Here is a 1153433-nt window from a genome sequence, read left to right on the forward strand (position 1 = left end):
TATTTGCTTTTGTTGCAAAATGCTTAAAGCAAACCATTTATATAAAAATAACATGAATAATTGTTTGAATATGTGCATAATAACTTAGGAAGAAAAATATTTTAACATTGCTGCAATTAAAATATTCATGAATGCTTAAAATTGTCTTTAGAAGAATTGGTAAACTACTGGAGAAGAACCAAGTACAGTATTTTTTAGTCATATCTTAGTGTGATTATCCAAAGGAAAGAAAGTGAAGGTATTAGTCACTCAGTCGTGTCTGACTCTTTGCGACCCCATGGCCTGTGGCCCACCAGGCTCGTCTGCCCATGGAATTCTCCAGGCAAAAACACTGGAGTGGGTAGCCATTCCCTTCTCCAGGGAATCTTCCCAACCCAGAGATCAAACCCAGGTCACCTGCATTGCAGGCAGATTCTTTACCATCTGAGCCACCAGTGTTCTTATCCAACTCAATCTCAAATACCATCCCTTTCCCTAGATATAATTTATTCTTGCCAAAATCTAATTTTCTCCAAGGCTAAAAATTTCAGTTAACTGAGAATGCACATAGAGATGTGGCACAAGCTTATAGTAATCCCAAGTGGTGGTACAAAAATTTTGTACAATGATTTCATGGTAGAAACAGGTACATAGTCTCCTCAGATCACAGCTTTGACCAAGATGGTTTTGCAAGAAGTAAAGTACTAGGCCTTTATAAACAGTAGAAATAGAACATTTTCATTAGTGATAAAATACTTTTTAAAGAGATGTTTTAGAAAGTCCAAGTAAAAACATATAAAAGCATTTAAAAGAGTATCTGACTTACGGCAAATCCTCAGTTATTACTTGGTAAATCAATCATATATGTGGAGCACACTCTTGCTTTATATGGAGTCTCCCCTAATGATGATAGATAGATTAGATAGATAGATAGGTGATAAACTGACAATAAAGACTCATTGTATTGTATTCAGTTCTGTCGCTCAGTTTTGTCCAGCTCTGCAAGCCCAAGGACTGCAGCATAGGCCTCCCTGTCTATCACCAACTCAAGTTCATCAAGTCGGTGATGCCATCCAACCATCTCATCCTCTGTCGTTCCCTTCTCTTCCTGGCTTCAATCTTTCCCAGCATCAGGGTCTTTTCCAGTGAATCAGTTCTTCGCATCAGGCTGCCAAAATATTGGCCACCAATGAATATTCAGGACTGATTTCCTTTAAGATTGACTGGTTGGATCTTACAGTCCAAGGGACTCTCAAGAGTCTTCTCCAGCACCACAGTTCAAAAGCATCAATTCTTCGGTGCTCAGCTTTCTTATGGTCCAATTCTCACATCCATACAAAGCTACTGGAAAAACCATAGCTTTGACTAGACGGATCTTTATATAGTAATAAGGAGAAGTCATTTGGCTAGTTTATTTTTTAAAGCTTTTGAGATATTTAAGACAAGTTTTTTCATCGTGTAATTTGCCTTACCCATTTATTTAAAGACTAAAAATACATAGAACATACAGGCCACGAATCAGCAAAACAACTAGTTGGAGAAAGGGCTTGATTCATGGAAGAAAAGTACATTGTAAAGAGCAGATGTGTCATGAGTTTTAATATTTACATGAATTATTTTAAGTCTCTCAGTCTTGTCCGACTCTTTGCGATCCCATGAACTGTAGCATACCAGGCTCCTCTGTCCATGGGATTTTCCAGGCAAGGGTACTGGAGTGGGTTGCCATTTCCTCTCCAGAGGATCTTCCCAACCCAGGGATCGAACCTGGGTCTCCCACATTGCAGGCAGACGCTTTACCATCTGAGCCAGGGAAACCTGAATAATTGTGTTAGAAATTAATGCTTTATTCTTTCTTGTCTTTCTATTTAAGGCATTAAATTTTGAAGGCTTTTCTGTGTTATGTCTCTACAGTATGACCTTGTGCTACATTCCTATAGTTAAACACATTCAGGCTACTTAATTCTTTGGAATTGCTTATAAAACTTCATGAAATCAACACACCTATTGTAAAATCACTTGAAAGATTGGTTATTGTCATTTAATCTCTGATGACATTTTTTGGATAGTTGCTTACTACACAGTTCTTGCTCGTGATCTGTTTAGCCTCAGATTTATCAGCGTGCTGCACAAGACTTTAGTTTAATCTTTATGAATTTGTGGTAGATTCTTGTCTATTTCCATAGACAATTGCAGTCAATTTTTTGTAAATAGAAAGGCAGTATTAAAACAACTTTTTCATAATAAAAAATAAATTTAAGACCACATCAGACAGTGAATGTCTAAGAAAGCTAAAACTAATATAAAGTAGCTATGTAGCAATTAAACATAAAGACATCACTTCAGGAAATGGAAATTTAAATAGATGACCTAGGCTTATGATTTTCTAGCCTTAAATGATTTTCATGTCTACTGAAAAAAAAAGCATTTTGTTGCTTAAGGTTTCGTTTGATAGACCATTAGCTGCCTGGCTTCCTGTACTCTACAATGGGGCCTTGTTATAACATCCATGTGATCTGAGCCAGTGGATCACCTTATTGGTGAAACCATCTTATAAGGAAGTGCTTTCAGTAATTAAACTCCTGGACAAGATCCAAAACAACCCATCTTATACCAAATTCCATTCTGTAATAAACAAGTTTCAACATATTGCAAGGAAAAGAAAAATTATATGAAACTTGCTATTCCCATAAATTTAACCTTTGAAAATCTAACCTTTGTAAATTCTGATTAAAAGGAATATTTGTTAACAAGGCACAAAGAGGTAGATATTTAGTACACTTTAAAATAAAGCAACTTTTATGATTTTGATTCTCTTGTGCTTATCCCAAAAATGTCATCATTTTACATTAAATAATTTTATGTCAGTATTTACAAAGATAAATTTAAAATGTTTTCTTTGTCTCCTTGCTATTACAAAGCACTAATTGTACAAGTGCCATATCATTTATGTAAACTAAGTTAGATGCCATCATCTTTTATATATGATACATATATAGTTGAAAAGATTTAGAGATATATTAAATACTGATTGTTATTATTTTGGATCAAGTGTTGTCTTGGTACATTTTCCCTTTTTTTCAGACTTCTCAGACTTTCCCTTTTTTTCAGTGTTACGATATTCCTATTTAAATACTAACTATTCTTTCAAACATTGATCTCTTTTATTGTATCTGTTGTAAAAGGACCCAAGTAATCTACCTTGCCACTCAGGATTTTATTGCTTGTGAAGTTGAATTATTACCTAAAGCAGAAGGCAGTAGGAAATATAAAAAAATACTTTGTGCCATCCTTAGTATGTCCTGGGCTGTGCTCAGTCGCTCAGTCATGTCCGACTCTTTGCGACCCCATGGACTGTAGCCCACCAGGCTACTCTGTCCAGGGGGTTTCTCCAGGCAAGAATACTGGAGTGAGTTGCCATGCTGTTCTCCAGGGGATCTTCCCAACCCAGTTATCGAACCCAGGTCTCCCACATTGCAGGTGGTTTCTTTACCATCTGAGCCACCAAGGAAGCCCCATCCTTAGTATGGGCTTACCTAAATACAGTAAGGTAGAGTGATGTATTAATATTCCTCTATTTCAGTCTTTAAAGTTGATCTGCAGTATACATGGGTGTTACCATTAGACATGGAAACATATTCCAGTTTCACCTGCTGACTTACTTTGAGCAAAAGTTATTTACCTTCTCTGAACTTCTGTATTTTCACCTTTAAATGTTAATAATTTCATTAAAAATATAGATCAAGCATAAGTATCAGATACATAAAAGCTTTTTTTTTAACATCAGACAAGGAGAAAGGTAACAGAATTTGGAGTCAAAAGTATGAGTTTGAGTTTTGGCCCTATTGAGTGGCCTTGGTCATATAATTTTAACTCATAAAGCCTCAGCTTTATTTTCTGGGAGTGAAAAAAGTGAGTAATATCTACCTAAGAAAAGTATTGTGGTGATTAAATGAGATGATATGCAATATGTGAAAGTACTTTATAAATTTTGAGCCACTGTCCAAGTAGTAGTTGTTAGGAAACTTCAACAATAGTATAACTGTTACCTCAGAATCCTAAAATTGCACTTTCAAAAGGACTAGTAAACCTGTTAGAATTTGGTCCAAGTGCTGAAAGGCACAATTGAGCTTTGTTAAAGATTCTATGTGGTTATTCTTTCACTAGCAAGACTTAAGTATTGTGAAAATGTATTTTCCATTTTTTCCATTTCATTTTTATATCTTAAAATATATGCACGTTTCAGTAAAAAAAAAAAAGGTCATCAATAGAACACTGAATGTAAGTTGCACTGAGGATGTTCTGTGTAAGATCCATAGGGGGGAGTTTTGTTGGGGGCAGGAGGTGGTCTATGTTGTTTACTGCTAAACTCCCAACATTATATTTACTGACTAAATTAATTGATAGACTCTATTAAACGTGTATTTCTGTTAGGACTTTATATATGCTACTTGGCTCTCATAAATGCTCATTTCATTTGACTAATTTCTAGACTCAAGTGACCCTTCTCTTTCCAAATTTGTTATTCTCATTGCCCTAACAGCATTAAATCCCTCATACTTCTTCTAATCCTTTAGTTGTGGGCCAGAGATTGTCTTTTCTCTTTCTTTTTTTCCAAAGTGGATGGTTTTACCAATTTTAACCTACAAAGAATGTTGGATCTTTGTACATTCTGTTTGAGATGTCCGTAAACAGCACTGTCCTTCACAATTGGATTCTAAAATAGGAATTGAATTTCATGTTAACTAATTGATTAGCCAAAGTGACAGCTATCTTGTCAGCCTTTTAAGCCCATTGTCACCCTGGGACAAAGTTAGTTTTTCCTGCCTTTGTCCCAGTGTAATATTTATTATATGGTGTTGCAGTTGCTGAGAAGTCTGTCTCTCTGGCCCATTGTGACCCCTGAGGATCCAGACACTTTTCATCCTACCTGGCATTTAATCATTCATCTACTTAACTCCCCTAACACGTTTTGAGACCCTACTTTGTATTAAGAGCTATGCTAATACTCTGGGGATACCAATGTTAAGTATGATAAGGATATATCCGCTAGGGATTCACAACCTAATTCACATGTAAGTAAACACTCGTGCTACAGTGTGATAAGAGCTGTAGCATGGGCAAAGCAGTGTTTGTTGAGTATATGCATACTGTAATGCACAGTTGTGATTATAGAGGGTCTGTAAGTTAACAGCATCATCTGTTTAACACAGGAAACATCTTGACAGAGTTTTTAAAATATCTTAACGGAAAAATGCTTACAATTTTAAAATATATTCTCGAGGAATTGCAGAATATGCTTCGTTTCCTGAAGTTCCCATATTCAGATCTCTTAGCCTCCCTACTCTGGATTATGGAATGTTAACTTACCCAGAGGGAACAAAGCAAGAACATAACCAATGCGTCGCCAGTGCCTTGGAGTATAGCAGGTAGTGTAGTGTGTCAGAGAGCTTTCAGACCTGGTAGCTCATTTGGTTCTCAGAATACCCTGCCAAAGTCAGCAACACGGTGGTGTTATCCTTCTTATAAATGAGGAAAATAAAACATTGCAGTGAGACTACAATCAAGGTCATGGTGTACTTTTCCACTCTTTTTGTCGTATTTCTGTGCTTTTGTATAAATTTTAGTCCACCTTTGTTTTCCAGACCCTCTCTATGATAGTTATAGTCTTGAAATTCTGAAAGCAAGGCTCACAATTTTATTTTTTATCCAAAGGGGGTACTTTCCAGAATGTTTTTACAGCATTTTTACAATATTAAATGAAGATGCATTAACATTAAGGAGTATTAGCTTTTTGAATACAGAAACCATCCTGGAGCATAGTATACTGCTTGACACATAGTAGGTGCCTAGTAAATATCTTTTAATGAAAAGGGGGGGGGAATGAAATTTCAAAACAACTCAAAAAGCTGAGTATTACCTAAGGTAACATAGCTGACTAATGACATTGGAGTCAGAACTAGAGCCAAAGTGTCGTAACTTTCTATTCCAGTGTCCTAACACCTTTCCAGCACCTAATACCGAAACCTCAGCTTCTGACTTCCACTCCTGTGATTTCATCTCCATTTCATCTCCTCACTTCCACTGACTAAGCCCTACTCCAGTCCCCCTCCTACACCTACTTCCTCAGTCTTCTAGCTTATCAGCCTCCTTCAGTCTTTCCTTCCTTGCTTCCCAGTTTGAACTTCAGTCAGTCACTGGGACTATTCTCCCGCCAGCATCCTGAACTTCTGTCCACCTTTGTAATTCTATTCCAGTCCTGCAAAATCCTCAAACCTAGTTTAATATCAGTTTGTCTTTGCTGTTACTGCCCTGGAAAGTTGAGCACTGCTGAAATTTATGTTAGAATAGTGTGGATTGGTGCCACTACAGAGTTATGGCTTCCAGCCTTGATTAGATTCTCAGCACTGCTTTTCAGCTCATGTATTTTCCCAGGCTATTAATAGTTCCTCTCTCCCCTTATCCACCAATAACTGGACTAGACTGACACGTTGCTTCTTTTCTCAGCCAAGTGCCCTTTCCCAGTTCTGTGCTTTCTCTGGATAATCGTATTCTCTTTTGAACTATGCGCTAGATGATTCCTGACACATCATCCAGCTGACTGCTCCACATCCTGGATATCCCATAGCATCTCAGTCTTGATTTGTGTAAAACAATTCTTTTCTGAGACCTGCTCTTCCTGTTTCAAATGGCAGCACCCCGCCCCCCCCCCCCCCATCTATCTAGTTCTCCAAATATGAAACTACTACTCAAGTCATCCAAATTGTTGAGTTGAGCAAAGTTGGTCACTTTCCATCTTCATAGTGATTGCATTAATTCAGATCCTCAGTCTTTTCTAGACTAGCATTAATAGTTCTCCCACCAGTTCCACTGGTCCTTCTCCAGAAGTCCCTCCTTCTGCTTTGTTGCCATTTAGCTAGTCTAAAAAGCAAAGCATTTCACTCACCTGTTTAAAATCCTTTTATATACATGATCAGGTCAAAACTCTACATGAAGACATACCAGATTTTTTTTTTCATTCTACTGAAGTGTAGTTGATTTACAATGTCATGTTAGTTTCAGGTGTACAGCATAGTGATTCAGTCATATTTTTTTCCCTTATAGATCATTACAAAATACTGAGTACAGGTGCCTGTGCTACACAATAGGCCCTTGTTGGCTATCTGTTTTATATATAATAGTGTCATTTTATATATAATAATGTGTATGTGTTCATCCAAACCTCCTAGTTTATCTCCCCATTTTATCCCCTTTGGTAACCATAAGTTTGTTTTCCAAGACATCTCAGACTTTCTTGTGATCTGGTCTTTGCCAGCATCTCAACCTCCTCTCTTGCCACCCTGTGCTAACTTTATACTGAAGAATAGTATTTAAAAACAAACCACGCTGTTTCACATCCGCTGCCTGTGCTGGTGCTCTTCCGCCTATGTAGAGTTCCCCTCCCCTTTACGGGACAAACTCATACTCATCTTGAGAAGTTCAGCTAAGGCGTTAGTCTTCTGAAAACTTACGCTGTCCTCCCAACTGCGCTAAGTATACTTCATCTAACTTTCTTTCTGCCCTTCTTCAGTGCATAACTTCAGCATATTAATTGTATTTTCAGCATTGCTTATTTTTGCTTCTGTCTTTTGTGCCAGACTTATGTTTGTACAGATTAAGACCATGTTTGTCTTTGCACTGTTGCAGGTGGTACATGCTTTAAAATAGGAAGTTCCTGATTTATGGCACTGTTTAGTTGCATAAACTGAGCCGAACCGTGTTATCCTGAGACTGGCGACTTTAGTTAGGTATTGCTTTTATTTGTTTATTATACTTTTGCTACTGTTTTAGTATTTTAGATAGACCAGAAGTTTAGATATCATCTCCTTCCCTTGTGTTAAACAAGAGGTAACAGGCCCAGAGAGATTTAGTACCTAAACCAAGGTCACTGATAGCAACACCCCACACTGTTTTTAGTGTAGTTTAGTTCGTATTAACTTAGCCTCTTTCTCAAGACACCTATGAGAAAGGTACAATTTTAGATTACTAAAAATTTAAAAATTAAGATACTAATTATGAAGCCATTCAGTCACATTCTTTGGACTTCATCTAACTATAGAGTTTTTATGAGAAGCAGCATAGCTTGGTGACAACAGGCTTTAATGATAATATACTTGTTTTACTGTTACACTATGTGCAATAATTCTCCATTGAGTTGTCTTCTGCTTGACTAACATATGTACACAAACATACCTTAATAAATTACTGCATCCAATAGTCTGTATTTTTTGGAAACCAGCATCATTGTTAGTGTGCTATGCCTTTCCTAAATATTTTTCACCTTCTTCTTTTCTCAGGAATTTTTTTGAAATGCTTTTTCAAAGAATACTGTGCTGATAAATATCCAAATAATCTTTCTGAACGTTAACTTGTACAAAATCCTTTTGCCATTGTTTAACTGAGTTGAATACAGATGAGAAGAAAAAAAATTTATTTTATGCCACTCATGACATTGCTGCCCTTAAACATTTAAAAGCCGCTTGAATGGTTTATCAGACTTAAGTAAACAATGAAGGTAAACTGACTGCATTGCTTCCTGGTCTTTTGCTAAAGTCTTCAAGTGTAAATGAGGCGCTTTTTTTTTTTTCATTTTCATGTGACTTCTGAAACAAAAAGCAATTTCCACTGTCTCAAGAATTGCGAAGAAATAGAATCTCAAACTCTGTTCAAAACAAAAATGTATAAATAAGAAATACCACTTTGGGACAGAGGAGGCAGTGATCTATCTGTGTCTAATAATGACTCCCTCCACCCAAATATTCCCAAGGCATACAAATCCAGATCTCATGCATGCTTTGACAGGCTTGACTTGGGAAAAGGAGGGGCAATAACTCATGGAAATAACCTTCAGGATAAAAGGGACTCAGTTCCACAGCTCTTCCTAAAAACAATGGGATGAATGCTTATTATATACAAACAAATGACACATAAACCCAAGTCCCTTTTGTTTTGTATAAATAAGTCTCAGGTTGCCTACTGCCCTTTTACAATTTCCCAGCCACTTGCAAAGCTGTTCATCATATTTATTTTTTTCCTGCCTATACCTGTTTTTAATGTTAGATAGAAGGGACTAGGCCACACATTATGATTTATCCCAGGCCCTGCACTCAACCAGAAATAATCCTAAACTCCGCTCATTGCTCAAAGCAGTATGGCCAAGGAGAAACATACTAGTTTTATTCCAAAATACTGACTTAAAATAACCAAGCATCTATTATTTACCCATTTTCAACATCAGTGGATTCATCTAAACTCTCTTTTCTACCCATTTAAAAACTGAGAGTCTTAACTTCTATGATAATATCAGTTCATTCAATACTTTAGCATAAAAGACACTTAAAACTATGACTTGGGATTTTCCCTGGTGCTTCTCCCTCAGAGGTGGACCATTCATGACAAGTCTGAATGTTTACTTTGGTTACAAATGTCTGCAGAAACATATGGTCAGATCATATGGTTCTAATAATGTTCCCTTTAGTACTTTGCAGCTTTGACCAATTTCAATATTTTTTCTGGAATTGGAAATTCTTTCTTGTGGGAATGTACTCATTTATCAAAAAATGAATATGTGGTTGTTAAGAACTTTTGGGCTTAGTGCAATATGGAAGACTGTAAGAAGTTTTTTTGAGAACTACAACTCTGCACAGATTCATAGTCTTTATTATTACACAGATCCTTCCCATTTCATCTGTATACCTTTGAGCTTGAAGTGAAAGGCTATGTTGTTAGTTTTTTTTTTAACTACATCATGCAGTGTCTCCTCATTCTGAGTTTCCATTCCTGCTTTTTCAGTAACTTCCAGGCACAAATACAATTCATTCCCAAAAGAGGTTGGGAGGGTGGAGTGTGTAGTAGACGTTCTTGACCTATTATCTTCTCTCTGACGTTATTGAACACCTCTGTGGCAGAGGACCATTAATTCCTACCAAAGATAGCAAGTGCTCATTGAATCCCTAGAGCTCTCACTTTCTTCATGAAAATCTGGAGTTTTACTCACTTCATTAAAAGGCCAGTCCAACATAAAGATTGTCTTTACATATTAGAGATTTGTTTGGTGGATTATTCAATTGAACAATATGGAGAAACTTTTTGTCCCAAAAGCAGATATATAATGATGATACCTATTGTTATGAATGTGTACTGTAAAAGGAAGAATGTTGCTCCCACAGACATATTCCAGGGTAGAAGGTTGGACAGAATTACTTTAGTTTTTCTAATTGCTGAGGAACTATTTGCATTTAAAGTAGTATTCTTTTTAAATAGTCTTCTCTTAGATTATGAATCTTCACGTATTTTCTATTACAGCTTCTATTATGAGAAAGATTACATTCTCATTTTTACGTGATAATGAAATTTCTGTTTTAAAACTAACTGGTGTTAAAATTGTTAAGGGTACCATTCCACATTTAATTAATATAAGCAAGTTTTTCTTACTGTAGAATATAGAAATTTGTTCATAGTGTTCTCAATTATACATGGTTTTATTTGAAAACAAGGAATTACATTTTTCTCTCGAAAAATGGTTTTGATTCTTAGGAGGGCACTAAGGAAAATGGACTGGAGCATGAATTTTGGATTTGGACATTTTAAATCCCAGCCTACTGTTTTTAAATTCTAATTTGTGCTCCCTGAAACCCAGTTTCCTTATCCGGAAAATGAGGACAATAATACATACTTCAGTGTTGCTGTGAGAGTAAACTTATTTGAATTTACACAATAGACATTAGCAAATGTCAGCTATGGCTTTTTTAAAGCTTCTTTTCTATACTTGTCTATGTTAGACTAAAGATTATTGTTAAAATTTTCCCTTTTTAAAATAAATATGTTAGGCTAATGGTTTTCAAAAACATTATCCAGTTTTAATGTACAGTTCACTTTCTATTAGACCTTTATAAGTGAAATTGAGATGTTGAATCTGGTAGTTCAGAGTTTATGAAAGGCCTTTTAAAATTTTTTGTATGCATGGAGAAAGGTTTATCTTTAAATGCCATCTGGAATATGAAAGAATGTTCTTTAACCAGCTACTTACAGTGTAGAAATTGTATCAACCAGTCTCTATTCCCATGTCCTTTAATTGGTGCTGAAATAAGTGACCCTAGAAACCTTGCAGAATCAAGGGTAAGTTTACATTTGTTCTTGAAATTTAATATGGAGCTACTTATACATAACTCTACTATGTGCTGAGGATGACTATAATTAATAATGCTCATTCTCTCTTTTAATTAAAAAATGCAAAGTATGATATGGTATTAAAGATGAACTATTCCTAGCATAACTTAGCATTTGGCATTAAACCATAAGTATTAAAGCTAAAACTAAAAACTCTTTTAGTATAGCAGCATAGAAAAACGAGACACATTGTGCTTTCACATCGCAGTGAAATTCCACTTTAAAAGTTTGCATTGTTAAAGTAATTCTCTCTTATCTCTGTTTTTTAATCTATTCATTTACACTTAATCAAACAATGCAAAGATTAGCCTTGTAAAATAGGGATTGGATTTCCAACTCAAGGTGCACTACCAGTGCACATCCTAAACCAAGCAGATTCAAAATTATAATAGTAATGTAAACAATTTGGTTAGAGACTTTACAGTTCCATCAGAGGATGGAAGTACTTTCACCAAATATACTTTGAATAAGACTATGTTCTTAAAGAACTACGAATAACATCACTTAAATAAAATGAAATCCCACGTAACCAGGTGTAGTATGATTTTTAAAGATATTTTCTTAGTGTAATATAGTAGGGCAGGTTAAAATGTGAACTCTGCAATGAGACTGGTTGGATATCAAATTCTACTTCTGCCTCTTTATTGGCTCTATAACCTAGAGCAAGTTGCTTATCTTATCTGTGCTTTATTTTTGTGCAAAACTGGGGAAATAATAATACCTAACTAATATGGTTGTTTTAAGGATTAAATGAGTTAATTCCTATAAACCACTTACAATGTTGTCTGGAATGATGATACAAGAGCTCATGCAACAATAATCATAATGATAATAATGCTATATTATTAATAATATTAATATTGCTTTAGAAGTTTAGTTATTAAAAAGAACAGGATCATTCATTATCCTAGCATTAACAAAATTAGAGACTGGAACATTTACCATTTTAGTTTTTAAATTATCTGATGATAGCTAGGTATATTAACAATTTAAACTATCATATTTCTGTTTTTGCATCATGAAATGGTAACCTAGTCCCTTAGCAACAAGAAATGCTCCACTGCTGTGGATTTTATAAGGTGAGTTTCAATACACATTCAGAGGAAATACCATTTATAAGCATAGAGTTAATTGAATGCTCACAGGAAGAGCATAGTTAAGTACTATTCCTTGGTGGGCTGGTGAATTATGCCTTACAATTACTACTTCGCTGTGGGAAAAAAAACAGCTTGTCTTTCTTCCAAGGAAGGTAAAATTGGCAGTATGGGAACATTGAAAAGTTCTGGCAGGTTTATATATTTTATTTTTTTTTAATTCACTCTTCCCAATTGGAAATATAATAAAGATTTTTCTAACAAGGTTTTGTTCCATTGTCTTGTCTGATAAGTTTAGACAGGAGGGTAAACATGACCTTATTTTAGTTGGGACCACTGGGGATTATCTTTCAAATATGACTTTTTCTTGTATAGTTATGCCTCTATATCATATCTATCCATATTACACAGTTTATTAGTGAGTTAGGAAATTGTATCATTTATCATGTGTTAACCAAACATTCCCATCACCTGTGTTCAGTTCAGTTCATTTGCTCAGTCGTGTCTGACTCTTTGCGACCCCATGAATTGCAGCACACCAGGCCTACCTGTCCATCACCAACTCCCAGAGTTTACCCAAACTATGTCCATCGAGTCGGTGATGCCATCCAACCATCTCATCCTCTGTCATCCCCTTCTCCTGCCTCCAATCCCTCCCAGCATCAGGGTCTTTTCCAATGAGTCAACACTTTGCATCAGGTGGACAAAGTATTGGAGTTTCAGCTTCAGCATCAGTCCTTCCAATGAACACCCAGGGCTGATCTCCTTCAGAATGGACTGGTTGGATCTCCTTGCAGTCCAAGGAACTCTCAAAAGTCTTCTCCAACACCACAGTTCAAAAGCATCAATTCTTCAGTGCTCAGCTTTCTTCACAGTCTAACTCACATCCATACATGACCACTGGAAAAACCATAGCCTTGATCAGATGGACGTTTGTTGGCAAAGGTCTCTGCTTTTTAATATGCTATCTAGGTTGGTCATAACTCACCTGTGTTACTGAGATATAACTTTTTATTCTCTTGTTTAATCTTACCTAATAGTAACATGGTAAATGAATTGATGCTTTTGAACTGTGGTGTTGGAGAAGACTCTTGAGAGTCCCTTGGACTGCAAGGAAATCCAATCAGTCCATTCTAAAGGAGATCAGTCCTGGGTGTTCATCGGAAGGACGGATGCTGAAGCTGAAACTCCAAAACTTTGTCCACCTGATCCGAAGAGTTGACTCATTGGAAAAGACCCTGATGCTGGGAGGGATTGCAGGCAGGAGAAGGGGACGACAGAGGATGAGATGGTTGGATGGCATCACCGACTCAATGGACATAGTTTGGGTAAACTCCGGGAGTTGGTGATGGGTAGGGAGGCCTGGTGTGCTGCAATTCATGGGGTCACAAAGAGTCGGACACGACAGCGACTGAACTGAACTGAACACAGTAAAATTCAGATTATTTTTTTGCTTGTTTTAATATATTATTCTTTTTAAGTATTGAAGATATTTGGAGATCTAAAATCTGAAATGACTACATGCAAATGAAAGATTAGTTCTGCTGTTTCTGGTTTTACTGAAGGTGGGTTTTATAGCTGTAGTTGGCATCTCACTGATGAAAATAAAACGTGCTCTAGAGATGCTAATATTTTTAACCCAGATATATCATATGTAACTTAATAGCTTATGGAAGATATATTTTAATTATCATGAAAGGTAACAAACTATATTTTCTCTGATTTATGATTTTTAACATCTCCCTTTTTCCTTTTATCTTTAAAACACCCACTGAGTATTAGTTTTGTAGAAAGTTCTGTAAATCTGTTTTTTCTTATTGACTTATTTTCTCTCAATTATTCCTGTTTATAACCCTTCTCTCTTTTTTGGCTTCTATTTATACTAAATTAGGACTTGCATACTAGTACTCCTTAAATAGGACTTCCCAGGTGATTCAGAACGTAGAGAATCTGCCTGCAATGCAAGAGACGTGAGTTCAATCCGTGGGTTGGGGAGATCCCCTGGAGAAGGGAATGGCAACCCACTCCACTCCAATATTCTTTCCTGGGAAATCCCATGGACAGAGGAGCCTGGCTGGCTACAGCCCATGTGATTGCAAAGAGTCAAATGTGACTGAGCAACTAACTTGCACTTTCACTTAAAATAAATGTATATAACATGTCAATTGATTAGAAAATGTAAAATGTTAATTATTCCCAAATTGATAGACAGGTTTAATGAAATTCCTGTAAGAATCCCAGAAAGAGTTTTGAAGATATAGACAAAGATTTAAAAATGTGTATGAAAAGGAAAAGGCACTGGAATAGCTAAAACAATTTTGAAAAAGAATAAAGAAGAAGTCTACTTGATTTCAAGACTTGGTATATACCCACAGTAATCAAGACTGTGTGAAAGCCTTGACATATATACACTCAGTTCAGTTCAGTCGCTCAGTCGTGTCCGACTCTTTGCGACCCCATGAATCACAGCACGCCAGGCCTCCCTGTCCATCACCAACTCCCAGAGTTCACTCAGACTCACGTCCATCGAGTCAGTGATGCCATCCAGCCATCACATCCTCTGTCGTCCCCTTCTCCTCCTGCCCCTAATCCCTCCCAGCATCAGAGTCTTTTCCAATGAGTCAACTCTTGTGAGGTGGCCAAAGTACTGGAGTTTTAGCTTTAGCATGATTCCTTCCAAAGAAATCCCAGGGCTGATCTCCTTCAGAATGGACTGGTTGGCTCTCCTTGCAGTCCAAGGGACTCTCAAGAGTCTTCTCCAACACGCAGTTCAAAAGCATCAATTCTTCGGTGCTCAGCCTTCTTCACAGTCCAACTCTCACATCCATACATGACCACAGGAAAAACCATAGCCTTGACTAGACGGACCTTAGTCGGCAAAGTAATGTCTCTGTTTTTGAATATGCTATCTAGGTTGGTCGTACCTTTCCTTCCAAGGAGTAAGCGTCTTTTAATTTCATGGCTGCAGTCACCATCTGCAGTGATTTTGGAGCCCCCAAAAATAAAGTCTGACACTGTTTCCACTGTTTCCCCATCTATTTCCCATGAAGTGATGGGATCAGATGCCATGATCGTTTTCTGAATGTCAAGCTTTAAGCCAACTTTTTCACTCTCCTCTTTCACTTTCATCAAGAGACTTTTGAGTTCCTCTTCACTTTCTGCCATAAAGGTGGTGTCATCTGCATATCTGAGGTTATTGATATTTCTCCTGGCAATCTTGATTTCAGCTTGTGTTTCTTCCAGTCCAGCGTTTTTCATGATGTACTCTGCATAGAAGTTAAATAAGCAGAGTGACAATATACAGCCTTGATGTACTCCTTTTCCTATTTGAAACCAGTCTGTTGTTCCATGTCCAGTTCCAACTGTTGCTTCCTGACCTGCATACAGATTTCTCAAGAGGCAGGTCAGGTGGTCTGGTATTCCCATCTCTTCCAGAATTTTCCACAGTTTATTGTGAGCCACACAGTCAAAGGCTTTGGCATAGTCAAAGCAGAAATAGATGTTTTTCTGGAACTCTCTTGCTTTTTCCATGATCCAGCAGATGTTGGCAATTTGATCTCTGGTTCCTCTGCCTTTTCTAAAACCAGCTTGAACATCAGGGAGTTCATGGTTCACATATTGCTGAAGCCTGGCTTGGAGAATTTTGAGCATTACTTTACTAGCATGTGAGATGAGTGCAATTGTGTGGTAGTTTGAGCATTCTTTGGCATTGCCTTTCTTTGGGATTGGAATGAAAACTGACCTTTTCCAGTCCTGTGGCCACTGCTGAGTTTTCCAAATTTGCTGGCATATTGAGTGCAGCACTTTCACAGCATCATCTTTTAGGATTTGAAATAGCTCCACTGGAATTCCATCACCTCCACTAGCTTTGTTCATAGTGATGCTTTCTAAAGCCCACTTGACTTCACATTCCAGGATGTCTGGCTGTAGGTGAGTGATCACATCATCATGATTATCTGGGTCATGAAGATCTTTTTTGTACAGTTCTTCTGTGTATTCTTGCCACCTCTTCTTAATATCGTCTGCTTCTGTTAGGTCCATACCATTTCTGTCCTTTACTGAGCCCATCTTTGCATGAAATGTTCCCTTGGTATCTCTAATTATCTTGAAGAGATCTCTAGTCTTTCCCATTCTTTTCCTCTATTTCTTTGCATTGATCACTGAAGAAGGCTTTCTTATCTCTTCTTGCTATTCTTTGGAACTCTGCATTCAGATGCGTATACCTTTCCTTTTCTCCTTTGCTTTTCGCCTCTCTTCTTTTCACAGCTATCTGTAAGGCCTCTTCAGACAGCCATTTTGCTTTTTTGCATTTCTTTTCCATGGGGAAAAGATCCCGGTCTGATCCCTGTCTCCTGTACAATGTCACGAACCTCATTCCATAGTTCATCAGGCACTCTATCTATTAGATCTAGTCCCTTAAATCTATTTCTCACTTCCACTGTATAATCATAAGGGATTTGATTTAGGTCATACCTGAATGGTCTAGTGGTTTTCCCTACTCTCTTCAATTTAAGTCTGAATTTGGTAATAAGGAGTTCATATTCTGAGCCACAGTCAGCTCCTGGTCTTGTTTTTGTTGACTGTATAGAGCTTCTCCTTCTTTGGCTGCAAAGAAGATAATCAATCTGATTTCGGTATTGACCATCTGGTGATGTCCACATGTAGAGTCTTCTCTTGTGTTGTTGGAAGAGGGTGTTTGCTATGACCAGTGCATTTTCTTGGCAAAACTCTATTAGTCTTTGCCCTGCTCCATTCCATATTCCAAGGCCAAATTTGCCTGTTACTTCAGGTGTTTCTTGACTTCCTATTTTTGCATTCCAGTCCCCTATAATGGAAAGGACATCTTTTTTGGGTGTTAGTTCTAAAAGGTCTTATAAGTCTTCATAGAACCGTTCAACTTCAGCTTCAGCGTTACTGGTTGGGGCATAGACTTGGATTACTGTGATATTGAATGGTTTGCCTTGGAGATGAACAGAGATCATTCTGTCGTTTTTGAGATTGCATCCAAGTACTGCATTTCGGACTCTTCTGTTGACCATGAAGGCTACTCCATTTCTTCTGAGGGATTCCTGCCCGCAGCAGTAGATATAATGGTCATCTGAGTTAAATTCACCCGTTCCAGTCCATTTTAGTTTGCTGATTCCTAGAATGTCGACGTTCACTCTTGCCATCTCTTATTTGACCACTTCCAATTTGCATTGATTCATGGACCTGACATTCCAGGTTCCTATGCAATATTGCTCTTTACAGCATCAGACCTTGCTTCTATCACCAGTCACATCCACAGCTGGGTATCTTTTTTGCTTTGGCTCCATCCCTTCATTCTTTCTGGAGTTATTTCTCCAGTAGTGTGTTGGGCACCTACTGACCTGAGGAGTTCCTCTTTCAGTATCCTATCATTTCGCCTTTTCATACTGTTCATGGGGTTCTCAAGGCAAGAATACTGAAGTGGTTGCCATTCCCTTCTCCAGTGGACCACATTCTGTCAGACCTCTCCACCATGACCCGCCCGTCTTCGGTTGCCCCACGGGCATGGCTTGGTTTCATTGAGTTAGACAAGGCTGTGGTCCTAGTGTGATTAGATTGACTAGTTTTCTGTGAGTATGGTTTCAGTGTGTCTGCCCTCTGATGCCCTCTTGCAACACCTACCATCTTACTTGGGCGTGGGGTATCTCTTATCTTGGGCGTGGGGTATCTCTTCACGGCTGCTCCAGCAAAGCGCAGCCGCCGCTCCTTACCTTGGAAGAAGGATATCTCCTTACTGCCGCCCTTCCTGACCTTCAACGTGGGATAGCTCCTCTAGGTCCTCCTGCGCCCGCACAGCCACTGCTCCTTGGATGCGGGGTGGCTCCTCCCAGCTACCCCTGACCTCAGACGCGGGGTAGCTCCTCTCGGCCGTTCCTGCGTGGTCGCAGCCTGGCACTCTCGGCCGCTGCCCCTGACCTTGGACATGGGGTAACTCCTCTTGGCGGCTGCCCTTTGGGCATGGGGTCCCCCCGACTTCTGCCCCTGACCTTGGATGTGGGGTAGCTCCTCTCGGCTGCTCTTAGTGCACCTGTCGCAGCTGCCCGTGCTTAGTATATGTACACTACCATGTCTAAAATAGTTAGCTAGTGGGAAGCTGCTATATAAACTAGGGAGCCCATTTTGGTGTGCTGTGATGATCTAGAGGGGTAGGATATGGGGAGTGGGGGAGTAGGAGGAGGCTTAAGAGAGACGGATATATATATATACACACAAGACCACCTTACCTGCCTTCTGAGAAATCTGTATGCAGGTCAAGAAGCGATAATTAGAACTGGACATGGAACGACAAACTGGTTCAAATCTGGGAAAGGAGTATGTCAAGGCTATATATTGTCACCCAGCTTATTTAACTTATATACAGAGTACATCATGTGAGATGCTGGGCTGGATGAAACTCAAGCTGGAATCAAGAATGCCAGGAGAAATATCAGTAACCTAAGATGCAGATGACACCACCCTAATGGCAGAAAGTGAAGAGGAACTATAGAGTCTCTTGACGAAGGTGAAAGAAGAGAGTGAAAAACCTGGCTTGAAATTCAATATTCAAAAAACTATGATCATGGCATCTAGTCCCCTCATGTCATGACAAATAGAAGAGGAAAAAGGGGAAACTGACAGATTTTTGTTTTCTTGGGCTTGAATATCACTGCAGATGATGACTGCAGCCATGAAATTAAAAGACGCTTGCTCTTTGGAAGGAAAGCTCTTACAAACTGAGACAGTATATTAAAAAAACAGAGACATCACTTTGCTGACAAAGGTCTGTATAGTCAAAGCTATGGTTTTTCCAATAGTTATGTATGGATGTGAGAGTTGGACTGTAAAGAAGGCTGAGTGCCGAAGACTTGATGCTTTTGAAATATGATGCTAGAGAGTCTCTTTGACAACAAGGAGAACATACCAGTCAATCCTACAGGAAATTAACCCTGAATATTCATTGGAAGGACTGATACAGAAGCTGAAGCTCCAATACTTTGGCCACCTGATGCGAAGAGCTGACTCATTGGAAAAGACCCTGATGCCGGGAAAGATTGCAGGCAGGAGGAGAAGCGGGAGACAGAGGATGAGATGGTTGGATGGCATCACCAACTCAATGGACATGAGTTTGAGCAAACTCTGGAGATAGTGAAGGACAGGGAAGCCTGGTATGCTGCAGTCCACAGTGTTGCAAAGACTCAGACCTGACTGAGCAACTGAACAACAACAGGAACAACAACATAGTTATGACTGACTCGCATTGTTGTGTGGCAGAAACCAAAACAATATTGTAAAGCAATTATCTGCCAATCAAAAATAAATTAATTTTTTTAATGACTGTGATATTTGTGGAGGAGTAGACATGTACATCAATGGAATGCCATAGAAAATCCACAAGTTTATCCATGCAAATATGCCCAGTTAAGTTTTGACAAAGATGCAAAAAAAATTCAATGAAAGAAAGATTACCTTTTCAACAGATGGGGCCACAGCAGTTGCACATCCAAACGCAAAATAATGAATGGATGGCATCACTGGCTCAGTGGACATGAATTTGAGGAAACTCAGGGAGATAGTGATAAACAGAGAAGCCTGGTGTACTGCAGTTCATGGGGTCTCAAAGGGTCGGACACGACTTAGCAACTGAACAGTAACAACAACAAGGCAAAATAAAACAAACTTTGACAGAAACCTCACACCTTACACAACATGTAGCTCAAAACTGATCAAGGATTTAAATGTAAAGTTACTAAACTTATGTATTTTTAAAATTAATTATTTATTCATATTTGGCTGTAACAGGTCTTCATTGCTGCATGCAGGCTTTCTCTAGTGGCGGTGCATGGGCTTCTCACAGCAGTGACTTCTCTTGTTGCACCGCACATGCTCTGGGGCTCACAGGCTTCAGTACACACAAGCTTATAGTAGCAGTGCCCAGGCTCTAGAGCAAGGAATTCAGTGTTCAGTAGCACTGAATGGGTGGGCTCAATAGTTGTGGCCCATGGGCTTAATTGGCCTGTGGCACGTGGAACCTCAGTTCTTGGACCAAGCAGCAAACTTATGTCCCCTGCATTAGCAGGCAGATTCTTAACCACTGGACCACCAGGGCAGTCCCTATTAAACTTTTAGAAAACAGTCGTAGGACAAAAATCTTTGAGATTCAAAGCCAGGAAAAGAGTTTTTTAGACTTTACCCCAAAAGCATGATTCATAAAAGGAAAGAATAATCAAGTGGACTTAATTAAAAACTTTTGGTCTGCAAAACACACTAGAATGAAAATTCAAGCTACAGAGTGGGAGAAAATATCTGAAACCACATTTCTGACCAAGGACTGTCAAATAGGTGAACCCTCAACACTAATCAGTAAAAAGAAACAATCCAATTAGAAAATGAGCAAAAGACATGAGACGTTTCACCAAGGAAGATAGAAAAATGACAAAGAAGCACATGGAAAGACAGCTGACAGCATTAGCCATTAGAGAGAGGCAGATGAAACCAAAATCTGATATCACTACACACCTAACAGAATGACGAAAATTTTTAAGTTGTGACAATACCAAATGATGAGAATACAAAGAAACCACATCATTTAAGCATTACTATGGTAGTATACGGAGAAGGTGCTGGCACCCCACTCCAGTACTCTTGCCTGGAAAATCCCATGGACAGAGGAGCCTGGTAGGCTGCAGTCCATGGGGTCGTGAAGAGTCAGACATGACTGAGCAACTTCACTTTCCCTTTTCAGTTTCATGCATTGGAGAAGGAAATGGCAACCCACTCCAGTGTTCTTGCCTGGAGAATCCCAGGGACAGGGGAGCCTGGTGGGCTGCCGTCTATGGGGTCACACAGGGTCGGACACGACTGAAGCAACTTAGCAGCAGCAGCAGCAGCAGCATGGTAGTATGAAATAGTACAATCATTCTCAAAAACAATTTGGAATTTTCTTTAAAAACCAAGAATGACAGCTTCCCTGGTGACTCAGTGGTAAATAATCTACCTGCCAATGCAGGAGACACAGGTTTGCTCCCTGATTCAGGAGGATCCCACATGCTGTGGAGCAGCTAAGCTTCACTGAGAAGCCTGTGCACTGCAGTCACAACTAAAGCAAAACCCAGGCAGCAACAAAGACCCAGCACAGCCAAAAAATAAATAAAATTATATAAGAAAACAACAAACCAAGAATGAACATTCACCAAAATAGAATACATTTATTAATGAAAGAGTAGAAATCATACAATATCTGCTCTCAGACCACAATAGAATTAAAATAGAAGTAATAGTGCTTAGTCTCGTCCAGCTCTTTCTGGCACCGTGAACTGTAGCCCACCAGGCTCCTCTGTGGAATTTCCCAGGCAAGCATACCAGAGCGGGTTGCTTTCTTACTCTGGGGATCTTCCCGAGCAGGGATTGAACCCGGGTCTCTTACATCTCCTGCATTGGCAGATGGGTTCTTTACTACATGCATCACCTGGGAGGCCCAGATATAACACAAAGATAACTGTAACATCCTCAGGAACATGGAGATTAAGCAACATGCATCTAAATAACACATGAGTCAAAGAAGAAATCTCAAGAGAAATTTTAAAATATTTTCAACTAAACGAAAAAACATCAAACTTTGTGTGATACATTGAAATCAGTGCTTAGAAAAAATGTACCATTGAATGTATTTAACAAAATCTAAAATTTTAAATCTAAGTTTTGATCTCAGGAAAGTAGAGAAAAGGGCAGAAGAAGAATAATAATATAGCAGAAATCAGTGAACTTAAAAATAGAAAATAAGTAGAAAAAGTCAATGAAACCGAAAGCTGCTTCTGTGAAAATAAAAATTACTAAGTCTCTAGCCAGACTAACTAAGAAAAAAGAGGACAAAAATTACTAGTATTCAAATGAAAGAGGGGACATCAGTATAGAACCTAAAACTTTAAAGAATAATAAAGAAATACTACAAATAATCTCTGTCCACAAATTTGACAGCCTAGATGAAATAGATCCCATTCCTCGAAAGACATAATCTGCCAGACTCACACAAGGAAATAAGCAATCTTAACAGGCCTTTATCTATTAAAGAAATTGAATCAATAAATAATAACCTTCCAAAACAGAATGTACCCAGCCCAAATGGGTTCACTGGTGAATTATACCACACATTTAAGAAAGGCATTATACTAACCCTTCACAGTCTCTTTCAGAGGTAAAAGGCAGAAGGAATGCTCATGAGGCCAGAATTACCTTAACATGAAAATCAGACACCAACACTCCTTTTCAACATTGTACTGTAAGTCCTTACTAAGGCAATAGACAATAAGCTATAAAAGATACATGGATTGGAAAGGGAGACACAAAACTGTCTCTGTAGATCACATGGTAGTCTATGAAAAAATCTGAAAGAATCAACAAAAAGTCCTCCAGGAACTAATAAGCCATTCATAGCACAGAGTCGGACACGACTGAAGCGACTTAGCAGCAGCAGCAGCAGCAAGATGGTGGGATACAAAGTTCATCTAGAAAAGTCAAATGCCTTCCCTGTTACAAGCAATGAACAAGTAGAGTTTGAAGTTAAAAGCACAATACCACTTACATTAACACCCCTCAAAGTGAAGTCCTAAGGTAGAAACCTAAATATGTGTAGGTCTATATGAGGAAAACTATAAAGCTAATGCAGGAAATCAGAGAAGAAACAGATATTCCATGATTGCAGTTAAGAAGGCTTAACACAAGGTCATTTTTTTTCTCGAATTGATATATAGATTCAGTGCAGTCCCAATCAAAATCCAAACCAAATATTTTCTGGATAGTGCCAACCTGATGCTAAAGTTTGTGGGAAGAGCTTCCTCTGAGGCAGCCATTGAAGAGCAGCAGCCGTGGCTCTGCTGTGGGCCTCATCAGGGGTCCCAAGGGGACCATGAAGAAGCAAGCTGAGGCACCGCTGCTGCGGGGGCATGTCCTGAAGCACTGCAGTTTCATGGAAAACATGATTCAAGAGGCGTGCAGCTTTGCTTCTTATAAGCAGCAGGCCACGGACTGCTCAAGGCCTCCAAGGGCGAGCAGGCCCTCAAGTCCATCAGAAAAAGGCTGGGGATACACATCCATGCCAAGGGGGAAGGGAGGTGGGCTGAGCAATGTCCTGGGAGTTATGAGGAAAGCAGCAGCCAGGAGCACTGAGCCTGAATGCCTCTGTACATAATGAAACCTTTACTATATATATACAGTTTATTAGAAGAGTCCAAGGACCTGGAAAACCAACACAACATTGAAGAACAATATTATAGGACTGAGACTACCCAACTTTAAGACTTAACTGTAAAGTTATGGTAATCAGGACAGTGTGTTATTGATGAAATGACAGACAAATAGATCAATGTCACAGAATAAGAGCCTGGAAGTAGACCCCCATAAATATAGTCAACTGATGTTGGATAAGGGAGCAAAGTCAGTACAATGGAGAAACAGTAGTCTATTCAAGAAATGGCTCTGGAGCAACTGGACAACCACATGTAAAAAATTTTTTCACAAAAATTAACTCAAAATCAATCACAGACTTAAAACACAAAGATATAAAACTTCTAGGAGATAGCACAGGAGAAAACCTAGATGACCTCAGGCATGACAATGACTTTTTAGATACAATACCAACGGCACAATTCATGAAAGAAATAATTGATATTCTAGACTTAACTAAAATGAAAATTTTCTGCTGTGTGAAAGACAATGTCAAAGAGAATGGGAAGAAAAGCCACAGCCTGGGAGAAAATACTGGCAAAAGACACATCTGATAAAGAGCCATTATTCAAAACATATGAAGCCCTCTTAAAACTCAAGAAGAAAACAAACAACCCAGTGTAAAAGTGGGACAAAGACCTTAACAGATCCATCATCAAAGATGATATACAGGCAGCAAATAAGCACATGAAAAGACGTTCAACATCCTATATCATCAGGAAAATGCATATTTAAACAGCACTGAGATAACCACCTACCTATTAAAATGGCCAAAATCAGGAATACTTACAACCCCAAGTGCTGATGAAGAGCAAGGAATTCATTCATTGCTGGTGGAATGTAAAACTGTACAGCCACTTTGGAAGACAGTTTGACAGTCTGTTACAAAAGTAAACATATTTTTACTGTACAATCCAGTGATTGCACTGCTTGGTATTTACTCAAAGAAGCTGAAAACTCACGCATGAATGTTTATAGCAGCTTTATTCGTAATTACCAAAACTTAGGAACCACAAAGATGTCCTTCAATAGGTGAAGGTACAAATAAATTGTGTTTTATCTGGTCAATGGAATATTATTCAGCACTAAAAGGAAATTAACTATTAAGCCATTAAAAGACACTGAGGAACTTTAGGTACATGTTACTAAGTGAAAGAAGTCAATCTGAAAAGGTTACTTACTGTGTGATTCCAACCATATGACGTTTTGGAAAAGGCAAAACTATGGAGACAATAAAAAGATCAGTAGTTGCCAGGGTTTGGGGATGGTTGGAAAGGATGAATAGGAAGACCACAGAGAAATTTTATGACAATGACAGTATAGCATAATTGTTGTTCTTGTTTAGTCTCTACATTGTGTCTGAATTTTGTGACCCCATCAACTATAGCCCACCAGGGTCCTCTGTCCATGAGATTTCCTAGGCAAGATTACTGGAGTGGATTGCCATTTCCTTCTCCAGGGGATCTTCCTGACCCAGGGATCAAACTCAGGTCTTCTTGCACTGGCAGGTGGATTCTTTACTACTGAGCCACCAGGGAAACCTGTAGTATAAAAGGTACTATAAGAAGGAATGTGAAAAAAGGGAAAGTGTTGCTCGGTCGTGTCTGACTCTTTGCGACCCTGTGGGATGTAGCCCACCAGACTCCTCTGTTCGTGGAATTCTCCAGGCAAGAATACTGGAGTGGGTAGCCTTTCCCTTTTCCAAGGGATCTTTCTGACCCAGGTATCAAACCTGGGTCTCCTGCACTGCAGGCAGATTCTTTACCATCTGAACATCAGATGGTAAAGAGTAATGGTAAACTATAATCATAAACTATATAGATGGATGCTGTGCTAAGTCTCTTCAACTGTGTTTGCAGCCCTATGGGCCACAGCTCGCCAGGCTCCTCTGTCCATGGGATTCTCCAGGCAGCAATACTGGAGTGGGTTGCCATGCCCTCCTCCAGCGGATCTTCCCAAACCAGGGATTGAACCCACATCTCTTATGTCTCCTTCACTGGGAGGTGGTTTCTTAACCACTAGCGCCACTCTGGAAGCCCCAGGGATGGATACATGTAATTAATACAGCGAAAAGTGAAAGTGAAAGATGGTCAGTTGTGTCTGACTCTTTGTGACCCCATGGACTAGACAGTCCATGGAATTATCCAGGCCAGAATACTGGAGTGGGTAGCCATTCCCTTCTCCAGGGGATCTTCCCAACCCAGGGATCGAACCTAGGTCTTCCACAATGCAGGTGGATTCTTTACCAGCTGAGCCACCAGGGAAGCCCAATTATTACAGTATCATTATCCATTTGTCCATAAATACAACACCAAGAGTAAACCATAATGTAAACTGTGGACTTTGTGTCATTATGATGTGTCAATGTAAGCTCATCACTTACAACAAATGTATCACTCTGGTGGGGAATGTTAACACTGAAGGAGGCTATGCATGCCTGGGGTCAAGTGATCTATGTAAATTTCTGCACCTTCCTCTCAATTTTTCTGTGACCATAAAATTGTTCTGTCTTAATTATTAGATGAAATCCCTTATGGTTATACAGTGGAAGTGAGAAAAATTCAAGGGATTAGATCTGATAGAGTGCCTGAAGGACTATGGACGGAGGTTAATGACATTGTACAGGAGGCAGAGATCAAGACCATCCCCAAGAAAAAGAAATACAAAAAGGCAAAATGGTTGTCTGAGGAGACCTTACAAATAGCTGTGAATAGAAGAGAAGCAAAAGGCAAAGGAGAAAAGGAAAGATATACCCATTTGAATGCAGAGTTCCAAAGAATAGCAAGAAGAGATAAGAAAGCCTTCCTCAGTGATCAGTGCAAAGAAATAGAGGAAGACAATAGAATGGGGAAAACTAGAGATCTGTTCGAGAAAATTAGAGATACCAAGGGAATGTTTCATACAAAGATGGGCTCATAAAGGACAGAAATGGTATGGACCTAACAGAAGCAGACGATATTAAGAAGAGGTGGCAAGAATACACAGAAGAACTATACAAAAAAGATCATGACCCAGATAATCACAATGGTGTGATCACTTACCTAGAACCAGACATCCAGGAGGGTGAAGTCAAGTGGGCCTTAGGAAGCAAAACTAACAAAGCAAGAGGAGGTGATGGAATTGCAGTTGACCTATTTCAAATCCTAAAAGATGATGCTGTGAAAGTGCTGCACTTAATATGTCAGCAAATTTAGAAAACTCAGCAGTGGCCACAGGACTGGAAAAGGTCCGTTTTCATTCCAATCCCAAAAAAAGGCAATGCCAAAGAATGCTCAAACTACCACACAATTGCACTCATCTCACACACTAGTAAAGTAATGCTCAAAATTCTCCAAGCCAGGCTTCAACAGTACGTGAACCATGAACTTCCAGATGTTCAAGCTGGTTTTAGAAAAAGCAGAGGAACCATAGATCAAATTGCCAACATCTATTGGATATCAAAAAAGCAAGAAAGTTCCAGAAAAACATCTACTTCTGCTTTGACTATATCAAAGCCTTTGACTGTGTGGACCACAACAAAGTGTGGAAAATTCTGAAAGTGATGGGAGTACCAGACCACCTGACCTGCCTCTTTAGAAACCTGCATGCAGGTCAGGAAGCAACAGTTAGAATTGGACATGGAACAACGGACTGGTTCCAAATAGGAAAAGGAGTACATCAAGGCTGTATCGGAGAAGGCAATGGCACCCCACTCCAGTACTCTTGCCTGGAAAATCCCATGGACGGAGGAGCCTGGTAGGCTGCAGTCCACGGGGTCGCTGGGAGTCGGACATGACTGAGCGACTTCACTTTCACTTTCCACTTTCATGCATTGGAGAAGGAAATGACAACCCACTCCATTGTTCTTGCCTGGAGAATCCCAGGGATGGGGGAGCCCGGTGGGCTGCTGTCTACGGGGTAGCACAGAGTCGGATACGACTGAAGCGACTTAGCAGCAGCAGCAGCAGCAAGGCTGTATATTGTCACCCTGCTTATTTAACTTATATGCAGAGTACATCATGAGAAATGCTGAGATGGATGAATTACAAGCTGGAATAAAGATTGCTAGGAGAAATATCAATAAGCTCAGATATGCAGATGACACCACCCTTATGGCAGAAAGTGAAGAAAAACTAAAGAACCCCTTGATGAAAGTGAAAGATGAGAGTGAAAAAGTTGGCTTAAAACTCAGCATTCAGAAAACTAAGATCGTGGAATCTGGTCCCATCACTTCATGGCAAATAGATGGGGAAAGAGTGGAAACAGTGACTGACTTTAATTTTGGGGCTCCAAAATCACTGCAGATGGTGACTGTAGCCATAAAACTAAAAGACGCTTGCTCCTTGGAAGAAAAGCTATGACCAACCTCAACAGCATATTAAAAAGCAGAGAGATTACTTTGCCAACAAAGGTCCATCTAGTCAAGGCTATGGTTTTTCCCGTGGTCATGTATGGATGTGAGAGTTGGACTATAAAGAAAGCTTAGCACCAAAGAATTGATACTTTTGAACTGTGGTGTTGGAGAAAACTCTTGAGAAAGTCCCTTGGACAGCAAGGAGATCCAGCCAGTCCATCCTAAAGGAAATCAGTCCTGAATATTCATCGGAAGGACTGATGCTGAAGCTGAAACTCCAATACTTTGGCCACCTGATGCAAAGAAATGACTCATTGGAAAAGACCCTGATGCTGGGAAAGATTGAGGGTGGGAGGAGAAGGGGACAACAGAGGATGAGATCATTGGATGGCATCTCGACTCAAAGGACATGAGTTTGAGTAAACTCCAGGATTTAGTGTTAGACTGGGAGGGCTGGCGTGCTGCAGTCCATGGGGTTGCAAAGAGTCAGATGCTCCTGAGTGACTGAACTGACTGAATTATTTTTTTAAAAAAAATCTAATAGTGCAAACCCCATATAACAGCAGTTGTTCTCTAGGTATGTATCCCAGAGAAATGCAGACTGTGTTTATCCAGAAATCTATATACATATGTTTATAGGAGCTTTATTTATATTAGCCAAAAGATGAAAACTATGCAAAAGTTCTTCAATAGGTGAGTAAACAAACAGTATATACATACTATGAAATACTACCCAGCAACAAAATGAATGAATTATTAGTACACAAAACAACCTGGACAAATCTCTAGAAAATTAAGTAAAGTAAAATGTCAGTCTCAAAAGATTGCATACTGTTTGATTCCATTTATAAAAAATTCTTGAAATGAGTAAATTTTTCAAATGATGAATGGACTACTGGAGAATTAAAGAGGGATTAAGGAAGAAATACAGATGGGAGCCCATGGGTGTGGCTGTAACAGGCCAACACAAAAGATCCTTGTCACATTGAAAATATTGCATGTTGACTCAATGTCAATATCTTGGTTGTGATATCATGTTCAGGTTCTGCAAGATATTACACTTGATGAAATTGAGTAAAAATTCATAGGATCTTACTACTATATCTTACATATCAGTCTCTATCTCAAAATAAAAGGTTTAATTCTCTAAATGAAGGAGAAATTGTGACCGTCTCAAGTGAACAAAAGCAGAGAATTCATCACTAGCAAACTTTCCCAGCAAGGAATGCTAACCAGAGTCCTTCAGGCTAAGTGAAAACACACTGAATGGTAACTCAGATCATCGTGAAGAGTGAACAGCCCTGGTAAAAGTAACTACAGAAATAAATGTTCATGACTGTAAATTTATGTTTTTTTAGTAGCCCTTTTTATCTAACCTCTTTTCAATAACAACAACATAATGTAACAATTATAAAACTATCAATGAGGTTATAGTAAAGATGTAAATTGAGTGGAAATACTAGTACAAAGGAGGGGAGAATGGAAATATCAGAGAAAAGATGGCGTACACCCTTAAAATTAAGATACTGTTAATCTGATATAGATTGTTTTAAGTTAGGATGGTGATTGTAATCTCCAGAACAGCCACTAAGCAAATAACTCAAAAAATATGGGAAAATATGAATTTTGAGAATACAATTTAACTGATAACATTGAGCAAAATTTTCTCCTTTTATTTCTGAAGAATTTCTTCTAATATTTCTTGCAAAGCATGAAAGTTGTCTACTGGCAACAAATTTCTCTCCATTAAAAAAATTTTTTTCGACACATACACACCACTATATTTATTTATTTATGGCTGCTCTGGGTCTTTGTAGCTGAATGCAGGCTTTCTCTAGCTGTGGTGCTGAGGCTTCTCCTTGTGGTGGTTTCTCTTGCGGAACACAGGCTCTAGATATGGGCTTCAGTAATTGCAACACAGGGCTCATTAGTGGTAACTTGAGGAGGCTAGAGCATGCAGGCTTCAGTAGGTGTGGTCTCAGTAGCTGTGGCTTGGGAGCACAGACAGTAATTGTGGCAGACGGGATCTGTTGCTCCATGGCACGTGGAATCTTCCTGGATCAGGGATCAAACCCATGTCCCCCTGCACTGGCAGGTGAATTCTTACCACTGGGCCACAAGGGAAGTCCAGATTCCCTCAATTTTTGTTTGTGTGGAAGGATATTTATTTTTCCTTCACTTTTGAAGAATTCTAGGTTGGTAACCTGTTTCTTTTAATACTAAATATTTCACTCCTCTCTCTTCTTGCTTGGATATTTCTTGAAGAGAAGCCCAATGTATTTATTCTCTTTGCTTCTCTATCGGTAATGTGTTTTCATTCTCCAGCCTCTTTAAAGATTTTTCACTTGTCTCTGATTTTCTGAAATTTGAATATGATATGATTTGGTGCAGGTTTTCTGGAGATTTCCTCTTTAGTAGTGGATGAGCTTCCTGGATCTGTGAAAGTGAAATCGTTCAGTCGTGTCCGACTTTTTGCGACCTCATGGACTGTAGCCCACCAGGCTTCTCTGTCCATGGGACTTTCCAGGCAAGAATACTGGAGTGGGTTGCCATTTACTTCTCCAGGAGATCTTCCCTACCCAGGGATTGAACCCGGGTCTCCCACATTGTAGGCAGACGCTTTACCATCTGGTTTGATGTTTATCATTGATTTCGGGAAATTGTCAGTCATTATTGTTTCACGTATTTCTTCTGTTCCTTTTTCTCTTTTTCTCCTCCTTGTGCTGTTCTCATTACTCATGTTACACCCTTTGTAGTTGTTAACTGAATATTTCTTAAATATTCTGTTCTCTTTCATTCTTTTTTTCTCTTTGCATTTTACTTTTGGAAGTTTCTATTGACATTTCTTTGAGCTCAATGATTCTTTCCTGACCTGTGTCTCCAATCTATTGATGATTCCATGAAGGCATTCTTTATTTTTATTATTGTGTTCTTAATTTCCAGCATTTCCTTTAGATTATATTTAGAATTTCCATTTTTCATATTATCCATCCATTAAATGCTGTCCACTCTTTTCTTTTTAATTTTTATTTTTACTTTATTTTACTTTATTGGTTTTGCCATACATTGACATGAATCCGCCACGGGTGTACATGAGTTCCCAATCCTGAACCCCCCCCCACCTCCCACCCCATATCATCTCTCTGGATCATCCCCATGCACCAGCCCCAAGCATCCTGTATCCTGTATTGAACATAGACTGGCGATTCGTTTCTTACATGATAGTATACATGTTTCAGAGCCATTCTCCCAAATCATCCCACCCTCTCCCTCTCCCTCTGAGTCCAAAAGTCCATTCTATACATCTGTGTCTCTTTTGCTGTCTCGAATACAGGGTTATCATTATCGTCTTTCTAAATTCTATATATATGTGTTAATATACTGTATTGGTGTTTTTCTTTCTGGCTTACTTCACTCTGTATAATCGGCTCCAGTTTCATCCATCTCATTAGAGCTGATTCACATGTATTCTTTTTAATGGCTGAGTAATACTCCATTGTGTATATGTACCACAGCTTTCTTATCCATTCATCTGCTGATGGACATCTAGGTTGTTTCCATGTCCTGGCTATTATAAACAGTGCTGCAATGAACATTGGGATACACGTGTCTCTTTCAATTCTGGTTTCCTCGGTGTGTATGCCCAGCAGTGGGATTGCTGGGTCATATGGCAGGTCTATTTGCAATTTTTTAAGGAATCTCCACACTGTTCTCCATAGTGGCTGTACTAGTTTGCATTCCCACCAACAGTGTAAGAGGGTTCCCTTTTCTCCACACCCTCTCCAGCATTTATTGCTTGCAGACTTTTGGATCTCTGCCAATCTGACTGGTGTGAAATGGTACCTCATTGTGGTCTTGATTTGCATTTCTCTGATAATGAGTGATGTTGAGCATCTTTTCATGTGTTTGTTAGCCATCCATATGTCTTCTTTGGAGAAATGTCTATTTAGTTCTTGGGCCCATTTTTTGATTGGGTCGTTTATTTTTCTGGAATTGAGCTGCATGAGTTGCTTGTATATTTTTGAGATTACTTGTTTGTCAGTTGTCTACTCTTTCAGTTAGAAACTTTAGCATATTTATCATATATGTTTTGAGTTACAAGTATGATAATTTCAACATCTCTACCATATCTGAGTCTGCTTTTGATGCTCTGTCTCTTCAAAAAAAACATTCTTCTCTTGTAGTATACCTCTGTTGCTGTTTTTCAGTTGCTCAGTTGTGTCCGACTCTGTGCGACCCCATGGACTGCAGTGCACCAGGCTTCCCTGTCCATCACCAACTCCCGGAGCTTGCTCAAACTCATGTCCATTGAGTCGTGGATGCCATCCAACCATCTTGTCTTCTGTCGTCCCCTTCTCCACTTGCCTTCAATCTTTCCCAGCATCAGGATCTTTTCTAACAAGTCAGCTCTTCTCATCAGGTGGCCAAAGTATTGGAGTTTCAGCTTCAGCATCAGCCCTTCCAATGAATATTCAAGATTTATTTCCTTTAGGATTGACTGGTTTGATCTCCTTACAGTCCAAGGGACTCTCTAGAGTCTTCTCCAACACCACACTTCAAAAGCATCAATTCTTCAGCACTCAGCCTTTTTTATGGTCCAACTCTCACATCCATACATGACCTCTGGAAAAACTATAGCTTTGACTATACAGACCTTTGTCAGCAAAGTGATGTCTCTGCTTTTTAATATGCTGCCTACGTTTGTCATAGCTTTTCTTCCAAGGAGCAAATATCTTTTAATTTCATGGCTGAAGTCATCATCTGTACTGATTCTGGAGCCCAAGAAAATAAAGTCTGTCACTGTTTCCATTGTTTCCCCATCTATTTGCCATGATGTGATTGGACTGGATGCCATGATCATAGGTTTTTGAATGTTGAGTTTTAAGCCAGCTTTTTCACTCTCCTTTTTCACTTTCTTCAAGAGGCTGTTTAGTTCCTCTTCACTTTCTGCCATTAGAGTGATATCACCTGCATATCTGAAGTTGGTGATATTTCTCCCAGCAATCTTGAGTCAGCTTGTGCTTAATCCAGCCTAGCATTTCACATGATGCACTCTGTATATAAGTTAAATCAGCAGAGTGACAATGTATAGCCTTGACGTACTCCTTTCCCAGTTTTGAACCAGTTCTTTGTTTCATGTCCGGTTCTAAGTATTGCTTCTTGACCTGCATACCAGTTTCTCAGGAGACAGATCAGGTAGTCTGGTATTCCCATCTCTTTAAGAATTTTCCATAGGTTGTTAATTAGTGTTTATTTAGATAAGAAACAATTATCAAACTCCACTGGATCCAAGGTATTTTAGAATTATAAATCTGAGTGAAACAATCCCTTCAAGTTTTTCGGAAAAGATCATTAGTAGAAAAAATTAATCAATGAGACTCCTAAATCTCCGATGACATGATTTTTCTGTTTTCAGTGTTTGGAGATCAAACCAAATTGATTTTAAATGTCTCTAAAAAATATGATACATACAACTTATAAAGAAGTTTGGTCTATTATTTTCCTAGCTGATCAGATAAGTGAGCAGTTAAAAAGGTGCCCTTTGTCTAGTAGGGATTTTGTGTTTTTCCTTTTTAGGGGAATCCATGTTAACACATTTGATAAACTTTTATCTTAATGCGCCTTTCTGGAATCAGTCTGACCTCAATCTGAACAAAGCCTTAGTTGATGTTTACAGGTGGTAGCTTGGTGATTTTCTCAGCCTGTACATTTATTATTGACTGTTAATCAGATTCATCATTAAAGGTTTCATCTGCCACACAAATGCATAATTGACTATGTCTGAGTGGCCACCTTTTGTCTTGAGCAGATTGTTAAAACTGCATTAAGCATCATTAGTCCAAAACAATGACCTTCTTAATTTGTCCTTTCTTGTTTTCTAACAGATTGGGTCTTACTATTATTGCAAACACACTATAAATAACAGTCTTAGGGAAAACTCATATGAATTCTTCTTAGTTTGTAACAGGCATTTTTATTGAAGGATATATGAAATAATTGCTAATTATGTTTATTAAACTGTTTCCTTTTGTGAGTATTATACTGCACCATTCAGAATCCTTGGGTTAAAAGTTGTATGAAAGTGAGAAATTTGTAAGCATTGCTCTTCTACTCTTGTATCTTATTATCCAACTTATTAATGAAATAATATAGAAGTTAAAAGGATTAAGTATATTATTTAAACTTACAGGTTTTCTCTTAAAAATCAATCAATAAGATAGAAGTAAGCAAAAAATAATCATGAAAGTATAATTTTAAATACTATGTGTATATATCTACATTTTCCTACAACATATTTTTCTTAAACTCTTATTTGCTGATCCACAGAATTTTATTTGGAAAAATATCTATCTGATTTCCAAATTAATTATATGTAGTGACATCTTTCTTGTTTAATTTCTATTACTGTGGCTATCAAATGCATGAAATTGGCTGTCATCTGTGTTCTGACAATTTCTTCATAATTGGTTTATGCAGAATGTGCTTCATACTGATCTCAGAAAATCTTTGGTAATCCGTCTGCTTCTGGAGCTGAGACTTGGCCACAAATGAAATTATTGCAGCCTTAGAAATGAAATCCTCACTGGTGAAGGGTTCAGGTGGACTTAGCTTTATAATCTGGTTTAAAAGTTTTGAGTAGATGGAACTAGATGATTGTATTTTGTATTTTCTATCAGTGAGTTTTTAGGGAAGAATATTTATTATTTTATATTTTATCAAAGAAACTGAATTCTCTCAAATGCATAAATTCCAAATCATACTGAGTTATTGTCAAGCATAAGTAAAGCAATTATTATAGGCTATAAAATTTATTTCTGTAGTATCTATTTGAGTGAAAATATTCACTTTAAAAATTGTCTAGTACCTTTGCTTTTTTACTATTCTCATTTAGATTTATCATACATCTAAGTTTTTTCCAGCTTCAATAAAATATAATCAACAAATATATAAAACTGTGTATATTTGAAATGTACCATGTGATGTTTTGATATTGTGAACTAATTACTGCCATCAACCTAATTAATATACCTATCACTTCTCATTGTTACCTTTGTGTGTGTGTGTGGTGAGACAATTAATACCTACTCTGTTCGAACATTTTGAGTATACAATACATGGCATCTGGTCCTATCACTTCCTGGTAAATAGATGGGGAAACAGTAGAAACAGTGACAGACTTTATTTTTCGGGGCTCCAAAATCACTGCAGATGGTGACTGCAGCCATGAGATAAAAAGACACTTGCTCCTTGGAAGAAAAGCTATGACCAACCTAGACAGCACATTAAAAAGCAGAGACATTACTTTGCCAACAAAGGTCCATCTAATCAAGGCTATGGTTTTTCCAGTGGTCATGTATGGATGTGAGAATTGGACTACAGAGAAAGCTAAGCACTGAAGAATTGATGCTTTTGAACTGTGGTGTTGGAGAAGACTCTTGAGAGTCCCTTGGACTGCAGGGAGATCGAACCAGTCCATCCTAAAGGAAATCAGTCCTGAGTATTCATTGGAAGGACTGATGCTGAAGCTGAAACTCCAATCCTTTGGCAACCTGATTTGAAGAACTGACTCATTTGAAAAGACCCAGATGCTGGGAAAGATTGAAGGTGAGAGGAGAAGGGGACGACAGAGGGCGAGATGATTGGATGGCATCACCAACTCGCTGGACATGAGTTTGAGTGAACTCCGGGAGTTGGTGATGGACAGGGAGGCCTGGCATGCTGCGGTTCATGGGGTTGCAAAGAGTTGGACATGACTGAGAGACTGAACTGAACTGAACTGATAACAATACATTATTATTTATCATAGTTACTATGTTGTACATTGGGTCTCTAGAATTTTTAACTGAAAGTATGTACCCTTTAGCCAATGTCTCTCCATTTTCTCACTTCCCCCTGCCCTACCTCTGATAACCAATTTTTTACTCTCTTACTCAAGGAATTAGGCTTTTTTAGATTCCACATATAAGTGAGATCATGCAATATTTGTATTTTGTGTCTGGCTTATTTCACTCGGTCTCTTGATGCCCTCCAGTTTCATCTGTGACATGCAAATGGCAGGATTTCTTTCTCTTTTTTTTTAGGCTAAGTAATACTTTATATTACATTTGAATGTGTATGCATATAACATATATGCATAAACACATGTACATACATACCACATTCATTTTCTTTATCCATTCATTCATTGACAGTACTTAGGTTGTTTTCATGTCTCAGCTAATGTGAATAAAGCTGCAGTAAAATTGATGGCAGCCCACTCCAGTACTCTTGCCTGGAAAATCCAACGGACGAAGGAGCGTGGTAGGCTGCAGTCCATGGAGTCGCTAAGATTCAGACACGACTGAGCAACTTCACTTTGACTTTTCACTTTCATGCATTGGAGAGGAAATGGCAACCCACTCCAGTGTTCTTGCCTGGAGAATCCTAGGGACGGGGGAGCCTGGTGGGCTGCCGTCTATAGGGTCACACCAAGTCGGACACAACTGAAATGACTTAGCAGCAGCAGCAGCAGCGAACTTGGGAGTACTCACATCTCTTCAAGGTAGTGATTTCATTTCCTCTAGATCTATACCCAGAAATGGGATTGCTGGATCACGTGGTAGTTCTATTTTTAACTTTTAAGGGAACTTCCTTACTGTTTTCCAAATTAGCTATTCCAGTTTACATTTTCGCTATAGTGTACAAGGGTTTCCTTCTCTCCACACCCTCTCCAACACTTATCTCTCGTTTTCTAAATAATAACTGCCCTAACAGATGTGAAGTGATATCTCATTGTTGTTTTGCATTTACCTAATGGCACCCCACTCCAGTACTCCTGCCTGGAAAATCCCACGGATGGAGGAGCCTGGTGGGCTGCAGTCCATGGGGTCGCTAAGAGTCAGACTCGACTGAGCGACTTCACTTTCACTTTTCACTTTCATGCATTGAAGAAGGAAATGGCAACCCCTCCAGTGTTCTTGCCTGGAGAATCCCAGGGACAGGGGAGCCTGGTGGGCTGCTGTCTATAGGATTGCACAGAGTCGGACACAACTGGAGCGACTTAGCAGCAATGGTAAATGATGTTTGCTGCTGCTGCAGCCTACCAGGCTCCTCCGTCTGTGGGATTTTCCAGGCAGGAGTACTAGAGTGGGGTGCCATTGCCTTCTCCAAAATGATGTTTAGTACCTTGTAATTTACCCACTGTCTGTTCATATATCTTTTTTGGAAAAATGTCTACTCAGTTCCTCTGATCATTTTAAAATTGGATTTTTTTTTTTTTTTTTGCTGTTAGTAGTATGAGTTCCTTATACACACAACACACACACACACACACACACACACACACACACACACGTATATACCTGGATATTTATTTTCCAAATATTTTCTTCCATTCCATTGGTTGTCACTTCACTCTGATGATTGTTTCTTTTGCTATGTAGAAGCTCTTTAGTTTGATGCATACCCACTTATTTATTTTTGATTTTTGGTTTGATGCAGTCCCATTTATTTATTTTACTTTTGCTATGCATTTGCTGTCATATCCAGAAAACTATTGCCAAGACTAGTGTCAAGGGTCATGAAGATCTTTTTTGTGTAGTTCTTCTGTGTATTCTTACCCTCTTCTTAATATCTTCTGCTTCTGTTAGGTCCATACCATTTCTGTCCTTTATTGAGCCCATGTTTGCATGAAATGTTCCCTTGGTATCTCTAATTTTCTTGAAGAGATCTCTAATCTTTCCCATTCTATAATTTTCCTCTATTTCTTTGCACTGATTACTGAAGAAGGCTTTCTATTTCAAATCCTAAAAGGTAATGCTATGAAAGTGCTGCGCTCAATATGCCAGCAAATTTGGAAAACTCAGCAGTGGCCACAGGACTGGAAAAAGTCACTTTTCATTCCAATCCCTAAGAAAGGCAATGCCAAATAATGCTCAAACTACCACACTATTGCACTCATCTCACATGCTAGCAAAGTAATGCTAGCTCAAAATTCTCCAACCAAAGCTTCAACAATACGTGAACCGTGAACTTCCAGATGTTCAAGCTGGATTCAGAAAAGGCAGAGGAACCAGAGATCAAATTGCCAACATCCACTGGGTCATTGAAAAAGCAAGAAAGTTCCAGAAGAACACCTATTTCTGCTTTATTGACTATGTCAAAGCCTTTGACTGTGTGGATCACAATAAACTGTGGAAAATTCTAAAAGTGATGGGAATACCAGACCACCTGACCTGCCTCTTGAGAAATCTGTTTGCAGGTCATGAAGCAACAGTTAGAACTGGACATGGAACAACAGACTGGTTCCAAATAAGGAAAGGAGTATGTCAAGGCTGTATATTGTCACCCTGCTTATTTAACTTCTATGCAGAGTACATCATGAGAAATGTTGGGCTGGATGAATCACAAGCTGGAATCAAGATTGCCAGGAGAAATGTCAATAACCTCAGATATGCAGATGACACCACCATTATGGCAGAAAGTGAAGAAGAACTAAAGAGCCTCTTGATGAAAGTGAAAGAGGAGAGTGAAAAAGCCTTAAACTTCAGCATTCAGGAAACTAAGATCATGGCCTCTGGTCCCATCACTTCATGGCAAATAGATGGAGAAACAATGGAAACAGTGTCAGACTTTATTTTTGGGGGCTCCAAAATCACTGTAGATGGTGACTGCAGCCATGAAATAAAAAGACACTTGCTCCTTGAAAGAAAAGCTATGACCAACCTAGGCAGCATATTAAAAAGCAGAGACATTACTTTGCCAACAAAGGTCCATCTAGTCAAGGCTATGGTTTTTCCAGTAGTCATGTATGGATGTGAGAGTTGGACTATAAAGAAAGCTGAGTGCTGAATAATTGATGCTTTTGAACTGTGGTGTTGGAGAGACTCTTGAGAGTCCCTTGGACCTCAAGGAGATCCAGCCAGTCCATCCTAAAGGAGATCAGTCCTGAATATTCATTGGAAGGACTGATGCTGAAGCTGAAACTCCAATCCTTTGGCCACCTGATGTGAAGAGCTGACTCATTTGAAAAAACCCTGATGCTGGGAAAGATTGAAGGCAGGAGGAGGAGGGGACGACAGAAGATGATATGGTTGGATGGCATCACCGACTCAATGGGCATGAGTTAGAGTAAACTCCAACAGTTGGTGATGGACAGGGAGACCTGGCACGCTGAAGTCCATGGGGTGGCAAAGAGACGGACATGATTGAGTAACTGAACTGAACTGAATGTCAAGGGGATTTCCCTTTATGTTTTCTTCTAGGAGTTTTATAGTTTCAGATCATATTTTTGAGTCTGTTTTCCATTTTGAGTTGATTTTCATGTAGGGATGAAAAATAAGGATGCAGTTTTATTCTTTTGCATGTGGATGTCCAGTTTTCTCACCATCATTTCCTAAAGAGGCTACCCTTTTTTCATTGTGCATCCTTGGATCCTTTGTCAAAGAATTACTAGACTGTACATGCTTGGGTTTATTTGGGGGATCTTTATTCTGTTCCATTTGCCTGTGTGTTTTTGTTTACGCCAGTACTATACTGTTTTGATTACTATAGATTTATAATGTAGTTTAAAATCAGGAAGTGTAATGCCCTTACATTTGTTCTTTCTCAATATTTCTTTAGCTATTTGAAGTCTTTTGTAGTTTTATATGAACTTTAGGATTTTTGAAATATTTCTGTTAAAAATGCTCTAAAGTTTTTATGGGGATAGCATGATTTTATGGATCACTTTGTATAGTATCTAATTTTAACAATAATAATTCTCCCAATCCAGTACAGATATCTTTCCATTAGTTTGTGTCTTCTTCAATTTCACTCATTAATGTTTCGTAACTTTCAGTTTAAAGATTTTTTGTGTCCTTAGTTAAATTTGTTCTTAAGTATTTTACCTTTTTGATGCTGTTATAAATGGGATTGGTTTCTTTTTTGGATAGCTTGTTGTTAATGTATAGAAATACAGCTGATTTTTGTATGTCGATTTTCTGCCTTTTAACTTTATTTATTAGTTCTAAAAGTTTTTTTGAAGGAAAAAAAAAGGTTTTTAGATGGTGTCTTTAAGGATTTTATAAAGATCATGTCATCTGCAAACAGAATAATTTAACTTATTCACTTCCAATTTGAATGCCTTTTATTTCTTTTTCCTGCCAGATTGTTTGGGCTAGGACTTCCAGTACTGTGTTGAATAGTAGAGGTGAAAGTAGCTATCTCTGTCTTTCTACTGACCTTAGAAAAATTTTTTTTCAGATTTTCACCATTGGGTATGATATTAGCTATATACTTATCATAGATGGCCATCATTATGTTGAGGTACAGTTCTTCTACACCGAATTTGTTGAGTTTATATCATAAAGAATGTTGAATTTTGTCAAATGTTTTTTTCTGCTTCTATCAAGATGATCATATGATTTTTATCCTTTTGTCTATTTATGTTGTATATCACATTTACTAATTTTCATATGTTGAATCATTCTTGCATTCCAGAGATAAATGCCACTTGATCATGGTATGTGATCCCTTTAATGTGCTGTTGAATTCAGCTTGCTGATATTTTTTGTGGCTTTTTCCATCTATGTTCATCAGGGATTTAGCCTGTAATTCTTTTCCTTGAAGTATCGTTGTCTGGCTTTTTTAGTAGGGTAATTCTGGCCCCATAAAATGAGTTTGGACATGTTCACTCCACTTCAATTTTTATGAGTTTGAGAAGAATCAATATTAATTCTTCTTTAAATATCTTGTGTATTTCACTCATGAAGCATCTGGTCCTAAAATTTTGTTGCGGGTGTGTTGGGCATTTTTAAAATTATTGCTTCAATCTCTAGGCTTTTGTGGTGGCTCAGATGGTCAAGAAACTACCTGCAATGCGAGAGACCCAGGTTTAATTCCTGGGTCGGGAAAATCCCCTGGAAAATGAAATGGTAACCCACTCCAGTATTCTTGCCTGGAGAACTCCATGGACAGGGGAGCTTGGTGGACTACAGTCCATGGGGTCCGTAGAGTTGGACACGACTGAGCAACTAACACACTTTCAATCTCCTTAATAGTAATTCATCTGTTTGGGTTTTTTATTTCTTCATGATTTAGTACTGGTAGATTGCATGTTTCTAGAGATTTATCCATTTCTTCTAGGTTACCCAATTTGTTCATAGTAATCTTTTATGAGGGCTTCCCTGATAGCTCAGTTGGTAAAGAAACCACCTGCAATGCAGGAGACCCTGGTTCGATTCCTGAGTTGGGAAGATCCGCTGGAGAAGGAATAGGCTACCCTCTCAAGTATTCTGGCCTGGAGAATTCCATGGACTGTGTAGTCCATGGGGTCACAAAGAGCAGGACATGACTGAGCAACCTTCACTTTCACTTTCAATCTTTTATGATCCTCTCTGCTTCTGTGGTATCAGTAGTAATGTTCCCACTTTCATTTCTGATTTTATTTTCCTTTCTCTTTTTTTCCCCTTAGTCCAGCTAAAGACTTGTCAATATAATTTACTTAAAAAAAAAAAACCAACTCTGTCTTTGATCTTTTCTGTTCTTTTTCTAATCTCAATTTCATTTGTTTTTGCTCTGATCTTTGTTATTTCCTTCCTTTTGCTAACTTTAAGTTTAGTTTGCTTCCCCCGCCCTACCCTAGTTCTGTGAGGTGTGAAATTAGATTGTCTAGTCAAAGTCATTTACTTTTTTTGGCCACACCACCTGGCATGTGGAATTTTAGTTCCACAAAGAGAGATGGAATCCATGACCCCTGTAGTGGAAGCTAAGAGTCTTAACCACTGAACCACCAGGAAAATCCCTCATTTTATTTTTTTACTGTAGATGTTTATTGCTTTCATTTCCCTCTTAGAACTGCCTTTGCTTTGTCTCTCAAGATTAACATTATGCTTCCATTTTTGCTTGTCTCAAGATAGTTTATTTCTCTTTTGATTTCATTTTTAACCCACTGGTTATTTAGGAATATGTGGTTTAATTTTCACATATTTTGGATTTTCCAGTTTTTCTCCTGTTACTGATTTCTGATTTCATATCATTTGGGTCAGAAAAGATATTTGATAAGATTTCAGGATTCTTAAATTTCTTAATTCTTGTTTTGTGGCCTTACAATTTACCCCAGGAAAATTCTGTGGGCCCTTGCACGTGAAAAGAATGTACACTCTACTGTTATTGGATGGATTGTTTTGTTAGGTCTATTTGGCCTGAGGTGTAGTTCAAGTTCAACATTTCCTTATTCATTTTCTGTCTGGATGATGTATAGCTGTTGAAAGTGAATAATGAAATCTCCTACTATTATTGTATTGTAATCTACTCTTCCCAGACAGTGTGTTAACATTTGATTTATGTACTTAAGTATAGTAATGTTGGGTACATATATATTTACAATTGCTATATCCTCTTGATGAATTTACTGCTTTATCATCATGCGGTGATCTTCATTGTCTCTTGTGACTTTTTTTGACTTAAAGATCATTCAGTCTGACTTAAAAATAGCTGACACCTGGTTTCTTTTTGTTCCCAATTACATGAAATATCTCTTTCCATTTCTTTCCTTTCAGTCAGTGTGTGTCTTTAAAGCTGAAATGAATTTGCTGTAGACAGTATATAATTGGATCTTGTGTTAAAAAAAAATCCATTCAGTCATTCTATGTCTTTTCTGGAAAATTTAACCCATTTACACTTATGTTTTATCTGTTTCTATCTTATTGTTTTCTGGATGTTTCTTCTTTCTTCCCTCCTCTATTGCTACTGTCCTTTGTAAATTATTGATTATTCCTTAGTGGTATGCTTTTATTCCTTTTTCTATATCCTTGTGTATTTACAACAGGTTTTTGGTTTTTGGTTACCATGAGGCTTACCTAAAATATCTTATAGTTATAACAGTCTATTTTAAGGTGATGACTTCAATTGCAAAGAAAAACCCTACACTTTCCCTGCCCCCCAATATTTTACTCTTTTAATGTTACAATTTATATCTCTTAAAATTGTGTATTAATTAATAACTTTAGCTATAGTTATTTTTAGTATTTTTGTCTTTCATCTTTCATACTGGAGTTAAAAGTGATGAATACACTACCATTGCAGTATTAGAGTATTCTGAAACCAGTGAGTTTTATTGTTGGTTGGTTGGTTGGTTTTGATTGTGTTGCATGAATTGTGGTATTTTAGTTCCCCAACCAGGGACTGAACCTGGACAGTGAGAGCAGAGTCTTAATCACTGGATCTCCAGGGAATTACCCCTCCATATGTTTTTTTTTATATTGCTAATTATCATCCTTTTGTTTCAACCTTGAGAACTCCCTCTAGCATTTCTTGTGAGGCAAATTTAATGATGATAAACTTATCAGTTTTTGTTTGTCTGTAAGAGACTTTATCTCTCCTTATTTCTGAATGACAGCATTGATGGGCAAATTTTTTGGTCGGTAGGGTGTCTTTTTGTTTCAGCACTTTGAATATACACATGCATGCCTGCTCAGTCACTTTAGTTGCGACCCTATGGACTGTAGCCTGCCTGTGTCCTCCAAACAAGAATACTAGAGTGGGTTGCCATGCCCTCCTCCAGGGGTTTTTCTCAACCCAGGAGTCAAACCCATGTCTCCTGTGATTCTAGCATTGCAGGTGGATTATTTGCCACTGAGCCTGAATATACACATAAACACATCAATATTGTCTCCTGACCTACAAGGTTTCTATTGAAAAACCTCATAGTCTTGTGGAGATTCCCTTATATGTGATGAGTCTCTTCTTTTACCACTTTAATAATTCTCTCTTTTTGATTTTTGACAGTTTGACTATAATGTGATCTCATGAAGCCCTCTTGGGTTAAACTTGTTTGGGGATCTTTGAGTCTCATGTACCTGGGTGTTCATCTACCTTCCAAGATTTGGGAAGTTTCCAGCCATTATTTTTAAACTTTTATGAAAAAATATTCAATTTAACTAGTCAGTGTGTACTTCTTATAATAGATAACTTGATGTTATATTAGATTTCCAAATCCTTTGGAGAGCAGTTAATAAGTGATCTCACAGTTCATCATCAGTGAGTGAAAAGGAATTCCATTCATTATTATTTCAATATAAGTATACTTTTTGAAAAAGAAGTCACTTACCATTTCTTATTGTTCTATCTTTCCCATTTCTATGCTTCTCTCATATGTATTTGTTTTACTTTTACTCCTTCTGATATGTCTTCAGTATCCTGAGATATTTAGTTTATCATCCCAGTAAAGTATTTAGCCATTATTTCTTTAAATAAGCTTCCTGCCCCCTTTCTCCCTCTCTTCTGAGATTCTCATAATGCATGTATGAGTATTTTATGGTTTCCCATATATCCCATAGTTTTTCTTCATTCTTTTTTATTCTTTTCTCCCCAACCCCTCTGATTTTATCATTTCAATGACTTATTTTGAGTTTATAGATTATTTTTTCTGTCTTATCAACTATGCTATTAATGCTCTCGGTTGCATTTTTCACTTTATTTATTGTGTTCTTTAACTCCAGAATTTCTGTCTGGTTGTTTTTTATGATTTGTGTCTTTTTGTTGAACTTATAATTTTGTTCATGTATGTTTTCCCTGGTTTTGTTGAGTGGTCTGTGTTTGCTTATTGCTTGTTGATCTTCCTTAAACAAATTCTTTTGAATTCTTTTCTCCATATTCTCATCAATACTTGCTATTTTTTGTCTTTTTGATAGTAGCCATTCTGACAGCTGTCAGGGGATATCTCATTATGGTTTTGGTTCTCATTTCTCTGATAATTAGTGATGCTAAGTATCTTTTCAAGTGTCTGTTGGCTATCTGTATGTATCCTTTGGAAAAATGTCTATTCAGATTTTCTGCCCATTGTTTAATCAGGTTGTTTGGGGTTTTTTTAAATGTTGAATTGTATATATAATTTGTGTATTTTGGATGTTAACTTCTCTCTCTCTTTCTCAGTCTTTCTCTCTCTCTCTCTCTATATATATATATAATTTGCAAATATTTTCTCTTAAAAATATGTATAATTTAAAAATATCTTCTCTTAATCTGTAGGTTGCCTTTTCATTTTTTTGATAGTTTTCTTCACTGTGCAAAAGCTTTATAGTTCTATTTGTTTATTTTTGCTTTTGTTTCCCTTGCCTAAGGAGACAAATCCCCCCTCCCCAAATATTACTAAAACCTATATTGCCTATGTCTTTTTTAGGATTTGTATGGCTTCAGGTCTTACATTAAAGTCTCTAAACAAGTCTGAGTTTATTTTTGTATATGGTGTGACTAATTAGTCCAATTTTATTCTTTTGCATGTACCTGTCCAATTTTCCCAATACCATTTATTGAAGATAGTGTCTATTCCCCATTGTATATTCTTGCCTCCTGTTTTGTAGACTAATTGAACATAGATGTATGGGTTTCCTTCTGGGTTTTCTATTCTCTTCCATTGATCTATGTGCTTATTTTGGAGCCAGTACCATACTGTTTTTGATTACTGTAGATATGTAGTATAGTTTGAAATCAGAGCATGATACCTCCAACTTTGTTCTTCTTTCTCAAGACTGATATGGCTGCTCAATGTTTTTTGTATTTCCATACAGATTTTAGAGTTATTTGTTCTAGTTCTGTGAAAAATGCCATTGGTATTTTGATAAGAACTGCATTGAATCTGTAGATTGCCTCAGGGAGTATGGTCATTTTAATAATATTGATTCTTTTAATTTATGAGTATGGTATATTTTTCCATTTGTTTGTTTCATCTTCAATTTCTTTCATCCATATATTAGCAGTTTCTGAGTTGTTGTTTAGTTGCTAAGTCATGTCCACTCTTTTGCGATCCTATGGACTGTAGCCGCCAGGCTCCTCTGTCCACAGGATTCTCCAGGCAAGAATACTGGAGTGGGTTGCCATTTCATTCTCCAAGGAATCTTCCCAACCCATAGATCAAACCCATGTCTCCAGCATTGCAGGCAGATTCTTTACCACTGAGCCACCTGGAAAGCCCAATAAAAACAAATTTTATTCTTTTTGACGTAACTGTAAATGAAATTGTTTTCCTAATTTATCTTTTTGATAGTTTGTTATTAGTGTGTAGATATGTAAGATTTTTGTATATTTTGCATTCTGAATTCATTTTGTATTACTGAATTCATCTATTAGTTCTAGTAGTTTTTAAGCTTTTCTGTATGTCTTAAAGATCACACACACACACACACACACACACACACACATATACATAATCATGCCATCTGCAAACAGTGAGTTTTACTTCTTCATTTTCAATCTTGATTCCATTTGTTTTTTTTTCCCTTGTCAAATTGCTGTGGCTAGGGCTTCTGATACCATATTGAAGAAAGGTGGTGAGAGTGGGCATCCTTGTTCTATCCATGATCTTACAGAAGATGCTTCCAGCTTTTCACCATTGAGTATGATCTTAGCCGCTTGCTTGTCATATATGGCCTTTTTAAATTTGAGGTGTATTCCCTCTCTACCCACATTATTGAGAGATATTACCATAAATGAATGTTGAATTTTGCCAAAACATTTTTCTGCATTTATTAAGATGATCATATGAGTTTTTATTCTTCCTTGTTAATGTTGTGTATCACATTGATTGGTTTTTGAATATTGAACCATCCTTGCATCCTTGGGCTAAATCCCACTTGATCTTGGTGTATGATCCCTTTAATGGGTTGTTGAGTTCAGTTTGCTGACATTTTGTTGAGGATTTTTGAGCCTGTGTTTATCAGTGATATTGGCCTTTCTGTGTGTGTGTGTGGTTTCTTTGTCTGGTTTTAGCATCATGACTTTTGCCTTGTAGAATGAGTTTGAAAGTGTTCCTTCCTTTTTTTGGAATAGATTGATAACAATAGGTGTTGACTCTTTTTTAAATATTTGGCAGAATTTACCTGTGAAGCCATCTGGTTCTAGACTTTTATTGTTTAGAGTTGCTTTTTGTTAGTTTGTTTATTACTGATTCCATTTCATTATTGTTAATTGGTCTGCTTATACTTTCCATTTCTTTCTGATTTAGTCTTGGGAGTTTGCAGATTTCTAGGAATTTATCCATTTCTTCTAGGTTGCCCCTTTTATTGGTGTATAATTGTTTGTACTAATCTCTTACGATACTTTGTATTTCTGTGGTGTCAGTTGTAGCTTCTTTTTCATTTCTGATTTTATTTATTTGGGCTCTTTCTCTTTTTTACCTGATGAGTCTGACTAAAGGTTTATCAGTTTTGTTTATCTTTTCAAAGAAGTAGCTCTTAGTTTCACTGATCTTTTTTTTTTCAGTTTCTATTTTACCGATTTCTGCTATGATCTTTATTATTTCTTTCTTTGTATTAATGTTGAGCTTTGTTTGTACTTCTTTTTCTAGTTTATTTAAACATAAAGTCAGGTTGCAATTTTCTTGTTTCCTGTATTAAGCTTGGGTCACTCCAAACTCTCTTAGAACTGCTTTTGCTGTGTTTCATAGATTTTTCTATCATGCCATTTTCATTTTCATTTGTCTCCAGAGTATTTTTTTTTATTTCTTCTTTGATTTCTTCAGTGACCTATCTGAAGTTTAGTAGCATAACTGTTTAGCCTCCACATGTGTGTTTCTTGCAGGATATTTTTGTTGTTGTTGTTTTTCCTTTCATAATTTTCATATTTCTAGTCTTTTTCTTTTTTTTCTTCTTCTTTTTTTCCATTTAGAGAAGTCTGTTTAACATTTTTTGTAAAGCCAGTTTGGTGGTGCTGAACTCTCATAACTTTTGCTTGTCTGTAAAACTGCCTCTCCTCCAAAACTGCCTCTCAATGATAGCTTTGCTGTGTTGAATTATCTTGGTTGTAGATTTTCTCCTTTCATCGTTTTACATATATTGTGTCACTCCCTCTGTCCTGCAAAATTTCTCAAGAAAAGTCATATGGGTGTTCCCCATATGATATATCCCATACAATATGTAACTAGTTGAATTTTCTTTCTGTTTTTAAGACTCTCTCTTATCTTTAATTTTTGTCATTTTAATCACAGTATGTCTTGATGTGGATCCATTTGAGTTTATCTTGTTTGGGACTGTCTGCTTCCCTCAAATGAGTGTCAACTTTTTACCCCAAGTTAGGGAAATTTTCAATTATTATCTCTTCAAATTAGATCTCTGCCTTTCTCTCTCTCTTTCTTCATTCTGGGGCCCCTATAAAGCGAATGTTAGTATGCTGAATGTTGTAGAACTCTCATAAACTGGCCTCATTTTCTACAATTCTTATTTTTTTCTGTTCACCTTGGGAGATTTCCACTAGTCTGTCTTCCAGATTGCTGATGCATTCTTCTATATCTTTAAATCTACTGTTAATTACTTCTTGTGCATTTTTGAAAATTTCAGTTTCTGTGTTTTTCAGCTCTGTTTCATTCTTCTGTATATTTTCTAACTCATTGTTAAACTTCTTGCTATGTTCTTTCATTATTCTCCCAAGTTTGATGAGCATCTTTATGATCATTACCATGAACTCTGTTGAGTAGATTGCTTATTGCTACTTTACTTAATTCTTGTTCTGAAGTTTTATCTTATTCCTTCATTTGCAATATATTTTTCTGTCTCCTCATTTTGCTTAATTCTCTGTTTATTTCTATGTATTTAGTTGGTTGGCTACATTTCCCAGTGTTGAAGAAGTATCCTTATGTAGGAGACATCGTATGGAGCCCTTTCCTTCTGGTTATCAGAACTATGTGCCCTGGAAGCATCCTCTATGTGGGCTACATGTGCCCCTCTATTGTGGTGGGGCCAACTATTGTTGGCATGCTAATAGCCAGGGCTGGCCCTTGGCCCAGGTTGCTGTTAGTTCCTACCTCATGCAGGGGATGCTAGCTCACTGGTGCATGTGGCTGGTTTTGCTGGCTGCTTGACCTTGGGGGCATCCCAGGACTTGTATCAACCACCTGGTAGGTGGTAAAGCCCTGGAACTCATAGCCTAGAGGGAGGAGTCCAAAATGGTGTTGCCAACACTAGTGTCCTCTTTGTAGAACAAGCTCCCCCAGATGGCTGCTTCTACCATCTATTTCACCAGAGACAGACCCAGATGTCTTTTGTCTCTCTGGGAGTCTCTTCCAGATCAGCAAGTGGGTCTAACCCAGGCTTCTTTCAAATTACTGCCTCTACACTGGGCATATGAAACCTGTGTGAGCCTTTATGAGTGGATTCTCTTTTTCCTGAAGCCCTCTGTCTCTCTCATATCCAAGCCCTGCTGGCCTTCAAGAGCAGCTGTACTTGGCTTTTTTCTACCTAGTTCAGGACCCCTGGATGAGGGAGTCAAATCAGACCCCTTGCTCCTTGGGGAGAAACTTTTCGATTGTGATTGTTTTCCCATTTGCGAGTTGCCTACCCAGGGATGTGGGTCTTGAATGTACCCTGTTTCCTTTCCTCCTACGCATCTTGTTGTGGCTCCTTCTTTATTTCTTTATTTGTTGAAAATTGTTTCTACTAGTCCTTAATTGTTGCTCTGTAAATAGCGGTAATTTTGGTGGGAAGTGAGCTTAAGGTCTTTCTATTCTTGCATCTTGGCCACATGCTATCCCTCCCACCCCCAATGGGGAATATTTTTTAAAACTTTCAGCTATCTTCATACTTAATGAGAAACTTCAAACTTTCCCGCTAAGATCAGTACGAAGCAAGGATGTCCTCTTTCGTCACTCCTTTCCAAAACTGTTCATTGAGATACTTCTGTATAGATCTAACAAAATATGTACAAGATTTATACAAGGAAAACTATAGAACTCTGATGAATGAAATCAGAGAACAATGAAGTAACTAGAGAGATATTCCATGTTTATGGTTAGGAAGACTCCATATTGTCAAGATGTAAGTTCTTCCCAACTTGATCTCTATAGATCAAGTGGAGTCTTAATCAAATCCCAGCAAGCTATTTTGTAGGTATCAATAAACTGATTCTTAAGTTTATGTGAAGAGGTCAGAGATCCAGAATAGCTAACACAACACTGCCTGCATACATGCACGGGTGCTCAATCACTTCAGCTGTGTCTAACTCTTTGCTACCCTATGAACTGTAGCCTGCCAGGCTCCTCTGTCCATGGGATTCTCCAGGCAAGAATACTGAAATAGGTTGCCATACTCTCCTCCAGGGGATCTTCTAGAACCAGAGATGGAATCTGTGTCTCTTGAAGAACAATATGGTAGACTCAGACTACCCAAGTTCAAGACTAACATAGTAATCAAGACAGTGTGGTATTTGCAAATAATAGACAGATAGATCAACAGAACAGAAAGAAGAGCCCAGAAATAGACCTCTGTAAATATACTCAGCTGATATTTGACAAAGGAGGAAAAGCAGTATAATGGAGCAAAGATAATTTCTTCAACAAATGGTGCTGGAACAACTGGTCATTCACATGCAAAATCATCATTATACAAAAATTGACTCAAAATGGATTACAGATCTAAATGTAAAAGGAGCATAAAATTTATAGATGGTAACATAAAAGAAAACTTAGATTACCTTGGGAGTATTTATGATGTTTTGGATAAGGACCATAAACGAAATAATTGAGAAGGTGAGCTTTATTAAAATAAAAACTTATATTCTATGAAAGATAATATCAAGAGAATAAGATAGTTAATAGCTTCAGAGAAAATAGTCACAAAAGATTCATATGATCAGTTCGGTTCAGTCGCTCAGTCGTGTCCGACTCTTTGTGACCCCATGAATCGCAGCACGCCAGGCCTCAAGGACCATTATTCAAAATACACAAGGAACTTTTAAAACTCAAGGAAAAAACAACTCAATTGTGAAATGGGCCAAAGTCCTTAGCAGACACCTCATCATGGAAGATATACAGATGGCAAATAAGCATATGAAAAGATACCCAATATCCTATGCCATCAGAGAAATGCATGTTAAAATGATGGAATACCACACACATCTATAAAGTGGAACACTGACAACACCAAATGCTGACGAGGATGTGGAGTAACAGGAACTTTTTCATTGCTGGTGGAATGCAAAATTTTAAAGTCACTTTAAAATATAGTTTGACAGTGTTTAGGAGATAATGAAGGACAGGGAGGCCTGGCATGCTGCAGTCCATGGTGTTGCAAAGAGTCAGACATGACTTGGTGACTGAATAACAATAATATTAGTAATAATTTCAGCAAGGAATAAACTTAATTATGGTAAAAGATTGAGTACTTTTCTCTAAGAGCAGGAACAAAAAAGGATATCTGCTTTTACCACTTCTGTTCAACATTGTACTGGAGGCCCAAGCCAGTGCAAGGAGGCGGGTAATAAAAGTAAAGCATACAGATTTTAAAGGAATGCGTAAAACTGTTTTTATCCACAGACATCATGATCACCTGTGTATAAAATCATAAAGAATATATCATTAAAAGTTACTGAAATGAATCAGTGTGCTTAATGAGGTCTTACAATACAAAATCATTACAAAAATAAATTATATTTTTATATGCTGCTGCTGCTGCTAAGTCACTTCAGTCGTGTCCGACTCTGTGCGACCCCATAGACGGCAGCCCACCAGGCTCCCCTGTCCCTGGGATTCTCCAGGCAAGAACGCTGGAGTGGGTTGCCATTTCCTTCTCCAATGCATTAAAGTGAAAAGTGAAAGTGAAGTCACTCAGTCGTGTCCAACTCTTTGCGATCCCATGGACTGCAGCCCACCAGGCTCCACCATCCATGGGCTTTTCCAGGCAAGAGTTCGGGAGTGGGGTGCCATTGCCTTCCAGTTGTCTGAAAATTCACTTCTTTCATATTTATTTTTGAAGGGTATTTTTGCTGGATGTAGAATTCTAGCTTATAATTATTTTCTACAACCATTTTGAAAATAGCAATCTATTGTCTTCTGACTTTCATTGTTTTCATTGGAATGTCATATGTCCTTTCTTTCCCCTGGCTACTTCAAAGATTTTTTATTTATCATTGGTGTTCAACACTTTGACTATGATATTCCCCGTCCACTTTTTCTTTATGTTAATTTTCCCTGGGGTATTAGCACTTCTTGAATGTGTGGCTTGACATCTTTTGTCAGTTTTGGAAAATTCCCAGGAATTTTCAAATCTCTTCAATATTTCAATATTCAGTATTTCACATCTCTTCAAATACTTCTCTTTCCCATTCTTCCTCTCTGCTCCTTCAAAAAAGTCTCGGAATTTTTGTACCCAACTTATTCCATGTTTACCGGAAGAAATACCCTCATCTCTCTGTGTTCATGTTTTTAGACAATCATACTATAATTTTGTTGCATGGTATAACAGAAGTAATTCATTACTTAAGATGAGTACCAAAGCTCTTGAATAGCTTTCCAAAGGGCAAGTGTAATCTTTCTTTATTTGATTTATACCTTCCTGTGAATTAAATGGATGTTTCGGCTTTAACAAAAGAAGCATCAATCTCAAATACTGTTTTGGTACTTTGTATTTTATAAGCATTAACTTCTATTCACCCAAACTTATGGAAAAAGTCTGTATCCTTCATTTATTGCTACCAGCCAGGGATATATGATTGTGGATGCATATTTCTGTTTCAAGTTTTGTTTGAGCAGCTTCCAAAACATCATCCTATAGGTTTTTAGAATCTGTGCCAAGTTCTGCTCAGATTAAGTTTCTTTGTTAGAATTGCTTTTTAAAGCATCTGGATCAGAAATCATATACCTCTGCTGCATAGCAAAGAAACATTTGGAAATCATCATAGACATCACAATAGAGGATAATAGTATTGTATGTTTTTTCTCAGTATAGGTAAAGGCTACAACAACAAAAAATTATTAAGAATTTTTAAAATGTTGGGTTGATATTGTTAAAACATGTTAAGCAGCCAATAGCTTGCTTTGAAAATAATAATATTGTTCCTAAAGCTATCATGGAAGATTTCTGAGTAAAAGTAGAGATTTCTGCTTTTGCCTATTATTAGTGCTACATATACATACGGGCATGTTAAGAAGGCATGAAAAATTAAAATTGTTAGTTTAATCCTAATTTTATTTTTGTTTCTTGCTCAAAAGACCTAAATTATTCTCATATCATTTCAACAAATAGCATCCACTTCTTTGGGGTGATTTAGATTTCATTAGATGACAATAATCCATATGCTCTCCTAAAAAGAAAGACCTTCCTTTATTTAAAAAAAACAAAAGCAAACTAATAAACAAAAATCTCCAAGGGAAGCCTTCCATTTCTATCAATAATATAATATATTGTGTCATTTTCATAAATAGGCTAGAATTTAAGAAATGGTCTCAGAACTTTTGTGCCTATGAAACAAATCTATTGGTTTTAGACTCTCCAATAGTTTCCAAAATGATTAATGAGTTTAAGGGAGGTCATTTAATTATCCCATATATAGCCATAAGAAGGTACATTTAGGTTGCGGTCTGGAAATCCAAATGATTTAGTGGATAAGCTCCTGACTGGAGAACCAGAAGAAAAAGAATTCCTTTTCTGGCTGGAGTGTGACCTTTTTCATGCTTCCTTCTGTGCTTTGCTTAAATTTAGAAATAACTTCCTCCTCAAGTTATCTAGGTACATCACAACCTAAATGTACTGTCCCATGATTACATGTGGTATAATCAAATGTCTCCAAATCTTACCAATCATGAAACCATACTAATTATGATTAGTATAACCATTTTGGTGCCTAATAAACATCAGTGGTTCTAATGTTTGTGAGTCAGATCCTTCATATTGGTAGAGGTATTTTTCCAAAATCCCTGATACATATTTCTTTTTCTTCATCTTATTAGCTAAGGAAGATATCAGAGGAAAGAAGGACAGATTCTTCAGGGAGTAAAGAAATATACTTTTGCTTCTTTATAGCCTACCTTATCTCCACCTAAAAGACAGCTAGAATGTGATGTCTGAAATATGTGTAGCAATGAAGTTTTTATTGATTGATATAAATATGGATAGCTTTGTTCAGTTGAATACTGCTGGTAGGAGTTAGTGGCGTATGTAATACATTATCTTATTACACTCATTTTATGGAAGCTGGTCCTGTTGGGACAGTGGAAAGAGAGCTTACTCTGGCTTTCTGGAAAAGCAATTAATCCTACTGCTTATGTAGCAACCATGTCTTGGATCACATTGGTGTGCTGGCACTCTTTCTCCTTTTATTAAAACAAAAATGCAGCTGCTGACCAGAAGTACAGCTCTACAAGTGGGGCTTTCATCGTTTTGGTAAGAGATTCATATCCAGGGTTGACATCATTTCAGTTATGGCATTTTCATTATTAAAGCTTGGAATTTCAAGTTTGTTTATTAAAGATTTAAAGCTATAGGTTAAATCACCAAATTGAAATCCACTTATTTTCCCATACTATGATAAGTGGATAGGTGTGCTGGAAAATATATTTTTCAGATTTTCCCACCAAATGAATTATTTTAATTGTGAAATGCATTGTATCATGCAGAAATTGACACTGTCCCCCTGAATCTTAGCATTCTACTTTATAAAAGTAACTCTACATCCTTTAGTTTCTAGTAAATTTAGCAAATAAATTTAGCTCTAAGAAGAGCTATTGACTATTAAGCATTGACAAAAATAGTGGCAAGGATTTTTACTTAGCCCTTGTGGCAGCTTTGCTGTGTACATCATCTGTTTCTCATCAGTCTCTAAAATTGATAATTCTTTAAAACATGTGGCATTCACCAATGTTTACAAAGGTTTTAAACTCAGTATAGTCTCGTATATAGGGTTCTCTTAATTTGTAATCCTATCTTTTTCACAGCAGTGCATCTTTCATTGCAAAGCAAAAATTAGCAGAATGCTTGTAATCTAAGGTTTAGTGTAAATTCTATTTTAAATAGAAGAATTAACATTGTATAGTTAACAAAGACACTTTCACAAAAATATCAATGAAACAAAGTTCCAGATACATTAAGAAAAGTCTGGAAGTGCCTGTAGTTCAGGGCTATTGTCCCTGTGGAGTCAGAGTGTGCCACCAGTAAATCTGTATGTTCACCAACCAGGAAGCCCCCAGGCCAGGAGGTCCAGATAGTTTCATTACACTGGCAAGACTGATCAAATCGTAGAATATTGATTGAATGTTCGAGCCTGTCTCCTTTCCCTAAAGATTGGGCTGGCCCCAAATCTCAACCCTCAAATCATGCGGTTGGTCTTCCTGATGACTAGCCTTATCCTGATGCTTTTATGGGCCCCATCTTGAGTAACCTCCTTAGTATAACAAAGACATTTCTATCACTCAAGAAATTTCCAGAGTTTTTGAAGCTCTGTGCCAAAAACTAGGGACAAAGGTCAGATATGGGTTTTAATTACATCATAGTTCCATATTATAATGACTGTTAAATATAAATAGTTATTGCAATAAAACCCAAAAAGATATTTAAAAAGATAGTTCTGATGAAATTTCACTTGCAGAGATAATCAGTAAATAGATCAGCCCTGGGGTTTCTTTGGAAGGAATGATGCTAAAGCTGAAACTCCAGTACTTTGGCCACCTCATGAGAAGAGTTGACTCATTGGAAAAGACTTTGATGCTGGGAGGGATTGGGGGCAGGAGACGGGGACGACCTGCTAAGTTGCTTCAGTTGCATCTGACTCTTTGAGACACTATGGACTATAGCCTGCCAGGCTCCTCTGTCCATGGGATTCTTCTGGCAAGAATAGTGGAGTTGCCAGTATTCTTGAGTTGCCATGCCCTCCTCCCAGGGATCTTCCTTAGGAACTTCCTCTCCTATGTCTCCTGCCCTGGCAGGTGGGTTCTTTACCACTGGCGCCATCTTGTGGGAGTTGCAAATTTTAAATTTCTATATCTACATTTGAAATAGATTTAAAGATCCATTATAACTGGTAACTTATTTGATGCAGAATTGTGAAAATAATATTCTGATTACAATTTTAATATCTAATAAATGCATTTAGTTTTTTAAAACAGATAAACATTGCTAGAATTTCACAATCAAGTGTTTGCCGAGTATATTTCTTACATACTCAACACTATGCTAATAGAGGGAATGAAGGGGAAGTTTAAGACATGGTCTCTGCTTTTAAAGAATGTAAAATCCAATGGGAGTTGGATTGAATTAGCATACATAGCACAACTAGAGGAGTTATATGGTAGTGGTGTGGAATAAGTTAGCTTCACCAAGGAGGTAGAATTTGCAAGTTTTAAACAAAAAGCATGTAAATTCCTTCCTGAAGTTTTATACAAACATTCCTGAAATCAGGTCTTCTTTGTGTTCACTAGGAGATTATAACGTCTTTCCTAAAAAGTATGGTTACCACAGTTCCTTTTACAGAGAAGCAGATCTATTTTAATGCTAAAACATCACTATTTTATGTTTTTCTAAAACATAGCTGCTAATGATTTAAAGCCACATTTTTGCAACCTTTCCTGTTCCTACTTCAAGAACCAGATAGAGTTAAGTTGATGCTTTTATTCAATCCTGATATTAGGCTGCAAGTTCTACTTTCTTTTTTGTCCCTCCCCTTTGTAGAATAGATCAAGAAAAAAATATTAACAGGAAGTGTCCACAAAAACACTTAAATTATCAATGGGGATACATTTGCAGGAAATAATTCATCATCTTATTCCAATTCTATTAAAATTATTTCAGAAAACATAAATTTTTAATATGAAAACTTTAAACTAAAATTAACATCCATTTGGTGAATGTTGTTGTTAACTAGAATTGTACAGATCAAGACTGTTTTACAATAGAGGAGTCATTTGTGGTCAGTGGGGCATAAAATGTGGTTTTAGATGCCAAAGTGTAATGAAATTAAATTTATGTCACTCTTTTTGCTTTCTTTTCTGTGGACTAATCATGAATCTACTATGTCACTCAAGTTTGTTTAACAGCTGGTGTTGATGAAAAGACACTGGTCTTAAAATATAGTAAGGGTGGTTATAATAAACCTAGTACAATATGCTGAAAATTTTTATGAGTCAATTCATAAAGTACATGTGAACTTGTAAAAAGAAAATCAATGCCTTAGTGAAGGGATAAATTTGGGAGGGATGGATAATATCAGAGCTTTTCAATTATTCTATCATTTGTTTTTAAATTTTTTGAAAGCTATTTTAAAATTATATGTGGATTACATTTGCATATTTTAGCTGGCTATTTTGTCTTATTAGATTAGTAAACAAATCAAAGATACCTTACTAAAGAACTTTTCCCAATCTGATAGCTTCTAGATGTTGAGAAAAATTGGGTATGATGATATTAATTTGCTGTTAACTAATGTCGTACAACATTGCTAAATGACAGTCCATCTGTCAAATTAACGTCATGACATCCTACTTGTTATTTTAATATGTTATGAGGATGAAATGTGTTTTTTAGATATGTTTTACATTTGCACTAAGTAATGGAAAGTACAATATATTATGTGCCTGTGCCCTGAGGAGACTTTTTAACAAAAATAATTGAAGGTAATAAATCTTACTCCGTTTCCCTCTCTGTTGCCCCTGCGGCAGCATACATACCTTCTGTATTATTCTATCTTCTATGCATAGGAATCTTGCTAGATAGTAACAAAGGCTGAACACGATTGTGTGTGCTATAGAATAAACTCCATAATACTTGCGAAAATTTTGCTTTGCCCTAAAATGTCACTTTAATAAACCTCTCTATGATCACTTTTATAATGTTTTGATCCCCTCTACTAAGACTGAAATGTGCTCTTGAATGATGTTGCTATTGAACATAAGACAAGTTTTTCAAATAATTAGGAATATATATAAGCTAATAAATCTCTCCAATGTTTAATTTGTATACCTGGTAGGTGTTTTTGCTTAAAAGAGTGTGTATAAGGGTGATTGATTTATAATGTGTTTAAATTTTTTGTTTGTTTGTTTTGTTTAAATTGTCATAGGTAACAGTGATAAAATTTGCTGCAAAGAAGTAATGCAATTCATATCTGATATATAACTTAACATTGTCTTTAATCATGCCTTTATCTTGCCAACATTTCTTAATGTGAATTTTTAAAATGTGAAGATAGTTCATTTTAAGCACATTATTCTAACAGCTGGTATTCCTCATAATGTTTAATTTTCATGTGTAAATATATAGCACACATGATTATTTTTAACAGTGATTAGAGAGTTTCATAGCTTTTGTGTAACAATACCCAGAGCAGTTTCAGTGTATATTTAAATGTGACAATGTATTGCGAAAAGTGAATTTTTAAACTATTTAAATGGGATACTTTTCAACAAGAAATAATGATGTGAATGAAAACTAATCCAATATATATGAATGTAGCCCAGGCTTGCAATATTGGTTTATCCATTAATTTTCTTACCCCAGGTGTTTGTTTAGTGGGAAGTCATCTCACAAAGTGATGATAGATGTATTTTACTCAGAACTGGTTATACAAGTCCAACATCTTGTACTTTTCATGCTCAAAACTGTTTGCTTAGAAACAATTGCCTATAAATGTTTTAAAGTCACAATTCAAAAAAATTGTTCATGATTTTTTGATAGAAGGAACACTTTCTAAAAGCTTTCAGTGAACAAATTAGAACATATAAAAACCTAGGTAGAAGTGAATTTTATTCATAATTTTATTATAAAATTCTTATTGAATAACATTAGAACAGAAATTTTTCTAAAATGGAAACACTTTACTGATTTTTCACACTCTTAAGTAATACATTATCATTTTTAAATAGCAGATTTTTGTTGTAAAAATCAAGCAATAAGAAAATATCAAGATTGTAAATTTTACCTATAATCTCACCTTTCAGAGAAAACTATTGTTAACACTCTGTTGTATATCCTTCCAGGATATTTTTGAACAAAATACTTTAAAAATATACTTATGCATAGTACTTTGCAAGCTGATGTTTTCACTTCATATATCATGGGTATCTTTCCATGTCAATGAAGGTAGTGATGATAATTTTTAATGATGACATAGTATTCTGGTCATAGTTAACTCCCTATAGGTAAACCACAATTCATTTGTTGTTATTTTATTTCATTTGGAAGATAATTGCTTTACAATGTTGTGTTGGTTTCTGCCATACAACAACATAAGTCAGCCATTAGTGTATATATGTCCCCCTACATTGAACCTCCCTCCCACCCCCACCACATCCAATCTTTCTAGGTTGTCACAGAGCACTGGGTTGAGCTCCCTGTGTTTTACAGCAACTTCCTACTAGCTATTTTACACGTGATAATATACGTATTTCGATGCTGTTCTCTCAATTCATCCCACCCTCTCCTGCCCGCGCTGTCTGTTCTCTGTGTCTGCGTCTCTATTACCGCCCCGCAAATAGGTTCATCCTTGGGATTTTTCTAGATCCCATATATACGTGTTAGTATGTGACATTTGTTTTTCTCTTTCTGACTTACTTCACTCTGTATAACACACTCTAGATTAATCCAGCTCACTAGAATGGACTCAAATTCACTCCTTTTTATGGCTAAGTACTATTCCATTGCATATATGTACCACAACTTCTTTATTCATTCATCTCTTGATGGTCATCTAGGTTGCTTCCACATCTTAGCTATTGTAAGTAGTGCTACAATGAAAAAGGGGGCATATATATGTTTTTTTTGAATTATGGTTTTTTCACATCAGAATTTATTTAATGAATCTATTGACAGACATTTAGGTTGTGTCCAATTTGAGGCTATTATAAACAATGTTGTATTGTTTAATGATTTTCTTGGAAGAAAAATTTATAAAAATTGAAATTACTGGGTTAAGTGTTTAGAGGCTTCAAAGTTTTACACAGCTCATCAAATTGCTCTCTCAGAGTTATGCTGATCAATATATAAATTTACAGTGTTGCCAACGGTTGTATGGTGCTCTCCACCCTCCGCCACCCTGTGTACAGTCCATGTTCCTAATATTTGCTAATTAGATGCGATGGAGTAGCACATCTTACACATTTATTGATGATTTTAGATTTCTTCATTTGTGGAGTACCAGGAAGTGCATGCTTTTCCCCTAGTCTTCTAAGTATTTGTCTTTTTCTTATTGCTTAGTAACAGGTTTGTAGTGATGATATTAACCCTCTGTGTATCATGTATTGAAGTTTATCCTTTAACGTGATTGATGTTATATGTCAGCTTGTGGTCAATTATATTTCGTTAAATATTTTTACTGATAGTTTCTAGCTTTAGTGCATGCTAAGAAAGTTCTTTCTCACCCAGGTTATGAAAGATATTTTATTTTATTCTAGTGCTTCTACAGTTTATTCCATTTATTTCCTTTCTAGTCATTTAAAACTGGTATAATTAACATACGATAAGTTGCACATATTTAAGGTATACAATTTGACAAGTTTTTATATACTTGTGACCCATGAAACCATCAGCATGATCAAAATAATGAATATATCTGTCACCCCCAAAAGTTGTTCCATGTCTGTTGTAGTCCTTTCCCCCCACCTCTTGCTTCCTCACCTCTCACCCCCATCCCCAAACAGTTACTGATCAACTTTCTGTCCTGTAGGTTAGTTTTAATTTTCTAGACTTTCATATGAATGGAATCGTGGAGTAGGTATCCTTTTATGTTTGGCTTCTTTAACTTAGCATAGTTATTTTGAGATTCATCTATGTTGTTGCATATAACAGCAGTTCACCCTCTTTTATTGCTGAGTGGTACTCTTTATATGAATATAATAAAATTTGTTTATTTAGTTCCATGGCAATAGACTTTGGGTTATTTCCAGTTTCTGGCTATTACCAATGAAGTTACTGTGACCACTCATGTACAAGTTTTTGCATAGACATATGCATTCATTTCTCTGAGCAAGCAACTAAGTGAATGTTATGGTAGGTGCATATTTCACTTTTTGAGAAACTGCTAAATGTTCCTAAAGTCATTATACCATTTTACATTTCTTCCAACAAGGCCTAAAAGTTTCAGTTTTTCCATATTTTTACCAATATTTGGTAGGATCAGTTTTTAAAATTTTAGCCATTTCCGTGTGTGTGTGGTTGTATTTTATTGCAGTTTTCATTTGCATTTCTCTAATGACTGATGATGGTGAGCATCTTTTCATATGTTTTCAGATATCTATATATTTTACTTGATGAAACGTCTGGTCAAATCTTATGTCCATTTAAAATAATTGGGTTGTTTCTTAGCAAACTTGAGAAAGAAAATGGAGCAGGAGGAGTTGGGCTCCCTGACTTCAGATTATACTACAAAGCAACAGTCATCACAAAGTATGGCACTGGCTCAAAAATAGAAATATAGATCAACGGAACAGGATAGAAAACCCAGAAATAAACATATGCATTTATGGTCAATTAATCTATGACAAAGGAGGCAATAATACACAATGCTGGAAAGACAGTCTCATCAACAAATGGTGTTGGGGAACTGGAGAGCTACATGTAAACAAAAATGAAATTAGATCATTCTTTAACACCATACACAAAAATAAGCTCAAAATGGATTAAAGACCTAAATGTGAAATTAGACACTATAAAACTTCTAAAGGAAATCGTAGGCAGAACACCCTGATATAAATCGTAGCAATATCTTTTCTGATCCATCTCCCAGAATAATGGAAATAAAAGCAAATATAAACAAATGGGACCTACATAAACTCAAAAGCTTTTGCACAGTGAAGGAAACAATAAACAAAATGAAATGACAACACACAGATTAGGAGAAAATATTTGCAAATGATGTAACCAGCAAGGGATTAGTCTCCAAAATCTACAAACAACCTGCGATGCTTAACAGCATCAAAAGAAACACCCCAATAAACAAATGGGCAGAAGACTGAAATAGACATCTCTCTGAAGAAGACATATAGATGTCCAAAAGGCACATAAAAAGATGTTCAACATCACTAATCATTAGAGAAATGCACATCAAAACTATCATGAGACATCATGTCACACAGGCAGAATGGCTATCACCAAAAAACCCACAAATGATAAATGCTGGAGATGATGTGGAGAGAAAGGAACCCTCCTTCACTGTTGATGGGAATGTAAATTGGTAGCTGCTATGGAAAACAGGACATATCTGAGCATATATCTGGAGGAAAACATGATCTGAAAGGATACATACAACCCAGTCTTTATTCATTTTTTCATGACTATGGGAAAAACCATAGCTTTGATTATATGGACTTTTGTTGGCAAAATAATGTCTGCTTTTTAATATGATATCCAAGTTTGTCAAAGCTTTTCTTCCAAGGATCAAGCTTCTTTTAATTTCATGGCTGCAATCACCATCTGCAGTGATTTTGGAGCCCCCAAAATAAAGTCAGTCACTGTTTCCACTGTTTCCCCATCTATTTCCCATGAAGTGATGGGACTGGAGGCCATGATCTAAGTTTTCTGAATGTTGAGCTTTAAGCCAGCTTTTCACTCTCTTCTTTCACCTTGATCAAGAGGGTCTTTAATTCATCTTCGCTTCCTGTCAATAGGGTGGTGTGCACAGAGTCGGACACAACTGAAGTGACTTAGCAGCAGCAGCATTGCATTGCATATCTGAGGTTGTTTATATTTCTCCTGGCAATCTTTTTTTTTTAATCTTTTAATAAATTTTATTTTTACTTTAATTTACTTTACAATAATGTATTGGTTTTGCCATACATTGACATGAATCTGCCATGGGTGTATACGAGTTCCCAATCCTGAACCCCCCTCCCACCTCCCACCCCATATCATCTCTCTGAATCATCCCCATGCACCAGCCCCAAGCATCCTGTATCCTGTATTGAACATTGACTGGTGCTTCGTTTCTTACATGATAGTATACATGTTTCAATGCCATTCTCCCAAATCATCCTGCCCTCTCCTTCTCCCTCAGAGTCCAAAAGTCTGTTCTATACATCTGTGTCTCTTTTGCTGTCTCAAATACAGGGTTATCATTACTATCTTTCTAAATTCCATATATATGTGTCAGTATACTGTATTGGTGTTTTTCTTTCTGGCTTACTTCACTCTGTATAATTGGCTCCAGTTTCATCCATCTCATTAGAACTGATTCACATGTATTCTTTTTAATGGCTGAGTAATACTCCATTGTGTATATGTACCACAGCTTTCTTATCCATTCATTTGCTGATGGACATCTAGGTTGCTTCCATGCCCTGGCTATTATAAACAGTGCTGCAATGAACATTGGGGTACATGTGTCTCTTTCAATTCTGGTTTTCTCGGTGTGCATGCCCAGCAGTGGGATTGCTGGGTCATAAGGCAATAGTGGTTCTCCATAGTGGCTGTACTAGTTTGCATTCCTACCAACAGTGTAAGAGGGTTCCCTTTTCTCCACACCCTTTCCAGCATTTATTGCTTGTAGACTTTTGGATCGCAGCCATTCTGACTGGTGTGCAATGGTACCTCATTGTGGTCTTGATTTGCATTTCTCTAACAATGAGTGATGTTGAGCATCTTTTCATGTGTTTATTAGCCATCCATATGTCTTCTTTGGAGAAATGTCTGTTTAGTTCTTTGGCCCATTTTTTGATTGGGTCATTTATTTTTCTGGAGTTGAGCTGCATAAGTTGCTTGTATATTTTTGAGATTAGTTGTTTGTCAGTTGCTTCATTTGCTATTGTTTTCTCCCATTCAGAAGGCTGTCTTTTCACCTTGCTTATAGTTTCCTTTGTTGTGCAGAAGCTTTTATTTTAATTAGATCCCATTTGTTTATTTTTGCTTTTATTTCCAGTATTCTGGGAGGTGGATCATAGAGGATCCTGCTGTGATGTATATCGGAGAGTGTTTTGCCTATGTTCTCCTCTAGGAATTTTATAGTTTCTGGTCTTACGTTTAGATCTTTAATCCATTTTGAGTTTATTTTTGTGTGGGGTGTTAGAAAGTGATCTAGTTTCATTCTTTTTCAAGTGGTTGACCAGTTAAAGAGATTGTCTTTACTCCATTGTATATTCTTGCCTCCTTTGTTGAAGATAAGGTGTCCATGGGTGTCTGGATTTATCTCTGGGCTTTCTATTTTGTTCCATTGATCTATAGTTCTGTCTTTGTGCCAGTACCATACTGTCTTGATGACTGTGGCTTTGTCAGAGCCTGAATTAAAAAAAAAAATTTAATCTCCTGGCAATCTTGATTCCAGCTTGTGCTTCATCCAGCCTGGCATTTCTCATGATGTACTCTGCATAGAAGTTAAATAAACAAGGTGACAATATACGGCCTTGACGTACTCCTTTCCCAATTTCGAACCAGTCTGTTGTTCCATGTCTGGTTCTAACTGTTGCTTCTTGACTTGCATACAGATTTCTTAGGAGGCAGGTAAGGTGGTCTGGTATTTCCATCTTTTGAAGAATTTTCCACAATTTGTTGTGATCCACACAAAGGCTTTTGCACAATGAAGCAGAAGTAGATGTTTCTCTGGAATTCTCTTGGTTTTTCTATGATCCAGTGGATGTTGGCAATTTAATCTCTGGTTCCTCTGCCTTTCCTAAATCCGGCTTGAACATCTGGAAGTTTTTGGTTCACATACTGTTGAAGACTAGCTTGGAGAATTTTGAGCATGACTTTGCTGGCATGTGAAATGAGTGCAATTATACAGTAGTTTGTACATTCTTTGGCATTGCCCTTGTTTGGGATTGGAATGAAAACTGAGCTTTTCCAGTCCTGTGGCCACTGTTGACAGTTTTCCAAATTTGCTGATATATTGAGGGCAGCACTTTCACAGCATCATCTTTTAGGATTTGAAATAGCTACCTGGAATTCCATCACACCACCAGCTTTGTTCATGGTGATCCTTCCTAAGGTCCACTTGACTTTGCAGTCCAAGATATCTGGCTCTAGGTGAGTGATCACACCATTGTGGTTATCTGGGTCATGAAGATCTTTTTTGTATAGTTCTTCTGTGTATTCTTGCCACATCTTCTTAATATCTTCTGCTTCTGTTAGGTCCACAGTGTTTCTGTCCTTTATTGAGCCCGTCTTTGCATGGAATGTTCCCTTGGGATCTCCAATTTTCTTGAAGAGAGCTCTAGTCTTTCCTAGTCTATTGTTTTCCTCCATTTCTTTGCATTGTTCATTTTGGAAGGTTTTCTTATCTCTCCTTGCTATTCTTTGGAACTCTGCCTTCAGATGGCTATATCTTTCCTCTTGTCTCTTCTGTTCTGTTCTCTTCTTTTCTCAGCTATTTGTAAGGCCTCGTCAGACAACCATTTTGCCTTTTTGCATTTCTTTTTTTTCTTGGGGGTGGTTTTGATCACTGCCTCCTGTATAATGTTATGAAGCTCTGTCCATAGTTCTTCAAGTACTCTATCTTATCAGATCTAATCTCCTGAGTCTATTTGTCACATCCACTGTATAATCATAGTGATTTGATTGAGGTTATACTTGTATGGTCTAGTAGTCTTCCCTACTTTCTTCAATTTAAGTCTGAATTTTGCAATAAGGAGTTCATGGTCTGTGCCACAGTCAGCTCCTGGTCTTGTTTTTGTTGACTGTATAGAGCTTCTCCATTTTCAGCTGGAAAGAATATAATCACTCTGTTTTCAGTATTGACCATCTGGTGATGTCACTCTATTTTCAGTATTGACCATCTGGTGATGTCCATGTGTAGAGTTATCTCTTGTGTTGTTGGAAGAGGGTGTTTGCTATGATCAGTGCGTTCTCTTGGCAAAACTCTGTTAACCTTTGCCCTGCTTCGTTTGATGTTAGACATAGATTGTTTTGGTAAATACCTTTTATTTATTTATTTATTTATTTTTTTGGTAAATACCTTTTAATAACTTGAAAAAAGTTTTATTTCCATTTGCTGAGCATATTTATCAGGAATAATTGTTGGATTTTGTGAAATGCTTTTTCTGTGTCTATGAGATGATAAAATAGTTCTTTTTTCAAGTGTTAATAAAATGATTCATATTGATTTATTTTTGAATGTTAAACCTACCTTTCACTCCTGGAAGAAATCCAACTTTACTATTTTATATATTGATTATATTTGCTAAAATTTTACATATAATTTTTATGTCTATGTTTGTTAGTAGTATTGGTTTACTTTTCTAGTTTGGTCTAGTTTTCTTTTCTTCTGATATTTTTGATGTCTTTGATATTAAAGTGATGAACTCATAGAATGAGTTGAGAAATTTTACCTACTATTCACTCTTTGGAAGTTTGTGTAGAATTGATATTATTTCTTCCTTAAATGTTAGGTAGGAATCAAAGTAGTTTTCTCTGTGGGACTGCTTTTTTAAAAAACTTTTAATTTTATATTGCAGTATAGCTGATTGACAATGTTGTGATCATTTCAGATGGACAGCAAAACGTGGGATTGTGTTTTCTTTTTGTTGTTGTTCAGTCACTAAGTTGTGTCTGACTCTTTGTTACCTCAGGACAATAGCACACCAGGCTCTTTTGTCCCACACTATCTCCCAGAGTTTGCTAAGATTGATGTCCATTGAGTTGCTGAAGCTATCTAACCATCTCATTCTCTGCCTCTCCTTTCTCCTTTTGTCTTCAATCTTTCCTAGCATCAGGGTTTTTTCCAATGAGTCGGCTCTTTGCATCAGATGGCCAAAGTATTGGAGCTTCACCTTCAGCAACAGACCTTCCAATGAATATTTGGGATTGATTTCCTTTAGGATTGACCAGTTTGATCTCTTTGCAGTCCAAGGGACTCTCAAGAGTCTTCTCCAGCACCACAGTTTGAAAGCATTAATTCTTCAGTGCTCAGCCTTCTTTATGATCCAACTCTCACATCTATACATGACTCCTGGGAAAACCACATAGTTTTGTTTTACAGACCTTTGTTGGAGAAGTGATGTCTCTGCTTTTTAATATGCTGCCTAGATTTGTAATAGCTTTTCTTTCAAGGAGCAAACATCTTTTAATCCCATGACTCCAGTCACTGTCCACAGTGATTTTGGAGCACAAGAAAATAAGAATCTGTCACTGCTTCTACTTTTTCCCTTTCTATTTGCCATGAAGTGATAGAACCAAATGCCATGATCTTAGTTTTTTGAATAGTGAGTTCCAAGGCAACTTTTTCATTCTCTTTCGCCTTCATCAAGAGGCTCTTTAGTACCTCCTCACTTTCTGCGATTAGAGTGGTATCATCTGCATGTCTGACACGGCTGATATTTCTCCTGACGATCTTGATTCCAGCTTGTGATTCATTCAGCCTAGCATTTTGCTTGATGTACTCTGCATAGATAACTTCATTTGGGAAATAAAGCTAGAGACAGATGGGGCTTTGTAGGGGAAATTTAGTCTTTATCCTGCAGGTTATGGGAAGCTACCAAAGGATGGTAAGTAGAGTTAATGTGATAAGTTGGTATTTTGGGAAGATCACTCTGGCTGCAGTATAGAAAATAGTTTAGGGAGGGACAAGACTAGAGGCAAGAAGACTAGTTAGAAAGTTATTGCAAAGGCTCAGGTAAGTAATGATGATGGTCTGAACTAAACCAGTAAAAGTGATAAAGGAGGCATATTTTATTTTATTTTAAATGTTTGTTTGTTTATTTATTTGGCTGCCTCTAGTCTTAGTTATGGCATGTGGGCTCTGGAGCTTGATGGCTCAGTAGATGCCATGTGCAGGCTTAGTTGCTCTGTGGCATGTGGGATCTTAGTTCCCTGACCAAGGATCGAACCTGTGCCCCTTGCATTGCAAGGCAGATTTTTAACCACTGGACCAACAGAGAAGTCCTCAGAGGCATATTTTAGAGATTAATTAAAAGGAATTTATGATTTAGCTATTGATTTAGGTTGGAAATAATGGTGAAGCTAAGAGAAGAGAATGTGGTGTGATGTTTCTCATCCATTCATTTAACCATTGGATCTGAGAGAATTCTTAAATATTTTCTCCAGGTCAGGTACCCCACTGGGTGCTGGTGATCCATTGGTGAGAAAAATAGATATGCCTCCTACCCTCGTGAAACTTACAGGCACTGGGGAGAGCAGACATTAGGCAAATAATTGCATAAATAAGGACATAAAAATTGTGGTAACAACTATGAAAGAAAGGTAACAACTATGAAACAAAATACCTTGAAAGAGGAGAGCAAAAACTAGTTTAGAGTAGGAGATAAAGAAAGGCCAGCCAGGCACATAATTGAAAGGGAAAAGTAGCCTAGGTGGAGGGAGCCCCAAGTTTGAAGTTCTTGAGATAATAAAGAGCTTAGTGTATTTGAGAAACCAAAGGAAGCCAGAGTTGCTGGAGCTCCATGAACAATTCTATAAAACAAGATTGGTGAAGTCATCAGGGTCCAGATTATAAAAGGTCATGTGAGCTCTCTTAAGGATTATTAATTTTATCCTATGGAAAAGGGGAAACAACTGAAAAGTTATACTGAGGACCAACATGATCAGATTGGAGTTTTAAAAGATCACTGTGGGGGAATTCCCTTGTGGTCCAGTGTCTAGGACTCCAGCACTTTCACTGCCAAGGGCACAGGTTCAATCCATGGTCAGGGAACTAAGGTCCTGCAAGTCACTGGCATGGCCAAAAAAAAAAATCACTGTTGTCACAGTATGAAGAATAGATTAGATTTGAGAATGACCATAGTGGAGGCATGAAAGCTCTTGCAGTGAACTGGGTAAGGAAAAAAGAGGTTGTGGTTGGATTAGGGGTGATGTCAGAATAGCTGTATAGACATGCATGTAGAACCATCTTCAAAGCAGAATTAACAGGACCAAGTGATGAATAAAGCAGTGGAGAAAGGGATATTGAATTAGAGTCTTTTTTAAGGTGACCCTTTTTCCTTAATTTCATTTTCAACACAATTTTAGCTCAGACAGCAATTCAGAGAGAGAGTTTCCCAGTAAATGATCTAAGTGGTTTTTTTTATATTGGAGTATAGTTGATTTTCAATGTTGTGTTAGTTTCTACTGTACAGCAAAGTGATACAGCAAAAGTGTACAGCAAAAATATCAGTTTTATATTCTTTTCCATTATGGCTTATCACAGGATTTTGCATATAGCTCCATGTATAGTAGGACCTTGTTTTTTATCCATTCTATGTATAATAGTTTGTATCTGCTAATCTCAAACTCCCAATACATCCTTTCCCTACTCCCCCTCAAGAGAGGCAACCACAAATCTGTTCTCTGTCTGTGAGTCTGTTTTTGTTTTGTAGATAAGTTCATTTGTGTCATATTTTAGATTCTACATATAAATGATATCATATGGTTTTTGTCTTTCTCTGATTTACTTCACCTAGCATGATAATCTTTACGTCCATCCATGTTGTTTCAAAGGGCATGACTCTTCTTTATGTCTGAGTAGTATTTCATTGTATATATGCACCACATCTTCTTTACCTATTTACCTGAGTAGACATTTATGTTGTTTCCATGTCTTGGCTATTGTCAATATTGCTGCTATGAACAATGGGGTTCATGTATCTTTTCAATTAGAGTTTTCTCCAGACATATGCCCGGAGTGGGATGGTAGGATCACATGGCTAGTTATAGTTCTTGGTTGCAAGATGTAAAAACCAACTCTGGCTGACTTAAACAAAAAGGGAAGTTTAAAAATAGGGATTATGAACAACTCATGAAATTGATTGAAAGGTTAGAGAAGTAGGATTAGGAATGATGGAGTAGAGTCAGGAGGAACTAATTGACAGCCTTATCAGGATACCAGCCCCAGAATGAAAGAAGTCTAACTGACTTTTCTATCTTTGTATCAATCCACCTGTGACTCAGAGTCCCAGAAAAGGCACTCTGAGCAGCTGAGCATTAGCTATATGCCTGGCTTTTGATATAAGACAATAAGAGAGGAAGAAAGCATTAATTGCATCTGGGAACTTCTTCAGCTTTCATACAGGGCAGGCACATTATCTTGATTTACAGTCCTCAAAACTGCACAAAATTTAGTGAAGGATATACCTCCTCCCCACCCACAAAATTAAGGTGTGGTTAGAAGGGGAAATTGAATTTGGGTTAGCCAAAGAAAAATCAAATATCCACCTCAGAGAGGGAGATATCAGGGATGACTCCTTTTCTCAGACTTAAAAAACACAAATGTCTGATTAATCCAGTTAAAGAGAAAGACCATGGGCACAAAATGATGTTACTTGTGCTAAAACTCACGATATCAAACCTAGATTTAAGACCTAACCTAATTGCAGTTTTGACCTTCCCCAGAAATGTAATCTTAATCAGTTTGAAATTTTCTGGTCAGCATCAATCAGGTTAATCTGTCATGTGGACCCTCTCCATCACCCCCTCAGGAGGAAGAAGAGGCAGTCTGCATGATAAAAACTCTTGCCAGTTCTCCCACAAAGAAGACCTCTGGCCCCAAATAATCTTTTACTTTCTTTCCTAATTACTTCCTTGCTCCACCCTCCTTTCTACAAAAGCTTTCCATTTTGTACCATTTCTCTGAGTCCCTTCTAGTCGCTTGATGGGATGATGCTTGACTCCTGAATTAATTGTTGAATAAAGCCAATTAGATCTTTAGATTTACTCAGCTGAATTTTGTTTTTTGACAATCTTCTTTGAAGTATTAAGAGGGTCTAAATGAAAGAAACATAGAAGACCTCTTCACCCAAGGACATGACCTCTTTGCAGACTCTCTACCCTTAAAAAAAAGAAATGGTGAGAAGCACCCTACTACAAATGGAAAAATGAGCGAATTTGGGAATAAACCTGCAGTCCCCAGGGGATATTAATGATTGATTGGAGGCCTTATAGTCCTCTTTAATCAGAGAAGGCAATGGCACCCCACTCCGGTATTCTTGCCTGGAAAATCCCATGGATGGAGGAGCCTGGTAGGCTGCCGTCCCATGAGGTCAAGAAGAGTCGGACACGACTGAGCGACTTCACTTTCACTTTCATGCATTGGAGAAGGAAATGGCAACCCACTCCAGTGCTCGTGCTTGGAGAGTCCCAGGAACCGGGGAGCCTGGTGGGCTGCCCTCTATGGGGTCGCACAGAGTCGGACACGACTGAAGCAACTTAGCAGCAGCAGCAGCAGTCCTCTTTAATAGGCTTCCCAGGGGGCAGTCCTAAGATGGTGGAGGAATAGGATGGGGAGACCACTTTCTCCCCCAAAATTCATCAAAAGAACATTTAAACACTGAGTAAATTCCACAAAACAACTTCTGAATGCCGGCAGAGGACATCAGGCATCCAGAAAAGCAGCCCGTTGTCTTCAAAAAGAGGTAGGAATAAAAATAAAAGACAAAAAAAGAGACAAAAGAGGTAGGGACGGAGCTCTGTCCCGGGAAGGGAGTCTTAAAAAGAGAGAAGTTTCCAAACACCAGGAAACACTCTCACTGCCGAGTCTGTGGCGAGCCTTGGAAGCACAGAGGGCAACATAAAAGGGAGGAAAAATAAATAAATAATTAAAACCCACAGATTACGAGCCCAACGGTAACTCCCCCAGCAGAGAAGCAGCGCAGACGCCTGCACCCGCCACTAGCAAGAGGGGGCTGGGCAGGGAGGCGCGGGCTGCATTGCTTAGAGTAAGGATCAGGCTCGAATGCCCCCAGGGTAATCAGAGTGAACTAACTTGGGCTAGCAAACCAGGCTGGGGGATAGCTACCACGCAAAAAGCTCTAATATAAGACACTGCCAAGACCGCACACAGAACAAAGGACGGAACAGAATTAGCCGGCTGCAGACCATCCCCCTCTGGTGACAGGCAGCCAGAGCCAGAAGGGCTGGAAGGGGGCAATCACAGCCCCAGAGAGACATTATCTACCAGACTTCAAGCAGGCTTCTTTGCTCGCTAAGACTTCTTGGGGTTTGGACAGTCATCATCCGCCTGAGAAGGTGCGCCAGTTGTACACCCAGAGAACCGAGCAGCAGGGATGGGAGAGGCGATAAGTTGCAGCGACCACACTCGCCAAACACCTCATCACCTGAGCTGCTTGGACCTGAGAAGGGCACAAAACGCAGACCCAACCAAATCTGCACCTCTGAGGACTACCCGAGTGTCTGAACCTGAGCGGCTTAGACCTGGGAGGTACATGCAGCCCAGGGCTGGCCTCAGACGGTTCCCAGCGGAGCAACCTAGAGCCTGAGCAGTGTGGGCAGGGAGGGCACATGCGCCATGAGCAGGGGCAGGCCCAGTGTGGCTGAGACACTGCGAGCACACGCCAGTGTTATTTGTTTGCAGTGTCCCTCCCTCCCCACAGTGTGACTGAAAAAGTGAGCCTAAAAAAGTGTCCACCACCACCACCTTGTGTCAGGGCAGAAATCAGACACTGAAGAGACCAGCAAACAAAAGAAGCTAAAGCAGAGGGAACCGCCTTGGAAGTAACAGGTGCAACAGTTTAAAACCCTGTGGTTAGTACCGACTACATAGGAAGGGGCCTATAGATCTTGAGAAATATAAGCCAAACCAAGGAACTATCTGAAAATGAACTGACCCCACACTGCCCACAACAATACCAGAGAAAGTCCTAGATATATCTTTACTATTTTTACGATCATTTTTTAAAACTTTTTTTTAATTTTTAAGTCCTTTATTACTCCTTTAATTTTCATTTTTATAACCTACTATAACTTTTCAAAAAAACCCCATTTTTAAAGCAAACTTCATATATATATATATTTTAAATAATTTTTGTGACTTTTTTTCTTTTTCTTCTTCTTTTCTTTAATATTGTATTTTTGAAAATCCAACCTCTACTCTAGATTTTTAATCTTTGCTTTTTGGTATTTGTTATCAATTTTGTACCTTTAAAAACCCAATCTTCAGTACCCATTTTTACTTGGGAGTGAGATTACTGGCTTGACTGCTCTCTCCTCCTTTGGACTTTCCTTTTTCTCCACCAGGTTGCCTCTGTCTCCTTCCTCTCCCTTTTCTTCTCTACCCAACTCTGTGAATCTCCGTGTGTTCCAGACGGTGGAGAACCCTTAGGGAACTGATTACTGGCTGGATCTGTCTTGCTCCTTTTCATCCCCCCCTCCCCTTTTATCCTCCTGGCCACCTCTGTCTCCTTCCTCCCTCTTCTTTTCTCTGTATAACTCCGTGAACATCTCTGAGCAGTCAGACTGTGGAGTGCACATAAGGAAGTGATTACTGGCTAGCTTGCTCTCTCCTCTTTTGATTTCACCTCATCTCATTTGGGTCACCTCTAACTCCCTCCTCCCTCTTCTCTTCTCCATGTAACTCTGTGAACCTCTCTGGGTGTCCCTCAATGTGGAGAAACTTTTCATCTTTAACCTAGATGTTTTCTCAATGGTGCTGTATAGAAGGAGAAGTCTTGAAACTATTGTAAAAATAAGACTGAAAACCAGAAGCAGGAGGCTTAAGTCCAAATCCTGAGAACATCAGAGAACTCCTGACTCCAGGGAACATTAATTGATAGGAGCTCATCAAACGCCTCCAGCCCTACACTGAAACCAAGCACCACCCAAGGGCCAACAAGTTCCAGAGCAAGACATACCACACAAATTCTCCAGCAACACAGGAATATAGCCCTGAGCTTCAATATACAGGCTGCCCAAAGTTACTCCAAAAACATTGACATCTCATAACTCATTACTGGACACTTCATTGCATTCCAGAGAGAAGAAATCCAGCTCCACCCACCAGAACACCAACACAAGCTTCCCTAACCAAGACACCTTGACAAGCCACCAATACAACCCCACCCACAGTGAGGAAACTCCACAAGAAAGAGAATTCCACAAACTTCCAGAATACAGAAAGGCCACCCCAAACACAGCAATATAAACAAGATGAAGAGACAGAGGAATACCCAGCAGGTAAAGGAACAGGATAAATGCCCACCAAACCAAACAAAAGAGGAAGAGATAGGGAATCTACCTGATAAAGAATTCTGAATAATGATAGTAAAAATGATCCAAAATCTTGAAATAAAAATGGAATCACAGATAAAGAGCCTGGAGACAAGGACTGAGAAGATGCAAGAAAGGTTTAAGAAGGACCTAGAAGAAATAAAAAAGAGTCAATATATAATGAATAACACAATAAATTGAGATCAAAAATACTCTGGAGGCAACAAATAGTAGAATAACGGAGGCAGAAGATAGGATTAGTGAAGTAGAAGATAGAATGGTAGAAATAAATGAATCAGAGAGGAAAAAAGAAAAACAAATTAAAAGAAATGAGGACAATCTCAGAGACCTCCAGGACAATATTAAACGCTCCACCATTCAAATCATAGGAGTCCCAGAAGAAGAAGACAAAAAGAAAGGTCATGAGAAAATACTTGAGGAGATAATAGTTGAAAACTTCCCTAAAATGGGGAAGGAAATAATCACCCCAGTCCAAGAAACCCAGAGAGTCCCAAACAGGATAAACCCAAGGCAAAACACCCCAAGACATATATTAATCAAATTAACAAAGCTCAAACACAAAGAACAAATATTAAAAGCAGCAAGGGAAAAACAACAAATAACACACAAGGGAATTCCCAAAAGGATAACAGCTGATCTTTCAATAGAAACTCTTCATGCCAGGAGGAACTGGCAAGACATGAAAGAAAATAACCTACAGCCCAGATTATTGTACCCAGCAAGGATCAAATTCAAATATGAAGGAGAAATCAAAATCTTTACAGACAAGCAAAAGCTGAGAGAATTCAGCACCCAAACCAGCTCTCCAACAAATGCTAAAGGATATACTCTAGACAGGAAACACAAAAAGGGTGTATAAACTTGAACACAAAACATTAAGTAAATGGCAATGGGATCATACTTATCAATAATTACCCTAAATGTAAATGGGTTGAAAGCCCCAACCAAAAGACAAAGACTGGCTGAATGGATACAAAAACAAGACCCCTATATATGTTGTCTACAAGAGACCCACCTCAAAACAGGGGACACATACATTCTGAAAGTAAAGGGCTGGAAAAAGATTTTCCATGCAAATAGAGACCAAAAGAAAGCAGGAGTAGCAATACTCATATCAGATAAAATAGACTTTAAAACAAAGGCTGTGAAAAGAGGCAAAGAAGGACATTACATAATGATCAAAGGATCAATCCAAGAAGAAGATATAACAATTATAAATATATATGCACCCAACATAGCAGCACCACAATATGTAAGACAAATGCTAACAAGTATGAGAGGGGAAATGAACAATAAGACAATAATAGTGGGAGACTTTAATACCCCACTCGCACCTATGGATAGATCAACTAAACAGAAAATTAACAAGGAAACACAAACTTTAAACGATACAATAGACCAGTTAGACCTAATTGATATCTATAGGACATTTCACCCCAAAACAATGAATTTCACCTTTTTCTCAAGCGCACATGGAACCTTCTCCAGGATAGATCACATCCTGGGCCATAAATCTAGCCTTGGTAAATTCAAAAAAATTGAAATCATTCCAAGCATCTTTTCTGACCACAATGCAGTAAGATTAGATCTCAATTGCAGGAGAAAAACTATTAAAAATTCCAACATATGGAGGCTGAACAACACGCTGCTGAATAACCAAAAAATCACAGAAGAAATCAAAAAAGAAACCAAAATATGCATAGAAATGAATGAAAATGAAAACACAACAACCCAAAACATGTGGGACACTGTAAAAGCAGTGCTAAAGGGAAAGTTCATAGCAATACAGGCATACCTCAAGAAACAAGAAAAAAGTCAAATAAATAACCTAACTCTACACCTAAAGCAACTAGAAAAGGAAGAAATGAAGAACCTCAGGGTTAGTAAAGGAAAGAAATCTTAAAAATTAGGGCAGAAATAAATGCAAAAGAAACAAAAGAGACGACAGCAAAAACCAACAAAGCCAAAAGCTGGTTCTTTGAAAGAATAAATAAAATTGACAAACCATTAGCCAGACTCATCAAGAAACAAAGGGAGAAAAATCAAATCAATAAAATTAGAAATGAAAATGGAGAGATCACAACAGACAACACAGAGATACAAAGGAACATAAGAGACTACTATCAGCAATTACATGCCAATAAAATGGACAACGTGGAAGAAATGGACAAATTCTTAGAAAAGTACAACCTTCCAAAATTGAACCAGGAAGAAATAGAAAATCTTAACAGACCCATCACAAGTAGGGAAATTGAAACTGTAATCAGAAAGCTTCCAGCAAACAAAAGCCCAGGTCCAGACGGCTTCACAGCTGAATTCTACCAAAAATTTCGAGAAGAGCTAACACCTATCCTACTCAAACTCTTCCAGAAAATTGCAGAGGAAGGTAAACTTCCAAACTCATTCTATGAGGCCACCATCACCCTAATACCAAAACCTGACAAAGATGCCACACAAAAAAAGAAAAAAGAAAAAGAAAACTACAGGCCAATATCACCGATGAATGTAGATGCAAAATTCTAGCAATCAGGATCCAACAACACGTTAAAAAGATCATACACCATGACCAAGTGGGCTTTACCCCAGGGATGCATGGATTCTTCAATATCCGCAAATCAATCAATGTAATTCACCACATTAACAAACTGAAAAATAAAAGCCATATGATTATCTCAATAGATGCAGAGAAAGCCTTTGACAAAATTCAACATCCATTTATGATTAAAAACTCTCCAGAAAGCAGGAATAGAAGGAACATACCTCAACATAATAAAAGTTATATATGACAAACCCACAGCAAACATTATCCTCAATGGTGAAAAATTGAAAGCATTTCCCCTAAAGTCAGGAACAAGACAAGGGTGCCCACTTTCACCACTACAATTCAACATAGTTCTGGAAGTTTTGGCCACAGCAATCAGAGCAGAAAAAGAAATAAAAGGAATCCAAATTGGAAAAGAAGAAGTTAAATTCTCACTGTTTGCAGATGACATGATCCTCTACATAGAAAATCCTAAAGACTCCACCAGAAAATTACTAGAGCTAATCAACGAATCTAGTAAAGTTGCAGGATATAAAATCAACACACAGAAATTCCTTGCATTCCTATACACTAATAATGAGAAAATATAAAAAGAAATTAAGGAAACAATTCCATTCACCATTGCAACAAAAAGAATAAAATTCTTAGGAATATATCTACCTAGAGAAACTAAAGACCTATATATAGAAAACTATAAAACACTGGCGGAGAAGGCAATGGCACCCACTCCAATACTCTTGCCTGGAAAATCCCATGGATGGAGGAGCCTGGTGGGCTTCAGTCCATGGGGTCGCTAAGAGTCAGACACGACTGAGCGACTTCACTTTCCCTTTTCACTTTCATGCATTGGAGAAGGAAATGGCAAACCACTCCAGTATTCTTGCCTGGAGAATCCCAGGGACAGGGGAGCCTGGCGGGCTGCCATCTATGGGGTCGCACAGAGTTGGACACAACTGAAGTGACTTAGCAGCAGCAGCAGCAGCAGCAGCATAAAACACTGGTGAAAGAAATCAAAGAAGACACTAATAGATGGAGAAATATACCATGTTCATGGATCGGAAGAATCAATATAGTTAAAATGAGTATACTACCCAAAGCAATCTATAGATTCAATGCAATCCCTATCACACTACCAGTGATATTTTTCAGAACTAGAACAAATAATTTCACAATTTGTATGGAAATACAAAAAACCTCGAATAGCCAATGCAATCTTGAGAAAGAAAAATGGAACTGGAGGAATCAAACTGCCTGACTTCAGGCTCTACTACAAAGCCACAGTCATCAAGACAGTATGGTACTGGCACAAAGACAGTATGGTACTGGCACAATGAAACTAAATAGAAAGCCCAGAGATAAATCCACACACCTATGGACACCTTATCTTCGACAAACGAGGCAAGAATATACAATGGAGTAAAGACAATCTCTTTAACAAGTGGTGCTAGGAAAACTGGTCAACCACTTGTAAAAGAATGAAACTAGAACACTTTCTAACACCATACACATAAATAAACTCAAAATGGATTAAAGATCTAAATGTAAGGCCAGAAACTATAAAACTCTTAGAGGAGAACATAGGCAAAACACTCTCCGACATACATCACAGCAGGATCCTCTATGACCCACCTCCCAGAATACTGGAAATAAAAGCAAAAATAAACAAATGGGACCTAATTAAAATTAAAAGCTTCTGCACAAAAAAGGGAACTATAAGCAAGGTGAAAAGACAGCCTTTGGAATGGGAGAAAATAAGCAACTGACAAACAACTAATCTCAAAAATATACAAGCAACACCTGAAGCTCAATTCCAGAAAAATAAACGACCCAATCAAAAAATGGGCCAAAGAACTAAATAGACATTTCTTCAAAGAAGACATACAGATGGCTAAAAAAACACATGAAAAGATGCTCAACATCACTAATTATCAGAGAAATGCAAATCAAAACCACAATGAAGTACCATTTCACGCCAGTCAGAATGGCTGCAATCCAAAAGTCTACAAGCAATAAATGCTGGAGAGGGTGTGGGGAAAAGGGAACCCTCTTACACTGTTGGTGGGAATGCAAACTAGTACAGCCACTATAGAGAACAGTGTGGAGATTCCTTAAAAAGCTGGAAATAGAACTGCCTTATGACCCAGCAAGCCCACTCCTGGGCATATACACTGAGGAAACCAGAATTGAAAGAGACACGTGTACCCCAATGTTCATCGCAGCACTGTTTATAATAGCCAGGACATGGAAACAACCTAGATGTCCATCAGCAGATGAATGGATAAGAAAGCTGTGGTACATATACACAGTGGAGTATGGAGTATTACTCAGCCATTAAAAAGAATATATTTGGATCAGTTCTAATGAGGTGGATGAAACTGGAACCGATTATATAGAGTGAAGTAAGCCAGAAAGAAAAACAACAATACAGTATACTAAAGCATATATATGGAATTTAGAAAGATGGTAACAATAATCCTGTATGTGAGACAGCAAAAGAGACACAGATGTATAGAACAGTCTTTTGGACTCTGTGGGAAAGAGGGAGGGCAGGATGATTTGGGAGAATGGCATTGAAACATGTATAATATCATATAAGAAATGAACCACCAGTCTAGGTTCGATGCAGGATACAGGATGCTTGGGGCTGGTGCACTGGAATGATCCAGAGGGATGGTATGGGGAGGGAGGAAGGAGGGGGGTTCAGGATTGGGAGCGCGTGTATGCCTGTGTCGGATTCATGTTGATGTATGGCAAAACCAATACAATATTGTAAAGTAATTAGCCTCCAATTAAAATAAATAAATTTAAATTAAAAAAATAATAATAGGCTTCCCAGGTGGCTCAGTGGTAAAGAATCTGCCTGCCAATCAAGAGACACAGAAGACACCTGGATTGGGAAGATCTCCTGGGGAAGGAAATGGCAACCCACTCCAGCATTCTTGCCTAGGAAATCCCATGTACAGAGGAGCCTGGTGGGTTACAGTCCATGGGGTGGCAAACAGCTAGACACAACTCAGCAACTAAACCACCACCACCCATCCTCTTTAACACTCTTAAGGACTGGAAAACATTTTCTTTAGTTCTCCTATTTTCAAAACAATTAACTTCAGCTTCCTAGTGACCCTTATACCTACACAGTTTTCCTATTTTCTCTGCCACACCAAACTAAATGTTAAATTTCTTTCCTTCCTATACAATGTCTTCCCTCTCTCGTTTTCTTCCTTCACTGATTGAAATAAGCAGTGCTGTGGAATTTGAGGTTTGCACAATTCAGTATTTCTTAGGAGTACTTTTTTGAGTGGGGTAATTTTAGATTTGGGGACCTTCTACTTGCAACCAAACAGCATCCAGAAATGTATGCATCTGATATTTCACTTGGTGAGCATGATGGGGGAACAGTATTAGTACTTTGGTCAAAAGCCCAGGCTTTAGGAGTTCTAGAGAACAAATTCCATATGGAAATTCCTGGAGTCGTTAGAAAATTAGTGCGAGTGCATGCATGCTCAGTCGTGTCTGACTCTGCAACACCATGGACTATAGCCCTCCAGGCTACTCTGTCCATGGGATTTCCCAGGCAAGAATACTGGAGTGGGTTGCTCTTTTCTCATCCAGGGGATCTTCCCGACCTAGGGATCAAACTCACATCTCTTGGATCTCCTGCATTGGCAGGCAGATCCTTTACCACTACACCACCTGGGAAGCCTTAGGAAATTAAAATTGTTCTCTAAGTCATGATTGTATCTTTGGTCCTATTTGAAGAATTGACACTACTATCTGGACATGACTATGAAGGTACTGTCATGAAGATGGACCTGAGTAAATGGGAACCACTCTAATAAACTGAGATCCTCTAACAAACATCATTTTGGTCAGAACTAGTGATGAAAGACTTATCGTTTGTAGTTATGAGACTATAGTATTTTTATCTCTCATCCCATAGTCACCTATTGATGCAACACTTGGAAGCCATTTTGGATGCTTTCTTAAGATTGATTTTCTTTCCTACCTGTAAATGGGGTCTGAACCATGCTTCAGCTTGCCCTATTCACTTCCATAAATCTATCCTTGTCCCTAATCTTGTCTCAATCTGTCTGTTGCTTTAATGAGTTCCAGTCTAAATTAATCCCATTGTTAATCCTGTTGTTTGTGCATTTTGCTATTGTTTTGCAATCACTTTTTCCTGGTTCCTGCCATTTGACCATGCACTCACTTAATATTATTGCAACTCCAACTTGTCTGCATAAAGAAACTAATGTGGTATATATTGGTATTTGTTGGCAGATCTATGGGTCAGATGCCTGCAATGCGGGAGACTCAGGTTCGATCCCTGAGTAAAGAAGATCCCCTGGAAAAGGGAATGGTTACCCACTCCAGTATTCTTGTCTGGAGAATTCCACAAACAGAGGAGCCTGGCAGGCTACAGTCCATGGTGTCACAAAGAGTCAGATACAACTGAGCAACTAACACTTTCACATTTCTCACTTTCATCATTATAGTATCCTGGTAGCTCAGTGGTTAAGAATCCACCTGCCAGTGCAGGAGATGTGGGTTCTATCCCTGGGTCGGGAAGATCCCCTGGAGAAGGAAACGGCAACCCACTCCAGTATTCTTGCCTGAGAAATCCCATGGACAGAGGACCCTGATGGGCTACAGTTCATGGGGTTGCAAAGAGTCAGACATGACTGAGAGACTAACACTTTCAATAAGCCCACAGTGGTTGAAAACTTCCCACTGGTTTTGAAGGTCATCATTGCAATTAAATCAGTGAGCACTTCTTTAAAGATGTAATGCCTGAATATGCTAGTGTAAAACTTAATAAACAGAAATTTCAATTAAAATAGAATCAGGTATTAAGTCAACTATACTTTATATATATGTATAAGTTTATATATATATTTAAAATTATATATATATATAATTGTATATATATATATAATTACTTGCACACACACACAAAAGAGTAGGGAGGCCACAGGGGGAGCTCTCATGCCCTACAACAATAGCAGAGCCCAGGAGGAGAAAGAAAGACCTACTCTTCTTGCCTGGAAAGAGCATAGGGAATGAGAGACTGTCACAACTCAGCCAATGAAAAGCCGCTACAAACTCTCAAACACCAGTAGACTCTGTTTGCTAGAGACTGCCCAACTTCCCTTTCCCCTCTTTAAAAGAATTCTTCTCTCCTTGTTGTGTGGAGACTTGCAGGTGGCTTACCACAGCTGCAGACCCTGAATTTAATTCTTTGTTGATCCTAAGTGAATCTATGTTTTTCTGGAGAAATAACAGTGTATTTGTTTTATGTCAGGGCTAAGGACTGGGGAGGAGGATGATTCAAAGAGAATTCATAGTTCTTGCCTCAAATAGCTTACTGTCTCATGAGGGAGAGGGAAAAATAAACAATTAAGTTCAATATAAGTATAAATAGGAAAACAAGCTCAGGGTCTTACAGAGATGAGGATAGGGAAGATTTCACAAAGAAGTTAGAATAAAACTATGTTAAAAGTTTCTACAGTACCTTGTATGTTCTAAGTGCTTTACATATATTTTCATTCATGTAAAGTATCATTTTTAAAGATATAGGTAGGATTTTAATATATAACTACAGAGGGATGAGCATAAGTCAAAGCCCAAAGGCCTGACTCCCAAGTTCTTTCTTATCTGTAAAAAATAAAGGTTGGACTAATATTATCTCTTTCTCAAGACCAGTAAAAGATCTGATTAGACTGCTTGGAGAAGTGGACTGCATGGCTGGCGAAAAGTCCCCAGAAGTAAGATCTTTTACTAGGGTTAGTCACTGTGCTATGGAAAGCTAGATTATGGAGCTGCTTTACCTACTATAATGTCAGCCTATAGTTATTTTTCTTTTTATAAATCTCACCTAAGTAGTGAATAATTTTTCCCACTCAGAGAAGATAAGCATTTTGAGAGTGTGTTGCTATAGACAATTTGAAACAAGATGTACAAGAGAAAACAGGGCTACCTCCCCAAGCTGTGAACACAGGGAGAAGCCTTAAGCCCTTGGGTGGTGGCAACAAAAGCCGGAATTTAGCATTTCATCACAGGATGTGAGAGAGTAATCTCCATTTGTATGTGTAGAGAAGACAAGTCATTTAAACAATTTATCTATTGCTACATAAGGAATTGGTATTGGACAAGGAATTAAATCTAATTCAGCTAGAATATATGCTCAGCTGCAGTTTAAATTACCTTTCAGGTAGCTGAATAAGCAGGAGGTAGCATATACAGCTCTGTTAATTTTGGCTGTCAAACTATAGTCCGCCTGTAACCAAGCAGGCTGTCATTTTAAGACCAGGGCCAGCCCCTCTATTTATAGTGCTATAAATCCCAAAGGTCTATAAGTTAAAGCTGGCCACTTACAGAGATCTCTTTGAGACTATGTATATGAAATGAATAATGGGATTAAAATTTAAAAAATTAAATCCAGAGAGGTTTCCCAGCAGTTATGTATAAACCTTCACTAGGTACATTTTCCATTTTGAATTCTGATGGATGGGAGCCAATAGTTGGTGAAGCCAGCATCACATACTTCAATATACTTGATACTTAAATGCTTAGTATTTTTGGCTGAGTATAAACCAACATTTTCAAATCAAGTGAGCATGATGAAAATTTTCATAGGTTAAAAAAATATCCACCAATTCTAATAAGACACTAGAATCCCATGATGCTTTGACACCTAACCTCAATATTTTTAAAAATATTTTTATTCATACATATTTCAATTTTATGTATTTATTTATTTTTGGCTGTGTTGGGTTTTGTTGCAGATAGTGGGGGCTATTCTTTGCTGTAGTGCATGGACTTCTCATTGCAATGTCTCCTCTAGTTGTGGAGCCCAGGCTCTAGGCTTGTGAGGTTCAGCAGTTGCAGCACATGGGCTCAGTAGTTGTGGCTCATGAGCTTAGTTGCTCTGAGGCATGTGGCATCTTCCCAGACCAGGAATCAAACCCATGTCCCCTACACTGGCAGGCAGATTCCTATCCACTGTACCAACAGGGGAATCCCCTAGCCCCCATTTTTAAGTGCATAGGGGAAAAAAAAAGTATTTATCTTTGATGGCTTTGGAGAAGAATCCTTTGAGAATCCAAATAAAATAAATATACATATATTAATTTTTGTTTTTATTTTTAAATCTTCAGACTTAAGCAATGTATATATATATTTATAAAAATACATATAAAACAAATAAAATTATCTTCTTATTTTTAAATTGTCAGACTTAAGCAGGAGAAATTATATTAATGCAAACTTACACTCACTAAAAAACCAATATACAAATTGGAAGGGACAGAAGCTGTATGTGGCATCTTTCCATATTGCTTTGCTCTGGCTCCCTCTGGGAAAGTGAGGCATTCATAATGTCCTTGGAAGGGTGATGAATTGAGAAACATTGTCTTCTGGTGAGACTCTGAACTTCAGTGTAATCCTTCTTAGGAAGCTTCACATCAGTAGTTCCTTTACAGACCCAACAAGTTACCAGACAGAAACTGTGACATTTTCTCAGACAGAGATCCAGACGGCAACAAGCAAGAGATAAGAGTAAAGGTGTAATTTCTTTGAATGTGATGAGAAACACAGCTGTAGTTATATATTAGAATCCTACCTATATCTTTAAAAATGATACTTTACATCAATGAAAATATATGTAAAGCACTTAGAACATACAAGGTACCCAGCTGGGGATGTGACTGGTGATAGAAGCAAGGTCCAATGCTGTAAAGAGCAATATTGCATAGGAACCTGGAATGTCAGATCCATGAATCAAGGCAAATTGGAAGTGGTCAAACAAGAGACGGCAAGAGTGAACGTTGACATTCAAGGAATCAGCGAACTAAAGTGGACTGGAATGGGTGAATTTAACTCAGATGACCATTATATCTACTACTGTGGGCAGGAATCCTTCAGAAGAAATGGAGTAGCCATCATGGTCAACAAAAGAGTCCAAAATGCAGTACTTGGATGCAATCTCAAAAACGACAGAATGATCTCTGTTCATCTCCAAGGCAAACCATTCAATGTCACAGTTATCCAAGTCTATGCCCCAACCAGTAACGCTGAAGAAGCTGAAGTTGAACGGTTTTATGAAGACCTACAAGACCTTTTAGAACTAACACCCAAAAAAGATGTCCTTTTCATTATAGGGGACTGGAATGCAAAAGTAGGAAGTCAAGAAACACCTGGAGTAACAGGCAAATTTGGCCTTGGAATGTGGAATGAAGCAGGGCAAAGACTAATAGAGTTTTGCCAAGAAAATGCACTGGTCATAGCAAACACCCTCTTCCAACAACACAAGAGAAGACTCTACACCTGGACATCACCAGATGGTCAACACCAAAATCAGATTGATTATCTTCTTTGCAGCCAAAGATGGAGAAGCTCTATACAGTCAACAAAAACAAGACCAGGAGCTGACTGTGACTCGATCATGAACTCCTTATTACCAAATTCAGATTCAAATTGAAGAAAGTAGGGAAAACTGCTAGACCATTCAGGCATGACCTAAATCAAATCCCTTATGATTATAGAGTGGAAGTGAGAAATAGATTTAAGGGCCTAGATCTGATAGAGTGCCTGATGAACTATGGAATGAGGTTCGTGACATTGCACAGAAGACAGGGATCAAGACCATCCCCATGGAAAAGAAATGCAAAAAAGCAAAATGGCTGTCTGAGGAGGCCTTACAGATAGCTGTGAAAAGAAGAGAGGTGAAAACCAAAGGAGAAAAGGAAAGATATAAGCATCTGAATGCAGAGTTCCAAAGAATAGGAAGAAGAGATAAGAAAGCCTTCTTCAGTGATCAATGCAAAGAAATAGAGGAAAAGAACAGAATGGGAAAGACTAGAGATCTCTTCAAGAAAATTAGAGATACCAAGGGAACATTTCATGGAAAGATGGGCTCGATAAAGGACAGAAATGGTATGGACCTAACAGAAGCAGAAGATATTAAGAAGAGGTGGCAAGAATACAAGGAAGAACTGTACAAAAAAGATCTTCACGACCCAGATAATCATGATGATGTGATCACTAATCTAGAGCCAGACATCTTGGAATGTGAAGTCAAGTGGGCCTTAGAAAGCATCACTACAAACAAAGCTAGTGGAGGTGATGGAATTCCAGTTGAGCTGTTTCAAATCCTGAAAGATGATGCTGTGAAAGTGCTGCACTCAATATGCCAGCAAATTTGGAAAACTCAGCAGTGGCCACAGGACTGGAAAAGGTCAGTTTTCATTCCAATTTCAAAGAAAGACAATGCCAAAGAATGCTCAAACTACCACACAATTGCACTCATCTCACATGCCAGTAAAGTAATGCTCAAAATTCTCCAAGCCAGGCTTCAGCAATACATGAACCATGAACTCCCTGATGTTCAGTCTGGTTTTAGAAAAGGCAGAGGAACCAGAGATCAAACTGCCAACATTTGCTGGATCATGGAAAAAGCAAGAGAGTTCCAGAAAATCATCTATTTCTGCTTTATTGACTATGCCAAAGCCTTTGACTGTGTGGCTCACAAGAAACTGTGGAAAATTCTGAAAGAGATGGGAATACCAGAGCACCTGACCTGCCTTTTGAGAAACCTATATGCAGGTCAGGAAGCAACTGCACATGGAACAACAGACTGGTTCCAAATAGGAAAAGGAGTACGTCAAGGCTGTATATTGTCTCCCTGCTTATTTAACTTCTATGCAGAGTACATCATGAGAAACAGTGGGCTGGAAGAAGCACAAGCTGGAATCAAGATTGCTGGGAGAAATATCAATAACCTCAGATATGCAGATGACACCACCCTTATGGCAGAAAGTAAAGAGGAGCCAAAAAGCCTCTTGATGAAAGTGAAAGAGGAGAGTGAAAAAGTTGGCTTAAAGCTCAACATTCAGAAAACAAAGATCATGGCATCCGGTCCCATCACTTCATGGGAAATAGACGGGGAAACAGTGGAAACAGTGTCAGACTTTATTTTGGGGGGCTCCAAAATCACTGCAGATGGTGACTGCAGCCATGAAATTAAAAGACGCTTACTCCTTGGAAGAAAAGTTATGACCAACCTAGATAGTATATTCAAAAGCAGAGACATTACTTTGCCGACTAAGGTCCGTCTAGTTAAGGCTATGGTTTTTCCTGTGGTCATGTAAGTATGTGAGAGTTGGACTGTGAAGAAGGCTGAGCACCGAAGAATTGATGCTTTTGAACTGTGGTGTTGGAGAAGACTCTTGAGAGTCCCTTGGACTGCAAGGAGATCCAACCAGTCCATTCTGAAGGAGATCAACCCTGGGATTTCTTTGGAGAGAATGATGCTAAAGCTGAAGCTCCAGTAGTTTGCCACCTCATGTGAAGAGTTGACTCATTGGCAAAGACTCTGATGCTGGGAGGGATTGAGGGCAGGAGGAGAAGGGGACGACTGAGGATGAGATGGCTGGATGGCATCACGGACTCAATGGATGTGAGTCCGAGTGAACTCCGGGAGTTGGTGATGGACAGGGAGGCCTGGTGTGCTGCGATCATGGGGTTGCAAAGAGTCGGACACGACTGAGCGACTGAACTGAACTGAACTTCTTTGGATGTTGGTGACCTCTGTTCAGCCCTTGTTAATATTCTTCCTCATTGGTAACATTAAAGGGAAAAACTTGATAGTATCAGGGCAACAGAGTATGAGATGGTTGGATGGCATCACTGACTCAGTGGATATGAGTTTGAGCAAACTCCGGGAGATAGTGAAGGGCAGGGAAGCCTGGCGTGATGCAGCTCATGAGGTCGCAAAGGGTTGGACATGACTTAGTGATTGAACAACAACAACAAACATTGGAAAGCAAAATCTTCGGGACCTTCATAAATTCAGACTTTATAAACTAAGGAGGAGATTTCAGAGCAATGACTGACAAGAGTTTCAATAAAGGAAAAAAGAATTCCAAACCAGGAATTTGAAAATTGAGGAAATTCTCAGTGTTGATGAAAGATATGGATATGGAGATTTAAGGAAAAGGAATTGGTTTCCCTTGGAAAGTCTGAGAACTCCCTGGAAGCGTTTTTTCCCTGGCATCCAGGTTGAATACAATTTCATTTTTTTTCCTGTTCTTGAAATTCCTGGCACAGTGTCCATTTGGCACTTGAGACTAATTTACATTCTCTTGTTTGCTGAAATTAGAAAATTTTGTTTGATTTTGAGGCACAGAAGTTATGTTTGTCCAGAATTACTATATTCCCACTATGAACCATTTTGCTGCCATTATATTTAAATCAAAATATATCTATGAGTCATGTAATTTTAAATCAAATAGAAATTCCATGACTAAAATTTAATTTCTCAGAAGATGATGATGCCAGTCAGCTCTGAGCTCTTCAGTTTAGTTCAATGCTCAGTCGTGTCCAACTCTGCGACCCCATGGAATGCATCATGCCAGAGTTCCCTGTCCTTCACCAACTCTAGGAGCCTGCTCAAACTCATGTCCATCCAGTCGGTGATGCCATCCAATCATCTCATCCTCTGTCATCCAGTTCTCCTCCTGCCTTCAATCTTTCCCAGCATCAGGGTCATTTCCAGGGAGTCACTTCTTCTCATCAGGTGGCCAAAGTGTTGGAATTTCTAGCTTCAGCATCAGTCCTTCCAATGAATATTCAGGACTGATTTCCTTTAGGATGGATTGGTTGGATCTCCTTGCAGTACAGGGACGCTCAAGAGTTTTCTCCAACACCACAGGTCAAAACATCAATTCTTCAGTGCTCAGCTTTCTTTATGATCCAACTCTCACATCCATACATGACTACTGGAAAAACCATAGCTTTGACTAGATGGACATTTGTTGGCAAAGCAATGTCTCTACTTTTTAATATGCTGTCTAGTTTAGTCATAGCTTTTCTGCCAATGAGCAAGCGTCTTTTAATTCCATGGTTGCAGTCACCATTTGCAGTGATTTTGGAGCCCAGGAAAATAAAGTCTCTCACTGTTTCCATTGTTTTCCCATCTATTTGCCATGAAGTGGGACCGGAAGCCGTGATCTTAATTTTCTGAATGTTGAGCTTTAAGCCAGCTTTTTCGCTCTCCTCTTTCACTTTCATCAAGAGGCTCTTTAGTTCTTCAGTTTCTGCCATAAGGGTGGTGTCATCTGCATATCTGAGCTTATTGATATTTCTCTCGGTGTTCTTGATTCAGCTCTTAGAATACAGGAAATAGAAAATTCACTAGTTTTGGCTACAGCTCACTGGAAAATGCCTGGGGATTGAGATTCATTTTGTTGACCTAATTTGCCTGGGTCAATTTAGGTAATACAATGGAGGAAGAAGAGAAAACAAGGAGTCAAAGAAACCTGGCTTCTCATCCAGAGTGTCACTTATTAGCTAAGTGACATTGGACAAGTTATTTAACCTTACGGAGACTCAACTTTAAAATCTGTGTAATGGGGATAATAACACCTATTCTGCATTCCTCATAGGCTGGTCAGTTATGAGAATCAAAAGAAATAATATGACTAACAGTTCTGTATAGGACTTCCCTGGTGGTCTAGTGTTTAAGAATTTGCCTGCCAATGCGGGGAACATAGGTTCAATCCCTGGTCCAGGGATATCCCACATGCCACAGGGCAACTAAGCCCACAAGCCACAACTACTGAAGACCGTGCGCTTAGAGCCCATCCTCAGCAACAAAAGAAGCTACTGCGAGAAGCCTGTGCACCACAGCTAGAGTAGCCCCAGTGCACAGCAACAAAGATCCAGTGCAGCCATTAAAAAAAAAAATTCTGTGTAAAGAGTTGAGAAGTGTCTAAATATACTATGCATTCACATATACAAAGGGATATATAACTATTAAGTGATTACTGCCGGAATTATAAAACATAGATCTGATTGTGCTATTTTCCCACTAATTAAATGCCAGTGGTTCCCTGTTGACTGAAGATAAGTTCAGAATACTTTCTCATAGCATGAATAAACCTTTAGCAGATTTTACAGCTTTACCTTTCCCCTCTCACCATTCCCCACATCGACATTCATCAGCCGCACCAGCCTTCTCAGTGTTCTGCAAGCAAAGACACCCTTTCACCTCGCCACTTCTTTGCTCATGCCATTCCCTCTGCTTGCCATGTTCTGTTTACTTGTCAGGACTCAGATGGAAGATTACAGAGTACAGTGGTTAAGAGTGGTTGAACTGAACCAGATGTGAGTTCAAACTACTGCTCTGTATCTGGTTAGCTCATGTGGCATTGGCCAAGTTAATTTACTTCTCTTTATTTCAGCTTCTTGATCTGCAAAATGGGAAATATAATGCCTCCCTCATAGGATTGTTGTGAAAATTATACAAAATGATATAAGAGCACATTGTGAATGGCCAATGAATGGTAGCTAATTCTTTTTATTACTATTTTAAAATATTTTCTTTTCTGCGAAACCATTCCTGACACTGTCAGACAGGGTTGTCCCTTTACCTTCATGGCACTTTTATACATACTGTGATAGCACTATGGAACACAGAATATGTAACATTTGAAATGATACTCTTTTAAAAAATAGTTTATGTATTATTTATTTGGCTGTGCTGAGTCTTAGTTGTGGCCTATGGGATCTTTTTAGTTGTGGCATATGAACTCTTAGTTGCGACTTGTGGAAGCTAGTTCCCTGACCCCGGACCCTGCATTGCCTGGAATCTTAGCTGCTGGACCACCAGGGAGGTCCCTGAAATGACACTCTTGTTCCTTTATTTGCTTGATTGACTACTTGATGGTCTTTCCATTGTGAACTATAATACCTTCCAAAAGATGTTTAACCATAAATGTATTAATACATTATAACAGATCATTGTTCCTGGAAAGAAAAGCTATGAACAACCTAGACAGCATATTAAAAAGTAGAGACATTGCTTTGCTGGCAAAGGTCTGTCTAACCAAAGCTATGGTTTTTCCAGTGGTCATGTATGGATGTGAGAGTTGGACCATAAAGAAACCTGAGCACTGAAGAATTGATGTTTTGAACTGTGGTGTTGGAGAAGACTCTTGAGAGTCCCTTGGACTGCAAGGAGATCAAACCAGCAATCCTCAAGGAAATAAGTCCTGAATATTCATTGGAAGGACTGATACTGAAGCTGAAACTCCAATACTTTGGCCACCTGATGCAAAGAACTGAATCATTTAAAAAGACCCTGATGCTGGGAAAGATTGAAGGTAGGAGGAGAACTGGATGGCAGAGGATGAGATGTTTGGATGGCATCACTGACTCGATGGACATGAGTTTGAGTAAGTTCTGGGAGTTGGTGAGGGACACGGAGGCCTGATGTCCTGCAGTCCATGGGGTCTCAAAGAGTTGGAGTGACTGAACTGAACTAAACTGAACAGCTAATTATAAAGTGAAACTCATGTAGCCACCTGAGCTGGACCATTTTATTTTCAAATTGATAACCTGGGAACTGTATTTCCCAGAATCCCCTTCCCTGAATGGCTCTGGTTTAGGGTTGGGTGAAAACATATTGTGTGAGATTTGGGAGATGGAGGTGAAGCAGCATCGATTCCTCTCTGGAGACCTTTGGTTCTAACTTGTCCTCAATCTCCTCTGCTTCTCATGGAGCTCTTCTTCCCAACAGCAGTCCCAGGTTGATTGCCAAATGTTTGGCTGCAGACTCACAGAGGCAGTAGCTTCTCATAGACTTCTCCACTGGTTATTCCTTTGCTGTCACAGTTGAACAGATGGGCAAGCTGGGCTTCAAACTCTTCCATCCTCCAGCTCCCTCATGAAGAACGTCACTTCTCCAGCTTCTCCTACAATTACTTATGGTCTAATTTCTGTAATAAATTCCTCTCTCTAACCCAAAGTGGATTTGCTTTCTTGATTAAACTATAACTAAACATACCATTATTCAAGTCAAGAAACAGAATATAACAAGCACCCAGGAATTCCCCTATATGGTTCCATCCTGATCACACTTGTTTCCTTTCTCCCAGAAGTAACCATGACCAGACTTACAGTAATCATTCTTTTGCTTTTCTCATATTTTATTACATCTATGTGTATGCACTCTTAAAATATATAGTTTAATCTGTTTTTGAACTTTATGGAAATGGAATTTTACTATATGTATTTTTTGTGCCACGCTTTTTGCACTCAACATGAAGTTTTTAAGATCTGTTCCCATTACTATGTGAATCATATGCCAATTTGTTTCATAATACACCAAAATTTATACATCCTTTTCTTTTAAAGCTGTTTGTTTATATGTCCCTCTTCCCCATTTGGTTAACAGGAATGATGTTTTATCCATTTTTGCATCCTCCTTCCATTCCAACTCTATTTAACCCAACATATAACATAGTGTTTACCTGTCGCGACTAGGACCTCAACACTGAGCACAATCCTCTGTATTTCTTTAGTCATCATTTTGCCCCCTTCTACACAACTTTATTTTAAATATTTTACATTGTCCGTAAACCTTTAACTGTCTTGCATTCCCCTCATTTTCAGCAGATGATTCCTCTAAGTTCTCAGAAAAAAAAATAGATGTTATCAGATATGAGCTCCTTTAGGTTTGTGCCTTCAAACCTGAAACCTACCTGCACCTATATCCATCTTTCCCCCCTCCTCTCTTATTACAGCAAAAAAGATGCCTTTCCTATTATTTAAGACTAATTATTCTATGTGTTCAGTGGATTTTCATTCCTGCCTTTGCTGATCATCTTCTCTCTTTTCTTTATACTTAGCTACTCTTTCTAGTATTTAAACTTGCTGAAGTCTCTTCTATCTTAAGAATAATACATATTTATCTATCCACCAACTGTAATTATGTCTTCAGTTACTACACTCTTCTCCCTCAAGGTCAAACTTCTTGAAAGAGCAGTCTAAATCAATTTTCACATTCCTTCAATTCCTATTTCCTTTTTAGCTCATTGCAATATAACTTCCACCTGATCATCTCTGGGCTCTACATTAGAAACTCTCATAACTAACTTCCATTTAACCAACATAATACAAATTAATTGGTACTCTCCATTACCTTTATAAAGCATACCAACTGATGCCTACAGCACACTGAACACATATGAGTAATACATTGCTGCTTAGTTTATTTATGGATTTTTGTTCTCACTAGATTGTAGTAGGCTTACCAAGAATCAGTTACGTTGAGATATCTCTGGCGGTCTAGTGCTTCCAATGCATGGATGCAATTTTAATCCTTAGCCCTGGAACTAAGACTCCACATGCTGTGCAGGCAAAAAAAAAAAAAAAAAAAAAAAGTTGTGTCTATTCAATTTGTTTATATGAGGTATAATTTTTACTCTAATTATAGAAGTTGGTAATTATGTAAACCATCATTTATTATTATATGAAATATTAATAGGAAAAATAAGATACTCATTTCTATGAAAATTGAATCAAATATTTTTGAAAAATCATAAAAGGAAAATGGCATTAAATGTTTTCATTGGATTGAGGTGAACGAAAATAGATTGGGGAAAATCATATTTAGGGTTCTGAACTCAGATTGTGAACAAGCACTTTTTTCCCAATTTTTTTTTTTAATTATAGTGAACAACACACAGCATGAAATCTTAACCATTTTTAAGTGTAGAGGTCAATGGTACTAAATGTATTCATAATGTTGTGCTATCATCACTACCACCCATCTTCAGAACTCTTTTCATCTTGTAAGACTGAAACTCTATACCCATTAAATTCTAACTCCCCAATCCCTCCTCTCCTCCTGTCGCTGATAACTATGAATTTGACTACTTACTATCTCATGTAAGTAGAATCATACAGCATTTTTCACTTTGTGATTGACTTATTTCAGTTGACATGATGTCCTCAAGGCTCATCTATGTTGTAGCATGTCAGAACTGCATTCCTTTTTAAGTCCATATAATATTCCATTGTGTGCATATAACACATTTACTTATCCATTCATCTGTCAATAGACATTTGGGTTGTTTCTATGTTTTAGCTAGTGTGAATAATCTGCTATGAACACAAGTGTACAAAATTTCTTTGAGATACTACTTTTAGTTCTTTGAGGTATACCCAGAAGTGTAACTGCTGCATCACATGGTTATCCTATTTATAATTTTTTGAAGAATCATCAAATTGTCTTACACAGTGATTATACCATTTTACATTCCCACCAACAGTGCACAAAAGTTCCAATTTCTCTACATCCTTATCAAAAGAATTATCATAATGGATACAAGGTGGTATCTCATGGTAGTTTTGATTTTCATTTCCCTAATAATTAATGGATTTAGAAAAAGCAGAGGAACTAGAGATCAAATTGCCATCATCTGTTGGATTATAGAAAAAGCAAGAGAGTTCCAGAAAAACATCTACTTCCTCTTCATTGACTACTCTAAAGCCTTTGACTATGTGGATCACAACAAACAGAGGAAAATTCTGGAAGAGATTAGAATACAAGACCACCTTATCTGCCTCGTGAGAAATCTGTATGCAGGTCAAGAGGTAACAGTTAGAACTGGACATGGAACAACAGACTGGTTCCAAATTGGGAAAGGAGTACGTCAAGGCTGTATATTGTCACCTTACTTATTTAATTTATATGCAGAGTACATCATGAGAAACGCTGGGCTGGATGAAGCACAAGCTGGAATCAAGATTGCTGGGAGAAATATCAGTAACCTCAGATATGCAGATGGCACCACCCTTATGACAGAAACAGAAGAGGAACTGAAGATAGCCTCTTGATGAAAGTGAAAGAGGAGAGTGAAAAAGTTGGCTTAAAACTCAACATTCAGAAAATGAAGATTATGGCATCTGGTCCCATCACTTCATGGCAGATAGATGGGGAAACAATGGAAACAGTGAGAGACTTTATTTTCTTGGGCTCCAAAAATCACTGCAGATGGTGACTACAGCCATGAAATTAAAAGACGCTTGCTTCTTGGAAGAAAAGCTATAACCAACCTAGACAGCATATTAAAAAGCAGAGACATTACTTTGCCAACAAAGGTCCACCTAGCCAAAGCTATGGTTTTACCAGTAGTCATGTATGGACATGAGAGTTGGACCATAAAGAAAGCTGAGCACTGAAGAATTGATGTTTTGAACTGTGGTGTTGGAGAAAACTCTTGAGAGTCCCTTGGACTGCAAGAAGATCCAACCAGTCCATCCTAGGGGAGATCAGTCCTGGGTATTCATTGGAAAGACTGATGTTGAAGCTGAAATTCCAATACTTTGGCCACCTGATGTGAAGAGCTGACTCATTGGAAAAGACCCTGATGCTTGGAAATATTGAAGTAGGAGGAGAAGGGGATGACAGAGGATGAGATGGTTGGATGGCATCACTAACTCGATGGACGTGAGTTTGCTCAAGCTCCAGGAGTTGGTGATGGACAGGGGAGCCTGGTGTGCTGCAGCCCATGGGGTCACAAAGAGTTGGACATGACTGAACAACTGAGCTGAACTGAATAATTAATGATGTTGAGCCTCTTTTCATGTGGTTAATAGTAATTCTTTGAAGAAATGGCTGTTCATGTTCTTTGCCAATTTTTGAATGGAATTGTTGGGGTTTTTTGTTGTTTACTTTTATTTATTAAGTTTTTTCTTTCAGCACTTTAAATATATATCTAGCCAACTACCTTCCAGCTTGCAAAATATTTAATAAGAAATCTGTTGATAATCCCATTGAAAAGCTCTTGTATGTGACAAGTCACTTCCCTCTTTTGCTTTCAAGATTCTTTCTCAGTATTTGTCTATCAAAAGTGTAATTATTATGTATCTTGTTGTGATTCTTTTTGAATTCATCTCTTTGGAGTTTCTTGAACTTCTTGGATGCTTATTTTTAGTTATTTATTTTTATCAAATTGGGAAAATCTTCAGCCATCATTTTCAAATATTCTCTCTACACCTTTCTTTCTCTTCTCTTACAGGGATCCTCACAATGTGTGTATTGGTCCATTTGATTGTGTCCCACAGGTCCTTTAGACTCTCTTCACTTTTCTTCAATCTTTTTTCTTTCTATTCCTCAAATTCAATCATTTACGTTGTCCAATCTTCAAGTTTCAAATCCTGAAAGATGATGCTGTGAAAGTGCTGCACTCAATATGCCAGCAAATTTGGAAAACTCAGCAGTGGCCACAGGACTGGAAAAGGTCAGTTTTCATTCCAATCCCAAAGAAAGGCAATGCCAAAGAATGCTCAAACTACTGTGCAATTGCACTCATCTCACATGCCAGTAAAGTAATGCTCAAAATTCTCCAAGCCAGGTTCAACAGTATGTGAACCATGAACTTCCAGATGTTCAAGCTGGTTTTAGAAAAGGCAGAGGAACCAGAGGTCAAATTGCCAACATCTGCTGGATCATGGAAAAAGCAAGAGAGTTCCAGAAAAACATCTATTTCTGCTTTATTGACTATGCCAAAGCCTTTGACTGTGTGGATCACAGTAGACTGTGGAAAATTCTGAAAGAGATGGGCATACCAGACCACCTGACCTGCCTCTTGAGAAACCTGTATGCAGGTCAGGAAGCAAAAGTTAAAACTGGACATGGAACAACAGACTGGTTCCAAATAGGAAAAGGAGGACGTCAAGGCTGTATATTGTCACCCTGCTTATTTAACTGATATGCAGAGTACATCATGAGAAATGCTGGACTGGAAGAAGCACAAGCTGGAATCCAAATTGCCGGGAGAAATATCAATAACCTCAGATAGGCAGATGACACCACCCTTATGGCAGAAAGTGAAGAGGAGCTAAAAAGCCTCTTGATGAAAGTGAAAGAGGAGAGTGGAAAAGTTGGCCTAAAGCTCAACATTCAGAAAACTAAGATCATGGCATTTGGTCCCATCACTTCCTGGGAAATAGATGGGGAAACAGTGGAAAGTGTCAGACTTTATTTTGGGGGGTTCCAAAATCACTGCAGATGGTGATTGCAGCCATGAAATTAAAAGACGCTTACTCCTTGGAAGGAAAGTTATGACCAGCCTAGATAGCATATTCAAAAGCAGAGACATTACTTTGCCAACAAAGGTCTGTCTAGTCAAGGCTATGGTTTTTCCAGTGGTCATGTATGGATGTGAGAGTTGGACTGTGAAGAAAACTGAGAGCTGAAGAATTGATGCTTTTGAACTGTGGTGTTGGAGAAGACTCTTGAGAGTCCCTTGGACTGCAAGGAGATCCAACCAGTCCATTCTGAAGGAGATCAGTCCTGGGTGTTCACTGGAAGGACTGATGCTGAAGCTGAAACTCCAATACTTTACCCACCTCATATGAAGAGTTGACTCACTGGAAAAGACCCTGATGCTGGGAGGGATTGGAGGCAGGAGGAGAAGGGGACAACAGAGGATGAGATTGGTGGATGGCATCACTGACTCGATGGATGTGAGTGTGGGTGAACTCTGGGAGTTGGTGATGGACAGGGAGGCCTGGAGTGCTGCAATTCATGGGGTCACAAAGAGTCGGACACGACTGAGTGACTGAACTGAACTGACCTTCAAGTTTATTGATTTTTTCTTTTGCTGGCTCAAATCTGCCTTTGAATCCCTCTAATGAATTCTTAATTTCATTCATTGTTCTTTTCAATTCCAGAATTTCTTTTTGGTTTCTTTCTAGATTTTCCTACTTCTTAATTGATAGTCCCATTTTATTGATACATTGTTTTCTTGACTTTCTCCACATCTTCCTTCAGTCCTTTGAGCATCTTTACAGGAGATTTTTTTTGTTTAATTTTTTTGACAACTCTGCATGGCTTGTGAGATCTTAGTTGCCCAAGCAGGGACTGAAGCTGAGCCCCCTGCAGTGGAAGTATGGAGTCCTAACCACTGGACCTCCAGGAAAGTCCCTTAAAGTCTTTATCTAGTACATCCACTATCATGTCTTTTTCAGGGGCAGTTTCTATTGATTTATTTTTTTAATTGAATGGATCCTACTTTCATGTTTCTTTGTATCTTGAAGATTTTTGTTCAGTACTGGGCATTTGACTTGAATAATGTGGTAGCTCTGGAAATCAGGTTCTCCTATTTCCCAAGAATTTGAAGAGTTTTGTTTTTGTTTATTATTATTATCATTAGTAGTAGTAGTATCTTGTGCCAAGGATTAACCTGAGGTGTAAACTTTGAGTTCTTTTCAGGTCTTTTCTGAGCCTGTACTTTTCCCTGGCCAGGCACGATGACTTTCTGATTTTCTTCACTCACCAAAAGGGAAAGGAAAAATGAAGGGAATATAAAAATGTACCAACCTTTTAAATTCCCTCAGGTCACTTCAGATAAGGGGATGGAGGCTGCAACAGTTGGGGGAGGCACAACAGTGGGCACCCATCTCTTGGTCTGCACCTCCGAGTTTAGAACCAGTAATCAACAATCAGAGCACAGATCCCTGATATTTTATGGACAGAGATCTCTCTGCTACCTTGGCTCCTGTGAGCTACATTGCAGGCTGTTCCTGGAATCTGCTCACAGCTATCTGCCTCTGAACTGAGAGGTGGGGAGATGGATAAAAACTACTGTGCTAAGAGCTGAAATTGATCAAGATTAACCACAATTTACCATCTAAACCTTCCATTGGGATTGCAAGACTTCAGGAGAGTCTAGAGTTCCAAAATAGTTACATCAAACAGATTCCATCAGTACAATTGGTTTAAAAGGGAGAAAGAACCCTTGTGCTTCTTCACCATCTTCTCAGAATCCTCTCCATGAGTGTCTTTATATTCTTGATTTACTTTAAATAATTCCCCCAAACAGGGAAATACATTTATGACAAGGCATTTATGTATATTAGTTATGCAAGAAACCTGAGGCTGATTTCAATACACAGATTCAAATAACAAATCATAAAGCAATGTTTAAGCCCTATATCAAAAACTGGCAAATAAATGTACAGTTGTATGTTTTAGATTAAAATAATATGTGAAAGAGTGTAATTTTGTTTGTGATTACCCAATTTAATCACTTTTCAGTTAACTACTAACCGATTGGAGACCCAAGTTTGATTCCTGGATCAGGAAGTTCCCCTGGAGAGGGAAATGACAACCCACTCCAGTATTCTTGCCTGGAGAATCCCATGGACAGAGGAGCCTTGCAGGCCACAGTCCACGGGGTTGCAAGAGTCAGACACAACTTAGCAACTAAACCACCACCAACTCCCAGATCCCACTTGCAAGACATTAATTAAAAGAGTTTCTACTGATTCTGGATAATCTGTAACTTATATCCTCTAAGCCCCATAGATGCATTTCATGCCAACCTTACTTGACCTCTTGGCAATATCTGGCACTATTGACATATGTTATTATTTTTTTTAACGCTGTCTTTCTTTGGTCTCCATGCTACCACATTCTCCTGGTCTTCTTTCTCTCTTTCTTACTCCTCAGTTTTAGCAGGCATCTCCTCCTCTGCCCAGCTCTTAAACAGTATCGCAGGGGTTTTTCCAAGCTTTGTATTCTTTTCACTGTATACTTACCTTAAATGATCTGATTCATTCCTGTTGCTGATGCCTCACAAAGCTATAATTCCAAGTTCAGTCTCCATCTTGAGGGACACACTTATATATCCAACTGTCTTCTTAATATCTTTACTTGGATACCCCTCTGGTACCTCAAGGATAGTATATTTAAAATGGACTAATCACTTCCCCCCCCAATGAATGATTAGAGCTGATTCTTCAGTATCCCCAACTCAGTGAGTGGCACCATCACACCCTTATTTTCAAACTAACAACCTAATAATTGTTCTTAACTCTTCCTGTCCTTATCTGTGATAGCCAATGAATCTGTTCCTTTTACCTTCTGAGTATTTCTCAAATCTATGTACCTCTCTTCATCTTTACTGCCATCATTCTCTCCTAATTTTTATAATAACCTACTAAATGTTCTTCCTACCTCTAGTCTCTCTTCCTACCATTTCACTCTGCAACTAAAGTTGCATTCTCATGCTTCAGTGTGGGTACAACTGAATTAGTAAGATGGCTTGTTAGGCTCTGTATGGTCCAGCCTCTACCAGTAGTCATGCTATCCCCCAAACAGTCTAGCCATGCTGACTTTTTTTTCAGTTCCTACAACATCATGCTTCCTTGCCCTCAAGATTTTACATGCTATTTCCCCTACCTGGAACACTCCTACTCGTTTTTCAAATCTCAATTTTAAAGTCATTTCCTCAGGAGAGTTAACCTTATCCCTAGACTAGCTTAGATCTTCCTGAAACATGTTCCCATTACTGTAATTACTTACTGTAATTGCTTATTAAATATTTGTGTCCCTACTAAATGAAGTTTTCTATAAGAGTAGTGGCCTTATTTATCCTACTCACTGCTGGATCCATAATCCAGTGCCTAGTGATACTCAATAAATACTTGTTGAGTGAGTGAATGAGTAAACAAATTGGCAATAGTTAGCACTTGATAAACGTTCGTTGAATGAAACAGTCAAAAAATATACTACAACTTTATATTCAGAGCAGAATTGTCCTCAGTGAGCCCAGTGACATGGAAGATGTTATTCAAGTATCTGGAATTCTGGAGTTCTTTTTGGAATTGCCTTCAGAAATGTGATATATTCTCCGAAATACCCTAGATAGTGGCAAATATTCAATGTTTACCCTTTGAGGATGGATTTTATTTTGGAATTAGAAAAATCACTCAGAGCCAAGATGGGTAATCATGCTGGGTAACACTATCAGAGGTGAAAAATTATGTGTGACTATAAATTAATGAGTCTGACTTTTTTGTACGGCTCATAAACTGGGTCTTAAGGCAGTTTCAGAAGAGAAGTTCCAAAAATGTTTTGAGCAATGGCAAGATTGTTAGAATGTTTGTATAACTTCCCAAGGGAACTACTTTGCAGGGGGCACTGCTCATTCAGATGTATACAGTCAGGGATGTTTTGTTTCATTAAATAATTCTTGTTTCCTTTAGACACAATTTCTACCTATGTATAAGTTTTACTCAGAGCTTCAGGGAGAGCATGATATAGTAGATAGAGCCCAGAAATGTGAAGTCAATGTTACTTATCATCACCGTTATTGTGAACATTTAATAATGAGCAAAGCAATTACAAATTAATCATCACTATAATTTGGCCACATAGCACTGCAAAGTAAAGCTGCTTTAGCCCACCTACTTTAACTACCTCTCCCAGCTTAAAAAAAAAGTTATGAAATATAGGGTAATCCTTTGCCAAATAAGATAGCTCTCAAGGGTACCAACCACTGTGAGATTTGGTTGGCTCAGTTTATTGAAGCTAATGAGTGAGACCAACTGCCACAGATGGTGCCTTCAGACTCTGGTCAGACATCTCAAAAATATGTATTATTGGTCACAAGGGAAATTATAGGCAAGAACAGAACTACAGAAATAAATCTATCTTCCCTATTAAAAGCAAAAATAATAGAACTCTCTAAGATCTCCCACTACATACCAGAAACTATGCTAAATTAGGCCCTTAATATACAAGTATTTTTTTTTCATTTCAGAAATCAAAGCTAAGAGAAGTTAATTAATTTGTCCATTATCATACATCTAGCAAGTAGAAGAGTTAGACTGAGAACCTGTGATCTGTATAATTCCAAAGACCCAGTTCTTTCCACTTTACTCATCATATGAAAAGTTGGTACATTTTAAATCCCACCTCTATCACTCTAATTCTTTTTGTGGCCCATCTTCTCACCAGTGACTTAGTTTTCTGGTGACTCTCGTTTCTTCAAAATGAGTATTAAAATGTTTCTATTGAGTATATTTTTCTCAACTTCTTACTATAAAGTTGAGTGTTTTCTGATTGTGGTCTCAGGAACTGTCTTTGAAGAGTTATGCCTAACTTCTAACTTCATTGCTCCAAAAGTTGTTACTAAGGCTCAGATCCTGCCTATATGACCTGCCCTAAATAAACTAACTTTCCATGGTCTTTGCTTCTTATGGAATGCTAATGCACCAATCTTTCTTTGTGGGGAATTTTTCTTGCCATCTGATATTGAGTCTTCAATGGGAAATGGGAATGGTGGTTGATGGGACATTTCCAGTTACTAAATCTGATGTCTACACCTTGTCCAAGCATAGACTCCAACTTGTTTGTTCACCTTGCTACTGTCAGTCTCCCACAGAATACGTTGACTGTCATAAAGTTTGTGTCATATTTCCATCTTGATCATGCCATTATGTAGATGGAACCAAATTTATTTACCACTTTTAACTTGACTCCCTTAAAGAAAAGCATTTGTCTTGGGTAGATAGTATGGCACATTATCTCTGTCTTCTAACTTAAAATTAGCAAAGCAAACTATGTTGCAAGAAGCTTTAGTCCCCAATGACAAGGAAACACGCACCTAAAGGAAATTAGAAAAGGATAGTAAAACTTTATGTCAAAAATTTAGCAATACATTCAAATATATACTAAACTATAAATAATTTTTTTTACCTATTAACAAGCTAGTACACTTTAACTCCACGGTTTTGTGATTTTCCTTTTGTCTCTATCCCTGACTGATTTCATGGCATTTATTTTAAGAGTCTGTTTCTAGCTCCTGATAAATTTTAACTCTTCACCTGTCCTTCATCGTGATTTAATTATTATAAGCATCTCTTAAGTCACATCCATTCATAGAGTTCTTTTCTGGGTCTTAAAATAATGTTGAACCTTCTAAATCATGTTCTGTATTCTCAAAAGTCTTCTTGGATTGTAATGGGAAGATTACAGATGTGAAAAATAATCTTACCTAAGAAATATATTTTGGTGAAGTGAAAGTAACTCAGCCTTGTCTGACTCTTTGGGACCCATGGACTGTACAGTTCATGGAATTCTCCAGGCCAGAATACTGAAGTGGGTTCTCTTCTCCAGGGGATCTTCCCAACCCAGGTCTCCCTCATAGCTGGTGGATTCTTTACTAGCTTTACTACCAGGGAATCCCTAAATATTTTTTAAGGAACAATCAAAAAGAATATGCAATGAAGCCAATTAATAGGGGTCTTGAAATTGCTGGTTTAGCAGGTCTCTCCATCCATATATTTATCCTACTCTTGCTCAGAACAACCTATAGTAGTATTAGTCTGCTAATATTAATTTTCCAAGAGTTAGCATCAGGAGTTATTCTTACCAAATAGACTAGGGAACTAAGTCACAGCAGACTTTTACAAGGTCTTGTGACAATCACAGAAATAATATTTAGATGACCTGACTTCTCCTTAGTTATTTACTAAAAATAAGTTGATTTCTAAGGAGGTCTAATGACATGTTCCTTTGTTATCTGTTAGCATACAGTATTATTACATGTTAGAATACTAATATATATGTTAGCATAGTTATGTGTTAGTATACGTATTTTTCCTCCTGCAAAGCTTTAAGTGTGAAAAATAAATTCCAGGGTGTGATAATAAGTGCTAAGAGAGTCAAGGGTTACTAAGAAGAAAACCAAAGAAGAGAAACATGCACACGGCGTTGAAGCAAACTAGCAATGATTTTCATAATTCTCTTACTCTGACTCAGGGCCTTTCAGACTTTTAAAGCCACGATTCACATTAATAAATACATTTTATTTTAAGACTCAGAGTAGTTGCCCTTGCTATGTGTAGTACACCTTTGATACTATTTCTGTTTCATTTTTAAAAATTCTGATCAGAATCCAATAAATGGGCCAAAATTCATAGTTTGAAAAATTCATAGTTTGAAAATCACTGTTCTGGGCAACCAAGGAGTGTCAGGTAATGGTCATCAGCACAGGGGTCATTTTGTAGCTGGGAAGCTCTCACCCTTGGAGATGGTGGTTAGCAAGATGCACAAAGATGTACAGATGAGAGCAGCGATTAACCAAAAGTTGATGGAGACTGGAAAAAGAGAGGGCTTCCCTGCTGGCTCTGCTGGTAAAAACAACCCACCTGCAATGCGGGAGACCTGGGTTCGATCCCTGGGTTGAGAAGATACCCTAGAGAAGGGAACAGAATACCTCAAAGAGTTGCTAAAAGCCAAGTTAATTGAATGTGGCTGAAAGGACACAGTTGAAGTCACACCATTAAGAGGTAACTTGAGGAAAAGGACTACAACATGTTACTGTTGATGACTGGGTGGCTCAAATCACACCCAAAGGCAGAACCCAGGTACCTGACAGTGTAAAGGAGGAGCTCCTAGGAGAATAAGAACATTCCTTGCTTAGCAAGCCAGCCTTTAAGACTGAATTAGATTGTGTTGTTTTATGGTTTTATTTCTGAAAGTAAAACTTGCCATAAATTAGGAATCAATTTCCCAAAGTAAAATCCTTGTTTTTGGTATGATGGTATACAGTTTTTGGCTTCCCTGGTGGCTCGGTGGCAAAGAATCTGCCTGCCAAGGAAGGAGACGCAAGAGACGCAGGAGGATCCCTTGGAGGAGGAAATGGCAACCTGCTGCAATATTCTTGTCTGAGAAACCCCATGGAGAGAGGAGCCTGGCAGGCTACAGTTTATGGGGTCACAAAAAAGTCAGACACCACTTACTGGCTAAACAACAACAAATATGTTTTCAGTAACGATGCGTACGTTGTATTGATTTTTTTCTGCTCAATGTGTTGTTTTAATAAATATCTCATGAATGAAGAAAAAAAAATCACTGCTTTAAGTTGTCCATATCTACCAAGGGGGAGAAGAAGAAGAGGAGGAGGAAGAGGAATTAGTTAATGATGACATAGGCTAATCGAAGTCAAATTTTGTAAGCGATATTTAATATGATCCTTTTTTCCCCTCACTAACAAATATGTACCTTTTCTTCCAAAGAAACTTGTGTGTGAAGTCGCTCAGTCATGTCCGACTCTTTGCGACCCCATGGACTGTAGCCTACCAGGCTCCCCTGCCCATGGGATTTTCCAAGCAATAGTACTGGAGTGGATTGCCATTTCCTTCTCCAGGGTATCTTCCCGACCCAGGAATCAAACCCAGGTCTCCCGCATTGTAGACAGACGCTTTACCGTCTAAGCCACCAGGGAAGTCCGAAGAAACTTGGTATACTTGAACTCACCTGGGAACGTAAAACATTGTGTTTACTAGTTATGGATCATACAAGAAACATTTTTTTCTGAATTTTATACCCAATTTTGAAAACAAAAGATATGACACAAATGGTATTCTAATTCCATCTTTAAAAATTTCCAAGGGAAGTTATGTTTCATATTTTAAGAGTCCTGAGGTTTCTTGTTCTTATTTCAAGTGATTGTCCAAAAGCAAAGATGTATTTGCTTTTTTAAAAGATCAGCTAGTGTGAATTTTGAATATCAGGTTTCTGCTTTCACAGATAAATCATTTGTATCAAATTCATCTGTTTCTTCTTCCATCACAAGTGGATTGCAGCTGGCTGCTTTAAAAACCAGAATTTGGATTCTATTAACAGCTCTGGTGTAAGTTGCCTCTCTGGTGTCTGGGCTTCTTCAGTGCTGCACACACTGAACATGGCTTTAGCACAATTACTTAAAGCTCCTTCAATTAGAAATTGCAAGACAGTTGTCATCAAATTTATGTAACATGGATCAGTCAAGCATCTGGAAGAATTTGTATGTGCAACAGATTAAAAACCTACAATGCTTTCTCATCTTGAAATATATTATTGATTTTATAGCTAATGGAAAAATCAGCAGTGTTTCCCTTTTTCTGGTTTTAAAAATACATATACATCAAACCCAATCTCAAAGTATATGTTTTTTTTTTTTAATTGCAGTTAGGAAGTACATAATCTAGCTTTTGTTTTATCAGAGTGAAATGTTAGCATTACTTTTAAGACATGAAATAGAAAAATCACAAGAAATTGATCATTTTTGTATAAAGTAGCCTAGTTGCTAAGCATAATGAATTTTTCCATCTGGAGAGCCCATTTAAAACTTCACTCTACTTCTAAGCAATATTGTGTCATATAGTAGGGTAGACGGTATATAAGGCCAGGGATTTGGACTTAGCATATCCATTAATTGATAATGTAGATATGCTTATCCTTTCTAGCCCTTGGTTTCCTAATTTTTAATTTACTTTTAAGATTTTTAAAAATGTGGACCATTTTTAAAGTCTTTATTGAATTAATTACAATATAGTTTCTGCTTTATGCTTTGATTTTTTGGCCATGAGGCATGTGAGATCTTAGCTCCCTGACCAGGGATAAAACCCGCACCCCCTGCATTGGAAGGTGCATTCTTTTTGTTTTACTTATTTATTTTTATTTTTGGCTGCACTGGGCCTTTGTTGCTGCATGCAGGCTTTCTCTAGTTGCGGTACATGGGCTTCTCACTGAAGTGGCTTCTCTCGTGGAGCATGGGCTCTAGGAGCGTGGGCTACTAGGCTTCAGTAGCTGTGGTTCTCGGGCTTAGTTGCCTAGCAATATGAGGAACCTTCCCGGAGTAGGAATTGAACCCATGTCCCCACATTGCAAGGCAGATTCTTAACCACTGGACCTCCAGGGAAGTCACCTAATTTTAAAAAATGAAGATATTAGCCGCATGGTTTCTAACTTCCATGGGAATAGTGAGGGTTGAGATAACTGAGTCTACAAATATTAACAAATTATCCACTTTTTTCTTTCTGCATTAATTAATGGGTACACCTCATAATCTAGATAGGAAATAAAGCAGTATTTTTTGCTTGAATGTTTGAGACTTTAATAATCCTTAAAAAAAAAATCTCTGACCCCACTTAGGAACAACAACAACAAAAAGAGGTTTCTGAAAGTCTGTCCTGGTTATCTAGGCAAAGCTTGTGATGACTAGAGTAAAAGAATAAATCCTATAGGAAAACACATTAGCAAAGACTGAAGTGAATAATAAGATGAAACAGTGTGCTCATCCACCCATGTCAGTGAGAAAAGGCAATGTGTTTTTGTACAATTGAATTGAACAAAAATTACACTAACATATGAATCCTAGGGCTACCCGAGAGAGAATGGTGACCATCTGGGGTGAAGAAGTTTCTTCTTCATGTAATCACAGTGATGACATCATCCACAAACGGCAGAACACAGTGAAGTCTTTATCTTTCATTCCACAAGGTGGTGTGTTTTATGTATAAACTATTCGGGTCGTGTTTTTGTTCTGAATCTAATGATGTGCTTTTTAAATGGTTTTCTTATTTTTGCCTTGTTAGTACATCACTTAGTATCTTGCCTCTGGGTCTAACAAATTGCCTGATGCTGATCTAGGTGCACGTACTAGTTCCCAAATTGATAACACATGCCAAGATTTTCTGTATTGCCCTCAATAAACACACTCCTGGGGGTGTTCTTGACCCTGATCTCAATGAAAACTCCAACAGTGTTCCCACTCTGCAAGAAGATAAGTTTCCATGTGCTTTCCCCTCTGTGGATATGGCTTTAAAAATCAAATATACTTTCGGGAAATAATATGACTCTTTTCTTAGAAATATTATTTGCATATAGTATAGGACTGAATGAGGTTTGTGAAATAATAGTAGAAGTTATTTAAAACAAAAGCTGAAGAATTGTTGGCAATAAACCTCACCAACTTTAACCTAAAAATCTACCTTGTTGTTGTTGTTTAGTTGGTAAGTCATAGCTGACTCTTGCAACTCATGGACTGTAGCCCACCAGGCTCCTCTGTCCATGGGATTTCCCAGGCAAGAGTACTGGAATGGGTTGCCATTTTCTTCTCCAGAAGATCTTCCCGACCCAGTGATTGAACCCAGGTGTCTTGCATTGACAGGCGGATTCTTTACCACTGAGCCACCAGGGAAGCCCAAGAATCTACTCAGAACCTGCCAAACACCTAGGATTCTGCTTTTCTTCTTTTCCATAATGACTTCTTCAACCAAACTCCCTCTGAAAAACTGACTCTCAAAAGAGTCTAAGATTAGTTTCAAGGAGTCTAGGTTAACAGTGTTTTCCGATTCTTTGTGTTCGTCTCCTAGATCTTTGTTTCAGATACATCTGTAAACTGAATGTCAGTGGGTAAGGTAAGATACAAACTTATTCATACACTGCAGTGTATATTTAGAGTGCATTCGCCATTAATTAACTCATTCATTCATTCTCTCACTCATTTGCCAAATATTTATTAAATGCCTTCATCGTTCCAAGAATTATGCATTAAAACTAAGGGTACAAAACATAACGAACTCTAAGAATAATATTATAGTAATGATAGCATTAAACCTAGTAATATTCAGTAAGTTGAATGAAACAATAACTTTATTTTAATATCAAAGGTTTTCCCTCCATTTTTCATTATTGATTTGAAATCATTGTTTCAATTATTTTCTGGTTTCCTGTCTTCAGCATAGTTTAAGCTAAGAATTATTTATGGTTTAAACACCACAACTTGCCAAAAAAAAAAAAAGATCAGAAAATGCATTTAAACTTTTTATGAGTTTTAACTGACTCCTAATTGTTATTCCACTTTAATGTTTGCTTTAAAATAATTTTATAATCCTATCTTTGGGTCCTAGAATACTAGAAAAATGGAAGGAAATGTTCTCTGACAGCAGATCTATGGGGATTGAATCTTAGATGTTATTTATTTAGAGAAGATTATAATAGTAATGAGCTCAGAGATCAGGAGACAGTGTACACTACAAAAGCAAATATACTTATTAATAGGATACATAATAGAAGGTTTAACTGTGTATACAACAGAAATGAATAGTCACTTTCCACCCTGGGAGCGGCTGGTTGTCTTCTTAAAGAGTGTCCTTGTTCAAAAGTAAAGCAAAACTAGTGATCAAATGCTTTCCTTACTAGAGATTAGCTCAAGTGTTTACCTTTGTCAGTCTTTCTACTCGGGGCATAAAAAATGGCGTGTTAAAATGAAAAAACATTCTGTATACTGAGAGAAAACGATGCTATTTAATGGCAAGATAATTCTTATTCAAACCAAAAATGTCTTTTTTTCTTTCACTCAAATTGAGTCATCAGAATGTTCAGTATTAAGCTTAAGCCGATAAAAGGAAGAAAGAATAAAATATTCAGAAGTTCAACATGTCCATACTTACACAGTTTCAAGCTAGAAAGGGTTGGTTAATTACCCTCTGCAATATTTAGTGCTGTCTATTTCTGAAGTGCTGCGCAAAGACCAACAAATTGGTTCTAAAAATTCTATAAAGTTTGTTAGGGTTGTCCTTGAGATTTCTAAAGCAAAGAGAAAAGAGATTATTTTAGTGGGTGTACTCTGGGTTGAGGGGACTAGGGCATGTTTAAGACACCCTTAAAATTAACTCTGTTTTGAAAGTAAGGTATGCCCTTCTGCAACATTTAACGAGTCTTCAAGATTGTAAATGATGATTACCAAAATAGACAATAAATGCTAGGAATCAGTGTAGAGGAAACCAGATCTATAGCTGATCTTAGAGCAAAGAGTTATGCTACTCTTTAGGAACAGGAGGAATTAATATACCACAATTTTGTCTTATGCCCTAACTACTTCAGTAGTTAGATTGAAAGCAAGGAAGGTAGTTGTGCTTCCTCAGTTAACTCTGCACACATATGGAACATACTACCCTTGCACTCAAAGGCAGTTACTTTAGCATCTAATAAGGGTGCAGCCATGCCTGTCAGATTTTTCCAAAACAAGGCTCAGTAAAAGCTAGCCCTTCCCCAGGAGCAGATCTTCAAAATTAGAAAAGTGATCAGAAATTTGGAGGAAAAAAAAAAGTTGGGGCAACACTGTGTCAGTTTCTATATGAACCCCCTCCACCCACTGCCTTTTTAAAAAATAAATTAACTCATCATGAGATTTTCAAATGCATTCTTTTAACATATGGTAAGAGTGTAAACATACTGGATTTATTTCAGGGGGAAAGTAACCTGATCGATTCAAACAGTACCTCGGAATTTATTCAGTCATGTCAAAAGTCACAACTTCTTTTTATCACTTTGGATTCACAAAATTGCATCAGGGGAAGATATATGCTTGAGTGTGATTGCTCCCAGACATGCATTTTTCCCTCCATCAGGGATCTGAAATAATACTAAAAAAGCCAACTTGTATTGGTGTGGGTTTTAGTGGCATCCATCCAGAATGATTTCCTACTGAATACTATGCCAACCTGTGAAATAATAAGGATATATCATGACACCAGTAATTTTCTCTCCGGCATCTAAAACTCAGATCCTTCTGTTGATAGAACTGTTTTCCCTTGAGTTGCTTCTGCTAGGTAAGGGGAGAAGTACTGAGCAGGCAAGTATGGGAGTGAACCTGGGAAAAATCAAAAGAATGTGAGAAATTGCTTAATAATAGAAGGGTTCTAATAACAGAGATAATGGTATTCTTACCCTTTGAAATGAGCAATGTGAAATTCAAAACACAGTTTAATTGAATGTAGAAAAAGTGTGCTGCGTGCTCAGTCGTGTCCAGCTCTCTGCGACCCCACGGACACAGCCCGCCAGGCTCATCTGTCCATGGGATTTCCCAGGCAAAAATACTGGAGTGGGTTGCCATTTCCTCCTCCGGGGGGGCGGGGGGGATCTTCCCGGTCAGGGATCGAACCAGTGTCCCCTGCATTGGCAAGGCGGATTCTTTACCACTGAGCCACCTAAACTAAGGTGAAAATATCTCCTGGAATAAAGTCAAGTACTGCCAAGAATTGAGTCTTCATTCCTTCTCACTTGGCCGAGTTCCTCCTCTTGCACGTGTGTCTTCACGCTAATAGGCAGCAGGAGACACAGTTGCTCTGTTTTCTTCCCAACCTGAGAGGCCTGAGGATGAAGTCAGAGATCATCTGCTTGTGAATATGGGGAAAAGAATCCATTTTTACTGCAAGGATTTAATGTGACATTGATGGTAAGTGACATGATCACTGAAAACACATGCCATCTGGAGTCTTGCTGATTGATGTGCAAACCTCTGACAGCAGAAACCCACGTTGTCAGTTTGCTTTCCTGGTTGTCTTCCTGAGGTCTAGTCAGGAAAGGATCCTCTTCATTTCAAATGTTGGGGCATGAATCACGCTGACAAGAGAAATAAAAGGGTCTTCTAACTGGCCTTATTAATCCAAAGTGTAAGCAACAGGGGGAATTTTTCTAAAGGTGAGACTCAGGACTTTTGAAATCCCCTTTAACCAATTCTCTTAGAATGAATAACATCACTAGAACCTGTTTTCTTGTTTAAAACAATGTTTGATTGTCCTTTTCGACGTGTAGCTATTACCTTGAAAGTGTTTGCTGTTCTTCCGGTTCTCTATGTGACAACTTTGATTAACTCGTGCGTTTTTGTGAAATGAAGAATTATGGCCCCTCATGCCTTTGTGTGAGTGCAGATACTGCAAAGAGAAAACAGGACTTTACCATGTGCAGCAAGAGAGGGACTGACTTCAATTAGGAAACCTCTCAGGAAGCAGCCAGGAGCCTCTCCACCTGAACTAAGTTTGGGAGACAAGTGAGGTTTGGTTTTAATTGGTGCAGTCTGACCAAGCAAATCAAAAGAATGATGTATTTATAAGCTCTGGAGTGAATGGTATTCTTTAGAATCTCAAAAAACTATTTATTATGATAGATACTAATCGTACGTGATTCTGTAAAGAAAAGCACTTGGCAACAACATGCGAAATGATGGTATTGGATAATGCGATGTAGTGGAAAGTCATCTGAACCCAAAGCCTATAAATACTTCATTCCAAAGGCAGATTAGAATTTTATTTTTTGAATTGGTTTTTCATTGGTTGGCTCATTTTATGTTTATTTTAATAACAGCACCTATTAAAGGTTTTCTACTATAAAAACCATACATATTTTTCATTTAAAAATTGGATAATATAAGCAAAACCACCCATAGTTTTACTACTGAAAGGCAATCAATGTATGTTTCTATCCACAAGTTTTTATATTTTTAAATATATACCACATATAAAATTTTGTGTTCTGCTTTTAAAACTTACTATATCACATATTTTGCATTAAATTCCAAATTTTCTTTTATTAGCTACGATGACAATTGTCAATTGAAAATACTATCATGTTTGCCGTTTCTTCTCATGATAAATAAGGCTGCAACGAACCTTTCTCTGCAAAGCTGTGTTTCTGGATCATGGTTTATATTTATATAATTGGTTTCCAGATATAGATTTATTAGTTTAAACTATAAAAAATTTCAAAGGCCTTTGATAGAAACTGTGAAACTGTTTTCCAGAATGACTGTTTCCCTTCACTCTCTCTAGCAGAGTGTGATATTATTCATCTTCATGGTTCATTCAAATGACTAATTTTTTTTTTTAACCCTCTTGGGATTTTTGTGAGGCACAGTGGAATTTGGAAAGAGATGTGATTGTTTCCTGGCTCCTTCCTTAACCCTTCTAATCTCTCCTTGTGCAATTTTCTTTAGCATGAGATGAATTACAAAATATCTCACAAAACTGTTTGTGTATATTTTACACAAAAAATAAAAATAAACGGAAAATAACTCATAATTTAAAAATATTCCTTAAATGCCTACTATACAAGAGATTATTTTACATACAAGTATTTTTTTTTAAACTGGGAACACCTAACAAATTTTAATTTTCCCTAGAGGATAGTAGTTTAGGGAATGAGAGGATGAAAGTTTGGGGTTAGAGAATCAAGAGAATCACTTTCTGTTCTACTCTTTCACTAACTTGCTACATGGCCTTGCACAAATTACTTAACCTCTTTGGGTCTTTGTTTCTTCATCTAGGAAGGCAGTGGATTTAACCAGATTATCTCTAAAGTGCTTTCTGACTCTTAAGATTCTTTGATGCTATCAAAACCATTTTTCCAGAAAATAATGACCCTCCTGACTATTCCTCCTTCCAAAATCCAAGTGGAGAACGTCTGAAATATTATTTCCAAAAACTTTTAGTGAGTTCAAAACTAGATGTTTGTACTGGGGTAACTTTCATGTTTCTATCCAAATTTATTTTAAAGAAATATCATAATGAGATATCATCATAACCTTTGCTTGATCCTTTTGTCAGTTAAACAAAAACAGATGAAAGTGACAACAAAGAATCCTTTAAAAATATAAGTATACTGCACAATGTGCCAAATGATGCCCTACGTTTTATCGTGTAATGGTGGGTTTCAGTGGAATTTCACACAGGTCTCTCAGATTATAATTTGGGAATCAAGACTGTAGCACAGTAAATATTCTGTCTCATAGACAGCAACATCTTATCTGGGCTGCAGTGAACATTTAGTTTGTTTATTTCACTTTTGTATACACTCTTAAATATGATGCTAACAAGGAAAAAATCATTTATTTCCTAGCAGGATTTTCTTACAGAACACTTAGTTAGATTTTTAAAAAATAACAGCTTTATTGAGATATAATTTACATATCATAAAATTCACCCTTGAAAGTGTATAATTCAGTGGTTTTTAGTATATTTACAGAGTTGTAAAACCATCACCATAAATGTGTTTTTAAAACAAAATGAAAGTGTGTGGACAGTACACCAATTGCTTCCTTCTGTTTATTGGATTTGGTATTATGTGTAGTTTTTTTTTTTTTTCACTCAAGACATGGTTCAATTGCAAGAATTTAAACTATTCAGAGTTAATGAAATAATTGCTGTGTTATGGGCACTTTTTTTATTTAATTTGAAATCCACCATCTACCAAATCCTACTTGGAAATCTTTTGTTTACATAATATAGAAAAATTGACAGGGCATGTGTTTGATGGTTTTGCAATATGATGAAAGGTGAATAAGAGGCTGAGGAGAATTCATGTTTCTCAATGTATTTGAAATATTTAGAGTCATTCAAAACTTTTTGCTCCCTCTGTTGACTTAGAATTCTAATGGATGATTAAACATGTAGCCCAGAGGGTGGTTGGGGGGACTTCTGAAGGTGAGAGAGGGACAATCTGGTCTTTTCAAGCCATGAAAAATAAAACCAAAATCCTGCTTATGTTTTGAGAAAGCATTGGTATGGTTCAAAGTGCTAAATAATAACTGAGACATTTATATTTTTATCCTAAACGTTTCATAAAATCAATTATGAAAGAGTTAACTAGATTTTTGTCACTTAAGCCTTTGCAGTAAACTTACTGTAATCTTTTCTTAACTATTGTATAAACAAACTGAATAACTTGCTACTGCATCAAATGACTTTTTTTAACTTGTACCGTTAATACTGAGGCTGTAAAAAATGCAACACTACTTTTGTAATTGTAGATAAAACCTTTTCTCTTTAATACTCCAATATAAACTTTCAAATGTAACATCTCGTTTTTCTTCCCCAGTCCATCTCTTAGGAATTGAGTGGGTTGTCATAAATTATCCTCTCATTGTTAACTTTGAGAAATTGACACCTGTGGAAAATTTGAAGTAAACCTCTCACTAGAGAGAGGTGAAAAAGAGGAGGCCTAACATTCTTGCTAGGACCTCAGGGCAGTTGTAATGATAGTTTCTTCTTTAGGTGTAATTTGTACAAATTACTTGCAATGACCTTGAGTAAGTCATTTAACCCTCACATGCCTTATTTTTATCATCCACCAAATGAGAGTAAAGAGTGATCTGAAAAATGGTGGCGATGACCTTACTTGCAAAGCAGAAGTAGAGACATAGGCTAGAGAACAAACATACAGATATCAAGGCGGCAAAGGCGTGAATCGGGAGACTGGAACTGACTATCAGTATACACTGCTGATAAAATAGATAGCTAATGCAAGTCCACTGCATAGCACAGGGAACTCTCCTCCGTGTTCTGTAGTGACGTAAATGAGAGGGAAATCCAAAAAGAGAGGGGATATATGTAAGCAACAAGCTGACTCACTTTGCTGCAGGACAGAAAGTAACATAGCATTGTAAAGCAGCTATATTCCAATACAAATTAATTTTTAAAAATGAATGGTCTAGTTAAGTGATTGCTTATGATGATCAAAAGTATAGCGTCAAATGTATATATTTTGTCCCTCAGAAAGACATTAAAAACTAATATTTTTAATGACTATCAATTTCCTGATACTTTTATCATATTCGAGGAACTAGTTGAACTCTTTAACCTGAAGTACACGGAAACATTGTAAAAGAACAAATGAGCTAACTCTTTTCATGGTATTTCAGAGACATTGTGAAGGTTGATTTTTGTTCTTTTGTATTTCGGTGAGTATTGAGATCTATAAGAAGCAAAGTTAGCTCAAGGAAAATAGCTGACTCATAATGAGATATAAGAAATATTCAGAAAAAAATGTAAGACAGCAGAGGCTGAATTTAGCTGAGAAAAAACAAACTTGGAAACAATAGAGACTGGAAATAGTGGGCATGATTTTAATTTTTGTAATATTGGTTGGTTATTTCTGGGAAGAGTCTGAATTGTATAAATATGATTTATATCTGAGTTGGATGCTACTTACTGAGGCAGCATTGTTCTCTAGAGAAAAGACAGCTCTCTGCTGTCATCTTATTTCCTCTGCTTGTTGTCAAAACAAAGAGGGAAAGAGCAGAACCCAAGTAGAGGGGTCCAGGTGCAGTGCTGGAAAATTCTGGTATCAGCACCCCCTGAGCTGAGTCGTCTGCCTATGTCTGACTGGTTTATAACTTCACTCAGAAGTGAGTTCATCTCTTCATAAGAATAATGAACATAATTCTTTTTAAAAGAATTTTTTCCTAGTAATTCCATCTGATAGACATGTATGCTGTGGGAATTCAGGAAAATTCGTATGAGGCAGACGTATCTTTTGTATGAAATTTGAAGTAAAGCTAAAATAGATTGCTTTGGTAATCAGAAGAAACCTCAGCTAAAAATTTTTTTGGAACCAATGAACTTATTTCATGAAGCGACCAAAAATGTAATTTGAAGTGTATGAACAGTGTATGAATTTGACTGAACAGGCCTGGTGTTGTTCTTTTTCATTATTTTATCAAAGCACATGGAAAATTCTGGCTGTAGATGGCAGCATTGCACTAACACATCCTTTCTAAAGCCTTCCAGGGTGAATTTGGGAAAAAGATGCTAAGAGCTCTGGTGCCTGGAGGACTGCAGTTCATTCACTAAAACCAGCTGCAATTTTTCTTTGTCGAAGGTGAAAACTTCCCTTGATTCTACAAGCATCCACCTCTGAATTCACTACATTCAGATTCATCCTCAAAGCTTCAAGAGTGTTCCTTTAGTTGTGGGGTTTGGCAGACACAATGAATATGTATTTTATTAGGGCTTCTGAAAATACCAGTTGAAGGGCCTTTGAAAACCCAGATTTGTCAGCCTTTTGCATTAATGGGTCTTTGAGTTGTTTGTTTTTCTTCCTGATTTATAGATAGCACCCCATTATAGAGGCAATATATCTTCATTTAAATAACTTTCAAGTTATTTATGACGGGCAATGACTTTGAGGCCGAGGTGTTTAACTTTGTTTTATTTTTGTTAACAGGTTCATTCTGGTGCTAGTGGTAACAGTAGAACCTAAAACAAAGGCCGTTTTACAGAGTTCTCTGGATGATTAGAATAATCTAGCTAATTGCATGAAAGAACCATGTTTTTCACCAGAAGTCCTTTTTCACTTTCAACTATATTCTAACTTTAAAAACTTTTTAGTTTATTTATTTATGTTGGCCGTGCTGGGTCTGCGTTATGATGTACAGGCTTCTCTTGTTGCAGAACTCAGGCTCAGTAATGGCGGTGTCCAGGCCCAGTTGCCCTGAGGCATGTGGAATCTTAGTTCCCCAACCAGGGATCAAACCCACATCCCCTGCATTGGAAGGCAGATTCTCAATCACTGAACCACAAGGGAATTCCCTAACTTAAATTTTTAACAACAGCAAATAATAAGTTGCCAGTAAATGATAAAAACTCACTATGTGACAGATATTATGCATGGCTCTTTTGTGTCGTATTTCATTTAACCCTTTTACAAGCCTGTTCAGTTCAGTTCAGTCACTCAGTTGTGTCTGACTCTTTGTGACCCCCTGGACTGGCACGCCAGGCTTCCCTGTTCATCAGCAATTTCCCGAGCTTGCTCAAACTCATGTCCATAGAGTCGTTGATGTCGTCCCCTTCTCCTCCTGCCTTCAATCTTTTCCAGCATCAGGGTCTTTTCCAATGAGTCAGTTCTTTGCATTAGGTGGTCAAAGTATTGCAGTTTCAGCTTCAGTATCAGTCCTTCCAAGTTATTCTTATTTTGCTCATAAGGAAGCAAGGGCAAAGAGATTCAGTGACTTGCCCATATTTCATGACTAATTGTGGAGGAGCCAAGCTGCAATACAGGTTTTTTTTTTTCATAACAGTTTCTTCTCTTTTTTTTTTTAATATTTATTTATTTGGCTGCACCAGGTCATAGTTGTGGCACATGGGATCTTGGATATCAGTCGCAGCATACAAGCTCTTTAGTTGTAGCTTGTGGGATCTAGTGCCCTGACCGAGGATTGGACCCAGGACTCCTGCATTGAGAGCATGCAGTCTTACCCACTGGACCACCAGGGAGGTCCCTCAGATCAGTTTCCTCAGAACCATCCCAGCTGCTTCTCTGAGGAGAAGGATGGACTGATAAGTAAGACATGAGAGATTTAAAACAGAAAAATGGACACCATTTGTAAGCAAGTGCTTGGGATGGGTAGATGGGTGATTTTAAAAATTGGTTTCTTTGTTCAATAAATACTTATTAAATGTCTGGTATGTTCCAGGTCCAGGATAAGAACTTCAGAAACATTGATATAGTCTACTATGCACAGTTCTTGCCCTTTCATAGACCGTAGGGAGAGACCAACACCCAAGTATATTATAACACCATGTACTCTATCATTATCTGCCTTATGTGGTAATATAGGAGCAAAGAGAAGGCAAATCTCACCTGGGGTAAGGAGAAGAGAGCCTTCTTGAAGGAAACGATATTTCAGTTGCATTTTATAGGCTGGACTAGTCAATTTTAAGGGATGGAGAAAGGGCATTCCACACTGAGGGGTAGCATATATCAAAGAGAGCATGATAAGCACATTAAATAACATAATCTCTCCAGTGTTCTTGCCTGGAGAATCCCAGGGACGGGGGAGCCTGGTGGGCTGCTGTCTATGGGGTCGCACAGAGTCGGACACGACTGAAGCGACTTAGTGGCAGTAGCAGCAGCTCTAATACTAAAGTGCAGAATTTAGAAATAATATTATTGAGTTCAGAGGGCTAGGGTCACTATTTTTTCATCAATCCTTACTATAACCTAAAAACTATTTTAATAATGCTAAATCTCAAGGACACTTACATGACAACCTTATCCATAAAAAATATAGTTAAGTACCTGGGAGGGGAAAGAAAATAAGAAGACTGACATTTATTGAATAGCATTCATGCTGTCTCAACACTTCAATTAACTCTGTAATTACTAATATTAATTGTACCTATTTTATGTTACTTGGAGGAGGGCAAGGCAACCCACTCTAGCATTCTTGATTGGAGAGTCCCCATGGACAGAGGAGCCTGATGGGCTGCAGTCCATGGGGTCACAAAGAATCGGACACAACTGAGCGACTAAACACAGCATATTTTATGTTAAGACTTAAAAACATTTAGGAACTTGCCCACACCAAGCTAGGAAATGGTAAAACCAGAGTTGGTGGTTTGGTGACTCTAAAGTCCGAGTTCTTTTTATGCTTTTGTAGGAAAGGAAAAATATCTTTTCCCCTACTGTCCTTCCAAGATTTTGACTGGGGTCCCTGTAACAAAAGACAGATTAACAAGAGTAAAACAGACAAATTTATTTATGATTTGATGTAATATGGGAGCTTTTGTAAGGAAACGATGACCCTAAGAATGATTTTATGCAAGTGTGATGAAGAGTAGAAAGTCATGGGAAAGCATGACAGGACAGAAAGAGTATAAGCCGAGTGTAGTAGACTGAGGGACACTCAGTAGGGCCTCTTTGGTGAGAGTCCTTTTGGTGTCCCTCTGTCTTCAGACATAAGGATGCTCCTCTCCTCCAGGTCTGGGTGGTGGCGCGGTGGGGGAGGGTGGGTAGGGCTCTCACGTGAGAGTCTTATGATCTGTTTCGGGGAGGCATCAGAAAGTTCCACCTGGAATTGCTGCATCTCAAATTCCCTTAACGTAAAATATTTAATGGGCTTCCCTGAGGCACTAGCAGTAAAAAAACTCGCCTGCCAATGCAGGAGACATAAGAGACATGGGCTCAGTCCCTGGGTCAGGAAGATCCCATGAAGGTGGCTGTCCTGGAGAATCCCCATGGACAGAGAAGTCTGGCAGGCTACAGCCCGTAGGACCACAAAGAGTCAGACACGACTAAAGCGACTTGGCACACACGCACACACACACAAGATATTCAGTGTCAAGGGGCAGCATATCCTGAACCCCGTCACTTTATTTCCTTGTAAGAGCCCACAGTTAAGGATCACGAAGTCTATACACTATAACTTCCTTATGTACTTTACCCATAAGAAAGTTCCCTGAACTCTGACTCAGGTGGTTTACTTTCATAAATCACAAATCTATTTCGGTTACCCACTGCTCATCATCACAGACAGAGATTAAAAATTAACTTCCTCTCTCTGCCTCAGTTTTACCACTAGTACCACACTGCATACCACTTAAGCCATTTTCCTAAAACAGAGCTAGTCACATCACTTATCCAAACAAAAACCTTTACTGCCTTCCAGTTGCCTTCATCATAAAGTTCAAGCTCTGCACAGTATTCAAGGTTTTCCACTTAGCCCTGGGCTTGTCCAGCTGTGTGTTTCTCTCCTTCCCACTCTCTCCCCACCCTACCTTTCCCTCTCTTTCTCCCTCTCCCTCTGTCTCTTGCTTCCTCTGTCTTCCCCTCTCCACCTGTCTCCTCCTCTTCCTCTGCCTCTCTCGGTCTCATCCCCTTTCCTTTTACCGTGACCCTAGTCACACTGGAGTTTTTTATTGTTCCCTGAACATAGTATATTCTTTTCCCCTAAAATGTTCTTTCTATCATTCTCTATCTGATATGATCTGCCAAAATCTGATTCATCCTTCAAAGCACATTTAAATGTTACCAACCCTGTGAAATCATCTCCCATCCCCCCTGGGTTAAATTTGCACTCACAATACCATTGTCACCTGGATTAGTGTTCTTAGCATTTTATTTGATGATTCGCTGTGTATCTGTACACCAGTTAAATGGTGAGTGTGTTCATGCTCACCGTAGAGTATGAAAGTCATTAGCCGAACCTCAAAAACTGAAATACTGGACACTCAGAATGTTTATCGAATAAATAAAGCTTAGTTATCCAAATTCACAGAGGCATTAAAAACAGTGAATTAGGAAGGGAAAAAGGAGATTAGAAGTTATGATAGGCATCGTGATTGTAGCAAAAATGGCAGCTGTCACCAAGGGAAGGTAGAAACCACATCTTCTTTATTGGCAGGCGGGTTCTTACCACTAGCACCACCTGGGAAGCCCCCACATAAAACATAAATGACTGAAAAATACCAGTCTGGGACACTTTGTTGTGGAGCCAAACATCCAATTTATTTTGGTGAACCTTGAAGTGGCGCTATTATTATATTATAGAATATAATTGATACTAAGTAATGATCTCATATCATTACAAAAGTATTTACAATTTGTTCTGTATAGCGTGTTTAAGAAAGCATGGTAGCATAAACACAGTCATGTAGATGAGTGGAATAGAACTGAGATTCCAGAGATAAACCCATGTGTCCACAGTTAACTCATTTTTGACAAAAGTGCCAAGACTATTCAATGAGGAAAGCACAATCTCTTCAACAAATGGTGCTGGGACAACCGGAAAAGAATAAAGCTGGGCTACTACCTTACAGCATATATAGAAATTAGTTCATAATGGATCCTAAATGTTGTAAGCACTAAAACAGTATAACTTTAGGGGAAAATTTTGATGTCATTCCTTATGACGTTGGATTTGGGAATGGATTCTTAAGTATGGCACCAAAAGTGCAGGCAACAAAAGAAAGAATAGATAAATTGGGCTTCATCAAAATTTAAAACTTTTTAGATCAAACGACACTAGAACATGAAAAGACCACCAAAGCACAGGAAGCATTATCTGAAACTCATATATCTGATAAGCATCTATTATCTAGAATATATATAAAACTCTCACAACTCAACAGAAGATACACAGTTCAATTTAAAAATGGGCAAAGGACTTGAAAAGGCAATGGTCAATTAGTGCGTGAAAATATACTCAATATCATTTGTCATTCAGTTCAGTTCAGTCTCTCAGTCGTGCCCGACTCTTTGCGACCCCTTGAACAGCAGCACACCAGGCCTCCCTGTCAATCACCAACTCCTGGAGTTTACCCAAAGTCATGTCCATTGAGTCAGTGATGCCATCCAGCCATCTCATCCTCTGTTGTCCCCTTCTCCTCCTGCCTTCAATCTTTCCCAGCATTGGGGTCTTTTCCAATGAGTCAGTTCTTTGCATTAGGTGGCCAAAGTATTGGAGTTTCAGCTTCAGCATCAGTCCTTCCAAAGAATACTCAGGACTGATTTCCTTGAGGATTGACTGGTTGGATCTCCTTGCAGACCAAGGGACTCTCAAGAGTCTTCTTCAACACCACAGTTCCAAAGCATTAGTTCTTTGGTGCTCAGCTTTCTTTACAGTCCAACTCTCACATCCATACGTGACTACTGGTAAAACCATAGCCTTGACTAGATGGACCTTTGTTGGCAAAGTAATGTCTCTGCTTTTTAATATGCTGTCAAAGTTGGTCATAGCTTTTCTTCCAAGAAGCAAGTGTCTTTTAGTTTCATGGCTGCAGTCACCATCTGCAGTGATTTTGGAGCTGAAAAAAATAAAGTCTCTCACTGTTTCCATTGTTTCCCCAACTATTTGTCATGAAGTGATGGGACCAGATGCTATGATCTTCATTTTCTGAATGTTAAGTTTTAAGCCAGCTTTTTCACTGTCCTCTTTCACTTTCATCAAGAGGCTCTTTAGTTCTTTGCTTTCTGCCATGAGGGTGGTGTCATCTGCATATCTGAGGTAATTGATATTTCTCCCAGCATCTTGATTCCAGCTTGTGCTTCATCCAGCCCGACACTTCTCATGATGTACTCTGCATATAAGTTAAATAAGCAGACTGACAATATACAGGCTTGATGTACTCCTTTCCCGATTTGGAACCAGCCTGGTGTTCAATGTCCAGTTCTAACTGTTGCTTCTTGATCTGCATACAGCTTACTCAGGAGGCAGGTCTGGTAATCTCATCTCTAAGATTCTTCCACAGTTTTTTTGTGATCCACACGGTCAAAGGCTTTGGCATAGTTAGTAAAGCAGAAGTAGATGTTTTCCTGGAACTCTCTTGCTTTTTTGATGATCCTGCCCTTTTCTAAATCCAGCTTGAACATCTGGAAGTTCATGGTTCACATACTATTGAAGCCTGGTTTGGAGAATTTTAAGCATTACTTTACTAGCATGTGAGATGAGTGAATTGTGCAGTAGTCTGAACATTCTTTGGCATTGCCTTTCTCTGGTATTGGAATGAAAACTGCTCTTTTTCAGTCCTGTGGCCATTGCTGAGTTTTCCAAATTTGCTGGCATATCAAGTGCCGCACTTTAAGAGCATCATCTTTTAGGATTTGAAATAACTCAACTGGAATTTCATCACCTCCACTAGCTTTGTGTGTAGTGATGCTTTATAAGGCACTCTTGACTTTGCACTCCAGGATGTCTGGCTCATGGTTATCTGGGTCATTAAGATCTTTTTTTGCCACATCTTCTTAATATCTTCTGCTTCTATTAGGTCCATACCATTTCTGTCCTTTATTGTGCCCATATTTGCATGAAATGTTCCCTTGGTATCTCTGATTTTCTTGAAGAGATTTCTAGTCTTTCCCATTCTATTGTTTTCCTCTATTTCTTTGCATTGATTGCTGAGGAAGGCTTTCTTATCTCTCCTTACTATTCTTTGGAACTCTGCGTTCAAATAGGTATATCCTTCCTTTTCTCTTTTGCCTTTCATTTCTCTTCTTTTCTCAGCTATTTGTAAGGCCTCCTCAGGCAACCATTTTGCCTTTTTGCACTTTTTTTCTTGGGGATGGTCTTGATCACTGCCTCCTGTACAATGTCACCAACCTCTGTCTATGGTTGTTCAGGCACTCTGTCTATCAGATCTAATCCCTTGAATCTATTTTTCACATCCACTGTATAATCATAAGGGATTTGATTAAGGTCAAACCTGAATGGTCGAGTGGTTTTCCCTACTTTCTTCAATTTAAGTCTGAATTTTACAATAAGGAGTTCAGATCTGAGACACAGTCAGCTCCCGGTCTTGTTTTTGCTGACTGTATAGAGCCTCTCCATCACTGGCTGCAAAGAATATAATCAATCTGATTTCAGAATTGACCATCTGGTGATGTCCATGTGTAGAGTCTTCTCTTGTGTTGTTGGAAGAGGGTGTTTGCTATGACCAGTGCGTTCTCTTGGCAAAACTCTGTTAGCCTTTGCCCTGCTTCATTCCGTATTCCAAGGCCAAATTTGCCTGTTACTCCGGGTATCTGTTGACGTCCTACTTTTGCATTCCAGTCACCTATAATGAAAAGGACATCATTTGGGGTGTTAGTTCTAGGAGGTCTTGTAGTTTTTCATTGAACCATTCAACTTCAGCTTCTTTAGCATTACTGGTTGGGGCATAGACTTGGATTACTGTGATACTGAATGGTTTGCCTTGAAAATGAATAGAGATCACTCTGTCATTTTTGAGATTGCATCTAAGTATTACATTTTGGACTCCTTTATTGACTATGAAGGTTATTCCACTTCTTCTAAGGGATTCTTTCCCACAGTAGTAGATACGGTCATCTGAATGGAATTCACCCATTCCAGTCCATTTTAGTTCACTGATTCCTAAAATGTCAATGTTCACTCTTGCCATCTCCTGTTTGACCATTTCCAACTTACCTTGATTCATGGACATAACATTCCAGGTTCCTATGCAGTATTGCTCTTGACAGCATCGGACTTTACTTCCATCACTAGTCAGATCCACAACTAGGTGTTGTTGCCTTGGCTCCGTCTCTTCATTCTTTCTGGAGTTATTTCTCCACTGTTCTCCAGTAGCACATTGGGCACCTACCGACCTGGGGAGTTCATCTTTCAGTGTCCTATCTTTTTGCCTTTCCACACTGTTCATGGGTTTCTCAAGGCAAGAATACTGAAGTGGTTTGCCATTCCCTTCTCCAGTGGACCACGTGCTGGCAAGGATGTGCAGAAATTGGAAATCTTGTGCTTTGCTCATGTGAATATAAAAAGTGAAGCTGCAGTGGAAAGAAGTTCGGTGTTTCCTCAGAAAGGCATAGCATTACCATATTATCCAGCAGTTTACTCCTAGGTATATACCCAAGCATTGAAAAAAATGTGTTCATACAAAACTTTGTAAACAAATCTTCAAAACATCACTATTCATGATAGCTAAAATGTGAAAACAACCCAAATATCCATCAACTAGTGAGTGGATTCTATAAATGTTAACATTTTGCTGGATTGGCTTTATTTTTGCTTCTCAAGAAATAAAATATTACAGGTAAAGTCCCTTTTGTATCCCTCCTGATTCCATTTCCCTTCCTCCTGCTTCCAGAGAAAACTACTGTCCTGAACCTGATGTGAAGTGACTCTGTCCCACTTATTTTTTACACGTTGAATCCGTAAGCATTCCATAGTGTTGTTTGATGTGATTTTTAAACTTTATACGAGAAGTATCATACCTATCCAGCTGCATTTTGCTTTTATCACTCAACATTTTATTTTATTTTAGGCTAAATCACGTGGCCTGTGGGATCTTAGTTCCCTGACTAGAGATTGAACCTTGGCCCTTGTCAGTGAGAGCACAGGATTCTAACCACTGGACTGTTGGGGAATTCCCTCAACATTTTAAATATATTACAAAACTTAGGTAACTTTGAGACATTAAAAGATTGTCACAAATGTCACCTAATTTGGTGTCCCTCCATTGGGTGTTCCACTATCTCCATGCAACCCTGTTTAACTATTTCATTAGCTGAAAATTCTAATGAATCAAGGTAATATATGAATACAAGACAATTCTGTGGTCCAAAAATATAGTTTTACTATGGTATACATACTTTTCTGTTAAAACTAAAATTAAAAAGTATTTAAGCATACTTAAAAGGAACAGCAAGTACCCAAGAATTTTGTTTAATAATCAGTTTCTGGAGGACATTGGCCATATATATAATTCAAATTTTTATAAAGATTAACATTACTGAGAAATGTAAGCACATTCCAAATAGTCAGATAACTTGGCAATAAAACTATGCAGATAGTCATATAAAGTCAAAAGTATGGGCTAGATCATAACAATATTTAATATCAAACACACGTGGCTCTGCATGTTTGTATCTTTAGATCAGAACCTACAATAGTGTATACTCAGACCAATACTTAGGCTTCAACCATATTTGCTTTGAGAAACTAACTTTATCAATGGGTCAACTTTGGTGTTTGATGGTTTTATACATCCTTCAGGTACTCCTACACCTCACTTGAGTCTGGCTGTTTTTCATAACTGTATATGAGACAAAGGCAATCATTCTTTTGACTCAGGAAAGATATTTATTCTGACATGAAGGGTTGTATAAGTCTCTGAGCTTCTCCTTCCTCTCCCATTCTGCCGTTTTTTTGTACTCATGCTGTGAGCTACAAGAACTCAAAGATGGACCAGAGGTTTACCTCCAGTTATTATCCTCCAGCACCTGAGCAATTAGGTTGGCAATTCATTTATGTATCTTTCTGGATGGATTGTGGCTAACTCATGATCCCCCTCAATGACAGCATTTTCCTGGGTGGTATTTTTTGTTGTTGATCATTATGCTTAAATATGAGTTATTTTTCTCTGTGAATCATTGTATCAACATAGGTGTGGTTGGTTAAGTAAACACAAAAGAGATAAATGAGCTAAATCTGAACCTGTAGAAACACTCAATTTTCAGTGCTTATAGTAATGACTTGCACATTTGTAATATTTATATCTGGGGGGTAGTGAGTGTGCAGCAGAAAAGAAGAAGATAGGTAGAGGTAGGTAGGGAACGTTTCCCACCATGAGCTCAAGACAGGGAAAGAAAAAACTGGCTTTTGAGTAACAAATATGCACATTAAACACTTAAAAGGAAATAAAGATACTTAATAGTTCTCAGGTAGAATTAGTCACCATAACATTGCAATACCTTCCAAAGTGTGCTTCTTCTTTGAACTTCCAGTTGAAATGAAACTCATGTTAACTAGCATGCAGCTTCTTGTCTTAAATATCAACACATTTCAAAACCAGGTTGAGAAGTCAATTTCAGTGTTAATCTAGGAACAGCCTAGAATAACCTAGAAACTTCCTTTAACTTTAAAACAGACAGCCTTCCAACTCTATTTTTTTAAAAAAGTTCATTGAGGAACTTTTCAGCTTGTTTTTGCTTCATTTTCATTGTTGGTTTTCATAGGGATAATAGTTCTTAATAATAATTGTTTCCAGTGAAAAGAAGTTCAAGGCAAGTTGAAAATACTTTTGAATGAGCTCAAACAACTTACAATTTATATAGAATGCAGCACTCTCTTACTCATAGGCAATATTGTTTGGTCATTGTTAGCATGTTAGGTACAAGATCAATGATTTCTGCCTAATAATACCTTGCACTTTAAAGTGTGTTTAGTGTTTACTTATCATCTGGTTTTAATGTGGTGGAGTCATAATACATAAAAGAGGATATTCACTAGAGACATCTTTTGGGTTACACCCATTAACACAAAAGTTGTAATGTTTTCCAAAATGCCTTCATTTAATTACCAGTTATGCCAAACTTTTCACAAGTTGCATCAATGGTGAGTCACTTATACTAAAATCCACCAGTGTGTACAATAGAACAAAAGAAAGGCGCAAAAGAAGTTTCAGTCTCTAGACAAAAGTAGAATTTTCAAAAGGTACAAAGAAATAACCTTTTGTCAACTTTCCATCCTATAGAGGAGCTGTAAGAAAAAGACTAAATAGTCTAGTACCATGTAAACATTTAATAGAAAACTAATATTTCAGCAGGTGTGCATGTTGCTTTTAAATAGAATACAGTAATCCTTTGATCATGTTTCTGAAAAGGTTTTCTTTCCCAGATATGTTGCAGCAACTTTTCTTAAAGGTATAGCTTTCCTTTCTGGAAATCTTTTGATATAATTATTAGTTTTTGTTTAAAAAAATAATAAAATAATAAAAATAAAAACCTCCACAAAAGTAATTTGGAAAGTAAGTATTGGCCATTCTACTTTTAGAATAGAGTAGGAAATAGCAACCCATTCCAGTATTCTTGCTTGGAAAATTTGGAAAATTCCATGAACAGAAGGGCCTGGCAGGAACCACGAGGTTCCAAACCATGTGGTTCCAAAGAGTTGGACACAACTGGGCACACATGTGCTGCTTTAAAATCTCTCCTATTTTGATAAATTTACTAACTTCTATTATTAGTCTTGTTATTAACTGATTTTAAGCTTTAATGTAGTTAGAATTATGCTTTTCTTCATAAGACCACACTATATTAACATAATTAATTTCACTAATAATTATAATGATAAAATAATAATTAGATGATCGAGTTCACTAATCGAATATTTATAGTATTCCTAGTACATATTTAGAACTAAACTATATACTGTGTTAGATAAATTTAAGAAGCAGTTACTGTCTTCAAGAGGTTTATAGTCTGAGGGAATGACATTAACATACATTAACATAGTATGTTCAGGATTAAAACTATACATGACACCAAAATAATAGCCAGCCAAACTGTCAGCAATTAGAAAAGTTGTTGTTGTTGTTGTTTTAAAAAAAACTATACAATTTTTAAAACTATGAAACATATTAAGGTGATAACCTCAAAACACTGCAAAATGTTTCCATCAAGTTTTGTCAAAGTCCTATTGACATAGGCTGAGGACAAATGTCTCCATCACTGCCTCACATTCTTTAATTCAAACCTGCATCCTATCTTGCCTCCAAGATAGATTTCCTGCCTCTCTCTAATCTTACCCTCTCCTAAATCTGTCATCCATATTGCACCCGGAACAATCTGCCTACAACCGCTTGCTTAAAACTCCAATAGTTCCTCACTGCCAACAGAATAAAACACAAGTTCTTTAATGTGCATGTAAGGCTTCTGGCTCCTCATTGCTCCATCCTATCTTCTGCAGTTCTCCATCTAGACTTTTATGTTCTAGTAATACTGGATTTTCTTTCTTTTTTTTTTGGTCCCATATACACACGTACTATTTCAGACCTTTGATGCCTTTTTTCTTATTTTATTCTCTTTACCTGGATTGCTCTTTCTGTGAGTCGTTGCTTGTCTAATTTCTTATTCATCTTTTAAGACTGCAATTCAGGCATCATTTTCTCCTGAGGTCTTAGGCTGAACTTAAAAATCCCTTTCTCAATTATCCCATAACAACCTCTGGAAATCTCTATTCAGGGTCTAATGTGTGGTGAAAGCATTTATACACATATGGAGAGAAGATATGTCTTCCTTTTTATGTCAGCAGTGCCTAATACCAAACTTAATGCATACATTTGTATGTTTTCTGGTGTAACCATCTAACTGTATAATAGTTTAGTAGGCATTTTCTTTCTTGTATATTGCTTTACTATTTTTTAGCTAATTTGCTTGGGCCAATTATTTGCCTCTTTGTAACAGTTTGTTCATCTTTAAAGTGAGGATAATAATTGCTAACATTTATTAAGCACCTGGTATGTTACAGGTATTCTTCTAAGTACTTTGCGTGTGTGTGCAAAGTGGGGTAGATGCTATTATCATCCCTATTTGACGCATAAGAGAACTGAAGCATAAGAAAAGAAACTTTGGGGCTTCCCTGGTGGTCCAGTGGTTAAGAACCCACCTTTCAATGCAGGGGATGCTGGTTTGATCCCTGGTCTGGAAACTAAGATCCCACATATGGGGCAACTAAGCACGTGCACTGCAACTGCTGAGCTCACCCGCTCTGGAGCCCAGGGAGCCACAGCTAGAGAGAAGCTCACACAAGATCCTCCTGACACAGCCAAAAATAAATAAGTATTAGAAAAAGAAAAGAAAGGTAACCATTTTGCATAGTTAGTAAGTGGAATAGCTGAACTTCTAGCCTTAAGCTGGCAGATTCCAGAATTCAGACTTTTAACAGCTTCACAATGCTACATCACATGAGCAAGGTTAATCAGGGGACTAAGTGAGATGCCTGTGACTACATTTTGTAAAAAGCATATGTTGTCTTTAGGGTTTTCTATGTAGAGGATCATGTCATCTGAAAACAGTGAGAGTTTTACTTCTTTTCCAATCTGGATTCCTTTTATTTCTTTTTCTTCTTTGATTGTTGTGGCTAAAACTTCCAGAACTATGTTGAATAGTCGTGGTGAGAGTGGGCACCCTTGTCTTGTTCCTGACTTTAGGGGAAATGCTTTCAATTTTTCACCATTGAGGATAATGTTTGCTGTGCGTTTATCATATATGGCTTTTATTATGTTGAGGTGTGTTCCTTCTATGCCTGCTTTCTGGAGAGTTTTTATCATAAATGGGTGTTGAAATTTGTCAAAGGCTTTCTCTGCATCTATTGAGATAATCATATGGCTTTTATCTTTCAGTTTGTTAATGTGGGTATCACATTGATTGATTTGCAAATATTGAAGAATCCTTGCATCCCTGGGATAAAGCCCACTTGGTCATGATGTATGATCTTTTTAATATGTTGTTGGATTCTGTTTCCTAGAATTTTGTTGAGGGTTTTTGCATCTATGTTCATCAGTGATATTGGCCTGTAGTTTTCTTTTTTTGTAGAATCTTTGTCTGGTTTTGGTATTAGGGTGATGGTGGCCTCATAGAATGAGTTTGGGAGTTAACCTTCTGCAATTTTCTGGAAGAGTTTGAGTAGGATAGGTGTTAGCTCTTCTCTAAATTTTTGGTAGAATTCAGCTGTGAAGCCATCTGGTCCTGGGCTTTTGTTTGTTGGAAGATTTTTATTACAGTTTTGATTTCTGCACATATGATGAGTATGTTCAGATTTTCTATTTCTTCCTGGTTCAATTTTGGAAGGTTATACTTTTCTAAGAATTTGCCCATTTCTTCCATGTTGTCCATTTTATTGGCATATAGTTGCTGATAATAGTCTCTTATGATCCTTTGTATTTCTCTGTTGTCTGTTGTGATTTCTCCATTTTCATGAATTTTGTTGATTTGATTTTTCTCCCTTTTTTTCTTGATGAGTCTGGCTAATGGTTTGTTTATTTCATTTATCTTCTCAAAGAACCAGGTTTTAGTTTTGTTGATTTTTGCTATAGCCCTTTGTTTCTTTTTCATTTATTTCTGCTCTGATTTTTATGATTTATTTCCTTCTACTAACTTTGAGATTCTTCATTTCTTCTTTTTCTAGTTGCTTTAGGTGTAAAGTTAGGTTATTTATTTGAATTTTATCTTGTTTCTTGAGGTAAGCTTGTATTGCTATGAACCTTCCCCTTAGCACTGCTTTTGTTGAATCCCATAGGTTTAGGTTGTCATGTTTTCATTTCCATTCATTTCTGTGCATGTTTTTATTTCCTTTTTGATTTCTTCTGTGATTTGTTGGGTTATTCAGAGGCATGTTTAGCCTCCATATGTTTGTGTTTTTAATAGTTCTTTTTTTCCTGTAATTGACATCTAATCTTACTGTATTGTGATCAGAAAATATGCTTGAAATGATTTCAAGTCTTTTGAATTTACCAAGGCTAGATTTATGGTCCAGAATGTGATCTATCCTGGAGAATGTCCTGTGTGCACTTGAGAAGAAGGTGAAATTCATTGTTTTGGGGTGAAATGTCCTATAGATATCAGTTAGGTGTAATGGGTCCATTGTATCATTTGAAGTTTGTGTTTCCTTGCTAATATTCTGTTTGGCTGATCTATCCATAAGTGTGAGTAGGGTATTAAAATCTCCTACTATTATTGTGTTACTGTTAATTTCCTCTTTCATACTTGTTATCATTTGCCTTATGTATTCCTATGTCAGGTGCATATATATTTATAATTGTTATATCTTCTTCTTGGATTGATCCTTTGATCATTATGTAGTGACCTTCTTTGTCTCTTTTCACAGTCTTTATTTCAAAGTCTATTTTATCTGATATGAGTATTGCTACTCCTGCTTTATTTTGGTCTCCATTTGCATGAAATGTCTTTTTTCTAGCCCTTCACTTTCAATCTGTATGTGTCCATTGGTCTGAGGTGGGTCTCTTGTAGACAGCATATATAGGAGTCTTGTTTTTGTATCCATTCAGCCAGTTTTTGTCTTTTGGTTGGGGCATTCAACCCATTTACATTTGCAGATGACATGATCCTCTACATAGAAAACCCTAAAAACATCACCAGAAAATTACTAGAGCTAACCAATGAGTACAGTAAAGTTGTAGGATATAAAAATATACAGAAATCCCTTGCATTCCTATACACTAACAATGAGACAACAGAAAGAGAAATTAAGGAAACAATCCCATTCACCATTACAATGAAAAGAATAAAATACTTAGGAATAAATTTGCCTAAAGAAACAAAAGACCTATATGTAGAAAACTATAAAACACTGATGGAAGAAATCAAAGATGACACAAATAAATGGAGAAACATACCATGTTCATGGATCAGTTCAGTTCAGTTCACTCGCTCAGTCGTGTCCAACTCTTTGTGACCCCATGAACTGCAGCACGCCAGGCCTCCCTGTTCATCAACAACTCCCAGAGTCCACCCAAACCCATGTCCATTGAGTCAGTGATGCCATCCAACCATCTCATCCTCTGTCGTCCACTTCTCCTCCTGCCCTCAATCTTTCCCAGCTTCAGGATCTTTTCAAATGAGTCAGCTCTTCGCATTAGGTGGCCAAAGTATTGGAGTTTCAGCTTCAACATCAGTCCTTCCAATGAACATCCAGGACTGATCTCCTTTAGGATGGACTGGTTAGATCTCCTTGCAGTCCAAAGAACTCTCAAGAGTCTTCTCCAATACCACAGTTCAAAAGCATCAATTCTTCAGCACTCCACTTTCTTTACAGTCCAACTCTCACATCCATACATGACTACTAGAAAAACCACAGCCTTGACTAGATGGGTCTTTGTTGATGGATCAGAAGAATCAATGTAGTGAAAATGAGTATACTACCCAAAGCAATCCCTATCAAGCTACCAATAGTATTTTTCACAGAACTAGAACAAATAATTTCACAATTTGTATGGAAACACAAAAACCCTCAAATAGCCAAAGCAATCTTGAGAAAGAAGAATGGAACTAGAGGAATCAACCTGCCTGACTTCAGACTATACTACAAAGCTACAGTCATCAAGGCAGTATGGTACTGGCACAAAGACAGAAATACAGATCAATGACACAAAATAAAAAGCCCAGAGATAAATCCACATGCCTATGGACACCTTATCTTCGACAAAGGAGGCAAAAATATACAATGGAGAAAAGACAATCTCTTTAACAATTGGTGGTGGGAAAACTGGTAAACCAGTGTAAAAGAATGAAACTATAACACTTTCTAATACCATACACAAAAATAAACTCAAAATGGTTTAAAGATCTAAACGTAAGACCAGAAACTATAAAACTCCTAGAGAAAAACATAGGCAGAAACCTCTCTGACATAAATCACAGCCAGATCCTCTATGACCCACCTCCCAGAGTAATGGAAATAAAAGCAAAAATAAACACATGGGAACAAATTAAACTTAAAATCTTTTGCACAATGAAGGAAACTATAACAAAGGTGAAAAGACAGCCTTCAGAATGGGATAAAATAATAGCAAATGAAGCAACTGGCAAAGAATCTCAAAAATATACAAGCAGTTCATGCAGCTCAGTACCAGTAAAATGAACAACCCAGTCCAAAATATGGGCCAAAGAACTAAACAGACATTGCCCCAAAGAAGACATACAGATGGCTTAAAAACACCTAAAAAGATGCTCAATATCACTCATTATCAGAGAAATGCAAATCAAAACCACACTGTGCTGCCTCTCAAATGTTAGTTATTATAAATACAGTCACTGTGTGCTCCCTACAGGTGAATTTTGTCACATAAATCTTCCCATTTACCTTGTATGTATCTGAAATTAATTGCACTTTAATCAAACCGGGTTTATTCCATTTGGAACCAAAAGGAAGTGTTCCTAAGTGAAATATATCTATCATTGCAAATGAGGACTTTCAGGGTTGGCACCTTTAAATAACTTGCTTACCTTCTTAAAAGGCATGTGTTTAAATTTAGAATCACATATATACTAAATTACTTACACATATATTGTAACTAGTGGAGGAAATCAATAAAAAATTCTATTATGATTTAGAAATCTAAGTAGTTCATTATTATCTAATTAGTTACTTCTTAAATAAGAAATATCAGCATTATATCCTCTTCTAAAGAATTATAGCAGATAAAATAGCCACAGACACATTAAAAAAAAAAATCCTAAATTGGGATCCACTGCTTAGCGGAAATAGAGGATATTAGTTCCAAACACCCTTACTTTAGTGGAGCTAGGTGACAAAATAGAGTGATTTCATGTTAGCACTGGTTTTTAACATTTAATTTCCTTTTACTAAAGTAGTTTGACCTTTGTGGAACATGGGAAATGTAAAAGGACTGAAAGAAAACCCCAGGGTTCTCTCCAGAACCATCTTCTCCAAAGGATCTCACAAGCAAACCATCTGCTCTAGTATTACTCAGATGGGTAGGCTTATATCTTCTAACAGCAGAAATGCTAACTGAATCTCCTACACAAGAGACCCACAGGTTAATGTTGTCCTTAGAAGTTATATACTTGATATAATATGGCATGTTTACCTAGCGGCTTGCTACATGCCTAACATGTGAAGCTCCTTCTCATGTCTGTTTGTTTCTGTTGGACTCTACGTGTTAAAAATAATATAAGGTCAAATTCCATAGGAAAGCATGGTTCTGATTGAATTTCCAGTTCCAAACTCTGGACCTAAGCCAGTAGGATCTGGGAATGCGGCAGGGAGAGTATGCCTTACATGGCAGCACTCAAAAGTGACTACTTAGGTTGATTAACTAGTGGTGAAGATAGGTTTGGAAAGAGATTTCAACCAGGCTAATTAGCAAGCAGTCAGATGTGACAGAACAGTGAGTAAAATATATGCCACCTCTCTGGAAGGGAGCTAAAAAATGCACTGGGAAAAGATGGAAATAAGTCAGATATGTGCTGGGGCCAGGGTGAGAAAGTTAGCTCCATTGCTTGCTTCATGCTGTTTAAAAATAGAAGCGAGAGCTCTTAAACGTGATTTGACTTAAGACTCAGAGTCCAAGCCTTAAGTCTGTGTCTTTAACTATATAATTTTTGGTGCAATTTATTATAGGCAATGTTGCCTTTAAGCCTATTTTAGAGTTTGAATTAAGACATAAAATCTTAAAAAAAAAAAAAGCCCTTATGCATAGGTCTCCTGTTTTGATTATTAAAATTTAATCACTTTTCACACACACACACACACACACACACACACACACACACACACACACACAAAACCCTTATGATGTCCCTCCAAACTGCTTTAGTCTAAATTTAAACTCTGAAAGGATCAGTTTCTTATCTTTATAATTTCCTTTGTAAAACAGCCAGTAAAACACATGTATTTATGCTGACACTTTTTGGAGCTAATGATACTATTATATGAAAAAATCTCCTCAAGAAAAGTACCCTTTTAAAATGGATTGTGATTGTGAAGATGATGACTTCTCTTACGTGACTCACACAATTAAAACTTTAACCATTGTTTGGTCACTCACACACACTCAATTTTTGTCTCTTGGATTTTGGTTCTCACTTATATTTCCGCTCTGGGACACTTTCAGTCATCTGCCTAGAATGCCTTTCTCACCTTTTTAGCTAAATAAAATCCTGTTCATCTTTCAAGGAATAATCACATTTTAAAATCTGGCTACACCACCTGTTAGTTCTGGCACTTGGGACTTTCAATCTTCATTATGACATGCAAGATCTTCAGTTGCAGCATGCAGGATCTAGTTCCCTGACCAGGGATCAAACCCCAGACTCCCTGAATTGGGAATGCAGAGTCTTAGCCACTGGACTATCAGGGAACTCTCTAAGGAATATTAAATATTATCTCTTATAGACTCTTCTCTGCTTCCCACCCTCCATTCCTCCCCACAGAATGATTCCTTCCCCCTCTCATGGTTCTGTAGAATCTAGTACTGCTTCTATCACAGCACTTATCAGGTTATATTACAGGTAGTCTGTGTTTGTCATTCTCCTAAATGAATTGTAAGCTGCTTGAAGGCAGGAATTGCCTTCTTTATCCTGGAACACCTATTATCCATGTTCAAGAAATTAACACAAAGACTTGCACATGGTTGACAATATGTTTTGAAGCCAAAGAATCTTCAAAGTAGAAATTCTGGTGAGCAGGGAGCATCCTTCCAAACATTGTCCTGCTTTGCTATTGAACTAGGCTTCCTATTTGTCCACATTCTCCATGATATAGAGCTGGGCTTTCCTTCTTATACTGGCAAATTTGTTTACCAGTTGTTCTCACTATGAGACTGGACATGTTACTTTGAATCCATTTATTTATTCAGAAAGTGTGTGTTCACTATCTACTCTGGCATTGCTGAAATTTTCAGCAATGTGAACTCATCATTTTTCTAAAATACTGATAATCGTATCTACTACCACGATTGTTTATACAGCATTTTGCAGCTTCCAAAACTCTCTCATTTCATTAAAATTTCCAAAATGGATGGAGTGGATATTATTATTGTCTCTACTTTTGAGGCATTTCTTAGTTTCCTAGCTAATTCACTGAAGAATGTTTTTGTTGTTTTTCAGTCACTCAGTCGTGTCCTACTCTTTGTGACCCCGTGGAGTGGAGCATGCCAGGCTTCCCTGTCCTTCACTATCTCCTGGAGCATGCTTAAATTCATGTCCATTGAGTCACTGATGCCATCCAACCATCTCATCCTCTGTCAACCCCTTCTCCTCCTGCCCTCAATCTTTCCCAGCGTCAAGGTCCTTTCCAATGAGTCAACTGTTTGCATGAGGTAAACAAAGTACTGGAGCTTCAGCTTCAGCATCAGTCCTTCCAATGAATATTCAGAGTTTGTTTTCCTTTAGGATCGACTGGTTTGACCTCCTTGTTTTTGTTTAACCATGTGTAATTATAAAATTTAAGATCTCTAAGGGACCTTAAAGGGCTTCCCCAGTAGCTCAGCTGCTAAAGAATCCACCTGCAATGCAGGAGACCCAGTTCGATTCCTGGGTTGGGAAGATTCCCTGGAGAAGGGATAGGCTACCCACTCCAATATTCTTGGGCTTCCCTGGTGGCTCAGATGGTAAAGAATCCACCTACAATGCGGGTGATCTGGCTTCAGTCCCTGGGTTGGGAAGACTCCCTGGAGAAAGGAGCAGCTACCCTCTGCAACATTCTGGTCTGGAGAATCCCCACAGACAGTAGAGCCTAGCGGGCTACAATCCACAGGGTCACAAAGTATCAGACAGGACTGAGTGACTAAGCACACAGCATGGGACCTTAAAAGGTCCTTCCCTTCCTCTTACAGATGAGTAAAATATCTGGAAAGACATAGTGGCTTCTCTGTCACATATTCTTTTCTTTAAAAATTGGAGTATAACTGCTTTAAATGTGCCAGCTTCTGCTGTACAACAACACGCATCAGCCATATATATACATATATCCTCTTTAGCCTACTTTCAGAGTCTCCCTTTGGGTTCCCTGCATCATACATCAAACTCCCACTGGCTATCTATTTTACATATGGTAACGTATATTTTTCAACGCTATTCTCTCTGATTATCCCACCCTCTCCCTCCCCCACTGTGTTCAAAAGTCTGTTCTTTATGTCTGTGTCTCCCTTGCTGCCCTGCATGTAGGATCATCAGTACTATCTTTCTAGATTCCATTTATATGCATTAATAAACAGTATTTGTCTTTCTCTTTCTGACTTGCTTCACTCTGTGTAATAGGCTGTAGGTTGATCCACCTCGTTAGAACTGACTCAAATGCGTTCCTTTTTGTAGCCGAGTGATAGTCCGTTGTGTATATGTGCTACAATTTTCTTATCCATTCATCTGCCAATGGTATGTCACATATTCTTAATAAATGGCAGAGTCTAACCTGCAGTAGAGTCTGTCTTCTGAGTCCTAGTTCTAGCCACTACCCCTATTGCCTCTAGGACAAAAACAGTTTTGAGGGCGTCACCCTCATTTTTGAGATATTCCATTCACTCATTTTGGGGAACTGTCATTTTGGACACAGTTTTGTACATCTTGGTGTTCGTATCAGTCTTCTTCCTGGGTTTATGTTCTCTTTTTCTTTATCTGCTTTCACTACCTGAAATGTAAATTTTACTAGCTACAATAACTTTTCTATGCAATTTTCTCTCTCAAGTGGCTTTTATCTAACCCTCATGTTTTTCAAAACTCCTAGTTTCTAGGCCTTTAGTTCCTAGTTTCTAGGCCTTTAGTTCCTACTTCAATATTCATATAGGTAATTGGGTAGTTTTATAACATTTACCCAAAGGTCTACAGACATACCTGGGTGATGTGATATGTGGGCAACATTGCCTGGTCCTCCTCCGTAGCTGAGAATTCAAGAGTTTTAAACTGGAATGAATTATTAGAGATACTTGGTCTAGTTCTCTTGTTTTCCAGATAAGAAGAATGAAAAATTTAAAACTTGCCTAAATTTATATAGCCTAGATCCAAATCCAGGATTCTAATGATGATCCTTCTACAACTTACACGGCTTGTTGAATGGAAATAAGATCTCTGAACAAGGACAAGGGCAATAATTGAATAGAAGCGGGGAGGTGGGGCGGGGAGAAGGGAAAGCAAGAGTTTCTGCTAATGAGGCTCCCAAACTCAAGAATCCAAAACCGTTAAAAATTTTTAAAAATTGACCTACTTTGCAACCTGACAAGTCTTCTGCAGAGCCTGACAAATCTTATCTTCCTATTTTGATTAATCAAATTATTAGAAATGTGCTGTGTAGCACAGGGAACTCTACTCAGTGCTCTGTGGTGACCTAAATGGTAAGAAAATCCAAAAAGGAGGGGATATATGTTTCTATATGGAACTTCCCTGGTGGCTCAGTAGTAGAGAATCCTCCTGCAAAGCCGGAGACCTGGGTTCTATCCTGCATTGGAAAGATCCTCTGGAGAAGGAAATGGCAACCCACTCTAGTATTCTTCCCTGTGAAATCCCAGGGAAAAGGAACCTGGCAGGCTACAGTCCATGGAGGTGCAAAAGATTCGGACATGACTTAGCGGCTAAACAAATATATGTATACATATAGCTGATTCACTTTGCTGTACAGCGGAAACCAACACAACATTGTAAAGCAACTATACACCAATAAAGAAAAAGACATGAAATCATTTTTTCCTAAGGAAAATGATCTTCGTGTGACAATTTTCTAGCACTGTATGTCATTTTACCTCTAGATGCAAGTCCTTTTATTCTTTTCAGGACACATTATAGAGAAACACTGATTGTGTCTCAGCTGAGACTAGTTGAACTTAAACATGGTATGTGAACCCTTTATAATTTATTAACAAGATTTGAGCACAGAGGCCGATTTTTGTAAAGTTTGGTTCTGTGAGACAGAGTCTTTTGCATTGATTTAGGATACCTACATTCAGACTGAAACTTTCCAGACTTGAGAGTGTTCACATGTTCGTAGCTTAATTGTAAATCATCTTTCATTTAGAAGATTTAAAGACAGGCTCAAGACCTAAATCTTTTCAGTCACCTTCCTAACTGGGAAAAGCCTCTAGATGAGCCTTATTATGGTTTTTTTGAATGGATTAGAACAAACAGTTTGATAACAGTTCAAATAGAACAAATACCATCAGAAGAAAAACAACTCTTGCCTCCAAGAGTTAAATGTAAAATTAGGTGTCATTATAAGGCATTTGGAAGACGTTTGAAAGCCGTCTAGCCCAAGCAGGCCAAACCGCTTGACTGTAATGGGCAGCAAATCAAAACCAGAGTGGGAAGCTTGTTTTCTCCTATTTGTTTTGCTTCATTCTCTTTGATTATTTTGGCAAAGTTAAGCTGAAACGGCAGTGCTCTGAAGTTCTGTAAATGTAAGCTTTTAATTAGGTTAAAGACTCCTTTGCAGCTCTTGTCGAGTGCTCATTTTGTGCTTGGAATGCTTTCTTCCATACTTTGGTATGTTTTGAAAGGCGCTGTGGTCCTCTTTGTCAGTTCCCTCCAGTAGCCATGGAAACCCTCTGTGGCTCTTTTCCTGAGTTTTATCTTTTCTTGGAAGTTGCTCTGTAGGTGCTTCGTGCATTTGAACATCTCGGATTGTCTGCTCATTTGCACCATTAAAAAAAATAAAATAAACTGATTTCTGCTTCAAGTTGACTCTGTTTAAAGATCTTCTATTTTAAATCATTTTTAAGTGTTCAAAAACTTTTCATTAACCCCACTTGTAGATGGTAGATTTTTCTCACAAGAGAGTATTTTCTGCTTCACTTTTTTTGCTATGATTCTCTTAAAGATTTAGCTGCTTTGCACATGTTTTTATACCTGTGGTTTTAACTAATAAATGGAACATAGGAGAGAAATGGTTATCAAATGATGGTATAAGACTGTAGCTGTATGTGTTAAGAAAAAAAAAAGTATGGTTTTTACATTGATATTTCTCATTTGGACAAAAACCTATAAATAATACTCTCATGTACTAGGATTTTAAGAAGTTCAAGTCTCCCCTTTGAAGAATTCTTTTGAACATTGTAAGGATCATGAGGAAAATCTGGATCAAAATCAAACAGGTTAAATGTTTGTGTGTAGAAACATAAGTCACTTTTAGGGTGTTTTGGTGCAGTTAGAGGAAATCTCGAAATGGGTTTCTTTCTGAAATAGGAAATACATTGCTTATAAATTAGTAACCACAATTAGAGGATACTCTATTTTCAATTAGAATCTGGTCTGCTTTTTTCCTGGAATTTAACACTTATCTGTATTAAAGATTGGGCTTCCCAGGTGGTGCTCATGGTAAAGAATCCGCCTGCAATGCAGGAGACTGGGATTTGATCCCTGGGTTGGGAAGATCCCCTGGAGGAGGGTATGGCTGCCCACTCCAGTATTCTTGCCTGGAGAATCCTACAGACAGAGGAGCCTGGCCGGCTACAGTCAGTAGGGTTGCAAAGAGTCAGACACAACTGAAGCGACTTAACACGCACGCGCCGCTTGCACTACCTTCTAGATAAAGCAGCCACGCTTATGAAAATAGATCCTCAGGTATGTGTGCCAATATTCAGATGTTAAGACTGTCTACAGACAATCTTATCACACTTACTTTGTGAAACAGGTGACTGAACTGATCTGGGAGCTTTGGTTTTATTTTTGTCAGTGTTTAATTTCCTGCCACGCAGATGCACTTCGTGTTAAGGGATTTATGTGATTAAGTGGCAAAATGACAAACAAGGTTGTCTGGCGCTCATCTTCTCTCTTTAGTCGACTAATCACCTTTGGGATTCTGGGCTCGTTCAGTGAGTGAGTCCCTTACGCAAATAAGCCACGCTTCTCAATCTAGACATTTGATCTGTAGACGACCATATTGTCAGAGGGGGAGTCAAAGACAAAAGTTACCATTTGGATTTAGGAAGAAATTTTATAATCCTTGATTGGAAATGGTTTCCTTGGTTAGTGTAAGCATCTTTTCTCCTGGTAAAGTTGACAGCCCTGTCCTGCACATGTATTTACTTCAGCTTAACTGGGACTCACAACACCGTTGCCAAGATCTAAAGCCTCAGGAGAGTTTAACTAGTCAAGGCCGTATCTTACAGCGATTCAGCATCATTTTCTTAGAAGCCTACTGTTCACAGTGAAGCCCTGAGGCCTATACAAAATCATTCTGACACCAACACTATATTACAGTCTGCATATATCTCTCAGTTGCCCTTGACTTGACACACAGCTTGAGGGATTTAAGGTGATTAATAGTTCTCCCTCTCTGCTCTCCAAGGTGATGATTACCTCCCTGCAGGTACTATCATCCTAGCCTATTAGTGGTAGTAATGACTGGGATTTATGTAACACTGTCTTAAGGAAGATTACAAAGTATTTTATGCTTATTATATCCTCCCTTTGAGGTATAAGCCAGAATTGTTATTTAGAGCATTCTGGCGGGGAAACTGAAGCACTGTATTTAGAGGACTTATCTTCAGGCCCACAGATAGACAGTGGCATAAGCAAGGTTTATTGTTGATCTCCTGATTGCCAAACCACTATTCCTTCAGTCAGATTGCTGCTCCCTCTTCATTTCTCAAAGAAGCCATTGACTTTTATATTTCACCTGAGCCACTGAAAACAACAAAAATATATCTACGCACTACCTTGAGTTTACATTGTAGCACACAATTCTCTGCATGTGGTTTGGCATCAGTTCAGTTCAGTTCATTTGCTCAGTCATGTCCGACTCTTTGTGACCCCATGATCGCAGCACACCAGGCCTCCCTGTCCATCACCAACTCCCGGAGTTCACTCAGACTCACGTCCATCAAGTCCATGATGCCATCCAGCCATCTCATCCTCTGTCAGACCCTTCTCCTCCTGCCCACAATCCCTCCCAGCATCAGAGTCTTTTCCAATGAGTCAACTCTTCGCATGAGGTGGCCAAAGTACTGGAGTTTCAGCTTTTGCATCATTCCTTCCAAAGAAATCCCAGGGCTGATCTCCTTCAGAATGGACTGGGTGGATCTCCTTGCAGTCCAAGGGACCCTCAAGAGTCTTCTCCAACACCACAGTTCAAAAGCATCAATTCTTCGGCGCTCAACCTTCTTCACAGTCCAACTCTCACATCCGTACATGACCGCAGGAAAAACCATAGCCTTGACTAGACAGACCTTAGTCGGCAAAGTAATGTCTCTGCTTTTGAATATGCTATCTAGGTCGGTCATAACTTTCCTTCCAAGGAGTAAGCGTCTTTTAATTTCATGGCCATCTGCAGTGATTTTGGAGCCCAAAAAATTAAAGTTTGACACTGTTTCCCCATCTATTTCCCATGAAGTGATGGGACCAGATGCCATGATCTTTGTTTTCTGAATGTTGAGCTTTAAGCCAACTTTTTCACTCTCCTCTTTCACTTTCATCAAGAGGCTTTTTAGTTCCTCTTCACTTTCTGCCATAAGGGTGGTGTCATCTGCTTATCTGAGGTTATTGATATTTCTCCTGGCAATCTTGATTCCAGCTTGTGTTTCTCCCAGTCCAGCGTTTCTCATGATGTACTCTGCATATCAGTTAAATAAGCAGGGTGACAATATACAGCCTTGACATCCTCCTTTTCCTATTTGGAACCAGTCTGTTGTTCCATGTCCAGTTCTAACTGTTGCTTCCAGACCTGCATCCAGATTTCTCAAGAGACAGGTCAGGTGGTCTGGTATGCCCATCTCTCTCAGAATTTTCCACAGTTTATTGTGATCCACACAGTCAAAGGCTTTGGCATAGTCAATAAAGCAGAAATAAATGTTTTTCTGGAACTTTCTTGCTTTTTTCCATGATCCAGCGGATGTTGGCAATTTGACCTCTGGTTCCTCTGCCTTTTCTAAAACCAGCTTAGCTTTGACTAGATGGACCTTTGTTGGCAAACTAATGCCTCTGCTTTTTAATATGCTGTCTAGCTTGAACATGGTTTTTCTTCCAAGGAGCAAGAATACCTTGTAACAAAAACCTCTGTGACAGAGTGACCTAACTCTGACTCTTCAAGGGTGAGGCATGGAGCTGTTGAGCTTTCTTTGTGTAAGCTGTTCAGCTACACAGGTTGCATGTTGTGAATGTGACTGGATGATATTAGAGGGGGTGTCAGCCCCCTTTATGTTTGGAGCTTCAGTTTCTCTTGTTTTTAACTTTCATTAGAGTCTTTCTCTCATCAGCCGCTGTACCAAACCTCACATTCACATGTGACTATAGGAGTTGACTGAACTATTTTGTAATTCTATCAAATTCATTATACAAAATTTGGATTATGCCTTTGGTACTTATATATACAACCAAACCCTCTAAAACTTAGTTCCTTTGGTCAGGATCAATATCTGTCTTATAGTCTTTCTAGCTATAAAAATCCACTCTGATGAAAAGAATTTGGTTTCACTCACATTTCACTTTTAAAATGTTGTTGATAAAGGACCCCCCCTAAGCATATTTTTTTCAGGTGAAATTGACTACTTCCTGAAATATAGACATATTTTAAAACACAATTCTTTGTTGTTGTTGTTGTTTAGTTGCTAAGTTGTGTCTGACTCTTTTTTGACCCCGTGGACTATAGCTTGCCAGGCTCCTATCGTCCATGGAATTTTCTAGGCAAGAATGCTGGAGTGGATTGCCATTTCCTTCTCCAGAGCACCTTCCCGATCCAGGGATCAAATTCATATCTCCCGCATTACAGGCAGATTCTTTACTGCTAAGGCACTGGGGAAGCCCAGATAACTCTAACTTTAAAATTTTTTAAATTTTATATTGGAGTATCATTGATTAACAATGTTGTATTAGTTTCAGGTGTACAGCAAAATGATTCAGTTACGCATACACATGTATCTACTCATTTTCAAATTCTTTTTCCACATAGATTATTACAGAATATTAAGCAGAGTTCACTGTGCTATACAGTAGGTCCTTGTTGGTTATCAAATATAACAGAGTGTATATATATTAATCCCAAGCTCCCAATCTATCTCTCTTCCATCCTTCCCCCTAGGAACCATAAGTTTGTTCTCTAATTCTGAGTCTATTTCTGTTTTGTAAATAAGTTCATTTGTATCATTTTTTTAAGATTCCACATATGACTGATTTATTTGTCTTTGTCTGATTTACTTCACTTAGTATGAAAATCTCCAGGTCCATCCACATTGCCACAAATGGCATTATTCCATTCTTTTTAATGGAATAATATATTACAGATAATTCTTACTTTGAAGTAATTATTTAATGTGCTGTTTATAAAGGGAAGGGAAAGGAAAAGAAGGGATACTTAGCATATTGAGCACTGATTTTGTACCAGTCTTGGTGAGACATGTTTTCATAAATGCTATTTTATTCAAACCTCATAAAACCTGCAAGATAAATATTATCTTCTCCCATTTTAATAGAGGAGAAAATTTAGAATCAGAGAGGTTAACTTGAACCAGTTATGTAGTAACGAACTAATAAACAGCAGAACCCGGATTCAAGCCCTAGTGTGTCTGGTAGTTATTAGTCAAACTACAACTGGAGACATAACAGATGGCATGGACCTAACAGAAGCAGAAGATATTAAGAAGAGGTGGCAAGAATACACAGAAGAACTATACAAAAAAGATCTTCATGACCCAGATAATCACAATGGTGTGATCACTCACCTAGAGCCAGACATCCTGGAGTGCGAAGTCAGGTGGGCCTTGGGACGCGTCACTGTGCACAAAGCTAATGGAGGTGATGGAATTCCAGCTGAGCTATTTCGAATCCTAAAAGATGATGCTGTAAAACTGCTGCACTCAATTTGCCAGAAAATTTGGAAAACTCAGCAGTGGCCACAGGACTGGAAATGGTCAGTTTTCATTCCAATCCCAAAGAAGGGCAATGCCAAAGAATGCTCAAACTACCGCACAATTGCACTCATCTTACATGCTAGCAAAGTAATGCCCAAAATTCTCCAAGCTAGGCTTCAACAGTACATGAACTGAGAACTGAGAACTTCCAGATGTTCAAGCTGGATTTAGAAAAGGCAGAGGAACCAGAGATCAAATTGCCAACATCTGCTGGATCATAGAAAAAGCAAGAGAATTCCAGAAAAACATCTACTTCTGTTTCACTGACTATGCTAGAGCCTTTGACTGTATGGATCACAACAAACTGTGAAAAATTCTTTAAGAGCTGGGAATACCAGCCCACCTTATCTGCCACCTGAGAAATCTGTATGCCGGTCAAGAAGCAAAAGTTAGAACCAGACATGGAATACCAACTGGTTCCAAATTGGAAAAGGAATACGTCAAAGCTGTATATTGTCTCCTTAGTTATTTAACTTATATCATGTGAAATCCTGGGCTGGATGAAGCACAAGCTGGAATCAAGATTGCAGGGAGAAACATCAATAACCTCAGGTATGCAGATGACACCACCCTTTGGCAGAAAGTGAAGAGGAGCTAAAAAGCCTCTTGATGAAGGTGAAAGAGGAGACTGAAAAAGCTGGCTTAAAACTCAACATTTGAAAAACAAAGATCATGGCATCCGGTCCCATCTCTTAAAGGTAAATAGATGGGGAACAATGGAAACAGTGACAGACTTTATTTTGGGAGGCTCCAAAATCACTGCAGATGGTGACTGCAACCATGAAAATAAAAGAAGCTCACTCCTTGGGAGAAAAGCTATGACAAACCTAAACAGTGTATTAAAAAGCAGAGACATTACTTTACCAACAGAGGTCTGTCTAGTCAAAGCTATGGTTTTTCCAGTAGTCACGTATGGATATGAGAGTTGGACCATAAAGAAGACCGAGTGCCAAAGAATTGATGCTTTCAAACTGTGATGTTGGAAAAGACTCTTGAGAGTCCCTAGGACAGCAAGGAGATCCAACCAGGCAATCCTCAAGGAAAACAGTCCTGAATATTCATTGGAAGAACGGATGCTGAAGCTCCAATACTTTGGCCACCTGATGCAAAGAACTGACTCACTGGAAAAGACCTTGATACTGGGGGAGGCAGGAGGAGAAGGCAACAACAGAGGATAAGATGGTTGGATGGCATCGCTGCCTTTATGGATGTGAGTTTGAGTGAACTCTGGGAGTTGGTGATGGACAGGGAAGCCTGGTGTGCTGCAGTCCATGGGGTCACAAAGAGTCAAACATGACTGAGCAACTGAACTGAACTGAACTGATACCTGGAGAGGCCCCTGTGTTAGTTTAAACAAGTATCATGGAAATAGTGGAACTAAGGCTTTCCTAAAAGGAAAGCTGTACACATGCAGATATTAAACAAAAGAAATCTCTCCCAGTCCTATAGGTTGTGGCATTTGAGAAAATCTTCTCACAAAACACCACTTTAAAAACTGTCTGTAATGTTTAAAAATCTTCTGAGATAACTATGAGAAAACCTGAGGGAAAATGAATGCCAGAGGCTCAATGGCTTGGCAGAATCAAACATCTTTTGGTTTCAGACTTTGTGGGGGAGTAAATTTTAGGAGAATTTGATGCTTCCAGTCAATGTTTCAGCATCTGAGTAGAGTAAAGGAAAAATTATCTGAAAAGGAGACTATTTCTATTGACCATTTCACGTTTCTAAGCACTTACCATTTTAGATGGAGAGTTTTTCTTGAGAGGCAGAAATGGACATAAGAAAAACACCCTCTCCCCTTTCTAAAAGGGGACATTAGATAACATTTTACTTCCAACTCTTTGATTCAATGGATTTAAGTAGTATAAATATTAAATTTGCTTGTAATTGTGACTTGACAAAGCGTCAGGAAAATGTAAGCCTCAAAAACAAAAAAAGAAAAGAAAACAATAGCAACAGCAACATGGTAGTAATCAGACCCAGCACACACTTACAAACCAGAAGAGAGCGATAGGACAGGCTCAGCGAAGGTCAAGGTGAAGAAGTAGTTCCAGGAGGTAAGATGGAACCTAGATTCTGCGTTATAAGCATGTCTGCATAGAGTCCAGTGACACAGATACCCATGTCCCTCTGCAAACCATTTCCAAACGTTAGCAGGCTGTAGATTGCATGTGCTTGGTTGATGTTTTTCCGAATGTCTGATCCTAGCTTTGAAGTCATTTCATATTCTCAACACTAGAGGTCCTCAGTGCCACTTCAACTAAGTGCCACTGCAACTATCTCTTCAACGGAAACACTGAAAAATTCTCCCATCCTTGAATTACTTGGCATTTATTGTTGCTTGTGGAATTTAAGTCATTTTGTGGATACTAGTGTCTATTTTTATGTCACTAATAAATGAAAAAAATTGAGTCCTCATCGCCTGATCTTGGCTTAAATTTTCAGTCTTTTGTGACAGCTGAAATGATGTGTCAAAATGAGTTGATTCCATAGTGGGATATTTGAAAAGTATTAAATCATTTTCTTGAAATTTTGAAATAAAAAGACCATGAGAAACTATTTAGAGAAAACTTTATTTAAAGTTTCTTGAGATGAAGGACAACAGTGATTCAGTGGGAGAGGTTTTAGGGGTTACCAGTTCTGGAAATAGATGGGGAAACAGTGGAAACAGTGTCAGACTTTATTTTTGGGGGCTCCAAAATCACTGCAGATGGTGACTGCAGCCATGAAATTAAAAGACGCTTACTCCTTGGAAGAAAAGTTATGACCAACCTAGATAGCATATTCAAAAGCAGAGACGTTATATTGCCAACTAAGGTCCGTCTAGTCAAGGCTATGGTTTTTCCAGTGGTCATGTATGGATGTGAGAGTTGGACTGTGAAGAAGGCTGAGCGCCGAAGAATTGATGCTTTTGAACTGTGGTGTTGGAGAAGACTCTTGAGAGTCCCTTGGACTGCAAGGAGATCCAACCAGTCCATTCTGAAGGAGATCAGCCCTGGGATTTCTTTGGAAGGAATGATGCTAAAGCTGAAACTCCAGTACTTTGGCCACCTCATGCGAAGAGTTGACTCATTGGAAAAGACTCTGATGCTGGGAGGGATTGGGGGCAGGAGGAGAAGGGTCCGACAGAGGATGAGATGGCTGGATGGCATCACTGACTTGATGGACGTGAGTCTGAGTGAACTCTGGGAGTTGGTGATGGACAGGGAGGCCTGGCGTGCTGCAATTCATGGGGTCACAAAGAGTCAGACACGACTGAGCGACTGAACTGAACTGAACTGAGTTCTGGTTTTCTTAAAACTTCCAATTCACTTATGGTCTATTATGTTTAGAACTATGGATCTACAAGATACTTGAGGAAGGAGAGGGTAGGTTTTGGGGGTTTTTGTTTTTGTCCCAGGGTTTTTTTTTTTTACTTGAATTTTCTGCCCATAGATACCATTCACTAAGAATGTCCCCAATTACACTTTCTTTTCACCCAAACCCTGCATTGTCCTTGTTTGAATGTGTGCTAAGTTCCTTCAGTCATGTCCTACTCTTTGAGACCCCATGGACTGTAACTCGCCAGGCTCCTCTGCCCATGGGATTCTCCAGGCAAAAATACTGGAGTAGGTTGCCATGCCCTCCTCCAGGGGATCTTCCCAACCCAGGGATCAAACCCACATCTCCTGTGGTTCCTGCATTGCAGGGAATTCTTTACTGCTGAGCCACCCAGGGGAAGCCCGGCAATGTCCTTAATTCCTCCCAGTTGCTTACATTCCATAGCAAAGCAATCACTATATCTTTCAGTTCTATCTCCTGTGTATTGCTTGCACCGTTTCCCATCACGGCTCTAGTTTAGGCCTTTAACTTAGCTGTTGGAACTGTCTTCATGCTAATCTCCCTATTTCCAGTCTCACCTCCTTCTAAACCATTCCCTGCATATTTACAAAACCACCTTCCTAAAATGCCGTATTCTCGCTTAATACTTTCAGTGGTTTTCCATCACTACTCAATAAAGCCAAATTTCCTTAACATAGCCTAAGAGTTCTTTTATAACCTTGTCCCTAACTATATTACCAGCTTTACTGCTTCCTTCTCCCTTCACCACAGCCCTCAAACCTACGTTCTAACCGTATACTCAGCTACTTAGAGTTCTTCAAATGCATCTAATTATTTCAACCGTTCTGTCTTTATGTGCTGTTGTTCTAATACTGCTTTCTTCTCTACCTCCTTGTTTGCCTGACAAACACCTAGCTTTTTCCTTAAGACTCTGGCCAAATATCTACTGCTTTGAACGTTTTGTGAACCCCAGGCACAGTTAGACTCCTGCCCTTTGTGCAGATACTCCACTGTACATATGCTTCCTCTAACATACTCCCCATATTATATTAGCTACTTTTCCTGCAGACCAATGGTTCTGAGGGGAAGAGGGAGCGTTGGCAATGTGTGGAGACATTTTTACTGTCACACAGGGCAGAGGCAGTGCAACTGGCACCTAGTTGGTTAGGAGACAGGGACTCGGCTTAACAACCTATAATGCCCAAGACAACCTCTCACAACAAAGAATTATTCAATCAAAAATGCCAGCACTGCCAAGGTGGACAAACTCTGCCAGACTGTAAATGGGTGTCTTTTTTCAACTTTGGATTCTCAGGATGTAGAACGATATTAACCAAAATTACATAATAAATAAATAGGATTCAATGAGTAAAACATTTCATAGGATTCTCTGAAGGCATTCATCCAAAGGTAGAAAAAATTCTTTGAGAAAATAGCCGGAGCCCAAATTCAATCACATGCAAAGGTATAATTTTGAAATTCATTTAAAAGTTCTCTTCATAAGCATGAAATTGAAAGTGTTAGTTGCTCAGTCACATCCAGCTCTTTGGGACCCCATGAACTGCTGGCTCAGATGGTGAAGAATCTGCCTGCAATGCAAGAGACCTGGGTTTGATTCCTGGGTCGGGAAGATATCCTGGAGAAGGGAATGGAAACCCAGTCCAGTATTCTTGCCTAGAGAATCCCATGGACAGAGGAACCTGGTGGGCTACAGTCCATGGAGTCACAGAGTTGGACATGACCGAGCAACTAACACTTTTACCTTATAAGCATAGAGAGACTAGATTAAAATTATGATCTGATTATGTGCCTACTTCTTCTCTTAAAAAGTCATGTAAAATGTAAGGGAATATGTTAAATGAAGAAAAATTTCATCAGATAGATATTTTGAAGACTCTCTAAAAGAGATTACAGAGGATAAAAGGAAGAAAATAATTAAAGAAATAATAGAAGAAAGTTCCCAAGATCTAAAGGGAAATAGAAGCCTTCAGATAGAAAAAGCCTACATCAGAATACCAAGGATAAGGAGAGGAAAAACAAATAATCTACAAAGGAATAGATGTCAGTTTCAGTAGTAAGCCTGAATGCCAAAATATAATAAAACAATACCTCAAGTTAAAGGTAGAAAATTATTTTAAAGCTAAAATCTTATTCCTAGCCAAGGTATCATTTAGGTAGGGTGGAGAGATGCAAAATTAAGACATTTTCAGACACATTAAGACTTGTAAGTTAATCACTCACAAACTTCCTCTTTAGAGAATTACTAAACAATATAACTCAACCAGTTTTCCCCCAAAAGGATTTATAGGATTAAAAAATATATAAGAAACAAATGCTCAGCAAAGAAACAAAACCTAAGTAAGTCTAATGATGTTCATGAACAATAAGAAATAATTAACAACAACCTGGAACTAAAATGCAGATAATTTCAGCATGGGCAGTAGGAGGGGAAAGATGAGAGTACAGAGAAATGAATGAATGCTTGCTAAGACAGTGCGGTCTTAAATCACTGCAGATGGTGATTGCAGCCATGAAATTAAAAGACACTTACTCCTTGGAATGAAAGTTATGACCAACCTAGACAGCATATTAAAGAGCAGAGACATTATTTTGTCAACAAAGGTCCATCTAGTCAAGGCTATGGTTTTTCCAGTGGTCATGTATGGATGTGAGAGTTGGACTATAAAGAAAGCTGAGCGCTGAAGAATTGATGCTTTTGAACTGTGGTGTTGGAGAAGACTCTTGAGAGTCCCTTGGACTGCAAGGAGATCCAACCAGTCCATTCTAAAGGAGATCAGTCCTGGGTGTGCATTGGAAGGACTGATGTTGAAGCTGAAACTCCAATACTTTGGCCACTTGATGCGAAGACCTGACTCATTTGAAAAGACCCTGATGCTGGGAAAGATTGAGGGCAGGAGAAGAAGGGGATGACAGAGGATGAGATGGTTGGATGGCATCACCAACTCAATGGACATGGGTTTGGGTGGACTCTGGGAGTTGGTGATGGACAGGGAGGCCTGGCATGCTGCGGTTCATTCATGGAGTTGCAAAGAGTTGGACACGACAGAGTGACTGAACTGAACTGAAGACAGTGTGGTAGGGGAAAAAAAGTGTATTGATATATAAACTAACCAATAGGAAAAATGATAAAAATATTTTAAAATTTAAATTAATATTTAAAATGTAAAAATAACCATTAGAAAAGTAGAATAATATCTTTCAAAACAGTAAAAGGAAAATAGAGAACTAAATCATCCAACAAAATGCAATAAATAAGAAAAAAGAAGAAATCACAGTAAGTAAAAAACATAAAATAAGGTAGCAGGACTGAGTCCAGTTATACCAGTAATCACAACTAATGTGAATCAGGTTAAATTCTCCAACCAAAGGATAAAAACCCAATTGGGCTTTCAAATCTTCCTATATGCTGTTTAAATGTGTGTGTGTGTGTGTGTGTGTGTGTGTGTTTTACAAAATGATAAAGAAAAGTTTAAAAGAAAGAAATGGAAAAATGTATCTCATGTAAATGCTAACAGAAATAAAGCAGATATAGGAATATTAATTTCAGACAAAATATTAGTTTCAATCTAAAAAGCGAAAACAATCCACCAAGGAGAAATAAGACTTTTGACCTTTTATCAACTAAGAACATAACTTTGAAATATACAATATTAAGCAAAATCTGATAGAAGTACAAGGAGAAATTGACAAATCCACAATTAGAGTGGGAGTTTCTAGCAACCTTTTCTCAGAAATCAAATGATCAAGTGCACACACAAGAAGTATAGATAGAGAGGATCTAAAATACACACCAAAAAGCTCTTTTTGTTGTTGTTGTTATTTGCACTCTGGCAAATGGCAAAACTCTCAGAAAATGAGCCATCAGAGAAATGAGAAGTGAACCAACTGGAAGAAACAGCGAAAGAAAGGATTAAAGGAGATATTGTAACCATAAAATGAGGAAAGTAAGAAAGATCTTCTCATGGCTTTCCCTCACTCATTCTGTTCCTGCTCTTTGGTTGAAGCATCTCTGTTTTAATGATACATGTAGAATATTATACCCAACAAAGAAGAATACACCTATTTTTTTAAACATCCATGAAAGATTCTTAGAATTTAGCCATGAATTAAATTACAAAGAAAATTTTAATGGGTACCAGAATGGAATGATCTCTCTATGTTCTGCAAATCTCTGACCATAATGCAGAAAATGATGATTAGGAAGTAATAATTAAAGATATGTCCCCAAACCTCTCTGTACAGAAAAAAAAAATTCGATGTCCTAAATGCTGTTGTATCAAATCACAAACTATTTAGAAATGCAAACCAATAAAAGCACAACATATCAAAATCTGGTGGAATCAGACAAAGTGTTATTTAGAGGAAATTTTCAAGCATTACCTGAATTTATTATAAAATAATAAAGATTAAAAATGAATTAAGTAAGCATTCTACTCAGAGAACTGGGGAGGGGGGACATAAAATAAACCCTAAAAGGAAGAAATAACTAGTCAAGATGGCAGCAGAAATTAATAGGAAGATCAAACTAGAAACCAATAAAACTAAAGATTGGAGTTTGTTTTTGAAGACCAGTAAGAAGTAATTTGCTTAGGCAAATCTGACCCAGAAAAAAAGAAAGCACAAATAAACTCATTGGAAAATATATAAAGTTGTATTTATATACCCCAAATTTGAGAATCTAAATGAAATGAGGGACTTTTCTGGGGGTCCAGTGGTTAAGACTTTGTCAGGTTTCATCCCAGGGTGGGGAGATAATATCCCACATGCCTCTCAGCCAAAAGAACATAAACAACAGAAGCCATATCATAATAAATTCAATAAGGACTCCACAGAGAGGCCACATTAAAAAAAAAAACTTAAATGTTTAAAGAAAATAAATGAAAGACTTTCTAGAAAAGTATAACTTAGCAAAATCTACTTCACAAAATAAACAATTTTAAATATCAAAAGTAAAAGCAACTTTAAAAGTGTGAAAAAGCCTTCCTCTAAGAAGGCATCAAGCCCAGTTTTTTACAGATGATTTCTACAAAGCCTTAATGAAAACTGTTTCTTGATGGATAAAATGCTCTAGAATGTAGAGAATGAGCTCAAGCTTTCTAACTCAGCTCCTAGGCTGAACCCAAATCTAGCTGAGGTCAGTATGTACTCCTATATACACTACTGTCATTTATAAAAGATTCAAAACTTTAAATGACATATTCAAAAATCAAACCCAGTGATGTATTAAAAAATGAATGCATTATGTCCAATTAATGTTTATCTCAGAAATTCAAAAATTATTTAATATTGTGTAAATTATCAGATTAATAGAGGGGAAAAAAAGGTAGTCTCCAAAGTCCCCACCTCAAAAAAAGAAACATTTAATATAATTCAGCACCATTCCTCCTTAAACAAACAAAAAACAATATAAAATTTAGTACATTAGGAATAGAAAGAGACTTCCTTACCCTGACGTTTATCAGAAATATACAGGAAATATATTAGCAGTCCCTTCAAAATCTAAACAAGATGGGATGCCCACTACAACTACTGTTTAATGTTATCACTGAAAGCCAATGCAATATGAAAAGGAAAAGAAATGAGAAAAATATTGGAAACAGAAACAAAAGTGTCATTGTTTGCAGACCACATGAAAGTCTGGTTAGAAAAATCAACAGCTCTAAAAACTAAGAGAATTTAGCAAAGAAGCTAACTAAAGATCAACATAGAAAAATCAATAGATTTCTCATATCCCAGAAATTACATGTAATAGATAAACTGGGAATAAACCTAACAAGAAATCCAAATGACCTGTATAGAGTAAAATACAGAAGGTCAATGAAAGTCATAAAAGAATCAATGGAGACAAACACCACGCTCTTGCATTGGCAGACCCAGCATTGTAAAGACGTCAGTTCTCCTCAAATTGCCTGTGAGTTTAATGCAATCCCAATCAAAATCCCAATAAGTATTTTTCATGGAACTTGACAAGCTGATTCTCATTTACTGAAGGCAAACTGAAGGAGACCATGAGAGAACTGTTAGACACAGAGCAATGAGGGGAGAATTGCCTTACGAGATATGAAAATATACTGTAAACCTATGATAATTAAAACATTCTGACACTCATGCAAGAATAAGCAATTCAGTTAATAGAACAAATGCAGAGCTCAAAAACACACGGTTGTGTACAGGAACTCAGTTTATGATAAAAACAGGTGTTTCAGGGTATCATTTACCAGTGAGGTAATGAACAGTCAACATAGACAAGTAAATATCACAATCTCACGCCAAATACAAAACTAAATAACTTAATTAGAAAGCTAAAATAAAAATAGCAGGAAAAATAGAAATGAATATTCTAAATCTGGTCTGTGAAAGTCCTTCCTAAGCATAATGAAAAATCTAGAAACCACAAAATAGACTAAGAGTAAATGAAAACTACTGAAGCTGAAAACACAGGAAGTGTTAAAAAAATGGCACAACCGTAAGCATTTACAAACACTTCTGAACTCTACACTTACCATATATAAATTATACCTCAATTTTTGTTAAAAAATAAGAAAAACTGTAGGGAGAAAATAATTGCAACCTGCATGCAAAATGTATGTATATGAATAAACTAAGTTGGCAGGCTAGACATCAAAATATTAGTAGTGGATATTTCTGGATTACAGGCTAAATTTTATTTTCCTGTTTTCCTCCTTTGCAACCTACAATTATTTTCGTAGGTTTACAGCATATGTTATAAATTCATTTAATGTAAGAGATACAGAGTACTATAAAGCAATTAGAGAAATTAGAAACCAAGAGTAAATATGACAATAGACAGAAGAAATAAAAATGACCAGTTATCATCTGAAAAGATATTCAAATACACCAGTAATCAGGAAAAGGCCAATGTAAGCAACAAATACCACTTCTTTGCCCATTTGACTGGCCAAAACTTTTAAAAAGATAAGTAATAGCTACTGTTGATGAGTGTAAACAGTAGATACTCGTATGAATCACTGAGAACTAATGGAGTTTGAAAGGTGATTTTAAGTTCTCATCAGCCATTCTCATCTCTGAAGTTTCTTGGTTTTTATCCTAGATAACTCCTTACACCTATAAATGTTGAAATGTATATGAGGATGTTTATCAAAACATTGTTTATAACAGCCAAAAATAAAAGAGAAATAACATAAACAGTCCCGGAGCTAAGTAGACTAGGAGTCTATGGACTCATGAAATATGCTCTCATTTATAAACAAGACAAAAAATGAAAATATATAAACAAGCATAGATAAGATGCAAATGTATAGAAAAATAATCAAGGAGGATACACCAAACTATTGAGTAATTACAACTTAGGGAGGAAGTAGAATTGGAAACAGAGATGAAAAGAAAGAACTTTTTGATAAAATGCTATCTACTTGCATATTTTTAAAAATTTAATGAGACTATTTCTTATATAAAAATTTTAAATTTACATAAATGTTTGAAATGATACCATTATTATAAAAGCAATGCATGTTTATTATAGAGAAGTTAGAGGAGGAAAACAGGAAAATAAAATTTAGCCTGTAATCCAGAAATATCCACTATTAATATTTTGATGTCTAGCCTGCCAAGTTAGTTTATTCATATACATGTATTTTAAAATAGAAATGGCATTGTATCTTGTGACCATCTTCGCTAACATAAAACTGTGTGCAACATCCTTTTTAAAAGGATATATTCTCCTCCATTTGTTCAGTAAGTACTAGGAATACAACATTGGGTTCAAGTATAATGTATTTAATTAATCTTCTGTTGTACTTTTAGATTTCTCCCAATTTTTCTCAGTGTTGAAATACCTCTATGACAATTTTGTCACTGTGATTTTATTTGTGATTTTATTTCCTCAGACTAGATTCCTAAATTGCTGGAAGTGTTGTTGCTGGATCAGATATCATGTGCATTTCCTAGACCTTTGACATGTATTTCCACAAGCCTTTTGGTAAACTACTATTTAATACCCACCAGCAGTGCCTGAGAGCAGTTTCCCAATGCCCTGACCAACACTGGGATATTGTAATTTTTAAAAACATGAATTTAATAAATAAAGTCTAGCATTTGTTTTTATTTGTGTTAATCAATTCTTTGATTATGAATAAAGTTTAATATTAAGGATATTAACCCTTTGACAGTGTGTTGCAAAAACACATAAACTTTTTAGCCCCCAAGCCATAAACTAAGATTACATTTGATTGCCTTTAGAAGTCTCAGTAATATTAGTTGCTTAAACATGCTCTTAAGCAAGTATTATGTGTTTGTGTGTGTGTGTGTATGAAATACATCACTCTACATACGAAAAAATAACATTACCATCTTGGCTTGTGCTTGACTCTCATATTCCCTTCTAGAAAAATTAATTTACTTTCAATCAATTAACAATGTTTTAAAAAAAATTAAAATGTTTTCTGGAAAACTACATTCTTTGGGAAAGCCTTTCTTCATGAGAGATTAAAATCTGCCTTGGACTTTTACATGGATTAAGTTTTAAATTAGTATAGAAGAATAACAATATGAATCAATTTGATCAAAGAAAAAGTGTCACTAATTATTTAAACAAGACACTTACAACAGGGATTTAAAGGCAAAGCAGCGGATTTCCCTTGCATGTGGATCAAATCAGAAGTATCCCATAATTGACTCTTTACAAGACCCTGCTTCAGTATAATGGACTAGATATTAAAGCTCTAAGTATTTAAAGCTAGTTTCCGTCTTTCTCTAAATGGAGGCCCGCCACTAAGAGCTATTTTACAAGTCTGACACATTAGCTACATCGCAGGGAAATACACTGGCTCTGCTTCTAGGGTCCGGAATTTCAAGTGCTTTCAATAGTTAAATGGTGTGAAATGGGTAACATTGAAACTGTGAGAAGCAATGAGCGCCTAAAAAATAAATTCCAGATGGGAAGGCTGATGGAAAGGGATATAGATACTGTAACGGTTCTTTCAATGAATTAATTCCAAAAAGGGCTCATACTTTTTTTTTTTCCTGTATTTTTAGCCAACTTATCTGTGCATGACTTTGGGAAAGAAAAATATATTATGATTTTCCCATTCTATTATTTAACTTTGTTTGGAAACAAAGCAGGTTTTGTAAACTATTACTGTCAGATCAAACACAGGAGTAGCATAGGAGGAGTCATATAAGGAGTATTTTATAACTTTCTTAAAGCAGTAAAGTCAAAAGGGTCAAGTCAAGACCACAGCTCTTCCTTACAGTGTAATGTTAGACTAAATAACTAACCGCGTCATATGTTAGGATTCCCACTACAGAATAGACATTTTGGTACTTACCCCTGCAGTACATTTTTTAGCGTAATGAGGTGTGTTTTCATGTACCCTAGCATTTTGATCTCATAGCATCTTTAGCAGGTCACATACAAAACACCTTTGAAGAAGAATTATAGTGTAGTGAGAAGAGTTTTAATGTTTGACTAGAATTGGGTTCAAATCACAAATTTGCCACTTAGTCATTAATCTGGATCATTTTACTTAATCTCTCAGGGTCTCAGCTTCCTCCTTTATAAAACAGAGATCATAGTCATATCGCCAGGAATGCTGAGAGGATTATACAAGATGATGTCTGAAAAGTGCTAAACAGAGCGACTAACTTGTAAGTCCTCAAAAATCATAGCTCTTATTATATTCACTGTGAGTGCTTGTTGAATTTATTTTTGTGTAATGTTTCTACCCCATAATCAAAATAACTACTAATTGGTATCCGAAAGAGATGTCTATTTTGACACACAAATATTAGTCATTCTTTCTCCTGCACAGAATATAGAATGTTGGGAAATGCATTTGTGCTTCTACCACTCAATATAATGAATAGAATAGAGCCAATGCAACACCCTCAGAGTGGGTTTTTGAAGATCTAGCTTCATAACATATCAAGGCAACTGCAAAAACCAAGAGCTCCAAGCCACTGCCGTATTCCGTGAGTCTGAAAGTCACATCCGCCAGTGAAAGGGGACTCAACGGGCAATCCCCCGCCCTCCATTTGGCAGTAACTACTTGTCACTGAAAGGTGCTGGAGGAGTCGAGATCGGGGTCTGGCTCTGACTCTAGTTAAAGTCCTCCATGTTTTCATTACCAACTCCATTTTTATGGCTTAGATCTTGGCTATAGTAAACTCCAGATTGAATAGACGCCTCAAATATACATCTGAGACCAGCATTCAGTCTTAAATAGCAGCCAAGTTGCCTGCAGATGCATTTTTTTTTTTTGAAATGGGCCATAGAAAAGGTTTTTTTGTGTTTTTTTTTTTTAAAGTCAGGCTTCAAGCAGCCTCACAAATCATTTTTACGTGACTTCCTGGACCTTTGTTTTTAGCAAATCCTTTAACGGGGGATAGACTCATTTGTGTATTTCTTCAAAGGAAGGATTTTGCAGGTAGCTCTTCATGAGGTCTGTCACCGTCTAGATTTGGGAGAAGGAGAGTTTTAAAAGAGTAGAGATGTTTACTTTGGGGAAGTCATTGTTTGGTACCTGTAGCCATTAGCACAGGGGCTAAACCACTGGCAATGTGGAGTAAAAGCCAGTGTCTATACTGCAGGTCTGAGGTCCCAGGACTGAGCTGAAGACGAAGCAGTGATGTTTTAGAATCTCGTTAACATCTTTCTATCTTACAATTTCTTTTTTCTCCAGCTTTATTGAAATCCTATTAGCATTACTAATAAATGGACCTGGTTCCCCATTAACCTAAGAGCAGATTGTGGCCTATTCATTTTATAAGCGTGAATTCTGTTGCACGATGCCCGTTCTGAAAGCAAAGTCATTTAACATTATGAAGTTATTTTTCGTCCCTTCATTCTGGGTTTTTGAAATTAAAATATATATGTAATTTAGGTGGCGTGTGCCTCTAACTAAGTTAAAACATAAGCAAATCTACTTAGCCAAAGAGCCAAATTTATTCTCATTTTATTAGGCAGGTGGTGTACATATTAGATGATTTCCCTCTCGGGTTTTACATTTATTTCATGTGTTTTCCTCCAAAGAACAGGAGTTATTCTGTCAAAAGTGGGGAGGTGAAACCTCGGTTAAGGGGATACTGCAAATTCTACCCTTTCAGCAGAAGTAATTTATAGTTTCATAATATTCCAGAGTTTCTCTTTGTCTTTTGCATGACAATTTATGACCAGGGTATTTTCATGTTTCCCTTACTCCTTGGTACAAGCCTGAACAAATAAACTGTGTGCATTTAAGGTCTGTTTCCCGGTGCTATTTTCCAGGTAACGTTATTTTTTCTTCCCCCGACCTCAGATGACATAAGCTGAATTCTGCATTGCAGTATTTTAATCCAGAAGGCACATAATGTGAAACTAAACTAATGAGAATGAGGTTTCTGTGTTATTTTGTCTAAAAATATTCTTTAAATAATCTATTTGTTAAAAACCTATATCCTGAATAATTTTTAAAAGTTCTTGGCTTCATAAATATAAATGTATATATATACATACATACATATATACATACATACATACATATATATGTATTTTGGTTTTTTGTTTGTTTTGTGTTTGGTTGTGCTGAGTCTTCGTTGCTGTGTGGGGGCTTTCTCTGGTTGCAGCGAGCAGGGGCTACTCTCTAGTTGGGGTGCATGGGCTTCTCACGGAGGTGGCTTCTATTGTTGTGGAGCACAGACTCGAGGCATGCAGGCTCAGCAGTTGTGGTGAGTGGCTTAGTTGCTCCTTGGCACGTGGGATCTTCCGGGACCAGAGATCGAACTCATGTCCCTTGCATTGGCAGGCGGAATTGGATTCTTAACCACTGGACCATCAGATAAGTCCCTTTATTTGGTATACCTAAAGAAGGACTTTTTCAGGCATCTGCTTTAGGGTTTTTACAAAAATTATTGTTACAGGTATAAAATTGAGGGAAAAATAATACAACAAACCCCTTTCTGCTCTAACTTAAGAAATGAAACATTAGCCATACATTTGAGGTTCTCTGTGTGCCCATCTCCTTAGTTGCATCCTCTTTTGAGTCCCCTAGATGAGGGAATCTGGAATTTGTCATTTCTAGGCATTTCTGTATATTTTTTATTGCATATGTATGTATCCCTAACTGATATTTAGTATTAATATCCATTTTTAACATATTCTATGCATGTTGTCCTACTTGGTTATGAAACTTGCTCTTTTCTCTCAACATTTTGTGTCTCAGATTTGTCCACACTGATACATGTGGCTCTGACTCATGAATTTCCATGGCTGTAAGGTATTATATTGATGGTTAAACCACAATCTATGTAGACATTTCCTGTCAATGGACATTCAGTCTATTATTGCTTGCTAGTATTAACATGGCTGCTGTGAATATTCTTGTCCATATATTTTGTGCATACATATGAGGATTTTTCTAGGACACAGCCCCAAAGTAAATGCATATTCACTCTTTTCTACTTATTGCCGATTTTTTTTGCCAAAGTGGTTGAACCCCTTAAACTCCCACCAACAGGTTCTACTTCACTGTCTCACCAACACTTAACACTATAAGGCTTGGAAATTTTGTTAATCTGATAAGTATGAAACTCATTTCCCTGATCACAGTGAGATTTACTATCTATTTCTTTGTTAGCCACCCATGTTTTATCTTCTGTGGAATGTAAGCTCATGCCTTTTGTCTTTTTTTGGGGGGTGGGGAGGGGATTATTGGTCTTTTTTATACAGATTTGTAATATATCCTGAGCACTTAACCTTTGTTTGTTCTGTGTATTACAAGGCTCTTTTTTAGCCCTGTGCCTTCTCTTTTCATCTTCTCTGTAGTGTGTCATTTGATAAACTAAAGTTTCAGTATCTAAAACAGTCAAATATGTCTATCTTTTCTTTCTAGCTTTTGCTTTTTATGCCTTGATTACAATAGTTTCATAATAAATCTCAATTTGGGATGAGAAGATTTTCTCCATCTTGTTTTTATTCAAAAGTATGTCTTTGGATTTTTAAAGTGTGATTATTACTGCTTTTCTAATAGTAGGACTTTACTTTGAATACCCTTTTCTAGACTTCTGATCATTGCCATACATGCACTGATTATATCTTTTCCTTCCTCTGCTCCTTCTCTACTTCATTTCCATCCGAGTCTTCTGCCTGTTTGGATTTCCAGAAAAATGTAAAAAAAAAAAAAAATATGGTTATCCCTATGCAGATTGTCAAATGAATGATTGCTCACTCCATAAGGATATAAGATTCATACACTTTTAATGCTATTTAAAATTTTTAATGCTAAAAAGAATCCTAGATGATTGATTTAAACCCCTTTGTAAATAATACAAAGATGAGAAAATCTTTAGCTAAATCAAATTTCTCTAGGTGGTACGAAATCTAACTAATGATTAAGTACAAAGAGCATTTGCTTTGGATTCAGCAGTTCCTCTTACCAGCTACATTATTCAGCCTCTCTAAACTTTGTTTCCTCATCTGTAGAATTATCCCACAGTGTTTTTTTTAAACTTTTAGAAAGATTACTTATTTACTTAATATTTTTTGGTCTTCGTTGCTGCTCATGGGCTTTCTCTCATTGGGATGAGCCTGGAGTCGGGAGTTGTGGTGCATGAACTTAGCTGATCCAAAGCATGTGGGATCTTCACAGAGTAGGGATCGAACCCGTGTCCCCTGCGTTGGCAGGAGGGTTCTTAAGCACTGTTTCACTAGTGAAGTCCCCTATCACAAGTATTTGTAAGGATTAAATGTTAAATATCCTGCACGATGCCTGAAATAAGGTCCGGAATAATGTTATTCTTTTGCTGACCCCATGATAACCCTTTTTCTTGGTGGTGAGCACAGTGCTTTGGGAATACGGTCTTAGGGGACTCAGTAAAGCTTCCCTAAAGAGGTAATGCTCAGCTGAAACTTGAAGAATATGTAACGGTTAGGGTTAGGCAGGGCCAAGGACACTCCAGGACCACAGAGCAACATGTGTTTGGGAAGAGATCACAGTCTGTTTCTTTAGACCACAGCTATCTTTTGATAATTAATAAAGAAAAGGACTTCCAGAGTCTTCCCTGCAGGTTATGTACTGTGGTGATGTTTTGGCATGAAGGGGTTGACTTTCTTAATGAGTTTTGGATTTCCATTCCTTGCTAAGCATTTCTATCAGTTGTGATTGTTGTCAGCATAAAGGCAGTATAGAGCAGTGTATTTCAATTTGGATGCAGCTCTGAGAGTTCCCAAGATCCTTTCAGGGGGCCCACAAGGGCAAAACTATATTCTTAACAATACTAAACATCATTTGCCTTTTCCACCATGTAAATATTTGCAGATGGCTCAAAATGATGGTAGATAAAACTGCTATTAATAACATGTAGTAATCAATGCATTCTTCACCACTGCACACAAAAACAAAGCAACAAATAAAAGCAGCCAGTTTCATTTGAGAAATTCTTGATGAAGCGAGAAACATTATTAATTTTTATTAAATCTCAACCCTTAAGTACTGGGCTTTTTGAATAGTCCATGTAACAACAACAACAAAAAGCGTAGAGCACTTCTGACTACTAAGGTATGATGGCTGTCTCTAGGAAAAGTGCTGTGCAGCTGTTTGAGTTGAAAGTTGAGCCAGCTGCTTTTTGCACAGAATCTTGTTTTTACTTGAAAAAATTACCAACAGACAAGTTGTGATTACTGAGGTTTGGCAGATAGATGTTTCAGTTCAGTTCAGTTCAGTCACTCAGTCGTGTCTGACTTTTTGCGACCCCATGAATCGCAGCACGCCAGGCCTCCCTGTCCATCACCAACTCCCAGAGTTCACTCAGACTCACGTCCATCGAGTCCGTGATGCCATCCAGCCATCTCATCCTCTGTCGGACCCTTCTCCTCCTGCCCGCAATCCCTCCCAGCATCAGAGTCTTTGCCAATGAGTCAACTCTTCGCATGAGGTGGCCAAAGTACTGGAGTTTCAGCTTTAGCATCATTCCTTCCAAAGAAATCCCAGGGCTGATCTCCCTCAGAATGGACTGGTTGGATCTCCTTGCAGTTCAAGAGACTCTCAAGAGTCTTCTCCAACACCACAGTTCAAAAGCATCAATTCTTCGGCGCTCAGCCTTCTTCACAGTCCAACTCTCACATCCATACATGACCACTGGAAAAACCATAGCCTTGACTAGACAGACCTTAGTCGGCAAAGTAATGTCTCTGCTTTTGAATATACTATCTATGTTGGTCATAACTTTTCTTCCAAGGAGTAAGCGTCTTTTAATTTCATGGCTGCAGTCACCATCTGCAGTGATTTTGGAGCCCCCAAAAATAAAGTCTGACAATGTTTCCACTGTTTCCCCATCTATTTCCCATGAAGTGATGGGACCGGATGTCATGATCTTCGTTTTCTGAATGTCAAGCTTTAAGCCAACTTTTTCACTCTCCACTTTCACTTTCATCAAGAGGCTTTTTAGTTCCTCTTCACTTTCTGCCATAAGGGTGGTATCATCTGCATATCTGAGGTTATTGATATTTCTCCCTGTAATCTTGATTCCAGCTTGTGTTTCTTTCAGCCCAGCATTTCCCATGATGTACTCTGCATATAAGTTAAATAAGCAGGGTGGCAATATACAGCCTTGACATACTCCTTTTCCTATTTGGAACCCATCTGTTGATATATTTTTAATGACGAATAAAAGGAACTAGTTATTTCAACAATTAATATAGTATTTGTCAACCATGATAAAAGTCTAGCTTCCAAGAAAGATTCAAATTTTGGAAAACTTCAGATATTTTAAATTACATCAATAGTGATATTAAGAAGGTTGATTTTTTCGTATTGTATAATGAAAAGTGTCAACATTTGGAAGATCTACCTAACCCAGTGAACAAATATTTTCCAAATTACTAATGACTGATATTAAAAAATGGGTACATGATCCATTCTAAGTGCATGAGAGACTAATAATTTTAGTGTAACAGAGTATAAAAACTTCATTGATAAGGTTTCAGATCCTACCTGGCAACTAACCTCTAAGAAACTACTACTTGTCAATTTTGGGGGTAGCATCAAAGAAACAGCCACAGCTATCTCCAAATCCTACGTAAGACACTTTTTCAACTATGGGTCTGTACGGCTGCTTCTCTTCATGTACTTCTGCCAAAACATTTCACAGCAGATCAAATGCAGAAGGAGGTATCAGGATCTCTCTGTCTTCTATTAAATCCAACATTAAAGAGATTCGCAAAAAATATAAAACATTACAACTCTTCCTGCTGTTTCTTGTTTGTTTGTTTTGGAAAATATAGTTTTAAAAAATTACTTCTATTAACATACATTATCAAATAATGACATTATCTTTAAATCAGTTAATAAGTACATACATATTATTTTCTCAATTTTAGTTTCTAGTTCTGTAAATACTGATAGATATAACTTACATACATAAGAAGTCTTTGGGGTTCTCGATAACTTTTACGAGTAAAGGGTCCTGAAACCAAAAACTATAGACAGAGAAGAAACTGAGATTTAAAGAAAACAGTAACCAGTATGTTAGTAATTAGTACGGTTGATGGATTGTGTTGGGTTAGGGCAAAACTGTGATATATTATAAGATAGCAGAGTGAATTAAAAAATGTATCACTGGAGTCAGAACTGATTTCTTCTAATTCTACCATTAAGCAACAGTTACTTCAAGTCAAGTCACTAGAAGTCATTTCCTCTTAGGGCTGCTAGATTTAGCAAATAAAAATATAGGATACTCTGTTACATTTGAATTTCAGATAGGCAATGAATAATTAGTATGAGTACGTCCCAGATATTGAGTGGGATTCACCTTAACCAAGTGTCCTGAATTTTATCTGGCAGGCGTGCTTCATTCCTGAAGGAGGGCATGGCAACTCGCTCCAGTATTCTTGCCTGGAGAATCCCATGGATGGAGGGTCCTGGTGGGCTACAGTCCATGGGTGGCAAAGAGCTGGACACGACTGAGCAACTATCACTGTTTTTTTTTTTTTTTTTAATAATTGATCCTTAAAAGTGCTTTTGAAATTTGGTTGTGTAAAATGCGAAAGATTGGAAACCACTGCAGCAGACAGGATCTAAATTTTCTCCTGGCTCTTACATCTTATGGACTTTGCCTTTGGGAGTCAGGGGACATGAGAACTACGCAGACTTTTTCTCCTATATGCCTATGCGACTCTAGTACAATTTCTTTTCTAAGTCGTATTTCCTCACTATGTAACATACAGAGGACGGCTCTCACTCCCCTCTCCTGCACCGTTACTTACTGGGAGTGAATGAAGTCATGTCTGGAAAGTGCTCTGAGCTCTTCAAAGAAGTACCTAGAGAGGGAGGGAGGCACCCATACTCCGCACTGGGAGAAAGAGTGGAGTTTTTCAGGATAAACTGAAAAGCTGAGAGTATGTTTAAAGTATTGTTTTTGATTTGCACATCTTCAGTTTGATCCTTAACAACATGTTTGCTCTGATTCCAGGAATTTTGTGATCTTAGTTCAGTGTTGACATTTTACATCCTCCCCAGGACTCTAAGTACTCTTTAAGGAATGCGTGGTTAATGTAGTAGAGAGAAAAATCCAAAATCACACTGTATCTGGGAGCCAAAAAGTCCAGCCTTTTTATTGGCTTCCAAAACTGGCCTTAAACAAACATAACTCGCTTTTCTGGAAACACCTGTCAACTTAAAACAAGCAAAAAAGGACAAAAGGAAAACCCTCAAGATTCACTGAAGAGCTCAGTCAGACATCATTTCTAATCTTCCAAAAGTTGTGATTGTTTGTTTATTTTTCCATATAATTTCTTAGACTAGCCTTTCACAAGAAATAAAGGCTACATAGGAAGTATCACAGGGAAGAGGATCCTTGATCCAAAGCTCCAGGGGTTACCTGACTTGATTATTCCACATGCTTGGTATTCTCTACCAAAATAGACTTCTTTTTAAAGAGAATCCAATTTCCAATGGGTTTAACCTAGAAAAACAGAAAAAAGCTAATAAAAGCTTGGAGGCTGGTCCAAGGAAAGCATTGTGGCTGCTACACGTTTGGAGGCCTGGTCCAGTGGAGAGGTTTGCAGTCGCTGCCAGTTTCTGCAGTGAATTTGCTGCTCTCTGGGATGTGGGATGGGGTACCTGGTAGCCTCCTGGTAAGTTCTCAGGAATCAATTATGCTTGACTGCTTTCCTGTATTGCCAAAACCTGTAATAGTTGTGATACTGGAGTTGTTAACAAAAAAATATATTTTAAACACCTGGAATAATGCCTACCACTCTCCTATTCATTCTCTACCCTGAGGCAGTAAGTCCTCTGCATGCAAAACCTTTAAGTTGTGAACTTTCAAAGATTCAGACATGCGTTCACATCCAATCACGTAGGTTAGTTCACGTGTCTGGTGTACACTGTCATGTGTGTGCAGCCTCTGGTTGTGCTTTTGTGTACTTCGTACAGTACTGTATAGAATACAGAAATAGCGTATCTTTGTTTCAATCCCAGGATGTCCAGAGCAAGTGTAAAAGCAGTGAAGTAGCTGGTACTACTGTACTTTTCAAGGTACTGTACTATAAGATTAAATTTTTTTTTAATTTTTATGTTTGCTTTTTTAATGTATTATTATGTGAAAAGTATTATAAGCCTGTTATAATACAGTACCATATACAGCCAATTGTGTTAGTTGGGTACCTAGGCTAACTTTGTTGGACTTAGAAACAAGTGGGACTTAGAACACACTCTAGGAATGGAACTCGTTGGTATACAGGGGACTTATTGTATCTCACACCAGGAGTTTCTACCCCACATCAGGAATTCTAACCAAGCACTATTCAAACTTGATTTTTCTGTTATTAGTCGCTTGGTGATCTTAAGCACCAGATGGACAATGACCGTCCCCCACCATTCCCCCACATAAGATCTGTGAATCTGGTGCTCTAAGTCCTGCTGTCAGATTTAAGTCTTTGTATGATGGCTTTGTACAGATGGAGAAACAGTGGAGACAGTGGCAGACTTTATTTTTTGGGGGCTCCAAAATCACTGCAGATGGTGACTACAGCCATGAAATAAAAAGACGCTTACTCCTTGGAAGAAAAGTTGTGACCAACCTAGACAGCATATTAAAAAGCAGAGACATTACTTTGCCAACAAAGGTCTGTCTAGTCAAGGCTATGGTTTTTCCAGTAGTCCATGTATGGATGTGAGAATTGGACTATAAAGAAAGCTGAGCGCTGAAGAATTTATGCTTTTGAACTGTGGTGTTAGAGAAGACTCTTAAGAGTCCCTTGGTCTGCAAGGAGATCCAACCGGCAATCCTAAAGGAAATCAGTCCTGAATATTCATTGGAAGGACTGATGTTGAAGCTGAAACTCCAATACTTTGGCCACCTGATGCGAAGAGCTGACTCATTTGAAAAGACCCTGATGCTGGAAAAGATTGAAGGCAGGAGGAGAAGGGGACGACAGAGGATGAGATGGTTGGATGGCATCACCGACTCAATGGACATGAGTTTGAGTAAACTCTGGAAGTTGGTGATGGACAGGGAGGCCTGGCATGCTGCAGTCCATGGGATCACAAAGGGTCAGATAAAACTGAGCCACTGAACTGAACTGAACTGATGATGGCTCAGACAGTAAAGAATCCACCTGCAATGCAGGAGACCTGGGTTTGATCCCTGGATCAGGAAGATCCCCTGGAGAAGGGAATGGCTACCCACTCCAGTATTCTTGCCTAGAGAATTTCTTGGACAGAGGTGCCTGGTGGGCTACAGTCCATGGGGTCACAAAGAACTGGGCATGACTGAGCAACTTTCACTTCCACTTTTTTGCTTTTTTGTTTGCATATATTGTATAGTACTGTATGGCAGATTTCACATCTGCATATTGTGTAGGATCTGATCAGGAATTTCTATTTTACTTCCTGCTGAGTTTCAAAATCTACTTGTTTTCCTCATTTTCAGCAGGATTGACTAAAGACAAGAAGTTCATAAAAATTTAGCTGTCAAAGCTGTTAAATTGAGAGGATTTTTTTTGGGGGGGCTAGTTTTAAGGACCTAGTATGTCTCAATATTTCTCTGAATTCCAGGTTTCTTTGGCTGCTTCTTTTCCATATCTTAGAAAAACTGACTAACACCCTCTAGATAAGAAAAGTTCTACCTAGAAAGTGCAAAGCAAACAATTAGGAAACATCATGATGGCCAAGGAGGAAAGTAGACATCAAATACAAAATAGTAAATGTCATTATATAAAAATTCTCACTGAGGCTCAGATTGATGCTACCTCGAAAGAACTCATTTCCAGTATATTATACATGTGGGGAGAAGGAAATAGTAACCCACACCAGTATTCTTGCCTGGGAAATCCCATGGACAGAGGACACTAAGCACACAAACATGTGGGATCCTAACATCAGTTTGGAGAAGGCAATAGCACCCCACTCCAGTACTCTTGCCTGGAAAATCCCATGGATGGAGGAGCCTGGTGGGCTGTACAGTCCATGGGGTCGCTAAGAGTCGGACACGACTGAGCAACTTTACTTTCACTTTTCACTTTCATGCATTGGAGAAGGAATAGGCAACCCACTCCAGTGTTCTTGCCTGGAGAATCCCAGGGATGGAGGAGCCTGGCGGGCTGCCGTCTATGGGGTCGCACAGAGTTGGACACGACTAAAGCGACTTAGCAGCAGCAGCAGCAACATCAGTTTAGTAGTTTGGGAGGATAACGGACAAACAGAGGTTTTTGTGTGAGATGAACTCAGCCTGTTGGGTTTTGATGGGCCTGAACCACTGAGAAAGTCAATTGATTCCAAACTAACTCCTAGAACAGCTTCAGGGAATTTGCTTCAGAGTGAATTTACTGAATCTCTCTGATGGGCCACAGAAAAGGAAATCGATAACTCATTAGAAAACAAAACTAATTTTTTCAGAGCTTATCGTGTGCCAGTAATTATGCACATGCTATTCTATTCTTAAGACAACTCTGCAAATCAAGATGTTATTGTCCCCATTTTAGAAATAAGAAAATGCTTCGGAGAAATTAAAGGATTTAGTCAAGTTAATGAGACAACTGGAATTTAAAATCAATCCGGTGGCTCACAGGTTAAAGCGTCTGCCTCCAATGCGGGAGACCTGGGTTCGATCCCTGGGTCGGGAAGATCCCCTGGAGAAGGAAATGGCAACCCACTCCAGTATTCTTGCCTGGAGAATCCCATGGACGGAGGAGCCTGGTAGGCTACAGTCCACAGGGTCGCAAAGAGTCGGACACGACTGAGCGACTTCACCTTCACCTTCACCTATAGTCTTAGAAGTCCTTTGGTCTAAATTGGTCCTCTTTATACAAATAGGGAAGCTGAATCCCAGAAAAAGAAAATGGACTTTCAAAGTCAATGCTGTTGGTAAGTAGGAAAGCTGTAGTTAGAACCTGTTTGGACTGTCTGATTGCATTTATATGAAGCAAATCTATAGACAGGAAGTGATTAGTGGTTGCCTAAGGGTAAGGTCTGGAGAAGACTCTTGAGAGTCCCTTGGACTGCAAGGAGATCCAACCAGTCCATCCTAAAGGAGATCAGTCCTGGGTATTCATTGGAAGGACTGATGCTGAAGCTGAAGCTCCAATACTTTGACCACCTCATGCAAAGAGCCTGCTTATTGGAAAAGACCCTGATGCTGGAAAAGAATGAAGGTGGGAAAAGAAGGGGAATGACAGAGGATAAGACGGTTAGATGGCATCACCAACTTGACAGACAGGAGTTTGAGCAAACTCCAGGAGACAGTGAAGGATGGGGAAGCCTGGTGAGCTGCAGTTCACGGAGCCACAAAGAATTGGACACAATATAGAGACAGAACAAGCATAGGGTCTGTGAGGTATAAGGGGGTGATCACTAGATGACACAGAGCCTTTTTTTGAGGTGTTGAAAATGTCCTAAGTTTGATTATGGTAATAGTCAACAACTCTGTGAACATACTAAAAATCATTGAGTTGCACACTTTAAATAGATGAATTACATGGTGCGTGAATTATATCTCAAAAAAGCTTTTAAAAAATGCATCAGTGAAAGAGAGTATTATAATTAGAGCACTTCTGTTAGTACAAGGCCAAACAAAGAGGCAGCAAAATAAAACTTTTCCAAATGTTTTAAAAAATGACCCTTAAAACTCAAAAGAAAAGAAAAGTGAGGTGAGGTATGAATTTGAAAAATCGCAAGATCAAGGCTGACTAAAATCAATTCACCTAACATAGGTTCTCACTCAGCGTGTTGAGATCTTTCAAGAAATCACAAGGGCTCCCATTGTCAGTTTCAGGTCCTGTGTTTCTTCACATTCAAAATATTTCTGAACAAGAAGGAAAGGGTTTAGTTGTGATAACAATGAGAAAAGAGGAGAATGCTTTCTGGGGGGCGTGGAGACAGTAGTTGAATTCCACAGAGGTATATTAAAAGCCTATTGTATGTTTTGTACTAGGCCTTGTAGGAAACACAAAGATGAATAAAAATACTATGTCCTTGCCCATCAGGAGCTTGCAAACTCTAGAAGAGAAGATAGAGAAAATGATCAAGCTGCCTGAGATGGAGAGATGGAGGGAGGAGGGACTATCGGTCCTGAAGTTTCCTGTCACGTTTCATGCGTCACAAGGTTAAAAAACTGGAAAAGCACTAACCGGACTGGTCACAGTCATGACACGGTGTGATGGATGTTTCTTTCTCACGTGTCTGGTCAGGTCATTCTAAACTTTTCCAGTGTAGATCCTTCAGCAAATGCAACAGTCCCTCTCGGTGACGTGGTTTCTCGTTTCCTCCCCGTTTCCTTCACCGTCTCCTGTTGATCTCCCCACATCTAAATGGAGAGCAGAGCGCAGTCCTTCCTGACCTTAAAGATAGCCATCTCTGTCTCCTGTGGCAATCAGAGTTTACCTGTCGGAGCCCCAAATTGGCCACTTGTTGCACGCAAGGCTTCTGTTGCCTTTTTTTTTTTTTTTAATAGAGCCAGTAATGTTCTGGGTGACTCTGCGGTTAACTGTGGTCTGACCCTGCACCTCAGTGGTTTTATTAGCTGTGTGTTTGGCTCTGGGATCCTCTCTCCAGCTATTGTCATTATTGAGACTATTTGTGTCTCCAGCGAATCTCCCCTAAATCCCTGGCTGTTATCTGGCCTGGGTATGTGTGTCTAAGAAGTGAGTGCATTCCTGTCTGAAGTATGTCCTGACTGTCTCTGATAGCAGCCATTTCTGACCTAACTTTACTGGTACTCAGATTGATATGATTAAGATTAATGAGGCTCCCTCTCAGTCATGAACCTATTCAAGGATAAACTTGTAAATCCAATGAGTTCTGAAGATGACTAGTTACTACTTACCTTTCAACCTTTAGGGATTTGAAGGATGATTTACAACTGCAGTCTTTTTCCCTCCAACAATCTCATTAGAAAGACATCGAGAAAGATACTGCTTCTGCAGCCCCCAGCTTATTTTTCATGGAAAAATAGCTTTTATTAATAACAATCCATAAATTAGATTTATCTGTTTGTAACAAACAGTGGTTCAATAAAGTCATGGCCCCAAAGGCAGGATAAACCACACACCAACTGAAAAATGTACCGTTCTCATGTTTTCTGTGATAAAATCCTTCCTGGAACGGATGCTTTCAAAATGACCATTTAGAGAACGGTATAAGATCTAGAAAGACAGACAAGAAAATTACAAAATTGCACTAATGTAAAGATAAAGTTATGAAAAGTATAAGGAGTCTGATTGTATGGTTGTTGTTAGTGTTTAGTTGCTAGTTCATGTCCAGCTCTTTTGTGACCCCATGGATTGTAGCCAGATGGGTTCCTCTGTCCATGGGATTTCCCAGGCAAGAATACTGGATGAGGTTGCCATTTCCTTCTCCAGGGGATCTTCCTGACTCAGGGATCGAACCCACATCTCCTGCATTGGCCCTTGGATTTCCTTACCGCTGAGCCACCAGGGAAGCCCGATTGTATGGTAGAGCCTGTTTCAGAGAGTTAAGTTTTCTGGGTAGCTGGGTGCTTGCCCTTTAAGTACACTTTTCCATGAGTTTAACCAATGCCATTTCCCTGGCTTTTTAAACAGTTATAAGTTAATCTTTTTGTGACTCGGAGCCAACCCTATGAACGCGGAGGCTGCATTAACAGTGGAAAAAGCACTGGCTCTAAAGTCTGCAAACCTGCGTTTAAATACTGGCTCCTGCTCTTCAGAGCTATGTGACCTTGGGCACATTTCTTGATGTTTTTGAGCTCTACTTTCGCACTTATAAAATGAGAGTGGTGGAATGAAACTTAACAGTGGCTGATTTGAGGATTAAGTAATATAATGCAGTGGTTTTAAGTATTTCTCACCCCACAGTTCTTTTTGCAAATGATATCTTATGCAGAGTCCCATTGTGAACAAATAAAAGTGGAAATGCTTTGAGTTTTAAAAGTCACTGTATCTAGTACAGAGCCTGGCACATAGTAGATTTTGTTTAAACAACAGCAGTTTAGTATTGTTATCATTTCATGGGAAGCTTTTATTCATATTAATGCTTCTATTCTTGTATCTACTTTTTTAAAAAAATTGAAGTATCGTTGATTTATAGTATTGTGTTAGTTTCAATTGTATAGCAAAGCGAGTCAGTTACACATACATACATATGTATGTATATATATATTTTTTCAGATTCTTTTCCACTATACGTTAAAATATTAAATATAGATCCTTGTGCTATACAGTAGGTTCTTATTTATCTGTCTTATGTGTAGTAATGTGTATCTATTAACCCCAAACTCCTAATTTATCTCTCCCCTCCTCTTCCTATAATCATAAGCTTATTTCCTATGTCTGTGAGTCTATTTCTGCTTTGTAAATAAGTTCCTTTGTATCATTTTTTAAAGATTCTATATATAAGTGATATCATGTGATATTTGTTTTTCTGTCTGACTTAGCCTGATAATCTCTAGGTCATTCCATGTTGCTTTTTAAAATTCTTTCTCATGGTTAAGTAATATTCCATTATATATAATTCATACACACACACACACACACACACACACACATATATACACACATATATAGCATATCTTCTTTATCCATTTATCTGTCAGTGGACATATAGGTTATTTCTATGTCTTGACTATTGTCAATAGTGCGGCTATGAACATGGGGCACACGCATCTTTTCAAATTAGAGATTTTGTCTTTTCTGGATATATGCCCAGGAATGGGATTGCTAGATCATATGGTAGCTCTACTTTTAGTTTCTTAAGGAACCTCCATACCATTCTCCATGATGGCTGCACCAATCTTATATCTGCTTTTTTAATGTGGTCTTGCCATCAAGATGTCTTTTATCTCTTCTCCTTGTAATCATTGCTCCTGCTTACAGAAACCTTTCTTCCTCTTTTCACCCATCACTTCTCTCTGATCAGCTCTGGACTTGGAAATCAGGCAACCACGACTTAGAATTATGTGTAAAACAAGAGCAACCAAGTTCTGCAAGAGGGTTTTGTACCCCTTATGTGAGTAAAATACACAATCACCTACTTTGGACTTATACTTTGTAACCCAAATCATGGTTATCCAGAAACGTTTTCAGAAAATACCTATATGGGGGAAAGAATCTGAGTTTGGGAAAGCCAAATCTGAATGTTTGACTTCCATACTTGTTAGTTATATGACCTTGGGCAAGTTACTTGATTTCGCTGAACCTCAGATTTATCAACTTTAGAGAAAATGAAATCTGTATGGTAGAATTACAATGATTGAAAGAAGATATATATATAGATATTGATATGTCTATAAATATATATAGTAGATAATGGAGTCCTAGACACATAGTACATGTGTGTGTGTGCGCGCGTGCTCAGTCGCTCCGTCATGTCCAACTCTTTGCGACTATATGGACTGTAGCCCACCAGGCTCCTCTGGGATTCTCCAGGTAAGAATACCGGATTGGGTCACCATGCCCTATTTCAGGGGATCTTCCCCACTCAGGGGTCGAACCTGCATCTCCTGCATTTCGTGCACTGCAGAGGGATTCTTTACTGCTGAGCCACCAGGGAAGCCTGCTGCATTCTTGATCATGCACTGTGCTGAGCTATCCTCTCTGTTAATTTTCCACATAAAATCTTGACGGTCATGTGAACTGGAATTTGATTGGTTTGAGTAGCATCAATAGCTAAAAGGTTTGGGGACTTCTCTGGCGGTCCAGTGATTAAGACTCCACTTTCCCAATGCAGGGGCATGGATTCAGTCCCTGGTGGGGGCACTAAGATCCCACATGCCGTGGCCAAAAAAAAAATAGTTAAAGGGTTTTGTCTGCTTCAACTCAGGTCTTCATAAAGACTTTTAAAAGGATCTTTGGAGAATAACTATATATTACAGAATAAACTATATTTTATCAAATAGTTAATTTAAACCTAAGTATAAATACAACTATAGTAACAAATGATACATTTCCAACGTTAAGTACTGGAAGAATGGCTTTCTGTAGGTCCAGTTCAGACCCTCATCTTCCCTTGTACGCCGCCTGCCTGTCTTCATGCTGTCTGTAGTCCTCACTTTTCGACCCTGTCCAAATGTTTTTAACTAATCGTAGAAAATTTTCAGCTTCTCTGTCTGCAGTGGCTCAAAGTTTAGTCTTTAATGACAGTCCTTTTGAACTGTACTTCCATAGCACTAGCAAAAGCTCTTCCGCGTCTGCTCCCGAGCAGAACCACTGAAAGCTCTCACGTGGGAAGACTGATTCTCTGTGGCTGTGCTCCCTGCAGAAGGATGACCGTGCTCACTGCAGAAGGCATGCCACCGCCGTCCACTCCTTATCTCACGCAGCTTGCATATCTCTTGCTCTCGCTCACTTGTTTGCATTGTCGCTCTCTGTCTCTCTCTGTTTCTTCTTTTAAGAATGAGACTAGTTTCCAGGTTGAAACAACTTGAGAAGTCTTCTCCTCTGTGCAGAAGAAATGATATTCTGTGTCATACCACACTTTCCTTTCTGGCTGTGGCAAACCAGAGTTCTGTCTAAATATTTCAGGCCCATGGGTATGGGAACATCAACTATCTAAGGATATCTTACTGAGTTATGCAAAATTTCCTTCTTGTTTCCTTTGTTTTGTGTTGTTTTACTGTATTATTCGGAGAAGGCACTGGTGACCCACTGCCGTACTCTTGCCTGGAAAATCCCATCGGCAGAGGAGCCTGGTAGGCTGCGGTCCATGGGGTCGCAAAGAGTCGGACACGACTGAGTGACTTCACTTCACTTTTCACTTTCATGCATTGGAGAAGGACATGGCAACCCACTCCAATGTTGTTGCCTGGAGAATCCCAGGGACGGGGGAGCCTGGTGGGCTGCCGTCTGTGGGGTTGCACAGAGTCGGACACGACTGACATGACTTAGTAGCAGCAGCAACTGTATTGTTCTCTCATTTAATTCTGATCATGAAACGTAAGGTTTTATAAAACAGTCTCTGAGAATAAGAAAATCACTAAAACTAAAATTGGAGAAAGTATAAAAGAAAAAGGAATCAAGTTAGACAACAGATTTAATTCCTTTTAAAAATTTTATACCCTCATTTAAGCCTTGATTGCACCTATCCAAGGTAGTTTCTGAGGTCCTTGGTGATAAAGAGATGCTATATGCTTTCTTTAAATGAGAAGTCCCAAGTGAAAGTGTTAGTCCCTCAGTTATGTCTGAGTTTTTTGTAACCCATGGGCTATAGCCCACCAGGCTCCTCTGTCCATGGGATTTCCCAGGCAAGAATACTGGAGTGGGTAGCCATTCCCTTCTCCAGGGACTCTTCCCAACCCAGGGATTGAACTCGCACTGCAGGCGGATTCTTTACCATCTGAACCACCAGGGAAGCCCTAGTGAGACTTTTAAGAAGTAGAAGATCAGTCTTTTAAGCAGTGAACCCATAAGGTGAGGAGGATTCACTCTTGCTGCCATGAAGCAAAAAGATTCTGATAGAGGTTTTCTTTCGGGAGGATGTAAACTCAGCACCAGCCAAAAGCCATTGGTAGATCAGAGGGAGCCCTGGAAGCTTCAGGAATGGTACCTTTCTGCTTCAAAAGAAGGATTCACAGGAAGGCAGTGGCTGGCCCCAGGACAACAGCTTGCTGAACTCAGGGCCACTTGGGAGATCTGAGGCTTGGAGAGCCTGGAAGACAGCAGTCTACGGCAGCACCAGAGAGCTTTGAAGCCAGTGAGGCTTCCACAGGCTGGGCTCTACAGCCGGTCCAGGCCCCACGCTGAACATCTCCAGATGGGCCTGCATCTCAGCTGCCTTTCAGAGCTGGGCCGGGGGGAGGTTTGAGAGATCTGAGAGAAAAACAAGAGGCCCAAAGTAAAGAAAGCTGGACAGGAAGTTTCCTAGCACCGCAGAGGCCAGCAGTGGCAAGAGAATAGCGCATCCCCCCACCAGCACTCAACGTTTTACGAAATGCAAAGATTGTGTCAGCGTTTCCATTTTAAACCCCTAATTTCATAGGCTTACAGCTCAAGTCATAAAAATTCACTCTGGGCTGGAGTTTGGCAACCCGTCTCTTAGCTGTTCTTGTGTGCACAAAAGTAAAGACGTTTCTAGTTTCAGACCTTTGGGGGACTTCTAGAAATACCCCCAAAACTTCATCTGGGAAAAAGGAGTTTCTAAGCTGTTGTCTTCTATACAGCAAAAGCCTGCTTCTATAAATACATGAGAAATCTGTTTTGAGAAGATAACATTGTCCCACCAGAAATATGGATTCTCCACACACTGCCCGAGGACAGTGGAAATGAGTGGAATCTAAGGTTATTGCATATTTCGAGTAAAATGTCATGTGACCTTCACTGCCTCTCACCACCGGGGGCTGGAGCTGTTCTTGTCCTAAAAGACATTTGAATTTCCAACTGAGCAGCTTTGTAGGCGGTTGGAGTCAGCGGTTGATTCCAATTTTTACAGGTTATTGGATCTTGACTGTTTACACCTCAATTTAGACTTCCCTTGAAGGTTTGGTACAATCAGAAAAGATAATATATGTCAACACAGTCTGACATATTTTCTGTTCAGTCGCTCAGTCGTGTCCGACTCTTTGCGACCTCACTCTGCAGCACACCAGGCTTCCCTGTCCTTCACCATCTCTCAGAGTTTTCTCAAACTCAGGTCCATTGGGTCAGTGATGCTATCCAACCATTTCATCCTCTGATGCCCTCTTCTCCTCCTGCCCTCAATCTTCCCCAGCATCAGGGTATGACATATAACAGACTGACTTTCATCAGGAGAAACTTAATGGTAACTCAGGAAAGTATATGGGTAGTCATTACTGAAAAGTCCTCTAACCTCTTCATTTTAAGATTTCCAGGGACTTCCCTGATGGTCCAGTGGCTGAGCCTCCACAGTCCCAATGCAGAGGGCCTGGGTTCAATCCCTAGCTGGGGAACTAGATCCCATATGCCGCAACTAAGTTTGAAGGCTGCAACTGAAAAAAGAAAAGATATCGAATGCCACAATGAAGATCCCACATGCTGTATCTAAGATGTTGCACAGTCAAAGAAAAATAAGTCAATATGTTCACCCATTCTGCTCTTCCCTAATACCTCTCACTGGCCCCTAAAGCTACGAAGACATTAAAAATATTAGGTAAATTGAAAAATAAATTCCCAAGAGAAAGCTCCTAACAGTGACGTTATAAACTCCCATGTTTGATTAATCAGACAGGTGACTAGGAGTTAATAATTCTATGGGTATGATGGGGTCTCTGAGACCTGTGAGAGCTTGAATCAGATGACTCAGCTCTGTAAGAGATGCTTAGGCAGCCCAGCTCCTTGTCACAGTCAGCTTGATCTGAAAAGAAGTTAGGAGAGGCTGGTCTTGGGATGTCCCTGGTGATCCAGTGGCTAGGACTCCCCCACTCCCAATGCAGAGGTCCTGGGTTCGATCCCTGATTCATAAACTAGATCCCAGTTCTGCAACCAAAGATCCTCCATGCCACGATGAAGACTCAGTGCAGCCAAATAAATAAAACTAAATAAATATAAATATTAGGGACTTCCCTGGTGGCCCAGCAGTCGGGAGACTGCCTTGAAAGGCAGGGGATGTGGGTTCGATCCCTCGACAGGGAACTAGGGTCCCGCGTGCCATGGAGCAACTAGGCCCATGTGCCACAACTACTGAGCTCATGCACCACAACTTGAGCGTCTATGCTCCGCAACAAAAGATCTCCCGTGACGCAATGAGGATCCTGCATGCCACAGCTAAGACCCGACACAGCCACATAAATGAGTATTTTAAAAATACTAAAGAAGAAGATGAGGCTGGTCTTCTCGAGAGATTTTTGGCAGCTAAGGAAGAGGAAGAATGACAGTAACTGAGGCATATGTCACAGCTGGAGGAAGGGCAGGGTGGGAGCAGGGCAGCTACCATATGGGACCACCCATCCCTGGGCAGGAGGTTGCCCTGCTCCCCAAACACTCCGAGAGACTGGGGGAATCAAGGCTTATCTCAGGAGAGAGAGAGGGAAGGTCTGGCTCTGAGGCCTGGTTTGGAAACCAAGGGAGGAATTCATGACTCTGAACCCCAGTCCCAAGCTGCCAACATGAATTCTCTCTCTGGAAACAGGTTTTTCTATCAACAAAGGGATTTTTTAGAAACATCTTCTTCATTAATGGAGGCATCACTGAGATGTCTGGGGACCGTTTAGGGGTCAGGGAAACCTGAAGTTTAACTTTTACTTTTGAGATGTCAAAAGCAAACTTCAGATCGACCAACAGTTAACAATTTTACCTACTGCTGTCTAATCCTTTTATCCACTGCAAATTCCATTCCGAAGGGAGTCATTAAAGCAAAGCAAAAGTGTTTGGTGAATACTAACTGATGAAGGAAGGGAAGTTAGTGAGATTCCTATTAAAATCAATGTGTTTCTAAGCCCTTAATACTTTCTTTATATTTTTAAATTATGCATTCAACAGAACGCATATAAAGTATGTATTAGGCAGAAGAAGAATGAGATAAATGCTGATGTACCCAAAACACTCCAGAATTCTTGCCTGGAGAATCCCATGGACAGAGGAGCCTCGTGGGCTACAGTCCATAGATTTGCAAAGAATCAGACACGACTGAAAGGACTTAGCATGCATTCACGTGCTCAAAACAAGGCTATGAAAAGAACACCCATACGCCCAATGACTCCTGTATGCTCCTCCCCCATTTCAGATTCTTTTCCCTCTTCCCTGGAGATTACCATATCCTAGTTGTCATATTTATTACTCCTCAACTTTTCTCTAGCATGTGGCTCAGCTATTTGAGTACATATCTTTAAAGTATACTCTCAATTTTTTCTCTTGAGCTTCATAAAAATGGTGTCATATCATATCTTTCTTCCACAATTTATTCATTCAACATGCTTGCAATATTCACCCAGGTTGATATATATGGTTTAATTAATTTTCAGTGCTGTAGAATATTCCATGGTTTGACCGTACTAAAATATATCTAACCATTGTCCTTTTAGATGTTTTGGTTGATTCCAACGGTTGGCTCTTGCAAACAATTTTGCTTTGAACCTTATTATACCTGCAGCTTAGGGAACATGATGAGAATTTCTCTAGAAATTTATTCCTGGCAGCTCATAAAGTTTTCACATCTTCAACATCCCCTAAAAATGTCAAATTATCTTCCAAATGTTTATATACGACATCTAGCAATGTGTATTTGTTTCACTCATTCCATATCCCTTTAAATTCTTGGGTTTTTTTTTTTTTGACATTTCTAAGTTTTGAATGTGAAATGTTATCCCTTTTGATTTTAATTTGCATTTCCCTGATTTTCAATGAGGTGAAGCATCTTTTGAGCTTCATAAAATGGTGTCATATTGTCTCTTTCTTCCACAATTTACTTTATTCATTCAACATGATGGATATATTTACCCGTCAATTATGTTTATTCTTCTGTGAACTGGTTTTTCTATGCAGTTGTTTACCTTTTTCTTATTAATTGGGAGAAATTCCTTCTATGTCACTTGATGTGCTGCAAATATGTTACTGACTTGTCTTTTCACTTATTTATGCTGACTTTTGATAAGCGGAAGTTTTCATACAGTTTGTTATTACTATCTTTGTTTTTTCTTACATGATTGCTTCTCACAGGAGGGAAAATAAGCTGGAATTCAGTTCACCTTTTGTAAATGGCTCTGCTGGTCCCTCTTGGGTAGTATTGGTTGCGATGGATCTGGAGTTGATTCGGTTTATTTTACACTTTTTTTTTTTTCCCCAAAGCAGGAGCCTGTCTCTAGAGGGTCTCAAAAACGTACTGGCTTTTGTTGATAACTTTCACCTGTTTGGGAGGAATTCTGCTTAGTGTCAAACAACCATCCAAGTCTCAGAAAGATTTTTCTGTTTTAAGTCAGTGAGAAATTATAAAAAGGAATCCTTACCCTTACTTAGGGTTGGTGGTGATGTGGCCACATGGAGCTAACAAACCTGGCATCCAAGTTCCAACCCTTATCTATGTGTAAGCTCTCAAACCCTCAGGCTTCTTGTCTATTTCATGAAGACAACTGCACTTGCCTCGCTCCCTTGTGAGACCCAGTGAGCTGAATCAGGTCAAGTGCCTCCATGACACACAGCTCTCAAAAATATGTGTTCCCTTCACATTAGGAAGGCTAGTCTTTTGACAGCAGACAGCCTGTTCAGCTCATCTTTGATCTTGGACCAAAACCCTTTCCTCCACAAATCTCCCCAAACTTGCACCTGTACATTTGGCCTATGTTAAAACTAGAGTAGACAAATAATTATTGGCTGGGACTTCTGATATCTTTCTCTTATTTTTTAAATGCTCGGGAATATTAGCACCATGTGCTTAACCATTCCAACTCAACACACTCGCCATGTTTCATATATTTGTCAAATGAAAAGCTGGTTTTATATTTATAAGCAGAGAATCTTAGGGAAGATCACTCACAACAAAGTACAATTGGACATTTTATTAGTCTCAAAGCTCACTCACAAATGCCACATAGACTTTCCTTCATATTTGGTCTGTCTTCTCTCTCTCTCTCCAGTTATGATCAGAATGACTCAGAAGCAGTTGCATTAGTGTTCCAGTGAAAACCTTCCACTTCCATCTTTACTACTTTTTATCATAAAATTTAGGAAGCTTTCTAAGACCTTTCTCCTTGGTCAACCTTTTCATTAATTGACCCTGCTCTAGCTGGCACCAGCATTTGTGATCATGGTAATGTGTTGACCTAGCATATATGCTGCTCATTTTTTCTTTAGTCAACTTTACTTTTTAGTAAGTGTACCAGCCCAGAATCTCAGATACTTTTCGTAAGCCATTCATTCCTTTATTTTGCGATCTTTCCTGCTTGATCATTTGCACTGGTTCACTCATCACTTTCCCATTCTGAATTACTTTAACAAATTCTTCATTCATTCATTCATTTAATCAACATATGTTGAGTGTTATATTTTACTTTTAAAAATGTGCTCTTGGACATCCCTGGAGGCCCAGTAGAAGAAAGTTCACCTCCACCAATGTAGGGGACATGGGTTCAACCCCTTATCCAGGAAGATTCCATGTGCCATGGGCAACAAAGCTCATGCGACACAACTGCTGAGCCTCTGCTCTAGAGCCGGTGCTCCAAAACAAGAGAAACCGCTGCAATGAGAAGCCCGTGCACTGCCGTGAAGTGTAGCCCCGGCTTGCCGCAACTAGGGAAAGCCCACACGCAGAAACCAAGACCCAGTGCAGCTACAAATAAATACATAATTAAATTTTTTTCATGTGCTCTTAAATTTACTATTGCAGAAATCATTGCTACAGCTTCAAGTAATGCGGAGCATATTTAATCTGTGTATCGTTGGTACGTACGGTGCTTTTATTCTGTATATATTCAGATGGGTCTATCTCATTCTACTTTCATTAATATCAAAGCTCTCCTTTGAAATGATGATCTCCAACGTTTCTGTTTTCCAATTCTGTTCTTTGTACACACCACTCTGATGGCATGAATTTTACACTGCTTTCTATCATAGTTATGATTTTACTTGTGTTATCTTCCCTTCTAGATTGTAAGTGCAGCCTAAGTGTCTGCCTGCCTTGTTTCAAAGATCGCTTTCTTCTGAGATCCTGAAGAAAGAGGGGGGTGGTGTTCATTTCAAGGGTAAATCTTGAATTGTCTTCCACTTATTGCATCTACCAGCCACTCTGCCTCAAGCGGAGGGATGTGGAGAAGGCTTCACTTCTTTTTACTGCCCTCACCCTTGACTTCCTGCAGACCACTTATGCCAAGCTGTTATGGATAGCATATTTTCACTGGGGACATAGACAGGCTACCAACACAGCACAGCACACAACTCAGAAGTGAACATCCCTGTCCCAAAGTCCCCAGGCCATCCCCATTACAGAGAATTTTCCCAGAGAGAAAGGAACTTGCTCTTCTTTGGTTCCCGCTTCTTGCCGTCGTCTTAGGCTCTCTTTTCCCTCTTCATATCTCCAGACCTCTCTCTCTTGTGGTCCCACACCGTCTCTTTCACTCTGATGTTCTATAGAAATTCAAGTCTTCTCTCTTTCTTTCACAGAGAAATTCAGCTCTCTCTGTGTTGAGCATATCTAGGCTAATCCTTTCTCAGCCAAAAAGTTCCGTCAAAGTGTTCTAAACAATGGACAGGGAGGCCTGGCGTGCTGCGATTCATGGGGTCGCAAAGAGTCGGACACGACTGAGCGACTGAACTGAACTGAACTGAACGTTATGTACCCTGAAAATCAGTTTGGCAACTTCCCTATAGTAGAAGTGGCTGCAATCAGGTGTTTTTTAAATAGCATCATTTCACATCACTACAAATGTGAGGACCGTATCTTTCACACATCATAGCATCTTGCATATGAGGAGCTCTGATTTTGCTATTTCACTCTTTTGGCCTTATTTAACAGAACCATCTGCATTTCCATTGTATGTGAAAAGGAAAGGGGAGGAAAATGAAGGAGATGACTTTACTCCAAGTTTTCCAGCTTAGGTGAGTCGTCAGCCTCTGCATAGGGCAACAGGAGGAGGAACTTTTTGTGTGGGGAAAAGAGTTCAATTTTGAGCAGGTCAAACTTCAGGTATCCATGTGTGTGTTAGTCACTCAGTCGTGTCCAACTCTCTGCAATCCCATGGACTGTAGCCTGCCAGGCTCCTCTGTCCATGGAATTCTCCAGGCAAGAATACTGGAGTGGGTTGCCATTCCCTGCTCCAGGGGATCTTCCCAACCCAAGGATTGAACCCATCTCTTCCCCATTGCAGACTCTTTACCACTAGATATCCATAACAATCATATCAGATAACAATTCAGATAAATATTTTGGTCTCAGATAACAACACCCAAATGGCAATACCTATGCAGATGTTCTACTGGAATTCTATCACCTTCACTAGCTTTGTTCGTAGTGACGCTTTCTAAGGCCCACTTGATGTCACATTCCAGGATGTCTGGCTCTAGGTGAGTGATCACACCATCGTGATTATCCGGGTCGTGAAGATCTTTTTTGTACAGTTCTTCCTTGTATTCTTGCCACCTCTTCTTAATATCTTCTGCTTCTGTTAGGTCCATACCATTTCTGTCCTTTATCGAGCCCATCTTTGCATGAAATGTTCCCTTGGTATCTCTAATTTTCTTGAAGAGATCTCTAGTCTTTCCCATTCTGTTGTTTTCCTCTATTTCTTTGCATTGATCGCTGAGGAAGGCTTTCTTATCTCTCCTTGTTATTCTCTGGAACTCTGCATTCAGATGCTTATATCTTTCCTTTTCTCCTTTGCTTTTTGCTTCTCTTCTTTTCACAGCTATTTGTAAGTCCTCCTCAGACAGCCATTTTGCTTTTTTGCATTTCTTTTCCATGGGGATGGTCTTGATCCCTGTCTCCTGTACAATGTCACAAACCTCAGTCCATAGTTCATCAGGCACTCTGTCTATCAGATCTAGTCCCATAATCTATTTCTCACTTCTGCTGTATAATCATAAGGGACTTGATTTAGGTCATACCTGAATGGTCTAGTGGTTTTCCCTACTTTCTTCAATTTAAGTCTGAATTTGGCATAAGGATTTCATGATCTGAGCCACAGTCAGCTCCTGGTCTTATTTCAAATTCTGGAAGATGATGCTGTGAAAGTGCTGCACTCAACACACCAGCAAATTTGGAAAACTCAGCAGTGGCTGCAGGACTGGAAATGGTCAGTTTTCATTCCAATCCCAAAGAAAGGCAATGCCAAAGAATGCTCAAACTACCACACAATTGCACTCATCTCACAAGCTAGTAAAGTAATGCTCAAAATTCTCCAAGCCAGGTTTCAGCAGTACATGAACCATGAACTTGCAGATGTTCAAGCTGATTTTAGAAAAGGCAGAGGAACCAGAGATCAAATTTCCTACATCTGATGGATCATGGAAAAAGCAAAAGAGTTCCAGAAAAACATCTATTTCTGCTTTATTGACTATGCCAAAGCTTTTAACTGTGTGGATCACAAGAAACTGTGGAAAATTCTGAGAGAGATGGGCATACCAGACCACCTGACCTGCCTCTTGAGAAACCTACATGCAGGTCAGGAAGCAACAGTTAGAACTGGACATGGAACAACAGACTGGTTCAACATAGGAAAAGAAGTATGTCAAGGCTGTATATTGTCACCCTGCTTATTTAACTTATATGCAGAGTACATCATGAGAAATGCTGGACTGGAAGAAACACAAGCTGGAATCAAGATTGCCGGGAGAAATATCAATAACCTCAGATATGCAGATGACACCACCCTTATGGCAGAAAGTGAAGAGGAATTAAAGAGCCTCTTGATGAAAGTGAAAGAGGAGAGTGAAAAAGTTGGCTTAAAGCTCGACATTCAGAAAACGAAGATCATGGCATCCGGTCCCATCACTTCATGGGAAATAGATGGGGAAACAGTGGAAAAAGTGTCAGACTTTATTTTGGGGGGCTCCAAAATCACTGCAGATAGTGACTGCAGCCATGAAATTAAAAGACACTTACTCCTTGGAAGAAAAGTTATGACCAACCTAGATAGCATATTAAAAAGCAGAGACATTACTTTGCCAACAATTGTCTGTCTAGTCAAGGCTATGGTTTTTCCAGTGGTCATGTATGGATGTGAGAGTTGGACTGTGAAGAAGGCTGAGCACCAAAGAATTGATGCTTTTGAACTGTGGTGTTGGAGAAGACTGTTGAGAGTCCCTTGGACTGCAAGGAGATCCAACCAGTTCATCCTAAAGGAGATCAGTCCTGGGTGTTCATTGGAAGGACTGATGCTGAAGCTGAAACTCCAATACTTTGGCCACCTCATATGAAGAGTTGACTCACTGGAAAAGACCCTGATGCTGGGAGGGATTGGGGGCAGGAGGAGAAGAGGACGACAGAGGATGAGATGGCTGGATGGCATCACCAACTCGATGGACATGAGTTCGGGTAAACTCCAGGAGTTGATGATGAACAGTGAGGCCTGGCATGGTGTGATTCATGGGGTCGCAAAGAGTCGGACATGACTGAGCGACTCATCTGAACTGAAGTGATGCAGATGTTGGTCCTCAAAAGAGGAGTAATTTATCTCTTGACTTGGGGATCACTGGGATACAGGGCACTGGTTGAGCCAAAAGAGAAGTCAAACAGTATTCTAGGAAAAGAGAAAACACAACGAGAGAGGACATGACAGAGATCGAACTCAGTAGATACATGATGCCCCTGAAAAGACTTGAACAAGTGGGATCAGATGCAATAATCAAATATGTAATGAAAGAAAACATAAGGAAAAAAGAAAGAAAAGGAAACATAAGGATAAAACATTAGGAGGACTTCAATAGATGTCAGGGTCAAGACAAGAAGGTTTACTATCTCTCCACTTATCATGGTTGTCAAATTCTATCCAATGACAAGATATTAATAAAGAGGAAGGGAGGGGAGAGGTCACAGAATGATCAATGTTTGCAAATGATAAGACTGTGTAATTAGAAAAACCAAGAGAAGCAAGTACAAACTACTAAAACCAAGAGAGTAAACGTACTTATTTACAAAGTAAAAACTGTTTTCCTCCTATTCCTCAGATACAACCACTTAGAAAATATAATGGAAAAGTGTTAAAGTAAATATGCTTGTGCTAAGTCGCTTCAGTCATGTCCACCTCTGTGCCACCCTATGGACTCTAGCCTGCCAGGCTCTTCTTTCCATGGGGTTCTCTAGGCAAGAATACTGGAGTGGGTTGCCTTGTCCTCCTCTAGGGGATCTTCTCCACCCAGGGACTGAACCCAGGTCTCTACTGGCTCCTGAATTGGCAGGCGTATTCTTTACCACTGGTGCCAAGCATAATAAAAAAAAAATAAGGAAAGAGCAGAAGAAGGAAGTTCAAGGGACTCCTTTCTTATGGTTCATGTTACGAGAGGTAACTATACCCCACACTTTTGCTGTTGCTGCATACGTGCTAGTTCTGAGCCCCCAGTTAAATTGTACACTCCTGGACCATAGGACCTGTCCCTCTTCTGCTTCTCATCTGAAATCCACAAAGTTAAGCACGATATGGGATCTTGGTTCCCTGACGTTGGATCGGGCCCCCACACCCTGCAGTGAAAGTGCAGAGTTTTGACCACTGGAGGACCAGGGAAGTCCATGCCACTCATGCTTTATAAGACAGCATTCCGTGCACATCACTGAAGGTTGGGTAGTTTTGGTGGCCACTTGAAACTTAAGTGCATACATTGTTCCTCTTATGCCAAATTGATTACCTTTACCCACCATGTGCTGCACTGAAGTCTTATTTTAAAATAATTTTAAAAATATTCATTTATTTATATATAGCTTGTCCTTCACGCATGCAGCTGAGCCCAAAGGACACCATTCACTTTCAGGGCCTTACCACCGAATCTCTGGCTCGGACTTGTCTTCCAGCTCAGAATCTGCATGCTGGACTGCCATTCCACCTCTTGACCTGGGTGTTTTCTAACATCTCAAACCTTCAGTAGAACTCTTGGTCTCCCACCTGGAAGTCCACCCTGCCTGCTTTTCCCCATCATCCAAGCAACACCCTCACCACCCACTGGCTCTAGCCAGTTGCCCCAGATCAGGTTGGGGAGGGGACAAACTCATAGAAAAAGAGACCAGACTGACTTGTGGTTATCAGAGGTAGAGGTCAGGGGAGGCAGAATTTGGATAAAGGTGGCTCAAAGTTACAAATTTCCTGTTACAAGTACTAACAATGTAATGTATAACATGATGACTAGAGTGAACACTGCTGGAAATTTGCTGAAAGCAAACCCTAAGAGCTCATCACATGGAGAAATTTTTTCCTTTCTTCTTTTTTCTTTCTTGTCATTTTAATTGCAACTGTATGAGATGAATGTTAGCTGAACCTATTGTGGAAATTATTTCACAATGTATGTAAATTGAACCGTCATGCTGTGTGCCTTCAACTTACATAGTGGTGTACTGTATGCCAATCATTTCTCAATAAAACTGGAGGTGGGGGATCCACATGAATCCAGGGTGATATATGAAGAATCATTTAACTTAACCTAAAGATTGTCATTCTCAGTGACGTAAGTCAGACGGAGAAAGACAAATATCATATGATAGTGCTTCTATGTGGAGTTCTAAAATGACACAAGTGAATTTATCTACAAAACAGAAATAGAGTTACAGATGTAGAAAACAAACTTATGGTTACCAGGGGATGATGGGGGAGAGATAAACTGGAAGATTAGGATTGACATATGCATCAGTTCAGTTCAGTCGCTTAGTCAGGACCAACTCTTTGCAACCCCATGGACTGCAGCGCACCAGGCCTCCCTGTCCATCAACAACTCCCGGAGCTCACTCAAACTCATGTCCATCGAGTTAGTGATGCCATCCAACCATCTCATCCTCTGTCGTCCCCTTCTCCTGCCTTCAATCTTTCCCAGCATCAGGGTCTTTTCCAGTGAGCGAGCTCTTTGCACCAGGTGGCCAAAGTATTAGAGTTTCAGCTTCAGCATCAGTCCTTCCAATGAATATTCAGGACTGATTTCCTTGAGAATTGACTGGTTGTATCTCCTCGCGGTCCAAAGGACTCTCAGAGTCTTCTCCAACATTACAATTCAAAAGCATCAATTCTTCGGCGCTCAGCTTTCTTTATAGTCTAACTTTCACACCCATACATGACTACTGGAAAAACCATGCTGCTGCCGCTGCTAAGTCACTTCAGTCGTGTCCGACTCTGTGCGACCCCATAGACGGCAGCCCACCAGGCTCCCCTGTCCCTGGGATTCTCCAGGCAAGAACACTGGAGTGGGTTGCCATTTCCTTCTCCAATGCATGAAACTGAAAAGTGCAAGTGAAGTCGCTCAGTCATGTCCGACCCTCAGCGACCCCATGGACTGCAGCCTGCCAGGCTTCTCCATCCATGGGATTTTCCAGGCAAGAGTACTGGAGTGGGGTGCCATTGCCTTCTCCAGGAAAGACCATAGCTTTGACTATATATGAGCATACATATGCGTATATATTTATGCATACTACTATATATAACATGGGGTTTCCCAGGTGGTGCAGTGGTAAAGAATCCACCTGCCCGTGCAGGGGACGCAAGAGATGCAGTTTCAATCCCAGGGTCAGGAAGAGCCCCTGGAGTAGGAAATGGCAACCCACTCCAGAATTCTTGCCTAGGAAACCCCATGGACAGAGGAGCCTGGCAGGCTACCATCCATGGGGTTGCAAAGAGTCAGGTACTACTGAGGGTCTGAGCACACACATATATAAAATAGATAAATAATAAAAGCCTACTGTATAGCACAGGGAACTCTATACAGTACTCTGCAATGGCCTATATGGGAAAATACTCTAAAAAAGAGTAGATATATGTATATGTATATGTATAGCTGATCTACTTTGCTGTACACTGGAAACTAAAACTATGTTGTAAATCAACTATACTCCAATAAAATTTTTTTTAAAAACTATGAAAAAAGTCTCTTCTAAATCACTAGTCTTTTATCTCAGTTGACTGAGCCTAGATTCCCTGCTTCAGTTAGAACAGAGTCACTTGAGGAGTAAAAATGCTTATGGAAATTCAAATAAACAGGGGTATAATAATATTGTATTGTGGCTATCATTTGCATTTCCCTGATGACTACTGAAATGGATCATATTTTCATAGAAGACTTTCAATTTTGACAATGTCATGACATAGATAACCTGAAAATGCTTCTGTTCAAAAACCTTTTGCAAAATGGATAAAATGTAGCAACTTTCTGCTAAGATAGTAGATCTTAAAAGTTCTCATCAAAAAAGTGTATAACTAAAAAAAAAAAAAAGTGTATAACTACATGTGGTGATGGATAGTAACTAAACTTTATTGTGGTGACCATTTTGCAGTGTATACATACATCAAATCATTAACTAGTACACCTGAAACCAACACAGTGTTACTCATCAACTACACCTCAATAGAAATATATAGCAGTTTTCACTTAAGTGTACAGCTGACCCACTCCAGTGTTCTTGCCTTGAGAATCCCAGGGACAGGGGAGCCTGGCGGGCTGCCGTCTATGGGGTCACACAGAGTCGGACACGACTGAAGTGACTTAGCAGCAGTAGCAGCAGCATACAGCTGAGCTTTCAAGAAAGTAAGAAAATCCTCAAAAAGGAAAAATGTAAGAGGAACGAAGATAGTCAGTTGTAAATTTAAGTTGATGCTTGAACTACCTGGGGGTAAGGAACCTATCTTACTCACCCAGGGGCTGAAATTTTTTTCTCTTTTTAATTGATTAAGGATTGTATTTTTTCTTTTTTTTAGTAAACTTTTTTGAAGTGTAACCTGCATAGCAGAAATTTGCACAATCATAATTGTACAGTTTGATCTATTTTAACAAGTGAACACCCCCATGTAAACTAGTACGCACACCAAGAAACACCTTTTTTTTACTGGCACTCCAGAAATCTCCCTTGTATCCCATCCAATCACTGTCCACCTCTTCAAGGGAAGCCTCTATCCTAACCTCCTACAGCATCAAATTAGTTGTGACTGTTTGGACTTTGTATAATGAAAATGCGTTATCTGTGTACTAATGTGTATGACTGAAAAAAGAAAATGTTCGTCTCTCAATTGTGTCCGACTCTTTGGACCCCATGGACTGTAGCCTGCTAGGCTCCTCTGTCCATGGATTTCTCCAGGCAAGAATACTGGAGTGGGTTGCTGTTTCCTTCTCCAGGGGATCTTCTCGCCTCAGGAATTGAACACAGGTCTCGCGCATTGCAGTGAGATTCTTTACCATCTGAGCCACCAGTGAAGCCCCTGCGTACACATATACTTAATACAGACTTAAATACATACTCATCTAAGTCTTTTTGTTTAACATCTTATCTTTGTAAGACATATCTACAATCTTGCAGTAAGTTGTAATTCATCCATACCCGTCGCTGTGTAGTAGTCCAGTGTATGAATACATGACCGTTTGTTTATTTTGCCTACTTCAGATGCCACTGGGTTGCTTTCACTTTTGAGATAAAATGAATAGTGCTACTGTTAACATTCTGTACAGACCTTCTTATCAGCATGTGCACACATTTCTTTTCTGTATATACCTAAGAGGGGAACTGCTTGGTCATCAGGTATGTTCCCATGTTCCTACTAAACATCATTATAGGATACTGACAAACAGTTTAGTAGACACTGTCAAATACTTTTCCAAAGCAGTTATGCCAGTTTATATTCTCACCAGCTGTCTATGAAAACTCTACCAATGCTGTGTTGTTGATATTTTTGCTTTTTTTTGCCCATACTGCATGGCTTGTGGGATCTTAGTTCCCTGACCAGGGAGTGAACCTGAGCCACAGCAGTGAACATGTCCAGTCCTAACCACTGGACTACCAGGGAATTTCCTTGTCTTTTTCATTTTAGCCATTCTGATGGGAGTACAGTAGTATTGCATTCTGGTCATAATTTGCATTTTCCTGATCACTACTGAAGTTTAGCATTTTTTCATATATTTCCTGGAAATCTGGATATCCTTTTTTTGCAAAGACCCTGTACAAGTATGTTGCCCATTTATCTACTGGGATGTCTGCTTTTTAATTTCCATTTTACTATTTCATATTTTGATCACAATCCATCTGGAATTTACTTTTCTGTATGGTGTGAGTCAAGGGTCAAGCATCACTTTGTTCTACAAGGATATCCGATCGACAGAGCACCATTTTATTTTCCACTGCAATGCCATGTTTTTCATCATTCGGGTAGTATATGTACGTAGGTCTGTTTCTGGACTCTGTTCTGTTGGTCTATGAAACCTATCTTTGTACCAGTATCATACTGCTTTAAATGTTCTAGTTTTACGACAGTTCTTCTTACCTTATAGTATAAGTCCTCCAGTTTTGTTCTGCTCCAGTGTAAGGGACTTGAGCTTTTAACTGACATATAAGGACAACTGACATATAAGGACAGGAAAGTAGAGAAGTAGATACTGAGACTTAGGAATAGATAAAACCCTAAAAACTTTCATCCAGAACAAGACAAATTTTTCCCTTCTTTCAATTTCCTGGTCTGAATTTATTCTTCCTGCATAGTTTAAGAACCCAGGCTGAAAAATCAACATAAAGGTAATCTTTCAAAGCAAAACCCAAAACGTTCTGAAGGGATCTGACAGGAGATAAAGACTGGCGTAGGATGAGTTCTTAAAAAATTGTAAAACAACAGAAGAAAAAAAAAAAAAAACTCATGAAACATCAGTAGATCCAATAAATAGCAGAATTAGCTCTTGCTCCCCAAGAACCTCAGATAACAAAATTGTCATCTAGAGATTATTTTAAAGCATGTTTAAGATAATTAAATACATAGAAAGAGGAGAACAGAAAACAGAAAAAGCAATATTTTTTCAAGACTAAACTGACTTGAAAAAGAATCACATAGAATTTCAAAGAATGAAATATATACTCCTTAAAACTGACCGTATTCACTGATTCCATGAAGGTGGAAACTCTTAGTTAAATAAATGATGGGTTTTAATCATAGAAGCATAAACATGACCCCGATTATTGTCCTTTCCAACTGCAGGCATCAAGCAACCTTTCATCTTTGGTTGTGACATGATTAATGCCAGAAGACACGGAATAAGCAGGAAATGATCAGAATGGACTGGGCATCCCTACCAATTCATCTTCATGGTATTTGTCTTAAACGTCAAAAGTGGCATTTGTAGTGAGACACCACCAAGAGGATAATGCTCAGAAATGACCGAGCAAAATAGAAATTCAGAGGAAGCTTTCCTGGTGACTAAGTAGTTAGTGTTGGAAGAGGGGTTTTAACGTCACATAAGCAAAATAAGTGCCATCTGGCTGATTCAGGCTTGGGTTGTGTTGCAGGCAGCTGGCATAATTCTCCATATTTAACTTCCCCAAGCTGGATAGTAGAACCAGACTTTGGAGTCAAATCTGGATTTAAACTGTGCGTTTTTGTCACAGAATTGGGTGTCTAATCCCTATATTTGGCCCAGAATTGGGCATCCAATCCCTGAGGTCTCTCTTCCCCTCCCACTTTGAGGACCTTTAACAAAGCCTGAGTACTGTGGACATAATGATAGTGCTCTGCCTACCTGAGTCCTAAGGCCCCTCACAAGAGAGCCATGATGGCTGTATACAAACACTCGAGTCAGCCACGACACCCAACGTTTTATATATTGGATTGGCCAGAACGTTCGTTAGGGTACGAACTTTTTGGCCAACCCACTACATCCCTTTTGGGTTACCTGATAGCTCAGCAGTGAAGAATTCCCCTGCCAATAAAAATATAGGCTCGATCCCTGGGTCTGGAAGACCCCCTGGAGGAGAAAATGGCAACCCACTCCAGTATTCTTGCCTGGGAAACCCCATGGACAGAGGAACCTGGTGGGGTACAGTCCATGGGGTCGCAAAGAGTTGGACACAACCGAGCATGCACGCATACATACATCCCTTCATTTCAGTCCTCACAATAACCCTGGAATAGAAATAGAGAGACAAATAGAGATATAGCTAATTTCCACCATTTTGTTTGCCCAAGATCATGTGCTAAATTGTGCCTGAAAGGAGATTTGAACCCATGTCTATTCTAGATTCTTTGCATAATACTCAGTTGCCAGACTCATGGCTCATTTCAATACTCGCTACATCCAACTTCCTTCTGAACAACAACAACAACAGCAAGCCCTGGCAAAGAAACAAAAAGCTGGGTTGATTCACTCCTAGGCAGCTCTGTGGTCTTCCCGGCAGCCATGTTTCTGTTGCACGGCTGGCCGTTCCCCCTGAGCTGTGCGTAAACCCCCTCTTATGTAAACCCGTCGTCCAGGGCAGGCTTTATTGAGGTCGCCTTCAAAGCCAAGGCGGCCATCTGAGAGGATGGAAGAAACCAGTAAAAGATGGGCTTCTGGGGCGCCATCCCAGGTAGAGTTGTGTTTTCATGCACCAGCACATTTGTGGAGCAAATTTGGTGCACTCATAACGGCAGTTAATGAGCACAAGTGAAGTTCAGTTCTTTGTGTAAACAAGGGAGAGAGCATGTGTCTGAATGTAATTCTGACTGCATCAAGGTCATTTTAGAGCTGGTAGAGCTCTATTTGTCTTAGGAAATCTCGAAAACTTTTATAGGGAATTCGGAAAATATTTTCTGCCAGCAGGAAAGATAAAATCCATGCACACAAAGTACAGGCATGGGCCCAGAGACTGAACAGACAGACTGCTGTAAAACCCCCGTTTAATAAGGCATTAAAATGCCATCGACCTGGACACATTTAAAAAAAGAGAGAGAGAGAGCTATGAAAACAAATACCATTCAAATAATTAGGATCTTATGCCTGAGGCCAGCCTTGATGCCAAGCAGGGACTTCCCTGCAGGAATCGGAGCTGAGCCTGACCCCCGAAAGGAGGAATTGGCGAAGACAAAGGCCAGTTCTGCGCCGGGGTGTCTTTCCCAGTCCCGCTGCCACCGCCTGGCCCTCGATGCTGAAGGCAGAGCATTTCAAACATTTTCCCTCGTCGACATCTTGGGGGACTTTGCAGTCCAGTAACTCAGTGGGGACTCTGGGCCCCGGAGGACTGCTGACGAGTCTTCTGGAAGGGTGCGCTCCCTAAGGTGGCCACGAAGCTGTCTCCAGCTCCATAGAGGACAAGGAGGCATTTGAAGGCCCACTCTATTGGGTAAATATGCTCCCCTCGGGGTGGGGGTTGGCGAGAGCACATTTGTTTGTGAATGTAGCTGTAAGGGGAAAAAAGATGTCTTTTCAGCAGCTCCTGCAAATACGGAAGCCGCTGCAGAGCTATTTCCTGCTGCCCAAGCTTCTGAATAGTTGAAGGCCAGGTGCACAGCCGCGCGCTTCATTACCCGCGTCCCCCAAGGTAGTTCCCAAGGGCTCAGCCTCAGAAAATTTGAAAAATAAAGGACTTGTCTTCTTATTTCTGGAGTGATTGTTTGTTGGGAGGGTGAGGGGGCAGGGCACCAGTATTGTGTGCAGAACGGCCTGTTATGAAATGATGCTTAGCAGGTCTGATGGAAGGAGCTTTCCTAAAATGGAATTTTAAATCAGATATGTCTCTGATACAGTCGAGAGGACCTTGTATTTTTCCTTTTCATTCTTTTTTAAAAGCTTCTCATATGAGTTTGTGTCACTCATCAAGAACTTTCTTTAAAGAAGCCTGTATAGAAATTTGTGACTTATCCGCATGTTTCGCATATGTTATTTCTTATTCCTCTTGTACATTCCGTTTCTTCCAGTAGATTGTAATCACCAGCAACATTTGAAAATGAGAGAGTGACGAAAGGGAGAGAAAAAGAAAAGAAAAAGAATGAAAGAAACCTAATTAAAGTCTATGCATTTGCTGGGGTTCATTTGAATGGACCAGTTGGTTTCATTTTGCAATACAAAAGAAAAATTCAGGCCTAAGGGCCTAAGACTTTCATTAAATTCAGCTTTGGTGAGTTCTAATAATACAGCGGTTTATTAAAAGTGTGAAAAATGTCATTGCAGAGGCCTTCCCTGAGCTGCAGCCTCACCTCCCGGGTATGAGTCATGCTTCCTCCATGGCCGCCTAAGCTGTAAAGTTGTGGGCAGGATATTTAAGGTCCAGGGAACAGGCTTCTTGAATCTCTCTTGCCATTTGGCTGGGATCACACCCCAATTAGCAATCTTGCCATCCAGAGCAGTAGCTGGACAGCAAAAGTGAAAGAGGGGCAGGGTGCTTGAGGCTGTTGTAAACGATTAGTCTAAAAAGAGTAATGTAAAGCTTAGAACTCAGTCCCCGGCAGGAGTCGGCTGGAGGAAATGAAAGGATCAACAAGGAGAGAGGAGCACCGTGGCTGATTGTTCCTGACCACAGCCGCGGGCTTTTCTGCCTGTGCCGGAAATTGATCTCGTCAAAAGCTGAGGATGCAGGCAAAGGATAACGATAAGGCAGGTGATGATGCTAAATCATCCACCCCACAGAGCTGATGAGATTGCTCAATGCTTCGCCAGCCATTCCCCTTCCTTAACCTATATATTAAAAAAAAAGCAGTGGTGGATTTTTTTTTCATATGAAAATGCAAAAACGAGCATGGATTGGTACACACTGGACCAACAGGAAGCTTCATAATTGCAATCCCTTTCATTTCTTATGAAGTATTTGTACGCAGAACATCTCATTTGGCCCATGAACTGAACCTAGGAGGTTGGCAGCCCAGATATGACCCATCTCTCTTCGTAAATGAGGACCTTGAAGCCAAGAGAGGCTGAGGGATTTTTCCAAGGCCTCCAACAAAATAGTGGCAGAACTGGGCCTTTCTTTCAAGAATAGGTTAATTCCTAGTGTCCCTGAATTTGGTGATGGGTTCTGAAGGAAGAACCCAGCAGAAAACCCAGCCCATCCCTTCCTGGAAGCACTGGTAAAGATAGCTGGCTTTTCCTTTGCAGGGCCACCTCTTCCTAACTGTCCTGGAGTGTTGTTCTGAATCCTGGATGAGCCCCAAACCCCTGAGAGTGTGAGGTGCTCCGAGGGCTGGGGAGACAGCAGGATTCTTCCCAGCATCACTTTCCCACTCCCCTGGCACTGTGTACCTAACTGCGCCTAGATCTCGGCTTTGGCATCTGTTAAAGGAGGCTTAACTGTGAGACAGGAGGAGCAATAAAGTCCTGAAAGGCAATAAAAGGAATTTCCTAGGGGAAAAAAAAAAAAAAAAACCCTCACATCTTTTAAGCATCAAAAATGAAATCTGTGTAGACTGGCATTCCATGTCAGGGAAGGGGAGCACACTTTTCTAAAAACATTTAATTGGAGTATAGCTGTGTTGTGCTAGTCTCTACCATACAACAAAATGAATCTGCTGTACGTATACATATGTCCCCTCTTTTTTGGATTTCCATCCCACTTAGGTCACCCAGAGCACTGAGCAGTGTTCCCGGTGCTATACAGTAGGTTCTCATTCGTTATCTATTTTATACATAGTATCGACAGTATATAATATGATATTGGAATACATGCTTAAATAAATATGGTTATGTTATTTAAAAAAAAAAATGTGTATATATCTCAGTCCCAATCTCCCAATTCATCCCACTCTCCCTTTCCCCCTTGGTTTGTTCTTTAAGTCTGTCTCTCTATTTTTGCTTTGTAAATAAGATCTTCTAAACCAGTTTTTTTCAGATGCCACATGTATGTGCTGATATGCACACTTTTATCATTATTATCTTATTTAATCTTTTCTATAACCTTGGAAGTTAGGTAGTACTTCATTGGTCCTAATCAACAGGTGGGGAGATGAGGCAAACATCTAATAAGTGGTGGTTATCCAGGCTCCTTCTCTCCACTACCTCCCTGTACCTCTCATTCCAAAACTCTGATAAACCATTCCTGGAAGATCACGCAAATCAGAGCTTCATGGCGACTCCTCTATCACCCTACAGTCACCATAATTTTTAATCTTACCTTAAGGCAAAAAGCCTTAAAGTACATGCTCCCAATATATTCTTTATTATTTAAAAGCACTGGAGAAGACTCTTGAGAGTCCCTTGGACTGCAAGGAGATCCAACCAGTCCATTCTAAAGGAGATCAGTCCTGGGTGTTCTTTGGAAGGAATGATGCTAAAGCTGAAACTCCAGTCCTTTGGCCACCTCATGCGAAGAGTTGACTCATTGGCAAAGACTCTGATGCTGGGAGGGATTGGGGGCAGGAGGAGAAGGGGACGACAGAGGATGAGATGGCTGGATGGCATCACCGGCTCGACGGATGTGAGTTTGAGTGAACTCCGGGAATTGGTGATGGACTGGGAGGCTTGGAGTGCTGCAATTCATGGGGTCACAAAGAGTTGGACACCACTGAGCGACTGAACTGAACTGATTGTGTATGTGTGTGTGTGTATGACTTAACAATGTAGACATTAGATATTTGAAAAAGAATGAGATTAAAATAAATAGAAAAGGAAGTTTAGCTGATTCACAGTGCTGTACAGTAGAAATCAATACAACATTGCAAAGTAATTATACTCCAATTAAAAATAAATTTAGGGACCTCCGTAGTGGTCCAGTGTTTAAGCCTTCACCTTCCAATGCAGAGGGTGCAGGTTCAGCCCCTAGTTGCGGAACTAAGATCCCACATGACTCATGGCCAAAAAATCCAAACAGACAACAGAAGCAATATCATAATAAATTCAATAGAGACTTTAAAAAATGACCCTAATCAAAAAAAAATCTTAAAAATATATTTTAAGAAGACTTTAAACAGAAGCACTTATTTTTAAAAAATACAACAGTTGCATGATTGTTTTAAAATATTTAAGCCTACCCTAAAATAAACCCTGCCCTCCATAAAAAAGAAAAGAAAAAAGTTGTAGTATTTCCTTCTGTTACCCTACTTTGGAGAGTCCTACTACAGATTCAGACAGAGTGCTAAGTATAACTAGGAAATTCATGACTGTAGACATTATTGATGGAATCACAGACTCCCAGTGCTGCAAAGGATATGAGGAGCAGTGTGGAAAAAGGAAAAGGAGGCTCAGAAAGAGAGCAAGTCACACAGCCAGCATGTGGCTAAACTGGCACCAGGACCAACATCTCCTCACGCTAGGTCCCTAGCCCTTTCCACAGATCTACACTGATGTAGTAAGAAGCCCAAAGCTCCTTTTCTTGGGCTAGAAAATTACATTAGGGTCTTCGGTGTGACAGTCTGGAGCTTAATGCCTGAACCTTCAGTGCTGTGTTTGGAGTAAATCCGGTCCTTCAGCTGCCCAGAAAAGGCAGCCCCTGACTTTTCAGTTGGGCTACAGAGCACGTGCACCAGGCCTCCAGCACATGGGGTCCACAGAGAAGGAAGACTGCTGTGCCATGTTTGATGCTATTAAAAGCAGCTCACATAGTTTCCATCATTCTTAATGGAGCCACGTCATTTGACACCCAGCCCTCGCTTCAGGCATCCTAACAAGGAATTCTTGGTGTAAAGGAAAAGCCACTCCAAAATAAAAAGTAACGCTCTTCTAGGTCATCCCAAGACAGCGTGTTGTGACCAGGAGTTGGAAAGCAAGGAAATCACCCTGACTTTGCCATCCATACTGTGTGGGGCTTGGGGCCATCGCCCAAAACACTTTAAACAGTTGTTTTAAAGGTATCTGGATTATTTACTGACTGTTGGTTTGGACCAAGCAGACCCAGCCTCATGGAGAAGATGAAGCCTAATGCAATGACAGCCCCTTCCTTTATCAGCTGGGAGGCAACAGATAACCCAAGTTCATGGCCCAGAGTGGGTGGGTGGTTGTGGTTGGTGGAAACAATTGTAAATTTCAGTGCCACAAATTATTCAGTAAATCATATTTAGAAAAGTCTCCCAATTCCTTAGACCCAAGCCTGAAGAAGTTTCAGATTAGACAGGAATAGAAACACAGACATAGAGAATAAATATATTGATACCACGGGGACAGTGGAGGGGGGTGGGAAGAATTAAGAGATTGGGATTGATATGTATACACTATTGATATTGTGTATAAAATAGATAAGGGCTTCCCAGGTAGCTCAGTGGAATTTGCCTGCCAGTGCAGGTGATGCGGGTTTGATTCCTGGGTCGGGGAGATCCCCTGGAGAAGGAAATGACACCCCACTCCAGTATTCCTGCCTGGGAAATCCCATGGACAGAGGAGCCTGGTAGGCTGTAGTCCATGGGGTTGCACAGAGTTGGACATGACTAAACAACAACAGAAACAACAAATGAAAATAGATAACAAGTGAGAACATATTGTATAGCACAGGGAACTCGACTTAATGTACTATGGTAGGTGCCCTGAATGGAAGGAAGTATATGGACATATGCTGATTAGAAACTAGCACAACATTGTAAAGCAACTATAAAAAAAGAGAAGTTTCCGATCAGAAGACAGTGAGGAGCCAAGGTTGCTCCATAGTTGATTGTGCAGGCAGGATGGTGAGTACCACTCCCCAGCTCACGCCAGCACCTGCGTGGGACAGAGGTCGAGGTGTGAGGGCACAGGGGAGTAAGGAACACCATCGCTGCCCAGGCACACGCCTTCTCCCAGAGGCTTGTGTAGGAGGCCATGTCTGTTCGCCTTGGTTTGGTTTTTCTCTTCTTTAGCAAGAAACAAGGCCAGTCCCTTCTTGGCAGAGGCAGAGTGGTCTCACAGAAGAGTTTGGGGGAGAGGATAGTTTGGAATTCCCCAAAGGAGAAAGAGATGTGAAGACAACCGAGAGTGGAGGCTGGGATCTAGTACTACAGGCGCTTATTTACCCTGAGGAAGTAACTGGATAAGAGGACAGAGAGCTATCAGCCAGAGCATCGCTGTGGGTGTCAGCCTGTCAAGGCAGGAGGTTCTCAGATAGCTTGTGACCCTGGGGGCCAGGCTGTGACCCTGAACCTGAGCTGCAGGAGTGCCCCGCTTTCTCATTTCACCCATGACAGTGGCCAGGAGCAGAGGACTCAAGCCACTCCAAGCTGCAAGCAGAGTCCCCAGTGAAGGCAACATTGCTATCCTTGAGCGGCCTCCTGTCTCCTGCTTGGGCAGTTCCCTGACTCTACGTGTCTGAATAGCCTTTACCCCGAGATGGATACTTTACAACAGCCCGAAGCTCTGCAGCCTCCCACAGCTGGCAGCCCAGACCTAAGGCTTTGCCGCTGGGCAGACAAGCCAGGCCTAATGGAAGAGAGGAAAATTGCACTGATGTAGGCACTCTTTACAAAGTAGAATCTACATAATTCCACAAGTGTTTGGGGTGGGCAGGTGGTTAAGTCAGCTGAGGGGGTGCCATTTACCCAAAAGTAGAAAGGGAGGGGAGGCCTGGAGGGTGGGAATGGGTTCAAGAGTGAACTGGCGGAGTCGGAGGTCCTGACATTTCTCAAGTAGAACCATCCAGGAGACAGACTCAAGAGAGGGGAGTGAGGTTAGACTTGAGATGCAACGGTGTTTGTCAATGAAGGACGCCTGTGGAAACAGCATCATTGAGGGAGAGCAGTTAGTGAGAAGAGTGGAAAGTGAGAGAAAGCTGCACAGTCGTGTATGGCTCTTTGCGGCCTCATGGACTACAGCCCGCCAGGCTCCTCTGTCCTTGGAACTCTCCAGGCCAGAACACTGGAGTGGGTAGCCATTCCCTTTTCCAGGGGATCTTCCCAACCCAGAGGTTGAACCCAGGTCTCCCGCATGGCAGACACATTCTTTACCATCTGAGCCACAAGGAAAGCCCAAGAATACTGGAATGGGTAGCCTATCCCTTCTCCAGCAGATCTTCCTGACCCAGGAATCAAACCGGGGTCTCCTGCATTGCAGGCAGATTCTTTACCACCTACCAGCTGGTATATAAAACCGATAAACAATAAGGACCTACTGTGTAGCACAGGTTACTATATTCGATATCTTATAATAATCTATAATGGGAAAGAATCTGAAAATTATATACATACATGAAAGTGAAAGTCACTCAGTCGTGTCCAACTCTTTGTGACTCCATGAACTATACAGTCCATGGAATTCTCCAGGCCAGAATACTGGAGTGGGTAGCCATTCGCTTCTCCAGGGGATCTTCCCAACCCCAGGAACGAACCCAGGTCTCCTGCATTGCAGGCAGATTCTTTATCAGCTGAGACATGACTGAAGCGCCTGAGCGTGCGTGCACACACACACACACACACACACACACACATATATATACATATGGGGTTCCCTGGTGGCTCAGTGGTAACGAACCTACCTACCAATGCAGGAGAGCCGAGTTTGATTCCTGTGTTGGAATATCCCCTGGAGAAAGGAATGGCAACCTACTCTAGTACTCTTGCCTGGGAAATCCCATGGACAGAGGAGCCTGGCGGGCTACAGTCCATGGGGTCACAAAAGAGTCAGACAAGACTTAGCGACTGAGTACCTGAGTGTATCTATGTGTGTGTGTACATGTGTGTGTTCACACACATAGATACAACTGAATCACTTTGCTGTATACCTGAAGTTGACAGGTTGTAAATTAACTGTACTTCAATAAAAAAGTGAATGTGTGAATGAATAAATGAGAAGGCTAATGCTCCAGCCCTTGCACAAGAGCAGCGTCAAAGGCCTAGACAGAGGAAGGGCTGTCTAGGAGGGAGGTCCCAGGGTCAGGAGGAAAGCAAGGGACAGGAGGGCCTGGAAGTCAGTCTCAGGCCTCTTGACTTCCGTCCATAGCGTTTGGGCACAGTTTCTTTCACTCTTCCCTATTCTATTTCAGGCACTTCGATAACCCTAACATTTTTCTTTTTTCTCTAAGTCTTTTCATTTTGAAAGTAGTACATGTTCATTGTAACAAGTCAAACAAAAGAGAGATGTATGAAGAAACTATCAGAAAACAATCCTTCCTAAATTGTTCCTGTGCTCCATCAAACACACACACATATACACACAAGTACATATCACAGGCTCACACATCACTCACAAGCATATAGACTCACATACCACACACATAAGTTGCACACACATGTGTGCACACATACACAGAGGTTTTGTTTTATATTTCACACAAATGGGAAGCCATACATATTACTCAGAAATTTTTTCACATAATATATCATGGAAAAGTGAAAGTGAAGTTGCTCAATCGTGTCCGACTCTTTGCAACCACATGGCCTGTAAGCCTACCAGGCTTCTCAGTCCATGGGATTTTCCCAGCAAGAATCCTGAAGTGGGCTGCCATTTCCTCCTCCAGGGAATCTTCTCAACCCAGGGATCGACCTGGCATCTCTGTGTCTCCTGCATTGGCAGGCAGATTCTTTACCACTGCACCACCTGGGAAGCCCATATACTATATTACAATCCTCTTTTTTCACTTAGTTTTTAAATCATTTCCCCATGTCATTAAACACACTTTGTAAACACAGGGTCAATGACTACATCATATTCCAGAATCTGAGTATATCATAATTTACTTAACCATAATTTACTCTCTGCCGATTCGAAGCTATTAAAAATAATAACCACAATGAACATTATAGAACATTAAGCTATGTCCACATTTCTGGTTATTTTCTTTAGGATATGAACACTTTTAGAGTCTTTGTGTGCACTACCAAATTGCTTTTTCCAGAAAGACTATAGCAATCTGTTCTCCTGCCAGCAAGGGCTAAAAGAGGCTACCCACATCTTTTCTTAAATGTTGATTTACCTGTTAGAAAAAAGCAGTATATTATCGCTTTAAATCGCATTTTCAATTATTAGGGAGGTTCTTCTTGTTCAAGTTCATTAATCATTTGTCCTTCTTCACTTAAGAGCGATCTGATGGGTGGAGATGGAAGGAGGGAGATTTAAGAGAGAGTGGATATATATGCGTATGTGGCTGATTCACTTTGTTGTACAGCAGAAACGAACACAACTAACATTATAAGGCAATTATACACCAATAAGATTATTTTTCAATTTTAAAAATTAAAAAAAAAAAGAATGATCTGATCATGGGCACCCACAGCTCTCATCTTCCAAGCCAGCCCTTTCTCCCTCCTCTCCAGCCCTGCCCCAGCCCTGAGCTCTCCTGGCCTGCCTGTTCACTCCTCTCCGTGGGCTCTGAGATCAACCTCCCCATCCAGCTTCTGCATCCCATCTGCCTCTCCTGTCCCCTCCACAGTCCTAAGGCCAGTCTCTCTCACAGCCTCTGTGCCCAAGGGTGCCCCCTTGTTCTGAGTCCCCTAAACCCCTTGCACCAGAGAACCAAGCACAAGCCTAGAATTCTCCAGCAGGCTGCCAGGGTTCGCCATCAGCCTGGGGTCAGTGGTGACGGCGGGCAAACCCAGCAGGGCCCTTCTTGCCCCGCACTGGACCCGGGTACCTGGGGAAGGGCACCCAGCAGGGGCCTAACCTGCCGGCACTTTGCACAACCTCATCTCATCTTTCCCAATTTCCTGCCCTCTGCATGATTCCAACTCGGGCTTTAATTTTCTCAAATGATACAATTTGGTGGCTTGGGGTTTCTGCAGGAGAATTTCTGTGATCCTCAGAGTACTGGGGCCTGTTTGCTCTTGTTAGAGAAGAGGGACTGTGGATGCTCTGCAGACCCCGTCAGGCTGTGGTAATAACCAGGGGCTGCTAGCGCGGCAAGGCATAAACCTGGTCCTTCTTAGTGAGACTTCGCAGAAATCCCACTGGAGATTTTTCGGCCCCTGCCCTGTCTACTTTCCTTCATCATGATAAATGACTGAAAAGAAAACTATCTAATCTCCAAACTGCTCGCTCTTTTTTCCTTCCCCCAACTCTTTCTTCAAGGAGAGATGGAAGCACACGGTCACATAAAACAGAGTCCTTCATCGCCTGCTTCTCAGGAGACGGTTCTTTCCCTTTTCATCCGGGCCTGTTTCTGATCTCTGATGGGCTCGCCCTGAAAGCTCCAGCGGGGCCCTCTCTAATCAGCTGCGACAGACGCGGCTGTGGCTCCGGTTGCCCATCGAAATTGAATTGATTACCTGGCCCCTTTGCCATTTTGTTCTGCACACAATTGCTTAATAGCTGTCACCTTGGCTTTCAGTCGCAGCCGGCTTTGGGGCTGACTGGTTCCCATTACTCAGGATGGCCAGTGCAAGTTCATCACCTTTACAGGATGTCCGTGATTGATTCCGTATGCCTTGGAGACCAGTAATGTATTTGCATAGCAGGGCGGTGGGCGGACCCAATAGAGATCTCTAGGCATCGGGAACTGCCAGGTTTTGCTGGCGGCCATATTTGAATCATTACCAGGGCTCCTTGTCAGGAGTCTGGCCTCTGCTGACATCGCTGCTAATGAATTTGTAAATTAAAAAAAAAAAAAGAAACAGCCTCTTCTAACCTGTGCTGTTGCCACCTGCTGCCTGTAAAGCGGGGCGGGGTGCGGGGAGTGGGGGAGTTCGGCCCGTGGGACCCCAGATTTTCCCGCCTAAGCTCCTGCCAGACTTTGAAATGAAGCTCTCTCCTTCCTCATTCCCTCCCCCTGGTCACCAAGCAGGAGAAACCTGGCTTGGAGGCAGACATCTTTCAAGTGAAATCCTTTGCGCTGGGAACTACTTCAATTAGACAGCAGGGGGAATGTTAACATGCCCTCCGGCCTTTTAAGTGGGTTTTAATTTTATGTTGTAAGATAAGACACTGCATGGCTGGGACTGCTACTCCTTCAGGAGGCTCCATTAGTGGGAAGAGGCGAGGCCTCTTGACCCCCTGAGGCCCAGCGGAGGCTGCAAGTTGGTTTGGTTTTTTAACAATTTGTCAGCCTGACCCAGCTTCATCTTTGCGTTCTCCCTTCAGTGATCCCGGGCTCTTCTGCTGTTGGCGTGGAGCTGGGTGGCTGAGTTGAGGCTGGGAGTCTGGTCCAGTTCCTCCCGGGGCCTGGCCCTGGACTGAGAGCAGGGCCCTGTTGGGGGTGTGGGGGAGTTTGACGGGGGGGTGGGGGGGGGCCGGGTGTTGAGGGGGCAGCCTGCCTGCCTATGGCTCACAGTTGAACGTTCATCGTTTCTTTTTTTTATTTCCCTTCCCAGGCAGGGCACCGCCACAGCAGCCACTTTTCATGTGGCAGGTTTCTGGCCTGATGATGTATGACCTGTTGGCGCTACTGAATGGTGCCCTTTGTTCCAGGGGATCCCATGTGCCCCCTTTTTATTGACTTGTTGATTCAAAGGGGCAGGAAAGTTCCACAAATCCCACAGCAGGCCCTGTTCTAGCCCTGCCCAGGTGGGGAAGTCCACGGACCTCATGCTTCCCAGAAAAGCTGGTAGGAAGCTGCGGGCTGCCTGAAGACAAAATCTCTCTTAAGAAGCAGCTTTCTTTACCTTGAACTCAGGCAACTGTGTGTCTGGAGAGAGCCTAGGAACATACATCAAGCTCCCAGCCCTCTACTTGTGGAGTATTCCAGAATGCCATCTGCACCCAGAAAGAAAAGAGCAGAGCAGGTGTGTGTTAGGAAGAGCCCCCACTTCCCTGTCCCCTGGGCCAAGTTCAGTGAAGTTTTTCTCTGTGACTGACAAGGTGGGTATGTATGTATGCATTCAGTCGTGTCCAACACTTTGTGACCCTATGGACTATAGCCCACCAGGCTCCTCTGCCCATGGGATTCTTTAGGCAAGAATACTGGAGTGGGCTGCCATTTCCTCCTCCAGGGAACTTTCCCAGTCCAGAGAATGAACCTGTATCTCCTGCATTAACCAGTGGACCCTTCACCACTGAGGCACCTGGGAAGACAGCAGCAAAATGGAGAAGGCGCCTGGCTTCCTTCTGCAGAAGTCCTGCCAGAGAGCAATCCCAGGGCCACAGGGGAGGACTCTGGGGAAATAGGAGACAAGATTGATGTCTACCCAGGAGGAAATTTCATCTTAATCCTGCTGAGGACAAGGATTTACAGGGTCCCCCTTACCCTTGTCTTCTCTTCCCTGGCTCCCTCCTGGAGATGGTGGGTGACAGTGAGCAGTTTTGGAAAAGGAGCCAGGAAGGGTAGGGAGCCAAAGAGGTGAGGAGTTGCTAGGAGGGAGACCCAATACACCTTTGGACATCAGTTTCTCTTCTCATTTAGGACTGTGAACCTGGACTGGATTTTTTCTCCTTTTTTTTACCCCATCTTAAGACCAAACTTCAAGCATTTGGCAGAGGACTGGAGAAACAGCGGTCTCTGCCAAGCCTCAGTTTCCCTTCTAGGGGGTGAGGTGCAGGGGGTTGATGGGCGCACACATCTGATTGTTGTTCCAGGAAGCCGCAGGCTCTGACTCCAACCAGCTCTTCAGTTCCTTGTCTGAAGCAGCCACACAGATCCCACCAAGAACTCCCTACCTGTGAGCGTACTTCCCCCACATTTCAAGGCTGTGTATCCACTACTCAAAGGTGACAGATTCTTGTATACTGTCTCCCTGCCCTTCTGGGGTTTTCATGGGTCCTGGAATCCAGACCCACCATCTGGGGAGTAGCGTGAGATCAAAGGCACGATTGCTGCCTTGGTCCTAAATTACTTCCCTCTAAGCTCAGAGGCTCCAGGGTACGAATGCACAGAGGCACTAAGGGCTCCCCCTGGCCCTTGAGAAACTCAGTAAGGAAGAGGGAAAGCAGAGACTGTGGCGGAGCCAAGAAATGACAAGTCAGGAGTAAAGAGCATCCACACACTTCACAGTTGTAAAATGGCTTTATGTTCCAATATGTAAAATAAAATGTCCATGCTATATAACAAAACACTTGACGTTTCATATCCCGTTTGCTAATGTGTCTTCTAAAAAAGTGGAATCTGTACTGTGTGTGTTTATATATATTTATTTATTTATACATTTTATCTAAGCCATTCTTTGTTTTTAACATCAAATGTGTAATAAAAATTTAAATAGATGTCTTTCCAAATACCCTCTCCAACGTTCATTTTATTAAGTTTGTTCGTTTAAAAAAAAAAAAGCAAAGCTGAATTTGACATGTGGCCTGCATTTGTGAGATATATATATTTATATATTTTATTTATTTATTTTATTTATATAATATATAAATAGCTATTTGGCATGCAAAGAGTTTAGTGATTTCCCAAATTTTGATTAGAGAGTTCCCACCAGCCCCACGGATGGGCTGGTGACATTCAATGCTGAAGAGCTGGGCTCGGGACCATGGGATCCACCTTCCTGGAAAAGCGTTATCCTTGCTCTGAGCTCACTGGCTGAATTTACTGGAAGAAAGGAACGCTTTCTCAACTCTCATTTTATTTCTGTTGGGCTCCAGGCGCCAGAGGCAAGGGTTTTCTGGGAGCAGAACAGGCTCTGGAGGTGCTGAGCAGCGCGGTCTCTTGGGGACACCGCCAGGTCAAGAGCGCTTCCTAACGGCCAATTGTAGGCTGCAGACGGCGCCTGAGAAGAGAGTCTGGCTCATCAGAGTGAGGGTTGTATGCTGGGGACCAAGGTGGAAGGGCTCTGTCCTTTCTAAGAAAACCTGAATGATGCCAGAGATGTTATTGGTTGCGTTTTCACACTTCTTGGAAAAAAAAACAGGGTTTTAATACCTGTCAACTGGTGCTTAGCCCATGATTCTCTCTCTAAACATGGTCCCTCAGACCTCAGAGCTCCAGGGATCAATTTCAGGGCCACTAACCGAGCAGTCAGCCCTCCTCTCCGAGCGGGCTTGGAGGCTTAGCTGAGCCCACCTCTCAGGTAGTCTCGCAGACTCTCCGGAAGCTGAAGGAGTGGGCCTCCTCCTCCCTGAACAAGATGCTCAGCGCCTTTCGCAAGAGCCAGGACTCTGCAAGATGGGCAGACAGCCCCACCTCCCCAGCCAGCAGAATCCTCCTCCCCCAACCCCCTACTCTCGACTTGCCCTGCCAGAGAGACTTCACCACCTGGCCCCTGAGTTAATCGAAAATTATAAAAACCTCTAAGTGACTCACATAAACACTCCACTCCCTTCCCACCCAAGGGCATGTCAAGAGATGTCAGAAAAGACTGGATCCAAATCCTGCAGCCAAAAATCTCTTCTTCGTTAAGTGTGTATTTTTTCTTTTTTTTTTTCTTTTTGCTTTGTCGGGGCCTCAGTTGTATGTCAGAAGACAGGTGCTCTCCAAATACAGGCTGGTGCGCCGGTCGCGCACTGCACCCCACCCTTCGAAATACCTTGCTGGGTTTCTTGGTGAGGGGGCAGGCCAACCCTCAGAGGTTAAGACTGGGTTAACACGGTCCAGGGGCTGCGGAGGGGACCTGGGAGTCATCCGTCAGTCCAGTTCTCCACGGTCCCCATGCCTGAATGGTACTGTAAGGAAGCTTCCCGGGACAAGGAGAAGCTCTGCGAGTAGAGGAACTCGTTGGCCGCGTTCAGGTGTGGCGAGGGCGGCTTCCGCTCGCACACGGCGCCCGGGAGGCCGCGATCTCTGGGGAAGGAGGCGCTGGGGCCCCGCTCTCGGACCTGAGACTGGGAGAGTTGATTGTAGACGCCGAAGTGGGCGTTGCCCGGCGGCTGGGAGCCCTGGGCAGAGATGGTGGGCAGCCGGGGCATCATCGTGGTGGCGGTGAAGTGCGTGGGGAAGGACTGGTAAGGCACAGTCTCCATGGTCTGAACGCTGTAGCTCGTGTAGGGGGACACGGACGTCCACATGTTACAGCTTAGAGGGGGCGGGGGCAAGTCGTCCACCCCGGACACCCCCGCGATCTCGGGCCCCGACCCTGAGTACATGCAGGCCTCTCGTGGGGTCACCTCGCTGCAGTAGGAGGGGCTCAGCATCTGCTGGTCGTAGGGCGGGGGAGAACGGAAATAATGGTCCTCCCCCACGGCAGAGGGTGCTTCCAGATAAGACCGCTTACAAGGTAAGTCCAGGTGGCGGGCACTGTCTGCTGGAAGACAAAGAAACCTCAGGAAGAGCCAGGTCTGCCAGCCCAGGGCCCAGAACACCACTGCCCCACCACCACCACCCCGCCCCCGCTGGGTGCCAGGACAGCCTATCCTTGTCATTCGTGGGAGGGGGGGCTGCCCCACACTGCGACGGCACTCCCAGACCATTTTAATCAGCGACAGCTTTTATAAGGTGGCAGTAGCCCAGAAGTGGTCAGATCATGGACTGCACTCAAAGGCCACTGGGGGACACCGCATCACTGGACACTGAGTGATGTGTTTAGCCAGGCGGCGTATGCCTTTGATCCCTTGCCGCCCTGACTCTTGGGGACGGTAAGAGGCTTTAATGTGCACTGGCATTCTTAGGCCAGGCCCACCCTGGCCAAGGAGAGTGGAAGCGACTGCCAGGCCACACCAGGCCCAGAGGCTACAATCTGTCTGAATTAGCCAGAAAATTAAAGCCACAGTGCTTCTGCCTCCATCCTCTGCTCCCAGGAAGGCCTCAGCAAGCCAAAGCTACTCACAGGCACGTTCCTGTTGCTTTCATAAGAGGAAGTAAGCCTTATGTATGTTCAAAGAAGTCCCATCAGATTGTCATTACGCAGATTCCAACATAGCAGGGTTTACACAATTAAGAAATGGAGCTGTTAATAAGTAAAAGGTGACTTGCACTTCTAAGGCGAAGCTAATATACTCTGTTAGGGGGAAAGATGACATTAAGTGCCCCAGACCATGGATGTGTATCTTTCAACGTCCTCAAGCACGAAGGCTTGATTCTGGACGAGCTCATCCACCCCTGGGACCCAAGGATAACCCAGGCCTGAGCACTTGGGCAGCAGCCCACTCTACAAATTTAAGAACACTTGTCCAGTTACTTGTCTTGGCCTCCATCCTTCTATCTTCCCTAGGGATTCTCAACAGGAAATTGGCCATAGACAATAGGTAAATAAATGTGTATGGCTGTGTTCCAACAAGATTTTATTTATAGATACCAAAATTTGAATTTCATAGAATGTTCATATATCACGAAAGAGTCTTCTTTTGATTTTTTTTTCAACTATTTAGAAATGTAAAAACCATTTCGTATGACTCACAGATTGAACAAAAATGGACTGCAGGCCAGATTTGGTCCAAAGGCCACAGTTTGCCAGCCCTTGTTTTAGGTCACTAGTTCTAATAGGACTGGTGCAGTGGCTACTCAGGGGTCTTCCAGGGTGGTCCCCAGGAGCTGGGCTGAGAGAACATTCTGTGTGGCAAGCAAAGTCCCCAAACCTATTCCCAGGAGAATTTCAGTGGCCCTGTGAGGACTTCTGACATGGTAATACTAATCATTTGCATTTTAGAGAAGACAAACTTGAATCCTCGTACCAGGGCACAGACTCTTCCTCACAAAGAAGCCAGCACGGACAGGTCCGTGGCCTGTCTTCCTGGCCCCCAGTCTACATCCCCCAACAGCCCCCATCCACTCTCAAGAAGCCTCTGGAGATCTGACGGGATAGGGTGGGGAATCCGTGCTCGGCCAGGACTCCCAGGGTCAGGGTGGAGGTCGCTTCTACAAATGACAAACTCCGGACTGGGACGCTTCCGCCTCCCCCATGCCCAGAGGCAGCGCCTGGCTCACTCTGTGCCCTCTGCACACCCCGAGGAGGTGCTCAAAGCAGCGGCTGCCAAGGGACACCTGGAACTGGGGGCTGCTTGCGGCAGACCCTCTGATCCTGTCTTCTGCTCCCCCGCCGTGCGCTCACTTCTGCCCTCATCACTCTCTCCCCGATGCCTGTAGCAGCCTCTGTCCACGTCACCCCCTCCTCGTCACCCCGTCCCACACAACTGTTGCGGCAGGCTCCACATGCCTGTCCTCGATGCCAGTCTGACTCTGTCCCTCTTCTGCCTAAAATCCTTGTCTAGGGGACACCCCGGCCACAAGCTGTCTGCGTGCAAAGCAAGAAGCACTGAGCCTGACCATGGTCCCCAATGCTGTAGGCTCGCTCTCCCAGGCCACAACAACCTCTGTGTGTGTGTGTGTGTGTGTGTGACAGAGAGTGTGTATGCGCACACACACCCATGCACGGCCGCATGCTCATGTGTGCAGTGGGGAGTGTTTGTGGGGAGGGCATCATCCACATCCCGACCCTCCAGGGCATCCAGACCAGGAGTGAGCTACCTCGTCTTTTCAGGCAGTGGTAGAAGAGGCTGGAGTCCCTCTGGGCTGGGAAGGTGTTGAGGGGAAGGTCCTGGGGCTCGGCCGCGGCAAACTGCATGTGAGCCCCGTTCTCGTATTGGTAGTGCTGGAGCGCCTGGTGAGCCCCGTGCAGGGGGCTGACGTCAGGCTTGGACGACAGCTGGGTGGAGACGAGCCTCTGCCTCACGATGCTTTTGGAGATCACGGGGTATTCTTTGCTGGAGGCGAGGGAAAGACAGTCAGCCGGAGACAGGAAGGGAGGGGAGATACTCTGAGGGTTCTCGCATTCATGTGCTTGAACCCCGTCCACCGGCCCCAGGCCCCCTGGCCAGGGCGGCCCCCACCTCTGCAGCCGGGCCACACGCAGGTCACTGTCGTCACTGCCCCGAAATCCCTTGGCGAAAGGGTTGTTCTCAATTTTCAGCTGTGTGATCTGTCAGGAGAGGAGACACAGAGGAGTCATGGGGGGAGAGGCCTGGACCGGCCCTGCCCACCCCCAACCACAGGCACATTCAGAACCCCAGGCAGCATCTGGGGAAGTGGCATCTTGCAGGAGCCTCCCCGGCCTTGAAGTGCTCGCTGCAGCCCTTACCCGTTCTCCTAGCGGCAGACCCCCATTCTATGTCCTGCGCTCCTGAATTCAGCCCCTCGCCACTCTCTCCTGGGGCCTGTAACCGCTTCCCACCCACATCACCCCATCCCGCACAACTGCCACGTCAGGTTCTGCCTGCCTGTCCTAAATGCCAGTCTGACACAATCTGACACGAGAGGGACAGTCTTGTCCCTCTTCTGCCTAAAATCTTTCCCCCACATCCGACCAGTCCCAACACAGGTCTAGAAGCCTTCAGGGAAGGGCAGCTTGGGCACAGGCAGGGAGGAAATAGGCTAGCCCGTTAGGGGATTAGAAGACAGTCTGGGGTAGTCGGGCCAGGGCGGGAGGTGGGCCAGGATATGCCAGGCGCATGCTGGGGAAGGGCTTCCGAATGGCTCAGTCACCTGCTCCCCCACCACTGGCAGTGCCCAAGGGCTCCCCTCCCACCCTCTTCCCCTACTCTCTGCAAGCCCGGAATCCCACCAGGGAGAACGAAAGGGCCCCACAGTGAAGCCACAAGGCAAGCTCCACGCTCCCGGTGTTCCTAGTTGCCACCTCTGTCCGTCCCGGGCATGGACCACAGACAGCTACCCTGTGCTGGGGATCAGGAGCCTCGTCTCCTTCCCCTGCACGTCTTCCATTCTCACGGCTCTGTAGGACTGAATGGGTTCCTGAAGCGACTGCCCTGCCCGTCTTGCACCGGGGCTTCACTGCCTGCCTCCCTGGTGGCCCAGAAATGCGTCCGCGCTGGGGGCGGTGGGGGGCTGTACCTTGTGATTCTGGTAGGAGGTCACAGAAATGAAGGAAGTCTCTGGGAACACGTGGGTGCAGAAGGCCGTGTTTTTGGAGCCAAAAGCATTGTTCTCGTCGGCCTTCACGATGTGCAGCCGTGGCTGGTACTTGTGCATGGAGTTGAGGATGATCTGGAAGAGAAGGGTATTGAGTCAGTGCCAGGGCCCCCAGCCTTGTCCAGCCGGCCCGGGGCTGGATTTCCTTCTCCTGAACACCCAAGTCTCCAGGGTTTGACCACAGGGGGCTGAGCCCAGAAGGGTCCATAAACCTCCCTTGCAGGGTGAAGAACCAGGCCCCTGGGCCCCAAACTCAACCTCAGGGGCACCCGTTGGCCTGTCTGCTTCAGCACCAATGCCTGGTCCCAGGGCCTCCCAGATGACAGCCCCTTCGCTGTAGTAATGGGGGACGGAACCGTTTAAAGGCCCCCAATGACTCGACACAGTGTTAGGCGGAACTGAGTTGCAGGCAGAAGTCCAGGTGCCACTGACTGATGTGTGATCTCAGCCAAGGCCCTGGGTTTCTCTGAGCCCTGGCCTTCAGCCCTGTGGGCTGCCTCTTCCCTGGCTCATCCCTCCCCCACATATGTGGGACCTGCCCTATGGTGGGTGCTCGGGCCCTCCTCTCACTACTGTCAGCAGCGAAAGCCCACGGTCTGCAGGACAGGGGAGGGGGAGGCCGAGGAAGATGAACTCTGATCCGTCTGGTCTGGGCAGGCGCCCATCCCTTCATCCACAGAGGGCTTGCAGAGCCGAGGCTGGGAACACCCTGATGCACCCAGCCTTCAGACCCGCCCCAGACAGCCCACAGCCTGGGCCGGTGGGGGGGAGGGGGAGCGCCATCGTGGGCTGAAGTTCACAGTATCAAGGCCGGAAGAAGACCGGAGGCCCCAGGCACCCCCCAGCCCTTGCGGGTGCCTGGGGAGAAAGGCCGAGTGCCCAGGACACTCAGCCCGGAGCCCTGGGACCAGCACACGGTAGTTGCAGCCCCAAAGCCTCTTCCTTTGGCCATGCCCCACGGTAGCGGCAGCATCATATGCCATTAAAATGTATTTTTTATCGTTGACATTTGCCAGACACCCTCCCCACTGGAGGTAGGACAGGCATTTGGGGCATTTTATCAGCATCGCGCTGGTTTTTGTTAACCCTTCAGCTCCCTTCCTGGCTGGACGAGGCTGGTCCCTGGCGGAGCTCCTTTCTCTCCACCAGGAAGTGCCCCCCTCTTGGGCTGGCTCCCCCACTCCCCACCACCCGCCAGGTTCCCAGGGACCTGGCCTGGGCTGAAGCTTAGTGGGAGATTTAACCCCTGGGTGACAGAGTGCCGAGCAAGGGTTCAGAGCCAGGTTTCCTCTGGCGGGGCTCGGCCTCCTCACCCCCTGGGAAGGAAGGCGGCTCAAGGAGAAGCTCAGCTGAAGGACTGGGTGGTCTGGCACCCAGGCTGTGGGCTCTGCCCTGCCCTGGCCTCCAGGTCTCGCTGGGCAGCTCCAGCAGGAATTCTTCCACCTTCTGCACTGGCCCCTCCCCTGCTCTACTCTCAGTGGAGAGTGACAAACCTCCAGAGCCTCCTGGGACAAATACAGAGCCCCCCGAGCCCCAGATCCCATCTGCAGCTGGGGAACCCACTGCCCAACGTGGGGCCTGCCAGGTGAAACACTCAGAATGAGGCTGAAGCCAGGGAGGCCTCCTTGGACTGTCCATTCCAGGAGCCCAGGGAGGGGCACTGGGGAGAGCGGCTAGGGACACACTGCCCAGTCCCCAGAGGTTCCTCTGTCACCCTGCGTGGTGCCAAGGTCTCAGAAGACCCAGCAGCTGAGTGCCTGGGAGGTGACCTAGGGGCCGGATTCCTGCCTCTGCACCTCCGCACCTGTAGTTCTCTCTGCTGTCTTGATCTTTTTGCCCCCATTCTCCCTCATCTTCTAGGCCCAACTCTTCCAGGAAATTGTCCCAGATTACCTGAGGCCTGCTCTAAACTCCCAATTCTGAAGCTTCCTTTCCCCAGTACGGTCTACTGAGCTATGGTGCTGCTTCCAGGGGCTTCCCGTTCCTTCTCGTCCCTCCAGTTAAATTATAACTCCTCAAGAGAAAGGGCTGTATCTTCTACTCCTTTTGCACCTCCAGGCTCCTCCTTTACTCCAAAGCAGGAACAAGTGAGTGCAAGACCAGGTGACGGGAAGAGGAAATCCAGGGCCATAACCACAAACTCTCTGTCCCCTCCTCCCTCATCTTTCTTTGCGCACAGGATAAACTCTAAGGCATGTTTCAGGCAGAAGTAGTGAATGAACATGTGCACAGACAGCCCTTCTGTGATCACTTACATGCTCCAGCCCCCCTGGGTGTGGGGTGGGGGTGAGGGGGGCCCAAGGGGAGAACACGGACAGGAGGCAGACAGAACCCAGAGCAGGCACTGTAGTCCCAAGCAGTGAGGCTGTGCCATCCCTAAGGACCGCTTGGGACAGACCACAGCCACCCTGTGCCTCTGCCACCTAAGCAGTCAGAGCCCTGGGCATCGTCAGGCCCCCTGGCCCCTCACTGTCCCCCACCTCTGAGTCTGGTCAGTGACCAAGCCCTGTGACTCCACCTGTAAAACAAAGATCAGGTCACTCCCTTGCTTAGAACCTTCTGGGTCATCCAGGAAGACTGCACCTTGCTTGAAGGCAAGGCCTTTTGTATTTCTCCCTCTTCCTCCCATTTTCCCACCACCACCACCAACCACCATTCCTGCCATATTTAAGGCTCAATACTTGGCTTCTGGGCTTCCCTGATGGTTCAGACAGTAAAGAACCTGCCGGCAATGCAGGAGACCTGGGTTCGATCCCTGGGTTGGGAAGATCCCTTGGAGAAGGGAATGGCCACCCACTCCAGTATTCTTGCCTGGAGAATCCCATGACAGAGGAGCCTGGGGTTGCAAAGAGCTGGACACGACTGACAGACGAACACTTTACTTCACCTCACATGCCGCTTCACTTCTATTCCTAATGCCACCTTTGATGGTCCCCTCTTGCCCTTGGGATAAAGGTCAAACTCCTTAGCCCATGCATCAGACACGGTCCTTAATGACAAGGGTGGAGAGACTGCCAAACACACCTTCTAGGAGAGTGAACCAGACAGGCAGGCAGAGAAATCTGGGGGAGAGAGCCACTGCCAGACTCGCAAAGGAAGGTGGGGGCCCCTAGGGGAGCTTAACTCCAGCCACAGGGAAGTCAAGGGGGGGGCCCAGAAGTGTCTGCAGATCTCTGCCCATGAGCTGCCAGTCCTGGGCAAGTGCTCGGCCTCCAGTCATCGCGGTCCCCATCTGTACAGTGAGGCTTTCGACTACCTGGTCCCAAACACCCCTCCTGACTCTGCCAATCTGGAACCTGGGCAGGTGTGTGGAAGAAAGTTCCAGCCACTGAACTAATGCAGACTCAAGCTGGAGCATCGGCCCTGACCGCCTGGGAGAACGGGAAACCAGCTCGGTGACTCACACCTGGCTTTCCTCGGAAGTTCCTCGGGCGCCACACTAAACTATTTTGCCAGAGCCTCACATTTATATTTCTTGCAGAGGACATGGGGCCAAATGGGCCAGCCACGTCAACAAACCCCACTACACGGCTGGTCCCGTCATCATCGCTGTTCTACAGAAATGGGATTCATTATGTTCTGGCTACAATTCAGAAGCCTGTTCTATTTTAACAATTGTGATAGTGCCAAACAGCCATCTCCTCGAGAGATCACCATGGCGTGCTTGGCTTAACGAGGCCCAGATTCATCTGCGCTGGAATCACAGAACATTAGGGCATGGAAGGGGCAGGACATAGCGACCACTCTAGTGCCACCTCCTCATCGTACAGATGAGGAACAGGAGGTGAGTAGTGGGAACAAGACGTGCCCAAGGACACACAGCTGGTGGGAGACAGGATCCGGAGAAGACTCCAGATGGCCCTGGAGAGAGCATGAACTGCTCTCAACCACAGGCTCGGTCATTAATGATAAAGTTTCAACTAAACATGGCGGGAGACGAGGATCCACCAGGCCCCGTCGCCCCTCGCACGCGCAAGGTTATCTGGATGCTAGGCACACAACAAGTGGGGCTAATGTCTGCCTGTCAAATATTAAAACCAGATTGTTTCCTGCCTCACATTTGTACTTTCTGAGATGACCTTCTCCATCATCCTTCTCACCCTCTCCCACCCCACAAAGAGGTTTGGGACAGAGACAGGATCTGCAGCTCAGAAAAGTTTGAAAAAGAAGAAGAAAACACTGAGACCACAAAGGCCCAAAGATTGGCTCAGAGAAGACCCAAACCAGGACTGAGGTGGACGGCCCATCAGCCGACTCAAGAGGCCTGGGCCGGGCAGGCCTGAGTCCTCACGCCCAGGGGAGCGGGCGTGGTGCCTCCTCTGCCAGCCAGTGTGGACAGAGCACAGCCTCTGTGCCGGGACCTGTGCTGAACACTGTCTACACAGCACACAGTCAAGCTTTACAACATCCCTGTGAAGTATTAATTGTTGTTGTTGTTGTTCATTTGTTAAGTTATGTCCCATGGACTGTGGCCCACCAACTGGAGTGGGCTGCCATTTCCTTCTCCAGGGGATCTTCCCGACACAGGGATCGAACTTGCACCTCCCAAATTAACAGGCAGATTCTTTGCCACTGAGCCACCAGGGAAGCCCCAAAGTATTAACAGGTGTTAGTATTCGCCCCACTGTAACAGACAAGGAGCTGAGGCTCAAGAGGGTGCAGGTGTCTGCCCAGCCTCAGACAGTGATGGGGGCAGAGCCAGCATCAGCACTGATCTCTGAGCCTCAGCTCATACCTGCACCTGTACCTGGCTGGGGAGGGCGGGCCGGTCTAAAGCTGGGTGGGGAGTCTGTGTCCCAAAGCACCCAGCAAAGCTTGGCACATCGTCAGGGCTCAGCAAATGTGGGAGGAAAATAAAGAGATCGGTAGTTCTGGGTGCCCCCGGCATACGCTTTGCGGGGACATCAGCTCCCAGCAGAGGAAGTGCCTTCGCTAAGTAAACCCCGCTTCGGCAGGTTACTGAGAGAAGTAACAGTCACTCCTGCTCACTGCCACTCACACTGTCCGGCAGCAGGACACGATGGTGGTAAAAAAACAACAACAACAACAAACTCCTGGTTTACCGCCTAGTGGGAAACCCACACGGTAATCCAAAATCAAGCAAAGATCAGCGGTGAGAAAGTGGCAGCCGAGAGACTGCACTGATGCTAGCAACAAACGCGATGACACGAAATGTGAAGGGCCTTGCGAAGAAAACACTTGAGTACACTTTTGAAAGACAAAAGGCAGACTCCAGTGAAGAGAAAGGCATCATGATCAATGTCCCCCCGGGAAATTTATGACTTAAAGTGATTCTAACAAAAATACAAGTAAGTTTTTTTCTCAACACTACAAGCTTATTCTAAAGCTCATAAAAAAAAAAAAAAAGACAAGACCAGCCAAGAAAACTGAAAAAAGAAGAGCAACAGGGGAGGACGGAGTCTGCCAGACACTAAAACCTATTCTGATGTCTTAACGGTTAAAGCACTGGCGTAGGAACAGACACAGAATCAGGCGGGGATTTACTGTACAGAACCAGAGAGTGTCCTAAACCAGAGAGCGGAGAGGGCTAGTCAGTTATTGGTGTTGGGACCACTGGATAGCTCTCTAGAAAAAAAAAAAAATGTTGGATTCACACTTGGTATCTAATGCCAGAATAAATTGAAAAAGGGCCAGTGGTTTAAATGTAATAATAAATCCATAAAATACTATGAGAAAACACAAGAAAAATCCCTTATAAGTAAGGAATGGATAGGGGCTTTTCAATGACTCAAAATCCAGAACCCATAGAGAAAAGACTGACACAGTCAATCAAAAACGTCTGTGTAGGATTACCACTCTAGGCAAGACCAATAAGACAAGTGACAAACTGGGAAAACATATAGCAACTCAATTTCACAGATGGGAGCTAAATCTTTCTCGCTTATAAAAGCTTCTAGAAGGGATAGGTGACTTTTTAAAAAGTAATCTAAGAATGAGAAAAGGATAAGGGCAGGAGTTCACAAAAGAGGAGATCTCACAAAAGTAAGATGCTTATGTTTACTCATAATAAAGGAAATAGAAACTGAAGCTAAAACTGATATCTGTATTTCAGCCACGAGACTGGAAAAGATGCAAAAATTTCTCTCCCACCATGTTCGTGAGGCCACAGCGATGGTGGGAAGACACGTCACTGTGACACCAATGCAGGACAGGGTGACAAATTGCAAATCCATATATCCCTCAAACAGGCACTTTATCACAAAGAATACTTGGCAGAGGTATAAAGCGACATATGTACAAGCTTAAGTGAAAGAGCAAAGATAGGGAAACCTCTAATTCCTTCCATAAGGACTGGCTACACGATTAACGGAACAATCATTGGATGAAACTCTACGCAGCTGTGTAAAAGGAAAGACGCAGCTCTACGTGAATGAAATGATCTCTGAGACACTGAGTTTACAAAGCAAGGTGCAAAGTGTTTAAAACATGGTACCTTCTGTGTCAAAAAGAAGGGATCCAAGACAGTATTCTGCCTGCATATGCAAAAAGAAACACAGAAAAGAAATTAGTAACACTGGTTCCTTGTGGCCACAGCTGGAAGAAACTAGGTGGATGGGAAACCAGCGGAGGGAGATGTCTCACTGCAGACCTTTTTCATTTGTTCACTGATTCATTTTTCAATCATATGAATGTATTTCCTATTTAAAAACAAATTTGACAAACAAGTATAAAATTATAACTGTGGCAAGTACTCAAATTGAAAAGTGTGTGGTGCACTGAGAGCATATAATGGGGACCCCGAACTGTCTCCCTGAAGCCGTGGCATTTGAGCTTGGATCCCAAGGCTCAGGAGTAACTGACTAGGCTAAGAGGCCCATGGCTGGTGGAGGAAGCACACTGAGGGGACGGTGCCTGTGCCATTCTGTGGCCCGGGGAGCCCACATCCGCGGTCTGGGGCTAACTCAGCCTCTGCAAGGCTCAGACTGACTATGTGAGCAATCATAAGCTAACCTTTCTCCTCAGCAACATGGGAGTCCAGAGACACAGGAGGTGGTGAAGATGGCCATCTCCCTGCACACACACACACACACACACACACACACACACACACACACACACACACACACACACACACCACGCAGCCATCCCCTCCCTGCCTCCAGATGAGGAGAAAAGCAAGACACAGGAGGTGGTAAAGATGGCCATCTCCCTACACACACACACCCACCACGCAGCCATCCCCTCCCTGCCTCCAGATGAGGAGAAAAGCAAGACACAGGAGGTGGTAAAGATGGCCATCTCCCTACACACACACACACACACACCACACAGCCATCCCCTCCCTGCCACATACATACACACACACACACATACCCACCACGCATCCATCCCTCTCTGCCTCCAGATTAGGAGAAAAGCAAGACCCAGGTGCCAGCCATCTCCATGTCCAACTGCAGGACGCAGGCCCCAGACTAGCAAGGCTCTCCTCAACTGCCCGGAGCAGCTTCTCTTCCCATCCCGTGGTCACCTGGCACAGGACCCTGCTGGGGACAGGGGGCAGTGAGCAGGAGGGGAGGTTGGCAGGTGTCCTCTTAGCCAGCAGAGCCACAGCTGTGAAGCTGACTTGGAGCAGCCTGGTCCCAGGCTCCCGACCGTTTCTGCCCCTGTTGTCTGCTTATGCCCAGAACCTAAAGGTCACACCCTGACTCTACCCCTCAAGAACAGAGGGCTTTCCTGGACTCACAGCAAAAACCCACAGGAGTTTTCTAATCAGAAGCCAATTCTATCTTTTCTGAACATGTGGCCTGAGGGGCTCCTGGAACCTGGACCCTTCTCCTGGGTGGCTGGGTGGCATGTGGGAGACAGCTGCTGATGTCTCTGAAATCCTGAGTGGGGAGTCCACTGTCCACCTGGCTGGAGAAAGTTCCCTGAGATGTGGAAGCTTTTAAGAAAAATGGCAAAGTGTGGAGGTGAGCTGTGTGGGAGGACTTGTCAGGGGCAGGTTCACAGTACAAATGGGTTTTTCCCAGGTTTCTGCACCGAGAAGCCAGGAAGGGCGACTTGGAGAGCTCACTGCTCCAGTTGGCACAGACCAATGGGCAGAAAGCCAAGGCTCAAATGGGCCACTTTGCCTTGATATGTCTAGGAAGTTAGCTCATCCTCCACAGCCCTTCCCTGCAGGGTCAGAGGCTGCGTGCTCTCCAGTGATGCTCTAGATTGCTGAAGATCTGACAGCTGGAGCCCTGGGTACCGAAAGATGGGGGGAGAAGCCAAAGGAGCACAGGCCTCAGCCTCAGAAGGCAGGGGTCCATCTGTGCTCTGTTACTCCCGGCTCCTGAGACAAGCACTTTGTCTCCCTGAGCCCCGCCACCCCCACAGAAGGTGCAGTAACCAACAGACTACACTTGTTGGGAAAACGGGATGGGGAGAAGGAAGATACTCTACACCCCAACCCTCCGGGGAGGAAGCTGAGTTAATAGCCCCCCAGCCGAGGAGAGGAGGGCCCCAGGCTGGTGTGGCGAGTGTAGCCAGGGGCACGCCCAACATCACAAGCCATCGACAAGCCAGCCCTGCTGGCTGCTCAAGACCACTGCAAACCCTTTCGGGACCCCAGAGGAGCCACCAAAGCAGCAAGCCAGGGTGAGGAACCTACTGCTGGGCAACGAAAGTTGGGTCACACCCTCCTGCTTCCGAAACAGCCCCACTTTTCAACCACCTGACTCCCTCCCCTGGCCCTCTCTGCAGGGGTCCAGGGAGGTGGAAGGGTCCTCAGAGACATTCCTGCAGCTGGGAATCATGAGAGCAACCTGTGTGTCTAAAATTCTCACCAGAGCTTTGATCCCTGGGTATTTCTGGTCACTCACCCAAGGATCCAGCTCCCACCCAGCTCTGTCCACCCCAATGGTCGGTCCCTGGGGTGTGTGTGTGTGTGTGTGTGTGTGTGCAGTTGTGGGCAGAGATGTGGCTCCCACCATGGAGGCCCTCACTAATCTTTCGAGGTGGATCCCAAAGCTTGGCCAAGCAGAGGAGGCCAGAGAGGAGCTGACCACGAGCAGTCTTGGCCAGAATGGCAGTCTCTCTGGCCCTCGGTCATGAAAGACCCCGTGATCTGAGAGGTGGGGGCTTGGCTGACCCTTCCCCTTGGAGGGCGGCCTGTTGTCGCCCCTGTGGAAGGCTGCAGGGGCACGTGTCCTGGGGCCCACCGGGGTGTCTCTGTCACACACCCAACAGCATCTCCCTGTGTGCGAAAACCCCATGCTGCTTGCCAAACAGACAAGTCAGGAATTGATCATATTAACTAAGCATTCTCCTAATTGTTGGTTTATCGATCACCAATGACTTGGAAGAGAACTGAACAGACTCTGAGAAAATTAGAACCAAGAGCTGCTTGCCAATTACACACCCATCAACCAGAAAGGATGCATCACTGGCATTCTCCATAAGGAGCTATGATTCACAGAGTGCTGATTTGCACACAGCTCCCCAGAAACAGAACTGAGGTGTAAAAGAGGCACGTGCCTGCACGCCCCCCACCCTTGCTTTCCCCCTCCACCCCTCCACACAGATGTTATGAGCGTGCAGCCGGGGCAACCACATCCAGGAGCCAACGGCACCCACTCCATCAACACCCCACCCTGTGTCTCCAGGGTAACCAAGCGTAACCTAGAGGGGCGAGGCCTGCTCCCTGGCAGATAATACTGGGTCCCCAGGCTTCTGTTTGCCACGCGTATGAGCTAAAAATTTCCACATAAAGAGCTTTTTGTGGGCCTGCCAGGGCCAGACTGGGGAAAGAATGAGCTTCAGCAGCCTGGACGGGGAGTCAGCAGCAGCATCCCTAGGGTTTCAGAGTTGCTCTTGTGAGAGCCAGGCCCTAGGCAAGGCCAGGAAGGGGCTGACACAGGAGCCAGTGCAAGGCCTGCCTTTCCAGGGCGGGCGGCTGCGGGGCCAGGCGGACGCCAGGGATGAGGCTTCTGAGCTCATGGGTGACTCTTTCTCAAGACAGTCTCCTGGTCTTAGGCCCCAGCAAGGCCAGATCTGGGGAAACTGAAGCTGAGATTTGTGAGATGTGGGTCCATCCATGTCGTCGTCGTCATCAAGTGTTACTTGCTCAGTCGTGTGTCCGACTCTTTGCAACCCCATGGGCTGTAGCCCACCAGGCTCCTCTGTCTGTGGGATTCTCCAGGCAAGAATCCTGGACTGGGTGGCTATCCCCTTCTCCAGATCTTCCTGACCCAGGGATTGAACCCACGTCTCCCACATTGCAGGCAGATTTGTTACGGTAAAGGGAAACCATCATAGTCGACATTCATTCAGAGCCTCTTGGGCGCCACATGCCTTCTGCATAATCTCATTTAATTTTCACCTGGGCATCCCCATGTTCTGATGAGGAAACTAAGGTGCAAAAAATGCTAAGAAACTTGCCCTAAGTGACCCAGCCAGTAAGTGCCAAGGGAAGGATGCTTACTGTGGAACTCAGACCCTGTGCTCTGGCCCATAAACCCGCCTGGGACTGGGTCCCGAGAATGGATTCTCCAGATGAGCACCTCTGAGCGCCCCACCTCCCTGCCCCAGCACCCACACTCGAAGCCAGACAGCCCCCTGCTTACATGCCCGAAGGGGTCCAAGTGGTTGTTTGTCAGCTTCAGCTTCTGGAAGGAGACCAGCTGCCGCATCCAGTGGGCCCCCGTGGCAGGAGAATCTGGGTGCACGTATAGCCGTCCAGGCATGGCGGGCTCAGCCTTCCCTGCCACCATCCTGCCAACAGAGTGTGGAGAAGCCGTGGTCGGTGATTGCCCTGAGGTCTTGGGGAGCCCAGATTTCCTGTCTCCCATCCCACAAGAGCAAATCTCCAGAGGCCTGAGAACCACATCACTGCTGGTGCTTACTGCACCGTCCATTTAGGGCTTTGGGGGTAAAAGGGCAGGGGGGGTGGCGCAGAGGAGAGGGTGCTGGGAGGGATAGCTGTCCTGAACCTCCCGTATCTCACTGCAGTAGAGAAAGAGGGAAACTGTAGAGAAATGGGATGGTTTATTTGAAGGAGTGGGGCTAATTACAAGTGTGTCATGGGGAGATTTAGGCACTTCCATGTCTGGGTTGTATTTACACTTTTTACATGTTAGAAATAACATTATTTGGAGGTAGCTTCTCAGACGACAGAAACGATTTTCAGACTGCTTGCCCCCAAAACAATGGTGAGAAGTGAACTGGTAGCTGTCCACTCAGGGAGAATCTGCCTTGAGTGCTAAACCAGCCCAGAGAGAAAACAGAACCGAGCTCCTGGCAGGACCCGGCCACCGAACCTGGCCTCCTGGGCTCAGGTTCTGCGACCTTACTACCCCACACAGCCACGCTCACGTGCTGGGCTGTGGAGTCATTCATCCCTCCCACTCTCTCCTCAGGAGCTGTCCTAGGCTCTGGGGGGCAGACGGGGAACATGAACGGGATGGCCGAGGAAAAACTGCCTTCATTTACTGGGTCCCAGTTTGGGTTCGGCCTTTAACCTGCCTGCTCTCCCTGGATGGTGGACATGCAGCTTAAGAGGGAGGGTCCTGGGGTGGGTGGGGGTGGGAGGAACTGGGAGATTGGGGGTGACACCTATACCCTACTGATGCTATACGTAACACTGATAATGAATGAGAACATACTGTGTGGCACAGGGAACTCTACTGTGCTCTGGAGACCTGAATGGGAAGGAAGTCCAAAGGGAGGGGATGGATGTGTATGTCTGGCTGGCTCAGTTTGCTCCACAGTGGAAACTAACACAACATTGTAAAGCAGCTGCACTCCAATAAAAATTACTTAAAAAAAACAACAACACAAGAATAAAAAAAAGCTGGAGCAAGGGGGTGGAGAGACAGGAGAGAGAGTCACAGCCCAGGATCTAAGCATGGACTGTCAAGGCCCCCAAGGAAAGTGGCTCCTACCTTCCGCTGTACCCCCACCTCCAGCGCAGCCCTGTCAGAGCCTAGACCCACCCAGCGCTGGGGCTCACGCGTCACCCCACAGCCCAGTCACCCACCCTTGGGTGTCCACAGCCATGGGGAGAGCGCAGACCCTTGAGATCCATCAGACACCCAAACACTGTGGCTCGTTTTCACTCCAGCCCCCACCCCATCTGCAGCAGGTGTGCAGACGACCCTGTGGCTTCGGCAAGCCCGGTGCCTGAGCTGCGGATCTGGCCAGTCACTGGGACTAACTGGTAAGTCCCCAGACCACACGGCAGGCAGGGGACAGGTGTGCATGAGTGGGAAGGCGGGTGACGTGAGGGTCCCGAGTTCTTACCATTTGTTGTCACAGAACTTGTAGCGGTGGTCATCCGCCGGGACGATGTCGATCAGCAGGATGTACTTGGTCTTGGGGTTCATGCCCGTGACCTTTACCTTGTAGCTGGGGAACATCCTCCTAGGGGAAGCCGAGGGGTGAGGCAGGGGCGGGGACAGAGCACCAGAGGGATGGCACAGCGCAGGCGAGATCTCGGCACCAGTCGGAGCTTCCTGACCTCGTATAAATCACTTCCCTCTCTGGCCAGCCCCTCCCACCTCCCCTACAAGGAAAGGGCTGCACAAGCCGCTCCTCTGAGCCCCTGCAGTTGTCAGCCTGTGGCTGTGAGCAGCTGAAGCACAGAGGCCCTGCTCAGGACTTTAGCACCAGCCAGGCTGCCTTTATCTCCCTCCTGTCTGTCATCCATACACAACAGAAGTTCCAGAGGGTCATTCCAGGGGACCAGAGCAGAAGACCTGGGAATCCCTGGCAGCTTCCTCTATGGTCCATGAGATGCCACCTCTGGGTCATGTCTCTATGGAAACAAACCCCCAGCCTCAAACCAACTTGCAGGAGAGTGCTGCAGGGTCTCTGGATGCCTGCTGTGTGTGGAGAAGAGGTGTTTATCCCTGTGAATGCCTTGTCTGGGCCTGTGCACGCTAACTGGTTCTCAGGGAAGGTCAGTCCAGGAACCTTGAGGAGAAGAGCATGGATTTCTAGAACCACCCTGCCGTGGTCCACAGCCTGGCCCCACCACTGACAAACCACGAGGTCTTAGGCAACTGGCTTGGATGTTTTTACACCTTGGTTTCCCTATCTCTGGTGAAAGAAAGTGAAAGTGTTCATCGCTCAGTCGTGTCTGACTCTTTGTGACCCTATGGCTTATAGCCCACCAGGCTCCTTCATCCATGGAGTTCTCCAGGCAAGAATACTGGAGTGGGTTGCCATTTCCTTCTCCACTCCAAAGGGGGGACGTTATCAATACACCCATCTCACAGGTTGCTGGGTGGATTGAATGAATCCACTTTTGGCTCTTACCACTGACCCCGACCACTCTCCTTCCTCTGCAGGAGGTATGACCGACCTCCGTGAGAAAAGACTCATCAAAAAGAAAGTCTTCCAGTTCCTGCAGCCCATGCTGAAACTGCCCAGGACCCCGAGGCTCAGGGGACATTTTGGAGAGGGACACTACCTGGGACCACTCAGCGCACCCACACCTACAACAACATGTACACATACCTGTGGGCTATCCCCCCGGTCACCAGGTCCCTGACCCTGGACTTCCCCAGAGGGGAACTTCCTCACGGTCCTCATCAGACCCTCGCACTGCTTCCTAGCTGACCTTTGACAAAGATGCCTCCGAGAGAGGCAGGATCAAATCCAGAAGGACAAACCAAGACAACTGGGACCCAGATCCCCAGAGCCGATAGACTGCCCACGCAGTCCACTCTGGGAAAGCCAACAGGGGACCTCTGGCTCTCACGAAGCCAAGAGACAGCACAGGGACCCTCGAGAGTAGCTGTCCTAAGCGCCTCACAAACAGATGACCTGAGTCTCCCATTGCGTCAACATGGAACCAGCTTACCTCGACAGGGCAGGGCTTCCAGAAGGGATCAAGGCCTGCCCCCAACCCCACAGACCCTACAGCAAGCCCAGGACCCTGAGGCGGAGCGTGCCCTGGCCTCTGCACCCTCCCTGGTTGAAGGACAGGCCCTTGAGAGCCTTGCCAGGGGCCAGGGGTGCAGGAGCCGCATGACCCTGTGTGTGCCTGAGCACATGAGTTTGCAGACCCAGAGGAGTGCACATGAGTGCATGTGTGCGTGCCTGGAGGGAGGAGGGAAGTTCTCGCTGCAAGTCTAGGGACTTATAAACTGTGTGGAAGAATTTGTCTCAGATGTCAACTGAAAGCATTTTCGAATGTCCACCCAACCCCCTCTCCAGGAATGGGCGGAGCGAGAGGACCCAACCCTGCCTCCTGCTTACCAGCCCCTTGCCCAACCCTGGGGGCGCAGCTGGAGCCGGCACCGCCTCGTTCCTGGCCCGGCCTCGGCCTCGCCTTGTGACCCTGAGACTGGAGGAGGCAGCACTTGCCTCAGCTCCCCCCATCCCTAGGGGAAGGCCAAGAATCCCGTCCCCTGCAGGCTACCATTTTGCAACAGCTACAGAAACAGCCACAGAATGACTTGGGGCTCTCCCGGAATCAGGACCATGTACTTGGCCTGTTTCTCCTGCAATCACTCCAGGTGGCAACAGCAGAGGACAGACCCGGCTTCCCTCCACACCCCCACCCCCCGGGCCGGTGACCACAAAGGGGGCAGATAAGACGGCTGGCTGCCACTGCCACAGTCTTTATAATCTAGGTTGGTGGTGGGGGGCAGCAGGGTACTAGATCCTATTTCCCCTTCTACTCCCTACCACATTTTAAAAAAGATTTTCTTGATGTCTTTATTGAATTTGTTACAATATTGTTTCTGTTTTATGTTGTGATTTTTTGGCCCCAAGGCATGTGGGATCCCAGCTCCTCAACTAGGGATCAAACCCATACCCTCCTCATCGGAAGGTGAAGTCTCCACCGCTGGACCGCCAGGGAAGTCCCTCCCTACTGCAGTTCATCTCAGCAGCTCAGGAGGCCAGGCTGACATGACTGGTACTCTTCAGGAGGCAGGCAAGGAGCTTGTGCTCAGCCGCTCAAGGCCTGGGGCCGCTGTCCTGTGATTTGGCCTCTCTTGGAAGCTGGGTGTGGACCAGGTTCCCAGCTGATAACAGCCTTCAGGAGGTTCTGAGGGAGTTGGGGCAGGGCAGGAAGGTGTCTCCTAGCCTCTGCCTCCCTTTCCCCTCTTCTGAGGGCAGGAGCCCTCAGAAGTCAGAAAGGAGGATGAGGTAGGTGGTCTCAGGGTGGATCCAAAGGTCCTTTGCTCCAGGATGAGCAGGCCCAGGCTCAGTGAGCACCCCTGACTTCGTGGAAACAGGTATCTTCATCTCTCTGAGGATCCGGTGTGGTGGCTGTTTCTGGACCATGGAGGACGCAGGCGCTGGGGACCCTGGGCCCCCTCATCTCCCCACCTAAGGGGCTCCAGAAGGATAAAGGCCCTCTGTGCGCGAAAGGCGAAGGAAGAAGGTGAGGCACACCAGCCCGCCAGCCTCCTGCCCCAGCTGACGGCATCTGCCCTTCGGTTCCAGAGGGGCTGAGCTTGGAGCCCAGAGGCCTGGCGTTGGAGTGTGCCCCAGGAGGGCAGGACGCAGGCCACAGGGGCCAGGAAGGCCTGGGAGCCACGACTTGCCCTGGGCTTGCCCTGCACTCTACAGGTCCTCTCTGTTGCAACAGATGAAACCACAGATGAAACCGCCTGAACTGCTTCTGTGATTTAGGATAGAAAAAAGATACCCGAAAACCAACCCCTTTGGGGGGAAGTGAACCCCTCAGAGGGACAGGGAGGGGAGACGTGACTCTGCGCAGCCCGTGTGGCGCTCAGCCCTGGCACCCGGCTGGCAGGGAAGCCCTGTCTTACTTGTGCCCAGCACCCGTAGCCACCCAGAGGCAGGCTCTGCGAGCCTTCTGTCCTGCCTGCTCCCTGCGCCCCTCCGCACCCCTTGCACGTGCACCAGGGGCCTCCTCTCTGAGGCCGGGGCCCCCTCTCCCGGCTCTGGGTCCCCGCCCCCTCGGGGCACTCTGGGGGACCTTGCGGAAACCGCTCCGCCAGGGGATAAACAAGTCGCCTGTCCTGCCAGGCCGGGAGGAGATGAAAGCCTGGGGGTTTCTCCTCTGATCATGAAACAGGCTCTGGAAGGGTGCGGGCCTGAAGCCTTATCTACCATACTAGGAAATGGTTTTAGAATGAACTGCTAAAACAAGCTTCCTTGGACGTTTCTTGGTGTTGGAGGCTTTCAGGGCGCGGGGCAAGGGTCTGGGGCATTTGGATTTTGGCGACAAACCAGTAAATACGAAGGATGCTGAGAGAGGGGCCAACAAGCTTCATCTGGGCTCAGAGAGCTGTGGGGTGCCAGGGCCTGGGCCCAAGGAGGGGGCAAAATTCAAGGTGCTGACCTGTTCCCTCTCCACCAATCCTGCAAGGAGCTGGGGTAGCAGGGAAGAGAGAACCTGGGGGATTGGACAGATTCTCTCCAATCAGCGGGGACCCCAAACTCCAAGTCCACTGCAGTCCCAGCTGCTCAGGAATCCCAGGAGCAGCTATGTGCGCTTCCCTGAAAATAGAGTTGCAAAATCAAATCCAAGGGGTGAGAAGCCTGGAGAAGGCTTTTGAGGTGGGGAGAAGTGGTGACTGGGAGGGGAGAAAAGGGGTGCTGGGGGTCAGTAATGTTCTGCTTCTTTATCCCGGTGGTGGTAACACTGGTGTGTTCAGTTTGTAGAAGTCCATAGGGCTGTACAATTAAGACTTGTTCACTTTTCTGCAGGAATGTTCCACTTCAATAAAATTGACATTAAAAATTATATATGTGTGTATATATCATAAAGATGTGTACACACACACACACAGAGGCCAGAGTTTGAAAGGAAAGTGCTTTAGGAAAAGGGTAGGGGGTCCACAGAAAACCCCATCTATTTTCTATTCCTAGTGTCTGAGGGTCTTAAAGAAGAATTCTGGGTGTTTTGGGAACAGGTTGGGGCCCAGCAACTAAGGCTGAGTTTGGGGGTGGGAGGTAGGGGGTGCCATTTAATACTGAGACCAAAGCTTTTGTAGCCAAATGATTTCTGAGAGCAATGGACAGAGCAATGTAATTTATTTCCACTTAACACACACACACACATTTACATACTCACACACACATGCACAGAGTTTTCTACTTCTCTCAAAGCATTTTTCAGAAATATTTTCCCTAAGATGGGGGCAGGAAAGAGGGTGTGTGGAATAGATGCTGTTTTGGAAGACCAGTTGGTTCTCTGAGATTTTTTTTTTGAAGACACTTCCTTCTGATAGACTTTTGCTTTCAGAAAATACTTTAGAAAGAGATCAAAGCACTCTCTCCCCAGCCCACTTTCCCAGTGTCTTCAACCCTTACTTCTCTTATCACCCACGCCACTGGGCTCTGACGCTCTGTATACAGAGTGAGGGCAATTGGCTTTGAAGCCCCGGATTAAGCCGGGCCAAATCCTTGCCTCAGAATAACAAACAATACAGGTTCAACAGGAGTTCTCATCAGTAGTTCATTTTTCAAACACAAATTCACTGTCACTAACACAAGCAACATTGAACTCAACAGGCTATGAAGGCTGATAGTGGAGATTTATCTGGTGGCAAAACCATGACCTAGGAGCGGAGCAGTCAGACAGTTAGGAAATTTTCATATTGGGGAGGTTTTTATTTAAATTTTGTGGAGCTCACTTTTATCCGTGTTTGGGAGAAAAGGCAGTTTCTCACATGGATCAAGCTTGGCAGAGATGTGAGGTGGCAGAGAGGGCCCTGCTCTCTGCAGTTAAGGGCATAAACTCTCTGGGTGCAGCCTTCTGAGAGGCTTAGAGAACACTCTGGCCCCATTTGACACTCGACTTCAGGGCTTCCTGAGCATTCAGAAATCGGCTGTCTTGAACTGTGGTTGGCATGTTATTCACCCTCTCGCGTTGTCAGAGAACTTAAAGTCACTGTCCGATGAAGGAGACCCTGTTTCCCTTTGGCTGTCAGCTCTTCACGGGCTTAAGGCATAACTAAGGACTCACACTGGGTTGAGAACATTCGGGCTCCTTTTCTCCAGCCCCGCTCCTTCAGCCAGAGAGCAGTCGTGCCCCTAACCAGCCAGGGTCTCTACAGCAGCACAAGAACTCCACCTTGAGCAGGCCCCCATAAACAAGCAATCAAGGGGATTTCTCAAAGTTGGGGTTTCGTTCGGGGGGTGGGGCATCACTTCTTGGCTTGTGTAGAACCTGGTAACTGCCTAACCCTGCTGCTATGGGCAAGCGCCAAATGCCTCCCCTTCTCGGGGGTCGGGTTTATGTTCTCTTGGTTCTCCAGCTCAGGCAGTCTAGGACTCTATGACACAAGGTTCAGGAGAAACATCGAGAAACAGAAGTGTCCCAGGAAGGCCGATGGTACAGAGCACAAAGAAGAAAAGAGGGAGAGGCACCAGACAGGACACGGAGGAGCCAGGAGCCTGAGCAAAGCAAGCTGCCTTTCAAGGCTGCCGTGGGCTGGAGGCGGGGGTGAGGAGGCAGACACAGGGGTCGGAGCGGTGAAAGTGGTCTCTCAAGTCAGTGGGCAGCTAGGAAGGGGGTTCTGTGAGAACCGTGCGGGCAGGGGATGAGGCTAGTGACTTTCCTAAGCACTAGGCTGGTGCAAGGAAAACTTTCTGCCAGAGAAATGAAAGACTGAGATGGATCCTTAATTGGCCAACATCATCACGGCCATTTAAAAATTATTATCATCATTCCCTGAGGTCCATCTCTAAGCCTCCATTAGGATCAGGCACAAATATCTGCCTGAAGCCAGTCACCTCTGGAAATGTGGGATGTGTGTGTGTGTGTGTGTGTGTGTGTGTGTGTGTGTGTTTGTTGGGAGAGGGAGGGAGGAGGCCTCATGCAGGTGCAGAAAACCCCACTGAGGAGAATCACAAATGCCTTTTGTTTAAAAAGGCAGGGGCCAGGCATGCCCAAAGGCATGCCGGCCATTCATTTTCAAGAGACAAGGTTATTTCTGCAGCCTAAAAATGGAAGTTCTGGATCTTTCTCTTCTTTCCTTCCCTATATCCCAGCAGTAACAAGAAATAACCACCTCTTCCATTCACACCTATAATCCACTTAGCAATTTACCAAGCACTGCTCACAATATCCCTGGTTTGAATCTCAGAGTAACTGAAAAAGAAAGAACGGCAGGTAGGTCTACAGTCGCCATCCTGTTTGAACAAATACCTCTGAGCCACAGGAAATTTGGGGACTACCCCAAGTGCACACAGCTAGGATAAGGCAGGGCTCACGACACCTGGCCCCCACTGTCCTCAGTGAGTGCTCCATGAGGCACTCCCCTCACCACATCCCCCAATATATCTTCCCTCCCATTCCCAAGTGCAGCAAACTCAAGCCCTGACATCTTGTTCCTTCCCTGATAGAAGCCCTGGATGGCCATAGCACCTCCCTGACTTAGGCAAGAGGGCAGAGAAGTGCCCAGACCCCCATCCCCAGCAAAACAAAAGAAAATTTGCAAGGCTTGTCAGTGGGCAGACTGGAAGGACCCAGCACCCCTACTCTGTGTACAGCAAACCACCAGCTTTTTATGTCCTTTGACGCATCATTCCCTAAGCAGCTCCGAGGAAGTTCTCTAAAAAGGAGGAGAAAAGCGCTGAGTGAATGCCGGACATTTCTCTAATTGTGATGAACGGAATTCGCTAGCATTCACCGTGTGCTCACATGTGCCAGGAGCTGTGCTAGGGCTTTACAGGCAACTGTACAGAGACCTCTTGTTTTACAGATGGAGATGAGGAGAGAGCAGAGACGCTAAAATACCTGGCCGGAGGGGTGCACAGATGGAAGGAGGTGAGCGGAACCGGAAGCCCCAAGTCGGACTCCCGATTCCTGGCGCCTGATGCCTCACCGTCTTATTCCTCAGAAAACTCAGCTAGGGGCCCACGGCCAGACAGAGGGACATTTTCACACCTAAACTGTACCCCGGAGACCAAAATCGAGCGTGAGTTGGTGGAGGAGGCAGAGTAGAGGGAAGGGACTCCGGAACTGAACTTTCTCCAGGTTCGGTCTGCAGCAAGCCCCCTTCACCTGATAACCGCCCCCCTCGCGGTTCCAGCCCCACCCGGGCCGCGCCACCCCAGCGAATGTCTCCATCCTGCCCGGGTCCGCGGCTTCCTCCTCTCTGCCTCTCCTCCCGGGTCTCTCCCACAGACACCAGCGCATTTTAAAGATGTTTCCACTTTATAAATCATTCCTCTCTGGCAGCCACCCGAGGACTGCTCCCCGAACAACACACACACACATACACACACAGCCGAAGGGTGCCTTCTCCTTGGCTGAAGGGGACCGGCAACGGCCGAGCGGCACCCGTGAGATGAGAGCCTTGGGGTTCACGCTCCCCACCACCCCACCCCACAAAATTTAGGGAAATAGGAAAACATGGTCCAGTCCCCTTCTTCCGTCTGTGGAGGGGCATCTCCGAGTCCCCAGTCAATGCAACCCTGAGCAGGTCCCCAAAAGGAGGCGGACAAAGCTGCACCCCCACCCCCACGCCCTCAGGGCCCAAAAGTTCTGGAGCCGGGACCTCCGGCGGCGCGACCCGAATTTGCATTTCATTTGCATAACACTGCCCCGCCCCTGCCTCCGGTCCCGCCGGTCCCGCCGCTGCCTGGGCCGTGCAGCTCCCTACCCGCTGCCCGCGGCCAGTTCAGAAGCTCCGGCAGACAAGGAGCTAAGGCCTGAATGGCGGAGTAGGCTGAGTCGTTGTCCTCTGGGCTGAAGATCTAGGGGGCTGCTAAGAGAGCCCCTGGGGATCCCCACTGCCCCCGTCTGTCACCCACCCCGAAGGAAAACCAGCGCTGACCTGCCGGCCTTGGTGATGATCATCTCGGTGCCCGCCTCGTGGAACTTCTTCCAGAGCTCCTTCTCGTGCAGGCCCACCTTGATGTTCTCGATGGTCTAGGGAGGGCAGGGAGGGACTCGTGTCGGCCTGGCCCAGGGCTCAGAAAGGAGGACACAGGCCCAAGGGGCCAAGCAGGACACTGCCAGCCCCGCTAGGAGCCCAGGCTCCCGGAGTCCTGGCAGATTTCGTTTCACAAAATGGTTCTGTACCATTGGTGAGTTTTTACAAATGTGAATGTAATCAGTGAGTCTCCCTTCTTCGGAGCTGCACCTACAGACGGGCCCACAGAGGACACACACACCGACCTTGCCTGGGTCAACGACACACTCCTACACAAACATAAACACTCTACCCAACACGGCCACAGACTTGCGGGCAGACACACCGACCTGGGAGGGGCACCTCTGCCCCGACCGACAGCGCCGCACTCGCAGGCGCGGCCTGCAGACCCGCACGGGCAGAGGGCGTGCACAGGGTCACGGTGACGTCCGTCCCCTCGGCCCCCGGAGCTGGACGGATTCCCGCAGCCACCGGACCAGGGGCCACTCTCCCCGCCTGGTCCCAAGGCTTTCGCCTCTCGTCCTCTCCAGGTCGAGGCGCCGGACCCTTTTCCCAGGCTCGCTGCACTGCGGGGTACCCCCTGTCGCCTGTCCCAGAGCAGCCTCGAGAGCGCAAAGTGGAGGAAGGACGAAAGGCAGAGAAGGCGCCCTGCCCGGGGGAGCGCGGCAGTCCTGCCCGCACTGAGGCGGGTTGGACAGACGCTGGTGGCCCTGCAGACAGATCGACGCCCGACCTTCACGAGACCGCCGGCCGGGCCCTTACCTGCTCGGCGGCGGCGGCGGTGGCGACGGCGACGTCGGCGCCGGGGCCCGGGGGGCTGGCGAGCGCGGCTCCGCTGAGGCCTGGCGCAGCCAGCGCCGGCTCCGGGGCGTTGGCAGCGTTGGCGGCGCTGGCGGCGCTGGCCTCGCCGAGCGCAGCTCCCGGGGCCCGGAAGGCCTCCTCGCTCTCCGACAGGCCCTTATCCTGCAGCATCTCCTGTGGGCACAGCACACACGAGTCACATGCCCCGGTCCACACTTGCCTGGGACCCCGCAGCCCTCTGGAGCCTGGCCTTGAGGGGGCTTCGGCCCTGGCGCACGTGGACCCCGCCCCCTCCTGAGCTGGAGGAGGGAGAATACGCGGGGGCCAGGACCTTTTCCTCCTCCCTCCAGGTCTGGACCTGTGAGGGTTTGTGCGCGGTTCAAGGTCCTGCCTGCCCCTGGGTGTGGGGCTGTGCGAGGAGTAGGTCTGGGGGAAGGACCGCCCTCTCGGCATGGCCCCAGCTGCACCCCGAGTCCCTCCTCCTGCTGGGCTCCAGTGGAGCCTGAAGCCTGGTTCTTTTTCGGCTGATCCTCCATCACTGGGGTCCAGGCTCCCTCCTGGCCCAGGGCAGCTAGGACCCTTTCTGAGCCGGAGGAGAGGAGAGTCAGGCCAGGAGGGGAGGGCCGAGGTTCCTGGGGCTCCACACCAGCAGAGAGGGCCTCTCTGTTGAGTGGCCTCTCAGGCCCTGGCTCACTCCCCTTCCCTAACCCACTCCCTCAGACAGCAACCAGGTAGATGATTCCTGAGCCAAAGGGTTTCCCTCCTTCACAGTCCCACTCCCTCGCCACCTGTGTGGCACCCACGCGCGCACACACATATTCACACCCAGACGCAGCTGGCAAGTCACCCAAGGAGCCACATTTCCCTAGGGTCGCTCTGACTCAGGCCCTGAACTCAGCCAGGGGCACTCCAGCCGTGCCCTCACATGCACACTGGCTGGCTCGGTCACTCACATTTTTAGTTACAGAGGGCTCTGCTTTGCAAAAGGGACCCAGACCCCTCCCAGCTAAGGACCAGGCCAGCTGGGTGGGCACAGCACAGCCTAGTCCTGCCCCTTCCCCAAGCGACTAGGACTATTCACCCTCTTGCTCATGTGCCTGCTCCCTTCTGGAAGCTGGTCCTGGGATGTCAGGATGAGAGCCCAGCCTGCAAGGACCTACCTGTCCTGCCTCCATCGTGGATGCAACCCTGCATTATCTCTGCTTCTCCTTTCCACCTCCTAGCTCTTCTCCCTTCATCTGGATCTGGGCAAGCTCTAGGGAGGCTTTCTAAATGTCCAGCTGCCTCTTTTGTGACCGAATGTTCCCCCTTTCTCCTCCTACCTTCTTTCTGTCCTCCCCAGGATCTCTCTGGGCATTCCACGGCCCAGGCCTCTCATCCACTGGCCTCCTCATCCCAGGCCTAGACATCGGCTCCCAGGGCCTCACAAAGTAAACAAGCCAAGTGCAACCGAGGAGATAAAAAGGGGCCGGGGCCAGTTGGGGCTGGGAAAAGCCCATAAAGATAAGGCCGACAGCCCTGCCAGTCCTTGAGCCACAGGCACGGAGGAGGCAGGCCCGCGGGCCATAGCCAATGCCAGCACGGTCCCTGGGCCACAGGCGGGTTGCGGGACTGAGCCTAGAAACCCAGGAGACCCCACGCAAGGGGACACCGCAGCACCACCACGAGGGTGGTTATGCACTCTGGCCCAGGCGTTGGTTCCGATTGTATCTGAGGTCAGCCTGGATGGGCCCCCGGGGTCGGCTGGTCCAGGTGTGGCGGCCCCCGGGCCGGGAGGGGCCGCCTGGTGAGATGCTCTCCTGGCCGCTAGGTCCCCTGCGGGGCACTTGTCAGCGACGCCCGGCGACTTGCGCCGCGCTCTCGGTCCTGCCCCGTGCGGAGCACATCCGCGGCCCGCGGCCACTGAGCGCCAGTCCCGAAGAGGGACGAGTGCTGTGCGGGGCTCTCCTTCCCCAACTCGAGGTTCGCCTCTTCCTTGTCTCTCAGCCACGCAGCCACATCCCGACATCCCGACGATTCTCCTTCCCTGGAGCTCTCCGCTCGTTTCTTTGTCTTCCCGCCCGGCACGAGCAGACCCGAGGTCCGGTCCGCTTGGACCCCTAGCCCCGGCGCGCTGGGAGGCCGGTACCAGCAGGTCCGGCACCAGCCAAGGGCCGCGGCCGGCGCTCGCCCTGCTCCTAGAGCCCTCAGCGGGCGCGGCCGGTCGGCTCCGCGCCCTGTGCGCTCGGGTCCGTCACTTTCAGCTGTCTCGTTTTTTAAGGATAGCATTTTTCTTTCCGTTTCTAGATTACTGGTGATACTTTTCTTGTGCCGGGGGAATTGTTAATAGTTTATACTATTTTAAGCCTTTTAATTATCTTTATTATCAGAGTAGTATTCTGGCCAGTTCAGTAACATTAAAACTATCCTATCACACATTAGTTATTAGTGCTTTTATTTTTAATACTGTGTGGTTCAAGTACTGGTTTGATTTGTTAATTCGTCATTATCAAATATGTTGTTATGGCTTTCCTGTCACATCATTCTAGGGCCTCCTGGCATGTTAGTAATTCTATTAGTATTCTACTAATACTTAGGCAATCATTAAATACAGTCTTCCAATAGATCATGTTAATCTATCATTATTTTTACTCTGTATCCCTAAAATATAGGGATAAAATAAAATCCGTGGCTGGTTCCGCAGTCTCCATTCTTGGTCACAGTTTCGATAATTTATTTACCATAATATTATTGTTCTCAATATTCACATTAATTTTTTTCACATCCGTATAACACTCTTTGTTATTTTACCGTTACTTGTTTTCTTAAGATTGTTCATAATACTCCAGGTATTCTTCATCACATTGTTACAATATCTCGTTGCTTCGTCATTATTTGTAATGTGAATCTTAATTCGCTAGTTATTTTTCATCACATCATTACTTCTCGTTACTTTGTCATAATTTGTCATATTGTAGCTCTTAATAGTCTGATTATTTTTCATCACATTGGTACACTACTTCTTATTACTCTATCATTATTTATACTGTTGTTGGGACCATTAAAACCTTGGTCATAAATTGTCATATTACTCCAGTAATTCTTGTTGCTCTCTTTATTTATAGTACTATTGCTCTTAAGATTTTGGTCAACATTTATTATAATAATTCACTACAGCATCAATAATAAATTATATTGTAGTATTCTGTCAATACTAAAATTAGTATTTCCCTTATTAGTATTTTCATTGTTCACCTTTTTCCTGTGGTTTTATCATTTTGACATTATTGCTCTTTCTTATTCTATTGCTATTGATTTTAATACTACTGATTTTAACATTCTTCTCACATTGTTCCATCACTTTGTCTATGATTCTTTCAAATTTGAGGTTACAGTTTTCATTTCGTTTTAAGAATGACTATTATTTTATTCTTTTAAAGTCCCGAGTACTCTGTTAGTTATGCCGTTTAGCCCTGCTTTTTGGGTAATGGCTTATATTTTGGTAATTCTTGACCGTGGATCATTATTTATATATATTTATATATCCTTGCTTTAATTTTGACGACCCTGTTGCATCAAAGGCTCTAAAGTCCAATGTTCTCATCACACACAGTTCCACATCGATATTCGCCAAGTACCGGGCCCTCAACCTTGGCCTTTCTTCTTCTGCAAACACCAATTTCAAGACCACCGCTCTGCGTGTCTCATCCTAACCTTGTTCCTTTGGCGCTGGCGCTGTCCTCCCTATGCTCTTGGGTCCTCAGACCCAATTCGCCCGGCTGCTCGGAGGAGAGGTCTTGAGCCACGACCGCTGGGAGTCGGGCCGAGGCGGCAGCCGGATCGGAAAACACTTCGCGCCGCCCTCTTGCCGCCTTGACCGCCCCCGAGGTTCTTACCCCGGTCCCGTTACTCGCCCCCTTTCCAGCTCATCCTCTTCCACCTTGCAACCTCACCCTGGTTTCGGGGTGGCCCCTGTCCCGCACACCCTGCTCACCCCCACCCACGCCGGGACCCTCACTCACCCTAACTGCTCTGCCGCAAGCGCTGGTGCTCGCGGCCCGAGGTCCACTGCAAGCCCGGGTCCGAGGAGCCCGGGTCAGCCGGGACTCCGACTCGGGGCCGCTGGGTCAGGGTCCCACTGCCCGCCGCGCCCTCGGGGCCGGACGCATCCCGGTTCTGGAGCGGGCCCTTGATCTCCGAGGCTGCACTTCGGGGCCTCAGCTCCCTCCCCTCCTCCCTCCCTCCGGGGCCGCCCCCCTCCCCGCGCTGACGTCGCCGCTGTCAATCAGTCCGCGCCCGCCGCCCCCCGGGGAGGGGGCTCAGGGTCCCCGGGCTCCGCTGCCGCGGGACCCCGAGCTCCGAGCGGGCTGCCGGCTCCCCCAGCGCGTGGCCCGCTGCTCTCTCCGCGGCCCTCGGGCCCCGCCGGCCGGCCCGGGCTGGGTTGGGAGCCCCGCATGGTTTAGATTAGAGGGGGCAGGAAGAGAGGGCGAGCGGCCCGGCCGCGCCGCGCGGCTCCCACCCGAGGCTCGACAACCCGGACGGCCCGCCGGCCGGCCCGGAGCGGCGGCGCTGCCCGCATCCCGGGACGCCGCACCCCGGGGTCAGCGGGGCCGGGTCCCGCTTCCAGACGGCCGCCCCGCGCGGAGCCGCGGGCCGCCGGGTCCCCCGCCCGCACGCGCCCCGGTCCGAGCCCACTCGTGGGGCCGTGCCCGCCGCGCACCCGCGCCCCGCCGGCCCGCACGGCCGCTCCCGACCATGCCAGCCACACATTCTCACACCTCCGCGCGCCGGCCCGCGCTTGCGCCTGCGGCCGGGCCCTGGGCCTTGTCGCGACGGCCGGGCCCGGGCCTCGTCTGGGACCGACCCCGCTGCTCACCGGCCCGCGCTCTTCCGGGCCCACCGGGCAGCGAGCGCTGCAGTTGGGCGCGGGGGTCACGGGTGAGGGCAGGCCCTGCGCCCAGGCGGGGAGGAGGCCCCGTGGCCCGGGCCTGCAGCGGCGGCGGCGGCGGCGAGGAGGTGCGGCGCCGGCCTGAATCGGAGCCCAGGCCCAGGCTCCGAGGTGCCAGCGCTTGGCAGAGCCTCTTGGGGAAACTGCGGCCGAGGGCCAGGACTCTGCCAGCAGCTCCCCGAGATCCCGGAGGGCTGAAGAGGAAGCCCAGTGCCTGCTCCAGTCTGAGAAGCCCAGACGGCTTCGCACCGAGCCAGCCGGCCTCTGGGTCTCGAAAGTGAGTGCCCCTCAGCGGTCTAGACCTCCCTGCCCAGCCTCTGTCTCACTTATCTCCATGTCTCCGTGTCTGTCTGTACCTCCCCGCAGGCCCCTGCAGCTGCACAGGCAGGAAGTCCCATGTGGACCACAGCCCATGCCCAGCCTGCCCATTCCTGTGCAAAGGCCCTGGAGTCCTTGGTCAACAGAATTCCTAGATAAGCTCCTCAGTTCTCAGCATGGGCTGCATCCTCAGTGGTGTTCCAACCTCTCCAATCAGCCTCTGTTCCTTTCCAGATTCTGACCTCAAAAGCAGATTCATGGGAACAGGACAGGGAAAATCCTTTGCTGGATGTCTCCATCCCTTTATAATGCTAGGAGATGGAGAGCGGGGCATCAAGGCTTTCCCCACCCCCTGCACACAAAGTGGGAAGGAGAACACCAACTCAAGAAAAGCCAGCTGCCCTTCTCAGGAGCCTGTGATGCTGGTCCATCGTGGGCCCACTGCCCAAGAATCCCTGTCTCCCCCCATCAGTACCAGAGCCTGCGGCCCCATCTTCCCTTCATGACTTCTCTCATGGAGCAGGCCCTGGTCATGGAGTCCCAAACCAGGAAGGGAAAGTAAGGTCTGAGAGAGGTGGAGAAGCTTAATCCTCCTCTAATTGTGCCTCCTCCTGGAGTAGAGCCAGGGAAGGCCCTGGTGTTTCAGGAGATGCCTGGGGAGTCATGTTTCCTGTGTTAGGGAGAACTAGATGACATTCCTCAGGGTCTGGCCCAAGCCCCCTCCCATGTCTTCTCCAATAGTCTGGAGGGAAATCCCTGGCAGGTAAATAGCATTTGGACTAACCAAGCAACTACTGTGTGGCATGGTGAACAGGGAGGGCAGTCAATCACCAGTACCATGGGAAGACCAGAGTTAGGCCAGACCCTGGAAAGAGTTTCCTGACAGTCACGGAGGAAGTTCATAATGAGACCATCTAATGTAGCTCTTTAGAGAAGCTATAGAGTGGAAACTTCCTAGCAGTTCAAGGCTTTCTGGAGACTCATGAGAGATAACCTAAATCAAAATTGACCAGTTCATGATGACATGGAGAAATGTGATATGGAAGAGACAGGCTAGGTTTTGGTGACTAAAAGGAAGGGGCAAACCAGCCAGCAACTGAGGAAGAAAAGGGGAGAGGTTATATGTACAAATCCTCCATTACTAGAATGGAACACATTATTTTGTTGATTCTAAGAAACACATTTTTTCCACATTTCGACATCTCTTAAATTAGGGTGCATCTTAACATCAATGGTGTGTCATAGTTTAAGTAGCCGTTTTATTTTTCTTAGTGGTACATAGTGGATGGGGAAAGCCTTGATGCCCCGCTCTCCATCTCCTAGCATTATAAAGGGATGGAGACATCCAGCAAAGGATTTTCCCTGTCCTGTTCCCATGAATCTGCTTTTGAGGTCAGAATCTGGAAAGGAACAGAGGCTGACTGGAGAGGTTGGAACACCACTGTCTTCCCTGGTGGCTCAGATGGTAAAGCATCTGCCTGCAATGCGGGAGACCCGGGTTTCATCCCTGGGCTGGGAAGATCTCCTGGAGAAGGAAACAGCAACCCACTCCAGTACTCTTGCCTGGAGAATCCCACGGGTGGAGGAGCCTGGTAGGCTACAGTCCATGGGGCTGCAAAGAGTCAGACATAGCTGAGTGACTGAGCATGCACGTGCATAGCAACATACTAGCAAATTGTGAGATTTGGGTAAGTCAGTACATATAAATGCCTGGCATGTAGTAAGTAGATAATAAAGGTTAGTTCCCAAGTATTTATAAAATGTATTTTACCCCACCTCTTTCTCAAAAAGGCTTGAGGTGATTTGTAACCAAAATAAGAAAATAATAATACAAATAGAAAGGCAAAGTAGGGTCGAGGAAAAAGGAGAAAGAATATATGCCATCACTAAGTGTTGAAGAAGTTGCTATAATTGAGAGAAAATTCTGGCTTACTACCAACAGGGCAAAATGGTAGTTCTCCATTTCAGAAATGTGGAAACACTATTTCCTTGGTGAAGAATGGGGGAAAACTTTACCTTGGCCCTAAACATTAAAGTATTAATAGCTTCTCATATAAATGTTTATTCTTATTCTGTACATTGTCTTATCATTTACAAAATGGTTCCACAGCTACTTTCTCATTTGATGCTGTATTAACTCTATTTTAAATCTCCATTTTATGGATTCATCCACCCAAAGAAATATTTATTGAGTACCTACTATGTGCCAGACACATAAACAAGAGGAAAGGCCAACTAAGCATTCTATTAGTTAGCCAGCTGCTTAGCTAACCACTTACTAACTGCAAATTCACAAACAACCTAAAAATGTACTAATTCATCACCTATACAATCAGTCCCAAAGGGAGCAGGGGCTACAGGATAATCTGGAGAATCCTAGTCAATACGATAAGGTGGGTTGTTCAGAGCCTAGGGTGGGCTTGGTTGAAGATGATTACTTGAGATGCCACCATATGGTAGTGAAAAACAATTACAATTTTTTAGAAAACCCCAGGTTTTGGAGCATTTAATAAATACCAACATCAAGCCCCACCCCAGACCAACTGAGTCAGAATCTGTGAGAATAGAGTCAAGGTTGTGCCAATCATGGAAATCCTATTTCCGGCTCTCCTAGTCTCTTTCATAGCTGGGAGTGGTCATGTGACCCAATGTTGGCCAATGAGGCCCAAGGGAAAGACTGGAGGGGAGATAGGGTGTGGGGAATTTTTTGCTTTGTTGATTAAAAAAAAGGAAGACAGTCTTCTTTTCGCCTGTGGATGAGATCCTTGGAGTCCTCATGCTCTAGAGACCTTGAGGCAAAAAGGATGAAGATCAATGTGCTAAGGATATCAGAGCAAAAGATAGAGCCTGGGTTCCTGATGCCATCACTGAGCAGGTAAACCTGCTGTTGCAATGTGAGAAAAATAAACCCTATTTCTTTACATCATTGTTAGTTTGACTCTATTGCTTACAGTCTTACTCCTGAGATATATGTGAAGGTCCCAGCTCAGTGCCGGGTGAGTCCTTGGTGTTCCATAATGAAAAATACACATTTTAGTGTCTTTATGTGTTCTCGTGTATGTGCACATACCTTCTCATTCCAATCCAGGAAACAAAATCCCTCCACACTTCCTCCCAGCCACATATTCTGTGTGTGCTATGATCTAAGGCCTGGGATCCTTAGCAAGAGAAAAAAGAATGGGTGAGGCAGCAGGGAATTTACCTGTCCCCTGTGTCTTTCTTGTTACCCAGTAGCCCTAATTCTTGGTTCCAGATTCCTCAGCCAACATCCCACTGGGATTATCAAACTCAGGACAACTGGTGGGTGCAGGAGCTTGAGCTCATTCTGGAAATTGGAGGATGGAACAAGGAGAATGGGTAGTGGGTGGCAGCTGCTGCTGCAGGTGCTTCCCCTCTTACCACAGGCATAGGTCTGCACACCTGACCTCTCACCCTGGCCTCCCAGGCCTTCTCCCACAAAGAGAATTAGGAAACTTCCAGTTAGAAGGAACTGGGGACTGGACTGGCCGGATCCTGGACCTGGGTGAGATAGGCTGCTCTGAGCTGCCTCAGGACTGAGGACAGAGGCAGTGGTTCACCAATAACACAGGTAGATCCCTCCTAAAATTCTCAACTGGAGGAACTACAGAGATAAAGAATGAATCATCAGATCTGGGTTTTGCAACCTAGATCTCCTGTTTCCGAGTCCTTAACAGTAGGTGGATTCACTGCAGAAAATCAGCTAATTTCTTCCCCCTTACACTACATGCTCCTGAACTGCCACTTCTTTCCATTTCCCCCGATAAGACTTCCCTGAAACACACATTTATTTTACAATCTGTCTGAGGAAGGTATATCTGCACTATCGTTGTGGTCAGAAATTATTTAATTTTTCCACCCCCCTGCCCCTTCTTTCCTTCTCTTTCTCCCTTCCATCCTTCCTAAGCATAGATTATCGACAACCAGCTTTTAATTTGGGTTCTCAAGGGTTTTTCTGAATAAGGGGCTGAAACAATCAGAATTCAAGAATAAGAGAGTATTCAGGCTATCAGACAGCCCTTGAAATTTGAGGTTTAAGAAAACCTGAATTCATGTCCTCAACAGGCTGTTGACAGAGGGACCTAGAGCGTGATCTCCTTTAAGCCTCTGTTTCCTTATCTGTAAAATGAATTGAATAATAACTGCCACCTCATGGGGTAGTAGAAAGCACGAAGTGATGTCACATAGATAAAAGTGCTCGCGAGCTTTCACCCCTCTCGCTGCACTTGGTCAATTCTCTTGCTTGTAAGCAGTCAGAGGCACGCTGGGGCTGTTAACTGGTCAGACCTCCATAGTAAGAGTTTCCATTCCCTCAGCCAAAGCTGGGTGGATAGAGCTGTCCAAGGAGCCCTGTGCTCAGGGACCATGCCAACACTGGCGCTGAACAGGGCACAGACCCTGGCCTGTGCGTTCTTGGGAGGTAGCACCCCAGACCGTGGCTCCTCTAGAATTCAACAAACCCTCGAAGGGGAGGGCAGGAAGGCGTCCAGAGGCCCGACCCCCACGTCTCTGCATTTTCTGAAGTTTCCCCTTTGAACACGTTCCTTTATTTATTGGGCCTCATTTAACCTCAGCCATGTCCTCCTGGGATCATTTATTTGGTAACTGTCACTCAGCCTGCTCTGGTATTAACCTCATAATCCTATTGATTTCCTCCAAGCTAGCTGGGGGCTTTCTCGACTTCTTCCCGGGGCCGGTAGGGGCTGATTCCCAGTTCTGGTCATTACCGAGGAAGAGGTCCCAGACGGGAAAGGGCCTGCCTGGAGGACCATCTAGGGCTTCCTAGTTCCCACCTTGGCTCCTTCCAGGCTCCGAGAGGCAGATTGGTGAGGCCTTGGATGCTTAAGTGTGAGGTAAAAGCGGCTGAGCACCCACCAACCCCGCCAGGAGTTCTCTGACTGGCTATCGAGGCCGTCTTTCAGCTCCAAAGGCCTGCTCTTCACCAATCGCAGCTTTGCTTGGCCAGGAGCCCCGCCCCTTCCGCCATCTTGGACTCCGGAGGGGTAACGGGTCCAATCACTGCGGTGAAAGGGGGGAGGTGGGGCCGAGTCTGCAGCTCGTGCCCACGTGGCCGTGGGCCTGCGCCTTCCCGCCACCTGCGGCTGGAGCCTGGCCCCTGTCGAGCTGCAGCTGCAGCTCCCAGACACCACTCCTGCCCGTCGCCAGGGGATTAGTGTCCGTCTGTCGTTTGGGATCGCCTCGGTGGGGGTTGTCCCAGCCCAGACCAGGGCCTCCCTTTTACCCTTCCCACAACCACTCTCTCAAGGGCCCAACCTGGGCGGAAGGGATTGTGTTGGGGATCCAACAGCCTGGGGTGCTGATCTCTCCCAGAGCGGAGGTGTGGGGTGACGGGAGTCCCCCCTCCCCACCAAGCCTGAGCCACATGTGCTGGGAAGTTCATTTCCCCTTGTTTTGCAGAACGGGCTCAGGGATTGACCCCAGGAGTGACCCCAGTGTCAGGAGGCATTAATGATCTCCATACGGGCAATAAACAGGCAGACTGGCTGGTTTGGTGTGGAGGTGCCCTGGAATGGGGCAGCCTTATTAGCCTCACATTCGCTCAAGGGTAGAGGCTTAATTAGCAAGGGCTCCCTCCCCCAAACATCCTTGAGCTCCTTGGGTACATGGTTGGAGACACTGGAGCCCTCTGGCTGGTTCCTCTGCCTTGTAGGCCTCCTCAGGAGGCAACTTCTTGAGGGCTCTGCTTAGCTATTTGGCCACTTCCAACAGGAATTCTTGCTTGCTCCTGATGAAGTCTCTCTTCTTTTAAAAAGCCTCCAAAGACCAAATTCACACGTTCTGAGTCACCTCTCTTTTTTGTCTATAAGAACCCAGGAACAAGAAGACCTTCCTCTTCTTTAACTTAACTCTCCCTAAGCCCTATTTTCCCAAAGAGCAAGGGGACTAAGTAGGTGGTTGCCAGCCTTTTGGGGGGGGGAGGTGGTAACTGCCTAAACATGAAAAACACAATCTGATTTGTCATATTTCCCTCCAAATGTATTTCCATCAGGTTGGTTACTTGTTCTAGATACTTGTTGGTTACTTATTCCCACCCAGTCTAGTGGGAGAGATAGACTTGTAAACAAAAGCCCAGTAATAAAAGGGGCTCAGGGCTATGATCTATTTCCATGTTAAATGTGAAGAGACTACAAAAGAGGGGATAACTAACTCATCCTTCCTTGTTCCATGAGGTTCCACGAAGGGATAACATCTGAGTGCATTTTTGAAAGATGAATATGTGTAGGATCCTGAGAGGTAGAGGATGTGAAAAAGAAGTCCCAGGAAAGCAGAAGGGCAAGTATTGGGTTGGCCAAAAAGTTTGTTTGTGTTTTTCCTACCCGTCTTCTGAAAACAAAACATTCTAAAGGAGATCAGTCCTGGGTGTTCTTTGGAAGGACTGATGCTATAGCTGAAACTCCAATACTCTGGCCACCTCATGCGAAGAGTTGACTCATTGGCAAAGACTCTGATGCTGGGAGGGATTGGGGGCAGGAGGAGAAGGGGATGACAGAGAATGAGATGGCTGGATGGCATCACCGACTTGATGGACATGAGTTTGAGTAAACTCCGGGAGTTGGTGATGGACAGGGAGGCCTGGCATGCTGCAATTAATGGAGTCACAAAGAGTCAGACACAACTGAGTGACTAAACTGAACTGAATAAACTTTTTCGCCAAAGCAATATAAAGGTTCAGGGGCTTTCCTGGTGGCTCAGTCGGTAAAGAATCCACCTGCGGTGCAGGAGACATAGGAGATGCTGCTTCAATCCCAGGATTGGGAAGATCCACTGGTGAAGGAAATGGCAGCCCACTCCAGTCTTCTTGCCTGGGAAATCCCTGGGCTACAGTCCATGGGGTCTCAAAGAGTCGGACGCAACTGAGTGACTAAGCACGCACGATACAGAGGCACAAAGGGCATGTCTGAGGAGCAGCATCACTGCAGTGGTAGAAAACGAAGCTTTGTAGAAAGGCACTGTTTGGGAACGGCCTTGTAAACCCTGTTAATTATCTAGATAGTGATTGCAGGACATTGAGCTCCTCAGAGACAGCGCAAATGAGAGCTCAACAGGGACTGAGTGACTCAGCTTCACTGAGGAAAAAAAATTAAACATGAGCAAGGAGAGCCTAAGAAACTGAGAGGCAAATTGTCATCATATGCATTCTTTGTGCAGACTTACCAATTTGCACAAGAAGGGAAGTCCCTGGCAGTCCAGTGGTTAAGGACCATTTGCCTTCCGATGCAAGGGGTGTAGGTTTGATCCCTAGTTGGGGAGCTATGATCCCACACGACTCATGGCCAAAATAAAAAAAAAGATAAAACAGATCTAATGTTGTAACAGATTCAATAAAGACGTTAAAAATGGTTCACAGAAAAAAAAAAAAAAAGAAAGAAAAGCACAAGAAGAAACACCCAGATGCTTTAGTCAGTTTCTTGGAGTTTTCAATAGACCATGTCTATAAGGAGAAAGAAAAATTTGAAAAAGAAAGAAAAATGGTCGGACAAGGCCCATTGTGAAAGAGACATGAAAACCTGTATCTGTCTTAAAGGGGAAACAAACAGAAAAAAAATGTTCAAGGGTACTCAAGAGGCTTCCTTCAGCCTTTTTCTTATTTTATTCTGAGTTTGACCCCAAATTCAAAGGAAAGCATCTGGGCCTGTCCATTGGTGATGTTGCAGAGAAACTGGGAGAGATGAGGAATAACACTGCAGCAGATGACAGCCAGCAGCCTTATAAAAAGAATATTGAAGGGAAAATATGGACAGGATATTAGTGTCTACTGAGCCAAAGGAAGCTGATGTAGCAAAAAAGAGAGTCACCAAGGCTGAAAAAAAGCAAGAAAAAGAAAGAAGATTAAAAGGGGGAGGAAGAGAAAGGAAGAAGATGATGATGAATAAGTTGGTTCTATTGAAGTTTTTTTTTTCTTCTTGCCTTTAAAACATTTATGGAGAAGGAAATGACAATCCACTCCAGTGTTCTTGCTTGGAGAATCCCATGGACGGAGGAGCCTGACAGGCTACAGTCCATGGGGTCGCAAAGAGTCGGACACAGCTGAGTGACAAAACAGTGTAAAACATTTAGCTCCCTCATACGCAACTCCTTTTTAAGAAACAACTGGAATGTAAGGCTGGATAAGATTTGTTTTTACACTGTACAGTGTCTTTTTTTCCCCCCTGTAGTTGCACTGCCAAATGTGTCTTTAGCTAGCTCTGTCTTGGTGGTATTTTCAATGGCTGCTAACCTGATATAGTGTGAAGGTTATAAACTGGTATGGAAATTTAAAGTAGGTTCTTGTTGGGCTTCCCTGGTGGTCCAGTGGCTAAGACTGCACTTCCCACTGCAGGGGGAACAGTTTCAACCCCTGGTCAAGGAACTAAGATTCCACATGTCTTGTGGCTAATAATAAATAAGTGAAAAATAAAAAGTACTTAAAAATAAAATAGACTTTTGTTGGTGCACCACACAAATTAATTATATATGAGGATGGTAGTCTTCTCATCGTCAGTTGTCTTTGATGTGGTTTATATTAATACAAAATAGTTGTTGTTCTGTTACTGAATACCACTCTGTAACTGCATTTTTTTGGGCTCCAGAATCACTGCACAGATGGTGCACCAGAGTCACCACAGATGGTGACTGCAGCCTTGAAATTAAAAGACGCTTACTCCTTGGAAGGAAAGTTATGACCAACCTAGATAGCATATTCAAAAGCAGAGACATTACTTTGCCGACTAAGGTCCATCTAGTCAAGGCTATGGTTTTTCCTGTGGTCATGTATGGATGTGAGAGTTGGACTGTGAAGAAGGCTGAGCGCCGTGCTTTTGAACTGTGGTGTTGGAGAAGACTCTTGAGAGTCCCTTGGACTGCAAGGAGATCCAACCAGTCCATTCTGAAGGAGATCAGCCCTGGGATTTCTTTGGAAGGAATAATACTAAAGCTGAAACTCCAGTACTTTGGCCACCTCATGCGAAGAGTTGACTCATTGGCAAAGACTCTGATGCTGGGAGGGATTGTGGGCAGGAGGAGAAGGGGACGACCGAGGATGAGATGGCTGGATGGCATCACGGACTCAATGGACGTGAGTCTGAGTGAACACCGGGAGATGGTGATGAACAGGGAGGCCTGGCGTGCTGCGATTCATGGGGTCGCAAAGAGTCGGACACGACTGAGCGACTGAACTGAACTGAACTGCAAAAACAAAATGTTGCAGCAATTTTGTTGACCATCTGAATTCCTCTAAGTAAATACAATTTAAAAAATCATTATTGTTGTCCTTTTCCTAGGTCTGAAGCTTTTCTTATTGAGGGGAAGCTTGTCTTTTGCCTTCGCCCATTTTGGATCACATAAATCATTAGCGTGTTTATCTTTTCAATACAGTTAGTTGATAAAAAGCTATTGTCTACACACCTTGTATATGATGAAGGTAATAAAAGTTGAATTGAGACCAAAAAACCCCCACAACTCCCTCCCCCAAACCCAAACCAAAACCCAAGCAAAAACAACAGCAAAAAAAACTTTATTGAAGGGCAATGGGTAAACATGAAGGGTTTTTAGCAGGAAACAGAACTGGACTGATCAGATTTGTGTTTTAGAAGGTGACTGCTGGTAGGGTGGGTAGATTTAGGGGTGAAGAATGGTAACAGGGATACCAGTTATGAAGGCAGGGAAATTATTCAAAAGATGTTTAGAAGACGTGGAGCAGGAAAGAGGCTGGAGTTTAGGATGTCTCTGGGTAGGAATATGATAGACATTTGTGATTTTGTATCCAAAGAGTTGACTCTCCTTTTTCAGAGTCAGAATCCCAGTTTCATTGTAGAGGAAAGAGTCATTGTCATTGGGTAGAGTTGGATGAGAAGAGTTTCAGTGAAGGAGCTCTGCCCAGCCCCAGCCAAGACATTAGATGCTCTCTTCCTAGAATTCTAATCTTGATCATCAACGCAGAAAGAACAGAGGCAAAGGAATTGACTCATCCTCTTTGGGCCTCAGCTTCCTTACCATACAGTTCATTTAAGATTCAACAAACGGACTTCCCTGGTAGTCCAGTAGTTAACGCTCTGCATTTCCACTGCAAGGAGTGCGAGTTTGATCCCTGGTCTAGGAACTAAGATCCCATACGCTGTGTGGCACGGCCAAATATAATAATAATAAAATTCAACAAATACTACATAGTGAGTAACATTCTTCTTCTTTTATTTCATTGAAGTACAGTTGTCTTACAATGTTGTGTTTATTTCTACTGTATAGCAAAATGATTCAGTTATATGGTGTGTATGTATGCTCGTGTGCTTGATTGCTCCATCGTGTCTGACTCTTTATGACCCTATGAACTGTATGTAGCCTGCCAGGTTTCTCTGTTCAGGGCATTTTCCAGGCAAGAATACTGGAGTGGATTGCCATTTCCTTCTCCAGGGGATCGTCCCAGACCAGGGATCAAACTCACGTCTCCTGTGAATTCTTAACCGCTGAGCCACAGGGCAGTTTTTAATCCTTCCTGACCCAGAGATCAAACTCGTGTCTCCTGCATCTCCTGCACTGCAGGTAGGTTCTTTACCACTGAGGCATTGGGGAAGCCCGTGTGTGTGCGTGTGTTATTTTTCATAGTCTTTTCCATTGTGGTTTCTCACAGGATATTGAATATAGTCCCTTGTGATATACAGTAGGACCTTGTTTTTATCCATTCTATATGAAATATTAATAGCATGTATCTGCTCATCTCAAACTCCCAATCCATCCCTCCCCACCCCGCTTTGCCCTTGGCAGCATGGTAGGTAACATCCCTATTCTACATTCTCCAGTCTTTGTGCCCTGAAGGAGCCATTCACCTGTACCCACTGTTCAGCTCCGCATAGCTGCTCCTACCTCAGTCACTTCCTAGCCTGGATTTTGAGCCTTCCCTTCGAGCCAATGAGTTGCTTCATCCTTCCAATAAATCCCCTCCCTCTGCGTTCATTTCAACAATTCCGAAAACAGAACCCTATCTGGTTGTGATGACACTGAGAGAAGAGGCAGCGGGCAGAGATGAGTTTCGTTTTAGCTGTGCCAGGACTGTAGTTGGAAGGATGGGGGGCTGAAGATTCAGAACGCATCAGTGCATGGTGGGGATTCACATTGTAGCTGAGAAAACCAGTACGGGAGAATTCTCTAAAAGAAAAAAGAAAGAAAAGAAAAGAAGGAGACCAAGAAGAGAATCTGGAGGGTGTGGAAAAGAAGATAGGAAACAAGTCCCAAATGGTGCTGGGGACTTGAACCCCTGTGGCTGGGACTCAAACTCAGCCAAAACCCACAGTGCCTACTTTCAGGACCTAATGAAGCTTGGGTCCTTGATGTCTCATTGCAGAAAGAATTCAGCGAGCGACAAAGTGATAGGTTAAGAAGTGGATTTATTCAGATACAGCGAGAAGCACACTCCACAGACAGAGTGTGGACCATTGCAGACGGCGAGTGCAGCCCTGAAATTTGGTGTGGTTACTTTTCATAGGCTGGATAATTTCATACGCTAATGAGTGGGAGGATTCAGTTCAGTTCAGTTCAGTCACTCAGTTGTGTCCAACTCTTTGAAACCCCATGAATCACAGCACGCCAGGCCTCCCTATCCATCACCAACTCCTGGAGTTCACTCAGACTCATGTCCATCAAGTCCGTGATGCCATCCAACCATCTCATCCTCTGTCATCCCCTTCTCCTCCTGCCCCCAATCCCTCCCAGTATCAGGGTCTTTTCCAATGAGTCAACTCTTCGCATGAGGTGGCCAAAGTATTGGAGTTTCAGCTTCAACATCAGTCCCTCCAATGAACACCCAGGACTGATCTCCTTTAGGATGGACTTGTTGGATCTCCTTGAGGTCCAAGGGACTCTCAAGAGTCTTCTCCAACACCACAGTTCAAAAGCATCAATTCTTCAGCACTCAGCTTTCTTCACAGGCCAACTCTCACATCCATACATGACCACTGGAAAAACCATAGCCTTGACTAGACAGACCTTTGTTGGCAAAGTAATAGCTCTGCTTTTCAATATGTTATCTAGGTTGGTCATAACTTTCCTTCCAAGGAGTAAGCGTCCTTTAATTTCAAGGCTGCAGTCACCAACTGCAGTGATTTTGGAGCCCCCCCAAAATAAAGTCTGACAATGTTTCCACTGTTTCCCCTTCCATTTCCCATGAAGTGATGGGACCAGATGCCATGATCTTCGTTTTCTGAATGTTGAGCTTTAAGCCAACTTTTTCACTCTCCTCTTTCACTTTCATCAAGAGGCTTTTGAGTTCCTCTTCACTTTCTGCCATAAGGGTGGTGTCATCTGCATATCTGAGGTTATTGATATTTCTCTCGGCAATCTTGATTCCAGCTTGTGCTTCTTCCAGCCCAGCATTTCTCATGATGTACTCTGCATATAAGTTAAATAAGCAGGGTGACAATATACAGCCTTGATGCACTCCTTTTCCTATTTGGAACCAGTCTGTTGTTCCATGTCCAGTTCTAACTGTTGCTTCCTGACCTGCATATAGGTTTCTCAAGAGGCAGGTCAGGTGGTCTGGTATTCCCATCTCTTTCAGAATTTTCCACAGTCTACTGTGATCCACAGAGTCAAAGGCTTTGGCATAGTCAATAAAGCAGAAATAGATGTTTTTCTGAAACTCTCTTGCTTTTTCGATGATCCAGCGGATGTTGGCAATTTGATCTCTGGTTCCTCTGCCTTTTCTAAAACCAGCTTGAACATCTGGAAGTTCACGGTTCACGTATTGCTGAAGCCTGGCTTGGAGAATTTTGAGCATTACTTTACTAGCTTTACTAGCTTGTGAGATGAGTGCAATTGTGCAGTAGTTTGAGCATTCTTTGGCATTGCCTTTCTTTGGGATTGGAATGAAAACTGATCTTTTCCAGTCCTGTGGCCACTGCTGAGTTTTCCAAATTTGCTGGCACATTGAGTGCAACACTTTCACACCATCATCTTCCAGGATTTGAAATAGCTCAACTGGAATTCCATCAGCTCCACTAGCTTTGTTTGTAGTGATGCTTTCCAAGGCCCACTTGACTTCACATTTCAGGATGTCTGGCTCTAGGTGAGTGATCACACCATTGTGATTATCTGGGTCGTGAAGCTCTTTTTTGTACAGTTCTTCTATGTATTCTTGCCACCTCTTCTTAATATCTTCTGCTTCTGTTAGGTCCATACCATTTCTGTCCTTTATCGAGCCCATCTTTGCATGAACATTCCAACTATTTTTGGGAAGGGGTGGAGATTTCCAGGATTTGGGCCACCACCCACTCCTTGGTCTCTTAACAGTGGCTTGCAACTGTCATGGCACTTCTGGGTATGTCATTTCACTTGCTGATTGAAGATCAAGGCCTGGCCTTGTCTGCCAACTTGGTCCCATTTGATTCTAATGTGTTTAAGTTGTGTCCTTGGGCTATGGCAGTCTTTCAAAAGTTGTGCCCTGCCCCCTTCCCTCCTGTTACAGAATCAGTTAAAGGGCTGGCCAAGAAAGGGTGTGGTCCTGGCAGAAAAAGAACTTTTTTGGAGCAAGGAAGAGGTCAGTATAGTGTAAGATACTAGCCAGAGTGTCACGGAGGAAAATAAATGCCTGGGGATGTTAGAAAGAGCAGATGGAGGGGAGGGAAGAGAAGAGTCGACCTCCCTCCAGACTGTTGGAGGCTCAGATGAGCTGGCTGCAGTGAATTGTGGTGGGGTGGGGGTGCACCAAATGAGAAGCTGGTTCTCTGATTTCCCAGGGGCTTCTGGAAAGAGCAATTTAGTGCATGCCTCCTGTATCATCCTTCTCTCTTGTGGACATTGACAAAAATTTGCCAGTAAGTCCCCACACCCCACTGGACCCCTCACCTACCCAGAGGGCCTGTCCTAGGGAGCTCTGTCTCAGACTCAGCGAGGAGCCTAGGGCCCAGCTGAGAAGCTGAAGACAACCTGCCAACGTCCTGGATCCCTGCAGCAGATTCTCCTTCACAGCCCACCCTTCCACCTCATGGCGGCTGGCTGCCATCCAGACTCAACCAGCTGTCAGTAAAGCCTCCACCACTAACTCCAAATCCTCACCCCACCCTGCTTCTCAGACCCCAAAGTCCCCTGAACACAGCTCTCTCACAGTGCCTGCCTGCCTCTTGTTCACTCTCCACCCCTTCTCTCCTCTGACTTCCTGCCTATGCGCACACTTGACAGTTTCCATACCTGAGCTGGCAATAGCCCTGAGGAACAGAAAGAGAGGAAGTGGGATCATCCCGCCCTTTTTATAAATAAGGAAACTGAGGCTCAGGGAAGTAAAGAGATCTTCCCGAGTCACACAAATAGAGAGTGGCCTGTGCAGACTTCTGGAGTCCGATGGCTTCTAGAAGCCAGGCCCTGGAATCTAGAAGCCAAATGCAAAGAAATAGAGGAAAACAACAGAATGGGAAAGACCAGAGATCTCTTCAAGAAAATTAGACATACCAAGGGAACATTTCATGCAAAGATGGGCTCGATAAGGGACAGAAATGGTATGGACCTAACAGAAGCAGAAGATATTAAGAAAAGGTGGTAAGAATACACAGAAGAACTGTACAAAAAAGAGCTTCACGACCCAGATAATCACAATGGTGTGATCACTCACCTAGAGCCAGACATCCTGAAATGTGAAGTCAAGTGGGCCTTGGAAAGCATCACTACAAACAAAGCTAGTGGAGCTGATGGAATTCCAGTTGAGCTATTTCAAATCCTGGAAGATGATGGTGTGAAAGTGTTGCACTCAATGTGCCAGCAAATTTGGAAAACTCAGCAGTGGCCACAGGACTGGAAAAGATCAGTTTTCATTCCAATCCCAAAGAAAGGCAATGCCAAAGAATGCTCAAACTACTGCACAATTGCACTCATCTCACAAGCTAGTAAAGCTAGTAAAGTAATGCTCAAAATTCTCCAAGCCAGGCTTCAGCAATACGTGAACCGTGAACTTCCAGATGTTCAAGCTGGTTTTAGAAAAGGCAGAGGAATCAGAGAACAACATCCGCTGGATCATCGAAAAAGCAAGAGAGTTTCAGAAAAACATCTATTTCTGCTTTATTGACTATGCCAAAGCCTTTGACTGTGTGGATCACAGTAGACTGTGGAAAATTCTGAAAGAGATGGGAATACCAGACCATCTGACCTGCCTCTTGAGAAACCTATATGCAGGTCAGGAAGCAACAGTTAGAACTGGACATGGAACAACAGACTGGTTCCAAATAGGAAAAGGAGTACATCAAGGCTGTATATTGTCACCCTGCTTATTTAACTTATATGCAGAGTACATCATGAGAAATGCTGGGCTGGAAGAAGCACAAGCTGGAATCAAGATTGCCAGGAGAAATATCAATAACCTCAGATATGCAGATGACACCACCCTTATGGCAGAAAGTGAAGAGGAACTCAAAAGCCTCTTGATGAAAGTGAAAGAGGAGAGTGAAAAAGTTGGCTTAAAGCTCAACATTCAGAAAACGAAGATCATGGCATCTGGTCCCATCACTTCATGGGAAATGGAAGGGGAAACAGTGGAAACATTGTCAGACTTTATTTTGGGGGGGCTCCAAAATCACTGCAGTTGGTGACTGCAGCCTTGAAATTAAAGGACGCTTACTCCTTGGAAGGAAAGTTATGACCAACCTAGATAACATATTGAAAAGCAGAGCTATTACTTTGCCAACAAAGGTCCGTCTAGTCAAGGCTATGGTTTTTCCAGTGGTCATGTATGGATGTGAGAGTTGGCCTGTGAAGAAAGCTGAGTGCTGAAGAATTGATGCTTTTGAACTGTGGTGTTGGAGAAGACTCTTGAGAGTCCCTTGGACCTCAAGGAGATCCAACAAGTCCATCCTAAAGGAGATCAGTCCTGGGTGTTCATTGGAGGGACTGATGTTGAAGCTGAAACTCCAATACTTTGGCCACCTCATGTGAAGAGTTGACTCATTGGAAAAGACCCTGATACTGGGAGGGATTGGGGGCAGGAGGAGAAGGGGATGACAGAGGATGAGATGGTTGGATGGCATCACGGACTTGATGGACATGAGTCTGAGTGAACTCCAGGAGTTGGTGATGGACAGGGAGGCCTGCTGCAATTCATGGGGTCGCAAGGAGTCGGACACAACTGAGCGACTGATCTCAACTGAACTGAACTGAGTGCCATTGTCGCCTCTCTGCCAGCACAGGACAAGCTGTTGGCTTCTGCAGTTTGGCCAGAGGTGCTCTGGGGGCGTCCTGGGTGCAGCTGTCAAGAGTTTGGCCTCTGGACTCATGTTCCTTCGGTATTACCTTGGGTAGTTTAGCCTCTGTTTTCTCATCTGTAAAATAAGCAAATAAAAAAGAAAGTAAAAGTTTTAGTCTCTAACTTGTGTTTCTTTGCAACCCCAGGGACTGTAGCCCACCAAGCTCCTCTATCCCTGGAATTCTCCAGGCAAGAATACTGGAGTGAGTTGCCATTCCCTTCTCCAGGGGATCTTCTCGACCCAGAGATCAAACCTCAGTCTCCTGCATTACAGGTGGATTCTTTACTGTCTGAACCACCAGGGAAGCCATAAAATGAGCAAAATAATGCCCATTTATGTAATCAGATCATTAAATATTTGGAAAGCATTTAGAACACTACATAGTAAATAGATTTACTTGAAAGAAAATCAGTGAACCCAGGGATTTAGGCAGGATAGCACTTGGTTGAAAAAGACGAGATCCAGTCACTCATGGTGCTGCTGCTTCAGAGTCAAATATCCACCATACAGGAAACCTGCCCATCACAGCAGGCTGCAGAGGAAACGGAAGAGCCAACCACTGCCAACATTGTACCATATTCCCTTCACTTCTTTCTTTCTTAAAAAAAATCTTTTTAATGTATTAAATTTTAATGAAATAGATCTATAAAAGTCAGTCATCAGCTTTTCAGATGAGGGTCATTTTGATGAACCATTGAGTGCCTTTTGTGCCTATATAAGAATTGGTGTCTGGTTTTGTTTTTTTTTTTTTTAATGTTTTTAGGGTTTTATCCCCTTTCCAATTAATATTTAGTTCATTACTTGTGCTCTTGGCTACTTGTAACAGCGAAGAGTGGGAACAGAAATGTTACTTAATCATGACCACTTACCAAATTGTATGAGTGGTGTGATTCAAGTTTTATAAAAAATTAGTTACATCTCAGCAGGAGTACATGGGAAGGTGTGACCAGTAGTTGCCACAGGGAAGATAGGGTTGTGGGTGTTCTACTTTGTTCTTTTGTGGGTTATGTTCTCCTTTGGCTCACCTGTAAATTTTTCTATAATGCGTATGTATTGCTATTTTTATTACAAAAATAGAAATAAGAACAATAATGATAAACAGTAGCTAGCTTTAGACACTTACCGTATGCCCGTGTAATTAAATCCTTGATACTGGTTTCCCAGGTGGCGCTAGTGGTAAAGAATCTGGCTGCCAATACAGGAAACGCAAGAGACGAGGAGCATTCGATCCTTGGGTTGGAAAGATTCCCTGGAGGAGGAAATGGCTACCTGCTCCAATATTCTTGCCTGAAAAATTCCATGGATAGAGGAGCCTGGCAGGCTACAGTCCATGGGGTCGCAAAGAGTCAGACATGGCTGAGCAACCGAGCATGCACGCACACATCTCCATTAGCTCATTACATTAAGTAAACGTAAACTATGAATTCCCTAAGTGGGTGCATCAGCATAATGTAGGCGCTGTTATCCACTTTAAAAAAAAAACTTCTATTTCAGAATAGACTTATAGAAAAGTTGCAGTTGGAGTTCCCCAGTGGCCTAATGGCTAGGATACCAGGCTTTCACTGCTGTGACCCGGCTTCAATCCCTGGTCAGGAAACAGATCCTGCAAGTCACCCAGCGAGGTCAGAAAAACAAAGGTGCAAAGATGGACATCCCAGATAGCTCACCTCCAGTCTCCCCTACTGTTAGCATCTCTTACACCACACGAATAGGGTATATTCGTCCCAACTAGTGAGTGAATATTATACATTGTTAACCAAATAGAGGCTACCCTTACTTGATTCAGATTTCCTTAGTTTCTGCTTCCTGTCCTTTTTCTGCTCTGGGATCCCATCTAGCATACCACATCACAGTCAGTTATCGTCTCTCCTGAGGCTCCTCTTGGCTGAGACAGTCAGCTTTCCTTGTGCTCAACAACCTCACAGCTTTAAAGACTGTGTGTCAGTCGCTCGGTCACTCAGTCAATCTCTTTGTGACCCCATGGACTGTGGCCCTCCAGGCTCCTCTGTCTGTGGGATTCTCCAGGCAACTGAAGTGTGTTGCGATGCCTTCCTCCAGGAGATCGTCCCAATCCAGGGATCAAACCCGTATCTCTTAACGTCTACTGCTTTGGCAGGCGGGGCTCTTTAAAACTACGCCACCGCTGGTCAGGTATGTGGATTCTGCCCCTTGATTGGGGTTTGCCTCATGTGCTTCTCCTGATTAGACTAGGGTCGTGGGTTTGAGAGAGGAAACCCTCAGGGGTTTCAGAAGCGCCCTTCTCATCGCACCCTATCAGAGGGATGTGTTACCCAGATGACATATCACTGATGATACTGACCTTGATCACTCGGGTGAGGTAGTGTTTGCCAGGTTTCAACTGGGATGTTCTCTGCTTTTTCGGGAGCAAGGGAGGCATGAGGCACAACCCACGTTTTAGGAGTGGGGCATTCTGCTCCCCTCCTGGAGGGAGGGGCATTTACATCCATTATTTGAAATTCTTCACAGTAGATTTCTCTGTTCTCCTCAATTTATTCATTTATTCAATCACTTAGTTATATCAGTATAACCTCTCAGACATTCATGTCGTACTTTGGGCTATGATCCAATGCTATGTTATTTATTTTTCACTCACCTTGCTGCATTTTGGCCATTGGGGGCTCTTTCAGCTGGCTCCTGGGTCCCTTTGACATCCCACCATTATCATCCACCTTCCACGGATGAAAAAAATAAAATTGAGAGAAGGTGACTCACAGCAGAAGTGTCACACTGCGGGTGAATAGAGGTCTCTTTCTAACTTCTGGGCAGCCAATATGATCATTAGACACCACTGTCTCCTCTAAACTCACACACACACGTTTTAAGAAATTTTGGAGTTTGTAAATCACAGCAGGATCCTCTATGATCCACCTCCCAGAATTCTGGAAATAAAAGCAAAAATAAACAAATGGGATCTAATTAAAATTAAAAGCTTCTGCACAACAAAGGAAAATATACGCAAGGTGAAAAGACAGCCTTCTGAATGGGAGAAAATAATAGCAAATGAAGCAACTGACAAACAACCAATCTCAAAAATATACAAGCAACTTATGCAGCTCAATTCCAGAAAAATAAACGACCCAATCAAAAAATGGGCCAAAGAACTAAATAGACATTTCTCCAAAGAAGACATACGGATGGCTAACAAACACATGAAAAGATGCTCAACATCACTCATTATCAGAGAAATGCAAATCAAAACCACAATGAGGTACCACTTCACACCAGTCACAATGGCTGCGATCCAAAAATCTGCAAGCAATAAATGCTGGAGAGGGTGTGGAGAAAAGGGAACCCTCCTACACTGTTGGTGGGAATGCAAACTAGTACAGCCACTATGGAGAACAGTGTGGAGATTCCTTAAAAAATTGCAAATAGAACTACCTTATGACCCAGCAATCCCACTGCTGGGCATACACACCGAGGAAACCAGAATTGAAAGAGACACATGTACTCCAATGTTCATCGCAGCACTGTTTATAATAGCCAGGACATGGAAACAACCTAGATGTCCATCAGCAGATGAATGGATAAGAAAGCATTGGTACATGTACACAATGGAGTATTACTCAGCCGTTAAAAAGAATTCATTTGAATCAGTTCTGATGAGATGGATGAAACTGGAGCCAATTATACAGAGTGAAGTAAGCCAGAAAGAAAAACACCAATACAGTATACTAACACATATATATGGAATTTAGAAAGATGGCAATGACGACCCTGTATGCAAGACAGGAAAAAAGACACATATGTGTATAACGGACTTTTGGACTCAGAGAGAGAGGGAGAGGGTGGGATGATTTGGGAGAATGGCATTCTATCATGTATACTATCATGTAAGAATTGAATCGCCAGTCTATGTCTGACGCAGGATACAGCATGCTTGGGGCTGGTGCATGGGGATGACCCACAGAGATGTTATGGGGAGGGAGGTGGGAGGGGGTTTCATGTTTGGGAACACATGTAAGAATTAAAGATTTTAAAATTAAATTTAAAAAAATTAATTAAAAAAAAATTAAAAAAAAAAATTTTGGAGTTTGGATAAACTTTGCCCCGCTTACAAAACTTTTCTAATTTTTCTTAATCAGTAATCTTGGCTATGGTATATTTTCATGCCTTTGTGTGTGTGACCATCTAGTTTTTCCCACAAATCCTTGTAGTTATATATTAATTTTGTTTCGATAAATACTTTATTGTTGGACATGGCAGTTATTTCAAATGTTTGCTAATATATACAACATAGAGAAGAAATAATTAGCTATAAAAATTAGAAATAATAAGTAGATTTAATGCTCCTTGAAAAGATGGACAGAAATGCTTAAAGGCATCCAAAGGTTGCAATACCACTTCACAGGCAACTAAAAATTCAAGGACTTTCAAAGCAGCAGCTGTGGATATATGTTCATCATTTCTAAGCCCATGCGGTTGATGGGTCTGCTTTGGGCCAGCTACCTGGAGCCTGTCTGCCGGCTCCTCTCTGCCAGATAACTTCCTTCAGCACAAATGGCTTGGGCACACTTCCGGTTTCCCGTAGGGCTCCTGCAATGCCCACACCCCCTGCCCCCGTCGCTACCCCTGACCTGAAAGCTGCAAGACAGCAGAGTCCACGGAGGAAAGACTGCCAGCTGCCCGCACCATGATGCCGGGCACTCCCCATCCTCCCCGGTGCTGTCCCAGCACAGCCCAGCAAGTGGCTTGCACGCTCACAGCTTACACGCTCCATCCTCTGCCCAGAGTTACCCTCCTCCCACCTGCCACCACCTCGGTCACCCCTACCTCTGCACATACCTCCCACAACAAAACCCTGTGAGGGGGGCAAGGGCAGGAACTGATGCCCAGAGGAGGGACTGAGGAAACCGAGGCACAGAGGTTAAGGGAGCCAGCCAGAGGCAGAGTCAGGCAGAGCTAGAAGCCAAGCACCTCCCTCAGAGTCCAGGGCCCCTTCCTGCTCCCTGGCTGGGGGGCCTCTGCCCTGGACCCTCTTCTGTGGTGGGAGATGCTGACTCAAGACCTCCCCGTCTCTTGCTGTGCTCGGCCTGGTGTCTGTGCGCCTCCTCAGAGCCGGTGGTCTTGCTTCTGCCAACACAAGAGGAAGCAGTGGAGCGCTGGGGGGCCCCCAGCCTCTCCCCTCGGACCCCACCAGTCAAAGACAGGACCAAAGTCAGGAGGAAACACCCATGCAAGACGGACACCCTGGGGTGCACACATGCAGCCCCAGGGGGCCTAGACCAAGGTTTCTCAACCTCCCACTGTTGACGTTTGGGGCCAAATAATGCCTTGTAGTGGGGCTGCCCTGTGGTTGCAGGACACTCAGCAGTGTCCTGTCCCTCTCCAGGGGCCTTGAGCATCCCTACTCCAGGTTATGGAAACCCCAAATAACTCCAAGCACTGCCACTGTCCTTTGGGAGGGAGGTCAAAAATCACCCTTATGTAGAAACACTTGCCTAAACAGACAACTGCTGGGTTCTGAGGATAGTGTCTGCCTTGATTACATTCTTTTCCAGAAATATATTCCTATTTATTCAATATGTAACCAACTGTGACTTGATTTGTATACTTTTAAGATTGAAAGCAAAAGGAGAGGGCGGCAGAGGATGAGACTCAGTGGGCGTGAATTTGAGCAAACTCCAGGAGACGGGGGAGGAGAGGGAGGCCTGGTGTGCTGCAGTCCATGGGGTCACAAGGAGTCAAACATGACTTGGCCACTGAACAACAACGACAACAAAGCAACTTTTCACATCAGCGATTTACAAACTTTTTATCAGAGCATGATGTCCTAATTTGGGGGTTTTAAACTATGGTCTCCGTGACCTGTTTTCAAAGAAAGGATAGCAATCATCTTACAGCTAAGACTTGAACTCCTATCCTTGACCCAAAGTTCCAGTGTCCTGGGGAAGAATCTGCTTGGCTTTAGGAAAGGGTGTAGCTGCTGACCCGAGGCGTTGGGGCATCTCTGGCAGTGACACAGACCCTTCCTGAATGTTGTCTCTGCACCACACAGCCTCCTGGTGAGCAGGGGCTTTGCCCATGAAAGCAGGATGGCAGCTTGCTGAGCAGGGGGTGCTCACAGCCCTGGTGAGTCTCCTGTGGCCTAAGTGAGCACAGGATGGAACATCCCCCCAACACATCCATCCAGACAGGGTGGGCAGTGTGTTTCCTAGGTTAGCACTGAGTTCTCAGGCCAGAGGAGCAGACACAGTCTCATCAAAAGATACATATATTTGGTCCATATGGCGGTCTCAGAAAAACATTCGCCCTTCTGAAAGATGGTGGAATTGAAGTAGAAAGCCCTGTTTTTTGCTTTTCCCAGGATGGACCAATAAGGCGAGAGTCAACCAGACAGGGGTACTTCTTGCAGACAGGCGAGGTCTGGGGATGGAGGGAGAGAAGATGTTGGTAAACTTTGACTCTCACTGACCAGAGGCAGAGTGGGTAATTCAGTTCGGTTCAGTTCAGCCGCTCAGTTGTGTCCAACTCGTTGTGACCCCATGGACTGCAGCACACCAGGCTCCCCTGTCCCTCACCAACTCCTGGAGCTTGCTCAAACTCATGTCTACCAAGTTGGTGATGCCATTCAACCATCTCATCCATCCTCTGTCATCCCCTTCTCCTCCTATCTTTAATATTTCCCAGCATCAGGGTCTCTTCCAATGAGTCAGTTCTTCGCATGAGGTGGCCAAAGGATTGGAGTTTCCGCTTCAGCACCAGTCTTTCCAATGAATATTCAAGACTGATTTCCTTTAGGATGGACTGGCTTGATCTCCTTGCAGCCCAAGGGACTCTCTCAAGAGTCTTCTCCAACACCACAGTTCAAAAGCATCAGTTCTTTGGCACTCAGCTTTCTTTATGGTCCAACTCTCACATCCATACATGCCTACCGGAAAAACCATAGCTTTGACTAGATGGATCATCATTGGCAAAGTAATGTCTCTGCTTTTTAATATGATGTCTAGGTTCATCATACCTTTTCTTCCAAGGAACAAGCATCTTTTAATTTCAGGGCTGCAATCACCATCTGCAGTGATTTTGGAGCCTGAAAAAATAAAGTCTGTCACTGTTTCCACTGTTTCCCCATCTATTTCCCATGAAGCAGTGGGACCAGAAGCCATGAACTTTGTTTTTTGAATGTTGAGCTTTAAGCCAACTTTTCACTCTCCTCTTTCACTTTCATCAGGAGGTTCTTTAGTTCCTCTTCACTTTCTGCCATAAGGGTCGTGTCATCTGCATATCTGACATTATTGATATTTCTCCCAGCAGTCTTGATTCCAGCTTGTGACTCATCCAGCCTGGTGATTCACATGATGTACTCTGCATATAAGTTAAATAAGCAGGGTGACAATATACAGCCTCGATGTACTCCTTTCCTGATTTGGAACCAGTCCATTGTCCCATGTCTGGTTCTAACTGTTGCTTCTTGATGTGCATAAAGATTTCTCAGGAGGCAGGTCAGGTGGTCTGGTAGTCCCATCTCTTTCAGAATTTTCCACAGTTTGTTGTGATCCACACAGTCAAAGGCTTTGGCATAGTCAATAAAGCAGAAATAGATGTTTTTCTGGACCTCTCTTGCGTTTTCGATGATCCAACGGATGTTGGCAATTTGATCTCTGGTTCCTCTGCCTTTTCTAAATCCAATGTGAACATCTGGAAGTTCACGGTTCATGTATTGCTGAAGCCTGGCTTGGAGAATTTTGAGCATTACTTTATTAGCGTGTGAGATGAGTGCAATTGTGCAATAGTTTGAGCATTCTTTGGCATTGCCTTTCTTTGGGATTGGAAAGAAAACTGACCTTTTCCAGTCCTGGTACTCCCTTCCAGTTCAAAGTTCTTTTCTTTGGCCATGTACAGCATTCCCACCCATGCCTGAAATGAAGATCAAGTCAAACCTTTCTCTAAACTTACCTGATCTGAAGATTTACCTGGGCACTTGTTGAAAATAAAGATTCCCAGACCCTTTCAGCAATTCTGACTCAGTAGGTCAGGGACTGAGCCCAGATGTTTCTAGTATCTGTAACAAGCACCTCATGGGCTTCCCTGGTGACCCAGTGGTAAAGAATCTGCCTGCTAAGCAGGACATTCATGTTTGATCCCTGTGTGGGGAAGATCCTGTAGAGGAGGAAATGGCAACCCACTCTAGTATTCTTGCCTGAGAAATCCCATGAACAGAAGAGCCTGCTGGGCTGAGGTCCATGGGGTCGCAAAGAATGGGACATGACATAGCATCTGAACAACAACAATAAGCACAAGGCAAGCTGGGAAACACCGAGGAGGCAAATTTGTATTCTTTGCCCCTGGCATGTTCTTTTCATCTAGCTCTTCTCTCTCTTTGAGAATTTGGCAAGTCCTGGTACTACCTGGGGCTCCTGAGGATGGGACTTATCCATCTCTAGGGTCGACCAGACGCCTACACTGAGGGAAGTTCAATACATTTTTGTGGACTAAGTAACTTCTCAAATAGACCTTCTCCCAGGCAAGTCCCATATCCTATTTTTATTGGAGTAGAAGATAAAGTATTCAAGACACAAACTTCATAGAATTTTCTTTTTAATCAACTTCATTGAGATACAGTTTTACATATAATAGATGGCACCCATTTAAAGTATCTATTGGATGAGTTCTGACAAGTGACAAGTTCTGACAAGTTCAGCATTGATATAACCACAAAAACAAGATAAAGACTATTCCATCTTACCCAAGAGTACTGTCTTGTCCCTTTGCAGATAGTCCCCCTTTTGTGTCAGCTCCAGGAAACTTTTCCCTGGCAACTCCCTATCACTATAGATTAGTTTGCATTCTCTATCAGTTCAGTTCAGTCGGTCAGTTGTGTCTGATTCCTTGGAACCCCATGGACTGCAGCACACCAGGCCTCCCTGTCCATCACCAACTCCTGGAGCTTGCTCAAACTCATGTCCATAGAGTTGGTGATGCCATCCAACCATCTCATCCTCTGTCATCCCCTTCTCCTCCTACCTTCAATCTTTCACAGCATCAGGATCTTTTCCAATGAGTCAGTTCTTCGCATGAGGTGGCCAATGGATTGGTGTTTCCAATTCAGCATCAGTCCTTCCAATGAGTATTCAGGACTGATTTCCTCCAGGATGGACTGGCTGGATCCCCTTTCTGTCCAAGGGACTCTCAAGAGTCTTCTCCAATACCACCGCTCAAAAGCATCCATTCTTCGGTGCTCCACTTTCTTTATGGTCCAACTCTCACATTCGTACATGACCACTGGAAAAACCATAGCGCTGACTAGATGGACTTTTGTCAGCATTCTCTGTAATTACATGTAAACAGAATCACACAGTGTGTAGTCTTTTGTGTCTGGCTTCTCTCTAAAATCTAATGCTTTTAGAGTCATCCATACTGGTGGGTAAATGTATCACATTTATTGGTGAGTAGTGTTCCATTGTATGGGTATTACCACAATTTGTTTATTCAGTCACCTGGTGATGGGCATTTAGATTGCTTCCAGATTTGGCTGTTGTAAATAAAACGTCCATAAACGTTCATGTACAAGTCTTTGTGTGGAAATACGTTTTCATTTCTCATGGAATTTTCTAGGACTGGGGTAGAGGTAGCCAGGAGTAGGGAGACAAGAAAAAGCCTTCCCTCATCTGTTAAGTCAATAAACATTTATGAGGATGGTGATGTGCCAAGCCTGGACTACAGGCTAAGACAGCCAGGACAAAGAGGGCTCTTATGACCTTTCAGTGTGGTCAGCACCGTGGCAGAAGTGCCCTCTGTGGAAGGGGGCCAGCCCAGCAAAGGAGGCCAAGAGGGCCTCAAAGGTCTTCAGACCACAGTCCACCAAGAAGGCTTCATTTGGAATGCAGGTGTGCGAGGGAACATTTTTTAATGGCTCTGAGGGAAAGACTTTTAAATTAAATTATCATATTTTTTCCCACTTAACACCAAGGTAAATTTCCCTAAGAGATGGGAGTTTCCACTGGGAGGAGAGAGAACTGGGGACAGACCCCTCTGGGGACAGTGAGTCTGCGTAAGGTTTCTGGACAATCAGAAAGAAAAGTATATTCGTGTAGCACAAACTTGGTGGCTCAAACAAAAGACATGGATTCTCTCATGGTTCTACAGACCAGAGTTTGGAATCACGGTTGTGTGGGGCCACACTCCCTCTGGAGCTTCTAAAGGAGATCCTTCCGATTTCCTCCCTCCCTTTCCCTCCCACCCTTCTTTCCTTTAAGACCTAAATCCAGGATGATGTCACTTGAAATCCTGAATTGATTGCATCTGCAGAGACCCTATCCAAGTAAGATCACCTTCACAGGTACTGGGGGATAAGATTTGGTCATCTCTTTCTCAGGGCACAGTTTAACCCACTGCAAATGGTGAACTACCAGGAGTTTAAAAAACTCTGGCCCAGAAGCTAAATAAAATAATAGTAATAAAATGAAAGTGAAAGTCACTCAGTGGTGTCTGACCTTTTGTGACCCCATGGACTACATGTCCATGGAATTCTCCAGGCCAGGATACTGGATTGGGTAGCCTTTCCCTCCTCCAGGGGATCTTCCCAACCCTGGGATTGAACCCAGGCCTCCCGCATTGCAGGTGGGTTCTTTACCATCTGAGCCACAAGGGAAGCCCATTAAAGTCAATATTATTAAGAGTTTCCTACATGCTAAGATCTGTCCTGGACACTAGACACAAATTCTCACATCTAATGCCCCTGGCTGTTCTGAGGCACGTGAGGTCACTGGCTGCAGCCCAATGAAGGAGGAAACCACGGGTGGTACCAGGCCCTTGATTAGCATGCTCACAGCTGCACTGCAGACAGATGTCTGTCCAGCTCCAGAGCCACTGCAGCACTTTACAGGTGATGCAGCGGGTGTCCCCCTACAGTTCTTGGAGGTCTTGGACATCTTTCTCCTTTCAGGGCTTGGGGGAGTTGAGGTGGGGGAGATCCTTCCCCTTGGGAAGGGGACAGAGGTGATGAGTGAATCTCCTGCCAGCTGGCTTTGCCCACGAGTGCTTTTAACCCTTGAGCCTGGGAGCCACCACTGAGTCAGAAGGGCCAGGCAGAGACCCACACCCAATCTGGGAAGAGAAGCTAAGGCAACATGATGGTTTTGAAACATGCAACTCAAGAGTGGGACAGGAGACCCAGAGAGGTTAAGAATGAGGGTGCTCAGGGTGAGGCTAGTCAGCAGCTGAGCACTGCCTCAGGCATCTCTTCCAACTGGGGAAGAGGTTTGCCCTGCCTGGGAGTCTGGGTAAGCCAGGCAGCCACTTTCTTGGCCTGGCATTTAGGAACAGGCTATGGAAAGCAAAATCCTGACAGTACCACCAATGACAAGTAAGAGGCAAAGGGGGCAGAGGGGCCCTCTCCTAGTTTAACCAGTCCTCCTTTCTCTATTCTCTTCTCCCCGTTCTTCCTTAGATAATCAATCTACTTTCTTCAGGTCATCAATTTTGAAACCTACCCATTGCCCAAACCAACCCACAAAAAGCTGAGGCCAGTAACTGACAATCTCCAGCTTCAGTGTGGGGTTGAGCAGTTTAGAAAAGCACTCAGCACAGATTCATTACCAGGCATGTTAAAATAAATGTCACTATCACTTAGGTGCTAGGCAGCTAGGCATTATTTATTTATATGACTGTGTCAGGTCTGAGTTGCCACAGGTAGGGTCTTTGTTGCATCATGCAGGATCTTTCCTTGTGGCGCACCGGCTCTCCAGTGGTGGTACATGGGCTCAGTGACTGCAGAGCACAGGCTTAGTTGCTCCACAGCATGTGGGATCTTAGTGCCCCGACCAGGGATCGAACCCGCATCCCCTGCATTGCAAGGCAGATTCTTAACCACTGGACCACCAGGGACATTCCAGCAAGGTGTTCTTCTTATACATTACCTTTTTAACCCACAGTTACCCTGTTAGGTAGGATTATTATCTCTATTTCAAAGAAATTGAGGTTCAAACAGGTTAAGGTCTACCTGACTCTAGAACATTTGCCCTTATCCCCCCATACATCAGTGGTTCTCAAAATGTGGTCCCTGGACCAGTGGCCTTGGTATCACCTGGAAATTTGCCAGACATGAGAATGCTGGGGCTCTATCCAGAATCTGATATTCTTTGGGAAGAGCCCAGCCGTCACCCTCTAGGTGATTCTGATGCAAGTTTGGAAACAACGCCCTGCAGTATCCTACCCCCTTCAAAGATTCGGGCAAGCCGAAGTTCTTTTGTAATAGGACGTCCAGACTGACAGATGAATGAAATAGCCTCTCTCCAGAGTTTAGTAAAGACTTTCATCTAGTTCTCATGAAATCTTTGAGGACAAATGAAAAGACCAGTGAGAAAGGAGGCTGGTAAAACGTGACAGTGTGTCTTCAATCCAGAGGCACAAGTAAGACCAACAGCAGTTGGACAGTCAAAGAGTGCTGATTAACAGGTCAGTACAAATCTGGCAGGAAGTCTCCACCAAGGAGCCACAGGAGTCCACCCAGTTTGACTTTTTACTCAATGATATGGAAAATGACATGGCATCAGCTTGGTAGGTGTCACAAACTGGAGGAGATGGTAAATACATCAGATAACAGAATGAGGACCAAACATGATTTTGACCAATCAGAAGGAGACATAGATATGAAATCCAGCACACGATTGCCATGTATGGCTGTGTAGGCTGTTGACTACCCAAGTGAATTCTTTGAGTTGAGAAACTAAATGGGGGCTGAAATTCAGGCAGCGCTTCACTTAATTCCACTCAAAAGGGGAGGAACCTTTAAAAGATTCAAATCAAAGGTATTTTATGAATTTGCAACATGCTGGCTCACCTTTTTCTACTGGAGTAAAAAAATATACATAACATAAATTTGTCATTTTTAAAAAATTACAACAGCTGGAAGTGTCTATTAAACTCTTTTTAATGTAGCACCATTCACAGTGGGGCAAGATTCTTGATTTCAGGCAGGGCAGAGTTTTGCGTGTGGGTTTCATGGAATATGTAGAAATTACCTGGATAAGCAGTGGCTGCTGAGTCAAGGATCAGAAAACTAGGGGCACGTGAGATCTTGTTCTTGCATCAGCTCCCTCCCAGGGCACCAGCCATCACTTGAAGCAGGCATCCTTGGGAGAGGTGGCTATGAGTTGGCAAACATCCGACATCTCATCCACATACAACTGGCAGATGAAGAGCTAGCTGGTCCTTCTCCTTCGTGGATTTCCCCTTGTCAGAAACCTAGGGCACATATTCGTGGGGAGGCTGCAGAGCGTCTGTGAGCTGGGCTTCGGTGTATAATAGCTGCCTGCCACCATCCCCCATCGCACACTCCATCATGGAGTCCAGGGACACCTTGGGAGCTTAGATCTGCAGGCAGCACAGCTTCAGATTTTTCTCCACGTCATCCATTTCCTCCATGCAGACAATGATCAGGAAGACTGAGTTCTCCAGCTGGTCTAACCAGCAGGCCTCCACCTTGCTAAGCCGCACTCCTGCTCACCATGGTGACACGTGAACTCCCGCACGCTGCTGACGTTTCGTTCCTGGACGTTTCGTTCCTGAACGTTTCTGTAGGGCACCAAAAGAACACTGAGGATTTTCTGGACCATCAGTTGCTATGGGAGGAACTCTCGGTTGCTATGGGAAGAGCTCTCGGTTGCCATGGGAGGAGCTCTCGGTTGCTATGGGAAGGTACCAGCAGCCAGAGCGCAGCTCACACCGTAGAGCTCACACTGATGCGCAGGGCAGCAGGGGGTCAGACTCTGGAGGCGCCTGCAGCCACAGCTCACTGGCCTTGCAGAGGGCTGCCCCCTCAGGGAGTTTTCCCAGTGGGAAAATATTTTTTCCACTCTGTTTACTGTTCTTTCACACTCTTGATAATGTTTTTTGAGGTACAGAGATACTTAATTTTGTGAAGCTTATCTATTTTTTTTTTCCTGTCACTTGTGCTTTTGGTATCACATTTAAGAAACCATTGCTAAGCCTAGAGTCATGAATATTTTCCTGTATAATTTCTTCTAGGATATAGTTTTAGCTTTTAAGCTTAGGTCTTTCATCCGTTTTTGAGTTTGTATATAATATAAAGTAAGAGTCTAAGTCCATCCTTTGCATGTGAATATCCACTTTTCCTAGCACCATTTTTTGAAAAAACTGTCTTTTCCCCATTGAATGACTTTAGCTCCTTCATGGAAAATCAATTGACCATAAATTTGAGGGTCTGTTTCTTGGCTCTCAATCTATTTCTTTAGTCTATATGTCTATATGTCAATACCACACTGTTTTGATTACTGTAGGTTTGTATTATAATTTGAAATTGAGAAACCTGAAACTTTGCTCTTCTTTAAAAAAATTTTTTCGGGGAGGGGACTATTTAGGGTTGCTTGACATTCTACATGAATTTTAGGATGGATTTCTCCATTTCTGAAAAAACTACTGTTGACCCATCACTTTTGATATTTTAAAAAAAATCAGTGTCACCTGTCCATAGTGGAGAGTGGAGAAGGGATCTGGCATAGAAGCAGCTTGAGCCAATATTGCTCCGTGGCAGCCAAAGAATGAGTGTCATTTTTGTTGTTGTTTAGTCACTCAGTTGTGTCTGACTCTTTGTGATCCCATGGACTCTAGCCCACGAGGTTCCTCTGCCCATGGGATTTTCCAGGCAAGGATACTGGAGTGAGTTGCCATTTCCTTCTCCAGGGGATCTATCCTACTCAGGGATCGAAACTGTGTCTCCTCCATTGCAGGCAGATTCTTTACCACTGAGTCAGCAGGGAAGCCCCAAGTAACTCTGGACTCTGTTTAAACCAGTACAAGAGGAGAGAGGGCCCTGAGGCCTGTGCTCCACCCACTCAGGCCCACATTTTTCTAGAGGACTCTTGAGACCACAGATACTGTCTCTAGGGACAGGATAATATATACTGTGAACAGTTCTCAGTTGAGGAAACTTGGGAGATGACCAGGTAGAGTTAGAGGAAGGGTTTGTGTGTGTGTGTGTGTGTGTGTGTTCAGTCACTCAGTCATGTGCGACTCTTTGTGACTGTATGGACTGTAGCCCACCAGGCTCCTCTGACCCTGGGATTTCCTAGGCAAGAATACTGGAGTGGGTTGCCATTTCCTACTCCAGGGGATCTTCCTGACCCAGGGATCAAACCTGCGTCTCTTACATCTATCTCCTGCATAGACAGACAGATTCTTCATCACTAGCGCCACCTGGGAAGGGGTTGTATGGTAACTTTCAAATATTTGGATGGCCCACCCTATCCAAACTTTCTCTCTCTTCTTCTACCTATAAAACAAAAGCTTCCCCTACAGATGAATGAAGACAAACAAATGATCTGGAGCTAGTCAAGGCTATCCTGTTTCTAACCATTGGTGAAGTTTTTAACTGTTAGATCAGTTCAAATCTGTAACAAGCTGCTACCTTGGGAGGTGGTGAGCTCTGCATCATGGACAGTGTCCAAACAGAGCCCAGGTGGTGGATGATTGATTCAGTATGGCAACAGGAGTCAACGACCCCAGAGACCGTTTCAGTCATGGAGCAGGGTTTATAAAAGATCCTGTCTGAGAGTGTGGCCCCCTTCTCCTCCCAGAGCCTCTTCTCTGTGACAGGTGTTGCAAGAAATGCTGGGAATGACATGGCTGCCAAGAGGAATCTACTTCAAGTGATGTTTCAATGTCCCTCGAGAAGGAGGCAGAGTAACAAACAAAAAGAAAAAAGAAGAAAAATAAATAAATGAAGGAGGCACAGTGAAGAATGTCCCTGGTGGTCCCGTGGCTAAGACTCTGCACTCCCACTGCTGGGGCCTGTGTTCCAGCCCTGGTCAGGAAACAACTAAATCCCACATGTGGTGCCACTAAAGATCCCACACGCTGCAACTAAGATCCTGTGTGCTGTACCTAAGACTTGATGCAGCTAAATAAATAAACAAATATTTTTTAAAAGGGAAGGCAAAGTGACGTTCTGGGAAGGGCAGACAGACATAGGTCCCAGCTGGGGCTCTAGTTATACGGTGCTGGCAAGTTACTTTATCTCTCCAAGACCCAGTTTCCTAATCTGTACAACGGGAGAATTAATACTGACCATAACTGACAGTACGCATACTGTCTGCCCCCAGACAGTTCTGGGGCACCAACTCCCACAGCCTCATCCTCTTGCTTGCAGATCTGGCCAATTATGGTTGCCTTCCCCTTGCCCACTAAGTAGATATGGAACCCTCAAAGGAACCGGTCAGAGTCTCCACAAGTGATCTGCTCGACACACAGAGAGCCAGGCCTCTCTTTTCCCCTGGGATGGAGTGATGTAAAAGCCACCTGAGCCTCAAGTGCTTTGGGCGTCTCTCCTATTTTGTGGGGAGAATGTGCCTGAGAGTGGAGCCAGTACAGAAGAGAGTCAGCTTAAGACCCGGAGCTAATGAGAGACGCCCTGGACTACTCTGACTCCCTGGACCCAGCTATGCCTGAAGTCCATGCCTGCTTTTACCAATTATGTAAGTAATAAATTCCAGGTTTGGCTTGAGCTAATTTGAGTTGGGCTTCTGTCAGCAGGAATCCAAAGAACTTTCTGCAGAGCAGTTGTGTGGATTCGGAGAAATATTGTCAAGTACCTGGCACTTAGGCAGGCATTTTGGGAGAGCCCAGCAAGCTGTAACCATAATGGATAACAGTGGCGGATGGGAATGGTGTGTTTGAGACAAGTGAGTATGTGATTCCCACGGTGCCAATCAGCATTTCCTTGGCTTGTTCTGAGGGGCACAAGGGGCAATTTCCTCTCCTCTTGGGCCACAAAACTGGATTTCTATAACCACAGTCGCCCGCAGCCAAGCTCCCTGTCCCACAAAGAGGCCCATCTGCGGTGGGAGAAAATGACACCAACCCAACCCAAAGAGAAGAAATGACAGCGTGAGAGCCGGGGACGGCCATGCGCCCGGCCACCCGTGTTCTGAAAGTGGGCTGCCCCCTCGCCTGTTCTCCAGGTACCACATGAGCCAACAAACTGCTCTTTTTCTTCAGCTTCAGCTGGATTTCCGTCCCTTGCCAGCAAAGGATTCCTGACTGACACGCCCAGAGGCCGCCTGAGGTGAGGCCGTAAAAGAACCAGTGGGTTGGCTCTGCGGCTGGGACCGTCCATGCCTGGCTCCCGCGTGGGAAAGGCTGGCTTCCTTGCCTGTCAAGCAGCTCTCACATCTGGTGTCTCCCCGGAGGGGGACAGATAAGGCCGATGGAGGGTACTGATGTCATGGTCAAATGCCCTCTCCAACCGCCACCTCTCAAATCCTCTGAGTAAACTGTGCCCATAAGCCATGTGCTATCCGGTAGGTGGGCCAGTCTCAATGACTGCATGGCCTCCTGCCGGTTTGGAGGGTGGGCTGGGTTCCCCTGCGCCACTGGAGGGTGAGGGTGAGAGCTTGAGTACTCTGGGCTGAGCCCCCACGGCAGGTTTGACAGGTGGAGAAGTGCGCGGGGCCTTGGTAATACTCGGAGTGCTCCCACCCCCCAGCCCCCACCACATTCTGCCCTGGGGGCCCAGCACAGCACCCTCCATCTCTTTATCTGGGTGTCACTCGACAAACACTGAGCAGATGCTGCGTGCCCGGCGTTGTGCTAGGAACATCGCGACAACCATGAGCAAAGTGAAGTTTACGTTCTAGTGAGGGGAGACAGTCAATAACACAAGTTTAAAAATTCATAGCATGTATGATGTTAAAAATGACAATAAACAGAGGAAGAGAGAGAGAGAGTGGGGAGGATGAAGGCGGGTGACTATTTTTATGAAGGTCAACCAAGGACAGTCTCAAGAGAGACATTGGGAAGAGAAGAGAAATGTGCCTGGCATGTTCAAGAAATGGCAAAGAATTGCTGATGGGAATGGAAAATGGTGCAGCCATGTTGGAAAACATTTTAGCAGTTCCTCCAAAAGTTAAAGTTATCCATTGAACCAGTCAAGTCCACTCCTCGCCATAGACCCAAGAGAAATGAGAACATGTGTCTACCCAAAGACGTGTACATGATGTCCACAGCAGTATTATTCATAATAGCCAACAAGTGGAAGCAACCCGAATGTCTATCAATGGACGAACGGATAAAGAAAATGTGGTATATCCATGCAATGGAATATTATTCAGACTTAAAAAGGAATAAAAGTGCTGATCCCTGCAAAGGACAACATGGATAAGCCTTGAAAATATTATAAGTAAAAGAAACTAAGTCACTGAAAAACAAATGTTGCATGATTACGTTTATATAAAATGTCCAGACTAAGCAAATCCATAGGGACACAAAGGAGCTCAGTGGGTGCCAAGGGCTGGGGTCGGGGTAATGACGGCTAATGGGTCAGGATTTCTTCTGGGGTTGAAGAAAATGTTCTGGATTTGGATAGTGGTGATGATGGCACAACCTTGTGAATGTACTAAAACCACTGAATCATATACTTTAAAAGGATAAATTTTATGGCATGCACATTTTAATCTCAAATTTTTTAAAAGACATTAAGAAATAAGGAGACCAGTGCCCCTGAGAGAGGGAGAATGACGTCTGGAACATAGCAGTGTAGAAGTTGCTCAGGGGCTCAGGGGGCTGGCTCAGTGGTAAAGAACCCGCCTGCCAATGCAGGAGACGCAGGTTCGTTCCAGGGTCCAGGAAGATCCCACATTCCAAGGAGCAGCTGAGCCTTTGGGCCGCAACTACTGAGCCTGTGCTCTAGAGCCCACGACTGAGCCCACGCACCCTAGAACCCACGCTCCGCAACCAGAGAAGCCGCTGCAGTGAGAAGCCCGCACCCCGCAACCAGAGAGTAGCTCCTACTCAGTGCAGCCAGAGAAGAGCCCCCGCAGCAAGGGCGATCCAGCACGGTCAAAAATAAATAAATAAAATTATTTTTAAAAAGCACTCAGTGTGTACTTGAAGTGACATAAAAGCGAGACTAATTAACCCCGTTGTGGCCCCCCGTCTTTTCCCTGTGGGGAAGAGACCTCTGGATCCTCAAATGGTGAGAACCAGCGACCACAGCTCTCTGTGGGCCTGGTTCAGATTTCTCCACAGCTGAGGATTCTTACTCAGTCCCTCCCACTCCAGGGGACAAACGGAGGAGCTCTGGGGAAGAAGGGCCACCTGATTCCAGGAAAAGACCCCTGATGTGAAAGGAACCCTCCCAAGCCCCACGATCTGCTTCACTGGCTAGTCCTTCACTTCTTCCCCCTTGTGGAACCTGCGCTGGGCCCTCTGAACCGCAGTTTTCCTGCCCATCATTGGGGGGAAAAGGGAAATGAGCCCTTGGCCCTGGCCCGGGGCTTGATGGAGGGAGAGGAGACCATGCCTTTGTGTGAGGGGCCCAGGAAATTCTGAACATCTGAACCAACGCCCTGGGGCCCAGGTCAGGGTCTGCTCCCCGGCTGCTGATGGGAGCTGCCAGCAGGGGAGCCCTGGGAAAAATAAGTTTCCACCAGTGATCTGGAAAAGCGGGAAGGGCTTGGAAAACAAGGCACTGTCCAGAAAGATGGGGAGGGGGTGCAGGCTGGACAACCCTGGGTGTTTGGAGGTTGAAGTGCAAGGACACGAGGCCGCAGAGACTCAGACACAACTGAAGCAACTTAGCAAGCCCCGAGGTCACCGTGCACGCCGTCAGGGTGGCCCCGTTTCCTCCCGTCCTTTGCAGGATCCGCAGACGAGTCTATGTCAGAGACCCCGACACTTGAGGCTCGAAGGGTTAAAGCCACAGAGCTAGAGGTGCGGCTGGGAATTCAGCTCAGGTCTCTGTGGCTGCACAAGGTCCTTGCTCGTATTCACGTCCCTCAGTGCCATCGTCTGGCCGCAGGACTAGCCAGAAATCAGGACGGCGGCACAGAGGGCAGGCCCGGACTCCCCACCCTAGAGGTCGGCTGGAAACCCCTGTCCTGAAATCGGCCTGGAGCTGAAGGGACGAGGTTCCAGGTCCGACTCCAAGCCGGGATGACTCTAGACCTCCACCTAGTGGTGAGAGGAGGGTACTGCCGCACCGACCACGCAGCTCAGTGAGACAGGTACAGGCAGGTCAGCAGCGACCCACTCTCTAGCAACAAACACCACCTGTCTGGGCCTGGGGTGAGGGAGGCCCAGAAGAAAGGGCCTCTTAGGAGGCAGAGGAGGCCCCACCAGCTGGCACCAGTGGGCTTCACTGCCCTCCGGATTTCTCTGTAGCAGCCTGGTCAAATGTCGGGGCTCTGTGCTCAGCCACAGACCCTCCAACACCCAGCCCCCTACCCCCACCCCCTAGCCTGACATCCAAGTCTAGGACAGGTGCCCCTGGCTCAGGGACTTGGTGGTCTGTCACCCCAGACGGTAGGGTCTCAGTGGCCCGAGGTGGTCTCCAGGGTAGGAGGGGTCACCCAGCTCTGGTGGGCTCAGCCCTGGCTGCTGCCCAGGCCGGGGGAGAATTTGCCCTGCCCCCAGATGGCCCCCAGGTCCCATCCTTAAGCTCCTCCAAAGGGCCAAGTCCTCCCCAGGAGGGGCGGGAATCAGCGTTCACTGCATCAGGTGCTGCTCTAAACAGCCCCTCATTTCAGCCTCAAACAACCCTGAGAGCTAAATACTATAATCTCCAGTTTGAAGAATCGATGGGGAGGAGTACACTCATTTGCCCACATCACAGGTTCATTGAATCAGTTCAGTTCAGCCACTCAGTCGTGTCCGACTCTCTGCGACCCCGTGGACCGCAGCATGCCAGGCCTCCCTGTCCACATTGACTCGTGGAGCTTGCTCAAACTCACGTCCAACTATAAAATGATGTGAGCGACACCCACTCAGAAGGGAGAAGGCCAAAGGGAAGGTTCTTGGAGAAGAAAGTGATTCCAGGCAGAGGGCAAGGGCATGAGTGTGAGAAGTCTCTGAGGCAAGGCCAGAAGGGTTACTCCAGACCTGGGTAGGTGGACAGTGGGGTGGAGGTGTGCGGGGTGGGGCTGGGGAGAGGTGGACTGGGGTGGGGGGGGTTGTAGGCAGGACTCATATAAGCCCCTCTCCCAGGCTTGACCCCAAGAGCGCAGGAAGACTTTGGAGGGCGTCAAGTGACCTTATCTGGTCTGTATTTCAAGAAGGTCCTGCAGGCAGGAAAGATCAGTGGGCAGACATGCTGGGAGAGTCCCACTGGTCCTGGGCAGAGGGCATTGCCCTGGAGTCGGGGGATGGGGGACGTTTTTGGCTCAAGGCAGGGGTTCAGAGGCAGCAAAGACCCAGAGGCCAGAGAGCCCCAGAGCCCTTGGGGAAGAGAGTCACCCAGGGTGGCTGGAGAGCAGGGTGCAAGGGCTGGGACGGCCGAACGCAGTCCATTCAGGCTACTGTAACAAAATTCCAGGCTGGCTTCCTTGTAAACAACAGACATTTCTTTCTCCCAGTCCTGGAGCCTGGAAGTCTGAAATCCAGGTGCCAGCATGCTCCGATGAGGACCTTCTTCCGGGTCGCAGATGTGGAGGAGAGAGTCTCTTTCTTTTCTTTTTTTTTTTTAATTTTATTGAGATATAATTTATGGGGTATCTTTTATGACAGCACCGATCCCATTCAAGAGAACCCGATCCTTACAACCTAAGCAGCTCCCAGAGTTTCCACCTCCTAATACCATCACTTTGGGAGTTAAGTTTCAACATGGATTTTAAGAGGACACAAACGTTCAGACCTTCTGGAGGCTTCTCCTGAAGAGACAAGTCCTCAGGCAAGATACCTGCCCTCCCCCAGTCCTCAGTTCCTCAGAAGAGAGAGGAGGAACTGTCTTTAGTCGACTCCAAGTGAACTGCAGCTACTGGTCCAGGGCCGGGCACACACAGCCTGAAAGGATCAGGTAAGGGCTTCTGGAGGGGACATGTCATTCATTCACTTATTTGGTCACTCATTCAGCAAATGTTTCCTGCACCGCTTCCACATGTTAAGCAGTTTTAGGTCTGGAGACCCAGAAATAAGCAAAAGCAAACACCAGCACTGCCTTGCAGGAGCCAATGACCTCATAGGAAGTGTGTTAGCCACTCAGTCATGTCCGACTCTTTGCGGCCCCACCGACCACAGTTCACCAGGCTCCTCTGTTCATGAAAATTCTCCAGGCAAGAATACTAGAGTAGGTTGCCATTTCCTTCTCCAGGGGATCTTCCAGACCCAGGGATGGAACCTGGGTCTCCTGCATTCTTTACCATCTGAGCCACAAGAGAAGCTCCTAGGAAACAGAGACCCTAAACAAATGTGTCCCTTCCCAGAGGAAATGTGGCAAGGCCAAAAGGTAGTGTGGGAAAGGGCTTGGACCTAGCAAAGTGGGGCAGGGGGAGAACCTCAGAACTTCAGAGAGGCTGGAGCTGCCTTCTCCATGGAAAATCACCCCCACCAAGAGGGTGTAGGATTGTCTCTATGTGTTTGCATGCACAAATGTCTGTATGGTAGGTACAGGTATATGTCTGTAAGTGTGTCTGTGTGTGTCTGTGGGCATTTGTGTGTCTAAGTGTGTTTCTCTGTATGTCTCTGTGCATCTCTCTGTGCAGGTCTATATGGGTTTGTATGTGGTTGTTAAATGCATGCCTGTGTATGTAGGACTGTCCATATATGTACACATTTGTGTGTCCGTGGGGGGGTTAGCATGTTACATCTGGGTCTCCAGGTATGTGCATGCATGTGTGTGTTGGTGTGTGAGTGGCAGGGTGACCAACTGGGTGACTTGCTACAATTTAAAGAGTTTCTTAGAAGTTGACCTATCAGTACGAAAGTCAGAACTGTAGGAGACACAATCATGTCAGAGTTGTGGGAAGCCAAAGCTGGGAGGGTGGACAGCCCCTCCAAGGAGGAAATAAGACCCAAAGTGAGTATCACAGAGTGTGCATGCTCAGTTGTGTCCGACTACATGTGGCCCCATGGACTGCAGCCTATCCGTTTCCTCTGTCCACGGAAATTCTCCAGGCAAGAATACTGGAGTGGGTTGCCATTTCATTCTCCAGGGGATCTTCCCGACCCAGGGATCGAACCCATGTCTCCTGCATCTCCTGCAGTGGCTGGAGGATGCTTTATCACTGTGCCAAAGTGGGACAAGGCTAAATTAGAAGGGGGTTGGCCTGGACTGAGTACCCAGTGGGATGGGCAGCAACTCTCAGGGCTCCAGGAAGGAGCCCAGGCTTGGGGTTGGCCAGACCAAGCCATGACCCAAGACTTGCTTCTTAGCAGCTCTGTAACCTTGGGCAGGTCTAAGCCTTGGTTTTCTCCTCTGTAAAATGCGATGAGCATATCCACCGCCCAGCTGAGAATGAAGTAAGAAAAGGCATGCCCAGCATGGGCACACAGTGGGTTTTCCACAGCTCCTCCCCTCGGGCTGAGGAGAAGGTGTGGAGGGGCCAGAGGATACCTTGTTCTCTAGGGGATGGAAATGAAGAGAGCAAATGTGCCTGAGCTTAGCACTTGCTGGGTGACGTCACCTCTGCTACGGTTTTACCCAGAGGAAGTCACTGCCCCTTGGGTTGGGGCGGGGGGGGCCTTTGCTGGGCTGACATGAAGCAGGGTGGCCACACTTCCCCTGATGTCCTGGTCTTGGGCTCCGAGCCAGGCTGCTTCTCCCATGGACACGTGGCCTGGTGGGCCAAAGAGGGCACCCGGCCCCTTTGCCCTTTCCCAGCCGCAAGGCTGACTCTCACCCATCATCACTTCATCAGCTAACATTTCCAAGGAGCAGGCCCGTGGGATTGTGAAAGAACTCTTCCTTTATTTACTGGATGGCTTGGGGGCACGTCACTTCACCTCCCTGAACCTCACTGTCATCGGCTGTGAAATGGGGATTCATCATGAACACCCTGCCAATGAAAAAAAAATAGTAAAAAGAAAAGGGGGCTTCCCTGGTGCCTCAGATGGCAAAGAATCCATTTGCAGTGCAGGAGACCTGGGTTTGATTCCTGGATTGGGAAGATCCCCTGGAGAAAGGAATGGCAGCCCACTCCAATATTCTTGCCTGGAGAATTCCATGGACAGAGGAATTCTGTCCTAGTGGGCTACAGTCCATGGGGTTGCAAAGAGTCAGACAGGACTGAGTGACTAACACTTGACTTTCAGTGAAAGCCCATAAACAAAGGTGCTTTGACTGCTCCCCACCCCCCACCCCCGACCCCAAGCCTTACTCCAGCTAAGGAATTAGCCCGTTGGGTATCCCAGGTCTGGGAGGCACCCTTAAACAAGAGTACCTGAATGTCCTCATGAGTATGTACCTGAATGAGTATCCCCTTGTCTCTTTTGAAGAAGTCACAGTCAGCGAATAAACTGCCATGCTGGGTGCCCAAACCACCCTCCATCAAGGTACGCCTCTGCTGCAGCGTGTACCAAGGTGCAATCTGGCTTGGATGGGGGAGGAACCACATCCCACAAGGATGCTGGAGGCAGCTGGAGCCAGCCGGTTCCGGAAGTGTTCAGGACCTGGAATGTGATTTCCTAATTGTGAATTCATTCTGGCCACCAGCCCTGCCCCCACCCCCAGGAATCTCATCAACAGCCTGTGTGGATGACCCGGCCCATGTTCCAGGCTTAGGTTCCTCAAACTTAAATGGAAGTGGAGTCCCAGCCTTTTATCTATAGACCAAGACTGGGGTTTGGAGTCTTGGCAATGGCAGATCAAGATCACCTGGTCGCTCACAGACCAATTTGATTTTACTCCAAACCACTTATTTTCGGGAGGAGGATTTGGGGCCCAGAGGAGGAAGTCACGTTGTCTAAGGTCATTAGACATTGGAGGACATTCAGCGAGTCAGAGCTTGACCTTATACCTATCCTCCCAGCTTCAGCGGTAGATGGACATGGAGAGAACTACTAAACTTCCAGGGTTTGATCCTCTCCTGGGTTACGCTGTGTTGAAGGGGAAAGAGCTGGAGGCCGAGCACAGGAAAGACACCGGCTGGGGTCACACAACAAGCTGGTGAAGTGTGTCCTGGCTTTCTAGCTGTGGACCCTTAGTTAATAAGAAGGGAGGTCATCTCTGGGAGTGAGATGACCAGAGCTCCTCCGGGGACCTTAAGCATCAGCTGGAAGCAACCTTTCAACCCCGCCACCGAAATCAACTTGGACCTCACCCTCCCTCCTCCCTATTCAAACCTGACCCAGAACCTCGGTGGCTTGTAAACCCAACCCTGTCGGGCTGACTCCTGGGGCCTCCTCAGTCCCCACCACTGAAACAAAGCAGACCTGAAGCCTCCCCAGGCGTCTGGCACCCGGGCCTACGCGGGCAGGACCCTGGGGGTGAAGCTTTGCAAAGTTCTCCCGGGCGGGGGGTGGTGGTGGCGGTGGGTGCATCCTGCCCGCCGCCGCCCTCGATCTGGGAGACGGAGTGGGGGAGGTGAGCTGGGGGAAAGCGCCTCGGGGGACCTCCGGGCAGGAGGCACCCTGGGTACGGCCCGTCCCTTCACGCCACACCTTCGAGGGCCCCCACCCGGCAAAGCAGTTCGTCCAGCTCGCGACGAGACCAAGCCCATAGCTCCGCTTTTGAGACGCCCGGAAGGCGGTCGTCCGGCAGCCTCCGGCTCCGGCGGGGAACGCGAAGGCTCCAGCCCGCGGCGCACGCAGAGGGCGGCCGGGCCGGGCCGGGCCGGGCCGGGCGGGCTCGGGTGGTGTTTGCAGGTGGGGCTTCGCAGGCCAGGAAACTGGCCCGGCAGGGCGGTCCCAGGAAAAGGGAAAAACCCCCCACCCCATCCCGAGCCTCGGGCAATCCCATCCTTGTGTCTGCATCCTCTGTCTGGAGTTTCCTTCCGGTGCGCGGAGCGCCTCGATCTCTCAGCGGCCTGCGTCCACCCTCTGGCCCTGTGGCCCAGTCTCGGAGAGGATCCTGCTCTGGGTCCGGGGGTGGGCTGTCCGGCTGCCGCTCGGCCCCTGGCCTGGAGCGCCATCTGGTGGACATGTAGGGGGTTGCCACGGCCTGCGGACAGGGCCCGCTCCCAGTCGGTTCTCCGCCCGGTGCTGCGGGAGAGGGGCGCTGGGCAGAGGGGCTGCCGTCGGCTCCGGGAACCAGATGCTTCAAGGAAGAAGTGAGCGGTAGGGGGAGAGGGTCCGCGCCTCCAGAGAACACAGAAGGAGCTCTAGGTGCAAACCAAAGTCCCCGGCGCGTTCTGGACTGAGACTGGGATGTATTCAGCGAGCGTGAACAGGTTGCACTGCCAAGGGCGCGCGCAAGGCAGTGCCTAGATAGGATCCGGAGCTCAGGCTCCGTCCCCTTGGCCCCTGACCCCCGGGAGCGCACAGGTCTCCCCTCTGCTGCCCAGGCCCTCGGCCCCTCGCCGGACCGTGTAAATGCCCGGCTGGTGCTACGGACTTTGGCGTCCAGGGAAAGGAGAGGACAGAGTGGGATTGGATTGGGGGTGCTTCCGAAAGCCGGGAAGAAAGGCAGGCTCAGAGTTTAAACCTCGGTTTCACCGAGACTGTCCCCTGAACCGTCCCTTTTACTGGGACTTGGGGAGGAGGGCGGGTAGGGGCCTCGAGCTGGGGCTTTCACCTGTGGGGTGTCCTGGGGGCGCGTCAAACTGAACGCACCCCTCTGGCTCAAGGGGTTGCCCTGCATGGGGTACCCTGGGGAGGCCGGTCCCAGTTCTGCGTCCTTGGGGTGGGATTGGGGGAGGGCCGGGCCACTGGTGCTCAAGATTTCCTCTGAAGATAGGAGAATGACTTGAGGGCTGGGGAGACTTTGATTGACAGAAGAGAAAGCGAAGTCCCTTTGGCTTCCCAGGGTGGCTCAGACGGCAAAAAAAATCCGCCAGCGATGTGGGAGACCCTGGGTTCGATCCCTGGGTGGGGAAGATCCCCTGGAGGAGGGCATGGCAACCCACTCCAGTATTCTTGCCCTATGGACAGCGGAGCCTGGCGAGCTACAGTTCACGGGGTTCACGAAGAGTCGGACACGACTGAGCAACTAAGCACAGCACAGGTCACGCAATCATTGCTGCCTAGCCGCTAGGGGTCTCATGGCGAGCCCCCTCCTCCCCCAGCCTCCAAGCTCCCCTGTGAATCACACTCCTAACCCCAACACCGACACGCACAACTCCCTCCCACACCCCCTCGGTGCCAGCGCTCAGCGCCCCGCGGCGACGCATCAGGTCAGCAGCGCCCATCACGCCCAGATTCGCTGGTCCGCTGGGGATCCTGCCGTCTAGGGCACCCCCCGCCCCGGTGCCAGGCCCTGAAGGGTTAAAGAGGCCTTGGGGGCACCGGAGCGGCGGGACGCGAGGCGCCTGGGCTAATTGGCGACCCGGGAACAATGAAGGCGGGGAGGCGGGTGGCTTAATTGGGATAGAGAGCGCCCTGGCCTTTGTCTGAGGCCCGACCGCGCGGATTCCCGCAGCAGAACGCAGGAGGCTCGCAGCTGGGACCCAGCGCAGGGCGGCGAGGGCGACCCTGGGAGGGGGGACAGTGAGGTGGGGGGCGGCGGTGACGGGGGAACGGCTCCCCAGGCTGCGCTCGGGGCCCCGGGGCGTCTCGGGGCCCTGGAGGATCACTCCACCCCACCGGGGCGCTGCAGCCGCCCTGCGGCGAGAAGGCGGCCGCCACCAAGCCGCTCTGCGCGGCCGTGACCGCGACCCTCCTCGGGAACCGGGTCTTCCCGCTGGCGCGGCCGCGGCGCCAGCTCGGTGCTGCCCCCTGGCGCCAGCAGCCCGCTCCGCAGCTTCTTCACCACTCCCTGCTGCTGCTGCTGCTGCTGCTGCTGCTGCTGCTGCTGCTGAGTCGCTTCAGTCGTGTCGGACTCTGTGCGACCTCATAGACGGCAGACCACCAGGCTCCTCTGTCCCTGGGATTCCCCAGGCAAGAATACTGGAGCGGGTTGCCATTTCCTTCTCCAGTGTATGCCTGCATGCTAAGTCGCTTCAGCCGTGTCCGACTCTGTGCGACCCCATAGACAGCAGCCCACCAGCCCGTGGAAGTGTCCATGGGATTCTCTAGGCAAGAATACCAGAGTGGGTTGCCATTACCTTCTCCCCATTCTCCCTAGACAGTGAGAAATCAGAAGAAACCCACGCGCCCCTCTGCAAATGTTAGAGACCTCCAATAAACACACTGTCCACGCAGGGTTTTATTTGAGCCGAGAAAGGGGCCTTTCTGCCCTGCCCTGGTCCTGAATTGCCCTTCTGCACACCCGAAGGTCAGAGGCAGGGAAACCCCAGCCCACCCTCCCCGGAGCCGGAACAGTCTTCTTCGCCCTCGCACTGGTTCGCGGGCCGACACCCTCCCCCGAATTCAGCGTGGCGTGGGGGCCGGCTCCCTCCCTGGAAGAGGAGGACACGATTCTCTTCTTTGCAAATGGATGAGCCCACGAAGGTGTCCAGGGAGCCTGGAGGCCAGTTCTCCTTCACCCTTCCTCCATCTTACCGTCCCTGATGTCCCTGGTGAACTGGAAGCCAGCGCTTCTCGGCCTCGGAAGTGCCCAGGTTGAGCTGCCTGCTAAGCCAGGGCATCACGGACACTCACACGCTTCAAAAAGAGGAAGCAGCTGGGAAGGGGCGATGCTGAGGAATGGGCAGACCCCGTGGTGGTCTGAGGGAATGACTTGCCGCTCTCCCACCCCTTCCACTGCTAGGATTTGGGGCTGCAGACGCCTGTCGGCTGGGTGAGGAGGGGTGGAGAGGCCGTCCTCCTGGGGCAGCAGCTGTCCTGGCAGACTCGGGCCACTGGGAGCGAGGCCTAACGGCGACTGACACAGTGCGACTCCCTGCGCGATCTCCAGCTGAACCCACTATTGTACAGGGGGAAAGTGGGAGAGGAAAAAAGAGCCTCATGAGCCCCAGTCTTCATACACTGCCCCCCACCCCCGAGAGAGATATAGATGATTTCCACAGGAGGACCTTCAGTCTAGACTCTGCCACTCTGGTCAACAATCCTGATAGGAGAGAACGTGTCCTTTTGAGGTTCAGGAGACGGAGGGATAGAAAAGGATTCTAGGTTCTCGGTATTTGGGTGACCATGGCCAAACCCCTCCTCCGGAGGGAGAGAGAGAGCACCCGTCTTATCAGCCCCCCTCCCAAGCCAGAAGCTCCGAAGGGAGATGCAATTCCACGGTGGCGCGCGCCCCAGGCCGGGAGCCGGGAGGCCAGGCGCGGAGTGGCGGACGGCGGAGAGCGGCCAGCAGAGGGAGCCTGGCCCCCGGCCCGGCGGCGGCGGCGGCGCTGGACGCGCGCGGGGGGCTCACGGCGGCGCGGCGCCTCCCCGCCCGCCCGCAGCCCGCGCCGGCGCCGCCCGGCCTCGAGGCTCCGCTCGCGGCCCCGCTGTCCCCGGGGGAGCCGCCGCCGCGAGCCCCGGGCGCCCGCCCCGCCCTCCCGGCCTCCGGTCCCGCCTGACGCGCTCGCGGCGCCCCCTTGCCCCGCGCGGCCCACAGAGCGCACTGCGCCGTTCACTTCGCATTGCAGCGTTTTATTGTTTTCTCGAGTTTTTGTCGTTTTCGTCTCGCTCCGGAGCGAAAAGTGAAAACCTGAGGTGGAGCCCGCGGGCCGGGCGAGCAAAAAACGCCCGGGCGCAGGGGCCGAGGGGCTGGCGGTGTGGAGGCTTCTCCGGGGGCCGGGGGCCCTCTCCCGCAGCCAAGGACCTCCTCCCCACCCAGCCCTGTACAATATAGATGCTCATGTAAAAGGAAAAAAAAATTATAGGCTATGAGTTAATCTCTAAATATTCTGTACACAGCAATGTACACCTTTGAATAAATTAATACCAATTTGCATATTCTGGGAACCTTAAAGCTTATTTACACAAATTACCATTTATTTCATAAATATCTCTTTTTTCCCGCCCCCTGGGGACTCAAGGCAGAAATGCCACTCCCTCCGCTGACCCAGGGGTGGGAGGGGCGCCTGTCCGGGAGAAGAAATGGAAGGACTAAAGGAACAGGCCCCTCTCAGCTCAAGTCTACACTGACTTCGTCTTCACTGACCTCAGCTCCCCTCACCCCAGATTCTCCAGCGGTCCGGGGCTCCAGGATAGGGGCCTTTGGAGCTTCCTCCCCTGACCCCTGCACCTTCTGGCTCCCCAGCCAGCCAGCCCCTGGCTGATCCGGGGACGAGGCCTCCCCCATAGCGCTGGAGGAACCCGGAGAGGCCCCGCCGATGACACCTTGACACCAGAGCAGACCTGGACCAAATCCAGTGGCCCCAAAGCGACTGTGTTCCGGATTCCTTGTGAGGCCCAGGGAAGTGTCCCAGGCCCCGGCTGGCCGATCAGGGTTTCATTCCGGCTGCAGCCCGCTTTCTCTCCTTTATTTAAATAAATACCCATTCTGTGCTGTACACGTCCCAAGCAGCAGGGAAGGCAACCCAGGAGGCCTGCGCGGTGGCGGTGGCGGCGGCGGCGGCGGCGGCGGCGGCAGCGGAGCAGCAGGGCGGGCCCCCTCACTTGGGCGACTCCCTGCCAGGGGAGAGGGCTCGCTGGCTCTCCAGCCCACTCACCAGTCTCTGAATGCTCTGCAGTTCACTGGCCGCCTCTTTGGCCGCACCGCCGGGCGACAGGGCCACGCGGGCCGAGGCCCCCACTTTGCGGAGGGCCAGCTCCGGCAATGGGCTGGGCTCCCGGCTATTGCCGCCGCCTGCAGCCTTGGAGCCCTCCGCCGCCAGCCCGGTGGTGAGGAGACTAGTGCTCGGTGGGATGGAGACCGGGATCTGGTAGGGGCTGAAGCGCAGGCGGGGCCGGGCACTGCCCAGAAAGGGGCTCCGGGACAGGGAACCGGCGGCAGCCGCGGCCGCGGCCGCAGCGCTGGTGGCTGGCAGAGCCGAGGCCGCGGCCGCAGCGGCCGCCATGTAGGTGTAGGGATAGGGGAAGAGGCCTCCGAAAGTGGGCATGGGGATTCCCTGCAAGAAACAAAACAAGACAAGGGTTAGGCATCCCGCCTGGGGTGTTCCTGGGGGTGATCTGGGTGCTGGTGGCCGGGCGACAACTGGGAATCCTTCCCTACTCTGTTCAGGAAGACCGGTGCTCACATAACCTTACTCCCCAAAGAACGCAGGTAGTAATGGGCCACTATGCCTATGTCCAAACCCACTTAGAGGGGAGCCCACTTAAGGTTATGATTGGGAGCGGGTCCTACCAAGCTCTGTGCCAGGTATTACTCTAGGAGTAAGGCAAGGCCATTACAGGCGGCTGAACTAGCAAAGGGCCTTGGGGGAAGAAACAAGGCCAGCTGAGGGCCAGGTGGCTGGCAGGTAACTTTGGCTGTGTTGGCAGGGAGGTGCCGCTCGCTTCCAACAGTCCCCTGCCCTGCCTTTCTATCCACAGGTGCCCTGAAGGGCTGGGGCCACGTAGGACTGGAGGAGCTTTGTACACTCTCCCTTCCTCTGCCCACCTGCTCAGGGGTCTCCTGCCCCGGCCAGGAGAAGGCTCCAGATGCCAGTCTGTTCATAAACTGGCCTGAATGCAAAGAACTCCCAGCGGCTCCCTAGTGGCGGCTGAAGAAAGAATGCAGAGTCTTTGCCTGTGGAAAGCCCAGTAGCTGGGAAACCCTGCACAAAACACCGCCTGCGGCCCAACTTTTGGATTATCTGACCTTTGGGATCATGGTTCCCTCCACGGAGTACGTGGGTATATGGGGAGGAGGGCAGGAGCTGACTGAGCTGGGCTTCCAGGAGCCTCAGGCCTGACTCAGGCAGGGAGAAGGAAGGGAAGTAGCTTAGTCAGGGATGACAAAATACCCTTCCTGAGAAGGTCAAGCCCTACTGAGCACTCAGACCTGGCATCTCAGAGGAAGGAGGGGGCTTCAGATCTCCAAGGTTATGTCTCTTTCTGATGGCCATAGGAAGATCCCCTGGAGGAGGGCATGGCAACCCACTCCAGTATTCTCGCCTAGAGAATCCCCATGAACAGAGGAGCCTGACTGGCTACAGTTCATAGTCGCGTAGAGACTGAAGTGATTTAGCACACACAGTACAATGGCCATAGGTGAGCGGTTAACCACTAGCAGTATACCTAGTGATGCCTCCTGAGTGCTGAGTGCCTGTTCCCTGGCCTTGCACCTGTTAACCAGGCTGCCTCTAGAGGCCCTGACTTCCCTGTGACCTCTGCGATGCCCATGCTCAACACCAGAATTTGTCTGGGGAGGAGGTATTCACATACCTCCAGGCAAATTAAACCTCCAGGCTCTGAACTCCACTTTCTGGAGGCTTCCTTACCAGCTCAGAGCCCGAGATATGTGATGCCAGTGCCTCCAACGTTCACTCCACACACCCCTGATGCTGAGCTCTATTTAAAACTCATTTCAGAATCCCTTCCCCCACTTTAAAAATATTTGCTTCTGAACCGAAGGAGCCTTCTCAGACCTAAACTCCTATTTTCCTTCCCTTAAGATAAGATCTTAAGGGTTCAACTTGCCAGAAACCTCAGAGGGAAGAAAATGAATGTAGAGATTCCAAATCTTTCTACAGGGAATATTCCGCCCAAGCAACCAAAGAGGCCACTCTCCCCTTCGGATCTTCTAATTTTGCTGCTGCCCACAGTTTCATAAGCTCTCCCCTGGGAGCTCAGAATTTTGACCTGGGCCTGGAGGACTGAGATGTGTGGCTGGGGGAGTTGGGAGACTCACTGTGGGGGAAGGAAAAGCCCTGTCCTTTGCCAGGTCGCTTCCTGAGGGTCTGAAAGGAGCCCAAGACATCTGGGAGGTGGGTCAATTTGGTGGTCAGTTATCCAGAACGCACTGCAAATTCTCCTACTTTTTTTGTCCAGCCACTTTAGCCTTTCCGGGACTAACTGTGGTTCCCAAGAAAAATGTCTTGAGGCAGGCCAGGCAAGTGGACTTAAAAAAGCTGGAGGCAGCCCCAGTCGGACAGGGCAGAAAGAGTCTAATGGGTCCCAGTCTATTCTGGGGTTAGAGGGAAGAAAATAGGTCCAGAGAGGGTCAGGGACTTGCCCAAGGTCACACAGGAGTCAGAAGCAATCTCCTGGCCAAATCCTGGACCTGGTCCTGGTCTCCCAGAAGCCAGGCAGGTGTGGTTCAGAGGGTCCACCGGGTCTCCCCAGGAGGGAGTCCTTGCCGGCTGGAAGCCTGGAGCGCCTTCAGGCCCTATGCCTTCCTCCTCTGCCCGCCTCGGATTCCCCTTCCTTTCTCATGCTGCTGCCAGCTCACAGGCCTTACCTGAGATGCCAGCATGTGCTGGGAGAGGTGGAATGGGAAGGGCCCGGCGGTGCTGGCCGCACTCCCCGCGGGACCCAGCCCGCCCGCGTCCAGCCCGGTGGCGGTCCCTGGCCCGCCGCCTCCGCCACCGCCGCCGCCGCCGGCCACCGAGGCTAGTAGGTGGCCCATGCCCATGGCAGAGAAGGCTCCGGGCCCCATGGCGAACTGTCCCGGGTGCAAGAAGAGCGGCTGGCCGGCCCCCAGCGGCCCGAAGAACTGCTGCCCGTGCAGGTGGCCGGAGAAGGCCAGGCCGGGCAGGTGTCCGGCGCCCAGCGGGGACGCGCTGTCCGTCTGCACCACCAGCGGCGCCAGGCCGGGCTCCTTGCCCTCGCCCGCCTCCTTGCGCCCCTCGTCCTTCCGCCTGGCTTCGGCGCGCTCCTTCTCTAGGCTCCTCAGGCCGAACGGGCCGTCCCCGCCGCTCTCGGACGGCTCCTTGCCCCTCTCGGGGCTGCGCCGCTCCCTGGCGCGATCGGATTCGGTCAAGCGAGGGGGGCTGCTGCTGTCCAGGGCGGGGCTGCGGCCAAGCGCCGGCCCCGCGCGCTCCTCGCCCAGCCGCTCGGGCTCCGGGTCACTGTCCGCGGCGCACGACTTCTCCTCGGCTGGGGGGAGAGAGGATGCGCGGCGTTACCGGCCCGGGGACAGACAGGCGCGAAGTCCGAGCCGGAGAGACGTGCACAAGCCTGCTACGAGGCCACGTCGGAGGAACTCCTGGAATCTCGGGGTAGTAGGGGTCACCCCATCCAAGATCCCTTATTTACAGTGGGGAGGAAAGTGAACCCGGCAGAGGAGGCCTTGCTGCAGCAGTCACACAGCGCCAGGGCCCTAGCTCAGAGCCCAGAAGGATCTGCGGGCCACCAGGGACCGCACTCAGGGGAGGCCTGGGGTAGAGGCCCGACCGAGACTCGCCGCTGACGCTCCCCCCAGGCCTTTAGTTAGCCAGATGCTGAGCGCCAAGCCAACCCGGCGCCCGGGGGACACCCTGCCCTTCTCCTCCCGGCCCCACCCGCACCTCTGGTCCGGTGCAGGCGCAGGGGACTGGGCGCCGTCCCCGGAGAGGGTGGCGGTTCCCGCGCAGGGGGAGGGTCGCAGGACGAGGCGTCCGACTCCGCGCCGTCGCGCTCCGGCTTGCAGTGCTCCTCGTACAGGCGCAACGACGGCAGCGTCAGCTGCTTCCTGCGGATGAGCCGAGGGAGCGGGTCTGAGCGCAGCCCACCCTCTGGGCCCCTCCACGTCCTGTTCCCCCAGGCACCCGCCTGCCGGCAGCCCCGCGCACCCTCACCTTTTCTCCCGCCGGCCGTTCCCGGTGTCCCGGAAGCCCTTGGCAAACGGGTTGTTGTCGATCTTAAGCTGCGTGATCTGTGGGGACCAAGGGGGCGGCGCCAGGTCAGGCTGCGGGCTCTTTTAGTCTGGCCCGGGGCACCTGGAGGTCAGAGGCTGCTCGCCCCAGAGGATAGCCCCCGGGGAGGGTACCCTGGGTACCTGTCCACCTGGGCTGGGCCGCCCCAAGCCACAAAGCAAGGTGAGGTCGGCGGGCGGACTTCGAAGAAAGCGACCTCCAAAAACTATTTTCGAGATATAATCCCTCGACTTGCACACACAAGCCCAAAGCTGTGCACCCCGAGTGGAAATCTGTCCAAGCGAGCATGCAGGCCCACCCGGCCATTCGAGCTAAGGGAACCCTGCACCTGAGCAGGAGCACACGGACAGCAGAGCACACCCAGGTCAGCAGACACACATGTAGACAGCCACACGCACAGGTCCGCGCACATGCAAGTACACACATGTAAAACAAGTGCCCAGGGAGTCAAACGAATTCACACGCCTCCACACGGATTCAAGGCCCTCCAAATGGTGCACGCATATACCGGCCCAGGACAGATCGGTTCACAATGACAGAAAAAAAGAAAAAGAAAAAAAGATACGGCCGGCAGGACACTCAGACACTGTTCTTCAACCCAGAGGGGTGCACACAGAGATGGTGTAGAAAGAGAGCAGCCATGAAAAGCCCTTCCCCTTGAAGGAAAAATCTCCAAGCACATCCCAAGGGGTCCCAGGCCTGAACTGACCCAGAGAAGGATGGGGGGCGGGACGGGTGGTGGCTGTCACCTGTCCCCCCCACCCCCACCTCTGGCTCGCCCAGGAGAGGGAAAACTAGGCCCCAGGTTCCCAGCAGCCGGAAAGCCTGGGCAGATTGCCTCGGGCGCCCTCTTTTCATTTAAATTCCCATCCCTGAGCCAAGAAATAAACGAATAAAATGTAAAAATGTCAGCGCGGGCCCGGAGTCTCTGCTAATTGCTAAGTAAACATCCCCACCCCAAGGAGCGCCCAGCTGTTCGCGCGCCCCGGGGAGCGTGTGCGTACGTGTCGCGGGCTTGCGAGAGAGAGTCCGGGGGGTTTCGCTGGGTCCTGCGCTTACAGAGACTGGGGGCCCGGGAGCCGATCGTGAGGGTGCGGGGGGCGGGCGTGCAGGGGGCCGCGGGCGGGTGTGAGTGGAGGGTCGGAGGCCGCCCGGCCCGCGCACCTTGTCGTTCTGGTAGGCGGTGACAGCGATGAAGTCGGTCTCGGGGAACACGTAGGTGCGGAACGTGCTGTAGGGCAGCTTCAGGATGTCGTTGGCTCGCACGATGTGGAAGCGCGGTTGGTACTTGTGCATGGAGTTCAGGATGGTCTGCAGGGAGGGCGAGGGTCAGCCGACAGCCCCCAGCCTGTCTCCCGAGCCTTTCTATTCTCTGGGGGCCGGACCTCCTGCCATTTTTCTCAGTCTCTCTCACGTTCTGCCTTTCCCACTTCACCCCCAAACCTTCCCCCCTTTTCTCCTGTCTTCTCTGCTCCTTACCTCCCCATATTAATTTTTATTTCCCTCCCCCTCGATTTTATCACAGTTTCTCTTTCCATTAAAACAAAAATTACCCCAGCTGGAAACCGAAATAAAACAAAACCCACTATCATTCCACTCTTAACTTCTCTCCCTCTTCATGTCTAAGCCCCTAGTAAACCCAGGGAGAGAAGACTGGAACCTTTGCGGCCTCACCGACCTGCCCTACCTCTGGATGGGGTAGTCCCTTTAGCCCCATGAACTGCCCCTTCCCATTCACTGGGGCCCTGGCTCAGGCAGAAACGGTGAGAACCCCAAATTCCCTTATCCCAGGTCAGACATCTGCCTGAGGGAGGAGGAAAAGGTATGGAGGGGAGTTGTTTGAACTTTTAAATCTCCTCCTTTGGGGATGGGGCTGGTCTTGGGGAAGGGTGAGAACCAACTGAGGTCCTGGGCCAGTCTTCCAAGCTCAGACCCCAAAGACCAGCGGCTCCACAACCCGTCCCAGCTGCACCTGCCTCCTGCTGGACTCCAGAAGGGAGTTTGGAAGGCCTGAGATTTTGAGAGTTTGGAAAGTGAGATTGTGGGCAGCCTGGAGCTTAGTGGCCACGAACCCCAACATTCCCCAGGCTTGCAGAGCAGAGCCTCTGCGTCCAGGCAGCAAAGGCCACAGGGCAGTGATCTGGGCAAGGGCACTCTGGGGGTTCTGCGAGCACTCCCCTCTGGGGAACTGGGGTCTCCTCTCCTCCCCACCACCCCCTGCAGTGCTAGGTCCTCGACCCCCAGGGCACTTGGCCTGCACTCACGAAGCCGTGCTTGTCCGAGATGTTGTTGGTCAGCTTCAGCTTGTGGAAGGCCACCGGCTTGGCCATCCACTGCTCCCCCGTGGCCGGGCTGTCCGGGTGGATGTACATCCGCTTGGGCATCTCGGGGTCGGCCTTGCCTGCCACCATCCAGCGTGAGTTATGGAATTTATACCGGCAGTCATCAGCGGCCACAATGTCCATCAGCAGGATGTATTTGGCCTTCTTGTCCAGGCCGCTGACTCGCACCTTGAAGGGAGGAAACATCCTCCTGCGAGAAAGTGAAAGAGGGAGAGGTCAGGGAACCCACTGGATCACGAAGACCCCTCTCCCCCGACGCCTGGAGCTTCGGCACCCGTGTTCCTCTGTTACCCTTGCTCTGCCCTCTTAGGAAGGTCTGGGAGATTCCACCTGTGGTGGTTATTCCTAGGAGATCTTATTTCTGCCTGTCAAGACCCTCTCCTGTTATAAGGCTTGCTCTCAGCCCTGTGCTCAGGTCTAGTGACCCCTTTTTTCTCCCTCATCTGAGATGAAAGCCGAGCTCCAAGAAAGAAATCCAGGGCCTTTACAAATATACCCGCTTCTCATGAACCTCCCTGAAATTCGTTCGTGGGAATATGTCCACTTAGGGCCGAAGCTCTCAGAAGTGCAGTAGGGTGTTTGTTCGGGGGAAGGAACTGGGTTACAGCAGCAGAACAAGGACCCTGACCCTGAAGTTCGGGCGAAGAGGGTGAGTGAGCCGAGGCCTGGATTCTCTGCTTCCGAGCCAGAGGCTTGAGCGGTTGGCGATTGTAGTTTTTCTTCCGGCTTCAGGGCCTAGGGAGCCGTGTGCCTCCGGAGCTCCTGGCTCCTCGGCCGGGACAAGGCTCACAGGCCGTGTCAGGCTGCGGCTGGGTCAGCTCGCGGCTCGCGGCGAAGGGCCGCGACCGGCGGCAACTGGAGGGCCGGGCTGGGCCTAGCAGGGGTGAGAGTCTCATTCCGAGCTCCGGGGTCGGAGGAGAGCTTGGGATACGCCGCATCTTCGCGGAGCACCGAGCCAGATTCGCCTCCGAAGCAGGAAAGAGGGGTCTCGGGGCTGAGGAGTTGCGGCCGAGACCGCTGAGACCCTCCAGGGCCGAGCCGCGGGGCCTCCTCGGCTTTGGGACTCTGAGCGCTGGGGGACTATTCTGCAGGGGCACGTTTTCGTTTTCATTTGGGAGACTTCGATGCTTCGTTTAAAAAAAAAAAAAATTCGTTCGGTGCCAAATGAGAAAAGTCGACTCGATCGTCTGTGCGTGGCTCGGGGGCCGGAGCCGAGAGCCGGGAGTCGCGGGCGGCGGGCTCGGCGCTGGCCAGTGCTGTCGGGCTCCCCTCCCGCCCACCCGCGCGCCCTCCGGCCAGCCGGCCGCCCTACCTCCCGGACTTGGTGATGACCATCTCGGTGCCCAGCTTGTGGAACTGGTCCCACAGCTCCTTGGCCTCCAGCGTCACCTTGGGGTCGTCCTCCACCTCGTCCTCGGGCTCCAGGCTCTTAAGCGAGCGCAGATGAGCGGCGGGCGGATGCGGGCCGAGTGCCGAGACGTGCAGCCCCGCCTCGGCCGCCGCCGCCGCCGCAGCCGCCGCCGCCGCCGCCCCCGCCAAGCCCGGGTCGGGCAGCGGCTTGGCCAGCGCGCCGGGCGGCAGCGCGAGAGCCGGGAAGAAAGAGGGCTGCGCCGCCGCCAGGAAGGCGGACATGGGGAAGTCGGCCGGCCGTGGCGCGTGGAACGGGTGGTAAGCCATGGCGCTGGCCGCCAGCGCCGGCTCTCTCATCGGGACATCCGGCCCAGGCGCCCGGGGGCCGGGGCCGGGGGCGCGCGGCTCGGACCCCCGGCCCGGGCGGCGGCGCGCACGGAGGAAGGGCGACCCGGGTGGCAAGCGAGGTGGCGGCTCCTCCCGGTTCCCCGTCCAGCGCACGGCGAGGGACGCGGGGCGCTGGGCGCGGGGGCGGCGGGGGCTCTGCGCGGGGCTGGGCTGGGCTGGGCCGCTCCGGCGCCGGGGACCACGCGCGACTGGTTAGATCTTGTCGTGATCTCTGGAAAACTGTGACTATCTCACATGTCCTGCCCTGCTCGGATCCCCTGCGCTAACGAGCCAGGCCCCCCTTGATTGCTGATTTTACGCTTTTTGGACCAATTGTGGGTCTCCGGGGGCGGGGTTTTGACAGCTCAGGCCAAGCTCGGAGCGGGAGGGGGGGCCCGGGGAGAAGGTGTCGGAAGCCTCAGCAGTAAGAAAACATGTCAACAGAATAAAATATTAACCAATGACGGGCCAGCGGGCCCCGAGACCCCTCCCACTGCCCTGGCCCCCACCCCACCGCCCGCGCCCACGGCTGCCTGCGCCCGGACGGGAAAGCGCGGCGGGCCGAACCGACCCGCCGAAAGGGCCTGAGGCGGGGGGCGCCCGGGCGCCAGGGCCCGCGAGGAAGGACCCCCAGCCGCAAGCCGCCCCAAGTGCAAAGCATTGACATGGCCCCTCGAGGAGAGGGGGCGCCCTCCTTCTCCCACGCCCGGCGACCCCGCAGCCCTGGCCCGCGCCCCGGCTTGGCCTCCGACCCCGCTCCCGGCCGCGGCGCCGCCCGGGCCCCTCCACTCCGAAGGGAGTCAGCGGATGCTGGAAGGAGAGGCCGGTGGGCGGGCGAGGCGGGAGGCGCCGGCTGCCGAGGTCCCGGAGCGGAACCCAGGTGGCGGGAGCCGGTGAGTGCGGCGGTGGCAGAGCCCTGGTGGGGCCGGCGGGGGCGGGAGGCGGACGCGGCTTTTCCTCGGGGAACGCGGGGACCCCCCTAGCCCGCGCCGACCCCCTCACAGGAAGCCCCTGGAAGAACCGAGAGTTCCGGGAAAGCCCTGGACTCAGCCCAGTATCCTTTTGCGTCCCCGAGCTAATCGGAGCTCTCCTAGGAGAGCGGGTCCTCCGGACCGGGAAGGTGTAAGCGCACCTTCCGCCGGGCACCAGGCTGCAAGACGCGGGCGGATCCCGCCCCCAGGTTCTTGACCCAACGAATTTTCGTCGCATCCGGTATTAGAGACACAAGCATGCCTCATCCTCAACACTGACATCTTCTCTACGCCACTTTTCTGGAATTGGTTCCCAGCTCTCGAAAGCTCACGTCTCCCGGGTTCCGTGGTGCCGACTAGCGAGTGTGGGGGTCTGAGTGTCTGTGCGCACCTGCGGTTGAACCTCCCTCCCCCCGCCCCGCAGCCAGACTTCGTTCTCCCGCAGGACCAGGGTTTTCTCCCGCCCTCGGTGTGCGTGTGTGTGTGTGTGTGTGCGTGTGTGTGTCTCGTGCCCACGGTGGTAGTTCCCTCTGTGCTCAGCGGGAGTGTCGAACTTAAGGGGGGCGGCCACACACCTGCCTCGGATCAGTCTCGAGCCCTGACACTGCCTGATTCCTGGCGGTCGGAGGGCAAGACGGACCACGCAGTGGACACGGGTGACACGCCTGCCCGCACCCCTGATTCAAATGCGAGTTAGTTCGGCCGGCACGGGCTCTGCCCTGGCGTGGTGGGCGCGTACAGCCCACACCCACAGTGTCCATGCGTTGCGCACACCAGTCGCAGGGACTCTTTATGCTGCACATGCAGACCTGGCGTGTAAAGTCTGATCACCCCAGGCAGCGCAGTTTGGGGACCGGCCGGAGTGGTTTGGCCTCCTCGACCTTTTTTCTACTTTCCTGAGCCGACCCCAGAGATCTCGCTACATCCCTGTACAGCGCGCCACAGGGCGCCGCCCCCAGACGGTTTTCCTTCCCGACCTCACTCTCCACTGGGTCGCTCCACTTAGTGCCTCCTCTCTGTCCAGAGCGAATCTTTGACTCCGCGCCGCGCAGTCTATGCAGCCAGGGCCAGATTCATGGCCGCTTTGCCCCGGCAAAGTCCTGCCGGCTCCATCTTAGGCGAGATGTTGCCCCTGGGGAGGGATTTGTGTGGACAGGATTGCGCAGCTGGTGGGGTGACCAGATAAGAGCCAGCGTTCCGTACCCAGGAATTCGGGCACTGGCCTGGGAATCCGCCCAAAGTCGTGTGTGTACGCGTACTTTCAAACTTAAGAATGGCGTGGAGAACACCTAAGTGTGTGCAATTTGCATATTTCCCTGGGGAAGGTCTGTACCTGGTAAAGGGGTCCAAGACCCAGAGAATTTGAAACACGCTGGCCCAGGTTGTTTGCCCAAGAAACCGCGTGGCGACGGTGCAGCGGCTGTCTTTGGGGGACCACGATCCCACCTGGCCAGCCACTGGGCCACGGACTTGCCCTCTGGCGGCCGCGGGCTCTTTCTCGGCCCGGACCGCATCAGCTGCCCTGCCCTGCCATCCCGCAACCAACCCGAGGTCCCGCTACAGCCACTCTTAATAGTCTGAATTAACGTCCCCATTCCCCCCACCGCGCCCGACACCTCCCGCCAAACTCTCCAGCGAGGAATATCCTTGGCTCAACGAAAACCTGCGAAGGGGAGGCCCAGGCAGCCCCGGAGCTGCGCCGTGCGGCGCTCAGCTCCCGCTCGGCCCCTCCCCCGCTGGGTCTCCCCTCCCCTTCCCCTTCTCGGGAACAGGCGCCTCCGGGGGGTCCCCAGGGCTGAGAGTGCGTGTCTCTTTAAGAGGCCCCGGGGGGCGCCTCGCGAGCCGCCCGGGGCTGAAGGGGGAGGGAGCGGGCGGGAGCGGCTGGCGCCAGGCGGCCGAGGCTCCACAACAAAGCTCCGGCCCCTGTCACTTCGCATCGGCCGAGCCCCGCAGACGGGCGGGGGACGCGCGCTCAGCCGCGCCCGCCCCCTCCCCGCCCGTCCAGGGCCCGGGCGTCGGGCGGGCGCGGGCCTCCGGCCTCCGGCGTGTTGCACGCGCTCCGGACCCTCTGCGCCTCCCGCAACCCGGAAACCGGGCGGGGACGGCCCGGGCCGGGTGTGGCCGAGGCCCTGAGCCTGGGCGGGCTGCCGTCGGGCCCGGGCCCCTAACCTTCCGCGCGGTCAGAGGCCGCGGCGGGGGTCTTCCCGGGTGTCTCGGGCTGTGTCCCTGGGCGGGGATCCGCCTGGAGTGATGGCCTGGGGGGCACGGGCCTGTGGCAGAGGGGGCACGCGTCCCCGCGGGTAGCGGGGCGCTGGCCTGAGCGGGCACCAAGTGCGCGGCGGTTTAGGAGTGTGCCCGGGCTGAGCGCGGGTGACGCGCGGGGCCCTGCGCCCGTGACCAGCAGTGCAGGCACCGCGGGGCGCGTGCATCTTCGCCTTGGCTTGTTGTGTGCGCAGGAAGGAGGGAAGAGGAGGACAGCGTTGCCTCCCATCCCCGTCTCCCCGACCGGACTCGCGCCTTCCGGAGCCTTGGCGCCAGCCTGCCCCGTTCAGTGGCCGGGCCTGGCTCCCCCGCAGTCCCGGGTCTGCCCGGGGTGGGGGCCGCGGCCTCGATGACCCCGGCCCGCAGCGGCCCGGCCTGTCCCGTCCACTTAGACAAATTGCGGCTGACAGGCGCGCAGTCTCTCTGGAGTCGCCGCCCGCCCGTCGCCTCCCTCCCGACCCAATTACCCCGCGCAGGGTCGGGCCAAGTGGCTGGGACCGGGCGGAGGGCGCGGGAGGCGCGACCTCTTCTCCGCCGGTCTCGCGCGAGGCCTGGCGGCGGGGCCCCTTCTTCCGGTCAGGTTCTGGGGATGCCCGGTAGCAGCACGGCCCCTGGGGTCCTGTCCCCAGGCTTCCAGGCTGGCGGGAGGCCCGGGCTGGCAGCTCTGGCGTGGGACAGCCCCGGCCCTCGAGGGTGGTCGCTCCGCACTTTCGAGGGCAAGCAAGGTCGCAGGGCCCCAACACCCAGGACGCGTCCCTGCCGGACTTTGGGCAACTTCCACAGAATGTGGGGGACTCCCATCATCCCGGGAGCTCCTGGGACTACTCTGTACTCTGGGGTCGAGGTCCCGGCGTCGCAGCGGTCCGCTTGGGACGCAGGGGTTGGTAAAAGTGAGGTGGACCTGCACAGGTGTGAGTTCTCAGGTGTAGGTGTCCAGGATCGTGGCAGAGTGAACAGGCCACGATGCTCCGTGGCTTGAGTGAGGGGGCAAAGCACAGGAAGGACCCCCGCCCCCCCAGGACCAGCCCACCTGCGAGAGAGGGGCGGGGCTGGCCTGAGCGCTCTCAGCAGGTTTTTCATTCGCTTTCTGCAGAGACGCTTTGCCAGATTCCCTAGAGCGGCTTCAAGGCAGTTCGTGACAATCGGGTTCCAGCGTCGCCTCACCCGCCCTTCCCTCCCCTTCCAAAGAGCTACCTGGCCTGTCCCATTAGCCTCTAGGCCTCCAACCAACCTTTTGCTTTTTTGACCTGCAGCTTCCTCTTGGATCTTGGACCTTGTTGCTTGTCTCTGCTGGGTATATTCCTGTCCCCCCATTTTCCAGATGAGCTCAGAGGGGCAGTCATTTACCGGGAGCCACACAGCTACCGGTGGCAGAGCTGAGATGGAACCCATGGACCTTAAAAGAGAGCAAGGCCGCTCCTTAGCAAGTTAGTGATGTCGTTGCTGGCCCACTACCTACACCTGCACAGGCAAACAGGCCATACTGAGACTCCTGGGCCCCAACCCTCAAGCGGGGCTCTGGGTTCTTCGAATCCAAGATAGTCCAAGATGCTCTTCCCTTTTGCCCCTAGTTTCCAGCTCTAGGTCTGCAGAAGGGGGCTGCTTTCTCAGTGACACAGGGACATAGCAGCAGCTTCAAAGCCAGCCAGGGGCCAGGCCTGGATGCTCTTAGGGGTAGGGAATGGGGGAGACGGGGCCAGAGTCTTAGACTGTGTGGGGGCCCAGGACAGGGAGGTCGATGCAGAACAGAGCCCCCTAAGGGAACTGGCCAGGGCACGTGAGGCAGCAGGGAGCAGACAGGGGTCCGCAGATTAGCTGTGTGACTTCTTAACCTGGGACAAGGGCTCAGGCTTCTCATCTGCCAAAATGAGGACCAAACAGTGCTCTCTGGGGTGCCTTCCAGTTTAGGGATTCTCTGATCTGTGAAAATCAGGAAAATCAGCAGCAAGCAACCATTTCCAGTCTTGGACTGGCAGCTGCTTGCTCTGGCCTCAGCTTACTTGCAGAGTTGACACTAGTGTTGGACACAGGTCAGTGGCCCTGAATTTACCGTGGGGCCACTGGGCCATGGCCCTAGTCAATCCCAGACAGTGCCCTGCCTCCTTGAGCTGCCACCCCAGTTCCCATCAGCCTCTGTGCAAACCATGAAGGTATTTTTTGCCCCTCCATCAAATTGGGAGAAAGTCCATAGTAATTTGCCTGTTGAGCGGGTAGCATTGTAAGAACCAGGGAGGTCACATGGCTTCCTCAAGGTCACCTGGTCAGGCCATAATTAGATGCATGTCCTCCTAGGTGATGCCATCCTGCGGGGGGGCGTCGGGGGGAGCTGCTGGAGGTGAGGCAGAGATTGCCCTGGGAGTTATCTCTAGAGGACAGGAGGCTGGCTGCTCCAGGGCCAGTGGGCAGTAAAGCCCCCCACCCTGGGGCCCAGTCTCACTTCCAGCTGATTACAGGCTGTGGCAGGGTCTATAACCTCTCCAATTAGCCGGAGGCCAGACCCAAGGCCTCTCTGATAACCCCAGCTCCAGTGGCAGCCGCCATGGGGCCAGCTTATCTGGCCTCTCTTATCCTCCCCCTTCCCCCACATACTCCAAGAGTTGCCCTGGCTGCGAGCAGATGAATAACCAGATTGTCCTGCAAGCTCAGCCGGCAAGTCCAGCCCTACACCCACCACTTTCCCTGACCGAGGGAGGCCACAGCTGTTTTTTGCACCCCCTGGAGAGAATGGGCTGAGCCAGGGAGGACTCCTGACTCTAGGCTGCCAGTCAGTCCCGAGTGGTTGGGGAGCACTCCTGGCTCTCCATCTTTGCTCTGGCGTCTGTGTGCTGGAGGGTGGGTGAGAGAGCTGGACCCTGCCTGGAGCTCTGGATGTGGCCCCAAGGAGCCAGCCAGTAGGCACAGGCAGACTGGGGGCACCCCTCTCTCTCCTGGCCCCCTTTTGACTGAAACACGGCTCTGGAGGGGTGGGGCTGTGCCTGGCATTATCAGTGTGTCCAACTGAGCCAGAAAGGCGAAAGCTGCTGGTTGCTGTCAGCCCCCGCTGGCTGGGCCTCCTTCCTTCTGGGCATGTGATCCTCTGCCCGTGGGTCCCCGGGCAGGAGGGACTGGCTTCGGCCACCCTCTGCAGGGCCGGCCACTCAGCCTTTGGAGTGGAACGTGGTTTGGGTCCTGTCTTCCCCCACCACGGCCAGCTGGCTCTCCACTGAAGATTAAATCTGTCCTCGGGTGCCAGGGCTGGATGGGGTGCATGTGAGCAGGGCCGGGGCCCCAGGGCTGCCCTGCTCTGGGTGGACGGCTGGAAGGCAAGGCCTGCCTGTTTGTGAACTCACCTCTTCTGTGGGTGTTGCATTAAACTTCACCCCAAAGCACGCCTGGCTCAGTGGTTTCCTTCAGTACCCCCAGGCCTCTCCAGGGTCTCCGGGGAGGCAGGATGGGGACTCGCACCCATCTCCTTCCCACTCAGCACCCCCTCTTCGCTACCCCCCTTCTCTTGTCTCCTTCCTGCCCGTCACCTTAGGTCCAGAACTGGGAGTGGCGAGGGGACCGCATCCAGAACCTGTTATCCAAGGTTCTGCCCATTCTTCACCTTCTGAGTTTGCAGAGAGAGGTATGGGACTTCCCTGATGGTCCGGAAGCCTCCCAGCTTCCAATGCCAGGGGTGTGGGTTTGATCCCTGGTTGGGGAACTCAATCTCACAAGCCTCGGGGGTGCAGCCAAAGAAAAATTTAAAAATTAAGAAAAAGATATATGCTTTAAAAGAGGTAATGACAGGGAGCCTGTCCCAAAGAGAAGGCCAGAGTCTTCATCAGGCTCTCCTTCCCACGGCAACCCAGCAGCACCTTGCAAGGACCTGACTGCCACAGCCAGGGAGGCCTGGGGTGCCCTCCAAAACCCAATGGCTCCAGTGACAGGCAAGAAGGTCAGAGGATGGGTTTGTCAGACGCCACCCAAGTTCTGGAGTAAACATCCTCCTCCACCTTCCTCCCTGCTCCCTGACTCCCCACCTCCCGCACTCGTCCAGGTGGGGGCGTTGGGCGCAGGGCCATGCGGTCAGGCTCCCAGGACCCTGCTCGGTCCTTGGAGAGGACCCTGACCCCAGCCACTCAGGGATGGACACCAATTGCAGCGTGATTTATTGAACAAGACGTGCACTTTTGGACAGGGCCTCAGAAACCACGGTTTCCTTCACCGAACAGTACAGGATCAGGGTACAAGGGCTTACAGACAAGAAAGACAAATCCTTTCTATGAGCCAAAGAGGGGAGAAAAGAGGAAGGGGAGCTTCTCTTTCCCTCCTCCTCCCCTAATACTCCGAGCCTCAGTTCAGCGCCAGCGGGACGCTGGGCAGTGTGTGCTGAAGCCAGGCCTGGGTCGGGGCTGGCCGCTTGGGGGCCAAGATGCCCGCCGAGCCATCCCCGCTCCCCACCCTAGCCACCCCCCCACCCCACCCCACCCCCCGCAGGAGCTGAGTTAGAAAATACAAAAGCGGTCCGACGCGGGACGTCACGTGCAAATGGAGGCGGGGACGGAGCTTCTGCAGAGTCTCGGCCGCGGCCTGCCCCACGACGGGGGCAGAGGTCAGCGCCGGCAGAGGTGCTTTGGAGAAGGGTCTCTTCTCGATCCAGGAGGCTGGGCGGCTGTCATCACGAAGCTTGGGAAAGGTGGTGGGTTCAAAGAGGAGCGGAGTCTGAAGGGTAGGAGCAGACGGGGGTGGGGGCGGGGGGGGGGCGCGTCTCCCTCTCCCTCCGGCAGGAGAGTGGGCCGGCCAGCCTGAAGCAGGCTGCTGGGACCTACGGGAAGCTGGTAGGGAAGAGGCTGAGGGGCTGACTCTCGTTGGTGGGCAGTGGAGATCGGTAGCCGTCGAAGTTCCTCGGGATGCTGCCGCTGGTGGAGCCCGAGCTGTTACTCAGAGTCTCGATGCTTCCCTCTCGCTGGAGTTCTGTAAGACAGGAGAGAGGGCCAGGCCGGGTCAGGGGGCGTTCTCAGGGGGTAGGCGGGTGGGTGTGCACTCTGGGCCGGCTGCCTGCCCCGAGGCCAATCTGGGCCCACTGACATCCTTCTACGGTGGGCAGGGTGGAGGGGGGGGGGGTTGCCCAGGGAGAAGCCCGCTTGGCTGGCAGGCTCCCGTCGCTTCCTCAGCGTGTGAACCCCGCTAGCCAGGAGCATGGCTGCCCTGATGATACATCTGGACCACACTGCCACTCGTAGGGCAGGTGCCCAGGCCTGGCGCAGACTCGTGCTCAGCCAGCTTGCTTCCCAACTCCACGAGAGGCTCCTGTTCTGGAGCTCCTGGTCTGGCAGGAGGCAAGAAGTCGGGAGGCAGGAAGGACCGAGGCGTCCCCGTCTGGTCTGTCTGCCCCTCGCCTCTCCTACCAGACACCCAGGCTCAGCCACTCACTTGCTCACGCATCCTCACCCACACCATCTGCCTGCCTGCCGGGCCCCTCCTGTGCCCTCCCCCTTCAAGGGGGAGTGCCTGCTTTGAGAGGGGCCTACTTGCCTGGAGTGCCTCCCTTCCCCTTCCTCTGGGCTCCCACCTGTCCTGGAGACCCCTCTGGAAGGGACGTACTCAGGGTCCACCCGGGAGTCAGGTCAGGAGGCTCCCAGGCCCTCCCCTGGCGTCTGTAAGCCAGGCTACCATCTTGGAGATGGCACCTGGCTCCATCTCCTTCCACTATGGGCACCTTCCTCAACTGCCCTGCCATCTCTTGACCCAAGACAGGTACTGGGGTGGGTGGGCTGGGAACAGACTTCCCGGCATGCTGAGTGCAAGGCAGAAAGAATTACTTCTTGGCTTTCTGAGAGTGGTCAGTTCCTATCCCCTCTCCCTCACAGTGAGATGTGGGCATACATATCCCTTGGCAAACTCTGGGCCTCAAGCCAAGATGAGGCACCTGCGGTTTCTCCTTCCCCAAGGTACACCTGCCTGGGACAGAGTGGGAGGGAGTCTTGCCTGTCCACTCTGGACACCCAGGCTCTCAAACTGGTCATTTGAGATAGCAAACGAGTGCGCTCAAACATGACATGTGTCTGGTCTCTTGTGCCTGCAGTCCGTGCCCAGGCCCCCTGCCACCCTCCACGCGCAGCACAGCTGGCTTTGGTTAGGGGATGGGTCACGGCCTTCACTCCTGGGCTAGCCACCACCAGCCAGCCAGGAAGTGACCACTGACCCCCACTCCCCGTGGGTGAACCCTGAAGCATGCTGGTGGCCCAGCAGCAGCAGCAGCAGCAGCCACAGAGTGGGTTGGGGGCATCTGTGCTGGCCTCCTTCAGATGCCTCCCGGTTCCAGTGTGAGGGGTGAGGCACCAGCCGTGTGAGGCCCCGGCTGGAAAGGTGTGACTGCAAACCAGAGCCTCTCAGCAGATGAGGGCCATGGACACGGGCTGCAGGCCTGGCGACGGGCCCTGACTGCCAGGAGGCACCGGCTGCCCTGTTGGGCCTGACCCTGAGAGTAAGTCAAGTCATCCAGATACCGCTGGAAAACCCAGACCCCCGCATGGGCTCTCTCCTTCTCCACTCAGCCTCTAGCCTCCCCCTCATTTGGGGCCCGTTGTGCCAAGAGGACGGGACAGGAAAGCAGGGAGCAGACCCCCAGTTTTCTACACGGAAGCTTAGCACTCCAGGAAAGCTCTCCCCATCCCCTTGGTTTCCCGAGCGCAGCCAGGAGGCCCTGACCCGGGTGCCGGCCGTCCCGGCGCTAGGGGGCGACGACAGCAGGCCGGGAGGGAGAGAGGAGGCGAGGCCCCAGCAGGGTAGTAGGGGATGCCGGGCCTCAGGACTCCAGGCCTTGAAGAGAGCCCGGCATGAAGGGGCGAAGGGGCGAAGGGGCGGAAGAGGCAGCCTCCCGGGGCAGGCCCAGCGTTCCTGATGCAAAGTGCAGGCGCGTCCATACCGCCCCGGAAGCCGAGACGCAGGGAGCCTGGGACCAAGCAGGGGACCCCCACTGCCCCGACACAGGCCTGCAGCCACCTCCCAGCAGCGCAGGGACCCCGGCCCGCGAGTCCGCACGGCCGCCTCGTACCCCATCCTGTGAGAGTGCGGGGACAGGTGCCACAGGGATTTCAAGATGACTCTGGGGCTCCTGGGGCCAGGGAGAGCCTGCGCTGTCTTGCTCGTGTTTTCTTTTCACCAGCGAAGTCTTGGGTGAGACGGAGGTGGCCCCCGCCTCCCAGGTGACCAGGCTCCGCTGGACTCATGTCCCAGGCGTCTCCCCTGGCCTCGTCCCTCCTCTCCTTGCCTGTGGCTGCTGCCCACCAGATAACCCAAAGCTCCCTACTGGTCTCCGGACCCCCAGAGCCCCCTTCTCCAAGCCACCACATCCCAAAGCCAGAGCGTTCTGCCTGCAGCATGAACCTCAGCTTGCCTTTCCTCTGCTTAAAACCTTCACCGTCTACTAAGGGTCCTGAGGATGAGGTCTCTCAACGCCTCACCTCTATCAAACTGCCTTCCAGGACCTGCTCCTCTCCAAGACCTCAACCTCACTAAAGTGGATTTGAGGAATTCAGATAATGAGCTTGGGCAGTCTGGGGGCCTCGCGAGGCTGCTGGGTGTGTGCTCATCCGGGGAAAAGCCCTTCCCAGGCTCCTGTGGCCCCCAGGACACCTACTTATCTTTGAAGCTTGGCACACCTGCGAGCCTGTGCTGTCTCCCTGGTAGCATGGCCAGGCCCCACCGCACTCTGTACTGACTCCTGCCTGGGGCCCCCTAGCACGGTGGGCATCGTCTGCTCACGTGTGTCACCGTCCATGTTGGGGGAGTCCCTTGGAGGCCGGCTCTGTGTTTGATTCCCTAGTGCCAACCACAGGGCCTACAAAATAGTTGGTGTTCAAAAAGCAGTTCTTGAATGAATGAGTGGATGAATGAGAGTGAGTGTGGAGGGAAAGGGATGGGTCACTGCTTCTGCAGCTCGGCTGCCAGTGTAAGAACCCGGGGCCCAGGTGCTCCTGCGCCGTTGCCTACATGCCCCGGTCAAACCCCTTGCTCTCTGCTCCCTGAGATAGGACTGTGTGAGTGTGCGAAGCAGACATGGATGTGGAGGAGGGGTGCACACGCGGCCCCCCGCAGGCCACCCAGCCGCCCAGCCCTTTGGAGCAAGCGGCGAACGGAAGTGTGCGGCCTTACCTTCCTCCATCCCGAACACATGCTTTGTTACTGTTGGGTTGTTCGCGGGCGCTGGGCGGTTGGCATTGTTTTTTTTTTCCTTTTTTTTTCCCTTTTGAAAAGAAAAGCATTGAGGAACCTTTTGGGAAAAGATCCGGACAATGATGGAGTACACTGATGTCGGCAAGCAGGAGGCGAGGGCACCAGGAGGTGTGGGGAGCTCACGCCAGGAGAAGGGTAAGCTGGCAGCAGAGTTCTGCGGTGACATGCACGTGTGGGGGGCTGGGGACCAGTCTTGGGGGCCCTGGAGATGGAACTGTTGTGGCAGAGCCGAGACCTCCTTTGTCAAGGGGGCGATGTGGGGGGAGAGGGTCCGTCCCCCGAGCAGGAGGAGCAGCTGTGGGGAGAGGAAAGGCGGGCCTGCCGGCCCATGCAGTGCCCGTGCAGGTGGGACGCAGGAGAGGACAGGAGGCAAAGCCTGCGGTTTCCAGGGATGCCTCCATGTGATCTGACTCAGTGGTCCAGCTCGGGCCACCACCCTCCTCCCCCCAATTCCAAGACCCCCGGGTCTGAACGGCAGTCGTGCAGCTGCACTGGATTTGCGAGGAAAGCCCACCAGAAACCTGCCAGGGCTGCAAGGGAGAGCGAGCTGGGGGCTCGTTATGTGGGGGCCTGGTGGCCTCCCCACTCAACACAAGTATGTGGATTCTGGGTGGTGGGAAAGAGCCCGCTCTTATGGAGGCTGCTCTCCAGGCCCCTAAGATAACGGACTGCACTCGGACGGAAAATCTTACTGTGACCTCATGTTCCCCAGCGCCTCTGTGCACCTGGGGGGTGGGTGCTGGTCTCCCCATTTTGCAGGCAGCTAAACCAAAGAGCAGGAAGCCGCTGGCTCTGGGTACACAACCCCTCGAGAAAGAACTGGACTGGTGGAGACGTGACAACTCCAGGCATCACTCTGACTAGTCCCAATACCCTCCACTGGCTGCGTCCACCCGCTCGCTGCTGGCTCTTTTTGGAAAATGGGGCCTGCCACCCAAGCTGCCCTTCAAGGTCATGGGCGGGACGAGGTAAGCCACAGGGGGTAAGGGGTGATGGAATGAGCAGCAGCTCCAAAGAAGAAGCCTCAGCTCTCATGAAATAAGCAAAGGACCGAGAAAGCCACCCTCACTCTATATGGAGCCTGGCAAATTTCAAAGGTCTTGGGGGGCGGGGCGCAAACAGGTGGCTGGCCTTGTCAGGGAGAAGCGACCCTGGTTCCCTGGGTGTGTATGCCAAGGGAGACCCAGGGGGAATGGAAGGAGGCAGGAGCCTGGCTGCCCACAAACGCTGCCCCCCTCTTGGGGTGGGCCTTGCAGATGAGGGACATGAGGGAGATGGTCTGTCCTGGCCCCTCGACTCTCAGTGGGAGACTGCGGCCCCTCGGCCAAGGCAGGGGCAGTGGAGACCGGCTCCTGGGAGATCTGGGTGGGTGCTGATGGCCAGGGCTGGCTCCACCTGGGGAGAGGCAGAGGATGAGCCAGGAAGGGGACACACAGCCCCGAGACGGCACGGGGGGTGGGGCATGAGGAAGCCCCTCCCTCTGGAGTGCTGGTCCCCGAAGAAGCTGCTTCACCCTGGAGGGCCTTCTTCCCTGGGCCTATCCTCTCCCCAGTGTATAGACCCTTCACTCCCTCGAGGCCACTCTACGCCTGGCAAGGCAGGGACTTTTGGGGACACCCTGGATGCAGGTCTCTCTAAAGCAACAGTCACTTTCCTAAGCATGTGGTCTTGGTTCCCCCAACCCCGGGGAGGCATGAAACCCTGAGGACACAGGGTCTCTGTGAGTTTCAGGGAGAGCTGCGGTGCCCAGGAAGGCAGGGGACCCGGGGGGGGTGGTGTCAGGTGTGACGCACTACCCTGGGCTTGGCCTTCGGGCCTCTTCCAGGCCAGATAGCAGTGGGGGTGGCTGGAAAATCAGAGCCCCCAGGGAAGCCCCGGTCTCTGGACTGAGAGGGAGGCCTGTTTCGGGGACCAGTGAGGGCAGTGCTGTGCTTTGGGGAGGAGGGTCCCTGGGCCCCCTGGTTCAGCCCCCAGGGCCCCCTGGCACTTCTCTTACCACAAAAGGAGCAGCGTTTGCTGCGGGGCCCCTCTGGTGTGCTCAGAGGCTCCAGCCAGCCCAGCTCTGCATGCTCTCGGCCTCTCGATGCTGCTCATTAAAGGGATTAGCAGAGCACTTTTATTGGGCCCGGCTGCAGCCACACACCCCATTCCCAAGCTAACCTCCTGGGCAGCCTGCGGGGAGCAGGATGAGGCCTCAGGGCGGAGTCTCAGGCAGCACTGGCCACAGGCTTCCAGCAGAGAGAAGGGAGGGGTCCCCCACCCCGCCCCTCGGCCTCAAGGCGCAGGTTGGGGAGGCAGATGAGGTGAGTGGTTCAGAGAGCCAGCTCTGGGCCCTGCGACCTGGGAGACTTTAGGCAAGGTCCTCAACCCCTGTGCCTCAGTTTCCCGCACAGGAGGCTAGCAAGGTCTGTTTCATGGTGTGCTTGTAGAATTAAATAATGCATGCAGAGTGCATCACAAAGTGCTTAAAGCTTCCAGTCAGCAAATGTGAGTTTCTCCCATTGCTGCAATCGTATTAGTGATTGTGATTACCCGCAAGACCTTGCTGGGGGTGCCCTCCGGCTTCCCTCCCCCGGCAGGTGTCCCTGCCATCCAGACCCTCACCCCCACCCCTTCCCCACTGGAACCCTAGGAGAGTCTTTCTTTTTAATCAAGAAATGGCCTGAAGAGGAAGATGGCAGATATGTGTTTACAGCTTTTCATTTCCCTCCTTGCCTCTTTGGAAGTACCCTCTTCCAAGCTGGAAAATAAATTTCCAACCCTGTTGACGTGCATTGATTTTTCCCTCCTGCGTGCACCTCCCAGTTCTCCCCTGTCAGCAGGACCTGTGGTTAAGCCCCCTGCCTGGGTTGGGCTCAGTGGTACCTCTGAGGAGCGATGGGGGGTGGTGCAGGCAGAGCACAGAGCAGCCAGCCAAACTGCCCCATCCTGCCCAGTGCCTAGCTCAGAGGAGGTCTGCAAACAGAAATAATCTGGGTTCCTTTCCATGGTGAGGGGTCTTGGCTGGGGGCAGGGGGAGGGATCCTCTGACCCAGATCTTCAGCATCTTTCCTGCAGCCCCCTGGGATATACAGTGAGAAGACCAGGGGACCACAGGATGGCTTCGAGCTCAGCAAATGGTTCTAAATGGGCTCTGCCCCAAGCAATGGACATTATCCACAGGGGGCCTTCCAATGAGGGCCTGGGACCAGCTGTGCAGACTCAGAGACAGAGGTGCAGAGGACGGGGGGCGGTGGCTGGCCGCCTCTGGCAGGGCTCAGCTTCCCGTGCAGGAAGAACCCAGAGATGGTCTGGATGCCAACGAGGGGGCGGTCCTGGCGGATGTGGCTCTGGGCTGCTTGTCTCACACCAGCCCTGGGCCTGGAAACTACTGTCCTCTCTTCCAGAGTGTCACTCGGGGAGGTGAGGGGGTCTCTTCAAGGAGAAAGAGGGGGGAGTCAGCTGAGATCACTTCCTGAAACTCGGACAGCTCTGTCCACACTGTGGGCGAAGCCAGCCTCAGCCCCAGGGCATTTTTCAGGTGGTTAAAAGGGCAGCAGTTAAAGAGGAGGCGACCTGCAGGGGGGCCCTGATTTTCTTCCCACTGGACACACCCACCGTGGCTCCTCCTGCCCCCTCGGCCCTTCAGGGTCGCACCCTCAGGCACCCCTACCAGGCTGCAGAGGTGCCAGCTGACCAGGGACCCGCTTCTGTACCCACGCCAGGTCTTGGGGGCTGGGTGGGGCTAAGAAGGTGTCCTCTTTCTCCTCCAGCAAGGAGTTTCTGCTCCCCTCCCAGGCTTGCTTGTGAAAGGAAGGAGGGCAGTTTCCCACAGTTGAGGGGCTGAGGATGAAAAGGCCCTTCCACGTTCAGATAAGGGGAACCCTGATCTGGTCGATGGAATAAAGGAGTGGATAAAAAGATGGCTAACAATGGCCTGGGACTCTCCCGGGCTCCACACCTGTGTCTGAGCTCTGAGGCCGCCTACTTCCGGGCCTCTCACCGCACACTCAGCCTGGGGTCCCTGAGAGCTTGTGCCCCCGGCCCCTGAGTCCTGTAGCCAGTGAGCAGGCACACGCCTTCCTTCCCGGCAGGAGTCTCTTCCAACCCAAGTGCTCCTGCAAACCTGCTTTCTTATCTCCCTGCCCAGCTCTTCTTCCTGGCTGTCCCGCAGGTACTGAGACCCTGAACATCGCAGGATGAGGCCAAGGTCACATGGCCTGCCTTGCCCCTTCCCTCTCCCCTTCCCCAGCTCCAGACGTTCAGGGCAAATACTTGCTGCTCTTGCCTTGGGTCCCTTGAATTGTTTCCCTCGGCCACTGGGGCCACGCATGGGTGCCTAATAACCTCAGGGTTTGGGGGAGACTTGGGGCCTAAGGGAGACCCCAGTCCTTCTGGGCATCCACTGCACCACCCCCCGGAAGATGAAAATCATGATCAATACCTGGAAAGGATGGCTAAGGAGACCATCAGGTGGAGAGCCCTCTCTGTGTCTGGAGGAAAAGACACAGCCCCTTCCTTCCCTCCAGGAGGATAGGTCCTCAGGGCTCTGGAAAAATCCTACTCAGAGCAGGCCAGTCTGGCATTAATACGCGAGGCAGGGACAGAGAGGCAGGCTAGATCCTGGAGCTCCTGGTGGGCCCAGTGGGGATGACACAAGAGGCGCATGCCGGAATGCCAGGGAAGAAATAATCAAAGAGGGAAAAAGAAGGGGGGAGGGAGGTGTGAAGAATGAGGAAGGGTCAGTGTTCAAAAGGTGTCCTCCACCTGCAGCTGGGTGTGTATGTGTGCATGTGTATGCATGTGTGTGTACATGCGTCCACGTGTGTGCGCGTGTGTACGTGCATGCGGGCATGCGTGTGTGCTGGGGTGGGGCAGGGAGCAGAGCATCTGAGTTCCAGGCAGAGCAGCTCCCTGCCCAGCCTTAGACAGGGGGTTACCCAGGGGTCTGGGGGCTGCAGCCTTTCCCTGAGGCCCCTCCCACCACAGCCATGACGTAGCACCAACTCCAGGCAGGGAGAGACCCACTCCCAGGAGCCCCACGTGACCCAGGCCCTCTCCAGGCTTAAGGGCAGGAGGGCAGGAGCCCCCATCCCGGCCGCCCAACAGCACCCCATGCGCAGGGACCCTCTCAGGCCCATTACATCAGTCTAACTGTAAATCCAGACCCAGGCAGAGTGAGTCCTGTCATGGAGTATTACACATGGGGCCAGCACGGGCGGAGCCGATCTGGCTCATGATCCCGGTTTTGAGTGATGTGATAACTCTGGCTGGAACGTGCTTGAGATCAGCCTGATGGAGGAGCGGCCTGGAGCCGACCCTCCCAGTGGCCACGAGGAAGAGGCAGCCGAGAACTAGCCCTAAACCCCGCTCTGCCGCAGACGTGCTCAACGACCTGGGCAAGTCCCCGCACCCCTTCTCCGCTTTACCACGTGTCAGGCAGGAGGGCAGCGGCTGCCCTGGTGACCTCACAGGCCGTGTGAGGCTCTGAAGAGAGGAGGATGTGAAGGTGCTTCGAGAAGCAGGATAAGCCCTGAGGGCATGGCAGAGACTCTCACTGCAGTGGGCTCCTGGCTAGAGAGCTGGGGGTGCCGTCTCTGAGGCCCCTGGAGAAGCGGTCCTCACCCAGGATGGTCCGAACCGCCCCCTCTAGCCCCAGGCCAGCAGCACGGCCCGGAGGCAGAGCCTCGGCAGATGGCACCTGAGACAGACGTGGCGGGGTGGAGCGGGGCATAGAGCTAAGGGATGCCTGGCCAGGCTCTGGGAACAACCTCCTCTGCGCATGCCTGCACGTGGTGCCCCGCGAACAGGCTGCTCAGCACGTCTCCGGGGAGGACACGGGCTCCCAGCGAGGAAACTGTCCCAGCGAACCAGGTGTCCAGCAGCCAGCCTCAACCTGCCCTGCCTCCTCAAGTGGGGTCTTCTCAAGACCCTCTCTGGGGCTGTGAGATGGCGCAGTGTGGGTTGCAGATGGCAGGGGAGACGCTGCTCCCCAAACGTGGCTGGCCTGATGGGCTCGAGCCACATCTGGTTCCCATTCAAACGTCCAAACGTAATTAAATTCTCTCCGACGCAGCGGAAGAGTTTGGTAAGATGTGGCTTTCCCCCTGCCACTGGGGTTAAGAAATCACTGCCTCACACTCCGGTGGCTGACCGGCACTCCTCTCGGCCACTGATCCCTCCTGCTGCACCAAGGAAGGGCCTGTGCTCGGCTCTGTTTTCTTGGGCTGAAGGGGCCGGGGCCCTCCCAGCAAGGAGGAACAGCCGAAGCCAGAGGTCCTGGGGGCTTCGTCGGGGCGGGGAGGCGAGCCACCCTGGGCAGACAGCTGTGGGACCCAGGCTCACCCTGGGGACACACCAGTGTCTGGATGTGCGGGGTCTTGTGACACCCTGCAGAGGGATTCCCCTCTCTGTAGCTCCTCACAGCAGGATGTGCGTGCATCTCTAGCCTGCCTCTGTGGGCAATGCAGCCTCCCCCAGTCAAGCCCAGGGTTGAGGGGCGGCTGCCCACCTCCCATGCACGGAGGAGGGTTGCAGACAGCCAGGGGCAGCCCGGGAGCCTGCCTGAGGGACCCCCAGGGCCGCCACGTCACAGGGGCTTGCTGGTTGCCTCTGGCCTGTCAGAGCCCCAAACGGGTTAAGGGGCAGCTGGGTCCAAATGCCGGGCCTTGGTGGGATGGAGGGCGGTCCCTTCCACAACGAGGAGGTCCACTCACCCGAGGCATTGGTGCCTCTCCTGGCCTCCTATTCAGCCCCTGCCTGAATTCAAGCACAGTTCCCTGGGCGGGTTTGCCTTTTCCAGCTTCCTTCCCAACTGAGCACCTTCAGTATACGGCTTCTTTTTACTTAGGGATTTATGGCTGTCACGGTAATGGGTTCCATTCTACTTCTCTATGGCTATTTTCCTAATCATTGTGGTATAGGCTTTATGAGACTTTTTTTTTAATATAAAATAAGTCGGGGTATTATTCTTTTTGAAACGATCTGTCCTGCGAGTTAATCACTTCAAGAGGGTGTGGATGCTCCCCAGAGACAAACGGGGGCTGGGAAGGGGATAATTCTGGTGGGGGTAAGCGAGAATCTTCCAGATTCAAGAGAGGTCCCTTGATGACTCTAGGCCAGGTTGCTCACTGACACCCCTGTCTGAGCTCTAAGACCACTTTTAGGCTCACAAGGCATTTCCACACCAAAGAACACTCACCCTGGGCCCAGCACACACAGCAATCCCAGTATTGCTGACCTGGCTCTAAATAGGAAGAATTTTGTATATCTGGTTCCAAATGGTTAACGGTTAGTAATGGATTTAATTTAATTTCTGGGTGGCATGACCGCCAAGGCCATGTGTCTGGTGCCTTCATATCAGTGAAGGTTTTAAGGAAATAAACCCAGTTCATGGATCAGTCATCCTAGGCCAAGCCTAGCCAAGACACTGGCGCTGGGGTCAAGGTCTCTGTGGCCCCCGTTAGGGTCCTGGCCTAGGATCCTGAACCCATAGTCACGAGTCTCAATTAATCGCCGTGGCGCCGCCCGCTGCAGAGGAGAAGGTGGGCAGACGCTGCGTTAGCCTTTGTGCTCTGCGCACAGACTGCCTGCTGGTGCCGGGGCTCTATTCATTATTCAATTCAGCTCGCTCAGACGAGCTTTTCCATTTGCTCCTCCAGGAGGAATAACAAATCTAGAAACGCAGTTCCACTTTGCTGTATTAAGATATTGATTTGCCTGCCGAGTGGAAGTGCATTTGTTCCGTCACCCCCCTCCTGTGGGCAGGAAGGGGTTAACCAAATGTTTATCACAAGGCTGGCTTCAGAGTTGAAAGTAATGTGATCAGTAATGAATTTTGTGTTACATTAGGTTGTATAAATGGACAGACAAGCGCAGACAACAAGTGGCCAGGAGTCGGGGCTAATCTAATGATGTAAAAATAGAGACAGCACCAATTATACTAGGGGCCAGCTCCAGGCTCCTGCAGGGACTACAAATGAATAGGTACAAATCAAATTACTCACTAATAGACGCACTACAAGAGGGGCAGTCAATGGTAAATGCATTAGAGCCTAGTGACCTCTCTGCTCTGCACTGCAGAATCCGAAAATTTGACTTCCATCTTAAAAGTGGGGGGCGGGGAATGAGCTTCTCAAAGAAACTCTTGTTGGGGGAACAACAGCGACTACTCCCCACCCCAAACCAGGCCACGGTCAGAAGGTACCCCCCGTCTGAGTCGACCTCCTTCTCTCGCTCCGATGCCTCCCAAAGCCTGAGCACCAGGGGGTGGGGGAGACGGTGGTGACCTCTGGGGGGGACAAAAAAGGACCAGGGGATGAAGCCCTGCACGTAGGCAAAGACAGGAAGTTACATACCAACACACTTCACAGCCACGTGTCTCTCAGGGGTGGTGGTTTTTACTGCTACGTCAAGGGCTGTGTCTGTATCGAAAATAAAATATTTCTTTAAAGAGGATTGCAACACGGACCCTGCAGGGAGCAGCCGGTGCTGAGATCAGGGGAGGAGAGATCAGAATCTGGTCTGGCCACTGGGAGCTGTGTGGGATGCTTGCGGTCTGTTCTGAGGTGCGGCGCATGCAGAGCTTCATCTATCTCCCCCAAACTGGTCTGTCCTCGCCCCTCTGCTCTTCCTCCCAGTCCCGCCGACTTTCCTGCCTGGGGATGGAAGCAGGGAAGGCTGTAGAGGTCCCGCCAGCACGTGGGCAGCCCCTCAGGTTTTCTTCCTTCTGTCAGGCTCTAAGAATGGAGAGACCAGGCCTGAAGTTCCAACCTGCTGGGCAGGGCGAGGGGGCTGCTCAGAGAAGCCTTCTGACGTGCCCCAACGCATGAACCATATGCTTACGTCGCACGAACCATATGCTTATGTTCAGCTCCCGGTGGCTTGGAGAGGCATCAAGTATGAAACCAAAGACCCTCCAAGCGGTCGTCCAAGGACCCGGCCCACGCCCGAATGGAGGCGGGAGCCCTGGTAGGCCTGGCCCCACCTGCTCCCCCGTCTAACCGAGCCCTAAGGCCAGCCCCAGTCACACACATCGAAGTGGAGAGTGCACACTGGTCCTGGCCAACTGGAGATGAAGGGAACAGGCCAGGAAGATGAGGCCCGGCCCCCAGCCGGGGCAGGGACAGGCACCCAATGGGAAAAAAGCATCCTGAACAAATGAAGCAACAGGATGTCAATTCTCCACAAACTCAATTAAGCACGTGGAGGGGTGGGATTGCAAGCTATCGGGCTTCAATAAACAAAACACATGTGAGGGGGTTGGGGGGAGTCTGGGAAGCCTGGGGCTGGGAGATTCTGCCAACATATCTTAGAATGCCTTCTGGAGTGGGCCTGAAGGTGTCTGGCTGCGGGGTGGCGGGGTGCAGGGGTGGGGTTCAGAGAAAAGTGAGCAGGAAAACAATCACCCAGTGTCAGAGGGTAGACAGCTGACTCTGGTGTGGGTGCTCGGAAACGCCTCCTTCTGTTAAACCCAATCTGATGGGCATGGCTTGGCCTTCTCAGTACAGGCCTCTCTTCTGCTTTAAGAGCTCAGGCTCTGGCTTCCTAAGGGGTCAGAGGGCCATTTCCAACGTTTATTGTCTGTGTGTCTGTCTTTCTTCTGTCACCAGCCATCCCACCTTGGGGGTGGTCCAAACACCTCAGACCATCTTCTGAGGCAGAAGGGCAGAGGCAGGGGCCGAAGGGAAAGATGGGTATTTAACCATCCATGACTGTATTCAACTTTGTTCAGATCTTACACCTTGCAGAAAGGTCAATGGTTAAAGATGAATTCTCTGGCAGAAGAGGAGGAACAGAGAGAAAGCCTCCCTTTTGTTAACCATTTACCCGTGTTCATGTCTTCAGAGAAGGGCCCTTATCTGGGGGGTCCAGTGGCTCTTCTCCACCCTTTGTCCAAGCCTGTCCATTTCCCACAGGAATCCCTGCTTCCCTGTTGAGGCAACGCCTGGAAAGGGGACTCTGAAGATTCACCTGTGAGGTCACGGGGGCACTTCCTCCTTATAGATAGGAATCAGTGTGCTCTGGTTAAAGAATTCAGAGTCAACTTTGGGCAACTGAGAAATGAGCAGAGATGCTTCTCAGCCCAAAACTTCTGCATTATAGCTCTGCCTTTGCCTGGGGCTTTCAACAGCCTTAGGGGAGAAGAAGAGAGGGGTGTGGGGGTGGCGGGGGGCAGAGGGAGAGGAGGCGGGGCAGGAGAAGCTGCCTACCTAGAATGGGCCGGGAACCAACAAGTGTGTATTTTAAACACAATCCCTTTTCCCATTGCTCTGACTGGCTTTCATTGACCTCTCAGGAGCCACAAAAGCCCATCCAGTCATTCAGCAAACATTAACTGGAGTTCAGCTTGGCTCTGCTCCCAGAGCTGGATGCTGGGCAGGGAAAAGGTTGCTGGTTAGAGGTAACAAAGATGAACTGGATTCAGTCCAAGGACCCGGAATTGGGCTAAGACACACCGGACGGGCAGTCTGGCTGAGGTAGGGGCTGGAAGGACCACCGGAGCTGAGCCTTACCCCAGTGGGTTGGAGAAGGGAATACGCCGCTGCTCACTAATGTTAAAGGCAGCATGTGTGGCCTGTCCTGGACCAAGCATCCTGTGCACAGGCAATGCAGAAGTTCAGAGAGAGGGGAGATTAGAGCCTGGTCTAAAAAGGGGACTGGGTAGGGGGCGAGGGCAGCAGGCCCCTGAACAGAGAGAGGTCAGCAGGGCTCGTGCTGGGGATGACGGCCGAGGGTGTCGGCATGAACTATGAATGGGGGGTGACTGTGGAGGGGGTGGAGGGGAGAGGCCGGAAAGGTGCGGGAGCCGGAAAGAGACTCTGAAATGTGACGGCAGGAGCCCGGGCGGTCAGCTGTGGGCCCAGGAGGGCGGACAGGGAGAGTGGGCCCTAACATGAGGGCGGCTTCCTTCTCTGGGGCTCCCGTCTCGAGGGTAATGGGCGGAAATGACTCAGGTGACTGGATATTAAGAACCGGAAGTTCTTCCTGGGCATCTCCTTTTAATCCCACAGCTCTGAGTTATGATTTCACATCAAAGCTTTCATTTTCTCCTCCTTTGTCCATCGTAATAAGGGACATCTACTGAGTGGTGGTGTGACAGGGCGTTTGCACGGGTGGCATGGAGTCTGAGGCGTCAAAGCCGTGTGGGAGGTGGTGCCTTGAGGACAAGACAGGAGGAGACGAGGCGACCGAAGCGCTCAGCATGGGGAATGGCGGCGGCCAGGATGTGAAGGAACAGGAGGCCAATGTTTACTACACGTTGTGGCCTCCCTCTCCCAGGCCTTAGAGAGGAAGAAAGGAGAGAGGGGAAGCTTTCTCTTTCCCCGAGGGCAGGAACTGTGCCCAAGGGCACCCTCAGAGAGCCCGCCTACAAGGGGAGCCCCAGAGAGACAGCACAGGTCTCCAGAAGAGGCAGTGGAGAGGAGGCCCTGAAAGCATTTTGTAAAGACACCGAAGAAGGAGGGGAAAATCTAGGGCCCAACTAGGTAAAGCAGAGAAGGACCTACGGGACTGGCCAAGTTGCTTGGACGATGGCGCTTGCCGGAGAGTAGGGATGTTTAACAGCTAAGAGAGGGCTCTGCGGTGGCTCCCCGGTGATAGAGCCCGCCTCCCAGTGCAGAAGACACGGGTTTGATCCCTGATCCAGGAAGATCCCACGTGCCGTGGAGCAACTAAGCCCCTGAGCCACGACTGAGCCCATGCACCCTAGAGCGCGCACTCCGCAACCAGAGAGTAGCCACTGCTCTCCCCAACTTTTTAGAGAAAAGCCTGCCTGGCAACCAAGACCCAGCACAGCCAAAAACACAAATACACAAAAAATTTAAAAGCTAAGAGAATTAATTCAGCCCCCATGCCTGCAATTATGGTCACGTGATCACATGGCACCTGCGATGGGAGGGGATATTACGGCTCCTGCCGCCTTAGCAGGAAGAGGTCCCCAAGCCTCAGCAGCGAGGCAGGCTGGAGTTCCAGGCCCGTTGGAAGAGCTAATCCTAGACGAAGGATGCAGGGGCCAGCATGCAGGGTTATGTGTTTCGGGGTGCCTAGCTGGTCAACTCCATTACCAATAACTAACACTGGTTGAGAGCGGAATTCCTATAGTCCTGAAATGAAAGCTATTAGCGCGTGTGCACATGCGCGCGCGCGCGCGCGCGCGCGCGCACACACACACACACACACACACACACACACACACACAGTGCTTGGAGTTATCTTTTGCAAAACATAGGTTGTCAGTGGATATTTATTAATTCACTTATTGAACCCTTCCTGAGATCATTTAAAAACTTCACACTGTTCAAAATGTTCTTTCCACGTTAGGAAGGAAAAAAGGTACTTTTCAAAGTACCTTTACACCTTTTCAAAGAGTAAAGGTAAAGATTTCTGACAGAAATCTTTGGAAGACCTTTAGTTGAAAATAAACTCATAGCCTTTTCAGTTGAGTAATTAATATACATTCAGGAAAACTCAGAGGATTTAGCAGAATAAACTAGACCATTGGTTTCCAAACTAGATTACAATTCATCAATGTGTTGCAAAATCAATTTAGTGGGTCCAGACTGCATTAAAAAAATGAAATAAAATAATCCTAGAGTGCTTTGCCTATACTATTGTTTTCTGAAAGTTCTGACTAAGAAATATTTGAGAGAAAGTATACTTGAGCAAGGAAGTAAGTGTATGGAAGGTAAGAGGTAAAGACTGAGCCCCCGCGGGGTTGTAATCCCCAAGAGTAACTGCTTCTGGACTAGAAGAGTCAGTTAAAAAGATGCTGGACACAGTTCCATGTGCTATTCAGTAGCTCCTTGCCTGTCATTTTATATATAGTAGTATGTATATGTTAATCCCAAACTATGCTCAGTAATCCCAAACCTACAGGGGAAAAGAATCTGAAAAAAAAAAATATGTATGTATAACTGAATCACTTTGCTGTAACCGGAAACTACATTGTAATCAATTATATTTCGATTAAAAAAATACTTTAAAGAAAGAGATGCTAGACAGAAAAAGTTGCAGCCTCTTTCCTACCCCGAGAGCTGTGATCAAACAGGAGAATGAAACAGAGTTCCCAGGACTGTGGGAAGCCAGCTCTTGACCATGACTGCTGACTTAGTGAGCTCCTGAGAGTCACCAGCAGCCAGGGGAGGCAGCCTGCAACAGATGCGTGTCAGGAATACTTCAAGCAGCTGATCAGGACCTGTGAATTAGGCCTAAGGGCTTTTGCTATTGGATGTGGGAGAAAACCAAAAAAAAAAAAAAAAAAAAAAAGACAAGTTTTAGCTAAATAGTGATTGAAAGAGTTAAGGTCTAAAGTGACAATGAAATTAATATGTATCTAGGTGTTTATGAAAATTTTTTGTGTTATATTTTTGCCATTTTTGTTTAGTTGCTAAGTTGTGTTTGACTCTTTGCAACCCCATGGACTAGACAGCCCGCCAGGCTCCTCTCCATAGGATTTCCCAGGCGAGGATACTGGAGTGGGTTGCCATACCCTCCCCTCCAGGGGGAATCTTCCCGACCCAGAGATCGAACTTGCGTCTCTTAGGTCTCCTGCATTGGCAGGAGGATTCTTTACGGTTGAGCCACCAGGGAAGCCCAGGTTGTATCTTCCCTCAGACACAAAATGACTGGAATAAGTAAATGTTTTGCCTATGGAAAAAAAAAATCCTATTTTTCTAGAAAAGGCAATATTGAAAGGAATGTCTGCTAAGCGGGAATTAGTCAAGTTATTTTGAGGGGGAGTGATGGAGAGAGGAGGGGGCCGCGGGAGACGGGATTCCAGGCCGAAGGAGAAGTATGTTCAGAGCCCCCGCAGGCAGAGAGAGCACGTGTGCTCAGGGACCCTCCGGGGAGTTGAGTGGGGATGGGGCTCGCCCAGAGCAGGGACAGGAGCCTGGAGAGAGGGCAGTGGCTGGTCACGAAGGACTTGGCGCACGACAAGCCGTGAATCCAGGAGAAGGACAAAGCTGAGGGCAGAGCAGCCCAGTGTATGGATACATGGAAACATGGGCAGGGGACTGGATGATGGGCTTGGAGATCAGGAGAGAAAGCCAGCCTGGAGGCACTTGGGAAATCATCGGTTTATGGATAGTAACCGAGGCCACGGAAGCGGAGGAGATGGCCCTGGATGGATGGAGGGAGGGGAGGAAGGATTGAGATAGGGCCTTGAGACATGGATTTAAGGCTGACAGAGGAAGAAAACTCAGGGAAAGGATGGAGAAGTAGCTGGAGACAGAAGAAAACCAGGGGCGTGCGGTGAGGCAGGAACCACAGCGATATCACTCCAACATCACCGGCCCTGGCTCACCAGGCCAACACTGGGGCAACATGGACACTCGGGGGGACTCTGGGGAGGATGGGCACTGTGGTTGCGCAGGCTGCGGGCAGGGACTGCTCTTCCTCTGGACAGGAGGAAAGAGGGTTTTCAGGGTCTGGGTGCAGGAGGCCAAGGGATTTCGCAAATGCTGACCACTCTCTTCTGAGTGGGAGAGACAAGCTGGTGGGAGTAAGAGATTTGAGGGGAACAGGAAATCTGAAATAGTATCCATCAAGAAGGAAAGAGACCGATTTTAAGCTGGTGGATGGATGGAGCCCAGGTACCATACTGAACAAAGAGCAGACTAATTCATACTCAATAAACAGCAGTAACATGGGAAAGATAATAAAATACAGACTCTCAGAGGACCAGAGACACAAGAGACTCTCTAAGGGAATGAAAACAGGCTGGAAGCCACGGCAGTGAAGCAGGGGCTACAGCGAAACTGCTAACATGGAGGTTAAGTGCAGGATCCCAGACACCCGGCAGTTCCTGCACATCTGCCACGTGCCAGACACTGTTCTAGGCACTGGTGTCTCCTGTGAGAGATGAGTGCAAACTGAGAATCGGGAAAAGGCGCAGAAAGACTGCCTGGGCTCACTGGGGAGTAGAGACTGCACGTTGGCAGAGGGGCACCGACCCATCTGAACAATTCACGACTTTTCTTCAGCCACCTAAGTGTACAAGCAGGGTTGGCTTGACCTAAATTTTGCTTTGCTGAATGGGGAGATGTGATGATGTTAGAGAGAAAGCAATTTAGTCAGTTATTTTCAAGCTGGACTTGCAAATCCCACATGTGATCTAATTATTCATAGACTACTTGGTCAGCAGCCAACCTGGAGGACCGAGCCAACACCTGCCTCCTAGTTAACCATGTTTTAAAATGGATCTTCTCTGACTTTATACGCATGGTGAAAGTGAAAGTGTTAGTCGCTCAGTCGTGTCTGGCTCTTTGTGACTTCACTGTAGCCTGCCAGGGTCCTCTGTCCATGGGATTCTCCAAGCAAGAATACCGGAGTGGGTTGCCATTTCCTTCACCAGGGGATCTCTCCCTACCAGGGAACAAACCCGGGTCTCCCGCATTCCAGGCGGACTTTGCCGTCTGAGCCACCAGGGAAGCCCCATGCACAGAGATCTTGTCCAGCTGCAGGTGCTGAGTCAGCAGGGTTCGGTGGGGCCTGAGATTCTGCATTTCTAATCAGCTTCTGGATAGAGATGTTGCTGCTGGTTCACATACCACTCTTGGAAGAGTAAGGTTTTGAAAGGCTTTGCTTTACTTTGGGGGAGAGCTGGTGTGCACTATGGTGCAGCTTACCAGTGGAATGCTGGGGCTGGCTGGCTGTTACACTTTCAGGAATTCTGCTAGATGACTGAGATCGTGTTGACAGCCTGAAACTGGCTGTAATGGGAGCTTCTATGCTATGGAAATGCCCAAATGCTATAAATCAGGACTTTCCTGCTTCCCTTTGTAGAGCTGGCTGTTAAACCCTCACCAGCACATCACTGGCTAAATCTGTACAACAGTGAAACATGGGTACAGTGGGCTTTGGCATCAGGGGTCATGAAAGCATGTGCCATTCACAGCTTGATAAAGAGGCCACCTGTCCCGGATGTACACTAAACCAAGAACCTGCTGGAGGCATTACAGGGACTGATCGTCTCTGCCGCCTCAGAGAGACCAACAGAGGCAGACGCCTGGGTCACCCTATCTTCCACCCAGAGAAGCAGGTTGTGGAAAGAGACAGGGACCAGGAGGCTCCCTTGAGCAACGGGTGACGTGCAGGAAATTCTCAACCACGTCACACTGTACTTCCCTGGCTATCCCCGGGCAGCAGGCGGACCCTGCTAGGGGTGGGTCAGCCTGCCCTCGCTAGGACCCATGGCTGCACTGCTAGGCTGATACTTTATCTGGAGTTGCGAAATGTGAAGACTCAATCTCAACAAAGGCAGAGGGGAACAGGTTAACTTCCACGATATCTGCTTTACTTAGTGACCTTTAAAATCACGGCAGAGATGGGACTTCCCCAGCGGTCCAGTGATTAAGACTTTGCATTCTAATGCAGGGGGTGAGGGGTTCAATCCCTGGTCAGGGGGCTGGGATCCCACATATCTCAAGGCCAAACACCAAAACACAGAAGAGAAGCCATGTTATAACAAATTCAATAAGGACTTAAAAAATTGCCCATGTCAAAAATAAAAAATCTTAAAAAATAAAAAACCAAGGCAGAGTTTTATATATATATATATAAAACACACACACACACTCACACACATGTCAAAGTAAACCAAATGAATCCCATTTGGTGACAGTTTGGGGAGGAAAATGAAATCCCTCAGCTCTCAAAGGGCGTCTCCTATTTTCTGACCTGTGGGTCAGGCAGTTTTAATTTCCTCTCTCCCTCTCTCTCTTTTTTTAATTTCATGAACCCGCTTAAGGCCACAAAGACTCCTGAATCCCTCAGCTGTCCGGCAGATGAACCACTGCCAGCTTCTCTCAGGTTACTAATGGTCCGTGCCAGGCTGAAGTTCCCCAGCCCGGCCTGAGCGCGCCTTCCCGTCTGACTGCTGGATAATGCAGCCAGGCTCTCCGTGGCTTCCGAAGAAGGCGGCCGGGAGGAGGGCCGACCCTGAGCCGCTCTGGCCCTGGAAGAGTGGTTCCTGGGCATGTGTCCGGTGCCACTGGCCCTGCTGGTGTGAGCGGGGCTGGGCGGGGGCCCAGGGTACAGGGGAAAGCTGGGCTGCAAGTGAGGCTCATGAAGGGAAAAGCTTTTCTTCCAGCTTCTGAGCAAAATGGGGTTAGTAAGTGTTAGTCCCTCAGTCGTGTCTGACTCCGCGATTCCATGGACTGTAGCCCTCCAGACTCCTCTGCCCACGGGATTCTCCGGGCAAGAATACTGGAGTGAGTAGCGATTTCCTCCTCCAGGGGACCTTCCCAACCCAGGGATCAAGCCTGGGTCTCTTGCGCTGCAGGCGTATTCTTTACCATCTGAGCCTCCAGGGCAGCCACATGGGGTTCAAGTCCCGATAATGGCCCTGCTCCTCATCTCTGGGTCCAGGTGGGAGAACAATGGTGTGATGAGCTGCCGTTCACAAGGCAGAGGACTTTACAAGGAGGGCTGAGAGGTGGTGTGCCTGTGTGTGTGGGAGTCAAGGGTAGAACATGGTTGGTCGCAGCTTCCAAGGCCTGCATCTTCCTTTCCAGGGAAGAAGGAGGCATGGAGTGGGGGTTGAGGGGTTGGTCCTCAGAGACGGCGGTCTCCCGTGGCTGGATAAGGCACCTCTCCATCTCTAGCCAACTCTTTCTCTTGCATCTATTCTGTTCGTTTGCCAATTATCACACGAGTGCTATGGGCAGGCATGAAGCTGATGCTGTGGAGATAGAGTTGAGGACAATATGTCTCTATCCTCTCAGGACAGAAACAGAGGAACTGAATGGAATGGGAAAGAAGAGAGGAAAAACTTAACCACTACACCCAAAGATCTGAAAGACCGAGAGGTTCCACAGGGAATCGGGATTGCGTGATAATGTCAGGCATTCTGAGTTCTGCCAAAAATGCTTTGACTCTCAGTCTTGCTGGTCTGACTTCCTGCCCCAGGTGTGTCCGTTTCTCCTCCCTGGGATCCTCTCTCCAAGGAGGCGCATGGAGCAGGGATGAGCAGTTCACGGTAAAGGACAACAGGCTTGAGAGGACAGGGGCAGGCAAGAGCAGGAAGACCTGCAGCCAGGATCTGAGGATCTGTGCTCCATCCCCTGGTGACCTCAGAACACTAAGAAGATGCCTGTCGGGTGGTCCTCCTCGGACATAAACGCTGAGCTAGAGCCCTCACTAACAGCACAGATGTCTAGGAGGAGCTTTAGGAAAAAGGAGAGGCAGGCTGTACTGTAATTCTGTAGAGATGGAGGGGGTTATGGCCTTTCCTAAGTGCGTGTGTGTATGTGTGTGTGTGTGTGCGTGTGTGTGTGCTTATAGCTGCGTGCCTGGGGCAGGGCGCACCCAATCATCCAAGGATGCAAGAAACTGCCCTAGCCCCCAACTGCTGGACTCACTGGCAGACAACAGTACCAAGGCCAAAGGCAGCATAAGAAAAAGCTGTCTGGTGGGGGTGGGGGCGGTGGTCACACCAACCCTGCCTGCTTCATCCTTGCCCCTCGGGCTTGCAGGACCCACTGACACTCGCCAATCTGTAAAGCCTGCAGCAGGACAGAGGAAGGTGTGCTGCCTCAGTGTTCGTCGCCCAAGGGCTGCTGAAACCTTAGTGGGCAAGGCGGTCCCTTTCCCTGGAGAAGGCTGTCCTTCAGGCACCACCTGTACAACACAGTGGTGGAACCACAGCAAGTCTGTAGGCAGCAGTCCATGGAGCAGGGGTCGGTTCCATGGGAACTCCCCTCTGCACTGGGTTTCTCAATACCAGAAGCTTCCAGAATGGATGGCAACCAGAATGTTAACTAGAGAAACACAGAGGGTTAAGACAAACACACGCACCCTCTCCCAGCAGAGAAGCTCCACACCCACAGGCGCTGCTCACGACCAAGTCAGGCTAGGAGTGCGAGGCCACCTTTACCTGTTCCGGGTCCCACTACATCCCGGCTCGGGGACTCAGCCATGGCGTCAGCCAGCCGCTCCCGCAGGCCCTCCTCGGTGTGCTCCATGGAGGCCATGTGCCGCAGCCCAAAGCCCTCTGGCCAGCTCCCGCACACCTCCAGCAGGGTCACGCTCCGGTCGAAGGTACCTGCAGCACACACGGGGACATCCGACCTGAGTCACCTTGCAGAGGACAGGCTGTTCTCGGCGCTGGCCCACCGCCACCTCCCCACCCCCGCCCAGGGCCTGTTTCAGCCCTTCCTGAGGCTGGAGGAAGGAACACAATGAAACACGGATGTGCGGGGCAGGACGAGACAGCTCATGCTACCAGCTCAGGGCGTGGAGACCGCCACGGTATGGGGCTAGTAGTTTTTGAACTGTTTTTTCTTTTTTTTTTTTTCCTATTGAGTGGCTTGTAAGATCTTTATTTCCTGACCAGGGATTGAACCTGGGCCCTCAGCAGTGAAAACATGAAAAAGAGTCCTAATCACTGAACTGCCAGAGAATTCCCTGAACTGTTTTCGGAGGACCTACAGGGTTTCCCTGAAGTCTTCAGGGACCACTTCAGGCTGGAGGTCAAGGGCAACGGAATCCTTGCCCAGGTTCAAGCAAAACTCCCCTACTTGACTCTGTTAACACAACAGGACTTCCCCTAAAGCTTCATTTTTAAAAGGGCTTACTGAGTTCACATTAAAAAAAAAAATGCTTTCAAAGCCACTATAGCCTCTAACCTATACCAAATGTCCTCGTTTTACATCTGAAGCTCAGAAAAGTTACGTCCCAAGATCCAACAGCAGGTCTGTGGGCCGGTTTGGTTCAAGGACTTGGATGTCCTGACAGTTCGGTCTACACCTCATCCTCCTCCACTGCACAGAGTTCCCCAGGACATGCTCATCACTGGGGCACCATCTGGGGGGACGGCAGCAGGAAGGCTGGGTGACAGCATCTTCCCCAAAGATCTTTCCTCCATCAGGAGCTGCAGCCCAGTTCCAAAGAGTACACAGCACTCTGCTGAATGACAAGCTTAGACTTTACATGCAAGATCACTTCAAAGGCTACCTTTAAATGATTCGACTTTATTATACAGCAAGTCTTCTGTGAAAGCTTATTTCAGCCGCTCTCTCTTGGAAGGAGATTATAGTCATGCTCTGTTACTTTAAGCACATACCCTTTCCCCAGTGATTAGGTAACTGAATCCACCACATTTATTGGGCTTGGTTCCTGCCAGCACCAGGAAGATGGGGAAAAAATGCAAATGCCAATGTTTCCCAAAGTTAAAAGTACACCAACACACACTCTTTTTATCGGGCCTTGCTTCTCCTCTTTGATCAGCCGTCAGAAACTATCTTCCCTCGGCAGTCTGGACTGGGCAGCGTCAGCGCACACTCCCTGCCAATGACAGGTGGTAATAGAGAGGGTGCGAGCCCCAGCCCCGGCAGGCGGTCCTGCCTCTGATAACGGCCCAAGCATCAAGGTGATAACCATTCGTAAACACTCCGACAGCCGGTGACTCCATACATCAGCAAAGAGGGCCAGATAATCCTGGGCTCTCCTGACCAGACAAAGGCCCTTGGCCAGTCCGCTGGGATTTCTATGTGTGGCTGGGGTCACTCCTGGCTCCTGAATGTCATCAGCCAAGTTTGGCTTTGATTTATCTCTTGCCTAGTTGAAGGGTGGATTCCTGGTGCCGGAGGAATGGGCAGCGTCTATAAATGCATCTCCCCAGGAAGAGGCCCACCTGGGGCGTGGGTTGCTGGGGATCAGCTTGCTGGGTGGCACCCGGGAACGGGGACCTGCCCCGTACCACATCCTCTCTCCATTGGGCAGGGTCAGGTGATGGGCCTGGGGAGCCAGGTGCTAGGCAGTGGGGCTGGAGTGCTCAGTGTCAGCCCCTCAGAGGCCTGGGCTGTGCTTATCTTGCCCTGGAGCCCACATTCAGTATCAGCATTAACCACGACTCAAAGGTGCCCAGTCCCCAAGGACACGCGAGGACTGATGACACCCAGCGGACTGGCGAGCCCACTGTCCACTCACTAAGTGGGAAGAGGCAGGGCCCCGCATGTCCCTTTTCCATTTCTGAAGTGGAGCTAATAACACTCTGCCCTGTGTCAAAGGAGGGGAGAGATCAAGTGAGGTTCCTGCCAGCTCTCCTCCAGCACCGCCCCACTCTTAGTTGACAAGATCAAGAGCTACAGCACCAGTGTTTCTCTGAAGGGTCTGCCTGGGACGTCTATGCCTAGTAATTTACAGAAGAGGAGATTAACAATAATACACGGGCACACTCCTCTGCCCTGTGCACTCAGGGCTGAGGCAGCAGCTTCTTCTTCTTCTTTTTTTTAATGGACAGAGATGTCCCAGAGCCAGGGAAAGGAAAGAGAATCATTGCTCCTTTTCTCACTTCTCATGAGCACAGTGCCTGCCTTGAGAAAGGTGCTCAGTTAAGGTTTGTAGGGACTGTGCTCGGCAGTCAGGGCAGGTAAGCTGAGAGCAGGACCGGGAGAAATATCAGAAGCCAAATCAAGAAGACAACAAAACAACGCAGCAAGATGTTATAGCAAAAGCTGTGTAGGACAGAGGCCGTGACAGAGGGTAAAGGCCGGAGGAGTCTGTAATATTTTAAGGGACAAAGTGACAGGACACAGGAGAAAAAGATCAGGAGTTAGTGTTAGAGTGGAGAATGGAAGCAGAAATATAGGTTCCAACACAGAGGAGTTGTGTGTGTCCTGGCTCTGGGCAAGCCGGTTATCTTTCTGGGCCTCTGACTCCTCATCCATAAAAGTGGAAAACCAATACAGTCTCACAGGGGTGTTGCAGGGTATGTGTTAGATAAACGGCGTACGGTGAGTTCTCTGCACATAAGGGGTATGCTTGTGTATATGATAATAATAACAAGTTTACACCATGTGAAGCATCATCATAGATGGTGACTACCATGACGATCCTGACAGGCAGGGACGGGTACCACTCCAGCATATGGGAGAGGAGCTGAAAGCGCAGAGAGATTCAGGGAGGCTCAGGGTCTCCGAGTGACAGATCTGGAACACAGGCTGCTAGTCCTTAGCTAGGAGCTCATTCTATCAGCTGCATCTGCCCTGGAGAACTGTTCTAGGGAGAAATCACCCCTGTCTTTCTTAACTTGTTCTGGGAAAAACTCCTGTCACCTTCAACCATGGTCTTTTAAACATGCTTTCCATTCCCAACCTGCCCAAGTTTCCTGGAGTATCATGATTAAAGCTATAACAGACCTAGACAGTGTATTAAAAAGCAGAGACATCACTTTGCTGACAAAGGTCCGTCTAGTCAAGGCTATGGTTTCCCCAGTAGTCATGTACAGATGTGAGGGATGGACCATAAAGAAGGCTGAGTGCCAAAGAATTGACTCCTTCAAACTGTGGTGCTAGAGAAGATTCTTGAGAGTCCCTTGGACAGCAAGGAGATCAAACCAGTCAACCCTAAAGGAAATGGACCCTGAATATTCATTGGAAGGACTGATGCTGAAGCTGAAGCTCCAATACTTTGGCCACTTGATGGGAAGAGCCGACTCACTGGAAAAGAGCCTGATGCTGGGAAAGATTGAGGGCAGGAGGAGAAGGGGATGAAAAAGGATGAGATGGTTGGATGGTATCATTGACACAATGGACATGAGTTTGAGCAAACATCAGGAGATGGTGAAGGCCAGGGAGGCCTGATATGCTGTAGTCCATGGGGTGGGTCACAAAGAATCAGACACGACCTAGCGACTGAACAACGAACAAATCATGATTATGTCGAGGAGCCATTCTGTCTGTTGGATGGCACACAGGAGAAAAGAAACATTGATAGGAGATCCAATCTGCTCTCTCTCAGCAGGGGCACTGTGAGGAAGCAGGGGGTAGGAGACTAGGGGTACAAAAGGGAAGTGAAGTATTAGTCACTCAGCCGTGTCTGACTCTTTGCGACCCCATGGACTGTAGCCCTCCAGGCTCCTCTGTCCATGGAATTTTTCAGGCAAGAATACTGGAGTGGGTAGCCATTTCCTTCTCCAGAGGATCTTCCCAACCCAGGTCTCCCACATTGCAGGCAGATTCTTTACCAGCTGAGCCACCAGGGATCCCTTCCCAAGCAAGTGTTCAGTAAAGGAGCACCCAATCATTTCTACTGTCCCGAGAGGCCACGGAGAGGAGGTACTTAGAGGGCGAGGAGGAGTCCCAGCAGAGGCTCAGCAACGCCCCTTCCTGCCCATCCTTCCACCCCTCCAGTGCAGATGAGGGCAGCAAAGGAGCTCACGAGGTCTCCTCGTCCTGGAGCGAGAGAAGGGCTGCAGGTGTGTGTGTGCGTCAGCAGGCGCTGGGGTGAGAGGCCAAGCCCTGGGGAGAGTGAGGTCACCTCTGGGCTCTTAGGCAACTGCATATCTTGTCAGCATGGTCGACGCTGCCATCATTCATCTGGCCAGCCCACAGACACTCCATCAGATGGGCTGGCCCTTCGAGCCCCATTACGGGGGGGAAGGGTCAGTTTCAAGGGGAAGAAGACACTTAGTGCAGGCTGCTTGCAAAGCACAAAATACATGTACTTAGCAACTCAGATCTTTAGCTGAAGCAACCCTCTGCTGTTTACCAAGCCTTCTCACGTTGATTATTTTGGTGAACTCACACATTCATTAAATATGGATTAGTGTCCACTGTGATATGAGTCAAGCACTGTGCTGAGGGGTGGGGAAAGAAAGTGAGCCAAAAAAAAAAAAAGGCCCACAAAGCTAGGGGAAGCAGCTGTGATCACCGTTTCACAGACCTGCGTTTTACTGAGACTGAGACAACTGAAGGTCACCGGTCCTGGGAGTGACAGTCTTCCCTGATACTTCCTGGGAGCCCCTCCATCAGGCCCACCTCCCACCCTACTCTTCCTGGAATATTTCTAAGATTCAGTTTAAGTCCCAATGGCGCAACGAAATCTTGCTATAATGATAATCAAAATTATCAGGAGCGCTCTTCCACGAAGTTTGATTGTCTACAAAGTTCTTTACCTGTCGGGGGGGAGGCTGGTGAAAGCAATAAACTCACCACCCCCGAAATGCGTGTGCTGGCAAACATGAAATGATACAGGCCATTCTGGGGTGCTGATGGATGCCTCTGAAGCCCGTCCTCAGATTCCCAGGTTAATGAGATCGGTTTCATGGCGTCTTTCCCACGCTGCCTGACACGATTCACACGATCTGCTCTTCAACCTAGTTTAGAAGCCGCCTGAGGGCATGGATTCCTCCAGAAGCCACAAGTCTGTAATAAACACTGGGCTTTGTGTATTGCGCTTGCTCAGAACATGTTTATTGACTGATTACAACCATCTGAGAAATTTGACAGTCGCTCTGGAGTCAATATACCCTTTGGGCGTATTGTCCCAGAGATTATAACCTCTAGGGCCAGCATGGTGAGGGGAGAGATGGAGGTGGGCAGAAAAAGCAGCTAAGATTAGAGGAAGGAAAAAGCTAAGTGAGTGAGCAGAAAATGCTGCAATATCAATTCCTACTGTCTTCTGTGCACTTATTTTAGAGCCAAGGTTCTGGGAACTGGAAGAACCAAAACAATCTGCCTTGGATGATAACAGAGAGTCAGGCTCGTACAGGTGAGCTTCCTGAATCCTTCATCCCAACTGGGCATCCTGTATTATACTGTCTCCCCAGAGGAGAAACAGGTCAGGTTCTTGGGTTTCACACGCCCATTAAAGGCCTGCCAGTGACAGCTGGTGAGCCAGCAAGGTCCTGGGGAGGCTGGGGGCACACGTGCTCTTTTGTGCCCCACTGTCGAGGGGCAGGGAAGACCAGTGGGTGAGGCAGCATGGGGGAGCTGGGATGTCCTCGGAGCTGATGGTGTCTAATCACACCCTCGCTATTCAGGAGACTGTGGCTCAGCCTCCGCTTTGGACTTTCATGAGAGCCTGCTGATCTGATTTCCAGCCACCGGGGAGGCCTGGTACCAAGAGTAAAACTTGTCATTAAACAATGCTCTTCAAGGCACAAGCCCTCAGGATGAGAGCGCGTGATGATCATGATATCCATGATAACTCAGAGATGATCCCAGGCATGATGAGACCAGCCATTGGAGAGTCTCCCCACCTGCTCTCCAAACTAGCTCACCAAACTGAGCTCCAGACTGGTGCTTTCACATAAGCATGGGGTGTGGATATTAGCTTCCTGGTTATTAGGTGTGGCCGTGGGCATGTTTCTTTGTGTCAGCATGCGCTATGCCATGGCTAACAGACATAAGGAAGGGAGGCTGAGGGCAGAGGAGGACCCCACCTGTCCCTCTCAATCCTTCAGGTCACTTCCCAAGCTAGCTGTAACCCACATCCACCGACAGAGTACAGAGCAATCTTGTGGACTCAGGTTATCGAATGTTCACCAAACTTGTGGCCGGGCACTACCTTTGTTCCGTAGTCATCCATTTGGTTGTGAGGTTCAGATTTGGGAGTTAAGTCATTCCTAAAGGCTCTGCTTCTCCAGTTCAGAAGTGAACTTAGGAAGAGAAGGGAAAGGTACCAACAAAGCACAGAAACGCCTAGGCTGATGCTGGAAGCCAGGGGGTGTGTCCAGACGTGCTGACGGCACGCCTGTCCTCACGGGCCCTCGGGGCCACAAGCAGGAAGGGACTATTCACTGCTCATCAGAGGTCCGTGAACAGACAGCTGTGAGGGCCCAACATGTCAAAGGCACCTGAGCCAGGGAAGAGGAGTTCAACAGCAACCGAGACACCAAGAATTTCTTTGTAACGTAAAACAGAGGAGTTAAAAGCAACAATACAAATGAGCTTATTTACAGAACAGAAACAGACACACAGACTTAGGGAAGGAACTTGCGGTTGCCAGGGGGTAAGGATGGTGGGAAGGGATAATTAGGAAGCTTGGGATGGACAGGTACACAACGCTATATTTGAAATGGACAGCCAACGAGGTCCTACTATATAGCACAGGGAACTCTGTTCAATGCTATGTGGGGGTCTGGATGGGAGGGGAGTTTGGGGGAGAATGGACACATGTGTATGTACGGCTGAGTCCCTTTGGTGTCCGTCTGCAACTATCACAACATTGTTAATCTGCTATACTCCAACATAAAATAAAAAGTTTTAAAATAGATAGTGAATAGGAAAAAAAATAGTCATTTTGACAACTACTTGCCCAACTGCAATGTCTGTTCACAACTCATACTTTAAAAAGCTTATAATATAGATGACAAATCCAGACATCCAGGCTGTAACTGGAATTCTCCCATTAGCTTCTCTGCTTACTCTAGGCCTTAGTTTCCCCACTTACCACATGGAGAATAAACGAGTGACTCTCATTTAAGGGCTCTGCTAGTATCTTCAATGTAATTCATAGTAACGCACTAACAAAGTAATGGTGAAATGATGTTTGAGGTGCCTAGGGTTTCCAAGGACCTCCCTGGTGGCTCAGACGGTAAAGCGTCTGTCTACAATGTGAGAGACCTGGGTTCGATCCCTGGGTTGGGAAGATTCCTTGGAGAAGGAAATGGCAACCCACTCCAGTACTCTTGCTTTGAAAATCCCATGGACGGAGGAGCTTGGTGCAGGCTACTATCCATGGGGTGGCAAAGATATCCAAGGGCACCAAATTTCATTTTTTGTGAAAAAGTGAAAGTCGCTCAGTCGTGTCCAACTCTGCAACCCCACGGACTATACAGTCCATGGAATTCTCCAGGCCGGAATACTGGAGTGGGTAGCCTATCCCTTCTCCAGCAGATCTTCCCGACCCAGGAATTGAACTGGGATCTCCTGCACTGCGGGTGGATTCTTTACCAGCTCAGCTACCAGGGAAGCCCTCATTTTCTGTGAATCAGTTCCATTAATCAAACAACCACCCCTGTAAAGCAGTCTTGCATGGAAGAAGCAAGGAAGGATTCTCCCACAGAAACTTTGGTGGGAGTGCAATGCTGCAAACACCTTGATTTTGAACTTCTGGCCCCAGAAATATGAAAGAATAAATTTCTGTTGTTTTAGCTCACCAAATTTATAGTAATTTGTTATGGCAGACTTAGGATAATAATACACCTATAAAACAGGGAAATGAATGTTTGCCTTCCAGGGCTGTCACGAGCATCTGACCAGGTAGTACACTAAAGGCCTTCCCTGGCGGTCCAGAGGTTAGAATCCGCCTGCCAACGCAGGGGACACGGGTTCGATCCTTGGTCCTGGTTGATCCCACGTGCCAAGAAGCAACATCACTACTGAGCCTGTGCTCTAGAGCCTGAAAGCTGCAACAGGAGAAGCCACTGTGATGAGAAATCTGTACACCGCCAGGAGAGAAAGCCTGAGCAACGAAGACCCAGTGTGGCCAGAAATAAATGTGGACAGTACATGAAAGCATGCTTTGTGTAACTGCACAGGGCCACTGGGCCACTCCAACATAGCAGACGACCCGGGGGCTGTGTGAGCAGCTCTTCTTAAGGACAGTGGGATCTGTGAGAGGCTTAGAAAGTGAGTGGGGGCCCTTACAGGCCAGAAGACAAGCAGCTTGAGGGAGATACTGGGCAGGGAGGGGAAAACAGTCATATCAGCTCCTAGTCTGGTCAACTCCATCGTGAAACCTAAGGGCATCTGTGTTATTATGTAGCCAGAGCCTTTGATGGGGAGTCATAGATGGCATCAGCACAGGTGTGTGTCCCCACTTCTCTGAGGATGCCTGCAGGGGGCACAGGAGGGCAGGACAGGTGGCCTCTTAGCTTCGAGGTCAGGCCCTTCACATCCTCTGATCTCCCCATCTGCGGGTGGGGAGAGGATGCTTCGTCATCCTAAATTCTTTAATGGATAAACAGGATTGTAGTCAACGTGGATAAGGATGAAATGAGACGACTGTTGCTAGTAGGAATACTGGGCTTCCCTGGTGGCTCAGTGGTAAAGAAGCTGCCTGCCAATGCAGGAGACATGGTTCGATCCCTGGGTCAGGACGATCACGTGGAAGAGGAAATGGCAGCCCGCTCCAGTATTCTTGCCTGGGAAAGCCCACGAGCAGAGGAGCCTGGAGGGCTACAGCCCATAGGGTCGCAAAGGATCAGATATAACTTACTGACTAAACAACAACAAAATGGGAATATTATAGATAGAAACCATCTCAAGGGCAATGTGGCAATAAGTATAAAGAGCCTTTTAAAAACATGCTGAACTACTGACCTGGGGATGCTACTGCCAGAAACCTAACCCAAGTAAGTTAGATGCCAACAACCTTCATGCATACAGATGCTCACTGCCACTTTAAAAATAGGGTATTTGTTAGTAAACTATGTTTCACTGCGGCCGAAGAATACTAGGTAGTCTTGAAAAACGACGTTTATAATAGTAGAAATTCTATAAGAGATGATGCTAAATGATTTGAGATCAACAGATACACACTACTAGAAACAAGACAGATAAACGAGAAGACCTACTGTACAGCACAGGGAACTCTATTCAATATCTTATAAAAACCTACAGTGGAAAAGAATCTGAAAAAGAGTCTATAACACACATATCTGAATCACCTTGCTGTAGACCTGAAACACTGTGAACAGACTTTAATTCATTGTTCTTACAAAAGTAACACAGGGACTTCTCTGGCAGTCCAGTGGTTAAGAATCCATCTAGCAGTGCAGGCGACATGTGTTCGATCCCTGGTCAGGAAGCTAAGACCTCACATCCCTCGAGGCAGCTAAGCCTGGTGCCACATCTACTGAAGCCTGTGTGCTCTAGAGTCTGAGCTCCACAAGAGGAGAAGCCCCGGAGCTGCGACGAGAGAGAGCCCACGCGCAACAGACACCCAGCGCAGCCTAAAAACAAATAATATATTTGAAAAAGTAAAACAAAACCATATAGTAAAAATACTATAGTATATTAGTGTTTCGTATAGTAAACTGAACAATGTAAAGAAACCATAAAAAAACCCCACTTTACATGACTCATGTAAAGCGCTATTAACTGTGGTTGCCTCTGGGCAGTTGGGTTATACGGGACTCATCTGTTACTTTAAGCCTTCTCTATGTGCTTCTTATAACTTCCATAAGCAGCGTGAAACAAGCCCACAAATACTAGGAAAAAACTGAGAAACTGGCAGGAGCACTCATGCTGGGACCTGGATGCGGAGCCTGTGACACGCACGGGACGGGAAGCCCGCTGGGCTGGCTCCCGAGCCCTGTGCTTGACTCCGCAGGGGCACCTGAGCCTGCGGCCCCGCCGCCCACATGCGGCTTCTCTCCCAGCAGCCTGGCTGGCTGCACGCGGTGTTGACCCATCCTTGTGTACCTCCGGCATGTTTCTTATTAACTCGTATCAGGAATGTGCACCAACCGGCATGCGGCAGATGACAAACAACTCCACCTCTGTACAAACTTCATACATCAGATCAGAGAGGGCCAGTGGCGCACCCTGGAAGGAGTCGGTTTTTACAGCAAGTTCCTTCACCTGTCACTTTCGTTCCCACCCTGCCCTGCCCCCCCAAACTCCCACTATCCTTTGGATGAAGAGGATGCAGCTTCCTAGGAGACACCCTTTCGTGTCTGCCAAAGAAGGTTCGAGCCCCTCACACATCATCAAGAGGTCACCAAGCAGGGCCCTGCCTTTTGTCTGGGAGAAGGGTTCAGTCATGTCAGGAAGGAGAATTTCCACTGGCTTCACACTCGGACCAGACCTGGGGGTGCCTCCAACAGCAGAGCTTTCCGAGTCAGGCTGACACTGGCATTTCCCAGACAGGATCTCAGAGACCCTCTCCTCCTCTGCTTTAAATGAGGCACAGTCAAGATTCGTTCCCTTCCAGGTGGGAAGAGAAGAATCATTTTGCAGCTCGACAGCAATGAAAATATTCTCTCGGGATGCTTGGGTGGCTTCTGAGGGTGGAGAGAAAGCTCACACACAGCCTAGTGTCATGGGACTCTTACGGCAAGGCTCAGAATACACTGCAGGACCAACAGTATCCCGGGAAACCTAACAGCTCTTTGAACGGAAAGACTTTACGCCACTGTATCACTCAAGACAAGGAAGCACACAAACTAGGTTTTCTAGGACAGTCCCGACTCCATCTAACTAGTTCGGTGACCAGATATCAGGAAAGGGAAGACAATAAATATTTGTTGAGTGTCTCTTTTGTCTGGGATCAGCCACTTCACGTGGATGAGACATCGCTCCAACAAGTCTAAGAAGTTGGTGCTAATATTCCCATTTTAAAGATCAAGAAACTGAGGCAGAGGGAAGTAACTTTTTGCCCAAGGTGACAATATCAAAGGTACAGTTAGGATTCTGATTCTTCCTCCAACATCTGAACTTTCCTCATGAAAATCCAGGCTGAATTTTGATTTTAAAAACATGGCTGCAGGAACAAGAAGGGTATTTTCAGTGGAGCCTGTCTTCCTATTCCAGAATTTTAAAGTGGTTCTTGAAATTGAGCTGTAGTCGGGGTGGGGGCAACAACCCCACTAAAATCCTGCGTTTGTCTTAAAAGAGATTACAGTGCTCCACAAAGAAGCCGAATTTGAGGCTCTCAACTGAGAAGAACTTTGAAGTCGGAACCTGGGGCTAAGACATCCTCTATTTTTATTAATTAAGGGTGATGTTTCAAAACCATCAGATTTATCACAACTGGATTTCAGATAAATGCACAGGCAAGCTTGGCTTGTCCTTTGGGTTATTTTTGCTCCTCCCTGAGGATCTGTATTTCCTTACATGAGACTTCTCTGCGTCCTGGGCTGGCTTGAGGTGGATGGAGGCCCAGCTTTGCAGGCTTGGGTCCTGCTAACCTCAGGGCTTTTCAAAGGCCGGAGAGGGATGGGTGTATACAGTGGGTGCTACTGCCATCTGCTCCTGGAAGCAGGGGTAAGAACTCACCTGCCAATGCAGGAGGCATAAGAGACATGGGTTCGATCCCTGGGTCGGGAAGATCCCCTGGGGGAGGGCATGGCAACCACTCCAGTATTCTTGCCTGGAGAATTCCATGGACAGGAGTTTGGCGGGCTACAGTGTGTGGGGCTGCAATGAGTGGGACATAACTGAAGCACATCCACACACCCCGGGGGCAGAGGCTGAGGGGAGAGGATGGGAGCTGCCCACCCCCACCCTGTGCTGCAGGAGGCTCCTGAATGCGCCTGTGGGTCCTGGAGCTGACTGGTTCAACATCCTGGCCATTTTTTGCTTTGTTGTTCTGGTAGTCACCGAACTCTGTAGCCTTGAAAATGGTACCTTCAGCTCGGGCAACGGGCATTTTCATCAGGAATATGTGGTCAGCTTTTACCAATCTCCGCCACCAAGATCCACCAGCCCTCACTCCATGGGGTAAACGTGCATCAGATTTGCTGCCACAGGCACCTTGGTATGAAGCTCTGGGCCTGGCCTGCCATTCTGATGTGGGCTCAGTTATATTACATGTCAGGATCTCTACTTGCCAGGCCCTTGCAACAAAGCTGTTCAGCAAAGACTCAGCCTCGGCCTTAGGGGAGCCAGATGAGAAAAGCAGTGTTGGACAACACGGGACACCGACGGAGCTGGGGTGGCTGGGGACGCCGTCCATCCGAGGTGGAGACAGGTGGTGGACAACCCACAGTGGGGGAGGAGGGGTGTCTGAGCACAGAAACAAAAGCAGGGCTGTTTCTCAACTGGGGGCCATGAGTCAACTTCACAGGAGCAGGAAGTCTCCCACGAAGAATGAAATCTCATGTAATTTCACAGAATCATTGCCTATTTTCACACAATCATTTCACTTTGATTCTGTAGTGTGTACCGTAGACAGGACAGACAGTGGTGATCCCATTTTACGGAGGAGGAAACTGTGGGTCAGGTGGCTCGAGGACTTGCCTCAGTCACCGTGGTCTCTTGCTCACGGGGTGGCTATGAAGCCACCCGTTCAGGTTGTCCGTGAACAGACCCGGACACGTGAAGTATCATTGGGGCTGCCTGTGGCGGGCACAAAAGTAGGATCGAAGTGGGGACCGGTGAGCCACTCTGCCGGAAGCTTGGCTCGGGCTTTGCTGGGGTCCCCTGTCCTTGACTTCTGGCCTCATTTCCTGGCCTAGCAGCCCATGGGGGAGGAGGTGTAACTCCGCCTGGTATCGCTTGAATTTATCACAGAAGGGTGTGTTCGGAGCTTGTTCTGCATCTGAATCAGTGGGGTGCCCAGCAACTGTCATTTCCTGTCTTGACATGTCCAAGGATTTGCTCAGCCCTGGGTGGTGACCACGACTAGCAGCCCAGGCCTGGAGACCAAGGAGGATGGAAGGAGAAGTCGAGCGGCTGCAGGAACACACAGCGGGGAGCAATGAGGCAGAGAAATCTGCACGATGACGATAATCGCTTACATTCACACTGCCTTGCCCTCTACAAGGTGCTTTCACAGGCCTTTCCCCACCCTGATCACACAACACCCCCAGGCACGAAGGCAAGGCTACTGTTACTAGTCCCCATTTCACAGCTGAGGCAAAGTGCAGGGAGCTGAGCGGGTGGTAGAGAGGAGACTGGGGAACCACTGGCCTCCACACCTTCCATACTCAGAGGGTGGGGCCCCAACCAGGGGCAGCGGGAGGCCCGTCAGAAATGTAGGCTCTCAGGCCCCACCTGAGAGAGGACTTAACCAGCATCGGGGTTTAAGTCAGGCCCCCAGGGGATGCACAAACCGTGAGGCAGGAGGCTGACAGCGCTCCCCAACCCGCCCCGGCCCTGTCTCCCCACCATTCCTAGAGCCTGTTTGGGTCTAGACAAAGACCTTGAGGCCCAGGGAGGAGACGGGTTCCTGGCCCTGAGAAGAGCAGGAGCAGACAGAGCCTTGGTCGTGCAGGTCCTTTCCAGGCCCCTTGCATCCAGCGGATGCCCGAGGGCCATCTCCCTTGCCTCCTCTGCCCTCCGCCCCGCCCTACGCATCTACCCCCAGACCACCCTCAGCGGCCGGCCCCTTGGCCTCTCCCCTTGGTTCCACTCTTGTGTTAAGTGTTGACGCAAATTCTAAGGCCCAGGGTTAACCCTCTATTAAAGCAAACAGAGAGGGTAGTAGCTTGTGCTAAGTCTAGGAGCCAAGTGGCAATGTGTGCATGTACACGTGTGTGTGTTGGCAGGTAGGATCGATGCTTGGATTGTCCCTGTCCATCCCCCTTGGGCCTTCCTGCCTCTAGGAGAAGGCTGGGGAACTCTTGTTTGCCTGGGAATGAGGCTCTGCTCACGCTCTGCAAAATACCTACTTCATTACTAAGTGTGAAAATGACCCCCGAAGTGTGTTAATCTGGTTATGATTTCCCCTCTGCTCATTGGTCGCACTGTGTGCCAAGTTTGGCGCCTGTGGGTAAAGCGATTCGTACGCTGTGGCTGGAGACTGGGGCCAGGATTCCCCCTCCTTTTCCTCCACTTCTGCTCCACTGGGGCCAATCAGGATGTTATTCATTTCCCCAGTTGAGAAGCGAGTTCAAAAAGGCCAGCAGAGCCTCCTCTGCCCCTTCCCTGTGTAAGCAACGCCAACTCCTCCCATGAGGAGGAAGCGACATATTTTGTTTCTGCTTCACTCACGCAAGGAGCAGGTTTACAGAGTCGGCCCAGAAGGAGTGTGTTTGTTGAAACCTATCTTTTCATCTCTGGACCGAGGGTACACAGTGAATTAGAGGAACAGCAGAGCCATCATAAGGAGAGGGTGGGTGGAGGGAAGTCAAGGCACCCAGAAACCCTTAGGAGGAGGCTGGAGACCTCATGTCACCACATCCGCAGACACGGCCTTGTCATCTCCCCTTGAGTCAGAGCTAACAGCTGAACGAGAGAAATAATTTCTCACTGTGCTTCATCTGAGTTTTAGAAGTGCCTTTAGGGTAGAAAAGTTACCAGAATAGCTTTCTCATATGTCTTAGACTGTTACGAAAAACGTAAACAAATAAAAACCAAGCCATTTTCTTACAGAAATACCTACCACGCTGCTCAATGAACATGCAAACTCACCGACATCCTCTTGGGCAAGTCATTAACGAAGCGGTCTGGATATGAGCTCGATAATCTCTTAATCGGGGGGGTGACTCTCTAGTTCTCAAGAGCCAAGATGGTGGGGTACCCCATGGACTGGTGAACCAGCCCTCCTCCTCTTCCCCCTGCCTGCGGTGTCTATCTTCAAGGCCCAGTAGTAACCTGCACCCTCTGAATCTAGCTGCAGTCTCTTCTCTTCATGGAGCACTATGTATCTTATTTTTAAAACCATGGGGAGGGGCTTCCCTGGTGGTCCAGTAGTCAAGTCCACCCTGCGATGCAGGGGATGCTGGTTCGATCCCTGGTCGGGGAAGATCCCACATGCTGGGGAGCAACTAGGCCCCATGCGCCACAACTACTGAGCCCACGTGCTGTGACCACTGAAGCTTATGTGCCCTGGAGCCCGTGGTTCTCAATAAAGAAGCCCCCAAAGTGAGATACTTGTGCACCCCAACTAGAAAGTAGCCCTACTCAACTAGAGAAAGCCTACTTGCTGCCATGAGACCAGGCACAGCCAAAAAATTGCTAATTAAATAAATAAAAACCTAAAAGAAAAAAACATGGTGAGATGAGAGCAGGGGGCCAGATCCTTTGGACCTATGAGGCACTGAACTCTGCTGGCAGAAAGAGCATGTGGTTAAGTGTGGGACACGAGCGCAGGCTTTGGTTCTGGTCTGCTCTATGTGACTCTGCGGGCCTCCCTGGTGGCTCAGTGGTAAAGAAGCTTCCTGCGATGCAGGAAACATAGGTTCAGTCCCTGGGTCGGGAAGATCTCCTGGAGGAGGGCACAGCAACCTGCTTCAGTATTCTTGCCTGGAGAATCCCATGGACAGAGGCACCGACAGCCCACAGGGTCACACAGAGTCAGACCCGACTGAAGCGCCTTAGCACGCACATCCGCATGTGACTTTGTGCAGGTCCCTCAACCTCCAGGCACCTGAGTTTTCTCTGCTGGGAAAGAGGAATAACAATGCTAGTTATTATGGCTAGTTATTCATAATTTTCAAAATCATGTGAAGATTCAAATGACAAGGTATGAGACAGAACCTTCCAGACGATAATGTGTAATCGGCTTGCAAAGTACTGATTCTGCTTTCAGAAGTCAGATGGATGGCCTTAGGCTGGTGCTTTCGCCACTTCCCTCCAGCTCCTCTGAGACATCAGGAGGGTGTCTGAGCTGTGTGGCTTCCTGTGGTGTGGGAACATTCGCGTAGTTTAGCCGGGTTGCTCATTTCTAAACCAGGAATGTGAAAGTCACCCGTAACGTCTTTATTACAGCTTTCATGTTGCACAAGATCCCCCGCTGCTGCCCTCCAGGATCAAACGGGCTCACCCTGCAGTTGTCCTGATGTCCCAGAGATACCTGAGAGCCAGGAGCCTGCAGCACAGATCTTGCCACATAAGAGGTGCCCAGGAAAATGCTTATTAAATGAATGGATGGAATGACAAGGCTTAGTTATCTTTCCATCTGAAGTATGCGTGTATCATGGGTCTGAAAGGGAGCTCCTAAAGGCATTTCTCAGCCACCCTCCTACCTCCAGGCAGCATCACTCTTCAATCTCTCTTTTTAAAATAACTCCAAAAAGGAGAGGTCGCTATGCTCCTTAGAGGGACACTCCTGAACCCTCGACTCAGTAGCCACCTTCTGCCTACAATATTAATCTAAGTATAATCAGTATCTCTATTTATGCTGGAAAGCTCATATCCCAAGGCCAATCATTTAGGAAAGATTATTTATCTTGGTCGCTTATTAAAGGTGATGTTTGAATTTTATAGATTCACAACTTTATACTCAGGGCATAGGCCCTCTGAACAGCTTCTATGCTTAATAAGAAATACCTATGGTAGGGACAGGGCTTCCCCGGTGCAGGAGATGTGGGTTTGATCCCTGAGTTGGGAAGATCCCCTGGAGAAGGAAATGGCAACCCATTCCAGTATTCTTGCCTGGGAAATCCCATGAACAGAAGAGCCTGGCAGGATGGAGTCACAAAGACTCAGACATGACTTAGTGACTCAACAACAACAATGGTAGAATCGTCTATACATCCGACAATCTATACATTGTTGAGAATAGCTGTCTTGAGCATACTTCATGGATCTCACTGCTGAATCAGTGAGTAGATTTAGTCCCTAAGCCTGTAAGTGAATAGAGTCGGCTCCGGAAATGGTGGTAACTTCAAAACGTCTTGTCTACACGCGCTGTTTCTTTCAAACTTCTTTACTGGTCAGCTTTTTAACATACGGTGCTTTTTTTTTTTTCTTTTTCAAATACTGGATTACATTCAGATCCATTATTGCACAAAGTGGAACCGGCAATCAGACTGTCTACACAAGAGGGCAGTGAGGGTGAATGCTTTCAGAGAAGTAGTGCGGATCAATTATCTATCTTAAATGCAGGATTTCCACTGGATTCCTGAATCCTCAGACAGTTGTTCAGAAATGCTCCTTCAGATCAGTGGGTTAGCACTTCCATTGCCACACATCTGAGGAGTCCCACCAGTCACAGCAGCTCCTGACTACAGGGATTCTTCAGAGCTTTAGGTCAGAGTCTGTGTGTAGGGTGGGGGCATGGTTGATAAACGGCAGGAAGAGTGCCCATGTTATATGATGGAAGAAGCTCTGATCTGGAACATCATTCTCAGACTTTCCTAATAAGAAGAATCCCCAGGGTGCTTATTGTAAAAAAAAACCTATTCTTAGGTCTGTCTCTAAGATGTTCTAATGCAGTAGAAAACAGATTAGCAGATCCTGGAAGAGGATCTGATTCTTACCTGGGAAGCTTGCGAACCAATGCTCTACAGAAGCCAGGGCTCAAATCTAGCCTTAAGAATCTCTCAAGATTGAAAAAGCAGGTGACTGTCCCCCGCATCACGACCGTGGTAGCTCACTCACAACCACGTGGCAGCTCAGATGCTGTAAAGGAAAGCTGACTGCGCGAAAGGGGCCTTGCAGGCTGCTCGTGTCTCTGTTTCCTCTGATTTTCCTTCTTCCTCTCCAACCACCCCTCAAGCCTCTCCAAGGCCTTGCTCAGCTCCTTCCGCTCTTCAAATGTTGGTGCTTTTTCAGGGTTTCATTGTTAAGCCTCTTCTCTTCCTTTTCTGTGCACCATGCCTGGGCGAGCTTATCAGCTCTCAGTCACAACTACCACGGACACATGACCAACTTCCAAACCATGCTTCTAACTCAGTTCTCTCCTGGCCTCCCAAGCCACTTGTGTCAGACCGAACACATTCCCTGGGCACCTCCAAGTCCTGTCCAAAACAAATCCATCACCTTACTGCTCTGGAACGTGGCCTTCCTTCTCTAGTCCCCAGACCAATGGCCACACGATCTTCTTGGTGGCCCCAGGAAAACCCCTCCTCATCCCATCCCCACAGTCAGCTGACCAGGACGTTCTCTGGGTTTTACTTCTTAAACCTCTTTTATAAAATTAGTTAGTTAATTCATTTTTTTGGCCACACTGTGTGGCTTGTGGGATCTTAGTTCCCTGACCGGGGATTGAACCCGGGTCCCAGCAATGAAAGCGCCAAGTCCTAACCACTGGACCACCAAGAGATTCCTTTCTTAAACCCTCCTGAATCCGCCCCCTGCTCCACAGCTACTGAGCTCAGGCCCTCATCAGGTCTCAGGGGGAAACGTCGACGACTTAACACTGGTCTTCCTGCCTCTGTGTGGTTTCCCTTCTTTTCATTTTCCTTAGTGCCGCTTTGTCTACAACACAAATCTCAACATCTGCCTCACCAAGGCTCGGGATAAAGCACCACTGGCCCCGGTCGCTCTTCACACTCTGCACACCACGCCCCCCGCCCCCTCCAGGCACGCCGCCCCCTGTACCTTGGAAGTTGCTGCTCCTGCTGCCTGGACTGTTCTTCCCTAGTGCTAGTGTTAAGTCGCTTCAGTCATGTCTGACTCTTTGTCACCCATGGACTGGAGCCCTCCAGGCTCCTCTGTCCATGGGATTTTCCAGGCAAGAATACTGGAGTAGGTTGTCATACGCTCTTCCAGGGAAACTTCCTGACCCAGGGATCAAACCCCTGTCTCATGTCTCCTGCGTAGGTGAGTTCTTTACCACTAGCGCCACCTGGGAAGCCAAGTCCTGTTTACCCCTGAAGACTCAGATCAGCTGAGGAGTGGCCTAGCACTCTTCTTCCAGGGTGGACTTAGGTCTTCCAACAGGGCCCCCAGCACCCTGGGCTTCCCTTCCTCAGAGCCCCACATGCAGTCATTTACACAGCAGACCCTTTTGGGGGTCTATTGGGGCTTCCCTGGTGGCTAAAGAGCCTCTTGATGAAAGTGAAAGAGAAGAGTGAAAAGTTGGCTTAAAACTCAACATTCAGAAAACTAAGATCATGGCATCCGGTCCCATCACTTCATGGCAAATAGATGGGGAAACAATGGAAACAGTGACAGACTTTATTTTTTTGGCTCCAAAATCACTGCAGATGGTGACCGCAGCCATGAAATTAAAAGACGCTTGTTCCTTGGAAGAAAAGCTATGACCAACCTACCCAGCATATTAAAAAGCAGAGATGTTACTTTGCCAACAAAGGTCCCTGTAGTCAAAGCTATGGTTTTTCCAATAGTCATGTATGGATGTTAGAGTTGGACTATAAAGAAAGCTGAGCTGAAGAACTGATGCTTTTGAACTGTGGTGTTGGAGAAGACTCTTGAGAGTCCCTTGGACTGCAAGGAGATCCAACCAGTCCATCCTAAAGGAAATCAGTCCTAAATATTCACTGGAAGGACTGATGCTGAAGCTGAAATTTCAATCCTTTGACCACCTGATGGGAAGAAGTGACTCATTGGAAAAGACCCTGTTGCTGGGAGAGACTGAAGGCAGGAGAAGGGGGTGACTGATGATGGGATGGTTGGATGGCATCACTGACTCTATGGACATGAGTTTGAGTAAACTCCAGGAGACAGACAGTAAAGAATCTGCCTGCAATGCAGGAGACCTAGGTTCGATCCCTGAGTCAGGAAGATCCTGTAGAGAAGGGAATGGCTTCCCACTCCAGTATTCTTACCTGGAGAATTCCATGGGCAGAGAAGCCTGGCAGGCTAGAATCCATGGAGTTGCAAACAGTTGGACACTAACACGTGTATTATTGAGCAACTAACACTTTCAACTTATGGTCCAGCCACCGTGCTGAGTGCTGGGAATTTGGTAAAGGTGACAGACTACAAAAAGAACAATATTTTTTGGTCTATTTTCTCATTAGGGTATAAGTTTCTGGAGGGCAGCATCTGCTTCTTCATTTTTTAAAAACCTCTGTATCCTAAATGCAGGCAGGAGGAGAAGGGGATGACAGGGGATGAGATGGTTGGATGGCATCACCGACTCGATGGACATGAGTTTGAGTGAACTCCGGGAGCTGGTGATGGACAGAGAAGCCTGGTGTGATGAGTCCATGGGGTTGCAAAGAAGCAGACACAACTGAGCAACTAAACAACAACAACAATCCTAAATGCACAGCACGGGGCCACAGTAGGAAGGAAAAGGGGAGAGAAGCAACTGAGGTTGCTTAACCTGGAGAAGAGATTCAGACAGTTGAGATTCTAGTACTCAAACATTTGAAGAGCAGTTTTACAGAAAGGGGAATAGATGTGTGTGTGTGGCGGGTGGGCGGTGGGGTTGGGGGGGGAGCAGGGGCCAAAACAGGACCCAGGGGAGAAAACAGCACATTGGCATGTCTCAGAACAACACGAGGGGAGGGGCCACCTGACGCAACAAGCTGCCCCTGCGGCAGACAAAAGGCTCGACCTGAGCCCAAGCGCCTCCTGAAGCCTGTCTGGAATCACGTGGCGAGTCACGTGGTTGGGCACTGGTCCCTCGGCTGAGTCTCCACAGCACACACACACCTTCAGTGATGGGACTGTGGTCGAGTAAGCTCTTTCCATGTCTTTCCTTCAACTTTGCACTGTGTTTCATTTTATTTTTGTATTCAGAGGCTAACAAAGGCAGGATAGGAAGTGGTGAAAGGCTCAGGCATGTACTAGTAGTATAATATTGGGCAAATCAGTTAATGCTCCTGGTTCAATGTATACATCTGTAAAACAGGAGTAAATAAAAATAGTACCTGATGCAAAGAGCTGACTCACTGGAAAAGACCCTGAGGCTGGGAAGGAGGAGAAGAGGGTGACGGAGGATGAGATGGCTGGACGGCATCATCGACTCAATGGACATGAGTCTGAGCAAAGTGCGGGAGACAGTGAAGGATAGGGAAGCCTGGCGTGCTGCAGTCCATGGGGCCACATAGAGTAGGACACGACGGAGCGACTGAACAACAAAGGCTTAAGCGAATGTGACTGATGCAATTAATGCTTAAAGGGACAGCAATCCCACTGATCATCAAAATGACCCTGCCAAGTTCTTCTGTTTCAGAAAGAAGCTGTGGTATAAAGACACTCTGTATTAGGCCAAGGAGCTGACCTCAGGGCCAGGATTTGAGACATCTCATATAGTATTCCTTTCGGGCATTAAAAAGAAAGTTTTCTCTCTGATTTTTCAATCATACTAAAATGATCTGACAATAAAAGGAAGTACTGTCTTCACCAAGAGAATACAAATGCTCTTTGTGAATGACATCACCTCTCCCAAAGGAATTATCTGACCAACCAGAGGAGAAGCTCAGAGCTCATCACACAGTCTCTAGAATAGCGCACTGCATCCTTGCCACGGGGCTCACCAGACCTAAGTACCAGTCCCGAGACCAGGGAGGACTATGGCGCTACACCCCTGTCACCGCCTCAACAAGCACTGCCAGATGCTGAGAACGCGGGGTGCTCAGATGCCTGACCAAACCAACCCCCTTGGCCTCACAATTCTCTGACCTCTGCACACCAATGACCTTCACCTTCTTTCTAGCCATTCTTTCACCTGGATCCTTGCAATTGGCACTTTCAGTGTTTGAAGCAAGAGACCCCGCAATTTTGATCATGAAACTTTCTGTCAATTTCATTCACTTCCTTATTTATACTGGGTTGGCCAAAAAGTTCATTTGGATTTTTCCATAACATCTTACAGAAAAATCTGAATTATCTTTTTGGCCAACCCTATCACTTCATGGCAAACAGATGGGGAAAGAATGGAAACAGTGACACAGTTTATTTTCCCAAGCTCCAAAATTACTGCAGACAGTGACTGCAGCCATGAAATTAAGATATCTGCTCCTTGGAATAAAAGCTATGATAAACCTAGACAGTGTATTAAAAAGCAAAGACATAACTTAGCCCACAAGGGTCCGTATAGTCAAAGTTATGGCTTTTCCACTAGTCATGGACAGGTATGAGAGTTGGACCATAAAGAAGGCTGAGTGCCTAAGAATTCATGCTTTAGAATTGTGGTGTTGGAGAAGACTCTTGAGAGTCCCCTGGACAGCAAGGAGATCCAACCAGTCCATCCTAAAGGAAATCAACCCTGAATATTCATTGGAAGGACTGATGCTAAAGCTGAAGCTCCAATACTTTGGTTACCTGATGGAAGAGCTGACTCACTGGAAAAGTCCCTGATGGTGGGAAAGATTGAGGGCAGGAGGAGAAGGGGGTGACAGAGGATGAGATGGTGGGGTGGCATCATCGACTCAATGGACATGAGTCTGAGCAAATTCTGAGAGATGGTGAAAGACAGGGAAGCATGGTGTGCTGCAGTCCACGTGGTCGCAAAGAGTTGGACACAACTGAGTGACTGAACAACAAAATACTAATGATGCTTTTCAACCTCGCGGAGTCTGATAGTCTCTGAAGCCCTCCTTAATATCTCAAGCCACTAGCTCCCTCCTGGTGATACTTCACCATTGCCGACCCCCTGCCACCTCTCCCCCTGGTTTATCTGCCCCTCCTGCTTTGCTAGAGGCAACCGGAATGATCCATCCAATCATCAAATTTCTCTGTTCCTGGGTTGCTGAGCTGTGCTGCAGAAAGTTGACTTGTGTCAACTGGCACCATGACAAATTTATCAGGCAGGCTCTCCCTGCTCCTCAACCTTAAAAAAATTTTTTTTTATTTCCCATTTGTTCCTGGTTGGCTCCCTCCTGGATTTCCCCATCTCCTCAAGCTCCTCCATCCTGTCACAGCTCGCTCCCTCACTCTCAGCAGATGACCTGCCAACTCACTGCCTTTGGGATTTTCTTTTGAGTTCTTTCTTTTAAAGATTCAGAAGTCCTTGCCTCTTAAAAGCGACCCAGGGCAGGAGTGACAAGCAGAAAACACGGCCCCTGAAGAATCGTCGAGCCAGCCAGTCAGGCAGAGTGGAAGCAGAGCCTCCTCTAGACAGACAAAGTGGGCGTGGGGGTGTCGGCTGGGAACACGCCCGCAGCTCTCCCTGACTCTCCTCTCCCACTGAATGTGTTCTGCGGAGTTTTTGATTTTGCCCTTGTCACTTCCATTCTCCGTCAGCTCGCTGGTGCTGTGTGAGGCTGAGTGCCATCCTAAGGTGGAAGGAAAGCTGATGACAGCCGGCGGTGAGCCCCTGCCCCGGGGCGGGTGGTTTATAATCCAGATTACCCGGGGCTGCCTCCAAACGAGGAGAGACAGAACAGTAATCATTCCGGGGAGATTTGCGTGTGAGTGTGTGTATTCACTGCAGAGTCATCCCCGGATTTGGAAAATACTTGTCCAAGGTAGCAAACAAGAGGCTATCGTGTTACCACAACTCCTGGCCATGGTGGCCAAGCTCCTTGGTGACCCAGCCCGGCTCGCTGCCCCCAGGCTTGTCTCCCTGACTCTCCCTTGCCTCTTGTGTTACACGTGATGTACCGCTTTTACTTCCTCGGGAGGACTCCTCCCTCTCACCTCTGGGCCCTCACAATCTCCGCTCGACGACAGCTTGAACAGAACTGGGCAGGTCCGGTGCCCCTCCTATGCGCTCCCATAGCAGAGCCCCCTGAACCCACCTGATCACATTCTCTCCACGGACGCTGCTGGTTTGTCTGTTTCTCTTTCTACAATGTAAGCCCACGACAGTGTAGAGATCATGTTTTGCTCTTTACCATATTCTCAAAACCTAGGATCCACCTATGCCAACGTCTCGAGACTAATCCCTGAGAATCAAGGGTTTTGGAGGCTAACGGAAGACTAACATCAGTGCATAGAAGGGGAAAGAAAGTCCCAGAGAAAATAACGCTGCAAGAGGGAACCGGTCTTGACCAGAAGACCCAGAGTTGACTGCTGCCTGGTTTCTCAGTGCAACGGCTCCAACTTTCAGCCCAGGGTCTTGGATAAAGAGGCCCATGTCTCTGATGAAGCAGAAGAAACAGGTAGGAGGTTGGCCCTTTAAGACCCAGAGGGTCTGCTGGCCAAGGCCGATGAGAGAACGCAGGTCCCTCCGTGCAGAGGGTTCCCGTAGTCCAGCTCCTTGCCGGTGTCAGTGAGCCGCTCTCCTAGGCTCTTTGGGATGGGAGTTGGGTGCTGGTCTGATCTGCACCCTCAGCCTGCCCTCTAGGCTCTTGGCCCCATCTCCTGGCCTTTGATCTTATGACTGACCCTTGCCTGTCTTAGCCCACCCGGGCCCTTCCTGCCAACCACATTTCACCAGGCCAACTCCATCCAAGTGTGCATCCAACCAGGCACTCAAACCAGCTGGAACAACCTGACTTCACCAACTGGGCACCAAACAGAGCGCTGGACTCTGTGGCAGGAAGAGAAAGTGGGGGAGTGATGCAGAAAGGGTGCCCCATGGAGGCTGAAGAGCTGATCGAGCGAAGCACGCTGCCACAGATTTGCTTGTCTCATTCCAGGCAAAATGCCCAACTGGCACTGTTTTCAGAGGAATTAAGCTGCTTTTGACTTAGACTGAGGATAATCACAAGTTCCTGGAGGATAACGCTGAGAAAGGAACTGTCAGAAAAGACATTTGATCACACTTAGACCTGGTGGAGGAACGGCCGTGGGCTGCTGTTATCTTGCCATCCAGCTGTTTGGCACAAACCCCTGCATACACTCCTCTAATAGTACTTCTCATCAGGGTCTATACATCAGAATCCACAGGGGAGCTTTTCAAATATACGGAGGTGCAAGTCCCGTCCCAGATCATAACCCGAATTTCTGGGGCCTGGATTAGGGAGCCTGGGCATCTTTATCTTTGAAAAGCTCCCCTAACCCTATACTCTAATCTGAGCCCTAACCCAGGTGACTCTGAGGCAGTCCCTGTTGCCATAAACCATAGCCAGGCCTCTCCTCCTGTCTAAGTTAGTGTGTCTGCCTGAGACCATTACTATGCAGAGAGCAGGGCACACACATCTATAACTCTCTCTTCTCAGAAGCGACCCTAGTGCCGTTTTCAACAGAATGCCCACGGAAAAGCTTGTGCTGCAGCTGGTATGTTTAGAAACACTACCAGCCCCACCCTGTGGGGCAACAGCCTTGGCCAATGTGCTCATGATGGCAGAGGGAACTGATGGAGGCATTTGGTGCCCACCCTCCATGAAATCACCCCTCCTCAGTGGCCCCGCAAGCTGGGGAACTAGGGTGAGGTGGCTCAGAACTGATTACTGACTGGAGTACGCAGGAACATTTTCATTCTCCTTTAGAAGAAAAAGCCCTTCACACGCTGCATGGATAAGAACCTCTAGCCCTCCACTGCATTTATTTCTGGAGTGCAGTGTTCACTGTATGCTCAAAACTGAAATGAAGGTGACCAACACAGGCTTGCTAAGTGGATAACAATGGAGACTGTCTTCCCTCTGGGTTCTCTGCCTATGTGGATTGCTGGCCTGCTGAGGGAGGAGGGGGTGGGATAACTTGGCGTTTGGAAGATTCCTCAGTGGCCATACGGCTCCACTCACTGAGAACTGAGAAGGAAACATTTTCCTTTTCTTTTTTTTTTATTGCACGATATTTGCCTTACAATATTGTGCTGGTTTTGGCCATACACCACCATGAGTTGGTCACGGGTATACCTATGTCCCCTCCCTCTTGAACCTCCCTGGCACCTCCCAACCCGTCCCACCGCTCCCAGCACAGGCGTGAGCTCCCTGCGTCACACAGCAGCCCCACTGGCTGGCTGCTTTACGTATGGTAATGCACATGTCTCCACGTTACTCCACCAATGCGGCCCACTCTCTCGCTCCACACCGTGTCCATAAATCTGTTCTCTATGTTTGCATCTCCATTGCTGCCAGAAGGAAACATTTTTAAGAACCAAGCTCTGAACCACCACCCTAAGTTCATGACTTCCATCATGGCCAATTGCCTGCCTTTATCTCACAATAACATTTTTTATTCATTGTTGCTAGAAAGGCGTGTTTTAGGACACCTAAATTCCTTAAAACTAAAATATTGTGTTATTTCTAAATAGGACATTGTCTTCCAAATCATTCCTGGAAGGGGCCTGTCAACTTGTGTCCCATTGCTGGCAGCTAAGTTTAAGGTAGTTTGGGTATGGAGAATGGTCCTTAATATTCAGGTGGACCCAAGGGGGCAGGGTATAGGTCAAATGATCACCACTTCCCCTAGCCTCTTTCTGGGTGCCAAATCTCAGGCTTTAGAGACAGCATGGGAAGAACAGTCAAGACTCTGGATCAAGTGGGTTTGATGGGTTCTGTGGAAGGACTGCTGGCCTTCTGAAGGAAGGGAGAACCATGCGGTGAAAAGAACACTGGACTTGGAGTCAGAAAGCCTGGACCCATCACTGGCTGGCGGAGTGTCACTACACAAACACTTCGTGCGAAGGACACTTCACTTCAAGTGTCCTCAAGTGCAAAATATCTGCCCTCCCTGTGTGAAGCTTTGTTGGAACAATCAAATAAAATTGGAAGTGTATATATGCTCTCTATAAATTCTAAGAGAAAGTGTTTGTTAGTCGCTCAGTATGGACTATAACCCTCCAGACTCCTCTGTCCATGGAATGCTCCAGGCAAGAATACAGGAGCGGGTTGCCATGCCCTTCTCCAGGGGATCTTCCAGACCCAGGGATCAAACCCAGGTCTCCTGCATTGCAGGCAGATTCTTTAACAACTGAGCCAGCAGGGAAGCCCCTAAAGTGATGATATAGTTTGAGAAATGCCAGGTTTTCCTCTGAGGACCTGGCCCATCCAGCAGTCCGCTCCTGATTCTCTCCCACATCCCTCAGCCCCTGGGATGGAGCCAGCATCATCTGGCTCCTCCCAGAGGCAGACATCTCTTCTCTGTTTCACAGCAGCTCCGCTTTGGCTCCGGGGCTATTAGACTAAACAGCCCCGCCCCCTCCTCCAAGTCCCGCCCCTCCCCTGACACCCCTCATCCTTCAAAGATTTCCTGGGTTCACCATCATGCTCTCCATCACAAACCCCATCAAAAGTCACCCAGATGGCCCTTCCAACAACTTGGCCTCTCAGCTTCTGAGCCACCTCACTGCTAGTTTACTTCTACCACCTGGTAAAGAATCTGTGTGCAATGCAGGAGGCCTGGGTTCGATTCCTGGGCTGGGAAGAGCCCCTAGAGAAGGGAATAGCTCCTCTAGCCTCAAACCTCTGATACCTTCTCCAACTTTTTCACCTTCAGCTGAAGCCTTATGACTTTGCTAAGAAAACGGATGCAATGAGAAGGGAACTGAATCCACCCACCCCTCTGCATCTGAGCCAAGACCAATCCCTCCATGTGTGAGCTGGACCCCAGATCCTCCTGCCATCATGCTGCTAATTTTTCTTCCATTCAAAGAAAGGCAGACTCTTGGGACCCTCCCCCTCCTCTAGCTGCCCCCTCATTTCTCACCTTCCCTTAAAACTCCTGGAAAGACAGGTCTGGACTTGCTGTCTGCAATATCCTTCCTTCCCATTCTCTCTTGGAACCCACTCCAATCAAGGGGTTGCCCCCACCTCTCCACGGAAATGTTTCCTCCAAGGGTGGTGAGCTTCCCGTTACTAAACCCCACGGCCGCTTCTCAGCAGGCCAGGTGTGCATTTGCCGTGACTGATCCCGCTCTTCCTTTGGCTGCGATATGCTGCTCACCTGGTTTCCCTCCCATTTTCCAGCAGTTACTTGTCAGTCTCTTTATTCTCCCCTCCAGCCTCTAAATGTTAAGATGCTCAAGTTCACATGCAAAGCCACAGTCTGCTCAGAGAAGGATTAGAGGGCCCGGGAAGCCCTCATCACAGCTCCTCCCTTGTCTTCCCACTGTGTACTCATCACCTAGGTTTTGCTCTCGCTGCAGCAAAACCTTTTCTCCGGTAGCTCTGCTGGTGTGACCTGGGGATGAAGGAGAGTGAACCCTGGCGGGACAGATGGTAAAACAGACCGAGGGCAAGGGTGGTGGCCACTGTTAGACTTGGTGTTCAGGCTGAGAGCTTCAGAACGTGGTTGCCAGCCATCAGCTTTGCAACCTCCACCGAACCTTCCCCGGAGGTCACGTGTTGCTTCTTGAACAGGCTGACTAACAAAGTCCAAAAGAACATGAGAGAATGGGAGAATCAGATGGGTTTTTGCAAGCTTTCTTTTTTGAACGAAGATGTTAAACTGCCTCGTTAAGAAACTGAAGACAAAGATGGATGTGACGACCATGAAGCGGAGAATCCAGGGTTCATTTTATTTGTTATTTTGTGTGTGTGTGTGTGTGTGTGTGTGTCTGTGTGTGTGTGTGTGTCTGTGTGTGTGTGTAAGGGTACCAGACAGGCTTCCCATTTGAGGACTGAAAAGGATTTGCATTAGGACACTGAAAAAACACACACACACACACACAACAAACTTTTCTTAGCGTCACAGGGGAAAAAGCCTTCTTCCTGGGAAATGGGAAAGGCACTAGTTCGAGTGAGGGCAGGAGGGCCTACTCCCCCATGGGCCTGAGTTTCCAGATCTAGTGGTGTCGGGCTGCCTCCTATCCCGGGGAGGGGCCTTCTCCTTTCAAGGCTGGGCTTCGCCTGACTCACAGTTCCAAAAGCCCCTACCTCCACTCAGCCAGCAATGCCAGAAAAACATCTGCTACCCCTAACCCTCCACTTCCCCAAAGAAATGATTAAAAAGTTAAAGAAACACTTCCATATGGAAAAATCCACTCCCAACAGGTCACCACAGAGATACTTCAAACACAATAAAACAGGAAGGACTGAAAAAAAAAAAGGCAGAGAAGTTCATAGAACCCACACAATCTTTTATATATGGGGCGGGGGAAGCCACCCTGTAACTTTACACAGTTCAGAACACCATTTGGCAGTTAAGTATGTCCTTAATCTGCTCGATTTGCTCATTACAGTAAAAGGTTAGAAGAATCTGAGAGTGGTGGCCAAAAATACTGCCATAATCTCTATTCCTAAAGTAAACTCACAAAGTGAATTAACTTCTTCAACTGAAATATTTCAAAGTTGAAAGTCCCACCTCCCCCTACCTAAAGACTGGCCACAGGGAAGACACGGTCACTTAAAATCAGAAGCACTTGAGTGGATGTACAGTTATCCATCCAACGAACATTTATTGGACATCTAAATACAAAAAGGTCCGCGACCAGTCACTGGGACACAAAATGAGGCATGACATTCAACCTACCTTTGAGGGGATTATACCACAGAAGGGACGCTGTGGTTTTCAAGCCAGAACTCAGACCTTCCACAGGAGAAGGGACTGAATGGAAGCAGCGGGGAGAGATACACAGCCCTGGCTTGAAGTCACACAGATCCAGGATCTAGCTGTTCATAAACCTTGGCCCTGCCATGGCTGTGTGTCATCAGACGAGGCCCCCACTGAGCCCCGGCCTCCTCAATGATAAAATGAGGTGAGAACCAGCTTCCTTGCAGGGATAATATAATGCTTAACAGAAATATACATAGGCATGCCACTAATGGTTGAAACCAGAGAGACTTTTTCCATCTCGAACGCCCTGTGACATGCTGAAAGGCTTCGACTAAGAGCCTTGGGTTTCTTTAAGGCCAGAGGAGAAGGAGCAGACAGAAAATCATCTCCAAGGAGTGAAAGAAAAAGAGAAAAAGGAAAAAAAAGTAACACTACCAAAAGGAAAAAAAGAAAAATCCCACCGATACTTAGCTTAGGTGGACGTTCTTTGGAGAGGGAAAAAAAAAAAAAAAACAGAGGCAGTTCACACAGAGCTTGGCAAACCCAAGGGCGAGGGAAGCCCATCGGGAGCTTGGCAGAATGGTGACCGGGCACTTTGCTGCTCGAGGGGCAGACTGGGCCTCCCTTCCAGGAGGCTGAAGGCTGACTTCTTTGGCTACCTCCCCTGGGCCTTAAATTGCTTCCTGAGGCAAGGACCCAGCTAATGGTTTATTTACAACAGGAAGAAGCAATTACCTTGGAGAACACGGAGCCATCTACCCCACCATTAGCCAGGAATACGGGCACTCTCCACCAATAACCCCGAAGATATACGGAGCAGCGACTGCCCCATTTAAAGACACAGCCCCGGCTCTCCTCCCCACACTGCCCTGGGAGGTGATCGCGAACCAGGCAGGAGAAAGGGAGCCCGGCCAGCCACACCAGGCCTTGAGTTGGGAAGGTATAAAGTCATTTTTGGTTCTGCTAACGCCTTACTGTGTGATGCTGGGCCTTTTTGGTGAGACTCCATCGTGTCTGGGCAAAAGCCACAACACATTCATGTGCCAAATCTAGCTCTCCCCAAAGAATGCCATCAGTCATGCTAAAACAGGGCTTCCCTGGGGGCTCAGCGGTAAAGGAGCTGCTCACAATGCAGGAGATGCGGGTTTGATTCCTGGGTTGGGAAGATCCCCTGGAGGAGGGCATGGCAACCTACTCTAATAATCTTGTCTGGAAACTTCTATGGACAGAGGAGCCTGGAGGGCCATAGTCCATGGAGGTCACAAAAAGTCGGACATGACTGAGCACACACACACACAACAGACACAGACACACACACAGACACACAATGTTAAAACAAACAGAAGATCCTTGTGGATGAGTGGAACCGAGCATTAGGACAAATTCCTCAGGACTGAGAGTGTGGGGAAGCCAGGCTTGGAATGAGCACATTGCACCTTGAAACTAGAAAGTCAGATGACCCAATAGGGAAAAATCGACAGGAGTGCCACCAGGGGAGCTGGGCTGGGGGTGAGAACAGGTAGGCAAGGTTTCTAGAAAACCCCAGAGAGAGAACAGGAGGAAAGCTGGGAGCTCTCTATGGGAGGAGGCTGACAAAGACAAAGGGAAAGAAGCCTAAGGGAATGCAGGCTGTCTGTTCTGATATTTAATATCCGAGAACGAAAGGCAGGAGAGGTGCAAAAAGCTTAATAGTATTTGTAGTTCAAATTAAAGTGTTCAAAGCCCCGTTATAGAGCAGGGTAATGTATGCAATGACATCTGGGACTGTAATCAGCAAAGCGCTTTCAAGAGCTGCCAAAGCAAACAGCCAAATAACAAATCCACTTTACAGATCATCAATCTGGTCCCGGACTTGCCAAGGTAAATAGTACAAGGCTGAAGTTTGCTTTGCAAACCAGGGAGCTGAGAGTTTAGCGAGGCCTCGATCCAGAGCAGCACCGTTGGGGCAGGGCCTCTGGAGCTTTGCTCGCGTCAGGGAAGTCCGATGAGGCCAGCATCTGAGGAGAAGGCAGGCGGGGGGGGGGGGGGGGGCAGCCAGAGCCCCGCTCAGTCTGCAGGCCGCCAGAGCCCCCCTCAGTCTGCAGGCCGCCGGAGCCCCCCTCAGTCTGCAGGCCACGAGGACTGCCAGGCCAGGCTGTGCCTGCTTAGGTGCCCACTCTGCAGCCCAGACTCGGGCCAGGCTGAAGTCTGTAGACTTTTAAGAAGAAAATCCAGCCTAGAGTTGGGTTTTTTCCTCCTTTTTCCTAGTCACTGTGAAGGGCTATGAATTCCCAACACGGGAAAGGTGTCTCTCAGAAGCCAGGCAGTCTTTGCAGGAGGCACAGCCCTCGGCAGGGGACAGGGGGCACGTGTTCCAGCTCACAGGCACCCTGACTCCTTGCTGCTTCTGAGTCTGCAGCGGCCCTGAAGGATGGCAGAGGTTATGACCTGTGGGCACTGCTCAGTCTTAGAGAATAGGGGAAAGGGGGCTGGCCTCGTCTTCATTTCCATACCCAGCTGGCCTCAGCAGCCTAGAAACACAGCCATTGTGCTCCTTTCTCTTCCACCCAAAACTGTCTTGATGCAATCTGCCTTAGTCCCTGAAGGGCAAGAGAAGGGACATTTGTAATTCCATATTTATTTATGTGATTCTTTGTTTAATGTCTTTCCCCTCCTAGAGTGGGCTAATGACTTCCTAATTGCTTAGGTCTCTGCATGACAGTATCCCCAGGGCTCCCTGCAGAGTCTAGTCCATGCGTGTGCTCAGTCAGACCCTGCAATCCCATGGGCTGTAGCTCTCAATAAATATTTGGTAGCACTAAAGGCAGATGACCAACAACTACCAAGTACTGAGCACCTCGTCTGGGCAACTCATCTAAAGACAGTTTAACCCTTAACGAGAACTATATGAGGTATTATTACTATACCCACTTTCCAGATGAGAAAACTGAGGTCTATTAAGCAAAACAACCATTTAAATAAATTTCCCTCAATGTGTAACATGATTACTTGGCAATAGGAGCTCTGCTGGTAGGGATACAGCTGCTTAGATGGTCCCTATGCCTTCTGTCTTTGCATTTCTCCTAGTGCGGGGTTCAGAGAAGCAGTGAAGAAAGTTATCTGTTGAATGACTAGCAAAGAAGAGTTGAGTCCACTCTGCTTACATCTTGTTCGGTTGGCTGAGAAGTTTGTTCTGGTTTTTTTGCAAGATCACATGAAAAAACTTGAACAAACTTTTTCTGGGCTACTCAATACCACTCTAAGTTGTTGTTTAGTCACTAAGTCATGTCTGACTCTTCAGGGACCCCGTGGACTGTAGCCTGCCAGGCTCCTCTGTCCATGGGATTTCCCAGGCAAGAATACTGGAGTGGGTTTCCATTTCCTTCTCCAGGGGATCTTCCTGATCCAAGGATCAAACCTGCATCTCCTGCATTGGCAAGCAAGATTCTTTACTGCTGAGCCACCAGGGAAGCCCCACTATGCTAAGGGCATGGGGCAAAAACAGCTGATTTGGGTGACAGGGGATGAAGGAGAGACAGTTCTGAAAAACCAAGTGCCTTGACTGCGGACACATGGTAAGTCAGCCCTGGAAAGCAGGACTCAGTGGCGAGGTCGGAGGGAATATCCCCGCCCCACCTGGGAGGAATCTGCTGCCCTGAACTTACAGGGTTTTCATGGAAACAGACTTGACTGAAGGAAGGTTTGCCTAGGTTGACTTGCTGAGAAGCAGAAATGGGCTGAAAACGATACAAGGCTACGAGAGGCGGGCAGTGATGAGTCTGAGAGAGAACGCCTCGGCCTTCTAGGACCTTCCGTGGTAACAAGAGTGCCGGCACCATCAGAGCTTCATTCTTGAGGCCGAGTTCCAGAATCGGGTCAGGCATTTACTGGGCACTAGTGAATACTACTTGCTGCTACAATAAGTCATCCCTGTGACACTCATGCTTTCCAGAAAGGACAATTCAATAATCTCTCTGGCCCTTCTGCTATGATTTATCACGTGCAAGGCACTGGCTTGATGCTTGAATACACTCTGTATTATCCTTACGCTAAAACTCTGTAACATGGGCTTTATCATTCTGCTTTACAGACAAGGAAACTGAGGCTCAGAGAAGCTACAGAACATGCCCAAGGTCATCCAGCTCACCCGTCTCCCACATGCCTTTCCCTGACTTCCAAGGAAGGATGCCCGTGTTCGCCTTCCCTCAACAGCTCTCAGTGGACACAGCTTTGACAGGAGCTGGGAAATCCTTTGTCCATGTTCCCACTGCGTCATGATCATCTGTTTACACATCTGTCTGCCTTGCTAGACTATGAGCATCTGAAGGGTGGTGAGACTGTGTCCGATTACATTTCAGAATCTCTAGGGCTTCGGGGCCCTAGAATCTGAATCTTGAGGACTCATCAACTTACATGTTGAGTTTTTATAGGGGAACAAATTGGTAAGTGTGAGCATGCGTGCTGACCTCATATCTCAATCAGGGAAACCAAGGACCAGAAAGGTTCAGGAACTCGATAAAGCTGTATAGCTATTCTAGTGGGCATAAAAGGGGCTCTTGGGCTTAGGAAGGAAGTAAGAGCTGGCACGACGGTGTGGTATGCACGGGACTGGTGAGGTTGGGGGCAGCAGGGTGTGGGCTGAGAGGCCCACCTGGCTCACAAAATACCTCCATTTTGACCAGGGTCTGGCTTGAGGTCACAGACAACTACTATCACCTGATGAGAATGGGTACCCTTTGAAGACTACAGGTCATGTACAAACCCCTCTGAAGATAGAGCTCTTTCTGTCTTCGGAGCAGCAGTGGTGGACAGAATCTTTGAGGGTCCCTGGGCAGTGACTGTGCTTGTTCTTCTCACAAGGATTTCATCTTTCTGCTTAAACAGGCTTCTCTCCTGACCCAGATGCCAATCAAGGTACAGAGATCGGCCTGAGGCGTCACAAGGATGACAGGAAGAGCCTTGTAAAAGCACCGTGATGAGGCTAACACAGAGGGGCTTGAGGAAACCCTAGACAGCAGCCTGCAGTTTGGGGGAGGACAGAACTCTAGAAAAGAGCTCTGAATCTGGAGTTAAGGGCCAGGATTTGGTCCTGGCCCTGCCTCTTACCAAGCAACAAGATTTCTCTGTAGTTTGAGGAGACAATTCCTACTTCAGAGGGTGGCTGTAGGGATTAATAAAGGTATTGACTCTGAAAGAACTTTGTAAAACCATAACATGCCTTTCACATGAAGTTTCTTCTTCTACTGTCAAATGGTTCCCCTTTCTTCAACCGGCAACCATGAACTCTACCCAACACGAACATAAACCCCGCCCCATCACAAACATAATGGGCAAGGTTCCATCCTGCTGGGGAAGGAAGCGGATTTCTAGGGCGGTGAAGGGAGCTGAGAAGAGAAGGCTGGTAGTCAGAGCCTCAGGAGTTCGAGGCCTAGAGGGCTCCTGATGTGAGCGCCACACGGAGCGGCTAGCAGCCGGGTATACTGCAGGCCCACTGTCCTGGTGAGTCTCAGCTCCGGGGGGGGTCACCAGTCAGTATCTGTTCAAAGAAACGCTTCTTCTCATACCCCACTCAACTCAGAAGAGAAGCCATCTAGGTTCCTCTTCACAGAGCCTTTCCAGAGAGAGGAGGCCTAACAGGGGCTGGCCCCTTCAGAGAGCCGGCCAGTGGCCCAGCTCCAGGGCCTGGCGGGCTGGGCAGCAACTCACTGCGTTTGTCTGAGGCAGCCTCACCCTCTCATGGGAGGTCGAGACGCACATGCCAAACCAGACACACATATGGAGAAGATTAGCCCGACGTGCAAACGAGACAGACCGGCACAGGAGGGTCCGTGGAAAAAGACTGGCTTGGTACAAACCAAAAAAAAAGAAAAGTACACCACCCAAGCCCATGGTGGGCTAAGTTATGGGCAGATAAAGCTCTTGTCAGCCCTGGTGATGGGTTGAGGGTTCAGAAGGGTAGTCGCTTCAGGTCAATAAACACAGGCTGTACACCTGCTCTGTGCTGAGCACACACTGACAAACCCACATGGGACAGAAATGACAGACGTGGCGCTGAAATGTGCTCCTTGTTCATGGGTTTCTTGACAGGAATCCCCTTTCATTTTCCCTGAGGAGTGGGATGTAAGAAGGGTTGTATTATTCGGACCTTTCCTTTTTGCCAAGGTGGGCAGTCAGGGCATTCTAGAACAGAAGGGGAGGGGCTGCTCAGCGCTTTCCAACCAGGCCACAGCCCCAGGAAATTCCAGAAGCTCCAGCATGTGCTCTGTCAGAAAGTGACCCAGAGAACAGGACACTCGGGTATCAAACAAGCCAGTGGGATCATCAAACACCTTTAGAAAGAGGCAATTTCTCTGGGTATCAGCAGGAACCTTTGAACACTGCCTAAGGAGCCCACCTCTCACGTCCAGCCTTCACTATCTCCACCCCTTTGTCCTGATAGTTCTAGGGGCTGCTGCTGCTCCACGGATATTTCTCTTGCGTTTCAGAAAGTCTGGAAGCTCCTAGAAGGCAGGATAAAGTCTTACAGGCTTCTCTCACCTCTACCACACCCAGCACTTGTAGTAGGCTGTCAACGACGAACACACGTGGAAAACCTACTCTGTGCCTGGCACTGTGGCTTCAGGGACCATCAGGGAGATGGCAGAATTGTTTCAGCCGTGATTGTAGCAGGTCAAAGCTATTGGGGACCACTCAGCACCAGCTGCTGATCTTGCAAATGAGGAAACTAAAGTCCAGAAAGGGGATATTAGGTGTCCTCTGGGTACTCATCAGCTTGTGTTACTGATGACTGAACAGGCAGGTTGGGGGACTTTCTTTGGGGCTGACTTTTGAGAAGCTGTAGGGTCATCGGTTCAGCCAGCTGGCCACAGACTCATGCATCTGCCTCCCCCATAAGACCTTCTGCTGAGGGGAACAGCTTGCTGCCCAGTCGATTAAGGTGTGCCTTTGGGAGCCGAGGACAATTCAGGAATGAATACTGCTCACAGGACATTGCCCCCAACTTGTGAAAAGAAGCTGGAAATTTCAGCAACTGAAGCCTTTTTAACTGGGAAGAGACCTCAGGGCATCCAGACCTAATTCTGTACTGCACTCATTTGCTTCCCTGGCAATTTCTGCCCCTCAACAGTAAGTGGCTTCAGGGCAGAGACTGTATCTTATTCACTCTTTCCACTAGGCATCTCCAGAGCCCAATGATGGTTGATTACAGGAGATTGTCAAGAAATGCTCATCAAACCAACATCCTGAACTTGATAACAGGGAGCAGCCTCCTAGAAGAGTTGGCACTTGAGCACGGTCTTGTAGGACCCTGGCGGCTCAGTGGCCAAGAACTTGCCTGCCGATGCAGGAGATGCGGGTTTGATCCCTGGGTTGGGAAGATCCCCTGGAGAAAGGCATGACAACCCACTCCAGTACTTCTTGCTTGGGAAAGCCCATGGACAGAGGAGCCTGGCGGGCTACGGTTCATGGGGTCGCACAAGAGTGGGATCTGACTAAACAATAACACCTTGCAGGGTCCATAAGCAAGTGTGGCTGAGTCACATAGGTGAGCCTCGAGGAAGAGCAAGTAGAAGCAAAGAGATCTTCCTGATCACCACCCAGCAGGCACTCCTGGTCCCTATATAAAATCTTCACTCTCATTTCCAATTAGAAAAGTCATACATGTTTTTACTGCAAAATATATATACATAAAACCTCATAAAAATGAAAATTCTTTTTTTAACTTCCCCAGATAACTACTATTAACATAGGTTTGGTTTCTTTGCTAGCAATAAAATGATATTATACACACCGCTTTTCAACTCCTTTTTGTAAAGTCTAACAGTGTTCCTCATACCTACCTGCTATTGCTATGATATGTACACACTCAAATTTACTGTTACCCACGCCTGTATGGATCGACAGCTGTGTTACTTATTAATAGCTTTTCTTTGCTATTACAACAGCACTTTTTCCTGTACCTTAGTAATTTGACTGATATTTTTATAGGGTAAATTCCTAGAAGACAAACGGCTAGGTCAAAACGATTGAACTGTTAATATGCATATGGTTATCACCAAACTGCCCTCCAGAAAGGGTGACCCAGTTATACATGCCACTGCCAGGGCCTGAACAAGCACCAAGCACGAAGGAGAGCCAGTGCCTCCTGCTGAACTGTTGTGAATGGATCTGTGGCCCTCACGTCCACCTGAGTTCCTGCGTCAGTTCCCTCATTCTCTATGGGCTCCGTTGCCTCATCGCTACACCCTGCACACTTGGCTGTCATCTAACTCTTAACACAGTGTCATCACACTTCTACAAAATCATGAATATTTACATTTATTATATTAATTTGTAAATGTCTCCCAGCCTCTCCAAATTGATCTGGGGCTGCCTCAAGGGAGAGAAGACCTCTATTTCCACCCTTTATCATCTCCCAACCTCTCTCCCCATCCTTCTCCAAAGTAACACCAAGCCCAAACATCTCTTCTGTGCTGAAGACCCATAGACTCCACTCCCCAGAATTGGAGTCCACATCTTGACATCTCCATAAAAGCTCAAGTCGGAGCTGACTTCTCCACGTGACTGGCGACTTTCAGTGAATGAAGTGAAAAGAGTAAAATAAGTCAGCAAACTGGAGAGCATCCGTAACATCTTTTCTTCCCTCACTCATACTGATTTGATCACAAAGGCCTCTGACTGTATGTCCTAAATATAACTGCTGTCTGCCTGCTTCATTTTGTTACTGAGACCAGCCTAATCCATCCCATCACCTCCTACTGGACTTCTGTAGAAGTTGGTTTTCCAGAGTGATCTTTTCAAAACTCATACATGATCCTATCACTTTCTGATGAAAATATATTTCCTGTTGCCATGGGGTCGCAAAGAGTCAGACACGACTGACCGACTTCCACTTTCACTTTAGGATGAGACTCATATCCTTCCCGTGAGCAGCTAGACCCCACAGCCTTACCCATGCTATTTTCTGCCCTTTCCTCCCTTAAACACTGAGCTATAGCCACACAGGACCTCTTTCTTTGTTTTTCAGGTTAATTTGTATTTGAGTGGAGTTTATTTATACTGTTGTGTTAGTTTCTGCTGTACAGCAAAGTGATTCAGTTATACATAGGCACTTTTTTTAGATTCTTTTCCCACATAAGTCACTACAGAGTGCTGAGTAGAATTCTCTGTCCTATACAGGAAGTCCTCATTAGTAATCTATTTAATATAAAATAGCGTGAATACGCCAATTTCAGTCTCCCAACTTATCCCTGCCCACCCCCTCTTCTCCCTTGGAAACTGTCAATTTGTTTTCTATATCCACACAGGCCCTCTTTCACCTTGACCACTCCCCTCACCTCTTATACCCCTGCCCTCTTGGCTGACTTAACTCACCCCCCTAGTGCTTAGCCTCAATGTGACTTCTCAGGAAAAACTCTCCCCAAATAGCTCTTTCAGATGCTCTCATACCACGTGGAATGCCGCCTCCGTAAGACTTCACACAATTTGTAATCATGTTTATTTGGGAGTCTATTTGATTAATGTGTTTTTCCCTCCCTAGACCATAGGCTTCACAAGCCCCATTGTGTCCAAGCACAGTGCATTTGACAGTACACACAGCGGCATTGAATAGCTATTTGATGGATGATGAACTAATGAATGGCGGGTGCTCAGGCACATATGACAACACGATTTCTCAATTCTTTCCTGTCAAGGTCTCCTCACTGGCTATTTTAGCCAGATTTAATCAGATACTGTGAGTCTTTTCGTGGGAGAAGCACTCAGGCTGACTGTTCCCAGCTGACAGTCCCTAGGGACCACCCTACACTGTTTATCCTACTACAGAGACCAGCAGAGATGGAGTCGCTCTTTTCAAAAACACCTCCTTGAAAGAGCCCCTGCTTTGCGGAGCTGGCCCATCTCTCTCTCGCCAGTCAGGCCTGTTACTCCTGGAATCCAGCCAGACACTTTTTGAAAAAGAACCCCTGTCACTTTAAGATTTTAGTCCCTTGCTTGGGCCATATATCAATGTTCTTTGCGGCAGTGGCTATGCTGCCTGCTGTTCAAATTTGTCCAATTAGACACAGCCCCATGGGGTGGAATTCAGTGTGAAATCTGCCTGCCACTGACCAAGAATGAATTGGTGTCAAAGCTCCTCCTCTGCTGGGCAAAGCCCACAGGGAGCCCAACACAGGTCTTCCCCAGAGATGGCTCACCACCCTCGGGCAGTGCCCAGTGCCCTGAGGCTGAGGGTCACCCTTCCCACCCCAGTGACACCTGAGGACTGAACAGGGCAGGGTGGGGAGGGGCAAAGCTGCTGGGACAGGTGTGGGATGGGGTGGAGGCTGAGAGGAAGCACCAATAGACACAAAAAGGTACGGCTCAGAGTTCCTTGTCATCTCTATTCAAACAGCACAGAAACCAGGATTCTCTCCCTCCCTGAACACAACTAAGCTACAGCCTACGTCCTGAGCTGTGGTCCGTGGAGACACAAACACTCAAAGTCTCTAAACAGTGACACAGTTGGTGGTGGGAAGAGGCATGAGATGCTTCCAAAGCACAGGCAAGGGATTTCCCTGGTGGTCCAGTGGTTAAGAATTCACCTTGTAATGCAGGGGACGTGGGTTTGATCCCTGGTCTGGGAAAATCCCACATGCTGCAGATCAACAAAACCCACAAGCTGCCAACTACTGAGCCTGAGCACCACAACGAGAGTTCTGTGTGCTGCAACGAAATCCACGTGCTGAAGCCAAGACCTGGCACAGCCAAACAAACACTGCAAAATAGATAAGCAATGGAAATTTGCTGTGTGACTCAGGGAACTCAAACTGGGGCTCTGTAACAACCTAGAGGGGAGGGAAAGAGTGGGAGGTGGGAAGAGATTCAAGAGGGAGGGACATATGTGTACCTATGGCTAACTGAGGTATGGCAGAAACCAAGCCAATATTGTGAAGCAATCATCCTTCAATTAAAAATAATTAAAAAACAAAAAACAAATTAAAAAAAATAAAGCACAAGCAAAGTGCTCATGAAACCATGGAAATGAGTTTCCAGGTAACAACTGTGAACAAAAACCCTCCTTTGCAGTCAGTCTCTAATTTATTTTTTAAATGTTTTCAAATTTCTTCTCGAGAAGCTCAAACTTAAACTTAAGAAATTCTTAGGATATTAGAAGTTTGAACATGGAGAGACCTCAGAGGTCATCTAATCTACATCCTTATTTTCTACACGAGGTGCCTGAGATGAGGGAGAGGAAATGACAGCCAGGATCATACAGTCAGTCACTAGCCGGGGGGAAGCCAGGCAGCTGACTCTGAGCTGGGTTCCTGGGTTCCTGCCTTCCTGTTCGGCATTGCCTTCTTTTCTGGGCTATTCCAGTTTGCTTTTTAACACATGAGCAATGCTGAGTCAGGACATACTATGCTCATGAACCCGTGGTATATGGAGTTGGGATATATTAGAACTGAGATTATTTACATATATCATAAATATATAAATACATGTATTTGTCATACATACATATGTAATCCCAGTTCTAGTTTCCTCTACATGATCAATTCACACAGGATCTGTGCTGTGGGCTTCAGTTTCATCAATGTGTATAGTAAAGGAAGTTGGGGGCTATAAGTATTCCAAGGCTCCCTTCATCTCTCATTCATTGATTCACTCATTGAAACATTTTCTGAGTGCTTAGCATGAGTCAGCCACTGGGGACACAGAGATAAAGAAGGGGTCTTCAGACTTCCCTGGTGGCTCAGATGGTAAAGAATCTGCCTGCAAAGCAGGAGACCTGGGTTCAATCCCTGGATTGGGAAGATTCCCTAGAGAAGAGAATGGCTACCCACTTCTGTATTCTTGCCTGGAGAATTCCACGGACAGAGAAGCCTGGGGGACTACAGTCCATGGGATCACAAAGAGTTGGACACAACTAAGCAACTAATACTCGGGACTTCCCTGGTGGTACAGGGGTTAAGAAGCTGCCTTCTAATGCAGGGGACACGGGTTCGATCCCTGGTTGGGAAACTAAGATGCCACATGCCCCAGGGCAACTAAGACCACATGCTGCAACTAGGGGGAAGTCCATGCACAACAAAGATTCCCACGTGAGCCGCAACTCAGATCTGATGCAGCCAGACAAACAGATATTTAAATTTAAGAAAAAGAGAGAGGAGGAGTCCTGACAGGAAGAGAGGGCCACAGAAGGCCCCGCGTGCTAAGTGCTCTAGCAGATGCCCGTGCCCTGGGAACACAGAGGAAGGAGGCTCGAGCTGAAGCAGTGTCAGAGTTCCTGCTGGAAGCTGGGGTGAGCATGGTGAAAGCACCCCCAAACTCTTCGCAGACCCTAGCAGCTCGAATCCTGTCTCCCACCCAAGCCTTGACAGTGCCTGATCATCTCCAGGAAGAACGCACCAATGAGAAGGAACAGGAAGTCTGGGAAAGAGAGGAACAGACAGCCCACTAACCCACACAGGGGACCGGGGGGCCCGAGGAAAAGCAGAGCTGCTGGATAGCTTACGAGCAGCGGAGCACAGCAGCTGGGCCCCGCCTGCTTCCTGGGGATTCTGCACCGTGGTGATGAATGGTCTCTGCGTCCTCACAGGGAAGAGGGGCTACTCAGGAAACTGAGACCCACCTTTTGACTGAGAAGCCATATGGAGGAAGGGAGTGCAGAGTGCGTTCACCAGTCCCTGCCCAAACTCACCCCTTCCACGACCCTCAAGCGAATAATTTTAAGAACATCTAAGATCTTCTTTTGTTTTTTTGGTGGGGAGGGGGGCATACCGTGCAGCTTACGTGATCTTAGTTCCCCCATCAGGGATCGAACCTGGGTCCACGCAGCATGGTGTCTTAACCAATGGACCACCAGGGAATCACCTAAGATACTGCTGAAAGCACTGGACATTATCAACTGACTTTCTCCTCCACACCAGTCTTCCAAGGTAGGAAGACTTGTTTCATTGCCTCATTTTACAGGAACGGAAAACGCAAGGCAGTTCAGGGCCAGTGTCTCCACGGCTTTCTAGGGAGAGTCAGAGCTGAGACTGGGACCCAGGGCTAGGACTCCCTGATGCCAAATTCTCACTGCATGACTTATTTTCATGTTGTAGTGGAGGGTTCCACATATATTCATATTTAACCAGTGAGATTTCAGAGGGAAAATTAATCAGAATGGGTTATAAATGAGTCCTTCCCCCTGGGGAAGTTTGGGCTCTAGACAAAAGTCTTCTCATCTTTAAAAGACTCCCTTTTGTGAAATGAACAATCTGGCTCGTGGTCATCAGCTGTCTAAAAGACTGCTGGGTTACAGCGAATTTCCCCATGTGATGTTAAATCCATGTGACCATTATCCTTTTTCTTTCTTTAAAAAAAAAAAACCAACGGCTAAGCAGCTCAATCAAATTAATTGTGGTGCTTTCAAAAGGCATCAAAATAGCCACGACTCTCCCCCGCCAAAAAAGGAAGGCGCCTTGTTTTCAGGGAAAGATGTAAAGTCCTCACTCGAGAGTACTCAAACAGATATTCATTCCATGACAAATCCTCCTTTTCTCTCAGAGCATTTTTTTTTTTAAAGAGAGACTTAAAAATATCAACACCAATAATGAGACTATATTCTCAGCTTACTTCTGGCCAAATTTTATTTTCAGCTTTGAGTAACTGGGAGTTCTTTATGGCCAAGGACAAAGAAACAGGAGGCTGGAAAAACCTCATTAAAGAGCTAGCAACACAACTCACTTGTTTGAAATGAAGTGGAGGCCAGAGAGAGGGAGGAGAAAGGGAAGCAGGGAGGGAGGCATGGCAAGGCCATGCACTTGGCCAAGCCTTGGGCCTGCAGAAATGTCCCGGCCAAATCGTGGCTGAGTTACAACTTCCCTCCTAAGAGGATGGCCGAAGGCTTAGAGGGGTGGGTGTAACCCCAGGAGGCAGTCCTGGTCCTCAGCAAGAGTGAGGAGAGGAAAGAATCCTTTCTGCCCCTATAAACTGCTCGGTTTGGCAGCTCTCCTAAAACAGAACCTTCCAGAGACTAGCACTTTCCCTCAGAGTGAGTCCCTTGCAATTGCCTGGGTTTTACAATGAGCAAAGCGCCTTCACACGTGAGCTCACTTAAAAAAAAAAAGTTTATTTTATATGGGGTTGCAAAGAGTTGGACACAATTTAGTGACTCAACAACAGCAACAATGAATGAGCTTGTGGTTACCAGGGGAGAAGGGAGGTGGTGGACAGGTTGGGGTCTGTGATCAGCACGTACACACGCTATGTTTCAAACAGGGAGAGGAGGTGGGCGAGGAGACGTGTAAGTTCATCTCTCAGTGATAACTAGCATCTTTCTTCTTCTGCTACTGCTTGGTCCTGCCTTGGATTAGTAAAGTGCAGCCATTTAATTTCACGCCACATATATCCAGAAAACTGGACGCTAGGAGGAAGCTGAGAGTCTACTTTAAACAAATAAGCAGAAAAGGGAAAATGGAAATACCACATGTTTAGTTGTATCTTTAAAGCTCATAAGAAAAAAGGCTAGATGTAAGGATTCAAAAGACTTAAATTCTAGTCTATAACTTACCCATCATATGATGTGGGAAAATCTTAAATTCTCTAGGCCTTTTTAAAAAAAAAATCTTTAAAATGAACTAATAATAATAATCCCTGCCTATATCACCACATGCTTTAAGGTTCATCTGAGATAACATCTTTGACAGCTTTCTATAAATGTTAGAGCATTATACACCTATGATACATTATTATTATTATGACTGAAGAGCTTATTACACACGTCTCAAGCAGACTGAAGAAATCCTCTTTGCCTATTAAGAAAACATGTGAAACATCCAAAGCAAATATTAGAAAACGTCTAATTATATCCTCTGGGTCCTGTCACTACGGCAGGTGAATTCTTATGACTTAAGAAAAGTAAAAGAACTGGGCTGAAAAAAGAACCCATAGTCACATACTTTCTTTCTTCAGTGTGCCCTGGAGGAGAGTCAGGGACAAGTGAGGAACCCAAATCTTTTCAGTCTGAAGTGTAGCTGTTTAAGACGGATACAGAAATAAAAACTGGGTTTTAGAGTCAAAGTGACCCGAGAGGATGAGATGGTCAATAGCATCACTGACTCAATGGACATGAATCTGAGCAAACTCTGGGAGACAGTGGAGGACTGAAGAACCTGGTGGGCAACCGTCCACAGGGTTGCAAGGAGTCGAACATGACTTAGTGCCTGAACAAATAACAATGACAATCCGAGTTCAGGTTCGAGCTCTGCCAAAGTCTATCCGTGACCCTGGAGCAATTTACTTAACCTCTTCAGGCTTTGGATACTAACCTGAAAAATGAAGAGGAGAATATTTATTTGTGCAGAGTTGCCATAAGAATTCGGAACTTGGTATGCAATTTCTGTATGGCCGGTAGCAGATGTTCATTGTATACGTCATCGTGCATTTTACATAGTTCCTGAAAGGTCATAAAATTCTACTGGCTTGCTGAAGGAGGTCGCTATGAGAGAAAGAATATAAAGACACTAGTATGGGAGCGTGGAAAACCCAGGCTTTGAAGGTTTGAGACTAGCTGTGAGAGCATGCGCCAGGAACAGCCCAACGCCCTCATCTGTAACACAGGGAAAGTGCTATATTGTCCATATAAAGACTACAAAACCCAAACTAGGAACAACTCTACAATGTCAAGCATATAAAAAGGGATCCATAAACATCAGTCACGGGGCACAAGTCATTTTCTCAATTTATCCCTGTTTAGTTCACTACGTCTGAAATTTCCCTCTGTAGGTACCATAAACATGTTATACAGACTTTTCTATTTCTTTTGCTCTTTCTTTTGGCCCATGTGGAAAGGTATATATGCACAAAAGTGGCCAATTATTTTTTCCTGGCCCATCACGTAGAAAATGTCTTCGTTTTTTCTTCTTTGGGCAAACATTTGGAATCTCGGATATAGAATAATAGACAGCTTTGGTATAACAAGAGTGTAACATTTAACTGAAGGTAACAAGCGTATTTAGATAGTAAACATCAGAGATATAGGTGTGTCTTGTAGGCCTCAGATGTTATCCCATCTGCTCTCATTTCCTATCCCTCCTGCCTCCATCCTTGGCCTCTTGTGCTCTAGGACAGCTCTGAACACACCTTTGCTGCCATATCTGTTCTCACAATCTCATCCAAAAATGCCTCTTCTCTCTCAATTCCCAGCTTACCTACTTTTCATCTTATAAATGATCTTAAGTCCATCATCTTAGCTGAACTAGCTCTCATTTCTAATATTCTTAGAGTAGTTGATGAATAAACATATGTTTACTTGCTATTTCTATACTGGAAGAATAAAGCTGAAGGCTAGAAAACCAGCAGAAATATACTTTTTCCTATGGAAAATTTCTCATAATAAACGCATAGGGAAAAAAATGTTTTCTGAAAATTATGAGTTCAGTCTGAAAAAGACATTTGAAATCCACCTTCAAAGATACACACTACTTTTTATTTTAATGGAATTATAGCTATTTATAGTCTGACTAATGACTAAACAGAGATACAGTACAGCACAAGAGAGGAAAAAGAAATGACTTCAATGTCAGAATGACAAGCCATCAAAAATCTGTGGTTTATTAAGAAAAGGGAAAAAAAAAAAAAGGAGATCTCCTAAACAGATCTAGATGGCCCAGCAAACTTTTGAATTTAATCTTGTGATACACTGTAATGACAAAAGGCCTCTACGGCATAGCAGGCAAATTTATAAGAATATGATCAATACATTTGACATATTATTTAATTATAAACTCTAGTGACAGAGACAATATGAAAACCTAGCGTCAACATTCTGACAGCAGAATAAATAAATAGATATAATTATTCCTCATACTAATCCCAGAAGAATTGTAAATTATCAGGCCAGACTGGAGATCTGACTTCTAAGGTTTCCTTAATGTGATACAGTTTGATGTAGGGGGTGTCATATCACCAATATCATGCCTTTTTATTAGAATGAAAAGGCCTCTGAGGCTTTCAGGTTCAAATGGTCAGAACAAAGCCAGGTTCTCTGCATATTATTAGTATTCCCCAATCATGGCTTCCCACTGGGATACACACATGGAGAACTGTGGGGAGGGAAGAAGGCTAGCGGTGGAGGCAGAGGCAGGAGCCGAGAATCACTACTGTCGCTGTTGTTCAGTCGCCCAGTCGTGTCTGACTCTTTGCAACCCCATGAACTGCACCACACCAGGCTTCCCCGTCCTTCACCATCGCCCACAGTCTGCTCACATTCATGTCCACTGAGATGGTGATGCCATCTATCCATCCCATCCTCTGTCGCCCCCTTCTCCTCCTGCCCTCATCTTTCCCCAAATCTGGGTCTTTTCCAATGAGTCGGTTCTTTGCATCAGGTGGCCAAAACACTGGACAATCAACTGTGCATGCTCTGGATCCTGGAATCTCGACTAGGAGGCGGAAGCCCTTACCCATCATTTCACAGAGCAGGACAATGAAAACCAGAGAAAAGGATGGATGTGCTCAAGGTCACAGGGCTTCCTGGCAGAATCAAGTCCAAGCCCAGGGCTCACGATGTACAGTACAAAGCTCTTTCTCTATCCCGGGTGAGAAAGCAATTGCCGAGGTGGTCAGCTAGAACATGGCCAATATAGCCATGGCTAGCTATTATCGTACCAACAGAATGAACGCACTTTCCAGCGAGGGCCAAGAGAAATGACAGTTAACATTTAACATTATGGGACCACTTCAAAGGCACTCCAGCTGGACTCTAATGATGGGAGATGAAACTGCCAACATTAGCAGAAAGTTGCAGGTGGACAGCTTGGACTGGAAATAGCACACACGTCCTCGGGGCAGGAGTGCTCTGCAGAAACCCCACACAAGGCCGCCGCCTCACTGCAGGGTGGGGAAATATGGGAAATAACCTTCTGTCTGTCCATGGTTCAATATGTTATTAAACTGTTCATTTCTCGTTAACGCTAGAAACAGTCACATTTGCCATTTAGTGGAGGATGTGGCTGCTGATGACAATATGAAAGGGAGATGGTGCTGCTGGGAGGGTGTCAAGAACGACTATTATTTTTGTTACAAGGAGAGCAGACAGCTGCTGCTTGGGTGCCACCAATGAATAGAGATTGGACTGCAGATCCTGGAGCCTTAGGAGGGAAGTTCCAATGTAGAAAGCTCAGTTCATTCTGGAATCTCTATTCTTGCCTCAGAAAAGAGCAGAATTCACCTGCAGAACTCTGGCTAACTTTTGGCCACAGAGAGTCTCTTGAATGAAGGGTTGGTTCCACCTACCAGGGAAACAGTCCATTCTTTTTCCAGCAGATTCTAGTCTCTTCTAGTAGATTCTAGTCCCTTCTAGCCAGTGTTCTGGTCCCCAGTATGATGATGGATGAAGAGGAGGAGAGGAGCAGGACAAAGCTCTGGCAGCAGGGTGGGGGTGTCTCTGCCCTGGTGTCCCGTACATCCCGAGATGTCCCAAACATGAACACTGCCCAGGCTGTCCCTCCACCACTTGGTTTGACTTGTCAGGCCTGCAGAGCCACCCTGGTCAGGGCAATCTGGCATGTTCCACCTGGTTCCTCTCACCTTCAGACTTCATGCAGGGTCTTGGCCCGAGTCTGCCCACAGATAGGTGGATGGGAGGAGCCAGCCTCAGGCCCCGCTGGAAGGCTGTGCCTGCTCCAGGCTTCTGTCCCCTCCCCAAGGAAAGAGTCCCCGGGATATCTGTGCACTGGATCCCTGCCTTGAGCAGGCTCGGCTTCCAGGAACAAGACTGGGTCTCACCCTGCCACCCACTGTTTTCCCACCCAACTCAGGAGAGTCTTGCTAGATTCTCAACGTGCTACTGAGGGCTCCACTGCCAGCTGCCCCTGCTGCTGCTGCCATCCCACCAGCCCAGACGTCTACATGGGGCTGTTTCCTAGAATCTCCATCACTCCATGATGCCAGTACCTCCCTGCTCCACGGCCCAAACACCAGAACCGTCCAGTTGATCAGGCCTAATTCTCAGCACAGGCCCATGAATGAGCAGGTGTTTGAGAAAGGCCATTTGCTGATAAGGAAAATAACACCATCCACAGATGAATGAATGAAAGCACTGGACCTGTTATCCAGGCAGTGTTGCCTTTATGTCGTTTTATTACATCCTATTATATACGGCATCTGGGGGTGGGTTCTGGAGAAGAGTTCTCTCTCTCTCACTGGTCCATCAGCTTTGCCCTGATTTAGTGAGGGTGGCAGGGAAACGTGGAGCAGAGGCTTTAAAAGCCGAGCAATGAGATGCACAAACTGATCAAACACCTGGTGGGGGGGAACATAATACAATGGGTATAATATATACATGTGCATATATTAAATTCAGAGAGAAGACATAACTCTTTAGAAACCTGAAATTTTGAGGAATAGAAAGCAGTGAAAGATGAGCACATACTATAGTCATCTCGGACTTGTGTCACCAGTCTCCAGAGTCTGATGGCATCATCAGTGTCTGTTGTGAGAAAGGACCCTTGGTTCCTGCTGTAGCACTTCCAGAAAAGGACTAGCTATGGCCAGAGTGCACTTCTTACACCAATCGATCGCATACATGAAGAATTCCTTAGGGGAAGAGAGCTAAACATAATTTAAGTTGAAACTGTTAATTTAATAAACCTAAATGGCAGGAATTGTTGGCTATTACCCTGAGGAATTGAGCACAGCACATGCAGGGTTGCGTGTGAGCCTGAGTAGGTGTTTGAGAAGAGGGCCATGCCGTTCGCAGTGCCTGGACTTCTTTTCTGAAGAATTCTCCTTTTCTCTCTGTTTATTTCCTCCTTCTCCTTCCCTCCCTCTCTCCCTATTTCTTGGATCAAACAGTAGGTATGTACAGCTCTGGGACCCTATCATTGCTGCTCTGAGAATGACATCCTAGGCTCCTCTCCCAAATGGCTCCCATTCAGCACATATTTACAGAGCGCCTGCTATAGATCAGATAGGACTCAAAGCACCAGAGCATCCCCGATGGAAAGATAAAGTCCCACCCACGAAGAGGTGACAGAGGAACCCAACGGGAGACGAGGGAGGGGAAGTTAGGATACTGGACACGGGAGGGATTTCCTTGGTAGTCCAGTGCTTAAGACTCTGCCCTTCCACTGTAGGAGTTTCATCCCTGGTTGGGGAACTACGATCCAGCAAGCTGCACAGTTTGGCCAAAAGAAAAAGATACTGGCCATGGGAACCACTGAGCTTACTGAGGGGGTGAGGGACAAAGTTGTACAAAAAGTCCTGCCATGTGAGGTGGTTCTTTTCTCTTTTTAAAAAAATTTTATTATCTTTTTTAAATTGAAGGATAATTACTCGACCATATTGTGTGGGTTTCTGCCAAACATCAACGTGAATCAGTCACAGGTCTACCGATGTCCCCTCCGTCCTGAATGCCCCCCTCCCACCTCCTTGAAGCAGCTCTTGGAGGAGGAGCAGGTAACATCTGGATAACAGCAAGGAAGAGGAGGCAAGGCGAGGGGCCGAGGAAGGGGACATCCTGGCGGGAGCAACGGCGAAGGGTGGAAGACTGGGGTCAGGGAACGACTAGCCTGTTCCGAACCCAGGCCCCACGTCGGGGGAGCAGGGGTTGTGGCTGTAAAGTGGGGCTTTGGGAGGCTTGTTGGAGCACTGGGCCCGTCATCCTGGCGCTGTCGTTGACTGGCAACGTGGTGCTGCCCGTCTGCAGACTTCTCTGCTCTGAGGTGAGAGCACAGACCCCCAGGCTGAGGGTCCGGTCTGAGGCAGTTCTGGAGCCTCTCCTGGGCCTCGGAACAGGGAGTGCAGGCTGACACGGGTGGAGGTGCAGAAGGGCGCGCCACTGGAATGTTTGGGAGAGGATTAAAGGCATTTTCTAAGCCAACGGTTCCACGGATGGGTGAAGGGGAGTTCCAACACCAGATGCACGCAGGGATGGCTGAGAGTGTTTGGGTCCGGAATTCCCGTTGGTGGCTGGAATCAACCGCTCTGACAAAGGCCACCTGGACAAGCCCCGAGCTGGAAGGAGCCCGACGCACTCCATGGGTACGACTGATTGGCCCAGAATATCAGGTTAGTGAGCTGAAATAATTAAACATCAGGCCAGCTGTTTTCGGCCATTAGGTAACATTTTTCATTTTGGAGACCACACAACGGAGAGGGGGAGAACCGAGAGATAAGACCTGTGTTTTGATTTACTGAGTCTCTGCGGCAGATAAAGTCCAGCTTCTTGGAATCCTTCAGGCAATTACTATTTCAGGCTTGGCAAGGACTGGAGTCTGGAAACTAACTATTGGGCTTGTCTTGGCAAGACCTGAAGTCACTGTTAAGTTGTACGGCTGTCCCGGGCGGCGGTGGCGGAGGGCAAAGTCAGTGGCCAGAGGGAGCCAGGGACGGTAGAGCTCAGAGGAGCCCAAGGCTGGCCCTCCCCCAGCACGCTCTTAGAGAGAGAGTGTGGTCAGGTGGAGAAGGCCCGGGCCTGCTGGTTGCGATCCTGTGGTTCCCCTTCTGGCATCTGCTCTTGTCGGTCCTATGGGCACTGCTCACACTCCCCACCTTAGTATCCTCTGCTATAAAAACGGAGAGAGAGCACGCTTATGTTTGTGGGGGTCGGGGGAGGAATGCAGGGGACTGGCAGGTTGCCCACTGCGCTGGCTTGGGACACTCGGGAGTGGGGGGGCCAGGGTGGACAAGGGGACAGCAGAAGACCTCGACTTGAACCTCCTCCTCGCCCCTCACCTCGTAGACAAAGACACTATGCTCAAGTCACTTCCCCGGTCTGGGGCCTCAGTTTCCACCTGGCATTAAAATGCCAGGGAGCTGGATCAGACTGGCTGGAACCCAAGGACCCTCCTCGTTCTGACCACCTGCCCTCCCCCAGACGCCGAAGAAGATACACGGCGGGGCTGAAGGCATGCAGAGATTTTTATTTCGAATGGAAACGAGAAAAGGCCCGTGCGCTCCAGCTGACGTCCCCCACAAACTCCTGGAGCCGACACTAAGTATGGGGCGGGGAGCGCGGGGCCGCCTGAGGAGACAGCAAGCCCGCGTGTGGTCACTGGCGACTCTGGACTGAAACATCTCTTGCGCGAGCTCTTCCACTTAATTGGGAGCTTGCCTTCCCAGTTGTGTATTTTTATCCTGCACCCTGGAACCCAAACCGTGAGGCCTGTAGCCAAAAGCTGCTTCTTGTTTCGTCGTTAACTGCCTCGGCCCTGCCGGGGTCTACCCAGGCCGGAAAGGCCTCCTCGGGGGCCGCGCCTCCTCGGGCAAGCAGCGCTCAGGGGAGGCTGCGGGGCTGGACCAGAATCCCAGCCCCGTCCTCCAGCTCTGGAAATAAATCCCCTCCACTGTCTGGCCCACACAAATCCCAGTTCAGCCAGGCCTCTCCTGTGGGGTTATTCTGGTAACAAAACGCCTGAGCTCAGCAATTCTTCTCTACTCTTACCCATTCTCAGTGAGAAGCCAACTGGGCTATTCCTTAGACTCTGCTTTCCGTGTCTGAAATGTGGTTGAAAACTAATATCCCAGATGTTTCCTCATATTTTAAGTGGAACCACAGATTAAGCTTCCTGCAGGAAGGCAGTGTGGCACTGCGGAAGGAGGACGGTCTTGGGGAGTCAGACTGGCGTCTGAATCGGGGCTCCAGCCTTTGCAGCTGCATGGCCCTGAGAAACCCACCATTTCTTTGAAGCTTGTTTTCCTCCTCTTTGGGAAAAACAGGATTCCGTTCTCCTCAGCAGCAACCTCCATGCGCACAAAGGCTGTCTGATTTGTTCATCATGACATAGTCTACACCTCACAGAGAGTACGTTTGTGAATCAGTACACGTCGAGTCTGTGATTAAAAACCTCACAGGATTTAGAGGAGCCCAACGGCTTTCCTGGTGGCTCAGATGGTAAAGAATCTGCCTGTGACACAGAAGACCCAGGTTCAATCCCTGGGTCAGGAACATCCTCTGGAGAAGGGAATGGCAACCCAATGCAGTATTCTTGCTTGGAGAATCCCATAGACAGAGAAGCCTGTGGGCTACAGCCCATGGGGTCACAAAGAGTCAGACACGACTGAAAAGCTAACAACGGGATTAAGGATGTGAAGTGTCTAACCTTGTACCTGGCCTTAAAAAGTGCTTATTCAGATACCCGGGTCTCTGCAGTACCTGGAGACATAACCCTTCTACTGAGTGGAGTGGGTGCTCAGAGAAGAAGACAGCCCTTGGTCATGCTCATCGAAGTAAGGAAGAGGCCACCTTGTGGGAGAAAAGACAGGCACTTAGAAAGCCCTTCGATTTGGGAATCTTTTCCTAAAGCTCACTCCCTGGCCGTGGAAAAAGGAGCCAATCAGATGCAAAGCCACTGATGTCACAGATGGATGGGAGTCGTAGGAGGCCTTTGGTAATACCAATGGCTTTCCTGGCCTTGGGGTCTTCCAAGGAGATTCACAAAACTAGATCCGGGCATGGAAACCAGATTTTCAAGGGCCCTGGGTACACTGGACTATTGTTCCAGGACAGAAACAACTCAGAACAAAGTGATGAGTGGGATTTTCCTTGCATTGGCCACAATACATATGTTTGTTCAAGAAAAAAAAGTTGGAGCGAGAAGACATGAACGTCTGCTGCTAAAGAAAAGCCTGTTTGTGCCAGCCACAGTGGTGGGATTGTTCAGGGAGTTCATCTTGAAAGTCCAATTACCCCAAGAGCATGGCCAAGGTCAGTGTCATTTTGGGGTGTGGCAACACTCCAGCCTCTTCAGTACCAGATGTGAATTACCCAGGGTATCTGCCTTGTGGGAGAACTGGCATCTGCTAGACGGGCCAGCCCATCTCCTGGCTGATACCACTGGTCTCCTTGCTCCCTTCCATTCCCTTGGACAGGCTTGTCTAATGGATACACCACGGGTTTTATAAAAAGTAGGATCCTTGACTGAGATTTGGATCCATCATTCCTACGGCGTAAATCAGGAGGAACACTTGCAATGGCTGGCACGTCTTAATGATGATCCAGGACCCATATCTGAGCAGCAAGAGATGAAAAGATCCCCCTGCTTCATTTCTAACTCCCAGAAACCACAAGGACTTGGAGCAGTACAAGTCTTAGGAGGCTGAGATGTGAAGTGACCTATTCACCCTAACCCTTAACTTCAAAATGTATCTTTTAAACACAGGATGCCACGTTCCTTTCTGCCCTCAATTTCAGGGGGATTTAAGAGCAACAATCTACCTACAAATTCTTCAAGCAGCCCAGGATTTATTTAGTACATACTGACTCCTTCAAATAGTGGATAATATGTCTGCATGTAGATTTAAAAAACAAATATCTAAACTTTTCACAAGTCAGTTTGAATAGACCTTACAAATTTGAACACTGAAGGATGTAATTCCATCAAGCAAAGGAGGACCCAACCTAAGAGAGGTGCCACCACTTACAATCTCCAATCTCTGGGGTTAGTTGTAAACTTTCTCAAAAGGAAAGCTGATTTTAAATCAATGTCATACGATAAATAGATACTGATAGGGAAAGCAAGTTAGGCTCTCTGTATAACAGGAGCTTAAATAAGAAAGGATAGGTACACATATATTACATTTAGATACATTCCCATAAAATATGTGACCATAAATAATAATAGCTAATTATTATATACAGCATTTACTGTCAGGCATTATTCTCTGTGTGGTGGGCAGGCAGGCAGTATTTTAAGTGTTCTACACATATTAACTCATTGAAGCTGCACAACAACCCTCAGGTGTGGGTATACTATTTTACGGATGAAGAAATGAGACACAGAGAGGTTAAGTAACTTGCCCAAGGTGGCACAGCTAGTCAGAGGCAGAGCTGGGAACTGAAGTCAGTGAACACACTGCTCCAGAGCCCGGGCTCTAACCCACCAAGCTGCCACTACTGTCCTGGGAGGTCCTCTGAAGCCATGTGGAACACAGCCTTCCCTCTTCTGCATTCCACCTTCCAGCTGCCTCCCTCAGACACACACACAGGCCAACGGAACTGGGAGTCCTCTTCCTTTCACAGCATTTGCCACCAGAATGATCTTGTTATATAGAGCAAGACTGGAAGCTCTAGGAGGGCAGCGTGTGGAGCTCAGATCCTTGATATGTCCCTCCTACCTCTAATTTTTGGTTCACAGCTTGGCTCGTCAACTGGGCACTGGGGGCAGTACTGGTTTCCAAGAGACGGTTCACATGCAGGCTGGAGAGAGACTTGGGAGTTCCTTCGATTGTCTCATTTCTGATTATTCAGAACACCCATCAAAATATGACGGGATGAGTGGCTCAAATAGATGGGGGGCCCTAGGCGTGTATGCATAACAGGGAGGAAGGGCTGGAAACCTGGAAGCTGGGAGAAGGAAGAAACGTGATCTCTTCTGATCCATTCACCTGGCAAACCCATGGCAATTTGCACTGATAACTGAGAGCCAGGATCATGTTCATTAACCCCTGAATTCTCATTTTTACTATTAATAACCATATGGACGGCAAGGACTAATTCCCACCATATGGCTGGGACACGGCCTCCTTATTAACGAAACACAAGGTGGTAGCCTAAATGCTGTAGTTTTTATAAGGAAAGCTGCTTTAAGCCTAAGCTTTTCTGTTAATTTTATACCTTCATCTTTAACCAAGATGCTCTCATTTGCCAGTGTTCATGGCTTCCTTTTACAAACTGCCATTTGACTTTAGGAGCTGCTCCTTACGAGGGTGTATAGACCCATGGGAACCTCCTGGTCTCCCCCTTGTCATCCTGTCCTTCCTCCTCAACCCAGAAACTGGCCATCGCTTTCCCCAGCAGCTGCTTCACAATCCAAAAGGCACCTGGGTCACCTCTCCAGCTCCAGATTTTGTTCAATGTGCTTCACATATGGGTTTCCTTGGGAAGAAGGATGTCACTCAGGGAAAGGAGGTGACGCCTATCTGAGATGGGAGTTGTCCTTTCACAGGGAAAACAACCCTATCAGAATGCTCTTTTGTGCCATGATGAAGCTGAGACGCAGAGGGTCAAGTGAGGAAGTCAGGCTGGCTGTGCCCCAGCCCATCTGATACCCACTTCGGGTAAACTGATGCCCCTGTAAGTGGTTCCCTGCTACATCACCTATAAAAGGGGAACGTGGGGAGTGATGCTCGAGTTTAGTACCCCCAGGGTTCTCCCCACACCAGTTCCCTCAAAAGATTTCTATCTCTACCTAATCCCTCATTATCTGAGAATGAATGGGGAGGAAAAAGGAGGCTCTGGATATCTTCTTGAAAAATTTGAGAGATGTTTGCACATCAGTGGAGAGCTATCTAATTCCCCTATAAACATTCACACACGGGCCAAGGTTCTCTTTTTCCCCCTCTTATTAGACCCAGCACTGAAAGGAATATTACTCCTTTTAGGGGTAAAAAATTAACCCTTGTTTGGGTCAAGCATCATGAAATCCAAAGGGAAACATGATTTCACGCTAAAAACACTCAGCGGATGCGACAGAGGGGTTCTTGGTATCTCTGCTGGAAGAGTCTACAAGACCGGATGGAGGGGGCACATATAATACTCCCCCAACTGACTCAGACTTTGGTACATAAACTTTACAAGTACAATGTTGCCAGATTCCGGTGCATAAAAAAGTAGCTGAAAAAAAACTCAAACCATAAATAATGCCAAGTAATAAAGGAGGTGAATGTTTCTGTTATTAGATTCTTTCATTGTATAAATCTGTTTAATAAGCTGGCTAGGAATCACTGATAGAAAACAGACTTAGTATGGTGTTACAGACCAACCCGCGCTAAGAGGCCAGCATGGGAACTCCTGCCAAGTTATATTTTTCTGTTCTTAACCAATGCAACTTAGAATGTAATTGTTGTTTCCTTGTTCAAAAATGGAAAATGTCTTATGAGGCTGTGTTCAGAGGGAGTAGACGGCATGCGTGGTGTCTCACGGTGCTCCTTGTCTCTCTCCTCCCCTCCTCCCACCTCAAACCTCAGCATTTGAAGGCACTTTACCATATTTATAGATCACGCTGCCTTTTGTCTTACTCACTGAGAGGGACTGGGGTCTGTGTATAACTCCTACTTTTTTGAGTCCTATTTCTCAACATTTATATGTGTGTGTTTAGAAAAATCCCTCCAAATATCCTCCTATGACCCAAGAACCATGGCAACCACTTTGGCTCAAGAAAGTCACTGGATGCTAAAGGGGGTGGGATGGGATGGGGTGGTATGTGGAACGGAGGTCTCTGAGGCCACATGCATCTTCCAACATGATGGTTTCTAATGGCTTGTTGATGTTTTTCTGGGGTTGGTTACTATCATCGTGATGTGCTGTAAAATGAAATGCTATAAACTAGCTGATGGCTTAAGGAGAAATATTTGCCAAATGGCATAAACAACAACACCAGGAGTCCCCACACACTTGGCCACACTCACAGGGCTTGCACACTTGTACCTGTCCCACTGCTGGCTGGTCTCCTTTCTGACCCTCATTCCCAGGTCCTCCTTGTCAGGAGGCCCACACACAGCTCACTAGATACAACAGAAGGCGGTGGGGTGAACTAGGTATTTATCTGCCCCACTTAAGTGGTGCTTGGAAAATGCAAGTCTCAGTGGTATAAAGGTACCTCATTTGGAGATGTGCATAAAACTGTAGTGTTACGTTTTTAAGTCTGTGTCAGATGCTTTGCTGTGCATTTTACACAGGTCATACAGAAGTGCCTAAAAGGTGCTCCCCACAAATGAGTTAAAAGTTAGCATTAAATACTTTTAATTTGATTGTTTCCCAATGAGTTGGCCATTATGTTCTTAGGCACGTAACCCCTTCTAGAGAGCACTGTTTATGTGGGAAACAGTAATTCAACGTGGAGCACGCGGATATGAAGTTAGTTAGCGCCCTCTCTACAGTTTCTGGGATTTACAGAATTCCTTTTGTCTCTGAATGTTCTTTTTTCAGTGCACTGAGGGGAAAAAAATCCCACTGAGAAAGACTGGGATTATTTTTTATATATCTTCATTTTCAATTAAATTTATTTTGAACCAACCATAGGTACACATATGTCCCCACCCTCCTGAAACTCCCTCACACCTCCCACCCCTCTACGCTGTCACAGAACCCTGGATTTGAGCTCCCGGCATCATACAGCAAATTCCCACTGGCTATCTATTTTACACACGGTAATGTTTATGTTTCAGTGCTAAGATTGGGATTATGGATATTTCGCACAGGTAGATGCCGAACACAGAAAAGAGTTTAAAGGGGCCACTGAGGAATGTACAATATAACAACTCTAGCTAACAATACTGTATTGTATATTTGAAAGCTGCTAAGAGGGGTAGACCTTAAAGGCTCTCACACAAGAAAAAAAATATAACTATGTGAGATGATGGATGTTAATCTTATCATGATAATCATTTTGCAGTGTGTATGTGTATCAAACCTTTATGCTGTACAACTTAAATTTATACATGCTGGTGTCAATTCTATCGCCATGAAACTGGGAAAACATAAAAAGGACCACTTGCATGTTGACTACAGAGGCTAAAGAAAGAGGCTTCCACATTTCTTATGCTTACAGCCGCAGGACATGCAAGGCAGAGAAAGAAAGGATGAGTTAGATTCTTTTCTGAGATTACTCTCCAAGAACGCGAGTCAAAATCTAGTAAATGCTAGTAACAGTAAGGGGGTAATGGGAAGAATTACAGGTAGTATTTATTGTTCTCCAAAAAGCACCCTAAAAGCGGACAGAAAAATCTCCTTCTGGGAACAGTCCCAGAGGAATGACATGGCTGAGGTAGACAGCAGTGTACTTTCAAATGAGATGAGAAGCAACATTCAGCAAGTGCCAACCCACGCCCGACAGGAGGCGGGGTCCTTCATCCCTCCTTTTCTAAATTCTGTGGCTTATGGGGAAGGAAAACCACAAAGACTCAGCAGAAACGGCTCTCTGATGGACACTGTCAGACCTTTGAGAAAATCACAGAAGCGGAGGAAACTGGCCCAGAAACTCTTATGCCAGATTGGCCAAGAGACTCAGAGCTGTTCCTAGAAAGATCTGATGCCAGGAAATAGCAGACTTAGAAATAACCACTCTACCAAAGCCTGGGGAAAATCTCCAAAGTTCCATTAAGGAATGAATAAGAAAGGTGAAGATTCTACGGGCTTATATTCCAAGAACTATTTTAAAGAAAAAAGCTTTTTGAATTACCTCTGAAAATAAATAATTGGTAATACTGACTATGTTCTGGCTCTCAAGGTGAATTTTGTTTTCATCTGAAGACAAAGCAAAGCCTATTGTTGTTTAGTTGCTAAATTGTGTCCAATTCTTTGTAACCTGTAGCCCTCCAGGCTCCTCTGTCCATAGCACTTCTCAGGCAAGAATACTGGAGTGGGTTCATTTCCTTCTCCAGGGGATCTTCCCAACTGAAGGATCAAGCCCAGGTCTCCTGCATTGGCAGGTGGATTTTTTTTTTTTTTTTTTTTTACCACTGAGCCACCAGGCAAGCCCAAAGCAAAGCCTGCTCATCTCTAATAACTATATATAAGCCTGAAGTCTGGCTCCTATATAGTTATAATCAAACCTCTATCATGGTGCCAAAGTACTTTAGCTGTAAAGCCAAGTGTCCATTGGGTTCATTGTGCTCAGCTGTGTCTGACTCTTTGCTACTTCATGGACTGTAGCCCACGAGGCTCCTCTGTTCACGGACTTTTCCAGGCAAGAATACTGGAGCAGGTTGCCATTTCCTCCTCCAGGAGATCTTTTCGACCCAGGAATCGAACCCACATCTCCGGTATTGGCAGGTGGATTCTCTACCAATGCACCACCTGGGAAGCCTGTAAGTGTCCAGAAGGACATTAAAAAAGCACACACAACAGAAAGTTCCATATATATGTCAGCCTCATGGGTTTTACAGCTTAGATGCAGAGACTCTAAGAGTTCTGCCCAAGATCACACAGCTGCCAAGAAAAGAAACCAGGACCAGAACTCAACTGCACCCTCTTTTTTAAAAAAAAAGCACACTGCTTTCCCACATACAGGATTTGGGGCTTTATAATGTTCTTACCAACTGTTTGAAAACTGGAAGCCCATATGAGAGGGCGTCTGAACCAGAAACCACCCACTGAGGTGGATTTGAAGGCTAAGCCTCAGGGCCAAGGTCCGTGAAATAAGAAGAACACATATAGACCTCAGGGACTGGGTTATTCTCATTGCACGGTGACCTCTTCCTGGCAGAAGCGAGACAGGGAAAATGGCAACAAAGGCAGTCCTCACTTTTGATCACCTCCTAAGTGCTGGTGACTCTTCTAAGCATGCAACTCCTTGAATCCTGACCACAATTCAGTGTGTATGCACGTTTAACAGACGAGGAAGGGGTTTAAAGAAAGTATTTCAGTTTTATACTGCAAAGTGGTGAATGATGGACTTCAGCCCAGGCTTGTCAATTTTTCAGAGACCACACTTTTTCTAGAATGCCAGGCTTTTTTACTGGTTGGGCTTAGCATCGCTTTTGGCTCGTGGCCCCCTTCATGGTGAGTGACCGGCACACAGCTGCATTCTCCCTTCTTCACCCTATACTGAGTGGCAAGGGAAGTGTTACTAACCCAACTGAGCAGCGGGGCCAGAGTTCAGTGGGTTTGTCATTTTCCTGGGGTCATCTGGCAAACCTAAGAGATGCCTCCTCATTCATTGAAAGGCCTGGATCCCATCTGGAGAGGAGCAGGGCCCTATAAAAGTGGCAATCCAGGGCTTCCCTCATGGCCCAGCGCTAAGACGCCATGCTCCCAAAGCAGGGGGCCAGGTTCAGTCCCTGGCTGGGGAACTAGATACTGCATGCCGCAACAAAGATCAAAGATCCCACGTGTGGCAGCTAACACCTGGAGTGGCCAAAACAAATAAATAAAAATAAATTTTAAAAAAAGAGGCAATTCTCCTAAGAAAGGTCACACATACCTGTCACTTTGATCCTAACAGGAATAAAACCTTTAGAAAAGGACTGGGAAGGAAATGGTGAGATCTGAGGGTATTAAGCAACTAGAAGAGGCATACTGGAAGTTCCAGATGCCATGGAAGCATCTTCCTCTACCTGAGACACTGAGGCACGTACAGAGTTCTGTGAAAGCCCAGCGGACATGGTACTTATCCACTCTCCCCATTTCCCCCCCTCTCCTCCTTCCATGGGGAGACAGGATCAGATGTGGAAGTCACATATGCCCTGAGTTTCACAGCAGGACTGAGAATGGTAAAGCCAAAGTTTCCTAGGCAGCAAACAGTGTGACTCACATGGAGAACCATAAAAATTTGGGTGATGCTGAAACATGAAATTCAAGGCAGGAAGTGGTCAGAGCTGTGGATGTGCAGACAGGCAGAAGCCAGAGCAAGGGGAGGCTTTCTTCAGACCGTGATAAGATCTGCCGAGGGCAAACAGGAAGCCTCAGACAGACCTCCGAATTCCCAGGTGACACAATGGTAAAGAACCTGCCTGCCAATGCAGGAGACAAGAGTCGCTGGTTCAATCCCTGGGTCAGGAAGATCCCCTGAATGAGGAAGTGGCAACCCACTCCAGTGGGTTTCTCTTGCCTGGGAAATCTCATGGATAGAGGAGCCTGGTGGGCTGCAGTCCAAGGGGTCGCAAAAAGTCAGACACGGCTAAGCACACAAGCAGCAGAAAGAACTCCAGGCAGGACAGTGACAAGGCCAGATGGGTGGTGTCACAGGACAGAAAAATGGAAGCCGATGTGAAGAGTGGAAGAGCAGACAATGGCAATAAAGAGGCCATGACCCAGGTGGTAGTAACAGGAATAAAAAGAAGAAAGGCCAAATCAGAGAACTTTTGGAGGAAAACATCAGCAGGAAGGTGGCTGATCTGTGTGGAGGAGGAGGCTGTGGTGAGGATGACCCCCTATTTCCAGATCTGTTGACATGAAGGATGGTGGTGCCATTGCCTGGGAAATAGTGGCAGTGGTACTGGTTAAGAGTGGAGCATGGACAGGATGGGTTAGGCTAGAAAAATGATGGCCACCCTTCAGCCAGCCAGCCAACAAGTATTATGGAACATCTATCAAGTGCCAGGCACGGAATTCCATGCTAGGATCTCAGAGGTGACTTCAACCTTCGCTCTTCAGGAGCTTCCAGTCCAGAAGGGGGTCAGAATCGATAGTGGAAGACTACAGCATGTTGGGATATGTGCTGGATACAGATGGGACAGAAGATGGGGACACATGGATTCTGTCTCAATCCACGTGGAGCCAGAGACAGGCGGTGGATGGCGGGGAGCACTGTCCCATACCTGGGCCCGCTTCCTGTGGGCTGGTCACTCCTCACTGCCCCCACACCTCTAAAAAGAAGTCAAGGACAGAAATGAGAAATGACAGCAGGAGGAGAAAGCACCAAAGTCCAATTAACAACAGGTGGTAAGGCTGTCAGTTCAAATCATTGTCCTGGAAGCCGAGCAGAGTCGGGGTTCAATCAGAGCGGGGCCACATCAGAACTCCAACTCCAGCCAGCCTACGGCGCTAATTGCTCAGCGGAGCCCATGTGCTCCTCCGCACCCACTGCATGTTTCTCTGGCAGTTCAGAAGTTCCAGGCTCCCGCTGCGTCCCCGCACACGGGCATGTGTTTCTGGGTCCCCATATATCCTTTTCATTTTGTCCCAATGAGATGACATTTCGATATTATTTGAAAAATCAATAATAGCCCTGCTTTGCTGGATCAGCACACAGGATGGTGGCCGCAGTGCTTATGAAACCACCTCCAAGGTTTCATTACCGGACCCATCTTTGCCTTCAACGGGCCACTTGAAAGGCAGGCTGGGGGGCTCATCACGAGCTCCGCTTCCTCAACATCCTTTGCACTGAATGTTCTAGAACACAGACGGTTAGAGGACACTGGAAGGGGCCTGAAAAATGGGCTCCTCTCTTGAAGTCCTGATGGTACAGATGAGAAAGCTGGGAAATGATCTGCAGCCTAGATCCCCTGAGTCTACAGTCAGAACTATCCCACTTCACTGTCCTTCAGTGTCTGAACTACTACAGAATTCTCTTAGATAAAAACACACCCAGGGCCACAGCTGATCCTGAAAAGGAACAGTCACATAAAGTGACGTTGTTTTTTCTCTCAAAGTTGGGGAGGGGGGTTAATACATGAATTTAGGAATCCTGTCACTCATCAATGCAACCTAAACTCTCTATATCTTAGTTGTCTTCCCAGTAAAATGGGAGTGACAAAGACCCGGACTTTCTGGGTCTGTTGTGAGGATTAAATATGAGAGCTTATGACTAGGTGAATAAATCATTTAAAATAAGTGTAAAACTTCTAAGGTGAGTCTAAAATACGGCACAAATGAACCGATCCACAGAACAGACACAGACTCACAGACATAGAACAGACTCGTGGTTGCCAAGCGGAGGCCGAGGGATGGACTGGATGTTTGGGGTTAGTAGATAAAAACTACTACAATTAGAATGAGTAAACAAGGCTCTACTGCAGAACACAGGGAATTATGTCCAATCTCCCGCGATAAACCATAATGGAAGGGAATATAAAAAAAAGAGGGTATGTATGTGTCGCTCTGCTGTAGAGCAGAAATTAGCACAACACTGTAAATCAATTGTACTTCCATTTAAAAAATTAAAATAACTGTAGAAAACTCTGCATCTTTACTTCCATTTCTCAATTCATAATAAAGAGGATATTCCATTCCTCAAGAGTCTAAAAATGACCATACTGGAAAAAAAAAGAAAAGAAGAAGAATTTGCATTTCATTATTGGAATGGTGTGGTTAGCATGTTGAAGATTCTATTAGATGGTACCAATTTTCACATTAAGTGGACATGAGTTATTGCTGAATACTTGAAGCTGTCTCCGGAGCATAAGACATCACAGCCGTGACACTGAAAGACAGGATGAGGAAAGTCCACGCATGCACCAGGGAGGACAGGAGGACCGTGGAGTGGGGGAGGGGAAGACGCTGGGCTCCCCTCCTGGCAGGGCGCGAGTGGGATGGGCAGGGGCTATGAGCTCATTGTGCAGAGATCGCAAGTGTTTCTCAGCAGGAGCTGATGGAAATAACCTTTCCTCAGCAAGACACTGGGTCTTTGCAGAATGGTACTAAGAGGCCTAGGTGGCTCTGAGTCACCTAATTCTAGGGATGGCCTGGCTTCTTTTTCATTTACCCCTTAAAACTCCTTACATGAAAATATGAAATTACAACACACAAATCTGCGGGAAGGGTAGAAAGGGAGCAGATTTTTCTTTTCCTTTTGGCTGCTCTGTGTGGCATGTGGGATCTTAGTTCCCCAACCAAAGATGGAACCCTCGCCCCCTGCAATGGAAGGGAGGGGTCTTAACCACTGGACCCCCAGGGAGGTCCAGAGGCAGATTTTTCACACTGCAAAAGAATTATTTCTTTCTGATGAAAGGTCTTTTAAATTGTAATCCCATTCAGAGGTTACTAACCTGGGGTCCACAGGTCCCCAAGCAATCCACGGGTAACATTCAGGTGATCTGTGGAGTTGGATGGAAAAAAAATTCCAGCCATATTTTTACTAACCTGTAACTGAAATTTGGCACTTAAAACAATTATGAATGTAGGCAGTATACAGTAGCTAGCAGTGCCTATGACTGTCATCCACAGAAATCACATTTTTATTGCATGTTACTATTATTGAAATTTACATAGGGTTTGGAAAACTTTTTCTGTAAAGGACCAGAGGGCCAATATTTTAGACTTTGGGGGCAATATGATCTCTCTCCAACTGTTCAACTCGGCCACTGCAGCATAAAAGAAGGCAGAGATGACATGTAAACAAATGAGCATGGCTGTGTTGCAATAAAACTTTATTTACCAAACAGTCTGTGGGCTGTGGTTTGCTAATCCCTGATGTACACACACTATGACTTTATAGTAGCAATTAGTTTTGGTTATTTAATATGCTAAAATGTATGTATCACTATATTATAAATATGAGAAGAAAGTGAAAGTGAAGTCACTCAGTCGACTCCGACTCTTTGTGACGCTGTGGACTGTGGCCTGCCATGCTCCTCTGTCCATGGGATTTTCCAGGCAAGAATACTGGAATGGGCTGGCATTTCCTTCTCCAGGGGATCTTCCCGACCCAGGGACTGAACTTGGGTCTCCTGCTCTGCAGGCAGACTCTTTACTGTCTGAGCCACCACGGAATCCCTATTATAAATGTGTAGGCATATAAAATATTTTAATAATTATGTTCTTATACCTTTTATGCACTGAAAAATATTCTGAGAAGGGGTCTGTAGGCTTTACCAGGTTACCAACAGTCCATGGCAGAAAGATTTAGATGCCTTGTCATAGGTAAATGTGCTTGTTTACAAATGACTTCTGGGCAAAGACTAGAAGGACTGGGGAAGAGGAAGGATGGAGAAACAAAGTCAGCATGTGGCAGACATTGTCAATTGAAGCTCATCAGATATGAGATAAGAACCTTCCTGGGACTTTGCTGGCGGTGCAGTGGATGAGAATCCGCCTGCAGTGCAGGGGACAGACGTCCCGTCCCGGGTTCAGAAAGATACCGCGTGCTGCAGAGCAGTGAGGTCTGTGCGCCACGACTGCTGAGTCCACTCGCTGCAGCCACAGAAGCCCACTCTCCTAGCACCTGAGCTGTGTCACGAGCGGAGCCGATACAATGAGAAGCCTGCTCACGGTGACAAAGAGGAGCCCTTGCTTGCCACAACTAGAGAAAGTCAGCACGCAGCAACAAAGACCCTGCACAACCCCAAACCTCCTTGCACTTTCCGTGGCAGGTGATAGGAAAAAAGAAAAAAAGACATAAAATCTTTTCTCCATTTTCAGTGACTGCATTAAGAGAGTTCCACTTTTTGTACATTTCTTCTCTCTTTGTTTAAGAGGCACTCACTCTCCCCATCTTGCCTCCCCATGCAATTACTTCTTGCTGTCGTGTATTTTTCTGAAGTGTTTATAGTGAAAATACGTTCCTTAAGCACGATGAGCTTACACATCTCAAAGTGAAACTTGCTTTCTGATGATTTCTTTCCCCAAATATCACTTGAACAAAATCTGACATATTAGAGAGCAAGTGCTTTCTTAGGAGTTTTTTTTTGGGGGGTGGGGCCATGCTGCTCTGCATACAGGATCTTAGTTCCCCCAAGAGGGATCGAATCCAGGCCCCTGGCAAGGTGTGTGCTGAGTCCGAACCACTGGACTGCAAAGGAATTCCCTAGAATTTTCCATTTAGAAACCTGAGATTGAAGGGATGGGAAAGCTGAAGGGGGGGAGGGGACACAGGGACCAGGCCTCTCTGTGCCTGATCAAAGTCAAAACTCTAGAAAAATACCCTTAGGGTTTCAGAACTATGAAACCAACTGGAAATGCACATGGCAAGTCACATCCTTCTCACAGAAGACAGGCTATTTCGTCCTTCAAGTATAAGTCGTATTTACATCTAATAAAGCAATAGCAAAATATAATGTGAGGAGAAAGCACCTTCTGCTTAGTACTGTACTAAACAGCTCTGGATTACATTTACAATTTTAATAAACTGATTTGTCAAAACTGTCAGAATCAAGGGAGATCATCTGGATACCAGATGAACAAAAATATCTGCAATTATAAGCTGTCCATTTTTCTCTTTCATCTTCTATATACGTATCTGTGAGCAGCTACATATTTCCATGCACATACATACACATAAATTTTAAATCATTTTAAAAAACCTGTCATAATAGAATTCAGGAGAGTAGAAAATACAGTTCTCCTGGGAGAGCAATGGGACTTGAAGGCTGAGCTACATTCCCCATCTTAGGACGATCATCCTTTTGCTGAACTGTTGTGTCAGAGCCCAAACATTTCAGTTTCGTTACCACCTGAGTTGTTCCTCATTCTCCCTGATCACTTACTTATTGTGTGACCACAGGCACGTAACTAAACCTCTCTGATGTCTGAATGTGAAATAAACATTTCGAGAGATGCTAACTGCCCTACAAAAGTGGCACACGTATTAATGAGATTCCTTTGGGAAAGTAACCCAAACCCTCTGAAGAACGCTACAGGACTGCCATGAAATAATCCATATGAATACCTATCCCAGGTTTGATCAGAATCTCATCTTTGGCAGTGTAAGTGTCAAATTACATGTGACAACTCTCACCTGGAAGGTAGCCTGTACTTGAGGGCATTGAAATCTCTGTTCTGATAGGGGCGTAAGAGTGAAAGTGAAAGTCACCCAGTCTTGTCTGACTCTTTGTGAACCCGTGGACTTAAAGCTCAGCCTTCAAGTCCCATTGCGCTCCCAGTCCACGGAATTCTCCAGGCCAGAATACTGGAGTAGCTAGCTATTTCCTTTCCAGCGGATCTTCCCAACCCAGGGATCAATCCCAGGCCTCCCACATTGCAGGCAGATTCTTTACCAGCTGAGCCACCAGGGAAAGGTGGGAGGATGCAGCTCAAGACACAGGCACCAAAGCAGCCTGAGTGCCATCCCCTTTGGGGGCCGGGATCGGACTCCCTCTTGCAAGTAGTTCAGAAAGACAGCGGGACTAATCATCAATGATCTTTTTCATCATCATTCTCACGGTAGAACATTTGAACTGGAGAATCAACTCAGAGAATAAAGATGCGGAGAAGAGCCGATGTTAGCGGGGACAGATAGATCAGGACATTTGGGAGAGCTCAACGTCCTTTTCATTTCATTTTGCTCTTAACTTGAAGATCGATAAGAGATGAAGACTCTCAATAAGGCTAGCTAGAAAGCTGACGTTGTTTAGGGAGAGGGAGGCAGGGAAAATGGTTTTTAAAACCTGACATTCTAAATGACCCCTGCTGTGTTTTAAGAACAATGGTGAATGTCTCTGTGGCAATTTTCCAGCCCGGCTACACACCAGGCACAGAGTGTGCTGTAAAGTACCATTGACTAAAGTATTTTGCTGATGTCCAAATCTGTGTCTTTGGTGAGTGAGGAGAATCTGCCATTCTAAGCAACACGTGTGGCCTTTTCAAATCAGAAATGGATGCAAATACAGGCTGCTAGTGCTAGAAGGGACCCTAGAAACCAGCTGGGATGTGTTACTTGAATTTCCGGAGGCAAAAGCTGAGGTCTAGATTGGGTGAGTGATGGACTTGATGTTCATAGTGAGCTGCTGACGAAGCTGGACCCCAGTGAGTCTCCAGATGCTCGTCCAACACGCCAACCAATCCACCTCTGAAATTATTCTCTCTGGACTATTCAGAAACAGTCATTTTGAGGGGTGAGAAAAGTGGAATATATTACTAACAAGGGGTAGAATAAAACATTTTTGAAAGCCTAGCCATTTGCCTACGTCACCCTCTCCATCAGACTCAGCTGGCCTTGTCTGCTCTGTCCACCCATTCCTGGGACCCACATCTCACCGACCTTTCTAGCAAGAACACCTGGGCTTGGCTTTCTCTGTGGCCCTGCTCCCCTGCCTGTCCCCACAGGGGTCTAGGTCTCTGCCGACTGCCGCTTTAATCATTTGTTAATTTGCTTAAACATCTGGTCAAATTTTGGACATAATCTCAACAGGAGGGTTTATGCTAACTTCTCTTGGAAGTTGAGAGTTTCCACATGCCCGCTGCTCCACTCCCCCACACTCACAAACACACAAGCCAATCGTCAAGGGCAGTGAGGCAGTCTGAGCCAAGAAAGAGAAAGGCAAGGAGTGTGGCCTGTCCCTGTTTCTCTTGGCTGTTTCTTGAGCTCCTTAAATGCCAAGTAGATGCCTTTTCTCTCCTCTCCCCCACCCTCCATCTGTATGAATCGTACTGCTTTCTGCTCAGTTGCCCAATCAGACCTAGAGCATCACTGTGGACTCTTCCCTCTTAATTACATTCTGGGCGCGATATGCCATGAACCCTCATAAGTCCTCGAACTCTCTCTGTTTTGTACCTCCTCTCTATTCCCACCTTACTTCAAGCATTCCTCACTTATCATTTGGATTAATCCAGTTATACCTGAAGGTTTTCCTGGATCTAGCCTCACCCCACTCGAATCCATTTTCCACACTGTAGTCAAAGTGGTCTTTCTGAGATACGTATCTGATCATGTTGACTTGCTTAAAATTCCACAGAAGCTCCCCAAAGCCTTCAGTCTCTACCATGACACCCAAACTCCTCATGATCAGCTCTCCATTTCTCTCAGCTCGTCTCTCATTTACGCCCAATAGCCTGGCCTTAATGAACTACGTGGAGCTTGTGCCCTGGACGCTCTAGTCGATGCACCTTGTCCAAGACTCTGTCCCTCTGCACTGCTGCCTGGCTAGTTCCAACTTGTTCTTCAAGACTTGGTTCAAGCAGTCATTCCTCCAGGAAGTTTCCCCTGGCACCCAGTTGGTGCTTAATAAATTTACTGAGCAAATGAATAAACCAGACAAAATGGTAGGAAGATGCTCTAGCAAACACATCTCTCTCCTACAGAAGCACAGTAGTAACTACCGAGGGAAAGAAGGAGTGGAGGCTGGAGAATGAGAACTGTGGCCAAATGTAACATCATCACGGCAGGGGAAGAGGCATCCTGCTTCAGGTACCTTTGTCAGAATCACCTTTTCAAAAGTGAGATGGAATCAGGCTTCAGAAGACCTGAAGCCTGGAACAGCAACACTCCCTGCCTTGGAGTCATCGGGAATCAGCAAATCATAGTGAGTGATTTCACTGATATTGGCAACAACTGCCCTATCAAACTGCCATTAAGTCTAACTCAAGGTAACCACGGAGAACTTGGAATATCCAAATGACCTCTGGGTTGTGGCTGCCTAACCTGACTGGGGGAATGAAGCGGTGGTGTAGGCAGATACAGGGATGATAGCACATCTAGATTCTGGGTCCCTAGGAAATACTTTGGGAAATATTTTACTGAGTATCGTCAGGAAAACAAAGCTCATGTTCAGAGAAGAAAGGGAAACTTTTCCTGATCCCCTGGGGCCAGTGCAGGAGCTATCTAAGTAACTGTTATGGTTAGAATTGTCACAAGTTTCAGAAATTTCAAATGAACCACAGACATCTCAACTCACTCCTCTTGACCTGAGTGGTAGCAGAAATAGGCTTTACCATAAATAAGCATGGAGAGGCTTCCCTGGTGGCTCAGTGGAAAAGAATTCACCTGTCAATGCAGGAGATGCAGGTTTGATCCCTGGGTCAGGAAGATCCCCTGGAGGAGGAAACGGCAACCCACTCTAGATTCTTCCCATGGACAGAGGAGCCTGGCGGGCTACAGTCCATAGGGTCACAAAAGAATCGCGCACGGCTTAGTAACTCAACAACAACAATGTAATGAAAGAAAGAACTAGAAAAAGGGATCTTCACCTGGAAGCCACTGCCTTGGCTCGCGGGGGCAGCAAACTCACAGGAAAGCAGCACCTCCATGATCCTGGAGACAGAGGCGGCTCCTCTTCTAAAAGACTCTCCCTGCCTGCCCTGTGCCTTGGGGACAGTGCTGGGTGCTGTGAGTCTCAGAGACAGAGGTTCTTGAGTCCGTCCACCCCCTGGGAGCCAGACTGCTCTCTGGCCAAAGTCTCCATCAGCAACACCTCCCTGTCGCCATCACCTGCTCCTTATAAACCACTTGACTTGAGAATTCAGTCTGAGGGAAGGAGGAAGGGGTGGCGGGCTAGGCTGCCCAGTAACCCAGCACGATCGTTCCAGATGTTGTGACTCACTTAAAGGGAGTTCCTTGTCCACATTGTTCATCTCAGGCAGCTTATTAGGGAGCGTGCCCTCCAAAGGTTTAAGATAAGTCTCTGGTCGAGAGTACATTCCCCGATCAAGACTTCATCACCCAGCAGGGGCTATTTAGAAGCTGGGTTTCTCAGCTTGTCTCCTCCGTAAAGTGACACCAAGATCTTCCTGTCAGCCGCAGTCTTGAGTAGCGATGTCATTAAAGGGTTTGGTCTTTAAAGAGCGGAGGCGGTCTTGGTTTTCTAAATTAGTGAGAGGGTTTAAATGCTGAACTGCCCTGCCCTACTTCTAGCACGGTACGAGGAGAGAGAATTGTCTTAGGGGGCAAAGAACCTCAAGGGTAAGAAATGAACCAGAAGTCTCAAGAGAAACTCCGTTGCAAAAGATTGATCTTATCCCCAAGACCAGTTGTTATCAAATGTAGGCTAGATTTCAGTGAATGGGACTGGATTAGAGGCTGGCAGTAAGGAATGGAGCTGTCCAATTGTGTTTAAGAGACAACACTGTCTAGAGAAATCTGACAAATAGAGGGACAGGGGAGATGGAGCAGAAGAGTTAACCAATGGGACCAGACAATTCTGCCACCCAGCCGAGGCCTGAAAGTCAACTCAAGGTCTTTCAAATTCAAAATCTACCCACTAGAGCCTGAAGTGAAAGTAAAAGTGTCAGTCGTTTAGTCATGTCTGACTCTTTGCAACCCCATGGACTGTAGCCCACCAGACTTCGCTGTCCATGGAATTCTCTAAGCAAGAATACTGGAGAGGGTAGCCATTCCCTTCTCCAGGGGATCGAACCCAGGTCTCCTGCATCGCACGCAGATTCTCTACTGTCTGAGCCACTAGGGAAGCCCACTAGTAAGTACCTGAAGGAGTATGTTCAAACAGCACTAGACAAAAGCTCTCTATTTCTTATCCCTCCTCAGGATTCCTGAACTCATACTATCAGTGTGGAATTTTTTAATAACAAAAGGAATTCTAAATACCATGCTGTGGGTAGCATAACTCTGCCTGCTCCTTGTATGGCTTAATCAAACATTTAAAGATTCTCAGGATGGGTGATTCTTCCTGGGCTGGTGGGAAGTTCCATGTCTCTCAAACACAGAAGCAAAGGACTGGTGAGCATTGGGACACGACAGGGCTACTACCTACATGCGGGCCCAGAATATAAACACAGGTTATTCCACTCCAGCCTCCTTTCAAACACAGTGAGTAAACTCCATTATGAGTTTAACTACAGTCGTTGGGCATCCCTCCTACACATTTCCTTTTTAAATAACCACTTATTTTGGAGGCTGGAAGATACAAGGATGAAATGCTGTCATCTATTACTCAGCTTCTTGGACGGCAGACACAACAAGGTGCTTTCCAGCAAGATCAGTTGGCCGCTTTCAGCAGCCCTCTCAAAGCCTGCTGCACATTATGGAGCTCAAGTGTATGCCGCTCCTCACAGCATCTCACCAGCACATGGCCTTTCTTTTCTGCTGGACCATTGCTGATCCCCGGTCACCTGGCAACTACATGATGGTTGTGATGATGTCTTAGAAACGGCTGGTTTGCATTATGATGGAATAAGAAGACCTTATTCTGTTTTTTTCTATAGACGTTCTCTGAGTCCTAGTTTTCTCAATTCAAAAATGAGTCAGTATAGACACAGAACTCACAGTTCCCAAAGGGGAAAGGGGCCGGGAGAGGAGGATAAATTAGGAGCTTGGGATTAACAGATATATACTACTTTATATAAAATAGACAAGCAACAGAGTCCTACTATATAGCACAGGGAACATATTTGGTATCTTACAATAATCTATAATGGAAAAAATTCTGAAAAAGAATATGTATATATGCACATAACTGAATCACTTTGCTGTACATGAGAAACTAACACAACATTGTAAGTCAACTACACTTGAAAAAAAAATGCCGGGAAGCTTAAATTAGTGGTTCTTAATTTGTTTTCCTCCATCTCAACACATATGGGCTTCCCTGGTAGCTCAGATGGTAAAGAATTTGCCTGCAATGCAGGAGACCTGAGTTCAATCCCTAGGTTGAGAAGATGCCCTGGAGGAGGAAATGGCAACCCACTCCAGTATTCTTACCTGGAGAATCGTATGGACAGAGGAACCTGATGGGCTACAGTCCATGGGGCTGCAAAAAGTCGAACACAGTTGAGTGACTAACACTTTCCATTTTCACATATCTGAGAGACATGCATATCTCAGAGTAAGAGTGGGAATGATTTTTAAATTGGGGTAGGGAAGATAAGAAATAAAAAAAGTTATCAGATTGGAAGGGCAGGGGAATTTTCTCAAACTGTGAGATTTCCAGCTTAAAGGGTTTCTAATATCCTTTCTAAATAGAAAACTTTACCCACCTCCACATCCCCTAATTTTTTCTCCACTGGTTCCCCAGTGAGGTATGGATCATATCTCCTTCAAGATTGCATCAGTAATATTTTTTTGCTAACATGCTGGTGGTCCCTGAGCTTGCTCACAGAACACGAGTTCCCAGAAACTCTTCTGGTTGCCAAAATTTAGCAGTAATTGGCGTTTATACTTGGGGAAATCTTTATCAAAAATCTCATACATATATCAAATAATGCATTTGTCAAAAATAACTCCCCATAAATGATTTTTTTTCCTGGCACATATGATTACAGGTTATTGCTGAAATTTCTATGATTTAATTGGAGAATTTTAATCACCAAGGGTTCAACACTGCAAATATTCTGTGTGCCCTGATGAAAAACAGACATCCCAAGGCCAATTTTTAGAAACGAAATCCACATCCTTCGTTACTTGCATGACATCATGTAGGGGATAGTTTGCAAGGCTACGGCAACTCATTCATCAAGGACAAACACTGGGCGCATGATTAAGAGACCCTCTGTCTTCTCCAACCCTGGCTTCACCTACCCAATTCCCAAGCATGCAGGACCCCCCTCACCTCCCGCCCATCTCTTCTGAAACAAAGGAACTGTCCTTTCAATTCCCTGCAGACCCACCTGGGGATAAAAAAAAAGAGAGAGAGAGAGAAATCTAAGAACTGCTCTGAGAAGGTTCAGAGGCAAAGAAGGAAGGTGGGGGTGGGTGGGATTGGAACTCATCTAAAGAAAGCATGGGGGTGATTCTAGAATCCTATCTCCTGGAGGGGTGAGTGGGTGCCAAGTTCTGCATTTCTCCTAAATGATCCCAGCAGCTGCAGCACGTTATATGTGGCGACTCTTGTAGGATCTGAAAGGGTTTTCAAAGTCACGCTGGCAGCTGCCTGCTGTCGCCCCAGTCTGTAATGATTGAACCTCTTGTTCCTTTTATAGAGTTGTTCTCTCCTAATAAAACACTAAAGGCTGGTCCGAGCAACTGTTCCAGGATCACTAGATGCACTGCTCCCTCCCTCTTCCTCCTCGCCCTTCGTGCCTTTGCTTTTCTGGTCACAGTGGAGCTCTGTGTAAATTGCTCCAGCACTGACCTGCAGCGGCACACCAGTGCACGCACGGGTTCACACGAGCACCACCGACCCCAATGCAACTGAGCCTGAACTCGCGTCCACTTCCAGCTATTTCCCGAGTTGCTTCTTTCAAACTGGGCGACCCTCCTAAGTACATGAAAGCACGCACAAAGCACACTCTGCCGTAAGCGAGGAACCACAGTTCATCGTGGCGGGAGCCTGGAGAGGTGACACCCGCAAGCTGTTTTTCAGGATGCAAAGCTGCGACTAGTCAGCTTTTGGAAGAGAAGCACCAATAAGCTGGGCCTTTTGTTGGCTGGTTGGTTGGTCAATATGAACCGTATTTGAAACGTGTGAACTCCCTGCAGACTTCAAAATGCAGATGGAAACACCACCATCCCAACTTAGGAATCAGCTCAACGAGGGTTCCCTGCTCATTTCAAACCCCACCGTCCTCCCAGCTGTGACCTGGGAATTTCGGAAAGAAAGTACAGCTCCCTTTCCCACGTCAAGGTCAGCAACATTTAAAAGTGGCCTTGGTTTTCAAGGTTTCACACCTACTTTACACTGGATCTGAATTTTTATATTCCCATTTAAGACTGTAAGCGCCTCATGAGTGGGAGCCTGGGTTAGTCAGTTTTTTAATCACAGCCTGGGATGTAGCAATCATTCAGAAAATGCTTGCTGAATAAACATGGAAGCCCGGAAAACAAAAATGGACTTGGCTTGTGGGTGCTAGGCAAACCCCAAAAGCCCCTTGATCACATTTGTTCCCAAGATTCGGAAGACTTTCGGTTGGGCTTTTAGTGAGGAAATCCTACCTATGCAAAATAATTCTATTTAAGTAATGGCCATTTGACTAGAGATGAAAATAACAGAAAGACGCTTCAAGCCCTAATGGGTAGTAAACAAATTAGAGGCGCCTAAATTCTCTGTGCAGCTTCTCTTTATCTTAAGATCTCTCTGAAAGTATACATAAAAATGTCGAAGTTGGTGACTTAACCTTTTAGCTCACTCTGGTTAGCATTCTTTTGTCTTTACACCGAGTGCTGAGTATTTTATTTAAACTGATTTTTTGTTACTATAAAATTTTTAAAAATATGTAAGCAGAGAAATTGGTATAATGAACCCTGAATATTCATCACCAATTTTAATGACTGCCAACTCACAGCCTCTTATTTCACATATATAAATTAGTTTTTAAGATAAGTTTTGTGACAATCAGACTTTTGCCTAGAGCTCCCCCAATTAGTTTATAATTACTACCAACTCTTTAGTTTTGAGAAAAACCTCCCACTCAGAAGGTGGAAGTTTTGAGCCAAAATATGACATTTGACTTGGGTGCAGCTGCTTAAAATATGTCTTCATTAAAGTCAGATGAAGGAGATAAGCTTAGTCTCAGCCTTCAATGGAACGCAGTCAACGTTTGCATTTTTTCTTTTAAGTATAAAAGTAGAACTGTTTTCCACCACTCCCTCCCATGCTCCCTTCACACACACACACACACACACACACACACACACACACACACACACACACACCCTGCAATACCCTCTTTTCTGAACAATTCCGTCAAGAGTGCATTCCCAGACCTTTGGGTTGTGAGCACACATGCCTCTGATTCCCAGGTTCTACACTCGCAACTTAGAAGGAACCCAAAGGCAAGGACACGGGGCAAAATGAATGCTCAAACAAATTGATTTTTAAGGAACAGACCTTTATACATCTTTTTATTTTTATGGCTTAAGATGGTGCAAAAATGTTACTTACTCCCTAAACAGTTATTAGTCTCTGTAATGTAACATAGCAGATACTTTCTAAATCCTTTTAGCCTTCTCCCCCTTACTGGAAAGATCATCATTTTTTTTTTTTATTTCAAAGTGGATTTAATAAAGAAAAGGAGTGCTGTTAAAGAAATACGTGAGGCTTTGACATTAAGCAGTGCAACCCCGGAGAGTCGGCAAGAACAGGGTCTCTAATCTCCAGTGATTTATAGAGGCTCTTCCTTCATCTCTGTGCTTGGGGAGGGCCAAAAAGTTTAGAGACAGCCTGGCGTCCCTCTTACTCCACACCACTAACTCCTGCTGGCCAGGCTGCCTGCTAAAACTTTTAACCCTTTAGCTGCCAGCTGCCAGCACATGCATTAAAGCCATTTTTTTTTCTTTTGCTTTCAGAGGATGGAGTGATATCATATCGCAGTAATGCCCGTGGAGATAAACACTGATGTCTGATACTAAGACAGTATAAGCCAAGGCAAGAAAAGAGGCTTAAAAACCAAACTGGGTTCCCCTGAAGATGTTTGGAAAAGGTTAGAAGAGGAGTTCCTTTTCAAGAGTGAATGAGAATTCGGGGGGTCATGTCCACACTTCAATCCCAGCATTCTTTGTGAGCCGGCTGTCATGGAGGCGTCCTCTCCTGTGTGACACTTAGTACTTGGAAACAGAACTCAAGGTCAAAGTTCCAGAGTATGATTAGAAGGAGGGAGACAACGTGAAGAATCTGAAATGAGTTGTTCCAACAAGTGAACGAAGGGGTACGAAGGAAGGGAGATTAGCTTCCTGACTAGGGATCGAACCCATGGCCCCTACATTGGGAGCGCAGGGTCTTAGCCACTGGACCAACCAAGCAGTCCCTCAAGCAGCTTCCTGAATCACAGAAAACACACAGGGTCTATGGCTAGAGAACAAGGAAGGTCTCTCGCAGCTTGCTCCTCCTCTGGGAGGCAGCTTGCTCCTCCTCTGGGAGGCCATAATCTGTGGTTGCCTCAGGCTTGGTTACCTGTCTCTGTCACTCAGAGAACTTCAGCTGTATAGAACTTACCCAAGTCAAGGTCTTGGGCTGAACCACACCTTTTCTCTTTAAACTTCTTATTTTGTATAAGATACAGCCGATTGACAATGTTGTGATACTTCCAGGTGCATAGCAAAGGGACTCAGCCATACATATGCATGTATCCATTCTCCCCCCATCTCCCCTCCCCCTCCTTGTATTTGTCAACAAGGCCTGACAGGAGATCTGAAGCAGAAAGCCCACGCTGATCTCAAGCCACGAGCGTCTGCAAGTGGAGACGGCCCTGGGAAAAAGCTCTTACACTACGTAATCTTGGGCCCCTGCCGCCTGGGCCACTCCTGACAAAGAAAGAGACAGAGCTCTACTTTAAGAGGCTTTCTAGAATTAAGTACCCAGGTCAAGACAACTGACAAAGATCAATATCCCTTACTTGAGGGTTGGCAGATGGCAAGGCGAGGACACAATATTCACCACTGACAGGAGCGACGGCAAGCTGCAAAAGACCTTCCTCATTCGCTAGCCATAGACAATGTAAATTTTCTGTGATTCAAGCGGCTGCTTGGGGGACTTCCTGGTGGTCCGGTGGCTAAGACTCCGAACTCCCAATGCAGGGTTCGATCCCTAGTCAGGGAATCAAACTGACTAGGAATCCCTTAGTCAGACAGATCTCACATGCTGTAACTAAGACCCGGCACAGCCAAACAAATGAGTTAATTAAAAAAAGAAAAAGCAGCAGCAGCAGCTAGTTGAGCATCTCCCTTGATGGTGAGGCTGGAGAGGGAACTGAGGCAGAAACTGGAAGCAACTTGATCAAGAGCTTGAAGCCAGTGGGGGAAAATCAGAACTGGAGGCCAAAGCTCCAGACTCACAGTCCACGACACCTTGATGAAGAGGGGTCAAGGGCTGTAGATCTTAGACCCAAGTTCAAGTCCTAGCTTCTGTCTTTGGCAAGTGATTTCATCTTAAGCTTCAGTTTATGCCTCTTGAAATGGGAATAATAAATTACCTATTGCTGTGAAGATTCAACAGAGAGAATCAAATACTGAATAAAAGCCTTTAGAATGCTACCTAGCATATGGCACATACTGGAAAAAAATGTTCTGAATTATTGTAGTTGTTCTTCAGTTCAGTCGCTCAGTTGTGTCCAACTCTTTGCGACCCCATGAATTGTAGCACACCAGACTTTCCTGTCCATCACCAACTCCTGAAGCCTGCTCAAACTCATGTCCATCGAGTTGGTGATGCCATCCAACTATGTGATCCTCTGTTGTCCCCTTCTCCTTCTACCTTCAATCTTTCCCAGCATCAGGCTCTTTTCCAATGAGTCAGTTTGCATCAGGTGGCCAAAGTATTGGTGTCTCAGCTTCAGCATCAGTGGTTCCAATGAATATTCAGGACTGATTTCTTTTAGGATGGACTGGTTGGATCTCCTTGAAGGCCAAGGGACTCTCAAGAGTCTTCTCCAACACCACAGTTCAAAAGCATCAGCTTTCTTTATAGTAGTTGTTTTTATTACTGGTTTTCTTTTTTCCCCCTTTGGAAATTCATGTGCTGGTCCCAGCCAAGTGAAAAGAATAAGAAGTGTACTTTCTTGGAATAAGACACGGCCCAAAGCTGCTCTGAACCAAGGCAGTATGGCCGACAATTTCCCCCACGACAGCCGCCACCATATGCTTCCTTATTTCTGCCACGGGACATACCACATTTGGTTGTAATTTAGTTCGGTACAGATCTGCTCCCCAACTAGCTAGAGCTCTTGTGGGGTAGAGTCCATAGCTTATTCCTAGTCACATCTCCAGCGTCTGGCTCAGTAGGTGGCCCACAAATGTTTACTGGATGAATAAATGAATGAATGTAGTTTAAAGGGCCCAGAAAGCCTTCTCTGCTTTTCTTTGTTTGGGCCAGAGTATAGCTTGTCTACATAGCCTGCATTCTCACTCATGAGAGCCCAGGGCAGAATTTAGATGTCAATCATCTTTGCAGTCCAACCTTCTCTGAAGGTGACATGCTCAAGCAGTCGCTCTGTGACTCTTTCACCACGCTGGCAAGTGAGCATTTAACACATCACGCCTCTTAGCAGCACACTCCAGATCCTGGCCCACTGTTAGCACTTAGTGTGAAAGTCCCTATTTTGCTGCGTTATTTTTTGGTCCTGCACCAAGTAGCAGCATGCTAACGTGAGAAACCTCTTCTAGGCCCAACTGTCATTGGTCTACAGGGTCAAAAACATCTGGCACAGTTATCAGGTGGCCAATTTGCCAGGCTGGCTCTAACCAGAGACCTTTTCCTGTACCTGCTAGACTTCACCCACCCTGTAGGTAGGAGCAACATCAAGCCAAACCCCAGAGACCATCTCTCCATCTCCTGTGATGACTTTCAAAGGTAGATTCGGAGGATCTATGAGCAAGAAGGAATGTGTCACCCGCCCCATCCAGGCTCACCAAGGAAAAATGGCAAAGACCTTCCCTTTGACTATGGCAAACGGATCCAGGAGAAGGTGTTATCATACTTTCATAATTAAAAAAAAAAAAAAAAAGGGCGATCCAAGAGGAAGATGTGTGCAGGGTTAAGCTGCTTTGTAAGCCATCTGTTGACTCACATCCACACACTGGGAACTCTTTGGAGACAATTCCCACCAGGTGTTCTCTTTTATGAAACATTCCTGGTCAACAAGTAACCAAGGTGTCACAATACTCTGACAGCTACAGCCAGGCGCTGATTTTAGGTATGAGATTCCATAAGGCAATCTCCAATGGTCATTTGACTTTTTCTTAAGACAAGCTCCCCAGGTCTTGAAAATGAAAAATGAAGTGGTGGAGCTTTAGAGTTCAGAGAATTAAGCCAGTTCGCCCAAAGCTGGGACCGGAAATGGGGAGGAAAAATGGAAGAACTGGGCGGGGCAGGCGCTGCAGGCTCTTTACCTTGGAAATTGCAGATCCCCAGCTCCAGCGTTCTGGGCACCCTGGATAAACAGCCTTATCGGCCACCCACACTACTTCAGTGAGTAAAAGGGCTTAAGAATGTAAATCACAGTGGAGTGAAGTGTGATCCTAATTTGCACTTAATCAAAGCCAATTAGAGAGACATTATTTACACAAAGCCCATGCATCTCAATTATGCAGAGCACAGCCCACCACAGTTTTGAGTCCAGACCTTAATTCTGCTTAATTAGAGAAGTAAACATTTTCACTGAGTCAATCCCCCAGTCTAGTCTAGAGCCTATGGGAAAACTGAACCAAACACACAGAGTTCCACACTTTAGGGCCAAGAAAGTGTAACTGACACCTGTTGGAAATCAGCAGAAAACAAAGACAAGTATTCAGACCTGGGGGCTCCTCTGGGCCTGACTAAGTAACTGGGTCCTCTCTTTTAACACACATGTGTTAGCACCTACCTTGCCAGGCACCAAAGAGCGTAATAGTGTCTCTTCTGTTTCTGCACTTTAGCAAGATAAACCGCGACCCAGGAGGATGGGAAAGCAAAGGACCCCAGTTCAACGCTTTTTTTCATTTCTCTGGTTCATGTGGTCCCTGGTCTACTGGTGGAGGCAGATTCAGGGTAGCTGGCTGAGTCACCAGGGGGCAGAAAAGGCTCCGAGGTCATGACAGAGCAGCTTTGTCTGAGTAGAGACTGAGGACAAGAATTTATGGCAACAAGGCTTCAGAAGCCCAGAGATGAGATGACCTGGAGAGGGCCCTGGTGAGAACTGCTTGGGAACATCGCCCACCCATCCATTCTACAGTGCTGGGGGGACATCTGCTGCCCTTTCTGAGCTCACTGAGCTGTGCCCTGTCCTGCCTAGGCAAATCCACGCACTTTATGGTGAGCAGGGGTAAGGGGGCGCTCCCAGCAGATGCCCTGACAGCTCACCTAAGGGTTCCTCCTCTCCGTGTTTACAGCCGTCTACCTGGCCTTACGGGAACCAATCAACACCCAGGCAGGTTGAAAAGGGTGCTCAGGGCTGGTGCACTGGGATGACCCTGAAGGATGGGATGGGAAGGGAGTTGGGAGGGGGGTTCAGGATGGGGAACACATGTACACCCAAGGCTGATTCATGTCAATGTATGGCAAAAACCACTACAATACTGTAATTAGCCTCCAATTAAAATAAATTAATTTTTTAAAAAGTCAGTAGAGTTGAAGCCTAAACAGCATCCTCCAAAGCTCAGCTGGAGAAAGCAAAAAAGAAATGCAGTGAGAAAAGAAATGCGGCTGTGGCTTCATCGCTGATTCCAAGGAGCCCCGAGGCAGCAAGGTCAACTCATAACACCAAATACGATGAAAGCTGCCCAAGTGAGGGAGTTCAAATTCTAACCTGAACTGTAGTTCTCAAGTTCTCACCAGAAAATCAACTTATTTTTTTAAATCTCATTTTGGTACACATCCCCCTCTAAATTCACTTGGCCATTCCTTTGTCAGCTCTGCCTCCTGCCAAATACGGACAGACAAGGAGAGTGAAATAAATAGAAAGTACCTGGCATGAAGTGGGTGCTTAAGGAGAACCTGGTGGATCAACTGTAGGAGCCAATTAGATTCATGGGTACTTTTCCAACACAGATGGTCCCCTTAGTCTTAAAAAATGAGAAAATCTCTGAAGGGACTGGGCAGCGTCACTGAGCATCCCAGTGGCCCAGCTGCTCTCACCACATAAAGGAGCAAAGCAAAGTGGAATGAGCGTCACAACTTCTAGTGTTAAAACATCACAACATCATAGTATTATGCAGATATAAGAAGTCATGAGTGGCTTTAAAGAGGGAAAAATAACAGTCAAATATACGTATATAAAACTTACTTCAATAAAAATGTTTTAAAAGTTCACATTTTAGGTAGATAAAGGGATAACACAATTTGTCCGATTCATTAAACCAGGAAAAGAACCCAAAATAATAGTGTTAAATTCTTCTCAAACTGAAGTATAGCAACTTTGGGAAGGGTTTAGCCAAGAGCACCCTGTGTTCACAGGCTTCCTTCTTTTTCATTCGATCCAGCTCTTCTATTTTATTAGCAGGGACCAATCCAAACACAATTTTCTGTAACTTAAGCATTTAATATGTCTTTGGAGCCTTCATAGGTCAAACAAGGGAATTTTCCCTTGCTGACATAGGAAGTCACATTTAAGAGTAAACCAACTCTAGTTCCCCAAAGACTTTTGCCTTTGAATTCATTTGGCACAACCTCAATGAACTGAGTTCTCTGTTTATGCATATTAACCAAATGCCCTGTCCACTTTCCCCAACCATCCAACGCTCAGAAGTCACCAGTCTGGCCATTTGGGGAGAACCTCTCACTAAAGACAAAATCTGACCTTCCTTTGTCAGCTTCCAACTAGGAAGCTTAGTAAAGACTTCACAATGATAAGATATTCCCAAAGAAGCAATAAAAGAAATTTCAGATTTATGAGGTTTGCTTTTTCCTAGAGACACATTTTATTTTAAACCTGAGACCCATTAAGGAGAAAAATAACAAAAGCATGTATGAATGTGTTCACTAAGAAACCAACCCAAATGATTCCTTTACAGCTTAAAAAGTACTTGCTCATATATTACCTCATTTTGATAGTATTAGATATTTACACAAATCTGAGAGACAGGTACACAGTAGATAACTGGTATCTATATGTTACAGTGAGTCAATGAGGTATTCTGAATCCAAATTCAGTGTTTCTTCCACTATACACAACAGCCTAAATGGAAATAGTTGTTTAGGAAAATTTTATTGAGCATCTGTTAAGTGTGCAACCTTCTTGCAAAAAGGGAGTAACAGAAGAATGTGAAGATTTATCATGAAAAAATAGAATTTTCTAATTAATAGAGAAGTGGAGAAAGTTATTCTAAGTGTGATGCAAACTCCCAAAACTGTGAAAAATTACTGATAAATTTAAATACATAAAAGCTTAAAATATGGCAAAAGTGTCACAAATATATTAAAAGATACTGACAAAATGGGAAAATATTTATAATACATACACAAAATGCTAATTTGCTTAGTATGAAGAAAGTTTCTCCAAATCAATGCAAATAAGACCAAACCCCAAAACCACAGAATAGTGAGCAAAGAAGATGTACAGAGAATAATATATATATAGAATGCAAATATGTGAAAAGATGCTCAATGGCTATCTAAGAGAAGTAGAAGTACAAATTAAAATTACAGTGAAGTATTACATTGAATCTGTCTGATTAGCAAAACTCAAAAAAACTGATCAAATGCTGTTTTGAAAAGCTATAGAAAAGCAAGCACTCTCACACTGTTAGTGGGAATGTAAGATAGTTTACAACTGTGATGGAAAATGTGGCATTTAGAAAATAAAATTACAAATGCACCCACCTGAAAGTAATACAACACTGTATACCCATTATATTTTATTTTTTTAAAAAATAAAGAACAAACAAACAACCCCCCACCAAAAAACCCCAAATGCACATGCCCTATGACTTGGGAATTTTACTTCTAGGAACTAATTGTATAACTACACTAATTGTGTATCTACACAAATGCTCAAAAATATAAAAGGATATTTACTTTAGCCTTGTTTATAATGAAAAAAGGTTGAAAACGATTTATACATCCAACAATAGGGGTCCTAAGTAAATGATGGTAAATTATTGCAATGGAAAATTATGCTGTCTCTAAAAAGAATAAAGAAATTCAATAAATACTGAAAAAAAGAAAAAGTATCTGAGATACACTGACATATGATAAAACCAAAGGACAAAAGAGTGTGCCTTGTAGGGTGTCCCTTTGATATAAAGAAAAAAGGATGTTTGTATGTGCACAGAAGATCCCTGGGTTGACACACCAGAAACTCATTAACAGTGATTACCTCTGGGAGACACTGGAAGACAGCGGAGGGAGACTGCTCACTACATACTATTTGGACTTAATTGTCTTTTGTAATCGCATGGTATATAGTATCTATTCAAAAAGTTGAGATACCACGTGAATAAAGTAGGCCAATGAATTGAGACTTGCTGGAAAAAGCCTTTGACCTGTTAAAAGTCCAGAGATACCCACATGGCTCCATCTTTGCTGCCCAAATGAGCAGGCATGTGTGAGAAGAACTGGCAGAGCCCTCGGCACTGGTACTGCTTGTGTAAACACTAAGCCATCATAAGAATGCACTTGAAGGGGCCACATCTTGCTGGGCACAGATACACACATACACACATACAGGCTGGGCACAGACACACACACACAAACAGTACCCATCTTTTCATCTGAATAGGGCTCCCTGGTAGCTCAGTTGGTAAAGAATCTGCCTGCAATGTAGCAGACCCTGGTTTGATTTCTGGGTCTGGAAGATTCCCTGGAGAAGGGAAAGGCTACCCACTCCAGTATTCTGGCCTGAAGAATTGCATGGACTCTATAGTCCATGGGCTTGCAGAGTAGGACACAGCTGAGTGACTTCCTGGAAATCACTTTTTTCATCTGAATATACTCTTTCTTTCAAGTTATAAGAAGCTTTCATATCCATCATTTCACTAATCTTTACAACCACATTCCAGGGAAGGTACTTTGTTATATGGGTCTGTACACTGAAGTTCAGATGCAAAATCTAAGTGGCAGATCTGTGACTCCAGCCTGTTCTTTCTACCAGGTCAACTACCTCACACTCTCTTCCAAGGAGAAATCAGTGACTCCTCTTCTATGCCCAAGCTGTGCCAATTAAAAGCTACAAAGTAATTATTCTGCTTACACAACTCCCTGGATCCCGTGATATTCATCGGTCTCCTTGGACTTTTACAGACTGTAACTTGCCTTTCTCGGGGCATCTATGGTGTTCAAGGGTGGAGTAAGGAATTTGGACTCCCAAGGACTCTGAGATGCCTTACAAGTCTACTCTTCAATGAAATAGAGGATTTCTTGAGTTCTGCTGACAGTGGGGAGAGAATTATTCTAGGGATGAGCATTTAACTAAAAAAAGTACTCAGAGTTCTGCAGTTAAGCTAAACAAAGAATTAACACAGAGACTGGGAGAGGGAGAAAGAGCTGAGTTCAGAGGAGGTTTAACAAAACTCACACCACCTCAGACATCCAGCTGGTCTGAGTCAGCCAAGCCCAACATGGCTTGTGGTTACCTGGAGGGCTGTTTTTTTAAAAACTCAAGTAGAGGGATCAGAGACACCTCATCAAGGAGTCTCAATGGCTTGGCCCACTATTTTAAACATGGTTTGTGGTCTATACCAGGATGGACTGAGTACCTCAGTATCTTCCAAGGGATTAAGATCGACTGTAACATATCCCAGTGGCAGTGATGGGGACAAGTGAACAGACATTGGGCTCACATCAACATTAGAGACACATTTTTGCTAAACATATCCTCTGCAAGGCTGCAGGGAAAATCTGCAAAATACAAACAATGCCTAGCGAATCCTTTAGCTCCAACAGGCTAGGCAAAAGCTGTCATTCAAAAAGAATCCAAACAATAAGGAATGGAATGGAACTTCCCATCTGCTCACAAACCTGCCCACAAAGGGAATCACTGATGGAGGAAAAAAGAAGAAATAAGCAAGAGCTGCTACTCTGTGAAGAGTGGCCAGTTCTAGGGTTGCATCTTTTTAAAAAACAACAGCTTTATTGAGATATAATATACCTATCATACATTTCACTCTTTTAAAGGGTACAATTCAACAGCTCTTAGTATAGTCACAGAATGGGTAACCATTTATTTTACAAGTTTAATTATTTCCAAAAGAAATCCTGTACCTCTTCACCAGCACCTTCTAAACTTCGCAACTCCCAGTTCCGGGGAACCACCAATCTACTTTCTGTCTCTCTAGATTGGCCTATTTTGGACATTTCATATAAATGGAATGAAACAACCTGTGGCCCTTTGTGACTGGCTTCTTTCAGTCACAAATATTTCCAGGGTTCATCCGTGTTACAGCAAGGGATAAGAACTTCATTCCTTTTTATGGTTGAATAATATCCCATTGCATGGACATCCTACATTATGTTTATCCATTGATCTGTTCAGGGTTGGGTTGTTACATCTTTCAGCTACTGTGAATAATGCATACAAGCATCTGTTTGAATCCCTGCTTTCAAGTCCTTTGGGTATATTCATTAATCAGTTGATAGCTGTTTCAGTTTCTTGGCTATTAATGATTATTAATTATTACTTGAAATGAATGTTACCACGAACATTTGTGGAGACGTTTTCATTTCACTTCATTATCTTTCATTTCATTCTCTTTTACTTAGGTGTGCAATTGCTAGATCATATGGGAACTCTATGTTTAAAAATTTGAGGACCTGCCAGAGAGTCTGCTAAAGCAGCAGTACCATTTTATATTCCCAAAGGCAGTTCCAATTTCTCTACATCCTCACCAACATCTTTGAGGTTACAGCCCTGCTGGTGCATGCAGAGTGGTATCTCACTGGGGCTTTGAGTGGTGTTTCCCTGATGGTTAATGAAGTTGAGCATCTTTCCACATGATTATCAGCCATTAGTATATCTTCTTTGGAGACATGTCTATTCAGATCCTTGCCCACTGTTTAAGTTCATTGTTGAGTTGTAATACTTATTTATATAGTATAGATAAAAGTTCCTTTTCAGATCTATGATTTGCAAATTTTTTTTTCTTATTCTATGGGTTGTCTTTTCACTTTGTGATACTGTCCTTTGAAGCATAAAAGTTTTTAATTTTGATGATGTCCAGCTTATCTACTTTGTGTTTCTGCTTTTGGTGCCTTAGCTAACAAACCATTGCCTAATCTAAGCTCACAAAGATTTACAGCAATGTCATCTTCTCAGAGTTTTATAGCTTAGCTCTTATATTCAAATCTTTGATCCATTTAGAGTTAAGTTTTGTATATAATATAAGGTAGGGGTACAATTTTCATTCTTTTGCATGTGGGCTTTTAACTGTTTCATCATCATTTGTTGAAAAGACTATTCTTTCCCCAGTTGTCTTTGCACCCTTATTGAGAATAAACTGACCATAAATAAGGGTCTATTGCTAGACTCTCAATTCTATTCCACTGATCTACATGTCTATCTTTATGCCAGTACTAGACTGTCTTGATTACTGTAACATAGTAGTAAATTCTGAAATTGGGTGGTTGATGCCTATAACTTATGTTCTTTTTTTTCCCAAAACTGTTTTGACTATTCTGCATTCCTCAAATTTATACATGAATTTCAGGACCAGCCTGTTGACTTCTGCAAAATCAGTTGGGATTTTTATAGAGACTTAGTTGAATACACATATCAATTTGGGGAGTACTGTCATCTTAATGATATTGTCTTCCAATCAATAACATAACATGTCTTTCCATTTATTTAGGTCTTCTGTAATTTCTTTTAATACTCTGTATTTTTCAGAGTATAAAGCTTATACTTCTTTTGTTATATTTATTCCTAAATATTTTAATCTTTTGTTGCTATTATAAATGGAATTGCTTCTTAGTTTCATTTTCGATTTGCTCGCTACCCTTGTGTAGAAAGCCCTTCATGGATCACAGCCTTGTCATGGTGCAGGGGCTTGTGTAACTCAATGAAGTGTGAGCCATGCTGTGCAGGGCCACCCAAGACAGACAGGCCATAGTGAAGAGTTCTGACAAAACCTGGTCCATTGGAGAAGGAAATGGCAACCCATTTTAATTCAGATGACCATTATATCTAGTACTGTAGGCAAGAATCCCTTAGAAGAAATAAAGTAGTGCTTATAGTCAACAAAAGTGTTTGAAATGCAGTACAATTTTTGAGATTGGGTGCAATCTCAAAAACAACAGAATGATCTCAGTTCATTTCCAAGGCAAACCATTCAACATCAAAGCAATCCAAATCTATGCCCCAGCCGCTGATGCTGAAGAAGCTCAAGATGACCGGATCTATGAAGACCTACAATATCTTCTAGAACTAACACCAAAAAAGGATGTCCTTTTCATCATAGGTGACTGGAATGCAAAAGTAAGAAGTCAGGAAATACTTGGAGTAACAGGCAAGTTTGGCTTTGGAGTATAAGATGAAGGGCAAAAGCTAACTGACTAACAGAGTTTTGTGAAGAGAACACCCTGGTCATAGCAAACACCCTTTTCCAACAACCCAAGAGATGACTCTACACGTGGACATCACCAGATGGTCAATACTGAAATCAGACTGATCATGTTCTTTGCAGCTAGATGGAGAAGCTTTCTATACAGTCAGCAAAAACAAGACCTGGAGCTGACTGTGACTGAGATCAAGAAAGGGAAAACCACTAGGCTATTAGGTATGATCTAAATCAAATCCCTTATGATTATACAGTGGAAGTGATGAGTAGATTTAAGGGACTAGACCCTGTAGACAGAGTGTCTGAAGAACTATGGATACAGGTTCACAACATTGTACAAGGGGCAGTGACCAAAACCATTCCCCCAAAAAATAAATGCAAGAGGCAAAGTGGTTGTGGAGGCTTTACAAACAGCTGAGGAAAGAAGAGAAGCAAAAGGCAAGGGAGAAAGGGAAAGATATACCCAACTGAATACAGAGCTCCAGGGGATAGCAATGAGAGATAAGGCCTTCTTAAATGAACAAAGCAAGAAAAGAGGAAAACAACAGAATGGGAAAGATGAGAGATCTTTCAAGAACTGGAGATATCAAGGGAACATTTCATGCAAGGATGGGCATGATAAAGGAGAGAAACAGTAAGGACCTAACAGAAGCAGAAGAGATTAAGAAGAGGTGACAAGAATGCAGAGAACTATACAAGAAAGGTCTTAATGACCCAGATAACCATGATGGTGTGGTCACTCACCTAGAACCGGACATCCTGGAGTGTCAAGTCAAGTGGGCCTGAGGAAGCATGATGATGAACAAAGCTAGTGGAGGTGATGGAATTCTAGTTGAGCTCTTTAAAATCCTAAAAGATGCTGCTGCTAAAGTGCTGCACTCAATATGTCAACAAATCTGGAAAACTCAGCAGTGGCCACAGCACTGAAAAGGACAGTTTGCATTCCAAGCCTAAAGAAGGGCAATGCCAAAGAATGCTCAAACTACTGCACAATTTGTGCTCATTTCACATGCTAGCAAGGTTATGCTCAAAAGTCTTTCAAGCCAGGCTTCAACAATACATGAACCAAGAACTTCCAGATGTACAACCTGGGTTTCAAAGAGGCAGAGGAACCAGAGATCAAATTGCCAACAACCACTGGATCACAGAAAAAGCAAGAGAATTACATCTACTTCTGCTTCACTGACTACACTAAAGCCTTTGTGTGGATACAACAAACTGTGGAAAACTCTTAAAGAGATGGAAGTACTAGACCATCTTATCTGTCTCCTGAGAAACCTGTATGAGGATCAAGAGGCAACGGTTAGAACCAGACATGGAACAACAAACTGGTTCAAAATTGGGAAAGGAGTACGTCAAGGCTGTATATTGTCACCCTGCTTATTTAACTTACATGTAGAGTACATCATGAGAAATGCCGGGCTGGATGAATCACAAGCTGAAATCAAGACTGCCGGGAAAAATATCAACAACTTCAGATATACAGATGATACCATTCTGATGGCAGGAAATGAAGAGCAACTAAAGAGCCTCTTGATGAAAGTGAAAGAGGAGAGTGAAAAAGCTGGCTTGAAACTCAACATTCAAAAAACTAAGGTCATGGTGTCTGGTCCCATCACTTCATGGCAAACAGAAGAGGACAAGTGGAAAATGGTGACAAATTTTATTTTCTTGGGCTCCAAAACCACTGTGGATGGTGACTGTAGCCATGAACTTAAAAGACTCTTGCTTCATGGAAGTAAAACTATGACAAACTTAGATACAGTATTAAAAACCAGAGACTTCACTTGGCCAATAAAGGTCCGTATAGTCAAAGCTGTGGGTTTTCCAGTAGTCATATACAGACGTGAGAGTTGGATCATAAAGAAGGCTGAGCACCAAAGAATTGATGCTTTTGAACTGTGGTGTTGGAGAAGACTCTTGAGAGTCCTTTGGTCTGCAAGGAGATCAAATCAGTCCATCCTAAAGGAAATCAACCCTGAATATTCAGTGGAAGTACTGATGCTGAAGCTGAAACTCCAATACTTTGGCCAACTTAGATGAGAAGAGTTGACGCATTGGAAGAGACCCTGAGGCTGGGAAAGGCTGAGGGCAAAAAAAGAAGGGGGCAGCAGAGAATGAGATGGTTAGATAGCAACACTGACTCAACGGACATGTATTGGAGCAAACTCCGGGAGACAGTGGAGGACAGAGGAGCCTGGGGTGCTACAGGCCATGGGATCACAAAGAGTTGGACTTAAGAGACTGAACAACAAAACTGCTCTAAAAAGTATGTTTAAAAAATTTTTTTAAAATTTAAAGGATAAATACTGCATGATTTCACTTACACGAGATGTGTAAAATAGTCAAACTGAGAAACAGCAGAATGTGATTACCAGGGGCTGGGAGTAAGGGGGAAATGGGGTGCTGCTGTTCAACGGGTAAACAGTTATAGTTTTGCAAGATGAAAAATTTCTAGAACTGTCATACAACAATATGCATAAAGTCAACACTATTGTACTATACACTTAAAAATAGCTGAATTGGAGGGGGCGGAAACTGGATGAAGGTGGTCAAAAGGTGTGAACTTCCAGTTATAAGATAAATACTAGGGATATAACGTACCCTATGATAAACATAATTAACACCACTGTATGCTGAATATGAAAGTTGTTAAGAGGGTAAATCCTAAGAGTTCTCATCACAAGGAAAGAAGAAATTTTCTTTTTCTTTTGTGTCAGTGTGAGATGATATATTTACTAAACTTATTGTGGGAATCATTTCATGATGTGTATAAGTCAAATAATCAGGCTGTACATCTTAAACTTATACAGTGCCGTATGTTAATTATATCTCAACAAAACTGGGAGAAAACAGGGTAAAATGTTTTTTTAATGGTTAAAATGGAAAATTGTATGTTACATATTTTTTAAACCACACACACACACAAAGCATCTAAATCAGGTAAAGGGGAAGCAAAAGAAAACTTTAAAATGTGGTGGTGACAGAAAAGGAGAGGGACAGACAGACGCTACTGTAAAATTCTGCACTCTCGTGTGGAATGAGGATACACCTTTAGGACAGAGTTCATGGCTCATTCACTTTTGTGTCTGAGTGGTCAAGAGAACCTTTAGTTAATAAAAGTATTGAATGAGTGAATGCAGAAGAGGCAGGGATGGAAAAAAAATCAAGGTGTACAAGGTCATAGATGGCTGGAGATAGTGACTCTTTGGTGAGTGACATCTACCCGTGAGTCACAGCAGTTACTCTCCAGGCACAAAATGTAGGACATGATATTAAATATTCAAGAGAGACGTGACCTGGTTTTTGGGGGGGCTGGGGGTGCCGCATTTTCGGTGAGCTGTGAGCACACACAGAACTGTATTGGACAAGTCTGTGGACACAGGAGACCAAAGCAAAAGAGAGCAGTCTGTAACCTCCGCGGTCATGTTTCAGGTCAAGCAGTCCTCCCTTCCTGGCTCTGCTCTGGAAAATTCCGTGTTTCACCTGCCTGCCTCCTTCCTCTTTGAATTCAGAATCAGACTGTAAGCCTGTGGGCAACCCAGGCTACCTGCCAAGGATAATATGTTTTGGCAACATGGCATTCATTCATTTATTTGCTCACTCGCTCAGTCACCCACCAGCGGCTAAGGTAATTTCTAGTATGGTAGCTGTCAGTTAGGGCCCTTAATGTTTTTCAGGGACTGGTCAATCTCTCATTTAAGCTTCCAAAGAAATAAAAGGCTTGGCATCACTACTTATTCTCTTTGAAGTTACCAACCACAAAGGAAATTTAAAAACTAACTTTCCTATCCTAGTAGACAGGAGACAAGGAGAAAAGAACCTTATTTTTTGAATTCTGGCTTTATGAAGAAAATAGGGAATGTCCCCATTTGAATGCATCTCTGGCCGGAGATAGTTAATCTCTGGCGATGGATGATGTGCGTGTGCGAGGACGCTGTTTATTCTAGACTTTCTGCAATTTACAAATTGAAACAAATAATGGTGGAGACATTTGCAACTATGGAAAAAAGGGTGTTTACAAAGTGGGAGAAAATAGACTAAATAGGCTTAGATGACAGAAAATTTCTAACACGGCATGGGATGGACTCCATAACAACAGAAGGTGCAAAGGATTATGAGTCATACTTGTTGTAGCAATTAGATCTTTTAGAAGATTTTCTAAGTATGTCAGTTTCAGAAAACTGCATCTACATGCAAGGTCACGTTAGTAAACCCTGGGGACACTGGACAGGGAAATTTTCCTAGGCCTCTTGTTTCATCTCTCCAGCCTTAGATAGAGCTTCTCAGATACAGGTCTTAGTTTAGTTGTTAAATCATTCAAGCTCAAGGTGCTTCTCACACTTTCCTTTGGAAACTAATTCTCCTTTCCTAAATCGTTCCTTAAATGGCCTTGCTCACAGCAAGTTTTCCTGTGAGAAGCCTGCGAGAAAGATCACCTTTAAAAATTCACACACCAGTCATTTTCTTTGTCCACCCAATGGGCTAAGGTCTGTCTCTTTCTGTCTCTCTCTCTTTTTAAAGCCATCTGTCTCCTCTGCCTATTGTACTGTTTCTATTTTTAGCACTTAATTTCATATTAAACTCCTCAAATGCTAGAGTAAAAATGAGGTTTAACGCCAAACCATAATCCCTAATTTGCTATCTTGGTTGTTACAGAAGTGTTCATATGAAAAACATCAAATTGCTTATTAATGGTCAAAAAGGGTCTGCCTAACCAGAGACATCTTAATGACAGTAAGGACAAATTTCCCCCATGTAGAAGCTGACCCTGACTACATGGACTTTCATACAAATTTCATATCTTTATAAAACAATAATCAAACAGCAATTCATTAGCGATGAGGAAGGGAAACAGTTTAGTATCCATACTGGTTTGCACAAGAAAAAGACACTTATCTTTTATGGGGTGGGAGGGAATAACTATTCTCCAGTTCAGTTAGCAAGAGAAGGTATAAGTTCACAACTGCTTATTGCAAAAATATAGTTAAATGTTTTTTAGGATAAAGGGAAGGAACATAGTCATTTGCTCTTTTTTTACACAAAGCCCAAGACAGCAGTGCATACCCAAACACTGGGAAATAGAACACATGATGGAAAACAAAACAAAAAAAAAGAATGATGATTTTATGCAATGAGATCCTGAAGTTCATTTCTTTATCAAATGAGCTTGTTTCGCTAAGTTTGGGTATGTCTTGGCAATCCTCACTTAAAGTCAACATGAACTGAAGCCAAGAAAAGATTATAGAAGCCAGGCCCACGGAAGCAGAAATTTGGTCTAGAATATTTTCCAAGGAAAATCTTGATTGGACATTTTTCTTCCTGTACAAGAGGGAAAAGAATAGATTACTGAATATTATGTATCAGGTCCTATGCTATGTTATATGCAGTATCTCATTTAGTCCTCAAAATAGCCTGGTGAGATAACTAGTGTTAAGTAGCTCTATGAGGTTATACAGCTAATGAAAAAAAAAAAAAAGTGGAATGGAACCCTGGGCTATCTGCCTCTAAAGACTAGATCCTTCTACAGGGCAATGTCTTTCTACCATATTCTACTGTGCTCTCTCTGTGCTAAGTTGCTTCAGTCATGTCCGACTCTTTGCGACCTATGGACTGTAGCCTTTCTGGGTCCTCTGTCCATGGGATTCTGCACTAGCCCTTTTGTATTTTTAAAACCTGACAATAACTTACCATATAGCCTTCTCTTCCTTCTTGATTCAGAGTTTTAAAAATGTTTTTAAAGATATAAAATATTATGGAAACAGATGAAGTCTCTGTGTACCTTATCCCAATCCCACGCCTCCTTCTAGCCCAGCGTCACACTGCTCTTACTCCTCTGCAATCTGTTTTTTTCCTCAACATGTTTTGCGGTTTTGGTCGAACCGTGTGGCATGCGCATGCGGGATATTATTTCCCCAACAGGGATCACACCCATGCCCCCTGCCTTGGAAGCACAGAGTTTTAACCACTGGACCACCAGGGAAGTCCCTCCTCAACATGCTTTTTAAGACTTATCTGTGCTGCTCCAGTTCATTCATTTTTACTCTGTATAATGAACATACCATGATTTCTTAAAAAATCCCTTCTTTTGCTCATCTGCAATGAACATTATTATGCGAGTCTTCTTTTACATAAGTCAGAACTTCCCCTGGTTACATACCTAGGAATGGAACAGCAGGATCTTAGAAATGATAATGATAATAACTGATAACTTAAACAGTGCTTATTTTGTGCCAAACATTATTCTGAGTGGTTTATATATATTAAGTCATTTAATTTTCATGATAACCTTATAAGGATTCTGTTATTATCTCTATTTACAGTGATAGGGAAGTAGTCTGGAAGTAGTCTGATTCTAGAATCTATGCAACTTTACTATATATCATGTAGTCTAATTATCACCTTCTAAAATGATATCAATTCATACTTCCAGCATCAGTTTATGAGTTTCAACATCCTTGCCAACACTTGTGATCAGAGTTTTTAACTTGTGCTATCCAAACATGACGTACTAAATTTTTCCTATACTGTTTTTCCTGGCATAATTTATTGACCAATAAATAGTCCATCTTACAGCACTGATTTGTATGGTATCTCTATCATATTTCAAGTTGCTACACACATGTGGATTCCATTCTACTATTTGCCTCTTTAATGATACCATTCTGCCTTAATTGTTACAGTTTATAAATATATTTTAATATCTGGTAGGACAGAAATTGAGAATCTAAGGAAAATCATAATAGATCTGTTGGTCTCCAAAACTGTTCTTTCAGAATTTCAACCCTTTGGTTTTCCACGTGAAGTTCAAGATCACCTTGAAAATTTTTATGGAAAGAAATCTGTGCTGGATATTCTGATTGTTTCTTCAGATTCCCTTCCTACTTTTCACCTTGCTCCATCTCCATGAGGCTGTCCTCCAGAAAAACAGCATCAATGGGGTCCCTTCGTCCTGGACTCAGCCCCTGAAAGTCAATGACAGGAGAAGGAAGGGCAAGAGGGAAAACAGGTCAGGGTATCTTCCCTCATTGGTTTTGTTGCCAGGGGCCACAATTACCACTGGCTGTTCCTATACCTTTGTCTGGACTTTTGTAAATAAGCCCATTATTGCCTCTCTTCAGCAAACCCTTTGGTGTGTGTCATTGGTTTCTTGATCACTTACTGACTTCAGTTCAGTTCAGTTCAGTCTCTCAGTCGTGTCCGACTCTTTGTGACCCCATGAATCGCAGCACGCCAGGCCTCCCTGTCCATCACCAACTCCCGGAGTTCACCCAGACTTGCGTCCATCGAGTCAGTGATGCCATCCAGCCATCTCATCCTCCGTTGTCCCCTTCTCCTCCTGCCCCCAGTCCCTCCCAGCATCAAAGTCTTTTCCAATGAGTCAACTCTTCGCATGAGGTGACCAAAGTACTGGAGTTTCAGCTTTAGCATCATTCCTTCCAAAGAAATCCCAGGGCTGATCTCCTTCAGAATGGACTGGTTGGATCTCCTGGCAGTCCAAGGGACTCTCAAGAGTCTTCTCCAACACCACATCAAAAGCATCAATTCTTCAGCGCTCAGCCTTCTTCACAGTCCAGCTCTCACATCCATACATGACTACTGGAAAAACCATAGCCTTGACTAGACGGACGTTAGTTGGCAAAGTAATGTCTCTGCTTTTTAATATGCTATCTAGGCTGCTCATAACTTTTCTTCCAAGGAGTAAGCGTCTTTTAATTTCATGGCTGCAATCACCATCTTAGAATCTATTATAATTTTGGTTAAAATTTCATTTCTCAATTAATTTGAGGATAATGAACACCTTTAATATTCTGAGTCTTCTTATCCATGAACATGTAACCATTTATCTAGGTCTTCTTTCATCTCTTAAGGTTTTTTTTTTAGATTTTTTTGATGTGGACCATTTTTAAAGTCTTTACGGAATTTCTTACAATGGTGCTTCTGTTTTATGTTTTGGTTTTTATGACCTTGAGGCATGTGGGATCTTGGCTCTCTGACCAGGGATCAAACCCACCCCCCCCTTGCATTGAAAGGTGAAGTTTTAACCACTGGGTCACCAGGGACGTTCTTCACCCCTTCAATTTACTTTTACAGATTTTCTGTAAACATTCTACATATCTTTTCTAAGAATTATTCCTAGCTTCTTTGCGCTTCTTTGCATTTGTAAAAAGGGCCATTGCTTTAATTGGTTATTGTTGGCCTGTAGCAACACCATCAATTTCTGTATCCAGCATCCTTGCTGAACTCTTTTATTAGTTCTAATAGTTTGTTGATTCTCCTGGATTGTCTATGTAGCAAATCATATCATCTGCAAATAAGGTCAGTTATCTCTCTTTCCTTCCAAATCTTACATTTCTTAATGCTTGTGCTTACTTTATTGCATTGGCTAGTACTTCCAAATAATGCTGAATAGAAACAGTATTAATGGGCATCCTTGTCTCATTTCTCTTTGCTCTCTCTTCACTGAGTAAAACCACCATAAATTCTAAAGCTATGCCTCTCAGCTTCCATCTGTATAAGTAACTGTATACAAATTAAAGGAGGCACATTAGCCAAAAGAGTCATGTGACTACCATGTGCCTCAGAGCATATGATGTAACATTCTAATAAAGACACGACACGCCTCGACAACCGCAGTCTACAGTGAAATAGCCTTACATGAATTGTGAGCCTTGGCTTGGGTATAGCTTATTTACAAAATAAGGTTCAACCAATTCCTGCATAAGCCACCATCAGTTCATATTCCAGAAACTGTGGAGATGATCACATCAAACATTGCATGATTTTTACCATGTTAGCTTTTGAAACTGGGGGGAAAAACAGGCAGAAAAGAAATAAACAGAAATAAACAGCGTGCTCTCTCTCTTTTAATGAATGTAATAACAGAAGAGTAATGAGGTTGGAAAACAGATGTGGACAAAGGAAAACGCATGCTACAGTGTGGCCCACACAATCTGGAAGGGAATGATAAAAAAAAAAAAAAAACTTTACAAGCTGTTCTGAGTCTTGAATTAAAAGGAGTAATCAAGCAAGGCTGACTTATAAAGGGTCAGGGGGTAGCATCCTGCAGCAGAGAATAAGCAGGACTCCTTCTCCTTCACTGTCTCCTGCCCAGCTAAGTCCAGGAAGGAGGATTTTTTCCCCATGCAGCAGCCTCTCTGAACATATTTTTGATTCTGGGTTTAATAACTGCCATCTAACCTCCTTCCCCTATCCACCCGCTCCCTAGGGAGGTACTTCCCTAATGGGTTGGCCCTTTTCAGTCTGGTTTTAGCCTCTGGCTCTTTATATTCTGAACAGGGGCACCTCAGTCTCCTTATATTACTTCCAGGCAAAAAAATGTGTCCAATTAGATAAATGTATGTGATGCTGGTTTGGGGATGCCCTCATTCTCTGATTTCTTCCCACACCCTGTTCACCATGTTCGTCTCCTAGAGTCAATTAGAATGTGTATACTCAAAGAATTCCAACTTGAGAGTATCTAAATCCTCAAGTAGAGGGCTTTGTTGTTGTTGTTGTTGTTTTTAAACTTTAACAGTATACATATAGTAAAGCAAAGAGGCGAATGCAGCATATTGATAAAAGAAAGATAAAGCCTTATCCTGTTTCTAAGGAGATTAACCACACAAAGATAATTTTTTTCCCTCTGCTCCTGTGGGCATTGTTATTAATGGCGTCTTATGGCAGAACTGTCAGACGCTCATCAGTTTACCAAACTATGTTAGTCTGTACAAAGCATCTCTCAGAATGGTCCTGTGAGAAAGAAATCTGCTGAAGTTGTCTGACTGGGGCCTCTGAAAGCTTTCAAATTCAGCTACTGAAGTCCAGCCAGCATCTAATTTTACCCGTGAGTTCCAGGAGAGAGGAAAGCTGGTGGGAAGATTACAGAGTTCCTTGAAGCTCTGACCTACAACAGGAAGAGAGTTGTCAGCCTTCATGTCTCTCACTCTAAATCCCAAGGCAAACAACAGTGGCAGGGAGTTTTATAACACGTTCCCATTGTAAAATTGCATATTTCAGAAACGTGATGTTGGCTCCCTCATTTTCCACAGACCTCGTGTCAGTATAAACGGATGACCTTAAAATGAATTTTTCACTTAAGCTTTTCAATTCGAATGTTTTTAATGTACTTGGGCTTCTCTGGATTTTCTTAGAAAATGGTGGGCATCTACTCTTGTCAGTTGGCCAGTGCCTCTACACATTCAAGTCTGATCACTGCCTTAAGGTCTGGGAACTACTGGTAATGTTAGCGTGAAACACTACAGTGATTTCAGAGTTTCAGGGGCCTTTTATTTTGAGCTTTTTGTAAACAGAGTAGAAAAACAGGGCTTTGAAGTTACATTTTGGCTTCAGCACTTAGTAACTTGGCTGAGTTACTTAACGTCTTCAATACCTATCTGTAAAATGGGTGTAATAATACCTTTCTTAAAGGCTGGGAGGACTCATGACATTCAAGGTTAAGTCATGTAGTTCAATAAATGTTACCTATTGCCAATCCGAAGTGACAGACGGCAAATTCGCAGTTATCTACAGTAAAGATGTCACTGAGTGACACCTCCTAAGGAAAAAGATGACCTCAGGTGCCCCTAAGAGCATGTGGAGGATTCGCCAATGCGAGAGCAGAAGTGATAGCAAGTATCTGGTGTCAGGGAGATCTCCAAAATGATTGTCCCAGGCCAGTAATGGACAGCTGCCCACCCCAGGGCTGGTGCCCTGGGAAAGAACATGAGCTTCTTCTTGCTGGTAGGCTGATGAAAGGGAAATAAACAAGAGAACCAGCTCCCATGGGGAGAAACGTAAATGACTTCATTAAAATTCTTACGCTGACCAACTTGCCTTCTGGAGCAGCAGTTCACACAGTAGCCTAAGAAAGGACCACAAGTTAGGCCACCCTCGGCTTCTCCAGAGTTGAACAGATGAACTGATGTCCCCAGTCCCCACGGACAGGAACTGACAATTGCTGTGCTTAAAGTCAGCTGGACTCCCATCGGAACAAAGCACAAAGCAAACTGGAATATCAACCATAACTCTGGGTTGTTATCTGGCTGAATTTTAGTGTTCTCAAATTCTACGTGCCCTCAAGAAGAAGAGAGATCAACACAGATAAGTCCTTAAGTTCTGCTTACTGCCCTCAGCCTCTTCCAAAGTAAATAAAAAGTGAAGTCGCTTCAGTCAGGTCTGATTCTGTGCGGCTCCAAGAACCTTAGCCTGCCAGGCTCCTCTGTCCATGGGATTCTCTAGGCAAGAATACTGGAGTGGGTAGACATTCCCTTCTCTGGGGGATCTTCCTGACCCAGGGATCAAACCTGTGTCCCTTATGTCTCCTGCACTGGCAGACAGGTTCTTTACCGTTAGTGTTAAAGAACTATTAACTAAGCAACTACCAAGTACCAGGTACTACTGCTAATCCATACCATTCATCTGCCTGCTTTTAGAAAGAAACATTTTAGAACCGGCTCAGCTACTAGAAAGCTTCTTCAGTATCTGACAGAGAATAACAAGGTTACTTCTGACATTCAAATAAGCTGTTTAGGAGAGAAGGGCACTGTATACTTAGACCCTTGGGTTTAAGAAGGAAACTCATCTTTTAATCAGAAATGAAATAAGAATCCCCAAGAGCTCAAGGCTCACTGCAACATCTGTCAGTTTAGAATGGATTAATAAAATTAGGAGGGATGGCAAAATCTTATCAAGAGGGAATTACAAATCCAAATCCATATGCTGGAAGGGGATGGGATAGTCAGTTGTCAATATTTAGCTAGTGTCCTGTGATTCTTTCACAGAGTAACACGTGGCTTCCCAAACAAACTACAGAGTATGTTTACCAGTCCTTGTTATATTAGATGAATATACTAAAATTATTAGTAGTAAATCTCCTGGTTGGAAAATCATGGCAGAATGGGTGAGCATCCAAAAAGGCTACAAAGAGGAGTGATATTTGATCTAAACCTGGAAAGATGAATAGAACTTCTCTGAGAGTATGTATAAAGGGACACTGATGACAAGAGGGCTTTTCAGAGAAACAGGACAGTGTGCACAAATATATGACGGTGGAGAGACTTCCCTAGTAGTCCAGTGGCTAAGACTTCACCTTCTAATGCAGGGGAAGTGGGTTTGATCCCTGGGGAGGGAAGACTCCACGTGCTGTGTGGCGAGACCAAAAGATTTTTAAACAGTGAAGGTGGCAAGATAAAAGGTGTGTTTAAGAGAGATAAGTAAGTAAATTCAGCACAAACAGTCCATCTAAGGAAGGAGTGGGCGGTCAGATAGAAGAGCTCAGTTTGAACCAAAGGGAGCTCAGTTTGAAAATGGGAAGGGAGGCTTTGTGATGACTGTGAGGCAAGGTGCTGGCGTTTCATTCAGATTCACAGGCTCTCCTTTGAGGTGGTTTGCTAGTCACATGTGTACAGAAGAAACAGGCTAAGTGAAGGTCCCACATTTATGGCAGAACAGTCACATTTTTTAATTACTTGATTGCTCCTCGATTTCATGTTCCCCACCACCACCACCACCACTGTGTTACCTTACACAGGAAATTAATGAACTTGAATTTCTATTATCTGAAGGTGGCAACACAACATTCAAGCTTCCGAGGGGAAAAATATTTCGACATGATCAAACTATTTGCTATTTGGGGAAACAAAAAGACTCTCCTGGACCACTAAAGTCTCCCATTTGAAGGAAGGTAACCTGGAAAAAAGTTTTCTTGAAGGAATGACTTGAGGACATGGATCGAAGACCAAGGTTCTGGCCTTTATTAGCAATGTGACTGATTTCTTTTTAAATCTTTATTTATTTATTTTTAACTTTTATTTTATATTGACATATAGCCAATTAACAATGATGTGATAGTTTCAGGTGGACAGCAAAGGGGCTCAGCCATACATGTACGTCTATCCATTCTCATCCTAGCTCCCTTCCCCATCCAGGCTGCCCCATAATATAGCAATGTGACTTCAGATGAGTTTCTTTCTCTAAGTCCTATTGGCAAAATGGGGATGACAACATCTGTCTCACAGGTTTATATTTAGAACACACACAAAGTGGGTAGAAATGCTCTATAACTACACGGCATAAAGAAAAAAATTTTTTAAAAATCCAACATTCTTGATTTGGTAGAGAAAATACCTACAAATAATTTGAGTTCACCCCCAGAAACTGCTCAGAGACATACATACACGTGGTAAGAAGGCCCACCCCTTACTTGTAGGCTGCTCAAACACTATCTGCAGGGGCTGGGGTTAAGGCTGAGAAATTTGAGTTCCTGTGTGATGGGATACAAACAGCACTAAAGCACTTAGGTCCCTTCTGTAACAGTTATTTTTGTGTGGCTCTGTCTCTTGTTCACCTTTGTCTCCCTCTGGGCCCTTCATCTCTCTCTGGGCCCCTGACTCAATGGTTTTAAAGGTATTACATGAACAACAATCTTAAATGCACAGCATTCCACGGACAAAGACATTCCATTTAAAGAAATCTTCAAAACAAGAAACTACCTCGTGGCTTGAAAAAGGAAGGCTTAATGACCCATGTTGTCTGATCCAGCTCAGGGTCACTTTGAAGGCACTTGGAAACACAGCACTCTCATGTTAAAAAAGAAGCCTCAATTATATAATGAGTCATCAGCCCGTTTAGCCTATGACTACCAGCAGAGGTTGACAAAGGGTGGGAAACATTTCATTAACTGTAAAAAATGAAGATCAAAGTCAGAAAATAAATATGATATACTTGTGACTTGGGAGCTTCAGAAAATAATCTCTCGTTTTGAGCAGACTCAATTTTCAGGGGAAAATGGATTAGGTGGCATCTCCCATCCCTAAAGTCTAGGAACAAAGTTGCAGAGTAGCCTGGCAAGAAAACTAGCAAGGGACCAAAATTCCTGAAAGCCAAACACCATCCACTTATTATTTTATTAGGTGTTATTCACTGAACACATAAACAAATTGCTAGGACTTTACTACGAATAGCTCAGGGAAAAGAAAGCTGTGGTAAAGTTCTTGATGTGAGCAGCTCAATCAGGAAACCTTTAGTCCCAGAACGCTACACACAATGTGGTCAGGCGAGAAAACATCTTCCCCAAATGAGCATTCGATGGAAAAACTCCACTCAATACCCACAGCTGGCACTTAAGTCAGTCAACTAGCAAGAAGCACACAAGTCAAATCAGAGTCTGATTCCAGGGCCCCTGCTAACATCACTGGGTGCAAAGATGTGGCCTCTGGGGTTTCAGAGAAGGATGGGAAGACTTCTGAGTGCTGATGGTATTCAAAAGTCTCTGACCACTGGAAGTCATCACCAGTTTCCCATGATGTTTTCCAGACATCATGGGATGTGGAAACTGAAGAGAGGGAGTCATGGAGGTCTCTGTGGGCTCGAAGGGGAAGGAACTTGGGTGCACCCATCCAGGCTCTCTTCCTACCTTGTCAGGTGACCTTGAGATGAACAGTTACCTCTTGAGATTCAGTTTTGCTCTTTGCAAAACAAGGAATGTGATGGAAGGGTATGTTTGACAACCATCAGAGAAGGGAAAGCTCTGATATTTTCATCCAAATCTGGGGCAGAGAAGAGGATGAGGAACTGGTTCCAGTCTCCAGTAGCTCCAAGCAGACCAAAATCTGAAACTTCAATAAGTCATTGTGCTCCTTCTGTGACGATGACAGCTCTCAGAAAAGCTGCTTCAGTGCCTTTAGAGTGAATTGAGATTAATGAAACTAAAAAAGAGTTCCAGATAGGAAGGTACCAGGAAAAGTGGGATGTCATGACAGGGGTGTTTCAACACAGCCAAGGCAATCCCAGAGCCTAATTAACATTTTAAAAGGGAAAAGCTAAAATATTCTTATTGAAAGTTGGAATGAATTTATGGTTGATGTTTCAAGATAAATGATGATCAGTGTTGTTGTGGTATTGCTGTTGGTAAGGATGCAAGAACTTTCCAGCAATCAAACACTCTGCTTATCTGCTATTTAAAGCAGTGTAGTTAAATTTTTTAATCTTACCAAGTACTTGGTCAAACATTTTAGAAAAACAGGAAAACTGATCTGACACTAGGGCAAAGGAGAGATAAAAGCACAATGAAAATACAACTGACGCATAAACTAAGAAACCAATTTTACTTTTTAAATCAGTGAGTGAGCCTTAAGTTAAGGAAAGGGGCTTCCCAGATGGTGTTAATGGTAAAGAATCTGCCTGCCAATGCAGGAGACGTTAAGAGATGCAGGTTTGATTCCTGGGTTGGGAAGATGCCCTGGAGGAGGGCATGGCAACCCACGCCAGTATTCTTGCCTGGAGAATCCCATGGACAGAGGAGCCTGGCGGGCTACAGTCCATGGGGTCACAGAGTCAGACATGACTGAAGCGACTTAGCACGCATGCGTGCAATACCTAAGGAAGCGGTCAGCTCTCTTGAATTTTTCTTGTAGGGTTGTTTCTATGCTGAGGAATATGGTCATGACTAGGGTTTGAATAGGGTCCCAGTGGGCCTGATGTAGTAGAAAAGCTGAGGGATTGAAGTCTTATGGGTATTAGCCTAAGGCTCTTTCTCCTATTTCCCTTTTATATATAAATAAGACAAGGGCTCCAGGCAACTATGAAGTTAGAATAGCAAAACGTAAGGCAAATCACTCGGTCTCTGGGAGCCTTGGTTTTTCCACAGGTAAACTGAGGAGACTGAACCATGATATATAGTCACTCAGTCATTCCCAGAGTCCTTTGCAACTAAAATCACATAATGAAGCTAGAAATGTACCATCAACACCCCCCAAACACACACACTTCTACACCTCTGCTCCTCAGCTGAAATCTGACGGCAGAACTTCATGGAGCACTAGACCAGAGGTATTCACAACCCATCAGTCCTGGGTATGACAGTTTCCTGGTGGTAGAGCTAAGACTGTGAGTGCTATTATGAATGATAATAATAGCTAACATCACTGAGCTCTTATTAAGGGCCAGGCACCAAAAATGTCACAACAATTTATTCAGTCGATCCTGAAACAACTGTGAGGAATTAACCCTGATATGTATCCATTTTGCAGATGAAGAAACTGAGGCTGAGGCACAGCACGGTTAGGCAAGTAGCAGAGAGCAAATGATACAGCAACAAATCATTGGATCCCCAAGATCCAAGGAGAAGGGACCACAGGGCTCCTGAAAACACTGCAGGATGCTAAGGACAGGACAGGGCTCCCAAGACGGAAGATTCAGCCCACTGAGGCAACGCTAGTGGGTTTAGCTGACTGCGAAGTGGGACACGTGGGTGCCGTGTTGGTTCTACCACTGCAGTTAAGCCAAGTCCATTTCCTTGTCTATAAGACAAGGGCAGAGCAAGAGATAACCTTCAAGGCCCTTTTCAGCTCTGACATTCTCCATGAGGGACCATGTCCCATAGGGACTCAGCAACTGTTTGATTCCCAGGCTCTTTTTTTCCCCAAAGTTCTTCATTTCTATTTTAAAAAATTGCACGTTCCCGTGGCCCTGGAATGCCTGCCTCCGGCCCCTCTGGAGCCCTGGGTTATGTGAAAGCGGCCGTGCCAAGCTGGCCCATGGGCGGGGCCGAGGCTTCCTGGCTGGCCTGTGACATGTTCCTGACGTACTGTGTGGTCAAGGAGCTGGAACTGGGGGGGCTGAACAAGGGCCAAGCCTTGCACTTCAGCTTCCTGACCTGGCAGCCATTCAGAGAGACCCTGCTAAGTGCTATTTCCTAAATACACTCTCTTTTCATAACAATCTTACCACATTGCTTTCCTTTACAAGCGCTCTTAAAAAAAGGGAACTGGACTCCTTCTGGTTAATCTACACAGACTACATTTGGAAACCATCAGAAACTGAACTCTAAACAAAACGTTATTAATGTGTTGTAATCTGCCCTCTATGTTGCAGATGAAAAGAAAATGTTTTATAGTTTCAGAGCATACGTTTTAATTGCCTTTTAAGAGTGCATATACTTTTAGTACTTAGTGTTATAAAACTGTAGTATCTGTTTCTTGATAACTGTTGAGTGATCTCAGCTATTTTTATTAGTTTTTTTCCCCCCTTATCCTTTTCTCCCTTTTTCTCCTGAACTGCCACCATGCAAAGTTCCCTTAGATCAAGCTTGATAGGGGGCTCACATATTTGAGATCTTCCATTATAAATAGCTTCTTAACAACCTCCACCTCACTATAAAACACTTGTTCCTGAAAATGAGTTCTATAAACAAAGATGGAGTGGATGGCTTTGTCTAATAATCCAGTAGGGCTGGGAACCGAGCAGTCTCGCCTTTTCCCAGTTGCTCTTGCTTTTTATGGGGGCCAGATGACCCACAGAGATCTGATGCCCTTGCTACTTTCTCAACTGTACAGCCTTGTCCCAGGAGACTAACATATCCGTCAGCGGCCCAGAGGTTTCAAGGGCAGAGTCATGGCCATACCAAGATCCAGCCTGTTTTTCAGCAAAGAATCCCGAATTCATTAGAATTAGGCCTGAAATTAACAGAGGGGTTGGCCTCTCCACCAGCTGACAAACCCCAGGAAGACCAGGTCACTTGACAAGAGTCTAAGGGGCTGAGGTGTCCACTGTCCCACCCTCCAGCTGGATGAACAGTGCCCAGCTCATGGACCAATGATATAAACCTGAATCACAGGCTCACAGGAAATGAAGTGACCTTTCTCAGCTCAGGGCTTCCTGGAGCAGGGCTGGGGGATGGGGACATTTGGCTATCCGGATGACTGGTCAGCAGGAAACTGCAGAATTTGCCAGGGGTCTTCCGAGTGGTCCAAGTATTAAGTGTTTTCAGTGATGGACCACAACGGCAGCCACAGTTGATAAAACCTCCCAGGATCACCCAACGTAAGGTAACGTTCCCAGAAATCAGATTCAAAGAGACTCCTTGGAGCAGACAGTTCATAGAGACGATGTGGTCCATCACTCATTTTCAGGTGGGGAATTGAAGCCGAGATGGGCTAGTTATTTACCCGAGGTTTCGCGGCCTATGTGAGCTCAGAAACCTGGCTTCTAGTTCTTTGCCTGGCTCTTCGCCACAGGACAACCACTGCTGAGTAAAGGAAGCATCATTAGGAGGAATTCCCTTTAGTTATCTGAAAATGGAAGCCTGTGCCCTTTAATTTCAGTTTCTTTCCAGAGATAGTCATCTTTCTTATCTCAAACATTAACTCCAATGTTTCTTAGTCTGTCTCCAGTGTTTCCCTAATGTCTTCATGACTCACTGGATATTATGGCTTGATACAGTACAGAGTGGTGCTCAGTTACAACCTTAGCTTCTAAAGCAATTTTTCTTTTAATGAAAAACAAGCCTTTCTCTCAGTCCCCTTGCCATCAAAACTTGCACAACACATTGAGAATTCTTGCAATGGCTTAGCAGGCTCTGTTTTCATAATATGTCAGTCAGAATCCACAATGTGAAGCCGCAGTTGTTTATAAATCTATCACAACTGAAATTTTAAATTGGAGTTTTCTTTCCTACCCTCGCTTCAATAGTCTTTTACTTCGTGTATGGGATAAGAGGGAAAAAACCACTAGGCCTACTCAGATCTCGCTGCGCTGGGTCCAGGGCATGAATGTCTTAAAATGCCCACCAAGCAAACCCGACCTTCCTTATGGGAAAGCCAGGCCATTCCACAGCTCCCTTTAGTTCTACAATGGATGCTGTTATTCAGGACCTTATTTTTTGATCCTCTTCAAGCCTGCCTCATTCAATTTCTGGATTCTTAATCCTTGGGGCAGGTGACATTTTAATACTCTAAGAAATCAGCTCAAAAGAAAGCTTTGAAAAACTGGGTCATCACATTTTAGTATTCCAGGGGTCTATCAGCTAGATACGGCAGGCCTTTCTCTCTTCAGACAGATCACAGATTAAAGGGTAATAATTATAAAAAGACAGGACAGAGAACAGCTACTTAAAAACATCCTTGGAAATAACTTCTTCTACCACCATTTTACAACTGCTTCCAAAGAGTTCTCTTCTGAGATGAACAATGTGAAACCAAGAGTTCTCCTTGAGACAGGTTGAAAGTCCTTCCATTCAGTTGTTTTTGTATTAATCGGTGCTCCTAAAACAAACTGTTTCTTCAGCCAGGAACATAATTCTATGTTGGGATACTGGAGTCTGTCTCTCTCCTTAAGATTTCAGCAATATAGTTTTTGGGTGTGTTTCATGACCTTTTGTGCTAGCAAATAAGCCTTTGGAGGATTAAAATTAACTTTTCTCATCCTAGTTTAAAGAGTACTCTGCTCTGGGAACATCAAAAAAAAAAAAAAAAAAGCCTGAGTCTTGTGCCAAATACCAGTCTAGCAATGCTGATATTGCTTTCAAGGTTCTTATTTTAAAAAGAAATTTTTACAGGAGTAGCAGAGAAAGTAGCAAAAAGAATCTACAAAAGCTCTTCTTTTTAAGATCAAGGAAGAATCAAGTTTTGTTACCAGTTTTTGAGAGTATACGACTACTTTAAACTACTCCAAGTGGTGTAAAGCATTAAATGTGCTTCAAACTTCTTGACAGAGAGATCTAAGAGTAGTCACTCAACTTGACCTAGGTATCCTAATAAGGACCACATAGAATATTCAATGAAGACTCGCTATCATATGTGTTAGGAGCTTTGAAGTCAGGCTATCAGATTGGTCATTTGCCACAGAGCAGGCTAGATAAATTCCCACAATGACACACTCCTGGAATGAACACTAAGGGATTCAGGTCAGTGCTCCTTCCTGCTAAGAAAGCACAGGGCAGGCAAATTCTCACCATACAGCCTTTGCCTCTGATCTTATATCTCACCTGTCCTCCCCAGACCCAGGACTCTGTGGGAATTCATGACAATCTGACACTTGGATCCTCAATTGCCATAATCTTTATGAGTTGATTTCTTTGAAAGTTCATGGGAAATAGGCTGGAATCATTACAGGGAAGGTACTTTAGATTTTCTTAAAAAAAAAAAAAAAAGTGTCAGCTTCAACTCCAAAATCTATTCCTTTACAAGGAGCACAGATAAAAATTGTATTAAATCATCCAGAGGAAAATACAGGACTTTAAAATATTTTAAAGGACTTTAAAGGACTTCAGACTCAAATAGGGTGTCATCCATGACAGGTACAAAGAAGAAGGATCAGAAGAAGTTCCCTTGGCTGCCTTCACGGGGCAAGGATTCAAGAAGTGCTCAGGAAGGCAGAAAGCTTTCCAAAAGAAGCTAATTCGAAAGACATTTCCAAGTCAACATCCAAACCAAAGAGATGTGGAAAAATTCACAAAAGCATCCTAACAAAACATCCCGACAAAGTACCCTAACTCCTTTTTGCAAACCCACAACGGGTAGGAGCAAAGTTCTAATGTGACAGCCTTTTAAAGCAGCAAGATGCAACCACAAATGTGGTTGCTCTTCCAACATTATTTCCTTTGGGAAAATTACATGGCTGGGAGGGAAGCAAACTCAAGAGGACTGCAGTTTACGAGGCCTGAGAGGTAGGCTGCACAGAACCTAGGAGTGGGGGCCTCCTGGTCCAGAGGAGAAATCTCACCTTATTGTACAAGGTGGCGAAGATCTCTGGCTGCTCTTCAGGCAGAGTATGCTGCTCTCCATTTGCAAAACTGCTCAATAAAATTTTACTGGCAAGGCAAAAGGAGAAACATCTGCTATACTCAAGAGCAGCTGTGGTCAGCAATAAGGCAGCTGGCACAGGGTCAGCGCTGTTCTTGCTGGTAGGTGGTATTGTGGTCACCAGTAATTACTTTGGAGAATTTCATGGAGTCAAGGATAACTAAATGGACAAAGAACATTTTATTTTACTTTCTATCTTTAGCCCAGGAGCAAAAATCGTGACATGCTGTACAGAATTCAGAAGCCCAAAGTAGTCCCTGTTTTTCATGGAAGGACTTCTGTTACCTCAAAGACTGGAAACCCTTAAACATAAGTATTTCAAACAATATGCTCTTGACAAGTGACCTCTCCACTCATTATTTCTGATTGAACAGTTCCTGTAGATTGCATTAGTCTTTAAGTGTTTCCTTTTGCAGATATATTACAGAATACTTTATAAAGAAAAATGTGAAAATTATATTGAGCAAATCAATAAACAGTACACGTTTTTAAAAACCTCATCTTTATCAAATTTACATGATACCTTCAAAGTTAAATAAACCCTGCACAGAGTGGGATTTTGGAGTGTAAATAAAAATCTGTTCAAGGCATGCAGTTGATAATTTTTCTACAGAATGATGTCAGAAAGTAGCAGCTAAATTAATATACACTGTACTTAAAAAAATTAAACACTTGGGAAATAACCTCTCAAGCCACTGGAAAATGACAATGTCTAAGATATTTCAATCAAGTTAATTTCAGTACCAGAGCAATGCATTTTTCCCACCAGAAACTATATGAAAAAAACAAATTAACCAAAATGGGCCTCCGAATGATGGGATAACATCAACCTCAAAGAGAATGTCATGATTGCTTGTCAATTAAGTTATTCTACACACACATACTCAAAGGCGAAACTAGCCACATTCATTTTTAAATCATGTCAAGGCCGAATGGTTGATATTATATTAAAATGAAAGCATGACTTGCATTTTAAAAAAGAAAAGGAAATGCTCTTGCCAACCAAGAGAGCTAACCTGCCTGCAACGGCTGGTGTAGTTCAGGTATGCAAGCTCCAGTGAGGCCATACAAGGTGAACCATGTCCAAAATGTTATTGGATACACAACCCCAGGGCTTCCCCTGGGGTGGCGCAGATGGTTAAAAAAAAAACAAAAAAAAATCCGCCTGCAATGCACCTGGGTTTGATCCTGGGATTGGGAAGATTCCCCTGGAGAAGGGAATGGCTATCCACTCCAGTATTCTTATCTGGAGAATTCCATGGACAGAGGAGTCTGGTGGGCTATAATTCATGGGGTCGCAAAGAGTTGGACATGATTGAGCTACTTAACACACAAGCCCTAAGTGTACCCCTTACTGCCGGTGCTCCTAGAACATCCTTAGATGTTTTGGGAGTGGAGAGAGAGACTCAGGGACCAATTTCAACCAATTTTAGACCTATTTCTGACTCGACCATCTCTACAACACCACTTCTGATCAGGTTAGGGTCATGGTAGGTCCAGGGTTCTCCTAGGATGGAAAAGAACCCCTGGCTTGCATTCAAGGCACATCAAAGCTGGGTGTTAGAAGGCTGGGATTCCAAATGTCAGCTTTGTTAGTCATTGTGTGTAGATCACTTGAACCCTCAGAGCTTTAGACAAGTCAGAGGAGGAGGGCTTCTAGTTTTGATGTTACTTTGAGTCCACGAAGATCCTAGATCCTCTAGACTCTAAACAGGGGCCCCATGACTTTCATAGCCTTCACAACTAGGCGATAAGAGGTACCTAAAAACTCCTGCTGATTTTTTTTTCTTTCAACGAGACTTTCCCTATCATTTTAAAAAAAGTACTCAATTTAGGTGCTCCCTAAGGAACGGCTTTTATGGTAGCCCAATATCTCATAGTTCTAACATTAGTCTACGGTCTTAACAACTGAATAGTAGTCAGAGGACTTCTCTAACTTTGATTTGGACATATAACATTTTGATCAGAAAATCAGAGAAAAACTGATTGATATCCAATAGTATCATTTTTTAAAATGAGTGATTTTACTGATTTATCAATAATATTTGCTTAAATATTGTCTAAAATTACAGTCCAATATACTGCATTTAGGAAGACAAGTAGTGAAACCACAAACACAATGGAGTTTCAGTTAAGTCTTAAAAAACACCATGGTGTCCCTGTATGTCCTGTTTTGCAAAATGTAGTCAAAGAAGTCTGTGAGCATCAGGCAATTTTAATACTAAATGAAAAAAATCATCTGAATTTTACCTATTTATTCTTTTATGACACATATTTTGCTAACTTCTAGTCACCCTGTTTTTAAACTGATGCTCTTGCTGATGTTACTTCTATAAACTGAATGGACTTTCCTTAGGTTTTTTTTTTTAACCTGCTGAAAACTGATTTGTCTTCTAAAGACACTACCTTCTAAAGAATCGGCAAAAATAAATCCTGATACATCCAATGATGAGATAGTATGCACCCCATTATATGAGATTATAAATAAAGTTTTCAAACTGTCTGGAAGAAACTGGGATTAGGGATTAGTTTGTAAAGACAGAGAGAGATGCAATAATCTTTGGAGAACTGTGATCAAAACTATTCCTTCTCGTCAACATTAGCTCAGAAAAAGTGGGATAAACCTCTAAAAGAGCAGGCTGACTGGCAGAAGCAAAGTTCTGAAGGTAAATTTTTCCTTTAGTTTTCTGAATTCCAGGCTCTTTTCATCTCATGAGACTTTAAGTACAGGTTCTGCCATTGCTCTTTGCTTTCAGTGATGTCTTTCTCTTTCTTAACATGCATATGAGCCAACTTTTTGTTTGTTTGTTTTACTTTTTGGCCACACAATGAGGCAGGTGAGATCTTAGTTCCCCGACCAGGGATAGAACCCACACCCCCTGCAGTGGAAGCTTGAAGTTTAACCACTGGATTGCCAGGCAAGTTCCCAGGTATGTCTTTCTAATAGGAGGAAGGGTCTAAGCATGATGGGCAAGTCAGTGAGAAAATTCTTATCATGGCTAAAGCATAAAAAATACAAAGGGAGGAGGGCTTGGGTCTGGATACATTAACCAAATATGGACTGATTCCAAAAAGACATGAAAGTTTAAATACCACTTTAAATGTCTTTATGTGTTAACAGGTACAGCAACTCAGGGCTATTCAGGACATATCTAAGAGTCTCTTAGGTCAAATTTTGATATTTATACTGTCTTCTTCATGTTCTTGGCTTCTTAATCTTGAGTAAGGAGAACCATTCTGGTTCTAGATTTACTTGTCACTGGGAAAGCGTTCTCCTTTAATTAAAACACACACATACACTGAATCTCACTGCATTATCATGAAGGCTCTTAGATTTCTTACCAAATTAAGCATTTATTCAAAAAAGCTTTTTTAAACCCTTTATGTTTACTATTAGTAGAAGGAAAAGTATAATGCTTAAGCTGTTTTTACCTTAAAACTATTGTTTTATTAGGCTTATTTACTTTCTCTTCTGTTATTAGCTTAAAGAGATGGCTAAGTTGTTGCTGGTGTGTGTGTGTAGTAAATCTTGATACAAGACAAGCAGAGAACAGCAGAGCAAAGGGCAGTGTAGGCACAGAGTGGTCAAACAGGCTGCTTCTGCCACTCGCTTCTACACATAACCTGTAAATCAGTAGCAACAGCAAATTCCTCATTGACTTCGGGAATCATTTCCAAATAGTCAAACCTCCAAGGTCAAATCCACCAATCCAGGGTGTCTGTTGTACTGAGAGGCCCCCAAAGAAAGGACTGCAATTTCGTGCTGACTTCTTCAGAGGGCGAGAGACAGCGAGTGGGAGTTGAGGGGGAGGGAGCTGATGGATTCTCATGGCAAGAAGCCTCTCCTGCCCAAATACAGGAAAATTCCCAAGTAAGAGTGGCATATTGAAATCTAATCAAATGGCTAGCCTATTTTTGCCCTTGGATTCGTCAAAACCGTCTTAAGAACAACAACCCTTGGTACCTTTCAAGAATGCTTCTTTCAGAGGAAGGTTTTAGTTAAGATGCTCTTCAGTTTGAGTTTAATTTAAAATTTAGTCCCAGGGCTCCTGACACAGGTAAATGAATGTGGTCGACTGAATGAGATAAGATCGGGCTTGAACTTCTTAGGGGATGTGTGCTAAAACAAGTAAGTTTTAAATGAGCATCAGCTGCAATTCGGTCCTTTTTTAACATCATGATGTAGCGGAAAGAATATGGACTTTGGGGGTCAGAGAAACCTGGGTTCAAGGCCTGTCTCAATCACTTATCTTTTCTTAGACACGGTTCTCTTAAAAATACTATTCTACCTGGCAGGACAGTTGTGAGGGTAAGAAAATATATATACACAGTGTCTATCACAGAGTAGGCATTCAATAAATGATTCTTTTTGCTATTAATACTACTACTCCTACTATTATTATTAGTTGAGGTAATACGGTTACTTACAGTTTCCAAACATCCAAACAGCCACATCAAAATGTAGGTCACAAGGAGAATGTAACTGTCCTAATGGAAAATCCCATAATCCCAAAATATTTTTATCATATACACGTTTAAAACTTAAGTATAAGACTTTTAGGCCTGTGAACTTTCAACACAATAGCTATGCCTTCACATACCTGAGTGTTCTTAAAAGAAAAATATTCACATTGAAAAGGTCAAGTTGTAAGGCCATTTGATTAAAATAGTAATAAAAGAGTAAACATTAACTCACAATTTCTCCTCTGGTCTTTACTATTCCAAGTAGTATCACCTCCCAAATAAGTTGCACCTTAAGACATTTTAAGATTATCTTGATTAAAATCTTTAAGTTCTTAATTTTAAGTAGGGAAAACCTAATCTCTGAAAGCCAAGTTTAATACTTTTACCACGATCTAGATCTTAACTGCAGCATGCTATCCTCTGCTACTCCTGAAACATGACTGCCCAAAGTAAACGAAGTTCTCTTTTTATATTAATTTTAGAGCCACTGATAAAAATGCAAATGATTAACATTAGAAAGGAAGAATTGTTCATCACTAGGCCACCCAAATTTCCAGAAGCATCATAAGTTATAGAAAGCTTATCTCTGGAATTTCAATAGTTTCCTCACAGGTTTCAGAGCTGTCTACTAGAGGCTTTGCAAACTGAATTAAATAACAAAAATAAAGCAAATGAATAACCACCCTCCAAATCTGTCAGTATTTCAAATCTAGGCTTTCCTCCTGGGTATATAACTATCCTCGAGGATAATTCTGTTCAAGCTAGTATCTCCTCTCCAAATTCACTTTTAACCCATGCTAAATAAGGATGTTGGTACCAATCAACTCCCATTATCTAAAAGAGGGTAACCCATTTAATTCACTTTTGCTTTTGTGTCTCAAAAATAAACTCACTAAATCAGCACCTGATCTTTTCCTAAGAAGAGTAAGCCTATTCTGTATGTAGAAAAAAACTGACTCAAAAATAGGTTATATTGCTTCCACTGTTAAAAACATCTACAAGTAAATTTAAAAATCTGAAATATCCAAGCATTTGGATTTCTTATTTGCCCGTCTGGACTATCTGCAATATCCATTTCGATTTTTGCTATTTCTAACTGCGAAGCCATCACAGGAGTGGGCCTCAGGGCGGGGAGAGGAAATCTGGCTTCCACCTCTGGGACACACGTTTCAGCGCTTATGTCTGACTGACCCTGCCAATCACCTCTCCCAGAAGCCACAAGCCTGGCTTACAATAACAGAGTATATCAAAGAGGACAGGAAAGACAACAAGATAGTGGCAGGGTCAGCAGAGGATAAGAACACGGTGAAGATGCCCTGTGGAGGCAGGGAAGAGGGAGCCATATATTCAGGGTATTAAAATATGTTTCTTAGAAAAGGTAACATCATAAATGCACAGGACCTTGACTGCCAAAGTCAGCCCAGTATGACTATAAAATCACTGTTAGACACAACTAGGAGAGCAGACTGTCTCGTTATGATGGGACTGGTCAAGGAAAAACACTCCAGTTCACATGAACTTGGAATTACAACCCATACGCTTAAACCAGCTTAGAGTGATGATTATGGTAACTGTATATTGACTTCTGATATAAAGATCATCCAAATAAAGCAACTCTTTTCACTAGAACCATCTAACTCCAGAACTGTGATAATCTATTCTTGCCTCCATATAAATACACACCTGATCCATTCTGCACTGTGATCATCAACTCAGCAGACTTAAAAGGCATAGAGAGTGGGATAGAAAAGAAGTTAAGAGGTAGCGCATTTGACCTTGACTCTGCTACTTATGGGCTGTGTGATCTTGGGAAAGTTACTAGTTTCTCTGAATTGCAGTTTCCTCAGAAAATTATTATGAGCACTCAACATCGAAAAAAAGGTAAACTTTCAATATACATTAACTCAGGGAAGCCTGATATGCTACAGTCCACAGGGTTGCAAAGAGCAGGACCTGACTTAGCAATTGAACAGCAAATTATTAAAGACAGGTAAAAACAAAAGATAACTTTTAAAGGCCACACTCATGGGCCTGACATTCCCAACTACTTTTAGCCTCAATCAACTTTTTCAGCCTTTGCTTCTGCTACTTCCCTTCACAGCCAATATCCAACTTTCCGGTATCTACTCCTTTATCTGTGTGGTTCCTTCCACATAAAATCACCATTAGAGTCACTTTCAAAGTTTCAAGCCTACCACTCTAATAATGCCTTCTTCAAACAGCCTTTTTTATTTTCCCCATTCCTCTTCACTAAATTACTCATAATATATTGCTACCTTCTGACAACTGAGTATTTTATGCCATCTGTTATAGCCGGTTGTATATAAACAGAGCAGCTAACACAAGGCTTAGATACTTACATACAGTAGCACTTAATGAATGTTGATTAGAGGAATAAAGGAGTAACATCGATTCTCTCTCTGCTAGATCTAAGGAAAGGAGCAGCTTGCCTTCACCCTCCCGCTTTCCTCCAGAACCCCACGAAAATGCCGCTGCCTCCTTAACTCTGGCAGGATGGGAGATGCATCATGCCGGGAGCCTAAGCTGTGAACGCTGGCACTTTGCTCTTTGCCTTCAAGGAGTTAAACTGAGTCCCGGGGAGATAAAAATCTCTGGTTTTTATTGTTTAGTGAGAATGCCTGACAAAGGAAGATCCAGCTGCAACTGTAACATTCCAGGCTCATAAGGCGCCAAGTTTTACTAACTATAATTTAACTGGTCCGACTGCTGCAGTCCAAATTCTTGTTTGGATAATCAGTCTTTGTTTGAATATGTTCAAAAACAGCCCAGGCTAGCATTAGCCTCTGGGTATGTCATGTGAGCTGATTACCCTGTGGCTCCCAGTAGCAGAAACTCATACACAAGAGGAGGATTATTTTCCTAGTATTACTGTTACGCTAACATATAATCAGCCCTTTTCTCCCAGTCTCCACATCTCTTTCACGGCCTCCCCCAACCTTCCTCCTCCAACCTTCCCCACCCCCCCACTCCTGCTTTTCTTTTTTCTTCTTTCTTTTCTCTCTCTCTCTTTTTTTTTTAATAATTCAAAAGTCTTCTTTTCAAGTTCAACCAAAGTTGAAAGGTGAAAAGGTCAAGAAAGTTTCATGGCTGTGGCTGTTTAGAAAAGGGTAGGACTAACTGGGGTCTCTCTTGCTCAGCCTCTACTCAAGGCTCAGGAAGCTCATATTTCACTGTACTTCTGCAGCGCCCAGTCGCCTTGACACAATCTGTTTGGAATGAAATTAAGCCCTTGTTAATCATTTTTAACATAATATATTAATAATAATTTCACCTGCCAAACAATCATTTCATACTTAAGTAACTCAAGTGGCTCATTTGTTTGTTAAAAAAAAAAAAATCCAAATTCTCCAAGTTGCACATTTTAATCGAAGGACACTTACTTGGGACCTGCCCACCCTGCCTGTCTGCAAGTCATTTGGCTCTAACAAGCCAAGAAGGATTCTGGAAACTCTGTGCCTATCCTGTCACTTGGGCCTTGGTCTGGCCATTCTTAAAGAGCCCAAATGCGCTGATGCATTTACAGTGCTTAGGACAGAGGCTGGCTGATAGAAAATGCCAGATGGTATTTGCTATGAGAATTTTGGGGAAGAAATCCTGACTCGAGGGTATAGTTCTAGCAATCAGTGGGAAAACTGCTGGCAGGGAAAGACCATGGCTCAGAAAAGGCTGGAATGATTGGTACATGGGTGGGTGAAATGCTGTAAACTGGGAAACTGATGTTGGAGCTCTCAGCTGGTCTGGAATTGTAGGTGTAAATCTGGTCCTTGCAGCTCCTACATTGCTAGAGGGAAGGCCACCAAAGGAGAAGGAAACTCCGATCCCTGGGAGGGAGATCTGTTTATTTTACAATTAACAACAGCAAAGGACCACTTTCTGAAATCTTCCCTGGAAGGCTCAGAATTTAATCCTATACAACAGTTGGGTATTGAATCTTCAAGGCCTTAGTTGAGAGGACAGGCAGAAATCAGAGTACTTCAGATCTGCTCCAGAGAGAGAGACACACACACAAGGAAACAAGAAAAGCTCCTTCTGGGACCAAAATTCTAAACTATGCAGTGATCTAGCATTCGAGAGAGAAGAGGAAACAGAGGAGGCTGCACACTAGAATGCAGCAGAAAATGACAGGAAGTGGCGTCTAATGCTTGAAGGGTTATCACAAATCTGTTGTTGTTGTTGAGTCACTAAGTCATATTCAATTTTTTTGTGACCCCCTCATGGACTGTAGCCTGCCAAGCTCCTCTGTCCACGGGATTCTCCAGACAAGAACACTGGAGTGCGTTGCTATTTCCTTCTCCAGGGGATCTTCCTGACCCAGGGATCAAACCCGTGTCTCCCGCGTTGGCAGGTGGACTCTTTTACCCCTGAGTCATCTGGGAAGCCTGTCATGTATCTACTACTCTGTATTCTTGCTCCAAGCATTCCAGGGCAAAGAAGAGCAAGTCTATTGTGAATTCCCACAACTTCTAACAGTTGCATGGTAGACTGTACTCGTCTTTAACATCCATGAATTACATCTTTTACTAACTTAAATCATGCTGAAATTTAAGACCATGTTTTTCTTCCCTGCTGTGGGTATTGTGTGAAAAAAAACACACACCCCACTGTTATTAATAATGCTCAGTTCACATTAATTAGAATTTTAGAATGTCATAGGCCAAAGAGCGCTTAAAGAAAAATTGAAGTAGAAGTGTCTCGGGGCCAGAAGTGAGGCCAGAGAAGGACTTTCCATGTATACTCCATGAACAAAATATCTCCACTTGGATCTGTTTTCTGTATAGGGGTCCTGAAAAGATTTCACTTGAAAATAAAAGGTTCTGCTGTTAAAAAATTTCATTAGAAAAAAAAAGGCTCTGCTGTTGAGGAGGAGGGTATAAGAGGAAGGTTTGAAAACCAAAGAGCCGGTCCAATCTTTCATTTTAAAGTTAAAGAAACAGGGGACAGTAAAGTTGTGTCCAAGGTGCCCAGTGCGTGGAGAACCGGGTTAAGACAAGAAACCCTCTGCAGCCCCCAGGTCAATATATATACTCCATCTCCAATATACCTTTTAAGGAAGCCCTCCCTCCATTCACTATGTTTGGATCACAAGACTGCAACCTCAAAAGAAATACTTTTTAGCAATATTTAACTGGCACTGTAAGTTGAATCAACAAATAATTTTTAGATCTGGACAATGAAGTAAGACAAATCTAGGGGATGGCCATCTTTAGTTGCAAAATCACTTCTGCTAAAGCCATTAGCTACACAGTGTTCTCGGCAGCTCGGGTTTTACAACAAAACCCGTAAAAGCTGGGGGTCAAAGCTTCTCCCTTAGGGTTTAAAGGTGTGAAGCTTCCAAAATGCTTCTTGGGCTTTCAGAACCTTCCCAATCAGCTCTAATCTTCATCACCTCCTTCTGATTATCCCTGTTTTGCTAGACAATATGGAGGCAAAAAAAAAAAAAAAAACAATAAAAAGGAAGTATTTTTAGCCTCTTTTTAAGTGGTGACTAAGTTTATCACACTCCTACTCAAATTAGTCATACAGGTTAGTCCCAAGGGAGAGCAGTCTGGCTACAGATCATTGCAAAGGAATGACTTCTTGGAGGCCTAAAACAAACACTTAGCAAGGCTCATGGTTCTATCTGGAAATATAGTCAAATAGAAGCAAATTCCATGAAATTCCCAACTGATGCAAGCAACATTATTTTATATCTTACAATACTAGCTTGGGTTAGCGGCTGTGGTCTGCTAAAGAGATAGATGACTCTAAATGATGATAAAGGAAATGGTTATTTTAATAATGATAATGATAATTTTTTTCCAACATGCTTATTCACAGGGGCTGAAGATGCCAACACAGCAGCACTGGAGAAGAGAGACAACAACTGAGAATAAAACAGGACTTACAAAGGATTTCCCACCATTTTGGTTCTTTTTTTCCTTTTAAGAAAGAGAAAACTGGGTCTTGAATCCTCATGATGAAACTCAGGGACTTCAGGTTTTTAAAGTTTTTCACCACAAACAAGAAGATTTTCAGGGCAGAACTAGCACATGGGCCATGAAACTGGTTATCTTCAAGGGTCTGTCCAAGTGCCATAAACGCAACAAAGATTGCCACAAGAGTCTTTGTTTCTCTGTTTGAATCTGAAAACAACCCCTCCTTACCATGCCAGATAGTGTTTTTGAAGGGAATTAGCCCCCTACTCTTTTTTTTTTTTTGCCAAAATGCATTAGTCATGAAACATTACCACCAGTAGCTCCAGTTACATAAAACCTACATGCTTATCCAAAATTAATTGTTTCCAAGCTATCTGGGAAACTAAGCATGCTGTGCATGAATAACTCATAGTCACTAACTTTCCGGAATATTTTAAAACCCTAACCTCCTTACTTCTTTTGAAAATAAGATGTCTTAACACTCAGCATGGTTGTGTATTATAGATTCGGAACTCAAAAAGTTTCTAACATGGGTTAAGAATGGCTTTGCCACTTAATGACCTTGGTGTGAGTGCCTAAACTTTATAAAACCTGTTTTATTATCTGTAAAATGGGAAGAAAAGCAATTTTTAAAAAACTCTCTGCCAATGTTTGTGTTATTGCAGAAATGCTAGAGTTATCCAGTGGTGGGCAAGGGAGAGCTGCATTGCTTGAAACTTTTAGGGGTAAAAGTGAAGGAATTTAACTGACAAATAATTCACATGTTAAGACAAACATACATATTGTGGATGAGAATATAATATCAACACTAATTTTGGGATAAAGCCATAGCTTCAAGAAAAATTTTAACACAGTAACAGTCAAGGTTGTGGCTCTAGAACCAAGGACTGAACAAGGGGGGCACATAAGCACCTCTCTCCTGCTCTCCAAGGTACTTTAATGGAAAAGTCTTAAAAGCACAAGAAGGGGGTTCACTAACTGAGACTGGGGCTGTCGAGGAAAAACACTGTTGAATTTAGACACAGAAGACTGACCTATGATTTAAAAGATGACAACTTTCATTCCTTATGATAACATCCAATGATTTTGGAAAATACCGTAATTACTGGACCTGTTACTTTAGCGTGTTGAAATCCTTTCAGTTCAGTTCAGTTGCTCAGTCGTGTCCGACTCTTTGCAATCCCATGAATTGCAGCACGCCAGGCCTCCCTGTCTATCACCAACTCCCAGAGTGCACTTAAACTCACGTCCATCAAGTCAGTGATGCCATCCAGCCATCTCATCCTCTGTCGTCCCCCTCTCCTCCTGCCCCCAATCCCTCCCAGCATCAGAGTCTTTTCCAATGAGTCAACTCTTTGCATGAGGTGGCCAAAGTATTGGAGTTTCAGCTTTAGCATCAGTCCTTCCAGTGAACACCCAGGACTGATCTCCTTTAGAATGGACTGGTTGGATCTCCTTGCAGTCCAAGGGACTCTCAAGAGTCTTCTCCAACACCACAGTTCAAAACCATCAATTCTTTGGCACTCAGCCTTCTTCACAGTCCAACTCTCACATCCATACATGACCACGGGAAAAACCATAGCCTTGACTAGACAGACCTTTGTTGGCAAAGTAATGTCTCTGCTTTTGAATATGCTATCTAGGTTGGTCATAACTTTTCTTCCAAGGAGTGTCTTTTAATTTCATGGCTGCAATCACCATCTGCACTGATTTTGGAGCCCCCCAAAATAAAGTCTGACACTGTTTCCACTGTTTCCCCGTCTATTTCCCACAAAGTGACGGGACCAGATGCCATGATCTTAGTTTTCTGAATGTTGAGCTTTAAGCCAACTTTTTCACTCTCCTCTTTCACTTTCATCAAGAGGCTTTTTAGCTCCTCTTCACTTTCTGCCATAAGGGTGGTATCATCTGCATATCTGAGGTTATTGATATTTCTCCCGGCAATCTTGATTCCAGCTTGTGCTTCTTCCAGCCCAGCGTTTCTCATGATGGACTCTGCATAGAAGTTAAATAAGCAGGGTGACAATATACAGCCTTGACGTACTCCTTTTCCTATTTGGATCCAGTCTGTTGTTCCATGTCCAGTTCTAACTGTTGCTTCCTGACCTGCATATAGGTTTCTCAAGAGGCAGGTCAAGTGGTCTGGTATTCCCATCTCTTTCAGAATTTTCCACACTTTATTGTGATCCATGCAGTCAAAGGCTTTGGCATAGTCAATAAAGCAGAAATAGATGTTTTCATGGAACTCTTGCTTTTTCGATGATCCAGCGGATGTTGGCAATTTGATCTCTGGTTCCTCTGCCTTTTCTAAAACCAGCTTGAACATCTGGAAGTTCACGGTTCACGTACTGGTGAAGCCTGGCTTAAAGAATTTTGAGCATTACTTTACTAGCGTGTGAGAAGAGTGCAATTGTGTGACCGTTTGAGAATTCTTTGGCATTGCCTTTCTTTGGGATTGGAATGAAAACGGACCTTTTCCAGTCCTGTGGCCACTGCTGAGTTTTCCAAATTTGCTGGCATACTGAATGCAGCACTTCCACAGCATCCTCTTTCAGCATTTGAAATAGCTCAACTGGAGTTTCATCACCTCCACTAGCTTTGTTCGTAGTGATGCTTTCTAAGGCTCACTTGACTTCACGTTCCAGGATGTCTGGCTCTAGGTGAGTGATGAAATCCTTTAAAAATACACTATTAATTATCATTTCTTATCAAAGGCAGCTTCTTTGGTTAAAGGGTTCAACTTGTTTACAGTCTCCTTCATAATTTCTAACACTACTAGGGCTTAAGAGCATCTCAAAGAAAAATAATAAAGAGCTCCTGAAACGATTCAAGGCTTCACTGAAGAGCGAGGTGACTGGTCCCACAATCGGGAGTGGTGCTTGGCAAAATGAGGAAGTTCCTGCTGCTGCACTCTGCTGGCCTAGGGGATGATGCAAGAATTTGCAAAAATGAGTGTAAAAAAAAGGCATTCTTAGTAGAACAAGACGTGAAAACCTTTAGGACTGAAAACCTGAAGGGAGAGCCTCCAGGTGGGAAAGGAGTCTGTGTCTACACCTGTGGCTGAGCCCTTGCTCTCTACTCCCTGGGGTTCACTCTCAAGAAAGAGGAAAAGTAATGCTAACACCACTGCACGAGCTGTTCTCTTTATAAAGGCTCAAGGATTTATCTGCAAATCTCTCTTTCCATGCTGACCTCAGTGCAAATTTTACATAAAGTTAAGAGAGAAAAAAAATCATTATAGAAAAAATAAACATGGTGTTCTGTGATGACCCAGATAGGCAGGATGTGGGGGTGGGGTGGGAGGAGGTCCAAAAGGGAGGCGATGGGCTTCCCAGGTGGCTCAGGGGGAAAGATTCCTTGTGCCAGTGCAGGAGACACAGGAGACCTCGGTTCGATGCCTGGGTCAGAAAGATCCCCTGAAGAAGGAAATGGCAACCTGGTCCAGTATTCTTGCCTGGGAAATCCCATGGACAGAGGAGCCTGGTGGGCTACAGTCCATGAGTCACAAAGAATCGGACATGACTGAGCATGCAAGAGCCTGCATATGCACACACAGATTCACTGATTCACTTCACTGTACAACAGAACTTAATACCACACTGTGATGCAATTACACCCCTGCCCCCAAGAGAAACAGCATCAAAAGCTATGTTTCCCAAGGTTTCGGGTTCTGAAAATCTCTCCTAGAGCCGCAGAAGCCTTCCTGACACAGCACAGGTGCTCTGCTGGACCATCATCCACGGGACCTTTGCCTGCTTTCTTCTCTCTCGGCCTCCGGTCCTTCTCTCAGTCAAGCAACCAGCACACAAGGGCTCCCCCCACACTCAGGACTGGCGCTACTGTCCACCTGCTCATCTCACCTCGAACCCTCAAGGGCAAACATGAATGCTCCCCTTTTCTGTTTCAAATCTCCCCGTCCCAAGGGTGCCTCTGCCATCATGATCGTCTCTGGCCTGCAGGGCATGTTTAGCTTTCCACAGCGGCAGGGACTACCACCCACCCGCAGAGGCCAAGTCAGTTATCTTCATTTGGGGTCCAGGAATGAACCTCTGGGCGTCCTGAAGTCCCTGAAAACATATACAACATTGTGTGTCTGAGAGTATCCACCCCCTTCTGGAGTGGACTCACAAATTTCATTAGCTTCTCTGCTCTGTCTATGACCCCAAAATATTAGGAGCCACTGACTTAGATTTTCCAGATTTAGGTGGTGGAACCTGCACCCCTCTGGAACAGTCTGTGAGAAGCCATTGAGGTCATTCCACTACATTCTCAGACATGCAGATAACACCACCCTAATGACAGAAAGTGAAGAGAACTAAAGAGCCTCTTAATGAAGGTGAAAGAGGAGAGTGAAAAAGCTGGCTTAAAATTCAACATTCAAAAAATGAAGATCATGACATCTGATCTCTCCATGACAAATATATGGGGAAAAAAAAGGAAATAGTGACACACTTTATTTTCTTGGGCTCCGAAATCGCTGTGGTTGGTAACTATAGCCATGAAATTAAAAGATGCTTGCTCCTTGGAAGAGAAGCCATGACAAACCTAGACAGCATATTAAAAAGCAGAGGTATCATTTTGCTGACAAAGGTCCATAGAGCCAAAGCTACGGTTTTTCCAGTAGTCATGTATGGATGTGAAAGCTGGACCAAAGAGAAGGCTGAGAGCCAAAGAATTTATGCTTTCAAACTGAGACACTGGAGAAGACCCTTGAAAAATCCTTTGGACTGTAAGGAGATCAAACCAGTCAATCCTAAAGGAAATCAACACTGAATATTCATTGGAAGAACTAATGCTGAAGCTTAAGCTCAAATACTTTGGCAACCTGATGCAAAGGGTCGACTCATTAGAAAAGACTCTGATTCTGGGAAAGACTGAGGGCAGTAGAAGGGAACGATAGAAGATGAGATGGTTGAACGGCATCATTGACTCAATGGCCATGAGCTTCAGCAAACTCTGGGAGATGGTGAAGGATAGGGAAGCCTGGTGTGCTGCAGTCCATGGGGTCCCAATGAGTCTAACATGACTTATCAACTGAACAACAACAATCACACTCCGAAACAAAGATAGTCTGTATCCATCCTGGCTAACAGTGTAACATTAGCTTCACACAGAGTAACTCTAACCTGTATGAAAGGGGCACTAGCACCCACATACAACATCTCATAAATGCCCAGCCTGGAGCCCCTCTCCCAGTCTTCATCATTCCTTCCCCAGAGGAAAGCATATTCTATTTCATGCATAATCTAGTTACCTGAATTTCTGGTCCTCAGAATTAGAAGCAATGTATTTAAAAGGAGGCTTCCCTGGTGGCTCAGAGAGTAAAGCGTCTGCCTGCAATGCAGGAGACCTGGTTTCGATCCCTGGATCAGGAAGATCCCCTGGAGAAGGAAATGGCAACCCACTCCAGTACTCTTGCCTGGAAAATCCCATGGATTGAGAAGCCTGGTAGACTACAGTCCATGGGATCGCAAAGAGTCAGACACGACTGAGCAACTTCACTTTCTTATTTAAAAGGAAAGAGATGGTATAAGTAGATGCACTGATAACAATAAAAAAAAACTTGGTCTCTCTGAGCCTCAGTTCCCTCATCTGTAAAATGGACACAGTGAGAGCTTGCTCAGAGGGTCACTGTGAAGATTAAATGAAGTTTCCCATGTGATGTCATGTGCACCTAGCATATATTACATAGTAAGAGGTTTCTTACTGACTGGTTGTCAGTCTTGATGGCAGAAAAATAAATACAGTCACAGTTAATACACATGAGTACTGGAGCTATTTTGCATCTGAGCAAAGAATATGACACTTAAAAATAACCTCAACCTTTAAGATGTACGACCTAGTACAACATTATATGCTTATAACAATGAGTCATTCAACAACTCTAAACACAGTATTTCTAAATTGTATATACATATATGCAAATGTAGAAAAAGTATAAAATCATGCATAGATAGGATGATATATACCAAACTGAGGCCAGTGATTACCTCTGGTAGCAGTAATTAGTTAGGAGGCTCTAGTTTCTTTCATGAAAAAGGTGAGAACAAATACTACATGTTGTTTTTAAGTTTTAAAATTTGCACAATGGGTCCAGGTGGATACTATTATGTTCTGTAGTTTTCTATATGTTTGGAATATTTCATAATTAAAAATTAAAAATAGATAAAAAGAAAAAAAGTTATTCAATAATTAAGAACTACATGCCTAAGTTGTATAATAGCTCAAAGGGCCCTCAAGAAGCAAACAAGCATGAATCCACTTGAGAAAATCTCCATGCAAAGGGTTAAAACATTTAAAATAATTACCTGCACACTTTCTTCTCCAAATATGCACAAAAAGACAAAGTGTCAACTTAACTTAATTGCTTCAAATATGGTCCCCCCTTTTTTTTCTGACATGCTGGAGTTACCCAAAAAGTAGGTTATCGTAGGACAAATTTTTTTCAAATTCAATAGAAAGGATCATGGACCGAACAGCGAGAAAATTAAAATGCATATGAATGACACTACTGTGGTCAGCAGGTGTTTTAGAAATCACACTGTACTTCTGAATGTACAACAAGAATTAAATCAGAATCAGGGGCTCCCCTGGTGGTTCAGTGGAAAAGAATCCGATTGCCAGTGCAGGAGACACAGGTTCGATCCCTGGTCTGGGGAGATCCGACATGCTGTGGAGCAACTAAGCCTGTGCACCACAGCTAGTGAGCCTGTGCTCCACGAGAGGAGCCACCACAACGAGAAGCCAGCAAGGCAACCGGAGAGCAGCCCCTGCTCTCTGCAGCCAGAGAGAAGTCCACAGCAATGAAGACCCAGCACAGCCAAAAATAAATAAATAAAATTATTTTAAGAAGACTCCATTATGAAAAAAGAATTAAATCAGAATCAACATGTGATAGAGAAAAAAGTGAGCCTTAATTTGCAAAAGGACAAACATATATTCTGTAGCTGAAAATATATGGGTAGTGTCCATAATACCATATGTAAAGAAAATAGATCCATTGAAGAATCACTAATACCTAAGCTTTCACCCTCCCTTCCTTGGTTGTACCCACTGGAAATAGGAATAAATATCCCCTTCACCACCATACTAGATCCCGCTAAAGTCTGAGGTGGAAAATGAGGCTGGGAGAATAACCTGATTACATATGCATCAAGCGCAAGCACAAATAAATGCTTCTGGATTGTCGGGATAAGATGCTCAGGGCTTATTAGGGCTCCTTGATCCAGAGAGATTTAAGGATCTGGTTTCAATTAGATGCTTTAAGCTAGTAAAACTACGTTCATAAATACACACTTATAGAAGAACTTAAAACTAAGATAATTAAGATGCTGAGGAAAGGAATTCCTTTCCTTCCCCTCCTTTATTTGCAATCCAGTTGAAAGAAGAAAGAAAGAGCTGAATGATTTCATGAATTAAACAACGGTGGCAAAATTAAATAAACGAATCCAGAAGGATCTTCACAAACCGAACACTGATACAGTGAATCTTTGGGGAGGAAGGGTACAAGTTCATGACCTTTGACACAGTGGCCACTGGCTAAAACCAACACAAGTGTAAAAAGGTAAACTTCAGAAGCAAGTGGAAGTAGATCAGTGCAGGGAATTCAGATGGTTGCTTATTAAGCGAAAAAGGGTAACTATTATATTTAGCACATAATCTGTGTTCTTCCAAGACTGTTAGGCCTTAAAACAAAGGCAGGCTGGGTCAAGAAAGAAGAAAAGGAGAGATGAGTCTTATTTCTCTAAACAAATGCCTGAGCAAAACTCACATGTCCACCAGAACAGACTTGCTACCAGTGACTGCTTCCATTCTAGACCACCGTTGACAAATTTCTTATGGTCAGATTAACTTCTGACATGTCAAAAACATCTGTAGGTGGTAGCTATGGCTATCAGCATGGCATGGCTTTGGAGTTCAAATCAAACGTCTCGCTCTTTGTATTCATAAAACCAAAGGCAGAAAAGCAGAAGAAAGGGTTCTACCTGTCATCAGTCTGTGCCGCCAAGGTGTGAAAGATGGTTAGTCTGAATGGGGATATGCCTTAAGTACAAAATGCATAGCAGATTCCCAAGACTTGGCAGGGAAAAAGCCCGTCAAATATTCTATTAATCATCTGTTTATTGATTAAGCCTTGAAATGGTATTTTAGATATACTAGGCACACCAGGAAACTGAAGGACAGAGAGTTAAAGGAATTTCAGGTCACAGAGGTAAGCAGCTGAGGAAACAAGATTCAAGGACAACTGACCAACTAACATTCAAGACCCCATACTCTCTAGTCTAACTTTTCAGATGGTCTCTCCTTTCCCCTTTCTTTGTCACACCCTGTCCCCTGCAGGCAAACCAGAACACCTACTTTCCCTGTCTGCACATCATGTCTTCAGGGTACCATTCTCCCCGCCAGGAATGACTTCCCTTTCCCTATTTCCATATATAACAAAACTCAGCTCACATGACACTTCTTCCATGAAGCCTTTCCTGAACTTCAAGTGGAAACTAATTCCTTTTTCTTGTATTACTTTTTAGTCATAGACATATTTAGTCTATCTTCTTGATAAGAAGAACTTGGCTTTGTGCATATTTAGATCACCTATGGTTCCTAGCCCAGAGATCACATAACAGGTGCTCCAAAGTTCCTTTAATAAATGAATGAGTATTTGAAGTATTTAAAGATACAGGATAGGAACTAAAACTGCTTTCTATCCTCAAAAAGGTGTACAGTCAAGTACAGGAGAAAAGATGGACTAACCAACTGATATAAAGCAAACGCTTTTCTGTCCCCAATTAGAGCAGGCCAAAGGGAATTGAAGAATGGCAACTTCACTCTCACTCACCTCCTTCTATTCAAATCCTAGCACATGGCAATGCTTGGCAGACATCCTTCAGACACGATCAGGCTATGACTGAGTTCTAGCCATACTGCCTGGCTGACATCTGTAGCAACAACTTTACACACCACAAAGAACCCAGACTTAGGAAAGCAGCTGTTCTGAAAACACCTGTGCTCTTTCATCATCACATGGCCACCTTGCCAGTGGCTCTCAGAGATGCCAATATAAATTACTCCATACTGTGTTCTAAGAAATCAAGATATTCCTCCTGGCAAGTGTATCCTAATTGCTGGTTTTAAATTTTTTAAAACTTGACATCCGGAAAAGACACTGTGTAGCCCTTTATAATGACTCATGGTTAAAGATATCTTTTAGCGAGATGTTGGCAGGTGGTATATAAAATAAGGAAATGCATGAACATGAAGAGAGACAGTAACCAAGATGACCGGATGAGGCTGCTTGCCAGCCAGCCAGGACCTGATTAAAGGTGTCTCTACTAAGTAACATTTTGAAATATTTGTTAAAAAAAAAAACACAGCTCTGAATCCTGTCATGCGTGGAAAGCAAAAATAAACATTTGTAAGAAATGTATTCCACAATTACCATCCCCAGTTATGACTAAGGGTAGGGAGATACTGCATTGGCGTTCCTCCAGTGTGGAGGGTTAAACTACTGAATTTGGGACCAGCAAACCAGGAAATGAGAAAAGTCCAAGGTGGAGTAATATCATCACTGAGGGAAACCTGAAGGGCTAGCTTTGGGTTACGCGGGCGACAAGTTTCAGTCCCCACTTTTCAGGGAGGGTACAAGGATGAAAGCAGGGGAGGCATGTGAGCAGGGGGCAGCAAATGGCTTTACTCAAGGCCACTGAGTGAAGCAGAAGGGAACCTCAAAGCAAACCCCAAAGCCAGCGGGGCAGAGGAATCAGCCCGACCTGTGGACCAGCCAATCCCCACCTTGACCGAGACCACTGATCACATGATGTAACTTACAAAATCAGCCATAACACAGAAAGAATTAACTGCACTGCCTCACTGGTAAGCTATACACGTAAGGCAAGAGTGCAGAATTTCACAGAAAGATCTATCAGGTAAACACATCTTTACCTTGGAGAAAATACGTTGAGCAACTTTGAAAATAGGAATGCCACAACTCTCTTCTTTTTCAGTAAACCTCCAAAATTTGAGGCCAGGAGCCATTTCCTTCTCCAGGGGATCTTCCTGACCCAGGGATCGAACCTGGGTCTCCTGCATTGGCAAGTGAGTTCCTTACCACTGAGCCATCATCACGAAAACAGAAGATTCTCTCCCACTTTAGAGAAAAATGAGGCCTTAAAGAAAGGAAAAACCATCCCAAGACCACAGTAGGCAGTCAGGCCTAATCTTGATTTTATTATTCTTTTTTAAATGTTCTTTTATTTGGCTGTGATGTGTCTTAGCTGTGGCATGTGGGATCTTTTACTTGTAGGGCAGTTGGGGCATGTGGGATCTGGTTCCCTGACTTGGGATCACACCTGGACCCCTTGCATTGAGAGAGCAGAGTCTCAGCCACTGAACCACCAGAGAAGTCCCCCAACCTTGATTTAAGACTGTAAAAGAGAATATAGATTCTCAAAACTGAAATCTGGAGCTTGACAAGTTTAGGGGTGCGCTTTCTCTCAAAGGTTTATACTGAATATTTTTATCATTTATTTACAGTTCCTCACCATTCTTTCATATCTTGGCTAACTGAATCCTTCTGCCATTCTAAATCCCCTACACTTGTATCTTTATCTGCTTGTACTATATTATGACTGCTAATAAATTCCCTAAACTAGGCACTTTAAATGGATGCAGGGATTATATATACATTTATTGAGTACTGGGCATGTGTATTCTTAACAGAAATAGTAATATCAATCCCTGTTAACCAAACACTTGCAACTGTGTGCCAGGCACTGTGCTATAATTGTACATTTTCTTCTTTAATCCCCAACAATATGAGTAGGTTACAATTCTCATTATAATTTTTATTTTACAAACGAGGAAGCAGAGGCAGAGGGAGGTAGACCCACTGTTGGTTAGTGATGTGATTAGCTTTTTCCTGACTCTAGAATTTATACTCTTCACCATTACATTCTCCCATAGGCCATATTCTTGCGGTTTTCCCTTTATATTATGTAGCCTCCTGCAGTTTTCTTTATTCAGTGCCTTGCTGAAGACCCCAAACACAGGCACATGTAATAAAGCCATTTTTATGATCTTAGTTGGAGTAACAGTCCCAATAGGAGCATAGCTAGCAGCAGCTTCAGGAAAGGTAGCTAGCTGTAAGAAAGCAAAAAAAAAGGCTTGGGCCTTCCCAAGAATCCATTTCTGAATGTGTCCCAGAGGTACACTTTTTTTTTCCCCTTCCAACCTTGATAATCAAATTTATCCCTTAATAGCTAAAGTCATGCCTCTGCTGGTGACAAGAAGTTAAGAATCTTAAATCTCTGAGGGACAGATGACAGCCTAATACTATCAATCTGGTTTGGGAAGAGAAGGCTGTGAAATGGCCTTAAGTGTCTGATAGGAGATTCTTCGCAGGCAGCCTGAAAAATCCGTGGAGGGTGATAATGATAAAAACCAATTCTCAGCAGGTAGAGCTTGAAGTAAAAGCAGTTTCTCTCTGACATCAGAAGGAAGTATTCTTAGACCTTCTTTAAAAAGAGCCAGGCAAGCTATTGTTTCTACTCCCTCAGAAGGGAAATTGATGGAGAGAGACAATCAAAGCTGTTGATGTCTGCACTGACACTTCCAAACACTGGGATTCTACTATGAACCACACTTTTTAAATGAAACACAGACATTTTCTTCACGGGTGGGAGGTGGGGTAGGGGTAGGATGTGTGCCTTCCTGAGAAGACTGGGTTCTTGCGTTTTAGTAAAAAGTTTATTATTCCAGCCATCATATTTTTCTTCCATTTTTATCACCAGTTCCCTGTCAGGTACCCTGTTGACCTTGGGCACAGATAATCAAGGACCATCTTTGGTGCCATAGCTAGGTCAAAGTCATATCATTTTTCACATCATTGTCTTACTTAAAAGAATTCTAGGAGAGGTGGATTTCCATCTCCTTTCATCCTACGATTTGCGGTTTTAAGCCACTAGTTGGGAATTCAGTCACTTTGTTGCAGCTAAAGATCAAGTAATGGAACTTTCACTTTTTTTAATTTCAAAGATCAAGTAATGGAATCCAAGTTGAAACTGTATTAATTCACTCTGCTTTAACCCTGGAGACGTATTTCATAAAAATCCAAGTATTATGAAGTAGTCAAAATTGTCTTCATGTGTGGAAAGGTGTTTTCTTCTTTGGTGTGCCTGTCAGCCGTGAAATAAAACTCTAAAATGTGGGAAAGCTAGAAAACAGGAGCTCTGGGCATGGCATTCTCCAAAGAGATCCTTATGACTCCACCAAATGAGAACACTTTAGTTTTAATGACACACCAGGACTTTTCTCTGAAAGGTTCTGGGAATGGCAGACTTATTCCTGGTTAGACCCTCTCTCTCGCCTTAACCCCCATAACCCGTCTTGTTTTCCCTGCCCCCAACAGGATGGGAAGAAAACGTCCTTAGGAGACCTTTCCTTTTTTATATTACACAATCTCATCTCTGGAATTCAAGTCCTCTTACGGCTCAGCCCAAATAAGAAGTGCTTGTCACCAGGAAGGCGGCCATCTGAACATGCAGCAGCTGGATGAGAAAAGAGGGCATGTCAGCCCAGAGCAGCAGAGAGGGTTTCTCACGGCAGCTATTTGCAACCCTCCAAGGAGCTTCAGAGGCTGCCCATTAAAACCCTGTTAAAACACTTCTGATGTTGTCAGCAGCAGAGAGCTGAAATAGCACAGCGATCGCTGAGATGCTATCTGCCTCGAGCAATTCAATGGTACTGTCAATACTATGAGCAAGAAGGTACAAGATAAGCAACAACCTAATTTCTACATCAAAATTGCATAAACTCCCTCAGCGGGCAGCACTCCATGTGGGCACATAGAGACCAAGCTAGTGGACCACCCTGGGGAGAAAAAAAAAAAAGACCTTTGTGTTCAGATCTGGCCCCAAAGTCCTGAACCTACACACACCTACTGAACTTACAACACTCCCTAGGAAATTTGCCCAGAAAGGAATTGCTGGAATGAATGGTCCTTTCCTGGGCACCCCTGAGCACCAGTCAAGACATGGGATTTCTGGATGAGGTTCCTTTCTCAGAGGTCTTAGTATGTTCAAAAGACAACTTGCTGTATCAACATCCATCCACGTTTGTTCCTCATGAGAAGAGTCCAGTTGTATCAAAAAGGCTACAGAATCTGCTGGATTTCATACTTCACTGTCCTGCTTCTGATTTCCTACAACAGTATTAGTCACAGAGACCAGAATCCTAATTCCAGAGCACCTTTCCTTGTCAGCAATATCAAGAAGCAGCTATCTGTTTTGGATCTGAGTTGATAACAGCAGGTTACAGAGGTGAATCCGTCTGTTTTAGAAGCACACAATCTGGTATCATTCCATTTGGTGGCTCTTTCTTTTGGCCAACACAGGGTGATAAGTAGAGTGGCTGTCATCCATATTGGTGGACTTTTAAGGGTGAAACGGTGAGCACCGCTGATAAATAAACCGACACGTGCAAGCAGGATCTGGGGAGACTGGGACCTATGGTTAGCCAGGTTGAGTCCTCGCAGTAAATCGAGGCTTGAAAAGTTGTGTGATAGGATAGGAAGTGAATAAGTGGTTTTTTCCTCACAGAATGAACAGCAGTCTGGAATGAGGATGCTCAGCCCACCAGCTGGATGTCTTTCTTGCCTAATAACAAACATCAGGCTGTTTGATCCACAGTCGTTCACGTAGACAACCGTGCCAACTCAGCCCTGACTTCTCGGTGAGAAGGCGGGGGTGTCACCACGTGATTACAATGCATTCACATTTACCCGCTGCAGTTTCACATGCAGGGTCCTGGCACAGCCAGCAACATGTTTCCAGGAAATCTACCTGAAGCCAAGAGCATGCTGGTCTTAGGGTCCTCTTCTCTAGCCCCAAAGGACAGACCCTAGTGGACAGAAGGTAGGAAGGGGACTCCAGACTGAGAAAGCCAGTGCAGCCAGCTCCAAGAGGAACAAGAGATAAGCACTCAATTCAACTTCTCATGACCCAACATTTAGCATTTCTTCTTTTAACCTTCTTAGTTCTCCTTATTCAGGTTGGCTAGAGACCATGAAAGCCCAACCAGGCTGCAGGCAAAGCAATATTAAGTGAAGACCTACTTGGAAAAGGTCTGCTAATCTCAAGATTTCTGGCAGTCACTAGTCTACCTAAATCATCAGTGGCCAATTATAACTGCTCACTCAAAACACAAAGGTATCTCAGAGCCATAAATTCAGTAACCAGACTACTCTGAGGAAGTCTGACACTTTACTTGCCTAGTTTATTTTGTGCCTGGCATTAGACAGTATTTAAAAACCATTTTGAGGAAGGGAGAAAATAAGGCTTCAAGGAATTTCAGCAGAGCAAGTATGAGTCACTACATGATCAAGAAAAAGATTTCTCAAGCATATCAATGAGTGAGAGGAATCTGCCTGATGATACCAGATCTGTAAAACCTAACATGAGATAAAAGGCAGAGGGATTCTGAAAGGTGTCTAGGTCCTGGGAATATGCCCTTCATTTATTTGTCCATTCCTTCAATCGCTCCAAATAACCATGACGGGGAAAAAAAAAAGTGTTTCTGCTCTCAGTTCCTGTTTATCTTTTTCATAAAAGATTTCCTATAATTTACATTTCTAAGGCAAGCCAAACTAAGCCACAGTGATTCCCGGGTCACAATATCCTCACCAAATACTTCCAAACCATTGTAAGGACGGGAGATCATCCAGGTGGGAAAAGAATCTATTCTTTTCAAGAATCCAGATTTTTCACCATCACAAAAGGCAGTGTGCGTGCGTGCATATGAAGTCGCTTCGGTGGTGTCCGACTCTTTGCAACCCACTGGACTGCAGCCCACCCGGCTCCTCTGTCCATGAGATTCTCCAGGCAAGAATATTGGAGTGGGTTCACAAAAGGCAGAGGACACTTTAAAACCAACACTAACTTTAAACTCTTCGTGGCAAACAACTATGCAGATTAAGGACTTGATATTTAGATAAAGGAAAACCTGCACAAGTATGTCCAAACTCACTGTTAACAAACGCACATTCAATTCTGCTATCTTAGAAGAATGGGTTTGAAAATTATCTTTAAAAACATTTTTTACTGAAGTATAGTAGATTTACAATATTGTGTTAATTTCTGCTATACAGCAAGTGACTCAGTTATACATATGTATAATCTTTTAATATTCTTCCCTATTATGTGAGAATTATCTTACTTCATATCAAATCAACAAGTATTTATTGAATTGCCTAGTTCATAGATATTGTATAAAATAGAAAGAAAGTATTAGCTGCTCAGTGGTGTCCGACTCTTTGCGAGTCCATGGACGGTAGCCCGCTAGGCTCTTCTGTCCGTGGAATTGTCCAGGCAAGAATACTGGACTGGGTTGCCATTCCTTTCTCCAAGGGAATCTTCCCAACCCAGGGCACTGCAGGCAGATTCTTTACTGACATTATGACATAGGCTAAATCCTACCTGTGTTTTAATTTGGTTTCTTCATTCTGAACAGTTAGGTTTTTGTTTGTTTTTACTTTAAACTTCTACTGAGGGTTAGGATGAATTCTAGAGAAAAATAGCTTCTCCCTCAATACTCTGTAAACCTGAGTTAAGGCAAATCAGACAAAAGAGTGACAGAAATCCCAATAGGAGTATCTTCTGTTGTAATTAAATACATATTGACATCACTCTAAATCCACTATGCTCAATTTCTGGACATCCCACGATACACTAGGAATTTCTCTCCTCACTTACTTTATTTATAGGAAATGGGAAGAGACAACTCACATCAGCTGCCTAATCTGAAATGATGCTATACCTCCACAGGGAGGGAAATGGCTGAAAGATTATGGAATAAAATATACAATCAGCAAGATACTCAGCAAAATGTTCTGAAATATAAGAAATCTATTGCTAGGAGAACCAACATAAATATATATTTTCATAATTTAGAAAAATGGACTTATATATTACACTCGTAAAAGCAAAAGAGATTCAACTAAGACAGAGGTTTTCCTGGACTTCTCTAGTGGTCCAGGGGTTAAGAATCCACCTGTAATGCAGGGTACAAGGGTTTGATCCCTGGTCTGGGAACTAAGAACCACAAGCCATGGAGCAACCAAGCCTGTGTGCTGCAACTACTGAGTTTGCACACTCTAGAGCCCGTGTGCCACAACTACCGAAGCTCAAGTGTTCTGCAGCCTGCAACAATTGAGTCTACACGCCACAACTAGAGAGTCCCGTGCACCACAACAAAAGATCCCACATGATGCAATGAAGATCCTGCACGTCCCAACTAAGACCCAAAGTAGCCAGATAAGTAAATAATGTTTAAAAAAAAAAACAGGTTCTCAAATTTGGCTCTACACTGGAATCATCTAGCGAATTTTTTTTTAATTTTTATTTTTACTTTATTTTACTTTACAATACTGTATTGGTTTTGCCATACATTGACATGAATCCACCACGGGTGTACATGAGTTCCCAAACATAAATCCCCCTCCCACCTCCCACTCCATATCATCTCTCTGGATCATCCCCGTGCACCAGCCCCAAGCATCCTGTATCCTGCATCAAACATAGACTGGCGATTCGTTTCTTACATGACAGTATACATGTTTCAATGCCATTCTCCCAAATCATCCCACCCTCTCCCTCTCCCTCAGAGCCCAAAAGTCCACTCTACACATCTGTGTCTCTTTTGCTGTCTCGCATTAGGGAGTTTAAAAAAATACTAATGTCTGTGCTTCACCCTCAACTGCTCTGAGTGCAGTCTGGAGAGAGGGAATTTTTGAAAGGTTCCCAAAGAATTCTAATGTGCAGCCAAGGTTGAGAATCACTTCATAAGCGTTGCTGGTGTCCATATCTAATGAAGCCTGGATATCTTGAACTGGGGGCAGTTAGCAAATGGAGGAGGTGAATATGAAAGAAAGAGAAATTGGGAGAGACTAAGAGTCGGACATGACTGAGCGAGTGAACTGAACTGAACTGAATGTTAATCTTTCACACTTCTTGTAAATAATCACAATTTACTTTGAGATTAAGGAGCTTTAAAAATATGTCAAATATACTCGTCTGTATTCTAGAGTCTGCAGCACAATGCACACTCGTTTCCACTCTATGCAAGGGAGCAATGCATACTAGTTAGGAGACATATTCAAGTGTTTGCATGTCTCTAGTTTAGGTCTTTCACAAAATACTAAACTGAAGTAGAGAACGGTAAAGTGTTAGGAGAAAAGAGACCTAGGTAGTAATAGAGACAAATAAAAACCAAGACCAAGACTAGCTAAGCTAGTTCTTTTCTCTGGTACTTTGATGCCTGAAATATTTTCTCTAACTCATGGGTTTCAAGAGACATCTGTTTCTCTCTCAAAAGAGTTAAAAGAATTAGACATCAGTGAAATATATCCTGGTCTTTAATTCTCAAGCAGCTAGCTCCCTGAACTGAAAAATATTAGACCAAGCCAAGAAATAGATTAAGAAAAATCGTAATAATAGACAATATATGAAATTAATCCTGGTTAGTTACATTTCCTGCTTATCTGCTCCTGCTCTCAAAAGAGAGATCCTGGTTAGTTCCCTATATTCTATCTAATGGATGTAAGAGAAATGTAGGTTGCATTTACAGGCTAAGTCTGCACATTAACTACACAAGTGGCAACTTTTGTGAGATGAAACCAATAACAGACTGGTGGTACTTTCATTGATAGCCAGAGACTACCCTTTTGAATAGTTATCTTTCAGTAGTTTCCAGGAAAGTCACTGTTAATCCCAAGTAGTTCCAACAAAATATGCCTTTAGTTGGAATGTGATTCTTTGAAACCAGCCCTACAGAGTCCTCCCGTGAGGTTAGTTAGCATCTGCGGCCCCACTTTAACTCAAGCAATCGGGCCTCCCCGGTGGCTCAGTAGTGAAGAAGCTGCCTGCCAAGGCAGGAGACACAAGTTCGATCCCTGATCTGAGATCTCACATGCTGTGGAGCGACTAGGCTTGCGTGCCACAACTATTAAGCTTGTGCTCTAGAGCCCAGGAGCCACACTTACTGAAGCCTGTGCGTCCTAGAGCCCACGCTCCACAGCAGGAGAAGGCACTGCAATGAGAAGCCTGCACACCGAAGCTAGAGAGGGGCCCCAGCCCGCCACAACTAGACAAAAGCCACTGCAGCACGGCCAAAAATAAAATAAATAAAATGTTCAAGAAATAGAGAGCTGCATTCAAAAAAGAAATCAAACCACCACTCTGGACAATCATTCTGCCTTTCACTTAAGGAGGCATTTGGCTGGCAGAAGGCCTCACTCAATCCTTTCCACTTATTGTATGATTTTGCTTTAAATTCCCATGATGCCTAACTTTTATCCTGTGAAAAATTTATGCATAAGAATTAAACAAAGGAAGGAAACTAACACTTTCTAAGGCACTGAACAGTTGGCTAAACTCTGAGGAACACAGAAAAAGTGTGACACAGATCCTGCCTCAAAGAAGTTAACTATCTGATGCGGATTCAATTCTAAAACATAAAAGCAACTGCACACAGAAAAATCAAAGAGGTATTAACTAAATATGGGAATAACTCTCAGGAAAGGCTTTTGGAGGAAAGGACCAGAAGAACATACGGATACAGGCAAATTTGCAAAGGAAGTTCATAGAAACATTGCTAACCAAGGTCACTGCTCCAAAATGGGACCTCCACGAAAGCCATTTCATTTTCTAGTGTGATTTCTAAGATAGATTGAAAAATGGAAATTGGAAACTAGTATTAGTGAGCGTAATAATTGCCTTGGTTACAATTAAGGTGGGGGTAGTATCTGCCTAAAGCAAGGCAAATATAAAGCTATCTTGGCTAAATCCATTGACTTGCATAGGCTTCCCAGGTAGCTCAGATGGTAAAGAATCTGCCTGTACTGCAGGAGACCTGGGTTGGGAAGATCCCCCAGAGAAGGGAATGGCAACTGACTCCAGTATTCTTGCCTGGAGAATTCCATGGGCAGAGGGGCCTGGCAGGTACAGTCCATAGGGTTGCAAAGAGTCGGACACAACGGAGCAAACACTTTCACTTTCCCTGACTTGCATATACATACATTGTGCATGCGTGCTTCCTTAGTCACGCAGTCATGCCTGACTCTTTGCGACCCTGTAGATTTGGCCCACCAGTCTCCTCTGTCTAGGGATTCTCCAGGGAAGAATACTGGAGTGGGTAACCATTTCCTTCTCTAGGGGATCCTATACTGCAGGTGGATTTTTTACCATCTGAGCTACCTGTGAAGCCCATACATGCATACTTACATTTTATACACTCATGTCTATTATATTTATTTTAAATATATTATTATATATAATTTTATATATCCAGGTGTACATATGAAAATAAAGTATGTGTATATGTGTATAAAACTTTATCCCATGCCTTGTCTTTTGCAGACTTCAGATAGCTCTTTGAAGGTGTAGACAAATTATTTGCTATAAGCAAGTAATTTAGGGGGTTAGTACATATATTGGGCTTCCCTGGTAGCTCACCTGGTTAAGAACCCACATGCAATGCAGGAGACCCTGGTTCGATTCCTGGGTGGGGAATACCCCCTGGAGAAGGGATAGGCTACCCACTCCAGAATTCTTGGGCTTCCCTGATGGCTCAGACAGTAAAGAATCTGCCTGTAATTCGCAAGACCTGGGTTCGATCCCTGGGTTGGAAAGATCCCCTGGAGGAGGATGGCAACCCCCTCCAGTATTCTTGCCTGTAATATCCCCATGGACAGAGGAGCCTGGCAGGTTACAGTCCATGGGGTTGCAAAGAGTTGGACACAACTGAGTGACTAAGCACAGCACAGTACATATATCATCTTATCTTTAGACAAACTGAGCTCCAAAAGAGGATATCCTTCCAATGGAACAGATCTCTTTCACAGGTAGGCTTTTTGTAAACAGGATATGTATACTCTTTAAGAAGCAGCAAGTTGAGGATATAAATCTGTCAAGTCTAGAATATTCCTATTGAGTTTTACAAATGGCAGAAAACAATAGGGTACCAGTTCTTTCTAACATTAGCCGCTTTGTTCCTCTCACGGCCTTACAGAAAAGATTGTTTGCAAGTCTTCACATCCTTACAAAATATTCAGATTCTTCAATGAAATGAGGTTCCCACATGGTGGATACACCCACACAAACTGCTACAGTGAATGAAGAGGATTATAGTCAGATCTTTGATGATCCTAACTTTATGCGAAGGCCCTGCTCTGGTGGGCAGCTTTCCCTCCAAATCTATGCCTGAAAAATTTTACCCAAGAAACAGACCCTAGGCCTTCAGAAGAGCTGTTTGAGTGGTTGAGTCGAAACATTTCCTGTGTAGGAACATTTCCTGGTGTAAGTACAGTGATGGCTCCCTGGCTGAAATGTCAGAGGCTTTGTGCTGTTGTCTTTGGAGAAATGACCTGGATGCAAGGAAAAGATCCTGAGTCTAATGATGCATAATTCCTCCTCGATCAATGCACATCTGGAATACCAACCTCAGGAGAGCCTGCCTGCCTTATGCAGACACCTCTGCTGCTTCGAGATAGCGCTCTTTTCAGCCAAAAGCTCTTACACGGAGCAACACTCACTTTAAATCACCTTTCAAACAGCTACTCATCCAAGGGAAGACAATTCAAAAGGGATCAAACTGGGCAGCTAAGAAGTCTGAGTCTAGAGACATGACAAAAGAGGTCAGAAGGGACCCAGGGAGAGGATGGCTCTCAAAGGGACGGGAGAATCGCTGGATGTTTACCTTCTTGTTTGAAAAGTCTTTCGGGGCACAAGTCTCGTCAATACAGAAGCACAGTCACTTGGTGGCCAACTGAGCTATCGTATGAACTAACCAGGCAATGATTACAGATGATAGAGGGGAAAAGGGAAGAGGGGCTGGTTCTAGCAATTGTGAAGGGGGAAGGTGGAGAATGTTAACATCGTTCCATTTCTTCTGAAGAAGACAGACTACTCTCCACTCTCACCCCAGGTTTTTTTCTCCTTTCTTCTACCCAGGGCCAAGACCCTGGCTCTGAGAAGGCTGTGGGCAGCTAGGACTCTGGTTCACTTCCACCATCTCTAAGGGTGTGGGTCCAGCTTGGCCGGGGACAAACTGGAGAGAGGATGCTTTCAGTTGTTGAAGGAGGCTTACACATGCCTTTATTTCCCCACGATAACCTATCCCTACCTGCAAAGAAGCAAAATGCCCATGGAGAGTATATTTCCTGTTTCTTTTGCAGGATTCCTAACTCCCTGAGATGGGAGAGCATATTAGTAGCTGAAAAAGTCCCTTCCTTTCACTCTCCATTCGTGTCTGTTTTAATTCTGAGTTAGGGAACCACTTTGTGATCCTATTTAATAGGTGCCCCTGAAATTGTCTCTGCTGAGCAGTTTACTAGTACTCTTACCACAGCATGAGGATTTGATGCTTAGCACTTGGTCACAGGGCAATTTCAGCAATAGATCCCAGATGAGAACTTAGTGAATATGAGCCTTTCCCCGATATTCTTCCTGGCCACCAGGTATGAATCAGGTAAGAAATTCAGAACGCTTGCTTTTCAAAAAAATTTTTTTGATGTGGATCATTTTTAAAGTCTTTTTGAAATCTGTTACAATATTGTTCTGTTTTCTGTTTTGTTCTTTTGGCCACGAGGCATCTGGGGATCTTGGCTCCCTGACCAGGGATTGAACCCACACCCCCTGCATTTAAAGGCAAAGTCTTAACTGCTGGGCCATCAGGGAAATCCCAGAACACTTGTTTCTTAACGCTGGCCCCATCTTTCAGGACTTAACTCCAATATTCACTCCTTTAGGAGTTCTGGATAGCATCTCATAGACTATAAAGGTAAATCTCTAAATGGCTCTAAAGAGAGCTTTCAGGACTTAAAAAGCCACTCCTTCACAAAAGCTACAAACTTCCTTATTACACAACAGGAGCAAATCCGCTGGGTTACTTCACCTTCTAAGGGATGAGTGACTCCTCCACCTGATGGGATGACATTAACTTCCATGGATGTGATATGGCAGTCACATACCAAATCAGCAGGTGCCAATATTCTTGATGAGATCTGGCTCGATTTTAAACTTCTTCATATTCTATCCTTTCGGGAACCCTGACACCTTCTCTCTGCAACTGATGGAATCGGCTCCCAGACCTGATGGATTCTGTGTCTAATTAGAGCACGGCTCAGACCTTTCCTGTAGAGGGTGAAGACTGGACCACGTTCAACTGGCTTTCTGTTCAGCCTCTTTAAAAAGCAATGGCAGCAGCTCTCCTACAAAATGGTCCAGGGCGGCCACCTAAAAGGGTGGGTGATCTTCATAAATGGACAGGAAACAGCAAAGACGAGTATTTGGGCGGGTGACAGATCCCTTAACTGGCCCTTCAAGATACGAGCTGTTCTGTTAAACATAGGGCCATTATGCTGGCCGGCCATCCACTTTAAACCCCAGAGTGATTAAAATGCTGGCAGGAAATGAAAGCTCTCTATTGAAGGTCCTTCCCTGAGGTCCTAATTTCAAACCAAATTTTACAGCACCGCACAGGAACAAAGGAAGCCCAGTCTTCCAAGTCTTCTTTTTGTCACTTTGGACAAAGACACCCCCTCATACTCTTCAAAGAACAATGGCCTCTGTAGAGCCACAGCCATGCCAAGAATGGGCACAAACCATACAGAAACACATTTTAAAAATACATTTTACACTGCCCTTGACATTTCGGATAAATAGAAACCACGGCGCTGAAATTCCAAATATTTCATCCTCTCCCTCCTCCCTTCGCCTCTATAATGAGAATTTTCCTATTCTCCCAATCTACTTGATCTTTGACATTTTGGCCTCTGTGAATGGAGGATACAGTGGAGTAGCCAAATAAATTAATTATTCAGATAACTGCATGTTATTAAAATAATCACTGGCATTGAGACACAGTCGCACAATTTTCCACCATCAGGAGACAAGGATGGCTATGAACCTTTCTTTCATTGAAACGTCGCCAGAGTCTTCCCTGTCCCTTAGTCCACTGTGACCAAGCCAGGCAAAACATGTTATCAGGACAGGATTTCTTTTCTTTTTTCTTTTAATAGCTGTTGTTTCGGGGTGGCCCTTCCCCCCCCCCACCCCCCCGCCCCGTCTTCTTCTGCAGCAAAAACAGCTTTCATGTTTTTACTGAACCACTTCATATTCACTCTTCCACACAGTGGATGTTTACTTGGATTTCGCAGGCTGAGAACAGCTGGTTGTTTCCTAACAAATGGAACACGAGACCATATGTTTCAACATTTAAGCAATTTTGAACCAGAGGTATAATTCTGACTGTCCTTTGTGGAAACTGTATGTTAAATACCCAAAGGATCCGCGCCATACAAGAGATACGGTACCCCCTCCCCTCCCGTTTTTAGCGCATTTCCCTTAGCAACAAAACCACTCCACACCACGTACATCACACACTCACACCACAAGTTTGCAGAGAGTACTGGTGAGCTGAGTGCAGCCCTGCTTCAGGGGCAGCTGTAATTAAACAGGAAAAGACAGCTAAGCAGACTTTTTCCTTCTAATTCTGTTTGGGAACAAAATGTGTCTGAGGCCCTCTGAGGGCACATCAACAATATGGATACCTATTTTCTTCCCAGAAGCCCGGACCTAACAGATGTATAAAAGAGGAGGCTCTGATAGTCATAGTCAGGATGACCAGATGCTGTGTTTCTCCCCCCTTTGCTTTTCAGAACTTTCTCATGTGAAGCTGGGCTAGTGAGGTTCAACTTAAATTCATGCCGAGGATGAGATATGTCCTAAACCGAGGAACTTTTCACAAAACTTACTATCTCAGCTCTCCCATGAAACTTTTTATCACATTTCTTTTAAATTCAAGACTTCAATATTAATCATTAATAACATTGTGGCTAGTGGTAAAGAACCTGCCTGCCAGTGCAGGAGATGTAAGAGACCTGTGTTTGATCCCTGGGTTGGGAAGATCCCCCAGAGGAGGGCATAGCAACCTGCTCCAGTATTCTTGCCTGGAGAATCCCATGGACAGAGGAGCCTGGTGGGCTTCAGTCCATGCAGTCACAAAGAGTCGGACATGACTGAAGGGACTAAGGATGCATACATGCATTGTCACAAAACAAAACTATGGATTTCAAGTCAGGCTGAGTCAGAGCATTAGCAAGACGTTAGCACTGCATCAGGAGGAAGAGTCTCTTGTTCCTGGAAGATGAGAGCTCAACTTTAGAAGAAACTAAATGTAGTGAAAACTCAAATGTATGCAAATAGGCAATACAGTAAGTCAAAGACCAAGTGCAGGAGAGTTGAACAGGAAGCTACCAGCCTCTGGAAGGCCTGAGAGCTCATGAAACCTCCCCATTTTGAATTTAGATTTTGAAATAATAAGTTGAAGTCAATACATTTGTATAGGTCATTTTCTAAAATATTAAATAAGAATTACTTATTAAGATAAACTAGGTAAGAGGTAAAAACTGTAGGTAACAGGCTGTTTTTACCCTAGACTCAGAAAGGCATTTCTTTGGACTCGATCCTAAATGCCCCAGTCTCTGTAAGTTCCTGTATATGTCATTAGATATAGTTTTTGAAGAAGATTTTTAAAACAGCCCTCCTTATTATCATTACTATACACTTCAAGGATAATTTAAAGAGGTGATCAATATTAATTCCCAAGATTTTTTTCTCCATCCACGTTCTTATATAAAAGGGAAATTAATAATACCACCAATATTTTTCTTTCTCTGATTTCACTTAAGTGCAAGAATCCTACAGAGAACTTTACAAAGCCAATGTGTTCAGCCATGTTACTAATAAAATTTCAGCAAAACCAAAACCATTATTCCTCCCCACCACTTTCACCAAACAAGACACAAACATGTCCTTAGATTCTCAGTCATGTCCGACTCTTTGCGACCCTACAGGCTGGAGACCATCAGGCTCTCCTGTCCATGGGGATTCTCTAGGCAAGAATACTGGAGGGGGCTGCCATGCAGGGGATCTTCCTAATCCAGGGATCAAACCCAGGTCTTCTCATATTGCAAGTGGATTCTTTACCATCTGAGCCACCAGGGAGGCCAAGACACAAATACATATATGCATTATTTCTGTCTCAGCTTAATTCTCACAGCTCCAGGAAAATTCGGAAAATGGACCTTTTGCCAGCTGACTTTCTTTGAGCTCTGGGACAGGGCAGAGCTCCTCTCCTGGGTTTTGGAGCAACACAGGGATTGCGTGGGGTAGGAGTGGTTGGAGAGGGCAGTTACATCCGTGCTTTTAAGATGTTACTCAGTACACAAGAAAATGTGTACCAAAGCGTTCAGTGTAGTTTTGCTTACAGAAGCAAGCATTTTTAACCAACTGCTACAGGGAGGCAGTTAAATAGATTATAACATCTCCATACAGCAGAATGCTACTGGAAAGAGCTCAAGGAACTGGAGCAGAGGCCAGGGAGTCAGAATACCTTCGTTTGAATCTAGTCTTATTTTAAAAAAAACTTATTTATTTATTTGGCTGTGCTGGGTCTTGGTTGTGGCATGTGGGATCTTCTTCAATCTGGGTTGTGGCATGCAAGATCTTCAGGTGCGGCATGCAAACTCCTCCAGTTCCTGAACAGGGACTGAACCTGGGCTTCTGGCACTGACAATGCAGAATCTTAGCCACTGGACCACCAGGGAAGTCCCTAGCTTTGGCTTTTACTATCTTTGTTACCTTGGGCGCAACTTTAATGTTTCTTTAAATCAGTTTCTTCATCTATTCATACTTATATCCTAAAGTTATGGTGAGGATTAAGTGAATTAACACACATCTGCCTTGAGAAACAGTTTCCATCCTTATTAATATACAGACAATGAAAGAATAAGGCAAATCTACAAGTGCAATATATACTGACAAGAAGACAGTATCTGTTAGAAATTGGTGAGAGTAAAATACCAGTTGGAGAGCAGTACATAGAGTAGTATGAGAACAGGGAAGAAAATCTGAATTTCTGTGCTTTCATGCATATAGCAGATAAAAGTTTAAGAAATATCCCTGCTCCACTGACAGATGAGTGGATACAAAAGATGTAATGTATACACACAATGCAATACTACTCAGCCATAAAGAAGAATGAAATAATGCCATCTGCAGCAACAGGGATGGACCTAGAGTTATACTAGGTGAAGTAAGTCAGACAAAGACAAATATCACACAGTATCACTTATATGTGGAATAAAAAAAAATGATACAAATGAATTTATTTCCAGAACAGACAGACTCACAGACATATAAAACAAAGAGGAGGGTGGGTGGGGAGGAACAAATTGGGAGTTTGGGATTAACAGAAAGATACATACTACTATGTATAATATTAACAACAAGGACCTACTGTATAATACAGGGGACTATATTCAATATCTTATAATAACCTATAATGGAAGAGGATCTGAAAAAGAATACACACACACATATTACTGAATCACTCTGCTGTACACCTGAAACAAATGCAACATTGTAAATCAACTACATTTCAATTAAAAAAACATTTTAATAAAATAATTAAAAAATAAAAAGAGATATCTCTGCTATCTTTGGCATTATATCAGAGTTTATGTTTGGAGAAGAAAATGAGAACCCACTCCAGTACTCTTGCCTGGAAAACCCCATGGGCAGAGGAGCCTGGTAGGCTGCAGTCCATGGGGTTGCTACGAGTTGGACACGACTGAGCAACTTCACTTTCACTTTTCACTTTCCTGCACTGGAGTAGGAAATGGCAACCCACTCCAGTGTTCTTGCCTGGAGAATCCCAGGGACGGAGGAGCCTGGTGGGCTGCCGTCTATGGGGTCGCACAGAGTCGGACACGACTGAAGCGACTTAGCAGCAGCAGCAGAGTTTATGTGCATGAAACCTACATAAGGTCTAAGAACAAATATTAATCCTATGTCTTCAAATAAAAAGAGACTTGAAAAACACACTCCTCTGTAGCTTACATATCAGTTGTTCCCCTAATACCTCTGTTGCTTCAAAACAAAATTAGTTTGGATCTATACTGAATTCGTTAAACTAAAAAAAAAAAAAAAAAAAAAAGTCCTAGATAGATTCAATGCAAAAATTGTTATATTCATAGGGGAAAACCACCTCATAATTTTCTAACATAAAAAAGTAGTTTTAGTTAATATGATAGTTACAGTGTCACAAAAAAACTAGCATAAATTATAGATTATATATATATACCTATACATACAAAGCAAGATAAAATATGCCTTACTTATTGTAAAAAAAAAAAAAGTTATTCCCAGAACTCAAGAATCATCTAGACAGCTCTGACTCAGAATATAGGGAAGGGCTGTGTATACGATGCCCCAAGAAGGCCTGAGGAGGCCCCCAGCCCCCGGCTGTTCCAACGTGCATTCCCCCCCAGTGTATGTGTCAAGCTGACAGCATTACAAAAGCTAGTGGATCAGTCTGAAGCTAAAACTCAAAGGCACGGTTTAAGTTCCTTTTTCAAAGGTGATGATTGCACTAGGTAAGGCTTTTTCCAAGATTATGACTTATCCCACACATTCTAAATCATGCAAGAGTCACTCATTCACGCAACATTTATTAAGTGTCTATAACTAGAGTGCCAGAAACAGTCCTCTAAAACTTAGGCTGAAATCTATGTTCCTCAGATACATGAAAAACTTATAGAAGTAAAGGAGAAGTATAATGCAGGAATAAGCTAGTCTCAGTTGGCTCATTAGGTGGGAAAAGAGACACATGTAATTGCTTTTCCTTTAAAAGCTCAGACTCTACTGATCAGATGGGTACAGATAGCATAAAGGGCTTTGAGGCAAAAATTATCTTGGTAACTGATCACAAAGGCTGTTTTTCCGATTACATTTGCCTTAAACGCTGCTCCTGACATAGTTCACACCCTAAGAATACCAAGACTATTCATTTATTAAGAACTTGCGTAAAACTAGGTCCATTCCACAGGCCCTGCAAAGCTTTGTTGTTTAGTTGCTAAGCTGCCTCTGATTCTTTGCAACTACATTGACTGTAACCCGCCAGGCTCCTCTGTCCTCGGGACTTTTCAGGCAAGAATACTAGAGTGGGTTGCCATTTCCTTCTCCAGGGGATCTTACTGACCCAAGGATCAAACCTCGGTCTTCTGCATTGCAGGCGGATTCTCTACCGCTGAGCCACCACTTAGGCCTCTTTAAATTAGCCATTTTCAGACTAAGCAGAGTGGGAAAAGCCTGCCAAACAAGGGTCTAGAGAGTATAAAAGCAGCACATTCTCTGATGAGCAGTCCTTTCTCCTGCCCTCTTCCCTCTAGACCAGTGGTGGGGTTAGCAAGCTGGACAGCATGTGGTAGCAATCACAAAGACCAATTTGTTCTGAGCATGTCAAGGTCAATGACATTATGGCTGAGGAGACTGTCTTGAGCACTGGACGTCTGCAACAGTTCCTGAATGTCACACAGGATCACCTATGGTGTTTGTTTGTCATTTCCTCCACACTAGCTCTCAACAGCTATCTTTCCTATAGACTTAGACATATGCAGAATTGGCAATACCTCATTCTGGTGGTCTTCTGTTGGTCAACAGATACGTGCTATTATTGATGTTGACAAGGTGGGAGGCCCACCAGGAAGTCCAGCTGGATTTGTTGAAATAAAACAATTTTTCCTTCCTGAAACACATTTTATCAGGAAACTGGTCTCTCTAACTGTATCCCACTCAGGATATATTGCCTGCTCTACCTCTAGAAGACAGAAAAGGAGGAAAGAAATGTCTCCCCCCACCCCACACTCCCACTCCCTTTTACTTTCAACATTTTTGGACAGGTAGAAAGGAGAAAAATCACACTTCTTGTATTTCCCAGGCAGGAAAGTTCCAAAGAAAGTCACTGTTGTTGTTGCTTTTTAATAATAAGAGTCTTAAAACGCTCTTCATTTTAACAGTGGACTGGAAAAGTGAACAGAGTGGGAGAAATCCACTGCATATTTGTCAGAAATTGCTATTTAACTTCTTCTTCCTGTGAATCACAAGTTAGCCTTTGATTTCAGATAGAACTGGACTTGTTAATTTTTTATCCTATTACTCTTTCTCTTCCAATTATTCCTGATATTTAATAAGTTCCAAGGCATTTGTTTCATTCTCAGCCAATGTCAAGACTGAATAATACAAGCGGAATCAGTGTTTTCAAAGGTAATTATATTCCAGAAACACTTAATGTAAGGGCTATAAACTGTTTTAAAGAAAGTTACAGTGACGAAGCAACAACAATTTTTGTTATTTTTAACATGGGTATTTTCGTTTTAAAAAGATTCCACTCAGTGTTTCCCAAATTCAGTGTTTCACATAATGGTCCGTCTAATATGAATGTGGGAAAAAAAGACAAATCCAAACATGGAATACTCTTTTAAAAAAATAGTGAACTAAATGTAAAGGTCCAGTAAAATGTGATATTTAGATTTTTCTGAACTCGTTCACATGACCTTCCTTCTATTTATAGAAGTGCAGCAATTCCCATTTGAATATAGAGCAATACCTTGTAGGAGAACTTGATTTAGCACAAATAAACTTGGGGAAAGTGTTGACTTAAAAATAAAACACTGGAAGAGGAGGGAGGGGTTTTTCTTTCCCCCCTCTGTGAAAATTTCCGGAAAAGCTGTAAACAAAGGCAGGTTTGGCTCAGACACTGAGTGACTCTGGTGAGCTGAGGAGGATGAAGAGTGTATCAAACCTCCCAGAGTGAGGAAATGTTTGTAAAACAGTTAGTAAATCACAAGGAGCCAGGGTCACCATGCTGAATAAGCCGAGGGACTCGAAGCCAAAACCCCAGCTGTGAAAGAAGGGGCCCGGCGTGGCTTCACAGCTTGAACCCCATTTTGCATGATCTCTCCAGTTCCATCCTCTGCCCTTTCCCCTCCTGTCGCTTCAGAGCTTGGAGGGCTCCGCGATTAATTAGCTTGGGGCCAAGGGTACTGCTGACCATCCCCTACTGAGTGCCAAGGTGAGGATCCCTGGTACAATGAAAATAGAGTGATACTGATGGAATCTTTGGTCCTAGGGACAAAGCTGAAAGTTCCAGCTGGGAAAAAAGAATCACACTCAACCTGGGAAAAAAAAAAGTTTACAAAGATGAACAGGAGGCAAAATATGTAGCTGGAAGTTTCTATGGATTTTGAAATCTCTTTTCAAGCCCCTTTTTGATCACTAGTCTCCCTAACTCCTCTGTGATACATCTGTTAATTATTCTTTCCTTGATTTTACACAGATGAAAATGTGGAAACTGTTAAGTCCTTCATAAACTGTCTCTTTTGTGCCCCGCTGTCCCCCAGAAGTCAGGAAGACAAAAATAAAATAAGAATAGTAATAAAGGGAGAAAGAGAAGGGAACATACAGTCTGGAGGACTCTTCTCAACTACTCTGGGCAGAAAGTTCTTTTTGGCTCGATTGACATTTAGTTCTCTTCATTCATCTTTAGTCTCCAAAAATGACTTTTTGAAGACTGCCGATTCTTTCTCCACACCTAACTCTATCTGCCCACACAGAGACTAATACTATGCACTTAAACTATGAAATAAAGGAAGAATAATTATTAATGGTTTTTAAAAATTCTTAAAGTGAAAAGTATGATGATAGATGAAAATGTTTATTTTTCAAACACTGAATGAAAGGAAGGTGAAAGTGAAAGTCGCTCAGTTGTGCCCAACTCTTTGTGACCCCATGGACTATACAGTCCATGGAATTCTCCAGGCTAAAATACTGGAGTGGGCAGCCTACTCCAGTAGGCTTGGATCCCTTCTCCAAGGGATCTTCCCAACCCAGGGGTTGAACCCAGGTCTCCCACACTGCAGTGTGGATTTTTCACCTGAGCCACCAGGGAAGCCCAAGAACACAGGAGCGGGTAGCCTATTCCTTCTCCAGCCGATCTTCCTGAGCCAGGAATAGAACCGGGGTCTCCTGCATTGCAGGTGGATTCTTTACCAACTGAGCTACGAAAAGAAGGTGGGATAGACAAAAAAGCAGGCACCCCGATCACCACCAACAGGGACCAAAGACGGACAAAGTAAGGTGCAGTGCTTCCATTAAAAAATAATTTGGAAAAAAAAAAAAAGAAGTCTTGAAATTGTAAACAAAAACCTCTTTTGGAGGCACCAAAATATTTCCTTTTGAAAAAAAGAGGTAAAAAGCACAGGCATTAGCAAACTTCTCCAGCAATTACACATAATTTAATATGAACCCTGATTCACAACAGAAGATGAAAAAAATCCTCATCGCGATGCTGATGCTATAAATATAAACTGCTTAGAGAAAATTGGGTACCTTGATTATCTAAATTGAAATAAGACAGATACATTACAGTCAGCTTTACTGTTGAAAAGCTACTGACTTGGTGTAAGTTATCCGGGCTGTTTATTGCTACTATTGGCGCATTACCTTCACTCCTTTTAAATAGACCCTGTGAGAGCAACAGGACATGCGCTTTTGAGTTGTTTTTCTGGGTTGGCACTGAGTCAGGCACACTCTCAGCTCATCTCTCACACTTTTGTCCCAATGGCAGGCCAATGGTGATGCTATATAATCCTCAGCTTTGCTTTGTAAAAAATTCATTTGGTCCATCCAGAGATCAAACAAGATTTTCGGCCCAATGTATTCTTATTCTAACTAATGGAGTGATTAGCCCAGATAGCCTAGGGCAGAAAAACAAGGAGTACAAGAAGGAGAGGAAACTCTTGCTTGAGAGGGCTAGTGAACGCTTTGAGTAATGTTTCCAGGCAACTGGGAGAAGTATAGGCTTTGGAGCCAGCTCTGGGATCAAATCCTGCCCTCAACCTTGACAGCTCTGTTGGGCTGGGCCAGTCATTTCATCCTCTCTGCAAAATGGCGGTAAAAATTACTACGTACCAAAAGTGTTGATAAGACCTAAATGTGATACTTTTGAACATACTTGGAATGGCATCCAACACATAAAAATACTGAAAATGTTAGCTTCCTTCCCCCTTCCTCTCCCCTCATTTCACTGGAGTATATACAAAAGCCTTTAAAAGTTCCTGGGTTTTTTGGATTGCACATGGACTCTAAGTCACATACATGAAGCCGCACCACTCTCTCATCATCAACTGGAGCTTGTGCAAACGCCATAGGCCTCCCGGCTCCCACCTCCTCCTGCACCACATTTGTTACACTCTGAGTCAAAAGGACTCCTTTAAGCCTCAAAAAAGAGAGTGTCCCCCCCAAAATAAATGGCCTTGACTCAAACTTTGGATATGTAGCTATTTAAACATGTTGTTCGCAGCTCATGTTCTCAGCTTGCGGAATTCCTCTTGGCTCCTGTCTCCAGTGGCAATGGATGGTTTCCACATTACATTCTTTGCCCCCTTATTCAGCTGGCAAGCCAGATAAAATAAAAATAAATTCAGAACACACACACACACACACACACACACACTTCAGTGCTATTGTGAGATAGACAAGTAGGTGATTAATACGGGCTGGAGATATGCTTATCATTAACAGGCCTCCTGGTTCTGATTTTGCTACTAGTACGTGCTTGCCCATGTCAGGTAGTCTGCCTTCGAGAAGAAATATTGCTGTCACTGTTTGATTTTAGGTTTAAGTTACAATATAGCTTACTGATTTTTAAAAGCAAGATATCATCATTTTAATGGGACTGAAAGACAACTGAATATTGACCTATACTTTTTTTTTAACCATTTTTTACCTCTTTTGCACTGTCTGGTAGGTGGGTGAAGGATACTCTCTAAGGATCAAAGACAAACATTTGCCCCGTTAAAAATGACTCAGAGCTTCTAACTTGGCTTCAGAATCCTACGTGAGGGTTTCTTCCTTCCTCCCTCCTTCTGTCCTTCCTTCCTTCCTTCTCCCGTCCGCTCTTCCCTTCCCCTCCCCTCCCGTCCTCGCCTTTCTTACTCATGGAGATATTACTGGGCTCAGGCCATGGTACGGAGACATATCCCCTCAAAAAACTGCATTTTCCAATTCTATTTGGAGTTTCAGCACTCGATTATAAGGCTCAGAGAAGTTTCTTCATTTGGAGAAATAAAAATTTGGCCTCATCGTACCTGGCAGTTGTGGGTATGGCAAAGAAATAAAACTCAAATGCAGGCTGAAACAAAAGCAATATCATAATAAAAACATATTAACAAAATGAGAGAGCCAGCTGGGCGGCCAAACAACTGGAGATATCTTACCACCACCCTAGTTGAGAAGCAACAGAAATTTGCTCCATTTCTAAAGCCTCTCCAACAGGGATGGGGGGTTGGTCACAAAGAATGGTGATCCAGGAGGTTCACACGGCATGCCAGCTCTGCCACGTATTTTCTCCCTGGCCTTGGGCAAGTCAAGGACCTTTTCTGAAGCTCAAGTTCCTTTACTGTGCGCTGAAGACAATCTCTCTCTCCCTAAATCAATATGGCTATAAAATGATAAATGCAACAATGCTTTGTCAACAGTAAGTGCCATGCTGATGTTGGTTATTACTATTATCAAACAGCATACTGACAAGCCACTTGTCACTCGTGCTCACGCTCAGTCCTGTCTGACTCTCTGCGACCCCATGGACTGCAGCCCACCTCTGTCCAAGGGATTCTCCAGGCAAGAGTACTGGAGTGGGTTGCCATGTCCTCCTCCAGAGCATCTTACCCACCCAGGAATCGAATCTGCCATCTCCTGCATTAGTAAGCGGATTCTTTACCACTGAGCCACTCGTGAAGCAAGAATAATAAGTTAATCAGCTGCTTTTATTAATCTACTTTTTAGTCACTCAAACCTCTTTGAATCCCTCTGATGTCTCCTGAAAGCTGTGTTGTGACCTAAATGAAAATTTTATCTATTAAGTCAACAGTCAATTCTAAGTTGTTGTTTTTTTGTTTTTCTGGACAACAAGAAATGAAGGGGCTCGAGTTCAAACTGGCTTAGACAGGATGCTGTAGTTAGTTTTGTTAAGTTTTTTTGCCCAAGTATGTTTCTACTTAAAATCATCCTTTTGCATTATTCTGCAAGAAAGGGCAACTCTTATCTCATCCAAAATTGGTGTTTCCAATTTCCTTATATAACAAGGCTTGAATGTTGTGGAGGAAGTAGCCAAAAAGCAAGGAACCAAGAAAGATCAAAAAGCAAGAGACCTATAACCTGTAAGGTTAAGAGGTTATGACCCGAGGGCCCTGAAGTAAGGTGGGAAGTCTAGAAAGATGTTTTCAGGTATGTTTAGGGAACTAACTTTACAGGGCTTTTTGAAAAGCCACAGAGATAGAATCTAATGCTTAGGACTAGATTACTGGCATGAATATCCTTTACAAAGATCATAGGGATCCATTCAAAATCAACCTGCCTCTGTTGAAGAAAGGAACAGTATTCACTGTTTATAGTGAGCATTTGTCTACTCTGAAAGTACTTCTTTTAACTTGTTCATCACTGTCCTAAACCTTTGATACGGCACAGTCAGACTACAAATTAGAAGGAAAAATACATGTGATTAGATAACCACACTGAATCACACAGACATCTAAACAATGGTGCTAACTGCAATCTAAATTTGGTTGTGATAGCTAGTATTCACCTTGAAACTAAGAGAGGAAAAATGCAGTCAATATACTATCATTAACGTAACACCACACACTGGCTTCCTTTCTGTTTCCTTTAATATTTGATAGGAAGTGGTTGTAGCTGCGGCAGCGTGGATAGAGTAAGACTGGCTGGTTGCACATGTATTATACAAAAGAAAACCAATACACATATATATTATGTGCCTATGGGCTTCCCTGGCGGCTCAGTGGTAAGGAATCTGCCTGCAGATGAAGGAGAGGTGAGTTCAATCCCTGGGTCGGAAAGATCCCCGAGAGAGGGAAAATGGCAACCCACTCCAGTATTCATGCCTGGGAAATTCCACTGACAGAGGAGCCTGGCGGGCTGTACTCTAGCAAGACCATAATGTATTATGGATAGGAAAAGTTTTAAGAAACATAAAAATAAGATGCAGAACTGCATTAACTAAATTCAGGAAGGACAGCCTCTACCGGACACTTTTTTTAACTAAGAATTAAAAGATAGAGAAAATGTTTGTTTCAATTATATATTATTAGTCATCAGAGTATGGTAAAATACATTAAAAGTCTTTGGACCTTGTAAACATATATTAAAGACATTACTCATCAGGGAAGAATCAGTGATTTCAAAGTATCATTATCTTAAAAGCTTTAGAAACATGCACCTTTCAAACTTCCAATTAAGTTAAACTAATCTGCATCAATCTAAGGAAACATTTAGACTCTCAGAGTCAGGAAATTAAGCCACCAGTTCTTAAATTCAGAGCATACCTCTAAGTCTGTCTTGCTTTTGTACTTAATGTTTGTAGATAAATGCTAAGAAAATGCTCGAGACAAACAGTGTTTTCAAATCAAAAGTGCACAGAAACAAAAAAAAGTGGCCAGGTTAATGGAACCAAAGGTACAGGAATAGAATGATAATTTGTCAAAAACACTTTTTCCATACTCGCTATCCTGCAAAACATGACTGATCTACTATAGAAACTAAGGTAATAAATAGTGCCTCCCTCCCAAAACACTTTTAGCATAAAATGGCTACAGATATTTTAGAAGAAAACATTTAAATGACTGAATGATTTGTACATCAGTATTTCCTACACTTTATTTATGTTCATATCAGCAAACACCTACGGGTACTTTCATATGTCTAAGACCATGGAGAAAACCCAGTTTTATTCTTTTATTTCTGTCTTGCCCTCAAAAATCTTTAAAATCTAGAATGACAAAGACAGAGAAGACAGACTCCTAACATACTCCTAACACATCCAACACACACATTTATTACTTCTCCATGGAAATACTTGAGTAAAACAATCTAGAAACTGTCAAAATATCTAATAAAATATTGATGCTTGAGTGACACTTGCTTTGATACTGCAGAGCCAGAGTAAAGTGGGAAGTAAGTACAATTACACAGCAGATCTGGGTAAATCTGGGATCAACAGAGCTGATAATTCAAGTCTTCTGCAGGTCTTTATCCAGCTTGGCTTAGCACTATTCTTCTCAGGATAGGGTCTTCTGTATAAGGCAGCTGGGAATGCGTACCTGCGGAGGGGTCCCCGCCATCCTCCAGCTGTGATCATCTCTACTACACAGGCAGTAAGATGAGAAGAGGTATCTGAGAGGCTCACTGAAGTTCCTTCCAGATGTGACATTCTGTGAGCAAAGCTAAAATGTTTCTTTCAGTTTGACCATTCCAAGAAAGAAAACACGTTATTTAACTTCTGTCTCAGACCAGCACATTCTCTAAGATAATGTCTCAATTTTGGCAAAAGACCCTAATTTATGTCTCTTTATGGATTCCAATATCATGAGCTCACCCTACACCTAAAAAAAATGCATTCATTATGTGAGCTTTCTCTTAAGCAAATAGAAGGCTGGAGAGTAGGAAAACACTGCCATTCAATCTGGCGTCAGCAGAACTTTCCATTATTAAGGAGGAGGCTGCCCATTTCTAGATAATGAGGACAAATTTTTCATCATCATCGTGGTGCCTTTCATTTCACTATGTCACTCTGGAAGGGTCTGAATGTCCTATACTCTCCACCTTTGCCTCTTGTAGCATCAACAGGTTATAAAAATAATACTTTGTCTCATGGTATGCAACCTTAAGATGAACTCGGGGAAAATGGTATTCGTTATTCTGTTGGATATATTAGATGTGCAATAACGATGTATTATAAAGTAAATCAAATTACAAAAACGAACCCTATCCCTTGGATAAAGTTCTGGGAGTGGGCCAACACCACAATTATTATCTTCCCTAGCATTGAATGTTCTACATAAGTGTTTGGAAGATGTAAACAGGACATAAATCTGAGATCGGTTCTTCAATCTGTCTACAAATAACCATGACATTATATATAAACTATACTTTAGAGCATATATGCTTTCTGTTTAAGCAGTTAAGAAGTGTATTAGACACTATGATAAACAGAAAAAACAGAGCGTGAATACCGATAAATGCAAGCCTTCCGTCTCGGAAAGTCTTCACTTATTTGATTAAGTTAGGTGAAAAACAGAGCAGTCATGCTTGTAGCCTTTCTTCCTTTCCCCTTTCCTCTCCTCTTTTTATTTCTAATGCGAATCGGAAGTCTATGTGGAGCAGTCTGGCTAGCCCCAGTCTAACCTCCCCATCTGGAAGGGGACTAACCAGCCTTGGGGCTACTTCCAACCCTTCCCAGCTGTTGGGTTGGGGTTTTTTGTTTTTGTGGGCTTGAGAAAGCATATTTATATAAATGATTGCCATATCCTTTGCCAGCTGTTGACCCTGCTCTTGTCCCGGCTGGGGCATGGTTTTCATTTTTAGCGGCCACAGACTGGAACTGACCCTGATAGAGTTAGCACGCTATGCAAACAGCTTTACGCGCTATTGCTGTGACAGTTCAGACAATGGATGCACAGTGTAATCCAAGGGACCGGTGTTTCCCTTTGGGCAAATGTCACAGAATCCAGAGCTGGAAGTATCAGTTGAAAAAATAAATTCTGAGATGCACTGTGTTATAGAACAACTTCTCTTCAGTTATTCAGACTGCAAAGACTTCGGCTAGCGTCACAGCAGGGATGTATCAGCAGCAACAAATGAGTATTCTCTTATCCACGTATGAATCTGAGAAGTACCCTATATAGATCTGCAGAGGCAGGGGTCTCTACAGTTATATGAGAGGTTAAAAAAGAAAAGCTATATTTTCAGTTTTAAACCTATGTATAAATGCTTCTGATGCTAACGTCCATAAATTTAAAACAACAAAAAAAGGTCCTTGTACCTTAATAGGACAAGAAGATGAAAATCAGTTTGGGCTTTTGGTAATTATTATGACCTACATATACAATCATTCCTAAAGATCGAACTTGATTATTTCTTAGGCACATTACTAACCAGAAAAAAAAAATCTACGTTTAATCTGTGGATAACCGTAGTCACAGAAAACTAGAAAGTTTAGAAATATTATTAGGGAGAGTACAGCTGGGGGAGGGGCCCCACAGGGACAGGATGGGTGAATATTCCATTAAGGATAATGCATCCTGAACAACCAGTTTTCATCTGCAGTTTTCATCTTTTAGGGAACAAGAGAATAAACAGCAAATTTTTACAACTTTCATAAATTTTCTTAAGTCCTTCTGTTCACAAGCACAAATGTATATGTGAAGAATAAGGAAGTTTAATTAAAAAGAAACATACTGTTAATGCTTAAAGTGATACACTTCAAAAACTGAAGACTTCTAATATTTGATAATTTACAGGTCATTCAGTCATTGCAACAGATTATTATTTTGAGAGTCTAATTGTAAAGAGAGAACAGCAAGACAGCTAGCTTGTCAGAAAGAAGTCCTGTATAATGTTCCCTCTCCCTGCAAGCCTGTAGGCTGGCTGGCTATGGCAGATGGAGTCTGCCATACATAACTGTAATTAAAATGTGAACCCCATCTTAGAGGTCAGAATAGACTAGTTGACAAACAGAGAAGCCGGGAGATGGAAAGAAAAAATATTTCCTGACATAAGCATTTTCAGTCTTTGAAAAACAATCCAAAAGGAAATATAGCCTATGAATTTAAGCGTCACATACTTAGTATATCTTTAAAAAAATATCCTCAGAAGCTGGAGGTCTGGAATTGCTTTAAAGGCAGCTCAGAATTTCAATCAGCTTTAGCACAATGAAAATTTCAAGTGCTGGGGGAATTAACTGATGGGATATTTGAAGCTTCTATGAACTCTGATTAACTAATGACAAAATCTGTGAAATCATAAGGCGATATTTTTTCCTCTCATGCAAATATATTTGTAATAACAGGGAAAAGAAAATAAAACCATATATTGCTAACAGTAGATTCTGACTGAAAATTTTCACCATTGGTACAAGCTAACAGCACAATCTCCATATTATTTTGTAAATAGAGTATGACTAGATTTTTAAGTTTAATATTATATCCCTGTGTTTTACATTTATTTTGATCACTGATGTATTGGGGCTTATTCTACCATCTTATTTTGTAAGATCTGTTCTCCCTTGCTTATTATGACACTGATAGTTTTTTATAATCATTTTTTCTCTATACGTTTGTATGCTATAGATTATATTTCTGTTAATGGTTTACCCTTAATTTTTATCATACTATATACAAATATAAAAATCCCTAAGTTACTCAATATCACAATATTTGTCCTAAGTATGCTTTAATTGCCACTGAACATGCTCACAGTTTCTTTGTCATTACTGTCTGGCATTTAAGTTCCATGAAAGGTATTGTTATTACAACATTCACAGTTAACGGCACATCACTCTGCACTCACATTTTCATGATGAAGTACATCTTTAAAGGATATTTTTTTCCAGCAAGAACAAGTCAAGTCAGTAGTAAACCCTTACTACCCTGTGAAAACACTAAATGAAAATTTTAGCTGGGTATAGAATTGTTACTTCAAGAGTTATTTTTGCTTAGCACTTCTGGTTTATTGCTCCATTGTCTTCTAGCATCTAATGTGCTCAAATAGAAGTCTATCGTCTATCTAATTTTCATACCTATTTGGGTAACGTATCTTTTCTCTCTGATAACTTTTAAAAATCAGTGGTCTTCAATTTTACTATAAAGTATGTAGATACGAATTTGTTTGTATACTCTGCTCAATACTCAGCTATACTTTCAATCTGATGACTAAATCTCATCTATTCTACAAATTCTAGATGTGAACATCACTTCTTGGTCATTTTCTCTAATTTATTTTGGAACTCTTACCAGTTATATACCAGAGTTTCTAAACTCCTTATTTTTTTAGCTATTATTTATTAACTATTATTTCACTTTTTTAAATATCTCTGTGCTGTTTTCTAAGAACTGCTATCCAAAAATAGTCTAAAACCGTTATTGAGTTTTAAGTTTTCAATATCTTTATTATTTTATTGTTACTATATTTAGCTTTGCCGTGTCTTCTAAATTTTCGTTTCTATTTTTTGTTTTATTTTTACAATAGTTTGTGATCAAAGTACAGATGTGTAACATCATCTTTATTCAAAGAGTTTCCACAACCAACTTGTTAGTAGTCTCTAAATCATCCACCTTTTGATTTTCCCTTAAGCCAAACCAGCCTTATATACTGAAGCCAGGCTGTAAATTTCTTATATTCAAATGATTTCTTATAGTTTTTTATTATAATTACTTTCTTATACTTAATTACTAAATTAATGAGGGAAACTATTTAAAAACATTCTCTTAAATATCAAAAGAAATGAGAAACATCAAAGAAATGCAAACCTAAAGCAAAAGACACCACTTGTGAATACTGTGATGTCAAACTACCAGAGTTAAGAAAGAGTTAAGAGAGTGTTAAGAAAGTAAAAAGAAATCATTTTTTACACGGCAGTGCAAACCTGACAAGCCATCTGAAAAGTGATTTGACCAATATATATTAAAAAAAACCAAAGAGAATGTATACTCAATAGACAGCATTTTTACTTCTAGAATTTGATTGTGAAGAAACAATAAAAGATATATCGTAAAATGTATAAGGAATTCTTTGTTTATAAAAGTAAAAAACCAAACCAACAATAGCACAACAAAGAAAAGCAAAGAGAGAAACTATTCATTAACATGAGACTGGTTAAATAAGTTATGGAATACTACACAGTCACTTTAAAAATGCATCCATATACACAAAAGAGAGGCAAAAAGTTATAACAAAATGTTACCTCTGGAAATATGTTAATGGGTAACCTATATTTTCTTTTTTTTGTACTTAGGGTATTATTGATATAGGACTATGTACGTATATCTCTGTAAAAATTAAGTAGAGATGGGGGTATAATTACTCCTAAATGTACAGAAGGCAAGAGTGAACTTGAGGCCAAGGAACTAAATCCCTCAGCTGACTGTCTATAAATGCAAATATATCCCCACTTGCCCAGGGTTATTTCTTCTTATTACACAAATCTGAGCTCTCCTTCCTTCTTTTCAACACCTCCGATCCAATCTTCCCCTTGATCTGTTTCTCAGCCTTTTGGCTAAGATCAAGTGCAATCTCCTCCTTGTTTGGGATCTTGCTCTGTCAGGCATCCAATCTCTCTTCCATTTCTGATTCACTCCTCACTTCTGCCTTCTTCCCTTCAGACCATAAATATACTTAAGGTTTTTAAAGGAAAAAACAAATGTTCCCTTGAAAATGACATTAAAAAAGAGACATCCCATGTCCTGTTTTCTCACTTCCTGTTAATTCTTATTCACTCCATAGTTTGTGGCTCTCATGCTTACTGCTACATTCAAATTGCCCTTGCTAACACCTCTCATGATTTGCCAGTTGCTAAATTCAATATATATTTCTATCCTTGTCATCCAGGACCACTGCACAATCCTATATTTAATGACATTGCTGATTGAAAACCCCACACCCACTCCATGACTTTTGGTGGCATTGCACTTTGGGAGTTTTAGTCTTGATTCTTTCTCAGCCCTTTCTGAACAAATCATCCTTTGCAGGCCTATTATATTTTGCTGATTTTCAGGTTCTTGACCTCCCCATCTTTCTTACTGCCTACACTTTCTCTTTCATCTACACTGATAACTTCCAAATTTTTACTTAGGACCAGGTGGGCTGCCTTGGCTGTCTCAAAAGTACATCAATTTCAACCTTCCTAAAATTAAAAGTATTAAGTTCCCCATTAAACTGCTCTCCCCTTATAGCCTCTCTTCCATTCAATCAACACAGACAGAAACCTGGGATTCATATTAAACTCCTCCCTCTTCCTCATGCCTCATATCCAATCATCGTGCCTGACAGTTTTTACTCTTCAACACTTCTCCACTTGTTTTCCTACTGCTCTTCACTCTTCTCCTTTCATTCCCACTTACCACTGCCCTAGTTCAGGTCAACACTCTAAGTGCTCTCCCTGATCCCAGTCTTAATCTTTTTTCCAAATCTGCCTTCTCTGCAGCTACCAAATCGTATTTGAAATGCTAGCCTAACTACATCACTCATCTTCTGCTTAAAATCCTTGTCCATTCCTTACAAAATGAAGTCCAAACTCCTTAACTAACACACACACTGTTCAGGATTCATCTCTCACAACTCCTGCCTAGGAATTTATATGATGGCAACCTCTGTATGAGCCCTTGAAAGACACCATGGATTTTCTTGCCTCTATACCTTCACTTACACTATATTCTCCACCTGGATTGCTACCTCCTCATCCGGGGTGTCATATCTCTAAAAAGCTTTCCTTAAATATTCTCTCCCTCAACTAACTCCAAGCGTGGAACGGAATTCAGCAACAAAGATGATAGTCCAGAGGGGTCGTAAAGAGTCAGACATGACTGAGGCAACTTAGCACAGCATGCACAGTATAATATGATTAAAAATCCAGTTGGTTTTCATCTCTTCCTTATCATAGGTTTTATATACTTGAAATTTTCTATGTATGTACATTACTTTCCTCTCCTTCTTTTACCCACTGAAGCTTGGTACTGCTTTAAGGACTCTGAGAGGTCTGCATTAAGGACTGTTCTCTGCTTGCTTCACCTTGTACTTATAGGGTATTCACTATATACTTATTCAGAGGCTGAGGTTGACTCCTAAGGTTAGAGAGAAAAAGAAAGCGAATTACCTATAGCAATAGGCTTTTAAAAGTAAGTAAATTTTCCTACTAGTAATTGAATCAGCAATGTCATAAGAGAAACAACTTTGTTACAGAAGACCTAACATCAACTTAGCTTCCAGAGCAGTCTTGTGGTTCATATCAGAATGTAAACTAGGAATTATGCGGAAATTCTCATGGGGAAATTCCACAGAGAACACTTGTTACACAATGACTAATAAAACTACATTATAAGAGGTGATCTTTTTGCTGAAGAGTAGAGAGAAAAAGAATGTTTCAAATATATGGCACCAAGTAAATAGGTCCCTAAAGTTAAGCAACAATAACAAAACTTGCTAGTTTAAGAGTTGGATATTGTTTATTAGCAAGAATAGCAAAAAGAAAAAAAGCCGAAATAGTTTAGGGAAGAATCCATCCCTGAAATACTAAAATTCTGCATGTATTGATTCATATGTTTTGGATTTTTTGGTATGCATATATGTGGGGGTGGTGGTGGTGCAGGAAACAGACCTTAAGACATCAAAAATATTTTTTTTAAAAATAGCTGTATTTGCACATGAGGAAATGAATGTTAAATGTATAAGATTTTTTAAATCTTAGAAAAAGTTCACATTGCTTCATGCACCAGGAAAAGGGGCCACAAAGAGATCTGGATAGAGAATTTCTTTTTAATTTTATAAAATTAAAAAAAAATTCAAATGAGAAAGGAGAAAGTCTTCTAAAGAGGGCAAGATTAATTTGGCATGTTATACAAATAGGAGGAAATCTGCTAAAATGAAAAAAAGAGGGGAAAACGTAGCTGCTAATCTTAGGTTAATAGTAAATGACCCCATCCACTGTTAACCTCAAAGACTGACCTCTTGACCCACAGCCAGTGGCCCTGTTCAGAAACATGTTGCCACCAGAGTAAATAAAAAGAGAACATAACGTGCTGAAATTGTTACTGCTAATGACAAGTGACACACACTTTATACTGCCAATGAGCAAGCCATCAATAAATAACTCTAAATGTTTGCCAATATTCTGCTAGATTGCAGTTTCCTGTGTTTTTACATTTTTAGTTATTTATTTATTATAGAAGAGAGAGGGTAAAATTATTATTCTGATCTCTAAAGATTTTAAAAGGAAAATTTTTAAAGTACTGATTATAACAGTAAGGGGAAAACCACATGGGTAGATGGGCTGATCACCAGCACTACTCAATAATTCATATCCACACTCTTTAACTAGCATGGTCCATGCTAAAAGACAAATGGTAAAAGGGGCATTTCACGGACATTCCAGAATTCTGGCCTAGAACACAGGTCACAGACATAAAGTCCAGATATAGGAAACTCTAAAAGCCTGGTATTCAGAGCATTTTAAGTTCTTAGAGTCTCCTAGTGAAGGACCGATCTGTTCTGATAACACTTAACATCTGAGGTTTGATTGATGTTGGCAAGTTGATTCTATATAAACCAACATGTGGAAAGTGATAACACTTTGATAGTTCTGAAATTTTGAACCCAATTTATAATTAAGTTTTATTTCCCTTTTTTTCCCCTCCACCCAAATAGATAATGTATAAAACACTTCTAGAAGGATAAAGAAATTAATAATATTGTTGGCCTCCAAAGACAGGAATTAGGTGATTGGCGGACTATGGGAGAGAAAGATTTTCCACTCTTGTACCCTTTCGTATGTTTTGAATTTTGAACCTATTAAAATTTTTGAAATATTAAAAGTAACACAAAAATTCAAATGAACAAATAATGCAGATTATGAGCATATCTATGAACAAATTCAGAAAGCAGGAAAAAACATACAAGAATGAAAAGATATGAATTACAAATGGGAAGCCAGCTCTGAGTTAGCAGTATAAATTTGCATGTGTATAAACAGTGAAAATAGAGGCAGATGTAGGGACACATAACTAATTTTAATAAAATAAGCCTTAATACACAGGTTTAAAATGATTGTATAGAATGTGTATGAATTCACACATAATATATAGTACAGTTAAATAATAATTTAAGCAAGTAGAAAGAACTGGAAAACTATATTTTTCAGAGTAATTGGAAAATACAAATTATACTTCATCCTCCACCCCATCCCCACACCTCTCCCTAAGAAATACTATTTAGTTAAGTATACAGATGAAACTAAATTGTATACACACAGTTTTGTATTGTATATTTTCTTATATTTTGTACTTTCTTATTACTAGGAATTTTCAACTTGAAGATGAAATGAAAAAGGCTTTTTTAGCACAGTTATAATTTGTAACCAAACAAGAGCATACAAAATAATATAATGCATAATTCTCATAATTCTCATAATTAAATTATATTTAATTATGGAGAAAGTAACCAGTTTCTCTCAATTTCTCACTCAAGTTTTTTATTTTTATAAAATGTTTCCTGCTTTAAAGTTGTTCAATAGTGAGAGATGCTCTGACATGCTTTTAATTGATTCGTTTTACACTCAGAAGGAGGATAACAGTGATTTGTGGAAAGGATTTTTTTCTGTCTTGCACACATCTCTCATTTGTCCATCTTAATTCAATTAAAGGAAATAAGGACAGTTTGACCGATGAATGAACCATATTTTAACCGAGGACACTTCTATTTAAACTGGAGTGTATCAACCACTGTAATTGTCAGTTAGTTACTTCCGATTTCTAACTTTTGTTTTGAGAGGTCACAGCATGGTCATGAATGAGAAGAACATATTAGAATATGGATAAGTATTTAAACCATTAGTCCATTAGCCATTTTAAGAAAGCATTTTTTAAATTATTACTGGCTTGTACAGTGATAATTCAACTCCACAAGTAGCTTTTGTCATGCTGAAGGCATAGGAATACAAATACGATAAAACTTTTGTTTCTGTAAGTTGAAACAGTAGGCAGAAGTTTTATTATGCTATGCTGGGCCTTACAGGTTTTGGTAAGATGTTTTGTTGTTTTAATTAGCTGTACAGGGGTATTAATTTACCTTCAAGTAAGCATGCCCATTTTAAGTGTTGCCTTTCAGGAGATTACGGTTTTTAAAAAGCATATAGTATGTGATCATCCCCACAATCAAGATATACAACATTTCTATCACTTGAAAAAGTCCATTCACACCCCTTGGAAGTCAGTCTCTTTCCTTCAACTCCTGGTCCTCAGCAATCACTGATCTGCACTCTGGCACTAGTTTTGCCATTTCTAGAATTTTATATAAATAGAACCATGCAGTAATAGTATTTAATGTGCCTTTTCACTTAGCACAATGCTTTCGTGATTCATCCATGTTGCTATGTGTATCAGTCAGTAGCCCCTTTCCTTTTATTGCTACGTAGGGATATAATACAAATTTTTTTCTCATCATAAACAGATGAACATTTGGTTTGTTTAAAGATTTTGTTTCTTATGAATATAGCTGCAATAAACAACATTTGAGTACAAGTCTTTGTATAAACATATGTTTTCAATTCTCTTGGGTAAATATATGTGAATGGCATGATGGAATCATAAGGTAGGTATATGTTTAACTTTATAAGAAACTACCAAACTATATTACAAAGTGGTTATACCAATTTGCATTTCCAACAACAGTGTTTAAGGGTTCCACAGTTTTTCCACATCCTCATCAACTGTGAGTATTAACATTAATACTCAGTATAATACTCAGCCATACTTACAGTTACAGTATCATTTCCCTAATGACAAATGTCAGAACATCTTTTCACACACTTGTCACTTTTTTATCTTCTTTGGTGAAGTCTCTGGTCAAAGACCTATAGTTTGAGTTATTTTTCTCATTATTGGGTTATAAGAGTGCTTCACATATTTTACACATGATTTCTTCATTCTGTGCATGCAAGCTAAATCACTTCAGTCACGTCTTTACGCTTTGTGACCTTATAGACTATAGCTTGCCAGGCTCCTCTGTCCATAGTATTCTCCAGGCAAGAGTACTGGAGTGGGTTGCTATGCCCTTCTCCTGGGGATCTCCCCCACCCAGGGATCAAACCCACATCTCTTATGTTTCCTGCATTGGCAGGTGGGTTCTTTACCACTAATGCCACCTGGGAAGTCCCAATTTCTTTATTAAATAGAGTCAGTTCTTGCTATCTGTGGTATTTATTTTCTATAAAGACATCATGAACAATGAATTAATGAAATCAATGAAATTTTCTGGGGAAAAACAGAGTGAGCCTCTGGTTATATTTCCATCAAATAGATTAGGAGAGGCCTGTGGAACCTGATACCACCCTTATGGCAGAAAGCAAAGAAGAACTAAAGAGCCTTTTGATGAAAGTAGAAGAGGAGAGTGAAAAAGTTGACTTAAAACTCAACATTCAGAAAACTAAGATCATGGCATCTGGTCCCATCACTTTATGGCAAATAGACGGGGAAACAATGGAAACAGTGAGAAACTTTATTTTCTTGGGCTCCAAAGTTACTGCAGATGGTGAGTGCAGCCATGGAATTAAAAGATGCTTCCTCCTTGGAAGAAAAGCTATGACCAACCTAGACAGCATACTAAAAAGCAGAGACAATATTTTGCCAACAAAGGTCCATATAGTCAAAGCTACATTTTTTTATAGTAGTCATGTATGGATGTGAGAGTTGGACTATAAAGAAAGCTGAGTTCCAAAGAATTGATGCTTTTGAACTGTGGTGTTGGAGAAGACTCTTGAGAGTCCCTTGGACTGCAAGGAGATCCAACCAGTCAATCCAAAAGGATTGTGGGTTCTTTACCACTTGATTCTTTACTTGAAAAGGAATATTCACTGGAAGGACTGATGCTGAATCTGAAACTCCAATACTCTGGCCACCTGATGCAAAGTACTGACTCATTGGAAAAGACCTTGATGCTGGGAAAGATTGAAGGTGGGAAGAGAAGAGGACAACAGAGGATGAGATGGTTGGATGGCATCACCGATTCAATGGATTTGAGTAAGCTCCGGGAGTTGGTGATGGACAGGGAGGCCTGGCATGCTGCACTCCATGGGGTCGCAAAGAGTTGGACACAACTGAGCGACTGAACTGAAATGTGGGGGGCTCCTCCCCATCTTGCACAAGCAAGGGAACTGGGACATATAGTCCCCTTTAGAAACTATGCCTCTGTGGAGTGTCGCCCAGTCTGTGTGATCAGAAAGGATAGGAGAAACCTAGAAGTTGCATAAGCCCAGCAACACCCACTGAGAAATGGTGGGTAGAACTGATAGTCTGCAGAGCTAAGCCAGTGGCTCTGTTCAGCCAGGGAACCTCGGGTGCAGGTCTGTCTGAGTTAGGACAACAAATGCAGAGATCTACCAGCTTTAGAACTGTTTCTCTCACTAGTCCCGAGGGGAGCAGTGGTAAAGAACCTGCCTGCCAATGCAGGAGATGCAAGAGATGTGGGTTAGATCGCTGGGTCAGGAAGATCCCCTGGAGGAGTGCATGGCAACCTGCTCCAGTATTCTTGCCTGGACAATCCCAGGGACAGAGGAGCCTAACAGGCTACAGTCTTTGGGGCTGCAAAGAGTGGGACACAACTGAGCATGCATGCTTCTGGGCTCCCACCACACCTGGGCAGAGAAACGAATTCACAGCCCTGCCCGTTGCTAAATATAGCCTTCAACCTGACCAACCAAAGAACCTAACCAGAGCACACAGGAAGCTGTGGAGCCCACCCAAACGCCTGCTTAGAGTGGCACTTGAGAAGGAAGCACAGTCCATGGCTTTCCCCATCTGCAGGGCAAAACTGATGGCCTCACTTGATCAGGGAATTCAGTGCACACTCTTGCCTGATTCCAGGCCCCCATAAATGAGCCTGGGTCCCATCTTGTTGCCCTGCCAGAGCAGGGAAGCTCAATCATAGCCCTGTCAACGACTGAATATAGTATTCAATTCCAACCATGTAGCCTGACTGGAGAATACAGGCAACGAGGGAACCTCCTACAGCCTCACTTGGGTAGGAAACCAAGCCAGCAGTCCTAGTCAATAGTAGTCAGACAGTGGGAGGATTTTTTGCAGAAACTAGTGACTGTGGTGATACTATGTCTCTGGTTGACAATGTGTTAAGGAAGTTCAGTGAGCTTCAAGAATATACAGACAACTGAATGAAATTAGGAAAACAAGAGATAACAAAACGAAAAGTTTAACAAAGAAACAGAAACCACCAAAACCAACGAACAGAAATCAGAAATCCTAGAGATGAGAAAAATACAGTAATTAAAATGACGAATTCAATGCAGACTCAACCACAGAAAAGACAGAATCAGTAACCTGGAGGATAAGACACTGGAAATGATCCAGTCAAAGGATCACAAAGAAAAAAGAATGAAAAAGAGTAAAGGAAGTCTATGGGACTTATGGGGGCTTCCCAGGCGGCACTAGTGGAAAAGAACCACCTACCAACGCAGGAGACATAAGAGATGTGGATTTGATCCCTGGGTTGGAAAGATCCCACAGAGGAGGCCATGGCAACCCACTCCAGTACTCTTGCTTGGAGAATCCCATGGACAGAGAAACCTGGCAGGCTACAGTCCATGTGGTTGCAAAGAGTAGGACACGACTAAAGCAACTCAGCACACACGTGGGACTTATGGGACACATGGGAAAAAAACGAAACAAAACCGTATTTCTTTTCCAGAAGAAGAGAAAGAGAAAGGGACAGAAAGTACCCATTTACAGCAATAATGGCTGAAGACTTTCCAAACATGGAAAGAGAAATAAACATCCAGATCCATAAGGCCCAAAAGACCCAAAATAGGTTGAACCCAAATAAGGCTATACTGAGACATGTGATAATTAAATTGTTAGAGTCAAAGACAAAGAAAGAATTTTAAAAGCAGCAAGAGAAATCAGAGAAGTTATATACAAGAGAGTCCCACAAGACCATCCATAGATTTCTCAGCACAAACTTTTCAAGCCAGAAGAGAATGAGGATAAACATCTTCAAAATATTAGGGGTCGGCGGGGGGTTGGGGTAGGGGGGAACTGCCAACCAAGAATTCTATACCCGGAGAAGCTGTCTTTCAGCAATGAAGGAGGAATAAAGACTTCTCAAACAAACATAGCAACTCCATACTCTGCTCTGATCTGCTTCATTTGAGCATAACCAGTGGGCCTGAAAAGTTTCAGGCCTTACCACAGAAGCATGGGCTCAGGCCAGGATCTAATCATCTCTTGTCCCTTATGAGTCATATCAACTAATTAAATAAAGTTTTATATCAAATTGCCAATTTTCTGCCAACTTCTAGAAATTCAATGACAGAAGAGAAAGTCTGGCCTCATGGAGCTTATATTCCATCCCTGGGCTCTACATGGCTGTGTTATTTTCTCCTTTCAAGCTCAGCATGGCTGCTGCTGCTGCTAAGTCGCTTCAGTCGTGTCCGACTCTGTGCGACCCCACAGACGGCAGCCCACCAGGCTCCCTCGTCCCTGGGATTCTCCAGGCAAGAACACTGGAGTGGGTTGCCATTTCCTTCTCCAGCAGCAAGGTTAGGACAATTTTATTTATGTGCCTGAATAACAAAGCCTCCTGCAGTTAATGCCATCTGTGAGGGTAAACTGCTGCTTTCTGTTCCACTGCAGAGACACACAGAATGGGGCTAATGTTCTCTGATAAAGGCAGCAAGTATCAGCCCCCATGTGTATCAAGGTCTATCACTTGCTATAACAGTCCCTCTGAGCTGTTTCCTCATACTTGTAAGGCACACCTGTTACCCAAGTACCTGACAATCAACTCTTGGATACCTTGGAGGCAACTGACAACATTCAGTAATTATCTCACATCCTCTGACAACACAGGGTCAACATTTAAGCCAAATTATTTCTACCCAGTGGTTGCCAGTTTAACAGAATATGGGCTCAGTATTTATTTATCACAGCTTGTGGCCTGTATAGTTTAATTGCTTATCTATGGCCATAATCATTTTCTGTCTTGGTTTATCTGCCAAGATATTTTAATGAAATGATGTATCATCTTCTCAAACCACTCATTATACAGAGAAAAGAGAATATTGTAAAGCTCTTGGGATTAATATAAAAATGTACAAGGGCTTCTCTGAGCTTTTAATCAGTCCTTCACAACAAGTCCCCTACACTAATGACTTAATGATGTTTGGCAAAACAGAGCACTGAATCTGGTCTCAGACACTAGAATATCTTTAATACTCAGAATTAATCACATAGCAACTCTATGCTAATATATATCTCTAAAAAAAAAAATCTCAGTGAGCAAGAGCTTACAAACATGTTTTTATGAAATATCACAGCAAACACAAAGGCCTCTCCATGATATACAACTGAATATCCTGCTGAAAGTATCTAAAGGGAGTTTTTGTGGAAAAGGGGTCCCCAACCTCCAGGATCTAATGCCTGATGATCTGAGTAGAGCTGATGTAATAATAATAATATAGTGCACAATAAAGGTAATGTGCTTGAATCATCCCCAAACCATCCCTCTCAACCCCAGTCTGTGGAAAAACTGTCTTCCACGAAACCACTCCCTGGTGCCAAAAAGGTTGGGGACCACTTTTCTGGAAGATGGATGCCCCTAGGCCTAGAAGAAATTGGACTACAAGAAAAGGACTATATCATTCCACCTGCAAATTTCTAGTAAGTACAGACATTCCCCCCTGCCCTCTGGAGACCATCAGGTTGTTCTTGTGTTAATGACCTCACACAGCAGACAGAGCCAGTCTTTCTGATTCTCTTTCTTGTAGAGTGATTTCCCTAAAGCCAGTGTTGGGCAAAATGCCACTAATACCACCATAAAGCCCCTACAGTGCTTGAAGGGGGAGGCAAGAGATAGAGGGGTTAGGAGGTAATCAAGCTTACAGATTAAAGCTTACTAAAGCTACAAGATGAGCACAGCTCTTGGTGTTTATTAACTCTTGTAGTACTGAGCGCTCCTCCCCCACCCTCATGGCACAAATCACAAAGGTCTTTTCATCAATGGACCTCAAAGGCAGGCCTGCTTTAAGCTTCCAAGTACAGCATCTCTACTGGAGTGTTCTTTGGTATCTGTTAGCCAGGCAACAGTCCCTGCTTTTCCATGTAACATTAGAGTTATTCACGCCTGCAGACGATGAGATCTTTCCATACATGCACTGACATCTGTGCGGGCTGAGTATTGTAAGCACTATGTTCTAGACTTTGTTTCCCCCAAAGGCCTTTTTCTAACACACGCAGACACACAAAAGGCCTTTTTCTGTGAGGACAGGAGATTATAATAGGAAAAAGTTAAAATAAGAAAAAACAAGACAAAAAAACTTCAGAGCCAAAAAAAAAGACAAACCAATTTTGATTACAATTCAATGGTTTATATCTGCTCCACTAATCTACTCAGGTGGAGGTGTCCTAAGGATTAACTTTTTTCTTTCTTTTTTTTTCATAAAACAGGCTGATGTGAGGTATTCACCAGGAATGCCTATCGCAGCCTGGGGATCTAATTCAGTCCTGCCTTACAAGCACACATGGGGCACCAGCTCTGTGCCACAGTGCAGCCACAGTGCTGTGGCACTGGGATGCACAGGGCATCCTGGCCGCTTTGCTTGGAGCCCAACTTCTTCTAGGCCTAGGGGCATCCATCTTCTAGAACAGCAGTCCCCAACCTTTTTGGCAGGATGCCCTGCGCATCCACTTTACCAGTACTGCACCTCAGTTTTTGAGTACATTAAAACAAAACCCAACAACTCCTTTGCCCGCCCCCCACCCCCCAATTCCACAACCTAAGCCTAGAAAAACCCTGGGAGTTGGTGATGAACAGGGTAGCCTGGCATGCTGCAGTCCATGGGGTCATCGTAAAGAGTTGGAAATGACTGAGTGACTGAACTGAACTGAAGCCTAGGAAAAACAGTCACATCATTTCTAGAATTTAACAACTATAGGACTTCTGTGGATAAGCTAATGCTTATTATTTTGCAGACCTCCAGCATCTTCATTTATTATTTTTACTTTTGACATCTGGAAGGGCTATACATACCAGGTTGTTCAATTTAGGGGTACTAATTCCTCAGGGAGATTTTTTTGATTTGAAGTCATAAAAAATTTCCCACCTCGATTTGATAAATTATATCCCTTCATCCTTACCACTAACTTAAAAGTTATGTAAATTATCCAGATGAACAAAAACAATTTACGATTATAATGTTGTTAAATGAATTAGATAACAATGACTACAGCTTCCCAATTATAGTTTGAGACAGATAAATTTATACTTTATTGATAGCAGGAGCAGAAAGCCTAATCACTAAACGCCAGCACAGTCTGGTTTCTGTAGGGTAATGACCCATCTCTATATTCATAACAACAATCTCATTCATCATAATTCACATTTTAAAAAAAAGAAAAAGAACTCTAGTCAAGCTAATGGAGGAAACGTGTGAAAAGTGATTGGCTGGGTGAAACTCTGTATGCAGCTGGAGGGTCCTAATTGATTATATTGTGCTGCAACTAAGCCTTCTGCTAGCACAACAGATCTTTATCTAACCACATTTCAATTGATTTTCACTGAGTCTTCTTTCTTATGTCTAAGGCTTAAAGTACTAAACTAATAAAAGGATAAAAGACTTTGTAATACAGATTTCAAAATATAATGTCCAAGCAGGACTTCCATGGAATAAGATGGCAGGCTGGGTGTGTATAGCCCACCACATATATAAGAGCCAGAACCTGTGAATTTGGGAGGTAATTAAAAAAAAAAAATGTTTAGGATTTTAGTTTGTATTTCAGAGCCCAAGGCAAAACACTAACCAAAACATTCAAAGATACAAATGTCTAATATTTACTCTATTTTAGGATGCAGAAGTATAAGACAAAAGCTTATCCATTTAGTTGCTCTTATACAGGTTTTCATGTAATATAAAAATTTGTTTTATTGGTTTAGTACAGTATCAAGAGTTGTCTCCTCATTAAATACTCATTAGTTTAAAAATAAGTAACAATGGCTAGACATTGTTCATCTTTCAGATGAAAGACCTACTGGATTAACTGAACACAAAACCAAAAATCTCAAAATAGAATTAATGTATGGAACTTAGAATGAAAGTATAAACTGTCATTTAGAAGTTAAACAGTTTAATTAACATACAATACACTGTGTAGATTAAAGAGTACAATTTGATGTCATAACATATGTACATACCTATGAAACCATCACCACAAACGAGATAATGACTGTGTCCATCCCTGCAAAAGGCTTTCTCAGATGACAATCTACTTCTCACTTCATCTGACCTCTATATTGGAAACTGTTCACTGGCCTTCTATTACCATGGATTTGTTAGCATTTCCTACAATTTTATATAAATGAAACCAAATAATATGTATTTTTTTGGTCAGATTCCATTGACATTTTGAGATCTATCCATGTTATTGCAAATTCATTTTTATTGCTGAGTAGTATCCAGTTTCATGGATAAATACCGATTTATTTATAGATTTGTAGATGAACATTTCAGTTGTTTTCAATTCTTAGCTACTACAAATATGGCTGTTATTGAATTCTGATATATGATAAAATTAAGAAACTGCTGAACTGCTTTCCAAAGTGTTTGTAAAATTCTGTATGTTCAGCAATGGTATATGAGGGCTTCAATTGCTCTATGTCCTTGCCAAGATAAGGACAATATTTTGGTCAATATTAGACAATCTGATAAGTATGTAGTAGTGTCTCAAATATAGTTAAGAGTTTTTATATATTCACATAATCTGGACATAAGCCTTTTATCAGTTGTGTAAATTGAAAATATTTTCCCCCAATGTGTGGCATCCCATTAACAGTATCAGTAGAAAAACAGATGTTCTAGACTTTGATGAAGTCTGCTTTGTCAATTTTTCTTTTATGTGATCATACTTTTGTTATGAAAACTAAGAAACTATAGTTTTTCTTTAATAGACTATACTTTTGTTATCAAAGCAAAGAATCTATAGCTTTTTTTTAATGGACCATACTTTTGCTATCAAAACTAAGAAAAAATTGATTTCTCTATTTTTTGTTATTGTTGTTTTTATTATTTCCACTTTGATCCTTATCCTAGTGGAAGGTAAGAGCTGAAGTCGCTGATCTGAAGCCTTTCCTCACCAGGTATTTAGTAATAAATAGGTATTTTCCTCTAAGCACTCTGTTAAAGCATTCATCCCACAAACTTTGATATGTTGTGTGTTAATTTTTACTCCATTCAAAATAACTTTTAAACATTTCTTCTTAAAACTATGACTTATTTAGAAGTGTTCATTTTCAAATATTTGGGGATTGTTTTCAAATATCTCATGGTATTGATTTCTAATGTAATTGCACTGTGGTCAGAGAACAAACTGTATGATTCGAATCTTTTAACTTTATTGAGGCTTCTTTTATGGCCCAGAATATGAATCATCATAGTAAATATTTTATGTACATTTTTTACAAAGGTGGTTCTGCTGTTGGTGGTGGTTTTTTTTTTAATAAATGTCTATAAGATTAAGTTGTTATTAGTGTTATTCAAGTCTTCTATATCCTTGCCAATTCCTTGTCTTTTATTATTGAGAGAGGGATTAGGAAATCTTCAACTATAATTGTATGTTTGCCTAATTCTGCTTGTAGTCAGCTTTATTTCATATGGTTTGAAACTATAATCAGACACATCAGTTCAGTTCAGTTCAGTTCAGTTGCTCAGATATGTCTGACTCTTTGCGACCCCATGAATCGCAGCACGCCAGGCCTCCCTGTCCATCACCATCTCCTGGAGTTCACTCAGACTCACGTCCATCGAGTCAGTGATGCCATCCAGCCATCTCATCCTTGGTCGTCCCCTTCTCCTCCTGCCCCCAATCCCTCCCAGCATCAGAGTCTTTTCCAATGAGTCAACTCTTTGCATGAGGTGGCCAAAGTACTGGAGTTTCAGCTTTAGCATCATTCCTTCCAAAGAAATCCCAGGGCTGATCTCCTTCAGAATGGACTGGTTGGATCTCCTGGCAGTCCAAGGGACTCTCAAGAGTCTTCTCCAACACCACAGTTCAAAAGCATCAATTCTTTGGCACTCAGCCTTCTTCATAGTCCAACTCTCACATCCATACATGACCACTGGAAAAACCATAGCCTTGACTAGACGGACCTTAGTCAGCAAAGTAATGTCTCTGCTTTTGAATATGCTATCTAGGTTGGTCATAACTTTTCTTCCAAGGAGTAAGCGTCTTTTAATTTCATGGCTGCAGTCACCATCTGCAGTGATTTTGGAGCCCAAAAAATAAAGTCTGACACTGTTTCCACTGTTTCTCCATCTATTTCCCATGGAGTGATGAGACCAGATGCCATGATCTTCGTTTTCTGAATGTTGAGCTTTAAGCCAACTTTTCACTCTCCTCTTTTACTTTCATTAAGAGGCTTTTTAGTTCCTCTTCACTTTCTGCCATAAGCGTGGTGTAGACCTTTAGAATGTATATGTCCTCTTTAGGAATTAATACCCTTAATGCTATGAATGTCCCCTTATTTTACATTAATATTTTTCTGAGGTCTGTTTTGTCTATTAATATAACAGTTCCTGCTTTCTTCAGTTTTCACTGGTATATTATTTTCATCCTTTACTTTTATCCTATTGTATCTTTAATTGGGTTTCTTGTAGACAAACTATGGTTGAATCTTCCCCTTTGATCCAATCTGACAATTTCTGTCTAATTTTAATTGGGTCTTTTGGCCATTTATATTTAATATGACTTTCGGCATGTTGGATTTAAATCCACCATGATGTTGTATATTTACTATTTGTCTATATGTTTTTTTTCAGGGGTGGTTCCTTATTCTCCCCTTGACTTCTTTCAAAGTAACTGAGTATTTTTAGGGTTCCATTCTATCTAATTTGTTATTAGCTATATAAGTTGTAATTTTAGTGGTGGATTTAGCGTATGTTTTTAACTCATCCTTAAAGATTACCTTGAAGGAATATCATACCACTTCACGTACAGTATAAAAACCTTATAACTTTTTAACACTGCCTTAAAGTAATTTAATTATGATGTGCCTCATGTCATGCTTTTAAGTTCTGTTAGGCAAAACTGCAATAGTTCAGGAGAAATTTTGCCTCACTGCAGAGGAAAAAACTTTCTGTGTATTATCCCCATTTGCCTATAGATTATGAGATTTTCCACTCTTACTGCTGGAAACAGAGGACTCCCAGTCCTCTGAGAGCACTGGCGAATGCTCACTCTAACCCTTATAAGGGGTTCCTTCCTGGGCCTCGGGTACTTTCTCGTGTGCTGGTCAGCACTCAGCTGAAGGCTTACAGGATGTCCTCTGCAGATCTTTAGAGCCAGATATCTGTACAGCTCTCTGTTCTCTAGTACTGGGCTCCTGTGAATACAAGTTTCTTGGCCTCTCCCAAACTCCCAGCTTCATCTTTTCCACTGAGAAAGACTGCTGTGCTCCATGCGGATTCCCCCTCCCTTGTTACAATGTGTCCTGGTCATGAGCCAGCACAACCGTAGGACTCACTTCATTCGTTCGGCATCTCTCAGGGTAACTGCCTGATACCCAAAACCTCGAAAACCACTGTATTATACAACTGTCTACCTTATTTTTTTTCAGGTGGAAGGATATGTTTGATACATGCATTTACTGCAAGCCTTGTAAAATTCCATGTACAGTGTATCCAACTAATGTTTAGAAAACGAATGCCAATTATTTCACATTTATGAAAATCAACTGAGAGAAATTGAACAAAATCTACTTTAAATTAAATTAGTAAAAAATGATCCATGTCCACAAATATCCTTAGCTTAAACTCCAATTCATGATCTTATCACCAACATCAATTTCTGCCTCTCAGATGGTCTTTAACATCTACATAACAAATGAAAAAATATACTGATTTTTCTGATTTTGTGTTTATTTATGAAGATTGGTGTTAAGATTTTCTAAAGTATACTGAGGAATCCTTAACTAAAAGAATCCTCTCACAGCAGCTGCAAAACCCCAAACTAAGTCATTACACTTCTGTGTAAAGGACTGGACACATGTCATCTTCATTCTAGATTTCATACACCCACACAAATCTGTTAAGTTTAAAATGATTTACTATTTTGCTTCAAGTAAAACACTTTAAAAGTCATTTAAAAACAGGCTTATTAGCAATATAAGGCACTGTATAAACACAGGAATGAAACCGGGTGTTTGAATTGTTGAACAGACACATTTCTTGTTTATGAGATCTTAAAATTACCATGAAAAATATTCCGATTTTAAATAATGTGTTAGATCAAAGCACAATAAGAATCCCTTATATTGCTCCTTAAAATAGATCATGGTTTCAGATGCTTAAGAAAAGAACAGGCTCCTGCCTAATGTGCCCATGGATGGGAGCATATTTATCCACACTAGTATCTTGAGAGGTGAGATTTTTCTGTTTGAGGGCACTAAGAAACTAGGCAAAATGACCAGAAATCAGCTTTCACTACTCTGGATCTTTCAACATCCTAGGACGTTACTGATGCGAACCTAAGTCTTTGCAAAACCATACTATATTGTAACTAGAATATAAGGTATGAGCAGTAGTATTTACAGTGACTATAAGCCCTCAAAAGAAGTTAATGAACTGAGGCTGACCTTGATCACTGACTCAGATCCTGTAGCACAGGGCAGTACCTGCTCCCTCTCCCACATTGGCCAACCTCTGCTGCAACAGTAATCAATTTGCCGTCTTGATCTCTCAAGCATATCATACATTTTTTGATCCATCATTAAGCCTCAAACTTGTGGCCTAATTAAATTACTGAGGAAAGACACTTTGGAATTCTAGACTTTGGCAGGAGAAAAAGCAGAGATAAATATTTGAGTAAGGTGAGAAAATTATTACCTAATCTCCATGGGGTTATTTATATTCAAAGTCGCTGTTCAAAATAAAATTTTATTTGACTGCATTTTTTAAACATAAAACTATGTCCAACCATTTGCAGCATGGTAATTAAAATGCCAAACATAAAATAAAGGAGAAGGAAGAAAGAGAAAAAGCTCAAGGGACAAGACAGCTCCACATGACAGGTGTAAACAGATATGGAGGTGGTGTCTAAGGGTCATCAAGGTGATCTTCCAGAGTGTAGAAGTTACATGGGAGAAACTGCGGAAGGACAGAAAAAAGCTTAGAGTTAGAGAAATGAAAGGAAGGCACAGAGAGATAGATCAGAAAAAAGAAAAGTCAAGCTTGGTCTTCCAAATAAAATAACCTAACAATGAATTTTGTCAATAGGCATATAAATTTCAGTTGTTTCCAATGAATGATAAAAACCAACGGGGAAATCAAATTACTTCTAGAATTAAGAGACAGGCAGTGTCATGTTATAACAGAGAGGAGAGAAAACAAACCTATAGTTGGTGCAAAGATCACAAAGTACGTTTTAGCAGCAAGGTAAAACCCCAAGCAGAAGTGGCCACAATGGTGAAAAACAGATATGGGAAACAGAGATGAGATAAAGGAACAGAGAAGAGTAAAGGAAAATAGCAACTAATTGTAAAAACACTAAAAAACAGAAAACAAACCATAGCCACTTCCCTTTACATGGAATGCCCGTCCAAATACTGCTATTATGTTCAAACACACCCCCTACAAGAAAGCCTATGAGGATGATGTTAGTCACTCAGTGATGTCCAACTCTTTGTGACCCCATGGACTGTAGCCTGCCAGGCTCACCTGTCCATGAATTTCTCCAGGCAAGAATACTGGGCTGTTCCCTTCTCCAGGGAATCTTCCACACCCAGGGATCGAAACTGGGTCACTTCAGGCAGATTCTTTACCATCTGAGCCACCAGGGAAAGACTAGTTCTCATAAACCCAATTTCTCCCTCCACCACTGGGCACCCACAGCATTATATTCATCAAAGGCTCTTCTGTAGCACTTACTTAAGTTTAGCTCATAGTCCAGTTAACAATACATATTTCTATCCCAGTAGACTGTAAAGTTAAGGATCATTTTTCATAGTATCTAGTGCCTCATGTCCAGGACACAGAAGACTGCTGGATTTGCTGTGGGTTTAGTTGCTACGTTGTCTGACTCTTTTGTGACTCCATGGACTGTAGCCTGCCAGGCTCCTCTGTCCATGGGAATTTCCCAGGCAACAATACTGGAGTAGGCTGCCATTTCCTCCTCCAGGGGATCTTCCTGACCCAGGGACTGAACCTGCGTCTTCTGCATTAGCAAGCGAGTCCTTTACCACTGAGCCAACCGGGAAGCCCAGAGTGCTGGGCAGATACCCACTGAATCATGTCAGAAACTTAAAAATACTGATGATGAGGTCTCATTTCTCTCTCAAAAATCCAACTGATTACAAGTCTGGGAGAGAGGGTAGTTTTGGCAAGAGACTGGCCATAAAAAGATCTGAATTTGAAGTCCAGATATGACAATATTGTGCTGTATAAATTTATGCCTGTATATTAATCTTGCTGAGTTCTAGCTTCTCTTAAGGGGGCAGGATTACACATTCTAAGATTATGATTCTCTCTTCCCTGAACTCAAAGCATTTACTATCTGTACATTAATTTTGCAATTGATCATAAAATGCCTTGTGGTATTTTGTCATCTTTTAAGTAATTCAAATGCATTTATGTCTCATCTTTCCCAACCATAGCTCCTTGAATTGAGAAAGGCACACAGTTTTCTCGTCTCTCACATTTCTAAGAACAGAAAGACACAGAGAACATTCGATAAATACCAGCCTATTTCATACAATGAATTTCTATTTCATAGAATGAATCGATTCTTTAAGAAAATGCTCAGAGGGCTGTCACCTAGTGTTTGGAGGCTCTGTAGCAAGTTGCCTTTTAACTAACTGGAAGGAATTAGGAAGAAAGACTGACGAACCCATCAGTTACAGGAGCTTCTTTATAGGACAAAAATATGCCAGGAAGCAATTCAAGGCTTTTTGCTTGTTGTTGTTGTTCAGTCGCACAGTCGTGCCCGACTCTTTGCGACGCCACGGACTGCAGCACGCCAGGCCTTCTTGTCCCTCACCATCTCCCAAAGTTTGCCCAAGTTCATGTCCACCGCATTGGTGATGCCATCTAGCCATAACCCGCCAAAAGAAGCTACTGCTGCTGCTGCTAAGTCACTTCAGTCGTGTCCAACTCTGTGTGACCCCGTAGACGGCAGCCCACCAGGCTCCCCTATCCCTGGGATTCTCCAGGCAAGAACACTGGAGTGGGTTGCCATTTCCTTCTCCAATGCATGAAAGTGAAAAGTGAAAGTGAAGTCGCTTAGTCGTGTCCGGCTCTTCGCGACCCCATGGACTGCAGCCTACCAGGCTCCTCCGTCCATGGGATTTTCCAGGCAGGAGTACTGGAGTGGGGTGCCATTGCCTTCTCCCAAAAGAAGCTACTAGCAAAGGTGTTTTGTTTTGCAAGGATGAAAAGGAACTGGGCAAGGGGCATCTCCCTAACTAGCAGACACCAGGGAAAGACTTACCAAGAAACCTGGTTTCCTTTGTTCATTGATAAGTCCAAGCAGCAATTATCTACTTTAGCAATGATCACTACCATCACAAAGAATTAGGCTGTGTGCCATGGTGGCAGTGTCTGGATTTACAGGACCTTACTGTGACTCCAGCTCTAGTACTTGGTAACTGTGCTGATATTAATTAACATCTCTAAGTCTCATTTTGCTCATCTATAAAATATAAAATAACAACTCCTTCCTGAGTCCATTCAAGAATCGAGCAGCAACATGGATGGAACTAGGAATGACCACACTAAGTGAAGCAAGTCAGAAAGATAAAGACAAATACCTTATGATATCACTTATATGCGGTATCTTAAAAAATGATACAAATGAACTTATTCACAAAACAGAAACAGGCTCACAGACACAGAAAACAAACTTATGGTTACCAAAGGGGAAAGAGGGGAAGGGATCAATTAGGAATTGGGGATTAACAGACACACTACTATATATAAAACAGATAAACAAGCACCTATATGACAGCACAGGGAAGTATTATAATAACCTATAACAGAAAAGAATCTGAAAAAAATTAGATATATATGTATATGAATAACTGAATCACCTTGCTATACATCACTGTACGTCAACTACAATTTTAAAAAAAAGAATAAAAGAAAGAATCAAGAAAATCTAAGTATATGTGTGTGTGTTTAGTCGTTTGCTGCTGCTAAGCTGCTGCTAAGTCGCTTCAGTCGTGTCCGACTGTGTGTGACCCCATAGACGGCAGCCCACCAGGCTCCCCCATCCCTGGGATCCTCTAGGCAAGAACACTGGAGTGGGTTGCCATTTCCTTCTCCAATGCCTGAAAGTGAAAAGTGAAAGGGAAGTCGCTCAGTCGCGTCCGACTCTTCGCAATCCCATGGACTGCAGCCCACTAGGCTCCTCCATCCATGGGATTTTCCAGGCAAGAGTACTGGAGTGGGGTGCCATCGCCTTCTCTGGCTTAGTTGCTTAGTCATGTCCAATTCTTTCTGACCCCGTGGACATTAGCTCACCAGGCTCTTCTGTCTGTGGAATTTTCTAGGCAAGAATACTGGAGTGGGTAGCCATTTCCTACTCCAGGGGATCTTCCTGACCCAGGGATTAAACCCATGTTTCCTGCATCTATCTACAGGTAGATTCTCTGCCACTGTGCCACCTGGGAAGCCCATATATATATAACAGATAACTAATAATAACCTACTGTGTAGCACAGGGAACTCTACTCAATAGTCTGTAATGACCTATATGGGGTAAGATGCTTAAAAAGAGTGGATATATGTATAACTAATTCACTTTGCTATACATCTGAAACTAACACAATTCTGTAAATACACTATATCCCAATAAAAATTATTTTTAAAAAGGAAATGTAAACTATGTAAGTGAAGAGTCCTCTAGAACTTAGAATGGTTTTTATAAAAGCATGCAACGAATGCCCTCTGAGTGCTTGACACTCTTAAAGTAGGTGTGGTCAAGCTAAACCATGGTGGGCAGCAAGGTTCCTATATTCTAGACAGCATCTGGGTGCAAACGTGGGTTTACCATAATTCCTTTGGATCCTGGGACTCCCTGTGAGAGAAAAGTCTTAGCACTCTGGGCCCTAACAAGGCTTCCTTTGGAACGTACCGGATAATTGAAGAAACTAAGAGATAAGGGTACTGAAATGAGTTAGACTCGAACAGGTAGAAACTGTCACTGCGTGTGCTGTCCCAGGAGGCCCCTCGGCACTCTGCTTCCTGGACGACACCTAGATGGAGAACCACCTAGGGTTCAGTATCCTTCAGTCTGAATGTCCCTGTGGGGTCTGTCTGGTTCAGCCTTCTCACAACAGACCAGCAGAGTGGTCTAACCAGGACATTCCATGCTGGGGTTAAGAGAACATTCTTACCCATGAAGAGGTATCATAGCTATCATATACTATCAGTAAGATACTAGCTTATAAGGACCTAGAAAATTATGAGCCAAGTTTAATATAAAAACTACTTCAGACATAATTAAATATTTCTTTGCTGATTAAGAAGACAGTTCAATATCTTGCCACTGTTGCATACTCTATACACGATTCCATGGTACTGTGAGTGCTTGCTTTCTCTCACGGGTTTTATAAGTTTTCCAATATCAACGTTTCCATCACCCCCGCCACCCCACAAACTTATCATTGATTTCAGTGACTAACTGAAATAGGATTGCTTCGATTAAGTCTTTGGTTTACTTGAGTTTTATTTCTCTGACTCCTGGATAAATGGAATATGACCACTCCTTAAGCTATATTCCAGAAAGACTCTGGGACAAAAACTTTAAATCACGAAAGAGGATTTCCCTGGTGGTCCAGTGTTTAAGAATCTGCTTGCCAATGAAAGCAGGGGACACAGGTTCAATCCCTGGTATGGGAAGGCTCCACATGCTGCAGAACAGCAAAGCCTCTGCGCCACAACTACTAAAGCCTGTGCATTCCAGAGCCTGTGCTCTGCAACGACGAGAAGCCCACCACTGTGCCTAGAGTGCAGCCCCTGCAGCAAAAAGACCCAGTGCAGCAAGAAATAATAATAGATTTTAATCAAGTTTCTAAATTAAAATAATGAACTACTAAAGAATTTGAGTGACTCTGCATTGGAACAATGTACTGTCGTTATTCCTTCAAACATAAAATATCTTAGGGTCAAGTGTTAAAAGAAACTATCCCGATTCTTGACAGTTGAGAAACGCTGACCCTCTACATTTTAGCGTAGAAAAAATGTCCTGTTCATTAATATTTATCATCTGTATTGCACTGTTTCACTCTTAATAGATACACCATCATCTACTCTGGTGGCAAACACATTCTAAGTATTCACTACTGGACCACACAAAAGGTGTTCAACCAAAATCTGTTCAATGTGAATAAAACGTTGCCCTGACCTTTCACAAAGTAAGACCAAACTTACGGACCTATTTTACAACCTGAACAATATATATATGTATATAATTTTTTTAAGGAAAAAATCAGAATATCATGTTGATCCTCTTGAATGTCTCAAATAATAAGACCTTAAGCACGTAACTAATTCCCTCTTCTCTCTCACATTCCATCAGGGGTGGCTCCTCTGCCTTGGCTAGAGAGTCAGTTCCTCCCCCAAGGAGGGCACTAAGGGAATCAGTTTCAGAGAAAGAAGTGTAGCCCTAAACTGGTTTACTTATTATTTTTGTTTTCAACAACAAAAAGCTGAAAACTGCAAAATGCTATCAGAGAAGTCTGCTGAAATAAATGCAGAGTCCAAAAAAATCAGTGAACCATACCAATAAGGTTTATTACTGGGATCATCTTGGTCTTGCTGCTGTATAACAGACTGTAGCATGTAGCATGGAAAAAGGCAGTGAGGGATTCTCTCAGGACATCTCCAAATAAAATATGCTGTGTATATCTGTCCTGTCCTTGGACCCATGTAACAGGAGAAAATTTTCTTTCTGTGGAGGCAAATACATTTGAAACATCTCTCTGTTGGGAATTAAAAAAAAAAACACCCAGGTGTTAGGAACACTTCCACAATTCTATCGCAAGCCCTCCCTCCAGAATGATTCTCACTTACTCCCATCCCATAGAGAATCAAAATCTTCCTGAACCATACATATTCCTGTAAGAGCGGCAGCTCTATACACATAGCAGTCACTGTCAAGTTTATTTACCCAAGATATTTTCCAAAGAGAGGTCTTCCATTTTTACTTAAGAAAAAAACACTGCAGGACCAGATACATACATATCATTTGGGGGAGTAAAACCATCTACATACTGACCAAATTTTATATTCAATGAACCAAATCAACAATCAGCCTGTAAATGTAAATCAGCTCTACATTTATCTGGCTATTAAGCACAAATTTAGGATTTCTTAGTAGAAGGAATCCAATTTAGCTATGGCATTAAATGTGTGCTTTTTTTCCTTTCTGAGAGGGAGTAATATAATTGAATTCTGTCCATCATAGCAGATCAGGGCTGCTCATCTTTGTCCAGCCATCGTGTCTGTGAAGGCCAGAGAAAGCAGTAGTGATACTCTTCCAGTACAAACTACTAGTTAAATATCAGCTGAGGAGAATGAGTTCAACCAACCAAACAGCAACTCAGGCACCATGAAACTGGATTTGCGGAGGCTGGTGTGTGTGTGTTTTGCGGGGGAAGGGACAGATGACTACCCTCAACCAGCAACCACCCTTGCCCTTGGCTGACATCACCTTTCCAGATGGCTAGCTCAACCACTGCCAGATTGTTTAAAATAAATACATTGTCTGTATTTCCACTCTAAAATGTGTACGCTGAGGTGCAGAAGGCAAGAAAAGAAAAAGTCACTGATAAAATCACGTGATTGATCAAATATCGCTTAAACCCGCAGGCACGTTTGGTGGCACTGTCTCTGTCTTGTAAAGTATTGAAAAGCCCTGGGCTCTGGGATAATGATAAAAGAACAACTGCTTTAAATTAAATGCAACAAGCAGGCCTTGTAACAGGACCAAAATCCATCCCAGGTTTTTCCTAAATTCCAAAGGCACCAAACTCTTTACCAGTATTTGATAAGAAATGCTTAACACTTTTCTTTTCATATATTTCCTGTAATTACACATTTGTAACAAAATGTGGATTTACTTGGCAGCCAAACCAAAGTGTTTCATATTGCTTTTCGATTGCAACCCTTGCTGCTGAAATACAGTATACTAAAAATGAAATAACTTTTCTATTTTAATGTGGTTATAAGCTTCCTGCTAGGCAGCAACCTAATTGAGACTTTTGATGTTCGTTTTTTTTTTTTTAAAGACATGCTATCCTTCATCATCTACAGAGTGTTTTAACTACAGATCTCTTGCAGTCTTCCCAAAGTTGACACAGGGGAGGGGGAGGGTGTGGGAGGAGGAAGGCCACTTTATCAAAGTCATTGGAAATACAAGGTATTAATTATGTTAAATGAAGAAATATGGGCATTTGGTTACTTTTGTGGGTCAGAAATATTTTAATCTGACGCTGCCAGCCAGCTGCCTTTCCCTGAACACCCCTCTACATTTCTACCAGTTGCAGATACATCAAAGCTCCAAAAAGTGAGGAAAGCAGCCACCAGTAGGGCCTTTCCCCATCCCCCAACCAAGGTCACAGTTTTAGCTGGAGAGACAGCAGCACTATCCGCTACAATCAGTAACAAGGCCATGATCTTTTTTACATTTTGGAAGTATGTATAGATGTTAGAAAAATTGGTACACCCTTAGCCGAAAGCAGGAAAAAATAAAAAAGCCTCGGTGAATGGAAAATAAAACTTCTGTGATATTTAGAAAAGAAAACAAATGGTGTTCTCGATTGCTCCCAGTCAAAGCAGAACTGGCTCACACAGATGCAGCTGACTTCTAAGCTTTGCTAAGTCGGCCAAGCACACGGTCCAGAAGCAGAGTTATAGGGAGGGGAAACAGAGCTGTCGGCCCCCGATGCCTGAACGCACTTTATTAAAGCGACGCATGGAAACTTTGGATAGGAACAATCAAGGAAACGAACAGCAATTACGTAAATGCCACATATTTCCTGTATGACCAGAGCAGGGACTTCTACAAGGTCACCTAGTAACATCTGAAAAAAATCCACTCTGCGTACTTTATAAAGGTTTTCTGATCAAGAAATCAAATCATATGTTAAGAAGTCAGATCACTATAATGCGCAATAATTGTGCAAGACAAAACAAACCCAAACAACAACTCCACTTTAGACCATAAAAAACAAACTTTCAGTGATCTGTACTTTCCTGCACTTCATTTCTGATTCTAGTAGCATATAAGCATTTTGGGCAAAGGTATTTATAGATGATCCACTGTCAATAAATATTTTATTTGAATCATAACTACCGCATTTGTTCTTCTTTGACTTCAACTGCAGAAAATTCTCAAAGGAATCAATTTGATTGTGGGCACTAATTTACACAAACAAATCCTTTGCATGTAATATACAGGTACACAGAACTTTTCTGTCCTAGGATTGGGTTTTGAGAGCCCGTATGATAGAATTTTTTAAAGATAAGAATTAATCAAAATAAAACACGACTATACCATGTTTGTCTTGAACCTTACACTACATTACAGGTAGAGAGCGGGGGCGTCTTTTCGGTAAAAATAAGACAAACAAAACAGATAACTACATCCATGAGACTCAAGTGAAAAGACAAAGACCCTCCCTTTCCCTGACTCTGAAAAGAAACGGAAGAAGCCAAGGGCCTTTTCACTATTGTTGACTCATTACAACCTTATCCAAATGTTTGTGCTTCACTGTAGCCCTCCCACCTCCTTGAAGATGTTAAAAAATGCACAAGATCTCTGTATAAAGATATTCATTATGGAGCTGCCTGGACTTTTGCTAATCTTAATGCAATAAAAATCCACATATCATGACTCAGGTTTACCAACTGATTTTAAGTCAGGAATAAAGGGAGTTAGAAATACATTCACCAACAATCCAGTTTTCTTCCTCATTTCACATACTACTTCTCGGAATAAAAATGGAGTGATGAGAAATCTCACTTTTCTTGATAGTTCATTGTTGTTGGAGGGGACAACTATCACCACAAGGAATCTAAAACTAAACCAAACGGCACCTCTCTCAGCTGACGCTGGGTATACCTTCTCTGAAATTAATACAGAGCAGTGTTCAATTTGGAGAATAAGCAGAAGTAGACATATTGATTTTCTGTTTCTATGTGTAATTCTTATTGAGTAATCAAAGGCAAAAAAAAAAAAACATCCTAGCCGAGACAGTGAGGACTATAACTCTCTTCTCAGGCTTTAAAGGATAAATTTTACAAATACACGTGGATTCATAAGTTTGTCCTTTAAATGAGAAAAATTATGTACATATATTTGATTTGTTGATGTTATATTGAGTCAAGAAAATATGCAAGCTGGTATATAACTAATTTCTCTCCTTTATACCTGTAAGAAAATAAACACATTTCTGACAGTAGAACATGTGAACTTCGTATCAATTTTCTGAGCTTTTAGCATTTTCATCACTTGGCAACTTGTGCACTTGTTAGCATTTTCTAAACACATAAGACCTTTATTTTACACAAATGTAGTCGGACTAGTCTGGTTTTCCCATTGATGTCTAAATAAAATTCCTTTACAGCAGCCTCCTTACTGACTCATGTACTGTTCCTCTCTCTCTTTAAAGCAAATACCAGAATCATGCTGTTAGTGCAACTTGAATTTCAGTGTTAAGACATGAATGTTGAAATTATTCTAAAGCCTGGATGAAGACAGCCTGATATTTGATGCAATATGAATACAATTTGCTTCATCTCAACTAAAGATTCAGTACCAAAATTACCAACAATTACAATACATGAATTCAGTAAAATACTTTTGAAAAAGGTACCAGCCTTGTAGGTCTAACTTGATTTTTCAAAATGACTCAGAGATTTAGCCTAATTACATGAAAGCAGCCGATGTTGGATTAAAACAAATACCAACCACAAAAAGTCATGCACATATTCTAGCACTCTGAAAAATGACCGAAACACTTAAAAAAAACTTGGCATAAAGGTGCGGGTACTAACATTACAAGAGCTTTGATGGGTCATATAAAGATAAGAAATCACCTCCCTGATGTTTGAAGGACAAGAAAAGAAATCTTTCCATGTAGGAAAAAATATCTAAGTATAAGCAAAATATCCATGATTAAATAAAATTTTAGGTGAATGAAACTGACTAGCATTTTACAATATTAATGCTAATGGTTCATCACAGTCTTGTTTGCACATTTAACAGCTCCCATTAAAACAAACAGAAAAAAGACGTGTATGCAGGAAGGAGACGGGAAGGGAAAACTAAAGCCATACATGGTAAGGATGGAGATAGAAGAAATATCAAATCAGCCAGAAATATACAATAGCAGTTTCCAATGTTGGGCCAGGAAATAAGGTAGAGAAAAGTTGCAATCTAAAGAGAAAACACTTTTAGGAAATGGCAAAATTAAAACAGAAGTAGATATGTAAAATAGATGAATGAAGACAAGGTCTTCCTGCACCAAGGGAGCTGTTTAGGAGAAACAGTGTCCGTTTGTGGCCAGCGATAATACTTTCCATTCAATAGAGTTTGCAGCTTGCTGATTCATATGATTGCAGGCTGGCGCCCTGCTGGCGAGCCTCTCCACTGAAATTAAATCCACTCTCTTCAGTTATAAATTATAATGCTCTATAAACAACACTCCCATTGGGAATGGGGAGAGAGAGAAAGGGAGGAAGAGAAGGAGAGGGAACAGTGGAAAAAAAAGAGGAAGGGAGGGAGGCAGAGGGAGAAAAAAAAGATCGGAGAGGGAGAGGTTTCTGCATAGTCCACTCACTGTTTAATGTTCTGCTCTTCTGCAACAAACAAGGGGAGTAACTCTTCCCTAGATAGCACTCCTGCTGTAATTCCTCCACTATTTGATGTAGAGCCCAGAGAGGAACGTGGGACAGTAATGTGAGTCTATGAGGAAAAGCACTTAGGAATCAATGAGTATGCAAGAAGAAAACATAAAATAGATTTTATACATGGATTTTTCAAATCCATTATTGAATAGATCTTTGGAGTCCCAGGGGACCACCAAAATAAAATAAAATTTCTGATTCTATTTATATAAATTAGGTCTACATATGGCACATCTTTCAATATCCAAATCAATCAGAGATATTCCCTCAAAATGCCCAGGCAAGTAAGGAAACTTAGGAAAGCAAAGATAAAAAGAATGATGCCCAAAAGCCACACACAAGGAGTCCAGGACGAAAAGAAAGTTCAATGATCTGATTACCCACAGCACCCAGAGATGAAACACATTTTTAATGAATATCCATCTCAGAATTCAATGTCAAAGTTACAGGAAAGTTGTAATTCAATTGTTTAATGTTGAAGAGTCTGTTGGTCATTTTTTTTTTTTAAGGTGTCTTTGAAAGGAAAAAAAAACAGAAAACATTCAGTTTTGTCAATTAGCTAAATAACTCTTGAAAAGAGTCCATCACAGAGTTGGTTTGAACACATCAGTTTCAGGGCATTAAATTATATCTATATTCTGTTTTTCTTTTGTGCATCAGTCTTGCTTAGCAGTGATTTATGCCCCGAAGTGGGACAGAAACAACTATTGTCATACGCCAATTAGTATTCCAAAGGATCACGTCCACAGGTTACTCATCAACCACAAAAGAACACGGTTCCATATGAGAAAACACCTTTGAAATTTCTTACTAAATGATGAACCTGCACATAAAAATGTCAGGGGAGGTCAGGGCTGGAGGGAATGAGAGAGCGAGGGAGGGAAGAGGTGGGGAGAGAAGCCAGGCTGGTCAAACCTAGGTTTGAATGTGATTTAGGAAAACAGCAAAGCCTGCAAAACCAAGAAGTGTCTTCAGTGAGGAAACTCAAGGCAAACAATCCTCCACAAACCCCAGACGTGCATTTCCGTCTCTCATTTACACAGATCCAATATTACTCCCATTTTTCCTCCCAAAGTAACAAGATGAATGACAACTCCAGCTTCCTACTTTAGTCACAGGGTAGAGAAGGAAAGGAAAGAAGACTGAGATTTCAGTTTTAGGCTTGAAGTAATTATACCAAGCTAAATTCCAAACTCTGGGGAAAAAATAAAACAAAAAACAAAAACTTTAAAATTGGAACATTGACTCAAATCTTAACCAGAGAATCAGGCTCAGGAACAACTCAGATTTTGCGCACTCTCTCTCTCTTTTTTTTTAAAATGTGTCTAGCTGACTGTCTCTCTCTCTGTCTCTGCTTTTGGTTGTGGTGCATACCAAGTAAATTATTTGCTGATAGGTGAATCTCAGCAAAGGCTTTTTCTTCCTTTGAATGCCTGGTGAGCTTGTTGGGAAAAGTCATTTAAGTCACTTAAAACAATCCCATGAAAAGTAAAACTCAATTCTGAAATAAGAGTATAACTTAGAGCTTAAAAATAAATTAAATAAAGGAAACATTAAAAGATAAATGGAGCAGGATGCTCTGTGGCTGAGGTAATCTGAGTGGAAAGGGAAGAAGGAGGGTTACGTTAATAAATGATTAAAAGGCCTTAACAAGAGCCTATCAGGTTGACCAGGAAAGCATTCTTCGCCTCAGCTCCTCCTCGAGACCACCTTTTTTACATTTGTTCTCAGTGCTGATCAATATGGTTTTCATTTGCTGATTTCCATAATGCCACATGTGATCTGCCAGCCTGACATAATGAAGCTGGAAAGAGCTGAAGTCATTTGAGCATTCTCGCTAGCATGACTGTCGCCAGTTCACCAAATGCCTATTATCTGAAAGCCAGTGTTTTTCTTTTGCTTATTGACAAATACCAGCAGCGTGTGCCCCTAGACAGATGTAAAACCTCAGCACTGGGTGACAAATTTAAATTAAAATTCAAGTTAAATAATAAACTTTTTCCTGGAGCTTTTTTTTTTTTTTTGCCACCACTCAAACTGAAATTTAAGTTTGATTAAATAGAGAAAAACAAGATGTGTGAATAATCCATTTCTGAACACAAATGCTCATTTCTCTTGATAAAAACAAGGTATCACAAAGAATAAAGCACACATCCTTGATGATGCCACCAAAGCCTCAGGAGATATTTAAATTCAAGTTCTCCTATAAAGATACCAGTTTAGTTGACCTACTACTACTTGCCTCTGATAACATTCACAGAAATTCATATCAGATTACGCTTATCAATTTTTTTACTCCCTATTAAAACTTCTTTAATCTATGCTCTAAGATGGAGAGAGATTTTTATGATATGTAAGTATCTAATGCTTTTTTCTTTTCCATTGTATAGCAAAACTGAGTTTGTTAAGGTCATCTCACATGAGAGAACCATGCAGAGACCTTCCACGATGCCTGAAAGGTCTCATTACAAATTCTGTGTATTGTGCACTGGTCACTTTTCTATATTCAAAAGACAATTTCAAGGAAAACTGCAGACAGGAACACATTTCTGAAATGATTTCTTTTGCCTTTGCAAGCCAGGGGAAAAAAAAAAAAAAAGCCAAAGAAACAGTTGCATTCAATCAGAACACTTTAAGTTTACATTTTAAAAATAAAACTATATTGTGAGCCAGTAACTTCATTCACAATAGATTTTATTCCTTTTTATGTTAAACTCATTAAATAATGAATATTCTGGTGATTAACCAATAGTCATGTTTTTGTTCTCAAGAATGTAAAAAACCTGTGGTGGCAGTTTTACACCGAAACTATGAAAACAAAATGATAGAGTTTTGCCAAAAAATCTCCCTGAGTTTTCCCAAAAAGGTGAATGTGTCATGGCTGAGTCAGTGCCCAAAGTTTTATAAATAGTTCTATCTCCAAATATTGCATTTGCTCCCAAGACTCAGCTCAAAAATCTCTGCTTCACTACATGGGTTTTCTTCCTCCCCTTCCTTTCTCCTTCCTCCCTCCCTTTTTCCCTACATTCTTTCCTTCCTTCCCACCCTCCCTTCCCTTTTTATACATGCTTATCCAGCAAAAGAGATGGCTGGCTCAAAAGAAAACAAAACAGAAGGCAGGCAGTGTGACAGACATCTTCAGACAAAGGTCCTTCGAGAGAACCACGTGGTCCCAGGGAACCAACACCAAGCTCACTTACTCAGCCCTTGCTTCCATTCTTTAAAAGAATGGATCTGTTTATTCTCCTTTCTCATGATTCCTTTATCACCAGCAAAGGGATACTTAAATGATGAGAGCTTTAAACTGGTGAGTGCCAGATCATGGACTGTTCTGAAATGTTTGCTGTTGGTGGTGGTGTGTTAATTCCTTTGGAACAAACAGTAGCAGATTCTACCCACAAATGGAAAGATAAGAGCTGAGGCATCACCATGTTACTAAAGAATCTTATAAATGCTACTGAGTTCTGGTATTAAAGTTGATAATGAAGTTAAATAGCGAAGTTTAGCAAAAAAAAAAAAAAGAAAAGCCAGTACAAGGATTCTAAAGGTGCAGAGAATGCATTTCAGGGACCTTTCAGTGGGACTCTGAGATTTCGGGATTATGGTAAAAGCAAAGGATAAAGAGCACGTGGTCTGTCTAAAAGTACCAAGCTACTTTCTCTTATGAACTCCAAATTTAAGAAAATAAGAGCTGTCACATTACAACGGTGGTGGGGCGTGGGGGTGGCGGGCTGGTGAGGTCAGATCTTTTAAGCACATTAAGTCATCTCTTTCCCTATGAGAGTCATAGTAAAAAGTGTAACATAGCAAGAAAACGGAGAGAAAATGTAATTTTGCCTAGACATGAAGCAGGGGGAGGGGTAGGAGTAATATTCTTAAACTCTAGTGGGACTGGCCGCATACTGCCCTATGGGATATGTAACACTAACATTTTGCTTCCCTTGAACATGGACTCAGTTGCCTTAACTCTAAAATATCAGCCACCAAATCCAATTATGAGAAGTTACACAAGTTACTGTCACATTGAGAGCACTGTGTGAACACTCCCTCAGATGAACCCTCTCCTACGTCATAACATTATGGTAACAACATAGAATAGTTGGAAAAAACTCACAAAAGATGAAATCCTATCAGAACAGACTTCTAAAGTGAGGTAATGAGGTAGAGGAGGGGGCATGACAGGGAAGGGTCACTCTTATTTGCAGTAGGAACAGGAAGACAGACAGAGCTCTACAGACAATTGACACGCAGGGGAGAAAACTATCAAGGCTCTTTTGAGCTCCAGCGAACTCAGGAGGGTTAGAATAACTCTGAGAGCAAGATGACAGAAGAAGAAATTTTTTAAAGGACAAAGGAAAGGCACTATCTCCTGCAATGTCAAGATATCATAAGTAAGAAAATTTAGTAACAGGTGGTTCAGTGATAGAGAAAGCATCTCTGGGAGGCTGTGGATAGCTCCTCTGCTAAAGGTGGGGCAATCCTGTCCTTCACCACCTGGTAGAGGGAGGTGTCCCCACCAAGCTGGAGGGCACCTCTTACCCTCCAAAAGAAAAATGACCAGGAATCTGCAGCCTTAGGATGGATGTTGTTCTTTAGTCGCTAAGTCGTGTCCAACTCTTTCGCAACCCCATGGGCTGTAGCCCACCAGGCTCCTCTGTCCATGGGATTTCCCAGGCAAGAATACTGGAGTGGGTTGCCATTTCCTCCTCCAGGGAATCATCTCAACCCAGGAATCGAACACGTGTCTCCTGCATAGGCAGGCAGATTCTTACCACTAAGCCACCAGGAAAGCCCCATAGTATTGGGATACTAGTGGTCTTTAAAAAAAAAAAAAACATAATCTCAAGATCTTGCACTCTTAATAAAATGAAACATGAAATTCTGAACTGGATCCCTTGATCCTCTCTTGTGTCTCCTCCCAGTTCAAGGAGGGGATAACCTAGTCCGCCCACCTTAGCCTCTCGTTGTTGTTTAGTCGCTGTCGTGTCTGATTCTCTGCCACAGCCTCTGCTTCCTGTCATAATGCTGCTCTCCACTGGCAGACAGAGGACCCTTGCTCCTCTTGCACTGGGTCACTTTGTGGGGTTGCTGCTTGTCACATGTCTTATAGAAAGTTTGCTGGGTGTTGTCAGCAACGTTTGCCATGTTTGGGGGAGCGAGATCAGGACAGAAAGCTGTGGTCTACAGTACTGCACCTGCAGTACTTGCAAGAGTGCCTAGAATGGGGCGGTCATTCAAACATGGATGCTAAATGATGGAGAGCTTTGGGAGCAAAGCGAGGATCTGCAGGAGTCCTTAATAAGTTTTCTTGTTTGTTTTGTTTTAATAGCAGCGGTAAAATTAAAGAAGTAGGAGAAGCAGGAGGGAGCAGGAGCAGCGGCAGGAGCCAGGGTCATCGCAGCCTGCGGGACCAGCTGGCGGCACAGGTGAGACGCGGCTCTCCAGAAACCTGTGGCTCAGGGCCTTATCAACAGTACAGATTTACTTCCCTTAGATGGGTTCCCAGGGAATGCTGAACTACAAAAGAAGGTTTGAGTGAGGGTGGAAAAACCAAGATCTTGAGTAACGGAAGGATTTATAGTCACATTTAGCACATGAGAAATGAAACGATGAGGTAAGTACCTTATTAGTAACGCTCGGGTCAGGACCAGGTCAGGATGGGTTAAGACGGAAGGGCCCTGTCAGGAGCCCTGGAAACAGACTGGATGGTGCAAGGCATTTTGGACGTGGCCTCAGTTTCCTGAGCTCTAAAACAGCAGCCACCAAATCCAATATTAGAAGTTCTACAAAAGCAAATCCAAGTGTAATCAAGAAAGGCCAAGGAACAGGGAGAGCTGAGGAACCTGTCGGTGGAAGGCAGATAAAGAGAGGACCGCAGCATTTTATCTCGTGATCTTCAGCGAACTCTCTGCTGGGGGCAGAATTTTCGCTTTCTATAGCAGGTCGGGCTCTATTGCACAGCTTGTCCCATGGTTCCCACTTTTCAGTCCACGTGGGTGGTAGTGATTATTTTTAATGTATTCCTCCTTCAATAAGTCATAAAGAAGCTTACCTATTCAAATGACCACAGTAAATGATGAGAAATAGTGCACTGACCCCTAAGCAGCAAAGACCCAGAAGGCAACACTTAAAACACAAACTGCCAAGAGCGACCTGATCGGGTTTCATAAATCAGGCCCTAAAAAGTGGGAATGAGAGCTTCAGTAATTGCAGCCTTCTGTCTGGGAGCATACAGTAAAAATAGCCACAGTAAGCACTCCTCCCAGCCAATCAATAGAGTCCTATTAACCTCCCGGCCAATTACAGGATGATTGGCTAAGCAAACAAAGAATTATTGGCTGTTTAGCTGGGACTTCATTCAGGCCTCTCTCTTCCCCTGTTTCTCATTCTGTTCCTCTCCTCCCCACCCCCTTTCCTGTGAGGAAAAAAACCATCTGCAAACACCTGATATTCATCTAAGTCTCTGCAGTTGTACAGTCTTGTTAAATTGTTACCACCTTTTCCACAAGCAGTTTTGGCAATTAACCTCATGGCCAGGGACTTCAAAGAAAACAACTGTTGAGTTTAACCTCTCTGAGGTACCATAGATTCTTTTATGATTTTTCCTGAAACACTTTCATCCAGAGAGGAAAATATGCAGACTGATAAAAACGAATGTTTATTTTAATATTTGGTTAATTTATTAAAGAGACGAACGTGCCTCAGACATTTCGCCATAACGTGGTGTGTTCGCTTCTCCCAAGTCTCCACAAAGTGAGGTTTTATTTTAATTTACATTCCCAACACATGTGTGCTTCTCTGCTCGTCCACAAATCCTACATTTGCTGGAATCCAAGGATTTGATACATTTGACCCTCTCTTGCCCCTGTTCACAAATCTCTCATATGTTTCTCCAAACTGTTTAAAAGTTCAGAATGAAAACGGCATGTAAAATTAATGCTAAGAACCAAAGTTGCCATTAAAAATCTATTTTCATTTTATATTTTTACCCTCATAGATACACTTTTTACATTAAAAGCAAGGCTAATCCCCAACTCTCAGGAGAATAAACTACCAGCAATAAAGATCAAAATATACGACTGAACAAGCAATACAATTCTTCTTGAGTAATCTTGTGGCCTAAGTGTTTCAATGCAATTTATGCTATGTAACCAGCTTTTTACAGCTGTATATAATAATAATCATGGGCCTGATCTTACCAGCTGAAGGCAAGTTTGTGGAGGTGTGTTAACTCCTTCAGGCCACAAAGTTCATGTCAGAAGTTTAACAAAAGTGCTTGAATATTGCGGAGATCCTGAGAGCGACAGATTCCTCCTCTGTCTCCCGCAAGGTCAGGCCTTGTAAAACTGCCGCTAATACTTCTGCCCCTCTGTGAAGCAGGGAACTCTGCAGACGGTTTAGAGTATTCGTGCAGCTTTTCTAGAAGTAGAATGAGGTTGAAATAATAAATCTGCAGGAAGGGTAACCGAGTTTTTGTTTGGAATTTAGTCACCCAATATCTTCATGTTATAATTAACTCCCCCCAAAGCCATACGTCACTGTTCTCTGGAAAATGACGTTCTGCAGTATAAGGCTATAGGATGTGATGGTTTTGTGAAGGGTTTGGCTTTAACCAAACAGTGCTTTTCTGCCAAAACTATCCCCAGCACCATTCTCAAGAATCTAGGGGAGAAAAGAGAGGGCAGAGTAACGCTGTAGTTTTTGGAATCAGACAGACCCGGGGTAAAACTCTACTTTTGCTACTTATCGGCTGTGTTGAAAGTAGGCAAATACAACCGATGTCTTGCAGGGATGCTGTGAGGAAACAGTGGAGTTGAGTCTATAATGCACAAGTCACAAACTTTTATTTGGCCCATACTGTTTTAAAAATCAGGAAATATCCATAAAAATGTGAATTTCCTGTCTCTCTTGACTAAATGGAAGGTCTGGCAACTCCAAGCCCACATTTCTGGAACAGTAACATGGAGCAGAGTAGCGACAGAACCTTAAATGCAGGTGATTTGCTATAGATAGACCCTGCGGATTAAACCTGGTGGTTGAAGCATCTGAGTTTTTGAACCCTCCATGAATAGCTTAAAACAGAATTTGGAACTGTGTCTGGGACACAATATTTGGTACACAGTAAGTACTCAATAAAAGAACTACTATACCAAATAAAATCCGTTGACTCCAAAATTGTGAGAGGTTTCATAAATTTCAGCTGAACATTTTATGGGGTAGAGAAAATATCAAGTCCTAGAAATAATTTTTGAAAACGTTTGTGTTTATTTTTATATATATTTGAAGGTCTTTTTGAAAATGGCATATATATGTACATGTGCTATCTTCAGAACTTTCTAAATATCTCTGCTGACTAAAGCTCCTATAGCATGTATTTTCTCATCATGCTTCTTCTGGAGTTTAGCACTATATGACCCTAGTATTGGTATCTGCATCCCCAACCAACTTGTAAGCTCCTCAAGTATGTATTTCCAAAGCATGTTGAGACTATCAAAATACCTCTAATTCAAGCAATGGCTAGTCTCAAGGAAACAGGTGAGTGCTACTTAAGAAGAATACTTGCTAAGAGGTAGAAGTCTGTTGGGGCTTCCCAGGTGGCTCAGTGGTAAAAGAAGCCACTGGTAGTTTCTGCCAACATAGAAACTACAGGACGCGCAGGTTTGATCCCTGGGTAGTGAAGATCCCCTGGAGGAGGAAACAGCTACCCACTCCAGTGTTCTTGCCTGGAGAATCCCATGGACAGAGGAGCCTGGTGTGGAACACAACCATCGGGTTACAAAGAGTCAGACACAACTGAGCATGCACGCACATGCAGAAGCCTACTCGACCTTCTTTGATAAAACAAACATCTATAATTAGTGCTGCTGCTAAGTCGCTTCAGTCGTGTCTGACTCTGTGAGACCCCATAGACGGCAGCCCACCAGGCTCCCCCGTCCCTGGGATTCTCCAGGCAAGAACACTGGAGTGGGATGCCATTTCCTTCTCCAATGCGTGAAAGTGTAAAGTGAAAATGAAGTCGCTCAGTCGTGTCCGACTCTTAGCGACCCCATGGACTGCAGCCTACCAGGCTCCTCCGCCCATGGGATTTCCCAGGCAACCACTAACTGTATGAGGACAAGTGTTTGACATGTTTTTGTTTCTTCAGTACGAGAATGTTCTCTGAAATACTATTTAAGATACCAGTTTGCATAATGAACTTTACTTCTAGACAGTTCACAGGTCAATTTCAATTCCACATCATCACACATTCCGCATCAGTGGGATCTGAATCAGGAACTTGACAGTGTTAACACTCTTTCACTGGGTGTAACCATAAGAGGGTGGGTTACAAGGAAAGAAACTGAAGAACATAGAAGAACAAAGCTTAGGATTCAAAGCTGCCTCTCTAGTGCAGGATTCTCTCCTTTTTACTTTAATTATAGTCCCATACTCAAAGCCAGGAAAACAACCCACCATCTTGATTAGGTTGTCTCAGACAGCCGGGGAGGGAGTGGGTTGGAAAAGGCCGATGAGGTCAGTCATTATAAACAATCTGCATTCACAAGCAATTTTCAGACAGACCCAAACTGGTTCACAGGACATAAGTGATCCTGTGCTACGAACAGTAACGCAGCAGCTGTCTGTCTGGGGTACTCTGTGCAGGGAGGAGTGAGTCCTCTGTAGAGGAGTCGAGGGGTTGCAGAGCAAAGGACAAAAATATGTCTCTACCGGGGAGAAGATAAAAGGCAATCTCAAATTCCAGGAGTGTCTTAGCAGCAGCCAGGGAAGATTTGGCAGTTTTTGCAAACAAGTGGCCCGGGTTGAAGTTTGTGAGGGAAGGAAAACAAAAAAATGAAATCTGTCATGTACATGAAGTTCAGCTCAAACCTAAAACTTCCCCTGTCCACTCTCGTTAAGAGGACTTTACTATTCGGCAGAACTCTTGGGAGCGAGCAAAGGGATGTCTGGTCATTCTCATGGCAATATTTTTGCTTTTTCCTTCCTTTTTAATTTTGCTATTCTTTGTCAACTTCAGTCAAAGGGGGAGAGCTATTTGTGCTGAACATTTAAGCACGATTTTCAGAAGGAACGTGAAATGACTCGAGGTTCTGGTGCTCTGCTGTACAGTTCAGTGAACTCCCCCCCGCCCCCCCCACAGATCAGCAAGATGGTTGGAAATGCCTCTCTCCGTCTGTTTTTCATCTCCAAAGTCTGTGTACTCAGTAGAGTGTGAAGAGAGCCTCTCTTTTCTTCAGCACATTCTCCCAGTGGTCCTGCTCCCCACCCCCACTCCCTCTCCGTAGCCCCTGCAGCAGAGAACAGGAACTAGAGCAAATGCTTTTGTGAATTAAGAGATCTTGTGAGCGTAAATTCGGCCAGGCTGCTCCTTTCTGCAGGCCAGACCCCACTGCTGCCCCAGGATGTGAACTGTCAGTTTGCATAGCTGGTGATGAGTTGCAGAACCATCAGCAAAGGTGAAGACGGCAGGAACAAGAAAGATTCAAGACTGGTGGAAATCATTTCACAAGGAAAATTTCAGCCATCAGTGGGAGGAAGCTTTGAAAAATGCTGCCATTTCCGAGTCAGAATGAAGGAAAAATTAAATTACTGCCGGTGAGGCGAGCCAAAGTTGCATCTCCCTCCAGGGAGAGTTTTGATAATGGTAAACATTTGACAGCTGGCCTGGAGTTGTTATCTTGTTCTAACAGTTGTTATGGTCTAAATGAATATTTCTGATAAGGAAGGAGAAAGAAAAATTTAAACACTTTTATGGTTTTTTTTTTCTTCTGTTTTTAAACCTGAGGGGGGCTAAGCCAAACAAGTTTAGAGCCACTGAGAAAGTACTCCGCTGGCCTGATTCTGGTCTGGAAATCTCACCAGCATCATCATTTCCGTGAATCTAGATGAAATAATTCTTTGATGTAAATCAACTTACTATCATATTATCTTTAACCTTTAGCTTTCTCAGTCACTCAAAAACAATTCCAATCATTGACTTGGAGTACTCACGGAAATAAAGGGTTAATAAGAACAAATGTACCAGTCCAAGAACTTAAGCTCCAGAACCTGCAGAGAAACGCTGCATTGTTACGGAATCTGTTTTTCAGCTACTGAGGATCAACCATCAGAAAATCTTAATCTTGCACAGATTTTATTATTTTATGAAAAATATAGGGCCAAATATTTCAGAAAGGTAACAGAGAAAAAAACCGGCCGAAAGAATTTTAAACTTGAAAAGGACTGTTTACTGGGTGTCTGAGGGTTCTGCATCACACCACCAGGAGATGTGGAGTGCCTGCAGGGAGATTTCATTATAAAACACTTGCTCAATTCCTATATATAGCATAAGAAAACAAGTCTGAGTTATTGTCTGAAACGTTCCAGGTCTTCACAGGCACTGGATCTATCACGGTATCTAGACATACGCGCAGGAGGCTCAGAGGACAGGGGAGGCAGTCCAGCTGCCTTATATGGGTCTGCTGATAGTTGCGGCCTCAGAGAGAGCACTGAAGTCCTGAGAATTCTATAACCCTAGGCGCGCATGTTAAAACAGAATATCTGCACTCCCAAATTTACTCTGCCTCTGACATTCTCCTAGGTGGGAGTTAACCAGAGGCGAAGAAAGGAGGGACAATGGCAAAGAGAAAGAAGGAGTCAGAACACCGTCCTCCTCTGGAATGAACAAAAACGTGGAGGGTATTTTCAGCAAATTTTATAAACTTTGCACTTTCCTTGCTTAAAGTATAACTGCCTTAAAAGCTGGGGAAATTAGTATTTAGCACTCAGAAACAAATTCACAGAGCATTTGCTTGGGGGTATAAACTGAGGATTCAGTCTTCATTCTCACAGTTGTAAGGCACATAGGCCAAGGGAATCCGAGCTGTGTAATAGGTGTCCAAGCTTTCTGTCACTTGTATGCTTAGAATGCATTTGCAAACATTATGCCCTACCCAAAGGAAAACTTTACCCAAAGTCTTCCCCATTTTTCTTTCAAAAACAAAATCGGAAAATCTACCTTTATTCTTGTATTTGTGGGAAGTCAGAGTTTCATTATTTTTTTTTCCCCAGGGACCCTGCCCTGCCTTAGTATGAAAGTATATAAATCGATATTAAAGTATGGTATTTTGAGAATGTTTCAAAGTAAGGTCAAACTGGTGTTAAAAACCCTACTAGTGAAGGCTAAAATAACAGTCTGGCTGAACAGTCTTAAGTGCAGCTGACTCCAATTACTAAGTACATCCTAGCGATTTTTTTTTTTTTTTTTACTAACAAGAACAATGCAAGCAAGTCTTTGAGTTCAAAAATAATGTCAAAGAGAAGTTACTCATAAGAGAAATTAGATAAATTATCCCAATGCTGCAGCCATATAGGCAGCTGACTGTTAATTTCACCTTCAGCACTGACAAAGTTGAGTTCTTTTTTTTCAAACAAATATTCGGAAAAAGAGACGAAGGAGATTCTAAGAGGGAATCTGAATACTAGGGAAAAAAATGCTGTTTTTGACTAAAACATATGAGACACTTTTTGGATAAGAAAACATATACATAATCTAACCACTACAAAATCATGAAAACAGGGCTTTCAAGTAAAATTTTTAAAACATTTTATTATGGAGGATTTTGAACATATACCAAAATAGACAGAAAAATATAATAAAACCCAACCATCCTTCACACAACCCAACAACCATCAAAACCACGGCCAATCCAGCCCCATCCACTTCTCTCCTCCTGTATTATTTTGAGGCAAATTCCAGATGTCATCAAATCAGACACTACACATGAAAAAGCAGAGGTCCTTCAAGTACTTTATTCCACACTGAATGCCTCTTTCTGCCTTCACCTCCACCACAAAATCTTTTTTTTTTTTTTTTATGATAAACCTTTCCCTTTTCCCATAGGACACTGTAACTAGTACACTAACTACCCAGGGCACTACATGAATCAAGCTGAATAGATAGCACATCTCAAGATATATACACAAGACTTTTGTTTTAAGTGTAGGCTCATGACCTTCACCTACACTCCCATTCTTAAAAGTCTATGGCTCCTTTATGCAAATAGCCACTCTGGACCAGTGTTCTTCCATTACCAAAACTAGGACCCCATCGTCTTCTGGCACCAAGGGAGACAGTGGTCAAGGAAGTATAGTGGTTAAGGCATCAGCTTCAATTGAACAGATCTGATTTTGTTTTAATATTTATTTATTTGGCTGCACTGCATCTTAGTTGCAGCACTCGAGATCTTTGTTGCATCATGCAGGGTCTTCTCTCGAGGTGCACAGGCTCTAGAGTATGCTGGCTCAGTAGTTGCTGTGCACAGGCTTAGTTGCCCTGTGGCGTGTGGGATTTTCATTTCATAGTCAAGGATCTAACTTGTGTCCTCTGCATTGCAAGGCAGATTCTTAAGCATAGGACCACCAGGAAAGTCCCAGATCTGGTTTTAAGTTTGGCTCGGCCAATTACTAGCTTTGTATCTTTGGGCAAGTTTCATAACCTCTCTGAGTCCCTATCCTCCTCATCTCAAAAACAGGGATAATAATAACTCCCTCAAAGAACTGTTGAGAAGATTAAATGAAATAATATGTGTAGAGTGCTTAGCCAAGAATAGCTAATAAATGGTAGCTCATTTTAAAGAATTAAGCAAGAAAATCTTACATGTGATAAATATCAATAATGACAGGAGGTTACGTATAAAGTAGAAGGGAGGAAGTGAAGGAAGAAATGGAGTAAAAATACTCCATTTTTATAGATCATAACCCTCAACAAACTTCTTTTAAGAACTTGAGTATATCAGTGTAATTGTTTAATGGGAACTTGCAATCAGCTCATAATCTAAAATAAAGGTTCAATCTATTTATAACTCTTGATCCTTTAAAAATCAAATGTCTCATACACAAATGTAAACAGCCTTGGTTGAAGAGTGTAATATTTATACACCAGGGTGAGGACTCGGGATAGAGGGGGGTGAATGCTTGCTGCCTTGTCTAATGAACCAGCCCAGCACCTTTGCTCAGGTGAGCCACAGCAAAGCCAAGAAGTGACAGTACCCACAGCGGAAGGTAGCAGTGGCGGCAGTGGTCTCTCACTTGGCTTTGTGCCTGAACCATTTCAGAAGCACACTTTTGAAAAAAATCACTCAGATGAACAAAGGGCATTGGGAGGCATGCTTTTTTGCTTAACATGTGTCAGGACACTTGCAAATAGGGACCAAAATGTATCTTAAATCATCCACTATCAAATCACTACATTATGATCGGTAATGTGCCCAATGTCATACAGTCATTTAATAAGGAAAAGAATGGACATAAACGTCTTATGTAAAAACTCTCTACCTATTAATCAAAAAGCACAAACTAGAAGTTTTCTGCTGACTTTTTAAGTGACTGTATGCTTTTCTGTCTGTGTTTTTGCATTCCAAAGTTATACAAAGGTTACGCTAAAATGGCCAAATGCCAGAGCGCAATTTTTTCAGGGGGAAAAAAAGAGGGGGAAGATTAGCGACTTTTATGTGGTTTAACAAATCAAGCCTCTGTTGGTATGATTACCAGGTAAATGGCTGACTGTGATAACCACTTAACAGAGTTACTTCTCTTTAGTCTTTACCACATCTATTTAATCCTGCTGCTAGAATAATCTTCCTAAATGTATCACTCACCACCTCAAAAACTTTTCGTTCCTTGCTCTCTGTTCCAACTCTTTCACCAGCATTTTCCTTTCACAGTCTGGTTCTGACCTCCCTAGACAGTTGAAGCTTCCAAACTTCCCTTCATATGTCCCTTCCTATATATTCAAAGCAGATTTCAATCTGTCCTCAAACTACTCAGTATGTGTCTGCCTTGGTACCTTTGTTTCTAGTTAATAGGAGTCCCTTTCCTGAATCTTCATCCATCAGAATGCTACCTATGCCTCAAATTTTAGCTCAAGTGGTCATTTTTTTCCCTCCATACAACTGTCTCTGTTCAACCCAGTTAGAGCTCGTCTTTCCCTTCTTTGTACTTTAAGAGGACTTGAGCTGTCTTGAACTATGGTCACTAGAGTTCGACTTTATCCCCTGAATTCCAAGTTTCTAAAGATCATCCCCTTTTCACTTTTTTTTTGTACCCCTCAGAGCATGGAGCATGGTGACTTTTAATCACACTGAACTGTATTGCATATTTGATATCTAGAAAATTATCAGTAAGAGCATTTACATCTTTTCTGATAAGCAGTCCACACAAGGAATTCTTCAAGGGGAATTTCTTAATTGGCTCACCAACTTGGGGTTTCTGCTAGAGACGAAGCCCCCACAGAGCCCATCTGATATATGCACATTACCCAAAAAGAGCAGCCAATTCTCTCCTGACCCAGTAAGAAACAGAAGAAGGAAGACATGTGCAGGAGGAAACACCAAAACCACAAATATGGAAACAGTGTTTGTGAGCCTCTTTAGGCCAGATCACAGACATCCTTAATTTCATCACATTCCTTAAAAGGAGCAAGTTGGGAAATAGGGAAGAGGAAAAAAAATATCTTTAAGCTTTTTTTTTTAAGTCTTCCAAATTTGTAGATTAGGTCATCTGTAACTCTAAGGAGAATAATGTACAATATCTGAGAATATATCTAACGTTTCTTGCCCTTTTGGCTAGTATCAAGTGAAGAATGCATCTGGATTTCAAAACTTCAACCACCAGCAATTAACACAAGGTAAGTGCTACGGCAAAATGCATGCGTGGGCGCATGCTCAGTCGCTTAGCTGTGTCCAACTCTTTTGTGACTCCATGGACTGTAGCCCAGTTAGGTTAATCTGTCCATAAAGTTTCCCAGGCAAGAATACTGGAAGTGGGTTGCCATTTCCTACTCCAGCGGTAGGGCAAAATAGATGTAAATAAAAGCTAACCATAACTCTTGTTGGTTATCCATTTTAAATACAGCAGAAATGCATATTCTATGTACTTTCAAAATATAACCAACCTCGGGGGAAATCTAAGCATTAGTACTATAAACACACATGTGCCAAAGCACATGTGCAGGCTCAGTCCTTCCTACATCATGAACCACTTTCTGTCACCACCTCCCAGTTATAGTTCTAAAGTGGCACTTGAGATTGGCATACACACTACTATATTTAAAACAGATAACCAACAGTACCTACTGAATAGCACAGGGAACTTTGCTCAATATTATGTAACAACCAAATGTGAAAAGAATTTGAAAAAGGATGCATACATGTGTATGTATAACTGAATCACTTTTCTGTGCGCCTGAAACACTGTACCACTGTTAATCAACTATACTCCAATATAAAATAAAAAGTTAAAAAAAGAAAATAATAACTCTTGCAAGTCCAAAAATCAAACTCATCTCTGTCTCCATTATAACTGAGTTGCTTTTTTCCTAGATTTTTTTTTTTTATATGGAACGCTTCACGAATTTGCGTGTCATCCTTGCGCAGGGCCCATGCTAATCTTCTCTGTATCGTTCCAATTTTAGTATATGTGCTGCCGAAGCGAGCATTTTTTCCTAGATGTAATAGATGCAATGAACACACATAAGCAAAAGATGAGTCTAAATATAACTTGTCAAAAATTACAGCTAATTTAGGGTGGTGTTTGAAATAAAGTGTTCCTCTAGGTTTTATGAATTTATTGCTGATGAAAATATTACAACTTAATATTTTTATACTCAACATCATAATTAGGGCTTTCCTGGTGGCACAGTAAGTGAAGAGTTTGCCTGCAATGCAGGAGACCGCCTGCAATGCAGGAGACCTGGGTTCAGTCCCTGGGTTAGGAAGATCCCCTGGGGAAGGAAATGGAAACCCATTCTAGTATTCTTGTCTGGGAAATCCCATGGACAGAGGAGCCTTGAGGGCTACAGTCCACGGGGTCACAAACAGTCAGACACATCCAAGCGACTAAACCACCACTACCACATCATGATGAAAATAATATGAGTATGAAAAGTATTCCAAAACAATGCATCTTCTGCAAGCAATATACCCAAAGAAGAAAAATTTTTATTAGTTTCCTGCTGTTTTCCTAAATATAACTGTCATTTGGACCAAGAGCCAAAAAAACAAAGCTATGGCAAAAATTCTAGAATTTCAACAAAGCAAGTCTCTCACTCCAACAATAATTCTTAAACACCTAAAGCAATCAAATACACCAGATGACCCATTTTATTTCTTAATGGGTCAACATTGGGTTTCTTAATGGGTCAAAGCAATGTCTCAACATTGCTAGACGGATAATTTATTAACAATAAAGTCAAATAAAACCTGAAAATTACTTCCTAGAAAATGTTATAAATGTTGAAGTAATACTCTAAGTATATCCCCTACACAGTAATTTTGTCCTCTGCAAGTCACAGAGCTGTAGTATAACAATAGCCTTTCCAACTGTACCATGAAAGGAGATATTCCTATACTCTCCATATTATTCAACACTGGTAAATTATTCAATCTAAAAGTGGACTCTCTTTATTCAATCTGAAACTGGGGTCCCTGACCCCTAAGATATTTTCTGGGGTTAAGCTTAGGTTTGTGGTTTTATCAAAGCAAAGACTTCTAAAGCTGGGCCGTCCAATCTGATAGCCACTAGACACAAATGGCTATTTAAATTTCAATTAATCATAATTAAATCTGAAATTCAGTTCCTCAGTTACATTTATCACTTCTCCAGTGCTCAAAGGCTACACGTGGCCCTCACATTGGTCAGCACAGAATCTAGTGCTCTTCCATCACCACAGAAAGTTCTACTGTACAGTTTCAGTCTAAGGATGACCAGTCTTACAGGTCATATTTGCTTTAGTTCCATTGTTTTAAGGCAAAGTGAAAAAACTGATACTGCCACCTATCAATTTTCTTTTTTTATTTCTAGGCTGAAAATCAAAGCTGTATGATGCTTCGGGATAGATTTCCCACTGCCTCTGGATCCAAAGATAAGAAAGAAAAAAAAACTGGTCCCCTGGCAGAATCAACGGAAACAAAACTACAACAGCTACAACAAAACCAAAACTGCACCACGGTCCATAAAGCACGCAGGACGGTCTACCTACAGAAACACAGTGATTGGCATGTTGAAGAGAAATTATCCTCCCATTATTTAGAAACTGCTCCATCTATACAAACATACTGTCTTGAGTGGATACATGTATTGCCACCTAACCAAGAAGATATACCTCCTGTGGCTAAAAACTGGCTAGTGTACGCAACATGGTCAAGTGATACAAACATGGGTTTTGAAACCAGACAAGAGCTGAGTCCTGTAGTCCTTCATACATGTTCACTAGTTTCATGACTTTTGAGCAAGTTACTGAGTCATTTTGCATCTGAATGTTCCAAAAGAAGAAAGAAGCAAAACTCAGGTCAACTTCCCAAGGGATCATGATCAGTATCAAAGAAGATAAGGTGGGACTTCCCCGGCAGTCCAGCAGTTAAGACTTCACCTTCCAATGCAGAGGGTGTGGATTGATCCCTGGTCGGGAAGCTAAAACCCCGCACGCCTCGGTAGCCAAAAAACCCAAAACAAGCAGAAGCAATACTGTAACAAATTATCAATAAAGACTTTAAAAATGGTCCAGATCAAAAAAAAAATTTTTTTTAACAAGAAGATAACGTATACTTGGCATTAACTAGCACAGTATGTGACACAGTCAGTTGCACTGGTAACTATTCTGTCTTCTATAGAAGACAAAAAAAAAAGACAACCCTCACAATAATAATGCCACTAACAATAGCTATTAGGAAACTGGAACTCTTTCTTAAAAAAACAGCTTTATTGAGCTTTACCTGACACATTATACAAATCATCCTTTTGAAGTGTATAAATCAATGTGCATCAAGTCTTCTAATGCATAATTTAACATTATCTAGCACCCATTAAGGGCTATGACGACGTAAGGTTCTAGGGTAGTGGTTCTCAAACAGGGACGAGTTTGCCCACCAGGGCACACTGGGCAATGTTTGGAGACATTTTTGATTATCATGATAGGTGCAAGCTATCTAATGGATAGAAGCTGGGGATGTTGCTAAACATCCTACAGTGCATAGGACAGCCCCACAAAAAAGAATTATCCAGTCTAAAATGCCAATAGCATTTATGTTAAGAAACCTGTTGTTGGGATACAAAGATGAACAACAGACAGTATCTATTTGAAGCTTACTGTCTGGTGAAAGACTGCAAGGTGGAAACTGAGCAGAGGATGCTAGGGTTGCAGAGAGAAAAGGATGCTTAAGTCAAAACATACTGGAAGACAAACAGAAATTTGCCAGGAGGACTAAAGATGGAAAGGAGTGATTTCATGCAGAGGGAACAGGATGGAAACAGTGCTGATACACAGGAAGCTTGTTGGAATCTAAGAAGATCCCAGGAGTTGAGAATGGTGAGAGCTCAGGAGAGAATGAGAGAATAGAAGATTACACAGGAGCCGGATCATTGTGATTTTGTATGCCATGCTAGGAAAGAATTTGGAGTTGATCTTTTAATCAGTGGTCAATGCACACTTTCTGTAGTGAGCCAGACAGGAATATCTTTAGGCCATATGGTCCCTGTTACAACTACTCAGCTCTGTAATCACAACGAGGAGAAAGCAGCCATTGATGATGCGTAAACGAATGAAGGTGGCTAACAAATGAAGGTGGCTTCCTTTAGAACTTTATTTATGGGCACTTAAATTTGAATGTCATAATATTTTCTGGGTTAATAAAATATTCTTCTCCTTTTAACTTTTTCCTACTAATAAAACTCTGAAAACCATGTTTTACCTGTGGGCTGTATATAAGCAGGTGGTGACAGTGTTTTGCCAAGTCCTGCTAGACTGAATACACAGGACTTCAAGGTGACAAGTCAGCTTATAGGATAAAAAATGAAACAGAACATTTCTTTTGAGATCTCTGGAAGGACTGATCATCTTTTAGCCATTCCTGCTAAAGAACAAATGGATGTGGGCCTAAGTTTTGTCCACAGCTTGTTTGCAATACTTACAATGGGGTGGTTTGCTAACTAAAGGAATGAAAAGCTCATTTCAGGCTACTGTGGTGAAATGACATTTACCTAATGCAGATATAAATTTCTTCTTAATTAGTGGGCACTTGACACTAATGTAATCTGATTACTGCAGCAAAGTCATCCTTAAACTAACTCCCCAGTACTGACAGAGTATGTCCTTGAAATAAGCGAATTAGGGCTAAGTGACAAAAATGTACCAGCTATTAAGAAACAACCCCATATTTATAACCATCTGTTATACTGAAGGAAAAAACCCAACCACTTCATAGTGTCAATATGAGAGGTATGACACAGGGCTTGAAACACAAGTTAGGAGTTCTCACTATCTTAGTCCTGATATTATTCCAAGGCAAATTCTAGAAACGTTAAATGACTGGAAACCACTTACCTTTAATTTTCGAGAGAGAGGTCTGATAACATAGATTTGATTGTGAAGAAAATACGTCACTTTTACTCAATCTAAAAATGTTTTATTAAAAAAAAAACTGTAAGAGAAATATACAACATACTAACCTGGAGAAATATTTCTTTAAAAAACTTATTTCTTCCTGATTCCAATTTCTTATGATTTTTAATAGCCACAATGGTGTACTATTCTAACTAAAGTCATTTCAAATCTAAACAACTGTCATTTACATCTTTGATACAGTTGACTCATGGATAATTATGATCTTTCTTAGGGACAATAATCATATGTCAAAAGGACTGTTTTGAGGATTAATTGATTTGTTTGTAATTTAATTATATAGTGCCTGGTATATAATATACGCTTCACTGAGGTTGAAAGTGAAAGTCGCTCAGTCGTGTCCAACTCTTTGCAACCCTATGGACTATATACAGCCCATGGAATTCTCCAGGCCAGAATACTGGAGTGGATAGCCTTTCCCTTCTCCAGGGGATCTTCCCAACCAAGGGATCGAACCCAGGTCTCCCACATTGCAGGCAGATTCTTTACCAGCTGAGCCACCAGAGAAGCCCTAACTGAGGGGAGGTGTCATTAACACGAAATATTTTACAGTTACTACTTCAGCTTCTCTCTAAATGCTTCACCACAACAGAATTCTCCCCACTTTAAAATACTTTGCAAATATTCAAGAACCAAAAGAATCTAGAAATTGCATGATCAAGCTCTATACCATACAAGTGGATAGACTGACTGAAGTTGAACATGCCTGGTTTTAAGTCCTGGTGACACCAGCCCATTAGCTCAGTTAATTCTGCCAAAACCTTGATTTCCTAATTTATAAAATGGAGATTAAATAAGATAATGCTGTAAGGTACTAAGTTCAGTGACCAGCACATACTTTTAAAATCAATAAATGTTCACTATTATTATTGATTTTAATCTTCCTACCATGAAATTTTATTTCTTCTTTCCATCTTTTGAAGAAATGTGTGTAAGCTGCCCCATATTTGTTTTGAATGTGACTCCTATCTAACCATACTGACAGGCCATACCGGACTGAGGCAGACCATTTAAATTATTTATTTTCCAAATCAGGCAAACTACCTCTTTCTTTCTTTGTGTGATTCCTTCGTTAGTATATACCGCAACTTCAAAATATTTTAGTAAGTCTTCAAAAGCTTCAATTTTTCCAAATCTACTCCATGGATCTTGGGAATATGTACGTGAAAACCTGCTAAATATGTCTGTGAAATGCTTTGTTAAAGATTACACAATCACGAACAAAAGATGGCGCTTTTGGAGATTCCAAGCAGTTGCAGGCCAGTGAATGTAACAGAAAGCACCCTTCCGATTCATTTGCTTCAAAGGGCTAAGGAAATAACCTATTTCCTTTTCCCTCTTTTCTATCTGGTTTCTCTGATGTGTTCCCAGATACTCAAAGAAAGATTCAGATATCCATGAAATCTTAATATGCCTGTTTGAAGCCAGAAAAAATAAAGAACAGTACGCCCATATTTAAGACCAGGAAGAGTCCATCAGTACTTGAGGGGGAATTTGGTTCAGTCTTGGAAATTACTGAAAGAGTCTTTCTTCTGCGGTTAACATGGAAGTCATGTCAGATGGCTTAAATCTGTATGGAATTCCACAGCCCTGAAGCATGCTCCTGAAGCCATCCTACGAACTTGGCAATTACTCCAACAGCCTAAATCTTCATCTGTTGCCAGATAAGCTGCAACAGTTTTTGGCCTTGCCTTACAGCCCTTGCACTTGACATCATTTAGCCTAGATCAGCCCTTGACCTTGCCTTGATAGCTGGGGAAGAGTTCAGAGGGACCAAACCTCAACAGAAACAATTTTAAGTGTGAACCGTTCTACCCAAGGCTTCTGTCAATGAGTGCTCTTTAACACTGATCTTTAATCTCCTAAATTCAAGAGAATGCGATAACTGCAAATTCACCCTTGTATCTGAGAAACATGAAGCTCGTAATTTGTTGTTCTTGTTTCTTTGTTTTCATTTTTGCCTTAAGGCAAAAGTACAAAGGCCATAAGGGTAACCTGAAAAGCTCCTCTCACTCTTAAGGATTCTTTTTTATCAGCTTTGTTCATCTGATTGAATGCTACTTAACTTTTCCTTTAATGTTGGATATTTGATGGGTTCCTAAACACACTGAGACTTTTTCTACAAAAAGAAATCCACTTGACTGGATTGGAAACCAGTACCTACTTCTGGAAACAGAAACTAGTTAAAGACAGATAAATCAGGGTGGTGGCATTTTTTGAACTTTGCTTGAATTGATATTTTCTTGTTAACCTATGTAGATCTGCTCTGGAGCTTCTTATTGACAGGGAGAGGGCTCTGGCTGTATCTCCTACTTTTTGTCTTTCCTTCCCTCCACCTTGCCTCCTCAGCACTGAACAGAGTACTCAGCACACTAACCAGCTACATGTGTACTGATCTGCTCTTACCACCATACTCCATGGCATCCAGGGTACTTTGTCTCTCTCCCTCCCTAAATTTAGTTCTGGATATGGTATTTTGACCAGTCGATGGAGTGCAGAAACTCACTGTGTAAGCCTGTCACAAACAATCTATATCCTTAACATGAATCCCAACATTATAGGACCTTCTGAAAAGACAGAATTTTGGCTGGGTTTGACCAGGGCAGGGGATTACAGCTCACGTGGCCACAGAGAGTAACATTACTGACTTGGTAGATGACCAGAGGCCCAGATCAAGCAACGGCACTTACTTGCAATAACTCCACCTAGCCTCAAGGCATTTTGGAACAGTGTCTTGAGTTATGGACAAAACCCTAGATTTGGGACTTTTGACCTAGTTGTAATCAAAATTAGCAAGTGAGTAGGACTTTGTGCTAACTGGCATTCTATCTTGTAAAAAGAAGAAGTGGAGGTGATTATAGGTACCTAACATCAAATTTAGTAAAAAGCACTGGATAAAAACACCTGAAGTGTGATTTAATGATCTAAGAAATTAGGCATAAGCGTCAAATCTGAAGAATTTTTAAATGGCTATAGGTCAAAGCATTAAAACTACTTTGGGAATGGAGTGGCTATAAGGGGAACCCAGTGCAGAATCTGCCAGGGGTTAATTGCAACCCTGCATGAAAAGCAGTTAACAAGTGAGAATTAGAACACCCAGGAGGAAAAGAAAAATGTTTCCAGTGCCATAAGAAATAAACAACAAAGGAGGAATATTTCCTTTGGCTACCACTATGTCCTTTTCAAAAGCTCAGAGGAGCTAAGGGGAATGCCAAGGACTGGTTTTCTCTCAACTCCCTCTGAAACATTTGTCTTCATTACCACTCTTTTTAATCAGGGCTCCTTCATGAGTGTTTCTGCTCAGCCCCTAAGGGGCAGCTCTGGTCTGCGATAAATCAGAGTCCACACCGCAAGTCACTAATCAGCACTCCCAGGGAAAGAAAAACAGAGAAGTGCAGACCACGATGCTGAAAAGGCCTGGGGGCTCACAGGCCTCAAGGAAGAGAGGCCTTAATGTGGAAATAATAAATGGGTGGAGGTGGACGAGGACTCCAGTGCCTAGGACTTATTTCAAAATCTCAAACACAAATTGTTCACACTTAGTTGTAAAAGTTTAGAAGATAATTTCGTTTCAGCAATGTAAGGGATATTATGTATGGGTTTGCTTATTAACAAGTCGAATCTGTACCCCTGGCTCAATGATTTCCATACCTAATTCACAGATGTCATTAGGAAATAAAAAAATTCCTGGTGAGAACTCTAATATCTATGACTTTACTTTGCTTAAATGGGAGTACATAAATTATGAACATATTACATTTTTTCCTCTGGAAAGGATCTTAGAAATAATCTTAAAAAAGATTAAATGCAGTTGCTGAAAGTCACCAGAGCTGGTGAGCAGCAGAGCTTCCTCTAGAAACCAGGATTCCAAACACCTTTTACAACCACAGATCTCATGCATGACTCAAATACTGAAAAAAAAAAAATACCAGTTAACAGAGACACAAAAGTGAAAAGTAGACTATGACTTAGGAAATGCGGACTACAGCCCTATGTCCACCACCGAATCACTTTCCTTGGTTAAATCACCGAACACTGCGAGTCTCAATTTCTTTGTCTGTGAAATGGGGTTTACAAATTTCCTGAATATACTATAGGGCTGCTGCAACATATACACTGGATTGGTCAAAATTTTCATTTGGGTTTTTCCATAAGATATTACAGAAAAAGAACTTTCTGGCTAACTCAATACAAGGTATTATTTAATTACTAGAAGCAACTTTTCTGAGAGCTTAAACGGACTTAAGAGCTAACAAGATGTAAAACTGAGAAAATTCACTTTTCAGAGGAAGACAGATCCAGATTTGGTAAATAATTCCAGGACCCTAGGATACAAGCTTAGATATGAAATCACTCCCAAGATATAAAATCAGATGACAGTGTGGCATGCAAATTCGCAAGTCAAGAGCTGAGCCCACGGCTTCCAAAATAAATGCTAACTTTTCTAATGGCAAACCTAAGACCTACTTTATATCCACCCGCCTGTGACAAACTGAGGATGGCAGGGACTCCAGAAAGACATCATAGGTGACAGCCAAATGCATGACGCTGTGCACCAATAAAGGCAAACACCTGCCGAGGAGCCAAGATCTGGTGCCATTCCAACTTTGCTGGCATTTTATTGCTTGTTGCATGTGAAAGCTAAGGCATGATAATGTCATCTCAGCATGGCCTGATAATATATGGATACTGTCCTTACACAGAGCACAGAGGAGCCCCAGTGACTCTATCAGGCAGAGTCATAACAATCCGAAAGTCCTAGTTCTCCTCCACTCAAATGTCATTAAAACATAACTAACGAATGAGCATCCCTCAAAGTGATAAACGCTTCCCGCATCTAACTGCATAAAACAGCCTCCTGCTTTTCCTTTTGAAACCAGAAACTTTGTTTGTCACTGACTTTATGAAGACAAGCTCTCACAAGACTTCAGGAGAAACAGTTGGATACTGCTCCTAGGAGGATTGAAACTGCTTGGAGCCCAACCAAACTAAAAAGAACAGTTTGACTAGACTGCAGGTGCTTGTAGAAGGGATATACAAGAAGCATGGCTAAAATTGTGAATTTTCATTTAAAAAACTAGCTTTCATATTGTAAAATGGGAATAATGACATGATAAGACCAGTATTTGTGGAATAAGTGTCTATCAGCATTATGTAGGGCTTCCCTGGAGGCTCAGACAATAAAGAATCTACCTGCAATACAGGAGACCCAGGTTGGATCCCTGAGTTAGGAAAATCCCCTGGAGGAGGGAGTGGCAACCCACTCCAGTATTCTTGCCTGAAGAATCTTATGGACAGAGGAGCCGCAGGCTACATACAGTCCATGGGGTTGCAAAGAGTCAGACAGGACTGAGTATACACTCAAACACACAGGGTAAACTGGGAGAAGTGGCATGGCCAGACAGACTAACATTTAGGGGGCCAATCTGGACGCTGCCGCAGTGCTCCAGGCAAGAGGTAATTAAGAATCAGTTTGTGGTTATTCTGATGGATGGGGACAAGGCTTGTACTGACTATTCTCTTGGACAGAGAGAATTAATGATATTGTAACAGCAAAGAAAAACTCTCTCTCCATATTAGATCTGTTTCTTTTATTTTAACCTTTATAATCTATTGCTTTTGCTTGAAGTGAAGAATGTCGCCTATAGTCTGAAATATTAATATATAAGACTGCCCATTCTCAAAGCTCTGATCTTTAAGGGTGTAACATTTTTTCACTCACATAGACTTTAAAAGATAAAGAACAGAGAATAACATTTGTCTTATTGGAGTTTTACAGGAACATTGTGACCTGACCTATGAAGACAGCTGCAAGAACAAAGGATTCCAACACCAAGAAGTGTGCGGCAACCAACCAGACCCCTCCCTCACCTTGCCTTTAATTTAACAATAGTTCCTTGAAACCTCTTTGGGGACTGCAGGGTTCTTTGGGGCATTAGCCACCCATGTTCCTCGCATGGCCCTGCGGTAAACCTTCCTCTGCTCCAAACTCAGATGTTGTTTTGGTATCTTTTGGCCTCACTGTGCGTTAGGCACAAAAACTGGCATTTGGTATTAATGCTAAGGAAATCATACAGATTAGTTTCTCATAGTTAACTGGGAAGATATTCTATTTGTTGGTTTTTAAGGAGCTGTGAAAGTTAGAATAAAGAGGAATACTGATGCAACTGTTATTAAGTACTGTTAAGAATCTGAAAGAGCTTTAGATAAAACAGTATTGACTAAATTTTGAGTTAGTCATTATGAACTTAGTCAAGTTGAATGTGGGTCTTTCAGCTGTCAACCAAATATGTGATCAGAACTGGGCAGATGCTATTAGGGAATCATCCACATGCTCTGGGGGACGTGCCAGCTATCTAAGCCACAGAAGCAGAGTATGGGTGATAACGCCATGGAATCCAACACGGCCTTTGTGAACACAACAGACCAAGAATCACTCGTGGTCTAAAGAAGAGCATCAACAGATCTGTTAAGTACAGATATGGACTGTATTTTTCTTTCAAATGGTGCAATTAAGCCAGATATCATTTAATGCTGCGCTGTAAGAAATGAATCAGTCTGCCTTTACACACAAAAATGAGCTTCACTGGGGGCTCAGTGGTAAAGATTCTGCCTGCCAGTGCAGGAGACACGGGTTGGGAAGATCTTCCCACGGGTTGGGAAGATTCCCTGGAGGAGGACATGGCAACCCACTCCAGTATTCTTGCCTGAGAAATCCCATGGACAGAGGAGCTTGGTGGGCGACAGTCCATGGATCACAAAAGAGTTGGATACGACTTAGCGACAGAACACCACCACCACACAAAAATGGCTTCTATAGACCGTGAAGAGTAGCTTGGCAGAAGAAATCAATCAAGGCGTGTTTCCTAAATATGGGCAGAACACACATACAGAAGTTCATAGGAGAATGAAAGGTGTCTGAGAGAGGTTCAAAACTGAGGATCAGCACCTTCTACTGTACAAGACCTCCCCCGAGAGAGCAAAGCTCCTCCTCTGTAAGGAAATAAGGTGCTGTAAGGAACGCCTTGAAGTCCAAAATCAAGTCTGGCTGCTAAAAAGCAGCCCCTCTCAGATATATTGTCTTTCCTGACAAATACCCACCCACCAGCAGGCCTGGGAGACACATGGCGAGCAGAGCAAGTTGTCAAAACTTATCATTATAAAACGTCCATCTTCTAAAAGCACAACCTCTGCTCAACACAGTGTTTCCCTTGGAAGACGGCTCTTCTGAGAGCTATAAAAAGGTAGTTAGAATTGATGAGGTAAGCTCCTGTAGTCGAACTAACAATCACGTCAAAAATGTAAAGGTAAGTAGATCGTGGAATGCTTAACCAAAACCCCTAAACAATAAGGACAACAAAATTCATTAATTATGTCCTTCTACTTCAAAGACTTTCATAATTCTTAGCATTCCTCTCTGGAGAAAAGAAAGCTGCGTACGAGTTCCATGGCCCTCCTCCTTTAATTTCCTTTCTCATTCCATACCCTCAGGTGGCTAGCCTGGTGCTACATGGCCTAGGCTACATGGAAGTTCACAGCTCTTTGCCTGATCTCCTGATCCTCTATCAAAACAGCACTTTCAGGAGTGTTTCCTGTCTAGTTCTGCCATTGCGTGAGTGTTTCCTTGGCTGGATCAGCTGCCAAATTAAGTCCCTTTGGTTTAAAAAAAAAAAAAAATTGCAGGGAACTCAATATAGCCCTGCCCCCCCTCCACCTTAGGTCTGACATCCGGAAGTGACTTAGGAAGTACTCTAATGGTTACCAAATTTTTGGAAACTGATTTAACTTTCCTGAGCTAAACATGTGTTTAGGAGAGACGGCATCACTAATCATCACTTGACCTTGTGACAGACCAAAAGTTGCTGATTTTTTTCCTTAAAAAAAAAGAAAAAAACAACTTCTATCAGCTAGCACAATGATGTAAATGCAAAATCATGCTGTGAGACAACTGCAAACATGCTGATTTCCAGATGTTTGACAAGATAATGCAGAAACACCAAAGAGGAAGGTGAAAAGTTTCCGTCACAAACTCTGCTTGGTTATTTGCTTTCTGGGGACTAGACACAGCTGTCAAACCGTTTAGGATAAAGAAGAACTAAAGGCTTTTTGTTACTTGTCAAATTCTAATCCATTGACTCTGGGTAAAAAGAACTTTGTCTCTGAACAAAGATTTTTCTCTGTACAAAAATTTTTTCCAAATTTGTTGTTACTACTGTGATCAAAAATAACTGCAGTGTTATTTACTCAAATATATATTTATTGTTGGGCTTCCCAGGTGGTGCTAGTGGTAAAGAATTCGCCTGCCAATGCAGGAGTTGGAGGAGTCGTAGATTCAATCCCGTGGAGGAGGGCATGGCAACCCCCTCCAGTATTCTTGCTTGAAGAATCCCATGGACAGAGGAGCCTGGCAGGCTACAGTCTATGGGGCTGCAAAGAGTCAGACATGACTGAAGCGACTTAGCACGCACACACATATTTATTGTTGCCATACCTTTTATTTAAATAAGCTTGTACACCAATCACAGAAGGTACAACTCTGGAGCAAAGCTCTGTACATTCCGCCAAATATCCCCTTTGAACATCAGCCACAGATAAAATCATGTCAAAACAGAATCTTACTTGGCCTGTCCCTGCTGGATCTGCTGCTTTTTATAGACTTATCCTTGACTCACACTATTCCTGGTGGAAGCCTTCCCCTCAAAATCCAGATTTAGTTGTCAGATTTGCAGTATCCAAAAAAAAAAAAAAGTGTCTCAAATGAATGAGTTCCTTAAAAGAAAAGCCAAACTTTGGGTAATTACATTCAAATTCCTTAATCACATTAACTGAGCTCACTGGGAACTGTGGTGTTTCTTTCCTATATATCTTCTCCAGAGCCACATAAATGTAATACAGATTCTTTGTCCAAGGGGAAATCCAACATAAAGACTCCCCCTTGGCAAAAGATAGTTTCAAGTGTATGCTTCTTGTCTGTTTCATGCAGCTGCTGCTGCTAAGTTGCTTCAGTCATGTCTGACTCTGTGCGACCCCGTAGATGGCAGCCCACCAGGCTCCACCGTATCTGGGATTCTCCAGGCAAGAACACTGGAGGGGGCTGCCATTTCCTTCTCCAATGTAGTTTCATGCAGCTAGAAGCAGTATATGTGTGTGGATATATATGCAGGTTGTATTCAGTCACTCAGTTGTGCCAACTCTTTGCTACCCCATGGACTGCAGCACACCAGACTTCCCTGCCCTTCACTATCTCCCAGAGTTTGCTAAAAACTCATGTGTATTGAGTCGATGATGCCATATTTATATCACCCTCCTCACACCTTATCCAACCCTCAAAAAAAAACAAGGGGGGAAAATGGATTCAGAGACTATCAGGAATATTTGCAAGTACATCGTTTACCAACAGTGTTAGACGTTACCACAATTTAGTACTACTTGCTTCTTTCCCACCTCTGGGCTAAGAAGAGGATTTTACTTCCCCATCCCCTTAAAACTCTAATCCACCAGTCTCGGAACTTTTTGTGATAATGGAAATGCGGCTAGTGCCACTGAGGAACTTAATAGCAAATTTTATTTAATTTTCATTAACTCGGTGGCTCAGCTGGTAAAGAATCCGCCTGCCAATGTAGGAGACAAAAGAGATGTAGGTTTGATCCCTGGGTTGGGAAGATCCCCTGGAGGACAACATGGCAACCCGCTCCAGTATTCTTGTCTGGAATATTTCATGGACAGGGAGGCCTGGCAGGCTACTGTCTAGGGGACTGCAAAGAGTCGGACATGACGGAGCACACAATTTGACTTTAGATAACCAAATGCACCAGTGGCTATTGCACTGGACAGCACAGCTCTAACCCACGAGCTGTGAGCAGAAGTGACCAGTGTGACGCCTCCAGTGTCCTCTCTCCCTTGCCATGGTCACCTGCAATAACTTGATGATGAAGCTTCAGTTAATCAAGGTCCAAGAGTAGAGACAGCATGAAGCAGAGACTTCTGCAACCTCTGATGGACAATAATGTAGCCAGAAAAGTCACAAAATGTACAAGAAAAAAAGGAGAGCAAGAACTGATCTTTGTGAAGACCGTATGGGTCAAACATTATCCACAAAAAGCCAAGGAGCTCCTGCTTCTCATGTACAGGTGGTGGTGGAATGAGAAGGGGAAAGGCAGCTGCTCTATCAGCCTAAAACTACTCCTAAAGGTGGAACATAATATAAAATTTAAGAGCCTGTGATAGAGGGTGTATGACTTAAGACATTGTACTAACGGCTCAGAAAAATAACCCAAGTGAAACTTTTAACACATTTTATGTTGCTGTTGCCATGGAAGAGATTTTTGTATTCAAAGCAGCACAAATATATTTCTGAGTAACAAAATTTCCCACAAAAAGAAAAATCCCCTAGTCATGAAAGAGTTAAAAGCGACCAAAATTAGACACAGTTCATGTTAAAGGTTAGAAGAATAATCAGTCATTTGAAAAACACTACATAAACATTTTTCCGGATGCAATTTTCAGTCCAAGGATACATTTCCCAGTAGAAATCAGCAGCTAAAAAGGAAATCATTTCGTCTCCATAAGTGCCAAATTGTATCCTGATTTTTCCTGGTCTGGCTCAACTTTCAAAACTAGTGGTTCAACTTCTGCAATCTTTCACCCAGTGACTATGTAAACACATCTTTATAAGACAGACATAATCCTTGGGTGGGCCAATTTATGTTGGATTATGAAAATACTTAAAATACAAAATCATATAATGACTGTTGTCCTTTGGTTTTTTCAGTAAAAGGAAAGGAAAATCCAGTTAACATAGGCAGTAGTTCCTATGAAGATAATATGACACACATACATTGCTTTCTCTTTTTTCCAATGTTTTTGAAAATAAATATTACAGACAAATCAGTAAAGCACTGCATCATATTTTGGCAAAGTGGTATGTAAATTAAGATTTGCAAATATACCTCCGACGTGCTCCATCACATGCCACACAATTGGAATGAATTAAACTACTCGCACGAGGCCAGGAAAAATTCTCACCCTTGGAAATACTTTGGATCCTCAGTATTCGGTCAGAGGTTATAGAAACATTAGTTTTAAGGATAAAGTAATCTTAAGTAAAAACCAAAGATTCATTCAGAATTTATTACTGCCTCTGATTCATATGTATCTCAGATTATTCAGAATGCTTCCTAACACAATTCGAGCAGACTATCGAGCCTATCGCTAGAAAAAACCATAAACTGTAAATCTTCATAGAAAGATAAACTCTGCTTTTTCACTTCTCCCTTGAAATTCTAGAGCTTTTATGGTCAGCTACAAAATGCATCATGAAAAGCTTATCTTGAACATTCAGTGTGCGGAGGGGAAGAATTTTAACTTTTCCTCCAATGAATAAAGTTATGTAAAAGAAGACATTTGAGGAGTCTTTGGAGAGTGCAGAATAAATTACTGCTGCAGATCTGGAAAAGTTCGGTAGAACGTTAAGAGAGTTTCACATCTGTGTCTATACATTCATATCTTGGGAATAATGTATCTTCAAAACCATTCACAGAAAAATGTTGTCAAGTACTCCTGCCTTCAGTAAGCAAAGCTTAAGAGTTTCAATGACAAACATTTCATTGTACCATATGTTACTGAGAATTACACCAAATATCCATGATTGTATAATCACAAAAATGATTCCTGCCAACACTATTAAAATTATAACAAAGCAAAGAATTTTAAGTAGATTAATTCAACAAATGTTTTACAAATTATAGTATAACTGTATGAATAATCTTCTAATGGCTATATCAGTCCTTCACGTTTGCTCCTGAGAAAACAACAAGTGTGTCACTGAAGCAGCATGAACAGACTAGAGCAATGAACACAACACAGTGCACATTTTCACCCCTATGTTAGGAGAGGCCAATGAATGACATGATTTTTTAATTCACAAAATTTTAACTGAACATAAGACTATACTAGAGTTGCATTTTTCTGTTCAGGCGACTTGTTCTGCCCAAACCATCATGAAGTGTTTCATTGAGTGTTTTCATTTAACTATAACTTGAAAGACACAAAAATTTTAACTTGTTGCCACAATTAGAAAATCTTTGTTTCTTCTGAAAAGAATAAACATATACAGATGTTCAAAACTAAAAATTAAAGGCTGATTATTTTAATTTTGCTTTTAAATTATTTTGCATTCCTTGCCCATTTAAAAAACACTCTCCAATGAAAGCCACCATTATTTATAAGTGAAGAAAGAAAAGGGAATTTGTCTTACTTCCCCCGACTCCTCACTTCGCCATTGTCACCTGTATCTATTTCCAGGAAGCTAAGATTCATTAGGGTTAATCTGCCTACTAAATGAATAAACAAAGGATTTCTCTGTCACTAGAGGCCAGGTGAACTGATAGCATCTTTTGACACAGAAAATCATCTGTACCATACAGCTCAGGAAATTACCTACTGCAATCCCACACCTGGGATCATTTGGCAGGTAGATCTTTAATGCTGAGTAATATATGGAAAATTGACTATAATCATTTTTTCAAAGGACTGAAAATCTTCCATATTTTAGAAGAACATTTTTTATGAAATTAACTTTATAAGTTACCAAGGAAAACTAGTGAAAAACAGAGCAAGTTTTCCATGACTTCTCCCTAAAAACCAACAATGGATGCAAGAACCAGTGTCAAAATGCCAACATGCAATGAAATAAGAACTGATACAACACCAACATTTTTATGAATCACAAAATCTTAAAACATACATAAATATATATGCAATTCTAGGATAGAATATGATCAATAAACTAAATTTAAAAATACATTATCATTGACATGAATCCACCACGGGTGTATATGCGATCCAGTGTATGGCAAAACCAATACAGTATTGTAAAGCAAAATAAAGTAAAAATACAAATAAAAATAAAAATACATTATCATAATCCCTACCTGAACAGACTAATTCAGGCCAAATAAGGCTACATGACCTCAGTAGTTCTTCAAGATGCCAGGAAAATTATTTGTTAATACATTAAATTGAAAACACTGCTTCTACATGTTTCCCTTTGTGGAAAGGGATCCCAGTACATAAAAAGAATTTACTTCCATATAGAAATCATTTTCCAGTTAAATACTCCAATAGGAAAACAACTGGTAGTAAATAAACATAAAAGTAAAAAAAATGAGGTCAAAGATAGGTGACCTCTCTTCAAATTTTGGGGGAAGGGGAAGAAATATACCCTAGCTATTACTTTTTAAGATTTTTTTTTTTTAATGTGAGCCATTTTTAAAAGCCTTTACTGAATTTGCTACAATAGTGCTTCCGTTTTATGTTCTGGTTCTTTGGCTGTGAGGCATTTGGGATCTTAACTCCCTGACCAAGGACTGAACCTGCACTCTCCCTACACTGGAAGGCTAAGTCTTAACCACTGGACCACCAGGGAAGTCCCAAGATACTACTTTCAAATAAAAGCTGATAGCTTAAAAATCATGTGGGATAAGCAGGTAGGATGGAGAACCAGAGGACTGATTTGATTTGGTACAAGACACTGCAGCAACCAAATACTTAGACAAAACACGAAAACAAACAGTGGTTAGGGATTATTACCTTCTCACATAGGTTCAAGCCTATAAGAGGGTCTAGTTGTGACACAGAATGAAACAAGACTAAATCTATCAGCCAAACTACTGGGCAGATTATATGTCATTCTCTAGAGGGAGTAGAGACCGAAGAATGCAAAGACTTAGGAAAAGGGTTAGTCAACATTTAATGCATGCTTACCGTGTGTCAAATCCCATGGGAAACAGGACTGCGTTTGCTCAAGGGTGATAAAAAGCAGATACGATCTTTGTACATTGGATGTGTTACCAATATTACTACATTGGAATTCCTTCACAAGGGTGCCTTGGTTGTTTTTCATGCTGTATATGTATATATGGGGGAGGTGTGCATACAGGACAACAGAGCTATCAGTGGGAAAACCCTCACAATGGGGACTCGAGCCTTCTGTTCAACACGCTGCACCTAAGGAAGAGCAGAGCAGAAAAAACTGCAGAAGACTTACTCAAAATACGGGATCTTTCATCGTCTTTTTTTTAATCTGTTGGGCCGAGTCTTCTGAAATCAGCCATTCAAACATAAATCAACGTAAATGCAAACTGTCTGTGACTCCCAATAGCCATCAGCTTATATTGTTGTATTGACAGCAGATGCTAAATAGATGAATGTCATATATACATATTCCTGAATTTATTTTTGCTGAGAGGGTCCTTTGGTGTATGTGGGAAAATTCAGCATGTCAGTTTAAGGAAATGTATATGATTTCCCTTTCAAGACCCTACAAAAACATATGGGAGCAAGATAATGTTTGTCCTGACCTGCCAAAATCCTGAGGCGATCACCTTAAATCCGTGCTGCATTCCTGAGTACTAATGCTCACACTGGGGCTCTTGCATCAGCAGATGTGTGAAAACGCATGTACTCTGAGAACTCCCTCACGGCTCCACATCTGAAGAAGCGCCTCTGCAACAGCTATTCCAGCCAAAAGCTGAAATGATATTTCCAAGTTAAGTATACCTTCATTGAGGCCAGTGTCTGGACAGAAAAATTCAACCAAAGAGTTTGTTATCTGGCTCACAACCAAGAGAAGCCCGAGCGAATGTGACACAGATTTTCAGAAGGCCTCCCCTGCTCCACGCCCCGTCCTCCCATTCTAGCAGAAATGCTGGGAAATTTTCCTTGCTCATGTAACAATTTCCCACTTCAAACTCATCACTGGAAGAGGCATGCACTCGACTTTCGGCTGTGATTAAAACAGGGGGCATGCTGAATACTGCCAGTAATTCATTATTTCTGCGGTGGCCAAAAAACGGGCTGAGAACATTAACTAAACCAAACTACCTTTGCATACTTTCCTTAAAATTTTTTATTATAAAAAAAATAATAGATTTTTAAGCCTTATAACAGTAACACAAACTCCCTGTAGAAAACTTTGGAAACACTTTAAAGAAGAAAGTTAAAAATGCCCCACATCCCAGCACTAAGAGGTTAAATACTCTTTATATTCTGGTCTTTCGCCTTCTAGTTTCTCTAAAGTATAAAATGCAGTTCTGCCTCCTTTTACATTTATAACAGCAAAATGAAAAGCAGTAGTCACGATCTGAGTTAGACAAAAAGCATTAAACAACAACCAAAAAAGCATAAAATCTAGAAATGTTCAGGACACCTAGTATGCTCCGTTCTGTGGTGAAGCCCTAACAGTTATGGATATCTATATGTCATGTAACATGGACATTATATAGCAAAGCTACACAAATATAAGGAGAAGTATTAGTAGCCTGAGGTTTGAATTCACCATTCTCAGTCTAGGAAGACACAAAAACATAATGAGGTAAATTTGATGTAAATGCAACTTTATCTTGAAATGGAGATTATATTCCTTTTCAAGTGCCCATAGCAAAGTAAACTCATTAAAAAATAAGTATTTTTGCCAAAAAATAAAATCCCATCTAAGCAATCTTCTAGATCTAATGAACAATTCACAGGAAATTTCAGGGACAAAAGAACACTACAGGGATACAATCAGCAAAATCCTATTTGTGGCAAGAGAAATACTACAGGATAAATGTTTTTTAAAAAACTGTAAGGAAGTGACAAACGGAGATGGAAGAGAACTTTATATTTTAAGAGAATCTTATGAGACAGCAAGCAATTGCAATGTATGGGTCTTATGGAGCAGGATTTTTAAAAACAAGATAATCAGAGAATTTAATATGAATTAGAAATTTGATAATAAAGAATTATTGACAATTTATTTCAGGAGTGATAATACTTTGCTTTAAAAAAGTATATTTTTTGGTGATATGTGCAGATGTAGTTACAGATGAAATAATATAATGTGTGAAATTTGCTTTAATATAATTTGGTGGGGTAGTGGGGTAAGATATGAAACTAGTTTGGTCATGAGCTCTTACTTGCTGAAGTTATTTGATTGGTAGGGGGATTGTAATGCTATTCCTTCTGTGTTTGCATAAATGTGAAATTTTGTATAATAATGCATTAAAGGAAGAGAGAGCATTTGTGTGTTTGTGAACTGACACAGGTGTGCACATACAGAAATTGATGATAGCAAAGATAGATAATTCTTCTGAGAAGTTATAATTTAAAGGAAAGAAATGGGTCTATACCTGATATTGCTTTTATTTGTTTTATTTAAAAAATTGTTTTGGCTGTGCCACATGGCATGGGAGATCTTAGGTCCCTGAAGAGGGCCCAAACCCTCACCCCCTGCAGTGGAAGCCTGAAGTCTTAACCGCAGGACTCCAAGAAGTCCCTGATATTGCTTTTAAAATGCACCTCATGGTTGATAATTTCTAATTAAAGTTCAATTTTGTGTGGCAAGAGATCACAGTATTAGTAACTGCTGAATCGAGTGGCAGTACATACATATTTGCTACATTATATATTTATTTAAACTTTTTCTACAAATTAGAAAGTTTTCACACACAAAAAAACTGTGAAGTAAATTTCCTATTCATTACCAAGACAAAAAAATTATCTTAGCAATTCCTGCCTGTTTATATTTTCAAATATAATGTTAAGACTCAAATAACAACTACTGGTATTTTGACTGGAATTGTAAGAAAGTTCTGAACTAATTTTGGAATAACTGCATTTTCTACAATACTCAATTTCCTTCTTCAGAAACATCATGTACTGGTAATTAGTGTAAATTATATTGCACTGAAGAGTCTCACTTTTTCTCCTCTTTTTGTACATTTTCTGTATTTCTTCTAGGGTTATTCCTAAGTATTTTACGCTTTTTGGTATTATGATGAGTAAATTTTTTAAAGAACTAGATCATCTAATTGTTTTTTTTTTACTGTTTTACAGAAAGAGTAAGAGTTGGGCTTCCCTTGTGGCTCAGCTGGTAAAGAATCCACCTGCAATGTGGGAGACCTGGGTTTGATCCCTGGGTTGGGAAGATCCCCTGGTGAAAGGAACAGCTACCCTCTCCAGTATTCTGGCCTGGAGAATTCCATGGATTGCACAGTCCATGGGGATGCAAAGGGTCGGATGTGACTGAGCAACTTTCACTTTCACAGAAAGAGTATGGATGTTTTATGCACTAATTAAGTCTCTGGTCAGTAAATTCATTAAAACTTGATGTTCTTGAATTCTCTCTCTAAAAAAAATTATATTGTATAAAAAATTATATTATCTGTAAATGCTGATTTTATAAATATATGTCTTCACAATGCTTTATATATTACTGCATTGTCTGAAATTTTTAGAGTAATTAAATAATAATGGTCACAGCATGATTACCTTCTTCATGATTTTAGAAGGAATGCCAACAGTATTCTGCATTGAATAGGATGCTGGTGCTTGGTTTAAGTTAGCTATTTCTTAGTATTTAAAGAATTTACCCTTCTATTCCTAGATATCTCAGAATAAATCTCATAAATAAATGCTGAGTTTTATCAAATACTCTTTTAGCAACCATTGAGATGATCATATTCTCTTACTGGACCAATTATATTATATATTACAACAACAGATCTTCTAATTTGACAATAATTCATACTGGATCACAGTTGATGAGTCTTTTACTGTAATGTTCAATTTTGTTGGTTGGTATTCTACTTGATATTTATAAACCTAAATTCAATGTAAGAATGATACATAGTTCTCTTTCTTTTTTAATACTATGTTTGTTAGATTCTAGTCATTCATTTTTAAAATTCTCTCTTTTACAGAATTATAAAAACCCTGTCCTCAATAGGTGTTAAAAAGTTCCTGAATGCTAATGCTATTTATTATGAAATAGGAAAAGGCAAGAGGCCACAGCCTGCAAGCACAAAGGTGAGATAATGGCTTCCACATCACTTAACTGTCAGCCTTCCTTAGTGTGAAGTGTTGTGTCTAGAGACTCCCAACCAAGCAACCATTTAAAAATATATAGAGGATTAAAGCAATTGACAAACACAAGAACTGTCAACTTTTTGGAAGGTAGTTTGAAAATGGTCTTTTTTTTTTTTGCAATGTCACGATGGAGTAAGAAACAAGAAAGCCAGGTTAGAAACAAACAATATTCATTTCTAAATCGTAGCACCAGAATCTTGAGAAGCGAGTGCTGAATTGGTAAATATTACTGAACATTTCTATAACTCTCTGGGGTCCTTAGTACTAGTTTGCAACAGTTTATGACAGAATTTACATAGTGACCTAGAGAAAGCATAGGTTCTTTATTTTGTAAGAACTCTTCACTCTTTATTCCTGAGTGATGACATTTCAAATGCAAGAGATTCAGAACACAAAGGAACTAAATGAAGGGAGTAACTCATCACCTACCGTACGAGACTCATAGCAGATTATTGAGCTCCATGCTCATCTTTACCTCTTTCTGTAGAGACCGGCTCCAGAGAAGCCCAAGTTTGAGGTCCCTACAGATTTACTAGTAAGGTCTTCAGCAGAGAAGAGATTGGTCTACAAATTCTATTTGTAAAAGAATGGAGCCAGATAAGAGAGATGGAGGGGAAGCAAAGCTATGCTCAGACTTAGCAAGACTCAAGGTTCCTCACAAAAGGCCCACCTCATACTCAGTCAAGGCACATTCTGTGGCAGTCCATATTTCAACGTTTTTCCCTCCCAGTTTTTTTGCAACATGTTTCAAAACGAGAAACTACATTGGCAAAATTTTAGCTTACTTGAATGTACACAAAATGCCTAGCCTGGCTTTAAACTTGTGTAATACTGAACATGATACTCTAAGAATACTGGTAAAGTAAAAGGAAGCAAGGAAGAAATGAAAGTTTCAAATGCACCTAACATTATATTATGGACTTCAAAGTCTAAAATACTTACTGTTTGGCTCTTTAGAGAAAAAGCTTGTTGATTCCTGATACCAGATCAGGAATGTACAATGTATCTTCACTTACAGACAGAAATATGCATATATATATATATATATTTTTTTTTTTTTTCCTGAGAGATTTGTGTAAACCGCACAAACTAATGGAAAATAGAGTAGATGTCTATTTCTCTACCTAAGCACAACCAAGTGAAAGTGAAAGTTGCTCAGCTGTGTCCAGCTCTTTACGACCCCATGGACTATACAGTCATGGAATTCTCCAGGCCAGAATACTGGTGTGGGTAGCTGGTCCCTTCTCCAGGGGATCTTCTCAACCCAGGGGTCGAACCCAGGTTTCCCACATTGCAGGTGGATTCTTGACTAGCTGAGCCACCAGGGAAGCCAAAACCCTTGTATATTAATTACAACCAACCCTTGAATAACAGGAGTGTGAATGGAGTGGATCAGGGATTAGAACAGGGATTTTTCCCCCACAACAGTAAATACTACAATACTGTACAATCTGCTACACAAAACCCTGGGCATGAACTATAGCTGAGTCTAGAAAAACACATGTTTCTACTAGGCAGGTCCACTTCCACCAGGATTTTTTTAATTTCCAACAGTAAATACTATAATACTATGCAATCCACGTTAGTTGAATCTGTGGATGCAGAATGGGAACTGTGGACAGGGATTTTCAACTCTGCGGAGGGTAAGTACCCCTGACACCCACGTTGTTCAAGGGTCAAATGTATATACAAAATAAACATAAGACTTTGAAGGGTTGAAGAAAGGCAGCAGAACGGCTAGGACCTTCACGACACAAAGAATAACACAAAAAGAAATCCTTGGGGTTTCTTTATGCCTCAAATATCTCAGACTTGGAGCTGAAGAAGCCGGCAACCTGAAAACTCCAATGGAAATGTTAAAAAAAAATAAAAGAAGTCTGAACAAAAGCCTGATCTCTAGCCAAGGGAATAGGAAAGGCTGAAGGCAGAGACTTTTAGAAAAATAACTGCTTTATTCTAGACAAGCACCAAAGGAAAAAACTGTGGTTCTACCACCACCCAAGCCAGCAAAGGCCAACTTCCCTGCCACAGTGGTGTCAAGAAAGCCAGTTAAAACAACAGGTTTGAGGACTCCTCTGGAGGTCCAGTGGTTAAGACTTTGCCTTCCAATGTAGGGGGTGCAAGTTTGACTGCTAGTTGGGAACAAAGATCCCACATGCCTTGCGGCCAAAAAACCAAAACATAAAACAGAAGCAATATTGTGACAAATTCAACAAAGAGTTTTAAAATAGCCCACATCAAAAGAAATCTTTAAAAACAGAACAAGAACAGGTTTAAGATCTAAATCTCGGGAAAATACCCAGGTTCAAATTGAAAATCACTGGACATACCAAGAATCTGGAAGACATCAAACTGAACGAAGAAAAGACAGTCGATGGACACGAACACCAAGGTGACAAAGATGTTTAAGCGATTCGAGAAAGATTTTTTTAAATGCCATGACAAAAATGTCTCAAAGAGCACTTAAGTCCATCCAAGAAACAAAAGAAACAGACAGAAAGCTTCAGCAATGAAACAGAAACTCTCAGCAAAGAAGATGTAAAGAAGAATCAAGAGGAAATTCTGTACCTCCAACATCTAATACAATAAAATCAAAAGTTCAGTGTGTGGATTCAATAGCAGAAGGGAGGGACAGTAAAAATAAATCAGCAAACTGTAAAAGAACAACAGAAATTGCCTAGTCTGACCAACACAGAGAAAACAGACTGAAAAATTAACAGAATTTCAGGGATCTGTAGAATTATTTTAAACAACCTAACATGTGGGTAATAATGCGCCGAAAAGTGAGGGGAAAGAAGATGGGGGTGAAAAAGTATTTGAAAGAACAGTGATTGAAAACTAACCAAATTTTGCAAGAGACATAAATCTACACATTAAAGAAGCTGTGTGTGTTAGTCGCTCATTCATGTCCGACTCTTTGCGACCTCACAGACTACAGCTCACCAGGCTCCTCTACCCATGATTTGAATTCTTCAGGCAAGAATACTGGAGTGGGTACAGTCTTTCCTTTCAGGGGATCTTCCCAACCCAGGGATCGAACCCGGGTCTCGTGCATTGCAGGAGGATTCTTTAACATCTGAACCACCAAAGAAGCTGAATGAACCCCTAATAGGACACTCTCAAAGACACCCATGAAAAGGCTCATCATAGTTAACTTCTGAAAACTAACGACAAAAACACTTAAAGGCAGCCAGAAAAAAAACAACAGTTTAACTAAAAACACCTCAAATGAGAGCAGATTTCTCATCAAAAATGCACGGAGGATAAAAGAAATTGACTTTTTTTTTTTTGAATAGATAAGAACTGTCAACCCTGAATCTTGTACCCAGAGAAAATATATTTCTCTAGACTTTCTCAGATGAACAACAACAAGGAGAGCTTGTTGCCAGCAGACTTACTTTAAAAGGACAGCTAAAGGAAGTTCTCCTAAGACAAAGAAAACAATAAAAGAAGGAACTCTGGAATACTGAAGGAAGAAGAAATACAGTGAACAAAAATGTGAGTAAATATAATAGGCTGTCCTTTTCCTCTTGAATTTTCTAAACTATGTTTAAGAGTTGAGGTAGGACTTCCTTTGTGGTCCAATGGTTAAGAATCTGCCTGTCAAAACAGGGGACAAGAGTTCGATCCCTGTTCCGGGAAGATTCCACATGCCACGGGGCAACTAAGCCCATGCGCCACAATTACTGAACCCACACTCTAGGGTCCACAAGCTGCAACTGCTGAGCTCATGGACCCTAGAGCCCATGCTCTACAACAAGAGAAGCCACTGCAATGAGAAGCCCACACACTTCAGCTAGAGACTTAGCCTCTACTCGCTATAACTAGAGAAAGCATGTGTGCAGCAACGAAGACCCAACCCAGCCATAAACAAATAAATAAATTTTATTTTTAAGAGTTAAGCTAAAAGTAACAACCACACATGTGGTTCTAAATGTATATAGAAGCAAGATTTAAGATAATTATATTTTAAATAGGGAGTTTCCCAGGTGGTGCTAGTGGTAAAGAATCTGCCTGCCAATGCAGGAGACACAGGAGACCCAGGTTCGATGCTTCCTGGGTCAGGAAGATCCCCTGGAGTAGGAAATGGCAACCCACTCCAGTATCCATACTTAGAAACTTCAATGGGCAGAGGAGCTTGACGGGCTACAGTCCATGGGGCTGCAGAGAGTCGGACATGACTGAGGGACTAAGCAGCAGCAGCATTTTAAATATGAAGAGTGAAGGGACATAGAGGGAGGAGACTTCACTCAAACTGGTAGAATGATACCAGTAAACTGTGATAAATTATACATAGTTAATGTAACAGCAACCACTAATAAAGCTATATAAAGTGGCATAATAAAAACATTATAGATAAAACGGAATTTTATCAAATGGTCAGGCAACCTACAGGAAGTCAAGGGAAAGGAAACAATCAGCTAAAACAGAACAAATAGAGAATAAAAAATTAGAGAAAAGACTTACGCTCTAATATATAAATCATTACATTCAATGTAAATGGTCTAGAAAAATGAAGTAAAACACAGGTTGGCAAAGAGAATCAGAAACATAGACTATATGCTGTCTGTGCGAAATTCATTGTAAGACATAAAGATATACACAGATGAAAAGTAAAATTTGGAAAAACAGTACATGATCTTAAAATCATCAAGAATAACTCCACTAAGCAACTAAACAACTAGAAGAAAAAACTTTCAACTTAACTATAATTGACATATATTAGTTTCAGATGTACAACATAATGTTTGATATACATATATACTGGGAAATATCACCACAACAGTCTAGTTAACATCCATCATCACAAATAGTTACAATTTTTTTCCTACAATGAGAACTTATAAGATCTACTCTCTCAGCAGCTTTCAAATACAACACAGTATTATTAACTATAGTCACCATGCTTTACATTCCCAGGACTGACTGACTTTTAAATGAGAATTTTGTACCTTTTAACCACCTTCTCCCATTTCACCCATATCCCTCCACCTACATCACCCCCCACCAGCAACCACCGCCTGTTATCTGCATGTATGAGTTTCTGTTTTTATTTAGATTCCTCTTACAAAGTATGATCATACGGCATTTCTCTTTATCTGACTGGCATAATGCCTTCAAGGTCTGTCGATGTTGTCATCAGTAGCAGAATTTTCCTCTCGTGTCTGAATATTACGTTGTGGTGTGTGTGACATTTCCTTCATCCATTTATCCATCAATGGACCCTTAGATTGTTTCCATGTCTTGGCTATTGTAAATAATTCTACTGTGAACGTGGAGACACAGATATCTTTGTCACTTAATGTGTTTCTATAAGTATATGTTATGTTTATATATATAGAACAATCATATGATTGTTCTATTTTTAATTTTTTGAGGAACCGCCATACTGCTTTCCATGGTAGCCACAGCAGTTTACGTTCTGGTGTTCAAGTTTACAGTACACAAGGGTTCCCTTTTCTCCACACTCTTGCCAACACTTGTTATCTCTTGTCTTTTTCACGATAGCCATTCTAACAGGCATGAGATGGTGTATCATTGTGCTTTTAATTTGTATCTCCCTGATAATTAGTGTGTGGAGCACATTTTCATGTACCTATTAGCCAACTGTATGTATTCTATGTGATGTCTCTTCAGATCCTCTGCCCATTTCTTTAATGACGTTTTTTCCTCTATTGAGTTGTATGAGTTCTTCATATATTTTGGATATTACCCCTTATTAGATACATGATTTGCAAATATTTTCTCTCATTCTGTAGGATACCTGCTACTTTTTTATTTTTCTTTTGTTTCTTTCGACATACAGAAGTTTTTTAGTTTGATGCAGTTTTGCCTAATTGCTCTGGCTAGGACTTCCAATACTATGCTGAATAAAAATGGCAAGAGTGGGCAACTTTGTCTTATTCCTGATCTTGGAGGAAATTTTTTCAGCTTTCCACAACTAAGTATGATGTTAGCTGTGGACTTGTCATACATGGACAAGCTGAGTTGTCATACATAGAGTTATCATACACAGACAAGTTATTATGTTGAGGTTATGTTTCCTGTATACATCTTTTAATAAGAATTATAAATGAATGTTGAATTGTCAAATGCTTTTTATACATCTATTGAGATGATCCTATGATTTTTATCCTTAATGTTGTTAATGTGGTATAGCATATTGATTGATCTGTAGATGCTTACTCATCCTAGCATCCCTGGAATAAATTCCAGTTAATTGTGGTGGGGGCTCCTTTTAATGTATTATTGAATTTGGTTTGTTAAATTCTGTTAAGGATCTTTACCTCTTGTTCATTAGGGATACTGGCCTGATTTACTTTTCCTGTTGTGTCCTTGACTGGTTTTGGTATCAGGATAATACTGACATCATGAAATGAGTTTAGAGGTGTTTCCTCCTCCTCTGTTTTTTGGAATAGTTGAGAAGTATTGATATTATTTCGTCTTTAAATGTTTAAAAACATATAAACCAAAGATCTATATATGCGAATTTTATTTCTTCTTAATTACTATGGTAGAAAAAATCAGAAACTGAAACCTTTAAGGATAAAAGACTAGACAAATGATTCAGAGACTATAACCATTAAAATATCTATATTTTGGAAAATACTGAACAACTTGAAGGAAATCTGATGATGATGTAAGCTACAAAATATTATTTAATATTAAGTCAATATTAAAATATAAATTTTAAAAGGTCAAGCACTAAGAAGTTATATGCCAAAATGTTAAGAATAATTATATCTGTGGAATGAAATTAGTTTTTAAATTTTATTTTTCATACTCTTCTGAATTTTCAAAAATTTCTGGAAATAGGACAAACTAAATAAAATACCAGATAAGTAACAGATGAACTCAACCAAACTTCTCTCATTCTTCTTTTTCCCCAAAGTGGACCAGTACTAAAGCTCTTCCATCTTTCTTGGTTTTTTTCTTCTCCCCAACACTGAAAGCAGGAAGTATAAGAATTCTGTAGGTTTTTCCTCTAGTGTCAGCAGAGTCATGGCTTTTCAGGGTCTGGTTTTCTAGCCACACTCCACTTAACTTTTATTGAAAACCTCACAAATGAAACTAGGCTCCTCCTAAGTTTTTGTGTGATCATTTGGTTTAAAGAAATTAAAGGTCTGAGGAAAGCAAAGTCCAGGTTTTTGGGTAAACCATGTGGGTTTGGAAAACTGGGCTGGTGCGAGGCATTTTTTTCAAAGTGCTATGCCCTGCGGCAGAGTAGTTTTCAATAAACATAAGTAGGAAATATTTAAATAGCACCCAATTTACTTTTTAGTCTCATAAAAAGAGAGGGTTGAAAGAGTGGAGGTGCAGATCTGGCTCCAATATAAACCAGAGCTGAGCCAAAAGCATGGAGGAAACCCAAGGAGGTTACCTGAAGTTTGTGTTACTTAACCTGTGATGATAAAAGATTCACAACTTTTCCTCTTCTTACTTATGACTACATTTACATATAAATTTATGTACAAGATAACCTACTCAAGGATACTGCTTGCTTTGGACAGGAAATCCTTAGGTTTCTTCAGTGGTTTCTTGTATTATTTTTATGAAGAGGGCAAGCATTTTTCACTACATTGAAGCCCTCAGATACCCTGGAGAAAAATGAAGATGCTTAAATAAAGTCCTGTAATGAAGCAGGACTACAGATGGACAGTGCACAGACTCCCTCACAAGGTGACAAGTAATATACGATTTGGAGTTCAAGGTGCTGACATGGATCCTAAGTAAATGAGACTTGTTATTTGATCCAATAAATGATGAAATATGAGATTAAAATAATAGCAGGAAAGTGTGTCTTGCTTAGTCCCTGGTAAATGATTTACCTCCTAGAAGCCTGGAATCATGCTTCAAGCCCTCAGCATCTTGGCCAACATGAATGTGTGGGTGGGGAGGTGGAGTGGGACAGAGGACAGCAAGCCCACCCAACTCCTGGAAATTTTAAAGAAAAGGCAAAACTTTCCAAGAGTAATAGTCATTTTGGTAAATGAAACCATTTGTAACTTTAGAGGGTTTTTTCTTTTCCTCCAACATATCATAAAAAAATCCACACTGTGCTCTAATAGGCTATAAAGCTTTGGTTAAAAGAAGGGTCAACAAGAGCTAAAACCACTAATGTCATACTTGAAGAAGGAAGAGTGGAAGGCAGTGACGCCCCAACACTTTCATGATCCCAATGAAAAGTCTCACCCAGGCTAAAAACTATCTGCCAAATTTATGCCAAGAACAAGTTTTACAGCCAAGCTAAATTCTTCTGTGCACATAAGGAGTGTTATAAAAAGAATGACCTATTCAGCATCCCTGGGAGAGATTTTCATTTACAGGAAAAAAAAAAAAAAAGAATTATCAAAACAAGAAGATAAACTGAAACAGAGACAGAAGGGGAAAAAAGAGGGAAAGGGAGACAATGACATATCAAGACAGAGTCCAGAACAAATGTAAACAGCCAGTCTAACCCAATTAGGAGAACGACTGCTCCTCAGGCAAACAAAATGGCTCTATTTCTTCATCTTTTGTAGACTGAGCAAAATGCATGTACACACAAAAACAAACAAGACTCAAGTCAAATCCAACTGGGCAGAACTATTTTGCGGTTCTTCTTTGTTAAGGAGATGAAGAGGCTTGAGCAGTTAATTTGTGTTCTGTCATTTCTAACAAAACCCCCATGAAATGGTTAATTTCACTTCAGTACTTGAGTCACCATCTTCCCTATTAGGCCACAGTGATGAGTACCTTTCCCTTAAAGGACTGTCAGAGCTGCCTCAGCATAAGGCACGTGTAGCCATATAGTACAGGACAGATTTTAGAATCAGAAGAATCTTTGAACATCTAATTGAACAAACTTACTGTAGGAATCAACTGAAGATCAGGAAATGAACTGTCATACTGTCACAATCTAAACACAGGAGAACTGGATATGGGAGAAGGAGGGACTGGGCGAAAATTTCTATGGTTAAGACCTGAGATACCAGAATCTAATCTAATACATTGTTATAGATATCCTTCGAGAAAATTATATCTTAGCTAAGAATACAAGCTCCCTTGTAAATCAACTATACTTCAATTAAAAAAAAAAAAAACAAGCTCTGTAATTAGACTACCTGGCCTCCAAGCTGGGATCTACCACTTCTCTCCTTCCTTGGGTATAAAATAAGGACAACAGCATAATCATTCTCCATGGGAAGCATGACTAATAGACATAAATATATTTCTGAAAAACCCAAGTGAACATTTTTGGCCAATCCAATACTAAAGAGCAAAATAAAATCACTGGGATATAGTAAAAATCTCTCTTCCTCCTCCTATTATTGAAATAAAGAAACAAGGGGAGAACCAGGGGTTTCCAAGGTGGCACTAGTGGTAAAGAACCCACCTGCCAATACAGGAGACATAAGAGATTCAGGTTCAATTGCTGGGTTGTGACGATCCCCTGGAGGAGGGCACAGCAACCCACTCTGGTATTCTTGCCTGGAGAATCCCACAAACAGAGGAGCCTGGTGGGCTCCAGTCCCTGGGGTCACAAAGAGTCAGACACAACTGAGTGACTAAGCATGCAACAAGGAGAGAACTAATATTTAATGAATCCTTGTTATGTATTCAAACCATGGTCAGAAGACATCCAGATGTTACAGCTTCTGACTCTCATGCCATAGGAGATAGGTATTTTCATACAATTCTGAAGGACAAAGGGCCTGAAGGTAATACACCTGGCTGGCTACAGAGATGACACCAAACTCACATTTGATCACTAAGTTCAGGCACTTTTGCTACACAACTGTCTATCCCCAAAATGCATTTATCAAAAACATATTTTAATAAAGATCTATGCAAAATGTGTTCACAATAAAGAAATTCAGATGGCACTGTCAGAATGGGAAGTAGTAGAGTACCCATAATTTCTCTGGGCTATACCCCTTTATTCTAAAAAAGGGAAATTATAACAATACATGTACCTCAACCGATCTCTATGAAGAATAAAGAAGGTAATGCATGTGAAATGCTTAGCACAGTATGTTAAGCAATCAAATGTTACCAAAACCCACTATTATTCATTATGCATGGAATTTAATAGGCAGCACAGAAACTAAATGGACTACATATAGCTCAATATTTAAGTAGAGATGCTAAATATCCTATTTCCCTTTACTGTGATAACTTTCCTCATATAGAGTAGTTAGGTTTCCTTCATAAGTAAGGACACATAATTCAAAATCATATTAATTTACATTAATTTTGATGATCACAACCTCAAAATAATTTTGTCTCAGCTAAGTACATCTTTTAATTTGCATATTACTATTTTTGTGAATGTAAATATTACTACAGAGTTTCCCTTAGTAATTTTTAAATTTTTAAAACCCTATGACTGGGACTTCCCTAGTACTCCAGGGGCTAAGACTCCATGCTCCTAGTGCAGAGGGCCCGGGTTTGATCCCTGGTTCAGGAAGATACCACATTGCATGTGGCATGGCCTCCCTGCAGCCCACACAAAAAAGTATTACTAAAATTAAACTATAATAAACCACTGTTGATTCCTGACACCATAGTTTTAAAGCACACTGCAATGAAAATTTCACTATCAACAGCAGAACTGATAGAAGTATCATTTCAGTACCTTTCCATTTATCAGTATTCTGATCCTATCAATGCAACAGGCAAACTTTAGTACCTTTTTGCACATAAAAATACAAAGGCATAAAATGGGTCAGCTGAAGACTCTGTAGTCCCTAAATACTAATGGATAAGCAAAGCAAAGCAAAAACATTTTTCTCCCAGATATACTTTCATATCTGAGCACTACTTTTTTAGTTTATTGAAAAGCCTAATTTTATTATTCAGAACTGGGTGGAGGAGGTACTTCTGAGCACACTACACCAAACAAATCAGAAAAACTTTATCATGTGAAACACAAGTCCAGTGTATGGGATTTGAACAGCTCTTACAAGTTTCAAAGTGACTAAGAACTCTTAGAGCTTTATAGTAATAAATATTGTAGTGTATCAAGGTCCATTGGGAATCTCCACTCACGTTATACCATGATAGAAGATCAAGGTGTCAGGTCCATTTAGAATCAGAGCTTTGGCAGCTTCCTTTATGCTTTAATCTATATTGTGAAAAAGCAATTAACAATATTTCCAGGAGAAATACAGTCCCTTTGCCTCTCTCTCTCTCACTCACAAATGTAGACTAGACTGGGAGTCACAAACACCAGTATTCCTTTAGATGGCATTTTCCCACAATTAGATGGGTAAAGAAATGTGACGGTGCGCAATCACCATGCCTTAGTGAAAGCCTTTTTCAGCTTGAGAAAACATTACCTGATTGATAGTGGCTTTCCTAGCTGAAAATAAATGGTTACTGCTTAAAGGGTAAGAGTCTCTCTGTGAGCTACAGGGCTACCTAGGTGAAGCATGAGCACAATTGTTTTCAACCAACAAAACCTTATCAAAGAGGCTGTACCGATGGCATCTTAAAATAGATGAGCCACTCAAAGTGTCTGGAGGTGCTGTATTCTGTGACTTCTGAGATATACACAGTATAAGAATAAGGAAAGATGGTTCCTAGGTCAGATATATACCTTTTGCTGATTGTATGAACAAAATCAAGGTAGGCTACTGTGCTGGGGCTCCCTTCATGATCCAATGGCGAAGAAACCACCTTGTAATGCCGGGGACTGGGTTCTATCCCTGGTCAGGGAACCAAGATCCCACATGCTGTGGGGCAACTAAGCCCGGGTGCCACAGCTACTGAGCCTGTGCCCTAGAGCCCACCAGCCTTAATGAATGAGCCCACGCACCACAACTACCGAAGCCCGGTGCCCCAGAGCTGCTCCTAACAAGGGAAGCCAGCGCAAGGGGAACCCTGTGCACCAGAACGGAAGAGTAGACCCGCTCACTACAACTAGAGAAAGCCTGTGAGGGGCAGTGAAGACCCAGCACAGTCAAACATTACACAAATAAGTAGAGTAAAAAAAATTTTTTTTAAATCAACTATACTTCAAAAAAGGGGTAGGCTACTGTGGTCAGGATGGTGTTCAATATCCTGGAGAAACTGAAGGTTTCACAGAGTCGTATCTTTGTTCTATCACTAACAAGGTAACAAAATACAAGTTATTAACCATCATTTAACCTCAGTTTATTTGTAGAAATAAATGAACAATAATATCTTGTGATGGTAACCTGTCAAATTCTGAAAAATATGATAGCTGGTAAGAGCTTCATTTATGTTTTGCAAGGATAACGCAAGAGTGTAGTCTAAAAGACTAAAATGGAAAGAAAGTCATCTTTTCACTTCTGTTCCCCAGACACTTAGCTCCCCTCCTAGGAGGCAACTACTATGTCGACTCAACTTCAAAAATTTGGTTTCAATATTCCATGCTGAAATGTTGAATTCATTAACCTTTATTGAGTGCCTATTATGTGTCAGAACCATTCAGGGTGCTGTGGGAAGTTCAAAGATGAGCTCACAGTTTTGAAAGGGAAATGGTTCCCAACTAACTTTAATACGAGGTGATAAACACAACAGTAAAAGTTTAAGAACAGAGGAGAAAGTAATTAATTTAATCAGTGAGGTGGACTGGAATAAAAAGTATAATTAAGAACATGTTTCAAGGCAAATGAAAAGTTTCAGGCACCATACTAACATTTTTCCAAGGTCTCTCTGGCATAGGCCCTCTGATTCAGGAGTTAGGACCCTACCATAGTGATTAAAAACTTTTAAAAATCTCTGACATAAGTCAGCCTGATAGGAGGAATGTCAAAGGGGTTATCACGGACGCACTACATGTCCTCTTTAGGTAGTAAGAAGCTTAAGGGTGAAGGAGTCTTTTCCCAATCATACATTCTTTATTTGAAAACTATATGGTGGTGTTGTTGTTCAGTTGCTCAGTGATGTCTGACTCTTTGCAACCCCATGGACTACAGCAGAACAGGCCTCACCGTCCCTCACCATCTCCTGGAGTTTACCCAAATTCACGTTCACTGCATCGGTGATGCCGTTCAGCCATCTCATCCTCCTTCACCTTCTTCTCCTTCTGCCTTCAATCTTTCCTAGCATCAGGGACTTTTCCAATGAGTCGTCTGTTTGCATCAGATGACCAAAATACTGGAGGTTCAGTTTCAGCATGAGTCCTTCCAGTGAATATTCAGGGTTAATCTCCATTAAGATTGACTTGATTGGTTTGATCTCCTTGCTTTCCAGGGGACTCTCAGGTGTCTTCTCCAGCACCACAGTTCGAAGGTATCAATTCTTTGGCGTGCTGCCTTCTTTGTGGTCCAGCTCTCACAACCAGACATAACCATTGGGAAGACCATAGCTTTGACTATACAGACCTTTGTCGGCAGAGTAATGTCCTGCTTTTCAACACACTGTGTAGGCTTGTCATCGATTTCCTGCCAAGAAGCGATCGTCTTCTGATTTCATGGCTGCAGTCACTGTCCACAGTGATTTTGGAGCCCAAGAAGAGGGTAATGAATGACTAACTGGAGAGTTCAAGTTTCAAGTGCAACTTTCGGTATCTGCACAATTGCAACAACGAGCATTTGCAGAATAACTAGGGTCTCTTCAATATTCTTAGAAACCACACTGAAATAGGTTGAAGACTCAAGATGGTATGTCTGATAGGACTGCCGAGAGCTCAAGTACAACTCACAGGTCTGCAATGGCATTACCAAAATGGTAGCAACTCAAAACAAACCTTTTCAGTTTAATGGAATTTAGGTCAGATCCCTATATGTGAATATCCTGGGCCCATGTACAAGAGAAGCTAGCTAAAAAGACAGTCCCAAATACCCCCACAGCAACATATGTGGGAGTTAGCCTAGTATGACCAGAAGACAAAAGTCGAGTCATTACTTTCACTAGACGTTTTACACACTTGACAACAGATCTAAGGATGCAGGGATTGGCCAGCTAATGTTTTACAAAGATAACCTTCAAACACAAATTTCCATGCCAGGCTAACAAAACTAAAGCAAATCTGACTCAAAGGTCATAATTCCCTTATATTTTATTATTTGGTTATGTAAAAGCTATCAAAGAGGGGAAACGTACTACACAAACATAATTTTTTTTTTAAGAAAAAAATGACATAAAAGATCATTTGAAACACTCCACAAAATATGCCAACTGATCACACAGTTTACCCAGGGCTCAAACAAAGGAATAGTGATTATAAATATAATAGCAACTGAAACAAAGAATACTAGGTCAAGATTCTCTTTTCTGGGTTTAAAGAGGTAATATATACACAAAGATGCAACATTCAGTTCAGTTCAGTTGCTCAGTCGTGTCTGACTCTTTGCGACCCCATGAATTGCAGCACACCAGGCTTCCCTGTCCATTACCAACTCCCAGAGTTTACTCAAACTTATGTCCATCGAGTCGGTGATGCCATCCAGCCACCTAATCCTCTGTCATCCCCTTCTCCTCCTGTCCCCAATCCCTCCCAGCATCAAGGTCGTTTCCAATGAGTCAACTCTTCACATGCCGTGGCCAAAGTACTGGAGTTTCAGCTTTAGCATCATTCCTTCCAGAGAATACCCAGGACCGATCTCCTTTAGAACGGACTGGTTGGATCTCCTTGCAGTCCAAGGGACTCTCAAGAGTCTTCTCAAACACCACAGCTCAAAAGCATCAATTCTTTGGAGCTCAGCTTTCTTCACAGTCCAAGTCTCACATCCATACATGACCACTGGAAAAACCATAGCCTTGACTAGACGGACCTTTGTTGGCAAAGTAATGTCTCTGCTTTTATTTTTTTTAACATAAATTCATTTATTTTAATTGGAAGTTACTTTACAATATTGTATTGGTTTTGCCATACATCAACGTGAGTCCACCACAGGTATGCACGTGTTCCCCATCCTGAACCCCGCTCCCTCCTCCATCTCCGTACCATCCCTCTGGGTCGTCTCAGTGCACCAGCCCCAAGCATCCAGTATCATGCATCAAACCTGGACTGGCGATTCGTTTCATATATGATTTTATACATGTTTCAATGCCATTCTCCCAAATCATCCCACCCTCGCCCTCTCCCTCTCCCAGAGTCCAAGAGACTGTTCAATACATCTGTGTCTCTTTTGCTGTCTCGCATACAGGGTTGTCGTTACCATCTATCTGAATTCCATATATATGTGTTAGTATTCTGTATTGGTGTTTTTCTTTCTGGCTTACTTCACTCTGTATACTCGGCTCCAGTTTCATCCACCTCATTAGAACTGTTTCAAATGTATTCTTTTTAATGGCTGAGTAATACTCCATTGTGTATATATATCACAGCTTTCTTATCCATTCATCTGCTGATGGACATCTAGGTTGCTTCCATGTCCTGGCTTTTATAAACAGGGTACATGTGTCTCTTTCAATTCTGGCTTCCTTGGTGTGCATGCCCAGCAGAGTCTAGGTTGGTCATAACTTTCCTTCCAAGCAGTAAGCGTCTTTTAATTTCATGGCTGCAATCACCATCTGCACTGATTTTGGAGCCCAAAAAAATAAAGTCTGACACTGTTTCCACTGTTTCCCCTTCTATTTCCCATGAAGTGATGGGACCAGATGCCATGATCTTCGTTTTCTGAATGTTGAGCTTTAAGCCAACTTTTTCACTCTCCTCTTTCACTTTCATCAAGAGGTTTTTTAGTTCCTCTTCACTTTCTGCCATAAGGGTGGTGTCATATGCATATCTGAGGTTACTGATATTTTTCCTGGCAACCTTGATTCCAGCTTGTGCTTCATCCAGCCCAGCATTTCTCATGATGTACTCTGCATAGAAGTTAAATAGCAGGGTGACAATACACAGCCTTGACGTACTTCTTTTCCTATTTGGAACCAGTCTGTTGTTCCATGTCCAGTTCTAACTGTTGCTTCCTGACCTGCCTTCAGATTTCTCAAGAGGCAGGTCAGGTGGTCTGGTATTCCCATCTCTTTCAGAATTTTCCACAGTTTATTGTGATCCACATAGTCAAAGGCTCTGGCATAGTCAATAAAGCAGAAATAGATGTTTTCCCGGAACTCTCTTGCTTTTTCCATGATCCAGCGGATGTTGGCAATTTGATCTCTGGTTCCTCTATCTTTTCTAAATCCAGCCTGAGTATCTGGAAGTTCACGGTTCACATATTGGTGAAGCCTGGCTTGGAGAATTTTGAGCATTACTTTACTAGCACGTGAGATGAGTGCAATTGTGTGGTAGTTTGAGCATTCTTTGGCATTGTCTTTCTTTGGGATTGGAATGAAAACGGACCTTTTCCAGTCCTGTGGCCACTGCTGAGTTTTCCAAATTTGCTGGCATATTGAGTGCAGCACTTTCACAGCATCATCTTTCAGGATTTGAAATAGCTCAGCTGAAATTCCATCACCTCCACTAGCTTTATTCGTAGTGATGCTTTCTAAGGCCCACTTGACTTCACATTCTAGGATGTCTGGCTCTAGATGAGTGATCACACCATTGTGATTATCTGGGTCATGCAGATCCTTTTCATACAGTTCTTCTGTGTATTATTGTCACCTGTTCTTAGTATCTTCTGCTTCTGTTAGGTCCATACCATTTCTGTCCTTTATCGAGCCCATCTTTGCATAAAATATTCCCTTGGTATCTCTAATTTTCTTGAAGAGATCTCTATTCTTTCCCACTCTGTTGTTTTCCTCTATTTCTTTGCATTGATTGCTGAGGAAGGCTTTCTTACCTTTCCTTGCTATTCTTTGGAACTCTGCATCCAGATGCTTATATCTTTCCTTTTCTCCTTTGCTATTCACTTCTCTTCTTTTCACAGCTATTTGTAAGGCCTCCCCAGACAGCCATTTTGCTTTTTTGCATTTCTTTTCCATGGGGATGGTCTTGATCCCTGTCTCCTGTACAATGTCATGAACCTCATTCCATAGTTCATTAGGCACTCTATCTATCAGATCTAGGCCCTTAAATCTGTTCCTCACTTCCACTGTATAATCATAAGGGATTTGATTTAGGTCATACCTGAATGGTCTAGTGGTTTTCCCTACTTTCTTCAATTTAAGTCTGAATTTGGCAATAAGGAGTTCATGATCTGAGCCACAGTCAGCTCCCGGTCTTGTTTTTGCTGACTGGATAGAGCTTCTCCATCTTTGACTGCAAAGAATATAATCAATCTGATTTTGGTGTTGACCATCTGGTGATGTCCATGTGTAGAGTCTTCTCTTGTGTTGTTGGAAGAGGGTGTTTGCTATGACCAGTGCATTCTCTTGGCAAAACTCTATTAGCCTTTGCCCTGCTTCATTCTGTACTCAAAGGCCAAATTTGCCTGTTACTCCAGGTGTTTCTTGACTTCCTACTTTTGCATTCCAGTCTCCTATAATGAAAAGGACATCTTTTTGGGGTGTTAGTTCTAAAAGGTCTTATAGGTCTTCATAGAACCATTCAATTTTAGCTTCTTCAGTGTTACTGGTTGGGGCATTGGCTTGGATTACCGTGATATTGAATGGTTTGCCTTGGAAACGAACAGAGATCACTGTCATTTGAGAGTGCATCCAAGTACTGCATTTCGGACTCTTTTGTTGACCACAATGGCTACTCCATTTCTTGTAAGGGATTCCTGCCCACAGTAGTAGATATAATGGTCATCTGAGTTAAATTCACCCATTCCAGTCCATTTTAGTTCGCTGATTCCCAGAATGTCAACGTTCACTCTTGCCATTTCCTGTTTGACCACTTCCGATTTGCCTTGATTCATGGACCTGACATTCCAGGTTCCTATGCAGTATTGCTCTTTACAGCATCGGACATTGCTTCTATCACCAGTCACATCCACAGCTGGGTATTGTTTTTACTTTGGCTCCGTCCCTTCATTCTTTCTGGAGTTATTTCTCCACTGATCTCCAGTAGCATATTGGGCACCTACCGACCTGGGGAGTTCCTCTTTCAGTATCCTATCATTTTGCCTTTTCATACTGTTCATGGGGTTCTCAAGGCAAGAATACTGAAGTGGTTTGCCATTCCCTTCTCCAGTGGACCACATTCTGTCAGACTTCTCCACCATGACCCATCCGTCTTGGGTGGTGCCACACGGCATGGCTAAGTTTCACTGAGTTATACAAGGTTGTGGTCTGTGTGATCAGATTGGCCAGTTTTCTGTGATTATGATTTCAGTGTGTCTGCCCGCTGATGCCCTCTCACAACACTAGCATCTTACTTGGGTTTCTCTTCATGGCTGCTCCAGCAAAGCGCAGCCACTGCTCCTTACCTTGGACGAGGGTATCTCCTCATAGCTGCCCCTCCTGACCTTGAACACAGACATCAGAAGTGGGTAGAAAGAGTACCCGCTTGCTAGTGTTAGCAATGGAGTTATATACTCTCCAATGAATCCAACGAATCCAAAGATGCAACATTATTAAGTTTTAAATACTTTGTGATATATTTAAAGGCTTATGTTTTATCAGAAATCAATAATGCAACACATATTGATTGTCTGCTCTGTGGCAGGTACCAATACCCCGCATGTGGAAATACAAAGACGACCCTTGTTTTCAAATAGCCCTCTATTATATGGCATTACTTTTCCCCTCTTTTTGAAGGCATCCTACCCAGACTCTGCAACTTCATGCACTGTAGCCCTTCAGGCTCCTCTAGTCCATGGAATTCTCCAGGCAAGGATACTGGAATGGGTAAGCCATTCCCTTCCTCATGCGATCTTCCTGACCCAGAGATTGAACCTGGGTCTCCAGCATTGCAGGCAGATTCTTTACTACTTGAGCCACCAAGGAAGCCCCCAGTAATGCCCATCAGAGGTATCTTAAGCCAAGTGGTGACAGCAATCAGGATCCACATTGTCCGTGAAGTCCTTTTATAACTGCACTACTACTATTTTCACATGGCAAGTTGATCTTGATCACAATAGACTTACATACACTGGTACAAACAGTAACTTAAGAATTACTATCAGTGTCATCACCTTCGACTCGCATCCATAGATCATGGATGCTGTAACATCCGCTTACCCAGTTTCTTTTTTTCAGCATATGCTTAGCTGCAGGAAAAGATCAAGTTCAAATGTGTTATGATTTAAGCTGCACTTTTAATCCAAGTATTTGAATCAGTGAGAAGAAATTCTATTTTGGTATTTGAAAAATCACAAGCTGCAAACACTGAAGTCATGACTTTCGCATCAGAGGTAAAATTCAAACTTACGCAGCCCAAAATGCAAGAGATACAATGTTCTAATCCTTTAAGAATGCCCTGATCTGCGGTTATTATGATAGCCTCTTAAATACGAGGAAGCAGAAAAAGAGGGACAAAGCCTCTATTTTCCTTCGCTCCATTCACAACTTAGCCCCAAAGTTCTGAATATAAGCATTTTCTGTAACAATAAGCCACCTTTACAACAACCAGATAATTATAGGTTCAGGTCAAGAACTCTAGACCATATTGGTTACAGCTCTATGCAAGAAGGACCCTCCAGCACTGTTTGTATCCACTCTAACAGGGACAGCTTTTAAGTATCTGTGACACTAAGTATTTTCAGTCCTATCAATGCCAGAAATGGAAAGCCAATGACCAGTCAGGCCTGTCAGTCGTTGCCTGAAGCAATAAGGACAAGCTGGGAATTCATCACACTAGAACTTCATCTGCCAGCTGCATTCACACATTTTCACCACCTGAATAGTTGATTCTCTTCAACTCCCACGTGGCTCATTTCAGCATACAGTGTTTTGAAATGAATATTTGATCAGGCAGGGTAAAAAGAGGTTTGGACTTCTCTGAGGTGTCACCATAATGCACTCTAAGTACTTCTAAGTATCAGGAACTAGGTGTCTTAAATCCCACTCTTTGCATATTTCTGAAGTGGATCTGTGATCCTAATGAAATATGATTAAATGAGATAAACCATGTGAAAACACCTAACACGTGGTTGGGCACATAGCTGTTTATAAATAAATACTAGTTCCCCATTTTCTTACTTCCATCTAATGGTAAACATCCTGACGATTCCTCATAGAGCACTGGGAAACAGGTATCTCATACTGTCAAAGAAACTTAAAAATAATTCTAACTTTGTCAAAATGCTAAACCCTCACCCAAATATGAACCTAAGAAATAAAGAAACATGGTAGGCTGAAAATTAAAATTGCTTTGTGATTTGTGGACTTCAGGATTAGGGTGCTGATATGACAGATATTGTTTTCTTTGTATTTATCCTACTTGGGGCAAGCTAACCTACTTGAAATTGGAGTTGATGTCTTTAATTAATTTTACAAAATATTCAGCCCTTTATTTATTTATTTTGCCCTGTCCTCGCTTTTTTTTAATCCATCCATTCAATGTACTAGATATCTAAGCAAATACAATAAGGGGGAAAAGAAATGAGGTGTAAAGATGGGAAAAAATGTAACCATCTTTATTTGTAGATGACATGACTGCTGAGCAAAAAATCCAAACAGATCTACTAAAATTAATACATGAATTTATAAAGGATTCTGGAGACTAGTTCAATATACCACCCCCCCCCCCCCCCCCCGCCGCCAAATTGTCTTCTATATACTATGGAAAAATCCTGAAAAACAAAACCTGCTATTCATTATAGCATTAAAGCATCAAATGACTGAAATAAATGTTACAAAATATGTGTAAGACTTCTACATTAAAAGTTAACAAACATCAGGAGAAATTAAAGAAGACCACTGGGCTTCCCTGGTGGCTCAGTGGTAAAGAATCTGCCTGCCAATGCAGGAGACACGAGTTTGATCCCTGGGTCGGAAAGATCCCCTGGAGAAGAAAATGGCAAGCCATTCCAGCATTCTTGCCTGCGGAAAGCCTGGTAGGCTATAGTCTATGATGATGCAAAAGAGTTGGACATGACTTGGCGACTAAACAACAAAATAAATGGATAGCTATAAAAGATTCATGTATTGAAAGAATCCATATTGTTAGGATGTCAAATCTCCGAAATTTGACCCACAGATTCAATGAAAAATGACTCAAATCTCATCTAAATTTTTGTAGAGATGAATATACATTTAATCTGTAATATGTGTGTATATCAGTTCAGTTTAGTCGCTCAGTCATGTCCGACTCTTTGCGACCCCATGAATCACAGCACACTAGGCCTCCCTGTCCATCACCAACTCCCGGAGTTTGCTCAGACTCACGTCCATCGAGTCAGTCATGCCATCCAGCCATCTCATCCTCTATCGTCCCCTTCTACTCCTGCCCCCAATTCCTCCCAGCATCAGAGTCTTTTCCAATGAGTCAACTCTTCACATGCGGTGGCCAAAGTACTGAAGCTTCAGCTTTAGCATCATTCCTTCCAAAGAAATCCTAGGGCTGATCTCCTTCAGAATGGACTGGTTGGATCTCCTTGCAGTCCAAGGGACTCTCAAGAGTCTTCTCCAACACCACAGTTCAAAACCATCAATTCTCCGGCGCTCAGCTTTCTTCAGTCCAACTCTCACATCCATACATGACCACTGGAAAAACCATAGCCTTGACTAGATAGACCTTTGTTGGCAAAGTAATGTCTCTGCTTTTGAATATGCTATCTAGGTTGGGCCTAACTTCTCTTCCAAGGAGTAAGCATCTTTTAATTTCATGGCTGCAGTCACCAAATGCAGTGATTTTGGATACACATATAATACATATATACATGTACATATATTATATAAATATGATGGTTGTTTTGGGGGAATTAAGACCGTTTTGTGTGCTTAAAGATAGGTATCCAAAGAGCTTTTGTATGTGATTATGTCTATCAATATTGAAAACATTTATGTGTTAATCCATTAAAATTTAAATTTTGAAACATTACAAATAATGATAGTCATCCTTTCTGTTTTTGAGGTATAATACATAAATTTTTATTTTTATTGATGATGTATGATACTATATTAGTTTCAGGTATACAACATGGTGAGTCAATATTTTATACTCTATTTAAATTTATTAAAAAATAATGGCTATATACTTGCTGTTTATTTCATCCATAGTAATTTGTGCCTCTTAATCTACCCACCTACCTCTTGAGAAATCTGTACGCAGGTCAGGAAGCAACAGTTAGAACTGGACATGGAACAACAGACTGGTTCCAAATAGGAAAAGGAGTATGTCAAGGCTGTATATTGTCACCCTGCTTATTTAACTTATATGCAGTGTACATCATGAGAAACGCTGGACTGGAAGAAACACAAGCTGGAATCAAGATTGCCGGGAGAAATATCAATAACCTCAGATATGCAGATGACACCACCCTTATGGCAGAAAGTGAAGAGGAACTAAAAAGCCTCTTGATGAAAGTGAAAGAGGAGAGCGAAAAAGTTGGCTTACAGCTCAACATTCAGAAAACGAAGATCATGGCATCTGGTCTCATCACTTCATGGGAAATAGATGGGGAAACAGTGGAAACAGTGTCAGACTTTATTTTTTTGGGTTCCAAAATCAGTGCAGATGGTGATTGCAGCCATGAAATTAAAAGACGCTTACTCCTTGGAAGAAAAGTTATGACCAACCTAGATAGCATATTCAAAAGCAGAGACATTACTTTGCTGACTAAGGTCTGTCTAGTCAAGGCTATAGTTTTTCCAGTGGTCATGTATGGATGTGATAGTTGGACTGTGAAGAAGGCAGAGCGCCGAAGAATTGATGGTTTTGAACCGTGGTGTTGGAGAAGACTCTTGAGAGTCCCTTGGACTGCAAGAAGATCCAACCAGTCCATTCTGAAGGAGATCAGCCCTGGGATTTCTTTGGAAGGAATGATGCTAAAGCTGAAGCTTCAGTACTTTGGCCACGGCATGTGAAGAGTTGACTCATTGGAAAAGACTCTGATGCTGGGAGGGATTGGGGGCAGGAGGAGGAGATGACAAAGGATGAGATGGCTGGATGGCATCACTGACTCGATGGACGTGAGTCTGAATGAACTCTGGGAGTTGGTGATGGACAGGGAGGCCTAGTGTGCTGTGATTCATGGGGTCGCAAAGAGTCGGACATGACTGAGCGACTGAACTGAACTGAACTGCCCTCTATCTTGCCCATTTCCCTTTCCCTCTCTTTACTGGTAACCACTATTTTAATCTCTGTGAGTCTAATTTTGTTTTGTTATATACATTCATTTGTCTTGTTTTTTGATTCCACATATAAGTGATAATATACACGTTTGTCTTTTTCTGTCTTATTTCACTAAGCATAATACTCTCCAGATTCATCTACATTTCTGCAAATGGCAGAATTTCATTCTTTATTATGGTTGAGTCACATTCCGTTGTACATACATACTATATCTTCGTTATCCATTCATCTGTTGATGGGCAATTAGGCTGCTTCTCTCCCTTGATTACTGTGAATAATGCTACTATGAACATTGAGGTTCATGTATCTTTTTGAATTAGTATTTTCATTTCTTCAGATATATACTCAGGAGTAGAACCTCTGGATCAGTTCTATTCTTAGTTTTCTCTGGAATATATACCATTTTTGTAGTGGCTGCACCAAACCACAATGCCACCAGCAGTCCACTTGGGTGCCCTTTTCTCTATATTATCACCAACATTTGTTACTGGTTGACTAGATTTTTCACTGATAGCCTTTCTGAAAGCTGTGAGATGATATCGCACTGTGGTTTTGATTTGAACGTCTCCTTTGATCTCTGGTGGCTCAGACAGTAAAGAATCTGCCTGCAATGCAGGAGACCTGGATTCGATCTCTGGGTCTGGAATCCAGGGAGAAGGGCACGGCAACCTACTCCAGTATTCTTGCGTGGTGAATCCCACGGACTGAGAAGGCTGGCGGGCTACAGTCCATGGGATGGCACAGAGTTGGACACAACTGAGCGACTCACATTTTGATAGCAATGCTGAGCTTCTTTTCATGTGGTTGTTGACTATCTGTATGTCTTCTTTGGGAAAATGCCTATTCAGGTCTTCTGCACATTTTTTTTCTTTTTTAAAAAAATTAATTTATTTATTTTTATTGGAGGCTAATTATTGCCATTTTTAAATTGGGTTTTTATATTAAGTTGTAAGTGCTATGTGTATGTTTTGGATATTAACCACTATAGTCATATCATTGGTTAAATTTATTTCTAGGCATTTAATTACTTTTAATCCAATTCTAAATTGTTTCATTAATTTCTCTATAGTTCATTATTATATAGAATAAGCAACATATTTCTGTATATTAATCTTGTATCCTATAACTTCACTGAATTCATTTATTAGTTATAGTTTTTTGATGGAGACTTTAAGTTTTTTCATATATAGTATCATGTAATCTGCAAACAGTGACAGTTTTATTTCTTCCCTTCCAACTTGGATGCTTTTAAATTCTTTTTCTTGTCTGATGTCTGTGGCTGGGACTTCCAATACTATGTTGAATAGAAGTGGTAAGAGCGAGTGGGGATCCTTGTCTTGTTCCTGATTTTAAAGGAAAGACTTTCAGCTTTTTACCACTGAATATGTAACTGGAGGGTTTCTCAAAACTGGCCTTTATTATGCTTCTCTTACACCCACTTTGATGTGAGTCCATCATGAATGAATATTGGATTTTGTCAAATGCTTTTTCTCCATCTATTGATGTAGGAATTGGAAAAGGATTGCACGTATTCATATTCTGAGTCTTTTCAGATTCTGGGGATATTCTTCCCTGATAGAACACTTAATGTGTTAGTTACAATAATATCAGAAACCATAATATATTATTATTATATTATTAATTAACTTCTGCAGTCTGTCATATTAAAATCCTTTGTTCTATCTTGCACTTGAAATGAGTCCATTACCATACGTAATTTTATAAGACCAGTCATCTGGAAAATACTGCATATCTTCCAAACGTTGACTTATTTTATGACATAAAATACCATACTAGGTAGTATCACCACCTATCTCATCAGAAATGTGTTTAAGTATGGGACCTGTTATGCAGACTGGTGGATACATGGTTTCCAAATTTCTAATTTTCAACTGAAGACTAGAATTTTATCATTGCTAGTAAATATTTGTCAGATTGTTTTTTTTTTAATGACAGGCTTACTTTGTTCATTTTTGAGAAAATTTCTACCAAATACCAATGTCTGAATGAACGAAGTTTCAGTTTTTCTTTTAAGTAAAATGGCATTCCATGAAAACAGTTGCTAGTTCAGTGCAAAACAAACACACAAGCGCAATTCCCTCAAGACAACTGCTGCTAAGTCGCTTCAGTTGTGTCTGACTCTGTGCGACCCCACAGATGGCAGCCCACTAGGCTCCTCTGTCCCTGGGATTCTCCAGGCAAGAACACTGGAGTGGGTTGCCATTTCCTTCTCCAATGCATGAAAGTGAAACGCGAAAGTGAAGTCACTCAGTCATGCCCGACTCTTAGCAACCCCATGGACTGCAGCCCACCAGGCTCCTCCATCCATGGGATTTTCCAGGCAAGAGTACTGGAGTGGGGCGCCATTGGACAACTAGTGTACATTAATTCAATTATGATATATAGAACATAAAAAGTATACAAACATGAAAATTTAATAAAATTTATTAGCTTCTAAAGTTTAGTAAAATTAATAATGTTTACTGTATCAAAGCAAGCCTTAAGTAACTATATCTTTTTTTTTTTAAACTATGAGTGAGTTGCATCTGCTATGGGCATAGTTTGGTGCCACTGCTTTTTACCATGCTAAGATGTCATCAGGTTTATATACTAGTGCTTCAGCACCATCTATACTAAATGTCAAGATGGCAAAAAAAGACAAAAAATGAATTCATATTTATAAAAATAGTTTTAACTCACTGACCCCTTGGAAGTGTATTGGACACTTTCAGAGAGGTCCATGGACCACACCATCTGCTGGTATGTGTGTGCATATGTACGTGCATGGAAATGTAAAGATATACATTAATCTATATTTTATATTCTAGAATAGCCAAGAAACGACTAAAGGAAAAAGTAGAGACATTAATTTGTTATATTTCAAAACTTACTAAAAGGCTAGTTATTAAGATAGTATGATAGTGGTATAAAAGACAGGGGTGTGTGTGTGTGTGTGTGTGTGTGTGTGTGTGTGTGTGTGTATGGAAGAAAATAGATAATCCAAGAAAAATATGATTTTTTAAAAAAGCATTGTCAAAATTCACTGGGGGAAAGATCTTTTTGATGAACAGTGCTGGAACGCACTTATCTGGAAGAAACTGAACCTTGATCCTTGCCTCATCTCATAATAAAAAATAATTTGAAAAGATTCATAGACTAAATGCAAAAGCCGAAACCATATAGTTACTAAGGAAAAGCACTGAAACACATAAAAGGAAAGACAATGGAAAAAATGTATTTCTGCCTGTCAAAAAACACCAATAAGAAAGTGAAAGGGCAATGAATTGAAAGGACATACTGGCAAAATATCCAACAAAAAGCCTTAACCAGAGTAAAGAAACCCTGAAACTCAACAGACAACAGACCCCATAAAAACTGGTGAAAGACTTCACAAATACATTGCAAAAGATATCCAAATCTCTAGTAAGTATATGCAAGGTGCACAGTATCAGTATTCATCAGAGAAAAGCAAATTAAGACCACAGTTTACGGTCACTAGAATGGCTCACACATTGCTGTTAAGAATGAAAAAAATGGTATAGTCATTTTGGAATACTTCCTTGGCAGTTGCTAATAAAGCTAAACACATGCCTACCTTCTGAGCCAGCACTTCCAATCCTATGTACATTCCCTGAAGATATGAATGATTATGTCAAAAAAAGACTTATACAGCAAACTTTATAGCAGCTTTATTAATAATATGCCAAAAGCTAAAAACAACAGAGTAATGGATACATAAACTGTGTTATATTCAAACTATGCTGCAATGTAAAAAAATGACCTAGTGACACATGTAATACTTGAATGAGTCTCAAAAACATTAACTTAAGTAAAAGAAGCCAGATGCAAGAGAATGTACAGAATGATTCTATTTACTTGAGATTCAATATAAACAAAGCTGATTTACGATGATAAAAGTCATAGTCTGGGTCAAAGGTAGTCTTGACTGGAGGAGGAATAAAGGAACTTTCTGAAATGATGAAAATATTCTAACTTTGATCTGAGTGGTGATTGTCTGGGTATAAAAACTGATCAAGCTGTATGATTAAGATATGTGCATTTTTGCTATATGTAAACTGTACCTTAATTTAAAAAAATCCTTCAAAGATGATCTAAAGTATAGACGTATCAATTTTTCAAGCTAGAAGGAACTTTGCAAATAACCTACTTCAATTCTTTTCTTCATTTTATAGAAGCAAGCCTTGGGTTTTGAAGCCATTTCTTAAAGAGCTAGTTCCAGGCAGAGCAGAGACTAGAACCAAAGATCTGTAAGTGACTAGTCACTATTCCTTCCACTGCCTCAAGCTTCAAAAACAAAACTGTTCCCAGGAACAATTATTTCCACTTTGATTATTTGCTTTAGTTTTTCTCTGACAGTTTTCTACAATATCCAGGGGAATACCACGAGCTCTGGTTCCGACTAGTTGCCTGGGTGAGGTCCCAGGCTGCTTTTTAATTGCTCACTGGGCTTACACAGTCAATGGAGAGAGGCTCCTTTGTTTGTTTCTAAGTTTATAGATGGCACCTATAAGCATAAGCCTCTCAGGCTCTTGGACACAATTTAAAATAGTGTGGCACTAACAGTTTGACACTAATGTCACTAAGACAAATGGAATCCCCGGTTCAGACTTAAACAAATTCTAATACTGCCCCCAATATTGTCCCTCTGCCACCACAGTCTCAGGCAACAGACTACATAAACAGTCCAGCCTTGTATTAAAGATGTAGCAATAACGGTACAAAAAAGAAAAGTTGGGTCTTTTGGCCCAAAAGTCTCATGTAAATATGTGGTACCCTGGTATATCAACATTAGGGAGGATTCCATCAATTCCTTCTCCAAACGCTTAGGAAAGTCATGTCATAGATTTGGTGCTCGCAACAGAGAAAGCCAAGGCGAGGTTTCAGCTGACACAAAGATTTATTCAAAGAAGCAATGTGTCATCAGAAAAAAACTTTCCCAACAGCTTCTTCTACTTCTGTTTACAGTTTCTTCATCTTCAAGTGGGGCAATCATTTTTTCCTTAATTGTGCTGAGCTAAAATTTTCCACACTGTTAACTTGAATTTCATCTTCTAACATCCTATAAATATTAGAAAGAAGAATGAGAGGAGTATTTAAATCAGGAGGAGAGATATGTGACTGAGCACTTTTGTGATGGGAAATCAACTCTTTTCCCTATGTTCTTAATCTCTATAATTTACTTTTGATTCTATAGAGGCAGTAGGTGTTCACTAGATGAGAGCTGAAATAAGGCACAGACTTCCTCTTTTCTAATGAAAAAGCCAATCTTAATTATCTTAGTTTGAATATTTACTGTTCAAAGTATAAATAGTGTCACAGTAAAATTACTGACCTCCTTTTTCCCCCTCTAAGGGACTCTGTTCACAGGTCAGGACTAAGCCTTCTTTTAATTTCACCCTCATCCCTAATCCTCTTATTGATTCCACAAAGGCTTTGAATACCCAAGGTACAAGTATGCCTGGAGTTTTCGTCACCTTATAATCACAAAGACTATCTGGAACTCTATTAAATGAAAACCATATCATCTATTCGAAGAAATAGCTCAACATTTCAAAAGAACTTTATAGCCTTCATATTTGGGAATTATTTTAGGAAATAATTTGACCATATTGCTGCCCAAAAATGTACAGCAAATTTTTATAAAAGGAAACAAATTCTTTTTTGTATTTTTTCTCAGTCTTTTGGCCATCCTGCATGGCATGTGGGGTCTTATTCCCTGATCTGGGATTGAACCTGTGGCCACTGCAGTGGAAAATGGGAATCTTAACCACTGGACCATGAGGGAAGTCCCTTAAATTCTTTTCACAGAGGCAGAGAAGAATGGCTAGGTAGGAAACATGACTTGTTGAAGGTTTCAGCAAGAGTTCAAGACCATGACTATAACACCATGGTGTCTATCACCTGTTCTAGTTATGAAATCATGGAGCTAAGTGACCTCACCACGGTAGACTGAATGGTGTTTCTTATAAATCCCTTTGCTCTTACCACCAGCATCTCTTATGCCCCTGATGGCTTTAAGATACAATAACAAAGTTTGTATGCCTCAGACTGGAATGGCAACTATAGATTCATGAAATATAGCCCTGAAGAATATAGTTCCCCGAGTGCATCAGAGAAATCTCTGTAAGATAAAAGCATGCCTCCATAAGAATATCTCTCCAGCAGAGATTAGACTGCTAGAATAATACCCTTGTTGTCTACTCAACCATATTTTTCTAATAGGTATAATCTTTTTAAGGTCTGATGTACAAATGCCAAATACACAAAGTAGGCACAGTTGATCATTCAAAAATCAATAAAATCAAACCAGTTTGGATTTTCTTCAAGCAAACAAATTATTTAGATATCTGCAAGAACTGGGTGCTGAAAGCCTGAGTTAATTAAGTCCTTAGAAATCATTTAGATGACTCCAGTTGTACAGAAAAAAAGAACAGCAACAAATACCAGATCTGCAACTTTGTCCCTATTTAGTGGAGTGTGATGTTGCACCAATATCTTATGTATCAAAGCCTGCTAGAAAAAATAAGAACTTGTTTTACTGCTCTGTCACAGCTTCCCTTCCCCTTCTGTCATCTGCTCAGGAATGTACACCCAAGCTGCTCTCACCACTTCTAATAACATTTTCTCTATAAAATGTTTACTTTAGTAGAGTCTGACAAAGATGTCTGCTCTTCATACAAGTGGGGCATAAGTTTGTCTTTAAATCTCAGTTGCTTTGAGTTCTTTCTTGGTAAACACCAATTTCCATAGTAAAACTACAAACGAGGACAAACAAACTTAGGATGAACCAGATCTTTCTAGGCTCTTTGTGTGGATGACTCACAAGCAATTAGAGTGGTTATTAAGTTATCCAACAAGTTATACAGCCTGCACATCTTGGAACAAGAACTTCAGCCACCAATGTGGGAAACAAAGTTTGAGCAGGATGCTGACACTGTTTCTACCTTTTCTCCCCCTCTTTCAGCCCTACACCTTTAACAAAAGAAGGACACATGTTATAAAGGACAAACCAAGGAAGAAATTCTTAGATACTTAACCAAAAGAAAAGTACAAAGGGGAAAAAAGGAAGTAATCCATGACACGTGTTGTCTAGAAATACTGTCTGATTCAGACACTGATGGTAATCAGCTGGATAGGAAAAATGGAGCAGTTCCTTCAGATCTCATTTTTCTGGGTAGCCTGTGTGTATAGGTAAATCTATGAAGTCCACTTCCAGAATGGCATTCTCCTTAGACAAGAAGGGAACCTCTGACAATTAACTTCGAAATCTGAGGCATGGTAGTATTTTTTTTCAGTCTCCAAAGATCAGAGGAAACATGTCATGGGAAGTAACATCTACATATAAAACAATTATAGATCTGTTGAGTCTAAAATATACATATATACAGAGACAGCAAGAAACTGGTTCACAGGTACCTAAAGGTATAGAATTTACACTATGCCTAAATCATCAAAGTTAATAAGTGAAAAACTTGTAGTCTAGGTTAATACATGTCTATGTGAAGGAGTAAAGCAAAACATACTACCTAATCAAGTCTTTTTAAGAATTTGCTAGCAAGAGTGGCACAATGTCTTGTTGATTTTCGTTTCAGCAGAGTAACACTACGGGACACACAGATACTGAAAGCAGAACATACAGATCCAAGGTGTAAATAATATTTTCACTTTGAAAATGGTCACAGCCATCAGAAGATCTGATCATATCAAGTTATATTTTTAAATTCTACTCCTTTGAAAATTAATTTGATGAAAAATAATTACACCACCACTAGTTTAGACAGAGCAAGAGCTGTCACTAAAATAAAGGGATAACTACAAAGTCTGCCACAGAAACAATTAAAAAGACAATATGTTCAGTTGTATAAATTGTTTAAAGGTAAGACACAAAGCAATGAACTCTGATAAGAGGAGGCGCCACACTGGTCATACCTCTCTAAGCAAAGGCAACCAAAACTCCAGATTAGCATCTTCATAACAAGCAGCTGACTCCAAGGCATGGGTCATAATCAGAGACGTATTTCCTGGTTCAGGAGCAACTAGACTCTTTTTAATAGAGGAATCTAAAACAGAATTTCCCTATAAACCTCTCTTCATAAAGAACCCAAATCAGAGTTTGAGATTAGCAGATGCAAACTATTATATATAGAATGGATAAACAACAAAGTCCTCCTGCACAGCACAGGGAACTGTAGTCAATATCCTGCGATAAACCACAGTGGGAAAGAATATGAAAAAGAAAATAAATGTACAACTGAATCACTTGGCTGTACAGCAGAAATTAACCCTACATGGTAAATCAACTGCACGTCAATAAAATAAAGTTTTAAAAAAGAACGCAAATCATTTATAGTTTATCTTGTTAAATCAATAGAAAAGTAACACTGTTACAATAGTGGCCCCACTAGACAAAATAGATGAAGTTTTGCCAACAAAATATTATCCACCCACTTAAAACATGTGATCAATGAAAGAGATCCAGACCATTGGAGAGGTGGAGAATAACTCACAGAAGTCTAATTCCTCATCTACGGTGCTTCTTTAGCTCAGCTAGAGAAAGCACACACAGTTCATTGCTCTGGCTGTCATTCTGAAAGGGGCTAATGATTTTCTGCATGAAAACAGGCTGAGAAAAATAATGGAACTTAGTCGCCAAGAAGTAAAGACAAGTCAAGCAGAGGCTCAGAGTTGGGAGAACAATATCCGAGAAACTGCTATGTGTTTCACTGATAGAAATCTAAGTGTTGATAAATCAAAGACGTAAGATCTATTCCTTACGCAAACATCAACAGGAAACTCTTCTTGCAGCAGAGTTAAACAAAATTATGGAATCATTAGTTCACTGAAGTTCCTCTCCGTGGCATGAGAGAATTTTATAAAGAGCTAAAGTTGAGATAGTGCTATATGATATATACAGTCTTTCCCCAGACTATAGCATTGAATATGGCACATTTAATAATACACATGGTAACTGCTTTAGTGACATGCATTTCATCTGACCAATGGCCAGTTACTTGACTCTAAGACATTAATAATATGGCAGTTGAATAATATAAAAAAAACAAAACCCCCAATCAACAAAGCCTGCTACTGTAATCTTGAATAAAACACTTCAGGTTAAAATATATCATTTCCAGGATTCACAGTTGTAAATGATAATTCCATATGAACAGGATCTGTTAAGCATTCTCAGACCGAAACTATCAAAAAGATTTATTAAGTCACCTATCTCAATATCTCTTGCAGTGCAAGTCTAGGGACCTTAGATATTACTGTGCTTGTTTCCAGGGGACAACCCTGGTTGCCAAGGTAAAGCTGAGGAACAAGTACGAGCCCTCTAAAATACAAGTTTACACTAAGAATGAAAGCACAGCCCTCAACGTGGACCATGCGATCAGACACAAAGTGCAATCCACTGACAAACAGATCAGGAAGCTAAGAAAAAGTACAAAACCCATCAGCTTTCAAACTTCGAAAAATCCAGAGACAGAATCAGAAACAGAAGCTTTGGTCTTTTTAAAGTGGCCTTCACAAATCAGTTTTGTGTTTGTTTCCATTTTCTTTCACAGTTTAAGCCTCAATCAGATCAGCTGTCTCCAGGGATTTTGAAATTGCTATAGATTAAAATCCTCTCTGACTCAACTGTTTGACTAATGCCGGGTGTTTAATAATTCTACTTGTAAGAGACTTTTTTTGATGAAACCCTGCTGTATGCTAGTTTCAGATGTGCCACAGCTGCGCCATACAGAAAGCATCACTGTCCTTAGTTTTGTTATCACTGCATTTAGAGATGAGAAAATGTATCATGGAAAACAGTTCTGTTATTTGGCAGATGGGGCCGAAAACAATTTTACAATATTAATTTAGCAACCATCACCTATAGAGGCAAAGACCTATTTCCAGGTACCAATGATACATATTTGTGGCTTGGTTCCAGGGATAGGCAGTTAATAACTGTGATAGACGGACTTAAGTTAATGAATTTCTAAACTTCATGCTTTCAATAATAAAGCCATTTAAGCTATAGCAGTTGGACTCTCCGCTTCCACAGATCAGGCACTCTGATACTCAACAGGTTGAGTAAATTGAATCCATATATTGTATTTACGTTCTCTGTCAAGGTTGCTTCTCCACATTTGAGAGATCAAAGGCAAAAACAGTCATCAACCCTGTAGCCTTCAATACTGTGTTCATTACAGTTAATCAAGTGCCAACTCCATGGTATCATTCACCAACCTTAACAATATTTAAACGCATGGTGTTTAGCAACAAATGTAGGCACAGTATTGTTTTAATACACAGACACACACGCAACTTGCCACACTCATGTGCACACACACTTGCTCGCTCACATGCAGCCATCCCTCCTCACCCTCCTTCCCCAAAAGAAGAGAAAGATGGCAAGAAATATACAGTATCTACATTTGCAAGAAAAGAAGTTTAAAACGCATGGGAAAAAAAGCCATTAAACATTTTGTATGTGGTCTTCTACCTGAGGCAGCATCAATCACGGTGGAAATTCCCCTTCGATCAGACACTGGACGGGATGACCCTGGCATGCTGACTGGGTCAGAGCGGACTGGCTGGATCCTGCAATGCAATTGAGTTTAATTCACATGTTACCAGCATCAAAACTGTCCCATGCTACAACAGACCTTAAATCAGCAATGCTGGAATAGTGCAGTCCATTAAAGAACCATTCACTCTAAAACAAGGCAAATGGGTAAAATGTAGTCCTTAAGGTTCTTTCAAAAGACTTAAAGCACAGTATTCTCTACACTCTGGACCCCTTCTTCTCTTTGTGTGGTTTTCAACAGCTTTTAAACAAGGGATTAAAAAACGGATATTCATTTACAAAGGGACAAATGAAATGGAACGAGAGAAGACCCAAAACAAATTATGCCGAACCCTTTGGCATTTGAAAAGTATATGTGGAATCTAGAAAAATGGTACGTAGGAAGTTATTTGCAAAGCAGAAGTAGAGACACAGACGAAGAGAACAAGTATATAGACACCAACGTGGGAAAGGAGAAGTGGGATGAGTTGAGAGAGACTGACATACATACAATGTATAAACCAGATAACTAATGACAGCCTACTGTATAGCATGGGAAACTGCGCTCAGAGTTGATGGAAGTGGAGTTTGGCAGAGAATGGATACATGTGTATGTATGACTGAGTTGCTTTGCTGTGCACCTGAAACTATCACAACTATATTTTAGTTACACTCAAATACAAAATAAAAGGTTAAAAAAAAGGGAGATGAAGAGTTTTTAAGAATCTTCAAATTCATGAATAGAATCGTTGCCTTCCTTAAATGACATCAATTGATGCAAAAATTTGAGCCACTCCCTTAAAATCTTTAAAGAAAAATATTTTACATATGGCCACAAGCATAGGATAACAAACCTAGACAGCATATTAAAAAGCAGAGACATCACTTTGCCGACAAAGGACCATAAAGTCAAAGCTATGGTTTTCCCAGTAGTCATGTACCGATGTGAGAGGTGGACCATAAAAAAGGCTGAGTGCCAAAGAATTGATGCTTATGAATTGTGGTTCTGGAGAAGACTCTAAAGAGTCCCTTGGACTGAAAGGAGAGCAAACCAGTCCATCCTAAAGGAAATCAGTCCTGAATATTCATTGGAAGGACTGATGTTGAAGCTGAAACTCCAATACTTTGACCACATGATGTGAAGAACTGACTCATTTGAAAAGACCCTGATTCTGGGAAAGATTGAGGGCAGGAGGAGAAGGGGGTGACAGAGGATGAGATGGTTGGATGGTATCATCAACTCAATGGACATGAGTTTGAGCAAAGTTCAGGAGATAGTGAAGGACGGGGAGCCTGGCGTGCTGCAGTCCATGGGGTCGCAAGAGTCGGATATGACTTAGCGACTGAACAACAACATAGGGTAACCCAGCTGTGTTGGGATGTGGCTGCCAGGGGGTTAGCTAAAATCTCTACACTCTAACTGAGTTATCTCCACAATATCACTAATTAGCATGTAAGATATCAATTAGAATGTCAGCAAAATTGCAATTTACTACATATGAGTTTAAGTTGCTTGGGAATGGTAAATCTATTAAAGCTAAGAGTCTAGTTCCAGCTGTATTTCTGTACTATTCACTGAAGGATTTCTGTATGGCTAAAAGAGCTGAGAGGCCCAGGCAACTTAAAGGAATAAAGACTTACTATAATAGTCTAAGTGTGTATTTTTTGGCAATGCATTCATTCAATAGGTATTTGTTGAGTATTAGTTATGTGTCAGTAGGATTTTAGGAACAAGCAAAAACAAAACACAAAATGCAAAGTCTGTGTGCAGATATATGGTATAGCACATGAGCATTCAAAACTGATGCCAAGGAAAACTAGTGTGAAAATGAATGAAACAGCGAATAAAAGCTCGAAAAGAGGAAATGAGGGAATGAATGCATGGTACACAGCAGAGTGAGGGGATCTTGTGGAGCTGGAACAGAAGTTGGACCTCTATACAGTGTTAGAATGATGTATTTATATGCAAAGGAGCAAGAAGATCCCTTTAAACACAGAAGCAGAAAAAGCAAACCCTTGGATTTGTAGCCAAGCATGATAAATGCAGGTCATCTTGACGAGCATGATTTGGCTTATGCATAGAGTTTACAGAGGATACTGATGAAGATAAGAAGTTGATAAGCACGATAAGACATTACAGAAGCCTGACATTTCAATTATGGACTGTAGAAAAAGGATCCTCACTGAAAGCACAGGAGGAATGTATACGTGTTTGTTGTACGGAAGGAAGAAATAGGAGGGGGGCGAACCATGCACTTGGCCTAGCAGTGGAAGTTGGAAATGCTGGTCACTGATCACTGCTCTAGTGGCGTACTACCCAGCAGCCCTTCTGTATCAGCTTATTCTCCCAAGCCAGTCATGGTGATCCCATCATCTCATGGTGAGATTAATTAGGTCTGCAATGAGTGGGTCTAAGCAAATGTGGGCCAGTAAGAAAAGAGGAATTTACTTGAAGTTTCTAGGAGAGCTGTTTTCTAGGTCTTAATGAAAAACAAGCAGCTAGCCTGTTAGATATGCTCAGTGCATGCAAATTAAAGCTACCTCCCAGTCTAAATAACTTCTGTGGGCTAATAAATTTCCTATTATTAACTCAATTTATAGCACTGGAGTTTCTGAATTAACCAGGGTCGTGGGTGGAGTGTGGTTTGGGATAGCTGAAAGAAGGTTGGCCAAGAACTGATGTACTGAAACCAGGCAACAGATACACAGGGGTTTAGTCTATCCTTCTTAATTTTACAAATTTTATATATGCTTTAATGTTTCCATTAAAAAAAAAATACAAAAATAAAAACAAACTGGTAGGGGTGATGAAAATGTCCCAGAATTAGGAGGATGCAGCAAAACATAGTGACTATACTAAAACCACTGAACTGTACACTGTGTTTTATATTATATTAATTACATATCATTTAAAATAACATGATTAAAGTGTGAGAATCTAACGTATCACACAGTAACTATGGTTTTGATAATATTGAAGTTTGCTAAAAGAGTAGAAGTTAAATGTTCTCACACAGAAAGATCACAACATACATATATAAAATGTATCAAACAATGGATGTATTAATTAACTAGATGAAAAAATGAAATGAAGTTGATTTCCCAGGAGCTAACCTCGAATGGAAAACTAGGTTTTATATCTCAGTTTCTTTTACATTATCTATTTCTCAGGTCTATTCATAAATATTTCATTGACCTTTTTCTTCATGTTATATCCCTATTCCAAATAAGGAGCTGCTATGAGATTAGCCAGGCTTCCCTGGTGCCTCAGTGGTAAAGAATTCACCTGCCAATGCACGAGACATGGATTCGATCCCTGGGTCGGGAAGATCCCCTGGAGAAGGAAATGGCAACCCACTGCAGCATACTGGCCTGGCAAATCCCACGGACAGACGATCTTGGTGGGCTATTGACCATGGGATCATAAAGGAGTCAGACACAACTGAGTGATGAAACAACATCGAGGTTAGCCATGCCTGATTCCCTTATGGATATGACAGCCAACAACACACCTGACAGTTGCCATTTTGGTTAGGATACAGGGAGGCAGACTATCCCAGCATCATATTGATTCTCAGTGATCTGGGGTAAAGAAGGCACTGAATGTGAAGGGCCAGTTGCACCGAAAAATCTAAACAAGACTTCACAATTTAAAGGAGAAAGTAAGATCAGCAGCCATAATGCCATTGTACATAAGCCGAAAGAATGGTAGAACCAGACGTAAGGAGCCAGGATAAAGTGATAGTGCACAGAGATGAGGAGACTATCAGGAGTGGGATTTCTAATTGGATGCTGGGCAGGAAATGGTACTAAACAGGACATGTAATTGAAATAATGTGACATAAATCTGAATTTTTCACCAAAATTGTGTTCTAATGGGGTTAAGATCTTAACCAAGGGCCTATATGCTCAAAATTTTAAATATAAACTGCAAGCAAAATACAACAAAATTATAAACCTAGGACTAATATAAAGGTTTCTAATATTTACATATGCCCAGCAAATAGGATATAAACAATTTAAAGATAAATACCAGGAGCTTTGTAGTATAAGAAAAAGGAAAAGTCCCTGAGGAAAATTCTAGAAGGATTTCAGGAATAAAGCTCTGTCTGAAGCAGCAAGATAGAGAGCTCCTAGACAAAGACCTGCATCTGAAGTAATGGGTAACAAAGAAAGCCAGAGGAGGTCCAAAACAAAGGAACAGGCCCATCCTTGGTGGTTCAGCAGCTGGGACTCTGCGCTCCCAATGCAGGGGGCCTGGGTTCAATCCCTATTCAGGGAACTAATTCCCACATGCCACAGCTAAGAGTTTGTATGCTACAAATAAAGATCCTGCATGCAGCAACTAAAACTCAGCACAGCCAAATAAATAAAAATTTTAAAAACTCAAAGGAACAGAGCTGGGTGTACAGAGCTGGAGATGTTCTCCAAAGAAAAAGGACAGACTCTTATCAGAACAGCAGGTGACAGTCATCAGGAAAAAAAAAAGGGGGGGGGGGGTGGTCGCTGAGAATCTTGTAAATAGTAAAGAGAATAAACATAGTTTTATAGGTCCATTTTATTACTATTTAAATAACAGAATAACCTACAAAAACAGATGAATATGCACTGAATCACTAAGCTGAGAACTGACTCTGCTTGACTTCCTGAAAATGGATCATACTTTATAACTGATATCTGTGAAAAATGGTGCAGCATCCACTGAGTTGCCTCATAACTTAATAAAGTTCTATTTCTAGAAAGCTGAAGAAAATATAATAGACCCAAAAGAGAGGGGGAAAAAAAGTGAAGAAATAAACAAGGAAAGCAAATTAAAATAAAAAACTAAAATACTTGAAAAAGTATTACAGGAGGCATGTTTCATTACCTGTGCATGTGTGCTAAGTCACTTCAGTCGTGTCTGACTCTCTGCAGCCCTACAAACTGCAGCCCACCAGGCTCCACTGTCCAGGGGATTCTCCAGGCAAGAATACAGGAGGAAGTTGCCATTTCCCCCTCCAGGGAACATTTCCAGGGATCGAACCTGGGTCTCTTATGTCTCCTGCATTGGCAGATGGGTTCTTCACCACTAGTGCCACCCAGGAAGCATTACATGAGTTGTTCTTAAAGAGGATGAGATGGTTGGATGGCATCACCAACTCAATGGATGTGAATTTGAGCAAACTCCAGGAGATAGTGAATGACAGAGAAGTCTGGTGTGCTGCAGTCCATGGGGTCGCAAAGATTTGGACACGACTTAGCGACTGAACAGAAAGAAGAAACTAGTCCTAATTCACCTCTACAACAGCTTTCCCTTAACAAAGAATAAAAATCTGTTATATATTTGTATACTTACAGTATAAAAATTTATTACTAATGTTGACAAAGAAGTAGAATAAAAACATATTCCCAACATATGATTGGAACACATTTTTCAAACAATTTTTTTAAAAAGAGATGCAAGAAAAAAGTGAGAGGGTTATTTTAGATTCAGATAAACATATAATGTAGAAATTTTTCTGAAAAGAACACAAAGAAAGGAAATCATATTGCATTAGACTGGGCCATTCATCAGTACCTTGATATGTCAAGTCTTGGTATAACAAATTAAATTGCTAAGCAAACTTAAGTTGCAGAAGTCAAAAAGTTCTCAATTATGTTTAAAACAAACCCCTAAAAATAAAAAGCATACTTTGTAAACTTTGTATACTGATTCTCACAAGTGAGGATCAAAGAATATATATGATGAAAACACAGAGATAGAGGATAATCAGAAATATGAGAAAGGCAACATAAAATAGAATGGCTTTTAAAAGTGCACTGAATATTCGATCCAGAAAAGTACAATCTGGAACACAAATATTTATTGAAGGTGATGAGATCTCACATAAGACCCCCAGTGATTAATAATGAATCGCAAGCTACAGTGCATGTGTTCTGCAACATGATACAGTGCAAAAGAGGGAAATGTAAAGATTATGCAAGATGTTCACTACAAATGAACTTATTAATCTGGTCAAATCACGCTCTAGCTCTTATTTCTTACCTGAGACTGTTGAGGTCAAGATCATCTGTATCAAAATCCGAAAGGGGCTGTGGAGTATCACTTGGACCATGAGACTGCAACACAGATGAACTGGATGATATGACTGTGGTTTGGCCTGAGGGATGGATGGTTTTGAACTGGAACTGTGGACCCATCCACAGACGTCTGTGGGGTCCAGTATGCGTTACAATTTCTACCTGGAACAGATCAGGAATCATGATTGAGATGTATCATGACCTCCCTCTGAGAGCCTTTCATGATCCCCCCATCTCATCTCTGAACACTCACATTCTCCAAGAAGCCCATCTTAACCTAGTGGGAGAAGAAGAGGGTATCATCCACAATCAGAAAGCTGTGACCACGGCAGCCTGTATAGACATCCACTACATCCATCTACTGGTTTGTCATAATATAATAAAAATTCATTTAGTGTTTGTATGCGTATAAACAAACACACACACCCCATACACAATACAAAAATCATACGGATATAAAAGGACCAGTTGCCTGCCTCATACACCTAGTGTCGGCTGCCTAAGGACTACCTATTTCACAAATATTAGACAGTCCTTATCACTCTGTGGGCATGCAATGAACACTACACTTGACAATCCACATATTAAAAGTAATTCCTTCACTGAGGATTAAGCTCATACCAAATGTGAAGTTGTTCTTGAAGTATCCAAGGAAAAGAAAAGGTCTGAAATAATTTAACACTCACAGCCAGTTTCTTTCCACAATTAAATATTATAGTATTTCGTATACTTCCCCCCAAATTCCCCCAAATTCACTTTTAAAAGAAGACAGGATTACAAATTTTCTCTCAAACTAGATTTGTCTTCAGAAATACCATTTCTTAACTACAGTGTTTCCTCAGCTCCCATGAATGTTGACATAGGTATTTTAAATGCTGCGGAACAGTAATACCAAAATGCTTTATGAATTTCATGCTCTATGGAAGAGGCAGGGAATGTTGCCAATATTAGACAAAGCAGAGAGGAGGACATGCGGTAAAAGCTAAAAATAAGCATGTGATTTTATAAACTAGTGACTTGAATAAGAGACTAAATATGCAAACCTTTGGTGAGACGGTATTTCTCAATGTCTTATAATTGCTACATCCACGTCTATATACACAGTTCATAGAACTGACTTCCCATGGGCCTTAGTGTTGCCCTGAGTTCTTTTATATTTAATCACATTTCTCTGATTGTGGTGATTAATTCTTAACAAAACACAACTGAAAAGGTTCACGGAGTGCAGCTCTGTGTTTGTAAAGTCCTAAAGGGCAAAAGCATCATAGTCTTGGAACAATATCCACATTCCCGCTAATCATGGGGAGAAAACGACTCAGATTTAGGACAGTGATTTCTCATTCAAGGAGTTGTACTCAGCAACATAAATGAGGCCACAGATAAAGCATGCTGTGTATTTTAAGCTCAAAACCATCAGTGTCACAGAGCCGAGAGGTAAACAGATGCCTGTGCAATTTCACTGAGGCGATGGCCAGATGTTCCAGCTCATCCGCCTGTTGTGTGCGGTACAAACATATTGTGTATACTTTCACACTGACAGCACACATTACCCCTTTTTCTAATTGAAAAGTTGAAGCGAAGGACAGTGGTTTCTCTGCCAGCATCCTTTTTTTAAAAACTGCATTGTGGTATCCTCAAGAAAGGACGCATCTCCACGTGCAACCTAAAGGAGCTTTTCCTGTGAGTATTTTCAGTGTGATGAAATGTATGTCACCTAGAAACAATTTCATTCTCTGGTTTCCAGATTCCCTTTAGTAGTGTGGGCTCTCCTCCTTGAGAAAGCAGTGAAACTGCACCCGGGCTCCTAGGAGGCACCTGTCTGCTGAAAAGCCGCGGGATTTGGTAATCCGAGACCCGGTCATTAACTTCACCCAGTGATGTCAGACTTGAAACAGACATAACAGCATCTGTAATGAAGTCACTTGTAATCTCATCATTTTGAAATCTGCCCGAGTATCTTTTATTTCAAAGCCCTTGAGATGAAGACAGCTTCACCTGGCAGGGGGAGGAAGGGTCCATGGAAGCTGTTACAGGACTGATTTGGAGACCCTTGGAAGCCACATGACAGGAGCTTAGGCAAGGAAGGCCAGGCCAGCACTTGTGCAAATTAGGAGGCAGAACTTCCCTAATCAAAGTCTGGGCCCAGTCTTCACAAAATGTTGCCTCCACAAAAGAATGCCCGAAGATTGTTGAATGGCTTCACCATTTTAACCAGGCCAGTTCTTATCTTAATCCAAACAGTCCATCTGAAATCCAGGGTTCTGGGGGATATAAATGGCTTGTTTGAAAGATATGCGTACTTTATGTTCTCTGCATGAAAGCTAATGTACACACACATATATGTATATGTGTGTATAAAATATATGTATATGTAGCCCTGCAGCAGTATTTCTGAGAAATTCTTAATATGGAAAAATGATTAATTCTTGATGATCATAAAAATAATCCGAATTCTGCCCGTTTTCCTCTAAGGAAAAAATTTTTTTTTAATTTTGAGAATAATAAGAGCTAAATGGATCTCTGTTTTCCGTCACCTTAATAGACTCAACGTTTCAGAGTCTCACCTGAGACAGCCACTCTTCATCCTCCTGTCCACTATGGTCAGACGCTAAACTGTCATAGGACCCGTGCCGAGTAATGGGCCCAGGACTTCCAGGGGGAACCACTGAAAGAGAAAGAAAACATATTTAAACAACTTTAATCCATGCCGTGAAAAAAAAAAAAATGAATATGGGCATAACCATCCTGGATACTGTGGTGATTTATAAGCTAAACTAAGACATTTAACACACAATTCAAATAACTAATGAAGAAGAAAGATTAAATTTCTTAGAAGCAAGAGAAATCTCCAACTAGGAGCACACCTTAAAAAATATCTGTGGGAATCTAATCATTACATGTATCACCGTTGAAGAAATAAACAACTAACTGAATCTTAACAGCACAAGTACATAAGAAGCAGTAACAATTCCATTGCCTGTGCACCAATATAATTCCTATACCTCAGGACGCTTCAATGCCTTCCACCTGACAAAGAAATTAAGTTGATGCAGTTCTTATAATTTGGGAAGGGGTTTTAAAAACAAGTATCACCTAGATGTCCCAGCCTCCAGAACTGCAAGCAATAAATTTTTGTTGTTTACAAGCAAAAAAATAAAATAAAAAAAAATAAAAACAAGTATCATATAAGATTCTTTAAGAGTCTACTTAATATTTTCATATAAATGGAAGGCATTAAAACATTCTAAATTTTAAAACACTTTTAGTTCCTAAAACAATGATTTATCAAAAGAAATGTTTCTCTCTTTTTTTTTAATGCTTCTATAGTTTCCCTGATTTTTAGGTCATAGGATATAGGCTTAAAACAGAAACAGCCTGTTTATCATACACAGAACCTCTGCTTAGTGTCAGTCACTCAGCTGTGTCCAAGTCTTTGTGACCCCAAGGACTGTGGCCCACCAGGCTCCTCTGTCCATGGAATTCTCCAGCCAAGAATACTGGAGTGGGTAGCCATTCTCTTCTCCAAGAGATCTTCCTGACCCAGGGATTGAACTTGGGTCTCCTTCATTGCAGGAAGATTCTTTACTAATAGTAAACATGCCTAGGTTAGGATAAGATTTGCAATGGTTAAAACTATTAGCTGTTAGTTCTTCAAAATCCTAGTTCTGCAGCTGAGAGGCAGGCTGGCAACTGGCACAAAATACAAGAGATCACCAAAGCAAAACAATTCCCTAGAATTCTGAACATCATGAAGAAAAGAATATCATAATAGTCAATTAATGTTGAAGCATCCTTTTAAATAAAAACTGATAAGTAATTATGTTTGCAAAAGGTTAGGTGTTTCCCAACCACTTGTAATCTTTTAATAAATAAAGTTGAAATTCTTAATACAGAACAGAGCAAGAGTATGCCTCAAAGCTGCCCTCTCCTTAAAGACTAATCAAGAAGGCAACTAAGAACAAATAGTTAGAGGTCAGCACTCTTTGGAATGCAGCTGAGGTCAGAGAAAATTTTAAAGACGTGAATGAATAGGCCATGCATACATCTGAGAAGAAAGTGTTACAGAAAATATCAATTACAAAGATTTTGAAGTGGGACCATGAAATGTTTTGGTCATGTCAGGAAGCCAGTATGGTAGGTACGGTGAGGGAAGCTGAGAGTGGAAGATGAATCAGGAAGGCAAAGAGGCCAGGGAGGGAGGGTCAGCAGATGGGTTTAGGACTTCTTTTTTTTTTTTTTAATAAAGCTAGGGTAGACAGATAACTGGAAAAATTGGAAGAGAAGTAAGAAATTATACCCTTGTGTTACTAACTAGTACCTAATGTGATTTTTTCCCCAAGAGTTTGCAATATACTCAACATGTGCTGAGCCCAGCCTACTACCTGCTGCAGAATAAACACTTTATAAATAAATGAATGAATGGAGCTTTTGATTCTGGAATAAATAATGAAGGATACCAGGATGGTAGGATACCTTATTCACCCATCATCAAAATGGGGATGAACTTGGGACTTCCCTAGTGGTCCAGTGGTTAGGATTCTGTGATTTTACTACTGAGGGCCTAGGTTCACTAAGATCCTGCAAGCTGCAAGCCATAGCCAAACAACAACAACAAAAAAAAGATGTGTGTGGAAGGGTAAATTTAAAAATAATCCAAAGACAGAGAACGGTGAGGAAGAGGATTATAGCTGAAAAAAAAACATTAGTCGTGAGTTGATGACTTTTGAGAATTACAGGTACATGGAGAGTCATTATACTGACACAGTTTTTTTCTAATTTTGTGTATGTTTGAGATTTACCACAGTGAAAAGTTTCTCAAGGAGGAAAAAAAAAATCTCTTTCTCCTCCTCCTCTTCCCACCCATCCTGTTTCCCAAAGGAACTGGTAAAAATACCAATCATATATCTATGAAACATTAAATCTGAACCCTAAATTTCTAAATAGAGATTGTGAGAAGAGTTACCATACTTTATGTTCACTAAAAAACAGTATTCCAATTAAGAATGCTTCGAAGCATTCAGAAGATTCACAATATAAAAATATGTGTGGTGGAAAAATATTTTTCAACATAAGGTAAATATCTTTCCCTCTCCCTCACATTTCTTTACATTTAAAACTTTCTCCAATCCAGGTAGGAAGAACACTCCATGATTACTAGCTGGTACTAGCTGGTGGAAACAATGACATACCCAGTCACAAACAAGAGAGGAATTCAAAACCCTGACCCTGGGATAAGAAAGAGAGATTTTAAGTATGAGTGTTAGGAGCAAAGCTCCCATGGTTTCCAAGCAGCTATTAGGAAAGACATGCAGAAACTGGAACAAGAGCCCCACAAACAGAAAGGGGAAAAAAGAGGGTTCCCAAGGAAGGGTACTAAATGTCAGAAAGAGTTTTAGGGATGAACAACTGTGAAGAATCCTAATTTCATTCTTGGGTAGTTTCAGGAAGTAGCAGGAGATTCCACTTGGGAAGTAGCACGGAGATTTTACTCTTCTACAGTAGAAGGTGTGCACACAGTGTGTTTCCACAGCTGAGCCTGTGACAACCTCTCCAAGTCCCCTGTGAATGTGATGATCAATATTTACTATACATTCAAGAGTAATATGGACAAGGTCCAGGCAATTGTCAGGCTTTGAAAAGGCTTTGAAACAAGGACGGATGCTACAAAGACCTATATGAACCAATGTGCTAACTAGTTGCTCAGGCGTGTCCGACTCTTTGCAACTCCATGGACTGCAGGCAGCCAGGCTCCTCTGTCCACGGAATTCTCCAGGCAAGAATCCTGGAGTGGATAGCCATTTCATTCTCCAGGGGATGTTCCTGACCCAGGGACTGAACCCAAGTCTCCTGCATTGCAGGCAAATTCTTTACCGTCAGAGCCATCAGGAAAGCCCATGAACCAATACAATAGCCAACAATTAAATCTGGTAAGGAATTGGGACATCTCAGTGGTTAAAAAATAGAGGTAAAATATCTTTAGCAATCCCATCTCATATCTTTGCACTATGTAAGCCCTATAGAATTTAGATGCAACTATGTAGGAGGTTATAATTGATTGAGATTAATTTGTCCCTATTTGTTAGGATAGAGGTACAAAAGAGGACTAAAGAGAATTTATAGGAAAATAGTTACATATATTGCAAGCATGAGTTAATGGACCAACATAAGCACGTTCTAGCTAAAGAAAAATAGTATCTTTTACATTTACCAACTATTCTTAGGGGTTTCCCTGGTGGTTCAGTGGTAACGAATCTGCCTGCCAATGCAGGAGACGCCAGTTCAATCCCTGGGTTGGGAAGATCTCCTGGAGGAGGAAATGGCAACTGACTCCAGTATTCTTGCCTGAAGAATCTCATGGCAGAGAAGCCTGGCGAGGTGCGGTCCATGGGGTCACAGAGAGTCGGACATGACTGAGCATGCAGCACTGTTCTTAGTTAATGATCCTGGGTTAGGAAAAGGGATATGGAATTTTGAAATAAAAATCTCTGCTATGCTCTATCCCTACTTTTAATACAGTCATTTAAAATAAGCCTATCCATCTAACTATAAAGGGTACACTGTCAATTTTTTTTTATAGAATACAACTCCAAAAGTACTGCCTGTACACACAGGCATTTGATAAATATAGATCAACAACCCAGGGCAGGCTGAGCAGATTATTATGAGGTGACTGTGAGCTAGACTTTGTTTATATTGTGTTTTCAGGAAAGCAGATCATGCTTCTAGTGAGTAAATAAAAGTTAAAAAAAAACCACGAAGTGTATTTTAATGTCTACAGTGATATATGAGTATGTGTACATATGTGTGTATTCCTATGAATATATTTATACTTACACGTGTTTACGTGCAAAGCAAACAAACAAAAAAAACTTCAATGTTGACCTTTGCCAAGTTAGCCTCGTTAATCAAACCTCCCCAAAATTTCCAAGTCAGTAGAACAACTGAAGTAAAATTATGAACAGAAACACTGAATGGTCCTCTTGAAAATACCCCTACAGCTGAATGCCACATAACAAAATTCTCAGTCTGAAAACAGAAAATGTCAATTCATAATATAGCTTCTCAAATCCGTACGTAGTTAGGAAGGGGATCAATGAACATAGAAGTTTTACAAATTACCCACATAAAATATAGTAAAGAGTTATAAATATTGTATTAACAGATATCTAAAATGGTACTCTGAAATCTCATTTTTAACACTAGTTAATGGACTACTTAAAGGTTAGGATACATAGGTTTGAGTCAAGCTTCCAAGAATGAGTTATTACCAGTCCTGAAGAAAGGTAGGACTCTCTCTGACATTTCAGGCTGTTTTATCCAAAGTAATAACTGTATATCCTCAATTCCAAGAAATCAAATTCTTTTTAGAATACCCAGAAACTAACAGCTAGATCTCAATAACCTAAGTTCATCTGCAACAAATCTAGTCTTCCAGTTGAAAGAGAGAAAGTACATTTTTATAATTAATATTAATACTTTATATTAGAACAGGTAATTACTTTTCTTAAGTGTATTGGCCACGGTTTGGATACTCAGGAAAAAATCAGAGCTCCTAACTACCAAGTTTACAACAGGGGGCAGAGGATCTAGATACTCTATTAAAGAAAGAATAACTATAAATATGAAAGGAATAACTATTTGATCTCAGCACCATTCATCCTTAAAAGCAATGAAAGGAAAAACAGTTGACAATACATTTGAAAGTTAAAAGAGACTAACCACATACAGGTTATAGCATCGTTTTTCTAAAAACTAACACAAAGCATACTGCTGCACAATGAGCCGCGCTTATTTATAAACTCATTGAAGGGACAATCTATCTGATTCTGTTATGTTCTTGTTCTAGTCGTTCCTGCATCTCTTGAACTCCCAGTAATAAATTCTCGTAGCTTCAGAGGACACAGCTGCTAATCAAGCACAGGCTCCACTGCTAGCGAACTCCAAGCTCCCAACTTTAGGAGATGCTAAAAATAAAACTGCTATACTTCCTGAAACGAATCTCAGTGCCACTGGAATCAGGGAGATCTACTTCCCAAGTAAGGGGGTGTGGAGTGGGGCTGACCCAAATGGTATCTACTTTTTTATCTGAGATGCAACTTTCGGCTTTAACTGCTGTTACAAAGCCTAAAATATGTTCATATGTTGAACAAACAGCACTAGAAAGAAACTTAGAGAGTCTTTCAATATGAAGAAACAAAAATGAATCCCAAGGTTTTTATTTGGAAAAGTGTGTGAGCTGGGTCATACTGGCAGCTAAGTGGGCTGCAGCATAAAGTATTCTCCAGATTCAGGACCAGACTCAGTTTTTGCTTGCCCCTACTCCTTAACATATCCCCACAAATCCTCTGTGAATAATAAAACCCTTACCATGCTGAAGTCTTTAGTGGAGACCTGAGAGGTGAATAATGTTGTGCCAGCATTATTCAGTCCTTCAGGTTATTTAGGGGAACAACATTCCTTTTTCTAGCAACAGAGAAATTTGTGAGTTAAATGACATCATGCTGCCTTGAATGAAACAGCTCAGGCTCAAAGTTCACCCAAAGGCCAACAGTGATAAACCCTCATCCAAGGACAAACTTCAATATATTTTTGGTACTTATTAAAAACAGCATTTATAGAGCAGCCATACAATAAGAGAAGGCTCTTTACCAAACTCTGTTTCTGATCAGAAAGCACTCAGGATCTGAGGAAGAAATTCTGCTTGGAAAGGTAGTTTCTTAGTTCAGAAAATAATATTTGCCTTTTAAGAAGAAAGGCTCAAAGACAAGTAATCCAAAAGCAAAATGGACTAAGGCATTTCCTAAGGAACAAGCAATTCACAGAAGAGGAAATACAATAGCCAACAAACACATATAAATAGTAGTAATCAGAGATTTGCAAAATTTTACAGTTTATGCTTTCATACTATCAAACTGGTAAAAATTAAACTCTGGACTTTTTAAAAATAATTTTTTTGAAAGGAGAAGGCTTTCAGGTCAAAAATAACACACCTAACTACTCTATCTCTATGAAAGTCTAGAAGTTTTCTAACTTATAAATGTTTCCATTTAAATGTAAAGGAATTTGCTGAGTTTCACACACAGAATAATCCAGCAATAGCACCATATATTACTGGTTATTCTGTTTATTAGGAGCCATCTCTTGTCCAGCGCAACAACAGCTGAAGCACTACAACACATATAAAAGGGAACAGGCTCTACCTACGCTATATATTAAACGGATCAATGATCTTCCTTGCACCCTGACCCTGCGGTACCATAGATGTTCCCTAATTAATTATTAAAGTTTTCTAACAGTCAGTCATTGTACATCTCTGGTTTCACTTTCCTTTTATTCCACATTCCCAGAAGAACAGTCACAGGCAATATATAATTAGAAAAATGACGTATCCTCATTGCCTGCGAGATAACAGATTTCATTGGGTAACTGACAACACAGGGTGCATCTCTGCCCCACCCTGCTCTTCTCCCTTGCCCTACCCCCAAAGCATCATTTCATATTCCCACAGAAAACATAAACTAAGGAGCTTTCATTTGGTTCTTCCTGCTACCATAATGGTTCACTGCCATTTTGCATCTGGACAAGCTATACCTGGGGGTAGTCTGGAATGGTTCACAGTTTAGTTTTGCTTGTCCATGTAACTCTAAATGTCATAAAAATGGACACATAGAATAAAACATAATGGCTTTATGCTATCAGCAAGATCAGCTACTCTACTGAAAAGTTTAAACTGTCCCAGCACACTTCTGAGAACTTAATAGGCTGCAACAGTCCCTTCAAAACATTTGCAATAAAGGTCACCTGGAAAGATACACACAATTTAATGTGTATTATGGCAACTCAATTCACAGTACAACCACATTATATATACATTAAACCAGCAGCAGGATAACTAGAAAAGTCCACCCTGGCTATTTGAAAGGAACATAGCATGTCTGTATAATACCTTGCTTGCTGCTTACAGATAAGTTTGTCTTGCCAAGGGTTAGATAATCTACTCAGAAAAATAAGTCTAAAAACAACAAAACCATTCTTATCAAAGCTCACCTTTACATAACAGTTGCCTCAGGGAAGAAAGGGATGAAGCGATGACTCATTTTCCACTAAATATTCCTTGGCACCATTTAAATTATGTATACTACATACCAACTTAAAATTTGATAATTATAAAAGTTGAGGAATAACCACAATACAAGTAATATGGTTAGTGAAATCAACCTAACAAGTCAAGAAAAGAAAACAGAGAAATCACAAGCACTTCAATGAATGATGGAAACCCAATGCATGAAACGAAAAGTTGAGTTTATAGCATTTTCCCTCATATTTCCTTAGGTTTTGTGACATTTTCCTTAAAAGGGGAAATGAAAGTGGTTTTACACACTCTTTCTCTCAAACTCACTGCACACATCTTTGTTTATCAGCTTTTATCATCTACTCAAGTACACATGGGCTTCCCTGGTGGCTCAGTGGTAAATAAAGAATCTGCCCCCCAATGCAGGAGATGTGGGTTCGATCCCTGGGTCAGGAAGATCCCCTGGAGAAGAAAATGGTATCCCATCCCAGCATTCTTGCCTGGGAAATCCCATGGACAGAAGAGGCTGGGGGACTACCGTCCCTGGGATTGCAATCAGGTATGACTTAGCAACTAAGCAATCCAATCAAGTACACATGGTGGTGTTCGTTTTTATTGAGAGAAATGACTGTTTGCTGGTGCTAATTCTGGGCAGAATCATGAGCTGTAATCTCTTGATAATGGCAACTGTATTCTCACAGCTACCTCTCATTAGATGCATTTCTTTCAGGAATAATCAGTTCTCAATTCAAACACTAAAATACAATATCCTCTATAAAAGACTAAGATGGGAGAGCTTATAAAGAAAGTATTGTGAATTGATGTCTTGGAAAATTTAAAAAAAAAATCACTATTTTGGATTATTAAACTGCATTCAATAACCAATGTAGACAAGTAGGCAACAGGCCAGGTATTGGAAATGCATTGTTCTGCATCTCACCTACAACGGCACAATTGAAGAGCAAAGAGTTTAATTACTCAGTCTAGCCTCCACAACAAAGTCTGACAAAAATAAAGAAGAGGTAGTTGTGGGACTTCCCTGGTGGTCTGGTAGCTAAGATTCCATGTTCCCAATGCAGGGGACCTGGGTTCAATCTCTGGTCAGGGAACTAGATCCTACATGCCACAAGTAAGAGTTTGCATGCTGCCACTAAGACCCAGCACAGCCAAACAAATAAAATGTTTAAAGTATTTTAAAGGGGGGGAGGGGGGGTTGTTTGGAAATGGAAAAACAGCAAAAATCTTTTTTTCTTTTTTGCAAAGAGTTAATGCAGCTTCTTCCATGCTTCCCTTATTTATTATCTAGTCACATTCCTGATAAGACCAAATCATTATACAGCAGGAAGAATGAAGTGCCGATTTTCCCATGCCTAAGCAGAAGAGCAAAGTTCTCTTGGCATGCAGAGTTAAAAGCTTTTAGTTGTGGAAGACATCAACATTTTCAACCTATACTTTAGAATATAATTTAAAATCTTTTCAAACAATCATTAAGGACCCTTGATGTATTCCATAAAATAGAGAAATTAAATGATTAAGATTTTTACCTCTAAATAAATCAGAAAATCCATAGAAACAAGAGGACTGGGGAAAGAATGAAACAGAAAATACTACAAGCACCATAGGGTTCTCTCTCTTTCCAAACACAAGAGAACACTTTTGAAGGCTTGTTCTTTCCTAGACTGCACATCGTACAACTACTAGAAAGAGCTATCCCCGTATCAGTAAGTCTTTGTCATTAGATACATGCAAGTGTTGCTGTTGTTCAGTAGCTAAGTCATGTCATCTCTTTGTGACCCCATGAACTGCAGCAGGCCAGGCTCCTCTGCCCTTCACTATCTCCTGGAGTTTGCTCAAATTCATGTCCATGGAGTCAGTCCATCTCGTCCTCCACCACCCTCTTCTGCTTTTCCCATCAGTTTTTAAAAGCATCAGGGTCTTTTCCAATGAGTCAGCTCTTTGCATCAAGTAGCTAAAGTACTGGAGCTTCATACATATATACAGATAAATGCAAGTATTAAATAGGTAAAAAGATACAATAGTGGTGGCTTTCTCATAATACTTTATCCACCATACATTAAAAAATAACAACAGCTAAAAAGATTTCTGTATTTCCTTTGTGGTACAGTGATTAAGAATCCACCTGCCAATGTAGGGGACATGGGTTCAATCCCTGGTCAGGGAACTAGATTCCACATGCTGCAGGACAACTAAACCCATGCACCACAACTACAGAGCCTGGGCTCTAGAGTCCACAAGCTGCAACTATTGAGCCCACATGCACAATTACTGAAGCCCTCACACTTTAGAACCCATGCTCTGCAACAAGAGAAGCCACCACAATAAGAAGCCCGTGTACCGCAACTAGAGTAGCTCCCGCTCGCCACAACTAGAGAGTCCACAGCAGCAATGAAACCCAGTGTAGCCATAAATAAATAAAATTTTACGATAACATCAGAAACAAGAGTGGCAGAACGTTGTTAATTCTTCAAGCTGGGTAATATGTAGATTCATTATACTAGTCACTGTACTTCTGTGTATGTTTGAATATCTCCATAATAACAAACTTTTAAGACTACTTCATGAATGGAAAAAACAGCAAATATTTTTTGACCTGTAGATGGACAAAGAGTCAGAGTCACCTTGATTCTTTCGTGGCAAGATTAGGAATTCTGTGAAGGATTCAGGACTACGTCGTTTTCTCACAGCATCATATATGTGAGAATCACCCATGCTGACTTTAGTTTACCGTGTAGAACATTTAATTTCTGTGCCGTGTAACAAACTGTATAGTTCATCCTTCCATTTTCCCTTCTTTCATCCTTTTCCTTCCTTCCTTTATTCCCTCCCTCCTCTTTCTTCCTCTCTCTCTCATTCCTTTTCTAAGAAATTCACCTGCCATAGGAAGACAGGTTCATTATAAACTTCAAAAAAATACGGAGTAAAAAACAAAAGGCTCACCAGAATAGTGAACAATGATTTCAATGATAATCTCAGGAAATCAAATGTCCTTCTGGCATGTCAGAAGTTGGGTTTCAGAGTCTTAAGGCAACTAACTATCAGAAAGAACTTCCAGAGGAAAGCCTTTCAGAATGCAGTGGACACCAAGAAATATCCCAATTCCCATAATTTACTAAGGGATTGGAGATGCTCAAAACAAACAGGTCTAAGACAAATTTTCAATTTGCTTCAACAAATTAGAGTTACTAAGTAAAACTGCTTTTTATAGCCTTGAAAATGCTCACATTAAAACCTTACTTGTCCAGATGACCACTTAACAGAAGAGAAAGGATTTACCACAAATGTTTGCTCTTCACTGTCATTTTCAAAAATTGCTTTATGTATTTTCACTTTTGGCTGCACTGGATCTTCATTGCTGCACATGGACTTCTCACTGCAGTGGCTTCTCTTGTGCACAGCACAGACGCTGGGGTGCACAGGCTCAGTAGTCGTGGCTCGTGGACTTAGTCGCCCCATAGTACGTGGGATCTTTCAGCTCCAGGAATCGAACCTGTGTCCCCTTCAAGGCAGGTGGATTCTTAACCACTGGACCACCAGAAAAGTTCCTGTTGTTTGTTAACAATAAAGCTAGGCCACCCGGCAGTATCTCAGTCATAAAAGCCCTTGGAACACAGAGAGATAACGAAGACCTCAAAGGAGAACAAGAATACTATTTCTGTAAATGTCACCCACAAAGCTAATCTATAGTTATTTTTTTATTCTATCTAAGGTAATGTGTGAAGCTTTTTGGATGAATTCCCTCATTTAATCTAAAAACAATTTTATAAGGTAGGTATTACTAATTCCCATGTTAATGGTAGGTAAACTAAAGCCCAGAGTGGCTATTTGCCCAACGTCACCCAGCTAGCAAACAGCAGGAATGGAATTTAGAACTGCAAACTCCAAAGACCATGTTCTTAACCTGAAGTATGAACTGCTTAAATTCATGATGTCTTTATTATTATTACTATTTATTTATTTGGCTACATTGGGTCTTAGTTACAGCACATAGGATCTTCACTATAGCATACCAATTCTGTCACTGCAGCGCATGAACTCTAATTGCAGCATGTGAGCTGAGCTGCTGTGGGATCTTAGCTCCCAACCAGGGATTGAACCTGTGTCCCTGGCATCACAGGACTGATTCTTAACCACTGGACCACAAGGGAAGTCTCCAATTAATGAGGTCTTTATCTGTAAGTATTTTAAACTACAATTTTCATGTAAAACATCTTGAGAGTTGTTTATCCCCAAATATAAACTATATCACTGATTTAGTCTCCATGATTTCTTTATTCCATATCTTAATATAATAATTTTCTCATCTTAATAAATATCTTAATAAATATCTATGCATCTTGATCAGAAGTACCATACAAAGCTATCAAACAATGGGGAAAAAATGACTTTGACCAGAAGTCTCAACATATGCAAGTTACAGACATTCAAAGAAGCCTTCCATGCAGTAAGAGAAAAGAAAGTACTTCGGGCCACATTTTACATTCTCTATAATACCCCTGAGGAATAAGAAGATTTTATTTTAGAAAATATTGGTTTGGTTTCATACTTAAAGGTATAAATGGCATAACCATAGAAGGACCACTGGCACCTAGAAAACAGCCTTGGAAGGCAACAGAATGCCTAACCCCCAAATATTCCTTATAATCTCAGCTCTGACCCAAACTTGACATCACATAAGGGAAGTTCTGAGGCTCTTCATGTGGTTATAAAATACAAAGAAAGCATAGTAGAAAAGGCAAGAAACTAATGGCATAAAGGCAATAAAGGCAGTTCAGTGTTTCTCGTCTCTCTACCAACTTCCACAGAATCACATGGCAGAAAGCTTCCTGTCATATGACAACAATAAGGAGAACAGATTCAAACTGGAGAGGGACAATCAAGGGCATTCACCCACCACCCTGTGCCTTGGTCACTCAGTTGGTTACCTTCAGTAAGAAAGATCGTGAGAAAAAAATTTGTTTCCAAAAAGAAGTTGAGTGATGATCACGGTTTTTACATCATCAAAGCAAAAGTAAAGGTTTTGACTTAAATAATAGGAGAATGCAAAGGGCATAGACAAACAGAGGTACAGCTGAGAACTGAGCAGAAAGTATTAGTTTCTCTTGTATTTTCTATTCTTCTGGACTAAGAACTAAAAGTTACCATGCAGTCATAAAAGCCTGGCACATAGAGCACAGCAGAAATTATTATTTTTTATTACTTAAAGGGCAGTGGCCAAGAGCAGCCCTTCTGTTAACAGCAAAGAGGTGCAGATAAACACATAAGCAATGCTACCATGAAGTAGAGATTTTTGTTTTAACAAAATCTATATTTATATGATTATATTTCCGATGGTTGAGAGCAGCTATAATTAATGGATTTCTCTCCTTCTCCTAATGCAGCCATTTGTCAATTCAAATACAGAATGTCCAATCAATTTTGATGTATTTAGTAAGCAATTTGTCAAATGGTGCTATAATCCAGTTAATATATTAATTCTTGGCATGGAGAGAGCTCTGCCATCTACATGGTTTTCCATAGCTGGTGTGGAGTGAAAAATCTGTGCTGGAACTCAACGGTCACTCTCTAGAGGTGACACCTCTGTGTCCGGGCATCAGGAAGCACGGCACAATTCATCACTTAATAGGGAAACTGCTTTGCCGAACTAGACACCTGGGGTCGACTGGACAGTGTAGCTGCCAGTTCACTGTGCTAAACTGGGTTTCTTTGAGTGCCTGTGTGTCTCATATATTTTAAAAAATTGATCAAGCCAACATACGTGACACTAAATGCAAAGTAAGCTTCTGAGAGAGGAACAAGGCTTTATTAATGAAATGTATGCATCTTAAACTTAAAAAATACTTTTATAATGTTTCTTCATATGAACTGGTAAAGAAGTGGCTCTCAATCTTTTATTTTTCCTATCCCAACATCCTTCAGGTAAACGACTGATTCCTATTAGTATTTAACAAGACACTGTACTAAGGCCACAAAGGAACCAGTGGTCAAGATTCTTAGAAGGCCCTCTTCAGTATACACCGTGTGATGCTCTGAACATGACAGTTTTCTTACTTCATTATTGGATAAGATATAAATATATATTTCATCCAATAGTCACTATGTTATCTCCATCTTTTTCCTACATCTGTCTATGTACTGGGGCCTGGAGAAAGAGTAGCAGAGATTTCAAGTAGGTGGCCCAAATTTATACGATAGTATGAATCTGGGTTAGAGAGACAGGAAGGATCAAATTCTTTCTCCAGCTTTTTAGCGGGATATTCAATCCCTACCAGTTTGGGCAGAGCAGGGAATAAGAGAGAGATTTTCAATGTATCACAGATAACTTCCATGGGCATGTTTGGCAAATACTTTCCAAAAATGATGAATCTATCCATTCACTGTATCCAAATCTTCCCACATTTCTCTATCAGGAAATGCACTAGCAGAGATGAAGGCAAATCCTTTCTAGAACACAACACTGAAAACAAGGCAAAAAAATTTCATGTTGTTGTATGACAGAAACCACCACAACATGTAAAGCAATTATCACCCAATTAAAACTAAACTTTTTAAAAAACAGAAGGAAAGAAAAGAGGAAAGGATATTGCAGTCATAGTCCAGACATTAAGCTCCCCTTAGCCCATTTATGAACCATGAGCGAGCAAACTGCCAGAGCGGTTTGGCACAAGGCTGTGTATTTAAACCCTGCCATGTACACTAGTCCTCCAGACTACCAGACGTCCCATTGTTCGATGTGTCTGCTGAGAAAGGTGCCCTGTGTGTCAGAAAAGCACACTGAATCTTTTTCAATGACCCAGGGGGCAGAGGTCGCGTATTATAAATGGATAATGAGACCTAATGCAGTGCTGCGAGTATGGACAATGAAAGGGTCTATCCATAGCCCCTGGTGGATTGGTCATTCAGGCTTTTATTTCCTCTGCACACTTAATGGAGTCAAACAATTGACAGAAATTCTATAGAGAAGGCTGGAACTGGGAAAAACAACTGTATCCTAACTCTGATAGACAGATACAAAGAGTGACCCTGAAATGGCGCCAGAACTCCCATCACCACTGACAGAGCAGACTGCTGTAGCATTCCCCCTAAATTCTCATTCAGCCATTTGTTAGCAATTAACCTTCCTGATGGAAGTGACGGTGCATCAAACTACAAGCTCCCACCAACAACAACCCATTACATTACTGCAGGTGAGCAGATACAGACCATTCTCTTTTGGCCCCTTATTTTTGGAGAAAAGGGCAAACAGATCCCCCCACACCCTCCATCTTGTATCCCCACTACCCAATTAACAAAAAGCAGATTCAGAGGTATCAGTATCTGAACAGAAGAACTTTAAACTCTGGTAAAGTGAAAGTGTTAGTCGCTCAGTCACGTCCAACTCTTGGCAACTGCATGGACTGTAGCCTGCCAGGTTCCTCTGTCCATGGAATGCTCCAGGCAAGAATACTTCAGTGGGTAGCCATTCCCTTCTCCAGGAGATCTTCCCACCAGGGATTGAACCTGGGTCTCCTGCATTGCAGGCAGATTCTTTACCATCTGAGCAACTAAACTCTGGTGGGACAGAGTAAATGACATCAGAAGCAGTGGTACTCATGGACTAGAGGCTTTATGACCAATAGATCACTTTTCTTTAATCTATCAGAAACAATGATCTACCCCAGCCAAATCTGCCAATTCAATGGCAGTGAATATTAACAGCATAAATAGAAATGAACATACTCAATTGTACCTGGGAAAAAAAAGCATGTCATAAAACAAAGGAACAGTAAGTTGTAATAACACTCATAATTTTGTAAAATTAAAAAAGACATCTAAAAGAACAAAACAATCCTCTATAATAACTTTTCTTTTGTTTCATTTCAATTTTAAAAAACAATTACAACAGGATGGTGCTGTGACATAAGAACTTTTTTCCTCCCATATGATGAACACTAAAGCATATGACAGAAATAATAAGATTTAATTAACAATGAAGTCTAGGTCATTATGTTGTAATAGAAAGGACTTTTGACGCTGAAACTTCTCAACAATAAATAAACAATGACAGAGAAACCCAACCAACTATTCCACAGGTATGAAGATCTAGGTTAAGATATAGGTATCAATAAAAAGCATGTATCCCATGAACACAAAGGGAAAGAAAGTACACTGAACTTTTTGATAAACTATATATTTTCATTGAGGAAGAAAATGTATTGAATTTCATAATGTTCCTCAAGTTATACAGCATATATATGGCTAAATTCAGGGTCAATATTTCTCAAACAGATAATACGTCTCTTGGAGAAAAACACCCTTTCACTAAAATCATTTCTCTAAGGAAGGACATATGTCAGTTGATAAAATTAAGTATAAATGAGAGAATCCACCAAATATAATTCAATATGAAGTGGTGTTTTAAGTACTGCAAATATTCAGACCTAGATAGAGCAGTATGACACACCCAATGACCCAACAATGGACTATAAATACTCTATAAATAAGTCCTACATTACAAGTTTCCTCTACAGGAGAAAAACATTTCTTTCTTTCCCCTTCCACCCTACCAACTCTTGGGCAAATATTTATTATGGACAATGCAAGGAAATATTGTTGAGTACCTCTACCATACTTGGTACATACCACAACAGCGATGCAATCCAGGATGTTAGGTTAAATCTAACGTGACACTCTAAAGAGAGCGGTCAGAAAATTACTGCATGTTTAATTGCTTTTCCAGGGCACTGATGATGACCACGGTAGAGGAGACCAGTACTTTTTTCATCCTTTTTGTACCAGTATCTTCAAAATAGATCACCATTGTATTGTAAAACCAATAAAACAAGATAGTAAAATACTCTAAAAATGTCTTCACTCTAAACCTAAAAGTGTGATTTTATTACAAGGAAAAGCATTTCCTATTTTTACTCTCACAGTTGTACCTGGTAGGCCAGCAGCACAAATTTAGGTCAGAATCAAGATCTCTAGAATCTAACCTTAAATATGCTGCCTACTTGTGTTTTTCATAGTTTTAAAGTATTAGTTGCTCAGTCGTGTCCAACTCTTTACAAACCCATGGGACTGTAGCCCACCAGGCTCCTCTCTCTATGGCATTCTCCAGGCAATAATATTGAAGTGGGTTGTCATTCCCTTCTTCAGGGGATGTTTCCAACCCAGGGATCAAACCTGGCACTCCTGCACTGTAGGCAGATTCTTCATCTGAGCCACCAGGAAAGTCCTTCAAGCCCCTCACAGTTCTAGGTAAAAGACAAATGTCAATACTAGCTTTAGGTATTATCTACTTCATTATACATAAAGACTTAAACAAAAGTGCTAGTGAAGTCCAAGTGATCAGTAAAACAACATTTTAAAAAAGTCAATATATCAACAGACAGTCTAGCTATTCAAAAGTAACATTTCAGGTGGATTTTTTGAGTGATTTACATTGAGTTTTTAAATGTCATGCTGTCTAAATCATAATGAAACCTCATCTCTTCCCTCTAAATTCTCTCTGGGACAAAATTATTTCAGAGAAAGTTTACATCAGTTACTGATTATAATCCGAAAAATCTCAGAAAGGAGCTCAAATCTATAAATACACATATGGAGTATATATAGATGGAGTTTCTGAGTTATCTCCAAGAACCTACTGAATATTATCACCACACTTTATTACTTTGCCAACAAAGGTCCTTACAGTCAAAGCTATGGTTTTTCCAGTAGTTATGTATGGATGTGAGAGTTGGACCATAAAGAAGTCTGAGTGCCAAAGAATTGATGCTTTTAAACTGTGGTGTTGGAGAAGACTTTTGAGAGTCCCTTGGACTGCAAGGAGATCAAACCAGTCAATCCTAAAGGAAATCAGTCCTGAATATTCACTGGAAGGACTGATGCTAAGGCTGAAGCTCCAATACTTTGGCCAGCTGATACAAAGAGCCAACTTACTGGAAAAGACTTCGATGCTGGGAAAGACTGAAGGCAGGAGAAGAGGAAGAGATAGTTTGATGTCATCACTAACTCAATGGACAAGAGTTTGAGCAAGCTCTCAGAGATAGAAGGACAGGGAAGCCTGGCATGCTGCAGTCCATGATGTCTCAAAGAGTCGGAGGTGACTGTGTGACTGAACAAGAAATATACTACATGCACCAAAACAGAGGCAACACTGTAATCAGCAATTCTTTCTCCTGCTCAGGGCAATATATTTCTCTTATTGTTTCAGTGAATGATATAACCTTTTGTTTAAGCCAGTCATCTATTTCTCTTTACTTTTCTTCAGTAACCTCATATAGACCCAAATCCTACAGATGCAACTTGTTCAATTTCTCCAAAATTCAGCCACTTCTCTCCATCCCCACTAAGAATTAACTTCTTCCTTAATTAGCCCTAAGCAAAAGGCTATTTTTTGAACCATCCATAACAAAGCTTAAAAATAAACAAAGAAATAACAAAATTTATTCCAAGTAACTTGAGAACGCCAAAGGAGAAGAGGGTGGCTGAGGATGAGATGGTTGGATGGCATCACCAATTCAATGGACACGAACTTGGGCAAACTCCAGGAGATGGTGAGGGACAGAGAGGCCTGGTGTGCTGCAGTCCGTGCGGTCGCTGAGTCAGACACAACTTTGTGACTAAACACCAACAACAGCTTGAGTACCTCTTAGGAATAGAGAATAATCCACTAGTCAGTAATGTGAAACTAAAACTGCCCAGCATCCTATCAAAAATCATTAGGTACACAAAAATGCAGGAAGGCACACCAAGAAAAAAAAAATCAGTCAATAGGAAAACTCCCCAACAATACCAGGGTGAAAAGAGTTAGCACACAAGGATTCTAAAGCAACTATTACAAAATAAATGCTCTATATGTTCAAACATGTACATGATAAAGAAAGAAATGAAAGATATGAAAGAACATCCAGATGGCACTGGATGAAAAATATAGTATCTGAAATGACAAATGTGTTGAATAAACTAGCACACTAGACAGAGCAGAAGAGATGATAATATATATATAAATACATAGAAATACAAACTATACAAAATCAAACAGAGTGAGGGAAAGAGAATTTTTTAACTGAGCAAAGAATCAGTGAGTTGGGAAAATATCAAGTGATGAACATACATATAACTGCAGTCAGAAAAGGAGCAAAGAGGAATGATAGAAAAAAAATTGAAGATATAACTGCACTAAAATTTTCAAATCTGATGAAAACTAAAATCCCACAAATCAAATAATCTCCAAGGAGAAGAACACCATACCACAATTTTATAATTTAATTACTTTTCCCATCTGATCTTTCCCATTTCCTTTCTTGTGCTATAATTCACTCTACTTTTGCTAGTTTCCTAATATGAAAGCAGACACCACTGATTTCATTTTATAACATGGGCATTTAGTCCTATGAATTTCACCCTGAGTACCATTTTAGTGCCATCCCACAAATTTTTCATTTTTTCTCCAAAGTTTTAATTTTTAAATAAATAACTATAGATTCCTATCAAGTTGCTAAAATAGTACAACAAAGGTCTGCACAGCCTTCACCTAGTTTCAAAACCAGGAAAGTATCATTGATACAATCCAGCGGACTTATTCAGATTTCACTAGTTTTACACATACAATTTTACATATACTCATTTTGTGGTGAGAGTGTGAGGGGGTGTTTATATGTAATTCTATTCCATTTTATCACACATTTATCTGTATAACCTCTGCTTCAATCAAGATACAGAACTGTTCCATCAAAGATCTACTGAATTCTTTATGGTCATATTCAACCCTCCCTCTTTGTCTCTCTACAGGATGCCCTTGAGAATCATCCAACTTGTGGCATGTATTTATACTTCAACCTACTATTCTTTTCTCCCTGAATAGTAGTCTAAGATAGGGATGTGTTCTGTTTTTATTTTCATTCAGCTAAAAATATCCTAATTTCCCCTTTGATTTCTCCTATGAACCATGTATCATGTAGAAGTGCATTGTTTACTTTCCATATATTTGTAGATTTTCCAGAGATCTGTTAATCATTTCTAATTTAATTCCATTGTGGTCCCAGAATATACATACTTTGTATAACTTGAAAGCTTTTAAATTTACTGGGACTTGTTTTATGGCCCGGAAGAAGGTCTGTGCACTTGAAAAGAATGCACACGCTACTGTTGTTGGGTGGAGTGCTCTACTTCGTCTAATAGTAATGTAGCAAGTGAGAGTTTAAAGTGGGTTTTCCCAGACTAGTGGTTGCCAAGGGGATGGGGATTGAGGCAGGAATGGAGTTAGTGGATATAAGCTTTCCCCCCCTACCCCAGATATAAGCTTTTATATATAAATGGGTAAACACCAAGGTCTTACTGGAGAGCACAGAGAACTATAATGAGTAACCGATGATAAATCATAATGAAAAAGAATATTTTAAAAAGGAATGTATATATATATGTATCAATATAACCAAATCCCTTTGCTGTAAAGCAGAAATTAACACAACATTATAAACCAACAGCTGTTGCAGTTCTTCAGTTGCTAAGTCATATCTGACTCTGCAACCCCATGAACTGCAGCAAATACATGTCAATAAAAATCAACTATATATCAATAAAAAATATATCGATTTTAAAAAGTGAGTTTCTCCTAAGCAGCATATAACTGGGTTTTATTTTTTGACCCAACTTGACAATCTCTGACTTGTCCAGTATTTAGGCCATTTATAACTAACATGAGTACTGATGATGCTTAGGGTTACATCAACTTGCTTATTCTTAACATTTTACTTCCTTTTTCAGCACTTAGCTTTGCTTTTTATTTCATCATATATCTTTAACAACACAGTTTGCCTCCAAATGATGTTAGAGTCAGACATACAATAAAAACCTTACAATAGTATAGTTCCATTTCCCACTCTCCTGGCTTTTATACTACTCTTGTCACACACACATATGTGTTTTAAAGACCACAGTGCATTCACACTATTTTTGTGTTAACAGTCAATTATATTTGAAAGATAGTTAAATAATTAACAAAAACCCCATATATAGGTCTTAACCATTTTCACTGTGTATCAAAGCTATACTTCTCTTGCATGATCCTTTGTTACCATTTAACAAAGAAAACTCAGTAAACTTAGGGAGGAACTTCTCACATACCCATGGATTATCTTAGAAGTTCAAAGCCTGACCTATCCCCAACAAAGCTAGTTAATGTCAGCAATTTAAAAATACTGCTGCTGCCAAATCACCTGAAAGAAAAGGAGGAAACATTATTTTTTGCCCAAATAAAACTTCCCCAGTTTAACTCGTAAGCCCTGGTTTAATTTACAATTTGGGAAGCTCGGAAACAGACTAAAGAAAAAGTATTATCTACTTTGGGATCACATTCAAAGCTGGTTGATATCTGTTAGTCTCGTCTTTGTTTTTGGCAAAGGAATACACTGAAATAAAATGCCTATTTTAGAAAAGGTTAATTATAGTTATGTATTTTTTCTGAAGGAAAAAAAAAATCCTGTTACCACAAAACAACTAATCATCACTATTGTAATCTTTTTATAAATGATTCCCAAGATTTCTTATGACCCAGGCAAAACTTTTTTAATATTAGATTCTTAACTCTTACCCTCACTGAGCTAGATAGCAAGATTAGACTACCATCTGCATATCTTCTTTACACATCAACTAATCAGTCTACTCAAACCATATGACTTTTTTGGCTTATTCTAAACAGCAATTTCTTATGGCTCACCCTAATAACAAAGAAGCAAATTCCACCTCCAAAGTGACCTTCTAAGGGGCAGGTTCATATGAGTCAATTTATACACCAAAATTGTTCAATTTTGAATCATTCCATTCAATTAGTATGGGTAGTAAACGTGACTAGAGTTAAGAATACAAAATTTGGAGTTTTCACTTACTTCACTATATTTAGGTAAGAAGTCTTTAATGTTCAGGCACGTTTCCCTTTCCCTGCCCATCAGTGACCCTTAGGCCACATATGCAGAACTTTTGTTTATCAACTAGTGGTGTACTTGTTATGATTACAGGGCTGGAAGGGGAGGTGGGGATTCCTTGCTAAACATCCTGCTCTCCTAGTCTCTTCTCCCTGCGACAAAGTGTCTTTCGCATTTCCATTTACATCATTCTTTGTCCAGTATTATTACAACTTCCGGAGTCTGTACAAGTCTACTTCACTTGATCTACAGATACAGACACAACCAAAGAAAATGCTGGTGAAGCTAGCAAAGTTTGCATTCGTTTTACTCCAAATGATTATATTTGGAGATACTTTCAGTACTCTATTATCAATAGTCTGCAGATTTTCAACATGGTCAAGTAAAACAAAAACTTCCTGCCTCCAGGTACAACATTATCTTTTCAAATGGTTTCAGTAAGGGAAATGGAGAGAAGGCAAGAAGGTAGTAACAAAGTCTTCTTCAGGAGGTTCTAACCTGCATAAAGATGGGCTCAACAGATGGGCAGGTAAAGGTACTCTCTCTAAACCGGCTCCAGCATTGCTTTAACCAGTTATATTTCAGCTTTTACTCCTCTGATGCAGATGTCCATGTTTTGAATGTTTAATTTCTTCAAAAGTGAAATATACTAGTTTGTCCAGGACTCTAAATCAAATAGCCTTTTTCTTTAAAAAAAAAAAAATTATTTGGCTGCACTGTGGCAGGTGGGACCTTCACTGTGTCACTCTAGATCTTTCACTGTGGCACACAGATAATGGTTGTGAAGTGCAGGCTCAGTAGTTGTGGTACTGTGAGCTTAGCTGCTCCATGGCATGTGGGATCTTACTTCCCCAGCCAGGGATCAAACCTATGTTCCCTGAATTGCAAGGCAGATTCTTAACCCTGGACCACCAGGGATGTCCCTCAACAGCCTTTCTTTATGTAAGAAAATGTGACTTCAAAATTCAGGCTAAATCTGTGTCTCTGCTGTCAATGTAAAGAAGTGATATAATACTTATTACAGAATCACCTATCTCTGCAATTCATAGGGTCACAAAGAGTCGGACACGACTGAGTGACTGAACTGAACTGAGGAGTTTTTTAAATTAAGTTATATCTATAGTAACATTTCACTAGATAAGAGGAAACATAACAATTATGTAACCTAGATACAGGACACACATATTAAGTCTGTCACTTAGACAACAGATCTGGCAACAAGGTCAAGATCACAGATTCAGAATAGGTATTCCATTATTAAATCCTTGAAGTCTATTAATTGAAAATATTTCTTATTTATTTCTGAAATAAGAAAGAAAGCTTCAGAATGATGCTTAGCATCACTGCATTGACCACAGTAACATGTTTATAAGAGCAAGTATTATTATTGATACTTTATACTTATCAAGTTAATGAGAGGTGGTCTGGAACTAGAAACTTGGCCTTTTCATCCTTATTCCTATGCTAGTCCATCTGGAATTCAAAACATCTACCATGACATGCATTATATTACGTATTTTATTTAGAAATCAAACAATCATCAGTGACCAGTTCAAATTGCCTAATTTTGTTCTAGTCCAACTGTGCAACATCTCACAGGTTTATTCTGTCTTCTCTGTAAAAGCCTTAATAAACACCCTCCCATCTTGTTCCAGTATCATGTAGCCACTACACCTCTTCCCTACTACTGAACCTCTTCTTACAATACTGCCAGTGTGTTCTTTCTAAGGTGAAATTCTGATGGTGCTGTTACAATGTTTGGAAACGACTGACAGCTTGGGCTACAGTGGCGTTTCTTCAGTCATGCACCTGGGGGCTTTTGTAGTTCTAAGAATTGGACAAAGGTGTTTAGAGCTGTTAAAGTTAGCTTAACTCACTGGAACAAATAAGTCAAGGAATAGAGATAGCTGCTTTTTTTTTTTTTTTTTTGAAATTTTGCCTGTATCTTTTTCTACATGTTTGGAACTCGCTACTGTTTGTCTACTGTAACAGACTTGTCAACATAACTAAAGAGGACTTTCCTGGTGGTCCAATGGTAAATCAAGCGAACATGAGTTCAATCCCTGGTCTGGGAAGAGCCCTTATGCCACAGAGCAACTAAGCCCATGTGAAACAACTGCTAGGGCACTAGTGTGCCTGAGAGCCCATTCTCTGCAACAAGAGAAGCCAGTGCAATGAGAAACCTGCATACGGCTATGAGAGGGTAGCCCCTGCTCAGCTCAGCTAGGGAAAGCCCACCTGCAGCAATGCAGACCCAGTGCAGCCAAAAATAAATAAAAAGTATATTCAAAAATAACTAAACAAAGAAAACCGGTATTAATGCCAAAATAGTCAGCTATACTTAATTCAACAATTAACTATTTTTACCTCTGTAGAGAGGTATGGGAAAATGTTCCTATAAACATTGACATGATATATCAATATATGTTTTTTCCAAGTCATATGATAGAGTTAAATATATGCTGAGATAACCTAGAACCTAAGAACTTTTATACACTCTGCTTCTTAAACCAGAAAACCACTTACTATCCCTCTGTAAACAATTTAGCAACTTAAGCCATTGCCTTCACAATTCCATGTATAACCCTTCACTGATGACCTGTCTCACTTTCTTCTATGTTTTGATAAAACATCTGTCTCCTGAATTAGATACTGAATTCACTGAGGACAGAAGCAACATACTACTCTCATTTAAACCACGAGTTCCTGACACAGAGACGTCATTCAATAAATACATGCTAGAAGAATCAGTGAATTCAATCATATAAGAGAAATGAAACCACCAATTATTCGTTACAATTACGGAGCTTCATAACTTTACTGCAAAGTCAGTACACTTCCTCTGTTTCCAGTATAACATATGACACATTATAAACATAAAATTGTTTTACAAATTTTTTACTTCATACTGTATAATGCAACCAGGCAAGAAAATAAGTCTGATAGAATAAAACTCCATTAAAAACATGTCAGTGTTGATTTACAGAAAATTTCCTAAAAGCATACAGTACTCAGAGCCATCTATTTAAATTAAGGATTCAGTGAATTCTACAGAATTGCATTATAATTGTAAAGAATTTTTAATTCAATGACCGTAAGCTGGATAATAAATATTAAATTATCTTTTCCGGTCTCACCTACAAAGAAGGCTGTTTCTAGTTCAACGTATACTTTTTTCTCCTTAAGTAAAGAAAGAACCCAGATCAAAAGTAAACAAAATCCTTATGGAGCTGCAATCACTACTTCAATGTTGCAAAACAATCCTACATAGCAAAAAGCCTGCTAGTAACAATTTCCACAGCAAAAAGTGTGTGACTTCTTTTTATGTCAGAAACAGATTCCAATTTTTATTATATCCTAGAATCTTTATTTTTTTAAAAAAATTTGGGGAATACCCACCAGATATTCTCTATCAATTTATATGTAAAAGTAAGGGTATATGTCATGACCAGGGAACATGAACATCCAGAGCCACAATTAATGTGTGCTAAAGCTTATGATGTATCGTATTAAAATATCTTCCTTGCCTCCATCAGATTGTTTATGGCCCCTGGCCTATGTACCACTGGTAATATGCATGGTTACATTAAAAGTCAGCATTTTAAGATGAAAGCTCAATATAGTGTCTGGAAGGAAAAAATCAAGAGCTACTCACAGCCAGCAAGCAGGAACTGATAATACTGTACTGCGTCTGCAGCGAGGAGCAGAGGGTGGTTTGCATTAAATGGTGGCTGCAATTCATTCCATTGAGGAGTTCTAAGGAAATAACAGAAGACTATTAATATTCAGGCTTAATAGATGGAATATAAATCATTATCACTGTCACCACTTATAGACACTGATATAAACTCACACTATCATTTTAATCATTAAAATGAACTTGTTGGAGTGCTGAAACCTGAAACACAAAGCCATCTGTTTAGGAAGAATAAAAAGGTGGCAGTGAGTCATACAAATTACATAGAGTCAATATTAGTTTAATAGCAGACGACCCTCCAACATAATAGACAAGACATTTAAAACACTGAATAGAGAGGAAGTGTGAAACTCAAATGTCACAACTAATTTTTACCTAATTTCTGACAATTGTCAGTGTTTCTGACAATTGTTAGTGCCCTCTATTCTTAGAATATATTTACATTTTAAAATAAAATGAAGCAGAAAATAATGGTTAAAAAAACACAGTTAATGGTTGACTTATTGAAGACCTGATTATCTTGAGTTCCAAAATAAGCCACTTATTTAAATGATGGTGCACTAATTTTAATTAGATCTGCCCACTCCTAAATAGCTTGACACATAAGATATTGATCAGATCAATCCAGTGCAGCCAAGTAGTAGGAAAGAGTGCTGGAGCTGCCAAAAATCAATACAAGAATATTTTTAAATGTCAAAGAGAGAGAGATCATTTTCATATCCTTTTTTGTCTGTTTCCTTCCATACATAGCTTCCCTGATGGCTCAGACAGTAAAGAATCTGCCTATATCACAGGAAACACAGGTTCGATCCCTGGGTCGGGAAGATCCCCTGGAGCAGGCAATGGCAACCCACCCTAGTATTCTTGCTGGGAAATCCCATAGACAGAGAGGCTACAGTTCATGGGGTCTCTGAGCCGGACACAACTGAGCAACTAATACTTCCACACACATCAGGACCAATTTTCTCTGTCTCTCCTATACCAGTATACATTATATTGAATGGGTTTTGTCCTAGATCTTATTTCTCCCTCTTTACACTAGATTATAAAAGTTCTAATGACTATGTACTTTCAAGGAGGACTCTGATTTTAATAAGCATTTTTACAGTGATGAGCCATTTTATCTTGGGAAATCACTTTATTTATTATTATTATTTTAATATTTATTTACTTGGCTAATATTCTTTGGAGCATAATTCTTGACAGCTAAACAGTGACAATGTCCATCAACTGATGAATGGATAAACAAAATGTGGTACATCCATATAAGTCACTTGGCCATAAAAAAGGAATGAAGTTCTGCTACATTCTTAACATTGCTGGGCGTGAAAAACACTGCACTAAGCGAAGGAAGTCAGACGCAATAGGTCACATTTTGTATGATTCCATTTACATAAATGTCCAGAGTAGGCAAATCCAAAGACACAAGGTAAAGTGGTATTGCATAGGGCTGAAGGGTTGAAGGAGAATGGTTGGAGAGGATTGACTGCTAACAGATACGGGGTTTCTTTGGAGGGTGATGAAAACTGATTGTGGTGGTCCAGCGGTTAAGAATCCATCTTCCAATGCAGGGGATGTGGGTTCGATCCCTGGTTCAGGAACTAAACTCTAACATGCTGCAGGGCCACCAAGCCCACGCACCACAACAAGAGAAGCCCTCATGCTGCAACGAAGACCCCACCACCCTCAAAAAACTGACTGTGGTGATGGGTGCACAACCTAGTGAAAATTCATGTTAAGTGACTGATTATATTATATGCATTAAATATAAATTATATCACAATTAAAAAAGGGATGAATTATCAAAAACTGCAACAAGAGGCATTTGTTGTTCAGTCACTCAGTTGCATCCAACTCTTTGCAATCCCACGGACTGCAGCATGCCAGGCTATCCTGTCCTTCACTATCTCCCGGAGTTTGCTCAAACTCATGTCCATTGAGTCCATGATGCCATCCAACCATCTCATCCTCAACCACTCCCTTCTTCTCTTGCCGCCCATCTTTCCCACCAATCAGGGTCTTTTCCAATGAGTCAATTCTTCGCATCAGACAGCCAAAGTAATGAAGCTTCAGCTTCAGCATTAGTCTTCCCAGTGAATATTCAGGGTTGATTTTCTTTATGATTGACTAGTTTGATCTCCTTGCAATCCAAGGGACTCTCAAGAGTCTTCTCCAACACCACAGTTCAAAAGCATCAATTCTTTGGTGCTCAGCCTTCCTTATGATCCAACTCTCACATCCATACATGACTACTAGAAAAATCATAGCTTTGACTAGACAGTAAGAGGGATAAATCAAAATAATTTTGCTGGGAGAAAGAAGACAAAAAGAGTATCCACTCTGATTCTATTTATATAAAATTCTAGAAATTAATAAACTGACCTACAATGACAGAGAGCAGACCAGTGGTTGCCTAGGGCTCAGTGGGTGAAATAGGAATGAAGAGGGGCAAGAGGAAAGATTACAAAGAGGCATAAGAAAATATCTGAGGTGAGAATATATTCATAATGTGGGGCTTCACAGATGGCATAGGGGTAAAAGAATCCGCTTGCAATGCAGAAGATATAGGAGTCACAGGTTTGATCCCTGAGTTGGGAAGATGCCCTAGAGAAGGAAATGGCAACCCACTCCAGTATTCTTGCCTGGGAAATCCCATGGACAGAGAAGCCTGGAGGGGCTACCATCCATGGGATCGGAAAGAGTCGGACACGACTTAGCAACTAAACAACAATGTATTTATAATGTTAATCATGGTGATGTTTCACAGCTGTATACATATATCAAACCTTATCAAACTGTACACTTTTAATATTTTATACCTCAACAAAGTTGAGTTTTTTAAATAAAAAACAAAAAGAGATACTACCTAACCAGAGTCCAGCTGGCTCGAGGAGATGTCATCATTTCCAGTGGGGTGTCATCACTGATCTTGGGGGCGGTGCTTAGTGGTCGTGGCTCCATCACGTGCTCCACTAAGGTCCCATAGCAGCTAATAATATAGAGGGATTCAACTACAACTTGTTTGGACTGATCTACAAACAGAAAAACAGATGCTGGATATGTGAGAATGGCACAAAAGGAGAAGAGCTTCACTTTTACAAGTTACTGACCCTTCAATCTGTTCCTGAGGCTGGCTGCGAAAATAAGAAGGCAGAAGCTTTTTCACACAGTGCCCGCTCCTTGTCTAAAGGTTATTCTTATAAGTAGATGCTAATAAATATGAAGGGCTTCTTCAATGACTCAGTAGGTAAAGAATATGTCTGCAATGCAAGAGACGCAGGAGATACAGGTTCGATACCTGGGTCGGGAAGATCCCCTGAAGGTGGAAATGGCAACCCACTCCAGTATTCTTGCCTGGCAAATCCCATGGACAGAGAAGCCTGGTGGGCTACAGTCCATGGAGTCTCAAAGAGTCGGATATGACTTAATGACTGAGCACAACAATAGTGAACATGAAAAGGTCTTTGCTATCAAAATATTTTTAAATCTTTAAGCAATTTATTTCAAGAATGACACAAATATATTCAAAATTCTAGTATGCTGAAACAATATTATACAATCTTTTGCATTTGCCTACAGTGTAGTAATTTGTCCCACAACACGCAAAATGAATACCAGGTGAGAGAGGGAAGGATGGACAGAAAAGGAACCCCGTAAGGACTAAGATTTAGTTATATCAGAGGTACCAACTCAACTGCATGAGAGACTGTGTCTGCCTAAATCAGCCTAACTTCTCACACACTCCCTCTCAGAAAAGTTTCTCCTTTAAATTTCTGGATTAAAACAAACAAACAAATGAAAAACAGGAGCAAATCCTCCTCCCCCAAAGCTTCTTCCTTCATTCCTTTCAATGGGCTCACTGGCCCCCACAGTAGGTGAAGAGCAGTCATGCTTTGAGGTCAGGTGCTGAATATGGATCTAATCAAATGACTTTATAACAAGTACACACGTCCTCATTACCAAGACAGGTTTAGTCCTCTATCTTGGGTTTTACAGTAAACCTAGGAGCACATAAAATCCCTCATGAGTCCTGGGCGGGTCACCTTATCTCTTTGCCAAAGGACTCAATTACAGCTGATTGGAGAACATGGCTAATGACCAGTCAGTGGGACACAAAGAGCAGCAAGTTAAAAGGGTAATTAGAACAGAAGGGAGAAGCATTTGAAACGGAGCTTCACAGAGGGTTTTAACTAGTAACAAAAAGTCATTTCGATAGCATCATTAAAGCAAAGGAGGTAACAAAAAAAATAAAGATGGGATAAGAAAATGGAAGGCTTGCCTACTCCACAGTATCCTCTCCCACTTAGGTAAAGAGCCTGCTGTGCCTGGGATCCTATTTCCAAGGAAAGGGCCACTGAAAGGCGATAACGAGGGAAAGAGCTGATGTCTGACTGCCAGTATTAAGCGTCAAGGAGAGCCGTTTTGCCAAGAACAATACAGCCTGTGGAATTCATCAGAAGAGGGCTTCGCTAACAGTTCAGTTTCTGACCTACTTCAATAGGATCACAATAATAAGAGGAAATTTTTAACATTCAAAATAAAACACTTGGTCCAGGAAAGTAGGCACTCTTTTCTACGTAAGAACAATAAGGGATCATATACAGTATTTCTGTAAGCTGATTCTGGTGGTCAAAGATGGATTTAAATAAACAATACTATATAAGTTCAAAGGGACACTAGTTACCATGAAAGATTCTTATTTCTGCGTGGGAGCCTGTATATCTTAATTTATAACATGGCAGAGCTGTTGTTGATTATTCTTAGAGATGTATCAGAAAACCTGGATTCAAACTGATACCACTGCCAACTAACTAGCATTTTCAGCTAAACTACTTAAACTCACTAAACTCAAATTCTTCATCTCTAAAATAGGGATAACAGCATTTTTCCTCTCCACAGTTCATAGACAATGGCATGAAAATATCATTTGAGAAGAATGTAAAAGATACATATAATGATATGGGACTGACAACTTTGACAGCACCTGTATATTGTCACCAGCAAAACAAAAACATTCAGTGGGCAATTTATTTCACATTTATAGTGACAGGACAGCCTTTTCTGTTGATGAGACTTGAGCAGTTGAGGAAAGACAATGCTAACTGAGTGGGGGGAAAATTCTGTTATTGGGCTGAAGCTTATTCAAAGAGAACTGCTATGAGTTTTCTTCAATAAACACAAATTACATATGGTAAGTTTAACTTCAGTAAAAACACATACCTTTTTCTCTTTTCAGACCTGCATTATTTGCAAACCACGATCGGGATGTCCCAAACGTTGCTGCCACACAAAATTCTCCGCCCACTGATTTGCTTGGTGAAATTTGTGGAGGTGGTTTAACTTTGCTTAAAAGATAAAATGATAGAAAAAAAATTACCAAGATGAAATCACAGTCCTCAAGATAATGACATATTTCCCTTAAAATTCTGCCACATGTAGACATGTGTTTTGCCTTAAGTAGAACTGTGATCGGCAGCAAAACTAGTTCAAAGTTTCAAGGTATTATCAGAATAGCAGCTTCTAAGACCAAGAAGAATTGACTTCTTTCTGAAGAATATGCTGCCAAAATCCAAGTCAACTTATTTGAAGTGGATAATATTTCCCTGGATATTTCAAAGTGGAACAATAAAACCAGCATAAACCTCTCATAACAATAGGACAGCTTATTATTTCATATTAAATATAAAACGTGAGACTGACAATGCAGTTGAATGGAGATAGCATGTATGAAAACACAGATGATACAGAATGGAACCCTGACAATGCTCACAGCCACATGCAATGTATGGTTAGACAATGTCTGGAGAGGAAATCTAACGATCTAATGCAATTATAATCACTGATCTTCCTATTTCTTACGTTTTCTTTGTGGATTTGTGAAAATGACAGGTCCATTTTTGTTCTGTTTCTTCTAATGTTTAAGAATACAATAAGTAACTTCTGCTACTTCACGTAACTACCATAAAAAAGCACAAGCTTTCCTCTTTGCTTTCCCCAAATCAGCTTCCAGCTTCTAGTACAATCAACTTCTGATAACAACCTATTGTCTTCTTTCAATCCTGTATCTCTTCTCTATGTCAAAGTCTGCCCCCAAAGTTCCTTAGCAATTTCACCAGGGACCTTATAAACTCTGCTAGACAGTCTCCAATGTCAAATGACATTATTTCTACTTTCCTTTGCTCATTATCCTTTATCTCTTTGTCTTTTAATGAAGTAAGGTTAGCTGGAGAAAGACTGGGTTTTGGGGGTCAGGTAAAAACATGAATCTGAATCCTAGGTGCAAAAGCACCTGTGTGAATTTCGCTTGTTAACCTCTCAGAGCTCACACAACTAATATATAAAACAGAAAGATCATAATGCCTACCTCGTAGTGTTATTTTAAGGATTACCATATTACATGTGTTCTCAAAGTGTGGACCCTGGCACTGAGAAGTTCTTAGACATGCAAATAATCTTCAAGCCATGCCCCACCCTGACAATCTGTTTTAACAAATCTTCCAGGAGATTCTGGCAACCACTCAGGTTTAAGAACCATTGATTTTGTAACGTGCAGAAAGCACTCAGGGCAGTGCCTTCCCATACCTCAGTTCTTAATGCTAACTATCTCCTACTTAGCACACAGTCTTAAGTTTTTAAAAGATCAGACTTCAGTTCGGTAATCTCAGTTTCCAGGTGTTATGACACCTGAAATAGTCTCACGTATCTGATTTCCTGAGCCCTCTGTTTTGATGTCTTCCTGGTAGGGAAAGCAAAATGTCTGGATCAGAAGCCACTCTGCTTGGTCCTTTTGGTGTCTGCCTTTGACAAAATCCATACGATGCACCTTGTCACATACGACAAGGCCTCTTCTTTCCAACATTAACATTTTCTAAACACTCCAAGTTATTGCCCATAAAAGTCACATCCATGCCTCAAACACTGAAGACTTCCACTGACAGGGCACAGAATAATAGCGTCGTGTGTGTGTCAAGAGTCTGTGATAAAACGAATGTTTCTACCAACAATTTCATATCTCTGCTGCATTTGCCACAGCTGCAATGTTGCTGTTGTTGTTCAGTCACTCAGTCATGTCCAACTCCGCAATCCCATGGACTGCAGCACACCAGGCTTCTCTGTCCTTCACTGTCTCCTGGAGTTTGCTCAAATTCATGTCCACTGAGTTGGTGATACTATATAACCACCTCATGGTCTGCCACCCTCTTCTCCTTTAGCCTTCAATCTTTCCCAGCATAGGATCTTTTCCAATGAGTTGGCTCTTCACATCAGGTAGCCAAAATACTGGAGCTTCAGCATCAGTCCTTCCAATGAGTACTCAGGGTTGATTTCCTTTAAGACTGACTGGTCTGATCTCCCTGCAATCCAAGGGACAATCAAGAGTCTCCTCCAGCACCACAATTTGAAAGCATCAATTCTTCGGTGCCCAGCCTTCTTTATGGTCTAACTCTCATATCCGTACATGATTACTGGAAAAACCATAACTTTAACTACATGGAAAAGTGATGCCTCTGCTTTTTCATACGCTGCCTAGGTGTGTCATAGCTTTTCCTCCAAGGAGCAAGTATCTTTTAATTTCATGGCTGCAGTCACCACCTGCATTGATTTTGGAGCCCCCAAAAATAAAATCTGTCACTGCTTCCACTTTTTCCCATCTATTTGCCATGAATTGACAGGACTGAATGCTCTTAGTTTTTTGGAAGCTGAGTTTTAAGCCAAATTTTTCACTCTCCTCTTTCACCCTCATCAAGAAGCACTTGAGCTCCTCAGTGCTTTAGTTCCTCTTCACTTTCTGCCATCAGGTAGTATCATCTGCATATCAAAGGTTGTTGATATTTCTCCCGGCAATCTTGATTCCAGTTTGTGATTTACCCAGCCTGGCATTTTGCATGATGTACTTAATGTGCATATAAGTTAAATAAGCAAGGTGACAGTATACAGCCTGGATGTACTTTTCCAATTTTGAACCAGCCCGTTGTTCCATGTCCAGTTCTAACTGTTGCTTCTTGACCTGCATACAGGCCTTTCAGGAGGCAGGTAAGGTGGTTTGGTATTCCCAACTCTTTAAGAATTTTCCACAGTTTGTTGTGATCCACACATTCAAAGGCTTTCATGCAGTCAATGAAGAAGTAGATGTTTCTCTGGAACTCTCTTGCTTTTTCTATAATCCAATGGATGTTCGCAATTTGATCTCTGGTTCCTCTGCTTTTCCTAAATCCAGTTTACACATCTGGAAGTTCTTGGCTCACATACTATAGAAGCCTGGCTTGAAAGATTCTGAGCATTACCTTGCTAGCATGTGAAATGAGCGCAATTGTATGGTAGTTTGAACATTCTTTGGCATTGGCCTTCTTTGGGACTGGAATGAAAACTGACCTTCTTCCAGACCTGTGACCATTGCTGAGTTTTCAAAATTTGCTGGTTATGCTGATTGTAGCACTTTAAAAGCAACATCTTTTAGGATTTTAAATAGCTCAGCGGGAATTCCATCATCTCCACCAGCTTTGTTCATAGTAATGCTTCTTAAGGCCCACTTGACATTACACTCCAGAATGTGAGTGACCATACCATCATGGTTATCCAGGTGGTTAAGATCTTTTTTGTACAGTTCTTCTGTGTATCCCTCCCTGCCATCTCTTCTGCTTCTGTTAGGTCTTACTGTTTCTGTTTTTTATTGTGCTCATCTTTGCCTGAAATGTTCCTTTGGTATCTTCAATTTTCTTGAAGCAATCTCTAGTCTTTCCCATTCTATTATTTTCCTCTATTTCTTTACATTGTTCACTTAAGAAGGCTTTCTTGTCTCTCCTTGCTATTCTCTGGAATTCTACATTCGTTCGGTATTTATTTCCCTTTCACCTCTGCCTTTCGCTTCTCTTCTTTTCTCAGCTATTTGTAAGGTTCCTTCGTAGTCTTTATTTCCATTGTGTGTGTGCTCAGTCACGTCCGATTCTTTGCAACCCCATGGACTTGGATTTTCCCAGCAAGAATACTGGGGTGGGTTGTCCTTTCCTCCTCCAGGGGATCTTCCTGACCCAGGGATCAAACCCACGTCTCCTCTGTCTCCTGCACTGGCAGGTGGATTCTTTAACACTGAGCCCTTGTTTCTGTTACTGAACTGCTATCAGGGAGCTGTAAGTTCCTGTAACTATTAATAGCATCTTTTAACTTCCATTGGTTAGTTTCTGGAGGCTGGAAGACTGAGGAGAGAGGCGGAAAAAAAAATTCCAGAATTTTTTTGAAAGGTGCTTCATCTGTATGACTTATTTTTTACTAGAATCACCATCAAGCAGCAGTGACAGTACAAAATATACAAATTCAAAGTTCTTTGCAAATTCCTGAGTTATTTTTGTTTTTCTTGTTTAAATCATGTGGTAAGCAACAAGACTGAAGCTGACACTACTATACTTTGGCCACCTGATATGAAGAACTGACTCATTTGAAAAGACCCTGATGCTGGGAAAGATTGAAGGCAGGAGTAGAAGGGGATGACAGAGGATGAGATGGTTGGATGGCATCACCGACTCAATGGACACCTGAGTTTGAGTAAACTCCGGGAGCTGGTGATGGACAAGGAGGCCTGGCGTGCTGCAGTCCATGGGGTCACAAAGAATTGGACACGACTGAGCAACTGAACTGAACTGAACTGAGGCAACAAGACAGAAAACAAGTAGCATGCCACTTCTTAAGAGAGTCTACGGTGCATCTAAGCTATGTATCCTAAATAGATTTTTAAAGTTGCTACTGGGCCAGTTGGCTACCTTTGTAATATAATAATAAATTTAGTCTTTAGTCAAGCAAATATATATTTTGTATGTTTACTGGCTTACAGTCTAATTATTCAATGTCAAAAGCTGAAGTCTCAGACTTCTTTAATGTTATACATAACTCAATTTCTGAACACATGACTAAAATGCATCAATAGTATCATTTTACATAAACTCATTATTTCCTGCAGAGAATAAGTACCTTATCTTAAAAATATTCTTAAAATTATGAAAAAATTATCATTTTTATTCTTATATTTCATCATTTCTTCTTATTCTTCTGATAGGGCCTTCATAAATCACATTAGTAAAAGTTTGTGTTTCATATTAAAAGTTTTTATCCCTGAAAATAACCTGCCACCTCCTGCATGACACAAGGCAATGTATTGGGTACTTAGCATATTTGGTGAACATAGTCATAACAAGTTAGTTCTATCATCAGTCTACCTTTGGAATGATTATGGTATTTAAGCAAAATAGAAATTTTAAATATGTGCAGTATATGTGTACAAGATTTTCTGAAAAATAGAAAAGACACATAATCTAAAGAAAATATTATTATTAATAAAGTATTTTCTATATGAAATATCCAAAGGAAGAAAATTTAATATTGATTCAATTTCCCATTTATCCTGAAATTTTAAAAGACCAAGACCAGGTGGAATATTGGGTGGAAGCAGAATTGAACTTTTCCCAATGACCCAGAATATTTCTACTGCAAAATCACCTTTTGTTGGCAGAAAGATAAAATATTGAAAAATGATATATATGTGAAAAGAATAAAAGAGAAAAGTGCTAGCCTTGTAACTCATGCTTATTTATAGATTGGTGTTCCAACCATTTTAGAAAAGCACTCCAATATTAGCCTTCTTTTCTTTCTTCTCAATATCTATCTCCCTTTATCTTCTGAAAGAGACTTAAAAAAATTCTATTATAAGACATTTGCAAGTTTAAAACAAATGCCTCTCACTGTTTAACTAATTTACTCAATTAGTAGTTGATAGAAAAAAAAATATGTGTATACAGGGGTCCAAAAATTCAATTGTGTTATTGTTACAAATGAATACAAAACATCCTGATAGAGCTGGTGGACTCCTATCCATTAATGACTCCTGCACTATATTCTCCTGTGCCATAAATAATTCCAAGGTCAAAAACTAAAGAAAAACTTGCCTTCACTTGTGAGCAAAACATAACGGACTACAGAATGAATTCAACCTTCGCCATATCAGAAAACATCACATTTACAAAACTTAATACAAGAGACAACATAATCAAAACTAATATAAACATATGATAAAAAAAACAACAACAAATAAGGTGCTAAATTGAAACTCAGGATTTTAATATTTCATCATTTCTTCTGGGAGACCTAACCATCTAACCATAGGATGAGAATCATTTTTAATGCCATCAGATGTTCTAGGGACATTAACATCTTTAAAAATATTTACAAAGACTATGGAAGTTACCCATTGGCTCCTTCTGCATTATGTAATTCAGTCAGATAAACATATTAAATTTCTCTGCTTGTTTTTTTCTCCACACTCTAACCACAGACAGACCAAAAAAAAAAAAAAAAAAAGCAAGACTCTAATGATACAGGCTTTAAAATTATAGCAAAATTATGTGCATCTGGATAATTTCTATGTTCTATAAAATAGGGTATAAGTGGTGAATCTGTGGATGGCATGAAAAGCGACTATGAGGTCTGGGGCCTTGTTTAGGACACAAGCATGGAAAAGGGATAAGCTGAGATAGAAGCACCGTTTCTTTCATTCCCTGAATCACAAGGGTACAGTCAATACTTCAGTTCAAATCTTAGGCAATATTTATATAAGAATTACAAGTGGTATTATACCTTGTGTTAAAGAGAAAAGGCTTTTCTTTATATTCCTCACTGTGATTAGGCATTCAAAAGGAGTTTAGAAGTTTCCCTCATTCTCAGCTTTATGTTCGAAAATAAAAACTAAGAAGGAAAATGAAAGTACTGCATTTTTTAAAAAGATACTAACCAGGTATCTAAAAGTATTCTATCACAAATTCTTTTTAAAGATCTAAGAGATTTTCTTTGAACTCGGCATATAAGATTCTCCTCTCCATATAAATCTTTTCTTCTGAAAATGAATTTATATTTTTTCAATACTGTCAGAATAACTAGATTAGTTGAAATTAACTATTTATAAACAGATTGAAATTTTGGCACTAATTAAAACTTTAAATATAATTTGATACGTAAGTTTTAACTCCTCTTTAAAATTAACCTTATATACTATAAAGATATATTCAAATGAACTACCTTTTGTCTACACTGTTGTGCATATATTTTTTCTTTCACTAAGAAATTAAAAAAACTAGGAAAGTTTAGTAGATGCAGATTAGGAACTCCATAACAACTTGTTACTTATTTGTAATATTGAAAGCAACATTCATTTTTAAAATTTCACTGTATTCTCTTAAATTTTCTGCATTTAAAAAGTGTATCATGTGTGTGATTCTTTTACATCATTTATACCACCATTTAAATTCCAAAGTCCTAGAAAATACATAATCTTCAGAATGTATAAAATGGCGAAAGTGTTGAAGTTGGTCTTCATAGTTAACTTTCCAACAAGTTTATTTGGTTGTCAAAGGAAAAGAAATTATTATAAACTGACTCATCTGAAGCCGCATGCATTTAAACAATTAAAGCAGTTTATCAAAGAATGGAGAAATTAGCAGAAATTGTGATCAATCAAAAGCAAAATCTCAGCTAAATATAAATGTTTCAACTGAAAAATAATAAAAAATTTGTAAGAAATTTATATAACATTTTAAGAGGAACTATCAAAGTTTCATATTCTTCCAAAATACAAATCCTACCCTATACTGAAAGTCCTAAAAACTTGATGAAATAAAGAAATAATTTTATTTAACATAATATTCATTCCAAAACAGTAAATAAAAACATTCTCAGGTTGAATGCTAAACATGGAAAAATAATAAAAACTCTTAAAACAAAGAAGCTTTTTATAAACAACATGGAAGAAGTTGTCAAATTTATATTCATTTTGCTGCCTTAATTTGAGGTTTCATTAAGATCTTAATGGGAAAAACATGCACCACCAGTAAAGAGACGTATTTTAAAGGAGGATCTTTTAGGCTAGTACAAGTGACTAAAAACGAGTTTCTTGCTAGCTAACGATGGCATCAAACAAACCACAAAGCAGTCTTCTAAAAGACAGGCAATGATTTAAAAGTCTACTATATTTCATATATCCCTTTCTTTAATCTGGCTCTTTTAATCTTGTTTCAACCTCAAATCATTTCTGGTTGACAAGTGCTTTTGCTTAAATTTGAGGAGCACATAAGCTGTTGAAGGCATGGGCTTTTCTTATTTCACATACGACATTTGTCATTCCATCTTTATGTCTATGCTAAAACTTCAAACTTTATTAACATACTAAAACTCTTTTCTTTGTACTTAAAATGAGAAATTTATCCTGAGATGGAATTTAATTCTAAATTCAGTCTACAAAGAAATCTTGTCATATGTTGAATCTAGCATTTAAAATTCCACTGTTTGCTACAAGCTCCTCAGTAAGATCCATGTATCTTATTTGTTTTTGGAAGAAAATCTAGTTAACACAAAGAATGAAGATTGACTTTCAGGGAGTTTTTACTCATGTATACCCTGAATTTGCTTACCACCGTTTCACAATCTGTGTACTAATTTTGATACTGCATTTTAAGGAGGAAATCTTTACGATGATTTATCACCCTACTCTAATGCAATAATGAAATTTTCAGATGTTCCTATTAGCGTATGAACACTGAAATTAGTTTGTGTCAAATTATTTCTTTTTGTCCCAGAGGAAAAAAGACTGTAAGACTCTTCCCTAGGACCGTAAGACAGCATAAACAAGTCTCAGAAGCAGTTATGAGAATTTCACATACATGTATTTTGACTAAATTTATAAAACTGATATAAATTAACCAAAATGTCTCGTCAGCTCACTCACTCCTAGAACCAAAACAAAACAACAAAAACATGATCTAATTTAAAGAAGCTTCTTCTCAAAAATGGAATTTCCCCCTTAAACCAGAAAAGAAACCATAGCATGGCAGGTAACATTTACTGAGCTCTTATTATGTGCCAGGCACTGTTCTAAGTAATTTATACGTTGGTTCATTTAATCCTCATAATGAACCTATAAGGTAGGTACTACTGGTAACTCTAATAGAGATAAGAAAACCAAGATAGATACAGGCTTTAGAAAACTGCCCAAGATCATATAGGTAGTAAGTGTGTGACCTGGAATTTAAGACCTAGACAGTCTGATTCTGGAGCTCTGACTCTTAACTATTTTGTTAAACATATTACACCAAGCTCTAAATACATTCTACTGCACATCTTTACATAAAAGTATGAAATATACCGTTTCTTTTCTATGATCATCATGCTAAGACTGACAAAGTTATACTTTATGCACTCTTATAATAATGTAAACAAGTTATAGTGGGTTGGTGCTAATAAGTCAAAATAATAAGTTATTTAGGAATTTAGGAGTTTGTACATAAAACCCAAGTTTCCCCATGTAGCTCCTTAACTACCTAGACTATTCAAAACAGAACTGACTCTTTTTCCTTTGGTACCAAATAAAATGCAGTAAAAATTTATAGGGTATTTTTAGTATAACTTAAATATATTTATATTTCAAAATAAATCATGTCTTCAGAAGTTCAGCATGTCAATGTAGGGAGTTTCTATCTTCTATCACTATAATACTAAAAGCTTTAAATGTGGGTGTTGGCCATTTTTATATACCAGCATTATTATGAGAGAATTCTTCTCCTTTCCTTTTTTTTTTAAATATTACTCTATGATTTTTTAATGTGAATTTTCAAAAAATGAAATGAAACCAAGAAAACTGATCTTTTCAAGCTTAAATACCAACATCTACCAATGACTCAGTAATTCGGTGCATCTATCTGTGATCAGGCCATGCAACTGAAAACAAAGTACAAAACAGAGTTACTTTCGGAGAGAACAGCAAAGGAATTAGGCATGCGGGACTGAACTGAGACTCACCATGGAGCTTTTATGGAAAAACACCCCGCTCCAAACAGATAAGGCCTTCATGGAAAAGGGGGGAAAAGGCACAAAAATATTAGAGGAAAATTCATTTAATATTAACAAATACATGTTGATCATACTGTTAAAGAGTATGGATAAAATAGCTAAAAAAATTAGTAATCGTTTGCAATTCTGCTGTCAATACTAACAAGTCTGATATAACCACTGAACAGAAGGATGTGTGGTAACAAGTCCCTTCATTTTCATAAGGTTACAGATTTCAAAATGCTCTGTTTCTCCCCCTTTTCTGGAGCACCCCTGTAGGGTTCCTAAGGTAAAATAAAATTTACTTCAGAGGCCCTTTAAAACAAAGTACAAGTTAAATGGAATAATTGGATGGAGAAAAGAGTGGAACCAGTAGCAACACGTGTGGTTGTGCGACACGAAATGTTTAACACCAGTGAAAGAGGACTCAATAAAAATTTGATAAGCATTGTTGCTGTTCACCAGTTGTCTCAGAGCCACAGAAAGTACGTATTTTCTAAGCTGCTTCATTACAGTAAGCTGTACTGCATACTGCTGGTCAAAGGAACTAACACTAAATACAAGTCTGTGGTATGATTTACTTCCATTTTAGGGTCACATTCCAGGAAATCAGCATTTCTCTTAATAATGACAGAAGAGGTTAGCTTCCTCTATCTGGCCTATACCGGGCTAGGTTGGAATACAGGAAACTAAAGCCACAATTGCTTGTTTTAAATATAGCTGGGGATACAAAGGCAGACTTCCATGTTACACATATTTCTTCTTAATATTCTGTTCATAGCATTTAAGACATGCTATGCATACTTGCACAGAGAGAAGACTGATTTAATTATATCCAGAACAGAATACTGTTGTTGCATCTAACATTTGGAAGGAAGACATAACAAACTGAGAAAGAAAGAGCACTGCATAACTTGGTAATTCTCTTCTTCAACTTTGGTGCCAAGAACATTAAAAAAGAAAACTCATGCTAATTAGCATCAATCTCCCAGTGAAGTGGACGCACAACACCAAGTACAGTTCTGAGGACTGAAGTACAGAAGATATGAAGAAGAGAACAAAAAAGCAAGAGACTATTAATATTAGAAGAAACTGTGAGTGGGGAAGACAGAGATAAGAGAAAACTTTAGAGATGATTCAAATGCAAAGCAAGGAAATCTCTTGATATAAGAGAAGACCACAACCAGAGATATGATTTCATCACTCACATCTAAAACAATGCATTCCAAAATTGTTTTGACTGTGACCCATGGAAGTACCCAGTTGGCCCTCCATATCCAGAGGGCCCATACCCACAACCAACCATAGATCAAAAATATTCAGAAAAAAAAATTCCAGTAAGTTCCAAAAGGTAAAACTTGCTATGCACCAGCAACTATTTACAATTTAGAAAAGACTTAAAGTATATGCATAGATGTGCGTAGGTTATGCAAATACTAGGCCGTTTCATATAAGGAATGTGACCATCCGCAGATTTCAGTACGGGGTGGGAACTGATCCCCCTCAGATACTGAGGAATAAACGTACTAAAGTATAAGCTCATGTGTACTTGAACAAAACAAACTGAAATAATTTAATGAATGTGAGGGGTTTTGTTTGTAATCAATTTTACTATTTCCATTTCAATGTTTTGTAGACCTAGATAATATGACTGTTAAGTTTGAAGAACAAGGAGCAAGATTACATTTTATTATATTCTATTTCATTAGTGAAAAAAAAAGTTAGCCATGATTCCCCTGTCCCTTGATATCATGATTCACTGATTACATCAGAAACAAAATGTTACTGGAACTCATCCTGCACTTTGACCAACACCAATTTAAATAACTGTGACCATGTGAAGACACCAATCTTTCAATGGCACTGTGATACCATGAAATAATGATCAGAAAACGAAAGGTTCAAAACATTTCCACATGCCCACAAGTGAAAGTGAAAGTTGCTCAGTCGTCCCTCGGACTTGGTCCATGGAACTCTCCAGGCCAGAATACTGGAGTGGGTAGCCTTTCCCTTCTCCAGGGGATCTTCCCAACTCAGAGATCGAACCCAGGTCTCCCACATTGCAGGCAGATTCTTTACCAGCTGAGCCACAAGGGAGGCCCAAGAATATTGGAGTGGGTAGCCTATCGCTTTTCCAGTGAACTTCCCGATCCAGGAATCGAACCGGGGTCTCCTGCATTGCAGGTGGATTCTTTACCAACTGAGCTATGAGGGAAGCCCCTAAGATACTGCCTAAATGAAGAAGTTATTGTTGACACATACTACCCAACTTCTTTACATTTTCTTCCTTAGGCAGACACCTGAACTAATCAAACAGTCCAAACTATTCTGACAGAAGCTTTTGTGATCTGGAATGTCTGGGCATGAGTTGCTCTTTCCCATAGATTGTACAGAAGCTGGATAAGTCTCCCACCTCATTCCAAATATCAGAATACAGGGTTCCCATTGGAACCGGATTATCCATTTTAAATGTAACAGTGTATACATGTCCATCCCAAACTCCCTAACTATGCCTGCTCAATGTTAAGAGGCAGCCTGGACAGGAGGGGAGTTTGGGGAAAAACAGATACAAGTATATGTATGGCTAAGTACTTTTGCTGTCCACCTGAAACTATCACAACATTGTTAATCAGCTATACGCCAATATAAAATAAAAAGTATTAAAAAAAATCAGAATAAAGCTGATTCGTCGCAAATAATCTGCAAGTTTTATCTTAGTCCTTTATGCCTTAAATGGCTTCTGAGTGACCCCCAAAACCAAACAAACAAAAACGAAACAAAACTTTAACTTTCTACAGTTCAAAAGACCAGCTGATTGTCCCACCTACAGAACCAGTAAATACCTTTTTCCAAGTTTAAATTTCCTTATGTATAAAAAGTAACATATTAGCTGAACAAATTAAACACTTTTGTTTTAATCTGCTAGATTCTCCTTCCCAGGCAATAGCAGCATGTTACCAACAAGAAGATTTCCACAACTTCACAATCCCCAAATGCACTGTTAACTCTCACTCTCTAGACACTGCAGTGAACAGGCATGCACTGACCAGCAGCATGGTCAAGCCTGAAGACAACATGGCTCTCACTGTTCACAGTCTAATTCAGTTGTATGCATTAAAACTCATCCGTCTTTGGCCAAAGAAGAACCTAGAGACTGGCCCAGCTCAAGGAGAAGACAGGGGATGGGGAAACAGGTGAGGACTCCTTCCTGGCATGGTCCCAGTCCATACTCACCCACTTCTTAGCCGCTCCGACAAACTGGATCTCCGCCACATACATGGAAAAGAAGACCCATAAACACCAAAGAATTAGAGTGGCTGATGTAGTCACTGATTTGGTATGGGGAGTGTCAGCTGTTCTTTTGAAATGTGCCCGCCTCATCTTTTCTCAGTAGTGAAAGAATGAAAATAAAAAGTCACAAAGGCCAAGTCCATGATCCAGCTGTCTTCACCTATGGCTTTCCACTCCAAAATCCTGCAGCTGTACTTTTACAAGGGGTGGTTTAAAGGAGGAAAACAGCACGTGAGTCAGAGTGTATGCTGAATTAAAATGGTCCGTATTAATAAATGCAACTCCAATTATCATATTCAGGTGTTAAGAATGTGTATATTTCCAAACACTATTAAGTTTCAGCAGGTTGAGCAATCCTGCCATATAAAACTATCCACTTAGTCATGATTATGTCCTTCTGAAGCTGAATTCTGATTGGAAAACATCAGGGTTAGCCAAGAGACTAAAAATCAGAAATATTAGTCCTGCATTAAGTGACATTGCCACTGGTTCTCAAAGTGTTTCTTCTGGAGATTCTCAGAAGACAAGAAATAATTGTGCTACATATCAAATCACTGTGGGCCCGCATGCTAAGTCGCCTCAATTGTGTCCAACTGTTTTCGACCCTATGGACTGTAGCCCGCCAGGCTCCTGTGTCCATGGGAGTCTCCAGGCAAGAATACTGGAGTGGGTTGCTGTGCCCTCCTTCAAGGGATCTTCCCAATCCAGGGATCGAACCCATGTCTTTTATGTCTCCGGAATTGGCAGGTGGATTTCTTTATCACTAGTGCTACCTGGGAGGTCCCATATCAAATCATTAATACTATGCAACTCTTTAAACTCTGATTCATTTTTTTAAAGGCCACACAGTACCACATAAGCTTTGGTCTTCCTAGCTAAAAATAAGACTAATAAAAAGACTGTTCAAATGTTAAGAGGAAAATAAAATCAGATTTTATTTGAACATGGTAAAACCCTTTATAACCTGACTCTGCTGCTAAAAGGCAGTAATAATAATTAGATTTCACCGTCTTCAGAGTTAAATATAGTTGGCACCTAGAAAACAGCAAAGAAAGGAGAGGGTGGGATGAACTGAGAGAGAAGCAGTGACATATACATTACCATGTGTAAAAGAGACAGCTAGTGGGGATTTGCTATACAAGACAGGGAGCTCAGGTTGGTGCTCTGTGATGACCTAGACGGGTGGGATGTGGGGAGTGGAAGGGAGACTCGAGAGAGAGGGGAGACAGACAGATAGATATATCCCCATATAAATGTATACTTATACTTGATTGACACTGTTGTACAACAGAAACACAACACTGTAAAGCAATTATTCTCCAATTAAAAACAAACAAAAAATTCTGAAAGTTCCACTTTCCAACTAATCATGTCCTATGAGAATGCAAGCACTGTCACTTAACAGACATAAGAATGAGCCCATATAAATATTAAACATACTGAACAGAGAAAGGGCTATACAACATTATCTGTAAAATAGTAAAGAAAAGCCATATAGTCTAACACCACATTCCAGGAACCCCAATGACTGTGCTACACTCTACACCCCCTCGTGTTAAACAGTAACTTTGATGGACTCACATTCCCCATGTGCATACAAACAAGTTAGTCCTCATATCATTTTCAAGTATTACTCTAAATTTTTCATTAATTTAACTACTAAAGAGACCTATGGCAGTACTGGCTCTCAAATTATTGTTCTGAAGGCAAATTCAAGCTGAAATATCCAGGTGAATTTTCTAATCTGAGATATATTCAACATGCAAATTTAAATTACAAGCTCAAGATTTTCATCAGAAAAAACTCTCTTGTTCAATTTCTGCCAGATGTGGCAGAAGAGGGACTAGAATAGCACACACAGATTTCCAAATTTCCATAGAAAATAATGCTTGCTGACTTGTAATACATTATACAGGAGACTTAATCTCCTCCCCACTCCCACTCCCCAAAATTCACAGATTTATGGGAAAAGGGAACAAAGTATGGAAAGACTTAAGTACTCTACTGACTTAGTACAAAAACTAGAAACTCAAACTGCTCATGTATATTGCACATGTAAACATATCCATCCTAATGAAAATACACATTGCTAGTTATTTTATATCTGGAATGAAACATTTATAGCTTAGTTATCAAGAAATAATACATAGATAAGACAGGACTAGGAAGTGGAGGATTACCATTTGGACTACACGGAGATCAAACCAGTCAATCCTAAAGGAAATCAACCCTGAATGTTCACTGCAAGGACTGATACTGATGCTGAAGTTCCATTACTTTGGCCACCTGATGCAAAGAGCCAGACCCTAATGCTGGGAGAAACTGAATGCAACAGGAGAAGAGGGCGGCAGAGAATCAGATGGTTAGATAGCATCACCAACTCAAAGGATACAAGTTTGAGCAAACTCTGGGAGATAGTGAAGGACAGGGGAGCCTGGGGTGTTGCAGTCCATTAGGTTACAGAGTTGACCATCATTCTTTTTGTGTGGGACACAACTTAGTGACTGAAAAACAACAACCACTGTAACTGGGTGGGAGGTAGAGGGGTGTCTTTTCCCAAATCTTTCCCATTTAATTCTTCAAACTTCACCTATAAGATTTAAGGCTTAGGTCAAGGTGTCTAAATAAGCCAAGGCAGACCAAAGTGAATTAGAAAGAGGAACAAACCTTCCTCAAGGACTATATGCCAATGTCAGTTATTCACTTAGCAAACTCTGATGGCAGATTTGGTCTACAAATTTCAACTCGAGATAATCAAATAAATGCTATTAAATGCTTCCATTTCTAAAGAAGAACAATCATCTATGTTTCCTAAATGGAGCTCCTGTGAAGCACTGGCCTAGGGAACAGCAATGAATGAGGCTTAGAAAGCACATGATAGAACACCTGTTGGAAACTCATACACTGTAAGGCTGACAGGTTATAATCCATACATACAAATATACCTCGGATGGCGAAATTCATGTAGGCACACTGGAAATGGCAGAACCAAGATAAGAAGATGGAGCTTCAGACTCCTAAGATGATATTCCTTCACTATATTCCCTAGCCTACTTCTCCAGAGTCAAGCCTAAGGTTCCTAATACCTAGCTCAAACTGTTCACAAAAAAATGAATACATACAAACATGGTGGAGAGCGAAAGTAACAGGAAGCTGCTCAATTTAAGAAAACCAGTGAAACATAACAAATAGTATCAGGTTACTTCACTAAACATGTCAGCTAGTGAAGGGCAAGGAAGTAACTTCATTCCCAATTTCTATATTTTTTATTCCCATGAAATTACTAAGACCACTTTTTAAAAAGTTTTATTTGTTTATTTATTTGGCTGTGCCGGGTCTTAGTTGAGGCATCTGAGATCTTCAATCTCAGCTACAGAACGCAGGATGTTCAGTTGTGGCTTGTGAACTCTTGGTTGCAGCATGTGGGATCTAGTTCCCTGACCAGGGATTCAACCTGGGCCCCTGACTGGGAATGTGGAGTCTTAGCCACTGGACTACCAGGGAAATCTCTGACCACTTTTTGAAATATCCTGTTCCCTGCTTGTGCCCACAAAATGATGTATGTGTCAATAATTTTAGATTTAATGTATGTAAAATTACGCATATTGATGAAAAATTGTCTACTTAGTAAATTTTTACATAGGAAGCCTTTAAAAAAACCCTTCATCACTTATTTGATCCATTAATTCAGTCAAACATCTATGAGCTATTGCTTCGAAAGTCCCTACTACAAAAAATTCACACTTGAAAACAAGGAGCAATCCCTTGGCACCCAGTTTCACTTTTAATAGATGAGAACTATGCTGATTTACACATGACAAAAACAATATGGAGGCCTTTCCAATCCTCTCGTCTTAGACTGGAAGAAATGGGTTTTGTTTGAATGAGCAGCTATTAAACTAAATGATTCCTAGCACATCTTTCACCTTCATCAGTGTATACCACAGTTGGGCTGAGCAACAGCTGTTGCCAAAATAGGCCTTATTTCCTCCCAGTGCTGCTTCAAGGTATAGAACACGAAGGTGTAAATACATCTGTCTTCTGCCATTTGCAGTTCTACTGGCCTTGCGAATGTCTGTGAGTAAGACAGATGGTCCCTGACACTGCACAGGCTTTCAGGGATGTATCTTTCCATAAATAAGGGGGCAGATGTGAAGCGTGGTAAGCACACGTCTATCCCCTGAAGGTTTGGGTTGAGGTTTCCATCTAAATTTGGTTATTTAAATATAGGATCCTAAGCAATCCTTGGAAATCTCTATGCTAGAATGCATTTTTTAATGTTCATCTTATGCCATTATGGCAAATATCTAGGACATGGAACATATATTTGTAACTAGATATAATATCAGGTGTATTGGAACTTAATGCCTATAAATGAGTCAGCTCTGTGTTCTCTTTCTACATAATTAATGTCAAATACATCTGTAAGTTTTATTTTTTAAATGCTAGAAAACACATTTCACTGAAGCAAAGTTAGAGTAAATTAGGATTTCCACAATGACCTGGAAAATTAAAAGACTGTTTGCTCATCACTCCGGTGACCTTAATGTGCTAATCAAAATCCTCAGGACACAATAAAACTTGATGGAAATAATGCAAGTGAGCTAACTGCAGCTTAAGAACTGCTGTTGCTGCTGCTGCTGCTGCTGCTAAGTCACTTCAGCTGTGTCTGACTCTGTGCGACCCCATAGAGAGCAGCCCACCAGGCTCCCCCAACCCTGGGATTCTCCAGGCAAGAGTACTGGAGTGGGGTGTCATTGCCTTCTCCAGTTTAAGAACTAGTCACAGTAAAAAAAAAATTTTTAATAAAAATGAAATTAATGTAAATCTTAAAATCTAATGGGAGAAATCTAATGATTCAAACCATTAGATGTGCTTTGGGATATACTTCAAATCTCAGCATATGTCAAAAATGGAAATTCAAGGAATACCTTACTCTCCCAAAACAAGTACTACTTTTGGTTAGTCAAAATACATGTATGTCAATGAAACTGCTAAGTATTGAGATAGTAAAACCACAAACTACACTCTGATAATTCTATGACCAAACAGTACTATAAGAATTATACAGACAAGCACAGGGAAGCCTGGCACGCTGCAGTCCATTGTGTCGCAAAGAGTCATACGCGACTTAAAGACTGAACAACAACAAAGGATTATAAGTAATGTCACAATAGCAATTTCTGAATACAGTCAACAAACTCTTCAGAAAATGGTTTAAGAGTATTAGGTCTTATAATCTAGCAGTAACCTGCATAAATTATGAATACTATCATCAAAGTGTTTTTTGTCACTGTAACCTGTGTTAATAGGAAGAGAAAAAAGAATAGTAGGAGGGGAGGGGGAAAAAAAGAGTGGATGGGGTAATTTCCAGAGCACCAAAGCTCTGCCACAAGTAAAAGAATTCATTACAGGCAACAGACATGTGGAAGAAAAAAACTAATAAAATGAGTTTTTGGTGGATGTGTATGTATGTAAGTGCGTGTATATGGAGTGAGAAAAGATAAATCAGGCAAATTCATTAAACTGTTAACATTTGGAAAATCTGGGCATGCAGCAATTCCCTTTTTTATTAAAATATTTAATTTATTTTAATTGGAGGATAATTTCTTTACAATATTGTGGTGGTTTTTGCCATACATCAACATGAATCACCCTCGGGTGCATATGTGTTCCTCCAACCTGAATCCCTCTCCCACATCCCTCCCCAGGAATTCCTTTTACTGGTCTAATAATATTTTTTTCCCCAGTAAGTCTAAATCAATCTCTATCAAAATTATGGAAATTAAAAGCCAAGTACTCATTATGGGACAAATATTAATTTTTCTCTCTAAACACTTTAAGAAAGGACATGCTAAAAAGTTTTAAAATTTGGCAAAAATAAAAGGGTTTAAGAACTGAGATAAAAGCCCAGCAAAAAATATGATACATGGATCTTAAACTAACATTAATTTCAAAGCACACAATTAAAATTCCTATCACTTAATTCATTCATAAATAATTATTAAATTACCTAGGATACAAGAAACATAATACACATGCTCTAAAAAAATCTAGGAACTGTAATCAAGTTTTTAAAAAGAAAAGGAAACATAAAAGTTATGTAAGTTCATACAGTATGGTAGCTTAGGAAGAGACTAGATGATAAATAGTTCCCACCCATCTAAGGACAGACAGAAAGAATAGCAAGAGGGAGAGTAAAAGAGGTGTGATGGAGTTTATCTTTTTATCATGGGAAGTTTCAAATACATGCAAAAGTAAGCTCACTTTCTAAGTGTGTATTAGTCACTCAGTCATAACCAACTCTATGAGACACAACAGACTATAGCCCACCAGGCTTCTCTGTCCATGGAGTTCTCCAGGCAAGAAGACTGGAGTGGATAGCCACTCCCTTCTCCAGGGGATCTTCCTGACCCAGGGATCAAACTTGGGTCTCCTGTACTGCAGGTGGATTCTTTACCATCTGAGCCACCAGGGAAGCCCCCAGAAAACTCACTTTCTAATCCTCTCCACAAATAATTTGAATTAAATTCTAACATCACACAATTTCAGGCATAGAACTTCAGTCACTATCTTAGAAATAAAATTAAAATCACGAGGAACAATTTTGAGTGTTCTTTCACTTATATTCAGGAAAGATAGACCAAAAAAGGTAGAATTATGTACTGACATCTGTGAATGAAAAAATACTAAGATTATGATTCAAGATTTAGTCTCATTTTTATTTGATTCTATATCCCAGAAATATATCATTATCCAAAGAAAAAAGCCAGCTACCTGTAAATTTAAGTTTGTAACCCCTTTACTATTCATAGTGACTCTTATTTATTTTAAAATAAAGAAACTAGAAGAGGAAAGGGAAGTAAAAATTCTACTTAAGCTACTACTGAAGGGTTAAAAAGCTGAAACCAATTTTTAAAAATATAGCCAAATGATTTGTATCACAAGATGTCAGATTTTGGAGCTAGGTTTGCTGTTTCCCAGCTTCTTTTTCCCCCCCCCCTTAATACACCACAAACTCAATTTCTACATTCAAAATAGGATCACTTTATAGGAAACACCACTCCACTAGACAAAGGGTTAATTTCGGTGTCACAGTGAAATCTAGAGCTCAAAGGCCTGGTCCCTGAGAATGAGTAGTTCTTCTTACAAAAGTATCTCACATCAGCACTTTACCACCTAGCACAACAATAATGACAGATTATTATATGTAAATGGTACCTCAATATAGATGTTTTTTCAAAGTATCAGAAGCATGGTTGTCATATTAAGTTCTCTCTCCTTAGTCAAAATTTGGGGGCCATTATAAATCCAAATCATGTCCACAAAATCAAGAAAATGAAACTTTGCTACTTTTAGACAAAGCCACAAGGCAGGAACTACAAGACTGAGTAGATGGATCTGGTTTTCATTAGCCAATACTAGTTCTCACAACTTGTCACTGCTTGGTTTTTTCCTATGAATGTGTGTGTACATGCCTGTGCATGAATGTGTTTGCGCATGTTCTATACTTTGTACTTAATCAGCTGACATTAAGTCTCATGTGGGCTGGGAATGAAGAAAATAATCAAAACCACCCAAAGAAAAAGTATGCTTTATTTTTATGTATTTAATCCTCTAAAATAGCTATTTAAAAAGTATCAAGCCTGAGGCCTTACCCTGTTCGTTTGGTGATGGTACCAAGCGTCATTGGCTGCTTGATTTGGGCGAGAGGCATCAACACCATCAGGCTGGGGAGAGGAGAGAGTCGAGGGTTGCCAGGGTTGTTGTTGGCAAAATTATTGTAGGAGTCTTGGCTGTTGAGCTTCCCTATGAAGAGAAAAAAGAAAAGAAAAGCATCACCAAGAGAAGTTTCCTTCTCTGACAGGATTTGCACTGGCTCCACTAATCTTTTAAGAAAATTATCAAAGGCAGACATGATTCTAAAAGAATCATGACTATATGGAAGGGGAGAAAAAAAACAAAGGACTCTGGTAATACCAAACATGACTTGACTATGAACAGAGACTGTAGTCTTTGAGGATGGAGGCTTGGAGGATACAGAATTGGGTAGATGTTAAATGGTTATACAAATAATTGGCATAAAACTGAATTTTATGGTGTTACAAAGAAATATAGGATAGTAAGAGAGAGAGAAAAAAAAAAGAAAAGGTTTAAATTAGTCTAAAGTAAGCAGGGAACATTTCCTTAAACAAGCTTGGGAGTCGGAGGGGAAGAATATTCCAGCCATGGCAACCTATAAAGCCTCCAGAGGGCAGAAGAAACATGAGGCATAAGGATGTATATCCACAGAGAATAGCATGAGAGGCACAGGATGAAACTGACCAAAATCAACAGGCAAAAACACTGTCTTCCTCCCAAAATGTACCACTACCTACCATAAAATTAAAAATCATGAATCAATCTTTTATTTTATGACCACATTAATATAAAAAATAAAAAGAATAAGAATTATGGCTCACTAACAACCAGGAAAAACAAACTGAAATAAAATCTGATCTGCATAGAGAGAAATTACTCCCATCTCACCAATAAGCAAAATTCTTCTTAGGTACTTATCTTTTCTCCCATTCCATGGCTCTGCATTTTCCAGAATGTTCTATAAATGAAGTATGTACTGTACTGAGTCTTACCTCTTTCACGTGCTAGTAAGCATCTGAGATTCAACCACTCTACATTTTCCTACAGGTATCAATTCCTTCCTTTTTATTACCAAATATAATCTCATTGTATGGAAGTACTACAGTTTGTTGATCCAGTCATTGGCAAAAAGACATTTGTTTCCAGCTTTGGTTATTACAAATAAAGCTGCCATAAACATTCCTGCACAAGCTTTTGTATGAATGTAAGTTTCTTTACATTCAAAGGAGAAAAGGAAAGATATACCCATTTGAATGCAGAGTTTCAAAGAATAGCAAGGAGAGATAAGAAAGCCTTCCTCAGCGATCAATGCAAAGAAATAGAGGAAAACAATAGAATCGGTAAGACTAGAGATCTCTTCAAGAAAATTAGAGATACCAAGAAAACATTTCATGCAAAGATGGGCACAGTAAAGGACAGAAATGGTATGGCCCTAACAGAAGAAGAACATATTAAGAAGAGGTGGCAAGAAAACACAAAAGAACTGTACAAAGAAGATCTTCAAGACCCAAATAATCACCTAGAGCCAGACATCCTGGAATGTGAAGTCAAGTGGGCCTTAGGAGGCAGCACTAAGAACAAAGCTAGTGGAAGTGATGGAATTCCAGTGGAGCTATTTCAAATCCTGAAAGATGATGCTGTGAAAGTGCTGCACTCAATACGCCAGCCAATTTGGAACTCAGCAGTGGCCACGGGACTAGAAAAGGTCAGTTTTCATTCCAATCCCAAAGAAAGGCAATGCCAAAGAATGCTCAAACTACCGCACAATTGCACTCATCTCACACGCTAGTAAAGTAATGCTCAAAATTCTCCAAGCCAGGCTTCAACAATACGAGAACTGTGAACTTCCAGGCATTCAAGCTGGATTTAGATAAGGCAGAAGAACCCGAGATCAAATTGCCAACATCTGCTAGATCATTGAAGAAGCAAAAGAGTTCCAGAAAAATACCTATTTCTGCTTTATTTCTGCCAAAGCCTTTGACTGTATGGATCACAATAAACTGTGGAAAATTCTGAAAGAGACAGGAATACCAGACCACTTGACCTGCCTCTTGAGAAATCTGTATGCAGATCAGGAAGCAACAGTTAGACCTGGACATGGAACAACAGACTGGTTCCCAATAGGAAAAGGAGTACGTAAAGGCTGTTTATTGCCACCCTGCTTTTTTAACTTACATGTAGAGCATATCATGAGAAACACTGGGCTGGATGAAGCACAAGCTGGAATCAAGATTGCTGGGAGAAATATCAATAACCTCAGATATGCGGATGACACCACCCTTATGGCAGAAAGGGAAGAAGAACTAAAGAGCCTCTTGATGAAAGTGAAAGAGGGGAATGAAAAAGTTGACTTAAAGCTTAACATTTAGAAAACAAAGATCATGGCATCCGGTCTCATCACTTCATGGAAAATAGATGGGGAAACAGTGTGGAAACAGTGTGAGACTTTATTTTGGGGGGCTCCAAAATCACTGCAGATGGTGACTGCAGCCATGAAATAAAAAGACGTTTGGTCCTCGGAAGAAAAGTTATGTCCAACCTAGACAGCATATTCAAAAGCAGAGACATTACTTTACCAACAAGGGTCCGTCTAATCAAGGCTATGGTTTTTCCAGTAGTCATGGATGGATGTGAGAGCTGGACTATAAAGGAAGCTGAGCACTGAAGAATTGATGCTTTTGAACTGTGATGTTGGAGAAGGCTCTTGAGAGTCCCTTGGACTGCAAGATCAAACCAATCAATACTAAAGGAAATCAGTCCTGAACGTTCATTGGAAGGACTGATGTTGTAGCTGAAACTCCAATCCTTTGGCCACCTGATGCAAAGAGCAGTTTCGTTTGAAAAGACCCTGATGCTGGGAAAGACTGAAGGTGAGAGGAGAAGGGGATGACAGAGGATGAGATGATTGGATGGCACCCCCAACTCAGTGGACATGAGTTTGAGTAAACTCCGGGAGTTGGTGATGGACAGGGAGGCCTGGCGTGCTGCAGTCCATGGCATTGCGAAGAGTCGGACACGACTGAGTGACTGAACTGAAGTTTTTTAAAATATATATCTAGGAATGCAGTTGCTGATCATAGTATATGAATGTTTGCATGGAGATAATAATTCTATGTTTAAGGTTATGAGAAAATGCAAAACACTTTGACAAAGGAAATGATCCATTCACATTCCCACCAGCAAAATATGACACTTCAAGTTCTTCTGTATCCACAATAGAATTTGGTGGTGTCACTCATTTTGATTTCAGCCATTCTGGGCAAAAACGTGGCTGCTGCTGCTAAGTTGTTTCAGTCAGGTTCGACTCTGTGCAACCCCATAGACGGCAGCCCACCAGGCTCCTCTGTCCCTGGGACTCTCCAGGCAAGAATACTGGAGTGGGTTGCCATTTCCTTCTCCAATGCATGAAAGTGAAAAGTGAAAGTGAAGGCACTCAGTTGTGTCTGACTCTTCGAGACCCTATGGACTGCAGCCCATCAGGCTCCTCCGTCCATGGGATTTTCCAGGCAAGAGTACTGGAGTGGGTTGCCATTGCCTTCTCCAGGCCAAATGTGGGACAAACAGGTAGCTGTTGTTGTGGTTCATGAATTTATCTGTCATCCATTTATTTTCTTTGTTAAAATACCTATGTAAAGCTTTTGCCAATTTTAAAAACTGGGTTAGTACTTTTGCTGAAATGTAATTCACACACCATAAGATTGATCCTTTTGAAGTATACAGTTCTGTGGTGTTTGGTATATTCTACAGAATGATACTAGGATCGCTATTTAATTTCAGAACATTTTCATCACCCAAAAAGAAAGTCCATACCCTTAGCAGTCACTCTTCTTTTCCCTACCCATCAGCTTTTGATACAGGAATCTGTCCAGTTTCTATAGATTTGTCTATTCTGGATAATTCATATAAATGGAACCATACAAGGTGGCCTTTTGTGAGTGCTTTTTTCAATTATGTTTTCAATGTTTATCCATGTTGTACCATGTGTCAACAGTTCATTCCTTTTAATGGCTGAATAATATTGTACTGTATGGATATACCACGTTTATACCAGCTGATGAATATTTGGGTTGTTTTAACAGGCTACTATGAATAACGCTTCTATGAACATTAGTACATAGGTATTTTTGTGGACTTGGGCTTTCAATTTTCTAGGGTACATATGACTAGGAGTGGAACAGTTAGGTCTATATTTAATCTTTTGAGGAACTGATAAACTATGGCTACACCAGTGTACGAGGGCCCCAAATTTTCCACATCCTCAACACCTCTTGTTGTGGTCTATCATTTTTATTTTATCCATGCTAGTGGGTGTGAAGAGGTATCTCATTGTAGTTTTGATCTGCGTTTTTTAAATATCTTTTTCATGTGCATTTTAGTTAATTTATATAGCTTCTTGGAGAAATGTCTACTCAAAACATTTGCCCAAAATTGAGTCGTCTTTTTATTGTTCAGTCATAAATTCAGTCATAAATAAGAGTTAAGCTCAGAAGGTAAATCCCTTAGCAAAAACATGGTGTATAAATATTTTCTCCCCTTCCTATGTCATCTTTTCACTTTCTTCATGGTATGCTTTGAAACATACAAGTTTTTAACTTTGATGAAGTCTAATTTATCTATATTTTCTTTAGTTGCTTATGCTTTTGTTGTCATACCAAAAAAAAACACTGCCCAGGCCAAATATACAAAGATTTATAGCTATGTTTTCTGCAAAGAGTTTTATATTTTTAGTTCTAACATTTAGGTCCCTAATTTTGAATTAATTTTTATAAATCATGTGAGGAAGGGGTTCAACTTCAGTTCTTTCAAATGCTGAATATCCACTTGTTCCAGCATCACTTACTGAAAAGATATTCTCTCCTAACCCAGAGGATTATCCTGGCACCCCTGCTGAAAATCAAATGACTGGAAAAATGTAAGAAATTATTTATGGATCTTATTCTCAAATTTTAAAAGTTCTTTATATATTCTGGATATAAACCTTTTATTAGATATGATTTTCAAATATTTTCTTACCTTGTTTTGACTTGTCTTTTTGTTCTCTTACAGATCTTTTAACAAGCGGAATTTTTTTTTTAAATAAATTCCACTTCATAAATTTGTTTTGTACATTCTTATTATAAAAATTCAATCTAAAAATATTTTAATTTTTATATTTTACTCTTACAAAAATATAATGAGACTTCCCTGGAGGCTCAGTGGAAAGAATCTGCCTGCCAATGCAGGACACACAGGTTCGATCCCTGATCCGAGAAGATCACACACACCACAGAGCAATTAAGCCCCACGTGTCACAACTATGGACCGTGCGCTCTGAAGCCCATGGCGCAGCTACTGATGCCTGCGTGCGCTAGAGAGCCTGCGCTGCTCAGGAAGAGGAGCCACCGCAGTGAGAAGCCCACGCGCTGCAGCTAGAGCAGCCCCCACTCGCCACAGCCAGAGAAAAGCCCGTGCAGCAGCAAAGACCACCACAGCCAAAAGCTAGCGACTTACAGAAATAACATATGTCTTCATGGTTCACAGTATTTATATGATATAGCTAACTTTATTGTAAGGTAGAAAATATGATTTTTTAAAACAGAATAATGAAATGAAACAAATGAAAGGAAATAAAAACAAAATCTCTGAAGTTTAACTGACATTTACTACAACCTTACAAATATGCATTTCGATTTTGTTTGTTTGTTTCTTTAACCAGCGTCCTCAAAATAGTACCAGCAATGTCTATTACTTATATACTGAGATACTTTAAGTCTGAGGCAAAGCGGGATCCATGATCTCTCATTTTTCCATTCAACTGATATCCTGGCCTAAAGACAAACTGAGCTAAATTTTGTTGAGCTGATATGTTACACCAATTTGTTCTGCTATCTGAAAATAAAAATAAAATATACATAGTCACCGATAAGAATGAGACGAGAATATCAGAAGGGAACATTCTACACTGCAGAGCAGAAGCACCCTTTGGGCATTTATTACTTCTATATTACTTGGTGTCACCACCTTGTAAGCCTACTGCTACAAAATCCAAATAAGCTACAAATCTCCCAGAGAGAAGAGTATGAAACGTAAAGGCAGACGTTAGGGTAACATTAGCAACGTCCTCTTCAGATACAAGCCACATGGAATTAGAAAATTTAGATCAGTGTGTTTGTTTTTCTGATTTCTGTAATGCTTTGAAATTCTGCCATATCGGAATGGTTTCTAAAATAGCCATTACATAAATCCTTGCCTAAATACAGACACACAGAACTCCTTGAAGATAATACTTTAACTTTCAAAACTCCAAAAACCCTTGTTCCAAGAAAACTTTTCCCAAGAAAGAATAAGGATTGTGAAGTATCTCTGTCACAGCAATAACTGTTTTTCACAGGGACTCAAGATAGGAAAAAGCAGTAAAATCAGGTTGAGTTGTTTTTGTTTCCAAGACAGTCAGTAGTCTGTTACAAATCTTTGATGGATCATCATATCCAATAAAACTTCTACCTATATTTTGTCATTATCTGCAAAAATGCCAGTTCACATTTTGATAGAGATTGCACTGACTCTGTTGATCAGTATAGGAAGTATTGCTATCTTAAGCATATTAAGTCTTTCAAGCCAAGAACATGGGATATCTTCTCACTTATGTAAGTATCCTTTAATTTCTCTGAATACTGTTTGGAGCTGAAATCAGGCCACAACATGAAATATGTCACAAGCTAATGAAATTCAAGGCCTATGTTTAACACACACATATCACAACAATAGTCAAATATTTGTTGACTGCCTCAGCTGAAGATCATACTCTGTGAGGACTGCATGCTGCTGCAAAGCTTACAGTCTAATATGCATGAAACAGGAATAATTAAGTGCTAATTGCCTGGTACTAAAGATAAGAACACATGGGATCAATTATTTGGAGAAGATATCAGGGAGCAGATGGGACATGACTTAGGCTTTAAACGATGGATAAAATATGGGTAAGAGCAGGAGAGAAGAAATATTCTGAGGATGAAGGATAACATGAAGAGCAGAGACTGTAAAGTGATGCCACAGATGTGAGCAAGAGTACGAAATCTCTTAGAGAGAGAATTATAATGGAAAGCAATGGGAAGAAAATATATTTCAGTTTTAGAAGAAATATTTCAATTGAAGTGGAAGTACCTAAATTTAGGTACCTAAATTCTGCAGCAAGGCAACAGCACAGATTTTGAGAACACTGAACTTAAGAGATACAATGAGAGGTCTAGAAAGTGAAGCTTTTCACTGAGAAGCTGCAAATCTTGTGGTTTAGTTAGGTTAGGTTGACTTAAAATCCTTCACTGCCCCACGAGCATAAAAACAACCTCAAGGTACATCACACCTATCCTTCTCAGTCTTCTGGGACACCCAAGTATTTATGAGCTTTTATTCTTGGTGTCTGTATTCATGATGGAACCTCTGAAACCCAGTGCACCTGAAACAGTAAAGTAAGCTGGGTAGATTTTATGTTCATAAGAATAGGGGTAGTGTCTGACTTATGTTTTATTACGTGGCAAGTAATTTATTTAAAATGGCTTTAATGAAAAAAAAAAAAATGTGTTCAACAACACCAAGGTTCAGAAAGGCAATCTCAGAGAGAAAGCTGATAACTCTGGTAATCTTCTACTGAAGATTACCTTTTCAAAGAGCTTCCTTGTGGCTCAGTTGGTAAACAATCCGCCTGCAATACAGGAGACCTGGGTTTGATTCCTGGGTTGGGAAGATCCCCTGGAGGAGGGCATGGCGACCCACTCTGCTATTTTTGCCCGGAGAATCCCCACAGACAGAGAAGCCTGGCAGGCCACAGTTCATGAGGCCGCAAAGTTGGACATGACTGAGTGACTAAGCACAGCATCGCAATCTTCAATAGGGCAGCTTCACTAAAGAGGCAAAAAATCAGATTTGTTGTTGTTGTTAGAAAGGGATAAACAATGGGTACAGTAACAGGAAATGATCATGGTAATGGATACAGAACACAGACTTAAGGACTCTGAGGCTAAAAAGACATTAACAAGATGAGATAATGTACCAGGCAAAGGACTAATTCAACATTCATTCTTTCAGTTCACACTTTTGGAGCCTTATTGGTATGAGGCCCTGTTCTATGCCAGGCTGAACAAATCCCAGGACTCCTAAAATTCATAACATAATAAGATAGAAAGACTTTAAAGAATTTAAAGGGAGCAAGCATGCTATGAGAGACATCCTCAAAATGTCTCAGGAAAAAAAGGAAGGACATATTTTTACTATTGTTGTTTCAAATTTTAAGTACAGAGGCAGGAACTTCTATCTTCCCATCTTTAATTTCCAACTAGAAAATAATGGATGAGAGATGTGTGAATAATTAATTCGGGAATTAGTAAAATGAGGGAACTCACATAGACAAGAAATCTCATCATCTCACATATAATGATTTATACATAAAAATACACCAAATTTTAAAATGAAAGTTCATATTGAATCTAATACCCAAAAATAGTATAATGATCCTTTCTTCCCCTTTCAATTGCTCAAAGTCTTTATTTAAAGATGATTCTATCACCTCCTTGTGTCATGGGTCTTCTTGGAAAATGCAGCTAGAATTTAACAAACCTCCAGATTTATCCTCCGCAAAAACTAGACTCCTCCAGAATAGTATCAGCATCTTACTAATTGTTGACATCTCAACAGATGTTTGTTGAATGAATGAAGGAAATACATTTTTTCTCATATCCAGGAAGTACAGGAAAATACAACCCTATGATCTATAGAAAAAAAAATTAATTTTGAAGGGAACCCAAAGTACTTCAGAAGATAGCAAGGTGCTAGAATCTATCGCTTTCACTACTCGCTTTAGTCTCAGGTTGACCAGGAGCACAGGTTTGGTAATTTTAAGAACAGATCTTCAGCCACTCCCTTATGGTTACATCAAGCCTAAATTTCCGAGCCAGGATTTTTCATTAAGCCTGAGGCTTCTTACTATAATGAGATTTAGCAGAAGAAACTCATAGTATCCTAAACCTTGGACTTGGCTTAAGTATGTCCCTTCAGCTTATGCTTCAGCTTTCCTTTGGACGGAGAGGGAGAACAGTGTCCCTCTTTATTTCATCTTCTAAGCACACATATGATAGTGACCTTAAAATTCAAAATGTCTGAGATCAGTGAAGAAGAGTCACTATGTCAATTCTAAATGTCACCTTCACCAACCATTCTTTACTATACTTTACTATGTAAGTATAATGAAAATAGTGGAGGTTGTTTAACTGCAGCTTTAGTAGTGGGCTTCATAAAACTTTGAAATACATACAATATCTCACACACCATTCTACTTACAAACCCCAGCTGGGATAAGACCTGTAAGTGGCAAATGCCATGAGAATGGATATTCTCACAGTATTTCTGGCACATCCAAACAGAGGAAGTCCCAAAACTCTCATGAGAAAATAAGCTCTTCTAAAACTCTCATCCCAGTTCTTTGGGCTTACTCTATATAGATAAACTTCCATAAGCCTTCAGGCTTTCGGGTCTTTAACAAAATCCACCAGAGCTTTGATCCTTTAGAGGTTTACCAGTCCCCAAGATAGACGGCGTTCTCTTGGGGGGAAAAAAAAAACTCCCAAGTTCCAATAAAATGGTTTTCTCAAAGCAGGAATTCTACTTGCGAACAGAAAATCATTTAAAAATCAGAGTGTTCAAAACATCCTTTGATGTTTAAAGCAATGATATTCTGTTTTCAGTTGTTTATTTGTTAATGGTTATTATTGTTTTTAACATTACAAAGTCCTAAGCCAGAACAGTTCACATTGGGGTTTAACTACTGACTTTCTGTATTTCCTTGTACAAGTTGGCATTTTTGAAAAAGGAATTATGAAAACAACCTTGCGGAGTCTTTTCTTCCCCCCGTTCTGCTTTCTGGATGAAGAGTACCTGCAAGTACTTTGGGAAAGGACTCTCAGGCTCCTCATGAGTACACAGCACTGTCCGTGTGTGAGGTGGACAGGGTGTGATCTCTGTTTACTAAAAAATGCTGCTAACTTCAAAATGCCACCTTATCATGTGTGCATGGTCCCAAAATATGTTTTCACACACTCTACCCTATAAAATCACAGGGGGAAAATGGATGAAGTTGAGGATAAAAGTAAAGACAGAAAATAACAATGGTCTTTGTCGCTGCGCTGGAGCGGCAGCCTGTCAGGTCAGCCTTGCAGAGGTATATTCCCAAACCAGTCATTATTAATGGACTCACTTCCACAGGAAAAAAAAAAAAAAAGACAGAGTCTGAAAACTCCGGACAAAAGAAATCCCTGCAGACAAAGTAAAAACAAATTAAAAGACCCATTATAAAACACAGATGCTACAAGGAAAATAAACTTTCCAAGATTTACTGGGCTTTGACAAACTTGAACATTTGTGGAAAAGACATCAGCAACAACTCCCAGGTATGTGGCTGCGAAGCTCGACTCCTTTCTGTTTTATCTTTACCCTCCCTACACAAGCTGCCAGGTTGGTATTCTTAGCTTCTGAACGCAGTGATGTGAGAACATGTGAATGTGGCAAACTGCCAGCCACGAGAAATCTCTAAAGCCGGCAAGAGCTGAAATTATTGACCACCTCAGATTATGTTAAATATTAAAGTTAATACCAGTGTATCTGTGTGTACACATGTATTTCTTCTTAAATGCAAACCAGAAGAGGAAAAATAAGACATAGATGCAATTACAGGCTTCCTTCCCATCCTTTAAAAAAATTTCCCTACCCAACCATGCTGTGAACAAAGGCAAATAAGAGCAGTTAAAATAACATTATGCAATCAGAGGATCAGAGCTGTAGATGAGAAAGTACCTTAAAACAGTATCACATCAGTGAGAAAGAGAAAACTTTTTGTTTCAGGTTTCTAGAGGCACAAGCTACAGATTATTGCTAATGAGGGTCTAAGGAAGATTCTAGGAACAGAAGCTATAAGAAACTAAGAACTACAATGGAAACAAGTGGACCAAATGGAGAGGGGGGAGGATAAAGAAGCATTGTCTTTTGTTGTCATTAGGGATGCAGGGATAAATACAAAAATGGCAGAGATTTATGTGGAAAAAAGCAAAAGGACACTAGGCCAAGTTGATGATTGGACACACTCTTATCTCCTTTAGGCACTCCATTTTTCAGAAGCTTTACAACAGAAACATATACAAAATGAGACTCCAACAAGAGTTTCAAATTCTCTTCTCATCTCCCATTCATAGGACCCACTCTTGTTCTGGGATATAAGCCCCCCAATCAGCGTCCTTGGTCCCCTAATATTTTAAACCCTCATGCTGTGCACCTGGAGCAATGAGGAATACTGAGAACCAGAGAGTGTGTGACAGGCTGCCAATCCTGGAAGACAATTCTACAGCAAGAACTCTATTACCGAACATCCCATGACTGTCCTCCTTCCAGCAATGTCCTTGCTCTAAGACCTCATGGAGATAGATGGTTCACACTCAACATCACGTCTTTCCAAAATAAAAACTGACAGTAAGTTCATACGGGGCTTATTTTTTGGTGCCTTGGTTTTCCACAGAAGACCAAAACGTCCAGTCTGCTTTTAATATCCCGCTGTGGAATCGACATGGATAAAAATCCAAAATATACCAATGAGTTTAACCAAGTTAACTCTGTAGTTGAAAAGCTCCTAACTTCTAGACTCTGTCAAAGGGAGTACAATGGTAGCTTGTTTTGAAACAATCACTAAAATCTAGGCTTTCAAAAGTTAAAAACGTACTGAGCTCTGGCTTGCCATCTAATTTAACATTAAAGCTTTCTCAGCTAAACACTCGATAATTATTTAATCAAAACCAAATAAAGTCCTTTCCGAATATATAAAAAGTATCCTGTGCAAATGGGAATTTCCTGACTGTGGGCTGCTTGGAGTTGACATGAGAGTGTCTATTTCTCTTTTTCTTTCTCTTTTTTTCCCCTTTCCTAGATGAGAATGACAAGCTTCCCAGCTGCAGTTCCAGGATTTTCACCTCCTTTTTGACCTTTTCTCAGGCGTATTCCAGTATAATCTGTAATCTACTCAAGTAGGAAGAGGAAACAGCAGCGCCCTGGTGAGAAACAGCGCCTTCTGACCCACATACCAAACTGGGCGGAAGCAATGCTTGTTCACAGGAGCCAAGGCGAGCAGAACACACACAATTAGGAGAAAATGAATAATGCATCCATATTTTTTTAAAAGACTGTTAACAGAACAAGCAAACAGCTTTGGTGACAAAGTGCAAGATAGGAAGTGTTCAAGGCCAATTCTGATTCGGTACTGACTTGCTCTCCCTGTAACTTTTTTGGAGAGTAATAGGTGGGGAAGCAAAGATACTGTAAAAACGTTTATGCATTTCAAGCAAAAACACTTGTTGCTTTTTCAAGTAGACAGTTCACAGCACAAGAGACATAACTATAGGTACTTTGGGGAGGGATAGGAGGGTAGAAAAATAGGAGAATACCCACAAAATTGACTTGAAAACAAGAATCCAATTTTTTTTTTTTTTTGCAAGATGGAGATTGAGGCTTTTAATGATACTGTCATCACTCTTCCCATCACATACAAAGGAGCTGCATGGAACTTCACACTAGTGCTTATTAAATGTCAGGAGAATTAAAACTTCACATCCTGGAGAATTAAAACTGCACTAATTATTAAAGTTATCAAGGTATAAATTTACAAATAATCAAATATACAATTTGCTAGGTGTTTTCTTTTTCCATCTGAATACTTTTTCATCAGTTAGTTATTACCTTAATGTGTTCACCACTGTTACATGTAAATGTGTTTTTCTTTCCTTAAATCTAAAACTCAATAAATATAGAAAATGTATATGTAAAAACTAAAAGTCAAAAGGAGCTGCTGCTAATACTATATGTAGAACAAGATCAGTCCACACTACTCTTAAAAGATTCTAAAGCTGTCTGAGAACAAGGAGCCTTGGAATGCAAAAATAAGCCTAGAAAGGGAGATGAGATCAAGAGTTAGAAACAACATTCATAAAAATACAAATGTGGGGAAACAGAAATATTTCCAGAAATTTTCAGAGATAAAATGTGTATGGGGACAGGCAATTAAATATATTGTGTGAACATGTTTTGTCTACATTTCCTTTCCACTCTATTTCTGGCACAATCTGTTCACAGGGCCAACCCAAATTTACAAAATGAATTTTTAAAATCTTTCCCCATAATTGGGAAGTTCATTACCTTAGTTTATTATTCTTACAGCATTCTAAGATTTGAGATGAAGAACATTTGTAAGAGCTGGTTCTCTTAATATTTTAGAAGTTTCAGCAATTATTAATTCATTTTAAACATTAGGGTTGTAGTTTACCACTCTTTCAACAATGAAAAATCAAAACAGTAAATGGACTATACTTAACGCTAAAAGGACTATACTTAACACTAGAGGGACCAAAGCAAACTCTTTGTATAAATAAGAAGAATAAAGGAAAAAGACCTTGAGACTTTTGCTTTCAGATTCACATTATTCCTGAATCTAACAAATTTAAGCAACCTCAAAATTTCCCAGTCTTCTGAACTGAGCTTAAGCAGAGTTTTGGGAGTAAGTGCTTAGAAGTGAAAACTTTTAATAAACTTAGTGAAAAAAATCCCCAGAACTAAAAACCCCATAACCTGACATCACTTAAACCAAATTTGGGATTAAATGAGTTCTCCAAAGTATAAATAAATCCTCATTGAAATGCTTTTTAAAAATATACTACACCCATATCTCTCATACTTAAATATCTTTCAATGATATCATGTCAACAGAGCAAACAGAAGTACTTAACTGACAAAGGAAAAAGCTTATAGAAACTTATCGGCATCATTCAGTAAATATAATACTATTATTTAAACTGAACATATAAGATGTCCAAGAATGGGAACTGGCACTGAAATAAAAACAAACACTGTAACAAGATAAAATACTGAATAAATTGCCAGATTTAAGGTGTAATGTTCTTAGACTCGGAGGACTCGAAATAATTAAAACATTTGCAGAACTGGTCTTTTTCCAGTACATTAAACACCGTATACTGAAAGAAGAACTAAATATTAAAATCCAAGTATTTTCTGCTGAATAACAACTATCACAGTACACTGGAAGCAACTTTCCTAATAATAAAAAAGACATAATTCAAAATAGCAATAGCAAAGATGTTCCCCACAACCTCCTTCTCACTCCCTTACCCCCACTCCATAGAAGCCTTCCTTCTTTTAACTCATGACCATTAAGGATATTTTCTGGCTCTACTTCAGCATCATGACTCAGGTCATGAGAAGTGTCAAAGATGCACTTCCTTCAGATGGGAAAGAGCAACAGATTTTAACAACCATACAAAGATGGGAGTACTGTGCAAAAGAGCCAAATCAGCATTTTTGACAGAAGGGAAGATAAAACCTTTTATACTTACATATATTTTATTTCTAGCTTAAAAACACTTAAATAGCATTCTATCTAAAATATGCTTACATGTTCTGCTCAAGAAGAAAACAGGAAACCCATACACAATTTAGCTGCCTAAATTATCAACAATGTATGAGAGAGAACTGTTCACCAATCAAAAAAGAAAAAGAAAGAAGTCAAAGTATACCCTACGAACATTAATAAATAGTTCAAGTCTTTGTCTTCTAAATGTATTTCTCCAAAAGCAAAAACCATGAATTTACCTGTTTACATTAAAAACTACTTTTGATAGAAAAACTCCTTGAGTGAGAGAATCACAAAGAAGAGTGATACCTGACCCTACCTGGGCACCTGAGCATGAAGACTCTACCACCTTCCTTGCGACTCTGCTGCCTTAGCAGAAACACTTTTTCTTAATCAGCGGGATTACTGCCAGGAAATCATATTCAATTAACAGTACTGTCGCTTTATATTTTCTTTCATCCATGATTTTATCAAAGTGTACATGTTTTAATCCACTCCAAATTGGACAGGAGTGAAATATTATTGAACATTTGTTAATTTCTGACCAGGAAAGATTCTCAGCACTGAAAAGGGAATGGCCTGTCTCGTCTGAAGCTGCCAACAACGGCAATGCCCACACTAACTCTACTCTATCCATTTTGAAACAGCTTCACTCCTGTGCTTCATTCTAGCTTCAGTATTCTCACCTGCAAAAACACATCATCCAATGTTAATAACTCTTTCAATGAACCTTAAATCCCCTTCCTTTTCTCATCCTTCTCCAAATTCTAAATGTCATTTTATGCTAAGATCCATTATAGTTTCTATTTCTCAACAGAAACCATTATGGTCTCTATTTCTGTGTAACAGCACAGACCCCACTCGCCGTACCCTTCTACAGTTTGCAAACTTCAAGCCAGCAGTCAGGTTTTTACTTCCTGCTCAGATTCTTAAGTTCAAGACTGCTCATGGCTGCTACTCCCAAGTCTCATAATTTCTAAATCCGTTTACTTGGGTCACTCCTGCTGACACTGGTCATTGGGTATCAGAATTTTCCTACTTAATTATCTTCCTCATTGGAAAACTAAGGCTAAGCTTACCTGCAAATTGATAAGCCAAATCCTCTTATAAGGAGGCAAAGAAATGGATCAAAAATTATAACTACCTTTTAAAGAGATAAACAATTTTACATCTATAGAATTAGAAAAGGGTGAGATAATAAAGAAACATTCACAGAAAAGGATATTAAAAGCATATTGCATAAATTTAAAAACCTGTAGAAATAAAAAAATACTGTAGAAATTAAAATGCAATAAGCAGGTGAGGAGATAAAGTTGGGGATATTCTTTTAAAGTAAAACAAAAAGACAAAGAGATAGAAAATGGAAAAGGAAGTTAGGGGTTCAGTGTAGGAGATCCATTATCCAACTGACATGATTTTGAGAAAGGGACAAAAAAAACAAAAGAGCAAGAAATAAATTATCAAGAATTGAAGCCTCCGAGTGGGAGCAGTGGGTGCAGGAGAGTGCAATTTTTCATTATAAAATTGTGATATCATTTTACTTTTCAATAAATGTATGTACTGCTTTGGTACAAAAATTTTATTGAATAGGTAAACAAAAATAAAACTCGAAATGTCAGCAGAAAGGCATCAGGCCTAATGATGCCTCAGTAGTGGAGTGTAATCACTGCTCCCATAAAGTACAGAGACAGATCCTTGAGTAGCAATATACAGAGAAACAAAGAAAGGAAATGTTAGAACACACAGAAACCATTCCCTCCAATGATTAACTAAAACATTTGCCGTCATTCAACTCCCTAAATTCATTCATAGGAGCTAGGTACCTGGATGAGATACTAAAACTAGATAATAAATGACAGCAGTTTATTTCAAAAATTCAATTCTGTAATAAGACTTTGAGGAATAAATCATAGAAAACATAATAAAAAGGAAGCTAAGGTATTACAAAATCTTATACGGCTTCAATATCCATAGAACACCACGTTCATGCCAGGGCGGCCATGATTACAATCATGGGAAAGTTTAGAAAAGATCGCCCTCTAGAGGAATGTCTCATTAACCATTTTAAAACAAAACGAAACCTGCAGTCTATGACCTGCCAAAGTTAAAATACAGAGAAAACACAAAATATTTCATAAAGAGTAAAAAGCAAAATAAAAAGTACCAATTTAGCTTCAACTGATAACTACTTTAGCCAGAATTTATTTCAAGGAATAAAATAAAAAAGAGAGAAAAATATGCCATATTACAAATGATATAGACAAAAGATAAAATAGTCAAATAGACTTGTTTTTATTGCATTAAATTTAATATAAAATAAAATTTAGAGATAATATAAGAGTTTTTAAAATATATTCCATAGGTGATTTTATTTTCCTCAAAACTATCTTATCTTAAACTTTCTCTCAATTTTGCTATGAACCTGTAACTGCTCTATAAGATAATCTATTAAAAAATCATGCTATCTTTATTTAGTAGATGGTTTCTTCAATTAGGGCCTGTGAAATAGAAGCACTTTGTCTTCAGGACAGTATTTATTATAAGGCCTCTCTTTTCAATCTACTTTCCCTAAAGAACTCATCTGCCCTCTCTGAGAAATAAGAGGGAGTGACATAAAAATAATTTAAGTATGCATAGTTTTTGTGCATAGAAATGTAAAGACAAAGATGATCAACTAATTTATAAGAAAAAAAACTCACTAGGAAAACTAATAGACTTAAAACAAGAAATTAGAAACTTCACCAGAACTACAAGAAAGTACATGCAACCAGTTAAAAAAAAAAAAAGGTACTAAACTATGATAGCCTAAAAGAAGATTTTTATCCATTTAACATGTATACACTATATATATACTCTGTGTCATATGAGGCATAAAATTTAAAGCAGAGCTACAGTGCACATGATTGATTTTTCTTGGCAAAAATTAAAACATACAAATGGAAACTTCAATCCAGAAGTAAACAGTGATGTGGAAAGAGAAGTCAAGAAACATCACATTATTATTGATTGTCTTAAGGACGTGAAACTATATAAGGTTGAAACGTGTGGTTGCTTTGTATTTACAACTGTGATGTGGTCTGTATCAAAAAAACTACCGATCAACAAAAGTAAGTAATTACAATAAACCATCAAATGAAGGCTATAAACAGAGTTTCTAACAAAAACAAAGAATGCCTCATATAGATGCCAAGAAGAAAAGTGATGCTACCAGTTACTTAGAAGCACTTTATTAAAATAGAGAGACTTCAAGTCCAAGAAATTGGAGGCCCCATCTACAGGACTCAACTACTTCCATTTGAAAGAAGCAGAATCTGGAATTCAGATGCCTGAAGCTATGATTCCCTTGAGGACTTATAACTTAATGGAAAGGAGACACCTCTGAGAACCACAGAAGTGAATCCAAACTCTCTATTGATGCAACAGAAAAAAAAAAAAGGAAAAAAACAAATTCTTTGAAAGACCTATCACATAGTAACTACCATATTCTTTAATCTAAACTGGAAAACTAATTTGCAAAATAAAGAAATGCAAAGGACAGAGAATGGATGGATTAATTTATTCAACAATATTTCCTAATGTATGGTATCACATACATAAAGAAAGCTGAGCACCAAAGAATTGATGCTTTCAAACTGTGGTGCTACAGAAGACTCCTGAGAGTCCTTTGGACAGCAAGAAGATCAAACCAGTCAATGCTAAAGGAAATCAACCCTGAATATTCATTGGAAGGACTGATGCTGAAGTTGAAGCTCCAATACTTTGGCCACCTGATGTGTAGAACACTGGAAAAGATCCTGATGCTGGGAAAGACTAAGGGCAGGAGGAGAAGGGGGCGACAGAGGACAAGATGGTTGGATGGCATCACCGACTCAATGGACACGAGTTTAAGCAAACTCCAGGAGATAGTGAAGGACAGGGAAGCCTGGCATGCTGCAGTCCATGGGGTCAAAAAGACTCAGACACATTAAGAAACAATGTCAGAAATCAACTTACTAATTTTGAGCTTAATAATGCTACAAGATCCTATACATAATAGGGTCACAATTATATTTCAGTCACTTATCATTGGATGAGTTCTTCATTTACTCTCTTTTCTGTATATAAGGTACTATACAAAAATATGAATAGTGAATAGGTCCTATATACCTCATCAATAATAAACAAAATCAATAATGAAACTAATCACAGCAGGTAATCTCCTAAGTTATTTCATATGTGCCAGACACCATTCAAAGTGCTTTGATCCTCACAGTAACTCTCTAAGGGAGGTACTTTTATTATCCCCATTTTACTGATAGAGAATTAAGGCACAGGCAGAGCAAGTACTGTGTTTGAATTAAAGGAGTCAGCTTCCACCACAGGAAGTCTGACTGACTCTAGAGGAAAGTCACAGTTAATAACGGAGATCATCAAAAATAATAGGTAGAAAGCAGTAAGCAATAAATCCAGATAAAGAACTTACAGAAGAAACAAATACTGGAGTTAGGCACTTTATGTTAAGAGGGAGAAAGCACACTGCGAGCTGAGCTGAGCTGCCAAGATGCATTCAACATTTACCTGAAGAAATAAGCAGAAAGCAACTCAGGTGCAGAAACAAGGTGTCGACTGAAGCTGAAAAGCAAAAGCAAGTAATTAAATTTGCTTGAAGCGTAAATAATAGTGCCAGAAAGGGTTTCTTCATTCAGCAAAAACTTCCTAACTGGTACAGGTAATGCCTCATCTCCCAGAGGACTACTTGCCTGTCTCCTTGAAGCTCCCAATACCCGCAACCACACTCACTTCCTATTTCTATGAGAGAACACAAGCAGTCGTCTCTTTGCCCTCTAGTGTGAGTGCACGCATGCTCAGTCAGGTCCGACTCTCTGTAGATCCCATGGACTGCAGCGCACCAGATTCCCCCATCCACGGAATTTTCCAGGCAAGAATACTGCAGTGGGTTGCCATTTCCTAGTCCAGCTTTGCCCTCTAACTTTTCCTCATTTTCCATCAATGCTCATTGAAAGGCCTGTCAATATGGCCTCCAATCTCTCTCTTCCCATCCTTAATAAAATCCACCCCTATCAGGCCCCCAGGGCTCCACCAAAATTGCCCTTATCAAAGCCACATGTCCTCTCTTGACTAAATGCAATGGTATTCTATCTTTTTCTCAGTCCTTATCTTAATTGTCCTATTAGCAGAATTTAACACATTAATCACTCCCTTTCTTTTCTCAGAAAAAAAAAAAAAAATGTCTTCCTTTGGCCTCTAGGATTTCTCATGTGTGGCTTTCTTTCTATGCCACTTACTACTTAAAGTTGGAGGGCCCTAGGGCTCAGACCTGGGACATCTCCATCTTTTCATACTCATTCATTTACTAGGTGATCTCCTCCTACTTTGGCTTGCTTTATCTATGCCTTGTCAACATTTATTCTCAGCTTGTTCCTTCCCACTGAACTCCAGATTCATAAAACCAACCACCTGCCTAGCATCACTAGGTCAAGATCCCTCTTAAACTAAACATATCCAAAACATGTCCGTGTCCTAGTTTCTAATCCTGTCTCTATTCTCAGACCTGCTTTACCCCCGTGATCCTCATTTCCTGTGATAGCAGTCCCACCCTTCCAGGTGCTCAGGCGAAAAGCCTTACTGGTCACCCTGACTTTTCTCTTTCCTCACCTGGATTTCTGCGATATCCTCTTCACTGGTCTCAAAAGGGTTCTAATCTTACCAGACGGCAGACGGTGCATTTTCAATACACATCTCCATTCTGCAGTCTTGCCATGTCACTCAAAACCCTCCACAACTTCCCCATTTCACTCTGAGTAAAATTCAAAGCCTGACATGACCTGGCTGCACTTCCTCTCTGACCACATCTTCTACTCTGCAGCTTGCATGATGTTTCTCAGCCACATGGGTCTCCTTGCCACTCCAGGGACACTCCAGACACATTCCCAGCTCACGGGTTTTCCACTGGCTGTTTCTTCTGCCTGGAACACGTTCTGCAGGTATCTGCATGACTTCCTTCCACAGTTCCATCAGAACTCCTTTCAAATGTCATCTTCTCAGTAAGGCCTGCTGGAAGCATCCTAATTTCAAACTGCAGTCCTCTCCGGTACACCCTATTTCCCTTCCTTTACTTTGCTCCATAGCACAGAAAACTATCTGTTTATCCATCCATCCACCTACCATCTATCCTATGTATCATACATACCACTCCACTAGAAAGTCAGTTCCATGGAAACAGAGATGGTTTCCTCTTTTAGTCACTGCTGTATCCTTAGAGCTCAGGAACGTAGGAACATTAATGAAAAGTTCTTGAATAAAATGAAAGAATCTTACAGATGTTAAAATGAAAAGCAACATTACCATGAATGAAAAGTTCTTCATTCTGACAAGTAATGAATTGTTTTTATTAGAAAAGCTTGGTAGATGTTTTAAAACTTTCATTTGAAGACTTAGAATCTACATTTTACCAAATACTACGTGAGGTACCAAGGTACAAATATGAATAAGAAAAAGATCCTCTCTTCATAGAGGTCAATCCACTGGGAGACACAGGCATGCAATGAACAAATAACATATTAAAATATAATAAAATTATGTTCACAGTACCAATACCAAGCCTGATAAAGAAGAAACAACATCAAGAGATGTTTAAAAGAGGTTTAAGAGATGAAGTAACAGTGTTAGCTAGATCAGAATGAAGTAGGGTTTTAGTAAACATTCAGGGGATAAAAATTATTTCCAGAAGAGTATGTCAAGAAATGAATATATGTGGCCTTTTCAGGGAAGGGTATGGAAATGTAGGTGTGGTGGGACAAGAAGCTGGGAAGAAGATAAAACCTTCCATAACATCCCCAAAGCATGGTGAAACACTGAAAAACTGAAAGTAGGAAAGTGGAAGAGTGTATTTACGGTTAACAAAGAAAATGCTTCCAACAGAAAAAAAAAGGGCTAGAGGCTACTGAAACAGATGAGGTAAGAAATGATGGTAAGAGGTTCTTCATCATTTCTGTCGTGGACTACTTCAACAGTCCAGAAAAGTCTGTGGATTCTTTCTCAGAATAATACTTACAAATGCGTGGGATATAATACACAGAATTACAAAAGAAAACTGTATTATTATATTGAAGTAAAGCTAGCAATTTATTTTAAAAATTAAGTTCTGCTATAGTAATACATGTAAATAAATATTAAAAGCAGTAATATTACATAATTATATTAAAAATTATATAATATAAATAATATATAAAAATATATAAAATATATATAAATAATATATAATAATAATATATAAAATGATGAGCATAAACCATATTTCAAAATATATCAACAATTCAAAACACTTCAAAATATATTTTTTGTATATGATACAAAAGCATCTGTGTTTTTACTGGTGACAGTGTTACAAGAACTGCTATTACTGGCATGTGTTGTCTATATTCATAGTAAAAGAAAACATTTAACTTTGGGTAGGGGATCATAAACCTAAAGTTGAGATATTTTCCTATCCACGTTCATGGATCTTAAGAATGCCCTACAAAGACTAAGATCCAGGCAACAAGATTAGAAATGAAAGAGATATTCAGAGAGAGTTATGTTTCAAATAAATAAACATCCTCTGTTCAGTAAAAAATGGCAAATAGATAAAATAATCCTAACAAACTGGATTGCCTCCAGAAAGTAAAAAGGAAATATCCCTATATCAACTGTTATTTAACAGTTTCCTTTACTTTGCTAAAAAGAGCACAGACAAACAACAGTAATACCGCCAAAGCATGATTCATTTTCAAGATGAATCCCTCCCCGTTCAAAAGTTTACATTGTTTTTGACTAGCATCAGATTGTTTATCCACACAAACTGTAACTACATCATTTTTAGAACTAACCAACAACAATGCCCATTTTGTTTTGACATGTACCGTACAAAAAGAACATAAAGAAAAATGACCAGCACTCGAATGTCTGCACTTGAAAAATGAGAAAAAATGGTGGAGTAAGCAGGTAAAATTCCAACTTAATAAAACTTCAGCACACATTATGAGAAGGAAAATGTCCCCTAAAATTCTTTGCTTTCAAAGGGGAATTTAAGAACAGCTGTGTTGCCCAACAACCCATAATCTTCTGAGATGTCTTCTCTTAACTTTATGCAAAAATATTAAGAAAGTTGTGAAAGCAATAATGCTGAGACAAAATAATATATTTTGACAGAGAATTGAAGTATTACTCTTCAAAGGTTCGATCTTTTACAAATGACAAATCCTTAATTGGCTGGCACTTCGCAGTCTTCAGCAAAAATACATGGAAAGATATTTGTTCAGCACTCAGTATGTGCTTTTTCCCCTTAGACAAGAGCAGAGATGACCTCAATTTTCTGTGCATCTTATGCCCAAAGTCTAACACAGAACCCGGTATATGGTATCTTATTAGAGAAGGAAGAATGGGAAGAAAAGAGGAGCTCAGAAGAACACTCTCTGAAAAGGCACACATGCAAGACTATACATTCTCCCTATTTTTCTACTAATACATCTGGTTCTCTGGTCAACCTAGCCACCCAGTGTGCACACTGAATCTCTCTCCATGAAGTTTATGGTGAAACTGAAGTTAAGAAAAATATGCAACACAAAAAGCAAAGCCCTTGAAGAACCTATATTGTTCAATGTTCAGTCACTAAGTTGTGTCTGACTCTGTGACTCCATGGACTGTAGCATACCTGGCTTCCTTGTCCTTCACTATCTCCTGGAGTTTGCTGAAACTCATGTCCATTGAGTCAAAAATGCCATCCAACCATTTCATCCTCTGTTGCCCTCTTCTCCTGCCCTCCATCTGTGCCAGCAATTAGGGTCTTTTCCAATGAGTCGGCTCTTCACATCAGGTGGCCAAAGTATTGGAGCTTCAGCTTCACCATCAGTCCTTCCAATGAATATTCAGGGTTGATTTCCTTTAGGATTGACTGGTTTGATTTCCTTGCTGTCCAATGGACTCTCAACACCACAATTTGAAAGCATTAGTTTTTTGGCACTCAGTCTAGACCACCACCTAATTATAGAACAAAGTTGTATTGTTGTTGTTTAGTAGCTAAAGTTATGTCCAGCTCTTTTGTGACTCCATGGACTGTAGCCCACCAAACTCCTCTATCCATGGGACTTCCCAGGCAAGAACACTGGAGTGGGTTGCTATTTCCTTCTCCAAGGGATCTTCCTGACTCAGGGATCAAACCCACATCTCCTGCATTGGCAGACTTAACTACTGAGCCAACAGAGAACCCAATGTGACAAAAGTTACACCAAAAACTGTAAGGAATCATTTCTGAAGTAAAATGTCCTGCAAATAGCTGAAAATATGAATAAATATCTCAAAGCTTTCTAAACCTTTTAAACATGCTAAATACTTTTTTTAATGACTGTTTTCACCCAAGACTTATTGTAAAAGATTTTCATGGACCACTAGTTAAATATAAATGAATCACAACTGTTCTTATAAAAAATAATAGAACCAAAGCACAAAACATCATCTAGGGAGAAAACAAAGATCTCAAACTTGGGACTTCCCTGGTGGTCCGCCAGATAGGACTTCACTTCCTAATGCAGGGGTTGTGGGTTCCATCCTTGGTCAGGGAGAGAAGATCTCCACATGCCTGCCTTGTGGCCATAAAACCAAAGCAACATAAAACAGAAGCAATGTTGCACCAAATTCAATAAAGACTTTAAAAATGGTCCACATCAAAAAAATCTCAAAACAAAAACAACAAAGGGCCCAAACTTTTCTGAGTTGCAGAATTTCTCCCCAGGATTCTAGTTACAAATATATTTTTTCAGTCTATCTTAAAATTTCCTCCAAAGAAAAAATATATCTAAATTTATCTATTACATGTCTCTTTAATTGACTAGGTATTACAAAAGCCCATGTGTTCAAGCAGGAGCTAAAACAAATAAGGATAAGGATACATCCAGAACCACAAAGATATACTCAAACAAGTACTTGTACACACATGTTCATAGTACCACTATCCACAAAAGCTAGAAGGTGGAAACAACCCAAATATCCATCAATGGATGAATGGATAAAATACTGTGGGACATACACATAACAGAATACAATTCAACCATAAAAAGGAATGAAGTGCTGATACATACTACAAAGTGGCTGTACCTCAAAGAAGCCAGAGAAAACGTGACATATTTTATGACTACAGTTATATGAAATATCCATATCAGGTACATCTGTAGAAATGGAAGCAGATTGGTGGTTGCTAGGGACTTGGGCACAGAAGAGTGGGGAAGAATTTCTTAAAGAATATGCAGTTTTTGTTTGGAGTGAAGAAAATACATTTGGAACTAGATAGAAGTTGTTGTTGTAAAATTGCTAAATCACGTCCAACTCATTGGAACCCTATGGACTACAACACACCAGGCTGCCCTGTCCTTCACTATCTCCCAGAGTTTCCTCAAACTCATGTCCATTGAGTCAGTGATGCCATCCAACCATTTCATCCTCTGTCACTCCCTTCTCCTCCTGTCCTCAATCTTTCCCAACATCAGGGTCTTTTCCAATGAGTTGGCTTCTTCCCATCAGGTGGCCAAAGTATCGGAGCTTCAGCCTCAGCATCAGTACTTCCAATGAATATTCAGGGTTGATTTCTTCTAGGATTGACTGGTTTGATCTCCTTGCAGTCCAAGGGACTCTCAAAAGTCTTCTCCAGCACCACAATTCGAAAGCATCAATTCTTCAGCACTCAGTCTTCTTCATGGTCCAACTCTCACATCTGTACATGTACATGACTACTGGAAAAACCATAGCTTTGACTATAAAGACCTTTGTCAGCAAAGTGATGTCTCTGCTAGATTTCCAAGGAGCAAGCATCTTTTAATTTCTTGGCTGTAGTCACCATCCACAGTGATTTTGGAGTTCAAGAAAATAACTACAACCACTCTGGTAGTATCTACCAAAGTCAAGATTTGCATACGTTGTAACCTAGTATTTCCACTCAAAAATGAGCACACATTTGTGCTATGAAACAAGTACCAACATTTTCATATCTTCATTATATATAAGAACTCCACAAGAAACCACCAAAATATAAATCAACAGTTGGATAAAGAATAAATAAGTAGAAATATATTTATACAAATGGAATATGTAAGAGAAATGGAAATAAATGAATTAAACCTACATAGAAATATATGAATTAATCTCATAAACAATAGTGAGCAATAGTTCACTTTTTTAAAAGTAAGGAAGTGATTACCCTAAAGTCAGAATCATGGTTTGCTTTTATGGAAAGGGGGCACAAAAATGGAGTTCTGACGTTTTATTTATTGGTTAGGATGATGGTTATACAAGTATTTTCTCTAAAATAAAGTAACGACTTATATGTGTCTTTGGGATTTGGGGGGCTTTTTGTGCAACACATTAATAGAAATCCCACAGAGGTGTATTTTAAGATAAAATGCAAATGCTGCTCTAAAATATGTATGACTCAAGACTATCCCTCTCCCACAATAGATATTTCTTAATGAACTATAGTACTGACTCTGGTTAAAGCCAGAGTTTTCTGGAAAAGATCTACAGATAAAAAATTCAATCTCTAAATTTATGAAAACGGTCTTGAACACCATATTCCATATACATGGCATCAAGTAATCCTTATACAGTTAAAAAGTTAGGGAGTTAAAACAGTATGGTAATGATCATCATCACCATTATTTAAATTTATTAAATGATTTAATATATTAAGAATGTCCTCAAATGAACCCAAGATCTTCTTTGTATGAACAGAGTAGAAAAACGGGTTTACTTTATTCCAGATCTCAAAAATTAAAGGTAAAAGGGAGAAGGACTGTAGGGAACAGTGAAGAGAGAGAAAACTGAGTTTACCATGCAGAGGGGATCCAGAGGGGCTGCTGGATAGACCTGGAACAGGGCTACAGCGACCTCCTTGCTTAGACGTCAGTTCCTGTTCAATCTCTTCCAGCCCAGCGCTCTTCTGGAAACGGCTCATACGATTCACGACTCGTGGTGACATATGTGTTCGAACACAAGGCTGGCCACCATAAGGGTTGATTGGGAAAACATGGGAAGTGCCCCGGAGTGTACTGACCACAACCCAGCGACAGTCATGGCTGAAGCATATGTCTTGCACCTAGAAATGAAACATGGAAAAACACAGAAATGACTGAAACTATTCAGATTTAATGAAGAACATCACACACATATTTCCAAATATAAACAGAAATGTTTGCCTGGTTACCAAATTTATCTCAGATCAGGTTATCCTTTCAAAATGCTTATTTTAAAGATTAGACTCATTCTGAATAGTGATCAAAACTTCACATCAGGGATTTGATAAGATTTAGATATTCTAAAGGGAATTCTGTCCTTTGCTGTATAGAGTGCCAAATCAGAAAACAAGACCCAGGCGGTTTCATCTATAAACCTATATCTAAAAAAAAAAAAAAAATATATATATATATATATATATATATATACACATACATGGATAATATTCATTTCTTTAAAGGCATCTGCCTTCCAAAAAGTATAGAAGACAAAAATTAAAACATACATTATACAATGTATACAAGGTGAAGTTATTCATCTAATCATTTGTTCAACAAATACCTGCTAGGTAACATGCTAATAAACACTAAGAACAAGAGGCAGATAAAATCATCCTTGATCTCACAGTCTACAAGGAAGGAAAGACATAAGAAATTAACAAAAATATAACATATAAAAGTGAAATAACTATTACATATGAGGCACAGTGGTAACAAAAGAGAAGGAATATACAAAATCTGCTTGTGACAGGCAAAAAGGAGATGTTCGAGAGGGTAGATACAGGATCAGGAGTGGCATCAAAAAACATGACCTGAATAGTTCTGGGTTCTGGAAATGAGTTTTGAAGTAGGATATATTTATAAAGAAAAGAGAGAAGAGCATTCTAATTCAGACATATTAAGATATTCTACTTTGGATATAAATGCATAGACATAAGATGGAAGGGGCTTTCCACGTGGCTCAGATGGTAAACCTAAGTTCAATCCCTTGTTCAGGAAGATCCCCTGGAGAAGGGACTGGCAATCCACTCCAGTATTCTTGTCTGGAGAATTCCATGGACAGAGGAGTCTGACAGTTTACAGTTCATGGGGTCACAAAGAGTCAGATACACCTGAGAGACTGACACTTTCACTTTCAAGATGGAAATGAGTGGCAAGTAATTCTCTATGCCGGAAACAACATGAAAGTCAGATCAAGTGGTATCTGGATTTTACTTAGAAAAGAGTGCAGTACAGATTTCAATTCCGAGCAACTCCCTAGCAGTCCAGTGGTTAAGACTCAGCACTTTCACTGCCCTGGGTCCGAGTTCCATCCCTGGCAGAGAACTAAGATCCCGCAAGCAGCACGGCACAGCCAAAGAAAAACAGAGCATTCAGTTCTTGAAGGATGACTGTGGGAGTGAAATGCAGGCGAGTGGATTTCTAGTAGAGATACGGATAGCTGAAGGAAAGTTAGGTAGGAGTTCCTTCAAAAAACACAGCAGCTAAAGGACTCTGAAGAGAAGGAAGAGAAAATGTCTCAAAACACTCTACTGCTGCTGCTACTGCTAAGTCACTTCAGTCGTGTCCAACTCTGGGCGACCCCATAGACAGCAGCCCACCTATGACGACCCAAGTGCCCATCAACAGATGACTGGAGAAAAAAGATGTGATACATACATACACACAATGGAATATTTCGGCCATGACAACAATTTAAAAATATAAAAACTTATGTATTGCAGTGGTTGGCAAACACTGCAGGCCATATGCTCTCTCTCAGCTATTTCAACTACTCAACTCTGCCCTTCCAGTGTCAGAGTTACCATAGAAATATACATAGATCAATGCATGCAGTTATGTTCATTAAAAAAAAGAACTTTTTTTACAGAAACAACTGGCTGGCCACAGACCTGATCCAGGTAAAGTTAGTCACTAAATTGTATGACAGTTATCAGACACTAATATGGAATTTCCAGTATTTTCATATTAACAAACTGAATTTATTCCTTTTATCTTGAAACCAGTCTAATGGTGACAATTTAAACAAAAATCTCTATTTATTTTTATACTTTAAAAAGATAGCCAAGTAAAATTCAATACTGCTTTAACCACATTCTCTTGAAAAACAGGCAAGTCACAGGTACATAAGAAAGATTTCTACACTGGCTAAATGATAAACTAATTTTCCAGAACATAAAGCAATTATCAAACAGTATTTTAAAAAATAAACCAGACAACGAAAGTATGGTAATTTAAAGATGCTGATGAGTAGGATTTAACATGAAAAATGCACGTGTGTCTCTATATATATGAATACGAAAAATAGTAGCTAACATTATAACAACATGAACTAAGTAAAACTCTTCAAGCAATCCAAGAAGCTAATTTTCAATATATTAAATCTTTGATAAGCCTAAATTCAGCTCAAAATCTTGACTAACATTCCAGAAATATCCTACAAATAAAAGCTATAAGTATTCATCAAAGTACAAGAATCTAGAACCTTTGAAATAAAAAGAAATTTTAGTTTTATACATCAAACCACTATTTCATTGCAAGACGACTGATAGAAAAAATGATCAATACACAGATAAAGCCTAAACTGAACCACATGCCCACCCATTTCAATTATTGTGACACATCCCAAATGCCACGTTAATGTTATAATTAAAGAAGCTCCTGATTCTTTATGTGAGAAATTTAACTCCCAGCGAGTCTAGAATTACAAATAGAAAGTCGTTCCTCAAGTGTCTCATCTGCCTTCTTCGCCTACAGTAACTTTCAGCTAAACAAATTACAGAAAAGCAAAAGAAAAGGAAGCAGCAGGCCAAAGAAAAGGGTAAATGGCAGAAGCAAGAGAGAAGAAACACAGCACCAGACGAATTTAATATTGTTCTATCATATGCATTAACACAAGCCAGAATCAAATAAATTAAAAAATCTTTAGGCTTATTGAGTAACTTACGTTCCATCATCAGTGGAACTAAACCATGTTATCTAAAACCTTTTTCCAAAACACTTATAATCAAGACAACTTCTTGGTCTTGTCAAGGAAAAGAAGTTTCCTTCTTTTAAGAATACTTCTGAAATGAGGTGGTGGTAACAAACAGTATCAAGGCAAGAAGACAGAATCCCACTAAAAGCTTACTTAGAAAACTGCTGTTAGAGAAGTGATTCTGCTCTATGACCTTAAAGACACATCAGGATACATAAATGAGCAGAGACGAGTTGCTGAAGACATCAGCAGTCAAGAAACTAGGGAAAGTTTAATCCTTTAAATAACGTTACAGAGGATAACAAGTCACCTATCCACAAAATGCAAAATGATGTAACTCTCCATGTTATCAAACAAGTTGGGTGGTTTTTCACATTTGTTAAAAATAAGAAAGACGGGGAACCTTCATTAGGACACTCATTATTATCAGTTTTGAGCTTTTAAATAAGCAAATGTCAACATGCTTAACAAGATATAAATGAGAAATACACAGTGCTTAATTGTTTTGCAAATTTCTATTGGGTTACATAATTTATTGCTCTTTAAATGCATTATTTGGCATATTTATAACATCTCACAGTTGCTTCTTATTGTAATGATGCAAAATTTGGCTATGAGAAACCAATTAGGCCTGTAGAAAACGAAATTTTTCTTAAAACTTAGTACAGCTATATTTCAGTAATTCTAATTTATACAAACATTTTTTCAGCAATCTAAATCAATTTCATTGATTTATTCACCCAAACAATATTTGGGGCAACAAAAATCTAATATAGCAGACATATATGGAATAATTATGTCCAACATTTTATTAAAACAAAACCCCAAGAATATATTCATTGACAGAACAGGCTGAATTCAAATTACATAAAAAACAACAGTATTTGAGCACTAGAATTAAGTGTTATTACATTTAAGAATCTAAGATACAGCAATCAGCATCACACAAGGCTCTAAATTTATGCCACCAATCTACTCCATGGTTTCAATTAACCAGTAACAGCAGTTTAAAATTTTAGGGTTATTTTAACATCCTAAAATCTAAAGTAGATATTCCCTAACTTTAGTGTGCTAAGAAGAACCTAGATTATCTAGAAGAAATACAGATCTTTGATGCCACGTTCAGAATTACAATTCAGGAGGTGTTGGGAGGTCTTGGGGGAGAAACGATCAAGAAATCTGCAGTTTTTGAACACTCAGATAAGGACTCTGCAACTGACCTTAAGTCTCTAATATAGAGCTAGAAAAATTAATAAACTGACCAGAAATAGCAGCCCTGTAGCCCCATACCAAACCTTAGAAATTATGTAAAAGATACTTTTAAAAAAAATTAAGTAAAAGCAATGATTTCGTAGGGTGTGAGTGGGGCAATAGATTGACTGAAAAGGGCCAGAGGAAACTTTCTGAGACGATGAAAATGCACGATACTTTGATTTATGGTTATACAGATGTAACTAGTGGATGGCACATGGAACACCGAACCTCCTGCCTTCACAACCTCATCTGCCACCACTACAGACGCCTCCTATGCACTGCCCACAGTCTCTCTTACAGCAGGCGCTGACACAGTTATGATCAGCCAGACAAAAGCAGGATGCTGCTGCAGTATTCTGGGAAAGTATCCACTTTCCTCATAAAAGGAATGAACATCACTGAAGCTGTCCTTACTGTGTGAATTCATCTTACTGCTTTGAATTCAGAAATGATGCCCAGTGGAGTGGCAATTACAAAGTGATCACAAGAAAAAGAAAGTCACTGAGACATTGTACTAAAACCAGCAGCAGCCTTCTTGTAAGGTGAGAAATAAACCCTGTGTTTTTATTTCTGTAGCCAAATATATGCCTAAGGATTCAATTACCAATTCCCTTTCCAACTCCCTCTTAAAAAGAAAGAAAACCTGAAAGCAGAGAGTACTCAGATAAAATATCTCAAATCCCAGGGTACTTACTATCCTTCAGAAGCCTGTTAAGAATGGCAATCAAACCATAAAGACAAGTCCCATACCACAAACGCTAACTGGTCAAGGTCCAAGCCATCAGATGAGGTTTTGTTTAATGAAAACAAAGGAAAATATTTAAAATAAGCTATGTGCCCAAGAATGAATATATAACATTAATTAATTAATATACAATATATTAATATGGGCTTCCCTGGTGGCTCAGTGAAAAAGAATCTCCCTGCCAATGCAGGAGATGCAGGTTCAATCCCTGAACTGGGAAGATCCCCTGGAGAAGGAAATGGCAGCCCACTCCAGTATTCTTGCCTGGAGAATCCCATGGACAGAGGAGCTTGGTGAGCTACAGTCCATGCGGGTCCCAAAAAAGTTGGACACAACTTAGCTACTAAAAACAACATAGATATTCCCAACCCAACAGTTCAATGATTTCTCTTTCAAAACTGATAAATACACTTTCATTTAAAATAGTCTAACTGACAAAGCAACAAGGTTAAAAGCAATAAGCTGGTGTGAGAATAAGTTGCTTAATTGGAGATGTGGTAAAGACAGAAAATCCATACATAGCGTCTAACTCATCTGCCTACTCCCTCCCCATATCGATTCTTCAGATTCATTTATGTAGTCAATAACATATTCAGGGGAAGCCTTTTAAAGCCTGCACTCTGCTAGGTGCTAAAAATTTGAAAATGAGCTAAAATAAGTAGCACACTGAACTCTTGGGCATCTATGTCAGAGAAATGAAAACTATGTTCACATAACATATTCATAATAATGAAAACTGTAAATAGTTCAGGTGAATGTTTAAACAAACTGTGAAAGTTAGGTTACTTACAAAAGGGTAACATGAGGAGACTGTTCAGTTTCTTGACAGCAGTGGAGGACACACAAACCAACACATGTGATTAAAATATATATATTTACATACACATATACACACACATGAACACAAGTAAATCAGGCGAAACCTGAAAAAGATCAATATATTGTGCCAACGTCAGTATACTGGTGGTCACATACTCTAGTTTTGCAAAATGGCAGCACTGGCATTAATTGGGTAAAACGTACATGGGATCTCTTAGTACAATTTCTTGTAAGTGCACATGAATCTATGATTATTTCAATAAAAATAGAAACAAACAAAACGCGGATGTGACACCTTGGGAACACCACGGTGCCAGCAGTGCCACTGGAGCTGACTCCTGCTGAAGCCTGAACGTGAGTGGAGACGAGGATGAGGGGTGGCCCCAACATGCCAAGGACTACAGTGTGAACTGTGGCAGTGCCAGGAGTGGGGACAGAAAGGAAGGGGCTGCTGTGCCCGAATCCTCCCTGGACGCTGGTGAGCAGCACCGCTGCTCATCCAGAAATAACTGGCATGAACGCTTTTGGCCAAATGAGGAAAAAAGGCTAACACTCCTGGCTGCTCCCATCGTTATCTGCAGGCTGGCCTCCCCCGCCACCAAGACAGGGGATAATGAGATCACCTGGTAGCTATCACTGGAAAAACTGGCATGAGCACCTTAAACACGTTAGTCCATGTCCTCGTGTAAGGGGAGACAGCCCATACCCTCGTAGAAGCAGAAAACACCCCAGAACAAAGCGTAAGCACAGTTCAGAGAACTAACGTGATCTTGCGCATGCGTGTGTGCGTGCTCAGTCGTGTCCAACTCTGTGCGACCCCATGGACTGCAGCCTGCCAGACTCCGCTGTCCATGGGACTCTCCAGGCAAGAACACTGGAGTGGGTCACCATTTCCTTCTTGCGAAGATCTTCTAAAAGTAGAGGCTGAACCCACGTCTCCTGCACTGGCAGGCAGATTCTTCACCACTGAGCCACAGGGGGGGTGTACTATTGTAGTTTATGTTCATGAAGACAACTAGTGGCAGTTTCTGCCTGTGGCAGAAAGCGAAGAAGAACTAAAGATGAAAGTGAAAGACGAGAGTGAAAAAGTTGGCTTAAAACTCAACATTCAGAAAACTAAGATCATAGCATCTGCTCTCATCACTTTGAGGCAAATAGATGAGAAAACAGTGACAGACTTTATTTTTCAGGGGCTCAAAAATCACTGTAGATGGTGACTGCAGTCATGAAATTAAAACATGCTTGCTTCTTGGAAGAAAAGTTACAACCAACCTAGACAGCATATTAAAAAGCAGAGACATTACTTTGCCAACAAAGGTATATCTAGTCAAAGCTATGGTTTTTCCAGTAGCCATGGATGGATGTGAGAGTTGGACTATAAAGAAAGCTGAGCACCGAAAAATTGATGCTGGTCTTGAGAGTCCCTTGGACTGCAAGGAGATCCAACCTGTCCACCCTAAAGAAGATCAGTCCTGAGTGTTCATTGGAAGGACTGATGCTGAAGCTGAAACTCCAATCCTTTGGCCACCTGATACAAAGAACTGACTCATTTGAAAAGACCCTGATGCTGGGAAAGATTGAAGGAGGGAGAAGGGGACAACAGAGGATGAGATGGTTGGATGGCATCACCGACTCAATGGACATGAATCTGAGTGAACTCCGGGAGTTGGTGATGAACAGGGAGGCCATGGGGTGCTGCAGTCCACAGGGTCGCAAAGAGTCAGACATGACTGAGCGACTGAACTGAACAACTAGTATTAATGGCTTAATTAATTGTACTTACATGCTTCTATGTGTCGGGGGGGTATCCTCTGCCATCAAGACCAAAGCCCATAGCAGCTCACCTAATAGACTTTCCGTTTCTTCCCATGTTACGTAACAGACACATCAGAATCCAAGGAAAAAGTGAAGGTGGAGACTTAATGGCTGCTAAAGCATGCAGAGGTGTTATCCCAGTACAACATCGCCACCTGCCTGAGCCAGCATCCAAGTACACTCCCTCTTTTAGATGGCAGCTACTAACCTGCTTCTGGGTTCTTGTCACTGAACAACTGACTCATGGAGCCTTTGTGATTTTTTCCAGACCCATACTGGGACAAGTCAATTCCAATCCAATGATGAGCATGGTGGAAGGTTCCAAGAGGGATTGCTAGTCAAGTGGGAAGGGTATACTCCAGAATGTGTTCCAGAACACCCCCAGGAGCACCTTGTTTTTACAACTACTTTATCACCTACTCTACTGCCTGAAGCAATGCCAGTGGTTCAATAAGCTCTTGAATCACAGAGTTTCCTTTGAATGCCTGACTCACTGATGTTTGGCTAAGATGAATAGTGATGGTATCCACAGGCCCAGAGCAGCTGCACAGCACCAACAAAAACTTGGGATAGACAAACGTAAGGATCAATGAGCACAGCAGAATAATGGAAGGCTGTCGCCTCTGCTTTAATTGAGGAGTCACTATAACTGTGGGCCAGTGATGCCCATTCATTTTTGTATGGACGTTTATGTGCTACAATGACAGGTACTACAAAGAACATATAGAATGCACAGCTCTTTTACTTTCTGGCTTTTTAAAGAAATTTGTGGATCCCTGCTTTAGATAATCCCCCTAAGAACTGTTAATAGAAATGTTATATTTATACTGAAACTTGGGCATCTGTCAATGGCCTTGCCAATAGTCTGGTGTGCCATGAAGGAGATTATATACTGGCAGATTGCAGATGTCCCTCTTTTAGGGCCAGGAGCTGTACAAACACATCATGGCTGGTAACGGAAGAATCTGGGTCACTAAGGCCCAAGGTGCGAGTCCAGCCACTGGTGAATAAGGCTAGAGTCAAGCCGCTCATCATAGCCGCTTTGCCCTGCCCTGCATAGTGATTTCCATCCAAATTCATCAGTTATGCACCTTTGCCCATCTACTGTCCACTGCTTCCTATCGTACAAAGTATACAAGATGTCACAATTTAAAAGCATAAATATACTACAGGTGTTGGGGGTTAGCTGTTCAGGACAATATAGTTAACAGGACTGCTCAGAGATTTGCCCTTTTTTCCTTATGTATTTAGTTGTTCAGTCGTGTATGACTCTTTGCGACCCCATGGACTGTAGCCCACCGGGCTCCTCTGTCCATGGGGCTTCTCCAGGCAAGAATACTGGAGTGGGTTGCCATGACCTCCTCCAGGTGATATTCCCAATTCAGGGAGCGAACCCAGGTCTGCTGCATTGCAGGCGGATTCTTTACCGTCTGAGCCACATCAAATGTTTAGAAAGTGTTATTAAACTTAGTTTTAGGTGCACAGACATTTAAATCTCCCTGATAATTTGACTCTTGAACATTGTGAAATATCTCTGGTAATAGTCTTTTGTCTTAACCTCTTTCTTAGTTGATATTAATATAGTCGAATTTTTAATATTCATATGTTTATTATTTGCATGACATACCTTTTAACATGTTTTAACTATGATTATATTAAAGACTCAAAGACAATCTTTAGTAGGTAATTTGTCCCTTTAGTTTAGAGTTCTTTGGGCTGAAATATGTCAATATTTAGTATATGATTTACATGGTTGAATTTTGATGTATTATTTAATTTTGTTTTCTGTTTATCCTCTCTGTCCTGTGTCTCTGTTCTTCCCTTTCGGCTAAATTACTTTTGAATTAATTCAACATTTTAAATGAAGTTTTGTATTTTTAAGTACAGTATAAATGAACCTTGGAACAGTATAATTCCATATACCCATTCCCACCCAACCACCAATGGTATTATGCTATAGCTATCATATGTATTACATATATACAATATAAGCCCCAGAAAATGTATAAATTTCTTACATATAAGAAGTATCTTAACATTAAATTTAAAATGTTAACATTTATATTTTAAATGAATTAAGAAAGGGGGGAATCCTCTTTAATGTGAAGTTGATCATTTCTCAGGTATTTCATCACTTCCAAAATATCCAAGTTTGCTCTGGTTATCCTTTCTCCCTGCACAACAGTGTGGATTTGCAAAGTTTACTGTTCACTTCCATCATTCTTGGACTTCCTTGGTGGCTCAGACGGTAAAGCCTCTGTCTACAATGCAGGAGACCCGGGTTCGAGCCCTGGGTTGGGAAGATCCCCTGGAGAAGAAAATGGCAATCCACTCCAGTACTATTGCCTACAAAATCTCATGGACAGAGGAGCCTGGCAGGCTGCAGTCTATGGGGTCGCAAAGAGTCGGACACGACTGAGCGACTTCGCTTCACTTCACTTCATCATTTTTAAATGATACTCTTGCTAGATGGAGAATTTTTTATTACCAGTACTTTTTTCTTTCAGTCCTTTAAACAAGATATTCCACTGCCTTCTGACTTCCATGGTTTCTGATAAGAAGTCAACAGTTTGAAAATGTTTTGTCTCTGTATGTACTATTTTCCTCTGGCTACTTTCAAGATTTGTTTTGGTTTTCAGAAAGTTTACTATGTCATTTTTAAACTTCAGCTTTGTCATTTTCAAAATGTGTCTTTCAATAAATCTGGAACGTTTCCCATCTTTATTTCTCCATGTATTTTTTTCTGCCTCATTCTCTCTATACCTTCTCCTACACAGATCAAAAGGAATTTTGCTCCAGGATGGATCATACATAGAGTGACAACTATACCTAATTTGGATAATTTTGATGAGGAGATGTGAACTTTGAGTCTGATGACAGAGATTTTACTGTTAAGAACTGATGTTGTAACATGCTGAGATTTCCAGGGATGTTTGTATGGGGTAAACGTATTTTACACATGAAATTATTCTGAATTGGAGGATTCAGAGAGGGTGGACTGTAATGAAGTAAACAGTGTCTCAAAACAAGACATATCCAGATCCTAATCTGTGGAACCTACATACACTGCATTATAGTACAAAGAGTGACTATTACCTTATATGACAAAATATGTGATTAATATCTAGATCAGAAGTTATCCTGGATTATCAGTGCCAATATTAAATGGAATCATTTAATTATATTAAATACTTATTTAATATACCCTTAAAAGATACAAAGACGAGGAGAAGACACAGAGAAGAGGAGGAAGAAATGAGACCACAGAGGTAAATACTGGAGTGGTATCTAGCCATAAGGAAAGAAATGCTGACTCACCAGAAGTTGGCAAAGGCAAAGAACAGATTCTCTGTTAGAACTCTAGAGGGAGTGCAGCCTCGCCAACACCTTGATTTTGGACTTTGGGCTTCCAGAAATGAGAGAAAATAGATTTCTGTTATTTTAAGGCCATTTGGTTTTGTTCTGTTATTTTAAGGTAATTTGCTATGACAACCACAGGAAAGAAATGTGCAGTAAATTTGTATACAATGTGAATTTTATGTTATGGACTCCCCATAACTGAAGTTGCTGGGTGGTATGGCAACCTTATGTGAAGATTTTCAGAAACTGCCAAACTATCTTCCAGAGTAGCTGTACCACTGTACATTCCCAAAAGAACTGTGTGCAAGAGCCAGTTCCTCCACTCATTCACTTTTGAGAGTTCCCTTAAAATGTGGTGTAGATACCAGACAACTTGAGTCTAACTCAAAGGGTTTCTCCTGTGTTTTCTTCTAAAAGCTTTACAATCATAGATTTTATATATTTAAATCTATGGTCTAGTATGAGTTCACTTTTGTATATGGAATGAGACATGGGCTAACACTCATTTTTCACACATAAATACCCAGTCAGTCCATTACCACTGTTGAAAAGACTAACCTGTCTTCATTTTGCACCTTTGTCAAAAATCAATTGTACACATGTATGGAAATGTGCCTGTTACTATACCTTTAATAAGTCTAATTACTAGGTAATGCTCCAACTTTTTCTTTTTCAATATTATTTTGCCCAGTATAAGTACTATGCAGAGAAATAGCTTATTAATTTTTATCAAAAATCTTTAATACTGCTGGGATTTTAATGGAGATGGCATTGAATATACAATTCAGTTTGGAGAGAAATTATATTCTAATAATATTATGTACTGTAGCCCAAGAATATGGTTTAACTCTTTATTTAATCAGATCTTTACTCTCAGTGATGTTTTACAGTTTTAGAATACAGTCCTACATGTGATATGCTTAACAATTTTTAAATTGACAATTGTTTGTTTCTAGTATATGGTATGCAGAAGTCTTGTTAAAATCACCCATTAGTTCTAACTTTTTTTGTGGTATTCATTAGATTTTCTGTATGTCATCTTTAATGTAATTTTACTTCTTCCAACTGGTATGATGGTGGTTCTTCCCGTGGTTGCAGATTTCTCAGCAGATCTCAAGGGTTTTTTCTTTGTAGCTTTCATCTCTCTGATACTCAGTCCTGAGAACTCCATGATCTTGGTCTTCCTAGACTCACCAATATCTCATCACCAAAGGGAGTCTAGACTCCATTTGGGTTCCCCTTTCCTATACCATAGGCTTTTTCCTGAACTGACCATCGCAAAGAATCCACCTGCCACACAAGAGATGTGGGTTCAGTTCCTGGGTAGGGAAGATCCCCTGGAGAAGAAAATAGCAACCCACTCCAGTACTCTTGCCTGGGAAATCCCATGGACAGGAGCTTGGCAGGCTACATGCAATCCATGGCATTGCAAAGAGTTGGACACGACTGAGCACGCACACGCAGGTACCTTCCTCCTTGAGAATTAAACACATTCATCATACCGTTTTGCAGAATTGCTCTGATAAAGTAGAAGTAACATGTTTCTAATATGCAGAGGTTTCCAAAGCAAGTGTACCATTGATCAAAATTAGCATGTTAAATACAAAAACTACTAGTGTCAGCTTCGGTAAGACTTTACAGAAGTATATTTTTAAATACTGTAACGTTTTACTACATATGACTTTACTGATGAAAACTAAGAATATTTTGCTAACTACACATGTACTTTATGAGGAAAATTACTGTCAGATGCAGAGGATAGCCCAAGTCATAGATCATAAAACAACTTAATTCAACATAATTAGATCCACATATTTGATCCTTTTTTCCTTGCATGATTAAAGTATCCTCAGAGTTCTTGGAAGATTCCAGAATGACATGATTTTAAAATACTCAAAGACAGGAAGATTACTTGCCATACAGATTTCATCATCAGTGTTAAATTTTATATATCATGTCAAAATCATTTCAGTATACATTTATAAAAATTAATTTTATGGTTATCAATTGTGTTTCCTTAGATCTTGATGTTTAAGGTTTAAAAATTTCCAATCTCCTAAATTATATGGTTTTCCTACCTGTTAAATAGGATTGGCATTAGCAAATATTACACCTACAAACATTTGTCCATGTGCAGCACACTGTTTTATGGATGAGAGACCCCAAGAAGCTTAAGCAAGATCTCTGTTCTCATGCTAGAAATTGAATGACAAATAATGTTAATGCTAAAGAGGTATCAAAAATGGATGTAAATTTTTTACAAGGTGTCGGTGCTTAAAATGTTCAAATTACTTGAGATTATAGTTGAGGTGGAGCATATCAGTAAGTAGGGAGGGCAGGACAGAAATAAAATGTAGGGCTTTCCTGGTGGCTCAGTGGTAAAGAATCAGCCGTCTAATGCAGGAGACACAGCTTGGATCTCTGATTTGGCAAATCTCACAAGCCATGGAACAACTAAGCCCATGCACCACAACTATTGAGCCTGGGAGCTGCAATTACTGAGCCACGTGCTGCAACTACTGAAGCCTGTGTGCCATGGAGCCCGTGCTCCACAACAAGAGGAGCCTCTGCAATGAGAAGCCCACACTCTGCAACTAGAGCAGCCCCCGCTTGCCACAACTAGAGAGAAGCCCACGCAGCAGTGAAGACCCCGCCAAAGACAAACAAATAAAATTACTTGTTAAAAAATTAAAAGAAATAAAATGTGCCCTGTATTGTACAACACAGGGAGTATAGCCAGTATTGTTTGGTAACTATAAATGGAATATAACCTTCAAAAACTGTGCATCACTATGCTGTACACCTGCAACTTACATTGTACATCAACTATACATCAATGAAAAAAATCTTTTCAAAGAAGTAACATGTGCCCAGCAGCACATTTTATAGTGAAATAGTAAATCTTGACTAAAATGCTCATCTAATTGAAAACTTCCATACGAAAGCAGTAACAGCAAATGGTTATTAAACAGGAGAAAGCAACTTCATTGTGCCAGAAAGTAAGGACACTGTCAAAGAATACTGTACATATTATAAGCTAATAGATGTCAAAGATGTCAAGCTAATAGATGTCAAACTAACAGGCTCCAACTGGCTAAATCCAGACTGTTCTGAGTACTAAAATAATTTTTGAATGAATATAACTCATTTAACAAAGAATCTATTCAACCAAATGATATATGTAAATAAAAGAAGTAATAAAAAGTTTGATGAGGAATGGGATATTTATATAGTTTTAATTGACTTCTCCTAGCCCACTATCCACTCAGGCCACAGCACAAAGACAGCAGACTAAAAATGTCCTTCTCCGAGTCTTCCCCTGAAAGCAGTATATTTGCATACGTTAAAAGCTGCTGTCTGAGGGCTCAGCTCCCAATCAGTCTGCATCTAGGTGCTGAGATCCACACCACATCAACAAAATGAAAAATAAAAATCATACGACCATCCCAATAGATGCAGAAAAAGCATTTGACAAAATTCAACAACTATTTATGATAAAAACTCATTGAAGTGGGTACAGGGGGAATATATTTCAACATATATTTCAACATAATAAAGGTCATATATGACAAGCCCAGACCTAACATTATACTCAGTGGTGAGGAGCTGAAAGCACTTTCATAAAAGCCGAAAGCATTTACAATTGCATCAAAAAGAATAAAATACACAGGAAAATTTAACCAAGGAAGTGAAAGACCTGTGCACTCAAAACCATAAGATATTGATGAAAGAAACTGAAGAAGACACAAATAAATGAAAAAACATTCCATACTCATGAATTAAAAGAACCAATATTGTTAAAATGTCCACACTACTGAAAGCAATCTACAGATTCAATGCAATCTCTATCAAAATTCAAATGGCATTTTCACAGAACTAGAAAACAATCCTAAAATTTGTAGGAACCACAAAATACCCCAATAACAAAAGCAATCATAACCAAGAAGTACAAAGTTGGAAGCATCATGCTTCCCGATGTCAAACTGTATTACAAACGTAAAGTAAATCAAAACGGCATGGTAGAAAGTTTAAAAATAGGAGGTAACTATTAACAAAGAAAACACCACAATTATTACTTTTAATTACACATTGTTTTCGAGTTCCAAACTAACGCAATAACAAAAATAAAACTGAAAACAGTCAAAAATTAGCATAATACTTGTCAGAAAGTATGTTCTATATAAGGGCTTCCCTGATAGCTCAGTTGGTAAAGAATCCACCTGCAATGCAGGAGACCCCAGTTTTATTCCCTGGATCAGGAAGATTTCCTGGAGAAGGGATAGGCTACCCACTCCAGAGTCCTTGGGCTTCCCTTGTGGCTCAGCTGGTAAAGAATCTGCCCACAATGCAGTTGAGAAGATCCCCTGGAGAAGGGAAAGGCTACCCACTCCAGTATTCTGGCCTGGAGAATTCCATGGACAGTCCATGGAGTCGTAAAGAGTCAGACACAACTGAGCGACTTTCACTTTCACATTCTACATATAAAATACAAGAAAAATTCTTCTGAAAAAGTATTGGATCTCAAAATAGAGTGCAGCAAAGCAGGAAAACACAAATCTAATACAAAACAATATATAACCTATTATACCTCAGCAATAATAATTTTAAAATGTAATAATTCCTAGATGTAAAAATTCTATAATTAATGATGCAAATTCTAACTGCATTAAAATGTAATTTCAATGTAATTCAAATTAAAAACTTCAAAATATTCTTTATATAACTTCAAAATAGTTTTATATAACTCAATATTCATTATATTACCCCATAACTAAAATGCATTTCAATGAGAAAATGCTCAATAGCTGAAAATGTTTTCAAAAATGAACAATAAGTCTGCTATAAAACAGTAAAAGTGAGTAACACAGCATAATGCTGGTGAAAGGTACTGCTTTATTTTTACTTTCTATTAGAGGAATTTCTTAATACACACTAAGTCTAAAGACTGTTATAATGAACCACCAACATCAACATCACCTAGCTTTGATGATCATTAACACTTTGCATATTGTTTTCAACTTATGTCTTAGTTTATTTTGTTCTGCCAGAACATTCAAAAGCAAACCAGACATATCATATCATTTCACCAATAACTACTTCAGCATGATTGCAGAATATATGCCTAATAGACTGGACTTGAAGAAAACAAACAAAAGAACGGTTTGGGGACAGGAAGAGAAGAATAAATAGAACTTCTGTTTTATCAACGTTCATGGTTCACCTACTGCTTATATTATTAACTGGGTCAAAATAGGATAAAGTTCTTAATTATCTGACCCAGTCTAAAAAACAGTATTAACTCACCAACATTAACGTTAAGCTCCAGTATGATATAAATAACTTCTGGATTAGATGTCATATTACACAAAGAAAACACCTTGTGAAAAAATATAACTTACTTTGGCTTCAGTTTCTCCCCTGTGAAGAGTATATAAATGATGGACAGCACTTTGTGATGAGGACCAAGGATGAGTCAAAATTTGGAAGACGTGGAAGTCATGGCCAAGGGTATCTGTTGTGACTAGAAGCATTCCTGAAGGACACATCAAAAAAGGGTAAAAGTAAACACCATTATGTATGTGGATAAAATATTTTCACAAGGCATTCATCATACTTTAAAATATTATTGAAGGGGAAAAGTGACCAAATATATAAGAACTTCCTACAATTAAAAAAAAATTAAAACACAGGAATTTTTTTCCCATGGGAATACAAAACCTTAAGGTCACATCAGTATTCAAGTATAGTGACATACTTACATGTGAAGGTTTTATGATGTTCTCATACAACTAGTAGAGAAAAGTTTACAATGCTGGAATCACAGAGTTCACAAGCATTTTAAAATAGCAAATCTGATAACAAAGAATGTGAAAGACTTTCCTCCATGGAATTAAAACCCACTTTCACTTTTTCCGTTTCTCAAAACCTGAATTCTAAGTTCCAATTTAAGTACTATTACAACTAATTGTATCCTACTCAATTCATCAGTTTAAAACTTTTCTCCACTTTGCCTATTTATTTAAATTCCCTACTGTCTTTCACAAAGCAAATTTTGATGAGATGTCATAGCTAAGAATTATGCACCTAATACAAGGTCACAAAAATTTTGGTTTCCTGTTCAATTTCACAGTTTTATATTTTACATTTAGGTCTTTCATCAATTTTGTGTTAATTTCTGTACAAAGTGTGAGGTATTTTTTGAAAATGATGTTCAATTGTCTCAGCAGGATTTCTTGAAGAGGCTAATCTTCATTCATTAAATTGTTTATCTTTTATTCTACATTCAATGTCAACATGCCAAAGATCGACTGGCCATATTAGGGTGGGTGTTTTTCTGGAAGTCCTATTCTGTTCCATTGATATATCTGTGTCTATCATTCACTAATATCACACTTTCTTAACACTATAACTTGGAAATCACATACAGCAAGTCTTTGTTTTCTGACCTTTTCCAAGATTGGTTTAGCTATTCCAAATCCTTTGCCTTTCCAAACACAGATTCAGGTTTTCGATATCTATATAATGGGGATAACGAACATCTTAACAATAATGAGTCATCTGATCTATGAACATCGCATATTTCTTGATATGTCTTGCTTTTTCTCTTTTAGCATATCGATTATATTTCCTTAGTGCTACTATCAATGGTACTCTATTTCAATTACCAAATTTTCCTTGGCAGTATATAGAGATGTAACTGATATTTATATAAATATTTGTATGCAAGGAGATCCAACCAGTCTATTCTAAAGGAAATCAGTCCTAAATATTCATCGGAAGGACAGATGCTGAAGCTGAAACTCCAATACTTTGGCCACCTGATGCAAAGAACTCACTCACTAGAAAAGACCCTGATGCTGGGAAAGATTGAAGGCAGGACGAGAAGGGGATGACAGAGGATGAAATGGTTAGATGGCATCACTGACTCGATGGACATGAGTATGAGTAAGCTCTGTGAGTTGGTGATGGACAGGGAGGCCTGGCGTGCTGCAGTCCATGGGGTCGCAAAAAGTCAGACACAACTGAGCGACTAAACTGAACTGTATGCATACCTACATATTCTACAAATTCTATGAGCTTTTATGAAGATTACATGGAATTTTCTTTCTGAACATATAGTATGTGAATAGACATAGTTTGATTTTTCTCCTTTCCACACTACAAGAACTACATGCCTTTTTATTCTCTTGACCTGCTATTTTTGCTGAGGTAAACAAAAATGACGAGAGGCAATATTCATGCCTTGTTCCATGTTTCAGAAAAAAAATATTCAATCTTTACGCATGATGCTAGTTGCAGATTTTCTGTAAATGCTATGTATCAACTTAAGGACATTATTTTCTCCTTCTAATTTGTTGAGAGTTTTAATAATAAACAGATGTCAAATTTTGTCTAATGCTTTTCTGCACCTATGAGACGATTATGTGGTTTTTCTTCTTTGGTCAATTAGTATGGTGCATTTTAATAATGAAAGGTTATCAAATGTGGAACAATCTTGCATTTCTGGAATAAACTCCACTTTGTCAAAATCCTTTCTTACATGCTGCTGCACCGAATTAGCTACTATTTTGTTGTTGTGAATGTGTTACTGGGGGATACTGGTTTGTAATTTCCTTTTCTAATACTGTGTTTGTCTGGTTCTGGTACTAGGGTAAAGCGGGTTTGGTTGCATAATGTTCCTTTTATCTTATTTCTAGAGGAAATACTTTAATAAATGTCCAGTAGAATTTTCCAGTGAAACTACGTGGGCCTTTTCTGTGTTTGTGTGAAGACTTTCAGATATAGTAATTTAACTTCTCTTTAAATTTTGTTTATATAAAATGTAACATAATTTTTATAATGTAAAATATATTGTAATGTTTTTTCTTGGAAGAATTACTCTCTGTAACTCAAGGAAATAGTCTGTAGGGTCTTTAGTAATGTCCAATTTTTCATTCAGGATATTGAAATTTTGTATCCTTTCTCTTTTTTTCTTGGTCAGTCTAGCTAGAACTTCTCAAAGAAACCATTATGGTGTCACTGGTTTTCTCTTTTCCATTTCACTGATTTATCTTCCTTCTTTTGCTATCATGACCATCTGTTACTATTTCCTTCATTGCCCTTGCTTTAGTTTTATTTTCCATTTCTTCAAGTTTCTTAAAAGCTGAAGCTTAGGTTACTGTGTCAGGAAGATATGTTGTTTAGTTTCCAAATGTTTGGGTATATTCCAGTTATCATTCATATACTAATTTCAAGTTTAATTCCATTATGATAAGAAATTAAAGTTTGTTTTATATCTCAGAACAACATATCTTGCTAAGGGTTCCATGTACACCTGAACACTTGGTGTATTCTATCAGTGTCAATTAAGTTAACTGATACTGTTATTGGATCTTTAACATCCTTACTTGTTTGCCTACTTTTGTGTTCTATTATTGAGTAGAAGTTAACATCTCCAACCATAATTATGGATATTTTTTTCAGTTATATAAGCTCCCTAAATTTGAGCCCTATTTTTTTAGGTTCCTACACATTTAGGATTGTTACAACTTCTTGGTGAATCACCTCTTTTATCATAATGTCCCCTTTTGACCTTAGTATTTCCCTTATTCTGAAGCCAACTTTCTTTGGTATTAATATCACTACTTTTTCATTTTACTTTCACAGTCAATATAATTATAAAATGACTCTGTTTTGGATAATAACTGGGGTTCAGTTTGGGGTTTTTTTATTCCTATCTCAAACTTTTAATTAGTGTTTATAGATCAGTCACATTTAGTGTAACTCGTGGGTAAGGCTGGATTTACATCTACCATTTTGTTACCTTTTATTATTTTTCTGATTGTACCCTTGTGGGTTTTTTCCCCTTGATTTTTTAAAAAATTTTACTTGCTACTGGAGTACAGTTGATTAACAATGCTATGTTAGTTTCAAGTGTACAGCACAGTGGATCAGTTATACATGAATCTATTTTTTTCAAGTCCTTTTCCCATTTAGGATTTTACAGAATATTGAGTAGAGTTCTCTGTGTAATACAGTAGGTCTTTGTTGGTTAGCTCTTAAATTTCACACTTGTTTTTACTTTTACTTATTTATCTGTTCTTACTTCCTTTTTTAGATAATTTCACTATTTTTAATATAAAATTTTAACTTATCTATTGGTTTTACTGTTTTTTCCAGAAATTAAAATGTACATATTAGAATGTTTGTGTTTGTTAATATTTTGTCCAGAATATATTTGCTTTCTGTGAGAAACAGAAGCAAAATCATATTTTGTAATTCTTAAAACTTCTTTGTTGAAAGAATATCAAGCATCTATGGAAAGATAAAGTGGGCATTTATATGGGAAGGTGAAGTATATACGAGTTTTCTATTTATTGGCTAACATATGGTACAGCTCCAGTCATTATATTTGATTAAAAATAGCATTTTAGATGCCAGTATCTTGGCTATTTCCAAGAGAATACATTTTAGATGATGAACCATGTCATTTATTGAGATCTATAACAATTTATTTAACATTGCCAACCATTCTGTGCACAGCTATCAGCATGAGGTCAATAAATACTGTTGTTATTCATACAATAAATTTCAAAGATTGGAAATGTTCTTTTTGTGGACAGTATTTCTTGACTCCTATTTTTCACTTAGTTATAGTAAGTCTGAATTATCACAATTCTACTACTATGTTTTGATTCCACATTCCCACAGCAAAATTATTTCTGCACATGAAAAACAATTCAGTGGAAACATCATTATGACAGGAAATGTGATGCACTTGTATTTATAGCACAAATATATTACTCATTCCCAAACATAAACTTCACTTTCTTTTATTAGCGTATCAATGATTTACTCATAATTAGCATTCACACAGTAGTCCCTATTAGCCAAATCAAGACTCTTATTGTTTTGCATATAAAAGATAATCACAAATAAAAACTTTTCAACATGCTCCTAGTTTTTCAAACTGGTATGCAAAACAACTTCAAATTTTAAGAGAATTAGCCATTGAAAATCTATCCTGGTTATCTTCTTGTATCCTGTCTCAAAACGTTTTCTTCCACTTATTCATGCAAATACAGCTTATATAACTCAGAAATAAGTCCAACTTTTTGGCAAAACTTTAAAATAATTTTTAAAAAAAATTTATCGAGAGGAAAGGAGGAAATAGCTAGTGTAGTACTATACCAATAATATGCTTCCTTTGAATTTATAATTTCCTCTTTTGCACACATTCTGCAGGAAGAAATGACAGGCTTTTTTTTTTTTTTTTTCTAGAAAACAAGTTAAAAAGCAGATATACATAAAAGGAAAAACTTGTACAGAGTAGACTGTGGCTTGAGAACTATTTATGCAGCATCAGAAGACTAAACCAGACTCCAGCCTGGCCATAAACTAAACCCACGCCCCAAATGAGGTGCCAAGCCACAAAAAGCATTTGCGTCATCTGGGAATACAAGGAAAAGAAGGACTTCTAATTATAGGGCCTGGAAGCGGAAGCCTAGAGTGATTAGCTGTTTAGGCGCTGCTGTATGTTTATCTGGAAGCTTCCTTTCCTTCACTCTCAGCCTTAAGTTTGATAGATGAGCGCTAGCATTAGAGGGTAGGGACTAAAGCTGCTGATGGTACATGGCGTTCCCCAAAATCTGAGGTAGCTGAAGACTGAACATTAAGGCTTTTGTGGCCTCATAAGAACATAAGTCTTTTCAACTGGGCGTCAGCTGGTTAGCCCAAAAGGCAAAATTAAAGAGTAGCAAACCTCGACTGGGCATATGCTATAAAATCTTGGAAACTTGAGTAGGGATGTCTTTTCTGCCATATCCTATTTATAACACCTACCTAATTGTATGGTTCTTTATCACATGCACACATATGAACTGGAAGACAAATTACCAGCTTATTCACACTCTCCTCCAAAAACAGACATAACCACTGATATGTCGGGTCAAATGGAAATCTTTACAGGGAATTCAGATTATCATCACTCATAAATAACTGTACATTTTAGTATTAATTATTGCAAATTTAATACTTTCTCATCAACACCTGTAGAGATGAAAACCTAAAAATTATTAAAGTCTGTAATTTGCAAACATCCTAACATCTTTATTTAAATAATTACTTTCTTCCTTTCACTTTACATAACATGAAATTGTTACCGTTCTGAAGATATCTTTGGCCATATCCAATGGCCACATCCAAAGGCCATAATCAAGACAGAGGACACGTGAAAAAGTTCTCTTCTATTTGCAGTCCATCCCCTCCCCATCACCTGGCCCCGGCAACCACTGACTGACTTTCTGTCATTACAAATTAACGGTGGCATTAATGGTAGAGAATCTACCTGCCAACACAGGAGATGCAGGTTTGATTCCTGGGTCAGGAAGATCCCCTGGAGGAGGGACTGTGGTGTTGGAGAAGACTCTTCAGAGTCCCTTGGACTGCAAGGAGATCAAACCAGTCCATTCTAAAGAAAATCAACCCTGAATATTCACTGGAAGGACTGACGCTGAAGCTCCAATACTTTGACCACCTGATGCGAAGAACTGACTCACTATAAAAGACCCTGATGCTGGGAAAGACTGAAGGCAGCAGGAGAAGGGGACGACAGAGGATGAGATGGTGGATGACATCACCAACTCAATGGACATGAGTTTGAGCAAGCTCTGGGAGATAGTAAAGGACAGGGAAAGAGTCAGACACGACTGAGCGACTGAACTGAGCTGAGGCACAATTTGATAAGAAACTGAGAAAATGTTTTTTCAAGGCAGTGGTATCATTTTACTTTCTTTCCCATGAACTCCATAATTTTGCAACATTTGGTGTTGCTGATATTCTTAAATTTAATCACCTCAGTGAGTATTTGGTGGGTTTCTTATGGTTTAAAAATGCTATGCTCCTTGGCGATCAGTGACGCTGGGTGCTAAATAGTTACTTGCATATTTCCTTGACTTTACTGTTCAAATCCTTTTCTTATTTTAAACTGTTTTGTCTTCATTTTATATACATTAAAATTATATTTTATCACATTATAAAAATATTAAAATATGTATATGTGTGTGTGTGTATATATATCTCAGATATATACTTATAGCTTATATATACCAGTTCATTTGCTTCACTATAAGTTTCCCAAATAATGAAGACCAATCTGATGGTTTGTTTCTTTGGTGTCCTATCTAAGAAATCGTCCTCTATGCCTCCTGGGTTACAATGATACAATCTTTACATTTTCTTTTTGAAGATTTATAGTATTAGGTTTTAAATTAAGCGTATGAGTGATTTTGAGTTAAATTTTTGTGTATGGTGTTAAGGAAAAGTTTTACTGTTGTTCAGTAGCTAAGTTGTATCCAACTCTTCGTGACCCCATGGAGCATACCAGGCTCCTGGGTCCTTCAACATCTCCCAGAGTTTGCTCAAATTCATGTCCATTGAGTCAGTGATGCTATCCAACCATCTCATCCTCTGCCACCCTCTTCTCCACCTGCCCTCAATCATTCCCAGTATTAAGCTCATTTCCAATGAGTCAGCTCTTCATATCAGGTGGCCAAAGTACTGGAGTTTCAGCTTCAGCATAAATTCTTCCAATGATATTCAGAGTTGATTTCTTTTAGAGTTGACTCATTTGATCTCCTTTTGTCCAAGGGTCTTCTCCAGCACCACAATTAAAAACCATCAATTCTTCAGCACTCAACCTTCTTCATGGGCCAGTTCTCACATCCATACATGATTACTGGAGAAACCAGCTTACTTTTCACCAAATGGATATACCAGTTGTTCTAGGACCATCTCTTCAGAAAATCATGCTATCCCTATAGTGAATTACTTAACACTTTGGTCAAAAATCAAATCATCATAAGAGTTTGATCAATTCCTGGATTTTATTCCATCCATCTACGACTATACTTACCCAAAACCATCCTTTCTACATTACTAAATACTTATTTTAAAAAGTATATATTTAAGTAAGTCAGAAATTTAGGTAGTGTCAGTATTTTTAATTTATTCATCTTTTTCAAGATTGATTTGACTATTTTAGATCCTTTGAATCTCCATATCATTTTAGAATAAGCTTCTGTTGGTTACTTATGGTTTAAACATTCACTTAATAAAGTTAACTGATACTGAACAATATTAACACAAAATACTAATAGGATGTCAAAGCACAAAAGTGATGAAATATCTTTATGAAAATGTGGTTTTCTCTCGTAACTAAATATATGGTTTTTCTTATCATATAATATTATAATCATCACAACATAGAGGTCACTAGGATGGCAAAAATGTACAATTTTTAGATGAAGTAGTTATCTTGGGGACATTATTATGTACCAGCACACTGCTATTGCCCTATACAGATACAAATACACAAACACAAAAGCAGTACTAACTTAATGTCACAGAGAAACCAGCCACAAGAAATCACTGCCACAAGTTCATAATAAAATACAAAATGAATGAAGGTTAACAGGAATTTGGTAGACAGATCAGTCTGCTTAGAAGACATATTTTATATATTAAGATTTTAAGATTTAATTTGAAAGGTAAATTTGGAAATTTAGGAATTTCCAAAGGAATGCCATTTGATGTACTTCAGAGATGCATGAAAACAGAAACTTAAAATTTTCTGGATGGAACGTATACAGAGGTGGATATGTGTGTATGTATGTGCGTGTAGAAATTCACCAAGCTAAACACACATTTGTACACACAATCTGTATCATGTAATTACAGCTCAAGAAAAATGAAGACGAACCAAAACAATAACAAGGATGAGGGAACAAGATAATTTTTATGGCTTTAGCTAGAGTGAAAGGAGAGAGAGATGATAAGATGGTAAACAGAGCAGTTAGAAAGTTAAAACTCTACCCCTACAAGCGGAAAAAAAAGACACATCAAAAAACATAGCAGTCACAGAGGGATGTATATGAAATGACAATACATAGAAAGGAGTCAAGAAAGAGGGCTACAAGCCTCAGATGTGCAAATTGGCCAAATGATGGTCAGAGGAGCATTATTCATGAATTCCACTTTGTATACACAAAAATACAACAGATTTAGTTCAGAGTTCTGACAGGGGAGATCAGAAACTGTGTAACACATAACAATTAGATGGAAGATAAAACTGGGTCATCTCACTTAGCACTTTCACTTTAGGAATATTTGCAAATGTAGCAAATATTTTTCTTAGCCCATCAAAAAGATATGATTTGAAAAGAAAGACTAACAACAATAACAAGAATAATCAAAATCTTCCCATGAAATAATCAAAGGGATGACATGGGAGTGGGGGGAACCTAGTTTATTTTTTATTAAATAATAATATTATTTCTTCTATGCTGTTGGTAAGACTTTGTTTAGATTATATATATTAAGTTTGAGTAGACTGCTCTTTTTATGTTTTATTTTTCATCTTCCATTCCTAAATCCATTCCCCATTGCCATCCTTTCCCCACCATAAGTACGCATCATATTGAATTTAATATATGTTCTTTGAAATACATATATCCTTGAAAATTTTTCAGAGTACTGGTCAAACTATTTAAAAATATATATATATTTATATATATGTGTGTGTGTGTGTATATATATATATATATATATATATATATATATATATATATAAATAATATGTACAGACAGAGTGTTAGTCACTCAGTCATGTCCAACTGTGTGTGACTCCATGGACTGCAGCCCGCCAAGCTCGTCTGTCTATGGGATTCTCCAGGCAAGAATACTGGAGTAGGTTGCCATTCCCTTCTCCAGAGGATTTTCCCAACCCAGGAATCAAACCCCAGTATCCTGAATTGCAGGCAGATTCTTTACTGTCTGAGCCACCAGGGAAACCTCCAACATGTATATACATATATTTAATATATGGCAAGAATATAGACCAATCTGAACGAGGAAACTGAAAGAAGCCTGAAGCTGGAGAAGGGCCAGAGTATACAAGAAGAGTGGAAAAAAGAAGGGACAATGATAGTCAAGGCTTAACCATTTTAAAGTTGTCCTGATAAGCAAAAGTACAGTTCAACCTTGGCTACTTCGCCTGTATCTACTTGGTTATAGACATCCTTTTTTACCTTTTTCAGAATGTAATACTGGATCGAATAGATACTTGCAGCTGCAGTGTTATGGGCATTTATATTTGCCTCACATTTTTACATGGTAGGTATGCCACTGTATGTATTCTCATCTTTCATTAATCCATTCAGTATTAACTGAGTACCTTTGCTGTGGCCACTGTATGTATTCACATCTTTCATTAGTTCATTCAGGATTAACTGAGCCACTGTATATATTCACATCTTTCATCAGTATGAAAGATGCCACTGTATGTGTTCAGTGTCTTCATCTTTCACGAGTTCATTCAGTATTACCTGAGCACCTTTGCTGGAGCAGTGGTGATAGTGAAGCAGCAGGGTTCCTTCTTATTGATGGACATTTAGAATCCAGGGCTGCATTAGGACTTTCATATACCCTGGACATTTTTGCCTTCATTGGCCCCCTCTTCCATGAAAAAACTATTTTATGACTACAGTTCCTGGTTTAAATGTATATTATGGATATTAAGGCATTCCATTAAAACTTTATATATTTTTTTGCATTTTAAAGGAATTAAACATTTTGATGGGACCCTAAAATGACTGTGGGCATGCTGCCTACTGTACTTTATGGCCAATCACACCTGAAAAATTCCCTCTGACTCTCATATAAGCCCAGTGCCACAATGAATGTAGAGCGAACACAACAAATTCTTCAAGGAGTATCTCATTACGTGAGTAAAAGATATCACTTTACAAGATGAAAAAACAGGAGAGTAACTACAAACTTCTAATGGAAACATCCCCACGAAAGGGTCGGGGAGGAGGCAATAAATTCTTCAAGCTGCTTTTGCACTGCTAGTGACACAGCATACGTGACTAACACTAAGACACCTGAAACTGTCAGGTGAGAGGAAAAACCTAAAGCCACCTAATTCTATAAATTGAGCAGACACTGTAAATGTTAACAAAAATCAAGACATGGTATTTTACTGACCATTTGCTATGATCAATGGGGAAAACTACAAAAAACAAACAAACAAAAAATCCGACTGTTTAAATGATTAACCCAAGACCACCAGCACCTTTCAATATATAGCATTTAAATAACCAGAAAAATGCCAAGTCTGTTAAAGATGCAGCCAAGCATTCAGAGGGGTTCATGTTTAATCTACTTTACTAGAGACCCAACATTCATTTTCCTCTTATTAATGGACGGAAAAGCAATTTCCCTGCCAAGGAAGGGTAATTATTTAAGACGTGGATGTGTTGCCCTTCACAGCTCTAGGCTACTCAGCTGGCAGAAGTAACGCCTCTGGAAAGCAGAACAATTATTTACTGAATTAAAGACAACAGGTCTATGAGAAACATCAGGCCACACTGAGAGAGCTGAGGGCTGAGAATTTCTTCCTTATGTTTCTAATTTCTAAACTAATTAATTAAAAATACATATCTTCTTTGATGTCAAATGTCATGAAACTAATAATATTCCCATCTAGTGTACCAAGTCACAAAAATGTAATGTAGTTTCCACAAGATACTTTTAATTTCAATATTTAATTACGTGTGATATGCACCTGCATTTAATATAATTTGCATCATGGAACAATCCCACAATTGAGGGAGGGAGACAATTTTTGTTCAAATCAGAAATTGGAAATAAGTTGGTTTTATTCACGAACGACTAAGTACATTAAATTAATCCCTTATCATGGCCCGATTATGTTGCTGTTCAGTTGCTCAGTCATGTCCAGCTCTTTGCGACCCACAGATTGCAGCATGTCAGACTTCCCTGTCCTTTACTATCTCACTCAGTTTATTCAAATGCAAACCACTGAGTCTGTGATGCCATCCAGCCATCTCATCCTCTATTGCCCCCTTCTCCTCCTGCCCTCAATCTTTCCCAGCATCAAGGTCTTTTCTAATGAGTCAGCTCTTCACATCAGGTGACCAAAGTGTTGGAGCTTCAACAAAAGTCCTTATAATGAATATTTAGGACTGATTTCCTTTACGATTGACTGGCTTGATCTCCTTGTCATCCAAGGGACTCTCAAGAGTCTTCTCCAACACCACACTTCAAAAGCATCAATTTTTTGATGCTCAGCTTTCCTTATGGTTCAACTCTCACATCCATCCATGACTACAGGAAAAACCATAGCTTTGACTAGATGGACCTTTGTTGGCAAAGTAATGTCTCTTTTTAATACACTGTCTAGATTTGCCATAGCTTTTCATCCAAGGAGTAAGCATCTTTTAATTTCATGGCTGCAGTCACCATCTGCAGTGACTTTGGAACCCTAGAAAATAAAGTCTGCTACTGTTTCCACTTTTTCCCCATCTATTTGCCATGACATGAGGGGACCAGATGCCATGATCTTAGTTTTCTGAAAGTTGAGTTTTAAGCCAGCCTTATCACTTTCCTTTTTCACCTCATCAGGAGGTTCTTTAGTTCCTCTTCAGTTTCTGCCACTAGAGTGGTATAATCTGCTTATCTGAGGTTGCTGATATTTCTCCCAGCAATCTTGATTCCAGTGTGTGCTTCATCCAGCCCAGCTTTTCCCATGATGTACTCTGCATAGATGTTAAATAAGCAGGGTGACAATATACAGCCTTGGTGAACTCCTTTCTCAATTTTTAACTAATCGGCTGTTTCACATCCGGTTCTGACTGTTACTTCTTGACCTGCACACAGGTTTCTCAGCAGGCAGGTAATTGGTCTGGTATTCCCATCTCTTTCAGTTCACACACTGCTGAAGCCTAGCCTGAAGGAGTTTGAGCACTATCTTGTCAGCATGTGAAATGAGTGCTATTATACAGCAGTTTTGACCATTCTTCAGCATCACCCTTCTTTGAGATTGCAATAAAAACTGACCTTTTCCAGTCCTGTAGCCACTGTTGAGTTTTCCAAATTTGCTGGCGTATTGAGTGGAGCACTTTAATAGCCTCATTTTTTAGGATTTTAAATAGCTCAGCTGGAATTCCATCACCCCCATTAGCCTTGTTCATAGTAATGCTTCCTAATGCCCAAATGACTTCACACTCCAGGATGTCTGGTTCTAGTTGAGTGACCACACCATTGTGGTTATCCAGGTAAGATCCTTGTTGTACAGTTTTTCTCTGTCTTCTTGCCACCTCTTCTTAATCTCTTTAGCTTCTGTTAGGTCCTTGCCATTTCTGTCCTTTATTGTGCCCATTTTTGCATGAAATGCTCCCCTGGTATCTCCAATTTTCTTGGGGAGATCTCTAGTCTTTCCCATTCTATTGTCTTCCTCTATTTCTTTGCACTATTCACGTAAGAAGGCTTTCTCATCTCTCCTTGCTATTCTCTAGAACTTTACATTCAGTTAGTTGGGTATATTTTTCCTTTTCCCTTCAATTCTCTTCTTTTCTCAGCCATCTGTAAGGCCTCCTCAGACAATCACTTTGCCTTCTTTCATTTCTTTTCCTTTGAGATAATTTTGGTCACCGCCTCCTATACCTGGTGGCTCAAACTATGATAAGAATCTGCCTGTAAGAGGGGACGCAGGTTTGATCCCTGGGTCGGGAAAAGCCCCTGGAGAAGGAAATGGTTACCTACTCATTTATCCTTGCCTAGAGAATTCCATGAACAGTGAAGCTAGTGGGCTACAATCCATGGGGTCCCAAGGAGTCAAATACCACTGAGCAACTAACACTTCCAAGATTATAAAGACAGATAAGATAATTAATTAATGTAACTACTCAATGTACACTTACTACCAACTATGTGAAAATTACCAGGTTAATAATATCGGGGAACAAAATAAAAGCATAATAGCAAGGAGAGATAAGAAAGCGTTCCTCAGTGATCAATGCAAAGAAACAGAGGAAAACAATAGTATGGGAAAGACTAGAGATCTCTTCAGGAGAATTAGAGATACCAAGGGAAAATGCCAAGCAAAGATGGGCTCAATAAAGGACAGAAATGGTAAGGACCTAACAGAAACAGAAGATATAAAGAAGAGGTGGCAAGAATATACAGAAGAACTGTACAAAAAAGAGCTTCAAGACCCAGATAATCACAATGGTGTGATCACTCACCTAGAGCCAGACATCCTGGAATGTGAAGTCAAGAGGGCCTTAGGAAGCATCACTACGAACAAAGCTAGTGGAGGTGATAGACTTCCAGTTGAGCTATTTCAAATCCTGAAAGATGATGCTGTGAAAGTGCTGCACTCAATATGCCAGCAAATCTGGAAAACTCAACAGTGGCCACAGGACTGGAAAAGGTCAGTTTTCATTCCAATCCTAAAGAAAGGCAATGCCAAAGAATGCTCAAGCTACTGCACAAATGCACTCATCTCACACGCTAGTAAAGTAATGCTCAAAATTCTCCAAGCCAGGATTCAGCAATACATGAATCATGAATTTCCAGATCTTCAAGCTGGTTTTAGAAAAGGCAGAGGAACCAGAGATCAAATTGCCAACATCTGCTGGATCATGGAAAAAGCAAGAGAGCTCCAGAAAAACATCTATTTCTGCTTTGTTGACTATGCCAAACCCTTTGACTGTGTGGATCACAAGAAACTGGAAAATTCTGAAAGAGACAGGAATACCAGACCACCTGACCTGCCTCTTGAGAAACCTGCATGCAGGTCAGGAAGCAACAGTTAGAACTGGACATGGAACAACAGACTGGTTCCAAATAGGAAAAGGAGTACGCCAAGGTTGTATATTGTCACCCTGCTTATTTAACTTATATGCAGAGGACATCATGAGAAATGCTGGGCTGGAGGAAGCACAAGCTGGAATCAAGATTGCTGGGAGAAATATCAATAACCTCAGATATGCAGATGACACCACCCTTATGGCAGAAAGTGAAGAACTAAAGAGCCTCTTTAAGAAAGTGAAAGAGGAGAGTGAAAAAGTTGGCTTAAAGCTCAACATTCAGAAAACGAAGATCATGGCATCTGGTCCCATCACTTCATGGGAAATAGATGGGGAAACAGTGGAAACAGTGGCTGACTTTATTTTTCTGGGCTCCAAAATCACTGCAGATGGTGACTGCAGCCATGAAATTAAAAGACACTTACTCCTTGAAAGGAAAATTATGACTAACTTAGACAGCATATTAAAAAGCAGAGACATCACTTTGCCAACAAAGGTCCATCTAGACAAAGCTATGGTTTTTCCAGTGGTCATGTATGGATGTTAGAGTTGGACTATTAAGTAAGCTGAGCAGCGAAGAATTGATGCTTTTGAACTGTGGTGTTGGAGAATACAGTTGGACTGCGAGAAGATCCAACCAGTCCATCCCAAAGGAGATCAGTCCTGGGTGTTCATTGATTTTGAAGCTGAAACTCCAATCCTTTGGCCACCTGATGTGAAGAGCTGACTCAGTGGAAAAGACCCTGATGCTGGGAAAGACTGAGGGCAGGAGGAAAAGGGGACGACAGAGGATGAGATGGTTGGATGGCATCGCCGACTCAATGGACATGAGTTTGCATGCACTCCGGGAGTTGGTGATGGACAGGGAGGCCTGGTGTGCTGCGGTTCATGGGGTCACAAAGAGTCAGACACGACTGAACTGAACAGAAAACATGTTGAAAGGATACTCTAGATGAATGTAAATAAACTGAAAACTAGGATGAGGGAGTTAGCAAACAACAACAGTTAATATTTATTAAGGTCTCACTATATTTTAGGTATTGTTTTAGATGACAGTACAGCCCTCATTTTATTGATGAAGAAACAAAAGCACTGGGAATGATCCAAGCAGATTAAGTTACTTGCCTTATTAAGTAGCCAGGTTAAGGGGGGACATGATATCTTACATAGGGTCAGGTAAGTTTTCCCAAAATGATACTTAAGATGGGACTCAAGAGACACTAGGGCTTCCTTGGTGGCTCAGATGGTAAAGAAACTACCTGTTGTGTGGGGGAACCTGGATAGGATCTCTGGTTGGGATGATGCCCTGGAGAAGGGAATGGCTACCCACTCCAGTGTTCTTGCCTGGGAAATCCCATGGACAGAGGAGCCTAGCGGCTCTTTTGCAACCCCAAAGTGTCAGACATGACCGAGCAACTAACACTTTCAAGAGATAAATAAGAGGCAGGAAAATGAGCATTCCAGGCAGAGGTAAAATGATGGAACATGTTTAAGGAGCTGAAAAATAACTAGAATCGCCAAAAATAACTAGAATCACCAAATGCGGGAGGAAACATGTCAATAAGGTTGAGGTGGTAAACTTGTGCCATGCTGTAATACTTTTAGACAATACACTCAATAATAATAAAGTTGTTGAAAGATGTTTGTATCATTAACATTTCTTACAAAACATGTGAATATCTTAAAATGGAAGTAAACATGGAACATGATACAACAATCATAGCTGAATAGAATAACCTAGAATTGGGCTATGATAAAATAAGACTGAATGATTTTCATACATATGGTTATAGAATAAATGTCTGTAGAGCCCCTGAATTCCTAAAATGAAATGCCAGAAACCTAGTGTGGCTATATGTGGAGTTAGGCATGGGAGCTATATGTGGAGCTGGGGGTGGTGTATCCATGGAAGTAATCAAGCTTACATGAGGTCATATGGGTGAGGCCCTGATGTGAGAGTATTAGTGTCCTCGTAAGAAGAGTCCCCACAGAGATAGCTTGCTTTCTCTCTCTCCTTGCTCCCTTGCATCCAGGAAAGGCCATGCGAGGACATGTTAAGAACGTGGCCATTTGTTAGTGATGAAAAAACACCTCAGGATAAACCATCAGCCAAACCATGATTCTGGACTTCCAGCTTCAAACACTGTGAGGAAAGAGATTTCTGTTATTTAAGCAACCAAGTCTATGGTGTTGCCTTCTGGCAACCTGAGCTAATGTATGTTCACAGGTTACTGTCTAAACCACGTATTATAGACAGCATTTTACATGCTCAAATGACCAGTAAATAGGCTTTGGGGCTGGATTTATAAGATCAAAAGAGGCTGTTGTTCTTGCTCTATGAGAAACTGGTGAAAAAACAAATCAAAGTTATAAAAAAATACTATTGAAAACTAAGCTCAATACAAAGCAATTAAAAGTAGCTGCTCTCACATTGAGCAGAACAGAAGAAGGAAGAAGAGTTCAAACAGGTAAGGGTAAGGAGAACTCAGTAACATTTTAAATAATTTTCAGTTGCTCCATTTGAGCTGATGTGATAGATCAGAAAACTGCTCCCACAAAAATACAACTCTGCACCCAATTAATCAAGAGGGATAAGATTAATAATGCCAAAAGCTATGAACAAAGAGAGCTGACAATTGCTGAAAGAAGAAATAACCATCAACCTAAACTATCAAATCTAGTTGAAACAGTCCTCAAAATTATGGACAAAACACAGATGTTGACAGTCAGAAAATGCTAAAAGAAGTCATCTTCATCACAGAAACCGGAAACAGTCAACGGAAGTGTGCTACTTAGGAAAGTACAAAAGTACTTCAAAGCAGGGACCAACCATGACCTAAACCTGTTACCTTATACACAAAAATAACAAAAACATTTAAATTATAAATTTAAATATAAATGTGAAACTAACATCCTGTTAGAAAATTACATAGGAGAAAATCCTAGTGCCCCACCCAGAGTGGTGACCATTTCTTAGACGTGAACACAAAAATACAACTATCAAAATTTTAAAAATGCATTTGACAAAAAGGAAAGAATTTTGCTCTGCAAAAGACCCTATTAAAAAGATAAAAGGAAAAACTCACTGGGAAAAGAGATTTCCACATCACATATCTTACAGAGGATCCATAAAAGAAAATGATGAGACAACCAAATGTTGGCCAAGGACGCAAAGAAACCATGTCTAGAGGATTAAAGGGAAGTTTGAGAAAAATGTCTCACCAAGTAGGAGACATCAATAAAGAGATAGCGTTATAAAAATAAACACACACAAATCTGGAGTTGAAAAGTACAGTAACTGAAATGAAAAAGTCAATAAAGGGGCCCAAATAGAAATTTAAATGGCAGGAAAAAATCAACTAAAATTATCCAGAATGAGAGGGAAAAAAAAAAAAAATGAAGAAAAATGAACAGAGTCTGAGATCTGTGGGAGGTAAATCTGCAGGAGTCCCAGAAGGAAAGAAGAGGGGGAAAGAGACAAAGAAACAATGACTGAGAAGTCCCAAATTTCATGAGAAACATTTAGGACAGTGAAACTATTTGGTATGATACTGTAATGGTAGGTACATGTCAATATTAATTTCTCAAAACCCGTAGAAAATACAACACCAAGAGTGAACCCTAATGTAAACTATGGCCTTTGGTTGATAATAGCGTGTACAATAGTGTGTTGATAATAGTATGGGTTCATCACTTGTAAGAATACGATCACTGTCAGGTGGAAGGCGGATAGTGTGGGAGATTGCATGTGTGTGGGTGTGGCATGTGGGCAGAGAGAGGGGGAAAGCAGAAATAGGAGCGCTCTCTGTACTTTCCATTCAATTTTGCTGTGGACCTAAAAGCACTCTAAAAAATAAAGCTTATTAATTAAGAAAATAAGTTCCCTAGAAAATGTTAGTCACTGTGTATCTAAATAATTGAAAGCAACAAACTTACACCACCCATACTGAAGCTGCCCTGATCTAAGCACAAGGTCTCTCTGGCACTTCTAAACAAATCATAAATGTTGCCATTAAAATATTTGTTTTAATTCAGGACTCGGAGTCACAGCTAATAAACAAGAACGGGAAGGAGAAATTGAAAAACAAACTGAATACAGCTGCTGAACTAAAAGTTTCACAACTCTATTTAATGGTATCCCCTAATTTCTTTTCGGAATAGGTTCCACACAAGGCCAAACTGCACGCCACCCAGTCAAGCAATCTACATTTTCTCCTTAATTCCCTTAGCAGGGTTTTTCCATCATGTAAATTGTTTCTAAAATTTCTCAGGAGTTGGACAATATTCCTGGTTTGATCCTGGATTTTGATATCCAGGACATTTTAATAACTGTTATCTAAAGATAGCCTCTCTAAATAAAAATGTTTAACAGTGAGATATACACAGGTAAACTAGTTAGAGAAAATCAGGTTTACAAACAAAAGACAAGCAATCAACTTTTCTTATGTTTTGTTTCACTTAGTTTTCTAAGTGAACTTCCCTATACTTTTCTAAGTAGTACCAACAAGTACTACTCTTATTATTGGCCACATTGCAGACCCAATGAGAAAATCTTTAACCAAACAGAGAATTCTTGGAGTGTCAGTTAAAACTTGCTGAATATGGATAGGGAGGCCTGGCGTGCTTGAACTGAACTGAATATAAATAAATTTTGAAATATATATTGGATCCATGTAAGGAAAAACTGGGGTATTACTGGAGGATCTACAAGTTATATTTTGAAAGGGCCAATTTATTTTTTTAAAAAATGTGTGTACAGCATGGTAAGATGGTAAGATTCAGTTAGATGCCATTGTGTGTCCATGGTGAGTGTACTAAGTCACTTCAGTCATTCCAACTCTTTATAGAGACCTTAAATCTTGATAGAAAATACATTTGATCTCCCCCAAATATTTTTTAAGTGTTACAAAAATAATTACAGGGAAGAACAATAACTACTAAGGTATTTACAAATAGCAAAGAAGCCTCTTGACTCAAATATTTTGTACATATGAATGTCTCAGTCCAAGAGTGTTAGAATAAACCAAGAAATATGATACAGAAATTAAACAAGCAAAATAAAATGTCACCTAGTGCTAGGAGCTGGATAATAGGTAGTCACAGCTGAGCCCAATGCCTTTCTCTGAGAAGCTGTTCAGTTACTGAATAGCTAAAACAAAATCAAGACCTTCAAATCATTGAGAACTGAATATTTTATACATATACTTGTTTATATTCAACCAATAAAATTCATATTCTGAACAGCAAAAATACTCAGAAATAAACAATAAATAATTAAGATGAACTGTATGCAATGGCATGAAATCTGTGCCTATCAGCTTCTATACAAGATCCTGCAAACCAATTTTCTGAGCGCTTGCTGAATTATGAACCCTTCATTTCAAACTTTTAAACAGATACAAAGCAGAAATGATGACACACTGAAAAATTAATCTGCTCATAATAAACTGATGAGTCCACTGTACACAGCCTTTACTTCAAAATCTATGTCAGCCATGCCATATTTTCCTTGCTTCATTCACTCAACTAATATTTATTTATTTACTAGGGACCGAATCATTATTTCCTAATGAATCATCTTTTGGTTCCTGTTTAGAACTGGCTTTCTTTTGGAGAACTTTCCCCAAAAGCAAAATACCAAGTTAATATTCCTCTCCTAGCATTCTGTCCTTGCTCCACAAAGGACTTGTCTTCCTTTTTTCTTTTTTCTTTTGGAAGTCCCTATTCCACCAGCAGACTCTATGCGTGGGACTAAACCAGGCACTGAGAATGAAGTCTAGCTTCCAATGTGTTTAGCTGAAACAAGTGAAAGCATAAATGGGCTCATAAACATTTTAGTGCCATGAAAATTTTCAGCAATATGATGAAGCCTAAGAACCTCTTTCTCAGAATAATATTTTTTAAAGACAAGGTAAAATACTTAGGGTTATTAAAACTGACATGCAGTAGAATATGTGCGTTTTTATTAATAGTAATACATTATAATACAGGCTCTACCACGATTTTGAACCATAACATTAATTAGATAATTATACAAATAACATAAAAAAGATATGAAAATATCCATTATTTATATTACCAATTCACAAAAAAGCTAGTAGTTCAGTAGTTTATTGTACATATTGATAAGCGAAAGAATTTTCATTAAAGGTTAAAGAAAACAGGGTTTCCCTAGCAGCTTAGACAGTAAAGATTTCGCCTGCAGTGCAGCAGACCTGGGTTGGATCCCTGGGTTGGGAAGATCCCCTGGAGAAGGGAATGGCCACCCACTCCAGTATCCTTGCCTGGAGAATCCCATGGACAGAGAAGCCTGGTGGGCTACAGTCCATGGGGTCACAAAAAGTCAGACATGACTGAGGGACTAACACTTTCACTTTTCACTTTCACTAAAGAAAATAAAGATGCGATTTTTTTTCCCTAAGTTCACATACTCTCTAAATATTTTCCATGGACCTCTCAGACCCAGGTTAAGAAGCTGTATTTTAGATTCAAGAAGAAATGTAAGAGATCCTAAAACTCATAAAATATCAAGGCTTCCCTGGTGGTCCAGTGGTTAAGAACTCACCTGCTAACGTAGGGATCATGGGTTCAATTCCTGGTCTAGGAAGCCTCCACATGCCAAGGGGCAACCATGCCCGTGTGCCACAATCACCGAGTCTTAACCTAGAGCCCGTGAGCCACAACTACTGAAGCCCACACGCCCCAGAGCCCGTCCTCCTCAACCAGAGAAGCCACCACAATGAGAAGCCACAACCACAACCAGAAGGGAGCCCTCACTCTCTGCAACTCAAGAAAGCATACACGCAGCAACAAACACCCAGAGCAGCAAAATAAATAAATTTTTAAAAAATATTGACAATTCTCATAAAAATCTCTTTCTTCCAAGAATTATAAGATTCAGTGTGAGACTGAATAAAGATAAAACAGTATAAAAATGTCGATTTACATGTATTGAAGCATTACATACAAAAGGAAAGATCAGTCAAAGAAATAATTGATATTGGACTTCATTAAAGTTAAATACTTTGATCTTCGAAAACCACTTCAAGATAATGAGAAGACAAACCACAGATTTGGAGAAAATATTTACAAAACACATCTGATACAGGACTCTCATCTAAAACATACAAAGAACACTTAAAACTCATCAATCAAAAAACCAACAAATGAATTTAAAAATGGACAAAAGATACAGACAGCTCAGTAAATAATATATACAGATGACAAACAAAGTATGATACAGTAGAACATTATTCAATGCTAAAAAGAAGTGAGCAATGTAGGCATGAAGAGGTATAGGAGAGTTGAACACATTAGTAAGTGAAAGAAGCCAATGTGAAATGGCTAACTATGTAACATTCCAAGTATATGACATTCTGAAACTATGGAAAGAGAAGAAAGATCAGTGGTTTCAGGAATTGAGAGAATGAGGAACAAACAGGCAGAGCAACAGGGATTTTGTTCAACTGTTCAAACTCTTCTGTGTAGTACTATTATGATGGATTGTTGCTGCTGTCATTGTTTAGTCACTAAGTCGTGTCCAACTCTTCGAGACCCCATGGACTCCTGCCCACCAGGCTCCTCTGTCCATACACTTCCCAGGTAAGAACCAGTACTGGGGTGGGTTGCAATTTCCTTCTCCAGGCGATCTTCCCAACCCAGGGATCAAACCCATGTCTCCTACACTGGTAGGTGGCTTCTTTACCATGGAGCCACCAGGGAAACCCTTATAATGGTGGATATATCCAATTATCTATTTGTCAAAACCTTGAATGTATAACACCAAGAGTGAATTCTAATGTAAACTGGAACATACAGGCTGGCAAAAAAATATTTAAAGCAATTATTACTCCAAGATAAATTATACAGTTATACAATTAACATGCTGGGAACACAGCAAAGTACAGGACCTACTACACAGCACAGGGAATTATATTCAATATCTTGTAATGACCTACACTAGAATCTGAAAGAGAATATATATATATATATATATATATATATATATATAATACAACTGAATCATTTTTCTGTGTACCTGACACACTGTAAATCAACTATACCTCAATTTAAAAAATTAATAAAATTTTAAATATAAACATAAACAATTTTAATCTTTCCATTAAAACATAAATTTGGGAGTTAAAACATAAATCAAGTGGCAAATGTAGAACAAAACAATGAAATCACAGGAATTTATGGTCTTCTAGAACTAACTGCTACACGACGACAGAGGTAACTACAATATCCTTTAAGTTATGTAAGTTGTTTTTATAACAATGGAGATTCACAGACAGGGAAAAATACAGCTACAAATGTCTGAAGATCCCAACTCTGGCCATATGAAACATATTAACACAAAGGAGATCTGACATAACAGATGGACTATCAAAAGTGAGTCATACTGGTTACTCTAAGAAGAGTACTATAAGTGACATAACTTCCAGACTGTTTCTTCAAATTCAACTTAAATCCCACAACATTCAGAGCATTTCAGTAAATCTGTCTTCATTAATTAAATCTATCCAGTGATCAACAATTACTACAAAATCTTCCTCTCTATTGAAAATGGCTAATTAAGAGGAGGAAGATGACTCAAATACTTTATATTATCCTCCTATGATCATTCTTGATCTGAAAAGATGAAAAGAAGGAGGAAAAAGATGGGTCTTTCCATTAGTTTTAACTAATATTCTGAAGAATAAGAAATGGCAGTCTCCTCAGACCCACCACGCAAGGAAAAGTCCATAAACTAATGAAGACTATTTCAGCTCTGAAAGCATCATCATCAAAGTATTTTTAAAATAAGTCCACAGGAGTGAAATTTTACCACTGGAAGTATTAAACCAATTCCTACCTATGAAAATTGGTAATTAAAGAGGAAGTATTACATATTTACCCTGCCTTTTACATCCAGGAAAACTGTGGCTCATTTCTGGTTAATGAGAGAAAACTCTTTCTTTAAACAGAGTTAACAGAAGTTAATCAATGCTGAAAATATGATAGAAAAACTACCATTCTATAGCCTTCAATGTATAATAACAAAGCTATTTAGTAAAAAGTTGTTTCAGAAATGAGACCAAGGGCTTCCCTGCTGGTTCCATGGTAAAGAATCCACCTGATGATACAGGAGACATAGGTTCGATACCTGGGTTTGGGAAGATCCCACGTGCCCCAGAGCAGCTAAGCCAGTGCACCACAACTATTGAGCCTGGGAGCCTCAACTACTGAAGTCCAAGTGCCCTAGAGCCCTCACTCTGCAACAAGAGAAGCCACTGCAATGAGAAACCCGTGCACCACACCTAGAGAGTAGCCCCTACCCATTGCAACTAGAAAAAACCCTGTGCAGCAACAAAGGCTCAGCACAGACAAAAATTAAATAAATTATTTTTTTTAAGTAAGAAGTGAGGCCAAAGTAACACTCTGCACTTGCAAATCTCCACAAGAGAATCTATTTTCAAAATAATAGACATTGATGGTCACTAACTTATTCATGTGATCAAATGTACAAGACAGCCTGATATAATGTATCCCCTGCTAGGATGAAATGATGTAGACAGCAATATGTAGGAAGTTTGAAAAAAATAATCTTCAGGCCTGAATGTATTTAAAAGCATTTAAGGAAAAAAAGAAAAACATTATTAAAAAGAAAATATATGTGACAAACACAGAATTTGGACAAGATAACTAGTCTGGACATTGCAACTTAGGGGGGAAAAGGTGAAAGCTATAAACTGGAAAAGAGCTAAAGAGATATAAAGTGGAGAAGGAAATGGCAACCCACTCCAGTATTCTTGCCTGGAAAATTCCACGGATGGAGGAGCCTGGTAGGCTCCCGTCCATGGGGTCACAAAGAGTCGGACACGACTGAGCGACTTCACTCACTCACTCACAAAGAGACATAAAACTTAAGGAGTGGACTTTAATTAGATCTTGATTTGAATCAGTTAGAAAACTCATTTTTGAGACAGTTGGGAAATTTTAAATTATGACTTGGATTTTAGATAATATAATGTGTTACTTTTCTGAATATAATATACTATTTGGTTACAAAGTACAAGAAGGGCCTTACTCTTAGAAAATGTATGCTTAATTTGTAGTTGGTAAAATGTCATCATATATGTAACTTACATTCAAACAGTTTAGCAAAATACATACACACACATTATATAAAATGGGAAGACTTGTTTCATCAACATGACATCTGTCACTGTACTGTTTAAAAGGAACGTGCAGTTACAGAGAAAATGCCATTTACATACCTAAGTAGTTTTGAATATTAAAGTCCTTGCCTTATAACACAGAAATAAATGTAACTCAACAGCACTGTTTATGTACTATTCTATATCTACTATTTATCTTTACTACTCAATCACAACTTTACTCAGTAAAATTAATCTTTATAGGGTTTCTAAATTTTTATTATAAATTCATTCATTCAATAATCACTGAAAACTACTTACTTAGGTCATATAACCTAACACATATATTTCATATTTTCCATTTCCAAAAAATTAGGTAGAAAACTCATAATATAAATAGGGGCAAGGGGAAGGACATACCACTTGTATTAAAAGCCATACAGCACACTGGTTTTTCATGAGCAGGGAAATGGGCCACGATGCCATCACTGTCAGAATCCTCGCTCACAAGCACCTTTACAGAAAGGAAGAAGGCAAATGGAAGTTAACCAATTACTGACCTTGAAGATACACACCACCACTACATCCCTGACCAAGTAACAGGCTTCTGCTACATTTGAAGATTATTCTTCATAATACAAAGTGAGAATGCCACTTCAGAAACAGAGAAAAGATGTAAATTGCCCCCAGTGAATTAATCACATAACCTCTAAAACAACTGGTTGACCTGACTGCAGATGACAAGGATTTCTTGAAGCTTCAGTTCAGAAAAAATGAAAAGCCTAAAATCAGCTCTACACAGCTTTATCTAAAAATAGGAATAGGAGTTCTTATTGTGTTATGGCCTGCTGAAAAACTCTTGCCCATGACTGGAACAGAACAGCAAAAAAAAAAAAAAAAAAATCATAAGTTAAATACAAACAAACAGGCATATATATATATATATTTAGGGGAATTACCAAATAATTTTTACTTAAAGTACAAACACTGTGGCCTTTAACCTCTAGTTTTTAGATGGACACAACACTTCTTTGAAAATACTACCAGTAGAACAGGCAGTTTGGTATGTCAGATTCATTCCCCTTCATTTTCTTATAAGCATACTGAAATACAATTTACATTCCATACATCTGCCTATTGAGAGTGTACTATTCAATGAGCCCTAGGGGAAAAAGTTTTAAAACAGCATGTATTCATTTCACAAAGCAAGCAATTAGCTCAAGAAATTAAAACTTTTACATATCTAATGTTACAAAGGGAACACCTACTATACCAATATTGGATCATGATATTCAGACAAAGAATTTATCTGAAGCAATCCAGGAAGTAGTCCTACACTGGCAAGGTTAATTTTTCTTTTAGACTTAGAAAGCTTTACAGAGGTATAATTTACATAAAATTTATTTATGTTTACAATTCAATATTTTTATATAGCACTATAACTGTTGGAAATTCCTTATTTATACTATATATTAACTCCTTATCAGATATATGATTTACAATGATTTTCTTCTACCCATAGGTTGCCCTTTCACATGGCTGGTTATTTCCTTTTAGGCATAGAACAAATGTCTGATTTGTCATCCTTTTCCTATCTTAATGCTTTGATTTTCTTGCCTTATTGTTCTGGCTAGAACCTGCAATTCAGTCAAGCTGCAGATTGTCAAATTTTTTGTCTACAGGTCTTTTTTTATTACCACTATAACCATTTTTAAGTATTCGGTTCAGTACCGTTAAATATATTCACATTGTTAACAGAGTTCTAGAACTTTTTCACCTTGCAAAACTTAAATTCTATACCCACTAAACACTAAGTCTTCTTTTTCCCTCCTCCCACCCTTAGTGACCACCTTTCAACTTTGTTTCTATGCTTTGACTTTTTTAGAAATTCAAATTAAAAGGAAGAATTTAGTGTTTGTACTTTTGTGACTGGCTTATTTCCCTTAGCACAATGGCCTCAAAGTTTATCAACACTGTAACATGTGAAAAGATTTCCTTCTTTTTAAAGGTTGTGTAATGTTATTACACTGTGTGTGTGTTTGTGTGTGTGTGTGTGTGTGTGTATACATTTCTCTTTATCCATTTACCTAGTGGTGGACATCTGGATAGCTTCTACCTCCTGGGTACTGTGAATAATGCTACAATGAACATGGGTGCATAAATACCACTTCAAGATCCTGCTTTGAATTATTTTGCATATAAAGGCGGAAGTAGCATGACTGGATCACATAGTAACTCTATTTTCAATTTTTTTTAGAAACGTTCATGCTGATTTCCATAATGGCTATATCACTGTATATTCCCACCAAACGTTCCCAAGGGTGCCAACTTTTCCCCATGCTTGACAACAGTTATTTTCTGTTCTGTTGATAGTGGTCATCACCTAATAGGTGGGAGGTGATACTTCACTGTAGTTTTGGTTCACTAATGATTAGTGATTCTGAGCATTTCTTCACATGTTTATTGGACATGCCTACATCTTCTTTGGAGAAGTGTCTTGATTAGAGTCCTAGGCTCATTTGTTAATTTTTTTAAATTGTTGAGTTGTAGAAATTCCTTATTTATACTATATATTAACTCCTTATCAGATATATGATTTACAATGATTTTCTTCTACCCATAGGTTGCCCTTTCACATGGCTGGTTCTTTCCTTTTAGGCATAGAACTTTTAAAGTTTGATGTAGTTCCATTTGTCTATTTTTTACTTTGTTACCTGTGCTTTTGGTATTATATGCAAGAAATCATTGCTCGATCCAATGTACTAAAGATTTTCTCCTATGTCTTATTGCAGGAGTTTAATAGTTTCCAGTCTCATGGTTGAATCTAAAATCATTTTTGTATATGCTATAAGGTAAGGGCCCAGCTTCATTCTTTTGCATTAGCTATCCAGTTTTCCCAACCTCATTTGTTGACAGCGTTTCCCTACTGTGTAGTTTTTCACCCTTGTCAAAAATATTTTCAATGTATATGCATGGGTTCATTTTCACATTTTCTACTCTTTTCCACTGGTCTACATATCTATCTTTATGCCAGTATCACATCATCTTAATTACTACTGCTTTGTAATATGATTTGAAGTGAGGCAGTGTTTTTTTTACCCCAAAATTGTTTCAGCTTTTCAGGGTCCCTTCAGATTCCATAAGTATGGTTTTCTCTATTACTACCACAAAATGTCATAGAGCCTTTGATAGGTGCTGCATTTAATATCACATTGGGTACTATGGATATTTTAAGAATATTAAGTCTTAAAATCCACAAGCATGAGATATCTTTCCACTTTTCTATATCTGAAAGATGCCTTTCACATCTTTTAACAACATATTATAGTTGTTAGTGTGTAAGTCTCTCATCTCCTTGGTTAAGTTTGTGCCTAAGAGTTTGCTTTCTTAAAAAAAAAAAAAAAAGACAGAATTGACAAACCCTTAACTAGACTAACAAAAACAAGAGAGAAAATTCAAATAGCTAAAATTGGCAATGAAAGAGAAGCCATTAAAACTGATGTCACAGACATAAAATGGATTATAAGATATTTCCATGAGGCCCTCATTGCCCTGATACCAAAGACAAAAAGAAAACTACAAATCAATATCCCTGAAGAATAATGATGCAATCGTCGAAAAGAAAATGGGATCAAACCAAATTCAACATATGAAAAGGATTATACACCAAGAAAAGTGAGGTTTATACTTGGAATGTAAGGATGGTTCAACATACAAAAATCAATCAATGTAATACATATCACATTAACAAACTGAAAAACAAAAACCACATGATGGTCTCAATCAGTGCAGAAAAAGCATCTGACAAAATTCAACCACTTTCATGACAAATCACTCAACAAACTAGGAATACTGGGAAATTACCATGTTTAGTAATATAATAAGTCACATACACAGAGTCCAAAGTTAACATCACACAAAATGGGGCAAGACTGGAAGCTTTTCCTCTAAGATTACTAAAAAGGCAAGGACGCTCTCTCTCAGCACTACTGTTTAACACAGTACTGTGAGGTCTAGTCATAGCAACCAACTCAAAAGAGGGGGGAAAAAAGGGAAAGAAATACAAGGCATAAAAATGGTTAAAGAAACTTCCCTCTCTAGATTACACACACACACACACACACACACACACACACACACACACAAAATTCAACAAAGGTGCAGGATACAAAATTAACACTCTTAATTGTATGGCAAAACCAATACAATATTGTAAATTAATTAGCCTCCAATTAAAATAAATAAATTTATATTAAAAAAATAAATAAAATCTGAAAAAAAATTAAGAATTTTTAAAAATCAGGTTTTTTCTATATATTAACAAACATTAATTTAAAAAAAGAAACTAAGAAAACAATCTCATTTGCTATACCACCAGATTTATCAAATTTGTTAATATTTTCAAAAAACCAGTATTGATTTTCCCCATCGTTTCACTGCTATTTTGTTGACTGCTGGTCATATTTCTATTATTTACTTCATTTGTCTTGCTTTCATTATAATTTGCTGTTTTTAAACTCTCTTGATGGAGAGCTAAGGTTATTAATTTAGGACTATTTTTCTTTTCTACTATAAGAATTTAAAGCTATAATTTTCCCATTAAGGAATACTATAGCTACAATTATAACTTCTGATATGTTCTATTTCCATGCTCATTGCATGCAAAATATTTTCTAATATTCTTGAGATTTTTTTAATATCACAATTTCATTCTATTATTGATTTCCATGCTTTAAATTTGCTTTATGGCCAATCACATGGTCTATCTTGGAGAACATTCCAGATATTCTTGAAAAGAATGTGAAGTCTGTAGGTTGGGGGATGGGGAGTTTCAGATCATATTGGTTGATAGTGCTAATCAAGTCGTTAAATCTATCAATCTCTTAAAATTTTTGTATAGTTCTTCCATCAGTTCTTGAAAGCACAGTATTTAGACCTCAAACTCTGTTAGCTAGAAGTTCTTCTTTCAGTCTGTCAGATTTCGCTTAATGTTTGCTGCCCTATGTTGTCGTCTGTCTATCATTTCATCTACCTACAACACTGACTCTCTCATCATTATAAAATGTCCTTTTTCTCTGGCAATATTTCTTGACTTAAAATCTTTTATCAGATATTAATATAACCACTCCAATTCTATTACCATTACTGTTTGCATGGTACATTTCTTACAACCTTTTACTTCAGCCAATTATGTCTCTGAATCTAAAGTGATTCTGGTCTGACGATCACTCTCTTTTAACTGGAGTCCATTTATAGTTAATACAATTACACATAAAATTGGATTTAGGTCTGCCATTTTCCATTTACTTTTATGTCTCAGGTGTTTGTTGCTCTGATCCTCTTCCTTTGTATTGAACAATTATTCTAATGTTTACTATTTTTATCTTCTGTTGATTTTGGGGGAGCAATTTCTTAGTGATTTGCTCTATAGGTTGTAAGATGCTTTATAGAAAACAGGATTACAGGTTGATTTCAGACTTAATTGTGGTAAATTACAGCTCCTTGCGCCAACATAGCTCCATTTCTTTTCCCACTCCTTTGAGATACTACTGTCTTGTAAATTATCAACTAAGAAACATCATATTCCCTGAAACAATCTTCCAATTATATATATATATGCTGGTATGTTTGCTGCTGTCCAAAGGTCTCTCAGACTCTCTACATGTCATCAATTCTTCCTCTCTATTCTTTTTGAATCGGCCCCAAACTGAGATTGCACGCTTGGGCTACGAGAGCACACATTATCCTATTCATCACCTACCAAGTCTAATGAAAACACTGTTGGACTTAGGTTTTAACCTTCTATTCCAAATCAAGTAAATCCATCCTCTAAAAGGGAACTGCTTGTTTATATGGCTTACTCTGCTCTGGTTAAACTACCACACTCACGAAGCCCCTGGCAGATGTAGATAAAAGAAATATGAATTTACGTTTATCACTTCTTTCTTACCTTTCTGATCAATTTCTAGAGCCCTCCCCCCAAAAATAGTTACTTGTGAAACTTCTGTCCATAATGTACTTATTATCTGGGAAAAGGGGACTATGAGAACAGAGGAATGGGGAGATATTATTTAATGGGTACAGATAATGAAAAATTCTGGACATGGATGATAAACAATGGTTATTCAACACTGTGAATGTACTTCAGTTCAGTTCAGTTCAGTCGCTCAGTTGTGTCCGACTCTTTGCGACCCCATGAATCGCAGCACGCCAGGCCTCCTTGTCCATCTCCAACTCCCAGAGTTCACTCAGACTCATGTCCATTGAGTCAGTGATGCCATCCAGCCATCTCATCCTCTGTCTTCCCCTTCTCCTCCTGCCCCCAATCCCTCCCAGCATCAGATACCACTGAACTGTAAACTTAAAAAAAGGCTAAATGGCAAATTTTACATTATATATATTTTACCACAAGTGGGGGGGAACATGCATTACAAATTATTTCTCTCATCTCTCTTTTCCATTCTTCCATTCAATTTTCAAAAATGTTAGGGAGGAACACAAGAAAAAGAAGTCTTACAGGAGCAGTCTCCAGAAAAGTCTGCTAAATATACTAAGGATTTGCTTTAGGATACACAGCATATTCATAGAGTTGTGCAACCATTATGACAACCAAATTAGAACATTTTTATCACCTAAAAGAAACTTCATACCATTAACAGTCACTCTGCAACCCCCTGTTTTCTTCAAACTCCCAGCCCTAGGCAATCTACTTTCTCTTTCTATAGATTTGCCTGTTCTGGACATTTCATATAAATAGATTCATACAATATGTATTCTTTTGAGACTGGCTTCTGTCACTAAGCACAGTATTTTCAAGGTTCATTCATTTTGTAGCATTAATACTTCTTTTTACTGCTAAATAATATTACACTGTATGTCTATGTCACATTCTATTTACCCATCCACTGATCAGTCAAAGTACATTTATTTGGGTTGCTCCTATTTTCTAGCTATATGAATAATACCGCTATAAACATTCATGTACAAATTTTTACACAAACATATATTTTCATTTTTTCTTGGTTATATACCTCCTAAGAGCAGTTCTCTTAGGAGACAATTGCCCAATCAAATGGTAACTCTTCTCCAAAGCAGCTGCACTGTTTTACATCCCCACCAGCAGTGTGCGAGGGCTCTCATTTCTGCTCACTGGCCATTGGTATATTATTTCCAGAAAGATGTCTATTCAAATCCTTTGCTCATTTTAGCAAAGGAGCTCATAATAAAGCTATTTATTTTTTTATTATCTAGCTATAGGAGTTCTTTCAATATTCTGAAAACACACACAAACGAATGCAGGTAAAAACAAATGGTGAGAGCTAAATATGGTCAGAAGCCTAGTTAACAGTAAGGTGTCATTGTCGATACCCGGGTTCTGACATTTTATGCCCACTATGTACGATGGCACAGTTTGGGGGAACCTGGAGGGAACTGGGTGAAGGGCACATGGATGTGTCTGCAACTTACTGTGAGTCTACAATTATTTCAAAATTAAAAGTTAAAAATGTAGAGTATGCCATAAGCTTTTTAATTTCTCTCGTACTGATAGGTGACAAGTGGTATCTTGGCACAGTTTTGTCTTTCTCTGATAACAAGTTAAATCTATAGATTTTATACCAGTTGTATATACTTTTTTCTGTGAAATATTTTATCCTTGCCCATTTTTCTATATCAAACCAATCTCTTATAAGAGCCTCTTATCTTTCATGTATTATAACTCTGTACCTCTCTTTGCAATACAATTAGTATTGGGTACTCTAGTTGATGGTGCTAATACAGAAGCCATCGAGCAAAAGGGCTCATTAATCTTGGTGAGTACCAAAACCTCTTAAAAACATATAGGCTTCTTTGAATCTTCTCTGTATGAGCTTCACAAATATAACAACAACGAGACACTTTTGAAAAGACTGTCTCCACTGCATCATCACCTTGCCTAAAATATCAAATCAATACCAAAGATATCCCAAATCAGTTGTTCTAAGACTTTATTTTCACTATCTAAACAGGCTAAAATCCTGTAACAATTTAATATTATTAAACCAAAGCACTTTAATTGATACAAGGTGGATAAGACTTTACCATATGAACAAAAAGACAGACAAACACCACAGGAACCACTGAATTTTTATGAATTACACTTGTATTTACACTCAGGGCAAGAAGCTCTAGTTTATGTCATCATTCTGCAGTATTTTTCTTTGATTAGAGAATTTGCCACCTGCTAACTTAAATTATGTTACTTTTAAAAAGCAAATTATACTGCTTATGCTTTTAAATAAAACATGGAAGTAACATAGGCAAAATGCACAGTCAACCAAATATATTCCTCTTTAATGCAGTTACCATACAGTGATCCTGCCACCATCAAATAATACTAATCAATTCAGCATCAGAAAGATGGTGAATCAAATTTTATATACTACCCCTGTAAACATGAAAATATCTCTAGTGAAGTCTCAATGGACTTAAATAGCAAAAGTGAACTTAATGTCAGCTTTAGCTCCTAAGATGGAGATGGACAAGAAAAAACCACTACAGTTAAGGTCAAACATCAGTGGGAAAGGGCTTAAAGTGATAAATCCATGACATTAACCACTGCAGTCTTTTTAATACAATCCAGCATAACTTAAAAACAGCTCTGTACTCCAACTGAACTATTTATCAGAGACAAAAATGTCTTCTTGACAAAAAACAGATTCATGTTAATAAAAGAAGGCAGTATTATACTCAAGAAATCTTACTGCTTAAAAAAAATACTTATGATTCCTTAAAAATGTACATAGCAACTTCTCATTTATTTCCTGTCTTTTAACAGAATTTTAAAATCAATCAAAATTTCAGAATATAAGTAGGAATGGAAAGAGATTATGCTCTCAACAAATGACAGAAAAGATAAAATTTCTCAGGTTGAGCAACACTTTCAATTTTTTAACTTTTAAAAGCTAACATTTTATTATTCTTATTTCCTAATGAACTACTTCAGTTGTTTCCAACGTTAACAATGCACTTCTCACAGAAAAAATAAACTTTCATATAATCTATAATCCATTTCCATATTCCAAATGTGAGAATTCCAATTTAAAGTTAAAAAGAGTTAACAAAGAACTAGGGGGTAAAAAAACAAACCACATTTGAAAACACAAGACCTAAGGCTATCCTTTTTGTATAAATTATTTTTACTCATTATATAAATTAACAAGTTATAGCTCTATTTCATCAAAAATAATAGGAGATAACAGTTTCAACTTTTAAATCACCACACATCAGTCTGTCAACAAATGCTAGATGTTTCACAGACTTAGGTATACCTGTCAAACTAGACAATATTGAGAAGGGTTGTTACTACTTAGTAAATGTGGGTGGCCTTGGAGGTGAATTAATTAAGAATCAAAGGACAAAAGAAAATATTTGTTAACACTCATAAAACACTAAGTGTTTAAATATTTAATTCCAATTTAAAAAGAGAACATCTGTATGTGTCTGTCAACTCGAGCTAATTAACACAACTTTAAAGAAAAAGTCATTACAGTCAACTGAAAAGTTTGCTAGCACTTCATTAAAAAGAGTTTTATAGGAATACAAGCCTGTAACATATCTGGTTAACCACAAAGTTAAGATGGGAAAGGCAGAGAATTATATTATTCATATTTTAAATAAAATATAATAGCCAGAATTTCAAAGATTTTTTCTTTTCACTGCAGCACAGTCTGTTTTTTTGAAAAGCCACTGGATCTTACTATAGGAATTAGTATATGAGTACAGGCCAATGTAAACTCTCATTAAGAAACAGAACCATATATACTGGAAGCAGATTTCTAAAAAAATGCAATATTTAGGATTAATATTCTAATGGCTCACATAACTATGTTCTGAAAACAGAATTAAATATAAGTTCTATGTTTATATTTAATATTTAAATAAACATATTGAATATAAATTGAAATAATTTGTATTTCCAAATCTTGCTCTACTCCTATCTCATTCTAGTAATCAATTTTAGATTGTGTATTTACAGCAAAGATCACAAGCCATTAAAATTACCTTCCTTTAAGAAATGCATTTTAAAATCCATAACTATGATTCAAAAGAAAGTACCGTTTATGAGTGCATGGGGGAGAAAAACAAAACCAAACTGGTTTATTTCTAGCAAGACTTACATAAGCATAGCATATTTTTCCATGTTTATAATCACTCTTGAATGTTTCTAAACCTAGACTGTAAAAATCTATTTTACATGAACATATAAGATCTATTTTTAATCTGAACATATTCTATTTTTTATCTGAACATATAATAAGTTATTACCATTTACATATTCTAATATACTCTTTGAGATTTTGTATATTTTTTTCATATTTCTCAGGAAGTATAGGTAATAAAATTTGTAATAAAATTCATTAACATTATTGTCATTTATAACCACCACGTGCGTGCATGCTAAGTCACTTCAGTTGTGTCTGACTTTTTGCCACACTGTGGACTGTAGCCCGCCAGGCTTCGCTGTCCATGGAATTCTCCAGGCAAGAATAATGTGGGTTCCATGCCCTCCTCCAAGAGAACTTCCCAACTCAGGGATGGAACCCACATCTCTTTCGTCTCCTGCATTGGCAGGTGGGTTCTTTACTACTAGCACCACCTGGGATGCGTAATTAGTTATAATTAGACTGATTCAGCTTATACAAAGTGTCATTTTAAAAAAAAGAAACAGTATTAAACAGTATAAAAGATACATAATTATTTATTTACAGAACAAATGTCCTGATGAAGAGGTAACAAGAGAATTCTAAAGAACCTCAATTTTAACTTCAAGTTTAATGTTTGAAATAACAGGTTTTAACATGTTACTTCCCAGAGGGCTCAGTGATAAAGAATCTGTCTGTCAAGAAGGAGACTCAAGTTTGATCCCTAGGTCAGGAAGATCCCCAAGATAAAGAAATGGCAACCCTCTCCAGTATTCTTGCCTGGGAAATTCCACAGACAGAGGAGCTAGGCAGGCTACAGTCCATGGGGTCACAAAAGAGTCAGACACAACTTAGCAACTAACAGCAACATCATTTTTTAAAAGTTTCTATGCCAATTATAGTGGGCTTCCCAAGTGGCTCACCGGTAAGGAATCTGCCTGCTAATGCAGGAGACACGGGTTCAATTCCTAGGTCCAGAATATCCCCTAGAGGAGGAAATGGCAACCCACTCTAGTATTCTTGCCTGGAGAAAACCCATGGACAGAGGAACCTGGTGAGCTACAGTCCACAGGGTTGCAAAGAGTAGGACATAACTTAGTGACGGAACAATAACAATAATGCCACTCTCGGGGCTTCCTCGATGGTGCTAGTGGTAAAAAATCTGCCTGCCAATGCAGGAGACATAAGAGATGCGGGTTAGAGTCCTGTGCTGGCAAGATTCCCTGGAGAAGAAAATAGCAACCCACTCTAGTATTCCTGCCTGGAGAATCCCACAGACAAAGGAACCTGGAGGGCTACATAGGGTCGCAAAAGAGAGACATGACTGAACGACTTAGCACACACGCATGCCATTTATAATTATTACAAAATATTGGTTATATTCCCTGTGTTGTACAATAGTTACTCATCATTTTTTGAAAAAAACAAACAAAATTCTAACCTGAAATAACCTTAACTTTCTACAATTCCAAATTAACACATCTCCAAGGCCAAACACATTTTGTATGCTTGATCCCAAATGATACTCTTAATTGCTCCATCCTCTGCACAGAATGAACATTACAGGCATCACAAACTCTTACCTGGCCCTCTCCAACTGTTTCAGTGTCGATCACTGTGATGATTCCTGGGACCAGAGGACTCCGCCTTGAATTACTATGGATGGCAACATCATCTTCTGTCACACCTGAAGGGAGCGTGCCCGTCAGCTGGGTCACCACTTTCCCAACCATTGTCAAGCCAGTTTTCAGTGTCTAAACAATGAAAGGTAAATGTATCATTCTGCATCAGTACTTGGATTCTAAATAGAAATATGTGTTTTGATAATTCAGATTAAATTCTTTATTTTCTAATAAGCTCATATGTAGCAGTGCTTTGTCACAGAAATTCAGTCTGACTTTTTATACAATCTAAAATTTTAGTTAGAAAATAGGCATTAGTTTGAGTAAATGGTATCAGTAGGTACCCTCAAGTCAGCATGGTGAGAATTAGGCCACAGGTAAATAATTACAGAGTTTGTTTCACATGAGAATACAATTATATTTTTATTAAAAATATTAATTTTCTCCCTCTCCTCAATGCATGTAACTTAAAATATGTGAAATATTAAGAAATAGGAACTATGTGATATTCTATTTTTTAAAAACTGTATACACCTAATTTTCAGTCTACTTTTTAGCATAAAAAAGACTAAGCTACAGATAGAATCCATACGTGAAAACGACTTTCTCATTTAAATCTATAACATGATGCTATATAATACTGTACATCAATATTTGGAATGTAGGTAATGCAGACTCCATCTAAGATATTTCAATTACTACCTGAATGAAACATCATAAAATTAGTTAAAAGGGTTCTTTTCTCTCCAGAAACAGAAAACAATTTAATGCAATATTTCTAATATATTATTTCAATTAAAGATGTTTCATAATTAATTTTAGTTCCATTTCATTCAAAACGAATAATTAAAAAACTAACTCATCTGTATGTTTTCTTTTATGTGAATTTCATCTGATTATTCTCATAACCATTAACAAACAATCATGTTAAGTAACGGGGGTTTTTCTTTTTCTCTGAAAGGGAAGAAAGCAAAAACAAAGAGAAAGCTATGTGATTCATACACATTAACTCTAACCATTAGAGCCAAAATAAACTGTCCAGTCTACATGGGATATATCAAAAATTATGTACAATATAACAGACACATCCTCATTATTGTGAGGAAAAGTTTTTATTAAGATACTTTAATCTTCAACAATGTGACTTGCTCTTTTAAAATAATTATGCATCTATATTCTGACATAGGCTACATCTAAATTTTAAAAAGTATATTGCTTCCACAGCATATCAAATATTAATTTACAAATGATAGGCAAAGAAGGTTGTTTATAAAGGCCTAAATATAATTTAAGCAACAATAAGATGGACCTTAAAAAAAGGAAATGCACATAATATATGTATTATTTTACTGTAGCTATTAATATATTCCATGGAACCTTTATTATGAACTCAGAATTGGTCAAGGCTCTTTAACAAACAAAGATGTGGATAGATGTCCTCACACACCTCGGGTTTATAGAAGAGAAAACTGAGGCTACAAAAGGTAAGGAAAATGGCAGTTCAAACAGCCAGTCAATAACAAAACCAGAACTCAAAACCAGGACTTGCTCCAAACCACTATCCAATATTGCCCTGTAATCTATTCCTGATACTGCTTGTGATCTCACACTTCAATGAATTCAGAACACATATATATACTGGGAAGGAAAAAAGGAAAAATAAAGTCTATCATAGTGTTTCCTAATAAATACTTAAATAAAATGACCAGCAAAGCCATTTGCAGAATTCAAGCAAAATGATATAACTTACAGCTGACTGAAACCAAGAAAAAGCCACAAATCAATTGTAACAGTTTTGTTTAGTGCTAAAAACTCAAACTGCAGTGATTAGAAAACACATTAGTGTTCTTCAATTAGCAGCCAAACATTTGTTTCAATAATTCACAAGAAATGACTTACACAAAGTCTTTTAGAGTGTTGTCAAGAAAGCCTCCAAAGGACCAACAAAACCAGGCGCCACAGTGTATTGATGTCAAAAGCTGGCCAGGAAGCCTGATTAACCTCTGAGATGCCTCAGCTATGTCCTCACTCCATTAATGCTAATGGAGATGCTCCCACTTCAACGGAGCTATCCCCTTTATCAAAGGAATGCCTTTCAGGTTTAAAGTCTTTGATTGTATATACTCCCCATTTGCCCTTGAGCTTATTATTTCATGCTCTTATACCAATGAAAAGGAATAAAACTAAAATAACTGGAGCACACAGAAAGTGGGAAGTAATGTACCCAAAGCAAACCACGAGATAAAGGGAACAGTTAATACAAGAGAACTGGGAAAGAACTCCAGAAAGAGGGGAGAAACAAAGTAGTACGTTTCACAGTCAAAGGTGAATAAAGTATTACAGGAGGAGTTAATGATGTTTCTCACCCGCCCCCAAACACCCAGGGCTCCTGGTGGCACCTTCTTATTAGTGGACCAAAACCTAAAGCCCAAATTTAACAGCCTCAAATCTGTAATTTGTATAGTAAGTGACAGGACAGTACTCCCATAGCTCATTAACTTTCAAAGTAAGGTCTCAGGATGTAAAAGAGGGGTACCGAAAGCTTTCTACATTAGTAAGGACCTTTACCTTGGGGAGAAGTTTGTTTCCATGTTAGAATCACACATACCAATGAGCACTGCTATCCTCACAATCTGAAGAATATTACAAGAATATTCACAGAACTATCTGGACTGTAAAGTGCTGAACCTAAGACTATAATGTATGTGTCAGACAATCTACTGTGACCAAAACTTCAAATGAACATGGTACTTATTCTGTTCTATTGCACAGAGATTTGCCAAAGGTCACTAGTCATCTTTAACCTTTCTCAGGCCATATCAGTTGTCCTCCCTATCCATTAGGACTAATGGTGCTGCTCTCACAAAAGCTGTTAGTTGTCCTAAGAAGTTATCAGATAACAGAGAAAGCAGAGGCATTTTTATTAAATCAATTCACCATGCTGGGTTTAAAACACATTAAAAGGAAAACTCAAATAGGACAGTTACAGGGTAACTAGAATATATGGACCAAGATTTAATAAATGTTTCAAAATAATCCAATTTGAACAATTTCAATATTAAAAATTTTCTTTCAACATGACCTCAGAGAATTTATTATTATTATATTCTTTATAAGGAAAAGTCAAGTAAATTATTTAGAAAGATGAATTTTAAGTGCTATTTGAAAATCCAGGGGGGAAAAAAAGATTATTTCCTTGAAAACAATCTAAGCACATATACAATTTATACAATTTATATTTACATTTATAATGTGAGACATCAAAAAGAATTAAAAGTTTAATAATTAATCCTTCTATGTAACAAAGAGGTAACCTCTATGAAGCCACATTAAGAAGCTGTCAACGGAGAGAAAAATATCAATGATTACTTTTGTCAGATAAAGTGACTTAGTATTTTCTTAAGGAGCACATACTCCATGGCTTTTAAATATTTTTTCATGTTACAGCTCAACAAATATCATATTACCTAGAATTATTCAAATGCTAAGAATAATATAATAAATTTTATTTTCTATTTTCAATATGATAGGCTAGGTAAATCAGATCAATCCTACCAATGAAAACAAGTAGGAAAACTAGAGTCTTTCTTTTTTTTAACTCTGCTTGAAGGTACTGAATATTTAACAAAATAGAGATGAGTTATCAGGTCCAAATCCAAGAGAACAGGGAAATTCAGCTATGGGAGGTGGTATTTAGGCCTAAATGCACTGGATACTGGGCTTCACCAGTGGCTCAGCAGCAGAGAATCCACCTGCACCACAGGAGACCCAAGAGACACAAGTTCGAGCCTTGAGTAGGGAAGACCCCTGGGAGGAGGGCATGACAACCCTCCAGTATTCTTGCTGGAAGAATTCCACGGACAGAGGAGCCTGGCAAGCTACAGTCCATGGACTCTCAAGAGTCGGACATGACAGAGTGACTCAACAACGACAACTAAGAGGCTGAGGAGTACTTTTGATAGACTTGTGGTGGGAACTAGGTTGCCATGTCCTACTTTCCCTGCATGCCTCATGGTGAAATATAAAGGGACATACAACAGAAATAAGAGTGGACTTGTACTAATCAGGCTCTCACAGCTATTTCAGGTGACCTTTATTTAAATAATTTAAGTACTTTCAATCCATGAAATTGGATAAAGATGATCCAAGCCTGAGAGCGTCACAGAACTCTGGTATCTCAAACTAAAACCTTTTTCTAAAGATCTTTTAAATCAATTTTAGCAAACAAAGAGTCAAGACATCATAAATGAGAACGAAGAGAAATAGTAAACAACAAAAACAACAAAAATGGAGCCAGATAATGGAATGATCAGAAACAGAGCATGTTTACTGTGTTTAAACAGTTTGGCAATTTGACAAAAATTGAATTCATGAGAACCAAAGACTATCACTATTTACTAAAATGTTTTATCAATACACACATGTTCGATTTCATCAACCTCTTTTGGTACAAAGATTGAGATCATTTTTATCATTTTCTCCTTTATTATGTTAATGTGGCCATGAGACTCACTGATTCCGAGTAATAAACCAGTCTTATATTGTGGAATTATCCCAAATGAATTGTGACACATTACCCCTCTGTGTAATTTTTTTCTGCTAATATTTTATTTAGGATTTTTCATAACTATGTTAATGATTTAATGAGTAAGACAGGACTGTAGCTTTCCTTTTTCGTAACACTCTTGTTAAATTTCAACATCAAGGTGATCCTGCATTATGAAACAAGATTAGGCATAATCTGACCTTTTTATTCTATATGAGTCTTTGCAATATTGCCATTGTTTACTCTTTTTCTAACTGAAGTATAGTTGATTTACAATATTGTGTTAGTTTCAGGTGTATGGCAAAGTGATTTAGTTATACATATACACATTTTTCAGGTTATTTTCCATGATAGGTTATTACAAGATATTCAATATAGTTCCCTGTGCTAAACAGTAAATCTTTGTTATTTATCTATGCCATTGTTCATCTGTAAACATTAGATAGGATTCTCTGGTAAAAGTTTCTGGTTTGAAGATATCTTTTTGTGAGGTTTTACTTTTCTTAGTAAAGTTTCTATACCCACTTAAACAACAAAGTACAGGAACTGTCATGTAAAAAATGTAAAATAATAAATTTCAAATTATACTACTTAATTACTGAAGTAATGTTTATGTTCTTACCTTGGAAAACTGGAACTGCTTATATCTCAGAAGGTTAATTTACCCACAGTTTCTAATATTGAGTAACTTATTAGAAGAAATTACATTTGGGGAAAAAAAATCACCCCAACTTTCTAGCCTTTCCCATATAAAATATCCACACTTTGAATGTGAAACGAAGAATTACTCCAGATCTGATAATTTTAGGAAAACAATTCGACAGTATTTTCAAAGAAATCTCAAAATATTCATGTCATCTAATTCAGGAATCCATAAGTGCACAGAAAAAGATTATATAACTATAAGAAAAATGTTTTTAAAATATTTCATGACATTTAAGCTAAATATGAGTTAAAAGAGCAGGGTACAATATATGACAGGACATGTTAAGACTAGCAAGAAACAAGTGACTTTCGCATTCATGGCTATATTTTTTCCCTTAATTTTACAAATGTATAAGCAAGAACATGAATAAGCACTAAAATCAGGGTAAAGTAGTTAAAACAAAAATTAAACATTAATCACTTTATTTAGGAGTTAATGGCAGAAACTTCTCTTTCATCAGAGGTAACAGTGAATTGCAATCAACACCAATTTCACTGGTGACTAACGGCCCATTAAGGTGCTGTCATCAACACGGTTTCATAGAGTTTCAGTGAGGAAGACATGAGTGTGTTCCTCACAGTTCACAATATTGCGGTTTAGAAAATTAAGGAGTTTGGATTTGTTTTTTTCAAAGCGCATCAAGTCTAGCCTCATTCCAGTAAGTCTATTTTCAGCTAACAGTTAAACAGCTAAACAGTTACTGAATGAAGCAGGTCACTTTCCCTTTAAGTAGGCACACAAACACACAATTATACCAAAGAAGAGCTGGAAAATTATCCCCGGTCACACAACTAAAAATTATTCAGAATAACAATACAGTAAGCTATCCTGACCAAAGTATGTGACACAGATAAGTCAGAAAGAAATTCAATACTTGAGAACTAGATCTCATTGGTATATTGTAAATTAACTAAATAACGCCGACGCTGCCTTTACTCTGTTCAGATTTCTCTTCACTGAGCTAACCATCATAACTTTTTCATACACAATACAGAAAAGTAAGCCATTCTTACAAAGATTCTGAAATCTAATATACACTGCTATAAGCAAAAAGCCATTCAGTATTTTCCTTTGACTGAAAAATATGTAATGCTTCTCTCATCAAACCCCATCATGGAAGCATTTGTGATCAGTCTTGAAGTATTTCTGTATTTGTTTTACATAAAACAGTGTGACCTTTGATTCCCTCCCTGTGGTTTGTTTTAAACTGTTGTTCTTTTCTGAATAGTTGTGCTTTCTATTACATGCTGTCATTCAGATTCACTATGTCATCCCTATTATTAGAACTGTTTTGTTGTATACTTCACAATTCAAAAGAACAGTGATTATAAGGATACCTTATAATCAGCATAAAGTTTACGAGCCATCATCAAAATGAACCCTCACGCAAACACAAAAAGAACTCACTTGACAAACAGGCAGGGGGGCAGTTCTGTGACATGAAAGGGTCTTTGAATGCACCAGGGCCTTCACTCAAGTTTTCTTAATGAATAATATTCTTTTTGTATCAAGAAGATTCATAAATGTTCAAAAATGCAAAGGGATGTCAGTATGGGTAGAATGATGCAAATCACACACAGACACAAAAATAGAATCCAGAAGTCACTACTTAAAATATGCAAAGCTTCTTTCCAAAGTAATTATAGACTTTGACCTAGCAAACAGACGTAAATATTTTAAACTAGATAAACGCAAACCTTAAAATCATTACAAGAGAAAATAAAGTGTGATTTAGGAACCTTAAGAGATTAAATACCTAATCATTTAGGCACCAATTCTCAGGTGACAAAATTATTCTGACTTATTTCCTAAATTTGTTCGACACTTGTGAGTGAAAAGGGAAGGGACAATCTCAGTACAATTCAGGAGAGAAACGTGATAATTACTCCACGTAAGCAAACCTCCCAGAGACTCCAGGCTACTCACTTTAGCAGCACTAATGACTGTGGCAGTGTAAGACTGAATGTTGTCTCCACAGGCTCCACCACGGGACTGATGACATCGAATCAACTGCAAAGACAGAGAGAGTGACCATTCTGTTCAACTGTTTACCTCTACAGGCTCTTAGCATAGAGCTTATTTACCGCACAGAATGATGGTGATGGGTGGGAATGTTTGCATGAGCCCTTTTCTGACAAACAGCTAAAAGCCCTGCTGAGACACTTTTACCCCTTTTTATAATCTATCGGTGCCACTCAGGCAGTTTCATGCTCAAATACGATTTTTAATTACAAGATGAATAGTCTTTAAGAATTCATAAACTGAAATGGTAGGATTTGAGATCTGGCAGACTTTCCACAAATAAATTTTAGAAACATAATCAAAGGACTTAGCCACGACTTCCTAACATTAAATATTTAACATGCTAGCAAATTGGAGGTTTTGTCCTTTTAATTCCTACATAAAGACAGCAAAAGAAAACTTTAAAAAACAGACAAAAGAGTGTGCCATATTTCCATTTTCGATTGTGTTTGTGGGAAAGTGGCACAAATTATGCATAAATCAACTATGACACATATAGTAGCTGTCCACTTCAGAGGGCTCACTAGTTTTAACATCAGAATGAAAGAGACATATCCTTATTCATGTCCAATGTAAATAAGTAACTTGCCAATTTTCAAAATGAATCACTAGTTTCACATGCATGATTCTCTCATGTGTTGAGCAATAAACCAGGACCGAAGCCTCTACTGCCCCTACACTTTCTAAATTTAGGTTTTAAAAAAAAGAAAGTGAAATATAAAAATTATTAGCCATATTTTTATACCTAAAAGTTTTTAATAAAATGGCAATAGACTATTAGAATAACTCCACACTGTGATATGAATTATTAAAAGCCTATAGAAATCAAAGTCTTCCTCTCCCAAAATATATTTTTTAAATGCCTTAATTTAAAACCACCCACCCAATAAAAACTAATGTGTGAACTTTTTATTCTTATCAAAATTTTCTTCATCTCTGACATTAAAAAGAAACAATCCCTTAAGACAAGAGTGGTGAGGTATTTCCCAAATCACAGGTAATTGGTAAATATAGTCCAACACATGGGAAAAGAGAGAGTCTGGAGGGTGCTCATTTTAGCTAATGAAAAGAATCTCCCTCATTCACCCATTCACTCATTCATTCATTCACAAATACACATTCGAAGAATTATGAAAATTATCCCTCTGCTGCCTCCTGCAGGACATGCAAGGAAAGACATTATCTTAGAAACACTACCATCTTTTCTCACTCTCAGCTAATTAAATAATCAAGGAAAACAAGCCATACTATTACCTCTTCAATTCAACTAAATCTGAGTCAGCATTTCTACATAAACATAACTAAGCCAGAACTCCGTTTAAAACTTAGACCCATTGCAAAAATTATATTTGCATCTGAGGTGCATCAAAATGAAAGATAACTCAGAAATTTCTGTAGTGCAAAACTCTTATCACAACTAAATTCTAGGAAATACTGGTAAGTGAAAAAAGCAGTGTACAAAAGAACATATATATCTATATACACACACACATACATAAAACGTTATCTTTTAGGAAAGAAAGGGAAATATATATATATCAAACACATGATACAATATATAAACATATAAATAAAATATAAACAAAAATACACAATTACCTACCAAACAATACATCATTTATACATTATGTACTATTTGATACACAATACATAATTGAATAATACAATGTAACAACAATGCAGGAAGAAAAAAAAAGGGACAAAGAACAAACTAACTCAAACAACCTATGAACACAGTATTTGATCTCATATCTTCAGTCTTAGGAAGTAATAGAGAGAACTGCAAAAAAAAATCCTGAACTCTTTTTAGTTGGTTTGATTTTTGTAGCAGTGTGAGCAAGCAATTCTGCAATTCCTTTTTGTATTACAGAATTGAAGAGATGAAGAAAACGTGCTGATGTCATGGTCTCCTATCTGAAACAAAGGAAATGGGGGACAAACAGAGAGAATCCTGTGGAAATGCCAATGTAAACTCTTCATTTCCAACATGTATTATGTATATATGGAAATACATGGGTGCACAAATATGCATCTATGTATATTTGCCTATTTGTGTGTATATATAGAAGTATGTTTGGGTATATAACATGCATGTTTGTGAACTCTGTCCACTGAAAGAGTCTAAAAGCAAAAAGACCCCAGGAACAGTAAACACGTCTACTGGACAAAGTTTAGGTATCTAATATCACTGTCAATTTAAAAGAACCAGTAAAATCAGACAATTTCAGGCCTGAGACAGGGCAAGTACAAGATGCATCTGGACACAGACTTATGATAGGGAGCAAGGAAAGAGTATTTCTTTTTTAATTTTGATGAAGCCACAACACAATGTCCCAAGAAGCAGACTAAAGGGGCTCTTGTTGATTGACTCTGGGACAATCTGAAAACCAAAATAATTAGACAGAAAAATATTAAAAAACCACTGGAAAAAAAAAAGGAATCCATGAGCCCATATCAAAAATACAGATACAGTAAGATTTTTAAAAGATGGGGAAGTTCTTGATTATAATAGAGAGCCAAATACCTACTGGTGGAGAGTGGAACTGGAAAATCATTGACTTGGAATATTCGTAGGAAAGACTGATTCAGGCAAGAATCATCGATGGGTGCTAAGCTTAGGTAAGGCTAAGATTTTGATGAAAAGTAGGATGTAAGCCTGCTCTTTCCAAATTATCTATTGGTTAACAAGAGCAAAAAAAACAGTCAGTATTCAGTACGGAAATTGGACAAGACCCTGACAAAATTAGCATCACCAACAAGGAACAGATGTGTATCGTGTACCTCCAGATGTGATGCTGTGGGAATTATGGAACAACCCCCATGCACTGTTCCAGCCAGAAATACAGAACCCGGTTACAATCAAGAGAAAACATCAAAAAGCTCAAAAGAAAAATCATTCTGTTAAAAAGAGTAAGGGGCAGAGGAAGAGGGTTGTTACCAATCTTGCAAAAGACAAAGAAAGAAAGAGACACTCCTACAAAATATAATACCTGATCCTAGATTGGATGCTGCACCACAGGAAAGAAGCTTTTTACAAATGACAAGATAGGGTTGATTGACAAAATTGGAACAGGGACAGTATAACAGATAAAAGTAATTTATCAACATTAAATTGGCTGATAACAAGTATTTTGGAGGCCCTGAGATATATGCAACTTACTCTGAAATGGTTCAGAGGTTAAGCTGAGTCGAGAGTACATGGGTACAGCTTGTTGGACAATTTTGTGGTGCCCAATTAAAACAAACCAAACTAGTAAGGTACATATTCATTACTAGTTGTGAATTACCTTTGGAAAACTCAACACTTGCTCCATTAACAACATTCCAACATGGGCTCTGCTTACCTTGTTTTCTGCATAGGCAAGCCAGCGACTCCCAAGAGCAATAGGATTCATGTTGGGTCCGGGACAAGGGTAGCAGCCTGAAATATATCAAAGGCCAATATTAAGAAATTTCTTAATAAACTTTCTGTTGATACATCATATTTTGATGCCATAAAAACAGAAAAATCATGTGCTTTTTTTTCCCCAAATCTCACTTAAAATTCTCATAACCTAGCTATTATTTTAATAGCTCAAAGAGGTTCCTTTTTTTTCCTCCATGATAGTTTCCTTTGGATTTTGACTCTGTTCCAATAAGAAACAAATCTGGGAAGAATTGGTATTCGCTTTTTGCAAAAATTGGGCATTTTTAGTTATTCCTAGAATAAGAGAGAGATGCCAAGAAGAACCATATAAAGTTCATAACCCTACAGTTTCAAAAGTCTAGCAAAATCATTTGAAGAAGAAAGAGAAAGCATACAATTGACTCTGGAATTCAAGGGCAAAGAAAAGGAAGATGTACGCCTAAAATGAAATGACGTCAGCATGGAAGGAAGGAGGTAGCAGAAGTAACTTAGGTATGGGGCCAAGGGGGGAAGAAACCCACACAGGGTGCATGAGCAGATGCTGGGGACTAATTCACACAATCCTGAGCATTTCCTTTAAGCATCCAACTTCACTCTTCTTGCTTTCAGCCAAGCCAATAACAAACTGGTAGAAAGGATTATTTTGCAGTTCTCTTCCTAAAAAAATTAATCCCATATTCCTGACAGTGGACACCCATACCATAGAAACACCAATGCCATCTTCCTGAACTCCACTGAACAAGACATGACGCAATTCAGTCAAGTAAGTGGTACCTGTCATCCTTGAGGCTCTCATCTCCCCTCCTGACTACGCCAGTAAGGTCTCTGGGCAGAAAGTCCTCATCCATCAACTACACAGAACAATATTTCAGTGGCTCACAGAACTGCTTTTAAAGGACTACTCAAAGGAGATTGGAGAATCAAAGGACACAAAAAGCCTACCCTAAAGAATTTTAGGTCTATCATTCCACAAGTATCTCATTAATATTTCACAAACACTTTTCTCTAAAATGTACACTAGAGCAAGGGCCCCCAACCTCCGGGATTCTAATGCCTGATGATCTGAGGTAGAGCTGATGTAATAATAACAGAAATAAAGTGCACAATAAATGTAATGTGCTTAGATCATCCTAAAACCATCCTCTCTCCCCAGCTCGTGGAAAAATCGTCTTCCATGAAACCAGTCCCTGGTGCCAAAAATGGTGGGCCCTAGAAGATCAAACTGAGGTTATCTGTTTCATAGTTTGGGGCTCTATTTGGAATCTAAATTAATATAATGAGACAGATAGGTTTTTATAAAAAAATAACTTTTCTTACCATGGCAAAAAAAAAAAAAAAAAACAGCCAAACTACACGAAACACATGAGCATAATTAGAAAAAACAGCATAACTGGGAATAGCTTGAACAGCACACCTGAAAATATCTAACCCAGCAGAAAGTCTCAGTCTAGTACTGATCCTGAGATGGAGAGAGCTATCAAGGCTTGAACAATAATTAACTACTTTGACTTGTACTGTCAAAAATAAAAATAATTTATATGTTCAGTAATATGCTATCTTTTTGCTTTATTTTCTATCTTCCTCCCACTTGATAAAGCATTTGTGTCTTCTGTTCACAGCTAAATCTCTACTGCCTAAAATAATACCTGATAAATAGCTTCATAAAAATGCTGAATAAGTTAAACAATGTAACTAAATATTAACCCACCTTAATATTTATAAGGCATATAGGCAAAAAAGAAAAAAAGTCATCTACTGAAGAAAATTTTTCAAATAGTGTGCTTGCTTACTCTTTAGGCTAGGCTTTCTCTGTTCATTTTAAAGCCGTTTTTTGAATAGAAATCTTCCTTAATTGTACATTTGTGCTTCCCTGAATCCAGGAAGGCTTTTGAGTAGCAGTTTCTGAACTGATACTGCTGTTGTTTTCACAACCACTGGAGAAGCACAAGTCACCGTTGTTTCTGGTACCCTTTAGTTTTCATTTCAGCTCCTTCAACTCCATCAATTTTGAGTTTTCTTTTCTTTTTTTCTTTTGGCTACACTGAGCGGCTTGTGGGATCTCGATTCCCTGATGAGGGATTGAATCTGGGCCCTTAGCAGTGAAGGGCCTAACCACTGGATTGCGCAGGAATTCCCTGAGTTTTCATTTTTAAAGAAGATGTGGAACTTATAAAGAAGATATGATCCTGAAAGAAAGTCCATATGTCATACAAAAATACAAGGTACCAGCTTTCTAATCTGCTGCTCACTGTTAAAAGAGATTTTTTCAGTGTATTTCAGAGTTTAAAGGATGGTGTATGGAAAACTTTGGATTTCCGAAAAATCAGCTCCTGGGTAACTGTGCTGTTACTATAATCACTGAATGCATATTATGGACATATACATAGAAGAAAGGACTTCCCTGTTGGCTCAGCGGGTAAACAACCCACCTGCAATGCAGGAGACACAGGAGATGGTTCAATCCCTGGGTCAAGAAAATCCCCTGGAAGAGGAAAATGGTAACCCACTCCAGTATTCTTGTCTGAAAAATCCCATGGACAAGGCAGCCTGGTGGGCTACAATCCAAAGGGCTACAAAGACTCAGACATGGCTGAGTGACTTAGTATACAATATAAGCAAAGACAACATACTTTAACATATATATCGCACAGTATTTACATAGCAATTCCATGATTACACTCCCATCTAATTCACACCAAAATGTACTTTATCTGCCTGCCAATACAGGATACATGGGCTTGATCCCTGGGTTGGGAAGGTCCACTGGAGGAGGAAAATGGCAACCCACTCCAATATTCTTGCCGGAAAAGTCCCATGGACAGAGGAGCCTAGCAGGCTACAGTCCCTGGGGCTGCCAAAGAGTTGGACACAACTTAGTGAATAAACAACAAATATACATATTTCACATACACTTTCAGAACTGGAGAAAAGAGCATAAACATGGTCTCTAAGAAAACTTCCCCTTTTAAAATATAATGTAAAAAAAGAACCAAATGAAAACCAGAAATAAACACCTGTGAATTGTGGCATATTAGAGGTGACTAATCTCTTGAATTTTAAAGTAAACATGTGCTTAGCTGCTCAGTCAAGTCAGATTCTTTGCAAACCCACAGACTGTAGCCTCCCAGGCTCCTTGGTCCATGGGGATTCTCCAGGCAAGAATACTGGAGTGCGTTTCCATGCTCTCCTCCAGAGGATCTTCCCAACCCAGGGACTAAACCCAGGTCTCCTGCATTGCAGGCAGATTCTTTACCATCTGAGCCACCATTTAACTCAATTCTGATAACAGTTTGCCTCAACAGATCCAAATAAATATATCTGCTTTCCAAATACTAAAGAATATTAAGGAAAATGTAGTTTACAATTCTTCATTTCACTTTTTGAGTCAATGTTTTTAGAAAGCCAGTGGACCTCAAGAATTAGCGTGTACTAGAATGAAAGCAAATTGTTTTTCTGCTCTCCAAAACACGTTTTACAGCTAGAATCGGCAGACCATCAGCCTCTCAGCACTATCTCAACTTTAGAAGCATGACTCCTATAAACATTAACCACTGCCTCCAGCTAAACTCTGAAAACAAGTGAAGGAAAACAACAACAACAACCACCACCTAAACCTCTACGATACTAGGACTAATTCTAACAAGTTTATAACATTTGTGAACAAAGTAAAAGAGAACTGGATATTAAAAAACCTCAAGTTTACAAATTTAAATAAAGGTAAGATCCACGAAAAGCCCCGCTACATGAAGATGATTCCATAACTAAAAGACTGATGCAATTTCACATGGTGTTCTTACAGAATAGGGGCCCTAGCGGAGAGAAGGCCTGAACTCATTTTGAAATACAAAGGATTTAACTACTCTCTGTAATACCCTGATTTATTTTCCTTGAAAGGAACAACTCAAAAGATTTCACACCTTTTTGGAAAAAGCAGATGTCTGCACTTATGATCAACTGACTTTCAACAAGGCTACCAAGACAAGTCAATGGGGAAAGAATAGTCCTTTCAACAAATGACGATGGGCCAACTGGATATCCACGTGCAAACAAATGAAACTGAACCCAGACATCGCACTGCATACAGACTGGAAATGAATCAAAGACTAAAGCTTGGAACAAAACCGTGGTAAATCTTCATAACCACAGGCGATCCTTTCTTAGTGCAAGCCTGCTCAGTCATGTCCGACTCACTGCAACACTATGGACTGCAGCCGGCCAGGCTCCTCTGTCCATGGGATTCTCAGGCAAGAATACTGGAATGGGTTGCCACTCCCTTCTCCAGGGGATCTTCCCGACCCAAGGACGAACCTGGGTCTCCTGTATTTCAGATAGATTCTTGACCATCTGAGCCTATTACATTTAGGTCTGTGACTCTTTTTGAGTTAATTATTGTGAAGGATGAATAGTCTGAGTCTAGATTCAGTTTCATGCCTATGAATGTCCAGGTGCTCAGCACCATCTGCTGAAGAGACTATCTTTGCTCTATTATGCTATCTTTGCTCCTTCATCAAATACTTATTTCTGGGCTTTCTATTCTGTTCTGTTGATCTATTTATCTGTCCTTTTGCCAATACCACACTGTCTTGATTACTGTGGTTTTATAGTAAATCCTAAAGTTAGGTAGCAACATGGAGGAAATTTTATACTATTAAATAAAATAAGCCACTCTGAGAAGGCTATATACTATGATTCCATCTATATGACATTCCAGGAAATCCAATGGTTGCTGGGGGCGGGGGTGGGGGGTGGGTTGGAGAGGGCAGAGATGAACAGGCAGAGCACAAAAGATTTTTAAGACAGTGAAAATATCCTGCATGATATTACAATGATGGATATACAGCAATACGCATGCACACGTGTGTGTTCAGTCATGTCTGACTCTGCAACTCCATGGACTACAGTCCCCCGTGGAATCTTCCAGGCAAGAGTACTGGAGTGGGTTGCCACTTTCCTCCTCCAAGGGATGTTCCTGGCCCAGAGACTGAACCTACATCTCGTGTCTCTCCTGCACTGGCAGGCAGATTCCATACCACTGGGGAACCATATATGTCATTATACATGTATCGAAGCCCAGTGATGTACAACACCAAGAGTGTGTCCTAAGATAAACAATGGACGTGAGTGATAATTTTGTGTCAGTGTAGGTTCCTCAGGTGCAACAAATGCACTACTCTGGTGAGGGACGCTGACAATGGGGGAGACTATGCCCGCGTGGAGCTGGGGGCATATGGGGAATGTCTGTGCCATCTGCCCAATTTGCTGCGAATGTAAAACCACTCTAAAAATGTAATAGTCTACTATGTTCAGCGAAGGACACAAAGTCACAAAAGACCATACACTGAATGAAGTTCAGAAAGGACTATAAAAACCCCTCCAGAAAGACATGAGGACATAAAATATTAAATACCACTTCACAGGTTTGACAATCTTACTGCTGATTAATGACCCTCTTAAGATTCCATGAGCTTTGAATTTAAAACTTGATTTCATTTTTGCTTTATTTTTTATGTATACAAAACAGTAATTCCATTCAATTGCTCAATGGATGAGAATTATTAATATGTGCAGAGAATAGGGAAGCCATGCTATTTCATGGCACACATGTTTAGAATCCACTTCATACTACACACCTGCCCGGGCTACAAAACATCATGGTAGCCTAGTCTTTCGTATATTTATGGGAACCCAAAAGAATAGCATTTTAACTTGAACTGGTCTTAGATGCCACATTAACCTGCCAATCTCTCCTTACGGAAGTTACAAGCTTCCTTAGAAGCATAAAAAGAAAGGCTCCTCTTCTCAAAGTTAAAAATAATTTTGCATTTTAAAGATCCTTTAAATACATTCCTTATTCACCACTAACATAAATGAAGAATATACACTGTAACACTAAGAAATAACGATAGGATTGTAAGGATAAATTTTCCTCCTCAAAGCAAAAACAGAAGCCAATGGAAAGAGTTACTTACTACACAATACTTTGGTCTCTCTGGAGACTTTGTATCTGAGTTTAAATTTAAGCACACTGGAAATGACTGCTAATGACATCTATCAGTCTTTGTCCTTTGTTTTCTTAATCATACGTGGGTTTTGGATTTCCACATCAGACAGCTGCTCAAGGCCACCTTTTCTGTTGAGCCAAATACAAAGGCGTCTCCTTTCTCATCACATTGGCTGCATTCCCTTTCCAGCTCTTTATCGGCTCTCTTTAGCTGACCCTTCCACCCTTTGGCACAAATCCCCATGATGCTTTCTCTGATGAACACAGTTGTGTCTACTTACTTTACAGACTCATCATTGTACTCATACCCAACTCAGGCAATCACGATTGTATTACACAAGAGCTTTGCAAACTTTTCGAGAAATGAAATGCTTGCATGAACAAAACAATATCCTCATTAAGAATTTGTCACTCTACATGGGCTTTGGTACTAGTTCTTTAAGAACTAGAAACCATTCAATGGGGGTGGGGGGAGAGGACTACACGGCACAGGAGAATGGACTACCACATATGCTATTCTCAGTGTGCCCATCAGCTCGCCTGTTCCCCAGGCGCGATATCCTGGCTTACAAGCATGAACAACCCAAATTTGGAGAAATACGTATAACCTATACCATGCTTCTTTCGACCTCCCAAAAGATTTAGTCTGCTTAAAGGAATGGGGGAGAGGGGAAACTGCAAAAACTGGGGGAAAATAAACTTCTTTAAAGTCAGAAAATGGCTCCATTTGTTCCTTGTTTTTAAACATTAAGTCTTGCTCAATTCTGCTCAAAACACTAATAAAAATTTCTTAAGGTACAGTTGCATTTCAAAGAAAAGAAGCTAAATTTCTTCAGAAAAATGTGTCAAATATCATCAATCTTACAAATCTAACATTACTCAAATAAATCTAGTCTACAGGGCTTTCAAGTAAAATAAAATAACATGTAACCAAGAGTGCAACACTTCTTAGTGGAAGTATGAAATGAGGTATATAGCTACTAATGGCCACAGTATTCGAGATGCAAGGTTTGGGGGGATCTGTTATGAAATGCTACAATAAATAGCAGTCGGAGTGTGAGGAAAGAAATCACAAACTTTTGTCGTTTTTGATGCTTTCTGAAGTCCTTTTTTTAATATAAACTACAATACATATTTAAATACGATATAAAGAAGTAGCCAAGTCAACCAAGTAAACATATGCATACACATAAGCAGTACTCAAAACAAAAGAGAAAGGATATTATAGAATCCCGAAAGCCCCTTCTCGCACCCCCTTTTTCCAGGTTATGCAGCATTCTGCATTCTGACAACTAGTTGGAGCTGATGGGCATACTGGGAATAGCATATGCAGTAGTCCATTTTCCTGTGCCGAGTAGCCACTTAAAAAGCATCTGACTGCAACACTAAAAAAATCTGGTAATCCTTCCATATCTCTTCTTCCCATCATGAACAATTCATGGAATACAAGAGAGACTAATAGTTTAATAACACTTGTTCAACTAATACTTTCATAATACTTGTTCAGTGGTTCAGCAATACAGAGGGAAGCATTTAGGACTATATAACAAAGATTCTAAAAAAACATTAACTAAATAAAAAGAATAAAAGCATTAAGAAAGTAATAACATCTCAGTCTCCCATTCATTTTTATCAAAATCAACTGATATTTTGTGTTTCCTAAAGGCTTATAAGGGCTTCTCAGGTGGCTCAGTGGTAAAGAATCTGCCTGCTAATGCAGGAGACATGGGTTCAATCCCTGGGTCAGAAAGATCCCCTGGAGAAGGAAACGGCAATCTACTCTGGCATTCTTGCCTGGGAAATCCCATAGACTGAGGAGCCTGTCGGTCCAAGAGGTGGCAAAAGAGTCAGACGCAACTTAGAGACTAAAAAAACAACAAAGGCTTATAAAACAGAAGCTCCTATTCCTGAAAGGGGAAGCAATACTCCAGATACGGGAGAGAGACTCAACAGCTGATCATTCAGTTCAGTCGCTCAGTCGTGTCCGACTCTTTCTGACCCCATGAATCGCAGCACACCAGGCCTCCTTGTCCATCACCAACTCTTGGAGTTAACCCAAACTCATGTGCATAGAGTCAGTGACGACATCCAGCCATCTCATCCTCTGTCGTCCCCTTTTCCTCCTGCCCTCAATCTTTCCCAGCTTCAGGGACTTTTCCAATGAGTCAGTTCTTCACATCAGGTAGCCAAAGTACTGGAGTTTCAGCTTCAGCATCAGTCCTTCCAGTGAACACCCAGGGCTGATCTCTTTTAGGATGGACTGGCTAGATCTCCTTGCAGTCCAAGGGACTCTCAAGAGTCTTCTCCAACACCACAGTTCAAAAGCATCAATTCTTCGGTACTCAGCTTCCTTCACAGTCCAACTCTCACATCCATACATGACCACTGGAAAAACCATAGCCTTGACTAGACGGACCTTTGTTGGCAAAGTAATGTCTCTGCTTTTTAATATGCTATCTAGCTTGGTCATAACTTCCCTTCCAAGGAGTAAGCACCTTCTAATTTCATGGCTGCAATCACCATCTGCAGTGATTTTGGAGCCCCCCAAAATAAAGTCAGCCACTGTTTCCACTGTTTCCCCATCTATTTCCCATGAAGTGATGGGACCAGATTCCATGATCTTCATTTTCTGAATGTTGAGCTTTAAGCCAACTTATTCACTCTCTTTCACTTTCATCAAGAGGCTCTTTAGTTCTTCTTCCCTTTCTGCCATAAGGGTGGTGTCATCTGCATATCTGAGGTTAGAGACTCAAGAGCTGATCATTACAAAGATATAAATTTTCAAACAAACTCATACTTTAAAAAAGTTTTGTCCTTATTCCAACCAGAGGGAGAAACTTCATTCATATATGCATTCATATATTCATTCCTTTAAATACTCGCCAAATTTATAATTCCCAGATCAAACCTCTATCACTTTCTCTAGAGATGAATACTGATCTTCTATAAATAATTTTCCTTCTTATCTGATTATTTTTGACAGAGTTGTACTACATTCTCAACCATTTTGGCAAACTAAAAATCCTGGAAAAGAACCACTGATGCTTCAAAACTTGAAATAGTTGTGATAAATGTTTTCATATTATAAGGAGCAAAAATAAGCATCGGAAATATTTTTAAGTTAGCTAGAACATAATGGATATATTTTACCTTGCATGATGGACCTTATTTTCTTAAACCAAATCAAGATGCACAACTTTGTTCTCAAGAAGATTACTATAGGGTATCAAAGAAAGAAGGAGTAGACAGAAAACACATACAATAAGACAGAAGGTAAGTGTCTTAACAGAGGGAGAGATAATACTATAAGAGCATTCCCAAAGGGTACTGGGTAACAAAAGAGATCTCTAATCAGATAAATCTGGGAAATACTGAAATGTAGTAAATAAATTTAAACAGATTAAAATGTTAATCACCACTGGCATCCTCCAACAGAAGGCAGCATTTCCTCAGTCTGTTTTACCAGGGCATCCCGATTCACACAGCATGTAGAAGGTCTACTGTTCTGCAGACAGATTTGGGAATTGCTATCTTGGGACTGATATTTGTGAGTGACTCAAAGTAAAGGTAGCATAAGCGGCATGAAAATGGATTGTAGAAACAAAAGATGTAGCAAGGACACTGGATTTTGGTAAAGAAAGTTTATCTAAGTCAAAAACCTTGGGAGTTCAGTTGGAAAGGATGCACAAGTTTATACTTGTTGACCAAAGTTAAATCAAGTATGGCCTTTGTTCAAATCAAAAGACCTCAGTTTAGACGACAAGTTACTTGATCATTTGGCAATACAGAAATAATGATTCTGCAAATTCTTGTCATTTAAACATAGATGATAGATTAAACTGTATCTCACGGATATGCTTCAAAATAATTTGGGAAGGGTATAAATGAAAAAGATTGTCTACAAGTTAGTACTTATTGAAACCACATCATAAGTACATGGTGGTTCATTACACTACTGTCTTTAAACAATTGTATATATTTCCTGAAATAAAACTTTGGAAAAACAAAAAAACACTCTAAGAAAATGAATGGTAAATCTATGACTTCAGTAATCTAATAAAATACAATATTTTGCCATATCACTAAATGACTACATTTATCAAATATGCAAACTTTTCGAAAATCAATAATGACTAAAAATTCACCTTTCTATAAGAACTGCATAACTTCAAGTAAGAAAAAGAAGACATATTATACTCTATCTTTTTCTACTTAAAGGTATTTTTGCTCTTATTTCTACTATAAATGGTTTCATTGAGAAAGTACAGTCAAACGCCATGTAAATATGGAATATCTTTAATGTGCCAGTTTCTATATTGATCCTGCCAACTGATTCAAGAGCTTTGCGTATTTGCTGTAAGATGACCCAAGTAAGGATATTCGAAAAATAAACTCTCCTACTGTAAAATCTCAGACTGCAAAACACTCCCCCAGTAAAGCTGCAAATATCATTAATGTGCAAAAAAAAATTTTTTTTTTAATTGTAACTACAGCCTACAGTGAGGTAGGATTTTGTTTAAATCTTATTTATAGATCCTTATACATTTCCATCACTCATTAGTAAAAAACAGATACATGTCAGTTGAAATAAATTTCACTCATATTTAGATATATACAATTAAATGCAAAAGCAATTAGACCATCTAAGCTCCAGCTGACCTGCCTCTTGAGAAACCTGTATGCAGGTCAGGAAGCAACAGTTAGAACTGGACATGGAACAACAGACTGGTTCCAAATAGGAAAAGGAGTACATCAAGGCTGTATATTGTCACCCTGCTTATTTAACTACTATGCAGAGTACATCATGAGAAATGTTAGGCTGGAAGAGGCATAAGCTGGAATCAAGATTGCTGGGAGAAATATCAATAACCTCAGATATGCAGATGACACCACCCTTATGGCAGAAAGTGAAGAACTAAAGAGCCTCTTTAAGAAAGTGAAAGAGGAGAGTGAAAAAGTTGTCTTAAAGTTCAACATTCAGAAAACGAAGATCATGGCATCTGGTTCCATCACATCATGGGAAATAGATGGGGAAACAGTGGAAACAGTGGCTGATTTTATCCTTTTGGACTCCAAAATCACTGCAGATGGTGACTGCAGCCATGAAATTAAGAGACACTTACTCCTTGGAAGAAAAGTTATGACCAAGCTAGATATTCAAAAGCAGAGACATTACTTTGCCAACAAAGGTCCGTCTAGTCAAGGCTATGGTTTTTCCAGTGGTCATGTATGGATGTGAGATTTGGACGGTGAAGAAAGCTGAGTGCCAAAGAATTGATGCTTTTGAACTGTGGTGTTGGAGAAGACTCTTGAGAGTCCCTTGGACTGCAAGGAGATCCAGCCAGTCCATTCTAAAGATCAGCCCTAGGTGTTCTTTGGAAGATATGATGCTAAAGCTGAAACTCCAGTACTTTGGCCACCTCAAGCGAAGAGCTGACTCATTGGAAAAGACTCTGATGCTGGGAGGGATCGGGGGCAGGAGGAAAAGGGGATGACCGAGGATGAGATGGCTGGATGGCATCACCGACTCGATGGACATGAGTTTGAGTGAACTCCAGGAGATGGTGATGGACAGGGAGGCCTGGCGTGCTGCAATTCATGGGGTCACAAAGAGTCGGACACGACTGAGCGACTGAACTGAACTGAACTGAAGCTTATAAATTACTATGGTAAATTTTGCATATTTTCTCCAATTAAACAGAGTACTATGAAAAGCCTACTGATTCTAATGTATCAAAATTATTACAAAGCCTATCCTTTGAATCTAACTATGAAACACACAAATCTAATTATTTTAACTACCTCTTGATTATAAAGTTTAATTTTTTCTTTTAAAATTCTATAGTGGGTATTAAACTAATCAATGAAAAATCTCTATAGTTTACTTATACACTGAAAAAAACCAGCATAAATATGGAATCCTGTTGAACTGTGGTGTTGGAAAAGACTCTGGAGAGTCCCTTGGACTGTAAGGAGATCCAACCAGTCTATTCTAAAGGAAACCAGTATATTCATCAGAAGGACTGATGCTGAAGCTGAAACTCCAATACTTTGGTCACCTGATGCAAAGAACTGACTCATTTGAAAATACCCTGATGCTGGGAAAGATTAAAGGCAGGAGGAGAAGGGGACAAGAGAGGATGAGATGGTTGGATCGCATCACCAACTTGATGGACATGAGTTTGAGCAAGCTCTGGGAGTTGGTGATGGACAGGGAAGCCTGGCATGCTGCAGTCCATGGGATCACAAAGAGTTGGACACAACTAAGTGACTGACCTGAACTGACTGAACTCTCCATTATTAACTTATTTACATATATTAATTTCTCTCTAGTCACTGTGACAACTGACTTCGTAGCCTAGCATTTATTACAAAGAAGGAAACTGACATCTATTGGCAAGTGTAATATTACTTTCAACATACAAAACACAGTAGGCACAGTGTTTAAATAAGGCTTAAATTTCAACACATACATTGTCATTTAAACAAACTATCTTAACAAATAATTACTGAAGAGTTCTCCCCAATTTGATACTCAGCTGAGGTAGCAAAAGCTATCCATAAGTATAAAATTAAAATGGGCTCACAATAGAGATATCTAACTTTTCAGAAGCCAAAGCACATGATATCATTTAATCAATGATAAACAACAGAAAAATATTGATAAGATGTAAAGACAAATGCTCAGGAAAAACTGGCATCTTAATCTGGCTGTAATATTCATATTCTGTTCTAAATTATTCCTCTGTAGCCTACAAACTTGGAAGAAATGGAAAGATTTATACATGATTCCTCTATTTCTCTACTTGTTTTAATTCTAACAATGAGTGACATAATTATAAAGTAATATATTAATGCATAAGGTTTGTATAGGAACAAAGAATTAATATGCCCAAACAGACCACGTAATATCCAAAGCTTACTATATTATGTGTATGCAGCATTTGTGAATGAAGATGTTAGTAACAAATCTATGCTCCCCCAAAACTTTTAATTTATAGATGAAACAATAAAAGATCCTTTCTAGGAATCTATATTTAATAATTATTAAGACATCAGTAAATTTCTGATCAGCACAATATTACTGACTGATAAGTAGGTCAATGTATTCATCATTCAAGAAATATTTAATGAGAGCCTACACTGTGCCAGCTAATGGCCTAGGTGCTGGAAACACTAATGTAAATGGTAAATGGTGTACATTGCACCTTGTCATAAAACAAAAAATATCTCAATGAACATGATCTCTAGTATTATCTCTGTAGATCTCTGAAAGAAATGACTACAAGATCAAGGAGATGAGTTGTATACCGTATGCTTCTTCGTAGGATACAAAATGATAAACTATACATTACAATGAATTATTATGTAATGTTATGTATAGTACATATTACGTAACCCATGCAATTACATATAGACTACAAGGTATTATCAAGAACATGAGCTCTTATCAGAAAGGAATAATGTCTACTACCAGGGCTTAATATACGGAAAAACATCTGATAAGTAAGTGTGTAAATAGTTTTGGTATTTCAGGAGATACAGTAATATGACTGGGATTCCCTATACATAACAAAATTGATCTCTGTTCCAAAAGAACTATTGCTGCAGCATACACATAACAGAGTCTCTGAAAAAATAGCTATAGCTTTGATGGTGAGTGTTAGACGTTAAAATGTAAACGAGGGAAAACTATTGCTTCACTAGACTGTATTTTTTTTTTTTAATCTAACTCCAGACTTCCTACAGACTCAGCCCTTGGAATTTCCAGCCTGCTGGACTGTCCTACATGTGAGTGTGTGTCTCTGTGTGTCTATGTGTATTTGGATCCAGAATCTGGGCTTATTTCTGCAAATCCAGGCAGAGTTGTGAGAGGTAGGGGAAAGAAAGAGTGAAAGACTGACACAGTTCCCTCATGAATGATAATACAGTTACATCCACAAGAATGTTATGTTAATTAAATAATTTAACAACATAGTTACACAGATCTAATTTAGTCACAACTACTCAAGGAGAATATACAAGAAAAAACTGAGTATACGACAAAGCACCTACAATAACATGAAGAAAACATGCTGTGGGCTGAACACATGTGCCATAAAATTATATTACTAAATAAGGCATGCACAGAAGCAGAAATACAGTACCTGAAGAAGCAGGAAATACTGATGCCATGATTCCAATTAGCCTGCTGATTCTATCAAGTAAATAATATAAACTCAAAGGCATATAATAGAAAATAAATCAAGTTGATACATACTTGTGACAAAAAATTTTTTCGTGAAAGTACAGCTATCAAAGGCAGCAATTTTCTCCTGCAATACTACAACAAGGATCCTAAAATTAGAGGGAAACAAAATAATAAAAGAAAACGTTAATGTGAAGTTCTATAAACTAAATCATAAATAAGTTAACTGAGCATCTACCACAGCAATTTTTAAAAATAAAACACATAACATATAAGCTAGAAACATCTGCTTCTTAGATATGAAAATATAATCATAAAATCCTTAATATGATCAAGACAGACAAGATTAGAGGAAGAAAAGTGATGGGAGATCTACACTTCAAAATAAAATTTTATTTTTTTATAATATTTTAATTCATTATAAATCAAATGAACCTATCTTCATTAAGAATGTATGAAATCAAAAAAATGCTGGCTATTTACTAAAAGTGTTTTTCCATTGCTGGCTCAAAGTCATGGAATTAAACATAAAATGGATTTATACAACCTGTCACTTAAAATGACTATGGGGAAAAAAAAATTACTATGGAATTTCCCAACACAAGAGCCAAAGGAGAGAGGGAGGGAAGGAAAACAGGAGGAAAGAGGAAAGAAGGAAGGAAAGGATTGAGGGAGGAAGAAAACTCAGACAACTGTTATTCAGTGTAAATGAGATATTTCTGCTTAAGGATATATTAAAATTAATCAGAATTTGTATTTTTCCCAAAGTCCAAGATTTAGAAATAATTAGGAGAAAGTTACAAGTTTTCAAAACTAAAATGCATCAAAAATGAAGCCACTTTAGAGTATTGCTACATGCTCTCTTGTACAAGAAACACACGAAATACTGCTTTACCTTTTGTTGCAATGGAGATCATAGATGGGCGTTTTAAACTGAATGGACTTGACCATCTCCCCAGTACGAAGTGAATATAAATCCACACAACAGTAAGGTGGACTTGTGCTACAAAAACAAACAAAGAGTCATTATGCTTTAAAAGGTGGGAAGGCCAGTAACTTTTCTTGTTAACAATACACTCAAACCGATTATATACATATATATTCCAATCAATTTATCTCAGGAATGCCAAATGAAAACAAATAATGAAACATCACTCAATACTGTAGAACAGAAAAATTATAAGATGATATCAATAAATAAAGTAAAGCATTTGAGAGAATTAAAACCAGTTCATAAGAAATATTTCATTAATCTGATAAAGGATACCAACCTTAAAACTAGTCAACAAAATTAGCAATCACAAAATCGTGAAATACTGAAATGTTTCACCCCAAAATAAGGAATTAGAAAAGAACATTTGAAGACTATGGCACTGTACACCATATAGTATGGAAGGTCTATGCATAAGAAATTACTACAAGAAAGAAATAAAGCTACCATTATTTGCTGAGAACTTGATTGTATAAAACCCAGTAACACAAAGTTGCAATATATATACACAGACAAACCTGATAATAATATAAGACTAACCATTAACGTATGCATTAATATGTAAACTGATTATTACTATGGATTATCAATTAATATATGGATTTACCAAGGTCACTAGATAAAACATTACCTCTTCTATTATAAACTAAGGATAAACAATTATGAATGAGATCAAAGATACAAGTACTTGAATACCTCAAATAATTCAATTTCTAAAGGAAAGATTTCAATGCATTTACAGAAAAAGGAACAAAGCAAACAAAACAAAAAGGCCAAAATGAATGGATGTATACACCATAGGCTGACCGTTTCTAAACAGATACATTTCAAGCCTAATCAAGAATCTACCAGAAATGAGATCTCATCCATAAATAAACATTCAAAATAAGATTTAAACTATAAACACATTGTGCTCCAGACACTAAAACAGATGATGAGATCAATGTTTCCACCTTAACAAAGTAGGAAAAGAGCCAGTAAAATCAAATCAAAGTGAAATGGAGGAATTAATACAAATCAATGAAATAAAACTCGGGAAAGCAAAAGAAGAAAATGAATGAAACTAAACCTAATTCCTTGAAACAGCTAATTTGAATATTCCAGTATCTACAAAGGAATTGAACTCATAACTTAAAATTTCTTACAAAAAATTTCTTTAAAATGGCTTCATTTGAAAATTTTACCAATCCTTGAAACAAGTTTAGATATCCTATACAAATTCTTTTAAAGGTAGAAGAGAAGTCACCAACTTACTTTATGAGGCTGTAACACACCTGATTCCCAAAATAAACAAATACTTCACAAGAAACTATATATACATTCACAATGTCTCATGAATATACATCAAGAATTCTCAACAAAATATTAATGTCAAATCCAGCAATACAAAACTAGATGAGATTCTTCCTAAAATAAAAGACTGTTGAATAGAAGAGAACTTCTTCAACCTGATGAGGGTCATCTACAAAAAACCCACAGATAGGAGATCAACACTTTCCTGAAAGATGAGGAACAAGGCAAAATCAGCTACTCTTAACTTCAATAACCTCAGATACGCAGATGACACTACCCTTATGGCAGAAAGCGAAGAGGAACTAAAAGCCTCTTGATGAAAGTGAAAGAGGAGAATGAAAAAGTTGGCTTAACACTCAACATTTAGAAAACTAAGATCACGGCATCCAGTCTCATCACTTCATGGCAAACAGATGGGGAAACAATGGAAACAGTGACAGACTTTTATTTTAGGGGGCTCCAAAATCACTGCAGATGGTGACTATAGCCATGAAATTAAAAGACGCTTGCTCCTTGGAAGAAAAGCTATGACCAACCTAGACAATATATTAAAAACCAGAGACATTACTTTGCCAATAAAGGTCCATCTAGTCGAAGCTATGGTTTTTCCAGTAGTCATGTATGGATATGAGAGTTGGACTATAAAGAAAGCTGAGCACCGAAGAACTGGTGCTTTTGAACTGTGATGCTGGAGAAGACTCTTGAGAGTCCCTCGGACTGCAAGGAGATCCAACCAGTCCATCGTAAAGGAAATCAGTCCTGAATATTCACTGGAAGGACTGATGCTGAAGTTGAACTCCAATACTTTGGCCACCTGATGCGAAGAACTGACTCATGTGAAAACACCTTGATGCTGAGAAAGATTGAAGGCAGGAGAAGGGGACGAGAGAGGATGAAATGGTTGGATAGCATCACTGACTTGACAGACATGAGTTGCAGTAAGCTCCAGGAGTTGGGGATAGACAGGGAGGCCTGGCGTGCTGCAATTCATGGGGTCACAAAGAGTCGGACACAACTGAGTGACTGAACTGAACTGACCTACTCTTACCACTCCTGTTCAACAATAACAACAAGATTTAATTTTTAAATCTTTATGAAAATTCATAAAACATAGTTTGGGGTACTTTAAATGTATTAAGAAAAGAGGAAATCCTGCCACTTGACAACAACATAGGTTGAGGGCATTATGCTATGTTAAACACAAGAAAAATACTGTATGATATAATTTATATGGTGAATTTAAATAAAAACTCAACTCATAGAAAAAAGAACAGGGGCTTCCCTGGAGGTCCCATGGTTAAGGCTCTGATCTTCAAATGCAGGGGGTATGGGTTTGATACCTACATCCCACATGCCACAAAATATGACCAAAGAAAACAAATGAAGTTTTTTCTTAATCCAATTTAAAAAAATTTAATAAAAAAGAACAGATTAGTAGATGCCAGACCCCAGGTCAGGTGGGGAGGTATGAAACAGGTGAAGAGAGTAGAAAGGTACAAACATCCAGTTATAAGATCAGTAAGTCCTGAGAATGTCATGTAAATCACGGTGACTACAGATAACAATGTGTGTAGGTGCTCAGTCGTGTGCACCAACTGTTTGCAACCCCATGGACTATAGTTTGCCAGGCTCCCCTTGTCCATGGAATTTTTTAGGCAAGAATACTGGAGTGAGTTGCCATTTTCCCCCTCAGGGGCTCTTCCCCACCCAGGGATCGAACCAGCTTCTGGTTTTTATGCCCTGGTCTTGTGGCTGTAGGGCATGTGGAATCCCTGCTCCCAGACCAGAGACTGAACCCACACCCCTGCACAGAACGGTGAAGTCTCAACCATTTGATTGCCAAGGAAGTCCCTGGCCATAATGTTTTAAAAGATACTTTACTATGGAAGATACATATATAGTAACTAAGGGCTTGAAAAAATGTTAAATATCACTAATTATCAGGAAAATACAAATTAAAACCACTAAGGGATATCACTACTAGAACGACTAAGATTTTACAAGACAGCTAATTTAAGATTGCAAGACTTTCATACATTGTTACTGGGAATGCAAAAAGGTAGTCACTTTGAAAGGTAGTTTAGCAGCTTCACATAAACATATCTAAGTCATGCTGTGGTACTTTGTTATTCATTATTATTTTTTTTTATGCACAGTTAAATGTTGATCAACAGGTGAATGGCTAAATGTATTGTGATATATTCAACCAACAGAATATTAATAACAGGGCAAACTATCCACCTAACAGCACAATGAGTTTCAAAACCGTCATGAAGTTCTTGGGGGAAAAAAGGTCAAACATAAAAGTCTACATACTCTACGGGTCCCTTTCAATGAAAAGCTAGAAAGGTAAAACTGTAATAACAGGAAGCCGATCAGTGGTTGCCAGCAGCCAAAGAAGGAAGGGAGCTACAGAACACAAAGCGGCATGATGGGTGCCCACTTACAGGATGACAGAAATGGTGCTGGGTCTCGATTGTGCTAGAGATGTACACAACTGCACACAATTGGCAAAACTGAAGATGGGGGAGCATCTTGTAAAACCTAAATTCCAAACTCCAAAACGGACACAAGGCAAAAATTCTTTTCTTAATGTTCCCAACTAATTAATCCAGTCCTCTGCTGAGAAGCAATGAGTTAATAATGAATGAAATCTAACATTTTGCCAGACCAACTGGGAAGGAAAAAACAGCTTGTCACCTTCAATTAGCAGCTCATTAGAGCCATGGTACACTAGAAACTTGAATTCTGATCATTTTGCTGGCATCCATACAATGTCACAACTGAGAGTCTTCCTGCAGAAAGCCTTCAATAGTAGACAAAACAAATGCTATGAAGGTTCAGTTTAGAGTTGAGTGAACAAGACGTGGTAGAGCTAAAAAATTCTATTTATATATGGAAAAAACCTCTTCTTCAAAGCCTAACAGAAAAAGATAATTCATTTAAAATCAGTTTTCAGAAAGTCACACATTCATAAAGGAGTCACGCTATCTGCCAATAAGACAGTTGCGTACACGCCTGACATATCCTTTTGTTCTCTATTTTCTCTCTTTTTAAAAGCCTTGACTATTTCCCTGGGACACAGCAAGACAATCTTAATTTTCCTCATGGGTAGGCTGATGAGAAAGCTTTCCATAACATCAGCAGTATGCAAGCCCCATAACAGAAAGGACATGTGTTGTGCTAAAATATACCAGTAAGAAAATAAGCTTTCACTTTATTACTAACGTACACCAAGCAGTGTCAAAAGCTGTATACAGAAGTCTTCATTAGATTTCTGGAGCTCAAATGGGTTAACATTTTTATTGGTTTGCATCTGACATTTAAACCTAAAGTTGTGACTTCACTTTAAGATAAACTTAATTAATACCTTAAGGAGAAAAAGTTCACACGGAAGTGTAGAGAATCTAATTTAGAACATGACTGAATCTATTGCAAGCAAAACCAGAGTGGGAAAGAAAAGCAGAAATGATGTAATTTGCCTTATTAAATGATTGGTTAAAGAACTCTAAACTGTGCCCAGGCACCACTGCCTTTCCAACACATAAATAATCAACAGGGTAACATAAAGTTATTTAGTACTTTTAATGAAATATAAAATAGAAATGAATGCAAATTCTGCTTAAATGACCTTTCCTTTACCTAAGTTACTTGTTTTACAGTGAGTAACCAGGACATACATTAAAATTTTTTGCACTGGAGCAATCTTTTACCTGCTATACACATGACCTATACACAAAAAGGAAGTTATAAAGCTTTTATTAGCAAAGGCCTAGTCCTCCCAGAGCCAAAGGTATGGAATTTACACATTTAATTCATTTCAGTGAAGAGAATTTCCTTCAATTATTGAAAGAATAAATTTTTAAAGCTTCCATGACTGAAAATGAAAGGGATAAATTAAGCAATTATATAATATAAAATAGCTAAACTGGATTTCTTAAAAGCAAATCCTGAAAATATACAGAAGATAAACACCAAGAGGAAAAGACTAAGGATTTTCATTTAAATACATGGCTTTATTATTTCTTAATTTCTATGTAATCTTTCTCATCAGATTTAAAATTTTTTTAAACATGCCTGATGTTTTAGAGCAGTTTTGGGGTCACAACAAAACTGAACAGAAAGCATAGATTTTCCCATGTAGTCTCTGCTCCCATTCATGCCGTCTACTCTATTACCAATTTCCCCTACCAGAGTGGGATATTTGCTTCAACCTATAATGACACATCATAGTCACCCAATCTCTACAGTTTACAGGATGGTTCACTCTTGGGGTTGTACATTGTATGGGTTTGGGACAAATTTACAATGACATATATCCAACAGTATAGCGGCATACCTCACAGTCTTACTGCCCTAAAAATCGTTTTTTGTCTTCCTATGCATCTTGTGTCCGACTCTTAGAGACCCCATGGACTGCAGCCTACCAGGCTCCTCCGTCCATAGTCGGACACAACTGAGAGACTTCACTTTCAATTTTCACTTTAATGCATTGGAGAAGGAAATAGCAACCCGCTCCAGTGTTCTTGCCTGGAGAATTCCAGGGACGGGGGAGCCTGGTGGGCTGCCGTCTATGGGGTCGCACAGAGTCGGACACAACTGAAGTGACTTAGCAGCAGCAGCATCTCTCCTAACACTCACCTTCTTACTGTCTTACTGTTTCTGTCTTTTCCAGAATGTTGTTTACCTGGAACCATACAGTATGTAACCTTTTAAAACTGGCTTCTTTCACTTACTAATATGCTTTTAAAGTACCCCCGCCCCGTTCTTTTCATGGCTTAACATCTTTTGTGTTGTTGTTTCTCAATCACCATGTCAGGTCTGACTCTTTGGGACCTCATGGACTGCAGCACACCAAGCTCCTTTCTTCTCCAGTATTTTCTGGAGTTTGCTCAAACTCATGCCCATTCAGTCCCTGATGCCATCCAACCATCTCATCCTCTGTCACCCCCATCTCCTCCGGCCCTCAATCTTTCCCAGCATTAGGGTCATTTCCAGTCAGTCATTTCTTTGCATCAGGTGGCCAAAGTATTGGAGTTTCAGCTTCAGCATCAGTTCTTCCAATGAATATTCAGGACTGATTTCCTTTAGGATGGACTGGTTTTAGGACTGAATAATATTCCATGATCTGGACGTACCACATTTTATTCATCCTTTGACCCACAGAAGGACATCTTCAGTTCAGTTCAGTCACTCAGTCATGTCTGACTCTTTGCAACCCCATGGACTGCAGCACACCAGGCTTCCCTGTTCATCACCAATTCCGGGAGCTTACTCAAACTCATGTCCATTAAGTCAGTGATGCCATCCAACCATCTCATCCTCTGTCATCCCCTTTTCATCCGCCTTCAATCTTTCCCAGCATCAGGGTATTTTCAAATGAGTCAGTTCTTCGCATCAGGTGACCAAAGTCTCTGGAGTTTCAGCTTCAGCATCAGTCCTTCTAATGAATATTCAGGACTGATTTCCTTTAGGATGGACTGGTTGGATCTTCTTGCAGTCCAAGGGACTCTCAACAGTATTCTCCAACAACACAGTTCAAATGCATCAATTCTTCGGCGCTTAGCTTTCCTTATAGTCCAAATCTTACATCCATACATGACTACTGGAAAAATCATAGCCTTGACTAGACAGACTTTTGTTGGTGAAGTAATGTCTCTGTTTTGTAATATGCTGTCTAGGTTGGTCATAACTTTTCTTCCAAGGAGTAAGTGTCTTTTAATTTCACGGCTATAGTCACCATCTGCAGTGATTTTGGAGCCCAAAAAGACAAAGCCTGTCACTGTTCCCATTGTTTCCCCATCTGTTTGCCATAAAGTGATGGGACCAGATGCCATGATCTTAGTTTTCTGACTGTTGAGTTTTAAGCCAACTTTTTCACTCTCCTCTTTCACTTTCATCAAGAGGCTTTCTGCCATAAGGGTGGTATCAGCTGCGTATCTGAGGTTACTGATATTTCTCCTGGCAATCTTAATTACAGTTTGTGCTTCATCCAGCCTGGCATTTCTCATGATGTGTTCTGCATATAAGTTGAATAAGCAGGGTGACAATATACAGCCTTCATGTACTCCTTTCTGTACACAGAACCAGTCTGTTGCTCCATGTCCAGTTTTAACTATTGCTTCCTGACCTGCATAAAGATTTCTAAGGAGGCAGGTCAGGTGGTCTGGTGTTCCCATCTTTTGAAGAATTTTCCACAGTTTGTTGTGATCCACACAGTCAAAAGCTTTGGCATAGTCAATAAAGCAGAAGTAGATGTTTTTCTAGAATTCTCTTGCTTTTTTGATGAGCCAACAGACGTTGGCAATTTGATCTCTGGTTCTTCTGCCTTTTCTAAAACCAGCTTGAACATCTGGAAGTTAATGGTTTATGTACTACTGAAGCCTCACTTGGGGAATTTTGAGCATTACTTTGCTAGCGAATGAGATGAGTGCAATTGTGCAATAGTTTGAACATTCTTTGTTATTCCCTTTCTTGGGGACTGGAATGAAAACTGACCTTTTCTAGTTTTCCAAATTTGCTGGCATATTGAGTGTAGCACTTTCATGGCATCATTTTTTAGGATTTGAAATAGCTCAACTGAAATTCCATCACCTTCACTAGCTTTGTTCGTAGTGATACTTCCTAAGGCCCACTTGACTTCACATTCCAGAATGTCTGGCTCTAGGTGAGTAATCATACCATAGTGGTTATCTGGGTCATGAAGATCTCTTTTGTATAGTTCTTCTGAGTATTCTTGCCACCTCTTCTTAATGTCTTCTGCTTCTGTTGCTAAGTTGCTTCAGTCATGTCCGACTCTGTGCGACCTCACAGATGGCAGCCCACCAGGCTCATCCATCTCTGGGATTCTCCAGGCAAGAACACTGGAGTGGGTTGCCATTTCTGCTTCTGTTAGGTCCATACAATTTCTGTCCTTTACTGTGCCCATCTTTGCATGAAATGATCCCTTGATATATCTAATTTTCTTGAAGAGATCTCTAGTCTTTCCCACTCTATTGTTTTCCTCTATTTCTTTGCAATGATCATTGAGAAAGGCTTTCTTATCTCTCCTTGCTATTCTTTGGAACTCTGCATTCAAATGGGTATATCTTTCCTTTTCTCCTTTGCCTTTCACGTCCTTTCTCTTCTCAGCTATTTGTAAGGCCTCCTCAGAAAACCATTTTGCCTTTTTGCATTTCTTTTTCTTGGGGATGGTCTTGATCACTGCCTCCTGTACAATGTCACCTCTGTCCATAGTTATTTAGGTACTCTGTCTATCAGATCTAATCCCTTGAACCTATTTCTCACTTCCACTGTATAATCATAAGGGATTTGATTTTGGTCATACCTGAATGGTCTAGTGGTTTTCCCTACTTTCTTCAATTTAAGTCTGAATTTGGCAATAAGGAGCTCATGATCTGAGCCACAGTCAGCTCCCGGTCTTGTTTTTGCTGACTGTATAGAGCTTCTCCATCTTTGGCTGCAAAGAATATAATCAATCTGATTTCAGTTTTGACCATCTGGTGATGTCCATGTGCAGCATCTTCTCTTGTGTTGCTGGAAAAGGGTATTTGCTATGACCAGTGCATTCTCTTGGCAAAACTCTTATTAGCCTTTGACCTACTTCATTTTGTACTCCAAACAAATCTGCCTATTACTCCAGGTATCTCTTGACTTCCTACTCCCCTACATTGAAAAGGACATGTTTTGGGGTGGTAGTTCTAGAAGGTCTTGTAGGTCTTCATAGAACCATTCAACTTCAGCTTCTTCAGCATTATTAGTTGGGGCATTGACTTGGATTACTGTGATACTGAATGGTTTGCCTTGGAAACAAACAGAGATCATTCTGTCATTTTTGAGATTGCACCCAAGTACTGCATTTCAGACTCTTCTGTTGACTATGATGGCTACTCCATTTCTTCTAAGGGACTCTTGCCCACAATAGTAGATATAATGGTCATCAGAGTTAAATTCACCCATTCCAGTCCATTTCAGTTCACTGATTCCTAACATGTCAATGCTCACTCTTATCATCTCCTGTTTGACCACAGTGGAAACAGTGACAGAATTTATTTTAGGGGGCTCCAAAATCACTGCAGATGGTGACTATAGCCATGAAATTAAAAGACGCTTACTCTTTGGAAGAAAAGCTATGACCAACCTAGACAGCATATTAAAAAACAGAGACATTACCAACAAAGGTCTGTCTAGTCAAGGCTATGGTTTTTCCAGTAGTGATGTATGGATGTGAGAGTTGGACTATAAAGAAAGCTCAGCACTGAAGAATTGATGCTTCTGAACTGTTATGTTGGAGAAGACTCTTTAGAGTCCCTTGGACTGCAAGGAGATCCAACCAGTCCATCCTAAAGGAAATCAGTCCTGAATATTCATTGGAGGACTGATGCTGAAGCTGAAATTCCAATACTTTGGCTACCTGCAAAGAACTGACTCATCTGAAAAGACCCTGATGCTGAGAAAGACCGAAGGTGGGAGGAGAAGGGGACGACAGAGGATGAGATGGTTGGATGGCATCACCGACTCAATGGACATGAGTTTGAGTAAGTTCTTGGAGTTGGTGATAGACAGGGAGGCCTGGCGTGCTGCAGTCCATGGGGTCGCAAAGAGTCAGACATCACTGAGCAACTGAACTGAACTGAACTGAATTTGCCTTGATTTATGGACCTAACATTCCAGGTTCCTATGCAATACTGCTCTTTACAGCATCAGACTTTACTTCCATCACCAGTCACATCCACAACTCTGTGTTGCTTTTGCTTTGGCTCTGTCTCTTCATTCTTTCTGAGTTATTTCTCCACTCTCTCTAGTAGCATATTGGGCACCTATCTACCGGGGGAGTTCATCTTTCAGTGTCCTATTTTTTTGCCTTTTCATGCTGTTCATGGGATTCTCAAGGCAAGAATACTGAAGTGGTTTGCCATTCCCTTCCCCGATGGACCACGTTTTGACAGAACTCTCTACCATGACCTATCCGTCTTGGGTGGCTCGACATGGCATGGCTCATAGTTTCACTGAGTTAGACAAGGCTGTGGTCCATGTGGTCAGATTGGTTAGTTTTCTAACCAATGACTGTGGTTTTCATTCTGTCTGCCCTCTGATGGAGAAACATAAGAGGCTTATGGAAGCTTCCTGATGGGAAGGTCATCTTGGTTGCTTCCAAATTCCAGCAATTATCAGGAAAGCATAGAGAAACACCTATGTGTAGTCTTTTGTACCGATGTAACTCCTTTGGGTAAATACCATGTAAGACAATTGTTGGATTGAACAGTAAAAGTATGCTTGGTTATACAAAACTGCCAAACTGTCTTCCAAAGTGGTTTTTCCCTACCAGAAATTAAGGACTATTCCTATTGTTCCCCTTTATTAGCATTTGATATTGTCAGTTTACTGAATTTTGGCCAGGTGTGTAGTAGTATATCCTTGTTGTTTTCCTGATGACAGATATGGAGCACCTTTTCATATCTTTATTTGACATTTGTATATTGTCCTTCAGATGAGGTCTTTTGCCCAATTTTTAATCAGGCTGTATTTTTGAGTTTTAAGAGCTTTGTGTATTTTGGATTACAGTCCTTTATCAGATATGTGTTTTTCAAGTGCTTTCTCCCAGTCTGTGTTTTAGAAGAATAGGAGTATGTAATTTTAATTAGGTCCAAATTTTATTCAGAAAATTGAATCTGTATAGGAAAAACCTCAGAAAATTTTCCAGAATGAAGAAACAAATAAAAGATGAAATGAAAGACAGCAGATTAAAAGAACTGAACAGAGATTCGACCTATAAAAATTCACAATCCTCAAGACTGCAATGTCAATCTCTACCTGATAGTTTTCAGCACGCTAGCCTTCTTTGGTTCTTCTACAAGCCCAATCACATAAGCCAATTCCTTGAAATGAAAACCATGTGTGTGTGTGTGTCTGTGTGTGTGTCTGTGTGTGTGTGTCTGTGTGTGTGTCTGTGTGTGTGTGTCTGTGTGTGTCTGTGTGTCTGTGTCTGTGTGTGTGTCTGTGTGTGTGTCTGTGTGCGTGTGTCTGTATCTGTGTGTGTCTGTGTGTGTATCTGTGTGTGTCTGTGTGTCTATGTCTGTGTGTGTGTGTGTCTGTGTATACTGAATGATATGCTGGGGAATCTAGAATATAGCACATATGACCAGAGTCAATGCTTGCTCAACAAAGAACTGTGAAGATATTACTCTTGCATCCCTGGCCAAACTTTTGACTTCACAAGCCAGAGGTAAAGGCTAAGGCACAGCGGTAGGTGGTATCATGACACATTCAAAGGGCTGTCACAAATAAAGTCTTTACAAAAGGTGCTTGAAAAAGTCAATAAATGATGCGTGGCTATAGACCTCAAGAAGCAAAAGAGCAAACCCTGGGAAAGGGACAACATGATGTTCAAAGTTGCCACATTACGATATGCAAAATGTCCACTGTTCCATAAAAAAACTGCAGTGCACACAAAGAAACAGGAAGATATAGCCCATCCAAAGAACAAAAACAAACTGTGAGAAACCAACACTGAGGAACCTACACAAAGAACTGAAATCAATTGTCATAAATAAGCTCAAAGAGCTGAAAGAAATCACAGACCAAGAATAAAGGAGAAAGGTGAATTCACAAATTAAGAATATCAATAAGATATTGGTACATTAGGACAAAGGAACCACAAAGAAATAATGGAACAGAACGCTCTATTGTTGTTTAGTCGCTAAGTTGCATCTGACTCTTTTGCAACTATAGACCGCCAAGGTCCTGTGTCCATGGGATTTTCCAGGTAAGAATACTGGAGTGGGTTGCCATTTCCTTCTCCAAAGGATCTTCCCAACCCAGGGATCAAGCCTGCATCTCCTGCATTGGCAGGTGAACTAAGCCACCAGGGAAGCCCAAAAACTAAAATGAAAAAGGCACCAAAGGTTTCAAAGTATACCTGAGCAACAGAATAGGCAAAAGAATCCTGGTCCACTACTGGTGAAAATAAAAAATGGTACAGTTGCTGTCAAACACAGTTTGGTGGTTCCTCAAAAAGCTGAAGATAGAATTACCATATGACCCAACAATTCCACTCCTAGGTATATAATCGAGAAATGAAAGCATGTGTCGACACAAAAACATGTATATGAACATTCATATCAGCACTGTTCATAATAACCACAAAGTGGAAAAAACCCATATGTCATTTTAAACGATGAGTGCATTAACAAACTGTAGTATCCACATACAATGTAAAATTATGGTGCCCTAACAAGAGTGAAATTCCAACCATATGATGCTCTAGAAAAGGCAAATCTGTGGCAACAGTAAAAAGATGTACCACTACTTCGAAGTAACATTCAGTTGCCTTTTCACTTACTTATTTGAATATTAAATTTCAGCAATTGAGTTATGATTTACTGTTTAAGCTTTCAATCTAATTTCTTTCCTTAAGTCATATGTGGACAATTATGTTAAATTAACACACATACAAATAAATTTTTACTATTATAAACTATACTGAAACAAATCTGAGTGGGCTTCCATTTCTCATGTTCTTCTGTAACACACTACAATTGTTGGTATCCTTTTCAGTTCATTTTATATACAGATAATGCTATACATGTTGTAAACATGGTGAAATATTCTGACAGTCTGTTTCAAATCCAACAATTGCTATTTAAAGCAAAGTCAGCAATACAGTGAGGCCTACTTAAATGAACCATTAAACGGAGCAAGTAGCATGTATCGGTCAAACAACAGGAATTAAGTAAGAGTTTTAGGTATGTGTAGTTAAGTATTCCTATCAAAGTACATCTTTTCATAGAAGAATCAATAATCCCTTTTCTAATGTCAAATACTCAGTCAATAGCATCTAGAAAATAAGGAATAACCTAGGTATCTTGGGCTTTCTGTGAAGACTTAGAACAATGTTGAGTAATTGAGCTCCTTTCTACTTAAATAATTAGTAAGTATACAATAAACATATATAAACTTTATATATATTTAATGCACAGAAGAATGATGATGGTGATCTAACATTTATATCATTGAAATTTAAAATGAATGAAAACAATATATTACCTAGGTGCAAACTATTTTTTATGCCTGACAGAAATAAGAATCACAAATAATATATATTAAGCCTCTAAACTTCTAATTTTCTATCAAAAATAGTTAAATTTTGAGTCTTGGAGTCTACTTTAAAGTTTCTTAACAATATTTTTTCTTAATATTCATATATATTATTAGAATCATAGCCATCTCTTACTCTGGACAATGTTTTAAAAAGAGTTTTTTTATAATGCGATACAATGAGCACCACATTAAAGCAATGTGAGATATGGCTTTTATGATTTGAAAATTCTAAATATTAATACCATTTTCCTTTATAAAAACTTATTATTTTTATTCATTATATTTAACAGATTGAACCAAAATTAGGAAAAGTGGAACAAAGTATTTGAAAAAGTGACATTTTCCAAGAATGTGCATGTATAAGTGAAACACAAAATAGCAAAGACATTTTAAATCTACCACAAATTGCAAGAAGCATGGAAACACTTATTTTTAAATGGGAAAAAGCTGCACAACCTTCAACATGTGTTACTGAATCTAATCCTTTAAATATAAGAGGAAAAATTTTGATAGTATTACATTATTTGTATTCTTATTCTGCTCCTAAAGAACAAAAGCCAGTTGGTGGCATTTATTTATTAAGTAATTAAAAAGAAAAAGCCAAGTAAATGGAAACTTAACCATATTAAAGGCTAAATTTTTGATTAGCCTAGTTAATAACAACATTTATTCTTCTGCCAAGTTCAGAATAAACACTAGATAATTAAACCTTCCGACACTGCTACAAGTTGAGAGAGTGGTATTAATGATGCTTTTACATGGAGTGGTACCCAAGCAAGAAGGAGTAAGCCTCCACACAAAAACAGGAGGCAATGTAAAATTTGGCTTGGAATCAGATGCTCTTCAATAGGGTCACACACTAAATAAGAAGCAAAGACATAACACACTATATATATTTTTAAAGTAAGTTTCTATTGTTTGCAATTAAGTACAAAGATCAGTTAGAAATATTCTACCTTCAGGGAGATTTCAAAAACAATTAACTGGTTTGTTTTTAAGGACAGAAAATAAAGTTTTAACACAAGGAAATATGTTTAATATACCACCATGGAAAAAAGTGCAGTGAAAATTCAAACTATAGAAGAGATGTTACAGGGAACAAAAAAGTCTGCAGATTAGATCATATATCCATATACAAACAATGTAAACACTATATATTTTACACATTTATGATACTGTTTTTCATTTATGCCTAAACAATTTTTGTCCACTAAACACTATTCCTAAATACAATACTTAAAATTTTGTTCAGGAAAAATTTTCAAAAACTTTATATAGTGTGGTAGAGATCAGCAAATTTATATCCCAAATCCAACCCTTACTGCCAGTTCCACCAGAATACAGCCACATCCATTTATTTATTTGCTATGGCTAAGTTGAGTAGTTGCCACAGAAATTATATAGTTCTCTGAGTGCTTCCTATACAGAAGAAAAAAAAAAAATATCTTTACTGACCCCTGTAACATAGTTCTCCAGTTCTAGTGTGACTGAGCTGTTTTACACTCTCTTTCTCAGGGTCTTTTAAGTACACACCTCAGTTGAGAACAAATATAAGGTGAGCCTGAGTTCCTGAAATATAGAACTCTACAATGATATATTTTGGGATTAACCATTTTGATGCCTGACATTTCCTCCACTGCATTACTTCACTTTTCTTTATTTGGGAACTATACAAATATTCTAACTTTATTCCCATTTTGTCCAAGCTCTCATTTTATTCAGCTTTCTATCTAGTCTTCCTTCTCTACTTTCTAATTCCTTTTGTCAGTTCTGTGATGAATTTGTGAGGCTTCTTCCTTCTGTTTCTTCCTGTAGGTCATGTCTCTCATATTATCTCACCTTGTTTTCCCTAAGTTCTTATATTTCTGCTTTGTGCTCGCTCTTTATAGAAATGATTGTGAAATATCTGTTTGCAATTATGAACTGCTCCACGGCAACATTATTCTATTGATTGGTCTTCACTTGCCAATAACTCTTCTCTAAGGGACTTTCCATTTGTACATTTCATGTTAAGTTTTCCAAGATCACTAGTGTTCGACTCTTTGCAACCCCATGGACTCTAGCCTGCCAGGCTCTTCTGTCCATGGGATTCTCCAGGCAAGAATACTGGAATGGGTAGCTATTCCCTTCTCCTGGGGAATGTTCCCAACCCAGGAATTGAACCCAGGTCTCCTGCACTGCTGGCAGATTCTTTATTATCTGAGCCACCAGGGAAGCCCAAAGTTGTTTCTAACACTGCTTATTATCTTTATCATACCATAAGATCTGTAGTAATGCCCTTTCATTCACTCTTGATATTTATAATTTGTATGTTCTATTTTTCTTGATTGTCATGCTAAAAGGTTATCAATTATATTGATATTTTCAAAAAACTAGTTTTTGACTTAACTGATTTCCTGTTGTTTGTCCATTTCTTTTCATTAATTTCCATTTATCATTTCCTTCCTTTTACTTATTTTAGGTAAACTTGCTCCTCTTTTTTAGATGCTTAAGGTGAAAGGTTTAAATGTTTCTTCATTCCAAACATGAGCATTTAGTGCTATAAATATCCTCATCCCTTCTTTAGTTACATCCCATATGCTGTGTTTTTTCATTCCTTCAGATCAAAATCTGCTCTATTTTCTCCTGATCTCTGTTTGACCGTTTTTAAATTTCTAAACATTGTAAAGATTTTAGAGACACATGTTTATTACTGAAGTCTAACTTAATTGCACTATGGTTATAAAAAATACTTTGAGACTTGCTGTAACACCCAGCATATGATCAGTCTTGGTCAATGTTGTATGTACAGTATGTGGATACAGTATTCTACACATATCAGGTGAGTCAAACTGATGTTGTACTAAAAGTTGATGTCTTCTATATTCTGACTGATTTCCTATCTCCTAGTTCCACTATTTACTAAAAGAGGATTGCTCATCTCTAACTTTAATTGTTTCTCTATTTTTCTTTCAGCTGTAATATTGCTTCATGTACTTTAACACATAATTGAAAAGTCATTTTTGTAAAAGACTGAACATATTCAAGGAAGAACAAATAAATATATGTCAGTCATTGCCACTAAAGAAATAAATAGTAAATAATAAAATACTCATTACACATGAGTAGGTATTTTTATAGTATATAGTGTGTTAGTCATTCAGTAGTATCTGACTCTTTGTGACACTATGGACTATAGCCGGCCAGGCTCCTCTGTCCATGGAATTCTGCAGACAAGAATACTGGAGTGGGTTTACATTCTCTTCTCCAGGGGATCTTCCTGACCAGGGATCGAACCAGGGTCTCCCACACTGCAGGCAGATTCTTTACCATCTGAGCCACCAAGGAGGCCCATTTTATAGTATTTAAGTATGGGTACGTTTAGAGACCAGAGAAGGCAATGGCAACCCACTCCAGTACTCTTGCCTGGAAAACCCCATGGGCAGAGGAGCCTGGTAGGCTACAGTCCGTGGGGTCGCGAAGAGTCGGACACGACTGAGCGACTTCACTTTCACTTTTCACTTTCATGCACTGGAGAAGGAACTGGCAACCCACTCCAGTGTTCTTGCCTGGAGAATCCCAGGGACGGGGGAGCCTGGTGGCCTGCCGCCTATGGGGTCCCACAGAGTCAGACACGACTGAAACGACTTAGCAGCAGCAGCAGGAGCGGCAAATTTAGAGACAGAGGGGTAAAAATCTAAGGCAACTACAAATAAACTGGATTAAAGTTCTAGTCACATAGGAGGTATGGTACTCTGCTGGAAATAAAAGAGCATTAAACAAAGTTATGAATATTTGGAACAGCTAATTTGTCAATTTCTATTACATCTATTTATTTAATATACCATCCAAATCTAAATAGTTCAACTATTCTGACATCTGTTAAGAAAAGAAAATTTTTCAGTAGGTAGAAAGCTAAAGTGCAATCATTCAAGAATAGAGCAAAATCTTCCAAGTCTCCAAGACATCATCAGATCTCTTTTCCCAATAACACAAGGGACAAGTTTGTCAACCTGGTAAACATCTCTTCAAAACTCAAAATCTGAGGATATACCACCCCGCCCCCCAAAAAAATCAATACAAATTAGAACATTTTAAAGCCTCTCAACTGGTGTTCATTGGAAGGACTGATGTTGAAGCTGAAACTCCAATACTTTGGCCACCTGATGAGAAGAGCTGACTCATTGGAAAAGACCTTGATGCTGCAAAAGATTGAGGGCAGGAGGAGAAGGGGACGACAGAGGATGAGATGGTTGGATGGCATCACCGACTCAATGCACATGGGTTTGCGTGCACTCCAGGAGTTGGTGATGGACAGGGAGGCCTGGCAGGCTGCGGTTCATGGGGTCGCAAAGAATCGGACACGACTGAGCGACTGAACTAAACTGATAACATGATCTAACACGAAGTAGTACATAACTATGCTAAGGTTCCAAAAACTAAAACCTTAACACATAGAAAACACTGCATTTCAAACTCCAAAAATAATATATGACAGTTCATAATAATACACATGTGAGATATTTATAAATAACAATGAACCATATTAATAAATTCCAACTAGTCCAAGGACAATGACAATAACATTTAAAACATATAATGAATTTCTCTAACAAATAAGGAAAAGAACTGTCCATTAATTCTGCCAAAATATTTTCCATGATTTTTTAAAATCATTTGGAGATACTAAAACATTCTTAATGAAGGAATACAAACAAAGGTACTAAACAAATCTAGTAAATGTCATCTATACATTTCATGAACTTACATGCCCTTTCACTCAAAAGAACTAGAAAACTTCTAAAAGACAGAAAATACACTTTATCAGTGCACACTGAACATAACACTACTTGTTAAAAGAATCTATTAAGAATTAAGAAAAGAATATTAACTACTTGCTATCAATTAACAATGCTCTATGATTCTAGGATACTATACTAGTATATACATGTTTACCCAAAACCACAGAACATAGGTTTGTCCAAATATATTATAAATATATTTATATAAATATATATATATATATAGTACAATGCATTACTGAACAAACTCAAGAGAGATACTTGGTAAAATTCCATTTATGAAGATATGAAAATGTTTGACACTCTACCTTTTGACTCTCACTTTTCTAAAAGAAAGTGCCATGCTGTGGCTGCTCTGTGATTTTTATTATTGTGCATTTGATAAGTACCAGCCATTGTTATAAAGATAATGTAATATATTATTTCCTTTAACCCTTATGTGATCTATTTATAGAGGAAGGTTTTTCATTAAGCCTTTTCAACAATGAATGATCACAGGAAAACATTTCTATCAACAGCAAAGACTGCAAATGTTGAAGAGTTAATGTTTTAAATTTATGATATTAATTTACTAATTGATTAGGAAAATGATTTACAGAAACAGGATACAAAGAAAACAAAGACTGAAACCTGTAAACATGGCTCACCAGCATCAAGTTTCCAAAAAATCAAACAGAAAACAAATATATCTGCCTCTGGTATCCACATAGTAAATATTATAATTAGTCATAATTACAGTATAAGTGGAGCTTCCCTGGTAGGTCAGACAGTAAAGCGTCTGCCTACAATGCGGGAAACCCGGGTTCAATCCCTGGGTCGGGAAGATCCCCTGGAGAATGAAATGGCAACCCACTCCAGTATTCTTGCCTGGAAAATTCCATGGACTGAGGATCCTGGTAGGCTACAGTCCATGGGGTCTCTAAGAGTCGGACACGACTGAGAAACTTCACAGTGTAAGTGTTATGCTGTATTCTTTTAATCATTCAGGATACTAAAATCTTACTTTGGGTATGGAACAGGGAAGGACTGGGAGTTTGAGATTAGCAGATGCAAGCTATTATACACAGGATGAAGAAAGAAGGTCCTATAGAGCACAGGGAACTATATTCAACATTCTGTGATAAATCATGATGAAAAAGAAATATTCATGTGAATAAACTTGTAGCACAGCAGAAATTAACACAACATTGTAAACCTGCTACATGTCAATAAAATTTTTAAAAAATAAAATCTTACTTTGTAAATCCCAATGTAGAAGAAAATCAGTTTTTCTTGATAACAGCAGAAATGTTAAAAAAATTACTTACTATTTTACAAATTTTGAAGATATATGAACTTGGGGAGTCTAAATTCTACTATGATCTTTTTTTTTTTTCCTTTTCATGGACAACATAAGGTAAACCACTGGCAGAGGGATACCAAAAAACAGGAAAAAGGGTAATTTAAAAATTAAAATTTTACTTAATGATTAAGAAATGGATTCTAAGACAGTTCCCTAAAGAAAGAAGTTAATTTTGAGTCATGATATTATAAAGATACTTTGAATACTACAAAAATACACTTGGAAAAATCTGTGTGTTCTTTAAAGTACAAGCAGTAACACTCCAACAAAACAAAGCAAACTCTTGCTTGAATTTATTTCTCAGAAAGCAAGCTAATTTGTTAAATGCTTATCTGTCATGATAAAGTGTATACAAAATCATTTTGCATATCAACAGATAAATATAACTATAGTTTAACTGAGAAACTTAAGATACTTGTAATGAGAACATATAGTGTTCTCATTACAAGTATCTTAATATATATACACACACACACACATACACTTTCAGAGCACAACTATACAGTTCAATTCTTCTAATTTGACTTACTAAAAACACAAGAAAGTCATTATTTGTACACTATAGAGTATGTTTGTTTGAAACCTATGAAGAATAGTCACAATCTGTAATACCTGATAAAGCCACAAGATTGTCCTTTCTGTTCCTATGGTATCAGGTTTAGAAAATAAGCAGATGACGCTTTACATACTTATAATAACATGCAAAGTTATTTTATAGTGAAAGTGAAAGTGAAGTCGCTCAGTCGTATCCGACTCTTTGCAACCCCATGGACTGTAGCCTACCAGGCTCCTCTGTCCATGGGATTTTCCAGGCAATAGTACTGGAGTGGGTTGCCGTTTCCTTCTCCAGGGGATCTTCCCGACCCACAGATTGAACCCAGGTCTCCCCCATTGTAGACATTGTGGCTTTACCATCTGAGCCACCAGGAAGTCCATATAAACTAAATTGCAACACCACCAAATGCCTAAGATATAGATATGGTTAAAAATTAAGAGTCATTTTCCATTATTTCTTAAGAAACATTGGGTTTTTTTTAGTAGTCTAATGTGCCTGCTCTTATCAAGGTAGGTGGAAGCAGGAGTGGTCGAGAGGGATTGCGAAACAAACCAAAGCTGTGACATACACAGATTACACCCAAAGGGGCTAATCATAAATTTCAAACAATATCTTAGAAGTGAAATGTATAACTGCCTTCCACTAATTAAAAATTTTTTATAAACATCTATAGGGAAGAAAGTGAAAATAAATTATTTGTAATATAATTGTGAAACTCTGGTAATTCAGAGGAACAATTCTTAGTCACAGTTCACAAAGAAAACTACTATGTGAATGGCCACAGATGCACTTATACAAAATACAAAATACTAAGGCTATATTGGAGCAATTTGTAACCACAGCTTAACCACAGCAAGATGTAAATTTTTGATCCAACCTTGTAAGAAATCTTAGATTTAGATTTCATTATGAGGAATAAAAATGTCCTTACTGCCCAGGATCAAGAAAACTAATAATATACTACCTTCACAAATTAACGCTATCTACACAATACCTAAATAAAAGACTGCCAAGATAAATTTCTTCCCAAGTGAAACCATGAATGTATTTGCATTACAAAACAACAGTGCAATTAGATTTTTCAAAAATTATATAAAAGATATTTAAGAAGACTAGGAGACAAAAGTTAGCACAGACATTCATATGACACAAAAACAGACTAATTGAAATTTAGATTCTTTCAGAATACATAAAATACAGGGTCAAAGTATTTATCCTATATATAGTACAGCAACACAGATTTTAAAAGAAGAGGATGAAAAGCAGGTGGTGACAGATGAATGGAACCAAGTAAAGCTTCAGAGAAATTAAAGGGAAGTATCTCTAAGGTTCTGGTCCGAGCTAAAAATGGAAACTGGAAATTCCCATTTCAGCTTCCAGGATTAAGCAGTTTAATAGCCATCAGTCTGATGCTCCAAAAGTTTATAAGCCTCCAAAAGGCTTTATTTTGAAAAGCATACTTTAAGATCTAACTTCTCCTAAAAAATGGGCAGAATGTTTCTTCTCACTTATCAAAAATAACTTATTTACATATTGAACCTAGATTTTTAAATAAAGGAGAGACTTAAAAAAAAAAAAAGACCATACCTCAGGCAAGCCTCAGTTCACTGGATCTATGTCACATTGATTTATAACAGTTATTTCTTAGGGGAAAAAAAGCACACACAGATGCAAACAATTACTCTATTTTTGTAGGCAACAAGTGAGGTGGGTGGTAACTGAGAAATTTTTTTAAAATCCTGTCACAATATTCTGCTTTTTCTTAAGAAACCCTCCTCACACAACAAACGTTTGCCACATCAGAGAATTTCCAGGGCCCGAAGCACCACTTTGATTCCAGACCGCTGCAGGCATTAGCAGGAGGTAATTAGGGTAAAAAGTTCAGCCACAGTTCCATGTCTAGAGTCCTGCCAGAAATAAATTTCCTCTCTATTCACTGGTTTCTACTGTACCCTCCCTAAGAATCATATTGAAAACACATTTATCTTTGCGGAGTTTGTTCCTCTTCTAATTAACGTTATGGCGTTTACAGTGTTTAATAATTTAAAACGTCCCCCCATCGCGGCAGTTTTCAACAGTGGAAGGGTCCATTATCATTTTTCCTATACTGCGGCTTCACTGGACAGTGACTCACAGAAGTATGCAGTGCAGCTGTTTTCATCAAGCTCTCTGGCCATCATAAACTTTACTTTTATTTCCTTGTTTGAAAAGGTGCATGGACGAAACTGACAACAGATGCGTTCAGTATGTTCGTTGAAATTTTTCAGGGAAATGAAGACTAGTAAGTGAATATATGTTACTTTAACACATATTTATTATATTTCATTATTTCCACAGAGATAAATAAAAACTGTTACACTTAAATAAGTGATAAAACCTAAATATACCACACATTTAAACACTTAAAACTTTAAGGAGGGAGGTTCAAAAGGGAGGGGATGTATGTATATCTATGGCTCATTCATGTTGTGGTTTGACAGAAATATCCTTCAATTAAAAAATAAATTTTAAAATATATTTTTAAAAAATTTTAAAGAGGACACTCCAGAAGGGACACTCAAAATTCGGTCTCTTGTTCATTCCTATCCATCCGCAAGCATGCTGATTCACCCCCACACCAGGAGGCTCTAAGTAACATGCCAGTTATTGTATAATAATAACTGTTTTAACCTTTGGATACTGTGTTTGAAAAATAAGATGTTAGTAAAATCACTTGAATGCCGAGAAAAAAGACTTGTTATACTAAAAGTTACTAACAAAGACAAAATCACTTAACATTAAGATATAACACATTCAAAATACTTTTTTAAAAAAATCTTGCTTCTAGGATAATATATTGTTTGTGACAACTACCTGTAGGCCAGATTTATTTTTTAAATAACAGTAATCTGCTTCTAAACATAAAATACTACTTCAAGTCATCTGTAATTTTAAGTTTCTCGGCAGAGAAGTCCAAAGGAGTTTTTGTATATCGCTCCTCCATATCCACAGGTATATTCAGCTTTACAAACTGAAATAAAGAAAAAAATTGTGGCCCTCTGTAATATCTCACACAGAATATAAATCCAGGATTTTATCACATTAAAAAAAAAAATTTAACCAATCTGCTCTACCAATCTTACTTTCCCACGCTATTCGGGACTTCCTATTTGTCCATCCTTCCCTGCCCCTCATCGTGATATGGATGGCTTCAAGAATTTCTGCCATCTTTAAGGGAAGTTTTCCAACTAGACTTATAGAACATATCATGCTTTGTACCATTATAGTTGGATTTACATTTCTCGAACATTAAAGATCTATTTAAATATATTCTATAATTGGAATTAAACTAGGAAAATAAATTAAGAAACAGAATTTTTAAACAAATACCAAAGGAGAAAAAGCAAACCTTTGGATTTAAATCCTAATTTTTTCTTTTTAAAATTTATATTTTAATTGGAGGGAAATTGCTTTACAATGTTGTGTTGGTTTCCATCATTAAACAAGCCAAATCAGCCATAATTATACATATATCCCATCTCCATATACTGACATTAAGTAAAGGTTCATAAAATAATAAAATCCTGGCTTTTCATTGTATTTACATAACAGGATATCATATATAAGTCACATACCAATAATGAAGCAATTTTCTATATAATATTGAAACCAAAAGAATATAAATGCTTTCCTTTATGGTGAGTGAAAGTGAAAGTGAAGTTGCTCAGTCGTGTCCGACTCTTTGCGACCCCATGGACTGTAGCCCACCAGGCTCCTCAGTCCATGGAATTTTCCGGGCAAGATTACTGGAGTGGGTTGCCATTTCCTTCTCCAGCAGATCTTCCCAACCCAGGGATAGAACCCGGGTCTCCCACACGGCAGGCAGACGCTTTACCGATTATATTCTAATTAGAGAATATCTGCCCACCTTAAAATCATGAGGATATTTTCTTCATCTTCAAAATATTCTGTTCCTTTTTTCTCTGACCTTTAAGCCTACAATACATCTTAGGTTGATTTTTGCATATGTGATAGGAAACAAGTTTCTTCATTTTCCATATGAATACCCAAATGACCCAAAACCATACACAAATCACCTCTGTACTACAGAGCCATTTTTTATTATAAAAATATGTGAATCTGTTTCTGGACTCCCTAGACAGTCCACTAATCTAATGGTCTCCCCTTATGTCAATGCACCTTGCTTCATAAATATCAAGTAGTATAACCCTATCAACATTGTTCTTTAAAACTATCTGGGCTATTCCTGGGCCTCTGTATCAAAAACCATGTGCATTCTGGAGTCAGATTCATGACCTTGAGGTAAACAGAATATACAATGTACTAATGCTAAACACATGGACAGGGCATGTATTAAATCTACTCCAACAAATGAGTAAGAAAAGGTCATTTAACACAAAAGACAAATAGGCTTAAAAGTTGGTCTTGCACTTCAGAGGATGCTGAAATAGATTTAAATATATATAAAAGTATTCAAATTCCATAGCTGTCAGTAAAATTAAAACAAAAACCACCTGAAATGCCAACGCATATTCACCAAGATGGCTAAAATGAAGACTATCAATGCCAAGCTCTCACACAAAGTACTGCAATTGGAAGGCTTATGAAGGTAACTGGTATAACCACTTTAGAAACCTGCTTGGTAATATCAAGCAAAGCATAACTTATGACCATGCAACTCCACTACTAGGTACATATACCAAAGAGAAATAGACACCAAAAATTGTACACACATATATACAAATGCTCATATCAGCAGTGTTCACTACAGCCCAAAACTGGAAATTATCCAAACGTCCATCAACACAGAACACTGCCACCATAATATATATTTTATTTATTTGTTTCTCTCTCCCTGCTAGAAAGTCAGCTCAGTCAGTACATAGATCTTTTGTCTCCTTAGATCCAAGTGGCTCAACGTTAGCCCTATCGACATTACAGGCTGGAAATTCTTCGTCATCAGGAGTTGATCTGTACTTTATAGGATGTTTAGCAGCAACCTTGACTCTACCATAACACTAGCACATCCCAGTCCCTAGATATGACATCCAAAAGTGCCCCAGGCATTGGCAAGTGTCTCCTGGGGGTCAAAACCACCCCTCTCAACTCCTCACCTCAAAGCCACTGCCCTGGAGTACTAATAAACTAGAAAAGCACCTGAAATATAGTAGGGACCCACAGTGTAAGTACCCATAAACATTTCTTGAAAGAATAATAAAATTCCTTCTTAGAACAAAAGGGGGAAAAACATTAAAGCACTTTTTGAGATAGCAGCATAGGTAATCTAATAGCAAATATTTTAAAATCATACACACAGGTATGATTTATGCAGTAGCCAACAAGGATTCCTTACACCTTACAGAGGCATGCAGTAATGAATTCATAATCAATTAATTAGCTTACTCTTTGACAATAACATATTTAAGTTTTAGTTAAAGCAAATTACCTTTCTCAATTCCCAGTACTTTGATTCAAGTAATAGAACTATGAGATTTAGCAAGATTTTTATTCTGCTAAATAACATACAGCTACATTACCAAACTATTTCCACCAGAATTGTGAAATAATAGTTGATTTGAAAACGAACATGGTTCTTCATAACGAATTACCTAGTTTTCGGCAACAATTCTGTCTCTGGGATAAACACAACAGTGATCTCTTTTCAAGGCTTGTTCACTGTGCACATGCCCGTTCCACTAGGAGCAAGCATGCCTGGACGGAATTCCACAAAGTCAGAATCGAGGCAGATGTTCTTTTCCTTTTGGTTTTCCTTTAATTTACAAATCTTGTAATCTAAGCCTGAAGTTGACTGAACCAACATTTAAACCAATACAGCAATAGCAGCCAAAAAACTCAATCTGTTTTCTATTTATATGTCAAGACTGCATCCTTTTGGTGGCTGAAAAAACTGTTGTTTTGAAATGATTACACAGAAAACTGCAACCCCTTTAGTTGCTTTGTGAATCCGTTCTAGAGTGAAAATGTTTCTTTTAAAGGGCCTTTAGTTTAAGATACAGAGCGGAAGAAAAAACAACTTTGCATTCAAGGTTCCCATCTTTTGTTTTGAACTATGTAATAAACAGTCACATTAAATAACATGACAGCAAAGTTATCTCCCCTCAAAAAAGATCTCAAGGATACTCAAAGAGACTTAGTATGTAGAAATGTGCTTCTGCTACTGAGCGCTGGAAGGAGCAGCAGGGTGCACTATAAAAAGGCATGAGAAAACTACTGTGGGTGGTGGGCATGTTCATTACCTCCACCAGAACGATGGTTTCATGGGTGTGCACATATGTCAAAATTTATCATAACATACACTTTAAATATGTGCCATTTGTGATGTTTCAATTATACCTCAATAAAGATATAAATAACATGGGTTTTCTTGGGAAATATAAACAAATTACCATTTTCCAATGAACATAAAGGGCTCCAGTTCATCAGAGATACTAAGAGACACAGTACTGGGTCAGGACATGAAGCCTACAAACCTGTAGCACAAATTCTGGACAAACTGGGCACAGCCACGTGCTTCCAACAGTCATACAGACAACACTTTCAATTTATGTATAAATATATATATTATGTATATATTTCTTTATATATATATGAAAAGAAATTCCTAGTAAAGAGTTTTCCTTGGGTACCCTTACTATCTTTCTAACCAAATAATATGAGGTGCATCTAATAAGGGCCTGACATTGTGCTAAACACCTGAAAATACTGCCTTATGTAATCCTCACAAAGACATAGCATAGGAGTTGTAAATGAACATGGTCTTACACTTATGGAAACTGAGACTGAGAACTATTGAATAATTTCAGTCTAATAATTCATATCTAGGTCTGTGTGACCCCAATTCTCTGTTCTTTCCATTATTCTATACTTATCCATGGATTCAGGGGTATCAGTGAATATTACAGGGTACCAATCTTAGGCTAAATGCATATGCAAAGAACATTAGAGATCCCAAAACGAAAATCAGATCCATTAAACATAAATATCACTATAGGTAGAGTTCCTATTAGATTAGGACTACAGAAGCTGCCACTGAAGGCCCACTGTAATCCAGGATATCATAATGTCAAAATCTGTCACTTGTCAAAACTAAAATTTCCTGGCTAACAGCTCTGGATTGATACATCTATAGATCTGTACAAGTAATAGGAAACCATGATGGTTTTCCACTCAGAGGTAGTCAGAAATATACACCTTTAAGCCCAAAGCAAGGTAAGAACAACTTTGCTATTGCTGTTAAGTTTCTAAGTTGTCTCCAATTCTTTTGCAACACCACAGACTATAGCCCACTAGGCTCCTGAGTCCACGGGATTTCCCAGGCAAGAGTACTGGAGTGGATTGCCATTTCCTTCTCTAAGGGATCTTCCTGACCCAGGGATCAAATCTGCATCTCGTGCATTGGGGGTGGATTCTTAACCACTGAGCCATCTAGGGAGCCGAGAACAGAGTCCAATAGAAAGACAAATTGAGCTATGTAATTTTAAATTTTCTAGTAGCCACATTAAAAATAAGAAATAAGTGAAATCAATTTTAATACATTTAACGTAATATATCCACAATATCAGCACTTTCATTGGCACCAACCATGTTTCAGTTGCTCAATAGCCAAATCTGTCTGAAGAGTACATGAAGAGACTACCTACCCAGCTAATAATTTAGGTGCGTAAATCCTAAAGAGAAGTGGTAACACAAAAAACACATCCCAAAGAAAGAGTTATCACCATGTTCCCAACTCACTGTAATGACAGCATTTCAATACTTACTTTCTGAATAAAGGTTCAACAATTGATGTGGATGCATTCCCCAAGAACTGCTATTAAAATCAGGTAGAACCACAGAACAAGAAGTAGATGTAGCTCTTTGCAACATGGCCACAGGAAATGCAAGCAGTAGTTAAATGAAGGGAGAGATGGTCCCATTTTAAATAAAATCTGTGGCTAATTACTGTTCTCAACAAATTTCAAATCAGACAGTATAGGAAACAAACCTTTCACAAGTGATTTCTTCTTTGTGACATGATTCTCTGACACAAAATCTTAAAAAGCCAAAGAAGAAGTTTTAGACCTGGTGGCAGCATACGATGGCCTATTTAAAGCTTCAAGCTCTTTCCATTTGTGACTAATATTTTAAACAGTGTATATTAAATATGTATATTAATATTCCATATTAAGGAATATGCATTAAGTAGGATAATATATATAATAAGGTAGCACCAATATTCATCATTAAATAAAATATGCCATAATATATTAATAAGAGGCAAGAAAAAGCAAGGTGCAGATGAGAACAATACAACCCAAATATTTTCACAAACGCATTTATGCAAGTATATAACACCATGTGGGCTTCTCTGGTGGCTCAGATGGTAAAGAATCTGCCTGCAATGCAGAAGACCTAGGTTCAATCCCTCAGTCAGGAAGATCTCTAGGAGAAGGGAATGGCAACCCACTCCAGTATTCTTGCCTGGAAAATTCCATGGACAGAGGAGCCTGGCGGGCTACAGTCCATGGGGTCACAAAGGGTCAGACACAACTGAGCAACATTTGACTTGACATGATAATACCACCTAACTCTGAATCTCCAAAGGTCTTTGAAAAACACCACCTATCAACAAATAAGGCAAATGAATCACCCTGAAATCACACTACAGCGTAAGTATGAAAGGGAAGAGAAAGAAAAGCTAGGAACTTTAAATAATATTTACCTTATGGTAGAAGGTGAAGAGGAACTAAAAAGCCTCTTGATGAAAGTGAAAGAGGAGAGTGAAAAAGCTGGTTTAAAGCTCAATATTCAGAAAACAAAGATCATGGCATCTTGTCCCATCACTTGATGGAAAATAGATGCGGAAACAGTAGAAACAGTGTCAGACTTTATTTTTGGGGGCTCCAAAATCACTGAAGATGGTGACTGCAGCCATGAAATTAAAAGACGCTTACTCTTTGGAAGGAAAGTTATGACCAACCTAGATAGCATATTAAAAAGCAGAGACATTACTTTCCCAACAAAGGTCCATCTAGTCAAGGCTATGATTTTTCCAGTGGTCATGTATGGATGTGAGAGTTGAACTGTGAAGAAAGCTGAGTGCTGAAGAATTGAGGCTTTTGAACTGTGGTGATGGAGAAGACTCTTGGGAGTCCCTTGGACTGCAAGGAGATCCAACCAGTCCATCCTAAAGGAGATCAGTCCTGGGTGTTCATTGGAAGGAATGAGGCTAAAGCTGAAACTCCAGTACTTTGGCCACCTTATGCGAAGAGTTGACTCATTGGAAAAGACCCTGATGCTGGGAGGGGTTGGGGGCAGGAGGAGAAGGGGACGACAGAGGATGAGATGGCTGGATGGCAGCACCAACTGGATGGACATGAGTTTGGGTAAACTCCGGGAGTTGGTGATGGACAGGGAGGCCTGGCGTGCTGCGATTCATGGAGTCGCAAAGAGTCATATGCGACTGAGCGACTGAACTGAACTGAACTGAACTGACTGAGGCAGAGGAGGAGGGGGCAAAAGGAGATCCTGATTCAATACCGACAGAGCCGGAAATTTCCTGATGGTCCAATTGGATAGGACTCCACGCTTCCACCGCACGAGGCATGGGTTCAACCAAAGAAGGTGCCTTCTCGGCTGACGGAGAGCAGAGGGGGATTCCTTGCAAAACAAGGAGAGAATGCAATAGTCCTATCATGGTGGAGCATAGTTAAACCACCCAGGATTTGCTCTCAGAAGCAAAGGGGTCTCATCCTGAGTAGGGAAATGCCACAAACAGGTCTGAGATCAGTTGGCTCACACCCTTGATTACTAATGAGTCAAAGAGGGCGATGAGGGGCTTCCCAGGTGGCGCGAGTGGTAAAGAATCTGTCTGCCAATGTAGGAGACACAGGTTTGATCCCTGGGTAGGGAAGATCCCCTGGAGGAGGAAATGGCAACCCACTCCAGTATTTTTGCCTGGAAAACTCCATGGATAGAGGAGCCTGGTGGGCTACCACCACAGGTTTGCAAAGAGTTGGATATGACTGAGCAGGCACACACACACATGGGGATGAGGGTGTGTGCAGGACCAGAGATGCTTGCATGTTTTTTCTTAAGCTCTATACTAATGATGATATAACAACCTGTATCTTGCTCGAGGACATATTTCTCCTTCTTAACAAGAACCTTCTGACTAACCCTGTTATCTTAAGATGTATGTTGTGGGAGTGGGTCTGGTAAGATCTTTCTATTGTTAGCTCAGTTCACTTCAGTGGCTCAGTTGTGTCCAACTCTTTGTGACCCCATGAACAGCAGCATGCCAGGCCTTCCTATCTGTCACCATCTCCTGGAGTTCACTCACACTCATGTTCATCATGTCTGTGATGCCATCCAGCCATCTCATCCTCTGTCGTTCCCTTCTCCTCCTGCCCCCAATCCCTCCCAGCATCAAAGTCTTTTCCAATGAGTCAACTCTTCGCATGAGGTGGCCAAAGTACTGGAGCTTCAGCTTCAGCATCACTCCTTCCAAAGAAATCCCACGGTTGATCTTCAGAATGGACTGGTTGGATCTCCTTGCAGTCCAAGGGACTCTCAAGAGTCTTCTCCAACACCACAGTTCAAAAGCATCAATTCTTCCGTGCTCAGCCTTCTTTACAGTCCAACTCTCACATCCATACATGACTACTGGAAAAACCACAGTCTTGAGCAGACGGACCTCAGTCGGCAAAGTAATGTCTCTGCTTTTGAATATACTATCTAGGTTGGTCATAACTTTTCTTGCAAGGAGTAAGCGTCTCTTAATTTCATGGCTGCAGTCACCATCTGCAGTGATTTTGGAGCCCCTAAAAATAAAGTCTGACACTGTTTCTACTGTTTTCCCATCTATTTCCCATGAAGTGATGGGACCAGATGCCATGATCTTCATTTTCTGAATGTTGAGCTTTAAGCCAACTTTTTCGCTCTCCTCTTACACTTTCATCAAGAGGCTTTTTAGCTCCTCTTCACTTTCTGCCATAAGGGTGGTGTCATCTGCATATCTGAACTTATTGCTATTTCTCCCAGCAATCTTAATTCCAGCTTGTGCTTCTTCCAGTCCAGCGTTTCTCATGATGTACTCTGCATATAAGTTAAATAAGCAGGGTGACAATATACAGCCTTGACGAACTCCTTTTCCTATTTGGAACCAGTCTGTTGTTCCATGTCCAGTTCTAACTGTTGCTTCCTGACCTGCATACAGATTTCTCAAGAGGCAGGTTAGGTGGTCTGGTATTCCCATCTCTTTCAGAATTTTCCAGTTTCTTGTGATCCACACAGTCAAAGGCTTTGGCATAGTCAATAAAGCAGAAATAGATGTTTTTCTAGAGCTCTCTTGCTTTTTCCATGATCCAGCAGATGTTGGCAATTTGATCTCTGGTTCCTCTGCCTTTTCTAAAACCAGCTTGAACATCAGGAAGTTCATGGTTCACATATTGCTGAAGTCTGGCTTGGAGAATTTTGAGTATTACTTTACTAGCACGTGAGATGAGTGCAATTGTACGGTAGTTTGAGCATCCTTTGGCATTGCCTTTCTTTGGGATTGGAATGAAAACTGACCTTTTCCAGTCCTGTGGCCACTGCTGAGTTTTCCAAAGTTGCTGGCATATTGAGTGAAGCACTTTCACAGCATCATCTTTCAGGATTTGAAAGAGCTCAACTGGAATTCCATCACCTCCACTAGCTTTATTTGTAATGATGCTTTCTAAGGCCCACTTGACTTCACATTCCAGGATGTCTGGTCATAGGTGAGTGATCACACCATCGTGGTTATCTGGGTTGTGATGATCTTTTCTGTACAGTTCTTCTGTGTATTCTTGCCACCTCTTCTTAATATCTTCTGCTTCTGTTAGGTCCATACCATTTCTGTCCTTTATCGAGCCCATCTTTGCATGAAATGTTCCCTTGGTATCTCTAATTTTCTTGAAGAGATCTCTATTCTTTCCCATTCTGTTCTTTTCCTCTATTTCTTTGCATTGATCGCTGAAGAAGGCTTTCTCATCTCTTCTTGCTATTCTTTGGAACTCTGCATTCAGATGCTTATATCTTTCCTTTTCTCCTTTGTTTTTTGCCTCTCTTCTTTTCACAGCTATTTGTAAGGCCTCCCCAAACAGCCATTTTGCTTTTTGTCTTTCTTTTCCATAGGGATGGTCTTGATCCCTGTCTCCTGTACAATGTCACAAACCTCATTCCATAGTTCATCAGGCACTCTATCATATCTAGGCCCTTAAATCTATTTCTCACTTCCACTGTATAATCACTAAGCGCACGCGGCTAAGCACAGCCGAGAGGAGCTACCCCACGTCCAAGGTCAGGGGCAGCGGCCTAGAATGCCAGGCTGTGACGGTGCAGGAACGACCAAGAGGAGCTACCCTGCGTCCGAGGTCATGGGCGGTGGCCGAGATGAGCTACCCTGCGTCCAAGGTCAGGGGCGGCCGGGAGGAGCTACCCCGTGTCTGAGGCCAGTGGCGGCCGGGGAGAAACACCCCGCGTCCAAGGTCAGGGGCAGCTGGGAGAAGCCACCTAGCGCCCGAGGCCAGGGGCGGTGACACTGAGGAGCCACCCTGAGCCCAAGGCCAGTGCCGGCAGCCAGGAGGAGCAACCCGATCGGTGGCTGTGCAGGGGACCTAGAGGAGCTATCCCACGTTGAAGGTCAGAAACGACGGCAGTAAGGAGATACCCCTCATCCAAGGTAAGGAGCAGCAGCTATGCTTTGCTGGAGCAGCCGTGAAAAGATACCCCACACCCAAGGTAAGAGAAACCCAAGTAAGATGGTAGGTGTTGCAAGAGGGCATCAGAGGGCAGACACACTGAAACCATACTCACACAAAACTAGTCAATCTAATCACACTAGGACCACAGCCTTGTCTAACTCAATGAAACTAAGCCATGCCTGCAGGGCAACCCAAGACGGGTGGGTCATGGTGGAGAGGTCTAACAGAATGTGGTCCACTGAAGAAGGGAATGGCAAACCACTTCAGTATTCTTGCCTTGAGAACCCCATGAACAGTATGAAAAGGCAAAATAATCAGATACCAAAAGAGGAACTTCCCAGGTCATTAGGTGCCTAATATGCTACTGGAGATCAGTGGAGAAATAACTTCAGAAAGAATGAAGGGATGGAGCCAAAGCAAAAACAATACCCACTTGTGGATGTGACTGGTGATAGAAGCAAGGTCTGATGCTGTAAAGAGCAATACTGCATAGGAACCTGGAATGTCAGGTCCATGAATCAAGGCACATCGGAAGTGGTCAAACAAGAGATGCCAAGAGTGAACATCGACATTCTAGGAATCAGTGAACTAAAATGGACTGGAATGGGTGAATTTAACTCAGATGACCATTATATCTACTACTGCAGGTAGAAATCCCTCAGAAGAAATGGAGTAGCCATCATGGTCAACAAAAGAGTCTGAAATGCAGTACTTGGATACAATCTCAAAAACGACAGAATGATCTCTGTTCGTCTCCAAGGCAAACCATTCAATATCACAGTAATCCAAGTCTATGCTCCAACCAGTAACACTGAAGAAGCTGAAGTTGAACGGTTCTATGAAATCCTACAAGACCTTTTAGAACTAACACCCAAAAAAGATGTCCTTTTCATTATAGGGGACAGGAATCCAAAAGTAGGAAGTCAAGAAACACCTGGAGTAACAGGCAAATTTGGCCTTGGAATGCGGAATGAAGCAGGGCAAAGACTAGTAGAGCTTTGCCAAGAGAATGCACTGGTCATAGCAAATACCCTCTTCCAACAACACAAGAGAAGACTCTACACATGGACATCACCAGATGGTCAACACCGAAATCAGACTGATTATATTCTTTGCAGCCAAAGATGGAGAAGCTCTATACAGTCAGCAAAAACAAGACCGGGAGCTGACTGTGGCTCAGATCATGAACTCCTTATTGCCAAATTCAGACTCAAATTGAAGAAAGTAGGGAAAAACACTAGACCATTCAGGTATGACCTCAATCAAATCCCTTATGATTATACAGTGGAAGTGAGAAATAGATTTAAGGGCCTATTGTTAGTAACCAACTGAAAAAGTATGTAAGTTGATAAGATTAGTGGGACAATCTTTGCCCTCTTCTGATATCTATGTCAGAAGTTTTCTCTATTCCTTTTCACTTTAATAAAAACTTTTGCTACAAGAAATTCTGAGTGACTGAAGCCACATCTTTGGTCCCAAAGTGAAATTATCTCCTCCGGAGATCACAAATCTGACACCATTCACCATAAGCTATCACAGGAAAAACTGGTTGAGACACAATAAAAACTAAAACGAAGAATACTACAAAACACACACACGTAGTGACTGTAAACAAGAAACTACTACTTTAAAATACTACATTAATGTAAAGTAGTACATTAAAAGTACTACTACATCATCCTTTGTTTGCACTAGGTATACAAAGGAACAGATAATATGGCTCATGCATCTACTGCTGTATGCCAAACCACTAGAAATCATACTGGCTTAGGACAATAAAAAAGGTACTGCTTGCTCAGTCATGTCCAATTCTTTGCAACCCTTTGGACTGTAGCCTGCCAGGCTCCTTCCATGGGATTTTTCAGGCAAGAATACTGGAGTGAATTGCCATTTCTTCCTCCAGGGGATCTTCTGACCCAGGGACTGAACCTGTGTCTCCTGCATTGCAGGAGGATTCTTCACCTGCTGAGCCATCAGGGAAGACCCACTTTATTTCTCATGAAAGAAGAGTGAATTCAATTGACGGTTGAGAGAATAGAAAAATGGGACATGTGCAAATTAGAACTACAATGAGAAAGCATTTGTATTTATATTAGAGTGGCTAAAATTTAAAAGTTTGATAAAGTCAAGTAAGAAAGTAACAGAATTTAGAAACCTCATATACTGATGGTAGGAGCATAAAATAAGACAGTCATTTTGAAAAACAGATATCTAACATATGATTCAGTCATTCTACTTGCAGATTTTTGACTAAGAAAAAAGAAAGCACATGTGTATATGAAGACTTGAACATTAGGTTCAAAGCAGCATCATCTGCAAATCCACAGTCTAGAAACAACCAAAATATCCCTCAACAACTCAACAACCAAACTGTGGTACACTCATACAGTATGAAACTAGTCAACAATAAAGACAAAAAAGCAAATGATAAATGCAACAACCTGAATGGATCTCAAAATAAATATACTTTGTAACAGATACAATTACAAATATACTTTGTAAATATAACAAATATATTTTGCATATTTTATGATTCCACTTACATAAAACTCTAGAATATGCAAATTAATATCCAGTGACAGAAATAAGCTCAGTTTTTCATGCTACAACACAGCATACAAAGTGCATTTTGTTTTTTGTTTGTTTTCCGGGTATGATTTTTTTAGTTTGGTCACGCTGGACCTTCAGTGTGGCATGCAGGCTTATCTTGCTCTGGAGCACAGGCTTAGTTGCCCTGCAGCATGTAGGATCTTAGTTCCCTGACCAGGGACTGAACCTGTGTCCCTTGCATTGAAAGGTGGATACTTAACCACTGGACCACCAGGGAAGCCCCACAAAGTATATTTTGAACACAGAGTTCATTAGCTCAGTTGAATACAGAAGGAACCAGGCTCATCGTGGCTCAGTCTGACCATGTGCATAGGCAACAATAAATGTTATAGCTTATTCCTACCTGGTCTTTGTTTATCTTGTTCCTTCCTCTCTAACTTAACAGTCTCAACTCTTCCTTATACCCCTATTCCACCAAGGCTCCTTCACCTTCTTTTTAAGGTGAAATCCCATGTTTACTAGTAAACTTTTTATCAGTATTAACATTTTTTAACATTTTAATCAGGATTATTGTTCTGATTACTTTGCATATTATTTCCTCCATATCTGTTTTCCCCATAACCTCAGTTTTAGTGTGAAATTTTGCAGCATATAAGCATGCTGTCCCCTCTAAATACACTCTGCCTCCACTGTACCCGGCTCCTTGCCGTTGGGAGACTGGCTGGCCTGTATCAGATTGCAGCAGTGGAGTCCCTAACCCTTCAGAAGTCAGCCTCCAGCTTCTGGCTGGGTTCAGCCTGAGGGGCCATCGGGCGGCCGCTCACTCTGCTGTCAGGTTAGAGCAGACAGACCGAATGCCTCCACCAGCGGCTTCCACCAGGTAACCTCTTGATGTGGCTCTCACTGCAGGTTCTGCTAATGGCTCTCACTCCTTGCCGAGAAATGATGGTAAAGGGTCTCAGGTCCTCTCCACTTTACTTAAACTCTCCTCAAATTACCCAGTTGGAATATGTCTTCTATTTCTACCAGGACCCTAACAGCACAGGTTTTCAGGAATACATATATCATGTAATAGCAACAAAGGCAGTTCTTTGAAAATTTAAACCAGGATTCCTTTGGTTTGGTCACCTACATATAAACATTTTGGTGGGCTATTTGAGATTTGTACCAATTTCAAGGCTTGCAAGGAAATATACAATGTCTATAAAGATGATCTTACAACAAACTACCCAAGGGCATCCATAGTTCAGGTATTACATTTTGAAATAAATACATTAAAAAACTTTCCCCTGTTATAGTAATGTCAGCTTATTTCCTTATGGTTTTGTTTCACCCATAATCAGATAAACAGGACAAGCTCTGAGGGCTCTGATGGTCCAAAGATAATACTAGAAGTCAAGAGGTCCATGAACAATCCATGATATCGGACAACCCAGTACCCTGACCCACCCATCTCATGAAAACCCTATGTGCCAGAGAGTCAGGTCTCACATAAATGGTATATCAAAGATGGAAAAGCCCAGTCTTTGAATGCAGTAAAGAGAGTCAGAAGGCCAGGCAGAAAGCTAGAAGAAAATGCAGAACACCCACAGAAATGTAAAAGACCGGAGAGATGCGCAAGTGAAAAGACTGGGTGCTTGAAGGAAGGCCACGGAATAGCTCAAAAAGCCCAGGTGATAGAGCATCGAACACTGGAAGAATGGCCTAAATCTCTTTTCGGATCTGCACAAGTAACGCCAGCTCAAACTGTGATTCCATCAGATCCCACAACACAGCAGGAAGAAAATACATTAAAACAAAATATTTAGGGACTTCCCTGGTGGTCCAGCAGTTAAGGATCTGCCTGCCAATACAGATGACACAGATTCCATCCCTGCTCTGGGAACTAAGATTATACACGTCGTGGGGCTATACTTAATCCATGTGCAGCAACTACTGAGTCTGTGCATCCTAGAAACCATGCTCCGCAACAAGAGACGCACCGCAGGGACAAACCCAAGCACCGCAATGAAGAGTATCCCCCGCTCACTGCCACCAGAGAAAGCCTGCATATGGCGACAACAGCCCATGCCCCACACCAGGAACCAGCACAGCCAGTAAGAAAACAAACAAATGAATAAATAAAATAGTTAGCATCACATGTAAGGGTTCTGTGACATCTCATGACGAAAAGAACTGTTGGATACCCAGTATCCCGAGCAGCCTCCCTTTTGGTTCTGTTTAACATAACCATTATTTTAGACACAAGTTGAAATAAATCCTCTTCAGTAACACTTCAGGGTGGTGAAACTGTGCTTAACCTCCACCTAAATAACTGCTGCTTTAGCTCAGTGGCTACCAAACACCGGTCTCACAGAATTCTGTCAGTCCAATGTGACCTTTGTTAGCAATCTGTAACAAAAATGCAAAACTATTAATGCTGTGAATTAAGTGTATTTTATATGATAAACAACCCTTAATTTTGAAATCAAGTCTTTATTCCTGTTCAACTATTAAAATTATTTTGCTTTTTTCAAGGTAAATTTAAGATGTCTGTGGTTTGCCAAATTTTTCATCTTTCTAATTATTAAAATTCAATCTTGCAAATATGGCCATCGAGTGCATATTTAACAAGAGATAAGAGATTCCTAACTAACTGAAATAAAGACATTTTCTCACTCTTTTAATTGAAGTATAGCTGGCTTATAAGGTTAGTTTCAGGAGTACAACATAGAGATTTGGTACTTCTATAGATTATATACCATACAAAGTTATTATTATCAAATATGGACTATATACTCTGTGTTGTCTATTACAGCCCTGTATATTATTTATTTTATTTGCAGCGTCTGTACCTCTCAATCCTCTTCATCTATTTCAACCCCTCCTTCCATCCTGCTCCCCTCTGGTATTCACTAACTTGTTCTCTGTACACGTGAGTCTGTTTCTAGGGAAAATTCTCTCACTCTTACAAGAATTTCCCACCACCAAACAGATGCATGATATGAGTCTCCAGATAAGATTTTCTTTATCTTATATGATCTTCAAGTTTCTTTCTATTCTAACATTCTGTGATTCTATGTAAAGATCACATATCCACTCCAATAATGTGTATAATGTGATGATGATATATTGGATTAAACATTCTTCAAGGTCTGCAGTCAGCTGCTGAATAATCATACTCTTTTGCAGCTATTCATAATACCCAACAAAATCCTAACCATGAACAACTTTATTACTGAAGCAGGTTAGCATGTAATATACAACACGTTTTCATTTCCTAAGAAAGTGTACATTCCTTAGTATATTGTCCATACTTCCCCTCCCTCCCTCAAATTATTACACAAGACACTGACTTAATTCCTGGATCAGTAATGCAACAAACATTATGTCCCACCTAGACCTTAAATGGCTTATCTGAAACAATGATGGAACAGTGTGTGTGTTTCTCTCTCCTCCCTCTCTCTTCTTCTCCCTCTATATAGACATATAAACATGAAGAAAGAAAACATCACCATAATACAATATAAAAATAAATGGCATTTAAAGACTGTCATGAATGTAGTAAGACTGTATCAAAAATTGTGGGCTCAGTACAATGTGTAAATATCTAAAGGATAAAATATGAGGAAGGACCAGGATTATTTCCATAGCAAATTCCCCCCTTTCTTTGAAAAGGGATTGTTGTTCAGTCACTAAGTCACATCCTACTCTGTGACCCCGTGGACTACAGCATGCCAGGCTCTTCCGTCCTCCTCTATCTCTTGGTGTTTACTCATTCATGTCCATTGAGTCAGTGATGCTATATACATTTATAAATAAGAAAATTTATACATCAAAAGGAAATTTTACTGAACTTCCCTAAGATAAACTTACTAAGTGATATTAATTTTGAATATAAGCAACTGACAAGTATCCAAAGCACCTTGTGCTCAATAAAGCATTTGTCATGGAAATGAATGGCAACAAACATGTCTTGTGCGTCCCAAACGGCCAAGAGGAGTCCTAAGATTTTGTGCACCACTGGCCTTTGAAGAAGACATCAACACCCAGGTTCAGGACATGCGGTTCCTCAGATTAAGACATTTTCTCAACCATAAAAAAAAGAAAGTGTTACTAATATTCAAATAAAGGATGAGTATGACTGTACAGAAAACTTATTAAAATTCATTTAGCAAAAAACAAATAGTTTTGGGCCCTGCTAGTTAGAAGGTGCTGTGCTTAAAACCAAGAAAGAAATATCTTCGCATTCATTTATCAGTAACAATTCTTAAAACAACCCAGCAAAAGATACAGACATAGAGCCATCTCTTTGCAGAATGAAATAAATTTAAGGAGCAGACATGGGAGAGGGGAAATGAGTGTCTACAATAGATTTTTTCCAGTATGCAAATACTATTTTAATCAGAACTATATTATATAATCGCCCCTGTGGTGATTAATGTATCAACTTGGCTATGCCACAATAATCAGATTTGGTCAAATATTATTCTAGATATTTCTGTGAGTGTATTTTTTTTACATAAGAATAACATTTAAATTAACAGAATTTGAGTAAAGCAGGTGATGCTTCATAACTTGAATGGGACTCATCCAATCAGCTGAAAGTCTTAATAAAATCTTCAAAAAATTGACTTCCTTGGAGGAAGAGGGTCAGAGATTGCAACTCTTTCCTCAGTCTGCAGATTTTGGATGTTCAAGCTTCACAATCATGAGTCAATTTCTCAAAATCAACACCCCCATTCCCTTCTTCCCTCTCTCCTCATATATATAATCCCACTCCACACTGGTTCTAATTCTCTGGATTAGACTAATATAACCCACAAACCATCAGAGTCATCTCTCAATAAATAATCTCATCACCTACTATATATATTCAAGTGACACCTCAATAAATGAATCCTGTAAAAATAAAAATAATCTCCTTGGGACTTCCAGGTTGTCTGGTGGTTAAGACTTTACGTCCCCACTGCAGGGAGTATACGTTCAATTCCTAGTCAAGGACGTAAGATCACACATACCACACAGGGAGGCAAAAAAAAAAAAAAAATCTTAATCATACAGTTAAGCAGGGTTGCTAAGGAATGAGAAATCTTTCAACACTTGCAAACCAAACTCAGCAAATAGTTGATTATCTTCCACAAACATCTTTTTGTGGGGCTTCAACAGGACTGGGTGTACCTGAATCGTAGAGGTTATAATAAACATCAGGAAAAGTGAAGTCAAGGAAGGTTTCCTTCACCACAGATACTTCTTCAACTCTTCTCTGTGGTTTCCATTCCCTTTTTCCTTTAAAGATCTATTTATTTATTTTATTTTTGGCTGTTTTGGGTCTTTGTTGCTGCATGGGCTTTCTCCAGGTGCTGAGAGCAGGGCCTACTCTCTAGCAAATCACATTGCACACGGTAGCTTCTCATTGCGGTGACTTTTCTTGTTGTGGAGTACAAGTTTCAGTAGTTGCAGCACGTAGGTTGAGTAGCTGTAACACGTAGGTTCAGCAGTTGCAGTGTGTAGGCTCAGCAGCTGTGGCACACAGGCTTAGCTGCTCTGTGGCATGTGGGATTCTCCTGGACCAGGGACTGAACCCCTGTCCCCTGCATTGGCAGTTGGGTTCTTAACCCCTGTACCACCAAGGAAGCTCTCCCCATTCCCTTTCACCTGTCTTGTTAACATAACAGTTCTCTGCTCCATGCGCTGACCTGAATATAGTGTTGTGTTCTTCTAGCAAGCTTATTGTTTCACCTTTTTTTATCTCTTCAACTCTAGAATTTCCATTTGGTTTTTCTATAATTTCTTATGTCTAACTGAGATTCTCTATATGTTCAGTCATTGTTACCAAGCTTTCCTGTCATTCCATAAAAACGGTTCATTTAGTTTTTAGAAGATATGTATAACAGCTGCTTTAAAAGCCTTGTCTCTAAAATTTAACACTGGAAGCAATCAGCAGCAGTTTCTATCACCTACCTCCTTTTCTCAATATTTCATACTCTGCTATTTCTTGGCATGTGTCATAATTTTACATTGGAAATTAGACATGTTTTATAATATGGTATAAGAATTCTGGAAAGCTACTTTGCTCCACAATATATAGTTACCAGTGATTCTGCTAGATTTTATTTTTAATTCTTGCTTTCATTTTAAAGCCTGCTTTCCCTGGGGCTGCCCCCGTGTCTGAAATAGGGAACTGAAAGTGGAACTCCCCAAGACAGTAGGTGCCCAACATGCGACTGGAGATCAGTGGAGAAATAACTTCAGAAAGAATGAAGGGATGGAGCCAAAGCAAAAACAATACCCAGCTGTGGATGTGACTGGTGATAGAAGCAAGGTCTGATGCTGTAAAGAGCAATACTCCATAGGAACCTGGAATGTCAGGTCCATGAATCAAGGCAAATGGGAAGTGGTCAAACAAGAGATGGCAAGAGTGAATATCGACATTCTAGGAATCAGCGAACTAAAATGGGCTGAATTTAACTCAGATGACCATTATATCTACTACTGCAGGTAGAAATCCCTCAGAAGAAATGGAATAGCCATCATGGTCAACAAAAGAGTCCGAAATGCAGTACTTGGAAGCAATCTCAAAAACGACAGAATGACCTCTCTTCATTTCCAAGGCAAACCACTCAATATCACAGAAATCCAAGTCTATGCTCCAACCAGTAACACTGAAGAAGCTGAACGGTTCTATGAAGACCTACAAGACTTTTTAGAACTAACACCCAAAAAGATGTTCTTTTCATTATAGGGGACTGGAATGCAAAAGTAGGAAGTCAAGAAACACCTGGAGTAACAGGCAAATTTGGCCTTAGAATGCAGAATGAAGCAGGGCAAAGACTAATAGAGTTTTGCCAAGAGAATGCACTGGTCATAGCAAACACCCTCTTCCAACAATGCAAGAGAAGGCTCTATACATGGACATCACCAGATGGTCAACACCGAAATCAGACTGATTATATTCTTTGCAGCCAAAGATGGAGAAGCTCTATACAGTCAACAAAAACAAGACCAGAAGCTGACTGTGGCTCAGATCATGAGCTCCTTATTACCAAATTCAGACTCAAATTGAAGAAAGTAGGTAAAACCGCTAGACCATTCGGGTATGACCTAAATCAAATCCCTTATGATTATACAGTGGAAGTGAGGAACAGATTTAAGGGCCTAGATTTGATAGATAGAGTGCCTGATGAACTATGGAATGAGGTTCGTGACACTGTACAGGAGACAGGGATCAAGACCATCCCTATGGAAAAGAAATGCAAAAAAGCAAAATGGCTGTCTGGGGAGGCCTTACAAATAGCTGTGAAAAGAAGAGAGGCAAAAAACAAAGGAGAAAAGGAAAGATATAAGCATCTGAATGCAGAGTTCCAAAGAATAGCAAGAAGAGATAAGAAAGCCTTCTTCAGCGATCAATGCAAAGAAATAGAGGAAAAGAACAGAATGGGAAAGAATAGAGATCTCTTCAAGAAAATTAGAGATACCAAGGGAACATTTCATGCAAAGATGGGCTCGATAAAGGACAGAAATGGTATGGACCTAACAGAAGCAGAAGATATTAAGAAGAGGTGGCAAGAATACACAGAAGAACTGTACAGAAAAGATCATCACAACCCAGATAACCACGATGGTGTGATCACTCACCTAGAGCCAGACATCCTGGAATGTGAAGTCAAGTGGGCCTTAGAAAGCATTACTATGAACAAAGCTAGTGGAGGTGATGGAATTCCAGTTGAGCTATTTCAAATCTTGAAAGATGATGGTGTGAAAGTGTTGCACTCAATATACCAGCAAATTTGGAACTCAGCAGTGGCCACAGGACTGGAAAAGGTCAGTTTTCATTCCAATCCCAAAGAAAGGCAATGCCAAAGAATGCTCAAACTACCACACAATTGCACTCATCTCACATGCTAGTAAAGTAATGCTCAAAATTCTCCAAGCCAGGCTTTAGCAATACATGAACCATGAACTTCCTGATGTTCAAGCTGGTTTTAGAAAAGGCAGAGGGACCAGAGATCAAATTGCCAATATCCGCTAGATCATGGAAAAAGCAAGTGAGTTCCAGAAAAACACCTATTTCTGCTTTACTGACTATGCCAAAGCCTTTGACTGTGTGGATCACAAGAAACTATGGAAAATTCTGAAAGAGATGGGAATACCAGACCACCTGACCTGCCTCTTGAGAAATCTGTATGCAGGTCAGGAAGCAACAGTTAGAACTGGACATGGAACAACAGACTGGTTCCAAATAGGAAAAGGAGTACGTCAAGGCTGGGTATTGTCACCCTGCTATTTAACTTCTATGCAGAGTACATCATGAGAAACACTGGACTGGAAGAAACACAAGCTGGAATCAAGATTGCTGGGAGAAATATCAATAACCTCAGATATGCAGATGACACCACCCTTATGGCAGAAAGTGAAGAGGAGCTAAAAAACCTCTTGATGAAAGTGAAAGTGGAGAGTGAAAAAGTTGTCTTAAAGCTCAATATTCAGAAAACGAAGATCATGGCATACGGTCGCAGCACTCCATGGGAAATAGATGGGGAAACAGTGGAAACAGTGTCAGACTTTATTTTTTTGGGCTCCAAAATCACTGCAGATGGTGATTGCAGCCATGAAATTATAAGACACTTACTCCTTGGAAGAAAAGTTATGACCAACCTAGACAGCATATTCAAAAGCAGAGACATTACTTTGCAGACTAAGGTCCGTTTAGTCAAGGTTACGGTTTTCCACTGCTCATGTATGGATGTGAGAGTTGGACTATGAAGAAGGCTGAATGCCGAAGAATTGAGGCTTTTGAACTGTGGTGTTGGAGAAGACTCTTGAGAGTCCCTTGGACTGCAAGGAGATCCAACCAGTCCATTCTGAAGGAGATCAGCCCTGGGATTTCTTTGGAAGGAATGATGCTAAAGCTGAAACTCCAGTACTTTGGCCACCTCACGCGAAGAGTTGACTCATTGGAAAAGACCCTGATGCTGGGAGGGATTGGGGGCAGGAGGAGAAGGGGATAACAGAGGATGAGATGGCTGGATGGCATCACTGACTCGATGGACATGAGTCTGAGTGAACTCCAGGAGTTGGTGATGGACAGGGAGGCCTGGCGTGCTGCGATTCATGGGGTTGCAAAGAGTCGGACACGACTAAGCAACTGAACTGAACTGCCCCTGTGTCTATGCAGCTTAGTGATTAGCCAAAGGTTCAACAGAGAATTTATTCAACCACCCTGAGTCAATAAAGGTTGTCATTCTATCCAAAAGGATCTTTGTGTGTGCAGAGGAACACATTCAACAGTCAGACATTTTCAAGTCTCCCAGGTTTTAGTTTCCCTTAGATGCTTTCATGGCTCCTTTGCACATACACGAAGCTTTAGCTGATTATAATTTTAGGCTAAAAGAGCCATGGGCCCACAAACCCCGTGACCATCGTTCCATGGACAATGCTGCGGAGCACGGCCATGACATTCCTCACCGTGGAACAATCAACCAAGTTGGAATCAGAAAGGGTGGAGTGTGACTCAAGCAGCTCCAGGCATGAATGCCACAGATTCCCACAGCTATGACTTAATATTTACCAGTCTCTCAAACATAAACACTTTGCACATTGTTGGAAGCCTTTGGTTGAGTTCTAGAGAAATGAAATGGTTGTTATTATCTATCTTGCAGATGAATTTCACTGTAAGTCACAAACTTCCATCTTTCCTAAGAATATTTATACCAGTTTCTGTTCCCCAGCTATAGCTTTATAACCTATTCTGGAAGTTCTTAGTCTTCTATAACACTACCAAACTTTCTTATTCCTTTAGGCCCAGCACATGCTGTGCCTTCTTCATGAGGCTTTCTCCTATCAATCCAGGTACATTGACCTCTACCTTCTTTGAATTCCGATTAGACATCACTGGGCTTTGCAGATGGGGCAGTGGTAAAGAATCTGCCTGCCAGTGCAGGAGATGAAGGCTCAATTTCTGAGCAGGAAGATTCCCTGGAGTAGGAAATGGCAACCCACTTCAGTATTCTTGCCTGGAAAATTCCAGGGACAGAGGAGCCTGGCAGGTCACAGTCCATGTGGTCACACAGAGTCAAACATGATGGAACACACAAACACACACACACACACACACACACACACACACACAGATGTCATTATCCCATAATCATTTTCTATGTGCCATGTTTTTGCTTTCAACAACATTCTTAAATCTTTGGGACACAGAATTAGGTTTTCAGGTTTTGTATCCTTATCCCATACCTAGCAAAGTGATGGGTACACAGTAAATTTTTGCTCACTTCAACCCAAAATTTTACACTGGAAGAAAATTGCCTTGTAACACATGGAGTCAAACCATTTCCCCAGAAAGCAACAATTAAGACTCCAAGATCAGTCATGTTACACCGTTAGCACATTCTTTCCTTGTGCACTGCATCCATGACCCAGACACTATCAGCTGAAAGCACATGACAAGGACTACTGGTTGCCAAGCCTAATATTCATTTTGATCCTCTACCTTAGTAACAAAACCACAGTAATATCCCTGATTTCCTTGTAGCTAGGAGTTCAAGATGAGATACTAACTGATAAGACAGTAGCCTTCTTGAGATCAAAAGGGGAAGGGGTTGTACTCTAAAAGATGTCAAAGCTAGAAATGGAAGAATCTAGATCATTAATGACACCTGGCAGAAACATTTCACTGGCCATGGACTGCCTACCCAGTCATTCAATTCCAAGGTTTGTACAGGCCATTGGAACTTTTACCAGCAGTTGAAAACAATTCCTAACTGGAATTATATAGTGATAACTAAATCACTATAAGCCATTATGAAGAATATTGTTCTCATTTAATATATAGAGAAAGTCAGGAAAACTTGACTTCATGAGCAATAACAATTAATCATCTTAGTCAGTAAGCCTCTCACCGTCACAAATGCAATGAGCATGGAACTAAGAGTATGCCTGCTTGAAGAATTTAGAAAAAGAGTGGATATATGTAGATGCATAATTGATTCACTTTGCTGTACATCTGAAACTAAACACTAAAAATCAACTATATTCAATAAAAAAATTTTTTTTAAAGTATGCTTGCTTGCGTTTGAATCCACAGTTTCACTGTGAGAATTCAGTGCCTGAGTTTCTCTAAACTACAAAATAGGAATAAGAACAGTATCTATTTCAAAGTATTGCTAACAGAAATAAAAGAAAATTCATGTAATGCCTTTAGAACAGTGTTAGGCACATGCTACAACAACAAACTGTAGGCCAACATACAATATACACTATGCTATATTATTACCATTAAGATATATTAAATTATCTTCTATTAACATCTTACCTAAGGATCATAATATATATTCTAATATAAAAGCACGATGGAATATATACTACTATATAGAAAATAGATAATCAACAAGGACCTACTGTATAGCAAAGGAGGAACTCTACTCAATACTCTGTAATAACCTATATGGGAAAAGAATCTGAAAAAGAAAAGATATACGTATATGTATAACTGAATCACTTTGCTCTACACTTGAAACTAACACAACATTGTTAATCAACTATACTCCAATATAAAATAAAAATTTTTTTAAATCTTCAAAATAATGTAAAAAAAATGTTAATAACAGTTGATGATGATGATGTAATACTAACTTCTAATCCACTGTATAAGGCCATTATAAATACTAAAAAAATAAACAAAATGAAACATATTTTTCTTAACGATGCTACTCTTTCATGACTAAATTCTGATATACTGCTGGCTTTCTTTCATGTCCTGCTATCATCCTACATTTGAGAGAAAACGGTTGAGCAGAAAAATAAAGTGGCCTATGTGGCAAAAACCCTAAATATGTTATTAAGTCCTGTCCCATCCCTTTCGTAAAAGCATAGTCTTACGGTAAACAAAGACTTGAAAACATTAAAGTTCCCTCTCTGAAATAACACAAAATTTTAATAGTGGTTCAAAAAACTTTTTTTTAATTCCTTACCCAGAAGATCCAGTGCTCTTACAAACACCAAGGAGGGGCCTTTTTTCAGCAAAGTTGTCACACTTTTGAGCACCTGATAAGGAACATGAAGTAAAATGTAAAACAAAACTTCAAAAAGTATTCTTGTATATTTCCATTATTTTCATCCTCTCAAAATATTTATGGCTAAAGAGATAGCAAAACATTAATTTAATTCGATATATTTATATAATTGAAAAAAAAAAACAGAAAAACTATAAATAAACCTATAACTACTTTTTAAATGAACCAACATTTAAAATCTTTTTTATAATTGGCAACAACCTCAATTTTACACGTGTTCTCCATGCAATCAGAAAGCTACCCCCAATTCCACCAACTAATTACCTAAGAGTTGTATAATTTTGATGTCAAAATTAAAGGTCACAACAGAAACTTTAAAAACCTCAAAATTTCAGGCCATTCTCAATGTACGACAGTGTAAAATCCTGAAAAAAGACTAGTAAACTGAGTAGCAATGTATTAGAAAATAAAAATCAGTCAGACCATGAAGAATGAATGAAAGACACTGTCAAGTAAAGAGCTCCAAGAAACAGCACAAGCAAAGCACCCTGAATGAAGTCAGAGGATGCAAACATACATCACTTGCAATCAACTTTTTAGTTTGCTGCTTACAAATAGGTAAAATCACCTGGAAATGTGGCTTAAAAAAACAAAAAATTTGAAACTATCATTAATAATTTTTTTTAATATAAGAAGATATTTTAAGCATGAAACAAAATAACAATGCAAAGAAAAACTGATGCTTAGAAATAAAAGAGAGATCTGGGAAATTAGAAAGATGGTAGATATTATTTGAAAACTCAACACAAGAATATGAGAAAATTTCCTAGAGAACAGAGTCAAGAAAAAAAGAAAAAACCCACCCGCAAAAAAAAAAAAAGAGAAAAACGGCATTAATTTATATACACAGCATTAATTTATAAACAGGCTTCCCAGGTGGCTCAATGGTAAAGAATCCACCTGCTGATGCAGGAAAGGTAGGTTCGATCCCTGGGGTCAGGAAGATCCCCAAGAGAAGGAAATAGCAACCCACTCTAGTGTTCTTACCCAGAGAGGAGCCTGACAGGCTACAGTCCATGGGGTTGCAAAGAGTGAGACACCACTGAGTGACTGAACACAAACACACACGAGAGAACTGTTAAAGGACCGTCTCAAAGTTCCAACATACAGATAGGAATTCCAAAAAGAAAGAACTGAGAAAAAATAGAAGAAAGAATCCATGAATTGTTTCAAAATTTTTCACAGAACAAACAAATGAGTCTATAAGCCCCCTGCAGGTCTAATACAATGAATTCAATAGCTGAACCACATGTCCATCATTTCAGGATACTGAGTCCTAAAAAGAATTTTCTATAGAAGCTCCAGGGAAAATAAAAAGGTTGTTTACAGGATCAGGAATTTAAATGACTGCTCTAGATACTACACTACTTATCCAAAAACCTACAGCTAACATCATGAATCCATTCCCCCTAAAGTCAAGAATAAGGCAGTCTCCACTCTCACCACTGCTATTAAACATGGTACTGGAAGTTCTAGACAAGACAGAAAAGAAAGGGGGGGACTTCCCTGGTGGTACACTGGAATCCACCTGCCAATGCAGGGGACACAGTTTCGATCCCTGGTCCAGGAAGATTCCACAGGCCACAAAGTAACTAAGCCCAAGGGTCACAACTACCGAACCCAGACTCAGGACTCAGAGGCGCAACAACTAGGCCCATGCTGCAACTACAGAAGACTGCGCACCTGGCGCCTGTGCTCCACAGCAAGAGAAACCACCACAATGAGACACCCGCGCACCGCAACGAGAGGGCAGCCCCTGCTCACGGCAGCCAGAGAAAGCCCCCGTGCACAGCAAAGGCCAGGCACGACCAAAAACAAGTGTAAAAATAATAAGAACTGTATAAAAAAAAAAAAAGAAGTAGAATGAAAGAACAAGGATAAAAAGAAAAGAGTGGGGAGGAAAATCATATGGATAAGAAAGGAATAAATAAAACTCCCAATTTGCAGGGCTTCCCTGGTTGCTCAGGCGGTAAAGAAGATGCCTGCAATGCAGGAGGCCTGGGTTCGATCCCTGGATCTTCCCTCCAGGAAGATCCCCTGGAGGAGGAAATGGCAACCCACTCCAGAATTGGTAAATCCCATGGACAGAGGAACCTGTAGAGCTACAGTTCATGGGGTCAAAAAGAGTCAGACTCAACTGAGTGATTTTTTACAGATACACACACACATACACACACACACACACATATTTGCAGACAACACAACTGATACATCTAAAATCCCAAGGAATCAACAACAACAAAGACTCCTAGAGCTAGTGAGTTAGCTCAACAAGGTTACCAGAGTCAAGATCAACATACAAAAGTCAACTGTATTTCTAGGGACTTCCCTGGCAGTCCAATGGTTAAGAATCCACCTTGCAAAGCAGGGGACACATGCCTGGTCAGGGAACTAAGGCGCCGCCACAAATGATGCCGCATGATGCAGTGAAGATCCAGCGTGACACAACTAAACTCCAGTGCAACCAAATAAACGAGTAAATATATCTTTAAAATTTTTAATATAAAAATGAGGAAAAGATCCGAACCAACACTTAAAGTAAATATAGAAATGGGCAATAAGCAGATGAAAAAATGCTCCACATCACAGGTCATCAGGGATTCAAAACAAAACAATAAGACACCATTCCACAAGCATCACACTGCCCAAAATGTAAAACAACAATATCAGATGCTGACAGGATGAGAAACAACAAGAACTCTCCACCACCGCCAGAGGGAACGCAAAATGGTAGGGTCACACTGGAGAACAGTGGACAGTTTCTTACAGAACTAAACGTACTCTTACTACAAGATCCAGCGATCATGCTTCTTGGTATTTACCCAAAGGAGCTGAGAACCTCACTCACACAGAAACTTGCACATGGATATGGACATCAGCTTTGTTCACAGCTGCCGAAAGTTGGAAGCAATCAAGATGCCCTTCAGTAAATAGATGGATAAATAAATGACAGTACCTCTAGAATTTGCTCTATGACACAGCGAGCTCAAATCTTGTGCTCTGTGACAACTGAGAGGGGTGGGAGGGAGATTCCAGAGGGAGGGGACATACGTGTATCTATGGCTGATTCATGTGATATATGGCAGAAACCAATAAAATATTGTAAAATCCCCATTTAAAATAAATTAAAAATAAATAAATATAGTGCCTCCGGACAATGGAATATGACTCAGGATTAAAACAAAATTAGCTAGCAAGCCATGAAAAAACACAGGGGAGGCTTAAATATATATTGCATTGCCCTGGAAAAGGCAAAAGTCAGTTTTTAATATTGAGACAGTAAAAATATCAGTGGTGTTCAGGAGTTTAAAAGGAGGAAGGCATGAATAGGCAGAGCACAGAGGATGTTTAAGGCAGAGAAACTACTCTATAGGGGCACAACGGTGTTGGAAAAGGTCAGTTTTCATTTCAATCCCAAAAAAGGGTAATGCCAAACAATGTTCAAACTATAGCACAATTGCAACTCATTTCACATGCTAGCAGAGTCATGCTCAAAATCGTTCAAGCTAGATTTCAACAGTACATAAACCAAGAAATTCTAGATATACAAGCTGGATTTAGAAAAGGCAGAGGAATCAGAGATCAAATTGCCAACATCTGATGGATCATACTGCTCATACGGTTCTCAAGGCAAGAATACTGAAGTGGTTTGCCATTCCCTTCTCCAGTGGACCACATTTTGTCAGAACTCTCCACCATGAGCTGTTCATCTTGGGTGGCCCTAAAGGGCATGGCTTAGTTTCACTGAGTTAGACAAGCCTGTGGTCCATGTGATCAAATTGGCTAGTTTTCTGTAATTGTGGTTCCAGTCTGTCTGCCCTCTGGGGAAACAGTGGAAACAATGGCTGACTTTATTTTGGGGGGCTCCAAAGTCACTGCAGATGGTGATTGCAGCCATGAAATTAAAAGACATTTGCTCCTTGGAAGGAAAGTTATGACCAACCTAGACAACATATTAAAAAGCAGAGACACTACTTTGCTAACAAAGATCCGCCTAGTCAAGGCTATGGTTTTTCCAGCAGTCACAAATGGATGTGAGAGTTGGACTGTGAAGAAAACTGAGCGCCAAAAAATTGAAGCTTTTGAGCTGCGGTCCTGGAGAAGACTCTTTAAGAGTCCCTTTTACTGCAAGGAGATCCAACCAGTCCATTCTAAAGGGAAAAAGTCCTGAATATTCATTGGAAGGACTGCTGAAACTGAAACTCCAATACTTTGGCCACCTGATGCGAAGAACTGACTCATTTGAAAAGACCTTGATGCTGGGAAAGATTGAGGGCAGGAGGAGAAGAGGACAACAGAGAATGAGATGGTTGGATGGTATCACCGACTTGATCCACATGAGTTTGGGTAAATTCTGGGAGTTGGTGATGGACAGGGAAGCCTGACGTGCTGCGGTTCATGGGGTCACAAAGAGTCAGACACAACTGAGCGACTAAACTGATCTGATGGATCATAGTAAAAGCAAGAGAATTCCAGAAAAACGTTTACTTCTGCTTCACTGACTATGCTAAAGCCTTTGACTATGTGGATCACAACAAACTGTAGAAAATTCTTAAAGAGATGGGAATACCAGACCACCTGACCTGCCTCCTGAGAAACCTGTATGCAGACAAGAAGCAACAGTTAGAACCAGACATGGAACAATGAACTGGTTCCAAACTGGGAAAGGAGTATGTCAAGGCTGTATATTGTCACCCTGCTTGCTTAACTTCTATGCAGAGTACATTATGCAAAATGCCAGGCAGGATGAAGAATAAGCTGGAATCAAAATTGCCAGAAGTGTCAATAACCTCAGATACACAGATGATACTACCATAATGGCAGAAAGTGAAGAGGTGCAAAAGAGCCTCCTGATGAAGGTGAAAGAGGAGAGTGAAAAAGCTGGCTTAAAACTCTACATTCAAAAAACTGAGATCATGGTACCTGATCCATAAATTTAAGGCAAACAGATGGGGGGAAAAAACCGCAAACAGTGACAGACTTTATTTTCTTGGACTCCAAAATCACTGCAGATGGTGACTGCAGCCATGAAACTAAAAGATATTTGCTCCTTGGAAGAAAAGTTGTGACAAACATAGAGTATTAAAAATCAGATACAACACTTTGCCAATAAAAGGAGTATAGTTAAAGCTATGGTTTTTCCAGTCATCATGTACGGATGTGAGAGTTGAATCATAAACAAGGCTGAGTGCCTAAGAATTGATGCTTTTGTACTGTGGTGCTGGAGAAGACTCTGGAGAGTCCCTTGGATAGCAAGGAGATCAAACAAGTCAATCCCAAAGGAAATCAACCCTGAATATGTACTGGAAGGACTGATGCTGAAGCTCCAATATTCTGGCCACCTAATGCAAAGAGCTGAGTCACTGGAAAAGGCCCTGATACTAGGAAAGATTGCAGGTGGGAGAAGGGGATGACAGAGGATGAGATGGTTGGATGGCATCACTGACTCAATGGACATGAGTCTGAGCAAACTCTGGGAGTTGGTGATGGACAGGGAATCCTGGCCTGCTGCAGTCCATGGGGTCACAAAGAGTCAGACAGGACTGAGCGACTGAACTGAACTAAAAGTAGTCAAATCCTAGAAACAGAAAGAAAAATGTGATTACCAGGGCCTGGGATAGAGGGAGAAATGGAGAGCTGCTGTTCAGAGGATATGGAGTTCTTTGAATGTACTTAACACTGCCAAGCTTTACAATTAAGTTTACCAGGAATTCCCTGGTAGTCCAGTAGTTAGGGCTCTGCACTGCCACTTCAGGGGATATGGGTTCAATTCCTGATCAGGGAACTAAGATTCAGCATGTCACACTGCATTCCTCCCACCAAAAAGAAGTTTGTAAAGATTTAAAGACAGTAAATCTGTTGTGATTTTTACCACAATTTTGAAAAAGGTACAAAGAAATTGTGTGGTTGCACAAGTGTGTGCCTATTGGCTGTGTATCATTAGGCAGATATATAGACAGATATTTAGTAACCTTAAGTGCTAAAAACAAACACATAAACATCAATTTCAGGATAGGGTAGTCTTCTTTGGGGTTTACGACGGAGAGAATTTCGGGGAGGCGTAGACAGGGGGCTTAAGCACTCTTAACAGTGTTCCATTTCTTTGCTAGATGGTATACACCAAGTGTGGGGCTTCCCAGGCGGCGCTAGCAGTAAAGAACACCTCTGCCAATGCAAGAGACACAAGAGACGCAGGTTCAATCCCTGGGTCGGAAAGATCCCCTGGAGAAGGACATGGCAACCCACTCCAGTATTCTTGCCTGAAGAACCCCATGGAAAGAGGAGACAGGCAGGCTATATAGTCCATAGCATCACAAAGAGTTGGACACAACTGAAGTGACTTAGCATGCATGCATACACCAAGTGTAATGTAAATGTTAATATTCCACATTAACGGATCCCTCCAAAAATAATGAGGTTTAAATGTGGCTACACATTTATATTGTGCTCTGACATAATATACTTTTAAATTGTAATAATAGTTATACAAAATAGGTTAAGACAAGTTATATGATCCATTCACAGACTGTATTATCATACCTTAAAAAGATGAAAACTATAAACACAGTGTTGATGAATAAAGTTCCCCATAAGCAACTTAAATTATGAGAAGCTTAGAACAATTAGTGTCTACATTTTCACTAAATATTAATTTACTATGGATTGTGTGCTTTTCCCCCTGCTAAACAAATAAATCAGATTTCACAATTAACAATATGACTTTCAAATGAAGCACAAGTTAAAAATTAACTAGTCCAAAGCCCATGATATTTATGCTTCAAATTAATTATAACTGAGTTTCAGCTACACAAGGCCAATTCTTCACTCCTACATTTTTCACCTTCACCTTTAACAATACCTATTCTGCCTCTGCCTCCTGGTGTTTTGACAAGGTCTTCATGGTTTGTACCTGGTATTATACACACCAATTTGCTATTTTGATGAGTGGCACATCATGTCTTTAAAGTGCAAATAATACTGGCAAGAAAGGTTTGACTGTCTTTGTGTTTTTCAAACCTGAATTGAAGAACCTCATTGGTTTCCAGTGAACTACTGGGTTACAAATGGAGAAGGGAATGGCCACCCACTCCAGTGTTCTTGCCTGGAGAATTCCATGGACAGAGAAGCCTGGCAGCTACAGTCCATGGGGTCGCAAAAAGTCGGACACGACTGAGCGACTAAAATACACTGGATTACAACAGTCCTACCGAATTTCCTCTCCAGGTCAGTCACCTGACACTAAAGATTTATACTCTTCATGGATATTTAGAAAATGTAACCAAGCAAAAAATTTACACTACAAAATAAGGCCCTCACTAAAGAACAACATAAAGCCAAAAGCACCCTCTGTACCAGCAAAACTGTCCAGAAATAGGAAAGACTAGTCTACAAAAAGCACAAAAATCATAACAAATCCTTCAAATTTCTTTGAGGCACACTGTCCACTGAATTTTTTTCAAAGTTGGAAAACTATATAACTTTAACTCTGCCTTAAATAATGTTGTTATGGACAGTCTGAATAAACACAATTTTTAAGTGTTGGTATAAAAATTCTACAATCTCATGACCACTGTAGCTATTAACCTGATTTTTCTTGCAATATAAATAGCATGTACTCTCCATGATGCCTAATGGAGTCATCACCCTCCCATAATGTAATCCTCCAAATTGTAGAGGATTAACTTTTTATATATAAAATTGTGTTTATTTGCATGTACAATAGAAAGAATGACGTTACACACACCTGTTCTACAGCATTTAACAGAATGTAGCACGATGATTGAAATGAAAAGCGGTTAGCTAAATCCATCAAATATAAAAACTATTGCAATCCTGTTGCAAAGTCCTTTTGTTAAACTCCTTTTATTCTAAATCCTTTTAATTCTGTCCTATAACACTAAAACATTTATAAAAAAGCTTAAAATCCTAATAAATCGCACAATTAAAGTAATGAAAATGGGCCTGCCCACCAAGTCACCAAACTCCTTCCCCCTCAACAAAATTCAACAGTTTCCATGTCAGAAAATGTTAAATGATACCCTCTACCACACACACCATTGTGAACTCACTTAAACTGAAGCGTGTAGGTTCATTAATCAGTCTTAAGAATTTCAAGATACCAAATAGAAACCAGTTCTGCATGGATCCAAAAGCATATTCAGAGGCAAATAAACATCCAAATGATATTAAGATTCTAACTCTACTCTGTGATGTTGAGGATGATATCTGGAAAAGAGAGATTTTTACATAAAAGTATGTTAAATAGGCACTAAGGAATTTTAACTGAGTCTGCCTGCTGCAGAAAGATTCCACTGAACAATTTAATTCACTTTATCAGTTAAACTGTTTCCAAGTCTTCCATTCCATTTGTTATTTTATTGAAATAATTCTTTCAGAAAATATTTAAGTCAATGGGGTTGTCCAAACCCATTTTCCTTATAGATTCTCTCAATGTAAGCTTCAACCTGTAGTCATATTTTGCAGATATAAATTGGAGGTAGAAAGTATGATCCTATGCCGTTTGCAGTCAGTATATCTTATTGTATGTTAATTTCAGATTCTGGGGAGGTATTTTCCCACTAAAAAGTTCTATTTTATTAGGCAATGTCCTATTTTGTGCTATAAAACAATCTCCATTATGAACTAGATTACTCCTCATGTTTACTTCTCACCTAAAAGAGAAAACTATTAGGAATATTTTAGTACAAAGAAGACAAAGCTAAAATGGAAGATGCAATGAAGAGGGAGAAATGGGGAAACAGATACACAGGTTGCAGGTAGCGTCAACCAACCACAAGAAAAACAGGACAGAAATCTTACTGCCTTAAATATGTTTTATCAAAACATGATCACCAAGTACATCTCTGCATTTGCCTCAAATATCCAAAACATGCATATATATTTTAGACTCCACGGTGACACAAAAACATTAAAATGTTAAAGGCAACATTTTCTAGTTATTCCTGGCTTTATTATCTTCCTCTGTAAGTTAAACGCTTTAGTATATGAAGTATCCCTTAATATACAATAGCGTCATATTATTTCTCTTCAAGGATTGATCAGGCCCTTTATGTTCTTTCACAGATTTGACTTGCCAGACCTTTTAATAAACACCAAACACAAATCATACATGTGATAAAGGAGTAAAATGAGACTTTGAGAGGCTAAATCATTTTCTTAAGTTGCTGTGGTACTAAACTACATGTGAATCAGAAAGAGAGTCCAGAATTTGTTCCTCTGTTTATCTGGCTCGCTGAAAAAATCACTGTCAGAAAGTTATGGTTGAGAAGAACTCCACTGGAAAATAAATAAAATTACTGATAAAAGCTAATGTATCTAATCGTTCAGTGCTTTAATTCTCTCATCTGCAAAGTGGAGATAAGTACCCGTACCTCACATAGGATTGTTGTGAGGATTTAAAAAGATAATAAATGGAATGGCCTAAACAAGGTGCTGTGACAAGAAAGAACTCAATAAACTTTATGCAGTTATTATTGTTGCTGGAAAATGTCATATTGTGAATCTATTCATCTACTTTCCTGGTAAGAAAAAAATACTGTTCACAACCTTAACTCCTTCCGTGCTCCTTTACCAGGGTGTCAGTATCTCTCTGACCTAACTCTCTGAGCTGCTAACCCACACTGGAATGTGCCGAGGACACTTCTGCCTCAGGAACCATTTTCAGCTATCTCCTTAGAACTGTCAAGTTATACTCTAGTCACCTCCATAGTTGTCTTACACACTGTTTTTAGGTCATTGCTGAAATACTTTCCAACCAAAAAGATCATCCTCTATCATGCCTCCACTCCTTATTTTGACTTGTTTTTCTTTAAAGCACTGAACAGAGCCTCGTATTATACACATTTAATTGATTTACCTATTTCAACACACTCAAATGGTGCCTCAAACTCCATGACACAAGAACACATCTATGAAAGTTCACAACAGCTTTACTCATAATAGCTCAAAATATATGAATTCAACTCAATAGAAAATGAATAATACAATCATAAAATGGAATATGATTAAGTAATAAAAAGAAAAGATGTACCAATACATGCAACATTGTCAAGAATAGGAAAACGACTCCTCTAAAGTGAAAGCGGGACAAGAGAGGCTTCTGAGGGGGCGAGGTTGACTGGGAAAGGGCATGTAAGGACCTTCTGGGGTAACAGAAATATCTTTATAGAAGTATGAGTTACATAAGTGCATGCATTTGTCAAAACTCAAGCTGTAACAGGTAAATCTCTGCACTTCTCTACTGTAAATTACACCTCCATTAAGAAATTGAAGCAAATAAGCAAGTTGTTTAGCAGCAAAGAAAATAAACTGTGTGCAAGACATGAATAATGGTTGATTCTCTTGCCTGGAAAATCCCATGGACAGAGGAGCCTGGTAGGCTGCAGTCCATGGAGTCGCAAAGAGTTGGACATGACTGAGCGACTTCACTTTCACTGTTCACTTTCATGCACTGGAGAAGGAAATGGCAACCCACTCCAGTGTTCTTGCCTGGAGAATCCCAGGGACAGCAGAGCCTGATGGGCTGCCGTCTGTGGGGTCGCACAGTCGGACACGACTGAAATGACTTAGCAGCAGCAGAGTGGTAAGAACAGAGGTGGGCTTTTCCCTCTTTTTCATCTAAAATGTGACCAAAATATCAGTAGTCAGTCTAGGAGAAGGGTATACATGAGTTTACTATCATATTCATTTCACCATTCTGCAAGTTTTATGTTTTTTGCAGAAACAAGTTGGAATATGCATTCTAATAAGTATTAGCCTGGCATGCTACGTCCATGGGGTCACTGAGTCAGACACAACTTGGCAACTGAACAACAGCAACAGTGCATTAGAATAAAAGGATTAACATGAAGATGTAAAATATGGTATCAAAAACACAAAACGTGAGGGAGGGGAGTTAAAATGTACACCTTCTAGGTGTTAGAACTTAAATCATTACCAATTTAAAGCAAGGAGATAGAGTTAAAGATCAAAATTTATGAACCCAACAGCAGTAACAAATCAAAAGCCTAAAATAAATACACAAAAACTAGAGAAAGTAACACAAGCATACCACTAAAAAAAAATCAAATCACAATGGAAGAAGCTAAAAGAAGTACAGAGAAGAACTATAAAAATAACCAGAATAAAAGGAACAAAACGATAATAAGCACAAACACTTTTAAATGTCAGTGGAATAAATGCTTCAATCAAAAGACACAACTGCAGGGGGGTGGGGGTGGACTGGATTAAAAAATAAGACTCATCTATATTCTGCTTAAAAGAACTAAAGACACGCACAAATTGAAAGTGAGAAGAAGTAAAAAGAAATTTCATGCAAATGGAAACAACAAGGGCGGTGGCAGCAATATTCATATCAGACAAAATAGTCTTTAAAACAAAGTCTATAAAAAATAACAAAGAGCATTACTTACTGATAAAAGGATAAGGATATAAATATAACACTTTAAACTATATGCACTTGACACATGAGCATCTAAATATTCAAAGCAAATATAAACATGGACACAAAAGGAGAGCTTGACAATAATACATTAATAGTAGGGGACTTTAACACCTCACTTACATCAATGGACACATCATCCAAACAGAAAATCAAGAAGGAAACAGAGATCTTAAATGACACATTAGACCAATTAATCTTAATAGATATCTATAGGACATTCCATCCGAAAAGATCAGAATACACATTCTTATCAAGTACACATGGAATGTTCTCCAGGATAGATCATATGTTAAGCCAAAAATAACTCTCAACAAATTTAAAAGAATAGGAATTGTATCAAGCAGTTTCTCCAACCACGATAGTATAAAACTAGAAAGCAATTATAGGAAGAAAAATGGGGAAAATGAAAACAATGTGCTACTAAAAAACCAAAATGGATCAATGAACAAATCGAGGAGGAAATCAGAAAACAGCTCAAGACAAATGAAAATGGAAACACAGCTTTCTAATATCTGTGGGATGCAGCATTTGACAAAATTCAACATTCATTCAAGATAAAAACTCTCATCAAACTGGTTACAGAGGCAACGTATCTGAACATAATAAAGGCCACTTACAACAAACCCACAACTAACATCATGCTCAACAGTGAAAAGCTGAAAGCTTTCCCTCTAACATCAGGAACAAGGCAAGGGTGTCCACTCTTGCCACTTCTATTTATAGCATTGGAAGTCCCAGCCACAGCAGTCAGACAAAGAAAAGATATAAGAGGGATCCAAATTGGAAGCGAAGGAGTAAAACTGTCACTATCTGAAATGGCATGGTATTACATGCAGAAAATCCTAAAGATGCCACCAAAAAAAAAAAAAAAATACTATTAGAACTAAAAAATGACTTCAGTAAAGTTGCAGGATACAAGATTAATACATTTTAAAAGTTATTACTTTTCCATACACTAATATTAAGCTATCAGAAATAGAAAGCAAAAAAAAAAAAAATCCCATTTAAAATCACATCAAAAAGAATAAAATACCTAGGAATAAGCTTAACCAAAAAAAGTGAAAAGACTTATACTCTATAAACTATAAAACACTGATCAAAGAAACTGAAAATGACATATAGCCATGGAAAGATGATATCCTATGTTCATGGACTGGAAGAATTAACATTGTTAAAATGTCCATACTTCCCAGCACAATCTACAGATTTAATGTAATCCATATCAAAATACCCATGACATCCTTCACAGGACTGGAACAAATAATCCTAAAGTTTATATTTGACCATGAAAGATCTTGAATTGACAAAACAATCGAGAAAAAAGAACCAAGTGGGAGATATCACTCCCTGACTTCAGATTATATTACAAAGCTACAGTAATCAAAACAGCATGGCACTGGCACAAAAAAGAGACACATAGATCAAAGAAAGAACAGAGAGCCCAGAAATAAACCCACACATTCATGGTTAATTAATCTACAACAAAGAAAGCAAGAATATACAATGGAAAAAAGACAATCTCTTCAATAAGTGGTGCTGGAAAACTGGGCAAATACATGTAAAACAATGCAACCTGAACATTTCCTCATACTATATACAAAAATAACGTCAAATGGATTAAAGATCTTAAGTCGGGAAACCAAACATAAGCCAAACACCCTTTGAATTTTGGCAGAATTCTGACCACATTTGAGAAGTTGACATACTTTCCTGACACCAGTTCTATGAAGTACATGTTTTATATTATACTCAATTTCTATGTCCACATAGCCACATGTCATTCAACCTCCCCAAGTTTGAGCACACTTTACACGGCACAGTTTTTATCATATGATAAAGAAATCTAGGGATGTCAAACATAAAATGAGAAAAAATAAAGTCAGAAATAAGTTTCAAGCCATAGATATGGCATTATCTCATAGTTTATAAACATGGAAACTCTATATACCAGGAAAGAATACATTTCATTTTGAAGAAATATGCTCAGGTAATTGAAAATTAATTCTGGCAATTATTGAAAATAGAAGAAGAAAACTATAATACCAAAATCTTAAATTGCTTAGAAATCATCTATATGTACATACACAAATATGTAACAATAAACATATAATCACTTAAGGAATTTAACTACCATAATATGTTAAGCTTTAATTTCAAATGTCCAAAGGCCAAACAACCTATTTTACAGTCACAAACACTGATCTGAACATGAGCAGTTTGAAGTCAGACACAAATGGACTTGAGGTTTATGATCTTAATTCTGAACTTTGGTCCCACATTTGTAAACTGGAGATTCTACCTTACTTGAACATAGCAAGTGATCAAAAATAATAGCTATTTTAATAAAGTAAGACTAAAATGAAAGAATTCTGTGGGACCTAATGTTAAAAAGCTGGTAAAATAAACTTTTAACCATAAACTAAACATAGCAGACAATTATTAAGTAGTAATTATGAGCCTCACAGGGCCACATCAGAAAGGATGAAACAGATAAACAAAGTCATCTCTCCTGAGTAGGAAGTTCTAGACTACTCAGGAAACTAGTAAGAAATTATAAAAAGCAAAGTAAATAACAGGCATTAAGCTCTCTTTTAAAGCACCCAAAAAGCTCAGATATATAATCTTTCCTTGGTTGATCAGAAAGGTTTAATGGAGGTGCTTCCCTGGTTTAGAATCCATCCGCCAATGCAAAGGACATAGGTTCAATCCCTGGTCTAGGAATATCCCCCATGCTATGGAGCAACTAAGCCCAGGCACCACAACTACAGAGCCCACGTGTCACAACTACTGAAGCCCATGTGTGCAGAACCCGTGCTCAGTAACAAGAGAAGCCACCACAATGAGAAGTTTGAAATCTGAGATGCCCCTATTCACTGCAACGAAGACACAGAGCAGCCAAAAATAAAGTAATATTTTTTTAAAAGAAGAAGAAAAGAACGGTTCAGTGGAGAATGCCCAATTGAATTAGGGTTCCTTGGAGAAGAGGGATAAGGGAATTAAGGAAAAAAATCAAACATGGAGACAAGAAAATACAAATGAACGAAGACTAAAGTCTAAAATATGTATAATCTGCTGGAGAAAGGCTTTTCCAACTGACCAGCAGAAAATAGAGTCCAAGAAGATCATGTGCAAAGATCCTGAATTCACCTCCTCTCATGGACATACCAAATCTACAGCTACACAAAGATCATTTCCACCAGGAAATGATCTAAAAACTAGATGAACTACTTCCCCACAACAAAAGACCACAACCAGACAAGTGAAGAGACAGACAGAGGACTTCTGTGGCGGTCCACTGGTTAAGATTCCACACTTCCAATGCAGGGGCCAAGGGTTCGATCCCTGATGGGGAAACTAAGATACCACATGCTGCACAGTGTCACCAATTTTTTTTTTTTTTAATAAAAAAAAGGGGGGTAGAGACAAGGTCTCAGCAAAAACCCCACCCCTGGCTCCACAACACCAATAGGGAAGACTCACCAATCTAGAATTCCCCTCCTGGAGGAGTAGAGTTGATGCCTCACATCGGGCACCCCACCCCTCCGGATCTGCACTAGAAAGACAAGCCCCCCAAATGTCTTCCTTAGAAAACCAACGGGGCTGACATCCAAGGGACCCAAAGCACTATATGAAAACTAGAATTCCCCTTTCAATGGGTCTACATGCAGTCTCACTCAAACTAAGATCAAGCAAGAAAAGAAAAAAAAGAAAAACAGCAATTTAGAAAGTGCCTAGACTATATGCGAAGGAAACTCATTTGCTCATCTAAGAGCAACTGCTGGAGGGACAGGGAACAGCAGAATCTCGCCTTGGAGAGCGCTGGTGGACACCGTTACTGCACTCTCCTGCTAGCCTGCCAGCAGAGCTGGGCTGAACCAGAGGCAGCAGCCTCCCTCCAGCCTTGCTAAGTCAGGCAGGGGAAGGTGGTGGCAACCACTGCCTTGCTGAGGCCGGAAAGCTCAGGGGGCTGCAGCACTCCCTCTTTACTGGTTGGAGTGGATGAGCAGAACAGACAAACATTCTACTGCTCCCTAGCTAAATTCCGGCACTACACTTAGCCACTCCGTGGCGGAGGCTGACAAGCATGAGCCGGGCAGCATTCTCCCACCCCCAGACCAAAGCTGGCAGGGGTACACAGGAAAGGCACTCCCCTGCTGCACGGCTGAAACCATGGGCATGTGGACTCGAGACCTTTTCCCACTGTCTCTGGAAAGCCAGAGAGTCAGCCTGCCACTGACACTCTCCAGCTGACTTGCTAAAGCCAGCAGGCATGTGCAATCCACACAAGGGCCGCCCCTCGATTGCCTAGCCCTGTTGGACAAGGAGGCCGACATTATTAAGCTCTAGGGGACTATAACAATTGAAAAGACAGTTCTTGGCAGGCCACCACCCCCACGGCACTGCATAGAAAGTCAAATGAAATTCAACCCTAGTCTGCTTGTGAAAAGGCCCCATTTACTTAGCCTGGAGCTTCGGCCTGAGGGACAGGTTTCAGGTTTCCCACACACCCAGAGCTAAGGAGGTGCTCCCAAGGAGATGCCAGCCCTACCTTCTCCTCTGACCTTACTACAGCTCTAAAAGACCTTCCAGAAAGGAGCTGCACAACTGTCTAGAGCCTCAATTTTTCTGTCACCCAGAGTACTACAGCTCTCCTGGACTGGAGGCCAGCAGGAATTACAAATGTGATGCACAGGACTGTATATATTTCTATACTTTAAAAGATCCTGCCTGGGGGTCTGGCTTCCAACCAGCCTGAAACTAGGTGCTAAATGAGATTTCTCCTATTAAAACACTGATAGGTCTTAGCACTCCCTCAAAAAGCCTACAAGGGGAAGGGAATCCATAGAGAGATTCCAAAAAAGTTTGGCAACTGAATATATGGAGGAGGCTATAAGGAAGAGAGAGAATCTTTAGGCTTCTTATGATGACTAAAGTCAACAAGCATAAAAGATATAAGGAAGTTCTCATAGCAACACTCTGAATGTAGCATGAGAGGGAGAGAAAGGGAGATGGGAGAAGACACCAGAATTCTAGAGCCACTTTTTCCATCCTGCCAGTGGTGGAATGGAGGTCATGGGGCACCCTCTTCACAACTGGTCATTTTAGGCACTTTTTCAGTGAAATTAAAAAATAAAAAAATTATATCTTACTTCATTTGTCATGGTAGATAGGATAAAGAAAAACAGTGTTGATGCCTACAGTCAATTAATCTTTGACAAAAGAGATAAGAGTATACAATAGAAAAAAGACAAATCTCTTCAGCAAGGGTACTGGGAAAGCTGGACACCCACTTGTGAATCAATGACGTTAGAATACTCCCTCACGTCATACACAAGATTTACCAAGTACACTATGGAAAACAGTATGGAGGTTCCTCAAAAAACTAAAAATAGAGTTGCCATTATGATTCCACAATCCTACTCCTGAGCATATATTCAGAGAAAACTATAATTCAAAAGATACAAACACTCCCATGTTCATAGCAGCAGTATTTTACAATAGCCAAGACACGGAACCAACCTACATGTGCATCAACAGATGAATGGAAAAAGAAGATGTGATACACACACACACACCAGAATAGTATTCATCCATAAAAAAATGAAATAATGCCATTTGCAGCAACATGGATCTAGAGATTATCTTATTAATCAAAGTCAGACAGAGAAAGACAAATACTGTATGATATCACTTATATGTAGAATCACAAAAAATGATACAAACGAACTTACGTAAAAGATAAAACAGACTCACAGACACGGAAAACAAACTTACAACTACCAAAGAGGAAAGAGAAATGGGGAATAAATTAGGAATTTGGGATTAGCAGATACAAACTGCTATATGTAAAACAGGTAAATAATAAGGTGCTACTGCACAACACTGAGAAATATATTCAATATTGTGCAATAAACTATAATGAAAAATAATCTGACAAAAAGAACATGTATATATATATATGTATAATTGAATCACTTTGCTGTATACCAGAAGCTAACACAATATTGTAAATCAATTATGCTTCAATTTTAAAAAGATTTTTAAAGGAGAATATCATTTACACTTGAAAGACTGTAAAACTATGGTATAAAAATATAATAGACAATGAACTTGAAATCATACTACAGTGGCCTGTTCAAAATATGAATAAAAATACCAAGAACAGATGTTAGCCACAGTCATATTCTGGTTAGAGAAAACATATATAAATACACTACTTTAAAAATGCAGAAGTGACAATACTGTTAAATTTAAAACATTAGCACCTTTAAAGAATACGTTTTTATATAAGAAAATCTCTCAAGACAAAATATATACAAAGAGAAACATCCCTCCTTATTTCTTCACTCCAAACTTTCAGTTCTCATTTCTGATTTCCACTTCTGACCAAATATGGTTTCTCTTGCTTGCGCCTTTCTCCTCTCCACTTACAGCCCCAAACACAAAGAATTAAGACCATTCATAATCCTTGGTAGGGGGCTTCTCTGCTGGCTCAGACAGTAAAGAATCTGCCTGCAATGCAGGAGACCCAGGTTCGATCCCTGGATAGGAAAGATCGCCTGGAGAAGGGAATGGCAACCTACTCCAGTATTCCTGCCTAGAGAATTCCATGGACAGCAGAGCCTGGTGGGCTACAGTCCACAGAGTCACAAAGAGTTGGACACAACTGAGCAACTAACACTTTCACTTTTTCAACCCTTGGTTCACTTTAACATTAAATGCTTGAACTTCGTTTTTACATTTTAATAATATAATAAATACCTATTAACCCATCACCCAAGATAAGAAGTAAAACATTACCAATAGTTTCCATTTACTAACACAGATTCATACATCCTAAACCCTGTCACTCACCCACTACTAGGTAGCCCCTCTTCTAAATTTTGTGCTTTTCACTCCTTTGCACACACACACAGAGACACACACACACAGACACACACACAGAGTTGTATTTTCCATTTTTGTATTATAAAATTTGAGAGATTTGATTAGTCTGTGTGTCTGGTTGTTGCTGTTAACTGTGAAGCTATATAAATTCACCTGGCCTCAAATTAGATTCTTTCCATGTTCCACAAGTGAAATAATGGAAATTCCAAAATATTCCCAGAGGGAACACACATACACATAAAAACTGACAGACAGACTAAAAATGACAAGAGGGAAAATCTCAGTGAAAACTAGGTTAAACAGGAGGTGCCAAGAAGATATTCAAATGATAACAACTGAGGCCCAGTCCTCTTGTTTTTCAAGATTAAAAGCATCACAGTCAGAGGGGAAAAAATGCCATTCTCTAAAAGGTAAGAGTCATCATAATCCCTTGACAATAGTAAGGCGAGAGAGAAAGTTCAAGCCTCCTTTACCTATTCATGAAATCAAAAGGAAAAAAGAATCCCTTGATGTTTTTATCATTTTCTTTTTCTACTACATCTAGTACCAGAGAGAAGAAAGCACAATTAAAACTACAATAACTAAAAATGCTTGCACCTTTTAAATGATCCGATACTCAACTTCCCCAAAGACACATTAATATTTAACCTATTCTACAAATAAAATCCAATCCCATTTTATTTTTCTTTATTTACAAATAAAAACCCCACAAGCCTAAAATATTTTCTTGCTGACCCTTTAGGAAAATGTTAGCACACTACTGCCTTAGACTGAAGGCTGTTCGGACATATCAAACAAAAACTGAGTAATTTGACTATATTCCAGATTCAAGCCCAGAAATATTTAAAGGAATACAAAATATCAGCCCTGAACAACATAAAATTCACAAAGTGTGGCATCCAATGGAATGTTTCAAAGCAAGGAAACCTGATTCATAATTAGAAAAGCAATCAATTGACAGAACAGATTGACATTTCTTTAATGATGTATAGCTGACTTACAATATTACATATGTTTCAGGGATATAACATAGTGAGTTACAATACAGTAATTCACGACTTTTAGAAACTATACTTCATTTATACTTATTATAAAATATTGGCTATATTGCCCATGCTGTACCATATATCCTTGTAGCTTATTTTTAATTGAAATATTAGTTTCTGGTGTACAGCAAAGTGATTCAATTATACATGCATATATATATACACACACACACACACACACACACTGTTGTTGTTCAGTTGCTCAGTTATGTCCAACATTTTGTGATCCCATTTACAAATACTCTTTTACAAGATACTGAATATAGTTCCCTGTGCAATTCAGTAAGACCCTGTTATCTAATTTTTATACAGTGGTTTGTATCTCCTTGTAGCTTATTTTATACCTAATAGTTTATAACTCTTAGTTCCCTGACCCTAATTGCCCCTCTCCCCTTCCTTCTCTCCACTGGTAACCACTAGTTTGTTCTCTGAAAGTCCACTTCTTTTCTGTTACATTTACTAACGTACTGCATTTTTTAGATTCCACATATAGGTGATATCATACAATATTTCTGTATGACTTATTTTTCTGACTTAAATCACTAAGCATAAAACCCTCCAAATCCAACCAGGCAAATGGCAAAATTTCATTGTGTATGTATATGTGTATATACATCTTCCTTATCCATTCATCTATTGATGGACACTTAGATTGCTTCTGTATCTTGGCTACTATAAACAGACTTTATTTTCCAGTTCTCCAAAATCACTGCAGACAGTGACTGCAGCCATGAAAGTAAAACTCACTTGCTCCTTGGAAGAAAAACTATGACAAACCTAGACAGTGTATTAAAAAGCAGAGACATCAATTTGCCAGCAAAAGTCCATCTAGTCAAATCTATGGTTTTTCCAATAGTCATGTATGGATGTGAGAGTAGGGCCATAAAGGCTAAGCACCAAAGAATTGATGCTTTCGAACTATGGTGTTGGAGAAGACTCTTGAGAGTCCCTTGGACTGCAAGATCAAACCAGTCCATCCTAAAGGAAATCAGTCCTGAATATTCATTGGAAGGATTGAAGCTATAACTGAAGCTCCAAAACTTCGGCCACCTGATGCAAAGAGCCAACTCACTGGAAAAGACCCTGATGCTGGGAATGACTGAGGGCAGGAGGAGAAGGGGATGACAGAGGATGAGATGGTTGGATGGCAACACCAACTCAATGGACATGAGTTTGAGCAAACTCTGGGAGATAGTAAAGGACAGGGAAGCCTGGTATGTTGCAGTCCATGGAGTCGCAAAGAATCAGACGCAACTGAACAACTGAACAACAATACTGTGAACAATAGGGTACATGTATCTTTCTGAATTAATGCTTCAGCTTTTTTTCTTTCTCGATATATACACAGGAGTGGAATTGTTGGATCATACAGTAGTTCTACTGTTAGTTTTCTGAAGGACCTCCGTACTATTTTCCATGTGGCCACAACAATGTACATTCCCACCATCAGGGTATAAGAGTTCCCCTTTGTCCACATTCTCACCAACATTTGTTATATGTGGCCTTTTGGTGACAGTCATTCTGAGAGGCATGAAGCTTTGATCTGCATTTCTGATGATTAATAATGCTGAGTACCTTTTCATGCGTTTGCTGGCCATCTGTACAGCTTCTCTGGGAAACTGTCTATTTAGATCTTCTGCCCATTTTGTTAAATGAGTTGTTTTATTTGATGTTGAGTTGTAAGAGCTGTTTCCATAGTTTGGATATCAATCAGTCATATCACTGCATCTTCTCCCCTTCAGTAGATTGTCTTTCATTGCGTCAGTTGTTTCCTTTGCTGTGCAAAACACTTTAAGTTTAATTAGGTCCCATTTGTTTATTTCTGCTTTAATTTCTGTTACCTGAGAAGACAGATTTTTTAAAAATTTCTACAATTTATGGTTTCTGGTCATCTATTTAGCTCTTTGATCCATTTTGACCTTATTTTTGTATATGGTACATGAAAATGTTATAATTTCACTCTGAACATGTAGCTGTCCAGTTTTCCCAGAGCCACTTATTGAAGAGATTGTCTCTACTTCATTGTATATACTTGCCTCCTACATCATATATTAATTGACTAAAACTACATGGGTTTATTTCTGGGCTCCTTATTCTGTTCCCTTGATTCATGTCTGTTTTTCTGCCAGTACCACATTGTTTAGATTACTGAAGCTTTGCAGTATAGTCTGAAGTCTGCAAATGTGATACCTCCAGCTCCATTCTTTCTCAAGATTCTTTTGGTTATTCGAGGTCTTTTGTGTTTCCATATAAATTTTAAAATTATATGTCCTAGTTCTGACATTTTCACAAGGAGGGCACTGAATCTATAGATTGGTCTGAGGAGCACGGTCATTTAACAATTTTAATTTTTCCAATCTACAAACACAGTATAGCTTTCCACAGGACAGACTGACATCTAAATGCTATGATAAACATACTCCGTTTACACAAGAAGGTAAAAGAGAATGTGAACATGTTAAAAAAAAGACATGGGAGAGCTCTCCATAAACAAGCATACAAACACACATACAACTCCTAAAAATGAAAAATGCAGTGTCTGAGATGAAAAATATACTAGGATATATTAACAATATATTAGATACTGCAAAAAAAAAAAAAATATTAGTAAACATGAAGAGGCAGCAATAGGAAGTAACGAAAACACAAAAGGGGAAAAAAGACTGAAGAAATATACATACACACAGTTATAAGCAAGTAACTCTTAAAACTCAACAAGAAAATAAACAATCTGGGCTAAAGACCTGACAGATACCTCACCAAAGAGGACATATAGATGGCAAACAAGCATATGAAAAGAAGTGTCCCATCACGTTATTAGGGGAAAAAAATTCAACAAAGAAATACCGTAACACAGGTAGCAAAACACTGACATCAATGCTCATGAGGATGTGGAGCAACAGAAACTCTAATTTCACAGAATATATGGGTATTTTCTACATTTTCTGTTCAGTGTTTCTGTAAGCCTGAAATTGCTCTTAATAAAATGTATGACCAGAAACTGTAAAACTCCTAGAGGAAAACATAGGCAAAACACTCTCTGACATAAATCACAGCAAGATCCTCTATGACCCACCTCCTAGAGTAATGGAAATAAAAGCAAAAATAAACAAATGGGACCTAATTAAACTTAAAAGCTCTTGCACAATGAAGGAAACTATAAGCAAGGTGAAAAGACAGCCTTCAGAGTGGGAGAAAATAATAGCAAATGAAGCAACTGACAAAGAATTAGTCTCAAAAATATACAAACAGCTCATGCATCTCAATACTAGAAAAATAAATGACCCAATAAAAATATAGCCCTTTCTGCCATAAGGGTGGGGTCATCTGCATATCTGAGGTTATTGATATTTCTCCCGGCAATCTTGATTCCAGCTTGTGTTTCTTCCAGTCCAGCATTTTTCATGATGTACTCTGCATAGAAGTTAAATAGGCAAGGTGACAATATACAGCCTTGACGTACTCCTTTTCCTATTTGGAACCAGTCTGTTGTTCCATGTCCAGTTCTAACTGTTGCTTCCTGACCTGCATACAGATTTCTCAAGAGGCAGGTTAGGTGGTCTGGTATTCCCATCTCTTTCAGAATTTTCCACAGTTTCTTGTGATTCACACAGTCAAAGGCTTTGGCATAGTCAATAAAGCAGAAATAGATGTTTTCCTGGAACTCTCTTGCTTTTTCCATGATCCAGCAGATGTTGGCAATTTGATCTCTGGTTCCTCTGCCTTTTCTAAAACCAGCTTGAACATCAGGAAGTTCACGGTTCACATATTGTTGAAGCCTGGCTTGGAGAATTTTGAGCATTACTTTACTAGCACATGAGATGAGCGCAATTGTGCAGTAGTTTGAGCATTCTTTGGCATTGCCTTTCTTTGGGATTGGAATGAAAACTGACCTTTTCCAGTTCTGTGGCCACTGCTGAGTTTTCCAAACATGTCTATACATAAAGAAGACTTTACTATCCTAAATGTTTTGTTCTCAATAACAGAATGGCAAAACACATAAAGCAAAAACTCATAAAATTACGAGAATTCATTAACAGTGGAAGATTTCAACAACTAACTCCTATAACTGACAGAATAAGCAGAAAGACAATATGTAAGGATACAGAAGAAAGGAACAAGACAGAAAATATTCTGGGACATAAAACGTTATCTCAGAACACTTAAAAGGACTAGAATCACATAAACTATGCCTTCTAATAACAATGGGATTGAATTAGAAATTAATAATACAAAGGTTCCAGGAAAATCTCTCAAAATTTAAAAAGAAAACAATATCCTTCTAGATAATTCATGGTTCAAGGATAAAAATAACAAGGAAACCTAGGAAAAAAAACTGAATGAAAAGAGAAACACCAAAATCACAACCTGTAAAACACACACACACACACACACACACACAATTCAGCAAAAGGTAAACAAAAATGAATTAAAATTGAAAGGTAAATACTTCTGAAAAACCTGTATTCTGAGAGAATGTTGATAATGGGGGAGAACAAGTATGTACAGTCAGGAGGGTATAAGAGAAATAGATGTACCTTCTGCTCAATTTTGTTATGAACCTAAAGCTGCTCTAGAATGTAAAGTCTTTCTTTTTCAAAGCCCATTAGGGTAAGTCACATGAAGGAACACATCTTTGTACACATTTTATATACATATACACACACATATCTAAAGGAGGGATTCAATCTAGAATATATATGTAGGACTCTTACACCTCAATAATAAGAACACCATTAAAAATGGGTAAAAGATTTGGAGAAACAATTTTATAAAAACAATAAAAAGGCAAATAATCACAAGAAAAGATGATCAATATTATTAGTCATTACGAAAACTGGAACATTGCTAGTGGGAATGAAAATCAAAATAGCCACTTTGGAATTCCAATTTAGCACTTTCTTACAAAGTTAAATTGACACTTACTATGTATGTGCTAAGTCACTAAGCACACACAGCCTTTTATAGCTGTGCTTTTTTAATTAGCATAACGTTTTCAAGGTTCATCAGGTTATAGTAGTTATCAGAACTTCAATTATTTATGACCAAATAATATTTCATTATAATCACATTCTATTTATAAACTGACAGACACCTGGATTGTTTCTACTTTTGGGCTAATGTGAATAATGCTGCTATAAATACTCACATACAAGCTTTTGTATAGATATATGTTTTCATTTTTATTGGCTATACACCTAGGTGTGGAATTGCTGGGTCATATGACAACTCTGTATTTAACTTTTTAATAACTGTCAAGCTATTTTCCAGTGGCTATACTATCTTACATTCTCAGAAGCCATGTATGAGAGTTTCAAATAGCCCACATCCCACCAACATCAATTATTATCTCTCTTTTGGATATAGCCATTTTAGTGGGTGTGACGTGGAAAGGGACTTCTTACAGTGATAAAAGGCTTTGTGTTTTGATAGTTACAGAACAATATCCATCTGGCAAAACTCATCAAATTTTCTACTTAAAATTGATGAGTTTCATGGCATGAAAATTATTTCTCAATAAAGATAAATCCTTTAAAAGACTTACTTTAAAATATCTATTATTTATAAAATTATGAGTTTTCGTTTTCACACCTAGGAATGTATAGGGATAAATAAACAATTTCCAAGACCATAATTTGTCCAATTCACTAAGACACCTACAATCTTCTTTATAGTTCTACAGTTTAAAGAAAAAAAAAAGGCATTTAAACTGTACTGATAAGGATCAGCATCTCCATTACAAGTCTGTTTATTTGGGTCAGAATCATTAAGCTCACATGTAATTTAGTTGCTTCATGTTACACCTTTGTTTTTATCTGATTTGAGATATCCGTCACTAACCCTTCTGATGTACTTTTAATAGTTTATACCAAGTCCTATAAAGGGAACCAACATTTCTTTTAAAGGGCTGATTTAGAGTGACCGTATCTTCAATAGATTACAGCTGTCTTTGTGATATACTTCATCCCAACAGCTTAAAATTTTCAATGTACTTAATGTAGGAAAATAGATTACCTATATATGGGTCCCAATATTGACTATCTTCATTGCTCTTTACTTTTAGACTAAAAACCAAGGACTTCAAATATAATGAAGACACAATTGAAGATACCTTAGAGCTTCAAGTGTGAATGAAAATACAGAAAAACAGAGCTACTTTTACAAATTTAATGAATACAAAATTGTTTGATCTCTGCCGTCAGAGTCATAGCCTAGAAACACCTGGACTTGTTAAAATTATTTTCCTGTAATAAAGGAAAAATCATATAATGGAAGACAATGAGGCCTAAATGGTTAAGGGTGAGCTTGAAACTTCAAATTCCAACTGGATCACTTAACAGCTATGTATCTTGATGCTAGTCACCTACCTCTTTGAGCTTAGTTTCCTCACCTATAAAAGAGGGTAATGGTATTCACCTTGCAAAATAGTGGTAAGGTGGTGATAATGTTTATAATCAACCTAGAATTTTATCTGAAGAGTATCAAAGCAATATTATACATTTGATTTGTCCATTTACTTCCTCTCTTTTCTCTTTAGTATACTTCCTACTCACTATAGCCCTCATAGGAAAAGTCCCAAACTATACGGATCAAATATTTAGGTATGAACTGAGAATAAATACTCTTAGATCAGTTTATCTAACTCAATACCGCAGCATCACCAAAATCTAAAAGGATTTTTAAACTAAAAAGGCAGTATTTCTAAAACAAACATTCTCCTTTAAAAACACTGTTTCTCTGGCCAAAAACATTTAAAAAAATTTAAAGTGAACAGAACACATGTTCCCAAGTTAGAATTCACCTAAATCACAGGGTTCACAAAATTTTGTAAAAATTTAAATGATCCCAAGTGACAAAGGCCCCAGTGATAAGGACTAGGTGTTATGAAAAAAAAAAAAAAATACACAAAGCAAACTGAGAAGTAATTAGAGCAGAAAACATTAGGGAAGCCCTAAATCTCATAGTTTGGCCATTTAAAATGTCGATAAGCCTGTTTCCTCTTTGTAAAATACTGGTGATGACTGTAAGCAAATGTCAGTTGGCCTACTTTCGGAAAGGCGCTAGTGTTTTGGATGAACAGACTGTGAGTGTGTGTGTGTTTACAGGGTTTACTTGTTGAACCATAGTTATTAGAGTTTTACAGAAAAAAAAAATTATGACAAACCCTTCTGGAAAAGTTAATCAGAATTTCTGAATTCATATGACTAAACAAATCAAACAGCTCTTCCTTGATTGTGACAAAACTTGTTTGAAAACGATGAAACACATAGCCAGCACTTTGAGAAAATAATGAAATTCAACACATACAAAGTGCAACCTATTCAAAAATTTGCAAAGAAAAAAGGAAATAAGAAAAAGTTTAACAATTCTAAAGGTGTTCTGCTCGTATCTGTTTCTAGAAAATAACTTCAGCCATTCATATCATGAAACAGCAGCAACAATTAGTGTTTTTGACTGCATGAGTGGGCTGTTTACAATATTATAAGCTTCAAAAAAATACTAGGCATTTACACTCCAGTAGGGAAAAATAGGTTGGACCTTGCGGTTTTTTTAAAAACCTTTTAATATTTTAGGATGTGAACTGTGAATTCCAGGCATAGCAGAACAAGAAATAATAGTAACTTTCCAGCAGTAAGTAATAATAAAATAACCTAAAAGGAATAAGCCAAGTTGTCTACCCAGTGTTTTAGATGAGAAACAGGATTTTGGCTCATAGACACTTGAGGAAACTGTATCTCCACAGTTCGTCTGCTCTCAGAGTAAAAGCCCTAGTTTATAAGAATTTGCGCTAAAACAAGAAAATTCAGACACCCAGTATATTAGACTCCTAAGGATAATAAATAAGGTTCAATCTGGATTTCTAAAAAAATCTGGTTCAGGTGAGAAGCCAAAATGGTCATCCACTCCATAAGCAATAAGCAAACGGCATAAGCACCTGGCTAATATAATTCCTGACAGAATTACAAGCTCTGTTAGAGTCAAAAATGGCGCTATCCCTTTGGTCAGTGATAAATGATTTTAAAAAATGCATTATACCAAAGTAGAGTTTTAGTTTTTCTTTGGCAAAATACTGCATAAATCCATTTGGTGGGTACCACCTGTATATATTCCACATATTACACAAGGCACTGCAGAGAATGCAATGATTAAAAACAACTATACCTGTGGTTCCAAAGGAAGATATAACAAAGGAGAAATTTCCCCAAAAAAGCTATGAAAATCAGAGGTTGGCAAAAAAACATTCAAGAAGATATAACAGAAAAACTTCAACTTTCAAAGAGAGTCATGATTTAAAATTAGATATGGTAAAGATATGCAAAGATTTTCTTTGTATGAAAATAAAGACACATAAAAAACTGATAAACATCACAAGTAACAGGATAACTTGCAAACTATATAGGATGTCCTATATAGTCCTTGAAATTCTTCAAGCTAGGCGTCAACAGTACATGAACCAAGAACTTCCAGGTGTACAAGCTGGATTTAGAAAAGGGAGAGGGCCCAGAAATCAAATTGCCAACATCCACTGCATCACAGAAAAAGCACGAGAATGCCCAAAAAAAAACATCTACTTTTGCTTCACTGACTATGCTAAAGCCTTTGACTGTGTGGATCACAACAAACTGTGGAAAATTCTTACAGACCAACTTACCTGTCTCCTGAGAAACCTGTATGCAGGTCAAGAAGCAACAGTTAGAAATGGACATGGAACAACAGGTTCAAAATTGGGAAAGAAGGAAATCAAGGCTGTATACTATCACCCTGCTTATTTAACTTATGTGCAGAGTACGTCATAAGAAATGGCAGGCTGGATGAAGCACAAGGTGGAATCAAGACTGCCAGGAAAAATATCAACAATCATAGATATGCAGACGATACCACTCTTAACAGCAGAAAGTGAAGAGGAACTAAAGAGCTTCTTGATGAGGTGAAAGAGGAGAGTGAAAAAGCTGGCTTAAAACTCAACATTCAAAAACAAAGATCACAGCATCTGCTCCCATTACTTCATGGCAAATAGATGGGGAAACAATGGAAACCGTGAGAGATTTTATTTTCTTGGGCTCCAATACCATTGTGGACAGTGACTGCAGCCATGAAATTAAAAGATGCTTGCACCTTGGAAGAAAAGTTATGACAAAACTAGACACCGTATTAAAAAGCAGAGACATCACTTTGCCGACAAAGGTCTGCATACTCGAATCATGTACAGATGTGAGAGCTGGACCATAAAGAAGGCTCGGCAGCAAAGAATTAATGCTTTTGAACTGTGGTGTTGGAGAAGACTCTTGAGAGTCCCTTGGACTTCAAGGAGATCAAACCAGTCCATCCTAAAGGAAATCAGTCCTCAATATTCATTGGAAGGACTGATGCTGAAGCTGAAGCTCCAATACTTTGGCCACCTGATGCAAAGAACGGACTCACTGGGAAAGACTGAAGGCAAGAGGAGAAGGGGATGACAGAGGATGAGATGGCTGGATGGCATCACCGACTCGATGGACATGAGTTTGAGCAAGTTCCGGGAGTTGGTGATGAACAAGGAAGCCTGGCATGCTACAGTCCCTGGGGTTGCAAAGAGCTGGACATGACTGAGTGACAGAAGTGACTGATAATGAAGCTGAAGCTCCAATATTTTGACCGTGTGATGCAAAGAGCCGACTCACTGGAAAGACCCTGATGCTGGGAAAGACTGAGGACAAGAAAAGAAGAGGGTGACAGAGGGTGAGATGGCTGGATGGCATCATCAACTCAGTGGACATGAGTTTGAGCAAACTCTTGGAGATAGTGAAAGTCAGGGAAGTCTGGTGTGCTGCAATTCATGGGGTGGCAAAGAGTCAGACACAACTTAGTGACTGAACAACAATACAGGATATCTACAGACGCATATACATAATAATATATCACTAATAATCTAGTAAAGAGTTGAAATCAGTAGTACAAACAAGCATGGTATTATTAGAATAAACAGCAAAAATATGATGACTATCCACCCTCCCTAGCATTCAAAAGAAAAATTTGCTAAAAATAGGATTTTCCCCCACCACATAGGCATAAGAACCAATAAAGCACAGAACTGGGAAAAGGGAATTCACACATATAAATGAAAGCATACTTTCTTTGAGAAGCAATTTTATAGTATCTGTCAAATTTTTACATGAATACATTCTTTTACCTAGTAATTATCCTTCTAGGAGTTATCCTAAAAATAATTACTTGTATACTTTCAAACTTTATATACTTATATATAAACTTGTATACTTTTAAAACTTTCAAAAGATATATATACACACACACACACACACACACACACACACACACACACACATATATACACACACAAGTATATAACAATGTAACACATTACGGGGCAAAGGTTTAAAATTAATATAAATGTTCATACAATGAAATAACATAATTTTTGGCAATGCTGAAAGAACTTTTGAAATGGAAAGATGTTCATAATATAAACTGTTCTACATACACAAACATCCAAAAGCAAATACATATAGTACATGTAAAGAACTTGAATCAAGTACTGTATATAATACAAGTTAATTTCAAGAATGTATGAATAGCTCAAGGGTGAAAAAAAAAACAGGAAATGCACACTGTAAGCTGTCAATACACACTCAGTATCTGAGTGAGGAAATTAAAGAAGTAAAGAGGCAACTAGGTTTATCACTAATAACATAGAATCACATGAATTTTCACTTTCTACATTTCAGCATTCCTTGATTCTTACAATGAATATTTTAAGTGGTTAGAATTAATTGTATGGTCTTTAAATTAAGAAATTTAAAACATTTAAGACAAATGTGGCCTCTGATACCACTCCTTGGAAATAATCATTATTAGCACAATATCCATAGCTATCTAAAATTTTTAACTTACACATTAAATTACATATATTGCTATACTTTATTTCACAAGTCAGGTACTGATTTACTTAAAACCACTGGAGTCATTGACAGTAATAAGAACTGACTCGGTATTAATTTGTAAAAAGGACGGATTTGAAAGATAATAAATAACAGCTTTTATTTGACATGAAAATACCAATTGATTGGTCAGAGCTTCCTGGAAGAGTGCACTGATAAAAATTCTAAAGCAGGTGTAGGTTCATTAAGAAAGTAATCAATTATTATTAGTGACCATGAAAAAATAGGGAAGCACAAACTGTGCTGATATGAGTAAATGCCAATTAAATATAATAATGACCTTTGTGGGGTAAAAGTACATCCAAATGTTTAAGTTTTCCACTTTTGTTAGGAAACAGACCTTGTACAGAAACACCTACAGAAAGGGCACTTGCTTTTCTTCTAGATAATAACTTTCAAAAGATTATATCATGTAGGAACATTCAAATATATATTAACACCTTGTATCAAGTACTCTGTTAGGTACTAAAGATTTGAAAACAGCCTACAAACCTACAAGTAAGAGGCAATGAGCAAATAAAATAAACAAAACAGTAAATCCTATGGGAAAACATACTACTGACGCTGAATAACGTCCTAACTCAAAAGAAGCTGAATAACGTCCTAACTCAAGAGGAGTTAGGACATGCGTGTTCTAGAAGAGGAAGTAGAAAATGAGAGACCTGACAGAAAGAAGAGGGATCATCCTAAGAAATGGAAGCTGAATAAAACTATCACAAAGGAGTGTTGCTGCGGAGAGGAAGGTGGAGACAGGGAACACTGGTGATGGCCAAAGATAATGCTGGAAAAACACACTGTAAGGGAATCAGTTCACCAAAGACCTAATGATTCTGCTGTGCAACAGTTCTTATTGATTTCTTAATTCTAACCATTTGGAGATTTCTTTGTATTTTCTACATACACATTCAAATTATCTATGAAGAAAGATGATTTTATAACTTTCATTCTAATATTTACATCTTTTCTTTTTATTATCTTATTGTAATGGCAAGGACTTGAGTTCAATAGTAAAGAGAAGTTCAATGGTAAATCCATCCCAAATTCAAAAGGAAATATTTAATATATCATTATTGATTATAATATTAACAGTAGATTTTTTATAGACTTTCTTTAGCATACTGATGTTTCTTTCTATTCCTAATTTGCTAAAAGTTTTTAAAATCATAAATAGGTATTAAATTTTGCTAAGGGTTTTTTCCATTTCTATTGAAATGATTATTTGTGTTTCTTCTTCTTTCTACTAATATGGCAAATTACACTGATTGATTCTCAAATGTTAACCAACCTTGTATACCTGGAATATCTTTTACTTGGTCCTGACATATAATTCTTCCTATGTATCACTGGATTCTGTTTGATAATACTTACATGCAAATTACATCAAGAAAGAGAAAGGGAAAGAGGGAGAAAGGAGAGAGGGAGAAAAAAGAAAAGAAAGAAAAAGGAAGGGAGAGAGAGAGGTAGAAGCAAGGGGAGGGAAAGAAGGAGAGGGGAAAAAAGAGGAAGGGGAGGGAGGGATGTGTTGGGTATGAGAAGGTAAAGTTAAGAAAAAAAGGTAACAGCAAAGAATTACTCAAGAAGAGTTAACAAACCACATTCAGACACTATCCCAAAGAGAACAGGAATGAAATTATTGTTTAATTGATCATCCTGGGGGTGTAACAGTCAAATACAAGTCCAGAGAGAACACGGAAAATTTAGGAAAGGAAATCATCAAAAAAGTAGTTTAAGGAACTTTCTCAAAACTATACTACTTGCATTTCTACACTGAAGAGGTCCAGAATAATATATGAACCAACAAAAAACATTGCAAAATTCCAGAACACTGAGAATAAAGCCAACATTCTACTAGATCCCAGAGGAATAAACAAGCCATTTACAAAGAAAAAGGTATCAAAATGACTTAAGATTCTTCAACCATAACACTATATTAATACCTTCAAATTTCTGAAGTAACATTACTTACAAGTATTTCTTATCCAGCCAAATTAACAATGATGAATTAATTAAGAAAGAATAAAGACATCTTCAGACAAACAAGATTCACCACACATCCTTCTTCCAGAAACTAGTAAAGACTTATTCCACCAAAATGCGTGCAGAAGCAAAATGGGCAAAAGAGAGGAATTAGGTAGTCTATTTTCCATTACAAAATTTATCTGATCAGTTGCATGTATAGCTTTAATGAAAACAAATCTAAAAATTTAAATAATAAAATCAACACATGCATTTTGTGTAAGTCAGACATTTAGCTTTGTGAAATTACATCTTAAATATTAAAATTAAAATATTAAAAAGGTATATTATAGTGGATGGAGAAATTTTCTTTTAATTAGACAAAGTAAATTAAACAAACTCAAATCCTAATAGCAATATTAACTTCTAAAGTTTTATGCTCTCCCATGAAGTATTTCTGCCCAAAGTAAAAAATTTGAGAAAAGTTGAACATTAATAATTAGCATAAATAGGGGAATTCCCTGGTGGCCAAGTGGTTAGGACTCCATGCTTCCACTGAAGGAGGCCTGGATACTATCCCTGATCATGGAACTAGATCCCACAAGCCACACCGTGCAACCAAAAAAATTTTTTAATAAATAGTAAATGGTTGATATAAAGAGAAGAACTTCATAAATGAAATGAAAGGAGAAAAATCTGCCCCTGTGAATTACATACAAAAGAAATGAAGACACAGCAGACAAGCAGACTCCTTTAGTAATAAGGTTCTTAATTCCAATCATCCAAAGAGAAAGCTGGCTATTCCAAAAACAATCTTCTTTGTCAAAACTTTCACCAAAACACAAATGCAACAGAAAACAGTGTGTGTGTGAAGCAGAGACAGAGCTGATAACTGTACAATGCCACATTCTTCAGTAACAAGGGAAAACCTCCACATGACTGCAGGATATTGTTGACTTATTACTTCTGCCTTTACCATTTCAATTAAGCAGATTTAATAATTAAATTAATCTCTAATAATACTTAGGCACACAATAGTAAGTTTAAATTAACATCATTCTCACTAATTTAGAGAAGTAATTGTAAAAAGTGTGAGGAAGATTTCCAACTTCTGTACAAACTTTAAAAATATAGAATTTAAATATTTTAATATTTCCTTTTATAAGTATGCAAATGGTATTAAAATGATTGTTTTAATGCACATGCAAAAACATTACTGAGTGAACACTAGCAAGTTAAAGAGAAAATACAGTCTGTAGAAAGCTTAGATCATTAGAGTTGGGAGTTATTTAGGCTTCTGAACAACTGATATAATTTAACCATATATCTGATTTTTTTAAATAAAAAATGCCTAATATTTACATACAACATTAAGAAGTTTTCATTATTAAAGCAGAGATTCAAGGCCAAAAGTCCAAAGTTGTACCTCTGCCATCGCAATAAATACAGACAAGAGACTCGTCTACAATCCAGATAATGGTGAAAACCAAGCTCTCCAAGGCAGTAAGTAAAACTAAGAGCAAAGACACTGAGAACATCAGAGACTTGGGGAATACCCACAGCAGAAAGCTAAAGGAGCAACGTAACAAAAGCAGCACAGTCAGCGAGGGAGGGACCTGGGATGAGTGCGGCCACGAAAACCAAGAGAAGAGGCCTTCAAGGAAGAGCCAGCAGTCAGAGACTAAATGGAGATCAAAGAGGAGGAAGATAAATCAAAACCACAGCAGAAAGTGAATGGCCATATTGAATTGGTTAAGATTACCTATTTCCATCTCAACTGACAGAACTTAAGACTTTATCTTAGAGGGAGGAGGGGAAGGGGTATAGAAACTTGGAGGAAAACAGGCTTTAGTTATCATTCTTGCTGTCTGTTGTCCAAGACCAATAAAAGAGAAACCTCTTTCTGAATGATTTGTTTCTTCTTAAGGGCTACACTCACCAAACTGTGGAGCAGGCAAGATTCTAGCCGCTCGAATTGGGCCATGTCGAACAGAAAAAAGCTCCTGTGCTTCCCCACTGATCTGCAGGAGGAGACAGAAAAAATACAGGAAATGAAAACACAGGTCAGAACATTATTATACAAAAACATGATCTCCTAAATTTTTACCATGATTTTTGGTCTCAAATGTAATATACACACATACACAGATACTAACAGTGACCATACACATTAGGCATATTGATATGTTAAAGTATCATAAATATTTTTAGAAAATGTTAAGAGCATGCATTTCATATGAATAGGAAAATAAAAGGTCTGTTTTGGAAGCCTATAATTTTTATCTTTAATAAACTACAAGCTTGTTAAAGTTTGTTCAGTTCCTACATGACTGCCTTCCATTTTAGAACAAAGCAGCTAGGATTTTTATTAGTATCCAGCTTTCTATGTATGAAAATAAATATTCTTAACATTCTGAAAAGCAGAACTTAAATGCTATAGTAACTTTCACAGATGTGCTATATATGAGAAAAAGCAAAACATGTTGCAAAGAACACTGAGGTGGAGGGTGAATGACCTGGGTGCCAGTTACAGTTCTGCAACCCTAGCTGTTAACCTCCTTGAGTAAATCATTTAACCTGTATAAACCTTTATTACTTATTTTCTTCTCTAAATACATTTTAGTAAATATTGTATACATTTAGGTGTACAACACGAAGATATGACATACATATATTTGTATATATATATATTTCACCTTCTCAGAGTAACCTTCTGTATGTGATAAAAGCACCTGAAATCTAGTTATCTAGTTTTCTTTTCTTTCTTTTATGGCCATGTCGCATGACATGCAGGATCTCAGTTCCCTGACCAGGGATCGAACTCACATCCCCCTGCAGTGGAAGCACAGAGTCTTAACCACTGGATCACCAAAGAAGGCCAAGAAATCTATTTTTTCAGTATTCAATACAATATAACTATTTACCGAGACCATGCCTAAACATTAGGTCTCCTGACTTACTCAACTTATAAAACTGAACCTTTAGACTTTTTGACCATCATTTCCTCTACCTCCTCTAAGCCTATATTCTTTGCATTCATAAGCTGAGACAATAAAGATGCTAAACAAACTCAAAATGCTTTTAGTTTCAATATTCTATTCATTAAAAATGTATGCATCTTTAAATTTCATTTTTATTATACACTAAGATCAAACACTATATGAATCTCTGTTCATTTTGAGTCATTATCAAATTTGTTCCTCAAATATAAAGGGTATAGTAGTCAATTAATCCAAAAGTAAAAGAGGTAGACTAATATATGTGTCAAGTGTGAAAACAATTGCTTTTCAAAATTACTAGTTCAAAAGGACAATCTGCTGCTAACTGAAATATTGCACAGATTAAATCATAATTAGTTAAGAAAGTCTTTGCAGAGTACTGTAAGTGGTTTTCTTAATTGTCAAGTGTTTGATGGAATACATTATATCAGATCAAGAAAATGGCAAATACTGTAAAACTCATTCTATAAACCCAAAAACTTACAACAGATGTAAAAATGGTAAACATTCCATAAAGTAAACACGCCGACGGTTATTTCTTTAAAAACAGGCCTGCCAAACAAGGAATTTAAAATATCAACACTTTATATATTACAAAAGGTCTATCAGTCTTCCAATATTAAACAATAAATCTGCAGTGCTGCCTTTTAGATCAACACGTTTTTTAGATCTTCAGCTTCTCTTCTACCTGAATTGAAGTGCTGCAAATTGTAAATAATTTTGTCTCTTATAAAAGTTAAATTATGCTAATGCCCAAAGAGCCATCATATTCATTTATAATACACAAATAATTAAAATGTATTCATTGCCCACAGTGGCAAATCCCTCTATAGCACTTGGGAAGCAGAAGCTATGAGGAATGCTAGGCTTTTCCCACTAACTATGCAACAACAGCACCACCTACCACCAATTAAACACACAAAAGCTACAAACTCAGGATAGCAAACTAAGAGTTTCAGTTCAGTTCAGTTCAGTCGCTCAGTTGTGTCCAACTCTTTGCGACCCCATGAATCGCAGCACGCCAGGCCTCCCTGTCCATCACCAACTCCCAGAGTTTACCTCTCTACAAATTCCTCTGTAAACATTAAATTTCTAAATGAACTACGAAGGCCATTAGATAACTACAGCTTTTAAATCTAAATTTTATTCTTCTAGAACAGAATTTTAAATTTAGAAAAATCCTTAAAAGGTCATTTTGTCCAATCTCCCACCCCATCAAATAATCACACATTCTCTGAAATCTAAAAATTACCATCACCTCTTCGATTTTAAGAACACTTTAACAGAAAGGTATATCACTAATACAGTCCAATTACATTGTAGGTACATTACTGGCTATCTCCAAAGCTGCCAAGCCATTTACTTTTCGAAAATAAATTGCCGTTTGACAATGGATAAATAATATTCTTCAATATACATACTATTTCTACCAAGAATGAAATGAAAAATAAACTGTAAAACAATACTGTAAATATTGCACTGAAGTTATAATTCAGAGTAATGAAAACCACTTCTCACAAATAAGGTTTATTATACCTATAACAAATCACAGTATTCTTAACACAAAATCCACTGCTCTGAAATATTATTTCCATATGCCACAAGTCTAGCATTTAGTTTTTGGTTCTATCAAATAAAGCTTAAAAAAAAAGTTTAAAAAAAAGTCTAAACATATTTACCTGAGCTGCTATACTAAATTATAATAAAGAATAAAGAATATAACAAACCTGTCTTGCCACATTCACAATATGATAAACGTTTGTTATCACTGGATTTAATACCCAAGAGCTTACTTTGATAAACAAAAACATTTTGAAATCTGAACATACCATGCTTTTCAACATAACAGCTTTTAAAACAAACCAAAATGCCTTATTCTATTCTAAGCTTTTACTCTAAATCCCTCTTTAAATGTACACCAACAGGTTAAGGAAAAACATTAGGATTGATTACAAAAATACATCCCCATATTCATTACCCCATCCTTCTTACCCCTAAGTTAAGGTCCTAGAATCTTTCACTAAAACATCAGAGAAGGAAGTGGGGAAAGCACTATCACTATTCACAAAACAGTGATAGAAATTTATGAACATGTTAAAATCAAAATTGTTAGAAGCAGAATTCTAAAGTTTCCTGAGTCACGAATGTCAAGCATGACACTTGGAGGAGAGAACTATTCAAATAATATACGCAAATTCTACACTGGAATATAATTTCAGAATAGAAAAAGTGCTAATAACGTGGATACAGATAAGATGTGCACATTTTAGGGAGGACACAGAGAAAATGGATATGGTCTTACAGGCTCCACTTTGGCTGCCGTTTTCAATTACCTCTAATCACTTTATACAACATGTTATACTCATGCTATCAAATGAGTGTCAAATTGATTTTTTTAAGCCTTTCAAAGTGATTTTTAGGTTTCTTTAAAAAAAAAAAAAAAAAACCTCATTGAAAATAGCAAAGAATAAAATCCTCAGAGATGAGGATTTTAACTGATCCTGGGAAGAATCAGCAGGGGCTCTAAGTTCACTTCTAAACCAACACTAATAATAAATAGAAGGGTAGAACTACCAGCAAGGCATGTACCAAGCAAAGTTCCAACTTGCTGGCAACTGCAGTAACTTGGGGAGAGGAGCAAATAGGAAGGAAACCTCCCCAATAGCTCCTCATGGTCTCTGCCTTTGTTCTTACTGGCATTTTAATTTCTGATGACAGACTTTTGTTGTTTGGAGCATAAACCGGACGTACCAGTTTGGAGGCACAATAAGGAGAACAAAGAATGATTTGTTCACACTGTTGGAAAAAAATCTTTTCCAACCATAGAAAATAGCTTTCGCATGGTGAAAATATGCAAATTACATACCAAACCAAAAAGCGGTGGAGGGGAGGACAAGTTTAGAATCTCACAACTCAGTCGAAGGCAAGAGCAAATTATAACAGCCGAAGACAATCACACACACACAGAAAAGGCTGTAAAAGTAGCGGGAGAGCTTTGTAAGTGCTTTCAGAGAATCCTAAAAGCACATGAAGGTCATCTAACCCTCAGAACCAAACCTGCCTCTGAAATCCTGATGACTTTTCAAAGACATCTGACTACAAAATAGAAAAGTCAATCAAACACAAAGGACAATAATAATAATAACACTCTACAGTGACACAGAATCAGGACAGAACATATTTACACCCCCAACTTCCCTTTGAGACACTGCAAGTGGAGAACTTTGGTCTGCCATTGATTCTTCTTAGCAAACTTTATTGAAAGATAACAGACACAGAAGTAATACAGAAATCTTAGGTGTATGTACAGCTTAATGAATTTGCAATGTTAATACATATCTGTTACCAGCACAGACATTAAGAAACAGAACATTACGGACATTCAGAAGGTCCCTCCACACCCATTCCCAGTCACGAACCCAAGGCAACAACAACCGTAACTCTCGTGGTCTGGGTGCAGGTTGGAAAAGAATTTCCAGACATGAGACAGAATGAGAAGGAAATGAAGTTTATCAGAGTAGGAGACGCTGTTAGAACAGCAGGCCAGCTCAGGGGAGAACCAACCCTGGACAGGGGTCCGTAGTCCACTTCTATACCCAAGGAACAAGGAGTGGGACAGGGGTCTAACGGGGCATTTGCTGATGGGATGAAGCACATATACTGGGTGGGGGAAGAGTAAGGCAAATACCTTCTCCCTACCCATTATGGCAGAACGCGAAGAAGAACAGCCTCTTGATGAAAATAAGAGGAGAGTGAAAAAGTTGGCTTAAAACTCAGGATTCAGAAGACTAAGATCATGGCATCCGGTCCCCATCACTTCATGGAAATAGATGGGGAAACAGTAGAAACAGTGTCAGACTTTATTTGTTGGGCTCCAAAATCACTGCAGATGGTGACTGCAGCCATGAAATTAACAGACGCTTGCTCCTGGGAAGAAAAATTATGACGAACCTAGAGAACATATTAAAAAGCAGAGACATTACTTTGCCAACAAAGGTCCGTCTAGTCAAGGCTATGGGTTCTCTAGTAGTCATGTATGGGTGTGAAAGTTGGACCATAAAGAAATCTGAGCGCCAAAGAATTGATGCTTTTGAACTGTGGTGCTGGAGAAGACTCTTGAGAGTCCCTTGGACAGCAAGATCAAACCAGCCCATCCTAAAGGAAATCAGTCCTGAATATCACTGGAAGGACGGATGCTGAAGCTGAAACTCCAATACTCTGGCCACCTGATGCAAAGAACTGACTCATCTGAAAAAAGACTCTGATGCTGGAAAAGACTGAAGGCAGGAGGAGAAGGGGAAACAGAGGATGAGATGGCTGGATGTCATAACCAACTCCATGGACATGGGTTTGAGTAAACTCCGGGAGTTGGCAATGGAAGGGACGCCTGGCATGCTGTAGTCCACAGGGTTGCAAAGAGTCAGACACAACTGAGCAACTGAACTGAACTGATGGGATAGGAGGGGAGACAGGTTATACTGCTCAGGAAGACCTGAAATCTGTTAGTAGTTACAACATGGGGGAGGGAAAGACAATAAGGGTCTGGTTCTTCCATTCCTGCATTCTAAGACCCTCCCTGGTTTTATCTGCTCTTTTCATCCTTGGGTTACTACAATAACCACTATCTTGATTTTTCTGACATGTAAGTTTTACTTGTTCAAGTTTATAATGAAAACACACAGTATGTACTCTTTCGTGAATGGCTTTTACAACATCACATGCCTGTGAAATTCATTTGTATTGTTGCATATGATTATTTCTGTTGCTACACAGATTTCCATTGCATAAAAATACTACAGTTTATCCATTCTACCACTGGCTGATGGAAGTCTGTTGTTTCTAGTTGGGGCTCATAAAATATCAGGAAAAACTGCACAAACTTTCAAAGGAGAAAAAGGTTACTGTGTGTTCTTTCAGTGGATTATCAAGAATTGTACAGTAGATCCTTTGGGGCTATTTGATTCTGTAAGAACCTGCACCTTTGTTCTTGACCGAGCTATCTTACAATACTTTCAGTTGTAGAAAACTGATAGTAAGGCAATTGACGTTTGCCCACAGAAATGCAAATCAACTTTGTCTAGCAGAGATGCAATTGAATTCCACTGGTAAAAAAGATCCCACTCCCCCCCCAAAAAAAGATCCCAAGCAGTAGTTTTGTCCCAACAGGATATGAGCTGGGTTCACATTTCTTAACAGGTTCATTTCAGCATTCTTAACTGCTTATACCGTTCTTCAGATTCTCCTTTGAACCAGCGATAACTTGCCTAACACCTCATTAACAAGTTACATAAAATCTGTGACACATGTCCATTTTACAGTTGTATAAGTGTCATGATTTTACCATTTTTAAAATGGTAACATCATAAGGAATACTGCTATGAATATTCTTACACATGGCATTCAGGGGACATGTTTATTTGAGTACATACTACTGAAACTGCTTTTGTACTAGGAATATGGGCACATTTTTGGAGATTTTTAATGAAACAGTAACTGAACAACTTACCAGTGTAAGAGAGTTCTCTACCTGTTCCACATCCAACACTTGGTATCACTCTGGTGGATGTTCAGTGGGATTTTAATTTGCATTTTCTTCAAAGAAGGTGCTTGAACACCTTTTCATGTGCTTATCGGAATTCAGTTATACTATTTCATGAATGGCCTGATAAAGTCTCTGGCCCAATACAGCTGCTTGATTCTAAAAACTATGGATTTAGCCCTGTTTAGCAGCAGTGAGTGAAAGGCATAAATCAGTCTTCTCTGGCAAAGCAATGCTGCCTCAACCTAAATAAATAAACAACCTTTAGTATAGTTGTCCTCTACCATGGTGCATGACGTAAGAGTTCTGTCCTGAAGGACCCTTCATTCCCAGTGTTCTGTATGGTAATCAGCACAAAATATGAATGAGATTCTTTTTAGCAGCTCTGGAAAAACTAGAGCTTTTGGTCCATGATTGAATTCATATCTTAATTCTAAATCCAGTAATAAGCAGCTCTCCTCCCCATATAAGGTAAAATGACTGGGTTATAACAAAGTGATAGTCCGTGAAATGGAAAAATGTTGATTTATAAAAATTCACACAAACACTCAAAGCAAATACTGCTGCTGCTACTGCTAAGTCGCTTCAGTCGTGTCCGACTCTGTGCGACTCCGTAGATGGCAGCCCACCAGGCTCCCCCATCCTGGGATTCTCCAGGCAAGAACACTGGAGTGGGTTGCCATTTCCTTCTCTAGTAAAGCAAATACAGTACCTATTAAAGATAGAAAACATAAAAAATTACTGTATCTTCCCCCTATAACTCAGGCAGTTCAAACACAAAAGATAATGTTTGTAGTCTTTTTCTTTGATAAACACTTTAGCAAGTTTCAATCTCTAAAAAACTTAAATAGAGGCATTAATTTACCTATTTTTCAAAATGGCTATAACATATATAGTAGGGCAATTTTAGACTGGAAATATAAAAGACCAAGGCATCAGACATAAAAGACATCAGAAATAGAATTCCTCATGTTTATCTCAAGCACATCCTGACTTCCAGTCAAAAATATCTTTCACACCTGAATTCTCCAAACACTGCCTCTGGTTCCAGCTAGAAAATCTAAAAGAGTTAAAAGCACCTTGGAGAAGGAAATGGGAACCCACTCCAGTATTCTTGCCTGGAGAATTCCATGGACAGAGGAGCCTGGTGGGCTACAGTCCACGGGGTCACAAAGAGTCAGACACAACTGAGCAACTAATACTTGCACTTTCAAAAGCCCCCAATAGGTACGACCCCAGAAGTTTTATTCTTATTCTGAAATCATGGCCTATGGTAACAATGCCAAGTGAGTACAGTAAAAGAGACCATCAATTACAAATATCACATCAACAACATCAAGGATTCCAACAGTTAATTACAGTAGAAAATAAACTGGATTTGTGTTTATAAACTATTTAAGTGGGCTAAATCTGAGTTTGGCTTTAAAATAAGGGTAATAACATATCTATGTAACAAAGTAATGGTACTAAATTTCATAGTTATTAATAAGATGTTTTATTTATCAATAAAATATTGAAGCTGAGACTCCAATACTTTGGCCACTTGATGGATGCAAAGAACTGACTCATTTGAAAAGACCCTGATGCTGGGAAAGATTAAAGGTGGGAAGAGAAGGGGACAACAGAGGATGAGATGGTTGGATGCCATCACCAACTCAATGGACATGAGTTTGAGTAAACTCTGGGAATTGGTAATGGACAGGGAGGCCTGGCGTGCTGCAGTCCATGAAGCACTCCAGGTTGCAAAGAGTTGGACACTACTGAGCAACTGAACTAAGTGAACTAACAAATTATGTAAAGTACATAGTTGGCACACAGAGAGAGTTAAATCAAGAAGATGCCTTTCAGAACTTCCCTGGTGGTCCAGTGGTTAAAAATCTACCTTCCAATGGAGGGGAGGCAGGAGTTTGATCCCTGGTCGAGGAACTAAGACTCCACATGCCAAGGGGCAACTGAACCCTCATGTGACAACTAGACAGCCCACGAGCCACAACTATAGAGCCCACACACTTACCTGCACACCACAACTAAGACCCTGCTGCTGCTGCTGCTGCTGCTGCTGCTGCTAAGTCACTTCAGTCATGTCCAACTCTGTGCGACCCCATAGACGGCAGCCCACCAGGCTCCCCTGTCCCTGGAATTCTCCAGGCAAGAGTACTGGAGTGGGTTGCCATTTCCTTCTCCAATGCATGGAAGTGAAAAGTGAAAGTGAAGTCGTTCAGTCGTGTCTGACTCTGTGCGACCCCATGGACCGCAGCCCACCAGGCTCCTCCGTCCAGGGGATTTTCCAGGCAAGAGTACTGGAGTAGGGTGCCATCGTCTTCTCCGCAACTAAGACCCTACACACCCATAAATAAATATTTTTTAAAAAAAGAAAGATACTGGTTGGATGACTGAACCTATAAATAACTGACTAGGTCTATACTGGCCTCATCATTCAATCTCAGCAGTACTTGGCATAATTTGCCTTTGCCCCCTGGTTTTCAAAACATGTTGTTAATATTTAATATCTGGAAATGTGTTATAATACCATATCATGAAACACATTTGGGTACAACTCATTCTTGAACCCACTGGTGTAACACTTCCTAAGCTTTCCAGCTCTCAAGAGAAGGACCAATGCCTAAGAGACAAGCAGCACCTCCTCTGGGCAGCACGTTTCATCACACTGGTCTTCACACTCCTGGCCCCAGATCAAGGGCCACTCCACCTGGCAAACATCCCACATTCATTCCAACCTTTCTGTGTTTATGTAAAGTTTTTACCTGCAACAGGTTTTCCTACCAAGAATGATGTAAAAACAGCCCACTTAAATAAACAAATGGAGACATCAATCTTTTCTAACTGTCTCACAGGCAGCAGTCATATAGACACAACTGAAATGAAGTTCTTAATAAGTAAACATTGCTTCATCAGTCTTACAGTTAAAAGTAATACCAAACAGAATTTTTTCACTAAGGAGAAAAACGTAAACTATGGACTTAAGTTAATAAAGTGTCAATATTGGCTCACTAATTAAAAAAAAGTACCTCGGGAATTCCCTGGTGGTCAGTGATTAGGACTTCACACTTTCACTGCTGTGGGTCCAGGATCAATCCCTGGTCGGGGAACTAAGATCTTGTAAGCCAGGCACTGCCATCATTAATAGGAGATGTTAACAGGGGAAACCAGGGCAGGGAGGTGATTATGTTTGAGGGATACAGGGGAATTCTCTGTATTTTCTCCTCAACTTTTATGTAAACCTAAAACTGCTTTGAAAATTGTCTATTAATGTGTATTTAAATATATATGGAAAATGTGGAGATCCCACAAATAAATTTTAAACTTCTCTGATACCCTCCCAGCCCCTCACCCAAAAAAAAAAAAAAAAAAGAGAGAGATAAAAGGTAAAAAAGTAAAAATATACAGAAAGGTCTTCAGCATGGCCCTTAGCCAGCTGATGGGAACTAGGTCTCCAGTTGCCATTAACAATCCTCTGGGTCTTGCAAAGGTGAAAGGTAAAAATATAGAGAGAAAGGAGGAATGAAGAGGTGTTAAGGTCTTACACTAAAGAATTCAGTTCCTCAGGCAACAAAAGGCCCCTACTTGGTCTACTTAAATAAACAAGCATGTAAGTTACCACTTTGCTAGTTCTCTCACATACATACAGCACAACTGAACTTGCGAAGTTCTTGAAAATGAAGATTGGTTCATGGCAGTTTTTGCGTTGTTGTTGTGTGTTTTCTTTTTTTCGGTCAAGCCATGGCCCTTGAGGGATCAGGAATCAAACTCATGCCCCCTGCAATAGATGCACACAGTCCTACCCACTGGACAGCCAGGGAATTCCCAATAGCCTTTTTAACTTACAGAGTAACAACAATAATTTTTTTTTATCAAGGAGGAAAGGTAAATACATACACACACAAAATTTATTTAGTTAAAGAAAAAGGGTAAAAATGAAAACATAAAACAAGAGAGACAAGGGTAGGAGATGGAAGAGTCACCTTACACTAACATATTCGGTTCCTAAGCAACAGGAGGCTAGCACCCAGCTACATGAGTGCCAATCACAACTACAAAGCAAGCTCTCTCCAATCTGATGATATGCTTTCATTTTAGACATAAGGAAACAAAAGAAAACACGTCCAGATCAAAGAGGCATCAGAATCTCCTGTTAACACTGTATTCAAAAACAGTTTTTAAACTCGAGTTGTTTTTTTTTCTTCCCTCGAACAAGACACTGCCAGGCAGTCATTTTATGCGCTACAACTCTTCTCCAACAATTTCAAAAACTTAAGATAGCACACTTTGAGCAAAGTATTCCTAATGGTAAAAAAAAAAAAAAGGAGTTCTTTTGAAAGCTCCTAAAAGTAGGAGGAAATAGGGGACAAGTTTTTTGTTTTACTTTTTGCCTAGCTAACCACAAATGATTCAGTTAATGTCAGTGTCAGTATCTTTGTAACCTACTCTGCATGCCATCAAGAAAAAAATGCAAACCACAAAAACCACCTAAAATGCATATTTGTGAGGACTAACAACTTATAGAACAGATATTCACTAACCACATGAAGCAGACAGCAACCAAGTCTGTATTTTGGTCTTAACACTAAATTCAAAATACAAAACTTGAGGCAAGAAGGAAGTGAGTTTCAAGAACAATATGAAAACCGCAGAACATAAATAATGAACAGAACTTGTAATCATATTTTCATACTTCCAAATTTTTTTTTACACACAGAGAGAGGAGTATCTTAAGGAAACTTTAACCTTTCCCCTTTATCCTGATTTTTGAAAGGAAGATCAAAGAAAAGCAGTTTAAACTCACACGTTCCTCCGGTTATGCAACGCAGATTTAGACATTACACTTCAAAACCCCAGCCATTACTTCAGCACCACCAGTCCAAATATCATCACGGAGCTTTGAAGCGGCCCTAATGGTATCTTCCATTTGCAAGTAACACTTCTGTAGTCAAAAGATCTTACCCCGGGTAGATGTTAATGTAAAACCACTCAGACTACACAGACACACACGCCTGGAGGCAGACTAGAAGGTGTTCAGAAGTCAATGTAACACCATTACAGAGCGTGTCAGCCTAGGAGCTGTCATAAACACTTCATAATCACTCAGACACACAAACTGGATTCCCCTTAACTCGTTATTTTATTTCACGCTGAGTACATGTCCAATTGAAAAGGAACAAGAGAAAACGATGCTACAGATAAGCCAATTTTGGCTTATAGCCTTTTTCCACTTTTAAAAGACTGAGCTTGTCATATTTTATTGGCATTGTAAACCTACACTGATATAATCTGTGGATTGAAGATAGTTTTGCAGTAGATATCTAACCAAAGAGAAACTGATTATATCAAAGAGAAGGAAGGCTAAGGTTTTTCTTCTGTAAAATAGGTATCATACAAACTTGTAAGATTGACCAGATGATAAAAAATGACTTACAGTGCCAAAAGGTGCAGGAAATGGAGCTACTAGAATTCTTAGATATTGCAGATGTTAAGTGTATAACGGTACAGGCTCTTTGGAAAACTCCAGGAAATTTCTAATAAAGTTAAATACATGCCTAACCTATGACCCAGCAATTCTACTCCTAGATAGATACTCAAAAACAGAGTATTATTCACAGATCTACAATGATGTTCATAGGAGCTTTATTCACTATAGCCAAAAGCCAGAAACACAAATGCCCATCAAAAGAACAGCTAAACAAACTGCAGCATATTCAATCCACAGAATGAAACACAGTCATGAAAAAAATAAAAAATACAAACTACTACAAAATGTAACAACACGGATGAATTTTTAAAAAGACACAGCACAAAAGATAGACACAAAGTATAATAGCACATGCTGTGTGCCTCTACTTATACAAAGTTCAATGAGACAAAGCTAATCTACAGTTAGAATAGTGATTACCTTGGGGTTAATACTGTCTGGGGAACTTTCTGAGTAAGAAAAATGTTCTACATTTTGTTCTCAATGGTAGTTCCATTTATTTGCATGTGTATACACATATATACACACTTACATGAACATACATAAAACACACAGTCATCAAACTATAGACTTGACATCTGTACATTTTGTGGTAATCTTTACAGGTATATGTCTTAATTTTTAAAGGTATATGTCATAGAGACACTGTGGTGCCTCCAGACAAAAGGGTATCACCCAGCACTAGAAATAAATGTGCCATCAGCCATGGCAAGATGTGAGGCAGACGCAAATGCATGTCACTAAGTGAAGGAAGCTGACCTGAAATGGCTGCATACTGCATGATTTCAAGTACAGGACATTCTGGAAAAGGCAAAACTACATGGACAGTAAAAAGACCAGTGGTTGCCAGAGGAGGGAGCACACAAGATTTTTCGATCAGGGCCCAGGCAGAGCACACTTAGGGCAGTGAGACTCTCTGTCTGATTCTGTAATGGTGGGGACGTGTCATTACACATCTGTCAAAACCCGCAGCATGTGCAACACTGAAAGCAAATCTAACGTAAACCATGGACTCTGAATGATAATGTGGGGTCGGCACAGGTTCATCAGTTCAAACATGGCACCACTCTGATGTGCAATGCTGATTAATGGGGAGGCTATGTGTTTGTGGGGGCAAGAGGATGTGGTGGGAACTCTGTACGTTCAGCTCAATTTTGCTGTGAACCTAAAACTGCTCTGAAAAATGCTTTTTTTTTTCCTTAAGTTATCTATCAAAGAAGCTGAGCTGGTTAAATACGAACTTCAATTTTTTCCTCTGTAAACTGGGAATAATAGTAACTAGTCAAATTGATAAGATAATAAGACAATAAAGGGTAATGTGCCTAAAATAATGTGTGTAGTACATTCTGATTTTTAATAGTTGTTACTATTTGTATTATGAAATTTCACTGTGCAGCACAAGCGTCAAAATTCCCCAAAGCACCCCAACACCGCTCAGGGTTCTACTGCACTCTGCTCAAACCCCCATCGTGACATGAATCTCATAGACTCAGTACTGCCAACATTTTGGACGCAACAATTTTTGTTATAGGAGGTTGTCTAGTACACGGTACGATGTACAGCATTTCTGGCTTTTACTCACTAGATGCCAGTAGCAACTCCTAATGATGACAATAAAAAATGTCTGCAAACATAGACAAATGTTTCCTTGGGGGCAAAATCACTCCCATTTGGGAAGCTCCGACACAGACTGCAATTATGTAGTGACACAGCGCACAAGTAAAATGCAATCTCCTCGAGGCAGGGCTCAGCCCTTAGCTACATTATACATCCTAATATGTGGCATAGACCTAAAGTTCCAGTGTGGCTGAAGGGAAAAACAAGGGTTCTGCTAATTAATTTTTTAAAGAGATTTTAGGAAAAGGGGATAGACTGGGAATGGAAATAGAATGAAAGCAAACAGCCAAAGATTATAAAATTGACTTTGAATCTTTCTGATACTGACTCCCTAGAATAGGGAGCAAAAGGCTGAAATCTTGAAACATATTTATTAACATATATACTCATATATACATGTGCATATATATGTGTGTGTGCACATACATATGTAAATATATATGTAAATACACACACACGTATCCTACCAGACAATGTACCTGGCACCAGAGATATAGACCATGAAAACCTAATCATAGTTCTAGAGACACTTACAAAGAATTCTCCCAACTGCTAATGTAAAGTGAAGATTTCCAGAAAATACTGAAACACACAGGAAAACTGAATCAAAAATTATGAAATCAGAAACTCTTAACTTCATTCCTTCGGGCCTATGTTCAAAATTCAAACATTAAATAGATTATGAACAAAATTTAGAAGATAGAAATACTACTTCAGTTCCCTTTTAAAGCCCCCAGGGGGGAATTCTCTGGTGGTCTGGTTGTTGAGACACCACGCTTCTACTGTGTGGGGCACAGGTTTGGTCCCTGTCAGGGAACCAGATCCCACATGCCACCTGGTACAGCCAATAAGAAAGTCCCCAGAAACCTATTATTTTCTATTATCTCACCCTTCTCATCTGAAAAAAAAAATGAGAACACAGTTGATTACTACCGATCAACCAGAATGAATATTAAGGGAAAGGCTTATAATGGATAGCACTTAATTTTAATATGTAAAAATACAGACATTTCAATTCCATTATTCTCACTATAGTGTGTCTGTATGTGTGTGTGTATACGTATACATGTACAATAAATCTTCGGTATGCTTAACTACACTCAACAACTTTTCCCATCAAATTATATGTATCTAAGCCAGTAGTTTCAACCAAAATTTTCTCTGGAGTTGTGGTTCTCAACCAGAGGATATTTGGCAATGACTGGAGACATTTTTAATTGTCATAATTAAGGGAGTTGGTTTGGGCATTTAGTAGACAGAAGCCACAGATGTGACTATGTATGCTACAATGTACAGAACAGCCCCCCATAATAAAGAGTTACCTGGTCCAAAATGCCAATAAAGGCAAGAATGAGTCACAAATATATATAACTTGTATTTGCATACTTTGATGTGTTATGTATTAAAATTCATTTAAATTAATTTCTTATTTTAAAAAGTATCAGCCTTTTAAAACAATCATTTGTTAATTCTGTTATCACTTCTGACAGTTCACATCAAGATGACCAGTACTTTTTAAACCAGAAACATATACATAAAGAAAGAAGACAGGGCTTCCCTGGTGGCTCAGTGGTAAAGAATCCATCTGTCAATGCAGGAGACACAGGTTCAATCCCTGATCCTGAGCCTGCTCTCTAGAGCCCCAGGGCTGCAACTTCTGAGCCCATGCACTGCAGCTAGAGTAACCCCGCCTGACGCAACTAGAAAAAAGTCCGCATAGCAACAAAGATCACGTCTTTGTTGGTCATAAATAAATAAATACAATAATAAATCTACTTAAATGAATTTTTAAAAAGGAAAGAAAGTAGATTAAAAGCAAAGGCATAAGAGAAAATCTTGTGATCAATGTACTCTGTCTAGCTGCAAATAATCCCCCAGGCCAAGGTGAAGAATATTCAAATATGGCAAACTGAAAAAAAAAAAATGGACTTAGTCTCAAGATTAATCATTACATCTGTAGAGGAAAATCTGATTGAGTTCATATACTATGAATCCATCAACATAAAGTTCAAAATAGGTAAAATGACCATAATTCATGGTGTTAAAGATCAATGTATTAGGTCAACTAAATCTAAATAAAACTGGAAAAGACAAACTATAAAAAAAATTTTTTTAATCATTGTAAATATCTATTTCCTGGTTTTGATATGGTACTATAATTTATATGTCACCTCTGGGATAAATTGAGGGAAATGCACCCAGGACTCTAATAGTCTACAATTTCCCATGAGTCTATAATTTTTTCAAAATTCAGAGGTTTTAAAAATCAATTTGAAAATAGACTAAAAATAAAAGCAAAAACATAGAAATGGTCAAAATTACGTACTCATATTTGGTGGGCAAAGAATGGTCCTTTCAGGAGTGCTGAGTTCATGCGTGCTCAGTCATGTCCAACTCTGTGACCTCACTGACTGTAGCCCACCAGGCTCCTCTGTCCATGGGATTCTCCAAGCAAGAATACTTCAGTGGGTTGCCCTTTCCTCCTCCAGGGGACCTTCCTGACCCAGGAACTGAATCCACATCTCCTGAGTCTCCTGCATTGGCAGGTGAATTCTTTACCACTGAGCTACCTGGGAAGTCAGTCCGTTCAGGAAATGGTGCTAAATCAATTACATTTTTAAATTTTTTCAATTCAGAAAAGTCTTGACCCCTGCGTCAAACCATATACCAAAAATTTCAAAAAGATTATAAATCTAAAGATAATGGCAATCTTCTAGCAGAAAACATAACAGAATATTTTCATGGCCTTAGAATAAACAAGGATACAAAAAGCATTAAGAATAGAGTAAACCACTTAAAATTTGATTTGGATTTCCTTCATCAAAAGACAACATTAAAAAAGGAAAAATTTAAAGAAACCTATAAGGAAGACTAACAGATAAATGATGAAATCAGAAAATGGACTGGATTATTATTTGTATCAAATTTAAAGGTGCTGGTTTTGATTACAGTGCTATGGTTTTAAAAGATAATGTGCTTGTTCCCAGGAAATATGTACAGAATTTTTTATGGAAGGAGGGCATAAATTCTCCTACTGATAAATGGTTCAGAAAAAAACCACACAGAAAAAATTGAGAGAATGATAAAGAAAAAGTAAAATCTCCTTCACTGGTAAATCTGAGTAATGAGTAACAGGAGTTCCTTCTATTAGTACAAAATTTTCTGAAAGTTAAAATTATTGCAAAACAAAAGCATCTTTAAAGCCACAATAAGATACCAACCCAAATACACAGGAATGGTTAAAATTAGAAAGACTGACAATACCAAGAGCTAGTGAGAACGTGCAGCATGTAAAACTTTCATAAATTGCTGGTGGGAGTACATACTGGTAAAACCACTTCGGAAAACTGATTGGCAATATCTACTGAAGTTTTAAACGTACACGTTCACTTCGACACAGCAAATCCACTTCTAGGTCTACATCCCAGAGAAACGGGTGCAGCATATATCCACCAAGGAACACATACAAGAGCACCAGAGCAGCTTTATCCATAACATTCAAAAAGCGGAATCAACAAAAATGTTAATCAGTTGTATAATGGAAAGGCCTCCCCAGTGGCTCAGATGGTAAAGAATCTGCCTGCAATGCAGGAGATTCAGGTTCGATCTTTGGGTCAGGAAGATCCCCTGGAGAAGGGAATAGCAACCCACTCCAGTATTCTTGTCTGGACAGAGATACCTTTCCATGGGGTTGCAAAGAGTAGGACACTAAAAATAGTATACAGCAAAATTAAGAACAAATCACTCACTGCTACATACAATAACATGAAAGAATCTCATAGTCACACTGTTGAGAGAAAGAAGCCAGACACAAAAGAATAGACTGGATTATCTCTGACCACCCCGCAACACACACCCTGTTTTTTTTAAGTTCAAGAATAGAAAACACTAATCTCTGGTGATAGAAGTCAGAATAGTGGTTACTTAGAGGTACAAGGAGGGCAGTAGTGACAGGCAGGTGGCATGAGCGACTCCTGAGTCGCTGGAAAGGGTCTGTGTCTTAATCTGAGTTGTGCCCAGAAAGTTATATACACACATTAAAAACTCAGTCTGCTCACTGATGATCTCTGCACTTGATGGTATTTAACATATTCAGTGAAATTCGTAAGAAAAACAGCTGCCTTCCGCACACTCACTGGTCAGCTTGTGTCCAAAGAAGATCTTCCATTTTAGAGTGGAAAAATATCAAAAATATTTCAAACGAGAGATTCCGATTTACAATAATAAATTTCAAACTCATTTTTCAAATCAACAAAAGTCACAGAAAGCCACTATTTAAACACTGGAAAGACTAAACTTTAGATATAGACTTGTTTAAAGTAATACCTAAGGAAACATATTCCACAGAAAATATTTTCCTCTACTGATCTAAGTGAATTCCACAAGCTACTTAAACATTATTCTTCACTTCTGCTTTTATTAGGGCTTCCCTGCTGGCTCAGATGGTAAAGAATCTGCCTGCAATGCAGGAGACCTGGGTTCGATGCCTGGGTCGGGAAGATCCCCTGGAGAAGGAAGAGCAACCCATTCCAGTATTCTTGCCTGGGAAATCCTGTGGAGAGAGGAGCCTGGCAGAATTCCACAAGTTATTTCAATATTATTCTTCTTTTCTGCTTTTATTCACTCTGTGACACCCGAAGATCGTCCATTGCCAAGTGACTAAAGAGCCATCCATTACTTCTCTTTCCAGTAATAAGAGACTGAACCAATCAAAATAAAGCTCTACTCTCAACAAAGGCAATTTTTTTGATTTGGGTCCATATTCAAACTTTCTCTGCTTGCCAGTTACCCAAATCACTGACTTTAGTTTGTTCCCAAATGAAACCCATAAAAATTGTTTCCTAGCTAGCAATCTCAACATGGCAAAGTTGGCACCCATCTTCTAACAAATAATAAGCTAATTGGTATTCACCTCAAATATGTCCTTGCAGGTTTTCTCTGACGTTTTCAATGTAAAGGCAAGACAAAAAGTGTAAAAGCCACACTAAAAGCTTTAGGGAAAATATCTTCTTTTAAGGGAACAGCTGGACTTTTCTTAGCTCAATGTGTTAGCGACACCTAGTGTTGCTTCTTTGCAGCACATCCAAGAAAACACTCCGAATCTTAACTTCAGTCGTTCAGTCATGTCTGACTCTTTGCAACCCTGTGGACTGCAGCACAGCAGGCTTCCCTGTCCATCACCAACTCCCAGACCTTGCTCAAACTCATGTCCATCGAGTGAGTGATGCCATCCAACCGTCTCATCCTCTGTTGTCCCCTTCTCCTGCTGCCTTCAGTCTTTCCCAGGATCAGGGTTTTTTCCAATGTGTCAGCTCTTCCCATCAGGTGGCCGAAGTATTGGAGTTTCAGCATCAGCATCAGTCCTTCCAATGAATATTCAGGACTGATTTCCTTTAGGATGGACTGGTTGGATCTCCTTGCTGTCCAAGGGACTCAAAAGACTTCTCTAACACCACAGGTCAAAAGCATAAGTTCTGCAGCACTCAGCTTTCTTTATGGTCCAACTCTCACATCCATACATAACTACTGGAAAAACCATAGCTTTCACTAGACAGCCTTTTGTTGGTAAAGTAATGCCTCTGCTTTTTAATATGCTGTCCAGGTTGGTCATAGCTTTTCTTCCAAGGAGCAAATGTCTTTTAATTTCATGGCTGCAGTCACCATCTGCAGTGATTTTGGAGCCCAAGAAAATAAAGTCTGTCACTGTTCCCCATCTATTTGCCATGAAGTGTTAGGACAAGGTGCCATGATCTTAGTTTTCTGAATGCTGAGTTTTAACCCATCTTTTTCACTCTCCTCTTTCACTTTCATCAAAAGGCACGTTAGTTCCTCTTCACTTTCGGCCATAAGGATGGTGTCACCTGCATATCTGAAGTTATTGATATTCCTCCCCACAATCTTGATTCCAGCTTGTGCTTCATTCAGTCCAGCATTTCCCATGATATACTCTGCACATGAGTTAAATAAGCAGGAGGACAATATATAGCCTTGATGTACTCCTTTCCCAATTTTGAACCAGTCCATTGTTCCATGTCCAGTCCTAACTGTTGCTTCTTGACTTGCATACAGATTTCTCAGGAGGCAGGTCAGGTGGTCTGGTGTTCCCATCTCTTTCAGAATTTTCCACAGTTTCTTGTGATCCACACAGTCAAAGGCTTTGGCATAGTCAATAAAGCAGAAATAGATGTTTTGCTGGAATTCTCTTGCTTTAAGATGATCCAGCAGATGCTGGCATTTTGATCTCTGGTTCTTCTGCTTTTTCTAAATCCAGCTTGCATATCTGGAAATTCTCGGTTCACACACTGTTGAAACCTGGCTTGGAGAATTTTGAGCATTACTTTAGTAGCATGTGAGACAAGTACAACTGTGTAGTAGTTTGAGCATTCTTTGGCATTGCCTTTCTTTAGGATTGGAATGAAAACTGACCTTTGCCAGTCCTGTGGCCACTGTTGAGTTTTCCAAATTTGCTGGCATACTGAGTGTAGCACTTTCACAGCATCATCTTTTAGGATATGAAATAGCTCAGTTGGAATTCCATCACCTCCACTAGCTTTGTTCATAGTGATCCTTCCTAAGGCCCACTTGACTTCGCATTCCAGGATGGCTGGTTCTAGGTGAGTGATCACACCACTGTGGTTATCTGGGATATGAAGATCTTTTTTGTACAGTTCTGTGTATTCTTGCCACCTTTTCTTATTATCTTCTGCTTCTGTTAGGTTCATACTGTTTCTGTCCTTTACTGTGCCCATCTTTGCATGAAATGATCCCTTGGTATCTAATTTTCCTGAAGAGATCTCTAGTCTTTCCCATTCTATTGTTTTCCTCTATTTGTTTGTACTGATCACTTAAGAATGTTTTCTTATCTCTCCTTGCTATTCTTTGGAATTCAGACAGAAATATCTTTCTTTTTCTCCTTTGCCTTTCGCTTCTCTTCTTTTCTCAGCTGCTTTTAAGGACTCCTCAGACAACCATTTGCCTTTCTGCATTTCTTCTTCTTGGGGATGGTTTTGATCACTGCCTTCTACAATGTTACAAACCTTCGTGCATAGTTCTTTAGGCACTCTATCAGATCTAATCCCCTGAATCTATTTGTCACTTCCATTGTATAATCGTAAGGGGTCATACCTGAATGGTCCAGTGGTTTTCCCTAATAAATCTTAACTTACTGAACCTCAAATACACTGTTTCATACAACTCTCATCTTTTAGATCTGTTTAAGATATTAAGCACTTCAAAAGAGGATGAGAGGACTTCCATGGTGGTGCAGTGGATAGGAATCCATCTGCGAATACAAGGGACATGGGTTTAATTCCTGGTCTGGGAACATTCCACATGCTGCAGAGCAACTAAGCCTGAGTGCCATAACTAAAACAGGCAAAACTAATCTACAGGCAAACTCATCTACAGTGGAAAATAAGATAACAATAGTGGCTGTTTCACAGATGGGATGGAGGAAAAATTGAGAACAGCCATGAGGGAAATTTCTTGAATGATAATCATGGTCTATATCTTGACAGACATTTGGGCTGCCATGTACTTATCAAAGCTCAGGAAAGTTTACATATTAAGATCTGTGTATTAAACTGTGGGTAAACTTTACATTAAAAACTAATCAAATATTCAACTTTAATGATAAGCCATGCAAAAGTAGTTAGGGGAAACCATGCTGATTTTGCAATTTACTTTGAAATGCACCCAATAAGATCTATAGGTATAAAGAAAATTAAGCAAATACAGTAAACATTTTCATGGTATAATCGAGGTGGTAAGTATATATATTTTCCGTAAAACTGGTTCAACTTTGCTCTATATTCAGACTTTTTGAAGTTCTTACAACGGTACAAAGCTCATTGTAAGTTTTATCTTGCAAAACTGTAGCCCAGCACCACCTCTGAGATACCCAGCATTTTTTACCTGCTCACCAAGCTCCATCAAAGTGACTCCCTGCTATTTTTAAATATAGGAAACAGAATCCTATATGAGAGAGTACTGCCTTTAAATGCCCCTTCCTCAAATGCCCACAAGACTTAATCCTCCGCACTTCTGCTCTGCAAATCACTGAGAGAGGCTTTCCAAGACTACCTTACATAATATAGCAACCCACAACATCAACCACCCCACTATAACACCTGGTATGTGTTTACCTATATCAAAGCATGGTACATGTTTTAATATCATCTTCCCCACTCTTCAATCCACCTACCTAGAATAGATATTCCATAAGAATAATGGTTTTGTTTAGCTCAATGTTGTTTTCCCAGCACCTTGAACAAGGTCTGGCATACAAAAGACAATCAATAAATCTTTGCTGAGTGAATGAATTAATGAATGAACGAGGCAAGTATAAATGGCATGACTATATAAGAATGCAATTTGGCAAATCTACCAAAAGCCTTAGTATACCTTTTATTGATCTCTCTAAATTACATAATCATAAAGATATTTTTCTCAATATTCTTAAGAAGAAAAAAACTTAAGAAATCTCAGTGTCCAACTATAAAGAACATTTCCACCTCAGAACCTCTGACTTTACTATTTGCTGTTCCAATCATACTGTGGCTAAATTTAATTACTTTCATGCCACTTCCTTATTATAATCTCTTTTTTCTTCATTTACAATTTATCTTTATTTTTATTTAAATCCAGTTCTTCTACTAGCTCCATTAGAGAAAAGACCCTATTTTGCTCAAAATACATACTTTATTACAGACTTGTGTTGAATAAATGAACACTTTTTAAGTTCTCATATCTCAGTGTACCCAGTCAATCTATGTGTAAGACTGGCTGAAAATATATATATATATATATATATATATATAGAATACAAGCAAGATATTTTAAAATAACTGAAATAAATAAAATAAATAACTAAGATAACAAGAGCTAAAAGAATTACGGGAGTTCAAGGAAAAGTACAGAACTACTGGGTTTTTTGCTTTTTGGTTTTTTTTCATATAAATCCCATAAATCTGTTTGGTCTTTAGTCCATGTACTGCTGATTTTTTTAATTAACTTACATTACCATATGTAAAATAGACAGAATTTGCTGTATGACTCAGGGAACTCAAACAGGTGCTCTGTAACAACCTAGAGGGGTAAGATGGGAGGGAGGGAACATATGTATACCTATGACTGATTCATGTTAATGTTTGACAGAAAATAACAATTCTGTAAAACAGTTATCCTTCAAATAAAAAATATTTTTTTTTTAATTTTTTAAAGAATTTTAAAGGAATTCCCTGGCAGCCCAGTGGTTAGAACTCTGTGCTCTCACTGCCATAGGCCACATTCAAACCTTGACTGGGGAACTAAGATCCCACAAGCCACGCACCATGGCCAAAAGAAAATAAAATAAATTTTTTAAAAAAGAATTTTAAGCAAGAGCACCGATATTTACATAACCAAAAAGAGGTAATGACATTGCTGGGCATGAGTAGGAAAGGGACCTATTTATCCAGACCAACAACATAAATAATCATTCTTTCTCATGTTACATCAGATGTGTTGACAGAAGGCGCCGGACAGCTTGGGAAAGCTATGAATACTGGTGTTTTCCTGCAGGCATCTCATACACAAAGTCGCAGGGACTGGGCAGGAGAGATACTACTTCTGCACAGTTTTGAGCTAACTCTACTTAGCTAGATTCTGAGATATCATCTAAGCCTCAACTGCATTTGTGCATTTCATAAAAAAAAAACAGTCAATTCTAAAGGAAATCAACCCTGAATATTCATTGGTAGGACTGTTGCTGAAGATGAAGCTCCAATACTTTGGCCACCTGATGCAAAGACCCAATTCACTGGAAAAGATCTGACTCACTGGAAAAGATCCTAATGCTGGGAAAGATTGAATGCAAAAGGAGAAGAGAGTGTCAGAGGAAGAGAAGGTTAGAAAGTATCACTAACTCAATGGACATGAATTTGAGCAAACTCTGGGAGACAGCATTGGACAGAGGAGCCTGGCTTGCTACAGCCCATGTGATCACAAAGAGTCACACATGACTTAGTGAATGAACAACAACAACGAACTTCATAAAGAATTTTTTTTTTAATGTTTAGCCAGGATGTTTATTTTCTTAATCTGAGACTCAGAGGTGGGACAATTATATAAAATCAACCTTGGGCACAAACTTGAAGCAAAAACTGAGCTGAAATTCAGACAAGGATTGACTTTTTGCCCACCCTCACTTAACTCAAAAGCAAATACGCTTTGTGGTCTCAAAGGTCCCTTAGAACCAGGTTTATTTCTAGACTGACCAACATAAGCTCCTGATCTATACATGGTAACACTTAAATGATAACTGAATGGCTAACTAATGATAAGTTTCAGAAGGGTTTAGTTAGAGTAATGGGTAACTCACACTCGTCTATAAAGGATGAACATATGAAGGTACATCATAACCGTTTACACTGAAAACTAACACTAAGCTGCCCTACCACTTGCACGGCACATCTTCTGCTACCGCAGAGAGGAAACAGAGCCCTTAGAATATGAAGTCAGACAGAACTGGGTTTGCATTCCAATTCCTCCTCTTTTAAGTAGTGTGACCTTACCACCTATAAAATAGGATAACTTCTCCCTCACAGTATACAACACATGAGACAATGTGTATATAAAGCTCTCTGAACACAGTAAGAGCTCCATCAGTGCAACAGAAGGAGCTTATTTTTTCCAAACTGCCTCCTAATTCTTGAACCAGTCCTCATGGGGGCTATACTACTACAAGAGTAACAACTGACAGTCAATGAAAACTCCACAAAGAAAAGATTATTTAATTCTCTCAAAATACAATCTGGGCATAAGAATTACTTTAAAGAAGTAATTAAAATTACTCAGAAGACCTTTAAGTTATTCAGAGCTAGACATAAGTCAACTATTAAAAGCGATGCCTCTAATTATAACCAAACCAAGTGGGCAGCCTGAGTACCACCAAAGGAATGTGCTCAATCTGGTCAACACCCCTAATCCCACAAGGCCCAACCCTGTTAAAACTCGAGCTTCCTCTTTGCCTTCAACTCTGTCAACAAACAGTAAAGAATCAAAATGGTGGTGACCGAAATGGGAAGGGAATCCAAGAAAGAAGATATATATACATTTATACACATATAGCTGATTCATTCTGCTGTGCAGTAGAGACTAACACAGCATTATACAGCAATTAACTCCAATCACTCAATCACTAAAAACTAAAATTTAGTCTCCATTAGTCAAAATTAGTCTCCATTAATAAGAAAAGGTTACATTTACAAAATCCTCTCCTCTGAACACAATCTAGAATTATTTCCCTTGTTAGGAAAAAGCAAACAAACAAAACACCGTTTCATTTTAGGTCCTGTGTCTATGCCTTTGGCATGATACTTCAATTACAAACAATATTGCAAAGTCTTGAAAAAATGTCAACCTCACATCCCCAAAGGCAAAAAAACAAATTCACTCAATCCATGACATACAAACAGGATTCTTCTATCTCTGCAAAATAAAACCAATCTTTAAGAAATATAAAGCCTCAAACCCTAAACATTTAATAATATGATATGTAATTATTATAAGATTAGTACCTGTATGTGTGTGTGTGTGTGTGTTAGTAGCTCAGTCGTACCCGACTCTTTGCAACCCCATGGACTAAACAGCCTGCCAGGCTCCTCCATCCATGGATTTCTCCAAGCAAGCATACAGGAGTGGGTTGCCATTCCCTTCTCCAAGGGATCTTCCCAACCCAGGGATCAAACCTGGGTCTCCTGCATTACAGGCAGATTCTTTACCAACTGAGTCACTAGGGAAGCCCCCTATTAAGATTAGAGGGAACTATAACATGATTTACAGAATATAAGAATAAATAATATTTTTACTTAAAATGTTTAAGAATTGTGAAGATCAATATATTCATTATTCAATAATCCTTAAGCCAAATTCTGTAGAACATCTAGCATTTCATTAAATTTGAGGGAATGTATATTTGCTTATAAATCTTCTAGGAAGTAACCATAAGAACTCAAAAGAACTGAAAAGGGAAGAAAAAAAATTCTAGTTGAACCACCCATGCAAAATAGGCTTCAAACAATGTAGTCAATGCGTTTATTAAAGGCACAAATATTGGCCCCACGTCTCTAACTGCAAAAAAAAAAAAAAAAGAAACCTACACAACAGATGTCCCACCTGCCAACTAGGCCTTCCACCCCAATCTACAGGAGAGACATGATACCTAGGCCATGCCAAACACCAGAATACAACTAAGTATAAGCCAAAGTATGTAGTCCCAACTACACTTCACTGAGCTGTGATCCCACCAAGCCTCTTCCTCTTCTAGTACATTTACTTCTGGTCATTCCAGAGAAGCACATGTAGGACTGAAGATGGAAACTGGGACCACTGCTAGGCAATTTAAAACATTTATCGAAACTGTGATTTATCCTAAACTGATACACAGACACAAAATGACCTTAGTTCAAGCTCATGTATACATCATTTCTAATATCAGAAAAGGCGAGGGGAGGGTGCACTCAAGTGTTTCCAATAATTGGAAACAAGTTACGGAAATTAAGGAAAGTCCAAATAAGAGCATTATATGTGGCTATATATCTCATAGAGAAACTCTTGGAATACTAATTCATAAGTAAAAAATAGCAAAGTACAGACAGTTGTATAGTATGTTCCCTTCTGTTAAGGAAGGGCAGGGTGGGAGAAATATATATGTTCTTATTTGCCAAAAAAATCAGGATACATAAGAAACTAGAAATCCTAGGGAACTAGAAACTACTCAAGATAAAGGAAACTGAGGAAAACAGTGGTAGGGAGTTTTGTTACCCACTTACACCTCTTGAATTTTGTACCATGTGGATGTTTTAACTGACTCAAAACATTTTTTTTAATAATCGCTAATTTTTTAAGCCTTCTATAAGCTTCTTTGTTGTTGTTTAATCACTAAGTCATGTCTAACTCTGCAACTCCACAGACTGTAGCGTGCCACGCTCCTCTGTCCAAGGGATTTTCCAGGCAAGATCCCCCGGAGGAGGTTGCCATTTCCTTTTCCAGGGCTTAGCCTCTTTACTCTTTTGTAAAAATTTCAGGAAAACAGAACAATAATACCTACTTCGTAGGGTTACCATGATGAGACGTGAGATCTTCCGTGTAAAGTGATCCCCACAATCGCTGGCCTACTTTACAAACCATTTACCGCATGGTTCAGTTCCCACTTGCCCTTTACTCCTTGGGCCTCCTATGGGGTTCAACACAAAGCAGTCTCTGAGCAACTGCTTGCAAAATAAATGGAGGAGTCCTTAGAGAAAATATGGTCACCAGCTAGCATGCTGCAAAGTTTTCTGTTTCACGGAGTCAGCATCTTCATACTTACAGGGATGCTCCAGACCTGCATTCCATCACTGTAGCCAATCATAATCAGCAAAGGCGGCTCATTCCCCGTGCTATGAATTTCATGAAATTCCAGATTTCTTGATGTATCTGCATTAGAATTAAATAACAGAAGAGGAAATTTAAGACACAATCAATCAACAAAAAAGACACTCCTTTAATGCATAACGACTGCTTCAATTATTTTGCAATAAAAAGTTCAGAAGTTTCGGGACTTCCCTGGTGGTCCAGTGGTTAACAATCTGCCCTGCAATGCAGGAGACATGGGTTCAATCCCTGGTCAGGGACCTAAGATTCCACATGCTACGGGGGCAACCAAGCCTGAGCACCACAACTACTGAGGCCAAGCACCACAAGTAGAGAGTCCAACGCAATGAAAGGCCCCACAGGACACAGTGAAGATCCCGGGTGCCACAACTAAGATATGATCCAACCAAATAGTTTCTTTAAAAATTCAGAAGTTTTGGAAAACATTTAAAGGAAAGTGAAAAGAAAGCTGAAATCACAAAACTAGTAGTTTTTCTTTGTTTGTCGTCGTTTCGTTGCTACGTCTTTTCTGACTCTTTGTGACCCCTCATGACATTATGCAGGAGACAGGGATCAAGACCATCCCCATGGAAAAGAAATGCAAAAAAGAAAAATGGCTGTCTGAGGAGACCTTACAAATAGCTGTGAAAAGAAGAGAAGCGAAAAGCAAGGGAGAAAAGGAAAGATATAAGCATCTAAATGTAGAGTCCCAAAGAATAGCAAGAAGAGATATGAAAGGATTTCTCAGCAATCAGTGCAAAGAAATAGAGGAAAAGAACAGAATGGGAAAGACTAGAGATCTCTTCAAGAAAATTAGAGATACCAAGGGAACATTTCATGCAAAGATGGGCTCGATAAAGGACAGAAATGGTATGGACCTAACAGAAGCAGAAGATATTAAGAAGAGGTGACAAGAATACACAGAAGAACTGTACAAAAAAGAGCTTCACTACCAAGATAATCACGATGGTGTGATCACTCACCTATGACCAGACACTCCGGAATGTGAAGTCAAGTGGGCCTTAGAAAGCATCACTGCGAACAAAGCTAGTGGAGGTGATAGAATACCAGTCGAGCTATTTCAAATCCTGAAAGATGATGCTGTGAAAGTGCTGCACTCAATATGCCGGCAAATTTGGAAAACTCAGCAGTGGCCACAGGACTGGAAAAGGTCAGTTTTCATTCCAATTCCTAAGAAAGGCAAAGAATGCTGAAACTACCACACAATTGCACTCATCTCCCACGCTAGTAAAGTTAATGTGCAAAATTCTCCAAGCCAGGCTTCAGCAATACATGAACCATGAACTTCCAGATATTCAAGCTGGTTTTAGAAAAGGCAGAGGAACCAGAGATCAAATTGCCAACATCTGCTGGATCATGGAAAAAGCACGAGAGTTCCAGGAAAACATCTATTTCTGCTTTATTGACTATGCCAAACCCTTTGACTGTGTGGATCACAAAAAACTGTGGAAAATTCTGAAAGAGATGGGAATATCAGACCACCTGACCTGCCTCTTGAGAAACCTATACTCAGGTCAAGAAGCAACAGTTAGAACTGGACATGGAACAACAGACTGGTTCCAAATAGGAAAAGGAGTATGTCAAGGCTGTATATTGTCACCCTGCTTATTTAACTTCTGTGCAGAGTCCATCATGAGAAACGCTGGGCTGGAAGAAACACAAGCTGGAATCAAGATTGCTGGGAGAGATATCAATAATTTCAGATATGCTGATGACACCACCCTTATGGCAGGATGTGAAGAACTAAAGAGGCTCTTGATGAAAGTGAAAGAGGAGAGAGAAAAAGTTGGCTTAAAGCTCAACATTCAGAAAACGAAGATCATGGCATCTGGTTCCATCACTTCATGGGAAATAGATGGGGCAACAGTGGAAACACTGTCAGACTTATTTGGGGGGGCTCCAAAATCACTGCAGATGGTGACTGCAGCAATGAGATTAAAACATGCTTACTCCTTGGAAGGAAAGTTATGACCAACCTAGATAGCATATTTAAAGGCAGACACATTACTTTGCCAACAAAGGTCCATCTAGTCAAGGCTATGGTTTTTCCAGGGGTCATGTATGGATGTGAGACTTGGAGTGTGAAGAAAGATGAGCACCGAAGAATTGATGCTTTTGAACTGTGGCGTTGCAGAAGACTCTTGAGAGTCCCTTGGACTGCAAGGAGATCCAACCTGTCCATTCCGAAGGAGATCGGTCCTGGGTGTTCTCTGGAAGGAATGATGCTAAAGCTGAAACTCCAGTACTTTGGCCACCTCATGTGAAGAGTTGACTCATTGGAAAAGACTCTGATGCTGGGAGGGATTGGGGGCAAGAGGAGAAGGGGACGACGGAGGATGAGATGGTTGGATGGCATCACTGACTCGGTGGACGTGAGTTTGAGTGAACTCTGGGATTTGGTGATGGACAGGCAGGCCTGGCGTGCTGCAATTCACGGGGTCGCAAAGAGTCGGACACGACTGAGTGACTGAACTGAACTGAACTGGGCTATTGTGTAGCCAGCCAGGATCTTCTGTCTACAGGATTTTCCAGGCAGGAATACTGGAGTGGGCTGCCATTTCCTTCTCCAGGGGATCTTCCTGGATCAGAGACAGAACCAGCATCTCCAGTACCAGCAGGCAGATTCTTTACCACTGAGCCACCAGGGAACAGTATAATTAGCACAGTTCAGTTCAGTTCAGTTCAGTCACTCAGTCGTGTCCGACTCTTTGCGACCCCATGAATCGCAGCATGCCAGGCCTCCCTGTCCATCACCAACTCCTGGAGTTCACTCAGACTCGTGTTCATCGAGTCAGTGATGTCATCCAGCCATCCCACCCTCGGTCGTCCCCTTCTTCTCCTGCCCCCAATCCCTCCCAGCATCAGAGTTTTTTCCAATGAGTCAACTCTTCGCATGAGGTGGCCAAGTACTGGAGTTTCAGCTTTAGCATCATTCCTTCCAAAGAAATCCCAGGGCTGATTTCCTTCAGAATGGACTGGTTGGATCTCCTTGCAGTCCAAGGGACTCTCAAGAGTCTTCTCCAACACCACAGTTCAAAAGCATCAATTCTTCGGTGCTCAGCTTTCTTCACAGTCCAGCTCTCACATCCATACATGACTACTGGAAAAACCATAGCCTTGACTAGATGGACCTTAGTCCGCAAAGTAATGTCTCTGCTTTTTAATATGCTATCTAGCTTGGTCATAACTTTTCTTCCAAGGAGAAAGCGTCTTCTAATCTCATGGATGCAGTCACCATCTGCAGTGATTTTGGAGCCCAAAAATAACAAGTCTGACACTTTTTCCACTGTTTCCCCATCTATTTCCCATGAAGTGATGGGACCAGATGCCATGATCTTCATTTTCTGAATGTTGAGCTTTAAGCCAACTTTTCGCTCTCCTCTTTCACTTTCATCAAGAGCCTCTTTAGTTCTTCTTCACATTCTGCCATAAGGGTGGTGTCATCAGCATATCTGAAGTTATTGATATCTCTCCCAGCAATCTTGATTCCAGCTTGTGTTTCTTCCAGTCCAGCGTTTCTCATGATGGACTCTGCACAGAAGTTAAATAAGCAGGGTGACAATATACAGCCTTGACATACTCCTTTTCCTATTTGGAACCAGTCTGTTGTTCCATGTCCAGTTCTAACTGTTGCTTCCTGGCCTGCATACAGATTTCTCAAGAGGCAGGTCAGGTGGTCTGGTATTCCCATCTCTTTCAGAATTTTCCACAGTTTCTCATGATCCACAGAGTCAAAGGGTTGGCATAGTCAATAAAGCAGAAATAGATGTTTTCCTGGAACTCTCGTGCTTTTTCCACGATCCAGCGGATATTGGCAATTTGATCTCTGGTTCCTCTGCCTTTTCTAAAACCAGCTTGAACATCTGGGAGTTCACGGTTCACATATTGTTGAAGCCTGGCTTGGAGAATTTTGAGCATTACTTTACTAGCGCGTGAGATGAGTGCAATTGTGCAGTAGTTTGAGCATTCTTTGGCACTGCCTTTCTTTAGGATTGGAATGAAAACTGACCTTTTCCAGTCCTGTGGCCACTGTTGAGTTTTCCAAATTTGCTGCCATATTGAGTGCAGTACTTTCACACCATCATCTTTCAGGATTTGAAAGAGCTCTACTGCAATTCCATCACCTCCACTGGCTTTATTCGTAGTGATGCTTTCTAAGGCCCACTTGACTTCACATTCCAAGATGTCTGGCTCTAGATGAGTGAAAACACCATCGTGATTATCTGGGTCATGAAGATCTTTTTTGTACAGTTCTTCTGTGTATTCTTGCCATCTCTTCTTAATATCTTCTGCTCCTGTTAGGTCCATACCATTTCTGTCCTTTATCGAGCCCATCTTTGCATGAAATGTTCCCTTGGTATCTCTAATTTTCTTGAAGAGATCTCTAGTCTTTCCCATTCTGTTCTTTTCCTCTATTTCTTTGCACTGATTGCTGAAGAAGACTTTCTTATCTCTTCTTGCTATTCTTTGGGACTCTGCATTCAGATGCTTATATCTTTCCTTTTCTCCCTTGCTCTTCGCTTCTCTTCTTTTCACAGCTATTTGTAAGGCTTCCCCAGACAGCCATTTTGCTTTTTTGCATTTCTTTCCCATGGGGATGGTCTTGATCCCTGTCTCCTGTACAATTTCACAAACCTCATTCCATAGTTCATCAGGCACTCCATCTATCAGATTTAGGCCCTTAAATCTATTTCTCACTTCCACTGTATAATCATAAGGGATTTGATTTAAGTCATAGCAGTTTTCCCTGCTTTCTTCAATTTAAGTCTGAATTTGGTAATAAGGAGTTCATGATCTGAGTCACAGTCAGCTCCTGTCTTGTTTTTGTTGACTCTATAGAGCTTCTGCATCTTTGGCTGCAGAGAATATAATCAGTCTGATTTCGGTGTTGACCATCTGGTGATGTCCATGTGTAGAGTCTTCTCTTGTGTTGTTGGAAGAGGGTGTTTGCTATGACCAGTGCATTCTCTTGGCAAAAGTCTATTAGTCTTTGCCCTGCTTCATTCTGCATTCCAAGGCCAAATTTGCCTGTTACTCCAGGTGTTTCTTGACTTCCTACTTTTGCATTCCTGTCCCCTATAATGAAAAGGACATCTTTTTTAGGTGTTAGTTCTAAAAGGTCTTGTAGGTCTTCATAGAACCATTCAACTTCAGCTTCTTCAGCATTACTGGTTGGGGCATAGGCTTGGATTACTGTGATATTGAATGGTTTGCCTTGGAAACAAACAGAGATCATTCTGTCGTTTTTGAGATTGCATCCAAGTACTGCATTTCGGACTCTTTTGTTGACCATGATGGCTACTCCATTTCTTCTGAGGGATTCCCGCCCGCAGTAGTAGATATAATGGTCATCTGAGTTAAATTCACCCATTCCAGTCCATTTTAGTTCGCTAATTCCTAGAATGTCAACGTTCACTCTTGCCATCTCCTGTTTGACCACTTCCAATTTGCCTTGACTCATGGACCTGACTTTCCAGGTTCCTATGCAATATTGCTCTTTGCAGCATCAGACCTTGCTTCTATCACCAGTCACATCCACAGCTGGGTATTGTTTTTGCTTTGGCTCCATCCCTTCATTCTTTCTGGAGTTATTTCTCCACTGACCTCCAGTAGCATATTGGGCACCTACTGACCTGGGGAGTACCTCTTTCAGTATCCTATCATTTTGCCTTTTCATACTGTTCATGGGGTTCTCAAGGCAAGAATACTGAAGTGGTTTGCCATTCCCTTCTCCAGTGGACCACATTCTGTCAGACCTCTCCACCATGACCCGCCCGTCTTGGGTTGCCCTGGGGCAGCGACCGAGAGGAGCAACCTTACACCCAAGGAGTGGTGGCTGCTGGGGCGCAGGAGGGCCTAGAGGAGCCATCCCACGTTGAAGGTCAGGAACGGAGGCGGGAGGAGATACCCCCTCACCCAAGGTAAGGAGCAGCGGCTGTGCTTTGCTGGAGCAGCCGTGAAGAGATACACCATGCTCAAGGTAAGAGAAACCCAAGTAAGATGGTAGGTGTTGCAAGGGGGCATCAGAGGTCAGACGCACTGAAACCATACTCACGGAAATCTAGTCAATCTAATCACACTAGGACCAGAGCCTTGTCTAATTAGCATAAGTAGGTTTTAAAAATCAAACTCTGTCAGGAGGGTACCAGTAGCAAGTATCACTCCATCTCACATGAAGAGGAGACTACAGAGCCTGGCAGAGTGACAGCAGTGCCCAGGGGAAACACTAGCACAGGGTGAAGGACAGCGGAGCAGCGCCCGCAGAGGCAGACAGCATGAGTTGTGTGGGTTCACAAGTTGTATCTGGACACTCTGAGGAACAACAGGCAGAGGATAAGGAAAAGTAAGACGCAAGATGGGGAGCAGTGGGGGAACTTCCCCGGAGGTCCAGTGGTGAAGATTCTGTGCTCCCAATGCAAGGGGCAAGCGCTGGATGCCCAGTCAGGGAACTAAGATCCCACGTGCCACATGGTAGGGCCAAAAAAAGATGGAGTAAAGGTGTCTGCAAAGAGCTAGCGGGCTTGTGTAAGTTGGCACAAGAAGCACTGTGCCAGTATGATTACTCTTGTCATAAAATCATGCTACATTAAAACAATTTTTTTCTAATTAAGAAATTTTTTAAAATAAAAATCAAACTCTCACTAGATACCCATGAAATACTAATATCAAGAACACAACCACCTATAAAGGCAAATCAAGGTAAAATATTTAGCAAAATTAACTAAATACAAATATGATGTGTAACCATCTAGAATTCTAATATGTATAAATTTAGCAATGGAAGAAAAATTATGTTCCTTTACTTACAGGGGATAGTAAATCCTGACACATCTGAACGCACTGGACATACAGTTCACAATAAAAGAATTATGTGTACTTTTCTAATCAACTTTTCCAGTTCACATCAGTGAATATTAAGCATTTATCATCAGTACTATACACTATATCCTTACTGAACAGAACTATTACTCCTCAAAAATCACTCATCAAGCCTTTTCTTCTCAGATCACAACCTTATCTTCCAGTAAGTTTGCTCAACTATTTGCTTTGTGATTTGCTCTCTGACTTCATTAAGACCTCCAATCCACTGAAACCCTGCCTTCTCCCTACTCTTCAGGCCTCTCTTATATATTTACTCTCCTCCTGCCTTAACAGTCTTTGATCAGGCATTTCAGTAACTTCTGCCAGTCATCTACATTCTCTTATCCCTTTGTGTGGGATTTCTGCATGGCACCCAACCAGCAAAACCTCAATGCTAGATGAGTCCAACCAGTCCACTACTCCAGTATATTCCATGGCAACCAAGTACCAGGAGAGAAAATCACACGAGACATAATTGTAACCACTATAAATTATCTCCACAAACCTCAACAGAGCCTTCAAAACTGCACAACAAATGTACTCAATTTTCTGAAACTTCTTCTACAATTTCAATGACTTTCTTAAACTGTTCTTCAAGCCCTGACTCCACCCAATCTCTCCTTACTCAGCAGATAATGTGTCTCATATACCACACAAGGAATCTAGAAACTTTCTGTTGCCAAAGACCTACATGCATCTGTACCACTCACTCTCTTCTCACTCCACTCTACGACACACAATTCTCTTTCCTTTTGTCTAAAGTAAATCACTCTGCAAGGGGGAAGGGGAGGGTGGGATGAATTAGATTAGGACTCTTTGCGACCCCACAGACTATACACATACAGTCCATGGAATTCTCCAGGCTAGAATCCTGGAGTGGGTAGCCTTGCCCTTCTCCAAGGGATCTTCCCAAGCCCGGGATGGAACCCAGGTCCCCTGCACTGCAAGCGGATCCTTTACCAGCTGAGCCACAAGTGAAGCCCATAAGTACATCACCATGAGTAAAACAGCTAGTGCAGTATACCACAGGGAGCTCAGCTGGGTTTTGCCCTGGATGGGTGGGTTGGTGGAGAGAGCGGAGGTGTGGGCGGGAGGTCCAAGAGGGAGGGGACACATGTAGACATATAGCTAATTCACTGTGTTATACAGCGGAAACTAATGCAACACTGCAAAGCAGTTATACTCCAGTAATTTTTAAAGTGAGAAACCTCCAGTCTGACAAGGGAGACAGATGTATAAGCTGATGATTCTAAAACAGCATGAAAAAGGCAACAATAAATGTAGGTGCTAGGGCAGAGATGACTAACATCATGGAGAAATGATAAAGCCGGAGTACCAAGAGAGACTCCATAGAGCCTCAATCACCTACAGTTTTGAAGGATGAATAGAACTTCTCTAAACAAACAAAAATAAAGTAAATTACTCTGCTTTGGATCCTATTCTCTCTCACCTTCTCAGGGCTCTTTTTCTAACCCTTCCTTTCCTGTATCTCCCATGCCTTCCATGTCCTGTATACTCCCAATGAGTATTTAAACATGCTAAAGTGTCTATCTTTTAAAATGTTTCAAATAAATCAATACCAGTTAATTTTAGATATAAATGACAAAGCTAAAATTAACAAAACACTAGAGGAACACTGTAGAAATGTATTTTCATGATTATGGTACAGGGAAAATACTTCACAACAGGACACAAAAAACTCCTAGTGTAAAAAACCAGCAAATTCTACTACATTAAATTTATTACATTAAAATGGAGAATTTCTGTTTCTCATGAGCCACCCTGACCAGGAGAGTGAAAAGCCAAGCCAGAGCCTGGGAGAAGAGACAATTATAACCCCACAAGGATTTGTCTAATTCACATACATACATACATATAGTTGCTAAGTCATGTACAAATTAAAAATCAATATGAAAAAGGTAGGTCATTAGAAAAATAGGCAGGAGACATGAAAAACACTTCAAAAATAGGATATTCAAATCAATCATCAGTGAACATGAGAAGTGGCTCAACCTCATTTGTAATCAAGGAAGTGTTAATTAAAATCACAATGACAAAACCAAGAGTTGGCAGGATATGGAGTGAAGAGGCTGCTTATTTAGTGCTAGTAAATGTAAATCAGTAAGACCACTTGGGAAACAGACTATACACACTCAGGTTGACGATCCCATGCCCTTTGACCAAGTAGTTCCACTCTAGGCATAAACTCATTAGAAGCCTCAGCACAGATACACCAAGAGACAAGAATGCTTACCACAATATTACTGCAATCAAGAAATTACAGCTGGAATCAACCCCAAGTCCATGAAGAGGAGAAAGGACAAGCACAGTGGTACACGGATACAATGTACAATACAACACTACTCAGCACAGGAAAAAAACGACCTACTATCATATACCATAATATGGATGAACCTCACAGACATAATAAGCAAAAGAAGCCAGACACAAAAGCCTATATACGGAACGATTCTCTATATGAAATTCAGAATCACTAGGCAATTAGGTACCAACATTCTACTTTCTACCTTAGTTATGGCTCCACAGATTTACGATGTGTAAAAATTCAGTGATCCATACTTTTGTGCTATTTATCATGATATATTTGCACAATAAATAAGGTGGGTTTGTTTTTATATTTTTGGCTGCTCCAGGCAGCATGTGCAAATCTTAGTTCCCTGAATAGGGATCAAACTTACAACCCCTGCAAAGGAACCCTGGAATCTTAACCCACCAGGGACCACCAGGCAAGTCCCTATATAAGGGTTTTTTTAAATCATAAACCAGGAATATCCCTGTCCCTTTATTTGACTTCACTATTTCCCCTTTCTAGGAGCTGAACTCTTTGTTTATAACTGCCATCTGTTTCTCATCTCTCATTCACCCCAACCTATTCCAGAATGTGTTTCTGCCCCAACACTCCTCCCAGGTGACTTTTACTATGGTCATCCGTAACCTCCAAGTTGTTGAATCCAATATATGTTCTTTAAGAACATCTTGTTAAGATTATTCAGCAGCTATAACCAATGCTAACCATATTCTCCACTGGCTCATCCTTTTCTAACTTCTCTTGAAATATCAGAGTTACTCTAAGCAAATTCCTAAACTCACTTTTCTTCTTACGCTAACCCTCCCTAAGTGACCGCATTCCAACCATTGCTTCAGTTACTCTCTGCTAGTGACTTCCTCCGTATGGGTTTTGGATGTCTCAACAGAAGATCAAATTCCACTTAAAGATCAGGATTTCCTCCCCAAACATGATGTTCCAGGGTTTCCTATTTTGGGGAACAGCATGATTATCTATCCAGATAGCAAAATCAGGAACCGCCTTCTTCCTTCCCTCCAGCAATAAATCTATGAGCAAGCTTCCTAAATAGCTCTCCGCTTACACCACCACCACCTCTGTCTACAACATCTATTGCAAAAGCCTGAGTGACTTTCTGCCTCCACCACTGTCCACCAAACTCTGTGTTAGAGTCAGAGTGATCTTTTCAAAATACACATATTGGGAATTCCCTGGCAGTCCAGTAATTAGGATTCTGTACTCACTGCCATCGGCCCACAGTTCCATCCCTGACTGGGGAACTAAAATCCCATAAGCTAAGAGGCACAGTTGAAAACAAAAACAACAAAAAATGGCATACCTACTCACTTCTATCCTCTACACTAGTGACTTCCCATCACTCAAATATAAAGATCAAAATCTTGAACACCGCTCATAACCAGTAATTTTTTCTTCCTGTTTTGTGGCTACAAGGCTTAGCATGGGGGATCTTAGTTCTTCAACCAGATATCCAATCCATGCCCCCTGCAGTGGAAGCACAATGTCTTAAACTCTGGACCATCAGGGAAGTCCCAGTTATTTTTTATGCTGATTTTCCTTTGATGGGAATTCACTAGCATAAAATTAATAGCACATGATTTGATATCCAGCAAAATTCAGAATCATAAGCTTATTTAACCTAAGGGCATAATTAATTCTCTTTCATTATCGTTTAGTCACTCAGTTTTAAGCAAGCAATGCAAAGAAATAAAGGAAAAACAACACAATGGGAAAGACTAGAGATCTCAAGAAAATTAGAGATACCAAGGGAACATTTCTTGCAAAGATGGGCAAAGTAAAGGACAGAAACAGTATGGACCTAACAGAAGCAGAAGAGATTAAGAAGTGGCAAGCATACACAGAAGAACTTTAAAAAAAAGTCTTAATGATCGGGATAACCACGATGGTTTGGTCACTCACCTAGAGCCAGACGTCCTGGAACATGAAATCATTGGGTTTAGGAAGCATTACTACAAACAAAGCTAGTGGAGGTGATGGAATTCCAGCTAAGTTATTTCAAATCCTAAAAGATGATGCTCTGAAAGTGTTGCACTCAATATGGCAGCAAATTTGGAAAACTCAGTAGGGGCCACAGGACTGGAAAAGGTCCGTTTTCTTTCCAGTCCCAAAGAAGGGCAATACCAAAGAATGTTCAAGCTACCCTACAATTTTACTCATTTCACATGCTAGCAAGGTAATGCTGAAAATCCTTCAAACTAGGCTTCAACACTACATGAATCGAGAACTTCCAGACGTACAAGCTGGATTTAGAATAGGCAGAGGAACCAGAGATCAAATTGTCAACATCCACAGGACCATAGATAAAGAAATGGAATTCCAGGAAAAACATCTACTTCTCCTTCACTGACTACACTAAAGCCTTTTATTGTGTAGGTCACAACAAACTGAGAGATGGGATACCAGACCACCTGACCTGCCTCCTGAAAAGCCTGTATGCAGGTAAAGAAGCAACAGTTAGAACTGGACATGGAACAATGGACTGGTTCAACCTTGGAAAAGGAGTACAACAAGGCTGTATATTGTCACCCTGCTTATTTAATTTATACGCAGAGTACATTATGGGAAATGCAGAGCTGGATGAAACTCAAGCTGAAACCAAGATAGCCGGGAGAAATATCAGTAACCTCAGATATGCAGATGATACTACCCTAATGGCAGAAAGCAAAGAGGAACTAACGAGCCTCTTGAAGAACGTGAAAGAGTAGAGAGAAAATGCGGGCTTAAAATTCAACATTCAAAAGACGATCATAGCATTCGGTTCCATCACTTCATAGCAAACAGATGGGGAAACAATGGAAACAGTGACAGACAATTTTCTTGGGCTTCAAAATCGCTGTGAACAGTGGCTCCAGACATGAAATTAAAAGACGCTTGCTCCTTGGAAGGAAAGCTATGACAAACTTAGTGTATTATAAAGCAGAGAAATTACTTTGCCAACAAAGGTCCACTAGTCAAAGCTATGGTTTTTTCAGTAGTCACGAAGAGATCTGAGAGTTGGACCATAAAAAAGGCTGAGCACCAAAGAACCGTGGTGTTGGAGAAGACTTCTGAGAGTCTCCTGGACAGTTAGGAGATCAAACTAGTCAATCCTAAAGGAAATCAACCCTGAATATCCATCAGAAGGACTGATGTTGAAGCTGAAGCTCCAATACTCTGGCCATCTGATGCAAAGAGCCAACTCACTGGAAAAGACCCTGATGCTGGGAAAGACTGAGGACAAGAGGAGAAGAGGGTGACAGAGGATGAAATGGTTGGATGGTATCACTGACTCAATGGACATGAGTTTGAGCAAACTCCCGGAGATAGTGAAGGACAGGGAACCCTGGCATGCTGCAGTCCATGGGATCACAAAGAGTCAGACACGACTGAGTGACTGAACAACAACAAAGTCACTCAGTCGTGTCCGACTCTCTGTGACCCCACGGCCTGTAGCCTGCCAGCCTCCTCTGTCCAAGGGATTTCCTAGGCAAGAATACTATAGTGGGCTACCAGTTCCTTCTCCAGGAGGTCTTCCCAACTCAGGGGCTGTACCTGCGTCTCCTACACTACATGCAGACCCTTTACCACTGAGCCACCAGGGAAGCCCAATTCTCTTTACATCTAACATTTAAATGTTCTTTTATAATATTCCATTGCTTTGTATATACATTATCTAATCTGATGCAAAAAAATCCTGTTTTATATGTAGAGCAGGAGCTGATTTCATTTTATCACTGACAAGAACAAGTTCAGGGAATCCCCTGGTTGTACAGCGGTTAGGACTCTGTGCTCTCACTGCTGGGGGCCCAGGTTCATTGCCTAGTCAGGGAACTAATATCCCACAAGCCATGTGGTGTGGCCTAAAAGAAAAAAACTTAAAAAGAACAGGGGAGTTTCCCAACGCAGGGATCAAACCCAGGTCTCCCACATTGTGGGCGGATTCTTTACCAGCTGAGCGTGGATCTCGAACCAGGGCCTCCTGCGTTGCAGGCAGATTCTTTACCAACTGAGCTATCAGGGAAGCCCTGCCACCCAGAAACAAAGAACAAGGTGGGTACAATTCACTCAAAGCTGAAGAGCAATCTCAGGATTCTCGATCTCAGTCATCTTTGTACCACAGCTACCACCTTGATCACAGGTTGTCACTTTTAGAAGGGCTCAAATGCCACATATAAAACCCTGACGTCATTATACAAAAATTTCCTTTATCTTACTTTAGGTTCTGCTTAGTCACTTATACTATTTTTCTTTGGATGGTGGGAGAGCAGACTTCATTACTTTTAAGTGAAGCTCTTAATTTTGTAAAAATTTTAGGTTATTCTTCAGAACTATTACAGCTTTAAGTAATCCTTATTCTTTGACTTTATATCTTTTATCATACCATCACTGGTTATTCTATAACTGCTCTTTAACTTTTTTACTGGTTTCTTTTTTCTCCCCTAAATATGGACTTTACAGTTTTTCCTATAGAGATCTGTAGCATTTCCTCTGCGGTTTTAGATAACTACAACATTTTCCTTTGATTCACTCATCCTTCAACACGTCTATCTTCACTGAGAACACAGTTGTGGCTGCCAAGGAGGAGGGAGGTAGAGGAGAGAAGGATTGGGAGTTTGGCATTAGCAGATGAAAATTATTATATATAGGATGGATAAACAACAAGATCCTGCTGTATAGCACAGGGAACTATATTCGTTATCCTGTGATAAACCATCATGGAAAAGAAGATGAAAAAGAATGTATAGTTATGTATAACAATCACTTAGCTATACAGAAGAAATTAACACAACACTGTAAATCAACTATATTTCAATAAATTTTTTTTACAGTCTATCTTATTTGTTAACCTCACCTATTAGCACACTCAGTATACTCTCTCTCCTTGGAAAAATGTTTGCACTTGGGAGGAGGAGAGGGGGATCCTGGATTTTCTGCTCACCTCAAAAATCAAGGTGTAAGTGAAATTAAATCTTTCCTTCCAAACCAGCTTCTTCTGTATTTCACATGTATGTTGATAGAAGCAATATTCTACCAACACCCAGGCTAAAAACTGGAAATTCACTTTTAGTAAATGCTGACAGGTGAATGAGGGGCTTCCCAGGTGGCACAACGATGAAGATTCTGCCTGCCAATGCAGGAGGTGCAGGTGGTGTGCATTCGATCACTGGGTAGGGAAGATCCCCTGGAGGAGGGACTGGCACCCCGCTCCAGAATTCTTGCCTGGAGAATCCCAAGGACAAAAAAGCCTGGCGGGCTACAGTCCATGGGGTCGCAAAGAGTTGGACACGACTGAGTGACTGAGGGCACACACGTGCACACAACAGCTGAATGAGGATTAAGGCTGAAATGCTCATTTCAGCCAGAAGATCCCCTGTGCAAAGATTTTGTATAAAGTTCTCTACTTTTAGTGACTTTTGAAAGGGAAGTGAGGTTAAAGTATAGATACTGAAGCGTTGTAGTTGGATGGGAAACGATTAAGAGTTTGAGGCATTCGGGGATATCTAAGTGAAGATGTCTAGGAGGCAGCTGAAACGGGGACCCAGGCACACTAGAGCAACAGAGGCTTACAGCCCCTACTCTCTTTGCATGCCTCACACGCTTCCTACTCTATACCTCCCCTTTTCTGATAGCTGATCTTACCCTCCCCCCGCATCAAGCACAGGGACAGGCACACAACCAGCTGAGCCAGTTCTAACGCCATATCCTTGGCCACTGCAACTACTCCAGTAACTGGAAGGTAGTCCAGACTGAGCATGCTGGATTGCCCAACGGACTCTTTTTTCCTCTTTGATCATAAAGTTATGAACAGAGAGCTTTGAGCAATCACTGCTCTAACCTCGTTAGACAAGTCAGAAAAGATAAGCATCAGAGAGGAACAGTGAGAAGTGAAAGACTCAAGGGATTAAGCCACTATGCTTCCCAGCCATGGGAGTAGGTTTAAAAAGAATTCTCTATGGAAAACAGAATGGTGGTTTCTCAAAAAATTATAAAGAACTTATGAGCCAACAATTCCACTTATGGGTATTACTCAAAAAGTACTGAAAGCAGGGACTCAAAAGAGTTATTTGCAAAAATAACTGCTAAAAGCAGCATTCTTTGTAAAGCCAAAAGAAAAGATAAAATGATTTTTAAAAAAAAAAAAACAGTATCACACAGACTTAGAAAGGAAATTTAGACACATGTATGATATCACATGAGAAACGCTGGGCTGGAAGAAGCACAAGCTGGAATCAAGATTGCCGGGAGAAATATCAATAACCTCAGATGTGTAGATGACACCACCCTTATGGCAGAATGTGAAGAAGAACTAAAAAGCCTCTTGATGAAAGTAAAAGAGGAGAGCGAATAAGTTGGCTTAAAGCTCAACATTCAGAAAATGAAGATCATGGCATCTGGTCCCATCACTTCATGGCAAATAGATGGGGAAACAGTGGAAACAGTGTCAGACTTTATTTTTGGGGGCTCCAAAATCACTGCAGATGGTGATTGCAGCCATGAAATTAAAAGACACTTACTCCTTGGAAGGAAAGTTATGACCAACCTAGATAGCATATTCAAAAGCAGAGACATTACTTTGCCAACAAAGGTCCGTCTAGTCAAGGCTACAGTTTTTCCAGTGGTCATGTATGGATGTGAGAGTTGGACTGTGAAGAAAGCTAAGTGCCAAAGAACTGATGCTTTTGAACTGTGGTGTTGCAGAAGACTCTTGAGAGTCCCTTGGACTGCAAGGAGATCCAACCAGTCCATTTTAAAGGAGATCAGTCCTGGGTATTCATTGGAAGGACTGATGCTAAAGCTGAAACTCCAATACTTTGGCCACCTCATGTGAAGAACTGACTCATTGGAAAAGACCCTGATGCTGGGAGGAATTGGGGTCAGGAGGAGAAGGGGACAACAGAGGATGAGATGGCTGGATGGCCACCGACTCGATGCACATGAGTTTGGGTAAACTCTGGGAGTTGGTGATGGACAGGGAGGCCTACGATTCATGGGGTCGCAAAGAGTCGGACACGACTAAGCAACTGAATTGAACTGAACTGATGATATCACTCAATGATGCTGCTTATGAGGTGGCTTAAGTACCTCCAATTCAGAGACAAAGTAGGATGGTGGTTGCCTGGAGTTAGTGAGAAGGAGAGAATGTAGAGTTGTTGTTTAATGGGTATAGTTTCAGTTTTACAAGGTAAAAACTGCTCTGGAGATTGGCTGTGTAACAATGTGAATGTATTTACAACTACAGTACACTCAAAAATGGCTAAGAAAGTAAATTTTATGTTAAGCACATTTTACCACAATTAAAACCTTTTTTCCCTTAAACTGATCACATGCAACTAAAAAAAAAAACCCTATTGAATAGAAAAATTGATATCTAAGTATATTCTTAAACCTTGATATTAGAACTGACCAACTCAGGATAAGAATTACCCCGCAAAGGCTAGAAAGTTGGCAGTTCTTATACTGGAGCAAACCAGCTGATTAAACCTGATGTGTTCTGGGACTCACACTACATGCTCACCTTTAGAGAATGTGACAGAAAATGTCAGGATATTAACCTGCTTTGGCTACTTCTTATATCTTTTTCAGTACAGTGAGTGCCTCAAGAAAAACAATCGAGTATAAACGAAACTGCCTGAAAGCAGAAACGAAACTATAACCATGACACAAAGGGCCTTAATCCTCCTTTCTATTAAACTCCAACAGTCACAGTCTCTACCAGACACCAAACCAGATTAGGAACGGAGATACCCAAAAGGATTCGGGAAAGGAGGATCCCAGTAACCCAGATTCCTCAGAAGTATCTCTCCTATAAGCTGTTACCTACTCCACCCCCAACTCTGATAAGCCCATAATCAAACGGGCTGCAATCCTGTGGTAAGGGGCCAAGTGGCACCATTTAATAATTCCATGATGAAAAGCAGAGTTCTCAGGCCTGTTAGAATAAACAGAAAGAAATCACCAGAGCATAGTTCAATTCAAAGACTGCAAGTTTTAAATTAACAGCTAATAAGAGTTTCATTAATATTATAAAATAACTTAAATCTATGGACAGGTAAAAGACTTCTAAATTGTTTGCCAGAAAAAACTCCAAGTGTAGCAAAGAGAAGCCTAAGTACCTAATACAATCTCTGGGTACCCAACTGCTCGACAAAGAAACAGGCTGCTGAGCTACTATGGCTGCGGCCAGAAGCAGCCTCTCCACTGTCTCCCTTACGATGTCATGACAGACAAAAGGCAATGATCAAGGAATCACATCCCAGCTGTGGAAGACAAAACCAGGGAAGGGCAGGTTGGCTGATCAAGAATCTCTAATGCAATGGCAAAGTGCCAGAGCTAGCGGTAAAGAACCAGCCTGCCTAACGCCAGAGATGCAAGAAATGCAGGCTCCAACTGTGGGTTGGGAAGATCCCCTGGAGGAGGGCACGGCAACCCACTCCAGGATTCTTGCCTGGAGAATTCCATGGACAGAGGAGCCTGGAGGGCTACAGTACAAATAGTCTGAAAGAGTCGGATATAACTGAAGCAACTTAGCATGCACACACACGGCCTTCTTCAGAGAGATGCTGGACTTGCAGCCAGTGAACCCTACTTTTTCTTTCCCATGCCAGATTTTCTTTCAATTATAAATATCTCAGAAGGTCTGCCACACAAACACCTAAATAAAACATTCCTAAAGAAAGAACACAAATAAGAGACAAATCCAAGAAATGCTGTAAGAGACTAGAGAAGTTAAGGAGGATCAAATATCTTCGTAGTATTTACTATGGCTTTAAATCACACGAATACATGTGTGCACATGCACACACACCCCTAGGGCCAGAGATGATAGAAAGAATATCCATTAGAGTCCAGGACAAAATTTCATACACTATCAATATGATATAGAAAGGAGAGACCAAAGGATATGGGAGTGTGCTACAGTATTTAACAGGAAGATGTATAAATTTAAAAGTTTAATAAGTCAACTAAGATACAGGATACTCTTAAGGACAACCATTGTAAGTTCAACCGAACACAAAGTCCCAAATAAGTGGTACCCATCTACATTTCCAGATGCAAATGCACTGCACTTCAATAATGCAAAGGCTTTATAAAGCATTATTACCCCAGCAATTCTTATTTGCAGTTAAAGAAAAACTTTCCTAAAGATTATTTTGATGACATTTTTAAAGTTCATTTTGTGAATTTTTTTTTTGACCATGCCATGAGACTTGTAAGATTTTACTTCCCTGACCCAGGATTGAATCTGGGCTCTAGGCAGTGAGAGTGCAGAGTCCTAACCTCTAGACTGCCAGGAGTGGCCCAATTATGTGATTTTTTTAAAGTCATTTTACTGCTGACATAAACCTTTTAAAAATCAATTACTTTTAACATTCTGCATATGCTTTATAATTTTTTGCTATTGTCTAATATTTTCAAGACCATGACCACATTTCCTTTCTTATTAAATCAAGAAAATCCTCTAATACATTGACATCCACAAAGCAAATACACTTGCAGAAGAGAAAAGAGTCTGAATTCATGAGGAAATGGTGACAGGAACCAAAAGATGACAAACAAGTAAGCAGTTCTTAATAAAGAATGGAAAAGAAGAAAAGGAAGAAGAATATACTAGTGACAAGGAAATTTTAAATATAAAAAGCTTTCAGAGAGAAATACTGTAGGAAAAGGTTCTGTATCATAAATAAAAGGTTATGTATCATACATAAAGGTTATGTATCATATATAAAGGTTATATATCATAAATATACAAACGTGTTATTCTGCTCAGTACGGCGTAACAAGTTGCCATTGCGGAAGTGACAGCCTCCCGCGTTCTGGACAGTAGTTTTTAAAGGAAAATGCAGAATCTTAAACGTCCCAGAGGAGACAAAGACTCAAGGGTAAGATACCCATCAATGTCCAACTAGGAAATGAAAACAACTCAGTGTATTCGTAATTGGGAACTTAATACAGACAACTGGTCCCACAGATGGTGGCCTACTGAATCAGCAACAGCAGGAAGCCAATACCACCCCTAAGCTAGGAAGACAGGGAGGAAAGCAGGGTCCTGGGGTAGCCCTGCAGAAAGGCGAGCAGAGCTGCCCAGGGGAAGAGAGAAGCACAGAGGAAATGCAGCTGCCAAAAGAGAGGGAGAGGGAATAATACTCTCCCTTGCTCCCATCCTCCCTTCAGATCTCCTACCAGTGCCTCCCAAACTCAGCCAGAAGACAACAGACAAGGAGCAGCCCTTTGCAGGAAGAGCAATGACATGGAAGGAAGATGTCTGAGAACAAACAGGCCTTGGACTGGCATAAATTCTGCTCAGGAATATAATGTTTTTTAAAACTAATTTCCCTTTTATTTACTTATTTGGCTACACCAAGCCTGGGCTTCCCTCATAGCTCAGTCGGTAAAAAATCTGCCTGCAACGCAGGAGGCCCGGGTTCAATTCCTGGGTCAGGAAGATCCCCTGGAGAAGGAAATGGTAACCCACTCTGGTATTCTTGCCTGGAGAATTCCATGGACAGAAGAGCCTGGTGAACTACAGTCCATGGGGTCGCAAGAGTCGGATACGACTTAGCATCTAAACCAAACTACCACCACCACCAAGCCTTGCTTGCAGCATGCAGGATCTTCCACTGTGACATTCGAACTCTGAGCTGCACCGTGTGGTATCTAGCTCACCAACCAGGGATTGAATTCGAGCCCCCTGTACTGGGAGCACAGAGTCTTAGCCACTGGACCACCAGGGAAGTCCAGAAAAATATTTGAAAGTCTAAGAAGGTCAACATTAATTTTTACTGTGCTGTTATAAATCCCATACAACTGACCAAACTTGAATTAGAAAAACTTTTTTTCTAAGAAATTGTTATCTTACTTGGACTTAAAGTTTAAGGCTAGGCACTACATGTACAGTGACTCTAAGACTTGTACAATATTAATTCTAATCAAGTTTCTATAGTTGAAAATAAATGTTTTTTGAAAACTTAGTCATTTTAAGAGAAAGTAACCTGACAAAAGGTAAGGGTTCTCTTTTTGGAATCAGGTCAACCTCAAACATTTAATTCACATCCCCCGCCCAACCCACCAAAAGTTAAAAGCATACCATTTAAATCTGCATTTTCAAATCTGACCCAGACTATTTTCTCCTTTTCTTCTGTTAGAGGTGTTCCACTGTAAGCCTGTATAGTAAACAGAAATATTTGAATGAAAATGTTTTATAGCATGAATACTACTGATGTTCAAAACAAAGAGTAACTGAACCCCTCCAACCTCACCAATGCTACATCTTGAGAAATGGCACATTTTGTAATATTTTTATTTTCAAAGAAAGCTATCCAGGAGTCTGATAATCTTGGTCAGAAAAGGGTTTTTAGCCTACGAACTGCAGAAACCTAAAATACAATGATGAGAGTCTATTGCAGTGTCACTATAATTCAAAGACATTCAAAAAACTAATCTCCTTTACTGGTCAACAAATAAAGCTGAAGAAATAAACCAAACCACCACACACATTGATTTAGTTTCCAAGTGTTTAGCATCAAGCAATTATACTCTACCTAAAACTGTCAAGATAATTACTTTACGCTAACCACCAGTTCCAGGTGGGGGGTGCTGGCCAGAGTTGGGGATGGAAAAACCATTACTTTTTCAGTCTCTTATCTGGCCTCTAGACCCAACCTATAAGCTTTCTTTCAGGCCCACAAGGGTCACAAAGATAAGCATAAACTGCTGTGAAGTCACTGGGAGAGTATCAATAGTATCCACCAGCATTCTTTTTACAGTGAACCACTTTTAAAGTTTTTATTGAATTTGTTACAATATTGTTTCTGTTTTATCTTTTGGTTTTTTGGTTGTGAGGTATGTGCAATCTTAGCTCCCTGACCAGGGATTGAACCTGCGCTGCCTGTGCTAGAAGGTGAAGTCCTAACCACTGGAGTGCCAGGGAAGTCTGTCAGTATTCAAAGGGAGTCATCTCTCCACAAAGCAAATGCTTTTATTTAAAAGTATCTAGATTTTCTAGGTTGTATATACTTGCAAGCACTGAGGATGTCTACAGAAAGCTGCAACATTTTCAGTTATAAAGTGATACTCAGTTCACAGAAGTTATTTAATATAAACTGTATCAAAAGCTTACAAAAACTACCATCCAATATATAAAGTGTTATACATGACTTGCTTTCAATTTCCATGTCACTTTATAGCCTTTTTCTGTACTATACAGTGTTAATGGCCACTAAAGATATTACTAAAAGACAGGATCATTTTAATAGTAGGTTTATTAAACAAAAAGAAAATGTTATCTTACACATTCATGTGATTTCAATTGTCTTTGTTTAAAAAAAAAAACAACCTGAGATATAGTACAACTAATTCCTTTGGAGAAAAGGAAAATCTATACTGGAACTAACTAATTCATCTACTTTATCTTCAACCATCTCATCCTCATCTTCTTTCTCTTCTTCCTCTGTCTTGCTCTCTTATCCTTAAAAACTCTTGAAAATTCCCTGGGTATCCAGTGGTTGAGAAACCATCTTCCAATGCAGGAGAGGCAGGTTCAATCCCTGGTTGGGAAACTAAGATCTCACATGCTGCAGGAGCAACTAAGCCTCAGTGCAGCCAAAAATAAAAAATCTTTAGAAAAAACAGAACAAAACTTTCCCTATTAAAAATAAAGTTCTCACCTGGGAATAATTTTAGATTATTAAACATAGCACCGAGTTCTCATATACCAGTCAACCAATTTCACCTACTATTAACTATCTAATCTAACCAAATCTTACCTTACCATGGTACCTCTGTGAAAACCAGTGACTAACACGGGTGCTTTACTACTAATTAAGCCCCAGTCGTTACTGGGATCTCAGCAGTTTTTCCACTAATGTCCTTTCTCTGCTCGAGGATTCAACCTAGGGTACCGCACTGCATTTAGGATGACCCCTTTTCCCCTATGTCAGGCTCTCCATTAACCTGGTAAAGCAATAATACATTTCTAAATCTTCTTCCATTTAGCATAAGGCTGCTTGTGTGTGTGTGTGTGCACTAAGTCACTTCAGTTTCATTGCAACCCTATGAACTGTAGCCCACCAGGCTCCTCTGTCCATGGGATTCTCCAGGCAAGAATACTGGAGTGGGTTGCCATTTCCTCCTCCAGGGAATCTTCCCGAACTAGGGATTGAACCCAGCTCTCCTGCACTGCAGGCAAATTCGTTACTGCTGCGCCATCAGGGAACCCTTAAGGCAGCTTATCACCTCCTTAATCAACATTCTCCCAATTCCTCTGCAACATTTACACAATGCTCTCCTTTGACTTCTGGCCAACATGCAGCATGAAACAAGGTTAAAAGAGGCTTTTCAGTGGATTGGGATTCTTAAGACTCCTTCTCTCTCCCCTTCGGGGAGAAACAAGACTTTCACAAGGCTTGCAATACTTTTGCTACGTCTTCAGGTTTTCATCTTTCCTCAGTAGACATACTGCTCTCTACTAAGCATTTTTGAGAAAATTCTATGAAGTTGACCGAAGCATACTGTGTGCCTTCCTGCAGGTTGGCATCTAGAAGGCACGTGACATCATGTCATTTTGCCTCCCAGCTTTCGATATCCTTTATTCATGTTTGCGTCGTTTATTGTCAGTGAAGCACAGACTCACCAGGTACCGATTCAGATTTTTTTTTATTATGTACACACTGCTCTATCTATTTGGCTGCACTGGGTCTTCGCTGCTGCACGCAGGCTTTCTCTAGTTGTGGACGGTGGAGCTACACTCCAGTTGCAGTAGGCAGGCTTCTCGCGGTGGTGGCTTCTCTTGCTGCGGAGCACAGGCTCTAGGCACCCGGGCTTCAATAGTTGCGGCCCAGGACTCATTAGTTGTGGCTGGAGGCCCCTAGAGAGTGCAAGCTTCAGCAGCTATGAACAGGTTCAGTTGCTCCACTGCATGTGGGATCTTCCCAGACCAGGGATCAAACTAGTGTCCCCTGAATTGGTAGGCAGTTCCTACCCACTATGCCACCAGGGAAGGCCCCCATTCAGGTTTATCTGCTATCTTACTGGAGGTCAGTGTACTGGCACATAATTTCTCCCCCAGCACTGATTTTTAGCCCTCCTTCAATCAAGATCCAACAGCACTGCTCTCTTATTTAGACTTGATAGTTTTATCCCATTACTGATACAGGACTTGTTATTTCTCCTTTTATTCCTTATCTGGTTTCTGAAACATATACACATTAAGAAGCACAGAGTTATTACTGAATTTAAAAAAACACAGCAACAGTCACTGTAGGTATGTTTTTTCTTCACTGGAGAGAAAATAACTTCCATTGCATGCTCTTTGTCAAAAGTATTACTTTTAATTATAGCAAATTATTCTACAGAGACCACATATAATTTGCTTGACTATTACTGACATTTGGGCAGGCTATAATTTTATTTAGATTGATTTGGCTGCCCTGGGTCTTCGCTGCAGCATGTGGGATCTGGTCCCCTGACCAGGGATCTAACCCTGGCCCCCTACATTGGGAGCACGGAGTCTTAGCCACTGGACCACCGGGGAAGTCCTGTGGCTACAATTTTTCACACTGAAAAATGTCAAAATTTCTCACTGAAAAGTTCTCGGCTGTAACTTTTTTTTTTTCTGAGAATTTTTTAGTTAAGTTTTCCTAAGTACAATTATTAACTCAAAGGGCACAGCTTAGAGCTTCTAACAGCCATCAATGACATCTGTTAAACACAGCAGGAATTCACACTATTTGTGACAGCTGAAGAAGCTGATATAAGTCTGACAACATATTTTCTCCCTCTTAGGGATATTTGGAAACCCAGAGAATAATTTTTAGGTTCCATGAATTCAGTGATTCCCAGGATAAAGCAGGAGTTGGAACATAACCTCAACAAAGATGTATCATTTTCCACGTGGCTGAATGCAAAATGGCAGATTCTGGATTTATTGTTGTTCAGTCGCTAAGTTGTGTCTGACTCTGCGACTCCATGAACTGCAGCAAGGCAGGATTCTCTGTCCATCACTATCTCCCGGAGTTTCCTCAAACTCATATCCACTGAGTCAGTGATGCTATTCAACCATCTCATCCCCTGTTGTCCCATTCTCCTCTTGCCCTCAATTTTTCCGAGCATCAGGGTCTTTTCCAATGAGTCACCTCTTTGCATTAGATGGCCAAAGTATTGGAACTTCAGCATCAGTCCTTCCAATGAATATTTAGGACTGATTTCCTTTAAATTAACTGGTTTGATCTCCTTGCAATCCAAGGGACTCTGAAGAGTCTTCTCCAGCACCATAGTTCAAATACATCAATTCTTCGGCACTCAGTCTTCTTTATGGTCCAACTCTCACATCCATACATGACTACTAGAAAAACCATAGCTTTGACTAGACAGACCTTGGTCCACAAAATGATGTCTCCAGCTGTATAGGTTTGACATAGCTATTCTTCCACAGAGTAAGCATCGTTTAATTTTGTGGCTGCAGTCACTGTCTGTAGTGATTTTGGAGCCCAAGAAAATGAAATCTGACACTTTTTCCACATATCCCCCACTTATTTGCCATGAAGTGATGGAACTGGATGCCATGATCTTCGTTTTTGGAATGTTGAGTTTTAAGCCAGCTTTTTCACTCTCCTTTTTCACCTTCATCAAGAGGCTCCTTAGTTCCGCTTCATTTTCTGCCATTAAAGTGGTATCATCTGCATATCTGAGGTTGTTGATATTTCTCCCGGCAATCTTGATTCACCTTGTGATTCATCCAGTCCAGCATTTCACATGATGTACTCTGAATATAAGTTAAATAAGCAGGGTGACAATATACAGCCTTGACGTACTCCTTTCCCAATCTGGAACCAGTCTGTTGTTCCATGTCTACTTCTAACTGTTGCTTCTTGTCCTTGCATGCAGGTTTCTCAGGAGACAGGTAAGGTAGTCTAACATTTCCATCTCTTTAAGAATATTACACAACTTGTTGTGATCCACACAGTCAAAGCTTTAAAATAGTTAATGATGCAGATTTTTTTTTTTGGAATTCCATTTCTTTTTCTATAATCCTGTAGATGTTGGCAATTTGATCTCTTGTTCCTCTGCCTTTTCTAAATCCAGCTTGTATATCTGGAAGTTCTTAGCTCACGTACTGCTGAAGCCTAACTTGGAGCATTTTCAGCATTTCCTTGCTAGCCTGTAAAATGAGTGCAGTTGTGGGTAACTTGAACATTATTTGGCATTGCTTTTCTTTGGGACTGGAATGAAAACTATGGCCACTGCTGAGTTTTCCAAATTTGCTGGCATAATGAATGCATCACTTTGAAAGCACCATCTTTTAAGATCTAAAATAGCTCAGCTAGAATTCCATCACCTCCACTAGCTTTGTTTGTAATAAGACTTTCTAAGGCTCACTTGATTTCACACTCCAGGATGTCTGGCTCTAGGTGAGTGACCACATCATCATGGTTAACTCAGTCCTTAAGAGCTCTTTGGTACAGTTTTTCTGTGTATTTTTGCCACCTTTGCTTAACATCTTCTGCTTCTGTTAGGTCCTTGACATTTTCGTCCCTTATTGGGCCTATCTTTGTATGAAATTTTACCTTAGTAACTCCAATTTTCTTAAAGAGATCTCTAGTCTTTCCCATTCTATTCTGGATTAAATGTGGAAAAAAGGGACCATGGGTCATCAAATCTGGTCTACCACCTGTGTTCACTGGAGAAGGAAATCTCACCCCACTCCAGTATTCTTGCCTGGAAAATCCCAAGCCTGGTAGGCTACAGTCCATGAGGTGTCAAAAAGTAGGACACGACTTGTGACTGAACAACCTGTGTTCATAAATCAAGCTCTATTTTAATACAGCCATACCTTTTCTTTTATGTAAAATGCAGTGCTGAGCAGTTGTAGCAAAGACTATATGAGCTGCAAAACTTCTCTGGCCCTTTAAAGAAAAGGTCTGCCTGACTACTGCACAAGACCAAGAAGCTTTTTTTAATTTGGCTGCTCCAGGTCTTAGTTGTGGCACATGGGATCTTTAGGTGAAGAATATAAACTCAGTTGCAGCATGTGGGATCTAGTTCCCTGACCAGGCATAGAACCCAGGCCCCCTGCATGGGAACCATGGAGTCTTAGCCACTGGACCACCAGGGAAGTCTCTAGACTATGAAGCCTTTAGGACAGGCACTGAGCATCCCTTAACACAGCACCCGACCAGTGGCACCTGGTTGAGTAAAATCTGCTGCCTGAATTTTTGCTTTCTTTCCACAGTCACTAGAATAATGACTTACACAATGCAAACTTATTAAATGACTATTCTATTTCTTAGATCCATAACTACATCTTTACTTCCACAGGTACCTAACTCTGATCCCAATCTTCACAGTCAATTGCATAGCTTATCCCCTTCCTGATGTATAATCCTCATAAAAACTAAGTTAATCTTCCACCTTGCACCATCATAACATTCTTGGCTAAAACCCAATCAGTTTTAGCAGCCCCCTATTTTCAATCTACTGCTCAATCCAGTATTCTTGTTTCTCTAGAAAACTCTCCAACTAGTCCCTCAAAGCCTCTGATCGCAGTCTCTCTCTTCCAGCTGACAAAAAACTGCTTGCTATGCAGGGTATCCATGAACACAAAAGGTGCCTTTGAAAAACTTTATAAAGGGGCACTCTAACGGGAAGGTAGATTATCAAGATGTTCAAATGCTCCTCCCTTAGAACTAGCCTCATATCAAGACTCAGGGGGTAAGAGAAAGGTACAGTTTGTAGAAGACTAAGGTGGATTTTGGCCCTGATTGCGCTCTAAGCCTGGGCTATACAAGAGTCTCTACAGCCACAGCAACTCTGCTGCCTACCATACCCAGCTGGGCAGTTTCCTTCACTATCACATTTGCATTCATTTCAACTGACCCCACTTCCAATGTCCTTTGGAACTTGACTCTTTCACTCTTCCTTTGCTCTGCATTCCCTGAGCAATTAAACATTCAGCCTGTTACTACCAGGTGCAGCACTTACTGATATGTTACTACTACCTCTGACTGTTTCAAGCCATTGACTTCCCTACTTACCCAAGTTTCTCAAGAAAAGAAAGCATTTATGTTGCCTTACAGGCCCCAGAGATCTTGCCATCATGACCTATTTTCATCAAAGTTGACTGAATATAATAAAGGAAGACCAAATATGCCTTAATATTTTCCCTTATTTGAAGAACACAATTGATGTAATACAATTGAAATCTGGATTTTAGACTTTTCCAGGACCTTCTCCTAAAGCTGGGACACTGGATTTATGAATGCCCTTTTTCATCACTGCAATTACAGATATCATGGCAGTCGGAACACTGACGGCACCAGAGAAAACCAGAACTCTTCCCCTTTAGGAACTCCACTAACCAGCAACTTCTCAAAGATACTGTTTCCAAGAATCACCTGAGATTCTTCCTAGAGACACAAGTTACTGGAGGCCGCCTCAATTCCCTTAAGACAAACTCTCCAGGAGATGGGCCTGGAAATTATTATTTTTAACAAGTGCACCAAGTGTTATCTACGTTAACTGAAGTCTGGGTGATGGTGCAGTAGAGATGATCCCAGGAGAGCTGCTCTCATTCTTTATTCTCACAGTTACAGAGTGAGCAGTAAAGGGCTTACTCTCTTAGAGTAACAAACCATTGGTCACTCAATTGTGTCCGACTCTGCAACCCCATGGACTGTAGCCCTCCAGCCTCCTCTGTGCACAGAATTCTCCGGACAAGAATACTGAAACAGGTAGCCATTCCCTTCTCTAGGGGATCCTGACCCAGGATCAAACCCAGGTCTCCTGCACTGCAGGCAGGTTCTTTACCGTCTGAGCCACCAGGGAAGCCCTAGAGTAACAAGACAAGCTCTAACTGGCATAAAACTACTGTTCAATATGAAAGTGATACAGATCTGCACTCAGTATTTGGTTAATATAATATCTCATTAACCAAATGCAAAGCACATATTGCTTATTTCACTTTCAACAGGCAACATTTAAGACAAGAGAAAGATTTTGGAAACAGAACCCAAATAGGCAGTCCCAAGCCCCATCTCTCAACTAGTACCTCACCTTGATTCCTCTTAGGAACTCAAGCCATAAAGAAACATAATTATGACAACATCAGCACAAAACTAAGGCACATCTAATAGTAACAGCAGGAACAGTTCCACACTACCAATGCTCGCAATGCTAAAACATCAAAAGTCTTTCTTCAGTTGATAATACTGATATCAAACTCAGGGAACAGAATATTTCAGAACTTCCCTGGCCAAGAGTAAGACATGGTATTTCCGAAACCAGAGAGGTACTTACCTGAGGCACAACATCTTGCAGAAAAGTCACGACACTTTCCATGTAGGACTGCTCCCTGAAAAGGGGGTGAGATGGACAAAATTTAACATGACAGCTAAACATAAAACAAGGAAAAGCTCTTTCTACATGCTCTAAGAAAGTTATTCATAATACTTAAAAAAGAAAAAAACAACTTTCATCACCGGGTAATTCTGCCAACTTGCTTTCTTAATTTCTCTGAATATGTTTTTAAATGCAAAAGAACTTTAAATTTCTTTCAAACATTAACTCTGTTTAAAAGTCATGTGTTTTGGGGTTTTTTTTTTTTTTTTGGCTGTGCAACATGGCATGCAGGATTTCAGTTTCCTGACCAGAGATCAAACCTGTGCCCCCTGCAATGGAAGCAAGGATTCTTAACCACTGACTGGATCATGCAAGTGGTTAAGAATGAAAATGGAAGTCCCTCCATTTTTTTAAATTGAAATAGACCCCAGTTCCATTCCTGGGTTGGGAAGATACCCTGGAGAAGGGAAAGACTACCCATTCCAGTATTCTGGCCTGGAGAATTCCAGAACACTGGGTCACAGAGAGTAGCTTCTCTGGTGGCTCACCTGGTGAAGAATCTGCCTACAATGTGGCAGACCCGGGTTTGATCCCTCGGTTGGGAAGATCGCCTGGAGAAGGAGGGAAAGGCTACCACTCTAGTATTCTGGCCTGGAGAATTCTATGGACTGTATAGTCCATGGGATTACAAAGAGTCGGACACAACTGAGTGACTTTCACTTCACTTCACTTCATAGTTGAATCACAATATTGTGTAAGTTTCAGGTGTACAGAGCAAAGTGATTCAGTTTTCCATTTTTTCCTAATTCTTTTCCATTATAGGTTATTATAAGGTATTGTACATAGTTCCCTGGGCTATACAGTAAATCCTTATTGTTTACTTTGTGTCTACTAGTGTGTATCTGTTAATCCCATACTCTTAGCTTATCCCTCCCCTTCTCTTTCCACTTTGGTAACCATAAGTTTGCTTTCTTTATCTTTGAGTCTGTTCATCTGTATTTGTTTTTAGATTCCACATATAAGTGCTATCATAGATTTGTCTTTCTTTGCCTGGCTTACTTCACTCAGTATGATAATCTTTAGGTCCATCAATATTGCTGCAAATGGCAATATCTCATTCTTTTTTATGGCCACACAGTCTCTTATTTTGATATACTGGGTTGGCCAAAAAGTTCATTTGTATCTATTGTACTCAATAGATACAACTTTTAACTTGTACAGAAGGAGTGATGAGAGAAGACTTGACTAAAGCAGGATCTTCCTAAGTCAGAGCAGAAGAAAGCCCTAGTTAGAACAAGAAAAACTACTGCTGACAACTCAGTATTCAGTGACCTTCTCTTTAAATTGGTTATGAACCTAATCCTAATCCCTTACCTGTGTACAGCAAAATCAATCTGTTTTGATGCAGGTGCAGGCATTAGGCAGAGAAGGCAATGGCACCCCACTCCATTACTCTTGCCTGGAAAATCCCATGGACGGAGGAGCCTGGAAGGCTGCAGTCCACGGGGGTCGCTGAGGGTCGGCCACGACTGAGCGACTTCACTTTCACTTTTCACTTTCATGCATTGGAGAAGGAAAGGGCAACCCACTCCAGTGTTCTTGCCTGGAGAATCCCAGGGACGGGGGAGCCTGGTGGGCTGCCGTCTATGGGGTCGCACAGAGTCAGACATGACTGAAGCGACTTAGCAGCAGTAGCAGCAGCAGCAGGCATTAGGAGTTATTAAGAAATCCTCACAGAACTCTTGACATAGGTAAGGCATGAGAAAATATCAAAATGCATAAAAGTGAAGAACTATTAAGGACACTGCCTGTGTGTGTGCGTGCACTGTCATGTCCAACTCTTTGCAACCCCCATGGACTGTAGCCACCAGGCTCCTCTGTTCATAGGATTTCTGCAGGCAAGAATACTTTAGTGGGTTGCCATTCCCTCCCCTAGGGGATCTTCCCAATCCAGGGATTGAACCCACGTCTCCTGTGTCTCCTGTATTGGCAGGCAGATTCTTCACCACTAAGCCACCTAGAAGCCCATATTAAAGATCCTGAAGATATTTCAAATGTGAAATATATGGGTATCAGCAAATGGAGAAAAAAAGATTATTCAAAACACCAAATCAACTTCATTTTAGAGAAATGTGAAAAATTACATTTAGAGGAAACAATGTGAGTTATTCTAAACCCTATTTTTTTTAACGGCAATATGCCTTAGATACCTATAAAAACTGATTAGGCCTTCCTCTCCAACCTCATTTTTCTCCCCTTCTCCTTACTTAGCCTGCTTCAGTCACATGCAACTTCAATTTCTAGACCACACCAAGCTCTTCTCTGAATCAAGACCTTTACATCAGCTTTTGTTCTCCATGGATTCCTTCTCAAACTCTTCCCTGTCTTTCAGATCTCCAGCCTTAGTGTTACTTCCTCAGAGAGGCCCTCCCTGACAGCCTTAAATCACACTCTCCGATGTCACTCTCCATCAGAGCACACTGGGCACTGATCACAGCCTGTAATTACTTTATGGACTGTGTCCCCCACTGGAATGTAAACTCTATTACAGAAAGGAATCCCTCTCTCATATTTACCTTTTATCTCCAGAATCCCTAAGTCAATATTTAGGCACAGAGTAGATGCTCAAGCATTATTTGTTAAGAGAACACTGAATAAATTAAAGAACTTCAAAAAAACACTAAAATTACATGTTGCATAACGAAAGCAATATATGTGGAATACCATATGGTGAGGCAGCATAGAACAGTGCATAAAGCGCACAGACTCTGGACACAAACTGCCTGGGTTTGATCCAGGTTTCCTTTCTTGGCTGTTATCAAGGAAAATTGGTATCTCTCTGCTTTGGTTTCCTCACCTGTAAAATGAACACTGAAATAGTGCCTAACTCATAGCTAATAATATGCTTAACCTATTGCCATGGTCCTTAGCTAGTGAAGGAATATACAGCCCTGGGAAACACAAGAGGAAAAGGAAGGAAGTTTAACGGTAAATTATCATAGTATGTATATATTTCTGTTAATCTACAAAGGGAATCTTTATGTAACATGCTAAACTGTCCAAGGGAAATAATCCAAAATGCCACAATTCCCTTATGAACATTTTTTAAAGACAGAAAACAAACTTCATCTCCTTAGCCAGGTATCGAAGGGTCTTGATTGTCCACCCCAACCTCCTTTAACTAGGTCAACTTCCCTAAGATTTCATTTATGAAAACAGCTTTGCCTTTGCCACATCTGCTTATTCCATCCCCTTTGCTGAAAATGTGCCCTTGATTCTAACTGCCCAAATTATATTCTACTTTTAAAGTATGCTATAAATGTTATCCTCTTCCTAACAAAACCTTTTCAGATCTAACGTACTCCAACTAAATACTTTCCCTAAAATATTCCCTCCAAATTCTCATGCTATTTTGCTGGCATCTTTTTTATTCATTATAGTGCTTACAAGTATACACATCTTAAACTACATTAGATTACAAGCTCCTAGAAAGTACAGATATGCTTTGTCAAAAAAAATGCTTAAGATATAGAAATGTACTCTCTATGACATTGACTTTGAAACTTTCTGACTGACACCTAGAGTGATATATTTTACATCACAATATAGTATTCTTGTCAGGAAAATCCCATGGACAGAGGAGCCAGGTGGGCTACAGTCCACAGGGTCACAAAGAGTTGGACACAACTGAGCACATCCACACACACATAGTAAACACACACATACATGTGAATGAATATATCTATGTGCTTGTCAGAACACGATGCTAACCTCCAATTATATTTTCTATTATATTCTATTTTTTAAACGGTCCTGATCAACTAAACTGATTTAATGACCCACTAATCGTTAAAACTGAGGTCTGAAAAAACAGTACTCATGTGTTTTTCATGTAGTCTATAAATGTGCTAAACACATCAACTTGACCCTCCAATTATTGCTTTTATTTGGCTTTGGCAATCAATGATATCTGTCATCCTGTAAAGCCAAGTTAAGCAGATTTTCAAAAGTAAGCACTGCTCAGGAAAGAAACCTGATTTGTTAGTTACTATTCTGAGTAATCTTTCTTTCACCTATCAGGTTCATCTGAAATTCGCTTACGTGACAGCCTGAGGGCGAACCACAACTCCACCAGTACAACGACTGGGTCTTCTGGGGGAATCTGTAGCCATTGCTTCATTCATAAAACCTGTTTCCAGAATGAACAGACAGACACACACAAAAAAAGGATCATTACTGTTCAGGATAAGAAGAAAGATATATGATTGCTCGCTAGAGATCCATTGTCAAAAATACATAAAATATAGGAAAATTCCCCAGCAATTCCTCTTATACCCGAAAGGGCAGAGGGCAGAATAGGAAGAAGTAGACAAAAGTACTTTTCAAACTACTGTGAGGTCTTATTTGGACCAAGCCTCAGAACCACAAAACTAGTTATGACTCTTGTAGGACCCGCTGAGCTCCTGTTAACAGAAACTAGGAAGGGATGGAAAGTCTAGCAGAGGATCACTTTATAAAAACAAATGTGCTACCTTTGTGAGCCAAAATTAGAGAATTAACTGAACTCTAATGTTGAGATAATAAAAAGTATACGAGGTACAGTTTTTTTAAGACCAAATGGAGCAGTGAGGTAACACCTTCCAACTAAGATCTTTTGTAATCTATGAGTAAGACGACATATGTATCCTAATGGGTGTTTTCTAGTCTTATTGTGGTGATCACTTCACAATATATACAAATATCAATCATTATGGGTCCATCTGAAACTACCCTAATACTTCATGTCAATTATGTATTTTAAAAGAGACTGCATGGTCACAATTTAACAAGATTTTCAAAATCATATCTGTTAACCCCTCTGCTATTGTAACCTAATCACCAGAGTCTAAGTAAGTAATAAAAACCTATATGACATTAGAAGCCCTTTATCCTTTCCAGTCCCATCACTGCATCCTGATTCTTGAATGTCTAACAAGCATCTGAACCACTTGGGAGGTTTTAAAAGCATGGAACACACTTGGTTAAGGTTAAAAGAGACAGCAATGTGAAAGATCTTAGGAGACAGCACATAGCCTGGAGCTAATCTTGAAAGCACCTAAAGTCACCTCTTTTAAAGCAAGGGGCATTCTATCACCTTAATGGAAATCTCGCCCACAGACGATTCCCATCTGCTACAAGCGAAAGACCCTCTGCCCAGCTAGCCCAGGGACCCCTTCCTCAGAAGGGACCTTCACCTCCAGCCTCTCAGCCCTCTCATTTCCATTCCACCCTTTATTTCTCGAAACACAGCCTCCCAAGAAACTGTCTTTAAGGACCCCGTCTCCCGAGAACGACCCTCGCCAGCCCCTCAGGCCCCACTCTCTTGAAAGACATCAGCACGGCGCTACCCACTTAACCTCCAACACCGAGCTGCCGCTGCCCCCGGCCGCCCTCTGGCCCCTGGCCCTGCCTCCCCTCCCCCTCCGACCTCCAGAGCCCCTCCTCGCTGAATCTCCTCCAGCCAAACCGCCTGCCCTCACGCTGCCCGGCCCTGGTCCTCGCCCAGCCTCCCCCGAGCCACACCGCACCGCCAGCCCTCTCACCGGCCGCCCCGCCGGTAAACGCTGCGCTCCAGCTCAAGGCTCAGTGTTTGGAGTCTCCCCCTCGTGATTGACGGTTACCACTTCCTACCACGCCTCAGCGGAACTACCTCTCCAGCCAATCCCAGGAGCACACCGGCCGCGGCCGAGCACCGCCCTCAGGGGTCAGCTTCGCCAACCAGCAAGTAGGAAAGAGGCGGGCCCGCCTCCTGAATTGACCCAATCCGCTGGGGCTCGAGGGAAAACAAAACAGTATGCCGAGTTCGAGTGAAGCTGAGGTGTCAGGTTCGGTTGCGAACGCAGGCAGGTGGCTGGGAGTTACAAGCACGTCTGTTTTCCTCTGTGCCCAGCGCCTTCGTGGCCCAGTCACAAAGCGTCATGCCGCAGAAGCCCGTGCCCCTCACTCGGGCATCGCAGCCTAGCAGTCATACTCGACACCGGGACGGCTGTGTTTACATCGAATTCTCGCGACACCTGGTTCGAAGCTCAAAGCACGTGGACATGGCAGCTGCCAATCACTTTTCGCTGGCCACTCAGCCATTCCGAACCCGCCTTCTGCCCCTCCTTTTTCGATGTGTTTACCTTCCGGGAGCTGAGGCTGGTTTGCCCCCTGTGGGCTCCCGGGAGCCGGGGTGGTGATCTGAATAAGGGTACGGCTGTCTTGTTGTCTGTTTAACCTAGGTGGTGGACCACGCCTGACTCCTTCCTCACTTGTTTACATTTCCCGTAAGGAACAGATGGAGATCTCCCTGGGGTCATTCCGTCAGTGACATCTTTTTTTTATAATAATAATAACATTTATTGTTAGGTTGACCTAAGCACTTCATAAGTACTATCAAATTTAATACCTCTGACAGTCCCCTGAGACTGTGGGTCATTAATAGCCATGGAGTTTGTAACAGAGATGTTGATACCTCAGTAAAAATTTTAAAAAGGTTTTAGCACCGTGAGAAGGGAAAAGTTTAGTCGAGAAACTGTCTCACCGGAAATATGCAGTTAATCAGGTGCTGGAAAGATAAATATAGATATAGGCAAGAAGCCACTCATTTGATTATGACGCTCAATTAGTGCCAGTAAAAAAGGACACCCAAACTGATATTTATCAGCCCAATGTTTGAACATTAGGCTAATGAAAGATTTTGAGAAAAATTATCTTCTTCCACTACACAAATGCCCAGCACCATCAGTCTTTTATGATTTGCTTCCTACATGAAACCCTATAAGGAAGGAATCTTTCCCAATATTTTGAATTCTTTTTGATCTTTTACTATCCCTGGCTAGCTTGTTATCTCTGAAAATGTCTTTTTGATATGTCTTATTTTCTCCCACGGAAAGTTAAACTCCGCCGAGGCATGAGTTCAGTTCCGTTCAGCCGCTCAGTCGTGTCCGACTCTTTGCAACCCCATGAATCGCAGCACGCCAGGCCTCACTGTCCATCACCAACTCCCGGAGTTCACTCAGATTCACGTCCATCGAGTCAGTGATGCCATCCAACCATCTCATCCTCTGTCGTCCCCTTCTCCTCCTGCCCCCAATCCCTCCCAGCATCAGGGTCTTTTCCAATGAGTCAACTCTTCGCGTGAGGTGGCCAAAGTACTGGAGTTTCAGCTTTAGCATCATTCCTTCCAAAGAAATCCCAGGGCTGATCTCCTTCAGAATGGACTGGTTGGATCTCCTTGCAGTCCAAGAGACTCTCAAGAGTCTTCTCCAACACCACAATTCAAAAGCATCAATTCTTTCGTGCTCAGCTTTCTACACAGTCCAACTCTCACATCCATACATGACCACTGGAAAAACCATAGCCTTGACTAGACGGACCTTAGTCGGCAAAGTAATGTCTCTGCTTTTGAATAGGCTATCTAGGTTGATCATAACTTTTCTTCCAAGGAGTAAGTGTCTTTTAATTTCATGGCTGCAGTCACCATCTGCAGTGATTTTGGAGCCCAAAGAAATAAAGTCAGCCATGTTTCTACTGTTTCCCCATCATTTTCCCATGAAGTGATGGGACCGGATGCCATGATCTTTGTTTTCTGAATGTTGAGCTTTAAGCCAACTTTTTCGCTCTCCAATTAAACTTTCATCAAGAGGCTTTTTAGTTCCTCTTCACTTTCTGCCATAAGGGTGGTGTCATCTGCATATCTGAAGTTATTGATATTTCTCCCAGCAATCTTGATTCCAGCTTGTGTTTCTTCCAGTCCAGCATTTCTCATGATGTACTCTGCATATAAGTTAAATAAGCAGGGTGACAATATACAGCCTTGACGTACTCCTTTTCCTATTTGGAACCAGTCTGTTGTTCCATGTCCAGTTCTAACGGTAGCTTCCTAACTTGCATACAGATTTCTCAAGAGGCAGGTCAGGTGGTCTGTTATTCCCATCTCTCTCAGAATTTTCCACAGTTTCTTGTGATCCACACAGTCAAAGGCTTTGGCATAGTCAATAAAGCAGAAATAGATGTTTTTCTGGAGCTCTCTTGCATTTTCCATGATCCAGCGGATGTTGGCAATTTGATCTCTGGTTCCTCTGCCTTTTCTAAAACCAGCTTGAACATCAGGAAGTTCACGGTTCACGTATTGCTGAAGCCTGGCTTGGAGAATTTTGAGCATTACTTTACTAGCATGTGAGATGAGTGCAATTGTGCGGTAGTTTGAGCATTCTTTGGCATTGCCTTTCTTTGGGATTGGAACGAAAACTGACCTTTTCCGGTCCTGTGGCCACTGCTGAATTTTCCAAATTTGCTGGCATATTAAGCGCAGCACTTTCACAGCATCATCTTTCAGGATTTGAAATAGCTCAACTGGAATTCCATCACTTCCACTAGCTTTGTTCGCAGTGATGCTTTCTAAGGCCCACTTGACTTCACATTCCAGGATGTCTGGCTCTAGATGAGTTTATATTGTTGAATTTCCCTTAACACCTAACAGGCCTGAATACAACAGATGGTTCAAAATTCAGAGTTAGTTAATTAAATCATTATTCTCATGTTGTCTCTGACCCACAAAAAGAATAAAGACGAAATCCAGAGGAGACCAATAGGTAACAGTAACAAGTAGAATAACTAGTATTTGTACAAAGTGTTTCAGTCTAAATAACTGTTGTATATGCATTTTTAAACTCCATAACTTTCACTATTCCCCGTCACTTATGGAAGAAACAAGGAGACAAATATGATAAACACAAACTCATTCAATCAATAAATATCTGAACACCTACTAAGTGTCAGTCATGTTCTAGACTCTGGAGATACAGCAATAAACAAATCAACCAATGTGTCTTTCTTCAACCAAAGAATTTGTACTCTGATAAGACAGAAATAAACAGACAAAGTGAAGTGAAGTCACTCAGTCGTGTCCGACTCTTTGCGACCCCATGGACTGTAATCTACCAGGCTCTGCCCTCAAAGAGGGAACTTCAAATAGTATAAAATGCTATGGGGGAAAAAATAAGCCAGATAAATAGAGATAAGAGAGCTTATTTTAGGTAATGTGGTAAAGGAAGGCCTCTAAGGAGATGGCATTTGAACCAAGATTTCAGTGAAGCAGGTTTTAAGCAGCTCTGAGTGAAAAGCAGTTTAGACAAAACAAACAACAGGTACAAAGGCCTTAAGAAAGGAATGAATGTTGAAGAAGAATGGGAAAAATAGTGTGGCTAAACAAAGTGGATTGGGACTTCTCTGGTGGTCCAATGGCTAAGACTGTGCTCACAATGCAGGGGCCCCCGGCTCAACCCCTGTTCAGAGAGCTGGATCTCACACACCACAACAAAGAGTTCACATGGCTGCAACTAAAAGTTCGCGTGCTGCAATTAAGATCTAGCAAAAATAAATGTGTTCCAAAAACCCCAGAGTAGATTAAGTAGAAAATGATAGCAAACTAGTTAGGAAAGGTGAGCAGTGGCCAAATGGAGTATAGTGTACAGAATTATAAGGAGTTTTAGTTTTATCCTAGGGTGGGAATCTATTGGAAGACTTCCAGTTAGGAAGTGTTGTGATCACACTTACATGTCTAAAAGACCATTATACCTACTAAACAGACATTAAACTGTCTTTAGGGAGGGGCCAAGAGTGGATACAATGGGTCAAGTAAGGAGGCTATTTCAAGAGCCCAGATGGGAGAGCTATCTAGAACTGGGGCTAGAAGTGAAGCAGTAGAGGTGAAAAGTAATCAATTTCAGAATATTTTGGAAGACAGAATTGAAAGAACTTGATAATAGGTTGGATGTATAAGAGAAGGGAAAGAGAGAATCAAAGATGGTGCCTGTGTTTTGGGCTTGAGCAACTGAGGAATGACATATTATGGATCTGATGAACCCTCTTGAAGTCATACATTTTTTAGTGGAGAATTTCTGTGATTTGGTTTCATCCTTTGTAAACTGTAAGAAGAATATTATGCTCCTCCGAAGATTTTTCTAGTAATGTGATGGTTTGGTAGGAGGTGTGTTTTATTTTATGTTCTTTACTTTATTGGGGTTTTTTTTTTTTTTTGGCATGTGAGATCTTGGTTCCTAGACCGGGGATTGAATCTCTGCTCCCTGCAGTGGAAGCAAGGAATCCAAACCACTGGATTGCCAGGGAATTCCCAGTATATTTTTCTAAGTTTTAAAACTTTGAAGAGTTTAATGCTGGTACTGTTTATCTCCGTATCAATTGGTACAATTTGCATCATGTTTTATACTATTTCATCTTTGCAAAGACATTGCATACACAAAAACACACATTCAACAACTGAAAAAATATGGAATGCTTCATTAATTTGCATGTCATCCTTGTGCAGGGGCTATGCTAAACTTAATACATATGTATCATTCCACTTGGAGGGTATGTGTTGCCTAAGCAAGCATCAGCCTCGTGGGATTTTTATGAGATGTAAATAAATTTAAAATTCTTGGGACTTTCTTGGTGGTGTAGTGGTTAAGAATCCTCCTTGCAATGCAGGGGACGCGGGTTAGATCCCTGTTTGGGGAACTAAGACCCCCACATGCTGTAGGGCAACTAAGTCTGCAAACCACACTGGAGACCCTGTGCACTGCATGATGGAATGACGATCCTGTACGCTGCAACTGAGACCCAACACAGCCGAATAAACAAATTTATTTTTAATAAAATTCTCAGAACCAGTTAGAAATGTGTACAAATTAACTAGTTCTTGTCAGTCTTACAGGATTAGAAAGTTCCAAGCCTTAGGACCTACTTTCCTTTCTTATTGAAGCTTTCCTGCCAGAACACAGTGCCGTGTTATCTGCCTTGAACTGGAAAACAGTTTGCATTCACACCTGTATATTTATTCATCCTTTTATGTAAGGCTTTGGTGTGCAATTCTCAATTCTTTAAGAGACAACAACAGACTCGGTTTTCCACTGTCATGTGAGAACATTAGGCCCCAGCAATGCATCACTGCCAGATAAAAGTGCTACAGTAAACTGAGAAAACAACAACAAAATCAGCTATTTCTAATTACGCCATTTTTTTTCTTCACAGAGATGGTGTTCGATTCACTCATGAGCCTCAAATAGAAAACAGAATTTGTGGTGATCATGGTTTAACTTTTTGGCCGTGCTGGGTCTTCACCGCAGTGCTTGGACCTTCTCTGGCTGCAGCAAATGGGGGCTACTCCCTAGCTGCAGCACGCAGGCTTCTCTTGTTATGGAGCACAGCCTCGAAAGCACTCGGGCTTCAGTAGTTGCAGCTCTGGTGCTCTAGAACACAGGCTCAGTAGTTGTGGTGCATGGACTTTGTTGCCCCACAACATGCGGAAGCTTTCCAAACCAGGGATTGCGCCCTGTCCCCTGCATTAACAAGCGGACTCACAACCAACCCACCCATCACGTAAGTCCTGTGGTAACCACGTTTTGAATGAACATGACTTATGGGGGGCTTAGTACATATTGTTAGTTCATGAGTCATTTCGGATTACTGGGTCATGGAGAAACTTTTCAATAATCTCTTCTTTGGATTGAGCAATCCCAGCTGGGAAATTCATTTTCAGTGTAAAAGTAACTTCAAGCTAGAGTCCTGTTTTCTTCCAGTTGCTAAAATGACCCATTGTAATAAATCACTGATTACTAAAATCCCGTGGCCCTGCAGTCCAGAATCAAAAGTTTGAGATTTGTCAAGGAACTATCCATAAGCAAACCAAACATCAAGATCAGTTAATATTTTCTCCTCTATTTTTGTTTGATAGGATTAGAATTCTTTTTTTAGCCTCAAACGAGCCATTGCCACTTGTTTTGGCCACAGAAACACTTGGACAATATTATTTGATTTAAGCAGTGGTGAAATAATCTGATTTCACATAGAACTATTCACATAGACCTATTAATGTTCACTGGTGAACATTAATAGGAACATTAATATTTAACTGTCAGTCAAGTATAAGGAAAAACAAAGAAGGAATTCCCTGGCAGTCCAGTGGTTAGGACTCCATGATTTCACTGCCAAGAGCTCAGGTTCAGTCCCTGGCAAGGGAGCTAGGATCCTGTAAGCCTGGAGCAGGGGCCAAAAAAAAAAAGGAAAAACACAGAGGTAAAGAAAAAATCATGATCATCCGTTTTCTCTCTCTGGTTGGGCATTTTGATAGCAAGGGTGATTGTACATGTGTTAAGGCAGGACATACACTGTAAACCACCTACATACAAACCTGCAAGTTGTGAACTTTCAAAGGTGCAAACGTGCATTTGTGTCTAATAAGGCAGTTTAGTTCACGCATCAGGTGTGCATTGTCATGTGCGTGTATCCTCTACAAGTGGTTGAGCTTTTGTGCACTTTACTGCACAGTATTGTATAGAATACAGTAACACAGTGTCTTTATTTCACACCCAGCAAGTCTGGAAACAAGTGTGAAAGCAGCGCAGATATAGCTGGTACTACTGTACTTTTCAAGGTACTGTACTGTAACTTTAAAAATGTTGTCTTTATTATAAACATACTACAGTACAGTACTGTATAGCCAGCTGTGTTAATCGAGTTCTTAAGAACAAACTGGACCTACAAACACGTCCTGAGAACAGAATTTGTGTGTGGAGGACTTTTTAAAAAGCAGAGACATTACTTTGCCAACAAAGTTCGTATAGTGGAAGCTATGGTTTTTCCAGTAGTCATGTATGGATGTGAGAGTTGGTCCTAAAGAAAGCTGAGCATCAAAGAATTGATGCTTTTGAACTGTGGTGTTGGAGAAGACTCTTGAGAGTATCTTCGACAGCAAGGAGATCCAACCAGTCCATCCTAAAGGAAATCAGTCCTGAATATTCATTGGAAGGACTGATGCTGAAGCTGAAACTCCAATACTTTGGCCACCTGATGTGAAGAGCTGACTCATTGGAAAAGACCCTGATGCTGGAAAAGATTGAAGGCAGGAGGAGAAGGGGACGACAGAGGATGAGATGGCTGGATGGCATCAACGACTCAGTGGACATGAGTTTGAGCAAGCTCCAGATGAAGGTCAAGAAAGCCTGGCGTGCAGCAGTCCATGTGGTCACAAAGAGTCAGACATGACTGAGCGACTGAACAACAACAGGGGACTTATGTGGGAAATCTGTACCTTCCCGCTCTAATTTTGCTGCGAAACTGAAACTGCTCTTAAGAAAATGCCTATTAAAAAGTTACATTTTGGACTTCCCTGGTTAAGTTACATTCTGGACTTCTTCCAGTGGTTAAGAATCTGCCTGCCAATGAAGAGGACATGGGTTCGATCCCTGGTCTGGGAAAATTCCACAATTAAGTCGTGTCCCGCAACTACTGAAGCCCCACACCCAGAGCCTGGGCTCTGCAACAAGAGAAGCCACCGCAATGAGCAGCCAAAGCACCCTGAAGAGGAGGAGCCCCTGCTCGCCACAACTGGAGAAAACCTGTGCACAGCAACCAAGCCCCAGTGCAGCCCAAAATAATAAGTAAATAATCGAATTAATGAATGTTTAAAAGAATTACATTTCTCTGGGGAGGGTAAGAGGGAGGCTTAAGACAGAGAGGATACATGTATACTTATAGCTGATTCCTATTGTTCTGCAGCAGAAACTAATACAACATTGTAAAGCAATTACATGCCCATTAAAATCAATTTAAAAATTAAATGAAATTAAAATAAGAAATTATATTTCTCTAAAATCCTCCAATTGTGAGTACATTACTTATTCACTCCATGGGTATTCTCTGACGCGTTCATTAGGCTGAAACCTTTGCACACTATCGTTTGTGGTAATCTCTAAAAATTAGAATTCGAAACTTTAGAACTGCTAAACCAACATAATCCAGTTATATCCCTCATATCTATTTAATTACAACAGTGCCTGCCATTTTTCTGCCCTGGATATTACTAGGTAACTGTGGTTTCTAAAACACCATTTCCCACATTGCTATTCAGAATTCTAAGTATTTATTATCTTGGTCCCTTCAACCTAACCCACAGATCTCTTTAGCCCACTCTCCTCATTCTCAGTCCCAGCCAACTTTCTGAAAATACAGTGATAATTTTCTTTTGCTTTGTCATTCTCTTAAAACTATTATCTATAAAGTGGTCATGTAATTTGTCATCCCAGCTAGGAAAGCTTCATGAAGTGAGGCTCTGTTAATAATTAAGACAGAGACTTCTCTGGCGGTCCAGTGGTTGAGACTCAGTGCTTCCAATGCAGGGGTATGGATTCGATCCCTGGCCAGAGAACTAAGGTCCCGTATGCCACATGGTGTGGCTGAAAAAATAAATAAGCCAAAGAAAAATAAGGTAAACCATGAAGTATGGTTGGTTGCCCTTTATCTTTGACACATTAGTACTACTCTGTAACTATTTTCTACAGGATTAATGTATAATTGCATTGTCTATTTAGCTAAAATGTAAACTCTTTAACAGAAGGGATTGTTTGTGTTTCATTTCTATTTCCCTTAAGACTCTATTCACTAACAGGAAAAATTAGGTGTCAGAACCCCAGCAATTTATCTTACAATTTGGAGCTGGCGTTTATACTTAAGGACTTCCCAGGTAGCTCAGTGGTAAAGAATTTGCCTGCCAGTGCAGGAGAGACAGGTTTGCTCCCTGGGGTGGGATGATCCCCTGGAGAAGGAAATGGCAACCCACTCCAGTATTCATGCCTGGGAAATTCCATGGACAAAAGAGCACGCAGTAGTCCATAGGGTCACAAAAGAGTCAGACATGACTTACCAACACACACGTATACACACATTTATACCTAAAGACACTAGAAATTAAAACTATTAATTGAAGACCAAAAATTAGTTTCATCAACTCTTTTTTGATGCCCATGGCATAATTTATTTCCCCTTCACATACATAAACTTGGATAAAGATTGTTTAAATCAACGAAAACTGAATCTGTAGGAACAGTTTTGAGAAGCTAAAAATTTAATATTAGGAAACATTTATTTAGCTCTATATACCAGTCGTTGTAGTATATTTATCTGCATTTTACATGTGAGGACCAAGACTCAAAGATGTTAGTCCATTTACACACCAAATGCAGGCACAGCGACAGAAGTGCGTGGTCCCTGAACCTCAGCTTTCTGCCTGAAAAAGAGGAACCTCCAAAGAAAGGGAAAGCTCATGGAGACTCTGGAGAGGGGGCAGCTCTGGAAAGTGATTCCACTGAATACCTTAGGCATGAATCTTATCCTAATCAGCATATCAAAGACTCTGAGAACTAAACTGGCGGACAGATCACTGCCCAGGTCCCCAGCTAGCCCCTGGGTAAGACACACAAGGGACAGATAAAATTACACAATGGCAAAGGATTTGGAAAATGAATCGACTGAAACCACAACCCACGGAAGGTATGCAGACAGGAATGGGGAGGGAACAACCTTTAAAAGAATGATCGCCATTGAAGACCCAATATAAACTAGTTAGAGCCAAGGTGGGGCCAAGATGGCGGATGACTGACCTCCACTAGACCGTGAGCCTCAGTATGTGCTCATTGTAATACATCAGTGGGTCTTCCCAGGTGGTGCTAATGGTGAAGAGCCTGCCTGCCGATGCAGGACACAAGAGATGCTGGTTTGATCCCTGGGTCAGGAAGATCTCTTGGAGAAGGAAATGGCAAGGCACTCCAGTATTCTTGCCTGGAAAATACCATGGACAGAGGAACCTGGTGGGCTACAGTCCACAGGGTCCCAAAGAGTCGGACACGACTGAGTGGCTGAGCACACACACGCACAGTACATCAGTGAGCTAAATGACTTGCTCAAAGACACCATGACAGTTCTGAGGCTGGCCATAAAAGGCCAAAAAGTGGGCAGTGGCCCAATTCCTGGAAATCCCTGCCCCTTCCCCAAAACAGTTGGAATAATCCTATCACTCATTATCCTATGAAATTACCCACCCTAATAAAAACTGACAACCCCCCACCTTCTGAGATGGCCCATTTTCTGTCTATGGAGTAAACCCCTGAATAAACCTTTCATTCTCCTATGACTGGCTCTTGAGTTCTTTCCCTCATGAAGCCAAGAACCCACGTTTAGCAGCCATCCCCGGGACTTGCCTGAGACGTGGCAAGTGACCATTCTCTCGTGCCCCACTTTCTTTCCTGTAACAGCACAAATTAACCGGATTGACTGCCTACTAAAACAAAAATATCAATGATCTCCATAAGAGCTAAATAAAGTGTCATAATAGTCAAGTATCTGGGATATAATCCAAAATTACATGGTAGGGGTTTCCGTGGCCCCGGGGTTGGGAGTCCACCTTGCAATGCAGGAGACACCAGTTCAAGCCCTGGTCCGGGGTCCAGTGTGCCACAGCTACTGAGCCTGCGCTCTGTAGCCTTCGAGCCACAACTACTGAGCCCATATGCAGCAACTGCTGAGCCCCACGCACTCTAGCGCTCACGCTCTGCACCAAGAGAAGCCGCCGCAGTGAGAGGTCTGCACACCACAAGGGCAGACCCCATTTGCTGCAACTAGAGAAAGCCCGTGCATAGCAATGAAGACCCAGCACAGCCAAAAACATTTTCTAAAAATTACATGGTATACAAAGAACCAGGAAAAATCTCAATTCACATGCAAAAATTAACAGATGCCAATACTTAAATGACAAAGAATCATATCTGACACTTTAAAGCAAAATTACACAAATGCTCTTGCAAGCAATTATGAACACACTTGACATGAATGGAAAAAAAAAGAAAATCTCAAAAAAGAGAGGATACAAAGAACAGAAAGGGTAGGGAGTCCCTGGAGAAAGAGAACCAGGCCTGGTTTTCTCGACAGAAGAGAAGCACTTTGGGCCAAGCCATTTTGTAATCTAAGCCTGGCTGCAATGCGTGCCCTTGAACAGGTGTCAGTAACTAATGACATATAAGGAAGTAAGGGACTACAGGAACAATGGGAAAGCAGTCAATAGTTCAGTGATGAAAGAGTCCTAGTTCCTCCCCAAGGGGCGTATATAACTACCTGATACATACCCTCTGATACACTCTTTTCCGTGTCCCCCATTTCTTGTTTGTAGGAAACAGGGTTCATTCAGCCTTCTGACCTTCCCTGAGTTCCACAGATTTAAACAGGTGGCTATTATCAGCGAAGGGAGGGGAAGCAGAAACAAAGGAGGAGCAGTAGCAGTCAAGAAATAACAGTGCAGCTTCGGGGCAGGGTCGTGGTTCCTCCTCAAGGCATAAACATTATTCTTTGAGTGCTTCAGTAGGAATGAGGCCCCACCCGGGTGGAGAATGGTATCTTAAGGGTGAGCACAAGATTCCTGGAGCCTTCTGCCTCACCACTGACCAATCAGAAGAAAGTCTGCACAGGGGAAGATAAGGAAGACACTTATCCCTCCTCCTCAAATGATTCTCCCTTTAAAAACTTTCATGGTCAAGCAGAATCTTCAGAGTTGGCTTTCGACACTAGACACTAGTTAGCCTTCTCCCAGGTTGCCGACGTCCTGAATAAATCAACTTTTCCTTTCCAACGAACACTCATCTCTTGAGTATGTTTTCAAGCAGCAAGCAGCAGAACCTAAGTTCAGTAACAGCAATAGCATCCTCCTGGGAGAAGAGTCTGGAGATTGAGGTAATAATTGATCATGTCTATATAATGAAGCCTCCCTGAAAATCCCTGGACTGTGGGCTTTGGAGTGCTTCCAGGTTGATTCACATACTCATGCACTAGGAGGATTCAGTTCAGTCGCTCAGTAGTGTCTGACTCTTTGCGACCCCACGGACTGCAGCACACCAGGCTTCCCTGTCCATCCCCAGCTCCCAGAGTTTACTCAAACTCATGTCCATTGAGTCAGTGATGCTATCCAACCATCTCATCCTCTGTCATCCCCTTCTCCTCCTGCCTTCAATCTTTCCCAGCATCAGGGTGCTTTCAAATGAGTCAGTTCTTCGCATCAGGTGGCCAAAGTATTAGTTTCAGTTTCAGCATCAGTCCTTCCAATGAATGTTCAGGACTGATTCCCTTTAGGATGGACTGGTTGGATCTCCTTGCAGTCCAAGGAACTCTCAAGAGTCGTCTCCAACACCACAGTTCAAAAGCATCAATTCTTCAGCATTCAGCTTTCTTTATAGTCCAACTCTCACATCCATACATGACCACTGGAAAAACCATAGCCTTGACTAGACACACCTTTGTTGGCAAAGTAATGCCTCTGCTTTTTAATATGCTGTCTAGGTTGGTCATAACTTTCTAGGAGGGTAGTGCAACCTAAATCCTTGGGACAGAACCTCCTACACTGTTTCTTCATCTGTTCATCTATAGCCTTTATTATATGATAAACCAGTGAACACAGTTCCCTTTGCTGTTCTAGCAAAGCTTCAAACCTGAGATGGTGATTGTAGGAACACTGATTTATACCAGTAAAAATGTTGTATCTTTTTGCCTTTTCATACTGTTCATGTGGTTCTCCAGGCAAGCACGCTGGCATGCTTTGCCATTGCCTTCTCCAATGGACCACGTTTTACTTAGACTGGAGGCTCCGTTGTTCTTGATAAACCATAACTTTCCCCAATTTAGCACCAAGACACTTGGCTATCCCAGTTCTGGCGGCCATGGAGCTGACAGAGACTCGGTAGCCAGTGCGGCCGGGCGTTCATGGCCTGGCAGGCGGCAGGGCAGGCATGGGGGGCTTGGAAAGCAGAGGACACGGAGAGCAGGGGCCCTCAGCAGCAGCTTCTTGGCCATCATCTGGCCCAGCGGCACAGTACAGCTGGCCACGTGGGGCGGCACCCGGGAGTGGTTTTCATGGAGGCGGCCACGAGACCTGGCTAGCAAAGGCTTCAAGAAGACCGGCACTGAGGGAGAAGGCGCCAGGACCCTCACCCTCCTTGTTCCAAAGGTCACTAAGGATCTGGCGCAGGAACCTGTGCCGCAACCATCTCAAAGGTCCCTACAGTCAAAGCTATGGTTTTTCCAGTAGCTATTATGGATGTGAGTCAGACCATAACAAAGGCTAACACTGAAGAAATGATGCTTTTGAATGCGGTGCTTGAGAAGGCTCTTAAGAGTCCCTTGGACAGCCAGGAGCTCAAACTAGTCAATCCTAAAGTAAATCAGTCCTGAATATTCATAGGAAGGACATGCTGAAGCTTCAATACTTTGGCCTGATGAGAAGAACTGACTCATTGGAAAAGACCCTGATGATGGGGAAGATGAAGGGCAGGAGGAGAAAGGGACAAGAGGATAAGATGGTTGGATGGCATCCCCGACTGAATGGATATGAGTTTGAGCAAAGTCCAGGAGATATTGAAGGACAGGGAAGCCTGGCATGCTGCAGTCCATGGGGTCACAAAGAACTGGACGCAACTTAGTGACTGAACAAAGGAGAAAAGTAGGTGACAATCTGGGGCTTGTAATTGGTATCTTAAGTGTAGGCAGCACTAGGAGACAGCCCTTGTGGGATCAGATGGACAGTGTCACAATAAATTGGAGGACACTCAGTTGGTATCTGCAGAATATTGGAGCATTTCTTGGTACAGGAAAACCCACACATCTGGCACCTTCAGTAAAGGAAGAAATTGTTTGTTCCTTTCAGTGGACATGGTTAAGTAGCTGTTGTTCAGTCACTATGTCATGTCCGACTCTTGTGAAGTCATGGACTGCAGCCTGCTGGCTCCTCTGTCCACGTATTTCTGAGACAAGAATATTGGAGTGGGTTGTCATTTCCTTCTCCACTGGATCTTCCCAACCCAGGAGTCAGACTCTCGCCTCCTGCATTACAAGAACCACCTGGGAAGACCCAGTTAAGTAGTAGCATAGTTAAATAACATAGCCAGGGGAGAATACTAAAGAATGAGGAGGCTCTGTGATGTTCTGATATGGAAAAATCTTCAAGATATAATATTAAGAGATAAATACATATATAGCTGTAGGTCTTTGTGTAGACTTGTTGGCTACCCTGAGGAATAAAGTGAGGGTATATTCATTATGTACCCATTTTATACATTATGAAGTTTCCATCATGCATTACACTTCTGATCTATATGTGATAAGCAAATAAAATTTAATAAATAGAGACATTGAAACATTTGTGATTCCATGACATCTTTACCTCCTTAAAGAACAGGCCTAAAAACAGCCCTAGGAACCCATACCAAAAAAAAAAGTTAATTTTACCTTTCAGTTATGTATGTCAAACCTAAAATGTTTACAGTATTAGATAGCTACTAGTATGGTATGAAACTGGACTATTATACTAAAAATAAAATCTAGGAAAAATGCCAACATTTTTACATGAAAAAGTTGATCTGAAAAATAAAGATGAAAAAAATCTTTCACAAAAAAGTGAGTCCAAAAGTGTTTGCTACTTGCTGTCATTATCTTGGAAAGATCTGAAAAACAAAATCTAGTCTTGAAAAAAGAAATTGAAAGTGTTAGTCCACCTCTTTGCAACCCCATCAACTGTAGCTTGTCAGGCTCCTCTGTCCATGGGATTCTCCAGGCAAGAATACTGGAGTGGGTTGCCATTTCCTTCTCCAGGGGATCTTCCCGACTCAGGGATTGAACCTGGGTCCCCTGCGTTTCAGGCAGACTCTTTACTGTCTGAGCCACCAGGATCTATCTCTAGTCTTGAAAAACTAGCCAAAATTAAAACAAACAAACAAACAAAAAACCTAGCCAAAATTAATGTTTCACCTGCAGCACTTGTTCTCAGTTAATCCTCTTACAGACAGCTAGCATGCTTCCAAGTGCACAGCTCCTAGCATACTGTTGGTGCATGGTCAATGCTGAATGCATGAATTAACTCTTCAATGTCTCATTTAGAGTCCTATTCTAAAGTCATACATTTTAAAAAGTTCTGTTTGTAAAGCAACTCATCACACCAAAACAACATACTCTTCGTATTTCAGTATTAGTTCCTTTTAGTTTTTTCAAATAATAGTTTTATTCACTTTCAATTGCTACATATTTCATCAAATTCTTACAAACCATAACTTATAAACCATAACTGACCTAATCATATTCTTATTGTTGTATATTTAGCCTGAGTTGATGTACTCTCCATTAAAATTAGAGTGCAAAAATGAACATTACATACATTTTAAGTTGTTACTCTAAAGCTTGATCATGGCATAACACAAAGTTAATATATATCATTAAAACAAACCAGTAACAATAATTCAGCAACATCAGTAACAGTTCACTGATTTATTAGATGAACAAACATATCCATATAATCAATGAAAACTGTACGATATATAAAATAATTTAAGAAATGTTGGGAATTAGCAGCACCATCCATTATTGAAATAGCAAGAAAAACTTCACATATTTTATGCAAACACAAGAAGAGGATATAACTACTTTAAGACTTATTAATGCCACTGAATGTCTGGGATGATTGAAAAGGGCATCTCTTTAGGCAAACATACCTCCTTCTACTTCAAAGATCTGGTGAGCAAATCTGATAGTTAATGTTTTAGAAAAAATGCTACTGAATGAAATAAGAGATACTGCATAGTATTTTAATTAGGACAAGGAGACTAACACCCAGCTACTTTTGCATGGCTCAACACTTCGGCTTCTATGAAAAATTTAGTTCTGGATTATGAAATTAAAAATAAAAAATAATTTAAAAAAGACACTAGCTGTCTCTAAGAAACATTAAGTGAGACACAGGTCACTATGAAAATACATCACTTTTCCAGTTTGCTTAATAATTTACTTTAAAAAGTTGTGTAGTTTTCATCACAAGTGACATACAAATTTTTTAATAAGCATTTTTAAAAGTTTTAATGTATTTCTAAAATCTAATAATTTATTTTTTAAACCTTTAGCCCTGTTGTTACATTTACTGTGTATCAGAGTAAGAGACTGAGTTTGTGTGAAGGATACAAATTTACACACATTTTACAGCAACTTACACCCTAACATCTACAAAATTCACATTTATAATACAAGCAAGTACAAGGCCAGGCTAAAATTGTTGAATTCCAAAAAGTCAAACTCATACTATTTTTATTTTGTCCCCTTAAAAAAAGTTCAACTTCGGCACCAAATTCAAAAAAGCCCTCTTAAGAAGTTTGGAAAAAATTTCCAGACATATTTCAGCAAACACAAACAGTTTTTCTGTGCTGGTGAAGTAAAGGATTCCCAATTTTCTTCTGGCCCCTGAGTCTGCGTCGCATGGTAAGTTTAACAGAGTTCTTGCGCTGGGAGGTTGTGGGGAGGCTTGCAGGCTGAGCACCACTGCTACGACTTAAACCATTCCGTCTGTGCTTCTTCATAAGAGGGCCAGAGTTGGATTCTTCTAATGTCCTTTTGAAGTTTGCCGGAGGGGTTCTTTCAACTTCTTGGGCTTTCATTTGACCTGGGCTCGATATCTTCACATTTTTTTGGTCCATGATGGTGTTTGTTGAATTGGTAGGCACCAGGCCAACAGACAGGCTATTATTCAAAGAATCGTGTATCCTTAAAGTTAGGGCTTTAGTGCAATTTTCTTCTAGTGGCTCTGGATCTTTTGAGGATATGACTGCAGCCTGGACATTCCCTCGAGCTATCTCAGGTGGGACTTCTAAATAATTCTCTGAGAAGGCATTACTACGAATAAGGGCAGGTATATGGTCCTTGGAGTTCAGCCTTGGCCATGGGTCCTCCTCCAGGGGCTGAAAAACAAGAAGGTAAGACCAAGTGAGAAATAATTTATCCTAGAATTCAGCTTAACCATTGGGGAAATGAAAGCGTTTCATTAGAATAAATGACAAAATTGTTTACTTGGGGGGTTTATTTCCTACTTTCTATATTTAATTTCTGAATATTTAGTAGTGTGGAAAATGTAAAGTGCGACATTAAAGCAATTCTGTCACAATGGAAATTCAGACTGTTGCTTTGCACCCATCTCCTGAACACTAGATGCTGTTCTGGGATTTGAGAAAATAGGATATATGAGAATGTGCTAAGTATGGCTAGGGCAACTTGCAAAGATACAAACGAAAATCATATGCAATTTTCAGGTGTTGTTTCTTAAAAGCTTCACAAGGAGGCACAGCTGTGCACTACGTTAGGTGCAGTGCACCAAAGCTAAATGTCGGAATATCCTCCCATATCCAGACAAGAACATTCTTCCTATCAAATAAAAATCTTCCACTATTTTAACATTTTATAAAATCACTATTTCAATAACTTTCTCAAGGACAAATTTTAAGCATAAATATTTCCTCTTCCCCAAATGTGTGTATCATTTTCCTCAATCTTTCCTCTTTCAATCAAATCAAATTTATTAAAATATTTTCCGAAAATAAGTAAATCCTTTTGTATTGAGAATGGTAAATAAAGATATATTACTAGTCACCTTCTGATATAAAGTTCCCTAGGAATAAACACCTTTTGAAAAAGTACTTTATAAAAAAGCATATTTATAAAAGTAATGTTTCCTTTAATGTTTCTAGAATTAAGAAGAAAAAGGGAAACTGCAGGAATCTAAAAGCATTTCAATTTAACCATAAGCATGAACATGCTTTACTAAGAAAAATAAACCGACTTTAGGTCCACTGGAGGCTAGAGATGAGAAACTCTGAAGTTCCTAACGTAGTACTGCCCCAAAGACAATACTGCTATGCTCTTTAAAATGCTTTTATTTATTTATTTGGCTGTGCTATGTCTTAGTTGCAGCATGCAGAATGGTTGCAACATGCAAACTCTTAGCTGCAGCATGTGGGATTTAGTTTCCTGACCAGGGATTGAACCCAGGTTTCCTGCATTGGGAACCTGAAGTCCTAGCCACTGGACCATCAGGAAAGACCCTTGAGAAAAAAAAAAACCTAAGTATATTTCTTTCTTTCTGGGGTCACTGGTTCATTTATTTATTTTACATTGCATGGTTTATGGAAAGCCCAATTCTTATCTGTTTTAACAATGACTAGATGTTGGGCAGCAATCTTATTTTGAAGTACCGATGTTGAGAATGGATAACAGAACAGTCTCTATTCTCGAACATTCACATGTGGCTTTCAGCAATATCAACGACAACCTGTCTGTAAATTTATCCCCTCTGCATTAGGTTGATTCCAGTGCCTACCCTGATCACAAGCACATACTGACTGATCACAGAAAACTATACCTCACCATACGTAACTGTTGACTAAAGGTTCATCTTGCTTTAATATAAAAAAGGATTTGCAACAAGACCAGGCAGCAGATAAATTCTGTAGACAGAAGATTTCCTACTACCAAACAAGCACATTACTAATTTAGGGACAAGAAAAAAAGATACTAATCAGGCCACTTATAGGAATAGAACATAACTGCTTTAGCTTGTACAACGAGGTTTAGACATTAGATGGAATTTCTTTACAAAACAAAAACAATGGGATGATTTTAGAGTTAGCACAGTTTATTGTAACTTCTGTTGTGCTGTGTTCTTTTAAACTCACAAACTATTATTCTGATACCACAGGTGCACTGACTTTTCTTCCCCTACTTATTCTTTAACTTTTCCATTTCCTTCTCTTCTTATTGGCATTCTATGGGAATATACTGCATCTGTTTGCGCAGCCAACTGCTTAGACTTCTGAGACTCATTTCAGATTAATTACCACCTGTATGCTAAGCCTTCTTACATGTTCATAAAACACATGATATTGAGAGCTTACATCCTAAAAATTCACACTTGCAAAGTTTCACTTCAGAGATCCACTTTGAGAGCTCCATATATTTACAATCCAACAGTAAACAGCTAATTACAAATTGTGCCTAGAATGCAACTGAAACTAAGTGCTAATCCTCTGAAAGAACTCTCTTCCTTATTCCTCCTTCCTAGAGCTCTTGGCTTACTTAAAAAACAGCTAAAATTAGTTTTGCCCTAAAGAAAGATGGAGAAAGAAAGGTGTGCCATAGTAATATATCACTTAAACAGAAGTATTTCTACTATTTTTGTCCCAAAACAAAGATTTGAGTACTGATTTAGCTTACAATTCAAACAGAAGTTGACATGTCTGTAGATACATAACCTAGTCTCAAGGGCCTAATCTAAATATGGGTAAGTCTTAAAAACCATTCAAAATCAACCAAAATGTCATTATATTTATCTAGATGCTACTAAACACAGGATTATTATTATAACAATAAAATAAATCAGAGATATTCATGAGTAGCCATGGTTAACTAAGATAAAAGAAACAAAACAAAACACAATCTCTTGAGCAGAAATCTGTCTTTATTTACTTGTTAGGCCAGAGCCTACAACAGCGATTATTCTGAATGGCTCTAAATATTTTTTCATATTTAGGTGTGGCTAAATGGTTAACAAATAACCATGCCTACACAGAAGTTAGTCCATACATAAATCTCCTAATCTTTACTTTAGTATAATTATTAGATCATCATTTTTCAGAATTTTAAAATATATTTTGAAGGGCTTCCCTGGTGGTCTAGTGGTTAAGAATCTGCCTGCCAATGCAGGGGACAGGGTTCCATCCCAGGTCTGGTAAGATCCCACACGCTACAAGGCAACCAAGTCCATGAGCCAAAACTACTGACGCCCATGTCCCTAGAGCCCGCGCTCTGCAACAACAGAAGCCACCACGGTGCGCAGCCCGCACGCCACCACGGTGCGCACTGCAACGAAGAGCAGCAGCAGCTCCTGCTTGCTGCAACTAGAGACAGCCTGCACAGCAGCAAAGACCCAGGACGGCCAAGAGCAAGTCCTTACACAGTGCTTCAAAACTGATTCCTGGGTGTAGTTTCTGTGCAATTTTACTAACGCCAATCCACAGATTAACATTAAGAATGTCCTATTACAGTATCTTCTCTCCCCTCATTCTTACCTCCATCCTGTGGCACCTCTATACTACCTACAATTCAGTTACAAATACAAACAGTTTGGGGAACACAAAAGTAATGAATACTTTCAAATACAGAAACTGGTGAATTCTGAAATGAACATAAGCTCCTTCACAACACTCAAAAGAGAATGAAGAGACTTTAAAAGTCCTTGACTTTTTAAAAGTCTCACCCTGCATTATTATTCAAGAGTTTTCAAAGAAAGTTTCCACAAGAAATTCTTTTAGGAAAATAAGCATAAAATATTAATTTGTCAATTTCTAAATGAAGAGTCCATGTAAGGAAAATTAAGTTGCCATATATATGTGAAGTAAAAGATAGGAAAGCAATAATGGAAAACTTCCAAGTACTCTACACAGGATCATAATACCCAAAATTAAATAAATTCTTTGTACTGTGCAGCTTTGATCATCTTTAAAAACTGTCTCAATACATGACATAAAATTCCACTGTGTTTCCCATTTTAACGGTCATTCTTCTGAAAGCACATTCTCAGAAGGCCAGGTGTATCACAGCAGTTATCAATATTACTAATTATTAGCAGAAGATTGGAAAAAAGTAGGAAAAAATTGGGATGAAATCAGAAAAAAGGGGAAATACTATAGCATGTAAACTTATTTCTGAGCACATCTTAAATTCATTCAATATTAATATGGGTAAGAAACAGGAATGATGTTTCTAATTCATGTTAATAGGCTGATATCCTAAGGTCCAGTTCAGCCTTGATTCTGTATCTTATTCAAACTGCGTAATATCTCGGTCTTATTATCTATAAAATGGAATTAATTATCTGCACTATTTAGCTTCCAGGGTTATGAGGTTCAAATGAAATACTACATATGAAAGTCCATCACAAGCTTTTAATTTAAATCTTACAAACATGCATAATATTAGAAGGGAATCAGTATGTTCCAAATATTAATATTGTTAACAGTCGTCAGGGGCCTCATCTAGCCACTGTCTATCAGGTGCTCTACGGAGATCCAGCATGCACTTTAGTACCTCTGGGTGCTAAATAAGGAGCACTAAATAAGAAGTACTGATAACAAGTTATATAACAAAATCCAAAATCCTGTTTTATAAAGAATCTGAAAACTGTTCTCAGGTAATACTAATCAGAGAAATTCCATCTATTACAACTTAAATACTAGAGAACCGTATACCTTGACTGGTGGTGTGGAACACGGAGAAGGAGTCATCACACAGGTTTCTTGACTGTTATAGGAAGGGCTATCAGTCAGGTTCAGATAGAGCTCATCTTCATTGGTGAAATTTCCCTGACTGTCCACTCCCGGAGAGATGCAGATTACTATGGCACTAGTATTATCTGCTCGAAGCATTCGCTGCCTCCAGCGGCCTAGTGCTCGATTCACAAGCATTTTGGCACAAGATTGTCCATGCTCACCCTGTATTTAAAACAACAAAAAAGAAGATAACTCAGACTCCGTTACCACTATGGTTGTATCAAATTAATACAGATTAATAATGTTCAACAAGGCCTACATAAATAATTAAAATTTCAAACCTTATCCACAATCCCTATAACTATGTTAAGACAGCATTGCTCTAAATTAAAAAACAAATCAATAAAACAAAGCCTTATCCCGTGGTTAAATTTCATCTGTATTTTTATCTTTTGGGGAGCAAGAGACTTGGTCTTCATTGTAACCTTACTTAAAAAAAGTTATACAGAAATTATCTAAAAGGGGGAAGTAAACATCAAGATATTACAGATAAACAACTATAGTCCAATAAAAATTAATTTTAAGAAGTATTACAATAAATAATTCACAAATGAAATAATCATACATGAAAAAAAAAAAAACCACACACACTGCAAAGGACCAATTTCCTCCTAAAATAAGGGATTCTGCAAATCAAAGACAACCCCAACATAAAAAAAGTGAAAGGACATGAACAAACTTCAGAGACAAACACAAATGGTTCTTAGCTATATATATATATATATATATAGTTGCTGTTCAGTTGCTCAGACATGTCCAACCCTTTGCGACCCCATGGACTGCAGCACACCAAGCTTTCATGTCCTTCACTATCTCCTGGAGTTTGTTCAAACTCACATCCATTGAGTTGACGATGCCATCTAACTACCTGATCTTCTGTCAGTCCCTTCTCTTCTTGCCCTCAATCTTTCGCAGCATCAGGGTCTTTTCCAATGAGTCGGCTCTTTGCATCAGGTAGCCAAGAACTTCAGCTTCAGCATCAAAGTCCTTCCAGTGAATACTGAGCATTGATTTCTTTAGGATGGACTGGTTTGATCTCCTTGCTGTCCAAGGGACTCTCCAGTCTTCTCCAGCACCACAGTTGGAAAACATTTATTCTTTGGCGCTCAGTCTTCTTTATGGTCCAACACTCACATCCATACGTGACTACTGGAAAACCCATAGCTTTGATTATATGAACCTTTCTTGTCAAAGTGATGTCTCTGCTTTTTAATACACTGTCTAGGTTTGTCTTAACTTTTCTTCCAAGGAGCAAGTATCTTAATTTCATGGCTGCAGTCACAGTCTGCAGTGATTTTGGAGCCCAAGAAAATAAAATCTGTCACTGTTTCCAGTTTTTCCCCATTTATCTGTCAGAAGGCGGTACAACCAGATGCCACGATCTTAGTTTCTTGAATGTTGAGTTTTAAGCCACCTTTTCCCTCTCCTCTTTTCACCTTCACCAAGAAGTTCTTTAGTTCCTCTTCACTTTCTGCCATTAGGGTGAAAGCATATCTGAGGTTATTTGGTATTTCTCCTGGCAATCTTAATTCCAGCTTGTGATTCATCCAGTCCAGCATTTCACATGATGTACTCTGCATATAAGTTAAATAAGCAGGGTGACAATATACAGCCTTGACGTACTTCATTTCCCAATTTTGAACCAGTCTGTTGTTCCATGTCCATTTCTAACTACTGCTTCTTGACCTGCATATAGGTTTCTCAGGAGGTAGGTGAAGTTGTCTGGGGTTCCCATCTCTCTAAGAATTTTCCACAGTTTGTTGTGATCCACCCAGTCAAAGGCTTATACATACATACATACATAAATGGTTAATGTCACTTATATGAAGAAAAAAGCAATACGAGTCATTATAGTATAGAGATCAAATATATACCAACAGTATGCCATCAAATTTGGAAAACTCAGCAGTGGACACAGGACTGGAAAAGGTCAGTTTTCATTCCAATCCCTAAGAAAGGCAATGCCAAACACTGCTCAAACTACCACACAATTGCCCTCATCTCATACGCTAGTAAAGTAATGCTCAAAATTCTCCAAGCCAGACTTCAGCAATACGTGAACCGTGAACTTCCTGATGTTCAAGCTGGTTTTAGAAAAGGCAGAGGAACCAGAGATCAAATTGCCAACATCTGCTGGATCATCGAAAAAGTAAGAGAGTTCCAGACTATGCCAAAGCCTTTGACTGTGTGGATCACAATAAACTGGAAAATTCTGAGAGATGGGCATACCAGACCACCTGACCTGCCTCTTGAGAAACCTATTTGCAGGTCAGGAAGCAACAGTTAGAACTGGACATGGAACAACAGACTGGTTCCAAATAGGAAAAAGAGTACATCAAGGCTGTATATTGTCACCCTGCTTATTTAACTTACATGCAGAGTACATCATGAGAAACGCTGGGCTGGAGGAAGCACAAGCTGGAATCAAGATTGCCGGGAGAAATATCAATAACCTCAGATATGCAGATGACACCACCCTTATGGCAGAAAGTGAAGAAGAACTAAAGAGCCTCTTGATGAAAGTTTAATTGGAGAGTGAAAAAGTTGGCTTAAAGCTCAACATTCAGAAAACGAAGATCATGGCATCCGGTCCCATCACTTCATGGCAGATAGATGGGGAAACAGTGGAAACAGTGGCTGACTTTATTTTTCTGGGCTTCAAAATCACTGCAGATGGTGACTGCAGCCATGAAATCAAAAGACGCTTACTCCTTGGAAGGAAAGTTATGACCAACCGAGACAGCATATTAAAAAGCAGAGACATTACTTTGCCAACAAAGGTCCGTCTAGTCAAGGCTATGGTTTATTCCAGTGGTCATGTATGGATGTGAGAGTTGGGACTATAAAGAAAGCTGAATGCTGAAGAATTGATGCTTTTGAACTGTGATGCTGGACAAGACTCTTGAGAGTCCTTTGGACTGCAAGGAGATCCAACCAGTCCATTCTGAAGGAGATCAGTCCTGGGTGTTCATTGGAAGGACTGATGCTGAAGATGAAACTCCAATACTTTGGCCACCTGATGCGAAGAGCTGACTCATTTGAAAAGACCCTGATGCTGGCAAAGATTTAGAGTAGAAGAAGAGGACGACAGAGGATGAGATGGTTGGATGGCATCACTGACTCGATGGACATGGGTTTGGGTGGACTCTGGAAATTGGTGATGGACAGGGAGGCCTGGCGTGCTGCGTTTCACAGGGTCGCAAAGAGTCAGACACGACTGAGCAACTGAACCGAACTGACTGAACTGATATACCAACAGAAACAGTAAAAAAGGAAAAAAACAAATTAAACAATCTCGTTATACAAATAAATGTGGCTTAGAATAGAACTAATAGCATTATGTTGTTGTTTAGTTGCTAAATTGTGTCCAACTCTTTGCAACCGCATGGACTGTAGCCCGCCAGGCTCCTCTGCCCCATGGGATTTCCCAGGCAAGAATACTGCAGTGGATTGCTATTTCTTCTCCAGGGGATCTTCCTGACCCAGTGATCAACCCCGCATCTCCTGCACTGGCAGGTGCATTCTCTACCACTGAGCCACCAGGGAAGCCCCCAAAGCATCATACAATGGATTTATAACTGTTAAGTTTCAAAGAACAGAAAAGAAAAATGATGTGCTCCAGAAAAAGAGTTTCATGTTTTAAAAGTACCTCTAGAAACAGCTGAATAATGAAAATGAGTAGAAATGTTTGAAAAAGAAATGTGCCATGAACTATAAGCTGAAAATAATTTTTACTTAATGTGATAAATAGATTAATGTGTTGCAAGATTAAATATTAACATGCTGTAATGTATACTATATAATAATATATAATGTACTACAGTACTATACATACTTTATTAAAATATATATAATACATATGTCATTTAACTGTCAGCTCTACCCCTAAAGTTTATATAGTCAAACTGAATAAAGAACTGTTTTTTTTTTTTTTCATTCTCTTCTTGGGAAACAGGTAATCACTTTTATTTGGGGTTGTCTGATCTTGGTCATATTACAGTATTCAATACATTAATGATGGCAAACTGCAAAAACTCATCTCAGCTGCTTTAGTATTAAGCCATCCTTGCATCCCTATGAAAAGCATCACGTGTAATGATGTTTTAAAACATTGCTTGCCCCCCTTCTAATATGAAAAATACGTACGTCAATTGATGAAAGGCAGCATTAGTCTGTAACTCATCGATCTATCACATCCCCAGCGTGCGTGCATGTTGCACCACTCGTCAAACACCAGTGCCCTGAGAACTCGCTGAAGGGCTCTCCCTCTCACCTCTGTGTGCCTGTTTCACTCCCAGCAACGCTCCACAAAAAGGAAATCTGTATCAGCCATTTCTACTAACTTACTTGCATTCTCCCTCAGCTCACTGATTCTGCTGACTTCAAAGTCGCTCAGTCATATCTGACTCTTTGCAACCTCAAGGACTATACAGTCCATGGAATTCTCTAGGTTAGAATACTGGAGTGGGTAGCCTTTCCGTTCTCCAGGAGATCTTCCCAACCCAGGGATCAAACCCAGGTCTCCCGCATTGCAGGCGGATTCTTTACCAGCTGAGCCACCAGGGAAGCCCCTGTCGACTTGGGCCACTCCGTAATACCGTATCCTTTTCTTCCACCACACTGTCTCACTAGGTGAGGTCACAAATTGCTGTGGCTTTACTTTACTCCTGTTAACACTGAAATTAGCATTTCCAGGCATTGCCTTTCAGTAACTGCCTACTGAAAATATCTATCTAGATGAACCAAAGGCACCTCCTATTCGACATGCCTACATATGAACTAATCATCCCTCCTCACAAAATGGTGTGTTTCTTCTTCATAACAGCTTCCAGCCATCACTAAGAAATTTGCACGTCATACTCTGCCTTCTTAAAACCCAAGTTCTGTCAGTCCTATCACTTAATGCATTTCTTTTTTGCTTATGTGTGTGTAGCAGATATAGTCTTTTTGTTTTTCCATTGCTGCCTTAGATCAAGCTTGCAAAAATTTTCATTTGGAACGTAACAGCAGCCTCCATAGAAGAAGCCTAATAAACTCATTAAGAAAAATCAAATCAAAGACACTGGCAATAAAAATCAACATGTAAAGAGAAATGAAGACAGATCTTATAAATATGACTCTATTCATCGAAATTCACCTCTCGCGGGGATTCTTCACTAATCATTGCTGACACTCATTCTCTTTCATTGCCAACTTTGCTGGTTTAATTTTATTAAGGTGTCAGATGGTTTTCCTGCACATCCTAATAAATACAATCTTCACATCCATTCTCATCTACCCTCTATTTTATATTCCACTCTGTAATGAGGACGCTTTCTAAAATGCTTTTCAATGCTCTCCACTACCTGGTTACAAAGACCTAACTTCATAACAGACCACTCAAAACCTTTTTGCCTCTTGTTTTCCAACCACATCAAGTTACTTGTGAAACTTGAATGTACTGTAGTCTTGTCTCTTCGACTTTACACATTCTACTCCTTTGTCTGGAAAACTTCACTCTCCTCCCTTGATTTCTTAACCTGGTAAATTCAACTCCACCTTTAAGACTTGCTCAAATACGAGTCTCACCCATGAAACTTCCTTATGCAATCTTCAAGTTTCCTATCCTCTCTCTCTCAGTCCTCAACACCTGTTCTAAATATTGTTCTATAGATGCTCTTTCAATACTCATTTAGGTGTTTATGAATAGGTTCTTCCAGTCCAATAAAACTGGCTTATGGCCTTATTATGCCACTGAAATGTTTCTTTTTCTCTCATCATTAAAGAATTATAAATCCAGAGACTTCCCTGGTAGTTCCAGTGGTTAAGAATCTGCCCTCCAATGCAAGGAACGTGGGTTCAATCCCTGGTCAGGGAAGTAAGATCCCACAAGACACGGGACAGCTTAGCCCATGCATCATCACTACTGAGCCTGCATGGCACAACTAGAGAGCTGGCATGCTGCAACTAAAATGTGACACAGCCAGAAAAAAAAAAGAATTATAAATCCAACAGACATGGGAATTCTCTGGTAGTTCAGCGGCTAGGACTGCATGCTTTCACTATCAAGGGTCCAGGTTCCCTGGCCAGGGAACTAAGATCCTGCAAGCGAGCACAGCCAAACAGAACAGTATTTATTTTATTTAATCTTTCTTTTACATCTAACATCACTGACCAAATGCATCATGCTAGACCCGAGTTTGTAGAACTGAATTAGTCGTGAAGAATCTGCCTGCCAATGCAGGAGATGCCAGAGATGCAGCTTCAATCCCTGGGGCAGGAAGATCCCCTGGAGTAGGAAACGGCAACCCACTCCAGGATACTTGCCTGGGAAATTCCACAAGAGGATCCTGGCAGGTTACAGTCCATGGGGTCGCAAAGAGTTGGACATGACTGAGCATGCACGCATGCACCTGCCATTAAAACAACTCCCAGTCAAATGGTACTGATAGCTATCTACACATCCTAGTTGCAATGATATGGCAAACGCTGAGCAAGGGCCATAGTCTATTCACCTTTGCATCCTGCGTGCCTAGTGCCTAACACGGCAGCTGAGGGAATAAATGCAGGCAATTTAACACAAGTTCTTTTATGCTGTCTCCTTATCTAGCTTCACTGACCCTCTCATCTTAGGAAAAGACCATCTTTTCCAAGGAGCCACTGACTCCAGTTACTTCCATGTGCTTTGGACCTTCATCTCTTATTTCTCTTATTCTGTCAACCTTTCTTGGAAAGACTATAAAACTGTTTTCAAGATCCTGTCTTTTCAAGGTAACAATGGCAATTCCCTTGTCTTGCTGAACACTCACTACATCTATTTCCTAGGCTCACAAAGTATTCTTTCGTCGTCACTCCAACCTGCCAGCTAATGTTCCCATCACTTCAACTGAAACTCTGCATCCTTGAAGATCACTAATACTAGAAGATCCTAACTGTAAAGCCCAATACCCTGTTTTCATCCATCTGCCTCTACTTCTTTGTAGAATTTGACATTGCTGGCTACTGCTCCAAAAACATTCTCTTTCCTTGCTTTCAATAACATCACACTTTCCCAAATCTTCCTTTGTCGTTGCTCAGAATGAAGAGATCAATTTTCAAGCAAGCCATGAAGGAAAGAAAAGAATTTTCTCATTGATGGTTGTTTCAAGGTTTATAGGTATATAAAGTATAGGTATTGGTAACAGAGTTACCACATGACCCAGCAATTCCATTCCCAGGTCGATATGAGAGAACCGAGAACATGTCCACACAGAAACTTGTCCACAAATGTTAATAGCAGCGGCATTCAAAATAGCCAAAAAGTGGAAACAGTTCAAGGATCCATTATTCCCCTAATGAGCTGCAGAAATCTATACTTCACTTTCTTCTCCAGCCAGGGCACATGCAAAGACTTACTCCACAGGTACACGCTTAGTTCACATTCAAGACTCCTGACGAAAGCACCAGAACAATGCGTAGGTGATCATATTGAATTGAGTTACTTCTCACCGTCAGGTATTTTTTCTCCTCTTGGTCCTGGCACATTGAGATGGCGTCTTGAGGTGGGATCATATTCCAAAGTCCATCACTTCCCAAGATAATATACTTGTGCTTCTGGGGGTCAAGAGTGTGGACGCTTGTGTCTGGTTCAGGTGACACCACAAACTCGCCACTGAAGAAATCATAGCTCCACAAATCACCTGGAGGCAGAAAAAGCCAGAAGGATTATTTCCAAGAGAGTAGTATCCTATCAACAGATTAAAGAAGAAAATCTACATGTTCATCTCAAAAGATGCAGAATAGCATTTGATAACATTTGAAATCCATTCATGATCTTAGAAAAGAAAAATCCTTAGCAAACTAGAAACTTTTAAAGTTAATTCTCTTATTAACCTGATAAAACCATGTCTTCTATCACCACTTTTCTTCCAGTTCTATATGAAGGACCCTTCTCAACACAGTAAGAAAATAAAAATATATCATTTATGTGTGTTAGAAAGGAGAAAATAAAACTATCATTACTTGCAGATAATTTTATTTCTACATAGGAAATCAAAAAGAAATTAGATAAATTATCAGAACAGGAACACTTAGCAAGGTTGCTAAATACTCAATAAATAAAAGTCAGCAGTATCTCTATATAACAGCAAGAAACAGAAAATATACACAGAGAAATAAATTCTAATCAAAGATAGGAAGATCATGAAGATGTTAAGTCTTCCAAAAATAACCTATAACGTCAGTGTAATTCCGACTAAAATCCCAAAAGGATTCTTGTAGAATCTGACGAACTGATTCAAAAATGTATAGGGAGGAACTACTGTGTAGCACAGGGAACTCTACTCACTATTCTGTGATGATCTATACGAGAAAAGAATCTAAAAAAGAGTGGATGTAGGTGCTAATATATGTATAACTGATTCATTTTGCTGTATAGCAGACACTAACATGACATTGCAAATCAACCATATTTCAATTAAAAAATTGTTAAAAACATTGAAAAGTAGGAAAAAAAATAAAATGTATAGGGAAGAGCAAATGGCCAAGATTAACTAAGATATCTGTGAAGAAAAGATAAAATGGGGGAACTTGCTCTGTAAGTAGGAGTTCTAGTGGCTAACTGAAAGCCTGTTAATCCCTTAGGTCAACAAAATTTGATGTAACCCCCTACATCAAATCGGTAAGGATGAGTGCCAGTCACTTGGAAGAAAACTGCAGAGATAAAAATGAGCATTTTTATGCTTTTAACCTATCTTTGGACGCTAAAAAGTTTTAACCAGTCTTTGGAGATCAATAGTTCACCCTTTCAGTGAACCAGTAAAAGAAGATTCTTACATAGTTATCCTCTCCTTGATTAGCTCCACATAAAACAACGCCTAAAACTTCTGCCTTTCAGAGCGACTGGATGAACACCTCAGAATGTTCAACATAAAAAAACTTTTAGTTGACTCAGCTCATCAACCAGATCAATAAAACAGAAATAGAAAGAAAATTTATAGAAACCATCCATCCTTTTGTGATACACAAGATAACTAAGTAGGACAATATAAACTCTTTGCTCCTTGAAACAGGAAGGAAGGGACAAAGAGAGGAAAACAAATTTCTGCCTCTTTTGTTTGGTGTGATAGTCTTTGGGGAAAGACCTTAAATTAAGAGCAAAAAGTTTTCAGACAAGAGGATAAGTTGTGTTTGCCGCTGCTAAGCAGGTCTGACATGCTAAATAAGACGAAGTTCTCTGTCCTCTCATTATTCAAACTTCACCATACTTTCCCATCAGAAATACTGGCCATTTCAACTATGCTCAGAGCAGAAGGAAAGAATAGCTCGAAGCAATTACTCTAATATAAAATAGCAACTCACTGCTAAACCAGCCTCTTGAAAGGGGCAATTCATTCTTCAGAGTAACAAAAGAGAACACATATGACCACTAAAAGCTAGTTATAATCCAGGCCAGCTCACAAAGAAACATTCATCTCTTTATACCAGTAAAAGAAAAATCCCTCGCTGAAACTATAAAAATGAACATGAATGGAAAAACAGTTAAGATAAATATTAAAGTAGCAATTACAGGGTTCAATAAGTGATGTTAAAAGCCTTCAAAAGTAGTTTTCCCCCAATATTTGGAATTAATATTGCCATTCCAAGCAAGAACTTAGATTTACATACAGCTGAATCCCTAATATGGCTAAAATTAAAATCTACGTTAAAAAAAAAGAAATTCCAACTTTCAATCTAATGCAAACTATATGACGTTGAAGAAGGGTCACAATTTCTCATATGTAAACTAACAATAATATCTTTATAAATTGGAAAATATTTTTAAATAAGTTATTTCACATAGCACAAAACCCAAAAGATACAAAAATCTCTGTTCTGACTCATGTGCTTTCTGGTTCTCCACTGAGGGAGTAACTGTTGTCCTCATGTATTCTTCTAGAGATGTCTATAGATACATATACAAGTATATATGTATACTCCTTCTACAAAATCATTCTCTCAAGCTTGCAACTCCCAAATCACTAGTCCCCAATATGCTGTTCATCTCTTTTCTTTCCCACTAAACCTCAATACATTTCCAGAAGAAACATACATTTCTTTTAACTTAAATTTCTGAAACTGTTTCTTAATTTTTTTGTTTTTGGCCATACCATGCAGCATGAGAAAAGGGCTTCCCTGGTGGCTCAGCTGGTAAAGAATCTGCCTGCCAAAGCAAGAGACATGGGTTTGATCCCTGGGTCAAGAAGATCCCCTGGAGAAGGAAATGGCAATCCACTCCAGCATTCTTGCCTGCGAAATCCCAGGCACAGAGGAGCCTGGCATCACCAAAGAGCGACTAGACAACAACTTGGCATGTAGGATCTCAGTTTCCTCACCAGGGATCAAACCTGTGGCCCCTACAATGGAACCAAGAAGTCCTAACCACTGGGTCACCAGGGAAGTCCCAAACTCTGGGTTTTGAATAGGACTACATATCAATAACTTCAGACACGCAGATAATACCACCCTTATGGCAGAAAGTGAAGAAGAACTAAAGAGCCTCTTGATGAAAGTGAAAGACAGTGAAAAGTGAAAGTGAAGTCGCTCAGTCGTGTCTGACTCTTTGCGACCCATGGACTGTAGCCCACCAAGCTCCTCCGTCCATGGGATTCTCCAGGCAAGAATACTGGAGTGGGTTACTTGGCCTAAAGCTCAACGTTCAGAAAACTAAGATCATGGCATCTGGTCCCATCATTTCATGGCAAATAGATGGGGAAACAGTGGAAACAGTGGCTGACTTTATTTTTCTGGGCTCCCAAATCACTGCAGATGATGACTGCAGCCATGAAATCAAAAGACGCTTACTCCTTGGAAGGAAAGTTATGACCAACCTAGACACCATATTAAAAAGCAGAGACATCACTTTGCTAACAAAGGTCCATCTAGTCAAGGCTATGGTTTTTCCAGTGGTCATGTATGGATGCAAGAGTTGGACTATAAAGAAAGCTGAGCGCTGAAGAAATGAACTCTTTTGAACTGTGGTATTAGGAGAAGACTCTTGAGAATCCTTTGGACTGCAAGGAGATCCAACCAGTCCATCCTAAAAGAGATCAGTCCTGGGTGTTCATTGGAAGGACTGATGTTGAAGCTGAAACTCCAATACTTTGGCCATCTAATGCACAGAGCTGACTCATCTGAAAAGACCCTGGTGCTGGGAAAGACTGAGGGCAGGAGGAGAAGAGGGCGACAGAGGATGAGATGGTTGGATGGCATGACCGACTCAATGGACATGAGTCTGGGTGGACTCCGGGAGTTGGTGATGGACAGGGAGGCCTGGTGTGCTGCGGTTCATGGGGTCCCAAAGACTCGGACACGACTGAGCAACTGAACTGAACAACGAACCTATAGATCAATTCGGATAGAAGTGTCATCTTAACAATATTGTATTTCTCAACCTGACAATATGGTGTATTTCTTCTTTAATCTGAGCATAAGGATATTTCTTCTATAGAACCACAGTCAGAAAATGTCATGCTGATCCAGAATTGTGTAATCTTCAATTTAAAAATCTTCAAATTTTTCCAATCATCTCAATAATGTCTCTCTTTTTTGGCCACACTGCGTGTCCTGCCTGACCAAGGATCAACCCCGGGCCCCCTCAGTAAAAGTGCTGAGTCCTAACCACTGGATCACCAGGGAATTTTGCAATAATTCTTTTTTTTTTTTTAAGAAACATTTATGGCTGCGTTGGGTCTTTGTCGCTGCTTTCTCTAGTTGCAGCAAGCAGGGCCTTCTCACTGCAGTGGCTTCTCGTGTTGCAGAGCATGGGCTCCAGGGCTCTCGGGCCTCAGTGGCTGCAGCACGTGACCTCAGCAGTTGTGGTACATAGGCTTAGTCGCTCCCCGGCATGTGGGATCTTCCCAGACCGGGGATTGAGCCTGGGTCCCATGCATTGGCAGGCAGATTCTGAACCACGGGACCACCAGGAAAGTCCAACAACCCTTTTTTTAATGTCCAGGATCCACTCAAGAATCATTCATTGCATTTAGTTGGCATATTTTTAGTTGTTTTTAACCCAGAACAACTCTCTAGGTTTCGTGATTTTTGTCATTCATGACACTGATAGACAACTGTCAAGTCTCCAGGCCAGCTGTTCTGCAGAATGATCCTTGATTTAGGGTTTTGCTTTCTGTTTGCTTCTTTGTGTTCTGCAAGATATAAAGGCTTGTGTTCAGGTTAAATCTGGTTTTGGCCGGAATACTACATCTTTCTCAGCTAGGAGGTACACTGTCAGTCTGCGCCATTGGCAATGCCGAGTTTGATCATTCAGTTAAACTGCTGTCCACCAGCACTGTAAAGGTATCCCCAAGTAATCTGAAGGGTGATGGTTTGAGACTGTGTGAAATATCCTGTGCCTTACCAAAAAATGGCAGGTTTTAGCATCCATTAATGATTCTTGCACAAATCACATGTTATTGTAATGGTTGTAAACTAAAGACAGAACACTAACCTTTATTAGTTGTCTTTCCCCATCTATGTATTTTTGGCTGCACTGGGTCGTTGCTGCACTCAAGCTTTCTCTAGCTGTGGCCTCTAGTTGCAGTGCCCGGGCTTCTCATTGTGGTGGCTTCTCTTGTTGCGGAGCAGAGCCTCTAGAGCCTGGGCTCAGGAGTCATGGCACACAGGCTTAGATGCTCCGCAACATGCTGAATCTTTCTGGACCAGGGATCGAACCTGTGTCCCCTGCACTGGCAGGTGGATTCTTAACCACAGGACCACCAGGCAAGCCCCTAATTATCTTGTCTAAAGAAAAGCTTTCCATTCTTCTACTTCTTTATCATCTTTTTGTTTCAGTATGGACTTAGGGAGTCTCCTGCACTTCAGGTAGACTCTTCACACTGAGCCACCAGAGAAGTCTTCTACATGGCTTTCAGTTTGGTTCAGTCGTTCAGTCGTGTCTGACTCTTTGCGACCCCATGGACTGCAGCACGCCAGGCTTCCCTGTCCATCATCAACTCCTGAAGCTTACTCAAACGCACGTCCATCGAGTCGGTGATGCCATCCAACCATCGCATCCTGTCTCCCCCTTCTCCTGCCTTCAATCTTTTCCAGCATCAGGGTCTTTTCCAATGAGTCAGCTCGTCACAGCAGGTGGCCAAAGTATTGGAGTTTCAGCTTCATCATCAGTCCTTCCAATGAATATTCAGGACTGATTTCCTTTAGGATGGACTGGTTGGATCTCCTTGAAGTCCAAGGGTCCTTCAAGAGTCTTCTCCAACTCCACTTCTGCACTCAGCTTTCTTTATAGTCCAACTCTCACATCCATACATGACTACTGGAAAAACCATAGCTTTGACTAGACAGACTTTTGCTGGCAAAGTAATGTCTCTGCTTTTTAATACGCTGCCTAGGTTGGTCATAGCTTTTTTTCCAAGGAGCAAGCATGTTTTAATTTTATGGCTGCAGTCACCATCTGCAGTGATTTTAGAGCCCCCAAAAATAAAGTCTCTCACTGTTTCCATTATTTCCCATGGCTTTACCTGAGACCAAATGAGTAGGAATCAGAATTGAGCTGAGTGTTTTTATCATTGGTCTAGGGTTTGTACACCATTAAATGGGCACAGAATGTTCTTCCTCTACATACTGAAGGGAGGGATACATCATGGCAGAAGCTGCTGGTTGCCTGTTCAATGGCCATTTCCCTTTTGCTCTCACTAGGGACACTGGAATGATACCAGATGAGAACAAGGCCTTTCTTCTGGGGTTCAGTGTGTTCTTTGCTCACTCCTGAGACACACTGTGGCCAGCAGGGTGCAGGACACCTAGTAGCCCTTATCCCTAGAGAATTTCAGCATCACCTCCTCACACTCACTCCTTGAGTGGCTTCCCACGAAGAGGTTCTCAGCAACTTTTGTCTCACCTAATCCATCCTCAAAACTCAACCAAAATCATCTCTTTAAAACACAGATTTAAGGCGGATGGTGGTGGTGGCTGCACAACAATTTAAATGTACTTAGGTCCGTCTAGTCAAGGCTATGGTTTTTCCAGTGGTCATGTATGGATGCAAGAGTTGGACGGTGAAGAAAGCTGAGCGCTGAAGAATTGATGCTTTTGAACTGCGGTGTTGGAGAAGACTCTTGAGAGTCCCTTGGACTGAAAGGAGATCCAACCAGTCCATTCTAAAGGAGATCAGCCCTGGGTATTCTTTGGAAGGAATGATGCTAAAGCTGAAACTCCAGTACTTTGGGCACCTCATGCGAAGAGTTAACTCACTGGAAAAAACTCTAATGCTGGGAGGGATTGAGGGAAGGAGGAAAAGGGGACAACAGAGGATGAGATGGCTGGATGGCATCACCGACTCGATGGACGTGAGTTTGAGTGAACTCTGGAAGTTGGTGATGGACAGGGAGGCCTGGCGTGCTGCAATTCATGGGGTCCCAAAGAGTCGGACATGACTGAGCAACTGAACTGAACTGAATATACTTCAACTGAACTGAATTCTTAAAATGATTAAAATGGTAGATTTTGTTATAGGTCTTTTGCCATAATTAACACACACACACACACATACACCTAGTTGCTTCCCTAACTCTGCAATAGTTTACTCTTACATAACTCCTAACCACAGCCTAGGAAAATGCAGTCTTTTCTCACTTGATCAACGCCTCTTACTCTCATACCTATCTATGTTCCACACACCCTACTCAGAGCCCCTTATGTCCGCCAGGCCTCCTCCTATCACAGAGCTGTTCACAAATGCAGTTCTTATGCCAAGGACACATTTCCTTCCCCTATTAGCTTTTGTAATTCTTCAAAGCTCAGTTCAAACATCACTTCAGTGGCTCTCCAGTTAGGTAAAATATTCCTATTTAAAGTTCTCTTTAACAGACATACAAATACTTAAGAGTTGTCATTTCTTACTTCTTTTTGTGATCACTTGATGAACGCCTCTCCCCTTCTCTAAACCATAAGCTTCCTTGAGGGCAAAGACCTGTGTTTGGCACTATCGTTTTTCAGTCGCTAAGTCAGGTCTGACTCTTTGCAACCCCATGGACTGCAGCACACCAGGCTCCCCTGTCCTTCACAATCTTCTAGAGTTTTCTCAAACTCACGTCCATTGAGTCGGTGACGCTATCCAACCATCTCATCCTCTGTTGCCCCCTTCTACTCCTGTCCTCAGTCTTTCCCAACATCAGGGTGTCTGCACTCAAGTATCTGTACAATGAATCAATGATTTATAAGACTCACATGCAATTCCATCAGGGAGACACTAGGAGGCACCTTTGCTACATCTGCCCTCAAGTAATTCTGATCACCAACAATACAAATTTTGATAAGCAAACTTCTCTCCCAAAAAGCTAGAAGAAAAATGACTATTAACCATAAGAATGGTGCTAAATACTATAATTTAATTTTACTACGGGCCAATAAGAATTACCACGCAACAAGTTAAACTTTAACAAAGCATTTCTTTTAGCTTAAATATTCAAATCTAAAGGATATTATCTTTTTAATGCTGTACACCTTAAACTTAATATACAGTACTATATGTCAGTTAAATCTCAATGAAGGTATTTGAGGTGAAAATATGGGATAGAAAAATAAAATCAAGAGAAAAATCAGAACTGATGTTTTTCATTACTGAAACAATATCATGCTCTCCCATACGTCTTTTTATACAAAAAGATCCATTTATCTCCATACATTTGTTTACAAAATTATGTTAATGCAGTTGCCACAGGACATTACTGTAACAATTGTATTTTATCTCCTACATGGTGTTTTGCACTGGTTGAGTGGATCTTTCCCATAAACTGTGATTATTTCTTCCCTTTTTAAAACAACAGTAGCAAACCCTCTCCTGGGTTTTGACTCCAGCTAGAGCCCCATCTCTCCTTCCCAAATTCCTAGGAAGAGTGTCTAAAACTTGTTATATCAAAATTTCCTCTTCTCGCTCTTTCTTGAACCAACCTCAGTCACAACTGTGGTCTCACTATCCAACCAAAAGCCACTTTGTCAAGGTCACCAATGACTTTCACATCACCTCTCAGATCTTTGCTTTACCTGAGCTTTCAACAGTATTTAAATACATTTTTTTTAATTGAGGTATAACTGACATATATAAGGAAATACTCACCTTCTTGAAATACTTTATTCTCTTAGTTTTTAGGACACCCTCCCGAACTATCTTCTATTTTACTTGCGGCTCTTTCTGTCTTGTCTTACCCCACTCCTCCATTCATGCCCCTACCTCTTAACAGTGAGAGTATCTCAGGGCTCAGTCACTGGACCTTTCCATTTCTTCCCCTCCCCTTTTCTACCTACACTCAATCCCTTGATTCAGCCACAAACTGATGTCTTTAGCCTACCTCTCACTAGCTGATCCTCATAACCAGAAGCCAAATGGATATCACTGCTTCAATATCTGATAAGCACCTTGAATGTAACTTGTCTGAAACTGAACTGACCGGCCCCTACTAATGCGCTCTGGCCCCTACTAATGCACTCTGGTCTTTGCTCCATCAGTTAATGGCAACTCTTCCTTTCAAGTTCCTCAGTTTAAAAAAAAAAAATTATGAAAAGGATACTGAGGATTGTTGCTCCTTCTGCCTGAATCCTCATGCCCCAGTCACCCCCAGGCCCTCACCTCTGCACTCCAGCGTCATCTCTTCACACCTCCTCTGACCATTCCATTTAAAATTATGACTCCCGCCTCCCACAATGTTTCCTGCTTTATTTTTCATGCCAGCACTTTTCACTGCATACCACAATATATATTTACTTACTTATTTTAGTTTATCATGTTTGCCCCTACTATAAAGTACGATCCATGGGTCAAGAAATCTTCACCTGTTTCATTCACTGCCAAATCCTCAAAACCTAGAGCAGTACGTGTAACATAGCAGGCATTTAATAAATACTTGGTGAATGAATAAGCAATCATGAAGAAGCGGGGACTCTGTGCAGTTTTAGAATATTTGCACATACTGATACTTCTTAAGAAGTAAAGCTTAATTCCCCTCCACTTAAGGGCAGACTGAGTGACTCACTGCTAACCAAAAAAAAAAAAAAATATGGAGGAGGTGATGAGATGTCACTTATTTATGATACTAGATCATAAAACCACATCATGGCTGCTTCCCTGTTCTCTCAGATCACTCACTCTGAGAAGGCGGCTCTACTCACTCCACGGCATGAAGACACAGCAAACAGCCCTACAGAGAAGCCCACTGGGCAAGGAATGGAAGCCTCCTGGCAACAGCCATGTGAGTAGGTCGTCCTAGAAGTGAATGCCCCACCCCATTCAAGCTTTCAGAACAAAGTCATACTTGACAGTTTGAATGCAACCACTCAAGAGACCCTTGAGCCAAAACCACCTAGTTAAGCCATTCCCAAGTTCCTAAGCCACAGAAACCATGGGAGATGATAAATGTTTTGAACTGTTAGGTTTGGGAATATTCTGTTAAGACAGCAATAGATTCTTAATACAGTGAGATTTTAATAGCCTGGTATAATCACTTGGGGGGAGAAACTTGGCATCACATAATAATGCTAAAGATATACATGTCTTTATACATCTTGGACTGTGCTTTCCAAGTGATATGCCGTGGATGGTCTAAGTGTGACCATGGGTCAACAGGGTAGGTCCTGAGTGGCTAGAACCTCTAGGTCAGTTGCCCACAGCCTTGAGTAGCCTTCCCTCTTTATTCTAAAATATTATCTTATTATTTGTGTGTCATGGTACTTTAAAAGTTGGTGAGTAATGTAATGTAACCCAGCAATTCCATTTCTAGTTATGTGCCTTAAATAAATCTCATAGATGTACACAAGGAGGTATTTATTGCAGCATTTTTGGTAATAGCAAATGTGTGCATATAACCTAAATGTCCACCAATCAGGGCACAGAGGGAAAAACTATAGGTTCATACTGGAACTGAATGTACAGCAGTTAATGCATGAACTAGAATCATATAAAAACATGGATAAATCTAAAAATAATGCACGGGGAAAAAACAGCTAGTTGGAAAAGCTATTTTAAATACAATGGAAAGCTAACCAAGGATCAACTATTTTAACATTACCATGCACTCTCAGAACTGTAAGAAACCCAGTTTTATATTCTCTAGCTTCCGAGCCAATGTAGACATCTCTGTCAACCACCCAAGCACTTTTAGTGAAGGAAAGGCTCACTACAGTTCACAAAATAATGTTATTACTTTTTATCATCTGTAATAATTCTGTTTTACTGAGCTAAAATATGGTTCTCTCTTTTATAGTTCATCACACCTTTTTTCTGAGAATTTTCACCTGTTGCTCTCATTTTTGCATGCTCAGTTTTTTGAAACATTCAGTATTTGGAAGCTCCCCGCCCCCTACACCCTTGGCTGAGCCACACAGCTTATGGGATGTCAGTTCCCCAACCAGGGACTGAACCCAGGCCATGGCAGTGAAAGCCCAGAATCCTAACCGCTAGGCCACCAGGAAGCTCTCAACACCTTTTTAAAATCAGGTTAATTTCTCTTCTAGATGACAAAACTTCACAAATACTAACCCAGCTATAGGTGTCCTCCGTATTTTGATTCCAGGTTATACTCTGCCCAATTATCCTGTTTAAGTTTAGGAGAGTGGCAGCAGTATCCAGTGGAAAGAGTGGGGAAAATGTTTATTTATGGCTGCGTCAGGTCTTATTCACACTTGCAGGCTTAGTTGCCCTAAAGCATGAGGGATTCGTTCCCTGACCAGGGATTGAACCTGTGTCCCCTGAAATGAAAGGCAGATTCTCAATCACAGGACCACTAGGGAAGGTCCAAACTTGTAAGTTGAGCAAAGCTGTATGCAAAATCCCACCTACACAGACTTGGTCAATTGACTAATCTAGAAAGGCAGTTTCTTAACTGATAAGTAGGACAGTCTACTGTATTACTGCATTCTAAGACTATACTAATTTTTTATGGCTAAACTACACCTAGGGGTTTCCCAGGTGGCTCAGTGGTAAAGAATCCTCCTGCCAATGCAGGAGACATAGGTTCAATCCCTGGGTCAGGAAGACAGCTTGGGGAAACAAATGGCAGTAGAAGGAAACCTACTCCGGATTCCTGCCTGGAAAATCCCATGGACAGAGGAGCCTGGCAGGCTAGTCTATGGAGTTGCAAAGAACTGGACATGACCAAGCGACTGAGTACGCATGCACTTAACACTGCAGAATTATCTCATGCTCATTAGCAATCAACAAAAAAGACAGCAAAACAAAAAACCCTAGTTCTCTCTCAAATGAAATGCTACGAAAGCAGATAATCTCCCAAAGCATATTATGAACTTAAACCTAGCACTTTTTATTTACTTTTATTGAATTTCATATTATTACAGCCAGCCTATTAAAAAAAAAATCTCATCTGGAGATCATTTCAAATGTATAAAGTGATAAAAATCAAAACATATCAAAGAACCCCCATCTTTACTCAGATTCATTATTCCTGACATTTTGCCCCATTTGCTTGTTTTCGATCTACATATGTATAAAGATTCTGTGCATGTAACTTTGCAACAAAAGTGTTTTAAATAATAGTCTTTTATCCCTAAATACTTCAAAGTGTATTTTCTAAGAATAAGGACACTGCAGTTATCAACTTCATAAATTTATATTAATATAACATGAACCTAATATACTACCTACCATTCATATTCTGAATTGTTAGATGGCCTAATAATATCCTGTATAGGATCCAGTTGAGGAGCCAGAATAGCACTTACTTAGAACATTTCTTTAGCCTCCTTCATCTAGATTGCAGCCATGCATTCTTGACCAGGGTACTACCTAGGGGAAGTGTGTATCACACATCTGAAGGCATACAATGTACTCATTAGTGACGGTAATTTTCATCATTCAATGTGTTGCCTGATTTCTCTACTCTCTAATTACTATTTTTTCTCTCTGGCAACTAAAAGTAGTTAAGCAATGCTAATAATATTCTGTTGCTTACATACTTCTGAATATGCATAATACACAAAATCGAGAACTACACACATTATTTCTTTCTCTAGATAGTTAATGTTGAAACTGAGCTAAGGGGAAAAAAAATCACATCACTAATGATCTCTTCAACTACACACTCATCTATTAATTTTGTATTGATTAATATATCCTGCAAAAAAGCCCATCTATTATTCAGCCTCCACCTTCCCACCCTTGTTGTTCAGTTGCCCAGTCATGTCCAACTCTTTGTGACCCTATGGACTGCAGAAAGCCAGGCTGCTCTGTCCCTCACCATCTCCCAAAGTTTGCCCAATTTCATGTCCATTGCATCGGTGATGCCATCCAGCAATCTCATCCTCTGATACCCCCTTTTTCTTCTGCCCTCAATCCTTCCCAGCATCAGGGACTTTTCTAATGAGTCAGCTATTCGCATCAGATAACCAAAATACTGGAGCTTCAGCTTTAGCATCAGTCTCCTCAACGAATATTCAGGATTAATTTCCCTTAAGGTTGACTGATTTGATCTCCTTACTGTCCAGGGGACTTTCAGGAGTCCTCGAGCACCACAGTTTGAAGACATCAACTCTTTGGCATTCTGCCTTCTTTACGGTCCAGCTCTCACAACCGTATGTGACCACCGGGAAGACCATAGTCTTGACCATATGAACCTTTCTCGGCAAAGTGATGTCTCTGCTTTTCAACACACTGCCTAGCTTTGTCATAGCTTTCCTGCCAAGAAGCAATCATCTTCTATCTCACAGCTGCATTCACCATCCGCAGTGATCTTACAGCCCAAGAAAAGGAAATCTGTCACTACTTTACCTTCCCCCACTATTTGCCATGAAGTAATGGAGCCGGATGACACGATCTTAGTTTTTTTAATATTTAATTTTAAGCCAGCTTTTTCACTCCCCTCCTTCATCCTCAAGAGGCTCTTTAGCTCCTCTTCACTTTCTGCCATTTCCCCACCCTAACACCATCCCAATAAAAACCAACACAGTATGTAATAGAGAAACTTGACTTAGTAGCAATTCACAAGAGAAATATCTAGAGATCTGAGCTTAATAAGCCAACTAACGTGAAAAGATTACTAAAAGCTAATGACAGTTATAATTCTAAAACTCCATTATTACAAGTACAATGCTCAGGGAGCAGGAACTACATATTTCCACTGTACTTCAAACTGATGAGACCACATCTTGCAGTGTTCTTAATTCTGGAATCACGTTTATTGGGGGAAATATCCAGAGGGATAGGACAAGACTAATGGAAGGTCTGAAATTAGCCTAGAGAAACATGCTAGCCAATTCTGAACAGGTAAATGACTGTCATTATGCAAAAAGGTAAACACACTGACCTGTCTGAAAGCTTCATGGAGACAGATTTTAACTCATAGACTGTCTAATAATGCAACAACGTGTCCTTAAAAACATAAAGTAAAGATTACGGAAGATACTCATGTGTGCTGAATTATTTATCTGAATTACTCCAGCACTGTACCTGAACAGACCAGGAATGTTAGAAACAGGAACACCAGTTGGTTTTTCTGCTCTTTCTGCTGCTCCTTCACCTGCTCCTTCTCCTCCTCTCTGAAGTCACATAAGGGTTTCAAGGCTTACGTGAAAAGCAAGGCACACACACACTTCACATACTCCAGATAAACTGGCATCTGCTTTTCTAAACTGAAGTTCACCTTACTTTTGAACCTGGAGGAAGACCTTGCCCTCAGTCCATGTTGAGTTCCCCATGAAACTCCTCTCCATTCTTCAGGAATATTAATTCCTTGCCTCCCATGCCCTTGGGAGCTCACTAATGCTACAAATGGCAATAGTTAACTTGAAATTTACCATCTACCTGAAAAGTAAAGAAAAGCTGACTATCACTTTCCCCCCTCTTTTTTCCTTGCTAACAGTTGAAGGGTCAATTATATCACATATATACTATGAGTGAATGGCCTGGGTAACTAAGACAAAAATCTATAAAATAGGTGCTTAGAAACTGCTACAGGCCCCCAAAATGGCACCCTGGCCTCCAATGTTATTACCCTGTAATTTTAGCCAGTATGATCCTTTAAAAACAAACTCAATCATGTCATTGCCCTACTTTAGTAAACAACAATAGTAACAACAACTAACATTTACAGAGCATTTACTATGTACCAGGCACTATATTAAGCACTTTGCATGTGTCAAGTTACCCAATACCCACAACGGTATGAAGCAGGCCCCACTTTACAGCTGAAAATACTGTCACAATATATTAAGTAATTTCCCCCCAAGTCTGTACAGCAGATGACAACACTGGGATTGGAAACCTAGGAACTGTGGCTCGAGTCTACCTCTTAATCACTGGGGTTTATTTCCTCTCCTCCTCTTCAATCCCTTCCCAAAATCATTTAAAATAAAATTCCTTATCATGCTCTAAAAAGCCTTGCAGGATTTAGTCCTTGCCTACCACCCATAATGTCTTCATCACACTTCTTTCCTTAGTCTGTACCACCCTTCTCATCAGGCAAGCGTCCTCATCTTCACCCTCATTTTAAATCTCTACCTTCTCCCTCTCACTAAAGACTAGGAGCCCTTTCCTTCCAGCGTTAGGGTTCTTTGCATACAAATGACAATTTCCAGTTCAGGTTAACTTAGGTCAGGGTACTTCCAAACAATTAAGCAGGAAAATCCAATCACATCAATGAGCACTGCCAAAGGAGGTCAATTATCACCTGGACATATTCATACCAACCAGGTTTCTTGGCTTTTAATTTTGATCCTTACTGGATTCACAATTCAAAATCATGGAACAGGGAATCTAACCGATCCAGCTGGGGTCATATGCCTGACCATTTATATTTTACGAAAGGACTCTAAACAGGAACGTCTAAACTAAGACTGCACAGAGTAGGGGAGATACAGTTTCCCAAAAGGGAGTCAGGACATTATTCAGTAGGGAAAAAGAATATGTGCTGAACAACCCCCACCACCGTTCCTCCCAAGTCCAACGTCCACCAGTTGCCTGACGGCCGCTGCAAGTGTTATGCCTTTGCTTGGACTTGGCCCCTTTCCCTCCTTCAGGTCTTATTCAAAGGCCACTTTTTAAAAGAATCTTCCTTAATCATCCTCTCCAAAGTACCTCTTCTCCTGGCTACCACCTATCCCTTCCATCAACTACTGGCATATCATATTGCTTAATTCCTTTTTGATGCTTTTTAAAAGAATTTTCTCATTTGTTTGCTTATTATCAATTCTCCCCATTAGATTATAGGGTCCATGAAGGTTGGGACTACGTGTACTTGATCAAATACCAAAGATGAACAAGCAACAGTAGCATGATCTTTTAAAAAATGCAAATGAGGTAACATTACTCTTTAGCTTAATATCCTTCAATGTTTCCCAGTAACCTTAGTCTAGAACAAAAATATCTGATGTTTACATTTGCCTCAATTAACTCCCAACTTTTGATAATTCCTAGAACATGCCAAGCTCTTTCCCAATTCAGGATCCATGCCTAGAATATTCTTCAACAGGCTCTTCACAAAACCTGATTCTTAGCCATCACATCTCAGCTAAAATAACACTTCCTAAAAGGAGCATTTCCATCACACTACCTAAGATAGATTTTCCCTTCTAAATTATTCTTTATCACAGGACCCCTGTGATTTCTTTCTTTCTTTCATATTTCCTAGTCTGTAATTATTTCATTTACAAATCAGTTCAGTTCAGTTCAGTCGCTCAGTCATGTCCAACTCTTTGCGACCCCATGGACTGCAGCAACTCCCGGAGTTTACTCAAACTCTTGTCCATCGAGCTGGTGATGCCATCCAACCATCTCATCCTCTGTCGTTCCCTTCTCCTCCCACCTTCAGTCCTTCCCAGCATCAGTGTCTTTTCCAATGAGCCAGTTCTTCGCATTAGGTGGCCAAGGTATTGCATGTTCAGCTTCAGCATCAGTCCTTCCAATGAATATTCAGGCCTGATTTCCTTTAGGGTTGCCTGGTTTGAGCTCCTTGCAGTCCCAGGGACTCTCAAGAGTCTTCTCCAACACCACAGTTCAAGAGCATCGATTCTTCGGCGTTCAGCTTTCTTTATAGTCCAACTCTCACATCCCTACATGACCACTGGAAAAACCATAGCTTTGACTAGACAAACCTTTGTTGGCAAAGTAATGTCTCTGCTTTTTAATATGCTGTCCAGGTTGGTCATAGCTTTTCTTCCATGGAGCAAGCATCTTTTAATTTTATGACTGCAATCACCATCTGCAGTGATTTTGGAGCCCAAAAAAACAGTCTCTCACTGTTTACAGTACAGTGTACAAGCTACCTTTTACAATGTACACGCTTACCTTTTACAATGTACACACTTACCTTTTAAAAAAACTGAAATATAATTGACCTGCAATATTATACTAGGTTCAGAACAGGTTTACTTCTTTATCACCCATCTCCCCAACTATTTATTCTTGCTCCCTGAGGGCAGAGTGTATCTGTATCATCACTCCAAACCCTAATACAGTACCTGGAACCAAGTTAGTGCTCAAGTATATTTAGAGGAAGAAGGAAAGAAGGAAAAAAATGGTGTTTTCTAAGAGAAATTTTCTTTAGAAGAAAACTTAACTAGTACATCCAAAGTAAGATATTTCTATAGTTACAATCCCCTAGCCTTCCTTCCAAAACAAAACAGAACAGAAAATAAGTATGTTAATTTTGTCACAATTTACTTTGCTAGCTAATGAAAAAGAAAAAAGAGCTCTGAAGGCTCTGAAGAGAAATTTGAAGGGCTGAAGTAGGAAAGGACATTTAGAAACAGTTTTAAGGCTAACATCAAGCCTAGGCATACATTTACTTCCTTAGGAATAAATGGAAACTATCAGAACATTGAACATAACTCAGGATCAAAGAGCAAATGGCACTGATAATCCTCCTCTCAATTAGGTTTCAATCATTTACTACAGTATCTATTTACACACTCAGTATGTGCCAAATAAGGGTTTAATTCTCAGTCTTGTCTTTTATTTTACCACCATACGCTGCAGAACATCCAACATGGTTTCACCAAACAAAAGTCCTACTTACCAAGCGCTCTGGCTACTGCCAGAAAGGGAATCTGGTCAATGACTGTGCTCCTCCTCACAGGTCCATTGTGAGTGAGCCGAGGCCGTTTCCAAACCACACGGTTCACCCCAGACTTGTTCATCACGCTGAAAGACGAGAGTTCACAGAAATACACTAAGTGATCACAATGTATCAACTCAAGTAGTTCCACATGTTAAATAACTGTTACAATCAGATTGTAGTATCACAAAATAATGATTCATCTGCTTTAGACACGTGCATAAATCAAAGTTCCTGTTCATAAGGCAAAGACAAAACAGGGTACATTATGATGAGAATTTGGAGATTATTTAGGGAGCACAGAGGAACAGAAATGAGTAGGTAGCATGTATACAAAAGCAAGATAATTTGATAACTGAGAAAACTGAGGGGAGGAAGAAGTGGTTATAAAAGAAGAGGGAATACATAAAAGAAGTCGAAAAGGCTGTATAGTTTTTGAAGGATTTAAGGGTATTGAAAACAGAACTTCCGCTTTAGTATTTTTGATCTGAGGAATTAACAAGAAATGCCTCACTAGAAATACCTATGTATTTAGATATTTCTGTATTTAGAAATGTGAGACTAGACCTTGGAAACAGATCAGCTGTAGAGAGAGAGATCTGGGAGTTAGAGAACAAGAAAACCCTCCTAGAAATTTGGTGTAGGAACAAGAAAAATCTGTAATTAATACACAGAGTAGTTAGTACACTCCAGGGTGCCTAACATATTGAAATATGGTCAAATATTTCAGCAAAAAGCGTAATACTAAAAACACAGTGGAGATGGTCTCTCAACCTATGCCCGAATGACTGAAATGGGAAACTGGCCCTTAACTCAATTTAACCATAATCTGCCTGGAATTAAAAAATAAATAAAGAAAAGAAAAATGTTTCCCTGGAAGGTTTAAAAAAGTTGAGGGGAAGAGCGGAAAGAGCATTTCCAAGAAACCAATATTAGCCTTCCTGATATCAGGGTTACCTGCCAGATAGATACACGCACAAGACTGGATTCCTGACTCTCAATGATAGGTGACATTCAAGTTACCAAATTCAGTCTTCACACTCAGGTCCCAGGTGTGCACTGAAACCCTCTGATTACAGTCTGAAATTCATTTCATCTATGGCAGGTCAGCTGACAATCACCTGTGGTCCTCTTGTCAGTTACTCTTCTCCTTATTAATGAGCACTGTGACATCCTGATATACACGTGAGTCTCAATGGTTTACTATGCTGACGGTGAGTAGCATGACTCTGTCCCCCTAAACTTAATGAGCTCAGAAACTAAACCGGGTTCCAGACACACAAAGCAGAAAATGGGACAGACAATGGTGACCATCTCCACAGGAATGTCGCTAAGAAATGCTGTGGACATTAGCAGCGGCCAGCCAGTTCACCCCCATCTATGGCTCTTCTGCTTCTGCTCTAACTTCAAAGGAATGAAGATACTAGAGAAGAAACAACAAATGGAATAAAAGTTCCAGCAGAAACAAAGGCATAAATATAGATAAATGAGAAAAAAATCTCCAAGTCCAGAAAAACATGAATACAGCAGAAAGAGAACAACCGCAACCATCCTTCTAAAGTAGAGAACAAGCCTCATGAGACAAGGGCAGGCCAGGCGCCTTAAGCAGCGCGGTCTCACCAGACTTCCAGCAGTGATGGAAACGCTCCCTCCGCACATTCTAACATGTAGCAGCCACCAGCCATGCCCAGCTACTGAGCTCTGTCAATGTGGCTAGGGCAAATGAGGAACTCAATTTTTAATTTAACTTTAATTAATTTATATTTAAGGTCAAACAGCCACATGGGGCTATAATAACCAGACAGAACAGGAGGGGAATGAAACAAGAACATGGCAGAAATTTTGGTCGATGTTAACACAGAAGAGAAATATCAAGAGAGTTGCTCATTTACTCTCCCTTTAGAGAATTAATTTGTAGTACTGAAAGAAACACTGTTCCAGGTCTTAGTAAGTGTCAGCAAAGGCGGTTATCTTTTTTTTTTTTGAGCTTGGAATTGCTTTTACTGGGGCAGGCCCGCCGTGGTCAGGGAAGTGCTCCAGGTGAGTGTTCCACCTCGGAAGCAGCAAAGCCAGGCGCCTCCTCGAGCCACCTCCCCGGGCGAGGAGAACAGGCAACGCTCAGTCCGAGGGCGGAGGCGGGGGCGGCACCGCCACCCCTCCCCCTCCCCCCCGACCCCCACCCCTCACCCCTGGGCGACACAGCACCGGCTGGACTGCCCTGGCAGCATACCGGGCCAACTCGGGGACTGAGGCTCCCTGGGAGAGGCAGGCAGGCAGCACCGGGGAAGGGGTGCCAGCAGGCCTCGGGGGGCAGAAGCCTACGGGGACCCCGCCGTACCTGGCTGGCACGCCTAAGCGCTGGGCAGTGGCGAGCCTTTCACCAGGGGGGTCTGTCTCCCACCCCAGGTCTGCGTCTTTGGGGCCTGGGGTGCGAACGGGGACACAGCGGGCACTTACTAGGGAGCTGAGGCTGGAGGGCTGAAGCCAGAGGCCTGGGGTCTGGGGGTCTGGCCTAGGCCGGCTGGGTCTGCTTGGGGACCTCGCCCTCCCATTGGGAAGAGGCTTCCTGAGCAGCCCAGGAGACTAGGGACTCGCTGTCGCCCCCACAAAGCGAGCGGGTCGGTCCAAGAGACACAGAAGCGCTGATCCCTATGGCCCTGCTGCTAGGGGCTCCGTCCCCTGCCCAGGCAGATGGGGCTGGGGCTGGGGCTGGGGGAACCTCGCCCAGACGGAAGCCCCTGGGGAGATTGAGGGCTGAGTTGGGCGGAGGTTACTTTTTATTTTATGCTTTCTTCAAAGCTGACCCTCAAAAAGCAAACAGTAAAGACTACATCTACCATTCATGGACTTCCCCTGGCAGTCCAGTGGTTCAGACTCTGCTCTTCCAATGGAGGGAGCCTGGGTTCTATCCCTAGTGGGGATGTAAGATCCCCCAGGCTGTGTGGCGTGACCAAAAAAAAGAGAGAGAGAGAGAGAGAGACAAAAAGTGTTGCTGTCCAAATCTTTGCTAATATCCAACCAAAATACCATTCACAAGAAACTATGAAACACAAGAGTTACGGGACAAGAGACACCAGCATTCTGCCTTCCTAACAGCTTATACCCTATAGCTCTTTCCTAATCCTGCTCCCTAAAAAGTCAGGCCTGTGTGTGTGCCATGCTCAGTCACTTCAGTCGTGTCCAACTCTGCAACCCTATGGACTGTAGCCCTCCAGGCTCCTCTGTCCATGGGATTCTCCAGGCAAGAATACTGAAGTAGGTCGCCATGCCCTCCTCCAGGGGATCTTCCAGACCCAGGGATCAAACCTGTGGCTCCTGCATTGTAGGCACGTTCTTTACCACTGAGCCACCAGGGAAGCCCCAAAGTAAGGCTTAACATTAAGTAATTACAGTAGCTACCCACATTGCTTTCAATATAACACTCCTGGGAGCTCTCTTGACACGTAATATTCAAAGTTATTATGGTCTCTGAGCATAAACACCGAGAGAGAGGAACAGATGACCAAGAGCACTGGCTGTAAGTTTTACATCCAGTATCAAAACCCAAAGCAATGCTGTAAAAGATGCTGTTTCTCTTGCACTTCCTGCCATTGTCCTGTGTGATTAAAAGGCATACAAAAGCATCAGCCTGATATGCAGGGGCTGACAGAGAAGCAACAGAAGGCTGGGAAAACAGAGCACTGGCCAGTTGCCTAGGGTGAGGACAGAAGGAAAGGAGGAAATAACTTATAACAAAACAGCTCAATTTGTGCAAAAAGACACCTGCTCTCAAATGGCAAAGAGTTCCTCCAGCTGTCCAGATGGTATTTTAAGTAACAGCACAAAAACCATAAACTCAAAAAATAAAGTTAAATACAAATACATAATTTAAAAATTCATAGAGAAAAAAGAATAGTAAAGAAAAAGATTTTTTACAAGACTAATGAGAAGAATCAGGCCTACCAATATTAAAATTTATTAAAAAAAAAAGCCTCAATTAAAAAAAAAAAGTATGGTATTGGTATTTAAGGACACCCAGAAAAGGCCCAAATTTGGGCGAGCCATAAAGTTCGTTCAGGTTCTGCCATATCATCATATGGGAAAACCTGAAGGAACTATTTTTTTTGGCCAGCTCAATAAATATGATTGCAAAGCTCACTTTACATAACTACCAGTAGTGGTCTCAGAAGCACACTGACCTTCACACTTACAGGACCTAATAAACTATAGCATGAAACCAGGTTCACCTGACTCTGCAGGATGCAGGACAGGAAACAGTCTGCCAGAACTGCAGCTCCAGCAGTGCCGCCTTCAGCAGTGATCCTTACAGAAATCCAGGAGCCAATTTCCAGCCACAAGTGAGCTTCGTAGGCCACGGGAATCTGTGTCTCAAGAGCCCCTGACTTCCCGGTCCCCACACAAGTCCAGCTGCATGTACACAGGGCAGCCAAGATCCCTGCTTTCCAAGGGAAATCTCAGGTCCCTGCTCTCCAAGGGAAATCTGAGGTCCACAGAAATCTTTCCTATCCACCTGCAGTTCCATTCGAGGATCCTTCTACAAGGAGCAATGTAACATAGTTACATTCCACATTTATCTTAACCAGGAAAAGAGTGGTAGAAGAGGATAAACTCCAGGTCATCTTCCCACTATAGAAGGGTTTTATGCCTGGTAAGCCTTCTAATCAGCAAGGAATGGCTGTGGAATTGTTCAAGTGGCTACTGATGGCCAGTTAGAAAAAAATATTAACTTGAATCTCTACTACATAACTTTAAAATTCCAGAGCTATAAGATTAAAATGTAAATGGTAAAACCATACAAATACTAGAAAAGTGGCTCTTGAAATATGGGTCAGGGACCCCCCTGGAAGTCCCCCAGACAATTTCAGGGGATCTGCAAGGTCAAAATTATTTTCCTAATAATACTAAGACCACATGCATACAGTGGAGTTTTTAAACAGCTACAGAACTTGATATACTGTATGATAAAAGATGTCAATAATTGGATGATCTGCATAACCCAGCTAACCAATATTTTATAAGTGACCAATACTTAGGTTTCAAAATCATGCACAAGGGCTATATACTTTATGATTCCAACTATGTGGCACTCTGGAAAAGGTAAAACTAAGGAGATAATAAAAAGACCAGTGCTGCCAGGAACAGAAAGGGAGGAAGGGGAAAGGAGGCAGAGCACAGAGGATTCCCAGGACAGTGAAACTATTCTGTATGAAACTATAAAGGTAGACACCTGTCATTACACATATGTCAAACCCTAGAATGTACAACACCAAAAGCAACCCAAATGTAATCTATTGACTTTGAGTGATAATGATGCGTTAATGTATGGTCATCAACCATAACAAATGAACCACTCTGGGAAAGAGAGCTGATAGTGAAGAGACTATTCACACAGAGGAGGCAGGGACTCCTGTACTTCCTGCTCAATTTTGCTATGAATCTAAAACTGCTCCAAAAATAAAAGTTTACTTAAAAGATCATGCATGGATGAAGATATTATTTAACCAAAGGCTCTTAACTGATACACCAATGGCTCTCAATGAAAGAATATGAAAAAGTTACTGATAAGATTTCAGACACATTATCAAGAAAGTCCCTCTTGATGAATTTTAGAACAGTATCAAAGAAAAATACCCCCAAAATATGAAAAAGCTTTAAAACAGTCTCCCTTTTCCACCTACATATCTATGTAAAACATGATTTTACTTTAGATACTGCAACCAAAATACCTTATCACAACAGTTTGAATGCAGAAGCAAATATAAGAATCTAGCTGTCACCTACTAAGCCAGACAAGAAAGAGACTTACAAAACTGTAAAACAGTGCCAATCCTCTCAAATATTTGTTTTGGGGAAACAGCTATTTTTTCATTAAAAAAAAGTTCTTTATGTTAACATATAATGAGCTTAATATTGTTATTTTTCAATAAATTAACAAATATCTGAAAACATCTTCATTTTAATTCCTAATATGGTTAAGTCAATACATCTGACCCATATAAACAAAAAAACTCTTTGAGGGCCTCAATTTTTAAGAATGTAAAGTGTTCCTAAGACCAAAGTTCATAACTGTTGTATGAGAAGAAAATATAGAAGACTTTATAACAACCTCAGAGTGAAGGAATTATGTGTATGGCACAAAAACCAAGTCATAATGGTAGACACGGATAAATTTAATTACATTAAAATAAACTTCCACATGGAAAAAAAATTCCAGGAGCAGAATCAAAAGACAAACTGTGAAAGCAACATCTTAAATTCATCACATACATATAAGTCTAATTTCTCTAACATACATGTGGCCCCTATACATTAATACAAAAAGAAGGCTGACTACTCTCCCTCATAAATAAACAAAGATGATACACAAAAACACACAGAAAAGGAAGTCTATATGGCTTTTCAACAAATAAAAAAAGAAATTCAACTTTTCTCAAGATAAATTCAACTGAAAGCATCACCAAGATGACTTTTTTTTTAACCTACAACTGGTGATGGTCAAAAAGTTCTATAATTATGTTGTCAGGGTCATTCACATATATTGCTGATAGAAGTATAAACTGGTACAATCTCCATGGAGACAAATAGTTACCAACGTAATTTTATATCCTGCTTATTGTGACCAACAAGCGTTCTCCTATATTATTAAAAGTTCCTGGCAGGGGAAAGGGGGAATTGGTCAAAGGTACAAATCTCCAGTTATAAGATAAGTAAGTACTATGGATGGAATGGACCACATGATGACTGTAGTGAACACTGCTATACGATACACAGGAAAGTGGTTGTAACAATAAATCCTGAGGGTTCTCATCACAAGAACCTTTTTTCCCTTTATTTTTTCTCTCTTTTTAAAAATTGTATCTGTATGAGAAGATGGAGATTAGTTGAACCTATTGTGGTAATATTTCACAATATAATTAAACCATGATGTAGTACGTCTTAAATCTACACAATGACATGTCGATTATCCCTCAGTGAAACAGGCAAAAAAACGGTGTATTTTTTAAAATCCCTCATATGTGTTGGAGGTCCTTATACTAGTCTACCCCTACTTTTTTGTCTATTTGTTCTGGCCATGCCATGCAATTTGCAGGATCTTAGTTCCCTGAGGAGGGACTGAACCTAGGCCCTCAGCAGTGAAACTGCAGAGTCTCAACTGCTGAACCACCAGGGAATTCCCTGACCTTTACTTTAACATTTGAAAATTTTCATAATACCATCATTTTTAAAAATTTTGTTCACATCATATCCACTGTTATGAATATAATTAAATGTAATTAACCATTTTCCAGATGTTAGGCCTTCAAGTTATTTTCAGCTAAATTAACCGTCAATAAACACTGCTGCAATCAATAAGTCTATTTAGACATTTTGGTCCACATTTCGTTATTTCTTCTTTAGAGGAGATTCCTGAAATTACTCAGCCTATATAAATTTGAAGTTAGTGGTATGTTGTTTTTTGTATAGGTCATACCAATATATAATCCTAGCAACAGGATACCCATTACAATTAAAATACTGCTAACTCAACAACAAAAAACAGAACTTCACTTCAATGTTAGACAGGTTTCAAATGCTTCTACTACTGGTTTTAATTTTTCCTGTCATTCAAGCTTCTCCTTTACGCCATCTGAAGGCGGCAGAGTTCCACTGCTTCTCTTGCTGGTCTTTTGAACTCTTGGTAATCTAAGGATGCTAATTCTTTCCTTCAGCTTATTATTTCTCTGAAAAAAAACCTTTTTATTTAATAAAAACAAGAAAGGAGAAAAAAGTAACAAGATTACAGTAAGACTTGAGTTAAATGATTATTAAGAAAACACTGGATTCTGTTTACTTCCCTCAGATCCTTGATTTTTTAAAAACTAGTATTGGAATGATTTTTTAATTTTCTTATGTTATTCCTTTCTCTGCTTGTAGAATAACCTTGCATTTTAGTTTATATCATAAAAATACTACGCTTAAGTCAAATTCACTTCATAGTTTACCAACTGTCTCAAAACACACTGAGAATGTAACACAGAGGTTTGCCATGTACATGACTTACAAACCAAAGGGGAAAACTGAAGGCTAATTCTAACAAAATTCTATTCCGCAAAATAGATTCAAATTGTTCTGTTCTGAAACTCTGAGGGCTGCTTTGTCCAGATTTTGAACGGCATGCTGTTTAGTGCTTATACAAAAGGCTTTAAATAAATCCCTGTTTGTTTTGTTACTTGAGTGCCATTAAGATATTATTTCCTTTTGGAGCCATTTATCAGAAATAAATCAGTCAATTCAAAATAATAAAATAAATATGAATATACATGGATACTTTACCAGGCAAGCTAAAAATCTGTAACTTTATTAAAAGGGAGAAGTAGGTCAATCTGGTAAGTAAAGCTGCAGCTGCTGCTGCTGTTGTTAAGTCACTTCAGTTGTGTCCGACTCTGTGGGACCCCACAGACGGCAGCCCACCAGGCTCCCCCATCCCTGGGATTCTCTAGGCAAGAACACTGGAGTGGGTTGCCATTTCCTTCTCCAATGCAGGAAAGTGAAAAGTGAAAGTGAAGTCGCTCAGTCGTGTCCGACCCTCAGCGACCCCATGGACTGCAGCCTTCCAGGTAAGTAAAGCAGAAAAGGACTAAATAAAACCAAGAGAGGAAAGACAGAGCAGGACAATCATTACCTCCCACCAAGTCCTTCGATTCGCTCTCTTTCCTTGGGAAGTTCCGGCTTATGGTCCTGTGTCACCTCCACAGCTCGGATAAAATCATCCTTGGGATCATCTTGAATTCCAAGAACCACCCCCGAGTCGCCCACGTGAGCAACATACATCTTCAAGCCTCGGATGATGACCACGCTGGCAGTTGTCCCTGACGTGCTGGGAAGACCTGTCATAGTCTTTGGCCATTCTGCTGTAATAGAAAAGAAAAAATGTTACTTTCAGGTGTTTACATAACTACTGTGGCAGAATAAAAACTGCAACTTACGTTGAGTTAGTATGTTAAAATCTGAATGAGCACACAAAAATATTTAAGAAACATATTTGAAAGCTATTAAAGAAGGACTTGTGTTAATCCCTTCATTCTTACATTAATAAATTAATTATATAGATAATGCAATTATATTGTGACCATCAAGGCAATCTTAGGAGAAAAATGTTACATCATATGTTTAATAATTCCACATAAGTCTTAGTCTTAACTACATTTAGTAGCAAGGATATGTTAAAAGTTTGATACCATACTGGCAGCAGCTTATCATCTGTTTATATTAATTTTTCTCCAAAAAGATTTTCAGAAAAAGCTACTTGATTTGTTTTTAAAAAAACTCTGCTGAGTATTCATAACCTAATAAATAACATTTACCAAGCACCTACTGGATACCACTTGCTAAGACCTTTACCTGTGCTAAGAGCTTTACCTGTATTATCTCATAACACTAACAATAAGCTAAGATCAGTTCCATTATTTTCATTTTGCAGATGAAGAAACCAAAACCTTGGTTAAGAAAGTTGCTCAAAATAACTCAAATATTTTAAGCAGCAAAGATCCCATGTATCTAATTCCAAAACCTATACTGATTATATTCACTATCATTTAAAACTTCTGAAATATTCTATGAAATGAAGCGTAGTCATTCAGTCGTGCCCGACTCTTTGTCTGGTGGACTGCAGCCCACCAGACTCATCTGTCCACAGGATTTTCCAAGCAAGGATACTGGAGTGGGTTGCCATTTCCTTCTCCAGGGGATCGTCCCAACCCAGGGATTGAACCCAGGTCTCCTGCACTACAGCTAGATTTTTTACCGACTGAGCTACAAGAATGAAATATTCTATAACATTAAACATTACAGTTCAAGATAGCAAACAAAGTCTGAACACTAACGTATTCTCCCCACAAAATCCTACTGAAAGGACAGATTACAAATAATAAAAAGTTCTGAAACACAGTCATGAAACACAGAGAAGGGTCATAAGAAAATCTGAGGAATTCCTGAAATTTTAAACAAATGCAACTGTATTGAGGGGAAAAAAATCAGAATGCAAAATTTGTAATTCAACAGGAGGAAAAAGCAGTCAGTAAAGAAGGCAGTACATCAGTATTCCTTGTTAACAGAGTTCCAGAAAAGTTCAAACTCAGAGGCAGTGACAAAGGCTGAAGTAAGGAATGGATGGTGGAAGCTTGGCAGATTCATTTAAAACTGGGAGCTAGGTTAGTGCCTAACCTAGCACATGGTAAAAGGTGAAATACTTAAGTTCCTAAGATGTCAGTACTAACTACAGTGTGTGCATGCTAAGTCGCTTCAGCCATGTCCAACTCTTTGTGACCCTATGGACTGTAGCCCGCCATAGTCCTCTGCCCAGGGATTCTCCAGGCAAGAATGATGGAGTAAGCTGATGTGCCCTCCTCCAGGGGATCTTCCCAATCCAGGTATCGAACCTCCATCTCTTATGTCTCCTGCATTGGCAGGTGGATTCTTTACCACTAGCACCACCTGGGAAGCCCCAGTACTAACTATAATACTTCTCTTCTTTTTAATTAATTTATTTAATTGGAGGATAACTACAATATTATGATGGTTCTGCCATGCATCAGCATGAATCAACCACAGGTGTACATGAGTCCTCCCCATCCTGAACTCCCCTCCCACCTCTCTCCCCACCCTACCCTATCCTCCTAGCTTGTCCCAGAGCACTGACTCTGGGTGCCCTGCTTCATGCATCAAACTTGCACTGGTCCTCTATTTTTGCAGGTTTCAGAGCTATTCTCTCAAATCATCCCACCCTCGCCTTCTCCCACCGAGTCTAAAAGTCTGTTCTTTACATCTGTGTCTCCTTTGCTGCCCTGCATGTAGGACCATGGGTACCATCTTTCTAAATTCCACATGTATGCATTATTATACAGTATTTGCCTTTCTCTGATTTATTTCACTCTGTGTAACAGGCTCCAGGTTCATCCACCTCATGAGAACTGACTCAAATGTGTTCCTTTTTATAGCTGAGTAATACTCCATTGTGTATATGTACCACAACTTCCTTATCCATTCATCTGGCAATGGACATCTAGGCTGCTCCCATGTCCCAGCTATCGTAAATAGTGCTGCCATGAATCCTGGGGTCCTTGTGTCTCTTTCAACTCTGCTCTCTTTTAAGGAAAGTGGTGCATCTGCCAATGGGAACAACAGGATCTCAAAGGAGATGTGGGAGAAATAAATTCCGCCCCCGCCAAGTGGATGAGGTGTCACTCAACTTTTATAGCCATGAGCCTTCTCTAATATACTAGGCTGACTAGTTCTTTTCTTTTCCAAAATTATATATGCCGAAAAGCCATCTCTTGAACCCTACAGTGCATCTCCCTGGCCCATCACATGATACAGATGGAATCCATCCTCCAGAGTGACCTGGCACAACAGAGGGCTTCCTGCAGCACAGGAAACAACTGCTGAGGGAAACCAGAACAGCTACCAATATTGATGTAGCTAGAAATTCATGTACAGATACCATATACACACGTAAAACCATCTGCAACAGTAGCAGACACATGGTAAGTAGTCAATAAACACTGGTTTGCGGGATTCTCTGGTGGCTCTGTACTTAAGAATCTGTCTGCTAATGCAGGAACATGGGTTCGATTCCTGGTCCAGGAAGATCCCACAGGCCACAGAGCAACAAAGCTACAGAACCTGTGCTCTGAAGACTGAGAGTCTGTGTTCAGCCACAAGAGAAGCCACTGCAATGAGCAGCCCTCACTCACCACAACTGGAGAAAAAGTCTGCACAGCTACAGAGACCCAGCAGAGCCAAAAATAAAATAAATAAATAAAATTTTAAAATATCAGTTTTTGTTATTACCATTATGTATTTAAGAAAAAAGCAAACAGCCTGAGAGACAACAAGCGGAGTTGCAAAAAAAAAAAAGCCCCAAGGAAAACAGTTGTGGCTAGATTACTGGCATTGATAAAGTTCAATAAGATCAATGGATACAAATACTTATATAAAATATCAATTCTATTTTTGTAAAATAGAAAAAATTACAAAATGTAACTTTAAAAACAAGATCCCATCCACAGTAACAGCAAAAGATGTGAAATATCTGGGAACAATGCTAACAAATCTCTAATAAGACACTTATGGAAAAGTAGTAAACCAGTGAACAAATAAAACAGCACAGACCCATGCATATTTAGACACTTGGTATATGAACAGTGGAGAAAAGACAGACATGCAATAAATGCGGCTGGGACAAAATTTAAAAACTAGTAACTCTGAGTTCCTGATGCCAAACACAAAAAAATCAATTCCAGGTACATTAAAGACCTAACATGAGGGACTTCCCTGGTGGCACAGTGGATAGGAATCTGCCTGCCAATGCAGGGGACACAAGTTCGATTCCTGCTCCTGGAACTGAGTAGGGCAATTAATCCCACGCACCGCAACTTCTGAGCCTACGGGCCCTAGAGCCCGTGCTCCGCAACAAGAGAAGCCACCGCAGTGAGAGGCCTGCACACGGCCACTAGAGAGCAGCCCCTGCTCGCTGCAACTGGAGAAAGCCTGCGTGCGGCAGCGAAGGCCCAGCAAAGCCAAAATAAGTCAATTTAAAAAAAGGCTTAACGTGAAAAGCAAAGTTAAAACGCTCAGAAAATGCACAAAAAGGTACATTCGTGATCTCAAGGTAAAGAAGGATTTCCTAAAGACAAAAAATGGACTAGCCATGTAAAATAAAATGACTGTGAAGTTGTACTACCATCAAGACTTTCATTCAAACATATTAGAGTGAAAAGACAACTCACAGAATGGAAGAGGATATATTTGTAACATATATGGGTCAAAGGAATAGTATCCAGAATACGTAAAAAGCTCCACAAATCAAATCAATAAGACTACTCAATAGAAAAACAGATGAAGAGCCTAAACAAGCTTTGACAAACGAGGACATGCAGACAGCCAGGAAGCACGCGGAGATGTCTGGCTTCTTTAATCATCAGGGAAATACAAATTAAAAGCCGCAGTGAGATACCACACATAATTATCAGACTGCATAAAGCTTGACAATAGTAAGTTAAGAATGTGGAATAACATGTTCTATCATCAACTACTGGTAGGAGTATGAACTGGTACAACTACTTTAGAAAGCGTCTAGGCGTTACACGGCAAAGGTGAAGACAGGCATACTCTGACTGTCCATTACCCTTTGGTATACACGATAAATCAAAGCACATGTGCACACAATACCTATGAATGCTCACAGCAGCAGTGTTCATCTGGGCTTAAAATGAGCAACAACTCAAATGTCCTTCAAAATAACAATAGATTATACTACACACCATGGGTAAGAATCTCACAAGAAGCATGAGATAAAAGAATACATACAGCATGATTTTCTTCAGAAAAAAAAAGAAAACTACCATGTTTACAAGCAACAGGCAAACTATTAAGAAAAATAAGTAAATCACTACAGAACTACAATCACGTAAGTCAAGATCCTGGTTGCCCCTTGGGGGAAGTGAGGAATATGAGATCAGAAGGGCCTACTGGGGTGCAGGCAATGTTCTCTTTCTTAACTGGATGGTGTTCATTTTATGATTATTTATTATACTGTACATTTATGTTTTACGGCCTTTTATGCATGCATGCTATATTTCAGGGGGTTTTTTTTAAGTTAAAAGAAAAAAAAAAGCAGCAGGAAAAAGGCATCAATTCTGCAAACATAGATCCCAGCAGACAGCTCTATAGACCATGCAGTTTTGCAGTTTGGTTATAGACATCATTCCTTAGAAGCTCAGCCTAGAGTATGGTATATGTTTCTTTAGACCTTTATTCTATGGCTCTAGTAAAACCTTTTCTTTTTTTTTTTTAAAGAAACTGGAAAAGATTGTTTTCTGCAGCTAAATATAATGAGAACAAAGTGAACTCCCAGAAAAAAGAGTTCTTAAGCACATTCAGAAAAACAAAATTTACCTACAGTATACAAGTAATTCAGCTGTTGGCAAAAAGCACCTAAAATGAGATGAAAAGGGAGGAAAAAAGCTAAAAATAAAAAAAAGGATATTCAAAGAAATGTTAATGCTTAAACCACATTTTTTGTCAAAAGCACTAATATATTATGAAAGATATTCTGCAACGATCTAAAAATACTGAATAATCCATGCTTTCCCTATTCATTTGAAATGTCACCTTTTATCATATGTTACATCTTGCCTCAGATCTATTTCTGGACTCATCCTACTAATCTATTTATGGTGCTTTTTAATAATTGGGAGTTTAAGTATCCTCCAATTATTTTCCTTTCTCAATATTCTCTGAAGTATTTTTCCACATTAACTTCAGAAGCAACCTCCACCCTGTGGAGGTTCTGAGTGAAATTGCAATGACTTTATGTATTAAGGAACCTGCCTCTTCATAATGTGTTCCTTAGCCTTTCTTGTTTTCTACTTTATATTTTAATCAAAAAACAAAAACGACTTAAAACAAGGAGCATATCAAAAACAGTATCAGATAGTATATGAATTCTGATTTAAGCATCTTTTAGAATATGTGTGTAAGTCATTAAAACAAAGACTAATAAATTTTATAACACAAAAATGTAAAATTTCTGGATGAAGTAAAGCTATTATAAACATGTATAGAAAGTATATGTTCTTTATAATAAGTTTAAATTTGGGGGTACTTATATACTTATCATGTTTTAATATCTATTAATATATCCTGAGACTCATACGCCAAAGCCTTTGACTGTGTGGATCAGAATAAACTGTGGAAAATTCTGAAAGCGATGGGAATACAAGACCACCTGACCTGCCTCTTGAGAAACCTATATGCAGGTCAGGAAGCAACAGTTAGAACTGGACATGGAACAACAGACTGGTTCCAAATAGGAAAAGGACTATGTCAAGGCTGTATATTGTCACCCTGCTTATTTAACCTCTATGCAGAGTACATCATGAGAAACCCTGGGCTGGAAGAAGCACAAGCTGGAATCAAGATTGCCGGGAGAAATACCAATAACCTCAGATACGCAGATGACACCACCCTATGGCAGAAAGTGAAGAGGAACCAAAAAGCCTCTTGATGAAAGTGAAAGAGGAGAGTGAAAAAGTTGGCTTAAAGCTAACATTCAGAAACAAAGATCATGGCATCCAGTCCCATCACTTCATGGGAAATAGATGGGGAAACAGTGTCAGACTTTATTTTTGGGGGCTCCAAAATCACTGCAGATGGTGATTGCAATCATGAAATTAAAAAACGCTTACTTCTTGGAAGGAAAGTTATGACCAACCTAGATAGCATATTCAAAAGCAGAGACATTACTTTGCCAACAAAGGTCCGTCTAGTCAAGGCTATAGTTTTTCCAGTGGTCATGTATGGATGTGAGAGTTGGATTGTGAAGAAAGCTGAGCGCCAAAGAATTGATGCTTTTGAACTGTGGTGTTGGAGAAGACTCTTGAGAGTCCCTTGGCATGCAAGGAGATCCAACCAGTCCATCCTAAAGGAGATCAGTCCTGGGTATACACTGGAAGGACTGATGCTGATGCTGAAACTCCAATACTTTGGCCACCTGATTCGAAGAGCTGACTCATTGGAAAAGGCCCTGATGCTGGGAAAGGTTGAGGGCAGGAGAAGGGGAAGACAGAGGATGAGATGGTTGGATGGCATCATTGACTCAATGGACACGGGTTTGGGTGGACTTCGGGTGGACAGGGAGGCCTGGCGTGCTGCAGTTCATGGGGTCGCAAAGAGTCAGACACGACTGAGCAACTGAACTGAACTGAACTAAGACTCATTTCACTCTCAAGAGGTGGGCGCTATTTTTTTTTAAAGTTTTGACTGCTAGTTTTTCAGTTTGTTGCTGCACCAGGGCTTTCTCCAGCTGTGGTACATGGGCTCATTGCAATGGCTTCTCTTTTTGTGGAGCACAGGCTCTAAGTGTGAAGGCTTCAGTAGTTGTCACACACGGGCTTAGCTGCTCCTTAACATGTGGGATTTTCCTGAACCAGTGATCAAACCTGTGTCCCCTGCACTGGCAGGTGGATTCTTTAGCCACTGTGCCACCAGGGAATTCCGAGGTGGGTACTATCTTGATTCTATTTTAAAGATGAGGATACTCAGGCACAAAGAGGTAAGGTCACACAGGCAGTGAATGGAGAAACTGGGATTTAAACCCAGGCAGTTAAACAGTCCTAATCACTGCACTAGGAATTTTTACAGCATTCTAATGTCAAAGCAGTACAGAACAGTAGAAGCCTTCAGGAAGCAATCTGAAAAACATGTATCAAGAGTCATCAAAAGATAAAACATATTATTCTTCAACCAAATAATTCAGCTTTTGGAAATTTTTTTTCCTGCGGAAACATCCAAATGGAGGAAAAGGCTATGTTGCTTTTGTTGCTGTTGTTGAGTCACTAAGTTGTGTCCGACTCTTCTGCGACACCATGGTCTGTAGCCCACCAGGCTCCTCTGTCCACGGGATTTCCTGGGCAAGAATACTGAAGTGGGTTGCCATTTCCTTCTCCAGGGGATCTTTCCAGACCAGGGATCAAACCCACGTCTCCTGCACTGGCGGGCAGATACTCTACCACTGAGGCACCAGGGAAGCCCTTATGTTGCTTTTACTTTAGTCTTTACTTACAGTATTAAAACGCAGTACACACGCGTCTAACACACATTCCTCGTTCTAATACTAGCATCCCAATTTTGTTCTGGAGTTCACAGCCTCCATTGCATGCAGTCTTTAGGAACGGAACTAAAAACCTGCTTGCTCCTGGCTTAGCTGTAGGCAAATGACCTGTGTTACTCTTCATATATTTGCATCTTTAGATAGAAAGGCATAAAGCCAACTTTTGGAGCTGATTCACCCCAGAAACTAAAACCTTTCAATGAGTGTCCACCAGTTCCTATCACCTAGAGCCCCAGAGATCCCTGCTTCTGTCCACTGCGAAACCTGGTTTAGCCTTTAGTCTGATTCTGTAAGCTGCCTAACATCCCTCTACTGAACTCCCATGCTCTTTTCCCTCCTTATTGTAGATTGAGTCACTGTGTTGTTTTCAAAGAATTGTAATACAAAACCAGCACCACAGAGTAGGCTGCAGGCAACTGCTTCTCAGAAAACTGACAATTAGTTACGGAACCAATAAGGGGTAGAAGACATTGAGTCTCCTGTTCATATTCCAGGTAGTAACCAGTGGTGAGACAGGGCTGAATTGATCAATAAACAGTAAGGGGATAGTCTACAGTGAGCATACTAGCTTAGAATTATGGTAATAAAACTTCTCTGCAAACAGATCCAACTCCGGCCAACGGTTCCATGACTGAGAAACAACAAACAATTTGACATGACTGTTAAGGAGCGGAACTGTGTCCTTCCAAAAAAGATATGCTGAAAATCCTAATACTCAGTACCTGAGAACATGATCTTACTCAGAAAGAGGGTCTTTACAGAGACAGTCAAGTTAAAATAAGTCGTGAGGGCGGGCTCTAATGCAGTAGCACTGGTGTTCCTACAAAAAGGGGAAATACGAACACAGAGACAGACAAACCCGCAGAGGAAAGATGGGAAACGCAGAAGGGAGAGTCATCGGACTAGAGGGCTGCTCCTACAAGCCAGGGAATGCCACGAAGTCCTGGTAAACATGAAGCTAGGAGGGGTAAGGGGCTTCCTCTCAGACTGTCAGGAGACAGGAAGAGCATGGCCCAGCCAGAGCCCTGATCTTGCACCCTGGGCCTCCAGACCTGTGAGACAGGAGACTTCTGCTAATTCAACCAATTTTTGGTACTTTATTATGAAGTTCCAGAAAATACACACAATGATATAAAGGAAACAATTCAAAGATTTAGGGAAATAGGGACCTTAGATTAAATCTATTCTATGAATATGCATCCCACTTATCCACCCCAAGAAAAGTTGAGAAGACTCTCTTCAATAATTAAGGAAGTAATTAAGTAAACACCAAAACCTTTTTTTAATTGAAGTATAACTGATTTACAATATTGTGTTAGGTATTTAGCAAAGTGATTCGGTTAGACATCTTTTTATTTTTTTTTCCTTTCTTTCTTTATGGATACACCGCGTGGTATGTGGGGTCTTACTTCCCTGACCAGGAATGGAACCCAGGCCTCTTGTATTGGAGTCTTTGACACTGAACTACCAAAGAAGTTCCTATATACTCCTTTTATTCTTTTCCACTATTGGTTATTACAAGATATTAAATGCATTCACTGTGCTATACAGATATGCTTACTGTTTATTTTATATACGGTACACCAAAATCTTTTAAACATATTTTACTGACTTTTGTCTCTAAGCAAGAAATACTAAGGGAAGAGGCTGCCATGAAAATGGGTCTCCTGATCTCTGTGGGTGGGAAAATCCTGAGATGATGGAGATCAGACGAGAGCAGTTAATTACCCAAAGACAATGGTTACTTCTGGTATGGTTACTTCACGGACACCAGGGGAGAAGAAAAACTGGATCTCCAGAATGCTCTTTCAACAAAAAAACAAGAAACAAAACAATCTTCCAAGTTTAAAGAATTGTTAACCATCTTCAAAGTGGTATGTAGCCATTTTCACACACAGCTAAACACGAAGGAAAAGGAGATACCCACAACACTGAGTAACTACTGAACAACAGCTCTAAAATAAAAATTCTGGAGCTACAGAATACAGCCACAGTCCACTGATAAGTAAGAGCTAAGGCCCATGGAGGTCAGGTTCTAAAGACTTTCAATCCAGTCTACCTGAGACCCAATGGAATCCCAAACCTATCTATCCCACAGCTTTTGGTCCCCAAATAACCTCAGCAACTAACAGCTTCCTCTCACGGTTCTCAGTAATTGGTCAGAAAGTCTGTTACGGTAGAAAAGGCCAAGTGCAAGACTACCAACAGCACTCTCTTCCAAAATAGCAATTTAAAAGCATTACCACATCTCTCAAAGAACCACAAAGATTTGTGTCACCTAAAACATGAGCAGAGGTGATGATCTGATATAGTCTCACTACTGCAAAAGTCTGACAGGTCTCAGAAAATGACAGGGGATTATAATCAAATATAATCAAATGATGATGCCAAATGTTGCTGCGGTTTTGGTTTATCCTCTTTACTGAAACAAATAAACACAGCCTTGGTTATCTGGTATGCATCCAACTGCAGGGCTCTGATAAACAGCTACCTAGATTCCTCTTCCAATCGGACACCTACTTCTTCAGGTTTACTTCCCTGCCCCCTCAGGAATAATCCAAAGAACTTTTTTCTTGAACCAATAGAAAGTCAACCACCACAAAATATACCATCACTCCCAAATACTATTATTGTATCTAATTCCTGTCTCTCAGTCGTGTTCAACTCAGCGACCCCGCCAGGCTCCTCTGTCCATGGAATTTCCCAGGCAACAATACTGAAATGGTTTTGCCATTTCCTTTTCCAGGATTCTTCCAGGCCCAGGGATCAAACCCGAGTCTCTGCATCTCCTGCATCACAGGCGGACTCCTTGCCTAGAGGGTGAAATTTGAGGAACAGAACTGCAATATAAGCACCGGGAAGCCCTAATTTCTACACCGTCAGAATCAGGAAATTAACATTGATAGCACAGTACCACCTAATCTATAGATCTCACTCATTTTCATCAACTAGCCTAACAATATGCTTTATAATAAAAAATAAAATTCAGGATCCCTTGTTATATATGCTTATCATGTATCTTTAGTCACTTCCAACTTGGAACCTCAGTGTTTCCTCGATGCTTTTTAGGAACACTTGGCCAGTCATTTTAAGAATGTCTCTCAGTTTGGGTTTGTTTCATGTTTCCTCATGTTTGTAACCAGATTATGCATTTTTGGCAGGAACATCACAGAAATATGATCATCTCCCTGCAGGCAGCATACAATTTCGATTTGTCCCATGAAAAGTGATGCTACTCTTGAATCACTCAATTAAGGTCGTGTCTGCCAGGTTTCTCCCTATAACCTTTTTCTTTTTGTAATTAATATGTTTCACAGGGAGATTATCTGAGACAACATAAATATCCTTTGGAGTGAACTGAATGGTGACCCCTCCCAATACCAATAAAAGATATGCCACCCAGAAGCTGTGAATGTGACCTAATTTGGGAAAAGGATCTTTGCAAATGTAATTAGGTTAAACATCTTAAGAAGCGATCACCCTGGATTAGAGTGGGTCCTAAATCCAAAGACAAGTGTCCTTTAGACAGAAGGGGAGAAGACACAGGCGATATAAAGACAGTGGGGACGGAACAAGCCAAGAAATGCCAAGAACTGCTGCCAGCCACCAGAACCTAGAAGAGAGGATGGAACAGATTCGCCCTCAGAGCCTCCAAAATGGGATCAACCCTACTGACACCTGGGTTTCAGACTTCTGGCCTCCAGAACCATGAGAGAATACATTTATGTTGTCTTTAGAACATCCAATGTGTGCTAACCACCCCTCTAGGGAACTCATTGTAGCAATTCTGTTCTTCAAAGTTTTACCTACTAGTTTTAGTGTTTATTGATGTTTCTTGGCTGAATCAACTATTATGATGGTTACCAAATGAAATTTTCTAGTTCCATCACTCTTTCTACATTCACTCTTGTAAAGAAAAGCTTTACATCAGCTTTATTCGTAACAGGCAAAAGCTGTGAACAATACAAATGCCTATCAATGGGTGAAGGAACAAACCGTGGTATATCTAGACAATGGAATACCACTCAGTAAGGAGGAAAAAAAGGAACGAACTACATGCAACAACATGCGGCAGCACAGATATCTAATACTGATGGAAAGTAATGAATGATTAACAAAAATAGAAAAAATCGGTACTTGATAAATATGGCAAATTCATTCAGCACATGTGATGAGCAAGACGATGAAAGTCCTTGATACTAAAAACTGAAAAATATGAAACTAATGATACAAGCTTAAATTCCATGATTTAATAAGTTTTCTTCAAATGTGGGGAAGATTCTGGTGGCTCAGATGGTAAAGAATCTGCCCGCAATACAGGAGACCCAGGCTCAATCCCTGGGTCTGGAAGATGCCCTGGAGAAGGGAATGGCAACCCACTCCAGCATTCTTGCCTGGAGAATGCCATGGTCAGAGAAGCCCGGTGGGCTACAGTCCATGGGGTTGGAAAGAGTGGGACACAACAGAGCCTGGCTTTCTCGTTTCCCTTTACCCCTTCTGCCCCTCTTCTGCATTTGTCCATCTCTGTTTCTGTCTTTAAATTTAAGATAATGAAAACTATCTGCCAAACACAGAATCAACAATTTAGGTTAAGACCAGTTTCTTCATAATTCATTCCTTTAGCCACATTCTTTTAAGTAAATGCTTTGATTTTCAGTTGAAAAATTTAAAAAAAAAACTTCCCATATCTCATCATCCTTTACAAATACTGTGGCGAATTTCCTGTAATCACATCAGCGATCTCACTTCATTCATTTCAAGTGTATGTTGTTACCTTTCTAATGGTTCTCTTGATAACATAAGTCAATGAACTATGATTCAAAGGAATAAAAGCTGCATGTTGTTCACTAACTTCTCTGAACTATCAAAAGGAAAGGGCAATAAGAACATTATTTCAAATGAATAAGCCTAAAAAGAAGCACACATAAACTCTGAAACATTATTTCTTAGAAGGCAAGCATAACACAGGAACAGTAAATCCACACATAGGAACATAAATCAATTAGGCATATACTGTAACTTAGGATCAAGAAGTAATAATGATATGAAAAAAAATTTTTAAAGAATATGTTGAGACTTCCCTGGTAGTCCAATGGATAAGACTCCATGCTCCCAATGCTGGGGGCCTGGGTTCAATCCCTGATGGGGGAATTAAAATCCCACACACTGCAACTAGGCCTGCGCTGCAACTACTGAGTCTGTGTGCTCCAGAGGCCATGAGCCCCAACAAGACCCAGCACAGCCAAAATAAACAAACTTCCAAAAGAGGATATGTTGGGAATTCCCTAGCAGTCCAGTGATTAGGACTCCAAGTCTCCCACTGCTGGGGGCCCAAGTTCAATCCCTGGTTGAGGAACTAAGACCCCACAAGCTACATGACACGGCCAAAAAAAAAAGGATATATTCACATTCTCTCTCACTCTATGCTATATTTATCAAGTCCCTCTGCCTCAAGACAAAAATAAGTCATATAAAAATTTTTAGATAATTGAAGTTTTCCTTTGTAAATTTGGCAAGAGTATATAGGCACTTGAACAATGCTAGAGAGGTCAAGCTTAATGGTAATTAAATAAATGAAGAAGGGCTTAGGGGACTTCCCAGGCGGTCCAGTGGTTAAGACTCCACCCTCTGCTGCAGGGGGTGTGGGATCCATCCCTGATTGGGAAACCAAAATGTTGCAGGTCAGAAGCAGCCAAAAAAAATAAGGGGGTGTGGTGTAGAAAGACAAAGGAAGCATTCTTTAAAAATATAAGAAAGCCCTCCCCACCCACTAGTATGGCTATTATTTTTTAAGAAAAGAAAAATATCAAATGGAGGCAAGAATGGGGAGATATCAGGACCCTTGGAGAACTGCTAGTGGCAATGTGAAACAGTGCACCTGCTGTGAAGACAGTTTGGTGATTCCTCAGAAAGTTAAACACAGAATTACCAAATGACCCAGCCAGTCCACTTCCAGGTTTAGACTCCAAAGAACTGAAAACAGAGAATCTAACAGGCACTTCTACACTCAAGTTCTAGCAGCATTAAAAGATGGAAACAACCCAAATATCAATGGATGAATGGATAAAATGTGGTGTGCATATACTGCGGAATATTATTCAGCCTTAAAAAGGAAGAAAATTCTGACACATGCTACAATTTGGACAAACCTTAAAGACATCATGCTAAATGAAATAAAATTCAAAAAGGGCAAATGTTGTATGGTTCTGCTTATATGAGGTACCTAGAAGAGGTGAATAGCAACTGGAGGTAAAATGGAGGTTTACCAGGGCTGGAGCAGAGGATAATGGGAAATTACTGTTTAATGAGTACTGAATTTCTGTTTGGATAATGGATGAGTTCTGAAAATGTAGAGTGGTGATTGTTGCACAATCCTATGAATATACTTAATGCCACTGAATTATACACCTAAACCTGGCTAAAATGGTAAATCGTATGCATATACATTAAAGGGGGAAATTTTTAATTAAAAATAAAGGTAAAAACGCCAATTTAACCACCACACCCACAGAAATTCAACTAAACTAGCAGCCACTTTGGGCAAGGAATTGCATGGTCAGCCCTAAAAGATTAACTATAAGATGTGTAAGGCAGTATCTCTGCTCCCAAAGACCCCAAGATTTAGCCGAGAAACAGACAAAACACAGCAGTTATCTCATAATGGTGCAAATCATCTTTACAGGGATTCCACAAGACCAAAACCATTTTCATAATATTTCTAAGTTTATTTGCCCTTTTCACTGTGTTGACATCTGTACTGATGGTTGAAAAGCAGTGGCTAGTAAAACTGCTGTTGCCTTAGCAGGAATCAAGGCAGTGGTACCAAAGTGAACTAGTAGTCCTGTATACGCTATAACCAGGGACTTCCCTGGCAGTCCAGGGGTTGACTCTGCACTTCCAGTGCAAGGGACTGGATTTGATCTCTGATTGGGAAACTAAAGACCCCACATGCCTCAAAGTCAGAAAAACATAGCCACTCAATTCCAGTTTAAAAAAAGGAAAGGGAGAGCTTCCCTTGTGGCTCAGTTGGCAAAAAAAAAAAAAAAAAAGGGAAACCAGTTTAACTTATGAATGTCCTTGATGATGCAATAAAAATTAATTTTACTAAACTTCCATCCACGAATACATGTCTTTTCAACATTCTGTAAAACAAGAAGGGAGGTGCATAAAAGGCTTCTGTTGCATAGTATGGCTGTGAAGAGGAAAAGCATTTGTGACTGAGTGACTTATGGAAAGAAGTAGCCACAATTTTCACAGACCATCATTTTTACTTGAAAGACTGATAAAAATGACTTAGTAAGACCTGAGCAGGGAATTCCCTGAGGTCTAGTGGTTAGGATTCTGGCCTTTCTTTTTATATATATTTATTTATTTGGCTGTTCCAGGTCTTATTTAGTTATTCATTCTTCATAGCTCAGTTGGTAAAGAATCCGTCCAGGTTCAATTCCTGGGTCCAGACGATCGGCTGGAGAAGGGATAGGCTACCCACTCGAGTATTCTTGGGCTTCCCTTGTGGCTCAGCTGGTAAAGAATCTGCCTGCAATGCGAGAGACCTGGGTTCGATCCCTGGGTTGGGAAGATCCCCTGGAGAAGGGAAAGGCTACCCACTCCAGTATCCTAGCCTGGAGAATTCCATAGTCCATGGGGTCGCAAAGAGTTGGACACGACTGAGCAACTTTCACACTTTCACTCCGAGTCTTAGTAGAAGCACATGGGATTTTTACTCTTCAATGTAGCACACGGAATCTTTTTTAGTCTCCAGCACATAGTTTTTGGCATGTGGAATCTAGTTCCCCAACCAGGGATCAAACCTGGGCCCCGTGCACTGGGAAGGCATTTAGCCACTGGACCACTAGGGAAGTCCCAGGTCTATGACCTTTCACTGCTGTGTCCCTGGTCAGGACACTGAGATGCTGCAAGCCACAAGGCACAGCCAAAAAAAGAGAAAGACTTGGGCATGTGGCATACATTTTTTTCAAAATGAAGTTTTTCAAGAAAAGCAGACAGTATTTGTTGCCAGTGATAAACTTCGAACTGCTGCTTAAAACCTCGTATTTATTTGGCTGCACTGGGTGTTAGTTGCAACAGTCGGGATCTTTATTGCATCACATGGGATCTTTCCTCACGGGGCATGTCCTCTCTAGTTGTGGCATGCAGGCTCAGTACTTACAGGCCTGTGGGCTTAGCTGCTCTGAAGCAAGTGGGATCTTAGTTCCCCTACCAGGGATGGAACCTGAGTCCCCTGCATTGCAAGGCAGATTCATAACCACTGGACCAGCAGGGATGTCCCCAAACCTCATATTTTAGAATATATGTGTCCACTACCTTGTAGTGATGACAATAAACTTGATAACTTCCCAATCTTAAGACTTCTCTGATGAGATCAGTGATAGTAACAAATGTGGGTATTTTAATATTGTATAATGAAATGCATCAATACTTGGAAGATCTACATAAATTCAGTGAGCCATTATTTTCCAAATGACTCATGTACCATGCCACAAGAACACATGTGGGTAAAAGGCTGATTCAAAGTGCAAGAGAAACCAATGGCTCTTACTGTTAAAATAGAAAAGTTCATTGATGATGTTTCAGATTCCACTTTGACTAATCTTAAGAAACTACCATTTTGGGGTGGAATATCCACAATTATCTGAAAAGACAAACTATTCCTCCCTTTTTCTACTACATATGTGTGTGAGACTGCCATATAAAGCAACTTGATAAATTTGATTTAATCGAAATTAAAAATTTCTCTTTAAAAAACAATGCTAAAGTTGCAGACTGGGAGAAAATGTTTTCGAATTGTATATCTAATTAACGTCTTGTGTCCAGAATGTATTAAGATCTCTCAAAACTCAAAGAAACAAAAAATGGGCAAAAGATTAGAATATTTATTTTAATATTTATTTTAGGGGGAAAAGTGATTTTTCACTTTAAAATGTCAACACACAATAAGCTTATTTTTAATAGGTTAAATTTCATTAATTTCTCAGTTTTTGTTTTTTTTTTTTAAGATTTATTTGTTTTTTGGCTGCGGTGGGTCTCCGTTGCTGCATGTGGGCTTTCTCTAGTTGCAGCAACAGGGGGCTATTCTTCATTGCAGTTCTTGGGTTTCTCACTGCAGTGGCTTCTTTTGCTGCAGAGCTCAGGCTCTAGGCATCCAGGCTGCAGTAGTTGCAACACAGGGACTCAGATAGTTGTGGCATCCAGGCTTAGTTGTTCATGGCATGTAGGATCTTCCCAGACCAGGGATGGAACTGGCGTCCCTTGCACTACAGTGCAGATTCTTAACCACCGGAACACCAGGGAAGCCCCTAAATTTCTTAGTTTTAACTTCTCATACAGTAAAATATGATAGATGTAGCCCACATAAACAAAAGCTGCTTAGAACCTCGAATCATTTGAGTACAAAGGGTTCTGATAGCAAAAAGTTTGAGAACCACTACTATAGCCTGACACACAGGAAGACTGTGTTTGTCAAGACTTCCATATATGTATCCTACTCTTTTTTCCTTCAAGTTTTGATGATGGAGCATAAGGTTAACTGTGGGAACAAAATAAGCTTTAACATTTGCTGTATAAATCTTGGTTCAGAAAATACATATATGTCAACAGACATACGCATTCACATTTAACAGCAAGATTTCTGCTTTATTAAAAAATGTTCAAGTAACAGGGTTTATATTTTATCCTTTCAGTGAAAACACATGGCAAATTTATGTTGCTCCAAGTGTACTCCAAAATACACAGGATTCTAAATGTTCTCTGCGTCTAATTTTCCTCTATCTTGTCTTGCCGTCCACTCCCACTTGCCCTACAAGCAATGAAATGACAAATTTCTGGAATATGCTGCTGGTGCTTTCAGCTGTGCTCTGCCTACACAAAAACAAAACAAATCCATAATAGGAGCCTCTGGGATTGGATCAAACAGCCTCCCACAGGCGGACTGGAGGTTCTATGAGTCAATCAAACAATTCTTGGCAGAAATCCAGGCAAACAGAAAACAGACTTTGAAAGAAGCTAGTCTACAACTCTATGACAATACTTTTTAAAAATGTTCTGTATTTGATTAACCTTTACACTCTTCTCTCTGTCTCTGTCCCTCTGCTGAAAATAAAGCAACATTATGCTACCTTAAACAAGAGGACTTTCTTAAACAACAGAAGTGGTATTGTGTTTTCTCTAAAAAAAAGATTCATGCCATTCATTCACAGCAATGCCTAAGCACCTAAAACTCTGTACGATAACACAGGTTGGGAACAGAAACATCGGCTGCTTTAGAACACATTCAAAGCTTCGATGAAACTACATCAAATTTTTAGAAATTAGGGTCTCCGATTCCTTTTGGCACATCAGTAATTCCTTATCTCTTCCTACTTTGACGGGTATCTACAATTTACAAGCATTTTTACGTGCAAACTGTTGAAAACTCTCTGACATCAATTAGCTAAGGTAAGTACCAAAGGGTTAAAAACAAAAAAAGTGCACTTTTGAAAAGCCCTAAACTGAATTTAACACCTCCCGGTAACGGGGCCAGTTTAAGTGGTAAGAACCCATTCCATGCTTTTGTTTTTCATAAGCAGTACAAGCATAAAGATCCTAGAAACATTTCAGGATCACCATACCGAATTCCTTCCCAAGACTAAGTCGCTGGGTAACTTTTTAGCCTCTCTACTATAGCCAACAGCTTCCTCCAACTACCAGCCACCCGGGGTCAATTTTGGAGGCCTGACACCGCCGGTAGGAGGCCATCGATAGGAACAAGTCCTTCAAGAGCAAAATTATGACAGATTTGAAGGAGACACTTTTTTTTTTTTTGACATCTCCCGCTTCCTTCGCGCGTCCTGGGTAGCAACACGTCTTCAGTGCATCTTTTGGCTAAAATCTGGCGCCAGGTTTCAAACACGCTTTCCGGCTGGCTGCCACCAGAGTGGCGTAGCGAAGGGAGGAGGGGACGGCTCCCCACCGATCCTGGCCGGGGCGCGGGGGGGTGGAAATAAAGCGAGGGATGTCTGAAAGGAGACCGCAACCCTCTCCTTCCGAAAAGCCACTTTCCTTTGACCGGAGCCCCCCATCCTGGAAAGCGCGCTGAGAGACCGTGGAATTTTCCCTCCCGTCGATGGACACACAGAGAGCGCCCTCGGTGGCCGGGGGTTGGGGGGCTCGCGGGGCCGGCGCAACAGAAAGCCCAAAACTGCCCGGAGAAGAGGAGGGGGGAGGCCGCAGCAAGCCGGGGAACTCACCCAGCTTCTTCCACATGGCGAGATGACAGGCGAGGAAGCCTTTACGGATGGCGGCGCACACCTTCGCCGGCTCGGACGACGTGAAGCCCCTCTGCTTCTTGATGAAACCCCACAGGTGCTCGCGGGCGAACTGCGCAGCCTCCCGGCCGCCGTGCCCGTCGCACACGGCGAAGAAGGCCACCGAGGAGCGGCGGCGGCAGCAGCGGCCGGGAGCCGGCGAGGTCCCGGCGTCGGGCGGCGCGGCGCGAGCCTCCCGGGCGGCCCCCGCGGCGCCTCTCCCCGCCACTTCGCCGCCGGCCGGGGGCGGCGGTGACCGCGGCGGAGGCGGCGGCCGCGAGGGCGATCGCCGCGGCGAGGGCTCTTCCTCGGCCGCCGGCTCGGGCTCCACCACGATCTGAGTAACGTCCTCCATGTACTTCCTCCCGCCCTGGTCGGAGAAGACGCTCACTCCCAGCGAGTACAGCCCCGCCATGGCCGGCTGGCCGCGATCCCGCCGGTCCCGCGCGGCCCGCCGAGTCCCCGCGGCGGGAGGCACACTCGGCGCTCGCCAGCCAACTATTGTTTATCTCCGACGAGGCCGAGCCGGGGGAGGGGGCGGTCCCGGAGGGCGGAGGTAGGGGGGGCGCGCGCGATGTCGGGACTTGTCCGCGAGAGCTGGGCCCGAAAGCCGGGGGCGGACGGAGCCCAGCCGCTGCGCCTGCGCAGTAGGCCTCCCTCTCCTGCCCGCCCGCGCCCACCACACAAATCCGACGTTCTCGCCGGCTGACGTCACTCGGCTCTAAGGAGCCGACCAATTCGGAGTCGGGTTGGCGCGCGCGCCCGCCCTCCGCCCCCAAGCTTCGCTCCTCCCGGCAACGGCCGCGCTCCTCCGTCCGGACCCGCGCGGGCGCTTGGGGCGCGCCCGGCCCTCCCGGCTTTGGCTTCGCCACAGCGGGCGAGTTTCGCCGTCCGGCTTTTTCGGCGGGGGCTAAAACGCTTTATCTGCTAGTCTGCTGGCACCTTTTGGCACAATCCCCGGGATCACGATGCATGCAGCCGCCCAGGGCGTGCCGCTGCTTGCCTTGCGGGGAAAGCCGTGTGGGCTCGGGCCTCCGGCGAGTCCGGAGAATCTGCCGGGAAGAGACTTTTCATTTCTTGAACTGAAATGGCGGGAAATCTCATTTCGGAAGGTGGTTTGCGAACAGTCTGGGGGGAAAGAAAGCATGCCACCGCTGAGCTGGATTTGGGTGGGATGGATCCGGCCGGGAGTTGACAGCCGCAAATTCAACCTGTGTTAAGAAAACGGGATATCCTTCTGGCCGGCTACCCAGTCGCATTTCAACGTACGTCGGAGACTGAAAAGACTTATATTTTAACTTTTTTTTTTTTAACATCTTTTCACCTTTTGTTGAAAATAGTTTTTCCCACGAGCCTTGGGTGCAAGCATTTTACTCCTTTGGTGGGATCACTTGAAAATAGGTTACAAAAACTGCCCAGTGCTACAGGGCTCCAACAGTTCGGTTACCTTCCTGCGTCTTCTCCCAGCAAATTACAATCTATGAGCTAAAACCTTTGCACGGATTTCAACAGCACTAAACCAAGCCTCGGAGTGGGCAGGTTGGTATGTTGTCACCAGCAAACGTTCTCGGGAATCAGTTTAAAGTTCACTTTGTCAGTTTTTGGCCGCTTCACCACCATCAGCTCTCCTCTGTGTTCTTTCCAGTAGAGGCTTGGAGATTTTTCAAGTGAAATGATGCTAGCACTGGGAATGGGGAAAAATGTTCATTTTTCGACATGTGACACAGACATAAAATAGGAAAAATCCTTCTACCAATAAAATATAAATAAAAATCATTTCAAAATGTAGCAAATCTGACTAGATCAATTAAATTGAAAATGTACTTTGCATCAAAATGCACTAGGCCAGGTGGTTCCAGAGGGTAAAAGGACTCGGGAAAAAAAATCCCAGCGTGTTCTGAAAGATGATAATAATCCTGTCATCAAAACCTGACAATTATAACACTGGAAGGAAATGATAACCTATATTTCATAACTATTAATAAATTAAAAAAAACCAGTATTCTCCATAACACCACCTGAAAGAACAGTTTGTGTAGCTCTGTATTACTCTTCTTAAAGAGCTTACCCACTTTCCTTTCCATTGCAAGAGATAACAAAAAAGATAATCCCTCCAGTTCTACAGTCCTTTTTACTCAATCACAACCGGGTAGCCTCAGGGTCCTCTATCATTACCCTGATTAACATCTCCATGCTACTCTCTCTTTCTTTTCATCTGATTCAGCAACCTGCTCTTCACAAACCATCCTAAACCATTTCACCCCACCCTTTAGATTTCAACATCTGTTATCACCCATTTCCTCTATACTTCACCTCTTCTCTAAATCTTCCCATCAACTTCCTGTTCTGACAGAAAGCTGGTGTGTGTGTGTGTGTGTGTGTGTGTGTGTGTGGTGTGTGTGTGGGGGGGGAGGGGTGTGTGGGGTGTGTGTGTGTGTGTGTGTGTTTGGTAGTGTGCAGCTCTTTGCAACCCAATGGACTGTAACCCAGCAGGCTCCTCTGTCCATGGGATTTTCCAGGCAAGAATACTGGAATGAGTTGCCATTTCCTACTCCAGGGGATCTGCCTGACCCAAAGATTGAACCTACATCACCTGCATTAACAGGCTGATTCTTTACCACTAAGCCACCTGGGAAGACTGGTTTATTGCCTAGCAGAACTACCTCCCTTCAGTTCAGTTCAATTGCTCAGTCATGGCTGACTCTTTGTGACCCTATGGACTGCAGCATGTCAGGCTTCCCTGTCCATCACCAATTCCCCGAGCTTGCCCAAACTCATGTCCATTGAGTTGGTGGTACCATCCTACCATCTCATCCTCTGCTGTCCCCTTCTCCTGCCTTCAATCTTTCCCTGCATCAAGGTCTTTTCCAACAAGTCAGTTTTTCGAATCAGGTGGCCAAAGTATTGGATCTTCAGCATCAGTCCCTCCAACGAATATTCAGGACTGATTTCCTTTAGGATGGACTGGTTGGATCTCCTTGCAGTCCAAGGGACTCTCAAGAGTCTTCTCCAACACCACAGTTCAAAAGCATCAATTCTTCAGCGCTCAGCTTTCTTTACAGTCCAACTCTCACATCCATACATGACTCCTGGAAAAACCATAACTTTGACTATAGGACGTTTGTTGGTAAAGTAATGTCTCTGCTTTTTAATATGCTGTCTAGGTTGGTCATAGCTTTTTTTTCAACGAGCAAACATATTTTAATTTCATGGCTGCAGTCACCATCTGCAGTGATTTGGGGGCCCCAAAAAATAAAGCCTGTCACTGTTTCCATTGTTTCCCCATCTATTTGCCATGAAGTGATGGGACCAGATGCCATGATCTTCGTTTTCTGAATGTTGAGCTTTAAGCCAACTTTTTCACTCTCCTCTTTCACTTTCATCAAGAGGCTCTTCAGTTCCTCCTCACTTTCTGCCATAAGGGTTGTGTTATCTGCATATCTGAGGTTATTGATACTTCTCCCAGCAATCTTGATTCCAGCTTGTGCTTCTTCCAGCCTGGTATTTAGCAGTATGTACTCTGCATATAAGTGAAATAAGCAGGGTGACAATATACAGCCTTGACGTACTCCTTTTCCTATTTGGAACCAGTCTGCTGTTCCATGTCCAGTTCTAACTGTTGCTTCCTGACCTGCATATAGGTTTCTCAAGAGGCAGGTCAGGTGGTCTGGTATTCCCATCTCCTTAAGAGTTTTCCACAGTTTGTTGTGATTCACACTGTGAAAGAATTTTGTGTAGTCAATAAAGAAGAAGTAGATTTTTTCTGGAACTCTCTTGCTTTTTTGATGATCCAATGGATGTTGGCAATTTGATCTCTGATTCCTCTGCCTTTTGTAAATCCAGCTTGAACATCTGGAAGTTCTCAGGTCATGAACTGTTAAAGCCTCACTTGGAGAATTCTGAGCATTACTTTGCTGGCATGTGAGATGAGTGCAATTGTGTGGTAGTTTGAACATTCTTCAGCATTGCCTTTCTTTGGGACTGGAATGAAAACTGACCTTTTCCAGTCCTGTGGCCACTGCTGAGTTTTCCAAATTTGCTGGCATATTGAGTACATTACTTAAACAGCATCATATTTTAGGACTTGAAATAGCTAGTTCAGCTGGAATTCCATCACCTCCACTAGCTTTGTTCATAGTGATGCTTCCTAAGGCCCACTTGACTGCATTCCAGGATGTCTGGTTCTAGGTAAGTGACCACACCATCGTGGTTATCTAGGTCATTAAGATCTTTTTTGTATAGTTCTTCTGTATATTCCTGCCACCTTTTCTTACTATCTTCTGCTTCTGTTAGCTCCATACCGTTTCTGTCCTTTACTGTGCCCATCTTTGCATGAAATGTGCTGTTGTTATCTCTAATTTCTTGAAGAGATCGCTAGTCTTTCCCATTCTATTGTTTTCCTCTATTTCTTTGCACTGATCACTGAGGAAGGCTTTCTTATCTCTCCTTACTGTTCTTTGGAACTCTGCATTCAGATGGGTATATCTCTCCCTTTCTCCTTTGTCTTTAAATTCTCTTTTCTCACCTCCCTTACAACATTTCTACCTCCCTTACAGCATTTCAAGTACAAGAGAATATTATTCCTCTCATAGGTATTCTCACATTTGAAACAACTTCTCATGTTGCCCCAAATCATTTCATCATTTCTCTTCCTTTCTCCTTGAAACCCCCAAGCTACTTTTCTTTGCAGTCAGTCTAAGCACGTGGGCTTTGGTATTTGCAGCATAGGCTAAGTAGGGCACTCCAGCTCAGTAGCTGTGGTTCATGGGCTTAGTTGCCCTGTGGCATGTGGGATCTTCCTGGATCCAGAATCGAACCCCCGTCCCCTGCATTGGCAGGTGAATTCTTAACCTCTAGAACACGAGGGAAGTCCCAACTGAGAAATGGAGTATTTCCTGCTGTATCAATAAACAAGGATGTCAAAATCATCATCAATTCGAGCCTTCCAGGGCAACCAGGAAGGAGAACAACACCTACCATCCAGCCCCTTTCAGGCTGCAGCCACTCCCTATGGTGAGCACCGAAGAGAAACATGATGCTGGCCCCAGATAGCTGAGATGAATATGAAAAGTGAGCCCAGACTCTTGCATCTTGCCATACATAGAAAAGTCCTAAATTCCTAAACTTGAGATATCTGGTTTTCTTTAATTTATGAAAATACTTCTGATGTTCAGACTACCTACCCTTTGTTGCAAACTTCTATATAGCCTGACTCCTCCCCCTGCCCAGAGCAGTTCTCTCAAGGTCACTTGAAATGCTATCTCCCAGGCTTGAAGTCCTAAAAATTCCCACCAAATAAAACATAACTGTCAACTTTTAGGTTGTGACTATTTTTTTAACTCAACACTACACAAACTCTTTTAAAGGTAATGCCAGTTGCCACTGCACCAAGATGTTGTCACCAACTGATCCCTCTTAACTACCCCTTCATTTGTTCATGGATCACTGTCTTCCCTTCTTCCATTATTCTTCTCACTTCTCAGCCACTTTATGTTTCAAAATATTCATCATATTTTCCATCCAACACCCTGGCTTCTCCATACCTCATCCTCCTTGTTACCATTACAGGCCTTGTTACCGTTAAAGGCATCCCCTCAATTTGTGTTTCAGTTCCTGTTTCCTCTCCTCTCAAGAGCTCTGCTCCACCAGTTATCCTTTCTTGCTCTTACTAAGGTAGGAGATAGGTGGGCCCCTGGCCTGGACAAATAGATGGGGAAATCATGGCAAATAGATGGGGAAACAATAGAAACAGTGAAAGATTTTATTTTCCTGGGCTCCAAAATCACTGCAGATGGTGACTGCAGCCACAAAATTAAAAGACGCTTGCTCCTTGGAAGAGAAGTTATGACAAAACTAGACAACATATTAAAAAGCAGAGACATTACTTTGCCAACAAAGGTCTGTCTAGTCAAAGGTATGGTTTTTCCAGGAGTCATGTTTGGATGTGAGAGTTGGACTATAAAGAAAGCTGAGCACCAAAGAATTGATGCTTTTGAACTGTGGTGTTGGAGAAGACTCTTGAGAGTCCCTTGGACTGCAAGGAAGTCCAACCAATCCATCCTAAAGGAAATCAGTCCTGAATATTCACTGGAAGGACTGGTGCTGAAGCTGAAAATGCGATACTTTGGCCACCTGATGTGAAGAACTGACTCACTGGAAAAGACCCTGATGCTGGGAAAGACTGAGAGCAGGAGGAGAAGGGGACAGCAGAGGATGAGATGGTTGGATGTCATCACCGAATCAATGGACATGAGTTTGAGCAAGCCCTGGGAGTTGGTGATAGACAGGGAAGCCTGGAATGCTGCAGTCCATGGGGTCACAAAGAGTTGGACACTGAAGAGTTGGACTGAGCAACTGAACTGAGCTAAACTGGGCTGGACAGCTGGTGTTTATCAAGTGGAGTAAATTCAAGCTTTGTTCTCACCCAGACACTCTAAGGACAAAGCTAGTGACAAAAGCTGAGCTCTGCTAAAGTGATAAGGTTCCCACTCCTGAGGTCAAGGAAGACTTCCTAGTCTGCACGTGACCAAGGAGGCTTTCTTGGGGGTTGAAAAGGGAGAGGGTTTCACCCCACAATAAGTGTGGACATGCACCCATAGGCCTCTGCAATGAGATCCATCTTAAAAAATGTTGTGTACACATCTTGAGGAGGATCCTAGGACTGGTCACATGTGAAGAAAGAAACAAAATAATTAGCCAGTGCAAACAAAGACAGAAGGAGTGTCTTATGTAAGTGATTTAAGTCACCTTCTTCCTGGGCTCCTCATTCAGGATGCCTACACTCCTCTCTGGGTGTGTATTTCTGCCTAGTTTCTGACATAGACTGTTTCTCTGTATGCTCTCCCACACGCTGTGCTGTGTCTCTAATAATAAAGCTTCCTGTTTTTACAGGTTTTGCCTCCTTGAAATATTCTTGCTTTTAAATGTGAGAAAGGGCCAGGGCTACTTTGCTTCTAGCCTCTAGCTCTTGGTGGAATGGTGGCTAGAATCCCTGGTTTTTATACAGGCTGCTGCTGCTGCTAAGTCACTTCAGTCGTGTCCAACTCTGTGCGACCCCATAGACGGCAGCCTGCCAGGCTCCCCCCTCCCTGGGATTCTCCAAGCGAGAACACTGGAGTGGGTTGCCATTTCCTTCTCCAATGCATGAAAGTGAAAAGTGAAAGTGAAGTCGCTCAGTCGTATCCGACTCAGCAACCCCACAGACTGCAGGCTACCAGGCTCCTCCGTCCATGGGATTCTCCAGGCAAGAGTACTGGAGTGGGGTGCCAGTGCCTTCTCCCTTATACAGGCTACCCAAGTTCAATCCCTGGACAAGGAGCTAAGATCACTCTTCAGGACCGGTCACTGCTGTCTCTCCGAGATTACTACCTCATCAGTTTCTCTTTTTCTACTGGATTATTTCCATCTTTGTACAAATATGTTCTGGTTTGTATTTTTTAAAAAATACAATGACAAAAGCTACCTTGACTCATTCTACCCAATTTTTCTGCTCCCTCTCTTAAAAACAGTTTTAAAGATTTGTCTCTTTCTAGAGTCTACTTCTGATTCCTACCTCATAATTCCTCCTTAACCCAATCCAGTTAAGCAACCATCCCGCTAATGCTAAGATTGTTTTTATGTCATAACCAGACCTCTCTGTTTCCAAAGCTTATGATGACTGTTCTGAACTTACTGACTTCTGTTCTAACTGAAGCAGCAAGCGCAGCCACTATTTCCTTCTTGAAACTTAATATGCTTCCTTCTGGAAACTTGGTTCTCTTAGCTTGTGAGAGACCACACTAGGTTTCTTCCTTCCTCATTAAGGGACCCCCTTTTCATTTTCTTTTGCTTATTTAACACCAGCTAGTCGTCAGGTTGTTGGGAGAACTCAGGGCTTTGTCATAGGCTCTTTTCTTTTCCTGTACACTCTTTGCAAGCAGCAGAATTCAGGACCGATGTTCTGAAAACTATTCACTGATGACTCCCAAATGTGTATCTCCAGTCTGAACTTTTCCCTGAATCCCAGATTCTGAATGCATCCGCACACTTGACAGTTCCACATGAGTGTCTAATGGGCATTTCATTTTAACATGGCAATGACAAACTCTTGATTTCTTCTCCATTTCTCCTCCTCCATGTCTTGCCAATATCAAGAAGCATCATCATCCACCAGGCTGTTCAAGTCAACAAACATTGGAGATTTTTATTCCTCTCTTTCCTCCATTTCCTGTCCTTTTCGTTGTTGTTCAGTTGCTAAGTTGTGTTTGACTCTTTGAAACCGCATGGACTGCAGCACACCAGGCTCCCTTGTCCTTCACTATCTCCCAGAGTTTGCTCGAATTCGTGTTTGCTGAGTCAGTGATACTATCTAACCATCTCATCCTCTGTCACCCGCTTCTCCTCTTGCCCCCAATCTTCCCCAGCATCAGCGTCTTCACCAGTGAGTCGACTTTTTGCATCAGGTGGCCAAAGTATTGAAGCTTCAGCTTCAGCATCAGTCCTTCCAATGACTATTTAGGGTTGATTTCCTTTAGGGTTGCCTGGTTTGATCTCCTTGAAGTCCAAGGGAATCTCAAGAGTCTTCTCGAGTACCACAATTCAAAACCATCAATTCTCCAGCATTCAGCCTTCTTTCCTATCTTTCTAATTTATCAGCAAATCCATTTGACTAAATCTTCAAAATCAATACCAAACCCACCGCTTTTCACTTCGTCTACCACTACCTTTCCATTCTAAGCCACTATTACCTCTCACTTATGCCACCTAATCAGTCTTTTCACAAGTCTTATTTCTTTCACTCTTGGACCTCTGTAAGTGCCTCCCAGGTGGCTCAGCTGTAAAGACTCCGCCTGCAACACAGGAGACGTGGGTTTGATCCCTGGGTCGAGAACGTTCCCCTGGAGAAGGAAATGGCAGTCCACTCCAGTATTCTTGCCCAAGAAATCCCATGGACAGAGGACTCTGGCGGGCTACAGTCCATGAGTCTCAAAGAGTCAGATACAACTTAGCAACTAAACCACAACCACCTCTGCAATCCCTTTTCTACTAGCTACTATCATGATCTTTCAAAACCGTAAATCAGATCAAGTCATTCCACTACTCACTGCACTCAGTGACTTCCCATCACATTTAAAATAAAATACAAACTCCTTATGAAGGTCTACATGATCTTCTTTGTCCCTAAATGTTTGGAGCATTTAATGACATTTAATTCCCCCTTCCCCACTACCCTCACAGCCTCAGTGACCTTTCTGTTCCTTGAAACAGCCAAGTTTTTAAGGGCCTTAAGACTTTTTGCATTAGCTATTCCATCTCCTTAGGCAATGGCAGCCCACTCCAGTACTCTTGCCTGGAAAATCCCATGGACGGAGGAGCCTGGTAGCCTGCAGTCCATGAGGTCATGGAGAGTTGGACAAGACTGAGCGACTTCACTTTCACTTTCATGCATTGGAGAAGGAAATGGCAACCCACTCCAGTGTTCTTGCTTGGAGAATCCCAGGGACAGCGGAGCCTAGTGGGCTGCCATCTATGGGGTCGCACAGAGTCGGACACGACTGAAGTGACTTAGCAGCAGCAGCAGCATTCCATCTCCTTAGAATGCTACCCCCACCTCTACCATCTTCAAAAGAATGGCTTCTTTTTGCTATTAGATCTCAGTTTACTAATCCTATCTAAAATAAACTCCCTATGCATGCGTGCTAAGTCACTCAGTTGTGTCCAACTCTCTGCAACACTATGGACTATAGCCCACCAGGCTCCTCTGTCCATGGGATTCTCCAGGCAAGAACACTGGAGTGGGTGCCATGCCCTCCTCCAGGGGATCTTCCCAACCCAGGGATCAAACCCGCATCTCTTATTTCTCTTGCATTGGCAGGTGGATTCTTTACCACTAGTGCCACCTGGGAAGCCCCCAGCCTCCCTATATCTCTATCATATAACTCTAATTCTCTGCAGAGAAATTCTATGTCATCTTTTTTGTTCGTTTGTCTGTTGACCGTATCTCTCAATTAGAATACAGGCTCCACAAGAACAGAGAACTTGTCTTGTTCATTTCTATATTCCCTGAGTCTAGAACAAAAAATCATTATATAAGTTGGTTACTTCATCCTTTTAGCCAGAAATGGGTAAAATTTATGTGAAGAAAACAATGAAACTTTACCAAAGGAAAAAATAATTCCCTGAATAAGTGGAAAAACATGTCACATTCCTAGATGAGACACTTAATTTGTTATAATTCATTCTACACATTTGTTATAAATTTTAATCAAAATTCTAACTGGGTTTTTTTTCACTTGACAAGTTGATTCTAAAATTTACCAAGCGACTTCCTTGTGGTCCAGTGATTGAGAACCCTCTGCCAATGCAGGGCACATGGGTTCAGTCCCTGGTGTGGGAAGATTCTACATGCCTCAGGGCAACTAGGCCCATGTGCCACAACTACTGAAGCCCTCTAGAGTCCGTGCTCTGCAACAAGAGAAGCCGCCACAAAGAAGTCCAAGCATTGCAACTAGAGAGTAGCCCTCGCTCGCTGCAACTAGAGAAAGCCTGAGTACAGCCACAAAGACCCAGTGCATCCATAAATAAATAAATAAATATGTTTTAAAAAATAAACATAAAATGTATTAAGAAGAGAAAATGGATAAGAATAGCCAATATGTTATGGAAAATGAAGAATATTAAGACGATTAGTTGTCCTGAAGGTACCTGAATATTCTATAAAGTTGGGAGTGGCAGAGAAAGGGCAAATGAACCAAGAGACAATAGCACAGACAGAGTCCAGAAAAGGATCAATATACATATATGTGAAGAGAATATATGATGGTTGTGGCATTTCAAACAGTTGAATAAAGGCCTGATGATTCATGAACTGATATTAGGACACCTGGCTATCCATTTGTTGGGACAACTCACCATCTCTGAAGAGGAGAAAAGGTGAAGCCCTTAACTGAGACCAACTCTAAAATAAAATGGCAGGTGGATTAAAGAGGTAAATTAAGGGGAAAAAAATGTAAAAGTGCAAGAAGAAACAACGAAATTTTTTACCTATCAGACAGGCAAAATCCTTTTAAGACTGATAATAAGCAGAGGTGGGAAACAAGTGGAGACTCTCATAAACCTTTAGTTTATTTCTAGCTTCAGCCCATATCAAATGAAATTTAAAGTACATCTATGCTTTGACCTAGAAGTTCCACTGCTAGTAATTCATCACAGAGTATCTTTGCAAGAGGTACACATATAAAGATTTTCGCAGAAGCATTGCTCATAACAGGAAAGGAATAAATGTTTTTTAAATGCTAGAATAAAAGATGGGAAAGAAAATACTAAAACACCTTGAGCTTTTCTTTTTTATATTTCCAGTAGGTTTGTGCTTAAAATATCCTTTTCACTTCTGAGATCAGTTAAATGGGGTTAAAATTTCATGCTTTCTTCTAGTATTTTTATGTTTTAAAATGTGGTTTTACGTTCACATTTATTTGAAATTATTTTGGCATGAATTAGATTTGAATTTCTTTCAAACAGATATGTTTTCCAATGTCTTTTGTGCAATGACCTTATTTTTTGATAAATCAGTTAGTGATATTCCTATTATTAAAACAGGAAGTTTTTCATATACTTGGATCTATTTCAGTGTTCACTACTCTTACTAATTTGTTGACTTGGGAGTCATATCTTGCTTTTAATGACTGAGTTCAAAATCTTCAAATGTATATTGTAACAATTAATCTTAGAAGAAAAATAAGACACTAATTTGCTGTTGTTTCTTCCTGTGGCTAAGTAATAGTCCATTGCTCAGCTATTAGAGTCACCCTTCGTAATTAGAGTTATGAGATACTGTGTCTCAAGAGGTTAAATTCTTAAACTTGCTTTTACTCTGACCCTGTTGTTTTTGCAACTCAGCATTTAACAAAATAAGCAGTCTAATCTGGCTACTACTGTTTCATTCATCATCTGCAAATGTAAATTGGTAGGAGACACCAAATTAGAATCACAGCTGCCAGGGTCCCAAAGGTGTCAAACTTGTATGTGTTCTTAACTAGCCATGGAAATTCAATCTGTCACGTTCTCTGCAGCTAACTGGTTTTGCTGTCATTAGTGTGGAAAGAATATTCATACCTTTTCACTTTAGGTAGCTCTACTTACACAGTTAGGCTTTCCTTCTAAAGAGATATAGCCTACTCTTGGATTGATTATTGCTTTTCCTTGAAGAAAATTTCCATTTTATCAGTTTCTGAAAAGTTAAACAAAAGTCGTTTGTTTTAATACTTTGAGGAATGCGTTTTATTTTACCCTTGAAGTACTGTGTGCTATTAGTTTTAGTTAACAGTCTATCCTAAAGGAAATCAACCTTCAATATTCGCTGGAAGGACTGATGCTGAAGCTGAAACTGCAATATTTTGGCCACCTGATGCGAAGAACTGACTCACTGGAAAAGACCCTGATGCTGAGAAAGATTGAAGGCAAGAGGAGAAGGGGGCGACAGAGGATGAGATGGTTGGATAGCATCACCAACTCATTGGACATGAGTTTGAGCAAGCTATGGGAGATGGTGAAGGACAGGGAAGCTAGGGGTGCTGCAGCCCACAGTGTTGAAAAGAGTCAGACATGACTGAGAGACGGAACAACTGCTTACTATGCTTCTGTTGGAAGTTCCAACCTCCAAATAGTGCACCCTTCATAATTAGAGACAAAATCAGAGAAGACCACTTTAAGATAGAAACTAGCAAAAATTAAGCAATTGATTTATTTAGAGGTGCTAATATCATAATTTTGGTTTCTGAGCTATGGCAGGAACAGAGCATTTTAGAATACTCACTGCCTCCTCTGTGTTGAGCAGAACTTGTAAGGTGTATCATAATTTTTTTCCCCCAGATTTTCTTTTTCTGTCCAGTCTGTGGGAATTGAGTGAACTTAGAAAGGCGTTCAGAGTTGATTTTTAAAGGTAAGCTATTTTTAACAATTTATTTCACTGAAGTATGGTTAATTTGCCGTGTTGTGTTAATTTCTACTCTATAGGAAAGTGATTCAATAATACATATACATATGTATATTCTTCCCATATTCTTTTCCATTATGGTTTATCATAGGATATTGAATATAGTTCCCTGTGCTATACAGCAGGACCTTCTCGTCTATCCTTTTTTTATTTTATTAGTTTCTTTATTTCTGGTTGCACTGGGTCTTTGCTGCTGCACACAGGCTTTCTCTAGTTGCATGAGCAGGGCCTACTCTTGATTGCAGTGCACGGGCTGCTCTTGGTGGCTTCGCCTTGTTGTGGAGCACAGGCTCTCACACACGGGCTTCAGGAGTTGCGGTGTGTGGGCTCAGTAGTTGCGGCTCTCGACCTCTAGAGCTTGGGCTCAGCAGTTGTGGTGCACGGTCTTAGCTGCTGCACAGCATGCGGCATCTTCCCAGCACAGGGGTGGAGCCCACGTCCCCTGTGCTGGCAGGTGGATTCCTATCCACAGCGCCACCAGGCAAGTCCAGGAAGCTTGTATTTTTTAATGAATATTGGTCAACCAGCAAAAACACTTAATACTTATAATTTGCTTTTGATTGAATCCTTTTATTTTTATTTCTGGAATATCCTCTCATCAGAAAAATCCTGAGCTTTTTCCCTCCAGCATGTGCTTTACCAGAAAAATCAGTTTCACTTTCTTGTGGTTTAATCTGGCACAAGTTACTTAGTACTATCTCCTAAATTGTTGTAAAAAAAAAAAAATAGTGCATAGAAAATGCTAGGATAGTACCTGCGTACAATAAGCACTCAATAAATGTTAGTTCTTATCATTGTTAGTAGTGATTTATTTCTATCAAACTTCTTGATTAAATTTTCTCAGTGGTTTTATTTTTTCACCTTACTTTCCTATAATCTGAGCTCCATCCTCTTTACTTTCCTGAACCATCTACTTCTTACCTGCTAGTTACTAATTCAATTCCATTTCTCTTGCTCTTCGACTCCTCTGCTTGATTTGTAGCTTTTGCCACACACACATATATGTACTTTAAACATTTTAACTTACACTCCCATATATTCATTTGCCAGTCTTTTGATGTAGGGCTGAGACCTTTACTTTGAATATGAGTCTACTGTTTGGGGTTCAGCACACCTCCTTCTGCCATAAGCCACATCAATAGTGTATCACCTATGACTTTCAGTTTTTACTTCCTTAAAGTGGAACAAGACTTTCAAAACTGGTACAGAGTGCTCTTGATGCAGAATTCTGCTGGGTTTTATAACTTACACAACTCGCCATCCACCTTTTCCAGTTATCTCTCTCACCCACACCTAATTCACAACAGTTTTTAAAAACGGATTTGCCTTTGTTATTAATAAAGCTTTCCATTTAATTTTTAATAGAGAGAACTTTATTTTTCTTCTACTCGTATTTCATCATGTTATGCAATATTGAATTAAACCAGAACAACTGGAACAAACAGGTTTGTGAACCAGCATTGACTCAACACCTGGGAGCAGAAATGTCTAGCAGAATGAAAGTCTCATCCAAAGATTCGTGTGCAGTGGGCATCTGGACATCAGGGTCCTCTCTGGAGGCAGAGCAGAGCACTGATTAATCAGGTAAGTGGTGCCAAGTGGTGGGAAGAACTTCTATTGTGTAATTATTCTTGAAAGAACTTTATGAAAAATGAGGTGGCAAAGTCAAAGGATTCATAGAAAATGACTGGGACTGGCTTTGTAATGAGAATAACATAACTTACTCTGCTTACTTACTGCAATAAACTATTGTAAACAACAACAATGAAATATCTTCCAATACTCTTTTTGAAATATTTATTTGGCTGCGTCAGGTCTTAGTTGCGGAACTCGGAATCTTTATTCTGTCTTTGCAAGACCTTTGTTGTGGCACACAGACTGTCTAGTTGCAGCACCCAGGTTCCATTGCTTCTTGACCAGTGGGATCTTAGTTCCCCTACCAGGGATTGAATGGGAACCAATCTGAAAATGAAGCTTAACCCTAAGAGGAAGAAGATCTGAGAGCCAGGTCTGGTGGCAGTATTTGAGCTTCATGGGTTTTTTAAAAATACCTATTTATTTTTGGCCGTGTTGAGTATTAGTTGCTGCATCAAGCTTTGAATGATGTTATGATTATCCCTGGACCCACCAATGGTCTCTTCAGTTCCCCTTTTCAATGAAATCAGTTTCTCTTGAATTTTTCTTCACTTGCAATGTGAAGAATCTCCACTGACAAAAATAGAAACCTCCTGTTCCTCTTCTGAAAGGAACCGGGGATGGCCTGTAACCAGTGTGGTTGGTCTTGTTCGTCTGGGCCCTGAACCGACCTGTACTCTTCTGTGTTGCAGTGTTGCTTTTTTTTTTTTTTTCTTTTTCCAGTGTTGCTTTCATCCCATGTGTTCTGTGCTGAGATTTCTGATTTGTTTTGTTTCCTTTTGATAGATCCTAGTTTTTGCTTATGAACTAATTCAAATTATGGTCTTTATACACTTAGACTTTATTGATTTATGTGTAGCAGGAAATTGTTCATACGTTTACTGGCTTTCTACTCCCAGAAACTCCTATTACCCCAAGGAGAAACTCATAAATTCACTTCAAGTTTATACCTCAGGAAAGTGATGCTAGAGGTAAATATTGAACTTTTTGTTTCAAAATCCTTGCTAAGCAAAAATGTATTATTCATTAGAGCCAGTTTTTGTGGAGGGGAGGGGCTTCCCTGGCGGCCGTGTAGTAAAGAATCCTCTTGCCAGTGCAAGAGGTATGGGTTTGATCCGTGGGTCAGGAAGATCCCCTGGAGAAAGAAATGGCAACCCCCTCCAGTATTCTTGCCCAGGAAATCCTATGGACAAGGGAGCCTGGAGGGCTACAGTCCATGTGCTCACAGAGAGTTGGACATGATTTAGCAATCAAAACAATTTTTGTGTTTGATGAAGATGATAAAGATTTTACAAAATTAGAAGACAAATGCAAGAACATTCATTGCACCATGGTTTGCAATAGCAAAAACAAAAAAACATCCATCAAAAATGGAATAGATAAGAGTATGTGGTGTACTCATATGACTGTGATAGCTGTTGGAAGGAATGGTCTTTCAGGAATAGTATGTCGGACATTATTTGACTGACTTATCAATATTCCTAACTCCTGTCTCCATTTGCCATCTCCTCTGTAGAAGATATAAAAGCTCAACACTCCCTTCCCAAACTCCATTGTACCTGGATCTTTGGATAATAAAGATTAAGAAAATGCAGGGACTTCCCTGGTGATCCAGTAGCTAAGGCTCTATGCTCCCAATGCAGGGGGACTAGGTTCAACCCCTGGCCAGGGAACTAGATCCCACATGCCCCAACTAAGACCTGGCACAGTCAGATGAATAAATAAATATTTTTTAAGAGATCAATGAAATATAAATGGAAATTTGTTGGAGGATTTTGAAGACAAATGTAGTTGGCACTCCCTTTCCCCCCAGCATACAATCAGAAACGAAAGGAAATGCCAAGAGAAATACAGAGATTCTGGTCCTGACATTACTAAGCCATGGAAAAAATGCCAACATCTAGAGTATTTGCTATGTGGGGGAAAAATCCTTGTTTAAGTAACTCTTTTTTTTTAAAGTGAAAGTCGCTCAGTTGTGTCCGACTCTTTGCAACCCCGTGGACTATAAAGTCCGTGGAATTCTCCAGGCCAGAATACTAGAGTGGGTAAGTCTTTCCCTTCTCCAGGGGATCTTCCCAACCCAGGGATCAAAGCCAGGTCTCTCGCATTGCAGGTGAATTCTTTACCAGCTGAGCCACAAGGGAAGCCCAAGAATACTAGAGTGGGTAGTCTATTCCTTTTCCAAGGGATCTTCCTGACCCAGGAATCAAACTGGGGTCTCCTGCATTACAGGTGTATTCTTTACCAACTGAGCTAGTTACTTCAGGGAAGTAACTCTTGGTTGGATTTTATACTATTCTCAGCTAAAAGCATCACTAACTAGTATGTTGTAACAATATGGACATATCTCAAAAGTATCAGTCACTCTGTCATGTCTGACTCTTTGCAACCCCCTGGACTATAGCCTGCCAAGGGGCTCTTCTGTCCATGGAATTTTCCAGGCAACCATATTGGAATAGGTTGCCATTTCCTACCCTAGAAGCCTAGCAGGCTACAGTCCATGGGATCACAAAGAGCTGGACACAAGTGATCACATACACACACACACACACACACACACACACACACACACACATGCCAGGGGACCATCCCAAACCAAGAGTCTTCTGTGTCTCCTGCACTGGCAGGCAGATTTTACCATTGCATCACCTGGGAAGACCAAAAAGAATGTTACAAGATATAAAATGAATAATGTTAAATGAAAACAAATTGATATGGTCATAGCACATTGTTATACAAATTTGAACGCATGTAAGGCAATACTTGATATTGCTAAAGTAATATAATTTGGGTAATATATAGAAAATATAAGGTAATTTAAAGTCTAAAATCTAAAAAAAAGTGCACTGAAAAAGTACAAACACATCAAGGCAGTGATATTTTTGGAGGTGAGGAGATAGGTCATAACACTTTGGAACGCCAAATGAGAGGTAAAGGGACGTCAAATACATCTGTGATATTTTTCTTCTTTAAAACAGAATAAAAAAGTATAACAAAAATGATAACAATCTTCAATCCTTGGTAGTAAGGACAAGGTGTTCGTTTTATTACTGTCTATATTTTTCTGCATCTAAAAACATTTCTCAAAAAGACAAAGTGAATGATTCTACAGGCTGTATGAGGAGAAAAGCTAATGGAGAGACTTCAGAGCTTACATACTGGGTGTGTCCGAGAGACACCTTCATTTTGGGCCTCATCCTCTTTACAAAGGTAACCCTGCGGAAAGTCAGTCGAATTCCTCCAGATTGTTTGAGGATCAGATGCAGCAGGGGATGTGCCTCATTTCCTTGGGAAGGTAATCACCAGCCTCTAAACCTTACCCTCTAAGCTGTCTTAAAACTCAGCATTCAAAATACGAAGATCATGGCATTGAGTCCCATCACATCATGGCAAATAGGTGGGGAAAAAGTGGAAACAGTGACAGATTTTCTTAGGTTCCAAAATCACTTCAGACAGTGACTGCAGCCAGGAAATTAAAAGATGCTTGCTCCTTAGAAGAAAAGCTATGACAAACCTAGACAGCATGTTAAAAAGCAACTTGATTCTAACCTGTCTTGGGTCTACATGTTTGTGGGCAGCATGTGCTTATGCTTGGTCACTTAGGCAAGTCTAGCTCTTTGGGATCCCATGGGCTGCAGTCCGTCAGACTGCTCTGTCCATGGAGATTCTCCAGGCAAGAATACTGGAGTGAGCTACCATGTACTCCTCCAGAGGATCTTCCCAACCCAGGGATTGAACTCAGGTCTTCCGCATGGCAGGGGGATTCTTTACTGTCTGAGCCAGGAGGGAAGCCCATGAATACTGGAGCAGATAACCTATCCCTTCTCCAGGAGATCTTCCCCAGCCAAGAATCGAACTGGGGTCTCCTGAATTGAGGCAGATTCTTTCCCAGCTGAGCTACCAGGGAAGCCCTGTAGGCAGCATACAGTTAACTTTTTGCACCGGGTGGGGTTCCAGTCTCTGCAAAACAGTTCAAAGGACATGACTCAGAATATTATCCATAGTCCTTGAGGAGGAACTAAAAGTTCTTGACTCATTTAATGGCTAAAGTACTATTATTTTGCCTTGCTTGTTTTCCTTCCTTTTGCATTTTCTCACTTCTCTGATTTTTTGAAATTATTTTTATTTATTTGTTTCTGGCTGCACAGGGTCTTTGGTGCTGTGCGTGGGCTTTCTCTAGTCTCGGTGAGTGGGGGCTGCCCTCTAGCTTCGGTGTCTGGGCTTCTCATTTCGGTTGTTTTTCTTGTTGCCGAGCACAGGCTCTAGGTGGGCGGGCTTCGATAAATGTGGTGCACAGGCTTATTTGCTCCGCAGCATGTGGGATCTTCCCGGACCAGGGATCAAACCAATGTCCCCTGCATTGGCTGGCAGATTCTTAACCACTGAACCACCAGGGAAGTCCTCACTTCTCTGATTAAATTTAAGCTTTGAAACTCAGAGAAGACCTAGAAGGCTGAAGTTTCCTACAGACAAGAGGCAGGGAGAGGGTATGCGGGGGATCTGTCCTGGGAAGACCCCCTCGGGTCTTGCTCAGTTACAGATTTGTTATACAAATACAGGAATATCTCGTGGAACCTGAAGGCAGGACCTTGAATAGGGACTTGTCAGGAACCAAGAGAATTGTTCTTTTTATCTATCTAGGAGCATAAAGGGTGTCAACTATGCCTTTCTCCGCAGACCAGTCCTTTGTTTGCTCATCAGCACACAGTCATTCAGCAAATATGTTTTACATTCTTACCTTGGACTAAGGCTGTTCAAGGCACTGTGGCTAGAGAAGAGAATCAAATAGACTAGACCACATATCCCCAAAATGTTCATCTAAGCCTTTCGAACCGACACGTTCTTTTGATTCCAAGAGCCCCAAATTTTTGGACTTCCTGCTTCTATTTCTCAATTCCACTTCTACAGGTTCGAGTGAAGGTCTTATAACTCCAGAGAAAATCGGTTTTAGGTTGGAGCGGTGCAGCCTCCTGACCTAGTATCAGCAGAGGGCACCAATGAGCCTGAGGAGCAGTGAAAGAGCGTTCTGGAGCCCAGTCAGACCTCTGTTCCGACTTGTGTGTTCCAGGTGCCCCTCAGCTGTGCAGAGAGTCGTCTCTGAGGTTTCAGGTTAAGGCCTAGAGTTGGGAGTCACCGTGACCATGATGAGATAACTAGCCTTCCTGAAAAACATGGAGAGGGACTTCCCTGTGGTCCAGTGGCTAAGACTCCATGTTCCCAAAGCAGGGGGCCTGGGTTTGATCCCTGATCAGGGGAGCTAGATCTCACATGCCACAACGAATAATCCTGCAAGCCACAATGAAAATCAGAGATCCTGAGTTTAGCAACTAAGATCCAGCACAGCTAAATAAAGAAATAAATACTTTTTTTGTTTTTTCTGTTAAGTGGAGAAAGAGTTAAAGTTAGTATCTGCTGGGAAACTGAAGTAGAAAACCAACCCAGCAGTGCAAACAGAATGTCACACTAAAGGAAACAGACTGAGACACACACAAAAAACAGATACAAAGGAAGGGGACAAACAGAAGTCAACAAGATGAGTAAGCGCATTTAGAAGGTTTATTATTCAAAATTAAATCCAGAGGAAGGACAGACATTAGGCCTGGTTGATCCGGTGATTCAGTGATGTGATGAGACCCTTCGCTTTCTTCATTCCGAGTTATAAGGAAGTCCACATTGCATGCTTCCCCAGGGTGGTGAGAGAAGAATGACTTTCCACAACTCTTTCTCAAGTGAAGATTTCACAGAAATCTTCAGCAAACCTCTCTTGGTGCTCATTTGAAGTAGCTTACGTGAGATTAACCTTTACTTTTAGAAATGTTTCATTTTAAAAATATCTGGGGACTTCCCTGGTGGTCCAGTGGATAAGACTCTGTGTTCCCAACGCAGGAGGCTCGGATTTGATCCCTGGTCAGGGAACTAGATTACCATATGCCGCAACTAAGAGTTCGCATGCCACAGAAGACCTGATGTAGCCTAAAAAATAAATAAATATTAAAATTTTTTTAAAATTTATTTCTGGCTGCACTAGGTCTTTGTTGCTGAGCAAGGGCTTTCTCTAGTGTCAGTGAGCCAGGGCTCCTCTCTAGCTGCAGGGCTCAGCTTCTCATTGTGGTTGCTTCTACTGTTGCAGAGTTCTAGGTCATACGGGTTTCAGTGATCGTGGCTTGTCATCTTTGTTGTCCTCGGGTATGTGGGATCATCCTGCACCAGGGACTGAACCCGTGTCCTCTGCATTGGCAGGTGGATTCTGAACCTCTAGAACACCGAGGAAGTCTGCAATCACTTTTAGATTAGTGGCTCTTAACGACAAGGCAGTCTTCTCTGAGGAGACTTTGGGCAATATCTCGAGACATTTCTGGTTGTCACAGCTGGAATAAAGGGGTGCTACTGGCATCTAATGCTAGTTGGGTAGAGATCAGGGATGCTTCTAAACATCTTGCAATGCACAGGACCTCCCCCTCCCTACCAAAGCTCCAGAACAAAGAATTATCCTGTCCAAAATGTCAAGAGTGTTGGGGAATTCCATGGTGGCCCAGCGGTTAGGACTCTGTACTTTCACTGCAAGTGACATGGATTCAATCCCTGATCAGGGAACTGAGATCTCGCAAGCCTCAAGGCACAGCCAAAAATATAAAAACAAAATGTCGAGAGTGTTGAGACTGGGAACCCTGCTTTAGACCAAGTAGGCTCACTTCTCTGAAGCACCCAGCCTGGGTATGGGAGGGCTGGTAATGAGTGGTCAGAGAAACAGGTGTTTCCATATGCTCTTATGCTCGGTCACGTCCAACTCTTCGTGACCCCATGGACTGTAGCCTGTCAGGATCCTCTGTCCATGGGGTTGTCCAGGCAAGAATGCTGGAGTGGGTTGCCATTTCCTTTCCCAGGGGATCTTCCCCACCCAGGGATGGGAGCCAAGCCTCTTACATCTCTTGCACTGATGGGCGGATTCTTCACCACTGCCAAAGGAGGAGGATGTTAAGACAAACATGGGACTTCCCTGATGGTACAGTGGATAAGAATCCACCTGCCAGTGCAGGGGTTGAGGGTTCGATCCCTGGTCCAGGAAGATCCCACATGCCTCAGGGTAGGTAAGCCCATGTGCCGCTACTATGAGACCACCCACACTCTAGAGCCCAAGAGCCGCACTACTGAGCCTGAGTGCTGCAGCTATGGAAGCCCGAGCACCTAGAGCCCGTGCTCCACAGCCCGAGCACCTAGCGCCCGTGCTCCACAGCCCGAGCACCTAGAGCCCGTGCTCCACAGCAGGAGAAGCCACCACAGTGAGAAGCAGTGTGGGGGAGAATCGGTTCATTTCAGTCGCTCAGTCATGTCCAGTTCTTTGCGACTCCATGAACTGCAGATCACCAGCCCTTCCTGTCCATCACCAACTCCCGGAGTTCACTCAAACTCACGTCCGTCGAGTCGGTGATGCCATCCAACCATCTCATCCTCTGTCGTCCCCTTCTCCTCCCGCCTTCAATCTTTCCCAGCATCAGGGTCTTTTCTAATGAGTCAGTTCTTCGCATGAGGTGGCCAAAGGATTGCAGTTTTAGCTTCAGTATCAGTCCTTCCATTGAATATTCAGGACTGATTTCCTTTAGGATGGACTGGTTGGATCTCCTTGCAGTCCAAGGGACCCTCAAGAGTCTTCTCCAACACTACAGTTCAAAAGCATCAATTATTTGGCACTCAGCTTTCTTTATAGTCCAACTCTCATATCCATACGTGACTACTGGAAAAACCATAGCTTTGACTATAGGACCTCCGTTGGCAAAGTAATGTCTCTGCTTTTGAATATACTGTCTAGGTTGGTCATAACTTTTCTTCCAAGGAGTAAGTGTCTTTTAATTTCATGGCTGCAGTCACCATCTGCAGTGATTTTGGAGCCCCGCAAAATAGAGTCTGCCACTGTTTCCCTATCTATTTCCCATGAAGTGATGGGACCGGTTGCCATGATCTTAGTTTTCTGAATGTTGAGCTTTAAGCCAACTTTTTCACTGTCCTCTTTCACTTTCATCAGCAGGCTCTATAGTTCTTCTTCACTTTCTGCCATAAGGTGTCATCTTCATATTTGAGGTTATTGATATTTCTCCTGGCAATCTTGACTCCAGCTTGTGCTTCATCCAGCCCAGCATTTCACATGATGTTCTCTGCATATAAGTTAAATAAGCAGGGTGACAATATACAGCCTTGACATACTCCTTTTCCTATTTGGAACCACTCTGTTGTTCCATGTCCAGTTCTAACTGTTGCTTCCTGACCTGCATACAGATTTCTCAAGAGGCAGGTCAGGGGTCTGGTATTCCCATCTCTTTCAGAATTTTCCACAGTTGGTGGTGACGGTAGGTGCTGGGGGAGAATGGACACATGTATATGTATGGCCGAGTTCCTTCACTGTTCACCTGAAACTATTCCAACCCTGTTAATCAGCTCTACCCACAACACAAAAGAAAAAGTGTGTTTTTTTTTTTAAAAAGCACGTGCCCCGAAACTAGAGAGGAGCCCCCACTCACCACAACTAGAGGAAGTCTTCATGCAGCAATGAAGACCTAGCACAGCCAAAAATAAATAAAGAAACATAAATAATTTTTTTTTTAATGCTGACAGGAGATACCCAAAAGAGGGTAATAAGTGATAGAGAGAGGGGGAGTGTGGATGGCCCCTGAGAAGAGAATGCTATCTACAGCAGTGTTTCTCAAACTTTATTATTCACCTGGGGATCTTGGACTCAACGGTGGGATTGAGCCAACAGGTCTAACAAGCTCCCAGGTGATGCCAATGATGCGTCATGGGCTCCACTTTGAATAGTAAGAATTTAGAGCAGTGGTTCTCAAACTGAAGGGTGCATCAGAAACACCTTGTGGGCTTGCTAAAACAGGTTTCTGGGACCCATTCCCAGAGTTTCTGCTTCAGTACTTCTGGAATGGGGCACAAGGATTTGCATTTCTAATAAGCTCCAAGGTGCTGCTGATGCTCCCTGTCCGGGGATCATACCTGAGAGCCATTGATTCAGCATGGAAGTAAAGAGAATCACCTTAGAAGCAAAACAGCTTCATCACTGAGGACATAAGGAAAAGGCAGGCAAATGTGTAGGTTTGGAGGGCGATGGGAGGCTGAGGGGGGCTTCCCTGATAGCTCAGCTGGTAAAGAATCCGCCGGCAATGCTGGAGACCCTTGTTCAATTCCTGGGTTGGAAAGATCCACTGTAGAAGGGATAGGCCACCCTCTCAAGTGCTCTTGGGATTCCCTGGTGGCTCAGCTGGTGAAGAATCTGCCATGAGGGAGACTTCGGTTCAATCCTTGGGTTGGGTAGAGCCTCTGAAGGAGGGCATGGCAACCCACTCCAGTATTCTTGCCTGGAGAATCCCCATGGACAGAGGAGCCTGATGGGCTACAGTCTATGGGATCGTAAAAAGTTGGACACGACCTGAACAACTAAGCACAGCACAGCACAGGAGGCTGAGGAATTTACTGACCATTGGCCTATACCTTCTCAGTGAAATAGAAGTGAAATCAGCTGAGAGCAAGGGAGAGATTGATGGGATAAGGAGCTGTAAATATTAGGTGCAGGCTTATGACTTTCTAATTAGCCCTTCTCGTAACCCAAAAAGTCAATTTATTTTGTTACTGATTAAAGGAACATTTTTCAATTCCTTCATCCAGACAATCTGACCAGAAAGTTATGTGGTGCAGTGGAAGAAAGATTAAGATTGTATTAAGCTTTTCCTGTGGCTGGTAACTAGAAGCATCTGCTTTGGAAAGGGCCAAGCCTGCAGGCAGATTCTTAACCACTGACCCACCTGGTAAGCCCATAATAATGGTTACTATTTGTTGAAGGCCTATTTCATGCTAGATCCCTAGTATACCATAGGGTTAATATAATAGCTCTGCAAAGGTGAATAGTAATACATCCTTTAACAGACAAAAATCTGAAGTTAAAATTTTGTTTGAAGTGAGGAATTCCCTAGCGAACCAGTGCTTAGGACTTGGCGCTTTCACTGCCAGGGCCTGGGTTCCATCCCTGGCAGAGGAACTAAGATCCTACAAGCCACTGAAAGTGAAAGTGAAGTCACTCAGTCGTGTCCGACTCATAGCGACCCCATGGACTGTAGCCTACCAGACTCCTCCATCACTGGGATTCTCCAGGCAGGAGTACTGGAGTGGGTTGCCGTTTCCTTCTCCAGGCGATCTTCCCAACCCAGGGATCGAACCCGGGTCTCCCGAGTTGCAGGCAGACAGTTTACCATCTGAGCCACCACAAGCCACTGCTGCTGCTGCTGCTAAGTCACTTCAGTCGTGTCCGACTCTGTGCGACCCCACAGACAGCAGCCCACCAGGCTCCTCCGTCCCTGGGATTCTCCAGGCAAGAACACTAGAGTGGGTTGCCATTTCCTTCTCCAATGCATGAAAGTGAAAAGTGAAAGTGAAGTCCTGTCTGAGTGGTAGCGACCCCATGGACTGCAGCCTACCAGGCTCCTCTGCCCATGGGGTTTTCCAAGCAAGAGTACTGAAGTGTGTTGCCATTGCCTTCTCTAGGCACAGCCAAAAAAAAAGAAAACAAAAAAAAAAAATTTTTTTTTTTTTGCTTGAGGTCATCAAAGTTTCCCTATTTCCCAAATTTTAGATGGAAAAAGATTATTTCTAAACAAAGTATTATACACTGAACCTTGACTTAGCGACTAACACACACACACACTTCCCAACTTTGGGATCTATCAATCTCCCTAACAGGGCTTTACCTTCAGTTTTTGAGGTGTTATTTAACACCCAGTTCTGAGTAGTTAAGGGTAATCCTATTCACCACTTTTTCTACTGCAGCATAGTAAAGAGAAAGTGAAAGTGAAAGAGTCTCTGTTTAAAAGAAAGACATTTTCCTCCACCTCAGTCCTGTCTGACTCTTTAGGATCCCGTGAACGGTACAATCCATGGAATTCTTCAGGCCAGAATATTGGAGTGGGTAGCCTTTCCTTCCTCCAGGGGATCTTTCCCAACCCAGGGATCGAACCCAGGTCCCCTGTATTGCAGACGGATTCTTTACCAGCTGAGCCACAAGGAAACTCATAGTAGGGAAGAACAGTAAAGAGAGAGGAGGAAACAAATTAGTTAACAAATACAGTACAAAAAGGTAAAATCCCCGAAGACAAGTGACAGTGTCATGGAGATTAGACCTGAGAAAATATTCAGAAGATGGAGTGAAAATGAGACTATGTCGGAACTGTTGGGTAACTGGATGGAGATGATGGTAGGGAGTGAGGGGGACCAGGGGGAGTCTCTGTTTAAAAGAAAGATATTTTCCTCCACCTCATCTGTCAATGGATTGATTTCCCCGTCTTCATTTCAGAAGCTTGAATCTCATACAGACATTTCAGTGAGTGACTTTTTTGGGACATGTTCCATGGGACGGAGTATGAAGAATTCTTCCTCTCTTCCCCACCTCCTTTTCTTTTTTTAAACACTTGCTTATTTATTTGGCAGTGCCAGGCCTTAGATGAGGCATGAAGGATCTTTAGTTGCAGTATGCAGAATCTTTGCTGGGGCATGTGGGGATCTAGTTCCCTGACCAGGGATCGAACCTGGGCTCCCTGTGTTGGGAGGATGGGGTCCTAGCCAGCGGACCACCAGGGAAGTTCCTTCCCCACCTCCCTTTCAACAGACATACCTTTGTATCCAATTCAAGATGAAAGGCTAGTCACTCAGCCCCTCCTGTTCTGAGCCAGGCGAATCTCAGCCCCACCCCATCTCCCAGTTTTCTGACTCTTGAAATGGGAAGGGAAGGAAGAATAGCTGAGATTTTCTAGGCTTTTCAGTCCTTTGGCGACTTCATCTACTTTCTTTGGTCACACCTAGTCCCTGTTTCATTGGACAAGAAATGAATACACATGAATACGTACTGTCGACAATGGCTTGGACGTTACTGAGCAATAGAGCCAAACTAGACCTGCTCCAACACGATCACCCAGCTCCCCAGCCTGCATGTCATGATACAGAATCCACTGAGACCTGATCTGAAACTAGCTATACTCAGAATATCAGAGGTACCGAACAGGACACTAGAGTTTCATGCAGAAGACAACTGAACTCACTTATCTTTCTTGGGTTTTACCCCAAATATGGACAGCTCATCTTTTAACTTCTGTATCTCCCTCTCTTTCCTTCTTAGAATTTTTTTTTTTGATGTGGACCATTTAAAAATTATCTTTATTGAATTTATAACAATATTGCTTTTGTTTTATAATATGTTTGGGGTTTTATTTTTGGCCCCGAGGCACGTGGGATGTTAGCTCCCTGACCAGGGATGGAACTCACACCACTCACTGGAAGATGAAGTCTTAACCACTGGACGGACTGCCAGGGCAGTCCCCATACTTTTCTTTTCCTCTCCTGCACTTTCAGGCCAACGCCACTTTACTCGCTCTTTCCTGACTCATCCTCCCACGCTCCCTTCCCCAAAATATTTTTCTGCTGTGCCTTCTGGATATTTACTCCCATTATAAACGAACTCCTCTACATTCTTTTCTCCTCTATAATCTTTCCTCCCTCCCTTCTCATTTTCTCTTGAAAATCCTACTTCTGGGACAGCTCTTCTGAAGTTAGGTGGCTCATAACCTCCCACAATCCATACATTGTAGGGGCTAGAGGGAGTTCTCTTTTTTTTTTTTTAATTTCCATTATTACTAAACCAATACTCCTCTCAGATGGGTAAAAATTCCTCCACCACTTTTCCTTCTCATCCACCGGTTTATGGTTCTAGTCTACATTTACAAGAGCTTGTAGCCCCTGGCTCCTGTCTACTGCTAACCCCCGTCCTTGCCAGCACCCTGATAACGTCATCTTCCCTTGAAAGAGACGTGAAACCTCATGGTTATGAGCCACACTTCAGTGACTTATGCAACTCAAGTGATATATAGTTTCACTCCAGGTCAAGCGGACTCACCCATGACCATGCAAGAAACTGCTCCCTGTTAGGAATCTTTGGGGGATCCCTTGGCAGTCCAGTGGTTAGGAGTCTGCACTTCCAGGGGCCCGGGTCCAACCCTGTGGTTGGGGAACTAAGATCCTGTAAGCTGCGAAGTGTGGCTGAATGTTAAGTAAAAATAATAATAAAATGAAAAATGAAATGGAGATCTTTGACTTCCAAACCCTAGCTTTTATTATTGTTTTGAGATAGTACAGAGTCCTGTAGGTTCTTTTTTTTGCCAGCTTTGAGGTTTGATTGACCCAAAAAAGGCATAGGGATTCTTTTATTTTGTTGAAGTATAGTTGATTTACGATGTTGTGTAAATTTCTGAAGACATGTAGGTTCTTGATCTTTCTTTTCTCAACTCATCAGCTCCATTACTGCCAAACTTCCCTTGTTCTGTAGTCTGACCTCCCTGGTTTATCACCTCAACTGGCCCTTCAGGAGCACTCTCACTTCCCGCGTCCCTTCCTTCTTCTGTTGTCACTGAAAGGTGTGTGTGGGGGGGTGGTATACAGGCCTGCTTGTCACTCAAAAGCCAGTAAACAGGCCAGGTCACTGGAAAGGAAAGTTTGCTTTATTTCAGATGCTGGCAACTGGGAGGGAGAATGACCCACCCTGTCCAAAGGCTGACACCGCTCCCCCGGCCCTACAATCAGGGGGTGAACTGATTTTTATAGACAGAGTGGGAGGATTACAGGCAGAAAGAATACAGTCATCTCTACATCTTCAAATTGGTCATCAGTGGTCTGACCAACATTATCTTGGTTGTTGTAGGTACAGTGAATCTTCAGTTCCAGGGCACACTTGTTCCCATTTCTTTGCAGTCAGTTCTCAGAATTGTGGCAGCTCAAGTCCTGGGCACTGTCTGGTCACCATGCAGTTAACTTCTCCACCTGGTATTTTGGTATCTGTAAGACAGCTATGAGACAAGTCACAGGGTATGGCTCAGAGTATTATCTATAGGCCTTGAGAAAATATTAAAGGTCCTTGACTCTGCTTAATGACTGCATTATTATTATATAGTCTCTTTGGACTGTTTTCCTTTGTTTCGGCATTTCTCACTTCTCTGATTAAACTTATTTTTTTATAACTGCAGTTTTTCACAGGCAAAAGGCAGGCAGAAGATTACTGTGGATGGCAGTGGGGGGATCGGGTGGGCAAGGACCATATGGTCCTGCCCTGTTTTACTATCGGAAAGTGAAAGTTGCTCAGTCGAGTCCGACTCATTGAGACCCCATGGACTATAGTCCATGGAATCCTCTAGGCCAGAATATTGGAGTAGATAGCCTTTCCCTTCTCCAGAAGAATCTTCCCAACCCAGGGATTGAACCCAGGTCTCCCAAATTGCAGGTGGATTCTTTACCAGCTGAGCCACAAGAGAAGCCCAAGAATACTGGAGTGGGTAGCCTATCCCTTCACCAGGGGATCTTCCCAACCCAGGAATCTAACCGGGGTCTCCTGCATTGCAGGAGCATTCTTTACCAACTGAGCTATGAATTGACTGACATCCAACACCATCTTGAGAACAAATCTGGTGCTGTCTTCTCTGCCCCTATACCAAGAATGATGAGGCATGCTACAAGGATAAGTACTGCCTCAAATTTCTGGAGCTGTACACCCAGAATAATACTCAAGAACCCCCTTCCTTGTCCTTAGTTGATTCTCCTCCTCTTCCATCCTCTCTCCCTTTCCAAGCTTCCCCCACGCACCTCAAGCCCTCTCAAACCCACAGCTTACTCATTAGTTTTTTTTTTTAACTAGTTTTTAAACTTCTTTTTTTGCTTTTTTGACGCTGGCGCGGGCTGGCTGACAAGTCCAGAACATTCCAGCCCCAACCTTAACTATTCAATGTTGGCACTTACCTTTCTTTGCTTTTATTTAGAGGTGTCACAGAGCATGCAGGATCTTAGTTCTCCCACCAGGAACTAAGCCCCCTGCTGTGGAAGCTCGGAGTCCTACCCACTGGACCACTGGGAATCCTCTCTTCACCAGTTTTTAAGTCACTTTCATGTTATGCATCTATACAGGTATTTATTGGTCAGTTTTACTTATTTTTATTTTTCCCAAATCGTTTGCTTAATCCAGATTTCCAATATATTTCTTTGACATCTGCAGATTGAAAGCAGCCGAACCACAGAGAAGAGCTGACAAGAGAGACGGACGGGAAAGATCACTTTGCTCCCCCTTTTGACCCACCAGCGCTGCTCAGTTATTTGAGCCACTAATCCTTTTTCCCTGAAGATAGTTTAAATTGGATTTCTGACATGACCTAAACTATCTTTGCTAATATCTCTCTCTCTGTATGCTGTATCTATCTTTTTCTGCTGTGTTTCATAAGTCACAGATCCGGTGATTTTCCTCATTATTCATATTTGAGTGAGGATAAGTCTAGATCGGGCTTCCCTAGTGGTTCAGTGGTAAAGAATTCGCCTTCCAGTGCAGAAGACATGGGTTAGAAAATCCCCTGGAATAGGAAATGGCCCAGTCTAGTACTCTTGCCTGGAGAATCCCGTGGACAGAGGAGCCTGGTGGGCTACAGTCCATGGGGTTGCAAAGGGTCAGACACGACTGAAGCAACTTAGCACACATGCACGCACTAATACTTTATTAATCACCTCTAGGCCTGTTCCCAGTTATGTGGGCTCCAAAGAAGGGGTCACCATTCACCTAGCTCTCAGCTAGGAGGTTAAGAAGGCCTTGGCTTAGCCCCTCTTCCATCTTGGACTGTCGAGTCTAAAGAGGCAGGTCTGACCTTTCCTGGGTCAGTAAGGGGTACACACAGGTAGGGGCACAGATGGTGGCCAAGAGCCCAAGCTTGCCACCCATCTGCCAGCCTGGTTGTGTTCAGAGAAAGATTCCGTTGTTGTGGTTCACGCTGGGCTTGACTGTGTGACTGCCTGGCACCCAGCCAGCGGGACAGACTTCCTCGTGTTCCCCTGTGAACTGTAAGGCCTGGACCAGCCGCAGAGCCTCATCCATGGCGTACCCAACAGGCAAATCACTGCGGGTGATCTGGGGATCACCCTTGCCATCGATGATAAAGAGGCCCCTGTAGGCAATGCCTCCGTCTTCCTTGGGACCATAATCATGGGACAAGTTTCTGGTTACATGGGCCAGCAGGGGGATGTTCGGGGGCCCAAGCCTCCCTCCTTCTGGGGGGTGTTGATCCAAGCCAAGTGAGTGAACTGAGAGTCCACGGAGATGCTCAGCACTTTGCAGTTCACCTTCTGCAACTCCGTAGCATGTTGCTGAAAGCGATGATCTCCGTGGGGCACACAAAGGTAAATTGCAGATGGGAGAAAAAGCAGGCCCTGTATTTTCCTTTGTAGTCAGAAAGCGTCACCTTCGTGAAGGCACCATCCACCACTGGGGGAGCCTGGAATTCCAGGGCGGGTTTTCCAATACGCGCGTTGCCAGATGCCATGACTAAAGCTGCGTGGGCAAGGGAGGGTGCATGGACTCTGAGATGGGCTGAGTCCTTTTGACAAGGCCCCCACTCCAGTATTCTTGCCTGGGAAATCCCATGAACGGAGGAGCCTGGCGGGCGGCAGTCCATAGCATCACAAAAGAATCGGACACGACTTAGCGACTAAACAATATCAACAAGTCTAGACCAGCAAACTACAGCCCATGGGCCATATCTGGCCAGGGGCTAATTTTGTTTTTAACAGCCCACAGGTTAAAAATAGTTTTTACATTTTAATGATTACATTTTTAAATAATAAGAGCTTTCACTGTGTCTCTTGGCCCACAAAGCCAAAAATGTTTATCCATCTGGCCCTATAAGAAAAACTTTGCCAACCTCTGATTTAGAAGGATTTGATAATTGACTATAAATATTCTGCGTTTATTTTCTTTGGGTCTCTCACTATTTACCTGGCTGCTCTTGGAGTCCTTCATTATGTGGGTTTAAATAATAAGTTCAGAATGTCAGTTTTCTGCACAGAATTGAGAGGAAGTTAGAGTCATAGGTTGTCTCGTCTAGAAGTTCCTCCAGGTAGACTTTTATCTATTGTTTGTTCAAATTTCTGTTCCAGGTAATAGTTTTGGGGATCTATTCTCTTGTTTGGCTCGGCTTCTGCTTCAGGTTCATGTGTCTGGCTTCCTTCCTGGTTGTTTTGTAAGTTGAATTTCCTCATGGGGTCAGTTGCGCCTAAATATAAGGGAACTTCTCTCAGCCCTGAGATGAGCTTCTTGCTTTAATGGGATGTACAGTCAGGGAAAGACTTCTCCACAGGTTTTTCTGTTTTCATGGCCTCCTTTTCGTTCCTCAACTATGTGCAGGTGCTATTAATCTATAGCATTAAAAGAAATTCCATGTAGAAATGGCCCCATCTCTAAAAAAAAAAAACAAAACCACACACACACACAAACTGCCTTTTCTAGGAGACTGTATTTCTCTGTTTAGTCGGTATTAGTGAGGATCTGCTAGGATTTCCTCTATTCAGTTTTCATGATACTACACTAATCTCTCAGAAATGAAAGGTGTAGGTTTTAGTCTTAAATTGAGTCCCAGGTGACAATCATCCAGCAGAAATGACTGTGGTATATATCCATGTCGCCCTTCCCTTGTTTCATCAATGACATGTGTTTTCATCATTGATGTTAATATTCCTTTATTTAAATCAATTACATGGAGATAGAGGAGTTGGTGTATATTTCTTTCACTCACATTCAATCATTGGAGGTTAACAAAAACTCACTAATGACAGAAAACTTTTGTCAGATTATCAACTGGGATCCCAAAAAGGCATGGTTCGTGTCCCAGTAGTAAAGTCACGAATGGCGTGGAAACAATCTGAACTGATTCTTAGGGGAAGGACTGAGACGTCTGGAGATAAGATATATTGATTGGCTCCACTAATACCAGGCAAAAGGTCCAGAGCTAAGTAGGAGAGATTAGCGCCTCCTCCCAAATAGCCCACCATGCATTTCCTTCCCCATAGTTAGCAATGGTGGATCAAGAACACACCCTGGATGACAAGCTGGATAAAAATGAGGACAGGAAGAAGCTACTGGGATTTGTTCCAGCCAGGGCACTTGTGCAGGGAACTTGACAGTTCTCAAGTTATCACCTTCTGCCTAGGGTGCTGTTTCAGTAAGCAGTCTTCTGCTGCGCAGCAGGCTAGTGGGATGTTTTATTTTTTTTCGGGGGGGGGGGGGTGGTGTGCTTCCCTGCCTCTCTGTTGCTGCACGTGGGCTTTCTCTAGTGGCAGGGGCTACTCTTTGTTGAGGCGCACAGGCTTCTTTTTGTTCTGGTAGCTTCTTTCTTACTGTGGAGTGCAGGCTCTAGGGAGCTTGGGCTTCAGAAGCTGCAGTGCACCAGCCTCGTTGCTTCTCGCATGTGGGATCTTCCCAGACCAGGGATCAAACTTGTGTCTCCTGCATTGGCAGGCAGATTCTTTTTTTCTTTTTGGACAGGTAGATTCTTAGCCACTGGATTGCCAGGGAAGTGGGATGATCTGATGAATACGTTCCAATTGTTGCGGGAAGCAGGACCCCTTCCAGGGCCCGAAACCGGGCTCTTCTCTAACACTCAGAAGTGAACTGTCTGAGGAGACACATGTGCTGACAAAGCAAGAGATTTTATTGGGAAAGGGCACCCGGGTGGAGAGCAGCAGGGTAAGGGAACCCAGGAGAACTGCTCTGCTACATGGCTTTCAGTCTCGGGTTTTATGGTGATGGGATTAGTTTCTGTGTTGTCTTTAGCCAATCATTCTGACTCAGAGTCCTTCTTGGTGGTGCACACCTTCTTCAGCCAAGATGGATGCCAGAGAGAAGGATTCCGGGAGGTGGTCGGACATGTGGTGTCTCCTTTTGGCCTTTCCTGAACTCTTCTGGTTGGTGGTGGCTTATTAGTTCCGTGTTCCTTACCAGCATCTCCTGTAGTAAAACAACTCATGCAAATAGCTGATGCCTGGTCAGGGAGGGCAGTTTCAATCAGTGTGCTTCCACTAACACAATGACTTCTGGAAGTTCCATTTAAGAGAACTGTACACCTTAAGGATAACTGAAATAGTCCACACCAGAATAAGTTTAAATCACAACTGACTCTAAGTCTGATGGAAGCAGGACAAACTCTAAGTAAAGACTCTGCTGAGAGGTGGGGGATATGTGAGAACGAACCATGTTTAGGAATGAGCTTGCCTGGAGATCAGCTTCCAGAATGACAGAGTGAGGACCTCAGTGAACAAACTCTCCCACAAAAAACCAGTGAAAATACAAGCAAAACAACGAACATCAACCTTTTCAGAACTTGGGAAACTAACCAAAGCCACAGAGCAAACTGAAAATCATCTATCTGAGAGAAACGACAGGACTGTGCTTAGAAAATGGAATCAGTGGTATTTTGTGAATGGGATACTCTTTCCAGCCCCTCACTCCCCAGCTCAGGAGGGTGGTAGCCACAGAAAGCCAGCAGTCTCTCAGCCAGTGGAGAGGACTGACCTCTTGTGGAGCTCATTGAAAAGCAACACCCCCAGAGCACAGTCAATATTTTGTCTGAACTTGAAGCTCCCTGGAAAATCTCTATTCTTAGGCAGTTGTGGCTGTTTGATTTGACTCAGACTTCAGCGCAACAGAACAAAATAACCCTGCTCCCAGGGCATTATCAAAACAATAACCATCCACTGGCAACGTAGCAGCTCCCTGAGGCTCTGCTTTCAGTGGAGTTAGCAAGAGGCAGGCTGGGAATCTGAGTATACCTTGGAGAACTAGATAATCATGGGGCACTCTGGAAATCTCTAACATATTCCAGGGATCCTGAAATGCTGTGTGAATGCACAAGGTTTGCACAGGAGAGATGTGGAAATGGAGAAGGTCTTATTCACTGATTTCTGACTTTCAGGCTCTTTGCAAAACAAAAGTGAAAGCTAAGGAGATCCAGTAAACTGCCTATAGTTTGAAGGCATGCGTTCTCACAACAGTCCCTTGGTAAAGGGTGAAAGCCATAGGGATATCCATGGTAAAGGGTACCTCCTGTTCCTAAGTAACTTCAAAAAAATTTTATTGGACTGCACCAGGTCTTAGTTGTGGCAAATAGGATCTTTTTTTTTTTTTTTTTTTTTGCAGCATGCAAACTCTTAGTTGCAGCAAGCGGAATCTAGTTCCCTGACCAGGGATCGAACCTGGCCCCTGCACTGGGAGCTCGGAGGCTTAATCCCTGGACTGCAAGGAAAGTTCACCTAATGAACTATAATTTTTCTTCATAAGGTTAGGGAATGAATAACAAGATCTAGAACCTCATTCTAAAGGAGTGTGAGAAGAAGGGAATTATTCCTCTGGAGAAATTAGAGGATGAAAATGAGGCTCAGTCCTGTCTAACTCTTTGCAATCCCATGGACAGTAGTCCTTCAGGCTCCTCTGTCCGTGGGATTTTCCTGGTAAGAATACTGGAGCGGGTAGCCATTCCCTTCTCCAGAGGATCTTCTGAACCCAGGTCTCCTGCATTGCAGGTGGATTCTTTACCGTCTGAGTCACCAGGGAAGTCCAGAGGGTGAAAAGGGAAAGTGATACAATAATGTGATCCTGTGAAGATTCAAAAGTGACCCTGGCATTGAGACTGGGCCCCCACTCCCGAACCTGAGACTCAAATCCACAGGGGGAAAGTGAAGAGCCACAGTGGCCTTTGCCTTCCTCTAATTTACCATGAAAATCTACCCTATGGCCAGCTGGTGCTCAGTCCCTTCAGTCATGTCTGACTCTTTGCGACCCCATGGACTGTAGCCCCCCAGGCTCCTCTGTCTGTGGGATTCTCCAGGCAAGAATACTGACGTGGATTTCCATGCCCTCCTCCAGGGGATCTTCCCGACCCAGGGACTGAACCCATGTCTCCTGCGTCTCCTGCATTGCAGGCGGATTCTTTACCGCTGAGCTGCTGGGCAAGCCCCATGGGCAGCGGGGAGTATCAAGAAAAGCAGGGAAACAAGGGGCTAAGGAAGAGTAGGAATGAACTAGGTATCCTTGGGCATAGGGCCTGGACCATGCACTCCCTTCTGTCCTTAGAATTTTCGTGTTTGTCATGTATCATCTCTGGAAAGTGAAAGTGAAGTTGCTCAGTTGTGTCCGACTCTTTGGACTGTAGCCTACCAGGCTCCTCCCTCCATGGGATTCTCCAGGCAAGAGTACTGAAGTGGGTTGCCATTTCCTTCTCCAGGGGATCTTCCCGACCCAGGGATCGAACCTGGGTCTCCTGCATTCCAGGCAGACGCTTTAACCTCTGAGCCACCAGGGAAGCCCTGGAGTGGAGGCAATAGCCATGACTGCTTGCTCTTGCCTCTGTCGGGGACTCAGAGAATCATTAGAGCTATCAGAATAAGAATTAGGAGGACAGCAGGGAGGCAGACCATATGTCACCATAGCCTCAGTCCTGGGCTCCTCCCTGGAGTGAAGGTCGGTGCTCCCTTTTGGATGGTCCAGGATCTCCATTCACCCTCTTTCCCATTCCATCAAAGCCTTTCCTCTTCCGCCTTGTCCAGTTCTGGATTCTTTCTCTCCCCCTTCATCCTTTTTTTCTTTAATATTTGTTTATTTATTTGACTGTGGCTGAGTCTTCACTGTGGCTTGCGAATTCTTAGTTGCAGCATATGGGATCTAGTTCTCTGATCAGGTATCAAACCAGAGACCCCTGCGTTGGGAACATGGAGTCTCAGCCAGGGGACCACCAGGGAAGTCCTCCACTCTACCTGTCTCTGTTCTCTGCAGTCTTCTCTCCTACTCACAACCATCCCCAGCCATAGTTCCTTAGAAGGACCAGGTGCCAAGATATCTAAGTCCCTGTACCGAGAATACCAATAATGACTCCTGAGTTCATCTGAAAGCAGAGCCTGAGACAAAGAATTGAGTGAAGGTAGTTTATTTGGAAGATGATCCCAGGAGGGCCTGAGGAGAATGAACCAGAGAAGGAAGAGGCCACGTAAGGGTCATTATCTAGATGGTTGCTGTGGGCATCAGCGGCTCCAGTTAGCCAGAGAAACTACTCCCGAGAAACCACAGAACGCCTCCCAGAATGGTGCATCTGAAGGCTGGAAGGCTGGATCAGCATCCACCCCCATTCCCCTTTGGATGACTTTGCTCCAGACTATACTTTGTCTGTGGGTCTAGCAGGTTCCTGTGGCACCGGGAAATGTCCTGGGGCAGAATATGTAGACAGTCATGGGCTATCTCGTCAGTTAGTGCTAGGTACACCTGAGCTCACACGGAACTAACCACTACAGCTGCTTCTGAAAGCAGAGACGGGTCCACGCGACTCACTGTAAGAACCCAGAGGGTCTGCCAGGTCCCCTCCTCTGATTTCGTCTTGACTTTTGGCTGAGCTGGGTCTTTGTTGCTACTTCATTTTCTCCAGCTGTGGCTGGTGGGGGCTACTCTCTAGCTGCGGTGTTCTGGCTTCTCCTTGCGGGGCTTCTCTTGTGGAACAAGGGCCCTAGCGCTCTCGGGTTTCAGCAGCTGTAGTGCACGGATTCGGTTGCCTCCTGGGATGTGGGATCTTCTGGTTCAGGGATCGAACCCACGTCCCCTACATTGGCAGCCGGATTCTTAACCACCGGACCGCCAGGCAAGTCTCCTCTCTCTCTGTTTTTTTTTGCTGTTGTTGTTATAGTTTTAAGTTTAATGTTGTAGTTAGAAATTTGAGAATGATGTACAATAATATGTGCATGTATGCATAAATACAGTCCCCTCCTCTAATTCTTTAAAAATTTTCATCAGAAACCATTGTTGGGACTTTCCCAGCAGTCCAGTGGTTAAGACTCGTGCCTCCACTGCAGGAGTGCAGGTTTGATCCCCAGGTAAGATCCTGCATGCCATGTGGTGTGGCCAAAAGGAATAAATTTTTTTAAAATTTCTTAAAAATGAAGAAACCATTATAGATGACACAGCTTGAGATGGGGGTTTATTTGTGTCACTTCCTCTAGCTGAAATTCAAATGAGAAATTTCTGGGTGGCAGAGAGGGAGAAAATGTACAATTTCCCTAAATCTAGGCTAGAGCAACAGGGGAAAGAAACAGAAGAGGGCTATAATGGCTTGTACGTGCATGCTCAGCCCCTTCAGTCGTGTCTGACTCTTTGTGGCCCCGTGGACTGTAGCCCGCCAGGCTCCTCTGTCCATAGGATTCTCCAGGCAGGAATACTGGAGTGGGTTGCCATGCCCTCCTCCAGGGCATCTTCCCAACCCAGGGACTGAACCCGCGTGTCCTGCATCCCCTGCATTGCAGGTGGGTGCTTTGTGGCTGAGCCACTGGACAAGTCCTGTCATGGCTCAGTAAAGGTCAAATCACATATAATTTGGAGTTTCAAGTACTTGCGTAAGTTTCAGATAATTTTTCCGCCTAAGTCCAGAAATTGGATTTCAGTGTTACTGTGATATTTCTCAAGAGAAGATTTGAAGGATCTTGTCTAGAAGGGTTCTATGTCAGAGGTCATGGAATGCTTCTTACCTTTGTTTAAAAAGTTTTCAGAGGTTTTAGTTACTGCTGTTATGGATGGGGAGAAAAAGTCATGACTTACATTATTTTGTAAATAATAAGGCACCTATTGATTCTCACATGATACATGGGATTTTTGGTTTACTGATTTTCCTGTTGGGTATGAGTGTTCTATACTGTTGGAGAGTGAACTTATCCACTACTAACTTCCCATCGTTGCCTGAGGCTTCTCAGTTGGCTCAGTGGTAAAAGAATCTGCCTGCAATGCGGGAGATGCGGGTTCCATCTCTGGGTCAGGAAGACCCTCTGGAGAAGGAAATGGTAACTCACTCCAGTATTCATGCTTGGAAAATCCCATGGCCAGAGGAGCCTGGTGATCTACAGTCCATGGGGTCTCGAAAGAGTCAGATACGACTTAGTGACTAAACAACAGCAACATTGCTCAGCACCTGAACCTTTACTCCATATATTTTCCCCAAATATCTTGGTTATCACAATAAGCAAGAACTTGGACAAGGTGAATTGCAAAAGCAAATACTTTCCTTTTAATGATTGTATTGTGATTAACTTGGAGGGGAGCAGAAGAGACAAAGAGAAAAGATGGTGGAGTCATCTGAAGCTCTCTAGGGCTGATGTGTGTTGTGAGTAGACCCAAGTGGAAAGTTCGTTCATCCCCAGGTCCTTTCTATTATTCTCAAGTGACATTTTGGTCAGAGACATTACTTTGCCAACGAAGGTCCATCTAGTTAAGGCTATGGATTTTCCAGTGGTCATGTATGAATATGAGAGTTGGACTAGAGAGAAAGCTGAGTGCCAAAGAATTGATGCTTTTGAACTGTGGTGTTGGAGAAGACTCTTGAGAGTCCCTTGGACTGCAAGGAGATTCAACCAGTCAGTCCTAATTTCCTAAAGGAAATCAGTCCTGAACATTCATTGGAAGGACTGACGCTGAAACTGAAGCTCCAATACTTTGGCCACCTGATGTGAAGAACTGACTCATTGGAAAAGACCCTGATGTTGGGAAAGATTGAAGGCGGGAGGAGAAGGGGACAACAGAGGATGAGATGGCTGGATGGCATCACCGACTCAATGGACATGAGTTTGAGTAAACTCTGGGAGTTGGTGATGGACAGGGAGGCCTGGCGTGCTGCAGTCCATGGAGTTGAAAAAGTTGGACATGACTGAGCGACTGAACTGAACTGTTATACTAGTTCTGTCCACCAGGGGGCATTTGCAAAATAGCATACATATGTATAAAATTATGTTACAAGATTCACTCTTGCCTAAATGAGGAATGATCCAAAGTTACAAAGAAAACATCTGGTTTCAAAGAGGATGTGCCACTTCTAAGAAACCAGGTCCTTTGAGGATACTTTAAGTAGACAAGAAAGATGTTACTTAAGGTCAAGATGTAAGAGAGATTTCTGTTGCCAGTCCATGGTGAGCTACAGAAGCTCAAGGGTCATCTGGGTTCCAGGTCTCAGTATAGGAAGTATTTGCTGACCCTGATTTTTCTTAGGATCATAAACAGGTTCTGTATGGTTTGGGGTACCAGAGTTCCCCCTTCTCTCTTGGACATTTCATATAATGCTTTGACCCAAAATAGACAATTTGCTTATTGCCTCACAGAAATTGTCCTCCACTTTGAATGGACAGGAAAGTACCAACATCAGACTTTTTACTTATCTCCAGCAAACTGATAAGAAAGCAGACACCTAGAGATTAACCTTTGCAGATCACATTGGTGGTTTGTTTGTGGGACTCTCAACTACCGAAGTACTTATTGGTTTTATCCTCTGGGCATCTCTTCCATTGCTTTCTTCTGGTGTTAGACTTACTCTCTAGGCAGAGAGTAGGTCTATGGCCCAAGCAAGGCTAATCTTACAACACCTCACCTGCAAGGATGAGGTCATTGGCCCAGAAGTTATGGGCATGTGCCAATTCTGTCTCCCAGGATTTGCAACCTTAGATGCAGACGCATAAAAATAGTTTAGGATAGAGATGCCTTATGGCAGTATCCTAAAGAGAAGTTCTGTGAGGTGACTGGACTGTTCTAATGTCAATTCTTTCCAATATAGGGAGAGCAAGTAGGCAAGAAAAAGAAATAAAGGTATCCAAGTGGGAAAAGAGGAAATAAAATGACCTCTATTTGCAGATGATATGATCTTATATGTAGAACATGCTAAAAAATACATTAAAAAACTGTTAGAGCTAATAACTAATTTGAGTAAAATTGCAAGATACAAAATAAACACACAAAAATCAGTTGTATTTCTGTATACCAATTATAAAAAATATGAAAAGGAAATTAAGAAAACAATTCCAAAGAAGCCATGGGGATGTGATGCACAGCATGGTGACTATAGTTAAGAATTTGTGAAACCATTTGGTGTTATTTTGGGGGCCCCAGAGAGCTCTGGTACCACAGTCCATTATGTCTCAGTGCAGAAAGAATTCAGTGAGAGGCAAAATGATGACTATAAAAGTCACTTATTAGACTAGGACACTTGTGAGGTTTATAAACAGGTGGGTGAGGGGCTGCCATGCTCCAAGAACTTACTGGACTACAGTTTTATAATCAAAGGAAAAGTGGGGAGGGAGAGAAGAACTCCTTTGTCTTTCTTGAGTAGACGTCATGCTTCCATCATCAGCTCCTTCTCCAGGTTGGGCAGGGGAGTTTTCTTGTCCCTGTGTGGTCAAACTAAGTCCATAAATTATCGTTTTTTTGTTTTTATGTGTGCAGAGAGCATGTCCTAGGGATTATTAACTTCCTGAGCTCACTGGGCAGGATATGTGTCTCATGCCACCATTGTTTTATTGTTTGGGGGCATATCTCGTGCTTCGGTTGCATGGTTTTGTTGCTAAGCAATCCTGCTTGGTTTTGTGGTTCAGCAAACCTGCTCTCTTGAGTAATCATTACTTCACAGGGGTCTCCCGTATTTTTTTCTCCTTTTTTTTTCTATTAACTATTTTTTCAAACACTTTCTGCCCTTTAAATTTTTTTTTTACTTACCTGTTTTTGGCTGCACTGGGTCTTTGCTGCTGTGCGTGGGCTTTCTCTAGTTGCAGCAATCAGGATGGCTCTCTCTAGTTGTGATTGCTTCTCCTTGCAGTGGCTTCTCTTGTTGCAGAGTTGTGGTGCACGGGCTTAGTTGCCCTGAGGCATGTGATATCGTCTCAGACCAGGGATGGAACCCATTGCCTCTGCATTGGCAGACAGGCTCTTAACCACTGGACCACCAGACAAGTCCTGGGATTAACCATTTAATCACCCACTTTGTCCCTATTAAATCTGTATTACATATTTGAAAGTTGCTAAGAAAATAAACCTTAAAAGTCCACAGAACAATAGCTCCTCAACAAGAATGAAATACTTCAGGATAGATTTAACCACACAGGTACAAAACTTGGTAAACTGAGAACTATATACAAAGCTGGATGAAAATGAAGACCTAACCCAGAGGAAAGATATCCTGTGTAATGGATTGGAAGACTTAATATTGTTTAAGATGTGGGTACTATTCAAAGGGATCTACAGATTCAATGCAATCTCTAGCAAAATCCCAATTTTTTTGCAGAAATGGACAAGGGCAAGATTATTTTATCCATTCTAAGTGTTCTGATATGCTCACATTTGAGAAATACTTTCTAAATCACATAAGGAATCAGTATAAAAGGAAGAAAGAAATCTTACTTAAAAATGAATTTATGGAGAACAGTATGGTGGTTTCTCAAAAAAATTAAAGACAGAATTGGCATATGACCAAGTCCTGGGTATATACCACAAGAGCTGAAAACAGGGACTTAGATATTTGTACGTTCATGTTCACCGCAGCATTACTCACAATGCCAGAAATCTAGCAGCCCAATTGTGCTTCCAAAGATGAATGGATAAACAAATGTGGCCTATGTAAACTGTGGGATATTATTCAGCTAAAAAGGAATGAAGTTCTGATACATACTACAACATGGATGAACCTCGAAAGCTATGTGAAATAAGCCAGCCACAAAAGAAAACATATTGTATGATTCCACCTATGTGAGGTACCTAGACTAATCAAATCTGTAGAATATAGGAAGTAGAGTAGAGTTTACCAGGGGCTGGGAGAATGGGGAACAATTGCTCAACAAGTACAGTTTCTGTCTGGGATGATGAAAAAGTTTTGGAAATAGTGGTAACAATTGGGCAATATTGTGATTTGGCACTAATTAAGTGCCACTGAGTGGTACACTTAAAAATGGTCAAAATGGCAATAACAAGAAAAAGACTACTATTATTTCCACGATTTCTGAGCTACTTCATCAAATTCCTTTCCTTTTTTCTTTCCTCCCCTGAGCACGTAGCAGTGCTTTTTCTGTGTTTATAAATTCAAAGGAATTTGACTGATACACTACTATCAACCTCCCATTCTTTGCTGATTAGGGATCCTGAGTGGTCATTAGAAAAGCCCTTGAATTTGTGGATTTCAAAAGTCTACAGTATTGGTTCAACCACAACCGATAGGAAGAACCCATGGGAACTGTGTGTTTAGCTTCTTGAAAAAAGATGGGAGAAGGGCCTCCCTGGTGGCTCCATGGTGAAAAATCCACGTGTCAGTGCAGGAGACAAGGGTTCAATCCCTGGTCCAGGAAGATTCCCACCTGTCAAGGAGCAACTAAGCCCGTGCACCGCTACTACTGAGCCTGTGCCCTAGAGCCTGGGAGCTGCAACTACTGAGCCCAGGTGCTGCAACTACTGAAGTCCAAGCACGCCACAGCCCGTGCTCCATAACAAGGGAAGCCATGGCAATGGGAACCCTGCGGGCCGCAAGTAGAGGGTAGCCCCCGCAGCAACGAAGATCCACATAGCCAAAAATAAATAAAGACAATTTTTAAAAAGAGGAAGCAAATCTGCATTTGAAATCCTCAGCTTTATGAATTCGGTTGAGAGAGGTGGAAGAAGGACCTCTGGCAGAGGGCAGAGTCACTTACAGGAAACTTGAAACAAAGAAACAAACAGTGGTTTTTGTACAGAATCCGCAGAGAGTAGACTATAGGTCATCAGCAGGAGAGGGAGGAGAGGCGCTTACCAGAAAGAAAGGCTGTGCTCTTACAGTGAAAGGGAAATATGAAGAACCTCTTTCTCAGATATAATAGTTCAGAAAACAGGCGGTCTATCAACCGCTACTATTTCAGGGACCCCAGAGATGTTTGGGACCTCAGAAGATTTAGCAGAGGAGTGGTCAAGTAGTAATTCCACTAGTAGCTGAATCCTTCCCCAGAAAAAGCCCCAAAGTTCAGGAAATCATTAAAAGCATTACAAGGTATCAATAAAAGCAACAAACAAAGAACAGGGCTGGTACTTGGGTTAGGTAAATGAGACAGTGAGCAGTTAAAAGCATGCTTATGGGGTACTTCCCTGGTCGTCCAGTGGTTAAGACCCTGAGCTCCCAACGCAGGGGGTGTGGTTTCCACCCCTAGTCAGGAAACTGTGATCCCATGGGAAATAATTTAATTAAATAAAAAAAGGTGCTCAGTCCTAGGGACCTACAGATGTCATGCTCAGACACTCAGTCGTGTTCAACTCTTTTCGGCCCCATAGACTGTAGCCAGCCAAGCTCCTCGGTCCTGCCAAGCTCCTCGGTCCATGGGATTCTCCCAGCAAAAATACTGAAGTGCATTGCCATTTTCTCCTCCAGGGGATCTTCCCAACCCAGAGATCTCCTGCATTGGCAGGTGGATTCTTTACCACTAGTGTCCCCTGGGAAGCCCCCTACAAGCATATGGTGTGTATAAAATAGAAGTACTATTCAATCGCAATTTCTGATCTCAAGTCAAATTCCATTAGATCTCAATGCCTATTTAAAATACAGTGTGCTTAGATTTGTTGCTACTTGGTCCTTCTCCCCTTCAGAGTTTAGAGTCTTGTGTGTGGGGGTGGGAGTGAGGAAAGAGTGTCAAATTCTCACTCTCCACCTGTCTGCTTGCAAAGAGTCGGACACGGCTGAAGCAACTTAGGACTCACACCTGTCTGGTCCTCTAGTTTGCATCATCTTTCTCAATATTTTTTTGCTTTACAATACAGAATTAGCCTTCGAGCTCATCAATAAACCTGTATTGGCACTTCCTGGTGGTCCAGTGGTTAGGACTCCATGCCTCCACTGCAGCGGGCGCAGGTTCAACCCTTGGTCAGGGAACTAAGATCCTGCATGCCACGCAGTCAAAAACAAAAACAAATAAAAACAAAAATGTATTGATTTTTGTTCCTGACCTTGCACAGTGATATCCTCACCCTCCACCCACATTTCCCGAAAGCCGGGGGAAATTTAGAGCTAATTGTAGGTCGTCAAAAGTCTCTTCTGGAAGAAGAAGAAGAAAAAGATGATCTGGAGGGTAAGGAAATACACATTAACGTTTGGAGTGTTATAGCGCATCACACACACGATGGCGTGTGTTACAAGTAGCATGCTTGGGCTGTATATGAAGCTGGGCTTAGGATACGAAGTGGAGGGAAACCACAAGTGTTGAGACCCATGAGATAGGAGCCAGACGGCACCACAGAAAGTCGTGTGTGAGACTGGGAGGGGTGCTGGGCTGACAGCGGGCTGCCCAAGTCTGTGTGAGGTTGAGGGGAAGTTTTCAGACCTCAAGCTCATTGACTCACAGCTTCCTCTTAGAAGAGCCCCTCAAGGCAGGAGATAGAATTATGAAAATAACTCTATGTTCCTGTAATAGTTTCCTAGGGATACGGTAGCAAATTACCACAAACTGGATATCTTTATTTTTTGAAAGTTATTTATATATTATTTATATTACATATTTCTTTTTGGCTGTGCTGGGTCTTCGCTGCTGGGCAAGGGCTTTCTCTAGTTGTGGCCACTGGGGGCTACTTTCCCTTGCGGAGCTCAGGCTTCTCAATGCAGTGGCTTCTCTTGTTGAGAAGAGCAGGCTCTAGGCTCGTGGAGCTCAGTAGTTGTGGCGCATGGGCTTAGTTGTTCCGTCACATGTGAGAGCTTCCAGGACGAGGGATCAACCCTGTGTCCCCTGCATTGGTAGGCTGATTCTTAACCACTGAACCACCAGGGAAGCCCAAACTGGATATCTTTAAACAAGAGAAATGTGTTCTCTCGAAGTTCTGGAGGCAAGAAGTCCAAAGTCAAGGCATCAACAGGACCATCATCTCCCTGAAGGCTCTAGGAGGCTTCTTCCCTGCTTTATGCTAGCAGGTGGTTGCTGGCAGTCCTTGACATTTCTGGGTTTTTTGATACATAACCCCAATCTTGGCCTCCATTATTACATATGTTCTCCCTGCCTATGTCTCTGTTCAAATTTCCTTTTCTTGTTACTATGATAACAGCCATGGATTCAGTTCAGTTCAGTTCAGTTCAGTTCAGTTGCTCAGTCGTGTCTGACTCTCTGCGACCCCATGAATCGCAGCACGCCAGGCCTCCCTGTCCATCACCAACTCCCGGAGTTCACTCAAACTCACATCCATTGAGTCGGTGATGCCATCCAGCCATCTCATCCTCTGTCATCCCCTTCTCCTCCTGCCCCCAATCCCTCCCAGCATCAGAGTCTTTTTCAATGAGTCAACTCTTCAAATGAAGTGACCAAAGTACTGGAGTTTCATCTTTAGCATCATTCCTTCCAATGAACACCCAGGACTGATCTCCTTTAGAATAGACTGGTTGGATCTCTTTGCAGTCCAAGGGACTCTCAAGAGTCTTCTCCAACACCACAGTTCAAAAGCATCAATTCTTCAGCGCTCAGCTTTCTTCACAGTCCAACTCTCACATCCATACATGACCACTGGAAAACCCATAGCTTTGACGAGATGGACCTTTGTTGGCAAAGCCATGGATTAGAGCCCCTCTAATCCGGTATGACCTTATCTTGATTTGAGTATAATCACAAAGACCTTGTTTCCAAGGAAGGTCACATCCTGGAGAGAACTTCAACAAATTTTTTGGGGGGAGGAGGACACAATTCAACCTTATCGATGCCTGAAAGTAGAGAAAAAAGTATAGGTGGTTCAGTGTTAGAATGTTTTAAAAAAATCAGCTTTATTAAGGTATAATTTATATACTATAAAATGCACCCATTTTATTTTATTTTTATTTTTAAGCCACACAGCATGTGGATCTTAGTTTTCCGACCAGGGATCAAACTCATGCATTTGAGTTTGCACTGGAGGCATGGAGTCTTAAAACACTGGACTGTCAGAGAAGTCCCAAAATACACCCACTTTAACTACACAGTTCTGTGCTTTTAAACATATGTATACACCCATGGAGGGTTTCCCTGGTGGCTCAGACAGTAACGAATCTGCCTGCAATGCAGGAGAGCCTGGGTTCAATCTCTGGGTTGGGAAGGTCCCCTAGAGAAGAGAATGGCTACCCACTCCAAATCTACTTGCCTGGAGGATTCCATGGACAGAGGAACGTGGGGGCTCTAGTCTATGGGGTCACGAAAGAGCTGACTGACTAAGTAGGCACACATGCATATACCCACGGAACCAGCGCCATAACTACTCCAAAATAGTTCCCTTATCTTCCTGTGCAGCAAATCCCCCTATCTGCAGCTCCAGAAACCCACTGATCTGTTTTCTGTTACTATATCTTAACATTTGCCTTAAATGGCAACCCACTCTAGTATTCTTGCCTGGAAAATCTCATGGATGGAGGAGCCTGGTAGGCTACAGTTCATGGGGTCGCAGAGTCAGACACGACTGAGCAACTTCATTCACTCTCTCATATAAAAGCGTAAGCTCTCAGTTGTATCCACCTCTTTGTGACCCCATTGACTGTAGCCCGCCAGGCTCCTCTGACCATGGGATTCTCCAGCAAGAATACTGGAGTAGGTTGTCATTCCCTTCTCTAGGGGATCTTCCCAACCCAGGCATTGAATCCAGGTCTCCAGCATTGCAGGTAGACTCTTTACCAGCTGAGCTGCCAGGGAAGACTTTCCTATAGTTATATATAAATGCAAGCATGCAGTATGTAGCTTTTGGTGTCTGGCTTGTAACTGAACAATTAAGTGCTAACCACTGTTCTTCCAAGGAGCAAGCGTCTTTTAATTTCATGGTCGCAGTCACCAAATTAAAAGACGCTTGCTTCTTGGAAGAAAAGCTATGACCAACCTAGATGGCATATTAAAAAGCAGAAACATTACTTTGCTGACAAAGGTCCATCTAGTCAAAGCTATGGTTTTTCCAGGAGTCATGTATAGATGTGAGAGTTGGACTATAAAGAAAGCTGAGCAGCAAAGAATTGATGCTTTTGAAATGTGGTGTTGGAGAAGACTCTTGAGAGTCCACTGGACTGCTAGGAGATCTAACCAGTCTATCTTAAAGGAAATCAGTCCTGAATATTCATTGGAAGGACTGATGCTAAAGCTGAAACTCCAGTACTTTGGCCACCTCATGCAAAGAGTTGACTCATTGGAAAAGACTGTTGCTGGGAGGGATTGGGGGCAGGAGGAAAAGGGGATGACAGAGGATGAGATGGCTGGATGTCATCACTGACTCGATGGACATGAGTTTGAGTAAACTCTGGGAGTTGGTGTTGGACAGGGAGGCCTGGCGTGCTGTAGTCCATGGGGTCCCAAAGAGTCAGACACGACTGAGCAACTGAACTGAACTGAGGGCTGCTCATTGTGGTGACATCTCTTGTTGTGGAGCACAGTTTCTAGGGCTCTCAGGCTTCAGTCATTGTGGCTCATGGGTTTTATAGCCCACGGGCTCAGGAGTTGTGTTTCTTGGGCTTAATTGTTCCGTGGCAGGGGAAATCTTCCCAGTACAGCGATCGAACCCATATTCCCTGCATTGGCAGATGGATTCTTAACCACTGGACCACCAGGGAAGTCCCAGAGATATGCCTTTTATTAAAACATGGAATCATATCCTTAAAGGAGAGTGGAGGACTTATCGTAAGACTCTCTTTGGCATTGTACCAGAAATATAGGACCCACAGATGAAATGGAACTTCATAGGTTTTATGCATGAGATAAACACAAAGGAACCAAAAAGAAGATGTAGTAAACCTTCCGTCACTATTTTTAACAGTTCAACATCATCCTCCTTCTTTTAAAAAATTTTTTCTTATTTGGCTGTGCCAAGTCTTGATTGTGCCATGCGGGATTTATTTCCCTGCCCTGGGCCCCGTGCATTGGATAGTGCAGAGTCTTAGCCAGTGGACCCCCAACAAAGTCCCTCAATTCTTGGCTTCCTCACTTCAGATAGTCTTGTGATTGCCTCCCAGAATCAATGCAATTCTGGAGAATCAGGCTTAGAAAACCAGCAGAGGCCAAGACAACTGAGTTGTTTGTGGTGACTCTGGCCTAAGAAGCAGCAGTCACCACAGCTGTCTTTTATCAAGAAGTGTTTACTGACCCTGCCATGGCAAGGCTTTGCCAGAGTAGCCCCTCTTGTGAGTGAATTCTGACCGTCGTTTTTTCATAACTATACTCAAGACTCAAATTCCAGGGCAGGAGCATTTGTCTGGGTGCTGGCCAGGGGAAGAGGGCAGGGAGAATTGGCCTCTTTGGTTTCTGTAGTGGGAGGTGAACTAGCTCCTCTCACTATGGAAGAGGTTAGTCCGCTAGTGTGAGTCTTTGGGATAACCATGACAAGCTTCCTTCCCTCTTTTTTTTTTCTGAGACAAAAGTAATTCAAATGCTGCTGTTTGGGAATTGGAAGTTTACACGCAAGGTAAAGTTTTCTTTTCAGGCTATCAGAAGATAAATGTCTTGACTTTTTTTTTTTTTTTTGCTGCACCCCAGGGCATGTGGGATCTTAGTTTCCGCAACCAGGGAATGAACCCCTGCCCCTGCAGTGAAGCATAGTCTCAACCACTGGACCACCAGGGAAGTCCCAGGGTCATGACTCCTTATTGTGAATCTTCTCCCGGTTGAGTTTTATTTTTTATTTTTTTCACACTATAGCATGTTTAATGAACTTGCAAAAGAGAAAAAGGGTCAAAGGAAGGTGGAGAAATTTTCTCTTCTCATTAGAACCGAGGGGCTCCGTAATCATCTGGCATCCGCTCAATGTTGTACCTCTGGTTAGAAATGTACATGATGGGAACTCCAGGGATCTTCTGGATTCTTCCTTTAAGGTCCCGGTCAACTGTGGCCACAATGTAACACTTGTGCTGAGTTACTCTTTGTACTAAGCAGTCATCTGCATAGGTTCCTTTATGTACACACGTAATCGTTCAAATCTTGGATCCTTGGCAATCCTTAAAGCCACTCTATACTTCTGCCCCAATTTCTCAGTTTCAGCCATTACACAGTCAGTTATACAAGGGATACACTTGGCATACAGACAGTCCATCATTGACTGCACTAAGTCCAGTTTGGCCTTAATGGAAAAGTTGATAAAGTTGGTATCGACCAGAATGTGGTAAGGCGGGCCCAGCTATGTGTTATATTGGAAGAATAAGCCGGAAGGGTATTGGGGGACTTCTCTTTCCTTGAGTGCACTGGGATCTTTCTTTTCTTTCTTTTTCAGTTTTAATCTATCCTTTTCTTTAAGCCTCTGATCTCTGAGACTAAGCATTCGCTTCATGGGTGCATACTTCCGTGTTTTCTTTGGCTTCCCCATGTTCATGCCGCGCTCTTGTTTCTTCCAGAACCCCCAGTTGAGTTTTATTTTCACAGATGGTGTGCTCTGGCATCTGGAATGGACTGATAAGATTCATGACAAATCTGAAACAGGGAAGCCCTTTCTTATTGCCTCCACTTTCTTATCCCAACAAAAGAAATTCTGCTAAAGCCAATGGTTGGCTCCCAGCCTATAGATTTAGATTGCTATTAGATTATGGAAAATCAGTATTGCATAAGTTTTGTGGACAAGGGGATTATGCTGAAATATTTTCATGTGTTCCTCTAGAACTCAGGAGTAGTATAGAGTTGGGTTGACCCACTGTGGTCCAGTGAGAGATGGATAGAGCTGCAGTTGTCCAAGAAATAATTCTGACAATAAGCTGGCGCTTGACTGAGAATGAGACCTCTCCTGCTAAAGCCTTGAATAAGGAGAACTGGGAAAGGGGAAATTTGGGGATTTTAGTGCTTCTTTGGGTACATCAATTTCTCTTAAAATATAAGACAGAAGGATCACTATGTTCAATTCCAAATGTGGTGGTTTTTAAAAATAGATGATTTATGGTGTTATTTGGGTGATGTCAGTCAATAAACTAAATTTGAAAATATGACTGAGCAGAAAATAAGGTGTGACATCTCATACAGTATATAATGTGGCTGTTGTATTAAAAAGTGAATGTTGTGCCTTGATCCATTCCAAAGGCTTCAGAGACCAGGATCAAAGAGGCATTCATGAAGGCCTTGAGGAGCTAGACTGCCTGTCTTATTTACTCCAGACCAGTGTCTGGGAGGCTGGCCCAGGATGTGTGGGCAGCATTTGTCTATTACCTTGATCTCCTCCCTTAGAACATCCAAGAGTACGCTGTGTTCCAGGAAAAACTGATGCACAATAGTCAACACAAGACGTATTCTGAAAAACTTGCCTGCTAGACTTCAAGTCTGACAAGATACTAGAAAACATTAAAAACATAAAACAGGACACATGAACATTTAAAATACTTTTCCTAAGGCCCCAAATCTCCATAAATGAAAACAAACTCCAAATGACAAACCAGGAAAAATAATTTCCACCGCTTGATAAAGGGTTAGTATTCTGAACACGTATATTAGAAGTAAAGCACTCCCTAAGGGGAAAAGAAAGAGAAAAATGTAAATTAGCTGCTTATGAAAAATAATAACCAGGGACTTCTCTGGCAGTCAGTCCAGTGGTGAAGACTCCTCTCTTCCACTGTAGGAGGCATGGATTCCGTCCCGGGTCGGGGGACTAAGATCCCATATTCCTCACCATATGGCTGAAAAACAAAACAAACAAATGGTTAACATGGAAAGTTTTCAATTTCACCAATAATTTAAAAGAGCTGAAAATGGCTTTTCAGCCACTATGAACCTGGGGAATCCTGGCCAGGAGAAGGACATCAGAGCTCACGGTCCTCCCGTCCCTTCAATTCCCCCAGAAGCCCCTCAATAAAATGGCTTGATCTCCCCAAAAAAGTTAAATAAAATAAAAGTACAAATGAACACAACAATTAAGAAATGCTTTGGGACTTCCCTGATGGTCCAAATGGTTAAGATGGTTAAGAACCCACCTTCCAATGCAGGAGACGCAGGTTCAGTTCCTGGTCAGGAAACGGTGATCCCACACGCCTCAGGGCAACTCTGCAGCTACTGAGCCCGAACACCTCAAGGAAGACCCAGTGCAGCCAAAGTAAAAAAAATGAATAAAAGTAAAATTCTATGAAAGAAAGAAATGTTTTCACATGCTAGAGAAGCAGCAACTAAAAGTCCAATACTACCCAGTGAATTTCCAGGTTATGAAAATTAAGACATCACGTCCTTTTGGTACAAATGCAAATTGGTAGAGCTTTATTGCAGAGTTATAAAACAATGCCCATCAACCTTCACAATGTGTATTCCTTTTTTTTTTTTTGGCTGCGTCTTGGGGCTCCTGGACCAAGGAAAGAGATGAATCCTAACCACTGGGCCATCAGGGAATTCTTAATGTATTCCTTTTAAAGCATCGTTTGTTCTACTAAAAATGTATCTTACAGATATATTTAAACAAATGGAAAAAGGTGCATGCACAAGATTGTTCATTGCCACATTATAATAGGAATAAAAGCCTAAAGTTCAAGGTAAATGTCCAATTAATAGAGAAAATGAGTGAATTAGTAAACATCCACTCAGTGGAAGACTCTGGAGCCATTAAAAAACATATATTTTAACTGCATCAATGTTTGGCTCAATAAATTATTACAAAGCAGTTACAGCCGTTAACAGCCCAGATGCCCATTCATGCACCCGTGCAGTCACGAGCATCTTCTCCAGGGGTAACTTCATCCTGGTTTCCATCACTATACATTACTTTTGCCTGTTTTGAACTTCATGTAAGTGTAACCATAGCATATTTTCTTTTGTGTCTGGGTTCTTGTTATGAGATAGATCCATACTGAATGTGGCTATAGCTGGTTAATTTCTGTTGCTACGTGATATTTTTACTAGATATACCAAAATTTATTCATCTGTTCTACAACTTGGCTGTCTCTAGTTTTGAGTTATTATGAATAATGTTCTATGAAAGTTCCTTTTATATATTTTCACATAAGTCTACATTTTTGTTGGTTATACACCTAGGAGTAAACTCTTGTGTTTCTATGTGTACATTGTTTTAGTAGATGCTGCCAAATAGTTTTCCAAAATGGTTGCGCCAATTTATATTCCCACCAGCAATGTATGAGAGTACCAGTCGCTTATATTAAAATCTCTGGTGGTCCAGTGGCTAAGACTCTGTGCTCTCTATGCAGGGGGCCCAGGTTCAATCCCTAGTCAGGGAACTAGATCCCCCATGCCACAACTAAGATCCAGAACAGCCAAATAAAATATTTTAAAAATCAAAGTTATATTTATTATGCTTAACAACAGCTATATCAAGGGAGTGGGATTAGGGAAGACTGGGGAGTTGTATAGTTTATACGTTTAAGTACTTGTTTTTTTAATAACAGCATTATTTCTTTTTAATAAACTAATACTGTTTTTCTTCTCTATATTCCATTGAGTTTGTAACTTAAAAAGTAACATCTTGGGCCTTCCCTGGTAGTCCAGTGGTTAAGACTCCACACTTCCATTGGAAGGAGACATGGGTTTGATCCCTACTCAGGAAATTAAAATCTCAAATGCTGCATGGTGTGGCCAAAAATAATAAGTAAATAAATAAATGAAAATTATAAAGTAAAGTCTTAAATATAAGGACAGAGATTTGGTCCAAAGAATTGGAAAAGACAATTAGGCTAATGAGAGTTCACTGAGTTGGCATCAAATTTAACTTGGAGCTGTCTGATAGTCTAGGCAAGATATATTCTAATTCAGGGTAAATAGGTGGTCTCAATAAGTCGTGTGAAGAGCATGAGGAGGGACTTCCTTGGTGGCTAGGTGGTAAAGAGTCCACCTGTCAATGCAGAAGACACGAGTTCGATCCCTAATCCAGGAAGATCCCGCACTTGAGGCAGCTAACCCTGTACAACAGCTAAGCCCACTCGCTCACCTAGAACCTCTGCTCGTCGACAGGAGAAGCGATCACAGTGAGAAGCCCGAGCACTGCGACAAAGAGGGGCCCCCACTCACCGCAACTAGAGAAGAGCCTGCGCAGCAACTAAGACCCAGCACAGCCAAAAATAATTAATGAATAAAGAAAAGTATTTTAAAAAATCATGGGGAGCATGACTCATTGTGCACTGACTGATTAGGCAGCGGCCGATTTTTTGGCATGGTTGAAGACCAGATTTCAAGAAATAGGGGAGCAGGGTAGGAGATCAGGTAGGAATAGTGAAAGAGATGGAAATGGAGGTTTGGACTGGATCGTGGGTGTGGCAGTTTAGTCCCTAAGTTCTGTGTGTCTCCTGCAACCCCAGGGACTGTAGTCCACCAGGCTCCTCTGTCCATGGGATTTCCCTAGCAAGAATGCCAGAGTAGGGTGCTATTTTTCTCTCCTGGGGGTCTTTCCGACTCAGCCGTCGGACCCGGGTCTCCTGCATTGCAGGCGGATTCTTTGCCGACTGAGCCATCAGGGAAAGCCCTGGATTGGACTGTGAAGGGCTTTAAAAGCCAAATTAGGAAGCGTAGACTTTATGATTTGGGCAATGATGAATCATCAGAAGTTTTTAATCAGGGAAAGATTGAAGGCAGGAGGAGAAGGGGACGACAGAGGATGAGATGGTTGGGTGGCATCACCTGAGTGATGGACATGAGTTTGAGTAAGCTCCAGGAGTTGGTGATGGACAGGGAGCCCTGGCATGCTGCAGTCCATGGGGTTGCAAAGAGTTAGACACCACTGACCAACTGAACTGAACTGAAAACCATAGATTTGTACTTTAGAAATATAATCAGTAACCATGTTAACAGCTAACACCCTATCTTGCTAGTTATTTCCCTGAAGAAATACAGCTTAATCTAACCACTGGCACAGGAATCAGGTGTCTACTTCCCCATCTATCCAATGAACTAACAGACCAACAGTAAAGCAGAGATGAGCCCTTCCAATCCTCAGTCAATTATTTTACAAACCAACTCTGAGAGAAAGACCTCCGTTCTCTTCCTCAACAACAAAAAATCCTTCAGGACCACTCTCAGTAAGTGTTTCCTTATAATGAATCAAATAGGATATCTCTTTCAACTATTACTGGGCGGAATAATTCCCACTTTGAAGATATTTTAAAGGGGCTTCACTTTTTTGGGTGGGATAGGGGTCCCCCTATTGGAAATCAAATTCATCAGGACCAGTGAAAATTGGGAAGGATAGATTTTTGGAACTTTAATTTATAAGAGGAAGGGAATTTCACTTTTTGACTGCTTTCTCTGCAAGAAAGCCAGAGTGTGTGGGTCAGAAGGGCTGGATTCAGGTTGGCAATAAAAGTCTTTACTTTGGCCTCAGACCTCAGCAAAATTACAGCTTAGCATTGGAGCACTGGGATCTCGTCCATATTTACGCAATTGTACTTCTATTCCCTTTTGACCTTTGTGTGTGTGTGTGTGTGTGTGTGTTCTTCATTAATCAGAGTTGTAGCTGGAGGTGGGAAAGGAGCATCCAAAGTCCCCAGCAACACTATTCATGGTGGTGTACATTGGTATGATGTTTATTGAAGGAAATTTGGCAGTATTTATCAAGTTTTTCCGCTTGCCAATGCAGGAGACACAAGAGACACTGCTTTGATCCCTGGATTGGGAAGATCCCCTTCAGTAGGAAATGGCAATCCACTCCAGTACTCTTGCTTGGAAAATTCCATGGACAGAGGAACCTGGTGGGCTACAGTCCACGGGGTTACAAAGAGTCGGACATAACTGATGGTCTGAACACACAGCACATCAAGTCTTTATATGAACATACCTTTTTCACTCAGCAATTTCATCTCTAAGAACTTATTTATTTATTTTTTTATTTTTTTGGCCACACTGCAAAGCATATGAGATCTTAGTTCCCCAGCCAGGAATGGAACCCACTCCCCCTGCTTTAGAAGCACAGTCTTAACCACTGGATGGCCAGGAAAGTCCCTAAGAATTTATTTTAAAAATAATACAGAGGTAGGCAAAGATATGTAAGGAATGTTTGATTGCAATATTATTAATAATAAAAACTGGAAGTAATTTAAATGTCCAAGGACAAGACAGCTTAAATTATGGTATATATATTTTATACTCTATTACAATTCTTCTGATTGCAAGCAAAAGAATCAGATTTTGGGTGGCTTGGAGGGGAAATGAGAATATACTCAAAATAAACTGTATTTCGTGAAAAAGAAGGAAATAAAAGTGAGGGAGTTGTCCTATTTACATAATTCTGTATTCTGTGTGTGTGTGTGTGTGTGTGTGTGTAAGAAAGGCTCATTATGTTTATAATCTTAAAATCTTTAAGAAATAATTGTGCGTTTTTTTGCTTTTGTTTATACAAAAGCTAACGTAAATAATATATTCCTAAGGCAGCAGTTTAGATTCATTAGGCCCAGTTTTACTGTTTGTACTGACCTCAAGTAACTCTTTAAAAATTCTTCTAAACAACATGGTAGATTAGTTATTTATTACTGTGGCACAAGATATACCAAAATTTGATTGTTTAAAATATCAAATATTTGTAATTTCACAGCGCTTGTTAGTTAAGAATTCAGAAGCTGCTTCGCTAGGTGGTTCTGACTTAGGATCTGTCACGATATTGAAATTCAGATGTCAGTTGGGGCTGCAGTCATTTTAAGACTTGTTGGGGTTGGAGAGTCCCCTGCCAAGGTGGTTCACACACACAGCTATTAGCAGAACCCTCAGTTTCTTACAGGCTCTTGGCTGAGGGCCTCGGTTCCCGACGACGTGGACCTTTCTATAACGCTTGAGTGTCTTCGCAGCATGGTAGCTGCCCTCCCACCCGCCTTTCCAGTGACTGATATGAGAGACAGCAGGCAATTGCCATGTCATATTATACCCTAGCCTCAGAATGGACACACCACCACTAACTACAGTAGTCTATGGTCTGTGTGACCAACCCTGAGCCAGTGTGAGAGAGGATTATACAAGGGAGTTGTTTAGGAAAATGTACTGTTTTCCCTTACTCTCACGCTCTAACTGGTCACCAAGTATGTGGGGTTTTCCCCATTGACCAATATCCCAGCACCAGCTGGGTGTCGATAATTCAGTTCAGCTCTGACACTACCTAGAGCTGATATCAGATACCATAAGTCAGGCTTGGTCCCACAAGCCTGCCCTCACTTCACATGCCAATCTCATGTCCCAGGTTGCCACCTGTGCTTCTTGTGACTGACGAGTTATAAATTGAGGTTCCCATCTCCCTCTCCTCAAGGTTAACAGTTTGCTAGGATAACTCACAGAACTCAGGAAACACTTATTTATGTTTACCAGCTATTATATAATAAAGGATATGAGGGGCTTCCCTGGAGGCTCAGTGGTAAAGAATCTACCTACCATTTCAGGAGATGCAGCTTCAATCCCTAAGTCAGGAAGATCCCCTGGAATAGGAAGTGGCAATGTGCTCCAGTATTCTTACCTGGAAAATTCCATCGACAGAGGAGCCTGGTGGGCTACCGACCATGGGGTCTCAAAGAATCGGACGTGACTGAGTGCACGCATACGTGCAAAGAATATAATAAAGGACTCAGATGAACAGCTAGAGGACGGGGTGCATAGGTGAAGGTCTGGAAGGGTCCTGGAGTGCAGGAGTTTCTCCCCTGTGGAGTTGGGGTGTGCCTCCTTTTCAGCACGTGTATGTGTTCACCACCCCAGAAGCTCCTTGAACCCTGTAGTGGGATTTTTATAGAGGCTTCATCACACAGGCATGATTGATTAGTAACTTGATCTCCAATCCATCTCCCCTCCTCAGGTAGGAGGTAAGGCTGGAACTTCCAAGCTCCTAATGATGGCTTAGCCTGTAAGGTGACCAGCTTCCATCTGAATCCGACCAACAGTCACCTCATTAGAGCAAAAGATGCTCCTGCCATCCAACCTCCAGGGATTGAGAAGCTCTGTGGCAAGAATCAGGGTCAAAGACCAAATTTTAAAAGAAAAGATATTCCTAGCACCTTTATCACTTAGAAAATTACAAAGGTTTTAATAGCTCTGTCCAGGAACCCTCTTACACTGTTGGTGGGAATGTATATTGGTACATCCAGTATGAAGAAGAGTAAGGAGGTTCCTTAAAAACTGAAAATAGAACTACCACATGACCACGTGCTTCCCTGGTGGCTCAGAGGTTAAAGTGTCTGCCTGCAATGCAGGAGACCTGGGTTCAATCCCTGGGTTGGGAAGATCCCCTGGAGAAGGAAATGGCACCGCACTCCAGTAATTTTGCCTGGAGAATCCCATGGATGGAGGATCCTGGTGGGCTACAGCCCACGGGGTCATAAAAAGTCGGACACGACTTCACTTTTCACTTTCACCACATGACCCAGCAATCCCACTACTGGGCATATACTCTGCGAAATTAAAAAAGATACAGGCACCCCAATGTTTACTGCAACACTATTTACAATAGCCAAGACACGGAAGCAACCCAAATGTCCACCAACAGAGTAATGGATGGAGAAGATGTGCTACATTTATACATGGAATATTACTCAACCATAAAAAGGAACAGAATTGTGTCATTTGCAGAAACATGAATGGACATAGAGACAGTCACACAGAGTGAAGTAAGTCAGAAAGAGAAAAACAATTATTGTATATTAATGCATACATGTGGAATCTAGAAAAATGATAAAGATTATCTTATTTGCAAAGCAGAAATAAAGACACAGACATAGAGAACAAACATATGGATACCAAAGGGGAAGCGGGGTGGGTGGGATGGACTGGGAGATTGGGATTGAGGTTATATACACTCAAAAGTGCTGCACTCAATATGCCAGCAAGTTTGGAAAACTCAGCAGTGGCCACAGGACTGGAAAAGGTCAGTTTTCATTCCAATCTCAAAGAAAGGCAATGCCAAAGAATGCTCAAACTACCGCACAATTGCACTCATCTCACACGCTAGTAAAGTAATGCTCAAAATTCTCCAAGCCAGACTTCAGCAATACGTGAACTGTGAACTTCCAGATGTTCAAGCTGGTTTTAGAAAAGGCAGAGGAACCAGAGATCAAATTCCCAACATCCGCTGGATCATGGAAGAAGCAAGAGAGTTCCAGAAAAACATCTATTTCTGCTTTATTGACTATGCCAAAGCCTTTGACTGTGTGGATCACAAGAAACTGTGGAAGATTCTGAAAGAGATGGGAATACCAGACCACCTGACCTGCCTCTTGAGGAATCTGTATGCAGGTCAGGAAGCAATAGTTAGAACTGGACATGGAACAACAGACTGGTTCCAAATAGGAAAAGGAGTACGTCAAGGCTGTATATTGTCACGCTGCTCATTTAACTTCTATGCAGAGTACATCATGAGAAACGCTGGACTGGAAGAAACACAAGCTGGAATCAAGATTGCTGGGAGAAATATCAATAACCTCAGATATGCAGATGACACCACCCTTATGGCAGAAAGTGAAGAGGAACTAAAAAGCCTCTTGATGAAAATGAAAGAGGAGAGTGAAAAAGTTGGCTTAAAACTCAACATTCAGAAAACGAAGATCATGGCATCTGGTCCCATCACTTCATGGGAAATAGATGGGGAAACAGTGTCAGACTTTATCTTATTGGGCTCCAAAATCACTGTGGTGACTGCAGCCATAAAATCAAAAGATGCTTACTTCTTGGAAGGAAAGTTATGACCAACCTAGATAGCATATTAAAAAGCAGAGACATTACTTTGCCAACAAAGGTCTGTCTACTCAAGGCTATGGTTTTTCCAGTGGTCATGTATGGATGTGAGAGTTGGACTGTGCAGAAAGCTGAGCGCTGAAGAATTGATGCTTTTGAACTGTGGTGTTGGAGAAGACTCTTGAGAGTCCCTTGCACTGCAAGGAGATCCAACCAGTCCATTCTAAAGGAGATCAGCCCTGGGTGTTCTTTGGAAGGACTGATGCTAAAGCTGAAACTCCAGTACTTTGGTCACTTCATTCGAAGAGTTGACTCATTGAAAAAGACTCTAATGCTGGGAGGGATTCGGGGCAGGAGGAGAAGGGGAGGACAAAGGATGAGATGGCTGGATGGCATCACCAACTCGATGGATGTTGAGTCTGAGTGAATTCCGGGAGTTGGTGATGGACAGGGAGGCCTGGCATGCTGCGATTCATGGGGTCACAAAGAGTTGGACACGACTGAGCGACTGAACTGAACTGATGTATAAAATAGTGAGAACCCACAGTATAGCACGGGGAACTCTACTTGGTCTTCTCTGGCGACATAAATGGGAAGGAAATCCGAAAAAAAGGGGATATACGTATATGTATAGTTGATTCACTTTGCTGTACAGCAGAAAGTGACCTGGCAGTATAAAGCAACTTCCAAAAAAAAAAAAAATTGCTCTGACCAAAGGGCTAGGGATGAAAACCAAAAAATAGGCTTATATCACAATGTCAGAGGAGTAACTACTAGGAGGCTGGGATCCCTGAAGGTCATTTTGGAGGCTATTTACAAACAGACCATCTTGATTGCTTCTAGGGCTGGTTTGGGCCGGAGCAGCAAAGGAGGTTTCTCCCTGTATATGCTTTTGTACTTTAAAAATTTTGACCCATATTAAACATATTATGTATTTAACAGAATTAAGGAAAAAATTTCTCCAACAGCTCCCCAGCAATCTTGCAGCAATCTTGATTCCAGCTTGTGTTTCTTCCAGTCCAGCGTTTCTTATGATGTACTCTGCATAGAAGTTAAATAAGCAGGGTGGCAATATATAGCCTTGACGTACTCCTTTTCCTATTTGGAACCAGTCTGTTGTTCCATGTCCAGTTCTAACTATTGCTTCCTGACCTGCATACAGATTCCTCAAGAGGCAGGTCAGGTGGTCTGGTATTCCCATCTCTTTCAGAATTTTCCACAGTTTCTTGTGATCCACACAGTCAAAGGCTTTGGCATAGTCAATAAAGCAGAAATAGATGTTTTTCTGGAACTCTCTTGCTTCTTCCATGATCCAGTGGATGTTGGCAATTTGATCTCTGGTTCCTCTGCCTTTTCTAAAACCAGCTTGAACATCAGGGAGTTCACAGTTCACGTATTGCTGAAGTCTGGCTTGGAGAATTTTGAGCATTACTTTACTAGCGTGTGAGATGAGTGCAATTGTGCGGTAGTCTGTGCATTCTTTGGCATTGCCTTTCTTTGAGATTGGAATGAAAACTGACCTTTTCCAGTCCTGTGGCCACTGCTGAGTTTTCCAAACTTGCTGGCATATTGAGTGCAGCACTTTCACACCATCATCTTTCAGGATTTGAAACAGCTCAACTGGAATTCCATCACCTCCACTAGCTTTGTTTGTAGTGATGATTTCTAAGGCCCACTTGACTTCACATTCCAAGATGTCTGGCTCTAGAATAGTGATCACATCATCATGATTATCTGGGTCGTGAAGATCTTTTTTGTACAGTTCTTCTGTGTATTCTTGCCACCTCTTCTTAATATCTTCTGCTTCTGTTAGGTCCAGACCATTTCTGTCCTTTATCGAGCCCATCTTTGCATGAAATGTTCCCTTGGTATCTCTAATTTTCTTTTTTCTTTTTTCCTTGGTATCTCTAATTTTCTTGAAGAGATCTCTAGTCTTTCCCATTCTGTTGTTTTCCTCTATTTCTTTGCATTGATCGCTGACGAAGGCTTTCTTATCTCTTCTTGCTATTCTTTGGAACTCTGCATTCAGATGCTTATATCTTTCCTTTTCTCCTTTGCCTTTTGCTTCTCTTCTTTTCACAGCTATTTGTAAGGCCTCCCCAGACAGCCATTTTGCTTTTTTGCATTTTTTTTCCATGGGGATGGTCTTGATCCCTGTCTCCTGTACAATGTCATGAACCTCATTCCATAGAGAAATATCAATAACCTCAGATATGCAGATGACACCACCCTTATGGCAGAAAGTGAAGAGGAGCTAAAAAGCCTCTTGATGAAAGTGAAAGAGGAGAGTGAAAAAGTTGGCTTAAAGCTCAACATTCAGAAAACAAAGATCATGCATCTGGTCCCATCACTTCATGGGAAATAGATGGGGAAACAGTAGAAACAGTGTCAGACTTTATTTTTCTGGGCTCCAAAATCACTGCAGATGGTGACTGCAGCCATGAAATTAAAAGACGCTTACTCCTTGGAAGAAAAGTTATGACCAACCTAGATAGCATATTCAAAAGCAGAGACATTACTTTACCGACTAAGGTCTGTCTAGTCAAGGCTATGGTTTTTCCTATGGTCATGTATGGATGTGAGAGTTGGACTGTGAAGAAGGCTGAGCGCCAAAGAATTGATGCGTTTGAACTGTGGTGTTGGAGAAGACTCTTGAGAGTCTCTTGGACTGCAAGGAGATCCAACCAGTCCATTCTGAAGGAGATCAGCCCTGGGATTTCTTTGGAAAGAATGATGCTGAAGCTGAAGCTACAGTTCTTTGGACACCTCATGCGAAGAACTGACTCATTGGAAAAGACTGTGATGCTGGGAGGGATTGGGGGCAGGAGGAGAAGGGGACGACAGAGGATGAAATGGCTGGATGGCATCACTGACTTGATGGACGTGAGTCTGAGTGAACTCCGGGAGTTGCTGATGGACAGGGAGGCCTGGCGTGCTGCGATTCGTGGGGTCGCAGAGTCGGACATGACTGAGCGACTGAACTGAACTGAACTGATCAGCTCCCTATGATTTAGACTGCTTGTTCTCAAATTTAGCATGTTTCAGAATCATCTGAAAGGCTTGTTAAAAAAGACTGTGGGCCCACACCATCAGTATTTTTTTTTTTTTTGGCCAAAATAAGTAGTATTTATTATAGGATAAGATTTTTGGTAAATGAACAAATATCCATGACTCTCTGGTTAGGCTATATTTTGAAAGAACTAAGTACAAAATGAAATAGACAAGTGTGGTATTTAACTCAGTACATAAATCATTGAATACGCATTTCAATAAGAACCTGGTTTGTGAAAATAAAGAAAAGCATTTAAAACAGCTTCATTTATTATTTAGTTGTATAAATAGGAGTATATCTATTTATTGACTTAAGTATTCTCTTCTCAAGAACTTCATTGAGTGTATTTAAAACCGAAATGAATATACAATGAATGCAAAATATGTCAATAAACTAAACGTGTACCCAGAGTTTATCAACTGTGATGACTATTTTAGAAAAATTATACATTTGTTGCTAAATCTTATTTTTATTTTTTTAAATTAATTTATTTTAATTGGAGGCTAATTGCTTTACAATATTGTGGCAGTTTCTGCCATACATTGACATGAATCAGCCACAGGTGCACACATGTCCCCCATCCTGAACCCCCCCAACCTCCCTCCCCATCCCAAACCCCCCCTACCTCCCTCCCGATCCCATCCCTCTGGGTTGTCCCAGTGCACCGGCTTTGAGTGCCCTGTTTCATTCATCGAACTTGGACTGGTGGTCTGTTTCACATATGGTAATATACATGTTTCAATGCTATTCTTTCAAATCATCCCACCCTTGCCTTCTCCCACAGAGTCCAAAAGTCTGTTCTTTATCTCTATGTCTCTTTTACTGTCTCGCATATAGGGTTGTCATTACCATCTTTCTAAATTCCATATATGTGTGTTAATATACTGTATTGGTGTTTTTCTTTCTGACTTACTTCACTCTGTGTAATAGGCTCCAGTTTCATCCACTGGTAAAAGAATGAAACTAGAACACTTTCTAACACCATACACAAAAATAAACTCAAAATAGATTAAAGATCTAAATGTAAAACCAGTAACCATAAAACTCCTAGAGGAAAACATAGGCAAAACACTCTCTGACATAAATCACAGCAAGATCCTCTATGATCCCCACCTCCCAGAGTAAGGAAAATAAAAGCAAAAATAAACAAATGGGACCTAATTAAACTTAAAAGCTTTGGCACAATGAAGGAGACTATAAGCAAGGTGAAAAGATAGCTTTCAGAGTGAGAGAAATAATAGCAAGCAAAGTAACTGACAAAGAATTAATCTCAAAAATATACAAGCAGCTCATGCAGCTCAGTACCAGAAAAATAAATGACCCAATCAAAAAGTGGGCCAAAGCACTAAACAGACATTTCTCCAAAGAAGACATACAAATGGCTAACAAACACATGAAAAGACGCTCAACATCACTATCAGAGAAATGCAAATCAAAACCACAATGAGGTACCATGTCATGCCGGTCAGAATGGCTGCTATCAAAAAGTCTACAAGCAATAAAAGCTGGAGAAGCTGCGGAGAAAAGGGAACCCTCTTACACTGTTGGTGAGAATGCAAACAGTACAGCCACTATGGAGAACAGTGTGGAGATTCCTTAAAAAACTGGAAATAGAAATGCCATAAGACCCAGCAATCCCACTGCTGGGCATACACACCGAGGAAACCAGAATTGAAAGAGACACGTGTACCCCAATGTTCATCGCAGCACTGTTTACAATAAGGACATGGAAGCAACCTGGATGTCCATTGTAGACGAATGGATAAGAAAGCTGCGGTACATAGACACAATGGAATGTTACTCAGCTATTAAAAACAATGCATTTGAATCAGTTCTAATGAGGTGGATGAAACTGAAGCCTACTATACATTTCTTTCTTTCTTTTTAAAATGTTATTTATTTACTTTCATTTTTGGCTGTGCTGGGTCTTCATTGCTGCTCAGGCTTTTCTCTAGTTATGGCGAGCGGGGGCTACTCCCTAGCTGTGTGAGGTGCAAGGGTTTTTGATTGCAGTGGCTCCTCTTCTTACGCGGCACAGCCTCTAGGGTGTGTGGGGTTCAGTAGTTGAGGCTCCTAGAGCAGAAGCTCAGTAGTTACGGTGCAGGGGCTTAGTTGCTCCAGGGCATATGGGATCCTCCAGAGCCAGGGATAGAAACTGTGTCTCTGCATTGGCAGGCAGATTCTCTACCACTGAGCTACAAGGGAAGCCCCCATTCAGATCTGCGGCAAGGACTGAGAATTTTTATTTCTAACAAGTTTTAGGGTGATGGTGATATTGCTGGTCCAGGGACCACACTTTGAAAACCACTGATTTAAAACTTCTTGCTCTAATAGGAGAGCCATTAGCTACAGGTGACTATTAAGCCCTTCAGATGTGTCCAATACAAACTGAGATGTGCTGTAAGTGTGAAATACACACTGGATTTTAAAGATGTAGAAAAATAAAGAATGTAAAATATCTCCTTAGTAATTTTTAATTGATTCCATGTTGAAATGATAACATTTATATATGTATTAGGTTAAAGAAAATATAGTAAAAATAATTTCACTCATTTCTTTTTACCTTTAAAATTTTTTTCTTGAAATACATTTGCTTTATAATGTGTTAGTTCCAGGTGTACAGCAAAATACGAAAATATAAAATCTTTTTAAGATTTTTTTTTCCATTATAGATTATTATAAGATATGGAGTGTAGTTCCCTGGGTTATACTCTAGGTCCTTGTTGGTTTGTTTCTTTTTACTTGTTACTGGAAAATTTCATAATAACATATGTGGATGGTATTATGTTTCTATTGGACAGTGCTGATTCAGATCATTCTTCTGTCCTGTTCAATGCTTACTATTTCTATGTCCTTTTGGGGGGTACCTCGCTGTGTGGCAGACATATCGGATCTTAAGACTCCACACTTCTAACCTCCTGCATTAGAAGTGTGGAGTCTTAACCCCTGGACCACCAGGGAAGCCCCTATTTCTGTGTTCTTTAACGCCAGGAATATGCTAAGAGATATACTAAATTGTTAATAGGTGACGATGACTTGGTAGATTCACTCCCAGTTAAACTATTTTCATTTTAACAGGAGGCCCACATGTCCACATATAAAAGAGTAATAAGCGTGAGGATTTTCTCTGACATCCTGACAGCCAGGTAGAAAAGATACCTTTGGTTAGGCAGACATTATCAACCCTTCCCAGCTTCCACTAAACTCCAACCACTTATACGGCCTCGGCACACGGGGGGCAGGAGGAGGGGGGCAGGGATTGCCTGAAGACAACCAAGGAGTTCATTCCTTTTTCTCAGGCTTGACAGGTGTTTTTTCTTGTAATGAAGGCATATTAAAAAAAGAAAAGCTAAATTAATGTGGAACTACACAGCAGCTCTTTTGAAGGTTTTTCAGTTATTACTTCATGAACGTTATGTTCTTTTCTTTAACTGGGTCAAAGAAGTTCACTGAATACATTCAGCAGTAAGCATTTTATTTTTTAGATTACTCTCTTTATTTTTGATTGTGCCGGGTCTTTTTGCTGCATGCGGGCTTTCTCTAGTTGCAGTGAGCAGGAACGTCCTTTCCTTGCGGAGCTTGGGCTTCCCTTGTCACAGAGCCAGGCTCTAGGCACGCAGGCTCAGTAGTGGCGACGCGTGGGCTCAATCGTTGTGGTTCACAGGTTTAACTGCCGGCCGGCATATGGGATCTTCCCTGACCAGGGATCAAACCCCTGTTCCCTGCATTGGCAGGCAGGTTCTTCACCACTGGACCACCAGGGAAGGCCAACATCTTCATGTTTTAACTTAATAATTTGTTAGTTACTTTATCAAGGAGAAAGATTGGCTTTTAATTTCCATATAATAATAATAATACACCAACTAATTAAGCCATATGAGCTACTTAATTTTTAACTTAGTACCCCTAATAGAATTATATATTTTATAATTAGTTTTTTTAAGTTATGCATTCACTTAGGAGTCAAATAGTTCTATTATAGTTTTATTATGTAAAACAGCAACCCTCCTTTCAGTTTTCTGTTCTCAGATTGTTTAAGATTGGAAATTATTTTTTCCCTCAAGGTCATGTACCAAGTCTATACACTAATTAAGACTTTGCCAACAACAGTGTTCCTATTGGGAAATTTAATGCCCTTGTTATCCATCTACTCTTTTATGAAATATTTTCCCCATTGGCCACCAATTTTCACCTTCTCAAATGATTTTCTTTTTGGAATTCACCTCCTTATCTCTAAAATAACCTGCACTGGTGCTTCTTATTTTTCAAATTCAGGCATTATCTATGGTCTTCCTTTCATGGAAGATGAGGATTTGATGCTTTTTTTTAATTAGCAAATATTTTTTAAAAATTATATATTTGGCTGCACCAGGTCTCATTTGTGGCACACAGGATCTTTAGTTGCAGCATGTGGGATCTAATTCCCTGACCAGGGATGGAACCCAGCCCTCCAGCATTGGGAGTGAGTGTCTTAGCCGCTGGACCACCAGGTAAGTCCCAGGATTTAACTCTTCTACCATCTCTACCATGTCACATAGGTACCCTTCCCATTTCCTTATCCTTCCCATATAGTTAGTTTATAATTTCAATAGATCAACAGTTCAGTCAGTTCAGTCGCTCAGTCGTGTCCGACTCTTTGCAACCCCATGAATTGCAGCATGCCAGGCCTCCCTGTCTATCACCAACTCCCAGAGTTCACTCAGACTCACGTCCATCGAGTCCGTGATGCTATCCAGCCATCTCATCCGCGGTCGTTCCCTTCTCCTCCTGCCCCCAATCCCTCCCAGCATCACAGTCTTTTCCAATGAGTCAACTCTTTGCATGAAGTGGCCAAAGTACTGGAGTTTCAGCTTTAGCATCATTCCTTCCAAAGAAATCCCAGGGTTGATCTCCTTCAGAATGGACTGGTTGGATCTCCTTGCAGTCCAAGGGACTCTCAAGAGTCTTCTCCAACACCACAGTTCAAAAGCATCAATTCTTCAGCGCTCAGCCTTCTTCACAGTCCAACTCTCACATCCATACATGACCACAGGAAAAACCATAGCCTTGACTAGACAGACCTTAGTCGGCAAAGTAATGTCTCTGCATTTGAATATGCTATCTAGGTTGGTCATAACTTTTCTTCCAAGGAGTAAGCGTCTTTTAATTTCATGGCTGCAGTCACCATCTGCAGTGATTTTGGAGCCCAAAAAAATAAAGCCTGACACTGTTTCCACAGTTTCCCCATCTATTTCCCATGAAGTGATGGGACCAGATGCCATGATCTTCGTTTTCTGAATGTTGATCTTTAAGCCAACTTTTTCACTCTTCTCTTTCACTTTCATCAAGAGGCTTTTTAGCTCCTCTTCACTTTCTGCCATAAGGGTGGTGTCATCTGCATATCTGAGGTTATTGATATTTCTCCTGGCAATCTTGATTCCAGCTTGTGTTTCTTCCAGTCCAGCGTTTCTCATGATGTACTCTGCGTATAAGTTAAATAAGCAGGGTGACAATATACAGCCTTGACGTCCTCCTTTTCCTATTTGGAACCAGTCTGTTGTTCCATGTCCAGTTCTAACTGTTGCTTCCTGACCTGCATACAGATTTCTCAAGAGGCAGGTCAGGTGGTCTGGTATTCCCATCTCTTTCAGAATTTTCCACAGTTTATTGTGATCTGTAAATGCTATTCTTTTCAAGTTTAGTATTACACTGTGATTTCTCTTTTTTCTTACATGTTTTGCCTTTTGTGGGGTTATACTGTTGATTTTAGTTTATTTAACTTTCTATTTATTTATTAATTAAATCCCAAACTTCCTCTGGTTATGTAAATCTGCTCTTGAAACATTTAAAAACAGTAGTATTCTAGCAATAATATTCTTCCAATTTAACCTTATTTTAGACATCTTTTCTAGAGGGAAATTTTTTTTAATATTTATTTATTTGACTGCATTGGTTCTTGGTTGCTGCGTGCAGGATTGTTTTAGTTGCAGTGTGTGGAATCTAGTGGTATGCAGGATCTAGTTTCCTGACTGAGAAGATCGAACCCGGACCCCCTCTGTTGGGAGCTCAGAGTCTCAGCCACTGAACCACAGTGAAGTCCCTTCTCCAGAGTCTTCTGCTGGGCTCTAGTCTATACCGGTTCCTCTCTAGGGCTGTGCCACTGTCCCACTGGTTTCTGCCTTTACTATTACTATCATTCTAAGGCTTTACTTTAGCTCTGTTTTGGTTGGTCCCTCAATTTTTCAGTTCTGTTTCCTATTATTTTCTCTTTCTTGGTTTATTCCTTCATTTTGGTGGAGTCCATTCTTTAGCTGTTTTATGAGGACAGGTAAGTGAGGAGCAATTTTTTTTTAGATGTTCTATGTCTGAAAATATTTTTGCTTTACTTTTACACTTAATTGATAATTTGGCTGAGTAGGGAATTCTATGTAGGAAATAATTTCCCCTCAAAGGAATTTTCTGACACCATACACTAATAGAAATATTCACAATGGTTTTGGTGTTGATTAAGTTTGATGTCACTTTGATCGTTTTTCAAAATCTTCCTGGAAAGATTTATTCTTTGTCCTTGATGTTCTAAAATATCATGGTGATGAGCCTTGGTGGATGTTCATTTTCATTCATTTTTTTTCTAGGCAGTTGGTAGGCCCTTTTTGTTTAGAAACTCATGTACTATAGTTTGGAAAAATAATCCTAAATTATATCTGGATTATTTTCTCCCCTCTATTTTTCTTCTCTTTTTTCTACTTCCTAATATTTGAAAATGTCATTCCTCTCAGCCTGATTCCCTATTTTTTTCTTTTCTATTTCCAATCAGTTTTTTTCAGCTTCCTGGGAGATTTCCTCAATTTTCATTTCCAAAACTACTATTGCGATTTTAACTTCTGGGATCATCTGTTTAATTTCCAAGATGCTTGTTGTTGTTCTGTCACCAAGTCGTGTTCAACTCTTTGTGACCCCATGGATTGCAACACAGCAGGCTTCCCTGTCCCTCATTATCTCCCAGAGTTTGATCAAATTCATGTTTATTGAGTCAGTGATGTTATCTGATCATGTCATCCTCTGCCACCCCCTTCCCCTTTTGCCTTCAATCTCTCCCAGCATCAGGGATTTTTCCAGTGAGTCAGCTTTACTAGATGGCCAGAGTATTGGAGCTTCAGCGTCAGTATCAGTCCTTCTAATAAATAGTCAGTGTTGATTTCCTTTAGGATTAACTGGCTTGATCTCCTTGCAGTCCAAGGGACTCTCAAGAGTTTTCTCCAACACCACATTTTTCAAAAGCATTAATTCTTTAGCATTCAGCTTGCTTTATGGTCTAACTCTCACATCCATACATGATTACTGGAAAAGCTGTAGCTTTGACTACATGGACCTTTTTCAGCAAAGTGATATCTCTGCTTTTTAATATGCTGTCTATGCTTATTGCTCTCTAAAGTTTAGAATTTAAAGTCCCTTTTAAAACTGCATCTTCTTCTTGTTTTACAGACAAAGTATATCTGAAGATATGAGACATAGTTTTTGCATGTTTTCTTCTCCCTCAATATATAGGTTTCCTCCAAGTTGCTTTTTCTGTTTGCTCTGGTTACTGTGTTTTATATCAGACACATGGCTGCATGCTCATATTTAATTGAGATGCCACCAGGCTCTGTCTGCAGGTGGGACTTGTTCACTGTGGGCCTTTACTGACCTTTGCTGAGGAACCCTGATGTCACTTTCTTTTTTAAAAAAAAAATATGTATTTATTTGGCTGCACCAAGTCTTAGTTGCAGCACACAGGTTCTTTAGTGGCAGCATGCAAACTTGTAATTTGGGCAGCATGTGGGATCTGGTTCCCTGACCCAGGGATCGAACCCAGGTCCCCTGCATTGAGAATGTGGAGTCTTAGCCACTGGACCACCAGGGAACTCCCTTGATGTCACTCTCTATAGTTCTTTTGGGCTAATCAGACTCTCTAGAGAAGCCCCTTCTCCTGCATGAAGGGTACAGACCTGGCTGTCAGCATTCTGGGAAACCAGAGGAAAGCTAGTGGGTAGTAGAAGCATCTGAACATTTATAATAAAATGTTTTTCATTCATTGAACCTGTTTTTAGCATGAAACTCCTACCTTCAGCTGAACCTGGTATCCCCTAGACCAGACACCCTCTGTTTTACCCTCTGGAAAGAATAAGATTCCATTCTCTGCTTCTAAGAAGCAGCAGAGCTGTTTGTCAGCATGTGTGGAAGTGAGCACTTAGGAGCCTAACATTTCCTAGTCAGATTTTCAATCTCCCTGTTTTTAGCCACTCCTTTTCCCCTAATTCCAGAGGTACCTGGTGCCAACAATTCCTGAGTCTTTTGTGAGTTCTCTGACACAAATCAGATTAATTCTCTATTTTCTCCATTGCTGGTTGAAGACTGTGCTGTCTTAGACCAAGTCAGAAAATACCCATCCATCTCATCTACATTCCAGTTGCCAAAACATTGTTGCTATTGCCTCCATTCTTGTTTTCTTTATTCTTATCAGTCTATGGTTCTTAAAAAAAAAAACAAAAAGTTTAGGGACTTTCCTGGTGGTCCAGGGGTTGAAAATGCACCTTGCAATGCAGGGGATGTGGGTTCAATCCCTGGTCAGGGAACTAGATCCCACATGTTGCAACTAAGACCCAAGGCAACCAAATAAATATATAAATTTTTAAAAGTTTACTGTTGCTGTAATGGAGTGTTGGCAAGAGGGAACATTTTGACAAAAAAAAAAAAAAAACCCACCACAGTTCTTCAAACTACCGTTTAAACTAGAAGTCAGGAATATTTTAAATACTGTTAAGAAAAAAATTAATATAAAGCAGTTATTGAATTGGCTAAGATAGTCAACAAATCACACATATTCTACTTCTTATCTCTCCAACTTCTTAATAAAGTGATTCAAGAGTTGTAAAAAGGAAATATTTTAGCTCGTGTCCAGAAACTAAAGAGGGACTCCTTTTATACCTTCTTCTTCAAATAATTCCCATTGGAGCTGAGTTACATGACAGGTTTGGAAAGAGGCAATTTTTTTTTAATAAATGTATTTATTTTTAATTGAAGGATAATTGCTTTCAGTATTGTGTTGGTTTCTGCCAAACATCAACATGAGTTAGAAGAGGCTATTTCTTATATAAGCAATTTTTTAAAGTTTAGGATTATCTCATTTTAGAATGAAAAGGAAGGCTTTCCCACAGATTACTTTGGGGAAAAATGTTAGCTGATATCATCTTTATTTTAGGTTACTGAAAGATACTGCTGCTGTTGCTGCTAAGTCGCTTCAGTCGTGTCTGACTCTGTGCGACCCCATAGACGGCAGCCCACCAGGCTCCCCCATCCCTGGGATTCTCCAGGCAAGAACACTGGAGTGGGTTGCCATGTCCTTCTCCAATGCATGAAAGTGAAACGTGACAGTGAAGTCGCTCAGTCGTGTCCAACCCTCAGCGACCCCATGGACTGTAGGCTTCCAGGCTCCTCTGTCCATGGGATTTTCCAGGCAAGAGTACTGGAGTGGGGTGCCATTGCTAAGCCACATCTAAATATAGTGTACTCAACAATATTGCAAAATGTCAATAATAATTGTAGCTGGATAATGTATAAGTGGCAATTTATTATGTTTTTGTTTTCTGTTTTTTTTTTAAATCACATGATAAAATTCTTATTTTATTTATTTTTTAAACTTTTTATTTTGCACTGAGGGATAGCTGATTAACAATGTTGTGATAGTTTCAGGTAAACAGCAAAGGGACTCAGCCATACATATACATGTATCGGTTCTCCCCTAAACTGCCCTCCCCTCCAGGCTGCCACATAACACTGAGCAGAGTTCCATGAAAAAATTTTTAATCTAAAAATGTATAGGGACTTCCCTGGTGGTCCAGTGGTTAAGACTCCACACTTCCAACGCAGAAAGCCTGGGTTTGATCCCTGATCTGGGAAATAAGATCCACATGCCACTCGGTATGCCAAACATTAAAACAGATAATAAATTAAAAAAAAATGTATCTGACTCATTATATTCAAAAATATTCATTGAACACCTAATTGTCTGTGTTGAGTGCTCTTCTAGACATTGGAGATTAAACCGTGAACAAAACAGGCAAAATCTCTACAGCAGGAGAGGTAATCAACATAATAATTACTAGTATGTTGGAAGATGGTAAGTGCTATGGTTTTTCTAGTAGTCATGTATGGATGTGAGAGTTGGACTGTGAAGAAGGCTGAGTGCCGAAGAATTGATGCTTTTGAACTGTGGTGTTGGAGAAGACTCTTGAGAGTCCCTTGGACCGCAAGGAGATCCAACCAGTCCATTCTGAAGGAGATCAGCCCTGGGATTTCTTTGGAAGGAATGATGCTAAAGCTGAAACTCCAGTACTTTGGCCACCTCATGCGAAGAGTTGACTCATTGGAAAAGACTTTGATTGGGGGTAGAAGAAGGGGACAACAGAGGATGAGATGGCTGGATGGCATCACTGACTCGATGGACGCGAGTCTGAGTGAACTTCCGGAGTTGGTGATGGACAGGGAGGCCTGGCATGCTGAGATTCATGGGGTCGCAAAGAGTCGGACACAAACTGAACTGAACTGATGCAGATAATGGAGAGGATCAGAAGCAGATGGGTTGGAGGGCTACTTACAACATTATTTAGGGTGATTAGGGAAAGTCTCATTTGAAAGGCATCATTTGAGTGAAGACTTACAGAAGGTGAGAGAGTTAATAGTGAAATTATTTGTGAGAAGAGTGTTCCAGGAAGATTAACAGTAGAGCAAGGTGACCACTGTGGCTGAAATAGAATGAGGAAGAAAACCGTAGATCAGGTCATGGAAGTGAGATGGGGTGGAGGGAGCTTCGGATCATATGGAGTCACGGTGGCCAATGTGAGGAATTTTGTTTTTACTTTAAGTGAATGCAGTACGATTGTTTTAGGAGACTATCTCAGTCATCCAGATGAGAGATGGTAGAGGCTTAGACTGGGGTGGTTGCAACATACATGGTGAAAGGTGATCAGATTCTATATGTATGTTAAAGGCAGGACCAATGAGATTTCTTGGTGGGTAGGATGTGGGGTGTGAGAAAGAAAGGAATCAAAGATGATGCCAAGTGAATCCTGGTGAGTTTCCTGTATTCCAAAGATAAAAGAAACTCATAATTTTCCATGCTTTCTCATCTTCCGCAGTAGATGGAGAGTGACAATGGAGCAGCATTAGCTGATTTTTGCTTTGTTTCATTCATTTTTGGCTGCACTGGGTCTTCATTGTTGTGCAGGGGCTTTCTCTACCTGTGGTGCACGGGCCTTTCATTGTGGTGGCTTCTCTTGTTACGGAGCCCCTCAAGCTTCATTCAGTAGCCGTGGCATGCAGGCTCAGTGGTTGTGGCAAACGGGCTTAGTCGCCCCATGGCATGTGGGATCTTCTGGGACTGGGGATCAAACTGGTGTCTCCTGCACTGGCAGGTGGATTTTTAACCACTGGACCACCAGGGAAGTCCAGCATTGGCTATTGTAAGGGAAGAGGATCATGATTCTAGACTGCTATACCTGGCTCCCTCTGACGTGGCAATTTACTTTGGCAGTCAGATTAACTGGCTGAAATTCAACTAATTTTTGTCAGCTACAACAAACAGAGAAAGAAAAAAATTTTCAAAAAAAAGGCTCAATCAAATCACATCAGTGAAATTCCTCAAGACTCCAGCACTTCCCTTACTTTCTTGCTCTGGGAGGGTGTTCACTTTCGGGCCTGCTCCACGCCCAGGGCTCTCCTCCCAGGATAAAGCCTGCAACAGGATGATGTAGCCTTGGAGCAGGAGGCCTTCCTTGGCGGAAAGAGTGACTGACACGTGTTCTGAGGGAGTGCAAACCATCTATCAGGAGAGATTTCTTTCTTCCTTGAGGAAGGATTGCAGCAAAATAAAACACAAATCACAATAAAAAACATCGTAAAAGGGAAGCATGATTTATTAGAAACCATGATAAGCCAAAAAACCAATGAAGCTGACAGTTAAGTATAAATCGTCATTGATAAAGTAATTTTGAAATTTAATCCAAGTCTTCAGAAGAGATTTTAAAACTGAAGAGACAAAATAAGAAAAAGTAATAACAGTCTTGAACTAAATCACAATAAAAGTGGAGGCATAAGGTAGTGGGGAATGAAATCTTGTTCCAACTATCCTGGGTAGGGCAGCAAAATTATAGATAACAGATCTTGATGGTCATAAAAATATGGGATCACATCATAATTCTTAACAGACTGTGGGCCACCACAAGTAAAATAGAAAAGGATTTAAACAGAAATTGCAAACCCAAATGTCCACAGGGGCCAGAGAGGTAATATAGTAGACATTCTTACTTCTTTTTGTTTGAAAAAAGTATACTATAGTTAGCTTGGGCTGATATGACAAAATGCCACAGACTAGTTGGCTTAAACAACAGAAATGTATTTCCTTATGGTTCTAGAGGCTGGAAGTCTGAGATCAGGGTGCCAGCATCATCAGGTTCTGTGAGAGCAGTCTTCCTGGCTTGTAGACAGCTGTCTTCTTGATGTATCCTCATATTGTGGAAAGGGCAGAGATTGCAGTCAGGTGGGAGGGCTCCAGTGAAGTCCGTATCTCTTTTTTTCTTCTCTTCTTATAAGGACACTAATCCCATCAAGAAAGCCCCAATCTCATGACTTCATCTAAACCTGATTATCTCCAAAGGCATCATCTCCAAATACCATCATTTGGGGGGTGGGGGGGATGTTTAAGACTCCATCAGATGAATTTTGGGGATAGGGAAACAATTCAGTCCATAACAACAGTCCTTAGGTCTTCAGTAAAACTGAGAGCACCATGCAAACAGGAGCATATTCTACCACAAGAAAACAATAGTAAAAGCAAAGATTATAAATATAAAATGCAATTCACTCACCAGTTTGGAAAAAGAACACAAAATAGGGACTCCAGTGGACCAGAGGGGACACATCTCCTCTAGGGGGTCCAGCAACCATTCAGTTCCAGACGATTGTTGCCACATAAAGCTAGGGACCCCACGTTATAGACCTCATTGTTCAAGTGTGGCTAGAAAAATATTTCAATTTCTGTATAAAAAAATCCAGATTTTTCAATGTTGATTCGAAAAAAGTTAAATACCCTATGAGACAAACATCCCAACCATATCTGTGGGTTGGATATAAAGCTATATCATTTGCAACCTCTGATATAGGACTTCAAAATTACTAAAGAATGAAACAAAATACATAGAATGCGTGAGTCAAAATAGAATAAGAAACAAATATGTAACTAATCACTATAAAAATAAACATAATAAATTCTTCCAAAGGCAAAGACAGGTTGAGAAAAGAAAAAACAGCACCTAAGGAGGCACCTCAAACAACATGACTAAGAAACCTTGAAAGTGAAGGGAGATGTTCATTTCAAAGCACGTGCAAACCAAAGGAAGGCTTTAATGACTGAAATGACAAGGAAATGCATGGGTTCACGTAACTGGAAGACTAAATTTAAGGTGGGGGACTTCCCTGATAGCCCAGTGTCTAAGACTGTGCACTCCCAATGCAGGGAGTCCAGGTCTGATGCCTGGTCAGGGAACTAGATGCTAACATGAGGCAGCTAGGAGCCCACGTGATACAACTGAAGCTCAAAGATCCTGCCTGCTGAGGCGAAGACACGGTGCAGCCAAATAAATAAATCAATCACTTAAAAATAAAGTTAAGGTGGAGTTTATGGTTATTTGTTTCTGTAGCTCAATAATTTTATCAAAGACCCAAATTATTTGGTCTATCTGATTTGCCATCCACAATATTGTATTTATCCTAAAGTTGGCTTTTATGACAACAAGATGGCTGCCAACTACAATCTGAATATGGATTTTCATGTCTATGGGCAGTGGAAGAGAGTGGCTTACCTAACTGTTTTTTCTTTCTTTCTTTTTTTAAAAAAGGAAGCTCAACCCTTTGGTCTAATTCGGACAGTTTAGTAAATTGCCTATTCCTAAATCAATAAAGTTTGGAGAAGGCAATGGCACCCCACTCCAGTACTTTTGCCTGGAAAAATCCCATGGACAGAGGAGCCTGGAAGGCTGCAGTCCATGGCGTCGCTGAGGGTCGGACACGACTAAGCGACTTCACTTTCACTTTTCACTTTCATACATTGGAGAAGGAAATGGCAACCCACTCCAGTGTTCTTGCCTGGAGAATCCCATGAACAGGGGAGCCTGGTGGGCTGCCGTCTATGGGATCGCACAGAGTCGGACACAACTGAAGTGACTTAGTAGTAGTAGTAGTAAATCAATAAAGTTTACTGGGAATGCCACATTTTGATTGACTTAGCTCTATATTCCTAAACCAATATTGTATTAGTTATCTATTGCCACATAACAAATTACCCTTAATCTTCATGGCTTAAAAGAACAATAAATATTTATGATCTCTCAAGATTTCTGTGGGTCAGGAGCAGCTTAGCTGAGCTGTGCTGGGAGCTCAGGATCTGACATGAAGATTCAGCCAAGTGGTGAGGTGCAGCTGCAGTCCTCTGAAAGCTCAACTGAGGTGGGAGCATTCCTTCCCAAGGTGACTCACTCACATGGCTGATGCCTCAGTTCCTTTCTTCAGGGTCCTTTCCATAAGGCTGCTTGAATACCTACACAACACGGTGACTGACTTCCCCCTGAGTGGCTGACTCAAGAAGGAGAGTGCAGAGTAGAAACTGTGTCCCTTGAAGTCACATAGCATCTGTCATCATATTCTACTTGTTTGATGTGAGGCACAGTAGAAAAGAAACTCTTTTCCCCAATATGTAATTTCAACCAAAGCTGCAGGATTATTTCATGTCAGCTTGCCTGGGTCATTATCACTCTGATTAAACCTGGGTCTTGTACCAGCCCTTAGGGCTGAGGGGCTGGGTCAGTACCATCTGAAGCACATGAACTGAAAGTGGGGGAGATACAGGTCCCCTCCCCCAAATCAGGGTATTGTTATCAGAAGAAGAAGGAATAGATACAGGACAAGACAAAATAAAAGATATCAACCATAGTGCCTCTGTGTTACTTGAAGTTGTTACAGAAAGTGTGCTTTGCTTTTAGGGAAAAAAGGAATTTCAAGACAAAACAAGTTTAAAGATATTAACAGTGGTTATCGCTGCATGGTAGAATTACAGTAAAATTTTTCCTAGTTTTCTATTTATTCCAAGTTTTCTTTCATGGGTATGCCTTACTTTTATAATCAGAAAATAAAAAATATTATTTTATAAAAGACAAAATTTGCCATTGGAAGAATGGAAATAGGATGCAGTGCTGCAAAAATTTTAATGCAGTACATTAAAAAAACCCTATATAGCCAAAGTAACAGAGAAAAGAAAGAAAATAAGAATATACAAAGGAAAATGTAAAACTTGATTGCTGGAGCAAAATCAGATATACCAGTAATTAATACATGAATTCTTTTTAAAGGTAAATTCCAGTATTTATGTTATATTGACCACAAAAATGACATAGAATTGTTGAGAATAAAGTAGAAATCACATCTCTACATAACCATCTTTCTCTCTGGGAATAAAACATGTCCCTCCTTTCATTAAAAGCCTCTTTTGCATCTTTATTGTTTTGTGGCTTTTCTGACATAGGCCATTCATATTTCTTATTAACTTTATAGTTATGTAAGTTGTACATTTTAATGAATAAAGAATATATTTTTTAAAAGTAATTAATCAAGCGAGGTGAAAAGACAGCCTTCAGAATGGGAGAAAATAATAGCAAATGAAGCAATTGACAAACAACTAATCTCAAACATATACAAGCAACTCCTGCAGCTCAATTCCAGAAAAATAAACGACCCAATTAAAAAATGGGCCAAAGAACTAAATAGACATTTTTCCAAAGATGACATACGGATGGCTAACAAACCAACATCACTCATTATCAGAGAAATGCAAATCAAGACCACAATGAGGTATCATTTCACTCCAGTCAGAATGGCTGCAATCCAAAAGTCCACAAGCAATAAATGCTGGAGAGGGTGTGGAGAAAAGGGAACCCTCTTACACTGTTGGTGGGAATCCAAACTAGTACAGCCACTATGGAGAACAGCATGGAGATTCCTTAAAAAACTACAAATAGAACTGCCTTATGACCCAGCAATCCCACCACTGGGCATACACACCGAGGAAACCAGAATTGAAAGAGACACGTGTACCCCAATGTTCATCGCAGCACTGTTTATGATAGCCAGGACATGGAAGCGACCTAGATGTCCATCAGCAGACGAATGGATAAGAAAGCTGTGGTACATATACACTATGGAGTATTACTCAGCCATTAAAAAGAATACATTTGAATCAGTTCTAATGAGGTGGATGAAACTGGAGCCAATTATACAGAGTGAAGTAAGCCAGAAAGAAAAACACCAATACAGTATACTAACACATATATATGGAATTTAGAAAGATGGTAATGATAACCCTATATGCGAAACAGCAAAAGAGACACAGATGTAAAGAACAGACTTTTGGACTCTGTGGGAGAGGGAGAGAGTGAGATGATTTGGGAGAAGGGCATTGAAACATGTACACTATCATGTAAGAAACGAATCGCTAGTCTAGGTTTGATAGAGGATACAGGAGGCTTGGGGCTGGTGCACTGGGATGACCCAGAGAGATGATATGGGGAGGGTGGTGGGAGGGGGGTTCAGGGTTGGGAACTCATGTACACCTGTGGTGGATTCATGTCAATGTATGGCAAAACCAATACAGTATTGTAAAGTAAAAAAATAAAATTTAAATTAAAAGAATAAAATGAATTAATCAATGTATGAATTGACTTTTTGGTTACGCTGGGTCTGCATTGCTTTGCGTGGGTTTCTCCTGTTGTGGCGAGTGGAGTGCTACGCTCTGGCTGCTGTGCACAGGTTTCTCAGTTGCGGTGGCTTCTCTGGTTGCGGAGCACAGGCCCAGGCTTGCAGGCTTCAGTAGCTGTGGCTCCTAGGCTCAAGAGCATAGGCTTAGCAGTTGTGGCCCATGGACTTCGTTGCTCCGAGGCACAGGGAATCCTCCCAGACCAGGGGTGGAACCCACGACCCCTGCATTGGCAGATGGATTCTTAACCACTGTACCACCAGGGAAGTCCTGTTTTTCTTCTTTATTCTTAATCTTTATTCAGTAGTTTATGTTCTCCGTGCTTTTATAATCTTTCTTTCCATTTTATTTCCTAACTTGCTATAGTTTGTATACAGGAAAGTCACTGTTACTACTGGCAGGAATGTAAATTAATAGTGTATTAAATACTTTCTAGATAGTCAAACCTACAGGAAGGAAGATAAGAGCGTCAGGAGTTGTAAGTAAGGAGGAAAATATAAAAGACTGTTTTCTTTTTTTAATTTGCTTAAAAGATAATAACTGTTACAAACAGAACAAAATAAATGTAAGGATGGGCCTATAATAAGTGTCCCAGGGAAGGATATGACATCAGATTCAGTATAAAAGAGCAGGTGAATTTATTGGTAAATTTTTATTGTAAAGTTGCTTCATTGTGAAGTAGGAAGGGTCAGATAAGTAGGGATAAGAACTGAATAGAAAGTTCAGAGTGGGAAGGGTGGAGAACTATAGTATTGACTCTAAACAGATTGATAAGTTAAGAATATATATTATTAGGCACTTCCTTGGTGGTCCAGGGCCTAAGACTCTGCACTCCCATTGCAGAGGGCCCAGGTTCAATCCCTGGTCAAGGAACTAGATCCCACATGCCACAGCTAAAAGATCCTGCGTGCTGCAACTAAGACCTGGCACCACCAAATAAACCAATCTTTAAAAAAAAATATTATTAGCCTTAGAGGAAACACTAAAAAAGTAATTTTAAAAAAGCTTATAGTTAAGCTAGTAGGAAATAAAATGAAAAATTTTAAATATTAGATTATTATTCCATTTATAAGAAATTCTAAATCAGAACTAATCAATAGTATGAGAAGATCATATCAATGGGTTCCAGGAGTGGAGCAGTTGGAGAGAGTGACTGCAAATGGGGCATCAAGGAACTTCTGGGGAAATGAAAATGTACACTTTTTGGGAGTGGTGGTTTCATTTATGTGTACATTTGTCAAAAGTCATCAACTTAAGATATTTCACTTCTATTGTATATAAATTATGCCTTAATAAAGTTGCCATTTTCCAAAGGTTATTCTATCTTTGAAGGGTAAATCTACTTGGTGACTTCATTTAGACATCTGTAGTTTTTGCTTGCCAGATATCTCTGACCTCATCTTTTGGTATTATCATCTGATATTATTTTCGTACATAATTACTGGTTTCCTACTTGATGTAATCTTGATGAATAGTCATATGTATTGCCTTGTCCCCCTCTGACCAAAGATGGACATGTGACCCAAGTTAGCCAGTATGACTTTCTGCCCTTGGAATTTTAATCTTGAGTCATATGACCCAAGGACCAAAAAACAGTTGGAGCTGTTTTATCCTGCTAGTGATCAGCCTCTGTGAGATGGTCCATGCCCATCACTGCTTTTGGATCTCAGAGCTTTTGGATCTCAGATTTCTCTCTCTCTTCAGACCCTCTCTGCTACATTGGAATGGTCTACCCCTTTGTGGAACAGGCTGCCAGTGGCCAGTTCTGGGAGGCTGTCCCAGGCTGTTGGGTACATAGAATCATTCTGTTTTTCTGAGCAACTCTTGGGTTGCCCAGGGGTCACAAAGAGTCGGACATGACTGAGGGACTGAACAACATGCCACTCACGTGTCAAGCTGGGGTGCCCTGTCATGTTCTCTAAGACCCATCTCCCTGGGTCTATCAAACTGCAGTTTCTACTGCGTGTTCTTACTCCCTTTCTGGATGCGACTTATGAACGTAGACCCTCTGGGAAATTCCCTGGTGGTCCAGTGGTTAGAGAGGGCTTCCCTGGTGTGGCTCAACAGTAAGAATCCGCCTGCAGTACAAGAGACACAGGAGACACGGATTCAGTCCCTGGGTTGGGAAGATCCCCTGAAGGAAGGCATGGCAACATGCTCTGGTATTCTTGCCTGGAGAATCCCACAGACAGAGGAGCCTGGCGGGCTACCCTCCATGGGGTCGCAGAGTCAGACACGACCGACCGAGGTGACTGAGCACGCACTCACCCAGAGGTTAGGGTTCTGTGTTCTCACTGCCAAAGGCCTGGGTTCGACCCCTGATAGGGAAGATTCCACAAGCCGAGCAGCATGGCCAAAAATAAAGAATAAATAAAAAGGAAAGTAGACCCTCTGTATTCAAGCCTCCTCAAATTTTTTTTTTCATTTTTACTCTGGGATCCATGCAAGGGTTTGGAGATGAAGGTCTTCAGCTACCTATTTAATATTCAATGAGTGTGAACTGGTATTAAAATTTTTGTATTTCACAAAAATTCACAACACAGTGATCAGCTAGCCCAATAAGAAGACAGTGTATTAAATATACAGCTGAAGACAATAAAGTTATGTTGGAAAAAATGTTTAGGCAATACATATCTAGAGCCTTAAAAAAGTACAAATTGCACCTTAATTTATAGATGTTTCCTCACCTATTTAAATAGATATATGTATAAAGATGTTCCTACAAATTCACACTCATTAGGATGACTATCAACAGTGGAAAATAACAAGAGTGAAGATGTGGAAAAATTGGAACCCTTGTGCAGGTCCAGGGTCAGGCATTCACCTAGCAATGCAGGGGATCCAGGTTTGATCCCTGATCAGGGAACTAAGCTCCTACAAGCTGCAGAGCAACTAAGTTCAAGCACTGCAACTAGAGAGTCTGTGCACTGCAATGAAGGATTGCACATGACACACTATTAATAAGACTTAAAAGCAGCCTAATAAATAAATAATTATTTGTTTAAAATAGAATTACCATGTTGTTGTTTAGTCGCTAAGTCATGTTTGACTCTTTGCAACCCCTTGGACCGCAGCATGCCAGGCCTCCCAGTCCCTCACTGTCTCCTGGAGTTTGCCCAAGTTCATGTCCATTGAATCTGTGATGCTATCCAACCATCTCAACCTCTGCTGCCCTCTTCTCCATTTGCCTTCAATCTTTCCCAGGATGAGTGTCTTTACCAAAGAGTGGGCTATTCACATTAGGTGGCCAAAATACTGGAGCTTCAGCTTTAGCATCAATCCTTCCAATGAATATTCAGAATTGATTTCCTCTAGAATTGACTGGTTTGATCTCTTTGCTGTCCAAGGGACTCTCAAGAGTCTTCTCCAGCATCACAATTCAAAAGCATCAGTTCTTCAGCACTCAGCTTTCTTTATGGTCCAACTCTCACATCCATACATGACTACTGGAAAAACCACAGCTTTGACTAGACGGACCTTTGCTGGCAACGTAATGCCTCTGCTTTTTAATACACTGTCTAGGTTTGTCATCGCTTTCCTTTCAGGAAGCAAGCAACTTCTAAATTCATGGCTGCAATGATTCTGGGATCTCTCCAGGAAGAGAAAATCTGTCACTGCTTCCACTTTTCCCCCTCATATTTGCCATAAAGTGATGGGACTGGATGTAGGATCTTAGTTTTTTGAACGTTGAGTCTTAAGCCAGCTTTTTCACTCTCCTCTTTTACCCTCATCAAGAGGCTCTTTAGTTCTTTGCTTTCTGCCAGTAGAGTGGTTTTATCTGTATAGCTGAGGTTGTTGATATTCTCCCATCAATCTTGATTTCAGCTTGTAACTCATCCAGCCTGGCATTTAGCTTATAAACTAAATAAGCAGGGTGACAATATACCGCCTTATTGTACTCCTTTCCCAATTTGGAACCAGTCAGTAGTTCCATGTCAGGTTATAACTGTTGCTTCTTGACCAGCATATAGGTTTCTCAGGAGACAGGTAAGATGGTCTGGTATTCCCATCTCTAAAAATTTTCCACAGTTTGTTGTGAACCACACAGTCAAAGGCTTTTGTGTAGTCAATGAAACAGAAGTAGATGTTTTTCTGGAATTCCTTTGCTTTTCTATGATCTAACAAATATTGGCAGTTTGATCTCTGATTCCTCTGCCTTTTCTAAACCCAGCTTGTACATCTGCAAGTTCTCAATTCAAGTACTGCTGAAGCCTAACTTGAAGGATTTTGAGCATAACCTTACTAGCATGGGAAGCAAGCACAAGTGCCCCATAGTTTGAACATTCTTTTGTACTGCTCCTCTTTGGAACTGGGATGAAAACTGGTGTTTTCCAGTCCTATGGCCACTTCTGGGTTTCCCAAATTTGCTGACACATTTAACAGCATCATCTTTTAGGATTTAAGTAGTTCAGCTGGAATTCCATCACTTCCACTAGTTTTGTTGGTAGTAATGCTTCCTAAGGCTCATTTGACTTCACATTTCAGGATGTCTGGCTCTAGGTGAGTGATCACACCATCATGGTTTTCAGGTCATCAGGATCTTTTTTGTACAGTTCTTCTGTGTTTTCTTACCATGTCTTAATCTCTTCTGTTAGGTCCTTGCTGTTTCCCTCCTTTAAACTTCCCCTCCTTGCTGAAATGTACCTTTGATATTACTGAGATCATTGTGTCATTTTTGAGGTTGCACCCAAGTACTGCATTTTGGACTTGATTATGAGGGCTACTCATTTCTTCTAAGGGATTCTTGCCCACAGTAGTAGATATAATGGTCATCTGAATTAAATTCACCCATTCTCATCCATTTTAGTTCACTGATTCTTTAAATGTTGATGTTTACACTTGGCATCTCCTGCTTGACCATGATCAATTTACCTTGATTCATGGACCTAACATTCCAGGTTCCTATGAAATATTGTTCTTTAGAGCATGGGATTTTATTTTCACCACCAGACACATCCACAACTGAGTGTCGTTTCCACTTTGGCCCAGCTGCTTCATTCATTCTGGAGCTATTAGCAATCGCCCTCCGCTCTTCCCCAGTAGCATATTGGACACCTTCCATCCCGGGGGGGGCTCATCTTTTGGTGTCATATCTTTTTGCCTTTTTACACTGTTCCTGGGGTTCTGGCGGCAAGAATACCGGAGTGGTTTGCCATTCCCTCCTCCAGTGGACCACATTTGGTCAGAACTCTCCACTATGACCCATCCATTTTGGATGGCTATGCACAGCATGGCTCATAGCTTCACCGAGTTATGCAAGGGCCACGACAAGGCAGTGATCCATGAAGGGGAGAATTACCATATGATCCAGCAATTCTACTTCTAGGTATACACCCAAAAGAATTGAAAACAATGACTCAAACAGATGTTTGTATACTCTGTTCATAGCATTATTCACAGTTGCCAAAATGTGAAAACAACCCAGATGTCTATGAACTAATGAATGGATAAACAAATGTGGTATATACATACGATTGAGTGTTATTTAACCTTAAAAAGGAACTGAATTCTGATACAAGCTACAACACGGATGAACCTTGAAAACATGCTAAATGAAATAAGCCAGACACAAAAGGACAAAAATTGTATGATTCTATCCATATGAGGGACCTAGAATATGTGAACTCATAGAGACAGAGAGCAGATTAGAAGTTACCAAGGGCTGAGGAGGAAATTGGGGGACTATTGTTTAATTGGTACAGAGTTTTTGAGAGGATGAAAAAGTTCTGGATGGATAATGTTGATGGTTGCAAAATAATCTTTCTGTACTCATTGCCAACACATTGTACATTGAAAATGGTTAAAATAGTAAGTTTAATGTTTTGTATATTTCACAACATTTTTTAAAAGGAAAAATTAACTATTTTAAAGTGTATGCTTTTCACAGTATGAGTTTAAAGGAAGTAAATTTTTGGAAGCAGTGAACTCTGTGTTTTTCCCCTCCAAAAGAGAAGTAGGAAGACCTATTCATTTATTAATACAATTACTGAATGCTCACCTTCTGTCTGCAGTAGACTTGGTATCTGAAACACACAATTTTGTCTAGTCCTCAAGAAGCTTACAGGCCTTCTGGGGAGATGGCATCCACACATGGTATAATTAAATTGTAACATATCATTATAAGGGATGTTACATGGCAGTTTATAATTGTGATCTTTCAGTTTTCCTTTTCTCTTGAATTATACGTTCTTCTTCTCTTTTGATATTCTCTTTTTACTCTCTCATACTTAACTATCTTTGAAAATTATCAGGTTTTTCCCCCAGTCTTGAAACCTATCCCAGTCTGCCCGTGTATATTATAGAAACCTCATCCTTAAAAAATTCAAAACTGGACCCAAACTCTCAGTATGTTGTTAAGCTCAGTAGATGATCTCACCACATATTTTGTCTTCTGAGTTAAAAATCTGTATCATTTGTATATTTGGACTAAACAGTTTGGTGGGGAGTTGGATGTGGTTGGAATGCCCTTGGGTAGGCTAATATCCCTATCAGATGGCTACATGAGGCGGTTACATGACTGTATCACTTTGCATATAGTTTACTCTGTTCCTATTTTCTATCTCATTGAAAAAGTTTAAAACTGTTTACTGTTCCAGATAAAGAACCACAATTCTGTTTCAAAATTCTGCATGTATTTTAAACATTCTGATAACTAGAAAATTTCCTAGAAATTGGAGGTATAGTGTCAAGGTGAAATGAACTCACCTATGATTGCTCAAGTAAATCTGTTTGTTATTATCCTATGAACTTCACTGCAACTGAAAATGCTTTAATTGACCTGTTTTAGAACTTTTATGTAACTATTACATCCAAAACCAACTCATTATCTCCTTACTACTCTTATAACATCCCAAGGAAACTCTATCACAGTGTTTCTCACCTTTTATTGTGATTATGGATTAGATGTCTATCTTTTCAAAACTGACCCTTAAACATTTTATTCTGTACTGGACCAGCATCAGCAGCAAAATACAAAACCACTCAGACCCTCTATGCTGATTCTCTACTTCCTTTCTTTTCATATTTAATTTAAAAAAATAATTAAATTGATTCATTTTTAACTGAAGAATAATTGCTTTACAATATTGGATAGGTTTCTGCCAAACATCAACATGTGATTCTCTACTTCTGATTGTCAGGGTAAGTAGGTAGACTTCGTGCAGGGTAGGTTTTAAGGGGGCTTCCTCAAAATAAGGACTGGCAAGTGATAGGTTATATTTGCTATTGCTCTTAGGATCCATATTAATGAAGACAGTAGAGAACAAGATTGGGGGAGCATCCTAGCAAGTAGCAGTTTGGATTAATTTTGGAGACAAGAAGCCACATGTAGCAAGCAGGATGAATTTAAAGAGGTCCGGGCAAGATGGATTGTAACCATGAACATGTACAGAAAAAAGCTTTTGAATTTTCTGCAGATAATGGTAATGGTACTAAAAGATGAGAACAGGGCAGAATTTCCCACCTGCATTGTGTCCCCAAGTGATAGAACTTGTTGGAAAGCCTTGCTCTGTTCTTCGGTGGTTGCAAGTTAGAGGATCCAGTCATTCTGCCTCTGTGATGTGTGGTGCCATAGGTGTGTCTTGATGACTACTTATGAGGACCATGTGATTGTTGGCCTGTGGTTGATGGGTGTTGACTATGTGGATTTAGACTTGAAGGTCTCTGAAAAAGCCTCTACAAATTTAGCACAAGAGTCATTATCTCAGGCTTCCCTGGTGGTCGAGTGATTAAGAATTCGCCTGCCAGTGCAGAGGACACAGGTGCAATCCCTGGTCCGGGAAGATACCACACGCCGCAGAGCAGCTAAGCCCATGTGCCACAACTACGTAGCCAGTGCTCTAGAGCCCACGAGCCACAACTACTGGACGTGCAAACCTACGGCAGTGCTCCGCAATGAGAAGCGAGGCAACAAGGAGCCTGCACTCCGCAACTGGAGATTGCCTCTGCTTGCCGCAACCAGAAAAGGCCTGCATGCCGCAACGAAGACCCAGTGCAGCCAAAAATAAAATAATCTTTAAAAAAATAAAAGGAAAAAAATCCTTCTCTCCATTCTGATACCTATGGTTAGGTGGTTCACTCTTATAGGTAGTATAGCATAGCCATTGAAAATTAAGAAAATTGTCCAACACAGGATATGAATTGTCTCATTCTCCTGAATGAATTCATATGTTTAGTAGTCCTGAGAGGGAATAGGTTGATTATGGAGTCTATTAAGTGATGGGTTTCTGGGAACTGTAGGGGATTGGAATGGGGTATTCCAGTAACCTGCTGTGGCAACCACTACAACTTTAGTGATATAGATGAAGAACCATCTTATCATGTTTCTGTGGGTCAGGATTTCAGAGCAGAGCAAGGATACTTGTCTCACTTAGCTTACTGATGCTTGGACCCTCATCTGGAAAGACTGGAATGGCTGTTCAGTTCAGTCGCTCAGTCATGTCCGACTCTTTGCAACACCATGAACTGCAGCACGCCAGGCCTCCCTGTCCATCATCAACTGCTGGAGTCCATCCAAACTAATGTCCATTTTGTCGGTGATGCCATCCAACCATCTGATCCTCTGTCGTCCCCTTCTCCTCCTGCCCTCAATCTTTCCCAGCATCAGGGTCTTTTCCAATGAGTCAGCTCTCCACATCAGGTGGCCAAAGTATTGCAGTTTCAGCTTCAACATCAGTCCTTCCAATAAACATTCAGGACTGATCTCCTTTAGGATGGACTGGTTGGATCTCCTTGCAGTCCAAGGGACTCTCAAGAGTCTTCTCCAACACCACAGTTGAAAAGCATCAATTCTTTGGCACTCAGCTTTCTTTATAGTCCAACTCTCACATCCATATATGACTACAGGAAAACCATAGCCTTGACTAGACGGACCTTTGTTGGCAAAGTAATGTCTCTGCTTTTTAACATGCTGTCTAGGTTGGTCATAACTTTCCTTCCAAGGAGCAAGCATGTTTTAATTTCATGGCTGCAATTACCATCTGCAGTGATTTTGGAGCCCAGAAAAATAAAGTCTGACACTGCTTCCATTGTTTCCCCATCTATTTCCCATGAAGTGATGGGACCAGATGCCACGATCTTCGTTTTCTGAATGTTGAGCTTTAAGCCAAGTTTTTCACTCTCTTCTCTCACTTTCGTCAAGAGGCTCTTTAGTTCTTCTTCACTTTCTGCCATAAGGGTGGTGTCATCTGCATTTCTGAGGTTACTTTTATTTCTCCCAGCAATCTTGATTCCAGCTTGTGCTTCCTCCAGCCCAGCATTTCTCATGATGTACTCTGCATATAAGTTAAATAAGCAAGGTGACAATATACAGCCTTGACATACTCCTTTTCCTATTTGGAACCAGTCTGTTGTTCCATGTCTAGTTTTAACTGTTGCTTCCTGACCTGCATACAGGTTTCTCAAGAGGCAGGTCAAGTGGTCTGGTATTCCCATCTCTTTCAGAATTTTCCACAGGAAAGGCTGAGGGTAACTGAAATGTCTTGGTGGTGGTGGTTTAGTTGCTCAGCTGTGTTGGACTTTTGCAACCCCGTGGACGGTAGCCGACCAGGCTCTTCTGTCCATGGGAATCTCCAATCAAGAATACTGGAGTGGGTTGCCATTTCCATTTCCAGGGGATCTTCCTGACCCAGGAATTGAGTCCAGGTCTCCTCCACTGCAGGCAGATTCTTTACCAGCTGAGCTATGAGGGAAGCCCAACTCATGTCTTAGGATTGAGAAATCATGTGGAGGTTTCTTCACGGAAACACCTGATACCTGAGCAGGGATGACTCAAAGGCTGCATTCAGCTGGAACTGTTGACCAGGAATGCTTACATGTCGCCTCTCCATGTGGCTTGGGCTTACTCAGAGCACAGTTGCCTCAGAGTAGTTCATCTTTTTACAAGCTGGCTCAGGAATCCAGGAGTATTCCAGAGAAGAAGGTAGACTCTGTGTGGCTTTTTCTGGCTTAGCATCATTTCTGCTGTACTCCATTTGTTGAAGCAGACATAAGTCAATCAGATTCAAGAGCAAGGTACTTAGACGCCCCCTCCAACATCTCAATGAAGGGAGACATTACAAGTTAAGAAGGGTTATAAGAGTCTTCTCTAGCGGTCCAGTAGTTAAGATTTTGGGCTTCCAACACAGAGGGTGTGGGTTCAACCCCTGTTTGGGGAACTAAGAGTCCACATTCTGCAGGGCTCAGCCAAAGAAGAAAGAAAAAGTTACAATGTGTATTTCCTCTTAGAATTCTCAGGATTTTTGGACCAAGTTCATGTTTCATATAGTTCTGTAGAGTGGAAGGCTTTCTGCCAAAGTTGAGGCTACCAGTAGTCAAGGCTTAAAGGAGATTTGGTGGACTGTGGGGATAACCTTGTGATACAAAGGCCCTCGTCCACCCAAATGTAGAGGTGGCCAAGACAGCTTAGCAGGCCTCCTCTGTCTTCCATCCTTCTGTAGCCAGGAGTGCATGATTCAAGATCTTCTTCTGGCTCTGCTGGTCATAGATGATTACTGTCTTCTTGCTGACACACAAATCTAATTCTTTTACTACCTTACACTCTTAAGGATTCCCTATCATCTCTAAGATAAAGTCCAAGGTCATCAGCATCACATTAGCACCTTTATGATCTGACCTTGACCACTGAAAACTCAGATGCTATGCTATCATCCAAAATATGAAAGGCAGCATTTATATAATTATTGAGTTCAAATACCAGCTCTGCTGGGACTCATTAATTTTCTAGAGTACAACTGAAAGGCTTTCTTCCTTCAATTGAGGGCAGACTGCAACAAAAATGGCCTAGTTTTCGACTTTTTCCTCTGTTCAGCCAGTTCACAAGGGCCTGCAAATGGATTCCAATTCTGGAATTAGCACCTTAAGGTAAGGATTGGTTGTTTATATGAAATTAAAATAACTGAGTATTTGCATTCTTTTACTTGCCAATTCTGGTAACCCTATGTTAAGGCCAACCACAGCTTTCCCTGGTTTATTGATTATCGAGTAAATACTGGTATAGACTGAGAAGAGGACTGAGTTTGTTTCCTTCTTTCTTACCAAACTATTTAACCTTTTAACACTGACATACCCGGGTGAACTGGAAGAGCCACTTCCAATTCTTTTAGCTCTAAATGTCAGCACATTATTATCATCGTTGTTTTCAGGTTTTACATTGCTATAGCATGACTATGAGACCGATAGTGTCACTAATTACTATTTCCTTAAACTAGAGCAGAAAGATGTTGCATGAAGTTCTTGAAATCTAAGACATGGGAAATTAAGTTACGTAAGTAGCAGATGTTCAGGCTGAGGATGGAAGAGAGCATAACAAGAATTCTCAATTATTTCTCCCCTGAGGCTGCGACTAGAACTAGGGGAGAAAGTTGAAATCTTCCTTTCTGTTTTACCAGGAAGTCATATCACGGCCACCACTTAGCCCTTTTTCTCTCACCACTATTTGTAGTTCCATAATCAGGCTAACCGCCCCACCAGATTTTTCTAAAGTGGTTCTTTTTTGTTTTCTGTGTGTGTGTGTGTGTGTTTTCCCCCTGGTAAATTTCATCAGGAAAAAGAAACAGTAAAGTTCAAACAGTGCGATGGTTACACAACGCAAGTCTCCCTTTCATCCTAGTTCTAGGCCGAAGGTTCCTAACTCGATTTAGGAACCGGAGCCGAAGGGACTGTTTCCAGAGCCATGTGAATTCCCCGAACGCGCGATCTTCAGTGGACTGACAAATTGTGCATCCAAACTTTCGCCTGCACCTCGAAAGGGTCCTGAGAACTCCCGAAGAAGGACTGGCTGAAAGGAGAGATGAAGCTGGAGACTCGGCAGCAGCTGGTAAAACCTGTCATAACTCGTCCCAGCGAAAAACAGTTCCCCCTCAACCACCCAGCCCCGGCCCCCATGGAAAAACTCTGTTCCCCGTGGGCGGGATCACCGCTCTTTCCTTCCCGAGTCTCTTGCCTGCCGCATTCCTGCCCTCCGGCGCGTCGGCGTGCGCTGACGTCATGACGCCGCGCGCGCGCAGTCCCGCCCCTGCAGAGCTCGGCCCTGGGACGGAGCCCGGGGTGCTCGCAGACCCGGAATGTGAGGCCTCGGCGCTGCTGGCCCCGTTTCTCTGGCGAGCTCTCCCCCGCGGGCCTGCGCCCGCCGCCTGCAGCTCAGCCGGGAGGAGTCAGGGCGGCCGCGCCCTTCTGCCGTGTGCCCGCGTGGCCGCCGCCGCCGCCGCCGCCCCTCGGAATCCTCCGGGGCCGCTGAGGAGTTCGCTACGGAGGGAGGCGGGGGCCTTCGGGAGGAGGAGGCGGAGGAGGCGGAGGAGGCGGAGGGAAGGAAGATGGCGGCCGTGGAGCTCGAGTGGATCCCAGAGACTCTCTATAACACCGCCATCTCCGCTGTGGTGGATAACTACATCCGCTCTCGCCGCGACATCCGCTCCTTGCCGGAGAACATCCAGTTCGACGTGTACTACAAGGTACGGGCCGTGGGCCCGCTTTTCCCGCCGCAGCCCCTGGGGCCGCACCCCCTTCCACGTCCGCGAACCCCCGCGTTTAACCCCTCACCCCTCATAGTGGGATCGGCGCCCCGAGACCTCTGGGGCGGTGCCGGGCTGTCCGGTGTAGAAACGCTCCATCTGCTATCTTCCTTGTCTCAAGCTCACGGGCCTTGATGGATGGGATATCTCTTCGCAGTGAGACTCCCCCCCCCCCCCCGCCCGCTTTTGGTGTTCCCTCGTACCTCGGGGCCCCTTTGGGGTAGGCCTCTTTTGCGTGGACTTCCTCTATTGCGCCCTTGTCCCACTCAGCCCTTGCCTTCCAGCCTGTGACTTCGGGAATATTTTCTGCCCTCTCTTCCCCAATTAGTGTCAGCATCAGCTGGACTTTTTTTGTGTGTGTGTGTGCTCTTTCCCCCTCCTTTCTGCCTTCTTTCTCCTCTCGCCTCCCTCCTTTGCAAGTATTTTTCTTTTCTTGCTTCGTGTCACCTTTCTCGTCGATCATTGGAAGGAAGTTGGGGAATTATTGGAAGTAATGATGTGCCTTATTTGCGTATCCTTTGAAGCTGTGGTTTTTGTTTATATTGATCCTTGCGGTTGAATAGGCGGTTTTATTAATACGGGAATGGTGATAAACTACCTGAAAGGAAGAACGTCTTTCTTTTTTAAAAAAACAAAAAACACTTTAGAATTTAAATCGTGTTCATGTAGTTGAAAGTTGTAGTCTTGCAGCATTCCTAAATCGCTCCCCCTCAAAAATCTGAACAAAAAGTCTCCAAGTTCAGTCTCCAAGGAGGTTCAAGGGTAAGTGTCTTTAGACGTGGACAGTCTTGCAGTGTTTAGAGAGGGAGGAGAACTTTATGGACTCGGAGCCTCCCTTTTCCTCTCCCCCCACATTTGAATGTGAACAGTGGCCTTATTATTCAGTCCTCTTTGCCTTGAATCGGCGAGGATATCTCCTCGTCTCCAGTAGCCACCCATGCAGAATTTGACCAGAAGTAAAAGTATGATTTATATTTTAGATCTAAACACTTCCTCTTGATTTGTAAGTTGGCTGGAACATTGTAAACTAAGATTTAACAGATGTGTGTGTTCTTACATATATATGGTGTTTTACGGCAGTTGTTTCACTGGGAAGATTGCCCGCTTTCTCCACCCCAGAATATTTTTTCAGAAAGCTGCTGACTTGCTACATTCTGTCTACTAAATCCAGCTGCTTTACACCAGTTTAACAATTTTTACCCCCTAGATATTTGGAGAATATTCATTTTGGTCATTTATATTATTATTTGGGGGGGGGGGCGGTGGTTAAGGATAAGTCTGCCTTTATTCCAGATCCCTTTGATACATTGATTTACTTTTGTGTGTGTCTAAGGAAGTTTTATGTATTTAAAATGTATTCCTCGCAGGAAGGATGAGTTAAGAATTCTTTCTCAGCCTGGGAAACTGCAACTTTGTGTGTATGCTAACTATATCCATTCCTATGTTGTAACCTTTTACACTTTTTAGAGAAAATCATTGGAAATTTAATCAAAGTACATTCAGTGGTTGAATTTCTTCAAAGTACTTGGATATCTTTCCAGTAACTTTCATTTCTAATTGAAGCTTTTCATTTGAGCATTATTAATAGTGAATGAACAGATGGTGCTTTTTGCCACATTTTGTGTTTCACATAGTCCACAAAGTTTTAATATGGTGTCTTTTGGGTGCACTTTTTATTCCTTAATAGTTGTCTGCCTGTTGGAAATGTGGAAAGGAAGGTATTTAACATATGCCTGAAAGTGTAAGTGCTCTTACACAGTTATTTTAAGCCTCACAATTAAACTAAATTAGGGTATTAACCTGTTATATAGGTGAGAAAGTGAAGTAATTTAGTCAAGGTCTCATATCCAGTATGGAGAAGGCAGTGGCACCCCATTCCAGTACTCTTGCCTGGAAAATCCCGTGGACAGAGGAGCCTGGTAGGCTGCAGTCCATGGGGTCCCTACAGATCGGACACAACTGAGCAACTTCACTTTCACTTTTCACTTTCATGCATTGGAGGAGGAAATGGCAACCCACTCCAGTGTTCTTGTCTGGAGTATCCCAGGGATGGGGGAGCCTGGTGGGCTGCCGTCTATGGGGTCGCATAGTTGGACACGACTGAAGTGACTTAGCAGCAGCAGCAGCATACCCAGTATTCTGATTACCTTGCTTTCTTGCTTACTGTTGACTGTTTCCAGTTTTCTCCAGTTTCCAGTTTTCTCCAGTTTATAGTTTCCAAGGAGAACCCATAATCAGATCCCTCCAGTTGCCCCAACTTCCATCAATAGGCATAGTCACAGACAAAATTATAGTGTTTGTGCATCAAAAATTCCCCCATCCTGATTCACCGTAGTTCACTGTCACTCAGTTAATTTTTATCAGTAGCTTCAGGTGCAGCTTTAGAAAATGGGGTTTTGGAATAAATAGGAGATGAAGAAGCAGGTGTGCTGACTGCGCCTAAGAAGGGAAGAGAAAGAGAGGGATGATGTGTAGAAGGGTAAAATGTGAAAGTTGTTGTTAAGTTTAAGGATGGAAGATGTTAAAATGTACTTCTTGTCTGAGTGACAGACACCAAAACAGAATGAGAGGTGGAATGTACAAGTGAGGCAGGAAATAAATTATGGAGCAGAGACCCTGAATAGAGACATTAATTGAGTGAACTTTGCCCCGTCTTTCACCATCCATAAATTAAGCTACCAGTCTTACATTGGAGTTAGAGAAAAGACTACTTCCTCTAAGATCAGATGGAAAGATGTAAAGACATAAAGTATAAACATAAGTGAGCTTGCGAAGAATGGTTGTAAGGAATTAGGATAAGATCGCTTGCTGGCAGTAAGGGACAGGAATGGCGGCTTTTATGTAAAAAGGCTAAACAGAAGTTGGAATGGCTGCTAAGGTGTATAGAAAGGGTTGCTCACTAAAAATATGTATTTTAAAAAATTGACAGAAGGTATAGATGGTTCAGTAAAACAGTACTGAATAATGTCTGTGACTCAGAATGATGTTTCGCTAAGGGTACTCAATGATTTGGGAACAGAGGTAGATAAAGTGAATAGAAAGAATTGTGAAATTATATACCAAGTGAAAGCAAACAGTGAAGGGCTGGGTCCCTCAAAGAGTGAAGTTTGTGATCTTTTTATTGTAACTGCCGAATGGTCTGTTTTGTATCCTATTCCAGTGACAGAATTTGCCATAGAGTTAAATTTTGACCAGGTGAATTTATCTCAGTAATGTGTTTTATGTTTTCAGTCTTTAACTTAGTAATTTGGGGGTTTTAAAAATTATTATTATAAGTCTCCTGCTAAAAACCATATGAATGAATTCCTGATTTAGTATTAGAATTGTATTTTTTCTTCCTTTTTTGTGTTTATTTCTATTCTTAGTTATGTTCACTCTCAACTAATATTCTCATAATCTTTTTAAATTGGTTGGTAACAAATTGAAAAAAAATTTCTTGCAGCATATTTGACAACCAAAGAGTTAATGTTTTTTCACATTAGAAAGCTCTTCAGATTAATAAATTGAGAACAGGAAATTCTCCAGTGATCCATTGGTTGGGATTCTGCCCTTTCACAGTCAAGAACCCAGGTTTGATCCCTGGTTGGGGAATCTCCAAGCCCTATGGTGTGGCCAAAAATAAATATATAAATAGCAAAAACTTTTGTGGAAGTGGGGCATAAAAGAACATAAATAGGCAGCCATACCCTGTATATGGATGGAAAGGTAGTATGTTATAAATTTGTCAGCTCATGTCAGTTTAGGCTTTGAATTTATTGCAAGTTGAATCAGAATCTCAGGATTTTACTAAGTATAGGAAACTTATTAAATATGATGCTTACATGGAGGAATTAATCACCTGAGAATAAATGAGCCAAGGAAAATTTTAAATGTACAACATTCAGGATAGTCAAGTATGTTAGAAGACCATATATATTTTAAAACAATATAGTATTGGCAAAAGAAGAGCAAAGAAGGAAATTGATTTCTAGGACATAGTAGACAGTCTACGTGGAAGCTAAAGCATATTAAAGAATTTGTTTATATACTAAAGTTATAGAGCAGTGCTGTATTTAAACAGTTGGGAGGAAGTTGGTTAAGGGGGGGGGGGCCGTGTTGGACCTCTACTTAACACTTTACACCAAAATGAATTCCAAGCAAATTAAAGATTTAAATATGGCAAATGATATCTTAAAAGCATCAAAATAAATTACTGGGTCAGTATCTTACAGTGGAGAATGACTGAAATTCTTCTTTAAAGAAATTATTTTTAAAGTAATTTACAAATTTAAAAAGTGTCAAATGTTACAAAAATGAGTAATGTAAAATGTGAAGTCCTCTGTTATTCATCTTGCCAACGCTGTAATACTGTCCTGGCTTAGCGAAGGCTTCTCTAAGTGTGAAATCAAAACCCAGCATGAAGAAAAGAAACGGATTCTGTTGAATACATTAAAAATTGGCGGGGGGGGGGGGGGATTGAAAGCACATTTTTTAAAAAAGACTATGCAAATGACCTACCTAGACAGCATATTAAAAAGCAGAGACATTACTTTGCCAACAAAGGTCCATCTAGTGAAAGCTATGGTTTTTCAAGTAGTCATGTTTGGATATGAGAGTTGGACTATAAAGAAAGCTTAGTGCCGAAGAATTGATGCTTTTGAACTGTGGTGCTGGAGAAGACTCTTGAGAGTCCCTTGGACTGCAAGGAGATCCAACTAGTCCATCCTAAAGGAGATCAGTCCTGAATATTCATTGGAAGCACTGATGCTGAAGTTGAAACTCCAATACTTTGGCCACCTGATGCGAAGAACTGACTCATTTGAAAAGACCCTAATGCTGAGAAAGACTGAAGGCGGGAGGAGAAGGGGACGACAGAGGATGAGATGGTTGGATGGTATCACCGACTCAATGGACATGGGTTTGAGCAAGCTCCAGGAGTTGGTGAGGAGCCCTGGGGTGCTGCAGTCCATGGGGTCGCAAAGAATCAGACATGGAGCAACTGAACTGAACTGAATTGATGCAAATGACGTTTGTCAGGTAAGAGATGAATTTCCTAATACAGAAAGAGCTACTGTTCATTAGTATATAAAGTACAACCAACTGATTTCCGGAAGACCTGAAGAGCTAGCTCACAGAACATGAAAATATGAATGGCTAATAAACATCAAATGAAATGCAAATTAAAGTGCAGTGTCAAGCCAAGTCAATCATGAGGAAGAAATCTGGAGAACTTACACCATCGAATATGGAGCTGTAACAGATAGGATAATATGGGAATGCCATATTAATAGACAAAAAGCCCAGTGGAGGAGTTCAGTCCATTAACAGACTTGACACGTGTACTGTCACCTGGTCTATTGTAAAGGTGACACAGTGGTACAGTGGGGAAAGGAAGATCAAACAAGTAGTGTTGGTTAGTTGGATATCCATGTAGAGGGGGAAGGATCATGATCTTACCTTATATCATACACAGTTACCATTTTCAGTGGATTGCTGATCTAAATGTACAAAACAGTTTTTTAGGAAAAAGTTTTCACTGTGTCAGCAAAAATATATTAAATAGGATACAAAAAATGAGCTAAATGTAGAGGTAATTTGGTATATTGGCCTATTTTAAGATTAAGAACATCTGTTTATTAAAGATACCATTAAAAGAGTGAAAAGCGAAGCCACAGAGTGGGAGAAAATATTTGCAGCACATATTATCTCATAAAAGATTAATCCTGCATCTAAAAAACTAGAAATAAAATAAGAAATAGCTAATTTTTTTTAAATGAGAAAACAATTTCAATAGACATCCAAAAAGACATTCAAAGGTCCAGTGAAACATTTTGGAAAGATGCTCAACCTCATTTTGTCTTCAGGGAAATTGCTGTTCTACTATACTCCCTTCAGAATGACTAAATGAAAAAGAAGTGTTGGTAAGGATGTGGAGCAATCAGAACTCTCATAAACTGTTAGTGGAAGTGTTAATTGATACACCATTTTGGAAAACTCACATTATCTGCTATAAAGTGTGTGTGTGTGTGTGTGTGTGTGTGTGTGTATGTATGTGTAATTCCTCCTCACGATTATAACAGTAATGTGTGTGTGTAATTCCTCCTCACGATTATAACAGTAATGTTCATGCAACACTATTCATAATAACCAAAAAAATGGAAACTATCCCAATAGCCATCAATAGGAGAATTATAAATTGTGAAATAGTCATGTAGAGGAATATTTTACAGTGAAAATGAATGAATTGCAGTTGCGAAACCATATGGATATATCTCACAGGTGACATTAAGTGAAAGAAATCAGCAAAGGAGTATATACCAGAGGCTCCCAAACTTTCTCCCTTCACAGAACCTTCAGGTCAAAAGAAATACCTGACAGCTCTGTTAATTAAATAGTTAGATATAAAAAACTGAATAATACTTATGTCCTAACAACACAAGAACCATTAAAAAAATGAATAAACAAAAATTGAAAGAGTATTTTACTCCATTCTTAAATAAGCACGATTACTCACTACTGAAATGTATGTGTCAGACACTGTACAACTGCTCAGATCTTGAAATTGAATTGGAAACTACCATTCTTATTTTCTGTTACATGAGTTTTGCACGTTCGTTTTATCATAACCACTGAAAATGCTGCTACACAACGATAAGATGTCATTGAAAGGAATATAGCAGTCTAGTATTTGGCATGGTTTAATGTAAATGTTGAATATTGTACCCTTCAAATTTAAAATATCCTGCAGTGCCCTGGGGCATTTTGGTGCAGCTTGGAAAATGTGGATATATAGTGTGTGATTCCGCTTACATAAGGTTCAAAAACAGGCTTAAAAATTTTTTAAGTGTTTTAAGTCTGGAGAGGTTGCCCTTGGCAGATGGTGACAGTGCAGGGGCATGAAGGGAGATGTCTGGGATTCTGATAGCGCTTGGTTTCATTAATGTCATCTGCATGTTGGTATCTGGGCATGTTCACTTTGTGAAAATTTATTGAACTTTGCATTCTTTTAAAATTATGTGTTTTTATTGAAGTATAGTTGATGTACAATATTATATATGTTACAGATATACAATATAGTGATTCACAATTTTCCAGGGTTGTGCTCCATTTATATTACTGTAAAATGGCTGTGTTCCCTGTGTTGTACAGTATGTTCCTGTAGCTTATTTTATACGTAATAGTTTGTACTTCTTAGAGCTTTACATTTTAAATATAAGTTGTGCACTCATCTGTGTACATGTCATATTTCAGTAAAAAGGTTTAAAAATTACTGTTCCTCTTCACTTGCCAGATTATCATGGTTTAATGATTCAAATAACTCTTATCCTTTAATCGACAATACCATGAAATTTTCCTGTCGGGATGCTTGTTGACGATACAGGAAATTCTGTTCAGGAATGTTAAGTACAGTATTGTTTATGGTGGCAAAAATTGAAAACAACTGTTTGCTCATCAATCAGGAATGGAATATTGTACTTCATTTAGAAAGAATGAGAATGCTGGATATATTGGTGTAAAGAGTACACGGGGAGGATAAAAGCTTGTCACAAAGTAGTATGAGTAACAGTCATGTTTGTTGTTTTTAAATGAGTGAATATATGTGTACATATGAGTACGGGTTGAAAAAAAACCTAGAGGAACACAAAATTTCAGTAGTATTTATTCAAGGGAAATAATTGTAGTTGTTTTTAACTTTGTGCATATATTCTCTCTCTATTTTTATACTAGAATTTTTATATTTTGTTGTGTAAAAGAAGTAAAATTGAATTTTTAAGAATAAGCTATCTGTCACATGAAGTTGTACTAAGAGGGGAATAGCCTTAAAGCCGATACTCTAAATATTAGTGTGACTAAGAAGTCAGATGGCACAGCAAAGAATCTGCCTGCTATGCAGGAGACCTGGGTTTGATCCTTGGGTCTTCTGTTTTCAGGGGCTTCCCTGATGGCTCAGGTGGTGAAGAATCTGCCTGCAGTGTGGGAGACCCAGGTTCAAGCCCTGGGTCAGGAAGATCGATCCCCTGGAGAGGGGAGGTGGCAACCCACTCCACTGTTCTTGCCTTGAGAATTCCATGGACAGAGAAGCCTGGTGGGCTGCAGTCTGTGGTTTCGCAAAGAGTCGGACACGACTGAGCGACTAAACACTTTTACTTTCACTTAAGAAGTAGGTCAAGGTGATTGGTTTAAAAGAAAAATAAGTCAACTAAGTAGTTAATTGACCACATTAATCACTAGTTAGCCACATCAAGAAATGTGAGAGAAAGCTCACATTCTCAAAACTAGGAATGAGAAAGTAAAAATAACCATGGATACAATAGAAAGGGGGGAAATAGTCTTTTAAGTTGTAGCATAATTTGCTTTAGATGTAGCATAGCTTGTATGCATGCATGCTAAGTTGCTTCAGTTGTGTCTGATTCTGTGCAACCCGGTGGACTGTAGCCCACCAGGGTCTTCTGTCCATTGGATTCTCCAGGCAAGAATGCTGGAGTGGGTTGCCATTTCTTCTTACAGAGGATCTTTCTGACTGAAATTTGTGTTTCTAGGAAAGTAGAAGTAACCAAAGAGAAGTTGATAGACTAAAACCATAAAAGAAGTTAAATTATATTTTCCCCTTTGTCCACATGCCTCTTCCCACAGCAGGCAAAACTCCCACATTATTAAACTATCTTGGGTATAGTCAAAGAATAGTTGATACTTTTGATAGTTTTTTAAACATCTATTTTTGTCTGTGCTGAGTCTTTGTTGCTGATTGTAGGACTTCTCTAGTTGCAGGGAGTATGTGGCTTCTCTTGTTGCAGAGCACTGGCTCTAGGGTGCTTATGCGTGTGAGCTAAGTTGCTTCAGTTGTGTCTGACTCTATGTAACCTATGAACTGTAGTCTGTCAGGCTCCTCTGTCCATGGAACTCTCCAGGCAAGAATACTGGAGTGGGTTGCCATGCCCTCCTCTGAGGGATCTTTCTGACCCAGGCATCGAACCGGAGTATCTTGCATCACCTGTATTGGCATGCAGGTTCTTTACCACCGAGCCGCCAGGGAAGCCCTGGTTTTCTGTTTTATAAGTTCCTTTCTATGTTTTCTAATTAAAAAAAAAAAAAGCATCTATGCAATTCTGCTGCAATCAAAGGAAACAATATTTGTTTCTATTTTTTGGCTGCATGGTATATGGGATCTTAGTTCCCTGAGTTCCCTGATCAGGGATTAAACCCTTGCCCTGCAGTGAAAGGGAGGAGTCTTAACCACTGAATCACCTCAGAAGTCCCCAAAACAAATGTTTTAAAGTTGGCTATCTAGAATACAGAATGCAGTTTTTTGTTTTTAGGGTTTTTTTCCCCTAATTAAAAAAAATTACAGTGTAGTTAATTTACAGTGTTTCAGGTGCAGGGAACGACGTCTCATATAGAGACAGAATGTTTTCTTACAACCATGGACTGTAGCCTGCCAGGCTGCTCTGTCCGTGGGATTCTCCAAGCAAGAATACTGAAGTGGGTTGCCATTTCCCGACCCAGGGATTGAACCTGGGTCTCCCACATTGAAGGCAGATTCCTTACCATCTGAACCACCAGGGAAGCCCCTCTTAAAACCATGCTGTCTTCTTTCTACTGCCTCATGGATACACTCCTGATTTTCACCAACGTTGGTAGTGATGCTTTAAGAAGAGACGTCCAGAAACTTCTTACCTACATACAGAGATCTCTGATACCTATTTGGTTATATATGACTGGTTATCATTGTTGGCTAGATTTTTCATCTAACTAGACTCCTGGGGCTTCCCTCATAGCCCAGTTGGTAAAGAATCTACCTGCAATGCAGGAGACCCTGGTTCGATTCCTGGGTTGGAAAGATCCTCTGGAGAAGGGATAGGCTACCTACTCCAGGATTCTTGGGCTTCCCTTGTGGCTTAGCTGGTAAAGAATCCGCCTGCAATGCGGGAGACCTGGGTTCAATCCGTGGGTTGGGAAGATACCCTGGAGAAGGGAAAGGCTATTCACTCCAGTATTTTGGCCTGGAGAAATCCATGGTCTGTATATTCCATGGGGTCCCAAAGAGTTGGACACGACTGAGTGACTTCTCTTTCACTTTTCACTTTCATGCACTGGAGAAGGAAATGGCAACCCACTCCAGTGTTCTTGCCTGGAAAATCCCAGGGACGAGGGAGCCTGGTGGGCTGCCTTCTATGGGGTCGCACAGAGTGGGACACGACTGAAGCGACTTAGCAGCAGCAGAGCGACCTTCACTTTGACTTTCAGACTTTTGTCTTGACTTTCCATTTGTATCATGATAGCATCTTCCACCATTAACACAATCATATTATCTTGAAAATGTTCCATTGACCCGCCAAATGAGAGAATTAGAGAATCTGGGTTCTAGACAAAAGTTCATTCTTATAATGATTGAGGAAAAAACTCTTTAATTTCTCTTTTCATGGATGGTGAATCTAGTATCATATATGTGGACAGGGTATTTAAAGTTAGGAAGGGGTTACGTTCCCATTTGAGAGTTAGCTATTTCTTGTACTTTAAATAATGTGAATATGTCTACTTAGCTTACTTATCAGTAGACAAAGCACTTTGTCCTGCAAGATGCAAATAATCATATATTGGTCAGTTTTTTTTTTTTTTTTTTAAGTATAATGGAACCAGTGAGTGTGGAGCAGCTGAGAAATTAAAATGTTACAAAAGCAATAATGAATTTGTTTACTTGGCTGCATCAGGTCTTAGTTGCAGCACGTGGGATTTTCATTGCATCCTGTGGAATCTTTCGTTGAGCTTCATGGACTCAGTGGCTGTAGCTCATGGACTTAGTTGCTCTGAGGCATGTTGGATCTTAGTTCCCTGACTGGGAATCGAACCCACCTCATCTGTATTGTAAGGTGGATTCTTAACCCCTGGATCACCAGGGAAATCCCAGAAGAAGTAAGAAATTTCAATGTTGGTTTACCTCCAGAAGAAAGCATTTCTTTTTAAATTAAATGTGCATTATATTAAGATACTTCTTTAGTACTTGCTTTAATCCATGAATGTATAATCTGAGATCACAGTGCACTCAAGCAACAGGTAAGGGACATTACATGTAATATACAGTGTAATATGAAAATAGAGTAAAGAAATTTAAATTATATTCCAAAGTGAATTTATTTAGAACTACATTTCAAATGAACTTTGAGATTAGAGAACAAGAATAAATGTGTCTTACGTGTGTTAAACAAAACAAAATATTGCTGCTTTTATTTATCTTAGAGGTAAAGGATATACTTGTTTAGCAGTAATGGATGCATTATTTTTAGAAAATGTTTTATTATGGAAAAATTAAACACAAAAGTAGATGGGATAGAATAATGGATCTCCATGTGTCCATTGCTGAGCTTCAGCAGTTACCAATTCTTGGCTAGTCTTACTGCTGAATCCATTTTCTACAATCCCCTTTCATATAGTATTTGGAAGCACATCATTTAATTTCATCTGTAAATATCTTAGTAATCATCATACTATTATAACACCAAAGAAAAATTAATAATAATTCTTTATTAAATTGCCAGTCATTCAAATTTTCAGTTTTTAAATGTCAAATATGTGTATAGTTTTACAGTTTATTTGTTTGGATCAGAATCCAGATAAGATCTGTGCCTTGGCTGTTGGCTGATACATCTCTTAAGGCTCTGTTGGTCTGTAGATTCCCTATCCATCTGTTTTCTTATCTTTGCAATTTATTTGTTGAAGAGACAGGATCCGTTTTCCTATAGACTACAGAGTTTCCTTTGGTTCCGAGATTCCAGTGATAGACCTTTAAAACATTTTCATCATCCCTTGTAGGTGTTTCAGCCTTTTTGCTTGTGAATACTTCATAGGTTTCACTGGTTTCAGACCAGTTTTTAAAGCCACGTTCAGGATTTGGGGGCTGTAGATTATCTAGGTAGTATGAATTTGGACTGCATACTTACTAATGTCCTAGGCTGGAGGTTTTAGTTTTTTACAGCAGACTTTGCCAGGGCTGTGGGAGATGTTCTAGACTTTTATTCCTGGATTTAGTGAGTCAGTTCAGTGCCAGATTCCTTTGCTTAAAAGGATCTGCTGCCTTTAATCCTTCCTATCTATTTGGTCATTGCACTCTGGTCCACAATCTCTTGGAGCTATAAAACTGTTCTGTTTTTCTTTTCAGCTGTTTTTGAGTTCATGTCTCCTTAATTTGGGGGAGCTATGAAGTTTCTGCTCTTAATTTCAAACTCGGCTATTTATCCCCAAGTTGTTTTGTGAAATTTTATCCAGCATTACTCTGTTTGAAAAGAGGCTGCAAAGTTTTTATCTGTTTGTCGGTGCTGTCTGCCATATTGCCAGAAGCTTGACTCCTATTCCTTTTCAAACCTCTCCCAAAGTGCTTTCTTCATTGGTCTGGGTATTTTATTTGTGTTCCTAAAACACTGCCTGTCTCGGTTGTATAATCTGAACATCATTTATTTTCCTGCCTTGACAGCCTCTGAATTTTTTGAAATCACAGTTCTTTTTTTTTTTTTTAATTTTTAAATTTCTGGCCATGCCATGTGACGCATGGGATGTGGGAACTAAGACATGTGGGATCTTAGTTCCCCAGCTAGGGATCGAGCCCACACTTCCCGCACCCCCTGCAGTGGAAGTGCAGAGTCTTAATCACTGGATCACCAGGGAAGTCCCTGAACTCACAAAACAATTCTCACTGTCTTTGTATTCCAGTGGTGATCATAGTCACCACTATATTCTCCAAACCTAGGACAATCTGCCTTACACAAATGTTCGTGATATTTATTAAGTTAATTTTAAAAAGTAGAATGTTCCTAGCTATAATAATCTTGATTTTGATATGAAAATTACAAAGGTTAAACAAGTTCAGTAAGCTGAGAGTTTAATACAATGAATACACCAGGTACTTGGTAAAAGATCAGATGTCAAATTAGGGAACACCTATTTTTGTCTATAAATTTAAGCAGCTATTACAATTTGTTCTTGATTTTTACATTCAGATACTAGCACCTTATGTTCTTCACTGTAGTTTATTAAGTTTGCATTCAGATTTGTTCTCAGAGTTTATTGTATGGGCATGGTGTGTCGGTACAGTAGAGGACAGGACAGGGGAACCTAGTAGATGTCGCTTTAAGATGCTTACAGTCTGATTGAGGAGACAGTAAATAACTGTCAAATCAGGGTTTTTCCCTTAATGTCAGATTCATCAGATGAATTTGGGCAATTTCAATAAAAAATTATAGAATAGCAGTATTGAATACTTTATTCTCTAAATGATAAGCTCCAGAGGTAGAGGGTATGTTTTAATTTTTTTTGTTTGTTTGTTTCCTCTAAGGTTCTGAGTTCTACCCAGAGTAGATTGCTACCAGTTTGGATTTTGCATTCAGATAATATTGAATATATGTCTATTCCTAGGCATTGTATTGGGCATTGAGAATATAGTGGTGAAAGTGGTCAGAGTGTAGACTGTAATGGAATGACATGTTTAACAAATTATCACTTAAGTGAATGTGTGTATGCATGCCTTGGTGCACCTGTGGAAGAAAAACACATGTTATAACAGGGAACAGAACTTAGTTTGGGGAGTCCAGGGAAGGTCTCTGAAAAAGTGAGGTGTTAGCTGAGACCAATAGGATGGTTACAGATTAACCAAATGAGGAATCGTCGCATCAGTGTCTCATGTGCAGGCAGCAGGTTTGTGTACAAAGTCAGGAGGTGGAATAGAACTAGAAGGTTAGTGTGGCAGAAACGTGTAGGGGATCAGGGAGAAAGAATGGTGAAAGATGAGGTTTGAAAGCTAGTAGGAGTTAGATGACTTTTAGAGACTCGTAGACCACATTAACAATTTTGGATTATGTACACATTGAAGGTGCATGCTTTTAAACAGTAATGGCATGAAATGATTCACTTTTTCAAAAGTTCATTCTACCTGCTATGTGGACGTTGACTAGAGGAGAGCAAGAATGATAATGGAAAGACTCAGTCCAGTTCAGTCGCTCAGTCATGTTTGACTCTTTGCAACCCCATGGACTGCAGCATGCCAGGCTTTCCAGTCCACCAATCCCGGAGCTTGCTCAAACTCGTGTCCATTGAGTTGGTGATGCCATCCAACTGTCTCGTCCTCTGTCGTCCCTTCCTCCTGCCTTCAGTCTTTCCCAGCATCAGGGTCTTTTCCAGTGAGTCAGGTCTTCACATCAGGTGGCCAAAGAACTGGAGCTTCAGCATCAGCCCTTCCAATGAATATTCAGGACTGATTTCCCCCAGGATTGACTGGTTTGATGGAAAGACTAGTTTTATGAAACATTTGCGGTAATCTGGTAAAATATGTGAAATATAAATCCTGTACCATAGATGCTCATGGGTTATTGGATTGTTGCACCCTGCTTTCTCTCTTATTTCCTTCCGCTTGGTGCTTCTACCATAAGCGCACTATCAGCAGTTCTTCGGTGACTGAAAGAGAGGGGTAGTTGTTCCAAACATGAGTGAGATGCATGAGTTGCAGAGAGTATGTGTGGGTGGGTGTGTTTGTGACTTCGTAGTTATTCTTAGACCATAGTTTTGGGCTGTTTCTTTTATGTCTTTTTCTAAACTTTTCTGAAGTTTTTGTTGTTGGGAATTAGCCTATTTTGTTTGCTAATTTGATATTAACACTAAACTGTTCACTCAGCCTGGTAATTTTGGATTGGCTGAGAAAGCAGATATGTCAGTTCAGAATGTCTTGGGCTAAGGAAGGCTTTCATCTCCGTCTTTATCTTCCAAAGAGTTCCCTGGGTTTGAGGCTGTCTTGCATTACCCTTGCAATAGCTGCCCTCAGTTTTTATAGAAAAAATGTTTAGTGTCTGAAAGCCCTTGCTTCTGAAACATCACCAGGAGTTTCACCTCTTTATGTATTCAAGATATTAAATCCTATGTAAGCGTTCCTAATATTTTACCTTTGTTATATTTTTAATTTTTGTTTACAGTATTTTATATTCATGGACATTTTCGGTGTTTATGAAATCACATATCTCTTCTTTATGACTTTGCCTGTAGTACATACTGCTTTTAGAAGGGCAGTATTACAAGGTTTTTAACATGAATGTTACTTAATTGTTTAGTATTAATATTTAGAACTTTGATAAGACTAGGATTTATTTTTGTTCTATCAGGAGGTACCTTACTTTGTTTCTACATTTTTATGCATTCTTTATTAACTGTTTTTTTCTTCTAATGATTTTAAAATGCTCCCTTTATCAAATGTTAAGTTTTTATGTATATTAAGATCTGCTTTTGAACTCTGCATTTTGTTCCATTGATTGGTCTATCTTCATACTTGTACAATATTGTTTTAGTTGTATTTTTATTGTCTGTTTTCATATCTGTTGGGAGATAGTTTACATCTAAAAAATAAACTTGTTCTTTCTTATTTTCTTTAAGGTATCAATAGCTAAAAGTAGTTGCTAGTCCTTTAATAACCTCCTTACTCAGTGGGTGCAGAATTTAATATTGAAACATATTATGTAATAATGAACTAAAATAAGTCAAATTTTAAAATATCTGATGTAAGAATCATTATCAGAGAACCTAGAGCCTCAGTTTTGTTTCTTCTTAGCTCTACTCTATAAGATATATGAATCTATGAAGGGATTAATCTTCTATTATTTCTTTTAAAATTGTTTAAATTGCTTGTTTTATACTCTTTCTTACCTCCTGATATAATAATACCTTTGAGAAGTATTATAGTGTAAGTTATGAAGAACATGGATGTAAAGACAGACTGCCTGGAGCCAGATTGTCACCCTACTTCTTCTTAATTGTATGATTTTGAGCAAGTTATTTAACTTTATATGCCTCAGTTTCCTTATCTGTGGAAGGACAGAATGAGTTGCTTAGGAAAAGTGCTTAGAACAGTACCTGGCGCAGTAAATGCTGTTCATTTTGGATTGGTAGTCAAAAGTCCTGTTCATATAATGTATAAATTCGCATTTTGGGGGAGAAGCCTGATAAGGTGTGTTTTTTTTAACTGAAGTATAGGTGCTGTGCATGAAAAGATGATTGGATGATTTGAAACAATTAAATCACTCACTATTCTTTACACCCAATTTAAATGTGGACCCATTTGTAGCTAGAAAAAGTGAACTGCTGAGAGATTAAAAAAAAAAGCTTGTGTTTATTAATAGGCATAGTTTTAATATATTTAAAATGATAACTAAGCTTACAGCTTTCCTTCAAACCCCATTTGTTAGGAAATCTTCAGTATTAAAGGGATATTGAGTTATAGAACATATAGTTTAATTGTTTTATTTGACTAGTGAATACAGGCAAAAAAGCGGTGTAACTTTCATTTCTTACATTTTACAAAAGAAATTCTAAGCATTAAATTTACTAATGGCTTATTTTGATGAGAAACTAAAGGTTTTTTTGCTCCTAAACTCTTTTTGAAGTATGTATATGTATGTATTTTGTTAACTGCATTTATTTTTCTGTCCCAAATCAGAAATTTATCATACTGGTAAGTCCCAAAATAGGGGTTTGATTATAAATTCTCAGCTTTATTTTTCCTGAGTTTTTCCTTTGTTAGTTAATAGTGAAGATGTATGTGATGGTAGTGAGTTTTATCATAGGCATTCCCAGAAGCTCTTTTATTATTTATTTTTACCACAGAAAATGTAATCATCTCCAAAAATAGCAAATCTTTCCTTATGAAGGTTTATGCTTAATATGAGTTCCCAACTACTGTGTGAAGGTAACATTTCTGCTTCCCCTTCCTGAGCATGTGGAAGGTGGTTCTTACCCTCTCTCCCCCCACAGCAGTCATCACGGATGGTTCACAGAAGTCTTTGGGGCAGGAGGAGGGGACTTGTGTGCTGTGATGAGTCTTGGTTGTTTTATGTGGCCTTCCCCTGGGAAACATGGGCCCTGGAGCATGCAGGCTCAGTAGTTGTGGTGTGGGCTTAGTTGCCCTGCAGCATGTGGGATCTTGGTTCCCTGACGAGGGTTCGAACCTCATCCCCAGCATTGGAAGGAGGATTCCAACCACTGGACCACCAGGGAAGTCCCTGCAAAATGGTCATTGTTACATGGTAGTCCTATGCTGCTGCTAAGTCGCTTCAGTCGTGTCCGACTCTGTGCGACCCCATAGACGGCAGCCCATCAGGCTCCTCCATCCCTGGGATTCTCCAGGCAAGAACACTGGAGTGGGTTGCCATTTCCTTCTCCAGTACATGAAAGTGAAGAGTGAAAGAGCGACCCCATGGACTGCAGCCTACCAGGCTGCTCTGTCCATGGGATTTTCCAGGCAAGAGTACTGGAGTGGGGTGCCATTGCCTTCTCCATGGTAGTCCTATATCTACCTAATATGACGTGGCAGTCTTCCCTAGTGGCTCAGACAGTAAAGAGTCTGCCTGCAAGGCAGGAGACCAGGGCTTGATCCCTGGGTTGGAAAGATCCCCTGAAGAGGGAATGGCAACCCACTCCAGTATTCTTGCCTGGAAATTCCCATGGATGGGGGAGCCTGGTGGGCCCCAATCTGTGGAGTTGCAAAGAGTCAGACACGTCTGAGGAACTAACACATACACACCCCATACATCGCCACACCAACACACACACACTCTCCACCCCCATCATGACTAGTGATTTATCCCTGAGTTTGTAGTATGTTTTCCCTGTGCAAAGTTAACTAGCCTATTTGGCAAATGAATTCAGGAGTATGTCCTCTTTCTGAAACCCATGTTTTTGTCAAATGAGCTAAGTGTTAAGTGCTCATAATGTAAAAAGTGAGTTGATGGAGCAAAATCTCTGCCTTCCATAAGGTGCTGTATAGCAAATAAAAATTGAGTAACATATGGTGAAGTTGAGGCATGGGAAAGAGGGGCAGTAGTATTTTTTTAACTGTGTGTATGTATTATTTGGGATAAACATTTAAGACATTTATTTAAACACTGTTTTAAATGGAAGTTTTAGAAAGTCAGGCAAAAGGAATGAATGAGTGACATGATTAGAAGTTGTGCCTTACTAGATTGCTTTAGACGTGATGTACTGTGAGTCTGCTTGTGAAGTTTCATGCCCAGTACTGATCTGAGAGTCTTGTGTTCTGAAGAGCCTTTAATGGGGCACAGTGCCTAGTTCTGGCTTCAGAGCATTATCTTTGCTATTATTTTGATAATTTTACTTTATCCAGTTTTAAGGAAAAAAGTTAAGTTTCTTGACTATAACTGTTTTAATGTTTAATAGATAATTACAATATATAGCACTTATTGTTACTTAGTATTTACCAGATACTCTTTTATAAATATTAATATCTAGCTGTTTTATATGACTGTTAAAATGTTTTATGTGAATTACAGAGATGTGTTAATTTGGCATTACATTTCTCATAGCATAAGCATCTTTCCTGATATTACTGTGTAATTGTAACTTTGAGCAGTATTCATAATTCATGAAATATTAAGTCCATGAAATTACATTCATAAGTATCATTAAAGCAGAAATTGGCATTAAATTTTATTCAGTGATTTATTTTTTGTTTGTTTTTAATTTCAGCTATACCAACAGGGACGCTTGTGTCAACTGGGCAGTGAATTTTGTGAATTGGAAGTTTTTGGTAAAGTATTGAGAGCTTTGGATAAAAGGTAAATTCATTTCATAACAATTATGGTAAACTATACTATACACATTCTGAATTTTACCATTGTGATCATTTTTTAAGATTACAGTTCAGTAGCTTTAAGTGCATTCATTTTGTTTTGAAACCATCAATATCACCCTTGCTTTCTGTGTTCAAAAAACAGAATGAATTCATCTTCCATGTTCTGGCTATTATGTGGTAGGAGTTAAATGTAGGTGTAGGTGACATGGCCTTTGATTGTTCTTGCTGTTATTCTTCCCTAAATTTAAGTGCCATTTCTTTTTCCTAACCTACATTTCTAGGAAGATAAGAATATAGTTTTACAAAATACTCTATAATCTCTAGTATGAACATTGGCAAGTTGTTTCATTTGTTCAAAAAATTAAGTAAATACTTGTTAGAATCCCTGTATGTGTCAGATATTGTTTTAGATGTTGGGGTTACAGCAGGGAGTAAGTTCCTCAAGGTCTCTTCCTCATGGGGTTTGTATTTTAGAAAAGGATGATACAGTAATCAACAAGTAAATCACATGATTTCACTGTTCAGGGATGCCTTCATTTTGGGACAAGAAGGCTATAGGAAAACTTTCCTAAAAAATTCTTTAAGAAGAGGTTAGTTTTCTGGGATTTGAATTTCTATATGCAGTTCTAAAGATGGCCATTGTAAAGATTTAGTGGACTACCTCTCTTTCATCTCTCAGGTTATCTTTCACCAAGTCCAAATCCCTTGGTAAGTGTTTAATGTATTTGTGAAACTAAAAGCATGTAGTTTGACTTTTCCTCCCCTTTATCCAAAGCAGTGACTTGGTTATTTACAGTTTTGTTTAAAACAGTTTTTTTATTGAGATGATTCACATACCATAAACTCACCATTTTGAATTGTACAGTTCAGTGGTTTTTAGTATTTTCACAAGTTTTTGCAGCTATCACCACTGTCTAATTCTGGAACATTTCCATCATCCCAAAAAGAAACCTGGTACCCATTAACAGTCACTCTCTGTTTCCCATTAGCCCTAGTCCCTGGCCTACCCATAATCTACTTTCTGTCTCTGGATGTATGTATTCTAGACATGTCATTTAAATGGAATCATATAATATATGCTCTTTTGTGACCGAGTTCTACTTACAATGTTTTCAAGATTCATTCGTGGTTGTTGTTTCAGTACTTCATTCCTTTTTATGAATAATTTTCCATCATATGGATAGACTATGTTTTGGTTATTTTAGTCATCTGTTGATGAACATTTGGGTTGTTTCTACTTTTTGGCTATTATGAATAATGCTGCTGTAAGTGCTCACGGACAAGACTTTGTGTGGACGTAACGTTCTGTAGTGTGCATATGTAACTAGGTTGAGTAACCCCTGAATTGTTTTCCGTGGCAGCTGCACCATTTTATGTCCCTGCTACCATGTATGAGGGCTTCCCAGGTGGCGCTAGTGGTAAAGAACCCACCTGCCAATGCAAGAGAGCCAAGTTTGATCCCTGGGTCAGGAAGATCCCCTGGAGGAGGGCATGGCACCCCACTCCAGTATTCTTGTCTGGGGAATCCCATGGACAGAGGAGCCTGGTGGGCTACAGTCCATAGAGTCGCAAGAGTTGGACACAACTGATATGACTTAATACACATACACGCACCGATGTATGAAGGTTCAGATTTTTCCATATCCTTGCCATCACTTTTTTTGTAAGTAGTATTATAGCCAACTTAGATGGTGTGAAGTGGTATCTCATTTGTGAGTTGATTCGCATTTCCCTAATGACTAATGATATTGAGCATCTTTTCTTGTGGTTATTGGCCATTGGAAATCTCTATTAAAATCTAGTGCTCATTTTTAAATTGGGTCATTGTTGAACTACAAGATAATTTGTTTTTAAATTTATATTCATTTTATCCTTCACAGTCATCAGTGTACACATAGAGCATCACTGGATCCACTGAGTAAAAAATATTAGGCTAACTGAATTATTATGGTATAACAGGCAAAAAGCTGCTTTTTATCTTATCCCATCTTTGAAAATAATGGTATTATTACTTCAAAAAGGCAAGTAAGTGTTTTCTAAAAGGACAAAATATGTTACCTTTATAATAACAATAATGACCTTTTCCTTCTCTTTCAGGCATTTGCTTCATCATTGTTTCCAGGCTTTGATGGATCATGGTGTGAAAGTTGCTTCAGTCTTAGCCTATTCATTCAGTAGACGGTGCTCTTACATAGCAGAATCAGATGCCGCAGTAAAGGAGAAAGCCATTCAGGTTGGCTTTGTCTTAGGTAGGTAATGGTAAAATAGAGGAGTGTTTTGTCCTGTGACATGACTCAGAATTAAACCTGCTGGCATTAAAGGATTCTCCCAGTACATTCCCAAAGTCAACATAAGGAGGTTATGAGAAAAACATCAGAAGAACTAGGTGTGATACATTGAACATTAACTTTGTGCTAAGGACTATACTAGGCATTTAAATACTATCTTTCAGAAAAAATCCTCATGAAATTCCAGTAATGTGATGGTATTAATAGCATTTTACAAATGAGGAATTAGACTCAGAAAAGTTGAGTAATTTGCTCAAGTCACATAGTAATGGAGCTAAGTTTAGAACCCTGTGGGTTTGTGATTCCATACCACTTACCTTCCTACTGTGTCAAACTGCTGCCAACCTCTTTCACAGCTGTGACATGGGACAAAGTTCTTTTGGGACCTGAGTTTTCCCATCTCTAAAATGAGGGTAAATCTGCATTCCTCATGGGCATATTAAAAAATATTGAAAACATAAATGGAAAAGGATTCTAAAAAGATATTTATGCTACATGTACAGAAAAATATTGTTTAACTTTTGCATAACATTTTAATATGACTTTTGTAAATTATTTACATACGTAAATATGTTTCAGGCACTTATTATTGAAGTTATTGCTACCCTTTTGTGTCAAATATTTACTTTGAAATGATTGTGGATTCACTGACAGTATCAAAACCAGGAAATTGATACTGGTTTAATAGTTCTACCTAGACTACAAACCTATTAGGTCGACCAAAAGTTTGTTCGAGTTTTTCCGTAACATCTTACAGAAATACTCAAAGGAACTTTCTGACCAATCCAATATTTAACATTCGTTGGTTTTTATATATACTCATTTGTGTGTGTGTGTTTAATTTAAATGTAGTTGACCTACAATATTATGTTGGTTTCAGGCATACTGCACAATGATTTGGAATTTGGTATGCATTATGAAATGATTGCATGACAAGTATAGTCCCCATACAAAGTTATTACAATAATATTGACCATGTTTCTTAGGCTGTATATTATATTCCTATGGCTTATTTATTTTCTAACTGGAGATTCATACCTCTTAATCCCCTTCACCTATTTCACCCCATCCCCACCTCCTTTCTCTGGCAACCAGCTATTTGGTTGGTGTATTTATGACTATTTTCATTTTGTTTTGGTTTTAGATTCTACATATAAGTGAGATAATATGATATTTTTCTTTCTCTGACTTAATTCATTTAGCGTGATACCCTTTAGATTTATCTGTGTTGCAAGATTTCTCCTTTTTTAAAAAATTGTGATTGGGTAGTACTCTACTGTGTGTGTGTATAAATGTATCTCATACTTTTTTTTATCCATTCATCTATTGATGGATATTTAGGTTGCTTCCATATCTTGGCTATTATAAATAATGGTGCAGTGAACATTGGGGTGCATGTATCTTTTAGTGTTTTTGCCTTTTTTTGGGTAAATATTAAGAAGTGAGACTGCTGGATCATACAGCAGTTCTATTTGTTATTTTTTGAGCAACCTCCGTATTGTTTTCCATAGTAGCTGTGCCAGTTTACAATCCTACAAACAGTGCAGGAGGATCATCCTCATGAATACTTGTTGTTGTGGTAATAGCCATCCTGACAGGTAGGAGATGATATCTCATTGTGGTTTTGATATGGATTTCCCTGATAATCAGTGATGAGAAGCATCTTTTCATGTATCTGTTGGTCATCTGTAAGTCTTTTTTGGAAAAATGTCTGTTCAGGTCCTCTGCCCATTTTTAACTGGAGTGTTTGATTTTTGAGTTGTCGTGTATGGTTTTTCTACGCAGTTAATTCCATGTAAGTATTCATATAACCACCATTACCATCAGGATACAGGACTGTCCCATCATCACATTCTACCATTCTTTTTAAGAAAAAGTATTTATTTATTTTAATTGAAGGATAATTGCTTTACAATATTGTGATGGTTTTTGCCGTACATCAACATGAATCTGCCACAGGTATACATGTGTCGTCCCCCACTCCCATCCCTCTGGGTTGTCGCAGAGCACCAAATCCAAAGTACATCCAAAGTTTGCTGCTTCATACATCAAACTTGCCTTGGTCATCTATTTTATATGTATCTACCATTCATTTTTAACTATCATTTTAAATTATCACATTAATACGTATGTCTCTCTCTCTCGCACGTCCACATATATTCTTCACCAACAAGTTTTCATGATCATTTCCTTCAATATTAGAGAAAATTTTTTGTAGTGATCATAGACAGTTTGCTGGAAGAACTCGACATTCTTTTCCGAAAAGAATTTTCAGCATTTATCCTTTGATAGTCCCATGAACTATAAATTGCAACACGGAATTATGACTTAAGAATGTCTGTTAACAGTAGTGTTTGTGATCTTGATGAATGTTATTATTGACGTCCATTTAGTCCTAGATGGTCATGTAAAAATCTGTGTGGGAGATATTTAGTATCAAGGAAGATGAAAGGCAGGAAGGCTAATATTGACTGAGCTCTTCTGTTGTCTCTACACTCATACCAATCTGCCCTCTGCAAGGAGCCAGATTGAACAACTATATTATCAGTCTTGATCCTAAAATTACTGAAACAGTGAAAAAACTTCACACCAGAAGTCTGTGTGATGTATACTTTTTTAAAAATTGCAGCTTTATTGAGATGTACTTCACGGGCCATGCAGTTTACCCAGTCAAAGTATACAGTTCAAAGGTTTTTAAACTTAAGATCCCACAAGCCGCATGGTCATCTCAAAGCTGGGATCCTGCTTCACTGGTATGGGTGCCTCAGAGTTCTGAGAAGAGGGCCCATGGGTCTAGAATCTTGACCTCTAGGAGGGGCACCTCAGTGACTGGTTCTTTGATGGGATCCTGTGAATCTGGGTCTGTAAGTGTTGGAAAGCTGCAACTGGAATTGATTTACAGAGGTGAATTGCACTGCCGGAGTAAAGAAGCATTGCCTTTGGGCACTGTCAGCAGAGCCCTTTCTGACAGAAACCGGAAGGCACTGGGGGTGTCTCTTACTCCTGCAGCCTCGCAGCCTTCTCTCTAAGGCCTTCTTTTTAGAGACTACCAGGGAGCCAGCTGGCAAAGGAGAAATGTGATGATAGAGTCCTAGCCCTGCATCATATCAGACAGCCTAGAAGCTGAAAACCATGATAGCCTCATAACCAGCACAATGCCCAGTATGTTGAGAGGATGAGTAGGAGATTGCTTAATACGAATATTTATAATCTCATTAATCCAGTCATTTAGTGAGCTCCCTAAAATAATAATCATATTTAGGGTAAGAAGTATTCTAAAGCACACTTCTCTCCATTTAAAATATTTGTTTCATTATACACAATTAAACATAAAACACCAGACTGAGCAAAATATTTTTTCTTCAACCCAGCTCCTATTGACACTATTAAGACTAGTTGGCACTATCAAAAAATGTATGAAACCACTAAGAGGGGGTCATGAGCCTCAAAAAAGAACGACAGTATTCTAAGGAAGTGATGCCCAGATGCTCAGTGCATTAGGACTGTTGAAGGACAGCAATTTGATTTTTTTGTTAAAAAAAAAAATTGAGATAATCTAGCACTACTGTTTCTTTTAATCTGTGTGTCCTCTGTAATGTACTTTATTGTAAGAAGATGAAATTTATTTGATTGAAAAGTTAACGTTAACCTGCATGATGAAAATGTTAGAAAAATCACTAAATATAGTGGCTAATTAACTGGAAAATGTCAGCTCTCAGTGGAATATTTTTAGAGGGTTAAAACTCTTGATTCCTAATCAGGGTGTCAACTTGGATCTAATGCCGCTAGTTTGTTTGAAAGTTTTTTTTAAATTTCATAGTCGATGTCTTTGTTTTGGACTAGAAAACACAGAGGTTTTTTCTATTTTAGATAATGTTCATGGTAAGCATGCTTTCAGGTGATTGTTAAATTATCTGAAAATTTTGGTTTCTCTTGTCCTTCAGGTGGCTTTCTTTCAGATGCAGGCTGGTATAGTGATGCCGAGAAGGTTTTTCTGTCTTGCCTTCAGTTGTGTACTCTACATGATGAGATGCCTCATTGGTTTCGTGCAGTCGAGTGTTGCGTGAGGTAAGCTGGAGCGGTCCTGTACTACATGCTGTCATGGTGCTGGTGGCTTTTCTAGTTCCAGCTCATCTAACGAACTCCAACATTTGGTTAACCTTCTGAGATGACATTCATGTGTCAGTTTCACTGGTCTGGCCTCCTGTCTCTCATCTCCAAAATAGAGTTATCTTGCTACAGACAGCTTAGATTGAAGTATTATGAACCAGCCTGTGTTTTATATATATCTTTTTTCTTTGTCATAGATCTTGTTTGTTAATTCATTCAATAAATATTTATAGAATGCTGTACTAAGCACTGGATGCTTGGAGAAGAAATATACTTTTTTCTTGGGTGTTTTTTTGTTTGCTTGTAACAAACAGAAATGTTTGTTTACATTTCTGGAATTGTACATAACCCAATTAATATTTTACTTATAAATAACTTCTTGAAAATTCATTTTTTTACAGATATACTTAAAGGCAAGCAAATTCAGAAGTACTCTGTGCTTTTATCATCTTTATTTTTTTGTACATGTAGCATTTAGTTTTAGCTGTTTTCATGTAGGTTTTCTCTGTGTCCCCCACCCCCAATTTGATTTGACATTTCTTTAAAATAATTTTTTTTATATATAAAACTGGAAAGTTGAAATAAAGTTTAAAAAAGAATGAAGAAGTTCTTTGTCATAAGTTAACCAGAGTCTGGTCAGTTTACTGAATTTATTATATTTTTACTGAATAAGTGATGAAATTTCTTGTGTATCTTAGAAATGAGTTAATTAAATCTGAACCTCTTGAGAGTTAGAATATAGGTTCTTTCACATAAAACCATTGTTGATTTATATTAACATTTACTAATGCTCTCTGCTCAGTCTTCTGAGGTTATTATACTGTTTTATACAGGGCTCACTTGTGTTAGACAAAACTTCAAATCCTGAAGTTAATTTTATAATGTGGAAATTTAGTTATAAATAATATTTTAGAAGCTTAGGACAATTGCCCAGAGATATTTTATGATAAATTATAGTAATAATTGCAATCCCAATAATTGTAGCCCACCAAGTTCTTCTGTCCATGGAGTTCTCCAGGCAAGAATACTGGAGTGGGTAGCCATTCCCTTCTTCAGAGGAATCTTCCTGACCCAGGGATCAAACTGTAGTCTCCAGCATTGCAGGCGGATTCTTTACCACCTGAGCCACCAGGGAAGCCCCAATAATAATAGTAATAATAACTGTGTGCAGAAGCTATAAAGGGATTGGTTATTGGGCCTATATTTTGTAGTACTGATAAAAAATAATCTGTGTCATCTTTCCTCTCTACTTCTGCCTGTCCTAGGAATAGGAGACTAGACTATATGGGATTTTAGGGGCTAGCTAAATGTTTTTTTGTGTATGAACTAGTTAACTTAGAATTTTAAAAATCCATTTTGTATGATGTCATTGTAGATTCCTCTTTCATAGCAGGCAGTCCTTTGACCTACAGGTATAACATTTTCTTGTTATATATGCTTGCTTTTTACTCACGAAGTCAGATTTATTTCTTCTGGATATCTAACATTTCTCTTATCTGTCTGATTTTAAGTCTCTTATATAAATTTTACATCAATATAACCAAAAGATTTTGTTTTCTCCCAGGACTAGGGCTCCTCTTCTCTTTCCTGTTTTTTATCAACTTTAGCATGTAGCTCATTATGTTTGTAAATGTTACAGGCAAGGAGAAGGGCAAAAGGCTCATGCCAGCTGAGTTCTTTTTTTCAGACAGAAAAAATAGTTTTCCCAGAAGCCTAGGCCTGTCTTCTTTGCTTACCTCTCTTCGAAACTAGAAAGCTGGGACAGACTCTGCATGTCCTCCAACCAGTATAACGTGGTCTGGGGAGCAGAACGTTTTTAATTGTACATTTTACTGCTCCAAATGAACTCATGGGTCTACATTAAGGAATGGGGAGAGGGGAAAATATTGGATAGGTTACTGTAAATTCAGTTACTGTTTTGGCTGTCTTTAGAACAAATACATATGAATAGAAAAATACCTGTGCCAAGAAACAACTATTTATAATACTAGCTTACTGCCTGTATATCTAGACATCTTGTTCTTAAGAGTTTGAAATTTCAGAATAAAATTGGCTTCTGCACAGCTATACTTGATAAATTCTTGGTCATGATAGGCATAAGTAAAATTTTTAGTATTATGGTAGTAGTGTTTGAAAAAAAGATTAAATTATTCTTAGCTTTTGAGTTGGGAAGACTCTGTTTTGGAGAACAGATGCTAATGAAATCCTTTAGCCAGCCCAAGGAGTTTTGAGCCTAATCTAAGAGTGTGTTTTTAAATTTAATAGCACAAAATCAGTTTCTAATCAGGATGGAATACAAGCAGTATAGAACAGATGTTGGAGAATCATCTTGTTAAACCTGGTACCATTTCTCAGTCTTTGTTTTTTTCGTTGAAGACACGACTTAGTTTCTTTTACTTTAATTTTTTCTATTTAATATCTTTGTTCTGTGTATGCATGTGTCAATTACCAAAAAAATCGAAACCATTCAAAAAGCTATGAAGAAGAAAATAAATATGATCTGTAACTCTGCTGCCCAGAAATAACCACAGTTATTATTTTGGTATATTTTGGGGATTTTAAGTGAAAAATTGAGCTTGCCAAACCGAGAGGAAAAGACTTGAATCTAGATTGAAGAAAGAACCCTGAGCCCTAGGAAGATGAATTTCTTAAAATTTAAGAATAAGTAGAAATTAGAAGCTAGGAGACAATAGCAGTATCTCAATTACTCTGAAAATACTATATAACATTTAGGATAAAATTCAAATTTTTCAAGTGTATAGAGACCAAGTATACCTCCATGGTTTTTTTCTAAGGAAAATAGTCAAGAAATTTCTCTAACCAGATAAAAGTTCAGTAATAGCAGATCTCAAGGTAGGGGAAGATAGTGTAGAAACAGTGATAAATAGTATTGTAATATATACTAGACATAATGGAGTAGAAACAGCATGAAGAACAAATTTTAAATTTGTAATATGTCTTATATAAGGATTTTTTTTTCAAACTGGAGATGAAAAGGAAATTGTAGAAATGAAAAACCCTAGTGGTTCAGTGGCTAAGACTCCAAGCTCGCAGTGCAGGAGGTGTGGGTTCAGTCCCTGGTTGGGAAATAGATTACACATGCTGCAACTGAAAGATCCAGCGTGCCACAAGGAAGATCAAAGATCTGAGTGCCTCAACCGAGACCTGGTATAGCCAAAGAAATAAATATTTTTTAAAATAAGAAAATAAACTCTCAGTTACCACCTACTATTAAATGTAAGATGATTTTCTTTTTCCCCCTGAAAATTGAAAAGAGTTGCCTTACGAAGCCCCTCATATTATGTGATGTTCTTTCAAGTCTGTTGTTTTGAACAACAAAATACTATTTGGGAAAGAAACGTTAACCTAAAAACTTAGCCTGTGCCAGCATCGGGAAACTCATAGAGGTCACCTGCCCGAATTTTCTTTTTAAGAAAGTAATGAAGAACTTGCCTGGTGGTCCGGTGGTTAAGAATCTGCCTGCCAATGCAGGGGAAATGGGTTCGATCCCTGGTCTGGAAAGATTCCACATGCCCTGGGGCAGCTAAGCCCATGCTCTGCAACTACAGAGCCTGTGCTCTATAGTTCATGTGAGGCAGCTACTGAAGCCCGTGTGCTCTAGAGCCCGTGCTCCACAGTGAGAGAAGCCACTGCAGTGAGACACCTGTGCACCACACCTAGAGAAAGCCTGCAAGCAAAAAGGAAGACCCCATGAGCCAGAAAGAAAGAAAGTATTGGAGTTTAATACATTTAGAATTACTCTGGAGGTCATAGCCTCATAGTTGTGTTAGATATCTTTATTAACTGGCTTCTTGAATATTTCTTTGAAAGGTAATGGATTAAGTGGTTTGGTTGCAGAAATTATGGATGTCCACTTGTCTTAGGCAGGATGAGAAAGCCCAGTGATCTTAATTCTTTGCAAATGGTTGATGGTACCTTTGGATAAAATTTCTAGTAACATTATACCAGGCTCAAAAGTGCTAATTTTCAAACAAGTGAAAATGTTTTACTCTGAAAAACTGTTAGGTGATTGAAAAAGTAGTTTGATGATGAAAATAAATCTTTTAAGATGCATGTGAATAGTTTGGTAACATTTCATAAATTTTCAAGGAAGAGAAGTTTTAAAAATTTAATTTAGGTTTAAAATATTTATAACATAAAGATGATTTAAATATTAGAGATTTCAAAATTTTATCATATATATCCCTAAAACTTAATATGTTCAAGTTGGCAGAAAACCTTTTTGGATGGAAGGTGGAGGCTGATGTTATTATGTTCAGGTTGCTTTATACTGGGCATATATGATAGCCTATTTTAAAAGTATGTATTTGGAAAAATGTAGTACTATAAGGAAGTATTATAAAAGTCTCATCTTGGTGAGGGGAATATGAATGGCTGTCATTATTTAATGTTCAAACATTGTCAGTGCTTAGGGAAGGGTATATAATAAATTGATTGATGGAAAAACATGATAGACATTCCAAATTAGAATACTGAGAGTGGAGTGGTAAGAATGATTGAAGACTTGTCCAGGCAAGATACAAGCAAAGAGAACAGAGGACATAGCTAAGTATTGATAAATGAAAAATGGGAAAACCAAATACAAGTGTCATTACAGTACATGTTCAGTTCAGTTGCTCAGTCGTGTCCGACTCTTCGCGACCCCATGAATTGCAGCACGCCAGGCCTCCCTGTCCATCACCAACTCCTGGAGTTCCCTCAGACTCGTGTCCATCGAGTCCGTGATGCTATCCAGCCATCTCATCCTCTGTCGTCCCCTTCTCCTTCTGCCCCCGATCCCTCCCAGCATCAGAGTCTTTTCCAATGAGTCAACTCTTCGCATGAGGCAGCCAAAGTACTGGAGTTTCAGCGTTAGCATCATTCCTTCCAAAGAAATCCCAGGGCTGATCTCCTTCAGAATGGATTGGTTGGATCTCCTTGCAGTCCCAGGGACTCTCAAGAGTCTTCTCCAACACCACAGTTCAAAAGCATCAATTCTTTGGCACTCAGCCTTCTTCACAGTCCAACTCTCACATCCATACATGACCACAGGAAAAAAATGGTCTCAATTTCCCTAAGAGACGGTGACTGCCAAGAAGGTGCAAAAATGAAACCCGGCTATATACTGTTAAAAGAAATAGCCTCAAACAGTAATATCAACAATAAAAGCAGAATTCAGTATAAAAAGCCCATTAGTTGATTTAAAAGGATGTTGATAATAAAACGTACAGTCCACAAACAAAAAGGTCACAAACGCAGGTATAGCAAGTTAAGATAGCAGCCCTCTATGGCTTGGACAGCGGAGCTTGACGAGCTACTGTCCATGGGGACACAGAGAGTCAGACCTGACTGAGCATGCACACACACAGGCACGTAAGCAGTACACCCTAAAAACACAATTTGATTTTAAAAATATATGTAGAAGTCGAGTATCTCCAAAGTAGGTTAATTCAGAATTCATAGAGGTTATCAGGGTACTAGGTTTTCCCCATCTTTTCACTCCTCTATCTCCAGTGGTTGTAAGAATGCTCCTGTGGTTTGAGGTATCCCATGCAGATTGCACATTGTCCAGCAGAAGAAAGACTGTATTTTATCTGTGATGACAAAAGAGCCTTTCTTGGAAACCACTAAGCTGACCTACCCTTGTGTCTCATTAGGCAGAGCTAGATCATTTGTTTACCTCTGAATCAGTCACTGGCAATCTGAATAGGATTGCTATGTTAGAATTGGCTTAAACTAGTGATTTACTCATGAGTCCTACAAGAAAGGAGTCAGTGCCTCACAAAATCAGGGTTCTACCAATAAGCATGAGATGAGGAAAATGCCTTGGTTAGGGAGCCAGCAGTATCTGCCTCCTCTCACAGGGCTTTGCTCCCCCATTTAAAATTAAAACCACACCAGATAGGTATTTCCTAGAAATACACAGTTACCTAAACTGACCCAAGAGAAAAATAGAAATTCTTAATGAAATCTGTAGCAAATTGACTGAATCAGAAATCAGAAAAGTCCAGGACCAGAAGGGAAATTTTAAAAATAATTTTTTTAAAAATGTGGCAAAACTAGAATCCTTGTTCATTGCTAGTGAGAATGTAAAATGGAGCAGCTGCTGTGGAATAGTTTGGTGGTTTCTTTAAAAGATGAGCACAGAAGGTACCATATAACCCAGCAGTTTCAGCCCTAGGTATATATATCCCAAAGAATTGAAAACTGGGATGCAAACAGATACCTATATGCTAGTGATCATTGCAGAATGTTTCACACTGGTCAAAACGTAGAAATGACTCAAGTATCCGTCGACAAAAGAACCCTTAAGCAACATGGGTTTGAACTGTTGAGTGTCCACTTAATACACAGATTTTTTTTTCAGTACATACATAATACAGACTACACGGTCTACTCTTGGTTGAATCCATGGATACAAAGGCCTGACTGTAAACTTATATGAGGATTTTTTTTTACTGCCCAAAAGAGTCAGTCCCCCAACCTCCACATTGTTCAAGAGTCAGTTGTGGATATACAGCAAAATGTATTCAACCAATTTTGATATATGCTACAATATAGGTGAGTTTTGAAAGTAATATTCTAAGTGAAATATGACAGATACAAAAACACAAATATTGTGTGATTTTACTTAAATATCTAGAATAGATAAATTTATAGAAACAAGAAGTAGATTGAGGTTTCCAGCAGCTGGGGGATGTACAGAGCGAATGGGAAGCTATTGTATATTATAGAGTGTCTGGAGTGATGAAAATGTTACAGAAATGCAAGATGATTCATAAAAAAATACACTTGGATAAGCAGGGGAGAATTTTTTTTCCCTTCAGGTTTACTCTTAACATACTTTGGTCATGTCTGTCTAAAACTAGTTATCTTGCTCAGTCTTATAGTAAATATATTTATAAACTAGTGGCCTTTGACCAGGGGTTGTGAAGTGAAAGTCGCTCAGTCATGTCTGACTCTTTGCGACCCTATGGACTGTCAATGGAATTCTCCAGGCTAGACTACTGGAGTGGGTAGCCTTTCCTTTCTCCAGGGATCTTCCCAGCCCAGGGATCGAATCCAGGTCTCCTGCATTGCAGGCAGATTCTTTACCAGCTGAGCCACAAGGGAACTCCAAGAATATCGGAGTGGGTAGCCTTTCCCTTCTCCAGGGGGTCTTCCCGACCCAGGGATCGAACCGGGGTCTTCTGCATTGCAGGTGGATTCTTTATCAACTGGGCTATCAGGGAAGTCCACAGTAGAGAAAACAAAAGATTTTCATAGGGTCTAATCTGACACAGTAAGGCATTCTGGCTGCAAAAGTGAGTGAGATGATTTCTGTTGTAGGACAACACAGTCTAATAAAACCAACTGAAATGTTCCATATCTGCTCTACTCAATTTAGTAGCCACAAGAGGCTAATGAGTATCTGAAATATGCCCAGTGTAACTAAGGACTGACTTTTAATTCTTAATGTTAAATAGTCACAGGTGGTTAATGGTTACCATATTAAACAGTAAAATTTTAGAAAGACAGCTGTGGTTATAGTGTGCAGAATGGATTACAGTAAAGCCAAGACTGGAGGTAAGGCAACCCAGACAGAAGAAATTACAACAGTCCAGGAGGGGAAAAAAAATCCTTGAGAAAAAAGGACTGGAATAAGAAAATACAGATTTGATAGTTATCCAAATGGCTGAATGAGAAAAAAAAATTAAATTTAGAGAATGAAACATGCTCACCAATCATTTATACAATACTAGTAACTGCATTTCCAGCAAACTTCACTGTAGGTATTCTCCCTAAAAGTAAGTTTCTGAAAGTTAGTAATTGGCATATGATGGGGGTAGCAAACTAAGTATTTCATGCTAAAAAAAGCACAGCTTGATATTTTCTCCAGTCTCTGCTGATTATCTATTGAAACAAAAGGGCAAATTCAACATATGTAGACTCTTCAGGGTCTGTGTGTTCATCTGGGCTTACAATGAGCAGGATGCAGGATCCAAGAAACTTCTGGTGCAACCAAGGATCAAATATTTTCCCTTTCTCAGGGCCTTTGCACTTGTTTGGAACATGTTTCCCAAGATCTGCACATGATTACCTCTTACATTTAAGTGTCAGCTCAGATGTTATTTCTACAGACAGAAGAGAATTCTTCTGTCTGCTCTAAGCCCCTCCTTTAAGAAGGTTTTGATCATATAACCCTATTTTTTTTTATCATCCTCATAGCATTTATCTTTAAATGTCTTATTATTGATGTCTGTCTGCCTACCTTAATACACCATTCCCCAATAGAATGAAGTTCTTTCCCTTCCAGTTTTCCTGAGATGTAACTGATATACAGTACTGTATACATGCAAGATGGTGTGCAACACCGTGGTTTGACTTAGATACATTGTGAAGTGATTATCACAAGTTTAAGGAACATCTGTTACCTCATGTAGGTTCAATATTAAAGAAATATAAAAAATTTTTCCTTGTGATGAAAATTCTTGGGATTGACACTTAACAACTTTTATATGTTTAACATACTGTAATGTTCTTTTATCATTAAATTAACAGCCCTCATACTTAAGACTGGAAATGTGCAACTTTTGTCTGCCTTCGTCCACTTCCTCTCCTCCTACCTCCCACCTTTGCTAATCGCAAATCTGATCTCTTTTTCCATGGGTTTGTTTTTAACGTATAATTGATCCACAATACTCTTCTTAGTTCCTGTTACACGACATAGTGATTCAATATTTCTGTATAACTCAGAATGATCACCAGATAAGCCTAGTTATAATGTGTCACCATACAGAGATTTTACAAACTTATTGACAATATTCTCCATATTGTACATGACATACCTGTGACTCTTGCAGCGAGAAGTTTGTACCTCTTAACCTCTTTCACGTGTTTCTTTCTGTACTCATTCCCCTCTGGCAACCACCTGTTCATTCTGTGTGTCTGTAACTCTGTTTCTGTTTGTAATGTTCATTTGTTTTTTAGATTACAAGTATAAGTGAAGTTGTTCAGTATTTGTCTTTCACTCTGATTCATTTCACTTAACATAATAGCCTCTAGGTCCATCCATGTTATTGTAGATGGCAAGGTTTCGTTCCTTTATTATTGTGTATATATACCACACCTTCTTTATCCATTCATCTGTTGGTGGACACTTAGGTAGCGCCCATATTTTGGCTATTGTAAATAATGCTGCAGTGAGCATAGGGGTGCATACCTCTTTTCTAATTAATGTGTTTGTTTGGATAAATATCCAGGAACTTCTGTCCATTTTTTAATCAGGTTCTTTGTTTTGGTGATGTTGTGTGGATTCTTTGTATATTTTGGATATTAACCCCCTATCAGATACATTGTTTGCAAGTATCTTCTCCAATTCAGTAGGTAACCAGAATTGGTTTTTTGATAGATTTCCTTGCTGTGCAAAAGCTTTTTAGTTTGATGTGTTCCCATGTATTTATTTGTGTTCTTGTTTCCCTTGCCTGAGGAGACATATTAACAAAAAAAAAATTAGTAAGATTGATGTTAGAGAGCTTACTGCCTGTGTTTTCTTCTAGAAGTTTTATGGTTTCAGGGCTTACACTCATGCCTTTCATCTGTTTTGAATTTAGTTTTGTGCATAGTGTGAGCAGGTAGTCCACTTTGATTCTTTTGTGTGTTGCTGCCCAATTTTCTCAACACCATTTTTTGAAGAGGCTGTCTTCCCCATTCTGTAGTGCCTGCAGAGTTAGAATGAAGCTCCTGATGGTCATAGATTCTCTCTTTACTAGATTTCACTTTTTTTTTCATTGTGGCAGGGATCATTGCAAACTCTGGGTTATTAAATCAGCAATTTGTCAAATGACAGTGTCTCTTTATTTTGTATTACTTTAGCATGAAAAGTCTGTATACCAAACATATATTTTTTTCTACTTTTATATTTCTGGTTTAAAGTATAAATCTAATCCACTCACCTGATAATTACATATATTTTTTCTTCAAGTTGAAATTTGGGGGCTTCCCTGGTGATCATTGGGTAAGACTCCATGCTGCTAGTGCAGGAGGCCCATGTTCGGTCCCTGATCAGGGTACTGGATCCTGCACACCACAGCTAAGGAAAAAAAAAAAAATCCTGCATGCCACAAGTAAACATCCCACATACTGCAACTCAGACCTGTTCAGCCAAGTAAATACTAAGATAAATAAATGGGGAAAAAAAAGAAATTTGGTATCATGAAAGATACTTCATTCAGAATGTTTGATTAACCTTGTTGCTATTGTTCAGTTGCTTAGTCATCACTGTCTCTTTGTGACCCCATGAACTGCAGCAGGTCAGGCCTCCCTGTCCTTCACTATCTCCCAGAGTTTGCTCAGACTCATATCCATTGAGACATTGATGCTTTCTAACCATCTCATCCTCTGCCACCCCTTTCTCCTCTTGCTCTCAGTCTTTCCCCATATCAGGGTCTTATTTGACTCTTGGTATCAGGTGGCCAAAGTAATGGAGCTTCAGCTTTAGCATCAGTCCTAACAATGAGTATTCAGGGTTGATTTCCTTTAGGATTGACTCGTTTGATCTCCTTGCAGTCTAAAGGACTCTCAAGAGTCTTCTCTGCCATCACAATTCAAAAGCATCAGTTCTTTGGCACTCAACTTTCTTTATGGTCCAAGTCCCACATCCATACACGACTACTGGAAAAACCGTAGCTTTGACTGTACATACAGACCTTTGTCAGCAAAGTGATGTCTCTGCTTTTTGATACACTCTCTAGGTTTATCATAGCTTTTCTTCCAAGGAGCAAGCATCTTTTAATTTTGTGGTTATAGTCACAGTGATTTTGGAGCACAAGAAAATAAAATCTATTGCTGTTTCCACTTGTCCCCATCTATTTGCCACAAAGTGATGGGACTGAATGCCATGATTTAGTTTTTTGAATGTTGAGTTTTAAAGCCAGCTGCTTTAACCCTCATCAAGAGGCTGTTTAGTTCCTCTTTATTTTCTGCCATTAGAGTGATACACTGTGTTGTTTTATATAAGGCTTTTAGTCTTTCTAAAAGCAGTTAATTGTATGGTGAGTGTTGGAAGGATGCACATTGTGTAATGTTCCACCTTATTGAATAATCCTGATGATTTAGAATTACTCTTTTTATTTTTGGCTGCGCTGGGTCTAACTTGTGACATGTCAGATCTTTCTTTGCAGCATACAGGATCTAGTTCCCTGACCAGGCGTCAGACCTGGGCCCCTGCATTAGGAGCACACACAGTCTTAGCCACTGGACTACCAGGAAAGTCCCCCAAAGTACTCTCTTAGAATAGATTGGTGATTGCCTAGGGGGAGGGAGAGGGATGAATTGGGAGTTTGGCATTGGCAGATGCAAACTGGTATATATAGACTGGATAAACAACAGGTCTTACTGTATGGCATAGGGAATTATGTTAATACAATATAGTAAATCAACTGTACTTCACTTTCTAAAAATAATAAAATTATTCTCTTTTTTCCTGACTATACAACAGAAAGCTAGAGATCAGAAGATTGTTACTGCCTTTCTCATCTTGGGTCATTGATCTGTTAGTATTTTTGGAATAGATATAAAAGTTAGAAATATCTGGGTTTCATTTAATACTCCTGAAGAATGCTTCCTAACCTCTCCATACTTGGTTTTCTTTTCCTTTTTTTTTTAAACTTGGTTTTCATTCATTTATTTATTTTCCACTTGGTTTTCTTTTAAATGATGTTTATACCTTGTTCCCTCTCAGAGCTGAGCATTTTCATAAAATTATATTGGCATGATATATGGATGTAATGTTTTAGCCAACATCATAATAGATTCTTAAATATATGTCAAGTCCTCACAGTGTTCTGTCTCATATATGGTCTGTACAGATGTATAGCCTGTTGCTTTCTTGACCTCAGTCTGAGCTAAGGCATTTTACTACTCTTACATATCACTAGATAATCAGCATGGTTTTGCAGATACTTGTGTGTAAAAAATTCTCTATTTTTCCATCATAGAGGATAAAGGTTATGAAAGAAAGAACTGGCAGTACCACCTTTGTCAGTAAACTTGTCTTACTAGAAAGATAATTGAATTAAGCATTTTGTCTTCATTATTTTCCAAATCTCTTATAATAAAACTGTATTACTTTGGGATTTGGAACAAAGAGAGTTTAAGTAATACATGTAGTACATGATGAGTGCACAAAGTATACAAAATATTTAGAGAGGATAAGGAATCAACGTTGGATCAGATTAATCATCAGTAGCTTTCTGGGATGAACATACGCTTCTTTCTGTGTATTAGTCAGTCCCCGCTGGAGCCGGACGGTTGTTTTCCAGTACTGCCTCGTTTCTTCTGTCTGGTGACCTTAACTCGTTTGGGTGCTACATAGCCATCTATAAGAGATTACCAAGTCTACCATATAGAAGATAGCTATCAGAAATAGGCTCATATTATTTGTGCAATTGCAGATTGCTTCATGTGCGAAATGGAAACTGCAAATACCATTTGGGTGAAGAAACGTTTAAGTTAGCTCAGACATATATGGATAAACTCTCAAAACATGGCCAGCAAGCAAACAAAGCTGCACTCTATGGAGAACTGTGTGCACTCCTATTTGCAAAAAGTCACTATGATGAGGTGAGTGTTTTGAAGTATATTCCATTATAACTAGTAAGTAACTGTTAAACTGAAAATAAGTCATATAATCTCATATTTGTCTTAATCTCATTTTCACATACTGGGTTTACATAAAGCAATATACATTTGTAATGGAATATTTTGAATAGGCAAAAGGAGTATTCTGTGAGATGGATTTTAAACATACACGTGTAAAATTTTACATGTCTTTAATTTGACTAAATGTACTTCTGCCTAAATTATTTTGACAGCATGCTCTGTTAAATGAACCTTCAGTGGGTGTTTTATTATTGGTTGTGTAGCACCTCATGCGAAGAGTTGACTCATTGGAAAAGACTCTGATGCTGGGAGGGATTGGGGGCAGGAGGAAAAGGGGACGACAGAGGATGAGATGGCTGGATAGCATCACTAACTCGATGGACGTGAGTCTGAGTGAACTCCTGGAGCTGGTGATGGACGGGGAGGCCTGGCGTGCTGTGATTCATGGGGTTGCAGAGTCAGACACGACTGAGCAACTGAACTGAACTGAGCTCTGGGTGAACTCTCATAACTTGAAGGCATTCATTTCATTGGGAACCTAGATTTTATTTATACTTTAATTGCATTGTTTCGCTTCTATCTCTGAGTTATCAGAAAGTAGTAGCCTCCATTTTGGCTTTATAATATTAAATTAAGGCTTTGGTGCTAATGAATACATAGTTGAAAAGTGAGCTGTGTGGGCTTAACTCTTTTACAAGGTTACTTTATTTATAGAAGAATATCATAATTATTTTGCACTGTCAGATAGCTGTCCTTTAGCTTTAATATTTTAAAATTGCCCTAATGTCAATTTTTTCCCTGCAATGTAAATATATATGTCTATATTTCACATTTAAAGGAAAGTTACCATTAGAAGTAAAATTAGAGATTCTATTTTTTTTTATTCTAATTAGAGAATAATTGTAAAGTGATGTTTACAACCCCAAAGCTAGGATCATCCTGCTTTTAATATTTATCAGAGAAGGCATTATCAAAGAATGCTTTTGTTGAAGTGCATGGTGAGAGTTTGCAAGTTTTTTTAAGAAACTGCCAGATTGTCTCTACCAGCATACGCTCCCACCAGGAAGGAGTGAGAGCTCCTGTTACTCCATACCCTTGCCAGCATTTGATGTTGTCAGTGTTATAGATTGTGGCTGTTCCAAAGAGGCATGCCTCATTGTTTACATTAACTATTTTTCAAAGCTTAATATTTCATTCTAAGATGAGTAAGTTCTGAGGATATAATTATAGCATGCTGACTGTAGTTAATACTATATGTATATTTGAAGTTTGCTAGAAATAGCTCTTAAATGTGTTCATCACACACAAAAAAGAGAACACTGAGGTGATGCATGTGTTAATTAGATTGATTGTGATACTCATTTCACAGTGTATATATATATCAAATCTTGTACACCTTAAATATATACAAGTTTTATTTGTCAGTTATACTTCAGTAACGTTGGGGGGAAACTTTATTTTTAGTCATCAAGCTTATTTATTAAAATATAAAATCCTAATCAGCATGCCTACATTTTCTCAGAAGGTTTATATATTTTTTTCTGGTTCTTTTTGATGCTGAATTCTTGTGTCTGCTGAATCAGTTCTGTCGATGAATTGTTTTGCTGCCCCTTTTATGCAGTAACTGTTCCAAAGCTTATCAGTCTAGATATAGAATTTGGCCCCTTTCTGTTATTTTACACACCAAAACCAAAGAACCCCATTCATAAAAGGCCTTTGTGTGGACAGCCTTTATGGAAATGAGAATGAAGTATACAGCAATGGTATTTGCCTGCCTTAAAAGTTCTTTTGGGAATTCCCTGGTGGTTAGAACTTTGGCATTTCCACTGCAGAGGACCCAAATTCAGTCCCTGGTGGGGGAACTAAGATCCTGCAAGCCATGAGACATGGCTAAGTTCTTTAGGTGCCCCACCACGACCATCTTTTTATCTCTCCACGTATGTCCTCCTCATCTTGGCTGTCTCTGATTGCTCTTTCATTCTTTCTTTTCATCTCTGTTTCTCATACTCCCCTGCACCCTTCTTTCTGTTCTGTAAAGTGAATCATGTCTTGCCATTTTTTACTCCTGTACTCAGCTCTAGGCCCATCTTCTTCTATCCAGACTCACCAGTATATTCAGTGGAACAGAAATATCTTTTATTCACCAGTTTCCACTTTGTTTACCAGCAGTTACTGTTTAAGTGATAGTTATTTTCTTTCTGAACATTTGAATTGGGAGGTATTATACTGGAGAAGGAAATGGCAACCCACCCCCGTATTCTTGCCTGGAAAATATCATAAACAGAGGAACCTAATGGGCTACAATCCATGGGGCTGCAAAAGAATCAGACACACACACACACACAAAAAGAATCAGACACGACTTAGCAACTAAATGGCAACCAACAGCAACATACTATATTTTATTCATGATCTTTGGAATTCACTGCACATTCATGAGGAACATTTAAGTCTAGAGATATTTCTTGTGTAATTTTGATAGTTTATAAATTTGTCATTGATACCTACAGAAAAGTACACAAATCTTGAGGATATAGTTTGATGAATTATCAGCATATTCTCCTCTTAGTCCATATAGTCTAGGAAATACCAAGATAATATCAACCTCCAAACAGCACTGATTGGAATAATACCAGTTGATTTCTTGCTCATGTTGTGTCCTGTCTTGGTCTCTCTGTGGCTCTGCTTCACATCATATCTACACGTTGATCAAAACCCACATGTTGTGGAGCAGCCTCTATCTAGAACATCACCAGCATTGGAGCAAAGGCAAAAGCAGTATGGGGAAGGAATTACTGGTTCTTGAAGCTTTCTCCTAGAAATGGCACATTTCACATCAACTCTGCTTATATTTTAATTAATATTTTGGCTAAAGGAAATTTTTAATGTGAAAAGGAAGTTTTATCTTTCCTCAAGGAGGGACAGTAAATATTTCAAAACCAATATTACAGTTTACCACAGATTTTACGCTCTTACTGGGGCAAAATCAGCTTATCTTACAAACGAGGTTTATTTTAACCCAAATCATTTTTGCTTATTTTTTCCTGTTTCATTTTTGCATCAAAATTGCTTCTGAATAGTTAACATCTTTTAGGTGGAATGAAAGAGGTGGAAGCTTATAGAAGAAAACAAATGTTTACTTTCTAATTTTCAGGTGGTTTTCCCCACATTGTTATGATCTTTTTGTAATACTTTTTGTTTCCTTGAAGCAGTTCTTACTATCCAGAGTAATTTTGCTTCCCCACCCTCCACCCTGCTAAGCACTAGGAGATGAACGACATTTTATTTTTGTTCCCTACTAGATACCTAGGTCCTAGCACATTGTGTGATACTGTCTCAAAGAGGTGTTGTGTTGGTTAACTGTATTACTGCACATAAAATGCTTAGAACAATAGCTAGCACAAAGTGAGCACTCAACTACACAAGCGATTATAGTATAACAGTATAGCAAAGAAGTGCCACAGTAGGGGGAGGAAAGTACAGGAAACCTTGTCCAGGGCTGAAACCTGAAGGACAGCCTAGGTGGTTTAGGGGGTTGCGGGAAGGAGGGGAATGTATTGTAAGGCAGAGGAAATGGCCTGTGCCGAGGCTCTGGGACAGAGAGAACCTGCTTCTGATGTCCTGAATATGTGTCACATATCCAAAGAAAACGTAACAAGCATACTTCTAAAAAAACTCGGCCTCTGAGAGGAAGTTTAAGTGTGCGTATTGTGTGTGTCTTCTCACTCAGGCGCCTGAGAGCTTGCGGGGAGTCGTAAGCGTCTCACTGAACACTGTCACAGGGCTTGCTCTTCTGTGAATTTTTCAGGCGTACAGATGGTGCATTGAGGCAATGAAGGAGATCACAGCAGGCTTGCCAGTCAGAGTTGTGGTGGACGTTTTAAGACAAGCTTCCAAGGTAAATATGATGTTAGAATTATTAAATGGATTATAGAGTTTAATAAGCTTCAAATTTGTGTTAGTTAACATACTATTTGGGGGCTTTCCTAGTGGCTCTGCCTGCCAATGCAGGAGACACAGATTCAATCCCTGATCTGGGAAGATCTTTCAAAGAAAGAAATGGCAGCTCACTCCAGTATTCTTGCCTGGAGAATCCCAGGGACAGAGGAGCCTGGTGGGCTGTAGTCCATGGGGTCGCAAAGAATCAGACACAACTGAGTGACTGAACAGCAGCAACCACCACCTGCTATTTAAAAACTTAAGTGTTGCATACTCATGGATACCAACGTCTATTTTCTAAATTTTTTCCGCTCAGTTTCAGGAATCTGGCTGCTTCTTTAACCTTTACAGCAACCCGAATTCCTTATGCCATGATGTATGGGCTTTGGTCACTTTTCTCCTAAAGGATAGCCTAGTATTAAATCTTTCAGTCACAGTATTGCAGTTTCACAGTGTGATAGCTTTCTGTTCTTGACCTGATGGGCAGTACTTACTTGATGTTTCTTCTTACTGGGTAAAAAAAGCAGAATGAATTAAGTCTTTGAAATCATTTAGTATATTTTTAAATTGCTTTAGTAAACTGAAGCTTTAAAGTATTGATATAATTTTCAGATATAGTATTTCCCAGAGCTTTTCAATTTTGAATATTCCACTTTGGCTGGTTTTACTTATGGAAATTTCATTTAGAAGAATTTTTCTAAAATGACAGAAGAGTCTAAGATTTCTGTAAAGTAAGTCATTTTAGAGCAAGTAAATAGCATAAATATTCAGGTAATGATTAGAGCTAAAAAACATTGAATATACATTTAGTATAAAGACAGCTTAATTTATGTGCAAGATTTATAATTCTGTATTTAAATGATACTTAGAGAGTTAAAGTCTACTGACTTTCCCATGAGTCAGAACATTTTAAGAAGTAATAGGAATACTTGGAATTCTGTACATTTGAAGATTATTAGATGGAAACCTTCCAAATAGTTTTAAGCCACTGGGATATAAATAAGTACTTTAGGAAATAATGGTGAACCCTCTCTCCCCACCCCACCTCCCACTATTTTATTTTATTTATTTATTTTTAGATGTAAATAACATTTAATTTTTTTAATAGAATTGAAAGTGGGTTTGTCCCCCAACAATCTAGATGGAAAATGCCCTTTCCCATGAAGTTTTCTAAGTATAGATAAATACGCTCACCAAAAAGCATCTCTTTGAAGTACTGCTAACTTCATTAATGTCTCTGTGCCTCAGTTTCGTTCTCTTTAAAGTGGGAATTTTGAAGAGACCTTACTTGTTGATTTTTTCCTTTCGATTAAATGAAGCAGAGCATGTAAAACACCCAGGACATTGCTTAGTAGAGCTAAGTAATATATTTCATTTAGGTTTTTTTTTTTCCCTATACTACAAAGCTAGTCATCAAGACAGTATGGTACTGGCACAAAGATCAGTGGAACAAAATAGAAAGCCCAGCGATAAATCCACACACCTATGGACACCTTATCTTTGACAAAGGAGGCAAGAATATGTAATGGAGAAAGGACAATCTCTTTAACAAGTGGTGCTGGGAAAACTGGTTAACCACTTGTAAAAGAATGAAACTAGAACACTTTCTAATACCATACACAAAAATAAACTCAACATAGATTAAAGATCTAAATGTAAGATCAGAAAGTATAGAGCTCCTAGAGGAAAACAGGCAAAACACTCTCTGATGTAAATCATAGCAGGATCCTCTATGACCCACCTCCCATAGTAATGGAAATAAAACCAAAAATAAACAAATGGGACCTAATTAAACTTAAAAGCTTTTGCACAACAAAGGAAACTATAAGCAAAGTGAAAAGACAGCCTTCAGAATGGGAGAAAATAATAACAAATGAAGCAACAGACAATTAATCTCAAAAATACATAAGCAACCCCCCCCCCCACTATTTTAATAACATGTAAGAATGGGAATATATGAGCTTTTTAAGGTAACTTTGTTATAACAGTTTAGTTCTGGGCATGACTGAAAATTTTAAGTTTTATAATTACCCAGGATATGTACACATCTGTTTATAATGGAATTTTCACATACTTGGAAGGAAAGAAATTACAAATAGATCCCTTCTATTTATGTTTGAAGATTTTTTTCTTTTTAACCATTGTAGTTTGAATATATAAATCGTATTTATTTTAACACATTCATTAACTGTTTATGAGTTATTTAACAATTTTTCATTTCATCTTTAGGCTTGTGTTGTAAAACGTGAATTTAAGAAAGCAGAGCAGTTAATTAAACATGCAGTGTATTTGGCACGGTACGTGATTGTTATTAAAAATACCATTTAAAATTGTCTCTCTCTACTTTATATCCTAATGGTTTTGTATCTTTTTATAGGGATCATTTTGGATCCAAACACCCAAAATATTCTGATACACTGCTAGATTATGGGTTCTACTTACTCAATGTAGATAATATCTGTCAGTCTGTTGCAATTTATCAGGTATGTTAATAGTTACACTTTTTCTTTCAACCTAAATTGACTTGCTGACCTATAATTCGTTTATGGTGTATGAACTACTCTCTAAAAATAACTTTTTCAGAGCCCTTTCTCATATATGGCACACCATTATTTTACTAAATAATAACAGAAGTAAAACTTAAGTTCTTTAGGAGTTAAAGAAGTAAAACTTCTTAAGAATTACTGTTTTAGGAATTAAAGAGACTCATCTAGGGAAAAAGTTTGGAGTTGTGGGTCAGTATTTAGGAGTAGTTTTCAATTTTTTCTTTTACCCAGATGATGTCTTTGTTGTTACTTTAGCACAGATCATTATAGCTGCCTTTGTAGTAGCAAGAAGGATAGATAACAGTTATTTTAGGCCTTAGTCAATGTTAGGTACATGATTTGTCACGCCATCACTCTGGACAAGGTATCCCTGATTTCATAGTTTATTTCTGAAGAGGATATAGAGAAAAAACACTAATGTAATTCCTAAGACATGTGAATGACTTTTTTTAGTGAGCCATTGCCTTTTAGTTCAGACTTACTCTTCAGAAAATCAAGCCGTGAGTGACTTTTATGTTCTGTTGTGATCTAAATTTGGAGAAGGAAATGGCAACCCACTCCAATATTCTTGCCTGGAGAATCCCATGGGTAGAGGAGCCTAGCAGGCCATGGTCCATGGGGTCACAGAGAGTCGGACACGACTGAAGCCACTAAGCATATACGTGATCTAACTACAGCAGAGCTTTTTTCCAAAACTGATGGGGTTGAGTATATAAAATATATATTTAAGTCACTAGACTGCTTAATTTAACTAGGTAGTGTTTTCTAAGGATTCACAGTACTATCAGTTATTTTCTTGACTCTTTCAGGCCGCCCTTGACATTCGGCAGTCAGTGTTTGGTGGCAAAAATATTCACGTAGCAACAGCTCATGAAGACTTGGCTTACTCTTCTTATGTTCACCAGTATAGCTCTGGGAAATTTGACAATGCACTGTAAGTTCTGCTTTCCTTTTCATGAGGAATTAAATGCTATTGCTAGTCTGTTTCGTTTAGCTTTTTCCCTAACACAGTACTATTTAACGTATAAATTAATGGATTAAGGTTGTCCTCCTGGAACATTAACAAGATCCCTAAAATGTTCTTGAAGTCATTTAAAATCATCCCAATTTATAAGCCATTCATTTAGATCTTATGTGGTTTGACATTGAGACTTTTATATCATCATATAAAATCTTTTTTTTTTTAAGTATCTCCTTCCGTAATCTTTCCTTGACTAATACAGTAGTGTACAGACTTGATCATAACATGCCGGAAATACTGGATAATATTGACAGTCATCTTTTTTAATGCATAACTGAGCCTGTAAGAGAGAGAGAGGAAATCCCCAAGGGCCAATAATGCACTAAAACCCGAAAAGGGTAGGCATGAACTATGGTGTAACTGTTCTGGGGTGCGAAGGCCTAGAAGGCCTTAGAAGTTTCTGTAACCTTGATTGAATACCAGTCCTGGTTTTAAGAGATAAGGCATTTAGCCCACAGAAGGCTGTGACTTAAAGCCAAGATCAAAGCTACACCCTCAGGGAAAGGGTAGACCAGGAGAGAAACTGCCCACTGGCAAGAGAGGTGACATGGAAGTTTGTCCATCTTAGGCTGGGCTCTCAGTTGAACAAAACGAGCCTCATGGGGGACTTTATAGGCTATAGACTTCTCCCTTGTATTTGGGCATCATGCATACAGGAAACCCCAAACCGAGGAAAACATTAAGAAGTACTTTGAGACTGCTGATTTCTTTTAGGATGCCTTTAAGGAGAAAATACAAAGGTCTTGGTAATAATTAACCTTCAGTCCAAGCCATACAGACTTCGCATAGACCTAACTCTACCTAAGATGAACTCACCATAAAAAATGGTTTTAAAGAAGGGAACGTTTTCTCTGTGAGTCAGAAGACATGATGAACAAGATTAGAACACTAAAAATATCAGTTAACAGAATGTTTTGGTTGATGCTATGAAGTAAGGATTCTTAGATGACTGAGGGTATAAATGGGTTGGCAAACTATGGTCTGAAGGCAAAATAAAGGTTTATTGGAACCTGGCAGTGCTCATGCACTCATGTTTTGTCTGTAGTTGCTTTTATGCTACAACAGCAGAATTGAATAGTTGGGACAGAGTGTGTACCACATAATCTTGAGATGTTTACTGTATGGCCCTGTAGAGGGAAACTTAAGGGGAAAAGGCAGATATAAAAATAAACTGAGGGAACTGTATGTATATCTGAGTCACTTTGCAGTATACGTAAAGCTTACACAACACTGTAAATCAAGTATACTTCAATAAGACAAATAAATGGGACTTCCCGGTGGTTCAGTGGTTAAGACTCTACACTTGCACCTCAGGGAGCATGAGTTATTTCTGGTTGGGGAACTGATATCCTACCTGCCGCACGGAGCAGCCAAAAATAAACAGTAACATAAAATGACTGAGACATGCTGCAGCTTGAATGAATCTTTAAAACAATGTGCTAAGTGAAAGAAGACCACACCACATTTATATAATTTCATTTGTATGAAATGTCTAGACTAGGCAAACCTGTAGAAACAGAAAGTAAATTGGTGGTTGCCTAGAGTTGGGGGAGTTGGAGGAAAATGAAGTGACTGCTAATGGGCACAAGGTTTCTTTTGAGGGGGATGAAAATATTCTGAAATTAATAGTGATAGGTGCATAACTCTGAAATATGCCCCAAACCTCCTATAGTACACTTTAAATTGTGGTGGTATGAATTATGTTAATAAACACTTACTATGAAAACAAATTATAATAGTTAGAATTGGAAAATAGTCATTGACATTAAAACTCAGTAGACAAATTAAATAGCAGACTAGATACAACCAAAGAGACAGCAATTTGGAAGATAGATCTGAGAAAATTGATGATCGATGCAGTTCAGTTCAGTAGCTCAGCTGTGTCCGACTCTTTGCGACCCCATGAACTGCAGCATGCCAGGCGTCCCTGTCCATCACCAACTCCTAGAGTTTACTCAAACTCCTGTCCATCGAGTTGGTGATGTCATCCAATCATCTTATCCTCTGTTGTCCCCTTCTCCTCCTGCCTTCAATCTTTCCCAGCATCAGGATCTTTTCCAATGAGTCAGTTCTCCACATCAGGTGACCGAAGTATTGGAGTTTCAGCTTCAGCATCAGGCCTTCCATTGAATATTCAGGACTGATGTCCTTGAGGATTGACTGGTTTGATCTCCTCTCAGTCCAAGAAGGATGGGAATAGGTGTGGAGTTGTTTGAAAAGGAACTGGCAGATAAAATAGACAACTTGCCTTCTGTTTGACAGGATGACCCATGAAACAATAATCAAACATGTCAGATGAGAATACATGCTGTGAAGAAGAATAAAATAAGCTGAGTTTAGAGAGTGATGGTAGATTTTCTTTAGGGTCTTGTCTATAGGCTGGTCTGGAAAGACTTCAGTGAGGGTAAACCATATGGATATTCAGGGAACAGCCATTCCAGAGAGACAATAAAACAAATGCAAGAATTCTGGGCTAGAACTGCTTTACATGTTGAGAAAACTGCAGTTCCTGTGTGGCTAGAAGGGAAAGAGGAAATTATTTCTGAGACTGGTAGGAGATGTGGCCAGAGAGGTAGCCCAGTGAAAGATCATGCTGTATTAAGCCTTGTAGGCTGTGATAGTTGGTTATGAGGGAGATAGATGGGAATCCACTGGATGTTTAAAAGTTCATTTAATTATCCTTCAAATAAAAATAAATTAAGGGGGTGGGGTGGGGAACTCAGTATACAAAAGATTGGAACGTTAAAGCAAAAAACTAGTTCTTTACCACAGCTAGTTTTAGAAATTCTACCAGTATTAATGTTATAAATTATGGGGTGTTTTAATGCCTAAATTATTTGTAACATAAATGCCAGAATTTATCTTCTGTATTGCAGGTTTCATGCAGAAAGAGCTATTGGTATCATTACCCACATCCTACCTGAAGATCATCTTCTTTTGGCTTCTTCAAAGAGGGTGAAAGGTACCCTTTGTAATCTAGTCTCCTATAGATAGATAGATAGATGTATTTTAAGATTTCTTTAGCTGTCAATTATAATAGATGTCTACTCTCTGATATTTTAAAATTGATGGTATATGGTATAAAATAGGAATATTTGTTTATTTCCTCAGACTGTATATTGCTAAAACAGCCAATCACTGATTTAACATATTTGCCCACATCTCTTAAGAATTTCCAGTGGTTCATAATGAAAAGTTGTTTGCTTCTCTCATACAGCACTGTTAATAGGCTAGAATACCTTTCTTTCTTCCTTCCTTGCACTTGCCTCTTCCTTCCTTTTTCTCTTTCCTTTCATTCATTCATTCCTTTCTTTTGAGGGGAGGATTGAAGAATCATAGTGACACTGCAGATGTGTTTTCACACACCTTCACCTTTATTGTGCAAGATTCTGAAACTCAGTTTCGTATCAGGTTACCTTTAGTGTTGTAAGGCTCTTACCACATACCACTTTCTTCTTTACTTTTTAACTCTTCTGCAGTCACTACCACGGGCCTTTCATTTTGCTGATGATTGGGTCACCTATGTGGTAATTCCTTGCATGATGAGTAACTTTTACCTTAATTCTGGAACTAGGCTTTACCTCTCCTCTAAGTTTGCATTTTTGAAGTCATGCAAGTAATACATGATTAATGTCAAGAATTAAAAGAGAAAAAATTAAGTTACTTGAAATCTCATCAATCCAGAATTAACATGTGGGCAAATATTTTTTTTATACTTGTCTTTCTTCGAAAACTGAAATGAGTGAATAATTTTTTTTTAGTTCTGTAATCTGCTTTGTTCACTCGATGTAGCACAAACATTTTCTCATTTCAATACATGCAGGTATATATCTTTTTCCTGATTTTTTCTGATGTTTTTTCTAATTTTTTAATGTTTTTAATTGCATGTCTCTTATTGGACCTCTAAATTTTTTTTAACCTTTTGTTCTTTAAAAATGCTGCTGCTGCTAAGTCGCTTCAGTCATGTCCGACTCTGTGTGACCCCATAGACGGCAGCCCACCAGGCTGTGAGCTAAATCTCTTACTTTTTGTGCACATGAACAGTTTTCCTAGCAATAAAATTGCCTGGTTAAAGAATATGTATTTGTAAAACTTTAAATGGAGTTTGAGGGTCTCGAATAGGACTTTGAAGTTAAATTATCTTCTTATCTGATTTGACTGGTCAAGTGAGTTAGGAGGAAACCAGTTCTTTTACTTCTATTTGGTTAAAGGTTATATAGTTTGCAAATATGGTTTCAAAGTTTTCAAGAGTGGTTAGGTAGTCCTTGACACAGTTTCATAATTTTAAAAAATTTGCCTTTTCATTTTTGTCTTTCTTCTGTTTGTTTAAAAAACAATTTCACGTCAGCAAAGCAAACTGATCTGGTAAAATAGAGGGTAATTCTGCAAAATAATTAGTTGTATACTGTTGTTTTACTTACATTTGAAATCCATTATACTATGCAAAATAGAAGACCCCAAAAGTGTTTTTTTTCCTTTCATTAAAATGAAGTACGCTCATCTTTACCAGTTCTTTGGTATGTTATATGGTTTATGGTTCTAAACCATAAACATATATAAGTATATACAAATAACTTTATAAAATTTAATTCTAAAGTTTCTGTTCTGATGAGCTTTGATACATGGTTTGAAAGTGCACTGATTTTATTGCCTTCTTATTCAGCACTTATTTTAGAGGAGATTGCTATTGACTGTCATAATAAAGAAACTGAACAGAGGCTGCTTCAAGAAGCTCATGATTTGCACCTGTCTTCACTCCAACTAGCTAAAAAAGCTTTTGGAGAATTTAATGTACAGACTGCAAAACACTATGGAAACCTTGGAAGACTTTATCAGTCAATGAGAAAATTTAAGGTAGCACATTTTACTGTATTTTTCTGTCTAATCTTAGGTAATAAAGTACAGTGTGAATAACAAATCTTAAGTAATGCTTCTTCAGTAATCTTAAATTATAAAGTATACATTTATTATACTTCCACATTATTTCACATAAGAATTGAGAAAATAGCTAGTATAAAACAGTCAAAATATAAATAAAATTCAAAAATACAAACCATAGAAAAATATATATATCAGACTTAAAACATAGCTCTTAGCTAATAGTTTAAATTGAACACTTAGCAGAATGCCTGACACATAGTTAGATGTGTAAGGAAATGTAAGATAATGCAAGTATTATATAATTGTAGTGGTAAAAATATACTGAATTTAGTTTCCTTTTAGAATTTTGGGTTACAAATTCGTATTACTGTTCATTCAGTTCAGTTCAGCCTCTCAGTCTTGTCCGACTCTTTGCGACCCCATGAATTGCAGCACACCAGACCTCCCTGTCCATCACCAACTCCCGGAGTACACTCAGACTCATGTCCATAGAGTCGGTGATGCCATCCAGCCATCTCACCCTCTGTTGTCCCTTACTCCTCCTGCCCCCAATCCCTCCCAGCATCAGAGTCAACTCTTTGCATGAGGTGGCCAAAGTACTGGAGTTTCAACTTTAGCATCAGTCCTTCCAATGAACACCCCGGACTGATCTCCTTTAGAATGGACTAGTTGGATCTCCTTGCAGTCCAAGGGACTCTCAAGAGTCTTCTCCAACACCACAGTTCAAAACCATCAATTCTTACAGGGTCACAATAAGAAAGGAATGAGAGTTGCTATCTAAGACATTCATTTTTATCTGAAAATCAGTTTACACATTCCTCAGTTAACCTGTTTAGTTTATTGAGATAAAAATTGTCAAAACTCAAAAAAATGAAATAATAAAGTATACTTCCATGTAAAATAATACAGAGTTTCTTAACACAGTTCAGTTAAATTTTTGGGTGTGTTAAATTGAAAGAAGTTTTCATTTTAGAATAGTTTGATGTTAATTTTTTCTAACAGCTTTTTATTACATGGACATGTTTTCTCTTGTCATTTTGGTGTATTTCAGTGTTTCGTCAGCTTATGTGCGTAGATAGCTTCCCCAAGCCAGTGATGCTTCCTGTAGGCAACTTCTGGAACAGTGTAGTGTCTTCTCTGATCAGATTACCTTATGCCATCATAAGCTGTTTTTGGCATTTAGAAGAATGTTACTAATTGGACAAGAGTTGTTGACATAGTAAAAAGTATAACCTAATGGTTAATACAGCTTGATTATTTTTCAGGAAGCTGAAGAAATGCACATCAAAGCAATTCAGATTAAAGAACAACTTCTTGGTCAAGAAGATTATGAAGTAGCCCTTTCAGTGGGACATCTGGCTTCTTTATATAATTATGACATGAATCAGTATGAAAATGCTGAGAAACTTTATTTGAGATCTATAGCAATTGGTATGTTTAAAATTGTTTTAATTGATAAGAGATCAACATGTCTTATATGTTGTATAGGGAAGTGTTAATAATAAATGAGTTTAGAGCTGCTCAGGATCTCCAAGAGCCACTCAGAAGTCTTCTAAAACATTTTGCTAAAGATTATTTATTGATAATTGAAGCCAGTAATAAGAAATATGACAGTAGTGTGTCAAGTAAAGGCAAAAATAGTTATTTTAAAAATTTGTGTAAACAATACCTCTAGCCCATCCTCACCCTTCTCCTGATTTTAAAGTAGACCAAGTTCAGCTGTTTTAGAACTTGATATAAATGAAATACAATGTATGTTTTTATATGCTTTGTTTCTTTGGTGAACATCAATTGTGAAATACATCAGTGTTGTTCATATCCCTGTTGCTTATTTCCAGTGCCTTGTAATATTGTATTGAATTAGTACATCATTATTTATCCATTCTACTGTTAGTTGATATTCAGAACATTTGAATTGTTTTCAGTTCAGACTTATCACAAAATAAGGTCCTGTGGTCATCATCTAATGTTGTGCCTGTTAAAACTCTTCTCATGTTTTTATTAAATTTGTCTGTCACTTTTTTCTTGGTTTATGGAAGTTCTTTATATACTTTAGCTGTAACAAGCCCTTTGTTAGTTAAATGTGTTGGAGATAACTGTCCCTCTACTGCTTGTTTCTGAAAAGTCAGAGCTGTGGAGTTCCTTGGCAATCCCGTGGTTAAAACTCCTCACTGTCACTGCTGAGGGCCTGGGGTCGATCCCTAGTCAGGGAACTAAGATCCCCAAGCCACGTAGCATAACCAAAAAAAAAAAGTCAACTATATAGAAAGGTCTTCTCACAGATGTGTGACTGCCCTTAATTTCTCCTTGCCACTCATTCCTATGAGTGACCGGTCTTGTTAGTTTCTCCCTTATTTTTCCTGTGTGTTTTGTTTTTGCTTTTTATTTTTGACTGTGCTCGGTCTTGCTGTGCACGGGCTTTGCGCTGCTGAGCATGGGCTCTCGGCATGCAGGCTTTGGTGGTTGTGTCTCTCAGCTCTAGAGCTTGGACTCTGGAGTAGTTGTGGCTCACTGGCTTAGTTGCCCCAAGGCATGTGGGATCCTCCCACACCAGAGAGCAAACCTGTGTTCCCTGCATTGGCAGGTGGATTCTTAACCACTGGACCGCCAGTGTCGTTCTTGTGTATATTTTTTGGCATTAGTGTTCAGAGACATAAATATTTTACTTTACATAAAAGGTGGCATACTCCAGATACTTTGCTTTTTTAAAAACAGTATGCCCTGTAAATGAGCTGTGAGCTCTTTATGAACTCCCCTCACACTATGAAATTTTATAATTTTATTCTAGAGAGACTAACAACCTTAGACAAGAGAAATTTTTTTTTTTTTAAGTCTTAGAAGTAGGCTGTGGGTAAGACTGTGTCAGTAAACCCCGATAAAAGAATTGAATCTGTTTCAACTGGAGGGTGGAATGATTGGGAGTTTGGGACTGACATAAACACACTGCTGAGTATAAAGCAGATAACTAGTGAGAACCCACTGTGTACCACAGGGAACTCTACTCGATGTTTTGTGGTGACCTAAATGGGAAGGAAATCTAAAGAAGTGTGGAGATACATATACACACACATACATGTATATATATGTATGTATGTACGTATGTATGACTGATTCACTTTGCTGTATAGCACGAAACTAACACAATATTGTAAAGCAACTGTATTCCAATAAATTGTTTAAATTGAATCTATTCCTTTTAAAAGGAATAAAACAAAGACACCCTATTTTAAAGAACTAAGCTTGTGTTGTGGAAATTATTTGTTATTTCATTATTTGAGCTTCCTTTCTTATTCTGTTTATTTTCAGGGAAGAAACTTTTTGGTGAAGGCTACAGTGGACTGGAATATGATTACCGAGGTCTCATTAAACTTTACAACTCCATTGGAAATTATGAGAAAGTGTTTGAGTATCACAATGTTCTGTCTAACTGGAACCGGTTACGAGATCGGCAGTATTCCGTGACCGACGCTCTTGAGGACGTCAGCACCAGCCCCCAGTCCACTGAAGAAGTGGTGCAGTCCTTCCTGATTGCGCAGAGTGTTGAGGGACCGAGCTGCTGAGGGAAAACCTCAGTTCACTAACTTACCTTTTCCCAAATTCCAGGGAATTCATACTGTGAAATCAAAACCGTGTTTTTTGGGGGGCTGGAATTTGCATTGAAACACTGGTCCAGTCCTTTGACCCTATTTGGGTGATCCCTTTCTTGCAGAGTGTCCGTAGGAATAAGCATATATTCAGTTATATTCAGCATGTACCGCATGTATAAGTAGTCTGGCCCTTATTTTCAACCTCGTAGAACAAACAAGAGGAATTTTTTTGTTTTCTTTTTTTAAAAAAAAGTAATTCATTTTGCAGAAAGCCTGAAAGAAAAAAAGAACCCCTAAATAAAACTATTTAAGAGTTTAAAAGAGTTGCATTCTTATTATGTAAGGATGATTTTAACAAACTTTTTAACATATAATTCTTCCTTGAGGAGGTATTCAATACTGTACTGTAAAGAAATTTTATGGGGAAAACCTTTATACACAGTCTAGAAAAGCTAACACAAGTGCTAATAGCAGAGGGACACCCTGACTTAGGTCTGGTTACCTTACCTGGAGAGATGGATACAGCCACTCCAGGGCTGTGACAAGGGGGAAGGACTGGCAGATTCATCTGAACTGGACCAGTGTTGACCTGTAAGTAACAGAAACGCTGATAAACCAGCAGTTTTAACTCTTTGGTTGTTTTGGTTTTGTTGTGTTTTTTGGGGGTACAAAAAGGCAAGATGCTCTGATAGCTTTTGCTAACAGGACCAGGAGGATCTGAAAAGGACCAGCCTAATGTAGAGAGGGGTTATTTGGACCAGAGGTTTTAGATGATTATTTTAGCCCCTGCCTTTACTTTTATTGTAGAATGATTTCATTTAGATGTATTATGAAAACTGATAATACAGAAATTGTATTCATGTAATAGACACCAAATTAGGAAAATTTGGCAATTTCAGTGGCATATCTTTAGTCAAGGCACACAGATGGCAATGCCCTAAGCGAGTCTATAAATATCTGCTGCAGCCATCCTTCTCATTTTAAATGCTACCCTAATAACTCAGTTTGGAAGTATATTGGCTGAGTCATGAAATAGCTCATGTCCAGATGGGAATTTTAGGTTAATGTTTGGTTTATGGGGATTAATGGTAAAACAAATGCCGCCAAATAAGCAATTCTTAGAAATCCTTCATGTTTATGATAAAAATATTGCAAGCAATAGATCATTTTATATGAAATTCAAGAGTCAAATGTAAAGATTTCCCCTAATGATATATCTATTTCACTAACTCGTCTTTCTGTTTATTGGGTTTTGATTTTTCATTTAAGCCAGTCAAGTTATTTAATGTTGAGGTAATATTCAAATTTGAGAAGTTGTAACATGTAGCAATTCAAGAAACAAAAAAGGTCTGTTGCCGTTACCTCAGTTCTTATTATAGTGGCCTGTTTGGTGCCTCTATAGTTAAGAATCAGGGTTTTCCCCCCTATTTTCAGGGGTTCATGACTTGGCTGTTAAGAGTTGTTGCTCCTGGCTAATGCTTGGAGTGGTCTGTGGGTGAGTGGATGTGTGCTGAATTTAGGTTTTCTTTTAACAGGCGTGTTGGGATGGGAGGGGGAAAAAACTAAACTGTCCACCACATGGTGCAGAAAAAGTAATTGGAAATTTCTGATCAGTTCGATTTTAAACACTTTTTTGGCCTTCCCAAATATAAGCTTGTTTAAAGCTGTTATTTGCAATCTTGTTAGTTATGATCCCACTGTTTTTAAGTCCCCAGGAGGGGATTTCCTAGGGGAGGAAGAAGAAATGAAACAAGCCCAGTTTTCTTTAAGATGATAGCTGTGTGATTTTGAACCCTGGATTTAATCCTCATACTGAATTATTTTGAATTGAAAAGAGCACATTGGCACACCTGCACCTCTCCCTCCCAGTTAATTGCAATCTAATGCCAAAAGGCACCTCTTTATTAATTACCAAATAGTCTGTGTGACCAAGGACTAACATTTTTAAGTTACTCAGCTCTATCCTCATGGGCCTATATATTTAATACCTCCAAAGATTTTAAGGATAGGCTTTGTATACTTTTGTTGGTTATTTAGAGTCCTGTGGTATGTTTGTGGTATAGGAATGTCATGGTAAATTGTTTTTCAATAAATATTTTGAAACTTAAGTTTTCATATGAAGTTTTTTTTTTTTTAATCTGTATTTTTGGTTTTGTGCATATACAGCATTTCCTAGAATAAAATCCAGCAAATGACTTAAGGCCTCATCTTCTCTAATTCAGTTTGAACTCAGATCACACTCAGTGATAAAGCAACATGATATTTAGAAGCCTAGGATCACAGGGTGATGTTAAATGACAGCCAGTTTTTCTTAAAAAAAAAAAAATCATTGTTGATAGTTTGCCATATTGCCACTGCTTTAATGTAGTTTCTGTAAATCCATATACTTAATGCAGACACTCTAGATTGAGAAAAGAGATTGCTAGTTTCTGATAGTGATATAACTTAATATGCTGTTATTTCTGGTTCTAATGAAGAATAATACCCTAATTTTAAGTGTGGGTTTTATCCTTTTAGTTGGAATGTTTAGGATAAGTTAGGGAGGTGAATATCATCGTGATTCATGGGGGTAGGGGAAAAAAGTCTCAGAGTAAAACTTACTTCACAATAACCAATTGCTTGAACAAATTTTTCGTGTATGATGGGGTTGTGTATAAGAAGGCATAGAGCAACTTAAAAGATTTTTCTGGCAGTTCAACAAAGTAATATTAAGTAAGAGGCCTTTGGTCTCATCCTTTCCTGACTTTGTTCTCTCTTGTACTCGGGTTTTTTCCCCTAAAGTTTGGTGCTACTCAACTGGGTGCATCAGGGAGCCCTGTAACACTCCTGTACCAGGCAGCTGGTTAATCACTCCTTTGTTCAGTTTCAGAGAGCCAGTTGAGGGTTTTTTAGACCATAATTTTTATGGGTCGCCAAAGCTGACTTTGTCCAAAGCATTAGGACCCTTATCATTATCAAAGCTCTGTCTCTGTTAAGCTTAAGCAGCTGGCTATTGCTTTGGAATAGCCTCCATGCATGTGTGCTTTGTTTTGTGAAAATGAAAGATTGGACAAAGACCTTCGTAACACTCTTAGGCTGTTAGAAAAGAGTTCATAATTTTGAAAAAACTAGATCAGGCAGCTGCAGTCTTATAAATAGCGTGCCATTTGGCTGCTCCTGACAGTGCAGACAGAATGCTGAACAGTAAACTCATGCCTAGAACATGATTGAAACTTGGCCCATACTTTACAGATGGAAAGAATGGTTTGCTAAGTAGGAGGAGGGACAGCAGGCTTTCCCCGCTATCCAAAAGCAGTGTTCCCATGAAACCTCTTTAAGCCAAAACAGGTGAACAGCAAAGTGGCAGTTAGCTTAGGGCACATCTTGCTAATAGATGCACAAAATAAATTGCGATAAAGTACAGAAGCTCACACGGGTAAAGCTGTGGCGGCTTGAAGCTGAGGTGCCGAATGTAGTTCCAGGAGAGGAGCGTGGCAGTGCCCTCCTGCTGCTTGCTGCTGCCGCCTCCTCAACAGCCGTGTGCAGACAAACATGGAACGCTATTTTTGCTGTTCACTTTTTTTTTGTGAAAGTGATGCTCCTTTTTGGATCTGTTTTCGGTTAGTAAAAACAGGTGCTAATGCAGGTCTTTGATAAAAGCAAAGTAGGATAAAGTGAACTCTCAGAAAGAGGAGGATGCCTGTATTAAACTGTCACTCTAATCTTTTTTTTTCCCCTGAATCTGTAGCCTGGCTACTTCCAAACTGTTCTTTTTCTGGATGGCAAAGTTACTACTGGAAAAATATTTATAAGTAAAAGCGTCTCTAAGACTTTTATTTTTGCTCTAAGAATTAGCATATATATTTCACCTCTTGGAGGACCTCAGTTCTTGCTAGAAAATTCCTTTTTTTTTTTTTTTAATCTTACATTTTAATTCATCTCCAGCTTGAACATTAGTAGTTGTCCACAGATCTCAGGAATGTTTTAGGCAGAAAACTGGTTTTACCCTGTTGGTGACCTGAAGGAGTGTGCTTGAGGATTTGTTAAAATAATGCTGTTCTTTAATTGCAATCCTAGGCATCTATAGCATGAGTGGCCTTAGTGAGTTTGTTGAAGTGCACATTTGTTTTTCAAAAGTAAAATTCAAGATTAAAAATATATGCTATATATAGTATCTAGAACACTTGGTTTGTGGTGCACAAGTGTTGGATCACTAAGTAACTTTGCAGGTACCATTCGTGTAACATTACTCATTTATGTAGATTCCTTTTATGGGAAGATCTGTTGCCATGGTAACTAAAACCTTTTCACTTTAGTTCTACTTTTATGATGTGAATGAATGCTATGTTTTGTTAAATATTACCAGGTCAGTACTATTTTTATACTTTATTAAGCAACTGGGGATTTTAGTTTAATAGACTTCAAAAAGCTCTTACTGAAACAAAAGCAAATCACTATCAATTCTTTACATGAAAATCCCCACTAATAGTGCCACAGTAATTTCTATAGAAATATCTAAGGTCATTGATGGATTTTTTTAAAGACAGTTCTTCATTGTGTCAGAATGACCTTTCATATCACCCTTACCACAAACTTGTAGTACCCACCATTATTTGTAACCATTAATACCATACTAAGTATGTTTGTAACCAGCATTGTGATATATTCTGTACTTGTATTGCTAAAAATGAATTATTGACTTAATAAATATAGTGTTCCTGCATTCATAGTGTATCTGTTTCCAGTTTAGTTGTGCTTACTTTTGGTTGGGACTTGGGACTATTCAAACATCACAGGCTTTTTTATTAGCGAACAACATGAGAGAAACTGTCAGAACTAGAACAGCGGTGCGTTGCTTCTAGTGAGACGTGTGGCAGAGGAGACGCTTGGTAACAGCACCTGAAGACTGTGCTTATGAAACACAAGCACTACATGAATGCAGAGGGCTTTGGGGACTTTACAAAAGTAATCATACCCTTCTTTTCCCTAGGCTCACACAAAGGCTGAGAAAGGGTGATGAGACAAAGTTCTGCTGGGTGTCTGTCAGTGGCGAAAACCCTGGGTGTGGGTTATGGTTCTACCCCTGCCTCTTAACGGTAGGAATTTGAGATGTGTCATAAGCCTCTTTGTGTTTCATTTCCTCGTATGAAAGGTGGGGTCAGGTTAAGTCTTTTTAAAAATCCACCATGAAACAGCATGAATCTAAAGCACTGAAAATAATTACAGGAAATGAAACCAGGTTATGAAGAAAACTGATGAATGTTAGGCAAAGTCCCACCTTCATTTGGAATAGTCAGCATTGACTTCATCACCTGCCACCTTTGGTGATATATATATATCAAAATTATATATATATTTTTTTTTTTGGGTGAGCCATGTAGCTTGCAAGATCTTAGTTCCCCGACGTGGGATTGAACCTGCGTCTTCAGCAGTGAAAGCGTAGAGTCCTAACAACTGGACCACCAGGGAATTCCCTGGTGTTACTGAATTTAAATTTATTTCCTTTTCCATCTCCATGACTCTGAACATGCTCTTCTGCTGTTTAAAATGCCATTTCTTGCATAAACTCTTTCATCAGGCTGAAAGGACAAGGGAAGCTTGAGTTACCACTTGGTGCTTAGTTAGGCAGCATTTTATTTGAAGCTTTGTTAAAGCCATCGTCGTATGATCGTAAGTACACCCCTGTTCACAGCAGTGTTACTCACCATAACCAAAAGGTGAAAGCAATAAAAGGTAGTCCATACATACAGCATAATGTTATCCAGCCTTAAACAGGAAGGAAATTCTGACTCGTGCTACAATTTGGATGAACTTTGAGGGCATTATGTTTGTATAAGCCAGTCACAACAGGGGAAAGCAAGTAAATAGTGTATGATTCCATTCACAAGAGGTATCTAGGCTAGTCACACTCAGAAAGTGGCATGATGGTTGTCAGGCTGGGGAGGAGGAAAATGGGGAGTGGCTGCCTCATGGGTGTAGAGTTTCAGTTTTGCAAGATGAGAGTATTCTAGAGATCAGTTGCATAATTAACACCACACTTACAAATAGTTAAAATGGTAAGTTTTATGAGTTACTATAATTTTTTAAAGTTTCTGGATAACTGCATAAAGCAGTTAAGTCAGGCATGACATATAAAGTTTGAAAAGAGTGTGAATGTGCACTTCCAGACAGTATATTGATAAGCCTTGTGAGATGCATTTGTAATTAGAACATTGATGTAACGTCAAAATTGATTGGCATTTAACTTCCTGCTCAGCACAGAATCAGACGGTTTTTCACTCATCAGTTCAGTTCAGTTCAGTTGCTCAGTCGTGTCCGATTTCTTTGCGACCCCATGAATTGCAGCACGCCAGGCCTCCCTGGAGTTCACTCAGACTCAAGTCCATCAAGTTGGTGATGCCATTCCCGGAGTTCACTCAAACTCACGTCCATTGAGTCAGCAATGCCATCCAGCCATCTCATCCTCTGTCGTCCCCTTCTCCTCCTGCCCCCAATCCCTCCCAGTATCAGAGTCTTTTCCAGTGAGTCAACTCTTCACATGAGGTGCCCAAAGAATTGCAGTTTCAGCTTCAGCATCAGCCCTTTCAAAGAACACCCAGGGCTGACCTCCTTTAGGATGGACTGGTTGGATCTTGCAGTCCATGAAGAGTCTTCAACACCACAGTTGAAAAGCATCAATTCTTCAGCGCTCAGCCTTCTTCACAGTCCAACTCTTACATCCATACATGACCACTGGAAAAACCATAGCCTTGACTAGACGGACCTTTGTTGGCAAAGTAATGTCTCTGCTTTTGAATATGCTGTCTAGGTTGGTCATAACTTTCCTTCCAAGGAGTAAACCTCTTTTAATTTCATGGCTGCAGTCACCATCTGCAGTGATTTTGGAGCCCAAAAAAATTAAGTCTGACACTGTTTCCACTGTTTCCCCATCTATTTCCCATGAAGTGATAGGACCAGATGCCATGATCTTTGTTTTCTGAATGTTGAGCTTTAAGCCAACTTTTTCACTCCTCTTTCACTTTCATCAAGAGGCTTTTTAGTTCCTCTTTGCTTTCTGCCATAGGGTGGTGTCATCTGCATATCTGAGGTTATTGATATTTCTCCCGGCAATCTTGATTTCCAGCTTGTGCTTCTTCCAGCCCAGCGTTTCTCATGATGTACTCTGCGTATAAGTTAAATAATCAGGGTGACACTATACAGCCTTGACATACTCCTTTTCCTATTTGGAACCAGTCTGTTGTTGCATGTCCACTTCTAAGTGTTGCTTCCTGACCTGCATACAGATTTCTCAAGAGGCAGGTCAGGTGGTCTGGTATTCCCATCTCTCAGAATTTTCCACAGTTTATTGTGATCCACACAGTCATTTGGAAAACTCAGCAGTGGCCACAGGACTGGGAAAGGTCAGTCTTCATTCCAGTCCCAAAGAAAGGCAATGCCAAAGAATGCTCAAACTACTGCACAATTGCACTCATCTCACACGCTAGTAAAGTAATGCTCAAAATTCTCCAAGCCAGGCTTCAGCAGTACGTGAACCATGAACTTCCAGATGTTTAAGCTGGTTTTAGAAAAGGCAGAGGAACCAGAGATCAAATTGCCAACATCCTGGATCATCGAAAAAGGAAGAGAGTTCCAGAAAAACATCTATTTCTGCTTTATTTTCACTCATGCTGCTACTTAAACAGTTTTGAGTATTTTTCTGTTCTGTTAGTGGCCGTGACCCGTTGCCAGTCCGCATTCTACAACTGTTGTGTCGATATTAGAGTCATCACATATCTCTATACACGATGAAAAAGGAAAAAAAAAAAAAAGACCAGTTATTTAAAAAACCACCCTTGGCACTTTTTGACCAGGAGGAAGTTTACCTAGTATGTATTTGATCAGACAAATCAAATCTTTAACTTTTTAGAAATAAAAGCTGCTTTAGATAAATCTTATCAGAAAGTGAGAGTTCCAGGGAGCCAAGGTGCTTATGATAAAAATGAAGAATTATAAAAGAAGCTGGACAGAAGTAAGAGTGCTTGTTTAGAACTAGTTGGAATCCAAAATGGCTGCATATTTACAAGGGGAGACCGTGAGATCATAAGGTTACAGCAGCAGATGCTGGCAATGGCCTTAGGTCTGGTACAGTTCAAAGAAAGTTCAAGGTTTTCAGTGCTGCAGGGATGCGTCTGAGACCAAATCCTCAGTGGTCACCCACTCCATTTCTGTGTGCCTGAACTGTGAGTGGGTACCCACTCCAGTTATTCTTGGGCTTCCCTTGTGGCTCAGCTGGTAAAGAATCTGCTTGCAATGTGGAAGGCCTGGGTTTGATCCCTGAGTTGGGAAGATCCCCTGGAGAAGGGAAAGGCTACCCACTCCAGTATTCTGGCCGGGAGAATTCCATGGACTGTATAGTCCATGGGGTTGCAAAGAGTAGGACACAACTGAGCGACTTTCACACATGAACTGTGAGTGGGGCTTCCCAGGTGGCGCTAGTGGCAAAGAACCTGCCTACCAGTGGAGGAGATGTAACAGACAGGGGTTCGATCCCTGAGTCAGGAAGATCCCCTGGAAGAGGGCGTGGCAACCCACGCCAGTATTCTTGCTTGGAGAATCCCAAGGACAGAAAAGCCTGGTAGACTATAGTCCATAGGGTTGCGAAGAGTCAGACACGATTGGTGAGTTAGTACACACACATGAACTGTGATTGCTCCATGATAATTTCAGTTTGTCATCATTATATAGCAATAGATAATAATTCCAGCAATAGAGGATGCATTAAATTATGGCCCATCCACCCAGTGGCATACATAGTCATTAAAAATTAAACTTACCATATATAATAGTATGGAGAAAAGGCCATGATAGAAATAAAGCTGGAGGTCAAAAGATAAATCAAGACAAAACACGAATGAAACAGAAAAAAGAGCAAATATGCCAATATGTTAAATGTGGTTACCTCTTTATTAGTAGAGTTGCAGGTATTAAAAACCTACTTTATAGTATTTTCCAATATAATTAATTCATATAATAAAAAATTCGTGATAACCCGTGTAACTAACCTTGCAGTTTTTGCCTTTGTAAGCCACCTCCGTTTTGTAGGCCAATGGAAGACAATTCAAGTGCTCCTTGAATCCGTATCTCCCAGGCTGTAGTCCTAACAAATCCCAAATACACACCTTTTTATTTCAGTCCTATCTTGTTTCTAAAAGTTTGGTTAACAGTGCCATGTTATACCAAAACTTAATTGGCTTAAACCAAAAATATTAATTAACAGTTCCTGTGGAACTGGAGTTCAGGAGTGGCTTCACCGAGTTGTTCTAGCTCAGCAGACCTCATGAGACTATAATTATGGCAACCTTAGACTTGGCTGCTGCTGGAGAATCTGCTTCCAAGCTGGCTCACTTACACGGCTGTTGGCAAGAGGTCTCAGTTCCTCCGTGTGTGGGCCGCTTGTTGGGGCTGTGAGTCTTTTTGACAGGCCACTGACTTCCCCCAGGACAAATCATTCCAACAGAAAAAGCCACAGTATCTTTTATGACCTACCCCAGGAAGTAATAACTCATCATTTTCACCATACTCTATTCATTAGAAGTTGGTCCTCCCCAAGAACAGCTCACAAGGGAAGGGGAATTAAAACCCTTGCCCTGAAAGAAGCAATATCAGAATTTGTGAGTATATGTATTTTTAATTTGTTTGTTTTCTTATGGCTGCTTTGGGTCTTTGTTGCTGCGTGGGGGCTTTCTCTTTTCGCAGTGAGTGGCGGCTACTCATTGCAGTGACTTCTCGTTGCAGAGTATAGGCTCTCAAGCTCAGTATCTGTGGCTCACTGAGGCATGTGGGATCTTCCCAGACCGGGGATCAAACCTGTGTCCCCTGAATTACCAGGCAGATTCTTTACCACTGGACCACCAGGGAAGTCCAAGTATTTGTGGATGTATTTTCAAACCTCCACACTGGATATTTAAATTGCTTCCAGTTTCTCCCCATTGGAAACTTCCTCCCTGATACTATCCTTGACAATGAAGCTTTGTGCACATGTTAGATTCCTGTCTTAGAAATAAATGCCTAGTCGTGGAGTTGCTGGGACAGATTTTGACACGTGCTGTTGGGTTGTATCAGTTTCCATTCAGGTTGTAATGTATCAGAATGCTTCTTTTTCCACATTCACATCCACAGGGGCCTTTATGACTTTTTTTATTACTAATATGATACAAAGAATTATTCTTTTCATTTGCATTTCTTGAATTAGTAATAAGGCTATGCATTTGGGGGTCTATGACTGGTTGACTTTTCAGGGTCTTAACTGTCAGGATCTTCCTGCTGGTAAGGAGCATCCCTAACTCAGTTCTGTCTGCATGAAGAACATTTCATATTACAGACCATCTCCTAAGGCTCTGAGCCTCCTGTCCCTCTTCCCTGGAAACTTACCAGCTATCAGAAGTCAAGACTTAATTTGGACTCCAGTCTGGACCTTTATCCCATCTCCTTGCAGAAAGTGAATCCTAGGGAAGAGGTCTGGGTAGAATAAGCTTCTAGACTAAATATCAAGGCTGACGACTACCTTGCTTGTTTTAATTCTACATCTTTTAAAAAATAAATTTATTTGGCTTCGTTGGGTCTTAGGTGCAGCATGCAGGACTTTTAAATTATGGCATATAGGGTCTAATTCCCTGATCAGGGATCAAATCCAGCCCCCCGACAATGAGAGCGTGGAGTCTTACCCATGGGACCGCCAGGGAAATCCCAAGACTATCCTGTTTTAAGCCAAAAGAATTATGGCTTTTTTGGAAATAGGAAAGAGGCAATAGTTTGGCTAATCTTTTGAAGCTTTCTGTTTTGGAAACTTGTAAGCATGCAAAAGTAGAGAGACTAGTATAAGGAACCCCCTTACAGCTTCCATCCAGCTTATAAATACGTGGCCAGTCTCATTATGACTGTTCTCTCAGCCACCATGCACCCTGCCCTTGTGACCCAATTATTTTATTTCAGTTTTATTGAGATTAACTGATAAAATAATACAGCACTGTGTAAGTTTAAGATGAACAGCATTCATATTTGACCTACATACATCATGAAATGATTGCCACAATGAGTAAACCTCCATTATCTCATATAAGAGAAAAAGAAGAGAAACTTTTCCTTACAATGAGAACACTTAGGATTTGCTCTCTTCACTTTCACACGGAATATACAGCAGTGTTAATTATACTAATTATGTTGAATGTTATAGTCCAAATACTTAGTTTATCTGATAACTGGAAGTTTTTGTCTTTTGACCACTTCTCTCTGGTTCCTCTTTCCTCCTAGCCCTGCCTCTGATAACCACAAATCTGATCTCTTTTTCTACAAGTTTATTTGGGTTTTGAAGTATAGTTGATCCACAACACTGTGTTAGTTCTATTACACAACGCAGTGATTTGATATTTCTATACATTACCAAATGATCACCACTCCACTAGATATTTTAAATCAAATCCCAGAATCATAGTTTTATCCACAAATATTTTACTGTTTATCTCTAAAACATAAAGACCCACACACACATATATATATATATATAAATCCAAAATACTATTACTAAACTCAAGAACTACTAACATTCCTTTACATCATCAAATCATCAGTCCATGTTCAATTTCCCTGAATGTTTCATGAACGTTTTGTAGAACTGGTTTGTTCTAATTGGGATGCAGAGTCCTCCTATGTGCTTTGGTCGTATCTCTTCAATCTCTTAATTTTTAAATTTCTTCCCCCTCTTTTTTCCCCCCTTTGAAATGTGTTTATTAAAGTAACTGGTTTGTTTACTCTGTGGATCTTCACATAGTCAAGAGTTTGCTGAGCGCTTCCCACTGCACCTTTAGATTCGCAATCAGGTTGATGGAAACAAATAGCCCCAGGTCATTCACCTTAAAACCTAAGTAAAGAAACAAACAGTCTGCCAACCAGACGTGTAGAATTGGTATAGAATTTAAAGGCTCAAGAGACAGTTTTCTATGACAGTTAACCTAGGGTATCCTCTAATGCACATTAATGAAGTCTCCTTTGTGTACAGTTGGGAAGGTCCCCTGGAGGAGGAAATGGCAACCCACTCCAATATTTTTGCCTAGAGAATTCCATGGACAGAGGAGCCTGGCAGGCTACAGTCCATGGGGTCGCAAAAAGTCGGACACAACTGAGCGACTAATATTTTATTTTATTTTTTATTCCCTGGCCAATGAAGGGTACACAGGTTTGATCCCTGGTCCAGGAAGATCCCACATGTCACAGGGCAGCTAAGCCCAGGGCCACAACCGCTGAGCCCAAGTGTCTAGAGCCTGTACTCCACAACAGGAGGAGCCAGCACAGTGAGAAGCCCGCAACCGGAGGAAACCTGAGCAGAGAAACGAAGACCCAGCGCAGGCAAAAGCAAATAAATAAGAAGAAATTTTTAAAAGAAGTTTGCTGATTCTGTCCCCATGGTATCATTTAATACGCTCCCCAGTCCCTTGTATTTCTCATGAGCTGGTAATTAGGTCTAGAAATTTGATCAGATTCAGGTTTGAATTTTTTGCAAACATACCACTTAGGCTGGAGCCCCATAAATGTCTGGCTATTTTGCTTTATGATATTAAGATTGATCTGTGAATTCAGATGTTGTCTACTGTTTAACTTGACCATTAAGGTTTCAATAGCAATGATTATTTTTATTTTTGAAATTTCATTTGGTTCTTTTTAGAAACTGAATACTCTTTCCCTATCATACCCTATTTTGTTATTGTAGTGTCTTTTTCTCCTTTTTCAGTAAAACCCAACTCTACATGAGCAGGGAGATCAATAGCCCAGAACAGAAAGTTCAGAAGTAGACCCAAGTAAATCAGGAACTTAATATATAATGACATTTCAAAACTGTGTAGAAAATGGATTTTTTCCCCTCTATATTATATCCTATAAATACACTCCCACTTGTGCAAGGATAACCATTTAGCTATCTGAAAAAGACATATATTGGAATTCAATTGCACAACTTTAAATTCCAGATAGACCAAAGATTTAAATGTAAAAACTGAAATCTTGGTGCTAGAAGAAGGAAAGATAGAATTTTTAAAATGTATTTTTGGTGGCATTAGATCCTCGTTGCTGCCCCCAGCCTGTCTTCTAGATGCGGCACGCGGCGGCCCCTCTCCAGCTGCGGTGCGCAGGCTTCTCACTGCAGGGGCTTCTGTGGAGCGCAGGCTCTCGGGTGTCTGGCATCAGTAGTTGCGGCTCATAGGCCCTAGAGCATAGGCTCAGTAATCGCGGTGCATGGGCTTAGTTGCTCTGTGGCCTGGGGTGCCTTCCCGGACCAGGGGCACAACCGGTGACTCCTGCATTGCAAGGTGAATTCTTAACATCAGTTAAGAACATTGGACCAGCAGGGAAGCCCGAAAGATAGAATTTTAAATATTCCCTGAGTGAGGAAGATCTTTCAGAGACATAAAGAAACCATTTAAGAAAAGATTGATAATTTTACTTTATAAAAACAAAAAATGTCTGCATGCACGAAGGAAAAATCATAAAGTCAAAACTAAGGAGCATTGGATATGGAGTCAGGAGACCTGGAAAGCCCATCTCTCAACTCAGTTGTGGCAGCCCCTAAGCCTCTGTTTTCTTCTCCGTAATGCGGCAGAATCTCCCTGACGAGTTTGACATGAAGATCCAAGGAGGATGGATACAAAGAAAGCACTTTGCCATCTCCCCAGTCATGGAATCCAATCATTCATTCTACAAGTATCTGTTAAGGGATTTTCCCAATAGTCCAATGTTTAAGACTCTGCCTTCCAATACAGGGGAAGCGGGTTTGATCCCTGGCTGAGGAACTAAAGTCCCGCATGCCACTGGGTGCAGCCAAAACTTAAAGACAAAAACCCCAAATGTGTGTTAAGTGCCTCCTGGGTGCTGGGCCTGTTGTCACTGGGATACAGCAATGAGCAAAACAGACAAAAACCTCCGTCTTTGTGGAACTTCTATTTTAATGGGAGGAGAACATCAATAAACAAGAAATCGAATCATTAACTAAATTATGTAATATTTGAGAGGTATTAGTACTTAAGGAAAATAAAAACAGTAAAGGATATTTGGGGTGCAGAGGTTGTTGGACTTTAAAACAGGGGATTACGGTAGGCTATCCTCAGGAGGTGATATTTGAACAAAGATTTCAAGGGAAAGAAGAAATGACCAAGTGGGTATTTTGGTAAAGAACATTCCAGACAGACAGGGGCCTTCCCTGGAGGCCCACTGGTTGAGACTTTACACTCCCACTGAAGGGAGCCTGGGTTTCATCCCCTGTCTGACCCAGGAACCAAGATATCCACATGCCTAAAGGTGCGGCATGTGGAATAAATCAATAAATGGCTATTTTTTAATAAAGGAATGTTCCAGACAGAGGAAATAGCCAGTGAAAAGATCGGAGGCAGGAGTATACTTTAAATTTTTAAAATTTATTTGGCTGAAGCAGGAGTATACTTTAAATTATTTTATTTTTTTTATTTGGCTATGCTGGGCCTTAGTTGGAGCACATGAGATTTTTGGTTGCGGCATGTGGGATCCAGTTCCCTGACCAGAGATCAAACCAGAGATGGGCCCCCTGTGTTGGGATCATGAAGTTTTAGCCACTGGACCACCAGAGAATTTCCCAGCAGTATGCTCGTCTGGTATGAGACAAGCAAGGATGAGTGAAAAGAGGTCCCAGAATAGACAGGGATAGATCGTACAGGGCTTTGTAGGCTCTTGCAAAAACTTTGACTTTTAATCTGAAGGAGATAAAGAGCTGTTGGAGGGTTTTGTTTGTGTGTTGGAGGGTTTGTATGTTTGTTTGTTATTTTTAGAGCAGTTTTAGGTTCACAGAAAAACTGAGCAGACGGTGCAGAGATGTCCTGTAGACTGCTCTGCTCTGTATGGCCTCCCCCGTCACCCACACCCTCCACCAGAGCGGTTATTGATTACAACTGATGGACTTACGCTGATACAGAATTACCACCCAGAGTCCACGGTTTACATTAGGGTTGCTCTTGGTGTCACACATCCTACGGGTCTGGGCCAATGTATGATGGCATGTATCCACCACTCTGATATCATACAGGGTATTTTCACTGCTCTAGAAATCCTCTGTGCTATTGGAGTATTTTGAGCAGAGCAGTGTCATGTGATCTGTCTTTTTAGAATTCTGAGACCTACTGAATTTAAGGAAAGAGTTAAGAGGCCGCGCCCACCCCCAAAAAAAGGGACTTCCCTGGTGGTCCAGTGGTTAAGAATCTACCTTCCAATGCAGCGTATATAGGTTCAATCCCTGGTCAAGCAACTAAGGTCCCACACGCCTCAAGGCAATTAAGCCCACCTGCCTCAACTAAGACCTGATGCAGCCAAAAAAAAAAAAGAAAGAAAGCCTCCAAATCCAAGCCTCACCTCTTGCACATTTTACCTGCAGGCCTCCCGATTTTCCTCGAGGCTGGTAGGAATCTCCGTCACTGGCTCCTGGTCTCCAGCTCTTTGCACAGGAAGAAGGCTGTAGAGTTCCAGAATTCCTGTAGGGGGCAGTGTTGCCTCACACACAGAGGTCACTTCATTACTTTGGTTTGTCCCCTGAACAGCCAGCTTTTCCCCTGGGACCTTGTCAGTGACATCGCTCGGGAGAAAAGTGGAGAGCCCCCAGTTGTCAGAGACACCCTCCGACCTGCTGCTCTTCTTTCACAAACCCTCCCTGCTTTGTCAGGACTGGCGGGGACCACCCAATGAGGCTGACCCCTGGCCTCTGCCTTAGCCTCTCTCATCTCGCCTCTGGGAGGCAATGGGTGAGAGGACCAAAGAGATGGGGTGGCCGCCTCCCTCCCCACTGGTGCGTTCCTGTCCTTGGCCTTCAGGTCTAGACTGATGTTCATTTTACCATTTAAAACCTTTGATAGTATTTACTCCTGAATACAAATTAAAGGAGGAGAGAAAATGGTCACACATTTATTCTGGTATCCCCGCCCCCCACCCTCCACCCTCCATGGACACCGGATGCTCTGCCTGGAACAGAGTCGTGATTCTCCCGTGTTCTTGGAACACGACTGGACCTGCTTCTCCTCCTGGAGTTGACCACTGTCTCCCTGGCCTTTCTAGCTAGAGACAATGTGCCATCTTCACTTCCTCCCCTTCCCCTTTTGTCATCTCCCACTTCCGTCACCAAGAGCTGTCCGTTTAGCCTTAGCCCCACAAATCCACCCTGCCTCCATCCATGCACAGCTTCACCGTGTTTGTGTATACACCCTGTGGGTGGCCAATACTAAAGGCGAAAAGGGTCAAAAGTACTAATAGGAAGGAGTGAAGAAGGCCGGTGTATAAGGCAACAGGGAGGGGTGGAGACTGTGGTGAACTGGGGAGAATATCCGTGAAACCTGAGCCCCAGCCAGGGGTTGTCTGTGAGAAGGCACCTCCGAGTGTGGGCAGGTTTTTCAAACTGTTGTTTCTAATGTGAAATGTACCAAGTTAATATTGGCAACTGACTTTTTAAAAGAAGTTCTACTTTAGTCATTCAAAATGCCCTAGAGAAGGGCAGCTGCCTTAAAAAAAATTGTTTTTTGGCTGAGCCAGGTCTTGGATGTGGCATGCAGAATCTTTCATTGCAGCATGTGGGCTCTGAGTTATGGCACGCGGGATCTAGTTCCCCAATCAAGGGTCCAACCTGGGCCCCCTGCATTGGGAGCACGGAATCTTAGCCACCAGACAGCCAGGTAAGTCCCTTGGGACGATTAATACAGTTCCTTCTTTGGTCTCCTGACTCTACCCTCTCTCACTTCCACGTACTTTGCTGGTTCCCACGTCACATCAACTCCTTCCCCTGCCTGGCATCTCCCTTGTCACTGTTCCCTCTAAGTTCCCACAGGATCAAGGGCAGATGATTTAGGAAGTCACCAGACTTATCACCCTCCAGTTGACTCCTAGCCCACTGCCCTCCCACCTGTGCTCTCTCCTGGCAGACACATATCAGGCCTATGTCACCTCCCTTAAGGCCTTCCCCAGACACCAGCATTACCCTGTTTAATGTCTATTTGTGTGTGTGTTTCCCCCAGACTGTGACGGTCCTTGACACAGCAACTGCCTCTTCTTACTCACCTGTGTATATGGGGGCCATTTACTATTCAGAAGGTGGCTGGCAAATATTCATTTTTAATTAAAAAAAAGAAAAGAATGAGACCTCCCCTGCTCTCTGCAACTAGAGAAAGCCTACAGAGAGCAGTGAAGCCCCAGTGCAACCAAATAAATAACTTTTAAAAAATGAATGACAATGATTAGCCAAGTTGAACTGTCTAAAGGATGTTTATTTCCTTGTCCCATTTATGCACAATTAAGACTGAGCATCCTTTTGATAAAGACAGCTTCTTCTTTCCCCTCACTGGTCCCTCATATCCCCCTCCCCTCAAGGGCAAGTGCTCTAGGATCCAGGGCAAGCTGGTCCTCAGCCCCAGCTGGGTCTTCTACGGACAGGTCTCTGGAGTGTCTGGGGCTTCCTTAATCCTCCTTCTCTTGAGTTTCGGCTCTTGAGGAAGCTTAGAACCTGAAAAAGAGGAAGGTCAGAGACAGTGCTGATGACATCACAAATAGAGAATCTCAGCCTGTAACATTTGCTGGCTGTGGTGGGAAGAGCAACAAAAGCTTACCTTGCTTTCAACCTAAGTCCCTTACCCGTTTCTCACAGAAACTCTGTGGGGTAGGGAGATGGAATCACCCCAGTTTACAGCTGAGGGATTGCATGCAGGTGCAGAGTAAGGAAATGGGTTGCTCAAAGTCTAAGCCCGGGGCGCAGTCAGGACCGACCTCTGGCTTCTGTGATTCCTCTCCACTCCTGTCTCCATTCACTCCCCGGTTTCCAGTACTTTGCTGCTGGGTTGTTTGCAAACATCATTGCCATCTTTTTACTTAAGAACTGACTCATGAAAAAAATAAAGAACTGATTCACAAACACAGCGCCCAAGGAACACCATGAAGCTCATATTTGGGGGGATGGTGTCAATTTCACTGATCTTTTCTTTTTTAAAAAAGAAATATTTATTTATTGTTGGCTGTGTTGCTTCGTTGCAGCATGTGGGATCTTGGTTGCCCCCTGTGGGTGTGAGAATTTAGTTGCCCTGAGGCATGTGAAATCTTAGTTTCATAACCAGGGATGGAACTTGCATCCCCTGCATTGGAAGGTGGATTCTTAACCACTGGACTGCCAGGGGAGCCCCCGCACAGCTCACGTTTAATTTCATGATAGACTCAGGGATTCACCCGGTCGTGGTGGCCCCACCTGGTAGTATGCGTTTTCTCATGTAACACAGGATGAAGAATAGCACCTCGCCTGAAACGTATGCCAGTCAGAAATGTGTTTAACACAAATCCATGGGGACCCTTGACCTACAATGCTGCTCCGAGAGAAACAAGCTTCAGAGATGCCAAATGGAAGCAACAAGAAAAAAGCAGGAAGTGGAACGGTCTGCAGGACAGTAGCCTGATCTCTTCAGCACGTCGGGGTGGAAGAAAAGGGAGACTCAGGTTAAAAGCGACTTAAGAGACAGAACCAGGTGAAATGCATGGTTTGGGAAATTAAGTGCAAAAGGTATCTTTGACTATTGGGAAAATTTGAAAATGGAGTATTTAATTCAATGAAGATGTTGACATGGAAGGTTTCTATAATTATCTGAAAAAAGCAAGTTCAAGTCAAAACCACACATATAGCATGGTCTCATTTTGGCTTAATACAGGTGTTTATACACATGAAAAGCATCTGGAAAGTGGTAACTGTGGATGACAATGTGATGTTTATATTTTCTTATTTTTTGTTAATCTGTTTTATCTAATTTTCTAGGATATGCTTGTGTTTGTGATGAAATATTATTTTAAGAATTACAATTTCAGGGGCATCCCTGGTGGCCCAGTGACTAGGACTGTGCACTCCCAGTGGCGGAGGCCAGGGTTCCATCTCCAGTCAGGGAACTAGATTCCACTTGCAGCCCACATGCCTCTACAGAGTTCGCATGCTGTAACTAAAGGTCCGGCATGCTGCAACAAAGACTGAGGGTCCTGAGTGCTGAAACGAAGACCCAAATAAAGAGGTTTTTTAAAAAAACACTTAAAAAAAAGAATCACAATTTCAAGCCCAACTTAACACGCCATCTGCAGCTTTTCCCTGTTACCTGCCACTCTAGCCCTCTCTCTCCACCCTTCACCTCCAAGCCCAGCCTGTGTGCTCACTGCCTCACCTCCACACGGAACTCCCTTCCACTTCTTTGTCTCCCCCATCTCTCTCCTTTTTCCTTTCTCTAAAGCCTGTCCCAAACCTACCTCCTTCCAAACCTCCGGACCTACCCTTTGCCCTATGACCTGAGATTGATCATTAGTGAAAGGGGGATGGTCATGCCCAGCTCTTCCGGGTGCCGCAGGGGTGAGTGAAATTAAGAGACATGATGCACCTGGTACAGGGAAATGCTGGCTCCAAAGCCTGAACCACACTTTGCTCATCTGATTCATGGACTGCCTGATCCAAATCATCTTAATGATACCGACTGCCCTTCATTCCATTGTATGTTTCACTTCCTCAATCTAAGCAGTAGGCACCAGAGCCATGGGCCCCCACAGAGCCCAGGCACGGGTCTGGGTTTGGGGCTCTGGGCCCTCTTCATTGACCCCTCCTCACTTCCCTGCTCCCTCTGGTCCAGCTGTGGCCGCTGAAAAGGCCCTGAGCGCGGCCCCGGCTGGCCCGACCTTCAGAGAAACACCCTGGGTCCAGTTTAGGACCGTGCTCTGGGGTCCTAGGTTTCCCTGTGTGCCTTCATTTTCCCCCACAGGAGCTAAGCAAGAACAGCTACACGTGGCCCCAGAAGCCAGTTCCAGAAGGGCGAGAGGTAGGAGATCTAACAGCTCTCTGATCCTTAGTGCCCAGAACGGGCCTTCACAGACTCCAGCCTTGCTGGGCCCCCTCACTGAAGACTCTGTCCTTTAAGCCCACAGCCTCAGTCCAGGGGCCGTGGTCGCTGGACTGGCCTGGACTGGCTGGACGGCCTCCTTCCTGAGGGAATGACCCCTTCCTTCCACCCGCAGCCCACCCAACACCAGGAGGGCACAGCCTGCTGCTCGGCCACTTCCTGAGAGTCCCTGCTGTTGGCCACTAGAAATGGCTCTGCTTCGGATCGTACGGGAGCATGCCTTTGTTTACCTGTTAGCTGGAAAAGGCACATTTCCCGAGACCTCCAGGGGGAAACTGAGATGGAACAAGAAGGAAACACACCTAAATATGATTATTAGTCCTGCTTGTGGGTGATGGGTGACTTTTCTGTTTTATCCTATCTGGCAAATCCCAGGGAGAGAGGCACCTGGCAGGCGACAGTCTATGGGGTCAGATACGACTGAGCGTACACGCACAAACTTTTCAAATTTCCTACAGTGAGCCGACCTAAGAGAAGGAGGGAAAAAGAGAAAAGAAAAAGTGGAGAAGGGGAAGGAAAATGGACAAAGAGAAATGCAGGGCAGAAGAGAAGATGGGGCGGCCAGAAGAGGACCAGGTCAGGCGCTCCCGGAGGCAGACGGGCCGCTCCTCCGGGCATACCTCTCCTGCGGGGGCCCCTGGCTCTCAGCTCCTTCAGCAGGCAGGCCGGGTGGCCCGGGGCCTGCAGCTTGGACAGCCTCTCCTTCATGCCACTGAGATGGCTGCGGAGCCCCCAGGCAGTGCAGAGCTTGGGCAGACTGTCCTCCTGGTCAGCCAGCAAGAAGCTCTCCGGGGCATCCAAGGGGCAGAAGGCCACCTGCAAGGGGACCAGAGTGTTGAGGAGGAGAGAGGGGCCCGCCTGCCAGAGCCAGAGCCCTGCCCGCGTCAGGAAGCTGCTGCGGCCAGGCTGCGCCTCACGCTTGGGCAGCCAGGCTGGAGTGAGGACCACAGATGTTGGGGGGCGGCGGGGGGACCATGGGGATCCTGAGGCGAGGCTACCAACTCTGTCTTCTTGGGTGGTTCTTTCCTTCGCAGTATCTCCTCCCTTTCGTTTTTGAGCACAGTGTCTTATGTGTTTGTAATTACACAATGGGACTTAAAAAAAATATTTATTTGGCTGTGCTAGGTGAGGAAGATCCCTTGAGGGAGGGCATGGCAACCCACTCCAGTATTTCTGCCTGGAGAATGCCATGGATGCAGAAGCCTGGCGGGCTGCAGTCCGTGGGGTCGCAAAGAATCAGACACGAATGACTGAAGCAACTAGGCATGCATGGCTGTGCTGGGTTTTAGTTGTAGTGTGTGGGATCTTTAGTTGTGGCATGAGAACTCTTAGTTAGTTGCTGCATGTGGGATGTAATTCCCTGACCAGGGATTGAACCCGGCTCCCCTGCATTGGGCAGAGTCTTAGCCACTGGACCCCCAGGGAAATCCTGGTGCTTATTTTTTAAAGTCCTTTCCAAAATTAAAATCGAGAGCCTGGAAACATCTTTTGAAAGTTCCTTGGCTGCTTAAATCTAGGAATGACTAAAATGGCAGCTCCTCATATTCTTAAAAGGAATCACTGAGTCTATCCCCACATTCATGCTCAGAGAATGAAATAAAGACCCACAGAGAAAGTGAAAGTCACATCCAACTCTTTGTGACCCCATAGACCATACAGTCCATGGAATTCTCCTGGCCAGAATACTGGTGCATAGCCTTTCTCTTCTCCAGGAGATCTTCCCAACCCAGGGATTGAACCCAGGTCTCCTGCATTGTAGGCAGTTCTTTCCCAGCTGAGCCACAAGGGAAGCCCAAGAATACTGGAGTGGGTAGCCTATCCCTTCTCCAGGGGATCTTCCTAACCCAGGAATTGAACTGGAGTCTCCTCCATTAGAGGAGGATTCTTTACCAACTGAGTGATCAGAGGATGCCATTATAGTTGCCCAGCTGGAGCAATGGGCAGGATAAGGTCAGAGCAGGGCTCTCCTTTGAATGAGATTATGTTTGAACCCAGCTCTATCCTTCCCATTTGCTGCATGGTCTGGATCAAGTTCCTTCACCTCCCTAGATTAGGTACCCTCCTTTATACACTGCGGACAATAATTCTAATTACCACCTAGGGTTACTTTTGAAGAATGACATGAAGGAACATAAAGTCTCCTAGTACATAAAAACTGTTCCCTGTAATTATCCTTTTGGATAGTGCTTCTCAAAGGGTGCTCTGTGAAATATTCTAACCTCACAAACCGCCTGAAAAGTGGGATCCACTCAGAGTGCAGGAGAAAAATCAATGGATTCTAATGTAACCCAGTGTGAAAAGTTCATTGATAACAAATCTGAAAAGGCTACATACTGTATGATTCCAACTATACCTTCCAATTATACAGTCCAGAAAAGGAAAAACTATGGAGACAGTTAAAAGATCAGTGGTTGCCAAGGGCCTTGAGGGGAGAAGGAGGGGATGAATAGGGAGAGCACTGGGGATTTTTAGGGCAATGAAACTTCCTTTTTCCACTGTAATGATGGATACATGTTACTGTATATTTGTCAAAACCTACAGAATGTACAAAACAAGGATTACACCTTAATGTAAACTATGGACATTATTTATTAACAGTGTATCCATATTGGCTCATCAAAGATACGAATGTACCTCTCCAATGCAAGGTATTAATAATAAGGAAAACAGGAAAGAGTAAGTATGGGAACTCTGTGCTTTACCCCCAATAATTCTATAAACCTAAAACTGCTTTTTTTAAAAAGTCTATTTTAAAACATTCATTGAAGGAATTCCCTGATGGCCCAGTGGTTCGGACTCTGCACTTGCTCTGCAGGAAGCATGGGTTCAGTCCTGGTCAAGGAACTAAGATCCTGCTGTGTGATGTGGTAAAAAAACAAAAATAAACAGCTTAATAAACAAACATCCACTGATATAGTTTCAGATTCAATATTGCAGTTAAGTAACTGCCACTTGCTGAGTTTTGGTGTAAAAAAATATTCACCTTTATCTGAAAACACTAATAAAATACTCCTCTCCTTTCTATTAATAATTATATATATATATATATATATATCAGTAGGAGGCTGGATTTTCTTATGTACCAAATCATTATATCGTAAGAGATTGAGCAAAAGCAGATATGAGAAGCCAAGTGTCTTCTATTAAGTCAGACACTAAAAGATCTGCAAAAATAGAAAGCAATGTCACTCCTCTCACTAAATTTGTTTCGGAAAATACAAATATGAGTTATCTCTCATAAAAATTATGTTAACATATAATGGGCTCCTTGATTTTAAATGATTAGCAGGTACATATTTTGAACTTTTTCTTTAGCTTTAATTTCTAGTAGGGCAAATATCAATAGATGTAACCTATACAAACACATTTCCAGCAGTCATGTATGGATGTGAGAGTTGGACTGTGAAGAAAGCTGAGTGCCGAAGAACTGATGCTTTTAAACTGTGGTGTTGGAGAAGACTCTTGAGAGTCCCTTGGACCGCAAGGAGATCCAACCAGTCCATTCTGAAGGAGATCAGCCCTGGGATTTCTTTGGAAGGAATGATGCTGAAGCTGAAACTCCAGTACTTTGGCCACCTCATGCGAAGAGTTGACTCATTGGAAAAGACTCTGATGCTGGGAGGGATTGGGGGCAGGAGGAGAAGGGGATGACAGAGGATGAGATGGCTGGATGGCATCACCGACTCAATGGACGTGAGTCTGAGTGAACTCCGGGAGTTGGTGATGGACACGGAGGCCTGGCATGCTGTGATTCATGGGGTCACAAAGAGTCGGACTCGACTGAGCAACTGAACTGAACTGAACTGATACAAACACATTTTGTGGGGTTATGGGATTCCCTGGTGGCTCAGAGGTAAAGAACATGCATGCCAATGCAGGAGACACAGGTTTGATTTGTGGGTCGGGAAGATCCCCTGGAGAAGGCAATGGCAACCCACTCCAGCATTCCTTCCTGGGAAATCCCATGGACCAAGGAGTCTGTCAGGTTACAGTCCATGGAGTTGCAAAGAGTCAGATGCAGCTTTGCAACTAAGCATCACAAAAATTAAGAGGGGAGAAGTGATCTGAGACTAAAATGTTTGCGAATCACTGTTTTGGGACAAAGCCTACCCGGGATATTTATCCTCTGGCCTTTGTAATGGTCTCCATAGCCTCCCTGAAGCTGGCCATGCCTCTCTGCCTGGCCTGGGTCGACCCCACCCACGGCTCCTCAGGAACATCCTTGCTCCTGCTCAGGGTGTGGTGGTGGACGGTGAAGCTGTCTCGGCCTCATGAGCCCACTCTGTGCCCACCCGGGAGGCAGTGGAGTTTTCCTCAGGCATTGAGCATGGGAAGGACTAAAGAGTACTTGTTCTATCAGAGGGCTCTTCAGGAAATTTCCTGCCAGTCCAGTGTTGAGGATTCCGCACTTTCACCCCTGGGGGCCCAGATTCCATCCCTGGTCAGGTAACTAAGATCCCTCATGCCACATGCTGTGGCCAAAAAAAGCACAGCCCTTCAGGCTCAGACCTCCCCCTACAATTCAAGAACGCGCCACCCAGCCCTCTGCCGGCCAGGGAGGAGCCTCACCAGGAACTTGGCGGTCTGGTTGTTCTTGGTATACTTGTAGAGTTTGCGAAGCTGCTTCGCCTCCAGCTCTGAGAAGAGGGAGACAAACCGCCAGAGCATCCTGAAAGGCAGGGGAAACGAGGCTGAGAGGGCGGGGCCGAGGCTGAGAGGGGAGGAACCCAGCCTCTCTCCCTCCCGCACCTGCCTTATGGCCAGGACCACCGGGGAGATATGGACCACCCCTGCCCCCTGAATTTTTGGTTGGGCGCATGGAGGGCAGGATTCTCCAGGCCTTGAATCCCCTATATTTGGTGATGAGGCCCCACTGCGCACAGCAGTTATTCTATCAGAGTTCTTTCCCCGACTCCAAATAGGGAAATGAGTACGTCAAGCCTGTATATCGTCACCCTGCTTATTTAACTTCTATACAGGGTACATCATTAGAAACGCTGGGCTGGAGGAAGCACAAGCTGGAATCAAGATTGCCGGGAGAAATATCAATAACCTCAGATATGCAGATGACACCACCCTTATGGCAGAAAGCCAAGAACTAAAGAGCCTCTTGACGAAAGTGAAAGAGGAGAGTGAAAAAGTTGGCTTAAAGCTCAACATTCAGAAAATTAAGATCTTGGCATCCATTCCTATCCTTTCATGGCAAATTGATGGGGAAACAGTGGAAACAGTGTCAGATTTTATTTTGGGGGGCTCCAAAATCACTGTGGATGGTGACTGCAGCCATGAAATTAAAAGGTGCTTTCTCCTTGGAAGAAAAGTTAGGACCAACCTAGACAGCATATTAAAAAGCAGAGACATTACTTTGCCAACAAAGGTCCATCTAGTCAAGGCTATGATTTTTCCAGTAGTCATGTATGGATATGATAGTTGGACCATAAAGAAAGCTGAGCGCTGAAGAATTGACATTTTTGAACTGTGGTGTTGGAGAAGACTCTTGAGAGTCCCTTGGACTGCAAGGAGATCCAACCAGTCCATCCTAAAGGAGATCAGTCTGGAATGTTTATTGGAAGGACTGATGCTGAAGCTGAAACCCCAATACTTTGGCCACCTGATGCAAAGAGCTGACTCATTTGAAAAGACCCTGATGCTGGGAGGGATTGAAGGCGGGAGGAAAAGGGGATGACAGAGGATGAGATGGTTGGATGGCATCAGCGACTCCATGTACATTAGTTTGAGTAAACACCAGGAGTTAGTAATGGACAGGGAGGCCTGGCATGCAGCAGTCCATGGGGTCGCAAAGAGACCACTGAGCAACGGAACTGAACTGAACTCCTGTCCCCGGGTGAGGAGAGTCCTTTATCCAATCAGTGCTGCCCTGAGTCACTAGAGGGTGCTGTTCTCTCCACCCCTCTTCACCACACTCACTCCAGGATCCTGACCCTTCCACACTAAGGTGAAGGACTAGGAGATCTGCACTAAGGAGTGACCTCGATTCTGGACGGAGTGGCCCAGGAGAGAGGGTCATGGTCGGGGTAGGGAGGCTGTCCTACTTCTTCCAGTGCTTGATTTCCCAGGCTCGGCAGTAGTGCTGCAGAAAGGTGTTGATGTGGTCCCCTAGGATCACCAGGCTCTGCTTCATGTACTTCAGTTTTTTCTTCTGTGGAAGGTCCTTTGGCAGGTGCAGCTTTCGCAGGAACTTCTTCAGTGGCCTTAGATATTCTTTACACTGAGGAGGCAACAGGGGAAATGAGGGGCCATAGGAGAAAGAAGAGAAAGTGGGACAGCCCCACATAGCCAACAGGTGGCCCAGCTGCAGCCCTTCCGACCCAGTGTTATGTGAGAAGGCCACTTCCTTCCCAGGAGGGTGTCCAGTGGGGCCATGAACTATGGATCCGAGGCCTGCCAGCTTCTGACCCAGATCTCCTGACCTGTGGGGAACAGGGTACAAGCCCCAGGCTGGCCCCTTACTCACAATTTTGAAGGTGTCCTGGTCAAGGCCCTTGGCATGGCGCACAAGGGAGTCTTTGGCTGGGGCGGTACTGAAGCTCTTCTCTAAGCTGGGTGCATTCATCCCCTGGAGGAGACAGGGGCAGCAGTCAGCTGGGGCCTAGGGCTACTGCTCCTGAGAGGCAGTGCTGGGCAAGCACTGATCCAGACGCCAGCCAAAGCCCCTCTCCATTTTCCCAGTGACCTCCTCCTTGACCCAGCTCTCAGGCCAGTGAGCCCTGGGCAAAGGAAACCCATCTCTGAGAATCCCTGCTTAGAAAACCAAGACCACCTAATCCATTTCTTGTACAATATTATAGCTCTGTATACTAACTAACTTTGCAAAGCACTTAACTCTTTTTCTTTTGGATCATAAAGAAAGCTGAGCGCCAAAGAATTGCTGCTTTTGAACTGTGGTGTTGGAGAAGACTCTTGAGAGAGTCTCTTGGACTGCAAGGATATCCAACCAGTCCATCCTAAAGGAGATCAGTCCTGAATATTCATTAGAAGGACTCATGCTGAAGCTGAAGCTCCAATAACTTTGGCCACCTGATGGGAAAAACTGACTCATTGGAAAAGACCCTGATGCTGGGAAAGATTGAAGGCAGGAGGAGAAGGGGACGACAGAGGATGAGATGGTTGGATGGCATCACCGACTCAATGGACATGGGTTTGGGTAGATTCCGGCAGTTGGTGATGGACAGGGAAGCCTGGTGTGCTGCAGTGCATGGGGTCACAAAGAGTTGGACACAACTGAGCGACTGAACTGAACTCTTTCTGTGTATGGTTAACTTCTTTGTTTTGAGGAGAGGACTGCACTGGGTCTTCATTGTGGCTTGTGGGCTTTCCCTCTAGTTGCAGAGCTTGGGTTCTCTAGTTGCAGTGAGTCTGCTTAGTTACTTCACAGCATATGCGATCTTAGTTCCCCAACCAGGGATGGAACCTGGGTCCCCTGCATTGGAGGGTGGATTCTTTTTTTAAAATTTTTTTTATTTATTTACTTTTTTGACCATAGTGGGTCTTTATTGCTGCATGTGGGCTTTGTTTAGTTGTGGCAAGCAGGAGCCACTCTTTGTGGTGGTATGAAGGCTTCTCTTTGCAATGGCTTCCCTTGTGGAGCATGGCTCTAGGGCTTGCAGGCTTCATAGGCTCAGGGGCTTAGTTGCTCTGAGGCATGTGGGATATTCCTGGACCAAGGATGGAACCTATGTCCCCTGATTTGCAAGGAGGATTCTTAACCACTGGACCTTCAAGGAAGTACCAACATTAACTCATTTTATTCTCCCACAGATTTTGTAAGGCTAGAACTCTTTATTTTTGGTTACAGATGAGCAGAGGGTACCCGAGATGCTTAAGTAACTCCTTGGGGGAAAGGATCATCATTCATTTACTTGCTCATTCAACAAACACTTATTGAGTTCCTAAGTCCCAGGCCCAGTTCTTTGTAGCCCTAATCTCTAGCTTCTTGCCAGACTAACAGGCACTCAGGAAAGTGGGTGACAGTAATGGTGATGATGAGAAGGATCTTGCTGGCAGCAAGCTGGAGCAAAAGAAATTGAAAATGAATCACAATGAGGTGACTTCAGAATAACACTTGAAGTCAGAGCACAGAATTAGATTGACATGAGATTTACACCTGCCTTTTAAAAACCCTCCCAGAAAAGGGAGCGTGGGGACTTCCCTGGTGGTGTAGTGGTTAAGACTCCAAGTTTCCACTGCAGGTGACACAGGTTCAATCCTTGGTCAAAGAACTAAGATCCTGCGTGCCTCACGGGGGAGCCAAAACACAAGAGAGCATGAAGTCCTGCCTGTGTTCAGGGGGTACAGGGAAATTTCAGGCAAAGGGCGGGAGAAAGATGCAGAGAGAATAGGACACAGGCTCCGCCAGACTCCAGAGAGAGGGAACCCTGGTGGGTCAACTGGATAAACACTCCATACAAACGAGACAGATCATGACCCATTACACACACACACACACACACCAGCCTGTGAGTGTTCATAACTGACAATCGTCTTGCCAGGAATCTCCCCCATCATCTTGCCAGGTATCCATGTCCTGGATAAGCATCTGTCTGGATGAGTTAACCTTCTCTTGTTCTTTCAGTCCCTTAGTGGTGAACCTCACCATTTCCCGCCCCCCGCCCCCGTCTTCTTCCTTGACACTCCTCTTCTCTGCCTTCCCAAGCCACCCCTGAGGTCCTGCTTTCCTTCCCCCCTCACACCCTTAGCCCCACTTGACCTGCTCTAGAGGCTCCTCCGTTTCGTCCGCCTGCCCATCAGGGGCTTCCATCTCAACAGGAGCGCTGATGGGCTCCACAGCGGCACTCCCCGGGTCCCCTCAGGCTTCCCACCTGCTTCTGGGCCCCCAGTGACTCAGGGAGTGGCACTAGGAACTCGGGGCAAAACCATGGCAACGGCCAACACAGAGCCCAGCGCCCCTCCCCCACGCGGCCCGGGTTCCTCCGGGTGCCCCGGAGCCCGCCCTGCAAGCCAGCAGCTTGGGCCAGGCACACCCCAGACTTTGTCGGGGCTCACAGCTGCCCAGGAGGGGCGGGCACCCCTTCTCCCAAGAGCACTGTCGGGTGCTGTCGATTTTGAACTTGGGTAAAGCTTTAGGAATAATTCTCCTGCCTGCCTACCATTCAAGCCCCCTCGGTTTCAGAGTGGGCTCGCCTGTGGGCTCCCCCCCAAGAGGAGAGAGAGAAGAGGTTTCGTAGCCGTCCTTTTCGGACCGGGGACAATGGGGTAGAGGATGCAGGGAGAACGTAGCATCCTCAAGCTCTCCCGGGATGCATCTTCTCTTCCATCGTCCGTAGCCTCCAGGAGGGAAGGAACCCACTGTGCTGGGTTGTGGGTGGATGGTGGTGGTGTTTTTAGGGAGTATACGAAAATACTAGCCACCCTCGTACCTCTTCCCCGGGGTAGGTCCCAGGGCTGGTGGTGGTTTAGTCTCTCAGTCGTGTCCGATACTTGTGAGGCCCCATGGACTTTTGCTCGCCAGGTTCCTTGTCCATGGGATTCTCCAGGCAAGAATACTGGAGTGGGTTGCCATTTCCTTCTGGAAGGGATCCTCCTGACCCAGGGATCGAACCCAGGTCTCTTACGTCTCCTGAATTGCAGCTGGACTCTTTACCGACCGTGCCACGAGGGAAGCCCCGGGATCACGGCTGGGAAGCCCCAGGTCTCAGTCGTGATCCCATTTCCTGGAACCACCAGCCGAGAAGCACAGAATCCCCGTTATTTGCCTTGGGTCCGCCGCCACGAGGGGCGGCGCCGAGGTTCGGGTAGGAGTCCGGCCGGCCTGGCTTCTCCCTCCTGCGTCGCCCTCGGGGGAAGCCAGGCCGCAGGCGTAGAGGGGGCTGGCGGGGTCCGCGCGTCTCCCCGGCCGGCTTGTCCTGGAGGCGCTCCGGGGCGCGGGGCCACGCCGCCGCTCGTCTCTAACGCGGCCCCTTGCATCCCCCGTCAGCTCGCCGGGCGGGTCAGGGCGGTGGTAAGACTGCCGCCCCGGTCCCCTCACCTAACCAGCACCTTCTTCTTTGGATCGCTGGACACCCTCTGCTGGCCGGTCCCTTCCTGTTTTCTGGGCCCGGGTCCCGTTTTCTCCACCCCGTTCTGTCCTCTCCCCCGCCTTCGACAGCAGGAGTCAGCGTGCAGTCGGCCGACACTTGCTGCCGCACGGTCTTCCCAGGCCTCTCTCTCGCCATCTGGCGGCGGTACCTGCGACTGACAGGAATATTTAACTAGACGTTGTAGGCTTCCCGGGTGGCTCAGATGGTCAAGAATCTGCCTGCAATGAGGAAGTCCCAGGCTCGATCCCTGGGTCGGAAAGATCCCCTGGAGAAGGAAATGGCAACTCACTCCAATATTCTTTGCCTGGAGCATCCCATAGACAAAGGAGCCTGGTGGGCCACAGTCCATGGGGTTGCAAAGAGTCGGACGCAACTGAGCGACTGCGCTTTGACTTTCCTAGAGGACAAGGTGGGTTTGTTTCCAAACTGGAAAGAGTGTTCTCTGAACATTAATTCAAGATTATTTTTCGGCTGTTTTAAGAAGGGTAATTATATTGGCAAGAGTGAGGGGAAGAGGAAATCTTTGGCACACTTCTATTGGGAGTGGTAATTAGTTTTTTTTAAAAAACGTATTACAAAATGTAATACATTTTTTTTAAATAGGCATTTGCTTTGACCCATAAATTCTGAAAATGTAGGTGCTTGGTCATGTCTGACTCTTTGAGACTCCATGGACCGTAGCCTGCCAGGCTCCTCTGTCCATGGAATTCTCTCCAGGCAAGAATACTGGAGTGGACTGTCATTTCCTTCTCCAGGAGATCTTCCCAACCCAGGAGTCAAGCCTGTGTCTCCCCCATTGCAGGCAGATTCTTTCCCATATCTACTTAGAGGAATTAGCCCAATGGAGAGAAGATGTAGGAGAAGGAAATGGCAACCCACTCCAGTATTCTTGCCTGGAGAATCCTGTGGACAGAGGAGCCTGGAGGGCTGCTGTCCAGAGGGTCGCACAGAGTCGGGCACGACTGAAGCAACTTAGGAGCAGCAGCAGCAGCAGAGAAGATGTAAATGAGGAAAGTTACGGGGGTAACAGTTTGGAAACAGCTGTCATGGATAGGAAAGGGTAAATAAACTGTGGCACATCAATACTTTAAAAAATACTACTCTAATATTAAAGTTAATTAAAAAATACTTCACTACTAAAATAGTACTGATTATTAAAATACATGTCTGATTCTGTGACTCCATGGACTATAGCCCGCCAGCCTCCTCTGTCCATGGAATTCTCCAGGCAAGAATACTGGAATAGGTTGCGATCTTCTCCAGGGGATCTTCCCCACCCAGGGATCCAATGCGAGTCTCCTGCATTGCTGGCAGATGCTTGGCCATGTGAGCCGCAAAGGAAGCCCAGCTATTAAGATACGACTGACTTTCACTATACAAATTAAATTTATATGAATAATTTAGATTAAATATGAATTAAATTTTTAAAATTTTAAATTACTACTCTATATTTAATGACGTGGAAAACAAACTAAAACACCGTGTATGGTATGATCCCATTTATTTTAAAATTTATTTTATTGGTGTATGTATAGTTGATTTACAATGTTGTGCTGATTTTTACTATACAATAAAGTGATCAGTTATACATAGATATACATTCTTTCTCTTATTCTTTTCTATTATGGTTTATCACAGGATATGGAATATAGCTCCCTATTTACCATGCTCTGTGTAATAGCTTGCATCTATTAATCCCAAACCCCTAAGCCACCCTTCCCCCACAGCCCCTCTCTGATGGCAGCAAGTCTGTTCTGTCTGTGAGCCTATTTCCGTTTCATAGATAGGTTCATTTGTGTCATATTTTATAATAAAATTTTTATTGTATCTACTTTTAGCTTAATTTTTCCTTTTTTTGGCTGTGCTGAATCTTTGTTGTCACACAGGCTTCTCTCCAGTTGCGGAGAGTGGGGCCTCTCTCTAGTTGCAGACAGAGAGTGGGGCCTCTTTCTAGTTGCAGAGAGTGGGGCTTCTCTCTAGTTGCGGAGAGTGGGGCTTCTCTCTAGTTGCGGTGCACGGGCTTCCCATTTTGGTGGCTTTCCCTGTTTGGGAGCATGGGCTCTAGGGTGCTCAGGCTTCAAGAGCTGCAGCGCGTGAGCTCAGTATTTCCGGCTCACAGGCTCTAGAACACAGGCTCCGTAGTTGCGGCACCCGGGCTTAATGGCTCCGTGGCATATGGGGTCTTCCCAGAAGAGGGACCGAACCCGTGTTTCCTGCACTGGCAGGTGGATTCTTTACTTGAGCCACCAGCGAAGCCTCTGAGCCATATTTTAGATCCCACGTATAAGCAATACTATACGGCATTTGTCTTACTGTTTCTGGCTTCCTTCACTTAGGATGATACTCTCTAGGTCCATCCATATTGCTGTGAATGGCGGTCTTCCCTTTTCACGGCTGAGTAGTATTCCATTGTGTGTGTATGTGGCACACCTTTAACCACTCGTCTGCCACCTGACGTTTGGGTTGGTCCACGTCTTGGCTTTCCGAATTCTGCTGCTATAAACGTAGGGGTGCATGTGTCTTTTTGAATTATGGTTTTCGTTTGGTATACGCCCAGGAGTTGGACTGCTGCATCATGTGGCAACTCTGTTTTTAGTTTTTGAGGACCTCCATACTGTTTTCCATTTCCACCAATTTACATTCACACTAACAGTGTAGGAGGGTTCCCTTTTCTCCACATCCTCCCCAGCACTTTTTATTTGTAGATTAAAAAAAAAAAATAGTAATGACCATTCTGACCAGCGTGAGGTGGTAGCTGATTGTGATTTTGATTTGCCTTTCTATAATAATTAGTGATGCTGAGTATCTTTTTATGTGCCTGTTGGCCATCTGTATGTCTTCTTTGGAGAAATGTCTATTTAGGTTTTCTGCCCATTTTTTGATTGTTTGTCATTTTCTTATCAAGTTGTATGAGCTGTTTGTTTATTTTGGACATTAAGCCCTTGTTGGTCACAGTATCTGCACATATTTTCTCCCAGTTCATGGTTGTCTTTTCATTTTCTTTATGGTTTCCTTTGCTGTGTAAAAGCTTCTAAGTTTGATTAGGTTCCATTTGTTTATTTTTGCTTTTATTTCTATTGCCTTGAGAGACAGATCTAAGAAAATATTGGTACAATTTATGTCAGAGAATGTTTTGCTTATATTCTCTTCTAGAGGTTTTTACAGTGTCATGTCTTGTACTTAAGTCTTTAAGCCATTTTGAGTGTATTTTTGCGTACAGTGTGAGAGTGTGTTCTAGCTTCATTGGTTTGCTTGTGGCTCTCCAGCTTTCCCAGCACCACTTGGAGAAAGATTTTTTTTTCCATTTGTATATTCTTACCTCCTTTGTTGAAGACTAATCGGCTTAGGTGTGTGGGTTTATTTCTCTATTCTATTCTATTGATCCGTATGTCAGTTTTTGTGCTAATACCATGCTATTCTGATACTGTAGCTTTGTAGTATCATCTTAAGTCTGGGAGGGTTAGGCCTCCTACTTTTTTCTTTTTCCTTATAATTGCTTTGGCAATTTGGATCTTTTATGATTCCATATAAATTTTAGGATTATTTGTTCTAGTTCTGTGAAAAACGTCATAGGTAATTTGGCAGGGTGGTATGATCCCATTTTTGTATGTATTTATATATATAGAAAAAAGTTTTGAAAGATACACTTCAAAATATCGAGGGTGATTTTTCACTTTCTTTGCATATTGTCTGCATTTTTAAGGATGATGAATATACTTTACAATTGCAGTCAGAAAGAAAGGAAAGCTGTGTATGTTTTTAAAAACTACTCATAAGGAATAAGGAAACTTCCCTAGTGGTTCAGTGGTAAAGAATCTGCCTGCAAGAAGGAGATGCTGGAGGCGCAGGTTCAATCCCTGGGTTGCGATGATCCCTTGGAGGAGGAAATGACAACCTGCTCCAGTATTCTTGCCTGGAAAATCCCATGGACGGAGGAGCCTGGCAGACTACAGTCCATGGAGTGGCAAAGAGCAGGACATGTCTGAGTACACAGCACAGCGTAAGGGATAAGTAACATCATTAAAAATGTAATAGAATGCCAAGTTTACAAACAGAACGTGGGAACTCCCCTGGCAGTCTGCTGGTTAAGACTCTATGCTTCCAATGCAGGGGATGTAGGTTTGATTCCTGGTTGGGTGACTATAAAATCTCACATGCTACATGGCATGGCCAAAAAAAAAGAAAAAGAACACAAAAGATTGTCACATTATAACTCAAACTTAGGTAAGCGGATGTGAGTATGGACCAAGGCTGGTAGAAAACACACACACACACACACAAAGGAACAAAGAATATTTGTACATTTATTCCTCCACCAGCCCCAAACAATATCTAAAATTCAGAAGGGGGAAGTGATTATCAGAACCCCAAAGCTTGTTTGGCTTTACCTGCTCTCTACTCTTACCCCTCCTCTGCCCTCCCACAGCCTCCAGCAAATCCTATACTCTGGATGACTGCCCTATTTTCATAATGGTTTTATTATAAACCATTATGAAGTAAGAAGTAGCCTGAAGAGACAATTAAATCTAACAGCATCCACGAATGCTCAATGCTCAGCATTAACTAAGACAAAGCAAAACTCCATTGCCTTTGGGAGACACTCTTTAAAATCCAATTGGTCAGCATAAAATGACGAGCAGGACAACTCTTTCAATAGTGTCATTCCTCCAATATTTAATTAAAAAAAATCCTTAGTGCCACATACTTTAAGCAGGAGGGGCTGGGTGTGGAGAAGGGTGGAAGTGAGCATGTTAATTGTCCACCCTTTACTTTCTGCAGGCTGGCATGTTCCTTGATTATATGGATCAGGGGTTAGAGAGGAATTCAGCATAGAATTGGGGCAAAGGTCGACAGAGTCCATGCTTCCGTTGATTGACGTTGTGGAGGGTCATAACGAAAAAACAGAATGGGAAAAACTAGAGATCTCTTCAAGAAAATTAGAGATACCAAGGGAACATTTTATGCAAAGATGGGCACAATAGAGAACAGAAATGGTATGGACTTAACAGAAGCAGAAGAGATTAAGAAGGAGTGGCAAGAATACACAGAACTATACAAAAACAGATCTTCATGACCCAGATAACCACGATGGTGTGACCACTCACCTAGAGCTAGACATCCTGGAGTGTGAAGTCAAGTGGGCCTTAGGAAGCATCACTATGAACAAAGCTAGTGGAGCTGATGGGATTCCAGCTGAGTTACTTCAAATGCTAAAAGATGATGCTGTGGAAGTGCTGCACTCAATATGTCAGCAAATTTGGAAAACTCAGCAGTGGCCACAGTGTTAGGGGAAGCACACTGACTGAAACCACCCTCCCTGGCCAGGCACCATAGTAACCATTTGCATGAGCTGTTTTACGACAGGAGGTCCTGGTAAGGAACACGGAACTAATAACCTGCCACCAACCGGAAGAGTTCAGGAAAGGTCAAAAGGAGACACCACATGTCCGACCACCTCCCAGAATCCTTCTCTCTGGCATCCATCTTGGCTGAACAAGGCGTGCACCACCAGGAAGGACCCTGAGTCAGAATGATTGACTAAAGACAACCTGGAAACTAATCCCATCACCATAAAACCCGAGACTGAGAGCACGTGGCAGAGCAGTTCTCCTGCGTTCCCTTCCCCTCCTGCTTTCCACCCGGCGCCTCTTCCCAATAAAGTCTCTTGCTTTGTCAGCAGATGTGTCTCCTCAGACAGTTCATTTCCGAGTGTTAGACAAGAGCCCACTTTTGGGCCCTGGAAGGGATCCCCCTTCCTGCAACATCAAGACTGGAAAAGGTCAGTTTTCATTCCAATCCCAAAGAAGGGCAATGCCAAAAATGTTCAAATAAGTTAGCCACACAGTCATGTCCAGCTCTTTGCGATCCCATAGACTGTAGCCTGCCCGGCTCCTCTGTCCATGGAATTCTCCAGGCAAGAATACTGGAGTGGGTTGTCATTTCCTTCTCCAGTTCTGACCCAGGTCTCCTGTATTGCACAGATTCTTTACCAACTGAGCCACTTGGGAACCCTAAGAATATTTGAACTACCTCACAATTGCACTCATTTCACATACTAGCAAAGTAATGCTCAAAATTCTCCAAGCCAAGCTTCAATAGTACGGGAACTGAGAACTTCCAGATGTTCAAGCTGAATTTAGAAAAGACAGAGGAACCAGAGATCAAATTGCCAATATCCACTGGATCATAGGAAAAACAAGAGTTCCAAAAAAACATCTACTTCTGCTTCATTGACTAGGCTAAAGCCTTTGACTGTGTGGATCACAACAAACTGTGGAAAATTCTTAAAGAGGTGGGAATACCAGACCACCTTACCTGCCTCTTGAGAAACCTGTATGCAGGTCAAGAGGTAACAGTTAGAATCGAACATGGAATGATGGACTGGTTCAACAATGGGAAAGGAGTACATCAACACTATATATTGTCACCCTGCTTATTTAACTTACATGCAGAGTACATCATGAGAAATGCTGGGCTGGATGAAGCACAAGCTGGAATCAAGATTACTGGGTGAAATATCAATAACCTCAGATATGCAGATGACACCACCCTTATGGCACAAAATGAAGAGGAACTAAAGATCCTCTTGATGAAGGTAAAGAGGAGAGTGAAAAACCTGGCTTAAAACTTAACATTAAAAAAACTAAGATCATGGCATCTGATCCCATCACTTCATGGCAAATAGAAGGGGAAACAATGGAAACAGTGGCAGACTTCTTGGACTCCAAAATCACTGCAGATAGTGACTGCAGCCATGAAATTAAAAGATGCTTGCTCCTTGGAAGGAGAACTATGACAAACCTAGACAGTGTATTAAAAAGAAGAGACATTACTTTGCTGACAAATGTCCATCTAGTCAAAGCTATGGTTTTCCAGTAGTCATGTATGGATGTGAGAGTTGGACCATAAAGAAGGCTGAGCACCAAAGAATCAATGTTTTTCAACTGTGGTGTTGGAGAAGACTCTTGAGAAGCCCTTGGACTGCAAGGAGATCAAACTGGTCAATGCTAAAGGAAATCAGTCTTGAATACTTACTGGAAGGACTGATGCTGAAACTGAAACTCCAATACTTTCGCCACCTGATGGCAAGAGCCAACTCATTGGAAAAGACCCTGATGCTAGGAAAGACTGAAGACGCAAGGAGAAGGGGACAACAGAGGATGAGATGGTTGGATGGCATCTCTGACTTGACGGACATGAGTTTGAGCAAGCCCCGGGAGATGGTGATGGACAGGGAGGCCTGGTGTGCTGCAGTCCATCGTGTCTCAAAGAGTTGGACGCGACTGAGCGACTAAACAACAGCAACGTGAGGATCATTAAGGTCAACATCATCATTCTGACTTCTACTTGGGTAGGGACCTTAGATTCTGCAGAACTCAAAGATAATTATCAGCTTGCTCTGTGCTTCCCTTGAGGGGGAACCAGGACTCTGCCTTATTGCTGCCCTGGGTCTTCGTTGCTGCACACGGGCTTTCTCTAGTTGCAGAGAGAGGGGGCTGCTTTTCTTTGCAATGTGTGGTCTTCTCTAGTTGCAGGGCACAGGCTCTGGGCATGTGGCCTCAGTCGCTGTGGTGCACGGGCTTAGTTGCCCTGAGGCATGTGGAATCTTCCAGGACCAGGAATTGAACTCATGTCCTGTGCATTGCCAGGCAGATTCTTAGCCCCTGGGCCACCAGGGAAGTCCAAGCTATTGTTTCTTGACTGCGTTTCCTTTATCCTTGCTTTCCCTCTCCTGTTTTAAGATTATTAGTTACTGAGACCTGATCAATGGCAAGTGCAGCCAGGCTTAGATGACAAAATACCTTAAGCCTAACTGGTTTCTTTTATGTCAAGAAAATCATGACTGGTTCTTTTTCTCTAGGGACCCCCTACCCTATCTGCTTTTTCCATCCCCACCCCTTCACCCCAGGAGCACATGCTAGAGCTCACAAAATTCTATGCTGTGAATTCAGTAGACATGGAAAATGACTTGGGCATCTACGGCCTACACTTCCTCTCAAAGACTTGAAGATTTTCCCATCTCTCTCTGTGCATTAAACAGTGACTCAGAGCCTTCTTATTCGCCCAAAGAACTCTGCTCTATTCCTCTCTTTGATAAGAACCCAAGAGCATCTGAGCATTGCCAGAAGAAGCCTCTTGATCTTGCTCTGAATAGCCAATTATCTGATTAGAATTCTATCAAGACTTCAAGAAAAAGAGGGCCACTCAAATTCCTGTCATAGCTGGGGTGCTGAGTCTGCAAGGCTTGAGACAGTTCCCAGCTGAGGACCACAGCATCCGTACTCCAAGGCTACCAGGGTCTGAGTCACCACCAAAGACAGTCTTTTTTAGATTTTATTGAAATATAGTTGGTTTACAATATTGTGTTAGTTTTATGTGTACAGCAGAGTGATTCAGTTAATCATATATTTGTATATACATATATCCATTCTTTTTTCACATTCTCTTCCATTATAGGATATTATAAGGTACTGAGTATACTTCCCTGTGCTATACAGTAGGTCCTTGTTGGTTATCTATGTTATAGATAGTAGCATGCATATTTTAATGCCCCAAAGAGTATCTTTAACAATTTATTTTTTATTTGTTTGGCTGTGCCAGATCTTAGTTGTGGCATGCGAACTCTTTGCTTGCTGCATGTGGGATCTCCCTGATGGGAGCCCATAGTTTTAGCCTCTAGATTACCAGGGAAGTCTCCTGAAAGAGTATCTTGACATGGATTCACTGACAGTCTTGAGAGAGTCAACAAATCCTTTGAAACTCTAATAAAGGACTTCCCTGGTTGTCCAGTGGCTAAGATTCCATGCTCCCAAGGCAGAGGGCCTGGGGTTAATCCCTGGTCAGGGAACTAGCGCCCACGGTCTGCAACTAAGAGTTCACATGCTGCAACTAAAATCTTGCAAGCCACACCTAAGACCCAGCACAGTCAAATAAATAAATATAAAAAGAAAGAAAGAAATTCTAAGTAGCAAAATATATGTGAGGCTCCACAGCCTTCATCAAGCAATCAGAGAATTCTGTAGCCCCCAGAAAGTTAGTTGGGAACCAGTGATCTAAGCGGTCTATCCTAAGCATGTGGACCTATTTCTCAGTAGTAGTTTTTCAGATGGGTCTTTAAATCTGAGCTCATGGAAGCACTCACAAGCTGAGAAATGCTAGAAACACAGTCTGGAGAGAAACAGAATGGAGGAAGAAGGCGAGGGATTTTTAGGACTGAAAAAAAAAGGAAAGTATTAGTTGCTCAGTCGTGTCTGACTCTGCAATCCCATGGACTGTAGCCCTTCAGGCTCCTCTGTCCATGGGATTCTCCAGGCAAGAATACTGGAGTGGGTAGCCATTCCCTTCTCCAGGGGATCTTCCTGACCCACAGATCGAACATGCATCTCCTGAACTTCAGGCAGATTTTTTACCACTGAGCCACCAGGGAAGTCCATTTTAGGCCCAACTAATCAATTCCAGACCCAACCCAAGAAACCAGGGATGAAGCAGAAGGCTTGACCAAGTCCAGTAAAGCTGAAACTCTGTGTCCCCTGCCAGGGGCCTACATCCAGAGTTTAGCAGTGGGAAGGAAGCACCTGTTACACTAATATAAGGGTGACAGGCAGTCAGTACAGGCTGTGTGAAGCCTTCCATCACTGGGAAGACCCAGACACATCTCTGCATCTCTCCATATCCTCTCTTTTCAGAAAAACAGATCTCAAAAATGTTTGGTATATTTTTTTTCTTCACTTCTATCTGATATTTACTATAGATTTCCATTTAATGGAGCCCTAGATTAATTTCACTTTTATTTTTTTGTAGCAATGTTTTAATTGGGGTTTTATGTGCTCTAAGAATATCTTATCATGGCATCAAAATAACACTGCAGAATGGCACCCTGAGAACTTCAGAGCACTTTCTAAACCATTGAATGGTATGTAGCCCTCTGTGGTCATGTCAAATTGCTGGGCCTGGACTTCCCTGGGGGCACAGCAGATAAGAATCCACCTGCCAGTGCAGGGTTCGATCCCCGTTCCAGGAAGGTTCCACATGCCATGAAGCAACCAAACCCCTGAGCCACAACTACTGAGCCCAAGAGCTGAAACTACTGAAGCCCGCGTTCCTGGACCCCGTGCTCCACGACAAGAGAAGCCACCGCAAGGAGAAGGCTGAGCATCGCAACTGGAGTAGCCCCTGCTCACCGCAACTACACAAGAGCCTGCGCAACAAAAAGACCCAGCACAGCCAAAAATTTAAATATTAATCAACTTTAAAAAATTTATAGAAAGGAAAATGAATTGCTGGGCCTGATGATTTCTACTTGGCTGTCTCTGGAAGCTGTTCTTTCCTAAGATGGGATTCGGGGAGATGAGCCGGAGAAAATTCTGTGGTCAGCGAATATTAGAGTTGGGAAGGATTTTGGAAAGAAAGAAATGACACCCCCAAATTTCCAGCAAGTTCCCCCCAAACAACTTACTCTCACCTCCCCTTTTTTAGAGTACTGTATTTGTACCACTTGGTTTCAGGACTAGAGGTTCATATCAGGTTTTCCAGACTGAGACAAATTCTGACAAGTACGATACTTCACCTCGGAGCTTAGGAATCACAATCTCCCATGAGGGGTCTGGGAATCAATATTTTAATAGATGTCCCAGGTGATTCTGATCATCAGGCACTTTCAAAAGATGCTGGCGTTGAATCCCAAACTGACCTTTGCTGGGTCCAATTTGTCAAATAATGGACTTTCCAGCATTGTTCTAGAACCAGCTCTGACAGACTCTAACAGGTTCACCAGAGCCAATCGGTAAATTTTCAGGAATTTTGCTAGCCGTTTGTTCAACACAGACATTAAATGAAATTGATAGCAGGGACTCAAATACATACTTGTACTCAAAGCAGCATTATTATCAATAGCCACAAGGTGGAAACACTCAAGTGTCCATCAGCAGTTGAATGGACAAAGAAAATGTGGTAGACAGATACAATAGAATTCCATTCAGCCATAAAAAGGAATGGATTTTTAAAAATTGATTGACATATAGTTGATTTATAATGTTGCATTAATTTCTGCTTACAGCAAAGTGATTTAGTTATACATATATATATCATGTCTTAAATTTATTTTTTAAATTGAAGTATAGTTGATTTACAGTGTTGTCCCAATCTCTGCTGTACCTAATTATTCATATCTATACATCCTTTTTTTATTTTTCATTTTTCTTTTTCGCTGCTCTGGGTGCTCGTTGCTGAACAGGCTTTTCTCTCTTTGTGGCAAAGGGGGGGTGCTCTGCAGTTTGAGCGCGTGGACTTCTCATTGCAGCGGCTTCTCTCGTGGAGCACAGGCTCCAGGGCTTATGGGCTCAGTAGCTGTGGTTCCCGGACCCTAGCTTGCTTGCTCAGTTGTGTCTGACTCTTTACAACACTTTGGACTATAGTCCACCAGACTTCTCTGTGGAATTTTGCAGGAGGAGTCTTTCCTGCTGAGCCAGCAGGGAGGGCTTCTGGGGCTCTAGAACATCAGCTCAGCAGTTGCGGTCCAAGGGCTTAGTTGCTCTGAGGCCTACACATTCTTTTTTCATATTCTTTTCCATTATGGTTTATCCCAGGAGAGTGAATATAGTTTCCTGTGCTATACAGTGGGAACTTGTTTTTTATCCATCCTATGTATAATGGTATATGCATATTACATGTATATGTATATTAAGAAGAGGTGGCAAGAATACACAGAAGAACTGTACAAAAAAGATCTTTATGACCAAGATAATCACGATGGTGTGATCACTCACCTAGAGCCAGACATCCTGGAATGTGAAGTCAAGTGGGCCTTAGGAAGCATCACTACGAACAAAGCTAGTGGAGGTGATGGAATTCCAGTTGAACTATTTCAAATCTTAAAAGATAATGCTGTGAAAGTGCTGCACTCAATATGCCAGCAAATTTGGAAAACTCAGCAGTGGCCACAGGACTGGAAAAGATCAGTTTTCATTCCAATCCCAAAGAAAGGCAATGCCAAAGAAGGCTCAAACTACTGCACAATTGCACTCATCTCACACGCTAGTCAAGTAATGCTCAAAATTCTCCAAGCCAGGCTTCAGCAATATGTGAACTGTGAACTTCCAGATGTTCAAGCTGGTTTTAGAAAATGCAGAGGAACCAGAGATCAAATTGCCAACATCCGCTGGATCATGGAAGAAGCAAGAGAGTTCCAGAAAAACATCTATTTCTGCTTTACTGACTATGCCAAAGCCTTTGACTGTGTGGATCACAATAAATGGTGGAAAATTCTGAGAGAGATGGGAATACCAGACCACCTGACCTGCCTCTTGAGAAATCTGAAGGCAGGTCAGGAAGCAACAGTTAGAACTGGACATGGAACAACAGACTGGTTCCAAATAGGAAAAGGAGTACGTCAAGGCTGTATATCGTCACCCTGCTTATTTAACTGATATGCAGAGTACATCATGAGAAACACTGGGCTGGAGGAAGCACAAGCTGAAATCAACATTGCTGGGAGAAATATCAATAACCTCAGATATGCAGATGACACCACCCTTATGGCAGAAAGCCAAGAAAAACTAAAGAGCCTCTTGATGAAAGTGAAAGAGGAGAGTGAAAAAGTTGGCTTAAAGCTCAGCATTCAGAAAACTAAGACCATGGCATCTGGTCCCATCACTTCATGGCAAATAGATGGGGAAACAGTGGAAACAGTGGCTGACTTTATTTTGGGGGGCTTCAAAATCACTATAGATTGTGATTGCAGCCATGAAATTAAAAGACGCTTACTCCTTGGAAAAAAAGGTATGACCAACCTAGATAGCATATTAAAAAGCAGAGACATTACTTTGCTACCAAAGTCCATCTAGTCAAGGCTATGGTTTTTCCAGTGGTCATGTATGGATGTGAGAGTTGGACTATAAAAAAGCTGAGCATCGAAGAATTGATGCTTTTGAACTGTGGTGTTGGAGAAGACTCTTGAGAGTCCCTTGGATTGCAAGGAGATCCAATCAGTCCATCCTAAAGGAGATCAGTCCTGGGTGTTCATTGGAGGGACTGATGTTGAAGCTGAAACTCCAGTACTTTGGCCATCTGATGCGAAGAGCTGACTCACTGGTAAAGACTCTGATCCTGGGAAAGATTAAAGGCAGAAGGAGAAGGGGACAGAGGATGAGATGGGTGGATAGCATCACCGACTCGATGGACATGGATTTGAGTAAACTCCGGGAGTTGGTGATGGACAGGGAGGCCTGGCATGCTGTGGTTCATGGGGTCACAAAGAGTCGGACACGACTGAGCAACTGAACTGAGCTGAACTGATGTATAATGGTTTGCATCTGCCAGTTCCAAACTCCCAATCCTTCCTTGGCAAGCACAGATTTGTTCTTTATCTGTGCTTGTTTGTCTCATAGCTCAGTTCATTTGTGTCATAGTTTAGATTTCACATACAAATAATATCATATGGTATTTGTCTTTCTGACTTACTTTGCTTAGTATGATAATCTCTAAGTCCATCCATGTTCCTGCAAATGCCATTATTTTATAAGGAATAAAATTCTTATACTTGCTACAGGGTGGATCTTAAAAGCATTATGCTAAATGAAATGTCAGACACAAAAGAACAAATATTGCATGATTCTACTCATATTTTAAAAAAACAGAAAGTAAAATAAAAGTTACCAGCATCTGAGAGAAAGAAGGAATAGTTAGAATTTCTGTTTGGGCTGATGGAAAAGTTTATTGCAGGAAATAGATGGTGATAGCTATATAACATTGTGAATATACTTAATGCCACTGAATTGTAAACTTGAAATGGTTAAAGTGCTAAGTTTTGTGTAATATATGTCTTACCACAATAAAAAGTTAATTCTGTAAACAAAATTATTAACTTACAATTAAATAAATTATATTGAAAACAATAATACTCAAAACTCAGCACTTCTTGATTATCTTTTCTACATTTTAGAATGATCTTTACCTGGGAGGTTTTTATGTCTGATTGTTTCTATTTGGTTGTTGTTGTGGTTCAGTTGCTAAGTTGTATCTGACTCTTTGCCACCCCGTGGACTGCAGCATGCCAGGCTCCCCTGTCCTTCACTGTCTCCTGGAGTTTGCTCAGATTCGTACCCATTGAGTCGATGATGCCATCCAACCAACTCATGCTCTGCTGCCCTCTTCTTTTGCCTTCAATCTCTCCAAGCATCAGGGTCTTTTCAAATGAGTCAGCTCTTCCTATCAGGCGGCCTGAGTATTGGAGCTTCAACTCCAGCATCAGTCTTTCCAACGAATATTCAGGATTGATTTCTTTTAGGATGGACTGGTTGGATTTTAAATAGCTCAACTGGAATTCTATCACCTCCACTAGCTTTGTTTGTAGTGATGCTTCCTAAGGCCCACTTGACTTCGCATTCCAGGATGTCTGGCTCTAGGTGAGTGGTCACACCATTGTGGTTATCTGGGTCATAATGTAACTTTTTTGTATAGTTCTTCTGTGTATTCTTGCCACCTCTTCTTAATATCTTCTGCTTCCGTTAGGGCCATACCATTTCTGTCCTTTATTGTGCCCATCTTTGCATG

The 1153433-nt window shown here is 41.4% G+C and overlaps 7 protein-coding genes, 5 non-coding genes and 4 pseudogenes across 14 annotated transcripts; 3 read left to right on the plus strand and 13 right to left on the minus strand.

The window, feature by feature from the left end:
- The first annotated feature begins 102632 nt into the window (after positions 1-102632).
- On the plus strand, positions 102633-103040 carry LOC138084793 (transcription and mRNA export factor ENY2-like; annotated as a pseudogene).
- Positions 103041-206671: 103631 nt separating this feature from the next.
- On the minus strand, positions 206672-232696 carry TBX4 (T-box transcription factor 4). Of its 2 annotated transcripts, none has more exons than XM_068978218.1 (8): positions 232487-232696; positions 231626-231720; positions 223155-223274; positions 221480-221627; positions 210834-210986; positions 209816-209904; positions 209454-209689; positions 206672-207291 (listed from the first exon to the last, which is right to left on the minus strand). In XM_068978218.1, the coding sequence occupies exons 1-8, from the start codon at positions 232694-232696 to the stop codon at positions 206672-206674; spliced, it is 1671 nt and encodes a 556-aa protein (XP_068834319.1). The 2 variants fall into 2 exon arrangements, with proteins under 2 accessions (XP_068834319.1, XP_068834318.1); XM_068978217.1 differs by having other exon boundaries at positions 206672-207294.
- Positions 232697-267078: 34382 nt separating this feature from the next.
- On the minus strand, positions 267079-267579 carry LOC138082622 (gamma-interferon-inducible-lysosomal thiol reductase-like; annotated as a pseudogene).
- Positions 267580-279341: 11762 nt separating this feature from the next.
- On the minus strand, positions 279342-284182 carry LOC138083571 (collagen alpha-1(I) chain-like). Its single transcript, XM_068977409.1, has 6 exons — positions 283926-284182; positions 282919-283516; positions 282472-282653; positions 282290-282358; positions 280979-281449; positions 279342-280293 (listed from the first exon to the last, which is right to left on the minus strand). Exons 1-6 carry the CDS (start codon positions 284180-284182, stop codon positions 279342-279344), a joined length of 2529 nt encoding a protein of 842 aa, XP_068833510.1.
- Positions 284183-284295: 113 nt separating this feature from the next.
- TBX2 (T-box transcription factor 2) lies at positions 284296-292469 on the minus strand. Its single transcript, XM_068977772.1, has 7 exons — positions 292075-292469; positions 290685-290952; positions 289585-289731; positions 288343-288419; positions 288073-288236; positions 287025-287662; positions 284296-284751 (listed from the first exon to the last, which is right to left on the minus strand). The coding sequence occupies exons 1-7, from the start codon at positions 292467-292469 to the stop codon at positions 284296-284298; spliced, it is 2145 nt and encodes a 714-aa protein (XP_068833873.1).
- A 7452-nt stretch (positions 292470-299921) lies between these two features.
- BCAS3 (BCAS3 microtubule associated cell migration factor) lies at positions 299922-889751 on the minus strand. Of its 2 annotated transcripts, XM_068975809.1 has the most exons (26): positions 889688-889751; positions 888207-888294; positions 884064-884118; positions 875860-875935; positions 855525-855631; positions 828470-828551; positions 794138-794210; positions 746733-746840; positions 745910-745986; positions 731587-731663; positions 728147-728230; positions 720930-721100; positions 709586-709679; positions 684771-684904; positions 668220-668484; positions 641950-642100; positions 630971-631015; positions 621362-621486; positions 619008-619173; positions 616100-616200; positions 591009-591109; positions 588410-588606; positions 582322-582419; positions 322791-322958; positions 312271-312336; positions 299922-300670 (listed from the first exon to the last, which is right to left on the minus strand). In XM_068975809.1, the coding sequence occupies exons 2-26, from the start codon at positions 888287-888289 to the stop codon at positions 300522-300524; spliced, it is 2853 nt and encodes a 950-aa protein (XP_068831910.1). In that variant the 5' UTR covers positions 888290-888294; positions 889688-889751; the 3' UTR covers positions 299922-300521. The 2 variants fall into 2 exon arrangements, with proteins under 2 accessions (XP_068831910.1, XP_068831911.1); XM_068975810.1 differs by lacking the exons at positions 312271-312336; positions 630971-631015.
- Positions 341227-341299, minus strand: TRNAE-UUC (transfer RNA glutamic acid (anticodon UUC)). Its single transcript has one exon. It is a non-coding gene; the product is annotated as a tRNA-Glu (tRNA).
- Positions 526815-526921, minus strand: LOC138084824 (U6 spliceosomal RNA). Its single transcript, XR_011145233.1, has one exon. It is a non-coding gene; the product is annotated as a U6 spliceosomal RNA (small nuclear RNA).
- A 4660-nt stretch (positions 889752-894411) lies between the features above and the next one.
- Positions 894412-894521, minus strand: LOC138084848 (U6 spliceosomal RNA). Its single transcript, XR_011145255.1, has one exon. It is a non-coding gene; the product is annotated as a U6 spliceosomal RNA (small nuclear RNA).
- A 10521-nt stretch (positions 894522-905042) lies between these two features.
- On the minus strand, positions 905043-964519 carry PPM1D (protein phosphatase, Mg2+/Mn2+ dependent 1D). The gene is made up of 6 exons (XM_068978388.1): positions 964048-964519; positions 944813-945041; positions 936112-936236; positions 918605-918795; positions 911057-911299; positions 905043-906718 (listed from the first exon to the last, which is right to left on the minus strand). Exons 1-6 carry the CDS (start codon positions 964517-964519, stop codon positions 906161-906163), a joined length of 1818 nt encoding a protein of 605 aa, XP_068834489.1. The 3' UTR covers positions 905043-906160.
- A 29916-nt stretch (positions 964520-994435) lies between these two features.
- LOC138083572 (peroxiredoxin-2 pseudogene) lies at positions 994436-995097 on the minus strand (annotated as a pseudogene).
- Positions 995098-999834: 4737 nt separating this feature from the next.
- On the minus strand, positions 999835-999906 carry TRNAS-GGA (transfer RNA serine (anticodon GGA)). The gene has a single exon. It is a non-coding gene; the product is annotated as a tRNA-Ser (tRNA).
- Positions 999907-1013082: 13176 nt separating this feature from the next.
- LOC138084774 (rRNA-processing protein FCF1 homolog pseudogene) lies at positions 1013083-1013678 on the minus strand (annotated as a pseudogene).
- A 29910-nt stretch (positions 1013679-1043588) lies between these two features.
- TRNAG-CCC (transfer RNA glycine (anticodon CCC)) lies at positions 1043589-1043661 on the plus strand. The gene has a single exon. It is a non-coding gene; the product is annotated as a tRNA-Gly (tRNA).
- Positions 1043662-1055099: 11438 nt separating this feature from the next.
- Positions 1055100-1111192, plus strand: APPBP2 (amyloid beta precursor protein binding protein 2). Its single transcript, XM_068976939.1, has 13 exons — positions 1055100-1055237; positions 1073787-1073875; positions 1075990-1076141; positions 1080125-1080248; positions 1092725-1092893; positions 1096741-1096830; positions 1099101-1099168; positions 1099249-1099354; positions 1100227-1100351; positions 1103315-1103400; positions 1105102-1105292; positions 1106585-1106750; positions 1108626-1111192. The coding sequence occupies exons 1-13, from the start codon at positions 1055100-1055102 to the stop codon at positions 1108877-1108879; spliced, it is 1758 nt and encodes a 585-aa protein (XP_068833040.1). The 3' UTR covers positions 1108880-1111192.
- A 15146-nt stretch (positions 1111193-1126338) lies between these two features.
- Positions 1126339-1137604, minus strand: CHCT1 (CHD1 helical C-terminal domain containing 1). Its single transcript, XM_068979146.1, has 6 exons — positions 1137554-1137604; positions 1135301-1135402; positions 1134879-1135054; positions 1133395-1133494; positions 1129446-1129641; positions 1126339-1126418 (listed from the first exon to the last, which is right to left on the minus strand). The coding sequence occupies exons 1-6, from the start codon at positions 1137602-1137604 to the stop codon at positions 1126339-1126341; spliced, it is 705 nt and encodes a 234-aa protein (XP_068835247.1).
- Positions 1137605-1153433: the final 15829 nt, after the last annotated feature.

The sequence above is a fragment of the Capricornis sumatraensis genome, chromosome 8, assembly GCF_032405125.1.
Source record: "Capricornis sumatraensis isolate serow.1 chromosome 8, serow.2, whole genome shotgun sequence".
NCBI lineage: Eukaryota > Metazoa > Chordata > Mammalia > Artiodactyla > Bovidae > Capricornis > Capricornis sumatraensis.

What these genes read in the sequence shown, in the direction of transcription:
- APPBP2 (XM_068976939.1), top strand. Translation starts at nt 1,055,100, where the DNA reads ATGGCGGCCGTGGAGCTCGAGTGGATCCCAGAGACTCTCTATAACACC. An exon ending in CAAAAAGTCACTATGATGAG is followed by an intron (nt 1,092,894 to 1,096,740) that starts GTGAGTGTTTTG and finishes TGAATTTTTCAG; the next exon opens with GCGTACAGATGGTGCATTGA. An exon ending in TTTGAGATCTATAGCAATTG is followed by an intron (nt 1,106,751 to 1,108,625) that starts GTATGTTTAAAA and finishes GTTTATTTTCAG; the next exon opens with GGAAGAAACTTTTTGGTGAA.
- CHCT1 (XM_068979146.1), bottom strand. Translation starts at nt 1,137,604, where the DNA reads ATGGAAGCCCCTGATGGGCAGGCGGACGAAACGGAGGAGCCTCTAGAG. An exon ending in GAAATCAAGCACTGGAAGAA is followed by an intron (nt 1,133,495 to 1,134,878) that starts GTAGGACAGCCT and finishes CCTGCCTTTCAG; the next exon opens with GATGCTCTGGCGGTTTGTCT. An exon ending in ACCAGACCGCCAAGTTCCTG is followed by an intron (nt 1,129,642 to 1,133,394) that starts GTGAGGCTCCTC and finishes GTCCCCTTGCAG; the next exon opens with GTGGCCTTCTGCCCCTTGGA.
- BCAS3 (XM_068975809.1), bottom strand. Translation starts at nt 888,289, where the DNA reads ATGAATGAAGCAATGGCTACAGATTCCCCCAGAAGACCCAGTCGTTGT. An exon ending in AGGTCTGAAAAGAGAAAAAG is followed by an intron (nt 619,174 to 621,361) that starts GTATGTGTTTTT and finishes TTCTGTTTGTAG; the next exon opens with ATCAGTCCAAACAAGTTGTA. An exon ending in GCCAGCTGGACTCTGGTTAG is followed by an intron (nt 616,201 to 619,007) that starts GTAGTATCTCTT and finishes TTATTTCCTTAG; the next exon opens with AACTCCTCAATGGAATGAAT.
- PPM1D (XM_068978388.1), bottom strand. Translation starts at nt 964,519, where the DNA reads ATGGCGGGGCTGTACTCGCTGGGAGTGAGCGTCTTCTCCGACCAGGGC. An exon ending in ATCGAAGGACTTGGTGGGAG is followed by an intron (nt 936,237 to 944,812) that starts GTAATGATTGTC and finishes CTCGTCTTTCAG; the next exon opens with CGTGATGAACAAGTCTGGGG. An exon ending in GTTCCACACCACCAGTCAAG is followed by an intron (nt 906,719 to 911,056) that starts GTATACGGTTCT and finishes CTTGTTTTTCAG; the next exon opens with CCCCTGGAGGAGGACCCATG.
- TBX4 (XM_068978217.1), bottom strand. Translation starts at nt 232,696, where the DNA reads ATGCTGCAGGATAAGGGCCTGTCGGAGAGCGAGGAGGCCTTCCGGGCC. An exon ending in ATCATCACCAAGGCCGGCAG is followed by an intron (nt 223,275 to 231,625) that starts GTCAGCGCTGGT and finishes GGCTTCCCCTAG; the next exon opens with GAGGATGTTCCCCAGCTACA. An exon ending in CGTGTGGCCCGGCTGCAGAG is followed by an intron (nt 209,690 to 209,815) that starts GTGGGGGCCGCC and finishes CCTCGCCTCCAG; the next exon opens with CAAAGAATACCCCGTGATCT.
- LOC138083571 (XM_068977409.1), bottom strand. Translation starts at nt 284,182, where the DNA reads ATGGGTATTTATTTAAATAAAGGAGAGAAAGCGGGCTGCAGCCGGAAT. An exon ending in GTGGAAGGGGTGGGAGAGCG is followed by an intron (nt 282,359 to 282,471) that starts GCAAGTCATTCC and finishes CTGGCTTAGCAG; the next exon opens with GCAGCTCAACCTGGGCACTT. An exon ending in AGCGCTGGCACCGAGGGGGT is followed by an intron (nt 280,294 to 280,978) that starts GTGGGAGGGAGT and finishes GGCTTTCGGAAG; the next exon opens with CACCCCCAATCCAATCCCAC.
- TBX2 (XM_068977772.1), bottom strand. Translation starts at nt 292,469, where the DNA reads ATGAGAGAGCCGGCGCTGGCGGCCAGCGCCATGGCTTACCACCCGTTC. An exon ending in GTCATCACCAAGTCCGGGAG is followed by an intron (nt 290,953 to 292,074) that starts GTAGGGCGGCCG and finishes ACTTTCTCGCAG; the next exon opens with GAGGATGTTTCCTCCCTTCA. An exon ending in AGCACATGCTGGCATCTCAG is followed by an intron (nt 284,752 to 287,024) that starts GTAAGGCCTGTG and finishes TGTTTCTTGCAG; the next exon opens with GGAATCCCCATGCCCACTTT.